This window comes from Ambystoma mexicanum, chromosome 5q (assembly GCF_040938575.1).
Source record: "Ambystoma mexicanum isolate Mex_15411 chromosome 5q, UKY_AmexF1_1, whole genome shotgun sequence".
Lineage (NCBI taxonomy): Eukaryota > Metazoa > Chordata > Amphibia > Caudata > Ambystomatidae > Ambystoma > Ambystoma mexicanum.
The window spans coordinates 1,021,971,709-1,023,125,141 of NC_090933.1; the positions used below are offsets into that span (position 1 = coordinate 1,021,971,709).

The 1,153,433-nt window shown below is 44.2% G+C and overlaps 1 protein-coding gene across 3 annotated transcripts; it reads right to left on the minus strand.

Moving 5' to 3' along the window:
* Window positions 1-101,667: 101,667 nt before the first annotated feature.
* On the minus strand, window positions 101,668-934,026 carry TRPS1 (transcriptional repressor GATA binding 1). Of its 3 annotated transcripts, none has more exons than XM_069621533.1 (6): window positions 933,383-934,026; window positions 789,354-790,267; window positions 628,233-629,359; window positions 598,577-599,180; window positions 162,878-163,000; window positions 101,668-106,137 (listed from the first exon to the last, which is right to left on the minus strand). In XM_069621533.1, the coding sequence occupies exons 2-6, from the start codon at window positions 790,263-790,265 to the stop codon at window positions 105,076-105,078; spliced, it is 3,828 nt and encodes a 1,275-aa protein (XP_069477634.1). In that variant the 5' UTR covers window positions 790,266-790,267; window positions 933,383-934,026; the 3' UTR covers window positions 101,668-105,075. The 3 variants fall into 3 exon arrangements, with proteins under 3 accessions (XP_069477634.1, XP_069477635.1, XP_069477633.1); XM_069621534.1 differs by lacking the exon at window positions 933,383-934,026 and adding an exon at window positions 932,785-932,972 and having other exon boundaries at window positions 598,817-599,180; XM_069621532.1 differs by lacking the exon at window positions 933,383-934,026 and adding an exon at window positions 932,785-932,972.
* Window positions 934,027-1,153,433: the final 219,407 nt, after the last annotated feature.

A 1,153,433-nucleotide genomic window follows, 5' to 3' on the forward strand; every position in this document is an offset into this window, starting at 1 on the left:
AAAAGTTGCATTTAAACACGATCTCACTCTTTACAGAAATAAATAAAATAGCACAGTAACAGCATTGTCTGTGATACACTGAAAAGAGAGTGGCGGAGAAAAGAACTCAATTTGCAACATTAACATGTGATTAAAGCACAGGAATCTCCTTTCCTACACTGACTGAATATTCTCGTACACACTCAGCCCCCACACTTCTGTAATTACCTTATCTGTTCAGCCCGAGTTTTCTTCAGCTGTTCTCTTTCTGGATGTGGCTCCCTTGAAGATTGACCCCGGTGAAAACAAGCGTCTTTCGTTCTCAAACCGGGGTTATTGCCTGGAGCTCTCAGCTTTTTCATCAGAAATGCTCCAACCAGGAAAACAGGTCCTTCTCCCAGCTCTCCAAATCCCGACTGTCCTCCCTCTCTCTTCAAACTCCCCCCAGCAAAACCCTCATCACTGCCTCTAGCATGATACTTGCTATGACGCTGCTCCAATCAGAAATTAATCATGCCACATCCTCCCTCTCTACACAATGGCTCCTTTTTACAGTAACCATTTGTAACCAACTGATTTCCTGTATCTTCGGGCCCTTGGCTTCCTAAGTTATGTGGACAGAGCAGCAGAGAAAAAGAAAAAAAAATGAATGTGCGTTTAAAAGTTCACTTTCAGAGTAGGCCTATTTCTGCAGTGGAGACACATTTTTATTTGTGGGTTATGTTAAATTCAGTTTTATTAGTCAGGTTAGTTATGAATAATGTTAGTTATTAATTTTCAAATGTGTCTCTTGCACCATAGGCATTTCAGGTGAAAAATAGTGTGCATTTTTGAATGTGCACGTGTGCTTTTAACTGTAAAAATAGATTTGCATCTTATATGTTAAAATCGTTTTTGACTGAATAGCCTGTCTTTCCATGTTAATCTGGTAACACATATAGCAATGCACTGCACCCATGTGGTGGTGCTGCATAAAAAAAATTGCTACCTGTGCAGTAGTGCTGTACTCTGTGCTGTAACACGCCAAATATCCTTACAGTACCCAGGAGGGGGGAGGTACAGGGTGCTGCTCAACACCCACATGCGATGATGCTGAGCCAAAAAAAAAAAACCCATGGGCTCATTGCATGCACAGCCCGACCTATGTGGGAGATAGATGGTCGTCCGAGTCTGGCTCATCCTGAAAAGGAGGATGTGGCACAGTAGCCTGGCCACGCCTAGCCGCAGCTTGCCCCTTGTCGGCAGCAAGTCTGCCGGACGGGTTAGCCTGGTTCTGTGTGGCGATGTGACGTAGGTCTGCATGCAGAACCTCACGTGATACAAGTGCTTCCTCTTGCAAGGTAGCACGTGTAACACGGAGTTCCTCCTGCAAGGCCTGGCTGGACAACCGCTGCACCTCCTCCCAAGCCTGTAGCTCAGCCGAGATGGTACGCTCAAGCTGTGCAAACCTCTCCTCTGCCCGCTGCATCTGGGACATCATAAGGACACCCAGAGTGGATTTGAGGAAGCATACTCCTCGCTCAGGGCATCCATGTGCGCCTCTGCGTGAGCAGCAATTGCTTGACGCAGAGACGACATTTCAGCCTGGCGTGCCCTGTCTGAGGCCGCCATGCCCAGCCTGAGTGAGCGGGTCGTGGACCGTGACACCAGCTGCTGGAGAAGAACCTGCCTAACAGGAGGGAGCACAAATCGGGCCACACGCTCCGTGCTCTCAGCGAGGTTCTCCATTGCTGCCCCCTGCCGTTCTGAATTGGCAGTCATGTCTTGCTCGCACTCAGTATACTGCGGTTGCGCGCGGCGACCGCGTTGCCGGGCTTGACCCCTGCGGGACCCAAGGACCGGGTGTCCTCGCTGTGTTGGCACCGCCCGCGGCTGCACGACTACATGCCCCCGTCGACGTATGTCCCAGGCACATCAGTGACTGGTGTGGAGGGTGACCCTGCGTCCCGATCCACCACGGGCGGAGGAAGCAAGAATGTCTGATCCCTCAGTGCAGGTGTCGCAGAGAGAGGAGTGTCCACATCAGAATCACTCACCCCTGACACATGGAGTTGATGCTCATCCAACTCAACATGGACGTCAGAGTCGTCATCAAGGCTGGACTCATAGGCAGCCAGAGACAAGATGGACTGTAGCACTTGGGGGTTTTCGTGGCCTACCACCCCACGACCCCCACTTGTGCCGGGTTGACGTAGTGGTAACAACCCTGTGTCTGGCATGACAACACCATCTTCTGCCTCCATTGCGTCATCACCTGAAAAATAGAGGGAAAAAAGGTCATTACACATGTCAGAAGCACACCACACACAAACACACCGACAACAAACGCATCAGGCAGACATGTGACACACAACATATAACCTGGCATGCATGCTGGGTCAACTTTGAATTGCTTCTGTGATCAGACCTGTTGAAAGGTGGCAGTTTGTATGCAAGTGGGTCTATGCAGTGCAGAAAATGTGTACGCCACTCACTACCTACATGTATAAGGTCTCCATGGTGTGTGACAGGAAATATGAAGGCAGTGCAAGGTCAAATTCAGACATCACGTGCATTGTGCATTCAATGTGTACCATATCTAGAAGCCAAGCACCCCTCCACCCCAGTACCAAAGCAGGGATGCCTAGCATGGTATCAAAAGCCTGACCATACACCTGTGTATTGACAGGCAGTGTTGACTGGCATCAACAGCTTAATGTGATTCAAGTGACAACACTGCAAATGATGATGGGACAGTAAGCAGGACACATGATGAAAACTCTGGAGGCCACCCACGTGTGAAGAAGACACAACAACAGTTGGACAGAGTCATTGGCCATTGAACAGGCTGAGGCCTGTGAGCCACACAGATTGTCAGACCCTAAACATGTGTGCAACGCAGTACTGAGCCACAGTTGACATGGGAAGGCTGATGAGATGCCATGCAATGTATGTAACCAAGGACTTGTATTACAGTGATCATCCAGTCAAGGACACATAGGGGCATGCGTGCAATGCACATGGAGCATGAATGGGCACTCATGTCCCTGCGGGACATCTGACCTATGCACAGTACAAGTGAGATACCCTGCATCAAGTACTAAGGCTGTACCACATGGCATATTTCTGGCAGATTCTACGCTGGAAGTTAGCATCTACACAGGACACATGAACAGGAAAGTACACATTGGCAAGATTGAAGCAGACCAGTGCAAAGGTGGAACTGGGGTGCAGAGTGGTGGAGGAGGGGCAAGGGAGCATGCCTACATGGAGTCCCTGCATGCAGGCAGAGGAGACATGGATCACGGAAGCATTGCATTACTTACACATCAGAACCATGTACACGTCACATGTAGTGGCAATCATGCACAACACATCCACAAGTGAAACACACACGTCCTCAACAAACACGCATCAACACTCACTGGACTGGGCATCAAAGTCCAGCATCTCTCCCACTCCTTCGACCAATTCAGATGGTATGAACTCAGCAACGAGTGCCTCATGCGGAGTGAGCTCTTCCTCCTCTGGTGCAGGCCCACCGCCAGTCACCAGAGTCAAGTTGTAATTAGAGGCACGCTTAGCCTTAGTGCTGCGTTTGATGTAATTCCAACGCTTTTTGCACTCTTGTGCCGTGCGCACCTCATGGCCAAATGAACTGACATGTTCCCCAACATGCTTCCAGTGGGTGTAACATTGGGCAGCCGTAGTCTGACTATTGGCACCCACTAGCATGTCACGGCTGCGGCCCCGCATGTAGCCCACGAGGAAGTCCAGTTCCTGCTTGCAGAAATGCTTCTTCCTCAACGTGTAGGAGGTCGTGGCTGTGTGTGGGGTCCCAGTCTGTGCAGCAGGTGCAACCTTCCTCCTCTTGGACTGTGGCGCAGACCCTGGCTGGCTAATGCCGCCCTGACCAGTATGGCCAGTGGGTTCGGTGGATTGAGCCAAGGGAGTGGCAGGTGGAGGGACGACCAAAGGCCTGACTTGTGTCAGTGGCAGCTGGGTGCCCTCTAATGGACCCTGCGCAGCAACATCAGCTGTGGCAGGGACATTGACCGCAATGGTCCTGGTTGGCAGACTCACAACCGGGGTGTTGTTGGGTGCATCTGCCCCTGCACTTGCCAACACCCGGCTGTTCGGGGCAGCAGATGACATAACTGCCCCAGGGACACGTGTCTTTGTCTGAGCAGCCCGGCCTTCCCCTATGGTTTCCCTCCTGGCCTGTTGGAAATCTACCAAGGGCTCCACAAGTGCCAACGCAGCCTGCGCTGGCAGACCCTGAGCCTGGGTGGCGGTGTCCACAGCTGCACCTGCAGCTACCACTACCCTTGGGCCCGTGGCAGTCGATGGAACAGACTGCCGGGTCACACGGGCGCCAGTGCCAGATGCAGAAGCTGCATCCCCCTGAACCACAGGGGGTGGTGGCATGACTGCACCGACACATGGCACAACATTGTGCTCAAGTGGCGCACCCCTGCCTCTTCCCCTCTGTGGCCGCCCTGGACACCCTGGAGTCCCCCTACTCCCAGGTCACCACGGCCACGTCCCCGACCACGCCCACCACGAGGAGTACGCCCAGCTGAGGCACCCCTCACCTTTGGTGTCCTCCCAACCATGGCACAGATGTAGTAGTGCCGGCACAGATGGAGTAGTGCCAATGGGAGGTGTACACCACAATTGACCTGGGCAATTGGGGTGAAGGGGGTGGGAAGCAAGATGTTAACATCCCCCCTGCACCTGCAAGGCTGTATGTGACCCCGGCGATGTAGTGACGGGTCACGCAACGCTCAGGCACCCCAAAACTGCAGTAAAACCATGCACGCAACCCTGCAGCCTACGTGCGTGGATTCCACCTCCCGCAGTACGCGGTGGCACCCAGTAACACGAATAACGCGTACGCGTGGGACACGCAGGCTACTATGACATTGAAAATGGGTGCGATACACAGGGGCGCCCGCAGTGGGAAAAAGAGCGTGTGCGACTCACCGTCTGACTAGCGCGATGCAGAATAACACACGTAGCCAATACCAATATCATAATCCAAAGGAAAGGTGTCCAAAGTCACAGTCCACAAAAGTAAATCCAATGGAAAATTAAAATTGAAAACCATTGCTCCATGGGTAAATCGTAAAATAAAATGAAAATCCAACAGTCAACTATATACAGATAAACAATCCAGGGTCCATGATCCCAACAGAAGAAATGAAACCTATCTAATAACATAGCTGAGGATACAGAACGCTTTGTATTGCAGCAACACACGTCGGTCTCCACGAGAGGCACGTACCGCGAACTCCTGGCCCCGCTCACCTTTAACCCGTGCTGAGGGAAACGCCTGCGCGCATCTCGTCACTTACGAGCATGGGCCCTTTCCTCGGATTACACGCGGACGTGCAGTTTTTCACGCGCGCTGAAACGCCCATGCACACCTGCGTGCATCACGTCACAGGGACGCTTGCGCTTGAAGGGCCTTCTGTCCAATGAAATTGCATATGCGTGCAGACGCGCTTACGCACTAAGGGCCTTTCCTCGAATTACACGCTGACATGCAGAATTTTCACGTGCCAAATCACTCCGTATCAAGCTAGCCACGCTTAAGCACACAGAAGACCACGCTCCTGCCCAGAAGGCCGAATTACTCCCCCCCCAGAGCCCCAAGCACGCTCCCACCTGCCATCTGCTGCTGCCTGACTGTCTTCTGCCCACGTGCCCTGCCATTTGCTGCCTGCACATCAGCCAGGGGTGCTGTTGCTGTGACCACCACTGCTGGAACCGAAGACTCCCGACTGGGATTCCATCGCTCCACAGCCCAGCACCAGGACCCAGGTGCCCACCCACTCCTGCCTCTGGAGTTGTCATGTCGGGCACTGCAACATTTGGCACCTCTGACAACCCCCGGCCAGAGAGGCAGAGGGGCACCAGCTTCAGTGTCAGGGAAGTTGGTGTCCTGGTGGAGCAAGTCCTGGGGCAGTATGATGCCCTCTTCGGAAGTTCCCGCGCCGACAAGGAAGGACGGACTCGGATCTGGATGGACATCGTGACTGCCATCAACATGAAGGGGGGGGCAGTCCGTGACTTCCAACATGTCAAGAAGCGCTGGGAGGACTTCAGGTCAGGACCCTCAACAAGGCCCGGCGCCTCTTGAAGGCAGCGGATGCTAAGGGGCGCCGGGGCCACTTGTCGGAAGATCAGATGAGGGTCCTGGAACGCATATCCCCAGCGCTCCACGTCCATGTCCTTGAGAGGCAGACCCGTCTGGAGTCGAGCGGTAAGTGTACATGCATCCTGATTGTAAGCTGTGCGTGTGGTGATGTTTCAGTAGTGTGCAGGTTGCACATCTGTTCGTATGGGGTCGAGTATGGGTGGGGGTGTACAGGGCCGTGAGGCTAACACATGCGAGGGCTGTCATGTGTGAGACATGGATGGTGCTTGTGTGTGTAGACTTGCATGCCAAATGCAGTTGTGTGGGCACACATGTTTGGATGAATGTGTATGTAAGTAGGCATGTTCGTGATGTCACACATGTATGTTGTTTTCAGCTGCATGTATCAGCACTGTGTACATGTGCATGTGTGTGTATTTGACAAGGGTGCAACAGTGATGCAACATGGATGCATGTGACACCGGGATGTGGAAGCCTGATTGGCAGATGTGACATGGATGCCCATCTGAACACTGCGACAGTTGGCAGAGGTGTACACATGCATGCAAGTGTGGTGGTGTGTGTACATGTGTAATGCACTCCCTGTGTTGCATGTGATGTCTGGCTCACCATTGCCTGCTCATGCTGTTGTATGTGTATGGATGGTGCTGGCATTTGCGATATGGCTGTGGTATGGCTCATGTGTGCAAGTTGAAATGACATGTGTGTTGGGGATTGTGATGGCATGTCTGAGGTTTGCCAATGCCACTCATGTACAACTGTCATGTGTGTATGTGTCCATTGTACAGTGCCCTGATGCCTGTGTTTTATTTCTCCCTGTCTGCAGCGTCAACTGATGAAGAGGGCGGAGAAGGTGCTGTGGAGCACAGCGGCGGGGATCCCACCGCCAGCTGGAGACGCAAGGCCCGGCTCCCCTCCCAGGTTGTGATCTCGTCAGGGAGTGAGGAGTCCAGTGCCGCGTCCCAGGCCACAGCTGCCGGGGGGAGGTCCAAGAGGCAGAGGTTGGAGTTGGACTCCTCGGCAGCAGAAGGGGCAGCTGGGACCCCACAGGGCCCAATGGGGGAAGATGGCACAGAGTCATCCAGGTTGGTGGGGGGTTTGGTGGAGGAGGAGGCCATGCAAGCAACAGAGACGGGGTCTGGAGGTGGGGATTCCACTGGTGCTAGTGGTGCAGTGCAGGACCAGGGACAGGAGGCAGCACAGGCCGCCGCAGAGGTGCCTGTGTGCAATCCTGTCCCTGATCCTGTCCCTGCATCATCTTGCACCAGCAGGGATGCCTACGTCCAGACCCGTTTTCAGGCAGGGGATGAGCTCATGACAACTGGCCTTCCTCTGCCTGCGGACGTGGCTATCCAGATCCGGGTTGAGCCTGTTGTGACTGGTGTGGCGTTGCGTCAACGGGCCATGCGAGGGGACCTGCAGTCTTTTCATGAGGAGACTGCACGTCATCTCGAATGGCTCGTTCACCGCGTCGGCCTACTGGGACAGGTCACCCAGGCCGGATTCCTCCGTTTGATGGGGCTTGCTACGACCCCCTCCTCAACTGAACCCCCTATGCACCAGTCATCCTCCGTGCCATCTTCCCACCCATGAGTCACCTGGGTGCCCTGTGGAGCTGCCTCTGACGGTGCGGCCAGGCTGGTGGAGGAGGCATCCCTGTCACAGTCGGGAGTCGGACGTCCAGCAGGGGTGGCCACATCAACGACTGCACCCCAGCCAGCGGAGGATGTGCAGGCAGCAGGAGGCAGTGCACGGGCAGAGGCACAGCAGCAGCAGCAACGTGGTGGGAGCCATGATGGCTCGGGGCCTTCGACATCGGAGGGGCAGGCATCGGCTGGAGGGCAGGAAGACCCAGGACGGGAAGTGTCTTCCGTGTGGCAGCAGTTGGGCCACGCCATAGATGCGGAGCGGCAGCGGGCGGAAGAGGCACGGCTCATGATGGTCAGGTCCGAGAACTCCATGCTGAGGGCCCTGAGGCGGGCCGAGTGCCTCGAGGCTATCCGCAGGGGGTTGGAGGTGGACACGTCGACGGACCTGCGGACCCTCAGGGCCATGGAGGAGGAACGCCTCCGGGACATTGAGCAGGAGTTCGATGACGCCCTGGCCCGGGACATCCAAAAGTGAGCCGTCGGACTAGCCCGCTGCCCTTGTAAATAGTTCTGTAGTTAGTGTTAGGTTTCCTTTGGTTTTGAATTTTTTTTGGACCTTTTGGACAATGGGCCACATTTTTGTATATAGTTTTTTTAATTAGGTAGTGTTATTAGATAGGTTTCATTTCTTCTGTTGGGATCATGGACCCTGGATTGTTTATCTGTATATAGTTGACTGTTGGATTTTCATTTTATTTTACGATTTACCCATGGAGCAATGGTTTTCAATTTTAATTTTCCATTGGATTTACTTTTGTGGACTGTGACTTTGGACACCTTTCCTTTGGATTATGATTTGTGGTTTTGCATTATTTCACGGACATGTTGGTTTTTACTTTTTGAAATTCCCATTTTTGTTTGTTTATTTTTTATTCAATTTATGTTTCTTTTAATACATATTTTTTGTTCACACTTCAATGTGTAGTATCATCTCATTGGTTTCATGCATATCAGTGGGGGCCTGGTGGAGGGTGCCCCACAGTGCTGGGGGGTGGGGGTGCAGGGGGACATGAGTTGGACATGAGTGGGGGCCTGGTGGAGGGTGCCCCACAGTGCTGGGGGGTGGGGGTGCAGGGGGACATGAGTTGGGGCCTGGTGGAGGGTGCCCCACAGTGCTGGGGGGTGGGGGTGCAGGGGGACATTAGTTGGGGGCCTGGCGGAGGGTGCCCCACAGTGCTGGGGGGTGGCGGGCAGGGGGACATGGGTTGGGGCCTGGTGGAGGGTGCCCCACAGTGCTGGGGGGTGGGGGTGCAGGGGGACATCAGTTGGACTCGTCGTAGTGGACTTCAGCTTCTGAACACGATTCCTAGCAGTGAGAGGTCCCCAGATATACTGTTGATCTCCCATTCATTCCGCTGGGTCACACTCAAGCATCCAATCACGACTAAGGGCATTCATGCAGGCAGGCAGCCAATCAGGCACACAAGGTATTCAGGCCATTCACTTCTCCCCAGACACTCACAACAAGTTATGTGTATTGGGACAAGTACCAAGCCATTCAACACTCCAAGCTGCATTCATACCGGTTTCGGGCAGGGTTGTCTCAGTCATTGTGTCAACCACCAGATACTAGACACCCACAACACAGAATGCATATTCGTCACACACTCTATTCACCCAGGTCCCACCCACAGGAGGTACCCACAACATACATCACCGGGAAGGCTCCAGCTAGTCTGACAGGGCCATCACAACAACACCATATATGGCATTTCCACCCAACAGCCAGTCAGGGGGAAGGGACAGAGTCAGGGCTTCCCAGGACTTTGGGAAAACAAGGTAATGGGTGATAGAAAGCAAGAGGCCACTGGGGCCATCTTGTTTTCCATCAGGAATCATCTGATCCCAATGGCAGGGCCGGGGTATCTCAAAATGGACGATACTCTGCACACCTGTCAATTTCAGCATGGAGCTGCCACCAGCCCATACCCTGCTCTGCGGGCCACCCACAGGTGCCCAGAAACATACACTAGGGGCACAGGGTTGTACCCCCACCCATGGGTGCCATAAGGGTATCCCACGGTTCCGTTCACCAAACCAAAAGAGAGAGAGCTGCACCGCCAGGAGTCCCACATGAACTCCTGTGTGGAAAACACGACCGAACACATGATAAAAAGCAGTAAAGGACAAGGATACAGAGGCCCTGTCCCTCCGATGCATTTCCAGCATCACAGCTTCCCATAGCTAGGAGATGGCAGCATCCAGCGTTGCTTGTGAGCACATCATATGACGTTTTCTTCTGACCCTCCGCACTCCTCAACACTTCACAAAGGATCATAGAAAGTTCTTCTGTGCTGCCACGGCTGGGTGCCTTCATTTACTTTTGTCACTATCCTGTTCGGGTGCTATGCCGCTCCTTGCTGCCTTGGTCCCCTCACTGCCCTGCTGCTTTAGGGTTTGCTCCTCCTCCTTTCTGCCCCTTTTCTTGGTCCTTTCACTAGTCTGCTCCTTGATGCTCCTCTTCTCTTACCACGGCCATCCCTGCTGTTGCCCTTCCCTCTCCCCGTATTCCTGAGCATCCTGTCTTCTTTTTGATCCATTTATTTATTTAATTGGACTTTGTATGGCGCCTATACAAAAGTGTTTCCAGGAGCCACAGAGGTGCCATGCACTCTGAACTCTCTCCTTTGTTTTGGGGTTTGTTGGACCTTCTATCCAGGAACTTACTGGCATCACAGAACTGTGAACTGTCCTCCTGTCCTGTGGAAAAAATGTTTGAACATTTGTTGTGTCCTTGAGCATTTGGGTCCTGTTGGTTGCACTGGGCACTTTGTTTTTTTGTTGCATCCTTGTGCTGTCAGGCCCTGTGGATTACGTGGTACACGTTTACATTTCTGCTGCATCCTCGTGCCTTAAGCTGCTCCCACATACTCTTCCCCCCATTCAGGTACGGTGTTAGGAACACATAGTAGGGAAGGATGAATGGATTTGTTGGGAGATCAGTGTTTGATGTACAGGTTTTTTTCTTTGCAGCCTTAGGATTGGGTAGAGGGCCCGTCCCTATTCTCCTGCCACTTTTCACTCAGGCATACCTTACCAGGTTTGTGATGGCGAGGAGATTGATGGGGACTGGCAACCAAATTTGCCTTCCTGGCATCATTTGTGATTTTTTGATGCTTATCAGTGTGGATGTTTATATTACGTGATATGTTTGGTTCTGTTATTTGTTTTTATGTTTATTTGCATAATAGTTTTTTTCCATGTTGTAGCTTCAGAGGTAGCAACAGTCTTAACATTCCTATGGACGCCTCGATTTTTTTCTTTTTTTGTGACGTTTCAAGGGGAATGATTTAAGAACCGCTGGCTGCATTGGGGTATTAGGTGAATCTTTTCTACCACTGGAAAATAATTCTGCAGTTTTGATAGCGCTAGGGCGAGTGAGTTTCTGTATAAATAGGTAACAGCAGTTAGTATGCCATTTGAGCTCCCTCCCTCTCTCGCTCACTCTCTCTCAGTGCAATCTCTTCCTTGCTCTGTCCTCTCTCTCTCTTGTTTGTTTCTGTATCTTTGTGTCTCTCCTTCTGCCTGACTCTGTCTTTCTGCCTCTCTCTCTCTCTCTGTTTCTCAGTCTCTCTCTCGCCCACTGCTGACAGGGGCACAACCAAATGGTAAAACACAAATACCTTGACGTTAGTGGAAGTGAAATGAGTGTATTCACAAAAGCAAAAGTAAAGGCAATGGCCCTCATTACGACCCTGGCGGAAAGGGGTTTACACCAGCGTAAACATCGCCGACCCTTTCCGCCTGAGTACGAGGTCCCTTAGCGCCATGGTGAGTTTAACGCCTGCTTTTTGCAGGCGTTAAAATCCATGGCGCTAAGGGACCTTGATGTTAATTACGCCACCGTAATTTACGGTGGCGTAATTAACGCCTTCCCCACTCCCATTATGCCCTATGGGGCAAGAATGGGAATGGGGAAGGGCAAAATGGGGATTGGGGACTTACCGCCCCGCCAAGGTCGGAATGGGGCGGTAAGTCCGCCAACCACCATGGCGGAATTGCACCCTTAGCGCCATGGACCATGGTGCTAATTGCACCATGGTCCTCCGCCAAGGTCGTAATGAGGGCCAATGAGTTAATTGTGCAACCATCATAAACTGGCACTTTTAAAATATTACAATATTTACTTCTAATGATCACGCCTCATCACTAATGTGCACTTATTTCGTGGTCTGTATTAGATAGTATTTCTTTCTACATAATGTTGCAATCTGAGATACTGCATTAATTGCAAACATGACTTTGCATTATCTTCAGCCACAGGAATGCCACTTATACACTATAGACAATATATGCCTATGGCTACGAAGGCTTTATTGATTACGAATGTGGTCGTAGACAGGTGTATGCGCTACAAAAATAGGGTAGAATAGATGTATATGTGCATGCCGTAGTCTCTGTGTGTGGGGAGTATGGCATGACATTTTTTATTTTCATTTATTTAAGGCTTTCTGTATCATTGGTAGTATGAACAGCAGAATTGGTTATTGTATTTGTGTCTTGGAACTTTGATTTTGCATTCTTGTGATGTACATTGTGCACTGTTTTTGCACTTGTGAATGTGCCTTCAAGATATCCCTACTTTGTACGTATGGACAGTGCTGCTTTCTTAAAAGGGTCAGGCAGAAGGGGAAAATAACTGCTGTGGCTGTTTTTACATGTTGGCGATGTGGGACTTGAAAAGAGTACCACACCCAAGAGCACAATTCCCCATTAGTATGGAACAGATGACACTTGTAGACGTACATGGAATGGGGATGGTGGATGCTTCACTAGTCTGATTGTGTTGAGGAACAATTCACCAGGGTGAAATTGTTAAGTGATTTAGAGGTTGAAGTGAATTTGGGGCCTTCACATTTTTGGGCATATTAGTGGGTGTGGTGCCAGTAATGGCCATGGTGATGATTGTTGGTAGGAAGTAATGTGTGGCAGTTATGTGTGGCAAAGTGTTTTGTGTTTCTTGTATAGTTATGGGGGGTGGCTAGACGGCACCAAGAGAAATTTGGGAGTTGGAAGTGATCTAGGGATGAGTTTGCAATACAAAGCGTTCTGTACCCTCAGCTATGTTATTAGATAGGTTTCATTTCTTCTGTTGGGATCATGGACCCTGGATTGTTTATCTGTATATAGTTGACTGTTGGATTTTGTGTGCAATCTCTTCCTTGCTCAAATAACCAACATCTCAAAGCAAACTGCACCACAGAAACAGTGTGTGTTGTGGGTGGAAAGGGAGTAGGCAGGGGAGGTGAGGTGGCCATCTAGGGAGTGGGGGAGCTGGCACAGATGAGAGGGGCACTAGGTGAGGGCCTGGGGGGCAGGAAAGCATTTAGTTTTCTGGCTGTTTTTCTGATATTCGCGGCTATATTCTAGGCTGTAAGGGACTATGGATAGCCAAGGGTATGTGTAGTTCAGTACCCACGGTTCCAGTTTTTGTTGTTTGAAAGATATATTTACAGCTATATTGACATCGGGAGTGAAGAATTGGCCATGACCAGTGACACGATTGTGCATGCAGGAACCAGGACCGACCATGCTTAGTTTCAAAGTGAGGATGGTGCCAGACTCTGCAGTCCTTGTTGCCCAATAAATGAGCCAATGTTACAAGACCACGTACCGAAACAGGCCGGCTCTTTCCTTGCTTTGAGGCTATGCAGGTTCAGTCCTGATTACTGCATGGATGGGCGACTGAATGGGCATCCAAATTATTATTATTTTTTTTACCCATGGAACTGTCAGTCTTTGATAGTTTTGCACTCAGAGACCATTATTTGCCTTTTGCTGAATTCCGTTCTGGTATTTGTAGTTTCCCAGTCAATAATAAAAAATATATATTTTAACAGCAACAGTGGGTTTCCCATCCCAACAGTAAGTGGGATGAACCCTGCTTAGCTTCAAAGCAAATAAGGAGTCTGCCCCTAAGGCCATATTGCCTAATAAATGAGCCCAACTTACAAGTCAACTTAGAGAAACATGGCTTAAGGGGGCTGAATCTTTCCTTGCTTTGAAACTAAACAGGGTCCGTCCCGGTTAATGCATGGATGGGAGACAGTTAACACTGCCAAATGTTGTGTGTTTTCTTAGTTTTAAATATCTCATAACACACAGAATCCGCATTATTTTTTTTACTGTCAGTCCTTGAAGGTTTTGTACTCAGAGACAATTGTTTTGCCTTTTGCTGAATTGCATTCTGGTGTTTGTAGTCTTCCAGTCAAGATGGGGGGAATAATGCCACAATTGTACACTTTTATCCCAACATAGTTCTATAAGGATTTATATATTTGTGTGACACTATGGTATGTGTACTTTTCAAGTTAGCTTTCTAAAGCAGAGTATTGTTGAAAGCCAGACATGGCAGTGAGGAGGGGAAATGATGAGAGGGCAAGTAATTCATGAGTATTGACCCACAATGTATCAAAAGAGTTTGCAACCCTGGACACTGGTGCAGTTGATTGTGGCTGCTTTTCAGGACACCAGTAAAGGACACATGTGGGAGGACAGCGTGATGTTTCCTCAGAGGGCAGAGGCAACCCCTTGTTTTTTTTTTAGATTTTTTTAGATTGGCAAGCTTGCTCAATTATTTGGATACCAGGAGTTTACTAAGGTTGTCATGTTCCCAGTGCAAATGCTTACCAACAAGACTACAAGCAATTGTTTTGTATTGGGATTTTGTTTTCATCGAATATTTCACTACAGATTGCCGGGTCTAAAAGGTGACCACCTTTTATACTTTGCAAGCATATTTATCGGAACATTTCCCCTCTCAGGTTATTTTTCTGGTGTTCATTACTTTTTTTGAAAGTCCAACACTATTTTGTCTTGCACACTTTCGTCTAAGGAGTAGGTCTATTGACCTACATTTGTATATTTCACTTTAAGATACATGTTCACTTACTGTGCATATATCCATGGGTGCCAGCTTTTGATTTTCATGATGGGGCAAAAGTACCTGGGCATATGTAATACTTGCAGCTGATCATTTTTTTTTCCCTTATATGTGCTGCTTAATGTGGTTAGTTGGGGTTGTGCGATGTATCACAACAGTCACCAAGAGACCAGCCATAAAACAAGGGGATTGTAGCAAGCTGGTTAACCAAATTGTGTGATCCTCAGGAAATCATGTAATTGCATAGGTCATTAACTCAAAGCCTGCAATTTTTCATACATGATTTCTAGAAAATTTCATTTTTATAGCTACAGTGATATGGGGGTGGATGGAATCACTGGTGACCCTGGTCTCTCACCCATGCCGTAATCAGGACTGACCTTGCTTAGTTTCAAAGCATGGAAAAGGCCCACCCACTCAGGCCATGGTGCCTAATAAGCGAGGTAAAGTTAAAATACTACTTAGAGCAGCATGGCCTGAGGGAGCCAGTCCCTTTGAAGCTGAGCAGGGTTGGTCCTGGTTACTGTATGGATGGGAGACAGTCCACAGTCTTGTGCTGTGTGTTTACTTTGTTTTAAATATCTCATAACACACTAAGAAAATACATGGCATCTGCTTTTTTTAAAAAATGTGCTACTGTCAATCCTTGAAAGCATTACACTCAGTGACATTTTTGTTTGCCTTTTGCTGAATTGCATTCTGGTTTTTGTAGTCTACCAGTCAAGAGGAGGAGGGGCATAATGGCACAAGTGTAAACTTTTTGCCTAACATAATTCAATTAGGATTTCTATGTTCGAGTGACACTATGGAATGTGCACTTTCCAAATTAGCTTTATAAAGCAGAATATTGTTGAAAGTCAGACATGGGATTGAGGAGGGGAAATGATGAGAGGGCAAGTAAGTCATGAGTATTTGTCCATGATGTTGCAAGAGAGTTTGTCATCCTGGACATTCATGCAGTTGTTCTCCCCTGATTGTGGCTGCTTTTCAGGGCACAAGTAAAGCACGAATGTGGGTGAAGAGCATAACATTTATTTAGAGAGCAGACATAACACATGTTTTTTTTTTTTGAGGTTGGCAAGCCTGCTCAAGTATTTGGCTACCACGATTTTACTCAAGTTGTCATGTTCCCAGTGCCGAAGCTTACCCACAAGACCACAAGCACTTGTTTTTTTTTGGGATTTTGTTTACCAAGGAATATTTCACGACAGATTGTTCACTTAAAAAGGTGAGCACCGTTTATACTTTGCCAGCATATTTATTGAAACATTTCCTGTCTCAGGTTATTTTTCTGGTATTAATAACTTTTTTTAAAAGTCCAGTGCTATTTTGTCATGCGTACTTTCTTCTAAGGGGAAGGTCAAATTAACTACATTTTTGTATTTCACTTTAAGGTATATGTTCACTTACTGTGCGTATATTCGTGCGTGCCAGATTTTGATTTTCGCTATGGTTGCAGAAACTACCTGGACGTATATTATTCTTGAAGCTGGTCATTTTTTTCCCTGTTTCTGTGCTGCTTTAATGTGGTTAGTTGTGGTTGTGCAATGTATTACAACAGTCACCAAGAGACTGGCCATAAAACAAGGGGCTTGGAACACGCTGCTAAACCACAGTGTGTGGTTCATGGCAAATAGTTTAATTTCACTGCGCATTGCCTAAAAACATTGTGAGTTCTCGAAGGCTGCAATCTTTTATACATAACAATACCACTGTCAAACCAGGAAATAATAAGTTTGTTTTTGATGAATATATTTGAGCGATGGGTTGCAAGTGTTTTAAAATATAGAGTGGGCGTGCTGGCCCACAATGGCCAAAGTCCAGGGCTAGTAGTTGGTTAGTGTTCGACCGTGCTGACTTAACATGGTCGAAGACCATGCTAGTGGCCCGGAAGCATTCTAAAAATCAATGGAATAACACAACCCTTGAAATTCAAGTAAAAAAACTTTAGTTGCAGGGATGTTAAGTTGAGAATTTAATGCAACAAAACCCCCGAAATTCAGTTAAAGCCAACTTAACTTGACACCCACTGTAGCACAGCCTATGACCACAATGATGACATCACAGATCACATCACTGATGACACTAATTACTATAGTTGTATGAGAACACTGATGTCATTACAAATCACATCACTGATGCCATCACTGATGAAAACACTAATTACATTGCATATAACTGATTACATCAATAACAGAATTAGACATAACATAATTTATAAGTTAGCTCATGAAAACATTGATTACCTTAATAACAATTTAGGCCGTGGACTTGGCCATGACATAGGCTGTGGTCACTGGCCAGCACCAAAGGCCATAGCTAGTGTTGGTTAATGTTAAAAAAAATGCCAGAGTGCATGATTAAAAGCCATGCCTAGTAGCCCATGAATGTTTTGAAAGCTGTGGTCAGTGATCATGGCTGAAGGCCATAGCTAATGCACATTAATATGCATGTGAGTGAATGTGAGAAAAAGTGTATGGGTCAATGACTGGTGGGTAAATGGGTATGAATGTGATTATGTATGCGTGTAAGTTGCTGTGGGGGCCGGTTAGCATGAATGACATTTACTTAAGTTACATGGCATGTTTTACTGCCATTTTTGTGCAAAGCCAACTTGATGTGTGTCATTATTTGGCTAGACTGGTATTTTGGTGCAGCCAGACAAGCCGTTGCAAACTGTAGATTGCATTTTGTTCCGGGAATATATGATAAAGCAAGCATGATATGTGTGATAACTTTGCTAGACAGTCATTCTGATGCAGCCAGTCTAGCCATTTCAAACTATGGCTTGACATGTTGTACCTGACATTTATGATATGTGTCACTGCATGGCTGGCTTGGCATTTTGGTGCAGGCAGTCTTGCTGTTTCTTACTGTGGCATTACATTTGTTTACTGAGCATATATGATAAAAAAATCATAACTGGGGGGGGCACTGTTGAGCAGCCTAGGGAATGGCTGCCTGGCTGAACAGCTCTGTGTTTTGCCAACGGAGATTCGGCTGTAGCGACGGTATACCTACATCCCCATAACTATCACCACAGAATATTAATAGTAGGGTTCACCTGAGCCCCATATTCTGTGGAGATAGGTGGCGCAGGAGCTGAGAACTGGTCTCCTGTGACTAGGCTCTGGGGCGCGGCTGCCCTGACTGCTTGGGCTGGAGCGGCGGCAAGTGCCTGTGAGGGTGGAGCGGCCTCACATCCGAGGTTGGGCTAATTCCCGCACCTGAACGCTGAACTGTTAGTGATGTGCGTCTGTGACCGGGGAGCCGGCGGTCATCCCCCCGGGGGAGATTCGGAGTGGAGGACAGCCTTGTCTGGAGACTGGCGGGCAGAAACGCTGCGCGGCTGGATGCTGAAAGCCTGTGTGACCCTTCCCTCCGACCTGTATCCGCACCCGATGCAGTCCACCCTGCAGAGCTGGGACTGCTGGCCGGCAGTGTGGGCCCTGCCCCTCGTGGGCTCTGACGAACATACTGGAATATATGTGGGCTGGCGCCAATCCCAGGCGGCTCTGCCATGCCCGAGCATGTCACATGGGTTCCCCAGCCCACCGTTTTGAGGTGCGCGGCTGTCTGGCGGCCCTGATCTGAGACCATGGGCTGATCTGGAGAGAGGTTCGCCGGTGCCTGGAGCTGGGAGATGCCACGAACCCTCACAATGTATGTGCCACAGCCCGGGGAGGGGGTGGCCCGACTGCCACCATTGGGCCTGCCTGAGCTCTGCCTCATCCCTGAACTGTGACAGCAGGCGAGCGGTCCCGCGCTGCTGCACCACTCAGCAATTCCGCTGTGCTTGGCAGGCCATTCAAAACACCAACCCTGCTGGATGCCTGTACGCAACCCCATCGCTCCTGTTGGACTGCCAGGCGGCGTGTGCTGCTGAAGTGTTGCAGGCTGCGGGGGCCTGCTGCACCACCCCACAACACCGCTGAGCTGAGCAGGCTCATCAACATAACAACCCTGCTGACAGTCTGCATGCAGCACCAGGAACCTTACTGGACTGTTGGTCGGCACACGCTGCTACAGTGCTCCGGGCAAACCACTGTCCTCCTGGAGATCTGTGGAGGCCTCCTGACCCCCGGGTTTAGTAGTCACAGCCCCACCCTGCCATCCACTGCCTGCCTGATCCCTGACCCCTTCCCGCTGGGCAGCTGCACCACAGGCTCTTGGAAGGGGCTACACTCGGCAGGAGCACCTTGACATCGCTGGCCTGGGCCGGTGATGCTACCCCGCACCAGACTCAACCACCAGGAGCTCACCCCTTCGCCTGAGAGATAGTGGACGCGGCACACTCTGCACTACGAGGGACAACTCATCAACTGCTCTAAAGATCTGAAGCCTGCCAATAGATCCCGAACCTCTCAGGCTGGCCTATTGAGTGCAGCCCCGGGCCAGCGCATGGGTGCTGGCTCGGTCTCCCCCTGCACCACCAGAGGCTCAGCCCAGATCCCCTGGCCACAGGACTACCACTCCCTTTGGAATGCTGCCGGGATCCGGCACCCCCGCCGATATCGCCTGGAACTGGGACTGACGCCTGCGATCCCAGGATCTCTCTCCTGCAGGGGGCTGCTGCTCGGTCAGTCCACTGCCTGCTCCTCCTCACTGTCACCGCTCCGTTGTGCCCAGGTGAAAGAGCCATTCGGCTACCAAGCTGACAGCCCCTACCCTGCAGCTGCTCATATTGCTCTCTGCCTCAGATCAAGCGCCACAACAGTTACCAGTCAATACGCTTCAGCCAGTTGCTATGTTGTGCAGCAATTCCTGACCCAATCCATCTATGAGGGATGACTGAAGCTCTGAATGCGGGCGGGTGAACCTAAGGCTGCTCTGAGGTACCATTTCCCTACCACCACTCCCCGTGCTCCCCTGGGACTAGGACAGTGTGCAGTCACCTTGGTGGCGGGGAGGACTGCGGCTAGAGTTGCACACCCAGCACGATGAAAGCAATTACCAGCCCGGATGATGTTGAACAAATCCTGGGATACCAACAAGGTCAGCGCCACGGACAAATTTGCTAAAGCGGCGCTGAGGTCAGAATTGTGGCAATCCTAGACCAGCCAGGAGGACGTGTCTACACCTGCAGATATACCTGTCCCCAACCTAACTACAATGATGGAATCCATGGATAAAAACGTTGTGTTCTTCCACGAAAAGCTGGTCGACATCAATGCAAAGGTGGCATTGCTCAAATCACAAGTAGACCAAACCGGCGTCAGAATTACAGAGGCCGAAACAATAATCGGAGCGAATGAAGATGGAATACACATGCTCCAGGATACGGTGGCCTCCCTTACTGACAATATGAAATTTGTGAAAGCAAAAGGCGACAACTTAGAGTCCAGGTCACACAGAAACAACATTCAAATCATAGGGGTGCCTGAGAACGCTCTCAAGGGAAGAACAGAGCTAGCAACTGAAAATATACTCAAAGAACTACTGGACAACCTCAAACTCTCTCCCTTCTTCACCGTTGAGCAGGCCCATTGCGCTCTACTTCCAGGACCCAATCCTAGAGATTTCCCTATGCCCATAATTGCAAAAATCCGAAACTATGGAAACAAGGACCATGTGCTCTGCCTCGCGCGGGAGAAGGGGTGTGCCTGCTGGGTTCACAGGCCATCAGAATCTTCCCCGACTTCTCCATAGGGGTGCAGCAGGAAAGACACCAATTTGTAAAGAAAATTCTCTGGGAATGGAACATTCCCTATTCAATACTGTTCCCAGCGTGCCTGAAGTTCACCTTCAGAGAAAATCTCTACTTCTTCACAGTTCTCGACGAGGCGGTAAGATTAATTGAGGCGCATATTCCACTGAACAACCAGGCAGATGACCTCATCAAAAATGACTGACTGGGAGATATACATCCCCCTTGTCTGCCCTATCCTAGAGCCTTCTCATCCTGCAACTTATGTGTAGATAGCGGCACAAGGAACCACAAACTTACTATCGAATGGGGCAACAAATAAGCGGACAAAAGTGAACATCTCTGCTGTAAAGTCTTGCTTAAGGATCTGTTGGGCCCACCAGAATCTGGTCGAAAATGGAGTATGTAGATACTGGTTGCTTGTTATACATGGTAATGCTTGAAATGGCTTTGCTATTGAGCCCTATTGCGATTTGTCTTGAAAGTAGACAGTGTGATGTGGAAATGTTAACCACCTGTCATGTGTACTGATGAGTGGTGCTTCACCACGGCTTTTACAAAGTTGGTTACACAGCAGCAGCGCACCCCACTGCAGCTTCAATGGATGCCCTGGAGGTTTTGTTATATGCGCGCCCCGGTTGGGCCTGCAATATAGGTTGGACACATAGGAGGCGGCCCAAAGGTGTTTGGACCAAGGGGTGGGGAAGGTACACTGCCCATTGGGTGAGGGCGGTGATGGAGGGGGTGGTTATGTTTGGGACTGTTATATTAAAAATGCTGGAGGTGGTAAGGCACTGCACACATCAGGTGAGTGACACAATGTCAGTATTGACAAGGGCTATATATACACAGAGCCGCATTTGTTGAGATGTCACCTGAGGTAAAGACATGGCTATACGATTGATGTTTTGGAATGTTCGTAGGGTGGGTAATTTTACGAAAGCCTGCAAAATCACGGCATATGCTCAAAGACATGGTGTGAAAATACTCCTGTTACAAGAAACACATGCCCGAGGTCACCTGGCATTGGAGCGCCATTCTGGGGACCACACAGGTTCTACACAACCTATTGCACACAAGCCAGGGGAGTCCTAACACTGATTCATAAATCGATGAAATCTATGTTGAAAAAGAGATATATTGACCCCGATGGCAGGTATGTCATCTTACATTGTACAATAGCAACTGGGGAATACCTCAGAGTGAATACATATGGGCCTAATGTGGATACCCCAGATTTTTTTGACACAGTCGCTTCAATGCTTATGGGTTACGTTGGGGTGTAGATCATTTTGGGGGATGATATGAACTTGATATTAGACGGCACCTGGGATAGAACCGGGACTGCACCTAGGATCCTGTCGCAAGCAGCTACAAGGCTAAGCATGCACATGTCATGACTCGGTATCCGAGATGTCTGGAGGGTCCTCAATCCTAAGCAGCGAGAGTACACGTATTACTCGTCGGTGATTATATCTTTTCTAGGATCGACATGTTCTTAATGTCAGATGACCTAATTGGTAAAGTTGAAAGCTCCCAGATACTCACCAGCACATTGTCCGACCACGCCCCATTTATACTGTCCGTAGAGTTGGGATCCTCTCCACCCGCAACACCTGTTGTTTTAAATCGGCAGCCCTTCTGTACATAGTGTTCAAGGCTGATATTCTTTCGGATATCGTGACCTTCTTTGAATGTAACATGCAACACGATACGACGGTGGGGGTTCAGTGGGAGGACTTCAAAGTGTACATGCAGGGTGAGTCCATCTCAAGGGAGGCGGGGGTACTAAAGGCAATTAGAAATGACCTACGCCGCTCTGAGTCCAGACTTCAGGGAATGCGCAACAGCAGCCACCCCTGGCAAATTGGCGCAGATAAGGGAGGAACTTGAGGCTTATGAATCACATGCTCTATGCAAGATACAATATTTAACTCGCCCACGGGCTGCCAGGAAATATGAGGAAGGGGAGAACACTGGCTAGACTGGTTAGAGTGGAGGGATGCCAAACCCGGATTGAAAGCATCAAAGATGCACATGGAGTCTGACAATGGAGTGACCAGCAGATACTGGAGGTCTTTTCACAGTTCTACACGGACCTCTACACACCGCACCAAGAGCATAACATACAAGATATACGTAATTTCCTAGACCAGGTCCCAATAACATGCATCTCCCAATCAACCAAGGATCAACTTGACACCCCGATAACTATCGATGAAATAATTAAGGTCATTACACATCTGCCGAAAGGTAAGGCCCCAGGGCCAGATGGACCTACATTCAAATTTTATCAGGAACACATGGCGCTCCTTGCCCCCAAATTGTTGGAGGTCTGGTATGAATCACTTTGGAAGTCCACCCTCCCCCCTCTCTGAGTGAAGCACTCAAAGCTGTGCTGCTTAAACCAGATAACACTAGTGACGAGTGTGGTTCATACAGACCTCTCTCGCTCATGAATATAGACACAAAGATATTTGCCAAAACCATATTGAACAGGTTCCTGCCGATTATGCCGCACCTTATACATGAGGACCAGCGTGGTTTTGTCCCTGGGAGATCAACAGCTCTTAATATTAGACAGCTTTTTAATGTAATTGCTAGGATTGATCAGACCAATGACGCTGTAGCGGTTACACTTGATGCCCAGACGGCCTTTGACATGGTCTCATGGCAATACACGTGGGAGGTCCTAGAAGGGATGGGGGTGGGCGCGAATATGATTGGGTATATCAAATTACTGTACACAGATCCCACGGCTAGGGTCCTGGTTAACTCCCTAACATCCACATCCTTTGCACTACTAAGGGGCACCCAACAAGGCTGCCATTCTCCCCGATCCTTTTTGCGTTGGTCATCGAACCAATGGCGGATTATATTAGGGCAAAGCATGCCCATAAAGGGATACGCCTGAAAGACACTCCTGAGATAATATCCCTATATGCAGATGACATGCTACTGTATGTTAGAAACCCGGCTGCTCACCTAGACCCCATCCTATGAGATGTTACGAGAATAGGCATCTTCTCTGGCTTCACGATCAACTACTCTAAATCGGAGATATTTCCACTCAGAAACACAACCCAACAGCCCATATGTCAGTACCCTCTTCGCTGGTCCCGGGGAGGGATCAGGTATCTTGGAGTCCAAATATCCCTAACTAAATTGACTCTGCTGGCTGGGAACTACACTGCTGCTGCACAATATATCGAATCTAAGATAATACGATGGCGCTCCCTCCCGCTCTCACTAGCGGGGAAACTCTCACTGGTTAAAATGATACTGGTTCCTAAACGCCTATACATCTTCGGGAATGTACCGGTCTGGCCAGGGAAACATTATTTTGATAACCTTCATAAATTGTGCGCGCAATTCCTGTGACACGCTGGTGCAGTCCGTAAAAAATGGTTGGATATGACTCTGCCATATGAGAAAGGAGGATTACCCGCTCCCAACCTGACAGTATATTGGACAGCTGCACAAGCCCAATACGCCACATACTAGTACCTGAGCCCTATCATTCCACCTCATGTTAAGTTAGAGAAATTTGCAGCGCCTGAAGTAAACATTATGCCGCTAATTCTCTGTCATGACTATGAGGTTGATTCTCCAGCCGATCCCATTGCGGCCACGCTACTGGCATGGAATCGACTACTGCGCCCAGCACCAGAGCATTGCCCCTATTATAAATTGCTTCCCATCTGGGGATTTCCCAGGCTCGTACCTACACATGACAAACGGCTAGCTCAGCACTGGCTAACACTGGGATATCAAGCATTAAGCAATCTATTCCCTGAGGGGAAGTTCATTACTCCTCAAACATGATGACCTGCCACTCCGGGTCGGCACTTGAGATGCTGCAGTACTACAGACTCTACGCTGCTGTCCGTGCTATATGGACATCCTACCCGGACGCACCCCCTAACACACCAGAAATCTGCTACATAGCCAACTGGAGTACTGCTCTCGGGGTTGTCTCCTCTCTATATAAGATGCTGCTGGCAAAATCCCCAGATCAACCCCCTAAAGCACGAAATTAATGGTCTGATGGGCTTTGCCTCGAGATCTCTGATGAAATATGGAAGATGATGTGCTCACACACAAGTCGGGTGTCCCTTAACTTCAGGTTTCGCTGCATGCAGTACAAACTATTAAATAGACTATATTACACACCCCAAAAAATCACCAAGTTCACCCGTGATGGCACACATACTTGTGCAAGATGCCGTACCGAGGGGGCTGACCATATGCACATGTTTTGGACATGCAAGGAACTTGGCAGCTTCTGGGAGGGGATCCTGGGGGCCCTTTCTGACATAGTGGGTGCTGTAGTTGACCCGGACCCACTAGGAGTGCTGTTCGGAGTGTGGAATACTGAAGACACCAGAAAGGTGGCTACGTTTTTGAATGTGAGCTGCATGGTGGCCAATAAATGTGTGTTACAGAATTTGAAATGCTCTCCTCCCCCTATCTTCAAGAAATGGTTGAATGCACTTACTTGGACTCAGACCTGTGAGGAGGAATATATTAACTCACTCCTGCTGCACTCCCGTCCTAGGAACGTATGCACTGCATTGTGTAGGTACCTCATCAGACAAGCCAAAGGCGACTCACGAACACCCTCGCCAGAGGCGCCATATTAGTAATGTGTAATGTCATGATATATTGTAACCTTGTGCTACGCAAAATGTGTTATAGTATACGAAGAAGAAAAGGAACTGTGTCTATGTATATAGCGTGGTAAGCTCTACTGATTGCGTTTGCTGTTAACGTCCGCCAATAAATAAAAGTTAAAAAACTAAAATAAAAAAACAAGCATAAGTGTATTTACCTGTCTACACTGGCCTACATTGGACCCAGTTTGGGTAGGTTTTCATATTGTGGTATGACATTTTTGTTTTACTTTAATTTGTATTGATTTTTTCTTGACAGAAGGAACGTAAACAAAAAGAATTCCATCTTAACAAGTCCTATGTTCCATTTTCAGCCCTCTACCCACCAACTCCCTCTGATATAAACTTGCACTGCACAGAGATACAGAATATATATCTTAAGACGCTTGCTTGATCGAATTTGGATGATGACACATTCAGAGACCCACGATGTAAAATAAATGCAACTCTCACCACAATGAGACAAGTCACTGGACCGAGACTCGACAATGAATCAGCCTTTTAACCAATCCTGTTGCGGTGGCGGGGTGAGATATATCCACCCTCTCCCGGCCTCTGTCAACCCATAGCTGTGTGTTTTTAAATCCCTGTTTGCTCAGATCCAGAGGTGTACCCCACAATGACCTCAGGGGGGATGGCCAGGAGGAGAGCCGTTCGTTTGGACCATTGTTTTCCATAGTGTACATAGTACCCCTAATGCTGGGTGATTCCTAACCCTTGCTGGGATTGATTTCATTGGGCGCCATAGCAGATCTCTAACTTTCTTAGGGTGGGTGTAAGAGTCTTCCAAGTATGTCCAATATGTGCCCATATCATCCCTCATGTGCTCTAACAAGACTTGCAATTGGACAGCCTTATAATAGAGGAGAAGGTTTGGGAAACCAAACCCTGGAAAATCACTGGGTAGGGTCAGGGAGGTTTTTTTCCTTGCCAAATAAATGTCGATATCATGGAATTAAGTTTTCTAAAGAAAGTGTCAAGGAGTGTTGATGGTATGGCGGTTAACAGGTATAGAAAACGTGGGGGAACAGTCATTTTGATAAAATGTCATCATGGCATACCATGAGAGAGTCAAGGGGCCCAATGCTTGAGGTCAAATGTAAGGTTGTTAAATTACAGGAGTATAATTGATGTCAATCAACTGATTCAGATCTCTGGGTAGACGTATCCCCAGGTAGGTAATTTATTTTCTCATCCCTCCCAGTGGGCCCAGGTCCTCCACGGGGGCATGATCTAACTGTAATGGCATGACAATGGACTTAGATGGGGTAAGTTTTAGGCCTGAGAGGGACCCAAAGGAGCCTATTTGATCTAGTAGCCTCGGGAGGGATCGGAGAACATCAGGTAGGTAAGATAAAATGTCATCCACAAATAGGGATAATTTGAAATCAACTTCATCCCATCTTATACCTGTTATGTCAGGATTTTCTCTAATTGCTATTAAGTTCCTCTAGTATTGCTGCCATGTCTCTCCTCATGGACGTCAGCTCATCAGCATGGTCGGATTTGCTGTGGCAACTGCTTCCAGTGTAAGTCGGAGGGATGGGGAGAATTTAAATTTCTGAAGCGGGCCAATCAGTGCATGATTTTGTGGGTAAGTATACTTCTCTGGTCGATTGGCGTGTCCAGACGAGGTTGCTGGTGGTTCCGGATTCAACACAGATATCTGTTTTCTGGGGCCAATGCAGAGAGAGCTGCATGGCAACAATACGTCAACAGAGCTCAGGCGTGACTCCCCAGGCTCTGTCATGCAGTGCAGTTTATAGTGAGAGCTACCTGAGTGTAGGGTAGGGAGTATTTCCCACATTGCCTCAATCTGCAGCTGCCATGGCGGTGTAGTGACAATTCGAAGTGGGTGCAGCTGAGGTAATGAGGTAATTTGCTATCTGTTTGGGTGGGACCAAGGTTGTAGGGGACGCACACACCCCCTGATTGCAATCTTGCTCATTCCAATCCAAGAATCTGGTTTAAGTGATCAGTAGCTTTGAAGAGATCTGTATGGACTATTCTTCTGTATGTGCATGTTGAAGGCATGGGGTACTTAGATTTACAGGACACATAAGACTCCCATGCATTCACGAAGAGTGCAGGAATTTTAGGGATCGTTTCACCCCCCCCCCCCCCCAGATTGCTACTCTCGTGGTCAGGGATGTTCCCAAACTAGAGAACCAGTGGCAATGCCACTCTACCCCAGTTCAGCCTCCTGGATCTATTTTCAGAGGAACAATGCGGTCAGACACTTCTGCGGGGCTCCCCTAGTCCCTGATGGAAGCGAGCTGCACAAGCAGGGGAGTCCAGGACTGCGCCCACGATTTTGGCGTCTCGTAAGGGACATCAAATGTGGTGTGTTAGAGAAGGAGAAACTCAATCCCGTTGGGGGGCTCCTGTAGAGCCTGCGGCAGGCCGTAGCCACTCTCCCAGTAGGGATGGTTCTCCTGGGCTCTGTAACCAAGGACCAAGAACTTTTTATAGTATCACTACTTTCATTACGCACAAAGAAAACTTGAGTATGGTCTTACATGGGAATACGGGAGTTTTTCATGAGTTACCCAACAAAACCAATTGCAATCTGTCTGACCTTTTACCCAATTTATAATGCACTATTTTAACCTATTATTAAAAAAATATTTTCGCGAGGAGAACCCCCGCCTGAACTGCTTTCATTGGTTCAAGCTCCCTCATTACACTGGACTGCTCGTGCATACTTGTGGCACATATTTACAAAGCTCCAATGAAAGAAATTCCCCCTTTTTTCTACACTACGTGAAAGATTTAAGCTTTGATAAAAAGAAAATGCGTCTATCCACTGGCGTAGTGTGTGCATGCCCCTGTAGCAGCATGATCATCATGCACATTGCACACACATGGTGGTCAAGGCAGGCCCAGTTCCACACTCAGGGCAAGCCAAACAACACATCACTTCAACATTATTGGAGCCTTGTCATTTTTCAAAACTACTTATTTAATAAAACATGAAGATACTTCCTTTGTTTGCCTTGGAAATAACATTACAACCAAGAGAAATGGAATGCTGCCTTAGGTAACACAGACATACTTAGCACACATCAATACACTAAATTGGACTACAAGACAATTCTGACAGAACAGGCTGCTATAAATAAGTGCCCAAAATATCATCATTATGGCTGGTATAAAAGAGGGAAACTATCACATGGCTAACTTAAAACAAGACATGATACAACCAAAGTAAGTGCTATAACTGATGATCAAGGGAACATCATTACTTCAAATACTGGCATGGCTGCTCCTTTGCAACATTCTGTAAATAGTTTTAGACCCCTGAAGACTTACCCTCTACAGATACCCCATGGTATCAAAAGAATACATCAAATTGATTGTCCCAGCTTGCCAAAGCAATCAAGGGAGGATGTTGCCTTGCTAGTTGATGCTGAAAAGGCCTTTTTTCAGGTAATCCAGTAAAATACACTTCCCAGTCTATCACAATGCAGTTCAAAGAGGAGTCCCATTCAAAAATGTTGGTTTTGCTAGGTTACTTGCGCATAGCATTGTTAAGTTATTGGTTCATACTATATGATTTAAGACAAGTAGTTTGTTAAATTCTTTTTATTATTGGTTCTGTACCAATAATTCATAGTATTATTTATTTATTTATTTATTTTTGGCTTTATGAAGTGCAGTAAACCCTCGGGCATCAATGCACTGTTACAAACATATTACTTGCAGTGCTTATCGTTAGGCAGGAAACATCCACAGCGCAAGTCTGGAATAGCCAATTCAAATAAGATGCATGCAAAGTTATACACAGCATAAGGCTAGCATGGTCAATTCAAGTGAGTTGCAGGCATACGTTATACACAGCCCAGGCTGGAATATTCAAATTCAGGTGAGTTGCAAGTATACGTTATACACAGCCCAAGGCTAGAATAGTCAATTCAGGTGAGTTACAGATATACGTTATGCATAGCATAAGGCTGGTTAGTTACAGGCATACGTTAAACACAGCACATGGCTGGAGTCGTCAATTCAGGTGAGTTGCAGGCATAGGCTATACATAACATAGGGCTGGAGTAGACAATTCAGGTGAGTTGCAGGCATAGGTTATACACAGCTCAGGGCTGGAATAGACAGTTCAGGTGAGTTGCAGGCATAGGTAATACACAGCACAATGCTGGAATAGTCAGTTCAGGTGACTTGTAGGTATGAGTTATGCACAGCACAAGGCTGGAGTCATCTGTGTGTAGGGCTTGTGGTTGAGCTTTACAGGTGTATCTTTATTGCACAATGCTCTAGCATTCTGGGGGCCTTGCAAAGGGGAGAAAGAATTATACACTGTGGCACGGGTATTCACTGGGAGTAGGGGGCTGCTAGCGGAACCAGAAGTGATGCCGGATGGTTGGAGGCTTGTAGGGCATGGGGTGGGAGAGTGCCTCGGGCAATGTTGGGGTGTGGGACGATCACGCACAGTTGAGGATATACCGGCAGTACCTGTAGATACAACAGGCTTACCTTCTGCCTGTGGGCAAGTCGCTGCAGCAATGGAATAGGATGCCCAATGGCCATGCTGTATGGAGGTTTCCATGGTAATGTGGGGCTTCAATGAAGGGAAGACGGCGGCCCTCTTGTCGGGGCCGTCTGTGGGCTTGGGCCTGAGTGCAGAAGTTAAAAAAACCAAGGTGAACGGGTTCTGTTGGAGTAACGTAGCAGACGAGATCTGAGGTACCATTGTGCGGCACCTAACATCTGCTGTGCCGAACAACTGCAGAGCACAACACCATGCTGTTGGCCTGTGTGGCCTATGCCGCAGAGGGTCGGGTGGCTAGGTTTTATCGTATCAAGCGTCGAGCATGGCGTAGAACGCAGAGAAGAATGTCGATCGGGCAGTGTGCTCTGTGGAGCTGCTCAGCACAAGACTGCGCCCTTGGCCTGCGCAGATTTTGCCACCAAGGATTGGGTGCAGAGTTTTCATTATATCGAGCGGTGAGTGTGGTGTAGAATGTAGAGAAGAACGTCGAACAGGCATCATGCTCTGTGGACCAGTGGAGCACAACCCAACATAGGAAAAGAACTGCATTAGTTTCACCCTTAACCGGGCTTTCTCAAGGCACACTTTTGTGATGTCATCTTTGATGTCCTGGGTGTTAGTGTTAGCAGTGCACGGTGGCGCGAGTTATAGTTGCTTATCTTACCATAACTGCCAAATTTCAGGGGTTTTCCGGTTTTACTTTGAACCATAACGTCCCTTTAACAAAGTTTTTTTACTGAATTTGATAGGTTTTTAGTAGCGCAACTTAACCATAATGTCCCTTTAGCAAAGTTTTTTTACTGAATTTCATAGGTTTTTAGTAGCGCAACTTAACCTTAACGTCCCGTTCCCAAAGTTTTTTACTGAATTTCATAGGTTTTTAGTAGTGCAAGTTAACCATAAATTCCCTTTAACAAACTGTTTTCATTAGCACGCAGACAATATACAAAGATGGAGTGTAAAAAGCAATTTCTCAGGGATGGCTTTACACAGAATGTTGCAAAGTAAGACTTTATGCTTGTTCACAGTGAAGGTCAGCGGCTTCCATTTTTTGCTTGCGGGCCGGAGTGGCCCACGACTCGCACTATAAGGTTCTACTGTTTTTTGACCTTGACAAATAGGGATCGTGCCAAAAGACTTCTTTTGAAGGAGGGGTGCAAAAACGTAAGAGACGATAAGGATGACATTTCTGAAACAAAACCGCTTTTATATATGATATCACTATGAGAAAGATCGTTGGCACAGACAGAGTCATATTTAGGGACTTCATTACGCGTAGACAATGGAAAATGCCAATATAATGTAAGTAACCCTTTAAATTATTTTATACCGGAATATAATAACAATAGCGTGGCGTTAAAGCCCAGTTAAGTTGTACTTGTTCGTTCAATGTGGCATATTGTTTTGTACCGTGCACTATCACCACCGAAGTGGTCCGCTGGCGCTCAGACGGCTCTGAAAAAGGCAGAGGAGAGAGGGTGGGTTAGTGGGAATAAGTTAACATACTCCGTTGCACTATCCTCGCTAGCAAATAGTTTCACGCCCTAATAAATAAAATGAATATTTTTAATGAAGATCGGCTCGTGAGAGTAATTTATGTTTTTAAAACAGGTACATCCTTCCCTACTGTCAATGCCACGATTTTCAGACCCCGGCCGATGCATTTTTTAACTGCCAGGTGCATCTCCTAGTAAACAACTTCATGACCGTCACCATTTTATGTCGGGCAAGGCCCATAGGAAATTGTAATGTCAGCGGACATAAGGAGGGTTCTTAGAACACTTTCAACCTGACAACGAACAATACGAACAGTGTTCTCAGAACACCCCCATTTTGTTTAATTGCAAACATTTCAGCACCGCGAGTGTTCTTAGAACACATTCAACTTGCCAGAGTACAATACAGACAGCGTCCTCAGGACACCCCCATTTTGTTTATGTATGAACATTTAAGGACACCACGAGTGTTCTTAGCTCAATTTTAGCTTGCTTGCGAACGAAACGGACACATACTCCGTCCCTAGAACACCCCACCATTTAGTTTATATAGAACATTTCAGAACAGCCGTGTTGTCCACAGACAATTCGAGCACAACAAAAGTGTCTAGCATATAAAAAACAGAACATTGAACCTATCTCATACTCCCGCACCCTCCCCAAACACTCTTACACAGCAACACACTCCACTAAATACAATTTTTAATCCAAGTTTCACCGTGCTGTCCGCGGTCGTCCGCAAATGCAAGATGGCGGGCGCCACAGAAAATCTGACGCGCTTCACGCACCACGTCGTCCAATCAGCGAACACCTCGGGTGTCCGCGGACATCCCGCAAGCCGCTCGGCCAATCAGGGCACTGTCCGCAGAGCGAACAGGGAAGTCCGTCTGCGAAGCGAATGGAGATATCACTAATTTTTTTGCCTTACATTTTGGTCATTTTAAAAAAAACTACTGGACGGATTTACACCAAATTTGCAAAATCACGCTTTCGGGACCAAGCCCCCGTTCCTCCCGCAAATTTTGTGTAAATCGGTCCAGCGGTTTGGGCTGCAGGCGCGCGCAAAATTTTTTCCCATTATGTCTATGGGAAAAAACAAAAGTTTTGGGACCCCCCCTATAAATTTGCCCCCCCGGACCAAACCTCTCCAAACTTTTCAAAAAAATTCAGAGTGGGCCATATACTTTTTTTTTGCAAATTTTGGTGAAGATTCGTCCAGAGGGAGCAAAGTTATAAGCCACCCAAATAATGCTCTTCCTATGGAAACACCAACTTAACCATAACTACATGGACGCTACTGCGTCCATGTAATATATTTACAATATTGGTTTTGTAATCCTTTAATCACACTCTATATGGTTTGCATACAAATTATTTAAAATAGTGTTCAATGTTGTATCACAATTTACAAGCATAAATGGTTTACATACACTGATATATTCTCTCACAGTTTATAGGTACAGTGCATTTGAGCAGCCTGTAACTATAGGAGGAAGCTAAATTGCTCTTGAAAGGGGAAGGGGAGAGACGGAAAGAGAGAAGCTAGAGTAGTGTCAAAAAGTTTAATCTAATACTTTTATCAATTCAATGTCTACTAGTTTGGCATGAATGTCCATAATCTTTCTTACCTATATTGACTGTCTTAGATTGTAGTATCTTCTAATGGGGGTTTAATCCTAGGTGTATCACATATAAATGGACTGGTTAACAGTGGTTGAATGTATTTTCCAATTAATTTGGGAATTGTTCTTAAAGAATCTATGGAAATGCAACTTCAGTTAATGTTAAGCTCCATAATGTATGCATTGATTGGAGTTATATCCTACTCCTAGTGTTTGATTTACCTTTTATTGACCTCCATTCTTCTTCCTACGCACATAGGAAAGGCTTCTTAAAATTATTGCTAAGTATCCTTTTAGGTCGTGTAGTTGCTCGTCTGTAAACAAGCCAGAATTAGGGTTCTATTAGGTCAAAGGTTACCTCTGGTCACAAAGTACTTAAATTGCACATGTTCTAGTTGTACAGACAATGTCCAGATCCATATTTTTAAAGGTGAAAATCGCAAACCCTAAGGAGATATTGCTATTTAAAGTGTCACTTGATTGCTTCTATGCAACTGAGTGGCTGTTAAAAGTCTGTTATATTAAGTTGAATGTGCCCATGGAATACAATGCTCACTCCATTAAATAAGTTTTACATTATCTCGTTGCTAATCTTAACTTATTCAGAAAAGGGTTTCCTCAGCATGCTATGTTCTTTCAGGATGGCGGTCTTGCGCGTGTATCTTCAACATCGCCATCCTGAAAGTGATCTTTTAATAACCACAAGTAGAGCAAAGTCATCTGCAAATGTGTTATGATGTAATTTATGCTCTTGCATCACTCTGATGCCGCATGTGAGGCCACAAGTATGGATTTTCAATGCAACCAGTTATGAAGTCCATAGTATTTAGGTTATTCATATTATCTAGTCAAAGCCTATCAAAATTCAATAGCGGTTAAGCCTGTTAAATCAATTGGTGCACAATTGTGATAAATCCACATAAATAATGGATTTAGGTTTTTAGTTGGATTACATTTCCAAATTTATATCATCCCTCAAAAATGTTTTATCTTATTTTCACAAAACTGTACGTTCAAATATAGTACTTGGAATCTTACATGGGGATGCTCAGATTGGAAAAGTCATCAGGCAATAATTTGCCAGGTAAAGTATCCTTAAAAATCCAATCTGTGTTTTCATTGTATTAATTAGTACAACTTGCAAAAAGCTCTGTGATATTTTATGAACCTCATTCATTTTGAAACGTCCCTGATTAGGTATTCTTATTATTTTCGGATTGTCCTGAGAGGGTCTGTGTTTGTATTGGTTTCTTTAAGTATTAGGCAAATCTTGTGTCCTCCTAGGGTAAAACGTAGTGGTCAGTCTGTCCGTTATTCTTCCTTCAATATTCTTTGGACAGAGGTATAATGTTGTCCTAAGTTAACTAAATGTGATGTATTGGCTCAGCAGACAGATGCTTAAAGTCTCAGTAATCACATCATACAGTTTACAGGAAATAGTGCATTTCGTTATCTCTGTTAAGACCTTCAGTGATAGATCTTAGATTGCAAATTGGCTTTGATTCCTGCTGTCGTAGTATGTTTTCCCGAGCACCTCATCTTGCATCCACCTTAATGTGTTTTGCCCCGAAGAACTTGATTTTCTCCTTGTCTTTGGTATGTTCTTTCTGCCAATGTTCAGCTATGGCTGATTTAGAATCCAGTGGCGTCAGGTTTGCAGGTATTCTCTGATTCTTTTTCTCAGTTCTCATATCGTGCTACCCAGATACCTTTTATTGCATAGACATATAATAATGCACATTATACAGTTAGTTCTGCAATTAATTGTATTTTAATAGACTTCCCATTGGGAGTTTTATAAATGTGCATGTTATTCAGGGCATGATTGCACATGATGCAACTGCTACATTTGTAAAAGCTCTTGATTGCGCTTCCAGTTTGGATGTTGGACTGATATTTGTGTTTGGTTATGACCATGAAACTAGGGCTCAGTTTGGTCCTCAGTGTTGGAGCTTTTAGATTATAGATTATAAACAAGACAGAGTTCATACGTTCCAACAGAAGTACAAGAAGAAGAATAAATCATCATCACGCACTAACATCTGGAACATCACCAACTGTCAAATATCTGGTCTCTCTTTCATTGTGTCTCCTGGCGGGAAGAGCCTTTTGCTGAGGTTTGTGGGTCCTCCAGTGATTCAGTCCCAAGGATGGAGCAATGCAAGAGTCAACACTCAGGTCCATCTATCTGAGTATGCAACAGAAATGAATGCCTGGTAGCATCTCCCTACACCATGGTACACTCCCCCGGATCAACGTGGCGCTGGTCAGTGCAAGCACAGACCGGGGGAGCCAGATGGTAAACAGACTGAGCGATATTCCAGTCTGATGGCGGGACCAAGGTACAGAGAGAGCAAGGCAGGAAGAGAAAGCGAAAAGGAGCGCCGACCGAGGGAATCAGGTCAACGGAGAAGGTGACCAACAGGCAGGAGAATAACTGGGTCTGGAACAGAGCACAATTAAGATGCATACGCAGACTAGCAAGCAACGGCTAAGTAGGAAAAGAACCCGGAAGCACGGCAACGCCGCTGCCATGGCAATGAATGGCATCCCAGGCAGTGTGCATGCGCGCTGGCCAGATGCTGACTCCCCATGACCCACTAAATCAGGTTTTTTAGAGAAAATCAAAAGATATCACGGCAGCAACAGAAAAACTACTATCAAACCAGTAAGATGCCAAAACCCGGTGGAACAAATGATCTCAATTCCAAGATGCACACCAGAGGCTGTAGGAGGAGAGGAAGGGGAGAAAAGAGGAGGAATAGGAGAGAGCAAACCCGGGATGAGAACACGATCAGAACACAGGAGGGAGGGTATAGAAAGGAGATAGACCTTGTTCTCAATCAAAGGAAGTCTTAGATAAGACGGATATCAGGTGACTTAACAAGGGATTTTCGTTCACACCCCATGTTGACCAGGACTACATTAATTTACAGATTGACACCTTTAAATGCATATGCAAATTGAAATTAAATAAGTTTTTACAGAATCTGGAACCATGTAGAGAGGAAGAGGCACTGATAACACTAACTATACAAAACTCTCCTTTCGTTAGAGGAGAAGTTTCAGATATCGGAAACAGACTTCATAAACCAATTGGGAATACACAGCAGTATTAAGAGAAAGTGAATTCAAACCTAAATCTAAATACATCCCCATAATACAAAAGGGAAATTGTATTGAATCCTTCCACAAGACCATTATAAAAGACATTGCGCCTCATTACACGGTAGGTGGTACCCCCTTACCTCATTCTGGGTCCGTGTTCCCGGAATAGGGGCTTGCCGGGTCATCTGACCCTGGATGACCCGGTAAGTCCCCATTCTGGGAACCATTCCTCATTCCCATTTGAGCCCCCATAGGGCTCAATAGGAATGGGGAAGGAGCTAATAACGGTACTGCAATTTGCTGTACCGTTATTAGCTCTGAAGTCCCTTAGTGGGTCCCTTGACCTCGTAATAGGGCTGTAAGGGTTTACCGGCACCAGTGCCCTTACCGGTGTCGGTAATTCCTTACCGCCTACCGTGTAATGGGGCCCATTGAAATAAGAATGGACAAAAGTTGGAAAACACAAATGAAACAAAGTAACAACCTTAGTGCTAGAGAAAGACTAGCAATTTAAAACTTGGAAGATGATAAGGAAATAATGTATTTGTATTTATTATTTTTTTTTTTTCATTTGTATAGCGCACACAAACCCCGGGAGCAACTGGGGGCTTTAGAGGATACAATGAGCCCTTAGTTAGGAAAGTGGTCGTAGTAGGAAAATCAAGGTACATAGACATTAGCGTATGAGTTACTGGAATTGCATCAACAGATAGCACGCATCAATACCAGATACAGGAGACACATTTTAGCGTGCATCAGGCATGCAAGTCTGGTGGACAAATAGCTAGGTTTTTAGAGCTTTGCAGAAGGCCCAGTAGGATTCCTCCGCTCTTAATGCAAGTGGGAGAGCATTCCATTGCTTAGCAGCAATGATTGCAAATCTGTCTCCTCCTGTTTTGGCTCTTTTGAACTTGGGTTGAGCTAGTATGTGAGTGTATGAGGTTCTGGTGGGCCTGGTTCGAGGTGGTCATAGCAATCTTTTCAGCTAGGTAAGGCGGGGGCAGTTTTGGAGATACACCTGTGTGTGATAGTAAGTGTCTTGAAAGAGATTATTTCCCTAATTGGGAGCCAGTGTGCTCCTTTTTGGGCGGCCGAGATATGTTCCGACCTGGGGATATTTAGGGCCTCATTATAAATCAGGCGGTAAGGGGTTAACGGCACCGGTAAAGGTGCCGGCGCCGTCAACCCCGTGCCACCTGATTACGAGGTCCCCTCGCGGGACCCGCTCTGCACAGCTGGTTTTACCAGACCTACAGAGCAGGTCCCGCGATGGGAAGAGGGAGCAAACAATGGCCCACTCGTAATCGGCCCATTGTTTGCTCCCTCTCCCATTCCCATTCAGCCCTATGGGGGCTGAAGTGGGAATGGGGAAGGTCCGTCCGAACTCGGAATGGCCAGTAATTCCCCATTCTGGGAACCCGGACCCGATTTTGGCAGCAGCCATGCCGCCAATAGTGGCATGGCTACCGCCAAAGTCTTAATGACGGCCTTAATGTGGCTCGTAAGGCATTGTTTTTGAAAGTCTGGAGTTTTTTAAAGTTGGGAGCGGAGGTGCCAGCGAAAAGGACATTACAATAGTCCAGCCTCACCCCGACCACTGCTCGGGGGATGTTTAGGCACCAATCAGTTGAAAGGAAGGGTCTGGCCACATTTAGTAGTTTTGTTGAATATGCCACTGATGAGGCTATGGCATTTACTTGGCGGGTTATAGATAGAGTTGTGTCTAGGTATACCCCAGAGTCTTGACAGCTGGTGAGACTGTGATCAAGGACCCATCTATATTGAAGGACGCAAAGTCATGGTCAAGTTTCTTTAGCACAGATGCAGGTCCAACGAGTTTGGTCTTCTCATTGCTGAGGCAGATGCCGTGAATGGCCATCCAATTCTGGTTTGTGGCGTACGTAGAGTTCACAGGGGCAGCATCAGTGATATAAGTGCCCGAGGGGGGAGGAGAATCTGGGTGTTATCGGCATAGTTGGTATATACTATGCTGAGGGAGTCCAGGAGGTCGAAGAGAGGTTTAGTGAATATGTTATAATGCGTCAGCGAAAAACAGGATCCTTGTGGAACCCTGGAGTTGATAGGGAAAGTTGCAGCACTAGCATTTTCTGAGAATACTTTCAATGTCCGTCCTTCCAAGATGCATGCAATCCAAGATGCCACTTCCCTGGAGAATGAGGCTGCGAATGCTAAGTGGTGGCAGAATATGTTGTGGTCTAAGACTGCATAGAGGTCTAGGAGTAGCAGAATAGCATGTTTTCCAGTATCCCTAATGTCGTCAATTAGATTTTTTAGGTCCAGTAGTTTTGACTCTGTGCCATGGTCTGGGCGGAAGCCTGATTGACGGACGTCTAGGATGTGGTTGAGTTCTAGGTGGCATTGGATTCGTACATAAGTGGCTCTGGCTAGTATTTTTAAAAGGAATAGAATGGTGGTAATAGGGCCGTAGTTGTTCGGCATTCTAGGGTCAAGTGACTGTTTTTATAGCAGATGTAGGACCCGTGCTTCTTTGAGGCAGATGGGAACTATTCCTGTTGCAAAGGAAGAGTTGATAAAGGCTGTGATGAGTGGGGCAAATGCTTCTGCAGAGTCTTGGATGAGGGGGGCTGGGCAGATGACCCCTCTGCATCTTGATAGCTTCAGGCTTTTTAGTATGTGGAGGTTTTCCTCCTCAGTGATTTTACCGAAGCTAAATTGTGGGGTACCTGGACTGTCTCGAGTGGGAGTTTGGGGGGACTACAGCACCCAAACTGGGGTGCTTTAAGCTATCTTGGTTAGTAAGAATTTTTGTATGGAGCATGTCCTTTTTTTGCAGCATAGCATTCTGTATGCTAGCGCACCAGGCAGAGTCTTTAGTAAAGGTAGTAGCTGGTGGAGTAGGCGCTTCCAGTTCCCTAAGGATGGAGAATAGTTCTATGGTGTCAGATTTGGAGTTAGCCATTCTGGTAGTAAAGGAAGAGGATTTAGCTTGGATGATGGTTTGTTTGCATTGTTCAGATATGAGTGTACACTCTTGTTTTGTGGTATCAGAGGGGGTATTCTTCCAGCAGGATTCTGCAAGTCTTTTTTTTAGTTCTGAGGTCTGATAGTTCTTGGTTGTACCATTCGTTTTGGTGAGCTATGGATTTAGCTTTTTTTTGTAGTGAGTTGGTGAGCAATGGTGTTGATTGCTCCAGGATCAGATATGTCAAGTTATTCTGGTTTGAGGGCATCAAAGGACAGCAGGAGGATGTCCTTGGGCAGTTTGCGTGAGCTATGTGCTAAAGAGGGCAGTAGCATCTTAGTCTGGGGTTTAGTTTGCCGATCAGGTGGGATGGTGAAGGTGATGATATGTTGTTCTGACTATGGTGGGCATGGTGAGTTGGATATCAGAGAGGTCTGGCAGTTGTGGTCGGGTAGCCAATCCAGGGAGCGACCTTTAGAGTGTGTGGGACTGCAGATGTGCTGGCTGAAGCCCAAGGCAGTTAATGAGTTAGCCAGCAAGTTTTCTTCTGGGTCAGTGCAGTTGTTGAGTCCTAGAATTAGGTCTCCTAAGAAAATCATTTGTGATGAGGGCTTTAGCTTATTCCCTAATATGAAAAGTAGATCTTCTTCGAATGACATCAGGGGGCCAGGTGGATGGTATACCACATAGATGGTAATTGTGTTGGTAGGGGTGATGGTGAGTTTTAGTGAGAGGATATCACAGTTATCATTGAGTTAGAAGTTGAGTTGCCTGAAACAAAGGAGATCTTTTGCTGTGAGGGCCACTCCACAACCTCTACAACTCAATCTGTCGCTCCAGAAAATAGTGTAACCTGATGGGATGGCTAGAGAGAGAGCAGGGCCTGAAGCTGCATGCAGCCAGGTTTCTGTGTTGGCTAGGGCATCAATATGTCCTGCTGTTAGGATATCATGGATGTCCAGGGCATTGGCAGGAAGTGAGCAGGTGTTAACCAGTGCTAGGTTGAGGGGGGGTTCCCAGGTTTGTGACTGCATTCTGTGGTGCTAGGAGTTGTAAGGCCGGCTATAGCACAAGCAGTGGTAATGTTGGCAGAATAAGGCATGGTTGCAGTACCAATGTGGGCAGAATTAGTGACATAAGGGGGCCTGAAGACAGACTGTGGTAATTTTGCTGGTTTTAAGCATGGGGGCCTTTTTTCTGGTGGCAGTGTTTGCGAGGTTAGATCGGGTTGTGTCACTGGTGGAAGAGACCTTTGGTAGGAACAGGAATAATATCCTGACCTGACGTGTATGCAGGTGTAACAGTAGGTACAATTATCTTGCAGTGCCTAGCAGCAAGGGTTTGAGCCATAGTGGGGGTAATTGCTTAGCAGGAAGAGGTAGTGTAAGCAGAAGTGGATATGGTTACTCAATTACAATGGGTGGCAGCATGAATAAAAGCGGGTCCATTCATTTCACTAAGCACTTTAATATCCACATGAGCATTATTGGAGGCACATCTAGTACAGGAAGTGGCAGTATGATTCACAGTGGATATGGTTACATTACAAGGGGTGGCAGCATGAATAGGAGCAGGTGCAATCATTTCACTAAGCACTTTAACTCTGCATGAGCATTATTGGAGGCAAGTCGAGTACAAGACGTGTCAACATGGGTGACAGTAGGTATAGTTGTAATGGCTGAGGAGGCAGCATGTGCATCCAAAGGAGCCCCATCGTTGTTTAAACTGGTAACTGGGGCAGTATTGTGCATGCATATCTTACTGTTAGTGTTTCTATGATGACGGGGAGGAGGGCTTTGCTTTGTGTGGCCTTCAGTATCAGTTCTCTGGAGTAGTTCGGGCCATGAGGAAGTGGAGGATGCATAGAGACGAGAGTGAGTTCTGGAACACAAGTTGCTGTTTCTTGCACGGATTGTAGGTATGATTGTGCGGTAGCCACAAGAGTGTCTCCCAAGTAGAGAATGCCTAGTGTGGTAGCCAGGAGTGTAACCTGTGTGTTTTGCTGATCCCATGGGCCCAGAGGAGATCTGGCATACTCCTGGTTGTGTGATCTTTTTTTGGGCGACATCCTGCTGTCATGTGTAGGCATTGGGACACTTGCACCAAGCGTGTGTCCCATGGAGCAACTATGACACAGATGGCAAATGGGATGAGTAAGGTGCTAGGTGTTAGGGAAAATTCTCTTTTAGGGCTAATTTCCCTCTCCTAAACCCCTTAAATCCAGCAAAGCTGCTGAGGGACTCACAGCTGGATTTAAGGGGTTTATTTTTTCGACCTGGTAAGAGTGTGAGCCTTTTCCCCACTCTTACATGTGTTTTGCCATGTGTATTTCTACTTGTTTGTGTGATCTTGGGCTCTGGGGCCACACCACTCCATGAGCCCCACTTTTTTGTGTTTTACACAGCACCTTCAGTGCAGTGACACAGGGTTGTCTTTTGAGACTTCCCAATGACTCAATTTTTCTGGGGCTGGCTACTGTCCCCCAGAAACATGCAAAGTTGCCATTAACTTTATGTAGTCTCTTTAAAACTACAGACCCAGTACACCCCATCTTACATGGAGTATTGGAAAGGGTTAATTCCTACCCCTTTTTGTCTGTGCCTCTTGGAGCTTTGTTTCGCTCTCTTAACATTAAGACATGGCTGGTGGCAGTGGTACCTACCCTAACTTTTCTACCGCGATTATACAGTATAAACATGGTACTGTTTTAGGTGATTTTATTAGCCTCGAACATAAGCCCGCTTGACTAAATACATTTTATTTTGGCTCCGGTCAGGTTTAGTCGCCATTTCTTTTTGTTAAAGTCCTTCTTGTGCTTTACTTTTCGCACCAAACCAGGTTTGCCTTCTTTGTTCGCCATCCTTTGGCGGGCTTCTGTCCAGAAGCCCTCCTTTTACGTCTGGGTGTCTAGGTGGGCTGAATGTGAGGGAGGGGTTTAGTTAACCCCTGCACAGGGCCTCCTTGGTGACCCAAGTTGCAATTTGTGTGGATTGGCTGAGGTGGTTGTCTGGGCCAGACAACCCCCTGCTGAGTGATTGACAGCCAGGCTGTGTGAATGGGGGATTTTGGCATAACAAGCAGGGCTCTTGAGCTGGAAGTCAGAGTCACCACTGGAACTGCAAGAACCGAAGAGAAACAGAGAAGAAGACGGCTGCTGCAACTCTCGAGTCCCGGTGAAGCCCTGTTGCAGTCCTGAGCTATCTACCCTTCAACGACAGAGAAGATCCAGTCCGGAGTCTTCTTCCCTTGAGCCTGGTGGGATCAACCTGCTCACCTTCAACAGCCAGAGAATCCTCTTCTTGGTCGAAATCGCTGCACACGGCTGTAGTGGTCCAGATAGCCATCTGAAGAGCCTTTTCTGTTTCAAAGGAGCGCACCTTTTATTCACCATTGCTTCTCTGCTGCTGGCTTCATCACTGGCTTCATCACTGTGTAGTGCAGATCGTTCCAAACGTCCTCCTTCTTGTTCCCACGACTGAAGCTCCAGGAACCGTGAGTCTGCAGGAACTACCAGGAACAACTGCCGTAGCACCAGCTTTCTTCAAATGAATAAGCTACTGTGTCCAACTTTGAGGAATTGGGGTGAACCCTTTTTCCTCACCAAAGGCTTGTCCTTTTCTTCCTTCCCTCTTATAACTTTCACTTCACTTTCGACAATATCCAAGTACTTCTGGCAATCTCGATTCGTGAACTGTTCTAACCTTGTGATCCTCGACAACAGGATTCCTGTTCCATTTGACACTGGCGCAGGCCTTTAGACTTTTATCTACTTTTTAGAACGTGTCCTCTGATTCTATTTTCCTTGACAAAAGTATTGCCTATGATTTTTATCCCCTATTCTCTTGTGTTCATTCTATGTGCTAAGTGTGTTTGACTTCGGTTACATTTCTTCCCGCGAGTACGCTTTTCTTTCGTAAAACCGAACGGTCATTACTGTCAAAAAGTGATCGCGTATTAACCCACGGTAACGTCTTTGTTTCACAACACCGGTCTGTCAAATCCAAATGTACTTACCTTGAATTGATCTGCACAAGGGGAATTGGTTGTGTGTAGTAGATTTGGAGTGTGGTTTTATTTTAATAGAAGTGAAGTGTTTTGTGAACAGACGGTTTAAAAATAAATGTACTTATATATTTTTTTTAACCAGAAACCTTGAGTCAGTGTTTGCTTGAGTCACAGTAATTGTAGTCCTTTGTGTAATCTCTAGTACTGCTCATTTGCTCTTGAGATAAGTCTGGCTGCTCAGCCATTGCTACCACATTACTGTGTAGTACGGGCTTGTACCAAAGGTGTAATTGTATTACCACTTGTAGTCTTAATTTTGTGTCGTGGTCCCTAAGGGCACTGCATATGATTCTGCCTAACACTAGGTGCCAGTAGGGGGATGTGTCGGGCGGCAGAGAGGAGGATCATGGGTGTATGCTTGGAATGGGTTCTGGCTTCTATTGCCGCAAATATGCGAGGAGCCTTACCTTCCTTGTAGGGCTCCTTCTGGTAGAGGTGTTTCCTTGTGTGCTGAGATGTGGTTACCAGACGCTGGGTTTGGCATCAGTGATCCAGGCAGATATCGGATGAGACTTTCTGCAGCCTTACATGCCAGCTTTGAATGCCGGCCGGCTGTGTTTCACTGCTCCTATTTATCGTTGGCTCTTCCAATCAGGGCAGAGGCTCAAAAGAGCTGAGTTGCTTTGTGGAGAGCATTGCGTTTCGGTGGCAGCCATCACAAACACCCCAGGCACTGCAGGGAGGGGGTGTATGTTGTAGGAGGCTAGGGTCTCCCGATGGGGTAATCTTCTCTTAATGACCAGCTGGGACATCCTGCAGCCTTACATACCAGCCTTGAATGCCGGTCCGCATGAATAATCAGAGAAGCAGTAGAGGGGGGCAATATCGTGATCCAAAATAAATGTGATTATTTCAAAATGGCAAATGAACACCTCACAACCCCAGGTTGCTACAAAGAAGTAAACACACGTTTTGTATGCAACACTGTGCAAGGACTACAACACATGATACATAAATGGCATACTAAAGAACTAATCAGTGTTGATGAAAAGTATTTTATAATCACCAGCAAACCAAGAACACTGACAATCTATTTCCTTCCAGAAAATCCACAAAGAGTACACTAACCTAACCACCCAGAGGTCAGACCAATTGTTGGTGGCATTGGCTGGGCCACTGAAAATCTTTCCAAATAGACTGACAACATCATTAGACCTGAGGTTTGCAAACTAAATTCTTATACCAGGGACACCATGCACGCCTTGAAAAATATTAGCAAAATAGAGTGAAATTGCATACTAGCTACCATAGATGTGAACGCCCTGTACACACCTGTAGACCACACATTAGCACTCAGAACTATCGATTTTACTTTAAAAAATGTTTCAGCATCACATTACCTGTTTAATAAAATGCTTAATGAACTGTGGGAATTTGTCCTAAAGAATGTTGTATTTTTATTTCATTAGATATTATACAAACAAATGAAAGGAATGGCAATGGGCACAAGTTTTGCATCCACAATAGCACAACTGTTTGTTGGGGAATTCGAGAGAAACCAAGCATTTGTACACCCAATATTGTCTAAAAAAGTTGTGAATGACAAAGATACATAGACAGCACCTTTATTGTATATAATGGTAATTAGATTGAGTTATGTGACTTCTGTAACTATCTGAATTCAAATTACTTTGGCTTACAGTTCACAATTGAGACTAGCAACACTGAGGTGACTTTCCTTGATCTGTACATCTATTCAAATAATGGAACTCCAGAAACAAGGACAAATCACAAAGAGACTGAAGCAAAGGCCACACTACGCATAGACTGTTGCCACCGTAGCAAAGACACCATATACGAAACTGAATGTAAAATTATTGAGGAGAGATTCCTCTCAAGAGGTTACCCCAAGGAATGCATCAGCAAAGCTAAAAATAAAGTAAATAGCAAACAATTACTGGAATACCTAAACCCTACAAAAAGACCAGGAACAGGACAGAACTACTGTATGAATGATTACCCAATTCTCACAAAATAATAAAATGGTACAAAGCATCTTCCAAAAAACGTGTACCTATTACGACTGCACCCGGACCTAGGGGGCTATTCTCCAAAAGACCAAACATGAATTAGTCAAAAGCTCCAACAATGAGGACTAACCTGCACATTAGTTACATGGACATGACCAAACACAAATATCAGACCAACATCCTAACTGAAAGCCCGATCAATGGCTTTTACAAATGTAGCAGTTGCAACATGTGCAAGCATGCCCTGAACAACATGCACATTTATAAAACTCCCAACGGGAAGTCTATCAAAATACAGGAATTTATCAATTGCAGAACTTACTATGTAATCTACATTATTACATGTCTATGCAATAAAATAGATGTGGGGAGCATGATACGAGAACTGAGAACAAGGATCAGAGAACAACTTGCAAACCTCATGTCACTGCATTGTAAATCAGCCCTAGCTGAACATTGGCAGAAAGAATATTCCAAAGACAAGAAGGAGAAAATCAAGTTTTTCAGGGCAAAACACATTGGGCCTCATTAGGACCCAGGCGGTAAGGGGTGTACGGCGGCGTAAACAGCGCCGACCCTTACCGCCTGATTCCAAGGTCCCTTAGCGCCATGGACGTTTTAACACCTGCTCTTAGCAGGTGTTAAAATCCATGGCTCTAAGGGACCTTGTTGTTAATTAAGCCACCGTAATTTACGGTGGCGTAATTAACGCCTTCCCCACTCCCATTATGCCCTATGGGGTCAAAAATGGGAATGGGGAAGGGTAAATGGGTTAATGGGGACTTACCGCCCCACTCACCTCGGAATGGGGCGGTAAGTCCGCCAACCACCATGGCGTAAACATAGTTTACGCCATGGTGGTAAAGGTACGACCCAGGCGGTAACTTACCGCCTGGGTCGTAATGAGGCCCATTAAACTGAATGCAAGATTAGGTGATCACAAAAAGATCCCATGACAACAGGAGGCAAAGACGATATGCAATCTAAGTTCTATCACTGAAGGTCTTAACACAGATAATGAAATGCACTACTTCCTGTAAACTGTATGAGGTGATTACTGAGACTGTAAGCCTCTGTCTGCTGGCCCAATACAACACATTGGGCTTCATTACACGTTAGGCGGCCACGGTAAGGGACCGGCACCATTCATTCCGGGACGCCCAATTATGAGGGCTGCAGCGGGTCCCGCTCTGGAATGCCTGGTCAGACCAGGCGTCCTTAGCGGGACCCACTAGCATCCTCCCCATTCCCATTTGAGCCCTATGGGGATGTACTGTGTCTGGGTCCCGAGAATGGGAATTACCGGCCCCGCCAAAGTCGGCATGGCCTGGTAATTCCCTATTCCTGGCACCTGGTACCTGGTATGGGGGTAGCCATGCCGCTAAAAGCGGCATAGCTTCCTCCATACTGGTAATGAGGCCCATTGAGTTAACTGAGGACAACATTATACCCCATCCAAAGACGATTGCAGAAGGAATAACTAACAGACTGCCCACTACATTTTACCCTAGAAGGACTTAAGATTTGCCTAATACTTAAAGAAACCAATATAAACACAGACTCTCTCAGGCCACTCTGAAAATAATAAGAATACCTTTTCAGGGACATTTCAAAATAACTGATGTTCATAATATACCACAAAGTTTTTTCAAGTTGTACTAATTAGCATGATCAAAACATGGATTGGATTTTTAAGGATACTTTAACTGGCAAATTATAGCCTGATGACTGCTCCAATTTAACCCTCCAAATCTATGATTCCAACTACTAAGTTTGAACCTACAGTTTTGTGAAAATAAGATAAAACATTTTTGAGGAATGAAATGTAATGCAACTAAATACCTGGATCCATTTTAGTGGATTAATCAAAATTGGCCAGAAATTAATTTAACAAGCTTAATCACTATTGAATTTGTAAAGGCTTTCACTAGATAATATGAATAACCTAATTACTATGGACTTCTTGACACTTTGCATTGAAAATCCACACTCACAGACTCAAATGCGGCATTAAAGTGATGCAACGGCGTAAATGACATCATCACGCATTTGCGGATAACGTTGCCATGCTGGAAGCCATTAAAAGATCACTTTAAGGATGGCGGCATTGAAGCTACATGCAGAACACCACCATCCTGAAAGAAAACAGCACGCTGAGAAAACTCTCTTCTGAATAAGGTAAGATTAGCAACTAGATAATGTGTAACTTGTTTAGTTGAGTGAGCATTGTATTCCATGGGCACATTACATTTAATTTAAAAGCCTTTTATCAGCCACTCAATTGCATTGAAGATTTCAAGTCATGCTTTAAATAGCAATATCTCCTTTGGATTTGTGACTTTGACCTTTAAAAATACAGATTTGGACATTGTCCGTACAACTAGAACATGTGCAATTTAAGTATTTTGTGACCAGAGGTATTCTTTGACCTAATGGAACCCTTCCTTTGTGCCTAGGAACAATAACGGAGACCATTAAAAGGTAAATCAAACGCTATGAGTAGGCACAATTAACCTAACAAAACCAAAAATTGACAAGATATTTACTGACTGGTCAGTGAGTACTTTACTTTTACTTTGCTTTATTCAATTTATAATGCACAAGCCAGGACCCTGAGGCTTACGGACGTACATAAAGAGGACAAACGTAGACACATATGGAAGATTTGCATGTCATGGGATTAAAGAGGATGCAGTCATCAACACTATGCCAGGGTCAACAATTCAGGTTTGTCCTTAGAAGAATAACAGCATTTTTAGCTACTTTTTTTTAAAGCTGCTGTGGATTGAATTCCTCTAAGGTCAAGTGGAAGGCATTCCGGGCTCAAGGTGCAGCCTTGACGAATGCACATTTCATGGCCTTACTGGATTTACAAGCCGGCATATTCAATTCATGGGTGTTATTAGATCTGAGAGACCTAACATTGGTTTTCTCAGACAGCACCTCACTCAAGTAAACCAGCATGACATTTGTGAGTAATTAGAATCGAACAGTACTGAATCCTATCCTCAACAGGCAGCCAATGTAGATCACATCTTGCTTCCGAGACATGGGGCCTCATTACGAGTCCGGCGGTAGTCGTGCTGGAAAAACCGGAAGGCTGCCGCTGGACTGGTAATTCCATTCCGCCTCCATGATTACCGAAAACACTGGGGCATTACAACCCCGGTGACCCAGTAATTCTGGAGACGGAATTCAGTAAATCCCCATTTCTATGCCAGAGCCGGTGTTTCCATGTCTGCCTGCAGGCAGGTGGTGTTACACCCATCAGGTCAGTCCTGGCGGGATTGACACCTCCCACCTGCAGGACTCGGAATCAGCCGGTCCAGAAACAACGGTGGTGCCGGATTTACCCCCACCATTCTTTCCAGACCGGCACGGTTGTAATGAGGCCCATGGTCTTTCCACTTAAAACCAGTAACAACTCTAACCACACTATTCTGAATGACTTGGAGACGGTTGCATTCAGATTTTGGAATAGAAACTAAGAGACTGCTACAATAGTCAATCTTAGACCCCACAATGTCCCTTACTATTATTTAAGAATTCCTCTGAGAGATGAATGACCAGAGCTGAGCTAGCAGCTTTATATAGTAGGCTGATGATGATATCAGACTGCTCACCTGAGCTTTCATGTTCAGGTTCTGGTCAAGTACTATCCCTAGTGTTCTCACTTTCTTTTTAGTCATCAGATCGCACCCTGCATTGGAAAAACCCTTGTATTGTAGTCCTAATTTCTTTATTTTATTCTGACTAACCAGGACCATGAGTTCATTTGTTTATCTATTCAATGCTAGCCCATTCTGCAGCATCCAGGTCTGTGTAAGGTTGTATACTTTATTAATAGTGCAGTAATCCTTTTAGTTGGGAGCCTGTTAGTGGTATGACACATTGAGTGTCATCCGCATAATTCGTAAAGTCCACACCATTGTTTTCGAGGAGGTCAAAAAAAGGTACAGCAAAAATATCATAAAGTGATGGTGACAATCAAGCTCCAATGGGATACACCATAGGCTCATACAATTGGTATAGCTTTTGAATCTCTACTGCACACTCTACACTGTCTATCACTCAGAAAAGAAGTGATCCGCAGTGCAGCACTTTCTGAGAAGTGAGCCACTCCCTTCAACCTGGTAATTAAAACTGAGTTTTCTACAAGGTCAAAAGCCGCGGACAAATCTAGCAGCATGAGTAAGGAGGCTTTGCCTTTGTCCATGGATTCAAGTAACCTTGACTTAAGGTTCAATAAGGCTAGCACGGCAGTAGAGTGGGGCAGATGTCGCAGACCCTTTGCAGTCTTTCCTTGTGCTTCATTGTGCACAACCCTGCAAAACCTACAGGCGGAGCGGGCTACGGAGTGCGGCAGTAGAGTGGGGCAGAAGTCGCAGACTGCACGAGACAGCGTGGCTCGTGGGGTGCTTTGAAATAGCCTCACCCAGCTTTATCAAGTGCTCCAGCTTGCACTAATATACAGTACCCACAGACTTCTACACTGATTCACACTGAATTTGAAGTGACCTTAAAGGGACTTCAGAGCGAAGAAGCGAAAATGGAAAACAAACTTACCTAAAATGTGGGCCCGTTACCCCCCTGAGACACTTATGCCGAGGGCATCAGAAGAAATAGTGGACCTGGTGACCACGGCAGGACCAACCCCTTGGGCGCCTGCGGAGAAAGGTGGGTGGAGCCCGGGTGCTTCCTTCAACGGGGGAGAATCGGAGTCGGAGATCGCTCCGGCACTGACCGTCCCGAGGATGCTGCACGTTGCAGAAGGTAAGTTAGCCTGCCACTGTGTTAGCCTGCCTCCACTGTGTTAGCCTTGCCTCCACTGTGTTAGCCTTGCCTCCACTGTGGTAGCCTGCCTCCACTGTGTTAGCCTTGCCTCCATTGTGTTAGCCTGCCTCCACTGTGTTAGCCTGCCTCCACTATGTTAGCCTTGCCTCCACTGTGTTAGCCTTGCCTCCACTGTGTTAGCCTGCCTCCACTGTGTTAGCCTGCCTCCACTGTGTTAGGTTGCCCTGTGTATCTAACTCACGCCCAGTATGTTTTCTTCGCTCCTCCACACCTGCCTACTATGTGCTCTACTAACCCTCATGATCACACTACTCAGCCACAACAGAGACCTCACTCTCGCACAACACTCACAGAGACACCCAACTATAATGAACCGTATGCGCACGCCCACACCTCTACCACAACTCACAGCACTGACACCAGATGCAAACCTCAGACTAGGCAGACTGAGAGCCCGCACAGCTCCATTCTTACATCAGGCCAATACTGCACACTTAACACTCAGAAATTATCGACTCAGCTCACGTACCACGAAAGTTAGCACAACATACTATCAAAGGAACTCCACCTCATACCATAGGAGTAAGTCTACAATCAATGTACCCAGCAGTAATGCCTGCGCCAATATTAACGATTCCATTACACCTAATCCTCCTACCATGCGACCTCAGAACTCCGGCCATACCCCATACAAGTGCGCTCTCCTCAATGTCAGATCCCTCAATGCCCACGCCATAGAAGTACATGACCTACTTACCTCCAATGACTTAGACATACTGGCCATTACCGAGACATGGCTTCACCAAGCGTCCGGCCCTGCCATCACCCTAGCCATACCTACAGGGTACGCCATCATCAGACAAGATAGAATGACCAAAACAGGAGGGGGGGTTGCCCTTATACACAAGGAAACCCTACCCATTAGAACCATACCTAATCAAGAAGACGGAAATGTTGACATCCTCTCTATCAAACTAGCACCATCACCTAACTGTACTATTAATATCCATACGATCTACCGTCCACCTGGCCCCTCCACCAACTTCCAAGGCCAAATTAACCACCTCGTAGGAAATAACATTAAAAAATCCACGAAGTCACTCCTCTTAGGAGACTTAAATCTAGGACTCAACGATCTCAAGGACAAAGCTGCCCTATCTTTAGCCAAGGACCTCCAAAACCTAGGATTCTCTCAAAAAATCTTAGCGCCCACTCACGTCAAAGGGCGCACCCTAGACTGGATCTCTGACCATAACTGCGACATAGTAATCACCGCCAACACCAGCCTCCCATGGACAGACCATAACCTCATCCTATTCGATATCCCATGCACTGTAAGCGGTAGAGTGCCCACCAAAGCTGCGGCTACTCTAGCCAGAAGTGCCAAAAAACTCACAGCAGCTAATATCAGTGCACGACTCAACGTGCCCTGTCTAAAGCCCCCTTTCTCATCAGACCCTAATACACTCGCGGAAATATTTAAAGACTCTATCACAAGGGCAGTCAACACTGCCGCCCCCTTAGAAAGCAAAAAAGAGAAAAAATCCTTCCACTCCAACTCATGGTTCTCAGAGGATCTCCAAGCAATGCGCACAGACAAACGTCAAGCGCTCAAGAACTGGCAACGTAATCCCTGCGACAACACAAAAGATATATTCAAAACCATAGCCAAAAAATACAAAGAGGCCATCTTCCGAGCCAAATCCGAAGCGTACAACCAACGCATCACGGCGGCCAACTCTCAATCTAAAGAGCTATTCTGTATCTTTAAAGAACTAACCATACCGCCCACCTGCCCAGACGAGATCATCAAGGACGAGGCATGGTGCACAGGCATACAAACAGCCATGCTAGAAAAAATTAACCTCCTCCAAAAAAAGATATCACACCACTACAACTCCTTACCTAAACAAAGTACACACACACACATGAAACATAGTGTCGAAGCCAACAACATACACAAGTTCACTTTCAACGAAATCACCAAAACCGATGTCATCAACATCCTCAAACATCTCAAACCCTCACTCTGTAAGGGTGACATATGCCCCCCAAAAATCATCAAAGAATGTGCGGAACAGCTCGCTCCTCTCCTCACTGCGTTCATCAACGCATCATTCAGGTCAGGCATAGTCCCAGACACCCTCAAAGAGGCCTGGGTGCGCCCCCTCCTAAAAAAACCCACACTTGACCCCGAAAACCCTAACAACTATCGCCCCATAACCACAGTCCCATTCCTTCTAAAACTACTTGACAAAGCCGCACATATACAGATCCAACACTACCTAGAATCCAACGCAATTCTAGGCAAAAGGCAATCTGGATTCCGTAAGGGACACGGAACCGAAACTGCCCTTCTAGACTTAAAAAATGAAATCACTAACATCCTCGACAAGGGCAAGCCTGCCCTCCTCCTCCTCCTCGACCTATCAGCAGCATTTGACTTGGTAGACCACGACACTCTCACCAATCATCTAACACAAGCAGCACACTTTTCCAAGAACGCGGCCTCATGGGTGACCTCCTTCCTACAAGGCAGAGCCATGAAAGTCTTCTCAAACACAGCTCACGCTGCACCATCCATCATCCATTGTGGGGTTCCTCAAGGCTCTTGCACGGCCCCTATGCTATACAACCTCTTTACTAAGCCCGTATTCGACAAACTGGACGCCATGGGGATCACATACACGAACTACGCTGACGACACGCAGATACTCCTGCCCCTGACTGGTAATTATCATCAAGACTCCACCTCCCTCCAACTAATCTACTCTACCATACAAGCCTGGATGGCCACCAACGGACTCTGCTTGAACGGGGACAAAACTGAAATCCTCATTTTAGGCCAGAAGCCCACCCTTGCCAACCTCAACCCACTCTACACTAACTTTAGCATAGACAACTGCACTATCCCAGTCCTATCATCAGTTAAAACACTAGGAGTTCACATAGATGCCACCCTATCGATGGATAAACAAGTAAACGCAATCGTCTCAGCATCGGCATTGAGCACTAAACTCATCAATGCTATAAAACCGTTCCTAACAAAAGAAAACTGCCTGTCCATCGCAAGAGCCACTATTGGAGCCAAACTGGACTACTGCAACGCGCTCCTAGCCGGCACCTCCAAGAACAACCTAGCAAGGCTCCAAACCACCCAAAATAATGCCCTCAGAGCAGCACTCAGCATACCCAAAAGAGAGCACATCACCTCAGCAAGGAAAGCCGTCCACTGGCTCCCAGTTAAGGACAGGATTGCTTTCAAAATACTCACCACAACGCATAAATGCATCAACCTCACAGCACCTTCCTACCTATCTGACACACTGTCTAGATCCCAATCCACAAGACCCACCAGATCCACATACGCCAACCGTCTCACCATACCACGCATCAATAGATCCAGGGCAGGAGGTATAGGCTTCCCATACCTGGCACCTAAGCTTTGGAACGCATTGCCCACCAACCTCAGAGCAGAATCTTCCCTCCTCTCCTTCCAGAAACAACTTAAAACTTCTCTCTTCAACTAACTTGTGCACCTGACCACCTCTGTGCTCTCTATGCACATGTACTAAAGCATAACCATTGCCAATGTAACCAAGGGCACAAATGCGTGTAAGAAACACTGTAACCAGCGCCACGATGCCTTCGGTCTGATGTGCGCTTAACAAATGTGAATAAATAAATAAATAAATAAATAAATAAGTTCAACACAGGGGAGTACGGCCCTGCAGCATTGCGGCTGAATCCCGGGGAGAACTCGAAAAAGAAAGTAGCTCCTGAGAAGCGAGTGCTCCGCCCCCCTAAGGACCCGTTATAAACCAAATTAAAATGGGTACCCCTGAAAAGATCTGCTCGAATAGTGACCACCAAATCTTACATACACATGATTCAACAAACGAGCCAAATGACACCAACAATCACTTTTGAGACCAGTGGGCAGGACGCGGAAGCCGACCCAAGCACATCATGGATGAGCACTCCCAAAGGAGGATATGAAACACAGCCCACAATGCAACCGGGGGATCAAATACCCTGGGATAAAGGGGAAAATCAAAACCATTTTGCCACCGGCCATGTAGACAGCTTTCCCCCGTCATTACTGACTCCTGAACAAACGAGATATCTGGGAGTAGACACAAGGAATGGGGGCAATAGGGAGGGCCTAAGTAGTGAGTTTCTGGGCCCCCTAAACTCCCCCATACAGCGGGAGTTAGTTTTGCCCAGAGAGAGCCCAGGGAAAGGGAGCAGCTGAGAGCTACCTGCCTGAACAGTGGCAAAATGCAACCCAAAATCTACTCCTTACTGGAACACGGCCAGGCGCCTGAGGTGAGAGAAGGAGCCTTATTGGGGCACGTAGTCAGGAAGGAGGTCTCAGTGGAGATCCACTCCATTACCTGGTACACTAGAGGACAAGATGAGATGGATCACAGCGCAAAAGGAATACAAGTCCTGGATGCAGTAAAAAACAGCCCATCTCTACCAAACATACTCCGAAACAATGTTGAAAACACTGTGAGGACGAAAATCTAAAGACTTCTGGTCCCTTATAAATGGAGTAAGGCCCCCCCCATGAACAATGTACTCCACAACAGCGTAAGTGAAACCAGGTAGATGTTACACTTCGCGAAATTGTACGGCACAGTTTACAACGCAAGTTATGGGAATACATGTAGAAGACACCAAAAAAACGAGATGAGTCCTTGGAACATCCCCGACAGTGAAGAAGAGATCCTGTTAAAAATCAAAAAATTAAACAACTGAAGGGTGCCGGGCCCTGATGGGATTGCAAACAGCGACCTAAAATTAAATCTGGAGTTATGGTCAACCTTCAGCAAGGTATTTAAGAACTGTAACCAGGAACAAAATATCCCGGAATCGTGGCGAATGGCTGTTGTGGTCCCAATTTTTAAGCGAGGGGATAGAGAGGACCCAGTGCACTATCGTCCCATTTCACTTTTGGATGTCATTGGGAAAATCTTTGGGGGCTTTGCACTGGATGCCTTCCAAACCTGGCTGAACCAGGAAAACAGGATTGACACCTTTCAAACAGGTTTTGTCAAAAATGCAGGTACTACCATGAACATACTAAATCTGAGTGTAATAAAAGCAAAGGTCGTACAGTCTGGTCAACCAGTTCACATGGTGTTCATTGACCTGGTCCAGGCTTTTGACCAGGTCAATAGACACTTACTATGGAAAAAGCTGGAATAAATAAACTGTCCTGGTTTAATACTAGCTCCAATCAAAGCCTTATACCAAAATACATCGATGAGGGTTTGGCTTGGGCAAGCAGGCCTTATCTCAGAAGAAATTAAAACAACAAATGGCATTAAACAGGGCTAACCCCCTAGCTCCCGCACTGTATAATGGACTACTTAGACACAGAGGCCATAGTGAGATGCTTCCCACCGAAGATCGGAGGAGAACCGCTAGCATGTCTTCTCTATGCAGACAACATTATTTTGTTGGACCAAACGGCAGTCGGACTACAGAGGCAACTGACTAACCTGGCAGGTTACTTGAAGAACAACAACCTCGAAATGAACATAGCCAAAACAAAGGTGATGACATGGGAAAGCTCTGCAAGAACGAAACAAAAACTGAACTGGTTCGTGGATGGCCAGAAACTCGAAAAAGTTAACATCTTTAAATACTTGGGAGTTACCCTGAGTAATAAATGCACTGAAAGACCAATGCAGGATGTGCTCTGGACAAAAAGCCTTAACTACACAAGCACAAATAATAGACAAAAAGTACAGAAGATTCTTTGTCGTGGCAGTAATCACCTTTTATAAATCAAAGGTGGTTCCAGCAATAATGTATGGGACAGATGCTTTACTCTTTCTCCCGGATAACCTTTGGATTAAATTGGAGAGCTATTTCTGGAGGCGAGTTCTAGGACTTTCAAAGGCCACTCCTATGCCAATAATCAGACGCAAACTATGCCTTTCCTCACTTAAAGCCATCAAAGAGAGAAACACGTTGATGATGTATCGTAAAATCTTAGTAGACATCAAACCAAAAGTATTTGATTGGAAAAGAAATGGAGGCTGATAACATTCAAGCATTGACAGAATGGAAGAACCAGAACATCAGTCTATTAAATGAGATTGGAGCCTCGGTAGAATAGCTGCTAACAAACCCAGACAAGGTGTCCAAAAAACTATTTCAACAGGATTGGATATCCACGGGTGACATTGCCATCAACCACAGCCTGACCAAACAATTCCCAACTACAGCTAAGAAATTAAATGATACCAGAAGTTACCTTGGAAAATTCCTGGTCAAAACTCGCAGCAGGCTCTTTTTGAGATTTCGCTTAAACCAACCCAAAACAAACAAAATACTCTTCATAAGAAGAGAATCCATAACAGACAAGTGCAGATTTTGCAATAAGGGAGACCAAGTGGAAACAAGTAGACACCTACTACTGAGTTGTGAAGGGGCTCAACAAATCAGAACTATTCTGGGTAAAACAATGGAAGCCTTTACAACCCTAACAGAAGATGAATGGTGGAAGGAGCTGTCAAATGGTGATGACACTCGTTGTGTGAGATTGGGATAACTTCCTTTTTCAAAAACATTGACCTGGAGCAAAATGCGAGATGAAATTCGGAGGGCTGGAGGTACAAGGCCCTATACATCTAGGGAGTTCCGCCCCATAAGCTCTCAGGGACTCGCCGGCCCCAATAGATGCACTAGCCACTGCATATCTCATGAATTCATATACTTTCTGGCTAGTAAAGGTGCTTCACACAAGGGACCTCCGGGTGGGAAATAGACTTGATTGATGGATTATTTTGATGGTTTGATTCTTCTACCTTGATGGACTTGAGGGATTCCTGGATGGATGGATTTTATTAATTTTCTTCTTTGTAAAAATTGTTAAATCAATTAAACCAAATTAAAAAAAAAAAATAAGGCTACTTCAGTCCCATGACCATGCCTAAAACTTGATTGCCATTTGTGTAAAATCATATGCTCATTCAGATAAGCGGATATCTGAACATAAACCACGCAATCTAACATTTTTAAAAGAAACAGTGTGTTGGTAATCGGCCAGTAGTTGGTAGCTGTTTTTGGACACAATCCCTGTTTCTTTAGTAGCGAGGTGATCCATGCATTCTTATGATCCATTGGCACATGATTCTCCTTAAAAGATTTATTGACAAATTTGCACAAGGCACTAATTAAAATGGGGGTGCAGGATTTTATGATCATTGCCGAACAGGGATCACCCTTACAGCTAGTGGGTTTGAAGTGGTCAAAAATATTTGCTAGTTTGACTTGACCGAAACAGGGGAAAAGTTGAACTGACAAAGTGATGGTCTCTGTACAGGTATCTCCGACTCACATACATTAGTTACCATACTGAGATTTATCTTTATGGTTTCTATGTCTTTCTTAATCCAGTCCAGCTTTCCCTGCATAGCAGCTTGGATCGATGTGCACTAAACGGCATCTTTCATTATTTGTCTCTTTACCTCTACTCCTTAAAGGTATATCACCAACTATTGTGAAATGAACAAACAAGTGATCTGACCTAGGGCAGGGTAGGACATTGAGATATATTGTTTCGATGTCCTGGGTGGCAAACCCAATCCAAGGTGTTCCCCTTACAGTGAGCTGGAATTCTAACAAGTTACTCGAAGCCTTGGTTACTCAATGAGTCTTCCAGAATAGTGGCTGATGTGTCAGTATTACAACCCAGCCAGTAGTTAAAGTCGCCCAGGAATACAAATTTGGTCTCAGATCTGAGGATGTGTAATAAGAGATTACACAGTTGTGTAGGGAACCCTGCCCTTGGAGACAGTGGTCTATAAATCAATAGCATATTAATAGTAGTTTCCACATTCTCACTCATTGTCAGGTTCTGATGCCAGGCCGCAACACTGAGAGAAAAATAATCTGTAGGAAAGAGTGGTATTTGTATTTTGTATTTTGTATTTTATTTATTTATATAGCACAGCAGGCCCGAGGGCATCCCAGTGCATCACTCAGGTTACAGCAAAGTATAAGCATAACCAAACACATTTACAGAAATATATACATATACAGATTGTAAGGTCAGTTAATTACATATTTACACAAAAGTAAGCCATAGGCAAGAGCATGAGAGGTCACTTAGTGAGTGGTCTGAATCAAGGGCAGGTCTTGGGCAGACAGCCAATTTTTTGGCCTTTTTCTTGAATGCCAGGAAGGAGGGTTCAGCTCTGAGTGGGTTGGGGAGCAAGTTCCAGAGTTTCGCTGCCATGACTCCGAAGCTGATCTTGCCAGATCTCTGAAGGTTGAAACCGGGTATGGAGAGGCAGTTAGTCTGGGCACTTCTGAAGGGTCTGTTGGAAGTGTGGATAGAGAATCTACTGGCCAGATCGCTGGCTTTGCTCAGTACCGATTTATCCTTCAAGTCTCCCGTGAATTTATTAGGGAGTTGACAATGTGGGTAGGTATCAGCAGCATGTACCCTACCATGTGAGTCAAGTATGAACTTATATACACTACTGAATTTCTGAATGTCTATGATTATTTATTCTTGTATGTTGTCTGAATCCAGCCATCCTTTGTTTTTTTTATATTTATGGATTAAAGCATTTTTGTATTTTCTTACATATGGTATTTGCCATTACTGTTTTTTGTACACATTCCCATTTGGGTTTGGTCCATGGTCTGCAGATCCCTAATTCCTTTTAACCCCAGTCCTTGTGTTGTTGAATATATTTGAATCCGGGGTGGGTTTAGGGCCGCACCTATATCTTTATACAGATGCATCCCGGTTTTCCCTCATCTTTTTCTACATAAAAAAATGTCAGCCAAATGACACCAAGATAGCAATATTTATGTTCAGAATACTGAGATTGGAAATTGGGTCTTCTGAAAAAGTTCAAAGTCTTGCTGAAATCCAATTTTCCCAAGAGGTGGTTACCTTAAAAAAGTGAGAAGCAGCCAGAGAAACAGCACTCCTATATGACATTACAGAGATGAAATCAGGATCACATACCACAATGTGAACATAATACTGGAATGCATGTGAAACCCACAACCTTGGATCAGATTCTGCACCCACACTCTCAGTGGCAGAGGGCCTTGCCTCAGTTCCCCCCAAGACCATATAAACTGCAACAACCTAGCAGATGGACACATGAATGCCATTGTCCTTTCAACCTTGCTCTCAGTGACAAAGGTCCAAACTGGCATCTCATATATGTCTGGGAAATCCTCACACAAACTGGGACATTATACCTGATTATCAATGCAGTGGGCCGACATGGACTAACACTGGCAGACATGTGTTCAAGAAAGGGGAGGGGCTTAAGGCCCCCTTTGTGCTTTTGCTCACCTGTTTCATCTCCCTTTAGGAAAGGGAAGCCACTGGTTGGGCAGGAGAACCAGGTTTGGGGGGAAGGATAAAAGGAGGGGCAGGGGGGGGCATGGCTAGGCGCCATGACTGTTGGGTAGGCTCTGTGAGAGCTCTCGGCTGTGTCCACAGGCCCAACGAATTATGACCCAGTGATAGTGACTACTTTTGAAAACACTGTGGTGATTATAGCTGCAGAGGAACCGATGCGCAGAATGTCCAACTTATAGCAGCTGAAACCGCCGGGGACCCGTGGTTTGTGCTGGGTCCCTCCACGATGAGGTCTGCGCTGACCGCTGAGCACACAAAATGGCGGGCGAGACCCGCAGTGAAGTCCTTGGAGAGCCTCATGCAGAGTGACCTGCAGTAGCCTGCCTGACCTGAGCAGGAACCCCGCTAGAAATCAGCAACAGCGCATCCTGGTGCCCAGACCGCCAAGGTCCCCTGGAGCATTGCTTCGGAAAGCCAGAGCCAAAGCCAGCACCCCCGCGACCTGCCAGAGACAAACGAACAGCCTTCACAAGTGGGACGCGAGCCGAGCGGACTCCGCCACAGCGGCCCCTTGCAGGGGGTGTGCACGGAAGACACCGCTGGGGTTCTCGCTCCGGCTCCTACCCCTCCGCTGGCAGCACCTTGGGCGAGAAACTCAGGGTCCACCCCGCATCCCGGCCGCTATTTGGCCCCTCCTTCTGCACGCTGGCCGTGGCGAGCCGGGATGAACCTGCAGCCCCATTCAGAAGCCCTGGGACACACTTGCGCCCGGCAGACTTGGGGGGTGTTGGAGTTTGAGTCAGCCCTAAGGAATTCCACTCCTGCAACTGCGCCTCACTCCCCCCCAGCAGCAGCCCCAGTCGTAGCACCTCCACACCCAGGCAAGGTGGTCTGGATGAGGCACGCAAAGTCACGAAGAGGTGGCACTGAAGTGCAGTTCCCCGGCTGTCCCCGAGGAGAGAGGGCCAGCTGGCCAAGCCCGTGCGCTGCGGATCAAGGTAGGGCGGCACAAGCCGCACCCCTAACTGCTTGCCTACAAGCGCTGGGGCTATGGCGGTTCCCCTCCCCCAGTCTTGGACACCCCTGTGAAGCCCTGCCGCTCTACTGCACACCCAGCAACAAAAGGGGTGGCCCCCACCACAAGAGCTACTCTGCACCCCCCACCAGTCTCTGAGGCCTGGTAGCAGGGTCGGATAGCATCAACCTAGCAGATCCCCACAAGTACGTATTGATCCCCTGTCGGGCCGGGCCGAGCGCAGTCAAGTTCCCACCCCCCCTTCTTCAGGCGACCTGCTCCGGAGCACCACCATCCAAGTCCTTCCCTGGGGTGGGGGGATGCTGGAAGTGAATTCGGGATGCTTGGGGGCTGCAGGAGTCCCCCCTGCGCTGGGCCTGCCCTCTACCAAAGCAACAATCTGGGTCTGGGAAACTGGGGGGGCATGACCTGCACCTCCAACCCCTGTCGCTCTGAAGTTACCTGGGAGCTAACAGACACTGCACTCACCCACAGGCTGCTATCCATCTCTGGAGCCAGGAGACCCCGCCAGCCCTGCGCCCTCGCAGAAATCATCTGGGGTGGGGAGACAAATGCAGCTGCTGCCCAGGCTAGCACAGGCACAGACTGAGTCGCCTATAACGGGGGAAATTCGGAGCCCCACTCCAATGGACAAGTTCAGGACACTAGCATCCCGAGCCTTCCCCAGGAGCGGCGGCCAAAACCCGTAACACAGGATGTCCAGAACCCCCAGGCTGACGAAACAGGTGTACATCACTATCCTGCTGTTGGCCACCATGACGGAGAAACCAAAGAGAGGAGAGCGCAACAAAGACATAACCCCTGGCCCGCACACAGAACCCAGCCGCAAACATTCGGCGCAAGCAATCACTAAAGGGGATCTCCAAGACCTACTAGCTGCCATCACCAAGGAATACCAAAAAGGGACTGAAGAACTAAAAGGCAAGATCTCAACCCTAGACGAGTGGGCGGGGGAATTTGAAACTAGAACAGAGGAAATAGAAACCACCCTGTTCGAACAAAATTTTGAAATCGGGGAGGAGGCGGACATACTGGCAGCACTTGAAGATGCGGAAAACAGATCTAAGCGCAACAATATCCACCTGTGAGGAATTCCCATCACCATCCGCGACAAAGAACCAGGGGCCTACGTCAACAATCTTTTCTCCGATTCATTCTAGCCCTTCCGGACGGAGCCCCATTAGAACTTGACAGGGTTCAACGAACAAAAGCAAAGCTCGGCCTCCCCTCTGGACGTCCTAGTAAGGGTCCACTTCTATAAAATCAAAGAAGAGATTATGCGTGTGGGCAGAAATTCAGCCCGCATACACTTCCGGGATGCCACAATATCCCTATACCAGGACCTAGCTGCAATCAGCCTAGCAAAGAGAAAAGCCCTGAAACCAATGACTGAGTGGCTCCGCGAAAGGAAGGTTACATACCGCTGGGGTTTCCCCACAGCCCTCTCCTTCGCGTGGGAAGGCAAAACCTGACACATCCTCTCCCCAAAAGAAGCAGAGGGCTTCATGAACCCGGAAGATGAGCCAGATGAACCCGACAAATCCAAACACAACAGGGAGGAGGGGTGGTGGGGGCCCTCGGATCCCTGGACCCGAGTTGAAAGACTTAGGGTCTCATTACACGGATGGCGGTGGACCAAGGTGCTATTAGCACCTTGGTCCATGCCGGTAAAATACCGGCACCGCCTTGGTGGAAAGGGCAATTATCGCCCTATTCCAAGGTTGGTGGGGCGGTAATTCCCCCTTCCCTCATTGCCTTTCCTCATTCCCATTTTTGCCCCATAGGGCTCTATGGGAATGGGGAAGGCGCTAATTACGGTGCTGCAAATTGCGGTACCGTAATTAGCTCCCTGGTCCCTTTGCGGGTTGGTTTTTAACGCCTGCAAAAAGCAGGCGTTAAATTCCCCAACCCACAAAGGGACCTCGTAGTAAGGCGGTAAGGATTTACCGGTACCAGTAAAATACCGGTACTGGTAAACCCTTACCACCCACTGTGTAATGAGGCCCTTAGACTCCGAGGCCACCCTGCTAAGAACAAAAGAACAAGAAAAACAACAGCCGCTGAGCAAGGAGCCCGTCCTCCAACGCACCTAGATCCACTGAGCCCCGCGGCTCCCAGCAACCTTATAACATATATAAAATGGGTGGGTCCACAATTGAACAGGGCATGCTAACAACTCAGAAATCTCATCAGACCGCCGAGCCTGATGTCTCAGCAATAAACACTGCCCACATCAGCATCAGGAGGAGTCCAAGGAGCCCTTGCCCCCATCAGTACTCACGTGGCCCCGGAAGCTGGAATAGCCCAAGCCACAGCCCTATCCTACTTCACTGGAAAAACAAGAGGCGCTGTTGCCTGCATACGAGTTGACGCGTTGGTCCACCCTTCTGCCCCATTGGCTGATGGCTGGTCCGGAAGTTTTGTCATTCTTTTGTAGGTGGGTTGGGGGATTAGGGGGTATGAGCTTGGAGGATGGGGGGAAACCTGGAGGGGGGGAAGCACACCAGAAGAAAAACAGACGAGGCAAGGTCATACCATCCCCAGAGGAGACACCAGACCACACTACCATAGAGCTACCTGATGGGTTCCCAAATACTCACGATAACGACCTCGAATGTGCAGGGTCTGAATGCCCCAAGGAAGTGAATACTAGTGGAACACAGACTTGCCTGGCTTGGCTCCGACACTGTTTGCCTCCAGGAAACTCATCTCACAGAGCCTGACGAGAAGCGGATACATTTCCGACGCTACCCGAAACACTACTTTGCCTCGGCAAATCAGAAGAAAAGAGGAGTCATCATCTTACTTACTGGCAACCTGATGCTAACTCAGTTTACGGTAAACAGGGATCCAGAAGGGTGATACATGCTCCTAAGGGGCCTCCTGGTGCAACTGCCTATCACCCTACTTGCCATCTACAGTCCCAATAAAGAGCAAAGCCATGTTCTCCGCATGCTGCTCCCAATTATAGCAGGATTCACCAAAGGTCACCTGCTGATAGGGGGTAACTTTAACCTCTCTGCGGACCCAAACGTGGACAAAACTCTCCGGCCATCAAGGGAAGATTTCATCAAAGCCTTGATTATGGTCGAATTCCTAAGACAAACGGAAACCATCAACATGTGGAGCTTCCAGAACCAGGGCGCGAGGGACTACACATTCTTTTCGCATGTCCACAAAGGCAACTCCAGGATCGATCTGGTACTAGCTGCAAACACCCTTGCCCCTTGTGTGAAAGACGTCCAGATTGGGCATATCACCATCTCAGACCATGCGCCAGTCACTTTGAGTCTAAGAGCGCAGGGATTCCCGAAGCCCCTCCAAAGTCAATGTAAAATCCAGGGCCAGATCCTATCAGACATAGCTATCAGCACAGAACTTGCGGAAGCGCTCAGAAACTACTTTAAGGAGAACCTGACCAAAGAAACTCCTCTGGCGACCATGTGGGACATGATGAAACCAGTTATCCGGGCGGTGGCGAGGGATGCAACGGCTAGACTCTGCCGGCTAAACCAGCTGCACCAAGCTAAGCTGGAGAAGAAAGTAGTGGAACTGGAGAGCAACCTTAAACACCCCAACAAAACCATCAGACGAGAACTGAAAAGAACAAAAACATCGCTGGAGATACACCAGGCTGACCATGCAGCCAAGGCTCTAACCTACACCAAACAGTTCTACTACCGCAACAGCAATAAAGCAAACCGCCTCCTAGCGCATAAGCTGAAGAAGCTGCAGTCGAGGAACTACATCCAATGTCTGGCTGACAAGGCTGGGAACCTGCAACACAAAGAGGCAGAGAAGCTCGACCCAATGACACAGCACCATGAGGAGGTCATGTCTGGACCCCCAATAGAGGTGACGGCCATACCACAATTCCTAGCCTCAATCCCAAAATGACTGCCTAATTCCATCACTAGAAGCCCTGGAACTCCCGATCCCGCCGGAAGAGGTAGGAGACATGATCCGCTCCTTGAAAAACAGGTCCCCGGAGCCAGACGGGCTCTCAACACAATTCTACAAGAAGTTTGCTGATATCCTGGCACCACACCTGGCGAACCTATTCAACTCCTTCCTGGAGACGGGCTGCATTACGGCCTCCATGGAGGAGTCGGCAACAATCCTCATCCCGAAGCCAGGAAAAGACTGAGCACAATGTTCATCATACAGACCCATCACGCTACAATGATGCCAAGGTATTCGCAAAAATCCTGATGAAGAGATTAGCCACAATCTACCCAGACCTCATCCACCCGGACCAGACGGGTTTCATCCCGGGCGGAAACACCCAAGACAACACCCGAAGAACCATAAACATTATCAAGTCTGCAAACAGGATGGACATAGAGCTGGTTGTCCTCTCTTTGGAAGCACACAAAGCGTTCAACATGTTGGACTGGGGTTGTATAAGAGAAAACCTAATCCACTACAGATTCAGGCCGAACGTCGTAAAATGAGCACTAGCGAACTATCAACATCCGTACACCGATCTGAAACTGAACGGGGCCAGATCAGTCAAAATCAACATCACCAGAGGCACCAGGCCAGCATGCCCATTCTCCCCTCTTATGTTCGCGCTTTGCTTGGAGCCGTTCGCTAGCAGGATTCACCGCAATCTGGCCATCCACAGCCTAGAACTTAAAGGAGAATCTTACAAGACGGCCTTATACGTGGAAGACGTGCTGCTAATATTAACCCACGCAGAAGAATGCATGGCGGCCCTATGGAAAGAACTGGAGGAGTTCAGGGAAGCCTCCGGGTTTACGATAAATACTGCAAAGTCCACAGCAATGGGCATCAATATTCCAGAAAGACTCAGGGTGGGCCTGCAAGCAACATATCCGACCCTTGGGATCCAGATCCCTAGTAAATCTGAAAGCATATACAAAGCAAACTTCCCCCCACTGGTGAAAGACCCAAGAGGCAATCTTGAGCGCTGAAATCTCATGGTTTGGCCACATCATAGCACTGAAGATGAATTTAATCCTGAGGCTGCTCTATTGCTGCCTGGCCCTTCCTATAACCCTCTGAAAGAAAGCTATACACAAACTACAGGGAGATATCTTGAAATATGTCTGGGAGGCAAGAAATCACGTATTCCGAGGCGTATTATGCTCCGGGGCTCTGCAGTGGTGGGTCAGGGGGTCCCGGACATGGCTAGGTACTGCCTCACAGCTCAGCTTTCCCAGGCCTTTTCTTGGAAGATAACCACTAACTGGCCCAGATGGTTGGAATTAGAAGAAGACTGGTGTAAAGATCCGATCGAGGTGCTACCAAACATGAAAGATCTCAGCTACGCCCGGGACTTGGGCCCACTTCTTGCGACAATGAATACAGTGATAAACTGGAAAAAGGCAGCACGCCTATGGAAGTGCAGGAGTGCGATGGGCCCGCTCACGCCTATCCGGGACAACCCAGACTTTTCCCCCGGTATGGCCCCAAACAACTTCACCAGATGGCGGGAGGGTGGGCTGAGAACTATGGCCGACTTCTTCGAGAATGGCACCCTGTTGAACTGTGAAGCCTACAAAACCAAATTCCAGGTGCCAGAGACGGAGAGATTCCGTTACATGCAACTCAGGCACTGTCTGTCTAGCGTGCCTGCCAAGAAGCACTGCAGCCGGGAACTAACAGCCCTAGAACGAACACACACATCGAGCCCCCCTAAGGGGAAAATATCAACGCTATACAAACTATTAGACAGACCTGATCTGACCAAAAAAGAGCCCTAAATGCTAAAGTGGGAAGAAGACATCAGCAAAGCTATTGAGCCAGAGGAATGGAGTCATATTTGGACTCAAGCGCACAAAAGCTGAAAATGCATGCCCAACAAAGAAGGTGCATTTAAAGTGTGCTACAGATGGTACCGCACCCAGTGATCATGAACAAATACAACCCAGCCATCCCCCCACAGTGCTGGAGAGGATGCCCCGACAGGGGTTTATTGTTTCATCTCCTCTGATCTTGCCCGAAGGCCACTCAATTCTGGAAGGAAGTCCTGGAGCAAATCAAATCAATAACTGGCCTCATGATCCCATGGGACCCGGGAATCATCCTCCTAGGATCCACTGTGGAGGGTCAATTCCCACTAACAGGACGTATGTCGGACTTATGCTCAAACTTCCTAACGGCAGCAAAGTTATCAATCGCCAGACTCTGGAAAAACCCTGAAGGCCCTGCCACACAAATGTGGTGGGCTAAGTGCTGGGAAATAGTAGTGGCAGAACAAATTACAGCCATCTGATTCGGTAATACTTATAAGTTCAACCAGACATGGGCCCCTTTCCTGGACTACACGCAACAATTCCCGGGAGTGGCGAGACAACCTCTTACTCTGGATGGGGAGCCGAGACTGAAAGGCCAGTACAAGAAGTGGTAAACAGCGGATCAACTCACTTCTTAAGGCACTGGGCACTCCACTCCCCAGCCCTCGACATCCAATAGCCGCTTACACCAGACCAAGGTCACACCCAGTCAACAGTGGTGCTGCTCCCCTCGGACCAAACTAACAACAAACGCCTAAATCTCCCTGCTTGCCCCTCTTCTCGATTGACCTCCTCCTCCAAAGGCATTTTTTGTTATTTGAAGTTCTTAAGTTCTGTTTTCCTGTGTTCTGCCTTTACTTCTTTTCGGTTTCTTGTTTTCATGCAAGCTCCAAGAAATGCCTTGATATGCTTCATGTTTAAGCTTGTATGTATAAAATTCAATAACAAGATTTTGGGGAGAAAAGAAGAAGGAGGGACAGGGAACAGAAAGCAGTTGGCTATTTGGATGAGGTCAATGGAGGAGAAGGAGGAACAAGAAAGCAAGCGCAGAAAGGACAGTGTAGAAACACATATTGGACAATTGCTGAATGAGTGTGAAAGGTGGGGTATTGGTTGATGATACAGGGTGGTTCTTTTGAGTGTGCATAAGAGGTGTGTGAGTGTGACTAAAAAAGGGAGAGAAGGCAGTACATGAGGGGATGACTGGAGAAGTGAAAGGAGAGTGTGAGGGAAAGGTGTGGGTGGGGAGTAGAAGAATGGAGATGGGAAGTATTAGTGTAGAGAAGTAATGGATAGTTGTGCAGTAGCAGAGTGGAGAAGAGAGGTTAGTAGTAGAGTACAGAGAGAAAAGAAAGTGAAAGATATGATTGGAGGATGGAGGTAGATAGTAGAAAGAGTAACGTCAGAGGTTTACAATAGAAGGGGAAAGGCCTAGAAAGGAGAAACAGAGGTAGTAGTAGTATAGAGGGTATCGGGAGGAGAAAGGGGATAGAAGAAAACATAAGCAGAGGAATAGGAGGGAATGGAAGAAAAAGACCATGTCGGGTACTACCTTTGTGGGCTTTGGATTAGGCACCACCTAGATTGTTCCCACATGAAGTTAGAGAGAGGAGGTGTTTGACTAGGCTATTTCAATCAGTGTTAGGTAGTTAGGGTTACCGATTAGTAAAGTCTAGCCAGGGTTTGAGGGACCCCGGTTTAGGGAGGAAAAGGCCCACACTATACGAGAGAAAGAGGGACATCCCTTAGCAAGACCCAATACCATTTAAAAAATAAAAACCATTGAACTGTCTTTGATAGTTGGCATGTTATTAAGGGCATATGAGAAACTATATTCACAGGAATGTTTACAATCTTTGTCCTTGAAAACCTTTGTGCAGCTCCAAGCAGAATTCCATCTGGAAGATACGATGTTTGGAGAATATATTAAATTGCAGGCAGCTGCGAAAGTAAAGAAATTTCTAGCTAAAGGTAAAATACCAGGTCCCAACGGGTTTTCTATCGGATATACAGTACATTCTCACACATGGTTACCGCTTTCCTGCTGCAACTTTGTAATCACTGACTATGTTCGGAAGGAGCAGGTGGCTCTTTTCTACAAGAGGGCATAGTAGTGTTCTTCAAACACAATAGTGGCCCCACCCTAATCAAGAATCAGCAACGCATTTCACTTATGAAATATGAAAGCAATATTTTAGACAAAATACTAGCATACATAATTAATGCAGCCCTAATGGCCTTGGCTATCACTAACCAGTTCGCTTTTAGAAAAGGCTTATTGGCCTCAGGTAATATTAGGGGACTGTGTAATATCCTATACTATGCCAAGCCTGTGACAGCCTTGACGATTGCTTCTGAAAAAGTCTTTAATCGAGTTAAAGTAACCTTTTTGATGGAGATGCTACCTACCTATCAATGTGATGACATTGATGTTTTCTATATGACTTCTGGCACAAGGCAATGATGCCTACACTCACCCGTCTATTTAAATAAAAGTGAACATTTATGGATTTGTTTGTGGCAGGGCAAAGCATTTTTCCTTATACAATTCCACACCGTTTCATCAATCTGCACAAAATTGTGTCTGCTGGACAACATGGGCTACATGACATTTTGACACCCCACCCCGTTCCCCGGATTTCAGCATGAATCCAAATTTGTTTGTGGCTTGAAGAAGCATTATTCCTTCTACACATCCACACTGTTTCACCAATCTGCACCAGATTTTGCATAGTTACCTGTTAGGACCCTCGGACATTACTGGCTAATTATAATTGTAATTGTTCTTTTATAACGTGATGAATACCAACGAGTGGTTTCTAAGCGCAGGATCGGGATACAAACCTGATTTGTGCTACGTTGTCTTGCTTCCTTCCTACCAGGCTACATATCATTTGGGCACCCCACCCCTTTCCCCAGATTTCAGCGCCTCCACACATGCGACAGTTACCTGAAATCGGTAAAACATCAATGTGGTCGTAGAAGGACCGATTCTTAACCCTAGAATGCACGGTTTCTGGGACATTTGCACTGCAATGCACCTCAATGGACTGCACCACATCACAGTGTGGTAACTGGTGGGGAGAGAGCACAGTAGGTCCCAGTGTGCAGCAGCACACCAACTCTCTCCTCCCCCCAACGTCTGGTATGGGGTATGCCAGCCAGCCACACACACACGCCCATGCTCACTGTAGTTTACTTTAGAGTGCAAGGCGCATCAAGCAATAAGCATATCGGAACAGTGACCTACAGGATCATTGATTTTTAACAATATATGAGTGTTGTCATGTCTGTCCTCAGAACCCGTTTGGAAAACGGGTACTTTTTGCTAGTATTATATATCCTAGCTCTCTCAACATGTTTGAAGAGAACTAGTGATGATACCAAGTTTAAGGCCCTTCCAGTAAACAAACATTTGATGAAGGTTCTGGCATACACCAATAATGCCCTTAATCATGTGACCAACTCAGAAGCAATGATCTGAGCAATAATAGACCTGATTAATGAATACTGTAAAATATCTGGCTACAGCATCAATTGGAGAGTCTATATTGCTATCTTTGTGGAGAAGATGAACATGGGACTCATATTACAATCATGGCTAATACGCCATTCATTCTTTCTATGCAATTATTTAACATACAGTTTTTATTATGTTCAGAAAGCCAATTGGATAAAAACAATAACACATCCACCATCCTCTTGTGACTGCTTAAAGAAGAGGCCCAGATTGCACCCTTACCTGAGGCCTATTTTATTTGTTCAGTCCCACCAGATGATAACCAATAATCTGGGACTCAGATTCTTAAACACAACCTTCTGTGGGCTTGGTGGCATAGGATCCAGAACAGCCAATATGTCCAGGCAAGCTTCCAATTAGTTAGTTTGATATATAGGAGTAACAGGTTAGACGTGTAGGGTGGATGAGAAAGGGCTTGCTATTTGTATGGGCATGGTTACAGTCCTCAGCCTTGAAAACATGTGTACATCTTCAAGCAGAATTTCAGCTGGATATGATATGATAGGTTATTTATAACGCGCTTCCAGAGGTTTCTAAGCGCGGACCCGGGGATCGAACCTGTGGTGCTCTGTGGCATCTTGCTTCCAAGGCGAGCATGTTTCCCCCGAGCTATCCTCCCAAGACAATATCATGTTCTTACAAACTATGCAATTGTGTGAGTCTCTGAACTCAGCACTGAATTTGGGGAAGTTCACGTTTGGATCTCCTCCCACATGGCACGGGGATGGCAGCCATGAGAGATGGCTGTCTGGGGAAGGTGGTGACCCTATTAGGAGAGATTTGGTATGCTTCCCTTTCTGGAGAAGAAAACCTCACAATTCTTAAATTCTTGATATCTTGTTGTCACTATACAAATCCCTCCCGTTGTAAAACCCAGAAACCCTTTCCTCAAAATCACTTTATGCAAAATATCATTCATACCTCATACACACATTTAACATACTGTCTGTATTGCTTTTCCAAATAAAAACCCTAACCAATATCAATTTGGGAAACCTAGAAATCCTATGGACTCCAACTCCCATAATCCCTTAAACTCTGAGATGAGGAGGAGGAAGAATGAGTTAATGCAGACTGAGGGAAACACAACGTTTAGCATGCTAACTAGTTCTTATGATGCAACACGAGTGTGCGGGACATTTACAAATGGTGTTCGCACTCAAGAAAGCAGTGGCGCCAAAGAGGAAGGCAGAACCGGAGAAGGAGGCAGTACAGGAAAGGGCTGTACTGGAGAAAGGTAGGCATTTTGAGGCAGATGCTCGCAACTAGTTACCAGCATGGCTCCAGGCCAAGAGAGACACAGCAGGCACTATGCGAGGACCATCAGCAGTCCAGCAGCAGAGCTACCATATCCACGGTCATGTAGAGAAGATTAAGTCTTGCCTGCGGGTTAGCATCAAACACTCAGGGGTGCTGGAGGATGGTGTGCAGTGTGAGGGAGGCCGTCCCAGAGAGGAAGCTTCAGCGCAGCAGTGTGCCACGGCTCAGGAATGCTGTAAGACACCAGTGAGTCTTCCCAGAACTATTGGGGGCCCCAGGGCTTTCCAACGGGCATGCAAATAAGAACATTTGAATACCGACCAAGTAAAGTACCAAGGCAGAACTTGCACAAGTCCCCATGTATGAAATGACAATGTGGGAAAAGTTGGAGCAAGTGTTACCATAAGCAAAGGCAGAACTTGAACAAGTCCCATATATGAGATGTCAATGTAGAGAAAGTTGGAACAAGTAGTACCTCAAGCCAAGGAAGAAGAAGCATAGTGAAGTAATACAACTGTCCTATATTAAAGGACCGTAAAACTGAAAAGACGTCCTGGTGAATGAAGCACACCAGGCACTGAATATTTGGTGGAGAGATACCTGGCAGAGAAGTATATCAAGGGATCTGCAAGACCCCAGAAAGAGATTTCTGACAGGGAAGTATGCCAGGAAATCCACTCAAAGCATATGGAAGAATATGACATTGTGGTAAGATACCTGGCAGGGGAGTATTTTAGAATTGTAGCAAGATTCCTGGCAGGAGAGTATACAAGGGGATTTAAAGAACGGTTTATGGTCTTTCCATCAAATGCCATTGCATCTAATGCCATTAAATTGAAGTTTTTTCCATCTAAAAAATGCATTTTCTTTTTAAATGTTGGCTTGTTTTTGGGGGGGGGCCCCTCAACCTCTGTTTTTTACCCTTTATAATGCATCTAAACAACAATTAACCCTTTACCTCCCAAAAATTTGATGGACATGTTTTAGATGGAAACATTTCAATGGAATGGCATTAGATGCAATCACATTAGATGGAAAGACCAGATACCCTAAAGAACCTACTAAGTATTTCTGTCAGGAAGTATATCATGAGATTCACTAAAGTCACAGACCTACACCTGGCAAAGGGGTATATCCAGAAACCTGCAGAGTTTAAAGGATCATTTCTGATGGTACAATTGCACCAGGTTATCTACCAAAATACTCAAAGAAGATAAAGAGAATCTTATATGGAACATCGTATTTGAATAAGATCCTTTTTGTAAAATCAGTGCAGAGAAAGTTTACGAAGAGCTAAATGGTATAAGGCATATTGTTTGCACAGGAGCTTGCTGAGTCTGGCATAAAGAAACATAGGAGTTGTTGTTTGAAAGGGACACTTTTGCCATCCTTGAGAAACTGTTCTTTGAAAGAGACGTGTTTGCCATCCTTGAGAAGCTGTTGTTTGAAAGAGACATTGTTGCCATCCTACCTACCTACTAGAAGGGAACCACCCTCTGGATCCAAGGGTTTCTCCTTGGAAAATACTATTTTTGTTGGAGTTTTCTACCGGCTTTAACTTTGAACACTTTTTGCCATACAATGTCAGATATTTTCCTTGCACCTTAAGGGCCTCATTCACAGAAACATTTTATAATGGCAAAACCCCATAGGAAAATGATCTGTGAATAAGGGACTTAGTTGTTCATTTTCAGTGTGAGGGTCATATTAGCATGCTTTGGACACAAGGACAGTTTATATCATTTTGACAACTTGACACAGACTGATACTTAGTTTTAGTTTCTTGGTAGCGAAACTCTCTTTAGGATAGGGACAGAGAGGCCTTTATCCAACCCTTTTATTTTAATAAAGATGTCTGATAATGAAAATATTACAAATTTGTGTCCGTCTCTCATTTCTGACCCCACACAATACTGAAATGTGTCCCTCTATTAAAATATCAGCTACTATGGGAAGCGAAGAATCAATGCTTAGGCAGTCTAGGTATGTATTGTAGCCAGTATATAATCCTCAGTTGGAATATAGCCCTAAAACTGGAAACAATCTCAGAGTACTCTTCCCATTACTACATGTTCTTCTTAATGTTTATGTTTTGATAAGTCTTTGGCATTTTGGTCCCCTGAGGTTAAACATTGTCATCATTCAATAATGCAAAATGTATATTTATCAGTGGCACGCCCCCATACCACCAGTCCATACGTTCTTTCACCACACTGCCTTTCTGTGCCCTCATGTAATCTTATTTGTTCTGCATGTATGTTTTTGGGAACTAATTAATATATATATTTTAACACAATCACATATTTGGTGCATCTGAAATATGAAGCTGTATATTTATATTAATATCTTTTTGTTAATATGTCATTCATGCAGGGGGCAACAATTCATGTTCCAAGGTACTTACCAGACATAATAAAGTTACTCACCACCTCAATTCTATACATATACAGAGTTCACCATTTCTTCCTTGTAAAGAGACAAATATCAATAGGGCATGACTAGTGGTCAGTGCACATTTTGCAACCTGATTTCGGCATATCTTATTTGATGTAGCTAGCTGCGTACACATGTACACCCTCCCTCCTCTTTCATTTCTAAAACTAAAACATGTCTTAAAAAAAAGTGAGGAATACAGTTCGGGACAAATATTTCATGATATGCGAGAATGCAGACAAATTAGCATGAGAGTCACTGATGTGGTAAGGTGTCAGGGGTGATGACAACTAGTGTTTTGAATGATTGGGTGAAGCCCATTACCCTTGTGTTTCTACTTTTTTACTCTTGTATCTACAAACAATACTGTGGGTGCTGTGTAAATTTGCTCTTCTTAGTAAAGCCATGACCCGTTGATTAAAAGACATGTGTGACCTTTAGACTAACATGTTTGCATGGGCATGTGAAAGAGGCTATCATGAATCTTATCTTTGAAGCACATGGACCCCAGTAGCCACCCTCACTAACATAGACCGCATAAGATCAGGAATAGACGAGTATGCTGATTAAGACTCTTTGTAGTAGGAAGGGAAGAATGTCCTTTCGCCAAACAGTGATATGAGGAAATGGAATTGAGTAAAGAGATGATAGAATACATTGAGCACCAGAAATCAGAAGTTACAAGTAGACCCACAGGTGGGGGAGAGTGAGACTTGTGGAGCAACATGCACCCAGACAGACACCAAGGCCCTACTTAGGCCAGCCATCTAGCATGATTCCAGTTGCAGGATCGGAGAGACATCTTTACAACACATACAGTAAGTACAGGACACAGGTCATTGCGATCATCATACTAAGCATATAGAATACTTACTAGTAATGGTTTTTCTGTTGCTTGCATCTGCTTAGAATCACATGCTTTGCATAGGCTGCCATCTAGTGGTTGGTGCAGAGTGTTGCATATCGTTTTTTTTTTAATTCAAATCTGTGTGCGGGTACCCATGATCCTTCATGCGTCCACGTCTTCAGATTGTTTGTTTTCTGAAATGTGAAGAGTTTTGCCTTCTTGTATATGTGTATGTGTGTGTGTGTGTGTGTGTGTAACGTTCGGCTTCCATGTGGGGTTGCAGGAGAGGCACATGTGAGGCTAAGCAGATACATGCTAAAGAAGGATGATCACTTGTAAGTAATATTGGTTTTGTGGAGCTTGTGCATCCGCTAAGATTCAAATTCTTTGCATAGATTAGCAAACAGTGTTTAGTGAAAGTGGTGGGAGAGCTGAAGGACTGGAAGAGAATGTCTTAATATTGCTCTGCCCACTTGTGGGACTGACTTTGAATTTGTGTCCTCACATTAGTTTTGTGACAAGGTATGTACTGAATTCCAAGTGGCTGCTTTGCAAATGACTTCCAATGGGACATTTGTGAGAAAAGCAGGGGTTGCTCCCATACTTCTTGTAGAATTAGCCTGAAGAGAGAGGGTCGAAACCCACTCCGGCAAGCCGTCCCAACAGACACACGCCCTGGAATAAGAATAAAAGGAACCATGATTGATCGTACCTTTTCTGACTCATTCCCAGTGCTCCTATAATCGACAAGTATGTTGGGAGGTTTCCATTCAGTCAACCCTAGAGCCCAGGAGCAGTGCAAACATTGCCCAGAGAGGATGAGAACTCCCAGGATGTAATTAAGGATACTTCCATTGACAGTCTCGACTAAAGCACCAAGAAGCCATGCATAACGTAGTTAGAGACACCATGACACAGCAACGCATGAAGCACAAGTGCCATCTGCACATCGGGACATGATCACGCACCCTAATACATGAAGAACACATGCGTACAGTTCTATTAGTTAGAGGAGAGAGACATATACATACTGTCTTCCCATTTATTATTTTGCCATTAGCTTGACCACAGCAATGCAGAAACCACAGGAAGAAAGAGATCCTGTGCAAAAGCTTGCAGATAATTATATGGAAATAACTCTATGGAACTGCAGGAGCACCTGAAGGACATGACAGAGCCATAAACAACTAACCTATGGATATTATAGAATAGCACAATGTAAAAGCCATGTCATGTCTTAGGAAAATTACAACAGGCCACAGACCCTCGGCTGGAGCTGAACGGAGCGAATTAAGGCTGCACAGAGGAGTGAGAGTGTGAGACAGGGCCTGCTGCCAAGGCCACCAAGATACGAGCGACATTCCATTCCCTGAACTACAGTAACTCCGGCTGCAGTAAAGGTGAATAATTCTTCAGAATTCAGGCCAATTCAGAGCACCAGAGCTCAAGAACACGATCTCAGGACACGTAACCCAGCCGAGCTGATGATGAACCGATACTTGCAGCTGGGAAAGTGGAGCAGTCTCACGCAGCCAGACAACGGCTTGCAACAAAGTTGTTACAGAAGAAGCCGAATGTTGCATCATATGGACGGGCGCTCCCATTGTCTTTGGTGGTGCACACACGTTACAATGCAGACACATAGTTGTTCTTACTACCTTGAAAAGGTACACTTTGAGCTGAGAACTAATTCGGGTGCCAGGCCTGGCGGCGACAGCTCTAGCCAATCACAGTACAAGACCTTAGGGGTGGGTAGCAAGAACCAATGGTAAGACCCCCACACTGCAACATTGTAAAAGTAGCATTTTTCAGGGATGATCCAGGCCAGCCATCTGACATGGGAGAACCAATAAACTAACAGATATAGGGTCTGCCGTAGGTGGATTATCACTCAACGTTCAATCCACTTGCTCGATATGTTTCCTGGAGAGGGGCCCAGGCTATTAAGTTATTGTGTATAGGTGGGTTACAAATCCCATATAATATAATATCATATCATATCATTGTGACGTGGGCTTTCCAAAAAACTGTCCTGCGAGCCAGAGTTCACTAAGACGTTCCAGGAGCTTGTTCCTTGTTCTGATCCCTGTTGGTTTTGGATGTAATAAACCACAGTTTGAACTTACAGTCTGTCTGGGCCTGCGTTCCTTTTGGGATGGGAAGGAGTTAGGCCTTCCATTTGTTTTGAGTCTGTGAACTCCTAGCAGCCCTCAACCTGCCTGGGAGGTTGTCCTAACAAGCCCTTTGTGTACATGGCAATGTGTTGTTAGCTATGGAATCCTGTCTCTCCCTATTCCCATGGACATGAACAATTGTTTTGTCTTTTGTATACCCTTAGTTTTGTCAAGGTAGCAAGTTACTACCCTGCGCACATCCAGAGTATGTTGTGCTCTTTGTCCTGTACTCTGAGTTCTGGAGGAACACTGGCAATTCAACTGATTGGTGAATGTGAAATTTATATGTAAATTTTGGTTAAATCTAGGGTGAGTCCTTAAAACCAGCTTGTTTTTATACATGGTGACAAATGGTTTAGAAACCGATAGGGCTTGTAACTCACATATTCTTCTTATAGATGTAATAGCAATGAGTAAAGGTACCTTGTATGTCAATTCTTTAAGTGGGGCTTTGTACATGGGTACAAAGGGTGGTACAAAGGGTGGTCCCATGAACCGTGAGATAACTGTGTTCAGACCCCATCCAGAGGGATGTGAGACATTGGTGCGTGTATGCGTTTGACACATTCCATAAAGGATTTAACTACTTGCACTCATCATCAGCAAAAATGTATTCCATAAAACAACACAGCAAAAACCATACAAGTAAACAAGTAAAAAAAGTATCAAAATCAGGGATATATAGAGGATGGATGCCATATAAATACAGAGTGCAAAATTTCAACATTTATTAACCATTTCTTAACCATTTCTTAACCATCCTAATTTTCCTAAACTTGATACAAGCAAGTTATTAAAACAACCAAGACTTAAAAACATTAAAATGGTTATGGACTGGATCTGCGGATAAATAAAATGCTAGTGTTCACAAGCAGCACATCAGCAGTCACCTATCAAATAGCATTATTCACAAGTTCCACAGAAACTGACTTGTACAATCAAGTATCCTACTAACCTTAAGAATCTTTTCTTCCTGATCCATGCTTGAAATAAGAAATCGAGAACTGTGTATGTAACATCAGGAAATACATTACTTTTCCATAGAGTATCTACACTATCCAAATCTCTAATGCCATAATTACAGAGGCAGGTTTTCAAATTCCACCACCAGGTTATCGAGTATCCAGGATATAGGAATAGGAAGTGATGAACATTCACCACGTCATCATGGTGTTTATATGTGTTAACATCGTTCCATCTTGCTGTGAAACTTACAAAGGGTAGAATTCGTAATCTTAGCTTGATGAAAAGGAGACAGGCTAATGGCTTCTCGTTAAGCATTATATAATTTTCCATACCAATCTTTTTTTATGCCAAGTATGATGGCCCTGTTGCTCGCATAAGCGTATATTGTAACATCTGTTTACCACATAATCCTTATAAGCAGTGATCACTTGCTCTTAACTGTTCCTAGTGATTGCAGATAGATCAAGCCAAAGATGTTCCATGTTCAAATGCCTCAGCCAACCCCTGATAAGTTTAAACCATGGTAGGCGGTCAGCCCACCCCCTTCACAATTTAAATCCTCTAGGGTGGCAGCTCTGTATTTTGAAAGAATTGGATTTAACCAAATACAGAGACAGTAGTGGATTGGCTTTAAGACAATTCTATGTCCAATTGAATCCCATTCCAATTCCAAGTGTAGAGTACTATTAAGGGTGCCCGAGGGCAATAAAAGTAACATCTTAAGTATTGTGTTCTCTGAGGCCACTAAGGCGTGGGTCTTCTTACTAGCTGCCCCTGCAACTTCCTAAAATCCATATATCTCAAAAGCTGGGTGATATTTCTATTCCCATTCTTGGTTGAAAAGGCAGTGATAGAAAACCCTTTTCTGTAGCATCAGTTTGGCTTTATCAAGGCGCTGATCACATCTGTTCTTATGGCTAAGTACCCTAGGTAGTCAAAGGTATTAACATCTTCAATTTCAGTGTCATCTATGATCTTTTTCATTAACCTCCTGAGTGTAATCCTTCTCCCACACTGCAGTACTTTTGTTTCATCTGTATTTATTGCTAGCTCTTTTATGCACAAAATTTTATGAAGCCATTTTTCAAATTGTTTAGGCCTGTAGGTGTTCTAGAAATTGAAACCATGTCATCCGGGGATGTTAGAATTCCTATATTTTCACCCCCCAAAAACGGGGTGTCGCTGAGTGTTGCGAGTGCGCTGACCACCCCATCAAAAACTACTAGTCCTCTCCAGCATTACATTTTGTGCTGTGATGTGGTGTATGTTGCTAAAGGCTGCTAAGTGTACTTTAAGTGAATTATACACTAGCATGGAGTCTTGCAAGTACGTGAGATATAGAACCACATCTGATGCAGAACAGTCTATGGGATTGGTTTTGCTTTTTGCGCTATAGTAGCAATATCTGATGTTAGGTGTCCTTGCTTCTCTAATTCTATCCATACATCTTGTGGGGAGATGTGGATAACCAAACTCTATGATCTCATGAGCCAGGCTGCTAAATTGGTCAGGAACAAGGCTGTAGTGTTGTGCGACTTTGGTCCGCCGGAGATGCTTCCCGTCGATACATAGCATGTTGCGCTACATCCACACTTCCAAACCTTTAAGAGCACAGGATCTGACCCTCTGCAGCAAAGCCCTCACAGGACAAGGCTGCAGTGTTGTGTGATGCAGGTGTTTGGTGACAAAGGGGTCGGAATACAGAGTGCGAGCATGCAGCGCAGCTGTCAACCAGCAGCAACAGCAAGGTAAGACAGGTGCGGGCGGGGGTCACAGGCATTACTTCTTCCTACTTAACTGCCCTACCTCACACTTATTTCAATGCACATGTCACCCTGCTCTCTCTCTATGCATCCATTAGGCTGCCCCTCTCCTGGCTAGCCGTACTTCATTTTCTGTGTCTCTGCAACTGTTTCTCTGCATTTCTCTTGCATCTTCAGCATTTTGTTCCCCTGCCAGGTGAATGTATTGGCCTCTTTCACTGTTCTTTGCATTATCCTGAATTTCTCCTCTAGGTGAGTGCTCCTGGGTGTGCTTGCACATGGCTTTCACTGTCCACGAGGACTTTCTCCCCTTCTCTAGGTTCCCTCTTACTCTATGATCACTACTCTTGCCCTCCAGGCCTTTTTTCCGCTCTAGGTTGAGCTGAGCCTGGTTGGCTTTCACTGCTGTTTCCACTCACTGCCTGTTGCTTCCCTTCTTTACTTGTCTCTGTCTGTGCTCTTTTGTAGCCCGTTGCTCCCTCTGTCTACCCCCCACTTTTTTCCCCAAACCCGTCCTTGTGCACCCTCTGTGGCATATCTCTGAGCAGTGTTTTCTTCACTTCTCCACTTCCCGGCTGCCCTTTCTTGTTCCTCTCTCACACCCACTATGGTTATCTCAATTTCCCCCATCTTCTCTAACTGTTTTTGTATCTCCTATCCTGCACTTCTCACTAGGATTGGAAGGAAGAAGCACACGAAGGACAGTTTGTTCTCCAATCCAGGCCTTCCCATCGCTGACACCTACGTTAGTGCTCCCACCAGACAGACTCTCACCGACATCCTCTTTGTCGTTCCTTCTCCCGACCTATGGACTATTCATATGGTCGCACTTCCCTCTCATTCCTCCTCTTCTCCCATTAATGGTGGCACCCAGCGGGAAGTCTTCTTGTCCTCCTTCCAGTGCTTCAGAGTCATCATTAATGTATATTTAAACGCCATTGTCATGGTCCAGGGCCCTCAGCCCACCCTCCAACCATTAGTTAGGTGACTCCCTCCCCTCATCAATTTCCTTCTTTCTCCTGCTATTCATTCTACCAATTCCCTGGCTCTTGTGCCACCTCCTTCGTCTACTACAATGGATCCTATGCCATCTACTACCTCTCTGACCGCTCAGCCACCTCTGTCCTACACCTCTCTGTCTTTCATGCCGTTTACCTCCCGTTGTGGCTCCCTATCCAGGTACCTCTCCCCTGGCTCCCTTGCCACCTCAGGTTACCACCCCTCTGGTTTCTTTGCCATTTACCACCTCTCTGGCTTCTCTGCCACCTCCATCCTCAACCTCTCTGGCTCCCTTGCCATCTAATACCTCTCTGGCTCCTCTGCCGTCTCCTCCTTCCACCTCTCTGGCTCCTCTGTCACTTCTGATAGGTACTCTTTTGACACACTCCACTCTGAGGGCTACTAGATGCTCTCCGAGCCCAGGCCCAACTGGCCCGGAGATGGAGTGGCACTGATCCTTCCTGATTGAATCCCTGCTTCCATCATCCCCACTCAGACCTATTCCTCCTTCGAATGCTTGATCTGCAGGCTGTCAATCTCTCCTGGCCTCTCTCTAACCTTGACCACTATCTACAGCCCCCCTGGCCTGGTCACTCTCTTCTTTTCTGAATGGATTGAACTCATTTCTTCTCTCCTTTGCTCTACCTCCCAGCTTCTCCGCCTTGGTGATCTCAACATCCACCTGGACTTCGCAGACTCCTCTGCACTTTTCTGCAACCCATGTGACTCTCTTTCCCTCTGCATTCTACCCTCTGGTCTGACTCACTCTGCCGGACACACCTTGGATGTTCTCATGTCTTCAGACATCCTCTTCTCTGATCCTCTCACTACCCCTCTCTCCTGGACTGACCATTTTATTCTTTCCTATTACTTGAAGCTTCCTGTCCCCTTTGCAAAGGCCCACCAAGCACTGACACCTTAATTTGAGGTCAAGTAACCTATGAAGCGAGTGTCAGTGGTAGACTTTGCCTCCACTTTCTCTCCCCCACCTACTCCTGCAGCTCACTCCCATCCTGACACAGCCCTTTCCAACATTCAGCTTTCCATCTATAACACTCTGGACATTCTTTCCCCTGTCATGAAGATCAGCTTGAAGCCTTCCACTAAGTGTAACTCTTGGTATGACTCTGAAATGCAAGTACAGAGTAGCTGAACGGAAGTGGGGAGCTTTGGGTGCACTGTCTGACAAACTGACCCGTCACCGGCTCCAAAGGCAATATAGACTCTCCATATTCAAGCCTGCATCTCTGTGGCCACTAACAACACGGCCAAACTTTTCAAAATCTGCAAGGAGATGGCCAATCCAACTGCATTATCTACCTCTTCTAAACCTACGCAGACCCTCTGCAAGGCTATGGCTTCTCATTTCACCACTAAACCCCTGGTCATCCTGTCTGCACTCTCCTCTTCTCCCTCCCACTACCTCTCTAAGGCCCTCCTTGATCAACCCCTCTACTCTCCTTCTCTCCCCCCTCTCTCCTGTAACACCTGATGATGTTGCCTCTTAAGTCCAGTCTATGAACGTTTTATCCAAATAAGAGACCCCCTGCTCCTCCAGAACCATTGAGGACAACATTGATTCTCTCGCTCCAGCCTTGGCCGATTTCTGTAATCACTCTTTCGCCACTGGATCTTTCCCCTCTCTTCTCGATCACTCCCTTGCGCACCCCCTACAAAAAAAGGCTCCTTTCCTGGTCAAACACCTGGAGAAGGTGGCTATCTCCCAGCTAACCCTGCACACTGAATCAGTTGGTTGTCTCCATGAACATCAGTCTGGCTTCAGAGCATCCAGAGTCACGGAAACTGCATCCTGAACACATGTTAAGATCTTCTCTCTAATCTTGACACTAGCTCTTCCCCTGTCTCCATTCTCCCCGACATTCACAAAAAAAGGAAAACCATCAAATACAAGACAATTGGGCGGCAGGAAAAGAAGGGGAAGTTACTCAAAGGGGTGTGCTTTCATGGTTTTTCTGAAAATTGTCAAGGCTGCCTCGGATCTCGGTGTAGAGGGAAGGGAATTCCAATAGATAGCTGCTCTGACTGGGAAGGATCTTCCCTGTCCATTGGTGCGCTCATACTCAGTGCTGATAATTTGCCTTTTATAAGATTAATGAAGGGTTCTGGTCATGCAGTACTGTGGAATAGATGTTTTTAAGTAGGTAGGTGCTACACCTGTGCACCAATTTTCCCGTCTTGAACAAGATCCTTTCCTTGGGCCAATGAAGACTTTGTCTATGCTCTGAGATGTGTGCACGCTTATAGACTTTTCTAATGATGCTATAGCTTGAAGCTCCAATCAACCGGGCATTACAATAGTCTAGCCTAGAGATAATAGTAGCTCAAACTATGATAGCACTGTTCTCTTCAGCGATGTAGGGACAAATGTTTCTCAGGAGATGGAGATGGTAATTAGAGCTTTGACTCAGCAGATTAATGTGTTCCTTGGAGTTCGAGCTGGCGGACCCCCAAAGGTTGTATCTCAGTTTTTCCCGAGCCTGTCTAGAGCCAAAAATGAGAATCTCTGTTTTATTGCCATTTAGACAAAGCCAATTGGACGACATCCAGAGTTCTATCTGCTGGTAGGTGTTAGTGAGGGCTTTATTGTCAATCAAATGATCACCGGTAGACTCTAGAACCAGCTGGGTGTCATCAGCATAATTGGTGAAAAATACACCCAAGTTGTCTAGAAGAGAACAAAGTGGCCTTGTGTAAAGGTTAAACAAGATGGGGGATAGATAAGCCTCTAGGGGTACTCTGCACAAGATAAGGGCCAATGGTGAAACTCTGGACCCCCCTGGATTTTGGATTTGTGTCCAGATAAAAATAGTGTAGCCAGTCAGCTGTCCCCCGGAACATAATTCCTGGTGACTTAAGGAGTTTAAGAGGCGTTGGTGGTCCACCAGATTGAATGCCATGGAAAGATCCAAAAGGACCAGCATACCTACTTTGTCCTTATCGGTTATTCCAAGCATGTGCGACAGCAGATCTAGTAGGGCGGTCTTGGGACTGTACCGAGGTCAAAAGCCGGATTGTCTATCATGGAGAATGTTGCTTGGAATTGGACACAGGCAAGTTTATCTAAGATCTTAAGTAGAAACTGGCAATTTGTTATGGGTCTGAGATTACCTGGGTCCTTTGGGTCTAAGTTAGGGTTTTTTAATAGCGGTGTGACCATAACGGTTTTGATTGATTTGGGGAATCTGCCATCTCTAAACGAGGCATTGACAGATCTATTCAAAAAGGGGGAAAACAGGTCTATATGTTCTATGATTAACTTCTGAGGGAGGATGTTTTCTGAGCATGACATGGAGTGCATGGATGAGAGAAGCTTCTGCATATCAGGAACAGCAATAGCTGAGAAGGCAAAAGGTTCAATACCTTCTCCTCTATGTTCCGAGCACTGTTTCTCGATAGGGGTGGCTGCATTGGGCAGAGCCTCTTTGCTTTCTTCCTAGCCTTTGTTACTTTAGCCTCAAAGGCTTTTTGTGCTGTTATTACATCCAGTGAGGTAAGAACGAACAGGGTAAGGAGGGCCTTCGGCTTCTCCAGGAGAGTTTGAATTTTGAACCGTTTTTTGGGGCAGTTGGAGTTCTGACTTATCTCAATGGTATAGTACTCTTTTTTAGTTTTAATAATTCTATTTTTGTAGGTTTTGTCTGAATCCTTCCAAGCCATTCTATTTTCTTCCATTTGATGTTTTAACCACTGGGATTCCAATTTACGTTTCTCCTTTTTCATCATTTTAAATTTGGGGATGAACCATTTATTTTGGCTGTGGTTGTCTCTTATGACTTTGGACCAGAAGGGGCTTTTTCATTGAGCTATTTCAAGAAACTGTCAGAAAAAGAAGAAACTAGACGATCCACGGAGTCCCCACTCTCAGTTTCACTCATTATAGTTGTTAGACATAGAGAAATGTCCTAAGCACTTAACCTGTTGAAGTTAAGGTTGATAATAACCTTGGAGGGGTTAGTAGGATTAACCACAGCCTCTGAGAATTGGAAATGAAAGCTAAAAATGTAGTGGTCTGACCAAATACAGGGAGAGGTTTGGTCAATGATGGTGGCAATGTTTTTAGTGACCACCCAATCTAGCATGTGGTTCTTGGCTAGGGTCAGTATTTACAACTTTTGTCAGTCTCTTCCCCCTCCAGTAGTTCGGGTCACCTAGGAGAAAAGAGGCTCTATTCTGTCCCTCGAGGGGGGCTAAGATCTGAGAGATTTCCTCAATGAAGTTAGGCAAAACTGGTTGAGGGCGGTATATAAGGATGAAATTCTCGCTTTTTTTTTAGTTGGAGTCATTTTCACCTGGAGGATCTCGCAGACATGGCAAGCTATGGGAGAAGCAAAGAGTCCCAGTTCCGACTTTGCTATGATTGCCACTCCTCCCCCATAGCCCTGTTCTCTCTTTTTACAAAACATAGAGAAGCCGGGTGGGGCAGCCAGATAGATAGATGGTCTGCTGGTTGCTCTAATCCAGGTCTCTGTGAGAAACAAAAGGTTGAGTTCTCTGTCCATGATTAAATCATGGATGTCTTGAGCATGACTAATTAACAATCTTGTATTCAACAAGGGTGCTTTGAGATAGTTTCCTTTAACCCCTAAGCTAGATGCAATATGATTGAGAATGGTTGCTTGTGGTGGGGAAGTGGTATACTCTATAAGAGTAGTAGTAGGATCATGCTCAAAAGCAGAGGAACTGCTTTTTATCAGGCTGTGATTGACCATTTGACAGCGGCTGGTTGGGAGGCATGGTGCTGTGGTCAGTGTCTTTATTTGTGTCAACAAAAGAGGCGAGTCACTCATTTGAGTACTTGTCCATGGGGGGAGCCTCACTGTGTTTAAGGATAGCATCAGAGGTAAGCTGACAGTAATCAGTATCGTCCAATTTAGAGCACTTAAGTTTGATAATTAGCGCAATTCTGTTTGTACGCAGAAATGCAAGGCAGAGGGATTCATTTATTGAACAGCCCATGGTCTAGTGGCACAGCAAAATGAATACTAATAACAAGTAAAAAGTCAAAGAATACCTGTTAGGTGGAAGTCCAGCAGAAAGAGATGCTGAGACGTTGATAACGACGATGACTGGCGAGGACTGGGCTTGACTCAGGTGTGCCTGGTAACCCGATTTATGGACAGTAAAGGACGCCGTGAGGCTGTTTTAAAGGCTGGAGAAATAAACCTAAAGTGCTGCTTCAAAAGTGAGTTACCAGCCACTCACATGCAGCGAGGCACAGATATCAAGTACAGCTACACAATACAGCTAATCAAGGTAACAGTAATTACAAAGCTTGCTACAGTCGCGCACTGTGTGAGCACTCACAGGAAAAGTCAACAAGGTCACCGGCACCCTTCAAATTAGCAAGAATTATTCCAGATCCAGCAAAAGCAGGCTATCACGGTCAACCACAACATCCTGATTACTGGTCTCCTTGAGACCTTGGGGATCACGGATCACCTGGATGCCTCGTGTCCATCCTCTGTACTCTTTCGCTACCTCTGCGACTTTCTCTAACTAACTATTCTCCCCTCTGGCCCGACCCACTCTGCGGGGCACACTAGGGATGTTCTGATCTCCTCAGACCTTCCACTCTCAGTTCCACTCTCCACTCCTCTCTCCAGGAGTGATCACTGTCTCCTCTCCTCCCACCTCACCCTCCCTACCCCTCATGCCAAGCCACTTCCATCACCGCCACCCACCTTCTCAGTCATCCGACCCATGAAGCGTGTGTCAGCTGAGACTTTCACCGCCACCTTTTTACCCCCTCTCCCTCTTCGGCTGATGCTCACCCTGACACAGCCCTCTCCACGCTCCACTCTGCTATCTCTGATTCTCTTGATATCCTTGCCCCTGTCATGAGAATCTGCCTGAAGCCCAAAACCAAGTGCAACTCCTGGTATGACTCAGACCTCGTCACCATAAAACGCAAGTTCAGGGTTGCCGAGAGGAAATTGTGTGCTTCATGTACATCCTCTAACAAACTGGCCTGCTGCCTGCTGCAAAGGCAATACCACCTGTCTGTCCTTACCAAGAAGAGAGCTCATATACAAGCCCGCGTCTCTGCGGCATCTAACAACTCGGCCAAACTCTTTAAAATCTGCAAAAAGCTGGCCAATCCTAATGCAGTCTCTACCTCTCCTGTCCCTTCCCAGGCCCTGTGCACGGCACTGGCCTCTCACTTCGTCTCTAAAACTCAGGACATCTTGGCCACACTCTCTTCCTGTCCGTTCCCCTCCCCTACTCCCTGCTCTTCCTCTGGCCCTTCTGCAGCCACCCCTCCTCCCTCCTTCTCTGCCTTTCCCCTGTTCTCCGCAGGCGATGTTTCTAGACAAGTCTGATCTATGAAAGTCTCATCGAAACAGGTTCTCCACTGTTCCTCCAAAATTATCATGGACCACATCAACTCCCTGGCTGATTTCTGCAATCACTCCTTTGCCACTGGAGTCTTCCCATCCCCCCTGAAGCCCTCCCTTGTGCACCCACTTCTTAGGAAACCTGCTGCCGACCCCTCATGCCCGGCTAACTATCGACCAATCTCTATCACTCCCTTCCTGGACAAGCTCCTGGAGAAACTGGCCACCTCCCAGCTTAATCTCCACACTGAATCTGTTGGTTGTCTTCATGACCATCAGTCTGGCTTCAGAGCTGCCAGAAGCATGGAAACTGCTCTCCTGAACATCCGTGAAGACCTGCTCTCCAACCTTGACTCTAACACCCATTGTGTCCTCATCCTGCTTGATCTCACATCTGCCTTTGACACTACCAACCATGCCATCCTGCTCAACCAACTCTGTGATAACCTGGGTATCACTGGTCAGGCTCTGGCGTGGCTGACCTCTTTCCTCTCGGACCGACCTCCAAGGTCCAACCTCCTCTCCACTATATTTTTCTCTGTGGCGTCCCCCAGGGGTCTAACCTCTCTCCCTGGCTTTTCAACCAATAACTGGCCTGGCACTCCTTGCCCACCGCATCGCTGCTCTCTGCCCCAACTTTCAGTGCTAAGCGGATGACACTCAGCTCATTTTCAGGCTCCCCCATCCTCATTCTCTCCTTCCCTCATCTCTGACTGTCTGTCTGCTATCCAGGAGTGGTGTGCCGCCAATGACCTCTGCCTTAATGCCAGTAAGACTGAGATTCTGCTCATCGGCACACCCACTCCCTCCTTTCCTGTTGCTGTCTGGCCGGCCTCTCTTGGTCCTCTCCCTACCCCCACCTGCAAGGCCAAAAACCTTGAGGTCATCTTCGACTCCACAATCTCCTTCACTCCTCACATCTCTGACGTCTCCAAGAAGTCACACTACCAGCTGCACCTCCTCAGAGGAATTCTGCCTTTCCTCTCCTTCCCCCAGAAGCTCACTGTCTCCAGAGCTCTGGTTTTCTCTAGGCTGGACTATTGCAACAGCCTATTTCTAAATCTACCCGCTTCTACACTCCGCTCTCTGCAGCTCATCCAGAACAGGACTGCAAGACTTGTCCTTGGCCTCAAGCCCAGGGAACGTATCTCTCCAGGACTAAAATCTCTGCACTGGCACCCAGTGGCAGCGAGGATTAAGTTCAAAACCCTCTGCATCATCCACAAGGCCTTCTGGGGTATGGGGCCTCAATACCTTCAACTCTCTCTTCCTAAATATCTTCCTTCTCGAGCTCTTCGCTCATCTGCCTCCAACTCCTTCAGGGTCAGTCGCTTCTTCAAGCAACGAGTTGGTGGTAGATCTCTTTGCACAGCTGGTGCCTCCCTCTGGAACACCCTCTCTGCCTCCCTTAAACTTGAGGAGAACCATCTCTGGTTCCGGAAGCACCTCAAAACCTCTTTGCTTCTGCTTTATCTCCTCCTCTCCTCTGCTGACCTCCTGGCTGTAACCGGTACTGCACTGGCTAACTGGACACCCTCTGATCCTGGTCCCAGGTCCCTCCCCCGCCAGTGTCACACACCTGCCCTGCCCACCGGCCAAACCCCGCACTTGGGGACTGTTCTGTCTCCCTACAGTCCCCCTACCAGCTCTTGATAGCTGATGTCCGCACTTACCCTTGCACTTGCCACATGCTGGCCGATATTTAATTATTGTTATTATCTATTCCCATGTACTGCACTTTCCCTTCCCCCCTTCCCACGCACTTGCACGATCTGAATGATACCTGGCCTAGTAGGATTGTTGTCCGTCCTCCTTTTGTTCCCCTCCCTTGCCTCGTCACGCCTTGAAACACTTGTGTATAGGCGCGTTATAAATGCTATATCATATCATATCAGGCTCTGGCGTGGCTGATCTCCTTCCTCCTGGGCTGACCTTCCCAGGTTCAGCTTGGGTCCTTTCTCTCCACCACCTCTCTCTCCACATGTGGTGTTCCCCGGGGTACTATCCCCTACCCATGGCTCTTCAATGTCTATCTGGCCCTCCTGATCGCTACCTTCTTTTCTAACTTTCAGTGTTATGTGGATGACACACAGCTCTCTTCCAGGCTAACCTCGGCCTCCTCTTCCTCCTTGCTTATTCGCTATTCAGGCACAGTGCGCCACTAATGATCTCTGCCTATAAGGCCAGTAATACTGAGATCCTTCTCATTGGGACCCCTGCTCTCGGTTTTACTCTTTCACTCTGATGACCCACCTGTGGCCCTCTGCCCTCACCCTCTTGTGAGCAAAAAACCTTGGGGTCACCTTCGACTCCACTCTCTCCTTCTCTACACACATCACGGACTGTGCCAAGAGGGCCCATTTCCAGCTGTTCCTCCTCAGAGGTATTCTCCCTTTACTCATATTCCCCCAGAAGTTCACTGTCCACAGAACCTTGCTTCTCTATAGGCTGGACTACTGCAACAGCCTCTTTTCAATCTGCCTAACTCTACTCTTTGCCCTCTTCAACTCACCCAGAACAGGACCGCAAGACTTATCTTTGGCCTCAAGCCCAGGGACCGCATCTATCCAGCCCTGAAATCCCTCCACTGGATCCCGGTGTCTGCAAGGTTCATGTTTAAGACCCTCTGCATCATCTACAAGGCTTTCTGGGGCCATGGCCCTCCCTACCTTCAACTCTCTCTACCTTCCTCCTAGAGCCCTGTGCTCGTCTACTTCGAATTCTCTGTTGGTGAGTCGCTTCTCCAAGCAGAGAATGGGGGGTAGACCTCTTTCCTCTGCAGTCGCCTCCCTCTGGAATGGCATCCCTGCCATTCTCCACCTTGAGCCAGATCTCCTTAAGTTCTGGAAGCTTCTCAAGACCTTCCTTTTCTCCTCTTCTTTCTCGTCCCCACTCTTCTGCTAACCTACCATGGCTCCTGCTCCATCTGCTGACTGGCTGCTCTGTGTCCTTTGAGTCTTACAGTTCAAAAGGTCCCCCTGACCAATCCTCCTGCACTTGCCGCCTGGCCCACATTGCACTGCCACCTGTCTTACCTTTCACTACAGAGATGGGATTGCCCCCTGTAGTCCCAGCCTTCCTTAAACTTATCTGTTTGTTAATCTGTGTCAATTGATCTTGGATTGGGAGAAACTTGAGCTTTGGGCACAGGGACATGTGCATGAGGTGTGTGTACCATTGATGCCATGCACACATTGGTGCAATAAGTTTTCATTGTTAAGCTCTCTTGGTGAATCTTGTGAATTATCTTGTGAATGATTGGCATCAGGGGAAAAAAACAATGCAAATATTCCGCGAATCTGGGGAACTGGATGCGTATTATTGGAATTTTTTGTTTTCTTTTGTTGCCAACCGTTCTACTGTTGGGTGAACCCATCTCACAAATATCTGTTTGAGGGTACTGCTGTTCCGGTATTAGGCGAGTCTACCAGACAGTTGTGAACCCCTGGAACATGTTGTGCTTGTATGGATATGTTCCGCTGTATACACCACTGCCAAATGTTTTGTGCCAGAGTGGACATTTGTTTTGAGTGAGTATAGCCCTGGTTGTTTATATGGAAAATTGTGGTTATGTTGTCTGTCTATATGTTGATATTTTTTTCTTCTAGAACATTTTGGAAAGAAAGCAGAACCATCATTTACACCGGACATTTCAACCAGTGTATACCTATGTTGGCAATGTGCCCCCAGTCCTTCCAGTGATGCAACTGTTGTTATTGTTATTTGTGATCACAGAGAGATGAAATGTCTTCCTAGGCTCATGTTGCTTGTTGACCACCAAAGACGACTTTTGTTTACATATTTTCGGAGGGATACCATGCATTGCAATTGTTTTGCCACGAAAGAGTTCTGATGACAGAGTCAAATGCTGAAGTCATGACGAGCGATGCCAGGTTTATAGGCCCACTAGCTGATTTCTTGTTGGGTGCAAGAAGGTGGGACAAGAAGGATGTGTTTAATGCCGTGCCCATTTTTGCAGAACCCTATCTGGAAGCGCTACAGGATGGAGTTGGCTGGAAGAAAGTGTTCAAGATCGTTGAGAATTAAAATGGAGAAAACTTTAGAAGACGCATCCATTAGAGCAATGGGACTGTAATTCGAAGGATTTGAATGATTGCCTTTTTTGAAAATTCATACAATTATAGATTGTAACAATGATTCCGGAATACGTTTCAACTTGAAGATCAGGTCATATTTTATTTTCAAGACTGAGTGCCATAGCAATGGATCCAATTTCAAGACACAGGACGGGATGCCGTCTGGGCCAGCTGCTTTAGAGTAATTCAACTTCGAGATGGCCCTCTGCACATCCTTGATGTTCCAGTGGCAGGTTCCCAGGATTGAATTGTCATAGGTCAGACTCATGATATGAGCATATGCAAGAGGTATTTGATAAGTGCACCTGAAATGGGAAACCCATACCTCTGCGGGAATGGAAGAGCCCAAAGACACCACTGTGCCTTGAGAGGTTTCCCTCATAAGAGCCCAAATAGATTTTGTATCATGCTTGCATAGATTTTGAATCATTCTCTGGTTGTCAGCAATGTGCATCTGTATTCTTAAAGTTTGTATTCTATTCTGAATAATTTTATACTTTTGTTTACTGTTTGCGAGACCACCACTAGTTCGTCCCAATGACTTATTTTTTGGGACCATTGCTCAGCCAGTCACTGTTGTATCATTAGCATTCTGAAATGTGAAAGGGGTAGTATGAATATCCAGAATGCCATAATACCTAGTGGTCTCATAACATTTGTGACTGACAGCATCTGACCTGCATTAAAAAGGGGGATGAGTGCTTACAAAGCCTGCACACTTTCCGTTGCTGAGTGTGCTGTCGGTGTTTCAGTGATTAGGACTGCACCCAGGAAAACATTTTCTCTGCTCAGGATGAGACTTGATTTTTTCTCATCGATTGAGAAACCTAGGCTGTGTAACAAATGTACGGTCTGCTGAGTGTGTTCTGGACCCTCTTGTGCATCTCTTCTTGTTAATAGCCAGTCATTTAGGTAGGGGTATACTGGTATGGCCGTGCAGCATAAGTGTGCCGTGACCAGTGCAGGCAATTTGGTGAATAACCAATGTGCCGACCAAATCCAAAAGGATGTACTTTGAATTGGTAATGGTTGTTAAGTATTTTGAATCTGAGGTATTTTTCTGTGACTTTGGAACATTGAAATATAAAATTAAGCATCTTTCAAATCCAGTGCTTTTTTATTTATGATTTATTTATTTATTGTGTACGCTCCGAAAAGCCTGCACACATAGGGGCACGACACAGACATAAAACGACAAACAGAAGAAACGGGAAAGTATCACTGATCAGTCGAGTGGGGCTTACATAAAAAATGCATTTTTTAGGGATTTTCTGAAAGTCCAGGAATTGTGGTCTACGGTCATAGTTGCGGGGGAGTGAATTCCAGAATTTCGCCGCTTTGACCTTTAATGATCTGCCAAGGCTGATCTCACGTTTGAACCTGGGACAAGCAATCTGTATTTTGTTAGAGGAATGTTGTACTCTGGCTGGACAATACAGTGGGACGAGCATCTTCAGGTAAGAGGGGGCTTTCCAAACGCACATTTGCGAATAATAGTACCCACTTTAAAGTTAATGCAGTCATGGGCGGGTAGCCAATGTAGCTCCCTTCTGTGAGTTGAAATGTGCTCCCGGCTGGTAAGGTTATTAACAGTGGGCACAGTGTCATTTTAGAGCACTTGACATTTCCTGAGATTTTGGATAAGGCTCCTATCAGTAAGGTGTTACAGTAGTCCAGTCTTGTGAGAATCGTGGCTTGGGCGATAGTTGCAGCGTTGACTCTGGAAATTAATGGGCTTCTGTTTTTTAGAAGATGGAGGGAGCGGTTACAATTTATTGTCAAGAGGTTGACATGACATCTGAATTAAGGGAGGCTATAGGCAGATGCCCAAGGTTTTCACCTTGCTAAGTACAGCAATGCTACTTACACCAATTTGAAAGCTGGAGTAGGCTGGGCTTAAATTAGCCCGTGCTGCCTTTGAGCCAAAAATCTATAATTTGGTCTTGTTACAATTTAGGCAGTCATCGATACGGTGATAGATTGTAGACAGGGCTATGGAGTCAGTCAGGTAATCTCCTGTAACCTCTAGGATCATCTTGGTATCATCTGCATAGTTGGTAAAGGACACCCCCAGGTCATTTAGAATGGTACAAAGTGGCTGAATGTACAGATTGATCAGAATAGGCAACATGCTAGCTCACTGCAGTACTCCTCACAAGATAGGTTTGGTGGGTGAGCTTGCCTGACCCCATTGAATGCGGGAATCGCTATCTGATAAGAAGGAGAGAAACCAGTCAACTGCGAAATCCGAGGATTGCCCGAGGTGGCCTAGAGTCTGTTTCAGAGTGACATGGTCAACCAGATCGAAGGCTGCAGATAAGTCCAGTAAGGACAGAATGCCTGTTCGTCCATATTCTAGAATGTGGAGCATGTGTGCTTGAAGATCCACTAGGGAAGTCTCTGTCCTGTAGTGTGGTCTAAAGCCAGATTGTCTGGGGTGTGGGATACTATTGGCTTCAATAAATATTTGGAACTGCTTATAGGCATCCTTAACCAAGATCTTAAGCAAAAAATTGCAATTAGTGATAGGTCTAAGGTTCTTGGGGTGTTTTGTATCGAGGTTGGTCTTTTTTGGTAGTGGAGTGAAAGTGACAGTTTGTATGGATTCAGGCATTTTTTATTCAAGGAAGGAGGCATTAATAAACCTCGTGAGAAAAGGGGCAAAAATCACTGCATGTTCCAAGGTGATATTGGGAGCAATATTATTTTCTGAGCAGGCTGTAGGCTTCATAGTAGAAAGGATGTCTTCCATTTAGCAGATGTTAATTAACAAAAGGTGTTTAGGCGTATTGAGAATTATATGTGGGGGGACATTGATGAGGAATGTTTCTGGCCTCCATCTTCTGTCTTGCTTTGATGATTTTATCCTCAAAGCCTGCTTGTACAGAGATGGTATCAAGATTGGTAGGTAGGTGCTTTTCTTACAATTCTCCCTTTTAGCGGGGGTATGACCTCCTGTAGGATTGTCATCCTGAATGTTTGTAATTTGACATATTTGTTTGCTGGTCTTAGATCTAACACTGGTCCCATAATTGTGTCATATTTGGGTAACAGAAAATAAATAAGAGTATATTCCTGTGTTTACCTGATGTGTTGGTACTTCTTCCATTGCTCCCTTTTGAAAGTGTTCTTGTATTTCCTCCTGCAGAACCTGTAGGTGTTTCCGGGGGAATGCTTCTCTTTCTAGGTTTTTGATATTACAGTTTGGTTAGAAGCTCTATGCAATACCCTTCCTTTACTGTACTCAGGACCTAATTGTCTGATGTTATCACCTCCCATGTGTGGGTGTAAGCTGATATGCAACCTCCTACTGGGGTTTCATGGGAAGAGACTGTTACTGGACAGTCATTTATTTGCAGGGGCTGCACCTCTAGAAGCTTACCCTTTGTCACATGATCTACCCCTGTGGGGATGTGCATGGGAGTATAACCGCCTGTTCCTTGAGTGAAGCTGCTACCCAGTGTGTGCCCTGTGGGAAGGTCACTCCTGAAATCTGTTTTAGGGTTTTTTAGTTGTCACGCTCCTTTCCAGCCATCTCTAGTGCTTCGTCTTTTTTGGTAGCGGAGTGACAGTGTTATGAACAGGCGTTCCTCCTCAACTCGGTTGTCCAGAAGGTGGGCCTGAGTTTTTGGTTTCATCCCCAAACCCCTGGGCCAAGTGTGTCTTTTTATAATTGTAACCCCTGTAAAAATTCTTCCTGCTGTCTCTGTGACATCCAGTGAGTTCCTGAATACTGTATTAGATATATATTTCTGTTTTACTGTTATTTCTTTTAACATTGCTACATCTAGCGTGTTCTGCTACTTAATCAATGAGTTGCTCTATATCATCCAATTGATCTCTAGCATATCTTGCCATGCCTGCTATCGCGTTGGCAATTCTGACCATGTGGAAGGCAGATGTTGATATTCTCATACTGAAAGATTTCTTTATCTGGTGGGAATTCACTTGTAGATAGAGGGGCCTCACCCTGCTTTCTAGTCATTGTTGGTAGTAGGGAATCCACCCTGTGCTGTACCCTTATGTATTAGGGATCAGTAGATGCTGATCTGTACTTTTGTTTCTAGTCTAGAGTTGATGGTTCTTGTCTGTACTGGGTTGGTAAAAGATGGTGTAATTCTCTTAATCATGCTTTCTAACAATGGGTTCGCCTGTGAGGCAGACTCCTCTCCTTGAGGATGTACTCAATAAATGCAGTGCCTTCCTCTCGTTCCTCTATTTGTATATTAAATCTTGCTGCTGCTCTTTTTAATAGGTCAGCATAAAAGACTTGGTCCTCTGTAGGGAAGGATGACGTATGGGGTTCTGTCATCTCTGGGGGTGGGAGGATGTATACATCAGGATCAATCTCTATGTTATCATCCTCCTCTTCAATGATCTTATCTCTTCTTCCTCCACAATGTCCTCCTTTTCCTGCGTCTCCTCTATTGGTTGAGGTGCTATTTTAACCTTTTTTATTGCAATCTCAAAGAGAGGCCCCCATTCTTCGTAGTGAGAAGTTTGCTGCAAAAATCCATGAAGGATTCCATCTTACCTAAAAGATTGAAGATTCTATCTCCTGACCATAATGTTCCCTGCAGTTGTTTTTTGTGGAGGTGTAACTCCTTCTCTCAGTCTGAGAAACCTATGGTACCCTTCTTAAACATAGCATATGATAGTGTACCCTTTCCTTCCACAGGGGTTAGCTACTGTCTGTGTTATATGTGTTTTATGTGTTTTCTTTGACACAATGTCCTTTAGAGTATGTTTTTCCCCGCATGACTTTGAAACAAGCTGCATTGTTTTTGGTTTTAGCTTTGACGTGACTATTAAATTTTCCAACCGCTTGTGTTTGTGTGGGTCCCCGGCCTGTTCAGTCAACAGCATTGATTTAGGCATTGTTGCAGTCTCTGGCATTCTTGCTTTCGGCATTGAAGTGGGGCGTCAGACGAATGTGTGTATTTGTCCCATCTTTTGGGGTCTTGTGTAGCTTTATGACGCATTAATATAAGCACTATGGAGCTGGCTGTTAGGAATCAAATGACATTTCCTCGAGTTCTTTCTCTTCGGCTTCACTTCCAAAGCTTGAGCCGTTTTCACTGCCTCGAGGTCTTCCGGGATAGGGGTTGACTTGCAAAACTTTGTTTCCACCTGCATAGCGTATGCTGCCCACCTTTTTGTACAATGCTCTTTTAGCTTTTTCGTCTTGAGAGATTAAAGGCCCTGCACCCTGAGTCATTGTGGTCCCTTGGAAGGAAACTCTTGCACAAGTGGAACGTATCCTTCTGTGGGAACTTAGTATTTCACTGTGGGCAACATTCAAAAGGAGTCTTCTCGATTGGGATGGCTGAGAACAGGCGTGCTAAGTATGACAGGTGTATGGAAATCTGTAATGGGAGTTTGAGGCATTCTCTAATTTTTCTATAAGTGTTAGAAATGCTAGCCCTCCCACTCTTTTCGACATATTGCACCTTAAAGCAATCACCGAAAGCACTGTCGATCTTTTTTCTGTGCTCTGCTTCAGATTTTGGGGAGTTTAGGTTAGGCCGTGACGTTCATTCAACGACAGAGACTCCATGATTAGCATCCAACCTTAATGACGAAAACACATAGAGAAGGCATAGTGTTACGGGTACACCTCATGTTGACACCCCTTTTGTCAAATTTGAAAAAACAATATCTAATACTCTACACCAACCACTAGATGATGGCCTATGAAATACTGTGAATCTAAGCAGATTCACATGCTCCAGCAGTAGTATTACCATTTGAAAATTGCAATTAAAAGAATATACATTTAACTTCTGTGAAGGCAATGACATTGAAAATACCTCAAGAAGCCAGCATTATGTACAGTGGGGTCAAGCTGGAAAAGGTAGTGGGAATGTGGAAGAGGGGCAGGATCAGATAGATGGGTGATAGCTATGCAGACCATTACAACTTAGATAACTCTGAAATGTAAAGAAGGTTGCACCAGATTAGTTCTAAGTGCGCACCAAGCTGTGTTGCTGGTATGATATCTTCTCCTTATCAGAGAGTGAACTCAAAGTTTGCAGTGAGACCTCCATCATGGGATTCAACAGGCTCTTCCAATTTGTTAGCTCCAACTTTATGGCCTATATTAGGTTGGTGCATTTATTTTAATTCAACTGTTATTGTGCTGAGGAGGGCGGCCAAGGAAGTTCAGCAAAGACATCATTGGATAGTAGCAGGTTTCCTCTGATAAACACATTGCGCCAGCATGTCTCGATTTTTGCAGAGGATCACAACATATTGGACCACTGAGTCTTCTTCTTTCTTGCATGGTCAACAAACACTTATGTCTCAGAGACAAGCTACGTCAATTTTAAGTGGCGTTCAGTATTAGTGGCAAACAAGTCATTGGATTTCAACAGATCAACTTCAGTTGTAACTTGCTGATCGCAACAACAACTTCCTCCCACCTCTTCTTCTATTTCAAAAGGTTAGAGATATTATTTAGCAGAGCAATGAGCTTCATAAATAAAATGGAAGCAAAGGGTGCACAAGGGGAGTTCACAAATGCCGAAGCCATCCACAGAGACAGTGAGTACAGAATCCTTGGCAAGGTGATATATTTCAGATGTGGACCCTAATACCTTTCTAAACATCTCTAAGTACTACAATACCACAGTCCAACCACAACTTACATTTTAGGATTTTTTATTTTGGGGTTTCTCAAAATGTGCATCTAGTAACTATCGTTCATCACAGGGCTACAAGAATCTCAGCTTATTGAGTTTTATGGAGTGAAAGACATATGGTTCTGATATTATTGGGAATCCACCACCTACCTGGACCCATACCTCTCTCTTTCCGGGGCTATTATGGCAGCCGAGGTGGATCAGAATGTACACCTCGCCATGGTGAGAATCTCGACACAGGATACAGACATGCATGTCTCTGCCCCATCCTCAGATGGCCAACGCAGCAGCCGATGAGTTCCATTCCAAGATGGACACTGCAACGTGATGACGCATCATGTCAAGTTACGTGTGAAACTCCATGATAGATTCACCATCACACCTTCATTATAACGAGTGATGAAGCGGACCACATGCGCCTTTCAAAACTCAACACCCGCAAATCCAGACCCCACCACAAATCCTCATAGGTAGTTAGAGCTCTGTGGTCTCGATTCCTTGTGACTTGTGTCCACTCCTTCCTCCCAATTCCTTTCTTTACTGAATGTCCATGTACTTTTGTCTATGCCATCCTCTCAATTTCCTTTCTTTGTGGCAACTCATTGACTCTGATAGTACATGCCCGGGCCAGGCTGTCTAAGGTAGAACATTATTGAACAACATGTGGTTTGGATACCATTACGAAAGTACCTGTGCTAACCTTGTCCCCTTTGTGATTCCCACCCTGAATCTCCTGACCCAGGTTACCAGGATCCTTATGAAAGAGGGGCATCATAAGCTGCCTGTACGAAGTGAGGGGGATCTCCTGGGCTGTTACATACAGTCTCACAGCTTGGATCCACCTTCCTGCAGTGTTGTGGGCAATACTTCTGTGGCTTTCAGGAAGAAACTTGGATTATAAGTCAACCAAGACACAAGGTCCTGACAGACAGGTCCCTCTGCAAGTAAAAGGTAGTGGCTCAGATGTTGTAAAATTATTCTGTTGTCTTATTCATGCTTGGAGGTAGGGGGTTAGATAGTCTGCGAATGTCCAGACATAAGGATGACCATCGCCAGTGCCTAACCAAGCCGGCAGTACCAGGTGGCCCTAAAATGGATTCCACATTTCTTTCTAAAAGACAACCACCAATCCTGCAATCCTGAGATACTCAAAAATAGATAGTTTAGGATACTTTGCTTGTTAATTCGTTGATAGACTTGTGCATTGGCTATCAGAAAGTGGACAATATCCATGCTGAAATCATCAAAAGAAAGATGCTTTTCTGACACATGTTTGTGTGCTGTGTGCTTTGTAAAGGCTTGCTATCAACATATTTGATATCATTTTGTATTCATTTGATTCGATTTGTGCAAAAAGAAAAATGGTACCTAAACAGGTGCCCAGAAAAACACAAGAGAAATAATAGAATTTATTAATTTATGGCATTTATGGAATGCCCTAGATGTGGATTCTGTATCAAATAGATAATATTGAATGACGTCATTTGTGCATTTGCTTTTCTCTTTCTTCACCTCTAGTTATCAGACTATTCTTAAGAGTTAAACTGTTGGTGTATCATGAGCACTGATGAATATTTAAATGTGCATCATTTGGGTATGGTTTCTTTTAACATGATTAAATGACATGAATGCATGTTGAGCTCCAGTGCAGTTAGAGTTAGTTTTGTTCATGGAAATATCAAGTAGACCTGTTTCTCCACCAGATCATAGTGCCATCCAGATATATTGCAAATGACATTCCTTAAGGCATGCAGTCACCAAGTATTAATTTGCCAATGACCTAGATCAAGCAAGAACCAGGAAAGAATGTTGTAGACCTATTGCTGAATTTTGACAAATGCTTTGTAGGGCTTTGCTGAGTCTATAATAGGGGTCAGTAAAGGTTAGGCGGTATTCCAGCGGTAACTCTGCCGGGATACTGCCCAACGCAATTAGCATTACCACAAATTGATCTGGCGCTATTAGCACTGGATCACAAGTTGCAGTGGTGGGGGTAAGTCCCAATTTTAATGTGCCCATAGGAATCAATGGGGCATTTTCGGCACAATTACTGCGGCGGTAATTGCGCCAAAGTAATTGTGCCATAGGTGCCATATGTGTTATGCCATATTACCATATGTGTTTATATATTGCACATTATTTACATCTTCAGTCTGTGTGTGGTTACCAATATATATTCAAAATATGTTCACTCCCTTACACTGCCTGAATCATTATTACCTGCCTATTTAGCACAAACATCCCTGCAAAGGATCTTTCTTGTGGATTGTGCTACTTTCTGCCTGTGGTACCCTGTACAGTGCTGCTCATCAAAGCGCTCAGACTCCAAATACCACATCTAAATTAGGTGGCCGCCAACACTCTTGCACACTTGATATGATCATTTGTAAGTTCTATCTATGGATATTTGAAAAATTGTAGTATATTTCAATTGTTTAACTTGTTTGCAATATTACTGTCTGTGGCGTTCCTTTTTGTGTGATTTCTTGTGTGTGCGTGTGTTTTTTTGCACATGCTTGTTTGTGTGAGTGTGTAATTTTGGATGTATGTATGTCTCATCAGGTCCGTCTAATATTGTAAAAGCTTCAGCGTTAAATCTTACTGTACATTTTAGTTTAGAGGATGAATTCTTATTGTGGCAATGTATGTGCTATCCAATGATGTGATTTGCTATTGCTATTTCTAATGGTCTGACTATCCCTGTAGCCTTCCTGAACAAGGTCGACATATTACAAGCAATGATAGTATACATCCTAAATAAAAAATATATGAAACACAAACAAAGCTTTTATTGTCCACATCCAGAGTTGTTTTCACTGTATTTTCTTAATAATATTAATTATTTACCCTTTAATATTACTATTTTGTTACTTTATTTTCTAACACATTCTATTATTATTTCGTATACTAACGTTTTACTTCTGTCCAGTCTTCCTCCTTGTGTAGCATGTTGCTTTTGTTATTTTCAGTAAATGTCTCCCAGCACTGGAATGGTCTTCCCGCTTCATCTTGCTTTTAGTATCTTGGGGAACCTCAAAAAACATTGGGGAATACATTATACACATGCCATCGATATCTACAGGCTCAGTCTTGAGGTTTTCTGAACTGCAGGATGTCAAAGCAATATACAAACTAGATTCAGTTGCTACCTTTCACAACCAAGGAAGCATTCACAACAGTGGCCCGAAATGGAAGATGCATATTTCAAATGATGATACTGTTTTATAAGCGGCATACTGCTAAGGGCATGTCTGGTGTGAAAAATAGGAAACCACTGATTTATTTCCTTTCATAGATGAAATGTCAAACTTTTGAAATTGTCCTTTTCAGGTGACTGCAGGGACTCACACTCATAGGTTAAGAGATTGACATGTCTAAAATAATGAAGACCTGTTCAAAAACCTTCCTTAACCATGTATAACCGTCCCTGGAAGATTATCCATGCAACATAGTGACACTTGCAAAAATGACAGTGTCAAATAACCTCCTGTGCCACACTATGAAGCACAGAGGTTTTCAAAATCTTCTGTACCGTCTCGATGAAGAAAATGGGATATATGACCAATGGTCAGCAAGACATGACAGGTTACTGATGAGAAATGATATCCCTACATTGCAATCTTGAGGTAGATTGACAAGGATGTTACTATTTTAGGTCGCATTCTTACTCCTGGGCACAAGGAAGTTACTAGGCATAACTCTTACTCCTGCAAAGAGAAGATGAAGTGCGGAATAAGACAGCATTACTACCACTAACTTCTTAATGAATCAAATGGTTTCTCCCCAGGAGTAACTGTTACCCTTGGTAGCTTCATTATGAATTATTAGTTTTACATAAAGCCTTATTGAGAGAGAAATAATGATATAAATTACATTTTTCAGTAGAATCAAGACAGGGGTTAGGCCACCTGGGGCCAGATTACAGAAACTTTGTACTGGTGAAAGTGCACAAAATTGCACAGTATTAGAACTAGGGCAGCGTTTGCCGCGGTGCAAAAAACATTGGGGCCATATTAGAAAATCTTTGCACCATGACAAGTGGAATTTCCCATGGTATAAGCAATAGGGCAAAAATAAAAAGCAAACTTTCAATGCATTTTTGCACCAGGACAAACTTTGCCATAGAGCTAATACAGAATGGTATTAGCACTAGGGCAAACTTTGCCCCAGTGCTATTACTGTACCACGTTTCACTTGCACTAGTGGAAAGTTTCTGTAATCTGGCCCCAGATCTAGTCACTTGTCAAAACTGTGGGCCTGATTTAGAAAGTGTTTTGATTCAAGTGAAATTTGGGGCACTGCTATCTTGTGACAAATAAATGGCACACACGTACACCACCTGTAATGTTCACAATTGGTTTGTTTCATTGTTCAATTTACATAGAAATGTCTACAAGAATGTGAAATGATAAGAATAGCAGCATATTTCAAGAACACTCTTGTGTCAACGTCATTTCATTTAATATAATCAGTATGCGAGTAATGTTGCCATCCTTAGCTGATAGAAAGTGCAATATGAAAAGTGTTTATTATTGTAGCTATGTAGGAATTCAGCTATTTTTGATTACATCTGCTGTTAAGGCAGTCAATTACCTAAGCACTGACTCAAATACATGTCTTTCACAACATGGATTTGTCATCAAGAACATCACGCATGTAGCACTTCATTCTTCGTAACTGCAAATATGTTAAGTTTGTAAAAGCATCCATTTCAATTATTTGCCACATGAATCTTGAAATGCTAAACTTTATTTTATCCTGTTTTTTTTTGCTTTTGTTTGTGTGGTGGGTTTTCTCAGCAACAAACCTCAGTACTCTTCTTCTACAAATTATAACTTTATTTCATGGGAATAGGTGAGCTCAAATCATTTAAAATGACATTTTATTAGAAATTCTCGGTATACCATGTAGCGAACACTGGACATATTTTTCTCACCACCATTGCTGACACCCATTATGCGGTCATCCCCTTAACAAGTGAAACCAAGTGAAGAATGTAGCCCTGATTTATTATTTTTTTTTAACAGTTACAAAAAGTTGCACGAATGGGAAAGATGGTGTTATATCAGAAAGACAAGTTAGCATCATTCACTTCCAGACTTTAAACAAGTTGCTCTGTTTGGAGAGACAAACATCCTGCATTGTGAGGAAGAAACAAACCCAAATGAAACAAAAACAACAAAAGAGACAGCATAATATTTTAAAATGGAGTGCAATGGTTCTACATAAAGCAATACAATATCAGCGCTGCACAGTCAAACAGAATGTCTTAAAATCATTTCTGAAATGTTTCTTCTGAAACATAGACAAAGCAATGAAAAGAGGATATATATTTACCACTGAAGCATAACAATGTGAGATATGAGCTTAAAAATACAAAATGTACTTGGAATGAATAGTGCTACCCTTTTTCCTAACTAGGCATAAAAATATTTTCATTTCCTTCTTTGTTTTCCAAACTATTAGGTGAGCGTAGTCAATCATTTCATGTTACCGTTTATAACTTTAATGCACATGAAAAAAATATCTACTGCAATAGAAATAGTTGCTTCATTAACTTTTTTTTGCTACATTTGCAAATGTAAACAGCGAGGCAGAGCCAGAAGTGGCCCAAATGCATGATGGAATATCTTTGTTGCATACGTACACTGTAGAAAATAATTATTCAATATGTCAGGCACCATTATTTGAAATGTAATACATTAATATTTACTAGAAAAATAGTTTCTTTTTCTATTTGTTCTCCCAACTTCTTTAATGAAATAGGCTAATCTGACAGTGCCTCCAGTAGCTTGCAATGTCTTCTACATTCCCACTGTACAGTCTATATTTTGAAAGAAACAAGCAAATGCGAATTGTGGAAAATGGATCTACTTAAATTCTCATAGAACAGCACCATTAACCAGATTTGAATGATGCCGGTGTGCAGCCCTATTTCCCTGAGCATATATGCCGAGGAGATTTCCCTTCATAAATTGTAAAAAGCTTTACATTTTAAAATACAAAGGCAACATATTCCTAAGAAGTATGTTTCACAGAAATTGGCTAGATCTACGTGTAAAAGGTGAAAGGAGTGCAAATGACAACCATTAGACGATGGTAAAGAAACCTTTAACAACACCACATCTCAACATTTGAAAAAAATATGTATCAGAAGATGTATCGGGCTCCTTTTCATCAAGGATTTTCTGCCAAAGGCACAAAAGATTTAAATCTTTGTAATTGTTGCAAGACTAGTCAAAATAATCATGCATCATTTTCCAGTCTTAGATCGGGTATGTTGCTCGGCATGAGGCATAATTGTTCGGCTTGCAGTCAATGGAGGAAGAATGGTTGGACCTCCAAGCACACACCTCTGCAATCATGCAAACATTCAATCAAAATGCATAAAAGGTTTAAGATTTTCATCATATGTAGTGCTTTATCCTTCATCAAATTCTGAAATGGCTTTCAATCCAGATGCAGGTGTGGCCATTATCTAATGAACAAGACTGGTATGGTAAATCCCTCACACACAACTTCCCTATCCTTCATTGGGAAAGCAGGCATGCGACTAACCAATCATGCACACTATCTTGGAAATAAACCAGTTACTATTGACCAATACCAGCTGGTAATTTTTTCCATCTACCCCAGTTGCCAAAAAGGGCAGATTAAGATGCAAAGATTTGAAATGCTCATGTCTTAGTCCTTTGGCATTGGTATGTGACAATGGCATTTTAAAAGTAGGGTTGTATATATGCCATGTTTTCCTCGACAGAATAAGCACTACATCAGATAAGGCCATGGTTCATGGGCAGTTAATATGGCAGATTATCTTGAGTGAGAATACGTGGCTATTTGTAAGTTTAACACTTACATGAAAGAGAATATTTGGCCAACAAAACAGAGCAGACATTAAATATTGTTTAAGGGTTTCCTTCAGAAATGATGATGAATCCAAAAAGAGCTAGTACTAGTTCTTCCACACTGTTAGATACATTTGCATGTCTGTGACCATATTGGGGTTTCATGTTCTGCCTTGTTTCCAGTGTAGCAAAATATGGTATCGTATTACTATAACACAAACAAGTTCCAATTCAGTGTCCAGATTTAGCTGCCAATATTGCACAGGGGAGGTCAATTTGTTCACAACATGTATGTTATTGATGTACATGTGACTTGATTGTATGCCGTCTTTTGTTGCACATTATTGAGTACCAACTTCATTTCAGTGATAATTGCGTGTGAATGTTCTATGTCCAGTGCTTTGACGAAAGCGGTATATAAATATAAAACCATAATCTTTATCAACATTTTCACTGATCATTGTCGAGGCAATGTAAATTCATATTCCTGTCTCTATACAAGTGAGTGTAGATCAATTCTGTGTGGACTTAAGGAAGAGGAACCAGGACAGGAACCAATGTCAATATGACAGCAGGGGTGCTTCCTCATAGGTTCCTGAGCATACATGTTGTAAACAAAAACAAGGTAATTTACTTAGTGCATGAATACCATCTAAAACTGGAAACTAACCCGAGGGGGTTGTTTGTGTTTGGGTAAAACAGGGTTCTGCAACCTTTGAATCTACAGATCTTCTGGACTAAAATGCTCATCAAACCTAGATGGTTTAGTCAATGGTGTGGTATCATGGGAGCGGCAGTCCAAAACATCTGCAGAGTCACAGGTTGCAGATCCCTGCTCTAACATATCCTTCACAATTTACATGCACTTGTCCCATGACGGCATGCCATGGAAATGTCTATATGATTGTATCATAAAATACGCTATATGGAACTTGGATCTTTCATGAAATATTCCATTAAGAATAAATCATCCTTTTACCCTTACACAATATTTTATTCCTGCGTATGTGAATAGTATGTTTCCCATAATTATCTACTTCTGACTGGTGTATCCACGGCATTCACAATGCATCACTGTGAACAACATATTTTAGACCTGCGTGTAATTATACAACTGTGGGATATCTTAAGTGAACAGGTAGACCTTGACATATAAAACAAGACAGAAATCATTGCCTTTTTTAATTAGGGCACATCCCACATTATCAACACATTAAAATGTGTGTTTTGTGACTTTTTGAAATGCATCCACTCTGTGTGCAGAAAATTTGGCACAAAATATTAAATCTGAATGACATTTAGAATACCTGAACCTGTTATCAAACTTATCAAACATATATAATTCTGATATATTACAGTTGCAAATGTTTTCCAATCCTTCGGTGTGGAAACATATCCCCTGTTAAGAAGACAGATGAGGAACAGACATCCCACATTAGCCAAGCTACACTCCATGCTCTGCTCTGCAGGCTTTTGTAAGACATTTCAAGCTACTGAACTTCCATCAAGAACATCTATTTCTACTTAATTGTGCTAAGTGCTAAAATGTTACTCGTGCGTCTTTCCATTTTTGTCCGCTTGTGCAATGTTCCTATGTAGGCCTCTCTGGATGTGAGTTGTGAAGTCATACTTGTCCGTGCAAAGATGTTGGCATATGCTGCACTGGAAAGGTCCACTGTCACCATGGCAACTCATATGCAAAGCATACATCACTTCATCCAGAAAGACTATGCCACAGTGCGCACATTTGGTTGACAGTTCATCTTGAGTACTTTTATCAACTTTTTCTACTTTTAGAGCATTCAACGAACTGTCTTCCTTGGTATTTGGAGGGGTCTTTGACTTCTCCTTGGAGCCCCCATTTGCAGTTGTCCCAGGTCTGGAATGCTTCATAGCCAAATCAAGAGGAATGTCATTGTCCGTTGTGACAGATGAATAATGAGGAGGCATATTAAACGTGGGATAAGGCACATAGTTTTGGCAGGGATTTGGTAGGCCTGGCACATGACTCAAGTAGTGTGGATTGGCAGGGACTGACAGCTTATATTTGCTCCAGAATCTTAACCAATCAGATTCGCTCTGAAACTCATTGTGTACAAATGGTAGTCCAAACAGTGGATACTGATATTTTTCAATTGGGCTGCCTGGTGGCGAATAGTTTGCATGCTTGGCAGGTCGCATGTATTTTTCTATTGGACTGCCCCTCTCTGAGCTTCCTTTGCCATCAGATATAGATGAACTATTTCCTGGGTCAGCACTGTTTTCCTGAGGACTTTTAATCTGAATGTGCAAAGGCTGCATCCTCTTATGAATATCCAGAGTTTGGTTGACCAGTATAGACTGTGGAGTAGAATGGCTTTTAGTCAGTGATACTTGGGCTTCAAATTTGCTCAGGTTAGGCTGCTGGATTTCCCGCTGGTGACCCTCAGATGAGTGCTCTTCTGACCTTCTCTCTAGTGGGCTGCCATTGACTTGCTCTTCACCACTTCCCCTGTGCTGCTTGCTCAGCTGCTCAGTTTGCAGGGCCTCAGGATTAAGGCGCTTCCTTGTTCGTCTCCTAATTATTTGCTCACCATTATTCTGTTTAATGATGTTCAAAGGCCTTGGAGTCTAAACAGAATAAAAACATTACAATTAGTGAACAGTACAGAGCCACATGTGTCAAATTCAATATTTCAAATGAATCCATATTTCAAAATGAAAGTTACTTAAAATCATCATCAACATTTTTAGGCAGTGGAAGAGTAACCCTTGAGTATCCTCATTAGCTAGTGAGTATAATACTTTGAATAACTAAAACGTTTATATTGCCACAAAAGGTGTACAAATACATAGGGCATTCTTAGTACTGGTGTAAAAAGAAAGCATACGCAGATGCAATAATGTATGGGACTGGGGCAAGAGAACGTAAGGCTGAGATGGAGACCCATATAGGCAGAACCTGTATGTCAAGAATAGACATAGATCAATGGTTCTGGAGATCCATTTTTTCAGTTAATTCCATCTTTATATTTTAATTTTAAGAAGTCATTGTTTTAAACAGAAATTATAAATGCCATATTTCAATGTCTCCTTTTTTATTTTCCAAATATCACTCATCCAAAACACAGCAAAGTGTGCTGATGTGATAAAGGTATGGTTGTTCCAGATAAATGCATGTGTTTTGCTTAGAAGGAAATATTAAAGAAAGTAACATATATCTATGACACAAATCTGGAAAACATAACTAATTAGAAAACTAGAAACCGGGCACTTCACTGCACTCCCATCTCCCATAGGGGCATGCATACTCGGTTGTGAAGTCAAATGCACACGTCTGAGAAAGTTTTAACCTCATCTATTGCATGGCTTGTTCCTCAGAGGGGAGAGATCTATTAATGTTTTTTTTTATTTTATCTAGTTTACTGATCTCCTTTGAGGGCCCTCCCTATCTGCTTATGACGCCTGCCGGAGCATATTAACATAAGTAGAAGTGCCGCTAGGCGAACAGCTTTACCATCAGAGCTGTGGAGAAAGAGCTGCAGAAAAACTGACCTTGAGATACAGTATTCTATAGCACATAGTTCCACATCTTCTACATGAAAATGTATAGTTGTGTGCATTGTAGAACCATTTGAAAAAAATGTAACAGAAGCATGTAGTGTCCTGGGGCACCATTCCTCCCATGTGCAGGGAACGTCCTTGTTTGTGTTTTCATGGCAGAAGGCAAAGACGTTAGCATAGACATATATAGCGTTATCAATTGGGCATCACTAATCTGTAGCCCTATGTCTTCCTAATGTTGCACGGCCATCATGTGCAGTTTCTGATCTTTGTTATTTCTTAAAGGAATACGGTGTGATGTACCTACTAGGTTTCATTCTCCGAATTTCATCCAGTCACTTTTCTAGTAATGGCAATCATTTCCAAAAATACCCAATAACAGATTAAATGTGTACGCAAATGCTACTTGTCCATGGTTGGCAGAGACAAAGTCTCATTCTTGCTCCCTTTTGTGCTTCTGTTCTTCCACCCACCATTTCAGCTCATTCATTAGAAACGTTTACAGGAATTTCAACTTAAAAATGTTGTGGATAGACTGGTTCATCCCATCTTCAAAGAACTTCTGCTCAAACTAATCTTATTGTGGTCTCTTCCCAGTTCATCAAACATTGGACATTTATGATCAATTTTTATGAAATGCAGTGGAGAGAATTCCCCTGAAACATAATCATTATAAAGTTAATGCTGTACGCAATCGTCATTTCATCATTTCAACAATTCCATGCTGAACAAAAAAAGGATTTTCTTCAGGCTCCAGCAATTGTATTTTTGGACCAGTACATTCCTCCATGAATGTTGTAAATTGTACGAAAGTCTGAGATGGGGGACTAACATACTATCATAAACAATACTGTCAAGTTGAACTAAAAGGCCATTCTTGCATCAAGTTCATATTCTGGCCCTTTCGTTTGTCATTATGATGCAGGAGTGGACGGAAATACACCTGCTCACTGAATACATAAAAGACTTTCTACCAGTGTATGTCTATGCACCAATTGCTGATAATGAGAGATTTGTATAGACAACACTGTTGAATCCAACTCGTGTTACAGAATGTCCGACTGCTGTTTGGAGTTTATAACCTACTGCAACATACACTGTTGCAAAGGCTCGAAAAAGGGACTGCAATTTTTCAAAGAACATCCTTTTTATAAAGTTAACCTCTGTAACAGGCTGTTAAAGACAGGCAGGGAGTGCATTTGTTGTCATTCCGTCATCACTCACAATACAACCAATACTATCTCTTGGATATTAAATTATCTGGTCCTAATATCTCACATTCATTGATTGAATCTTTATCAATCTCAAGTGCAGAAGGCATCTCACTGGAGTTAAGTAATACGAAAGTGAGACAGATGAATGACTGTTTCTCATTCATGAAAGCACAGCTACAGCCCAAAAGGCTAGCAGCACCAACCATCACGGTGGAATGCCATCTGCTGTTTGAAGTGAATTATAAGACAACCAGATTTTTCATATATGTGCAGAGGTGAAAGAAAGGTTTGCAGAAGGTCCAGAGGATGTGCATTCCAATGTTTCCTCTGTGCAACCAAGAACAGAACATTTCTATTTTCTGATGTCTGTCGCTCGCTCTCCTTGTTCTCAATTTTATTTTCTCTCATTTGCGAACCTTGATGCTGAACTCTGCAATGCTCTTCCTTTCTGTACATTCTGCTTGCACTCTTTCACATTTTGGGGCGTCTATGTTTGTCCTAAATCACCATAAGGAGTCATTATAGGCTTCTAATGGTAAATGAATATTATATTATTGTTATTGTAAACCTTTTTGTGCAGTGCTTTGGAGAAAGGGCAAAATACATCAAAAAGAAATTCAAAAAAAGTTCATATGCCAAACATTTTAATTGGTTTTTATCTGGTTCATTTGACTGCATAGCAGATGTTTTTTTGCCCTTGTCACTATAATTTTTGTACCCCTACAAGATGTTTGCAGTTGTTTTTTTGCCAAGGCATTTTCAGTTGACAGTTCAGATTATGGGCAACCATATTTCTACGTCTGGGATGTGCAATCTTTTGGTCATATTGTCTCTGGCTGAGGTAGGGTTATGTGCTGTGGAGAAGGAATCTGTAAAATGGCTTGACAGACTCCACTTTGCGAATCCCAGGACAAAGGATGTTGTTTGAGGATATGTTGTGCTGTTGGCAGCTGCTACCAGAATGTACAATAGGAACAAACACTCAACAAGGAACACAACTGCCAAAAAACATAATTCCATCAACTTGGGACAACATGCCTTACAGGAGCATCGCATCCAGTATCACGGTCAACAGAAAACCCGAAACCCGTCCAAAAAGGAAATCTCACCAAGAAGAGCATAAGGAACAAAAAAACAACTACAAACAAACCTGCAGGAATATTCAAATGGGAATTACCAAACCATGTTTTGACCACAACACCACTCAAGCAGAGCCCATTGAAACTAAACAAATCAACCAATAATCTTTGAAACATGACCTACAACCAGAGCAAATGTAAGTACCTGAATCATCTCTAAAAACGTTATCTATTACCTAGATCAATGAGAAAGTTTAAAGCAGGTGAAAACTACATTTGCTCCCAAACAAGACACAAAGAACACAACCCCCTAAAAACCTCACGTTTCTGCCAACCTCACTCACCAGATGGCCACCAAAACTTAGCAACAAAAACAGTTTAAAAAAACTCACCACACCAAAATAATCACAATTCAACACCTCTCGAATCAACTTGCAAACCGGACCATAACACCCTGATCTTCCCAGGCAATGTGGGTGATACTTGACAGAGGTTATGATCACAATTTTGCATCTTTAACCTGTTCAATATAAATGTCATGTGAACGGATTCCCATCACATGCATCTTGGAGGTCATATCCAAGAACTTGTTTTGCAAATGTTTATTAGTTGTAATGGTTGTGGAGGGCAGTTTGAGGCAGTTAAAATGCAAAAGGTAACTGTGGGGAGGACTGTGTGCATGTTTACTATATGTGGGCGCGATAGGTGAGGGGTGCTTCTGGGGGGCCCAGCTGGGCTGACTGGGGTTTATGTCAGGGGTTGAGCTGGATGAGGAAGGGGAGGATCATATTCAGTGGGGGATGTGGAATGTTCAGGGCTTGAACTCCCCAGTGAAGAGGAAGTCGTTTCTCAGAAAACAGAGAGAAATGTCCCTGTCCATAATGTTCCTTCAGGAAACCCACTTGCTCCAGCAGGCTGAAAAGCGGCTGTGGGCTAGAGCCTACCAGAGACAATTAGTTGCTTCTGGGGGAGGGGCGGCCAAGATACGGGGTGTGGCATTTCTGTCCCAATGAACAGGGTTAAGATTTTGTGGGACCCCCAAGGGAGATATGTATGTGCCAAAGGCATCATGTGGGAGCACATGTTCACCCTACTATCACTATATGCTCCAAATGTAGGACAGGATGGCTTTCTGGGGTACTTTCTATTGTAAATAATAGCCTTTATGGAGGGTCAAGTTATGATTGAGAGAGACAATACATTAGTGCCTAACCCTCTGCTGGATAAATCCTTACTTGGATCAAAATTAGATTTTAAATATGGGATTTTTTTTTTCTCGCTGTTGCGAGAATTGGGGTTGGTGGATGAATGAATGATGTTTCACTGGGAAGACAGGGATTTCTCCTTCAACTCACATATTCATAGAGGTTTCTCCAGACTAGATCTAATATTGATCCATAGTGCTCTATTCCCTTGTGTGAAGGGAGAGGAACTAGGCACACGAATGCTCTCAGATCATGCACCTGTGTCTCACACCCTGGCAATTGAAGGCAGACCAGAGCCGATTCGGCATGCTATGTAGGGAGATAGGTGAGGTTATTAAAAATTACTTTGGGGAGAAAAGTGACTTGGGCACCTCACAGGGAATCATCTGAGATGCAATGAAGGCAGTGGTGCAATGGGAATTAATTAGCAAGGCCGCAGCCAACACTAGGGAGAGACAGCTGGTCCGGAATAGACTAGAGGGTGAGGTTAGGTCTGCCGAACTAGATCATAAAAGGGGGGGTGTCACACGCTTTGCTGCATAAGCTAAGAATAGTGCACACAAATCTGGAAGAAGATCGGCCCAGGTAATGTTAACAACCAAACAGTACTATTACACAAATAGGAATAAGGTTAATCGTCTTCTGGTAGCCAAACTGAGAAAAATTCAAAAACGGAATACTGTTTTGGTTCTGCGTGACGACCAGAGGATATTGAGGAGGGCAGAAGCTGATAAATTGGAGATCTTTTGGACACATTTCAAAGCAGTGTTTTCAGGGGGGTTCCTGCTCGGGGGATCTTTGAGGGAGGCGTGCAACTCTCTGGAGGGACCCTTTGTACCTAAAAAAGTGGAATGGGTTATTGAATCCCTGGAAAATAAAGCTCTATCTATCTATCTATCTATCTATCTATCTATCTATCTATCTATCTATCTATCTATCTATCTATCTATCTATCTATCTATCTATCTATCATTTTCTTATATTGCGCCACACTCCCAAAGGCCTCAGGGCGCTCACATGACAGACAACAGGGAACAGAAACAAGAGGAAGCAGAAAGGGGGCTCTGTAAAGTTAAGAGAATGATTATGTGATTAGATTAATCTATCCCCCTATCACAGAGGAGTGTTTTTAACTGCTTCTTAAACCGAGTCATTGAGTCACATGCTCGGAGCTCAAATGGAAGTAAGTTCCAGATGGTAGGTACCCAGGCATTAAAACCTGCACAGGCAAATTTTTAGGGAGACACGAGGCTGGACTAGCGTCATATTGTTAGAGCAGAGAGTGCGTCTGACAGGGGTTCTATCGACTCTCGAAGAAAGATATAAAGGTGCTTGGCCTAAGAGACATTTGAATACAATAATAGAGCCCTTGAATTGTAGTCACTGCTTGACAGGAAGCCAATGTAGCTTCCTATGAGAAGCTGAAATCTTAGAATGATGACTAAGCCCGCATAAGGCACAGACAGCTCCATTCTGTGACACCTGTAGTTTTCTGATATTGGATTTTGAAGTGCCTCCCAGGGGGCTGTTACAATAGTCCAGTTTAGAAATTACAATGGCTGCAGCAATCATTGGTCGATTATCCTCATATAGATAACAGTGAATCTGCCATAAAAGACTAACAAGGTAAGAGCAGGAGGATTTAAGGTAGGAGACATGCTTCTTAAAGGTAAGATGAGAGTCAAAATAGACTCCTAGAGTGTTAACTGTCTCAGACACTACAATGGCAATGCCGTTAAATTCAAAGCTCATATAACGAGTGTCAAGGTTTTTTAGTTCATGCTGAGTGCTGATGATAAGCTACTCTGTTAGGAGTCATTCAAGGTCAGAGAGTTTGAGGCCATCCATATCTGTATGGCCCTAAATACTTCATTCACTTTACCTTTAACTTTAACTTTAAACACTTGTATAGCGCGGCCATGGGCCCTTAGGCATTAGGGCGCTGACAAAAACAAAAAGCAAGACAAAGATCTTAGGATAGAACCAAGGAAAGATCCAAGAATCACGTCTTTATTATAGACCCAGATAGTTTAAACATAATCTGGTTGTCATCTGCATAATTTGAAAAATAAACCCTGAGGCAAACAAGACGATCACATAGAGGTTTAACGTGAATGTTAAACAATAGTTGCGACAGACATGAACTCTGTGGAACTCCACATGTTAAAAGTGTTCTTGAAGACTTGGCACTACCCTTCACTAAATTAGCTGTCCTAGGCCCAAGAAAGTATCTTAACCAGTTTGCAGCCTGGGTGGTACATTTTCCTATGATTAGAGGTACATGTCCGCAGGTTCACGTCCGCAGCAGTATTCTGGACCTCAAGTATCTCAACCAGTTTGCAGCCTGGGTAGTACATTTACCTATGATTATAGGTACACATCCGCAGGTACATGTCCGCAGTATTCTTGACAGAAAGGCTTTTACATCCATAATTAATGTTGCGCCTGGATAACAATATAACGGTGAGATGTCTAATAAACAAAGGGAGAGAGATGACCTCCCCGAGAGAATTTCACCCCACTTCCTGCTACACCATACAATTAAGGTAGGATTGCTAAATACCAGATCCATGTGCAAACATGCACTCAGCATACACGAGCTGATCACAGAGAAAGAAATTGATCTACTTTGTATTACTGAAACGTGGCTCTAAGACCTAATAGGACCCACCTGTGACATTGCTGTACCAGAGGGATACACAGTGTATAATACTAACAGGGATGGTAGCCAGGGTGGGCAAGTGGCTATTGTAGTGAGGGAGTCGTTGAAACTATTCAAAACAAATTTCAGTTGTCACGGATGTAAAACCCTACAGCTCAAATTCATGTTTACACCTAACAACTGCATCAACATAATAGTCATTTATAGACCTCCATCGTTAGTCTCAGACTTTTCAAATGAGCTTAGCTCACAACTCATAAACTTAAAATCACCTAATTCATCCACATTGTTAGTAGGAGACTTTAACCACTGGAGAGGTAATAAGGTGGATAAAGAAGCCATCTCTCTCGAGAAGACCTTAACAAATCTTGATTATGTTGTTATTAACAACGAACCCACAACCCCACAAGGCAACCTGGACTGGGCCTTAACGCACAACCTGCAGACTCAGAGGGTCGTCACAGAACCATGTATATGGAGTGATCACTATCTGATGTCTTTTGAGGTACAGGTCACAGCATCATAATCCTCATATAAAAGTACAGAGTAGAAATTAAAAAAATGTAGGACCAGAACAACTCAAACCCTGTATCACAAGAATCCTGAAATCATTCCAAGAGCAAGACAGTTGTGAAATAATGCTGGACAAATACCTTGCACAGATTCAGAATCTGGTGGAACAGGAAGCTCCCATGAAAACTAAAATCGCAAGGAAAAATAGTAATCACCAGAAGTGGTTCAGAGAAGAACTAAACAAACAGAAAGTAGAAAAAAGAGCGCTAGAAAGAAAATGGCACCAACATCGCTCCAAAGAAAATAAAGACAACTGGAGTCAAGCCAATAAAGAATATAGGGAAAGCATTAGAGAAGCTAAGGCTAATCATTACAATATAGAAATAGCAGCACCATCAAATGCTACAAGCAACATATTTGAAATATTAAAAAGCATAGAAAAACCTAAAGTCCTTACTCCGCCCTTTTCACCATCTAAGGAAGTCTGCGATATAGTCCAAAATGCCATTGCAGCAAAAACGCAAAAGGCAAAAGACAATATAGGTAAAGCCAGAGAACAATCAGCAGAAGTCATGCCAGAGAAATACTGTTTTAATCAGGGAGTCACTGATTCCTTTAATTTCACATCAGTCTCGGAAGCAGAACTGCTGGTGGTACTAAACAAAATGAAACCAACATCATGTGCCGAAAATATACTTCCTTCAAAAATTATACTAGAAAATAAGGACATATTCGCACCTGCTTTGGTTAAAATAATTAACGCATCTTTTAAAGAAGGTTCAGTACCGAAGAAAATTAAAAAAGTCACAATTACGCCGGTGGTTAAAAAGGTTGGTCTTGACCCAAAGGACCCAGGTAATTTACGTCCCATTACTAATGCTAACTTTGTCCTTAAAATACTGGACAAAATAGCTACGATCCAATTACAGAAACATATAGAGGAGCAAGTAGTACTCCATCAACAACAATCTTACTTCAGGGACGTCCATAGTACGGAAACAGTCATGCTATTCCTGCAAAGCCATATGCTTGAGTTAGTGGACTGAGGCATAACTGGGATGTTGATGCTGTTGGGCCTTAGCGCAGCCTTCGACCTGGTAGATCACCAGCTCCTAGTAAAAGCACTAAAAGAAATAGTGGGATGCTCCCCGATTGCCTTGGATTGGCTCATATCCATTCTTTCGGAGCGTCGAGCCAGAGTACACTGGGGAAAATGTTTTCCGAGGCTATCTCAATTATTTTCGGTGTACAGCAGGGAGCTAGCCTATCTCCATTGTTGTTCAACATATATATGAGAAGTCTCGGTGGTCTGTTGGAGGACGTCGGCGTCTTTTTCACAAATTACGCAGACGATACGCAACTGGTATTAGAACTAGAGGACGATCACACAAGAGATGCAAAAATAGTGAAAATCTACCACATAATAGACCAGTGGATGCAGCAAAACTGGATGTGCCTAAATAACACAAAGACAGAGCTCTTGATCTTTGGAACTAGTGCAGCCAGAGCCAAACTGCGAGAGGAGTATACTTTCTTCTATATCAAAGAGGCCAAAATCCAAGTCTCGTGTAAGGTTAAGACCCTGGGGATGATGGTAGATGCCCAGGTGAGCTCAGAGGCTCAGGTCAACTATTTACACAAAAACAATTCATACTGTACACGCCTCATTAAAGCCATTAGACCCTATCTGAACTAAGGGAATTCTGCAACTGTAGCGAGAGCAATAGTACTATCTAGACTAGACTATGGAAATGCATTGTTGTTGGGAGCAACAAAAAAAGACATTGGCAGATGTCAAGACATGGAAAATGACGCGGTTCATCTAGTGAAGAAACTAAAAACTAGAGAGCACACAACAGAGGCAAGGAAATCTTTGCATTGGCTAAGAGATGACGACATAGTGAACTTCAAGTCAATGACAATCATTCACAGGTGTATTTTCGGAGAGTCCCCGCTATACTTCAAGAAACAATTTACTAGATATAGCCCCTCAAGACAACTACGCTCAGCGGATAAAGGACTGCTAAACGTGCCAAGATACAAGCAAAATGCAGGCATGGGCAGATCCTTCACTGTTTGTGCGGCGCAACAGTGGACCAAACTACCATCTAAATTACAGTTAGGAAAGAACTATCAAACGTTTAGGAAGAGCTTGAAGACTTGCCTCTTCAAGTAAACATTAATGCTTAGAAAAATAAGAACCCGGTGAGACAGGCTTTAATTCCAAATGTGACCATTACATGTGTTTGTTATCAGCGCCCCGATGCCTGCGGGCTGCCAGAGCTTCATAAGCACCCATAACATAACGTAACATAAAACATAATGTCTCTTTTCTAGGAGAGCAAGATCGACCAAGTAAAAGGCAGAAGAAAGTTCCAATAGAAGAATTAGGGCTGCATTGCTTTCCGCAATCATTTCCGTAATGTTTGATTTTAAATCTAAAAGAGCAGTCAATGTCCCGTGGTTGATGAGGAAACCAGATTGTTTGTTCGGTAGAACAATGTTCTGTTCCACAAATTCTGGTATTGCGTGCAAGCTATTTTATCAATTATTTTTAATAGAAATGGTACATTTGTGATTGGTCTGTAGTTTCCAGCTACTGAAGGATGCAGATTCTCCTTTTTTATTAGATGGGTTATCCACGCTTCTATAATATTTCCTGGTATGTAAGCCTCTTGAAAGGAGCGGTTTACAAATCTAATGACCCAGGGACAAGCGTGATAGCAAAGTCCTTAAAGAACATTGCAGGGAAATTGTCTCCCTTGCAGGGTTTCAGTTTTTGTATGACCTCCAAAACCTCCTCTTCCGATACTATTTAGAAAGAAAACAAGACAGTGTCAGGGGTTGTAACATCACATGCCAATGCAAGAGTGACTTTGGCTGGCTGCAACAATTTGACTTGATCCAGTATACATTTTTGATGTTTTATTATTTTTGGAGTAAAACTGTTGTGTATACATTGGCACCAGTCATTGTTGTGGGATGTATTGACCCACTCCGCTGTGCCATGCGGCATCACTCTGCTACTTATGGCGCAAGAAACTGCAATAATGGCGGCAAAACTCTTTTGCACACCAAAAACCTACAAAAACCACATTCTGCAACACAACAAAACGATGGATGCACAACCTGCCACCCATGGTGTGTGTGTTGTGGGATAGAGCACACACTACAGAAAATGTGCCAGTGGGCTCCATGACCAGTGCAGAGAGAGAAGCAGCACAAATGAAACTCCAAAATGTGCCTATAAATGACATTTGCTTTGTTGCTAAAAACTCCAAAATGCCTATAACACAACACTTCTTAATATTCAAAATCTTGCTTGGTGCTCAAATTCATGTAATCTTATGAAGCATGACGAATATATAAAGTCCTAAAGTGTAAAGAGTAAAACATTTCTTCATAAAAACTGGATTGTCTGTAAACTTACAGCCCCTGTCAAAATCTGTGTGCAGTACCCTGGGCTACCTGTGAATGACAGCTGTCAGATGAGCTCCTGAGGAAACTTCAAAATATTTAAACTAAAAGTCTGCCGGATTAGCAAACATAAAAGAATTGTTGCTAAAAGGAATACAGGTCTTAGTTGTGTTTTTGATCCCACAGATTTAAAGCTAAGAAAGTAATGTATTTCTGTGATTTGATGTGACAAGTTTGGTTTCTGCTGGATTTTTAATTAAGAATAAATTAGCCTGGCTGAGCTGCATCCCTTTGGAAGTGGAAAAACAGGTTTCTTCCAAGGGGAGGGGGAAATCCTCTCAGCAGAAACTCACTGTTAGATGATAATTATGGGTTAGGCCAGACTCTTGTCTACAGAAAGAGAATGAACAATAGCAGAGCCTTCAGCCCAGGAAACAGTGGTGTGAAATGGGTCGTAAACTGCTCCTGGAAGGAACTCCCAAGGGAGGGGGCTGCTCCTGGACTGCAAGGAGAGCCAAAGGGGCAGGACCATCTGCTGTTAAGCATGAACAATGAACAATCTTCAAAGACTCATAACTTGTGATTCAAAATGGTGAAAAATATAAAAAGGACAGATCCTGGCTGTACATTTTAAGAGGCGGTAGAACTGTGTAACACATTCTGGACAGGAATGGCAATATATGTGAACTGTGTTAATGCTAAAATTATGAAACTTTACACACACATCCCTATGGTAAACACACACATTTGTGGAAAGTTGCAGAAATATTGGACAATGTGTTCATGGCGAACAGGACAATAATCTATAGAATGGTGAAACAAGATCCCACAGCTGCAGGATTTTGAGGAACAGCTACTACATAAAATATGGAATCTTTGTGTGTGATTTGTGTAGAGGTGACCAATGTAGAAATATGTGTTTAGGATAAAATCCGATTTTGAGACCAGTGGCTAAAGGGAGGTTTCTAAGGACTGTAAAGCAAACCATAAAATGTGACATCATCCGGCCTTGATCCAATCATTCAGATGCGAGGAAGAGATGAGGTTTTGATCCAATCCCAGCTCACAGGGGCAAGCTTAGTCAAGCCGGCCCATATACCCATTTTGTGATGTCAATTGAAAGGATAAATAGAGACAGCTGACAACACATAGGGACTCACTGATTCACTCACTGTCCTCATTCTGACGAAGCTCTCTGATCCAGCATTCTACATCCAGCTTTAACATCTTCCAGATCCAGATGCCAAGACTCTTGCAGGCAGTAGAGAACTATTGACTTTCTGCAAGGCCTACATTTTCAAACTTATTCTCTCAACCCAGTGAAGCGCTGTGGTGTGGGAAGGCCTTTTGAACCAGTATCCTGAAACTCTCGGGCTTGCTACCACAAGGCTTGCATGAGGAACTCGCTATCCAGCTGATTGAAATACCCACAAACAAGAAGGACAGATCCTGTGCAAATTCAGTGACCGACCTAGCTGATCAAGTCCCACGCCTGATGTGCTGTCCTTCCTTGACAGATCCAATCCATGACCAGAACTGACGGTCCAATTTAATAACTTATTCTGTGAGTATTAATAGGAAGAACAGTGACCCATAACATATCTGCATTGTATGATCCCAATCTCAAACCCATACCATCTTTAATTCAGAACCATAGTATTGTTAGAACTATCTTTGCACTGACTATTTTCTCATCTGTGTTATTAAACCCCAACTTCTTATTGATTTGATTAAGAAAAGTAAATCCCAGGAAGAAGTAGAGTATCCACAATAGGTGGGTTACGCTGATCACGTGACTGTAAGATCCATCTGTAGCATTCGCTTTTTCATAGTCATAATCTAGTGTAATCAAACCCATCTATCATCTTCCAAAGTGCATTTCTGTTTTCCATTCTCATGCTTATTTTGTAAACACGTCTTTTACTAAAACCTCTATAACTCCCTCAGTTTTTATGATAAAAGCGAAATTGCAACTCCTACTTGTACCTAACATCCTTAGCTATCCATAGAATCCAAAACAGTGCGATTGGCCTGTTATAGCAAAAATCGTGCAAAGGAAAAGTTTGCCGCAAATTGAAATTCTGGAAGGTTTTAACACGTGTGAATTAGCTTTAAACTGCTTCCCACTTGGACTTTGAGATTTGAAATATTTTCTTTTGACTAAATCTTTGTTTGTGATTGTATGCAACTGTTCAAAGTGGCTCCCATAGGAATTTATGATTTTGACCACATTTGGTGTTTTTGCTCAGTCAATTCCAAAGACAATGGGCCCCATTACGAGTCCGGCGGTAACCGAGGCGGTAAAACTGCCTGGTTACCGCCGGACTCGTATTACCATTCCGCCTCCGTGATTCCTGTAATTACCGGGGCATTACAACCCCGGTTACCCGGGAATCACGGAGGCAGAATGGTGTCAATCCCCATTCCCATTGAGTCCTACAGGACTCAATGGGAATGGGGATCATGGAAACACCGGCAGCATCTCGTAATGCTGCCGGTGTTTGCTCGTCTGCCTGCAGGCGGGCGGTGTTAAACCCGCCAGGTCAGACCTGGCGGGAACATCACCTCCCGCCTGCAGGAGTTGTGATTGCCCGGTATGGAAACAACGGTGGCAGCGGGTTTACCGCCACCGTTGTTTCCATACCGGGTGATTTGTAATGAGGCCCAATTTCAAAGTCATCCTGACAGCTGAAAAGTCAATTCCGTTTTTCACTTGTGTTTGAAGGGGGAAGGTGGGAGTGATATTCTGTTTGATTTGTGCTATTCCTGAACACCTGCTCTCTCTTCACATCTAATTAATTGCCTATTGGGTGGTTGAGGGGTGTTGCAGGGGGAACCTCTAACCATAGTTCTATCTGTTCCAAACCAACACAAAATAATTATTTTCTGTGCTGTATTTGTTCTTGTGCTAATGACCTGATTCATAGTGCATTAAACATGTTATTCAGTGTTTTGTCACCCCATTGGTGATTGTTGTTTACCTATTAAAATATATTGTGATTAAATTCTGAATACCTAAATAAATATTTACCTTTGCAAACTAGCATGATTCCTGGTTCAGTGTAAATAAGGGTTTCATTTGCATACTACATGCTGGGTGTGACTTGGGTGTGTGCCGGATTGAAATCACTTACATTGTCTACAACAGTGGATGACTCAGCACCATTCCCTGTAAGTTCATGTAAAATTGTAAAAAGTTATTTTGACTTGGATTTAGCTTTATATATTCTTTCATTCTGATTTTCTGTTTCGCTTTAAAGATGTCCTCCTTAAAGGTCCCAGCTGCAGTTTTATATTTTGCCGCAGTGTCATCTGACGGTTGCTTCCGCCAGTTGTAGTCCGCCTTGCATTTCACCACTCTAGCATACAGAACTTCTGAGGTAAATCACTGGTTAAAACTAACCACTTTGTACTGTTTAACTGGTCTTAAAGGAGCTAAAGGAGCTAAATAATCAAATACTTTGTTAAATACTGCTCTGAAAGTAGAGGTAAAATCATCAATGGAAAGGCTCTAACTACTTTCAATGGCTTCTTTGGAGACAATTTAAGGGGAACCTCAAAGTGAAGAAAAAATGATCAGACCAAATACATTGTCCGACTGATGTAACCTGCAGTGCTTGGTTTGGGGCCAGGTCAGTTCACGGCTCCCTTTTATAAAAGCGTTTGTGCTCTCTTGGTCCTCCACCTGACAGCCCTCTTTAACTTGTTTTGAGGACGGGTAGGACCACCAATATCATGGGGACCTTTACTGCTATCCTGCTCCCCAACCCGGGGAAAGACCCAACGTTATGTGACTCATACAGCCCCATAACTATCACCAATATTGACTCCAAGCTGTTCTCTAAGATTTTGACACGCCGCCTGATGGAGGATCTCCCCTGTGCAATAGATAGCGACAAAACTGGGTTCATCATTACTGGGCACAGCACTCACAACAACGTGAGGCGTATTCTGAATTTAATTGAGGTGGGCTTGGCAATAGGAGTAGATGTAGGGTTAGTGGCATTGGACACCCATAAGACGTTTTACAGGGTTACTGGGGGTACATTTGATGGATCCTGGAAGCATTTGTCTTTGGTCCTTGGTTCATCACATTGGTGTTGTCCAATTACCAGGAGCCATCAACCTCTTTCAGATTAACATGTGATACTCTCCTAACCTAGCCATAACCAGGGGTACCAGACAGGGATGCCCTTTGTCCCTGTTGGTGTTCACATTAACAATGGAGCTGCGTGCACGTCACATTAGAAATATTGCAGGAGTGAAGGGTAGAGGGGTGGGACGGATAGAATACAAACTCCCACTATATGCAGATAACTCGTGCACATTCTTGAATGTTTTGCTGCAGAAATTAGCTGAAAGGTCTCAGACTTTAGAGTTAATTATAAGAAATCTCATGGGCTGGATGTATCAGTGTGATCACCTATAGGCGGGGTCAGTTGGAAGCATTGTCTCTGACACAATGGAACCAGGTAGCCATCCCGTATCTGGGTGTGCAGATCCCATGTAGAGCGATGATCTGATGACCTAGTGAGATGGGGGCAGGAAATCTCCTGGTTCTGTAAGAATGTTGTGTTTAAAATTAACCTGGTGCCGAGGCTGCTATATTATTGCCTGCCATTACTGCTAAGATACCAGATTCAGGGTTGCGCACACTACAGGGAAAGATTCTCATATGTATTTGGAGGAATAAATGGGTGCAGATTTACAAGAGAGTGTTGTTGGGGTCATTGAGGGTGGGGTGTTTTGAAGTTCCCGGTATGTTTTGATACAACTTGGCTGTGCAGGTCTTGCATGCAGTGCCCTGGAGCAATAACCACACAATACCCAACTAGAAAACGATTGAGCAGGCCCACTCGCAATGGCGCTAGCTCGGCTTACCTATGTAGACATGGGTAGGCCAGTGTGGGTAGTTGGGTTCTCATTGCTAACAGCAACTAGAAATACACTTTACTACATGGGTAGGGAGCTTCGCAGATGGGGAACAGCGCAAGAAATGGGACCACTCACACCCATCTGGAATAACCCAGGTTTTCGGCCAGGATGTGAAAAGGGGAGTTTTGTGGCATAGAGCAATGGGGAGCTGGAGAGCCTACAGCAATTATATAGGGATTGGCACCCGGTAACCTTCAATGAGTGTAAGGAGGTGTTCTCAGTAAATTAGGTTTTGCACCCTCCCACTAAATGGGAGGCTACCAGGCAACTGAATCTGCTGGAACTATCTATTCAGGGGGGATACCTAGGGGACGAATGTCTCAATTATACAAGTTATATAATACAGGGGAACCTATAATGCGCTTACCTTACATGCGTTAATTGGAGGAAGATCTGGGCGTTGCCATAGAAGAAGAAGCTTGGCTGTGCATTTGGGCTCGGATGCACAAATCATCTAAATGCACAACATACAGGGAGCGTTCATACAAATGATGCTACAGATGGTACCTTACACATGATAGATTGCATCATATGTCAGTGGTGTACTCTGCTAATTGCTGGCATGGGGGTATTGAAGAGGGGTCTCTCTTTCACATGGTATGGACGTGCGGGAAAGCAAAAAATAATTGTAACGTGGTGTTAGCTAAAACTAAAGAGATTACGGATAAATTGTTCTCTATGGACCCGCGGTGGTGTTACTGGGTGTTACAGGGGATGGGGTGTTCCCTTTATCGGGACCTATGGCCAACCTAATAGGGCACTTTCTCCTAACAGTCAAGCTGACCCTTTGCTCGAAATTGGAAGCACACAGAAGGCAATAGCTAAGGTGTGGTGGGTAAAAATATGGCTATATATATAGAGAAAGACAAAGCTAGAGTGTAGATGCTGGGGGTGCAGAGAACAATTTATCACATAGGGGACCAATCACAATTAAAATATAATTTTAATGATGAGTCAAAGAAGTTAAAACAACCAATTAAATAAAGTGGTCCATAATACAAAACATACAATATTCCAAACATCAAAGCAAAAACTAAAACAGGAATTACGTAACAGACTAGTTCGGCTAGTTATAAAACCAAAGTGTTGAGAGAGCACAAGTGGGTACCTATTAAACAGATTATATAGTACCCTACTTTCGTAAGCATCAATGTGTCGTAAGTTTGAATCTCTGGTTAAAATACAGAGAGGTATCTCGACATGTTTCTGTTCCTAAAACAAGTGTGGAACATTCATCAGGAGGAAATTATTAACGTAACCCAGTTACAGTTGACATATAGCACATAACAGTGAGCACTCCCTAGCACCTGCGGGAATAAAACAGAAAAAACAAATAGTTAGCTCTTGAGTAGCAAGATACTATGAGAGGTTCATAAAGTATGAACGTAGCGTACATCTGGGGGAAACAAATACCTCAAATGACGCCTGTGGGTGCTCGCTACTTGGAATAGTAGGAGGAGGAAGACCCCGTGGTCAATCCTGCAAGAGATAAAAAATTACCTTATAAGCATAATAAGTTGCTTCCAGGAAAACAAAAATTGTGTTACACACACAACAACCGAAAAGGAGACCAAATTGCAGAAGTCAAGTAATGAGTAGTGAGTAGTGGATGTCACCAGGATACTTCAGAGGTACGAAGGTTAGCGGAGGTGGATCTCCGAACAGAAAAAGGGGGTAGGATCGTTTCATCATAGGTAAGATAGAAAACCGCTATGCTAGAAGTGTAGATAAATAAAGGCTCCACAATGTTACAACTACTAAGGGGGCCATGCATCGCTCCGAAAGGTAGAGGGTAAGGTGGTAGACAGTAATGTCCCGAACCCGAAGATGACACCCACGGAAGTGTTACTATGGGGTATAGAAAAAACCCATACTTGTATACCTTGGGAAAACTCGTAAATGCTACAGTTCAGCGGGAATCCTTCGATCGACCCTAAAAGAGCAAGGACACATCCCAGCGGACCTAGGGTAAATATACGCTCGTTGCCCATCTCTTACAAACTTATTCAAGGGTGCTTAGGGAATAAGCACAAAAAGTTCAAAAATTCAAATCGCTTACCCTCCACCTAATCACCGCCAGAGGATAAGTGCTCTGTACTCAAAGGGAATGACTCCCCGAATAGCTCAGGAGGCTAGTCACCAAAGCTAGCAGGTAGTCATGGTTACCTGGTAGTCCTACCTCTATGTTTATTGAAAAAGCCCAGAGCCTGGAAAAACAAAGATCACGGTGGCGGCCATCTTAAGAAGAAAAGTATGTGCCTACAAGTCACTGGACCTTACGTAAACGGAGGTGGGGAGAGAGTAGCAGAAGATCAACATGGGAATGTGCACGACCTATACAGGTTAGGGAGGCAAATGTACAAACATCATAGTGATTGAACAAGAAAAAAGCATAAATGGTGCTAAATATTCTGCCAATCAATCGATTCATTGAGACCAATCACATCACTGTGCAGCATATATATCATTTTTTGCTCCATCTTCAGCAGTTTCTTTTCTCGTGCTAAAAAATTAGTTCCTTTGAGGGCTATTAGAACAGTCCATTTAAAGTCCTCATGATTATGCTTGAGCAAGTTGAAGTGTTTCACCATGGGAGCATTTTCAGTCTTATTCTTCAAACAGCTTCGATGTTCCATGATTCTGGTTTTGACTTTGCGAGTGGTCTTGCCCACATAGTGTAGTCCACATATGCAAGTGATCATGTACACCACAAACTCAGTATTACAATTTGTCAAATTCTTTTGCGTCCAGAGTTTTGAAAGGCCAACATCAATTGTTTTCGTTTTGGAAGTCAATTTACAGACACCGCATGAGCCGCAGGGGTAATGCCCGGTGGTATCGGGAAGGCCCCATAAAGTGGTAAGTCTGGGTTCCGAAATGTAACCACATTTAAGTTTGCTATTACTGACTCTGTTGCCAATAGTGGTGCTTCTTTTATATGCAAAGATAGGTCGTGGCATACCTAGAGAAGTAGTTTCAAAGATTTTCCAATTTTTCTTGATGATGTTGGTGATTTTAAAACTCTGGTCTGTAAAGGTGTTAACACAGACAATACGATCATCTTTGGGTTTAGCCGGTTTTGGTTCAAGCAATGCTTCGCGATTGTTATTAAAAGCCCTTTTTGCAGATTTTTTCACCAATTTTTTGGGGTAGCCTCTTTGTCTGAGTTTTTTACTGAGACATGCAGCCTCGGTCTCATATGTTTCTTTGTCCGAACTATTCCTTTTTAGGCGTAAAAATTGGCCAAATGGAAGGTTATCACGTAAATGTTTTATGTGATGGCTCGAATAGTCTAATAAGGAATTCTTATCAGTCGGTTTGTGGTATGGTTTGATTTTGAGAACCCCATTAGATGAATAGATGGTGAGATCTAGAAAATTGGTGGAAACATTGCTCGAAGTCATGGTGAACTGGAGATGTGGATTCAAACTATTGAGCCAGGTGAAAAAATGGTTGGCCTCATCAGCAGTACCTTTCCAAAGTACCAAAATGTCGTCGATATAACGACTCCATTTAACAATGTTGGTATTGAAAGGGTTTGAATTATTGTAAATATGGGAATTCTCAAAAGTCTCAACATAAAGATTGGCTACACTAGGAGCCATAGTCGCCCCCATTGCTGTTCCCTCGATTTGTTGGTAGAATTTACCATTAAACTCAAAATAGTTGCGTTTGAGTGCAAGTTCAACACACCAAAGGATAAACGATGTTGGCACGGGGTCCTTATCTGTGCGAGATAGAAGTGTTTCTTCAATAACATCCAAAGTGGCTTGTTGCGGGATATTCGTGTAGAGTGAGACAATATCCAGGCCCAATAGCAACTGTGTGGTAGGATCGAAATCATGGTTTTCATAGCTATTGATGACATCTCTGGAGTCTTTCAGATAGGATTGCATAGCTTGAACATATCCTTTCAAATAATGATCAGCAAAAGTGGAGAGGGGTTCGAGGACCGAGTCAATCCCTGCCACAATCGGCCTGCCAGGAGGGTTGATAAGAGTTTTGTGCACCTTAGGTAGGGTGTAAAACGTAGGGATTTTAGGTTTTTTGTTTACTAGGAAGTCTGCTTCCTGTTTTGAAATCCATTCTCGATCTTTAGCCTTAGAGACTTTGTCAGAGATAAGTATAAATAGTTCTGGGGTAGGGTCCTGTGTAAGAACACAATAATAGTGATTATTACCAAGTTGCCTTTCGCATTCTTTAATATAATCGCTACGATTAAGGATCACAATCCCCCCGCCTTTGTCAGCCTTCTTGATGATAATGAGTGGATTTTTAGATAGAGAATCTAGGGCCTTGTGTTCCGCCTTAGAGAGGTTTTGGAAGGATCTCTGGTGTTTATTCTCGAGGGCGGTGACTTCCGCCATCACTTTCTTTTCAAAAACCAAAGATTCTGGAGAAAAACTCTGCGGAGGTGGGTAAAATGTGGAAGGGTTGCGTAGACCCGTGCAGTTGGGGGGTCCTTCATAGACGTTCTCTGTTTCGAGAGAGAAGAATTCTTTGAGATGAATTTTCCTCATCAATTGTTTGAATTCTATACGGAATTCGAAAGGGTCATGTTGTTTGGTCATGACGTATCCAAGTCCCTTATTAAGGACTTGTTGTTCCGTTTCTGTAAGTATGTAGTCAGAGAGGTTAATCAGAAGCGACTCCCGCTTCGGGTTTGTTTCGGTCCGTCGTCCCATGTGTTTCTGTTCTGGGCCTGGTATAAAAAACGGCCCTGATTGTTCCTCCTTCCTCTGCTGTTCTGCCGTCTTGTGAACTGGCCTCTGCCCCTTTTGTTGGTTGTCTTATTCTCCGAGGAAGTTCCTTCTCCCGCATCATCGGGGTCACTGCTGTCATTACTTGTGCTGTATGAGGTGTTACGGAACCTCACTCGTCTGTTGCGTTGGGTGGGACCACTAGTTTGTAAGGTTTTATTGACATAGTCGTCTTTTACATACGGGAAAGCTTTCTCATGTGCAAAACGTGCTAGGTCTTTTTTCATACGTTGGATGCGTTCCCTAGTATTAGTTGTTTTGAATTCTTTAAGATCTTTCTCAATCTCTTCTAGTTGTTTTTTAAAATGTTCAAGTGGTAGATGTTTCTGTATATTTTCTTCGATTTTGAGTAGTTCGATTTCTATCTTAGTAGATGTTTCTTTTGCGGTATCGATAATCAGAATTAACCAATCGCGACCACAGCGATTCGCTATATAACTCCATTGCACTCGAAACTTTTCATTGTCAAGGAACAATCTTGGTTCATTCATGACAGTAAGTCCTTGGGGTAATGCTTTATTCTTGAGATATTCAAGCATGATCGCTCCGTGAAGTTCCGTCCGTGTGAGCCTTTTTCTTAGCTGTATCAGTTCGTTCCATTCATCTTTTTCTTGTGTGTTATCCCTGATGGCATCCTGATCAAGAATAGAGATAGCTTTCATAAGGGCTGCTGCGTAGTCCTCACTATAAGCTAAGGTTCTATCTTCTGCCATTATGGAGGTAAAAGTAGGGGGATCCGGGTCTCAAAGACTGCTGTGTGTGGGCACAAAATACCACCCACTTGTAAAGGTTTCCTGTGACCGATAGCCACTATGAATCATTTATACTAAGAGGAAGCCTGGTATACTTATAGCTGCAAACAAATAGCTAAGTATACTTTGTCTATGTCCAGGAAAACAATAGCCTATATATATAGAGAAAGACAAAGCTAGAGTGTAGATGCTGGGGGTGCAGAGAACAATTTATCACATAGGGGACCAATCACAATTAAAATATAATTTTAATGATGAGTCAAAGAAGTTAAAACAACCAATTAAATAAAGTGGTCCATAATACAAAACATACAATATTCCAAACATCAAAGCAAAAACTAAAACAGGAATTACGTAACAGACTAGTTCGGCTAGTTATAAAACCAAAGTGTTGAGAGAGCACAAGTGGGTACCTATTAAACAGATTATATAGTACCCTACTTTCGTAAGCATCAATGTGTCGTAAGTTTGAATCTCTGGTTAAAATACAGAGAGGTATCTCGACATGTTTCTGTTCCTAAAACAAGTGTGGAACATTCATCAGGAGGAAATTATTAACGTAACCCAGTTACAGTTGACATATAGCACATAACAGTGAGCACTCCCTAGCACCTGCGGGAATAAAACAGAAAAAACAAATAGTTAGCTCTTGAGTAGCAAGATACTATGAGAGGTTCATAAAGTATGAACGTAGCGTACATCTGGGGGAAACAAATACCTCAAATGACGCCTGTGGGTGCTCGCTACTTGGAATAGTAGGAGGAGGAAGACCCCGTGGTCAATCCTGCAAGAGATAAAAAATTACCTTATAAGCATAATAAGTTGCTTCCAGGAAAACAAAAATTGTGTTACACACACAACAACCGAAAAGGAGACCAAATTGCAGAAGTCAAGTAATGAGTAGTGAGTAGTGGATGTCACCAGGATACTTCAGAGGTACGAAGGTTAGCGGAGGTGGATCTCCGAACAGAAAAAGGGGGTAGGATCGTTTCATCATAGGTAAGATAGAAAACCGCTATGCTAGAAGTGTAGATAAATAAAGGCTCCACAATGTTACAACTACTAAGGGGGCCATGCATCGCTCCGAAAGGTAGAGGGTAAGGTGGTAGACAGTAATGTCCCGAACCCGAAGATGACACCCACGGAAGTGTTACTATGGGGTATAGAAAAAACCCAAACTTGTATACCTTGGGAAAACTCGTAAATGCTACAGTTCAGCGGGAATCCTTCGATCGACCCTAAAAGAGCAAGGACACATCCCAGCGGACCTAGGGTAAATATACGCTCGTTGCCCATCTCTTACAAACTTATTCAAGGGTGCTTAGGGAATAAGCACAAAAAGTTCAAAAATTCAAATCGCTTACCCTCCACCTAATCACCGCCAGAGGATAAGTGCTCTGTACTCAAAGGGAATGACTCCCCGAATAGCTCAGGAGGCTAGTCACCAAAGCTAGCAGGTAGTCATGGTTACCTGGTAGTCCTACCTCTATGTTTATTGAAAAAGCCCAGAGCCTGGAAAAACAAAGATCACGGTGGCGGCCATCTTAAGAAGAAAAGTATGTGCCTACAAGTCACTGGACCTTACGTAAACGGAGGTGGGGAGAGAGTAGCAGAAGATCAACATGGGAATGTGCACGACCTATACAGGTTAGGGAGGCAAATGTACAAACATCATAGTGATTGAACAAGAAAAAAGCATAAATGGTGCTAAATATTCTGCCAATCAATCGATTCATTGAGACCAATCACATCACTGTGCAGCATATATATCATTTTTTGCTCCATCTTCAGCAGTTTCTTTTCTCGTGCTAAAAAATTAGTTCCTTTGAGGGCTATTAGAACAGTCCATTTAAAGTCCTCATGATTATGCTTGAGCAAGTTGAAGTGTTTCACCATGGGAGCATTTTCAGTCTTATTCTTCAAACAGCTTCGATGTTCCATGATTCTGGTTTTGACTTTGCGAGTGGTCTTGCCCACATAGTGTAGTCCACATATGCAAGTGATCATGTACACCACAAATATGGGACATTCTGGTTGTGGATAAAATCAATGCTTTGTGTGAAGGGAGATGTGCTAAGTATGTATCTGTTTGGAGGCCTTGTATTGAATATGCGTAGAAATATGGAGCCATGGTTGTGGAACCTCTGCTTATTCAACAATTCTCACTGTTGTAATGCCTTTATTTAAGGGAGGGGACATTGGGCTAGACAATATGCTCTCAGGGCAAGGACATTTGTATGCCGTTATGTAGCAAGATGGGAAATGCGACGGTTGTAGGGGAAGGCAGGAGGTGGTAGGGAATGTTATGCTCTGCCTATCCTGCGCTAATATGTGCAAGATGCATGGTTTATTTGTACATGCATTTTCCCACAGTCCCAAATGTTTTTGGAGAAAAAAAAGGCAAGTGAACACAGTGGTCTTTGGCAGGTAGCCCCATAGAGCCAATGGAGCTGGACCACTTTTTAAGGGTGCAGACATTTACTGACTGGAAAAGCCTATTGATGTCTATGGCAGGTACATACTTGCTTTAAGTGAGTTCAAGCCCCTCTACTACATTAGTGAGTTCAGAGGTATGGTCAGTTACGAAAGGGCTAATTTCCAGTGCAATTGTTTAAGGGGCTATGTTAGGGAATAACAAATATTATTTGGCTACCGTCCATCAAAACGCATTCAAATACAAGCATAGACCCATAAAGTATTTACAGTTATGCATGCACAAATATCTATTCATATAATGCAACATTGCTTGCTTTGTCGGTTTAGACTTTCATGTTGAAAGCCTAATAACTTCTTATAGGTTTAAGGATAGTCACACAATCATTTTATTTCATGCGTTAATTTCGGTTTGGGATGAATGTCGTGAAATTAAGCTAGCAAAAGGATGGCTCCACAATGCGGTCTGCAGGACAGTCTGACGGCACCAGGTGGAGCGTAGAAAAATCAGTGTTTCGGCACATGGGCATATTGTTGCAGATTGGGGTGAAGAGCAGGGAGCATGGGGTTACTACAAGACTGAAAGAAATAATGATGTGGGGTCTGGGTGGTACAGTGCTCAGGTGGACATATGAAGGGCATTAGAGTTGTGTGGACTAACACCACGTTGCCTATATCATTGCTGCTATCAGCGATGGGAGCAACAACCAAATGCCAACTGCCACCAGTTTGTGTGGTTACAACTGGTAAAATGATTTGGTAATTTATCACAGCCATATTTCTGATGTTGCTCCAGGGGGATAATTAGAATTGCGTTTTTCTGCAAGTGAACCCTAGACTCTATCATTTAACAAAGTAGCATCACTAGTTACCTAAACATCTGCCTCCCATATCGTCACCATTCACCAATACCTCACTTCATTGCCAATGACAGTGATAACCACGCTACTTTGAGGATGTGGTGGGGGTCTCTACAGGCAGCTTATCCTCATATATGGCAACATTAGACAAGAACCCAGGAATGGTAGACGAAGGGGAAAGCTAAAAGGTTACCTGCCACGATGATCGTCTCCCCCATCCTCTGATATATTCCATGACTGCTTTGGAATCGTTAGCACCACAAGTTTATGTAAATGGCAGCGGTGTGAAGCCCACAAACCATGTAAAATAGCACACATAGGGCCTCATTACAATTCCGGCAGTAGCCGTGCAGGTAAAACCGTCAGGCTGCCACTGGACTTGTGAATTTTTCTGGTGCCTGGCTTCACGGAAACAAAGGTGGATTACGACCCCAGTGTCCCTGTAAGTTAAGCGCCGGCAAATTGTTAATCCCCATTCCCATGAGTGCCATGGGACTCAAGGGGGATGGGGATGACGGAAGCACCGGCACCGTTGATAATGGTGCCAGTGTTTCCATGAAAGTCTGTGGGCGGCTGCCGTCCCGCCCTTCAGGTCAGACCTGGCGGACGGGTAAGCAGCCACCCGTAGACACGGAGTGTGCCGGTCTGGTAACACTGGTGCTGGTAGGCTTACCGGCACCGCTGTTACCAGACCGGGACACTCTCCTAATGAGAGAAATCCATTTGAGAACATGTGTTGTGGTGGGTGTTCAATTGCAAGTACAAATAAGAGGGCATTTATATAGAATCTCACAAACCGAAGTGTCATCGGGTTGGTGTTTGTTTTTCAGAATGTTCGAGTCTGTTGCCGCATATGCCTATCAGATTAAAACATGTTCGTTGTGAAAACAGCTCCAGTATCATCGATATTTGAGAGCAATGCTGTAGTTCATCCGGATGCCTCCTTTTCTGCCTCTCAGAAACACATGACTGCAGGTATTACTTACTGTTCACCACCCCGTACAGCTCTGTCTACATATGTTCAAAGATCCCGCAAGTTCAAGTGCCAATTGAACTTTCCTGAATTCCCTGAAGCATGCCACGTTTTCCTCTTTGTAACTCGGAAAGCAATTTTATTTGAACACAGCTTTTTGCATCAAGAAAGCCAGACAAGTGACAGTAAGACACATTCCTCAAAAGCACACGTTTGCTGCTACAAATTCTCAGTAGCATCACATAATAGTTTCAGGTAACTTGATTAATTAAATGTTTTAAAGTGTTTTTATAAACTGTGTGCAAAGCCGTAGGACACTACTGAATAATATAACTGTAATCAGCAATTCCTTCAATTCTGACTGCTTCTGTCATGAACTTCCCGATCAATGTGCCTCGTCTTCTGCAGCCAGGGGACACTTTGGTGCTGCAGGCGACTGCTTGTTAGATGCTTTGTTGTGTTCCATATAAACTGGTTTACGAGCTGCTTCCCTGTCTGCATTCTTCACGATGTACACACCATCATCACATTACATCTATTCGTCAACATTTTTCTCAACCCATAGATTTCCCACGCTAACATGTAATGTTTTTGCATTGGAATACCACCCAGATCCTTAATGATCCTGCTGTAAAACATCCTGCTGTCAAACAGCAGCACCAAAAAGCTGTTGTAAGGGAAATCTTCCAATGGGGAACAAGCCACTCATATCTCAGCCACTGAAATCTAAGCTAAGAGATGCACCCAACCTTCAAAGCTTCTCCTACTTTTGCTGTCCACAGTTCTTTCCAGTTTTGTGGCATTAAACAATGTGAACAGTGTGTCCGTTCTCTTCAGATTCTGAACCTTACAGACAGTAGCTGCACTGGCACGGAAAGGTTTAACCGTTGCCAGTGTGATATCAGACATCACCAGCTCCTTCCACCCTCTTGTAGCACACGTGCCTAACTTGGCTCTTAGCCCTGCCTTATTCTCTCAGGGCAATTGGCTTGGCATCTTTTGTAGTTATGACTAGTCTGAAATTTGAGTTAAAAACACTTAGAAAATTAGCAGAGGACACATTCTAAAACGCCATATTCAGTTCCATCACCAGTGACATTGAGCAGACTTTACGGACCTAGGCGGAGCTGTATGGTTCTTTAATGTACACGTTTTCTGATCCAGGAATGTGATAACATATACTTTTGACAGGTGTGTGAATGGGACCCACACAAATGGAAGCCTTTCAGACTTAGCAGTTCTTAGTCTCAGATACTACTCCTTTATTGAATAGCTAAAGTCTGGGCAATTATTTTGATGAATGATATTAATTGCCTATTGCAATCATTTGATAAACCTTGGGGAAACATATTTCTTGTGCATTTCATGAACATGCATTTCCTGGTGTTTAGTGAAAATAAAACAAACCTGTTAAATGTCCGGCTAACCTTTTATTCAAATAGTGCAATCGCCCCTTTCCAAGTGGCACATCTTGTTTACAGACTGTGTTTTCATGTGTGGACCTTTGGTCCTCTGATTATGCGCAATATACATGTGTAAAACCCCCTCCATCAATGTGGGATGGTTTGGAGATACCCAACCATAATAGGAGATCTGGGTATGTGTTGAGTCCAATGCATGGTCACCAGAGGGTGGCATCCTCTCATTGACTTTTTGGTTCATTTACAATAATTAATTGTCTCCACCAAGTGATACGACCCTGCTTCTTTGATTTAATAAATTAAAAACTCACTTGCACATAAGTACACAACGAACACAGGCAAAGTGTATGCTGTCTTTTATTTCATTTCACATGGTATAAAAATGGACAATTTATATTGTAATAGAGAAAACATATTTATAAACACACTGATAAAATAGTGCACTTGATATAATAGTGCAGTTCTAGTTTCATGGTGATGTGTCCTAGCATGTTTAGTTGTCACCTATATATATATATATACAATGAAAACACTTTGTTAAAGGGACGTCATGGTTGCAAGTAAAACCAAAAAACTTCAGAGATTCGCCAGTTATGGTAAGTTAAGCAACCATAACTCGCACCACCACCGTGCAATGCTCAGACTAACACCCAGAACATCAAAGATGACATCACAAATGTCATTAATGACATCACTGATAACATCACATATCTGTTCCACTTCTTTTTGTTCACTGACATATCTAGGCCAGGTGGTTTTGTTCACTGACAGTCGGAATATTAAAATTCAAAAGGTGCTATATATCTAGACTTTAACCTTGTCATATGTTCTTAAAGTACTTTCCTTAGGGTTTGGTCTCAGCTCATGATGCACATACATTGGGAAATGAGCAGGCCTCAAACACGCAATTCATTTGTATGCATGAAGATAAACGTTAATATTATTAACATTTTCTGATGATGTTGTTTCTTTCTTACTTACTTTAGTTTCCCTGTATGTGCCTCTGAATTGTATGCATTGTGGGTTTTATATGTATTGTTTGTACTAGCACAAGTGTGTAGTAAGTCATGAATTGTTACCTAGTTATTACATGTTTAACATTACTCAAAACTCTGAAAGGTAGCATTTATTATTCTACTATCCAAAATTACAAGCTTATAAATATTGTACTTCTATGGTGCATGCTGCAGCCGTTGCCTATGTTTATGCATGATTAGGTTCCTGTATTAACAACAACACTCCAATACAATGTTGTTTAGATAAGTACATTCTTCATAGATTATAAAATGTATTGATTATAGTGCTGGCAGATTGGTTGCAAAGGTGAGCAGGCACTTTTTAGGCACTTTGGGGAAGCTCTGCAATATCTACATGCAACCTCATATCAAGGTGGATGTGGTTCCTGATGCACACATAATGGATGAAGAAACATTCCCGGATTCCCTTTTATTTATGAAGGAGCATGGCCGGGTGGTGTAGGAATGCAAACCTTTAGTATCTAATGGACTTCATGGCAGATAGCCTTCTCCTGCACTGCAAATTATATTTCCTCTAGCATCATCCTCATAGATGACCATTACTTTAGTTTAATCACTGCCTATATAGATATTCCTTGTCGGACAGACACAGTATGAGAATGTATCTTTGACTGTGGATTGGTCTTCTTTATTTGCAAGTTTTAATTCTTCATCAGATGGTCATCAAAGTAGATATTCATCTAGGATGCCTGAATTACATTTCACTATCTATTTCACATTATATTGTAGCTGGAAAAGGCTTCCTGTATCACAGTTTTGAAATTGTCTGTATTTGATGCCTTCATTAAATAACCTACATTTTACTCAATGAATCAATGAATTCCTATAATGTAATTCAACCTCAAACCCCCCCCCCCCAACAAATGATACTACTGCATCCTGTTACATGTAACAGACCTTTCTTGTAACAGCGCCACGATGCCTTAGGGCTGCTGCGCGCTTTACAAATGTTAATAAATAATAGTAATACATTGTAGTCATCCTTAAATTGATAATATCCTTTTTTGGTTCAAGGCATACAGACTAGCCTTCAGCGGATTCTCATGATTTATAAGCTCAGACCTAAATGTTCTCTATGCTCTTATATTCCTCAACTGTTCACGTTTTAGAGGTTGTGGTTCGGAGTCTAGTGTTTTCTGTTTCCTCATGGTCATATCATTCTGAATCCTAGGTCGGGTGGGATGCACCTCAGGCCGTGGCTACTACTCATCCCACTTGATAGTCAAGAGAATATCAGAAGAGGTGGATAGGGTCAGCCGTTTTCCTCTCCTGTTACTCCGCGTGCTCTGTGCAGACACCCCGTTGAAGTCCTGTCAGAACAATGATAGATCAGCAAGTTCAATGCTTATTTGTGTTATCTGTGCCCATTTGCACATCAAAAATGACTATTAGATCAGCTAAATGCCTCTATTTTTTGGACGTATTCAACATGACTCTGCTGGTACTTTAGTATTGAAATGCATTTCTATGCCAACAATGTAAAGGGCACCAGGATTTGCTGTGGAAAGGCTTCCATCTGCAGGAGATACTAGCTTATAATGCTTTTCAGCATGCATCAATGCTTCTCAGGTGTGAGACCTATGTTACTTTTCCATTTTATGATACAGTAGCACCAAAATATAGCATATCTACAGATTTTGACTTCTCATAGTTTTGTGCTCTACATGACAAGTGCTACTATTAACCAATATGATCATACTCAATGTATTGACAATAATCGCAGAAGGGTTGAGTTGGACCAGTTGTGATTTGAATTGGTCTTTGGTGTTGTTAGCCTGTAACTACATGACACTCACGTAGGAATTCATTTGTATAATGTAGCTAACATGTCCCTTTCACCCATAGAATGGGTCAAACAGGCTTGCTTCATGGGAATTGTGGTGAAAGGTCCATCTGACAAGGTCATACATTGCTGTAGCTGAAGTATAGTGCTACATTCATATATTTCTGCTGTGGCTGGCTAGAGAGAGATTTCTTCAACTAATTGCTCCCTATACAGTTTTACCACCAGGTGAAAAACAGATTCTGACCAACAAGAAGAATAAAAACATACCAAAACAAATGGTAGTTCATAAGTGATATCTCTCCTGATATGGGTGAGTACAGAAAAGACCAGTGATAAGATGTACTCTTGTATTGAAAAAAGTAGTCCAGAGCCACAGGTAGGGAGCAAGCTTCTTTACTAGGTTCTGGGTTAGAAGATGACACAAGAGGTAAGTTCATGTGTAGGTAAGTAGAAAGTACAAGAATGATACATAAGAAGCCATCCACCGGCCTCCACTCTCACAGGCAGCTCACTCTAACTGAATCTCATGGAACACACAGGGCACTCACACCACAGCATTTGCCTCTGCCACCTACTGCCATGCATACGCCTACTACATCACAAGAGTCTCACCACTCTCATGCAGCCACATCCTCCCCACCACTGTGCCTCAGCACAACGTGCAGACTTGACAGACTCAGAGCTCGCACTCTACCTCTAGAATACAGCCGTCGTCCTACTCCCACGGCATCCAGAAATACTAGATTAGGCTCCCGATCCAATTACAGGTACACCCACCATATCGAACATTCTATCACACCTTCACACACCAATCACAGCAGGCCCCTACCCTCCATTACACATGCCACACCAGACTCAACCTCCACTGAATAAATAAATAAATAAATAACATTCCATAGCTAACATTCCACCAGGCTTACATCAGGCATTCCATCAGGCAAGCATCCACACAGGGCCAGAGCAGAGCAGGACATAACAACCATATCATGTTCCTGTGCTTGCTGTGTGACTGCGACTGAAAATTTACTGATTAGTGTCAATTTCTTATTGCAACCAGAAAGGCATTCTTTCACCACACCAAAGCAGCTGAGCTATAAGGTTTCCATGTTCTCTGCAGTAAAGCTATTTAGATACGTTTTGCAAAACCCTTATAATGTACATATAATATGCAGATACAATGGCTGTTTTATAAGCTAAAATGTCTCCAAATCAAATTGATTTGTTGAATTAATTATTACATATTTGAAAGCAAACTTCTTCTGACGTTAAATATTTTTGGAACATCATAACAAAGAATTCAAATGGTCTTCTTGATCTGGGTTTCTGAGACGTTCCAGTGACGTTTGTAACAGAAAAAGATTGGAATAAGCATTTCCAAACCCTGTATTGTTTAAGTCGGAAGTGTTAGGGAGGCAAGAATGATTAAAGACGTCGGATTCCAAATGACTTATTCTGTGCAGACACTGTGGACCACTTTTCTAATCCAAGTTTTTAATGCATTCATTTTTACTGCCCGGCTCCCGGTACGTCTAAGTTCTTTGCTGGGATTTTATGAAGGAGATTGTAGGGGAGACAGAATACATTGTTCTGACTCTGTCAGACTCCCAATTGACTTTCACAGTGGAAATGGACATTGTAAATCAGTGCCCAATGTGTACCTGATTCTGGCCAACTATCCCTTTGTTTGTGCTCTCCTGGCTTTGTGGTCTTTATTGACTTAATTTTCGCTTTCTACAACATGGACAGGAGCCTTTGGAAAACACTTGATGAGCTGAGTGTCTAAAAACTCCTGATCCAGATGCTGGAGCCGCTCCATGCTCGTTCACTGATTTGTGTTTATTATGGAAGGGAGGGCAAATTAAGTGACTATATTGAGGTGCGGAAAGGGGTCCGGCAGGAGTGTGTGCTTGTGCCCCTAATGTTTAACATCTATGTAAATTCACTATCATCTTTTCTAGAAGCATCAAACACTCATGTAACCCACTGCGGGGAAAGAAGGCTGCCAGGTTTAACCTATGCCTGTTTTACCAGAACTCCAAATTCCCTTCAGCTACTGGTTGGTAGATATGGTAACTATATGTCAAACCGAAATATAAAGTTATATGTTGGGAATTGTTATATTGCTTGCTTCTCTGGTACTAAAAATATCCCTAAATTGCCATGGGCTCACTGCCTGAAAATCCTTTAACTACTTGGGGATAAGAATCAAACAACAACTTACATGAAAGAATAATTTCGTCAAAGAATAAAGATGAATCTAGTTTTGGTGGCCTCTTCAGATTTGCAAGAACCTTAGAGCAGCATTCAGGGGAGCACATGCTGACAATCTATAGGGTCAAGAAATAGCAGTGGGAGTTCATCAGATTGGCCTGTGGAGTTTTGGAAGCCTGGAATCTCTTCAGAGAGTGGAGAGTCTTGTTCTCACTCATCTTTTGGGTGTCACTCCCTGCACTTAAATGTTCAATGGTTGTAATAAATCTGCTATCTTTGGGGTATTGTCATAAAATAGATTGGCTGGCATGCATCAGGAGACCATTGGGAAGTGTGCGACTGGGATCTTGCTTTGAGAATCTCAACGGTATTGCTAGAATATTGCTAGAATTCCAACAATTTATTGAATCAAAGTTTATCACACGTTGGGGAAATAATAGGGAGGACGTTAATCTACACAAATCTGCTGTTGGGTCCCCCATGTGTGGTTACAAAAACATAAATTAGGAGACTTTTCTCTAAGGTTCAGCTGAACGCTTTTCCTCGTAAAGCTATAACCTGCAAATGTTCGGGCGACCAAAATGCTGCTGATAACTATTGTCTGTGTGGTGGGAAGGAAACTATCTATTGAGTTCCTTAAGGGAAAGTCACCTACGGCAATGGAGACAGGCTTTTATTCTCCTATTGTCCCTCTCTGAACACAAGGCTGCCATTCTGTTTGCGTGCTATCTGAAAATTGCCTGGAAAAAAAGGGAAACATCATTGTTAATGGATTTGTAAGTAATCTTAATATGTGCAAAATAGGAATCCTACAATGTGTGCTACAACTACTATTTTTATGACATTTGTATGAATGTATCTTGTTCTAGAATTGTATGTATTGACATTTTATTGGGATGTTTTATGATTATATGTAATCTGAAATAAACGGAAACTGTCTGGCAAACATATTGTTCGTACAAGCTGAAGTTCAAATTTCCTTCTAACACTTTATTTTATTGGGACGTGAAAGTGTTTTCATCACCATTGCAATGGGCAATGAAAAGATCAGATTCTGAAATTTGATCATTCTAAGTCTAGTCATTTAATGAAACCACATTCTTGGAGTTGGTGATACTTTCCAATATTGAACTCTGTGGTTGATGTCATTCAAAGGACTTTACCATCCTAATTCAGCAAACATGTATATTTCCAGAGGCACACCATGCAGTGTTCTGTAGCCTGTTTTGAGCTGGAGATAATGGTGTTTACTGTATGTCATATCAAAAGAAGCTTTGAAGTAGAATGAGGTCTCTAACACTACTCCTATTTATATATAAAGATATCAACTACCCATATTAGTTAATGTGATAAACCTAAGATAAGAAGGACTGCAACTTCATGGTCCACTTCCTTTGATGACGTTATTGTGAGCCCATGTTGCCCTGATTGGATGGATCAGTGGTGCTTTCTTTTCTTCTCTGCCCCAAGTATGTGTGCATCATCGCGCTCAAAATCACTTGTGTACGAGCGCGATAGAAATACAATATCATATCATATCCACCAAACAGCTATTCTTCCAATCCTTAATACCAGAGGTTCCATAAATTGCAGGCTAGCATTATAACAGTCAAACATGCCAAGTAAACCTGCAGTGGCATGACAATGTGCCAATTATTAGATGTTGGCTTACTCTGAGATTGAATGCTGAGTAATCACATTAATTAAGGAATATGAATGATTTAAGTGCCTTTCATATTTTAGTTCTCTGCCTTTTACACTGATGTCCTTTGTGATATTTGATACAGTTGTATGTCTTTTTGTTTGGTTTTTACACAGCATTGATTGGCAGCTATGTATTAGATGATAATCGGAAATTCCATCTTGTGGTTTGATTTACTTGTTTTACTTGATATCTTGTTTTACTTGATATCTTGTTTTTCTTTAAGTGGGTGACATCTGTAAAATAATATTTGATTGAATATAGTGCTCTCTAGTTAATGATGCAAGGTCAGGATGATGTTTTTAATTTGTTTTATCTCTTTACCATTGTAAAATTAGATTCACCAGTCATTCTTCCCTTAGGAAGACTTGCTGTGTTTTTGGACTTTATTAACTGAATACAATACATTTTTGAAGGTGTGTCTGTGTGTGTGCTACCATGTTCTATAAAGAAAATGACAATACAAAGGTTATGTACACATTTGTATCATGGATCACATCATATCTGTTGATATGGAAACCTATGGTTTGATCGCTATTTCAAGCAAAAGAGTGTAAGTTGCAGATTTTATGTTACATGGGAAAGAAAATATCTCTGATGCAGAGTTTTAAACTGTGACACAAAATGTACAAGTGATGCCAAAACAATCATTAAGTTGATCCCTTTTGTGAAGCCAGAATATCCAGGCCTCATTAACTTACCACTTACATCAACATAATATATAAAGACAAAAGCCTTGATCTAAACTACAAGAAATGTATCTAAATGTGAGTAGTTTGGCTTCAAAAAACCCAAATTCATGCCCTTATATATGTTTAACTGCATCTGAAAGGCAACAGTTACAGTATCTGGTGGATAATTTTTGCATTCTCAAATCACATATCCACCAACAGGCTGCTAAACTCTGTCTTTGTAACACATTAAGCCTGGGCTAATGGAAAATAGCCTGGGAAAATGGTTATTTGTTCAATACAGCACTTGGTCTTCCGGTATTGAGTTAGCCAAGCACACGCAATGCAAGCTAAAGTGTACAGTAAAATGTACACACACACATTCATTCAAAATGACAATGGGAAATACATTGTCCTCTAACATCTGAATCCTTTGCCTGATTAGGAAACTGGACATAGATCTGGATTCGGCAGAAAAAACAAATCATATGCATATAAAAAGGACATACTAAAATCTATGATTTAATAATATGAACATTATGATTAAAGGGACACAAATGTAAATTATATCTCCAGATTCAGAATAGTGTTACAAATCAGAATATATAATTACTCCTTATAACACATGGCCATATAGAGAATTATTTGCAAAATTAATATTTCACTTCAATAGCCATTTCTTTCTGAAAGTGGACGGGCTAGTGTTGTCCTAACCCCTCTTATTATGACACATCCAGATTCACTATGCCAAAGGAAGAATGTAGTAAGGCAATGGGGTGGCTGTGAGAACATGAAGGGAATCTATCACAGGCTCTGTCCAAACCAAAATGGTGTGTCAAATGTTGCTGCATGGATGTTTGCTAAGTATTTAAACTCAAACACATAGGAAGGAGTGGCCAACATTCCACAGAACAGGTTACTTGGCATTGTTAAGAAAAAGTGAGGTGTATGGGTATAACCACTTAGAGAGCGCTTTGGCCACTTGAGTCCGTGTGGCGGTAAGCTGCATCACCGGTACCAGGGTGTCTGACCATAAAAACCCCTAACATTAAATCACAGTATTGGTCGGTGCTGGCGAGTCGCACTATGCCTCCATTGTTTTTGCTGTACAAAATGAATTTATCAATCACAATAAAGTCTTGATACATTTCTTCTGTTAGGAGTTTATTTTCACGTGTCAGAATAAGGGCTCCCATAATTTTGCGAAATGCACACACACACACACGTCAACTTGAAATTCCAATAGCATGAGCTACTACAAGCTAAAATTAAACAACTTGGTATTTCATAAGATGCTGGGCTGTGTGAGGTACTTAATTCAGGCCAGGGTGTCCTGGTGCAAATTCTACTTGACCCCCTAGTTTTCACTGGATTAACTTGCTGGTATGTGGGGTTTTGGGTGTCTTTTGAAAGTATTTTCAGAAAGTATTTTCTGGTAATTGGTGGCCCTGTTTGATGCTCCACCCTCCATGTTTCTCACCCATCTGCATACAGCATACTGTGATTCCACTCCACTCGTTCCCTCCCTTTGTAAACATACTGAAATTGAAAATGATAATAACATGACCAAAACACCCAGAGATGTTAATGTTAATGTTAAAGGACATTTGTACTGCGCACTATCACCACCGGAGTTGTCCCCTGGCGCTCTGGCGGCTCTGAAAGAGGGAGGGAGGGTGAGTTAGTGCGAGGAGGCTGAAAAAGTGCAAGAGTGCAGTGATGTGCTGTTGGCGGCCTCAGCCCGGTGGGTCCGTCGGCTAGGCCTGTGGTGTTTGCGGCCGGTAGTCATTGTGTACTGTTGTGCGAGTCTATGTGTGTTTTTTGTTTTGTTGTTGTAGTTTAGTGTAGTTTGTGCGGTTTGTTGTGCTGTAGGCTTGTGGTTGTGTTTGGTTTGGAGTTTGAGATGTGTATGCAGAGGAAGAAATAGTTAGTGGTATTGGTTAGTTGGCATCTCTATCCTGAATTGAGGAGTTGGGCTTGCGTAATCTCACCAGTTGGGGTGCGTGGGCACCCTGTGCCTCTGGAAGGTCTGTGCCCTTTCTGCATTCGAGGCCCCTTTAACATCTTGCTGCCTCCTCCGCCCGCTCCGCCAACAAACCTGTATGTTCCTCTCTCCCACTTATATGGCTAGTGCACCTGCCAGTGTCCACACCTCAGTTAGTGTGGTGATTGGTAGTATCCCAACAGTTCCACAACCCAGTGGTACCTAGTAGCAGCTAAATGGGCGGTTGGGGATGCTGGTTAGGATTGGCTGGGGTTGTTGCCTCCGTCTCCATGGGTGTCGCCTGTGTACCACTCTGTCCGGCGTCACCCGTCCAGGTGCCGTGGGTGCTTCTCAGTCGGTTCTGGGAGCTTGTCATTGTCCTTTCCCGTTTAGTCATTTTTATCTTACTGTTGTTTCGGTTTTAGTCTCTTGTATTGAAGAGCCAGGTTTTCAGGTGATCTTTGGTGTTTCTTATTACTTTTGGGATGTTGTTCCAGGTTTTTGTGGCTAAGTGGTAGAAGGCGGTTCCCCTGAGTTTTTTCTTAATGTATGGTTAATTCCAGGCGGATTTCTTTGGTTGACCTGAGGGGTCTCGTTGGCTTGTAGATTGTTATTTTCTTTTGTAGGAATTCTGCTCCTTGTCCGCAGATCGCCCTGTGCGTTATGCACATTGTTTTGAAGGTGATACAATGTTTTACTGGGAGCCAGTGTAGTGTTTTTAGGGCAGGGGTGATGTGGTCTCTTCTGGATAGTAGTCTGGCTGCTGTGTTTTGGATCCGTTGTAGCTTCTTCAGGAGGTATTCCGGTATTCCGAGGTAGAGGCTGTTTGCATAGTCGATTCTTGACATGATGAGGGCGACGGTAATGAGTGTTTTGTGTGTGAAGGAGAGGAAAGGTAGTATTTTTCTTGCCGTGTGGAGGAGGAAGAAGCATTTCTTTGTGGTTCTAAGTTTAGGGTGTTGTCCATCAGGACTTCCTGATTTTTTACTACCTTAGGTGGTGATGGTGCGGTTCTCATTTCCGTTGGCCACGGGATGGTGGTTTCGTTCCCTTGGTCTTTGGATATGATCATGATTTCTGCTTTTCCTGGGTTGATTTTCAGGTTGTTGGCATTCATCCAGTTGAAGACTTCTTTCAGACAGTCGGTTACATTTGAATGCTCAACTTGGGTGTCTTTGATTTTGTAGATGATTTTAGTATTGTCTTTGTAGTTGTAGCATGTGATGTTGTATTTCTTGAAGATTCTGATAACTGGGGTTTGGTAGATGTTGAAGTAGAGTGGTGATAGTGAGGATCCTTGTGGCACTCCACAGTCGTTAACTTGTGGGGTGGATTTGAAGGGTTTAATCCAAACGGTTTATGTTCTGTTTGCTAGGAATGATTTAGTCCAGCAATCGTGCTGTGTCTGTTATGCCTATGTCTTCTAGTCTTTTGGTTAGGGTGTCATGGCTAACTGTGTCGAAGGCTGCGGAGAGGTCGAGCAGGATAGGGCTAATGTTGTGTTGGAGTCTGTGTTTGTTTTTAGGTCGTCCCAGATGGAGAGTAGTGCTGTTTCTGTACCTCTTGTGGGTCTGAAGCCGACTTGAGCTTGGTCTAGCAGGTGGTGTTTTTCAATGTGTTCTTGGGTTAGTTTGTATACGTAGGTTTTAAGGAGTTTTGCCGGGTAGGGGATGTTAGAGATCGGTCTGTAGTTGGAGAGGTCATCTACGTCGCCGCTTGTGTTTTTCAGAAGTGGTTTGATGTAAGCTGATTTGAAGATCCTTGGTACCGTTCCTGTTGCTAGTGATAGATTTAGAAGGTTTCTGTAATATTTTGCTGGCGTTCTTTGTGCGAGGATTTAATTGTAGATGTCCGGGGGACAGGGATCCATCGGTGAACCTGCTTTCTTGCTGTGTTTTACCAGCATTGCGAATGCCTCTGCTGATATTTCAGGAAAGTTCTTGAGTTTGTGATGCGGTTCTGTGTTAGGTTTATTTGGTTGTATGTTGCTATTGGTTGGCCCCTGTTGAATGGTTGGTCGGATGTCATTTATTTTTTTCTTGAAGTGGTCTGCAAGGTCATTGCAGAGTTTCTCCGAGGGTGTTGGGGTGTTGTCACAGCCTGGTGGGTTTCTCATTTCTTTAATGATGTGAAACATTTCTTTTTGTGTGTTCGTGGCATTTGTGATTCTGTCATCATAATGCCTTCTCTTTGCCTTTTGAATTTCCTTCTTGTATGCACGGATTTGCTTCTGTAACAGTGTTTTTTTGTCTAGGTTGTAATCTTTCCTCCATTCCCGTTCCATCTGTTTATTTTCCTTTTTCATGGTGCTTAATAGTGGGGTAAACCATTTTGCCATTGCTCTCTTTTTTGATGGTGTGAATGGTTTTTCTGGGGCCATCTTGTCAATTGTATCTGCAATCCATTTGTGTAATATCTCTGCTTTCCCGTCTAGGTCAGCTAGCTCTAGTTCTGTTGTTGAGGGCTTGGTTAACTCTGGTTGTTCGAATAGGTTGCTTTCTTTGATGTCTTTCCAGTTTCTTTTTGTGGTGGTTGTGAGTTTAGGAGGTTGGATGCAGACTTGAGAAGGCAGAGTGATTACGAATGGGATGATGAGATGGTCGCTCCACAGTATTTGTATTGGCGGTGCCGTGGTGATGAGTTTTTCCTCGGCGAAAATTGCATCCAGGGTGTGTCCTGCCGAGTGTGTTGCCCCTTTTACTAGTTGTCGTAGTTTCATGGTGGTGAGTTGTTCAGTCAGTGAGTTTTGGGAGTTGGCGTGACTGTCTTCGAACCAGATGTTGAAGTCCCCCAGGGTGATGGCAGATAAATAGGTAAAAAATGGAGGTATGTGTCTACCCCTGCCTTCTTGGAGTTAAATATATTGATATATTGATTTACGAAAAAAGATGTAAAAGCAGATTTAAGATGTGATTCTTGATAGCCTGTAGTCAACAGAATGCTTCCTGAGAAAAGAGCAGTTGCATGTGACTCACAACATACTCAGGAATTGCTTGTAGCCCTACATGTGCATTTATCGATTTTGGCAATTATTATTGTGGGCACTTGCGTGTGTCCATGGCATATGATGGTGGAAACTGCATGTATGGGGTTATTCCGATAACATATGTTGACTATGACAGGCATATGAAGGCATACGTGGGCATTTGAGGGGCACTTGACATGTGGGTGTGTCAGGTACTCCATTCCATTTAGATGGAATGTTTGTCTATAGTCTAGCATATAAAGGTGTAATAACACTGAGACTTTAAATATTTGAAAAATGCTTCCGATTTAAGTGTACCCGGCATAATGCACAGTATTGCAAGTTATTGACAAAAGGTTGGTGTGCCCAAAATGGTAGAAAATAACTTAAGATCCACTGGACAATATGCAATGTCAGGCCTCACCAAATCTACTTGCCCATTAGCATGGTCAAGTAGCTTTATAAAGGTTGAGTACAATTCGTATGGTACGTGACCTTGCTACTGGGTGTTTGGAAGAATTCTCAGAAATGTGCTAATTCCCTCCACCGTAGAGACCCCCAGCAACTTTGCTGGATTTTGAGGACTTGATTTTTTTTAACCTGGAGAGAGTGAGCCCCTTTTTCCCACTCTCTCATGTATTTTAATGTGATTTCTGAACGTTGTGTTTCTTTTGGTTATGGAGCCTGACAAACTCCATAGGCATCACCTTTAACATTGTGTCACACAGCACCTTCAGTGCAGTGGTACAGGGAAGTCTTCCAGATTTCCCCAAGGTTTAAATACCTTTTCTGGGATAAACTACTGTTTCCCAGAGCAGTAAAGTGAAATTGACTTTACTTACATTTGTAACTTTCTAGACCCAGCACACACTATCTTACAATAGGGTGCTGGAGGGGTTACATAGTATCCCCTTTGTCTAGCTTCTCATGTATTATTTTTATGTTACCCTTTCCTCACTGAATGGCTGGTGGCAGTGGTTTACTTTTAACTACTGTGGTGTGCATTTACCGTGGGCTGCGTTTGCAGCTGCAGTAAAGCACTTAAGGATACCATTTTTGTCAAAATGGCCCCGGTCTTCTTTATCGTCATTTATCATGGCAAAGTCCTTCTTGAGATTTACTCTGCGCGCCAAACCAGGTTTGGTCCCTTTGTTAGCTTTGCCTTTGGTGGGATTCACGAGTGAAACACGCCTCTGGCTCCAGGGTGTCTGGCGGGGGCAGGAAGTGAGGGAGGAGCCCGAAACTCCCTGTGCTTAGTCTCCTAGGAGACCCAAATGCACTCTGTAGTGATTGGCCAGCTGACTGTCCGGCAAGGACAGCCATCCTGATGGGTGACTGACAGCTAGGCTGGAATGAATAGGAGAGAACTGAATAAAAGGCGAGGCTTTTGGCTTGGAAGGCAGAGTCGACCACTGGATGAAGGAACTGAAGAAGAACTTGAAGAGGACGCCCAATGCAACTCCTGGACTGTTGGTTTGCCCGGTAAAGTCCTGCTGCTGTGCTGAAACTCCAAATTCATATCAACAGAGAAGCCCCTGCAAGGACGACTTCTCTCCTTGAGTTGGTGGGATCAATCAACTCCAAAGTAAGCTACCTGGACATCTTCTCGGAGCTGGTTGAATTTCCACAGAGTTACTGCTGGAAACCGAATAGACAGGGAGAGGAACACCAGATGGTGTGCATTGCTTTTAAGTTGGCCAAGAGCTCCAGGAAGATCCTCCGGACTCCCAGGAAGCAGGACTGACCAAGCCTGATCCCCCTCAACAGAGTGCGGGACCGCAGAAGCAAGGAAAGTCCATCTCGACAGCCAGGAACAGCAGTGTTGCTACTTGCGGTAGTCACGAGGAGCTGAAACACCGAAGTGCCACTTATTTGAAGATTGCCAGTTCTGAGCGGTGACCGTCCGCATGCAGTGCAGGAGTCCCCAGACATTGTCCCTTTTGTCCCCACGACTGAGGCCCAGGAACAGTGAGATCGGCAGAGCTGCACAGGAACAGAAGCCATCTGCTGCACCTTTTCTTCAATCCAAAGGTACTGTAAAGTCTGAGAGAACTTACCTCTTATTGTACAGTTGCTTGCATCTTCTACTACTCACAAGTCTAAACAACTTGTCGCCCTACATTGATTCTTCTTTCTTCAAAGACTTCTCAAACATTGTGCAAATCCCTTTCCTTACTTACCTACCAGAAGTGCTTCAGCTCATATACACTTTTTCCCATTGACTTTGGCTTGACCTATTACACTGAATGACTCTGTTTAGGGAATCCGAAGGTACTTGCCTGCTTAAGAATATTTGTGGTCTCTTGTTTATTTTAATAACCTTTTCCTTTAACCAATTTATAAGAGTATTCTAAATGCAACAGTAAGATATTAATGTCCCCAGTACTCTAGCTATTGAAGTCACCTGAGGGTGTAGGTTGTGACTGTGGGCCATCCCAAAAGGGTGTTTACTGATTTAGAAACTAAGAGTGTGTAATTTTGGAGTGTATTTGTGTGTTGCTTTTATATTGCTCCCTTCTGAAGAAGGCTTACTCTAACTGACTGATAAATACATGAATAATTGTTTATTCAAAAAACCTTGTGTGTAAGTGCTTATTTGTATACTTGTCACTGTGAATTTCTGTGTTACTCTCCTACAGCTCACATTAACCCCTCTTGAGATAAGCCTGGCTGTTGAACACACTACCAACCTGTGTAGTACAGACTTATACCAAAGGTTAAGTTCCTATTGCCAGGAGGTCAGGGTTGTTGTAGTGCACCCAAAGGGTACTGCATACAATTGTGCCTAACAGTGGGTACAATGGAATTCTGGGATGTATGACACTTTCATTTGACATTTACTGCAAACAAACATTATTTACAGTAAATGCCGAATAAAAGTGGTAATGTGTGTGGCTGGCCATTGGGAGGAAGCAGTGGACCAAATGTGAAGTGGGGTTTTGGTGAAATCAACCATTTTATAGAAAGTGCTGGTCAATGTTTTGTCACCAATCGACATAGGTCGAGTGCATTTCTCTTAGGTCGAGTAGGTACATTAATTTTCTCAATAGGTAGGATTAACACTGTTCACTTGTGATTGTTTTTGATTATAGAGTCCTCCTGAACAGACTAGGGTCTCAACCAGGAGCTCTTTTACATTATAATGAACAAACTGATCAGTTTATGTGATTTGCTGCCTTACTTTGATACATTGTTCTGAACTACATGCCAATGCAGTGCAAAACACCAGGGACATATTGGGGTTCATGGAGGGTAGGGGGGTTATGATTTAAATAAAGGAATGTCTCAAGTACCAGCCTTGTAGCTTGTTCAAAATGCAATGTGGAATTGAATGGTTTTGGGGGAAAAGGGAGGGGGAGTTAACCAAGTAACCATTCAAAACGAATACCACTGTACATAAAAATATCATGTTGATAATAATAGGTGCTCACGCTTGAGCTATTCTGTGCCTGCAGGCATGCAAGTTACAGCATTAGCAGAAGGGTGCCCCGAGCAAGCAGATCATGCAGGTATGTAGGGATTAGCCACCATTGCATGATATATTATAACCATTCATGCCCAATGCGTGTTATAGTCTATCATATATTTTAAACTTCACTCCTTCACTTAAACTTTTCCTTAGACAGTACCTGTGGGCAAGATGTGTATGTATCACTTTTTTTTATCAACCCGAATGAGCTACATCGTACATAGATCTCAACAGTGTTTTGGCCCCCTTCTAGCTTTGATATAGGTTGTGCGCAGCCTTTTGAAACAATGTCTATAATTTTACCACTAGATGACTCCTTGCTATTCAATGGAGGTCGAAGGACCTGGACCTTAAAGCGCTGGTCCTGGACAAAGGTGCTAATTTATTTAGTATTTATTCATTATGTTGCTTTTTTTAATGGGCCCCTATTTTTTGCCTGTTTTAAATACTCAGTTTTTGGGGTGGGAGCTTAAGCACCAGAAATACACATCAGCAACTATGTGCATTGTAACTTGTTCAATATTTAATATCTTTTTAATCCCCTCTGGTTCTAAGAGTACATATTGAATGTGTGACGCATACTCTATTGGTATTTAGTACCCGGCAAAAGAAAATCAGATTGTTACATGCAATCTGATTGGCCCTCACCGGGGCTTTACCCGAACGAGAATCCCGTGAATTCATTGTATCCACGGCGGGGGGGTGTGGCAGCTCCTCAGCCAATGAGGAGGCTCAGAACGGGGTAATCGCTGCTCCGAGCCACCACACGGCTGGAGGCTGTCATCCTCCCCCGCCGGCGATTCATGTGTTTTTGCCCTCACCTCTCCCCATCCAAACAATCCACTCCGTGCCCTCCCAACCCCACTTACCTTCTTTTTGGTCCTTTTTTTGGGAGCGAACACGTTGGGAACACTTTTGTCCCCAGCGCGTCCGCTCCCGATTTCTGACAGGCCGTAATGGAAAGGAAGAAGGGACTACGTGTAGTCCCTTCTCTCATTTCCATGGTGGCCATTTTATTTGTTTAAATTTTTACTTTTTTGTGAATGGTCGCCATGGAAAGGGAGAAAGGACTATATGTAGTCACGTCTCCCTTTCCATGGCGTCCATTTTCTTTGTTTAATTTTTTACATTGATTTTGAATGGTCGCCATGAAAGGGGAAGACGGACTCCGTTTTCCCTTCCCCGGCTGCCATTTTTTTGACATTTTCTTTTTTCTGTTCCGAAATGCCACAGAGTTCTAGAACAGAAAAACAATGCTTTTAGTACCCCGGTCTTGCGGGCCAGGGTACTAATAGAAATAAGCTGCTCACCACAGGGTCATTAACGAGTCTGGTAAAGGCCTGAGGCCTTCGTTAAGGGCCTTGCTTCGATCGAGCCTGTAACTATGGACCCCGGGGCTTTATCTGACTCGGTAATGCCCCCACAGCTCGGGGCTTATTGCTTAAGTATTGCATACTACACATTCAGAAACAATCTACAGTACACTTCTCGATGAATCCCTATCTCACCAATTTATTTAAAAGCATTGAACACCTCAAGCTACACCTGTGATCTGCTCGCTCACCTACACTCCCCAAGCCATTAAAACATGACAACCGAATGATCCCATGCAAAGATATGCAGGGTACAGAAACATTGCAAATGGTCTGAGAAAGTAACAAGCACTCTTCAGTAGGGTCACATCTCAGTTGAGAGGTGTGTCCTAACCCCAAAGACACCAAAACGCAATATGAGAAGTTATTGTTAGAAGAGTAAAAATTGAAAAAGGGGTGACACATACTATAGCACACATTTCAAAAAAGATGTCACAATAACGACTGACACTGATTAATATAAGTTTACTCAAACAACAAAAATGACTTTGGTTTTGAAGCAGTTCCGAACTTATGCTATTTGATTTCTGGGAGGATTAACTTAACCTGTTAAAGGCATTTTGAAATAAGGAGAGACTATCTTCAGCTAGCAAGTCAGTGCACAGAACCTCTTGGTTAACCTTGACGCAACAGTAATTATTGCTCAATGTGTATGTAAGCATACACACAGTATTGTAGGTTGCAGCTATTATGTGTATTGTTTTTGTTTTTATTTACTTGAGGACAATAGGACAAAAGCACCAAAACCAATTTTAAAATAGTCAAATTCCTTAAAAGCGATGGCTTAACCGCAGGCTTTTTGCTTCCAAACGTGAATGCTCTTGCATTTTCACAACTGATTGTGTCTGTTTCTATTTCCATGTATGCTTCTACAAAACCAACCAAAACAAGCATTGGAAAAGCTAGTTTGGGCTTTTCTCTAGGCATTTGCCAGCATTTGCAAGATACCAGTTATTTCTATAATTTCCTCTATTATTAACATCAAATGAGAGATACTATTATCACATAAGAGCTATTGCCATAAAAGCACCAGGAATGCACACCGTTGACAGCTTTTAACACGAAATGTCCAGGCACTTGCACCATTACACAGGATCGCACTCAAACGTGCTGTTAGTCATTCCATTGAGAATAGAAACACCCCTCTATTCATGGTCTTTGAGACCACAAACCAGAGGGTCGTTATCATTCTTGGGTATGGTATGGTAATTGTTATTTATAAATCGCTTATACACAGGCAAGTGTTTCAAAGCGCTCAAGGAGGGTGGGAACATGGGGAAAAACAACGGTCGCTCAGTGCCCTTGAAATTCTTGGGACGATAATAGTCTGCACAGGCAGAGTAAGTGAGAGCGGGAAGGAGCAGAGAGCTAGGTTAGCAGGGTAGAGGGAGAGAGAAGGAAGAGATGAAGGGGAAGGTATTGAGGAGTTTCCGGAATTTAAGAAGATCAGGCTCAAGACGGAGGGCAGCAGGGAGGCTGTTCCAGAGGGAGGCACCAGCTGAGGATAAGGATCTCCCTCCAAATCTCTGCTTGGAGAACCGGCTCACTTGTAGAAGGTTGGAGGTAGATGAGCGGAGGGCTCGTGAGGGACAGTATTTAGGGAGGCAGCGTTTCAGGTATGTAGGTCCCAGGCCCCAGAAAGTATTGAGGACAATGCAGAGGGTCTTGAACTTGAATCCATGGGGAGCCAGTGAAGGGATTTTAGCACCGGAGAGAGGCAGACCTTTGGGCTTCAGGTCAATGATAAGTCTTGCGGTTCTGTTCTGGATGAGTAGCACAGGGCGCAGGGTAAAAGCAGGCAGGTTGAGGAAGAGGCTGTTGCAGTAGTCCAGCCTAGAGAGAACAAGGGCTCTGGTGACAGTGAGCCGCTGGGGAAAGTGAGGAAAGGGAAAGTACCTCTGGGGAGATGTAGCTGATAGTTAGACCTTTCAGAGATGTCCAAAATGTTAGATGAGAAGGAGATAGTGGAAAGGCGATACACTCTTTTTGTTTGTTGACTATTGTTCTCCCACCCCCACTGTCGTCCTTGCACTTTACTGTACAATTGAATCCTCTTGTCTATCCACCACTGACTGCTGTTTCAGTAAAGTAACACATTCACACCTGACCTTTAAACTCCCCCTTTTTATAGTCAAAACACAGCAGTTGCAATAGTTGCCAATGGTCTCCAATTAACTTCCTGATGGATATTTGTCAGCTGTTCACAGCTATGTACAGCAGCATCTGTGGTCATGGATGGTGTGGGGCTAGATGTAAAGTTTGTGGGTGAGGAGACCAACACCACGTCTATTATATGTTGGTCAATTATATGCTACAGTACAGGTTTCTTTTTTTCAGCAGCTACAGTACTTTATTTCCACATATGTACCATATTAGAAGTTGATAACCACAAGACAAGTTGAGCACGCCTGCACCTGTTGGGAGTTTATTAGCCACCAGAAAGCGGAATGCATGTCTTTGCTTGGTGCTATGAATAAGGGAACATTTAGTGATTGTACAGGTACATCACTAAATGCATTTTAAATGGCAAAACATTGGCACGTTGCTAAATATACTTTTAGATTAATAGGTCAGTCCTACTTAGTGGGGACCTTCTTTTGGATTGCATTGTATTATTGCCTAGAGAGAACAACCACAGACATTTAGAATATGCTGGGCATAAAACTCTCCTCCACATTATCCTTTGAGCCACTGGTCAATGCTGTATGTCAGCGTAGAGGAGCAGCCGAAGGCCTCTCCAGGAAGACCCACCCTTATTTTGCCTATAATTTGGAAACCGGAAATTGCAACATGTGCAACCCCAGTAATGATATCTATACCATGAACAGTCATTGAGACAAGGTATCCGCTGAGAAGACCCTACATGAAGTATCCCCGAAAGACTGGTAGTCTTCGGAGAGAAGCACCTGAAGAAGTGTGAAGACGTGAAAAGAAGAAGCTGGTGATGTCACGAGAAATGAGGGTCACACACTGAGAAGAATGACCAAAGAAGAGGATGTATTGACGATCTAGAATTTGATAGCGAAGTAAAGAATTGAGAAGGATTTTATTTATTTATTTATTTTATTATTTATATATCGAACCTAACCCAAAGGTATATGGGTGCATTGTTTCAGGAATACACAATAATTACATACATAGAAAGATAACAAACAATAGCCTTATGTTACAGAAAAATACAACTTTACAGTCAACATATGTCATTGCAGAACATCAGGCATCTTTAAACATCCAGAGCACAGAGCCTGGATTTTACCTTTTTTTCTAAAAATCCAAAAGGAGGGTTCCGATCTTAATGCTATAGGCAAGGAATTCCTCAGTTTGGCCTATTGTGCTGGGAAACTGATGAACCCTACTTTTTGTAACTTGAATCTGGGAACATCTAGACACTGTGTGTATATAGCCCCGTTAGGCTTATTGGATTGGCTTCTGGTGAATTTGTCTAACAAGTATTTTGGAGCAGAATTAGATAGGCATTTGTATGTTATCGCTAATGTTTTGAATGCAATTCTATCTTGCACTGGGAGCCAGAGGGCATTGCGTCTTGCCGAGGAGATGTGGTTAGCTCTCAGGATGTTTAGTGCCACTCTGAGAGCGTTGTTTTGTAGCACGTGTAGTTTATTTATATTTCGCTTATTAGTGCCTAGGTAAAAGGCATTGCAGTAGTCTAGTTTCGATAATCTAAGTGCTATAGCGAGGGTAGTACAACTATTGGAGGACAGAAAGGGCCTGCATGCATTAATCAGTTTGGATGTGCAGGCTGTTGCTGAAGCTGTAGCATTAATTTGTCTGGTGAGTGAGAGGGTAGAGTCAAGATATATACATAGTATTTTGACTTTGTTCGAGACTTTATTGTTGCTGCCGTTAATACCGAAAGATTTGTAATGGTTGTCTAACTTGTTTAGTCAGGTCTGAGATCCAATAAGGAGTAGCTCTGTCTTATCGTCATTCAGACAAAGACCGTGGATGGCCATCCACGCCTGAATCCTTAGGTATATTTCGTTAAGGAGTTTAGAGTCTCTGTCATGGGAGTCTGTGAGAGTGATGAGGATTTGTGTGTCATCCGCATAGTTAGTGTAGGTCAGTCCCAAATCGTGTAAGTGGTTAAATAGAAGCTTTGTGAAAATATTATATAATGTCAGAGAGACACAAGAACCCTGCGGAACTCCGCATGAGATTGGGTCAGGTTCAGCCGAGGCTGACGGTGCGAATGCCCTCATGGTCCTATTTGCAAGGAAGGATTTTATCAATGCAGTGGCCTTCGTGGAGAAGGAGGCTGCCGAGGTCATGTGATTAGTGAGGATGTTATGGTCGACTAAGTCAAAAGCCGCTGATAGATCAAGCAATAGGAGGAGGGCCAGATTGCCTTTATCTTTTAATTCATCGACTTGAATGTTTAAGTCAATGAGGGCTGATTCTGTGCCATGGCTTGGTCTGAACCCTGATTGTCAACGCAGTAAGAGGTTATTGGGTTCTAGATGGCTTTGAATTTGAAGGTAAGCCATCCTGTCTAGGATTTTCATTGAGAAGGGTATTGTAGTTATAGGCCTGTAGTTAGTAGGGATGTTTGGGTCAAGGTTCCGTTTTATAAGTAGAGGCATGACCCAAGCTTCTTTTAGATTATTAGGGACTGTACATGTTTCAAAGGAGGTATTTATCAGTGAGGTGATGAACGGAGCGGGCTTGTTCGCCCCTTCTTTAATGACTGTAGCCGGACAGATGTGCCCTTGGCATCTTGATGGTTTTAGGCTACCTATAATTCCTTCTACTTTCCTTGTAGTGACAGGAGCAAACTTGAATGGTCAACAAGGTTTGGTGGGCGTGTTGAGTGCCTCTACAAATTTAGTGCCTGATGGCAGACTGAGTTTTTTAGATTCTATTTTAGTTTGTTGGAAAGCGATTTTATCAAGTAATGCTTTTTGTATACTTGCGCACCAGGTCACATCTTTAGTGCACGGTCCTGTCAGTTTTGATGGTGACTCTAGTTCCCTGAGGATGGTGAATAGCTCTTTAGGTCCAGAGATAGCCTTCTATAGGTGTCACGTTTAGTTTGTAGGATAGCAGCTTTGTACTTGTTAGAGATAGTTATGAACTTTTCCTTATTCAGATCTGTAGGATGTTTGTTTTCCAGTTTACTTCTGTCATTCTTTTGGAGCTGCGTTGTTGGACTTTCAAGTCAGGAGTAAACCACTTGTTTAGGTGAGCTAGTGGCCTAGCATTACGCATTTTTAAAGGTGCAATTTTGTCTAAGGCCTGAAGTAAGGTGTGATTGTACAACTCCATGAGAGAATATGAGTCCATATTCTTAGGCTTGTGTAGATTGATGATAGTATGTAGTAGGGGCAGTAATTTCTCAGCTGTGATATTGCTATTGTTTCTGGTAAATGCTTGAGGTGCTTGTGTAACGCTAAAGTTTGGGAGCCGGCTATCCTGAATGGTAACGGAGATAAAATGGTGGTCAGACCAGGCGCAGGCTAGCCAGTCCAAGGTTCTACCTTTGCTGTGTGTTGGTTTGGTGATGCGGTGAGAGAAACCTAACTCCGTGATTGTGCTAGCTAGAGCTGTTGCGTTATAGTTTTTGGTGTCTTTAAGGCCTCTGTTTAAGTCTCCCAGTAGCATAATTTGGGAGCCATGTTTGGTGTTCCAAGTAAGGAGTTGGGTGATGTCTTCCTCAAATGAAGATAATGGGCCAGGAGGTCTATACAAGAGGTATATCAATATGGTGCGTACAGCTGTTAAAGGAAGTTTGGCCGAAAGAAGTTCACCAGAGGAGAACAGTTGAATAGAGAATTCTCTATGGCCTAACTGATTTTTTAGCAAAGAGGGCTACCCCACCACCTCTGGTACTTTCTCTGTCTGCTCTGAGGATTGTGCAATTATCAGGTATGGCTAGAGATAGCATTGGGCCTGCAGCTGAATGTAGCCAGGTTTCTGTGATCTGCTATATCTAGTGCGTGCGCTAGAACAGACCAAGTGTTTATCAGGGCTCTTTTAATTAGTGGAGCTTCTGAGATAGGTATATCTGCGAGTGGGTGGTTAGTTGCAGGAAATGGTGGGTTGCTGCTGTTTTTGGCTAGGTTGGGGCTATCCATTTTAGTCCAGTTAGGCATATTCTTAGTACTTGGATACGTTCTTCGGGAGGAGGGCTGTTCTTTAGACGGGATGCTAGTTTGGAGTTTCTGATGTTTACAGGACAAGGTTGGTTGAGTGCAGGTCTTGTGGTATATAGTTGGATCCATTGTAACGGTGAAGGGGGCAGTGGCCACTCAATATAGTTCCTTGTTTAAAGTTATATGTGGTCCTGACTGGCTGGAGAGCGGGTAGGAACTTAGTGGGTAATATGGTATTGATGAGGGGTAATAAGGTAGCCATGGTTAAGGTTACCTTATGAACGTTGGCCATATGTGCCGTGATAATGGGTAAAAATATATAGTACAGTTAATGAGATCGCTGCAATGTATCAGCCAGATATCAAGATTGATGGCATGTTTCAGCCGCAAGTGCCATATGTGTGCCTTGTGCACCAGTTTGAAATATAGCTGCAGCTGCCAGGATGGTGTGAGTTCCTGAGATGCCATGTATGGAGGGCCGTGTAGGTCTGGGGACAGCTATGCCGATGTGTTACTAGTCACAGACTTGGCATTAAGACATCTGAAAATTGGCCGGACTGAAATTTGGTAGGAACATTCGAGCGCATGGGCATTTCACAATACAGAGTACACTTTGCAAAAGAATAGTAGAACTGTGTTACATCAATAAGAGTTCTGAGGCAGGTAGATGTTAAAGGGAAGTGGCCTAGTATACATAGCAAATGAATGAGCATTTCACAGTACATGTTACAGCATAGTAAGGCTACATAGTATCATTAAAGGATAAGAGGCAGGTCACAACATTAATGCGAGATGTGCTTGCATATTTATTTATGTAATACATATATATATATAGAAAGCAGATCAGGGACCACAATGTGACAAGTGAGTTGAGCTAGAAATATGCAGCACATAGGCAAAACGACATGCACAATGGGTACAAGGGGCGGTCAGTTAATGCTGGAGGCAAGTCTCCAGGCAACTGAGCTCGGAATGGGCTGTAAGGCTAGCCATCTAGGCACTATAGACCTGCAAAGGATGGCTATACAATACCAACTATGTTGCAAGTTTTGGGAATAGGTCAATGCATGGGAATCGAATGGGCAATACACTGTGCACAAAATACTTGGCGGTAATACGATAATAGCAGTTGGCGATTTTAAATCAGAATATTGGCACCGCATAAACTGTGAGGCCTTGCACAGGAGGATCCGTGGAAGCAATGTCAGGAAAAGGAGAAGTAAGACAGTGGTTAGTTTGCAGAACGACAAAGTAGGTATAATGTGTAAACAGCTAACAGGCCTGATATCTGGTGGCAAAGAGACCATCCAGTGTATTTTAAGTAACTACGAACCTTGTTGATATGCCTATCGTGTTTAAGTGTCAGTGCGGACAAGCGCAGCATTTGGTATTGCAGGTATTACTTGATGACAGAGCAAAGCGCAGGCAGCATGGAAATGGACCATAGTGCAGCGGCAACTGATAGAAATAGTCAGCTGAGAGGCGAGGCATCATAGATACAAGTCTGATGATGTTGTGAAATGCATGTTTTTACCGTTCTAGAGGTTTGACGTCTCAATGCCTCCTGGGATTGCTGCTAGTGGTCGAAGGAAGTGTTGAGTTGACCCGAGACCCCAATCTTTTGTAGAGGGGCAGAGTAACGTGTTCCAGGGACCCGGAGACCCGGACAGGCACAGACAGGGCCTTATGATAATGGCCTTTGGATGTTGGGCCAGCTTCCACCTGCCGGTCAATACAATTGGCCAAAGGAGTAAATTGCAGCCAACCAGGCGGTACGTCCATGTTTTCGGAAGGGCCTCTTAGCGAGGCACAAAGAACATGGTGGCCATTTTGGAATTGTGGATAGAGGCTTATATGCAGCAGAGTAATATATTTTAATGCTAATCTCGTGCCATGCTGTGGGCTGCAGCTTCATGAATGAAGTGCCCTAAGCAAATGCACATGAAATGCGGAAGACTGTGCAAAGACAAGGTAGGGCATGTACACCCCTGGCTCTCACCAGCATTATAGTCGGATACTGCTAGAACTAGCTTCTCATGAAGTAGAAGCATGGATCCTGATAGAAAGGGCTCCTACCTTCTTGGCGTAGTTGTAGCAGATGAAGCGTGGAGAGAGGAACAGACAGGGCCTTGTGATAAGGGCCTTTGGATGTATGTGCAGAATGAAGATTACACGTGTGAAGAGCACTGCAGAAAACACAAGCCATTTTACAATTGCACAGACGCTACAACGCAAGTATACTTAGTATTCATAAGGCTGGCAATACATAGTATATAGACTGCAGGCGGTGCCTCCAACATATATGTATAGAGAATTCTGGACATTCGATGATACAATTTTAGCAAGCGAGACTCCATGAAGGAAGACAGATTGAGAGCTATGTGTGTGTCACAGGAAAGAATAGGCTCGAATTCGAAGCCAACCCAAGAGGTTCTCTGGCTTGATGTCAAAGACTGGAAGCAGCCAAGAACTGGTTATCAACCTGCGAAGAACAGCATAAGTGTGAAGTAGAGGCATCCCTTGATAAGTTGCAAACCGAGAACACCATGAGTGCCAAGTTTCTTTATTAAAGGCAATTAAAGGCCACAATACCGACTAATTGACGGTCTCTGATCACGTGACCTGAGGGTAAAAATAGATGAAGGGCATGGTGCACCAGATTGAAGATAGTAAGTGCTCACACTCCCTTATATTCCCAGAGACAAGAAGCTACTACAAGGCCGAGTTCAAAGACAATGTGAATGACAGACGGCATGAGTGATGAGAGATGATGTGCTGATTGGGTGGGAAGACACAGTCAAATTCATCCACCAGCACTTGTGGTACCAACTTACATGCTGCTAGAGAATCAATTGTTCCAGAAGGGTACAAGTGTGCCAACTAATTGTAGAGGCTGTATAACGAAGAGCCTTATAGTTTAAGACCCAATAGTATTCTGTATACTTAATAACTGTTGAAGATGACTTGCACTAGAGACAGGCTTAAGGTGCCCACCTGACCATAGAGACCCAATCACGATTCTATCACATATAGAAAGTATACGTAGATAGTACCCTTAGTCCAACCACAACCTCCCATAGGTTTTCTTAGTTTGCTATGTAGTATGACATCATGTATGATGATTTGTTGCTACAAAAGTGCTGTTTTTTATTAAATGTGTTGAGATTATGCTCTGCGACATCTGTTGATGTCAGTTGTACTCCCTGTTTTAGAAAACTGCAAATAAAACAGTTATTTGCCAACTTCCTGAATTGGTCTTATTGCTTAGTTTGAGAAGTTATTCTCTGTCCCATCCATAGTATGAAGTGTTACCTTTATTAAAAGAGCCTCTAGGGTTCATCAGTGTTTCTATTTTAAGATCAGGGTTCTGCGCAAAGTTCTCCAATATCATCCCCCCACCTTCAATCAGTGGTGATATCATCTATAGTGGCAGGCTCTTCGGACTATTGTAACGCTCTATACCTAGTTCAGCCTCTTTATCTACTTCACCTCCTTCAGGTGATTCACAACACTGCTGCCAGAATGTTGACAGGGGTTTCTTTCCATGCTTCTGCCTCCCCTATCCTTGTCTCTCTGCATAGCTGCCAGTGGCTAAATGTGTTGACTTTGAAGCACTTTTTGTTTGGTGCACTGGCCCTTTTACGGTCAAGGCCCTGAGATTCTTCAGGAAAGATTCCCTCCTTATGCTTCCTCTCGCTCCCTACGCTCAACATCTTTTCTTCTGGTTCAAATTCCCCATGGGCACCGCTCCAGGTTGGGGAGCGGGCTTCCTCTGTGGTGGCCGCAAGGCTAGGAATTCTCTCCCGCTGGCCCTGTGTGCCACACAGGAGCACCTCTAGTTTTGCTGTGCTTTAAAAACCTTTCTTTTTTAGCATCTCTCCTTTTTATTTAGGTGGATTCTTTCTCCTTGTTATGTCAGTTTTGTTTGCTCTTTTGCTGCCTTTCCTTCCAGTAGCACCATGATGCCCTCGTTGGTGAAGGTGCGCTTTATAAGCAACTAAATAAATAAATAAGTACAGTCAGGGCTGAAAGTTATGGAATGTTAGTTTATTGGAGAGGTAACAGGGTAGATCACTGGAAGGTCCTCCTAAACCTCATCTCCACCATCCTATGAAAGGAGATGTGTGTCACTATTTAATTTATGCAGCGTAACACACATATTTTTACAAGATCTCATCAGCCCCAGCAAGCATTGTTAATGGCAAGGGATGAAGGGAGCTGTAGCAAAAAACATCAGGAGAGCTGAAGACCCCGTATCGAAGCCCAAACTACCTTTGACAATGGTAGTTTGTTTAGTAAAAGTGTCAATAGAAAAGGCAGGAGGAATGAGTCTTGAATGATGTGTTTTGGTGAAATGCAAGTGTGCCTTTTTAGGACAGCAGCTTGTGATTTATGAGGATGTGTTTATATTCTGTATATTCTGTTTATGCTTCTCCAGGATTTATCATCCCGACATTGGTGGAGAAGTGGTGAGAGTGTTTGCCTCTGGTGGCAGGATACCAGCACAGCTGTGTTGCACGCTCACCCCCGCCAATGCCATTTTGAATTGGCCTTTTTTAATTGTATTTGGTGCTTTCATGTTGATCTTTTCCACGAAATGAAATACAATAAATAATTTTAAAAAATAATACAAACATTAGTTAACCGTACTCTGTGACTGCTTACTTACACCTGGAGAAGCATTCACCGTCGCAAATTGGTTGGCCAAGGGGTTCTGTGCATTGACTTGCTACCAGGAGATAGTCTCTCAATGTATCAAGATCACCAGGGACTGCTTGAAATTGTTCCTCAAAAGATCAAGTACTGCAGGTTTGAAACTGCGAGACAAAATTATTTTTGTCTTTTAACAGAGGTTCTGACAGCTGTTTTGGTGGCGGTCTTAAACTACTGCAGAGTGCTTCATATTGCCTCTGTTATCACCTTGCAACTGTTCACAAGGGGGCCCAGTTGCTCTCATGTGTGAAGCCCTGGGAGGGAAGCATGAGCACTTAAAAATACCATTACACTGTATTAAAATGACACAATTATATTTACAAAAAAAGTGTAACACACGTCTGTTCCCATTCTGTTGTTTCAGATTAAGCACTGACTTTACCAAAATATCACCAACTAGGCAAATAATTCAGGCCATCAGCGGCGGATGTAGTGGACTGAATTTGGTAATACACAAAAATTAAATAAAACCAGCAATTGAAAGGCGAAAAGGTTCTAAAAATGTAGATTGACATGGAATGAGAACTGCTAGCTCACTCACCTGACTTGTCCTGCCGACTTGTTGACATGACCAGAGCATGTACTCTACACCTATACACACGACCGAAAGCAAAATGGAAATGTTCGTGACCAGGGACCTCCACACTCCAGTGATGGACACCCGAAATCCATGCATAAAGGGGGATTGGGGGGGACACAGCTTCCTCTCAGGCAAATCCACCAACAGTGTTGAACAATTGTGGGAGTGGGACTTTAGAATGTAAGAGCCTGATTCACAGAACGTTGTTGTGCAATGGGATTGCACCATTATAAAACACTTCTGTGAATCAAGCCCGAAGAATTATACAAGGACACTCAATTGAATCCACTGTAGCCAGAGGTCCTATTAAAAAGTGACGGCACTTTAGTGTAGGAAACGGTGACATTGTGCTCTTTAAATGACCACTAATGCAGACTATCTTATGAAATATACACCCCAATGTGACTATGTTTTATTCCCGGCATTTCAAGCAGTGCAAAGCATTAGATTTAAAGATGAAAATGTCCCGGATAGAGAATTAAAAGAATGTTTATTATGTAAATGAATGCATCCCTATTAGATTAGATGCCATGGAACAAAACTGATTTGTTCAGTGACATAACAGATGCGCAAATGCATGATAAGCCGCGCCATGTAAAATCTGCACAATGTATTTGTTTGGTCTAATCATGGATACCAAAGCCGGTGGGCTGCTATTTTTGCCAAGTTTGCACCCAGAAGCAAAATTCCATGAAATGAATCTACGTTGTGCAGGTCCATCAAAATAATGAAATACCTCATCTGTAATTGCAGGCATGCTCATCCTCAGGTCTGCATAAAACCCAAAATGAATCGCACCTGACCCCAGACGTTCCGTGCTCAGAGCCTTGTTAGGAGACTAACTACAGCCCTGGAAATGCTGCTAATCACACCTTGAAGGCAGGCCGCAGATGTTCATTTTCAGTAAATGCATGGCAAATGTTTGCCTATAAAAAGAACATTTAAAAAAATAACACATGAAAAAAAAAACAGCACATCCTACCGAGTGAAGCTTTTGATAAAGGCCACAGGCGTTGCATACGTATCCACCGTTTGCGTTCTTCCTCCAGAGCGAGGTTTTTGTGGTCAGGCAATTGGCACAAAAAACACCGGAGCCTCTTCTTCTCTGAAATGGAAAAGACGGGTCAAGGGTGAGTCACGTGAGCCACAAAGCTAGGACAAATCAACACAGGAGTTCTGCCTCTGTGATGGCCACCGTGACATGATAAAACCACACTGCGCATAATGAGGTCAACGTCCACCCTGCTTTATAGGGACCGCTGCAATAAACTCGAGGATGATGGATGATGTGCGTGAAACCTTTGGGACGAAAGACATTAATTTTGAACTTAAAATCCAGAACAAGTTATTACTCCTCCCAGGGGCGCCGAGTACGCCAGTGCTCTGGGGCCCGGCCGCCCCCTAGGAAAGGCCACTTGCGTGAAAGTCCCTATATGTTACAGTAACCCCCCCCTCAAACCCCTGTCCCAGCAAAACCAAAAGTCTAAGCCCCTGCTCCTCCAGGACAGCGACTACTTAACAGCGTTTCGCATTCCTGTGCAAAATAATTCAGGCGGTGCATAACAAGAAACGTGTATGCACCATTTTATCTTAAGCATTTTCTTGAATGTTCTGCTTTAACGGAATACAAACGTACCAATGACTCATATATTTCGAAGATGTTCATCCCAAATTGGTGTTAAAATAAAGCTGATCAAAGTGTACACGTTCTTTCAAAAATCTAAATCGGATAGCAGCAATTATGTACAACGCATGCAGTAAGATTTACTTAATGCTTTTAAAGCTAAATGTGCCGACAAAATGTCTGTTTTATGTGTCGATAGCTGTGTTTTTACGAAACTGAGCACCCACGTTTTCTGAATTCGGATCCTCCCATTGTTTATCTCTCCTTTTGGCACACATTTTGAAATCCTCATTTCAAACCCTGGAATCCCAAAGCAAGCATGCATTTTATGATTTTATTGTATCACTGCAGCAGAATGTAGGGATTTGTAGCGGCACTGGTCCCAGGAGCATACATAAAGGTGCAAAAGACAGACCTACAGGTTTTACACCTCTTTTAACAGCAGTTTATATGTTCTGGGGCATTTTTTTGTTTTTTGAACGTGAACTGGGGTCAAGAACAGGAGCCACATTTCCACCTCCCTTTTCCCCTCTGCCATCAAAAACCACCAGGCTTGACACTAGCAGGACATTTTCATGCTGGTGTATACCCAAGGGATACCTATGGAATCTGTCAACCTTTAATACCGCAAAATCTCTGAATACTTCATACTGAAATCTCTTCATTGGCTCCCAGTGGATGCAAGGATTAAGATCAAGACCCTCTGCATTGTCCACAAGGCCTTCTTGAGTCTGGGTCCTTAATACCTCCGACTCTCTCTTCATAAATACTGTAAGGGATTTCAATCAGGCACACACCCAGGTCTCGCCTAGCATGTAGCGCACGATGAAACCCTTATTTATTTTTGTCTATAAGTTCAATATTCTGAATGATATACCACTCATATGACACCCGTCTCAAAATACCGCCTCAGGTCAGATTGAACCAGGAGATCAGGCTACTTTGTAAAGATAAATATGTATTTTATTTATTTAATATTCAAATCACACATAAGTTTAATATATATATATATATATATACACATATATATATATATGGGACAGCAATCACCTAACGGTGACAATACAATTCAGAAACTAAGCAAAGCAATTGAATTCACTTATAATGGTGAAAAATAGAAAACACAGGAAAAAGAACAGTTTGGTTTGGTGCACAAATAACGTTTAGGTTAATAGTTCCCCCTGCAAAGTTTTTTTAAATACACATGAGCAATCCTACACAGATGTAAGTAATCAGCAGGATTCAGGAATGATAGGCAAAGGTCTAGAGTTTAGGTACAATCTTCCCTCCCCAGACAAGAGAGAAAACCGTTTTGGGCAAATGACACTTTAAACTGCCAGGTAAAAATTGCTTTGTAAAATAATGCAAAAGGGTGCAAAAATGCTTAAATTGATAGTATTTCTGAGGAAAGCTACACTAAACAGGTCCTAACACACATAAGCTATAATATAAACAACAGTACACATTTTAGATCAGAATGGGATGGAAGAAGCACTGTGAAATGGCAAAGAGACACGTGTAAACTTTTGAACTTTGCAAATTCGCTGCAAACATTTACTATGTAATATTGGAGAAAAACGGGTCAAATACACTGTTCCACAATTGTTTAGTTGTGGATGTAGCTAAGGGTCTCAGGTATCAGTGAGAGTTGAAATATTGTTCTATCTTTAGAATTGAAGAAGTTATAGAGGTTTTAGTGAGAGTCGTTTTTGCAAAATAGGCACGAAAATGAAAACAAAAATTCAGTTTTAAAATGACAGATGGGTTTTTATACTATATTAATGACTATGAAAAAGAGGAAGCCACACATGAAACTTCACAGCTACGTGGCCAGCGCAACCAGTCCGTGGTGGATACTCGATTTCTGGGATTTACTTTAGTTATTCAAAATTACTAAGGAGTTATGGTTTTGTGATAAAGATGAGAGAAAAGTCAGCGCAAGAATAGTTCTAACAATAATATGGTTCTGAATTTAAAGATGGGATGGGTTGACATAGGGATAATACAATGCACATATACTATGGGTCACTGTTCTTCCTGTTCATACCTACAGTCCTTTATAATTAAATAGGACCGTCAGTTCTGGTCATTGGGTGGATCAGGTCTACCGGCAGCAGGGCCCCTGTGGAGGGATTTGGATCAGCGGCGCAGTCTAGTCAATTTTGGACTGCGCCTCAGGCTGGATTAGGATGGGCCCTTCTGGTTACTGGACACGGTAGATGACAGGATGCAAGTTTCAGCGGGCAAGCCTTAATGGTAGCAAGCCAAGCTGAATCAGAATTTTAAGTTCTGGAGGTTTGCAATTGGGTCAAGCTAGCAATAGTTCAGCAATGCTAAGTCTGGATTCTGCAAAGAAATCTGGATCTTCAAAGAGTTCTGGAGCCAGCTACAAGATAATGAGTTCTGGATCAAGGTGCTGTGCGTAAATCTGGATGGGTTCTGGAAGCAGTGTGTCCCTAGGTGTAGTGAAACTCCTATATTTATCCATTACAAATTGTATGGTGTGGGCAGAACTTCAAAAACACCCCCCCCCCCCATGTCTGTGAGTGGCTACAGGCATGTGCTTTGTCCTGGTTGGTGGTCTGAACAGAGCTGTCATTTTTATGACAGGATTTAGGAACTCCCACCTTCATTTTTACCAAAACATAACATTTGCACAAATGAACATTTCTAACATTATGTACCCTAATAAAATTGGACACATATATTTTATTTTCGATTGTCTACATTCACAGTCACTCCCCATCCTTGTGCGAACTGTCTTGGTCATTCTACAGATCTTTATCAATTTCAACTATAACGGTTTGGTTTATTCATTTCTAATTCTGTACATCTCTGGGCGCTGATCAGTGGATCATGTACATAACATTTTAGATTTGCAACATTGATCGTTCTGCTACAAATAAACATTTTTCATAACTTTGGTTCCATAAATGGTACAAGTTTCATCAATGTCTTCAAATCACAAGGATGAAATTTGTTTAATGTCTACCAGTTTTCAGATTTGTTCCTCTTTAGGTTGCTCAGTTAAAGAGTTCTAAACTTTAATCAAACATAAGGATTTAACATCAAAGTTCTCCTTTGTAACCTCCCCTTCTCAGGTAGCAGCTGTCGAGTCTTTTTATCAGGGGGGTGTGTTCCCTTTCTGGAGGGGGAATTTCCTTCCCCTCCCAGCAGAGGTCAATGGTCAGCCTGTCCTTTGTTCTTTGGCTCAGCCCCAGACAAAAGTCTACTGAGGTCCCATTGTACTGCTTGTTGTCATTATGCGGGAACCATTAGCATCACTTAAGCCTTCCTGTAGCAAGAGAGTGTCAAGCTGAGATGTCAACTTTCCCAGGCCAAGCACTGTCAGATCAAAATTAAATAGTTGATTAGCTCCAGACTGGGTTCCTCTGAAATTCACCTACAATCTTTTATTTAAAAGATATAAAATGAACAGAGTTTATAATGGATTTTGACATTTTAAAGGAATTAAGCCCTTCACAGAAAAATGCTTTAAACAGGCAGATTTTTCACTTCCTCAGGATAAAGAAAACACATTTAAACTGGATTTGACAGCCAATTTCCTTAGGCAGCTGTCAGGCAGTGATGCGTGGATTGCTCTGACTGCCTGGAGAATCCATGATTTTAGCACACTTTCCTTTCCATAATTCTCTGGGAAAATGACTAAATTGTTAAGGGCATTTTCAGATTTTGCCCTTCTGTGGCCTTGTTTCAGGTGACAGATGACAGGTGACAGCAGCGATTCCTGTTTTTACACCAACTTTGCCTGTGTGTGTGGCAGTGTGTGCAGCTCGTTTGTGGTTTATGAAGCATGTGCAATCTTTCAGATGTTAGTGTGCATGGGGTTATCGCCTCCATTTTTGGCAGTTTTCTTTTCCCATTGGCAAAGGGGTGCAGTGTGGCACATTGGCGTGGATAAAAATATTCCACAATACCTTCCTACTCAAGCTCTTTGCTCCTCCGCCTCGAACTCCCTCAGGGTCAGCTGCTTCTCCAAGCAGCGAGTTGGCTGTAGATCTCTTTCTTCTGCTGGGGCCTCCCTCTGGAACAGCCTCCCTGCCTCTGTGAAACTTAAGGAGATCCGTCCCCGTTTGGAAGCACCTCAAGACCTTCCTCTTTGCTTCTTTGCTTCCGCCTTCTCTCTTCCTCTCCCCTGCTGATCTCATATCTATTACTGCACTGGTCACCATGCTACCCTCTGAATTCGGGCCCAGGTCCCTGCCCGCCCAGTTGCAGACCCTCACTGCCTCCTGGCTACCCTTGGCTCAGCCCTCTTTTAAAGCCAAATGGGCCGCAGTGATAGGTGTAGGCTAATCTTACCTTAATGAACCACTCCTGGTTCCCCACTTAAAATCTCCTGTATGTCTGACATCATAACAAGAGTGCTTTGCAACAGAAAAGGTAAAGGGGTGAACACATGTAATACTAAGTCCCAACCATCTTCCTGTCTGTTGTGGATCAAAGGGTCTCTCCGGTTAATTGAGCTCTCTGTGGTTCCTGGTTAAAGCAGGTCTCCCTTGAAGCCGCAGCGAGAACAGGCTTTCTGTCTCCTGCAAACCACATTCTCGTACCTTCTGAATTGCCCCCCTTGCGGATGTTGCCTACTGTAAACCCACAGCCCCAGACATGACAGCTCACTGTCATTGATACTTTAGGGCAGGAGCAGGCTTCAGATTGACACCGTGCATATGAAAGGTGTACGGGGGTTTCGTGTCTCCTTTATTTTAGCCTCTGCAGCCAGTCTCCATGTGAGCCTGTTTGAAGTATACTTTGTCAGATACCAACTAAATATGACAGGGAGGACTGTGCCTGTAGGCTGTGTTCACCCATAGTACACAGGTCTATGTGTATGTCGTGCGGTGAGCATAAGAAACTGTGTGCGGATTAGGCCCACACATTTTCAAGGTTGATCTACCATCATTTAATTTCATACAAAATTTCCAAAAACCCCAGGTGAGTACACACCCACTGTCCGGATGGTCGAATTCCTCACACTAACGAAGGCAGACAACTGATCAGTCCACCTCTACTTACCCTGTTTGTCTACGTCAACATTTGCCTTTCAACCAGACTATTCCAGACTATTCCAGACATGACCACTCTCAGCGACTTGCTTGGCAGTCGCAGAATGACTTTTTTGGAGGTTTTTTTCATGAGCAATTTAACATACTCGCGGGCAATGAAAACCAAGGGTCTAATTGAGCACATCTCAAGGCAATCATAGCAACACGCTGCTTTTATTAATACCTATTTATCACTCTGAAGCTATCCTCATGTGAACACCTTTTAGACACCTTAAAATGTACCCCTCTCATTTCTGCAATCCTGACCTATGATCTACTTTGGCTAGATCGGGATGTTGTGAAGCTATCACAAACATTATCCTTGCTTTATCCTGACCCACCTCAGTCTGAACCATGCCAGTCAATTTCATCTGTGCCCTCTTTCCCGCACTGCTTCACCCATTACTTTTTTAGTTCATACGCTATGTAGTTTCCCGATACATGAAGTGGGTGTACATACAGCAATATCTAGACACGTTCCGCCACGCTGTGACCACTATGGTAGTGATTTGACAAGCTGTGAAAGATGTCTAACACCACCTAACATAACAACACCTACTTTTACAGCACAAAGCTGCACAACGAAACAGGCAGGAAACGGTACAGAATAACATTATACTACTATTATTAGAAAATAGGTTATCTTGCTGTAAGGCTGTATGAATTATTTTGTTAAAGCAGGCATAGCAAACGATGCACAATTAATCTTATCCATGGAGAAGATGTACTTGTCTACATGGGATATTGTATTCGTTTTTTTTTTTGTATGATCGCTTATCAAACAAAGAGTACGCATGCAATGAGTGACAGAGCTACGGCGGGTTGTGCGTGCCATGTGGAGCTCCTTTTAGATCCCTGTCTGCCCCACCTGCCAATAGCAAAGTAGTAAAATAGTATTGAACAGTGCTCTATGAGGAGCCCTTTGCCACCTCTGGCAACAAAGGCCAGCTCCAGATCTGCATGCAGTGCCTGACTTAGATTAACACATCTGCATGAGATGTTTTTACACTGTTTCTATATTTTATTACTATGTACAATTTTCAAATATATTTATTGTACAAGCAGAACTACACTTACTTTGAAGCTTTCCTGCAAATGTTTTTTTTTTTTTTTTACACAACCCTTACTTTTGTCATCTTGCAGCGGAACCAGTATCATTTTGGAAATGCAAGCAAATTCACTTTAACAAGGTACATTTATTTTGAAGAAAAATGAGTTGAATTTTACATTAACAGGGCATAATATGTTCCACCTCTGTAAATTGATTTTTGCATGCACACCAGGAAGACACAATATAGCCTCTAACTACTCATTCATTTCCGGGGCATCTATCACACAACCATCATTTTAAACACAAATCGAAAAGGCAATGGAATGAGACATGTGTACATTATTTTTCTGTTACAGAATGTGGCCGATTTCGATTTGTGCACGTCAGGCACTTAAAAATAATATATATAGTCTATACTTTATTCAGTATTATGATCACGAATAATGGCAAGCAGGAAATGAGATTCTTATATTGAAATAAATCCTTTTTTTAGGTGCCTTGTTGCGAATAATTGCACACAAAGGAATACATAGTATGGCGAATTAACGTTTTTTCTATAAGTGAGAAAAATAATCTGGGTAAGTAATTTAATCATCGTGACCAACATTGTGACTCACAAATTTAAGGACCTGATCACGTTTACCCAATTTATTTAACTTGGTCTGGATGCGGAAAAGTGGTCGCCATGCCAACAAAGCACAATGGCTATAATTGTACTCCTGTACATATGAAATGGAAAGCTTTATGCAGACATAACTTAGGCTTTGGGACTGGAGCACTTTCTTGGCATTGGAAGGGCATTTGATTCATCGGGTGTTTCACAATGTATCACTAAAAAGAGCTGGTGAGCCGCCAGTTCCCTATAGGGTAATTTTTCCATCCAGATGCAAGTGCTATCAGAGGCCCTCGTCGGCTAAACTAATTATGATCTCGCCATTTGCTGATGCCTGCTCCTTCGAACGTTCGACACCCGTCATTAATCACTGATAGAAGGAAAATGAATGAAACGTAAAGAAATGAGGGCTAGTAAGCCGCGCAGTCATAAAAATCGGAAATGAGTATAATAATTTAACAAGACCGGAGGAATGTTTTTAGTGAGACCAAAGTCAGGCCGGCAATTGCCCTTCCATGCAAAGAGCAGGTATTTTTTTCAGACTACAGCAAGTTGTGCAACTTCAGCCAAGGAGCCGACATAACACCTGCAAAGAAGATCTTCTGTTTTGTTTGTTTAGTCCTTTCTTTCTTTGTTATTCTCACACTACTCCTAATCCCCATGTCCAATCCAGGCGTTTGTACAATTTATGTGCGATCAGGGGTGTCGCTAGGTCTGGAAAAGATCCAGGGCTATGCTAATGTCGGGACTGTCAGGACTTGGGGCTAGCTAGCCTTTTGATTGTAGCCCCTGAGCTTCTATCCAGGCGGGCTACAACCAAAAGACCCGGTGCTATAGTCGACTCAGCCTCCCCCCAGCAACGCCTCTGGGTCTCGATTGCTGGAGTGAACTCTCTCGACAGAAAGCCGGATGGACTGCTAAATACAAATCAGTGTACTCATATTTTTGTATTACAATTTGTATTGGCACACAAAATAGTACATTTTAGTAAGGTTCAAAGAAATGACTATGGCATAAATTAAATCCATCCACTGACAGGAAGAACAGTATTTATTCAATCTAACAAAAAACGTTATGTCCCAAAGAGGTGTGAATTGGTTGTGATATTAGTTATATTACTTACAAGGAAAGAGACTCGGAACACCCTAGACTTTAGAACCAGACATGGTTCATGATGAATGTTGCATGTTCTTAAACACCCTCTTTAGGAATACCACCCATGAAAAAAATACATGCAGGTAGAGGAGTCTATCCACAAAATCCAAGGCCAGTCTCATCAAATCTATGGTATTCAAACACACTTGTCCAAAATCTGACATATGCAGATGAGGTGCACACCGAGCTTTCGTGGGTGTGCACACACTGCAACTTGTGATCTGCCTCATGATCATGTGCATAATCACATTAACACATTACCTTAGTCGGCAAGTGGCGGGGACTAGTAAACATTTATCCACACCAATACAGAACAGAGCAGCAATACACACCCTGTGGAAAAATCAAGGCAGAATCAGGCGGCTACCATGATCAGATGGGCTCCCTATTTAAGCGCATGGATTGCAGAGCTGCAGGCGAGTGACGTCAGGTGTCAATCAGGCATCAGCGGCTGCACCTAGGAGCAAGCGGATCTCAAACAATCAAAGGGCCAGAATGAAAGTAGGTCAGATGTGTTTTAGCCACATTAATTGAAGCCCATATTACCCATAAGCGCTGGGTATAAAAAAGGGGCAACTCCAAGAGTGAGTGTGAGAGTTTGGTGACCAGGTGACAACAGCGAGCCATGCACAGAGAGCAAGGAGGAAGGTGGATGAGGGATAAAAGAAGAAGGCAAGGAAGCAGGTGGAGGATGGATAGATTGAGAGAGTGTAGGATAAGGGGGAGAAATGGTGGAAGGCAAAGACCTTTGGCAATCGTGCAATCATCGTTTTAGTAACTGTCTCTTGCTTCCCTTCCTATTGCCATTAAGACGAAAGCAACAATAGGTGGCAAGATCTTCTGAACTCTTCGTTTTATTGAAGTAGTACATGACTGCTGTTCAGTACATCAAGTGTATGATGTTCCATTTCTCCCTTGTTCTGAGGGTTTTGGAAGAAAGCTGTCACTTCTATGGAGTGATTGACATGGAGTTTTCAAATATATGTATGGCTGTCTCGCCCACATTTGTGACGTGAGTATCATTGTTGCATGTTCCTGGTACAACTTTGTACTTGTATGTGAAAAAGTGGAGTCGGGGGGAAAAATGTATACACATTTCCCTGACCAGCTCATCCATCCATGCTTAGAGAACCCTGTTCTTGGTGCCTGGAACATGGTGTGCTTGTATGTGGATTTGTCTTTTGATTCACAACAGCCAAATATTCTGTGCAAGCAGTGACAACTCTACTGAGTTACTGTTCCTGTTGAAATAAAACATGGCTGTTTTATTGTCTATAACAATGGCAATATTTTTGCTGATTATGCTTCTCTGGAAAGATGGACAGATTTTGAAGGAACTTTTGGGTTGATATCACTTAGAACCCCGCGACCTGATTAAATGCAAAAATGTGCACTGTCGCATTGGTGTGCCATAGAACAGAGACTTCGAGTTCCTCAACTCCGTTTGTTTAATTAGGAAACCAAGCTGCTGTGGTCACACCTTATTACTGCACCAGAAAAATAATTATGCTGAAGTCCAATTGCTGTTGTGTGATAATAAAGTTTAATTGATCTGCCCTATGGATTACACGTGTTTCAGCAAGGTGCCTTTCTCAAATCAGGGCTTATCCAACTTTATTTCTCTTGATCATTACTGGAAGTGTAATAACGGGGATCAATCCCAACTGCAAATATCATTGTCGCGTCCTGCGTTCAAGCGAAGTGTTGCTGCAACATGGGAGCTCAAATGGGAATGGGGAATGGCCCTGGTGAATGGGGAATTACCGGTCCCACCAACCTTGGAATGGACCAGTAATTGCTCCATTCAGCAGAGCGGAGTCGGAACGAGTTTGGAGGCAGCCATGGCGCTAATAGCGCCATGGCTTCCTCCAACCTCGTAATGAGGCCCAGTGTCTTTAAATTGTTCCCCTGGTCTCTTTTTGTACTAGTTCCCAGTTATTGGTCAGTCATCTAGATAAACGTATGGCAGAATTCACCTGCAGCAGAGATCACAAGGAATTTTCCAAACGAAATACCTTGAACTGGAAATGCCTTTTATTTGTTTTGAATCATAGGTACTTTTGATAAACTGAGAACATTCAAATATGAAAGTATGTATCTTTTGTTTGTAACACTGCTATATTATCCACTTTTATGAGGAGGGGAATAACCTCCTGTAGTGTGGTCATTCTGAATTGTTGTGGCTTCACATATTTGTTTTGTGGTCTTACATCTAAATCTGGTCCTTTTGTCTTGTGTTTTTTGGGAAGTAGGAATAAATGAGATCAAATTCCATTGTTTCCCTGGTAAGGGGGTTTTTCTTCGATGACTTCCTTTAGGAGCAAGTTCTAAACTTCTGAACAAAAGGTGTTCCAGTGGTTGGGATCTGTGTCATGGTGGATAATCACTCACTTTTTGCAGGAACTCCATGCCATAACCATGTTCTACTGTGGTCAGTGCCAACTTGTCCAAAGTTATTCCCTATCATTTGTGAATGTATGATGTTATGCGCCCCCAACTGGGGAGACATGGGAGGAAACCTATACTCATAAGTCACTGCTTTGTTGCTGTGGCTGCTCCTCTCAGAGTTTGGCTTCTACCACACCCTTTGTCACATCTAAAACAGTGCTGGACTCCAGAGGCAGCTGTGTTGTGGAGCTTAGGTCAGCATTCAATGAGCTAGTGGTGGGCGTGTACATGCTTTTGATGTCCCTTGGATAGACTGTTGTGAACTAGAGGTTTTGCGACTTGAAAAGGTACTAGAGTCCTGCAACCACACACGTCTTTTTATAACCGTTTGTTCAGCAATAAGCCTGCCGGTTGTGTCAGCTGAATCGAGTGTGTTTTTTAATTACAGTATTGGTGGATTGTTTTGCTTCATTTATAGCTTTGCTCTTAGCTAGACGTAGGTGTTCTGGTACTTCTTTAAGGAAGTGATCCATTTGGTCCCGTTCCGCCCGGTGGTATCTAGCAATAAGCACAGGGGCATTTTAATTTGTGCCTGGTGCACAGATGAGGCGGAAAGTTTCCTCCCGAGTGCATAGTTCTCGATTCTCTCTTTATCTGGGCTGGCTTCTTCGATTGGTAGATGGATGAAGGCTGTTGTGTTGGAGGTTGCTTCGACTAATGAGTCATAGGGTAGATAACCCTTAGTCTACAAAGGGTCACTAGGTGCTGATTTATATTTATTTCTCAACCCGTGGATTAATAGCTTTTGTTAGCACAGGATTGAGTAATGAAGGAATAATTCTCTTATTTACTGCCTTTAACAAGGGGGTGCACTGGGCTACCACCTCACCGTCTTTTCTTGTAGAATGGCTTGAATGAGGTCAGTGTCCTTATCTGATTATTTAGTTTTAATGCCAAATGTATCTGCTGCTCTAGGTAGAAACACTGCACCTGTCACTAGTCATTGGCTAGTGATATTTTACTCTTGGTGAGTAAGAAATGATGTGCTGTGTGTATGTATAGAATTGAGGTGGTAAGCGACTTATTTATGGCTGGCTAGTAGCTTGCAACTTGAATTTTAGCCCCCTGATTACATAGAGATCTGTGTTTGAAGAGGTTATTGACGGATTTACAACATGTGGAAAGGAACATGGTGGTCTTCATGCTCTATATCTTGATCCTCGTCAAGACTAAGCTCTTCCTGAGAAAAATCCTCTTGTTCTAGTAGTCTACCTCATTTATTTATTGCATCTTATAATTCTTGCTTGGGCCCCTCTCTATTGAAACCCCTTCTTCCATAAAGGATGTCACCATTTGCATTGTTTCCTGGAAGCTATCATTGATCCATTCATGTGCAGAGGATGTGTGCTCTTCTTCTTCAAAGTATGACTTCTTTTGCATTACTTTGGATAAGCTGTCCTCTCCCTCAGCTACAGTTCTAGGTGTAAAGTGATGCTAATGAGTCTTTTTTGTTGTTGATTTAAATGAGTTGAAATCTTTGAGTTTGAATCTTCATTCAAAGCGTGTGCCTTGTGGTCTGACGATGATTACACACGGTGTGCCACTTTTTTGTTTCCACATCGACTGGGGCGATTGTTTGACTGGGCGTCAATCATTTTAGATTTTCTTCAAGAATCGGTGTCTATGCTCTTTTTTATGTTTTATATTTCCAGTTTGTGTCACCATATGTGTTCTCTGAGCTGGGGACCAGCTTCAGAGAAACAGTGGTTTCCTCTGTGCGTGGCTCTTCAGCATCACTTTCGAAGCCGAAGCTTACCTCTACTTTTTTGGCTTTGAAGTTTGCCGTGGGTGACTCGCCCGTTGATTTTTGTGTCTGCATTCTGTGTCTGGCCCATCACTTTGTTCTCTCTTCCTTCTGTGTTTTCAGCTTGAAAGGTTTGCACCTATCCTTCTTGTGATCCAGTGGGAGGCAACTATTGCACACCCAGTGTGCATCTACCCATGGAAATGTATTGTTACAAAAGGGCAAAATTTAAAAGGATTATTCTTCATCAAGCTGAGGGAGCCAACATGTTTGGGGAATGGGGGGATTTGAAGGCATGCTACATTGCCTACTTTGTGTTGTACACTTCCACCTTCTTCACCCTCCCTACTGTTTGCCTGTTGGAGTGGAGACAAAAGTCATCAAGAGGATCTTGTCTGTCAGATCCTTCGAAGACAACGTTAAAAAGCAGTCATGCTACTGAATCAAGTCTGCACCGAGGTTGGTTGAAGCACCATATTGCTCGGAGTGGAGGGGAGTTTTTTTTATTTTTTTTTACGCTGCCTGATTTCATCCAGCACATTCGTGGAAAAATTATAATCTGAGGACATTGACGCGTGAAGGCCGATGGGAACCTGCACAAGTAAGTTATGGATAGTGTTACAGGAAAACCCCAGCTGACGCCATTTTCATATTCATAAACAAGACAAAATGTAATACTCTGCATGAACAACTGGATGTCAGCCTATGCATAACAGCCTATGCATATCATGTGAAGCTCAGCATATTCACAAGCCCCAGATATATGTATACTTGCTAAAAACAGAGAACACAAATACAAGTACCATGCTGTCCTTGAAATAGTGTTTGCATTGTTTTTTGTGAGGCCATGCATGCTACATAAATATATTTTCTCTCACTGATGTGGGTGTGCTTGTACAGGAAATACTATTTGTTCTCTACTTTCCAACTAACACTAGATTCATAGGATAGAGTCTATACATGGGGGAAAAAACTGGATGTAAAGTATGGAAATGTCAACATGCCGGTTGGTACAGTCCACCCTGCAAATCAAACCTTATCTCACGCTGCAGTGCTGCTTCAGAACACTCATTTTCCTTATATATAAAGGGATGGTTGAGAAGTAGTGGTATAGTGCGAGTTAAAGTTTAATTACTAGTACACGGATTTATAAACATATATAGTCCTGTTTCATCCATGCCTCTTGTCCGAACAATTTTCCTTTGGCGTTCCCCTCACTGCCTCCTTCCGTTTCTACCTTTCATCCAGCTCTCCTCTCTGTATTTCTTGCCACAGCTTAATGTTGCCAACATAAATTAATCTGTGCTGATGGTATTGCAACTCTTTGTTAGCACATTGGGGCAATGAACGCATTATAAAGACATCTATGATCTGTTGTGTAAATGCCTGAAATGTGTCAGTTTTGGATTGGGTGCATTTGCTTTGTATGATGCACATACCGGATTTACTAAATGTTATGTTATGTTAATATTTGTTTATACTGCATCAAATCACCTCTGTAGTATTTATCATAGACTAGGGGCCTTATTACGAGTCGGGCGCAAAGGGATACCGGGCACCGGTAAGGACACCGGTGCCGGTAATCCCTTTGCGCCCTACTCCGAGTTCCCTTAGCGGGTCCCTCCTTTAACGTCTGGTTTTACCAGGCGTTAAGGACAGGACCCGTTAAGGGACTTTAGAGCTAATAACAGTACCGCAATTTGCCGTACCGTTATTAGCGCCTTCCCCCTTCCCATTGAGCCCTATGGGGGCTCAAATGGGAATGGGGAATGGCTTTTTCAATGGGGACTTACCGGTCCCGCAACTCCCCATTGAACAAGGGCGGACTCGGTACCGGTATTGGAGGTAGTCATGGCGCTAATAGCGCCATGATTACCTCCATACTCGGAATGAGGCCCTATGGGTCTGCCACACCACAAACTAGCCTAGAACATAGTTTTTGATGTGGCATACTCAGCCACCGCCAGAGTTATCCAGATGTTAGTCCTCTGGAGGAAAGAAAATGAAAATAACAAGGGGAAACTAAGAGGATGGGAAGGTTTGGTCGTATCAGAATCAGTGCGATTTTTTCTGCACCGCTGAATTCCTACTTTGACCATGAAGTGAAGAATTCACATCTGCCAAAATGCTGTTGGTAAATCCTCCACTTTAGGGCCAAATTATTATTATTATTGTTATTATTATGGTATTTATTGATGGCGTACCTAGCTTCGAGAAGCAACAGAGCACTTTACAGAGGTATTCAACAATACAGACACACAGCAAAGCACTTTACAGGGTATACAACAGTACAGATGCATAACGGGGTGCTTTTCAGAGGTAACAACAGAACAGATATACAGCGGGTGGTAGGATATAGAGGGGCACAGCGGAGGAGTACATCTGTATAGGGTTACAAGGAGGAGAGGGCGGACGGCGTCTGGCTACAGGAAGAAAGATCAGTGTTTTTACCGTACAGAATTACTGCTCAAGAGTAAACACTAAAAAAATGCCCATCGAGACCTATGCACTGCAAATATGGGGATTTTCACTGCCTTACAACCACTCATAATCCATTGGTAAACCTACAGGATCTACTTGTGGTGATGGTAAACAGTGTTGGCAGTCATTTCATAGAATTACCACAAAGCTCGTAATGAGGCCTAGAGATTCTAACACACAAACACCCGGGTTATCTTAAACATGAGATGCAGCATAACACAGTGTAACATACCAGATCTGACAGAGCATAGCATTTTAAAGAAAGTGTAAGCAGGGCAGAGAATAGCGAAGATAGCGTATAATAATCACAGCCACAAAAACATGCAGAAGCACACCTACACATTGCACCAGACCCACCGCTTCTAGATTCGAGGCCTGATTTTCTAAAGACTGACCAACGGTATTGGAATGGAGGTCCAGAATCGACAAGGGTCAGAAATCGATGGCGGGGGCCCATCTTTTACACATTTCCTTCATTCCACCCAAAGGCAAATTGATCTTTCCTTTCACTAAGCGGTGCTATCTCCTGGCTACAGGAAGAAAGATTTCGGGCAACTTATTGTCTAATCGTTTGAAAGAAATTATGGCTTCCAAAATACACATTAATTTGCTTGTTCTGGGTTCAATATAGTGCTAACTTGCTGCCTCGCATATGCTGAGGTACTTTGAGATACTGCATCATGTTGCAAGGGCAAGGGAAGGAATTAAATGCATTGATACAATGAAAACAGGCATGGGTCCGAAAGCCACGTCAAAAAGCGACATTGGTGCACCCCAGGGACGGTGAGAAGGAATGGTGACCTTAAACACTCACTTATTAGACGGCCGATCTAGGAGGCCCTGTGCACACTTTCAAGAAAGATAATGGAATGGGAGGCAACACAGTGCAATGTGGTATGTCATGCAAGTGTGTTATATACTGTGCCAAAGCACTGCCTTAGTAGATTAAGCGCGCCCAATCTTGAATGTGGAGTGGAAAGCTTAGTCTGCTCGAGGAAAGAACATTAGTAAAGGGAAGACAAAGGGACAGGAAAGCCAGAAACAGATGCTACAAATAAAGGGAGGAAGGGATTTAGTGTTGGGCAAATGTGTTCTGATAGCATGGGTGCATGCCAGTCCAGTTCGGTGGACAATAGATCTACAAACAATAGGAGGAGCCTGTGTCCTTCAATTATCTGATCATTGGGTTGTCTTTCCACGGCAGATTTGGAGAATTGTGCATTAGGCCACAGTTCTAGCTGCTGGGGAGCTGCACATGTGTTTGGGCAATCCTAGAAGTGTTTGGTGTATTTTCCCACACATCTCTATATGGTGTACCCCATGTAAAAATGCAGAATGTATATTCTGAGACTCCCAAGCCTGAGGCAATAGTGGTCCAGCGAAGAAAAGACTGTGGGCCTAATTCACAGAAGCGTTTATAATGGCAAATTCCCACTGGAACATGCTCTGTGAATAAGGGCCATATGTAAATGCTGTTGCTAATAGAAGGGAAGGGAATGGACTAGTTCAATCAATATGGTAACACTGAACACAAGCATTGGCAATGCCTACAGTTTGGGCTTTTGTAAAGGCATTTAACAGTCACTGCACTTCTGGTATTAACGGGCCATTGATGGTAGCAGGTGCAAAATGGTGCATTCACCTGGCATCTAATAACAGTGCTTGGCAAATGCCTATTTATAAACAAGCCAAAACTCTTGTCTTTGTCAATGCTTGTTTTTAACTTCATTGACGGGTATGTATAGTGCTTATAAATCGAGTGGCTAAAGGCAAACCTGGTTAAGACATTTTTATTACACAAGTAGCGAGATTACAGCTCCAATTATGTCATTAACTCCAAGAAGACTGCTTTGAAAAAAACACTAGCAGGCATTTTCATTGTGATGTTTCATGCTAAGGCTTCATTAAAGCGAGTTCAAAGAGTTCCCATGAGGTAGTGTTTTGTGTGGGGAGGGGCTGGAACTGGGTGGGAATGGCCATAGGGATTAGCATGGCCATCAGCAGTCAATTGGTGGACAAATAGCCAAACAACACCTACAAGCTGTGTGTTCCGCCTCATATGCCATTTCTGTCTATCTGTACTCTAATGCAATAGTTTCGGCTCATTGATGGCACAAGTGCCACCTAACAGCGCAAACTATACACTGTTAGCTTGATGTAACACAGGTTATTAATAAGAGTTTGTTTGCTTACTGTCATGCTAGACTTTATTTTAGTGTACAGGGACAGTGTGCATGATGAAACATGTTTCATATGTTTGTGAGACATCTGTATTGGAATGTCATGTGTATCCATTTGGATTTGATTCCATAGTTATAGCTTCACTTTTCACCTGATTATGTAAAGTGTCATGTAAACTTAACTTATAGTGTTGATACTTTGACACCATAATATAAATATATATAGAGTGAAAAAGGTTAACAAGGACCTTCTTGTACATGTTTTCGTATGTTTTGCACTAAAGTAGGCTATTGATGCGCAATGTCTGAAACACTTGGTTTACTGCTGTAGTGCACCACCAACTTTCCTGCATTTCCATCTCTGGAAAAATGGTCACAAACCTTGCACTGCTAGCTTCTTCCTTTTATCAGTGCCACTGGCTGCAGCTGCTCTGGATGGAAGCCCTGATTTTCTTTGTTTTCATTAGTGTACTTGTATTTTCTCCCTGCCATGAGCATGCAGTATGAAATCAAACTAATGCATTTGCTTCTGCCAAAGTGGCATCTGAAACAGCGGTAGGCCTTGCTTCCTCTGTGACCTATGTTAGTCACTGCGCCGTATATCACCAGCAGCGGAACAGCTATCTAGAGGGTGTCAGTTTCTACACGGAGCATAATACATTAGCACGGGCATGACTTTTATGGAGTCTCCTATAAGTTCATCGGAAGAGTCACGGGAATAATGGGCAGGCAGATAATCACACATATCAAATTTACTCGTTTTTTTTTTTTTGTCTATTCAAATGTCCATTCCTAAACCTAACCATCTACATGGACCAGATGAGGTCCTGCCGGATCGACACGCCGAGTCTGGCTAGACGCTCTGAGCATTACCTTTAGTTAAGAGTGCTTCTGGAATACAGATTGTAAAGTTTCTGGCTGGCATCAATCTTGTATCTATGCAGACACATTGGCCCAGGGGAAGCTAGTTCATTCCTCTTCACTAGAGAGTCAGTGTGCATCCGGCTCATCAACTTGCACGAAGGTTAATAGATGGATTTCCCATCAGCATTGCACAGGGCATCCAGGTCACTTACATTGGCCAATCCTCATTGCTTTCAAACTTCACATTATGTTGCGTATGGCTCAGGCTGCTCACCACTGGTTCTTATTCACTGGCACTGGCTGCATCCGCTTCAGGCTCAATAACCAAACTCACAACTGAGCTACATTTGCTAAAATAATAGTGCCTGGGGAGCAATTTCTATTAAAAATCATGTTTCTTTTTACGGGTTGCCACCTACAAGACTTTTTTAAAAAAAAGTTTCTACATCCTAATGCAAATACAAGGTGCTCTACTACTGCACATGTACGAATACAAATTCAAAGGAAACTCATAAATTAAGTCTATGCCTTGCATGGCAATTTTGATTCAACTCCGGCCAAGCTCTTTTGGTACCCAGATAACAAATAACATTTCCAGTTAATTTGTGATTGGGGTATACGGATTTGCAACTGAAATGCAAACATGACGTGCCAATATCCCCCCCTCCCTATGCCTTTACAAGTGAGTTATGGATAAATGATAGGAAATATTATTATTCACCATACAGTTGATGTAAAGTATCACTGCAGTGGCCATTTCTTAAAATGTTTTGCAGCATGGCTTTATTGGGGAAAAGCAGTCAATTCCCCTTTTCTACACCACCCTTATCTACTATCCTAAAATCCAATTACAAATATACCCTTTTCACACACCCCTAAACTTTGCCAGTAAAATGGCTAGTCAACAAATGCTGTGAAACAGCTGCAGTAAATTAGGCAGGTACAGATGTACATACATTAGTACCCTGCTCTGGGGAGCATGCCAATCAGGTGGCTAGAACGCAGCTTGAATCACTGGTGTAAGCCCACGTTCCAAGACGCCTAATAGCTGGCTCCCCCTGCCGCCATCTTACCCCCATCCTCAATTCCTGTTTTTTTACTAACCCCTCCTTACCTTATTTCAGCAGCGGCAGCCCTTGCTGCCGCAGCCGCACTTTCCTCTCAGCTTCTCCCAGCCACCATGGAAAGGGAAGAAGGGCTCAGTTTTGAGCCCCCCTTCTCACGGCGGCCTTGTTGGTAAAGGATTTTCCTTCCTACAATGAGACGCCATTACCCCCTCCCCCTCCGGTGTTGCCCGTGGAACGTGTACATAATGCCACATTGAAAAATAGCTTGAGGATATTCCTAGGATCCATTCACCCAATCATACGCTACTTGGCCTACTTAGAGCATGGTGTAGCTGTAGGCCCCAGAGCGAAGGGAGGAATATCTACACTGTATCATGACATGCTAATATAAAATCATTTGTGCATAAATGATTATATGCATTTCTGTGCAGGCACCGCCACAAAGTGTGCAATTATACTGTTGAGAATTTTAAATGCACATCATTTTATCACGCAATCCCATATTTGCTTATATTGGCGGAGTCCCTGTCACTGATATAAGCATCTTAGAACTTTCACAGAGAAACAGTACATTCCTTATGGCGTGATAAAATCATGATATAAAACACATACTATCAAATTATAAAATAAAACTAGCATGAACGGCTGGCATTTGTGTTAGTTTAAAGTGTTATAAAAAGAGCTCGGAGCACCTTATCCTTAGTTACTGCACTTATTAAACACACTTTGATGGTTCACTACATGAGTCTTTGCCTTCTACCAAAGCGGCCAGATTCACAGAACGTTTTCCTAAGGGATTCCGGCACTATAAAACGCTTCTGTGAATCAGGCGCTCAGCTTCTTATACTATGAATTCCCTCTTTTCACAGCACCCCATGCTTCTCATACAAGATTTAGTGTTCTTTTTTCGATCAGTCTCAACCCCTCCGTTTTCTGTCACTTGTTGAAATCAACTTGCTACGCAAGAGATACTGGTAGGGATGAAACAAATGTACAAATTGTAGGTCTGACATTTAATCAATAAGCTTGCAGCTTTCACAGTGGGAAAGACTTTGCGGCAAATGTAACCCAGGGTCACTTTTGTTTTTAGATCTGAGAAGCAGACCACAGTTTCCACAGAGGTACCAAAAGGGGGGGCACAATACTGTGCATTTTCTGCCGGGCTACTTGCTTTTCCATGCAGCGGGTCAGGCAGCAGCAGCCCCCCCGACACCCTGCTGAACTATTCATATAAAATATGTCAGGGCAAGCACAGCTTGTTTTGACCCTTTACAGAGAAGTCATACAGCTAAAGAAATAGAGTGTTCACCTGCTCACCCTGTCTGCTCTTCCAGAGAAGTAAAACAACACATCTATCATTTGACTGAAATGGCATTTTTTAATGCAAACTTTACAGAACAATTAGCACATCTCTTCAGACGTAGTCATAAAAAACGTCAGAAAGGTTCTCATCTTGCCTATTAATTATCTATAACAATGGATTTCCAGAGAGTGGGAACACTACTTTGTGAAAGGTGACAAAAGAACACTGCTCAGATTGGATTTCACAATGTTAGAAAAACAGCTTAGTGCTACAAAACAAAATGGCTTTTCTTCACTGCAAAAAGGGACACACATTGGAAAAGGCAATCCTTTTGTGTAGACATTGTATAGGCCTCCACCCGGCCATCTTCCTTCGCCAGTGCTTGCTATAGCAGACCAACGTACTGACATCATTGGCCTGGTGTTATGAGGATGGGGAGTCAAAATAAATGCCTTAGAGGGGCTGCAGTAAATTGCCGCGCGGTACGGCTTAAGGGCACAGCCTGCTCTCCAGTGCCGCTGGGAGCATGCACAGCCTGCTCTCCAGTGCCGCTGGGAGCATGCACAGCCTGCTCTCCAGTGCCGCTGGGAGCATGCACAACCTGCTCTCCAGTGCCGCTGGGAGCATGCACAGCCTGCTCTCCAGTGCCGCTGGGAGCATATGCACTCCACAACATTCAATGACGCGGGGAATAATACAGCATGAAATATCTGGAATGCACTACTCGTCTCTGAAGCCTTGTACCCAGTACATGACAACTGTTTGAAATCAGCAGCTGTGCCCTCAATCAGGCCAATCCAAAATCCCCTTGAGACACCATATTGTGGGTCATGCTCGTCTCCATGTGGCCTCAGGCGTGTTATGTGCAGTGCGCTTATAGCCCTTGGTCCAAAACTCCACATTGAATTGCGAAAACAGTCCAGAGTTGGATCCTTCACAAATGGTGGACACATTCAATTTAGGATAAACTGCTAGAATATCAGTGAAAGACATTAGTTCTCCTACAGGTGTAACCTGCAATCTCCTCTTGCAAATATTTTGAGCAAAGGCTTAAGGGGTGGGTATACCTCAAACACATTTTTCACCATTGAGATGTGTATCAATTGTGGAGAAACACACACAACTCTCACTGGCCCACATATTTTGAATGGAGTGCCATGACACCATAATATAGGTAGCAATGTTCACTTTGTTTTCTATAACTATATATTCAAAAGAGAGCTCAAGCTGTAGAGCATAGAGACAATGATTTCCATTGATTAGTGTCATGTTGTCCACTAACTAGCTTCATTGACTTATAATGAGTTGTAATGTATATAGCACTTTCGCCAAAGTGTGGCACATGGAACATTTACATACGACTATCACCCAACCAAGCTTTGTACTTATTTATTGATCTCATAAGGATGGAACGTTGTGTTCGCCTATCCCGGATTGCAATCTGTGACCTGCAGAACATGCACAGATCACAGCAGAAAACACTCAACCCAATGAGCTACTTTGCAGGCATATCAGTGAAGGTTGACATATGATATCCGAAATGTATGAGCCTGAGGCCACATCTACAATATCAAGACAAAATTAAAGTTATTTGAAACTGAGAAACATTGGGCCTCATTAGAAGTATGGTGGTAAGGCAACAAAGGTGCCGGTATTGCTACTGTACCGCCATACTATGGTTGTGCTCCCGGGTTTCGCTCTGCCCGTCAGGTCGGACCTGGTGGGTAGTGCAGCACCCGCGAGCACAACTCGTGGATGCACGGCACTGTTATGAACGGTGCCGGTGCATCCAAGCTCCCCATTCCCATTCAGCCCTATAGGGAAGTCCCTTATTACTGGCACCCGCGAATGGGGAATTACCGGGTCCGCCAAACTCAGCATGACCCGGTAATTGGCCATTCGCAGGAGCCAGATCTTTTTGTAAGTTTGGAGGTAGCCTGCCTGTGTTACAGGCAGGCTACCTCCAAACTTGTAATGGGGCCCATCGTCTCCATCTCAGCAAGTCTGATGACACCAGTCAATTCCATGTGACCATTTAATGTCGTGTTACAAGTGACATTTCGTTTCCCAAATGCTTAAAATCACAAAAGCCTTATCTATTTCCATACTGTTCTAAAATAAATGTTCTATAGACATTTTGGTGTGAATAGCTAATTGAACGTAAGTTTGAAGTCATTTATTCCCCTCGAAATCGCAAACTGAATTAAGATAGTATACAGCTACACATTGGCTTCAATTATGCAAAAAAACCGTGGCTCATTTGCAATCTTAACATCGTGGAATACTTTGCATTCTGTTCCACTATTTTATCCTAACATGAATGAAACGTAGCACGCAACCAGAGCATTTGAAAACGTGGGTCTAGAAGGCAAAGGGTTGGTGCCGAGTGAAAACCACACAGACCTAAACCTGACCGCTGCCCCTATATTCCTGTTGTCTACTTCTTTCTCCTTCCATAGTATCGCAGCGTCCTTTCCAGTGGCACATATGTCACCCGTATTTCAGAAAAAAACTATAAAGTGTCCAACAATCTCCGTTGGGCCATTCTCACCTTTTCTTAGATGAATATTAGCATAACTTGTGCAATCTCAACGTCACTTGGCCTAGTAAGATCGCTGTCATGTCCTCCCTTGTTCACCCCCTTGCCTCGTCGCGCCTCGAAACACTTGTGTATAGGCGCGCTACAAATAAAATATCATATCATATGATATCATCATATTTTATTCATCCGGAACGCACGGCAGTCCGGACTTCACTGATATATTCCATGGGCTTTGTATCCCCAACCTGTCTATTCTCTAAAGAAACGCCATAGTGGGAAGCGGATGTGACTAGCACTTGTCTATTCAGTGGAGAAGCAGACTTGCTGCTTAGGCTTTCATGCTAGGGGATTAGAGAGCAAGCCACAATGATGTATACCAGTGCGCCTCTCAAATGCCACCTCCCATCGTGCTAGTTTATATTGTTCTGCAATATTAGGTGCAGGGTAGAACCGGGGCATAACATTGTCTCAGGCACCAATTAATACGTGGCCCACAGTTGCAAATGGACATTCATTCCTTTTGTGACCTACTGTTTCAGCACTACCCAAAGGGGAGGTGTTTGATAAAATGTGATGCATATTGGGCATTTTACAGAATATTTACTCAGCAACACTGGTCAAAACTACTAGCCCCAAGTAACTTATCAAACTGGCCCAAAAAAGTGGCCCACTTTGACCCAAAAAACTGTCCCACACTGTTTTTGGTTCGGCATTGCCCTGTTGCCCTAGGGGCCCGTCCGTGGCTGATTAGATGTGTGCTTTTTTCAATGTCAGATTAAGGAGTGCAGGGGAATCCCTTAGTTTGCCACTCTTAAATTCCATATCAGCAAAGCAGACAGAAACAACGCCTTTACATTAAAATATAGCATTTATGCTTGACAACAATTAAGCACCCTAGTGAGACAAAAAAAAGCACATTCAGATGACAACAAAGAAGCTATAGAAATAATTTTAAAATGTCCTTTTTCAATAAGCAATGTGAGAGGTGGCAGAAAATATGCATTGGGTTTATTTGTGAGTAAAAAACAAACACAGTATTTTGACAAGGTTTTTGATACAGATATCCACCGCCTAATTGAACTGTTATCTGGCAAAAGCCCCGGTGAAGAATCAAGTGACTCTTCCCAAGACCATGTACCTCGCCACGATAAACAGTGAAATGATACATTGTCATCTGGCTGTTTACGGCAGCCTCTAAGTTACCTCTTGTTACTTTCAAGAAATCACAGTGACAATACGGAAGCGCTTCGTCCGAGGCGCCATAGCAGTGATAAAAGGCCGGACACTAAGTCAAAGAGAGCCAATAGATACCGACGTGCAATAAACAAGCTATGGCGGCATAATGTCACGAGGACTCCCCAGCTGCAATATTTCAGTGTCAAGAGAAATCAATAAAATGGTGTCAGAGCTGGACCGTATAGACCACTTAACTCAAATAATGAGCCCAGGCGACCATCTTACATTACAGTCCCCTGCAAGTTATTTCCTTTACAGGTTGATGTATTGCTCCACATTTAAAGCAGTGCACTTTCCCTGATGATCATGTTATGTGTTCTGGCATCTAGCGTACAATTGGTTGTGGATATGTGCAACAGGATTCCATTACTGGAAAATGATGTCTGTAGCCGCAAGCGGAGGCCTAGTTAAGGTTTGAATGACAGTTCCATTACAGCCCCTCTACTGTTTAGTTGTTCAAGCCTTTGCGATAAAGGCCAATGTCTCCTCTATTTTATTTTTTAGGTGCCAGCTATGAAAATAGAAATTTTAAACAAGTTTAGGCAAAATCCAACAAGTAATTTCCAAGTTGCCGATGCCCACATTGACCAGGATTTATAAAATGGATTCTGTTGTTTGTTTTGAGAAGTTTAAGGCGAAAATAACACTTAAATATGAAGTGCTCAATTGCTATGAACGTATATGTAAGAATATTCATTTGTTTAGTACGTTCTGAAAATATAATTGCCTCTTGGCACTAGATTCCCAGATATACTGAGTGGTTAAACATGAAGAGTGTCAACATCACAGACAAAGCATGAATACAGCAATGGAAATACAAAAGAAGATCCCAAGCTCCAATGTGAGATTGGACTGAAGATCAAGAACTGGCTCTGAACATGGGTGTCTCTGCAAGGCAACCAGACTAAATGGCATCAGTGTCTCATAGGTTCTTACGTCCAGCGTATTCCTTAGCCGGACTGTAGAGAAATGCCTGACCCCCGATTTGTGCAATTTGATCATAGAATGGTGAACATGTTGAAGACATCTGATCTCAGGCAGGTGGTGGTGGAGGATCTGCAATATGTGTTCTTTTGGTATTTTGGATCTGTGTCTTTGAGGCCTTTGTAAACCACAAAGTACTTATATTTTGATTGGTCACCCGCCCAGGACCCAGAGTGCAAATGCAAAAAAAATACAATTTGTCTGTGGGTCCATGATATTTGGCCGAGTCGGACTACAATAAGAAATCCGCAAAAATGAAATGTTAATCACATATGACTTGTGTGACAGATGTGGTCGAAATTCTGAAGACAGCTAGGTATGACCGGGCCTCACCAGACTGCATTTGTTAAAAAAATAAAGAAGTTATTAAGAAATTAACATTTGCAAGCCCAAAACGCTGGATGGATTTGGACACGGTGCGAAACAAGTTGGGCACGAAGCATTGACCTGAGTCCTTTTTGTGGTTTGGGGTTATTCCGGCCAGCAGTTTTTTAAATATTTGATGAAGAAGGGGTTGCCCCCTTCTCCAAAATAGATAGCTATATCTTAGGTAAATTGCCAAGAAACCGGGTGTTTATTCTCTCGAATAAGAGAGCTAGCCGTGGGTATAGCGGAGGATATCGGAAAATGAAACGTAGAAAGGAGTCATTTGTAGGATAAAAAAACATGCAAATACCATCAGGCTCGAGTAGGGGGGAAAGAGGACACCATAAACAATTTGGGAGCTGGGGGGGTCTAGGGACGGAATTTGCAACACAAAGCTTTTCTGTAATCCCGCCTGCAGCCGTGAATAGCAAACTGCGTCACAGGTTACAGAAACACTGGGCCTCATTACGAGTCCGGCAGTAACCGTGGCGGAAAAACCACCTGGTTACCGCCGGACTCGTATTACCATTCCACCTCCGTGACTCCCGGAAATACCAGGGTATTACGACCCTGGTGTCTTGGGAATCCCGGAGGCAGAATGGTGTAAATCCCCATTCCCATTGAGTCTCATAGGACTCAATGGGAATGGAGAAGTGGAAACACCGGCACCATCTCGTGATGATGCTGGTGTTTCCACGTCCACCTGCAGGCGGGAGGTGTTCAACCCGCCAGGTCAGACCTGGCAGGAAGATCACCTCCCGACTGCAGGACTCGGGATCGGGCAGTCCGGAATTAACAGTGGCGGTGGGTTTACCGCCACTGTTAATTCTGGACCGTCCGACCAGTAATGAGGCCCACTGTGTGTTGTGGAGGTAATGAGAGAGGGCAGGAGAGGTGTGAAAGCCATCTGGTGAGTGGGGGGAGCTGGCAGAGAAATGGGGGACACTTGGTGAGAGCTTAAGGGTCAGGGAAACTTTTAATTTCACTGTTTTTCTCGATAACCAAGGTTATAAGGTCTACAAAATAATAACAAGGGTATATTTGCAACTCAGTCACGGTTATGGAAAAAAGTGGAAAATATATGTATTTTCTGGCTACGGTGATGTCGGGGGTGGAAAACCGTAGGCCATGGCTAGGCATCCGGGACTCCCATCCATGCAGAAATCTGGACCAGTCCTGCTTAGCTTCAAAGCAAGGAACCAGATGTTTTTTTTTAAGCATTTTGTTGAAGTTTGTGAATATAGACCTTTCTCTGTGTGGCTCTGATGGTTAAGCAAGGGAGAGGATGATGAGGGGTGAGATACAGGGGGGGCACTACATGTGGTGCAATCAGGGTGGGGAACATTGTATTCACTGTAAAAAAGAAAAACATGCCCAAGTTAATACATAATGGGCCTGGTTTACAAAACCTTTTTCAGGGGGGGTTCCCATTCAAAAGTGCTTTTGTAAATCAGGCCCACAATATGTTTCAGGTTGGACAAATTCGAGTTAAGGTCTGGGAAACCCAGATATGTTTGGATCATAATTGTATTTCTGTATATATATATATGTATATATATATGAAATCGGATGAAGGCAATAGCCAAATGTTAATCCACAAAAGTGTTTATGTGATTTCAAGGTTTCTTATTGAAAACAAACCACTGGTTAAGAAAGGTAGTCTTTGTGTGAATAGAATTCCTTCCCTATTCCACCATATTTTCTGGATTAAAAGCACAACGTTCTTCCATAAACAGGTCCGGTTTAAGGCCAGACTGAAATCTACACAAACTATTATTTAATCAAATACAGACATATTAGTCTCACTCCCGCTGACAGCTTGAATTAGAAGATTTCTGCTTCATGATAAAAGAACAGTGATTTTTGAACTGCTATGGCTTCTGAAAAACATCTGGTTACAATCGCTGCTACTTCCAACAATCAATTTCTACGTCCATGGAGCTGTTTCCCCCAGATCCTGTTTAATTACCTCCTATCACAAAGTCCACATGATTTAAGCAGAGAGGTTTACAACAATTCTTTAAACTGCAACCGCCATGACAGGACTCCCTGGTGAGAACCACAGTCACACTTAACAATATGATTGTTACACACACACACACAGATACACATGTACACATGCTGAAACATACACATAGCACATGCTCGTGCGCACCTACACAGCAAACACATGCTTCAGGGAGGGAGAAAAAAATACCACACACTTACCAACACTTATCTATCTATTTACATGAACTATTCTGCAGTATCAGAAGTAACACTTCTGCATGTGTGCCTGCCACTGTTACACTCACTACACACGAAGCAGCAATAAGAATACGGCACCAACAATGGACATTTCTCTGATCCTCCATCTTGACACAGAGGGGCAATGAGTATGTGAGTGCTCCGGGCCAGGGTACCCTCAGGAAAAGAATTCTGTGCTAAATATCAACATACTTTTAATGGCACAACACTAGATCGTGGCAGCTGGCACCTCAGCAAATCGCTGTATACCCACCCAACACATAGTTTCATCACTCAGGGTTCTTTCTGTCCATGTGCTACGCTCTTCACCTGTAAGGATATCCGGACCTAACAGCAATTCTCCCCTGAAATGTCTTAAGGGGTCACAACAATCTTAGGTGCACACTGAAGGAATATCAATGCATATAAAATACACCCACCCACAAACACAGAGTTAAAAGAATCTGATGATGTCATGTCAGACAATGTAAACCTGATTCTCAACAGACAATGCTCGTGGTAGGGACCAAAACAGGCATGCACGAGCAGCCGACTTTATTCAGCATGTATTCAAGCTGACATGCATGAACTAGCATGTCAATCCTATCCCTGTTTTTTTTGTTTGGTCAAGAGAGACACTCTATATTATCTTCCTTTCATATACTGCAGGAATCCATTGTGCGCTTCTACACTCTCACATGATAATTTCTAAGCTAGGTCTATGTATGTAGCCACTGGAGGACCTTAAGATAGCGTAGCATTTTATTTGCTCAATTCAGGGTGCAAACTCTGTGTTGCAAACACCAATCTTAGGTTTGAATACTTCTGAAATTGACATATTATCAGTATGCCATGATAATACCTATGAGCCAATCAAAAAATGTATAATGATGCATTCAATAATCTCTGTGTTCGATCACATTCCAATACTTTTGACATCAGCAGCAGCCTTACAACCGATATTCTAGTGTGTTTTAGTTTATTCAACTTCAAAGAGGTAGTAAATAACCTTACAAATCTTAGCAGAGCATAATCTATTGGGATAATTCTCTTCTCCAAAAAACTGCTCTTGCCACAGACCAGTGATGTGTCTTGAGACAGAGATGTGAATTGGAGCATGGGTGGGCCTCAAAGCAGGTATACATCTTGTTGTGTTATGTTAGTGAGATTTGTAAAGCACACGCTCGCCCGTGGGAATCATGGCGCTAGAAAGCTCAGAACAGTTTAATACCAGTAAAGGAGTGCTAGCTAAAATAGCAGAGTCTTCAATTGTTGTCGGAAGGAAGGGTGATCAGCAACCTTCCATAAATCGATGGGGAGTTCATTCCAAGTCCTTGCTGCCACAACGGAGAAAGCGTGAACACCGGTGCGAGTGCACCTAAACCGAGGGACAGCTATCAAGAGAGCGTAGCAGGAACGAAGAGCACGGGCAGGGACATATTGTACAAAGTTTGCTTGCAGATAATCTGCTCCAGTGCCATAAAAAGCTTGATGAGCCATACACATCGATTTCAATTTCACACAAGCTGCCACAGGGAGCCAGTGAAGTTGTCTCAAAAGTGGGGACATGTGAACGCCAAATGTTGGGCGTAGGACAGATCTCGCTGCAGCATTTTGAAGAAGTTGCACCCGCCTGAGTAAGTACAGGGGCTGGCCTAAATAGAGCGAATTGCAGTAGGTAATTCTACTTAGGATCAAGACAGCTACCACAGGTGCCTGCAAAGCTGTGGGGATGTAGGGGAGGACCTTCTTCAGAACCCGAAGTTTGAAATGGCCAGTTTTACACACTGCGGCTACTTGATCTTCCATTGTCAGGGAAGCAGAGATTGTTATCCCCAGATTTCTTACAGATAAGACAGGGTGGGGAGAGGGCCTAAAGGAGGTGGGCCAGAAGTAATTTGTCCAGAACAGGAGGGCGGAAGTGGTACCCACCACTACAACCTCGGTCTTGCTGGCGTTAAGTTTAATCCAGTTAGAGGTTATCCAGCCTCCTAACTCTTCCAAACATTTCCTAAGGCGGGCTGCTGTATCAGCCTGAGAAAGATCCAGGAGCCCCAGGATCTGGGTGTCGTCTTCGTAGGAATAAAAACGGAGCCCAATGGATTGAAGAAAAACCAACAAAAGCCTGATGTACACATTGAACAAGATTGGGGATAATGCATAGCCCTGAGGGACCCCACATAGAATAGGAATAGGGGCTGAACGAAAGGGAGGAAGAGATATCAATTGGGAGCGGAGTCAGAGTGTAGAATGAAAGAGTGGGGAGACCAATAAGACATGAAAAAACTTAACCAATCAGAGTAAACCCAAGTCAGTTTTCTGGAACTCAATGAGCTTATTTTAGACGGCTCTTACATTAGACACAGAGAACACATAGGTAACAGTTCCGGGCATAAGTCATTTCAGTTCCAATGTAATCTATCCAGGACATCTCTTCCGAGAGTCAACAAAGCTCTGGAAATCAGTATCACCTACATTATAAATGCTAACATCTTTGAACGGTGGTGGGAATAACAACCTGCAAACTGGTTCCACGTGGTTACAGTAACCTTTATTTGGTGGTTGTATTTTTCATCGACCACCCTTTCTTTCATTTCTATGAGGGCTTCCTGCTTATGTCCCCTGTCCCACGCCTACTCCACTCTGCAACCCTTAACCACCTTAGCCACACACATGAATCTGCCAACTAGACATTTCATTGAAAGATCTATTATACCCTGGAGCAGAAACATTTAAAGTGGAGTAAACCTATATACTGGGCCTCATTACGATACCGGCGGTAGCCGTGCAGGTAAAACAGGCACAGCAGCTACCGGTATCTTTTTTTTCCGGGGGACCAGGAATGGGCTATTACCGGGTCATTACGGCCTGCCAGACCTGGTAATTGCCCTTTCCTGGGCGCCGGTAAAAAATGCTCCCCATTCCCATTCCATATGAGGAGAGATGATGAGATGCTTTGATTAATGTTCAAAATAGATGTTGCCTCTTTCTCATTCATCACTGATGTCCAATCCGTTCACTCTATTTCCTTCTACCTCTATGTAGCCGTTATTTCTCCTTATACTGAGCAAGTGTCTATCCCTTACACTTGAAATAGGATAGACTGTTTGCATACCCTGTATTAGATAGCCTGCATTATTTAATGTTATTTCATCCCATTAATATTTGCATCAACCATATGCTGATGATGGGCCGCCATGACCGATCCTTACAAAAGCATTATGAATGAATTTTCATGTGTGTATGTTTATGTACTACCATCTCTCTTTAGTTGACTGCTGAATTTCAGGTCTTAACTCTGTATTCTTCTTCATTGTACCAAAAAAGGATTGCATGTTTTCTTACCATTCTACAATCCCAATTTTGTCATTTAATTGATATTTCCACCATACATGGGCAGGGAGGGAGGATAGCTCAGGAGCAAATTTCATCAATTACACAGCAGTGGCAAATAACAAAATGAAGCCCCCCTGCAGGCCCTGCTGACGGGCCTACCTCAAGCTCCACAAAGAGGCATATGATGCACCACAGACTCCCGTGCCGGCATGGGGAACCACACATGAGTAATGCTATGATGACATGCTGCTGCAGGTGCATACTGTGCTTCACTTGTTGAAAGATGTATGTTTTTGAATCTGATCTTGTATGTATGCATGAGTTTCATAAAGCACAAACCTTGAAATAAACCATCTCCTCGGTATTCGCCAATCAGGCTTCAGACTCCAACACGGGACAGAAACATCCCTTATCGAGCTGAAGGCTCAAATTGACACTCTTAGAGACAATGGGAAAACTGCCTTATTGCTCCTCCTAGACCTCTCCGTGGCATTTGATCTAGTTGATCACTAATTCTTATGCAATCACCTGGACTCAGCTGCCCACTTTGCCCAAGAAGCCATCGGCTGGATCGAGTCATTCCTCAGCAACAGATCCATGCATGTCTTCTCCACCACAGCTGCCGCCGACCCCATCTCCATTACATGTGGAGTCCCCCATGAATAAATGGGAGATTACAACCATGATTTGGCCTTGGTGAACAAGGTGTACCTCATCATCCAGGCATGGATGGCAACCCACAGTCCATGCCTGAATGATGACAAGACTGAACTCATCATACTTGGCTCCATCGCAAACCTAACCAAATCGGACCACAACTACACCAGCTTCATAATAGACGGGAACCTGATTACAGTAGCTAAGGAAGTGAAAACCTTAGGAATATACATTGACACCTCCCTCTTCTTTCATAAACAGGTTAGCTCCATGGCATCCTCCACGGCCTACACATGTAAGCTTATAAGAGCAGCCAAACCCTTCTTATCCACCCAGAGCTGCATTACATTAGCCAGAGCCCTTGTATTATCAAAACGGGACTATTGTAATGCCCTTTACGTAGGAGCTAGCAAACAGGTTACCAACAAAATACAGACGCTACAAAACAACGCTCTCAGAGCAGCGCTTAGCATCCCCAAGAAAGAACACATCTCTAACATTAGGAGAGCCCATAACTGGCTCAACACTATAGATAAAATCCTGCTCAAAGTAGCCTCACTAACACACAAATGCCTCATCAACGCTGCTCCCCGCTACTTAGTCGATAGAATAAGTAAACACACGTCCAACAGACCTACTAGAACCTCCAACGCCAATCTACTCACAGTTCCCAAGTTCAAATGCACCAAAATGGGTGGCAACAGCTTCCAGGTGAAAGCAGCCCAGCATTGGAACTCCCTACCACCCTCTCTAAGGACATCCCAAACCTACTCACACTTTAGACGCAACTACATACATTGGATAAAGAAAAATGACCGCTAATTCCATCCTACCCACCTCTGTTACCCACTATGTAAATATGTATACTTGTAAATCTGCAAACCTTTGTCTTTATTGTGACTGCTGTAACCATCTTTGACCCTACTGTAATTATTGTAATGCATTGTAACGTGTAACTAAGCTGTGAATAATCTTGTTGCTCCTGCGCCCTCATACCCTCGGGTTTGGTGCGCAATACAAAAAATGAATAAACTAAACTAAATTAAACAAACCTAGCTGTGAAGCAACAGAGCACTGTGAAAAGGAGACTCATCCAGAGGCTACAAGTAGGATGCTGGGGTAGCAGAGCAGCTGGGATAGGTACGGGAAGCAGGGAAGGAATATGCTAGTATGGTAACTGCATATCTCTTGATGAAGCTGTACCCACAATCTATGAATGTATAATTACTGTACATCACTGTCATGCTGGTATGGTGTGTGCAAATCGCTTCTATTAATCTGCAGTCATGAACTATGCCAGTATGATCATTGTAAATCACATTCATGAAGTTGCAGCCACAATCTATAATGGAAGCACCAATAAAGTGAATTCGATAATGTTGCACAAGCAAAATAAACCAGCATTGTCACTATCAATAACTGTCATGATGTATATCCCTGCACATGCACACACATGCACACACATGCATGCACTTAGCACACTGACACTTCTTCCCTCCCCTAAACACCCCTCCAAACACTTCAACCACACAATAAATCATGAGACACTGCAAACATGTATTTTGGGACACTCCCATGTTCTTGTTTGCATCAGGTCTGTATAAATAAATGTGCATGGCTCAGTTTGTAAATTGATATTCATGAATACAATGTTGCATACAATCAAAGAGCCTTTTTGGAACATAAAAATGGCCATAGATTTCTATATTTAACACATACATCTGTGAAACTACTTTCAGCACATTATGCACATTGGGCTTGATGTTCATTTCATTTTTCCCAATTATCACCCTAAAAGTAAAATGTCTATCTTTGCATGATTTAAAATCAATTATTTATAATAGTATGGAGACAAGAGATTTAAAGATACACAACTGCATATTTTACAATAATTTATACGGAGAGACTATGAACATTTTGATTCTTTAAATATTAACTGAAATGCATAAGTACACACCAAAAATCAAGTAAGTAGAGTAAAGCTAACTTAATAATGGAGTATATATGAAAGGAGGACCAGCAATTGAAATGAAATAATGATTGGTGCACATCCCATAAGATACTGCTGGATAATTACAATATGTAGTATGTTCACACGTGTGTTAATCTATTTACAAATAAAAATCAGTTACTCTCCTTTATTAACTGATTGTTATTGGGCCTGATTTACAAAACTGTTCCAACAGTGCAATCACATTGAAAAACGGTTTGTAAATCAGGCACTATGACTTTTCAGTTTTCAAAATGTTTGAGACAGGCACTTTCAGTTACCGGTATAAACATGGTAGTTTAACATTTTGGAAGACAAAGATATGTACCTGTAAAAAGTGTCTTAAACCTGATTAAGTCACCCAAAGCTTGTCATTACGATTAACATACCAAAAAGTTTGAAAACTAAGAATGAGCTACAAAACACCAAAGTATTCGTTTAAATGAAATGTTACTGGTGTTTACAAAAACAAGACAAAGATAACAACCACCACAAAAAATACCATGCTAAACTGGACATCTGACTCTAAGTTTGACAAGTTGTACTCTATAACACAATATATTCACACATCTGAAGGGCTAGCACCAGGAAATACAATACATCCAGGAATTCCTAATGTGAAGATCATAACAGGAAGACGAAGACTGGACACCTGACAGAAAACATTGCTTCCCTCTCTGCCTGGGGTGCCTCATAGTGATTGTATTGCAGTACCAGTGCCTTACAAATTTAATTCTGGTGAGATGTAGCATATACATTACAAGAGATTCAAGATTTCCCTCTCCCACTAACTCTGTTTGGGTGTCTGCTGGCTTGGTTTGCTGAATACCCTAAGGATATAACCAAATCTTTAGCTCTAGAGTCTAGACCAATTGTTTTGCAGGAATTGTGTCATGCTCAGTTGGAAGTGTGGGGTCAAGCTTTCCCTTGTTACCTGGTGTTGTGAATTAACTTGGTGTAATGAATGCGAAGAAGGCTGCTTATCCTTAATCCCTACAAGATCTCGCCCCCAAGACATTTGGTTGCCATTTAGAACCTTTTCATTTTCCCTTGCTGACCCAGGAATCCCTGCATAGGGATGGGGACAGAGTATGCTCTAAGAGTTCACTGGAGTGGAACGGTGATTGCCTGCTAGTAAGTGGGTATACAAGTTATTCCTATACCTCTGTCATTATTGCCATTGGTCAACACTGGTGTACTCTGATGTTATGCATGTCTTACTGGTTTTATATTGGGTTTCAAGGTGCTAATCATGTTTTATAATGGGTTATTTATTTCTGCAATCAATAAAGAGAAAGTTACAAACAGAAAACCTTTGTGAACGTTTATAACCCTGGGAGGAGGAAAGAACAAAACATGTCGTAATGGCGCCATAGGCATGCTATCGCAGTGATTATAAATGAAGGTAAACAATGATATAGGAGAAATCCAGGAATATATTGAACTAACTGAAGTGTCACTCTTTACAAATGTTTGTTATTTTCCTTTTTATTATAGCGGCCAATGAATAGGGAAATCTATTGGGTTTAGGCAATACTTGCCTGAGGGCTCTCTAAAGGGGCATGCGCAGTAAGGACTGCTGAGACAGTGCTTTCAGAAGCCCTACCTGATGAGGTGGACACTGCATACTGTCAGACCGGAGTGACTGTCTTGGAAGAAGAGGATAAAGTGATGACGAAAGACACAATGGAAACAGATGACAGACTATGGGGATAAATTAGAAGAATTATTGTTGTGTCTTGGGAGCAGGGGAGGTCAATCGGAAGTGATGTTTATTGTGAGGGACAAGACCATAAGAAGATATAAGGGGAAGATGAATTGGAGGTGGGTTGGGTTAGTTTGGGCAGTGAGCTAATAGGATGCTGTCCGTTTATGTGGTTTACAAACCTGTAATACATGGTATCTTGCTTTGTCCATTCTCGATAAAACTCCTGCACCCTTTTGTTTTTATTTGCATTGCTAAAACGAATACTAACGAATAGAAAATGAACATGAACTACAGCGGTGACTGGTTCAAAATTATACCAACTCTAAACATAGAATTTCACATATGTAGTTTATGCCGGATTCTGCAGGGTGTTGAACCTGTGACTGTAGGTTTCACACAGGGCTTCATTTACTCAGCTGTTGTATCTGTGACACAGTGGACACATGGATCAACAACATCTGTGTGAATGACAGGCCCATTGATCAGTGACTTAGCTCCTGGGTCTATGGTGGCAAGTGTGAAACAATTGTGCAGTTCCAAATCAATTACTTTGCATACATTCCATGGGAATATGACAGGAATGACTTTGCATATCTGAAATCCATTGCTTTGCGTCTCCGAACTGTAGCAGAACTAACATGGTTGTCTACTACGTGGCGCTGTGGCATGCATTGCATTTTAAATTAACTGTTCTGTTCTCCCTTTCAATTCCAAGACACGAGAACCAATATATCAAAAAATCAAACAAGATTAACCCCTCTTTCAGGCAACATCCAATTCATTATACAAAACCATCATGTCCGCATTAAAGTAGCAGCAAAATGAAAATGTTTCAACATTTCAAAAGGAAGGCACACTTAAGGTTTCCCATTCTAATGTTGATATTTTATAGTAAGTGTCCGCAAGGTTAACTGCCAATTGAAAATAAGATGTTAGTCTGAGGTCAAAATCTTGTTTTGAAACACTTGGTTAAACTGCTGACATTTTGTGACATTTCTAAATTCCATCTACAGTACTATTCACACCAATCATTAAACTGCTTAACAGTAAAGGGTATGAGATGTCAGTGTAGATGCTTTCGCTGCCTGTGACACATGTCGCAAAACGCATGCTGTAAACAGCTTTTGGGTGTTCTGCAGCAGAATACAGAGTTTATATACATTGGAGAACATTCTTTACAGTAAAACATTTTTATTTAAACGCTTACACAATCTAATATCTGTCTTCTCATCTACCACCCTATCTGGTACAAATAGGGTGGCCATATGAATGTGAGCTTCATAGGATGTAGGGGTGCAAGTCTTGGGTAGTGGGGATCCGGGGAGAGGGCCATTGCTTTGCCTTACAAGGTGAGGCAATGCTTAATTCAAGAGAGTGCCCAAGTCCAGTGGTTGTCCAAAGTAACTGTGGTCTTCAAAAATTAATCATTTGACTTGGTTGGAGATGAGATGCAAGCAATATTGCAGAGCTGCAGGGAAGCAAACTATGCACCCCCCTTCCAGTGATATGTGAAGTCCACGACCCAGTTGGATCAAAGGATCAGATAAGCAAAAGGTAGATGTGATCTCTGGGGGTGGACGTTTCTAGGGAGCTAAACTATATCAGTGGGGCCAATACAGGGCCCAATAGATGGGATGGATGCTTGCGTAAGTATGTTCGTCATTTATAATGTTTCCCCATAGGGAAGTAAAACAACCTATTTCAGTGCGAAACACAACCAGTGCCTTTTGATACATGATACATTTATTGGAGTTGACAGGCATTACATGCATCAGCGTGAGGCATTCATTAAAGAGCTGTGGTAGAAGAGATCTGTCACTTTAAAAACATACCAAATACAACAATAAAGTGAAAGGTGTGAGCATTTCCTCCAGCAAATGGGTTCCAATGCAGAGAAGAAAAAGCAGTAACTTTAGGTGGTGATAAGTTCTTTAGCACCAGGCAGGATGGTGTCTGTACTGTGGCACCTTCCAGTTCAGAAACAAGCTGATACAGATATGTGGAACATTCAGATGTATGTGCAGTCTGGGCATTCCAACATGTCACTCAGGAAAATACAGACTAAGACAAGCCATGCTTGGCCCCAAGCATCCCTTGTGAAATGTGTTCATTGTGTGTATAGGGCATAGGAGGGAAAGAAAAGCAGTGCACACAATTAATGGTGTTGGGGTAGCTCATGATTCATGGGCTTTTCCTTCTCCGCAGGGCCTTATTTCATTCTTGGCAAACCCACACCCGTACCCTCCAAGCCAAACCTGCAGCATACAACCCTTTGCAAATCTTCAGGGTTTTTAAACTCTTACAGACTTTCAGAGATGCCTCTGGAACCATTGTAAATATCCAGAACATCCCTTACAATTGCAAGCGCCTATGATTTATGCTGTAATCTCTCTGGAAGTGGCGTCTGCACATCTACTAGGTGACACTTGAAGGTTCCCAGCCTTAACCAAAACAGAGGAACCTGTGTTTCTCCCCCAGAGTCCATAACATTCAGCACTCATGCATGCAGTGAAGTTCTGAATTCTCACTGACATGGTTTCCTTACATTGAAGTACCTTCTCAGGAATAGGATTTTTCTGCTGAGAAAATAACCACCTCTTCTGATGGATATAAGTACAACCATGTGCAACCAACCCTTTATTTCTGCTTCCTGCCACCCATACTAAAATATATCTTGTAACTTACTGAAAGGTGCAATTCTCTAAAAACTGCATTATCCCTTTCCCCTAGCATGGGCCTATTTTCTAACATTGTGCACCACACCCTGAAGACATACTTTACCTCGCCCGTCTGAAAATACCCCCTCGCTGACATTTTTCTTCTGAAAATGTGTCTCGTCCCACGTTATATTGTGTCTGCATTCTGCATTGATGTGTTGCAGTGCTCTACATCCCAATGCATTTGGTGAATAGAATTCCTATGTATTTCTTCTCTGAAATCAAAAGCCTTCTGCTTGAAGCATGAAGTAAAGCAGATATTATGTCCAACTAACAGAAGAGCTTGGTGGCCCTTTTCACTGGGCCTCATTACGACCCTGGCGGAGTGGGTTTACGCCAGCGTTATTCGCGGCGGACCCGTCCGCCCTACTACGAGTTTCCGTAGCGCCATGGAGCGTTTTCCGCCTGGTTTTTCCGGGCGGAGAAATCCATGGCGCTACGGGACCTTGTCGTTAATTACGCCACCGTATTTTGAGGTGGCGTAATTAACGCCTTCCCCACTCCCATTATACCCTATGGGGCAAAAATGGGAATGGGGAAGGGTAAAATGGGGGATGGGGATTTACCGCCCCGCCAAGGTCGGAATGGGGCGGAAAATCCGCCAACCCCCATGGCGCTATCGGCAGCTTTCCGCCGTGCTCCATGGTGCATTTTGCACCGCGATTTCCGCCAGGGTCGTAATGAGGGCCACTGTCTATTGTGGGATGTATTAACCCACTTTTGCTCTGCTATGCTGCATCACTCTGTTATGGTGGTGCCAGAAACAGCAAAATGGCTGCAACACCCTCGTGCGCGCCAAAACCCCTCAAAATCACGCTTTTCAACGCACAAAAAGATGGCTGCCAAATCTGCCACGCATGTTGTCAGTTGTGGAACAGAGCTCTCACTACTGAAATGTGTCACTGGGCTGCACAACAATTGAAAGTGGAGTGAAGAAGGAAAAAGCAATGCTTTGCTAAATTTAAATCCGAATATTGCACTAAATCACCTTTTCTTTGCTGCTGAAACTTCAGAATGACGGTACAGAACACCTTCCAAATATTCAAAATTCTTGCTGGGTGCTACAATTCACTTAGTTTAAGGAATCACTGTGAACTTACACGGTCCTGAAAGGCTAAGAGCATAAAGAGATCTCCACAGCAAAAGTGGCCTGCCTGTGGATCTGTAAAAAAAATCTCTGTGCAGCAGAGGGCTATCTGTGATGACAGCTGTCAGGGGCCTTCCTGATTAAACTTTAACATGTTATAAACTGAAAGTCAAATGTTTGCAATGTAAGAGGCTTGTTACTGATAGTAACCCATATTGTAGTTGTTTTTGATCCCATGGGTTTAAAATCTTGAATGAGAATTCTATCTGTTATTTGATGCAACAAGTTTGTTTTGTGCTAAAGTAAAGCCAAAGGAATTTAACAATTAAATTAAACCTGGCTGAGCTGCTAGAACTGGAAAAGCAGGTTTCTCCCAGAAGGAGGGCCTTCCTCTCATCTGAAACTCACGGGGAGGTGCTAATTGCTGGTTGGTACAGGACTAAACAATGGACATCCTCAAACCCAGGATATTGAAGGTGTGAAGGGTCATAAACTGCTGCAGCCCAGGAAACTCCTGGCTCACAGAAGAAAATTCCAAAGGAGGGGGCGACCACATGCTACAAGGAGTGACACATACTGACCATTTGGTGTTAACGGGATATGTAATGGACATTTTTAGAAGGTGTATAACTTATTATCAGAAGGGGTGCAAAATCTGAAAATGGCAGATTAATTAACCTAATTTTTAGCACTACCTTTGAAAACTTAGTACAACCGTGTAGCTTATTCTGAACAGGAATGGCAATAAATGTGGGTTTAGGGGGACTGTATTTCAGCTAGAATTGTGAAACTTTATACCCACATTCCCACGGTAAACGTGCATATTTGTGGAAATTTACAGAAATATTGGAACCTGTTCTCATTACAAAATTGACAAAATTCTGCAGAAAGGCAAAACAAAGTCGCAGAGCTGTGTAATTTTGAGGAGCAGATACTCCATAAAACATGCAATCTGTGTATGTGATTTTTATAGAGGTTGCACATGTGTAAATATGTATTTTGCCAAAATTAGACTTTGTGTTCCAGTGGCTAGGGGTGGATTCTCAGCATCATAAAATTATACCATACAGATTACACTCTGTTTCTCTCCTTCTATCAAGGCAGAGAGTAGACTCTGACCCAATAGCCTTTCACAGGGGCAAGTTTAGCTAAGCCAGCCCAATACTCCCATATTATGATGTCATCAGGCATAATATATAGGGACAGTTGACAACACATAGGGACTTCTGCAACTTTTCTATCTCCTGACTGCTGGTGGAGCGCTCTGCTGCTGAAATCTACATCTTCCTTGTTCCAGACGCCAGAAACTTTGCAAAGCAAAGGCATATGCATAGCTGAACCATTCTCAGCTAGACCTCAAATTCTAGGAAAGAATGCCAAAAGACTAGGGGAAGCATCATAATACAGCCGGGCATGCTGTTAATGCTTGCCTGCTGAATTGAAATATCCTCAGAACCAAGAAGGGCAGATCCCATGCAGTCCTGTGCCATGCTGTGACCAGAGAGCCTTGCTGAACCTGTCCAGTCCGATGTGCCCAGCTTGTGGAAATCGATATAATATTGTGACCCCAATCGCATTGTTTAAATGTATGTTGGCCTACGCCAAGCTGTCTAAAGAATACTATGTACATAGGTTCCGCGGCAAGGTCTTGACCTTTTTGTATCGTGTAAGCCGCCATCTTGGATCTAGCCGCCATTTTAGGTACTCTTGCAGTGTGGAAGTCACCCCGAATCACAAAATGGAGGCCGAATGACATTTCGAGTAAGACTTCGGCCATGGTGACCTCCGCACACGTGAATGAATAATATGTCCGCAGGCTACTTGTTAGGGTCATGAACTAAGACCCTGTCCTCTCTTTAACCTATGTGTAAATATGTAACCGTATCAGCGGAACTGATCTAATATATGGAAATTGTGTGTTCGACCTGGCTACGAACCCTAGCCATGGTTCCAAGAATGGTTAACTTGCAAGAGGGCTGGCCAATGCAGTACAAAATGTATAAAAACCCAAGCATCCCGATGATCGGTCTCTCCCACTTTCAGTGCGAACCTAACGTTGAAGGTTCGTGTGTTAGTCAGAGGGCCGAATAGCTATTCGCATGTCAATTGACTTTGGTAACTTTGTAACTTTGAAATAAAGCGCTTTGTATGTCCTTTGTAACCTGTGTTGGTGTGTTTCCTTTTGGGCTTCCGGGCCTCATGTCAATTTCTCTGTTTCCACAGTTGGCGCCCGAATAGGGACCCTCAAGATTGATGCCGGATCATTGAAGGTTGACGCAGACTATCGAATCGGGATCGGGCGGTGTGATTCTGCGGGCCCGACCGATCGAGACGCGATACCTCGGCAGCGCTGCACGATCCGATCCTTGGGCGATAGTCGTGCGGTCTGACACGGCATCTTGACGAGGGTCCAATTCCGAGGCGGGCAGATTTGCCGAAACCACCGAACGCAGGTAAAATTCGTTAGTTGAAGTCCTTTGTAAACCGTACGGTCCTCCTTAGGTTTGGTCAGGTGTAGTCGTGACCCGGCTCTTAATTTAACCCTGACAATTTGAATTTGGCGTATTGTATCTGCAGACACAATTATTGGACCAGGTAACACCAATTCTTTGAGAAATGCCTGGGAAATTGTCTAGCTGCTTCAGGGTTCTGTTCCGCAGCGATCGACAATCTTTGGAATTTAGCCGTCCGGCACCACAGGAGGGGTCGCCGGCGTGTACTATGTACTGTAAGTATGGCATTGGTAGTATTGTATTTAATGACATTTGGCACAGACAGACCAGAAATGCCTCCGAATTTCAGTGGCCAATCAAATGGTAGCTTTGAGATCCCCCGTATTGAATACTTAGAGTCGATCTTGCTTAAAAAGAAGGCTAGGCCAGCAGCCTTTGATGTGTTACAAAATTGGAAAAAGGAAGCATTACAGCAGCTTAAAAGTAGGGATAAACATGCACGACGTCATAAAACGAATGCCGAAAAGGCATTGTTGTATGACAAGGAAAAACGATTAGATGAAACCCAGAAGATGGACAGAGCTTTCTCGCTCAGAGTCCAGAAAATGTACCCCTCTAAAGATTTCCATGTTTCCGAGGAGTTTATTGAGAAAATATTAAACGAACGGAGGCCTGATTCTTCAGCGCCACCTCTGTATGCTCCCGTTGTGGGCACCTTGCCCGTTCCTGCTATTGCTCCTATCGCTATTCCTACTCCTCCTGCGCAGCCTACTGCCCCTAGTTCTTTGGTTGTCGCTCCTCTGTCTATTCCGTCTATTACATTACCTCTTTCCCCTGCACCCTTGTTAGGTTCACCTACACCTCCGATTCCGGGGAGTCCCGCGTTCACTAAATCAGATCCCGGTGCAGGGTCGAAAATTGTGACTCGTAGTACTGTTCCTGCGGGCAGGAAACAGGAACTATTTGCTTGGGCTAAACATTGCATGGAAAAAGGTGATCAAACTGATGTACTTTCGACATTATCTAATTTGCACGATTTTCCCGAGAAAAACGTTTTTATTGAAGGACTGGGGATTCATTTAGGTGTAATGTGGGGTAGATTGCAGACTTCGGATCTCCCACAAGGGGTGAGAGATCTGAATGCCTTGGCACTTTCGAGGGATACAGAGCAGAAAGTATATGGACATGTTGACAGATTGTTTGAGTTTAGGAGGGATTTTGAAAGGTTACAAAACGAGGATGATGAAGACGACAGGATATATGTGCAGAAACGGTTCCTTTCGTGCCGAAGATCAGCACCTGAGGAAGTACGAATTTGTACCAGAGATGCTATTCGGTGGATCTCGGATTCATCGATACCGCCAGATGAGGTATATGACACATATAGTCAATACACGGTAGAGATGCAAAGGAAGGTAATCCAAGTGATGGTACAGCACTTACAGGAGGAATGTATAAGGAAGAAGGTTGGTTGCCCCACAGAGTTATTAGGTATTTGTAAAAGAGCTTTTTCGCCCGACACTTCTACAGCTGCTTTAGCGCTCGATTTGGCCTTATTACTTAGTAAGCGGTCGGAGGTCCCTATATCTCAGTTGCCTATGAGAGAGGTCCCTCCGACCCTTGTCCCAAAAGTAGAAATCCCCGCCAACGCGGCGGCTGGTACTGCCGCGGTGGATATCCCTGCACATTACGTATCACAGTTTGTTCACGTCCCGTTCTCTCGACAAGAAGTGAACACGATTAGACAATCAGTTCCTGATATCAGGAAGAACCCGACAGGATTTTATAAAGAAATAGAATCCGTTTTGCAATCTTCTGTGTTCACCTTAAGTGACATGGATTTATTGTTTCCAGTGCTTTTGCCTGTTGATGTATGGAAACAGATACGAACAATAGATGATGTGCCGGGGTTAGGGGATACATGGGTAAATCTGACTAGAATAGATGGGGAACGACCAGCTGGTGAGAAACCATCCCAGGTAATACTCACTTTACCCGATAGAATAGTTGCCAAATTAAAAACTATAATTCCAGAAAAAAGGATTATTTGGGACAAGCTTACGGCCTGCGTCCAAGGGAAAACTGAAGGTACTACTGAATTCTTTAATAGATTCGAACAGGTGTTCTCCGACTTCAGTGGACAGGATTTAGGTACAGAGTCGGGGAAGAGGTTGTTTGTGGACAAATTTGTGCGTGGATTGTTGCCCGACATCCAGTCACAAATTATGTCCTCAGAGAGCGCTTGGCAGGCAAAATCTCAGTCAGAGGTCCTGCATATGGCTCAGTATTACGAGAATCGGGTTAATAATGAAAAAGAGAAAATCGAAAAAAGGAGGGGTGACCTAAAGACTAAGGTATTGTTGCAGCAAATTGTCAGAAACCCCAGAGGAGGTACGACACAGACTAGAGGTCAGTACATTCCAAGAGGAAATACCCCTCCAAATTCTATAAATATTAATCAGTGTGCTTATTGCCGCCAGGAAGGTCACTGGCGAGCACAGTGCCCTGCCCTCCATCAGAGGTCAGGAGGCACATTCGGAGGAATGGGTAGGCGACCACGGGGCTGCCCTGGAGCAGGGGGCCCTGATAGGGGTCAGCTTCTACAAGATCCCCAGCAACCTTTTTCACGGGAAAATCAGACTCTGAGTATGGACTCGAGAAATATATTTGATCACCCTTCCGCCGCCTATCTTTCTGAGGAACTTCCCTTTGATGAAGTTCTGCCTTATTAGGATTGCCCGAAGCAGCGTTTGGAACCTTTACCTATTCCCGTTATTCAGAAGGGCCCCTATGTTGAATTATTGGTGGGGAATAGGAAACATCAGTTCTTGATCGACACTGGAGCACAAAAGTGCTCCATCGACCATTCGAGGGTTCCAAACATCCCACTGTCAGGGCAAACAAACGTCTCTATAGGGTTCTCTGGTATACCAACTGTTTGTCCGGTTTCTGCGCCGGTATCCGTTTCTTTGGGTCCTTTTACAGACCAGTGCCCTTTTCTTCTTACTTCAAACTGTGGAGAAAATTTGCTGGGGTTGAATTTGTTGAAGAAACTGAATGCAGTGATTCATTGTTCCCCTGACGGAATAAGATTAACAGTTTCACCACAGCAACCCTTTAACTCCCAATACTTGACCCGACCTCTACCTCCCGAATTTGACATTGTCCCAGAATGTTTGTGGGCAATAGACGACAATGATGTCGGGATATTGCACATTGACCCTGTTAAGATAATATTGAAACATGGGGTTAAGCTACCGCGCATTCCGCAATATAAAATTTCAATTGAAGGTGAGCGCGCTCTGAAATGCATTGTCTCCGATTTTGTACATCGTGGAGTGATCGAAGAGATTACAGGTAGCTTATGTAATAGCCCGATCTTGCCAGTATATAAGAAAGGCGACAATGCAATTCCGTACCGGTTTATAATAGATCTTCGTGCTATTAACCGGGTGGTAGCCCCACAATTTCCAATCGTGCCTGATGTAACATCGATCTTAACAATGATCCCTGCTACGGCTACACACTTTAGTGTAGTAGATTTGAAAAACGCCTTCTTTAGTATTCCGATACATGAGGAGAGCAGGTATTTGTTTGCGTTCACCTTGGGGGGACGCTCGTTTACATTCACAAGGGCACCTCAAGGGTATACTGAAAGTCCTAGTATCTATAGTAGAGCCTTAAAAGAGCAGCTCGACACCCTTGAATTGCCACCTACTTGCACGCTGCTTCAATATGTAGACGATTTGCTCCTGGCTGCAGACTCTGAGAAAGCTTGTAAAGAAGGCACTATATTGTTGCTTGTTCATTTAGCTGAAAATGGTCACAAAGCTTCACTTAAGAAATTTCAATATTGTTGCCAGGAGGTTGCCTATCTAGGCTACCTCCTGTCAAAGGAGGGGAGAAGATTGACACCTGAACGAATAAAACACATTTCTGGCATGTCTGTCCCAAAAACACAGAAGGAAGTCAGAGCCCTGATAGGGATGGCGTCCTACTGTAGACTGTGGATCCCGAACTTTGCCCTAGTGGTAAAACCGATGTTGGCTTTGACGAAGAAGGGCATTTCTCTGCCACTGCCATGGGAATCGGAACATCAACCATCATTTGAGCTTCTCAAAGCCGCGCTGTGTTCAGCACCGGTTCTGGGTACACCAAATTACGATAAGGCCTTTGTGTTGTTTGTGCATGAATGTAATGGATGTGCTTTGTCTGTGTTAACGCAGGAACATGGAGGTAAGAATAGGCCGTGTGGCTATTATTCCTCCGCCCTCGATCCTGTTGCATGCGCTTTGCCGCGATGTCTGCGCGCTGTTGCTGCTGCCGCTGCGTCTGTAAAACAGAGTGAGGGGATGGTCCTAGGCCACGATTTAATTTTGATGGTGCCTCAATCTGTCGATATTCTATTGAATAAAACTCAAACACAACACCTTACTTCTGCCCGGTTGACCAGGTACGAATTAGTTCTATTTGCTCCTCATATCCAAATTAAAAGGTGTTGTGTTCTCAATCCGGCTGAACTTTTGCCTCTCCCGCAAACTACTGCTTGCGGCGATGACGGAGCACATGACTGCCTGTATGCCACCGAACAAGAAACAAAGGGCAGAATAGACCTCTCAGATACTCCTTTGGAGAATGCGGAAGGGGAGCTGTTTTGTGATGGCTCCTGTTTTAAACTTCCGAATGACACATCTACAGCTGCTTATGCAGTTACTACTTTGAACAAGATCGTAGAAACTAAAAGGATTCCGCATAACTCCGCGCAGGCCGCAGAGATTATAGCGTTGACCCGCGCTTGTGAGCTCTCCCAAGGGCATAGAGTTAACATTTATACGGATAGTCAGTACGCCTTTGGGGTGGCTCACAACTTCGGAAAACTGTGGTCGGAAAGAGGGTTTCTGACCTCACACGGGACCAAGATTCAGCATGGTCCCTTAATAGTACAACTACTTCTAGCGCTCTCACTCCCTGAACAACTAGCGATCATGAAATGTGCAGCACATCGCAAGGTCATAGACGATGTGGGCAGAGGAAATGCCTTTGCAGATTCGATAGCTAGACAAACAGCCACAGACCTTAGCACAGACATGTATACCTCGAGGGAAGTGAGAGATGGTTGTATAATAGATGAAGGCATTGGGTCTGTGCGAGATATTCAGACTGATGCCTCTGTTGAAGAATCTAGGAAATGGGCTGAAGGCATGGGGAAATTGGATGACGAAGGGTGTTGGGTGGACGCATCTGACGGGAAATGGTTGCTTCCTGATTCTTATGTATTAGCAATGGTCACGATGGCACACGGTCCAACACATGTGTGTGCCCAGCAAATTGCGAAGATATTACAGCAGGTTTGGGTGAATGATAAGATTTTGGAAAATGCAAAAAGATATGTTCAGAATTGTATGATTTGCCTGCAGCACAATGTGGGTAAAGGGACAGTGACTCCAAGGGGAAGTTTCGGGCCCCCCTCTGTCCCCTTTGAAACCATTCACCTTGATTTTATTGAAATGGAGCGATGTAATAACTTGAAATATGTTCTTGTTATCATTTGTGCTTTTAGCAAATGGGTCGAGGCTTTCTCCGTCAAAGATGCTACCGCCATGACCACCGCAAAGATCTTGGTAAAAGACTATTTTCCTCGATTTGGGCTTCCGAGGATAATCTGGTCGGACAATGGCCCCCACTTCATCGCAGCCGTAATGTTGCAAATATGTGTTGCCTTAGGGATAGAGAAATGTTTTCATTCAGCTAGGCACCCTCAAAGTGCGGGGTTGGTAGAAAGACACAACGGTATTTTGAAAAACAAACTTGCAAAAACATGTGCCGACACTAAATTAAAATGGCCAGATGCTTTACCTATTGTGTTGTTAGCTATGCGCACCACACCCCAGACTAGAACTGGGCTCTCTCCATTCGAGGTAGTAATGGGAAGGCCTGCTAATATTTGGGGTCTCCCTAAACCTAAAGCCCTGAGGGATGTGGAGAATGTATTGCTCATAGATTATTGTAATCAATTGACTAAAAATCTGTATTTCATTTACCACCAGGTGAATGCCGCCTTACCTGTACGGTTTACGGGCCCAGGACACGATATATTGCCCGGCAGCTGGGTCCTGGTGTGGGCTACGAAAGGTCTTCCTGTCTCGCGCCTCGCCGGCGGGGACCCTACCAGGTTTTATTGGTCACCAGGACGGCAGTGCGGGTGGCAGGAAAGAAGAACTGGGTACATGCAACGCATGTGAAGAAGATCCCTCACCCGACGCCACACGTTACAGAAGAAACAGAACCCCTCGCTGATGCTACGATCTCTGATCTCGAAGTAGCAGGCAGCGCTGTGAGTGCGTCGGAGAAGTTCTCTGAGCCTGAGGAGCTCGGGGAGCCGTCCATTTTGTCTCCGCACTCCCTTGATCAATCACTTCCGGAAAACCTTGTTTCGAGCTCTGCGACTTCCGTCGCAACCGACGCGACGCTCCCCTCAGGGAGCGACGATACTTTGCTTTTGGATTCAACAAACTTGGGTACCATCAGGTACAACCTTCGACCACGAAAATAGAATCGCCGCACGAGTATCGTGCATCTGGAAGAAAAAGGAGTGATTGAAATACTATTGTCTTTCCTTTTTTTGGGAACAAAGAAAAGGAGGGTTCTGTTGGCTAGGGTTGGGAAGGACTAAGAAGTCGCGCGGCCGAAGTGCCGCCAGCAACGAACATTGGGGCCGTCGATCGGGATAACCATGATGCCTGCCGCCTTCACCGCTGCTCCTCGTATTGAACTATTAGATAAGGAGGTGACCAATTCGAACAATGGAAAATGTGCCTGGGCCCTGAAAACGTACTGTTGTGTTCTCGTTTTGATTATTGTTAGTTTTGCAACTGCTGCCGTGGGACTTTGGTACTTTGAAGAAATCTATCCTTTGAAGCCTCTGTTACCGACCAAAATTGTACCAACTGTTTTGACTCCCTCTGTACACCTTCACACTCTGTCCCCTAGGGACTCTCGGCATAGACAGAAATATCATAATAACACTCTGATGATAGTGATGAATGCTACGCATGCTATTTTTTTAATAGGAGTAATTGTTGGATCTGCACTCACTTACCACAACATGGGAACAAGGGACTGGGATGGTATATACATCCCTTACCTCTAACAACTTCCTGCTATGCCTCTCTTAGAGCACTCTTTTTTGGCCGATGGAATGATAGCATCTCAGGGAACTTCGAAGGGACTAATTTGAATGAATTTGAAAAACGTGAATTGACTCCCCTGGGATGCTCGCTTTTCGCAAATAGGAGTAGACATAATATCGCTTCTATTAGGCCGTCTGATAAACTTTTTTTTCCTTTTCAAAATCTAGTTTCTTTCAAGATGGCTCCGATAGGCAATAAGGATGCCATGCCTCCTTCTTATTCTGTAAATCACAGTCCTGATTCTGTCCCTTTCTGTGTACAAAGAAATGGCACTAGGCCAATGGGAGATTTCGAGCCTTGTGTAAATATTGTAAATTTGACTGGGGAAAATAGGCCTTTGTATGTAGGGGGACCCGTTTATTTTGTTTGTGGTAGTTTAGCTTTTCCCTGGTTGCCCAAGGATTGGCAGGGGACCTGTTATTTAGGGATATTGTTACCAGGTGTATTTATAGCCAGTACCTTAGAGGTATCTAAGGCTCGCCCGCGACGGGATAATGATGGAGATACCCCTGGACAAGTGTTCGGGGATATAGCCAAATTAGTAGTCCCCTTCTGGGGACAAATAGCAAATTCAGAAAACATTAGGGGATTAGCGAGGGTGTTGGAGAAAACGATCAACCGGACCACGGACATACTTTACAATATGACCTTAGAGCAAAAGGCAATAAGATTGGTAGCACTTCAAAATCGAATGGCATTAGATGTCATTTTAGCTGAACGAGGTGGAGTATGTAAATTAGTGGGGTCCGCTTGCTGTGTTTTCGTACCAGATTCTTCACCGACAATATTCAAAGCAATTCAGAATTTACACACACTTAGTTCTGAAGTCCATATCCCTGTAGGAGACTGGAGCCTTAGTACTTGGTTTTGGGATTCTCTACGATCTTGGGGGTGGAAGGTGCTTTCTGTTATTTTAGGTATTTTAGGGACTCTGTTATTTCTTTGCTGTTGTTTTCAATGCCTCCCGAGTATATGCGGAATGATAGGGGGATGTTATGCCCAGGTTATGAGCGCAATAGGGCGTAAAATATACACCCCGAAGACAGCATCTAAAGAATTCATGTTGCAAGAAGTTCTTACGAACAACTTTATGGCTATTGACATTTCAGACAATGATGCGGAACCTATGGATGATAATGCCTTCAAGTATTTTCAAAAGTATTAGGGAATGATGTTTTAGCACTTGGCATAGGCCAAAAGGAGGGTCTGTGGAAATCGATATAATATTGTGACCCCAATCGCATTGTTTAAATGTATGTTGGCCTACGCCAAGCTGTCTAAAGAATACTATGTACATAGGTTCCGCGGCAAGGTCTTGACCTTAATGTATCGTGTAAGCCGCCATCTTGGATCTAGCCGCCATTTTAGGTACTCTTGCAGTGTGGAAGTCACCCCGAATCACAAAATGGAGGCCGAATGACATTTCGAGTAAGACTTCGGCCATGGTGACCTCCGCACACGTGAATGAATAATATGTCCGCAGGCTACTTGTTAGGGTCATGAACTAAGACCCTGTCCTCTCTTTAACCTATGTGTAAATATGTAACCGTATCAGCGGAACTGATCTAATATATGGAAATTGTGTGTTCGACCTGGCTACGAACCCTAGCCATGGTTCCAAGAATGGTTAACTTGCAAGAGGGCTGGCCAATGCAGTACAAAATGTATAAAAACCCAAGCATCCCGATGATCGGTCTCTCCCACTTTCAGTGCGAACCTAACGTTGAAGGTTCGTGTGTTAGTCAGAGGGCCGAATAGCTATTCGCATGTCAATTGACTTTGGTAACTTTGTAACTTTGAAATAAAGCGCTTTGTATGTCCTTTGTAACCTGTGTTGGTGTGTTTCCTTTTGGGCTTCCCGGCCTCATGTCAATTTCTCTGTTTCCACAAGCTGTCAGTCCCTGATAGATCCGATTCAATGGTCCAGAATCCTGATGGTCCAAATTCTTAAATCCATTTGTGTTGTGAGTATTAACCGGAAGCTGGAAACTGTTGATTACCGTGCATTATCTTGTCCCCCTAACCTCTGCACTAACCCTACTTCCATAATCGGTAACATTGTCTAAATCTGTAGTGAAATCTTATTCTGTCTATCTGTAAAAGCTTCCTTTTCCTAGTCATTTTGTCAACTTTTATCTATTAATTTCATTCGAGTGATCAGCCTAGCGCTCCAAGGTGGACATCGAGGAACCAGGATTGAGTCGCAAATCACTCCTGACTCTTACGTTGTGCCATCCTGGTGGCTTAGCATGGCTGGTCTAGTCCATAGTCAATATTTTTCTGATTTTAAAACTGAAGCCTCTTTCCATTCTCGAGCCTATCTCGCAAAAAACACCTTTACTAAAACATCTATAACTCCCTCAGTTTTTGTGATAGAAATGAAATTTCAACTCCTACTTGTACCTAACTCATAGCTATCCATAGAACCCATACAACAGTGCAATACTCCCATTATATCACACGCAGAAAGGTTTGCAGCAACTTCCCATTTTGAGAAATGTTTACACATGTGAAATAGCTTCCATTTGCTTCTGACCTGGACTTTAAGATTTCCAATGTTTTCTTTGGACTAAATCATTGCTGGTGATTGTGTGCAACTGTTCAAAGTGGCTCCCATAGGAATTTATAATAATTTAAGCATTTTTCCACACATTTAGAGTTCTTGCTCAGCAACTTTAAAAGTCATCCTGACAGTTGAAAAGCCCACTTTGTTTCTCTCTTTCTGTGTAAGGGGGGGAAGGGAGAAGTGAGACACTGTTTGATTTGTACTATTTCTGAATACCTGCTGTCTCCTCACATTTATTTAAATGTTCTTATTGTTGGGCGGAGGTGTGTTGCAGGGGGAATTTCTAACCATAGTGCTATCTGATCTGAAACCAACACAAAAGTATTAGTTTCTGTGCTGCATTTGTTTTGCTCATTACATAGTCCTAGTGTATTAAAGATATTATTCAGTGTTCTGTCACCCCATTGGTGATTGTTGTTTACCTATTAAAATATATATTGTGATTTTGATATTAAATAAATAAATAAATAATACCTTTTACAACCCAGCCTGATTCCTGGTCCAGCGTGACCCGGGGTATTTTAAAGTAAGGGGTGTGATATGAGTGGTACATCTTTCGAATAATTGAATCTTTATATCAAATAAGTTTTCCCATTGCGCTGTACACCAAGCCGAGAGCAGAGTGTATCGCCTGATTGAAATCCTTAACATTATCTCATCCTTCAGTGAAACATTACCACACATCATAGTTGTGCGGTGGGCAACCGGAGGGTGGGAGTCTGAGAAACCTGTGTGGAAAAGTGATGCATATTCATTTGTTGAGCTGGGTCAGTTGTAGAGCAGAGTTAGCGTCAAGGCATTCTTAATTTCGCAAGCAATAGCAAGAAGAGGAATATGGCTCAGTCCTAAATTCTTTTAAATAATGCATTGATGATGGATTTAAAAATATTTAGTTTCCTATATAAACCTGCTTGCTGATGGAATACATTGTATGCAGCTTTAAATAAATAAGTATCATACCAGCTTATTAATACCACTGTCACTAATGTGTAAACATGTCATATGTAGCACTGTGCATGGGTCAGTGGGTCCAGAGCCTGAAAAGTCTGCTTTATTTGTATGTGTTGTGACGGATGAAGGGAATTTGTCCCTTCTCCCCAATCCTCCCCAACCAGGAGCCCCCACCAGCTGTGAGGCTAGGGAAGTGAGCCCGCTTCACAACACCCTCCCTACGGGTAGAGGCACGTGGGACCTCACTGGAAGAGACTCTCTCTTTGGGGGACAAGGACTCACATTCCCGTGAGGCATATATGGAACTAATACACGGAATAATTACAAGTTCCAAGACAGGGATGAAGAGAAAGTGAACTTATGCCATTACCGGAAAGAAAGAGAATGTGTCCATTAAAATAAAAATCTCCAATTAACTGAGACATGTGCATTGTAGAGGGAGGAATCGACAAGGGAAGAAGAGAGAGAACGCAAGGGGAGGTCCCCTGTGCATAGAACACCTGAAGGAGGTGGAGCTGAGGCATATTGTGAAGCCCGCAAAGTTCAGAATGGCTGCGAGCAGGAGAAGGAAGATCCAGAAGCCTGGCATGAATGCAAAGCCAGAAACCGAGAGAGCTGGATTGGAAAAACTTGGTGGTAGTGTGACCACGAAGCACCCCATGTAGGAAGCAACAAATGGTCTGGTTACCGGTAGCGGTACCAAGAAGCCGAGAGGGAGAGAGAAACTCACAAGAAACAGACAGCTTGGAAAGCAAACCGAGAAACAAACTGAAGAAAGGAGAAAGTCCCCAGTATCTATGGCACTGAAGACGTTCCCTGCAATATTGAAGGTAAAGGGGAGAACAGGAAAACCAGTAAGCCAAGAGTGACGAGGATCAGAGAAACTCACCCCAGTACAAATGATAAAAACGTGAAAACCAAGTGGATGAACTTGAACTGTATTAATCAGATAAAGAGAAGCATAGAAACTGCAAAGAGTGCCAGAAATAGAATTGGAGTATCACTACCTTGGGAAGAGGGGAAAATAACCAGTTATCCAAGAAACATAGGGCCTCATGAAGAGTGGGCAGTATCCCGGTAGTAAATCCACCGGGATACCGCCCGAAATTATTAGTTGGTCCGGCACTACTAGCGTCGGATCACAAGTTGCGGTGGGGCGGTATGTCCTCATTTATATTGGGTCCATTGGACCCAATGCGGCATTTTCAGCGAAATTACTGCTGAGCTAATTGCATCGAAAAGGGCAGAAAGTCTGCAGATTTACTCCCAGCTCAGAGCTGGAGGTGAGTCCTCAACATTCTGCCCAACTGATAGTAGGGCAGAGCAGTAATGCGGCAGTAATAGCATTACTGCTGCATTTTTACCACTCCACCCAACTTGTGATGAGGCCCATAGACGGAACATAATAGAGAGGGATAATAGAGAGGGATAACCATGAACCAGTGAGGTCCCTTGGTTAAAAATTGTCCACACGGGAAAACGTGAACTATAATTATTTGAAAAGCCAAAGTCCCAGAGGAGAAGGCACTAGACAACAATATTCAGAGCACTTTGAAACAGAACAAAGGATTTAGACAAGGGGAAGGAAACCCCATACTATAGAGGAGAGACAGAATACCAGTACCATAAGTCAGTTATAGGAACTGATACAAAGGATAACGAGAGACAATTTAAAAATTGCATATTAATACGAACTTTAAAAGAAGGGACGACAAGTGCAAAAGCACAACCTTCAGGAGAAGGGAGTCATTCTCCTGGCCTTAGTTGATGAAAGTAGTGGTAGGGTCAGTTAGGATTAGTTTTGGACAGCAAAATTATTCATTTTGGACATTCACTGATGACTGATGAGCACTTTGTTTAGAAGTAGTAAAGTGAGAGGGAAAGATAGGCCTCATTAAATATTCTTTAATAAAGAGATCGTAAAAATGTCCTCAGAGTGTCTGCGTCCTTCTACTGGCCCACCACAGCATTTACAAAGTGTTCCCAATCTTCACTCTTGCCAGATGGCAGTGTCTTTGCAGCAACACTACCTTGGTGAAGGCTGCCCTTTTTAAAGAATGTGTACTTGGAGCTGGAGTGGGTCTGAATGGTGGGGGGGTTAACCCAATCGGTTTCCCCTGCCTGTTCCAAAGTATTGTTCAGCTGATTGTAAACCTCTGCAAATATGTATGGTTCCGTCCATGGTCGTTGTGGGACAATGTAAGGGTAGGGGGCTGGAATTGGCTTAAGTTGCTATCATAAAGTAACAGGACCATCAAGAATAATGCAAGATGCACGTAAAACGGGCTTACAGCAGAAGCAATCATCACAAGGCGGATGGACGGATTGTAAGGCACTGCAGCCGTGTGATCTTGGGCTAACACTATTTCCCCGAACTCCTGAGTTCTAGTTGAATGCATTACTTGACTGTCTAAAGCATAATAAATAGCTATTTATTTCACAGAGCAAAGTGCAATTTCTCATCTTAAAATTAGCAGAAATGGAAACAAGACTCTGTCCTAGGCATGATAATTTCTCTGTTTCTCAGTCCACCTCTGTGCTGGAAACGCCGCGTTGCACTTCCTGCAACCTCCAAATGAGGGGCGCAATTTGTGTTCACTTTGCTGTCTGGGAAAATGACAGCATTTTCAGAACGACTATAAAAATAGCCCGCAGCCCAATATTTACCAAGCATGGCACACACGCATACACAGGGGTTTTGTTAAAAACCCACAACAAATCTCTCATTGCAATCGCATCGAAAGGCGCCGGAGTTGCTGCATATGTCTGAGTAATGTTGACCCAGACAGGAAAAACACTTCGTTCCATTTAACAGGAATCAGCTAAACGTCTCTTGGCCTCAAAGATTTCAAAATTGAAATGTACATATACCCTTTTGGTGATATATTTGGAACATTCCAGGGTCATGCAGCATCGCATAAAGATACTTCTTTAACCTTAGTATTCTGAGAACAACGTAGTATTAGCTGCCTCGAGTAATCGATCAACTAATATCATATCGAATTAACATCAATCGTCCCGACTGACAGCGCGAGGAAGACGAAAGCGTCTAGTTGGGCAGCAAAAAGGAAATGAAATTCTGCATTTTCCCGAAAAGCACAATGGGACGCCTTCCCTTTTTAAGACAGGCATGGGAACAATTAGTGGTGAACAACCCCATCTAAAGGAAGCACAAAGAAAAACAGCACCATTCAGTTTTCTCTTTTCAATGAATGCTTGCTTGTTTGCTATTCTTAAATGTTCATTCCAAGAGCCTCGAAATATGAACCGAATCTCTGGTTTGAGGGGAAAATGGCGGCTCTTCCTCTTGATTGTATCAACTTAGCCTTGTGCCAAAAATGGCCCCCTCCCGGTCATTTCAAACTACAGCTATCTCGCTGCTTTTGCTTGATATGCATGGCAAGTTAATGAAACTGGCCTATCATGTTACTTCCCTCAAAATGTGGCAGCCCTCCTCTCTTATGGTTGTGGAAGCTGTGATGCCTGCGTCCATTTTCTTGGAACCTTCAATGGTTTCCAGTGGATCGAAGAAGAGGATTGTTTCAGGCACCTTGTCTGGTTCATAGGCCCCCGTTTTGATTCCGGGCCCGTTGTTATAGTCTTTGTTTGGGTGACTTATTGCTAACATGGCCTCCACCTTCGGCAGAACTCATACGTTTATTGTCCATGGACACCCAGAACCCTTTGAAACAAACTCCTGGAGTCTATGAGTGTCTCTTGGACCTGGAATCACTCAGATGCATTACATGTCAGCAGTCACACTGTTGATCTCATCCGATGCTTATGGCCTGTCCATGTGTGATCCATAAACGTCTATGTGTACGCACAATGCATAGTCCTATGGAGCATGTAATGACACATTACAGCACAAATACACTGCAATACCATTTATCCAAAGGCCTGAAACAGGCAAACACATAATGAACAAATGGGAATTAAGGGACTATTTAATATTTAAAAAAGATGCATTCTGTAAACTGAGTATACTCTGTCAGACAGATAGGCCTCTCAAGACAAGAAACAAAACAGAGATGCTAAACGTATAAAGTTGAAGGTAAGCCGCTATTGTTGCATGTCCGATGGTAAACATTGTGTAACTCTCACCTGTTGCTCGAATCCTGTAACCAGCGCATTGATGCCTCCGGGTTTAGAGCGTTTTACAAAGGTAATACTAAATAAATAAAATAGACCCCAGCCATTTTTGGGGCTCGGTATTTTAAATGTTTTCTTACATTACTGCCACTCATATGCCCTTGCGTCTCTGCCTCGGCCTGTTAGTGCTTCCCTGAACGTTGCCGGGCTGCAGTGGATCATAGCGTACTCGCAATAGTGTTGTGTTATTGTCTGCCCTGCGATGGAGGATATTATGTGTCATGGACCATAGCGGTTCCCACTATGCAGATGCAGCTACTGGCTGCACCGCCAATAGAGGAGAACATCCAGAGACTGGAAAGAGCTCCTACAAGCAGCGGAGGTCTAAACGTGTGCCTGCAAGGGTAATGGCCCGATAGCGTAGGACATGTGCCACACCTTTGCTGGTGGCAAAATGTTGTGCGCAATGGTCTGCCGTTACATAATGCGGCTACGGACCTCCAGTACATAGGTGCATCTACTGCCAGGGAAACACAAAGGGATGTTTCCATAATATCTTCCTTATACATAATGCACACTCTTAATTCAAGAAAGTCCTCTTGATGTTTCCACTAAACCACCCCCACTATCAGACTAATGTCTCGTCCATGACTTCATTGTTCATCTATTGTAATGAACCTAGAAATGGGACTGTTGTGTACATGTGATTTTCTTCTTTTTACTGCGCTCCTATTGCAACACAACATTGCCTCTCATCATACACTACAAATACTAATTGTGCACATACTATTCGAATGCAGATTACAAAAGCACTTTATATTCTTCATCAAATCCCTGGCAAACATGTATATTTCAATAAGTGTCTCTGAGATTCTAAACTTTTTAGAAAGTGGCGGATCTCAAAGAAGTCAAGGAGTAAATGAACACAAATGGAACACTGTGCGCATCTCTTTCTATCTCAAGCTCTCTGACCATGTCGCTACGCAAAAGAGCCCAATCCTTGGACCAGTCCAGCTCACAAGGAGCCACCTCAGATTTTGGACAGAAACCCCAATTTGTGAACAATATGTCAATTTTCCACCTATGCCTTGTCTTTCATGATTTCCCCCCATTCGTTGACATCCTAGCAAGTCCCTCTAGGGTAAATGTGCTACCCTTGAAATGGGTGTTAACCGCATAAACGTGCCCACCGCATACCATTATTTTATGGTTATCTGCACCAGTACCAGTGGAGTAACTTTGCTGAAAAAGTTGGGAGGGACATGACATCTGAAGAAAAGTTGCGCCAGCCAAATGAAAGGGGACAAAATGGTGTGCCATGAAAGTTGGGGGGACAAACACCCCTGTCCCCCCTAAAATTACGCCCATGACCAGTACCTCTTAACCGACTGTCGGCCATAGTTCCTCTAACTTTTTTCCGCCAAATTACTTATTTTCTTCTGTACTCACTCTCCAGTTATCACTCACATACCTCTTGGACCACAACCATTTCCTATCATAATTTTAGCTTTCCAGGGCTCTCTCCAAAATGATGATGCTTAAAGTAACTCTGAGTAGCACACACGCCACTGCAGTGACACACGAGAGAGTGCTGGTATTATACTAAAGCACTCCTGGTATCGACCCGCTGACCTTCCCAAGGATAGACCTCGAAGTAAGCACATGTGGGGCCCAGCTCCTGGGAAAGTCCATAACCACCCCTCCCCCCCCACACACATACACGAGAACAATACAACCTGGAGCCCCTCAAGAAGTGGCTTTCCCAGGCCAGCTACTGGGAGCAGCGTGCCTGCCTTCAAAGCGTCCCTGCTGCCTTTATGGCTAATTGTTTCACTATCAGCTTCCTCTTCACTGACTAGCAGAGGACTCCTGTCTGTAATTGATTTATTGCATGTAATGATGCGCTATTCCGCCAACTTCCAACACCCATCTTGATTTTTAACACCTCCTCCTCCTGACAACAGATGCTTATCTCCCTTCTGTTTGCTCTTGTTAATTGTGCTGTTTGGTGTTGAGTTGGAACAGCAGCACTGGCTGCTGGCTGGCTTTTAAACGAGGTGCCAGTCTGACACCTCTGATTTCGCTACTGTCTGAAGGACGCAGCGCCGTGTATGTTCGGCATGGCTGCTCTGTTGCTCACAGCTGAACACGGCACTGCGTGGTTTAATAGCTCACTTGCCGCTGCAAAAAAGAAACTTTCCCCAGGACATGATATCGAACGCGCAGGTCAGGGACCGGTGTAGCAATTCAAATCTGTCCAAGCAACTAAACGGAATACCGGATGTGGTCATCAAAATACAATCTTACCGCTCATGTAAATTATCTGTTCAATGACAGAGGGAAAGGTGTTATCTGTGGATTGCTGTGAAGCGGGGAAGAACCTAATCGTTTGTTCAGTTGCTGGTCTGTGGGAGGTGTGGATTGTATCCAGGGGTCTAACCTCTCACCCTGGCTTTTCAACCAATACCTGGCAACTCTCGCTCACTGCATTGCCATTTTCTGCTCAAACTTCCAGTGCTACGCTGATGACACTCAACTCATTTTCCGACTGCCCTCGGCCACCTCCTCTCCCTCTCTCATCTCTGACTGCCTAACTGCCATTCAAGATTGGTGTGCCGCCAATGATCTTTGTCTGAATGCCAGCAAGACGGAGATCCTCCTCATCAGCACACCATCTCCATTCTTTTCCCTCACTCCCTGGCCGACCTCCCTTGGCCCTCCTCCTACCACTACTTGCGAGGCTAAGAACCTTGGCATCATCTTTGACTCCACCCTTTCCTTCTCGGCCCATATCTCTGATGTCTCTAAAAAGTAAACTTCCGACTGCACCTCCTCAGAGGTATTCTGCCTTTCTTCTCCTTCCCCCAGAAGCTCATGGTAACCCAAGCTCTGGTTCTCTCTAGCTTGGACTATTGTAACAGCCTCTTTCTAAATCTACCTGCCTCTACTCCCTGCCCTCTACAACTTATCCAGAACAGGACTGCTAGATTTGTCCTTGGCCTCAAGCCCTGTGATCGTATCTCTCCAGCTTTGAAATCTCTCCATTGGCTCCCAGTGGATGCAAGGATTAAATTCAAAACTCTCTGCATTTTCCACAAGGCTTTCTGGGCCTGGGTCCAAAATACCTTCAGATATCCCTCCGCAAATACCTCCCCTCTCAAGCTCTTCGCTCCTCTACCTCTAACTCCCTCAGGGTCAGTCGTTTTTCAAAGAAACGAGCTAGGGGTAGATCTCTATCTTCGGCTGGGGCCTCCCTCTGGAACAGCCTCCCTGCCACTCTAAAACCTGAGGAGAACCATCTCCGGTTCCGGAAGCACCTCAAAACCTTCCTCTTTGCTTCTGCCTTCGCTCCCCTTCTCCCCTGCTGATCTGCTCTCTTGGCACTGTGCACCTGGCCAGCCTCTGTCCCCTGGGCTCAGGTACCTGCTCACCCTGCCACCTTCCTGCACTGCCTCCTGGCCACCGCTTGCACTGGGGACTGTATCTGTACCCATACAGCCCCCCCCCTATTTTTCTTCTTTTCTGCACTTATTCAGACTTACCCAGTCTGCTGCCTTAAACACAGCACTTGTCACTTGCTGGCTGCACTACCACAGTTTGCCTCAATTTTCTATTTATTTTATTTATCTGCGCTCCTCGGCTTCTGCACTTTCCACTCTCCCCCTTCCATGCACTTTTTCCCTTTTCCCTTTCCCATGCACTTGCGCATTCTCAATGTCACTGGGCCTAGTAAGATCGTTTTTATGTTGTGCTGTGTTCTCCCTTGTTCCCCTCCCTTGCCTAGTCGCGCTCTGAAACACTTGTGTACGAGCGCGATACAAATAAAATATCATATCATATCATATCTATAACACCAGAAAACTGTGTGTTCACGTTGTAAGGTCCATGGTGTTTTCTTTCAAAATATGTCTCTTGCGGGGCCAGAGTAGCTCAGTCCCAGACTGCTCCGGCTCAGCAGATCTCTGCATGACAGGGAATTCAATTCATTATTGCCTGCAGGGCCAGAGTAGCTCAGTCCCAGTCTCCTTCACTCAGTAAATAACAGAGAATTCAATTAACTATTCCCTGCAGGGCCAGAGTCGCTCAGTGCCAGACTGCTGCAGCTCAGTAGGGGTGTGCATAATAATAATAATAATGTGGCACTTATATAGCGCTACGAACCCTCAGGTATCTGAGCACTGCTTATTATTACCCACGGTGTGTGGTGCTCGTTTATCGACCTCAACCTGCATTTGCAGGCTCTGCACCGATGTCAAAGCGAGCGCTCTACTCGCTGTGCCACTTGACCTTCTCATGACTGAGAATTCAATTCACTATTGCCTGCAGGGCCAGAGTAGCTCAGTCCCAGACTGCTCCAGCTCAGCAAAGCTCTGCATGACAGAGAATTCAATTCATTATTGCCTGCAGGGCCAGAGTAGCTCAGTCCCAGACTGCTCCAGCTCAGTACACTCTGCATGACATAAAATTGAATTCACTATTCCGAGCAAGGACATAGTAGCTCAGTCCCAGACTGCTGTAGCCCAGTAAAGCTATGCACAACAGAGAATGCAATTCAATACTGTCTGTAGGGACAGAGTAGCTTTGTCCCCGACTGCTCCAGCTCAGTAGAGCTTTGCATGACAGAGAATTCAATTCACTACTGTCTGTAGGGACAGAGTAGCTTTGTCCCAGACTGCTCCAGCTCAGTAGAGCTTTGCATGACAGAGAATTCAATTCACTACTGCCTGTAGGGACAGAGTAGCTCAGTCCCAGACTGCTGCAGCACAGTAGAGCTGTGCATGACAGAGAATCCAATTCATTATTGCCTGAAAGGGGCAGTGTAGCACATCCTCAGACTGCTCCAGCTCAGCAGCGCTCTGCATGATGGAGAATCCAATTTACTATTGCCTGCAGGGACAGAGTAGCTCAGTTCCAGGTGGACTGTTGAATGTAGGAGTTACCTGGAGGCACTGGCCAAGAAGAATTCATGACGACAGCTATCTAATAGAATGTGAAGTTGCCTTGTATTGCACCCTTCTTCATTTGTTTTACTACATAACATCTGGCTCTGTAAGAAATGTGCATGAAGGAGGGTTGTTAGTAAGAACGCGAGAGAGACATCCTCTGGTGTGGATGGGTGCAGGTCAGAAGTATCCCAGTCTTGTGAGCATTAATGCTTGGATGGGATCCGCAGAGACACTTGTGGATATGTTTTCCAAGAGGGAGAGCCCAAGAACTCAAAAGCTCAAAATGCTTTAGATAAGGTTAGAAGATTAATATAAACGAGTGTGTAGTGTTTGTCCTAAGTGAATTCGTTTTATGATAGTCTTTAGCTGCAGATTGCACGTGGGTTCCTTGTAGCTTCTATAAGAGACACTTGCGAGGAATGCGACCATCTGCACATTGGGTGTGCGCTCACCTGGGCTTTTTTTAACATTTTAAATTAAATTGAATGATGGTAGATCGCCCTCTGGAAAATGTGTGGGGCTGATCCACATACATTTTACTATGCTCACTGCATGACATACACATAAACCCACGTACTCTGGGTGGACACAGCCTACAGGCACTGTCCCGACTGTTAAATTTAGTTGGAATATGACAGCCAAGAGTGCATCAAGGCATTTCAAAAGGGGGAGGGCAAAACCTTCCTCCTGCCATGGCCAGCCTAATAAACTAACATAGGCTCAGTGGATTTGCGCTGTCCTTTTGTGTAAGCACTGTAGACTGGTGACTGCAATTAACATAATTAGAATACTACTAGAGTATACTCCAAACAAGCCCACATGGGGCCTAGCAGCAGAGGTGAACAAAGGAGACAGGAAATCCCAACAACCTTTCATATGCAGTGTGTCAACCTGAAGTCAGCTCCCGCCTCTCAGTATCAAGGGCAGTGACCTGTCATGTCTGGGACTATGTCTGGGTCCCCCCGTGATGTTCCCTTGTGCCCCCACCATTCTCGCACACAGGTGTTGCCTGTTTTGCTTGCTTCTTCTACCCTGCTCCCCCCTCACTCTGCTCAAGCCTACTTCTGCAGGGGTCTGTCCTGATAAATTCTGGTTTCACCATCACCGTCTTGTGGCCAATGCTGGATTTGACTTTTATGGACTGCATTCATTCACGGTGTGTCACCCTTTCTCAACTCTCATGCTGGACTTCCTTTGCATCTTGGACTCATGGTGGCCCTGAATCATGCTGTTCTCACCTTCATCTTGTAGCCTGGCTTGCAACATTATGTGTTACTACTGACTTCTGCAATTGTATTCACTCTGCCCTCTTGCTTCTCCACTCTTTTGACTGCTAACTCTCTGTTCTCACCTCCTTTCCCTTCTCCCTTTTCATATCTCCTCCCCTTACTTTCTTCTATGCACTTACTTTATTAGAATTGTCCCTGGACCTAGTATGATAGCAACCTCGTCTGTCTCCTCCCCCCTACCCTTACTGGTTGTTTCCTCCCCACAACCCCTCCAGCACTATCTGAAACGTCGTCAGGCCTAGTATGATAGTCGCTTGTTTTGTTACTCCCTTACCTTTCTGCACACCTCTCCCTTACCTCTTGTCTTTCTCCGGCTCTACCAGAAATGTCATCAGGCCTAGTACGGTAGTCGCCTGTCTGTTTCCATTTCCTTCCCACTCTCCCCCTCCCTTCCTTATCTATGTCTTAGCTCTTGCACTATCTGAAATGTCGTCAGGCCAAGTACGACAGTTAATTTCACATCCTTACTGTTCATGGCCTGTAAGAATGTCATTGTATTTTGCTGTGTTCTCTCCCTTGCCTTGAAGTGCTTTGAAACACATTGTGTATAGGTGCTATATAAATAAACTATCATATCATATCATGTATTTACAGTAGTCATCATTACAGGGGGATTCCATTCAGACGGTACGAGTATGAGGGTTGATAGCGACCACATGTTTGGTCTCGCAACAGCTGGAAGGAAGACCTGCCACTTTAATCAAGAACCACAGATAAATGAATTAGCCAGAGAGACCATTTGACCCAAAACAGACAGGAAGAAGGGTGGGACTTGTTATTACATGTTTTCACCCCATGATCTTTTCTGTTGCAAAGCACTCTGGTTATGACCTCACAAATACAGAAGAGTTGCTGGGGAGCCAAGATTGGTTAATTGAGGTAGGCTTAGTCTACTCTAAACACTGTGGGCCATTTCGCTTTAAAAGAGGGCTGAGCCCCTCATTTGGGAGATCATCTGACGACTTTGCATGGAGTTACAAGAAGAACTAATTTGGACCCTGGCTGAAGGTACAATCTGCCTTACAGCTTCCGCCAGTGAAGGAAGGCCAGGATTTCCGAAAGGGAAGCAAGATCCCTCCCCTAAACACCTCTGAGTGAACAGAGGGAGATACTGAAACCAGAGGACCCTCCAGCAACTCCAGAACCTGTACCCAGCCAGCACACAGCATGCCCTGCTAGGCTCTGCAGCAGAATTCCTAGGTAGAATGTGCCAGTGAGTCTCTGAACCAAACCAAGTACAAGGCCTGCAACCCTCTCCTCAGCTTTGGGCCGCCTGCCTTAAAGGATGACACAACCCCAGTGAAGAAGCTACGAGGAGTGCATCGACAAGCATAAACCAGCGTCCGCATTAAAGGACATTTATTGAACTAATCCTGGGTCCTCACCAACACTCGTCTGCTATCCATGAGGTCAGGACCAGAGTGCTCTGCAACAGGTCAGACAAGGGGTAAAAACAAATATCTAAGTCCCACCCATCTTCCTGTCTCTGTGGTTAACTGAGCCCTCTGTGGCTCTTGATTCAAGCGCAGGTTTCCCTTGAAGTTTGTGCTGGGAGCAGATTTCCTGTCTCCCCCAAATCACATCCTTCATCCCTCTGAAAGCGGTCTGTTCTGCAGGGACACCTGCTGTAACTGCTGGACCCAGTTCGGCCATTCACTTACTTTCATATAGAGAGGTGGGAGCTAGCTTCACGTTGACACATTGCACACCAAAAGGCATTAGCCCTGCCTTCCTGTTGTCTTGTCGCGCAACCACGCCCTTCAGACTTGCCTCAATTCTATCGTTAGTATGCACTGCCACCAGCCGGATAAGACAAAGGGAAGGCAGATCCATTGAGCCTTTGATATTTAAATTAGGCTGCTAATGGCTTGAGGGAGATGTGCCTTCACCCTTCTGGAGATGCTTTGATGTACCCGTGGCTGTCACATTCCAGCTGAATATGACAGAGGAAGACAGCACCTGTAATAATAATAATAATATCTAGTTTTATATAGCGCTACAAGCCCGCAGGCATCTAAGCGCTGAGATAACAGTTGATATTATTATCCCACAGCGTGTTATTGCATGGTACTCACCTGTAGGCTGTATCTTCCTGGAGCACATGTGACTATGTGTTTTGTGCGGGCAGCAGATAAACTGTATGCAGAATGGCCTCACACAGACCTCAGAGGTCGATCTCCCATCATTTATTTTCATTTATCAAAAAGCTAGGTGAGTGCACTCTCCCCGTGTGGATGGTCGAATTCCTCATACCAACGTCCATCTTTCCATCATGGCCAGTTTCCTCACGTCATAGTTTCTACTACAGGAAGCTTTTATTTATCTCATCTACCTTGCGTTTCTGCGTATATGCATTTACTGCTCATTCGGATACTTATCTTCTTTGTATATATGGTTTCTTCGTCTCTGCATATCAGTTACATTATCAGTCATTAATCATTTGCATATCGTTTCTGTAAGTCTTTGTATCTTCTCTTCATGACGTCACTTTATTCTCATCGGTTCGCACTTACAGTTCTACTATATCCAGTGGCTTATTCTGACATCCTTCAACCACGTCAGTGCGATGGTACATTCTATACAGTTGGCTGAGTGCATAACGTCTCTCTAATATCTTTGGCAAGGTATTGGGATGATACCTGAAATCATGCACAGATTTGTCCTGCTTTGCTTCCTGTATGACAGAGGTGAGGGGGTGGGCACATGAGATGACTTCAGCTGCTCCTCTACAGCAGCTAAACTTCTCCACCGGCATGACAAATTGTTCCAAGGAGTGGAGTACGTCAAAGGCTAGACAGCGATACCAGACACCAACACAATCATACTACTGATAACACTTAAATACCAAGGAGTCTCATCCACTTGAGTTCCAGAGTTGAACAGGAGCAGGGGTAAGGTAGTATAACAATAGTAATGGGACTGGTTGTGACCGAATGGCCTTCTGGTGAGGGTGAGACAGTGCAAGCTTTTTTGCTATTTCATTATATAAAATGATGCAGGTAATTTGGTTTCTGAAAGGGAGGTCTGCTTATCATATCCCATTTGCCTAAAGCTGCATGCAAAAAGCATGGTGCAAGCATGTGCCTTGCTGGTAACAATATACTGATATCTACAACAACTGTGGCAGCAGATCAAGTTCAAAGGTTAAATGTGCATTCCTGACAGCTGCTGAAACATAAAGGCTTATTAGGTAGAGGTGGTTCTATAATCTTCAGAACTTCTGATTCAAAATACAATAATTGTGTACATTAGTCAGCCTGGTGGCACATTAATATTTAAATATAAGCTTGTGGTATGGTGGCTGCTAGGGTCACATAATTGTACAGACAAAGCAAATTAATAACATACTAGTGCAAGCTTTATGAGCAGGGCTCAGCTATGACACGGCAATGCACACTAGCTGTCTGGCCTGGATGTCCCTACTCCTGCCATGTCGGACAACGGCCATGAAGCTGCCTCTTTGATCATCCTGCAGGAATGGTATCACCTTAGTCCCAGGGCACAGGAACACTCCACAGGACAGGCATCACTGACACAACAAAGTCACATGCATACCAGGGTGCTGAACACTGGGGACCCTTGTAAGTCAGAAGACATGGGTGTAGTTTGAGTAGCTAGAGGAAAGACAGAGGCTGATTGCGGCAAGAGTGTATGGAATAGGAATGCGGTTCTAGGTTCGTTGAAAAGCCAAGATTCCCAGCTTTCAGAGGAAAGTTACTGCAAGTCTCTAAGACAAACGGTCACGGAGATATGAGCGATATGGTAAAGGTCGTTTTTCAGATTTGAAATTTTAAAAGTTCAAAGCGACAGGTTACAGCTTGCAGCTAAAAATGACAAGTGACAGCTTTGCAAATGACAGGTGACAACTTCTAGGAGGCAGTTCTGGTTAGATTAAAATAGATTGAATTATATTATTTTAACTAAGAGATTGGTTCTGCACAGTTCTGCTAGGTACTCACAATATATTTAGAAATAAATGGGCCTCGCCACGGATTTGGTCAACAGGTTTTCTTCACTCGCCACGGACGGTCTCTGCGCACAGCGTCGGGGTCAGCTCTACTCTGCTGGTCTGGTCTGGGTCTCTGGTTCTGATCAGGTCTGTGGGTCCGGATACAGCGGTCTCCGGTTCAGCTGGTCTCTCTCTGGATACAACACTGTTCTCTGGCAAATGGCAAGAGTTCTTGCAAAGAATTCAAACAGCTCGCCTGGCTGTGATAATGGCAATGATTTGAGGCCTGCTAAAGAGGGATTTAGCTTGTAGTTGACCTCTCTGCTACAAATTCTGAAGTAAAGTCTTGGTCTCTGAAGGTGGATAGATTGAAGTCTCTATGTTGGCTCTCTGGAGGTTGATGGAGGTAAAGTATGGATTTTCCCGGCAGAGCGTCCCGCAGCAGATGGAATAGAATGTCCCTATCTGTCCTGACTGTCTGCTTTTATGTGTTTTGAAAATGGGTGGAGAGGCTAGCTTCCTAGGCCCTACCCCTCTCCACTTGTCATTGGCCACTTCCTCCTCTTCCCCTTGATTGGGGGAATGAAATGAAGTGTCATCATGATGAGGTCTGTTTATGATACAGAGAACCCACCCCTGTCAACTTTACACACAATCTATATTTGATCAAAAAGACATATTTCATAGCAACACAGTGGTTTGAAATTACATGCACCCATCATGCATATCACATGAGATATACCCTGTTCAAATCTGCTCTTCCTGAGAGCTTGCATTGAGAAATGGCAACATATTTCACTTTTTGGTCAGTTTACCAATATCAGATTCTTACTCTAATTTACCTAAATGTGTGCAAGGCATGCAGGCATTAATTGATGAAGTATCAGACTTTTCACATGCATACATTTTAAGTAATACCCTCTTAACTGCTAGCTTGCCCCCAGATCATGTCACCGGTTCTAAAATCCTCTTAAAATGTGGGCAGAAAAATCACAAGAATTATGGTATCATTTAAATAATTATGACAAGTCCGTACTATGAGTTATTCATCTTTTTCTAAAACCATATTCTGGCTACAGGGGTGTGGTTTCCAGGTCACATGGTACAGAAACCAGTCTTTCCACTTTCTTCAAGCTCAGCCTCTGTCTCCAGTTTCTCCCCCTCCCAGTTTCTGCCAAGCCAGCTTGCTCTCACATGCAGTGCACCTCCCCTTTCCTTCCAGGAGGAAGCCACATTTACGGCTCCCACCAATAAAACATTTGTCTGAGTCAGGACAGGGCTTTGTTCAATTTCCTGCAGAGCCCAGGTAATTCAATCAGAGAAGTGTCAGATCCCTTTTGGTGGGAGCAGCAAAAGGCAGCTAGGCCTGGGAACACAGCTGTAGTGCAAGTCTCATCTCCTGTCGGGGGTAGCTGGTGGGCAGAATTCAGTTCCTTAAGCCAGGCCCCAGCTAATGTCACTTTTAGTTACCCAGTTTTCTGCATTCAAATAAAACTAACCATTTTTACATATGCAGCTAGAATTCTGATTCTAAGTTTAAAACTATGACATTTAAACAATTGCAACCTATGTGACACTCAAAAGTAGGTCACTCATTTCTTTTAAACGTTTAGATTTTTAGTGTCTTTCAGTCCAAATTTACTTAAACTGCTGAAATCCACAGCTCAGCCAGTCTTGTTATAAACCTCCAAGTCACATCAGAATATAACTTTACATTGGATCCACCCCTCAGTAAGTCTTTCTTTGGCCTGCTTTGGGTTAATTTATTCAGTTTTACACAAAAAGAGAAAAAAGTCTGGTGTTGTTTTAAAACGCCGGCTTTCTGATAGTGGTGAGTACTGGTAATGCACCCATTTTTGGGATTTAAGAAAATGAATTCCCCACAATTCTAGGTTGCTTTTGGCAATCAGCATTGCCATTCCCAATGGTTTCAGGCTAATGTGTGGGTAGTCCAATGGTGGTTTTAGGCAGTGCCCTTCTGTGCCCATAACATCGGCAAAAATGAGTGGCAGCCTATTCTTCATGCATTTCCCTGTGCATTTTCTGGGAAGCTCTGGCCATCATGATTTTTTCCATGTCAGTACTGCACAGTTTTGAGGTAGGGCTTGGATGCGTGGATAAAAACATCCCACAACGGTAAAGAGGGGGATGCCAGCAGATGAAGAATTATTCAGATATGCAGCACAGGTAATGATAGCATTGGTTACCGGGGATTCAGGGAAAACTATAGGGCCTTCCAAATGAGTACATATTCAGACCAGAACTACCATTATATGAGCCAGAAGGGATGTTGATCCCACTAGAATTAGAGGCAGTGATAGTGGGGGAAGACAGAATAACAGTATACAGGTCAGATGACACCGGACGAGCATGGAGGTCAATGATTTCAGTGGGAGAAGGGTACAGGCTGACTACTGTGACTGACAAAGAATTGTTCAAAGACAACCACTCAGATCACGAGACAGTGTTCAACATTGGCATTACATATTGGGTGAAAATACAATATGGAGAGGTACCACAGAGGATGGCTAAGATGCTACAAGCACCTCTGACATTTCTCGAGGAAGACTTGGCCAAGGTCCCCAGTATTTTATGGACCACAAGTCTCTATGACGTGGGGCCTTTCAAGGGAAGAGGAGCAGTAAAGATAAAACTTAAGTCAGGAGCTATTCTACCCAGAGCAAAGCAATACCCTCTATCGAGGGAGGCAGATACGGGCATTTACGAGACCATTGCAGCCCTAGTTAAGCAAGGCATTTCAATACCATCAGTGTCAACATGCAACACAGCGGTTCACCCTGTGAAATAGGCAACAGGGGGGTTGTGGCATTTTATAAAAGATTTGCACCCTTTCAACCACATTGTCGAGGCAGAATTTCCGCTGGTACTGCCCCCAGAGACAATTTTCTGTACCATTCCCACAGAAGCTACCCACTTCACGGTTATAGGGCCTAATTCTGAGGTCGGCAGTAATGCGCTGGTGCCACTAGTGGGTTGCCACCAACCTGGAAACACAGAATCTGCCACCTGATTTACCGGTGCCACCGGGACATTACAAGTCCAGGTGGCGCAGGAAATTAGGTGGCAGATTCGGTAACTCCCCATTCCAGTGGAGTCCCATAGGACTCCATGGAAATGGGGAGGCGGAAGCACCGGCATCGTTGCTAAGAGTGCCGGTGCCTCTGTGAAAAGTCTGCCTGCAGGGGCCGTTGCCCCCGGCAGGTCTGACCCTGTCAGATGAAATGGCCCCTGCAGGCAGACTCATTGTGTGGTGGTCTGGAAACAAGGGTGCTCTTAAGCTTACTGGACCCTTGTTTCCGGACCGCTACACTCGGAATGAGGCTCATAGACTTGAAGAATGCATTCCTCTCTATACCACTACATCCAGACTCACAAGATTTGACTTCATTTCTATTTCGAAATAAGAAGTGGAAACACACTGGTCTGACACAAGGGTACTGAGAGTCCCTGTCCATATTCAACACAGTCCTCCAGATTGAGTTAGGCAATGTACAGTTAGAAAGTGTTCTTATACAATACGTAGATGACATCTTGATCTGTAGCAAAACAGAAACACACTGTACATGTTGACTGTACTAGCAGAAAAAGGGTACAATGTAGAGAAGACCAAACTACAATATTGCCAGAAGGAAGTGATATATATTGGACAAGTGATAAGACAAGAGGGGTGGAAAGTGACAACACCAGAAAGAGCAGAGGCAATTTGCAAGATGCCCAAACCCATGAGCATAAGACAAATGCAGAGGTTTTTAGGCCTCTGTAATTACTGCAGAACATGGGCATTTGACTACAGCACATACATGAGACCCTTGTTAAGTGCACTAAAAGAAGCACAAAGAGGGAAAGGTACATTACAATGGACCTAAGAAACGACTGAGGCATTTGACGAGCTGAAGATAGCAATATGCACAGCTCCAGTGTAGAGATACCATACTATCAAGATGAGTTTTACTTATTCTCACATTCCAACGGAGTGGTAATGACAGTAGTATTGATGCAGAAAACAACCATGGGTCACAAAGGGTCTCTGGATATGAGGTGATACTGTCGAACCCAGCTATCAAGGTAGTGAGGTGCTGACTTGTGAACCCGGCGACATTCGACGCCGAACCTATAGAAGAGGATGACTATGTACACGACTGTGCCACAAACATAGTAGTCCATGACAACATCCGAAGGTAAAGTAGAACACACTTGAGGGGGGAGAAGTCCTTTATATTGATGGGTCATCAACAATAGACCAGACCACGGGAGAAAGACGTACTGGGACGGCAGTAGTGAAGCTAAAGGAGGATGGGACAAGTGAGGTGCTAGTAAGTGCACGCTTACTGTCACATTTCTCAGCACAAGCTGCTGAGCTAGTAGCTCTAATACTGGTGCTAGAGAGAAGCAAGAACAAGGAAGTGACAATAGATTGAGATCCTGCCTATGTGACGTCTACAGTGCATTCTGAGCTGTCACGTCGGCTAAGGAGGGGCTTCCAACGTGCTGACGTGTCACCGGTGCAGCATGCACTCCTCTTGGGTAGACTGATAGAAGCACTCCAATTCCGAATGAGCATAGCGGTCAAGAAGTGCCAGGCCCACATGAAGGAGTGGTGGATCCTCTCTCCAAGGGCAATGAGGCAGCAGGCGCAGAAGCAAAACAAGCCACATATTTAGAAATGGACACCCCATCCCAGACGCGTAACTAGGTATGAGCAATGGTGTTGAAGGAAGGGTACAACACATTACCAGTAATGCAAATAATGGAATTACAGGGAGCTTCACTAAAAGAGCAAAGGGAATTATGGGTGAGAAGGTGATGTTCCATATCCCCGACAGATGCCCTATGGCGGCAGGAAAACACAGGGAAAGTAGTGATGCCATTATCATTATTACACACTGGTCTGACACAGTTACGCCATCCTACCCATATGAGGAAGTATGTGCTTAGTGCTCATATTGGAGAAGATTGGTTCTGTGCCAACCTAGTGGAATATTTAGCAGTAGTCACACCAATTGTCTTGTCTGTAAAGGTTTCACAGCAGGCCATAAATTGAAGGTAGTAAGAAGAGTCATACATCGCCCAATGTGTCCATTCCAACACCTTCATGTCGACTATGTTGACATGCTCCATGTATGCCAGGGCTACTGCTACATGATAGTGGTTGTGTTTTCCCATTCTCCCGATGGATCGATGCTATTCCCTGTTCCCATCCTGATGCCAGTTGAGTGCCAAAATTCCTGGTTTGGGAAATGATCCCATGATGGGTTGTGTGTGAAGAGGTCCTGCGGTCTGAAAACAATCCTCACATCACCAATGAGATGTTCTATCACATCACCACTTTGCTAGGAATACAACACATATTCTCCTGTGTATATTACCTGCAAGCAAACAGGAAGTGTGAGTGCCTCAACAGGCTATTCAAGGAGAACATAGCCAAGATAAAGAAAGAATGAATAAGAGCTGGCTATACTGTTTACCCATGGCTCTATTCGCATTGTGCAACAAACCAGGGACCGACCAACATTTAACCCCAACTGAGGTGGTAACCAGGCGGTGCATGCGACTTCCCCTGACTCCTCCCACTAGGGCATTGATAGATAGTGAAAAAATGTCTGATGTATTGGGACAGGAAATGTTTGTTTACACTGCTCCCTTGATGGATAGTGCCTCTTTTATTTCTTGCCAACTGCAGGCACAACTGCAAAGGCCCAAAGGAAAAGAAGATGGTAACAATGAAGAAATGAACGAGCAAAGACTTAAAGCGTGACAACTTTATCCCAGTGACACAGTCCTTTTGTGTGATTTTACCAGTACCTGGTTTAAGCTGAGATTCACAGGTCCCCATACTATCAAAGAAATAACAGATCGGGCAGTAAAAATCAAAGAGAAGAAAGTGTGGAATTACCTTGGGGACATTAAGTCCTGTCGAGCAGTGGCCTCTCTTAGCAACAACAGCGAAAGGGCCAACATTCCACAAGAAGAAGAGCAAAAAGAGCACGTAGGAGCATCACAGCCCAGCAGAGGCCAACCCATGATTACTCGCGAGAGAGATAGCGAAAGGACTTCCTACACATCCAAAGTGAGGGTATACTGTTTATTATTTTCCTTTTCACACACTGACAGCATTCATTGTGAACATTGTGACTGTTATTTCTCCATTGTCCCATGCTTCCCGAAGACACTCATCCCTGTGACCTTCCAAGGCAAATTTGTCCTCTTTGTTAGGAGATCCAACCATGTAAAAAAAAACTCTCCCAGTTTATTTTTCTGTGTTTTCCTGTGCTACTTGTCCCAAGCATACCCACGACTTCATTGAGGAAACACATCTGTACTTGAAGTACTTTGTGACCATAGAATCTGCATTGTGTGGGAACAGTTTTTCCTTATTGCAGTAGAACGATACACTCTGAACTCAGAGCTTGAAGTTAATAAGTACTAACAACAGAACAATGCATTTCTAGCGCATTTCAGTTGGTTCATCAACATCCTCAAGACTACACAAGGTTCCGAAGCAGAGTAAGTTATGGAAAATGTGATAGTGCTGTCTTGTGTCTTCTTTTAGTTTGGTATGGTTGCCCTTATTTTTTGGCAAATGTCTTTTGTTATAGAAAATAAAGCTGTTACCCCCACTAACACAACCCCAATTCCGGCAGGTGTGGTTACCATGGCCCTCATTACGACCCTGGCGGAAAGTGACTGACCGGACCGCAACAGCGTAAATAGCGTTTCCGCCATTGCACGAAGGAGCAAAGAGCGGCCCATTCCGACCCATCGGGCACGAGCACCACGCCATGGCGGAAGTGCAAAGTCCGCGATGGCGCAAATGGCCCCAAAACGGCCCACACCGCCGCCGTACGTCGCCCTAGGTGCAATACCGCCACCCATCACAGCGGACACCGCAGAGTGTGCCTACCGGAAAGTACGGTGACCGGAAATATACGGAAACGGAAGCAAAAACATGGTCCCGGAACGGGAAACAAGCCGCCGTACACCTATAAAACCACTAAAACCACACTACCACTAAAAACACAACCCTGAGACACACCCCAACCCGTCATCCACCCTAGCGAAACCAAGTAAAATTGGAAAAGCAGCGAAGAAAGCGTGCGACCGCAAGCGGCAGGTCCACTTCTCCCGCGAGGAACTCACCGTGCCAACAGAGACCCTCCAGGAGAATGGTGCCGTCGTCTTCTCCACGCAAATGACCAGGACGGCACTTGCGAACAAGAAGGCCATATGGGCTCTGGTAGCACAGCGGGTAAGCGCGGTGGGGACCGCACCCCGCACACCACAACAATGCCGAAAGCGGTGGGACGACCTGCGGATACGCGTCCGCAGCATACTCTCTGCCAACCGCAACATTGCCACAGCCACCGGGGGAGGACCTGAATCACCCATCAAGTTGACCCCCTGGGAATAAATCTGTGCCTCCACCATCGGAATGGAGAGCATCGAGGGAGTCGGAGGGATGGAGAAAGGAGTGCAGACATCAGAAGAATCAGGTAGGTGGGCCAGATAAAATAATGCTAAAACCACAATGTCCAATCATGTGAAGTACCATGTGTCCACATAGTGCAACAGGAACACATGTCCAGGAGAACGTCCACACACATCGCCCTCATAGCGCACCTTAAAACCACAATAAATACATAAATAATTAAAAACCCCTAATACACGCACTACACGTGCAGCAGGCACACCCTAACTGCAGGCTGCCAAACAACTGCACCCTCACTCCACACACAAATCAAAGCACCTCCAAGGCCCCGACCCAAATCACCCTCATGTACCACCCCAATGCATGTGATACAATGCCATTCCAATACCCACAGACCCATTAATAACCCTCGCCCTCCTTTACTCCACCACAGGGTCCGATCCAAACGACGAGCATCAGGACACCCCTACCAGCACACCAGCAAAGAGGGCCATGACCAACGGCCAAAGACCCTCCACCTCAGCTGCACGCATCAAGACACGGCAGCAGCACAAATCAGGTGGCAGCACAGAGGAGGGAACATCAACAGGCACCCCAGCAGCCAGCATGCCCACTACACCACCACCACAGGTCCCCCCAACGGATGCCACAGAATGCACTGGCTCTGGTGGCAGCAGCACCATAGGTTACACCCCAATGATGGCAGCATGCTCCGACACAGAAGACGGAGATGTCGAAGTCAGATCCATCCATGACCTGTCCCAATCCCCCTGTCTGTCCCATCCCGTACAACATGAGAATACCACGCAGGGGCACCCACAAGACGACGACTGGCCATCCCCCCCAAGCCCTGTGGCAAGGCAACATGAGGTCAACAGCCCCTCTGTGACCCCCCCGCAAGTGGCCATGGCCCAGCAGAGGCAACAGTCCCTCGACAAGTCAATCGGGCAACAGCAGCAACTGGCCACGCTCCTCAAGGACCATGCCGATGAATGTGGGGGCACTAAGGCAGACATAGAAACATCAACTGAGACACTCAGGGCAGAAATGGAGAGAGGTACAGAGACACTAAGGGCGCAAATGGAGAGTAGCACCGAGAGCCTGAGAGTCCAAATGGAGAGAAGCACCGAGAGCCTGAGGGGGGAACTGCATGCGACGTCCAAAGACGTATGTGCCGAACTTGCTGCAGTGCGCCGTGTGCTCACGGAGCACTCACAAACCCTTAGGGACATGCATGGACGTGAGCAGGCAGAGACATCTTCCGTTGCTAGTTCCGTCCAGGGCAGCCCCCAACGTAGATCTGGGAGGAACCTGCGCTCCACAGGCAGGGGTGCCCCTGACACCCGCAGAGGGGGCTTGCAATAGCGACAGTCCACTGACAATGAGCATCTTTGGACACTGGTGTTCGGGGGGGAGGTAGGAGGGTGGAGGGGGTGTGTTGGGCTCACTTGGGTGGCGGGTCGATAGGGTGTACACCATGATATCACATATGCCATGAACAAGTGCACGATCAACCAATGAGATGTGTCGACAATGATCATTATGTACTAGGCCATCCTAGGCGTATAGTCCATATTGTGCATCTACCAGACACACACAGTGCCACGAGTCCCGTGTCCATCTATCAGCCACCAGGCGTGAGTGCCAGAAGCATGCATCAATGACATGCTGACGAATGTCACGGCCCTCCGGTGCCTCGCAGACTCCTTGGGTTCTGCCACATCCCCACCCTCATCATGACCATCATCAGGTGCTTGCAGTTCTGCGTCTGGGGGCATGGGCACATTTCTACGTACGCACATGTTGTGGAGCATGACACATGCCATCGCCATCTTTGCAACCTTCTCATGGCGGTACAGGAGTGCCCCGCCAGACCTGCTGAGGCAGCGGAAACGAGTCTTCAGTAGGCCGAATGCCTGTTCAATGACTACACGGGTACGTGAGTGGGCATGGTTGTAGTCCTCCTCATGCTGGTCCCGTGGGTTCCGGACTGGTGTGAGGAGCCATCTCTTCAGTGGATACCCAGCATCACCTGTATGTGGACGATAAACGTATGATGTGGAATGCCATTGCTACGTACGCACCCCCCCCCCCCCTTCCTGCCAGGTCATTGCCGCATCACATACCCCACATCATCATGCATGAAAAGAGACTCACCGAGTAGCCAGGATCTGTTCCCTGCGTGTCGCTCCATGTAGCGTGGTATAGTAGAGTTCCTCAAGACCAAAGAATCATGGGTTGATCCAGGGAATCTGGCACAACAATGTGTAATGATCCTGTTGGAGTCACCCACCATCTGTACATTCAGGGAATGAAATTGTTTTCGGTTGCGGTACTGGGCCTCCATGGCATGTGGGACGACCAATTCCACATGGGTGCAGTCGATGGCACCAATGCAACCCGGTATGCCGGCAAGTGCATGGAATCCCACTTTAGTGTTGGTAATGTCCTGCTCCGAGCGTGGTAGAGAGATGTAGTCGTCTGCGTGCTTCAGGAGGGCATCGAGCACTTGCAATAGTGTCCGTGAGAACAGTGGCTGAGAAATGCCATGCAACTGTCCGACTGTGTGCTGGTAGGTGCCCGTGGCCAGGAAGTGGAGTACAGACACCACCTTCAGTAGGGGTGGGATGGCGGTTGGGCTGTCTATCATGCTGACAAGGTCAGCCTGTGTCATGTCCACTATTGCGGCTATGGTGTTCCGGTCCAAACGGTAGAGGGTGTGGATCTGCTCATCAGTGAGGTTGAACGGATGTGCTCGGAGGCGTGGGATTGCGGGCTGCCTGCGTGGTGGTAGTGGCTGTGCTGGCGGCCCTTGCGGGCCCTGCCTTGGCCTCCTCCTCCTCCTGCGTCTCCTCCGTGCGGCCGGTTGTAGTTGGTGTTCGTCTTCTTCTTGGAGTTGGAGTACTTGCAGTGCTATCAGGTCCCCCAGGGCCAACATCGCGAGTCCTGCCGGTAGCATTTCGGAGTGGGTGTGGTTGTGGCAGGAGACTGGCTGTGCAATTTATGTGTTTTCAGGCTGTATGGCCTCCACCTGTGGTGATTCATTCCACCTGTGCAAGCTGCTCTCCCCTTTGGGCGAGCACGTCCCGCACACAACGCTGCTAATCGAGGAACGGCATCTTGCTATTGCAATCATGTATTTGTACCCGATGGCCGTGTTACATTTGTTGATTTGTACATTCGGCTATGGTCACATTGTTTCACATACAATCTTTGCAGTCGCGAACAGACTTGTGATGGGTCAGTGGAACGTAGTACTCGAGTAACGGTGGGCCCTCATGCATCACTGTACAGGGTTGCACCGACGGGCGGGGCGTCCCATTAGTGGGTGATGGCAGTTGACATTTTCACACACAGCTGCACTAGCTGGATTAATTTGTGATTTCAAACGGCCACAGATGCCTTTTCGACGTGATGTTGCAAATGAGGAATTCGAAGGCCGGCGCTTTCGGTCTTCGGCTAGCTGAGAGGTGATGCCCACAGGTCTGACTGCAAGTATAATGTTCTATTGTTCGATGTCCTTGAGACAGAGGCCATGGCGAGGAAGCAATGATTGATATGAATAGTTTGGGATGCGCTATATTGACGTGGGCGATGAGGCCGGACGTTCCCAAAATCATGTAACTTCACAACACAGATATTACGGGCTGGAACACTGTGGATTTTGCAGGCTGCATAACGCACAGACTCAATGGAAATCCCGAATGTCTTGTGAGTAAATATTCCGGTGTATTTATGACAGGATGAGGGCATGATGAATGGATGCATGGCCAGCTCATTTGATACAGGGTTTGCCATGTACAGGGCTTGTTGGAATCTATCCGCCTCCCCTGCGCTATGTGATGCAGGGCTGCCATAGTGGCACCATCGTCTATCTGGCCTTGTTGAGCCCTCCCTGTCTCGACGCGCCTTCAGACACTTGTGTCCATGCACGTTGACATTCCCATCTGATGGAATCTGTTTTGGCAGACGCATGCACAGGTACACTCGTTTGGGATGGTGTTTACACCTCGATATAGATAGTCATGAGTGGCAAGTGGTTTTGGGGTGGTGATGATCCTTTGGAGTGGGCTAGCATGCATATGGCTGTGGATTTAGTGTGGTCATTGGAGTGAGTTGTTCGAATGTAGTTCTGATGGCCATTCTGTTCTTTTTCTTTTCTTTTTGTTGACAGGTATCTCCTACCCTTTTGCCACTGCCATCTGTATGCCACTCCTGCAGATGGCGTTTACTCACGACACCTGCTGCTTCGTGTTAATCAGTGGAGCAGCATTACGATCTTATGGGACGATCGCCAATGGGCCACATGCCCTTACGCAGTACTAGTGGCTCGGAGCAACATTTCGGCCTTTCAGTTGGACTAGTGCCTCCCCATTGGGGCGGGCCTGCGGTTCTGTGCGCTTCCATGTTGCCTTTTCGTACGTGTATGTGGCTCTGTGTGCCATGATGGGACAGGGCGTCACACAAGTAGTAGCTGGTCATTCCTTGCGGATGCAGCCCACAATGGTGATATGTGTTTTGGAGTTCATGGACTGATGGCTGTATGAGCTTGGTGATTTAGTTGTGCATTAAATTTCTATTCTGAAATGGCCCGTGTAGCGTTCTTCTTTGCGAGTGATGTGGCATATTCCTATTTGGGGAGCGATGTTTTGTGAGGAGATCTGCATTGGGTTCCGGTTTCGGATTTTAGTGGCGTGGTACTGTGCTGGGCGCGTTTGCCTACGGAGCACAGTGAGGTCAGGGATGGGGGATGCCAATATGACTGTTTGGATGTTGTCATGCTCAGGGGCGGGGGATTGGGTTTTGTGTAACAGACGACGGTCAGCCAGGTGGACTGGTGGAATGTTGTGAGTTTCGTAATATTGCTGGTCACAGGTGCCTGTGTTTGCGTGCGTTTCTGGGGGGGGGGGACTGTGGTCATGTCCATTGGAATGGCTTCTGTATTCGTGCCATCTGTGCCCTGCAGCTCCCATTGGCCCCTCTTGTGGATCTTTTGTTCGTTGGCATGCATGGGTGACTTGTACATTTCACTGGTAGCATTGTGACTTCATTGCACCTACGAGGAGTTGTGCTTTGTGGGCAGGGAGCGGTGTACAGGCACTCAGTGGGGCCGTTTACGGTTGATTCGCGATGCCGTACTTCTCACCATGGCGGAATGGTGCTTTCCGCCATGCTTGATGGCGTTAGGTACATGTCCGCTAGGGTCGGAATTCGCGTACCCTTGCGCCATGGTGGTATTTACGGTTTGGCATGGCGCGCGCGCGCGTGCTTGGTGCAGTTAGCGTTGGCGTTCACTACGGTGTTGCTAATGACTTCGTACTTTGCGGTGGCGGGTCATAGTCGCACCGAGCGCTATTCGATGGCGGTATTGCATCTCCGCCATCGTTTTCCGATTTCCGCCAGGGTCGTAATGAGGGCCCATGTCATGTTGGGAGGTAAGCACGGCAGGATCAGTACGGAGAGGTAGACGCATTGCTGATGTAGATGCAGGAGGGGTTGACTGATATCTCACTGATATTGCTTGAGTATCCAATAACGTGGTAAAAGCACATGACTAAAGTAGCTAAACAGACCACTGGAGAGAGCTGCTATGTCTCCTCTCTTCTCTCCTTCGACATGAGTGCCTCCAGAACATTTGTGGAAACTGAAATACTAGTTGCAAGAGCACAGTGCCTTATGTGCCCATCAATGTGCACTACCCGAGGAAGGTTGAAAGGGGAAACAGCAACTTTAAAATGGATGTCTAAAGCAACATTTCCATATGAAGTCAGCTATATAAAAACACTAGACATGATGGACAATTATTGGAAAAAAGACCAAGCAATACAGTATATCACTGACAGCCCACAGAAATGGAAGACAAAACAATAACATTGAAAGAATTACCATGTCCTAAGAAAGGGCAAGTAGGGATAGAAGGAGAACCAGGATGCTGGGAAAGACCACAGATGCTTGTATATGGCAACGTATACACAGCCAAAGGATTGAAAGAAGGAGTAGTGGGGAGCAATGAACTTACACTCCTAACAGTTCCAGTACATAAAGTTCAAGAAGAAAATGACAAATGCATGAAGGAAAGGGAAGCAAGTGTAAAGTTACTAACATGGGTACAATATAAATGCCCATAATACCACTAAAAGGAGCAGCATTATGTTTCCAGAATGATGGAGCAGTAAAGGTTGGAGAAAACAAAGAATGCAGGCAGACAGTAAAAGCTCCAGGCATGAAAGTTGGGACAGCAGTGTTAATGGATCATTATTGGGACTGGGGTCCCAAGTTATACGAGAAGTTGTCACCCAGCTGGTGAGGAGTATGCTTACTGGTGGACATCAACACCCCAGCATTAGTAGTTCCCCAGAAAGACATAAAAACAGACAAATTGACCAGAATGGATGGTGCCAGACAAAAAAAGAGGTCAGTATAATAAACTAGGGTGAAAAGACGAAACTACATATTGTCAGCAATGGAAGACTCTCCGGATGCCATACCACCCGAGGACCGGTTGTTCAGAAGAACAGAGATGTTCTTTGCATCAGTAGTTACTGCAGCACAGACATACACAAATGCAAAATGGCTCCAGATTACAAGGTAGGAGCTGATGCAAACAATAAACTGAACAGTCAATAGCTTCAACGCCATAAAAGAAGAGCTCCGAGAAGTAAGGTTGATGGCTCTCCAGAACAGGTATGCTCTGGTCCTCCTCAGAGCAATGGAAGGAGTAGTTTGTGCTACGATCAGATCATCTTGCTGTACGTTTGTTCCAGCAAATGATGAAGCAAATGGGACACTCAACTGAGGCAGTTACCAGATTATCGCAAAAATAAAGATGAAGGTTGGCTGTCATAGATCTTCTCAGGGATATGTACATGGATAGCCAATGGACTGAGAGTGTTAGAGGCAGCATTCATTTTAGTACTACTGACACTGTGTGTGATCACGATATGCATATCACAATGCCGAAGAATGACACAGAAAACTGTAGGAATTAAAGTATTAGTAGAACCAACTTCCAAAGAAGACAATATAATAGCTGCTCGAGATATCCTGAGAATGCAAATAACAGGGTGTCCACTGTTCATAACTTGAATAGTGTTCCAGGATCCCAATGACTACAAAGAATATTGGGGAAAATGGGTGTGGTGCAACCCGGAAAGAGACTGCTGATACATGACATGGAATACAGATGACCATGCAAGGTTCTATGGACACCTGGGAGGAGTGGCAAAGATTTGGCTCCCGAGGGCAAGGGTCAATAGGTTTGGAGGTGTGGTCACCAAGTCGACCAAAGGGGGGACTGAAGAGATGGTGCCTGAATGACCTTTGTGTCCCCTATGCCCATGTTAGCCCAAAGGATGAGTAATGAGAGATGCAAGTCACTGTTTGGCCAAACTCCAGGTGGAACGATGCATTCCATGTATGTGAGCAGATATTCCCTTAGACAACCGTTCAAACCCTATCCAGTTGATATGTTTGCGGATAAAGATGCCTCATCACTAGACCAGATGACTAATGATACATAACCAAATGTACTGACGTCATTAGTGACAACACAACATAGTAACAGAATAAAATCCTGAGTATTTGCAGACTGAAAAGCTCAGTTTTGCAGTCCTTGCCCATGTGACTCAGCCAAGCCGAATAATAGCCGTTTACCCGCGGTGGGAAGAGAAGCCGTTCCCAGCTAAGACAGACAAAAGTGATACATGCCATGTCCACCAAACATTGCAACGGACAGGCACTTCCTCAAGCTAGGTGGCTATGTCAGTGGCACCAATGGGGACACATAGTCTTTCTCATTACCTTGAAAAGGTACAGTGAGCGCTGTGAACAGAACAGGGTCCCCGGCCTGAGGAGACCCGGTCCAACCAATCGCAATGCTCAAATCCTGGGGTGGTGTGTGACAGTGCAAGGGCCAGTGGTCATCTTGCAACCCTGCAACAATATAATAGATATCTTTAGGGGAAGTCACAGGCGACCCCACCTGACATGGGAGGACCAATTACACAACACATATATGGCATGCCTATAGGTATTATTACCTGAGCTACCCAATGGGTTTGGTTCTTAGGTTTTGGGGGAAGGGTTGGGAATTATGATGTCACTATGTGATAAAAGCTTGTGACACGGGCTCAGGAGCTGTGATTGCTGGACATTTTTGAATTTCCTGTATGATCCCTGTCTGTTTGGAAAATAAAAGACAGTTCTGATTTGCCTCATGGCCGAGTCCTCCGTCATTGCCAGGGGTGGGTTCAATGGGCCCTTGGTACTCTGCTGAGCTGTGATTTTGTAGTGCAAACTCCCGGTCCTTTGGCATACCTTTGACACTGGATTGTGCCTCTCAGCAACCCAGAAGTCCACAAGCAGCTTATACACTGTTTCATCACTTTGGGACTTCTGCAAGCCTGCTCAACCAAGCTTGGTGCACTTCAAGCCGACATAAGACACAAGGTGCTGCTTTTGGCACTCTATAAAAACGTTTAACTGCTTGCTGCACTTGTAGCCATCCAGACGATGGCTCGACTCATGACAGCAGACCGCATCAAACCAACCCGATCGCTGGTTCGACTCCGAAGAAGCAACTGATTTATAAGCTAATTCCATCTTCTGGAAGCTACCGACTCACCCATCTTAAACGCTGGCTTGACGTAGTAGAAGTATTGTTTCACCACAGACATAACCATCCTACAAAACCATTGGAAGTCATTGGTTCTATCATCTTGAATACCAACTCATCCCTACGGGTGCCCACACCTTTGAACTGATTTGACACTGCCCTGCAGTGGGACAGCATTGGCTCGAGCATATCAATATCTGTTTGAATTCAATAAAGTGCACTGAAGCCCAGCTACACTCTGTTGAGCACACAAAGACATGCCCTATGGTATTTTGAGGAGACCCTATCCCCTGATCCCTCATAAAGGATCATAGTGACTTTTACGCTCACCTTCTAAACCTTACAAGGTCACCCCCTTCAACAATTGACATTTTCTCTAGGTCTCTTGCCTGAGCACCCCTGCTTTTAATCTCAGAATGCCCTTTCACATCTAAGTTTTGAATTCTCGTGTTTCTTTTACAGGGGCGGTTTATTCATGTTTTTAATTACTTTGTTTGCTGTGATTGTTTTATTAAAGATTCTTTTTCTACCTTTGGGCATTCTTTTATTTTTAGGACCATTCTACTAAAGCTGTTGGGGTTCTTACTGTCATCAGTTCAACCCCTTCTGAAGACATAGCCTGCCCTAAACTGGCATTATCAAAAGAGGCAAAGCTAGTATACCTTTAGTGCTTGGCCTGTTTCACGTTTATGATTGGGGTCACTGCTGGTTTAGTAGTAGTGCTGGACTGAGTAGGGAGATTTGCCACTACTCATCCCTGTATTCCTGCAGAACAATAGTCTTTTCATCACACCCACCATCATCCATTGTGGCCACTACAAAAATGAGGGAACCAGGGTCTGTGCGCATGTGAGGCAATATGTGCCTCCTAAATAAAGCAATACAAAGAGAATGTTTATCAGTCTGTGCGTCATCCGGCTGACCCTACTAATGTGAATGATATCTATGAAGAAGAGGACCCTGCTAAACCATCAGAGGTTAGGCGTTTTCTGGGTAAGGTCCCATATTGTGGACAATTTATCATGGATCTAGTCAGTCTATCAGAACCTCATCGTAACCTGACTAGGGAAGAGAGTGTGTGGTCATGGACAGCACCTGGGTAAAATGCATTCCAGGATATCAAAATGGCCCTGAACACACATGCCACTATTTCAATTTTCCACCCTGCCCTTCTTTCTGAAATAGTTGTGGATGCCAGCCTATTTAGCTTCTGTGCAGTGCTGTCCAGAAGGAATGGTATGGCATCACTGCACATGGCAGCATGGCCCTCTCTTTCACTGAGCAGAGACACTCTCAAATAGAGTGGGAGGTCCTGGCCATCCTGTGCAGATGTAACCATTATCATGTATGTGTCTATGGTAGGCGGTGGTGATTGTGCCAGGTTATCAACAGTCCACATTATATCTCAGCACTGCATCTGTCTGCAAGAATCATAAAAATACTTCTGCAGCTCCAAGCATATGATGTGATCTACTGTCCTGCAAGTCACTACCTGGCAGGATACTTCTCACAACACACCAAAGCTACTGATAAGGAAGGGTGCAGATGATATGGCTGTGAAAAATGACATTTGGATGGTCACCAGTGCAGTTTTTACTGTTTCCATCGCAATCATGGAACTGGCTGATTCCTCTGCATATGATGGTGTTTCCAGATGATGTCCGGTGCCATCGTGAGAGGCCAGTGGAGAAATCTAAGTGGGTAGAATCAGCCATGTTCCTCCGATTTGATCAAATGCTAAAGCTCCATGTAGGAGGCCCCAACATGCAGCAACTGAAGATAAAGCCGGTTCCTCTCCTCTGCTGCCAATGCTATCCTTAAAACGTGTTGCTGCACGTTGAAGCTCAGCCTATCACTGTAAATAAAGAACGTTGAGGATTGTTCGCACCTCATAAAACCTACGCACCTCAGACACATCATTTAGATATAAAACGTGAAAGCTTTTGACATGTGCTTGTGATGGCGTGAGGAGAGGTCCACCAGCGCGCGTAGAGCAGCAAAGAAAAGCCAGAGATAGAGCGTGGTTGCATACATCTTCTTTATTGTCCAACATGGACGAACTGAACTGGAGCCACCTCCTGCCGCCTGTCCCTTCCCTGTTCCCCTACGCACTTCCTTCCCTGAAACCCCTCCCCTGCTAAACACTGAAACGTCAACATGACATCTCCCCCCTTTTTTAAACATTAACGTGTCCGTCACAACAGGTGACCAGATGCTGCGGTTTGCTAACACATTTCCTCAATCTATAGGTCGGGCTTGTTCCGAGCCCTTTGAGGATGGGCACTTGTAGATCCTTGCGGGCTTCCACTAACCTCCACCTCAGGGATGCCTTCAATGTCTGACTCCCCCGTTTCTCCTTGGTCCCCGAGATATGGATCATTGGGCTCATAGTCAAGAGGAGCGACTACTCAGCCACTTAGGCAGCGAGATCCAAAAGAGGGAATCTCCTTGAAGTGTGAAGAGTTTCGGGTGACAGACCCTTCCACACCCTGGGCCGTGATCATGGAGCCCTTCTTCTGCATGACTAACAACGGCTCTTCGTGAAAGACTGAAGTGTGTTTATGAATCTGAGGTTGCTTCACGGCGACAATGTCACCCACTGCGATCTGGGGTTCTTTCGCCCCTCTCCGTTGATCTGCATACTCCTTAATGCGCTCCTTGGCAGCACCATCTCTTTCCCTCAGGTCCCAGTCACGGTCCTCGGGTGGTCCTCCCAGAGTGGCCTGCGGGATCGGGGTCCGAATGTCTCTCCCGAACATGACCTCAGCAGGCGTTTTCGCCGTGGTGCTATGCGGAGTGCCCCGGTAGTCCCGCATCAGCTGATTTAGGACTTGCTCAAACAGTTGCTTGGTGAGCTTGGCGATTTTGACGGCCCACTTGAGATTTGCCATAAAGCGTTCTATCATGCCACACTCGCCTGTGGCCATAGGGGTGTTATCTTCCGGTGGTGGAAGCCGAGATAGTTTGTAAATTGCACAAACTGATGCCCATTAAATGGGGGCCCATTGTCGGTCTTGAGCATTCTTGTGATGCCATAAGCAGAGAATATACGATCCAGTGCCATTACCACATGATGAGCGGCTATGGTGGATATGATTTGAATTTCTGGGTAGCAGGAGTACTCGTCCATCACTGCCAGCACATATTTCCCTCTTTCCACAGGCCCAAAGAAGTCGGCGGCGACAGCCTCCCATATTCCTTGTGGGAGCTTTGACATTCTCAAGGGATGCCGGTTAGGTGTGATGAGGCTGCACGTGGGACAGGATTTTAAGGTTTCCTCCACTAGAGAGTCCATGCCTGGAAACCACACCTTTTTGGCGCAGCATGCGTTTGGTTGACACCATCCCTTGGTGGTTCTCATGGGCGATCTCAATGACTTTGGCCCGTTGGGATTGGCGGGATCGCCAGCCAGCAGTCCTTTAGAAGGAGGTGGTCATCAGACGGGTCTAGTTCATCCTTCACCTCGATTAGTCGATCCACTTCACCTTGCACCTGGTCCCCAGCTGCTCGCCCTCTCTCTTTGGCTCTCGTCCACATGCCCAATTTGAGGCCTTTCCAAATGATTTGACACGCTGGATCATTTTCTGGCTCTCGGGCAATGGTCCCGTTATCGATCCCTTCGGAATTGGTCTGGTGAATGAGGTATCAGAGGTATCTGTCTGCCACTGATGGTTCTGGCGTGCACCCCTCCCGAGGCCTTCTGGACAGAAAGTCTGCTGGATTCTCTCCTTTCCCTGGCCGATGCACAATTTCGAACGCATAGTCCTGCAGCTGCAGCCCTCAGAGGGCTATCCTCAGGGGCATTTTTGCTTTAGGGTTCCCATATAGGAACAGCAAGGCCTGATGGTCCCTGATGACACGGATTGGCTTGCCATACAGGAACAAGTGAAAATGTTCACAGGCCCACACCACAGCGAGCCCTTCCTTCTCTGCCTGTGAGTATGCTTGTTCGGTGGTAGAGAGGCTCCTGCTGGCATACGGAATGACATGCGTTCTTGCGGGATCTCTCAGGTCCACCTGAGCAAGAATGGCCCCCAGACCTACAGGACTGGCATCGACCGTCTGTTCCGTTTGGCAGTTTGGGTCATAGTATGACATGTTCTCTGCTCTGGCGACCCTTTCCCGGATGTTCTCAAAAGCCCTTTGGCACTCCTCCGTCCAGCTGAAAGTGGCATCCTGTCTTGTGAGTAGTATTAGGGGTTTGCTAACTGTGGCAAAGTCCTTGATGTACCGGGTGCAGTAGCTGGCGAGACCCAGAGAAGACCTTAACTCAGAGACGTTGGCTGGGGGTGTGGTGTCATTCAGTGCAGGGACCTTGTCCGGATCTGGGGTCATGCCGACCTCAGAAAATATGTGACCGAAGAACTTCAGTGTGCTCTTCCGGAACTCGCACTTTTCCTTGTTGAGCGTGCGATTTGCTGCCTCTAGCGCTTTAAATACTTTCATGAGAGCCTCATCATGTTTTTTAATGTCCAAGCCGAAGACCAAGATGTCATTGCTATAGTTGAGGCAGTTAGGGATGTGCTTGATGACATTGTACACCTCAGCCTGAAAGATTTCGGCGGCCGAGGAAACACCAAAACTCAGCCTTTTATAGTGAAAGATGCATGACGAAGGTGGTGATGTTCCGGCTTTCTGGGCTCAGCACCAGTTGGTGGTATCCTTTCTGCAGGTCTAACTTGGAGAACACCTTGGCCCCATTTAAAAGAATAATCATGTCCCAAATGCGTGGAACTAGGTGTATTTCTCTTCGTATGGCTTGGTTGGGGCGTCTCATGTCAACACACAATCGAATGGCTTCTGCCCCTTTCTTTTTTTTTTTTTTAAATATTTTATTGATTTTATATTTTAGAAAAACAAACGCACAACACAATACAACTGTTAATTATTTACAGAAACCACGAAAGAAAATACAAGCAAGGAAACAACAGAAAAAAGGAAAAAAAAAAAAACTCCCCCACCCCCCATCAAGCCAGAGCCGGCTCCCTTATATCCTCAGTCGGGGCACCGTCAGGAGAAAAAATGTCCGAAGGCACATCTTCAGAATTCTCAGATTCGTCCAAGCCCTGTTGTGGGTTGGTCATAAAGGCCACCAATTGTCGCCAGGCCAGCAAGGGCCCTATCTCCTCCTCGCCCCCTCTAGTGACTGCTTCAAACCAGACCACGGATTCAGCCTCCGCCCACCTCACAAGGTCCGCCCACCATAGTTCCACTCTCGGCCTGCTAGCCGATTTCCAGTTCATGGCAATCCTGCGTTTGGCAAGAACATATGCCAGGTCCCTCAGCTTGCTCAGGTGCCTAAAGTGACTGGGCCTGGGGAAGATCCCAAGCATACATGACCAGGCAGATCCCACGTCCAACACCACTCCCCCACTTGCGAGCTTCGTCTTGACCTCCTCCCAAAATCTATACACTTCCGGGCAGGCCCAAAACATATGTAGCAACCCAGCTTCCACCTCCCCACACCTGGGGCATTTTTGAGTGATCGAGCCTCCGAACCGTGCGATCTTCTGGGGAGTCAGGTAGGCCCTGTGAGTAATGTAGAACTGGAGTTGTTGGAGCCGTGCATTTCGGGACACCTTTTTATGATATCCCAGGACCCTCTTCCACTGACCCTCCGTCATGAGTTCACCCATCTCCTCCTCCCATTCATGCCTCAATTGGGGCAACTCTTTCCCAACTTTCGTTCTGAGGAGTTCGTATATCCGTGATATTTCATGCCCACCCTCTGAGACATCATACATAGTTTCAAGGGTGGCATCAGGATCATCTACCAGTGCCGTCTCCGGCCATCTCTTTCTTACTCGTTTTACTAGCCTGGCAGGGGTGATGTACTGACCTCTGTGCACCCCCGTCTCATCCTGCAACTTTTGAAAGTCCAGCGCCTCCCCCTCTCTCCATATGTCCCCAAGCGTGGCCAGGCCCACCGGCTCCCAGTACCTACGGACAGAGTGAAACAGTTGGGTGTCGTTTTCGCACAGGGCCACCAGCGGGACCTGCCAAGATAGTGGTTCTGGCTCCCCCATCAATTTCCATGTTCTGTGCCAGACCTCCCATCCCAACCTCAACAGCCACCCTCTTCCCTTCAGTTTATTCCTTTGTAGCCACACCACCTCTCTCAGGAAGTATGGGGCCGCATCCTCACGCAGCAACCTAGATTCCGCCGAATCTTCGTCAGACAACCACCTGGCCACGTACAACAGTTGTCCCGCCAAATAATATAGTTCGAAGTTGGGCAAGCCTATACCCCCCTTCTCATACGGGTTCTGGAGCTTCCACAGGGCCACCCTATTCCTGGAGTTACCCCACACGAAGCCCCTACACATACTATGAAGTCGTATAAATAGGCTCTTAGGGATCAAATACGGGACGTTCACGAAAAAATGCAGGAGTCTTGGAAGGACTACCATTTTCAACAACGCCGCCCTCCCCATCATGGACAGGGGCAATCTGGACCAGAATGTCATGCTGTTCTTGACCCCCTCTATGGCTCTCTCTGTGTTATGCTTGTGTACCGCCTCGGGCCGGTGGTAAATATTTACCCCCAGGTACCTAAACGTGTCGGTCCGCCATGGTATTGGCAACACAGGCAGCCTCTCCAACGGGACGTCCCTGTACCCGCCCAACGGGAACAGGCTAGACTTCCTGGGGTTCACTGATATGCCCGAGAGGACGGCGTAATGATCCAGTACTTCCAGTACGTACTGCAGGTTCTCCTCCGGGTAGCGGAGGTACAGCAGCATATCGTCCGCATAGAGAGATGTTAAGTGGCTGCCGCTGGCAGTATTAATGCCCACCTCTCCGTATTGTTGTCGCAGGCATATCGCCAGTGGTTCCAGCGCAAGTATATATAACATGGGTGACCAAGGGCATCCCTGCCTGGTCCCCCTGCTAAGCTGCCAGGCATCCGAGACTGTGGCCCCAGTCTTGACCCTGGCCACCGGGCTGCTATAGAACAACTGGACCCATCTGATATAACCAGCGCCCACGCCATATCCCTGCAGGGCCGCTTTCAGCCAAGGCCATCTCACTGAATCGAAGGCCTTGACCGCATCCAGCGATACCACCGCCATCTCGCCCGTGTCATCCTTAGTATGGTCGATGACATGGTGCAGCCTCCTATGGTTATCACTGATATTCCTGCCTGGGACATATCCCGTTTGATCCGGGTGGATCAGCTTGCCAATCACCTTCTTCAACCTGTTGGCCAGCACCGCCGTGAGTATTTTGCTGTCCTGGTTTAGCAAAGACAGAGGTCTATAAGATCCACACTCAACAGCCGCCTTGCCTGGTTTCAGTAATGGGACAATCATGGCCTCGCGGAGGGACAACGGGAGTTCACCCTGTTCATATGCCTCGTTAAACAAGGCCAGCAGTGGCTGCAGCAGCTCCTGCACGTACGCCTTGTAAAACTCACCAGGCAGGCCATCCGCCCCAGGTGCCTTACACGTGGGGAGGCCCCGGATCACCACCTCCAGCTCATCAGAAGTGATAGGGGCGTCTAGTTCCTCCCGCTCCAGGTCGTCTAGGGTGGGGAGACCAATGTCTTCCAGTGTGTTCAGGATGTCCTGGCTCCTGTCCTCCCCAGTGTCCTCATACAAACGTTTGTAGAACTTGAGGAATTCCTCGTTCACCCCATCCTGAGTGTTGCGAAGGCCACCGTCCTCACCACGGATTTCATGGATAACCGCTCGGGGGGACTCACTCTTGTACAGCCAGGCTAACAGTCTGCCTGGCTTGTCGCCCCCCGCGTGCAGCCTCTCAGTGTATTTCCTATGGTTCAGTCTACATAGTCTGTCCCAAAGAGCGCTGCACGCCACCTGAAGGTCTCTCATCCTTGTCTTGTCTACCTGAGTGGCATTCTCAAGACGAGCCAGGCTCTCCAGTTCCCTTTCGGTGTCCTGAAGCTCCCTCTCGATACCCCCCTGAAGACCCTTGGATTTAGAGATGGCCACACCGCGCACCACTACCTTAAAGGCCTCCCACAGAGTTCCCGTAGAACGCACACTGCCCGTGTTTATCTCGAAATATTCCCCGATGGCAACCCTCAGGTCCTCCCGGAAACCCTCATCCTGCAGTGCTTCCGCCCGGAGTCTCCATGTGGGGACCCGAGGCCTAGGGGGTTGGTGTCGCCACTCTACCACCAGGGGCGAATGGTCCGACAATACTCGAGCTTTGTATTCCGCCTCCACTATTTCGCCCGCTACCTCGGCGGTTCCAAACACATAATCCAATCTCGTGTATGAGTCGTATGGCGCCGCATAATGCGAATACTGCCTCTCCGTGGGGTGGAGTCTCCTCCACACATCCACCAGTCCCAAGTCTCCTAGCAATGTCCCGAGCGCCTTGGCCGCCGGCGACACTTTCCTTTTGGTGTCTGCAGACTGGTCAATTTTGGGATCTAAGACACAATTGAAGTCCCCACCCCACACCATCGCGCCCCCTATCAAGGGGCCAAGTTTGCCATAGAGGGATCTAAAGTAGGCTGCAGTATCATGATTGGGGGCATACAGGTTGAGGATGTGTACTTCCCTGTTCTCTAGGAGTCCTGTTATCGCCACCATTCTACCCTCCGGGTCCACTATCGAGTCGAGCACTCGGAACGGCACATGCGGCGCCACCCAGGTGATGACCCCTCTAGCATACGCCGAGTACGTGGCACCCACTACCTTGCCCTTCCACTTCCTTGTAACCACCTCCAGTTTCTCCCTAGTGAGGTGGGTCTCTTGTAGCAGGGCTATGTCTATCCGCATCCTCTTCAGGTATAACATGACTTTGTTTCGCTTGAGGTAACTATTAAGGCCTCGGATGTTCCAGGTAACTATGCGAAGACTATCCGATGCCATCGGTTTGGTCTGTATTCAGCCCCGCCCTCCCCACAATACCCCCTTGGTCTAACACTCCGCCGGCTCTTCCGCCCTTGATCCCCATCCCCCCTCCCTGTTTACCAACTACACACCACAGCAAACAACCCCTCCCATCCCAACAAAGGCCCAGCTCCATCCCTGGATCTCAGGCCCACCCGCGTCTGGTCTTATCCCGTTTGCAAGGGATAGGACCCCGCGGGGCGTCGCCGATCTACCAGCGACCTAACTAACTAGATATATTACTATTGGGTACAAAGGAAGCCTCTTGGAGCTCGCAATCAAGTGACCACGGGTAGGCACGCCCTATGGGCCAGCCAGTCAGTACCACATCATACGCATCACATATCGTACCAATGACTATATTCAAGTCCCAATGTCTTGGCCCCGTTGCCCCAGGCAGCCCAGCCACAAGCTACTTATCTTCCGTAGTCTCTGCCTGGATGTCCGATTCTTGAGGACTGCCCAGCGTGTCTAGCCAGTCCATCGCCTCAGTTGGTGTTTCGAAAAACAGGGATCTGCTTCTGTAGAAGACTTTCAATTTGGCCGGCTAGAGTAGCATATAGCGATGGCCAGCTTCACAAAGTCTCCTTTTCACCGCTCCGAAGTGCATCCGACTCCGCTGTACTTGTAGCGTGTAGTCAGGGTAGGCCGTAATCTTGGCCGATCCTCTGTCAATCGTTCCCCCTTTTCGAAAGAATTCAAGAATCTTTTCGCGATCACGGTAGTTCAGGATTTTCGCGATCACCAGTCGCGGGGGGGCCCCGGGAGGCGGCCTCCTGGTTAGGGCCCTATGAGCTCTCTCAACTGCAAACCCTTGGGTCAGTACCCCGACTGTAATCTCCTGCAAAAGCATGGATTCCACAAATTCCGTAGGGTCAGGCCCTTCGGTTCCTTCAGGTAGGCCCACGATACGGATATTGTTGCGTCTGGCACGTCCTTCCGCCTGCTCCGCTCTGTCCTCCAGGTTACCCACCCGTTGCACAAGGGCGTGTAGCTCCTTTTTATGAGCAGCGCAATCTGCCGTGTTCGTGGCCGTCTCCTTCTCGATGGCCCCCGCTCGTTCCGAGACCGCCCTCACATCCAGCCTAAGCAGATTCACCTCCTCCTGGACGGCACCGATCTTGAGGTTTAAGCCTTCCTGTAGTTCCTTCATGGCGAGGCCCAGCTTGGCCTCCCATGACACTTTTAAGTCCGCAATCGCCGCCAGCACCTCCTGTATCGTGCCAGGTGACTCCGCGGTCGTCACGGGGGTCTCTTTGATCTTGCCTCCTTCCGCCCCTGGGGGGGACTTGGCGTAGGCCTCCATCGTGGGCTGTTTAGCCTTGGGTTTAACACCTCTCGTGGTCATAATGTTGTATAAGTCGGGCGGGGGTCCGTCCCGCCAGTCACCGAGGGGGAGTCACGCCACCGAACGTCCAAAGCCTGACCCACCACACCATGGGGCATCCAACAAGCCCGGAGCACTCCGACCACCAGGCCCACGGTCCTGTCGTTACAGCCACATCTGTTCGACACCCCCGCTCGCTGGGCCACCGTGCGTCCTAAGCGGCACTCATGTGTTTTAGTCTCCGAGCCGAGGGACGCAAAGGTACAGCACTCGTGATCGCGACACTGACTTCATGATCCTCGGTGTTCGCAGCGTGTCGCCGCCATTTTGTCTTGTCCCCCTGCCCAGGGCCCGTCCCAGTCAATCACAAATATTTCGGTTTCTGAGCCCTCTGGACGTCCCAAACTTTCACAGGATGCAGTGGTGGCATTCATACACCTGGACATCGATTTCCAACGTCGGCCGGCCCCCGTGGACGTGCCCCTCCATCAGGATCAAAACAGGATCAGCGGAGCTCCTCCAGAGTGCGACCTCTTACATGGCCGTCCAAGCCACGCCCGCCTTCTGCCCCTTTCTTTGGCACTGGCGCTATAGGGGACACCCAGGTGGTGGGGCCGGTGGCCGGCTCGATTATATCTTGCTCGAGCAGTTTGTGGAGTTTATCCTCTAGCTACTTCTGGACGTTGACTGGGATTCCCCGATAGTGTTGTGCTACGGGGCGGATGGAGTTGTCAATGTACAACTTTATGGGTCGACTATTTAGTTTCCCAATGCCTCTGAATATTCGTGGGTAGAGGTTGTTGATAATGTCCACCGGGTCGATGTATTTGTGGACCATGATGTTATATAGGATGTGAATGAGTCCCATATCAGCTGCTGCCTTGAAACTTAGCACGCATCCGCTATCAGTTTCAGTTGCTAGGACGTGAATGGGGATTTATTTTAAGGTCTTTGTATCTGCAGGTGTCCTCAAAAGTGTCCTAGGCACTTGAGGGGTGTCTTGGCCCCGTACGCGTAGATGTCTCCTGTAGTAGGGCATAATTATGGCAGTGTGGGCAGGTCCTCAGTTTAATTATTAGGGTAGGGCTGTGTGCCGTCGCGGTGGGGTTCCCCAGGACATATACATAGGCCTTTCTCTTTTGATCGCTGCTTGATAAACTGGGGTCAGACGGGGACTGTTCTACAAGATGGCGCATATGGCATCTTGATCTGCACTCAGGCCTTGCGTGCATCACGTACCTCCTTCTGTCTCTCCTCTCCCTCCTTTGCCTGTCCTCCCCCGAATCTTTTTCCTTTGTGTCCAGGGTAGCTTGGTTGCTTGGCCCTTGGGGAGTCGTGGTGGGGTGGTTCACAAAGGAAAAGCTGGCATTTGGCCTGGGTCGGGATGGTGCCTCCCTGGTCCTTTCCCTTCCTTTGTTGCGTAAGAGCCTGCACAGGGACTTAAAGTGGCCCTCTTCACCACACGTGGCACAACGCTTGCCGATGGGTGGGCATTTCCCTTCATGAGAGTATTCAAATCCACATTTGTAGCAAAAGCGTTCCTCCGATCTTCTCTCCTGCTGCAACCTGTGGATGTTCTCCCCTGTAGTCGAGTTATTGAAACTCTCTACCTGTGAGTCTATGGCCCTTTCAGCCCTGGCTAGGGTGAGGATTTCGTCCAGAGTGCGTTGTTTCTGAAGCAGTTACCTGCGAAACATCTGTGACTCGCATCCTGCTATTATTTGAGATCGGAGTGCCTCTGTGTTAGAGTAATTGCAAGTGTTTCATTTTTGGTGAGGAGCCGCATGATCTCACCCTTGATCTGCGTCCATGGTCTCACCCTTGATCTGCTTGGTACTGTGGAAGAGATGCCTCTCGTAATCCACGTTGGTGTGGGGAGTGAAATAGGCGGCTAGCGCATCTTTTAGGTCTTCAAGGGAGTCAATGGAGTCTGGGGGCAACTCGTCGATGACGTCCCGTGTTGCGGAGCCCACTGCCAACTTGAACAGGCATTTCTGACGTGCGTCCTCCTGGGACCCATGTTGCTCATTTCCTAGACATCCAAAGTCCCTGACATTTGCGCCGCTGGTGTGTCCGGGAGACTGTATGGAGTCTGATCCACCACTTGGGGGCCCAGCACCTACAGTCCCTGGGCCTGTGCCTGTGCAACTTGGTCGCTGTCTTGGCCTGACATTGTCCTGAACCGTTCACTGCCGTCCTAGGTTCAGCAATCAGCTTGTTGCTGGCCGCCTCCTTAGGCACAAGCACCATCTGTGTAGGAAATGGTCACTGGGGGATGTCCCTCTGCTCTTTGGGGACCTGGATGGCCGTCTCTAGTGAGCATGAGCACCATCCGTGTGGCTGGCAAAGTTTCTGACTCCTCCTACCTCAGGAAGTGCATGGATGTGCGCTCTCTCTGTGTCTCTGGAGTGCAGGGCGCGGAGTGCCTCCTTCCGTGTTGCTTTGCTCTGCCTTTTCACCCTCCGCGGCCCGGGCGGCCATCAGCATGTTCCCGCTGCAGTCCTGTATCTTCTCCACCCGCGTTGAGCGCTCCCACGCCTTCCACGAGCATCCTTTCGAGGTGCTTTTCAGCGGTCCGGTGTGCTTTCCACCGCAAGTGGAACTGCTGCCTTGTCTGGGCATTCTGCCGCCACACGCGAGTGGCCTCTCTGGTCCGTTATCTTCTTCGCTCAGGAAGGCTACCCGCCTCGTCGCCAGTTTAATGGCATGAGGAGAGGTCCAACCAGCGCGCGTGGCTCAGCAAAGAAAAGCCAGAGATGCAGCGTGGTTGCAAACGTCTTCTTTATTGTCCAAAGTGGACGAACTGAACTAGTCCTGCCTCCTGCCACCCATCACTTCCCTGTACCTCTACGCACTTCCTTCCCTGAACACCTGCCCCCAGCTAAACACTGAAACGCCAACATGACAGTGCTAAACAATAGCTTGGCTAAAATGTTCCTCCATTTTTTTGATTGTAATAATATGGTCTATTTAATTAATATGAGCCTAATAAAGGGCACATGATTAATTCAGCAGATTAATATGTTTAGCAGAAAATGCCACATTTACGTGGCATGATTCAGGACCTAGAATACACGCACACGAGAAAGGCAGCCGGCACCAGATGAATCGGCGTTCGTCAATAAACAGTGCATCATTTAAGGGAAGTCACCCGAGAGATCCGGCTTCCTGATTGATGTAATCTCAACCGCAGCCTGTGGTCCGAAATTGTGAATCAATCATGCGCAGATTACAGGAACAATTGGGTTAACCGGCCTGCATCGCGGTGGTTAAAAAATGCTGCGTTCGACCCTGGCATAGGACGCTGTCTGGAGAAAGCTGGGCCGCTGATGCATCCGCCGCGCGCTCTCGCCGCGCCATTTTGTTATGATGTATAGGCAGAAGGCCTCAAGCGGCCTTCCTAATCTGACAAGGAGCCAAGCGAACGAACGTGCTGAGGAGTGTTGAAAGAAAGGCCCATTCTCTGCCTGGGGAGCTGCATCTAATACAGGAAATGAACACAAGTTTTCTGTAAGCCTTCCAGCTTCTGAATCAGCTGTTGCCGTGCTCACAAACCCATTCTCTCGAAGCACGGGGCTGCAACGCCAATTGTGGCAGTTATGAAAAATAGGAGCGTATCCCTCGTTTTTTCCCCTGTCTTCTTTCAAAGCGTGTCTAAATCGAACTCGGGGCGTAAGCGGCTTTATTTTAACAGGCGCGAGTTATCAGCGCCCGAATATCAAATGCAAGCCGGTGAATTCGAGAGCAGTTTCGGATTTCCAGCCAGAGGCCCTCCTCTTCCCTGCACTGCGTTTGGCGGGCGGCCAGAGCCGGTAATAAAGTGCTAAGCAGAAGACAGGAAATACTCGAGAAGTCGAACAATGTTATGACAATGTTTATAACTTTTACAGTCAGGCCTGGCTGCACATCTGCACAGCATCAGACTCTGGTCAGGCCCACTGAGAGGAAACCTTTCTGTAGCTGGCAGCGCTCCCCTCCAGCCAGATGTTATCACTTTGCCGGTATCTTTTCACTAAACAACAAAAAGCCTTTTTTTTCACATGTCTAAAAAGGAAATGGGAGTCTCTTGTTTGGGAGACATTGAACAATAAATTAATTTGGCTCTGCGGCTGATTTACCATGACAAGATCCAAAGCAGCTCGGAGACAATGACAGGTTTCCCTTTGATGTCAGAGTGCTAGAACCCCGCCTCCTGCAAAGGACGCAGGCTCAAGCGGTGCCCCAGAGCAGGCTTGCCTGTGATGTGTGTGATGTATGTTGATGTGTGAACCACCAAGACGTGAATGCTTGCGTGAAACTCAATTGTCTGTAAAATTAGGCAGTCACCTGACATGCGCTTATTTACAGAATACCACTAACTGCTCATTCTCTAGAGTATAACCGAGACATGCGAATCTTTTCGTAAATGGAAGGTATTAATGTCCTTGTAACGTGTTCATTTCGACAAGCTGTCTAATGAAATGTCAGATCATCGTCTTGATGCAAGTGGTTCTGTGGGAGAGTTTTAAGAGTTTTAAGCTTTTGTTTGCCAAAGGTGTAAATGGAAACACGCATGAACAAGCCAGTGTCAAAGCCTTTCTGCTCGTGTGTTGTAAATCTCAAGGTAAGTATATTAATAGCAAATAAAATGATAAACTCCAGCCAAGGCGTCCACCTTCAAAATGTTCCACGTGGTACATCTTTGACACAGGTGATGTCCTAGGAAGTGACATCAGAGTGACTGGCATAGAATTAAGTGATATCACACGCCCGTGATTGTTGGTGACACACTGCCTAGTCCTTGTTTATCTAATGACAGTCTTTTTTTCCACCAAAACTAATTAAGAATGGATAGATACAAGGCTATATACATGCACCATAAAAAACTACTTAGGGAAACATTGCCTACCACGCATTCATGGCAGGACCAAGCTTGGCTCTATTCTGTAATGCGGTGGAGAGGAGAACAATGATGACGTGGAAGGTGGACTAGAACAATGAGGGTGGCCAAGATTGAATCAAGCCTTGCATCCATCCCTTTTTGTAGTGGAAAGCGGTCACCCATGTGGAACAAGCTGTTATGTGAAAACCAAGTACATTACTTAACTTTTTGATTTTACTCATATCCCCCTCCAGAAGAAGGTAACCCTACAGAATAGTTAATTTTAAAATAATGTATAAGGTACCCCAGTTGGCTTATGCACCTTTTATAGTGATCTGTGTGCAAGCTATAGGTCACCTTGTTGTACCCTGGATGTGGTGAAGCTGAGAGATAGTGATTTAAATCATGATTTCCTGTCCACCCAATGAGTGAATAGAGCTGCCATTGGGCCTAAGCCCTATTGGTGCTTTGGCAGTACCCAGCAGGCAAAAGTGGGAGCAGCAGACACTCACCGCATACCTTGGATGGTTGGAGAGAGAGGTGAATACCTGAAGCAATGAATGTAAGGTAGCAAAAGTCAACATTAGGCAAGTAGCCTCCAATCCTTAAATGAGTTTCTTCTCCTCCATTACCACACTCTCAAACTATGTGGAAGATGAAGACTCTGAAAAGGGTTTTAAAGCCATGTCTTTTTTTGATTTTTATTAAAACACCAGCAATATTGATCAACATGTCGCTGGATATAAAATCGGGAGAAATTACAGTGAGGGAGCAAAGAAAGGACAGGACACCATATCTAATCCACACAAATGATTCTGATTATGTCCACATTTGGAAAATGTCTCAATAACCACCTCCCTCAACTGTTGGATAACTGGCCTGCCTCATACTGGGCCCGAGGTGAATCACAGGCAAAGAAAACAGTTCCCAAACAGCATCAACATAACATTACAACTCCAAACAAAATAAATACATCTGCCAGCCGGTCAGTGTGTGTGTGTGTGTGTGTGTGTGAGTGTGTGTGTTTATCTTATCCCTACAGGTGCTGCCACTTAAGTACCAGATAGAAGAGTACACCAAAGGGTTACACAAATAACATCCAGGAAGGCCAGGAGGATGTATTGCATGCCCAGTTGGGACACACCCGAGCTTGGAGTTGGTGAAGCAATTCTGCTGATCAGTGTGTACTGGAGTTGGGAGGTGACGGTGACCTCAAGAATTTTGGCAGAAGCAGGAAGAAGGGAAATAGGACAGTATTTTGAATGAATAAGAGCGTATATTGTTTGCTTTTCAAGCAGTGAAGTAAAAATAGCAGGCCCAAGAGATTCAGGAAAAACTCCCAGAGAAAAAGAGGAGCACAGAATTCAAAGTATTTTACAAACAATAAAATAGCACAATTGTGGTATTCTCATGGTGGAAGGAGTCCAAAGGGGAACCAGACTTGAATTTAGAAATATAGCTATAAAAGTGTCCCAAGGAAAGGGGAGCAAATTAATTAAAAATTCTCAATGCAGGGAGACAATATTCCGGGGTGGAAAGAGGGAAGGAGCCATTGGCAAGGGTGCTTTTGGAAAAGTGGCATGCATGGTCTCCACTTTATAATTGAAAATACAGAGCTGTTCATAGAAGTCAATTGATGGAGTGACAGAGGGAAAAGAAGCAGCAGGTTGCTCATCGTCTTGAATATGAAAAGTGGTTCTTTATGAGGATTGACAATAGCCTAAACATAAGGACACTAGAAGCGGTGTTTGCCCAAAATTGTGCATTGTTGGTTTTACGATGACAGTGATATAGAATTTTTCTAGCCGAGGAAGAGCAGTAATAGCATCAGCAGCGCTCAGCTGTCTTGGTCAGGTGTGGAGAAAACCATTTAGATGATAAGAGGGGAAGAATGAGAAGAGGATTTCATTGGAACAGAAACATTAAGAACTTCAGTAAGGCTGTAGTCAACGATATTAGCCCAGTGTCAGAATTTGAGGAAATGGGAGGGGGCGTAGGGGCCATATAGAATGTCTGTAAAAGCCTTCTACAGCCTGCTTAATTCTATAACTTGATGGAACATACAAGGAGGAATTATAACATGACAGTGGGAGTCCACATATAAAATAGGAAAAAGCAATTTCCAGGAAGGGTCAAATGAAGTAAAGGGGAAGGCTGGTGATGTTTTGATAAGATTAGGATTGATGAAGATAAAAAATAGGGTATGACCAGCCTCATGTGTAAGGCTGGAGACATGTTGAATAAGATTAAGAATGGTAAGAATGCCCAGAAGAGAATGAACACAAGGAAGAGAGGGAGAGTCAGCCCTAACATTAAAATCACCCAGACCAACAATGGAGGAAGTGGTCAGAGTACGATGTGAGAGGTCATCCACAAGATTCTCTAGAAATACAATGTGACTACGGGGGAGGCAGGGTGATGAATACAAAGAAACAGATGACGAAAAGGTAGCAGGAGCTTAGCCACAATATTATCAGCACCAACATCTCTGCGACATGGGGTAAGATGTATCTACAGAGAAGAATGCTGTCTAATAGCAACAACAACTCCTCTTCAGATGGTGTGATACGTTTGAATAATCTGCTATTAAGAAGAAATTGCCAGAGAAACTGTAGGATCTGAAGTATTAGAGAACCATGTCTCGAAAGCAAAAATGAGATTAGGGGAATAATCAGAAAAAACACAGAGACATTCGAGGAATGTTTAACATGAACACGAGTATTGATGAGGAAATCCCAGATATGGTCAACGGGAGAAGATGAAAGAGCATGTAGTGACAATATCTGCAGAAAGTGGAAAGAGGTAAAGAGAGCAGAAAAGAAGGAGGAAAGGAGCAGAATTCTAATAGATTTCAATACGATTGAAGGAACCTTCAGAAATATAAGTAACAGTACAGTTAGGCAATAAGACATTGGCACAGGAGTGGTTAATAGGCGCAGAGGAAAGTAAACCTATGAGGACAAGTATGATCCATACTTTTTGCTGGACCTGGTATGGATGTGAGTACCTTTTAATTGCCTTTGGAGCGCCAGCGGTGCAACCATTAGTCAGGAACAGGTCTGTTGACAGCACATAAGGGAGGCTTGAAGCATCACCTTACAAGAGGAACCAAAAGTGTTTTCAGTGAAAGGGTTAACCAGAAACTTTACAAGGAGCCTAGACTAGGCAGCCATTTTAGAGTGAAGCCAATATTAAACATGTGAAGTTAAAAGACAGAATGATTCAAGAAGCTACAATTCTTCATATGAACATGTAAAGCAAAAAAACATATACACATTTATACAAATAACCCTATCACAGTATAACCATATAAAAATGTAATATTATATTAACTTGAAAAGAGATTTTGCGGTTTCAACTATACTATTTAATGACTCATTTATTTTGTCATTGCCAAAATTATTTAGCCCGTCACCTATGCTCAAGTGGCTCGACAAAACACAACAAGGATCATTCACCTACTCTACAATAACCAGGTGACTATGGAACGATATGCATGTCAGAGTCTGAGCCAGCAATATCCAACTGACATCTGAAATACTCCCAAAACACAACCTTCTCGGAGTTCAGCATCATCTCACACATTTTAGCTAAGACTACAGAGCTGCTCAGGGCAATTCATGTAGCCACCCCAATTGTGATCAGCCACAGAAACATTGTCAGCAACTTGTACATAATAGCTATATTTAACTACTAAAGTTTATCTAGCGAACAAGAGAAAATGTAACACAGTCACAAATATAAAAGTAATTCGTGTAATTGTTGCTATGACTTTGCATATTTATTAAAATGTGTTTTTATCCTCTTTCAACTGTATAGCAATATAGTTCGCTGCACATATTTTGTAACACATGTTGATATTATAAAGCATTTTTTAAAACTATTTTAAAATCATGACATCAAACCTAACTCTCTAAATATGTTTAGGTTAGATTTAGTAACCAAACTGACATCTTTTCTACCTTAAACATAACAGTACTACTCCTCAGGCACATTTCCTGCCTTAACATGGGGCACTGCAGTTCAGAACTGCCTTACTTAACACATGGAGCACCATGGAGAGCCAGTTGCAGGAGAAAGCATTCATCAACCTGTCAAAAGTCTGTCTGTGCCTTTTAAACTATTATTTTATCATAGGAAGGTATGCAAATAATGGGACCTGGCCTGCAAAGATTTTCCAGCATCCCTAGAATAACAGAGACACAGATCCACATATTTCATGGCAAGCAACGGGTTAATGAGCATGTGCATTTGAGCCCAGCGTCCCGGACGGCTTTTGGATAAGATTTCTTCCTTAATTGGAAAAATGGAGGTGAGAGTTTCCAAAGTCATGAAAACCTGTCAAAGCCTGGCTCATTCAAGGAATGATTGAAACATATGAGAACATCGTATTGAATAGTCGAACTATAAATGGCAAAAGGATTGGCAATTGAGCATCAGGCACAAACCGATTTTGGAGAAAGTAAACGAGTCAATAAACAAATAACTTTATCGAACATGAATGGATAAACAGGAGCGACAGGCCACGCGTAAGGAAGATCCTAGCTTTTATACTTTTTCCACCAATACATGTTTATCGTACAGTACTTGTCATGGGCATTTGCAATCGCAAGTGACACACACTGTTCATTTTGATGAGAAACACTGCTCTGCATATCGGAAAACCAGCAGATATGAATGTACTTCTTTATCCTTATTAATGACAGGTATAACCGAAAACTAATTGCACAACTGCACAGTTTCCACTATGAAGTCCAAGACGCAAAGCAAACTGCTCATGTGCCGAGATGTGGTCACACGCAAGAGTGTTCTCATGTATTGTTTTTGTCTTTATGCCATCCTCAACACCCAGTTCACATTACAATTATGCTCTATTTTAAGTCTATATAAACTTGTACGTGTATCACAAAAAGAACATTGTCAGCATATAGATTAAACACTCGACTTTGATAAAGGGAGCCATCTTAGAAGGTGGAAACCACTCCACCTATGCTCTACTTTTGTTTTCTTTCCCATAGGGCACAGGTGTGATACTTAAATATATTAAACATACAAAACCATTGCATTTGCTTGAAAATGAAATAAATGGCTTTCATAAAAGGGAGTTTTCTTTATATAGTACTCCAACACCATAATAACATGAAATGACATGCGTCTCCAGGATATACACTAATGTAATGTGGTCTTGTATAGTGCCTGTCTACCATTATTAGCACCCTAGATTTTCTTGGCACTACATGAAAAAAAGGGGAGGTTCCTTAGTGGGACAGTGGGAAAGGCAGATGCGTAACCTGTGTTGTTGATGGGTGCAGGTCAGAAGTACCTGGCTCCTGAGTGCCAAACTGCTTTCTATGGGGTTTGTTAGAGAAACTAGGTAGTATGTTATCCATAGGTAAGAGCCCAAGATCTGATAGACTACAGTGCTTTGGTTCTGGTAAGCCACGGATGTGGGAAAGTGCAACAGGGCAGAAGAGGAGAGCTTAGTTATGGCTCAGTTAGTATTGATGTGTGTAAAGACTGGAGTGGGTATCTGTACTCCTGCTCTCCATATGGCAGAGTAGAGGCACAGAACATCCCAGCCAAGATTCTCTATTTGGTAAACGTGGATGAGCAATCAAGGTTTAAGCTCTCAGGAGGTGATGCAGGCTCGTTCTTAAGTACAGTGTAATCCCCAAGCACCCACACAAGAATGTCCACACACTAACACACTTTGTGCTCAGGTAAATCTAAAATGATAAATATATACAGTCCCAATGTGGTACCACAATTACTTCTTAGATTCCAATAAAATGCATCAACTGTAGATAGTTCAAAGTGCATACAAATCAATTAATTAAATGTATCAACAATAGACATGAGGAGGAAAACAAGTTGGTTAAACAATTTGCAGAATACTGGGCCCCTACCACTAGGCACAGTTCTGTGTGAGGATCCCCCCACCAGGGCAACCTTTAAATAAAGATATAAAACAAGCCCAGTCCATATATTGTCTATTAGAGTCTTATTTCCTTCTATAAAAGTTCTACTACCCCAATGTACCTGGTTTAGCAGAATTCAATGTAGGGTCATTGACGGATCCTTCTTGAGTGAACTCCCTTCAAGGCAGGATCCATGGATCATCGACTTCCCTTGAGGAAAAGGTGAACAAAGGTGTCGAGGCAGCATCTTCGGTCCTGGTGGTGCTAGCTGACGATCAGTCGTGGTCGTCCTGCGAAGAGGAGGCGTGTGGTGCACCTCAAAGGGCCCGAGGTGAATCACAGGCAAAGAGTCACTGAACAAATTTGTCCCAGCAAGGGCATCGGGTCGTCAATGTCTTTGTGGTCTTCGGGTGGTGGGAAACCCACCGGCAGATTCTCTTCGGATCGTCGGCAGCCTTCACTTTCTCCAGTAGGACAAAGCGGTCGTCAGTGATGAGCGAGAGAGTCCTTGTTTCAAAGTGTTCTTAGGCAATGGAGCATTGCGGCTCCAGTCTATGAGGTTACAGCGTTACCTCTGAATCTCGGTCGACGGTGAGGGACTTCAATGTCTGGGTGCTTCGCTTCGTGATTCCGTGCCGATCCCCGTCTCCGGTCGACAGTCTTTCGAAGATTGACTTCCAGGGTCTTTCAGCGAAGGTTAGCTGGTGCATGATGGTGTGGGATGTATTGACCAACTCTGCTATACTATGCGGCCTCACTCTGCTATCTATGGTGCGAGAAACAGCAAAATGGCGGCAAAACCTCCAAAAAAACTCTAAAGATATTGCTTGGCTCTAAAATCCAGTTAATCTAATGAAGCACTGTGAATGTACAGGGTCCTGAAATGTGAAAAGCAATACACCTTCTCAGCAAAACTGGATTGCCTGTGAATGACAGCCCTTGTCAAAAAATCTGTGTGCAGCCACACCGGGCTACCTGTGAGTGACAGCCCCTGTCAAATGGGCTGTCCTGATAACCTTTTAAAGTTTTCTAAAACTAAAGATCTTCCGGATTAGCAAATATAAAAGGGTTGCTGCTGAAAGGAGTACAGATCTCGATTGTTTTGATCCCACAGGTTTAAATCTAAGAATGTAATTTATCTATGTCATCTGATGCAACAAGTTTGTTTCAGGTTGGCTAGGCCTGCAAGAGGTTGAAAAACAGGTTTCCACCCAAGGGGAGGACATTCCTCTCAGCAGATGCTCACTGACACATGATAATTGTGGTGTAGGCCAGACATGTGTCTGCAGCCAAGGACTGAACAATGGCAGATTCTCCAGGCCAGGAAATGGACGTGTGAAAAGGTCATAAACTAGGCTTGCAGAAGGAAATCCCAAAGGTGGGGGCTGCTTCTTGAAGGAAATCCCAAAGGTGGGGGCTGCTCCTTGACTCCAGAGGCAGACAAAAGGATGACCATTTGCTGGCAAGAATATGTAATGAACAATTTTTAGAGATTTATAACTCGCTATCAGAAGTGGTGAAAAATATAAAAAGGGCAGATTTGTAGTTCTAATTTTTAGCCCTACATCTCAAAACGTGGTGGAACTGTGTAGCATATTCTGAACAGGAATGACAGTATATGTGTTTTTATGGGAACTGTATTTATGCTAGAATTGCACACACATTCCTATGGTAAACATGCATATTTGTGGAAATTTGGAGAAAGTTTGGAAAATGTTTTCATGGTGAAATGGACAAAATGCTGCAAAAAAGGCAAAACAAGGTCTCACAGCTGTGGGATTTTGATGATACGCCATAAAATATGTAATCCGTGTATGTAATTTTCATAGAGGTTACAAATGTATAAATATGTATTTAGGACACAATTCCATTTTGATACTAGTGGCTAGGGCGGGTTTCTAAGGATTCTAAACACCAAGCCATAAGCATAACATCATCTGGTTTTGATCCAATCACTCGGATGCAGGGCGGAGATGAGGCCCTGATCCAATCCCAGTTCACAGGGGCAGGTTTAGTTAAGCCAGTCCATACACCTATTTTTGTGATGTCATTTGATAGGATAAATAGAGACATCTGACAACACATAGGACACACTCTCTCTTCTGATTTCAGCGAAGCACTTTGTTCCAGCATTCAACATCCAGCCTTTAACATCCTTCCAGATCCAGATGCCAATGACCAGGCCAAGCAGTAGCTGAACCATTTTCAGCTAGGCCTACATCCTCAACTAATCCTTACAACCCAGTGAAGCGCTGTGGTGTGGCAAAGCGTCCTGAAACTATCTGGCTTGCTACCATAAATGCTTGCCTGATGAATTTGCAATCCCACTGATCTGAAATATCCAGAAACAAGAAGGGTAGATCCCATGCACTTCCGGCGAAGGGCATAGCTGATCCTAGCTGATGTGCTGTCCTTCCTGATAGAACTGATCCATTGACTAGAATATTGACGGGCCAAAAATCTTAAATCCCAGTGGATTGTGAGTAATAACAGGACGCTAGAGAACTATTGCATACCTTGCCTTATCTTGTTCCACCCTAATCTCTGAACTATCCTTACTTTCATAACCAGTAACAGTGTCAAAATCTTAGTGCTATCCTTCTCTGTCTATTTGCTAAAGCGTCATTTTCATAGTCATTTTTATTTGTCTAATTCTTATCCATAAATCGAGTGTTTGGACTGGTTCTGCCGGGGAAGGCGCTGGGGGTCTGTTACTGAAGTCATGAATCAGTCTCAGAGCGTACTTCGTCCCAACCTGGTTGTCTAGTCTGCATGCTCTAGTCAAGTAAAAGCATAACCCATATTTTCTGGTTTGAAATTGAAGTTCTTGTCCAAATTCGTGTCTTTATTTTCGAAAAACACCTCTCGCTAAAACCTCTATAACTCCCTTAGTTTTAAAGATAGAAAGGAAATTCCAATTCCCACTGATACCTAACATCCTTAGCTATCTAATTGTTTAATCAAACATTGCATAGTAAATGTTTGCCGCAAATGTATCTTTTGCAAACGTTTTACACGTGTGAATTGTCTTTAAATTATTTCCCACTTTGCCTTTCAGATTCAAGTTGTTTTCTTTTGGTTAAATCATTACTTGTGATTGCTTGCATCTGTTCAAAGTGCTTCCCGTAGAATTTTATAATAATTTAAGCATTTTTGACCACATTTAGTGTTTTTGCTCAGCCAGTTACAAATCCATTCTGACAGTTGAAAAGTCAAATCCGTTTTTCTCTTTTCTTTAACGAGGGAAGGTGGGAGTAATATTCTGTTTGGTCTGTATTATTCCTGAGTACCTGCTCTCTCCTCATATCTATTTAAATTGCATATTGGTGGGTTGAGGCATGTTGCAGGGAGAACTTCTAACCACAGTGCTATCTGTTCCAAACCAACCCAAAAGTATCCTTTTCTTTGCTGCATTGTTTTGTGTTCATTACCTGATTCCCAGTGCATTAAAGATATTATTCAGTGTTCTGTCACCCCATTGGTGATTGTTGTTACCTATTAAAAAATATTGTGATATGAGTGGTATATCATTCAGAATATTGAACTTATAGACACAAATAAATAAGGGCTTCATTTGCGCACTACATGCTGGGCGAGAATTGGGTGTGTGCCTGATTGAAATCCCTTTACAATGGTCCCTCGTAGCTAGGGTAGAGGTCTCCAAGACCGGTCCTCTCATGGATCAGGTTCTTGAAGGCACAGCAGCTTTCAGATTCAATCAAAGGGAATAGCTGTTCACCTTCTACATCTGGCTCGGCTTTGAGAGTAAGCATCAAGTTTCGACTTCAGCTTCTGAACGATTTCCATCAGTGAGTGGTCCCCAGATATACAGTTTGGTCTCTCATTACCTGCTGGGTCACACTCAGGCAACAAATCATCCAGAAGGGCATTCATGCAGGCTGGAAGCCAATCAGGCTCACAGTGCATTCAGGCCAATCTGCTCCATTCAGACACTCACAGCAAGGAATGTGTATTGGGACAAGCACCTAGCCATTCAGCACTCCACACTGCATTCATACCAATTTCCGGCAGGGCTGTCTCAGTCTTTGTGTTACATACCAGAAATCAGACACCAATAACGTACAGGAGGAAAAAATTGGGTAGGTCCCGAACTTTTTTGTTTTAGGGGGATTTAAGCAGTTTAGGGACCACTTATATGGAATTGAGAGCAAACACAGCTGCTAAATTACCCCTCTCCTAGTCTACCTTTAGAAGGAGTCAGAAGAAAAAAACACAACTGGATAGATTATCTAATTCATCTGTCCAGGTAATTATGCCAAACGGGTCATCATTTAAAAACACATTTTAATCTACATTAAATTCAATACAAAATCGTGCTATGTGTGCTGTCCAAAAGGCATCACAAACATTTGAGAAGAAGTTTATAAAAAGAACAATTTAAGGAGAAAAACAGTCCAGAATTATCGCATTTGTATACCAATGTTGACTTGTGTTAGTAAGTGACATTCATAATTCATCACATTGACAGAAAAATTTGTTACCAAAAACTAATAATGTACAGCGTTAGCTGAAAGTTCGTTTGAGAAAAAGACAGCTTAGTTGGGGTGTCTGTGGGATGTCTACATATGTTTCAGCTGAACAGATGTCGTCAACACCTTCCCTGGTGTTCCGCTGTTTATATTATAGCCCTCTTCAGGACGGTATGTAGTTATTGGTGAGTTGACAGAAAAGTTCAATATCAATCCCCGATGTGTCAGATAATTGTTGGAAACTAAGAAATAAAAGAAATTCATAGGATTGTTTAGGTCGATAAAAACAACTTATTTTAAAAATAACTGAATGGCAATTTTCCTTTAGTGTAGAGATTTTTCTTCTACAAAAGTTTATTCTACTGACCTTTCTTAATCATAAAATGGTTAGACTGTAGCGTTTGTCATTTGCACCAGGATGTCACTTCCTTATTGGTGATTGCATTTTGTGCATTGATGGATTTCCTGTTTTCATTGTTTATTCAGGTTGGTAATTACTCAGAGGTTCTTCAAAATAGTAGCGCGGGACCTGTTGTGAGATAGGACCCCCGTCTTATAGTACTGTGCATCTTTTATTGCAAATTTCAGTTGCTTTGACAATAATTTTTCTGCATTATCTACTGACCTGCATAGATCCGGCGGACTTTTTGAAGATTTACGCGCCGTTATCTGAGTGGAGATAGGGCTGGATAGTCCACACATAAGCGGGTTAGAGTTCGAAGGAACCCCCGTCTCACCTCGCTACTTCCTCTGTTTTGGATACACAATAGGACGATGTTTCAGTTATGTTAAACGACTGCCTCACGAGTGGATATGCACTCGGAGGCTTAGTGGCATAAATGCCTCGTTTGGAAAATATTGTGGCCCCAATCTCAATTTTTTACCTCTCCCTTCGCGTTCCATAAGGGTATCCCACGGGTCTGTTCACCGAACCAAAAAGAGGAAGAGCTGCACTGCCAGGAGTCCCACATGGACTTCTGTGCAGAAAATGACACAGAACTCACATGATAAAAGTACTACATGACAAGGACATGGAGGCTCTGTCCCATCAATGCATTTTCAGTATCACAATGTGCTAACAGCTAGACCTGTGGAGGCCGTCTCTAGGGGGCTCGCTCGTATGTGCAGTATGAGGTGCTAGGTAATCTTAAGAGGAGCCAGTTTGTCAGAGGAAGGCAGGAGTATACCAAATCAACCTGCAACTTTGCACTTCTACCCCAGACCATTTTCAGACACATCCCATTTCTCTAGCTCCCAATGCCACCTCCCTCCATCTCTCTATCTCTCTTTCCCTATCTCTCTTTCTCTCTCTCTCTCTCTCGCTCTCTCTCTCTCTCTCTTTCTCTCTCTCTCTCTCTCCCTCACACCAATAGATACATTATATAACATGACGAACAAAACAAGCATCCACAAGTTGTCAGATGAGGGAAAGGGCGGTGTGGAAGCTCAGACATTACCAGAACCTGTGAAGGGTGTTTATACTGAGACTGCTCTTCTCTCTGTCCTAGATGTGTTGCTGTCTGCACATTACTCTAAACACTCTTTTCTCCTTATCTTACTTGATCTTTCGGCAGCTTTGATACTGTTGATCATTCTCTTCTACTAACTGCTCTCTCCTCCTTTGGTTTGGCTGTCTGTCCTTTCTTGGTTCAAATCTTAACTGTCCCAGAGGACATTTTCAGTCTCCTGGGCTGGAGCCACATCGGACATGTCTCTGCTCACTTATGGCATTCCCCAAGGTCCGGTCCTCAGTCCTTTTCTATTTTCTCTCTATACGTCTCCACTTGCTGATGTTATCTCTTCTTTTGGTCTATCCCATCACTTCTACACTGATGATACCCAGCTCTTTTTATCTTTCCCATTCTTCTCCTAAGACATCCAAAAACATCTCAGTTCCTGTCTTCTCGCTATTAAGTCCTGGATGACGGCTCACTTCTTAGTACTCAATACAACTAAAACTGAGGTACATTTTTTTCCTACTTCTACTATGGCTCCTCCTCTTCCTCCCTCTTCTATATCATTTCCTACATCTCAGTTACCCATTTCTTCTGCAGTCCATAACTTGGGACTCCACTTAGATTCAGACTTATCTTTCAATCACCGCATTTCTTTATCTTCACGTTGTTTTCATTTATACAACATTCGGAAAGCTTGCCCCTATCTGACTTTTGAGGCCACTAAACTCTTGGTATCTCCTTTAATTTTCTCTCATCTTTTTTCCTATGGCTGAAAACTCTTTGGGCTCCCTCTGACTCGTCTACCCCCCTTGAAATCTGTCTTTAATGCCTCTATTCGCAAAATCTAGGGATAGCACATGGTGGTACATAGGAAACATTGGAGCTTAACTGTTTTCACTATGGATTATGCTACAATAACAAGGCAGTGGGTTTATACTCAATATTAGATCGAACTGTGGTAAGCTAAGTACCACATGCACATCTGCCTGTTGTCATGTGACATTACTTTGCTATTGCACAACCTTCAGTTTTATTGCATGGGTATGCATTGGGTGGTGTCTCAAACTTTAATATCTTGTATAAGGTCCATGCATTGAATATATATATTCTGAACAAAATGAAGAGACACTTGTCATCTTTGATCTGTCTATATAACAGTGGCGTTTCATGAATTTCATGTGACATAGTTTGTTGCACCAGTCCATGTTGCATTTGCATCCATGGCACTGTTGTCCCGCACCAATGTTGTGCTTCACCGCCACTGCGATTCACCTCACCCACAAGACTTTGTCATAGCTCACCCAGGCCCCAATCTCAGTCCTCACCAGAAAGGGGGTTTCTCAAGTCACTGTGGCCAAATCGCCTGCTGTTGCCTAAATCCAATCCTCCAAACACCCACTTCTCCTTAATTGGACCTTCTTTACCTGTTCCCCTTCCCGCTATCTCTCTGGAGCTTACCCTGCCTGGCAGTGCATCCTATCTTGCTGCAAACTATTTCCTACTTCCCTCTTCCGTCCTGTGGCCTGCCCTCATTACCTCCCTTCTTTTTGCGGCACAGCAAGCCACTGTGCACCGTGTTAACCGCACCAATTTAAATATACACTGGTGTAATTACCTCACGCTAAAGATGAGATGTGCCACCAACAGTGGAAGATTGTGCATCGGGGTTACCTAGTGATGAACATATATGTAAACAATAGCACATTTGTAAGCCGTTCATGCTACTTCCTAAGAAAAAGGGAAGTCTGCAACCTTTAAGAATGAAACCTAAGATACTCTCACTGCCAAGGTAATGAAAAATAAAGTCTACAAACATAGGGCATGGCAATGTTAAGTTACCACCACTCAGTCCAAATAAACCAACGTAACACAAAGTCTATCACACTACAATGTTAGCATTAGCTCACACTACAACGCTACGTCACATGACTCACTTTAACATTATGAAAGATGTGATTGACAGTTTTTACAGTGAGTCAAGCTATACTACTCCTGCAGCATTATGTAAGACTGTCATCTTTTAAGCTACAAACTTGCAAAATACTCCATACTTGATGTAATCTGGTTTTAACAAATTAGCAGAATTCCATTACTTGAAAGGAAAAGAGCATTACTCATCTGGGAGGATTGATCATTGACATTAATTGTGACTATACGCAAGTGGCTTCAACAGATCCCAAAAGCTGCAAAAGGTTTGGGTGACTCTTCAGCACCGTTTTTAAATACCAACAATACTGTACTGATCACTCCTGACACCATTAGAAGGAGAGAAAGAAAATATTTGAAATGGGGGACTGAGCATTTAAAGGCTTGCCAGATGCTACTTCATGGATGACATTTTGGAGAATATGTATGTAAGGGTTTACTAGTATAATGATTAAAATTATAGGAGGAGAATAGGAGGGGGGTGGGGTGGAGGTGAGCAGCAACTAGACACAATGGAGCCACTGCGACCTGGTGGAGGCTGCTGCTTATGCAGAAACTGGGGTTGGCTAGAATATGATTAGAGGTGCAGAATCTGGCGCAGCACTGCTGCCAGACTGTGTTGAAAGCTAAGCCAAGCACTTGCCAAATGTAGGATGAAATGTGCAAACAAGGTTTCTGAAAAGATTGGCACAGTTGCCCCAAATAAAAGGAACAGTACATTGACAGCGTGGGAGCCTATCACTGACATGTGGAGTTTTAGGGACTTTCACATTTACAAATGTGGGTTCTTGATGACACTATTTATAAATCCTTCACTGAGCATTGGTCATCTAGTAGGCATCACATTGGGTTGCACTGGGTACATTTACAAGTATAAATTGATGAATCTTCATCTGCAGTTTGTGCCATACTGACAAGATTAAAAAAAAGTAAGTGAATACATGAATAATGACCTTCTACAGCCTCAACCAGTTGACTTAGGCTACAGTTGTATTCTCTTCTGAAGAATTATGGAACATTTTTCTGAAATAAACTCATTGAATTGAAGAAATGTACCCGATGTAAAGTTACATTGTACATATCATGCTACCCTCGAATGGATCCCGTATTTTACAACATCTAGAATGGCTGAATGAGGAGCATCAGTGATAAAGCTCTAACTCAGGACTCATGTTTACTCTTTTTACGAGGTGAGAGTTCTAACCCCCAGTCCGCCAATAGTATGGCTACGATGTTCATGTAAGGTTTATGTGCATGAGAACGGTGCACTCCCTGGTGTTACGGATAGGGCATGCATGTTTAGTTATGACTGCTATTGAAATATAAGGCGACACCTACTGGTGGGATGATAGACAGCAACTGACACGGCTGTATCAGTACCACTTCAGAACGTTTTTAGAATGCAAATAGCAGCAATATGTGCTGATCAAACAGTTGTTTTGAGTGAGAAAACCCAGCAATATCTACAAATGTTACTGGTAAGTGACATACAGTAACTCACCTATCAGTGGAAGTTGTATTTAAGACTAATTGAAATCGCCACGGGTAGCACCTGCAGAAGCATATTAGAAAGGATAGCCACATTTCTCTTTTGGTAAATTGATCATCTATATTAAGGTAAAGAAAAGACCCAAATGAAATTCTATTCTTTAGCAACTGTTTCTCTGTACTTAAAGTGCTAAATCAGAATATGGTAGGTCTACTCAAATTTGGAACCAAAATACTTGACTTTGCAATTTGTAATCTAAACAAACTCTCACAATCCTGTCTCATATTCGTATCCCTCCTCTGCCCATCGCCTTTACTCAGGATGGCTTTGCATGCAGTACAATTCACTTTCGAATTCCTCCTGGTAGTAAGCTCTTCAATGTTTCACCTTTTTACCCGGATAGCTCACTTTTCTCCCCACCTTACACACTGCTGTCAAGGGCCCTGCTCAATCCCTTAGTTCCCTGCTGCCCTTGTGCTGCTTTGCAGGACTTCCCATTCTCACTTCTTGCTCCCCGCCACCGGAAATTCAATCCCCTCATAGCAAGAACACAGGACTTCAAAGTTGCTCTCAAAAAGACCCCGGGCAGGAAATGCTCTTCTTATCCGCAGCTGGGGATAAGAGTCTTACAGAGCCATCATCCCTACCCCCTCATACCCCACCAACCTTGCCCTCCATGGGAAAACATCTGAAATAAGTCTGTTTACTGATGAATTCATTATTTTACGTTATATTTTATTCGATTCACAGTGTTTGTATTTCTATAACCACAACCATCAATATTTTGTATGAGTGCCAAGGGGAGAGGCTAAGCAAAAGATGCAAGAAGGAAGGATAAAGTTGGAAAAGAAAGAAAGACTAAGTGCTGTGTAGGGTGAGGAACAGGTCACGGTTAATTGTTGAGAGGAAGCCTATGTTGTCAGATACGAGGCAAAGGTGCAGCGGTGCAAAGTGGCAGAGGGAGGAGCCTCAATGAAAGAGCGCTCTGCCCTGAAGAACATATTTTGGTTGTCACTGCAGGAGAACGTTATGGGAAAATGAGATTATGCATTTCGTTGTCTGCTCAATTTAGAACATTGTGTACAAAAGAGTAGGGGTGGGAGAAATTCTGTGAATCTGTTTTACTGACATTTTGCATAAAAACACCAAATTGTACCTATCTACCCCAAGTTTAGCCATCTGTGGTTTGTACAAGAAATGCTGCAAAATGTTCTGAAATGTTGCACAATTTTGCCATTTGAGCCAAATGTGCAACACCAAAAGCCTGCTTTCCACTAAAAGGCAAAAGTGACCTAAAGGGCGAAATTCAACAACTTCACTTTGCGGGTGGTTATTTTTCCCACCCCTACGAGTTAGGGGGCAAATGCATTTATTTGTATTTGGGTGTAATGCTCGCTTGTTCTCCAAGGATTCCTGCCTTTCCAACCAAGGCCCAGTATTATGCCTGCCTAGCAGTGATACAAAACAAAGGGATTTTCTGTACTGCAAGACCTCTTTTTTAGAGCAATGCTTATGTCTTTTTTTTGGTGTTCGATTGTCAACTAATGAATCATAAATCATGAACCTGCACCCGCTTGTGACCGTCACTCAAAAAGAATATATTGCATGCCAGCATCTCGGTAACACTGCAGCTTGATAGCAACACATGTGTTCATTCATACCGCGGCAAATCGCGGAGCACTGGAATGGAAATATGTGCTGTTTTTGGACCGACACAACTTACTAACAAATGAGGTCAAGTGTTCCCTAACTTGCGGATCAGAAGTTTGCTCAAGACAGAGTCGAAAAGCAGCAACTACAAAATAAATGTGATGGACTGCAACAAATTTGCACCATAAATATATGCTAAGCAGTGCTGAAACTGACAGAACAGTTCATTGCTTTTTCATCAAGGGCACTCCATCCCATAGAAATATTTTATAGGGTATAAAAGGTTAGGCTTGAATAATTAGCATTACAAATGTCACATTTACTTCCAGCTGGAAGTGTGCAACAATGTATGACAATGCGGGGCTCAATGTCGAAAGCGTGTTTTTCTTTGTTTAACTTCCCTCGTTTTTGTAAGACAAGCCTGCTTACTGGAAAATGCCTCGCAGCTTTATTCAAAACACATGTTGAAGGATCTGAATGAAAAAAAAGCCCTGCCTCATTCTGGAGCATCTAACCCATACATCATTTGTGTGCTTTGTATAACTTTTTTTTTTGCCCTGACTGTCAGAACACTTTTATGTCTGCACGATTTATGTAAACGGGGTTTGTTTTATATATAAGGGAGCTTGACAGAGCATTTGCAGAAAGTTAAACAATATCTGATGTAGCGAAGTGTAACTTTCCCAAATCCAGTCTTTAGACGCAGGCAGGCACGTGCAATGCAATCAAGCACAGTTTAATTTAAAAATGCAAATGTTTGTCATTATTAAAACCACATCTGTTCGAGAGAGCGCCATTTTCATTGTTTAGCAAACGCCAGGTGTAATTGCACCCTCCGCACCCACGGTGCAGACATTTCAGACACACATCAGTTTGATCAATTTCTGAATTCTACCCTGGGGTTTGATATTCAAATGAAACCGCAAAAATAAACAGACTGACATTTAAAATGTATAACTCAGTTACGTCGTATTCTGCTGGCTTATTTCCAAAGCAACAATTAAAAAGTGATGGGCGGAAAGCTTCAAATGAATCAGAATCATGGGCAACCGCTCTGCAAAGCTTTGCAGTCCATAGGCTCTAAGCCATTACATACATAACAGGGAAAACCACTGCAAACCAGTCTCTCTCCCACCGCACAATCGGGCAGTCAACCCACCCTGCAAGATCACACCCCTCTTGCATGGGCCCGCAAGACATGCGTGCTTAGCTAGCTGTGCCTAAAACATCGGACTGCCCCTCACATCAAGGCCGAGACATGTCTAGTGTTGCTTTTGTTCTGGTAGAGAAGGGATGCGTGTTACAGTTCAGGTTGGACTCTTTCCATTGGTGCAGGAGCAGGACGTATTTGCAAATCGGTGGCCCTTTCTATAGGATGCGATGCAAGCTTGCTGGGGGCTGCCCATCCATCCCCTGTTGGTGTCTTATTTGCAGCGACAGTCGCATTGCACAGAAGGCATCACGTATGTGTTTCTTTTAAACCATTGCAAAGTTATCATTGCACCAAAATGGCCTTTTTTTCCACGGTGCACCAATTCCTTTGTAGAAGATAATGGCAACATAGAGAAAAGGCATTTGAAAATGGGACTGTTGTTCTAGCAATAGGCTAGCAGCCTGATAGAGACTGTAGGAGGACTGGTATTTGATTATCAACTATTCTGGCTGTATGCAAAATTACACATTAAAGCCAGAGGCGTAGCCAGGGTTGTCTAGCAAATGGGGCCTGAAGCTAATGTAGTTGGGCCCACTGCACTGACAAAAATATCTGTAAATGCCCACACAGAGCAGCTCAGTGGGCATTTACAGATTTTGGTTGGGCCTTGCCCCTCAGGCCCTACCCTGCCTACGCCTCTGATCAAAGCATGCATACATTTTCAAGCATGAGACATGCATCAACTCTTTGCAAAAAGAGACATTTGATGAAGGTATGTAGGAACATATATATGGAGGAGGATCGTCATTAAAGCATACATCGAACTGCATTTATATAGATATTCAACAAACAACTTTCTGGAACTTGTCAGTCAACCACAACCATCATTAACAACAACCTAGCGCACTTTCAGAAAGCAGCAATTATTTCACAAAATTCTATTGCCAATAACATTTGACTTGCTGGATATGATATGATAGGTTATTTATAACGCGCTTAATAGCCAGAGGTTTCTAAGCGCGGACCTGGGAATCAAACCTGTGTTGCTCCGTGACGTTTTGCTTTCAAGGTGAACACGTTGCCCCTAAGCTATCCACCTGAGACTCATTTGGATTTGGATTAAATGTTCCAAACAAAGACTTTGTCAAACCCCTCCGCCCAAAACTGCACATTCTGGGGACAAAACATTGGAAAATGAAAAAGTTATTAAGAAAACAAAACCACACAGTTTCACAGTTTTCAGCCCGTTCATTTTCCCATAGAGAAAGAGTGAAGTTTTTGAACAGCTGTAATGCAAAAACCACTAGGCAGATCCAGACCAAATCAATGCGAGAGATAACTGCCATTGTAATGGGAATAACAGTGGTTACCCGAAAATGAAAAGTGGAGAAAATGCCATTTGGCAGAGGAAAAAGGATGAAATTGCATCAGGCTAGAGAAGGGGAGTTGTGGGAGCGCTGGGGACAAAGTTCAGAGCTCAAATGTTTTCGTATACTCAGGGGTTATCTGGCAGGATTATGATAGAAAACTAGTTTGGAAATTAAAGTGCATCAGACGAAGGTACGAGTGTGTTGGGGGGAATTGGAGAGGGCTAGGGGGAAAAATAACTTAACGCGAGTGGGGGGAGCATGGCACCAGGAGGGGGTACTTAGTGAGTGCCTGGGAGGGGCAGAGAACAGTTTTCTTTTTGTGTGGAGCTTTTAGACGGATAACCACGGTTATTTGTGTGCATTGAATAACTGTGGTTATCTGTAGTGCATTGGTAACTATGGTTATGGGGTACTCATTTTAAAAAAAGAGAGAGTTAAAAAAATGAGATAAAGACAAAAATAAGGACATTTTACAGCTATAGTGAGGTGGGTGCTAATGGGTGTGGCCGAAGCCCATGGTTACTGGTTTACTTTAAGGAACTGAATGATGCAATATGGAAAGTGGCCACGGCTAAAGGCCATGGCTAGAGGGCCCCATCAACACCTTTTGGCAACATGTCATGGGGCCCGAGCGAAAGACAATGGCTAGTGTGCCAAAAAAACACCTCGTGGTGTGGACACAACTGAAGGCTGACACCATTAGTCATGGCTGAAGGCCAAGGATAGTATCCCCATTTGGTAAACCTACTGGAGCAATATGTGGAGTTGCCACGGCTGAAACCCATGGCTAGTGGGACTGAAAGAAAGCTATTGGGGAATCATGCAAAGGGCCCACGGCCAAATGACATGGAGGAAGGCCATATTGGGAAAGATATTGGGGGAACAAGTACAGTGGGCATGGCCTAGTGGGTAACTTGTCAAGGGGCCATGGTGAAAGGCCAGGGCTAGTGTGCCCTAAAGACACCTAGTGGCATGGCTATGGCCAAAGGCCATGGCTAGTGGGCCTATTTAGGAAACCTATTGGAGAAATATGTAGAGTAACCATGGTCGAAGGCCGTGTACACTGGTCAAGGTCAAAGGAAATGTCTAGTGGGACCGAAAGAAAGCTATTGGGGCAACATGTAAAGGGACCACGGCCGGAGGCTAGTGAGTGGGAAAGAAAGGTAGCATTTTAAAAAATACAGTGGGCACGGCGAAAGGCCCTGGCTAGTGGGCCCAAAAGACATGAATAGTGGCCACAGCCAAACCCTGTGGCCATCTAGTGGGTCCAAAAGAAAGATATTGGGAGAACATGAACAGTGGACATAGCTAAAGGCCGTGGCCACAGGCCATGGCAAGAGGCCACGTCTAGTGTCCCGTAAAAAAACAATGGTATAACAAAACCCTTGAAATTCACTGAAAAAAACTTCAGATAAAGTGTAGTTAAGTTGAGCAGATTTAATGCAACAAAACCCTTGAAATTCAGAGGATGTGGGAAGTCATGACCAGCTTAACTCTGCACATTCCCATTGATGTCCCCCATAATACTATGTCCCCCATAATGCCATTGTGTATGTTAATGTGATTCCTTCTCTTATAATAGTATGTGCTTATGGGCTCTGCAATGGGAACGCACCAAGCTAAGCTGGTAATGACTTCCCACATCCACGGAGTTTCAAGGGTTTGTTGCAGTAAATCTGCTCAACTTAAATACACTCTAACTCAAGTTTTTTCATTGAATATATATCAGACATTAATGTTATGGTGGGTTTAAAAAGCCATGAAAAAATCCCTTCAACCTGGTATGTGAATATACAAGAGACATTTTCACCCGCACATGCCACAATACCACCCAGTAGCCATCCATTGGTCTTGAAGACAAAGACAAGTTTCTGGAGAAATAAGACATACATTTGAGCTAATTTACATACCCACAGCCCAATGGATTGTGGCTCATTGTCTCTGCAGATAAGGTTCCAGGGGTGACAGATATAAATGCCTATAACATTGTTTGACCAATAATCTCCAGTTCAGTGTATATTTGAACTTTTTTTCTCCAAGATACACTGTTAAATTCTATTAATGTTGGTACTGTACCTTTGCGATAAATGGCCATCAAACTAAAATTGAGATTCTGTCATGATGCCTACTCCCGGGAAGCCAGTTCAGGCCCAGCGTCCCCGAAAGCAGACATCATGTCCCCAGGGAGGGACCCAGCAACCCCTTATAGGGGCTCTTTGGACATTGTCCTGGCGCCTTTGGCGCCAGGCTCATAGAAGGTATCAGTCCTGGCACCATAGGCGCCAGGCTCATTATGGGAGTGCTTGGATGGACTTACCTGATGCAGACCATGCTGCCGTATCCAGACCTCCTTGAGGTCTGAAAGGGACTATTTTACCTATGGGACTATTTTACCACTCGGGCGTGGCTGAGGAAGAATACTTACCTGGAACTACTTTGGGGGCTATTTAAACCACGCCCAGACAGCAGCTCACGCTTCGCGTTGTTCTGCATCTAGCAGCTGGACGCTCACCGTGTCTGCTCCTGCATCCTGGCTCCAGCCACGCCCGCCTGCAACCTGGAACACCTGAAAAGGAAGGAAAGGAGAGAAAGGTGAATAATTGAACTTTACCTACCTCCATCCGGAGTCCGGAACCATCACTCCGACGATCCTGAGAAAAGACATTATTTTTAGAAACGCATCGCATCGCTCGCTGCAGCGCCACGTTCCACTCACCTTCACGAGGCGCCCTCCGGCTCTTCAGCGACCATTGGCACCATCCGTCGCCTTTCAGTGCCTAAGGAGAAAAAGAGACAAAACAAAGGTGAGCGAAGGAACAGATTGAGGAAGGCCTGATTCTTCCACCTTAAGACTTACCTGATTTTTGTTGGGACAATCTTTCCACACCTCGGGTCGGCGCCGCTTCTTTGGCACTGCCGTACCCCAGCCCCTAAGGGGAAAAAGAGACAAAACAAAGGTGAGCGAAGGAACAGATTGAGGAAGGCCTGATTCTTCCACCTTAAGACTTACCTGATTTTTGTTGGGACAATCTTTCCACACCGCGGGTCGGCGCCGCTTCTTTGGCACTGCCCTACCCCAGCCCCTAAGGGGAAAAAGAGACAAAACAAAGGTGAGCGAAGGAACAGATCGAGGAAGGCCTGATTCTTCCACCTTAAGACTTACCTGATTATTGTTGGGACAATCTTTCCTCACCTCGGGTCGGCGCCGCTTCTTTGGCACTTCCGTAACCCGGCCCCTAAGGGGAAAAAGACACACGCATTAGTGGGTGAAAGCAAGATCACTAAGGGAACCATCCATCAAAAAGACTCACCAGAGTTTACCTTCGGCGAATCCATTCCTCTACGCAGATTCTTCATCCTACATATGAAATAGAGAAAAGGACAACGGACAATTAAGGCTTGAATTTTTGCAACTGAATACTTACGGCCTCATATCGGAAAAGTCAAGTGGAGTTGAATACTCACCAAACCCGAGATCCAGTGAAGTAACTGGAAATCAACGCGCCCCTGCATCGGAAGCAGGATGGAGAGCTCGTCCTTCCACACTCTAAGGTGAGACTCTACGTGGAATCGCGGAGGGGGTTTGAGGAGTGTGAGCAGGGGAACGGGGGGAATCCAACACATTATCCAGCAGACAGTTAATCCCCTTTTCCACCTACAGAAGGATTCTTCTACGTGCCAGACAGGCGAGGTTTGGGGGTCCGGTCCAGTCCGTCTTCCGAGTCCTGCGCATCACCTTAGAAGAGGTCATAGCAGTCCAGAACAGGTCGGCGCCTCCGTGGGAATCAGGTGAGCATTACAGATTCAAGGTATGGCGGTCTATTAAATATGCTTTCAACATTTACGTTCAGTTAAAAAAAGCCAATGATGAAAGGAAGACACATTTCTGGTACTTCTGCATATTTCGTTTTTCAAATGTTCACGGTGCTGTAGGTCCTTCAAGCACTACTTTCCCTTCTTTGTACAGATAAAAAAAAAAAAAACATTCTATTGTTTTCCAGCAAATCAAATGTCAGTAAAAATCATTATTCCAGCACCAACGTTCGAATGGAGTGTTTTCCTATATAGTATGATGCGGTGATCTTTGTCAATGTTATGTTTTAATGGTGGATGATTGATGCACATGGTTGTAATGCCTTGTTGACTGATTATGATGCTTCCTTTGGAAACACGGATCGAATAAAACATCATAATGCGACCTGGAAAGAAATCAATGCAACGACTTATGCATTACTGTGCCATCAAATATCTTTACCTGTTCTCCCGTTCGCAATTCCATCTTTAAAGTTGCAATAAGATCAAATGGATCAGCTCAAACACTGTGACATTCTGAGGAATAACAACAATTAAAGTGCATACTTGTGGCTTAAACGCATTCCTATTTGAGTCCATAGCCCGAATCAACAGGATGCCATCTTCGATCCGTCAATTATGCTTCAGATGACATGTGAATCTGTTGATACACATTGATGATTAGCTTTGATAGAGCCTAGGCACGCATATTATGAACAAGCATTCAAAAAGGGAAGATATATATACATGCGTGTCATCCTTTGACAGCAAAGATCGTTCATTGTGCCATGGGCACCCCCCCCCCCCACTTGTGATTCTTGAAGTTCTCTGTGGATTGATTGCAATGTATCCATCAGACCCTTTATGTTCAGCATCACAAACATATACATAATATGCACTGCTTTAACATCTGTGAAGGACGTTATGCACAGTGAAGTTTGATGCTGCTGGAGATGATTGACAGATTTCTTTCACATAGAGCTGATTCAATCTACAATGGGCACCATGGTGACATGCTCAACACAAGCACTGCAGGGCTCAAACTGTTCACTCACTACTAGCCATTTACTAGTGATAATTCAATCTTGGGGAGTAAGAAATGGTGTGCAGTGTGGGTAGAACTGAGGTGGCAAGTGGCATTTTATGGCTGGCCAGTAGCTTGCAACTTGAAGTATTTACCACTGATTATTACATTACAATACATAGTTGACCAGTTGGTTGAGTCTTTTGAGAGGGAATACTTTCTTATCCTGCTTGAAATGTTAAACTATTGGTAGTTTAAAGTAAGTTTTTGGACGATGGAAAAGATACCACACTCAATTTCTATAACTATTTGTGTTGCTCATGCCATGTACAACCTGTGTGCACATGTATGTAATGTATGTTGGCATATGTGGAGTAATGAGGAAAGCATGGATGAGTTATGCTTTATTGTAAAGGGGTAGCTGAAGTGCCATTGCTTTAGGAACCATAAAAGGCACATTTGGGAGAGGACTCTTGTGTTTCTGCAACAGTAACATACCTTAAACAAAGCATGTTTACATATTTCTTTTAGGTAAATGTAACCATTAAGTCACTTCAACCAAAGGGTTTTCACTGAATTTCAGTTCTTTTAATGATACTACAGTATGTATTGGGGGTGCCACCGAGAAACACAATGTGAGTGTTCAGACATGCCAGTTCCCCACTTTGTCAAGGACCGGTACCCCCCTTGGACACCAACAAACCATACATTTGCCCCATTGGACAAGGCATGTGGTGATTCCCAGTGGCCACCTTTCACAATGCATTGCTTTGGGCCCTGCCATCAGCACCCCTGAGCAATGAAAAAAAAATCAAATCTGGCATGTCCCACAACCAAAAGTGTCCACTGGGCCTAGCCTGCAGCCAACGTGCATGCAGCAAACTCTTTGGCCATGCCCTGGGTACTTCCAGGCCTTCTCCACTGGCCACAATGAATGGCATGTCTACTTGCAGCAACAAGGGGGATACACACATATGCCAAATATGACAGCACTAATACCAGAAGGCAACTGGAGATGTATGGCAGTAGAGGATAAGGAAAACTCCATTGCCTTATATCATTGACTTCAATAAAACTGTGGGTCACAGCTTCCAATACCAGCAAGATAGCTTAACACACCTGCTACAGGGATCTCCATTTAACCAACAGGTTAGAATACCACTGGGGCACTTCAACTATCACCATGAATTGTGTGCTGTATGTCACATTACTGTTTCCCAGAATCCCCATATGGTCAAAAAAGTGTGGTAAAGGGCCATTCACTCCACATGCCTCTGTTCCTTTATATAACCATAGTGAAGAAGCCATTACAAATAGACCACATATGCTGGCATCAAGAGCTATAAAAAAATAAGCAAGAGTTTCAACATGCTGGGAATTCCCTCGAGTTGGCGATGCACAATATCATGGCCTGTTGAGGATATATTGTAGTTGGTGCGTTTTCACTTTCACACTTTGTTAAATTCTGTAATACCTATCAAATCACAATTTTCCAGTTTTCCCGCTCAACCAAATTGTATCATGGGCAAATCACTGTTAGAAAATGGCTAAAAAATCAAATGAAAAGTGAAATCAAGGCACTGGATATCACCACATGTGTATTTCCTCATCATCAATCCAATCACAATTGCAACAAGTACACCACCTCTTTATCAGTCGTAACATGTGTGTACAAAACAACTGCATTCTTGGCAGACAAAAGCTTTCAGTATGTAAATGCCTAACCCGCTTCTTTTGCCAATTCTGGTTCTGATGCACTGTACGTATCCCCCTTTTTATCAAATGACTCAGAATGCCAGGCAGTGAAAATAGAGGTTTAACCAAGGACAGGGGCTTGCAACCTGAGGGACTCTAGAGGTTTGGACTATGGATCCCATGATCTCTCACCGTTGGGTATGCTGGGTAGGGTGGATGGGTGTTGTAGTGCAAACCATCTGGAGAGAGAAAGGTTGCAGACCTCTGCCCTAGAACTAAGAAACATAGTGCAGACTCAGTAACGGTATCACATGTTTTGAGAACAATGATGATGATGCAAAAGGACTGCAAGAGGGGGCCTCATTAGGACTCCGGCGCTAAACCATAGCACCATGGTCCATGCCTGAGTCCGCCATGGTGGAATGGGGAATTACCACCCCATTCCGAGGTTAGTGGGGCGGTAATTCCCCATGCCGCCATGGCCCTTCCCCATTCCCATTTTCGCCCCATAGGGTTCTATGGGAATGGGGAAGGCTCTAATTACGGTACCGCAAATTGCGGTACCGTAATTAGCACCAAGGTGGCTTTTTCGGGTCCCAACTTTAACGGCTGGTCTACACCAGCCGTTAAGGTCGGGTCCCGCAAAGGGACCTCGTAATTAGGCACTAGGTGTTTAACGGTGCCGCAGCCTTTTACGGCACTGTTAAACACTTAGCGCCTGGGTCATAATGAGGCCCTATGTGAAGAGACCAGATTTTACATCACCCGAAGAAAGTATATAATAAAGTCTGAGTTTAAGAGATACACTGTTTTCAAAACTAATGCCTTGCTTTAGTAGAATGCTCTAAGGTAACAAATGCTGCAGCTTCAAGTTGAACATTGCTGATGTGGAAGAACGGATTGCTTAGGGGCTGGGAATCACTGTTGGCGGTGCTGGGATCAAAATGCTCACTATATAATGTGGATAATGGGAAACTACTGTGGGCTCTGTATATAGTAAGGGCATGGAAGGTCAGAAGCAGACCAGAAACAGACACACAGGAATTGGACCTAGACAAGCTTTCAACTCCAAAAAGGAGGAGAGCCGTCCTTCGAGAGGGGACCGAGGAATGTGGCAACCATCGCTACTCGAGCTTTGTGGGCTTGTTTGTCGCCTGAACTACTAGATTTCAAAAGGGTTTTACTTAGTCGGGTTACCAGAAACAACCTGAGCTCTTTGTCACTCCCCGTTCCCTGCCACTCCTCCTCTTTCCATTGCTTAAATGCCCTCTCTGCAACCCCCATATCTCTCGTTCTTCACTAAGTGATAGTCTTAGCTCACAGTTCATGAATTGCTCTAGAATTGGACTGGAATACGAATATTATGCCATTTCCTTTGTGGTGCTATAGCCTTGTTCGGTCTTGTGTAATGTTAATAAACGAATACAATCTTTTTAAAGCTAACAAAAAGAAACGAGTGGTTCTTTTTAACCAAGTTGGCAACACTTGCCACTTATATTTTGTCCTAAATACGAGGCCCACATCTCCCTGATAATCAGTATGTAGGCACTCCAGCAATTTTAGGTGAACCCAGATATCAGTAATGGGGGTTTGGCCAATTCTTGCCAAATTAAAAGCATACCATGGGCTGGATGTGTGCCAAAGCAAGGGAAAGCACATGTTTGGGACCAGTGGGGCACTCCTCGGAAAGATTTAGCACAAATCAATCCAGCGATTCGGGCTGCAAGTGACAGTAAAGGTCTCCCTGTGAGAAATTGCATGGAAACCCATGCTTTGTAAACAGCTGTATGAGTTTGGCCCTCCCTCCCACTTCCACAGAACCCCCTGAAACCGTTCAACAAAATTATGAATTAGGTCTATGCATTTTTTGGAAAGGGCATGAGGATTCATCGAAAGGCACCAAAGTTACAAGCATCTCAATAAGTGTTCTTCCTACTTCTGGTGAGTGCAACATAAGGTAAGTATAACTATGCCTATTGCACCATGTAATATATGTATATATTCAGAATGGCAACATTAAGGTTAATACAAACAGTCTCAACGAAGTCCATTTGACTACAAATTAAACCTTAACTCTTACACTATGTCACAATGCTCTGTGTAACTATAGTGCTGATGGTTAATAAGTAATAATTAAAATGAATGGAACTTTTTGAGATGTTTACCCCTAATGTCTTCATTTTCATGCAAAACTCAATGGAAACAGCACGTTTTTTAGCCACCCTATTTATCAGGAAAGCATTAATCAATGTTCATCAAATATAGTATTTGTGTTCGAATTTGTCAAACTTGTTGAACTTTGATGGACCAGTTATAGGGTAACATGTTTTCATATTTCCCTTCTTAAAGTGTCATACAACCTTAGTATGGTTTTGTTACTGCCTTGTGTTAATTTATCCCTCTACTGCAAAATGTACCTTAAAAATGAGAACCGGTTCTCTCTTGGAAGAAAATACCACTCTGCAGTCGGTAGCTAGTAAGCAAGCAACTTAGTGCCAACATTCTTTTTTGCTTGCAGAACGGCATGACGTGCTAACCATTACCACTCAAAATCCTCCCATGTGAAACATGTTATTGATTATTTATATCACGCTTCATTCGGATATCTGGCCTCTAAGAATGAGACCGGGATTCAAACCCTTCCTGCTCGGTGCTGTCTTGTTCCTAAGAGGATCACATGTGGTGTTGTCTTGTCCCCTAGAGGAGAGCATTGCCCCTGAACCATCCTCCCGGTAGACTCCTCCCTATCAAAAGTCACTGTGGATATACTTAAAAATAGATGGCTTTTAAAACTCAGTGGGGGGGAAGAGCCCCAACACATTATATGCAATTTCAGTATGAGACAAGCAGACTGTTGTTTCATAGTAAAAGCAGGCTTACCTGGGGTGTTCAAGTTAGATAAAAAAAAGAGTGCAGACTTTATAACCCTCGTTGTGAGTATCCTTGGAGGCTCAACAATCAAACACTGTGTGCATTTACAGGCCAATCTTTTTATGACTGTATGGCTTAAATGTTAAAGTAACTGGATGAATGCATTTTGTGACACATTTGTCAACAAAACTTGTAACGAGTGCAGGGACGTTATTTGGGGGTTGCCAGTGGGTCGCAGCTGTGACCCTTGTGTTCTTCCTTGCTACCCCTGCAATCTCCTTGGATACCCCTGTAAAAAAAAATATAATAATAATCTCCTGGAGTAGTGGGGGCCCTGCAGCCCCTGCGGTGCGGGTTCCCTGCCACAACAGGTCTGGCAGTGCCCCGGTGCAATCTTCACCCATCAGGGCGAAGGCTGGGCAGGGGCTTGACATGTGACATGTGGCGTGTGTCAAATGCCACATTCAGCTCCAACCCCTTCTCCTCTGGCTTCCTTGTGGCTCATATACAGGAACTAGGAAGCTCTCCCAGCTTCCTGGTTCCTGTTTGCAAACAGCACAGAGGAGCTGAGGGTGTCCAGGGTGACGGACCAAAGCTGGAAAAACAGGCAAGAAGGCTTTATTTTTTAAATGTGATGTATATTTGGCATGCGTGAAGTGCGTGTCAGATGTATATATGTGCTATGAGTCAGTGGCCCTCATTACGACCCTGGCGGAAAGGGGTTTACGCCGGCGTAAACCATGGCGCCCCTTTCCGCCTGAGTACGAGTTCCCGTAGCGCCATGGTGATTTTTACGCCTGCTTTTTGCAGGCGGAAAAATCCATGGCACTACGGGACTTGTTGTTAATTACGCCACCGTAATTTACGGTGGCGTAATTAACGCCTTCCCCACTCCCATTATACAGTATGGGGCAAAAATGGGAATGGGGAAGGGTAAATGGGGATTGGGGACTTACCGCCCCGCCAAGGTCGGAATGGGGCGGTAAGTCCGCCAACCACCATGGCGGAGTTGGCAGCTTAGCGCCATTGACCATGGTGCATTTAGCACCATGGTTCTCCGCAAGGGTCGTAATGAGGCCCAGTGAGTGGTGGGTGATTGAGATGAAATGTGATAGTGTATGTGTGTTTGGATGTTCTGGGTGGGTGGATGTGTGCCTGTGTAGATTATGCAGTGAGAGTGGATGTAAGAGAAGGCGTATGAGTGAGTGACTGCTGGGTGAATGAGTATTGAATGTGATAGTGTGTTTCAATGTTCTGGATGTGTACATGTCTTTTTGGAGAATGCACTGTGAGTGGACCCGAGAGAAGGTGCATCATTCAGTGAGTGGTGGGTGCATGAGTAGGAATGTAATAGTGTGTATTTGAATGTTCTGGGTGGGTGTGTTTTTCCTGTGTGGATAATGCAGTGCAAGTGGACGTGAGAGGTTTATGGGTGAGTCAATAGTGGTTGATTAGGAATGTGAGTGTGTGTGTGTGTGTGTGTGTGTACATGTTCTGGGTGGGTGAGTGCCAGTGTAAGTGTATGTGAGAGAAGGTATATGGGTAAGAGACAGGTGGGTGAATGGGAATGACTGTGATTATGTTTGTGAATGTTCTGGGTGGGTGGGGGTGCATGCCTGTGTGGTGAATGCAGCGTGAATTAATGTGAGAGGAGATATATGGTTGGGTGGAAGGGGATGCTTGTGTGTGTGCGTGTATGTGTGCGTGTATGTGTGTGTCTGTGTGTTTGTGTCTGTGTTTGTGTGTTTGTGTCTGTGTGTGTAAGGCCCTGGGAGACGTTCAATCACTAGATATTTCTGACACATCTTTATTGACTTTGCATGTTTTACTGGTATTTTCGTGCACAGCCAAGTCCATGTGTGTCATTACCTGGCTAGACTGCCATTTTGGTACAGTCAGTCCAGCCACAGCTTACTGTGGCATGACATTTATTACTCGTAATCTTTGATGAAGCAAGCATGATAGGTAGTATTACCTCGCTAGACTGATGTTTTGGTGTAGCGGCCTGTACATTTATTACTGTAGCATGACTATTTGTTAACTGAGCATCTATGATGAAGCAAGGATGATAAGTGTTCTTATGGGTCTAGACTGTCTTCCATTGGACGCAGTTTGGACATGTTTTCTTATCGTGAGATGTCACTTTTAATGGCCAAACCAACAGGAGTATGTTCCTACATATATTGGCAGATCTAGGTTTGTGCCTAGTGCAAGTAACAATACTATAAAATCATCTTAAAGCGAACATGAGTATGCTCTTATATGGGAATACTAGCATATGCTGGTGTAGCCAACATGGAAATGTATGGGCACAGCCAGCATGAAAATGTTTTTTATACTGGCATATATTGTAGGGACCGGTATGACAATGCATTGGGAAATGTGCATCTGCACTTTTGGTGACTTGCATCTATTGTACTTTTTTCCCATGAGTTACCCTACACCCTACAAAACCGATTGCAAACTGTCTGGCTTTCTACCCAAATTTTCACAGAAAGTGTGCTGTCCGATGCACCATTTTAACCCATTATTCAAAACATTTTCTCATGGGAGGGGAAAGAATCCCCCTTGAACCACTCTAAACCCATTTTCGTTAGTTCTGGCTCCTTCGCCTTTCTCGGCCACAATCACACATTTTTGGCAAATATTTACACAAACCAATAAAACAACTCACCAGCCACCACTGGGGGCTGGTATATTTTGGGACCAGGCACTGCCCCCTTCTTTCTACGCTAGGTGAAATATTTAAGCTTTGATTAAAAAACATATTTACTTCTTTCACTTGGAGTGGTGCATGCCACTGCAGTGGCACAATCATCATGGGCATTGAGCACACTTACTGGTCCGGGCCGACCTGGCATTTGGTGTGTCCTGTGTTTTGTTAAGGAGGTTGGGGGGGGGGGCTCAGTGGCTCGCAGGGGGGCCAAAATGTGTGCTATGCCAGCCACAGATTGGGCTCTGCTCACCTTGAACACATTCAAATGTGATGTGAATGGTTGAGAAGGGCCACAAACTCGACCATGACCCTACTCTGGTGCAACACTGTTTAAGAAAATAAGCTTTGGACACAGAGTCTCAGAAGTGGGAGAGCCATGTCATGATCGACCGCTTCCCACTCAAATTCCTTCTAGGAAAGGGCTTTGTGGAAGCTTCATTTGTGTGCCGGTCCTGTGAGGGGGTGGGGGGTCATTGAATAACGCACCTTGCACATAGAGCTCTGAAAATCGTAGATGCATTGAGTTCCACTCTTGAGGGGAATGCAACCCCATCCCCACACCTCACCCAGTTAAAAAAAGATTGAAGAGTCATGGATCAAAGGCTAGGATATTAAGGTGTTATTTTCAGCTGTGGGCTGTGGGGGACAACATGTGGTTGCATGTCACAAAACTTAAAGATAAATGCACACAGAGACAGGTGGCCTTAGCTTACACACGCACAATAGGTTTCTTTTATCATAGTGGTAGCTGACTCATAGATACATTTATAACCACTGAATTTTGTTGATACTAAATCCTGGTCAATGAATTAATTTTCAGGCCTTGCTCGTGCAGCATTTTGCTCCTCGGTACACAGACAGCACACGCCTCTCCATGTCAGTACTTTTTTGGATCGTTTAACACATCCAATGCCACAGATAACGAGCACTTCTGTGTCTATTGATCTATAGATGTTTCATACAATAGCTGCAGAATGCGTCCAAGTTTTCGGTTGCTCTGTTACAAGCATTACATTATGTATGTTTTACATATAGGCTCCACGTCGAATCTGGAAAATGACATTCCCCAAATGTGTGATCGTGGACAAATCTTGCCTCCCCTGGTGCCTCGGTTCTTATAGCTGGCTGAAATGAGAGCACCTGTAAACACAGGTGTTCGCGCATCTTAAGGTTGTGTGCCATCACTTCCTGTAATGTCACTTGGGGGTAGGGTCAAATTACATCACTCCCTGTGAGGTCATCCGAGGTCAAGGGCCGTGTGATGTCACTTCCGCTACCCCTGTAATTTTGGTGAAATAACGTCCCTGAACGAGTGCCTATGTAGAAGTGACACCCATGTATTTACCGTCCAGCAACACACAGGACAGCTCCTTACTGATTACCAAGCAGATTGTATTCAGTAACAGAACCATGGCATAGGGACAGGACCCTACTGATTCTTTTTTGCTTAAAGCATCCTAAATGAGGTGAATGATTTTACAGTGTAATCCATACTGTGAGGCTACTGTGATAAGGATAAATCAGTGTGCTGTGAATTGCCATGCGCAAAAAACTTGGAAAACAAGCACAGACATAAATGCTAGCTCACTTCACAGTGAAATGCAAACCCACACAGAAAGCAATATGAGCCTACTCACATTCCCGGCTGTTCCTCCACAAATGCAAATTTATATCTTGTGGAAACCGCGATGCAAGAAAAACAATCACATGCTATTAAAGTCCATGATCGGTTTTGCTTTTTCTTGTGAAGCAGCATTTTCCACACAATGTATTACAGTCCAACTATTTAATATAAATCCCCATAAATCTTTCCCTAACTACTGCAACATCTCACTTTTAAGTATGATTTATTCCATATGGGCGCCAAATACCAACCACTTTTTTTTGTATTAATATGAAACTCAGACATAGGTCTGAGTTTGTTAAAAAGTCCCTTTGTTTCATCTTGTTAATACGATCTATGCCAAGGGCCATTCAGTTTCACTTTCTGGAGCAGTGAGCAGGTTAAAGATTAGGAAAGGCCTTTGAGACGTAATGGAATCTGGGCACAGTTTAGGAGAAACAGAAGGTAACCAGATTTGAACACACGGATTACAGGCATTTGACAAGTTAATTTGAATATCTAACACTGGCCCAAACCAATTTAAGCTGTCCAATGTTCTCACTGCACATGATGTAATGAGCCACACATGAATGAAGCTTTTGTTGAAAATACTTTTGTGGTACGTACATTTGGAACCGTTTTTTCCCATGTTTCCCCTTCGCCAATTACCAAATCCTGTAAATTGTTTAGTTAGAAAATACCTAATAATAGTCCCTATGACATAACATGTCAAGCTGTCCAGGCGTAAGTGTATGCTGCTTCTTTCCTGTCATGCTTACTTGAATGCAGAAGGAGCCGTCTAGGCCTTTCTCTGAAATGTAGGAGTCCCTATATTTGCCAATGGTTTACACAATGCAAATGGGGAAACTGCATGCAAGCGGGGAAAGACAAAGCCTTGGACTGTTACCGCAGCATTTGCAATACTATATTCATTTGATGTCTATTAGCGCAACATAGGCATTACTGTGCCCAGTTGGTTTGCAAACCTATATAAAGGGGTATGTAGAAATAAAAGGTTAGGCATGTCACGGGCAGGCCCTATAAGTCCCACCCTCTTACAAGTGCTCATTACTGTTGTAACGAGGCAAAAGGGGGAGGCCCCTTTAAGTGGATGGACTTGGGACCCGGGAAGGTGTGGGGGGGGGGCGTTAGAAAAGAGGAAGAGGAGGGGACATGAAAGTGAACGCAGTTTGTGGAGACACGGAATAAAGAAGGTGTTGCCAGCCTTTGTCTCAGTGTGATCTGTGTTGGGGGGCCCAGGCCAGGAGATAACAACTGGAGACGAACCAGATCAAACCACGCAGCTCGAAAATCCCTGCAGAGTGGTCGCACCAGCTGGATACCATCCCTGTGTACTGCAGTGATCCTGCATCGCCTCGACAGTGAGGGCAGTGAACGGTACGTGCGCATTCTCATGAAGATTGCGACAGAGCACGGCGGGTGAGGGAGACCCGGAAAGAAGGAATCAGCAAGCAGGACGGCGTCGAGGAAATACAAACGCCAGCAGAAGTGGGGAGGAGGAGGACGCACACACGGAGGCAAGGTGCACATTAGTAACACAGCAATTATCGCCCACATTTCCACCGTGAGGAGGGCGGGAAGGAGGAAACAACCTGGGAACATACTGAGCGCAGTGCTCATGCAACGTCTACCAGCCACACTAGACGACCAGGGTGAAGGATTCCTCCCGCGAGGAGGGCTGGGGAAAGCAGCCAACACAATGGCACACATAGTGAAGAAAGAAAGGAAGGGGACAGAAAACAGGCAACAACTATGCCGCAAGGAGAGCAGGGAAGACAAAGCACAAGCACAAGTAGAAGGCAGAGAGACCCAAAAGGGTGCCGTGAAGCACCAAAGGAAATAAGGAAAGGGAGCAGGGACACCGCAAAACAAACCACTGAGAAGAGAGGGACAGGCACCCATAACCAAACAGCATGGCTGATGATGACAAGAAGCTGCAGATGCAGGTGCTGGGGCGGAGCCTTAGCCAACTTTGGGGCAGGACTGATGTCCAGAGCAGCATTTCTGAGGCGACCTAACCCATTCACACTACAACCACATCATGACCAAGGACAGCAATGGGAAGAATGAATTTAGGAATTTGAAGATTTCATGAGAGCCATCAGGGACCACAACTCTCCAAACAAAATAGAAATGTTTGCCAATTTGGCTGGAAAAGAGAACAAAGGAATTCTGAAAATAATTTCTGCGCAAGAAAAGACCACGTATGCACTCCTGGTATCTGCTGTCAACAGGAAGCTGGTCATATTACTCAACAGAGACTACAAGAGATACTCGTTCAATCATTGCGTGCAACTACCTCACAAGAGTGTGGGTGAGTTCGTCATAAGGCTCCAAAGGAAAATTACCCATTTTGATTTTGCAAATTTCATTGACGAGGAAGCAATCAGACTCAGGATAATTGAAGGGTGCACATCTTCACTTTTCAGAAAGCACCTACTGAAGAAGCCCCTCTCACTGCAAGAGATCATAGACCTGGACAGAGTATACGAGTGGATGTGCAGGTAGTAGCCATGGAGAACCCCAAGAAGAATGACAGCATCACAGCAACACACACAGGACCACATGCCAACATCCACAATAAAGGAATGCCATGTAGGCAGGGACTCAGATGCCCACACCAAAGACCCCAAGGAGAGAAGCAGTGCTATAGATGTGGGTTTGAATACACTCACAGAGGACAATGCCCAGGCATAGGACAAATGTGCATGAGGTGCAGCCAGCAAAATAATTTCCAGGAAATATACAGAGAAAAGTCTCCGGTACTCACCAACTACAAACCAAACACGCCCACCAGGCCGATCAGAAGACTAGACCAACCAAGAGGGGTCAGCCACAGCACATACCCTGACCGTGAGATGCAGAGAATTACCCCTGACAGGAACACGTCAACATTTCAGGACCAGGCAGGGATAAAAAGAGCCATGGAAGATCTTGCAGTGAACCCACCACACGCTACTTATACGAATATGACTACTCGCCTAGCCCGCCTGCATGCTATGCCGCCGGCCAGGGCAATGACCAGAGACATGACCTATGCCTACACTCAACACCATACTAGAGTCAGGTCCTATATGAGAACCCTCCATCAGATTTTGAAATGGAGCAGGTGCATGAACAACACAGTGGTCACGACAGGTAGAGCAAAGAATACGTCAGACTCATCAGTGATGACACTGACGACAGCACAGCCCAAAAAGTTGCCGTTCAGATCAGAGGGCTAAAACATTAATTTGTCGTTGACAATGGGGCAACCGTTAATGTGATGAACGAGAACCTCCACCAAGCCATAAGAGACATCTACACACTATGCCCATTCCAGGCTCGAATATTTCAATGAGGTGCAGCCCACCCACCCCAATCAAAAGGACAATTCCAGTGTGACCTGTGCCACAAGAGAGTACCCACAACCATACATGTCATCCAAAGCCCCTTGTTAAGTTATGGGTTGGGGTTATAAATAACCACTCGGGAGCCTTCTTAGGTTTAGGTAACTTTAGTAAGTCCACAGGAACACAGGTAAGTACATTAAGTATAATGCAGGACAAGTTCATAGGTTAGAAGCATCCACCGGTCCCCCTACTCTTAGGCTTCAGATCTCAACTGACTCTCTGTGTAATTAGAGCAGCTTCACACCAAAACATTCTACAGCCAACACTCTACATTCCAAACTCCAAGCCCACACACACTATCATGGGATGACCAGGATAAGTAAAACTCAACACCCCTCAACAGGGCGGTGTCTTCTGAGCTACCGCACAGCTCGAGCACTGGCTCTGATCGGCATACAATGCAACCAATCGGAAATAGTCCAGGACCCCCGCCAGGAATGCAGGATCTGTGTGCAATATCACATCAGGAAATGAACATTGAGGAACTCAAAATCCTGTTCCCCCACCTCTTTGAATGGGTGGGCACAGTCATGTCCCTCCACATGGATCCAAAGGTCAAACCTGTACCACAACACTCGCGCACAGTAGGATTTCACCTGCAAGCACAAGTCACGCGATTACAGTTGAAACTACTCCTTGACAATTAAATTATTGAACAGGTGAGTGGCACCAACCCATGGATGTTCCCCCTAGTCATCATCCCAAAGGAAAATGTCTGACTGCGGCTATGCTTCGACATGATCATTCAAAATGCAGCCATTCAAAGGGAGAGACACCCGGGCCCTAATATTGAAGACATGCTGGTGAGACTAAACCAAGCCATTCATTTCTCCAAATTTCACCTTAACCAAGGGGATCATCAGCTGGTGATTGACCCGGTATCCAGACCCATTACCACATTTGCAACACATAAAGGGCTATTCTGCTGCAAGCAGCTCAACTTTGGGATATCCTCTGCTGCGGAAATATTCCAGGAGACTATTCGCAGACTGATATCCCTGGTGACCACCACCTTCAACTACAGTGATGACATCCTGATCTATTTCACCACCCAGCACCAGCATTACTGAGCATTAAGGGCTGTGTGCGACATCCTGCATAAGGTAGGCCTCACCCTTATTGGACCAAAGTGCGCCATCAACAGGAAGAGCCTTCGATTCTTTGGCCATATCTTCTCGGACCAGGGCATCACAGCTGACCCCGAGAAGATCAGCGTCATCGTCAAGCTGACATCCCCCACAGGGGTTGCCGAACTACAATCATCTCTGGGCATGGCAGGCTACTGTGCCCACTATCTACTAAACTATGCCACTCTCACAGACCCCCTTCAACAGCTCCTCAAAAAGGACTCACCATTTACATGGGACGCAACCTGTCTTGAAGCATTCCACACCACAAAGGCAGAGCTAACTAACAATCACTGGTTGGCCTACTTCAACCCAGAAAGATAGACTGAACTAACAATCAACGCCAGCCCTGTCGGACTTGGTGCCTTTCTAGCCCAGGCAGACCCTGGAGGGCAATACAGACGTGAAATCATTGCATATGCCAGCAAAGCCCTGTCGCCTACCGAGCAGACATACTCCCAAGCGGAACGCGAAAGCTTAGCAGCGGTATGGGCTTGTGAGAAATTCCATCACTTCATCATTGGATGAAAATGTACCCTCATAGCCGACCACCAGGCACTACTTTCCCTGTTTGGCAACCCAAAAACAAAAATGTCACATTGAAAGGTGGGGTATCAGGCTCTAAAAATATGACTATCAAATCATTCACAAACCTGGAGGGGATAACTGAAGACTCCTTAAAACGCGAGGCAGAGAGGTACACCCTGTACCTCTCTGAAAACGCTCTCCCCCTGCCATCACTGCAGAAGAATTTGCTGCCAAAAGCAGAGTGGACCACACCATATGAGCTGCAATACATCTCACCAATGCAATCAGATGGATACACCTCCGCAAGGAAAGGTTTGTGGACGGGGAAGTGGATATGAAGGATTTAGAGAGAATGGCCAAGATACAAAGTGAACTGGGCACAACAGAACATTTCACCCTGCTGCGTGGTAACAGACCAGTAGTCCCCAAGTGTCTGAGGAAAGCAATAGTAAACATAACGAATCACCAGGTCAGCCACATCGGGCAAGAAAGAGACCCTTGCGGCTGATTGAACAAATGTAAGCCAGAGCACTTCTATGATAAGAAAGGGGGAGGTGTTGTACCAAGGCAAAGGGGAGAGGCCCGTTTAAAGAAGAGGCCCCTTTAAGGGGAATGACTCAGGACCTAGAAAGGGTAGGCAGGAGAAAGGAGGAAGAAGAGGGGAAAAGAAAGTGAAAGCAGTTTGTAAAGAGACACGGAATAAAGAAGGTGTTGCCAGCCTTTGTCTCTGTGTGATCTGTGTTGGGGGGCCAGGGCAGTACATAACAATTACACTCATGTCTGTGGATGGCCATGCATCTGCTGACATCAGTAGAACACTTTCTTTCACCCACTTGGGGGCCAGAGGCACATGCTAACTATTTACATGTGCAAGGACCTTGCAGGTCCAGGTAGATTACATCCAAGAAATTAGAGGACACTAATGATTTATGTTGATGCTAATCTATGATGGAAGTTCCACAGCAACTGGGGGTATCACAAGTAAGAATGAACTAAATTTCATGGCTCTAGAAGTATACCATCCCTTAAAATGTTTTGGGAAGGGGACATCACAAAATCCACGAGGCAACAGAAATCTCCAGTCATGCCCGAGCTCCAATGAGGATAGTTTGCAACCCCACCCACCACACTGTTTGTCCATTGTTCTTGAAAGTGTTGCGAAGATGTGTCTTTCCCCCAAGTGCAATGTGCCCTACAAGGCCGTGATCAAAGGCTGGCGCCTGGTCGGCATGTTATCTCACTCTGGCCAAAGCATGACCGGGCCATTCCTGAGTGATCACGAGTTATAGCCCATATAACTGACTAAACCCTATGATCCCTGAATTCCATGTCACCAGGTGCCCTTTGGCCATCAACCCCAAAGAAACAAGTCTTGAAATGTTCAAAGAAGAGGTACAGGATGTATTGTTGCAGCGACAATCGTGTGATTTATATTGCAAGGTGCTGGGAGGGATACATTATAGTTCAAAATGAGGGCGGAGACCATGGAGCCGGATGGCATGTAGGGAGTGAGTGAAATGTGTGTGTGAAGGTTAGAGTGCCCTGCAACCTACTGTGTGCCTGTTTTGAAGCTTGTCAAGTGCATGGTGTGAGTGATAAACAAGCTGTATAGTAGGAGTATAATTAATTTGTTGTCTGACCTTTGACGCGAGAAGGAGCTGAGCCCCACAGCGCCCACGTGATGGGCGATGGATGGACTGGGCTGGGACCAATAAACTGCCATCCGATATGGATAAAGGCAGCACCTATACAGGGTCCATCCAATCCGCCACATGTGTCATTATGACAATGTTTTGCCTTAAATGTTTCTTCTTGTACCTCTTTTTGGCAGAACGTTCTAGGAAGCAGAGTGTGTTGCTGTTGCCCTCATCTGCGCAAGAGATTAACACTTTTTATCCTTACAAGATTGACTTGGACCTTTCTTCCTTAACGAGTTGTATTTTCTCCGGTGTGAGCGATCAAGGGCTTGCTTTCAATTACCTTTGGAATCGAGCATTCAGCGCTCTTTGTTGCGCAGTGTCGGAGGTTACGCTGCAAAGAGAATTACTAAATTTGACGCTCCGATACCCGATACTCCGATATGTAAAATTAAATAATATAAGCATATATGATCTAATCAGGAAGGAACTGGAGCGAGGAAAAAACACAAAGAACCAAAATATCAGGAACTGGACACCAGGGGAACAAAGCCCTGGAAGGGATAGCATGCAGATATCCAGAACCGGCATGATATGATATGATATGATATGGTATTTATAACGCGCCTCTACAAAAGTGTTTCAAGGCATTATAAGGGCATTAGGCTTACATAGGTAGTTTGCTGAGGTTTCTGTCTCTTCTTTACTTTTCAGCCAATTTAAGTAGTGGTGCTGCATCTATCAGACATACGAACCTCCTGGCTGTAGAGTAGTGCGCTGCAGCACGCCCCTCAGTTGGACATGGTTGACTACAGATAATTTGTAATTGGTTACTCGTTACCAGCTATACTGAGAAATTTATGCTGGTGATGGTAGCTGTTGAATAAGTAAAGGATTTCATGCATAAAAGCCTCTTTCGCCCGGCCTCTTTCGCCCGACTTCACACTTCAGACATTCCAAAATGATATGGAAATCTGTATTACATATTGCAGTGACTAGTATTTTGATGTGGTGTTATAATTTGTGAGCCATTCTGTAGCAATCACAAAACTTAAGTTGTGATGGGTTTTGGGTGATGCCTTAACATATATGTAGCATAGAGTGATTAGTGTTGGAAAGAACAACTTATTTGAATATTATCAGCACTCAGACATTTTTAAAGATTTTAGAAGATGAAATTCCACCAAAAATTGCCTGAACACATATTAGCATGCTGCTCTTTTTATTATTTTATTATTTTTAAATAGATACGATACTAGAAAAATTGTACTGATTTTCAAACTATTTGTATTTTTTGGCACAGCGTCTATCGAGCATGTGTCTGTTTTCTGTGCAAATTCAACATTTTGGTGAGTTAATGAATACATGGGTTTGCCTTTGTAACCACGAATATATTCTTTTTTTGGTTGCTTTGTATTCCTTAGAAATGTTCCAAATTGTCGTAATACATTTGCGGGTAGCGATAAACTGTTGGTTCTAACAAAAAAAGGCTCTTTCACGCTGACACAATTTGTGCAGATTTCTCAGGATGATTTGAGAAGGAGTACCCCGCTGAGTGAAATTCTAAGGCGTTGAATGGAGCAAACATGAAAAAAAACATGTTATTACTGCATTTTAGTATTTTATTCTAGTGGCCACTCTTGGTGACATTTTGAGGCTGCTGGTGAGAGAATAGATTCCTTTTTTTCGACGTGGTAAAATATTGTAATCACCTTAAACCTCCCACTAAGCCCATTTGGTCTTCAGCGGCATATGCATGGCATTAGGTCGTGCTTATGTTACTGAAAGAAACCTTGAGATGCTTTTTCTTCGCAATCACACGAAACAGATACTTAGGCAGCGTTATACGGGGTCATTTACCAAAGTGCCGGGGGCAGTAGGCTGCTGCAGTGTTTGGGCACTTGGATTTCAATTCACAGTGCGCAGATCTAAAGTTGAGAGCCACTTAGACCAAGGCCTTTTACTCCAAGGTGCTCAATTGCCCACTCGTCAGAGGAGCTAGAAGTAAACCTGCGAAATGACGCCTGCAGCATCCCCGGGTTATCTAACACATGCGTTTCTAAATGCCAGGCTTCGAATAATGCAAAGAGCTTCGAGTGGTCTGTAAAAACCCTTCATACAATGAAGACGCCTAAAGCAATATGCGGGATTGAAAACGTTGGGCTCAGTATCCTATCATCAAACCTACAACATTTGGCTCACACAACAGCAGGGGTGGACTGGCCTATAGGGAACTCTGGAGATTTCCTGGTGGGCCTCTGCACCCGGGCCTATAGGGAACTTTGGAGATTTCCTGGTGGGCTTCTGCACCCTGGCCTTTAGGGAACTCTAAAGATTTCCTGGTGGGCCTCTGCACCCTGGCCTTTAGGGAACTCTGGATATTTCCCAGTGGGCCTATGCACCCTGGGCCTCTTGTGTGTGCTATTTCCAACTTTACCTATAGGAAAAGGGTTGGGCTTGCTGAAAATGTGTAATATGGAGCCACTTTGAAATTATTTCCAGGACCTCTTTTGGTTCCCAGTCCAACCCTTGCACAACACTGCTTGTACCCCACATTCGATGGATGGAACGTCTACTGTGTTGTGAGCATTTGTTGAAATCACAAATTGAAGACAAGGCCCAAAAGTCGATGGTAGCCATTTCACTCTTGCAGACCCACAGTGGAAAATAATATTTCCTGCCCATTTCAATGGTTATAGATTAAAAGGAATGCCCTTAATTCCAGGGGGTTTATGTCTATTCACTGAAACCCAACATAGGCAATCCAAAACAATAATGTGTAGCTGAACAGTAAATGTTCAGTCCATATAGCACTTAGAAATAGAAGGTATGAGACATGAGGTGTAGGCAATGAAATGATTAGGCCCAATGAATGTATGTGAATGGTGACACTGTCATTAGTTTAAAGGTCTTCATATATCACAGCTGACTCTTCATGCAATGGGGAACATCGACTCACAATGCTCCTCCCTATGTGCAGTTTTCTTCACAGATCTAGGTTAGGGGTCTGCGACCTTTGGCTCTACAGATGTTTTGGACTACAACTCCCATCGTCAATAGCCAGTATAGTAAACAGCAAGGGGGTATGGGCATTGTAGTCCAAAATGGCTGAAGAGCTAAAGGCTGCAGACCCCTGAACTAGCATATGCACCATCATTCTCTGTATGCCCTCAGCATTAAAGGAGTCGAGTGAATGTCCATACATTCCCTTGTATGAATACAGCCTTAACCACACCTAAAAGGTACACACAATCACAGCGCTCAAATGGACATGGTGGTGCGGCATATTGAACCACAGACCACAATCCTCATCGGTCATTCTTTAATATTGGATGTATAGATTGCATCCCCAATTGGTGTATATATATTTAGGTAAATAGCACAAACCTAGCGAGCAAGCAACAGAACACTGTAGATGTTGAACCTAACATATGGTTTAAGGAGGAGGGGTTATGTAAGGAGTCTAGGGTGGCACCTATGTATTGACTGAAGAGTAAGGTCCTAAATTACCTGGTCTGGATTACCACCAGGATTATGTTCCTGTAGGCCGGGGTGAAGAAAGAGAAGAGTGGATTCCCGCTTTTCCCTTGTCTACTAGTTCATCTCATGTCTATTAATCGCCAGGCTCGCAACCCGCCTGAGCAATATACTTTTGCAGTTAGGTAGCCAGGTGTGTGAGCAGTGGTTTCTTAATAGGTAATACATAAAGTCTTACAGAATATTCCAGCTGAGATGGTAAACCAGTGCAGCTCCCTTAGGATGAAAGAAACATGGTTGAATATCTTGTTTCCATTATGAGTCATGCCGTGGCATGTTGGGCATGCTAAGTGGGGGCAGGTGCATCGCCAAAACACTCATTGATGTGGAAGATTACAATGACAGTGTTTCTGAAGGCATGTTAGCTGGCACAAGGTGGTGTGGCATTGTATATATGTATATATGTTGGCTCCATGTCTGGATTCGAGATCAACAGGGAAAGTACTGAGCTTGGTGGGACTCCTTGGGTGACTATGCAGTAGCCTGACCTCAGGTTACCCCTATGGACAGCTGTGTGCCGGTCCAAGACTTAAGATGTGAACCAGTTGATAACTGTGAAAGAGAAAGCTATTCTGTTTAGGAGTAGGTTGGCCTACATGAGGTTGTCGACTGTGTCAAATGGAAGCTGTGAGTTTGAGAAGGCATGAATCATGTTTGTCTAAGGTTTGAAAAAACTCATCTATGACCTGTATGGTGTGTGTTTCAGTGCTACATTTTGATCTGAAAACAATTTGTAATCACAGAGCAGGTCCGGTTGGTTAATAAAATCATGAAGTTAGTTGGAGATAGACTTCTCAATTATTTGTACAATAAATCAAAGGCTAGTGTTTGATTGGTAGTTTGCAGACCAGTGTCCAAGGCTGGCCTTTGAAGAGAGGATTGATCTGTCCTGTTTTTTAAGTTGTTTGGGAACATGCTTTGTGTGAGTAAAGCATTTAACATTTCGAGCAGAGGGGGTGAGGATGTGTCTCTTGATCTGTTTTAGGATGGGAGTGGGGAGGGTGGCATCTTTGTACACAGTTGGTTTAAGTGAGGTAAGAATATCAACAAGATCATTAGTAGGAGTGAAGGTCGTCCAGGTTTGTATTATGTGGTCTGGGATAGAGAGCTGGATGGTGGCTGATTTTGCAGTATTTTTGCCGATGTTTTATGTTCTCTACCTTGTTGTTGAAAAGGTTTGATTGTCGAAAGGAGCGATTTACTCCGGTTGGCAGCCCCCAAGTTAGTTAATGAATAATATGCATTTTTTACTTCGGTGATGAGAGTCTGTCATGTGCTTCCTGAGGTCTTGAGGGTCAGGATACCATCATTCCTCTGCATATTATGCCAGTGTTCTTTAAGTGACTGAATGGCACATTAATTTCTGCTTAGTTCTTCCAAGTACCGATGGGTAGTGGGTTTAGCCCTAAAGCAATGGTAATTTTGTTTTCTAGTACTTCCATGGGGAAGTCCTTAAAGGAGTGACTCTTAGACATGGCTTAACATTCCCCTTGTTGAACAAAAGGATGTGTGTAACGAGGACGGAGCTGGTGGCTTGGTCTGACCTATCTAGTGGGATAGGGTTAAGATATTGTATCAGGGAGATGCAGAGAAGACAAGGTTGTGTAGGTTTCCTCTGAGGGGAGTTTAGTATGCTTTGTTTATGTGCAGGAAATCCATGGGGTAGAGGAGAGTGTCACTGGTGTTCTTAGTAGCTTGGGTCCCTGCCAGACTGAAGTCACCAAAGAAGACATTTTTCAAGTTTGTGATTGATGCTAAGGTGATGAGATCAGAAATGTCATTATGAAATGACCCATGGCGGTGAGGTGGAGAGTAGATCAGATGGCATGCGGCAGCCAGCTTGTGGAACAGTGAAGAGTGGCAGGAGAGCAGCCCTTAGGCGTTCAGGGCTTTTTGGCTGACCATTGTAAAGGTCAATTCTGATTTTTGGATAAATGCCAAACTTCTCCCTACATTCCCTATGTGGTCAATGTGTTGGGCACTGTACCTTGGTGTTATTATCACATACAATATATGGGTAGAGGCAGGGAGAGCCAAGTTGAAATGCTGATTATGAGGTCAGTGTGTGGGTAGCATGGTGGATGGCCAAGTGCACATTATTAAGCATTAGCTTGCAAGAAAGGCACAGTGATGAAGATGGCGTGGTAACAAGAGAGGGATGTGGGTTAGACTGAGAGAATATGCAGCTGAATTCTTGGCATTTATGAGCTGGTGTCCTAATGTGCGGCAATGTCCAACATCTTTAGGAGACACATTGTGATCTCTGCCTGATGATTGAAAGGCAGCGGCTCTAGCCCTTTGCCCAGTCCACTTCCTAACATGCCCAAACCGGTGGTACCCTTGATTTTGTTCTTAGCTAAGGATGCTGGTCATAATGATAAGGATGCCTATATGTTAATTAGGGCTATGCAAAGAGCTAGTAGCTCATCAATGGGTGGTGGACTGGAGGGACACACTTCTGAGCATGGTGGAAGAGCACTGCTATTCAGGGAAAAGTACCAAGTCACTAAGTAGTTGCCATTTGGGGTGCAAAGGTGGAGGAGTCTGAGATAGTCACCATTTTCCAAGAAAAGGTGGAAGAGCTGGTTACAAGACCAAATGCACTCCAGCAAGCCTAGTGGGAGAGCAGTGAAAGGGAGGGGACAAATACAAACCTTTAAGAAGTCACTGTTCCGCACACAAGGCTTGTGGAAGTAGAGCTGTACACAATTGTGGCGTGAAAAGCTGGAGAAGGGTGAGCTAATGAAAATTATTAGGTAGATAGCTTCTTCAAAATGAACTTTCTGAAACAGTTATACAGTACATAGAGTCAAATCAGAGATATTTACATAAAACCAAGACATAGGGCCTAATTCCGAGCTGGCTGGTAAGGCGTTAACGGTGCCGGTAATGGTGCCGGTGCCGTTAACCCCTTACTGCCCTATTATGAGTCTGCTCACAGGACCTTCAAATGGCGCTTGGTAAAACCAGGTGCCCTAGCGGGTCCCGCTAGCAGACCAGGGAGCTAACAGAGTGCCCCTTATTAATGGGCCCGTTGTTAGCTCCCTCCCCATTCCCATTGAGCCCTATGGGGGCTCGAATGGGAATGGGTTCCCTGAATGGGGAAATACCGGGTCCTCCAAGGTTTGAATGGCCCGGTATTTCCACATTCAGGGAACCCGGACCGGGTATGCGGTATGGGGGTAGCCATGGTGCTAACAGCACCATGGCTACCTCCAGCCTCGGAATGACCCCCATAGATTTTCTTGGGAAGCATGTGCCACACAATTGTTCCTATGGAGTACTGTTTAACTTAAAAATGTCAAAGTGACACATCTATATATCAGACACTTAATTGAGCTCAAGGCAAGAAAGAAATGTCAGCTAATTAAAAAACAAATAAATCAATACAGGTAATGGGTACATGATGCCTTCAACACCATCATTGGTAATAGTACTATCTCATATTGCAGGGATTGTATGGATCAGAGGCAAAAGGACAAGGATAATGTGGATTCTTCTTGGATAGCCACACCTGACAGCTCTCACAGCCACCATCATTACCTGTGAAGTACTCCAAGGTTTGTTATTGCATGCAACACGATGAAACTCAACTACTCAGCTATATCTAATACTCAACGAGGGATCAATTGACAGAAATCAGATAATTAACTGTATGACACAAGATCAACCAGATAATCAAAACAAACGTTGTCTCAATGCTTTCAAGACCGAGTTTCTTCTGTTGCATCAGACAGACTCAACATCCATATATTCCAGCTGGGTAACCACCTTTCAATCCTCTGACACAGCCCATTCAAACATTTCAAAACATTGAGATGATATTCTAAACAAATTTGCCCTTCATCCAAAAAGTGAACTTGGTCTCTACAAATATCATCCACCACCAGTACCTGCAGTGGCGTAATCTTCACCTACACTCCATGCAGGATCAGATTTGCCTAATCCTTGCAGAGATAATGATCTGACTGGTCAACTGCAGCATCACTGTCAACTAGGGGCACCTACTAGAATATATCTTGACCTACTCTCCATGTAGGATCAGATTGGCCAAATCCTTGCAGTGGCAATTTTGTGACTGGACAACAGCAAGATGATGTACAAAGGGCTTCAGAAAATATCCCTTGGCAACTCTCTTAATACACAGAACTAAGCTCTCTGCATAACACTTTGAATGTTGTCATGTGACCACATTACGCCATTGCAGAAAAATGTGCACTGGTTCTCAATCAGGAAAAGTCCTCACTTCAAATCACACACACACACACCCTCCTCAAGCTTGTTATGCCACCGTATTGCACTTTTACCGCCGTGTTAACTAATGCTTTTATTACCACAATAAAAGTTACTCTTATTTTTGACAGAAGGATGAATGGCAAAGTTAGCCCCTAAGCTCTACTGATTAGATAAGCATGTTAAGTCGTCACTTGCTGCTGTGAACTGCATTCACACTGCAACCAGACGTTTGAGTCCTGGCAATGCTGATACCATCCATCATCATTCTGAAGTTTATCCATTGAGTACCGTTGAACTGAGTGATCGCAAAATCTAGTATCTGAAGAACTACATTACAATAACATATAAAAATAAGCTTTCATTATTCGCATTTGTATACATATCAAATATATCAGTTGCATTTCTTGAAAATAAATGACATTATTTAACTTTCCTGATTGGATGATTAGAGGAAACATATATTTTGGTTTGCATTTGTTGTCTTGCACATTTTCTTGGGTATAGAACAATGATCTCACTCCAGGCCCAGATAGTCTTCTGGAGTGATTGTGCAGTTGATAATCTACCTCTCCTCAGTACTGCCCAGTTGCCCTTTCAGACAGAGTAAGCAAATTGCTTACTATCTTGAGTAGATGCTGCAGACTGTTGGTGTTGTTGTGAGGGATCCAATGTACGCTGCTGGGTATCAGACCGTAAAAGAGATGGGGTGGGATAAGGGATGTGATATCAATCAACGGTGCTCACTGCTGAAATCCCAAACCTCTGTCTAATCAGGACACTTTTTTGGGTATATTGGACTCAATCCAAAGTAGAATCTGAGCCTAACTTAAATGGAAACAATTCAGTATAGATCAAAAGGTTAAAATATGTCAGCTATGTACTTTGTTATTTTGTACATTCAATAGCTTTCGCAGGGAATCACTATTAATTTCCACTTAGCATGAATGGGCCTTTGTGTTGTTGTACATCCTACTCACCTGCGTACACAACAGTTTAAAGGAATATTTTGTGATATCTTTCAGGCTCCGGTGAGACTTCTTAGCCGTGCCCTAACAACACTTCATTCTAAAGAGGAGATAAGGTCTGTGTTAGCAGCTACTGGTTATTCATATAGACTCTTGGTGTTTGTTTCTAAATAACCATATAAAAGCTCAAGCATCCAGTAAGAAAGATCAGTGGGCAGAGCATATTTTCAACTTGGTGCGCACAATAACAAAACCTGACTGGATGACTCTGGCTTTCATCATTCAAAGAAGAATAGATTACAGTTGGTGATAGAGATTATTGTATTCATCTCTACAAAGCCACAGGACTAAAGTGATAAAGTGCATTCAACTTAAAACGTTAGGTTAACAGTGTGGTTAGTAAATCAAGAACTACTTTTTCTCACAATGCTTCTTATTCTTTATTTCAAAAGAGGGCCACTGATGACAACCTCATTTGCCATCAACATCCTCTGAAAACGAAATATATCTGTGAGAATTGATAACTTAAGGTAGCTTATGTCATCAGGATTGTTTTTGTCCGGTTTACGATATTTAGTCAACAGCACTCTTCATGCTGGGGATTGCACTTCTGCTTTCTTCTAGTAAAATAGTTTAGATGCACCTGCATATAAAGAAAATATGCCTAAAGTGGCAGTACTGGATAAAGATGACCCTGATGACATAAGACCTGTAATCAACAATCGACAAAATATAGTAGATACAAATAGACAAGTATTTTCTATGAAGGTCGAGAACCATTTGCATGGTAATGAACCTTGTTGGGAAGTGTGAGATTTTTATTTGACATTTACTGCATACAGTACATTTCAAATAAAGATTTCGCTTTTGGGCTGGCCTCTGAGTGGTATCAGTGCACCAAACATCAAGTGGGCTTATAGTAAAATGCACCATTTTATAGAAAGCGCTAGGAAAAGTTTTGTCACCTGTCACCATTGGTTGAGTGCATTCCTCTTAGGTGAAGTAGGTAAACTAAGTTGCTCGATCTGCTGGTCTAGCAGGATTTTAAAGCATTTGCAAGCCGTAAATAAAATACTTCACTTAAGTAGACCAATACCGTTACATTGTCAATTCCACCTGTTCCAATTTTACTACTCCCAAAGTTTCAGTTATGAGAGTAACGTGTTGCCTATTCCACATGTGGCTTCTCCTGGAAAATGCCACACTAGCCCATTGAGAAATCCCTCTCTCCAAACATAATGTACATTGCCATCACTAATTCACCAACACAATAGAGGTTCAATAAAAGTATAAAAACTGTTACTATAATCAATTGACATACATATATGAACGGGGTGAGAAGAAACAAGGGACATTAGGCTAAGGAAATAAAATAGAGCAAATGGGGTACGTTAAGTAAATGTGGAAAACAAGAGAGAATGGGGTAGGTTAAGTAAACATGCAGAACAAGAAAGGATGGAGTAGGTGGACCTTTCACTGGAGTTAACTGAACAACATCATCAGTAACCAGAGCATCTCAAGTACTTGACTCCTATCAGCAGCTGCCCACCATAAACACAATAAAAACCCAAAGAGAAAATAAATGGAAAGAATCCAACTTTAAAATATGACTGAAATGAACTTGAAAACACCATCAATTGTACTACTTCACTGAAAATTAAAAACAACTAAGAATACTGCATAGCTGAAACTGCATTAAAATTACAACAAATACAATAAAATAAACGTTGAACCACACTAACCTGAATACAAAAATGACATGTCTGCATATACATACCATTGATTGACAAATCTAATGTTGTTGGTGTGCTAGTGGAGTTTAAAACGCATTAATACATACTTGCCACACAATCAGAGCACATGACGGCTATCACACATCCACAAACACACGACACACCATTTGCCAGAATATAGCCACAGCTGCAAAGGGCGCCACTTATGCCAATGGGTAGCAACGCTGCACACTGAGCGGGTGTTGGATAGCCTCAAGAAAATACCCCGGTCATTGTTGCGGCTGGGCCGATCCTCAATACACAACCACTCCCCTTTTTGTGTAGCTTTGGCTATCAGAATTCTTTTTTTTTAAATACATCTGAGTATGGAATATAAATGACAAAAGAGACAATGCTACTTAAAAGGTGTCAATACAATAAATGACTGCTCATGGAATTATTTAAAGTGGATGATGATAAAGTATACATAGTAGTTAGGTAATAGAAGATTGGGGTTAGGTAGGGTGGATACAGTTCAAAAACAGGTAAAGGATGGGTTGGGCACAAACAAAGAGAGTATAGTGCATAGAGATTTCTACAATCAGAAGGACACAACTGAATAAAATTATAGCATTTACCCTCTCCAAAATCAAAATCCCAAAAAGAGGACTATATTTGCTAACAGAAATACAGACCTATCACAAACCGAGAATTACAACAGTAACATCAAGCAATTGCAAACACCAAAATGCACACATCATACATACACTATTTATAGAAATTACTAGAAATTCAAAATATGAATAATTTTCCTGGAAACTGACAAACAATACACATATCATGGATCATGGATGGTTTGAATACTGTGTGGTTGATCAGAGACAGTTGGCTGTTTTGGTTACCGACTTTCTGGGATAAACTAAATATTAACATGGACCTTGGTTTGAGAGATTTTACAATTAAATGGTTTGGACTGCAAAGAATGCATTGGTTCCAGGGTTTTCCAAAATTGTTCAGTCCGAAAAGTACTCATTACTCAGACATCATACTAAATCATTGTGGAGGCAGTGATTTGGGGAACATACGTGGTGTGTCCCTTACTTTAATGATGAAACAGGACTTGGAAAAACTAATTGAACTTATTCCTCACACCGTCTTTATCTTTCCCAATCTGACTCAGAGGCAAAAATGGAGATGGACTACCAAAGGTAATGGTAAAATTGAAAAATCAAGGAGAAATGTTAATAAAGTAGTTTCAGCATTCATGAGAGAACACAATCAATTATGGATTTCAAACAACAAAATACAGTTCTACATGGCCAATTTCTATAGACATGATGGACTAAACCTAACCGATGAAGGAAATACAGTGTTCGTTCATAACATCAAAACACTCAATGTACCCCAAAACAGTCTAAGGACTACTTATCACATATAAATACACAAATACAAAAAAATAATACCAAAACATTTATTTGTAGTATAACCATGGTTAGAGGTCATTGAATTTTTTTTATAACCGCGATTATACATTTTTTTTTAAAGGGTGGTTCAATTTGGGTTTTACAATACAATAGAAGTTAAAAGATCGATACAGTGATTTTTTAACCCCAACATCACTATACCTATACAAATATCTTTTAAAGAGAAATAAAACACAGACACTCGTCGGCACAGAACTACTCTTTCCTGCGGCTATATGTAGTCCTGTATAGCCTCGAATATAGCTGTGATTGTCGGCAATAAAGCTTGAAAAAAATGCTTTTATGCCCCCAAGCCTCACCAAGTGGCCCCCTAATCAATGCCATCTCCCCCCACTCCCCAGATGTCCTCCTCAACCCCCCCTTATCCCTTTCCCCCACAACCCACACTGTTTCTGTGATGCAGTTTGCTTTGAGATGTCGGATATTCGGACTATAGCCACGGCTACAGAAAGCTTTGGGTTGCAAACTCAGTCCCTGGACATCCAATAACTCTAAATTTAACATGGTTTCCTCCAGCAACCTCCCCACCTCTAGACTACAGTCAATTGTAATTATTTTAACCTGCACATAGCTTTTTAACTACTTTTCTTTTCCTGTTATCCTCAGCTATAACCGCAATTATCTCTTGCAGAGAATAACAAGATGTCAGCTGTTTCTTTTCTAAAAACACCCGGTTTTCGATAAATCCCTGAGATATAGCTGTCTATTTTTGAGAAGTGGGCACCCCCTTCTCTATCAAATATTGAGATCACTACTGCACGGAACAACCCTAAACCGTGCAGGGATTGCTAGTCAACGCTTCATGCCCAAGTTATTTTGGACCAGGTCCAAATCCGTACAGTGGTTTGGGCTGTGCGTTTTTTACAAAAATGTACCTTGTTTGTCTATGGGAAAATGAATGGGAAGTAGGCTGCACTTTAGGAAAACATTTTCTCCTTGGTGCGCCCCAACATTCCACATCCTAGTTCCTATACCCACTGGCCAAGGGGCAATTTGAAACCGCCTTTGTGTGATGGATTTGAAACCGCCTTTGTGTGATGCAAGTGCTCTCTGGGTCAGGTCGATTTCCCCAGCTCTCACAAGTAGCTGTGGGACTGGTTCGCTGGCCTTCATTACATCCACGGTCTGCTGGAAATGAGCAGCCTGACTGCAGTTTCCCCACTCCTGCAGTGGCGGTGCACGGGCTATGTGTTCAAAGCGGCCTACATGGTGTAGCCGATCTGCAGTACCCCCATGGAAAACCTGTAGTTTTGCCATTCTCACATTTGCGCAGCAGGTCCCCTCTCCTCTCCTCTTTCCTTCCAAGCCTGGTCTTTTGGACTGATTACAGCACCCAGAGGCCCTTATTTTCCCCCCTAGGAGGTGTCCCAGCCCCTACCCCTTACTCCTTTAATTGGTACCCCCCCTGTTTGGTGCTGAATCAGCACCTTCATTACACAACAGTAATGTGGGCCATATACTTTTACATATTAGTAGTTATGGTCAGCATTTTGCAGTCTCTAAAGTGCAACATTTTGAATGGTCATCCATCGAGACAAAGTAACATGTACCTCATATATTCTTGCCACTTTGAAGAAAACACAAATCCCACATAGGAAGGACATTTGGGGAATTCACCATCTCTGCCTTATTCCTTACTTATGCTATCTTCCATTATTTTCCTGGGAACGTATGAAAGAATCTTGAAAAAACTGCAACCAGGCTTGAACCCCCTTTGACTAAAGCCTTTTTTTAATGTCAAATACAATTGAAGTCATATTTGCCTGGCACCCCCATGACTTGTATGGAGTGTTAAAGAAAAGATGATACATTTCTACAAAGCAGCACACTCCAGTCACCTTTCGCCTGATCCTGCTCTCTACAGTACAACACAAACACCAGAATGAGCCCTCACAAAGGTAGCCCCAGCCCCACACACACTACTTGAATACACATACCAAGAAGAATAGCTTCAGATTTTCTGTTATTCTAATGCATGCCCACATCACGACTAATCACCTTGCACTTCATATTTCATCATTATTATACGCATTAGCAAAATAATATGCATAGTTGCAATATGCAGCACAAATCCCTAATACACAATATAGATGTTTCATCCTTATTTGAAACTGACATATATTTTTATTTTTCTACAATATAACACCCTGTGATTTTTACTTTCATTTACAGGTGTTGGGGGCTTGTAATACTTGTACCTTTAAATGTCAAATCATGACACTATTCTACAGTTGTTCTCTAGATCAGATCCAATATTTCTTCTAATTTCTGACTAGTCTCATGTAGTTTTTCCTATGTTCAAGGTCTGTCTAAATTTGGGTAGTTAAGTTCTACCGCTGGCTTTTGGTCGGGGATGTTACACATCTCCTGGTGATAGTGGCATGGATGAATACTTTGGATGATGTGCATTTTCCTGGTGGCGAAGTGGACTTGGCATATTTAAGGCATACCAACAGAAACTGACATTTTCATCACACTACACATGCGCACGCGCCCGCGCGCTCACACACACACACACACACACACACAAACACACAACCATGTTAGACACCACTTCCACCCTGTCAACACCAGCAAAGAAGGAACAAGTTACTTACCTGTAACTGTTGTTCTCCAGCATGGGTCTGGCATGGATTCACATGCTCATGAATATTCCCTGTCGTCAGGCTGGGAATCCTCGGTAAAGATAAAATCAGTATCAGTTTCGTTTCTGAACTGTCTTTCTTGTAGTAACCAATCTCTGGTCATACTGCCCCAGGCCAATGACTGCCCTCTCCCTAAGCCCCTCCCCTGGCAGCCATGCTCAGATTTGGTAGCACGTAAAGTGGCAGTATGACCAAGTGAAGAGCCGCAGAGGGGAAGGAGGGAGGGTTCGCATGTGAATCCATGCCAGACCCATGCTGGAGAACAACAGTTACAGGTAAGTAACTTGTTCCTTCTCCAGCATGGGGTCTGGCATGGATTCACATGCTCATGAATATAAGAATACATAGCAGTACACACATGTACAACCACGGGAGTTGGCAAAAGGCTCAACATTAAGCATTAGATAAAGTCAACATTAAGCAACTCTTACCTCCTCACCAGGCCCACCTTCAGGCAAACAGGTTGCGCAGCACTGCTTGGTTGACTCTGGACTCATCCCAGGAATCCCGGTCGATGCAGTAGAATCTCATGAAGGTGTGCGTCGACCTCCACGTAGCAGCCCTGCAGATGTCCAGCAGGGGCACACCAGACAAGAATGCCGTAGTAGCAGCGATCGCTCTGGTCGAATGGGCTCTCGGACGGCCAGGCAACGGTCGGTTGGCCAACCGATGACAGTGCATGATGCAGCCGGAGAGCCATCTGGAAATGGAAGCCTTCGAGAGAGCCTTCCCTTGGTTCACAGGTCCAAAGTTCACAAACAGCTGTGATGTCTTCCGAAAACTCTTTGTGCGGTCCATGCAGAATTTAAGCGCTCTAGCTACATCCAGCGAGTGCAAAGTCCTCTCGGCCGCGACGAAGGCGACGGAAAGAAAACTGGCAACACCAAGGGCTCGTTAAGATGGAAGTCCGATAGCACCTTGGGCATGAAGGAGGGGTGCGTCCTCAGCACCACCCTTGTATCGTGAAAAGTCAAGTATGGAGGCTTGCAGGATAGGGCCTGAATCTCTCCCACGCATCTTGCGGAAGTGATGGCCACAAGGAACGCTGTCTTCCATGACAGGAACTTCAACGGAGCCGAATGCAAAGGCTCGAATGGTGGCCCCATGAGCCTGGTCAGCACCATGTTGAGCTCCCACGCCAGGGCTGGAGCCTTCACCGGAGGGAACGATCTGAACAGTCCCTTCATAAATTCCTTCACCAGTCGATGAGACCACAAGGACGGCCGTCCTGCAGTTCTGGTGTATCGGGAGATCGCTGCCAGATGTATCTTGATGGAGGCGTGAGCTAGTCCAGTTTTGGCCAGCGACAGTAGGTATGGTAGCACTTGAGGTGCCGTAATCCGTAGAGGGTTGATCTTCTGTGCACGGCACCAGACAGAGAACCTCTTCCATTTATGTCCGTAGCATATGAGAGTTGAGGACGCCCTGGCCTTTGCAAGAACCTCTATGCAGTCAGCTAGGATATCGTAACCTCCAAACTCTAGTGCTGCAGGAGCCAGGCCTGCAAGTTCAGCCAGCAGCAGCAACGGAGGAAACGCATACAGGAACAGGCCGACCCAGGGGAACGAGAAAGCATCGCCCATGCTCCTCGGTTGGGGGAACCTGCTGGCGAACCTCTGGCACTTGGAGTTGGTCACCGCCGCGAACATGTCGATCTGGGGTTTGCCCCATCATTGGAAGAGCCGATCCACTTAATCCTGGCGTAGTTCCCACTCGTGGCACGAGCGCAGCTCCCTGCTGAGTGAGTCGGTGATGGTGTTTTTTATTCCTGCCAGATGGAATGGAACCAGAAACATCCCCTGGGAGATGGCCCAGTGCCACAGATCCTGGGCCTCCTTGGATAGGGCTGGGGATCTGGTGCCTCCCTGCTTCCGGATGTAGAACATCGTGGTGGTGTTGTTGGTGAAGATCCTCACGACCTTGCCCTTGAGGGACGGGAGGAACGACTTGAGCACCCAGAACATGGCACTGAGCTCCAAGATGTTGATGTGGAGAGACCTCTCCTAAGGGAGCCAAAGGCCTCTTGCATGGAGATCTCCAGTGTGCCCACCCCATCCCTCCAGGGAGGCGGCCATCGTCACCGTCTCCTGATGTGCCGGGGTCTGGAAGTCCGTGCCTGCCATGAGGTGTGCACGGGTGCCCCACCACTGAATCGCCCGACGGAAAACCTCGTTGAGCGGGATCTTGTCTTCGAAGCTGCCTGCCGCTTGCATCCAGCGGGCGTCGAGGAACTCCTGTAGAGGACGCATCCGTAGCCTGCACAGGTGCACTAGATAGATGCATGAAGACATCATACCAAGGAGGGACTTGATGGATGCACCTTGCCTAAGATGGCCTTCGTCCTTTCCTCCGACGGAGATGCTAATCGTTCCACTGTATCGAGCTTCGAGACAGTGCCACCTGCGATGGAACCAAATGGGATTTCGGGTAGTTGATGGAGAAACCCAGCTCCGTGCGTAAGCGGACGGTCTCCTCCGTGTGCTCGACAGCGAGTTCTCTTGTCCTTGCACGGATGAGCCAGTCATCCAGGTAGGGGTAGACGTGGATCCCCTGCAGGCGCAGCCACACCACCACTGGTGCTAGGCACTTGGTGAACACCCTGGGTGCCGACTTCAATCCGAATGGCAGAGCTCTGAATTGGTAGTGGCGTCCTTGGACTACGAATCTGAGGAACTTTCGGTGTCCTTTTAGGATGGGGATGTGGAAGTAAGCATCCTCCAAGTTCAACGACGATAGGAAGTCACCCTCTTCCAGCTGTCCCAGCACGTGCTGGAGAGTGACCATCCTGAACTTCTGTGCCTTGATGTATTTGTTCAACCTACGTAGTGTCAGGTGTCTTGACCCACGTTTGAATTATTATGCTACAACATTTGGTGCTGTGGGCTTAGAAAATCCAAGATGGCCGAAAAGCCCACATTTGCGCCAGAATCCAGGAAAACCGCACAGTTTTTGCGCACACCAAAATGGTCGCTTGACATGCCACCCACCAGAGCGAGCGTGATGGGCCAGAAGCGCCATAAGTGAAACGTGGTGCCAAAGGAAAAACAGCGGTGCCTGTTGGCTCAAAAAAGCGCTTTGAAATCACATTTGTTTCTCTGAAATGCAAGCTCAAAATGCCTATTTCAAACATTGCAAGATATTCAAAAATCTTACTGAACACCAGCAGACGTCTGGTAGAATGAAGTCTTGTGTGCATACCAAATCTGGAAAGATGAAGAGCCTAAAATAATGTTCATAACAAAACTGGCTGAGCTGTGGATGTCAGCAGCTTAAGTGAAATTGGACTTATAATAAATGAGTGATTTACTTTGGAGTGTCACATAGGTTGCAACTGTTTAAATGTCATAGTTTTGAACTTAGAATCAGCGTTCTAGCTGCATGTGTCAAAATTGTAAGTTTGATTTGAATGAAGAAAAACTGGAACAAAAGTGACATTTGGCTGAAGCCTGGCTTAAAGAGATGGAATTCTGCCTGGCAACTACCCCCAACAGGAGTTGAAACTTGCCCAGCAACTGCATTCACAGGCCTGGCTGCCTTCTGCTGTTCCCACCAAAAGGAGATCACACCTCTTTGATTGAATTAGGGGAGGAATACCTGGGACTGCAGGAAACAGAACAATGAACTTTCCTTGGCTCAGGCAAATGCTAAATCAGGGGGTCGTAAATGGCTTCCTCTTGGAAGGAAATGGGAGGGGCGCTGCCTCTGTGAGCCACCTGAGCTGGAGGCGGGGACAGAGAGAAATTTCCCCATGTGCTTTGGAACCTAAACCACACCCATCTGGGCCAGAGCATAATTTTAACAAGATGGATAATTCATAGTACGGAAGTGTCAAAATTATGTAAATAATATCATTATTCCTGTGATTTTTCTGTGCACATTTTAAGAGGTGTTAGGACTCTGTGGTATGTTCTGGGGAGTAGTAGCGGAAAATAGGGTGTAACTCCAAATGTATGTATGTTAAAAATCTGACACTTCATCATCTGATGCCCATATTCCTTGCGCATATTTGTGTAAATTCTGGAAAAGTTTAGAGGTTGTGTTCTGGATGAAAAGGGCAGAATTCTGTCAGAAGTGGACACAACATCTTACAAAGAGAGGGATCGGATGGTTTGGTGCTACAGAAAATATGTTAACTGGACATATAATATTAGAAAAATTGTACATAGATAAATACGCATTTGGATCAAAAATAGATTTGTGTGCAAAGTGACAAGGGGAGTGTTCTTTCTGTATGCCATAAAAATGACACCGGATGACTCACAAGTCTGTTCTCCAGTGAGAGCACAGAAAATCAGCTAACCTATCAGGATCTTCAGAGGGTTGGGCATAGAGAGTCAGCCTTCCCACCCACTTTCAAAAGACAAAAAAAGAGCCACTGAGACCCAGGTAGAGACATTCACTTTCCACTTCAAACTGATTTCTTGCGAAGCACTTTGCCCGACCAGACAATATCCAGAAGACTCCAGAACCAGAACTTAGAATCCAGACTTCAGAACTTGCAGCAGAGAGGCCTAGTTCAAAAGCTGAATCCTTCTCAGCAGGCCTCAGAATCCAGCCACCTAACCAAACTATTTAACAGCCGGGCGAGCTGTTTGATTCTGGCTAGAACCCTGTGCCAGAACCCAGAAAGCAGAGCTGTATCCAGACCGCCGTGCAGTGCCGATAGAAGACCAGACCCAGACCAGACCGCTGTGCAGTGCCAGAACTTTTGCCAGAACCAGAGATCCAGACCAGCAGAGCAGAGAGAACCGCAGCTAAACCTGTTGACCAGATCTGTGACGAGGCCCATTCCTTCCAAAATTAAGAGTGAGTATCCAGCCAGAGCTGTGCAAACCAATCTCTTAGTTTAAAAATAATCTAATCCAAACCATTTCCCCCTATTTAAAACTGCATCATAGAAATCGTGTGTCCATTCAAACCTGTGAAATGTTTCCAACAAGCCCTAAACCGACTTTCTACTCCTTACAGTTTTTCCGTAATTGCGCTCGTGCACTCGGAAAAAGTGCTGCAAATTGCAATTTGAATCAAATTTTTCCACCTGTCAAAAATCGCTGTCTTTTGCTTGCAACTGCTGAAATCCGTTTTTAACCTGATAATCCCTCATGAATCACCGATAATGTTGGCCTGAACCAATCTTAAGTAGCTATCACCTACCCTGAATCTCCCATTGGGAATTAAAATAATTTTCAGCATATTTTCACTTCATTGTAAATCACATTAAAAGTATTTCGGCATGTTTTAAAAGCATACCGGTTGCTCCAAGCTTGCTAGGGGGGAACTGAATTGGTATTGCATTTGATTGTATTACTGAAAATTGTGTGCTCTCCTTCCATCTACTTATATTGCATAGGGGGGGAGTGAATTGTCAAAAGAAAAAGTGATCATATTATCTCTTGTGGAAACCATCTCAGTTATTTCTGTGCTGCATTCTTTTCCATCATTGTAGTTCCTTGAAACTATAAAAGCATTCTCAGCTACTTTATCCTCTCTATACCAACTCCTAAGTAATTAAAAAAGTCTGCTAGTGTAATATTATCCATTGTTGATCACTGTCATATTAATAAGTGTGCTATCAAATATTAGTTTATTTATAAAAATGTGATATATATCTTGTTCAATTTTTCAAATAAATCTTTTAATTTGCAAAACCAACCTACTTCTTGGCTCATTGAGGTCAGGGAGAATTAAAGAGAGGGGCGTTATACAAGGGTTTATCATCCAGATATATGAACTTGTCATAAAAATATATAAATAAGGGCTTCATTGGGCATCCCAGACTAGACACTGACTTAGTTGGAGTACTGAATTGAAGTCACTTAACAGTAGGTCCAGGGTGGGGCGCCAACCGCCTGTCTTCTTTCTGACGAGGAAGTATCTTGAGTATACTCCGGAGCCCCAGAGCCTCTTGGGGACGAGCTCGATGGCACCTTTCTTGAGCATCGCCTTTACCTCCAACAGCAGTTGAGGGACGTGATTTTCCTTCCTGGCCACGGGAGGAATGCAGGGACACTTCTTTTGGAATTCGAGAGTGTGCCCGTGGGCCAGGGCATCCAGCACACAACTGTCAGTGGCGATGGACTCCCACACACTGACGAACTTTGCCAGCCAGCCTCCCACCGGGGTGCTTCGGTGGGGGCCCGACGCTACGCCGGTTCAATCTTGCTTGGAGGCGGCCTTGCCATCTTGGCCTCCTTGTCGACGACGCCGAGATCCTCCTTGCTTGCCGCGAGCTCTGTAAGTCTCCTGGGACGATGAGCAGGCCGCCTGGTGGTACGTTGAGGAGCCACCGCCTGATCCCTTGGAGGCCCCTGTCTGCCTCTGGCGCTCCGAAAAGGCCGTCATTGCTGAAGGACTCCCAGGGCTCGGGCCATCTCTGTGTTGGCCTTGATGGCCTGCAGCGACTCATCCACCGTTTTCCCAAACAGGTTGTTGCCGTCGAACGACATGTCCAAAACCCTGGTCTGCAAGTCCTGACGGAAGTCTGTTGCCTTGAGCCAGCTACGTCGTCGAAGGCAAACACTGTTGCCTAACTGGCTAAAAACCCATTGTCAGCATTGTCTGTTGCCACCGTTATGGCGTGGTCCGATGCAACCTCACCTTCCTCTTGTCCTCTGGCAGGAAGTCCAGTAGGGGACCTATCTTGTACCATAGCTCCCTGTCGTAACGGGCCACAATCACTAAGGCGTTGACCGCCTTAATTGTCATCGCCGCCGCCGAGATGACCCGTCGCCCCATGGCGTCCAATTTCTTACCCTCGCCATCAGGTGGGGAAGTAGAGGTTGAGGCTGTCGCCCCCGCCGCCTTCTTCTTGGCCGCCGCTGATACGACCGAATCCGGTATAGGTTGAGCCCTGAGGCATAGAGGGACGGTGTCGGGGACCCAGTACTTCTTCTCGTACCTGTCCCTCTTGGCAGGCGTCGTGGATGGGTTCTTCAGCATTGCAAGTCCCTCGTCCCAGATATCGTCGAGTAACGGTACCGGGAGGACCGTCTTTCTCTTGGCCTCTCGCCATTGGTAGAGAAAACCCTCCGTCTTCTGTTCCTCGGGGCAGAGCTGGAAGAGCTTGGATGCCCTGGCGATCATGGCGTGAAAGGAGCCAATTTCGTCAGGCGGGGAAGCCCGAGGGAGTGGTGATGGAAGGTCCGTCCCGTCGTCACCACCGTCGTCATCCGTCCCCGTCGTTGTATCCGTCGCTGTGTCATCCCTGGGGTCCGGTGAGGGGGATGAGGGCTCAACGGGTCGTGGGGGCATGAAGGGCGGGGAGGGATGAACTCTCCTCCGCTTGTTCGGAGGGCTTCCCGACGGGCCCGTTTCTGGATCGTCCGCCGGGGTTCGTGGTAATCTCGTCCTTATCTCCGTGCATAAGGTTTGGATTGCCATCAAAATGGCCGTCGAGTTGTCCTGAGGCTCGGGCAATGGCTGCGACGGGAGGGAAGGCTGCTCCTCCACTGGGGCCTCGTCGGCGCCACCGTCGTTTTCTTTGACCACCTCTTCGGGATCCCTCCCGTGGGATCGTACCTTCTCGAACCTCTTGTTGAGGTTCTTCACGGTTTCCACCAGCTCCTCCTCAGAGGCTGAATCCGTGTCCGTAATGGCCATCGGCCTCGCCCCCTCTTTTTCCACCGAGGTCTTCACGGGGGTCTTGTTGATGGGCTGGAACGAGGATTTACACCGCGGTGGCAGGGAAACTCTGGGCCCCGAGGTCGCCTCCACTGGTGTAGCCTCCACAGGCTTCGCCAGGGTCGCCGCAACTACCTCGATAGAGGCCTTAGCTGGGTGAATCAAGGCCTTCACCACCTTGGGCGCGCTTGAGACCTTTACCTTGGGGGGAGGGTCACTGCATCACTCCCCCTCGGCTGAATCCTTCGAGATCGACCGGGGCCTCTACAGAAGCTTACCCAGGTTCTCGGATTTCCTCTTCCCTGAACCAGAGCGTTAGCTCGTGGTTGATGGTGCCGGGGACGGCGCGCCCTGCCTGGCAGCCGAAGAGCCCGACCGTTCGGCGCTCCCGTGCCCGCTGACTTGCGGTGCTTAGCCTTCTGTTGGGCCCCCCATCGCCGGGGCGCCCTCACAGGACTTAGAAGACTGCTCGGACCTTTTCTTCTTCTCACCTGCTGGGCCCTTCTCCAGCCAGCTGGCTAGGCGGGTACGACGATCCCTCATGGTCCGTTCTGATAGGTTCTTGCAGAATGCACAGTCCTTCTTCACGTGCATCTTGTCCTCATGAAGGCAGTAGAGACATCTCGAATGCTCGTCCTCCTTGAAAACATTCTGTAACCCGCATCCAGGGCAGTTCCTGAACAGCTTGGATCTGGGCGTCGACCTTCCCTTGTCCTGGGCCATGTCCATGGTAGGCCTCAGATTTTCTGCAATCCTCCAAGAAGCGTAACTCGACGAACACTTCACCCTTGAGGGGCGCAGAAAATTCTGAAACGGGTCCCCATTGATCGGAAGTAGAACGGTGGAGCTTGAGGCTCAATTTAACTGAAAAATGAGAAAATCTCTTTGAAAAAAGTGCAAAAATGCAGTAAAAGCTCGAGAGGTATAGCATGAGGACTCCCAACACTTGAACGTGCGGTAAAAATCTGAGGATGGCTGCCAGGGGATGGGCTTAGGGAGAGGGCAATCATTGGCTGGGGACAGTATGACCCAGAGACCAGTGATTGGTTACTACAAGAAAGACAGTTCAGAAACGAAACTGATACTGTTTTTTTTCTTTATCGAGGATTCCCAGCCTGACGACGGGGAATATTCATGAGCATGTGAATCCATGCCAGACCCCATGCTGGAGAATGTGGATACATTAGCACAAGTTTGGGGCTTGTGATTCGCAGAAGCAGATACGGTAGATACATTAGCACAAGTCAGCAAGCTAATCTGTAACAGGAGCCGAGGCATAGAGGGAGTCAGCCAGGCATGCTGCAAAATCAAATATGGCATTTATTTACTCATTGCTCCTACACTATTGTTTCAGTTTCAGTGAGATCTATTAAGCAAGAACAAGACATTGGTTTGGAGGTCATGAAGTAATGATGCTTAGATCATTTAGGCAGACAGAGTGCTCAATCTAAACCTGCTGGTCAAAGGGAAAGAGCTGCGAGATGCAGTGGAAGCATCCTCTGGAACTGCTTGTACATTTGCTTGGTGTGTTGCAAATAATACCTCCTATTCACTGCATTATTCTTAAGGGGAAGCTATCTAATTGGGATTGTCAATCCTCAAACATAATCGAATCAGGTTTTTTGGGATATCCACATTGAATATTTAAATATAAAATATCTAAGTTGCAAATATGTTTATAGTCAGGTTTGTTTTTCAAACCCCAAATGCGGGCAGATAATCTAAGAGTTGCACCATTGCAAAAAAGCGAGAAAATGCTTAGATGATATGAAATAAGGTAAACATGATTTTGTCACAATTCGTATCCTCTAAAAATGAATACAGCAGGGCAAAAAAATAAAATTATAATCAGACTATCTATGTACGATGTTTGCTAGCCAGGAATGTGTTTACTCCATTTCTTTTTTATGTTACACAGCAAACACAATCTGCTTAATGTTTGCCCAAGACAGAATATTTTTATACAATATGGATTGGGGCTAAACCGTTTGCCCCCTTCTCTATTATCTAAGCTGAAACACGGGTACTAAATTAATTTGCTCATTTTGTTTTGCACAGGAGCAAAGTTTTCAGGCCGGGGATGCAATTATTCATTTGGTCTACACATAGAGCCTTAAATTAAAATAAATGCCATGGAGCATAATTGCAATTTAGTTAAATGTATTATAAAATCTGTTTTGTAGTGTTTAGTACCATTATGACCAGTGAGCACCTATATAATATTAGAATGTGAATACCGACCTGCAGGCACAACACAATCTTAAAGCATAAATTGCCCGTGCACACATTTTCTGTAGGCTGGAGTATCATCATTTGTATTGATAGTTACTCAAACATGAAGCTTTAACCCACCTATATCAAGCACTTCATAAACAAACAAAAAAAAGATTGCAGTTGATATACATTATTACTTTACAAGTTACCTAGACCAGCTTGTGAGGTTTCAGCGTTAAACGCTCATTGTAGTTTCATTGCTTATGAGAACATTGCTGGCTGCCATTGCAACAGGGTGCAGTTTATGTATTCATGTATGAGTGGTGTGTCTATTCTGGCATGTCATATAGCTCAAACTAGAGCATAGATCAGGAAAGGAGTGTCAAAATGCGGATGGTAGGATACAATATAGCCAAATGGATAATTGTTGAGACTATACAATGGTATGTACCAGCAACCATGCTTTGTACCTTTTGGTGAATATCAATTGCAAAACAAGGTATTAGGTCACAGTAGAAAAGATATCCAGCACAGAAGGTATGGTGGGAGTTGAGCATAGTGCGAAGGAACAGACAGAAGCCGGCATAGTTAGGGGTCGAAGAAAAAAGAATGATTAAAGCAGGAGCAATATGTACAGGAGAAGTAAGGGACATATATAAAATAAGAATTGTATGCTCATCAAGATGATTTGGTTGTTAATTCAGCAAAATCAAATATCATCATGTTTGGTAAACAATCCCATAAGAAACGTAAACTGAATTGGATAATGAACCAATGTAAACTGCCAATCGCTAAGAAAGTCAAATATTTAGGTTTTGATCTGAATACCACCCGATCATTGAAAACCCTAATTCTTGAATTGGAAAGTAAGATACTCCATTACACTTGTCAAATGAAAAAATTGCTGAACACTTTATGCAGATTTTCGTTTTTACCTTCACTCAAATGTTATAAAAGAAAAATGATACCAGCCATGTTATACGGCTTGGAACTTAATCCTCATGCTCGTTCTGCTAATTGGTCTTGCCTAGAAGGGTGGAAGAAGACACTGCGCTTACCCATGTCTTTGGCATTTTGCCGGCTGCACTATGAACTTGGTTTGCACTCATTGTAATCGTACTTCAATTGGAAAGTTCTTACACTATATAGATCAATTATTGCCCCTCGTTGGAACTCCCTTTATGAAGATATTGAGGCTCTCAGAGTGTCAAAAATTGCAAATATTTGTCTCCTCTTCAAGCTGATGCTGAAAAAATCCTACGAACTTTTGAATCAACTAGGGAAACACTCATCTCAAATCATGATAAAGTGAAATGATCATCAATGAGAGCTGACTCAATTTTAACCAGAGCATCCTTTTCCTATATGAAAAGCATTAGAAACATTCCGGAATAGACCTTCAGCTGGAAACGAAATGCCTGTGCCTATTGCACTGCTAAATCTTTTAAATAAATTGCATTTTATTCAAATGGCATTATAATACAGATTAGTTGATATTTAATGTTGATAAAGCTTCATAGTTTAATACATTTCTGGAATGTGCATTTGTGTCATAATTTACTGTTTATTTATCTTGTATTTCCTCATTATATTTGTACCATATTGTGAGTGTAAAGAAGTTCAATTGTGCACAGTAAAAAAAACCAAAAAAATATAAAATAAGACAACATTATACAGATCATAGGAACACGACAGAGGTGCAGCATTCAGTGAATGATATTTACTGCAGTATGATGAACCAGCCATGAATATTTGATTTGCGTTTGCGTGTACATAGCTAAAACTTATTTTGGAAGCAATGAATCAGTAATTTGGGGCTAGGAGTGCTCCATGGAAAGGATGCTTCCAGATCACAGTACCTTGGATATCCCATACTACAGGGATGGTATATGCCTTACAGTAGCAAGACGTAAGTGTCCCCTAACCACTGGGATTCAGTGGAAAAAGAATATAGCTAATCACAATTAAGTTGTTGGTTCACAAAGAATTTACTCTGATTCACCCTTGACTTAAACCTGGGAGGAGACTTTTGATTTGCAAAGTAGGCTTGATGTGCAACACTGACATGCTCCTGACTTACTCTGAGTAAGTCATTATAGGAGGCTGAAAGTCAGTGTCCTATAAATTAGGGTGCTGCATTCTGTGCTTTTGTGAGAGGCCACAGAACACTGAGTCTGTTTCCAGTTTTTACTTTAAAAGGAGGAGCTTTCCATACAAAACAGGCTCCACATTTTCAGATCGCAGCAGTGTGCAGCAATGTGTGTATTTGTGATCTCGTGGAGCCTGCGCCAGGGAAATGGAAAGTTGAATTACAAACACAGAAAGTAGCGTAGGAGGCAGCGCATCAGCAGTGACTGTGACCATTACTGAAATCGGGAGATCTGTCCTGGAAGTCGGAAAGACGTGCTCGAACACAGAAACTACAGTAAGGTGTTTTGAATTAATTTATTACAGAGTGTGCATTCAGCGGAGTGCTTCAGTAGACTGCTGTTCGGCTGCTGGGTGGGTTGGGGGCAGTGGAGCTGGAATCTTCGCATGCATAGCAGCTTAAGTATGTGAAAAATTGAGCCAGAATAACTATAATTGTAAAACTATCGATGCACCATAACTTTTGCACAAAGTCACGGCTGGTCACGTGATTTGAATTGTGTGGAAGCTCGAGATCAGTGGATCAAGCAGTTGTTTTCGGTGCGACAATGGCACCCAAACAGAAAACAGAAAGATCAGTATATGAACTGCATGGAAACAAGAATATATGTGATCCTAAAGTTCCTAACCAAAGGGGAATTATAATTTAAGCATCCCCACAAAGCACCCCCACAACGCAGAGAGTGCAAAACAAAGTCCCATAGAGACTAGTAATGTGGGTGAAACTACTTCTTATTTCCTCCCGAACTAGAATCACCACAACCTAATTTGCACTAAATATTCTTCTTAAATTGGGTGGTAGATTGAATGAGGCTATTACACTGCATATCACTTTGTTGCGGAAGACAGAGTCCTCATTGGTGAAGGCTATGTTGACTAATGTATCGGAAAGTAAAAATGCTAAGGATGTTGGCCTGGAGGACCATATTAGCAGAATACCCATTCCTGTAAAGTCCCAGGGAGTGATCCGCAAAGCTACATCAAAAGATCCTCAGGTTGAGGAGGGCGATAAAGACAATGCAGAAATGTTTCTGACTTCAGCTAAAAATTCAAACTAAACAAAGGCAGAAGATGGTGGTGGCTGAAGTCAATGACGGTGAGGAATGTCCACCTAATAAATTGAGTCTCAAATGCAGATGCAAAGCAAAATGGGCCAGCACCCTAACAAGTTGGCTCCTAAAAGACCAACAGGTCAATAATCAAGGCAAGCAAACATTGAGTGGTGATGGGGATACATTCTCAACTGACTCAGACTTGAGCATTGAATTTACTATGGGCAAATGTCCACACTGAGTCAAAGCTTAATAAGAGAATTTATACAAACAAGCGAAAGGAGCAAACGCAAACATACTGTGCAGTGAACAAGCCAAAGGAGCAAAAGCAAACATACTGTGCAGTTACGAGTACTGAGTTCCACTGATTTAGGTTTTGTCAAAATACTAGAAGGTGCTCAGATGAATACTACTCATATCCATTGCACGTCTAGATCAGTTGCTAATCTATTCAGCGCACACAGAGGGGAATTTCTGAAGCTGGGATTCACCTTGAATGAAGCCAAACAAAAATAAGTGAAACCTAATGATGGCTCAAAGAAGGGGAAAAATAAAAAGGAGTGGAACAAAGCCACTGCTAACGTCACAGATCAAATTGATGACAAAGAAGGGTGAAAATGGTTGGCTAAATTCCTGCCACAATCAACATCAGAGAAAAAATGAATCAATATACTATATTGGAACTTGTGTGGTTTTGCACACTTACTGAATGGCTCTGGCTCTGGCACATTGGAGCTGTTGCAATCAGTCAATATTGTTGCTATCCAAGTAAATTGGATGACTGGAGACCTGATTGTAGTGGCTTATGCTATATTTCAAAATAAAGCCCAGAAGGGAGGCTTGTGGTGCCTTTTCGGGGGCTTGCTATAGGGATACAACATGGCTTGATTGCACGAGAGATACTAATTCCAGATTCTCAGAAGAATGTGCTGGCAGTAGAACTTTGCACAGGCCAAAAAGCTGGATCCCAGAGAATCTTGCTCTTAAATGTGCACAACACCCTGGGCAGTAATTAAACTGATGAAATGATGTCAAGCATAACATAGGTGGTACTATGTTGGTGGTCTAAAGAAATCATGTTGTTTTAGTAGGAGATTAAAATGCCTATTGTAGAGATGTGTCTGTGTTGGAAGCAAGGGATTGGGTAAAAGACCATTCGGCATTATTGCAATACAAAATGAAGAGGGCAGGACAACATTGGTGTTTTTTTTAAAGATTGCGACACATTAATGCTTTCACCCAGCCCTGTGGGGTTAAAATTGCAACCATTGACTATGTGTATTGCTCTCACAATCTGGTTTCACATGTTAGGGGTCTTGAGATTAGTCCACTGCGAACAGCGATCCTTCCCCATGATTACAGGTGTGGAATTCCCCATGCAAAATAATACTACCAGGTTTAAGGCTAGTGCTGTTGTTAATGATGCTAAGAATAGGTATAGCTGGTCTGAAAAAACACCTGGGGAAAATTGGCAAATTCCTGAGGGAAAGAGATGACTTAGAGATTACCCAATTTAAAGATAAAAGCCTAGATGGTATCGAAAAATGGAAATCAAATTTACCAAATATCTTAGCTAGAGTGATTATGCAGATAGCATTCCATTCCGAAAAGGTTGATTCAGACAGATATTTGATGAAGAAATATGTGGGATATTTTGACCCATTCCGATATGCCCCACTGCACCATCTTACAAATGGGGAAATAAATAGCCAAGAATGGATGCGCTAACCCCCGTGCATGCAAAAATCTGAAAAAGTGCGTGTGGGTCACAATCACAAAAGGTTGCACACCCCTGCCACACAGTCAAAGTGGGGGTGAAAACAGAATTCTCATTGCAGCAGCATGCCAGTGGGTGCTGTTCCATTCAACAAGAAGCAAGCCCGCAGAATTGGGCTAAAAAAAGAAAATTCCTTTTAAAATACAGCTTTGCAACCTTCAAAGTGCCGTTTTGGTGCTAGATCAATTCATTTTCCAGTGAACTATTGAATTTAAAAGGGTTACAGATCATCCAGGTGGCTCAAAGGAGCTGGGCCTCATTGACTGACAGCAGCTAAGAAATGTACCTCATGAAAAACCAGCCCAGCAACATTGTTTTCAGTTCCACAGGAAAAATGTGGCTAAAAATGGCAACATGTAACAATTTTAGCTATGCAGAGAGAAGTCCAAGCAAGGGCTGGATACATACATCCACACTGCAGACAAATTCTAGCACTCAAAGGAAGAACTGGTGCTGAATAAAATGTATGTGCTGCAGAAGAAAATCTGATGTAAAGGATTCCATTGTATTTGCTTTTTCAGGAAGGAAGTGCAAAATCGCCTGTTTAAAAGCATGTTTTTGTTGAAAGGCCTAATTCTTTAAATGTCAAAATCCACATACAACTGTGTTCATTTATATGTTTTAATGAAAGATGTAGGTAACTTAAAGTCAAAACCCAGTCTTGAGTAAATTAAAATGTTTAATTCTGGGCTGATAGCTTCAGCCTGGGAATGGTTGACACCTCGCCACTGACAGGAAAGGACTAGTTGCTGCTGGAAGGTTTTCGCATTCTCAGAACAAAGAACTCATTAGACATTTGTCTGTGGCCCAGCCAAAGACAATGGCAGGCTGAACACTCCTCCCTGCAGGGGAGGGGCCGGAAGCTACCCTCTCAAATAAGAGGACACCCAACCCTGATCAAAGGAATTTGACAGCTGTTGCCAGTGAAAGAAAAGTATAAAAACAACTGCTAAAGGACTTGTAATTAAGCTTTAAGAACCTTTAACTTTGCCATATGAAAATCTAAAAATTGGTAGTTATAAATCTAATTTTATGCTCTTTCTGTGAAGACGTGATTGAACCCTGTACTACATAAGGGACAAAAGTTACACACAAAAAATAATTGTGCCAAAACTATTGATGCTGCAAATATAATATTGCATACCCGTATTCTAGGGGTGATTGCACAGATATGTACTGAATTAGAAATTGTTAGGCAAAACCTTTATGATTAAAATTGATAAAATTCCAGACAACGACAAAGCCAGCTCTCACTCAGATGGGAATTGGACGTAAAGGTAACCCACAAAATATGTAATGTATGCGTCGGATTTTATTAGAGGGCATAATTAAAGAAATGTGTATTTATGGGAAAGTTAAATTGTGGTTCAAATAATTGTGGGAGTTCCCAAGTCACATCATAAAATATGACAGCTCTTTCTGGCCTTGTGGGTGTGGATTGTAATTCTGCCCCTGCCATAAACTTAGTGATGTCACTTGGCATGATGAATAGGGGAACTTCACCACCCACAGACACACTGAATCCTGACTCCATGCTGATTTCCGCGTGATGCCCTGTTCCAGAATTCTTCATCTTGTTCCTGTTCCAGATTTCTTTACCAAGCCAAGGCCTCAGCACTTGCTGAACTCTTTTCAGCTAGGCCGAAATCCTGAACCATCCCAAACTCAGGGAAATAATTCTGATCCAGTTTGGCTTGCTACCATAAATGCTTGCTTGCTGAAACTCGCCATCCCGCTAATCTACAGTGTCCAGTGACCAGAAGGGCCAATCAAATCCTATCCAGTCTGAGGTACAGTCCAATTGACCAGAACCGCCCAGCTGACCATCCCGCCAGAAGTGCCCTGCTGCCTGTAGACCCAATCCGTGATGACCAGAAACTGACAGTAAAATCTTAAATTACAGTGGACTGTAAGTATAAACAGGAATCATAGTAACCCATAGTATATTTGCCTTGTCCTACCCCAATCTATAACTGAGTCCTCCAAGGTGGACACGGAGGTGCTCGGGTTGGGTTCTGCGGACCACTCTGGAGCTTACTGTGTGTTCAAACTGGTAACCAGCCTGAATACCCTAGTTTAGAGCATAATTATCATTGTAAAAACTGATTTATTTTCAAATAACGCCTCTCATTCAAACTTGCATAACCTCTGCAATTTCATAGCTAGAGACTTAATTTCAACTCTGGGTTAAACCTAAGACCTGTAGCTACAACCACAACCAAAAATAGGGGAACAGTGCATTTGACCCGTTTTTATTAAAAATCGCGTAGGGAAATTTAGGCAGGAATTCGCATTTTTGCAAAAGTTCTACACATGTGATATCCCATTCAAAGTATTTCCGAACTTCCATTCAGATTTAAATTGTGCCCTGTTGCTCATCTTGTAGCGTATGTTTGTTAGAACCTGTTCAGTATTGCTCCCATAAGAATTTATATAAATTTAAAGATTTCTGCACACATTTAATTGTTTCACAAAGCCATGTTCAACTGTCATTTTAAAAGTATTAATTTTCCAAAACGTGTTTCTCTCTGGTTTGGTGAGGGAAGATTGCATTGAAACCCTATACACTGTTCTTTCATTCCTGAATACCTGCTGCTTCCTTACATCTGTGTAGAATTTCTCATTTGTGAATTAAGAACTTTGCAGGGTAAACCTTAACCTAAATGCTATCTTTTCAAACAAACCAAAACTGTTCTTTTGCCTGTGTTTTATCTTCTGTATTGCTATAAGTGAATCTAATTGCCTTACTTACTTTCTGAATTGTTTTGTCACCACATTGGTGATTGCTGCCCCATATAAATTAATTTGTGTTTGATTTAAATTTTAACTAAATAAATAATACCTTTACCAACCAGCCTGATTCCTGGTCCACTGTGACCTGTGGGGGAGGGGTATTTTGAGAAAAGTGTGATATGAGTGGTATATCACTCAGAATATTGAACCTATAGATACAATAAATAAGTATTTTATTTGTGCATTACACGCTAGGCGAGACCCGGATGTATTGCCTAATTGAAATCCTTAACAAATAATGAAAGCAAAATGTGTAATGCGACTGAATATCAGGGCCAGCTATAGAGAGGTCAAAGAAAGGAATGTTGGTGTAAAAATGGTGAGGAAGATGAGAAGCAGCTAAACCAATTGGCCGAAAAGCATCATTATTCCAATAATAATAGCCAATAGCGGAACATTCTAAAATCTTTAGCAGGTGGGAACATTAAAGTGGTTTGGGAGGTTTAAGGGGACTGGCAAGGTAAAAAAGTGCATCCTCAATACTATCCCTGCAATTAAATGGACAATGCATATTAAAAAAACCTTCTGTGTCGCAGTGGACCCTCGTGGAAATGAGGGGATCACCCAGTTATCACCTTCACTCATGACTTCGATAGAGATGACCAGATTATCCAGATTCAAAAGCTGAAACTCTCAAGAATGCCAGGGCCCAATGGCCTGGCCAGTATTGTCCTAAAGGAAAATCCTGAAGAATGGACATCTGTATAAAAGATGATGTTTGAAAAAGTCTGTAAATTGGGCAAAATCCCACTATTCTGGAGGCAAGCACTGCCTATACCGGTGTTTATAAAGGGGAGTAGAGATGTGCCATCCAACTACCACCTCTTATGCATGCTGGATGCTTCTGGGAAATCATTTGGTCTACTACTACTCAAAGAACTACAAAAATGGGCTATGGAGCAGAATATCCTTGGAGCGTTCCAGACTTGGTTTAGAGGCAGTTCATCTGCTACCAATAATATACCATTACAAGACACTTTAATCAGCAAAAGCTCTGTCAGGGATGCATCCCCTTAATATGTATTTTGTGTGGACCGTCGGGCCGCATGTGATACTGTTGATCGTAACAAGCTTTTGTCAAAACTCAGTAGGATGAGAATTGCTTCATGGCTATTAGACGCTGTAAGACAACTACATGAGAGGACGACGGTTCACATTTAGATTGATAGGCGTTGTGTGAGCACTGGTCCTGTCCCTACTAATTGTGGGGTAAAGCAGGGCTGTATACTCACCCTGCTCCTGTTCAATCTGTATGTGTGCGACCTGCTTGACTATGTTGCTGGGGTAAACTGCTGCATGCCAAAATTGGGAGGGGTGTATATCAGATGGCTCTCCTACACAGACAATGGCCCTCATTACGACCCTGGCGGAGGACCATGGTGCTATTTGCACCATGGTCCATGGCGCTAAGCTGCCAACTCCGCCATGGTGGTTGGCGGACTTACCGCCCCATTCCGACCTTGGCGGGGCGGTAAGTCCCCAATCCCCATTTACCCTTCCCCATTCCCATTTTTGCCCCATAGGGTATAATGGGAGTGGGGAAGGCGTTAATTACGCCACCGTAAATTACGGTGGCGTAATTAACAACAAGTCCCGTAGCGCCATGGATTTTTCCGCCTGCAAAAAGCAGGCGTAAAAATCACCATGGCGCTACGGGAACTCGTACTCAGGCGGAAAGGGGCGCCATGGTTTACGCCGGCGTAAACCCCTTTCCGCCAGGGTCGTAATGAGGGCCAATGTATTGATATTTTTACCACACTTATGTCGGCCTGCGTAGGGCAGCCATTGAAATGCAGAGATGTGCAGATTCCAATGGATTAGTTCTCAACTTTGAAAAAACTAAGTATATAGGCCACTGAAAGTGTTATAAGAGATCCCCATTTAAGTTATCTGAGGGTACAATCTAAGAAGTAGCAGCCTATAAATACCTTGGCCTGGAAATGGACAAGGGCAATTATATTGAAATAAAGACAGAAAAGATACGAAAGGCAAGAATCCAGTCCATACTGATAAAAAAATGGGCCATTAAGACTGCAGGTTTTAGCTATGCAGGAATATTAAAACTATATAAACAGAGCTTTTGTCCCGCAGCGCTTTATGGCCTGGAAGCAAGTTATATGAAAGATTTAAGCTGGCTAAAAAAGACAGATGGTAAATTTTGGAGCTATGAATTGGGTCTCCCTTGTTCTGTACCTAGTGAGCTCATGCGACTAGAATTTGGGCTATCATCACTGGCCTCCCAAGTTCTAAAAAGAAGGCGCATTTTGTTAATTAAGGCAAAGACAAATCCTCAGTGCCCTTTACTTAAATTGCTGGGTCTGGCTATGGTCAATGAGCAAAGAGGGAATGGTTTATCTGCTTGGGCAGACGTATCTCTCAATTTGTTTGAATCCCTGAATTGGACATCGGATTGGTTGCAAAACATTTTGGAACTCAAGGAAGAACTGATTAAAAAGATAACAGAGTGGGACTGATTGATTGCTAATTTTAATCATTTGGAGAGCCCCAAGAGATACCAGAAACATAGCCGAATGTACTATCCATTCAAGGCTCCCCAATTCTACTTGCTTGAATGCTGAGTTGTTATTGTTTGTAGATTTTATTTATTATGACGATTGGATCATCTGTCCACCTTGACGACCCTGGGGCGTGGCAGGGCATTCCGAGGGAGTGTCATACATGTCACATTTGCTTAAATCCTGAAATCATTGAAACATCACAACATGTCTTAACCTCTTGCAAGACGATGAAATTGGTATATCAGAAATTGTTGGGTAGATATGTTCATCATAATGGGGGTTCTGGGAGTCTCTCTACCGGCACAAACACAGCCATTTACATGTTCTTTGGTGCATGGCCCCCGGGAGAGTCTCAACCAAATCATTAGCTCACTACCCCTTTCACAGTGGAGACATATTCCTGCATATCAGTCTTTGTCCTGCCCAGGGGCAGTCCAGCACCAAAATGCTAGGCAATTCTCCTCTGAACAAGAGTATAAACAGCAACCCCAGACACGTGTTTCGGCCTGGTCGGGCCTCATCAGTGATGTGGAGCTGTACCTCTCTAAGAACAGTGAGCAAGGGGTCCACGTCTAGATTCCCCTGGTAAAATGTAATAAAAAATTAACTTTACTTGGTGCTTCGTGGAATGATGTCTGACAATCTTGGGGGGAGCCTATTCACACCTATAGAAAGGAGAATGTTAAGCAAGTTCCATCAAGTCCATCAGAAGGAGTCAGGGGGTTGAGGTACAATCAGATCTGAGAGGGACCAGGGAAGTAGTAGATTTTGTCCCAGTGCCTGGAAGGTGCAGCAGAGGGAAATGGTTGTTTGAACAGTTGGTGAAGGATCAAGTATGAGACATTGACATGGGCCGATCAAAAGATAAGGGAGGCCCCAGAGCAAGTTTGGTGGTTTAGAGACCGTTGGTGGGAGGGGACTTTGTAGTGTTGAGGTGCAAGAAATGATTTGGTAAAGGCTAAGTGCTTCCTTATTTTGGATAAATGAGTGAGCTGAACAGTGTTTTTTGGATATCTTTCAGATATTGCAGTCTCTGAAAATGGGGAGGTCAGAAGAGGAGTCGAGGAGTTGCAAAATGGTGTCTAACAAGGTATCATTGAAGGCAGCATGAGGCACAGAATGAGATAAACGATGAGGATATGAAAGGTGTAAGCAATAAAAGGATGACAGCATATAAGCAGACAGTCACAGAGGGCAGGAAGTGGATGGTTGATGATCATGGCAGAGAGGAAGGCCCTATAGATGAGGTTGAGGCTGCAACATCTTGCAGTGAGACAATTATTGTGAGGCGTCTTGCAATAGAAGCTGTGAATCAGTGGATTTTAAGCATCCATGAAGCAATTCTGCAGAGAGCCTTCTTAGATGAGATGATTGGCCAGCTCAATAAGTTTGATTGGCAGTGGAGTGAGCAATAAGAAGCATTCTGTGGTGCTGATAGTTGGATGACACTTTTGATGGGGAAGAGAGGGTGGTGTGCATGTGTGTGTATGGCTGGAACATGTTAAGGTCTGGACAGGATATGGGGGATGTAAGAGATGGGGGAGTGAGGCAAGCATAAGAAAATCAATTTGTTAGAAGAATGATTTAAGGAGAGAGAAGGTGCGGAGACCCGGTCTCTAAGGACAATGTCCTTCGGATATTTTTTAGTTGAGGATTTAGAGGCGACTTGCACAGATCACTTGGATATAAAGCAAGTTAAAAGCAGAAGCTGCCAATGTTCCGGAGGAGTAGGGTGGACAGACCTGGCTTGACAGGTTTAGATGGTCCGTGGTAGGAAGAAAAACAGTGCTTGAAGGTAAGCTATTTCCCAATGACATGGTGCATGAAGGCAGTAGTAAGTAGTGTTCCTCTGCCTGGGTGAGGATGGTGCAGGCTTAGCGGGCAGCCCTCTCAGGACAGGTGGCATGTTCCATGTTAAGCCACAGAAGGTATGATTAGGAATTCAGAGGACAGAAGGGAAGTACTGCAGAAGCTCATGCCTGTGGAACAGAATAGGTAGGTGAAGAAGTAGGCGGAAGGCACATGATTGGTGAAGTGCACTGATGCAGAAGGTGTAGCATTTCAGAAGGTATCTATGATGTCTTAACTGGTCAAAAGAGCCCTTGAAAATATGTTTCAGGGATAACTCTTTCCATGAAATGTAATAGCTTTCATGAGCATTGGTATCAGACTTATTCAAAGTTGGCTGTGGGATGTACCACAGAGCTATGGGGACAAAGTACCATTTCCATAGGTGCTGGGTATTTTCCTTAGGACTTCGCCTGAGCTCTTGATGCATATAAATGTAAGATTAAGCAGACACCAGACAGACTATACCTTTTCATACATATTAATGAACCCTGATATTCGTGTTATTTTGTAGTCATGGTATGTGTTTCCCCATTTTGAGTGTGTTTTCTTATATGTGTTTCAGATTTGTCTGCATTGATGCATTGATGCTCTCCATGTAGATTTGGTTGATAGAAAGTGTACATTTGTGAACATTCTGATAGGCTTGGAGTTATGACTCTACTAGCGAGGCATACCAGTTTAAATATAGACTATGTGTATGGTCCACACTTGAGCTATTCCCTATGTGTTTGTTTTATCATTTTACTGTATTAACAACAAAACGTCAGTAGAACGTTTGTGTTTCAATAATTGAACTTTGTGATACATATAGTAGTTCATGAGAGATTTCCAGATCATCCATGATTTGTTCGTGGCAATACTCGAAATAGAACATTTTGTAGGATTTGTACATTTTTCAGAATTGATGTCATATGTGATGTCATCAGTGATGTCATTGATAAAGCCCTTTGTTGTGTCATCTTGGTGAGGAGACCTGGTCTCTAAGTCCTATGGATATCTTTGTGAGTTGGGGATTTAGAGGAGGCTTGGGTAGATCACTTGGATAGTAAGCAGGTTAAAAGCAGAAGCTGGAAATGTTTCAGGGGAGCAGAGCGGAGAGACTTGGTTTGACAGGTGGTGTTAATCTTAGCAGTGCATGGCAGTGGTGCTAGTTATAGTTGCATAGCAAACCGTAACTAGCGTATTGCTTGGGTTTTTCAATTTTACTTTGGAACAATAATGTCCCTTTAAAAAGGTGTTTTCACTGAATTTGATAGGTTTTCATTAGTGCAACTTAACCATCACTTCCCTTTAACAACGTTTTTTCACCGAATATATGTTATGAGTGCCCAAAACGTGAGTTGAATTTAACAACGTATACACAAATACCAAAGGTTTGTGATGTTATATCTAGGAACATACTGAACGTGATTTAAACGTACTTCTAAGACATCAACGAGAAAAACTAATCTGGATATATAACAGTGTAATTGGTCCTGAAACGATTACCCGTTTTCATTTGCTGTCTGAACATTGCAACTCTAAACAAAATCACTTCTGCTGGCCATTTTGGATTATTGAGTTAAAGCCAATGGACCTCGCTCAAGCTTCTTTAATTAAAAGATCATTAACATGTAAGTGGCTATCATTTCAGATTTCGATGTGTGTTGTGTCAATTATTTATTGTGATAACCTTTCCACATCTGTGCAAATTGTCCACTGGAGGAGTGTTAGAAATAGCTCAAATTGCATGTTGTGTACTGCCAGATGCTACAAAAAATGTGCTTATACCACGACTATGGAAAGAAATGAATTTGAGAGATTCCCAAAAAATCTGAGTAAACAAATCCAACTGACAGTCATATATTTAATTATGTATTTATTTTTACATTTGTAAAGCGCACAAAACCAAACAGGCATCCCATACCATTTCCTCTGGTAACATGAAAGCTTGGCGCTGCATATTTTAACCCAGGGGCTGAACACAAGGAACCTTGCATCTTTGAAGGCGGTATTTGTCGTTAGTAACACAGTGTGAAAGCAAACAATGATCTTTTGTTTAAGCTGCCTTTTTTCCAATATTCCAGCTATTCCATGGTGAGTGAGGGTAGCAGCCTAGAAATTACCACGTGGCTTTCTATCCGACCAGGGATGCTGCAATCTGCGATCGCTCTTTTTAGTGGGAAATTTAATCTGTATTTGGCTGGAGAATTACAGGAAATCAGGTATCATTTACAGTGTAATCGCAACTCTGTAGCAGAAAACCTTTGAGTAACACTGCAAAATGTGTGTGCAGATTCAACACAGTTTTCTGGAACACATCTGATGCTGATACACAAAAATAACTTGCATTAAAAAAACAGTTTCAACTGCATTTGGTAGGCAACACCTTTTTTAATCGAGGATGTTGTTTAGGTAGGTATGTCGGGCACAGTCACCCCTGAAGATTGTATTCACATTATTATGAGGTCTGAGGAAACAGGGGAGCTTTAGCGATAATGTACACACTATCAGAAAAAGGGATTATAAAAGAGTGAGTTATTTGGCTCTGCAGGTGATACACATCTCTACGGATACGATGGCAATGTTTCCAAAGAGGATAAGTGATGACCTCGATACATCTTTAAAAATCACTGCAGGGTACACATACCACTAAAATACCAGTCTAGAGGCTCAAAGTCAAGCATAAGCAGCCTTCCTATCTTCAGTAGGGCTTAGTGATGGTATCACAACATTAATCAATAGAGGTTATTGCTCAACACAGTTGGCTGTTGCCGTAAAATATATAACCAGATCTTTATTGACGCAAACAGCATCCACTCCAGGTCATGCAAGGGCGATTATTCTTTCCTTCCGGGTGGCATATCGTTTAACCATTCTGTGCTTTAAATGGGATGAAAAAATGTGGGTAGCAAACATAATCATTGCTGTGGTGTAACCTTTCTATTCCAGTTGTCCCAGCATGGCAGAATTCCAGACCCTGTACTGTGGGAGACCGGGCTAATGTAAAGATGTCTGCAGCCCACTGATCTATCTTCCAGCATGGACATCTTGGCATGCAGGTTACACAGCGATATTTGAAGCACATGCATACCACGGTACTGCTGGGAAATGTGTGGGGGGGTGGGGTGGAAACCACATTGTGCAGCCAGCAGTAGCCGATTATGAAGAACACAAGGTGCACAGACATGTCTCTTTGCAGTAAATAGCAGGTGTTATTATGCACCTCAAGGATACACATATTAGTGAAATGCAAAGGCTCCAAGGATATATCAGCCCTGCAGGAAATTGAACCTGAGTTTGATCAAAAGGTTACACAAAAGTCCAGGATTAATCAACTGATCTATCACGCAGTATCATGATTCAAATGTGTAGCTTGTAAATACCACACACATCTCCAGTGTGCAAAATGTGCACTCGCCACTAGCCCTTGACTATTGATATTTGACTCTTGGTGAATAAGAAATGGTGTGCTGTGTGTATGTATAGAATTGTGGTGGTGAATTTTGTATTGTTGACAAGTAGGTTGCAACTTGAATTTCTGCCCCCTGAATCTCTGTACCAGACATCAAACCCACTCATGTATCTGTCTGTTCCACAAGGTTGCTTGATCGAAGATTGTTTAAAGCACCATCCAAAAGGTGAATGCACAGTGAGGAACAGATGGGAAGGTTTGACAGAAAACGTTGCTCACCTGTTAAGCTGGTGATGGTAGGCGCCTGCAGAATATTTTTTTCAACTATGAAACCCACTTATATTGTGTTATTAAGTAGGACGTGTCTGACCCTATTTCGTGCCAGGCCACACTTTTACTCTACCTTTAAATACCATGGAGAAATGGTGTGCCCAATATTTATGTATAGTTAGTCACTATCTGCATTTGAGTTCAGGGCTTTTCCTTCATGGGGCCTGTAAGTCAGAGACGTTTTTAGCCTTCGATGTTGGCTACAAAATGTTTGCTAACATAAAACACAAAATAGCACTGAAAATAAGCCAACAGTTGTGGATTTCTGTCGACATAAGACACTGACAAAATGGTTAACATTTATAGGTAGCTATAAGATGGCAATAGCTGGAAAATGGTTTGAATTACTGGGCATTTCATAGCAATACATAACCCAAGCGTACACCGTTAGCTTTGTCAGTGCTTGCTTTTAACAGGACATCTTTGCAAAGAACATCTGTGAGGACACACATATTGCTTATATATCAAGTGGCCAAAAGTGCATTATATTACTCCAGCAGTGCATTTAGAGCTCAGGCACCATTGAGCCATCAGCTGTCAGAAGACTGCTTTAGAGATATCACTGACGTAACGTTTAATATCACTACTTCATGTTGATAGTTAAAAGAGATCTGTAGAGGAGCAGACGTGCACGTCATTGATAGACCCCACCTCCTCACCTCTGAACTATTGGATGAATAACAAGAAGACACTGTGTATGACACCAAGTATAATTCCAATCCTGCATCGAGTGTATGAGAGACGTTATGCACTCAGACAACCATACAGAATATATCCTCGTACTGAGGTGGTAGTAGGAGATTTGCAATCACCACTGAATATTGAGGAGCTGTAAAGAGAACTTGACAGGTGCAAAGTGATGTCATAAGTTATAATGATGCACTGACACGATATAAAAATACTTAAAGAACGAAGATGTCATTGAAGAAACAAGAGTAAGCATACATACAAATGAGATTAAACCATCTATACAAAGAAGATAAGTAGCCAGATGAGTAGGGAATGTATGTACGCAGAAGCGCAAGGTAGATGAATCACATAGAAGCTTGCTGCAGTAGAAAACATAACATGGGTAAAGCGCCCATGTTGGAAAGATGGATGCCGGCTCTCAATGATAGTAGGCTTAAGGCTTGAAGGAGAGGGACATGGGCCGCAGAGCCGACAGAGGCTCGAAATATACATTTGTGCATGAACAGAGAATAGCTGTTGGCCAGAGATCAAGTATGCCACATGAGAAGCTACTGAAGGGTACTAGGGGAGTCAACGAGGAAAAGCAATGCACACAGGATATATTCTTTTAGATTAAGTAAATGGGCGAAAATTTGTGAATGCCAAGTATTGACGATTAAAGATGCAGAAGAGCATATTTGAGATGGAACAACCAAGTCTCCAAAGACCGAAGAGGGTAACGACACCCACGATAATTGAATCAAATAGCACTAAATAAAAGGCAAAATTAACAAAATTGTGGTATCTTCACATGTGGTGAAAGACCAGAAAACAAGGCCTATTCATAAACTTCAGGTGAAGATAACGATGTACCTTAACTCCCTTAAAGTTCCAAAGAGAACATCCAGCAAGGTCAAGTACAAAGCCTTGGCTCAAGACTTGGCCAATGAGAGATTGTAGACTAATTGGGCAAGTGGGTCATAGTGTGACGTTGTTCTCTGCACCTGGGTTTAGATTTGCTTACGTGCTGCTAAAGAGCCTGAGTGTCCAAGGTTGGGAGAAAATGCCAACCAATCAAAAGGCCAATGCAATGGTGAGAATACATTGTTTCAGAAGCCAATGATGTTACTACCACCAACATAAGCTATAGGTACATATGTTCCATTAAGCAATCCCTCCACCCAATAGGTTTCATTATTTTCCACGTAGAATGACGTTATAGCAGACACACTTTGAGGTATAAAGCCTCTGTGTAACAGAAATGTAAGTGTGAGTGTGTGGACTATGAATCGCTGTTTGTCAGATTGCCCTACTTTATTGTACTGATAATAAAGTAGTATTATGCCATATCCTTTGAGTCTGTCTGGTTATTTGGGTCCAAGATTATTTGTTATGGAAATTCCATTCTGTGCATAGACACGCCCAAAAAGTGCTACTGCACAGATCCCACAAAGATGTATTATGGGTGAGCACCAGGCAGATAGTGGGTGTTAATGGCTATATGGATTAGAATTTCCTAAGGTAGTTCATTGGTGGGTAAATAGCTAAACGACACCCCAAATATGTGTGTCCCTCTCACATCTCATCTCCATCCTTTCGGTCATGAAATGTAATGTGTTTAGCTTAGGGTGGCACTGACGGGCCACCTGAAAGACAAGACTATAAAAGAATGTGAACTGCACTTCCTATTCTGAAAGATCATCTGCTTTCGCTCTGCGCTCATTAAACACCATGTACATGATATGTGGGAAAACTACCATAATCCTAGAAAGGTAGCTGTGGACACTTTATATATTCGAAACTTGGGAATGAAAACATGTTGGTCTAAGTACCTGGCTGCAGCAAGAAGCTCACATCATCAAGGATGTTGCTTCTCTGAAGAAAGAATGCTTCATTGCAATAGAATTTATTTATTCATTCATTTATAAAGCGATGAAAGCCCAGAGGCAGCTAGGCGCTGTCAAAGACTTTGTGGTAAAGACTGCCTAAGACCTCACCTATACCTCTGCATTCCCTGCCAATAGCAGAAGGTAAGACAAGCGCTGGTACATTGTCAACGTATGATCAAGCACATATACACACTTCTGAATCTATATAAAAATATTATGTGATTTTGAATGTTTACTTTTAGAATTAAAACTGTGTGCTTTGAAGTAGTCATATTAAATATATAAGGTTGGATTATGAGTGGTAATGCAAAACGTCATATTAGATGATGGCTCTTTCCAGGTCTATGTGAAGAAATATGCTTCTGACACCCAAGTAGACTGAGCACCTGAGGCCTGCTGAGATCAGCCACTGCCCAATCCTATACCCACATAGGAGCTAGGAGCAATGTGCATGTGGGCAATGGATCTGGGCCTGGGGCATGGGTGGAGATCACCTCTCTGAACGGTGTTTGCGATAGCAGTCCAGCCAGCCCTCAACACATGGCAGCATATGCGTCAATGGGGACCTTCCTGTTGAAGAGTCCTATTGCATCATTGGATGGACCCAATGGATCCTTCTGGAAGCGACTCAGCAAGGAAACCAATCCAAAGTAAAATGAAAAAGAAACGTGCCGTCACATAGCTAAATTCTGCTTCCCTTATAATTCTCTTTCAACAATATATCCATGGTTCTCATCCGCTGCGCCATGCTCTCAAATGTGTTCTGTGACTGTTGGCTGGCTCATGAGGAAGATACAAATAGAGGCTAAGGGTTACATGGAATTGGGAGGACCCAATGGAAACCTAATAAAAACCAAAGCAAAACAAAACAAATTAAAAAATGCTAATGTAAGTGGTAAAAAGGAACAACTGTATACATCGAAGATATATGCCCTCAATATGTTTGCATATATATATATATCGCCTTTTATCAACAGCAGAGCTACACCAATAAAACATGGCCAGCAAGAGAAACTATTTCAATAATAGATATTGCATGCTTACAAATGTGCGAAATGTGAGCATTTGGTCTGGGTTGAGCTGTACTGCTCCAACAGCTGGAACCTCTCTTGTATACCCCCTTTTAGAGTAAATGTTTGCAATACATCATAATGTCCTCATAAGATTACAACGTTTTTCAAATGGGCACAATTAGATGCCACCCTACAGTGTTTCCTTATAATTAAGAAGTAAAAAAACACTGAAAAAAAGCTAACCAAAAAAATAAATAACACAGGAATAGAAAACATCTTTCAAATGATGCCTGATTCATGGTTCGTATGCTCTGGCAGGCACATTACCTTGATAATTGATGGGTGCCATTATGAGAATTATCAGTCTCTCATTAGAATATGTATTATATTTCCCCCATTAAAGATGCCCCAACTGTTCTTCAATAAGACTGTTACACAGTTTAGACTGTCAAGATGGATATGACCTCAAAGGATTCCATACGCATCACTGAGAGTGTAGGCTGAAGGACTTCCCGGGCGCAGTATTTGTTTGTCATACATTGCATGCCATTTAAATTATGTCCAAAAAGGAAGTGCTTTGGAAATAATGAACTGTTCGCCTATTTCTACCCAAAACAGGAAGCAATGAGATTGTGTCAGGTTCAGCATTACATAACTTGGCTGGGTCACAAGTTAAATGCTAATTTCTGACAAGTTTGCACTCAAAAAGCTCAAAGCCCACGGTGAGCGAAACACAGTTCTTCATTCTTCTGAGCTCAATAGACCCAAATAGCATTACATTGGGTAATATTAATACCTGTTAATGGAAGGCTTACGAGCAGGAGAAATCTGGCAAATAACACACAATCCTTATTACCTGGCTACTTGTGATACTAAAGTGATGCCTTATGAGGGTCTCATTTTGAAGGAGCCGATTCTGAAAGAAATACACCTCTACCCAGCTGGAGATGGCGGGGATATAGAAAGTTGATCGAAAGCTCTTCAGTGGGTCCTGCTGGTGCGTTTTACAGCTACCACCATCGGTGGGCAGAAAATGTGAATCTCTCATGAGGGATGGTGGGACCCTGGAACCTGCCTGCCCCACCGATAATGATAAGGCCATCACAAAAATGGTCTCATTTCTATAAGTGCCTCACAACCTCGCATTGAGTGTAGGCCGAACTGAGAATCAAAGTACCATTGGAGAGGAATTGTATCACTAATTTGGATGTGGCGCACTAGTCCTTTCTATGGGGTAACCCACCATGCAAATTAGTCATGTGGACACTAAAGGCTGCAGCCACAGTACATACTTCAGATGCACAGGAATGAGGAACGATGACACCCCACAATTAGTCGTACAGGGAGACTGCGAGCGCCATGACTTTACCACTGACCGTCTCATACAATACTTTATTCACTTTGGCCTGCTGCCATAGCAACGCTGGCACTGAGGAACTTGAGAGTAGGCTCTTTTTTCTCATAATCACCATCATCATCATCAGCTTTTATTCGTAAATAAATCCAACAGCATTACATTAAACTCACACAAAATAGACAAAAGTCCTGAATACAGTTAACAAAAATTGTAGCCAATTAGCAAAATATTATTTAATTAGATTAGCACAACAAACTGATATGCATCGATAAAATAACATAATGGTCGAACTGGATGGGAAATCAATAAATAACATGATAAAACAACAATTGCAACAACAGCAAGATACATTTCAAATTATAAAGTGCTTTGTGCAAACTCACAAACTCTCTGGGTAATTGATCCATCCATTGAGCCATGCGATGAATCCTATTGAAAAATCCAATAAAGCAGTACCAATCTTGGGGCCTGATTTACAAAGGCGTTTTTTAATGGGTCTTTCCCATTTAAAAACATGTTTGCAAATCAGGCCCTACCTCCAATGAATGCATTCTACCTCACATTCATTGGAGGTAGACACAAGTGCGAGTACAATAGAACACTGCAGAACTGAAGACAATGGGTTCTGTACACTGCACAAGCTGTCTTCTGCTTTATTCAACATTAGGCGGCAGCCTCACTGAAATAGGAAGACGCTCTATGACTGACGACCTAGGCGACCATACTTGTAACCAGATAATGGTCACCAGCAACACTGGCACAGGTGGAAAACAACGGATTGGTGAATTGTAACGCTGATCTCCTTGAGGAATATGAGAAACCCACTAGGCATGATTGGCAAGCCTCTTTGAATTTAAACCTTGGAGCATGAAGGATTAGTTCCATAGTTTACACTACCCCCATACATTGACATTGGATATTTACTGCTGGAAGACAACTTCCATCGGAGTTTGTCACCAGGGCTAGGTAACATTGATGCCTGGCCTATTATCCTGAAGAAGGTCGAGAAATATAAGGCTAACTTTGTCAAGCCTTCTTGGAACGACCGAAACATCTGTAGATTATGTTAATAAGCTGTGGTGCTATTGAACAGAAATACATACTGTTAGTTTATATAGGTGTAAGAAAAAGATACACTGATGTGTTTTTTATCAAGGGCCCTATGTTTAGGGTAAACCCATTTCTATTATGTTATCACTGGATGTGTGTATTAATGTGCTCTATGAGCAAACAGTGTTGATTAACTTGATACATTTTTTGATAATAAATTTAAGTTTATATAAGACAATTTGGTTTTAGTTACATCTATCCAACCTCATTACTTAGGTCCATTTTTGCTTTATATTCATGTATTCATGGGAAAGAGTATTCACACATGCATAAAGGTCTCCACCTCTGTGGGGCAAAATGTCTTAACTACTGACCTCTGCGCTCAATTATCAGTCACAGAGTTGATGATGAAACAATTAAAACACACCTGTGTTACATTGTAATCCTCTGTTTTCAGAATTGACACTCATCAGAAAACAACTGAAAACGATCTCATTCCACTGACACTGCGCTGGCCTCCAGATAACAGCTGAACTCTTATTTATTCTGACGACTTTGTACCTGATATAGTACTGTGTATTTAACTATCTCCCCTTCCCTCCCTTCTCCCTCCAAACTACCCACCCTCCTACACCCCTTCATTAATGAGCGCCTTGATGCCTGTGGGTTTTGCGCGCTCTACAGATGCAAAAATAAATAAATAAATAAAATGAAGATAGGGTTGCAGCAATTAGGGATGAAGACGGTTGACCAAGAACTATTTGATGGCTTCAAAGCTTGCCGCAGCACTATGGTATATTTGCAATAATTAGACAGTGCAGATTGAATACCCTGCAGTGCAGACTGCCTTTTTTACTGGGCCATTAAAACTCTCTGGAGACGAGATGTTACCTAGCTCATTCCATGTGTTACCCAAGGAATCTCTCAAGCCCTTTCACTATGCCATGTGTCTCCCATAGTTAGCCTGGACAGCATGGGTTTGGGATTTTTTCAAATAGAATATAGTTGGGTTTTGAGGAGCACTGCTAGGCCTAATAGATGCTGTTGCCTAAACTATGGCTCCAGATGATGCACATGCGTCCCTTCCCTCCTCCACCCCCCGCAAAAACTAGTGTCCCCCACCTTTCCCTTTTGTGGCATGCTGTCCTCTTTCTTTGGTGTCCGAGGGAATGTTCAGATGCAAACGAGACAATAGCATTTGGTATGACAAAGTAAGATTGTCTATAACAAGAATGTTTGGATAAATCCACGTGAAGTCGTTTTCAGATTTTGCAGTGCGGTATTCAACTCATTTGTTAACCTGATTTTGTTTTACAGTCACTAAAAATAAAATCATTTTCACATAAAATCAGCTTGATTCTTAACTGATATTCAACATAATCTATCTCTTGTACCTCATAAAATACACATTTGGGGATGGAAGGCAGTGCCCCAACACTACAAAACTTGTTTTTAACTTTGTGGAGGGCATCATTACTCATCAAACCTCATACACCTTTCCGACACTTAGAGGGCCTCTGCTTTTGCTTGGACATCATCATGGTTGGGCACAATATGTGTTGCAAGGGCTAAGAAATCCGCTAATGTATTGCGACAACATCTCAGCCGGTTTCTCAATCTGGATGTTTCTGCTTGGCCTATCCATAAGCCTAACATCTAAATAATAGTAATGGGTAATTCTCAAAGTAGTTCCCTCTATTCTTTGAAATAGAAAGTATGTATACAACGGCTACCCATATAAAACAACATAATGGTTGACGTGAGAATATTACTTGTGAGGCCCAGTACAAAAATAAAATTGCCATATGAAGTGATCCATCTCTAAAGAACACCAGAGCCTCTTGCTAGCAAGACAGTATCATTGGCCTATGGCAGCTCTGGAATAAGCATCTTCATCGCCTGGCTCACAGGAGGTGACTCCAACCCTTCATTCCACAGCGTAATTGAAAGTGCATTTGCAAACAGCTTAAAAAAAAAGAATGGCCACAATTAATTTTTCATATGGTTGAAATTTCCCTCTTACAGCTGTATCTTATGGCTGACATATTGTCTGTATGAAAAGCCATAACCACTCTCAACAAATTACTAGGTATACCTAAAACAAGAAGGGGTTCCCAGAACGCCCCCCCAGATTCACAGAAACGAGTGCTGTAACAATAGCCATGAAAGCAGCACAAAAACGTTCCAGCTTCATAAAAAAAAAACTTCACAAGAACAAAATCTAAATTAAGGAATTTGGTGTAAAGTGCTAGGACACTGCCTTGCTCCCAATTGAATTGTAAGCCATACATCCTTTAAATCTACCCATTGCTGAAGTTGGGATAACATTATTTGTCCTAAGAGTTGAAAAGAGTTACCCAAAAGAGAAATGGGCCTATCATTTATCAGGAGGGACTTAATGCCCTTCCTACAAGATGCCAGGTGCCTCTTCAGGGTAATTGTGACCTTAAAAACATTATACAATCAAAGGACAGACATCTCTTCACTTGATTTGTGTTAGGCGCTTGGGAAACTGAACTTGTACTCATGAGCTTTCACAGATTAATTCCTTATAACAAATTGTCAACAGCTTTTATTGTGCATTCACGGTCTCCTGGTTCAGACAGACAAGTAGCACAAATGGTATTTCAATTTATTATTTTTTAATCGAATAGTTTACATTCTCTGCCCATAGGTTCACATCGAGCATACATTCTATGAATTGTTCACACCCCTTCCAATAGAGAGCAGGCTGCTTCAGAGTCCTCTACTTTGCCAGAGGTATTCAAATGGAGTGATAATCTTGAGAGATGCTTTCAGCGAGTGGGAGTATCTTAAAATCAATTATATACCTCCAATCAATAACGTGTATGGTGGAAAAAAGCAGAATCCCCATCCATGCTACTGTCAAGCGAGATCAGAAAACACAGGCCACCAGAATTCTTGCCAGAAGAGCTTCTAACTGCAAGGACAGCACCAGTCTGAAACCCATCTCCATGCGGTGGCTATATAGCCGATGTTTCCTGAAGCATGATCACCTCTTCTGTTCATTAGTGCTTAATGCATTAGTAAAAACTATCATAAGTACATTGTCTTAACAGAATTGCTAAGGTGAAAATCGAGAGCTTGTTATCCTTTTTTCTCCATAATTATGATACTGAATTCAAGATTTTTCACCATGTTGATTTTAAAACGTTTAAAACGTTTGTGAATGCAGCCTCCAGAATGTTGTATTCCTGCGAGTGATGCTATCTCAGGGTATGGTGCAGAGGACCCCCTAGTGAATCATTGCAAAAGTCGAGAATCAATCAATTACTGTGATCAGATGCATGGGGGAACTCCAGGGAGAACAGTCTGGAGCAGCCACTTTCCTTAGAGGCGGGCACACTGGGCCCTGCAGAATGCAAGGGGTTCTTTACAGACAGCTCAGGTTCTCAGGCCTTCACTTGAAATAAAGCATGGAGCTTCAACAACACTACATTTTGCTGTGTGGGTGTGGCTCCCTGTATTTAGACACTGAAAGCTTCACTGGTGTAACTCCATGTATGTGTTTCTTGTTTGCTTAACGTTGTTATTAATCTTTATTAATCTAACAAACAATATGCATTCATTTTATCCATATACGATAACATAAATCCAATATACTCTTTAATCTTTTCAATCTATAGACATACCACATAAAGAGCTGAAACACACACACACATACACACACACACACGCACATTTGCCATTATCCAATAATTTACAAAATTATTTTGCAATGAACGATGATGATACGACTAAAACACCTCTTTCTTTATGGCCTCGTCTCCTCTTTCCTGGAAGATTAAACCATGTACTATGATGTGCCGCCGAAGTAGCATCCATGCATTTTCCTAAACAAAGATTAAAAGCTGGTGGGTGATTGCACGGCTCAGTAATACCGCTGCGAGATGGAACGCAGGGGACCGAAGCCTCAATCGCATGTCTGCAGGAGCCGACTGTGCCAGATTCGCTCCAAAGGGAAGAACCTCTGCTCTGGAGGATGAACATAGCAGGAACTGATCGTGCAATGCCACCTGCTTGTCAAACAAGGAGCAGCATTGATGTAGGTCCTGGAGAAAGATGCTGTTATGGTGCGCGTCTGTGTGTGTCAGGCGACCACTGCAAGGGTGGGATATACAGAGAGCAATGCAATAAATGAATGAGGCTTGAGCATTAAATTGGCCAAAAATGATGTCCAAGCTAGTAACTGTGTCCTAAACTGGTCCCATTATGGAGACTTATACGCGCTCTTACGCGCACACACACACACGCACCCACATACGTATCCACACACCATGCGGCATATAGGCCTCAGTTCCATCTTTAAGAGGGAATCACAACGATGTGAGCAGAAGACGAGTGGCCCTAGACGGCTTTGACAGAAAGCTTCCCTCCACTGGACGCTGGAGTAGAAAATGTCCCCCCCGGGCAGTATAAAGCACAGCTAATTTAGGCTGTAGTAGGAAAGTATTGACGTTTTGCTAATTTGCTCTGCTTCCATGTTTGACTTCCGTTTCAGCAGACTGTTTATTTTCCAATGCGAGTCTCCGACGTCCTTTGCAATAAGCATCCAAGGTGGAACGAACGCAATATGTATTGAACCTATGGACTGAGTGCTTGCTTTTAGTTTGCGGGGTCACAGACCTCCGAGAATCGCCATTACACCCTGCTGAGCGTTAATATAAAAAGCTAATTAAGAGTATGGAGGCGGCACAGGACATTTGCGACGAGGTAAACTCGTTCCCAAAGATGTTTAGAAAGAGGAAACGTCTGCTTTTTCTAAATTAAATGACATGTTCTACTGGAGGAAAAAAAAAAAACCTCTTTAGCATGTCCTTTTATTTGCGGACTCTCAAAGCTAAAAAAAAAAATAATAAGAAAAGAAAAAAACATATTCCGTGATTTCATTAACAAAGCCAGGGCTCAGGCTGTGCCATCTCATTCTGGAGCACTCCAGTTAACAATGGAGCTGTGAACTCCAGTGTCCATGGCAACAGTGGCTAATTCTTCTTTCCAATCATGGTGGCAATTCTCTCCCCTGCCTTGAGTCAGTTACAAAACAAAATACTCCCAAAGACTTTTTGGAGCCAATAGCCTTGCAGCTAATCTGCTAATAGGAAACAATCTACAGCTAATACACGCATTCCAGTCGGCCGTGTGTTTTCTTAATACTTGGTTTCATAGGCCCTTTCCCAAAGAAAGCATTGCAAAGGATAAAAAACAGACATACATTAAATGCAGAATAATGATACCTGCCCAAACCTGCAGCAACATGAGCACACTCATTCCTTGCCCACACTGCAGAGCGGCAGCAGTGATGGACCGCAATAAAAGAAATACAAAACACAGCAAATCATCAAGCACTTTAGTTTTTACACAAATGCTGCATGATTTGCTGTGTTGGTTTTGGCAGCTCTGCCAGAGCTGCTAAGCGGCAGAATGGGACGTCTAAAGTCCTGAAAGGGTGGTGAGCAGCGGACACCACTCTCTGACTTCCCCGCACCAGCCATCGCCGACATGCAGCAATTAGAACTGTGGAAAAGTTTCATGACCAAACATGATATAACATATCAGTACATGCCATGAAAAGCGGCAATAAAAAAAAGTTGGGAATTGTGCACTAAAAAGCACAATATGAAATTGCACATTATAACATAAATAGCCTTAACGACCGCGTCCGTAAAGTTAGACGTTGGTATCATGCCACCTGCGAACTACAGACCACCTAATGAAGCCTAAACTGACATTTAGTACTGACTATGTAAGATGTAATGACAAAAAAACACAACACTGTTCTGTTTATTTGCTCTGAAAATCATTCAGAACATAATGATTGACAAAAGCGTTTTACAATGGCACAATCCCATTGTGAAGTATTGCATGTTTTAAAATACAAGGTTTTGTGTCATGTCTCTTGGGTGTTTTATTCGTCTATGTTATGTTTAGTGATCACGAACGCATAACATACAGGATTATTAATTCACCACACATATTTAGTGGCAATGCACAAAAGAGCGGACAGTCTTACATTCTAGCTGTAAACACAAAATGTAATCTTCACATTATTGTTTCACTTTCATGTCTAAAAAGCGCTGTAAACACCTTAGTAAACGTCATACACGTCGATCCAAGGCTGATCTCACTGAAATGCTTTTGTCATTGAATTAAGCCTGGTGTTGTATTTCTGTTGCCATGGCAGCAGATACCAATTGCCGTGACGTTCTGGCGCAATATCTCAGAAAGCAATACATGGTGGTTTTCCATGTTTAATAAGTGGCACTTAGAAATAGAAATGGCCAGTTTCTTTGATTAGTAAGTATATTAGATATGAGGGATGCCCAAACATAAATAGCATTTATTTTAGGCTTAAGATCTAGCTTCAGTGGGGAGCTGGTGTGATGGAGGTTTAGCAAGCAGTATGCCAGCACCCACTCCCAATCTGGCTGGGTTAATAATGCACAACGAGAGGAACAGCGGCTCCAAATGAAGCCCTTTCTCATGTCTCGGTAACAGGTGAGATCACATGCAAAGTTTCTACGTGAACTGTGTGGTGAATCCTTGACAAAATCAAGCATAACGACTGGCAGTTCTCTGGGCACCTTTGACACCACCGTCCTTTAGCCCATCTGCACCACTGCATAAGGGGGCCTCAGGCTCCTGCTCTGGCTCCACAGACAATTTACTTCCTGTACGTCAGGAGAAAGCCCTATGGATGTGCCATTTACTGCCCCCTTGATTGGAGTGCAGACATCTGTGACTGTTGATTGGGCCTTTCTCCCTGCATGTTTCCTTTATTTATTAATTTTATTTATTTATTTTAGTATTTACTAAGCACACCTAGCCCAGAGGCATCTAGGCCCTTTTACTCAGCAAAACGCATGGCATGCATGGCCAGCACTTTACCCAAAGGGCCTGGTAAGATACGAGAAGCAGCAAATCTATGTTTTATGGTTTTAAAGGAGAAATGCCCCCCCCCATAAGCTCCTATTGCTTGCATGCACTTGACAATCACCAGGACCTTGGGAAGCACATTCCATTTCACTTAATATTAAAAGTGAAAGTCAGCATATAGCAGACCACAATTATAATGGGGGGAGCGGAGAGCAGTTTTGTCAGTAGATAATAACATAATCCTGGCTATCTGTAATTTATAAAATATATGAATTCTCATTTAATAATAAAGTATTAAATCACTTTACCCAAGGGAATATGGGTAGTTCCAGACTAGAAAGCCCATTTATGGGCCTGCACTGCCATCAAAGGCAAATAAGGAAGTCTCAGGGTACACACCTGCCCATAAAGCCTGCAACTGCAGTATTTAAGGCAATTAGCACTAAGCGTGGACCCTCATTTTGTTAAAAATGTGGGTCAAAATGAAAACCGGTAATTATGAGATGACCGCCTAGAAATGAACACTCGGGGGCCTTGTAGACAGTAGTCTGTCTTCACTTTCTAAGGGAATCAATGTGCTTCTGAGGGCCTGTGGTTAGAGAGAGTGGTATGGAAGAAGCAGGTGTTGGCTTCGAAGAAGTGGAAGAACCCAGTAATTGGGGTGGCCAGAAATGATATGAGGTGGAGCAGGAGGCATCTGGAATGGCGAACAACCCAGCTATTAGCCATCAGGAAGAGTGGCTATACCAGCTAATATTCCCCAGAAGGCCTGGATTTTTTATTGGCTGAAAGGATGGCAGTTTTCCTCTCAGGGTGCTTATCCCATCCTCGTCGCCAATGAAGAAATCACACCGGACGCCGTTGTGAAGTAGAGTTCAGTTTTATTGATACAGAACCCTTGGAGCTGACAGCAATCACAGACCATTTCCAAATGACCCAGTTAGAACCTTCCCATATATCATAATACTTATGCAACGGCACTGTGTTCTTTATTTTTAGTTCTAGAGTAACCTCACTACAACACTGACAATGGACCCTCAAGTTTCACAAAACTGCCAGCTGAGAAGCTATTAAATACAGAATAAAAACACATTGGATTATGCATTGTAAAATAGGTTTCTTTAAGGATTGATTCAACACACAATTCACAGTTGTCATCACTCTGGTATTTAAATAGACCATGGTTTAATCTCCAAGTGTAGTCATGTGCATGGAAATCAGGAACCTGCTGTAAATGTACACATATCCAGGTATTTAAAGTGGACACAGTATAAGGGATGCACAACATAAGCACTGTTGGCAGACATTTACAAAATCAATGTTAAGATTTGAACATTCTGTATGATTCAAATTGTATCATTTAACAATCCAAGAACAGAAGACCAGTAAATTAATGTTCATAATACCTTGAAGTTTAAACCTATAATAATGTGACTGAATCAAGTAATGAAGACATAATCTATATAAACAACTCAGATAAAATCCCCAAGCAGACCTTTCTGCCTTGGGCAACTTGCAAAACACCAAAAATAAGCACCCAGAAATTCAAAAAACAAATAGTTTACATTGGTCTCCACAGATATACACACCATTTTACACTGAATGTGTATTTTAGGTGGAAAACATTAATCAACTTACAGTATTTGTGTCTCTTATAAACAAAATGTATCAAACATGAAAACCAATCAACACACAGATGTTTTATGAACTGTAAAATCCATACATTTCATTTTAAAAGGAGAAACAAAGTAATGCATAGGAATGTGACTCTGAGTTTCCATTCAATTTCCCAATCATTGCAAGGACATTCCTTTGCTGCATCAGTAGCAATATTTTATGACAAAGATATATCATCCCGTAATGTAATGAGATCCTGAGTATAATTGCAACTATGCTACACATATTTCCTAAGCACTAAGTCACTTCATTCAGAAACAGCATATCCATAATTCTGCACCTTTTTTGCGGTTATGTTCTAATGGAAATGAATAGCAAAATGATGGTTGTATGTCTTATGAGTAGACCTAGAGATAAACAGTTTACCAGACACTTTTAGTTCCTAAAACCAGACAAACATTCCCAACAAAACAAAAAAGAGAGCACAAATAATCACACACGTCCAGCTCTAGCACTGAGGCTTGATCAGTGGTGCCAGCAGAACAGTATAACAGATGGAGCTCATATCGCAATCTGCTTGAGTTGAAGAGGGATTTACTCTCACAATGCAACTTTAATTTGTGTGTATTAAATAAAGGTGCAAAGATGAATTGACAATATAATAATAGTTTTACAGTTTACATAAATATTGGATTCATGTAACAACCAACAAAAGGCCCCTATACATAGGGCCTCATTACACGGTAGGCGGTAAGGGCTTACCGGTACCGGTATTTTACCGGTACCGGTAAATCCTTACCGCCTTACTACGAGGTCGCTTTGCGGGTTGGGGAATTTAACGCCTGCTTTTTGCAGGCGTTAAAAACCAACCCGCAAAGTGACCCAGGGAGCTAATTACGGTACCACAATTTGCGGTGCCGTAATTAGCGCCTTCCCCATTCCCATTATGCCCTATGGGGCAAAAATGGGAATGGGGAAGGGCAATGGTGGAAGGGGGAATTACCGCCCCGCCAACCTTGGAATGGGGCGGTAATTCCCCTTTCCACCAAGGCGGTGCCGGTATTTTACCGTCATGAACCATGGCGCTAATAGCGCCATGGTTCTCCGCCTACCGTGTAATGAGGCCCATAGAGAATTATGTGTACACATTTTTTTTTGATAATATCAGTCATATAGTGCTGCAATACTGTCACTTAATAAAATTAACACACCTATCAAGGGGAACATGCTTCTTCTGGGCCTAATATCCTTTTCCTTCTAACGTGTCTTTTGTCTAAAGAGTGTAGAAAAAGTGATCAATACCACATTGAATTCATTGCATACAACTGTTTTTATTTTCTGCTTTGAAAACATGCTGTCTAATTTCGAAATTGTGTAGATTAAACCTGTTGGTTTTGATAAACATTCTGTATCTCTGATAGATTTTAGGTACAGTAGGTGAATGAAGCATGTGGGTAAAATAACACGCTGTCAACAGCCTGCACAAAACAAAATGCAATAAACAAGCTGGGCTGCACCCAGGGGAACAAGTGCTCACCTTAAAGAAATACAGAAAACACATCCATCTGAATTGCATTTCATTGGCTTGGTTGTCCAGCTGTCTCTTCATTTGTATGGCTGACATCTGCTTCACACAGAACAATGTATCAAAATACCACGTTTCTTGTGAGGCTTCGAACTTTCACTTCTAAAAGACCAATAAAGCATCATGTGCTCATGTTTGTCATCATGGTTTTGAAGGTAACCAAGTTACCATTTAATAATTAAGTTTAAATGGAGCTCCAATGTACAGAAAACAAGACTGCCTAAAATGACATTTACAAACTGAGCGACAATTCGGTCATTTGAGAAAGTGTAAACAGTTTTGACCCACAGTATAAGTCTAAACAGAATAATATATTATTTTATATAAATCATAAATACATTAACATAATTGAATAACTTGGTCATATGTTATGCTATGGTGTGTGTTACATATATCTGGATTCGGGTGTGTTTGGTGATGCCAGATAAATTCATCTAAATAGTGGACTAGGTTCAGAACAGAAGTTAAGTGGGGTGGATCTGAGTCAAAATTTAATCAGAACCACCTCTTGTCTCATGGCAAAATATGTTTGAGCTATCCCAATAAGTGGATGTATCACTGTGGTTGTCAGCAACTGAAGGGAACCAATTAGATAATTAGTCCAAAGAAAAATTATTGCATCAAGTGATACTGCATGGGAAAATGTGATCATTTATTTAAGCCCAAACAGACAGCAAGTAGAGAGATTTATGTGATTTATGGCAAGCCTGCAGACGGTGGGACGCTGCTCAACAGGAGGAATACTGGAGTGGGATTATACCTTGTACATTGTTGGAAAATCCCCTAAAAAGTCTCCTGCCCATGAAACACCTGAGAAGGACTTTGAAAGCAGAGGACAGCCAAACCCATAAATGACTGGGTGAAGCCCCTCAAGCTGTGAAATCTCTGTTCTGCCACCCAACTAGTACACAAAATTACCCTCTAAAATGTGAATTGGGTTTACAGGACATTATGTATGGCATTAAACTTAAACCATGACTTGATTGGCTGTGAATTTACACTAGCCCAACACTTCAATCCTGATTGAATAGGGCAGGAAGATATTGTATCTGTGCTGGGAGCTAGAAACTTCACCTTGTTGAAATATGGCCAAGATTTTGAATCTGGAAACTTTGTGATCTCCTAATGAACCATTATGTCTGCCCCAGTGGGACTCTCTTATCACTAGTTTTAAAGAATGGGCATTGTTTAAATTGCAACCAAAATAGTATTCTTCCCAGTATCTACAAAGGAAATTTACCTGAGGCTGCGATCATTGCCGATTTTCACTATAAAATAATGTTTTTGAAATTCTGGTTGGGAATATTAACCCTGACTAAAACTACTGCCAAATGGTCAGATCAGGGGAATACTTCATATTATCATTGCAAAAAAACTGTTGGAAGATATAACACAATTGTTACTAATTTGACCTGAGAATGATCATTTCAGGAACACTTTGATATTTCCTTTATTTGGGATATTCACCATCCACACATTATGCGATGTACTGCAATTTTGCTATAGAAGCAAAGATACTGTAACTCTAAATGGCATATCAATTTATATAGGGAGAGCCAAAAGGAATAGATTTAGATTGTATTTGTACTTAGGAATCTGAGCTCTTTATTGTACTTCATGGAATTACATTTCCTGAGACATTAATTATTGAGATGATTTGTAAATATGTATTTTGATGAACTTCTTATGTTTTAAGATCATATCTTATAGTTTAACCGTTTTTTTATGAAATCACTCTGCATTTATGGCTTCTAACCACCATTAAGTTGACTGATTAACAATGCATACAAACTCCTATGAAATTAGATATATGCCTTCAGAATTCATTTTACCAGTTAAGCTACTGAATGGGGTTGGGATATAAGAGAGGCAATAGGGGAAGTGATTTTAATACAAACTACCATTACATTGTGAGCATGAAATACACTTTTCCCTTGACAGTACCCAAATAAATTGACACTTGCATTTTTACAGGTGTACTTTAAGACTGCTACTGTGACCTGGTGTACAACATATGCACAGTTTGCACAGGATTATTCAACATTCGATCTTTGGAAGCCATAGTTTCCATAAAAAAATACATTCTGAGTGAATCCACGCCATTCTAATGAAAGAGAAGGAGATCAGCTTGACCATTTCCATTCCTAAGAATAGGATGCCAACTTAAATGACCATTGCCATCGTTCCAATAACATTATACAGAAAAAAGAAAATATTCTGCATTGAGCGGACGTCTAATGTCAAGTAGAGTTAATCATATGTACTTTACATACATGCCAATCCATAGAAACCAACAGAATAATGTACATACTGTATTAATACTCAGGGAATGATAACGCTATCTCTGTGTTTGATGCATACAATGTAGATTTCCTCTGATGCCAATACTTGTCAATCACGTGAGAGAAATCTAGCAACATGTCTATTTAAAAATGTTCTTTGATGTCAACATTTGTTGATGCTAGAGAAAATAAAATGTTTTCAATGTATTGTTGTTGAGTCAAATAAGAAAAAAACATATAGAAGCCTACAAGTGGCGATAACTTGAATATACATTCTCCATTGTTGCCTAAAAAAGTTACATAAATTTGATTTTTCGAATAGATATTTCTGTTTGTTGATAATAACAGAAAAACAGCCATGTTGCTTTCCCCTTTTGTAGATAAGCTGCCAGTGATTGAATAATATTGTGTATGACTTCCCGAGCTTACACTTAGGAGAACACCTTTGGTTTTAATTTACAATTTTAATAAAAGTAAATGTTTATATCCAAGATATCCTGTTTATTGTCCCAGAATTCTTTGTGATAAGAGTTTTTAGAATAATTGTGTCATTTGCATAAAAAAAGTAAAAATGTAAAGATAAGATATTCCATTAATCATTCCACATAATGGTCACTGAGAACTTCCACAGTGAGTAAATAATGGTTAATGTGGGGGTTCAGGTCTTCCATTTATTTTGATTTGTTGGCAGGCCCTTACATTGCCACACACACTCTCCTCTTTCTCTGTCTAGCACATACAGATACCTGAATCTGTGCCTGGGCCAAGTTCTTTCTCTTGGTTTGAGGACAAGCCAAGCCACTTCACATCCTCCCGATATATTTAACCCACATGAAGTCCCATGGGGTAAGAGATGTCCCAATAACTTTCAAACCTACCATGGTATTTGTGTTTTCTGACTTTTATATCCCTGCAATCTACATTGCTACATACATGAGATGGAATACCGATGCTCCCTGGGTTGGTCGGGCACCTGGTCATAGCTACCGCAATGTTTGTCTGCTGCATACAGAATTTAGGTGAATGAGTGGATCTTTAAAAGGTTTAGATTTACTCTGGCAAATACTGTGAAACCTTTATGCAATACCAACCTACAAAATGGGATAATGCAGGGTTCAGAATTGATGGTAGAGGGAGCTATTTAGCTCATGTTTCTACCCTGGGACAGCCTGGATAGCCTGAAACCAAAACTTACCAGGAGCTACTTTTGGCTCTCCGGGCCAATTGGTGCCTTACAAACATGCTTATGTGACATTAACTGTGGGTGTTTCTAGAATTTAAATTTTAAAATAATTTGGACAATATATGATATAATGGATCATACATAACAGGCAAAAATTTGAAGTGTACATCTCATGTAGAAGTACCCACTTCTGGTTCTCCACTGGTAGCTCCTGCCTAATGGGTGATGCTTAACACACAGGAGCTGGTTTTACCTCCTGCTTACCTAATATACATTTTGAACCCTGGCAGATTCATGATCTGATGTTCTTGCTCCCGTTCTATAACAAGGCTTCCAGGTCCACAGTCTGTGAGTGGGTCTGGATGACAAGTTAACACGCAGTCCACAGGCCAGTGTCATCTGCAAACGACTTCCCATCATTGTAATAAGATGAAACATGCAATGAGTGCAGAATTTGCCAACATATTCAACACTTATTTTTTAACCCCAATTATTTACAAGCCTTCCCTTCCAGAACTCAGTATTCCCATCTACAAGTTTCCATTCAAGAATGAGTTTCGGAGTTATGAGATTGTGGAACTGTTAACCAGTAGAACTAACCCTACTTTAACTTCAGGACATTTAAAAAAATAGATATACTTTTGTATTCATATTTGCAATTCGGGTATGCCTGGTAATTGTTAAATCACTTTGGTGGTGATTGGCACAGTATAAAATCCTGAAACATAACATAACCTACTCTGCCCCATGCTTTCTGTCGATTGGCCTCTGTAAAGGTGTAGTTAAACTCCATAAGCATGTAGTAACACAACTAACTATACATTCATAACTGTATCGTCATATTGTCTTCAGATGGTGTGCAGTCATTATATTGAATATTTTATAAAGAATTAACATATATCAAATATTTTATAACAACAATTTTTATAGAGAATGCATTTAGCGGTGGGGTAAAGGGTTACATATTTTAGGGAAAGGCTTGGAGTGGGTTTTTAGGGGTGGGAAACAGGGGTTTGGGGAAGCGTCCCTACCGCTCAAAAAAGTGCATTCTCTATAAAAAAAAAATGTCATTATAACATATCAATATATGTTCATTCTTTATCAAATATTTTGGTATAAAGACATGTAAACTCTTCAGATGGGCCTGTAGAAATGGGCCATGGTATAAACTAAAGGATAAACACCCACCCTTTTCAAAACAGATCAAATGCCTAAAAAGGACCATGACTGTAGAAGAATGTACATTCATGTAAACATCACAATGGGTAAAAAATCCTCCCCAATCCCTTTATTTGAACGTATCTTTGGTCCCAGTTACAAGCCCGAGGAACAGGCAATTCTGAAATTAGACATTTCTGGCATGTATTACACAAAACTTCATGAACACATCTGGAGTGTGCATAATACTGATACTTGCTTTTGTGCAGTGGTGCTATGGTTTTCCGAATGAAAATGAATTTCTTACTCATCATGCATTCACTTCCAGAATGGACAAGCGTGAATTGTGAAGCCCAGTTGGAGCAATTTAGACACGCTGTGCTTACAACGTCCATTTTCTGGCATCAGCACAGCTCTAGGATATGTGTTCACACTGTACAGAAAATAATTAAGATAGGCCCTCAGCCCCCACTCTCATGATTTGGCCTCATTTTAGCAGGTATGAAGTATCTTCCCCTCCAGAAGAACACAGTTACCAAATTATGAACGATCGTAGATAAAAAGAACATGCAGGAGCTACAACATGTCTAGTCCTGGTGTGATTATTACACCAGGTAAACAATAAAGCACACTGCAGGTGGCTCATTGAGAATGTGAAAGTCCAGGTAACTTGCATATTTGTAGTGATCTGGGCAGAGATGATCGTGTCTCTTTGCATACCAAATCTCTGCACGCATTGCAAGCAACTCTGCCTCATCAAATGCTGCCCACTGCACATGATGGAAAAAAGACCCAATCTCATGGAATATGTTTTAGGCATTCTTCTGGGTGGTTGTCGACAACTAAGCAACTCAATAGAACCTCCTTAGGTTATTTGTGGTGTCTGGTGCTGAATCTACCACTTGGCTGAAAAGCAAGGTTGTTTCTGGGCACTTTGCATCACTTGGATTGGTCAGAGACCCATAAAACATGGTCAAACATTTTTATGGAATTAAATATTATATTTACCAGCACTGGTTAAAAGAATATCTCATTTGTGAGGATTCTGACTAGTTGACCGTACAACAGCTTACGAACTTGCTGATGATCAAAATGGGAATACAAAATCATCTACATTATAAATGAGCAGTACGATAAAACTCCAGTTCATAAAGCCTGAATGCACACTTCTTCTTGAAAGATACATTTTAGTTTACATTGCGACCCCAGTAAGGTCTACATTCTCTCCTTTTATGTACCGGTAAGACACTCACCAACACATATGAATTAGAAGTGCCAAGGAAGAGGAGCATTTTAGCAACACACTGAATTATCTATTACCCCGCCACACTACTGATGCATGGGCCCATGGGAAACCTACATCTGGATTCAACAATCCATGCAAATGAATAATGATTCCTCAAGTTCTACTAAGACATTTGGCAGAATGGAGTCAAAAGTCCAACATTTGCCACAATCACACATAATTAAATGCAAGACAATATAAATCATCACTGTTCATGCTTCCTGTATATATATAGTACCGATACCATCACCTAAGCATGGTGATCTGCATGGCAGGTGAGGGAAATTTGAATGCAATCACCAGGGGCAGCTAACTGTAGAGACGGTCAAAATGTCTCTAGTCTCATCTCAAACTTGCTTTACTTTGCCTCTTAGCTGCTCAATATTCTTTTTCCCAATGTACGGACTTAGTGGGAAATAGAACTGCTAGAGTTCAGTTACTCAAAAGAGGGGCCTCCTGCATGTTCAATAGCTACATACCTTGAGACTACTTTTGACCTTTATAATTTGAATTAAAAAATAAATATCAGACATGGCCAGATGGTCAAATAAATAAAGTTTCTAACTTTGATGAGACGGTTGATATCGCAAGTCCATTTGTGGGTGGCATTTTGTTTGTGAATTTCAGACAATTGCTAATTCATTGGAAAAATAGACATCATTTTTATGTCTGGACATTCGACACCAGGCTCCAAATCTGGGCATGAACAGTGGAGGCTGTGTATTTCAGTGGGTGTCATCACGCACAGTCATGTGTCTATGCATGTTAATGTCATGGGACCTGAAAAGGGTAGCAGACACTGCCTTTGTAGTGTTGTTGCTGGATATTAGTTATTGAGTCTACTGCAAAGCAAGGTTTAGGCAGCAGTGCTCCACAAACACTCGGTATGAGGAGGTTGAAGATTCAGAGCCTGCACATGAGTGTTTGCACAAAACCGCATTTCATTTGAACTTTTTCTGCCATATTTGCAGACACATGTTTCGTGCACGGTGTGGTGTAACCGTAAGTGCAAACATGGTAACATAGACACTTTTCCATGGGCTGTGAAACTGGAGCTGCAGGAGATGTGGCAGTTCTGCTACGACCACAGAAAATGAGCTGTTGATGCGGGTATGTGTGAGTGCAGGTTAGGTGTGGGCATAATCAGGGTAAGATTTGGTGTGCCTGTGTGTCTCTGTACATGCTTTGCAGAGACGGTAAAGAAAGACGAGAAGGACACCTTTTGAGATGATTGTGCAGTGAATCTTTTATAGGTAAAGGATGTGCCCACCATTCTCACATCCAAGAAGCCTAGAACGCAAGGGAGCAAATGCCTTCGAAAGGTGGAAGCATTCTTTAGCACTTATCCTTACAACAGCGCTCTACAGGACAGACTGTTCAAGGTATATACAGCCTGTTCCAAATGACGTTTTATTACAGCATAGTTCCGTTGTGGAGTAAAACTTGTGCACCGCCCCAGAGTCATTCCAAAAAACGTTTTAGGACCACAAGTAGTTGCAGCTAAATTATCACTGAGGAGCCTCTCTTAGTATGCTCAGAAAATCTGCTTTACCACCATGGGTGGACTGGGAACCATAAGAGGCCCTGGAAATAATGGTCAAAGTGGTCCATATTACACATTTTCAGCGAGCCCAACCCTTTTCCTATGAGGAAATCTGGAAATAAAATAGGTTAGCACACAAAATTGGCCGAGAGTGCAGAAGCCTACCAGGAAATGTCACTTATAGGTCAATCCACCCCTGTTCACTGCCTTCCTAAATGAGTTTGAGTGGACAGCTTCTGCTCTCCAAGAACCCAACTCTCGTCAAGCAGCCATGCTAGCACAGGTGTGCATCACACATAACAGGTGAAAGGGATAGGACACCAGGACGTCGGGGGAGAGGAGGGGGGGCAAAGGCATGCCGCAGAAGGGAGGAGGTTGAAAAAACTCAGCATAGCAACTGCAAAAGACCATGCAGTCCAAAGCAGAGGGCGGGCCGGGCAACAGGGACCATGGAGGAACGTCAGGACAGTGACCCACATTAGAATACTTGGGAGAGCTAAACAATACCGGAGCATATTACTCTATATCATAGTATAGCATCATAGTAGCAGGCCAAACCAATTGGCCGGCAGTGTCTGCACGCTTTACTAGTGTGCATGCTGATCCAGCTCAAAACCTACGTTTGTGATCTAATTGCGTCAGACTGGTAAAGTAGGCATCTCAAGTTATTTAATAATTCCCACTTCTTTTCTAATGACGGTAAGAAGGAAATTCAGATTTGCGGGCATCCTACACTCCACAAGTAGCTTTCGAGGGAAATGCTGGAGTTTATTACTTCAGCTACACCCCAAATTGTCCATATCTAATCTTTTTAAATCCCCCGCTTGAAAGGACAACGGCCAAATGGCGAATTGACAGTCAATAAAACACAAGCACCGCAATCATCGCTACTCTGTGCCTGTTCTTGGCCCCGAGCACGGAAATCTGCAGAGCAGTGCTTATGACAAATAAGACAAAAGCAGCCGAGTGCTGAGGAATGCCAAAGAGTGATGCACATCATTATAGATTCTAGACATGATGCTGCGCTGCGGCTTCTCGCAAGCCCTCTCAGACCCGGATCAATGTCGCCATATTTGCAATCCCCTAATGCAGAACTCCCCCAACGCAACTCAGCCAGGAATGCGCGCGCTGCGCGAGAGGTGTAGATTTAGGGCCCCTATCCTAATGCGCCCTTCGTGTTTACACTACATAAAATATAGAGACAACTGCTAATGTCAGTCCAGTTATTAAGCAAATCGCTGCTGTTTATTTTTCTGTTGACTCACTCCTAAAGGGCCTCGATTGAAGCTGTCAGCTTAGTGCTCATCTCTGTGATTCATACGCAGAGGCGCGCAGTGCATGCCAAGTAAGCTACCTCACAACTGGTGAATAATGCTTTACAAAAAGGACATGTATACACGGAATGGTCTACTGCAATTTGAAATCACTGTCAATGTTCTCGTTACCTCCTTGGTCGAAAGTAGTTTGGGGAAAAAACCTTACTAGAGGATTCCCAAATGTCGAATATCAGACAAACTAAGAATCTGTGCTGCGTTCTACCGCATGGGCTATACAGGCGTATACACAGTTGAAATGTTTAGGGAAGTGTTAGTAACGATAGTTAGGGTTGCTGAGGCGGAAGAGGGAATGATGACTCAGGCGAAATGTAGGTTTTTTTTGTGTTGCTATGTTTTGATTTTTTCAGTCAGTGCTGTGTAGCCCAGTCAGTGGTTTGAAGGCGAGACCAATACAAGTGCCACCAGGTTAGTCCAGGGAGAGACAGTTCCTTAGAGTGCGAGCAGCTTTGGTGACTATGGGTGTCACACACACATGCCTGTTATGTGGCAAGATGAGAATCTGGAAAATACTAGTGATTGTCAGAGGCAGGAGGTATCAGACACCCGATGTGAAGCTAAAAACCCTGATAGACAAGAACTAAAAGGCCCCCGTCTCTTACTTTTGAAAGAGATATTCAATAACTTTGCCATTTTCTATACTAAAATGTTTGCCTGAGTCTATGTCTATAAATCCAGAGTGTACTTTCGTTCTAAAGTCTTCTTTTGTGTTTTCCCTTACAAGAGTTGGCTGATAGTCTTTTGATTAGCGCATGTGTGTTATTTTGAGTAAAGATCCTATTTAAACCCTTGTTTGGACATTACTTTATTTTGGTACCATAACATTATTGTTGTTTAGATTGCGTCTTTACCAGATCATACCTCTCTTGAAGAATCCAGAAGACTATAGCCCGCACTCGGTCCACGTTACCAAAAGCGACGATTGATACCTGTCAGACTGTTCCTGTTTTACCCTTATGATAGGGATCAATGTTGGTTTATAGGTTATTTGGGGCTGAGTAGGTGCATTTGAGACTACTCATCCCTGCACTCCTGCAGGGCAATAGTTATTTTCTAACAGCCACTCCGCAGAACTGAAGCTCATGCACTACTACGTTTACAGATGTCCATGGCCCATTTCAGTACATTTCATGTTTGGTATAGCCATGCTGCTTTTATTAGGGGGCAGAGAGTCCTCTAAAATGTACACTTTCTAATTTCTTCCTCATGGTGTGGAATTGCACAGGCATCCCCTAGGAGTAAATTCACAACTGATGCCAGTGCATTTTCTTTGTTGTGGAATACAATGCTGGAAGAGTAATTTCTAGTATTTGAATGGGGAGCTCATGCAATGAAATGTCAGAACATAGATAGAGTGTTAAAATTATGCCTCCATATTTGGTATTACAGAAAGGAACATAGAGCTCCTTCTGAAATGGAAATCTACAACAAGGCTCCACGATTAACGCAAACAATGTTGATTTTGTGCTCAGCTGTAGTTAAATTATGTGAAGAAAATTGTTTGGAACATTAGTGCTTGGCATCAACAGCTGGCCAATACTGAACGCAAACTACAGGCATTCTCAATTAAAAGACCAAGAGATGTCAAATGGTACTAACGAATTAACAAGTTGGGTCCTCTCTGTGAAAGATAGTGTGCTAAAGACTCTGGGTAAGTCTCTTGTAACCAGGACTAATGTCTGGCAGAGGGACTCCCAGGACCCCCCTTGTTAATTTAAATGGTACTACCAAGGCATGGGATGGGAACAACTGCAAATTTGTGTGACTGTTGGGCATATAATAGCAATTGCGTATTGGGTTTTCTAATGCTGCACACATATATTGGTAACATATGGAATGCAATGAACCTGTATTAAATGTAGATAGATACGGGGGGCAGGAGGAGGGATGGGGGGCGCAGCCCTGGCCCAAGACCAGCTAATACATAAAACAAAGAGATAAGAGTCCTAAATGTAAGGTCTTTTGGGCCACCTGCACACCACTAAACTGCTAGCAGTCAACATTTCAACAATGGTATCAGTATACATTGATCAGAAATTCTTTACATAGACAATGGTGTAAAATGCAGCAACATTTTTATCAAAACAGAAATAAAAGTTAATTCATCCAATAATTAATACAGAGCTCTAAGCGTTTCAGCTGAATAGCCGTCAACAGGAGCAAAAACGTGTACATCATAGTTCCAGTTTCTTCATTTCAAAATATATAAGTCAAAAAAACTGAATTTCGATAAATGAGCCATAATGTGGATACCTTAGTTATTCATATATTGCTAATGAGGTAAGAGGTATATCCTCTTATGTGCAGAAGTAGTCATTCACATGGATTTTGTAGCTGTGTCTATCCAAAAGTCCAACCAGACTTCTTCTGAAAGTTAATGAAAGAAGCCAATCTTATGTGCTTCAAAATCAGTAATTCCTACTAGAAATAAAGAAAAAATATAATAGGTAAAGAGGACTTTACTTAAGACCTATAGCTAGGCAACATGAAGATGTAGGTGCACAAGCTTAGAAGCCATGCCTTCCAATCTGGAATATAGTGTGTAAAGGGAGTCTTCATTAGGTAAATATCTCATGATCGAGATGAGCAGCCCCTCATGTTCTGGAAAATGGAGAATTGTGTCTAATTGGGATCAGCAAAGAAGGTGGTATCATGATGAGGGAGAAGAGATATATATATATATATATATATATATATATATAACATGAATGATGACTGATGATTATGTGATGGCACACTAAAGGGAACATGCAAAGTGTTTCCCAGTGTAGCGCAGTGAATCCTAACAAAGTGATTAGAATTATGGTGGCATACTGAAATAGCGATCTAATTAATTTCTTTAACAGTGTTGCAGGAATCTAACATGGATAAATCATTGCCGCCATATAGCTAAACACTGGAAAGGTAATCCAGTGTTTTGGAAAGTGAGAAATCCTTAGGGACATTCATAGCTGAGTCAGTAAACTCGAACAGGCCACCGTACGTAATGCAGGCCTTGACAGATGACAACATTGCGTGCGAAACTGATGACATCTTTTGTCAATATTGATATACGCAGGTGTGTATGGTGTCATGCTGTATAACAGTACTCATGAACAGTGAAAACAGCATTTCATGAGTATCAAGAAGTATAAACATTAAGTAACTAATATGCCAAGGAGGTCAAAATAGCAGATCCTCAGTATGTAATAGAGGATCCTTAGTGATACAGTAAGCATTGAATGCAGATTTAAGAGAATGATGTTATAAATTAGAAGGCACCATAATGTCAAAAAGACATATAGTAGAGTCAGTAAAGAAGCTTGCTAAAGATCTAACTAAGCATAACAACAGACTGGTAAGTCTCATTTATAATGTGACTTAGTATTAGTATAGCACTTACTTAGATTCAAAGACAAAATTAGGGGACAATTAAAATGACAAGCTATATTGCCCTTACTAAGATTCAAGGAAAGAATTAAAATAACACGCCATTCTAAGATTGATAGTGGGTGCGCCAAATGATGGGGATGATGTAGATATGAACAGGGAACAATGTCCTTGCAATGGTAGTTCCTGGCATATTCATTATAGTTGATTAGAAATACACAGAATTTCAACCGAGTGTGGGCTTGAACACCAAAAATATGACCTGATGATAACATCATTAATGAGTGTGTTCCCCAAAGTCAAAAGGGGTTGAATGGGAACCAGATGAGCTTCCAATCATTAAAAGTGGATATCACTCTCATTGTGTAAATCCAGTTGCATGAGTACTGCCTTAGCATATTCACAATATGGCAGTCTATATGTTAAGAAAACATGAAATTACAAAACAATAATGATATATCACACTCTCTTCTGGTCATAATGGATCAAATACAGTATTTCAGCTACATCGTGCCTCTCATGTTGGAGCATCATGATTAGGAGATATTTGTCTCTTCAGATCCTTATACAGCAGAATCATGGTTGTGAACATCTATGAAATGGTAGTGTGTCATGTACCATAGATACATAACTCATACACATATGCTCATATACATCATAGGTACAGTAGATCATAGATATGGCAAGTTTCAGTACATTGCAGATTAAGAGATCTCATATGAAAGCACTGAGGTAAACTCTTCATTCATCCCTTTGGGATATAGAGAATCTAACTTGTCTATCCATACCAGTTCTCTCTGGGTTCATTTCTTATTGAGGTCACCGCCTCTCTGAGATCTACTCACTACTTCAAGTATTACGCATCATAGTTGGGCTACCAAGTGTCTTTTATCTGTGAAATATCTAGTGACTGGTGACTTGTTGTTTGTGCAGATATTACTTTTATGTTCGTTCCACCTTTCCTATCCACGTCTTGTGGTCTGCCCTATGTAGAAAATTCCACAAGGCAGCTTAGCCTGTAGATCACACTAATAGTGTTGCAGGTTGCAAAGTCTATGAGTTGGATCTTAATGCCTGAACATGTGTATCTTATGTATGCCTTTTTTGATGTTATTAAAGTTATTGCAACTCAGGCAAGGAAAGGTGCCATTCTTATAATAGCAGTGCCAGGTAAGTACCTAATACCCACAGACAAGCCAACATTCTTAGCTTTGTCAATGCTTGTTTTTTAACAGAACTTCAGAGAAAGAAAAAGATATAAATCAAGTTGCTGAGAGCACACTTGGTAAGACATTTTAATTACACATTTCAGCATTTGACATTGATGGGAGCTTTCTAGCTCCTGGTTCTAGCCTAGGAGAGCCTGGTTAGCTTGAAACCAGCAGCTACAAAGAACAACCTTATGATCTCCAGCCATGTGATAAATTACAAACATGCATATTTCACATTAGCTTTTGACTATTTGAGAATGTCAATAACAAAGAATTAGGAAACATTTAAACATAATGGGTCACACATAATGGACAAAAGGTTAAAGTCTGCATCATGTAGAAGTTAGATTTGCGATGTGCTGGGTACATGCTCCCTATTCCCCAGCGGTAGCTCCTGGATATTCGGTGATGGCCAACCTGCTGGAGCTGGTTTCATCAAATCTTAATTTCGATCATTTCAGTTTACTGCTGCAATTAAAACTTACACTCTCAGCAGACTCATTCAAAATGGCACTGATGGGCTCCAGTTTGGTTTCACTACTTGATATAGCTAGTTCAAAGTGTTCCAGGGAGGATAGGTTTTAGGTAGCAAGGGGCATGCAGTGGCAGGCACTAGGGGTTAGCATGGCATGCCTATTGTCAGTCATTGGGTGGGCAAATAAACAAACACTAACAAGCCCTCCTCACATATCATCCCCCTCCTAGCTGTTCTCCACTGTAACAGTTATGGCATATAGTCGCTACCTAGCCCCATCTAACAGCCACAACGAATAGTACCACAAAGGTGAATAGGCACTCTTGGCCTGATTTACAAAAGCTTTTTTCAGTGGGGAAAATCGCATTGAAAAAATATTTGCAAATCAGACCCATTGTCTTTAATGTTTGAGCCAGAAAAACCTTGGGGTACCTGGGAGCCTTAGGAGAATATTACGCAGGAACAGTGTCAAATAGCCGCTGCAGCCTATTTACTGAGATGTTGTACATACAAGAAATATACAAAGATAGAGTGAAGACATAAGTGCGGAAGTAGTATTAATACAAACATGTCAAAGCAGAGTGAAAACATAGCTATCTAAGTAGTGTGGACCTATTTATTTTAACAAGGACAACCTCTTCAACTATTAAATATTTATCAACCTTGTTATCCCAGATGCACTCACTTGAAAATAATTTTCCCTACAAAAAGAAAGCACCCAGCAGAGGCCAGGCAAACAATTAAGTTGTGTTTATTTGTGTAATTACTTTACTCGCTACTTATCTCTTTATCCATTGCCCCATGCCTCCTATAGCCATCCCTTCCTTCTGATAGCCTACACAAGCCTTCCCCTCTTATTCTACTCCCCATCCACACTTTCCTGACTCCCACTGAACTTTACTAACTCTGTCCCCATCACTGGTGCCCATGGCTGCCATGAAAATGGAAGATTGGCTCCATGGAGTGTGCCTATATCTCGTATCATGGTATACATTAGTTGTCAAAAAATGAATTGCAGAGTTTGCTAATGAAACTTTTTTTGATTAGCAAAAAACCCAATTGATTAGCAATGGTAAACTCAATTTTTTAATCTCAGCAGAACGTTTTTTTTACCCAAGACATAAAACAAGCAGAAATACAGCATTTTTGTCTGCCGCTGAAGTAAGACATTAGAGAAAAAGTCATGCCTTGCAAATTCCTTAAAATTCTGCTAGACCTGCAGGTCTAGTAACTTAATTTACCTACTCGGCCTAAGAGAAATTAACTCGACCCTCGGTAACAGATGACACTCCCCCAGGCCCGATCGCGTGAGAAAGTTCACGCGAACCCCTGAAATACACGTAGCCCGCTCCCCCAGGCCCGATCGCGTGAAAAAGTTCACGCGAACCCCTGTAATACACGTAGCCCGCTCCCCCAGGCCCGATCGCGTGAAGAACTTCACGCGAACCCCTGTAATACACGTAGCCCGCTCCCCCAGGCCCGATCGCGTCAAGAAGTTCACGCAAACCCCTGAAATACACGTAGCACGCTCCCCCAGGCCCGATCGCGTGAGTAAGTTCACGCGAACCCCCGAAATACACGTGCCCCGCTCGCACAATTGCTGTATGTTGCCACTTTTGTAATGCGCAGGGACGCTACCGCCTGCCTTCGTGTGGCGGACGTGTATCGGCTTGTGCGTGTCTTTTGCTGTGCGTGGCTTTGCACTATTCGGTTCCATGAATACGTGTGGTTCGGGTGCGTGTGGGCGTTCCCTCTGCTTCCCTGCAGTACATCCCCAGTTACGCCCTTGTTTTCGCAAGTTGTTCCCCATTCCGCGCGTTACGCCCCGTGTTCCGCCCACTTTCTAGTGTATGCGCAGAGGTTGTGCGCTTTCACTGTGCGCGTCGTGCACGTCTTTCGGGATGTTGCAGTGACGTGTGCGCCATGCACGGGTTTGGCGCACATCCCGAGGAAGACACGCGCAGGGACTTCCATGAATCGCACGCGCGTGCGCCTCTTTTTTCCGCTTGCGCCTGCTTGCGCGTAGATTTTCGGCGCACGTTTGTTCCATGAATCGGCCCCAAAATGTTAATGCACTTTCTGTCAAATGGTGCAAGTCACCAAAAACCCACTATGGTTGACACACTGCTGCCACCCAGAGGCCAGCCATGCACAGTGAAACTTCTATTTGACATTTACTGCAAAGTAAATATTAAATACAAGTTTTAAACGTCCCCTGCAAATGGTATTCACCCTTCATAAAATCTACTCGACTATGCGAGTGGGTGAGTAGACTCTGTGCCCTGGATGGGTGTCTGTAAAAGGCTAGCTCCATGAATGGACGCACTTTAGACAATTGCTTGCTATCACCTGGTCTACTGTTGATATATAATATCTCACTATACTATTTAGCACATTTACCAGTATTGCTTATCCGCTTGTACTGTATCCTCTTGTGCAGCCAACTGCTACCTATGCCCTACCACCATTTAGCCTCTGCCTGCCCCACTTAGAAAATCAAATTTAGGCATTGTATTTTGTTGAACTGCTACCTATTATGCTCTGCCTCTGAACTACCTAGCACTAGTCGCACAATCCCCTGTCATTTCTGTCACATACCAGCGGCACACACCAGCTGCACACACACACACACACACACACACACAGCCACTCTCCACGATCATGATGCCCAAGAATGCACCTCCCAATCATAGCATAGTTTCACTCTCCCACACTCTCCCTGCCACACTCCGCTCAGCCAGCCTAACAGTCATCCTTATAGCCCTCACTATAATGGCCTCTAAGCCTCCCCACATATTCCCAGCACACCTCACCCAGTGCCTGGCACTAAATTCACATGCTGCAGCACCAGACTACAACATCACACAGTCTCGGCCACCTAGCCTAGCCACCAGACTCTGCAATCTAAGAAATCGATCACTTCCTAGGTATTTACTCTGCTCACCCACACCCATCATGACTAGAAACACTAGATTAGGCACCCACAGTGCACCACTACCCCATACTAAAATGAGCATAGGCACTGCCCCTCTCCCCTCACCACCCCAACATGCCTCTACACTACTTCGCACTAAGCCCCTCACTACCTCACACCACAACAAGCACACTTCACCCCATAGTAATACAAACAAAAACATCAAAGGCACACACGCCCTACCTGCACATGCGCTCAAGATAAATAATCTACTATCCACACTTAATCTGGACTTACTTTGCATCACCGCATCCTGGCTCAATGATGCCTCCTGCCCAGTCATCGCACTAGCCCTACCCACAGGCTACACCATCCTTAGGCAAAATAGATGTGATAAGATTGGAGGGGGAGTCACCCTTATCCACAAAGACTCACTATCCATCAGATTAGCAGACCATAGTACATGGGGTGGTAATGCTGATATCCTATCAGCCAAGCTTATGCTCTCCCCCAATAATCTAATCAACATCCACATCCTATACAGACGTCCCGGACTCCCAGCTGAATTCCAAGAGTACCTCTCCCATCGACTCAGCAATCCTTCTATTAGGAGACTTAAAGTTAGGATACAATGATCCTCAGGATAAATCCGCCGCAACCCTAGCTAAAGAACTCGCAGACTTAGGTTTGTCCCAAAGAGTCCTCACCCCTACTCACTCCAAAGGCCACACCCTTGACTGGGTCATGGATCACAACTGTGCATCCAACATTACCTCAAACACCGCCCTTCCTTGGACGGACCACCCATGCATCGAATTCCTCATCCCCACCAACCCTAAATCTAAGACTCTCACCCACGCACCACCTGCCACAATAAGAAGTTCTAAAAAACTCAACGCAGACAGCTTGCGTCCCCACCTTAAAAGCCCCTGCCTAGCACCACCTTTCTCTCAGGACCAAAATATACTATCAGCTATCTTCAATGATACTCTCACCAATGAAATAAACTCTATAGCCCCACTTGAAAGCAAGAAGGAAAAAAAATAATTTCACTGCAACTCTTGGTTCTCGGAAGAACTCCAAAACTTCAGAGCTCAAAAGTGCCAGTTGCTTAAAAACTGGCAAACGGATCTGAGTGATCTAAATAAGAGCCTCTTCAAACAAATCCCCTCCAATATAAAAAAGCCATCTTAGCAGCAAAATCCAACTCCTTCAATGATAGGATCTCAAAGGCCAACTCCCAAGCTAAAGAACTATTCGCAATCTTTAATGAATTAGTCACTCCTCCGGCTACCGCTGATGAGATAACTAAAGACAAAGCCTGGTGTGCCAGCATTCAGTCCGCCATGCTCAACAAAATAAAACTCCTCCAGAACAAAATCCAAAACCACTGCAAAGCCCACCCAAACCAAAAAACCAACTGCCCTACACAAGACAAGTGTAGTAATCTCAATCACGCTCAATTCTCCTTCAGAAACGTCACTGAACCTGAGGTCCTTAATCTCATCAAAAACCTCAAACCATCCCTCGGCAAAGCAGACATTTGCCCTCCCAAAATCATCAAGGAATGCGCCAATGACCTAGCACCCCTGATTACTGCCTTCATTAACACATCTTTCCAAACAGGAACTGTCCCAAACAATCTCAAGGAAGCCTGTGTGCGGCCACTTCTAAAAAAAGGCCACACTTGACCCAGCGCAACCCAACAACTACAGACCGATAACGACTGTCCCGTTCCTCCTAAAAATCCTGGGCAAAGCAGCTCACATCCAGATCCAATCATACATAGAAGCTAACTCCATACTAGGCAAAAGACAATCTGGCTTCCATGTCGGGCATGGAACAGAATCTGCCTTATTAGACCTAAAGAATCAAATCTCAAAGATCATGGACTAAGGCAAACCTGCCTGGCTCCTCCTCCTCGATCTATCAGCTGCTTTTGACCTGGTAGATCACCAAACACTCACCACCCACCTCACCCATGCAGCCCATTTCTCTAATCAAGCAGCATCCTGGATCACTTTCTTCCTTGAAGGTCTACTCGGACAAAGCTAACGCAGATCCTACCACTATAAACTGCGGTGTCCCCCAAGGATCTTGTACAGCCCCCACCCTCTATAACCTCTTCACAAAACCCCTCTTCGACCGACTTGACTCCATGGGTGTTGCATATACAAACTATGCAGACGACAATCAAGTACTTTTACCCTTATCTGGACTCTATCACCAAGACGCCACTGCCCTTCTCAACATCTATGCCACTATCCAAGCTTGGATGACAATCAATGGCCTCTGTCTTAATGGGGAGAAATTCTCATCCTGGGCCAGACAAACACATTATCGAAACTAAGCCCCCAATACAACAACTTCAACATAGACAACTCAACCATCTCTGTATCATCCTCTGTCAAGACTCTAGGTGTTCACATTGATGCAAATCTATCGATGAACAAACAAGTCAGTGTCATAGCCTCTGCATCAGCGTTCAGCACCAAACTCATCAATGCCATGAAACCCTACTTATCCACCCCCAACCGCTTGGCCATAGCTAGAGCAACTATAGGAGCCAAACTCGATTATTGCAACGCCCTTCTAGCTGGCACCTCCGCCAAAAACATTCACAGACTGCAAACCACACAAAACAATGCCCTCAGAGCCGCCATGAGCATCCCTAGAAGAGACCATATATCCCACTCTGAAAATCCTCACCATCACTCACAGGTGCTTCAACAAAACCGCTCCGGCATACCTATCTGAAGCAATATCAAGGACCACATCCACTCGCCCCACCAGAGCTCAGTACACCAACCAGCTACACATACCACACATAAAGAGAGCCACAGCGGGAGGTCTAGGCTTCTCCTATATTGCACCAAAACTCTGGAATTCACTTCCTGCCACCCTTAGGGCTGAAACTTCCATCTCTGGCTTCCGCAACAACCTCAAGGCCACTCTCCTCAACTAGCAAGTGGAGGACTGCCTCCTCCACTTCTGCCATGTAAATTGTAATATAACACAAATGTAATATAACTATATTGTAACCTGTATATATACTGCTAATGACTATGTAACTATATTGCAACCTGTATATATATTGCTAATGACCATGTAACTAAGTAACTAAGCATTGTACTGTAACACGTGCTACGATGTCCTCGGGCTGTTGTGCGCTTTATAAATACAAATAAAACAAAATAAAACAAAAAAAACATAGATACAATAAAAAAGCTCTGAAAACCGTTTGGCCATCTCTCATATTCGTGCTGTTACACAAGGCAATAATAATCTTAGAGCAAAGTGAGCTCTGGAGGTTAAAACGGTGGATGGTATTGCAGCAGATCTGTAGATGTGCAGACTAGAAGGAACTATTGATCACTACCTTGCGTACATATCTAATTCGTTTTGTCCATTCATTATGTAAGAGGATGGAAAGTATGAGACTACGCAGAGTGGATGGTGTAGCAGGCAGCAAACAGGACAAACTAAGGGGAAAATTGTAGTGTGTGGCCATCTGACATTCAGGGTAGCTGGTATAAAGGAACAGGGTGATAAGATAGAATGTACAGGCGTATGGGTTCAGCTCATGGGCTGAGCACCAGTTGCAGAGGTATGCAACCAGTAGGTCACAGAATTAGGTTTGCCATCAAAGGTATTTGGCTTTATAATCATGTGCATTTTCAAAAGTGTTCACTCGTCTATATGATGCATCTTCCCCAATTCAATGAAATCTAGTTGACACTGACATTTAGATATAAAAACCTAAACTTTACTGTAAAGCATGGAGACACTATAGTGCTTTGCAGTAGATATACTGCAATTATGCATTATTAAAGTTAATACATACTGGTCTTTGCCAGACAGGATATAGTCGATTTAATAAAAAAAAGTCATCCTGATTACTTTTGGCTTGCAATTGTTTGAAGAAAAAATATTCTTTATTAGCACTCCCACCCAGGCTTTGACACTTAAGAGTGGAGGAGATGATTGCTGCAGTGAACAGAGGAAAAAAGGGTGTAGAGAGACCTGAGAGCAAGAGCGCAGCGTGAGCTGTGCTTTCATTGAACAGGGTAACTTAAATAGCTATTTTTGCTACACAAGTGTCAATTTAATTAGCAAACATACAGAATTGCATAGCAAATTGTTATACGACACCACTTATTTTATGCCTTGCGTTTTCATTGCACCTATCTTTGGTGAATATTTCTGTGTAATAAATCATGTTATGAACCCGCTGTGTGGCCCACATTGTTCCCTAAAAAGGCTCCTAGCAACCCAGACATCATGCCCGTGTGCTAATAACCATAATGAATCAGTTCCCCCTGCGCCAATTACCTCAATGTTCTAAGACCTTTTAATTTGGCTGGCATGTCTTTAACAAATGGAGTGGACCATAAAACGTGTCATTAAGGCATAGTTAGAAAATGCAATTGCTGGCAGTTCCATTTCAGAAAATGGAGTGGTGGGGGCAATAATGGCTGCTGCAGGTCTTCTCTCCTAGCATTTCAATTTGTTTTCCTCTGTCTATATCTTATTTAAACATAACTTTCAATTGGTAAGGGTTGGAAATGTTCATTTGGCATTATAGATTTAGGGCTACACCAACCGTTAATGATCTCCCCTTTTTATATAGGTCACCTGATTCAGCTCTGGCTGATAACTTTTGAAGAGGGCATTAGTGTCTGGTATACCCCTCAGTGACAGGGTATAATGCTTTAAAATTATTGCGTTGTTAACTTTAGAGTCTATTAGCCTTATTTAGAAAGTCTTTTACAATGGGATTACACTTGTAAAACACTTTTGTAAATGCACGCCCCATGTATTTAAGTCTATCAATGTTTAAATCTACCACAACATAATTGATTTGACAAATCTTGAAAACATTCATATAGATGTAATCCAAATAATTTTGTGCCAGTGAACACTGTACATTATATTGATTTTAGCGGTTGTATGAGACCTCCCAGTTAAGGGTTATACTGTTCAACATGGAATAAATCTACACATTCATTTTGAAATTAAACTTTTTCCAAGCATGACATACTAGCCGACTCAGAAGGAAAACTGATAAATGAAAAACAAAATACTGACTTAGTGGAATATTTCCTAAGCTTTGGTTGGGAGATTCAGCTCTAAAAATGGGCCTCATTACATGGTAGGCGGTAGCCATGGCGCTATTAGCGCCATGGCTACCCATACCGCCGTCGGCGTCCGGGTTCCCGGAATAGGGATTTACTGGACTATTCCGACCTTTGCGGGACCGGTAAGTCCCCATTCCGGGAACCATTCCCCATTCCCATTTGAGCCCCAATAGGGTTTGCGGTACCATTATTAGCTCTGAGGTCCCTAACCTGAGCAGACCACACGTTAAGGACGGGACCCGCTGAGGGACCTCGTAGTAGGGCGGTAGGGCATTACCGGCACTAGTGCCCTTACGGGTGCCGGTAATCCCCTACCGCCTACCGTGTAATGAGGCCCAATGTCTTTAAAAACAGCCAATTGACCATCAATTGGTCAACTAAATTTGGAATGGTGAATTGCTATCGATTGGAGATGCTGAACCTCAGAGGAAAGGTATACACAAATTTTCAGCCCAATGGTATACCTGTATGGTGATTCTAATGGATCAATTTAAGGGAAAAAAGCACTGTTGAGGAAATACAGGTCAGTGTCCTACGCATCACATGGCACAATCCACAAACCTATGTTTAGTACATGATAGAATACTTACTCATAAGTGTCAATATAGTGGATTATATCTACAGCTATACAGAGTTCTCAAAAAATTCAACATTGTTACTAAGGATATTTTTGTATAATTCCTTTTTGGCACACATTTTCTTTCTCGTCGGATTTAGCCAGGCTTTAAGAAATTTAACAGAACGCGTTGGCAATTGGCACATTCCTCTGCATGGATGCCTCATTATGGTTGAAATGGACTTTATTTAAAATGTGCCCGCTAGTATGACACATAAACCCATAATGCGGACAGCAGTGACTAAATGTGGTGCGTGGCAACTGATTGCAGGTTCTCTGCTCCTAGAGGCAATCATGTACCTCAGCATTTCGGAAAGCAAAATCACCTACTTTCATCTAGGTACATCTGTCCCCTCTCTCTCTCCCTCTCTTGTTGACGCAGCACATTTATTTTATTTATTAAATGGTCGAAGATCATAGAAAGCAGCTTCTGAGTTCTCACCTCAGTCAGAAGTGAATGCCAAGTTCACACAATCGTGCCATATTAATCAAATTAAATAAATAAGCAACTTCGGCCGTGCCTACTCTATATTTCACAACACTACTGGCCACTAGCCTTGGCCTTCGGCCGTGCCCACTACACATGTTCCCCCTCTCTTTTGGGCCCTCTAGCCCTGGCCATTCCATTGTATATTTTGTAATTGCCCTTAGGCCCTGGGCAGTGGGCACGGCCTTCGGCCATGTTCACTGTATATTTTTAATCACTTCCAACCCACAGGCCATGGCCTTTGGCTGTGTCCACTTTCCATCACCCACCTCACTATCCAAATATACGTTTTCCTTTATTCCCTTTCTTAAAAAACACTTTCCCCAAATGCGTGGCTATAATCGCAAAGGACTACAGATAGCTGCGGTTATTGAGAAAAAACAATGTTTCCCTTCCCTTCCAGTCACTCACCAGGTGCCCCTCTTACCTAAGCATGCTCCCACCACACCCCTAAACTCGTTTTTCTCTCGACAGCACTCTCCCATTTCCCCCATCTCTTGCTGTTCCGTGAGATGCACTTTCATTCCCAATCTCATTTTCTTTTATAGCTGCGGTTATCCCAGCAATTAACCGCGGCTATGAGAAAATGTGTGTGCTCTTAACTTGGTGACTAGCCCTCTCCAACTACCCAATTTCACCTGGTGTCCCCCCACTTCAAGCATGAATCCATTGCTTTGTTTTTCCTCCTCTAAATGGCATTTTTCTGCCTTTTCATTTTTGGGTAGCTGCAGGTATAGACGCGGTTATCTCTCGTATCGAAGCAAAACAAAAATTGTGGCTTTTTATTCCTGAAAAAGCCTCTCTGCTGTAAAGACACATGGGAGATATCACTCTAATTTTGGGAGAATTTTGGTAAAAGGGCGTACCCACTTCTCCATCAAATATTTAAAAAACTACTGAATGCAAACACCCCAGAACCGCAAATCTAGTCATTGCTTCATGTCCATGTAGTTTCATACCTGTTTCAATTCTGTCCAGCGGTTTTCGCTGTGCGGTCAAGCCAAAATGTTACTTTTCCCTGTAGGGAAATGAATGGGGATCAGGCCCACACTCATTTTTTTGGTTTTTGTTTTCTTAATAACTTGTTTATTTTTTAACAGATCTTTTCCCAAATTTCTAGTCTGGGGACGGCCTGTAAGTACAATTGTGTTTGCAAAAGTTCAGCCAACTCTGTCATATAAGCCAAAAGTTATTAGTAATTAATTTTTCGGGTTTCCTGCGGTACTCAGTACTCAACTAAACAATAATGTGGTGACTGCTGCACTATAATATATATATATATATATATATATATGTGTATATATATATATATATATATACACAAAATCTGAAAAATGTTTCTTCAATCGCCATAGTTAAAAAATGTTTCTTCAATCGCCTTTGGAACAGATTTTAAAATGGGATTTTTCACAGGAAAAACAAATACATTTTCAGCCCAAATATCTCAAAATTTGCCACTTCGATTTTCCTAATATTTTGCAGGTGTCTAGATGTCATCTGGAACTGGTGCATGGAAGAAGTGCATGGAAGAAACATTTTTAAAATTGACTTGGTAATGTTTGAAATGTATCCAATTTGCTGCATTCGCAGAATGAATACGCCTTTTTCATACAGACTGTACACAGGGCATACAGGATAAATGCACACTTTCAATACGAAAAATTCACAAATATACATTGCCTAAAAACTCAAGGCAAGTCTCAGCTGACTTTGATATGAGTTTTAAGAAGATGGAAATAATGTATACTTTCAATGCGAACTGTCCCCAGAGCGTATGAATTTTCCAATATGTACATTACACAACTAACATCTTCTAATTACTCAAATTAAAAGCAAATTTTAGCTGACTTCAATGTGAGTTGTGAGTTCAATGTGAGTTAATGTGAGTAAATGTGCACTTTCAATACAAACTGTCCAGAGAGAGTATGAATTGACTTTGATGCAATCTCCTAAAAACTCACTTTAAAGGCAAGTCCCAGCTGACTTTCATGTAGGTTTTGAGGTGATGGAATAAATGTACACTTTCAATACAAACTTTTCCACCGAGCATATGAATTGACGTTGATGTCAGTTGTAAAGTGATGGATTAAATGTACACTTTTTTATATGAAATGGACATAGAGTGTACACCCACAACAGGTGCTGCTATAACAAGTGCTCCTACAACACACACTGCTATCATACATGCTTCTATGACACGCACACCTACTACATATGTGCCTGCTTCACATATCATGTGGACATACGGCACATGCTCTCACATGCACCTACAACATACAAACCTATCACACATATACCTACAACACATGCACCTATGACACATGCATCTATCACACACACTTCTACCACACGCCTCTGAAGGATAGCTCAGCGGCAACGTGCTGACCCTATAAGCAAGATGACAAGGAGCGACACAGGTTCGATTCCCGGGTCCGCACTTAGAAACCTCTGGGTATTAAGCATGCTATAAATAACCTATCATATCTTATCATATCACACACTTAATAATACACACTCTTATGATGCAATCCTACGGCATATGTTCCTACAACACATGGTCCTACGACACACACTCTTACGACACATACTCCTACTGCAGAGGCACCTACAATATGTGCTGCTGCTATAAGAAGCTCTTCTACAACACACACCCCTATCATTCATGTTGCTATGACAGGTACACCTACTACACAAGCACGTACTGCACATAACTTGAGGACGTACGACACAGGCTCTCCCATGTACCTATAACACATGCAACCACAACACATGCACCTACAAAACATGCTCCTACAACACACAGTCCTACCACACATGCTCTTACGATACTCACTCTTATGATGCCATATTGCAACATGTACTCCTACAACACATGGTCCTACGACACACACTTTTACAACACATACCCCAACCACAAAGGCACCTACAACATGTGCTGAAATCACATATGCAGAGTATATGAGTTTGGCAGTTGGTACATTACAAAATGAGCATCTCCTGACAATTCATATCAAAGGCAAGTCACAACTGACATTGAAGTCAGTTTTAATGAAATTAATGCACAAACACGAACTGTCCACAGAACGTATGAACTTTACAATACATACATTACACAATCAACATCTCCTAAAAACACAAATTAAAGACAAGTCTCAGATGACTTTAATGTGAGTTTTAAGGTGATGGAATAAATGTACACTTTCAATACAAACTTTCCACAGAGCATATTACATGACTTTGATGTCAGTTTTAAGGTGATGGAATAAATGTACACTTTTCATATGAACTGTACCAGAGCGTGCACCTAAAGCACATGTACCTACAACACATGGTCCTACCACACATGTTTTTATGACACACATTGTTACCACACACGCATTTCCTTCTTCGGTTTTCCCCACTCAACTGCTTTGTGGTCAGTGTCTCACCACCTGCCCCTCAGATAACCCATGAGGACTAATCTCTTCAAGCGAACAAGCACTTCACAGTCACAGTGAAGGGAACACCAACCTCCATAGCTCCCTTCTCTCTCGCTCTCCGGCTCCTTGGAGACACAGCTCCCTTGCCATGCATTGACACTATGCCATACAGTCTCCTCCTCTGGCATCTCAGCATCCCGTTCTCATCTGGTTTTCCTGCGAGCTGTGCTGGTCTTCTCTCTCCACACCGGCTTCCAGGGTTCACTCTGTGTCTTACTTGAAATGCTCCACCTTTTATACACCCCTTAAAGGGGTTACAGGCATGCACAACTTTCCTCCTTTGATTGACTGCAATCAGGCCAATTATTGGGACATGCCAGACACTCAGGTCTGTAACTCTCAGGCTCCCTCTTGTACTTTAATGGTACTTTCCATAGATAACCTGCTATACTCTTGGGAGGATCTTCTCCTCAGTACTAGACTTCACTTCAGGTGGAAAATAGATAACGGCTAACAATATTCTACAAAAGCTGATGGAGGGTGAATTATGTCACTGTCAGGAAAGGGCGATACCGTTTCTCACCCTCTGGCACTCTCGCCCCAATTCCCAAGGACCCTTCACCCAGGTGATCTTCCCTTGCTAGTCGACATCCAAAAGTGATGGTCCTTCCCTGGCCACCTGAAATATCCCTGGGGGGGTAGATGTGAGAGTGCCTTCAGGTTTGTGACATACGCTATTGCACATGCGTCTACTACACATAACATGTGCATAGACGACACATGCTCTTACGACACATGCTCCAGCCACACACACTTTTACAACACACACTCTTATCACGCATACTCTTACAATGCATGCTGTAGATGCACACTGCTACTACATATGTGCCTGGACGTAGGACATGGCTCTCACATGCACCCTCTACACATGCACCTACAACACATGCTCCTACGACACATGCTTCTGCCCCACACACTCTTATGACACACACACAGGCCTCATTACGAGGCTGGCAGTAGCAGTGCCTGTAGTACGGGCATGGCTGCCGTCGGTATTCATTTTTTCCAGCATCCAGAAAATGGCAATTACCGGGTCATTACGATCTTGCCGGACCCGGTAATTGCCCTTTTCTGGGCGCCGGAAAGCATTCTTCCCCATTCCCATTTGAGCCAAACAGGGCCCAATGGGAATGGGGAAGATAGTAGCATCGGTACCGTTAATAACGTGAAGTAGGAGAATGGAAGAACAGGCTCCCACCCTTCCCCCTCGCGCTTGGCCTAGAGGATCACGGCCCAGACACCCGCCACGAGAGGAGTTTGCCCATCTACCAGATGATCAAATACCCTGGTACAGGAACATACGGATGTGCCCACCAGCCTGCCCTGCACATGCCGACACCTGCGGCATGGATGGACTCGACTGAACCATCCAGCACTAACTCAACACGTCGTTAGAGATGCCATGACGACTTAGCCAACGGTTAGCACACCTGTGCAAACATGCACACCGGACACTCCCACACCAATCCACACGAAGAATATACTCAGTGCTATGACGTAGACGACAGACATACTCACGGACGTGCATCTTTATTATTTTCCACATAGGTTCTCAAAATGCAGAAACGCAAGACGCATCATGAACTTATCTAAAAAAGGCTTGCTCACGCTTCTTCTAACAACCATCTACCATAATGAAGAATATAACAGAGACACGATACTGAGGATAGAGCAATATGATACCATAACCTAAAGCGCTCTGCATCAAACGGTTCCACCTATGCACCAGGCCCAAGTAGGCCGCAAGCAAAAGTTTCCATGAACATTGAATGAGCAAAAGCTCGGTTGCTGACCCTGCAAAATGAGCACGGCGAAAGCACACCGCCAAGGGCACGATGTTGCAATCTCGCACGATGCAAGCCAACGCCAAGGTCGTACCTGCAAGATAAACCAGGCACACAGTAGGAAAAACAATATTAATTGTGTTGAATTTTGCCTCAAAACACGGTCCCACCTCACGTGACAAAGCCAAACCTGACAGGATGCCAAACCCAGGAGGAAGGAGACGCCTGAATCCCACGTTTTAAGACACAGGCAGATACAATTAAAAGACTCATTGGACGTCTGCAGCAGTGGGAGTAGTGGACCTCCCAACATATGAATGAATCCTCACATTGTTTACACCTACCCACAGTAAAACATTGTTGCAAATGACAGGTGCACCGCGAGCTGAGAACAGCAATAGTCTCAGATTGGGGGGCTCGCGAGCGGACCAATCAGAACATGGGGCTCTTATCACTGACGCCATTAACATTGACCAATCCTCAGAGGTTTTCATGTAACAATTTTCATGTATCCAATTGAAGGGACAGCCCAAGTATATCACCTGACTAACCCTTAACCACTAAAACCGTTCTCTATATGTATGCTATACTAACCCTACCACTCGAGTAACCAATCCAGAGTGGAAATAGGTTTTTTGCTAAACTTTGTAAGGTGACGCAAGTAGCGCGTCATACTAAGGTAAAAAGGGCCTGCGAGCCCCATGATTGTGTGTGTGTCAGGACGGACGCGTACGCTCCTTGACCCATCCCTGCCGTTTTGTCTAATAAACAGCAGAGTCACCTTGCTTCTTGCGTGTGTCTCATACTCTATCTCTTTTGGGATATACGGGAGGAGTTGGGGCCTCCCTGCCCGGAGGTCTGCGGACGGCCCGGCCGACCCCGGCAGAATTTCCCCCTGACAAGTTGGAGGCACTGCTGAGATCTGTTTAAGATCCGCTTTTTTATTTTTTACTTTTTCCAGGTACTCCCGTTGCGAGGAGGCCTGGCGGCACGGCCCCCTCTGCCGTTGCCCCCTTCTGAGGACTACAGGACCATCGCGGAACTGCGAGAAGACCGGACAGTGCAATCCGGATATTGGCCTTCGGGAGCCGGTTGAGAAGTATCCCGCCCGCGGTTGGCGAGTGTCCAGACGTGGTCCAGACGAGGGGAGGTGGCGAGCCGCTTGGAGGGGTGCACGCAGTCGAGCGACCCCGCATCAAGAGAACTTGGTGAGCATGCCACGCACAACAAGCAATGTGAAATTGTGAGGGAGGGGGGAGGAATTAAATAAGGGAGGTGGGAGGTGTTGCACAGGTGCGCGGCGAAGGGTTGACAATTTAGTGTAGGTAATGAAATTAATGGTAGCCGAACGAGTGCGAGAGCAGTCGGTTACGTTACTCGAGAGAAGGGGGCGGAGCACGAAAACATCACGTGCGGCCGCTCGTAGACACTGATTGGCCTAGGTCGCGACTAGGTGTAAGGGTGTGTGTGTGTGTGGTTTCCTACGATTTGGCATTTATTGATCAATGAGTAGATGAGGATCCCTATTGTTCGAGCAAGAAACTCGATAGGTAGATGACGTTTCCCTGTAGGCGGTAGCTAGTTAGTTGCCCAATACGGAAGATAATTGGCTGGTTAAGCCCTCCTGTCGAGGGGCGTATCACACGAGAGGCGACGCAGCGTGCGCAGCCCGATTATATTATTGATTTCCTTGTTCCAGGAGTGACAGGAAGACAGCTGTGAGGATTAACGGGGGTAGATTGCAAGTGTATTCTGATCTTAAAGAATATATGAAGAACTTACCAGTAGTTCGAAGAGATCGGTGACGTCACCAGTAGGGCTTTCATAGGATATCCCGAGCACAAGGCATCTTTCTTTCTGGGAGTGGTGGGGAAGAGAACTGTGGTAAGGGAGTGGAAACGGAGATAAACGGTAATGAATTGATCGAGGAAAGGCGAAACGGGGGACGTGGCGGCGCACGGAGAACACCGGCCACGGCAAGTGTAGAAGAAGGAGGAGGAGCAAGTGGAAAATAGGACGACTGTATAAGAACGTCACAAGGGGTATGCAGCCGCAGGGGGCTACGTGCGCCTCGGCCACAGGGGGCCATAAGGGTGTCGTGTAAAGGAAAAAAGACAGAAGAAAATATACAAATGTAAATACTATATTTTAATAATTTTCCTTAGTGGACTATCGTAAGTCCCCATACTTACGGGGCCAGGTAAAGACATAAGGCTGTATATTGTAAACTGCTAGTAAGATAACCGCTACCAAATAGGGGAAGGGTAACAAGTGGAGCGCTACTATGTCACACGGGACAGGATCGGGAGGGTGGGGGAACACCCTCACTACCCCACTACAACACATATGTACAACACTGTCACCCCATAGGGAGAAACTGATTAAGTATAGCATAGAATGGACACAGGGGACGGACAACAAAATGATAACACCATGGCCGCCTAATGGTAGCTTTGATCCATATGCCCAACGTTCACTATTAAACCATCTGCATAATACATACAAAGGAAAAAAGTTGGCAAACCACGTGGAGGTGTTTAACTTATGGAGGATGTTCCAAGGGTCCCGACCAGGACCAAATGGAATGTTCACTGTGGGGGAAATACCGGAAGAAAAGGAGATTAAGGAGGAAGGAGAGGATGGGAAAAAGTGGAGTGAAGACCCAAAGAACACGGGGAACGGACAAGAGGGAAGAGAAAAGAACAATAAATCAAATGAAATAAAAAAGGAACAGAGCAACGATATACCCCTAGCAAAGATAGTGAAAACAGAGGGAGGGGGGTTGTACCCTTTAAGAGAATTAGGAGAAATAGAAAGAGGACAGTTAAGGGCGGCTGAGGGGTATTCGAACCCGGCATACAGCCCGCCACCATATGTGGCTCATAGGAAGATGCCAGCAGGGGAGGGGAGGACTGGAGAAGAACAAACTGTGGAAATAGGAAATGATGAGTGGGTAGCTGCACAGATACTACTAAAATTACGAGGTTCATTAACAGGAGAAGAGAAGGAGGTAGTAAGGAAAATAGACGAGGATAATATCAGGGAGAGTGGAATGAGAGGGGAAGAGCTGTTAGGTCAAAAGGAAGAGATTTTGGAGGAACGACTAGCAGAGTTAAGGGATGAGCAGAATGAACTGATCAAACAGCTCGAGAGGGAGGAAAGAGAGAGAGTGAGGGAAAGGAGAGAAGGTAAGAACAAATTGGAAAAAATAAGGGAACGAACTGAGGAGCAAAGGAAAGAAGCTGACAGGGTAAAAGCAGCAGCAGAAAGGGTATCACGAGCAGTGCTACGAGAAAGGAAAAGGGAAGAAGAAGAGAAAGAAAAAGAAATGGCAATGTGGAAGAATAGATTACTATCAGAAACAACTAAGAAATACGAAGAAGGGAGGGTGATAGAGAGTATATTAGAAAGAGAGAGGGTGAGAGGGGAACGGAAGAAAGAGGATGAAAGGATATTGGAAAAGGTGAGTAGTGAAGTAATGGAGGAATTAAAAAGAAAAAGGGAGGAAATTGGTAGAGAGATGGAGGAGAGAAATGAAGGGGAAAGAGAAGATAGGAGAAGGGAGAGTGAAGTATGGGGGGATGTATATAGAGACACAGAAGTAGCAACAACATCAGCGCAAAGGGGAGCGGTTGATGAAGGAGAAAAGGGAGAACCGGACCTAATAGACTTAAAAACAGTAACAATCAAGGGGAAAAAGACCGAGTGGGGGGTGCCGTTTATGACTGACTTTTGTAGTGAGGAAGAAGAAGGAGTGGAGAAGGAAGGAAGAAACAGTGAAAGGGAAAGCCTAGATAAGCTATACATCACCCGGACCAACACAGACTCACCATAGATCTGTAGAAGAAAGGATGAGCTGGAGAGAAGTGAGGAGGAAGAGCAAGGAATAGCGGACAGACAGACACATGAAACCACACCGTCACCATCTCACCCTCTCCCATCCCACCCTACATGTTCAACCACTTCACGCCCATTACGTACAATAAAACTTGCTCCCTTCACAAACGAACTGACACCCTATGCATGTCGGCTTAGAGACCTCCCTAGACGCAGGCAGGAAGGACGAATACACACGCCCACATTAAATACAGGAAATGATGGAAGAAGGGGAAAGGATGGAGAAGAAAGAGTAACGAGCAGGGGAAATACGGACGAAATTGACGATTTAGAAGAAAGGGAAGAAGAGGAGGGGTGTGAGGACTCGATTTTATGGAACACAAAGGATAAAACGAGACATAACTTTATGCCACTTCTGGAGAGGGGAGGGGTTAGGCCACAGTACGTCCCTTGGAAGCATACAGACAAAGAGAATATAAAGTGCAGGCTCCCATCATTAAGTGGAGGTGCGGGTAAATGGATATATGAAATGGAAAAACACACCGCGGGACAGAAACTGGCAGTGGGAGATGTAAAGGGCCTTTTAATATCGATATTAGGGGATGCAGCGAATGACATTTGGAAGAGAGCGGGATTCCCTGGGGTAACAATAGCAAACACATCGCATGATGAGGCACCATTCGCAAACTGCAGACATGCACTATGGCAGGCATTGAGGGTACAGTACCCAGACACCTCAGACATAGGAGCAATTACCTCGCGCAAGATGCATGAGAACGAAGATCCTGTTGATTATATCCAGGAAATCCAAGAGAAGTGGCGCATGGAAACTAGAGAACAATGCGACAAAACACCAGCAATATTTTATCATATACTAGTACAAGGGCTCCCAGAAGGAGTTCAGAAACAACTGAAGAAAGTAGTGGGAATGGAAGCAAAAGCGTGGCCAGAAATACAACTGACAATAGTGCATCATTGTAGAGCATGGCAAGGAAAAATGAAACAAAAGGAAGAGGACATGAAAACGGAAGAGGCTAAGCTAGTACAGAAAAAACTTACTAAATACACAATGGAAGGGGCACTAATAACTGCACCTACAATAATGACCCAAAGCCCCACACAAGTATTGGCTGCACAAGATCCCTCCCAAATACTACCCTCACAGACAATAACACAACAGGTGCCGCCACTCCAACCATACACGACCAACATGGGAGGAGGATACCCAATGCCAGGAGCTCGGTATTATAATTACAACAGGGGAAGAGGAGGAATCATGAGGGGGAGAGGATACGGATACAATACACAACAGCAGGTGGGAGGACTTAGAAACTCCTACCCCACCGGACAACCAGTATACCAGGACAATACAGGAAGCTTCCCATGGCAGAGTAGGGAACCACCGGTGTGTTGGAGTTGTGGATTAATAGGGCACATGTCACGCACGTGTAGAGTAAGACCAGGTACACCATCATGGAGTGAACAGGGACAACTAAGGCCCACACAGGAACAGCAGGGCATACAGCAACAGCAGACTTTGCAACAGGGAAATGAACAGCAACAACTAATAACACAACCACAGACATATTCACTGCCACAACAACAGGCAGCGATAACACAACAACCCCAAGCACAACAAACACAACTGGGTAGGGTGACGGTCCTGGGACACAACTCTTACACTGGAAATGGTCAATCGTTGTACCCTCAATAGGACAGCCCACAGACGGCCTTGGTGTGTCCCATCCTGTCAGTAACACCTAATAGTGCGGAGGAACCACGCATAGAGGTAACGATAGGCGACAAAAAATTATCATTCCTTGTTGACACCGGGGCGACCCGGTCTTGCATAAGGGAAGGTAAATTTAAGATGTCGGGCGAAGCCATGAACACCCAAGGATTCTCTGGGGCTAGAGGGTTGGTTCCTTTTACTGATAACATTCCCTTATCTATAGGAGATTATGACATGTCAGTCCCACTTTTATATTATAGTGCCTCACCAGTAAATATACTGGGGAGAGACATAATGAACAGATTGAATATGACGATCTCCTTTACGGAGGACGGTATAATTTGCTCTATTCCAGGAATTAACATGCTCACAGCACGACAGATTATGCAAGCATACTGCGGACAGACAGCGATTAGGGCCGAGCCAGTAGATGGTGAACTTTTCCAGTACGGGACAGACATGGCATTTGCATGGATACCAGGGATAGAGGGTAAGATCTGGAGGAGGCCAGCAGCCTATTTGTTCAGACCAGAAACACCAGTAAATGAACCAGAAGGAAAGGTGGTTCCAGTGGACATTGAGAGCATTATAGCAACAGCTGATTACATTGCTGTACATGCCCAAGACAGAGAAGGAAGGGCATAGAGGGCAGTGATAGCACTAGCAGAAGGATGTAGACTCACCCAGGTGTCAGATGAGGAGCTGTTCTCAGAAGAAAAAGAGGAAGGTGAAATGGTGTTTATGATGAGTGTGGAAATATGGCTAAGAGTGGCGTACAAACAAGTAGCACAGAAAATTGCAATGGCACTTGAGGCACCCGCATGCACCCCAGTCCCCTTCTTTAAAGAGGACATGACAAAGGTACCCACGTCTTTGTGGACTACTAGCCCCTATGACGTGGGGTGCATAAAAAGTATAGGGGGAGTAAGGATAAAATTGAAAAAAGGTGCAATACTCCCCAGAGTAAAACAGTACCCACTATCAAAAGAGGCAGATGAGGGCATATATGAAACCATAATGGCCCTTATAAATAATGGCATATTGGTCCCCTCAGAATCACCTTGTAACACGGCTGTATACCCAGTGCGCAAGGCTAAAGGGGGTTCTTGGCGCTTCATACAGGATCTCAGGCCCTTGAACAACATAGTAGAAGCAGAATACCCCATAGCAGCAAACCCGGCCACAATATTGTGTGGCATTCCAGCAGAAGCATCACGATTTACAGTGATCGACCTTAAAAATGCATTCTTCTCAATACCATTGCACCCAGACTCACAAGACCTGACAAGTTTCACTTACAGAAACACAAAGTGGAAACGCACCAGATTGCCACAAGGGTATTGTGAATCACCCTCAATTTTCAACAGAGTAATACAGATGGATTTGGGTAACATTGAAGTGGGAAGCACAGTGTTGCAGTATGTCGACGACATAATAATTTGCAGTACAAACGAAGGAACATGCAGAGAAGACTCATTAAAGATGTTGACAATACTGGCTGAAAAAGGCTACAAGGTAGACATGGAAAAGTTACAGTATTGTCAAGAACAGGTACTTTACATTGGACAGCTCATATCCCAACATGGAAAAAAGATTGCACCACAAAGGGCACAGGCCATTTCAAAGACACCAATGCCACAAACAGTGAGGGAACTGCAGCAGTTCCTGGGTCTATGCAACTACTGTAGAGCATGGGTATTTGATTACAGCTCATACATAGGACCCCTGCTTGAGGCATTAAAGGAAGCTAATAAAGGGGAAAAAAAGTTGGGGTGGACAATGGAAATGAAAGAGGCCTTTGATGAACTGAAAGATGCGATATCAACTGCTCCGGTACTGGCAACCCCAAACTAAGAGCGACAATTCTTTATATTTTCACATTGCGACTCAGCAGTAATGAAAGCAGTGTTGGCTCAAAAAACAAGCATGGGCTACAAACCAGTAGCATTTTACAGTGGCCACTTAGATCCTGTGATGTTAGGTCATTTCCCTTGCGAACAAGGTCTCGCCGCAGCTGCTTTTGCGGTAGAAAAAGCATCAGCAATCACCATGGGGTGCCCAACTACACTGTTTGTGGAACATGCACTATTTGCAATATTGAATAAACCTAAGTCCACCCTAACCATGCAAGGGGCATCAGGTTATGAGATTATTTTATCCAGAGCTGAACTATCAATTGTTAGATGTAGCACGGTCAACCCTGCAAGGTTCCTAGCAGAAATACTTAAGGAAGGAGATTATGCCCACGACTGTACGCAAATAACTGACATGTACTCATGTACTAGAAGGGTTGAAGAAAACGCGCTAGAGGGAGGTGAGCTGTTGTTTATTGATGGGTCATCAACTATTGACCAAAGGGATGGTATAAGGAGGACTGGGGCAGCAGTGGTAAAAATGATGGAGGTACCGGTGTGTGTGGCTATGAAATGTGTACAATTACCACAGCATTACTCCGCTCAAGCAGCGGAATTAGTTGCACTGATCTTGGCGTTGAAGGAAAGCTTTGACAAACGAGTGACCATATACTCCGACAGCGCGTATGTTACATCCACTGTCCACTCAGGTCTGTCGAAATGGAGAAGAAGAGGGTTTAGGAGAGCTGATGGCACTCCAGTGCAACACGCCCTCCTATTGGCCGAACTAATTGAAGTAATAAATGACCCCCAAGAATTAGCTTTAGTAAAATGTACCGCACACACCAATGGTGAAGACCACATCTCAAAAGGGAATGCAGCAGCAGACGCACATGCGAAGTATGCTGCATATTTTGGTGAGATATGGAACCCCCCAGAGTCAGAAAGAGGGAGAGGGAGGGGAATGGCTAAGGAGATGTTGATAAGAGAAGGGTACACCCATCTCCCAGCCACACAGATTATGGAACTACAAGCGGCTGCACCAATGGCCGAAAAAGAAATATGGCTAAAAAGAGGATGCACAATGTCACCAACCAACGCACTATGGCCCCAGAGTGACACTGGGAAAATTGTAATACCAATGGCACTACTGAACACCGCCCTGAGCCAACTACACCACCCAGCCCACACAGGCAAGGAAGTAATTGCAGCATGAATTAGGGAAGATTGGTTCTGCCCCGAGTTAAATTCTCATGTGTCAAATTTTATCAGCAATTGTCTCACATGTCAACAATTTACGGCCGGTCACACTCTGAAGGTGATAAGAGGTACTATACCCCGGCCAGAGGGACCCTTCCGGCATCTCCATATTGACTATGTTGATATGATCAACGTATGTCAAGGAAATAGGTATATGATTGTAGTAGTATGCCCATTCTCGAGGTGGATTGAAGCAGGGCCCTGTTCACACCCAGATGCATTTAGAGCAGCTAAATTCCTAGTGAGGGAGGTCTTCCCCAGGTGGGGAGTGTGCGAGGTACTGAGGTCAGACAATGGCCCACATTTCGCAAACGAAATGTTCCAGCACATCACATCCTTGCTGAACATCAAGCATAAATTTGCATGTGCATACCACCCACAGGCCAACGGTGTATGTGAACGCCTGAATGGCCTATTAAAGGAGGCAATTGCAAAGATACAGCAAACAACAAAGAAGAGTTGGTTATATTGCCTTCCATTAGCTCTATTTGAGCTAAGGAATAGACCAGGGTCCGACCACCACCTCACCCCTCACGAGGTGGTTACCGGACGTCAAATGCGCCTTCCCCTATCTACAACATCAAGAGCATTTACTGACCACGAGAGTACTGCGAGTGTTCTTGGTGATGAAATGTACCAATATGTGTCTTCTTTGATTACTAGTGTAGTGTTTGTGTCTCAACAGCTCGAGCGCACGCGGGGCGGGTCTAACAGCGACCAACAAGAAGACGTGGATAAAGAATTGGAAAAGGGAAGACTGTGCAAAGTTGCTAAAGGTGACCACGTACTACTTCGCAATTTCAACAGAAAGTGGAACAGTCCACGATTCACTGGCCCCCATCTGGTAGAGGAGGTATCAACGAGAGAAGTAAAGTTACAGGACAAACGTGCTTGGAACCACCTACACGACGTAAAGATCTACAAACTCCAGACCCGCCCCAGCGCCACCGACAGGGCCACTGAAAGAACAACAACAGCGTCACCAACGGAGGAAGAGACTTCTACCGCAACTAACGGCCTAAATGTCCCCATACCCTGCCACCCCCCAGATTCCCCAGAGACAACTACTAGAAAAGAAAGGGGTGATCCCCATACCGCCCACCCCATGGTTACACGATCAAAGGGTAAAGAGACTTCTGCCAGTTGAGCCCCAAAACCTTCTGCCCATTGACCCCCTACCCACTGTAGTAATAACTGAACTGAAGGACATTGTTTTGCACATATACAAATGTAAACACCTGAATGTTCTCTTTTTTTTCTCTCGCACATGCAGGTACAGCGTATTATTGTACTGTTAAGGAAGTAGATAACTAACCAATTCACTGCCCAGGAGTAGATGGTACCCTCAGACGATATTTACCTGGAAGAATTGTTACACCAATTTGTATATGAAATAAAACGGCCAACGTACCTGAAAAGAAGGAGGGTACGTGTCTACTACACAGCCTTCCTCTTGGCCATAGAACATTCAATGCCCCACCTCCAACCATACTTGCCTGCCCTAAGAGATAGATCGCTTAGATTGGCGTGGGAACAGCTCTTCGCCTGGGCACTGAATGACTACCTGATAGGGAGAGCTTAGTAACAATAACTAACCTTAATAACGAGCATATTAAGAATTTTCAGGCGGGCAACTGTAACGTCGCAAGAATAAGCTGCCGGACTGCAGCAAGGTAAGAGCAAAATGCCGGTGAAATTAGCATTTGTAATAAAATTAATAGGGATTTTAATTATCACCGGGTTCTTGGCTGCCTCTGTATGGCAGTACAGCTATGCTATTGATATTATTGCTGTACCCAAACCTAATGCACCCCCACCCCCAGCTGCAACAGGTGTTACGTCAGGTGGTACTAGTAAAATCCAACACAAGAAAAATAGAGTTAAACGCAGCACATACTCAGACAATAAAGGTATTGATAACTACATACAAGATTCAGCACACATCTCAAACAACATATGGTACCAACACATGACCCACATAGGTAAACAGACAACAAAAGACAGCTGCTACGTTTGCTCATTAATTCCATACGCCATGAGCGCTTCACGAACATTTGTTGCCACGGAGATAGATGAAAAAACAGCACGATGTATAATATACCTGGCACTGTTCCAGACGAAAGGAAGATTTCAAGGTACAGTGGTGCATCTGGTGTGGAAAACACGAGACACATATCCATATGAAAACAACTTCCTCAAGACTTATTTGAGCTACCACAAGAGCAGTTTATATGCTGAAGGATTCCGATACATAACAAATGGTCCTGAAAAAGGAGAAACAAAGAAAGTAACACTGCAGTACCTACCATGTGATTGGTACGCCACTGAAGTCCCTGGTAAAAACGGATGTTGGGAAAGACCACTGGTGATAATAACAGGGAAGGTGTACATGAACAACAAATGGGACATAGGAGTGGTTGGCAGCAACATGGTAACAAGAGAAAATATTTCAACTATTGATGGACACAACCATAGATGTTGGATGATTTGGGTCAAGTACGTACCCATGCTCACGTGGATGGAAAAGGATGAAGACCCAATAACAATACTGCCGCTAACTGCGCCTAAGGTATGCTACCAACATAAAGGAGAAGTGGACGTAGGATACAACACCAACTGTGAAAGCGTGATGGAGTTACCTGAGGGGGGAGCAGGAACAGCAGTAATAATGGACCATTACTGGGCCTGTGTAGACAAGGCATACCACACACTGCCCCCTCTGTGGAATGGTGTATGCACAATAGTACACATTAATGTACCATCACTAGTGGTGCCCCAGAAACATGTGAATATGGCGAATTTCCCCAAAATGGATGAAGGAAACAAGAGGAGGAAGAGATCTGCACAGCTTCAGAAGGGGCAAGAGAACAGGAACAATAGCAACAACACCGTCCTGAATAGGAAGAAAAGACAAGGAGAACCTCTGACAGGAAATTACCTGTGGGGAAGGTCGGAAACAGCACTCACTTCAATTCCGCCAGAACACAGACTATTCAGCAGAGCAGCAATGTTCTTCTCCTCAATAATACATCCAGGACTACAGGCTTACGCAAACGCAAAATGGCTCCAGATAACTTGGTGGGAACTAATGATGACAATTAACTCTACAGTGAATGGATTCAACGCAATAAAAGAGGAACTGCGAGCTGTGAGGATGGTAGCGCTTCAGAACAGATATGTACTGGACCACCTCACAGCAATGGAAGGAGGAGTTTGCGCTAAGATAGGACAATCATGTTGCACATTCATCCCTGCCAACGATGCTGACAATGGTACACTGACAGAAGCAGTATTACAATTGACCCAGATGCACTCAAAAATGATGGATGAAAGTAAAGGAGTGAAAAAGGATGAGAGCTGGTTTTCAATATTATGGTCATGGATGCCATCTTGGCTGTCAGACGGACTGAAGATTATAGTAGGATGTACTATTTTGGCTGGAGCTACACTGATCATAATAAGATTTTGGAAGGCCCGGAAGGCACGCACCACAGATGAGATGATCGAAATGGTTGGTATGCACCTCTTGATGCCAACAGATGACGGCAAACACACAGGCACAATCATAAAAGAGAGAGAGAAGTTGCGCAACCAGATCATCACCAACCACCTGGACCCACCATCTGTGAAGCTCGAAAACCCAAGAAACCCAAAGAGCTACATAGGGAAATGGGTATACTGCACTCCTGGAGGAACGTGTGAATATATGTATTGGTCATTTGAAGACCATGTTAACCACTACGGACATTTGGGAGGAATAACTAAAATATGGAGAGTAAGAGGAGATAAAGAAAAGGATATGTTTGTGGTCGACAAGTCGACCAGAGGGGGGACTGAAGTGGGAGAATGGAAGAACAGGCTCCCACCCTTCCCCCCTCGCGCTTGACCTAGAGGATCACGGCCCAGACACCCGCCACGAGAGGAGTTTGCCCATCTACCAGACGATCAAATACCCTGGTACAGGAACATACGGATGTGCCCACCAGCCTGCCCTGCACATGCCGACACCTGCGGCATGGATGGACTCGACTGAACCATCCAGCACTAACTCAACACGTCGTTAGAGATGCCATGACGACTTAGCCAACGGTTAGCACACCTGTGCAAACATGCACACCGGACACTCCCACACCAATCCACACGAAGAATATACTCAGTGCTATGACGTAGACAACAGACATACTCACGGACGTGCATCTTTATTATTTTCCACATAGGTTCTCAAAATGCAGAAACGCAAGACGCATCATGAACTTATCTAAAAAAGGCTTGCTCACGCTTCTTCTAACAACCATCTACCATAATGAAGAATATAACAGAGACACGATACTGAGGATAGAGCAATATGATACCATAACCTAAAGCGCTCTGCATCAAACGGTTCCACCTATGCACCAGGCCCAAGTAGGCCGCAAGCAAAAGTTTCCATGAACATTGAATGAGCAAAAGCTCGGTTGCTGACCATGCAAAATGAGCACGGCGAAAGCACACCGCCAAGGGCACGATGTTGCAATCTTGCACGATGCAAGCCAACGCCAAGGTCGTACCTGCAAGATAAACCAGGCACACAGTAGGAAAAACAATATTAATTGTGTTGAATTTTGCCTCAAAACACAGACCCACCTCACGTGACAAAGCCAAACCTGACAGGATGCCAAACCCAGGAGGAAGGAGACGCCTGAATCCCACGTTTTAAGACACAGGCGGATACAATTAAAAGACTCATTGGACGTCTGCAGCAGTGGGAGTAGTGGACCTCCCAACATATGAATGAATCCTCACATTGTTTACACCTACCCACAGTAAAACATTGTTGCAAATGACAGGTGCACCGCGAGCTGAGAACAGCGATAGTCTCAGATTGGGGGGCTCGCGAGCGGACCAATCAGAACATGGGGCTCTTATCACTGACGCCATTAACATTGACCAATCCTCAGAGGTTTTCGTGTAACAATTTTCATGTATCCAATTGAAGGGACAGCCCAAGTATATCACCTGACTAACCCTTAACCACTAAAACCGTTCTCTATATGTATGCTATACTAACCCTACCACTCGAGTAACCAATCCAGAGTGGAAATAGGTTTTTTGCTAAACTTTGTAAGGTGACGCAAGTAGCGCGTCATACTAAGGTAAAAAGGGCCTGCGAGCCCCATGATTGTGTGTGTGTCAGGACGGACGCGTACGCTCCTTGACCCATCCCTGCCGTTTTGTCTAATAAACAGCAGAGTCACCTTGCTTCTTGCGTGTGTCTCATACTCTATCTCTTTTGGGATATACGGGAGGAGTTGGGGCCTCCCTGCCCGGAGGTCTGCGGACGGCCCGGCCGTCCCCGGCAGAATTTCCCCCTGACAAACGTTACCAGTGCTACTGTCATGTTCTGCTCGTGGGTGCCGGTACGGCCACCAGGTCAGACCTGGTGGCTGCAAAGGCACCCGCGAGCAGAACTCGTAGTTTGCCAGTACGGTAACAACGGTAACGGCAAGGTTACCGGTCCCGTTGTTACTGTACCGGCAAACTCGTAATGAGGCCCTCTGTAATGAGACACTCATATGACAAATGCTCCTATGACACTGGATGCTATAGCTTGTGCTCCTGCAACACATGCTCCTACAACATAGGCTGCTACAACACGCATGACACACATTCTTATGACACACAGTCTTACAACACAGTAACTTGCAATGCATGCCCTTACGACACATATACTTACGCCATGCACTGTTATGCAACATGCTCTAATGCCACACGTGCACTTTATATTACATGTTCTTACAACAAACACTCAGAAACAATAATCATTTATTAGGACTACATGTTATTTCAACCCGATTACAACTTTTGGAAATATTTTGTTCTTTCATTTCCTTTAAAATAGTTCAGACGAGGTTTATGTGCTTGGTCATGAATTGGTGCAGTATAAAACCCATTAATGAATTAATTAATTATTCTGATAAGATTCCTTTGTGCCAGACAAATCATTTTCAATGTCAGTCGAATCTGATTTGAACCGATAATTGCCTGCTGATTCAGATTCCCCTCGGAGTAACCCGTTTATCTTAATGCTCGGTTTAAAACACCCTATGAGCCAGGCATCTTGCACCATTATTTTAATCAGTCAAATCGTGATTGGAACCAAGCACTTTGAGTTTCGGCCACACGTAATTTTGACACGTTGTGCTGTAGTGAAATAGGTGTGCAAATACTGCCATATCGAATGCTTTGTTAGTGCCATAAACTAGGTAGTCTCCAAGTTTGAACTGCTGCTTCGATTTCATGCCTCTTTCGACCTGAATATGTCAAAACAATACCTCATCCTGTCAAGCAAAACAAACACAGACAGTCAAGTACATATAACAGGCTACATAAGGATTAACATTTTAAAGTTCATGAACAGGACCTATCTTCTGTTGAGAGCCTGCTTTTATCTGCTCAGGCAATCTTTTCAGGAATAATGTGCAGCTAATTAAGCTCTCTCTGGAAAGCTGAATGCCTGACCACAAGAAAACCGCACACTAGCAGATGAATTGAAATAACAAATATTTGCCCCAGGTTGTGTCAAGTGTATTTGCAGGTAGTGCTCTCCATCTGCACACATCTGAAACCTCAGACAGAAGGGTGGTAGCCTGCTAAGCACCACAATAATATTGATGGAATTACTGGTACTGCCTAGTGAGACCGCAGCTGGTGCCCACTCTTACACAATCTTTACATATTCAGTAAGAGACTAAAAAGGCACCTCTACAGTGCTAACAAAGTCTATAGGCACCAGACGCAAGGCATCTCCTTTACTCCGTACATTTGCAGAAACAAAGGTAACTTTCTAATCTGGGTGAGTGATAAAGTAAAGGAAAGATGGCACCACAAACGTGCAGCCATTTAATGATGCCACAAAGACTTAACGTAAAATGAAATGATAAGCAAACCAAAAAGCGAACACAAACTCACATCTGTTTCACGCATCATCAGTGATGCTCTCCGTCTAATATCGATTTGAGCAAATTTACCATTTGGCCGGAATAATCACTCGAGCAATGATGCATTTCACAAATCTACTACATGATAATTCTAGCAATTTCACAAAGAAAAAAGGATTACACCTCCAGCCTACTCGGTCCTCCTTAAAAAGGGCACATCTGACTCATTCTTTCAAAAATAGGTCAAGCATTTGAACAAAACATGTTTCCATTCACAAATAATAGCTCTACTGTCTGTCTGAACACGCATCTCTCTTAACAGCAGAGCTAAAGCATTCTGTAGGCTCTCATGAAAATACATGTTCTTAGTGCACCAGCTACTTGCCTAGATAACGTCCGGAAGTGAAGCTCATCCAAAGTTGGCCAAAGAGATATATTGGTCCCATGTGGTAGCCAGAGCTGAGTCTGTGGGAGTTCAAATTAAGATGGGTGATAATGCATAGAAGGGAAGGGGACTCCGAGAGCCGGGAAAACCCGCCCTAAAAGGTTTGTTTATCTCAAAATAAATACATTAAGACCAAACTGTTTTTAAACCTGTAAAGGGTATTGTTGAATCGAGGGCATTTTAAGATTGATTTTTTTATAGGAAAATAGGGTAGATACAGGTTTTATCAGGGATGTCATTTGCTGGTCGCATTAGGTCTCCCTTGCTACCCCTTCCTAAAAGCATTTAGAGTAGAATGAGCATCCATTTCGGACTATGTATTTTGCTTTTCGCAAGTTGCAGTTATAGCATGTTTTTTTCTTCCGTTGTCACTGTTACAATCGTCACAACCCATTCCATCTCGGTGTCCTCGGTCACTTGACAAAATCCTTGTGGCTAAAAGCTTGTGTATAGTGTAGAAATGCTTAACCATGGTACATAAAGGGTACATGAAGTGCCTCTATATTTCCTATCTACATGGCATGCTGTTCAGGATATTTGTTTGCATGTATGAGGCACCGACTGCCCAGAGTACGGATGCCCTGTGAGTGTGCTGCTTTCCCTGTGCTACTATAAGTTCTTTAATACACAGTTATGAACTCTCCCAATGGCATGTATTTTGCCAACCTCTGAAGCCTGAAAAGCAGATCCATGCAGTCTTGAGATTTGGCCAACTTTGCACCAGATCTGCAGCTGTTAAATCTCAGTTACCAGTTTAATGGTATCCACTACAGAGTGTAATACGCTTTCTGACTTTGAGAACATTGAGACATGTAATTGCTCATTTTACTATAGCTTGTAAGATAGCTCAGTGGGTTGGGCGCTCACTTCTGCAATATGTATGTGATCTGCAGGTTGCAGGTTCGAATCCCAGCAAGACGAACTCAGCCGTTCATCCTTCTGAGGTTGATAATGAGTACAAACACAGGTTGGGTGATACTGTATGTATATGTGTTCTATAGAAATCGCTTCAGCGTAAGTGCTATATAATAACATATCATTATCAGTTTGCCTTGAACATGTGCCTGCATTCACAGTAATTTGGTAATATGGGCCTATACCCATTGATATTAACTATACATATGGTGATCTATTCTTGTATGAAATGTATATCACATTAGAGTGATAACATAACCATATTTTTCATAGTGTACTTAGGACCAGTTGCAATGTGATTCCACTGCCTGTTTTGTCAAGGGGTGAAAGTTCCTGTTCAATCGCTTCCCATAATGTCACTTCATTGGGGTCAAATGATATCACTTCCTGTGATGTCATCAGAGGTCAACGGTTGTGTGATGTCACTTCCGCTACCTCTGGCATTGTGGTGAAATGATGTCCCTGAGTTTTATGTATTTCTTACTTTTTCTGTTTTATCTTATTACTTTTGTACTCAATTTGTGATAAGAGTTGTATACGTTGGATAAAGGCAATGTGTACTGAATGCATGTTTAATAGTTCTAACAGAAAAAAACCTCAATGCGATGATGATGATAATGAGGACGAAGAAGAACAAAGACCATCACCCGCAGTTAAACAGCTAAAAAAAGGCCCTCAAAGGAAACAGAAAAAGTCCACTAAAAACTTGAATAAAATCACAAAAGTTAACGAAGAGCATTATTCACGAGAAAAATGAACCTGTTTCAAAAAGTCTTACTTGTTATTGTAAAGAGAAATCCGTGCATGCTAAATGAAAATAAAGCGATTGAAGAATAAAGATGCAAATCCCATGTCTGTATTTGCCAGATAGCAACATCTGTCTAAAATGCAATGTGGCAAATCAGGGTGTATGTGGGTTTTCATCAGAAATCACAATTCACTTTCAAGGAGACTACATCACCCGTGTGTGTGTGTGTTTTCCCGGGCAGAAAGAGCACTGATTCTGGTAAAAGCCTGACATCATGTTTCCACATGCAATGAACATGTGGGCCAGATGTTTATTGGCAAGCAGGCCTTGAGTAAATCTATTCATCCGTACAGGACCAGAACCTGGCGCAGAGCACAATAGCGGCACTATCTCTTTTTCACAACGACAGAGCTTTGCACAGGATACGATCTATAAAACACGACGCCAGTCTTTCAATCAGACCCATGCCTTTTGCATTACTGCATTAAAACACACCAGTGCTAACTCCTACCAGTTCAGTGTGAGACACTGCGGTCTTAACTTATGGGACGGAACCCAATTGCATAAACCACTCTGTCAAACCCTGATTTTCTTGCACAGGAATCTTAATAAACTGGATGAGTTACTAAATGGTATATCCTGTCTGTAAGGCTGCCTTTGACCCATAGAAAAGTAATATCAGAAACTTTTGCCTACACGTTTTTCTCTATTTGCATCCAAAAGTGCATAGAAAGCATTGACTGACAGCCCCCCGGCTGCACTGATAGAAAGGCCAAATATATGCCTTAATATTGATCTTTCATATGATTTCTTAGGTGCTGCCTTATCCGCGCGGGCCCTGAAGCAGCCTGTGTGGATGCGCCATGCAGTGTCTGTAAATACAGATGACTGTAAAGTACAGATGACGTGCTATGCCTTGAGGTGCAATCATTCATTTCAGGTGAGCAGATAATGGCGCTGGAGCACTTCCATTGCTCAAGAACTAGAAGGCACTTTTATTCAAAAAGATAATGCAATGAATTTAGTTCCATTTTAGAACCACTCCCTGGATATATATGCCATAGCACGGTCCCAGTCATGTGGAGAACAAATGGAAGGAGTATTATGTGCAATTGATGAAAGCATTTTTGCACCTTTTAGTGTATGGTGCATTTGATATGTCCCCAGATCTTAACTAACAAATGAGGGTTGGTTTCCTGGCATTGACCAGCAGCAATTTGTATAGCTTTAGTTGTTTTAAGATCAGACCCGCAGTAATAAAAGCACCACCCAGAAGGACGCTAAAGCAATGGCCTACAATGTCCTATTTATGTGGGATTTCGTCGTGTATCCTTAACCTGGATCCATCTTTCTGTACGTACCTTTTTAGTCAGCCATTTTGTTCCAGGATTGTTGTAGTGTGTCACTGTGATTACTAGTTCTCAAGAGGCTGTACATGCTTTCCTGAATTCAACTCGTTTTTTGTGGGAGAGAATATCATTAATTGAACCATCGAATGGGATATCACATTGGCTTTTGAAACCCTTCTCCAGATGGGCACAATTGATGGCTAAGAAGGCAGGTTTAAGGATTTGCAGTGCTGCAACATGGTGCCAGAAAGCAGCTCCTAGATTTTAAAAGAAGCTAGGTCATAAGGGCCATTGGCAAGAAATTAAATGAGTTCCCTACAGCTTAGAGCTGACTCTAAAATCCGTTTTGCTGGAGGTGACAAATGGGAGAGTGAAGTATCAATTTGACAATACGCTGATGGTCTGGAAAGGTAAACAGGTAGCCAGTGTTCTGTCTGCACGTCACTCTCCCTACATAAAACACCATTGTTCTACTAGCCCACATGACAAGTGTGAAGAACATCTTTTCTATGCTGTCCTCTGCCTTCCCTCCCTGGTTGGGCTCCAGGGCCTCTGCCACACCTCTTGCCACTCAGAAAATGCCCATTGTTTGACCACACACATTCCCCTCGCAATCGCAGTCAATGGGTAGAATCTATGAGCATAGGCTGGGAGGATAGCTAAGGGGCGACTTGGAAGCAAGACAATGTAGAGCCACACAGGTTCGAATCCCGGCCCGCGCTTAAAGACAGGTCTAACATATTAAGCGCATTATAAAAGAATAATTAATTAATTTATGAGCCCCACCATTCTTCCAAAGTGGGGCCCCACAATTCTTCTAAAGTGAACTGTGATATATGTAATACCTGCATAGGTTAAGTTGAACATTCAGTTAAAGTGGCTCTCCTATCCTGCTTCTCCCCACTTGCTCCATCAGTATATCGCAGGCCTCTCTTCAGATAAAGCAGCCCATGTTCTGCCACTCGTGGACGGTTCAGAAATTCTCATTCTTTACTCAGATGTTTGCCAGCTATTGTCATCATATGCCCATGGACTACCATTATCTGTTGGGTTGTTTGCAATGCTATAACATGTCATGTAATGGCACTATTTACAAGCTGTGCTATGAAAATGCAAAGGGACTAATGCCATTGAAAGGTAATGCCATTAAGTCTTTAGGTAATCAGACCATTAACACATATTGCCTTTAAATACCCACGTAGCCAAACAATTAATGATTGCAGGTAATGGCACAATTGTTATACTGAAGCCAGTGGCATGGTTTAAAACCATATGGCAAGCTTGCCATCAAAGTCTCAGATCCTAATTGTCTATGCTCCTGCCTTAAATATGTTCCTGCATCTTCGACATAATTGATGTGCTCGTTAATCTCAGTCACCAACTGCACATTTTCCAAAGAAAGCTCTGGGGTCTCTCTCGTGCATCTCTCCATCCCTCACAACAAGCAGCACCTCTTCATGCGCTCATGTTTCCTGCCAAGTGATGCTCTGGTGCCAATCTTTGCCTTCCAGAACAAGTGAAGCAGTGCCCTTACCAGCTGTGCAAATTTAGCATAGACACACATCATAAACACAAGGAAACCACGTGGGTAATCACACCTGCCATACCAGGAGCGGGCTGAGTGACTGAGTTCTCAGTTCAATTACCAGACATTAGGTACTTTAAGGAGGCATTGAATATTAAATGTTAGTTAGATCATGCTAAATCAGAAACGAAAATAAGATGCTATCTGCTTACATTTTGTTGCTTGTTTTGCAGATTTACCAGCGGAAGATCATAACAATTGAGAAAATACTGAAATAAAATGGTCAAACTTTAAAGCTTAAATATCCTTGAGGTGAATATATGCACAATAGCATAGGAATGTAAAGTCTCAGTCACTCCTTAAAGATATACAAGTAAGCGCCAATTCACCTTTCCGAACAAACGTCTCACCATAATTATTTAATTAATGAGGGTCTTCTGCTTCTTGTCCACAAGCTCCCAATAATCCACACCAACAAAAATATGGGAGCAAACCAAGGTGCACAAAGAAATCAACTGTATTTGCTCCATTCGGCCGGTAGAAGGTCCACAGACATTCTCAGTTGCTTCTAGGTAGCCCAAGGGTTACAAACTCAACACATTACATCATCATATTCATAAATAACAATATTCACAAGCTACTGTAAGCTGCTAAAATAAAATCACACATATTAGTAGATACATTGCATCTGCTCTTTGGATAATCATTATCTTTGACTCCGCCCAGAGTCCCTCCCACTATGCCAGACGTCATGTCCTGGACATCATTGTACCGTGCTCTAAGTGGTTATTCCCACGACATGCTGAAATTGTTACAATACAGGTTCCTGTCACTGATGTGGCCTTGGATGTTACACTTATCTACAGCCCAATTAACATCGGGTGCGAAAGGAGAGATTGAATCTTTACCCTGGTAAAACAATATCAATCTTACTCCCATCTCATCTTATCGGGCCAGGCCCCAAATTCCCAGGCAGTTTGTTCAACCTTACACAGTTCGTCCTGTACTCCTATCTGCTACATGCTTCTGATTGTAGGTGTCTGATGTAATTGGGTCATGACGTGCAGAGCGTATTCATTGTAGTGTGAGGCCAGTGTATAAGACCTTTTATCTTCATTGTATTCAACCTGTCAATTTGTTCTTTGTGCGTGCATTGAACTGCTTTCACCATTGGGGGCACTATGGGTATATTTTGCTAATGTGTTATTGGCAATGTTACCACGTGCACCTGGCAATTAACTTTATGTATATCTGTCTGTCGGCAAACATCTAAACTGGAACCATGGGAAAGGCCTTTTTCAGCTATCCTCGCTTTCTCTCAGCCTTGGCATTTTCAGTCATCTGAACACCATCGTGGACCAGCAAAAATCCCTATTTAGCTATTTAAACTGCAATTATTATTTTTTTTAATCCATGTGCTATGCCGGGCTTTGCAAAAGGAAAAATGGTGCTTCTCTTGTCATTTATAATGCTGCTTTACATATATGCCCTACCTAACTCTGCATACCACCATTTACTACATTCCCTCTCTGTGTATTCAGCAACCTCGCCCTCCCGACAATGTGGCAAACTAGCTCCCTACAGTCTGGCAAACTAACTCTAGCCGCTACATGACGGTGGCATACACAAAATGACACTTTATTCTAGTTTTCTAATTCTATATGTTCACTCTCGTTTGGGAATGAGCGGGAATGTGGCCTGACATGTCACTGGCTTTATCTGGTCCATCTCAGAAGAGCACCCAGCGGTAAACCATTCTTTGCATAGTGTGGATTTTGTATGTTACAAAAGAAGAATTCCATGTGACTAAATAATAGAGTTAGTATTATGATATCCTTTATACTATTGCAAATAAATATTAAACACTAATTGTCAAGTACTTGTGAATAGCAGAAAAGAGTTATGGAAGACATTGTAAAATTGTTCTCTATCGTTGAAAATGAATTGAAACAACTGAAAGAATTTCTTGGAAACCTGTCTAATATTTAGGACTGTCGAGGATAACAACAAAGAACAAAGAATTCATACTTTTTTTCAAAGCATTTCAAAATTACCCACCTTTGCAATATATGCCTAAATGGTTTTCCCTGAAGAATGTCCATCACTGATAGATAATTAGGACAGACACTTGTAAGGTTTGTGGATATATACTAGTTAGGAAATAATAATTGTTTGATGTTATTATCACCTTAGAAGGATTGTGATAATATTTATGCAAACAGTGGTACGCATCATGTTGATAGAATCTGTGACATTGCAATATTCATAATTCTGATATTGGAGACGTTTGTTTACGCATAGATATCTCATGCACATATATTTTAAAAATGAGATCTATTAAGTATATGTTACATAACAACAGATCAACTCACATTGTTTTAAGAATATATATTGTTATATGTGATTAGGTGTATAATAATATTTTAACGGTTTCAAAGATCATACAAATGGGACCAGCCTCCTTACATTTCACTATCAGACTTTAACTAGAAAAGGGCAATAAAAGATTCCTCATATCTGTGGATTTATCGATTCCCACAGATAAAATATCTGTAATCTTTCTCTTATGTCTATCATCACCTCCCATAAATAGGGCTACGGGGCCTCTTTCAGTTACCATCTTCACTCCCATGTAAAGCTCTGAAGCCTCACCAGGTAATGATCTTACCTTCCACGTGAAGCATATGCATCTCCTCTGCCTGTACTAGATAATCTCCCCTTTAAGTGGAGTCAGAAAGGAAAAGCATCATTCTTTGAAGACTGAACACACTTTAAGCTGAATGAAACTGGAAATGAGAGGTACAAACCAGTGGCTATGGCCGATTCCAAGACCTTCAAAGGCTAAACTTAATTATGAAACAACAGAAACCAATGTCGAAGTAAGAACAGAGGATGCCAGAGCTGATGAATTGGTTAGAAAAGTGTGTATGGGGTAGAAGTAGTGAAGAACAATCTTGGTATCTGTTTATATCTTCTCAAAGAAGGTACACCTGTTTGGCTCCTTGCATAAATGATAACGATGTGTTATTTAATCCAAAGCGCTTCACAGAGCACATATTTACATACAATATCACCCAACTGAAATTTGTACTCATTTATCGACCTCAGCAGGAAGAAAGGCCAAGTTGGCCTTGCCGGGATTCAAACCTGCGACCTGCAGATCACGCCTAGATCGCAGCAGCAAGCGCTCAATCCGCTGAGCAATCTTACCATCCTCGGCCACCATTGAGGCACAAGATGGCCATCAAACTTGCACAACAACAGGCAGATAAATCAGGATTAAAAATCACTTGTCCATACTAATACAGCCGATCGCACCGCTGAGTCCCGCGGGTAGACCACACACATTCTGCCTCGATGCATGGTATTGGAAATGTACATTCGCAGACTGCAAGTGAATATGTTGACTACTTGTCCTCAAGTCATTTCCTTCTAATGCTGTTTTGATTCCTGAACAAGAAAATATAAACCTGCATGTGACAAGTCATACATTGTGCAGCAAATGTTATTATGAAGGAAGCATTTTTTGAATTAATCCTCTTTGGCCTAACGTTTCATATTTCTCACATGCCAATGTTCCCGAGCTATCAATTTGGTCCAGGAAAGGTATTTTTGTGGGATTGAAACTGTCTGCCATTAGGTCCTGTGTTTCAGTATTGACCTTGGAGCATCTCAGTTAATTTAATGTGTTGAATGCGAGCTGCTGCGTAAAGCCTCGTCCTTTGTTCACACAGCCAGTCGTCTGGGGAAGCGCTTGTTAGTTGTCTCTATTTATCAATACTGGATCATTTATCCCTCTGTGCTGAAGAAAAGTGCTCAATCTTTCTCCATCTGAACTGAATGTCAAGGTTACTAAAATTACAGTGGCATCATAGATTCCCCATCTAGCTGAATGGCATTTAATCAGGAACACCAATATGTTGACATGCAGCAAATCCTCATTATGTGTTCCAGGAGGTTTCCTAAAAGAAGCCGCTAATCTGCAGTGCCCATTATGTAAGAGCTTCCTGCATCGGAAACAGTGCCGCACTGTGATTACAAACACAGTCCCAGGAATGACACCTGTGAATTAAGAAGATTAGAAATATATGGGTGCAGCTGCAGTATTCAGAGGTGCACTGATGCTGTAGACAAGTAATGATTAGCTGCCTGATTCACAGAGCGTTCGCCTATGGGATTGCACCATTATAAAATGCTTCTGTGAATCAGGCCCAGAGTTCTGCTCCGATAAAAAGACCCGAAGGGAAGAGCTGGACCTGCTCTTGAAGGCATGGTCGACAGGGCCACCTACCTTTAGAGTGACAGGACTTGCACCGTGACAGGTCCCCCGCACCAACATTCCCAACATCAAATCATACGAGGTCTGCCAGTGCAATGCATTAACCTACTTTTTCTTGCCATCTTAGATCACGGACGCCCTTAATGCATCTTGCATCTAAAAAAAGATGAAAGTGAGTAAGGACATGTTCACTCATATGCATATGCCCAGGCATGGTGAGGTGGGGGGCACTGGACGTCTTTCTATCTGGATGATGTAGACAGGAAAGAAATGTGTCACTGTAGCTAAATTCCTAACCTTTGACCCTAGAGACGTGGACCCCCATCCAAGCTTTCTCACTTATACAAATTAAGTGTCACTCTGGACACATCGTTCTATCCCATTGCTCCTGAAACTGTAATAGTATGTACTATAAGGTAAACCTGGAAGAAAACTGTTGCACAGTGTGAACTTTGTTCTCTAGTTCTGCACCAAATGAATACTCCTAGCCACGCCCAAACGCACTTCATTCTACAATCTCGTTTTAATTGTAAATCATAGGCCATCAGATGCCATGCTTTTCTATGGATATCATCTCACGTTTAAGATTCTCCTATCATAATAGGAGTTCTCTGTATAGCGCACTGCTGATTTTCGGAGCGAGATGTGTGCTTTGGATATGATCAAAAATAAAATAAAAGCGAGATGATAGCTCCTTCAGACATGAACTTGTGAGTGAGATTTGAAGTCATGGGCTTAATAAAATCCTTTATAAAAGGGTAGAAGGTTTGGTGCACACAGTCTTGTCTAAGAGGCCACAATACATACCCCTCAGAAAAAAGGTGAGCGAGGAACTATAGCTGAGCTGTTTCTAAAGCCTTGCCATAAGTGACTTTATGAGCAATCAAGGCCAATGGAGATTGTTAGTTTAAATAAACATTCTCTATGTAAGGAGTGTGTTAATTGGGCGACGCCAGGGGTGTTGCTGGGTCTGGAAAAGACCCGGGCTACGCTAATGTCGGAACTCTCCGGACTGGGGGCTAGCTAGCCTTTTGGTTGTAGCCCTTGAGCTTCTATCCGGGGCTACAACCAAAAGACCCAGCGCTATAAACGCATTATGACCCCTCCACAGCAATGCTTCTGAGCGAGGCCATTAGTCACGTGACACTGTGGTTAGTATTTTCCACTCTAACATTTTATGTGCAGTGATCATGTTAGTATCCCATAATCCCTGGCCACGGTTCTAACTGATATAGCCAGCCGTGTTTATGTTACCTATAGCCTAGGCTTTACGTTCAGAGGCAGCCTATGTAGGGACCCCTCTACATAAATATTAAAAGGTTAAAAACTTAAACTGTTAGGATATTTAGCATCGGATTTATAAGCACCACCGTCACAAGACCTTATGGCACTGACAAACTACCTTGAAAAGTGGCTCTGGTGATTTGTGTTAGTATGAACATTGTGGTCGGGAACAGTGGAAGCAGTGAGAAGATAGTGCTGGTAGGGAATCTGGTACCTAAAGGCCTTCCTCTTCCCACAGGTCCCTGGAGCTGGTAAGGTGCTTTGTATTAGAATGAGAAAATATGATTCAGTACTGTTTGCCGGGGTTCAGGGGTCCTAGGCCAAGTACTTTGTTTGGTGTGGTCAGGATGTTAGAGTGGATGTCTAATGGGTCCGTGAGGGTACATTTAAGGCAAGGGGACAGACATCTATAGGCTCTTACCCCCAATTCCTACCTCTAAAGGGTCTATAGGTGGAGGTCTGTGTTTTCTGTGAGATGAGTGATTCTGGTAGAGGTTCTGGTAAGTATATACACTACCCGGTTTCTGCTGGAGAAGTCAGGTGAGGTGATGTACATGTGTTGCTGATGATTCTAGTTATGTGTTGTCACACAGAAGAATTTGGAGTGCGAAAAAATAAAACTAGTTTCAACATTATTTATCTCTGGCTACTAAAGCATGTAAGCAGTCATGGTGGCACCTGTGGGCTTACTAAGGTTGGTAATCCTAGGATTGATTCAGGGGTTGGCGCTGCCTAGCTCCAGCCTCTTCTTAGATGGAATTTATATATAAGCATCTGTGCACTTCCTGGTTAGTGCTGACAGGCAGGGATAGGTTCCTTAGGGGAACAGCTCTGACCACAGTAGTGTTGAAGTGTGGTTATTAGCTGATGGTCTGGTAAGGTGACCAGGTAGTGGGGTTGGATGTTCCTAGGCCTTCCCTGTCTCCTTGACAAACTGGTTGTGGTGATGAGTAGCAGACTCTGTGATCACATTTTGTTATTGTGTTATTTCATATGGCGGGGAGTGACCAACAGTCACTCCCCACTTCCACTTGTAGAGTCTCCACATATGCTGTGAACATGTATATGTGTCTGTGGCTTCTGTTCCTCAGTGTTTGTAGGTAGAACATGGAAATGGGTGGCAGTAGTATTTCTTCACCTAACATTGGCTTGATATGGTTTACCTTTAGAACAGATGTGTTGGGGTGGGTGGGCTGCCTACTTCCCTTCATCTTTTCTAGCAGTGAGAGTTCTATTGTGTACATGTTTTGAGTCCATGTATGTTATGGTGTGCCAATGAGATCTTTGCAGATGTGAGTGTTCAAAGTTATGCAATGTTTGTTTTAGTGGCAAAGAGCATTGAGGCGTCTTGAATATTGTTTGGGTATTGGAGAAGACCAGCTATTTGGCTAGTGTCCGAAGGGTGCAATCACGTTTGCTATATTTGTATTGAAGTTGGGATGGTGCAATATCAATTTTGTGTATGACAGAGGTTTATGCAGGTTACAACTTGTCATGTGGTATGTGCAATCGCTGGCTCCTCAGTGCAGAAAACTGGATAATTTTGTCCTGAGCTTTGGGGCTGGTGCTTCCTCACCTCAGGTCATTTTGCGTTATAAGTAGGGGTGAGTGCAATTTGTGCCCAGAAAGTGAAAAGTGCGAAATCAGAATTACAGTTCTGCCACCATGGTGTTTCGTTCCCGTGTTGGTTTCATGTAGCGCAACAACCACCTTTGCATGGGTCTTTTTTTTATGCATGCTAGTTATTTTTTTAACTTTGCATGGTTTTACCATTTCTGATAGGTTTGCACAGCCACATGCAAAACTTTGTGTGGGTCTTTTTTCAATCCATGCTAGTTTCCCGCAGTGACACAAGTAAACTTTGTGCATTTTTTAAAAATCTATGTTAGTTTCGTGCAGTGGCATGAGAATTCTTGCACCATTTTCCATGAATTGTGATAGTTTCACATATCAACAAGAGAAAATGTGCGCAGGCTCCTTTTTGATACATACTAGTATCACAAATGTGTGCATGTTTTTTTCAAACCGTGCAAGGATTTTGCAGCACACGAGAAACGTTGTGCCATTTATTTTCAATTCGTACTAAGTTTGTGCAGAGGCACGAGAAACGTTGTGGCCTTATTTACAATATGTGCTAGGTCTGTGCAGCGGCATGGAAATGTTGGCATTGCTCGTTTTTGATTCAAGCTACATTCCCCAAGCGGCATGAGAAACATTAGATTTGATTTGCGCTGGGTTTGCGCAATGGTATGAGAAACCTTGAATACACAAAGGTGGCAGAACGGAGGAATGGGGCGAAACAGACAGAAAATGGACAGATTTCCCATCCGCAGCTGGTGGAACAAAAATTAACTTTTTCACCTGGCCCTAGTTATACGTTGTTAACAAGACAAATCCTCTGACAACCATGGCAGTGTATGATGTGTATCTATGTATGGAAATGTGACCAGTTGCTTGGGAGTGTGATGTAAGGACCATATGGATAAGCGGATGGGAAATGTTGCTTTCATTGTGGTGTATTGTTGGTTTGAATGTCAGAGTCTGGCTATGTAGTGGGGTGCACCACTGGTTTATGAGCGTAGGAATGAGGTTGCTGCAGGAAGCATGAATTCATATCGGATGATTTGTGTCTCTGCATGGTGTGACGAGAACTAGTACAATGCCTAAATTGTACAGGGTGATGCGCTTTGTCACTTTGTATGGTGGTGTTTTGTATGGCAGTATGATGTGTGAGTCAGTGTTGTGTGGGCAATTGTAGATATCTGGGAAGTTGACATGGTATACATGTGTTTTCTGTATGGTAGAGTGTGCTGTGGGTAGGGAACCTGGAACCACTGATGCTGGGTGTGAAACTAGATAGTTATTGTGGTGAGATGGATGTAGAGGAAGAAAGACAATTGTGGGTGGTTGGTCGGGAGCTGGCTTAGGTGGATCTATAAAGTGACAGAGGAGAACATACCTACCCACAGCCCTACAGATAAGGGGTGGATCAGCCACTTTTATTCCTTAAAAATAGGTAAATACTCCCAAAAAATGAAAATAGGGAGTAAAGGTACTCCCAACAAAAAATAGGAAATAGACATTTCCATGAACATGTTTAGACCAATAGTACACGTAGAACTACAGAAAGAAACTACTATTATTACTGCCTGATCAGAAGAGGTAAACACTCTAGAATAATTAGGTACGAAAAAATAACTGTTACAAAAACATTTCCAAGGTAAAAAATATTTTTACTTGCTTAGAAAATACTCCCATTGGGAATTGGACTTACATTTCTTTCTTCCCAAAACAACATTTCACTCCCAATTTTATAAAATATGAAGTAAAATACTCCCACTTCAAAAGCTTAACTGGAGTACTGACACTCAGAGTGAAGTGTGCATGAGTTGGGATGCAGAGAGTCGCGGAAGTGGAAGATTAGAGTGATGGGAGTAGCTTATTGGATATAGGTGTGATGTGTAGGGTGTTCACACTTTCACTGCATTACACTTTCATCAAATCCCCGCCACAGATTTTGCTCTACTTTGTGTTAACCGCAAACAAGCAGATGGTGAATTGGGGTAAGATGGCGCAAGGTGGGAGGTCTAAGGGGTGTGGAGATCTCCCCACACATTTTACAGTTAAAAACAATCGTACAAGGGTTGTGCTTAAGGCTTGTTAATAGGTGTGACCTCATTTGCATTTGATGATGGTGGTAATTACATGAAAAGCAATTTTACAGAGTCATGAGTTCTCTGGTATATCCAGGGAAGGGTATTCCTGAAAAAAAGTTGCTGGGCATTTAAGCTATGGTTAGACAGGTTTTGCAGGAAGGCAACAGGTTTAAGGCCTATTCTGAACTCACTTAAATCATAACACATACAACAACCAGGGAAGGGGGCATTGCACATAATTTGGAGAACTTGCCTCATAATCCCTACAGCAGGGAACAGACTTTTTACAACAAATAGAATAATTATAGACTGGAAGACTATTCACATCTATTATCCCCGTAGAGCTTGGCTTCTGATCAAGTTTCTCGTTGACTGATCTTTGGAAATGACTCTTTTGTTTTCCACACTCACCTTTTTTTCTGTGCCCTAAAAATATCCAGTCAGTAATTGTACTATGAAATGCAATTCTTGAAGAAAAGATCAGGATTGGCACTTCTTGTATGTATTTTGTGTAATCATGTTAAAACGTTATGCCATAGGAACACAATTGATTAAAGCAGTTGATATGATTGGTCTGAAATGAGATTAAAACATATAAACCAAAGTCCACGCATCAGCAACTCATGAGAACTGTACGCTTTGTACTACATGCATGAAGTCTGTGCCAGCAGAGGAAGAAAAGAGTTATCGATTACAATTATGCATTGTAAGCGGTGTGCATTAGAAGGGCAAATCATCCTTCAGAAGTCATCTCGGAATAGGATAGGGTGTGTCAAACCACATGATATAAAATTCAGTTAGGTGTTAAGAAGGATCTTAAAAGCTTGCTAATATATCAGGGGCCAGATTACAGAAACTCTGCACGGGTGCAAATGCAAAATTGCACGGGATTAGCACTAGGGCAAAGTCTGCCCTATTTAGCCCATATTAAAAACTATTGCACCATGACAACTGGACCTTGGCATTGTATAAGCACCTCGGCAAAAATTGCCTCAGTGCAAGAAAGATACATTTTGGATGCGATTTTTCACCAGGGCAAAGTTTGCCCTAGTGCTAATACCATTGCTTATTAGCACTAGGGCAAACTTTGCCCTGTTGCAATAATGCAGTGAAAATGTATCTTTCTTGCACTGGGGCAATTTTTGCCCTGGTGCCTCTACCATGCCAAATTGCACTTGTCATGGTACAATAGTTTTCTAATATGTCCCAATGTTTTACAAAATAGGGCAAACTTTGCCCTAGTGCTAATACCGTGCAACTTTGCACTTGCACCAGTGCAAAGTTTCTGTAATTGGCCCCAGGTAGCTATGAGTATGTTCAAACTTGCATATTAATGTCTGTAGGCAAGTTGGACATTCAGAGCAATGTACACATGTAAGGTTTCAAAAAGGACATCTGCTCAGGCACCATTTGCAGCAAAGGGGTGTGTTACAAGTCAAAGATTGTGCACATACTTGTACAAAGAGGCATAGATTTCTTAAAAGTTGTTTTCTTTTTTTTTTCTTTTTTTCTTTTTTATTTCTTAAATGAACTCTTATACTTCAAATACTTAGGCAAAATAGAAGAGGAATTTGTGTAGATGCTGTCAAGGGCTTGCATGAGCTTCAGGTAGGGTGAATCAGACCTTGTTGATGTTGCTTGAACAATTACAATTCTATCATAAAAAAAGGTCATAAGTGGATCAACTAATGAATGGAGAAGGAGTCTGTCTTAGCCCTCTACCAATGTATTCAAGTCTTTATTGTATAAGGCTGTTGCCAGGCAAATGATCAGAATGCTTATGTTGGTCGTGTCCAAGGTTTGGTCCTGATAAAGCAATCACATCATTCACTTTCAGTGCCCTGTAATCCTTTTATACTTTATGGGGCGAAGCATAAATGCAGTTTCCTTTTCATTTATAAATGAAAGATTAAAAGGTTTTTTATTTGCTTGATTCTGGCCAAACTAACCCAAAAGGCTATCAGTTTAATTTGGTAATGGTTGTATCATATTATAGGAGAACTGTTGGACCAGGATCTATCTTCCTTCACTAACAAAGGGTGAGTCTTGTATATGAGATAGCAATAGGTTTTTTGGTCAATATCACATGGTGCAATATCTATGTTTTTTGTGCAGCTCTGTAACAATCTTTTTTTTAAACTTGAAATTTTATTGAAGGAACAAATTGTACATATCACAACAAAGCAGTATTGGGTCTTCAAATTCAACTCCCTCTCGCTCCCCCTGCCCCCGGCCTCCATAACAACAAAAAATAGGTGGTTCTGTGCAGTATCTTTTCTAGGCCCCATGTCTACGCTCCCACTGTGGAAAAGAGTCAGCTGTGGAACTTGGCTTGTCACGATATGCCCTTACGGTGGTGAAACATCCAATTACCCTCTCTTCCCTTGTGCTGGAGGCCCCCTGATTTCAAGCTCTATCCCCAGTTGGCTTCTCTGGTTTTCACCAACTATCTCCCCCTGTCTCTCCCTTCACGGCAACCTCAGGTGGCCCTGACCTCCACGAGCACTGCTTGTGTACGTCCCATCCCTATTAGCTTATTACAGGGCGCCAAACTGACATGAAGGTGCTTATCTGATCGTTCACCATTGCTGTCAACTTTTACATTTCTGTAGCCACTCATTTCTATCAGGGAGTGACCCGCTCTTCCATTTCTGTGCCAACGTGACCCTGGCCGCCTGAACATCACGTCCCACATTCTGGGGTATCTATAAATGTCGGAATCTCTCGAGGGGAGCCTAAGCAACATCTGGAGAGGGCCTAGAGGTAGGACCTCCTCTATAACCTCTGACATCCAGCCCAGGAGGTCCCGCCTGTATGCTTGAACTCGCCAGCATTCCCACCACATGTGTGCTCGAGAACCTGTTGAGCCACATCCCCTAGGACATAGTGGGGTAGACCCTGTAAACATTCAGGATATTTTAAGGGGGTCCCTGCGCCACCCTTGTAGGACCTTGAAGTTGTGCTCCATGGCTGCCATGAAGAGATTCCCATGAAACATAATTGTATATATCTTCCCCCAGAATTCCTTCGAGGTCACCTCTCCCTCCAAGTTATCCCAGTATTTTTTAAAGGTTTGCCTGTCTTTCTTGTCAACTGTGATCAGTCCTTATAGAGTGTAGATATTGTTCCCCTCCTCGACTCTGAGGTGTCCAGTGCTTTTTCAAATGTTGTGAGTGGGCGTTTCAGTTTCTCACCCCAGCTATCTTACTGTAATTTGCCATTGCCTTTGAACTGCAGCATATTTATTTGTGGTGTGGTTCTATCTAGAATGCATGATTGTTTATAAAAACACATGCTATAATTCCATATCCTCATCTGATAGCGTGGTAAATGCAACATACTTGCTAGCCAAGCTCAATCAAGTCCAAATCTCATGAAACACGTTACATTTCAATCAAAAAGTCAAGTAAAAGCATGTACTATATAGGTTTTCAATAAAAACTATTTGCACAGAATGCATAATTTGGTGGCATGTACGAGCCAATTTAATAATTGCAAATTCCCAATGCTGGAATGTTTGTGGCAGGGTTGGTCCATCCGCCATGCCTCCTAATGTTTCCTAATGTTCTCCCGTAGGTGTATTAATGAATATTAACACCTGTTACTTGCAGCGCTATGATACATGATCAACTATGGCAGATGCCTCTACATAAAAAACAAGCAGTAGTTAGATTTACTACAAAGAATACTACAAAATCATTAACGTGTATTTTCTAGGTTTGCTTTGTTTGGGTCCGTTTTCCTGTGATCAACCCAAATTTTGTGTGTGCGTGTGTTAAACATTGATATACATATGATTACGAATAGCAAGCAGCCTTATGAAAATGCTGATGTGGTTATGTGTGTGTGAGTCCATGTAGATTCGTCCACTACGTTGCATCGTATACCCCACAATGTCGAGCTGGGCTCCGTCTCCCATGTATTATCATTACAGGGGCCATTTCACACAGTAGCTGTGGGTAGCCTTCATCAAAGTTGAGCATATTCTTAATTGGAATAAACTGTCCAACAGCATGCATTACAAAGACGCATGATGCAGAATAGGAAAGGTGGGCTTCGTTGTGCCCTAGAAGTTCAAGACCCTGAACATGATGTCAGGTAGTTCTATCTGTGTCTACTATTTTTAATATTTGAGTTAATAGGCATACGTTTCCATTTATTTCATTTAAGAATAACATTCGGTTTATTCAAAGAAAATAAACTATCTAGAAAATAAACTATGCATATAGACCCATTGACAGCCACAAATACATAAATAATAACATGCAGTTCATAACATAGAGCACCAGGGGCAGTACCACAGACATGTTGCTCTGGTGCAAGGGTCAATGTATGCAATTAGCAGTGCAGCAAACACTGCCCCTGGGCAAAAAGCATATTATTCCATTGCATTTTTGCATCATGAACATGTTATGACTAGTCCTCTAGCAAAAGTGTGAAATTTGCCATTGTGCAAAAATGCATAGACAGAATACGTTAGTAATTCTAATTGCGTTTGCAGTAGTGCTTCTGTAATACCGCCGCAGGTAATTAATTGCCCAGGTCATGTCATCATCAAATCAATTTCACGATGTTAGGGGCTTACTGGAAATATTATTAGGCCTGCAATGTCACGGAAAATCCGCCTAATCACGTTTTTAATTGTGACCATTAATTCATGACAGCCAACATGTTATTGTTCAATTTAATATGTATTATTTGTTTGCCAGTATTTATACAGAACGTTAGCCCTTAAGGTTAATGCTCAGAAACTTTAGGATCGTGCCTCTTTATCTGGATTGTGTTTAGTGGGAATAAAGAAAATGTTTCAAAGTTAAGACTTTTTTTTAGATAATTCCCAAATCATTACAACAGTTTTCGTGTTTGTCATTTTTGTACAAGCAGATCATCGTTTTTGACATGCATAAGCAGCTTTCCCCAGTAAATAGCACAGCAAAAGAGACGTTGGACAAGCGACACATTGCGATGGATACAGCCCTGCATGGTTAGTGTGTGCAATACACTAGAGTAACAGCAGTACCAGCATGCGTGGATGCGCAGGACTGCTTCAACAAATTGCGAAGGAAACATGGGCTGCCCTAGGGACTTCCACTCACAATGGGTAGCCTCCAATAGCTCCAGTGGTGTCTAATGTTTGCAGCACGCATGACCACATTCTCCACAATGCTCACATACCTGCCCCTCCCTCACCCAGGCGGCGAGCACACTCACATTCGGCTGCATGCCACTGCTGATACTGTGAGCATTTAAGCAGATGATTTGTATTACTGCAAGTGGCTTTAAATTACCACACGTCCTATTAAGGGGGAATAAAGCTTGGTACCTGGGCACAACAGAGGTATCCGCCACACAGTGTGACTCTTCACACGTCAGTAAAATTCAAGAGTGTTTGAAAATATTTAGCTTTGGCTATTAATACCACCCACAAGCTGAAACTACTGCATTGGATCATCGATCACAGGGAGATGGGATGCAAGGAAGGAAACTAGTGGCGTAACTTTGCTGAAAATGTTGGGGGGACATGACATCTCAAGAAAAGGTGCCCCAGCCAAATGAATGGGGACAACATAGTGTGCCATGAAAGTTGGGGGGCGGGACAAACACCCCCTAAAATTACGCCTATGAAGGAAACTTAGCTTGTGGGCGTTTGTTGGTTAGTGACCTACCAATTGTTTGCGTATGGCCATGCTACTCCATAAAGCCATTCCCATCTGCTACCTGCTCCTCCCTCCTCCTCAGTCGTACTGTGGGTGAGGCAGCCATATCACACCCTCCCGGGATCTCGTGGAAATATCTCTATAAAGTAGTAACATCTAGGTTTGGGCTGCACCTGGCCTGATAATGTTATTTCTAAGCAATCTTCTGAGAGTGAATGGCTTAATTGTTGCTGTAAATATGTTGCTGGTGTAATACAAATGTCTTAACCAAGTGTGCATTCTGTCACTCGATTTATAAGCAATATGTGCGTGTCCTTACACCTGTTCCTTGCACTGAATTATTGTTAAAAGCAGGTATTGGCAAAACTATCAGTTTTGGCTTGTGCATGGGTATTAGATAGGCATGTGTAATTTCCTGTCATTATATGCTCATGTTCTCACACCATTTATATGTTCAAGTGTCTAAGGGATGCCTGCACTCTTCCATGCATTGACATATTTCAAGTTGTATTGTGACTTATGCTTCAACGTGAATAGCAATATATAAAATATATTAAAGCTGCAAATTGATTAAGAAAATGATAACTATTTGGTACAGTACTAACAAATCACTTTATGCACAACCTCTGTAGTAATAATAGTAATAACAGTGAACACTAAGTCTAGTGTTTCCCCTTGTCCATGGGATTATTCAATCCCTCGATTACAACTCGTACAAATCAACATCACCTGATACAAACCTGGCCATCACATGTTTCACACTAATTAGCCTCCTACTGTTAGACCTACTCTGCATGCTTCTTCAATGACTCGATTTCTCTCCCAGGTACTATTTCGGTTAATAAATATGTTCTGTTTCGGTAATGCTTTTAATGCTTTTCAGTTATCTGCAGCCCCTTGAGTCAAAGGTCATCTTTTAATTACGTATTCAAATTTAGTAGAACCTGCACAGTCTGTTCAATGAAACTCCATATGAGCATAACTGTCATGTGTGTTCGTGTTAATTGCCTCCTTTGATAATCTAGTGATGCCCAATGTTGTGTTCACGTTATGTACTGGTCCTTTTTTTGTGCACCAAATCATGTTCCCTAAGGTTCAATCCTTTCTAACTTTGTTTCCTATATGAGGTTCTGTAAGATATGTAGATGCATTCAAATGTATCTTATTGACTGTCTCCTATCGAGCCTTTGGAAGATAGTGTAGGGTGAACAAGCTGCAATTGAACATATCATGATTAATATGTAAATTGTGGGTGAAAGGGAAGTTCAACCAACATTCATTCTGTAGGAGGCCAAGGCATTGAGCAGCTGGCATGCATTTACCAGCTGGAGGAAAATACAAAGTATTGAGAACCCAACCTGCATTTTGTAGGCAGAAGAGAAGGCCAAAGCACTGACAATCCTACATGCATTCTGTAGGCAGACGAGAAGGCCACAGTATTGACAACCCTACGTGCATTCCGTAGGCAGAAGAGAAGGCCACAGCACTGACAACCCTACGTGTATTCTGTAGGCAGAAGAGAATGCCAAAGCCCTACATGCATTCTGTAGGCAGAAGAGAAGGCCAAAGCACTGACAACCCTACGTGCATTCTGTAGGCAGACGAGAAGGCCACAGTATTGACAACCCTACGTGCATTCTGTAGGCAGAAGAGAAGGCCAAAGCACTGACAACCCTACGTGCGTTCTGTAGGCAGAAGAGAAGGCCACAGCACTGACAACCCTACGTGCGTTCTGTAGGCAGAAGAGAAGGCCACAGCACTGACAACCCTACGTGCGTTCTGTAGGCAGAAGAGAAGGCCACAGCACTGACCACCCTACGTGCGTTCCTGTGGCAGAAGAGAAGGCCACAGAAATGACAACCCTACGTGCATTCTGTAGGCAGAAGAGAAGGCCAAAGCACTGCATTTTGTAGGTGTAGAAAGACAAAGCACTGACAACTACACATGTGGCAAAAGCACAGAGAACCACACTTTGACTTTGATAGACTGAGAAGAACAAAGCATTGAGAGCCCTACGTCATTTAGTATGCGGACGAGAAGGCCATAGCACTGAGAACCCCATATAAACTTAGTAGACTCAAAAGCCAAAGAACTGAAAACCTCACATGCATTTGGAAGAAAGAGAAGGAAGCCAAAACAGTGATCACCTCACATGCATTTAGTGGGAGGAGAAGGAAGCCAAAACAGTGATCACCTCACATGCATTTAGTGGGAGGAGAAGGAAGTCAAAACAGTGATCACCTCACATGCATTTAGAAGGAGGAGAAGGAAGCCAAAACAGTGATCACCTCACATGCATTTAGTGGGAGGTGAAGGAAGCCAAAACAGTGATCACCTCACATGCATTTAGTGGGAGGAGAAGGAAGCCAAAACAGTGATCACCTCACATGCATTTGTGGGAGGAGAAGGAAGCCAAAACAGTGATCACCTCACATGCATTTAGTGGGAGGAGAAGGAAGCCAAAACAGTGATCACCTCACATGCATTTATTGGGAGGAGAAGGAAGCCAAAACAGTGATCACCTCACATGCATTTAGTGGGAGGAGAAGGAAGCCAAAACAGTGATCACCTCACATGCATTTAGTGGGAGGAGAAGGAAGCCAAAACAGTGATCACCTCACATGCATTTATTGGGAGGAGAAGGAAGCCAAAACAGTGATCACCTCACATGCATTTAGTGGGAGAAGGAAGCCAAAACAGTGATCACCTCACATGCATTTAGTAGGAGAAGACCTAAGCACTGAGCACCCTATGCACAAGAGAAGGTCATTTTATGTATTTATTTATTTCATTTATAAAGCGCACAAACAGCCAGAGGTACGCGACACTGTTACAGTGACCAGTTATATATGTTCAGTCATATCATGATAAGAATGTGGTGCAGCATACGGGTGGATAACATATACATTCAGTGGTACTTAGCACTAGGACCATTCCGATCCTAGCTCATTCGAACAGCCAGGTTGTGAGGGCTTTGCGGAGTGCCCAATAGGATGGTTCTGCTCTCAGGGTGGGGGGCTGGAAGTTCCACTGTTTGGCTGCAATGAATGGGAAACTTGCGCCTCCTGCTTTGGCGCGCCTGACTTTGGGTAGTATGAGACGATGGGCACACATTGTTCTGGCGGGTCTGGAGGAGCAGGCTCTAAGATAGATAGGGAGGGGCTGTCTGGAGGAGCAGGCTCTAACATATTTCTGGACAGATTGGGAGGGGCTGTGTTGGAGAGGCACTTGTGAGTGATGCCCATTGTTTTGAATAGAACATGCTCCCTGATGCAAACCCAATGGGCTGCTCTCCTCGCTGCAGTGATATGTTCCCTTTTTGCAATGCAAAGTTCTGCTCGGAGTGCGTTATTTTGAATGACTTGTAATTTCTGGACATTTTTAGACAAGTTGCCAGCGAAGAGGACATTGCAATAGTCCAGCCTTGAGCCTATCATTGCCCTAGCGATGGTGAGGCAGCTATCAGTGGACAGGAAGGGGTTGGCCGTGTTCAGTAGTTTAGTTCCATAGGCTGCAAAGGAAGCTATGGAGTTAACCTGGCGTGACAGTGAGAGGGTGGCGCCCAGGTACAACCCTAGGGTCTTGTATGTTGTCGATATCAAGGCCATAACACTACGATGCATGGCCTGGATCTAGCAGTACGTATATCACTAAACATGATACCCTTGTAACCATATGCTATGTTACAATACAATGTTAATTGTGACACCATAATCATACATACCATTTGCATAAACACTCTCTGATTCTTTTTATTTGAAGAAAAATAAAAGAATGAAGTAACCCTAAACCATGGCACCGTCCTTGTGAAAATAGCTTATACAAGCATCCACTGCTGACACACACTCAAACATACACATAAATATTTAAATATCGGAGCCAAAATGCACACAACTACAAGCATGCCAGTTCTAAACCTATGCCTTAAATCGCTATACGGCGTGCCAAGATTGCCTTACATGTTTTATCCGAACATTTGTGGATCATCTTCAGGAGCTCTCTTTTAGCAAATGAAGTTCAGATGGGTCACTGCTAGGGGTCTCAACATTTTTGTGTATGTGTACTTACATAACTCATCCATAGGGGAGACCTCCATTTGTGATGCTGTCACTGTTGTACCAAGTGTTATATTGAGCAGCGCATGGTGGGGGTGCAAGCTATAGTGGCATAGCTTAGCATAACTGGTGAATTTCTTTGGTTTTTAGATTTTTGTGCGGCCACCACAATCTCGCTTTAACACAGTTTTTCCACTGAATTTTAAAGGTTTTTATTGGAACAACTTAACTATAATGTCCCTTTAATAATATGTTTTCACTGACTTTCAGAGGTTTTTATTAGGGCAACTTAACCATGTAGTCCCTTTAACAAAGCGTGTTCACTGAATTTCAATGGTTTTTATAACTGAAGACGTTTCATGATATTTCAACATTCAATGTAAGTCATTAATAATTCCCCTTTTAACGTATATGAAAGAACAATAATGCTACTTTCACAAACATCTTTTTGCGGTGCATAATGATGTGTGTCACTTTGAGCTGTCTTGCCTAGAGCATGAGGCTCAACCACGAACCCAACCCCACCAAACCACCCTCTATATCTACTACACCTAGCCTGCATCCTGGTCCAGTGTCCACAACCCTTCCATTCCAGCATCAGGGCTACTATTTTTTAAAGATTGTGGACTGACTTTAATAGGTCAAGCTGAATTGACAATGTTGGAACTTACACACTCCTATAGACTCGTAAAGTCTCAAATCTGACTGAGTCACATCACTAGAAAGTATACTAGCCACAATATAATTCTCCAGCTGATTCAAAACCCACCCAAACTATTTATGGTGCTATTCCTTTGTAGAGTTTCAAGCTGACTATGGAGTCAAGCCGTGGCTTGACCTCATAGTAAAAACCCATGGTATGAGTAGCGAGACTCTTTCAACTCTTTGTAAAGTGATTTGGAAATCGTGCGAGCCGTTGTAGAAAGGGGTTGACCAGGCCTAGGTTTGGCCCTCAGAAACTCCCACAAAAATACCACAGAGTGAGTCGTACTTGTCTTGGAAAGGTCAATTTCCTGGCGGGCCACATTTTGATTAGATGAAGCTACCCTACTTTGGGCCCACTGCAGTAGGCAGGGATTCCAGTGCTCACTTTAGGGAACTATTGGATTGTATAATGTCACATACCACAGTATTGAAAACGGCCTATGCTCAGTTAGTGAAACTGTGAAAAAGCCACATGTTATGATATGATATGGTATTAATACGCGCTTAATACCCAGAGGTTTCTAAGCGCAGACCCGGGGATCGAACCTGTGGTGCTCTGCGTCGTCTTGCTTCCAACTGGGACACACTTCTTGAGGATGGGAGTCCAGTGCTCCAGTGCTCGTTGGGTGATAGTGTGAGAGACAACACCCCTTGGGAAGGGCTTACAGTTCTCATCTAGTAAAACAAGTCAACTCTTGCATCACGCTGTGGTGTTGCTTGTGTTTTCTCTAGACATTTACACCAGATGTCAGTCACTATGTGCTCAGAAAAGACATTCCTTATGTTTATTCGTCTAGTCCGTTGATGAACAATTTAAGTTCAACGATCACACAAATAAATGTGAGACGCACATTCACACAATCTTTCCTGCACTTGAAATCGAAATCCAGAACATTATTGCAGGGACACGTGCCCGCTAAAAGGCCTGCTTTGCAGTCTGCAGGCACAGTCAGCGGCTGGCCCAGCTGCCTTTTAAAATGCAACCAAAGTATATAATTATTAACGTGCGCCAAGATTAATAACAAGAATGGAAATCCTTTTTGGCTGAAAACGACTAGTCATTTCTGCTTCACGCATTAAGACGACGCGATGGCGTGTAGGTTTGATAACCATAAGAAGCCCAAATGAAACTGCCAGAGATTTTGAGTAGCCCGCTCACTAACATGGATTAACCTTCAAAGTTCTTATTACCATTTAGATGGATATTCCTCGCCGCTACCTTAGGTCAGCAAGTATTCAAATCACTGGGCCTGCTTTACATTGCATAAGCTCTGGACAGAGGGAGCAATAAAGTGTACATTTCAAAGGGAAGGATTAGCACACAGTCCCCGAATACAACAAAAAACATGTGTTCGATCCTAAATCCTTAATGACTTAAAAAAAATATCTGACGCATGATGTTATTAAAGTAAATAGGTGCGACTAACTTGGGAACACCCTAAGGACACGTTCCTTGGCCTGTTCCGTTTCAGCCGCTCTTAGTGCCATCCTCTGGAAGCCCAGAAACTGCTCCGATATGATGGGGCATCCAAGAGGAAAAGGCTGAACAATGAATCCCATTCATCCAGAAGCAAATGTGGAAATCTCATTTCCCTTTACTTCATTTATCTTCGCCCTGCCCCCGAAGGGACCTGCCGTGCACCATTTCTGACACGCTGGCAGACTGCACGACACAGCCGCTATCTCCTCGCCAGAGGTAGGACCATGAAGCGGGTTATCAATCAGTGCATTACCAAATGGATTAACACTATAACCCGTAGTTAAAAATAAAAGACTGTCGACAAATGCTGCTAGGGCAACTTATTAAATGAATATCAGCTTGGTGTTGACATGAACCGACATGAACATGCCCACACGCACACGCATGGGCATGCACACAATACTGCCATTTCCAAATAATGACATTAAAAAAGTATGAGAGTCAAATTACATAAAATGTCACAATGGAAAGGTATTTATTTATTTAATTTATTTATTACATTTATTTAGCGCGCCTAGCTGGTGGCTTGACTTAAGAATACGGTTACGTATACCATGCAGGCTTAATCGTACAAAGGGAGGCATGGTATGAAATGAGTTGCAGAGTTGTACATTGCAGTATTGTATGCAGTCATCAGATGCTTAGTAATTGATTGCATGGTTAAACATAAGCACAAGTCTGAGAATCAAACCCCAATTTGCTAAAGGTTGATCAGGCAGTGGGATTCACCTCAGGAATGCAAGGTAGCTAGACAGTACAGTTACACCGGCTTGCGGGTGACAGGGCGGGTGTGAATGTGCACGACTCTTGAATTGCAATCCTGTTGGTTCAGTTTTGCTAAACCTGCACCATTTATTTGGTACCTGGAGGGAGAAGCTTTGAAGCATGTTGATGCCTTTAGTTATTTATGGGTAGTGTTGAATGCCCACATGAACCTGGGGCTTTCAAATGACTAGGGAAGGGTCAAAGCTTTTAAAGCAAGTTCACACCCATGGAAGGGGGCTCAGTCAATCAGGTTGTTTGTTTGTTTGTTTATTTTATTTATATCGCGCACGTGACCCGGAGGTAATTGGGCGCTAGAGGATAGTAATGGTTACATGGCATAGTATAGACAGTTGTGTGCATGAATACAGTTTGAGCATTCAAGGTAAAGTTATAATGGTACATATATACATATTAAACATTACACATATTATACATTGGGTCATATAGGATGGATGACCCATATACTAGTTGTGCAGACCACCTAGCGGTTAGTGGTATCAAGATCTGTTATTTTATGTTTTGTTAAGTATCCATGTGATCACATGGCTTCTGAATTTGTTGAAGGTTTGAATAGTTTGAATGTTCTGAGGGAGAGTGTTCCAAAGCTTGGTGGCTAATACCGGGAAGCTAGAACCTCCGGCTCTTTTTAGATTGTATCTGAGCAACGCCAAACAGGTGGCTAGAAAAGCGGGCACTGTATGCCCTATGCTCTTTCCAGCTACCCAAGGCCAATCCACGGGTGGTGCCAGCTTGATTGTGGAGAGAAAGCAGGGACCTTCCCCCTGTTGCCTCCCCACCATGCCCTCAACCCCCAAAATAAAACATACCTCCTCCTTCCCCACTTACCTGCTGAACCAGAGCTATGTGCTCAGGCTGGTGGCACGTTACTGATCATGTCCACCCCCTAACGCAGGGGTGATGGCCATAGTCAACTCATCAGCAATATGGTGGTTTCTCTTTTATACCCCTCATTAAAGATTACAGCCACAATATTTTTCAAAGTATTAGTTATGGGTCTGAGGTCTGATTAGACGCAGTAAGGGGTTGGTTGGCCCGTTCAGAAGGTGCCCTTTGGTGAGCGACGCTTGGGATCTCTAGGAATACATCAATTGAATACAGACGATTGAAGTTAAGCCTTATGTTTTTTTCTACCACAGTAGGAATAAAGAGTGTTGGTTATTACTTGAAAAGAAAAAATGCAGAGCCCAGGACACTTTGACAGCAGTGCAGCATCTAATGAATACAAAGACGGACACATATCTAAACATTTTTGTTGAGCTGAATTAATGTTTTTTTAAAGTCAATTGAGGTATGAATCGACGAAACACAAATATTTCTACCTTGATGTAATAAAATGCCATGTAAATTGGAAGTAAAGTTTTAGCTAAAGAATAGATAAACTGTATTCCAAACGTTACGCAAAAGCAAAATTATGTAGAGACGTTTCCAAATAAATATTATAGAAAGAATGGTATTATGTTTAGAATAAATCTGCTAAGTACATTGAAAATGGTAGGATATCTCTAGAAACAAAAGAACCTGTCAGATTTGTAAGCTGAATATTATTGAGACATTAAAAAACTGTTGCAAAAATCCGACCAAACCAGTTGCAAGTGTTTTTATAGTTTTTTTTTGTATGATACTGTAACTGTAAATATTTAAATATTATTGCATAGAATATGATTAGGGACACAGCTATTTCGCAGCCTAGCATGCGGTAAGACACTGGCAAGCATTGAAGACATTTTAGGCCACGATATGATGTTTAACATGACCTGAACATACTGATTGGGAGAGTCCTAATATATTACTAGTGATTTTTATTTTTACTTTGTAGAATATATTATGAATTTAATATATGAATTCATTGTAGGAGTGTCATTTAAACATGCAGTGTTGATATATGTAGTATAGCATTAGAAGGGTCTATGAAATGTGTGTGGATACGGATGAATATTCTAATATATCATATACAATGCAATTATGTTGAATCTAATATTAAATAACTAGGTTTAGTCAGGTGTATGAAATGTGAGCTGTAAATGTGTATCTTAATATGTGTTCAAATTAACATGGGATGCATTTTAATATGCTTTTTAATGTATATGTGTGCTGAATTTAATCTGTTATGTTAAGGGTGAAAGGCTTAATTGGAGCTAAAACAAATTCACCCATACTAAAAAGGTGTCTCTGTGAAACCGTTACCACACCCACAGTCATCACAGTCACAGTCATCGCAACAGTCATAGCCTCTACTCCAACACATGGTGGCCATATCTCAGCACGACGTGCAACATCACACCCACATTTACCACTGCTGGTTTACCTCCTTCTTTTCTGCGCTTCCTGTGTGTGTGCTTTCTAATTGGTGGTAGGGATGTGCTATGGTGCTGCTCCTGAAAAGGGAAGGGGCTGCCATTATAAAATAAGGTATACCGCCTGTAGCATTTGGTGTTTCAGAAACCGCAGAGTGCATACATGGCATGCCTCCACTTTGGCGTATGAAGGCCCGGTGCTCCAGATAAGATTTTGAAGTGGGAGTATCTTACTCCCTATTTTGTAAAGTTGGGAGTAAAATGATTTTTCGGGGAGTACAAATGTAAGTCCATTTCCCAATGGGAGTATTTTATAAGCAAGTAAAATTGTTTTAACTGAAAAATAAATGTGTAATTATTTCTTTGCACCTAGTTATTCATGCACTATACATGTTCACTTCCTCCAATCAGAGGTAGCAATAATAGTACTTTCCTCCTCTGGTTCTATGTGCACTCCTGGTCCAAACATATCCATGGAGCTGTTTTGGTGAAAGGACGGGCACACGGTCCTAAGTGTCTGCTTCCTATTCTTTGTTTGGAGTATTTTTACTCTGTATTTTTATTTTTGGGGGGTTTTGCCTTTTTTTTAGGGAGTAAAAGTGGCCAGCATACCCCTTATCTGTAGGGCTGCAAAGGCCTGTCCAAGTAACACTTGGGCGGGATGCAGTGACTTGGGGATCACAAGCACAGAAAGGGGTTTAAACATTTTCTTTCCCCTTTTCTCACAACCATGAACAATAAACAAAGAAGAGCATAACTATCATCAAGGTCCCACAACAATTGCCGTCAATCTGGAGGTCCCACACATGATTCCCTTTCTGCAGCTCACTGCCAGGACTGCAGATCCCAGCATCCCTTTCTGAGTCTTGGATCCAGTAAGGGTTCGAGGGATGATACTCTTACAACACAGGGAAATCCGCCTGCAGTTAAACCACTAGTGAAGCTGCCATGGAAGGAAGATGTTCTATGCCTCAATATAAAGCTGGCTCACCGTTGCAGCCTATGGGGATATCGTAGGTTAGGAAAATACATTTTGGTGAGCATTCCCATCTACTTTAGGATACGTTTAGATAGGAACATGTTCAGCCTTAGTTGACTTTGTAGTGATTACGCTTTAACCCCGACAGTTCAGCCTGCAGCATCTTTCGGCTTAGTTGCCCTGATGTTAAAGTGCCTCCTTTACCGCAGGCAGTCAACTGGTCAGGCATCTCTGGATTTAGAAAACTTCATACTACGTGGGAGTGCAAGCCTGTGATACCACAATTCAGAAGGTTCAATGATGGAATTGGAAAAGCAGCCGCAGAGACTATCTTGATGGGCTTGGAAATCTCAATTTGCAGGTCAAGGAGAGGAATCAAGGCCTGAGAGGGTTTTCATGTCACACTCTCCTTGAGAGACAGCTCTCCCTCAGCTACAATGTATCTGCCTCTTTTAACCTCAGAAACTCTTTCCTGTCAGGTGGATTTGACTCTTCTATTAGCAACCATGCTGATGGTGAGGACTCTGGCAAGAGCCCTTTCCCACACAGTATTGGGACAAACCATTTTCAAACTGTCCAATCGTGTACAGTTTTTCACTTTTAAATACAGGAATCTGACCCCCTCGTAGTTCTAGAAGAATAATACGCAAATGAACCTATTATCAGCATGCATTCTCATAATCCCTTTTACACATTTTTATAATACGTGGCACAGTGCATTTATTACGCAGCTGTCCGAATTCTCCCCCTAGCGACCCCCCTCGGTGGGTTGTTACAGGTTACTCATTTTTCATGCTTTGACTCAAAATTTCATCCATTATCCTGGCACATATTTCAATTACATATTATAGTACTGACATTTCATCATATACACCTGCACAGAGGCACCTCTCCTGTTGTAGGGGGCATGTTGCAGGCTCACCAACCGTGCTTGGCACCACATGTTTACATGGGGGTTAGTCCAGCATGTACTATTTAGGTGGTGGAAACAGACCTTTCAACACCTTTGGGAGTATGTGTTATGCATTGAATATATCTTCTTTTTTTGCCATTCACATTTTATTAAACACATTAATGTACACTAGCTCATGGACAACGAAATAACATACTGTAAAATATCGAATACACAAAAACCATGTGCATTTACATATCTTTGTTAATAATTGAATGACAACCAGATTTACTGGACAAACCTAAACACAGTTCAATATATCTTCTATTAAAGCATCCTTTCGTCGGCAGCCTGACAAATGTTCCTGTTGTCATACAACACCTGTATTTTGCCAGATACCACTTACAAATGTTTACTGTCGGGGAGTTGTTCACAGTATCCATCATTGTCAAGATGTTTTCCCCATTACTGTCAGGATTTCTAGCAGCCTCTCATTAGTGTCTGGATTCTTTACAGATATCCATTGTATCAGGGTCTAATATGTAGCTGTTTTGGGACAATGGGGGATTTTCTTAAATTGGGTTTCCTAAGAGAGCAACCACGAGAGTGTTGGGCAGTTTAAGATGTCCTCTTTCTGCACCAGAGTTGCAGGACATGGACATTCGCATTGTGTTGGGTCTGGGTGCTGTTGACGACCACTCAATTGTGCCCAAAAACAACTTATCATCAGCAACACCAGAGGAAACTGGCACAGCCCAATAAATCACGCTCTTATGAACTCTGCTACTAGTCTAACTAGTCTTCATCTTCCCGGTCACCAATCACAGGAAGAAAATGAATGTGACCAATCAGGAAATGCTAATCTTTACACTTCTCAATGTCATTCTAAAAACACAGTCCTATATTTACTTCCTTCTATATGAGTTATTTTAGCCAAATTGCTCTCTAGACATTTGTTGGGCGTTCAGTAACTTAGAGACTTATTGAAGACCGCAATCTCTTGTCCCTTCGTGGAAGGCCAGAAATGATCTTCTGCTTAGCACTCTATCTGCTCAAATGCCCACCTTAGCTGGAAATTAAGCTGGCTCTCATGGATACCACACCACTCTATGCATCATGAGAGTTTGTGCCCTCAAGAATACCTGAACTCAGTCGTACTGTGGGTGAGGCAGTTCTGTACCTTGTCTTCCAAACGTCCTGCTTTCTCTATAATAATCGAAAGCAGGGAATCAGGAAATTGACTGGACTAATGGCATCTAAATTAACTAAAGTTGTGCTGGCTTAAACTACAGACATGTAATTTCTGCGACTGTCCCCTTTCATACAAGGTATTTTATTATTATGATTAGGGTATTGATCGAGCCCATGTTTAGCTTCAGGAATAAACAGAGTGATTTACAAGTCATAGGGGGAGGGAAGCAGATGGACAGAGATCCATACATGGGAGCGGAGAGCTAAAAATGGTGGAAGGGAGGTGGCAATTTGGCAGCAAGCAACCATCCAGGTAAACCACTATACAAAACTATCTTGGTCAGACATAGAATGCATACGTATTTCATCATGCACACAAACCTGATGCTAGAAATTAGGTTAAGTTCTGCCTCAGAGGATTCTAATACAGTCATGAAAAGTAGAATATGGGGCAGAGGCATGGGCAAAGATTCAGTGATATCCTGCAATGTTAAATGTACAGACACTTTAAGTGTTTCTTAATAACCTGAAAATCCCTTCACTTCAAATTAGGTTTTTTATGGAAGCAATATTTTCCATGTTCACAGCAGTCTATGACCTTGCAATATACACTTATGTCAACTGGCATGTTATTTAAAATATGTGTTTATATACAGGGAGGAGCAATGCCCTTTTGATAACAAAAGAGCATCCAATGGGTAAGAAATCAGATACGACAGGAAGCAGTGAGCTTCTTACCATGGGGTGAGTTTGAGTGAGATTCTGATCAGGTTGGGGAGGGGAGTAAATGGAACAGTCACCAGGGACAATACATTGGTGGAGTTACATAGATCAAAGACAATCAAACAATGGACATTTTTAAGTGCAGGTAGGCGATACGGCCAACTATTTTAGGGATGTGACCACGATGGATGAAGTGCTAGAGTAGAGGCAGAGAACGCGAGGGACAAAGGCAGGTTAGAGGCAAGGGAATCATTTTACCTAGAAGGCAGATAAGAGGAGGGTTAAGAGGGTAACACAGAGGCGTGGATGTAAGCTTTTAGTTTGGTTTTAAATAACACAGTGTGTACTGTTTCTCGGGTGTCAGGGGCAAGAGAATTCTATGCAAGTGGAGCAGAATGAGAAACAGAGTGGAAGCTAGAGGAAGCAGAGGCAGAGGAGATTATGAGAAGGCTTGTCGAGTTGGAAAGAGAAGGATAGGTGCAGTGGTGCTTTTTTGAAGATGGATTTGTGAACCAGCAGAAAACATTTAAATCAATCCCTGTTTTGCATCATCAGCCATCCAGCCTGGTGACAAGGAAATAGGTGTGAAATGAGGGAGTTCAAACTATCAATTATCTTTGAAAAAAACAAACACAGGCCAATTAACAGTGAGCACATTAGGAGTTTCATTACTAACACAACTGTGACTTTGTGGCAGTAAAAACAAAAAAGACAGACAATAAAAAGGCATTGCTCAATCTCTGGGTGTAAAGGCTTCAAAACCGTCCTTTGCCGCCTTGATATAGCTTCAAAGTTTGCTTAATTCCCTATTGTTAATACAGAGTTTCTATTCTCAATGATGAATGTAAAGAAAATCTGGATCTGGTTTCATTTTGATGCGTGGCACATTTGTAAAGAAAATCTACTCATTTCCAATTATTATAATTGAGCGGAAATAGTGAGGGAGCGAGATTGTCAGCTTGGTTTAATTTTGATTTTGTGAACCATTCGTTTTGGACCGTTGCCATCCATTTCTAACCTAATATCGTCCGAAAAGCTTGTACAAGTCCTCGAAGAAAACTGATCACGGCGCAAGAGAGCAATAGCCAATGCATCTACCATTAACAGAAGATTTTTTATAAAGGATGTAATGCCCAAAAAACAAGCAACTAATCGTTGCTAGATAGTGAATTATGAATCAGTGCATGGATGAAATTAGCTTATTCATTAGTGAAATAAGACTTACTGTAAATAAAACAGAACTGTGACTGAGCCTTACATTGTGTTGACTCCAAAACAGGCAAATATCATGATTCACAAACATTTGTGAAATGAGTGTAATTTGTGAGAAGTCGGAAGTGGTGGCAGCTTCAGGCTTCTGCGAGAAGATTTCAAGAGTGGGATGCAGCATGCAGGCTCACAGTTAACACTCAATAGAGTAATTGTATGCATTTAGAGACAGCGATGCTACACGATGTGTGCGATCACAGCCGGGAAGAAATGCAGGCGAATTAGCTGCTGGGATTTGCGCACACTAGCAATTGTATTAACTTGAGCCTCATCTTCCTCTGTGTGGGCCTCACCCAGCATGCTGTTGTACTTATAAAAAGAGAAATTCATTTGCGTGGTTTGCCTCCGCGATGCATGGAGTGCCGCTCAAATCCCCACGTAAGCCAAATTCAAATCTGTACAATCACAGTAACTTTAGGATGACATAACACCGCAAGAACTGCATAATGAACGAGCCTCCTGGAAACATACCATCATCTGTAAAAATAAGCCCTGGCCAGTAATGTCACTGGTGGCTGATTTAATGCTTGCCTGTCTGCAGCTGCATCCTGTAGTGATTCTAGATATGTACAAGGCAACGTCTAGACATCAACTTTACTCAATAGTTATGTTGGCAGGATCAACATAGCATTACTTTGCAGAAGACAAGATGTACATTCTGTCAGTGGTCCTTTGGCATCCGGGTGGGAAAGGATTCAAAAGTCGCCGGGCATCCTCATATTGCAGCTTCTCTTTAGGACAACAACGGGAGATTGCACCTGCAGGCGTGGTACAGCGAGACGTACTGAGGTGGGGGAGGAGATTCTGGTGAAGATGTGGTTAGAAGAGTTAACACAGGTTTAGAAGACCCCAGATCAGGACCCTTTCCCAAGCGAAATAAGAGACGAGGACGTGGTGAGATAAAGCAACATCATCATCTTCACCGACTCCCCTCTTGTGACTGCTGTTCCCTTGTGTATAACAATAAGAAGTCTGACGTTTACGCAAGGGCAAAGGTACTGTCACAGCAAAATGTACTGAGCAATACAGATAACACAGGAGTGCATCCATTATTTTTATGAAACGTTCACTTCCGGGTCCAGCACTAAGGTATTTCCGATCCCTCCTGTGCTTCACATACAAATCCCATCCAATTAGGACCACCCAAACGACTAAAGGATTGATTCAGCAAGAGGTTGCCAAGAGTTGGTTTGACATTTTCCCTACACCTGTTGAGGTCTGTTCAAGTTGTATACGTTGACTTACTCGTGATTCACTAGTAGTGTGTCTGGTGTTAATCACATCTGCTAACAGTAACCTCTTCTGGGACACTACTAGGCTTCCTTGGGTGAAAGTCAAAGGTAGGTCACACTTATTCTTAGAACATCTTTGTGAATCAGTCCCCATGGAGGTTTCACCCGGAATCGAAATCTGACACACAGGATGCCATTTTAAAAGGTGTCCACCTGCAGGCAGTGGAGGGAATGCACACCATTTGGTCTGTTAGGGTCTATTATTGATATAGTGTCCACGTTGGATACTGTCATTTTTCTGATAGTATCCAAAATGGACACCTTATTAATAAAAGACCAAGGCCCTCATTACAACACCGGTGATAAACCATGGCGCTATTAGCACCATGGTTGGTGCCGGTGTTGTAACGAGTCCGCCATGGTGAAATGGAGAAATACCGCCCCATTCCAAGGTTGGCGGGGCGGTATTTCCCCATTTCACCATGGCCCTTCCCCATTCCCATTTTCGCCCCAGAGGGCTCAATGGGACTGGGGAAGGCGCTAAGTACGGTACCGCAAATTGCGGTACCGTAATTAGCACTGAGGTCCCTTTGCGGCACCCTACTTTAATGGCTGGTAAAACCAGCCGTTAAGGTCGGGTCCTGCAAAGGGACCTCGTAATCAGGCGATAAGGGTTTAACGGCGCCGACACCTTTTACGGCGCGGTTAAACCCTTAACGCCAGGGTCGTAATGACCCCCCAAATGTTCTACATATGAAGCAACAATGGAAAACAATTGGCAGAGGCCAGGTGGCAGCGTGGGGGAAACATATATCACTGTCAGGGACAAACACTGACAATGAATCGTGAGGGCCTTATGCACGCACATCCTGTGTATTAGAAAAAGAGACTCTGAAAAGACTTCTATGGTGCACTGACACTGCTGATACTCCATGTCGTATAATATCCCACAAACAGCACACTGTCCGACTTAGCCATGCATCATCATATGTCTCACTGCCCACAGGAATGTGGACATCAATTGTTTTACCCACAGACTCCCCCAGAAAGTGGGATCATTAGCAAGTAGGCATATGTGCATTTAAACCAGGGCATCTGCTATTGCAAATTAGATGTTCTTCTATCGTTGGACAGGGACAAATACGTTTCAGGCCTAACCGTGGTATGCCATGAACGCCTAAGGCATTTATCTGGCACCTAGAGATGCAATACCTTCTTTATTTACTGCATACATTGCTTTTGTGTCACTCATGCTGCTTTGCAGTGCTTGGCCAGCCAGCCAAATCTGGATGATACATGGCAATCACACATTACTCCTAAAAATCTAGACACTGGGCTGTAAATCCAGCAGGTAGCTGAAACTGCGTTGGGTCAAACCAGTTGACTCTACTTGATATGATATGATATGATATGATAGGTAATTTATAATGCACCTGTACACAAGTGTTTCTAGGCCTGACAGGGGAGGGAAGACAGAGGGAGGACAAGACAAACAATCTCTTTTGGCCTTGTGTCATTCAGATCGTGGAAGTGCGAGAATGAGAAGTGCAAGGGGAAAGGGAGGGGGAAAGGGAGAGGGAAGTGCAAGGGAGAGGGGAGGGGAAAACAGGGCAGCAATGCTCTGAGTAAGTGCAGCCAGGGCAGCGCGGCTCTGGGTAGTGCACAGAGAACAAGGGACTGTAGGGTTACAGTACAGCTCCTAAGTGCATGGTAGACCCGGAGGCAGTGCAAGGGTGACTGATCAAGAAAGTGCCGGGTACCTTGTGCGACTCTGAGGGTAGCCAAGCAACCAGCTGATACAGCAGACAGGTAGGTCAGCAGGGGAGGGACAGGGAGATAGCAGAGGAGAATAGCAGAGTTTTGAGCTGCTTCTGAACTTCAGGTGTTCCGGCTCAAGTTTCAGAGGGGCAGGAAGGCCATTCCAGAGGGAGGCATCTGCAGAGGAGAGAGATTTAACCCCTATTTTTTGATTTTTTGTCGCAAGAAGCGTTTAACCCTTACAGAGTTGGAGTTAGACGAGCGAAGGGCTCGAAAAGGAACGTATTTTGAAAGAAAGCGTTGGATGTAGTGCGGGCCCCAGCCCCAGAAAGCCTTGTGGACAATGCAAAGGGTTTTGAACTTGATCCTTGTAGCCACCGGGAGCCAGCGCAGAGATTTCAGGGCTGGAGAGATGTGTTCCCCGGGCTTGAGGCCAAGGATAAGTCTCACAGTCCTGTTCTGGATTATATCATATTCACCATCGATCATTGAGTTGGGTGAAGATTGAAGCCATTGTTTGTTGACTAAAGATGTCACAATGTTATCTGGTTAAGGTGGGTGGCATAAAGTAAACAATTAAACCCAATTACAGTGGTGAATGTTGTATTAGATGTCCTGCTTTCCTTGGCAACTCTGAATAATAACTTGCTCCTGTTGGACTGACAGCGAAGAAAGGACATATAGAACCCCATCCTTTATATTGGCCTGCCTTGAGAGTTATAGGGGCAGAATAATTTAAGCACTGGCATTTTATGTTTACAATACACCTGGGTGCCACACTCCTTTGATTTAAATTTGAATTTTGAAAAGGAAACATGGCAAATAAATAGCAGTGCTAATGATCTACATATTGATGTGTAGGATCACAGTTTCTTTGCCTTTCTCATTTGCTAGGCATATCCTGCTTGGTATCCCCTGGCAATGCCTTTATGTTCATAAGCAAATAAGCAGAAGCGTGTGTATTCCATGGCACATAAACCCTTAACTTAACAATAAATAACCTATACTACCAGCAAGACCTACGCCAGGAATGCAGACATGTCTGTGCTATCTCAGCAGACAGGATCTTTTTAGACATAAATTGTGTTTTGTGTATTAAGATGAATATTGGGAGAAAGTGCCTCTGTGTAGCAGAATACATAAACCTCTGCATCTGTTGTACTCAACATCATTGATCTTTCTGCATGGTATTTTAGGGAGATAAATGTGTGCACATGTCTGTAATAAAATATCTGGTCTGCTGATAATACATTTGACGACTGACTTTTTAAGGTATAGTTGTAACATGCATGAATTGATATTGCACTTTGCAGCCCTTATGTTCAAACTACACAATTGCATGAACTATGATCTCATCATTTCTGATAACACTATAGTCCCAAAAGACCCTCACATGTTGCATAGTTACAAAAGTGTGTCACATGTCGTTCTTCTTGAGAATTCAAAGTTTAACAATTTTATAATGCAACCAATTTAAGGAAAATATCAACTTCCCCTCAAGCCCTTAGCAGTGTGCCATAGAGTTTTAAATCCCGAAAATTGGCAATTGATCTTTAGAAGATGACACCAGGCCATAATTTTGAGCAACATGGACTTTATACTTCTAGTGAGTTTCTAAAATCTCTGTAATAAGATGAACCAAACAATATTATCAATTACCCTTCACTCGAAAGCAGAAAATAAATAAATATGAACTACATTAGACAGGTAGTATAAAGACATCACATGATAAGTAATTATAATTGAGCAACATGTTAAAGAGTACAGATTATGGAAAGGAAATGGCACAATGTATAACTAAAGTTCAGGGGCTCCCAATAAAATCCAAATCAAAATACGAATAAGCTCTGTGGTGTTTACAGTTCATGTAAACACCATAGAGCTAGTCAGTAGAGTTTGTTCGTAAACACGTCTTTATTAAACACGAATTAGGTTGGTTCACCATCAGCAATGGAAATAAAAACAAGGAAAACGTATCAATGTTTTCAGTTAACAACCATGCACATACATTGCTTGAAAGGATTCATTTGAGCAGATGTGTTCTTGTCATATAGAACGTGCCATGGTGGATTGATGTAGTGCTGATTGTTCTTGCAATAATGTGTATGGGAACTGATTAACAAAAGTTTTGAAATATTAGTGGCAGATTAGAGCATAGATCTAAAATTGATAGGCAGGAGGAGGAGCTAGAGAAAGAGAAAAACGCATGGAGAAAGAGGTAGTGTCTAATCAAAAAGGGGGGTGGTTATGGTTAAACGATGTGAATGTTCTTATAATAGCACTTCTCAAAGCACTGACCATCCTTGTTGTTTTAAATAACTATACAAGTCACCATATTTGGTTTTAGACCACTGAACCATAATTGATAATAATTGCATAAAAAATGCTATTAGGTCAATGGACTTTTTTTTAAAAACCAAATACTAAATAAAACGATTTAGAAAGACCGCTTTGTGACTGCACAGAGCAGTCTTTCTAAACTGTACTGTCAGCCCCTGTGACGCACACAAGTGTGCGCAGGGGCTGACAGGCACGCCAGGACCCGGAAGAGGCAGCGACGGAGAACGGCTAAGTGCGTGTGTTGCATGTGCGTTTGTGTGTAGTGTGTTTGTGTGTGTGTTTTTTTTATTTTTGGGGAGTGTGGGGGTGTTGAGGGAGGGGGCGTTGGGGGTGAAACCCCGCACCTTTGAACAAATCCTGTCAGGGGAGGTTGTGGGGTGGGGGGCGAGGCAATGTGAGTTTTTGCTTTTTGTAGGCCGGCCAAAATTGGCCAAAAAGAAACCATCTTTCAGTTGGGCAACCTACAAAAAGCGAAATTATCACATTGAACCTAAAAAACACCATGCAGCATATCAGGACGAAGAGTGGATTGCTGCTTCACAGGCCACGAGTATGTTAATAATTACTGAGTCTGTTTAGTTGCCAACTATTCAAATAAACCGTCCATGATCTCTGTCGATGAGACATACAGTAAAAGTAAAGATGTGCCCATATTTAGAAACTGAATTTGTAAGGTTTGAGTAGGGTATAGGGAAAAAATTGAAAATAATATCAAAGTCTGCTAACGTGGCACACTACCTGTGATTTGCTTTTCTTTTCAGTATTTTTTTTTTAAATTTTGTTTGCCAAAATCTTGAGACACAACACAGAAACTTGACCAGAAGTAGGAGTGGGTATGTCCATTACTTACAATAATTATTTTTCCAAATGTTCTACAACTGATCACACATTACCTCCCACCCTCTCTACCATCGCTTTCCCAATCTTACTTCTATCCACTACTTGTTAATACCTCAATACATAGTGCCATACTTGTTTCTTCACCCTCCTCCAATCCCCTTCTGAAGTTTCTATAAAACGTATAACTGACGTGTTGTGTTCTTCCCAATCAACATTGTTTTTGTTTCCCCCCTTACTATAATGGCTAGATATGCCCACTTACTGACAGCCATGAATAGGTGCAGCTACCCATACTTACTAAGCAAATGTTGTCCATCAATACGTCACTAAAAAACAACCTCTTTAATTATCTATTAAAATACTTTCTATGCATCAAAAACCTTATAAATACACTCATTTCATTTAGGTCCTCCACCCACTGGAGACTGCAACCCTTGCTTCATTTCCAGCTTTAAACCTATCCCACACTCCTCTCTAGTGACAAAATATTTCTATAGGACTGTGTCATGAACGGTGCCACTTTTTCAGGGAACAAGTAATTTGGTATCACAAAAGGGACATGGTGGCCCTTTCTGCAATTCCCAAATGTGCTTCCAGAAATCCTCACTATTGCAATACAGTAGTGGAGTCCTGGCATTTGCACAGAGATGTACAATACTGTTAATATTGCCCACCAGGGCATGGGCTCATTAACATCATGGATGATAGAAGCGGATGAGCAGAACAGTGCTTTCTTAGAACTTCAAAGACACCCTTCCAATTTGCAAATCGTTTGTGATTACTCTCTTCTTACCATACTGATATACAATCATACAATGTTCTCTTGCATTGCATGTGATATTACTCAGAAATGTGGTGGTTATATGTGCTTGTACTGCTGCGGGTATCAATTTCCAAGATACATTATGTTGCAGATACTCATTCAGAACATTGCTATGTTTATTGCTATGTTTATGCTTTTTCCCTAGTGAACATGATCCCAATTTGATTTACATGGAATCCGTCATAAGGTATTTAATGTTGATGCAAGTGTAGTTAATTACTTAGGCAAAATCTGTTTAGGTGTTCTCAGATTCTAGACATATATTGTACCTAAAAGTGGAGCTACTGAATCCATAGTGCAATCAAATGGTGTTGGTTCTTTTAGCGTAAACATATATACATGTTTAAATGGCCCTTTTACAATAGAAACCCAGAAATAAACCATAACTTCCAAATAATAATAAGTGTGTATTGTATACATGTGTAGACTGTACAGCGAACATTTTGAACACCTAAAGAATTCCTGATCTCGCATGCTATTGACATGATAGAAAATTATTGAATCATGGAAGAATTGACGAATATCAACAGAAGAAAACCTGTATAAGCCACTGTTGATGTGCGAGCTTTCACTTATTTTAGCCCCATGTTTATGGGCTCAAAATTGGTCCCATTATCTTTTGTATGTTCCCAGTTTTGCCATTGTAGGGGTAAATCAAACACAAATAGAGGCTACTGCAATTTAAAGTGAAGAGGCCCTGGAATAATGCCTTATTTTATTCCAAAATACACATATACTAGCAGGAAATGCTGAAAGTTCCAAGATAAAAGCACTCTGTGCATTTATGGAAAACTGTGTGCGTCACACTGGAATATGGCAAGTGGAGATAGAGAGCATCATTGCATTTCACTAGATACTGCTTCATCCCCTACCAATCATAGGAGTGCACTAACAATTGCAAAGACCACGTGTGTGGAAAATGTAATTCAGCTAGCAGGGGAACACAGCTTGTTTTGCAGAAATACACTTTAAAGTGAGAGATGTCAACTGAATTATCCTGCGATTTCATAGGATATAGCGATGTTTTCCAAGGAAGCACCTTTGTGCTGCACATGAAGAAATTACCCCAATGCAGATTCTAAACTGTAACCAGAGAAACCATGCTTAACACATACCATTATATTTAAACTGCCAATGGTGGATGTATTAAAGTTTGCAAACACCTCATTGCCATCTTCTTTAGGGATAATTAGTACATATATGTCCACTGTGCAATAGGTTCAGCAGTGCCAATGACTTTAATATGGGTAATGTTACAATGGGGTAATATTGTGGCACGTGCAAGGAGTGTGACTTAGCGCTGATGTGAGACATTGAGGGTGAACTAAAGAAGGGGTGATTTGGGATTTAGTTTAGCACAGTATAGTGTAGGGTGCTAACAACTAACATGATTAAACACTAAGACACTACTAATGACTAATCTCAACAAGATTAATGCTAGTAATTATTATTAATTAGACTGAGGTTGCTTAGGCCATAGACTTGCTGCAGGATGGGGGTGCATGAAGACACACCCCATTGTTGGCCTAGAAAATAAATACGAGAATTGAAAGCTGAACTTCAGTGTGCTTTGTGGACTTCAGATTCAAATCGCAATAAGACTGCAGAATGTATTCTTGCAAAGACAGCTTCTTTGTTCGAACAGGAAAAACACAGAGGATGTCAGGATGCTATTTAGCACATTCATCCAGGTTGGAGAAAAAGTGCTGTATAAGGGTCATTGAGGAAGGAGTATCACAAGAACTGGGAAGTTACTGGGTGTGGGCTAAAGATGGGTGGCATTTGTCTGGAATAGTATTCATGTCATCACGATTTATGGAGGAATGAGGGAAAAAGCAGTAAAGTTTATGTAGGAAGGGAGGTAAATAAAAAAACTCTTACAAGCCGGAGAAGGAGGAAAGAAAGGGTATGGCCAGAAAAGGATTGAGTAGGGGGCAGCAGATAGAGAAGAAAGACAAATAATAAGAGTAATTGGAGTGCTGCACTGTGCAGGGAGACAGCAGGCTTGCCAACCCGGGTTGCAGAGGAAGGAGGGGTGGACCTCTCTTGGTTTCGGCAGGCAGCTGGTAGTGGGAGAGATCATGCATGTGAGATGGAAGTCATCTCTTGTGTAGACTGAATCCCCACCTCATGGGGCTTTTGAAGAGTATGAGTTTAAAACAAGGAGAGTGAATGAAACTATTAATTAGGATAACCCCTGGCCTGATTTGAGAAGTGCCAAATCAGGATAAAACAAATAGTAGGGGACACAATCACATCTGTTCTTAGTTACTGAGGAACAGTTGTGTTCTCCCATGCGAAAAGATAGATTCATGCGGTATTCTGAAGAAGTTTACATCCAAGGTTACACATAAAACAAACGCATGTCTTCTGCCTAGTGGTGTTTTATAAATAGTTTCACTGAAAGCGAAAGGGAAAATCATTCTCTGCCGTGGGTGGGGGCCTATAACATGAAAATTATGGGGTTGTTTTCTTTCCCAATGTAATTGCAAATTGTGTTTTCCTTTCTCTAAGAATAAGATACTAGAGGGGGGTCCTTACAAATAATATTGTCCTCTCCCAATGAAAAGTGTTCTTTATGTTTCTTTTAGAGTGTAAAGGTAACTGCTTTCTCAGCATATTTTCATGGTTTGCTGAAAGTTTATAAAGTGATTCAGGGCATAGCTGTAGAAACAGTATTTTTTTATTATTATTACAAAAGCCACATCCAAGCAGATGTTTTCCTAATGTTTTATCATACCTTGTGCATGTAAATGTCTCATTATGTGCTGGATTTTTTAAGTGAACATATACATGTACATGTTTATGAAAGTTCCTGATCCATTTTTAGTGTGATTTGTTTATTTGGTGATCAGAATTACTGATGTGAAAATGAGTGTGTCCTTTTTCCCCACGAAGAATTGGGATTCTACCATCTACCCATATGGGTGTTGCATAAGTATATAACACTAATTCTTTATTTCCTTGTATGTGTATTTTTTTTTACATTTTGGCACGGTATACATTCAATAGTGTCCATGACTTCTCTACCTTTATTTATTTTAGTGACACGCTTCTTTTTTACTTTCACATGGTGATTTTGGGGCATCTATTTGATTCTATGAAACCTGGGAAAGTTTGATGGAGTTCACTCATTGTCAGCCGCAAGGTAGTGTTAGCCTGATGTTCAATGCCATGCAGTGGTATCACTCTCCTTCTACCTCTCATATCAGAACATCTTTCTCTATTAAGTGTTTTATGAAACTATCACCTATAACGGTATTATATCTTGTTGTATTTTTTCAGGGGCTGAATTTTAAGACTAAAATACCTGAGGAAGGTGGTCTCCATCTACTTCTATACCACCGAAACGTCATCTGTCTCCACATTTCGACTACAGGTGCATTTGCACATGTTCTCAGTCGACGTGGCAACATACATCCTTTAGCGGAAGGCGTCTACCCTCAAGTTAGTAAGGGTCAGCTAGTTTCAGTCTATTTTTCTGCTGTCTAAAATTGTTCATTTTCAAAATTAATTTCTTTTGACCTGTTTTATTACTATATAGATCAATTATTTCTATTTATCTATGTGTAATTCGTTCCTTGTTTTACATTATATTTGGTGTTGTAACCTTGTTTTCTTTTCTCCCCTTTGTTTGTGAATGATTTTGGTCGCTTTTATATTTATTTTGTAAAATATCAAGAACCATGTTTTTCTTTATAGTTTGTTTTATGTATGTCTGTTTATCAATTTAACCACTGTGTATATTTGTAGCCAATTATTGGCTTAACTGGTTTTCTCTTTTATATACAATAAAACCTTGTAAAACAATTATTTTTCAGAATTTCCTGAATCATGTTTTAGGACTCTCTGATTGATGAGGTATAAGTATACATATGAATAATCGTCTGTTTTGATCTGTTTTAGCTATCAGTTGAATATGCACTGACAGATATTGAAATAATATCAGAATTATAGATAGCTCGGGAACACTCTTGTATCATAGATTAGTTTTTTGCTCCACTTAGTTCCTGTTTGCTCTGGAGTTCCTCTTTTGTGTATATTGCTTTATACCAAGTCTGATATCTCCATAGCCAAGAGTCCCATATAAAAAAGGTATACTCGTTAGCTAATTCCCCATACTTTAGCAAATGGAAATCCTGGAATAACAGTGCTCTAGGTATATTTCCCTACAGTTCTTAACCCTGTAAAGTGTCAATGTATTTTATATAAAACAAGTAAAACAGTGTATTTTGTCAACAAACTAATTAATTATTGTACACAAATAGCAATGTGGTGCACATAATACAGGACACGGTAAACCTATAAGAAATCAAGCATTTACAATATGGCAATGTAGTAGAAAACCAGGCGTGATGTTTCCAAAACCTATGTTTTTTGTGTAAGCTTAATTGTCATCTGAATGCTGCCATGGGAGGAAGGCTCGTCCATCACAACCAAAAAGAATCCTGTTAAATCCAAAGAACAAAATGCCATATAAACAGGCTTTCTGAGTTAATGAGTATCCCCACCCTTGTGAGTACATTTAGGATGGGATAGTCTTACAAAATACAAAACAAAATGTAGAGAAAATGAAATGTGTGGTCTTCACAAAGATTAAGATCTGAAGTTACCAGAACGTTGGGTATATAGCATCGCTCAAAAAAGAAATCTTTGAATTAATGTGACCTTTTGAACTCTGCTTCCATTAAGGAAGAAATGTGTTCCCCACCTAATGGAAGGAGGACAAAGGGACCTGTCATAGTGCTCCAATCAATCATTGAATAATGGCTTTACAGAGAGGCCTCTGAAGAGCTATTGCATGATTCATCATGGAAATCACAGGACCCTGTTTACAGTTTAAATGCATCCATTGTTTGCAATTATATAATTTTACATAAAAAAAATAATTTGGCTTATCATTTAGCAGCCATATAATTTAGGAACATGGGCCAGCACAGTTTTTCTCATGACATTCCTCTCAATATAATCAGAATAAGGTCAAATCTTCTATGTTAATTAAATATTGTTAAAATTATAAATATTCATAACTTTATGAAAATGCCAAATAGTCATACCACATATTTAGATGTGCATCTAGGCTGGGGAATTACAGTAATCCATGTTTCATTGATGTAGCAGATTGCTAGCATGACATATGGAATACAAACTATTTTGCATTTAAGAATATTAAGGCAGCATTTGGCCCCACCTTCTCTTTTCATTTGTACATAAATAAAAATTGACCAATGAAGATTTGGAGAGTGTATTCTTTAGGTTTGTCTGACTATGAGGAAAGCCAATAAAAGAACATGACCAATCAAAAACGGTGGCATAATTGTGACATAAGCACTAGAATATTAGGCATTTTAAAAAAGGGGGAGGAAATAGGATTATGACACAGGAACAAGTTGCAGGAAAGAACACCACCTGTTCCTGTTGGATGAATGCTGAATATCAAAATTATCTGCAGACTGCAAGGTGTTATCCATGAAGGAATTGGAAACAAATTAACCAGAGGCTGTCCTAAATTCATGAAAGAAAATTATGAGGGGCCATGCTGAATGGGAAACGTCCAATCTGAGAAGTGCCTGCTGGCAATAAAGACACTTTTCAAAGTGAGCATAAAAACTCCTCAAATATAAATAGATACACCCTCTAGAGTTATTGTCCTGATCAGCCTTTGGGCTGCAGGGTAATTGGGACCTCAGTCTCACTAGGGGTCACTCCTTACCAAAAAAAACGTAATATTGTATGCGAATTGCATATGTTCCTTTTTACTGTAGCATTTATGCACACAGAGCAGACAAACCACCATGCATAGAAAGAATATAGGTTATTGTAGGTGCTTCTGAGAGTTGTATCCTGTTTTCATTGTGTTAAAGCTGAGGAGATTACAGTTAAATAAAAACAAAAACAGTGTTTTTTCTGTGCTGTGTGTGCTGTTTACAATATGGAACGGTTCCTAGCACTGACAATGTAAAATTTTGTAAGTGGAAATTCAATAGTACCTCAAGTATTTCCTCAGATATAGTTACATTTGGCTGTGATATGAAGACTTACATACCACAGCATAATGAAAACATGTGTGCTGATACAAAGCATTGAAAGGGTACGTGGCGGGAGTTGGTCATCCCAATGCCATTCCCATGGAAAAGTAATCCCAATATGAAAATACCCTACCCTAACTATTGACATTGCAGTGATCCAGTTTATGTAGTGAAGTTGGAGTGGTACTCATCCTTGTATTAGAAAATCACAAAAGCATCTGTCTATCTTGACTGAGTGTACTGACATCAGTGCGTTATGAATTGATATTAATATTCTAAGCACCAAAAGTCCAGAATTCTGATGCAAAACATTTTATTTTGCATTTAATTGGCATGCATTGGAAACTCATAAACCCATAATTGTACCGGTGGGCAAATTAATGTATATGTATACAAATGCCTTTTTTGCATGCAGCCTTTCTCCTTACCATTACTTGTTTTTGATACTGGAGTAAATCAAATGGGCCTAATTCCGAGTATGGCGGTAAGGTATACTGGTCACCGTTAACGAGACCGGTGCCGGTAATCCCTTACCGCCACATTCCGAGTTCCCATTGTGCCCTCGTCCTTAACGCCTCCTTCTAGCAGGCGTTAGGGACGAGGGCGCAAAGGGGTCCGTAAAGGGCGCCAATAACGGTGTCCGTAAAGTATGGTCACCGTTATTTGCAATTTCCCCATTCCCATTGAGTCCTATGGGGGCTCATTTGGGAATGGGGAAGAGCCCTGGGGAATGGGAAATTACTGCCCTGGTCAACTCGGAATAGGGCGGTAATTTCCCATTCCACCAGGGTGGTGCTGGTACAGGTCTGGTGCCGACCAAGGCGCTACTACCGCCATTGGTTAGCGCCGGACTCGGAATGAGGCCCAATGTGTTGAAATGGTCGTCTATTGATTGAATCTGATTTTGTAAATCAGCACTGAAAGGAGTTTTAATATACCAGCTAATAAACGGCATTGTGATCACAACCGTAGGTGCTGTTTAGATGTAGTCTTGTATTTTTTAGGATTAGAATTGTTAGAAACACTTCTAATAGTGCTGTTGTGTGGCTTAATGTATTTGTTGCATTTAGCAGGATTGTTACAGGCAGGCCAATGTTAACTGGGTAATTAAGCCCATGTAATGTATATCTGATGCCTTGCAATGATTTCCTCCACTCAAAGTAAGGGGACTATGTTTGCATAGATAATATTTCAATAAAAAAATATATTGATTACTAAAGTAGCTTGTTTCGTGTCCCCGGAATTGTGGGGTGGGACTGTATGACTGCAGGGGTCATCATTTAAAGGTACCCAATAAATGAGTGATTGATTTAGCAACTAATTAATCAAAATCATTACACCACTACACAGCACTGTGGTTAACAGCTGCCACTGTAGCCACTTTAATTATGCGTCATGAATCAACCTCATAAATGTGAAAATCTGAGTCGGTTTTGGCATCCCCATGAGTAACCTGTAGGCTTAACCCATATATGAGCAGCAAACACTTCATTGACTGGGCTATCCGACTGAGGTAGTAATCAAGTTAATAACTGTATGAAATTAAGTTCATTTAAAAGCAATTAAAAATACAAGATTTAGATTTAAATACCCACACAACTGTGGACATGAGGAATCATAATGCGATGAGAGAAACTGTGTTCAATCGCTCCGTTGAATGCACACCAAGACAGGGTTTGAAGTTAGTGAATGGGAGCTGGGAGCTATTTAGCTCCTACTTTTAGCCTAGAGGATCCTGGCTGTCTTGATACCAACAACTACCAGGAGCTACGTTAGAGTCTGCTCGCCAATTGGGCCATACACACGTACGTATGTGATGTTATGCTTGGGAATGGCTGCTGCGTGCTTTAAAAATGCTAATAAATAAATAACTAAATAGAGAACACACCTGGAGGACATTTATTGCATAATGGATCATATATATTGGGCAGAATGTAAAGCTTGTATCCCTTTCTGAAGTTACATTTGAAGAACACTCAGTACTACCTCCTAGGACCCCATAGAAAGCCTCCAGCGTGTTGCAAGAACCCCCAGCAGCTGCTTGTAACTCCTTCTCATGCAATCTTAATTTATATCCCTGATATGAGCTAGGCGGAATCTATGTTACAACCTTGTAGTTACTTGTTTTCCAATAAAGAAACCAAACACCATATTACTCAAAGGATTAATATCGCACAGACCTGTAGTTAAAACGTTACATTTTAAAATACTGACCCTCTCTGTGCTAGGAAACACAACCCACCTTTACTTTTGCTTAACCGATTTCACCCGTGACTGCTTGCAAACTGTGCTGAGCTAAGCAAGGACACACACACATTCATATTCTACTTGGAGCTGGTTTTGAAATAGTCTTGGCTCGGGAACATCACCTTATTCATGACTGGCTCACTATCTATATTTGACACACCATTTTTTCAAATGCTGTGCAACCCAACACCTCCGAAACCTCCTATCAGGCACAGATTGTGCCCGACTGTCCTAAATCCCCCCACAGCGTGAGAGTAAAGTAGTAGCGTCTGTACCAAATTAAAACCAATTGGAGAAGTTACGGAAGCCACAGAGAGAAGCAAGCATGCCAGCATGGAAACCTAATGTACTTTCCATGTCCCGAGCTACCCACTGTGGGGTTTCTGCACAACCGATTAACAGCAGCGGAAACAACTGGGAAGAAACACAAGAAAACGAAGACCGGCCAATATTCCGTGTGCAGTGTGTAACACGATAGCACAACAGCGCATCAGCATGAATAAGCTGCCACATTACAACGTTGGTCGGATTCCCTGTGTGTAAGAAGCTACAACAACAAAAACTCAGGACAAAAAAAGCTTGCACGAATAATGTTAAAATAGACAAGAGTCACTATTAGTTATGATCTTTAAGTACACTTTCTTTTTTCTAGCAGGGCTGAAAATTACTCTGAGAGTCAGTCCAGACGATAAAGGGGCGCTGCGATGTAAATAAACGCACAGTCAACCGCAACAGTATGTCATGCTTTGGGAAAGTGTGACCGACTGTCAGGCAGCACATAGTGTGTCTGAACACTGTCGGAGAATTAGCCGTTTAGCAATGTGTGAGATTTCACAGAAAGAAAAACGTTTTAAACCGCGTTTTCATTTAAAAAATCAATGACCAGTCTCGGGGGGCCTCCATGTAGAAGCAACCCAACGCTGTGGTAGGACAGCAGCGCGAGCATGAAGCCTTTAATTGCAACGCCTCGCCAGGGAGTGCTAAGTGCGTGGACTTGTTCCTGTGAGCAGCGCTTTCGACGCAGGCGCAGACAGTGTGCCACGGCCGGGCGGGCTGGTGTTATGATCCCATAGCATGCCAATTCATTTGCAGAATAAGATGGCATGGCATGGTTCTGTCTCTCTTTTTAATTTAGATATAGGCTGAGGCGCTTCAGGTTGCCCAGGTGTTTAAGTCCATTCCCACGCTGATGCATTCCAACAGGAACGGGAGAGACAGCCGCATCAAACTGCTCCCGCTAGCCCTCAGTGAGCCGATGGTTGGGTGAGTGAGTGGGCGAGGCCGAACAGCCATTGAGAGCGGAGGGAATGCCTTTCCTCTGCAAATCTCATTTGTGAGAAGAATAACAACACACTGACCTACACACGGGTCTTCAACTGCGTGTGTCTCGCTCACCACTCTGAATGCAGGTGTGGAGCTGACACCTGAAAGGTGCTTCTCGTTTCTGCTGAAAGAGTCCAGTGAGAAAGTCAACTATGTGGCTGTGTCTTTCTACTCCTCTTGGGGGATGGGGTTCCTTCAGTGATCCAGACTCATGAAGAAAATGAAGATGATCCTGTGTAAAAGATCAAAGCACACCATGAAACCTTTCGGCACGGTCTGCACCACTACACGGAACATTACGCCAGCTGGTTCATAATTCCCGCAAGCGGAGTGCGCTGTTCAGCCTATGGGCAAATCAACCCCTGCTGGCTTCTGTGTCCAAAAGGGGAGCTGCCATAGGCATTCTAAGCCTGGTATGGTACCTCACTGGAGGACTTCGCATTTTCTTTTCTTCCATGTATACATTTCTAAGGAGAAAATATATTTAGCAATTTAAGGTCGCTCCCCGGTGCAAAATGTACTTACATTCTCCTCCAGATAGACATGGTTGCTATGTATTCCTATATCGAAAAAACTACATTTTTATGTTGTTAGTAAATTACCTTTTCTTTGTTTTTAATGCAGTATGTACTCCGTATGTTTTTTTTTTTTATTCTGCTTTTATGATGGTGTTTTCATCTTTGAAATAAAGACTTTGCCGGACCGGCAGCATAAAAGGCCACTTCCCGCACATCGGTAAGGCATATTGGCATTCTATCATCGCTGCTGACATCTGAAATCTCCCGCTCTATTAAAGTGATGAGCGGTACTGGCAGTCCTTAGCAGACAGATTCCTATGCATTGTGGAGATGCATTTTCTAGCATGTGTCGGATTTGCTCCTAGTAAACCACACGCATGCATATTTCTGCAGCTGACCTCTGCAAGGACAGGGAATGCAGTCTGTATAGCTCCCAATCTCTTCCATTTCACTGAGGATTTTATCCACTTTACAGAAAAGAAAGTTTGAAAGGGCCAAAACTATTCAGTGCCACATGTTTTCCCCCCAAATGTGGTGCTATGCACGTCAGGTCACAGGCAACAATTACAGCGGAAGCTTTGGTCCCTTCATAGGGGCCTTAGCCACCAGATATGTCAGCTGCAAATATATGAGGATCAGTGCTTTGAAAGTTTGATGTCCCATGAATGTTTGTGGATAACATTTTTGTGATGAACTTAGCCAAACCCAACATAGAATGCACCTACATGCCTCACTTACCCCTGTAGTCACCCATGTCCCCCCCCTCTGCACACCTGCAAATAGAAAGACATCAACATGTTTAACATACACTATTGACCTGCAGGGACCTTTCCTGCCACAATATGGCAGTGGGGTAGGGTATAAGGGCCCTTACAGGGACCCCAGGAGTGATCCAATGGTGAACCATCACATGTTTCCAAAGAAATTGTTTGAAAAGTTCAAAGGTTTCTGGGACCTCCAACCACACACACTTTGATTGATTTGAGTTATCCCCGAACTAGTTTGTCCATGCCTAGCCACCGGATCAGTCTATATTTGCTATATTTGAATGAACGCATATTCATCCATGCATTGGTTTAGAGTATTGCGTAGCACGCTACTTGTATACATGTTCTGTTGCAGAGCATGAACAGCAAAAACAGAGATGAAAAAGAGGAAAGACATCTGGAAGGAGTGATGGGGAATCTACAATCACAGCTAGACTCGTGCATATGAATGTAGCCAGACATCATTTGACATGCATAGTAAACATTTAAAACATGAGTGGCCGTGTCATGGTAGCAAGAGAACACATATTTTGGAATTAAAGTAAGGAAGGGGTGTTTCAGAAACCATGTGGTGCATCTTGAGGAGCTGTGGGAAGACTAGGGGAGGGGGATTGGGAAGTGCCTAGTGACAAGGGGCAGGCAAACTGCTTCTTGTAGATAGGACAATCTTGAGTGCTTTTCCAAAATGTGTGCCGTCTTCTTGGTGATTTATATTCTAAGTTTATGATATTCACAGCGTGGCCCCTGTAATATTCAAAGATGCATCTTGGGGCTTTAGGAAAGTGACACGCGGAGCACGAAGACTCGGGAGCAGGAAGACTCGGATGCAAGTACGTAGAAAAGGAAACTGCTTTATTGTGTTACAGTGATAAGATAAGAGGTGAGGCAGGAGAGTATAGGTGATACAACTATTCAGTTCAAGCTCATATCCTGAAGTCCTGTCCAACTTTCTTTTCTGGTATCTGGGGCGAATTCTAAAGCCCCTTCATATATCCTGATGTACAGTCAGGATGCTACAGCCCCTCTGTGGCCACCATGTTTGGGCTTTGTCACATTTGGTCAGTTATAACTGGCCAGAGTGACCAAACTAGGCAGCAAAATGTGTGCCTGGCAGTAGCCACTGGAGAGCAATAATTCCCTCTTTGTGAGAATGGCTTGCTGTATCCATGCAGAGAAGTGAGAGGATGAGTCACATTGTATGCCTGCCTAGCAGCTTATGACCTGTGGACTACACCTGCTTGTGGGGGTCTATCAGGGGCCCCAAGGCTGATGCGTACACCAGAAAGCTGTCCCATACAACTCTGTTCACCAAACACGAAAGTCGTTTATGTTGAATGGGCAGATGGACACGTTTCTTCTCTACCAATGGCTCTGGCTCTTTCTCTCTTTACCCATCTTTCTCACTGCCGCAGTCGCTTCCTGACTCACACACATACATTCTGGCTCCTCTCTTGTTCTGTTAATCTCCCTTTTTGTTTTAATACAGTCTATCAGAAATATCCTATATACAACACTAAATGGTCCAGCTACTATTCCATGTTGAAACATGAAAAGTATATTTGAATGTAGGTGTATATATGCATGTACGTGATTCATAATGCACACACCTATTTAGGAAGAAGAGGAGCACTGTTAAAGACAAAGGGGAAATATACAGGAACCTGCACACTCCCCGTCCAGAAAGTTCTTCAGTTTCCTCTTGAGCATTAATTGTGGCGACTGCGTACGATAGTTGGCAACGAAAATGCAGACCATATCTTTCTAATGTCACCACTACATGCATAGGACGTTCTTTATTATTAAAGAAGACCTGCCCTTTTGGGGCAAATCTAGACCCAGTGTATAATTGTTCAAACTGGGGAAATGAAATGAGGCATAAAAGAGCAGGCATTGCCTTTAAACAGATTGAATTCAGCTGAACTGCACGAGCACAGCATATAAATGTGCTCCTCGTTATTATGAATCAGGCCTTTTATTTCATGGAGATGCATTAGTGCTATCAAGATTAAATAAAACGTGGAATGTTGGATAAAAGCATTTGAAACATATACAGGGTTTTTGTGGCAAAGTCAGCTCTGAAAGGGAAATGGTCCAAGTCCCTGAGGTGGCATTCATGTGGGGAGCACAAAAGGGTGGAGATATTGATCTCAAAACGACTCTAGGTTAGTACGGAATTGACTGGAAAACACCTGGAAGGGCAACATGCGACTTTTTGTAAGGTAGATGAATAGCGGTATTGTTTTTGGTTTCAAGTCGTGGGGCATGTGGTTTCGTAGAATGTGAAAACCAAATGTACGCTTGCATAAGCTATCTGCGTACCATGAAGAAAAAAAAAAAGCTTTGATGATGAGAAAGGAATGATTGTTAAGTGGGGCCAAAGGCAGAAATCAAGGAAAACATTATGGTTAAGATGTTAAGGTTAAGCTTAGAGAGGGTGCGCCAGTGGAGGCTCTGCCATCTTGACAGGCAGCCATTTTGTTTTTTTTCCCCACATTTCCACCCTCATTTTTAGACTGACCAAGACAGGAAAACAGAGCCGCCAGGCATGAGAGTATAGTTAAGTGGACTCATAGCAAGACGGTCTTCAACTGGTTCATTATTTTAATAAGATTTTTTTTTTTTTTAAACGGACTAATAAATATCAGTTTTCTTTCATTTTCCTGATTTTCGATTTTTTGTTAATGATGTGTTTTTAAAGTAAATATGTTTTTTCATGAGTAACAAAAACCAATCAACCCGACACAGTCACCCTTCCACAACGCTGCCCCACAACTTCATGGCCATGCTGCTGAGACTTAGCAGCACGTACGTTGCTTGCAACTCTGCGAAACACCCAGTCGTCGTTGTTGGCTCTAGCCTAGGGAAGAGTGAGCTGCTCTGCAGCACAGAGTGTTCTTCTGTGTGCCTTGTTACATTTTAGTATGTTGCAGCTCCCAACCCCAACCCCTCTCTAGTAGAGTCCCTTAAATAATTGAAAGTAACGCAGGACACCGCTGAAGGAGAGGGCATTTTTGACCTACTAAGGACAGCCAGGCTGAAGCTTCTGCAGACAATTTCTCTACAAAACGTAGAGCAGAAAGCAAGCAAGTCGAAGTACGCATGGGTGTTGCTAGGTCTGGAAAAGACGCGGAGCTACGCTAATGTTGGAACTCTCGGTGCTGGGGGCTAGCTAGCCTTTTGGTTGTAGCTCCTGAGATTCTATCCAGAGCTACAACCAAAAGACCAGGGGCTATAGCCCTTTTAGCCCCCCAAGCAACGCCTCTGCGCAGTATTTTTCAACAAGCTGTGTTTCTTTCAGTGCCATGTTTATAAGCCTATTCATATCACTGCTGACCACTTTTTACTTATCAGTGTGTTCTCATCTCACACCTTCTGCTGCATTATTAACTTAGCTGTGCTTGTATTTCCTAACTTGTTATGTTTCCTGTTATACACCTGAAGTCTATTTTTAGATTGCCTTTTAATAAGTGTGCCACTCATTTGGACACTAGTACATGTTGCTGAATTTGACATTTCGCAATGAACGTGCTATATCCATGACTTGTTCATATTATATCAACCAATGCTTTGACTTACGGTAAACTTCCCCCAAATCGCTGCCACCTACACCACCTTCCTTTCCTAAGTTGAATTCCAGGATTCGGGTTTCACCTGTAAGAGGTTGTCCTTGGGTACACTTCCACTGTGTTGACACACTCTCCGGCAACTCCACTTGAGCGATTAGTACTCTAGGGCACCACCTCACCTAAAGCATTTTTCTGGGCTACTAATAGCTGTATGCACCTTGGACGGGGCTTTCCTGAATAGTAATGGTGAGGGAAAATACTTACGCCCCTCATTTTGCTTGGACTTGTAACTAGAGCCCTGTGCCAATAAAGAGAGTAAAGTAACGCCCTCTTCGGTGCATATTGCCAACTGAAAGATTCAATATTTGAACAAGATCAGCCGTTCGAGAAAAAGATTCCGCGAGAAATGTATACTGGTTGTCACAGATTTGAACCGGGGCATGGCTACACAGGCATCTTACTCTCTGAAATCTCCAAAAGCTATGAGTGCAGGGAGTGGAACATTGAAATCCTGACAGTCAATCCAGGGCCAGGCCTTCCAAGTAAGAATCACTGGTATGGCCATGGCTTCTGATGACACTCAGGTTTCACCTTTCTGATCTTCCAGCCGCCTGCCCAAACTGGCCCATATATCATGCTGCCCGGGTACGTAAATCCCTGTATTGCCTATTTATTTATTTGCATTTGTATAGCGCACTCACAGCCCTGGGGCATCGAGGCGTTGTTACATGAAATCTTGCATGAAAGTGTAATTGAGTAGGTTACAGGTGACCGAGTTGGTCTCTTAGGTACAAGTGCATAGAAATCAGTGACTTAGAACATGGAGGTAGGTGACTTGCAGACATAATGAAGTGGGAGGCAATCAGTAATACATCAGAAATAATAAGCAACGGAGTAGGGAATACAGTTATACAAATAGCTTAGTTTTAGGGCTATACAACTAATTATTGAGCTGGGCTGAGTTGAGCTGCAGTAACACCCGTATGAAGAGCAAGAAGTAATTGGTATGTGGAGCAGGCTATAAACACTGTGACACTATCCAAATTCTGCTGTTTGGGGAAGGAGACAAGTATTGCAGCCACACGTAGATGTCCAGATCAATTCTGCGATTAAGACATGGTGCATAGATTACACCTGTACATCATAGTCGATGCCTTGGGACGTTTTGAAAGCAAAATGGCAGTGATTCAGACAGAAGGGAAAACATAGGCTACCTGAGCATCACGACATACACAACAACACATGTTAGAGTTACTGGATACCTTTAGAAACAAGCATTGGAAGAATCAAATCTATGTATACTAAATAGTGTATTTGTTGACATTATGTGCTTCGATATCCATGTCATTTTCCAGGTATTGGAAATGCATGAATCACTAGCTGTTTGACAGCTATTGCCATCACATGACCAGTTAATCACATAATATTTCCCAGGTTTTGCCGCCATATGGACAGTTACACGTAACATATTTAATGGTTTTCCACCCTAAACTGTGATACTTCCATTGTTTGGCCCGCGATGAATCAGAAGCCAGGAACCAACCAGGTAGCAGACTTTAGCATGAAATGCCCAGGTACTGACACCATATGTCAGATATTCCAATATTTTGCACAGGTTCTCCCATCATTTTCCCGGTATGGCCATACAATGCTCAAGTCCACAGACCATTTACCAGATATTGCTATCACTTGAAAAGTTACTGACACCTTTTATGGTCAATTGTCATCATAACACCCATGTATTTGGATCCTTTTCAAGTTATTGACATGTTGCCCGGGTGTTCACAGCATTTCCATGTATTAACAGCAGTTACCCAAATAATCCACAAGATGGCAGGTTTACCTGGTAGCATTCAACCATATCACAGGCTTTGCCATCAAAACTGCCTATATGTACACACACAAACACGCACACACACACACACACACACACACACACACACACACACACACACGCCATTTGCAAGACATTGCCCTGATTTGCGTAAGTACTATATTCCCTAGCCATTTACATCATATGCCTATTTATCTAAAGGATTTGCAAAATATTGGCAGCAACTATTCAGATGCTCACAGCATAACCTATGTATTACCATATTTTACAAGGTAAAGAACTTTTCCAGATGATGCCCTCAAATATTCAAACATTCTCGACATTATTAATTCCATAGCCAAATGATCACACCGTCTGTCAGAAATCAGCACTATACATAGATACACCTGTCAAGTATGCCTTGTAAATTGCAAAGTCCTCACATCATATGGTGTTGATTTTCAGCAAAAATGCCAAGGCACTTACAATATATTCTAGAAACAAACACCTTAAGGAAGCACGATTCAGGACATACCATCAAATTCCCAATTACTAATATTAACTACTATTTCAAAGAAACAACTGCGCAAGGAACAGGAGTGAATCATCCATGATCCTGCTCCCATGTAGACCCAGCGGCCAGGCTACCCACCACCCTATTTGCCTTTAAGGAGTGGCCGGGGGTAAGGCGGTTATGTCACCTGCTGGTACCACTCGGGAGAGTGGGAGCAGGTGTGACAGATCCTCTCTCATGCACGGGCGCTGTGCGCGATCAGCTGGAACATATAATATGGCATCCCCACTCTCCAAAGCCCCGCCTATCTACTGAGACTTAATTAGAAAGGCAGTGGGTTCTGTGCAGCAGGTGTGACAGAATAGTAGGAATACTGTGCTCCACTATTAGTGTAGGCAAGTTAAGAAAAGGGCAAAGTGCAAAGACGAGGGTGCTTCCTTTGGCCACCTGCTCTGGGGCAGCCTTCTTTATACAACCTACACAGCTACCTGTGTTTCCTAGAGAAGCACATATAAGTCTGGGGTAAACTGCTTCTATGGTGAGGAGGGTATAGCTTGTCCTTTCTATGAAATCATGGAATAAACTGCGACGAAACTAACACTGAAGACTAATGTGTGTTTCGTGTGTTCCTCATAACTGTGTGCTGCATCCCACCGTCTTCTGATATTCATATGTCATTAATCGCGGTGCCCTTTAGGCAGCACTAAAGCTACCCCAGGTGTCAAAACTCAAAATGACCCAGATTAAAAGGAGCCATGTTTCTTTCACTTTGCAATTAGCCGGAAAAAGACGGGGCAATGATCAGATCATAGTGGGTTTACTGCAAACAGCTTCTGAGTAGCTCTGTGCACTAATATTTCTGACCTAGCTTCCCATCTTTCTCCTTTGGCCCCTTATTCTTTTTCACTGTTCCTTTTTCGGTCATTCATGCATTCTGCTCTCCTTCTGCTCCCTAAGTACCCTTATGCATTCCTTGACTGTTTTATCCATCTACCGTCTGCTCTCTGACCAAGGATGGTATATTTCAGATAGCTTGTGTCTCCAATACCATTAACCCTTTCTTCCTCTCAAATCTCACTTCCAGGTGCATTTATAAACCTGTGAAGCCACAAAGTATTATGACACCTAGCAAATGGTAAAAGAGCTGCACATGTTCTGCCATGAGGATAACTCACGGTCCACACATTCGCCTTGGGAACAGGATGGTGCTGTGCAACATAGATGTGGTTGCCAGTCCAGAGCTTAGAAGATCTACGAGTCTTGGTTGAGGTGCTATATAAATCACCAATAGTAATGATTGTTAAGTGTTTTTACTGCTCACACATTCTCTTGTCAATAGACACAAGTAAAGAGTGTCCTTATAGGACACCTTCCTGTTTAGAAATGATGATGCAGTAACATGGCTGAAAGCCCAACACAAAATGGACAGCACCAATGCAATAAGAAAAGCCTGCGCAAGTAACCTGGCTGAAAGCACCTCTAGGGGTCTATTAAATAACATTGCAACTGGGATCGTCTTCTTTTACATTTACGATATTATTTCAGGTGTGTTATGTGTATTAATTAGCATGAGTTTTATAATTTTAAACATTATGTGAAATTAAGATAGACTGTTCCAGTTGAATGTCACTATGATTCATGATGCTATCAAAAGACAGAAAACATGCCTACACATTTAAATTCCTTCAAATTCAAAAGCATATGATTGGTTATTTATAAAGCGCTTAATACCCAGAGGTTTCTAAGCGCAAGCCCGGGGATCAAACCTGTGTCCACCCAAGACATATCTGAATAGTAGCATGCCTATGTTGGAAAAGAAGGGGGGGCTGAGCACCAAGAAGTATTGTTGAAATAACTTAACAGTAACACACCCGACCATACCAGGAAGTATAGTTGGAAAGATGCCAAACATGTAACATGTGATTTGTATTACCAGGGAGCAAAGGTACAAGTAGAGTTGGAAAGAAGCCAAACATGTACATGTGATTTGTATTACCAGGGAGCAAAGGTACAAGTAGAGTTGGAAAGAAGTCAAACATGTTACATGTGATTTGTATCTGGTGTTAAATATCTTCTAACGCTCCCTTGTCTTGATTTCATGTCTGGGCGCTGAAAACACCTATTTTGACATTAATGGACATCATTGTTACCATTTCACAATTTACAAAGGCTTGCAGTGGGGTTCTGAATATCCAAGCGTTAGATCTCACTGTCGGATCAGACAGCCAATGTGAGCTAGATCAGTGCTACGCTCGGTAGGTAGGTTTCTCCAGCTTGCGGCGTGCCAGCCCATCACGCGCGGCCTTGTGTTTGATGCCTGAAGACGGAGTGGTAGCAATGTCATGGAAATATGTTCTTGTGGCCGGGCACTCGTCTTCAAGGAACGCTGATAGAGGTTGCACTGCAGAATCAGTCCTTATAAGGTAACGCCTGCTTTGCCTCCAACAGTGGGCAGGAGCCAGATGCCCAGCAGCTCTTTAATGAGGAATAGCTCTCAGTGAGAAGTAATCTCTGTGGCTCCTTAAACAAAGGCCACCCTCTCTGCCCATCTGTTAAGGCACGTACGAGTTTGGAAGTATTTACAAATCGCCATGCGTGATTGCAGCAGGCTATAATGCTGTGTAAAATGTTTAATACTGCCTTAAGAGCGAGCCACAGATGTTCCTGCAGTGTATTACGCTCATGTTATTTTTCTATAGTTGTACTTTGGATAAAATACGGCATAGCAAAATTGTAAAACAGAAACAGCTGGGCTTGTGATATTGCTAGCAGGCAGGGCCATATTTCTATTGGTCACACTTCTTACACAAATTTGGCCACACTTGACAGTCATCTGCCAGCAGTGTCAAGCAGAGAGTCCCGCACGATTGAAATCACAACTGGCGGTGTCTCCATCTACCAAAGCCCTCCATTTTGTAATGGGCAGGTTCCAACAGAAAGAGTAATCGCTTATCGCCATTCACCAGCATATCCAAATAGTGTTTTGTAAAGCAATGTGGTGGAATAAGGAAGGCATAGGTTAGAAGTAACATTTTGGGCCTCAAGTACATGTCATACATAGATACTATTGATGTCTTGGAACGTCTCCACCCATGCACTTACCTGTTGCCTTCCAACAGGCGCTCCCCATGCCCCCGGTGACTAATAGCACTTACCCCCACCCCACCCCCCTTTTTGTTTCTCTTCACTGCACTTGCACGCTCTGAATGTCACACGGCCTAGTAGGAACGTTGTTTGTTTCTTTTTATTCTTTGTCAATTTTCAATGTTTGCTTGCTCCCTTGTTCCCTTCCCTTTTGCCTTGTGGCGATTTGATACACTGTCTTGTTGCTGTATAAGCGCCTTATAATTATCCAATAAAGATAAAGGTGTGTGCTTTCAACACCTAACTTAAAACTAGTTGTAATACTCCAGGACAGCCACTGGATGGCAAACTATAGACATAGCATGTGAAACAGATTCACAACCTAAATAAGAAAATTGTACAATAGTCACATAGAAAAATGAAATAAATGAATATTTGAAACTATATGTGCTCTCTATGAAATTCTTCTTCTTTATCTCTGTTGTTTTGTATATTCAGCATTGCATACAATATTCAACAGACGAACACATTCTAAAGTGCAGGCATAGCCTCTACACTTTCTTTTCATTTTTCACTTATTAACAGTAGATGGACATTTGACTCTCCATACCCACAATTATTCAAAAATTAAGCATTTAAATAGCCATGTCAACACACCCTTCTCACCTGCAGTTGTGTCAAACCCGGCCTAATGTATGCAGTGACTACAGTGAAATCATGCGTTAGTTTAAACTTCATGTGAACCTGGATTACACATACAAGTGTCTTGTTAATACAGTTACACCCTTTTCTTTTTGTACAGCCATGTAAATCAAATTGCACCACTGTGTTGCGTATATCTTCCATTGGAAGTCATTATCAGCAATGATGTTTTCTAAATTCTATATTCACCTACTGTGATGTCACACCAGTGAAAAATGAAAATCTTGTTCTCACTGCTGGCACATTGATGAATGTTGTTTTTTTCTCTGCCTTGCTTTCCCCTGACTCCTCTGACTGAATGGCTACAGAGAAGGCTGTGCATACTCACAATGGCTGATCTGCGCTCAGCAGCAGACCTCTAACACTAAGAGCCAACTACAAAGTGTATCACTGCTCTCTGACAGGGCTAGAGCCTGTGCCTGGCAAAGGCACAAGAACGTGGCCCCTATGCTCTCCGAAAGCATCAATTGGTATTTGGATCAGTGGCCTGCTGTCCAAAGCAGCATCCTTTAATGTAATGACATTGGTGAAGCTGCAGAACTCTCTTGTCTGTAATAACACCTTGGCACCTCAGGTCTGCACCCCCGGTGCGTGTTAGGCCCCTGACATGTCACCAAGAACGAACAAGGGAGCCACCTAACTTTGTCAACCTTTCTTTATTCTTTCTCGTAACCACTGCCCCTTTTCTGCCTTCTTCCCTGCCCTTCCTCCCTCCTCCCGCCTCCCTCTCTGGGTCCCCAGTCCGCCCTCCTTAAAGGAGCCTTCCTCCATTTCTCCACCACAACTCCTCCCCCTTACTTATCATGGAAGTTCAGTGCTCACATTTGCTCGATCAGGCGTAGGGGTCTCTTTGTGGTTGGCTGGGGGCACCCAGGTGATTCACGGCTTTCCCGTTATCTTTCTACACCAGGATGTTTGTTCTCTTCTTCGTTTCTCTGTTCTTCCTCTGTTGTCTCCTCCATCGGTTCGGGCTCATCGAGATGTAACTTGCGGAAGAATGAGGCATTCCGTGTTATCTCACGTCCGTCTCCTGTCACGGTCACCATTGGTCCTTTCACTTCAGTGACTATGAGTGGTTCCAGTTTGTACCTTTCGTCGGTCTTCCTTTGCTGTCTTTGACTCACCAGAACGGTCTCACTGATTGAGAATTGGCGTTCCTTCTCTCTCCTCCTTTGGTCTGCCCACTCCTTCGCTTTCCTTTTCTTTTCCACGTCCCATTCTCAGATTTCTGCAGCCTGTTCTGGCGTGTGGTCCTCTACTTGTGGGAGGCGAGTTCGAGGCTTGTACTTTATCATTAGTTCCAGTAGTGTTTGTCCCGTTGCTTTATGTGGTGTATTTCTGTAGCTCCTCAGCATTTGGCATATTGCTTGAGGTAACAACGTTGGATCAACAGTGGCCTTTTATCAGGTTTGCTTAATGGTGGACATGAACCGTTACACCATCCCATTGGCCTGTGGCCACAGCTGTGTCTCTGGTGGTGGAATTCTAGATGTCAGAGAGTTTTCGGAACTCTTGCCCTTGAAATGGTGGACTGTTACCTGTCTTTATGGTGTTCATGATTCCCCATTCACTGAATAGTTCATCAATCACTCCTGCTACATAGTGGAATGCCATGGACTGTACATGTTTTATTAGTGGGAAGCCGGAGTACTCGTCCATTATTATCACAAGCAGATGACCTCCTTCCTCTAGTGTGCCATAAAAAGCCATGGCTATTCTTTGTCAGGGTCCATCTGGTAGTGGTATTATCTGTAGTGGGCATGGGGGACTGTTCATCGCCGCCATCTGGCAGGGTAGGCAGTGGGTCAAGGTGTCTTCCACAATTGCGTCCATGTATGGGAACCACACCTAGTTTCACAGTATCTTATTTGTGTTTGCGACTCCTTGGTGCCCCTCATGGGCTATGGTCACGGGCTTGGCGCTTTCCTCAAGCCCTTGGGATCACTAGGCAGTTGTCTCATAGCTGTTTCCCTTGTTCCATTGTGACTAGTTTGTTTTGTTTCTTGGCCATCCTTTCCAGTTCTTCTCTGCCCACTTCCCTGTCTTTCCGTGCTAAGGTGTTTCCGTTTGTTTGTATTGGTGTGGCACGCTGCCACTTGCATGGTGGAGTCTGCTCTGCTTTTGGCGGCGAATGCCTCTGTGGTGATGGCAGGGGGGGAGCCTTGTGTGAAAGGTAAGAAATGTTGTTTTCGGCCTCCTGCGTCATGGAGTCTTCTGTCTTCCCTTCCAGGTGTCTGGATAGATATTCTGCCAGGCGGCGTCTCCCCCCAGTTTGCGGACAATCAGGTAGTCATACTCTTGGAGTCTGATGCCCCACTTTTTGATGCATGGAGGCATTTTGGTTTTGGGGTTGCCAAACAAAGAGAGCAGCACATGGTGATCAGTGATGAGGGTGAATCTTCTGTCAATGATGACATTTCTCGCAGGCTCCTACTTCTGCATTCCTTCCGACTGTCTGTACTCCCCACTGGCACAGCATCCAAGAGCATGAGCATACATCATCACCTTCATCGTTCTTTGTTCATCACATCATACAAACACTGCTGGGTACTTCCTTCAAATTCCCCTGTTAGGCTTATACTGACATCATCATTCATCTTATAAAGACAGAGCGCGAAGGAGCTCCTGCCCCGATGAAGTCTACCTCCAGGCAGGCACCAGTCCCCCGGCACCCTGCTGCACTCCCTCTGCATTGAAACTGATGCACTGAAAGGACTCTCTCCCCCTTCAACAGCTCCTATGCCTCGCGCCATCCCAGGAATGACAAGACCGCCCCAGCATTGTATCTGACACCTTGAACATACAGGGCCTACTCATTCCTCTTCACAAACACCAACTGCTCTATGTGTCAACTGTGCCTCAGCGCATCTGTGCCTCTCCATGTAACTGACGGGGCACCACAGGATCCAAGACGTTCCACGCCATTTAACGGACATCAAAGGCCACTCTTGCTGATGGCAAACACCATGCCCTTTTACTTCTTTCGCCCTGGATTTTCACATCTTATTCTTGACAAGGATTTTTACATCTTCGTCTTTTGCTTTGCCCTTGACATCATGCCTTCGTTACCACCCTGGGCCATCCTTCTGCTGCTTTACCCTGGGTATTGCTTCTTCTTCTTTACTGCCCTGGGTATTACTTCTGCTTCTTTGCCCTGTGTCTTAATTATGTTTCTCTGCCCTGGGTCTTTTTCCTATGCCATGGTATGTCTTCCTTTGCCCTGGGTCTAACTGTTTCTTTTTTACCCTTGGCCTCCTTCCTTTGCCATGGCTAATGGGCTGTAATCCTTAAAGGGCAGCGGGTCATCTTATTCTATTGATGCACCCCCCCACAACAGCTCACTTTTCTCCTTTTCTTTCTTCTTTCAGTTTCTGTGCGCCTTGATTCTTAAAGCTTGTCACCAGTGAAATAAAGCAGGTCCACAAGCCATTCAGGTCAGTTACAGGCAAGTTCCTTTATTACTTAAGTGTCAAGTTACATCAAATTACTTCTTAAGAGCCACTGGCACTCATCACACTGGCTTGATCTCTCTAACTGCCTCAGTTAGAACCCTTATCCACAAACACATTTTGGTTTTAATACATCATTTAGTAAGGATTCATATTTTACTCATTTTACAATGCTTCTTTTTTACTTTGTCCATTTATTTCGTCAATGTTTTGTTAAGTTTTACATTTAACTCAACGTGTGCATTTTCAATGAGGAGGCCTTGCGCTGACATACATGGCCTTTCACTAGAAGTATATTGAATAGCATATTTAATAATCGGCCGAATAGTACATCAACAATTCATCTGAAGGCGAATGTAAAGCTGAATAATTGTTTTATTTTAATACTTCATGTTATAAACATGAAAAACACTTTTTCTAAAAGATTAAATCAAAATTTTAAATGTTTTTCATGTTTAATGTATTTCTCTTTCCTTTAATTAAAACCCCATCCTTATTTAATCAACACAAGCTGGAAAAGGTCAGATAAGCACAAGAGCAAGCAGCACATGTGTAGAAGGATGTTGCATGTGTGTGGTCGAGTGGCAGGCTTAACGGGGGCAAAGGACTACGTTGCTATGAACACAATAGATACTACAAATTACAATTCGCACACACTGCAGTCTCCTGCGACTTGTTAGCGTATATGGAAAGCGAGTTTCAAACCTGTGTAAACAGTTTCTGTTCTCTCCATGCAGGTAACAAGTCAAGGGTAAATTCAAGTTGAGTGTACTCTGTTTCCCAGCTATTTTTGGAGAGGGGTTTCCCTGCCCAATATGACAATCATGGGAGAGGACTCTTAGCGAGAGAACTATACAGTGGGAGTAGGGGTAATCTCACGTAGGAAAACCTGGCATGTGATTGAACATACGCTCTAAGAAGTCATTTACCTGTTGGGCAGTCAATATATTCAAGCAAATCACAATCCACGTTTGCTTACCCCACCTCGCCACCACATTAGAGGATGACAAGCACTATGACATTGTCTATGGGCCTCATTACACGGATGGCGGTGGACCAAGGTGCTATTAGCACCTTGGTCCATGCCGGTAAAATACCGGCACCGCCTTGGTGGAAAGGGGAATTACCGCCCTATTCCAAGGTTGGTGGGGCGGTAATTCCCCCTTCCCCCATTGCCCTTCCCCATTTTTGCCCCATAGGCCACAATGGGAATGGGGAAGGTGCTAATTATGGCACCGCAAATTGTGGTACTGTAATTAGCTCCCTGGTCCCTTTGCGGGTTGGTTTTTAACGCCTGCAAAAAGCAGGCGTTAAATTCCCCAATCCGCAAAGGGACCTCGTAGTAAGGCGGTAAGGTTTTACCGGTACCGGTAAAATACCGGTACTGGTAAACCCTTACCGCCGTCCGTGTATGTGTTTAACTCTTCAACCCGAACCCACAACATCAGCAGATACATTGCTATCTGCCTCTTCCTACAAATAAATCATGTGTTACACCATTCCTGTTGGTGCAGACCAGCCTGGTATAAACCGGAAAATCAAGCATTATTTGGCTGGTGCCAAGTAACATTTTTTTCAGCCAGAATTCAGTTGAATACTTACTCAAAGCTGAAGTTTGATACACCCCTAGTTTTCACTGTAATGGGTTACATTGAATGGGATCCAAATATGTAACGTAGATACTATACTCTGCAAGCTGGTGGTTAAGATAATGTTTGGTTTTTAATAAGTAATCATAAGTTTGATTTAATGGGATTTGCCGCCACATTCATTCGGTTCCTTGGCTTTCAAACGAATGGCATACCCCGTGCCTCCAACTCACCAAGTGCTATTATTGCCCAAGGCAAATTATTTAACATAAAAATCTAAATAATGTAAGACTGGGACAATTTGCAGGGTGCTAAATAATCTCTAAAGCAGACCCACTGAGCTATCCCTTTTGTTTATTGTCCTATCGAGTGCCTGAGTCTCACAATCATCATATGGTAAAACATAATTCCCAAAGTAGGGCTGGAAGAAAAGAATGATTGTTAGCATAACAAACGTCATGATATACCACTTAGGAAACAGGGGTGGAATCCCTGTTTTGATTAAAACCTGTGGACCTGTAGATGACACACACACAACCTATGGTGCAGTAGCCGCTTTAATAGGAGTTCCATTAAATGCAAGCGGCATAACGTGTTCCTATACTTGTAGAAAAGGCAAGAAAGTCCCTTTCTAGGGGCTGCTGTACATTGTACTTCTAGTCAATCATTTATTTCAGTCAGAAGACATTCCATTGAAATTGGGCATTCTGGATATTTTACACACGAAATACGGATAAGAAAGTGCTCTGACATATATGTGCAACACACAATCAACTTACACTATGGACACTTCTATTCTATACTTGTATTAAGAAAGTGGTACTACTGGGAGCTGAAAGAAAAAGAAGAAATACTATGGGTCCATCACGGGTCCTCTCAGTTGAGAGGTGGGTTGTCAGGTAAGGGATGTGAGGAAAGATGAACTGTGCTGGATGCATGGAGCCATGGAAGAATAAAAGGACAGCAGATGTGACTGCTGAGTGCAGGGTGTGGCAGCGATGGAGCAAGGTGAACAATCTGATTAACTGATTTTGGTCATGTCCATTGGGGGTTGGGGGGATGGGCTTTGGAAAGCTGAGAAGCCAACAGTGAGTGATCAGAGGGAATTGACAGGGCCACTATTTCCCAAATGGCAAGCATCATGTGACACGATTTGTCTTTTGAAAGCAGTGTTTGCAACCCCCAGCATGAAAACTTTTAGAGATGTTGCGGTGTGTATCTTTGAAACCTACGAACAAGTATTCAACAAATGATCACTATGACAATTGTAAATCAGGAGAGATAATATCGTATGCACCTACGGTAGATTAAGGCAAAGAACTGTGGAAAAACAAGGCAGCATTTTGGTGTAAATACGGGAATCGGATTAACGGTGATCCATTCTAAGAGTTAAATACGTGTGCTGATATCACTACACTTATTATTAGCATTATTATTTAAAATAAGATACTAACATATCAATAGCCTGTGATATCCTTTCACTTGCTGCTACTGTCTTGCAGTTTCCTATTGCTGAAAATAAGAGGGTTCTATTAGCCAACTCAAATCAACTAATTGTATCAATGTTAGAATGATAGAAGGTTATGGCCAGACACACTGGGATTACCATCTTTGAAAAGCTGATGCTACCCGGATCTATGAGTGAGTAAATGAGGGTGTGAGTGGTGTGAGTACATGGCTCATTGAATAAAAGATTCACCGATGAGATATGTGGTTAACGCGTAAGTCACAGGTTTGAATGCTGGCAGGACTGACTCAGTTTTTCATCCTTCTGAAGTTGATATAATTAACCATTCAAATGTAATGTAAGCAGCCTTGTATAATGCTCTACTGCCACTATTGGTGGCATTGCTGCACTTGGCTAAGGAAGAGAGTCATAATTGGGTCAGCGGGAAAGGCAGATGTGAAACCTGAGGTGTTCATGGGTGCAGGTTGGAAGTACCCGGTTCCTGTCGGCCAATCGTCTTTCTATGTGTTTGGCAGATAAACCTGTGAGTGTATCATCCCTAGGTAAGAGCCAAAGACCTAATAGAATACATCACATCGAGTCTGGTTAGCCATTGATGAGATAGGGCTAAAGGGGGAGCTTAGTCATGCTTTGGTTAGCGCCAATGTGCTAATAGCTAGGCCTGTGGTAGTCGTCTGAGGGAGGTATGTGTGTGGTGTAAGGCAGTAGAAGTTCTAAGAAGGGAATTGGTTAGTCAGGGGAATGGGGAGGAGGCCTTATAAGACTCAATAACCTGCAACCCTGCACTTCCACCACTGGCTCCTTGCAGACAGGTCTCTTTTCACAAGCTTGCATTGCCACTGCCAACCCCCTCTCTCTCCCTCTCTTGCTCTCTTTATCTCTCTCTCTCTCTCTCCCTCCTCCTGCCCCCCCCCCCTCTCTCTCTGTCAAATAGATACTTTGCATCCCATGTGGAACAGAATAAGCAACTTCAAACTGGCAGGTAAGGGGAAAGGGCAGTCTTGAAACTACACTCTATTACCAAAAGCTACCTGCTGAGCATCGTGGGAGGCAAGAACCTTTTTGTCAGTGAAAGGGCTGCTTGAAATTTGAGGGCCAGAGTCACCCAGTGTGCCTTCATTAGTATCCTTGTTGGCAGGCTGGAACACCCTAAACCTCACTCTAGCATGCTTAGGTAGTGTGTTTAGTGGCCTGCAAGGTATGTTGCCCATCAAGGGCAGAGGCCACCTTGTGCAGGTCAAGAAGACATTTGTCGGGTATTTGTCAGGCGGTCGGGGCAGGAATTCGAATCTCTGCTCGTTCCTCCTAGGGGATTACTGCGCACACAAGAGCCAACACTCATCTCACACAGGCCAAAATGGCATACCCCGTTCCTCCAACTCACCAGGTTTTCAGGCAACACCAGAACTTCGATATCATAATGATGCACAACCCTGTAGCGGGTTCCTCATGATGAAATGGGGAGTAGAAAAGATAGAAGGTGGAGTCCTCAAAAGCGAAGAACCTGGGCCTAAAGGCAGTGCAACAGCTGCAGAAAGGTGAAGAGCAGCATACTGGCAGTGACAGAAAACAGGCTGGGCATGGAAATGTTGGCCATTCCAATAACACTGCAATCTCAATCGTGCAGTCTCTCTAAGGGCCGCCGACTGATAACCCTGCAAGTCGTTATGCCACAGCTAAATGATGGAACGAGGGCAAAAACAGACATGCTCTTATCCATTCAGATTTTGAGGGCTGTCCTTCCCAGGGTAACGAGGGGCTTTAAAGGATTAGCCTATGAACAAGATATGAGCTGTTCCACAGTGGGGGTTTCCTGCAGTCAGGAGGGTACTGCCTCACTCATTAACTGTCATGAGCACCACAAAAGAGAGGAAGCAGCAGAGAGGCTGCCTTCTACAGAAAATGGGGGGCTGTCAGAATGGTCCCCTTGCATTTACAGCTCTTTAGTTAGAAAGATGTCTGAGAAAGAATGTCAGAGACTTGTGCTTGCATAGATTGGAGCTGATTGAAAAGGCTACGAAAAAGACATGAGCTTTGGCCATGTGGGCACCCTTGTTGCCCGATAATTTTCTACTGATCATGTGGCACCTGGGCTTTTCATTTAGGGGGCCAGCTTTGCTCAGTAAAGCTTAGGCATGTATGGTGTACAGTATATGTAATCTAGGGAGCTAGTTATGTATCCTATGGTCTGACTATTTACGGTCCTGGAAATGAGATCTAGGAGGCTATCTGCCATCTAAATCATGAGCATGTGCGATATGAGTCATTTATGGGGGATACCACTGCTGTCAAGAGACCGACCATGTACCGTGCAGGATATGGGATTTTGGGGCAAGTTAAAGTATATGAAATTTGGCGAATAGCTCTGATGCCTAAGGTCTGACCATGGACTGAAATGGCTAATACCACCTCCAATGTACAGTACTACAGACTGAAGACAGAAAGTAGCTAGAAATGCATAACCAACAAGTTAACTAAATACATGTATTAAGTTGAAAGTACCTGAATTGGTCAATGCAGTAGGGGACGTTATGCTTTGCATTAATCCACTAAGATATCTATCCACAATGGTTTATGGGTACTTGTCATCCTACAATAGCCTTAGAATTTCTGGTCCTCCCTATATGAGCAAGCACCTTACCAAATTCTAAAACACTTGTTAGCCTTTGTTTATGACAACCACTAAAACTTTTACAAAATATATTTTTAGCGCTACAACAAAGATTGTTGAAATAGAGCACACATCTGCATCACTAAAAGTTATAGGATGTTATTTCGACATAAATGTTGCATAAGATGATTTACATGAATAAAGTCCTACAGCAAACATACTAGCTAATTTAAATGATAAATGCAGCCTGGTCCTATTTGAGACGATAAAACTGATGTGGAGTATGGACCTCACCGTCTCATACCCTCCCTGTGCCTCCTCTCGCTTTCGCTCTTTTTCCCTACCCACCCCGCTCCACTGGAACCCCCTGCCCATAACAAACAAAGGCAGCCCAACTGTGGATATCTTCAAAGCTTGGCTTAAACTTCACTTACTTGCTGTAGAGGAAGTCCTCCTACACTCTCCCCCATCCTCCCTATACGACCCCACCACTGCCTCCAGTGACACTTGATGATGTTATTTTGTATATTTAATTAGTACTAGTCCTTAGTTTTAAGCACCTGCCCCTTAAGCCAATGGTACCTTTGTAAGTCACCTGTTTTGTAATGAACATTTTGTTTCTATTTGTTTTGCTTCTACCCCTGGCATATGACCTACTTATTGGCACCGTCATAAATTGGCTCACTACGTGTTCTCATCTTTACGCTATTGCACAGGCACCTTTCATGGGAATGCTGACACATCTGTTTTTCAAATAAATACAAATACAAAGCATGTGAAGTACCAAGATTGGAGCTCAGATCGCATTGGTGACAATGTTGATGCGTTGAACTGTGTACATGGCCAGCTACGTGGCATGTCAGATCGTGAAAATGACCGGCAGCATCCATCCTTCGTTTTGCTTTTCATGTCGGGCATGCTGCATTATTCATAACAAGCTTATGGTGCATTATTCTTAACAAGCATGATGCCAGAGGTAGTGGAGAGGTAATGGGGGGCAGATGGGGTGGGAGGCTGTTGATTCCATTGAGGCATGACACATTTTCTAGTGCACAGAGGTGGGTGTGCCAATGCCATGCGCGGTGGGCACGCAGACTAAACAAAACACCCATAGCTCGTCCTTCCCCATGGAGAGAGGAACAGAAAAAAGGACAAGGCTTCCCAGTAGCTTATGAACATATCTTATAAGTCCACCTGCATTTCACTCTACCCTATTTGATAGAAATTGCTATGCCATGGCTCACGCACACACACACATGCACGCACATGCTTCCGAACTGAAATTGAAAGCCTGTTCTGGGATGTTCCCACTAAACACCCAGTATCACGACCTGCCATTATGCTCACTCTAATATCTGGCTGACCCCCTGGAGTCATTGAAAACCTCTGCAAGGTCAGCTGACAGCCTTGACCTTCGAGAGTGCAAAATAAGACTTTGCGGGGAAAGAGGTTTTATTTTCAAATTCGATAAAGCAGTGCCTGCAATGGGGCGAACAAAGGAACAAGAAAATACAGGGAGCCAAATAACATTTATACTTGAGAAAAAGCAGTGACATATCTCACTGAACAACGCTAGACTCTCAAATCAAGCTCTGCCAATGCTATAGCAACAGCACACAAAAAGGATATTCAATTTTTCATGCGAGTCACCATATTCGGTCAGAGCAATGCTGCTGTCTTACTGAGAAGATTCTGCATTCCTGTTAAAGGCAGATCTATTTAAGAAGTGTCAAATGTTTTGCATCAAGGCTTATTAAGTTAACCTAATACATTTATGAAACACACTTCTTTAAAGAATGCAGTGCTGCCTTTTGTAACTCTGTCCTTCATGTGTGCAGATACTGATCAGCTGCATTTTCAAGCTTGCAGCACATAAAAGCAATAAGCATCACAAAACTATTTTCACCAGCAAGTGTGTCTAAGGAGAAAGCAGACACTGCAATGAATTGTGAAAGAAAAGAATGCATTGAATGACGATTACCCAGGCTTACAGCTCACGTGAGCCAGCAGTATGTTTAACTTTCTTTAATGCTTTTGTGTGCACTAAACAACACAAGCATTGCTAATTGTTCTATGCTTGATATCACATACCATATACCAAGCCTTACAACACATATAACCTAGGAATTGTGGCAGAGAACTAAATGTACGTAACATTTATGCTTTCTTTTGGAGCATGGTTCATACATTTTGAATTTTAGGTACAGTGGAAAATAAATCTGATATCACTTCACAATTCGACAATGGACTTTGGTTCTATGAAGCTTTGCTCACTTATTTTGCGCCGAATGGCAACATAACGGAATTTATCTTTGCTATTTTTACCACCATTATTTTACCACCGGAAGTGGGGTGTGACTCCCACAAGTCCCCTACGATTTTACCCTTCGCCCTTCTATTTATCTTACCCAAACTTATCATCTGTGGTAAAGAACAAGTTGTAAAGAATTCAGCAAAAAAAAGCAGTCCATAAAGTTGCCATTCGGCAAAAGTGGGGTATACATGGACTTTCTGATCAGAAATATTTAAGACCAACATTTTGAGATAGATCTGAATAGAGATATTTTGTAAATTTTGTAAACTATGATTTTGTGGGGCAGAGTGAGTGAGTGAGTGAGTTGATCCATAGGGTGAAGCACTATGAACCAAAAATGCCTGAACTTAATTCCTGGTTAACAAAGTGGTGACAGAAGGGTGAGAAGGCATGGATCTCCAGGTGCGTTGAGACGGCCGAGTGATTTGATATCTGTGTGAATGTTTCACAAGAGGAAAAGCCATTTCTCTGGGTCCCTGAATGGAGAGGCCAGTTATGGCATACTATTACGGTATATTCGAACTTACAAAAACATCATTTGCACACACTAATATATGATGTCTGTACTAGAGTGTCATCTTACTGTGCATGTGTAAATGCGGATACACATGCACAAATATGCCGTAATTCTATCCTTTTCTGCAGCCCATTGCTCCTTTGAGTGACAGCAGCCTGCACATTCAAAATATATATGTCCATTTACTGGCAGTTCAAGTATGTTCAAGTCTTTTCTATTGCAAAACAGCATGGCACAAACACGTTGCCTTTAGCTTGAGAATACAGAAGATCTGAATTGTGAACCTGCATGCATAGACATCTTTATGGGAGGGCAAAAGGGGCACATGCCCCAAGCCCCCATCCTGGAATGGGGGCCCCACAAGGCTGCCGGATCTAAAGAAGTCAATTTTCATTGTTCATCAAACATAAATAGCACACGTCGGGATACTTTATGGCATGCTGCTGAGGCTAAATCTACCGCCTGTCTGTTATTAACAAGTACATTCTGCTTTGGTTAATTCATCCTGTAATGCTTTCTGTGTTTACTGTGGTATACATAGTTTGCACATTCACTACGTACAGTTCATGTTGCATTCTCCGTGAGGATCATATTGATCATGTGCAATAACCAAAGTTGAAATGCATATTGATAAATGGGAGTGCTGCAATGATTGGATATAAATCCTATTTTGTTAAGCACTCACTACAGAGATCTGTATTAATATGCAACATTACACCTCCAAATTCAGCAATGTACCTGAACCAGATAGTGGTTGCTGTAAAAACAAACATAGCATCAGTATAGTGAAGGTCTGGAAATAGGTTTCTTCAGATGGTGGTTGTGAAACCTAGGCAGCCATCCCTAATGATGAGCATAAAGTGTTAGTCTAGAGAGGTGATTAGGTAGCCAGGTTCAAGACTGTGCCACCAAAGCATTCATTCTTGTATCCCTGCTTTCCCAGCAGAGGGTACTGTGATCCTGGACAAATCATCTTATATCACTGACAGTACTGTTCTGTCTTCTGTGAAAGGTTTGCCTTCTCACATGCTTCTGGCATTGTTTAGCCCATTACCTGACCTTTCCTTTTATATAGGCCATTTTAGGGGAGGGGTTCTAGACAGAAGTAAGCGGGACAGCTATTTCAGGACTTTTTCAGGGTCTGCTCATTTCACACAAAAAACACGTTTGCTTGTTTGTACGATTCAAAGGTTGTTCTACAAGTCTAAAAGTGTCAATTGCATAAACTTGTGTTTTGGGCATATTTAAAGCTTTAAAATACAAAAGAGAAACCCAGATATATATTTTAAGACCATATCATTTAGAATGCTGGTACTTCTATACTTCTCTTGATGATGAAGACATCATTGTGTATGTACCAAGACAGTTTTCAAAAATTGTATTATTTTAATTTATGGTAACAACTGGAAAAGAGAGTAGTAAAGCACAGAAATGTCATAGGAGGTGCAAATCCCAGTGTCAACTCTTGACCAATGCGTGATCTCATGTAATCACATATTTTCTAACCTGACAAAATGACCAGTCCCTAAACCTTGTAAAATTGCCACCCTTCAGATTGATTTCATTCTCAGGGTATGATCTTCAAAAAACCTGACTCAGGGTTTAACTGGCTATAGTGTTGCTTCCTCTAGAATAATGGAGGGCATTTTAATATTGCACACCACAACCACTTGTTTCTTTGCTCTCTAATGGCAACGCTACTTGAAACCATGTCCCGCTTCAAATTTCAGGATACAGACACTTTCATGGTAGTTTCTCATCTTCATTGACTGTGTATGCTATGGTATGTGCAGCTTTCTCCTTGCTTTAAAATGGTCTCCTGTATCCATCCATGTTTGAGCACTTTTGCATGTCGTACTATGCATGTCGTACATACTATGTATGTATGTACTAATGTCTTTGGCTGGGGCAATAGGGTATATAAGTGACAAGCAGTTCTAAGCTTTAAAGTTAAAAGTGCTTTAATATTACAGAGGATTCCCAGCCTGACGATGGTGAATATTCATGAGCATGCAAATCCATGAAAGATCCAATGCTGGAGAACTGGTATAAGACATCATGAACTGGAAATGATTGTGTATATGATGGCTGCAATAACAGTTAGCATTTACCAAGTAGAGATTATTAAAAAGTAATACCAGGGTCTTGGAAGGACTGAATTAAGATTCTGTTAATTGTTACAGAATGTTGTCTGTAACAAGGTAACTTCCTACCTTAACAGAGTGTCATCACGTTAGTAGACCCTCTTACGGAATACACTCTAAATTGTAGAATGATCAGCACTCTAACAATTATGACTGCAGCTGTGTGTCGCACATCAAATGTTTAGGTTTGTATGTGTAATCTCAAAACAGGTTTACTAGTCTCGCTCAACTTACTTTTGCCAATTTATGAAGGATATAGATTATGACCTGAAATGGCCCGAGACTACTAATGCCAGAAGGGGTGGCTGGTGCCATCCAAGGCATAGTATTAAAAGACATCAAATGGGAAACAATTCATAACAGGGAGACAAAGATACAACTACATTCCTTCTGTGTATACTGCACTGGAAGGTAAATATGTGGCAGTCAAACAAATAACAGGTTCTTAACAGAATTAAACAGATTATGGGTTTGCATTCTTGTTACTCTACCTAGGTTAATCTTAGTGAAGACACTTTCACAGTAACATTGTGTGTAATGATGCACATTGAAATGTTCAAGATGTGTCACTTGTTAAGAAGATGTAAAATGGTTGGGTAAATCAGATATCACAGACTCAGTGACACACACCTCCAAGTCAACGTTACACAATTAATACCATATTTTCTATACTTAAGGGATGAGTGCAAAGCATGTTATTTTATTATAGTAAGATGCTAAGCCTGTACTCTCACACAGTTGTGTGTTTCAAAAAGGCAGAGGCAAAGAACATGTGATCATTTCATAGAGCACAAAGAAGCATGAAAATGTGAATACTGTATACATGCACTTATAGTCAATGGTGGTCATTACGAGTTAGGAGGTAACCATGCCACTATTAGTGGCATGGCTACCCCCTTACCGGGTACCGGGTCCGGGTTCCTTGAATGAGGAATTACCGGGCCATTCCGACCTCGGAGGGCCCGGTAATTCCTCATTCAAGGAACCCACCCCCATTCCCATTTGAGCCCCTAAAAGGCTCAATGGGAATGGGGAGGGTGCTAACAACGGGCCTGTTAATATCGTTAGCCCCCTGGCCTGCTCGCGGGACCCGCTAAGGACGCCTGTTTTACAAGGCGGCCTCAGCGGGTCCCTCAAGCAGAACTCGTAATGAGGCGGTAAGGGGTTGACGGCTCCGGCATCTTTACCGGCGCCGTTAACCCCTTACCGCCTAGGTAGAAATGACCTCCAATGTGTGCTTTGTGGGCATAGATTATGAGCATTCCTGACAGAATATAGAGCATTCACACACTGTAATAATGAGAATATCAAATCTAAGATTTCTCTGAATGATGGTATCATTCCTAATGAAAAATACTCCTATAAGTATGGGGTTAGAGTTCACATTAAACCAGAACACAAATTAAGCAAGCACAAGAAAAAAAAAGACAAGTACCAAAGAAAGAGACAACAGACTAGAAACATTAACAGAATCAATAGACCTACAGGACTCGGGAGTAGAATACAAATACCAGCGTTACCGAAAGGGTCCAAAGTTGTCTAAAGCCTAAGGTTTGCCACAGTGTAGTTGATTGAGGGTCTTGCAGAGTATGCCCATCCCTAAAATCAAACTTCCAAACACTTTGGTAGCTGTATCATTTTAAATTGAGGTTCAGGTAGGATTGCTAGCATACAGTGTTCTGTGTCTATCAATTTGTTAAATCGTTCACAAATATGAAGCAACTGATGAATGCGGTCAACAAGGGCAATGGCATAAGCATCTCCTTTACTTTACAAGGGGACGCACTGTGTTTCAACTTCTTGCTATAACAGATTTGTTAGTTGTATTACTTCACTTATAGTGGCATGCGCCTTACAGGAGAGGCAAAGGCCTTACAGGAGTGGCAAAAGGTTTCCTCTAAAGACATCAGAAGGTGTGTCAGGTACTCTAACATGAGCAACTGTGAAGAATTAAGTTTAATACCTTCTGCCACTACACGCTGCAAGGTGTACCCCTGAACTGCCTTATTGTGCTAGAACATTATTTGAAAGATTTAAAAAGTGGAATTCCATCTTCTGGGCACATCTTGCCCAGGTTGTTGACACAGCACATTGAGTTTTACTTCAGTGTTTGCCCATGCTGCCCAGGACTTAACGGAATGGCAAAAATGGCCACATATTTTCTTTGCTGATCCCATCAACGTAACAGTGGTGCTTTTCTCCTCCTAAAAGTAGCCAGGCTGAAGTGCTTTGGACTTACTCAAGTAACAGAAAACCAGATACTGAACTCATTAGTGGAAATCTAGCTGTTCTGGTTCCAATCATTTCCAATAATCAATATATCGAACAGGCTTAAAAACTGCTTATCAACCACTATCGGATGCTTAAATTAATTAACATCCTGGACTATTGGGGAGAACTGCTCCAAGCTCAAAAGCACCTGAAAATAAAATGTGCGGGTCTGAGATACTGCCTACTCTGGTGAACACATTAGTTAAATAATAAACCCATTAATATTCCTATAAAGACTTTCCTTTCACACTGCTCCCCATGATGGATACAAGAGATTAACATTATTGTTCTCTAGCTCTAAAAATAAACACACACACACAACCACAGCCTTTCCTGATGGATGATCATAAATGTTCTTCACACGTTGAAGCACCACTTTGAGATCCTCGAACATTTTATCATAAGGTAATTATTATAAGGATTGATGACATGAGGTAAGTACACAAAGTCACCTTTATTCATAAATAGGTTCAGGAGCAACAACTCCCAACTTCTCTCTCCCTCTCTCTCTCTCTCTCTCTCTCTCGCTCTCTCTCTGCTGTCCACAACCCTCTCATTCCTCCATCTTGCGCATGCCCGGCTCACTATACAACATACTTCCTCTCCATCCTCACACTCCTGATTTCTTCTCTCTTGGCACTGTACCCAGATGCCACACTTGCCCTCCCTTCAGTCTCACAGCACCCCCTCATCGTCCTGTCTATCTGTAGGGGCTCGCTGTACAGAGTATAACCCTTCTTTCTCACCACATTCTTTTTAATCCTCACCCAGTCACCCTCCTTAATCACCGTTATTTTTGCTCTCCTCTTCTCATTTGCCCAGCTCATACATGCAACAGTAATCTTTGCTACTGTCACCTTTAGGCCTAATTACAAATTGGTTGGTGCGGGATGAATGCAGCGGCATAACCGCATCATCCAACTATGCTCTGAGCTGGAGGTAAATTCACAGACTTTCTGCACGTTTTTGGCAGAATTGAAAATGCCCTCTTGAGTTCAAAAGACTCAAATGGGGATTTATGGCGGTAATGGGAATATAGTTTGGTGGTATCTGGGTGGATTAACTGCCCAGATACCACCAAACTCGTAACGAGGCTCTAAAGTGTTTGTTTCAGTCAAAAGCTACACATAGACAGCAAGAGCTATTGTTGAAAGAAATGTATTCCAGTACATTTTTAAAAACCCACTATTAATCAAATTATTGAGGAAATACAAGTACAATTATGAGGAGCTTGTTTTCTGTGTAGCTAGAGAGTATTTTGGGACTATTAGACTAGGCCTGTCCTTGTCCATTATTGAATCAAATGCTAATATTGCAGTGTTTGATTCTTGATATTAGGTCATTTAAATTACTTGAAACAAGGATTGTCAGTTAACTATCCAACAATGTAAAGCTTATAATAAATTGGCTAAATTAAGAAAGTTCACTAATGTAAGGAAATTAATGAATGCTTACTTCCTTTTCTGGAATGTGTTTTATTTTAATTATCCACGCTATAGATTTGCAAATAACAATCATGGTTATATAAAGTTGGCCCTAGTAAAGAACTAGTCACAAACCCACACCGGAGGCCACCGATATACCAATACCTGCTTACCACCATTGTCCTGTCTATGAGCAATCCTTACTCCCCCAGCACCTGACAAAAGGGAAAGAAACATCACTCTTACAGATGTTCCATTTTTGTATTTTTTTTTTATTGTGATTTTGGTTTGCAACAAACCTTGCACAAACACAGATTTATACAAGACACCACATTTCATATCAACAGCCCAAACAAATTCTTATATACAATCACATATTTCATGTCAGTTGCTCAACAACACATTTTGGGGCACAGCAACTCTGCTGTCCATAGCTGAGCAAATCCATCACAGTGTCCGTGAACAATCTGGAATGAATGGCCCTGGGCACAGGACTTAGTGACCTAATCAGGCCCAACCGTGGTATGCACAGATGCGGTATAACACACTTTTCAAACTCGTGCAGTAAAAATAATTCTCTTCCAGGTTTACACTTTGCGTCCTTGGGTCAAAATCCCACAAGTTGACTTCATAAACCTATTTTTCTGTAGCACTGCACTTCAATACAGCGAGGACAAAAAGAAAACAAAGGCACCGAAACAAATGGGTAACTGCCAAACACAAGCATTTCAATTTAAATTATATATATATATATATCAATGAAAAAACTTTGTTAAAGGGACATTATGGTTAAGTTGCACTAATAAAAACCAATGAAATTCAATGCAAGAACTTTAATAAAGGGACGTTATGGTTAAATTGCACTAATAAAAACCTATGAAATTCAATGAAAAAACGTTGTTAAAGGGACGTTATGGTTACAAGAAAACCAAAAAACCCCAGAAATTCCCCAGTTTTGGTAAGCAGTGAATTTCATGGGTTTTTACCAGTGCAGGCTATTTTCCTACAACTTACTAATATCATACTTACCCAATATAGCAACATTTTTGTCCAATTTACAAAGTTGCACCTCAAAACTCTGCCATTTCCCACCTTCTAGCATCATTTTTAACACTTCTATACACTTTTTGTAACTTTTTCAACTAATTTTGCATCCATAGACGTCCGGGAACGTCTGACTTCATTGCGGACCTTCCGGACAGTGCCGCGTGATCATACACTTGCGCGCAGCATGATGATGTGTTTGTGAACGCATCCGCACTTCGCGATCGGATCCGTGCTTCGAAGACAGATCAGAACTGCATTTTCTACTGATCTAGGAACTTTCAACTTCCAAATTTCCCTTGCACAGCTCTTAAACCTATTCGTACTCATTATCCATTAACAATCTAGTACACAGTACATACTTGGAAGAAATTTAGCAAAACTGCTATTTATCTTAAAAATGGCATCAGTTATTGCCATCCCTCCTCCCCAAGAGCCACCACCAGCTGGAGGACTTTCACAACAAAAAAAGCACAGTACTTCCAAAGACAATGAAGAGGACCGCAAAGATGAGGTAGAGGAAGTGCCTACCTCTAGCACCCAGATAGAATCATGGGTGTGGCAGTTCTTTACCACTGTTGGGAGTGTACCAAAGGCTAAAGCTAGCAAAGTGAAATGCACTGAGAGTCGCGGACTACCTGGACATTACTCCTACAGGACTACCTCCATGCGCCGCCACACTAAATCCAATGACCGCAACACTCTCAGAAAGGTTGTTCCTTTCTCAGCAAGTAGTAGGCTGTCTTCCTCCAACTCATCTTCTTCAACCAATACTGTAACGACAGAGCCTACTTCTGTGGTACACAAAATCCCACCAGATACCTTGCAAGCAATAAAAGAGGCTGTTGATCCATGGCCCTCATTACGACCCAGGCGGTAAGTTACCGTCTGGGTCGTACCCTTACCACCATGGCGTAAACTATGTTTACGCCATGGTGGTTGGCGGATTTACCGCCCCATTCCAAGGTGAGTGGGGCGGTAAATCCCCATTTCCCATTTTACCCTTCCCCATTCCCATTTTCGCCCCATAGGGCATAATGGGAATGGGGAAAGGCGATAATTACGGCACCGTAAATTACGGTGTCGTAATTATCGCCAAGGTCCCTTTGCGGCATGGATTTTAACGGCTGCAAAAAAGCAGCCGTTAAAAGCCATCCCGCAAAGGGAACCTTGTAATCAGGCGTTAAGGGTCGGCGCTGTTTAGGGCGCCGTAAACCCCTTAACGCCTGAGTCAGAATGAGGGCCCATGTCTCTGGAAGACAACAGTCCTCTGTATATACTGCAACACACCACTCTGCAGTGGGAAGCAATTTTGACATGCGTTTGAAGTTGTAATCCAGGAGCATGAGAAACAATGCCCACTACCTTAGAAGTAACACACGCGCAACATCTTCCCCTGTGCACCTGCACCTCCATATTAGTGCTTGGTGTCTCTTCCCTCATTTCTCCTCCACAGCTTACAATCTAAGCTCTCCTGCAAAAAAAATGTTTTAAAACAAAAAGAAAGGTTCCTTCAGGAAGGACTTTTCACAGTAAAAAAATAGAACAAAAAAAATTGTATAGACTCCATCTACTTTACATTGCTCAGTAAAGTACATAGACTCAATATTTTTTCCAACAGTTCCATTAGCATTTTGTGTTTTGCTAATGGAAATAATGTGTTCACCCCGCATTCCAGGGACAGGAACAGGGGATTACAGCCCGGTAGCCCAAGTTATCAGCCCAAACAAAGTGTGTCTGTGTGTGCCCTGATGTCTGCGGGCTTCGGCGCATTATAAATAAATAACGAGGGCTCCGGACCATTATCCTCCATTGCAGCCCCTGAAATGGGGGATAAGGAATAAGGTACTTACCTGTAACTGTTGTTCTCCAGCATGGGTCTGGCATGGATTTACATGCTCATGAATATTCCCCATCGTCAGGCTGGGAATCCTCGGTAAAGAAAAATCAGTATCAGTTTTGTTTCTGATCTGTCTTTCGTAGTAGTAACCAATCACTGATCTCTGCGTCATACTGACCACAGCCAATGACTGCCATCTACCTAAGCCCCGCCTCTGGCAGCCATCTTCAGATTTGGTAGCACCTGAAGAGGCAGTATGACCAAGTGAAGAGCCGCAGAGGGGTAGGCGGGAGGGTTCGCATGTGAATCCATGCCAGACCCATGCTGGAGAACAACAGTTACAGGTAAGTAACTTGTTCCTTCTCCAGCATGGGGTCTGGCATGGATTCACATGCTCATGAATAAAAGAATACATAGCAGTACACACATGCACAACCACGGGAGGTGGCAAAGGCTCAACATTAAGCATTACATCAAAACTCAACATTAAGCAATTCTTACCTCCTCACCAGGCTCACCTTAGGCAAACAGGTTGCGCAGCACTGCTTGGCCGACCCTGGACTCCTCCCTGGAATCCCGATCGACGCAGTAGAATTTTGTGAAGGTGTGCGTCGACCTCCACGTAGCAGCCCTGCAGATGTCCAGCAAGGGCACACCAGATAGGAACGCCGTGGTAGCTGCGATCGCTCTGGTGGAATGGGCTCTCGGACGGCCAGGCAGCGGTCGGTTTGCCAACCAATGGCAGTACATGATACAGCCGGAGAGCCATCTGGAGATGGAAGCCTTCGAGAGAGCCTTCCCCTGATTGACAGGTCCAAAGTTCACAAAAAGTTGTGACGTCTTCCGAAAACACTTTGTGCGGTCCACGTAGAACTTCAGCGCTCTAGCCACATCCAGTGAATGCAAAGTCCTTTCGGCCGGCGACGAAGGCGACGGGAAGAAAACAGGCAACACCAAGGGTTCGTTGAGGTGGAAGTCCGACGGCACCTTGGGCATGAAGGAGGGGTGCGTCCTGAGCACTACCCTTGTGTCGTGAAAAGTCAAGTACGGGGGCTTGCAGGAAAGGGCCTGGATATCCCCCACCCGTCGTACGGAGGTGATGGCCACAAGAAACGCTGTTTTCCACGACAAGAACTTCAACGGAGCCGAGTGCAGAGGCTCGAACGGAGGTCCCATGAGCTTGGTCAGCACCACGTTGAGCTTCCACGCCGGGGCCGGGGCCTTCACCGGCGGGAACGATCTGAACAGTCCCTTCATGAATTCTTTCACCAGACGATGAGACCACAAAGACGACCGTCCCGTGGTTCTGGTGTATCGGGAGATCGCAGCAAGATGAATCTTGATGGAAGCGTGTGCCAGTCCAGCCTTGGCCAGCGTCAGCAGGTACGGCAGTATTTGGGGAGCTGTAATCCGTAGAGGGTTAATCTTCTGTGCGTGGCACCAGACAGAGAACCTCTTCCATTTGTGTCCGTAGCATTTAAGAGTTGAGGACGCCCTGGCCTTTGCAAGAACCTCTCTGCAGTCGGCCGGTATGTCGTAACCTCCAAACTCTAACGCTGCAGGAGCCAGGCCTGCAAGTTCAGCGACTTCTGGTTGTGATGGAGGATGGCGCCTCCTTCCCTGGAGAGAAGATCCACGTCCACTGGCAGTTTGATTGACGGGGACGCTGACAAGTCCAGAAGGTCCGGGAACCATATCTGCCTCGGCCACGCAGGTGCGACGAGGATCATCCTGCACCGTGACCTCTTGAGCTGGTTGATGAGCCGGATCAGCAGCGGCAATGGAGGGAACGCATATAGGAACAGGCCCTCCCAGGGGAACGAGAAAGCATCGCCCATGCTCCTCGGCTGGGGAAACCTGCTGGCGAACCTTCGGCACTTGGAGTTCGTCGCCGTCGCGAACAGGTCGATCTGGGGTGTGCCCCACTGTCAGAAGAGGCGGTCCAATAGATCCTGTTGTAGTTCCCACTCGTGGCACGAGCGCAGCTCTCTGCTGAGCGAGTCGGCGATGGTGTTTTTTATTCCTGCCAGATGAAACAGCACCAGAAACATCCCTTGGGCGACGGACCAATGCCACAGATCCTGTGCCTCCTTGGACAGGCCTGGGGATCTGGTACCGCCCTGCTCCTGATGTAGAACATGGTGGTGGTATTGTCGGTGAAGATCCTCACCACCTTGCCCTTAAGGGACGTAAGAAAGGACCTGAGGGCCCAAAACACTGCACGGAGTTCCAGGACGTTGATATGGAAGGACCTCTCCGCCGGCAGCCTCAGACCCCTCACGTGCAGGTTTTCGGTGTGCGCTCCCCACCCCTCCATGGAGGCATCCGTGGTCACTGTCCTCTCGTGGCCCGGGGTCTGGAAGTCCATGCCCGCCGTCAGATGCGCGCGGGTGCCCCACCACCGGATCGCTCGTCGGAAACTCTCGTCGAGTGTGATCCTCTCCTCGAAGCTGCCCGTTGTCTGGATCCAGCACGCGTCCAGGAACTCCTGCAACGGGCGCATCCGGAGCCTGGACAGGCGGATAAGATAAATGCAAGAAGACATCATTCCGAGGAGGGACTTGATGGACCTCACCCTGGCCGCGTCCGCAACCAGCATCCGCTGCACCTTGCCCAAGATGGCCCTCGTCCTTTCCTCCGACGGAGAGGCCAGAAGCGACACTGTGTCGAGCTTCACTCCCAGAAACAGTGCGTCTTGCGCGGGCACCAGGTGGGACTTGGCGTAGTTTATGGAGAATCCCAGGTCCGTGAGTAGTTGGACAGTCCTTGCCGTGTGCTCCACGGCGAGCTCCTTCGTCTTTGCTCGGATCAGCCAGTCGTCCAGGTAGGGGTAGACGTGGATCCCCTCAAGGCGCAACCGCGCCGCCACCGGTGCGAGGCACTTGGTGAACACCCTGGGTGCCGACCTCAATCCGAAGAGAAGGGCTCTGAACTGGTAGTGACGCCCTTGGACCACGAATCTGAGAAACTTTCGGTGTCCCTTTAGGATGGGGATATGGAAGTAGGCATCCTCCAAATCCAACGACGACAGGAAATCGCCCTCCTCCAGTTGACCCAGGACGTGTTGGAGGGTGATCATCCGGAACTTCTGTGCCTTGATGAATTTGTTCAGTCGTCGTAGGTCCAGGATGGGACGCCATCCTCCCGTCTTCTTCTTCACGAGGAAGTATCTTGAATAAACTCCGGAGCCCCGAAGCCTCTTTGGGACGAGCTCGATGGCGCCCTTCCTGAGCATCTCCCTTACCTCCAAGAGAAGTTGAGGGACATGATGTTCCTTCCTGGCCACAGGGGGGACGCGCGGGCACCTCTTTAGAAACTCGAGCGTGTGACCCTGAGCCAGGGCGTCCAGCACCCAACGGTCGGTGGAGATGGACTCCCACACGCTGACGAAGCTCGCCACCTGGCCTCCCACCGGGGTGCTTCGGTGGGGGCCCGACCCCACGGCCGGTTCAGTCCTGCTTCGACGAGGCTTTGCCGCCTTGTCCTCCTTGGTGACGACGGCGGGGTCCGCCCGACTTGCCTTGTCCCCTGTAGGCTTCCTGTGACGACGAACGAGCCGCTTCACGATAGGTGGAAAATCCGCTGCTGGAACCTTTGGAGGCACCCTGTTTGCCTCCGCCACTCCGAAAGGGCGGCCGTCGTTGCTGGAGAACACCAAGAGCCCGGGCCGTCTCCGTGTCCGCCTTGATGGATTGTAGGGAATCGTCCACTGTTTTCACAAACAGGTTGCTCCCGTCGAACGGCATGTCCAAGACTCTGGTCTGCACGTCCTGACGGAAGTCAGTAGCCTTGAGCCATCCACGCCGCCTCAGGCACACGCCGTTGCCCAACTGGCGAAATCCAGTGTCAGCGATGTCCGTCGCTATCGTAATGGCGTGGTCCGACGCCACTTCTCCTTCCTGCAAGATCTGTAGGGCCTCCGCCCTCTTGTCGTCTGGTAGGAAGTCCAGCAGGGGGGCGAGTTTGTACCACAACTCCCTGTCGTAGCGGGCTACGATAGCCAAGGCGTTGGCAGCCTTAATCGTCCCTGCCGATGAGATGACTCTGCGCCCCCCCCTGCTTTCTTCCTGGCCGCCGCGGAGACGACCAAGTCCGGGGTCGGCTGTGCACGAAGGCACAAGGAGGCCGCGTCCGGGACCCGGTACTTCTTCTCGTACCGATCCCTTCTAGCCGGTGTTGTGGATGGGTATCGTCCAGTAGAGGCACAGCAAGGACCGTCTTCCTCTTGGTCTTGCGCCGTTGATAAAGGAAACCTTCCTTCTTCTTCTCTTCCGGGCAGAGCTGGAAAATCTCGAATGCCCTGGCGATCATGGTGTGAAACGATCCAATCTCGTCGGTCGGGGAAGCCCGGGTGGGAGGTAACAACGGGAGATCCTCGTCGTAAACCTTGTCGTCCGTACCCGTCGCGGCCGTGTCAGTCCCCGTATCATACCCACGTGTCGTGGAAGGGGAAGAGGGCTGAGCAGGGCGCGATGGTTGAAAAGGAGGGGGAGGATGAATCCTTCTTCTATTAAGAGGAGGGCTCCCAGAAGGGCCTGGCTCCGGGTCCCCCGTCGGGAGCGGTTCCTCCGTTGGTGGTAACGGCAGTCTCGTCCTTATCTCCGAGCATAAGGACTGTATAGCCAACAAAATGGCCACCGAGTTGTCTTGTGGCACTGGTTGAGGGGGTTCCGACGGGCGATCAGGAGCCCCATCGGCACCCTCGACGTTCTCGTCGTCTTCCACGTCGGGGTCCGTTCCGACAGGAGGGTCTTCTTCCACGCCAGCGCAGTGGCCTAAGACTTCGATCAGCTCCTCCTCAGAGGTTGAGGCCGAATCCACGACGACCTCCTGCCCCCTTTTTTCTTCTCCGTCGGAGGTTTCACGGGGGTCCTGTCGATGGGCATGAAAGAGGACTCCCTCCGCGGTGGCTGGGAGATTCTGGGCCCCGAGGTCGCCACCACTGGTGTAGCCTCCACAGGCTGAGCCAGGGCTGCCGCGACTGTCTCGATAGAGGCCTTGGCCGGATGGATCAAGGCTTTCACCACCTTAGGTGCGCTCACCGCCTTCTCCTTGGGGGGAGGGTCACCACCTCGCTCCCCCTCCGATGGGGCCTTCGAGCACGACCGGGGTCTCTCCAGGAGCTTCGCCGGGTGCTCGGCCTTCCTCTTACCCGAGCCAGAGTGTTGGCTCGTGGTTGATGGCGCCGGGGAGGATGCGCCCTGCCTGGCGCCCGTACAGCCCGACCGTTCGGCACTCCCGGTGGCAGCGGACTCACGGTGCTTGGCCTTCTGTTGGACCCCCGTTGCCGGGGCGCCCTCAAAGGTCTTAGAGGACCGCTCGGACTTCTTCTTCTTCTTCTCACCTGACGGGCTCTTTCCTTCCAGCCAGTTGGCGAGACGCTGATGGCGGTCCTTCATGGTCCGCTCCGACATATTGCCGCAAAACGCACAGTCCTTCTCCACATGCGTCTTGTCTTCATGCAGGCAGTAAAGGCAAAGGGAGTGTTCGTCCTCCTTAAAGACATTCTGAAGCTGGCATCCAGGGCAGACCCTGAACAGCTTTCCAGGCGTCGAGCTTCCCTTCTCCTGGGCCATGCTCGAGTCCTCCAAAAGCGTGGCTCGACGAAATCTTCACCCTTGAGAATCTTTACCCTTGAGGGGCGTAGAAGAATCCGACACGGGTCCCCGTTGATCGGATAAAGAAACGGTGGAGCTTGAGGCTCTTTTGACCGAAAAAGAGAACATTTTCCTAAGAAAAAGCGCGAAAAAAAGCACTAACGCTCGAGAGCAATAGCACGAGGATTCCAACACTTGAACGTGCGGTAAAAATCTGAAGATGGCTGCCAGAGGCGGGGCTTAGGGAGATGGCAGTCATTGGCTGTGGTCAGTATGACGCAGAGATCAGTGATTGGTTACTACTACGAAAGACAGATCAGGAACAAAACTGATACTCATTTTTCTTTACCGAGGATTCCCAGCCTGACTACGGGGAATATTCATTAGCATGTGACTCCATGCCAGACCCCATGCTGGAGAAAGGCCATTAGCACAATTGGTTCCCAAAGTGGGAACCCGGGGTGCTAAAACATAGATTTTACTTCCTACAGCGGGACAAAGGCGGGGCTCCATACACAGCTCCTCTTCCCTTGCCATGACCATATTAGCACAAGCACATTTTCTTTCCTTTTCAAACCTATCCTACCTTCAAATAACTTTACCCCATAGCCGGTCCCAGGTGGACATGACCACTTTAACACAATTTTTTGTCCCTCGCGGTCATGGCCAGTAGCCAGATTGTCTACGTCATGACCTTATACCATGACCCGGACAATGTGGCCACTGCCCATGGCCACAGGCTATGCCTCAGTCACCAAAGGTATACCACAATTTTTTGTACCTACATTATGACACTTGTCAAAAAATAAAACACAGGCACATTTGCAAAACCATGCTTTAAGGTCCTTGCCAATGCTCCTTACACAAGTTTTCTTGAAATCCGCCCATGTTTTATTTTTTAAAAAGTGTCAAAATGTATGCACAAACAATAGTCATATAACTTAGCCCCCACTTGACAAAATCCATTCAGTCTTTACACAAACATTAAAGGTTGTGTCTGTAATCTTTTTGAAAACTTTCATCCACATTCGTCAAACGGCAACAAAGTTATAAGCCATCTAAAAATGTTGAGAACCCTTTCTAATTATGGCCCCTCGTGAGAAAATCCCACAAAATTGTTTTGCAAACGTTTATGTAGATCCACCAAATTGCTCCACATTTATCAGCCTTTACAATATTTTGAAAGCCCCTTCTAATTTTGCCCCTCTTGACAGAATCCCATCAAACATTGCAAGAACATTTATATATAGATCTATAATCTTTTTGCAAACATGTGTGTAGAATGTCAAATGGCACCACATTTCTAAGCCTTTACAATATTTTGGGACCCCCCTCTAATTTTGCCCCCTCTTGACAGTATCCCACCAAACTTTACAAACTCATTCAGAATCAGGTTACGTGTATAATTGCAGATTTCCATGCAGTTTCATTAAGTGGCGCCAAAGTTATAAGCCATCCAAGAACTGCTTTTCACCAATCCTGTAATGTAGAGGTGTCCGCGAACCTCACCGGACTGTTCACGAACATCCAAACTGTTCTCTGACCTTTACGGTGCACAACAACCATTTTTTTGCTTCTTGCAGCCATATCCCATCCCATCCTCATCACCCCTCACCTCCGCAGTGATTATTTGATAAGTTTGACAAGTGCAATGTTGTGTTTTTTTAATACGGTTTCACTGCAATGTCTGTGGCCACAAGCCGCTGTCCATGAATCCAAGATGGAGGTTGTTTCCAAAAATCTGACGCACCTCACGCTTTTCACCATCCAATCAGTGGGTACATCTGATGTCCGTGGACACCACGTTGCCTTCTAAGTCAATCAGAGTCCGGTCCGCGGACCGAACAGGCAAATGAGTCTGCGAACCGGACAAAGATATCACTAATTTTGTTTAATTAATTTTTGGTCATTTAAAAAAAAAAACTACTGGATGGATTTACACCAAATTAACAAAAGCACGCATTCGGGACAAAGCCACCGCTGAAGCCGCACATTTGGTGAAAATCTGTCCAGCAGTTTGGGATGTAGGCGGGAGCAAAGTTTTTTCCAATTATGTCTATGGAAAAAACTCACTTTTGGGACCCTCCCTACAACTTTTCCCCCCCTTGGCGGAACCTCACCAATCTAGGCACAAAAATACAAAGTGGGCCAACGACTTTATTTGCAAAGTCTGGTGAGGATTCGTCCATGGGGAGCGAAGTTGTAAGCCGCCCAAAAAGTGCTCTTCCGATGAGTAGAGCAACTTAACCATAACTACATGGCCACTATTGCGGCCATGTAATATCATGTTTAAGTCAGGATCTAATTCCATCTTGAATCTGAATCATGGAATTCCCAAAGCGGTGCATTTTCTTAGTGATGCCAGAAAGCAGTGCAATGCAGTGGCAGCATTCTGGCTTTGCCATTTGTTGATTCATTTATTTTCTGCTCACAAAGTCTTGCTCTTACAGGGGAGGGGCTACTATGAGCGAAAAACATTAAAGCAGCAATAAGGCAGCATGTTATTGCCACACACAGGTTCGATACAGGGGTCGACGTTTAGAAACCTCTGGGTATTAAGCATGTTATAAATAACCGGTTACAATTACAATTACATAAAAAGCCAAAGCAATACAAAATACATTCCTACACCTTGGCTATCCCATTTTGGTTCTGATGAGCGGTCCTTGTGAGGAGACCCATGTATAGAACAATAATACCACATTTTTATATAGCTCTTCGTGCCTGCAGCAATAGGTGTTGTTATTACCATTGTAATAGTAAGTAATGGGAACACGATAAAAGGATGCAGCCTGTGTCCTGCATGACTGTGTTCACATGTCTAGGGTCAGCTCTTAACTCACTACACATACTTACTAAGGGCTTTGGGCTACTCATATGAGCAGGACAGGCCACACGCTGAGCATCTAAACCGGATATTCCTGGGAAGAAAACAAGGAGGGGGAGCATGTGTCTGGAATACTTTGCCACAGCCATGGCTGTGAACATTAGAAGAAAATATCCTTTCTTGGTTTTGTGTGTGTGTTGATTTTATGAAAGGCAAATGCCATTCGTCCTTTGCAATTTGGGTGGTTATGCAAAGCCAATTTAATGAAATGTGCATATTTCACCTTGGTATGTTAATTTCTGGTGACATCACATCCCATTGTGTTTGTTGATGAGTCCTCCCACTTACAGTTTTAGGACTTGACCCCTGGCCACAACCCTGATAGAGTACTACTGCCTAAAGTGTGCAACCAAGCACAAGTGATGGAGTCCTCGCTGCATCAAGGTTGTTTCCAGGGTGGTCACTGATATTTAAAATGCACATGAAAAGGAAAGCGAAGTCAAGCAACAGAAAACAGAACATGAAAGATGCCCTCATTAAAATGAATACTTATGGTGTCACATAGTGCTGGGCGCCAGATAAAGACCACCATGGTGCTCTACAAATCATGTACAAAATAAATTCCACTTTAATAAGCGCATAGGAGGAGCAATGTGTTATGTATGGTACAGGGGGACAGATATGCTCTTGGCTAACATTATCTATGTGAAAAGGCTTTTTACTGGCTATGCTTTCGTGGAATTTACAAGATGTTTTCTCTTTGGTAAAGTCCTGTTAATATGGATTTGTAGAAATATATATTTCCAAAAATGTATGATTACTTGACATAGGGTTAAAAATGTATTAACATAATTACAAACAAAGCTGTTTATAAATGCCGGCACATTTCCAATATCCTTTATATATTAGGATGTCTGTGCATTTGGGAGTGAGCATGCACAAAGTCATTCTTACAAGGAGACCCCATATTCAAGGAAACATTTTCCGATGTCCACTACACCCCAATGGACAGACTAATGTTGCAGCCATTCTACCCTCACATTCCAACCATATAGTTTCCGAATTAGTAAATATGGTTCTATCTTAAAAACCTTTTAATGTTAGGTTGGGTGTTATGAAAAATAAAATGAGTGCAACCCCCACTGTGCATTATGTATTTATAACCGTTTTATCACAAACATATTGATCAAATATTAAGATTACAGTCATTTTATGGTCACAGAATACTCTTTGATTTTGTGCAAAGGATGCTGGGACTCTTGTCCGTTGTTTGTTTCCCTTTAACATATGTGTATTCTGAAAGAGTAAACCATGAGTGAAACAGAGTGTCCTTCATAAAATAATATATTTCTATCAGAAAATAATTGATATTCTTATTCTAGGTTTTGATCATTTGCTTTGCTCACTAAGGCAACTGCACTGTTCCAATTCTAATTTAATAATAATAATAATAAGAAGAAGAAGAAGAAGAAGAAGAAGAAGAAGAAGAAGAAGAAGAAGAAGAAAGAAGAAGAAGGAAGAAGAAGAAGAAGAAGAGGAGGAGGAAGAAGAAGAAGAAGAAGAAGAAGAAGAAGAAGAAGAAGAAGAAGGAAGAAGAAGAAGAAGAAGGAAGAAGAAGAAGAAGAAGAAGAAGAAGAAGAAGAAGAAGAAGGAAGAAGAAGAAGAAGAAGAAGAAGAAGAAGAAGAAAACATTATTATTATTATTATTATTATTATTATGCATACTGGAAGTAATAATTAGAAATACACATTTTAACATTTTCAAAAGTTAAGGTTTAAAATGTTAGCACAATGACATCATTTCCGTTTATTACTAGCAGGTTTACAAAATAACAGAACACATCCCCATCAAGAGAAGCATGAAACAGACAGAGAGGCAGAGATAAAGAGAGCGCAGAAAGAGACAGAGAGGTAGAGTGAGAGGAGAAGAGAGTACTAGACTGCCATGTTATACGCTTGTTACAGCTAGTTATCAATATACTTTTCATAACTACAGGAGCTGGTGATGAATCTAGACTTCTGAATATTCTGCACAAGTATGCTACCAAATCCTGCAATTCTAAAGTTGTATTAAAACATTGCTACACATTTTAATTACAGAATATGTTTATACATTGCAATAGAAACCCAATATCCTATGACATCCAATTTTTGTCTCTCTCTGCCACTATGTGATACATTAGCAAACAGCTTGTCAACAACGCATTTTACTGGTACTCCTATATTATGCTTGGGTGCTAACGATTCATAAATCATGGCTCCATTGTGCTTACTTGAGACCAGTGGCAGCTGGTGATTTTTTTAACTAGACTGAGCTAAGCGAGGAAGCCTCAACCAACCAACAGGGTTTTGGGGGGTCATAGTCTCCCCTCACATTTTAAAAGAAATAATAAATTAAAATGGTGCATTCTGCCAAACATTCTGTGAAAAATTGGTTAAAAGAGTACACAGTTGTGTATGGAAGTACATGAACAATTCCAATCGATGCAAGTCACCAACAGTGCACAAAAGCAATTTCCATCATATGTTCATGATGCCCACAATATACACCAGTTGAAACAATATGTTCATGATGGTTATGCCTGTATATGTCCATGCAGGCTTCACGAATATATACCATTATTTCAATATAAGCACTCAATCTTGTTGGCTTTGGCAGCAAGCAAATTGCCATGCCACAGAAAGAAAACATGTCCAGACTGGCTGCACTAATGTAGGCCAGTGTAGCTATGTAATAACACTTAGTTTAATTTAGGCTTGATGCCCAGTAACACAATTGCATGCCACAGTATCAATATATGCCCAGATTAGCTCCATCAATGGAGTCCAGCTTAGCCATGTAATAACACAGGTTTGCCTTACCCTTGATGCCAAGTAAAACATGTAATGCTGCAGTTAGAAAGTATATGTAAACTGGCTGCACTAAAGAAGACCAGTCTAGCTAAGTAATAACACCTAGCATGCTTGGTTTACAATTGTTGCCCAGTACAAAATGCCATGCCACAGTAATAAAGTCAATACAGACTGACATTATGTTTGCTAGACAAATAGTCTAGCAAACATAATGTATCAGCGGTCCACCAAACATTTGTAAAAAATTATGACCACTGGTAGTCTAAAAAGGAGCGCACACCGGGCAAGCAGTAATGCTGTTTATTACAACTGGCTGAGCACAAATCAAACAGAACAATGGACAAGAACTGATTGATGAGAGCAGCTCAACTGTTCATATTTTCCAACGTTCCCATGAAACCCATTAGCTAGACTATGTCATATCCTTAGTGCTAGGCATATGTTAGTGGAACGTGATTGAAGCAAAAAGGTCAATAGCCTTGCCTGCTACTGTTCGATTTGCTATTTATTTTAACTTTCTAAAATGCAGTTGATCGTGCTTTCTGATTATCAATTTTATTTTCCGTTTATTGTTCCTGTTTTGCACCCCTTAAATGATAAACTGTGTTGACCAGTGTCAACTCGCTTATGTTAGTCTTACACCTTGCTCCATTTGCACACTGCGGCTTGGAACTACATTTCCAAGTTGTTTGCAGTTCTAGCACACATTTGTCCAGCTCCCAGGCGAGTTCATGCCGGCACGTTCGGAACAAGCCGGTTAGTGCCGGTTTGTGTTCACTTGTGGAGCAAGTTCGACTTGTACGCAATACACAGGTACTGTCATCACTCCATGCAGTCTTGTCTACAATTCTAAAACCATGCTTTACAGAAGTGTTATAACACACAGTAGAGCCCCAAACAGTTACTACTCAAAGGAAGGGAGACTATCCACCATCTAATCTTCGCTTCTCACTTCTAAATACTCAGTCGTTGTTAAAGTATGGTGTAGAGGTCTTGGACACTATCATTAAAACAAGATCTAAACTCATGGCCATTACAGAGTGTGGCTCACTCCAGATACCCCTAGTGCCGCCACCCTAGCATTACGTGCTCGGTACTCTATGCATAGATCGGACCGCTTGGAGCGTCTCAGTGGAGGGTTGCCATACTAGCTGCTGCTCAACTAAACCTCCATCTAAATCCACATGGCACCGTGGATGACTGTGAAAGCTTATTTGCTAAGATCAAGCTACATGACAACTACTCTTTGAACATAAAACATATGTATCGTCCTCTGTCGGATACACCTCCGTTTGAGGAACAACGTATTCATTTAACCAATAACTCTACCAAGGTTAAGTCCCAGTGATTATTCTTATAGACTTCAATCATTGGGCTAATGACCCTGGGAATACTCATGCTGCCTCGTTGCTGGTCAACCTTCAGTCTATTGGCTTTACCAAGCATTCAGCTTCCACACTCAAAACTAGCCATATACTTGACTGGGTTTTGACCCATCATGCTTATATAGTAGACCTTGATATTGTTCAATGTCCCTGGTCAGATCACCTTCAAGTTATATTTGATATTTGCACGCCTAGCTGTCTACCTCCTCAGAAAGCAATTCCTCGACAACATGTTATGGCAAGATATTTAAAGAAGATTTCTCTGCAACTTCTGTTGCTTCATCTACTATGAGATCTTAAACACGTGCAACTATTTACAACTTCTAATGATCTTGCCAGCATCTGATACTATTAAGCATATCATTGAAAATCTGGCACCAGAGAAACTTTTGACTAGAAAAAACGAAAATGAATGCCCACTCGTGGATCAGTGAATCTATTATTACCCTGCGTAGGAAAAAACTCAAATAGAAAGAGAATAGAGGAAAAACCCCACCTCCTCGCACCTTAGTACATATAAAGGGCTAGTGGCGAGCATGAAGCAAGCTATTATCGCAGCTAAATCGGACAGCTATAACAATCATATTTCCTCCGCTTAATAGAGTTTGCGTGAATTGTTTGCCACTTTGAAGGCAAAACCCAATCCGGTTCCACCTTTCAGAAGGACTCTAATTGGCGTCAGCTCATACATAACGAATGTAATCAAAAAATCCTAGGGCACAAAACATCTTTTGGACTTCAGGTTAATCTTATGGCTGCTGTTAATTCAGATCATCGCAAGTTCCCTGGTATACCAGTACAAACCATTAACATGGGCTCATTGCAGACACCCTTTTACTTTAAGCCAATTTCAGATGCTCAAATATGTACAAGTGTGGCCAAAATGAAACCTACTTCTCCTTTAGGTGACGACTGTCCTTCCAGGTTCATGAAGGACTGCATTGAAATCCTAGCACCATAGGTTACTCACCTGGTCAATACGTCCTTCCAGCAAGCCAATGTACCCCTGTCTTTTAAAGAATCATGGGTTACTCCTCTATTAAAAAAGAGTACTTTGGACCCCCATAACCCAAAGAATTATAGGCCAATCACCAATGTGCCTTTCATGTTAAAGATCCTGCACCGGGTGGCTTATGTACAATTACAGGAGCACCTGGAAAGTAATCAGGTGCTCAACCCCAGGCAATCAGTTTTCCGAGCCACACATGGCACTGAAACGGCACTGCTCGATCTCAGGTCAGGTGCAGCGGGGATCGTGGATAGGAGTAAACAGGCACTCCTGATGTCACTGGATCTTTCCACTGCATTTCACTTGATTGACGACTCATTGTTGGACAAAAGACTGGTCAACCAGGCTTTTTGCTCTCCCTTGGCCTCAAAATGGATTTCATAGTTTCTTGGTCCTAGATATGCACAGGTAGCACTGGACAATGTTACATCTTGTCCCATTTGGTTACGTGTGCTGAGCCGCTGGGGTCCTATATCCCCCACATTATTCAATGTATACATTATGCCACTTCTTACTCTCTTGGAGGACCTGGGTGTTCCAATTCACTAACTATGCTGATGACACCTAGGTCATGATTGAACTTTCCCGAAATTATTTGAATGACACCGGCACTATCAACTTCATTACAAAACTATTCCGGCCTGGATGGCCACAAATTCACTTGCCTTAAATGCCGGAAAGACAGAACTTGTAATTATTGTGTCTGGCAACAAATTGAAAACATTGGGCCCTGATTATGATGCCTTTATTATAGCTGACATCAGAATTGAAGTGGCCAGGTCAGTGAAGACCCTGGGAATCCCATTAGATTCTGATCTCTCCATGAAGCTGCATGTTGCTCAAATAAAAGCGTCATGTTACATCTCAAAACTATTAAATCATATTCGTCCTTTAATTTCTTTGCAGAATAGGTCCTTGCTCGCCTGCGTTGATTAACTTCTGTCTCGATTATGCCAATAGTCTCTTAGAAGACACCACAAAAGGAAATCTCTACACTCGCCAAATCACACAGAATAATGCAGTTGGGGATGTCTTTGTCTGTCACGCAAAGATCATGTTACAGTGGCCAGACGCAAACGTCACTGCCTTCCCATAAAACAGCAGGTCAAGGATAAAATCCTCTCCTTGACATACAAGTGTTGTAACGCTGATGCACCTCAACACCTGTCTGATCGATTAACTGCATGTAAAACCATTCACTCTCTGCATTCCAGTGACCCCACCATACTCTTTCAGCCAAGATTTAAACTCTCTAGTTTTGGTGGGACTGGATTTGATGTACAGGCCTCTCAGATCTGGAATAAGCTCCCCATCCACTTGAGAAAAGTATATTCCATCTCTGAGTTCAAGAGAGGAGTTAAGACCCACTTGTTTAATTTGGATCTCAACTAATCCCCTCGTCTCCTGCCCGTCCTTGAAGTTTTGTTTGTTTGTTGTGTCTCATTTGATTGTGTTTTCTGAGGCCTATGGGCGATTTAGTGTGTTACAAAAATGAAAATAAAATAAAATCAAGAGACACCAGGCACCCTGCTTCTGGTGGGAAGGGAGACATTCACATGTCACCTGCGGAATAACAGCCTATGCAGAACTTGTGCTGGATATACTGAAGGCTGGCCACCTCCCAGGGACATGGAAACGTAACGTCTGATTGGCCCTCTCAGGTACGCCGCTCAGTGCAGTTTCCCCATTCCCATACCAACCTGCCAAAAGGCATTCATGACTATGTGAACGGTTCTTTGGTTCAGGTCCACTTACCCTTTAACCCTGAGTTTATGTTTATGTTTACAGTTTAGCTCCTGAAGAAGGGGAAAAGGTCCCCAAAACACATATTATAGGTTATTTGTAACGCGCTTAATACCCAGAGGTTTCTAGGCGTGGACCTGGGAATCGAACCTGTGTTGCTCCATGTCGTCTTGCTTCCAGGGCGTGCCCGTTGCCGCTGAGCTATCCTCCCGAGACATAGAGCAAAATAAATAAATATTTTAACATAGATCTTCTTGAAAGTGGTTTATTGTCAAAGGAATAATATCAACAGTCATAGTCATTAAGGAACAAGTTACTTACCTGTAACTGTTGTTCTCCAGCATGGGTCTGGCATGGATTCACATGCTCATGAATATTCCCCGTCGTCAGGCTGGGAATCCTCGGTAAAGAAAAAATCAGTATCAGTTTCGTTTCTGATCTGTCTTTCGTAGTAGTAACCAATCACTGATCTCTGCGTCATACTGACCACAGCCAATGACTGCCCTCTACCTAAGCCCCGCCTCTGGCAGCCATCTTCAGATTTGGTAGCACGTGAAGTGGCAGTATGACCAAGTGAAGAGCCGCAGAGGGGTAGGCGGGAGGGTTTGCATGTGAATCCATACCAGACCCATGCTGGAGAACAACAGTTACTGGTAAGTAACTTGTTCCTTCTCCAGCATGGGGTCTGGCATGGATTCACATGCTCATGAATAAAGAATACATAGCAGTACACACATGCACAACCACGGGAGGTGGCAAAGGCTCAACATTAAGCATTACATCAAACTCAACATTAAGCAATTCTTACCTCCTCACCAGGCTCACCTTAGGCAAACAGATTGCGCAGCACTGCTTGGCCGACCCTGGACTCCTCCCTGGAATCCCGATCGACGCAGTAGAATTTCGTGAAGGTGTGCGTCGACCTCCACGTAGCAGCCCAGCAGATGTCCAGCAAGGGCACAACAGATAGGAACGCAGTGGTAGCTGCGATCGCTCTGGTGGAATGGGCTCTCAGACGGCCAGGCAGCGGTCGGTTTGCCAACCGATGACAGTACATGATACAGCCGGAGAGCCATCTGGAAATTGTGGCCTTTGAGAAAGCCTTCCCCTGATTGACAGGTCCAAAGTTCACAAAAAGTTGTGACGACTTCCGAAAACACTTTGTGCGGTCCACGTAAAACTTCAGTGCTCTAGCCACATCCAGCGAGTGCAAAGTCCTTTCGGCCGGCGACGAAGGCGACGGGAAGAAAACAGGCAACACCAAGGGTTTGTTGAGGTGGAAGTCCGACGGCACCTTGGGCATGAAGGAGGGGTGCGTCCTGAGCACTACCCTCGTGTCGTGAAATGTCAAGTACGGGGGCTTGCAGGAAAGGGCCTAGATCTCTCCCACTCTTTGTGCGGAGGTGATGAATGTCAAGTACGGGGGCTTGCAGGAAAGGGCCTAGATCTCTCCCACTCTTTGTGCGGACAAGAAACGCTGTTTTCCACGACAAGAACTTCAACAGAGCCAAGTGTAGAGGCTCGAACGGAGGTCCCATGAGCTTGGTCAGCACCACGTTGAGCTCCCACGCCGGGGCCGGAGCCTTCACCGGCGGGAACGATCTGAACAGTCCCTTCATGAATTCTTTCACCAGACGATGAGACCACAAAGACGTCCGCCCCGTGGTTCTGGTGTATCGGGAGATCGCAGCAAGATGAATCTTGATGGACGCGTGCGCCAGTCCAGCCTTGGCCAGCGTCAGAAGGTACGGCAGTACCTGGGAAGCCGTAATCCGTAGAGGGTTAATATTCTGTGCGTGGCACCAGACAGAGAACCTCTTCCATTTGTGTCCATAGCATTTAAGAGTTGAGGACGCCCTGGCCTTTGCAAGAACCTCTCTGCAGTCGGCCGGTATGTCGTATCCTCCAAACTCTAACGCTGCAGGAGCCAGGCCTGCAAGTTCAGCGACTTCGGGTCGTGATGGAGGATGGCGCCTCCTTCCCTGGAGAGAAGATCCGCGTCCACTGGCAGCTTGATTGATGGGGACGCTGACAAGCCCAGAAGGTCCGGGAACCATATCTGCCTCGGCCACGCAGGTGCGACGAGGATCATCCTGCACCGTGACCTCTTGAGCTGGTTGATGAGCCGGATCAGCAATGGCAATGGAGGGAACGCATATAGAAACAGGCCCTCCCAGGGGAACGAGAAAGCATCGCCCATGCTCCTCGGCTGGGGAAACCTGCAGGCGAACCTCCGGCACTTGGAGTTCGTCGCCGTCGCGAACAGATCGATCTGGGGAGTGCCCCACCGTCGGATGAGGCGGTCCACTAGATCCTGTCGCAGTTCCCACTTGTGGCACGAGCGCAGCTCTCTGCTGAGCGAGTCGGCGATGGTGTTTTTTTATCCCTGCCAGATGAAACGGCAAAAGAAACATCCCTTGGGCGACGGCCCAATGCCACAGATCCTGCGCCTCCTTGGACAGGGCTGGGGATCTGGTACCGCCCTGCTTCCTTATGTAGAACATGGTGGTGGTGTTGTCGGTGAAGATCCTCACCACCTTGCCTTTGAGGGACGGAAGAAAGGACCTGAGGGCCCAAAACACTGCACGGAGCTCCAGGACGTTGATATGGAGGGACTTCTCCGTCGGAAGCCAAAGGCCTCTCACGTGCAGATTTTCGGTGTGCTCTCCCCACCCTTCCAGGGAGGCATCCGTGGTCACTGTCTCCTGGTGGCCGGGGGTCTGGAAGTCCATGCCCGCCGTTAGATGCGCGCGGGTGCCCCACCACCGCATCGCTCGTCGGAAACTCTCGTCGAGTGTGATCCTCTCCTCGAAGCTGCCCGTCGTCTGGATCCAGCGCTGTCCAGGAACTCCTGCAACGGGCGCATCCGGAGCCTGCACAGGCGGATGAGATAAATGCAAGAAGACATCAATCCGAGGAGGGACTTGATGGACCTCACCCTGGCTGCGTCCGCAACCAGCATCCGCTGCACCTTGCCCAAGATGGCCCTCGTCCTTTCCTCCGACGGAGAGACCAGAAGCGACACTGTGTCGAGCTTCGCTCCCAGAAACAGTGCGTCTTGCGCAGGCACCAGGTGGGACTTGCCGTAGTTTATGGAGAATCCCAGGTCCGTGAGCAGTTGGACGTCCTTGCCGTGTGGTCCACGGCGAGCTCCTTCGTCTTTGCTTGGATGAGCCAGTCGTCCAGGTAGGGGTAGACGTGGATCCCCTCTCGGCGCAGCTGCGCCGCCACCGGTGCGAGGCACTTGGTGAACACCCTGGGTGCCGACCTCAAACCGAAGGGAAGGGCTCTGAACTGGTAGTGACGTCATTGGACCACGAACCTGAGAAACTTTCGGTGTCCCTTTAGGATGGGAATATGGAAGTAGGCATCCTCCAAATCCAACGACGACAGGAAATCGCCCTCCTCCAGTTGACCCAGGACGTGTTGGAGGGTGACCATCCGGAACTTCTGTGCTTTGATGAATTTGTTCAGTCGTCCTAGGTCCAGGATGGGACGCCATCCTCCCGTCTTCTTCTTCACGAGGAAGTATCTTGAGTAAACTCCGGAGCCCCGAAGCCTCTTTGGGACGAGCTCGATGGTGCCCTTCTTGAGCATCGCCTTTACCTCCAAGAGAAGTTGAGGGACGTGATGTTCTTTCCTGGCCACAGGGGGGATGCGCGGGCACCTTTTTAGAAACTCGAGCGCGTGACCCTGAGCTAGGGCGTCCAGCACCCAACGGTCGGTGGAGATGGACTCCCACATGCTGACGAAGCTCGCCAGCCGGCCTCCCACCGGGGTGCTTCGGTGGGGGCCCGACCCCGTGGCCGGTTCAGTCCTGCTTCGACAAGGCTTTGCCGCCTTGTCCTCCTTGGCGACGACGCCTGACTTGCCTCGTCCCCTGTAAGCTTCCTGTGACGACGAACGGGCCGCTTGACGGTAGGTGGAAAATCCGCCGCTGGAACCTTTGGAGGCACCCTGTTTGCCTCCGCCGCTCCGAAAGGGCGGCCGCCGCTGCTGGAGAACCCCAAGAGCCCGGGCCGTCTCCGTGTCTGCCTTGATGGCTTGAAGGGAATCATCCACTGTTTTCCCAAACAGGTTGTTTCCATCGAAAGGCATGTCCAAGACTCTGGTCTGCACGTCCTGACGGAAGTCAGTAGCCTTGAGCCATCCACGCCGCCTAAGGCACACGCCGTTGCCCAACTGGCGAAATCCAGTGTCAGCGATGTCCGTCGCAATCGTAATGGCGTGGTCCGACACCACCTCTCCTTCCTGCAAGATCTCTAGGGCTTCCGCCCTCTTGTCGACTGGTAGGAAGTCCAGCAGGGGGGCCAGTTTGTACCACAACTCCCTGTCGTAGCGGGCTACGATAGCCAAGGCGTTGGCCGCCTTAATCGTCGTCGCTGCCGACGAGATGACTCTGCGTCTCATCGTGTCTAATTTCTTTCCCTTTGAGGTTGATGTAGAGGCCGCGCCCCCCCCGCTTTCTTCCTGGCCGCCGCGGAGACGACCGAGTCCGGGGTCGGCTGTGCCCAAAGGCACAAGGGGGCCGCGTCCGGGACCCGGTACTTCTACTCGTACCGATCCCTTCTAGCCGGCGTCATGGATGGGTTCTTGAGGAGGGCGAGGCCCTCATCTCTAATGTCGTCTAGTAGAGGTACAGCGAGGACCGCCTTCCTCTTGGTCTCGCGCCGTTGATAAAGGAAGCCTTCCTTCTTCTTCTCTTCCGGGCAGAGCTGGAAAAGCTCGGATGCCCTGGCGATCATGGAGTGAAACGACCCAATCTCGTCGGGCGGGGAAGCCCGGGTGGGAGGTGACGACGGGAGATCCTCGTCGTAAACCTCGTCGTCTGTACCCGTCGCGGCCGTGTCAGTCCCCGTATCATCCCCACGTGCCGTGGACGGGGAGGAGGGTTGAACAGGGCGCGATGGCTGAAAAGGAGGTGGAGGATGAATCCTTCTTCTCTTAGGGGGAGGGCTCCCAGAAGGGCCTGGCTCTGGGTCCCCCGTCGGGAGCGGTTCCTCCGTTGGTGGTAACGGCAGTCTCGTCCTTATCTCCGAGCATAAGGACTGTATAGCCAACAAAATGGCCGCCGAGTTGTCTTGCGGCACTGGTTGAGGGAGATCCGACGGGCGACCAGTCGGCATCCTCGACGCCCTCGTCGTCTTCCACGTCGGGGTCCCTCCCGACAGGATGGCCTTCTTCCACGCCAAAGCCGTGGCCTAAGACTTCGATCAGCTCCTCCTCAGAGGTTGAGGCCGAGTCCACGACGACCTCCTGCCCCCCCTTCTTCTTCTCCGTCAGAGGTTTCACGGGGGTCCTGTCGATGGGCATGAAAGAGGACTCCCTCCGCGGTGGCAGGGAGATTCTGGGCCCCGAGGTCGCCACCACTGGTGTAGCCTCCACAGGCTGAGCCAGGGCCACCGCCACTGTCTCGATAGAGGCCTTGGCCAGATGGATCAAGGCTTTCACCACCTTAGGTGCGCTCACCGCCTTCTCCTTAGGGGGAGGGTCACCACCTCGCTCCCCCCTCCGATGGGGCCTTAGGGCACCACCGGGTTCTCTCCAGGAGTTTCGCCGGGTGCTCAGCCTTCCTCTTAGCCGAGCCAGAGCGTTGGCTCGTGGTTGATGGCGCCAGGGAGGATGCGCCCTGCCTTGCGCCCGTAGAGCCCGACCGTTCGGCGCTCCTGGTGCCAGCGGACTCGCGGTGCTTGGCCTTCTGTTGGACCCCCGTCGCCGGGGCACCCTCAAAGGTCTTAGAAGACCGCTCTGACTTCTTCTTCTTCTTCTCGCCTGACGGGCTCTTTCCTTCCAGCCAGTTGGCGAGACGTTGATGGCGGTCCTTCATGGTCCGCTCCGACATATTGCCGCAAAACGCACAGTCCTTCTCCACGTGCGTCTTGTCCTCATGTAGGCAGTAAAGGCAAAGGGAGTGTTCGTCTTCCTTGAAGACATTCTGAAGCTGGCATCCAGGGCAGACCCTGAACAGCTTTCCGGGCGTCGAGCTTCCCTTCTCCTGGGCCATGTATGAGATGGGCCTGAGAAACTTCTGGAGTCCTCCAAAAGCGTGGTTCGACGAAATCTTCACCCTTGAGGGGCGTAGACGAATCCGAAACGGGTCCCCGTTGATCGGATGAAGAAACAGTGGAGCTTGAACGTGAAAAAATAGCACTAACGCTCGAGAGCAATAGCACGAGGATCCCAACACTTGAACGTGCGGTAAAAATCTGAAGATGGCTGCCAGAGGCGGGGCTTAGGTAGAGGGCAGTCATTGGCTGTGGTCAGTATGACGCAGAGATCAGTGGTTGGTTACTACTACGAAAGACAGATCAGAAACAAAACTGATACTGATTTTTTCTTTGCCGAGGATTCCCAGCCTGACGACGGGGAATATTCATGAGCATGTGAATCCATGCCAGACCCCATGCTGGAGAAATTGAATGTATGTACATTCAGACTTATGGTGTGCAGGGAACAGGAGTGTCCATAAATTCGGCACCATTGTTGTATGTTACCAACAGTACACAGGAACATTTTATGACATTTTCATGATGGCGGTGTCAATAACATTTGCCAGCATTGCCACAAGAAATCACATCATGAGGCTGCACCCATAAAATATGCCAGCAAATTCAGTGTACGTCACTTTCATGAAGATGTGGCCACAATCCATGTCAGTATGTCTAAAATACTGTCACGAAGCTGATGCCACAATATAGACTAGAATTCTCAATCTAGCACATTGATGATGTTGTGCAAACAAAAAAGGTGGAATTGTCACTCTTAATACTTTCATAATGTTGCTGCCAAACACATGCCCACATTACTCTTTTATAGACAACCCCCAACCACACACACACAAACACAATCACACGCATAGACTAAATTAAACAAACATGTATACACACACCCATATATTCAAAGTTTTACATGCACACATTGCAATACATTCAAACAGGCATCCATAGAAACACTTTGACATCACTCCACATCCATTCAGGAGCCCTGCCAGCCTCCATTTTGGTTTCTTAGCCAACAATTTGGTGGCAGCTCACACCTCAGTAATTGTGGGTTAAAGACAGCACTTACTGCTTTGCTGCTAGGTGAAGAACCCTATTACCCAGTCCCCTCCTGCACCACAGGGGCTGAGGGTGGCCGTGTATTGGCATTGCATAACACAAATATGAATGTGCCGCTGCCTTCCTTGCCAGCTGTTCATCGCATACAATACACTATTACCCCATGATGCCTTCTATTATCCTGACCCCATATCGATTAGGGACCCAAGTCGCATTGCTGTCTTCTTTTAAGAGGGGGAAATAACTGGATTCCAATCAGAGAAGGGTATAAATACATGGAATATTCAAAAATCTCATAGAAGACCCCAACCTCATCCTAGAGGGGCTCTAGCATCCAACAGCACCATGACCCTCCATTAAAACCTCTTGTAGGCCTCAGGAATGTGCAGGCAGTCCAGTCCAGGGCTTGTTTGCCCTCTATCATTTGACAGTGTATCTAATTTCACTCACCTTTCCCGCCTATAGAACAGATGTTGTCAGAGATTCTGGGCCTTGGTAGAGAGCTCAAGAGCATGTGTTCTGCTCTTTTTGAGCATTGGCAGAGGCAAGGCCCATTTTCATGATTGTAAATTGGTGTGAGCCTCATGCCAAAGCATAGTGCGGTCAAAAGTGGGATAATCAACAAAAGGTCTAAATTCTGCTATGATGCACACCACAAGGCAGACAAGTACTTTAAAGTGGCAGCAAGATGAAAATATCGAAACTAATTCATTTATCAACATATACATTTCCCCATGCAGGTAATTTTCTAAAAGATATACAACTGTGTTTAGTGGATTCTCACACCACACACACACACACACACACACACATACACACTCACACAGCTGCAAAGAAGCGTGCAGCCCTACAGATAAGAGGGGCACCAGCCACTGTTACTCCCTAAAAATAGGCCAATGCACACACAAAGTAAAAAAAGGGAGTACAAATACTCCCATGAAAAAAGAAAACGACACAAAGGAGACTATCCCCTAATTTCACCAGCACACCTCAGTGGATATTTTTAGGTCAGTAGTACACGCAGTCCTTGTTAGGCAGAAACCTGTGCAGTTCCCTTAGGGACCACTGCAAAAAGCTTAAGACTACAGGTGTTAGCAGTAAACCCAATTGGTAGCAGTCTGTACCACCCAGATTTACCTGGTAGCTGTGGCTGAGCTGTCAGACTTCTCTCAAGACGAGTTAGGCAGTATTTAGAGTATACACATTAGGTACATAAATACAGTAGCACAAGCAAACACTGACCAGAGCTTTGGTATAAAAGTATATAATTATTTATTTAAAAACACACTTGTAAAAATACACTGGCACTAATATGTCAAGCAAGTTCAAACACAGTCACTAGAAATATATACACCTCCCTGATTAATTATTCGACAAGTCTTAGGAAACGAACACCACTTATTAGCAACACAGAGGTGAGCGCTTAACAAAGATGGCACTCCAATAATTATTTAAAAAGGGAGAGAAAAGGCAGACATAGGAAAACACACAATACCAACACTTTTAAAGAACCACAGCAAGTCAAGAAAGGCAGGGTCTACTGTAGAGAAAAAAGTTCACAGGCTAGGCCCACTCTTGGAGAGAGCAAGGCGAAATGTGCCCAAGATCACACAGTTGAAGTACACTTTAAAAGTCTTTGCAGATAGTTCAAAAAGGAGTTAGATCAGTTCAGAAAAGTTAGTTAACAGGTCCCAGGTCACCCCAGGATAGAGAGTCAAGGATTTACGGGACACCTTGAACAGTCTGTTGCAAGGAAGAACAGGCGGGACACAGTACCTGAAATGGAGAGAAAGCTCCAGCGGGGGCAGTTGTTCCTGGCAGTGGGTGCAAGTCGGTGCTTCGTACAGGGGAAGAGAAGGTCTCGACCTGGAGGAAAGCTGGAGGTCGTTGCACTGCCAGGGAAGAAACCAGCCGCGGAGTTTCCCGGTTAAAAGGTACTACCCTTTTATTTGTAGTAGTGGTGAAGCGTGGCTATCCGGCCGCCGGGGTACTTGGCACGGGCGATTCGACCACGAGACGATCCAGGAAGACGCAAAGAGGGCGAACTGGTTAACCCCACCAGCTCAAAGGAAGAAGACTCTCCTGGAAGAAGATCTTCTCTGTCGTTGGGAAGTGGTGAGTCGGTTCAGCAGGGCTCCACCGGTGGTTTCGTCGTTGCAGGTCGGCTCAGCTTCTCCCTCTTCGGATTCTTTAGGTCCTGTGGCCACTTCTGAAGTTCCAGTCCCAAAAGCCCTGCTTTTATGCAGAAAACCCCCATTCATCAGTCCTAGCTGTCACTAAAACATGCTAAGTGGTGAGCCGGGCGGCTCACCACTGGGCCAATCACACAAGAGTGCGACTTGAGTTGCAGAGGCAACTCAGTCCAGTGTGCCTATTCCCACCTCCCACACATCCTGTAGACCGAGACAGAGTGGCACCACTTTTGGAGGCTTCTGTGTAGAAGCCCGGCAAAAAGTGGAACAAAGGGCTCGACTTGGGTTGGAGTTACAGAGGTGAACACAAAAAGGCCATTTTAAAACCGAGTCCTGGCAAAAAGACCCAACCGGGGAATAAATATTAAATAAATAACCTGGCGGTATCTGTAACATTGCACCAAAAAAGTGGTGCGTTTAAAATGAATGGGAAAATCCCATAGGAAATATTCTGGGGGAATATTTTGCGTGGTAACCACTGCCACCAGCCAGAATCTCGACAAGGGGGGACTGGACAGTGCCCTCTTGGAAAACAGGCCCAGGGGCAATCTAATTACCCCTACCAGAACTTCCACAATATGATGGTTTGTACTGGTTCTGTTCACAATTTGAGACTAGTAAAGCCAATGGTGACTTTACATGCCCTGGGAGACAGTAGTCAGTCCCAGGGTATGGAGTCTATGTTTGGGGTTCACTATGACACCCCTGTGTTACTGCACTGAGGGTACTGTGTAACACACATACCAAAAACACATGAAGCCCTATGGAGTAAAAGGCCCCATAGCCCATAAAACACATTACAAAGTCAAAGGACATTCTCAAATCATGCCTAAGAGTGGGAGAAAAAGATTCTCACTCTTAGCAGGAGAAAAAAATAATCCCCAAAAATCCAGCAAAGCTGCTGGGGGACTCACTAGGTTTGGGAAATTAGCCTTTACAGAGAATTCTCCCTAACAGTCCTCCAGATTAGATTTGGAAGTCAGAGTATTCCACTCCCTATTTTTTAAAGTTGGGAGTATAACGATTGTTTAGGGAGTACAAACGTAAGTCCAATTTCCAATGGAAGTATATTATAAAAGTGAATATAAATATGATTTAATTTAAAAACTGAAATTATTTTGTAATATGTATTCCTTTTCACCTAGTTACTCATACACATTAAAAGATACATGTATATTTCTTTTGAACGGGCAGTAAGATTAGTAGCTTCTTCCCGTGGTAGTACGTACACTACTTGTCCAAACATATCAATGGAGCTGTGTGGGTGAAGGCAGTGACTCAAGGTCCACTGTCTATTTCTTATTTGTTGTTGGGAGTATTTGACCCTCTATTTTTATTTTAGGGAGTATTTGCCTATTTTTAGGGAGTAAAAGTGGCCAATAGACCCCTTATCTGTAGGGCTGAGTACACGCAGTGCTACCACACAAATCAAATATTATTACTGCCTGACTGGCAATGTAAAAACGTATCTTTTAATGTTCATGAATAACTAACTAGTTGCGAAGAAATATGTATTACAAAAACGTGCCTCTTTTACAGTTACACAATATTTATACTATCTTATAAAATACTCCCATTGGGAATGGGGCTTACTTATTTACTCCCTAAAAAAGAATCGTACTCACAGCTTTTTAAAAAGAGGGAGCAAGAGGCACGCACTTTAAAATGTTATCTGAAGCACAAGATACATATCTGAAAAACGTTTGGCCACTGCGTATTTGCACTGCTACACCGCACAGAGTCATCTGCTTATATCACTCTCATAACCCGCACTTATGCAGTGACACAGAGGTAACACATACAGCCTCCTCTGCAGTTACACTTCTATAAATACTTGATTCTCTGCATGTGGCTCTAATGTACACATCTTATATGCAGGTCCTCACTGTTAAACAAATCTTTGTTCACTTCATGTTCTGATTTCAGTTTTTATTTGTATTTGTTCCATTTCTATAGAGCCTCCAAAAAAAGCGCTGTCCAATAAAGTAAAGCGGTACAATAATATAAAGCGATAAATGGGATCAAGTAACAACAAAAGATTATGCATTGGGTGATGTGGAAAGCATGTGCATTGATGCTATGATTTGTTTAGGGGTCGTGTCATTGGGCATTCTAATGCAATAAATATATATATATATATATGTATATATATATATATATTTGCAAAGGGAGAAAAAGATTCCATTCCTCCCAAGGGGGATAGCACTCACAGCAGTGCAGAGAAGGCCAGTAAGGGACGCTTCCTTCGAAAAAAAACAAAGATTAATGCAGCATCAAGTCCGCTTGATTTCCAGTATTATTAGGCATCAGCCGAAGATTAAAAGAGCACGGTACAACGCGTTTCACTGCTAACACGCAGCTTGCTCACGTATATATATATTAGGCAATATTATTAGCCTATGCTGCTAGACGCTTCAATGTCGTGCATGCTACGTTTTGGTAATCGAGCCTATGCATGTTTTGCTGTGCTATGGTATGCTGTTTTGTTTTAATGCACTGTGTTTTGTATGCTATGTCATTCCAGGATATGTCATATTATGTTTTGCTATGCTATATTTTTGTATGGTTACTGTGTGCTACAAACTGTTGCAGGCTTACTTTTTTTTTTTAAGTCTGCGCACCTCATGAAAATGTGTGATCTGTGTATGGTCTGAATTCAATTCCTACCTATGCAGAGCCCACAGCTGAAACCCACTGCACTGATATAGGTAGATGTTGTACATGGACATGGATGTGTGGTTATAAAGTGCCACAAAACAAACTCTATACACATTGACGACAACTCTATACTGAATATATGCACTACGATTCCCTTGTAATATAAGGCATGCATAGCATTTTCTGTCGCTTTAGAACTCACATAAATATAGCATGCCTTTGTTACGAAGAGTGTAAAATGGCCTTGCGCCCTCCCTTTCAATGTGCCGCATCGCTCATTGAGTGGTGGTGTTCTACCTGTTCGGGACTCCTTATACTTTCAATCGCTATTAACTGAAGGCACAGATGTTCCCAACCTGGCGCATAGTAATTATCCATATTGCTAATGGAAAACGTGGCTTCTCTGCTAATGGAATAGACGCTGATATCCAATGCACTCCTTGAGTTTGGATCACCGTTCTCTGATATAGCGGATCTCTTTCGCCTCAGAGCTTCGAAGGCAGTTAAGAGCTTTGAGAATGCCACTCAATGCTACCATCCTCCATCACTAGGGCCACATATAGCTCAGAAAAGAAGACACAGACAACCTGCTAATCTAACCCAGATTGTGACACAGTGTAGGGCACTTTCACATACCCCAGTGAAGTGTAGAAAAACCGTCCATTTGACAGTACGTTTAGGCCAGTTTAATATCCTGAGCCTTTTCTCAGACAATCTCCAGCTATAGGATAATGGAAAGGTACTGCCTTTGAGCATTTGCATAAAACACCTCTGGTTGTCCCAGGATTATGAGGTGAATTCCCTTAATAAAGGGCTGTGGCCAAAGAAGGAATATTTGTTTTTTTTACTGAACACGCCGGTGCATCTACCTACATATATGTTTTATAAACTCATTGTAGCATTACAATCCTGATGTCTACACAAAATTACTATGTCCCTCATAAAGATGTGAATACATCTTCAATCACTAGTGCTTTTGAACATTTTTGCTCACTTTGTATTCCTTTGTGTTCTTTGGATTTGTGCATGCCTTTTGGGTTGAAACAAGTGTACTTTATAGTTTGCCTTTACTTCTGCATTGGCCGCATGTGTATGCGTGTCCATCCATCCATCCATCCATCCATCCACCCGTTCATGTAGGTGCAGTGCATCTGTCCTTGCTTTGGGTGACTTTCAGTTGGCTTTATGCAGTGGCTCTTTGAAAAGATTTGTCCTTAAAGAAGACTCAGTGACACCTGGCTGGGGAAGAGCAACTTTACTGAAGTCCAGATGACAATAGTACACGTTATAGGTAAGTTTTCAGGTAGGTTACTAGGAAGACATAGGAGACATTTACTGGCACCCTCTCTCACAGGCACACAGCTACCAACTGACATCCAGAGAACACTCAGGGGCACTCACACTTAAACATGGCATTCCAGCAGCTTTCATGCACGCACACCGCACAGGCGAGAAGTCAAGACACAACACTCTTCTACAATTTTGGGTTGCACCAGGCTTTGTTCGGGATTCAGAGGCAGCGCAGGTCTTCTCCAGGAAGTTGGGGCTCAGAGGTGGCCATTTCAGGTATGCTTCCTGTGGCCTTGGTGCCCTGTTTGGCAGTGGACTGGATTTCGTGCTACGTATCCTCTGGCTGTCGGATGGAATGTTTGCGGGACACACTGATGGTGAGATGGGGAAAGGGTGTCCTGCTATGCTTCGTGGCAGTGATTTTTGGCTGTGATTTTGCTCGAGCCTGGGGTTAGTTTGGGGGTGTGGCTCCACTTAATGAGGGAGTTCTTGGGTGCTGCATGGAACAGCTTACACGGTGTGTGTGTTTCCGGTAGATTATTTTTAGCATGCACTCTGCAAATCACTTTGCTTTCACAACACCATGTGCTTTCCAGGCTTGGCTTCTACTGGTAACCATTTGAGGTGATGGAGCTGCAAATCAGAGTACAGCTAAAGTGGTTGGATTAAGGTCAGATCAAGGCAGCAATACGGGAGGGTACCGAGCCCAGCATGAAGACTGCATCTTGCAGCATTGCGTGCTTTCTGGTGTCAGTCTCTGACTAAGGATTGAGGGAGTAGAGGGTACAGATAAGGGGGGTGCACTGGTGTGGGACAGGGGAGGAGTAAAAGTGATGCTTCAGTTTACCTGCCCCCGGTACTAACACACATATCTTTACCAGAATAAAGAATTGGCACTTTAATGACGGGTCCCACCATTTACTTACGCAACTAGCTGCAAATAATTGCTTGGGTACAGCGAGGATTGGTAAAGGTGCGGGGGGGTCGGGGTTGCATCCCATGTTTATTACCCAATATGTTTGGAATATTTAGGTATAGGAGAGGGGCCCATAGGAAGTGTATTTGGTTTTACGGGCCCACTTTGCTACTTCTGCTGGTTGTGGGAGTAAGAAAATGTGAGCCCATGCATGGTGTAGAAAACTCTGTTGTTGACAGTAATGAAGAGGGCAGTGGTTTAGTTCCTAGTTCCTAGGGCAAATCACACAATGCGTCAGTCTCTGAGTGTCTGTCATTAGCATATTCCCTATAAATCACTTTTCATTTCACACCACCAGGCACTTAACAATTTTATCCATAGTGCTAGTGATTTGAGGGGGCAGGAGAAATATATATATATGCGAAAATATATATGTATTATTATTATTATGGTATTTATTGAGCGCAGACCTAGCTTCGAGAAGCAACAGAGCTCTTTACAGAGGAATACAACAATACAGATACACAACGGAGCACTTAACAGAGATATACAACAGTACAGATGCATAACAGACCGCTTTTCAGAGGTAACAACCTCTACAGCAGGGGTAGGATGCGGAGGGACACAGAAGATAGGTGCAGCTGTACAGGAAAGCGGGGAGCAGAGGGGCGGTGGCATCTAGCGAGTTAGGTGGCACTGGGAAACGTGATGGCCTAGGTGTTGAGGTGAAGAGACTCCTTGAAGAGATGGGTCTTGAGTTCTTTTCTGAATTGTAGAAACGTTGGGACAAGTTTGATGCTGACTGGGAGGAGGTTCAATTGTATTGGGGGCGTAGGCAGAGAAGGCTTGTTTTCTGGTCCTTTCCTTTTGGCAGCGGCGGATTTCAGGTCTGCACTTTTCCGTCTGCCGAAGATGCTTAGTTTCTCTGCGAGATAGCTGAGTGACTTGAAGGTGACTGCCTTATAGATGATGCAGCAAGACTTGAAGGTGATTTGTGCGTGCAGTGGGAGCCAATGAAGGTCGATGAGGGCCCCGGGTGAGGTGGTCATATCTGCGCAGGCCCTTGATGAGGCGTGGGGTTGCATGTTTTCCTGTTTTGACTCCTCCAGGATAAATCTTGGGGACCGCCTTTGTTTTTCTTATATTTAAATGAATTTCAGTTTTATCTCCAAATACAGCCTATTTCCTGTCCCAGAATTGTGTGTGGAAGGGTATATCAGGGAGGGTTAAATTAGGGGCAACCCATTACCGATCTCTTTCAATGAATCCACAATATATCTGACATACCTCAATTGCACTGTATTTTAGGCATTTTATTATTTGTTTCCCCTCTCCTTCTTCTGCTTCTCTCTCACTTTTGCCCTTCTTCCTTCTTCTTTTATTTACAGACAACAGTCTGGCTACCCCGGCTGGGGGTACGATACACCAATTTCTTAGACAAGATACCGTTGCCGTAAAAACACCAAGGTGGCGATTGGAACAGTGCAAAGTTTTTTTTTTTTAATACCATAGAATGAAATACAAAACCTTTGTCATAAATATCCTTTTAAATATATACATGTTTGTAACCATGACTCGTTTTCACAATGTCCAAAAATTTCCTTATTCAGAGATGCTTGCTTAAAAAAGTAAATTATGTTTTGTCCTCTAACCTCATTGGCATACATATTGCTTTCACAAAGTCAAGACTGCTCTGAATTCTCTTCCAGATCATAATAAGGGCCTGATTTACAAGTGTTTTCAATGGGACTTTCCCATGTTAAAAAGTGTTTGTGAATCGCTCTAAGACTTATGCCAAAACTCCAAGTGCAATACACGTTGTAATCACAAAAAACATACTTCTTCTCTGAAACAGACATGGTCATGTTAATGTGCCCAACAAATGCAGTGATTCTCAAATTCCATAAAAGCCTGTCGCTGTCTTCTGAGGTGGGTGGAGCAACTGGTAGGGAACTTCTTGTAAGTCTTAAAGAGCCATTTTGAAATACAGAGGATTGGTTATTGTATCTGAGCACACTCAAGTGTAGCTCGCGTCTTCAGGTTTGAATTGGAACAGCACTAATGCCCACATACGTATTGTAGACAACAGTGGTGCTTCTACAGACGGTTTGCACTGGTGAAGGTGAAATCAACGTTAGGGCAAACAAAACACATTCTTTCAATGCAAGGCAGGTTTGCTTTAGTCCTGGTCATTTGCCCTGGTGGAAACATGCATTAAAAGAATGTTTTTGCTAGTGTAAAGTTTCTGCAAAGTTTCTGAAATACCAAACCAGGTTTTACCATAAGTAAACAGTCATGGGAAAGGAAGTTAGTGGATAAAAGAGCATAGGCCACAAGTGCAAAACCTTCAAAGAGGGTTTAAATAAATATATATCAATTATGATTGGTTTGCCCCATATATTACGTACAATTACCCAAACAAAAAAGTGTGCAATAAGCACAATCTGTATTTCAGATATGAATACATTGTCTCCCAATGAACAACTGACTGGACACATCCCCAAACTTTCTACAGTTAACGTAGAACCCACAGCATCACCCATTTACCATTTCTCCCTTCACTGCTCACGTAGACTCAATAGGACTAACTCACAGCCGGGTTTTGCAATGACAAAACCCCATAGGAAAACGCTCTGTGAATAAGGGCTAATATGAAATAATTTTAAACCGGTATAGTTTGTTTTTAGCCTACGTACATTCTTGTTTTGGTCATTAACAAAGCTCATCTACGTCAATCGGTTAAAAGCTTGAAACTATACAATTTAAAGGAAAAATCAATAGTGTTCTGTCTTCAGTATACCTGGAGAATGGGTAGGGCTTAATAACTGCATACGAATGCTGTTCCTTGAGAAGACCTGCCATTTTATGTCACACAGGTCACCATTTAATTAAGGCAGCCGCCATATTGTATACAAAATAACGTGCATGCTTCCCTCGCCAGGTTGTACTGCCAGCGTGAAGCAGGTGCACCTCCAGGACTTTCCCGCTCACTCTTTGATGCATTCTGCAGACACTAATGAGCATCCCTCTTCAACTTTAATTATTGGTTCCTGACACGTCAACATAATGGGAATCAGCTTAACCAAGCATACTCCCCTGTGACATGTTCAATTACTCAGGTTGTACTTCTCCACGAGAGGTCTAAGGGGCTGCTAATTCAACATTGTCAAAAAAATAAACACGGGTATCGTTTACAGTGTATCCCGTGGCTTGCATGTCACCCGATTCAGCCTGACGCACCCCTACAAAAGGGATGCCACAGATTACGCGGGTGGAGGCCCTTCCAGAAGTTGGCCAAAGAAGTGAATGCGCTGCTATTCAGGAGCACTTCTGCTGTAAAGGATTGGGCTGGGGCATTCGCTTAGAAGAACAATACAAGGCATTTCATGATGCATTTCCTTGGTGAAGTCACGGCCCTTAGGTTACAGGGGTGGCAGGTTCTCATGTTCAATCTAGCTAGGCTTTCAAACCTAAGGCCATGATTACGAGACTCTTTATCGTTATAAATACAGGCGTAGCTAAAAAGATCTAAAATGAACACATGTAATAAAGAACAGGATGTAAACGCCCAGTTCTGCTTTGATGATTGTCTAGCTTTAGTTCCAATGTAGGTAATTCATTGTCAATATCGCTGATAGAAAGTCATTTTGGGCAAGTTGTGATAGACTTTCTCTTCTCTGTTTGTGGTCTGCTACCTCTGTGACTGTTGATCACTCAAAAGGCGTTATTCCAATACATACACAATAGCCCTGATTATACGTATTACCGCAGGATACCGGCAAACTGCACTTACTGTCTCTGCCTGCCGATATCCCGGTATTACCAGGATATTACAGGTGGTGGAGTGCTGGTATCCCTTTCCCATGGAGTCCAACAGGAGTCCAAGGAATGGGATTTCCTGACTCATCCAGAAACCGTATTAACGGTGCTGGTGATTCACGCATTTGTTTGCTGATAGGTGCCTGAACTCCCAGCAGGTCAGGCCAGCCGGGAGAACTGTGGCCCCCACCAGCATACTTGAAGTGTGCCGGTCTGTAAAAAAAAGCCAGAGCCGGAAATACCAGCATTTTTTCTGCCATTATTTTTCAGACCAACACACTCCTACTGAGGCCCAATGTCATTTGGATTTCCTGTAATTTGAAGGGATTTATCTGTGAGTCTGCTATACTATTGTTTGGAACTGAAGAAAATAAGGGCAACTGAGACACTATTTGCAGGCCTGAGACAGGCCAAGCAAATACACAAGGTTTCAATAGATGCTTAAAACCTGGAGTGTCAAATGTATTCACGGGGGGATAGCTCAGGTACAACGCGTTTGTCTTGGAAGCAAGACAACGCATAGCACCACAGGTTCAAACCACGGTCTTGCGCTTAGAAACTGATCTCAGGCATTAGGCGCATTATAAATGAACAATTATATATATTATATATGTATGTATATGCCCGACCGAAGTAGGTCAATGGGCTCCGTAAACGATAGGAAAGACTACTATTACTGCGCACACCTGGTGAACTGGGACTTTCTTCTCCCATCTTCTGAGACTGAGCTCTTTCGAGCTCTAATAAGTGTGGGCGTGTGCACATCTGCTTCCTGGAGAGTGGGTGCGCTCTGGGACTTAGGATGGGGACCCACAATCAAGCTGCGTATCCAGGAAAGAAGGCACATTTGTACATGCTCGGAGGAGTGTGTCATTGTTGTTGGTGAAAGAAGAAAACTGGGGTCTCTGCACTTTATTCTACCAAGTGCCTGTAGACTAAATGTATAGTGTTCAGATACACGTGTGGAAGATGTATGGAATAGAGGTTGAGCCCGTCACCATGAGAAAACACGTGTACAAGAGGCATTTTCTGTACTTAAACAGTGCTACTTAATTCCATATGTGTCATGTTAGTGGGCGAGCCAGAATTTTGCCACGGCCCATTTAATATGTGGGTGCTCTCCTCCACTGTTCTCCCCAGACACTTGACGCAGACCATTGCTAAAGAGATGCTCACAACAACAGAAAATGAAAACTGAGCATGTCTGTTGAAAAAAACAGTGATCTGCTTTATCAATGTCATCCATGGTCAGTGCTGGAGATGACATATACCCCTAGGGATGGGCAGTCAAGCGGCATGGAGGCAGCAGAAAGATATCTCCAATGGACGATTCCATTGATGCTATTCCTGACTCCTGCCTTCTTCCAGAAGGGGTCATGAACTGAGAACAGGAACTCCTTTTCCTTGCTAAATGGAGAATGTATTCCAATCAGCAAGGCTGGTCTTTTTGTATTTTTAGGTTCTCCAATGTTCCCATGCATTCCTGGTATTGCGTTATGCAGCGGGTGGATTTAGGCTCCCACTTGCATTCACCCAGCATGACAAAAATCTTTGTCGGCCTTTGAGTCCAAAGACGGCAATACTTCTACCAGCCACTTACAGCCTCATTTAGGAGATTTAAATCAAGATATTATGGAACATAATGTGAAGATTAATGATCAAATAACAATTGTTGTGTCTTTTCTGAAAAATAAAGATTTAAGCACTGGCCACATACTTGATTTTCTTGAAACAAAAGAGATGGCGTCCTACCACTTGCTTTTGGTCACTTTACATATATATTTTTGTAAAGTCTGGATTATTCAGCAAGCTTGGTATGACAGAAGCCATTTCATTAAGCTAACTCTCATACTTAATCAAGAAGACGAGCAGTTAAACCCTTAAAGGTTACACTGTAGCTTTTTATTTAGCCAGTGTCAGTAGGTGCAGAGAAAACTTTTCTACATTCAGTTTAACATGATACTTTTCAGTTTTTTTTGTTTACAGATTAATCAAAACACATTCATCTTGTTTAACAAATGCATCAAGGAAAGGTAGCAAATGCTTAAAGAAAATTAACAAACAAAACATACAAATACATAATCATTAGTGGTTTGCCTAAATGTGCAATGTATGCAAAGACACATAGTGTAGTGTTTTAACACAAGGCAACCAACTGTATAAAGTGCATGGAGTCAAAATCATGAATCAAAGAAAGGACATTTTTTCCTTCCTGACACTGAATATATTGTTATTGACTCCTAGGAAAAAAGGCGACCTAGTCTATACTTGATTTTCTGGCTTTTGGCTGTCAATGTTCGTGGCCCAGATAATCTTTCTTCTCAGATTTCTGAAGATGCTGGAGTTTCGGAACAGCCAAACTAACAATGCTAGCATAATGCTCTGTGTGACACCTTCATAGCTTTACTGATTGTCACATGCATTATTTGTAACGTACAATTGAAAAATGCATGGATTGATGAGTTCTTGTGATTGCTGTAGTATCAATCATTAGTACTTTTCCTCTGTGTAGGGTTTCAAGCTCATTCTGCATGCACTAAAACAACATCAACGCTACCCTTCATGTTCCACCTCTCTCTGCTAACCTAACCCCCCCCCAGCCCCCTCTTTCAGATTCACCACAATGACCGGAGACCATGCTAATCACAGCGGTGTGTGGTATAAATCCCAGTAAATTTAGAACACATAACCATGCAGTCACATATAGAATGGAGTCAGTCCTTCAACACTATTCTGCTTCAACTGAGTTGCTTTGGGATGCACAGAGCATAAGCAAAAAAGACAGGTTAGGTTCTGGTCAGCCAACCCTGAGATGCATATTTCAAAATACCACCATTGTGACATGGACTTGAAACATCTTCTACAGACTACTGAATATATTGCTTGCTGTATTTCAAACAGTCCCCCCCTTTTTAACTTTGCCCACTTAAATATTGACTTGACCTGCAGTTAGAAACTGGGACATGTTGCTTACAGTATGTGTAACCAATGGAAATGCATCCAGTCTTAATGCCGAAGCATGGCAGCAGTCAATCAGGCAGCGGTTTTACAGCCCATTGGAGAAAAGAGTAGAACCAGAGAAGTGAAGAACAACAGAGAAAGTTTACTATTGGTCACATCCCTGGTCTCGTGGGGTAGAGAAATCAGAATAAATTGTAAGAGCCTTGCTGCTGTTATCTTCAAGGTCCAGGATCACAATAAATTAATGGTAGATATGTATAGCGCAGTTAAATTGATTTGTTTTGATGTGTGACAATAATGTTGATCAAAATGTAGTGATGGGTGTGGTCTAAGTAAATTATTCTCAATAGTCAGGACAATTCTTGCTATTGATATGGTTTATTGTTTTAAAGATCACTTGGTGTCACTGCCCAGGAGGTATGATATGATAGGTTATTTATAATGCGCTTAATACCCAGAGGTTTTTAAGCGCTGACCTGGGGATCGAACCAGTGTTGCTCTGTGTCGTTTTGCTTTCAAGGCAAGCACGTTGCGCCTGAGCTATCCTCCCGAGAAAACATGGCGCAGGCAAGAAGATGATGAGAGAGCACACATTTCTTCAGAAGAAAGCACAAAAGAGGGAGAGAGGATCCGAAATCTGGTACAGTGTGAAAAATACCATGGTGAAGAAACAAAGAGGGGACTCCATAGAGACCCTTCAGGAGAAAGCCAGAACAGTTTGGGTGCCCCCAGTGACCAGACACATTTGGGGGGCCAGTTTGGCCATACCTAGAGCCCTGCAGAAGAAACCCACCCAGGACATGAGAAGGAAGAAGGGAACCCAATGAAGGTCACAATATCTCCTGTCCTGTTGACTTTCTGGTGCTACACATATTCTAAATTCAGTTCAAGTGCTTGTGCTAGAGGCCTTAAAGATCCTGATGTCCCAAAGTCTCCCATGATCTCAGTGAGGTAAGAGAACCTGAGGAGTAGCCGGAGGACCAGACATCAGATTGCTCAAAGATGGATTCAAGAGAGTTAATTCCCAAGTGCTGGTAAAAGAGAACAGGGCAGTACAATTAGGCAGAATAAAAAAGGCCATAACTAAAACGTTGTGAATCACAAGTGTGCAATGTTAAAGGCCCTAACCTATGTTAGCAAGAAAGAGGGGGCAGCCAAAGCACACAGGCCACAGAGGTAGATGTCCAGACCCAGCATCCACATCCAGTAGCAGTGTGTGGAGGCAGAAAGCTCACACTCAACCAAAATTAACCAATTGTGAATTGTGTCCACATGTCTACATGAGCACACATAATGCCCAAGGCCAGAATCCACTCAAAACCTAAAAAAACACATTTTCACTATCGTAAAACCTAATGCTGGGCTACTAAAATTAGTTCACGGATGACAAGGGGTGGCCTGAAGTTCAGCAACAGAATCAATACAAAAGGCTGAAGTCTCCATCGGATGATAAACCATCAGCAAACATCTGAACAAGTGGGAGAGCAAGCCCCCTAGTAAAGCCGTCTGTGTGCTTCCCTCCTTCTAGTCTTCTCAGGTCAGTTTATGTCCGACACAACGCCCAGAAGCCCCTCAGAGACACTGCACTATGCGCTGTGCACTACAGCAGTCTACAAACTCCTCCACCTCTAAGTTTGGAAAGTTTTGTGGTCGTTCTGCTTATACTTTTCAAATGAAAATCAACCAGTCTTGCCTCGGTAGGATGCTGAACAGAGTTAAGAAAATACAGAGTGGCAAGGTTGTTCATGGAGGCGGTGAGTGAATAATCGGTACAATGAGAGTCAGTAAAGGGCAAATTTAAAATGTATTTATGAGTGATGATGTCAAAATGAATATTGTTTTTTGAACATACATACTCTACACTGGGTTCTTAGAGTACATACGCTTGTCTGAAATTTGTCATATTGTGCCCCCACCAAGGTTATCCAGACCTTAGTCAACAGAGGAAAAGTAGTAGGGAGAAGATAGGAGAATGGGGAAGAAGGGTGCAAGTGCCCCAGCAAAGAGAATGGATTATGCAGGGTGATGCCTTGAACACCTGTAGAACCATTAAGGTGGACAGAAAGAAGAAATAGTATAACATGTTTTGAATAAAATGGATTACATGAATGCAGCGTCAAAGAGCAATAGTTAGTCATAACACCTAGTGTTTGCGTGATGGGCCAAAACAAATAAATCCATTGGACTTTTATATTGCACTTCAAGCTGGAGTCCAGCCTCTAAGCATGAGACTAGTCATCAACATCATGATACTCAGTGTTGTCTTGTTTACCAAGACAGGCACCTTGCTCCTAAACTGTCCTCCCAGTCAATATGTGCTCAAATGGCTCTTGAAGTGTGGTGGCTTTTTGCTTGGGATTAACGCCAAAATAGAAATTCTGCGACTAACAGACTTAATGACCATTGGTGACCTAATCAAGAAGAGAATTTTTGATAAGTTGACTGTAGATGGTGAGCAAAGGATGTGCTGCAATAGACCAATTGACATATTCAGCATTTGTTGAAAGCTAGGCATCACTAAATGTGAGACACTCTCCTGGTCAGTTGAGCCAGTGTTACCTAATTACTTTGTTACAGTTATCTAAATGCGATGTAATATCTCAAATTAGTAGGAATTCCTTTCTAAACATCCATCCTCTAAAGAAATTAAAATAGCAATACATTAAATCAAACAGATGATGATGCAGTCAGGATATCGGTGACTGTAGTGCAGCAATCCAAGAAAGGGACCTTGTATGGACATAGACATTTCCCACATGCAGCCCAAATTCCCCTTGCTTGATCATCAGTCATGGAGACCTGCTCTTCATCAATAGATTCTTGTACCATTGTTCTGCCTTTCCAACCATGTGTCCTTGGTGTCAGTCTGCCATGCGAGTTGGCAGAGATGGTCCAATGTCAGAAGGATAGGATGTAGTCCCAAAGCAGGGCATCAGGCCCATTGGGAACCAAAAGCTGGGATCAGTCTGTCCTTGCTTCCCCATGCAGACCAGCAGGATTCCCAAGTGGACATCCCTTCCAGTCATATGTGTCTATCCTCCAGTGTAGACCAGATGAGGACCTATTATGTTGGTCATTCCTGAATGGATTACTGCAATATTGTATAGTAAATGCGATTTACAGTATAGCACGTAGGTGTAGCCCCCTTGAAGCAGTTGAATAACTTCTTGTAGCTGTAGTGTTCTTAACTGTTATAGAGGTCTCAACAAAGAAGAATATTGAATGAATATTCCAACTGCATTCCTTCCGTGGTACTTCCTAAATGTATGATTTTTCTAACAGTGAGTAATGGAAAAAGATGTTAATTGATTATTGTATAGAGTTGTGGTGACATTGTGCAAGGTTTCCATGTGAATAATAGCCAATAGTCTTATTTCACAGTGTCTGTCGCTCCTTAGACAAGTTTCTCTCCTTCAATTTGTAGGCATGATGTGGAATTATGGGGTGGGGCACCCTCGTATTGGAGTCACTGTTTTGTTGTGTAGATTCCCCTTTCCGACTCAACTCGGACTCTTGTTCAAGCGACTTGCATACTTGAGAAATACAGGCCTTAATCTAAATAACCCTGTCTGTATGTGTGTCTGTATGTGTGGGGGTATTTCTGCCACATCTGGGCTAGGCCCTGAAAGGACTGGTGGCAACCTGGAGATGCATTGCCTCTATGATCCTGCCTTGCTAATGAGGCAGCTTTCATTTGGAAAGGTTCATAGAAAATGGCTTTCAAAGTGTTGAAATCCAAGCTGGTGTCTTTCGTTGCATGTGTATGCAAGTTAAGGACATTCATGGCGTGTCATACTTTCCTATATGTATATCAGTGGCCCATAGTAACGTTCTACCTTGCAGCTGTTGGCTACCAACCAAATAAATGGGACAATCGTCCGACTGCTAAAATATCAACATTCAAAGATGTACAACGGGAAACCAGGATGTCCCATGCCGTCTCCTAATTCCGAGTCAATCTTCAGCACAGATCCACAACAGTGGAACTATGCAGAGACTACGTGCTCTAGTGAAAAGACAACATTTACAATCATTTGGCTAAGCTGGACTCTTAAATGTTCCCGAGGGCACTATGCAAAGCCTCCAGATTGCAAGGTTTGGGTTTTAAAGCAGAAACGTCTCCTCCATAAGGAAGCACCATTTCTAGCAGTTCCAAGCAGGATGTCTACAACATAGTAATGCAAAACAGAATAAGAGGCAGTATAGTACACTGTTAAGTGAATACATGCAAATTAACAGAAGCAGTACCAAGAAAAAGAAAATGGAGAAAAGAAATAATCAAAACCTGCATACATACATCATTTGATCTCTGTTGTTGAGCAGGTAAACAAGCAATGTTCTTCCCAATTTAGCATTGAATGAAGGCAAAAGAAATCAGAGGGTTTATTTGCCGTCTGCAGAGATCTGTGTATAACTGTTGGTGCCAGGCTCTGCATGTTGCTTTGCACAACTGCGCATGTTGGGAGGAAGGATAGCTCAGGGGCAAAGCCTTAGTCTTAGAAGCAGGGCTCAAGTCGAGGGTACACGCGGGGGATGGAGTCCACCCACTTTTTTCACAGGGTGGACTCAGTCCTCACCCTCCCCCGGGGATTGAAATGCTGTTGTTAGGTTTGCAGACAAGACACTTCACCACTGCACTATATAATCTGATGAAAAATAACATAAAACTGAAGGTGAAATCTCCTATTTCGGTACTGCAAATCCCAGGGAAAACATTTGTATGGGTTCTTGGAGTTTAAAACACTCACACCTTTTAACGTTTTCAAAAACACTATTAGAACAAAATATCCTCTTTTGGATTTGTGTGTGTGTTGATTTTATGAAAGTCAAATGCCATTCGCCCGTGCAATTTGGGTGGTAATGCAAAGTTAATTTAATGAAATGTGCATATTTCACCTTGATATGCTAATGTCTGGTGACGTCACATCCCATTGCGTTTGTTGATGAGTCCCCCCACTTTAATTTTTAGGACTTGGCTCCTGCTTAGAAGCCATATGACGCAGCACAACATAGGTTAAAATCCAGATCCCGTGCTTAGAAAAGACTAGTTAGAATTAGGCGTGTTATAAAATAACAATTATAATTAATGTCTTTCTAAATAAGCCAACACAAGTTCCCTGGAAGTAACAAATAGTAATGTCCATGGGTGCCTACTTTAGATTTTCATTACGGGCCAAAAATTCCCCCCAAACACCTCCTCATGAATATGGGGGTAATGGAGTTTAATTGGTCCCATGTCATTTATCCTTGCTTCACGGATTGTGCAGTTTTATGCAAGAACTGGGGAATAGATAAAGCTCAGGACGGGTGCTATAAATAAGCTAGAATTAGATCAGGCCATGAGTGGTATTATGAAGCGGAGCTCCCTGGTATATCTAGCTGCTGCACGTAGTTTAATTTCCGAAAATATCTCAATAGCTACAATAAGATCTCTGAGCAAAGGCTTATTACTGAAATGGTAACACTTAACGGGCCTCATTACGAGGAGGGCAGTAAGGGGTTAACGGCGCCGGTAAAGGTGCCGGTGCCGTTAACCCCGTACCACCCTATTACGAGGTCCCTTAGCGGGACCCACTCTGGACGTCTGATTTTACCAGACGTCCTTTGCGGGTCCCGCGAGAGGATAAGCATGCTAACAACGGGCCCGTTATTAACTATGGGGCTCAAATGGGAATGGGGATTACGTTTTACCAGGTCCATGGAATGGGCAATTACCGGGTCGGCATGACCCAGTAATTGCCCATTCCATGGACCCGGTAAAAATTCATTACCTAATGAGGCCCAATATCTGACCTCTAAGGGGTCACATGCCCTGGCTTTTTAAAAATAGGTACTGCTCTTCCGGCAGCAGGGCTATTGAGGATTGCCCCATTTTTTGTTGATTTGCAATATATTTTTGCATTTAAGGAGGCAGTGGCTTCACTGTTATTTAATATGTAAAAATGTTAGATCAGTTTCTGAGGCAATGTTGTTTATTCTGTCGGACAATGACGGCGGTTTTGTATCTGATCTTTGTGAATATGGGAAGGCTTCTTTTAAGCGTTTGGAAAGACAATTTGAAATGTTTTACTTATTCAAGTTTGGAGATTTATCATTTTTAATTGTTGCACATATTTTATATCCATTTTATGCCATATGTTGTACATGTGTGTGTGTCGTTTTATTTTTAACTGTATTTTTGTAAATGGCGTGAGCTTAATCCAAGTATTCACCTTCCTACCATGAATATGAGCAATCAACCAAGCTCAAGCCCTTCCAAGGTGGAAACAGAGCTACTTAGACACATTTTGCAGAACAAATTTGAAAATAACCTAAAGGAATTGAACATTATACAGCTCAGCAACAGTCACCACCTGCTGTCTTTCATTGTAACTTTCTGCTTTGGGGACTGTCACTCATGTTTAAAGAATCCAACATTGCAGCTGGATCCCCGATACTGCTCAAAGTCACTGCATTGACAACAGTACTGTTCCTGTAAATGAATACATTGGCAAGGAGGATAGCTCAGGGGCAACAGCCTTGTCTTGGATTCAGCCATATGCTCAGCAGCACTGGTTCAAAGTCACTGCATTGACAACAGTACTGTTCCTGTAAATTAATACATTGGCAAGGAGGATAGCTCAGGGGCAACAGCCTTGTCTTGGATTCAGCCATATGCTGAGCAGCACTGACTTGATGCCTGTTCCAGGTTATGCGCTTAGAAGCCAGAGTCTGGCATGAAACACGGTATAAGAAACCGATTTAAATGCTTCACTGTTTTTAAGCCAATTATCTCCTGCAGCATGGACAATGCGTGCAGGCTAGTTTGCGTAGTACAGTCGGCAGCCGAAATGTGCAAACATCTCTACGCGGGTACAGTATGGTTCCTCCCTCAGTTGCTACAGAAGTAAGGGGGCAATTGCCCTCCTGTACTCGACGCCTTTTATTTGTAGTGCAACGTTATGCCAGAAACCCGGTGTAGACCACTCTATAGTATCACAATCATTGACATCATTATTATTACTATTAACAACAAAAATATGCTTTTAAAATGTCTTTCTAAGTATGTAGCAATGTAATAATATTGAATATCACAAACGGTAATAATGTTCCCACTTGGCCTGCCGGAATTACCTGCAGATTAAAAGTGGTGGGAAATCCTCATTTCATGGTATGTGGGGGGATTGCCGGTAATACCAGTGCCAGTAACATCGGCTGTAAATCAGGCGTCCCACGCAAATCAGGCGTCCCACCAGCAAACTCAGAGTGTGCTTGTCCAGAAATGTGCCGCTAAACAGAATTACCAGCATATTAATTCCGGAGCCGCATACTTATAATGAGGCCACATAGACATTTAGCAATTGTATTTTTTTTTTACTTTGCTTATAAAGCAACTATGCAACTTATTCTTCGGTTACCTACTTAATGAAGCAGTTTTAGTCTCCACCGTGCACTGCCTTGACTCGAGGGGGGACTTTTCAAGGAAGGGGCACAGGGTGGTGAGGCCACGTGTGGTGCCTACCTGAAAAGGATAGAGCGTTCCCTCAGTGAAAAGTGAATGGGAGGTGGTGCACAGAGGGAGTGCCACATGCCTTATCTTCCCTATTATGACACCGCTGACATTAAGAGCAAGGGCATGACAAAAGCGCCTGTGTTTTCCCTCCTCGATCAGCTCAAGTGATTGGCGAGGTTTCGCATTAAAGGTTGCCCGTCACCTGGGGCTAGGAGCATCTTCAAACAGATTAGAGTGAGCGCACCAGCCCCAACAAGCACACACAGACTCTGCGAGGAAGAGGTTTCATAACAAGAGCCCTCGGGATGACTGTGTACTATCTGCACGCCTCAGAAAACCCCTCACACTCTGTGTGTGTTTGTGTGTGTGGCGGGAGTGGGGGCAGTGGGCAGGTGTTCGACCCCATAGCTAAACACAACCACAGAAGAGCAATTTGTCAACGCCCCCTTCCCCCTGGGTCCGTGTTTTCGTATTTTCCGCATGTGGAGCAGGGCAGTTTAAGGCAGTTTACCGTGATAAACCTGGCCCAGCAGGATTTCTGACACCGGCTGCACAAAGGGTTCTCTCTCCCCCAGCATGCATTCGAGAAGTATGTCAAGGTTGAGTGAACTGCAGCGCAGCACACACTATGAAAGCCTGGCCCACTAATCACTAAGCGACTGGCGAGCTCTGAATACAACTGTACAGCCATGCCGCTCTGCTAAGGACAAGCCTTGCACTTGTATATTGAAGTTCTACGACTGCTTTTTCCTGTTGGTGTTGTTGTTGTTCGCTGCTTGGAAATGTGGTGTTTACTAGGTACTGAACACGATTGCACCAAAATCATGTGTAAATTTATACTTGCCTTGACCAAAACCTAAGCACGTGCATTCCCATGGTTTCTTGTAGGAAACAACATAATTTCATACAAAGATCTCACACATTATACCTGACAAAAATCGAAATAAAAACCCGGAGTAGCTGCAGAGTTTCGATAATGTTTGTTCTACACCTGACAAACGGAGTTAATAGGATTCAGGCAACTCGTTGAGTCAAGTGGTCGCTGTGAAGGCGTCTGTGCAACCTACCTGTTACAACTCAGAATCAAGTGATGGAAATCACAGTCCTCTTTTCAAGGTTAATACTTTGCATAGCATGATAAGTACGGTGCTAGACAATATTAAAAAAAATACAAGCTGAATAAAATAAAAGCAATAATTATAAACTTTGGTTGGTTGAATTGAAAGAGTAGTTATGAACAGAAGGCGTGACTTCTAATCAGGTAAACCTGAAATTATAGCCAGCATTAAAGACTCAGAGACTACTTTTCATGTGGCCGGCAAATGGTACACGTATGAAAACCACATGGGTAAACTTTTAGCAGGTTTTCATGCATTTGCAACATTTTAGTTCATGGAGCAGGCGGCGAACCTGGAACTACAACCTATACGTTTCTAAAGCCCTTCTAGAGTATCTGAATGGGACTCTGGGAGCATCCGCACTGCGTTGCAGGCTGAAAGGAAGGCTTCCCTATTCCTCATTGCATTTCCTCAGAGCAGGCGAAGTACACTGTCATTTATTTATATATTTGTTGGTGCCTTCTATGCAGGTGCCAGATTGCACACGTGCTTCGAGGTGCCTGAAGTCATCTGGTCGCAGCCAGGATGTAAAGACATGTACAGACCTTTGATATTTCATTTGAGTTAGTAAGCAAAAATGTTCAAGGCACAAGAGAGTACATTACAGAATTATTAAGGAGACAGAGAGGGAGGGGGAGAGTAGGTGGGCAGGGAGAGGAGCGAAGGAGGGAAGGTAGGGGTGGAGTAAAAGAAGAATAGTTTAAGAAGAGTTACAAGTGATATGGGGTCCGCAAGTGCTTATCATGTAAGTGCTATTGTGGTGGACGGGAGATGGAAGGAGGGAGAGAAGGGGTGGCGGGGAAAGTGTTAACCATGTGGGAGGAGGGGATTTTAGGGGGGTGTCTAAGTGCTAATAGATTTGAAGTGGGGGATTCTGTATGAAGGAGGGAGTGGAGTCATGCGGGTGAAGTGTTAGCTGAATGAAGGAGGGAGTGGAGTCATGCGGGTGAAGTGTTATCTGAATGAAGGAGGGAGTGGAGTCATGCGGTGTTAGCTGAATGAAGGAGGGAGTGGAGTCATGCGGGTGAAGTGTTATCTGAATGAAGGAGGGAGTGGAGTCATGCGGGTGAAGTGTTAGTTGAATGAAGGAGGGAATGGAGTCATGCGGGTGAAGTGTTAGCTGAATGAAGGAGGGAGTGGAGTCATGCGGGTGAAGTGTTAGCTGAATGAAGGAGGGAGTGGAGTCATGCGGGTGAAGTGTTATCTGAATGAAGGAGGGAGTGGAGTCATGCGGGTGAAGTGTTAGCTGAATGAAGGAGGGAGTGGACTCATGCGGGTGAAGTGTTATCTGAATGAAGGAGGGAGTGGAGTCATGCGGGTGAAGTGTTAGTTGAATGAAGGAGGGAATGGAGTCATGCGGGTGAAGTGTTAGCTGAATGAAGGAGGGAGTGGAGTCATGCGGGTGAAGTGTTATCTGAATGAAGGAGGGAGTGGAGTCATGCGGGTGAAGTGTTAGCTGAATGAAGGAGGGAGTGGACTCATGCGGGTGAAGTGTGGAAGTGGAGTCATGCGGGTGAAGTGTTAGCTGAATGAAGGAGGGAGTGGAGTCATGCGGGTGAAGTGTTATCTGAATGAAGGAGGGAGTGGAGTCATGCGGTGTTAGCTGAATGAAGGAGGGAGTGGAGTCATGCGGGTGAAGTGTTATCTGAATGAAGGAGGGAGTGGAGTCATGCGGGTGAAGTGTTAGTTGAATGAAGGAGGGAATGGAGTCATGCGGGTGAAGTGTTAGCTGAATGAAGGAGGGAGTGGAGTCATGCGGGTGAAGTGTTAGCTGAATGAAGGAGGGAGTGGAGTCATGCGGGTGAAGTGTTATCTGAATGAAGGAGGGAGTGGAGTCATGCGGGTGAAGTGTTAGCTGAATGAAGGAGGGAGTGGACTCATGCGGGTGAAGTGTTATCTGAATGAAGGAGGGAGTGGAGTCATGCGGGTGAAGTGTTAGTTGAATGAAGGAGGGAATGGAGTCATGCGGGTGAAGTGTTAGCTGAATGAAGGAGGGAGTGGAGTCATGCGGGTGAAGTGTTATCTGAATGAAGGAGGGAGTGGAGTCATGCGGGTGAAGTGTTAGCTGAATGAAGGAGGGAGTGGACTCATGCGGGTGAAGTGTGGAAGTGGAGTCATGCGGGTGAAGTGTTAGCTGAATGAAGGAGGGAGTGGAGTCATGCGGGTGAAGTGTTAGCTGAATGAAGGAGGGATTGGAGTCATGCGGGTGAAGTGTCAGCTAAATGAAGATTGAAGCAGGTGGTGTTTTGCCTTGTTAGTACAGGGTCGACGTCATCACTGATTGCCAATGTGTGCACATGTGCGAACAGCCGAGATTAAGGAGGGTTGGAAAACATGCTGAGTGAGGCACTGACACCCTGAGTACATCCATGTTCCTGAGCCCAGCAGCTCATCATACAGTGGCTGTCAGGCGCTTTCCTTCAGATTCCGCCCTGGGGACAAAATGAGGCCCTGAGAGCACAGCAAACTGCACTGTGTGCATGCTACAAGTTTACTGCAATACATTGGGCCTGTTCCCAAACATTCTATTTTTTATGGTTCATCAAAACCTAAATTTTGAACTTAAGGTACTATAACAAAAGGAAACCCTTGGGATGCTATGGAATATCTGAATGGGCCTTAAACCTTAAAGTAGAGTACTCACTAAATTGTTGGCCTAATAATTTAAAGATCAAATGATCCATCAGCAGCACCACTGCAAAACTCCCTAGTGTTTCACACTCAGACACTTAAAGCAGCGCACTGAAAGTTTCCCAATGTGATCATTATCTCATTTGAAAATAGTTCATCAAATCTTAGAAGCCAGGTATCCGTTTTGCCCTCTAAATTAATCTTACAGGGTAACATAACTCTACAAATGGTGTTATCTAGATTTTGCTAGTACTGCAAAATTTCCAAAAGATACAAACAATTTCATAAAATAATTTTCGAAATTCTAAAAATTAGTAGACCGGTTCAACTTTCCTAATCAGCAGTGATTATCGCTATTAGGATTGCAGATTTATGACCCAAGGTGGTCTCATGGTCGACCATTCTTTCAAATATATACTCACTAACATGGCCGCCATGGAACTGGAAGATAGGGCTCCATGTGGAACTACTCTTCTGTTTCCATAGCAGCCCAGTGCCTTGTGAAAAGTGGCATGGTATCAATGCAACTGGCAGGTAGGAGGCGAGAGGAATAGGGGAAGACAGCAGGGATTTAAGGAGGTCAGTGAGGGAAGAGGTTCAGTGGGTGTGAGCAGTACTGCGCTTGCTGGCTTTTATTGTGAGATTCTGCCCCCTTTTTTAACAATCTGATTGGCTACCGACCTGCTCCGGGTGCTAATGATACTTATGCACTTCAAGTTAGTCTTAAAAATAATGTTTCAAAATAATAAAAGCAGTAATGAATTGGAGGATAACTTTTAAAAAATCGATTTCCGACAAAAGAATTGTAAATCTAAGCCTGATTGTTTAATTTTACAGCAGCCTAGTTTAGTAGGAATGAAGATTAAGTATGTTTGTGGTATGACTGAAGTGAATAGTTGCCTTGTTCTGTGTTTTGTTTGTGTTTTATCACCTATCAAATGTAGTGTGTATTTAATTTAATTTGTTCACTGATAAAATATTCATGCCAAAATCCCCCTATAATTGTTATGGATGGTGTGGGTTAAAACGTTTTCTTTCTTATTTTAACTTCTTACATGTAAGGAGCCTTTATTGTGAAAATAGTTCCTACCAATATTTCTATTTGATATGTGTAACACACAACTCTGGGGGTAATTCATGGAATCAAGCGCAGAAGTGGCGCACGCGGCTGGCGCACAAATTGCGCGCGCGCCAGCTTGCGCCACGTATTTCGGCGCACATTTGCTCCATGAATCGGCCCCTCTGTCTCTTCCAAAGTATGGTATATTTTATTTGTATTTATTTATTTATTTGGGTGTTTATAATACGCCTATACACAGTGAGCCTGACTCACAGAAGCTTTTTATAATCGAGCAATGACATTGAAAAAGGCTCTGTGAATCAGGCCCAATGTGTTTCTAGGCGCAACAAGGCAAGTGCAGTAATTGAAGTGCAGGGGAGTGGGGGAGGTGGGAAGTGCCGGAGGGTTAAGTGAGTGCCCAGGTGAACAGGGCCCAGTAAGGAGAGAGTGCAGGGGCAGAAAGCTCCACATGCTAAGTGCAAGGAATGGGCTGGAGGGGATAAGGGGGTGCAGACCCCGCCAGGCAAGTGCTGGGGGAGCGAGCCCAGAAGGGCAAGTGCAGGTTGGGGTGGGGGGTAAAGGAGACCAAGTGCTGGTGGGGCAGGGCCTCGTGTCCTGTAAGAACAGGCAGCCAGTCAAGAGGTAGAGGGGGGAAAATTATCAGGGGAGTGGGAGAGAAAAGTCAGAAGAGATAAGTCGGGACTTTAGAAGCTTCCATACCTTAAGGAGATCTGGCTCAAGTCTGAGCGGGGCAGGGAGGCCATTCCAGCGAGAGGAACCAATGGAGAAGCGAGATCTACCTCCCACTCTCTGCTTGGAGAAGCATGGGCTCTAGCAGGGAGGTATTTAGGGAGAGAGAGTTGGATGTAGCGGGTCCCCAGACCCCAGAAAGCCTCATGGATGATGATGAGGGTTTTGAATTTGATCCTCGCCCAACGCGGAGCCAGCGGTGAGATTTTAGGGTTGGAGAGATGCAGTCCCTGTGCTTGAGGCCAAGGATAAGTCTTGCAGTTCTATTCTGGATTAGTTGAAGGGGGCGAAGGAAGGAGTTAGGTAGGTTGAGGAAGAGGCTGTTACAGTAGTCCAGCCTGGAGAGGACCAGAGATCTGGAGACATTGGGTTTCTTGGGGAAGATGAGTAAAGGAAGAATGCCTCTGTTGAGATGAAGCTGAAAGTGAGCCTTCTTGGCAAGGTCTGTGATGTGAGGAGAGAAGGAGAGAGAGGAGTTGAAAATGACACCAAGGATTTTTGACTCACCGGAGGGTGATGGGAGTGGGCCCATGGAGGGCAGAGGGAAAGGAAGGAGCTGGAGTCCCAATGAGAAGGATCTCGCTCTTACTGGCATTAAAGCAGAGATCGGTAGCAGTGCACCAGACCTGAATAGCAGACAGTCAGGTATGAGATAGAAAGCAGAGGAGACAGAGGAGGGAAGCTTAAAGAACAATGATATAGAGAAGATATTGGAAATGTTACAGTGTATATTCTACCGCATATGTAGTCAAACAAGTAAAATACGCAATGACCACAGTAACACTGACAGCATATTTGTATTCAATGTATTGGGTGAACACTCCTTGTGGCAGCAACTGCTTCTTCCCTTCCTTATGTCATATTATCTGCACTCATTATACATATCATGCCTTACTCATGGAATGCCATACTGAATGAACAAGAGGCAGCAACAAGAACACTCAAGAAATAAAACACACACATTAGTCATGTCCTGAAATCTATCACACAAGTTATTAATCCAGATTCGATGTTTGATCCAAATCTGGAACATCCCTCCAAAAAGGAATTGGCTCTATTATCAGAATGTTTGCTTGCCATATGTGTTTTTAGAATAAAAACAACTACCTAAAAATTATGAAGGAATAGGGCCTTTTTAAAATACTGTCTACACACTGCTTTGTATGCCACGGGTGTGAACAAAAGTCATAAGGTTTCGAAACCATTTCAGGATGTGTTTTATTCACTATTGTTGTAAATCATGTATTAATTTGGCTGAAATAATTGTTGATAAGTGCTTCTAATTCATTTTAAAATCTTCTCCATGTAACACCCTGCCCTCCCCCACTCACCTGTGCAAACTCTCAGTATTTGGTCAATATTGTAAAGATAGAAAAAGATACGTACACCCCTGCAATGTGCACACCCAGTTGTACCTTTAATAAGTGAGTGTCCTAAAATTCATTCTTTTTTCATGAATACATTTTCAGCTTCCCCTTAGGGGCACCATTTATTTATTATTTTGAAAGGCTCTGGACGCTGCTTGAAACCTCTTCTAAGCGTCCATAACAAATTGATTTGTCGCTGGACAGGGCTTTTTAGAAAATATCAAAGATGGAAGGCAAAGCTACAAAAAATATGTGGATTCGTCTTTTGGCCCAGACAAAGGCTCTTTCAATTGACACATTTGCACCGAGGAATTGTGGAGGGCCAGGAAATGCAAAATGGAGAAGTGGTCTCACATTTTCTTTCATCTGGGGAACCTTTCACTGGATGTCACGAGGGTCTGAAGGAAATGCCTTAAGAAGTGCCAGAGACAAAATGAGCACCACACATGTGTGGGTGTTCATGGAACTCACAATGTATGTTAGGAGGATGCTTTCATTCTTCTTTGTAGGAGAAACACCAAAATCCTTTGCAGCAAGACAATGCACAGTTGCACATATAGGCACTGTGGCAAGGGCCCCATGTGCTGAACTATTATTCTCATTCAGTGTTGCAGCAAGATGTCCCGGAGGCTTCCAAACAATACAAATGCATCTGGTGCAATCTAAGTAGCATCCTTTATTATAGCCTTATGGACCGAATGAGAGGTCATTATAGCGGGATAACGACCCGCCACCAAATAATGGTGTGAGTTGAAGCTGAGGGCAAGACTTTGGGGAGGGTGATTTCCCCCAAATGATAATGACTCCTCCCAAAGTCTGTAGTGGTACTAGCAAATAATGATTCAGAGTTTTGGTAGCAGAGTAAAGAACATTAGTTTAATAATGAGAAAGCAAATCAAGAAATTCCATAAACTAAATGAGGTTTCATTTTGTAGTATTTAAATAACAAGTTTGTCTTCATCCGTTAAGCATTTCAATTGCAAACTGGGTAAAACTGCAGAGGGTTTGACTTGAGCATTCATTAGCTATTGTGTGAAAGTCAACGGTTTCTCTATAAGAAACTGAATGCATTTCCTCATGTTTTAGCTTTCTCTTTGGTATGTTAAATAGGATGTTGCAGTGAAAAATTAGGTCCTCCTATAGAGAAAGTGTCTTGCTGAAAGAAACGTTGCCGGAAAAAAGCATTATTTTTTCCCTCTCTGATTTTGAAGTCAGTATGTCCAGAATGCAGACAATTACACTAGTTATTGACTGCACTCTGAACATTATGATTGGCTGAGAGGAGTCAATACCAATCTCCATGTGCTCATATGACTTGGTACATTATGACATAGATGGTTCTCGATATAGACTTACTGGCTGTAGGTTGCCCACACATTCCCCAAACCCTAAGGAATGCGGTCTTTCACAAAATGCAATTTGCATTTGTAAGTGCCTTTATACTGCTTGCATATCACCAAAGGATTCTCTCCTCTGGAGCAGTAACTCTCTTTCCATCAGAAGCCAGATCGTGCACATTCTGACGCTCCTGCCAGACCGTGTATTAGGTGGCACCAGGAATAGACAAGGTGGAAAACAATGGCACATGGCACTCTCCTGTTCGGTGAAAGATGTGTCTTTAGAAGTTCCCCACACAGCCATAATGATGACTTTAGAAGTGCTCGACTCCTGGCCCTCATAAATGACTTAACTTTTCCTGGTGGCAATTAGGAGGAGGAGAGGTGGCAGAACATTTGCCACAGCACTTGTGCCATCTGCTCTTCAACTTTACTAGACCATGAGGGGACTGTTCCGTCACCCTGCATGTCCCCAGATAAGTGCAGCAAAGAGAATGGTGACTCCCGGTTGGCCCTGTTAGAACATGGCAGTGACATGGGCCAGACCATCACTACTCCCAACCTACAATAACTATCCACTGAACACTAATGTAACTTAGAGAGGTTATGAACATTTACCAGTGCACCTCCAATCGACCGCTGTGCATGAATAAGTACTCAGTAAGCACACACTAACATCTAGAAAACCATGAAAACATAGCGCTGTATGGTTGTTGGAGATATTTGTCATCTAGTGTCCTTTTACTGTTTCTAGAAATGTTTCATTCTGCTGAAGTCCAGTTTGCATTAAGGTGACCAACATTTTCACTACTGTAACGTGTTATAATAATATAGTTGGCCAATGCCTGCCTTCCCGAACCCTTAGTCACTTACATTTAACTTGTATCTATTGTCTCAATTGATCATATCACTTAATTCATGATGAAACATACTAACATGCTTCTCGAATGACAGCCATCATCCCATTACTCCTCCGACTGGGTACTTCCACTATGCAAGCCCTGGTTTCCAAACTCGCAATTGCTCATCCACTCTTGCAACTCATACCCAGTTCTCCCAACTGTCACCATGGTGTCTGCACTCCGGCCCTCCTACTTACAGCCCTCTCCCTACACTCTTCACGAGTGTCTCTTCTCAGTCTGCCATCTGCCCTGCACTGATGTAAACAGTTGACATTTTGTGTCCTTACCACAGAGTGGCAGAGGAAGTTATGAGGCTCAAGACGTGTGGGGCCTTGTGAGGGGGCACTCGAATTCTAAATCATTCAAGGTCATTGGCAGTGCTCGTACATTTTTTGAAGGGTTAATTAATATTCCCCCTGAATTAGTGAACATGACTGAGAATAGCGATGGAACCCTAAGAAAATTACAGTGTTATATGACAGTGGTGCCAGGAATATTTAAACTAATGTGTTGATATGATGCATTTATACCCATTACTTTGGTCACTCCTGCCCCATTCAAGATCTGCCACCAGAGCTGCATGACTATGTGCAAGAACATAGGAAAACAGGAATTGTGAGGGTGGGGAGGAATTGTGAGGGTGGGCAGGAACATGCCAGGCACAGGAGATTACACACACTTAGAACGAATTCATGAGAAGAATCATTACAAAAGGTACACATGTAAACATTGACATATAACATATGAAGTGGGCATGAAGTACATATGTTCTCTGAAGCCAAAGTAAACATGCAATATACATATTTTATAGGACATGCAGTTCTATTTTATTCCATAAGCAATCACATAGGAATGGCATATGCAGAGCAGTCAAGGTGCCCAACATCAGGCCACCCATTCCTGCTCCACTCTATGCAGCCTGGCACAATTATAAACAAGGAGGAGACACAACGACTGGAAGAGCCAATCCATCCAGCATGGAACAATCAGAGAATTCTGCACATGTAGCCTACTCTCTAAGTGTATCCGTCTAAGGCAAGGAGTCTTTGCATGTTAACAACCGTGTATTCCCATTATTTAATTGGTCAAACATTTCAAAAATGCCCCCTACACGCACACACCACTGTGAATGACTCACTGCCGAGAAGCACCGCTCCAGAAAAGAAAGCCCCACCCCCAGTGCTCAATGGCTCTGTCACAAGGGAATGGATTAATGGTCCCAAGCAACCAGACAACCCTAACCAAGCAGGAGTCAGCACTGGAAGCTCTGATGCAACAGGACAGTCTGCTCTTTTTAATTCCAATTTACCTTGTCGTCCCCTTTCCAATGAAAGTCCCTCAGCCCTACATCTGGCTGATTGCTGTAACCCCTCCCAAACAAGTGCAGCAAGGGCTATCTTCCGGAAGTGAAAAGCAGCTCAAATAGGGGGCAGAACTACGGCGCAGACAATCCAAATTACTTTTTCAATCTGTGCACTTTTCTTGCCACGTACGGAAAGAGGGACCAGCGTTAGTGTTATAAATGCAGTGAGTGTAGCAGTCATGAAGTCAGGGTGGGCCTGACACTGGCCCTCATTACGACCCTGGCGGAAATCGAAAAACGATGGCGGAAATGCAATACCGCCATCGAATAGCGCTCGGTGCGATTATGACCCGTCACCGTAAAGTACGATGCCATTAGCGACACCGTAGTGAACGCCAATGCTAACTGCACCAAGTACGCGCACGCGCGCCATGCAAAACCGTAATTACCACCATGGCGCAACGGTACAGGAATTCTGACCCTACCGGACATGTACCTAACGCCATCAAGCATGGCGGAAAGTACCATTCCGCCATGGTGAGAAGTACGGCATCGCGAACCAACCGTAAAAGGCCCTACTGAGTGCCTGTACACCACTCCCTGGCCACATTGCACAACTCCAGTGAAATGTACAAGTCACCCATGCATGCCAACGAACAAATGAATGTAGGGGCTCCAAGTGCCTTGTGAGTGGCCATCCATATTAGCCATGGCACCATTGCCGTACTGATGCAGCACAGGCATGTGAAGCTTCAAGTACAGCAACATGAACTGAAAACTGAGACAAACAAAAACAGGCCCCCCATCGCTTGACACCAGTGTAAGGCAACATTCAAAGCAGTATCCTGAGTGAGACTGCACCAGCCCTGTACTCCTGCCAGTAAACAAACCAACCATCAGCATAAGCATGTACCACACAAGTTGGCAGAGTGACTGAGCAGCCAGGCTCATCTCAAGAGGGGCCAATGGGAGCTGCAGGGCACAGATGGCACGAATACAGAAGCTATTCCAATGGACATGACCTCAGTCTCCCTCCAAGAAACGCACGCAAACACAGGCACCTGTGACCAGCCATATTCTGATAATCACATCATTCCACCAATCCACCTGGCTGACCGGCATCTGTTACACAAAAGCTAATCCCCCTCCCATGAGCATGACATCATCAAAACAGACATAATGGCAGCCCCTATCCCTGACCTTACTGGCCTTCGTAGGCAAACGCGCCCAGTACAGTACCACGCAACTATACTCAGAAGCCAGAACCCAAAGCAGATCTTCTCACAATACATCGCTCCACAAATAGGAATATGCTACATTACTTGCAAAGAATAACGCTACACGGTCAATATCATAATCAAAATTTAATGCACAACAAAATCACCCGGCCCATACAGCTATTAGGTCATGAACTCCAAAATATATCTCATTATTGTGGGCTGCATCCGCAATAAATGACCAGCTTCTTCTTGTGTGACGCCCTGTTCCTTCATGGTACACAGGGGCTACATTCACGTTCAAAAAGGCAACATGGAAGCGCCTAGAACCGCAGGGCCGTCCCATTAGGTAGGCACTAGTCCAGCTGAAAGGTCGAAATGTTGCTCCTAGCCACTAGTACTGCGTAAGGGCATGTGGGCCATTGGCGATCGTCCCATAAGATCGTAATGGTGCTCCACTGATTAACACGAAGCAGCAGGTGTCGGGAGTAAAAGCCATCTGCAGGAGTGGCATACAGATGGCAGCGGCAAAAGGGGAGGAGATACCTGTCACCCAAATGAAATGAAAAAGAATAGTATGGGCATCAGAACTCCATTTGAATTACTCACTTCAAAGATCACACTAAATCCACAGCCATATGCATGCTAGCCCACTCAAAAGGATTATTCGCACCCAAAAATCACTTGCGAATCATAACTATATAAATCGAGGTGAAAACACTATTACAAACGAGTGTTTGTGTGCATGCGTCTGTTAAAACAGAATCCATTAGATGGGATTAGTAACGTGCATAGACACAAGTGTTTGAAGGCGCGTCGAGACAGGGAGGGTTCAACAAGGGCAGATAGACGATGGTCCCACTATGGCAGCCCTGCATCACATAGCGCAGGGGAAGTGGATAGATTCCAAAAAGCAATGTACATGGCAGACTCTCTATTAAATCATCTGTCCATGCATCCATACATCATTCCCTCATCCCGGTATAAAAACGCCTGATTATTTACTCACATAACATTTGAAATTTCCATTGAGTCTGTGCGTAATGCAGTCTGCAAAATCCACTGTGCTCCAGGCCGGAATTCTAGTGTTGTGAAGTAACATGTATTTGGGAACGTCCTGCCTTATCCTCCACTACGCTATTGCGCATCCCATACTATTCATATCAATCATTGCATTCTCGCCATGGCCCCTGTCCCAAGGACATTAAACAATAGAACTTTATATCTGCAGTCAGACCTGTGGGCGTCTCCTCGCCGCTAGCTGGAAACCGAAAGCGCTGTCCTTCGAATTCCTCATTTGCAACATCACGTCGAAAAGGCATCTGTGACCGCTTGAAATCACAAATCCATCCATTTAGTGCGGCAGTGTGTGAAAATGGCAACTGGCTTCACTCACAAATGGGACGCCCCGCCCGTCGGTGAACCGCGGTACAGTGCTGCATGAGGGTCCACCGTTAATCGAGTACTACATTCCACTGACCCTTCACAAGTTTGTTCCCGACTGCAAAGATAGTATGTGAAACAATGGGACCATAGCTGAATTAACATATGAACCAATACCTCACTGCCATCGGGATGAAATACATGATTGTAATAGCAAGATGCCATGCGTCGAATTGCAGCGTTGTGTGCGGGACGTGCTCGCCCAAAGGGGATTGCAGCTTGCACAGGTGGAATGAATCACCACAGGTGGAGGCTATACTGCGTGAAAAAACATAAATTGCACACCCAACCCCCTCCCACAACCACACCCACTCCAAAATGCTACCGGCAGGACTAGCGATGTTGGCCCTGGGGGACCTGATAGCACTGCAAGTACTCCAACTTCAAGAAGAAGACGAACACCAACTACTACAACAACCGGCCGCACAGAGGAGACGCAGGAGGAGGAGGAGGGCAAGGCAGGGCCAGCAAGGCCCACCAGCACAGCCACTACCACCACGCAGGCAGCCCGCAATCCCACGCCTCCGAGCACATCCGTTCAACCTCACTGATGAGCAGATCCACACCCTCTACCGTTTGGACCGGGACACCATAACCGCCATTGTGGACATGACACACGCTGACCTTGTCAGCATGATAGATAGCCCAACCGCCATCCCACCCCTACTGAAGGTGGTGTCTGTACTCCACTTCCTGGCCACAGGCACCTACCAGCACACAGTCGGACAGTTGCATGGCATTTCACAGCCACTGTTGTCACGGACACTATTGCAAGTGCTCGATGCCCTCCTGAAGCACGCAGACGACTACATCTCTCTACCACGCTCGGAGCAGGAAATTACGAACACAAAAGTGGGATTCCATGCACTTGCCGGCATACGGGGTTGCATTGGTGTCATCGACTGCACCCATGTGGAACTGGTTGTCCCACATGCCATGCAGGCCCAGTACCGCAACCGAAAACAATATCATTCTCTTAATGTACAAATGGTGTGTGACTCCAACAGGATCATTACACATTGTTGTGCCCGATTTCCTGGATCAACCCATGATTCCATGGTGTTACGGAACTCTACAATACCACGCTACATGGAGCGACACGCAGGGAACAGATCCTGGCTACTCGGTGAGTCTCATTTCATGCATGATAATGTGGGATATGTGATGCGGCAATGACCTGGCAGGAAGGGGGGGGGGTGCTTACGTAGCAATGTCATTCCTCAAACATCCTTTATTGTCCACATACAGGTGATGCCGGGTATCCACTGAAGAGATGGCTCCTTACACCACTCCGGAACCCACAGAACCAGCATGAGGAGGACTACAACCATGCCCACTCACGTACCCGTGTAGTCATAGAACAGGCATTCGGCCTACTGAAGGGTCGTTTCTGCTGCCTCAGCAGGTCTGGCGGTGCACTCCTGTACCGCCATGAGAAGGTTGCAAAGATGGTCATGGCATGTGTCATGCTACACAACATGTGCGTACGTAGAAATGTGCCCATGCCCCCTGACGCAGAACTGCAAGCACCTGAATATGGTCATGATGAGGGTGGGGATGTGGCAGCACCTCAAGGAGTCCGCGAGACACAGGAGGGCCGTGAAATTCGTCAGATTATCATAGATTCATGCTTCTAGCACTCACGCCTGGTGGCTGATACATGGACACGGGACTTGTGGCACTGTGTGTGTCTGGAACATGCACAATATGGACTGTACGCCTATAATGGCCTCGTACACAAAGATCAATGTCCACACATCTCATTGGATGATTGTGAAATGTTTATAGCATATGTGAAATTATGTTACACACCCCATCGACCCGCCACCCAAGTAAGCCCAACACACCCCCTCCACCCTCCTACCTCCCCCCCGAACACCAGTGTCCAAGGATGCTCATTGTCAGTGGGCAGACGCTATTGCAAGCCCCCTCTCCGGGTATCAGGGGCACCCCTGCCTGTGGAGCGCAGGTTCCTCCCAGATCTACGTTGGGGGCTGCCCTGGACGGAACTTGCAACGGATGATGTCTCTGCCTGCTCACGTCCATGCATGTCCCTAAGGGTTTGTGAGAGCTCAGTGAGCACACGGCGCACAGCGGCAAGTTCAGCACATACGTCTTTGGACGTCGCATGCAGTTCCCCCCTCAGGCTCTCGATGCTTCTCTCCATTTGTACTCTCAGGCTCTCGGTGCTTCTCTCCATTTGTACTCTCAGGCTCTCGGTGCTTCTCTCCATTTGTGCCCTTAGTGTCTCTGTACATGTTTCTATGGCTGCCTTAGTACCCCCACATTCATCAGCATGGTCCTTGAGGAGCGTGGCCAGTTGCTGCTGTTGCACGATCACCTGGTCGAGGGACTGTTGCCTCTGCTGGGCCATGGTCATTTGCGGTGGTGTCACAGAGGGGCTGATCACCTCATGTTGCCTTGACACAGGGCTTGTGGGGGATGGCCAGTCGTCGTCTTGTGGGTGCCCCTGCGTGGTATCCTCATGGTGTACGGGATGAAACAAACAGGGGGATTGAGACAGGTCATGGATGGATCCTACATCGACATCACCGTTTTCTGTGTCGGAGCATGCTACCATTAATGCAGTGTCACCTATGGTGCTGCTGCCACCAGAAGCAGTGCCTTCTGTGGCATCCATTGGGGGGGCCTGTGGTGGTGCTGTTGTGGCCATGCTGGCTGCTGGGGTGCCTGTTGAAGTCCCCTCCTGTGTGCTGCCACTTGATTTGTGCTGCTGCCGTGTCTTGATCCGTGCAGCTGAGGTGGAGGGTCTTTGGCCGTTGGTCTTGGCCCTCCTTGCAGGTGTGCTGGTAGGGGTGTCCTGGAGCTCGTCGTTTGAATCGGACCCTGTGGTGGAGTAAAGGAGGGCGAGCGTTATTTATGGGTCTGTGGAAATTGTAATGGCAATGTATCACATGCATTGGGGTGGTACCTGAGGGTGATTTGGGTCAGGGCCTTGGAGGTGGTTTCATTTTTGTGTGGATTGAGGGTGCAGTTGTTTTGCAGCCTGCAGTTAGGGGGTGCCTGCTGCACGTGTAGAGGGTGTTTTTAGGAATTTTAATTATTTATTTATTTAATTTGACTTTTAATGTGCGCTATCAGGCCAATGTATGTGGACGTTCTCCTGGACATGTGTTTCTGTTGCACTATGTGGACACATGGTACTTCACATGATTGGACATTGTGGTTTTAGCATTGTTTTATTTGGGACACCTACCTGATTCTTCGGATGTCTGCACTCCTTTCTCCATCCCTCCGACTCCCTCTATCGTCTCCATTCCAATGGTGGAGGCACAGATTTCTTCCCAGGGGGTCAACTTGATGGGTGATTCCGATCCTCCCCAGGTAGCTGTGGCAATGTTACGGTTGGCGGATAGTATGCTCCGTACGCGTATCCGCAAGTCGTCCCATCGCTTTCTGCATTGCTGTGGGTTGCGGGGTGCGGTCCCTTACCCGCTGTGCCACCAGGGCCCATATGGCCTTCTTGTTCGCAAGTGCCGTCCTGGTCATTTGCGTCGAGAAGACGACGGCAGCATTCTCCTGGAGGGTCTCTGTGAGCACCGTGAGTTCCTCACGGGAGAAGTGGACCTGCCGCTTGCGGTCGCACGCTTTTTTCGCTACTTTTCCCATTGTTATTGTTTTCACTAGGGTGGATGACGGGTTGGGATGTGTCTCAGGGTAGTATTTTTAATGGTTGTGTGGAAATTCTGATTTTATAGGTGTACGGCGTGCTGTTTCCCGTTCCGGGACCATGTTTTTGCTTCCGTTTCCGTATATTTACGGTCACCGTATTTTCCGATTGCCGCTCATTACGGTGACCGCTATGATGGGTGGCGGAATTGCACCTAGGTCGCCGTACGACGGCGGTGAGGGGCGTTTTGGGGACATTTCCGCCATCGCGGACTTTGCACTTCCGCCATGGCGTAGTGCTCGTGCCCGATGGGTCAGAATTAGCCGCACTTTACTCCGTCGTGCAATGGCGGAAACGCTATTTACGCTATGGCGGTCAGGTCAGTTGCTTTCCGCCAGGGTCGTAATGAGGGCCACTGTCATAAAAGGGTTAGACAAATCCCTCATTGGGGGAATCCTCTAAAGGACAGAAACAGCAAACTGGACTACTCTGCAGCTTTACAGGAAGGGGAAAGCACCCACTTCCTATTAGTATTTTGGCCAAGTTGACCTTGCAAACCTTTAGCCAAAACTAAAAAAGAACTGTAAAGAAAACCTTCCCTAGAGTATTATTAATGGCAACACAGTTTGTAGAATCATTACAAACGAGTTGTTGCATATAAATGTATTCATTATCCACTGCAGCAATACACAATACTCCTTTCAGTAATTTGTCAGGTAGCACATATACTACACAACACATGTTTGATAAGAATTGAAATTCAAGTTCAATAAAAGTCTTCCAGGCAGAGCAAAACGTCATACAAATGTCTTGCTTACAGTTGACATTGTCGAATATTTCCCAGTTTTACGTCAAGAGGAGAAATGCAAATACAATATAACACCTATACTTGACTCCTCCAGGTTCGCAATGTTTGTTATCTTTGAAAAAGCATTGCAATTTCTCTAAGTTCACTTTGTCTTTATACATTTTTTTCAATGACCGGGTGCATTTTGACCCACTAAGTGTGCCCCTTAAAGAGGGTGAAAAGTGTTTGGTCACGTGATTAACCCCGTTAAAACCAAAGAATGCCCAACAAAAATGCATCTTTATGTGGACGTCCATAACCAAATGCTGCCACCTTGTGGCTTATGAAGTTCGTGTGTGACATCTACAGTTACAGGTGTGTCAGAAAAATGTAGAATTATTTTTTTCAATGTGCATGCAATTCATGGGATTATAGTATACAAAACACACTCTCCATCTGTACTTGCATGCAGTATGTTAAATATGAAATACTTGGCACCACTTAAGAGAGATCACAAAAGCGTTCAGGATATAATAACTGTGTGCCCTGCCCATAGTGCTACAGAGGTGAGATTAGAGTCAGGAGTTGCCGGAATTTAATGTATGCCATGTCTGTTCAATGACTATGAACTTGCGCAAGTACCTAAATCAAACTCGTACATGACTCAGCTAATTCATGTAATTAGTAAACTGCCTGGTTCTGCTGGTATGAAGTGTGATGAATCAGCATGATTTATTGATAGGTTGTTATTTAGGAATGCCATGCAGGGTTGCTGATATCATTTAGAACTGTTATTACATGTGTAGTATCCTACGCGCAAAACCTACTTTTGAATACAAATACAAGAGTTAGCACATAGTTACAGAGTAATTATAATTCATAGAAGCAAGAAAGTCCTCCGAGGTCACATTCAGTCCAATAACCAGTACACCTTATATCTATCAAAGAAAGGTCAAAGGTACATGTTTCTCCACCTCATAACCATAATCAAAACAAGAGCAGGTCAGGCCCAATTCATCTTCACCTCTGACAAGTAGTCCTGAAGAAGGAATGCAACCTGACTTGATAAAGACTGGGCCATCATGGACCCAGATTTGCCTGTGTGATTCCGATTCAATGGCATTACGTAAAAGAGCAACAGGATCTGGTTAGGCATCTCATGATAGCTTAAGGTAAACAACCTTATAAGTTTTGTGGAGCACCTTTTACTATTTTAAAGGAAGGAAGTGTTCATATTTGTGCCTCTCTGAGTGCGGGGGGCGATTACAGCCCTGTCTTGCTGAATTGGTTGCACAATCCCAGGTTTAAAGCCCTATTCCCGATTCCAACAGGTGGTCAAAATCATGGTTCTCCCACTTTCCGTTGCCAGCACCAATGTTACCCACTCAACCCTCAGTGCTGATGGCAAACACCACCGTGGCAAGGGTTATAGTGCATAAGAAGGCCCTTCCAGGCAACTCTACTGATGACTTTCCCTGCCTCTCCACTGTCTTGAGGTAGCTACTCTGAGTGATCCGGGCACCAGGATCGGGCAGAGACACATGGACTATGCTAGCATCTGCATGCTCTACATGGGGAAAACAGAAGTATTGACACAAAATAATTCTCAGTGTGGTAATCATTTCCGTACTCATCCAACACATATTGTAAAGAGCAAGTAGAGGCATATGAATAGATGCTGAGGTGTGTGTCCATCAATAGGACCACAGAAAACAGGAATGTTCCACTTGAAAAACAGCATAGATTGGTTTAACATGCATTAGCTTGTAGGGGACATGAGAATTTAATGGCACCATCTGGAGAGCATGGCTGTTCTCCGTCAACTTTAAGTGCAGTCGATGAATTGCTAGAACAACAATGACATGCCACCTGCCCTCCTCCTCCCTATCCTCAGTTGCATTGCCATATCTGGAGCTCCCTCGATCTGCTGAAGTGCTTGGCGCAGATATTGCTCACAACTCAGCAGCTCCGCTGTTCACCTTTCTACTGGTCATCAACTCACAATCTCCACTTCTCCAAAACTCTGCTCTCCTATGTCAGCTTCCTCATCATCGACTACTGTACTCTCCACCTTCCAATTTCCCAGTTGGCCAGTATGCAGGGACACATACATGCACACACATATGTACTTAGTGCGTGATAAAGTTATTGGCCCTCATTCTGACACAGGCATTAAGGGGTTTACGGCACCGTAAACGGCGCCGACCCTTAACGCCTGATTACAAAGTTCCCTTTGCGGGATGGCTTTTAACGGCTGCTTTTTGCAGCCATTAAAATCCATGCCGCAAAGGGACCTTGGCGATAATTACGGCACCGTAATTTACGGTGCCGTAATTATCGCCTTTCCCCATTCCCATTATGCCCTATGGGGCGAAAATGGGAATGGGGAAGGGTAAAATGGGAAATGGGGGTTTACCGCCCCACTCACCTTGGAATGGGGCGGTAAATCCACCTGGGTCGTAACTTACCACCTGGGTCGTAATGAGGCCCATTGTCAAGGAAACAAATAAATCAAGCTTGAAATGTCCTTTCATTATCACGGGTGCTCAATGGACTTCCTCGCATTAGATGGCGGTTCCTGTTCCTGGCAGCGCAACTACGCAGATGTGGACAGCAGTCTCCAGATGACTCATTCTCTGCATAATCTCATGTATATACACACCAACCTTCTGCTAAGAGCCCGTTCTTCGTTAGTTTCACAGCATCTTTAAAGATCCCATTTACAGCATGTTAACAAAAAGGCTATGTCTACTTGTTTGTCCTAAGCAGAAAGATATATATTTTTCCCCAGTGCATGTGCAATGCTTATACATGGGGAAAATGTATTTATTTATTTAAATAGCTCATTCTCGGCAGACGGCTGCCACAGCAGAGCATATATTAATGGAGTTTAGTCGGGTACCGTGGTTTCATCAACACACATTAGAAAGTGGTAACTTACTTTGTGGTAGGTTTCATTCTGGGGGAAGAATAAATAGGTATGTTTACAGTGGTGTGTGGTACTGAGGGGTGTTACAGTGTAGGGTAGGGAGTGGGTAGGGGGAGCATTGGGTGGTCGCCCCATTAGAAAAAAAAAAGATTAAAAAAAAAATAATAGAATCAACCATGATGTAATTTACCACTTGGTAATTTTGATTGATGCAACCAAGTAGAACTATCTTTAGTGCCCTGATACATCTGCTGTGTGTAAGGATTGGTTTTCTGGTGATTTATCCCAAGCTACGTTGATGTAAAAAAAGATTTTTCAATAGGTTTATAGTCATATTTACTAAGAAACATTCAATTTCCATAAGATAACAAAAAGGTTAATGCTAAACTGAGTTGAAAGATGTGAACTTAAAGGTTAAAACAGAAACCCCAGCATACCCTTTTTGCAATGACCAATTCCAACATGAATGGCTGTGTACCATTGGTTATTATAATGTGAATGTATAGTACAAGACACACAGTGTGCATTGTTACCTTCGTGGGTGACACAGACAGTAGCAAAGAAACCTTTTACAAAGGATACGCATGTGGCACAGAGAAGCCTTCAAATATATTGCTCCAGTGGTAGATGCTGAGGGTTTACGCTTGCATAAAGTAGTATTGGTCTACTTTACTGTGGTAACTCTGTGACAAAAGGTCTAATTTACCATAATCTTGGTAAACACCCCCCAAAATTCATGAATAGCCCTTTTTACTCAAAGTGCAAGATAAGAAAAAGAGGATGTTGTCACCTGCACTCACACATGGTAGCTCCTGTCTGCCTCAGGCACAATTCCAGACTGGTTTATTGTTGGAACGACGGAGGTGGAGGTCATCATATGCGAAGATTAGCTAGACCACGGGGAGGGGATGTGCTTGCTTTGGTTACTGGAGCAGCTAAGTAGCAGAACCGGTCGGAGCAGAGTCTTGCCTACTTGGCCTGTAAAGTATCTCTTACTGAAGAATGTAGCTTCCCACTTGGAATCCTACTGCTTTTTGCGAGAGTGGTGTGAAATGCAACATCTGAAGGTGTAACTGAATGAAATACATCCAACTTTCACTAGACGTTTTTGCAAAGTTTTCATCAATTTCTAATTACTCTTCTGCCAAAACGGTTGGAATAAGCAACAGCAAAACTTATTTGTGGCATTTTTGTGTTGGTAAAGTAAATGTAAACAGCTTCTTTGTTAAGAAAATCTGCAGGTTGTGGTTATTTGCAGAATGTGTTAAAAGGAAAACAAAAAGCCAAGCCGAGGTTCCTTAGCTTGCTGTGAAAGTCTTTATCAAAATGTATTTGCAGATTTGTTCATCGACAAAATAAGTGGCGATCTCAAGTCACCCACCAATGCCTGTGAAAACTAAGAAATGTATAGCTCGCTGTTGCTTCTCCGAGCGAGATAAGCGAACACTAAATATTCAAAATCAAATGAAATAAGTGTTTTTCACATAGTTTGGTAAGAAATTGTCCATAAACATTCCTTTTACTGACTTTTTTGCAGACATTTTACATGTTTCGAAAATGGCTAAATATGTTTTTGTTGCTTTCATCTACTGTAAAAATACTGATGACATTTTTTCATTTCTCAGAATGATACCAAGTTAATGAAATTGTCAACAATTCGTGCAACATTTCAGGAAATTGACAAAATGCTAAATTAAGAAATTTTGCACAGACCCACTGTTTATATGAAACGGTCCCACAAGCAAACACATGCAGCCACTGAAATACTGATGCACACTGCATAAGAAAGACATTTATGTCCACACACTCACAGAATGATCCAGATGAGCGAGAACGCCATGGATCTAGATGCACATTCGGTGACACACACACAGACATAAATAGGGCAAGACAGAAATATGGCAACACAAATATTTAAAGACAGACACAAAGACAGATCAGTTGATATCAAGAGAACGGAATGGGAAGACCTCCAACCTAGAACCTTACACTTACATGGGTCACTCCAGAGCGGGGGAAAGCATGCTTTCTCCCTATCTGATAAACCACAGTGGTATTGCACAAAAGCAAGGCGTAATGGGATGAGGTTTCCCAGTTCTGCACAGAGCACACACTACAACACATGGGAAATCCTGTAGCAGCTGGAAAGCTAGACCAGCTGTCATGGAGAATGCAAATATATAACATAGGAAATTGACTTTAGAATTGAAGAGTGTATGCACTGGAAAGAGCAATGACAGCATTCCAAAACGTCTTCAACTGTGTGGGACACATTTTAGCGGTCTGATGATAATCATTTTTTATTTTATATAGCGCTTATGCCTAAGCGCTGTACATAGAGCATATTTACAAACATTAATCACCCCAACCGAAGTTGGTACTCATTTATCAACCTTGGAAGGATGAAAGGCTGAGTTGGCCTTGCCGGGATTCGACCCTGCGGTCTGCATTGATCACACATAGATCGCAGCAGCGAGCGCTCAACCCGCTGATATATCTTAGCGACTGATTAAAGGGCATAACCAATGAACACTGTTAGAGTCATCAGCAAACAATGAGGTATTGAACATGTATGCAGGAGAGTCGATTTGCTGATCTCAACAGGAAGACTTGCAAGACATGGGATGTGGATTGGAGGTTAAGTTGCTGATCTTTGAAGCTGAAGATCCCAGCTTCAACACTTGCCCTAAGAAGGATCTGATTTTAGCCACATCCCCATGTTGTAAATAATTGAAATGAACGTTTACAACAAACAGCTGCACAGTGTTTTGTCTCGATTAAAAGTGCAGACGGAACTATGAGTTTATCATCGTGTCGTTTCTGTAATATGAATCCGTCCAGGCACCATGGAGCTCTGTGTACAGAACCTCACGTTTGAAGTTGTCCTGCTGAATTATGTGTGTTATATGAGTTGCTCAGCGTGTCAGATAAGGTGGGGGGGAGGAGGACTCTGTGAGGTAGCACCAGACTGGCCTCACAAAGCCTTTGCTAAACAGGAAATCATGACTATACGGTGCTCTCCAGTGAAACCCTGATAAGAAAACTAAATGACGCAAAGCATTTAACAACCAGGAATCATGCACCAGGATTGGAACATTTGCATGCGTGCAGGGAAGATTTTGAGCATTTGCACTTACAGACCAGGTAAAGAAAAAAGACCTTTGCAATGACTGACCAGTGCAAAATCAACATGTTACTCCAGTCAGTCCATGGAATACTATATGGCCTGGCCTTCAAGTAAATTGCATAATTTGCCACCAATTGTAACCTGGAGGATTCACAAATGATGGAAGACTTGGGCATCCAAAATGTATCGCTAGGCTCCAGAAATACAGCACTAATTTGGTAATTCCCGAGACCATCATGTCATATGAAGTCTAGACAGGTGTGCGCGTGTTTGCACGTAATCTTCCTGTGCAGTTACTTCACATATTTAAGGCGTCAGGCATGCCCCGCAGCGGCTTCTCTGTCTGCAACGCTTCTCTCCTCCCCCATCTTTAGCACCTGCTTGCCATAGTACTGTCATGCGTACATATATACATATCTGAAAGGTCCGAATCTCTGCCATTCAGATAAATCAATCGCCGCGTGTGCACTGCAGTGATCTGTGTTCGACCTGCAGGTAACAAATGATCCGAATAAAATGCAACGGCTATTGGGTGGTGCAGTGGCATAAGTGCTTTTAGCTAAAATGGCCTATTCTGCTTTCCCATTTCAGGAACACCAAACGTTGCTGCTATGTTCTGAACATACCCCAATGCTCCAGGGAACTGTACTTGGTGGAGCGGTGGTAGTGTGGCTTGTGAGATGAAAGAGTTTGGTCTTTATAAACACATGTTTGTGCTCTAATAGCACGTGGCATGACAACAAATTATGAAACACTGCCCATTGTGATGCTGCTAGTGGACGAATATATATGCCAACATTGCTGATAAAAAAAACCTTTTTCATGCTGCCTCTGCCCAGTAGGTGCCACAATTGCCACAGTAAACACATCTTCATGTGATCAGTGTTGAATAGCTGCCACAATTGCCACTATAAAAAACACATTTTCTCCTACTGTGCACAATATGCCCCACTGTCATACTATGAGGGCCAACAATACATCTTGGCACATTGCCCCTAAACATACTTTCATGCTGCTATCGCCAATATAGGCCAGCATTGACAGTGCAAAATACATTTTCATTCTTACGTCCATCGAAATATACTGCAATTGCAACTGTGAAAGCAACCATGCTTGTCATGCTGCCTGTGCCCATGAGGAATCATGTGGACTGTCCTCACAATAGGCCAGACACTGTCTTCATCTTGCATAAAATCCAAAGTCTACATAAATAATACATTAGCACATACCTCTCTCTAGGCTTCTTTGATTCTAAAACCATTATGTGGCCTATGCACATTTGCCAATCCGTCTCAAAGGGAACACACATTAAGGCCCTGATTCTGTGATTTAGGCCCTTAGTGTTTTTTTTTACTTTTAAGGTTGGCTGTGATTCTTATTGTTTCCCCATTTCCTTATAGAACTATCATGTTTGGTCATTGTATCTAAATAATGACACAACCAGATTCAGAAATGCCATGTAAAGGTTTGTATTGCAAAAGATCCATAGTGTGCACTCTAAATATCTGCACCAACTAACTCACCTGCATCATCTTCGAGCCAGAGTTCAAAATATCTGATTTAATCTTGCAAGGATGACCTTGCTCAGCTGTAAATTCAGAGCACTATTGCTTCCTATAGGTTTGCTGTTCATCCAGATCACTGCTACTACTTTTAAGTTAGCTACAAATGTATACAACTTCTACTACCTACACGCTAGCTGTGAATATGCATCCCTACTACTATAGGCTAACTGTAAATCCAGGTGACTGTTACTTACTATAGGCTAGCTGTATGTACAAATCACTACTACTACCTATAGGCTATCTGTAAACGGAGACCACTATAATTATGCGGATGCTAGCCGTTAATCCAGATCACCACTACTATCAATAGAGTAGCAGTAAGTCCAGATCTACATTACTTCGGATAGACTAGTGGTAAATCCATTTCACTAATACTACCCTACCTCTCGGCTAACTCTAAATCCATATCACTGGAACAACCTATAGGCTAGCTGTACATCCAGAGCACTATTACTACGCATAGACTCACTTTAAATCTTCTTCATTCACACTACCTATAGGCTAGCTGTACATCCAGAGCACTATTACTACGCATAGACTCACTTTAAATCTTTTTCATTCACACTACCTATAGGCTAGCTGTACATCCAGAGCACTATTACTACGCATAGACTCACTTTAAATCTTCTTCATTCACCCTACCTATAGGCTAGCTGTACATCCAGAGCACTATTACTACGCATAGACTCACTTTAAATCTTCTTCATTCACCCTACCTATAGGCTAGCTGTACATCCAGAGCACTATTACTACGCATAGACTCACTTTAAATCTTCTTCATTCACACTACCTATAGGCTAGCTGTACATCCAGAGCACTATTACTACGCATAGACTCACTTTAAATCTTCTTCATTCACACTACCTATAGGCTAGCTGTACATCCAGAGCACTATCACTACGCATAGACTCACTTTAAATCTTCTTCATTCACACTACCTATAGGCTAGCTGTACATCCAGAGCACTATTACTACGCATAGACTCACTTTAAATCTTCCTCATTCACACTACCTATAGGCTAGCTGTACATCCAGAGCACTATTACCACCTATAAGCTGGCTGTAAATGTAGACTACTATTGCTACCTACATTTATGGGAATGTAAATATCCACGGGATCGAGTGGTAACAGAGGATGCCCTATGAAATGATAACGGCCATTTCCTGTCTCCTCAAAGAACACTTATCTGCAAGAGCTTTACTTGAAACGCCCAGTGTTCCCTTAGTGACTTATGGCAGAAATCACCACTCAAAGTATTGTCAGTCATCATCTGTAGATTTTTTTTTTTGCCTTAAAAGAGCCATGGCATTCACTCATACTTCTGATTTCAGACTATAACACCAAACATCCAACAATCCACAAGTGAAACCTGCCTCGGTGCAGCCAGCAGCACGGCCATTCCTCAAGAATCAGGACTCATCATCTGGAGGAAATGAAAAGGTCTGATAAGAACCTGCCACATTCTGGATCCAGTGTAAGAGCAGAAGGAGAAAAGAGGTCCCTCAGTGGATATCAGGACAATCAAGAAAAGAGGAACCACCAGTCAGCAAAGGGATTAACGGGGACTGGAGTAACCCCAGTAGCGGTAAAACAATATGAGTCCCATGTACGAGCTTCAGAATCAGAGTAGACTTGGTGTCTGGGGACACAGAAGCAGGAAAATGATACGTTGATACATGTAGCATAATACAGCATTATACTAGGCATAAGCTACCTGGAAGCCATTGGCAGGGCACAGGATATGTGTGATCGATAGACTACAGCTTTTCACACACAATGTCAAGGTCTGCAAGCCGCGTGCTTTCCAGTGGTCCCGATCTGGGATTGATAACCCTGCTTGCATTCTCTCCAATAGTCTTGATCGCACACCACCTCCATTGGACCCCGCACCTCCAGGGAGACAGTTTCCGCTGGGAGCTGTGTAAAAGGATTCCAGAGGCTCTCAGAACAGAACAATATGAATAACTTCCACGCTTTTACTTCTGCCATGGAACCAGAGCAGCCAATACTAGCTTCCCTATACCAGCCCCATGCATCTGGAGCTCGCTGCCCACCCACCTCAGCAACAAAACTTCCTTCCCGAAGTTCAAGAAACAACTAAAAACTTGGTTGTTTAACAAATACTAGCTGCTCAAGCACAACACAGCGTGCATTATCATTCTATGTACTGCCAAACCTACATGTAGCTCTTTTTGCAGAGGAACCCACCTGCCCTCCTTTTACTTCTGCTCCTGCCTAAGTCTCTCACATCTGTGGTAATTGTTTAAGATTGCAACTGTCTAAGAATCGCAAAATTCCGGTAATGGGGGATGTTTCCTGTAACTGCTTTGCTTGTACATCTCAAGATGAGTATGATGTATGACTAAGATGTATGTACGCCGTGATACCTAAGGTTTTGGGCGTGTAATGAAATGCCATTAATAAATAAAGCCATTAATTGAAGTGAAACAGTGTTGAGAATTTTTTTTTTTATTATTGTTCATTTATAACAAACTTATACCAGCGAGTGGTTTCCAAGCACAGGATTGTGATTCGAACCACTGTTATGCTGCGTTGTCTTGCTACCAAGACAAATGCATTGCCCCTGAGCTATCCTTCCTGCCCTTGAGATATATGTGTTAATTACACCTCTTTTCAGCATGCTTAGTAAGTAGGGATTTGATTAAGATAGGCTCAAGCAAACAGCATGGCCATAAGGATAAGTAAAACATGTTACAGAGCAAGAAGTATTTCTATTTGATTTTCAGTATTTATTGAGTGGCCACCTACCATCAAAAAACAAGGGAGCACTGGAAATCGGGGATACAGCATCCATTGGATGGTTACAGTGGAATAGTCCTTACAACATATTACCAGTGAACCATTTAGGGGAGCAGGACATCGCTCACATGTATAGTTAGTGGAGAACATACAACAGTGCTTATCAGGCGTGTGGGCTGGAACGGGGAGTGGGCTGTAAAGGATTTTCATCAGGAGTGAATCTGATGTGTTGGATTGTGGGGCCAGTATCTTACTGGGAGTACAGAAGGAGCTCCTATGCAAAGTTCAGATTCCACTCTTTTGTGCATGAAACCAGTACTGTGGTACTATGGACCACGACTGTGCATTATACATGGCCAGGTTCTCGTAAAATGTGGGAATGGTTATAAAAAATGAAAGGATGCATACTGAGTTTACCCCTGGTGAAGGCAGTATTTCTGGAATGCTTCTAGAGATATTACAGAAATACCACCTCCACCAGGGGTAAACTGGGCGGAATTTTTTGAAATATCGGCGGAGGTGGTAACTTACTTAGGCAAAAATTCACCACAAAGAATAAAAAACACCCAACACATAATGGCCCCATAAATCTTCAACTAACTCACAGTCTTTCAGCAGAAAACGCTCGCGTTATGCATTGTGTATATTTCAATGTGTGTTTTGCCACCCAAACTCTCTGAGGGTCTATCTATTTCCACTTCAAGCTGCTTGGGAGTATGCTGTTTAGAAAGGTGGCCTTGTGTCCATGCTGCTGGTGTAAGGAAGCACTCTGCACATAGTGAAAAGGCTAATCTCTCCCAATGCATGGCAGCTGAGCAGGCAGCAATCACATTTCCAAGCCTGCCAGGAGTAACCTGGTACACTGCCCTGCATGAATTTGATGCCAGACTAGTGAATTATTTTTAGCACTCTTAAGATGTGGCAACCGCTTTTCGGTTCGAAGACTTGTGGAGTTGTGTCTTGTCAGCACCAGTGACTTTTACTACATGGCACATGCTGCCCTTGTCGTTGCTCTTAAGCGTGCTTAAGATAACACGTCAAGGGCCCCAAGTAGGACTGACTAAAATGACAGGCTCCAATTGTTGAGCACTTTGGTTTACAAGGGAAAGCACATTCACTTCACACATATTATGCAATAGACTGCCCGTGCAAAATATACTTTCCTGGCTGAAAATCATTAAATCCTAAGGGCATGTTTCTCATTCCTGCAAAGAAGCGACAAATAAATAAAAGTGGTGTTTTTGGTGAATCTCCCAAAATTATGATGTAGGTTAACAGTGCAGAATTGGAATTGTGCATTTGTCTCTACATAATTCGGCCAATTACATCACATTTCAAAGTATTTAGACTAGTGGAGTCAAAGGGCCTCATTACGAGGTTGGAGGTAGCTATGGAGCTATTAGCTCCATGGCTGCCTCCAAAACCCTACCGACTCCGCCCTGGTGAATGGTCCATTCCAAGGTTGGCGGGTCCGGTAATTCCCCATTCACCAGGGCCCTTCCCCATTCCCACTTGAGCCCCCATAGGGCTCAATGGGAATGGGGAAGGCGCTAATAACGGTACCGCAAATTGCGGTACCGTTATTAGCTCCAGAGTCCCTTTGCGGAAAAAACAGGCGTTAATGGAGGACCCACAAAGGGAACTCGTAGTAGGGCGGTAAGGGATTACCGGCACTGGTGCCCTTACCGGTGCCGGTAATCCCTTACCGCCCGCCTCATAATGAGGCCCAAAATCTACCCAATACTGTAACGATAGACACGCTACTGCAGACACAGATCAGTCTCTTTCTGCCGGTGTCACCCTCCGAAGGGAAAGATATGGAATATATGTGCCAAATGGCCACCAATTGTAAGTTGCAGGGCCATATTTCCAGTGGCAACGTGGGTCATCTTTGTTTTCTTGAGGCACTCACTTCTCCTGCTGCCACAGCAGGATTGTAAGGTCGATCTGTCTGCATTGTCTGGGCCCAGACGACCATGCCCTCCAACTTTGAGTGTTTAAAGGATTGTGTGCCCACAGAGTGACTTGGAGGCCTCCAAGCTAGTGCAAGAGGCGGGCTGTCGGTTTGGCACATACGATGAGACTGCAATGATGAGGTATGTGTTTGTGTGTGGATGTACTGTAGTAATTGGCAACATTTTCAGTTTAAGAGCACATGATGGACTAGGATCACCAAGATCCAATGTAACACCTACATTGTTCCTGGCTAATAACAGAAAAGATGATGTTGCCTCTCAGCTTTGCATACAATACCCAGCAGTAATACAATTAAGTCATTACACCTCACTGTGACAGTCATCCCGAAAGAATAATTGCCTTTCACACGCCAGACAACGGATAACAATAGAAAGAGGACACTGTATTTCAGCTTGGTGGACATTGTAAGAGGATTCAATTCAGCACTACAGCTAAGTTAGCGCCTAGTCTAGAATACTGAATGAAAACCCTTATTGATATATCTTTAGGTCCAGTTCATGCGTTCTGGATGACTACCCTTGTATGACACCCCTCTCTTGGAATCCCCCTGACCCCACTGAGCCAAGAAATAATTCTGTTTTGCAAGTTTAAAAGATTTATTTGATAAATTAAAAAAATATATCTCACACTTTATAATAAATTAATACTTGAATAGCACACTTAATCTGATATGATAAAGATCAACAACGGAGAATCTGGCACTAGCACACTTCTTATAATCACTAATGAGTTGACATGAAATGGATAAGGTAGCACACTGGTAAATAGGAACAAAGTATAATGTGGTAGAGGATGCTTTAGTAATTCAAATGGATGTAAGGTTGAATAAAAATGCAATACAGAAAATACTCAATATGATTTCAACAGGCAATGTAATCACTTTTCTCTGGCAATCCCTTCCCCCCCTTTTGATGTGATGCAAGGAATGGAAGGAAGCACACAGTTCTCAGAAATGCAATCAACTGTAATTCAGTTCACCCCAGCAAGCTTAAACAACAGAAAACAGATAGGAGTTTTGAAATCACAGGCCCAAATTCTTTGATATGTGCTGGCAATGAATGAGAAATATGCTAAATTTGCTTTTAATTCCCCTTTAGAGGTTCAGGATGAGTGGTATCTAGTTAATATTAGTCCAGGCTCACACTAGCAATGATGCAGGGATAGTTATCAGGTCAAACGAATTTCTAGCAAATGGAAATCAGCATCAGCAGTTTTTTTACATGTGAAGAGATTGCAAATCGCGGCAAAATTCGCGGGTGCGTGTTCCGCGATTGCGGTAAAACTATAAGGAGTAGGAAGGTGGTTCTAGGTTCCTAGGAAAGCCTGGGATCTCAGCTTCCAAATAAAAGTTATTGCAAGTCTCTAACCCAAACGGTTGCGGAGATATGAGCAATTTAGTAAAGGTCGTTTTTGGTTTTGTAAATTTTAAACGCACACTTTTTCAAAATGACAAGTGACAAATTTTTGCAGCAAGAATGACAGATGACAGCTAGGAGGCAGTTCTACTTAGTTAAATAGATTGAATTAGATGAATTTAAACTAAGAGATGTGTTCTGAGTTTTGCTAAGTACTCACAAGAGATTTTGAACCGGAAAAGCGGATTTGTCACGATCTGGTCAACAGTCTGGTCAGGTCTTTCCGGGTTCTGCTCACAGCGCCTGGTCTGGTCTCTGCTAGGCACAGCACTGCGATCCCTCTGGTCTGGTCTCTGCTAGGCACCGGTTCTTTGGGTCTCTCTGCTCTGGATAGATTGAAGTCTCTAGTTTGGCTTTCAGGAGGTGGATGAATTTGAAGTCTGGATCTCTGGATGTTGTATGGTCCGGCAAAGTGCGCTGCAGCAAATGGAATTTTAGGTCCCTACCTAAGTTTCAGTGGTCCATTTATATGTTCTCCAAGTGGGTGTGTGTGTCGCATCACTAGCCTTGCCCCTCTCCACTTTCCATTGGTCCAGCTTTCATCCCTTACTTGATTGGGGGAATGAAATGAAGTGTCATCATGATGAGGTCTGTTTATGATACAGAGAACCCACCCCTTTCAACTTTATACACAATCTATATCTGACCTAAAAACATATTTGCACAGGTACACATTTGATTAAAATCACATATACATGGTGTGGCTGAATTTAGCCATGTCTCTGTCCAAATGTGTTCATCCTAAGAGCTTGCATTCAAAAACGGCCACTTCTAGCACTTATTCATGTGCTGCACAACATTGGATCTTCATTAAATTTTACACAACTGTTCCTCACATATCTACCCACATACCAATGCATTTTCGTTTGTCTAGCTGAAACAGGGAGTCTGTAATATTAATAAACAATGGGGTTTTGCCCCAGAACATCACTCAAATTCGAGTTTGGCCTTGAATGAAAGGTACATTTTCTTAATTAAAGCTCTCAAAGTTATACATTTCTGTCATTTGATTACAAAGAGTTATCAGTGTTTTTGTAAAATATATATTTTCTTTTCAATTCAATCCTCAGAGTGTTGAGGTCCGCCTCCAAGACTTGGGTGGGTCAGTCCTCTGGGCAGGCAGGGCTTTGTTGACATTAAACAGACAAAATTAACATCTTCCTTTCAGAGGAAAGGGGTCCTTTGTGTGGTCTCTGGGAAGCTCCCAGCCAGTCTGCCTTCTATCAATCAAGAGGTCATGTGAGATTCTAACTCCTGGTGTGAAGCTCTTGAGGTGATAGGGTTTCCCAGGCTTCAGGCCTCTGGGAACAGCATGTGGCTAATTTTTAATTAAAATGCAGCCTTTGAAGTCAGCTAAGTCAAATCCCTTTGTACAGCAACTGCACTCAGTTCTCCAGTCAGAGTTTAGACCGCTAGTGCCGCCTAGAGGATTTTGTTGGTACTGCATGCAATTTTGGGATTTTCTTGGATTAATGCATTCTAAACACACACAAAAAGGGTTGAATCTTTAAAGTGGTCCAATGAGTCACGATTTCAGCAACTTTTTGACATCAGTAAAAGTGGATTTTGTCAACAAAGACCTTTCTTTACACTGGTGGGTGGCAAGTTAGGTAACCATTTTGGTGTGCGCACAACTGCGCAGCTGTCCTGGATTCTGGGATGAAATGATGGGCGGCGACAGCGCATCCCCATCTTTACCCACTCCAATTATTTATTTTTGTTCTGGGGCAAAATGATGGGCAGCGACAGCTTAATCCCCATATTTACCCCGTCTAATGATTCCACATGGGTCAAAACAATGGTTTCAGACTACTGTGCGGGTAGTCCAATGGTGGTTTTAGGCAGCGTCCTTCTGTGCCCATAACATCGGCAAAAATGGGTGGCAGCCTATTCTTCCTGCATTTCCCGGTGCATTTTCTGGGAAGCTCTGGTCATCATGATGTTTTCATGTCAGTACTGCACAGTTTTGAGGTAGGGCTAGGATGCATGGGTAAATACATCCCACAAGCCCCCCTCTTGCGATGGCCATCCTATTTCACGAATGGGACTCGCAAGATCTGGGATGTTTCCTCATCTTCTTCCAATAGATGGCATAGTTCAGCATCTTTTCCTCCATCCGGTACTGATCGATCGGTTCTCCTCGCCGGTCCTGATGGGAATATTGGGCGGTACCCCGAGCCCGTTGCGTCTCAGCTCCCGGTCTCCGGATCGTCCTCCTTGGCCCGTCTCAAGGTTTTCTTTCTCCTAGGACGACAAAGGAAGAGCGGCAATACCTACTCATAGACGTTTTTCCACCACTGTTGAGATGGTGGGACAGCATATGCATTTCATCATGACAAAACATTACATTCTTATTTTGATAAAGAAAACAGTATAACTAAGAGACAGTTTCATGCAAATCACAATATTTTAGAGACTAGATGTGGTATGTTTTATGATTGGAACTGAATTAGTCTGATACAGTACCCGCTAGGATTCCAGAGGATTCCTCCAGTTGTTGCAGAGTGTGTCTGGGATGGCAACACTTCAACTGGTTTATGTGGACCCACTTGTCTTCCCCCTCTGCCGAACCACCTTTGGGGATGCGGATCTTGTAGGCCACCGGAGAGATCTTATCGACGATCTCAAAGGGTCCCTTCCATGTAGGCAAAAATTTGCGCTGCTTGGCCTGGTTCCTTTGGAAGTTGTATAGATAGACCCGGTCTCCCACCTGATATTCCTTCCTGGAAGTTTTCAGGTCATAATGGGTCTTCATGCTATCAGTCGATCTTTCTAGATTCCGCTGAGCATAAGCAAAAGCATGTTGGAGGTGTTTCCTTAAATTCTCTACATACTCATGAGTAGTGGAGGCATTTATCAGTGTCTGCTCTTGGGTCCTGTAGAGCAAATGCTGCGGAAGCACCATCTTGCGCCCAGTCATCAACTCAAATGGTGACATTTTGGTTGCAGATGAAGGGGTAGATCTGATGGCCATTAGGACCAGAGGTAATCGGATATCCCAACTTGGCCCAGAATCTGCCACAAACTTCTTTAATATGCTCACAATTGTCCGGTTATATCTCTCTACTGCCCCAGAAGAAGCTGGTCTGTAAGCAATATGCAGCTTTCTCTTGACCCCCAGTATCTCCCACATCTTTGTCATTACTTCACTGGTGAAGTGGCTACCTCTGTCTGACTCAATCCTTTGAGGTAGACCAAAACGGGAAAAGATGTGGTTAATCATCAAGGCAGCTGCAGTTTCTGCCTTGCAATTTGGGGCTGGGAGACATTCCACCCACTTGGTAAACAAGCATGTCACAGTCAACATGTACTTATTCCCCCTAGCCGAGCGAATCACAGGGCCTACAAAGTCGATTTGTAAATCTGACCATGGCAGTGTCATTCCCCTCTTTTGTAAAGGCGCCCGGTGCGTGAGTGATGTCGGCTGAAATTGTGCACACACAAGACAACCCTTCAAGTACTGGTCGAGGTCCTGCCCCATGTGTGGCCAGTATGCAACCTCTCTTAAGATTTCCAATGTTGTGTGAAACCCCCTATGACCGGCGGTGGCCGCATCATGGGCGTGACTTAACATCAGGCTTCGGAATGAGGTAGGAACCACCCACTGATCATGGCCAGCTTTGGATTTCCTTACCAACAAACCGTCTTGGATCCGGAACATTTTTGGACATTTCATCAACACTCTTAGGTCCTCTTTCCCAATGTAATCGGTATCCGTCAGGGGAAAGTTCTCAGGGTCCTCAAGGTGCTGGTAAAATTTACCAATTATTGGATCCCCCTTCTGAGCAGGAATCAAATCAGCATCAGGGGTCTCCTTACTCCATTGTGCAATTGAGAGGTCGTTGTGAGCATTTGTCTGGGACCTAGTGATAGCAGTGACCTGGATTTCCCCCAACAGGGACTCAATCTCAATTAGATCCCCTTGGATGGCCCCGGTTTTGGCCAGCTGATCAGCTAAGTCATTTCCAGTTTTGTCTGGTCCCTCTACTTTGGAATGACCCTTGATCTTTTTCCAATAGATGGTCATCTCATTCGAGGTGACCAGATCATCAATGTTTTGGATCAACTTCCCATGTTTCAAGGGTTTGTTGTTAGCACATAACATGCCTCTGGTTTTCCAATTAACCAGGTGCTCCACGAACCCGTTCCGTACATAATCCGAATCTGTGATTATGACCAGTTCGTGGAGTTGATGCTGGACAGCAGTGAGGATGGCCTGATGCACAGCCATCAATTCTGCCACCTGACTACTTCGGGGGCCAATTTTGTATCCAGCGGAGGGTTCTGGGGACTCATTCACCCATGCATTCCCTACGCCGGCCACCAATTCTTTCTCCCCGTTGTTGTCAACATGGTAAGAGCATCCATCCACATAGACAGTGGGCATTCCCTCACACTTGTCTTCTTCAAAGACTTTGTGTGGGGAATTAAGGTATGCCTCCATGTTGTCCTTTATTTTTAGACTTTCGTCCTCGAGACAGTTTTCTCTGGCACAATCATGCAAGTCAGCCAGACCTTGCGCGAGGGGACTCTTCTTGTTTTGGCCATATCTGACCTCCACAGGAAAGCCTTGCATTGACAGAATCCAGGAAGTAATTCGGGAATTACTCACATTTCCGGCCCGGATTCTGTCACTTTGGAGATATTGCAGAGGCTGGTGTGGAGTCTCCACTATGATGTGTTCCCCCTGGATAAACGGGCGGTAATTCTTCAATGCCCACACCGTTGCCAGGAGTGCCTTCTCACAATCGTTGAATTTTTCCTCCACAGAGGATAAAGTTTTGCTCGCATAGGAGATTACTTTATTGACCTTGTCATGCTTTTGGTATAATACTGCCGTCAAGCACGTATCAGAGAACCCCGTCTCCAGGAAGAACTCCTTGTTTCTGACAGGGTAAGCTAGGCAAGGCGCTTGTGAGAGGCTTCTTTTGAGTTGTTTTACCGCCTCGGCTTGTTCTGGACCCCATTCCCACTTGACCCCCCCCTTCAGGAGATGAATCAGGGGTCTGGTGATCTCTGCGTAGCCCTCAATGAACTTTCTGCTGTAATTAGTCAGTCCAAGGAGGCTCCTTAGTTCCCGCAGAGTTGTGGGGTCTTTCAGTTTCTGAAGTGCTTCCACTTTCTTTTCCTGGGGACAGAGACCCTGAGGAGTAATCTCATGCCCCAAGAAATTAACACGGGTTCTACACCACTGTGCTTTCTGAAAGGAAAGTTTTGCTCCGGCGGCCCTCAACTGTGTCAGAACATAACGGATCTCTGCTATGTGTTCCTCCACAGATGAACTTTTGATGAGGACATCATCTACATAAGCCAGGTTACCCCTCGTACCCAGGTCGGGCATGGCCTTATGTAGGAAAATATTGAACTCATTACCGGAGTTAAGGTATCCGAAGGGAGTCCGGGTCCATGTGTACTGCTGGCCCCCAAAGGTAAAAGCCAGTTTGTATTGGTCCTCCCTGCTGACAGGCACGGTCCAGTATCCATTGGTCAGGTCTATTGCAGTGAATACCTGTGACCCCTGAATCTGGGCCAGCCCTTGGTCAATGTAGGGAAGAGGCCATCGGGAAGTATGGACCCGTTTGTTGAGCTCCCTAAGGTCGGCGCAGAGTCTCCACTGGCCGTTTGGCTTCAATATTCCCAGCACCGGATTATTGAAGGTGCTGTGGACTGGACGGATTATTCCCCGGGACTCAAGGTTCTTAATTATTTCAGTAAGGGACTCCATTGATGCGAGAGGCAAGCGATATTGCTTCACAAACACAGGAGTCATGCCAGGGTCCGTGGGGATTGTTGTTGTGTGGATGTCAGTGCGACCACAGTCATACGAGTCTACCGCAAAGAGATCTTGGAAATCCAAGAAAACTTGTTTCAACTTTTGCTTTTGTTCCAGAGTCACACAGGCATCAGCTAGGTTGACTCTCTCTTCCACCATCTGCCTGAAGCCTGGAAAGACTTCTGGTTTGGCTATCTCCGCGGCCTCCTCCAGCTGGGTGGAGAAGTCCCTGGTCAGAGTGCTGATTTGGACCGGAGGCTTCAGGTGGGAAAGGCAGCCCTCATGGACTTGGAAAATCACCTCATCCCTCCTGAAGTCACACGTCACATCTTCCTTACCATAAGGGCAGGAAGTGTACACCAGGAAGTTCCCCCCATGCCGGGTAAAAATCCTGTCTGGTGTTGCGTTGTCATCACTGTCACTGTCAAAACAGTCCTTGGGGATGGGTCCTAACAGTTCATTTACAAGATCAATGGAGAAATGTCGGTCATCAACCGCCATTCCAACAATGGTGCCTGCGGCTAGAGTAATACTCTTTAAGTCGCTGTTATCCACCTCTATTAGAATGGTGTCATGTTCTATGTTGACTAATGGAGTCGGGTTTACCCCCAACCCTTGCTGTTGGAGAGAAGCATTTGGATGTATGTAAGCATCAGGGTTTTTCAACTCTTGTCCCCTTTTAACTTTCACTTCCAGGGAGAATTGTCGGGTCCTTTCTGGGATGGTGACTTCCTCTTTAACCTGAATTTCAACCGCATAAGGTAGCAATTGAGCTGACCTAAATGCTTTTTCTGGATCATCAAAGCCCATGGGATTATCCGCTAATCGGGACCAAGCTTTGAAGTTTATTAGGTCCAAACTAATGGCAAAGCGATTGAGAATGTCACTGCCTAAGTAAAAGGCGGCAGTGACGTCTCGCACGACCCAACAATTATGGACTATGCTCTTGTTGCCAATGGAGATTTTGAGCATACACCTGCTTGGCAGGAGATGTTTTGAATTGGGTGCTTCCAGGTCCATTTCCCATTTGTCTATCAGTTTGAAGGTGGGAATGGCTGGATCTTTTGGGAGTTGGCGGAACGTGGCTTCGCTGATGAAGCTCTTACCGTTGTTCACACACACTCGAGCGAGAACAGAGTCCTTCCCATCATTTAACTGAACAGGAATGAACAACTGCTCTCCAATTTGCTGAACATCAGCCAGGCTTTGAGCTGATTTCACATCTTCCTGGACTATAGGAGTGGGAGTTTCTGATTGTGGATTGGTATAGAATTTCAGAGTGTTTCCTTCCAGCATGGAATACCACTTTAGACTGGAAGGAAGGTTGATTTTCAGAAATAGAGAGGACCCCCCATCACCAGTCTGTTGTCCTACTGCTATTACTGTCACGTCTGGAATTTGGTTGTTCTGGAAGTGAAATTCTACTTGGTCAGATTTTTGTTCAACCATGTGGCATGTGCCGTTTAAACTAACATGGTTGACACTCTGTTTTAATTTTATGGGTCGGCTAGTCTGAGTCCAGAGGACCTTGTTTACGCAATCTATTAGGGGTGACAACCTTCTCAGGAGGTCATTCCCTAGTAAACAAGGGGTGCCCTCTGGGGTCACAACTATGACCGGGTGTTTCAACTTATGTCGCCCGATCTTAATGTCCAAGTCTGCCGTCCCCTCGACGGGAATTTCCTTCCCGTCAAAGTTCTGCAGTTGTCCAGGAAGAGAGGTGAGAGGAATTTGGTAATTCTCTCCCCTTCCTGCATTCAGTTCGTCAAAGGCCCTTCTGGACAGAAGGGTAGCTTGAGATCCAGTGTCCACCAGTGCTGAGATTGTACCCTGCCCCTGTACTTGTACCGGGGCATAATATCTTCCCTCCTTCTCCTCAAGGGGGCACAGATAATGTACATTTTTGGACAACTGGTGGGCTAATTTTCTGGTTTTGGACATCGCTAGCGAAGAGATTTGGGCAGAATCTTGTGGAGAGCCTTGGGAATCTGGAAGAAAAATTTTGCAACTGGAGATCAGAGCCATTGTGGGTTCCCCTGGCTCCATTTCTGGGCCGCCCCCCCCTTTTTGGAGGCAATCTCCAGGATGGGTTTGAACCAGGGGATTTTCTTGCTGTTGGTTCTGGGATGAGATGGTGGGCGGCGGTAGCTCACTCTCCACATCTCCCCAGTCAGGATTTGCATCCCTAGGGACCCATTTTTCTTTGGGAGGAGTTCCCCCCTCTCTGAAGGAGAAAATCCTTTTCCCAGGATCCTCTGAGGATCCCTCTCCCTCAAATTGGAAGATCTGTACCTCCTCCTCAAACTGAGTCTGTTTGGGTCTTTTGTTTCTCCTACCCCCCCTCTGCTCCTTAGGAGGCAGACTTTCAGGGGCAAGAGATTTTGTTTCCGGTTCCTGGGTTTCCAGGGGCTGTTTACAAGTGAGGAAGGAAGCTTCCTCCAAGGCTTTACACCCCCCTTCCCTTTGTGCCTCCTCCCTGGGAACCGGTGATTTATCGGGGTGCTGCCCCCGTCATTGTTCTGGAGCACCAGGTCCAGAGTTGGGTGCGTTCTGCGCTGGCACGCCGATCTGAGGGTTCTGCTGCGCCCTCAGTATATGACCCATATCCCGCGCCATGTTTTGAACCTGGCGCTCTAACTGGGAAACCCGCTCAGGCTGATACGGGGCCCTGTTTTCTCCCCTGGGCTGATCCCGGGAAGGGTAGCTATCCCTCCTTTGGTAATACCCCGGGTTGGGAAGATTTTGGTACCCCTCCACCCTTGGCCTCCCCTCTCCCGGATTCAGTGGTCTGGGCTCAGGGAATTGAGGAAAGAAGGATGGATGATTTTGGGGTTGGAAGTCGGGTGGATATCTGGGGAAAAAGTTCTGCCCAGGGTTTGGTACATTTCTGCCCTCCTGTGGGAAGTTTGGAGGGAAGTTCCCTGGGTTTGGTGCTTGGCTGGATCCCCCCCCTTGGGCTGGAGGAGTCCACACATAACCCAGGATGGGTCTGTTACCTTTGTAGCGAGGACTTACATAGTCAGGAGAGCGAGGGACCCCATTTGTGGGGCTGCCTCCCTGGCTCCCTGTCTGTGACTGGCCCGAGGACCTTCTGGGCCTAGCATTATTCGGTGCAGGTAGGTTTTTAGGCCCCCCCATCTCCAAATCCAAAACGGGGGTGACCTTTACCTCTGCCACCTTGGCAGCAGCAGGGGTGCTGTTGGCTTTGGGGTTTTTCTGGGCATTGCTTTTATTTTCTATGGGCTTCTGCACCTCATAGATGCGGGTAGCCTGTTCAATGACCCAGTCTAAAGATCTTTTCTCGTGAAAATCCCTCACGAGCTGGGTCATGATATATTTGGGCAAGGCATGGAAAAACGTGTTGATAAAGTCACGGCTATCCGTGCGCACCCTTCTTGTGGTCTGTGCAAAAGCCCGCTTTAACTCCTGCACAAATTCTTGTGGGGCCTGATCCTCCCCACATTGCAAATTGTAGGCTGCCTTGCGAGCCTCTTGAGGATTTCTGTGAACAGAAAAATGTTTCAGGATGGCCGCCTTATAGGTGGACCATCTTAAATGATTTTGGTCCTCCAGCCCCGCAAAGAAACTGGAGTATTCCGGGGAGAAGGTCCACTTTACGTATTGAATGCAGCTTTGGCTGTCCTTCAAATGGAAAGTCTCCATCATTTGTTCAAACAACTCTAAGTGCTCCCAAACAGAATACTTAGAGTTCTTATGGTAAGGCGTGATGACGCTCCTGATCGCCTTAATCTGCTTTAAGGGGTCCTTAAGCAAGGCCCTTTTTGCCTTATTGGCCTTTTTGGTTCGGGTAACCCTTGTCCATTCTTCGTCGGACTCAGAGGCACTGCTCCCAGAGGTTCCCGTCTGTTCTTCCAGGTTTTCCCGGATTCTGCGAGCCTGGGAATGGCTGGCAGAATGTGGGGACCTGGTCTCCTGTGTCCTGCGCAGTTCAGAGGAGTCTTCAGATTCCTCCTTGCTGCCAGGATTGGATGGGTACCCCCTCCACTGACCTAACTGGGCAGAGGTTTTCAGGATGCCCTTAATGGGCCTACTCTCCTGGGGTTCCCCACTGAACTGTATTGTACTTGGGTGCCCATACCCGGATGCCCACCCCTCCATTCCTGAGTGGTCCTGGCCTATGAGCCCCATGCTTCTGGCTGGATAGTAATCTGCCATCCCTGTGGCCCTGTGCTCATGTGCGCCAGGGGACATGGGGGTGGCAGAGTTCAGGGACTGGGGAAGATGAAGGCCCCTGGTGTTAGGGCTCCTGCGGTTATGGTCAGGAGTCTCTCTTTCCCAGCGGACCTCATCTCTATCCGCCCCTGCTCCCTGTTGCAATGCAAGAGCCTGCATTTGTGCTTTCAGTTCCTCTGTTAAGGCCTTACTCGACTCTATCAGTTTCTCCTGCATCGCTACCTGCTGTTGGAGCCTATCATTGTGTTGGCAGAGGGCCTCATTTTCCCTCTGTGCTTCCTGGTTGGTCCTGGAGAACTGGGCCAGTCTTTGCTGCAGGAGGGTTACCTCCTGGGCAATGTCCCTATTGGCCTGCTCCTTTCTTGCTAGAGCATCCTCCACCCTTCTGGTGTGCTCTACCAAGTTCTGGTTTTCTTTTTGGAGGTCACCCAGTCCCTGGTGGGCCAGGTGATTTTCTTCCATTTTTCTTTTTAAATGGCAGACTTCCTGGCCTATGGCGTCTCTTTCCTGACTAAGAGCCTGCATTTGTGCCGCCAGGTCGTCCCTTTGCCGTTGAAAGGCACCAGCTTTCTGGCGCTCCTCATCAAACTCTGCCTGGGTATCCAGGTCTTTCAGAATTAGTTTGTTGCTCTCTGCCTTCACTCTATCTAGGTGGCCTTGCAGGGTGACTACCTGCTCAGCACATACCCTGTTGAAGTCTAGCTGTTGCTCCAGCTTTTTCTGGCTTTGCAGTAGGGAGTCCAAACCTTCTTGGTGTTCCTTCTGCAAGGCCAGAAATCTGGTATCCTGTTCTGACTTTTCCTTTTGCAGTACATCCATATCCTCCTTTATTTTAGTAATGTACAGTCTGCTGTCATTTTCTGACTCCTGGCTCCTCTGCAGCCTCTGCTCAGAAGAGTCCAGATCAGATTGGACCTTCTGTAATTCCATCTGTTGCCTATTTGCCAGATTTTGGCTTTCAGCACATCTATCCTGCATGTCTCCCATATATAGGTACAGGTATGCTGCTATCCTGGCAATCTTATTGTGTTCCTCTTTGGCTTTAGGAGCCATATATAGTTCACTCAGGGCCTCATGTAATGGACCCTGATCTCTCCATAGGTCTGACCCTGTTTCCGTGACCTGTTGCATGATGGCCTGCAACCAGACTGTTTGGTCCTGGTGAGTCCACTCACCTCTCACAAATAACTTATGTAAGAAGTGCTCTCTGGCTATTTTCATGTCTACTAAGGCCGTCATTCTAGAGATTGGTCTCTGTCCTGACTTACAGAAGTTAGTATTTTATTTTTGCAGAACAGAACTTTTCTTGGAGTGTCCCTTTTGAGGAATGCTTCACAGCGTAATGCAGCGTGGTGATCCGACCGGATGTATGTATCCCGTCAGTTAGCACACTGTATTAAGCTGCACAACTGGTAAATCTAACCCAACGTCTCGGCTCGAGCCCCCAATTTGTAAGAGGATTCAATTCAGCACTACAGCTAAGTTAGCGCCTAGTCTAGAATACTGAATGAAAACCCTTATTGATATATCTTTAGGTCCAGTTCATGCGTTCTGGATGACTACCCTTGTATGACACCCCTCTCTTGGAATCCCCCTGACCCCACTGAGCCAAGAAATAATTCTGTTTTGCAAGTTTAAAAGATTTATTTGATAAATTAAAAAAATATATCTCACACTTTATAATAAATTAATACTTGAATAGCACACTTAATCTGATATGATAAAGATCAACAACGGAGAATCTGGCACTAGCACACTTCTTATAATCACTAATGAGTTGACATGAAATGGATAAGGTAGCACACTGGTAAATAGGAACAAAGTATAATGTGGTAGAGGATGCTTTAGTAATTCAAATGGATGTAAGGTTGAATAAAAATGCAATACAGAAAATACTCAATATGATTTCAACAGGCAATGTAATCACTTTTCTCTGGCAATCCCTTCCCCCCCTTTTGATGTGATGCAAGGAATGGAAGGAAGCACACAGTTCTCAGAAATGCAATCAACTGTAATTCAGTTCACCCCAGCAAGCTTAAACAACAGAAAACAGATAGGAGTTTTGAAATCACAGGCCCAAATTCTTTGATATGTGCTGGCAATGAATGAGAAATATGCTAAATTTGCTTTTAATTCCCCTTTAGAGGTTCAGGATGAGTGGTATCTAGTTAATATTAGTCCAGGCTCACACTAGCAATGATGCAGGGATAGTTATCAGGTCAAACGAATTTCTAGCAAATGGAAATCAGCATCAGCAGTTTTTTTACATGTGAAGAGATTGCAAATCGCGGCAAAATTCGCGGGTGCGTGTTCCGCGATTGCGGTAAAACTATAAGGAGTAGGAAGGTGGTTCTAGGTTCCTAGGAAAGCCTGGGATCTCAGCTTCCAAATAAAAGTTATTGCAAGTCTCTAACCCAAACGGTTGCGGAGATATGAGCAATTTAGTAAAGGTCGTTTTTGGTTTTGTAAATTTTAAACGCACACTTTTTCAAAATGACAAGTGACAAATTTTTGCAGCAAGAATGACAGATGACAGCTAGGAGGCAGTTCTACTTAGTTAAATAGATTGAATTAGATGAATTTAAACTAAGAGATGTGTTCTGAGTTTTGCTAAGTACTCACAAGAGATTTTGAACCGGAAAAGCGGATTTGTCACGATCTGGTCAACAGTCTGGTCAGGTCTTTCCGGGTTCTGCTCACAGCGCCTGGTCTGGTCTCTGCTAGGCACAGCACTGCGATCCCTCTGGTCTGGTCTCTGCTAGGCACCGGTTCTTTGGGTCTCTCTGCTCTGGATAGATTGAAGTCTCTAGTTTGGCTTTCAGGAGGTGGATGAATTTGAAGTCTGGATCTCTGGATGTTGTATGGTCCGGCAAAGTGCGCTGCAGCAAATGGAATTTTAGGTCCCTACCTAAGTTTCAGTGGTCCATTTATATGTTCTCCAAGTGGGTGTGTGTGTCGCATCACTAGCCTTGCCCCTCTCCACTTTCCATTGGTCCAGCTTTCATCCCTTACTTGATTGGGGGAATGAAATGAAGTGTCATCATGATGAGGTCTGTTTATGATACAGAGAACCCACCCCTTTCAACTTTATACACAATCTATATCTGACCTAAAAACATATTTGCACAGGTACACATTTGATTAAAATCACATATACATGGTGTGGCTGAATTTAGCCATGTCTCTGTCCAAATGTGTTCATCCTAAGAGCTTGCATTCAAAAACGGCCACTTCTAGCACTTATTCATGTGCTGCACAACATTGGATCTTCATTAAATTTTACACAACTGTTCCTCACATATCTACCCACATACCAATGCATTTTCGTTTGTCTAGCTGAAACAGGGAGTCTGTAATATTAATAAACAATGGGGTTTTGCCCCAGAACATCACTCAAATTCGAGTTTGGCCTTGAATGAAAGGTACATTTTCTTAATTAAAGCTCTCAAAGTTATACATTTCTGTCATTTGATTACAAAGAGTTATCAGTGTTTTTGTAAAATATATATTTTCTTTTCAATTCAATCCTCAGAGTGTTGAGGTCCGCCTCCAAGACTTGGGTGGGTCAGTCCTCTGGGCAGGCAGGGCTTTGTTGACATTAAACAGACAAAATTAACATCTTCCTTTCAGAGGAAAGGGGTCCTTTGTGTGGTCTCTGGGAAGCTCCCAGCCAGTCTGCCTTCTATCAATCAAGAGGTCATGTGAGATTCTAACTCCTGGTGTGAAGCTCTTGAGGTGATAGGGTTTCCCAGGCTTCAGGCCTCTGGGAACAGCATGTGGCTAATTTTTAATTAAAATGCAGCCTTTGAAGTCAGCTAAGTCAAATCCCTTTGTACAGCAACTGCACTCAGTTCTCCAGTCAGAGTTTAGACCGCTAGTGCCGCCTAGAGGATTTTGTTGGTACTGCATGCAATTTTGGGATTTTCTTGGATTAATGCATTCTAAACACACACAAAAAGGGTTGAATCTTTAAAGTGGTCCAATGAGTCACGATTTCAGCAACTTTTTGACATCAGTAAAAGTGGATTTTGTCAACAAAGACCTTTCTTTACACTGGTGGGTGGCAAGTTAGGTAACCATTTTGGTGTGCGCACAACTGCGCAGCTGTCCTGGATTCTGGGATGAAATGATGGGCGGCGACAGCGCATCCCCATCTTTACCCACTCCAATTATTTATTTTTGTTCTGGGGCAAAATGATGGGCAGCGACAGCTTAATCCCCATATTTACCCCGTCTAATGATTCCACATGGGTCAAAACAATGGTTTCAGACTACTGTGCGGGTAGTCCAATGGTGGTTTTAGGCAGCGTCCTTCTGTGCCCATAACATCGGCAAAAATGGGTGGCAGCCTATTCTTCCTGCATTTCCCGGTGCATTTTCTGGGAAGCTCTGGTCATCATGATGTTTTCATGTCAGTACTGCACAGTTTTGAGGTAGGGCTAGGATGCATGGGTAAATACATCCCACAACATCTTTATAGCACAATCTTCTTACCAGCCTACTACCAGGCAGACTCTGCTGTGGGGGAGTTTGCCTATCCACAGTTACATCACTGCCCTCACCAACGGGCTTAGTGACAGTAAAGATGTGCCTGGCTGGATTGCTCACAGGGTAAGCACTTTCCTCTCATATGGGTTCAGCCTGCAATTCGCAAGTTCAAATCCCAAAGCAGGAATGACTCCCCCCTTCATTGCTAAAGATGTTGGTAAATTGAGTATTTCTACATATGATAATAATAGCACCATTACAGCAAAAGACAGAGAAATCCAGCGTGAAGCACTGTGCTGGAACATATATTATCATTGTAGAACATTACTATTTCTATCAGCACCTGATCCATCTCCTCAAACCCAAATGGTGACATGATTGAATTAATATATGAATCGGTTTTCACAGTGGACTGTTTGAACTAAAATACAGCTATAACCATCTTTTACCAATTATTTAAACCTTGCAGACATTGCTATCATTCTTTCAAGCGAGCCTTCTTCATGGGCTGTTTCCTATTCTGCTTCAACAGACCTTGTATATATTTCTCCCTTCTGCCATCAATCACACCCTTAGACCATTTCCAAATTATCTTCAGCAAAATAAAAAATATGCTATAAAAATGTAAGATCAATAGTATTAATAATTCACCCTGGGACTCCAATTACAGACACTGAAATCAAACTCCAAAAATTTAACAAGTAAAATTGACCTTCTGCGTTACATGCGTGATACCACAATCGACCATCACTCAGGCTTTCTATAGGCCACATTTTCACATAATCCCTGATGGACTCAAACTAATAATTTTGCCAGACGCTCCCAATCACTCTCTCATCACTTTCAAAATGTATAATAATATCTACAGTTTTATTCAACCAATTAAAATATACTTGCAGTGTTTCACTTTAGGTCTGATTCCCTAAAGGAAACCACTATAATACATAAAATGAATATCTTCCTCGAAGGGAGTATACCAGCAAGATTAATTCACCCCACCACCCGGATTTACACTCGCAGCCTCTCAACAGCATACAATGCTACTCCCATTCCTAGGTCTAAGGCGTGGGAACTTCATGGTAAGCCCCAACAAGAACAAACAGTGGATCTCTGGTGATCACGTTACTCCCTATTATCTCTCTCCTCTTCAGATTCATATCCGCCGTCTTCCTCTCTTCGGGCCATGGAGATGGACAGAGACACTAACATCATCTCTGTTCCCCTTAATACCCTAACTTGTCCATTCACTAATGCATGATCATCAACTAAAAGTGCCACTCACATCCAGGACCTGATCATGGATAAATCACCATGCCTCATCACCCTTAGCAAGATTTGGTTAAAAAAACTACTCACCTGGTCCAACCAAAGAACAAAACACAATTCAGAAACAGGTGCAACAGTAGAGGGTGGAGGTGTCGCCATCATGTATACTGATAAAGATACTGAAACAGAATCATTGACATGCGCTACACGTCATTTGAGCATTTGCTGGTAAAATGTGCTACCAGGCCAAACTCCTCATTCCTGTCCACATCATTGGCTAAAGAAATGTACATTCATGTTTCTCAACCGACATCATTGACTTCACTCAATGTATTCTCCCCAAAAAAAGGCATCATCATGGGAGACATAAACCTCTGGGCTGATGATCATTCAAACACCAATCAAGGATCTGAGTTTGTTTAGCTTCAAACAACTTGTTCAACAGCCAGTCAGGAGAGCGATGTCCATATATCTTGTTTTCATCAGTCTCATGGTCAGAAATATTGACCCATGCAATAATCTCATAGTCAGATCATGTGAGTTTTGCCATTAGAAATGTGTTCACCACTAAACATATGCCAAGAAATGTAAACAAAATTTAAACTGACACATTCATACATGCCCTAAAGTCCATAGTGTTGCATGTACTGGTTATTGAGATCCCCACACTGGTCACCCTGATGGATATCTTCAATCATACTGAAAGTTCACTCTGTCTCTGGCGTTCAACAGGTCAACTCTGAAACAAAACAAAAGTAAAACCCCCACAAATGTTGGCAAAAAGCAGTACACAGTGTGCTACAACAAATGAAATCACAAAGTTGCCCCTAGAAAAAAACCATTGGATGAAGCCCCACCTAAAAAATGATTTGTTCAAGATTCATCAAGAAATGTAGTCAGCATTCCTACCCCTTAAAATCTCCACTGGTAAAACTGTCCTTTTCCCAATAAAATGTTTTTGTCATCATGTCTAACATGTCATCTGAATCACCAAGGCGGGCGTATATTCAATAACAGAGCATCCCATGGAGCTCACTACCTAACTGATTTTTCAAATAAAAATACCCTGGCTGTCCCTAAAATCCGTTTCTCATTCAGTAAAACTGCCACCCATACAGACATCTGCAATACCAAATGGTTCACTACAGCTGGCCAGTATTGGCTACTCTAGACACCCATACAGACATCTATAATGCCAAATGGTCCACTACAGCTGGCCAGTATTGGCTCCTCTAGACACCCATACAGACATCTGCAATGCCAAATGGTTCACTACAGCTGGCCAGTATTGGCTCCTCTAGACACCCATACAGACATCTGCAATACCAAATGGTTCACTACAGCTGGCCAGTATTGGCTACTCTAGACACCCATACAGACATCTATAATGCCAAATGGTCCACTACAGCTGGCCAGTATTGGCTCCTCTAGACACCCATACAGACATCTGCAATGCCAAATGGTCTGCTACAGTTGGCCAGTATTGGCTACTCTAGACACCCATACAGACATCTATAATGCCAAATGGTTCACTACAGCTGGCCAGTATTGGCTCCTCTAGACACCCATACAGACATCTGCAATGCCAAATGGTCTACTACAGTTGGCCAGTATTGGCTACTCTAGACACACATACAGACATCTATAATGCCAAATGGTCCACTACAGCTGGCCAGTATTGGCTCCTCTAGACACCCATACAGACATCTGCAATGCCAAATGGTGCACTACAGCTGGCCAGTATTGGCTACTCTAGTCACACACTTCAACAATGCCCCATGCAATCACAGGGTTGTCCCCCAGAAGCATGAACCAAAAGAAATTACGTGTTTACTTAACTCAAGATAGAATCAAAATCCCTGACAAACTAACAATCGATATTTAGCAACCTGAGTATTGCCAAATCCTTGGAACCAGTAACGCATGGAATCACAGAGCATAATGAATACCAATGTGTCTTCAGTCCATGGCAGGGGAAAGAATCTGTCTTAATAATTTCTGAAGAAAGGTCATTACTTATGATAAAGGTGATTTGAGTAGACTCGCACTACTTGATGTATCCTCTGCATGCAATGAAAAAGTTGCGTACCCTGTGCCCAGTGTTGGTAATTATAGATTGTCATCTCTGCAGATTCTTTGTCAATGACATGATCAGCCTGAATCATGCTTGGAATGTGCCAGATGGTGCAACCTATGAACTTTGCCTCCCGCAGAAGCAACAGTTTACAGGGTGCACCCACCCCAAGACCAACAGTTCACCAAATATTTTGTGCCACAGAAGGACTGGACACATTCTGAGCTGACCGATGAAAAGGACAGCAGACAGATAAGGAATCTGTAGAGGAAATAGTGTATCCATCAGAGCCAATGTTATCTGTAGGGTACATAACTTGCTCCTCTAATGGTTACTATTGCCTCTCCGGACTGCTCTTTTTTAAAGATTTACCCAGCAATGCCTAAGACAATCGAAAGGTGATGCGTTGGTTTCACCAGGAAGAATAGAAAGAGATCTCAACCAAGGATGTGCTATAACACAGATTTTTAACATTTCTCAGCCTTAGCATCTGCTAAATCCAGGCATTACCTACTATCTTGCAAATCTGTGCAGAGTTGACCAAGTCACTGCCTTCTCAGAAAAGCAGCAAAATTCAGACAGCCCATGGTAGACCATTCCACGATTCCCTACAAGGTTGACTGTGCACTGCCTAATAGCAAAGTCTGATGCAGGTAACAAAAAATCTGGAGATGGTCTATTTGGACACAGGTAATGGTTACTATGTGCCCACGCCCAGATGCATGACCAAAAGCCTCAGTAAACGACCTGCCCAACCAGTAATTACTGAACTTGGCATTACAGGTTTGTGCAGCCTCTCCTCTACCTTCGAAGGCTGTGGATGAGGAGAGAAAGCTAGAAGTCGCAAGTAAAAGTTAAGGCTTCACCCATAGTGTCACCTTGTCCTTGGTAAAGACAGAATAAGGCCTGTCAGCTGAGAGGACTTGCAGCTCAGGCACTTACCTGGCCCAAGGGATAGCTTCTAAAAGCCATCTATGTAGAGACTTGTAAGACAGAGCAATCCGCTAGGCCAAAATAAGGTTTAGAGCCCCCTGGTCCTTGAGAAATGGCACTGACAGGTAACAGATCACCTGTTCCGTCCAAAACAGACCACAATGGGGAGCTCAAAATAATAACCAGTTCTTGATTACATAGCTTGGTAACTCCTCACTGAAGACAAGCAAAACTACCTCTCCACCCTGGTTGGAACCCCACTAGAGCTGCACTGAAGATTTGCTGTAAACCAATCCATCTGAAAAACACCCCACACTTCAAAGATAATAATAATAATAATAATAATTTGGCATTTATATAGCGCTACGAACCCTCAGGTATCTGAGCGCTGCTTATTATTACCCACGGTGTGTGGTGCTCATATATCGACCTCGGAAGGATGAAAGGCTGAGTTTGGCGCTGCCGGGATTCGAACCTGCGTTCGCAGGCTCTGCACTGATGTCAAAGCGAGCGCTCTACTCGCTGTGCCACTTGACCGGCATAAGATGTGGTCTGTCACTGTTTGGTGGAACCAACACTCATGCAACACTAAAGGTTGCCTGCTGAGAGTGCCCACCCTCACATTGCTATTTGCTGCAGGTTGAACATCAGAACCGACATGCTACTGTTGTTCAGCCACACCGACATAGCTTGTGCATCTTTGTATAATTCCAGGGAGCCCATAACGCTGCTTATTTTCACATAGTGCATGGCTGCCATGTTGTCAATCAAGATCATTTTTTTCTTTCTCTACAATTGTGATTGAAAGGCCTGTAGGATGAGGCAAATTGCACTCAGCTCCAACAGATATTTGTCAAGTTTCCCTTTGCCTTCAACTTTCTCCACATCCAGATCATTGAGATGTCTGTCCCAGATCACAATGGACACATCTGCGATGACCTGCAGCAGAAACACCAGGAGAGCAAACGGATCACACACGATCACATTCAGCTGCCTACTCCATCGGCACACGTCCTGTGCTGAAGCAGCACTCACAGGCACCATGTCCTCCAAGGTCCCAGTCAGCTGGTTCCCTTTGAATCTGAGCTCCTACTGGAGAATTATAATGCAGATCCACACCTGAAGTACACCGGAAAATATGGGAGTATACACAAGGCTATACAGACCAGCAGCTTCAGGAATATCACCACTGCTCACGTGATCCCTTGTCTAAAATTAGCAAGAGTCACTTTTATCACCAAACACCTCTTGTGCACTGTGAACGCATTCATCAATGTAATGTCCCTTAGTGACCCTATAAATTTTAGTTGCATGGACGTTTTGCTATCCATGGAGAAGCCCAGACCACAGCAACGCCATTGTTTGTTTAAGCCAGTAGTCATCAAACTGGGGGAAAATGATGTCCGGGGGGCAGACTCTTTAAAAAGCAATTAAGATGACTATTCTTAATATAAAAAAAAGTCTTAGAGTGACTGTTGTTAATATAAAATATGAGCAGTAGAACATCTGATTATATTTGAAAGAGCCTGGGCAGCCCTAAACATCCTTTGGTCCATCTAGGGTGGGGGCAACCCCTAGGTGGAGGGCCCAGAAACAATATTTTTACTCAAAGGGGGCTTGGTATGTATGACACAGTTTGAAGGCCACTGGTCTAAGCACTGAAAGCACCCTCACCCAACTGGATGATTTCAGCTGCCAGTCATGAATGTAGAGGAATATGTCCACACATTCCCGATACAAGTGGGATGCAGTGACTGACACCACCTTTGTTTAGATCATCTGCAAGTTGAACCGCCAGTGCTGACTGTGACCACAAGCCACATATGTTTTCTGTGAGCTGACAAGATTGGAACATGAAAATACTGCCGGACCAACACCACAATTCAGCCAACATGATCGAGAGCACACAGAATATGGAACAATGTAATTTCTTGAATGATTATTTTATATGTAGATGTTCGTGACACTGAGGACAAAAATGAGGCTCATCTTGCCTGGTTCTCTGATTGGGATGAGAAAATCTCAAGTTAAACCTGGTAAGATCCATTCGGTACAGATCCTGCTTCCATAGCTGTCAGGGAAATCTGGGGTTAATGTAAAAAAGGGGAGACAGTAAACCTTTTCCACAATCTGCAGGATCCAATGCTCCCTTGATGAAGTCCCCCAGGCTGCCTCCCACCAACAGTGTTTGTGTCAAGGATTAATCAAAGTATCGCATTGGTGGCAGCCCCATCTTAGATTCCACAGGGAAACCCCTTTGCCGATCTGGAGCCTTCTTCTGGCCCCTGCTGATTATGAGCTTCCTATGGGACTGGGCCCTCACTGGAGTACCCTGCCTAACTGCTGCAGAACTGCTGCTTCTCTGGCAATGATCTCATACTTTTGTACTTTTGGGCCATGAAAATAGCTTTGGGGAGGATGGCAAATACAAGGGCCCAGCCATTTGTCTGGATTATATATATTTTTCTAAAGGGTTGTCCACCTTGTTGCTAAAAATGTGTACATGCAGGGCCCTGGAAGGACATTCCCATAATTTTAGACTGGATAATTGTCAAAAATTCCAACCACCAGCACCAACCATGGCACTGTACGTCTACACACATCACCATCTCTATGGTCACCACGTCCCTGCCCAGCCTAGCATGAATGAAATGTCAGGATGTTTCAAAATCATGAGCCACAACTTCTCTCCTGGCCTTACAACTCTCTACAGGGAGATAATCAATTGACTTTTCCACCACCTGCCCCAAGGAAATCTGGCAATTCTCCAGTGTGGTCGCAGCATTCACTACCCTCATGGCCAAAGAGCCAGAGGGAAGCATCTCCCTGACCATGGCATCACCGGTGTTGGTCGCTTTATGAGGAGGCAGAACACATTAAGATGCCTATCAATTTGGCTGACCTCAAATGCCCATCTTTTGAAGGTGTGCAGTCTCTTCATGTATCAGGAGAAGCAGAGGTGGGCCAAACTGCCATTCGAGGCTTGCAGGAGCTCGGCAGAACTGAAGCAGCCTCTGTCAGAGACACAGACTCTGGGCAGACACCAGAAGGTGCCCAGGAGAAAAAGCGCTGCATGCTAGACGTGAATCTAGGTCAACCAAGGATAGAAATGTGCGGAAACAGGGATGACTGACTCATCCACCAAGGAACCCAGTCAGATCAGTGGTAGTGTCTCTTACAGCACCACCAGCGATGTATGGCAGCAGTGCACCTGTGGCAACAGGGGATTGGAATAGTTACAGCTGGCCATGTTGGATGAGGTGAGTCAGCAACTTCTTGTGCCTCCCACTACTCTGTGACATTATTTCTCCACTTAGAGCATCTTCACACTTGTTTTAATGCACTGTGATATTCTGTGTTATCATAAAAGTAAACACAATCGAAATACATAAAAAATAATATTCAGGCTGGTCATAGGACAGGAAATAAAAAGTGGCTGCCTTGAGTGCAACCGGTAGGAGAGTGTTCTTCCGGTCCCTACAAACAGAATATGTGATCTCATTACCAAGGAATGTGTACACAATATGCAATGGCGTATTAATGTCTTTCAAACTCTGCAAACACCACTAAAGTGGTGTTAGGGCACCATTACCTTGTCTGGTAAATTGTACCATTGCCCATGGTAACCAGACGGTAGTCTATAAGTGGTATGTGGACCTGTTAAAGTGCAATACAATGTGTGTGTCTGTGTGTGTGTGTGTGTGTGTGTGTGTGTGTGTGTGTGTGTGTGTGTGTACGCGCGCGTCCGCGTGCGGGCGTGGCACAATAAATGACAGCATTGTAGAATGGGGAAAGAACATAAAATACGCAGAGGATTCAGGATTTCCAGCATAGATACTCCCAAAAAACATCTCATTGGTCTATGGAAAAAACACAACTTGGCAGACCCTGCATGAGTAGCATATGTTTTACTCTGTCACACAAAGTGGAGACATCCAGCTTTCACTGTGTTTTTGGTTCCAGGAGCACAAGTGGCTGTAATCCCAAAAAGACTAGGCCCTGGAATCACAATCCGAAAGTGAACGCTGAACTATTCTGCCTTTTAAAGCCCTGGTTCATGCTGCAGTTTGCTAAGCAGCAGCCATGACATCAGAGAGGAGGAACACATGATTCCCGCTGTGAGAACACAACATCCTGGCCAAGCTTTTAAGTAGCGCAGAGAACAAACAAGAACAAAACGCCAGATAATGTTGAGGGAATGGCAGGCGGTACCACCTTTACAAAGGTATATGAAAGGCATTGTGTACGTTTTGTGTAATACTTAGGTTAGTTCCAGACAGTACATTAGTAAAACAATGCAGAGAAAAGACCCTATCCAAGGCTACGCCAGTTGCAAGTGTGTGTTATACAAATTAAAATTACCATAGCATAGCATTATGCTCCGGGGCAGTGTAAGAGCTACTTTAATATCTGCCTAAGACGTTATATCAATATTAGGAGATAGGTTACTTGATTAAATGGTATCCCTACAAAATATCCCCACCAAAAATATCGCCATACATATGGCCGTTTGTCTCGCTATAGCCGATATTTTTGGAGACGATATTTTCGTAGGAGCGGGAGTTGCGGGGGTGTCCCCCCCACATTTTAAAATAATGCAGGGGTTGCGGGGGTGTCCCCCGAAGTGTCCATGGGTCAATATCCCCGCAAAAATATGGCGATATTTTTGTATCGCGATATTTTCTGCGGGGATATTAACACATGGAACCGATTGAATACCTGCACATACAACACATTTGCCTCTCTATAAAAACCTGTTCTTCACCTGCCCATCAAAATGGGTTTTCTCATTACTAATTAATGTGTGTTGTTTATAGGTGACTTTTTAGATACACATCACATTGCAAGGTTGACATCTATTTTTGTGGCTCCCTCTGCAACGTGAAAAAAATCATGCGCAATCTAGTGGATGCAAGTGTGCATGCATTGTTTACACCTTGTAGCACGAAGAAGAGCAAAGTCGTGTTGCCAGGTGCACACGGTGGTAGGCGTTTCCAATGGATGCCTATGGAGTTTGCAAGCATTTAGCAAGTCCAATATGCTGCCACATACCAAAGGAATACATTTTTTTCAACTAACGTGAAAATCACATGCAGTCGGAAAAACATTTGGAGTGGCAGGCGGAGTGGGGCGAGAGGGGGAAAATGGCAATCACGGTAGGTGCTCCAGCTCTGCCTGTCAAACCCTGCGCAAATCCCAGTGGCACAGAAACAGATGCTGAACCAGGCGTGATGTTGTCATGATGTAAAAGCTCTGACATTGACATCACATTCTGGGTCTGACATAAGCTCAGTGGCAACGTGCTCGCCTTGGAAGCAAGACGACACGACGCAACACAGGTTTGATCCCCAGGTCCGCGCTTAGAAACCTCTGGGTATTTAAGCGCGTTATAAATATGAAACTAAGTCAACAACAAAAAAATCCTATAACAGCGCCTGGATGCCCCCGGGCTGTTGAACGCTTTAAACATGCAAATAAATAAATAAAAATAGAAAGAGACTAGACACAATGACAAAAGCAAAAAGTGAACGCAGGCATCACAAGGATTTCTTCCAAGAGACACAGGACAAATACGTGAGAGTGGGGACTGAGGGAAAGCATTGAGTGGAGAAGGGAGGTGATGGTGATAGGAAGTCAGCATGAGTGATGGTGCAGAAGTTACATAGATGTATGTGAGCCTGATTGAGAGTCCCTGGAGGGATGAAGATATGGGCTCTGTGGCAGGAAAATGGAATGCATGGAGCAGTACTTGGCAGAAAAGATTCGCATGCCATCTCCAATATGCCTGGGGTTAAGAGCCACCTGGCCACTCCCGTGCTCAAAAATCATGGTTGTCCTAACAGAGGTATTTCTAAGCCTTGTAATGCATTATAAAAAGATGTGGCCATACTGTCTAATGCAAGGGACTTATACACTTGAAACACTTGGTATGGGTGTGCTATAAATAAAATATCATATCATATCGACTGCAAATATACCTAGAAAATACACTTAGTAAATGACTTCACCAGGCTGCCACCATGCATGGCTGATATCAATATAGGATTATTATGAGTCATGCTGCAGTGATAAAAGTGGGACATATTTAAAATACTGCATGTTTTGAAAATCCAACTCATTATGGGTGCATGAGCTAGTTATTGCATATGCAACAATCCATCAACAGTACAAGTAGTACATATCTCATAATATTGACTACCACCTTGAAATACCCCATATTGTCATTCCCCCAAGAAGGTGCTTGCCTTGAAAGCAGTACAGAATGATGGAGGGGATCCGCAAATGGACTGACACAGTGGGCCTCTGAGATGGCCACATTCTCGCCCAACCTGAAGCATAGTGACCCAAATGGTCACTGTTGGCCCTTTTAGTCATGTTTTTGAGACACTAGCAGTGTGGAACTCTGCTGCCCCATATCCATTCCCATCCCTCGAGAAGCGATGGAACTCCAATCCACACATTTTAGAAGAACACGAAATGTGGTACTTCATAAGTACAGCATGCTTGCTGTATTATTTAAATCTCCATGTTTCTAATGGCGTTAGCACACGAGTGCTGTTAAAGTGATAGTCTCAGTGGACCCCTCAAATGGCTTCAAGCCCCTGGAAGAAGCCCCAGCTAATCCCATGAAGAGGGATGCAGGATTCTTTGGCAATGGCTGCATTGCCCTCCCTCTTCAAGCACCTCTTTCACTAGCCGCCATGTCTACAGCCCCCATGCTACTGCTCATGGCTACTTCACAGCCCCCTTCCATCTGCCCTCACAGCTTGCACCAAGTGGCACATGGATCCCTGATGGCAGTCTCCTTCCTTTGACTCTCTGTTGCCTGGCAACGGAAATGGCACTGTCAGCTTCCTTGGTCATTTTTATGGCGAGCATCTTCAGGGTAGTTTTTGGTACTACGTCATTTTGCCACAGTAATATACTCTCTGGTAATTTAATTCGACAAAATCACTTCAATTTTTTTTTCAATGAAGGGATCCCCCCTTACCTACCGTCCCCCACTACCACCTTTATCCCCCATACCCAATACCATTAAAAACACCTAAATAATGACTTCCCTAAGGAAGTGATTTTGTCACAGTAAATTACCACAGAGTAATTTACTTCGGCAACACATTGGTATGTGCAGTTTTTCTGTTGCCCTGAGTAAAATTCCAGGCTCCACATGTGCACCATTTCTTTTGAGAGAAAAAAACAAGCCTTCCTTTATCGCGTGTGAACAGTCGTGAGTCCTTCTTAAAGGCCCTGTCTTGGACCAAGCATGTGAATTTGGACGCTTAGCCTATTGCTGCCCAGTATAGCCCGCTGCATCAGTGATCACTGATAAAGGAACACATTTTATCATAAAATAAAATAAATTCAACATAGACTTCTATGGTGTAAAGTTTTTTTTTTTAAATAGTATTTCATTAGGTTTTTAAAGACAAACTAGTCCTAAATTAAAGAAACAAAACTGCTCATTTAAAAAAATGCTTTGTCACATTATATTTTAGGAGATTTGAGACTAGGAAGAATAACCAGGGTCTGGTCTATCTACGGAGGGGATAATACCACGGCAAATACCGGTCCATTTCCAGATGGGTCCCACCAAATGCTTTTTGCCTTGAGGCGATGTAATTCCTGCCCCCCCCCTCCCACTCCCCCAACTACGCGCACCCTGCCCCATAACGTACGCAAAGCACATTTCACAGCACCACTCACGTGGCATTTTGGAGAACTTGGAGGCACGCCTGACCCTCCCACTTCCCCAGTGAACAGAAGCCTATTGTGGACCACTTTTTACATCAGGTGCACCAGCGGCGCTGCCCTCCGCGCCCCCTCCCCGCTGAAGAACGCTTTAAGCTGAAACACGGCACATTTGTGCAGTCTGATTGGTTTTCGCGTTTTTACGGCAGGGACATTCTTGGGGGTGGTTTGCGGCATCTGGTTCCCTTCAGATTCATTGCTGGTTTAAGTATGCGTCGCCTGAACAGGAAACACCGTTTGCTATCAGTCATGGTATCAATCTGCTAAACAAGGTATCTATTATAGGAATCAATTACCAGGCCTAAAAGCGCGGGGCCGGGGGAAGTCTGAACGTGAGAACAACAAGCAGCTCGCTACATCTGGAGTTATCCAAGCACAGCTTCTCTGTTTATCTTTCTGCGACTCCGGGCTAACATAAACATCTGGGAGGCTTGCCAGCATGCAGATGATAAAAGAACAAAATAGGAACCCTGCTTCGGAAAGGATTCCAGGTCCTGCATATTCCCAAAAAATAAAGGCAACAGCTCAATCGCAAACCAACCAAGCACCCATTCCAGGATACCAGGTTCATGCGATGCATTTTGCCTTTATGGCAAAAATGCACGCTTCCTTTAGTTACGAATATCTATTGGACTGAAAGGGATATGATTAAAAAAATCTAAAAAAAAGTTACATGTCTTAAGTTGCTCCATATCAGGCAGTCCTGGATGTTGCCTGGAGCTCAAAGCTTTCCTGTGGGAATGATGATCTGCTTAGACATGCAAAGTCCAATGAAAGGAAGGATCTCGCATTTAGTAATGTGAACCCAAGCAAACCTACAAGGACCACAATACAAAGAAATACGGCGTAAAAAGCCAGGCCTGTGACCAGTGGAGGACTATCTGACCGACTCCCTGGCTTATGTGTGTTTTCCTCCACCTGGAACACAAACACGGGCACGTACGCGTGCACATGCGCACGCGCCCGCGGCCCCACGCTCACGTCTTCCTCCAGAGAGTACTTTGCCCTGTGCAGTATAGCCAACCGAGCGCTGTGGCATGTCTGCAGGACGCCGTGGCCGCGCTTCAGAAAACATCTAAATAAATACACTGTACGACATTTTTACCGAAAATGAGGAGAGCCATTTTCCGTGTGCCATAAGCATGCCCTTTTAAACGTTTTACTTGTCAATTGAGGAAATGGCCAAGCTGCTACAATCAGGTCCATTGTGAGGTGATGGAAAATGAAATGGCTTTGTGCCTGGCTGCGTACCCGCTGCCGCACAGGACACCGCACACATTCCACCCGCTCGCCCACAGTGGTGGAGGAGGCGACCACATAGGCCATCCTGCGCAGATGTCAGCTAAGTGATCCAAGATGTGAACTTACACATCTTTAAACATCAGGCACCAATGAAGAACGCCAACAGGCCTGGGCTACTGCTATACGTTTAGCATAACACTTACAATCCATTTTTAAGAGACTTCACATTTTCAAAGGGGCCATACCCACCTTCTGAAAGGAAGTAGAAGCCATGTTGATGTTGTCTTGCGTATTAACATGTGGACTTGCTTTCACCTTTTAGGATGTTGTTTTAGCGTCAGAGAAAAGTAAATTCCTTAGAAATGTCCGGTTCTCTGACTTCTGCTCACTGACATGGTTGGACGCTCTCTTCCTGGTCACGCACACAGAAACAGGTTGCGTTTCACAGTTCCAGGAGAGTAGGCTGTGATGAGGCAAGCATCATTTCATCGGCATGCAGACATCCATGTAATCCACATTAGCGCTGCTTGCCGTAGGCCCCTGCATGAGCGCACATTTTTAGTTTTGGCTTTTAGGTGGAGCTGAAAGTGCTGCCTATAAGACAAAACTTTATCAATGGAAGTGAAGATAGGATAGAGATGAGATGTGAGGAGGGGCGCACGGCCTGTGGGTGTTGTCTGCTTATTTCCGTACCCATTGACTTTCCATGCGCATGCCCTCCCAGTACATGCCCCTCCCTGCCCAAATCACACACACCCTCTTTGAGTCACTCTGTGCATCTGTGCCTTCTGAACCGCAATGGCTCAATTGCAGCTATAAAACAGCTCCAAATGTATACAACTTTCTTAAACAACTGTGCATTCAGCCACCTGATTTATGAGCGCTATGTGGGTCCTTGCACTGACATTCCAATAAAAACATGCATTGGCAAGACCAACAGATTGGGCTTTTGTGTAAGCGTGGGATAGGTATTTACCATGAACTGCCAAAATGGCATTATCACATTCGGAAATATATTATCGAAACAGCTGGAAAATTGTGTAAATACCTGATAACACTGTTAGGGAAATTCCTATCACATAAATATATCCAAGCAAAACTATAAGCTTTGCCAATGCGTGTTACTCAAACCCCTCAGTATGGCTGCTAACACGAGGCCTTACATGCTGAAAGTCTCATCTCTTTAGAAATGAGTCCCTAAAGTTATCCTTTCCTTTATGTCTATCATTCTGTGGACATGACACAACTCAAATGTATTAAACCTAAAGAAAATGAAAGCTTATCTTCAAACTTTGGACAATTTTATATTGAGGCACTGAAGCTCATAGCGAGTGTAGCGTAAGTGCTGCAGAAGAAGAATTTGAATATTGTGTAGAGTTGAAGGAAATATACTATGTGTTTTAAGATTGTAGTGAGGGTATTTGTTATAAATGCAATAGGATAACTATATAAAGGTATGTGCTGTTTTTAACGTGATATTTCAAGTAATGAAATATGGTCATTGTATAGATGTATGTGGTGATATTTGTAATGAATGTGATATGAACATGATAGAAATGTCTGAATTGTATTTTGCTTCTAATGTTGAGGATTGTGCTTGAGGTTTTGTCTAACCATTGCGTAATAATGAACATGTTTTATTTTAGGTAAACATCTTTCCCGAATAGCATGCTTCAAAGGTAAGATCACAATGGTCAGGGCCTTGCTTGTATTTATTTCTATTCGTATTTGCTTGAAGAACAGAGATGTGAATTTCGATCCAGACAATGACTTACAACAACACATTTGTAGATAGTGGAGGCATTCCTCAGAAGAGTGCCTATACAATAACACAAAGATGAACACAAGTGGGGAGCCAGTTTATTAGTGTGTGAATAAAGTGGGACAAAGACCAAAACACAAAAACAAAAAATAAGAAACAGGTGACATACAAAGTTAACATAAACCTAGGGGTGCAGGTGCTTCAAACTTAAGTTGAGTACTGTACACATGTATAAAATGACATTATGACATGGTACTGGAGTGAAAGGTGTGCTCAGGAACAGAGGATATGGGAGGAGAATGACAGAGCTCCCCATTTGGCAAAGTAAGTGAGGCGTAAGCTGAAATTTGAAGAGATCCAAAATCAAGCTGGCTTTGATTGTGATGGGCATAGGGTCCCAATGGAGTGTGGCAATTAGGGAGAAAAAGCAGAAGCAAGAGGAGGTACAGCATTGTGTGGGACCGTGATGTTGGTGTAGAGGATGAGACGAGGGAACAAGTCGGTGAGTAGACAGAGATACATTCAGCCAAGTACTGATGAGCAAGACCATTTATAGCGTTGTAGACTAAAAGGACCTTGCAAAGGGTGGGCTTGTACATGGATAGCTAATATCAGTAGGTAGAAGACGCAGTGGTCTGGGTAGGTTGTAGAAAGTCTGGGTAGCAAAGTTTTGGATATTGTCTAGTGGGAGGAAGGAGCAGAGAAAGGCAAAAGAGTAAGCATGAGCGGTGGTCGAGTTTGTTGAGCATGAGGATGGAGAGGAGATTAGAGGTTTTGTAGATTGGGTAGTAAGAAATAGATACATTTTCCAAACGTTGAGATGGTTAATATGAGCAACAGAGAAGGAGGTAGTGATGAATTGTTGCAGTCAAAAGTGGCAATCCGGGAGGACCCAAAGGTTGCAAGTCTCAGGCGAGGTAGCAATCTGAGGGGGGAAGAGATAGGAAAGGGAAGGGTAGGGATGGCAATAGAGCCGCGAGAGGAATGATTTTTAATTTTGGAAAACTTAGCATGAGGCATTGAAGAGCCATCCAGTGACAGATTGCAGTGAAACATTTGGCAATCGCTTCCGAATTGGGTGGGGTGAGGGAAGGAAAGCAGAATTATTGTATGTGTTGTCAGGAAAGAGGTGATGGGGAAAGTCAAAGGATAAGATAGGTCTTCCTAGGACAGCAGTATAGAGGCTGTGGAGCAGAAGTCCAAGGACTGATTAATGGGAGGATTTGGAGTGTCAGGAAATTTTAAAGTAGCAACCTTCCAAGTCGGAGTCAATCCAGATAAGAGAATATTTGCAAAGCCCAAGGTCCCAGAAAGCGAGGGGGGGGGAAAGAGTGGTGGGTAATGTTAAAAGCAGAAGAGAGATCCAAAAGCATGAGTATAGAAGAGAACTTAGAGTGGTGAGCATCAAAGAGAAAGCTGGGGGCATGCATGGGTGCAGTCTCAGCAGAGTGTTTACTACAAAAGGTAAAATGAAGGTAAATCCAAAACGTTAAATGAAAACAATTCCACTTGGAACAGGGCTATGCATAATGTACGCCAGTAACAACAGAAAAAGTTATGGAAAAGGAAGTTTACTGGTCATTCTAGTTAGTCAAGAGCAAGGATTTCGGCCTTGCCCTTGTCTAGAGAACATGAAATGCTTCTTGTGAAAATAACGTGTCAGAGAGGGGGGGCCATTCTTGTAACACAAGGAATAACAGCTCAATCTGTACTAATGATAAATATTATTTTGTACTAAGTGGCCACATCAAAAATACATTTCCAATTTTGTAAAGATTGTTCGATTTTCGCAAAGCTACCAGCAAATGGGAAATTAACTGTAACATTAAAGATGCGTTGTAACCCTTTCAATTATTCATGCATGTCAAAACTAGGATGCTTCCGACAACACTGCTATGCCAAATAAATTCAGACATTAAAGCTTCTGTCTAAAACCTTATTTCATATGTCTTGTTTTTGATCCTGGTAGATGTTCTAGCATCACCCAGAGAAAGCCAAGGACACCAAGGCACATTTCCGACAAAAGACTGCCCCCTTTGCTTCAGCGGTCACCGAGTGTCAGTCACTCTGCAGCCTTGTCTGAATGGTTAATTGTTTGCTCTGACACTCCTGTCTCAGAATGAGGGTCAACGCTTCACACGGAACCTTGAGGTCAGGTGCTAATAGCCTTATAGTCCTGCCCTGTGGGCAATGCATGCAATTCGTTCATCATAGTCCTCCATATGCGCCCTGGCATTCAGCAAGGGTCCACATATTGGTCTTCCAGGCACATAGCTTCCCATACTGGATACATATTACCTAAAGAGGACAGCTTGTACTTATTGTTGTGTGTTGTTGTTTATAAGGCATGTTCTGGGGGGGTTGCGATGATTGAAGGGCAGGGGTCAAGACTGGTCTAAGCCCAGTGCTTAATTCTTAAAATAATAAGTGGCAAGGCTAAAATATATGTTAGCATACCCGTGACACATCAGGATGGGTAGCTTTCCGCTCACTGTTGCCACGACCAACGGCTGCACCCCTCAGTGTCAACATGTAGAGGCTTAAAGCTAAAACTCCCACTGGCTCATTGGGGTTGATGGATGTGCTGACTATGGCAGATGTGTGATTTACAAATTCAGATCAACATAACATACTTGTTGTGTCTCAATATGAGAAAAATGTTTAAGGGGGTTTGTAAATACAATCATTGTTAACATGTTCTTCTGATTTTATAGATGCGTCTTAGGTGGCTCACAGTTAAAATAATGAAGTTGCCAAAACAGGAAATATTAATTGAGCTCAGTTTGAGACAATACGTTCCGGGGCTCAGAAATAAGTGCCAGGGCTCAGCCCTGGCAAACACCCCCACACATTAAGCAGTGTGTAAGCCAATGGCGATATAGCAGGGCATATGTGCTGAAGTTAAGCAGTTGCCCTTCACTAGGGGTATTTCCTACAGCAGACGTCAGGCACATCTAAAATATGAATTCCACTTGTAGCAGTGGTGAAGAGTTGCTCTTTCAGCTGCTAAGAAGAATGCCAATAAGGTGAATAACGTTGCAAAGTGTTAACAGGCAGCAGTCTGAATTTCTACAAAGATCAGGTTGCTCATTGCATCACTAGGAGGAGCCTTGTAACTCGTTCAGTGAGTTCATTAAAGCAAATTGCTGAGTGCAAGATGTAGCTAATTCTGCAATGACGTCCCGCCTAGAACCACGTGACGGCGCCTAGCAACCCCGCCTTGCATTCTGTGCTTGCAAAAAGCCGGAAGGCTCATAACCTGGTGTCTCTTGTCCTTTGTTCTTAGGTCTGATTCACCTTTTCCTAAAGGTTTTAAGTAACATCCACCCACTATGTTATTACATACCGTCCCACACCCAAATAATGATTTTACTGTCTAATGCCCTCCTCGCATTCGAAGTAAGCGTATGTTGTTCTGGGTGGAGACATTTCAAAAGGGTGGGGTTTCTGCCCCTAGGCTTTCCCCTCCCCAAAATGCAATGTGCATCTCTGCAGTCACCAGACTTGCATCCTCTAGATGTGCAGTGATTCATTGCAAGTGCTTATTTTCAACAGGATGGATTTTAATTGCTTCATAGAACACCTTGAGTTTGATTCGAATACAAACTCAAGCTGGGGAAAGTTTCCAAAATGGAATTTTAAAATATGAAACTTTTAGACAAATGTAGGTGTGTTCTTCATTTCACAAATCAACTTGCATGATCTTTGCAACGGTGCAGTGCAGTGATGATTTGCACCGGGCACAACATGTTCGCCAGGACTAAAGTGCATTGGTGCAATGCATATTTTTACAGGGCATTTGTTGGTCTCATTGTGAATCTCAGTGAAAAATTGCTCTTTGCGAGGGCAAAGTTTCTGTAATACAGACGTCTTTATTTGTCTGCATAGCTACATTTTAAGCAATATTTAACAGTGTGTGTAGACGCTCCTGCCAAAGCAGCAGGATTCTGGTAGTTCCTTGACCTATCACGTCTCTGTGCTTTAAACGGTCTGAGACCCTGCAGTGATTCCCCAGTTAATTGGAAAACTCCATCGCCTTGACTACAACTGCTTCCTGCACAATCTCAAACAACGGCAAAGGAAGTACACGGCATAATGAAACACAGCTGCAGAGAAACTATTTCAGATGTGAGCTTTCAGCAAACATGGAGCGGCCAACAAGTGTAGAGACGCTAGAGGGGGAGTTGGCAACTACCTCTGCCTGCCCGGTTGCCATTCTGCAATTCCACAAACGTCCAGTGAGGCGAGTGGGTAGAACCTTCTCCCGATGGTAAAGACTGCAGATTCACCCTAGCTGGGAACTGGGACTCTTCGAGCCTGTGATTCCTGACTTTGGGGCCATGGAGGCAGGGGCTGTTTCATCACATGCTAGAATGCATCAACATGTTCTTACCAGAGGAGGCAGGGTTGGGGTGAGGCAATGAGCAACTGACAAAGAGATCGAGAAGAGGAAAAAAGTGTAGACAAACAGTACGCACTGATGTCTGTCGTAACTACTACTCCACTAGAAGAAAGCAGTATCTTCCAGTCAGATGTGTGGCGTATAAACGATGGTGCTACAATGAAAGCCTTTGTGTCACTCAGTTATCTCTGCAACATGACACTACTCCCTGTCTGCACATATTCTTAGGAGGAGTTAAACTTTCTGGAATGGTTCTAGAGTAATTATGCTGATACAAATGCATGGGACATTCTCAAATGTTGGAGTGCTTTATGCTAGACAATGCAGGCATGCACATTCAACAGGCTGTCGCTGCACTTCCAAACTAGTATCTTCACCAGTTACAAATCGTGGTCCCGCTGATGGCAACATGAGGTTGGGACAACATGGGAAGTGGGGGAGCATTAGAACACAGAGGAATGCATGCTTTTGGAGAACAACAGAAGTCTGTCCTGTTTATATAATTACTCAAGATATGATATTGGAAACTTCTCACACGTAGGAAATCTGAGGACAGCATGTAGTAAACAGGACACTTGTATGGCTTTTCTGAATGTTCCAATTTTGTTTCAAGTAGCGAAACTAATTTGCTGCAAACAGAAGGAAGCACAATTTACACTGTTTCTAGGAGTCACTAAAAATCCAAGATACAATTAGCACTAATGTATACTGATACTGCATCACAGAGGGAATATTAAAAGAGAAAGACATATTTAATATAACTGACCTTCCATCATGAGGGGTTTCTTTGTTCCGTCCTGCATTTTAATAACCTTTATGCCGTAGGAAAGTCAATTTGAGCCAAGTCGCACATTTCACAACGCCACCTAGTAGCCATCACTGGAAGTTCACCTCCATTTCTGAGTCACAATTGCAAGGCATTGTGGGTACGCAAATTAGCCCAAATGCAAACCCTTTTCTCCAGGTAATTGTCTTTGTCTAAGAGGGCAGTGTTGCTTTATACAAAGCTTAATCAACCCAAGACAGACATTTGCAAGGCTTAAGCTATGTATAAAGTAGCTCTCCCCTCTTAAACAAAGACAATTTCCCGGAGAAAAAGGTTTGCATTTGGACTTTCCTACTTTCATATTTCAGGTGTTTTTCAAACCTTTTTAAACCCACCATAACTTTCTTGGTGTTACATATTGACTAAGTCAAGGTGACCCTCACATCCGTTCAAATCTACACAATGAGAACCTTGATTTCCAAAACACAAGTCTAATAGAAATATATAACAATATCGGTCAATACAATAAATCACATAATTATAGAATCGAAAAGTTGGCAGCCACAGAATGAAAGACCTAACTAAAACCTACAAGCGAGAGTAAGTGCTACACTGCCTGCTAGCAGACGACAAATCCTTTTAGTAGAAAGAAGGCATTCATATGTGCACATCACAAAATGGCGCATGTAATCGTAGTCCATGCACATTAAGCTCTATGCACTTTGACATTTGTGTCATTCAGATACGCACCAGGCATTTGAAGACCAAACATCCCGCCTCGAGCAGACTATAATACTGCTCGTCTGGGGCTGAACAGACCCCCTATTGAATAGCGGGGCTTTATTTATAATGAAACAAGAACATTATCAGCAATTTTAACTGTAATGCTTGCCATATGCGAAGGCTGTGAGGGGAAAAAAGCTCAAGACGAGCGCTTGTTTAAGAAAGCCTATATTGCTTGCCTGAAAGTCTTATTTATGTGCGCCTTAATTAAAAGCCTATGTACCTTTTTATTTGATCCAGTTATTTAATGTAATGGTTGACTGCACCCCACACATAATCAGTGTCATGTTCTGCCGCACATGTGAATGCCACAAAGAGGGCGGCGGGGATAATGGGAGAAGCTGGTACACACCTCTGACACCAGGCGTGTATTCAGAGGTGGACCGGCGCCAAGCCTGCGGGTTTTTTTTGTTAGTTGTGCGGTTTGAAATCATTTTTTTTGCTCTTTCATATGGTAAATAACGTACGTATCCTTTTCTTGCTTCTCACGCAGGAGTCAGCTGGGGCAATCAGAGTAGCCTTAGACTTCTGCAATTGTGCATTACATTTTTGAAGCAGAGTGAAGTAGCAAAGATAGAGACGTCCGTCACAATACACCTGGACCTGTTGCCCATACCTGCCAACATTAACCATTCCAATCGGGACACAGTAGTCCAGTCATGTTTTTAACTTTGCATTCTGGGACTAAACGTCCTCCTTAACTACAAGTCCCAGAATGCAAAGTATAAAAAGAGGACTGGACTAATCTACAACATTGAATGGATAATGTTAGCATGTATGCTGTTACGCTGGCGATGACCACTGACCAAAGATTTAGGCTCGATCAGAGGACTGGATGGTGAATTTGTGATGTATAGCAAACTTTGCTTTGTATGGCCACACAATAAATGCCCAAAAAACCTACAAAAATATATATGTATGCACATGCAAAACCTTATTTGCCAGTTTATCTGTGGGAAGGCTTACTAGTGAGAACCATGGCTGAAAGTAAAAACTGCCAGACTTAAACAATGGTTTTGTCATGAACTAATTGGTGGGCAAAACTCTGAAACCCTCACAACCAAGGTTGCAGAACCCTAGCATAGTTGAGCGTTTTGCAACATTCCTGCCCATGACCCCAACTTTGCTACCAGTCTGAAGACTTTGTTGTGAAACTTTTCAAGGTAGCTGGAAAACTTGATATATTCGTAAGAGAGACACTTGAAAAGACTTAAACAATTACATTCAGAAGCTATAAATTCCACAATAAGAAAACTAGTTTGGAGGTTGACACAATCGAACAAAAAGTTTAGTAAACATTTTCTAGACAAACAATAAAAATGATAACCTCTCTATCTTGGAGGAAGTTGACATCTCCAGTCTAGTGATCAGTCGTAGCAATTGCTGTGATTTGGTGGGGAGCTTTAGAGCAGATGATCAGGGAATATATTTTTAATTGTGGATTTTAGATTATAAATCAAGGCTAGTTGATTTATCCCACTTTATTATACAGTAACATTAGTAAAGTGAACTTCCATGTAGACATGATACATTTTACATTTCCAATATGCACTTGTTTTTAATAGGTCATCAGTATTTCTAAAGTAGTTGTTCATTTTGATAGGATGTACTTTATCCCCTTTATAATTCACAGGTACCACATCACTAAACTGATGTGGCCGCACAATATGTCTGTAATGTCATCAGTGTGCTTACTGGCTGCACAATGGGGGCCTCATACTTAAGGTGGCATAGCATCCAACACCTGCCGAATTTCAGGGGGTTTGTGACATTACATTGGCACCTTAAAGTCACTTGAACTCAACTTTGTTCCCAAACTTTCACGCGTTTAAGTTGCATCAGTATCATTATAGTTTCACTATAACGGGGCTTCAACTAATGTTTTTTCACTGACTTTCAAGGGTTTAGTTGTACTGAATGTATTTGCCTTAATTGTCCCTTAACTAATGTTTATTTCACTGAACACACATAGAAATATGTTGACATAGAGAAGTCAAAGTAAAGGACCGCAAGGTAGTGGGTGGGATAAATAGTACCACCAGAAAGAGCTGCAGATTTGATCTTCTTTCTTGGCCTAGGATTTGAAAACTTGAGGTTTTTGAATTTTAGAAATAATTAAGTTTCCCTTTATTGCATTCTTGTGAAAGGTTAGACCACACCAACAAAAACAACCAAAACAACATAATACTAGCATTTTGGGTCATTAGATTGGATATGCAGCTATTCCATCGACCACAATTAATTTTTGTCATTGTACCACATTTATTTCAAAATGTTTTCTTTTGGGGAAAGTGTTTAAGCAATTTGGCTGAGGATTAAAAGTGGCTCCATGGGAGTGCAATCCTGAGCGTTTGTTATTACGTGTTTTTTTTTCTTTTTCATATATATCTATTTATATATTCATTGAAAAAACTTTACTTAATGGACAGTTAAGGTGATCAGATTGAACACAACAAAACCCTTTAAATTCAGTGGATGTGGGAAGTGATGATCATCTTAACTCGGCATCCCCCCGTTGATGAACCCCAGGATTTTTAATGATGTGTTATCAATATATCGCTTATACCTAAGCGCTTTCCATAGAACACATATACATTCTATATCACCCAACCAGGGTTGGTATTCATTTTATCAACTTCGGAAGGATGAAAGGCTGAGTTGGCCTGGCCGGGATTCGTACTTGTGACCTGCAGATCACACACAGATCGAAGCAGCCAGAACTCAAACTGCTGAACTATCTTGCTGGCCTCTACGTGTGTTTGTCAATGTGAATTCCATCTGTTATGTATGTGCTCATCACTTCCCACACCCGCTGAATTTAAAGGGTTTTGTTGTGTTAAATCTGATCACCTTAACTGTTTTTCATACATTTCAAAGGTTTTGTTATACCATAGTTTATTCAAGGGCCAATCTGAAGCGTTTAATTTGTTGCCAACAAATATCTGTAGCCGTTTCATATAAAGAAGCTAATAGTCCAGTTATTCCTGACTTTAAAGGTGAACCAAAACTTAGATCCTTAAAGCGAGACTTACCATAAACCTAAGATTTGAAGTGCATGGTGTCTGTTTCAAATTACTAGTCATTATATTCAGATCGACACCTGGAAAACATTCCAGAAATGATTGTGAATCTGTGTTTTAACTAAAAAAATATTCTTTCTTTTTTGTATATTTGATGTATCAACTAATACACTGATTTGAAATTAGAAATATTGTTCACCTGCCTATCAAATTATTGCTTTTTATGCAGATGCTTACAGATCTTTAACATTCAAATGTTTTTTTTCTATTTTCCTCTAATTTAACCTGAGACTTGACAAATGCAAACCTAGCCCCTATTGACCTACCCATAGAAACAACTTCTATTTTCCTTTGATCAAAGTCGTATGATATTAGTGTATGCATACTGATGAGCTTGAACCATGAAAAGAGGATTGTAACAAGTGAGGTAATGACGCCTGAGAATGTTCATTATCAAATGTTATGCTTCTGTTGAAAAAGTTCCATCAAATGTAATGCTTTTGTTGAAAAAGTTGAGACTATCAACTATAACAATGTGAATACAATAAATAAATAAATAATCTAATTGCCGTTTTGTGGTTGAAAATGAATGATCATGTGCAGATAGAGTCGTGCTACTATGTGCTAAACTCCAGTGGTGCACAGAATAAATATACTGCCATAAATAGTTCCTTTCCAACTAATGGCTGCAAAGTATTCCAGATGGCCACGTGTACAAGAAATACATCTAAAAACCCAGCAATGAATCCAACTGCAGTTGGCATTCTACTGTGTTCGGGTTCTACCAGCATGTAATGTGACATCAACATAACACTGTAATACGTTATTGCAGTAGCTTAATGATGTCACGTTCTAATTACAGGTAAGTAGTGATGGCAAATCTAGACTGTGATAAGAACATCGTTTACAGGTTTTATACCGAGTTTGCGGGCTCCCACGAATTACTTACTAGATAATTCTCACGTTAATATCAATAAAAAGCTTGGTCTTGGAATCATGTTCGGAAAATAGCCCACAGTAGGAGATCCTTCCTCTGCAAATGAGAGCAAATATATCCTCCATCATGCAAGCCTAGTACATCTCTCTCAAACTGCCTCCTTCTGGCGGTGCTAACAAACCAACACATACCGTAATTTGTAGCCGTATGTTTTACAATGCTGTGACAATGAGCACCATTCTCATTACGTATGCAATGCCAGGCTGCGCTAGAGTTTAGCAGCAATTCTAATATGTTAGCATGGCAGATGTGCAACCTTCTGGGATTTCCAGCCATCCATTCCACATTCATCCTCCTCATTCTCCTTGCTCGGCAGGAAACAGTAAACATGATTTACTCATGGCGACCTCTGAGATGAACAAGCAACTCACTTCTTCTCAGTACCTCTGTATGTGTGTGTGTGTGAGTGTACCGCGCGCGGCATGCTAACAAATGACAAAACCAGGCGTGCGCCAATTGTGCTGAAATCCATGGTCATTATGATGACTAGTGACATTAGTGTGTAATATTTTGTGAAAATGATTTGCACATACTCTACCTTTAGTTAGGTGCACAGAAAAGAGTTAAGATAATACAAAAGAACTCCTACCCGCAGAAGGGACTGGGACTCATCCTTTGACTTATCTCCAGACGCAGAGAACTGTGGAGTTAATGGTCCAGATTTGTCCCCTCCTCCTCCAGATGACACCCCTTGAAGGAATCCCTTGGCCTCAGCTGCTAAGCCATACACAGGCCGAGCCAGGTGGGCAGCCTCTACATTTGGACTCTCCCGTGAAGGCTTTGGCTGCTCTTGGTTAACAGACACAGTGGTCAGAAGACCCAAGCCCACCTGTGTGTATGAAGGGCTCCCTCTCAGGATGTCCGCTGCTCTCCAGGACACGCTCCGCAGGTCATCGCCGGAGCTGTCTGACCAGCCTTTCTCCCTGAGAACTTCTTTTTCTTCCTGCTTCTCCCGCTTGACGATAGTCTCAGAGATAGATTCTCCCATTTTGGACTCCAGGTTGACCAGACTATAGACCTTTAGGTCAGATTTAGATTCTTCCTTGACAAGAACGGTTGCATGACTGTCCCCTCCGTTGGCCGTCGGGAGCTCTGGCTCCGGGCAATGCACGCTATTGAAGTGCTCCAGCAAGGATTGCGTATCCACAGCTGTAAAACTGCACTGGCGACATTTGTAGCAGTTATGTGCTCTCCTAGTAAACAGAAATAGAGGAATTTACTCATCAACATAGCTAATGAAACGGTTGAGTACAGACAGTGTCATCAACAAATACAGACGATCTAATTGGAAATTCAATTATCTCTCTAAATTGTATGGTTAACATCTAGATAGATTTAAGCATGATAAACACTGGATTTATTGTGTCATTATACTGTATTTCTTCAAAGATCTGCATATTTTAAAATGTGCATTTTGTTCAACAGCCATTATCTTTGTCTTTATTTTACTTTGACGTGAATAGCAATGGCAGGGGTTTCCCACATCATTATGGAACGAAATACATGTAACGTGAATCTTCCTTGCGATAAATACTAATAATCATAGAGCATATACTTTATGGTGTTGGTTATATGGCTCACGCTACATTCAGTGCGTCACATATTGATGTGGGATGTATACTGTATGATTTTTATTATATACCTCAAGTAAGGCTCGTGTAAAAATTTGTTTACCACATATTGTTGCGGGAGAACCCTACCATTAGTATCCACGTCAAAGTAAAATATAGCTAGCGTTCCCTGTAGAAGTTACATTTTAGTCTGCAAATTATAAGTTCTCCAAGTTAGCGCAAATCTATGTATCGGCTGCTGGAAGTATGAAATGCTGAATCAGCCCTACCAGGATTCAAACCCTTGAGCCAGAAGCTGAATACACAGCTTAATAGTGCACCCCTATATATTTACCTAGAAGAGCGGCCTACAACCTTGGGCGCTCTAGATGTTTTGGACTACAACTCCCATGAGCCACAGACAGCATAGTCAACATTGAAGGATCATAGGAATCACAGTAAAATACGGTTGGAGAGCAACAGGTTGCAGACTCCGGTTTAAAGCACATCCCAGCAGTGCAGCCCCAAAAATGTACATTCACGAGTTACCTGATTGGATGGAACGGCCACTCATCTAACTTACAAACTGAAACGTGCATACCAGTGTGAACTACCATGAGCCCTTTGGGATGATCTACTGTAGGAAAGCTTTTTTTTTCTCTGTTATTTTTGGACCTTCCTGGATGGCCATGAGATCCAGAATGATGCATGAAGAGCAGAACCGGCTCAAGGGGCGATCAAGTGGTGCAGTGGCACGGGGGCGCTGCAAATAAAAGGGTACCGACCAGCTCACACAATGTAAAGTGTGATGTAAATGACATGGCACTTTACATTGTGTGAGCTGGCAGCGCCCTTTATCTGGAGCGCCCCGATGTAAAGTGGCAGTGAATGACTTTCTGTTAGTGAGTCGCTCACTAATGCCATTGACTGACACTTTACATGACAGTGAGTGACAGATGTGCCTATTTAGGAATCACGCCGCGCCTTTGCATTCTGGTATTTGTTTGCAGTCTGATGGGTGAAGGGGCACAGGGCGTTGGTAGACCTGGGGCCGGCACTGATGCAGAGTCATAGGTCCATTGGCCAGTATGCCCATCACGCTATTCACAATGGGAAGCGGGATATCCCACAGCTAGAACGAGACAGGCAGAGATTCAGTGCCAAAGCATGCCAGGCATTTTGTTATCTTAAAAATTGCAATTCAATTCAATTTTAGAATGCTCAAACCGTTTGTTGACAATTATCTTAAATGACAAAATAAAAGGAGGCCTTGTGCTTCTCAGGCCTGAGAGAACGTATAAGGGACAGCACAGAAATCAGTGTTTTAATACTCTCAAATCTGGCCTACGAAAGATGGGGCAGTGTGACAAACTGACCATCCACAAGTGTAAGAATATCTCCTAGGCCTCACAGCTGAGAGTCATACGTTCAACGGTGTGTAATGTGTGAGGGTCCTGGCCGTCCCGACATCCGGGGGCTTTGTGGACTGATACATGTTGAGAAAGGGAGTGCGTGAAGCATTGGAAGCATGTGTTTCCTGGCAAAAAACAGGGAATTGCCCTCCACCATTGTGAAATATTTTCAAACAGCATTTCCGTTGCCCCCAGGGCAGAACACAATCCTTAAGCATCCCAGTGCAGAACAAGGTGGCACATTCAAACCGTGCCTGTGTTTAGTGAGACGGCGAAGAATATTCGTTTTGTTTTCTCTGGCACCTGAAGTTCACTAGAAGGTGATGTTCCAGCCTAAGCCGCGTGTTTCGGAACTCTACAGACCTTGACAAGAACACTGTTATTAAAGTTCAGCTTCTCGAAAGGCCACACAAGGCTAAAAATATGTATTAGTCTCCTAGCCACTGCTCCTACCCTCAACTCCACTCCCATCTGAACATGGATCAGAACCTGGAGACCATTTTACTCTTTCAACAGTCAGAAAATACAGGCATGTGCTGGTGGCCGCTCTCATGCTCTCAAAACACGATAATGGCAATCTCATATTTTTTCATGAGCTACCAAAAAGACTCATGAAGTAGCTCAAATTGTTCCCACGGGTACTACTCTATAGAGGCCATCTTTAGTAAATCATTGACATCAAATGCCTGCTGCCCACCAACCAGGGCACGTGCACTTCAATCTGTGAACTCGCATGGCAGTTGCATGTTCCTAAAGGCTGCTCAGCACTCTGGGGACTTAACAGAGCAGGCAGTAGTCTGATGCAGACACCAAAGCCGTCAGCACAAATGCAGTTGAGTTCAACATGTCGCAACTGTCTAAAGTCTGTGGTAAAGAAACGGCACAGAAGAGAGCGCCACTGTGCATAGCAGCTGGGCGAGCAAATGCAGTCATTCCAATGAGCCATATTAGGTCATTAGAGCGAGTCGTTAATATGTAAATAGAAATAAATATGTGTGTGGGTGATTGGGTTTAGGGGCGTTTTAGGGTTGGGGTGCGGGAGTGTTGAAGGGGTGTGGGACAGACGGGGACTCCTCATCCTAGCGTAAGGGCATGCCCTGAACTGCAGTTTTATTATCGATAAATCCTTGTGAAACTGACTTTGTTTTCAGATTTACATTGCACGTTGGGGGTGATTCTTTCATGGATGTGCACTCATGCCCTGTGGGGTGGTGAGACTCTAATGAAATTAACATTTACTTGCACTATGTAACGTTATTTTATACAATATTTATACTGTGCACATCACCACTGTGGTGATCCTACAGAGCCTGGCCTTGTCTGGAAAGTGTTATATTGTGACAGGTGATAGGAAAGAGGGATTAAACAGTAAAAACAACACATTCGAGGGGTAAAACGATTGGGAAGAAGGGGTCGGGTTGTAATTGTGGTAGTGGTGATGCCTGTTTCTAATTGCAGTTAGTTGCCTGAATGAGAATGTCTTTGGACCATGCAGTTTGGTTCTGAGTAATATGCACAGTGACAGGTAGATATATTATAGTCTCTACACACACACCATGCAAGGCCCAGAAGTAATTTGCCAGCAAAAATCACTGTTGGACATACCAGTGTACTTTAACCATAATCCCATCCCATGCTGCCCAGGACACAAAGATCAGTTGTGCAAGAAAGGGTCACCATTTTCATTGATAGTGTAGAATCAGTACCTGAGAGCCAGGCGGTGTGACAATGGTGGTGAGAAGACTTATCAGCCGCTTGCTATATGACCTACTCATGTATATGTAGTGTAGAAGCCATGCAGAATAAGATAGCAGACAGTTCGGATGCTGCTGCACCACAGAGATCATTTTAGAAACGTTGCACCATTGCAAGTGTAAAGTGCACACTATCTGCACCACAGTAAAAAAAACATATTCTGTCAATTCATTCTTTCAAACGACCATATTATAGAGAATGGTATCGCCGAGGTGCAAAATTGCATTGAAGTCATGCACTTTCCACTAGTACAATTTGCTCCCTAGTGTTAACCCCATGAAAAAGTGCACTTGTAACAGTCCAACAGTTCTGAAAAATAGTCACAGATGCATATTGGCAATGGCCACAGCAATGGTATTTGTAACAATATATTCCTCTGGGGTGCAATCAATATGGAAATAGAGGCAGTGCAACTAGAGCCTGGTTGGTCAACCAACTGCATAGTTAAATCCAATTAGGTTGTTTGGAATATTCACTACAAAGGTGTATGAGAAAAAAGAATGTATGCATACATCAATTAAGACTGTTTTAGTTATTGATGGGTCAACAAAGATAGCCTCATGCAAGAGTTCCCAAGAATTAATTTTGTCAAGGTATTTCCATTCTGCTGAGCAGAGAAAGTACTGGCAGGAAAGACAGAGAGTGTGTCAGCAGTGGTTTCTTAGCTCTGTAAGCTTAACAGGCTGTGACCTATGTCGAAGGTTGAGGTGGCACCACATCAAAAGGTGTGTGAGACCTCTCACAAAGTCAAAATAGTTGTGCCACATTTAGGAGCAACGCTTGTTGTAATAAGGACGATACTCAATGATTGGGAAAAAATGTATGTTTTTGCTCTCTGCACGTTTTCTAATTCCTGTCTATTTGGCAGGCCTTTTGAGAGGTGTCACCTGCCTTTGGGGTGGTGGCACTTCCACCTTCAACATAGATCACATGCCTATTGTAAGATATTGTGCTGTATGTCCCTGTCCTACTTAGTGTACGTTAATACCGAGTACATGGGACGCATACGGTAGACTCGGTTTTAGGTCTTACCCACTTTGCAGTGGGAGCTACCTCCACATTTTCCATAGTAGCCACTACCCACATGCTGTGCATGCTCACGGTTGTTGAGGCACCATTCTCCACTCATGTCATGTATGTTTTGCAACATAGTAGATGCACAATTGCCCTGACTGGAGCTCATTATGTTTATGCGTACATTGAAAGATATATTCGCCATATGTCCTTGTCATAAGCAGTATTCTTAGATATGTCTATTTCTATTATTCCAGAAACACGCAGATGTTTACCAACATCTACGCATTACGTGAGAGCGCCATGACGTCACGATGCGCATGCACACGTGATATCACACTGCCCACTACCTTAGAAATTACAGGTAAGCCGAAGGCCGTGTCAACAGCACGGCCTTGCGACGCTGAGTGCTTTAGTCGTTTACATTATTGCAGGTAGGCAGGCATTAATATGATATGGAGCTTCCATAATGTGCATATGCTAGTATGAATATAATATGGAGCCTTCATAAGAGGCGCATGGCCACCAATACCGGATAGCATTTTATATGTTTCCCTTTTGTCTTATTTTTGTGATGACCACAATAGTGCAAACTGATCAACCCTCTGCTGGTTGGAAGACTAACTCAGGTGATTGACTTCTTTCTCCATGGTTGAAAGTTTATGTTTTGGGATATGTTACCATAACACTATTTGCAATTTTTAGCAAAATAATTACACTCTTTTTTTTTTTGCTCAGTTGCACACCATCTTATAAAGATTTGCAGGGAATATTCATACTTGCCTTTGTTTTTAATGAGATTAACTATTGCTGTACAGATATGATATTGTTAATTTCATTTATCTGTTGTTTTTGTTGTTTCCTATTGTGTTTTCTATTCTCTTTTCTATGCACTTCTATGGTTTGCTTCATTGTTTGTTTTATGGTTTATTCTTATTGAAAATGTTGTCACAAATGCGAAAGTGTTTTAGCCGTGAAGATGCTCAGTGTCTTTTACGATTGAATAAAAGAACTGAGTTATAAAATTTGTTCTGAAGAACACGATTTGAGGATTACGTTAATTATACTGAATTGATTTATATTACACATATATATGAATCTGGACTTAACTTTGTTGAATTGAGGTGTGAGGGAATATGGTCAGTCCAGGGGGAACCCTGAAAACGTTTCTTAGAGTTTTACATGAAATCATCAACAAAACCAAATATGCATTTTCTCACATCCAGGTATAGTCCTGAGGGGAGGTTTTCCCAAAAAAACTGAAACCAAGGCCTGGAGGCTGGGCTATACACTGTATGACAGAGTCCTTGCATCAAAGGATCAAATAATCTATTTGTTTTGAAAAGCAGGCCTTGTAATGAAACAAATGATGCTGATTAACAGTTTCCATTTGTCACTGGGTCCATACAAGTAATCCCTGAAAATACAGAAATATATTCTAAAACATGGATCCACAGTACACTTGTCAAGGTTATCAGGAGCTGTCATCAAACAGACTTTCCATTAAAGAGCCGAGAGGATAGCTCAGGGGCAACGTGTTCGCCTTGGGTACAAGATGATGCTGAGCAACACAGATGTGATCCCTGGATCCGCTCTTAGAAGCCTCTGGGTATTAAGCGCGTTATAAATAACCAATTACAACAACAAGGATGCTATTCAAGCTTGCAAAGACATGAAGTCTGATACTTCTGCCAACCATCTGGTATAATCACTTATAAGGCCAAAAACGGTGTCAACATGTGGTTCTAAGCAGCCTAATTTCAAAGAACCTTCTGACAATAGTAAAATTACTACTAGGCCTCTCAGGGGTCATAAATGGCCCAGCTCTGAAGCCTCAAAGGATGGAAACCATATGGCCATTGCCAGGGAATGAAACTATTATTTAATATTTTGTTAAATAAGGAAATAGTTACATATTTATTTCTTACATATGTGATCATATGTTTCTGAATATCTTTTGATAGGAGTGCCGTAACAACTTACTTTATGTAAATTTATGGAAAATTCTATCAGTTGAACGTAAAGCAATATGTTTATGTTAATTGTTCAATTATGCAAATGATATTAACATAGCTATACCTGCACAGAAAAGTCACAGTCAATGGTTCACACATCCTGGAGTTCATGCCATCTATGCTCAGGGTTCGAAATTGAGGGGAGCTGCAAGCTATTTAGCTCCTGCTTCTTGCATATTACAACCTGATTAGCTTGAAACCAACAACTGCCAGGAGCTACATTTGGCTCCTACGGCCAACTGGTGCCTTCCAAATATGTAAATGTGACATTAACTTTGAGTATTTGAGAATTTTTATAAAGAAGAACTAGAACATAGCTAATAGACACCACCCGTGAAGTTAACACCTCTCCCAACATTTGAAGGGTTAGCCCTGCCCCCAAATTTTAGGTTTTGTTGCACCCCTGAACACAAGCACACACACCATTCACCATTCACATACACACAGCCATCCATACATTTAAGTGTGCACCATTTCACCATACACTCAAACACGTGCACCGAGCCAGCCATACATTTAAGTGTGCATCCTTTCACCATACACTTACACAGGCAGCCACCAAAACATCACGCACTCATTCATGCACAACATTATATACATATATAAACACAGATTTATATGCACGCGCACACATTTTCTTACCCTTAAGCCATTGGTCCAGGGAACTAGGCCTTCATCTGCCTACAGCAGCCAGGAACACTTGCTACCGTCATCTGCAGAGGATCTGAAGACCTCCATGCCATGGGGTGGAGGGCAGCCCTATTACTTTAAAAGAAATGGTTTCTTTTGAAATCCCTCTGACTTCATAAAGAAATGATTTCTGTTAAAGGACCGAACCATAACAGAAATTATTTCTTTATAAAGGCAGAATGACTTAAAAAAAAAACTATTTCATTTTGAACACATAGGGCTCGCCCCTTGGACTTTAAAAAGATATTTATCCTGATTCATGGAATATTTGCACCAAAAAACGGGGATTTGTGCGCCATTCTGCCCGCAAATCCCTGTTTAACAAATGGGGATTTGCGGGCAGAATGGCGCACAAATCCCCGTTTTTCGGTGCAAATAATTCCATGAATCGGCCCCATTGTTTCTTGTTGTAGTCACTCTATCTTCTTAAAGAAATTATTTATGTTAGGCTGTAACAGAAATAATTTCTTTATAAAGGCAGAGTTACTTCAAAAAGAAACTATTTCTTTTTTTTTACTTTTTTCTTTTTTTTTAAACTTTTTTCTTTTTTTATTCCGAGGGGACCCCCTCCCGGGATATGTGGTGATGGGGCTGCGGGGCCCCCGCTACATCACTGGGGGGACATGGACGTAAAGCCTAACTTAGTTACCTGTAATCTTCATTAATCCGAGTCCCATTCTTCCTCATCCGAGTATTTACCTATGAGGCAACGTGCCTCATAAGTAAGTACTAGGACAAGGAAGAGGGACGTGGAGGTAATTATGGGATGAAGAGCTGATTTTGGGGGTTAGGGCAGGGGGTACAAGGGAGAGGGGAAGTGTGGGAGGAGTTCGGTGATGGGGATTGTGTGATAAATCGTAAAGGTCATCCATGTCCAGGCTAAGCAGGCATGATATGTGGTATTAGTGGCTTTTGGTGCAGCCAGTCTAGTCATTTCTTAGTTTGGCTTGACTTTGGTGCAACCAGTCTAGGTATGTCTAAATGTGGCCTGGCATGCTTTACCTTAATATGTTATTATAAGTCTACACTGGTCTACATTGTGAATCCAGTTGGACGTACTTTCATTGTTGCATAGAAAAGCATTTTTAATAGAAAAGCATTACATTAATGAAAGCATGAATGTTCCTGTGCACTGTTGGTGACTTGCATGTTTTGTAGTTTTGAATTGGTGTTAAAGTACAAAACAATTGCATATGTTCTAGCTTTTTAGCCAATTCTCAGAAAGTGTGGCATATAATGCATTAAAACATCTTTCTGCGAGTGCAGTGTGCAGCATACTCCTGCTGCAGCACGTTCATGTGTACTGCGCAAGCATGATAATCTAGGCCAGCCTAGAGCGTGGTGTGACCTGTGATTTATTGCCGAGCTGGGGAGGGCCACCACAGCATGGCTCAGAGGAGGGCCCCCACATTTTGTGCTACGCCACTGTCTGTGATACGGTATATGCTGCCATTGGAATGAGTCCTTAGTAGGGTGCTGTTGAAGGAGCCATGTTCTGAGAGATTTGCAAAATTCGAGATTTGTGGGGCCATTCCGAGCCAACACTAGGATCGAGTTCCAGAGGTTGAGCGTATGACAACATATGATATGATATGTCATTTATAACGTGCCTATACACAAGTGTTTCAAAGTGCAACAAGAGAGAAGGATTGTTTGTGGACCCTCGCTTTGCGGACGAGTTGTGATTCAAGCCAGTTGGTCAATTTGCTGCATGAGGAACGTGTGCCACCAGATTTGGAGCCTAGCCTCCAGGTATGCTGGTGTGCTGCTCGCGACTGCCTTGCAGATGATACATGCTTGATCTTGAACAGTATCCTAGCTTGGAGTAGAAGCCAATGTAGTTTGCGTAGAATGAGGGTAATTCGGTCAAATTTCCATGCTCCCGTAATAAGACATACTGCAGCGTGGTGGACTGTTTATAGGGGAGCCAAGTGAGAGCCCTGTCAGGAGAGTATTTCCCCCATCAATGTGCGAGACCAAAAAGGCCTGCCTTGTGGTCCGGAAGTTCTGCAGCAGGATGAAGGGTTTGATTTTTTGAAGGGTAGAGATTCTGAGCCCTGCTATTTGGGCTTTCTTGGCTATGTGTTTCTGGAAGGACAGGCTGCTTTCAATGGTGAAGCCTAAAGATGTTGCTGAGTCTGAGAGTTGTGCATCAAATCCTTCTAGGAGCATATCATTGAGCCATTGTGGGACAATTTATTTTTTAGCGGGCGGTACAATGAGGACACATTCAGTATTGGATGGGTTTAGTTTGAGGTAGGCAGTCAAGATCCAGACTCGATGAAGGCTAGATAATCGCAGAGATTAATTATGTGCTGTGCACTGTTTACTCTTATGTACAACTGACTATCATCTCCGTTTTAATGGATGGCTATATTGGGATCTCTGATGAGAGTGCCCGGAGGCTCCATGTAAAGGATACAAAGGATTGGTGATAGGATGGAGCCTTGGGGAACTATGCAGGAGACTCTGCGGGAGACCTGGAGTGCGTTTTAACACAATGAGTTCATCTGGACAGCCTAGTGTCTGCCTTAGAGGTAGGAGGTAAACCAATTCAGGACAGTGCCAGACAATCCCATAGTGTCAGCAAAGAGGCAGAGAAGGATGTGGTGGTCGATGGTGTTGAATGTATCTGAGAGGTCAAGGAGGCATGAGTCTCCGTTATCCATGATTTGGAGAGCATCATCCACCACCTGTGATGGTGGCTGTCTTGATGCTACACTTGGGGCTGAACCCTAACTGATAGACATTTAGGAGATAGAGTTGTTCAATTCTTGTGAGTAGTTGTGCAGCAACTACATTTTCCAAGATAAGATTTTGACATGAATAAACGGGAAGTTCGTACTGGGCCTGTAGTTGGCCAGGTCATCTGCATCTAGGGTTGGTTTTTTTCAGCGCTCGACCCATCAATTGTTTATTGATGGAGGTCAGAATGATATCATCGAGTAAGAAGTAGGTTTGAGGGAGGAGATCCAGGGGGAAAGAGAGGAGAAAATTTGGTCCAGAGGGGCAGTGTGCGTGCCGATGTGAAGGGGATGCGAATGCTGTGAGCGGTTGATTGGATGGTCTCTTGGATTTTGTCTATTTTTGTCAATAAAAGGTGTTGATTCTGTCGCATTTTTCCTGAGTTGGTGGTACCTCTGGGTCGGATGATGGTTTGGTAAAATGCTTTACTACGTCAAAGAGGGATTTGCTCCTATTAGAGGCTGCCACAATGGTGGCGGAGAAATAAGCAGCTTTGTCCTCGGTAATCAGAATACTATGGTTTGCACACAGAGATTTGAGGTTGGTGAGATCTCCTGAGTTATGGTTTTTGTACCATTGTTTCTCAAGGGTTCTGATTGAATGTTTGTTAGAGGATACCTAGGTTGTGTACCATGGGGAGGATGGTTTGGTTTTAGCCCGGCTGGATTTTAGTAGGGGCATGACTGTCCACCAGTTTCATAGCAAGAGTTGCTGAATAATTCCAGGAGGCCTGAGGTATTCCCTGGGGAGATCAAGGGGGAGTCTGCAAAGTTTGCTTCTAGCTAATTGACCAGGAAGGTTTTGAATGAGTGGCGTTGAATGAGGGAGCGTTTAGCCTGCCCATTGTGAGCCGCAGTCGAGTGGGTGATTGATAATGGGATGGCGGCATGGTCAGACCAGTCACGTGGGATAGGGTCTGCACAGGTGATGCAGTAGGATGATGTGAAGACAAATTCTAGGGTGTTGACTTTGATATGTGTGGGAGAGAGCACAATTTGCTTATGGTCCATAGAAGGAGTCAGTGTGTAAAGCGTTTTTGGAGAGTGGTTGTCAGCCTATGATCACAGAGAAATACATTAATAGAATGTGCTAATTTGGCAGAGGAGAGCATGTTGGATATGTCTGCAATGAAAGATTCACTCCTTTCTGTAGATGAAGTGGAAGGTGTTAGAATCATTGTGCAATAGAGGGAACCGGTAGGCAAGAGATTAAAATGAGCGTGTTCTGGGAGAGGGGATGATGGCGCATGGCCAATCGCTCCTGTGGATGATTGCCACTCTGCCATCTGCCCTTCCTGACCGGTTGGCATGTTGGATGTAGTTGCCTTGGTGTAGGAGGACATTGAAAACATGTTGAGCGGATGATGAGTTAAACCATGTTTCAGTGATGAATAGGGCATCAAGGTTGTTGTACGAGATGAGGTCAGCGATCTCTGCAGCATGAGTGACTGCTGAGCGAGCACTGATCAACATGACAGAGCATGTGCGTGTGGACTGTGGATATTGGATGGGGGCAAGGGCAATATTGATGAGGTTCACTAGGGTAGCTTGCTGAGGCTGCACAGGGCACTTGGCCATTCAAACCTTAGTGAGAGTGGGGCTGGGCTGTGAAGGGAGGAGACACATGGGGATGCCTTTTGGTGAATAGCAGTATCAGCAATTAGTTTGTAGGTGAAATGCAGGATAGCGGGTCAGGCTCTTGCCCTATCAGGCCCGAACAGGCACAAACAGGTGAGGTCCTTGTCTTTGCCCATCCTTTGCTGAGGGCACTGGCAATGAGGACGCCTAAGAAGAACTGATTAAAGAGGTGGTGGGCAGAGCAACTGAGTGGCAGGGCCTGGTCACATGACCATCAGCCTACTCACGTCTGCCTGGAGCTGGCCTAGAGTCCTTAAGTAGAGGCTTTGATGGTGCAAAAAGCTGGAGGTGGGCAGAACAACTGAGTGGCAGGGTCTGGTCACATGACCAGCAGCCTACTCAATGCTGTGTGCCTGGAGCTGGCCTAGAGTCCTTGAGAGAAAAATAGTGTGGTTGGCTGTATACATGAGTGAATAGACTCAATGGTATTCCTAGGGAGACATGGCCTCTGGTTACCTACATACACACACACACACACACACGTCATTTTACATAGTTATGAGGGCCATCTCTTTCCCAGGCCTAGTCCTGAAACTGGATTTTAATGAATTCAGGATGTCTTTCCGAGCCAGGTGCTCCAAAAGCAGTCTGCAAATCCATACCATCCCGGGAGAATAGCTCAGTGGCAACGTGCTTGCCTTGGAAACAAGACAACACAAAGCAACACAGGTTCGATCCCCGGGTTCGCGCTTAAAAACCTCCAGCTATTAAGCATGTTATAAATAAGCAACTAAGAGACATATTCCCGTAACAGCACCTCGATGCCCACGGGCTGTGTGAGCGCTTTAAAAATGCAAATAACATAAATAAATGAATATCTGCAGTATCTAAGAGAAGGTAGGAAGACCTGCAGAAGGTTTATTATCGATTGGTTCCTCAGGTTAATGATGATTATCTGTCAAATTGGAACTAGCATGTGCTATGTGTAAATCTAGGGGGATGTGGCTCTAGGTTCCTAACATAGTAGGTGAGTAACCACTTATGGGTAGGATTAAGCATGACAGAGATGTGTCTACATTAAGTGAGTAAGCAGCCGCATTGTCTATTCAATCGTCATTAAAGGTGATCAGACTCTCAATCACCTCAGCCTCCCCACTCTTCTGGTGAGCACTGGTGACCTGATGTTGCCGAACTTGCACAGGGCTGCTGACCTCTGAAGAAGTGTGCATGGGGATCACGCTGATCATTCTAATATTGTATTGATATTATCAATGGAAATCAAGGACGTTTCACAGAGAGGCATTGAGGGGTTTCAAAGATGGGCAGAGAAAAGGATGTTATTTGTTGCCCTAAAAACCTATTTGGTGTCATTGTTCCATATACATAGTGTTTGCCTCACAAGTTGCTTCTGTTATCTCCTGGTTTATGTATTTATTTATTTATTTTAATTCTTGTTAACGTGCCAAATCGCCCGGAGGCCTCAGGGTTCTTTTTGTCCGCCTTCTTGTCCACAGTTATGTTCTCCTTCTAGAGTCTGGAGTCTTGTCTTGACTTTTAAGTGTGTCGAAACCAGGCAAAAACAAACTACAAAATGAGTTTGAGCTGAACAGCAGAGTATGCGGCATTCCAAAAATGCCTCTTTAGAATATTTAGTGTCAGCATGTTTCTGGGTCACTTCAGTAGTGAAATCCTTGCTTCACTTGTTTCCATTCACTTTGAGGTAGAACACAGCGCGATAGCCTTCTTCACCAACTCACAATAGTCTTCTTTACTGGAAGGATTAAAATGTCGAAGTGGGCGGGAGAGGTTGGGAGAGGTGCTCCTCTACTTTTTTTTAATAATGTTTTACTGTTCCTATACTTTTATTTTAAAACGAAACCGTTCTTCAATGGATTTTGTTTTAAAATAAAAGTGTAGAAATAATTTGAACCTTGGGGTTTGTATTGTGCCGCGGAGGGGGCGTGGCGATAGGGTTTGTTGTGGGGGCTGGCCAGTAGGGAATATAGTCCCACTAAGTCTTTTCATACACTTCGACCACTGATTACGAGTTTATGGTGCACACTTCACGAGGGATGCCCTTTAAGTCATACGTGGTACCAACGATCTCAAAACATGTTAATAAGGCAAGTCACCTATCATTCACTAATTTACACTCAGGAGAGGGGCACACTAACAGGTGTATCGTGTTTCATGACACTCGAAAAAATTATCTTCAAGGAAAATGGCGAGGTCTGGAAATAAGTCTTGGAATGCAGTGCAGTAAAATTCCTATCTGCACAGATCACTGCGCGTGAGGCACGTAGCTGACACATAATGCAGCAGGGCCTGAGCTCGTGGGGCCAATCTCCATCTGTTCAAGACCTCACTGCAGGCAGTGTCGCCATTTTACTAGAGTCAGCCACACGATGGTGGCGCTGCTTTGTGTTTAGGAGGGCGGGAGAGGGAAATCATTTGAATAATATTACCTTTTATTTATTATTTATTTTGGGCTGCTTCCCTTGTTTCATCCGCTTCTTAGCTCGTTAATAACCAGAGCTATTGTTACTCACCAAATGGTGCTCGGCCTTTGGACTGCTGAGGATGGAGAGCAGGTAGCCTTGTTGACATTCCAAATTTTGAATTTCAGTCTGGCCCTATGGCTGAGGTGAGCGCTTAACTCGATGAGCTATCTACATCGACATAAGTGTAAGCCTTCTGGCAGCTAAACCAAGGCATGCAAATATCTTTGCTGAGTGGCGCAATACTATATCTTTCATTATATATAACATCCAAATGGCCTAGAGGCCATAAAGTACTACATTGACGGTCCATTTCGCAGCATCTGACATTTGCACCCAGTTGCCAATGCAAAATAAATGGCATTAAACTGATTTGATCGGTTCATATACTGGTGCTAAATTGTCCGTCTCCTTTTAAAGTTGCCAATCTTCAGTGCAATTTATGTGGTTCGCCCAGAGAGATTAACCTGAAAATATGGCTCAGAAAATCATCGCCATAGAGCAGAAAATATATATGCATAAACGGTCTGGGGAAATATATAACATTTTACTCTGTGCGCCTCTAAACTATGGCTTCTTGCACATATAATTTGCGCGTAAAACGCACATTTGCGTACCATTGTTCCCGAAAATCCCCATACCTCAAACAGGGATTTTCGGGCAGAATGGCGCGCAAATGTGCGTTTTACGCGCAAATAATTCCATGAATCAGGGAGAAAATAAATACTCCGCCTCACATGTTACGGTGCTTATCCATCCTCCTTCCCTCCACATTTCTTCGAGGAGATGTAATATGTAGAGACGTCCTATGCGCGGCCCTTTTTACACGGCTATTAAGTGTAGTGGTAACTGTGAGGCATCATACCCTGGAAGTTAATGGCATGAGGTATTGAGGGTGGGAGCTCAGTAGAGTGTGCTGTGCGGCTAGAATAAACAAGGATAATGAGTCCCTGCTCTCTCTGTGTCATTATGTTCCGTGCAACATGATACGGTGTCAGAAATTGCAGGAAGTTACTAACTTGACTCCCACGTTTCTTACAGACGGAGCTTCAGACCTCCCAAATGATTCGTTTTACATAAAGTGGGCTCATTTAATCAGGAGAACGCGAGGGCTTCCATCGTGGCATCATGGGGGAATGGAACGGCTTTATCAGTGGCAGACTAAAGCAGTGCAGGGAGGAGGGGGTGGGGAGGGGAGTGGGCAAAGAACGCTGGCAGTATTCCAGAAACTTTGCACCAGCGCAAGTGCAATTAGCGCAGGGGGGAAGAAGGGAGGGGGGTATACATTGCATGTGCACTAAATAGAAAACCAGGGGGCCAGATAAGGTTTCAGATAAGTGTTTGTATTTGCTTTTTTTACGAGTTAGGAATGTGATTCATCCCATCTGAAAAAATTGTAGGCATTTAAAAATATATGTACATTCCGAACAGTATGCATTTCCTTGTAATTCCAGCATTTTCCACATCGAGCAATTCCCATAGTTGAACATGAGCATCGTTCTATATCGGGCAGTAGTGCGCTATACAAATCCAAATAAATAAACAAAAAATCGGCGCTCTTCACGTCAGGCCACAGTGAAGCAAGGGCCATCTTTAATTAAGGAAGGTGCTGCTTTGCGGCTTCTCTCCCCTGACCAGCTCGGATATGCATTGCAGACCTGTTGTTACTCTATATCTCTCTTTCTTGGGATTACTAAGTGAAGCAGGCAGATATTCTGGAAGCCTGCCAGGCACAATTACTGGGTGTGTGCCTGGATGGCGCTGTTGCACGTTCCGCCGTATAAAACAAACCCGGGTGTTTATGCTCTCACTTTACTTTCCTGCAATCAAGCCAAATAAGAGAGAACTTGAGTATAGCTCAACATCAAATATCATCATTGCACAGACTTCACAGCTAGTCTGAAAGAAGGTTCTTTGTGAAACATGAAGCCTGGATTTTACCCTGATAGGCAACATGGACAGATCTATAGGCAATCAGGGATACAGTTAATCTGTTTGAGAACAACTGAAAATTGCCTTAGCCTTTGAACCATTAAACCACACCCTCTTCCTAGGCTGATTTAAATTGGGGCAGACTCTCTGGTGTAGGCCTTTGCTAATAATAATAATTTATAATTTAATTTGCATTTATATAGCGCTACGAACTCTCAGGCATCTGTGCGCTGCTTATTACCCCCGGCGTGTGGTGCTCATCTATCAGCCTCGGAAGGATGAAAAGCTGAGTTTGGCCCTGCGTCAGCAGGCTCTGCAGGGATGTCAAAGGGAGCGCTCTACTCACTGTGCTATCTGACCGGCTGTTAGAATGAGTCACTCTCTGATACATGTGTCGATGCTGCCCTGGGGCTTGTGATGGGCCTCCTATTTTTCAGTTCAAGTTATAGAGCAATCTTAGCTAGAAAGCAAAAGAGCACTGACTGCACAAAGAAGTGAGAGGATACACACAAAGAAGGAGGATAGATAGGGAGTGGCGTGTGGAGAATCGATCACCAGGTTTTTGCTTCCTTCCTGGATTGCAGAAGAGATGGACCCAATCTGGTGTGTGGCATTAAGCCTTTCCAGAGCCCAAGTGCATTGGAGAAAGCCTGCTTTATGGTTCTCCACGTCTTGCATCTATTTCAATGTATGCAAGCGTGCACTCTCCTTCTAGAGCACGAGCCCAGCTAGCGAGCAATGAGGCTCTTCCCAAAGTATGAGTAGACACAACGGGATGGGGGGAACGGAGAAGCTGGCTGCTGAGTGAATGAGATTGGTGCCGCTCGCCAGTATTGCATGGCCCGCGGATATTAAAGAACCTTCTTAAACAGCGTGCTCTTCAGCTTTCTCCTACACTCCGTGCGCGATGGTGCCATGCAGATGTGGGTTAGGATGGTGATCCACAGGGCCGGTTCACTGCAGAAGACCTGTCTCGTGTTTTTTATTTGCATTGGCTTCTGGAATTGCCTTGGCCTCCCGAGATGATCAGCTCAAAGTGCAGTGGCGACGTAGGTGGTACAGCATAATATGTGATACGGGCTGTTTTAAAGATTATTCAAGCTGGTATTGGAGGCCAGTGTAGCTTTCACAGGGTTAGCGAGATATGTTCCTATTATACAGTACTGGTGATAAGTCTGGCTTTGGTGTGATGCCCTGTTTTAAGTGGTGCTGCAGCTGATGTGGGGATTGCAGAGAGGAGGGCATTTCCTTCATTCAAGTGATATATAAGAGGGCACTGTGCGGCCATTAACACGGTCTTGTTGTGTGTAACAATACTCAATGGGTGCATGCAGCATCACTTGTGCTGCACCAACGTGACTCTTTCACCGCCCTCCACCTCTTGTCTCTTTGCTACCGAATCCTCTCCTCCTGCCAATGGACCCGACCCTCAGTGCCCCAATAAACATTCTCGATATTGGCACGTTTTTTGCACGCCTTTCAACCTTCTGTGAACCTATCATCAACAGTCTCTATTTCCACTATGGCGGAATCTTGGAACTCAACACTGTTAAATACTGTAGGAAGTTGTTTATGCGCTTTTTATTATTCTATGCCGCTCATCTGTCCTTCATGACATTGGTGGGAATTCCACGTATTCCATGCATGTTTCACCCATTCCTCTAATCAGATGCACTGCAAAGGTTTTGTCTATTATCTATGTATGATTCCACCGTTTGCATTCACTGTTTTGACTTACCATGAACTGCTACTTCTGTGCGACATGTGTCAGCTATATCTCATGCCATGTACACTTCTTCTGATCCATCTGCACCTTATCCCCCCCCACTACCCCCCTTTTGCCTTACTCCCACTCCCCGCTGGTCGTCTCGCCACCCCTTCTCATCTCACCCCTGTAAGTGTGTCAGCTGCCCGCCATTGCCGAGACTTGGTCCACGCTACTGCCTGGCAATGCCAAACATATGTCTACGGCATGCACCTGCCACCCCACCATACGTGACCATCCGCCCTCTGTTCCGTGTAGACTCTACTCACGTTTTCTTGGGGTGCTTGCCTCCTTTGTTCTCTGTGCTGGGTACCACAAACCCACCCGCTACTTCTACCCACTCTACTTCCTACTCTCACTTGCCTGCATCTCCCCCTCCTCTGGGGATATGGACACTCTCTCGAGGCCTTCCCCTCCTAGCACTTACTCCTATCATTTGTTCCTTGACTTTTGATAGCAGCTTGTCTGTCTCCCCTCCTACCCCCTTGTTCTCCATCCCCCTCCCCTGCTTTTTAAATTTATCTCTGATAAATTTGCTCAGTAGCGTGCCCTGTTCTTCTCCTCTCCCCCTCATATCGCACAGTGCCCCCCTCCCAACCCTCCTCTTGTATACCGCCTGCGCTACATCAATTGTCGTCAGACTTAGTAATGTTACTGCTTGCTTTGTTTATCCCTCTTTTCCATTACCTCTTGCCTTACCTGTTTTTCTTGCACTTGCACTATCAGAAATGTCGACAGGCCTATTACGATAGTTATTTTTCACATTCTGTATTGCTTCAAGGACTTTTAACTGAATGTGCTGTATTTTCCTATGTTTCCCTCCCTCCTTGAAGCGCTTTGAAACACTTTGTGTATAGGTGCTATAGAAATAAACTATCATATCATATCATGGCAGAATGGGCCTATTTCGTGAGCGAACGATAGACAAGACGCCGCAATTGCTAAGCCGGCATAGTGATGTGCACTTGGGTGTAACTTTAGCTTGATCAGCTACGGGTCCAATAGGATGAGTGTTTGGCTGGTTTGGTTAATACACTGGTTTTGTAGAACGTGGTGAAGATCCAAGCCACACATACAGAACTAGGAGGCAGCATATTTAGCAATGGCAAATTTTACATCCCGCAGCCTTTAGGTATAGTTGCATGTCATCTGCATATTGATCCAGAAAGATGTTAACAGAGGGGAGCTCCTAGAGGTTCCATATAAAGGAGTGATTTCCATGTTTCTATGGTGATACTCCCTTAAGTAAAAAAGAATGTTTTTGGGGTACCACAATGTCCCAGAATGGGGTTCTAGGTCAATGTTTCGAATACAAAGGATCGAATTACCAAAGGGTCGAATCAAAAGGACTGAAAACCAAAGGGCAAATTTCTTTTTTTTGTTTTGTTTTTTGGGAGGGGTCTCTCCCCAAACCCCTTGTTTTGTGGTAAAAAAGACTTTTTTTTTCAAAAACGTAAACCCAAAAAAAAATATTAAAAATAAAAAAATTCAACTCTTTTGTTTTAGGTCAAATTGACTCGACCCTATGGCATTCAATCCTTTTGGATTCGAACCTTTAACCGGACACCCCAGAATGGCTTATATTTCCCCTCTCATGCAGCCACCTCTTCTTTTTTCACAGTGCCTCACATACCACCTCCCCCCAGATATCTTCTGGGCCCCCGAAGGTCCACCGACACAGAGGATGAAGACAGCGGATGTAGAAGCTGAATAGTAATAGACTGGATCCGTGTGGTTCCTAAACTATTCAGCTGGTAGACTGAGAACCATGCTAGTAGAGAATCCTTGAAGCCCATCCTTGTCTTGAAAGTGTGAAGCGTGTCCCATGATTAACTCGGAGCAGGACCAAGAGGTATGCCTCTGCTCTGTCGATAACGTGTAAGACATCATTGATGACCAGCGTGGTGGCTGTCTCTGTGCTGCACCTGAGCCTGATTCCGGATAGGAATCCAGCAATTGGTCCTGTTGGTCTATTTGTTGTAACTGTAGGGTGACATGTTTTTCTATCACTTTTCCCGAAAATTGAAAGTTGGTGATGTGGCTGTAATTTGAACAGTTATCAGCATCAAGGGCTGCTTTTGTGAGGAGCAGGTGCATTCATCTGGAGGGGTGGAGAGAAAAAATGAACAATTCGGAGAGGGGCAAGAGCGCTTGGTGATTGAGGTGTCATACTCAAAGGTGTGGTGGATCTGTGGGATGTAAGGATGACAGAGAGTTCATCTATCAAAGGTGGGACCAGGGTGAGACGATATTTGTTCCTCCAGAGACATAATCCGCTGTGGTGCTGGTTTGGACACCACTGTGCAATCAATATGGTATCTGATTTTTGAAATATCATTGGGAAAGAAAGTGTTGATTGCAATCTATTGATTCTGGAATAGGCGTTTCTGGGGGATGGTTATATTGTGTTGTATTGCCCGATATAGGGTGCTGCTTTTGTTAGTTGTCTTGGTTATTGTGGAAGTATAATTATGTGGCCTTCGCTGTTTTTATGTGGAGAAGTGCAGTTGTTTGAGTATGTCAAAATAAGCCTATGTTTTGTTATTGCTACTTGCTTTTTCTATCTGATCTAGTGAATGGCCCGTTTACTGTCTATGAGTTTGTGGCAGTACCAGAGAGTGACTGGTGTCACCCTTCCTCTGTACAGTCCAAATGGGACAAGCATGTCACTGAGAGTGCCTACGCTCTGGTTGAATGTGGAGAGGAGTGAGTTAATGTCAGTTGTGGTGTAGCTGGTTCCTGATGGGGAAGCAGGCTCAATTCTATACCATCTACTAGGAAGACCTCGTAGGAGTGGTGTGTGCTGGGTGTGGGTGGCTGTTGCCATTTGTTGCTGGGTATCGCACAAGTGAGATGAACTGGCATGGTAGCATAATCCGATCCATCCACTTCAATGGGTGCCTAGCAGTGGATGGGTGGGGGTGAGGATAAAATGTATGTATTGCCCTTGATGTGGGGAGGGCTATTAACATGCTGCATTATCGTCCTTTCGTTCAGCAGTCCCAGTCTGGCAGAGTTTGTGGTTGTTCAACTTGGGAGTTTAAAGACCTAGCGATTAATTGCCATCTGGCAAGGATTTGAAAGCTTTGGCTTTTTTGATTTTTTATTAAATAATAAAATAATGCGGGTAAATCTATCTCTGAAAGGGAAATCTGTTAATCAGATTCCCCTGTCATATACTCCAAGCCAAAAGCATAGTGTGTACTTGGGCCTGGCTTCATCTGTATGTTGATTTGCAGCACCTGCTCTATCACAGGCAAAGAGCAGGTTCAGAGGTCACAGGGGCCCTCAGTATCACCCAAATCTCTGCAGCGCAGGGGCTGCCTTTAAAATATGCACCCTGTTCCAAAAACTACAGAACTGTGGATATGTTGTCCTAGTGGCACATACAACTGTAAATATAAGCCATACCTGAGTTAGGGTATGGTGGCCAGCATCCCTCAGAGTTATCCCAGCCACATTAAATTGATATTGCACATGTACTAGCCCTGTTGACCCAGTTCAACTGTGAAAGGGTTATGTGTAATCCGACAGAAAGCCTGGTGGGGTGCCCCTGTTTGTTCCCCTCTTGTTCGCTGTTGAACTGCTTGGAGCATGTTTCAAGAACTGTTCAACACATTTGATCCAGCAGGACCCTGTGTTGCTGCCTTTTGCTCTCTATCGATCGTCACACAGTGCCAAGAAGTCTGGTTCGGTGCTGCTGAACCACCAAGAGCTGCAAATAAGGCACTATTGAATGGTAACTGTCCCCTGTTCCATTTTTGGTGGTCCCTACAGACTAGTTAGGTCAAGTTGAACCCTTTTGGCTCACAAGTAAATATCCTTTTTCAAGAACATTGTTGCTTTTGCTTGCCTTTTGTTTGTTTGTTTGTTTGTTTATTTTATTTCTAATGCGCTCCGGACCCATAGGTAGAAGGGCGCAGCAGGTAGGATAATGCAAAACTTACATTGTTACAGATTATACAGGATACAGTAAAAGTTATACATATTATACAAGATACAGTAATGGATATTATAGATATTATACAAGTTATACAAATTATACAGGATACAGTAATATTATACAAATGTGCAGGACCATCATCGTGCAGGTCGATGAATTACATAGGGGATGGTACGCATAACATATCGTGAGACAGAGGACAAGTGTCAGAGGACAAGTGTCAGGTCTGGGAATGTTATAAACCTATATCTAGTGATCGTTGGAGATAAGATATTGGATAACATTCCTTCTAAATAGTGGGTACGGCTGATCTGCTCTTAGATTGTTGGGTAGTAGATTCCAGGTTTTGGCCGCCTTCACAGGGAAACTATTCACACCAACCGTGGTAAGTTTAAATCTCGGTACTATCAGACAGTTAGTATTGGTAGCTCTGATAGGTCTGATGGAGGTTTTTTTTTGTATTTTGTTCGTAAGGTAGCTTGGGGCGGCGTTGTTAAGAGCTTTATGTGTCAAGGAGATCATTTTTAATTGAATTTTGTGGTTTGTAGATAGCCATTTGTGTTGACGTCTAATGGTGGAGATGTGTGTTCTTTTGTTTATGCCAAGCGCTGCTCGCAAAGCATTGTTTTGGAGCGTTTGAAGTTTCTGAATGGTAGATTTGTTGGCGCCACTGTAAAGGGCATTACAGTAGTCAATCCTGGAGAGGATGAGTGCTCTAGCCAGGATCATGCAACTGTCATTGGAGAGGAAGGGCTTGCCTGCTCTTATCAGTTTGCAGGTGTATGCGGTGATGGAGGCCAAGGATTTTAGTTGTTTGTCGAATGATAGTGTGGAATCCAAATAGAAACCGAGGGTTTTTACCTCCTTGGAGACCGTGATAGGATTTCCATCAATATTGAAGGAGGAGAATTCCTGACCTAATTTTTTGGTGTTCATATGTGTTCCCAGGATTATCAGCTCCGTCTTGTCGTCATTCAAGCACAACCCATGTGTGGCCATCCATGCTTGAACGACGAGATATACCCTGTTCACCAATTCCGAGTCCTTCCTATGATCCCCAGAAAGCGGGAGGAGAATCTGTGTATCATCTGCATAGTTAGTGTAGGTGATACCCAGAAGGTCTAGATCATCGAACAAGGGTTTGGTGAAGATATTGTATAGGGTAGGCGAGACACAGGAACCCTGGGCAACGCCACATAATATAGGGGTAGGGTCAGCTGCGGCCGATGGGGAAAAAACTCTCATTGTTCTTTCGCTGAGGAAGGATTCTAGCCATTTGATGGCCTCAGGAGAGAAATGGGCAGCAGAGTCCAGGTGTTTGCAGAGTACCTTGTGATCGACCAAGTCGAATGCTGCTGAGAGATCAAGTAGGAGCAAGAGTGCTGTTCCTCCACCATCCCTCAGCTCGTCGACCTGCGTTTTTAAATCAATTAAGGCGGTTTCCGTTCCGTGAAGTGGCCGGAAACCAGATTGTCTTGCTCCTAGGAGCTTATATAAATCAAGGTGTTTTTGTATCTGAATATAGGCAGCTTTATCCAATATTTTGAGGAGGAATGGCACAGTGGTAATGGGGCGGTAGTTGGTTGGGATAAGTGGGTCTAAGGTCTGTTTTTTGAGAAGTGGGAGCACCCAGGAATGTTTTAAATTGGCTGGGATAGTGCCTGATGTGAAGGAGGCATTGATTAATTTAGAAATAAATGGTGAGAGGTCTCTGGCAGCGTCTTTTATTAACTGTGCTGGGCAAGTATCGCCCTTGCAGTTAGATGGTTTGAGTGAAAGAATGATTTTTTCTACTTCTAGTGGGGATGTTTTGGAGAAGTGAAATTTGTTGTTTGCCTCTGGTGGGATACTATGTATAGAGGTATTAGGGGAGTGCTGAAGGTTGAGCATATCTTTCTTTTGTTGTATTTTGGTTTGAAGTGTATTAATTTGATTTGCTAGCGCATTTTGGATATCTGTGCACCAAGTCTTATCCTTGGTAACTAAGTCTGATGTGGCTATTGGTGACTCTAATTCCTTCAGTATGGTGAAGAGTTCTCTCATGCTAGAATTAGAGTTGGTGATACGTTCATCATAGGAATTCTTTTTGGCAAGGTTTACTTCTTTTTTAAAGTGAGAGGAGATGGAGGATAGTTTTGCTTTATTTCGATAGAGGGACGTAGTCTCCAGGAATTTTCACTTTTTCTTTTTAGGAGTCGTAAGTCTCTCAATTGGGGAGTGAACCATTTGTTAAGGTGCGCTTTAGGTTTGCTTTTTCTAGGTTTGAGCGGGGGCGATTTTGTCCAATGTGTTGAGCATAATCTTGTTATATTCTTCAACTAGGGTACTAGGGTCTAGATTGTCAGATAGAGCGTTTAACGTGGGTAGGATGGCGGGGATGACTTTTTCTGCTGTAATACTCTTTTTGTTTCTGGTTAGACAAGGCGGTGCTAACAATGGGACCGTCGGAGAAGGTCTGGCTGTGAATAGGTTAAAGGTTACGAGAGAGTGATCTGTCCATGATTGGGGGGAGATGGAAGTGATAGAGGCTGTGCAGTTGTAGTCTGCTATCCAGTCTAGTGTTCTCCCTTTGGCGTGAGTGGGTCTGTTGACTTTCTGAAACAGGCCTGATGCATTGATGGTATTGGCTATGTCTAAGGCTTGTTTGTCCATAGGGTCATTAAAGCCAAGGTTAAAATCTCCTAATAGTAGAAGCTGGGAGGTAGGTTTAAGGTTGTTGGTAATCAGGCTATGCAAGTCCTCGTCGAAGGTACCGAGAGGACCTGGGGGTCTATAAATTAGGTGGATGGTGAGGGTTTGTATGTTATTTATCTGGAATTTAACCGAGATATTTTCACAGGATTGTAGGATTTGAGGAGGGGATGTTCTGAGAGAGAGGCTCAATTTGGAGATGATGGCAATTTCACCACCTCGTGTGCCATCCCTGTCTTGTCTTGTTATAGTGTAGCCTTCTGGAATGGCTAGCATTAGCGATGGTCCAGCTGCGTTATGTAGCCAGGTCTCGGTTACTGCCAGTAAGTCCAGATTGTGTTCTATGATGAGGTCGGCTATGTCAAGGGCATGGGCGACAAGGGATCTCGCATTAAGGAGTGCTCCTTTGAGTACTAGCATCTCTTTGGGCATGTTTGTTAGGCTAAGGGTAGTTAGGTTGGTATCTGAGGTCTTGAACTTTTGTGTTTTGATTGTAGTGACATTTGTTGTTGCCGTCCGGTGTGGTTTATATGGGTAATTTGTTTTTAGGTTGGTTGATGGTAGGGTTCTTCTGGGTGGTTCATAAAGTTGTGTGAGTCTTGCGCGAAGTTTAAGATTTCTGTCTAGTGAGGTGGGTGGGAGGGAGGTGAAGGTTTCGCCTCTGGTACTAATGTTGTTTGGTGGAGAGTTGGTAGGGTTATTAGTCGCTGTATTGGGCAACGTATGTAGGGCCGGGTCTAATATCGAGGCAGGAGATGCCGTAAGGTGTTCTTGGGTCATGGTGATAAATCTTAGAGAGGCAGCTATAATGCTGTAGTGTAATAATGGATGCAGCATTTTTAGTGAGTCAGATATGTGCACGTGGGTGCTTAGGACTATAGGCAGCAGGGTGGGGCGTTCACTGACAAGGCACGAATGGGCAATTCGGTAGCAAGGCACAACGGGGCTAGGTGAGACATTCACTAACAAGGCATATGTAGGTTAGGTGAGGCATTCACTAGTAAAGCATACCTAGGGCGCAACAAGGTCCAACACAAGGCTCAGCATAGGTTAAATGTGGTCGAATGGCGACCATGGGGCACAACACAGGGCTCAGCAAAGGTTAAATGTGGTCGAATGGCGACCATAGGGCACAACACAGGGCTCAGCAAAGGTTAAATGTGGTCGAATGGCGACCATAGGGCACAACACAGGGCTCAGCAAAGGTTAAATGTGGTCGAATGGCGACCATAGGGCACAACACAGGGCTCAGCAAAGGTTAAATGTGGTCGAATGGCGACCATAGGGCACAACACAGGGCTCAGCAAAGGTTAAATGTGGTCGAATGGCGACCATGGGGCACAACACAGGGCTCAGCAAAGGTCAAAGGGATACTGGACCTGACCATGGGGCACAATATGTAATGCTATGGAAGAGCAGATCACTTAGAGAAATCACAATAGCAGAAATGCAGTGCATCAGCCGAAGGGTGGGGTGTACTATGGAAGTAGTGAAATTAGTCTAGGGCGGAGATGCAGGGAAAATCAGGCAGCTCATGCAAGGATACTATTGAACGTTTGCTTTTAAGTTTACCTTTGTACTGTGAGCCTTATTTGCAGATGCATGCTCCGAGACTGGATGGTAAAAGCAGCGAGGGCATGCGGAGAACGGGCGGTTTGAGTTCCTGATGCGATTTAAGTTCTGTCTGTAGGTGTTTTCTGGGGCCGTTCAATACCGCTCCAGGCCGCTAACAGGCGCAAACAGGGCCTTTATACGGCCTTCATGCAGGCCGCCGGCTCATCCGCCTGCCGGCGGAAGCCCAATGCAAAATAAGGGCCAGATCGAGGCTCAGCCTCGCTGTGGTGCCGCGTCGCACCCGGCATGGGCAGGTCAGGCACAACCCTGATTCATTACCCAGAGTGATGCATCTAGTATCTTTGCTTATTCTGTGTCCCTCAGGGGTAGGTTTTGTGTAGTATTTTTCTAGTTAGTTATTATTTTGTTTAATTAAAGTGTATATATTTGTATAGAACCTTGATTACACATTCCTTTATTGTGGACTGTTATACTGCTTGGGTTGCTACTGAACCCCATTCACACCCCTCTTAAGAGTATAGCCTTCCCTCTACCCACATTACCACAAATGGCAAAGGAGGTAGATCTCTTGGACTGTGCATGTTTTATTACCTTTATGATTGTGTACTCTCTTAGTTTGTAGAAGTGTGAGGGCTGAGTGGACGTTTTAGCCTCTACTAATCCTTGTACTCCTGCAGGGCAGAAGTCAATTCGTCACAGACACCTGGAAAGATTGCCAGAAGAGGCTAATTCTACTAGAGCAGCAATATCATCTACGAACGTTGTTGCTGCACCTCTCAAGCAAGAGGCTACAATTCAGGTGCGGGTATGGGGAATTAGCTTGACAGGATTTCCGATGGTAAAAGTGTTGCTGTTTCCTGCAGGGTGTACGGCCATGTCAACTTGTGGTTAACGGCAATTCACGACCATCCCTTCCCATCTGTTCACATGCCGCAGCATGGAGGAACACTATTATACAAATATCAATAATTAAAATAGTAATATCTCTGTATAGATTGATTGCACCGGACTTCTCTCTCTCTCATAGGTTGCTTGTATCAGAGGTCGGGAACTGCTCATTTTAAGCATGTACAGAAATGTTGTGATGGATTGCTTGGAGTGAAAGTCATGCCTTTCACGTAATTCTACTTCAGCTTGACAACATTCCCAAAACATTTATAGACTTTACTTTAAAAAATAAAATTCAATATCTTCCTTCCATACTCTCTTGAGCATTTTAGTACATATTATTATTAATAATAGAATTGAGGATTCTTTGGTACCTACCCGCTGTTTTTTAAAGTGGGTTTGCATATTTAAATTAATTGTAACATATATCCTTCCAATATCGTATTTTCAATATTAAAATGTATTTGTTTGCACATTTCATTCAAAAATTAGTTTTTCTGATCAGGCACCAGCATTATTTACATGTTTATAGATTCGTTGATTATGAATTAATTTAAACAAGTACCATAAACTGCATATATCTAAATAAGACAACTGCAGAAATGGACAGAGCATAACATAATGTGATCTAGAAAGTTGTAGGGAACCGAATGACATTTGGGGACATGGAATTGTTGCAGGTATTGAAAGAAATTCTCGAAACACACCTAAGTGAATCAACAAAGTAGAAGGGATGTTTTGCATCAAAGGTGGCAAATGTAAATATATTTGGGCCTAGGCTACTGAAGCACAAATATGCTTATCAGCACATGAATTCCATGTAAAGTTGTGTGGAGCTGCCCTATACTACACACATGAATAAAATAAAAATATGCGATTAAAATAGGATGGAACACCACTTGAATACGTAATTATTGCACGGGTTCAAGAATACTATCTTTTTATCCTCATTGCATCCTACCCAACAGAAGTGATCACCAATAGCGACAATTTCTGAAGGCAGCCATTACTGTATGTTTAATAAGATATTCTTTCAACTGCAAAACATTATTTGGCACAAAACTGTACCCTTAAGAATGAAATGGTGACCCCAGCAGACAGAAGATGGGACTCTCAGGAAGAGTTGAAATGTATTGGATGATCACCTAGATAGAGTGCCTGTATTTGGAGACAACAGCAAAGGAAGAAAGTGGTATACGTTCCCATGCATTATAACGCTATGACTAATCATGACTCAATTTAAAATGTGAGTGCAGTTATCTGAGTGTTATATAAACAGAATGCGAGATCCTACTTTTTGTGGGAATTCACAATGACTCGTGCATGTATTATATGATTAAGGTCTGTGATGAGCATGAGAATGACTACATGCAGGGCTGTCCAATGTTCTTGTCACATTTGCATATCTCCAATAAGAAAAGCTAATCCCTTATCTAGTTATATATTTATTAAAGGGAAACTCCCCCACCCTCCCAAAATACGGTTCTATGTGATTACAGAGAATACAAAACAGAGAAGGCTTTTTCAGTGAAAACAATACAAAATGTCCCCTCCCAAACTTCCTGTTTCTCTCTATGTGCCTAAATCAACCCCAACCCCATTCCCACCTGTTTTACCCCCTTACCTCACCCCATATCTATTTAAAAAAAATGTTCTCTGCTTTTGTTTCTCTGTTATAGCATTCTCTGTAATTGTATTCTCTATTATCACTGGAAACCAAAAAAACTTTTTTAATCCCTCCCCCCAAACCTTTACCTTTTTAAAGTAAAAAATGGCAGATAAGTGTGCTTTGAACATTGGCAGCCGATTTGAGCATTGTGTTCCCTTCCTGGGTCCGCGATGAAAAGTTAGGGCGGAGACCCAGTGATCAATGTGTTGAAACTGCACAAATAAGATTGTGGATAGAAAAAAACGATCATACTTGTGTTTTCTATTAAAAGGATAAAAAAAGGTCCTCAGAAGTACATACAGTGAGGGCACTTAACGAGAGTGGTCGAATTAGGATATTTAAACACTTCATTAACAGTAAATCCTTAATCACATTTCTTACCTGTTTTGGATTTAAATAAGCAATGAAAATGAATGCTGATGGGTTTTCAGACAATATATAATTTGTGTAATAAACAGTGCAAATCCGTGAATTCTAGCACTAATTGTTCTAGTAATTAAATTGCGTTGTTTCAAAACCAGCTTACCTGTAGTGTCGCGATATCTCCTCTTCCACTTGGGTAACAAAATCGCATTTGCTACACGAGTGGTTTCTGCTTTCTTTGATGGCCAGATGCCCGTCTGTTACTTGGACAGGGTGTGGCTCCTGTTTAACCTCGCAGGCCTGTGCGGTGTGTGCCGTGTCATAATGAAGGAGGAGGATGTCCGCATCAGGCGATGAGTATGGGCACTGATCACACTGATGTTTAACTCTGGTGCTCCCTGTTATGCCAACTGACAGATGTAACAGCAAGAGAGCACAGTGGGAACAGTTACTTTTCCTGCAAGCAAAGGGGTAGCTGATTTCCCCAAGATGCTTTTCGGGGCTGCAGAGACCTCGTGGACAAAAAGGGCAGTGCTTAATGGTGCATTTGTGAATATTGTGGTGATGCTGGTAATGGCGTAGGAGGGGTCCCACCACTATAACATCTGATCCGTGACTCTTTGAATACCTAAATTCACAAAACTGACAATTGTAGCTCGTCACCATGCCATCCTCCACTGCTTTGCTGGCAAAATCTTTCTTTTTAGACAAGCTTAAGGCCTTTTCGGATTTTGGGGTGAGCTCTCCATCTGCAATTCTGGTGAAATCTTGCTGATTGATGACTGATCCCCGGGTGAGCTTGTCATTTAAATCTGGAGTAAGGCCTCCAGACTGCCCTCCTGCATGCTGTCTGCTGTAATGTTCTAGGAGTTTGAACGTGCTGGGGGATTCGCAGCTGAAACTACAGAACTTGCACCAGTAGTAGTGGGCTTCCTCTGAACTCTTCAGCCTGGAAGAATCTGTTGGTTTGATGGGGACAGAGTACCCAACGGGGGTGTCATCCGAAGATTTGACAGTGATCCTGTCCTGCCATTTGCCCGAATCTACAGAATCACAAGATCGTGGGGAAGGGCTGGATTTGTTGTAGTTCTTTTCGGAAGGTTTCCCAGATTCAGGGGGTTGAGCTGCCTTCATTTTGTTCGGATGTGTCTGTAAAAAGTGTTGCTCCAGCTCCGTTGAGGAGTTGCCCATGTACGTAAAGTTGCAGAACTTGCAGCGGAAGTACTTGGTGTTACCTTGACAATCAGGAGTTTTGCGCCCAATTCCAATAAACGTGCCACCCAATGTAACCTGTGAACATGACACAAAAGACATGTGTTTTTAGATTTGTAACCTTTGAAAAATTAAGCATTAACATTCCATCAAATTACACCCATGAGGAGTTGTTAAGATGGAGCTGTATGGCAGTGAGTATCCAGACTCAGTGAATACTTAATGACATCTCTAGAAGCATGCTACACTCTCCAGAGCTCTGCTAGGCTCCTTATTGGAAAGGATTTACAGTGCAGATCATAAAAGATGCCTTGATCAGGACAAACCATTACCCTGTGAATAATGCTGATCCGCAAAGTGTACTACTAGTTATCTGGCATTGGGGGTTAAAGATGAAAGACGAGCTTCTGGCAGGAAAGGTTCAGCAGGATGGATGCAGATATGGATAATAGAATGAAAAAGGCCATTTTACAGACACCTGCTAATCACGTCTAGTCATTTACATATTAATTCCTCCATACATTCATGCAATCATGGCTATTGCTGCTGTTGACCCACTGGACGTGTATGGAACAGAAAGTGGAGGCCAGGCGCATGATGTGAAAATATAACCACCTATCTGCAGCTCTCCATGTTTGCCTACGCAGTAAAACCCCCTGGCAGAAACAGGATTCGCAATGTCCATCATGGTCTTGTTTTCATGTTTGCTTTTGTTTCAAATACTGTAAATATGGTTCACACATTCACTATCCTACAAAGCATTTTCCAACTCGGACAGACGCCCTGTGCTGGGGAATATCTCTGGGGGTTCATCTGTCTTCTGCAACGATCTGTGTATATTCTGCAGGATAAATGTTCATATCCACTGGAGTTGAGTAAAAACATCCTATGTAATTCATGAAGCAATGAAGTTACCTGAAATTAATTCATATTTACTCTCTGTTCGTTTATGAACTTATGTATGAACTCAGACACCTCAACACAGCTGGTGTGCATTAGTCCTAGTTAACACATTATTGCTGGTTTCCAACAAAACCCACTTTGCAAATCATTACCAGATCATATGAGTTCCAGTAATAAAATTGCTGTATGACCACTTGACATGATCCTTAACAGTGTCTATTAATTCTATGATTTCCAATTCACCTGCTTTGCACAGCATTGCTACCCTACATTATGCACGCTTAGCACATCATTTCCAATATCCCATATCATGGTCAGTTTACAATATGTTCCACACAGCCCATCATTACCTGGTCTTAACTGCTCTCCTAATCAGGTGGTTGAATCTTCTGTCTCCAGTATGGGAACGAAGAGAAGCCAACGTGAGCCCATGGTGGTCGAGGGCCTTGCTAGGCTTTGAGGCAGCAGGAAGCAGTGCACATCAAAGTACATTCCTACTAGTTCACAGACTGGGATGACAGTCCCAATCCACCATAGCCAGACTGCAGGAAGGCGGGTCTGGTGTTGGGCTATGGACACACTCAAATATGGGAACTTCTTTATGGAAAACACCCTTTACTTGCTGTATCATCAGGGCAATAAGCCAGTTTTCACTAGTTTTAGCACTGAAACAGTGACCACATCTTTACTGATTGTAGTGTCAGTGAAATTAGTAAATATGTCTGGATTTCACAACGGTGCAATGCGTTATTCGCAAGGTGTTCGATGCACCAACTGAATGTCCACATTTTCACTGGTCTAATTACTGCCACTAACAGCAGCACAAGTCTGGACATTTTGCTGGTCCTAACGCCCAAATCAAGCCTATCAAATCAAATACAGAACAATTGCCGCTATTGTGCATGCATTGATGATTGAAGTTCCATTGCAATAACCAAATAAGTCTGTTATTAGAAGTGGTGGAATGACAGAATCTGCTCCAGTGTAAGCGCTGGAGCTAAGGCTCGAGTAAGTGTGGTCATTGCGCTTTTCCTGACTTTCATGCAAACTGCAAGTGTGAAATTCAGATTCTCCATTAAATAATCCCAGAGGAAAACCTCTAAAAGTTCTCTTATGCACTGATTTTGAACAGCCCTGTTGTAATCCCAGTAGAGACATGACAGTATGGTATGATGACATGACATTCCATGACAGCATGACATGGCATGAAATGACATTCCATGATATGACATGGCATGACAAAGCTTTATGACATGATATCATGACATGACAAAATGACCTGGCACCATGACATATTACACTACATCATATTGCATGGCATGACCCCATATTCTAATATGACATTATTACCCGATAATTGTGACATTACATGAAGACAAAGCCATTTAGCGTAACATTATATAAAATACCAATTCAAGTGTGTTGCATTTTGACAAACACAGTAAGCTACCATTTTGGTCCAGTTTATGGTTAAACAAATGCAATAAATTCCCAAATTGTACAATTGCAGTTATATGTGCAGTCTACATAATCTCAGCAGTCCCATATTGGGAATCCAGCAAACTCCCAGTTTGACTTTTCCAGTTTTTCAATGCACCTCTATTGCCATTTTGACATCCAATGCATTCAACGTTTGAAGCACCCAAAATCCCCCCCATTCTGCAATCCTGGTCTAGTCTCCATTTAGCAAACCTACTATAATCCCTGTTTGTAAAACTATATTTTGACAACCCTCCTGCACTCCAGCTTGAGTAATTCCAGTTTACAGCGCGTTTCCACAACCCCAGTATATTCTGAGTGTTCCCAGTGATGGCATATTGCGTGTTTTATAATCCAGTATGCAGAATCCCTTTATGACCACAGTTTCCTGCCACACATTGCCAGTATATTCCCAGTATAGTGCCATTTTGCACGATTTCAGAATATATCCAGTCTGGGGAATCCGGGATCTAACAACCATTTGGAAATCAAACAATACACAGAATTGCAAAATGGCAGTCTACCTGTTTGGCAATCTTAGTAGATTGCTGGTATATGCTGTGCCAGTGTATTCCAAATGTAACTACCATAGTAGTTTAACATAGTGTTCAATGCACCCATTGACACAATTTCATTATAAATCCACCTTACAATGAATTACACAGTTCGAATGTTACTCATTGCACAATTTAGTAGAAGTATATTTCCATTTTGTAAAATACAAGCACAATCATAGTTATTAAAAGCCAGCTCTACTTTACCACTTTAGCACACTCCAGTATATTTCGTTTTTGATAATCCGAGGCTACGCTCAGTGTATGCAACACTGTGTACTTCTGGTACATATAGCACTAAAAAATCCCAAATAAGGTCCAAATATAAAGTAGAAACTTTGAAGCTCAAGTGAAGAGACACAAAACATATGCCTGTACCCCACAGAGCATAGTGGAGAGCAGAGTCTTCAGACCCAGACATCACACTGGTTCACAGCCCTTCCGGTTTGGGGGCAAATAGTACTTGCTAACACATATGCTAAAAACTATTTCCACCTAAAAAATTGTATTAGTATATTTATGTTACAGGCTCATGGACCTATGAAAAGACTGCCACAATAATGAAATAAACAAATATCGTGCAATACCAAGAACGTTGTCTGACAAACGTATGTTGTACTGAAAATGCTGAGTACAAAGTGCTCCAAAATTGATCTTATGTGATAAAATCAATGTGCTCAGTGAATTCACAGCATCCTTTAATGTAAGAAACGTTCAGACGAGAACATGATGTTAACACATGACCTGAAGTTTCAATTGCGTTAGGACACAGTCTGCGTAGTCTTGGGTAGGATGTTAAATCGCAAGTAAGTCAAACATTCTCAAGTTCAAGTCAGACAGTTTAGTTAAGTAAGATCAAGGTACTCCATCTTGGAAGCCCTGCCGACCATATTCTGTATAATGTTTTTTCCCTTCAAGTTTAGACACATTCTCAGCTCTTGCCCAATCATTAGTTTTCTTTTTTAAAACATCATTAACATTTGACAAAGTCAACATTTATTCCATAGGGAGAGTGATGTTGCTCAAGTGCAGAGAACGACATCTTGTTAACTCATCCAAGAAATCATTCTTATTTTTTACCCCAAATTAGAAGCTACTGTTCCCAATAAAATCTATTTACTAAGCACAGGGTCAATAGTTGAACATGAAGTTTACAGTGTTGGATTCGTCATCTTATCTGCCAACATATCATGCCTTCAAAGCTGATTTGTGTCGAAGGTATAAGGGACCCAGCTCTCTACTTCCTTTGTTTCCAGCTTGTTACATTGGGGGTGGTTTTCGGCACCATCAAGCCGTTGCTTTCAGATAAAATTATGAGCGGGTGCAGCCAGTAATTTGGTAATAGCTTGCACTTAGGGCTGGTCTTTATTAATTGGAACATCTATAGTCTATTTTTGGCAGATCGCCAATTGAAAACCCATGTCATGGGAAACTGAGTGGTAAGTACGTAATAATGCCACTGCTGTAGGTGAAGTGAATTCAATGAGGGCCCAGTTAGTGTTGCTGTCCACATCTGGTAACTCCACCAAGATTATGTCCTCTGTGTTGATGTTCTTCAGAGGCTCAATATTATGCCATAGATCTAATAGGAACCTTAGATTCATGAATGGGCATTCATATGATGGATGTAGTTCCTCCAGTCTTGCCCATTTCCCAAATAGCCTTACTTTGGTCTCGGGTGGTGGACGATAAATCACATCCACCCTGTTGTTGAGGGAGTGCTGCCTAGTTAAAGGTCTATTCATGTCAGAGGTGGAAGTAAATGCCATGAACTGTGATCTGGTCTCTGAGACAGGCGGCTCATGCGTCCAATTTATATTTCCATTATTAAAGGCCATAGTTACCGCAGCTGCCCTCTCGCAAGGAACATGTGAGAAATCTTGTTGCGCTGGATAAACTCTCACCATGTTCGGTGCAACTGCCAATGGCTCTTTTCGTTTAGGCTGTGGTTTGGAGCGTACCCATTTGCCCAGCGAGCCCTGATGTACTGCAGGGCTTATAATGCTTTCATCAGCGGCTTTAGGCCTCCGAGCAAATCAGCCAAAGTTTGCTGAGTGTCAGTAATCTCAATGATGATAGGGGGCAAGGATGGACGAGTCACCTTGTGTGGGGAGTTCACGATTTTCCCTTTGTCTATGCGCCAACTTTGGCTCCGTTCTTTGTTGCGGATGGCTCACTTCTCCCTGATTGTAGCAATGGGGGTCTCTGGAAGTGGAGTTGAAACGTTGCCCCCATTATTTGACATTGCTAGTTCCCCTTCTGCATCAGCCATGCAGCTGTTCTCACTTTGAGCGCAGACAATCTGTGTGATTTCAGTCGTGAGCATTTCAACAGACTAGCAAGAGGATTGCTGCAGAACCATATTATGCCTTGTCTGCATTGAATCATCCTGCAAGGACTGGCAAGCATCCTCGCTATTTGTTAAACCACTGTGTTCAAGGAAGATATCTACCACACGCGCTAAAATGTTCTTAATGTCTTGGTGCTCTTTTGCCATGTTCGAACACAGTGCGTCTTCCGATGCAGCAACTGCATTCAATGACGCAGCAGGACACACTTCACCAATGGCAAAATTAGACTACAGGTGTTGCCTAGAAATGTCAGCGTCACTTTCACTGTCTGTTGTTGATAAATCACTTTCGCTAACAGAAGTGCGAGACGAAGTGGACAGCAGTCGCTCTAAATCCGGTGTAGCCGATAGCTGTGCGCCAATTATGTTGTTGTAAAGTGGTGGCGCATTCATATATCTGCATGGTGCATGCCGCTCCATTAGAATATTTTTGCAAGCCACGACATAGATTTAAGAGAGAGTTATTATTGTCGATTGGGGGAGGAGGTAATGCTCCCCACTTCTCACCCTACTGAATCATGGTTGTGTGTCGGGGACAGCAACCCTGAAGGAATCCGCTATTTTTGGGCACTCGTCTGAATTTCCAATACCTGTGCCCGTCATAGAGCCAGAAACTTCATTTTGGCTCACGTTCAGTGTTATCAAGTCTCTCACGTTTTTTGCCCGTTTGCGGAGTAGCACTGCATGAACCATAGTTGCAGGCTTTTTGCTTCTTCATTTCAGAGGGGGGGGGCAATTAATATTAAACAAACTCACCTTTCACGCTGCCCACCACGTGCCAGTGTGGACAAAATAGACTCTATGAGACTCTGGGGACTTTATTTCAACTCACCCCCTACTTTATAGGGATAGTAAGCAATATGCAATTTCTCCGATTCACTTGACACATGGGGATAGCGGGCTAGTGGTCCAAAGTAGCGTTATGGTGGTGTCATATAGGCAGCCATAAAGCTATGTTAAACATCCACAGTGGCACAACCCCAAGCAACCTTTGATTATTCTGCTGGTTTGCTGCTCTGTAAGGCTCCACTGAGCTCTGCTAAGCTCGCCACTGCCGCTGGCTCACCACTACTGCCACTTGTTGCTTTTTGCTCTTCCGTACTGCCCGCTGTGCTCAAACACTGCACACCGTGCACAAGATCAATTGAAACACTCCGGAACACTCTGAGGAAAAGACCTCTGAACGTCGAGCCACACGTCAAGCCGCACCGCTCAGACTTCAGGATTCTGCAAGGAGAGAGTGATCACATCTGACGTGTTCTGAACTGGAGAGCACTCACTCGACAGAATGGATTGGATTGGGGGCTCTCTTATCTCAAGAGGTTGATGGTTGTGAAAGAGTGATTTGTCAGGCCTCTAGAGCAGTGACTGATGTAGAGGGCAGATACTCTGTGATACAAAGAGAATTGTTGATGTGTGTTTGGGGAGTGAACTACTTCCTGAAGTATGTGTGGGGTAACAGATTGACCATCTGTACAGACCATGAGCCGCTGGTGGATATGTTGACTGTGAAGGGTATGTGTAAAGAGACACCGAGGTTAACGGATTGAGTATAAGGTTGCAAGACAATGGGCCTCATTATGAGTCCGGCGGTAACCGTGCTGGAAATTCCTGCAGGTTACCGCCAGACTCGTAATACCATTCCGCCTCCGTGATTGCCGGAAGCACTGGGGCATTACAACCCCAGTGACCCGGTAATTCCGGAGGCGGAATTCTGTTAATCCCCATTCCCATGGTGTCCCATAGGACTCCATGGGAGTGGGGAAGTGGAAACACCGGCACCATGCTGTAATGGTGCTGGTGTTTCCATGTCCCCCTACAGGCGGGTGGTGTTAAACCTGCAAGGTGAGACCTGGTGGGAGTGACACCTCCCACCTGCAGGACTCTTAAACAGCCGGTCCGGTGGCAGATTTACCACCACCATTCTTTCCGGACCAGCAGGGTCGTAATGAGGCCCAATGATTTTAATGTCAAGTATGTGCCTGGGGTAAAAAAGTGAGTGGCTGATTTTTTCTCGTGACTGTCTTTGAAGACTGGAGAGGAAGTTCAAGATGAAGAGGTTGATATAATTGCAGTGGTGGTGGATTTCATCCCTAAGGAGAAGCTGGTTGAAGAACTTCAGGGAGATGAGGTACTGAGCACAGTTATAGCCGACATGGTTAGAGGATGGCCTAGTAAGAGCATGTTGGATGACTCCAGTTTACCATTTTGGGAGGTAAGGGAGGAGTGTTCTGTCGAGGGTGACCTACTGTTGAGAGGGGACAAATTAATAGCACCTGAAAGTTTGAGAGAAGGCCTGATTGAGAGGGCACACCAGGGTCATCCCGGATTGACATGTACCAAGCAGAATGTCAGATCTAGGTACTAGTGACAGGATATGGATGTCAAGGTTGACATTTTGTAAGGTGTTGTTGACTCTGCCAGAACTCAGATAAGAGTTGTAATGTATGCAAATCCAAATCGGTGGTCATGCGCAGGCCAGAAGAAGCATGGGAGCAGGTAGGTATCGGCATTGTTGGTCCCTATAGTAACCTGGGACAAGTGAAAAGATTTCTAATTGTAATGGTAGACTGCTCCAAAGGGTTTGAGACCAAACTGGTGCGTAAAGGGGCAAAAGTGATGTTATAAAGTTCTTTGAATGAGTGCTCAGGAGAGGAGGGTATCCCAAACTGATGATTAGTGACAATGAGGCACAGTTTAGAAGTGGTGAGATGATGAACTTTGCTAGGGCTGTAGGCATTTAGTGAAGGTTTTCAGCCATTTATCATCCCCAGACCAACGGTATGGTGTAGAGGTGTAACAAAGTATTGGTTGAGACTGCGGAACTAGCGATTAGGAATAAGTTGTCAGTTGAAGCTACCATTGATGAGAAGTTGTGGAGCATCAGGGCATCTGCACAGAGATAATGGGAAGTCTCCCTTCATGATTATGAGAGGAAGAGAGCCCAATACAGTATTGAATCCGGTGTGGGTGAACAGGCGGGAGACATTGAAAGAAGGCAATGTTAGGATTCGTTGTGGTTGCAAATTGGAAAAACAGGTTTAGAGCCAGGTGATTTGGTGAGGATTAAGAAGGGTGGGTTGACAAGTAAAAATTAGTTTTCGAAACCTGACAAGGTAAAGCAAGTGTTTCACAATGCAATTAGAATTCAGGCCGGATCCATATGCAACATGGACCATGTAAGCCAGTGAAGATGGGAAGGCTCTCGAGTGAGCAAGTGTTTACAGGAGTGCGATCGCAATGGCAGAAATTGGTTCTTGGATGTGGGTGAAGTAGCGTGACCGCTCAGTGCCATCTGTGAGAGTTCAGTGAGCATAGGTGGCGTGGATGATGAGGGAAGGAACATGTCTGTTGGTTCGGATGACACTGTCAGTGGTTCTGATGACACTGTTGTGTTGAGATGGAGGTATTTTGCGCTTTGGTGTATATAGATCTAGGGGTTTATTGTTTTAGTTTTTATTTGCATTTGATGGGAGGGGTGTGTGTAGTATCCTCTGCTCTCCTGCGTCCTGTTTACAGGATATTATGTGTGAATGTTTAGTGTAGAAGGTAGAATGGTGGGAGCGTGGAGAAGGGTGAGACAGTTGGAGAGAGAGTAAATAAATAAATAAAGTACACCTACCTGAAGTTGGCTCCCGCTCATGTTTGAATTGAAATACTTCAGGTTCCCTAGAGCTACTGTGGATGCTCTGCGGGTAAATAAAGTTTCACTCCGATGAGGCCACAGGACTTTATATTCCAATGCACATGGACTGCCTTATTCATATTCAGAAAGGATCTGCACAGAAGCAGACTAAATCAATCAGGCTGCATTGAGCAATGCCCTGTGCTGCTGAGGTTTCAGTAATGCAAAGCAGACTCAACGGCACTCATTACGACAGATTCAAACACAAGGAGGTGGTCTTCACATAGCCTCTGCTAGTCCATCCACTTCACGCCCTTACAAGACCAGTCACATCCTGTGCGTTCCATACATGACTATGGTTGAGATATGCACTCTTACTTTATGTTTCCAACTGATTTCTTCTAAAATGAACAATGATGTTTGTGTCTGCATTTTAAATGTCCTAATAATGTACGAGAATGCAGGGTGATCAAACTAAAGACAAACATGTGTCTTCCACAGCAACATTTTACTGATCTGCAGTTTAATACAGATTTTGTGATATCCTACTCTGCCATGACACATAATTTCCACTTAAACTAGCCACATGGCCTTTAGGACTGCTGCAGCCTTGTACTATTATACAGCGTTTGGAAAGTATTAGCAATGGAACTTGGAATCTCGTGCTACTTACTCTGGGTCAATTAACTGTTCATAACATAACACACTGAATGGGATTAAATGGAATTAATACACATATACAATTCAGTTTAAGGTTAATTGCACTCCATTCGCCCTATAGGTGGTATTTGATACAATGATCCATCTTGGAGTGCAAGGTAGCTGAGAGGAAATGGCATGCTTCCGGTACATCCTCTGACAAATTGGCCTGCCGCCTGCTCCAAAGGCAATGCCGGCTCTCTGTCCGCACCAAGAAGAGAGCCCACATTCCAGTCTGTGTCTCTGCGGCATCTAACAACTCGGCCGAACTCTTTAAAATCTGCAAGGAGCTGGCCAATCCTGCTGCAGTCTTTATCTCTCCTGTCCCCTCCAAGGCCCTTGTGCACGACCCTGGCTTCTCATATCATCTCTAAAATTCAGGACCCCTGCTCTTCCTCTGGCCCTTCTTCGGCCACCTATCCTCCCTCTGTCTCTTCCTTTCCCCTGTTCTCCCCAGATGAGGTTTCGAAACAAGTCCGATCTATGAAAGTCTCGTCAAAACAGGTTGACCCCTGTTCCTCGAAGACCATTAAGGACCACATTGACACCTTGGCCCCTGCTCTGGCTGACTTCTGCAACCACTCCTTCACCACTAGGGTCTTCCCTTCCCCCTGCAACACTCCCTTGTGCACCTTCTTCTTAAGAAACCCTCTGTCAATCCGTCCTGCCCGGCTAACGATCGCCCAAACTCCATCGCTCCTTTCCTGGGCAAACTCCTGGAGAAGCTGGTCATCTCCCAGCTTTATCTTCACAATGAATCTGTTGGTTGTCTCCATGATCATCAGTCTGGCTTCAGGGCTGCCAAAAGCACGGAAACTACTCTCCTGAACATCTGTGAAGACCTGCTCTTCCAACACCCCCTATGTCCTCATCTTACTTGATCTCTTGTCATGCCATCCTGCTCAACCGTCTCCGTGATAACCTGGGTGATAACCCAGGGGTGTTGTTAGGTCTCAAAAAGATCAGGGGCTAAGCTAATGTCGGAACTGGCGGGACTCGGGGCTAGCTATAGCCTTTTGGTTGTAGCCCCAGAGCTTTTATCCGGGACTACAACCAAAAGACCCAAGGCTATAGCGCCCTCTTCCCCCCCTTAGCAATGTCGCTGGTATCACCGATCAGGTCCTGGCTTGGCTGACCTCTTTCCTCACTGATTAACTCTCCCAGGTCCAACTTGGGTCCTTCCTCTTCTCTATCTCTATCTCTACCTGTGGTGTTCCCCAGGGGTCTAACCTCTCTTTCTGGCTTTTCAACCAATACCTGACACTTTTTGCCCACCGCATTGCCGCTCTCTACCCCAACTTTCAGTGCTATGCAGATGACACTCAATTCATTTTTAGGCTCCCTTCCACCACTCCTTCTCCATCTCTCATCTCTCACTGTCTGTCTGCTATCCAGGAGTGCTGTGCCACCAATGATGTCTGCCTTAATGGCAGTAAGACTGAGATTCTCCTCATCGGCACACCTGCTCCCTCCTTTCCTGTCGTTCTCTGGCCGGCCTCTCTTGGCCCTCTTGCTGCTCCCACCTGTGAGGCTAAAAACCTTGGGGTTATCTTCGACTCCACCCTCTCCTTCTCTACTCACATCTCTGACATCTCTAAGAAGTCACACTACCAGCTGCACCTCTTCAGAAGTATTCTTCCTTTCCTCTCCTTCCCCCAGAAGCTCACTGTCTCCAGAGCTCTGGTTCTCTCTAGGCTGGACTACTGTAACAGCCTCTTTCTTAACCTGCCTGTGTCTACTTTACGCCCTCTGCAACACATCCAGAACAGGACTGCAAGACTTGTCATTGGCCTCAAGCCCAGGGATCGTATCTCTCCAGGAATGAAATCTCTGCACTGGTCTCAGTGGCTGCGAGGATTATGTTCAAAACCCTCTGCACTGTCCACAAGGCCTTCTGAGCCAGGGGCCTAATACCTTCAACTCTCTCTTCCTAAATATCTTCCTTCTCAAGCTCTTCGCTCATCCGCCTTCAACTCCCTCAGGGTCAATCGCTTTTCCAAGCAATGAGTTGGTGGTAGATCTCTGTCTTCGGCTGGGGCCTCCCTCTGGAACAGCCTCCCTGCCTCCCTGAAACTTGAGGAGAACCATCTCCGGTTCCGGAAGCACCTCACAACCTTCCTCTTTGTTTCTGCTTATTCTCCTCCTCTCCACGGCTGAACTGCTGGCTCAAACTGAAACTGCACTGGTCACCTGGCCACCCTCTGATCTCGGGGCCCAAGTCCCCGCCCCTGCCGGTTGCACACCTGCACTGCCTCTCTTGCAACCCCCGCACTTGGGGACAGTTTTCTGTATCCCTACAGTCCCCTACCAGCACTTGACACCCGATGTCTGCACTTACCCTTGCACTTGCCACCAGCTGGCCGCACCTTTTACTTATTGCTTTTATTTATTCTATTCTTTTTTTTACTGTCCAATCCATGTACTGCACTGCCCCCTCCTTCTTTCCCCCACACTTTTCCCCTTCCCCTGCACTTGTGCAATCTCAATTTCACCTGGCCTAGTAAGATCATTGTCTCTGGCATCCCTCTGTTCCCCCCTCCCTTGCCTCATCACGCCTTGAAACCCTTGTGTATAGGCGCGTTAGAGATATCTTATCATATCATATATCTTCCCATCTTCAACTCAAGAATATGGTCTTGAATCTTGAAACTGTTAGGTAATTTAGCACCTTCATATGTGTAAAAGGTGTTTGATTCATACTGGATGTGTGTTTGTAACATCTCCTTCTTAATGGATCATGCATGTTGGCTAATAACATGTAGTGCAAACATTAGTGGATTGAGTTCCATCACCACTGGCATAGAGTGATGATGTGGCCCCGAGGTTTCTTGGGACCATTTGAATGTTTTATTTGTTCCTGAGCATATGGGACACTGAGTGTATTTTTATTTGTTGTCCCTGTTGATTGAAATGATGTGTAGTATGTATATTGTGGGGTTGGTGAAATATTGAATTGTATGTGTATTTTTTAGGTGAACTGTGATGAAGACGTGGTAAAATTGTTAACTATGTCAAAACCGGTCGGACCTGTCAAGCAGTCTGACCATGGGATTATGAAAATCACTTTGTTTCCACTTTAGGCTACATGTGCTACAAAATCTGTTATTTGTGCCATGTTTTTTTTTTTTTTACTATAAGATGTTTTTAAAAAAATATATATATATTTAAGTGTATTTGGTTTATTACAAACCTTTCACAAACAGAAAAAGAAAATTTAACAAAGAGATCTAGCTTAAATAAGAAAACAACGTAAGAAAATACAGAGGGGAGATCAAAAACCAAGCAACAAACCCTTAATGAAATAAATAAAACCTACCTTGATAGAGACCTTTAAAATACATTACAGATACTTGAAGAATCTTTAAAAACACATTTTAAACAGGTTTTACAATAAAACAGTATCTCTTCCTAGCTATACCAATTAGTTTTTTTGCATTACATCTTCTTCATCGCCAAGGTCTAGCTTTTTAAGGGTTTGTTCTAAAAATGTGACCGTTACAAAGTTTATTCTTGGAGTTCGACAGTCAACTATTAGACTCCACCACTTCTCCGAGTCTAAACCACATAAATCAACAATGTTGCTGTTTAGATAGACATTTCTGAGATCTCTTAATTTGGGGCAAAATAATACCAAGTGGCTGAGGGATTCTTCACTTCTTTTGCACAGTCTACACATTGTGCATATTCTTCCTTTGGTATATCTTGCCTTTGTTGTTTTGTTTCGAAGGACATTCAATCTAAAACGCAACAGTAGATCTCTTTGCTTGCGGTTTGGAAATGTTCTCAAGTAGTTCGGTATAATAGACATTACACCCCAATTAGTTTTCGAGAGTGTATGGGTTTTTGACAGTGCTCTTTTTGTTTCTGTATTTGACTAGTCTTCGAGCCCATAACATTCTTTTGACGGCTGTAGGATTTTCTGCCAATGTTCGAGTTTCCAGAGTTAGTTTTTTTAGAATTCGTTCATTGTCTCTTTTCCAGTCTTCCACTACCTTTTCTTCGAATTTGCAGTTTTCGCAGAATATTTCGAATTGGGGAGGTGTCAAGTTGGTCATTGTTTTTCTGTACAACATCAGCTTATTGTAGCAGATGTGTACGTATAAAGCAGTCAGGCCAGGTTCATGACAAATTACCGTCATTGGTGTTGCTTTTGGTATCGGTAAGATATTTTTCCAGAAAAGCCCTTCTTCCGGAATATTCATACAAGTTTTTGCTCCGTATGTTAATGTTGGTATCACTTTAAGCCTGTAGAATGTTATAACAGGTTGGAGGGAGAACTTTCCGTATCTTTTATTAATTATTTTTGCTTGTGCTGTTAGTTGTTTTGTTTTCGTCTTTAGCATCCTTCTCCAGGGCTCTTCGTTTTTTATTCCACTTAATTGGATGCCTAAGTATCTCATTTCATCACATGGTTTTATTAGTGTTTTGTTCACTATTCATTTCCGTCTTGTCTGCATTTATTTCTAAATCTTTTTCTTCTATATATTTTTCAACCTGATTTAGCGCTCTTTGAAGACCAATTTTTGTGTGGTCTAATATTATCAAATAATCTGCATATAGCAGATGATTGACCGGTCTGCCATTTAATCTTGGTGGAAAAGTTCTACTATTTCCCAGGCAGTATTGAAAATCTTCGATGTAAAAGCAGAAAAGAGTGGCTGCTAGCGGGCATCCTTGTCAAGGCCTTTTGTTGTTTTTATGTCCTTTGACAGAGTGCCACTTTGATCTAATTTTACTATTATGGAAGTTTTGGCATGCAGTTCTTTGATTGCTATCAGCAGGTCTGTGGGGCAGCCTTTAGAGGCTAATTTTTCCCAAAGGCGATTTCTATTTACACTGTCAAAAGCTTATCGTAAGTCAATGCTGGCTGTTTATAATTTTTGTTTGTTTGTATACGCTCTTTTTTTCATCAATCCTAATATCAGATGATTTAGATTACACCCTACTTTTTCAACGAAGCCTGACTGCCGTTTATCGTACATGTTTGTGTCTTTAATACATTTTTTCGGTTGATTTAACAGGAGGGTGGCAAAGATCTTCCCGACACAATCTAACAAGGCGATTGGGCGGTAATTTTTGGGTTCCATCCTATTTTTTGAAAATGGGAACGACAAGAGCCGACTTCCATGAATTAGGGATTTGCCCTCGCATAACAATTCTCTTGAACAGTCTTTCACCAAAAATTGCCCATTTCTCGGGATCTTCTTTTAGTACCGCATTTGATAGGCCATCAGGCCCTGGAGCTCTTGAGGAGATTGCTTTTAGAATTAACAACTTTATGTCTTCCTTATCGAATGGGATATTCCAGGCTCTTGTTTCATTTTCCTCTGTGTTGTTTTCGAAGTTTGATTTTTCCGTCTCATTGAACAATTTTGTGAAATGTTCCATCCAAGCAGTTTCTGATATAGGGTTCACAAGCGTCGCTGCTGTTGATTGTTTTTCGGTTAGTAAGTCCCATAATGTCCTGCTGTTTGTATTGTTCATGGCTTTTTGCATGGTTTCAGCATCCCGTTGGTACAGCTGAGATTTATGGGATTTCTGCCAATTTTTGTATTTTTGTTTCCTTTTTCGAATCAGTTCTTTTATTCCTTTGCTCTTTTCTGTTTTTAGTGCGTATAGATCCTTTCTCAGTTGTTTCTTTTGTATCATCTCCTCTTGGTCATATATATGTAGTTTTTGAACTCTCGGTTTTGTGAATTTCCCATTACTTTGTTTGAATATCTGTAGAGATGTATCACATTCTACGGACCTTTTTTCTTTATCTTGCCACTTTTCCAAATTTATCAGTACAGTGTCAAAATCACTTTTTTCAGCCTTAACAGATTTAATCCATGTTCCAGCTCAATTTTAGTATCCCAAATCGGGTTTGCTCTGATTTTCCAGTGAGAAATCACAGCGATAATTGGTTCATGATCGCTGTGAGTTGATGGTGTTACTTTGAAACTTTGGATTTTCGCTAACAGCTGTTCAGAGACAAACATATAATCCAGAATGTTACTCACATTGCCATTAGTCCAGGTCTTTGATGGCGGTATGTCTCCCTTCATGTTTCCGTTTAATCTATGGAATCTCCTCGCCTCCATTTCATCATTCCACATTTTCCCCTCGCTTGCATTTTTGATTTATTCCATTTTGTGTTGTTTTTTCGTTTTCAAAGCAGTTAACATTGAGATCACCAAAGATGATAATATTCAGATCTTGGTGTGCTTCTCTTTTGCTATCCAAGCATTCCATTATTTGACCTATGAATTGTTCACTTTCATTTGTTACAGGGTTCCAATAAACATTGAATATTGGCAAGCTTTGTGTGGGTTTTAGAGTTTCCGACTGGAACTGCACTTCAGTGGCCTGTATATTCGAGTTGATGTTTGTGGATTCTAGCACCGTTATTCCAGACACATTTTTAATTAGGGTTAGTAAACCTGCAGAGGGTCTTCCAAGTAGGCCTCTTTTTGCTGGTTTACATAACACAGTATATCCTTCCTTACAGGGTGCAGTTAAGAGCCATGTTTCCTGTTAGCATATTATTTCAATGTTATTTAAGGATGAGTTGAAATCATTAAAAAGGTGACAGAATCCTCTGGTATTCCAACTTCCTATTTTCCATTGATCTGCTTGAACATTTTCGGATGGCTACAATTTTGGTTTTATGGCAAATGTTCCTTTTCATGCTTTTGAATTTGTTCCTCATTTCCATCTTCCTTTGTTTCTCGGTTCCTTGGTTCTGTGATTGGTTTTGCTGGATCATTGCTGCCAACCAAATTGCTTTGATTATATTCAGAGTCCTCTCTTTGTTTAGGCTTTGCAATATCCTTTCTTAGTTTGTTGTAATCCATTTCCTCATCTTTAAATGGGTCTCTGTTGTAATGCTCGTTTTTATTGATTGCACGAGCCTCTGCCTCTTCATCGTTAATTTGATTTTCAGCTAGTTTTGTGATCTTAAAGCCCAATGCTCTAAAGTTTTCGTGGGCCTCTAGCATAATAGAGGCAAGTATAACCGAGTTTGTCACAATTTCTACAAGGTCAACACGAGCTTCATTGGGGAAACTTACTGATAAAATGTCCTCAGATTTTATAATTTTTAGTTGAGGAATGTATTGTAGAAGTTTCATAACTGCTGATCTATTTAGTATCAGCCCATCTGAGCTTCTTACCATTTTCTCAAGTATCACAACCGTATTTTCCATGGGTTTTTGTCTTTGCTTCATCAATTTGTTGTTTTGACCAGTTTTTCTTGAGAATCCTTGGCTTTCACTCGTTGTTCTTTACTCGTTTCTTATATCTTTCTGGTGGTCATTCTTTAAATTTTCAAAAGGTGATTCTTTCGGTAAGGAGATTTCCTTATGTCCTTTCATTTCAGAGTATTTATCTGTGCATTTCTTTAGTTTGTCACTTATGGTAAGAAAATGTTCTTCATTTGGCGCTTTGAGGACAATACATACTTCTTTTGCTTCATATATATTGAAATCCATAATCACCCGTTCTTGGGTTTCGTCTGCTTGCGAATTTTCATCGTCATAGACCAAGCAGTCTATACGTTCTTGTAGGCTGCCATCAAGTATGCTCGAATCTTCAGAAGACACAGATACGGTTGAGATCTTATCTGAGACCAATTTGGGCGGGGTCTTTACAGATTACTTTTAGGTTGAAGCACAGCGGAAGTACTTGGCATCCCATCTTCCGCTGTAACTTTTAAATTCCTTAGGAAACTTCTCGACCCACAGTTCTTTTTCTTTTCTTTGATGTTCGCATTTTTTGGTTTGCATATGCTTTTTGCGCTTTTCTTTTGTATGTTTGTTGATTTTATTTTCTCTGTCTTTTTGGTTGCATTTAGGTCAAATATTGAGTAGGCACTTGTGACTGCTTTGTCTGGATTTTTCATCAAGTTGACGGCGATCTCGCATGGAATTTGTTGGCTGTTTCCATTTTCAGTCTGTATTGGCTTTTGAATCGTTTCCGTACATGATGTAACTGTGGAAGCAATCCTTTGATCTTCGTGTGCAATATGCTGTGTAGTATCAGATTCAATCACAGAAGTGTCACATAGGGTGGTTCTTTGGTCTTCACATATCGTGGGCTGCATAATATCAGGTCTTGTTTCACCACTTTTTATTTGAGGTGTGAGAGTCATGATGATTTCTCGGATTCCTTCTAGGAAATGATGTTTATCAGATTTGGCATCTTGCAGTAAATCTATCAGTGTTTTTATAATAATTCCATCTATTTCTTTCTCTCGGTTTCGCTTTTCTTTGATTGCCTCCATGGCTGATTCTATATAGATCAGTTTGCTGTTCATTAGGGCAATCATTGTTGACAGATCTCGTTGGTTTTCATTTAAACTTTCATAAAGTTTTAGAAACGGGCCCATGGTTATTGCTACTGAGGAAATAATGGCTTCCTGTGATTCTTTCAACCACCAAGTTTCTTTCGAAGCCCTATTGATTGTAAAGTTTTTGAGCCTTTGTGAATTAGTTCCTTTGTTTCTGGTGCTCTCGTTTGAGCTATACTCCGATGATGATGAAGAGGAGTCATCCAATGGTATAGTCTCCTTTGGGTGGTTATTCGTGTGAGGTAGAAAATGTTTAATTTGTTCTTGTAAAGCTTTTATTTCTTGGGCACGTTTTCTGTTTATCTCTCCCTCTTCGAATAACTGTAGCCTTAGATTTCCAGATTCAAAGCTGGTTTTGTTTGTAATGCTAGTTGTCACGACTACTTCTATCACGGGCTCTGGAAATTCACTCTGTATATTTGCAAAAGTGCTTTGAACAGGAGAATGATTTCGCGGGCGTTTGGGAGCCCACGACTCAATCCGTGGCTCTTCCGCACTTTACTTTGGTATGTCTTCTGTTTGAATTGTTTCATTTGGAATTTTTTCTGTATTGAGGATCTTAGTACTGACTTTTTCTGGAATCAAATTGACTTTTTGCAATTCTATTAGCTCTGCTGTATTTGAAAGTAGATCCTCATCTTTTATTTCTAGGGTGACATTTCCTTTTGAGATAGCACTTCTGTCATCTGATACTATTTTTTCTGTTGTGCATTCTTGGTTTTGGTTTCCTATTTGCATTTTGTCCTTATTTACGATTTTAGTCGCATCAATTGAAGCTAGTTTTCCATTAAAGTGCCATCTTAATGTTCCTATCTCGGAACTAGAATGGCACCTTTTTTTCGCATGTTTGATCTGGTTTTGAATTCCAGCTAATTCCAGTACTTTGGATAGCACACTTTCTGTATAAGTGTTTTTATTTTTTGTACTGATGTTTTTTAGTGTTTTGCTGTTCATAGTGTCTTTTTGTGTTTGCCTACATTCAACTTTATTTTTATGATTGCTTTGGGCTTCTTCTGTGAGTGTATTTTCAGGTTTTTGTGGAGATACAAACCAAGTAACGTTTGTAATTTCTGCTGTGTGCATATTTTTTTGGTTTCCAACATTTGCAGGCAGTGAGGCAGTGTTTTCCTCACTGCAAAGACTTCCCAATCCACACTCGCCGGTTTGAATTTCATTCAATAGCGGGCGAGGCTCGCTTAATACGCCTGCAGGAGGCTGTGCTAACTCGCCTCCGGTGCCGGCTCCTCCCGTACCAGAAATCAGGCTGCTTGCCGCTCGGAGCACGGGAGCTCGCCGGCCGCTTCCTCTCCGCTGCTCTCCCCCTCCCGCTAGCTGCCCACTTCAGAGCGCGGGCGCTCAGCAGCTACTCCCTCCCTGCAGGGCACCCCCTCCCGCTCACAGCATGCGGGTTCATAGCACGCCGCGGATGGCGGTCCCTTCAATGAAAACGCGGGCATCGTGGCTTCCATGGACATGGCTGCGCCTCCACCCACAGCGGCCCCAGCACGCCTGGTCTCACACTGGGTTTCACACTGGGCGCACAAATCACCCCCCGCTCTGCCTGCACATGCCACGCCACAAGCGCCGCCTGCACCGCAGGGGAAAAAAAAGACCTCCTCATAACGCGCCTCCAACTCCCCGGATGCCTGACAAGACTCAAGCGTCGGAGAAGAACAAAATCCAGGTAGAATTGGCGATGGCGTTTGGTTTATATGCAAACCGTGACCTTTGTTTAAATGTGACTTTATATATGTATTTGGTTTTTTAATTTGTTTTTCAAAGGCTTTCTTGGCGGTCTTTGTAGTGGATGTGGATATGGCAGATGATGGGGCAAAAGTCTGCTTTTCAACGGGAGTGTCAGGGGTGTCTAAAGCACGTACCTTACTCCGAGTTCTTGAAAACATATCTCCTGATGTTTCATGGTCCATTTGCTCGTACATCGGCGAACACTCGGCAAACACTCCGCTACGCTCCGCGTCAGTGAGTGGTCTTTATGGGTTCCAATAATAGAAACAAAAAACAGACTCCAACAGACTTTCTTCCTTCAGGGTAAGGGTAACAGAGCTTCTCCTTCTCCACTGCCAAACACTCGGCAAACACTCCGCTACACTCCGCGTCTGTGAGTGGTCTTTATGGGTTCCAATAATAGAAACAAAAAACAGACTCCAACAGACTCTCTTCCTTCAGGGTAAGGGTAACAGAGCTTCTCCTTCTCCACTGTCAAACACTCGGCAAACACTCTGCTACGCTCCACGTCTGTGAGTGGTCTTCATGGGTTCCAGTAATAGAAACAAAAAACAGACTCCAACAGACTTTCTTCCTTCAGGGTAAGGGTAACAGAGCTTCTCCTTCTCCACTGCCAAACACTCAGAAAAAGCTGTTTTTTAAAATATATATGTCAAAATTAAGATTGTGGATAACTGTGTATGGTGGATGTAGGTATGGGTATGGTTGACTGTATTGAATTGTTGTCATAATGGTGGTAACAGATAACATTGTTTTCATCATTGTCCTGTTTTAATTTCATTTGTTTTGGATTCATTCATGATTAAATCAATATTATAAATTAATTCAAACATATGTTGATACTGTAATGAATTCCTCTGGATCCTTTTTCTGTTATTTTGTATTAATACATGTTTTGCTTCTTTTGTTATTAATTTCTCTGGATCCTTTTTTCTGTTGTTTAATATTGTGTTCCCTCAGTCCAGAGAGTGGGGGTCCCTGCTCTTCAGTTGGCTATTAATTATATGCCACATTGACCAGGTTCTGATGTCAGTGCTAGTGTCAGTGTCTGCTGGTCAGGTGAATGAACAAAGGCCAATAAGATCTGACCTTTTTAGCGGTGCTCTCGAACTGTGCCAGGTCATGCCTCAGAAGCTCACTAAATCCTGTTTTTGTTCTTGATTTTGAGGTTCATAATGCAACGTTTGTAATGAAAACTTCATGTACCAAAAACAAATACTAGGAGATGCTCTTATCTAACTTGGGACACATAAAGAGCTCTTTTGTTTAGCAATTAATTTGGTGCCTTTATTTAGTGTGTGTGTTGCTGGAACTGCTTATTCGTAGGTAAGATTTTCATTTTTATGATAAATCTTCCTTACCTGTGTCAACCCCAGAACTTTTTGCTGGGCTTGGTGATTATTTTTCCTTGTTCGTGGGTGAGTGGGAATCATTTTCCCCTCTCAACCTTTCCTTTACTCTTTTTATGGGTGACCTTTTTATGTCTCTCCATAGTGTATGTCTGGATGTATAGTTCCCTATAACTTTTGACTTTAGATATTGATCTATGGTAGCACACAGCATTTAATATGCAGTGTTGATGAGTTGCCCCTTGTGCTTCCCTTTGTATTTTCTCTTGAATATGCCTTGGGTGAACTACTGCTACCAAGGGTAGAGAGGGATTTTCATCCCCTTTACATTTCATATATGAGACCAGCAAACCCCACTTGTTGTGGAGTGCTGGGGAGATACATGTTATCCCCTTTCTTACTGACCTAGTAACATGTCTGTTGCAATAGAAAGCTCACTTTTATGCCCGGTGGCAGTGGTTATATCTTAATGACTGTTTAGTTAATATTACTCGTAGGCTGTTCTGCCGCGATAATGCACAGGAGGATCACCATTCTGCTCGAATGGAGGCTTTCTTCTTTTTTCGCCATCTGTAGTGTGCTTGTTGTTACTTGGGTCTTCCTCTGCCTGTTTGAAGTGTTCTTACCCACAGAGGCTTAAGAGGGTTTGTGAAGGCAGGAAGCTAGGGAGGAGTCCAAAACTCCACAGCCCTTTGTCTTCCAATGTGCCTGAAAAGAACCAGTTCATAGTGGGGAGCTGGCTGTCCTGATTGGACAACCAGCCGACCCTTTCTGTAAATTGCACTGAGATTTTGCAGAAGTTGTGCGTGGGTTCCTGGATAAAAGTCTGATTCTGGAAGCTGAGGACAAGTCGACCACTGGAGCTGAATCCGAAGAGGAATATGAAGAAAATATGGCTGTAACTGATTCCAGCTACCAAAGAGTCTGCTGTGTAACTGGAGCCTGTTCTGACCCTTGCTTCCAAGCGATCTGCAGCTCCCAAATACACTGCCTCCTACCCATATGCTGGTGAGACTCACTAGCCTTGAGACAACCTACAAAATGAGCCATCCCTCAACGTGATGCGATCCATGACTGCAAGCTGCCAATACCAGGTGACCTGGGGTCTGTGTCAGGTGCTACATCTTACGAAGTCCAATTCCTGATGAAACTTTTAGTCCATGGGATTTTGGCCATTCAGTTACTCAGAAAGGATTCAAACCAAGCAATCGTACTCTCAGATCATTTTCCAGTTACAGCCAGCCGATTAATCAGTTTTTCATGAGCTACTAAATCAAGGGCTACTGACAGGTCTACCAGCATCAGCAGCCCATATTTGCTTTCATCTACAATACTTAACATGTCTGTTTGCAGATCAAGTAAGGCACTGTCCTGTATGAAGAAAGAAACCCTCAATGGCTGGCATGCAATATATCCACCTTGCCCAAATGTTCTTGAAATTGCTGAGTGGCTATTTTGTCAATCAACTTCAGGAGAAAAGGAACATTGGTAATGGGTCTATTGTTGGCATAGTTTTTCGGGTCCAATGTGGTTTTGTTAATTAATGGGGTAACAGTCACATTCTTCAAAAGATCAGACACCTTATTTTCTAATAAAGAAGCGTTTACATAATGAAGCAAAAAGGGGGCAACCAAGCTGGCATGTTGGAGCACAATCCTTGATGGAAAGACATCTCCCTGACATGTGGTAGGATGAATACCCTAAAGTGGTTTTATCATGTGCTCGACAGTGATAGTTTTAAAAGAAAATAATGGTTTATCCGAGCCTAGGGTTTCCCCCGGGAGTAATTCAGGCTGTGTTCATGCTCATGTTATTACTATTTCTTAACTGTGCAGAATGGATCTTCTCTTAGAAGACTTCCTGTATTTTTCACAGTCGTTATTCATAGAAACAAATTGATTTGACACCCTCGCTCCAGCCCTTGCTGATTTTTGCAACCACTCGTTTGCCTCAGGATCCTTCCCCTCCCCTCTGAAGCACTCCCTTGTGCATCCTCTTGTCAAGAAACCCACAGCTGATCCTTCCTGTCCGGCAAACTATCACCCAATTTCCATTACCCCATTTCTGGGCTAACTCCTGGAAAAGCTGGCCATCTCTCAACTTAAACTTCATACAGATTCTGTTGGTCTCCATGACCACCAGTCTGGCTTCAGAGCGGCCAGAAGCACGGAAACTGCTCTCCTCAATATCTGTGAAGATCTGCTCTCCAACCTTGATTCTAACATTCCCTCTGTCCTCATCCTTCTTGATCTCTCTTCTGCATTCGACACGGTCAACCACACCATCCTGCTCAACCATCTCTGTGATAATCTGGGTATCACTGATCAGGTTCTGGCCTGGCTGACCTCTTTGCTCTCTGATCGACCCTCCCAGGTCCAACTGGGGTCTTTCCTATCATCTATCTTCCTCTTCACCTGTGGGGTTCCCCAGGGGTCTAACCTCTCACCCTGGCTTTTCAACCAATAACTGGCAACTCTCGCTCACTGCATTGCCATTTTCTGCTCAAATTTCCAGTGCTACACTGATGACACTCAACTCATTTTCTGACTGCCCTCGGCCACCTCCTCTCCCTCTCTCATCTCTGACTGCCTAACTGCCATTCAAAATTGGTGTGCCGCCAATGATTTTTGTCTGAATGCCAGCAAGACGGAGATCCTCCTCATCGGCACACCATCTCCATCCTTTTCCCTCACTCTCTGGCCGGCCTCCTTTGGCCCTCCTCCTACCCCTACCTGCGAGGCTAAGAACCTTGGTGTCATCTTTGACTCCAAACTTTCCTTCTCGGCCCATATCTCTGATGTCTCTAAAAAGTCGAACTTCCGACTTCACCTCCTCAGAGGTATTCTGCCTTTCCTCTCTTTCCCCCAGAAGCTCATGGTATCCCAAGCTCAGGTTCTCTCTAGCTTGGGACTATTGTAACAGCCTCTTTCTAAATCTACCTGCCTCTACTCTCCGCCCTCTACAACTTATCGAGAACAGGACTGCGAGACTTGTCCTTGGCCTCAAGCCCTGGGATCGTATCTCTCCAGCTTTGAAATCTCTCCATTGGCTCCCAGTGGATGCACGGATTAAATTCAAAACCCTCTGCATTGTCCATAAGGCTTTCTAGGACCTGGGTCCAAAATACCTTAAGATATCCCTCTGCAAATACCTCCCCTCTCGTGCTCTTTGATCCTCTACCTCTAGCTCCCTCAGGGTCAGTTGTTTTTCAAAGAAACGAGCTGGGGGTAGATCTCTATCTTCGGCTGGGGCCTCCCTCTGGAACAGCCTCCCTGCCACTCTAAAACTTGAGAAGAACCATCTCTGGTTCCGGAAGCACTTCAAAACCTTCCTCTTTGCTTCTGCCTTCGCTCCCCTTGTCCCCTGCTGATCTGCTCTCTTGGCACTGTGCACCTGGCCACCCTCTGTCCCCTGGGCCCAGGTACCTGCTCACCCTGCCACCTTCCTGCACTGCCTCCTGGCCACCCCTTGCACTGGGGACTGTATCTGTACCCATACAGCCCCACCCACCATTTTGCTTCTTTTTCTGAACTTATTCAGACTTACCCAGCCTGCTGCCTTAAACACAGCACTTACCACTTGCTGGCTGCACTACCACAGTTTGCCTCAATTTTCTATTTATTTTATTTATCTGCGCTCCTCGGCTTCTGCACTTTCCACTCTCCCCCTTCCATGCACTTTTTCCCTTTTCCTTTTCCTATGCACTTGCGCGTTCTCAATGTCACTGGGCCTAGTAAGATTGTTTTTATGTTGTGCTGTGTTCTCCCTTGTTCCCCTCCCTTGCCTAGTCGCGCTCTGAAACACTTGTTTTTGAAAGTAGATCCTCATCTGTTATTTCTAGGGTGACATTTCCTTTTGAGATAGCACTTCTGTCATCTGATACTATTTTTTCTGTTGTGCATTCTTGGTTTTGGTTTCCTATTTGCATTTTTTCCTTATTTACGATTTTAGTCACATCAATTGAAGCTGGTTTTCCATTAAAATGCCATCTTAATGTTCCTATCTCGGAACTAGAATGGCACGATACAAATAAAATATCATATCATATCATTTAATTGAACTGGAGATTTTTCTAGGTTTCTCAGGACTTCAAATACACTTTTTGCCTCATAACCTGAGTTAATGATCTGTGTGTCAAAAAACTCTCCTTTAGCCTTAAAAATCTCATCTTGATATTTTCTTTCAATCATCTTTCATTTATCTCTATTAATCTGAGACTGTGTTTTGGCCCAGGTCTGCTCCGCTCGTCTCTTTTTCTTGTTGGAGGGAAACATCTCTAGTTCATGATTTAAGATACTCTACTATCTAAGCAGTTGTAAGAGAGTATAGCCTCTACAGGAAAGCAGAGAGATTTGGTTTAACAAATGTCAGAGTTAATTAACCAACATTAGCACGCAGGATGAGGAATCGACCAAGGAGGTGTCAATTGCTGGTAAATGCCCGCATTCCAGAGTGGCCTGAAGGCGCCACCCCACGTCTGCTATCTTTTGCCCTGTTGGCCCCCGACCCTGCCTTTCCCCGTCGTTCCACGCCCACCAGCCCCTTCCCCCACTCTCTCTATGCCCCATCAGAACTACACCACTTCTGCCTGTTGCCACCTGCTTTGCCGGGGCCACTTTTCCACAGCAACCTATGGCAAGAGTACAGGGGCAATGCCCCTTTTCATTTTTTGTAGAACACTTATTTTTATGTGGGATGAGCTTGCGCACACAGCGTGAAAACAGTTCCCAATAAAAAAGGGTGCAAACTGCTATCAGCGCCTAATGCACCCTGTTGATGGGCCGGATTGTCCGTTATCGGGCCTGAGCCCTCGCAGAGGCACTTGTATAGGCTGTTAACGGACATACCCGCACATCAACGCTTAAGCACTATATTGAAACCGTAGGAATGCAAACTGGTGGGCAGAGGCGTTGCTAGGGGGGCGCTGAGGGGGCTATAGCCTGGGGTCTTTTGGTTGCAGCCATAAAAGCTCAGGGACAACAACCAAAATGCTTATAGCTAGCCCCGAATCCTGCAAGTCCCGACACTAGTTTAGCACCTAATCTTTTCCAGACCTAGCAACAGACAAGTACATGGGAGGGACTTGTACAGACTGACACCATTAATATATTTGTACAACTCTGATCAGGTTACACTCAATTAAGTGTGAAGAATTAATTGAGCCAAAGAGCATATTTGTGTTATATTTGTACAGGTAAGTAACGTACCCTACCTAATGAGTTCCTTGTGTAGTGCGTCACATCTCTGTTTTTAAGTTACTGGGGGAATCAGGAACAATATTAATTTAACATTTTTATAGCACTACGAGGCATCTGAGCTCTGCTTATTATTACCCAAAGTGAGTGGTGCTCATTTATGGACCTCGGAAGAATGAAAGCTTGAGTTTGGGCCTGCAAGAACTCGAACCTGCGTCAGCAGGCTCTGCACAGATGTCAAAGCGAGCGCTCTACTCGCTGTGCTATGGAATGGACATATATATACTTTGCGAGGGACCCCTAAAGGCTGCATTTCTCTTGACAGATTTAGTTAATATGGTTGGAATATGGTAACGGCCAGCTCGGAGTCATTGCGTTAGACCAAAAGAAGAAACAAGCAAGGGAGACGATGAAAAGGCAACCACGCGCTTATGGAGCTTCAGAATTCTACTGTTCGTTTGCACACAAAAAAAAAAGGAATCATTGCGCCGCCTTCGCTTTCGAGAATTCGAAAGGCGATAACATTTCCATGCGCTGTAATAAAAACATAGATTTGCCATGAACATGCTGAATCGCACTACTTCTGGTATAATTTCGTCCTAAAACACGTTTACTCAATTAACGAAATGGGCCCATTTTGACAGCTGGTCACCCCGGGCTCTGGTTCCCAGATTTTATTAGGCTGTTTAGAAAGGCTCTGAGCCTGGCGGGGAAGCAGTGGCGCAGTGATTGCTACCCACGTGATAAATAGCGCCAGACTCGCTCATGTTCCAGTTCCGCTGTGCTGCCTTCACCTGCGCCTGCTCGCAAAGCAGCACACGCTCGAACGCCCGAGGGTAACATCTCTCCCAACAAGTGAGCAATTCCTGCCGGAGATCCGGTAACAACAGACACACCACGGCGCCCTCTACACAACAAAAGGACTTGACACACCAGCTCACGTCGTCCTCCAATCAAAGATGACACAGGCAGCAGTTTCCAAGGCTCGTATTATTTAAATCAGTGTTGTCATAGCAGACACTGGATCCGGCTCTTCCCATGAGAGAACCACACCTGTTTTGTGACGTCACATGGAGAGCTGCAGTTCAACTGGTTCAAAGCCCGCATCTTCTGTGCCAGAAAAGGGCCTTTCATTTAGAAACGGGAAAAAAAAGATTTGTTTTCAGGGAGGAAATACATACCCCGCCGTTAAGATTGTATTTTTTAAACCACAAAATGGCTCTTCCCAGTTTCTGTAACTAAATGGAGGTCTGAACATTTAAACACATTTACAGTATTCAGTACCAGCCTTAATTCATTACCCATGGTGTGGATTTACACTGTTAACAAGTACGCTTGCTGCAAAAAAAGCGAGGTGAAAGCTTGCAAGCTGCGTTTCTTCACTTACGACAAATCTTGCTCCAGTGCAGTTACGTTTTTCAACAACACTTGGGTGACCAACAAGCGCGTAAAATTACATTTTATCCGATTAACCAATGCAGAAATGCCACTGGTGCTAAAGTGACTGCCACCTTTCATTTGCAATCCCCAGCCAGGTCTCAGCTGGTGCATATAGTGGCAGAGATTTCGATTTCCAGCTGAGCAGAATTCCATGTAATACCCAATACAAACAGTCACAATATGTTCCCATGGATATTATTTATGACAACGTATTCTTAAAAAGTGGAGGACAGACAAATCATCAGTGAAAGACATAACAGACTGCTTTTTCCCAAAAGAGACAAGGGAGGTTTAGGAGAGTTCTACCAAAAGTGCATTTTGTAAATAATGGGTTTAAATGATGAATTTGTTAGCACACTTTTCTTTGAAAAATGGGGCAACATGACATACCATTTACAATCAAATACGTAGGTGTGAGGAATTCGCCCATCCGCACGGTGGGTGTGCGCTTACCTGGGCTTTTCTGAAATTTTATATATAATTGAATCATGGTAGATCAACCTCTGGAAAATGTGTGGGGCGAATCTGCACACATTTTCCTATGCTCACTGAACGACATACACTTCTACCTGTGTACTCTGGGATAACACACCCTACAGGCGCAGTCTTCCCTGTCATATTTAGTTGGGATGTGACAGGTGAAGTACATGATGCATCTCAGAAGGGGGAGGCCCAAAACCTTCCCCCTGGGATGGCCAGCCTAATTAACTATCAAAGGCTCCATGGATCCGCCATGTCGGTTTGTTTAACCTCTGGAGATGGTGGCAGCAATTTGCATATTTAACATACTAATAGAGTATACTTCAAACATGGCCACATGGAGCCTGGCTGCAGTGGTTAACAAAGGAGATAGGACACCCCAACAACCTTTGATATGCATGTGTGTCAACCTGAAGACAGCTCCAGTCTCTCAGTATCAAAGGCAGTGAACTGTCATGTCTGGGACAGCTGTTTACAGTAGTCATCCTCGTACGGGTACCCCATTCAGAAGGTATGAGAATGTGGTTTGCAGAAGTCAGAAAGTCTGGTCTCGCTGCAGCTTCAGGGGAGACCAGCCGCTTTAATCATGAACCACAGGGAGCTCAAATAACTTAAGAGACCTTTTGATCTACAACAGACAGGAAGATGGGTGGGACATAGTATTATATATTTTCACCCCTTTACCTTTTCTGTTGCAAAGCACTCTGGTTATGACCTCAGGCATACAGGAGATTGTTGGCGGGGACACAGAATTGGTTCATTAAGGTAGGCTTAGCCTACACCAATCACTGTGGCCCATTTGGCTTTAAAAGTGGGTTGAGCCCCTCTTTTGGGGAGATCATCTGAAGACTTTGCAAGGAGTAGCAAGAAGAACTCAGCATTGGACCCTGGCTGAAGGTACAGATTGCCTTACATCTTCAACCAGTGAAGGAAGGCCAGGACCTCCAAGAGGGAAGCAAGATCCCTCCCCTAAACATCTCCCAGGGAAAAGAGGGAGATGCTTTAATCCAGAGGACCCGCCAGCAGCTCCAGAACCGGTACCTAGACAGCAAACAGCGTGCCCTGCTAGCCTCGGCAGCAAGCTTCCTAGTTGGGAGGTGCAAGAGAATTTCTGAACCAAACTTAAGACAAGGCAGCTGCCTGCAACACTCTCCTCAGCTTTGGCCCATCCGCCTAAAAGAACGACACAAGCCCAGTGAAGAAGCTAGGAGGAGTGCAGCAACAATTTTAGTGTGTGTAATTTTACACACTTGTTGGTCACGCAAGTGTTGTTGAAAAATATATCTGCAATGGAGCAACAAGAATCTCCTGACATCTGCCTTAAGGACATTTTCGAGCCAGTCGAGCCCATCGAGCTGCAACCAACTGCAACGCTGACTGTTGTTGTGCAGCAGTCGCTCAGGTTGTATACGAATTGTTCGTATTACAACTGTTCGAATGACAATTGACCTTTACACAATTGACTGAATTGTGAAGGTCAATTGTAACATATATGCCGGGGGAAACCCCCCGCAACCCCCACCCAACCCAAACCCGCCCAAAACCCCATATATATATAACCAATATATATATAACCAAAGCGATATATATATATATATATATGCAGTCAATTGTGAAAAGGTCAATTGTGACCCTTTAAATTCGGTCAATTGTTCATTCGAACAATTGTAAACCAACAATTTGGGTAATACCGTCGCTCACACTGTCCGAGAGGCCTCAACCCGCGCTTCAGACCCATTGACCAGCACTGAGACAACGATTCCTGACCCCGAGCCACAGTGTAGGCCAGCCTGCAGCTGTCCATCCAGCCTTGCTCGCCAAACTGTCTGCCGCCTGATACCCACAGCTGTCTCCCATCTTGAACTCTGTTGCAGAAGCTGCAAAGCGCCCTTAAACCGACTCGACCCCGTCGAGCACCAAGAACCTCTAAACGCACAAGGTGCATTGTGGTGCTTTCCCCCTGGACCTTTCTGAAGGCCCCAAGTGGCATTATATGACCCATTGCTCCCTTTGTGTTGAAACCAAGTATCCTTGAACTATTGCAATTAATTACTTTACCGACTACCCTCCCGTCAGTATCCATAGTGCATTCCTTTTCCTTCTCTGAAAGTGTCTGTCCTCTGCATTCCTTTACAGGGTGGGTTGTATTTTGTAGTGTGCTAGAACTGTCTGTTATGATAATAAAAAAGTAGATATTTTTATATAACCTTGACGGGACAGTCCCTTTTATCTTTGTGTAATAATTGTATTTTCGCTGTGTTGCAACAAACTAACAATCCACGACCTTGTGGAAATAAGCCTACCGTTTCGTCCACATTACCAAAATTGGACAAGGAGATTTATAATGATTTACTTTCCAATCTATTCAGATCCCTTCTGGTGTACTAGAAGTGTGGGACTGATCGATGGTTTAGAAACCAATATTCATTCCTGGACCACTGGTGCCCCGGAAGTTGATTCGTCAAAGTAGGTTAACTTGAAAAAATCCCATAAATGCCAGATGACCAAAAGTGCACAGGAGCATTTTATAACATAGTACCATGATGACAGAGCCCGCAATATTTTCCAGCATTGACAGTCTAAACACACAATGTTTCATTTGCCCACATTATATATGCCATAATTGCCACTGTTAACAAAAACTTCAAGATGCCTCCTCTCACAATAAACGACAATGTTGTGTTACTGCAAGAATACATTTATTTTATTTATTTATCATGCACTTTTATCGCTTATACAGTGAGTCAATTCTGTTTTCATGTTGGCTGTGGCCAATAAGCAGACCCTCCAAGAAACTGTGGCATGAACCTGAACATTTTCTGGCATAAAAACAATTTTGCGACATAAAATCATCTTTATTGCAGCATTTTAGCTGCATATTTTATATTGACTGGAGTGTGTAAAATTAGCAGGTTGCAGGAAAGAGGCAGTAAGGGGGCTACAAGAGAGCCATGTTGTCATTATTTGCACCTTTTGTATCAATTTAATAGAAAGAGTCACAGATGTCCCTGACTTGATAGAACAGTGTTTGTTTTGCTCTACGCTTTTGGTTTAATGTGAGTGCCTATTTAATATTATCACTCTTATTATTATTACCATCAGTTGCAATGATTAAAATATTCCCCTTCTATGTCCTCGAATCCCACAAGTATCAAAACGCCACTCACCAACACCCCTCACACTCACCAATTGAGCAACACAACTTTCACTCCCAAACCTCTCACTCTGCCAGTCATGCGCATACTCATGTAAGGACGGTGCTTATGCAGTGCCAGACAGGGGGGCGCACCTACCAGTTGAGGGAATACACAGGATGGGCTGGGACACCTTCTAGGGAGAATTAGGGGGGTCTGGGAGCTGTAGTAAGCCTTCAAATTAAGCCTGGAAGGGAATAAGGGGATGTGATACTTTGCATATGACTTTGGCACAAGGAACGTGTATGCACAAGTATGAGAAAGGGGAGACCACAGGTAAACACACTCAGCTGGGATGCCACAGGTTGGGCTTCACCCTGATGGCCTGCATCGAACACATGACCCATGCACCACAGTTTAGGGAGGGGGAAGCTGAACGCAAGCTGCACGTTTTCAGAAGACCATAGTTGCTGAGACAGCACTGGTTGATGTAATCAAGGTCGGCGAGCCAGTCCCACGGCTGCTTGTAGGAGTTGAAGCAGTCGACCTGATCCAACGGAACACTCACACAGTCTTAATTTCCCTTTGCGGTTTACAAAAGTGGGCTCCCAACATTTGTTGACATATTCTAAACTAACAAAATATGTAGACAGAAATAAGACATTAACACATATATGTGGAGAACTTAGGATCATTGGGAGGAAGTGCCTGGAAGTGGTATTCCCTCCTGTGTACGTTGTTCCTGAGGAGATATATAACCTTCTGCACTGGAGTACATATCAAAAAATATATATACATTTATTCAGTGTATTCTATACACATTGGTGAATGAAATACAACATAACAACACAATAACGACAAATATAGTGAGGAACAAAGAAATACATGCACAAATCAAAAACATTTTAGTAAGCAAACTGTATATTAAGTACTAGTGTGGTTTTTCAAAAGGTTGAGACTATGCAGGGAGTAGTTCCATCTTTGGACCACTTTCTGTCTAGCTCAACTGCATAATCAGTCATATTGCAGGTCTACGTCAAGAAAAAATAGAATCAAACAAGTTCCACTGTTTGTGGCCAGTAATGTTTAATGCACGCCACTGGCACCGTGTGAAGTGGCGGTCAGCCAATTCGTCTGTCCGGTTTGATGTTTCGGCAATTGTCTTTGTTCGACTTGTACCCTTCTTCAGGACCCACGTCAATTTCTTTGAGGGGGTCCCTGCATGCAAACATAAACTAGATTGGGTATGTTTGCATAGGTATGGGAAAAGCAATATAAAGCCAGGAAGGGCGGAGGGAACAGGGGCATTGTGGGTCAGTCAGGATGGAAAATGTACTAACCTCTACAATAGTTGCAGAAGAGGCTGTTTGATGGGCCTCTGGGGGTATCTGTGTACAGTAGGTGGTGCACTGTACTACGGAGGTTCATGCAAGTTTACAGAAAGGAGAAAGAAAAGGGGGAGGGAGGGTTAATCTGTGAGTGTATCAAATTAGACTGATTTGGGGTACTGTTTCTGTTCTCTGATGCCAGATATCCTAGATACAGAGCAGCAGTATTTAATTCATAATGGTCATGCTTACTTGTGCTGGGAAAGTGGAATGATTGTGGTGCTCTTGCTTGTTTCGGAAGATAGTGATCTCTTCCTTTATGTTCTTTCCAGGCTGTAAAGTGGTGCTGGTGGTTGGTTGCCCCGTAAGTGGGATGTTCAGAGCTATTCCCGAAGTCAAGAACAAGTCAAGAACAATGGAGGCAGATAGGGTGTCCCAGGAGGATAGCTTAGCGGCAACGTGCGCGCCTTGGAAGCAAGACAACACGAAGCAACACAGGTTCGATCCCCGGGTCCGCGCTTAGAAACCTCTGGGTGTTTAAGCGCGTTATAAATAAGCGACTAAGACAAAAAAAAAATACACGGCGAAAAAAAAAAAAAAACAATTCCTGTAAAAGCGCCTCGATGCCCACGGGCTGTGTGAGTGCTTTAAAAATGCAAATATAATAAAAAAAAATAAAGGGTGCCATTGCAGGTGCCATGAGAATGTCTCCCTTCCCACTAGTTCAGGTTGACTTGTGTTCCTTCTGCTGTGATGCTGATCAATGGCAGATGAATAAAGGAACGGAAGCCAGCACAAACATTTTTTACTAATTGAAAACTGTTTTGTGGGAGGATTGGGAAGCTATGTGGCACCACGTGGGGAGAATATGAGCTGGGAGAGGGAAGATCTTTTTACTCCAATCATGTTTCACTAACGTATGTCTAGCTATAGGGGTATGATGTATTTTAACCAGTAACCTTTGTGGGAACTGCAAAGATGCAGCGTTTGAAGTGCAACTGTTTCTAACTCCAAGAACACTGTATTAGCAGTAAAGAAATCATTTTTGCTGTGTGCCAGTTTGTCAGCTCTCATTAACCAGTTCTGTTCCACTGTTCTGTCTGATTTGTACTCGCTGAGCTGTAATAAACAGCGTTACTTTTTGCCCGGTGTTCACTCCTTTTGGGACTTCTTGTGCTATTTATTACAAGCTTTTGGAGGACCCTTGATATGCTCACATGCTCTGTCACACTGCCAAGCCACAACTTGTACTACCCAGTTCCTGCCAGACTCTCAACCACGCTCCCACTTCAAACGTTATACTCACCAGTTTCTCCTTAGGTTGCCATTTTGCACCATTTCTCCCCTTCTATCGCACTCTTTCCTGATCCTTTCTCCCAGTCTGCAACTTGCTGTGTCTTGCCACTGCCCACCACTACTCTGGCCCACTGGAATTCTCTGCTCTCTTGTCCACTGCTTCCTGCTCTGCCCCTATGGTCCCATTCTGCTTTCTTACCCATCACTCCCCATCTGGCACATAGTTCTCCCTTTCTCTCCTTTGCAGCTCATATTGTTACTATTTAAAAAACAAGAAAATGCCTATGGTGGGCCTGAGCCTCAAAATATGGGGCATCTAAAAATAGACCAGAGGATGTACTGTATTTAGATGACCGATTATTAGACATTAACAAGTCATCTTGTTCCCAAAGTTGCCCTGCACATTTCCAGGAGGCTGAGCTGTTGTGCAAATTATGCACTGGCCAGCCATTTTGAATACATCCGTGCCGGGAGTGCTCTCCAGGCACTAATGTTGTAGATGCTTGCAGCACCTATGTGGGTGCTGAGAGTGCACGTCAATGTGACAGTCCCCGAAAACATTTCTATCCTTGTTTGAGGAACAGAAATGCAAGTAAAACTGCAGCAGTTTATACTTCTGCTGTCACAATTAAAATTAAATGCAAGACAGGGTAAAGAAAAACCCAGTCATGCAATGCGCAACCCCTGTGCCTTTTCCAAACAGGAACATGGGGGTGCCTGAGCTTTCTGTGCATTTAAAAGCACATCCTGTTTGTGAATTCGGGATGCACTTTTAAATGTGCACAAATGTCCCCTGGGGAGTAAAAGGGCACCTGGATGGAAGCATATAAAATGCACCCAGGCAGATGTCTTTTGTGGATTTGAGAAACTGGCCCTTTCAGCCTTTTTTTGTTTGTTTGGTTGCAAAAACGTCCAGCTGTGCTATTCATTTCTAAAAAGCACCTTTTTTCACAAAATGTTGCGATATTGTGAAATCGCAATAAGCTGGAGGGTCTGAATAATGCAGAATTGGCTCTGAAAGAAGACATGATAGTGCAGACTATGCCAATATATGCCCGTATTGTCCCATGCAAAAGAAGATATATCTATTCATGTTGGCTGGCCATATATTAACCAGTATTGCCACTGTAAGAACTTACCTATGTTGGTTGTGCCCAATAATTACAGTATTGTCACTGTGAGAAGACATATCCATGCTGGCTGGCTGTGTGCAGATATGACAGTAATGACCTGGTAAACATTGTCTTGTATCTAGCGGCCCGAAATAGGCCATGGTCTATTTAAAAATGCATTGATTGCACTCCCACAATCCCCTCCACCCTCTAACACATGCACCAGCCCCATCTACAAACATACACACATTGCACATCCATGCACTCTCCATGCACTCTCTCTCTCTCACTTTGCGCCCTGTGTCCCATTTCTGAAGGGTCCTTAGTAAAACATGCAGAGAACAACCGGATAGATGCCCTCGCAGTTTTGAATGGTCTTCTGCTCCCCAAATGCCTACAGGAGTGCCTTGTAGGCCTCTACCTCAGATAGATGGAGGACGTTCAGACCTCCACAAGGAAAAGAACCCCAGGTGAGGGTCTGCTGGGCCTTTGTCTGTCATTATTTTGTTGTGCACTGTGCTCCTAAAAGGAAGTGTTGAGCATGACAGGAAAACCGAAGGCCAGTGCTGCACTGAACACTTGCCACAATTGTATACAGCAGACTAAAGTCCCTATGAAGGCATTTGAATGACGGCACTGGGCCTTCACGACTGTGACACATTGAGTTCTATTGCATATTCCCATTAAAAAGAGAACATGAAACAATCACAATGCAACACTACTCAAATCGAGAGACAAGACAAGAAATTCCCCCACATTTCTCCCACCCTAAGCGAAGCCTTGCCATCTCAGCCAGAATACTCTTTAACACATCTTGCATTACATAAAGGGCCACCGCGAGCTGCAAAACTCTGTCGCTCAGGTTGGTTGTCCTGCAGGATCCATGCGATTGCAAAGCCCAAGATGAAACGAAAGGAAAACAAATGAAACAGGCCTTTCCTTACTGTGGCCTTCAAAACTAGAAACCACCCTGATGCCGATGCTGACAACACCAATGATCTTGCAATTCATAAAAGAACTCAGCATATCACTTCAATCAATGCCTAGGTGCCACGTAGGCTTCTTACTTTCCCGCCTGACATTCCACCCACATGTCCAGAACATCCCAAGCCCTTTAATGTTACCACCCTGTTACCTCAAATGTTACCCCCAACTACACGTAGATCATTTCACTGCTTACAAGCTATGTTCACGCTATGTAAAATCCGAAGCACAAATACAAATTCAATAACATGTGCCCATTAAGATGTCTAATTAGGATCAAACAGAAGTAGTGAAAAGCAATAATGAGTACTGGATAGTGATATCACAAGTAAAGAGCACCTTTGTGGGCTGGCACTGAATGACAATTAGGAGTGCCAGAAAACAAAATATGCATTTTAAAGAAATGCAACTTCACACAAGGTATCTCAGGTTGTAAGGTGACAGGCAAAAGAGAGAGCAATGATGGCAGATAATAAAGCATTCTGGACATCTACTCAATTTGCAGGCAGATTGAAACCTGCAATGGGTTGTTATCATGCTCTTTTGGCTCTTCTATCTGCCACTTTTTCCATTCTGAATGCTTCTTTTATAAGCAATAACAGATGCTGGATCTTAGAGCTTGTTGAATAACAAGAAGTCAGATAACAGCTTTCGCTGCGTTTCGGTGCTATAATGTGCCAACTCCTGTTAGCCGACCATGCTCTAATCAAGTAGGAAGGGCCTGGCTGAGCAGTTTACTGCTATTATTATCCATGTAGAACTAGTATAACATGTATATGATTAACACTCGGGCAGGGTGTCCCAACCAATTAGAAAGCTTCAAACGTGTCGTCTGTACTGAATGGTGTAAGCCTACAATGCATGCTGGCTGTCCACAACTACTCCCACTTCCTGTTTCAATTAAGTAAAATTTTCTTTTAAAAAAAGAAGGAAATTCCCATATTTGCCAGACCTCAAGGGCCGGATCCATGTCGGGTTTTCAGGATATCCTTTTGTGTGTGAGGAGCCTATTTTGTTGGGTTCCTTTCCAGGTGGACCTTAGCGCCTTTTCCTTAGTGATTGCTGACTGACAAGTCACGGTCGCATGACTGTGTAACAACAGAGTTTCCTTGGCTCCCTTACTCCGTTTGAATTCAGAATACAACTGTGTTACTTATACTAGTGTCATGCGCCCTTGTCGTGGAGGAGAAAAGGAAAATCAAACAATGCCTCTTATTTTCCAAATTGTAAGCTTTGAACTTTTAATTGTACATGGATTCAAGGCGTGCCCTTTGTGATTACACGTGTTTCGACATCTGCGTCTTTTTCAAATCAGGGCTAATCAAGTTCCATTAACAAAATTGTCATTGTCATTGCAAAAACAAAAAAATGGATGAGCAATAGCTGTATACACATTCCAAATGAAACATAACAATTAGATGCATGCATGTTAAAGGATGGCCGTTGAGGGAGAGGAAAAGGTGGGATTGTTAGGGATGGCTGACAAAGAGAAAATGCAACAGATAATGAAAATAAAAATAAAAAATAAAAATATGAGAAAGTAATTAGTTAATGAATAATGTCCCGTTGCACTTTTCAAAAATGTCCAATACTTAATCAACCCAAAAAAAAAAAAAGTGGTGGTGAATTTCTTCTTACCTAGTAAGGTTGATTCAAGGTTCATGAGTTGGTAGTTTAGGTTAGATAGTCATGGGTTAAATCCCTAAAAATTATAACATCATGTAGCCCATTAATGAGCTACCTTGCTTACAATTAGTGAGGTGCACTTTACCAGTGAATAGAGCGAGCTATAGATTGTTTAAAGAATATAATAATATCATTTCCCAGGCGACTTTGATTTTGAACTCAACGTTGTGAACTTACAAACTGGGCTAATCTGTTGGAGTTTATTTGTGAAAAAGAGCGTTAGACCAGGTCTTCATATAAATCAACCATGGTCATACAAATTGTGTTTGCACACCATGTTTGCGAGTGTTTAACATAGCTACTTGAAACTAACGATGCGCTAGCACTCATGCTTATCGGTCTTGAACATTAAACATTATCGATCGTGCCAACACGTGTTTACCACGTGCGGTTGCATTATGTGAATAAGCGCCCCTGCGAGAGCCCCTCCAGCACGCTTACCTGTGTCAGCGTGTTCCGTATCAGAGTCCCCGTTCGCTTCGTGCCGTGTTACTGTTATTATTGTGGCCAAGGTAACTGGTCGGCTGAGTCCTACTTTTGTTTTCACTACGTTCGTCTAGTTCGTTTGTTTTTAGTATTAGAATGCTAATATTACATATGTGGTTAAGGGCTTTCTTATGTGTTAGATGAATTTAGGAAATTAGAAAGCAATTGTAAATTGCTGTCTGGATCGAATCTCAATTTGTTAACGTTTCCAATTAAATGATATATTCGGACACTACAATTGTTCTTGAACTACAAGTATATATTTCATGTTGTATGTTATTACCAATTTTGGTAATAATTGTTAAAAATGCAAAAATCAAAGTGGATGCCTGAGCTTCTTCGGTAATCCTTTTATAGTTTCTAATGTCGCGGCCATATTTTGGGAAAAACATGATTGTACAACGTGGGAGTCACGCTCCCTTAATACATTTTATGGCGGAATGCCCATCTAAAAATATTGTAGCTTGAATGGAGAGGGCATACGTTTTTTGGGGGTTTTAACGCAGGGAGGGTTTCTTCATTAACCTGTGTTTAGTGTTACAAAGACTTAAGACTGACTGTAAATGGTACAAAATCTGGTATGTGTCTATGAGCACTTCTCAATAATATGAGACATACATGGCTTAAGGTTGTCTGTAAAAAAGTAAAAAAGTTCAAACCTGGCATATAAAGCATGCTTTTTTAATGTATTAGCCTCTGTCAAAATAAATGTTAGAAATTACAGATGGTAAAGATAAATTGCTGACCAATTCTTGCTAACTTTTTCTACAAAGGTTGTTCTTTCATTTGTTATTAAAGAAATGAGGCCATCTCATGGTCTGAGTTCAAGCCTCTTTCCACTGCACGAAATTTGCAGATTATTTTCGCTTCTTCTTGCCTCAATTTAACTTCAAGGTCTCCTCCTCTTGGTCCCAGGGTCACTTTTTTAAGTCCAATAAATTTCAATTGTTTTTTATCGACTAATTGGTGTTTTCTTTGCCAATGTTGGCCTAGAGGTAAGTTGGTATCTTGACTTCCGATGTTAGATAAGTGTTCCCTTATTCTTATCCTGAGTTCCCTAATGGTACTGCCTATGTAGATTTCTTCACAATAACAGATTATTGCATATACCACAAACTTGCTTCTACAGTTAATCTGATCCACTATCTTGTGAGTTATGTCATGTTTATCTTTGAAGATCGCTGTATTATTTAAAGCATGTTTACACATTGTACATGTCCCGCATTTCCGAAACCCTGTTGGTAGTGGCGGGAGCCATGTAGTTGGGGTTTCTTTTTTCTCTTCTGGAAGGAGTGAATGGCCCAAAATATTTTTGATGGTTTTGGCTCGTCTATAGGTTAATGTGGGATTGTCTCCTATGTACTTCCTCACATTTTCGTCCAGTTGCAACAAATGCCAATTCTTCCTTAAAACCTTTCTCAATACTTTGTTGTCTGCACAGTAACTGGTAATGAAGCTGATTTCTTGTCTTTCATCTTGTATGGGTCTTGTTGTCTTGAGGGTACTCGCCCCAATTGATTTTGGAGGCCTTATCCCTAGCTTGGGCTATTGTTTTGTTTCCATAGCCTCTTGTTTTGAATCTGCTGGTCAGTTGCTTGCATTCATCTTCAAAGCTGCTTTCTTCAGAACAGTATCTACGAGCTCTGATAAACTCTCCCTTTGGTATATTCCTGATCACGGAATTGACATGGCAACTTGTGGAGAATAAAGTGGAATTTGCCTCAGTGCTTTTCCTGAAAGTTTTAGTTTTAAGATGGTTATCTTCCACATAAATCTTCAAATCTAAGAAGTTTATTTCGTTAGTGCTAACAGTTCCTGTGAATTCTATCCCCATCGTGTTCTGATTTGCTCTCCGTCTGAAATCCTCAAGGGATCCCTCCTCCCCTTTCCAAATGATAAGTACATCATCTATGTACCGCGTCCATAGTATTATCTTGCTTCATATTCTTTGTCTGTATAAATGTGTTAATCTTCGTACATTGCCTTCGTCAGATTGGCAAGTGCTGGGGCGTATTTAATCCCCATTGCCACCCCTTGTGTCTGCTTGAAAAATTGGCCATTGAAAATGAATACATTATTTTGTAATGTCAATAAAAGCATTTCTTTCAACATACTTACAGATTGGTAATTGGATGCAGTTTCCTTTGAAAATATATAGTCCATAGTTTCTATGGCGGTGTCATGTCTGATTGATGTATATAGGGAATGTACCTCCCAAGTGGCCAAACGATAACCTTGCTGCCATTCTATCATTGCTAATTTGTTTATTGTCTCAGTTGTATTTCTCAAATAGGATTTGGTTTTGATCGCCATGGGTCTTAAGATGTTGTCAATGTAATGTGCCATGTTCCTGGTTGCCCAACCTATTCCACTTAAAATAGGTCTTCCTTCTGGAATCTTTGCATATTCTTTGTGTATTTTGGGTAAAAAGTATACTGTTGGTAATATGGGTTGTTTGATTTCCAAAAAAGGTTTTCAGGATACCCCTAAATTTTAAATATATCCAATTTTGTTCTACTTAATATTTATGAGAGATATTCTGTAAATCCATCAGGTTTCTGGCCCTCAAGGCCTGGAGTTAGACAACGTTCTCTAGACCAATTTCAGTCTTCATTGCCTCAATGAAGACTAAAAAGAGACTAACCTGAAAGGTGTGCCGTGATTGAAGAAAAGGTATGACATGATGTTTTATTTTTTTATTCCTGCACTCATACAAATCACAGCAAATCAAGGCATTTTTGCCACAAAAACGCTTATAAATTTTGCCATTGATAAAAGAGTGGTAGACATGGGTTCTTGACAATGTGGCAAGAGAATGTGACTTGAAGACCTGAAATTGCAGGGGAAGGTGGAAACATAAACCAGGGATGAGGACAGGACAGAATAACATAGGAATAAGGAACAGGATGGTGGAGGACGTGCTAAATTAAGGAAGAAGAGGGGATGCAAAAGTGCTGTAGGGTTGTTCTAGACGGTAGGGAGAGAGGGAAGCAGAGAAATGGAGTAATGTAGAGTGCTAGGAAACAGGTTCTTCAGAAAGGACGAGGGGTTTGAGGTTGGATTTAAATAGGGTAGAGTTGGAGCATTTCTGTAACCAATGGTGCCTCAGCTAAAGCATCAACCGCAATTTGTAATCCAACTCCCAGTCCAGATCTTTGATGTCAACTGTATCTAGGCAGACCACTTGGGCTTCTGTTACCATGTTTTAATATATATATATATACATATGTGTTGTGTGTTAGTGTAGGGGTTTTGGGGTGGGGCATGGGATGGGGGTGGGTTAGATAGAGGGTTGTTGGGGGGAGTCCCCTGCCATTAAAAAAATATTATAATAGAAAACACAACAAACAACCAGGGTGAAAAAAACATGGTGAAAATAGCCACAGCGAAAATTGCTGCGATTAAAACACGTGAAACCTTTGGGCAAGTAACTTCCTCCCATGCTTCCTATTGCTTGTATATTTGACACACCTTTGTACTATACCCAAAGTTATTTTATTTTTTACCAAGCAAGTGCTCTGAAGTAGCACCCCAACGGGTTACAGCATTATAAAAAGCGAATCTTAAATTAATTAAATAAATAAATATAACAAAATAACCGCTGGTTAGCTCCCAAGGTCAATTCCAGAAGTGTTATTTTTGTCATATGGAGGAAATGGACAGCTGGACATTGGAGCTCAACTACTACAGGTTTGTAACTATTCTCTGTGACTACTGTGTCACAATGTTTGTCCTTCATCATCATTCACACAAATAAGCCCTGTAGAACGCTGACCAAGCATATTTGACAAATCATTGTTTTTTTATTTATTCATGTTATCATTTATTTAATAATCTATTGATCGATACAGAAGGAGCAGAATCCTCATGGAAGGCATAGCTTGCAGTTAGAGGGGCATTGTAGTATCACTTTAAGTACTAATCTTTAGGATGATTTTGCACAATATTTGCAATAAGGTATACAGAAAGCATGTTTCTGGGAGCATGTAGGCAATGAGCATGTTCATTTACTTACTGGCTGTGTGTCGCTAACACTGTGGCATTTGTGTCCTTTACACATGGTGCCATTCAGATGTTTGAATACATCCACGTGAACTATACCTTTCTCAGTGAGAGAAAAGTCTCCTACAGAATATATCCCCCTTGGTTGGATATGCACTAGTCTTTCAAAAGCCTTTACTGTGGAAATAACAGGCTCTTCAGGGTGAGTCACTGGAACTAATGGGGTCAGGTCAGACTCCTGGGTAGTGACAGACACTTACAAGAAAAGTAAGCACACGTTGATGGAAAACACTACAGCTTAGGCGCAGTGACATGATGCCAGGATAGGCTAACATCCCTTAAATAATGGTTAGCCATCATGTGGCCATCTAGATGTTTTGGGCTGTAACTCCCATCAGCCGAAGCCCTCATAGGTAGTGGTGAGGGACCATGGACATTGTAGTCCAGAGCATACGGAGTGCCACATCATAGGTAATCAGGTTGTAAGTGTTTCATGGAAAAAATCAAAACCACAGAATTCCAATGGTAGCTGATCTCGCCAACCACAATAATTAAGTAGAGTATAAATGCTGTGCACGTTTTGTTTATCTAGAAAGTAAAGAATTGCAGGTCTAAGTAGGTTCTTCAATTTATCAATATTCATATTCCATTCACCAATACACTTCTGAAGGCAGGACAAGCGCAAGTGTAATCAATGAAGTTATAATTATTTTTAAATGTATATGTGTATTTATTAGGATGTTCGACAAAGAATGCTAAATGTCCCTACATTTGAATGACTTGGAAATCCTTAGTTTGGGTGTCTTATAGAGATACAGGGGGCACAATGTTAAATTGATTGGCAAGGTGCAGTAGAAAGACACCGGGACTGCAAGACAGGGTGGCACTAACAGACAATGATTATAGACGAACATAATATACATAATTCTGGAGTATTTACATTTGCTCAGTTCTTAACTTATAAATAATTGAGTGGCCGGCATCAGACTGTTTATCTGGACGTTGAGTAGCATCAAATGGCACTGTCCTGAGGCTTGCGGGGGCAACCCCCTATTTTGGTAGGTTTGAAATCATGGGGTCAGACCATAGTATGCAGTAAACCCTCATCCCTCATCTTCTGTAAAGTCTTTCTCATGCTAAGGCTTCTTGGTCCCTAATCATTCTTGTTCCTAACAGTCCTGGTGTACAGTACATCTTACGCATTGATAGCCCTGTCAGAGCAGCTGACCCGGAGTGTCCGTCTGATCTTGTTGGTCTGCACAATCACAATTATTTGAAACTTGTAGAAATCATTTTCTTTGTGGAATAATTTGGGAAATGCAATTATTTTACAAAAGACACATTTTGGAGGCACTTCTCATTTATTAAGAACACAGAACATTATTTGTAAATCTTGAATTAGTGAGCACACTTTAGAAAACGTCCAACAGCCATTCTGAGAGAAAGAAAGGTTTTAAAAGTGTACGTTCAGACACAGACCAACTGAGTGTGGTGTAATTTAAGATGTGGGATGTGTAGTTGTTCAGGCCTTTCCAGCTCTTCGTTTGGTGAGGTAAAAAGGCAATGTTAGCCATGCTGCGGCACTTAGTACCAACACAAAGTGGAGCCATTGGCTTTCCAAATTCTGATTGAACAAGAAGCCGCTGGAGACGGAAGCTTCCTGACATGCTCCCTTCAGAACCACTCAGGATTCTTGTCAATGTGAATGGAGTCTTTTATCAACACTCTACGTCAACTACGTCACTGGGCAAAGTCTTGGCAAACTGGACTTATCGAACGCCCAGGGATACCTGTGTGGAACAATACTAAACCTCTGCTTGATGGCAGAACAATTAACCGGGAGTCATGAAAACTAAAGGGGTTCTCAGAATGAATGGAATATGGTTGGAAGATGGAAGCTTACTGTTTACGTGTCTAAAAGACTGTGCCAGAAAGCAGACTGAAGTTCGACTTCAGGTAGGGCCCCAGCTGCAGTGTGTCCCCAAGCTGTACAAAACATCTCCTGAAACATGAAGCCCACAGTCCCCTCTGCCTGGCCCCCAGTAGAGAGGGAGAGCAAGAAAGCACCATCTCATCTGCCCATATTTTCTCCAGATGTTGGACGCTGCCCATGAGGGAACTATTCGTTCTTGTCGTGTGCCCCGCCCATAGCATCAGTGAGGAAAAGATCACTAGGCCCAAAGTTTACCAAGGCTTCCGTGCTGCATCTGTGCTATGGCGCTCTTCTTGGGGGAAAAAGAGATAGGACATCTGAAAGCTCACTACACTTCGCCCTACACTTTCAAACGGCAGGGAGAGAAAACAAGCCCTGCTAGCCTCCCTCAATCTTCTACGCACTGCAAGAAGAGGAGGAAGATAAGCTGCTACCACTCCAGTGTTCATGTTCCATGGGTGCAAGCTAAGGGTGTCTGATAGAGGACCCACAAGAGAGGCCCGCCACCCTGAATCCAGAGACGGAACCACTTCATCAGCACACCCTTACCCATTCAAGTCCTCTGAACTGACTACTGCCCCCAAGAGGTGAAATGAAAATTCACCAGAAGCACAGTCCAGCTACTCCAAGCGTCTTGCAGAGGGGACCTGTCTACAAGCCACGCAGTTCAGAGGTTCTGTGATAGAGAGGTACGTTCAATACTTCTACAGCAATAGAGTATGTTGCCATGTTCTATTTTAATGTGGGGTTCAAGTTCTCGCTCTAAACACAGTAGACTGCCTTTGTTTTATGTACTGTATTTTATTTATAGTTTGCTATGGAACAAGTTACTTACCTGTAACTGTTGTTCTCCAGCATGGGTCTGGCATGGATTCACATGCTCATGAATATTCCCCGTCGTCAGGCTGGGAATCCTCGGTAAAGAAAAAACCAGTATCAGTTTCGTTTCTGATCTGTCTTTCGTAGTAATAACCAATCACTGGTCTCTGCGTCATACTGACCACAGCCAATGACTGCCCTCTACCTAAGCACCGCCTCTGGCAGCCATCTTCAGATTTGGAAGCACGTGAAGTGGCAGTATGACCAAGTGAAGAGCCGCAGAGGGGTAGGCGGGAGGGTTCGCATGTGAATCCATGCCAGACCCATGCTGGAGAACAACAGTTACAGGTAAGTAACTTGTTCCTTCTCCAGCATGGGGTCTGGCATGGATTCACATGCTCATGAATAAAGAATACATAGCAGTACACACATGCACAACCACGGGAGGTGGCAAAGGCTCAACATTAAGCATCACATCAACTCAACATTAAGCATCTTACCTCCTCACCAGGCTCACCTCAGGCGAACAGGTTGCGCAGCACTGCTTGGCCGACCCTGGACTCCTCCCTGGAATCCCGGTCGACGCAGTAGAATTTCGTGAAGGTGTGCGTCGACCTCCACGTAGCAGCCCTGCATATGTCCAGCAGGGGCACACCAGATAGGAACGCCGTGGTAGCTGCGATCGCTCTGGTGGAATGGGCTCTCGGACGGCCAGGCAGCGGTCGGTTTGCCAACCGGTGACAGTACATGATACAGCCGGAGAGCCATCTGGAGATGGAAGCCTTCGAGAGAGCCTTCCCCTGATTGACAGGTCCAAAGTTCACAAAGAGTTGTGACGTCTTCCGAAAACCTTTCGTGCGGTCCACGTAGAACTTCAGCGCTCTAGCTACATCCAGCGAGTGCAAAGTCCTCTCAGCCGGCGACGAAGGCGACGGGAAGAACACAGGTAACACCAAGGGTTCGTTGAGATGAAAGTCCGACGGTACCTTGGGCATGAAGGAGGGGTGCGTCCTGAGCACTACCCTCGTGTCGTGGAAAGTCAAGTACGGGGCCTTGCAGGAAAGGGCCTGGATCTCTCCCACTCGTCGTGCGGAGGTGATGGCCACGAGAAAAGCTGTTTTCCACGATAGAAACTTCAACGGGGCCGAGTGCAGAGGCTCGAATGGAGGTCCCATAAGTTTGGTCAGCACCACGTTGAGCTCCCACGCCGGGGCCGGAGCCTTCACCGGCGGGAACGATCTGAACAGTCCCTTCATGAACTCTTTCACCAGACGATGAGACCACAAGGACGTCCGGCCCGTGGTTCTGGTGTATCGGGAGATCGCAGCAAGATGAATCTTGATGGACGCGTGTGCCAGACCAGCTTTGGCCAGCGTCAGCAGGTACGGCAGCACTTGGGGAGCCGTAATCCGTAGAGGGTTAATCTTCTGTGCGTGGCACCAGACAGAAAACCTCTTCCATTTGTGTCCGTAGCATTTAAGAGTCGAGGACGCCCTGGCCTTTGCAAGAACCTCTCTGCAATCGGCCGGTATGTCGTATCCTCCAAACTCTAGCGCTGCAGGAGCCAGGCCTGCAAGTTCAGCGACTTCGGGTCGTGGTGGAGGATGGCGCCTCCTTCCCTGGAGAGTAGATCCGCGTCCGCCGGCAGCTTGATTGGCGGGGACGCCGACAAGTCCAGAAGGTCCGGGAACCATATCTGCCTCGGCCACGCAGGTGCGACGAGGATCATCCTGCACCGTGACCTCTTGAGCTGGTTGACGAGCCGGATTAGCAGAGGCAAGGGAGGGAACGCGTAGAGGAACAGGCCCTCCCAGGGGAACGAGAAAGCATCGCCCATGCTCCTCGTCTGGGGAAACCTGCTGGCGAACCTCCGGCACTTGGCGTTCGTCGCCGTCGCGAACAGGTCGATCTGGGGTGTGCCCCACCGTCGGAAGAGGCGATCCACCAGATCCTGCCGTAGTTCCCACTCGTGGCACGAGCGCAGCTCCCTGCTGAGTGAGTCGGCGATGGTGTTTTTTATCCCTGCCAGATGAAACGGCACCAGAAGAATCCCTTGGGCGACGGCCCAATGCCACAGGTCCTGCGCCTCCTTGGACAGCGCTGGGGACCTGGTTCCGCCCTGTTTCCTGATGTAAAACATGGTGGTGGTGTTGTCGGTGAAGATCCTCACCACCTTGCCCTTGAGGGACGGAAGGAAGGACCTGAGGGCCCAAAACACTGCACGGAGCTCCAGGACGTTGATATGCAGGGACTTCTCCGTCGGGAGCCAGAGTCCCCTTGCGTGCAGGTTTTCGGTGTGCGCTCCCCACCCTTCTAGGGAGGCATCCGTGGTCACAGTCACCTGGTGGGCTGGGGTCTGGAAGTCCATGCCCGCCGTCAGATGCGCGCGGGTGCCCCACCACCGTATCGCTCGTCGGAAACTCTCGTCGAGCTTGATCCTTTCCTCGAAGCTGCCCGTCGTCTGGATCCAGCGCGCATCCAGGAACTCTTGCAACGGGCGCATCCGGAGCCTGCACATGGGAATGAGGTAGATGCAGGAAGACATCATCCCGAGGAGGGACTTGATGGACCTCACCTTGGCCGCGTCGGCCACCAACATCCGTTGCACCTTGCCCAGGATGGTCCTGGTCCTCTCCTCCGACGGGGAGGCCAGAAGGGACACTGTGTCGAGCCTCGCTCCCAGAAACAGTGCGACTTGCGCGGGCACCAGGTGGGATTTGGCGTAGTTCACGGAGAATCCCAGGTCCGTGAGGAGTTGGACGGTCCTTGCCGTGTGGACCACGGCGAGCTCCCTCGTCTTGGCGCGGATGAGCCAGTCGTCCAGGTAGGGGTAGACGTGAATCCCCTCGCGGCGCAGCTGCGCCGCCACCGGTGCGAGGCACTTGGTGAAAACCCTGGGTGCCGACCGCAGTCCGAAGGGAAGGGCTTTGAACTGGTAATGACGCCCTTGGACCACGAATCTGAGGAATTTTCGGTGCCCCTTTAGGATGGGAATGTGGAAGTAGGCATCCTCCAAATCCAACGACGATAGGAAGTCTCCTTCCTCCAGCTGACCCAGGACGTGCTGGAGGGTGACCATCCGGAACTTCTGCGCCTTGATGAACTTGTTCAGGCGTCGCAGGTCCAGGATGGGGCGCCATCCTCCCGTCTTCTTCTTCACGAGGAAGTAACGCGAGTAGACTCCGGAGCCCCGAAGCCTCTTTGGGACGAGTTCGATGGCGCCCTTTCTGAGCATCGCCTTTACCTCCAGGAGAAGTTGAGGGACGTGAAGTTCTTTCCTGGCCACGGGGGGGACGCGCGGGCACCTTCTTTGAAACTCGAGCGCGTGGCCCCGGGCCAGGGCGTCCAGCACCCAACGGTCGGTGGAGATGGACTCCCACACGCTGACGAAGCCCGCCAGCCGGCCTCCCACCGGGGTGCTTCGGTGGGGGCCCGACCCCACGGCCGGTTCAATCCTGCTTGGACGCGGCCTTGCCGCCTTGGCCTCCTTGGCGACGACGGCGGGGTCCGCCAGACTTGCCTCGTCCTCTGTAGGCCTCTTGCGACGACGAGCGGGCCGCTTGACGGTAGGAAGCGAAACCGCCGCCGGAACCTTTGGAGGCGCCCTTGCCTCCGCCGCTCCGAAAGGGCGTCCGCCGTTGCTGCAGTACTCCAAGGGCCCGGGCCGTCTCAGTATCCGCCTTGATGGCCTGAAGGGAATCGTCCACTGTCTTCCCAAACAGGTTGTTCCCGTCGAAGGGCATGTCCAGGACCCTGGTCTGGACGTCCTGCCGAAAGTCCGTAGCCTTGAGCCATCCGCGACGTCGAAGGCAAACGCCGTTGCCCATCTGGCGGAACCCAGTGTCGGCGATGTCCGTCGCCACGGTGATGGCGTGGTCCGAGGCCACCTCACCTTCCTGCAGGATCTCAAGGGCCTCCGCCCTCTTGTCGTCCGGCAGAAAATCCAGCAGGGGAGCTATCTTGTACCAGAGTTCCCTGTCGTAGCGGGCCACGATAGCCAAGGCGTTGGCCGCTTTAATCGTCGTCGCCGCCGACGAGATGACTCTGCGCCCCATGGCATCCAATTTCTTTCCCTCGCCGTCCGGCGGGGAAGTCGACGTGGAGGCCGCACCCCCCCCCGCTTTCTTCCTGGCTGCCGCGGAGACGACGGAGTCCGGGGTAGGCTGCGCCCGGAGGCATAGGGGGGCTGAGTCCGGGACCCGGTACTTTTTCTCGTACCGGTCTCTTTTCGCTGGCGTCGTGGAAGGGTTCTTGAGGAGGGAAAGGCCCTCATCCCAAATGTCGTCCAACAGAGGCACTGCGAGGACCGTCTTCCTCTTGGTCTCACGCCGTTGGTAAAGGAAGCCTTCCTTTTTCTTCTCCTCAGGGCAGAGTTGGAAAAGCTCGGATGCCCTGGCGATCATTGAGTGGAACGATCCAATCTCGTCGGGCGGAGAAGCCCTGGTGGGAGGCGACGACGGAAAATCCTCGTCGTATGCCTCGTCGTCCGTACCCGTCGCTGCCGTGTCAGTCCCCGTATCATCCCCTCGGGTGGACGGGGAGGAGGGCTGGACGGGGCGCGACGGTTGAAAAGGAGGCGGTGGATGAATCCTTCTTTTCTTGGTAGGGGGAACACCAGAAGGTCCCGGTTCTGGATCCCCCGACGGGAGAGGTTCCTCCGTCGGTAACGGTAGTCTCGTCCTTATCTCGGAGCATAAGGACTGTATAGCCAACAAAATGGCCGCTGAGTTGTCTTGCGGCGCTGGCAGAGGGGAATCCGACGGGCGAGCAGGGGCCCCGTCGGTATCCTCGACGATGTCGTCGTCGTCACCTGCGTCGGGGCCCATTCCGACGGGCTGGTCTTGTTCCACGCCTAGGCCGTGGCTTAAGACCTCGATCAGTTCCTCTTCTGAGGTTGAGGCCGAATCTACGCCGACGCCCTGCCCCCCCTTCTTCCCCACGGAGGGTTTCACGGGGGTCCTATCGATGGGCACGAAAGAAGACTCCCTCCGAGGAGGCAGGGAGATTCTGGGCCCCGAGGCCGCCACCACTGGTGCAGCCTCCACAGGCTGGGCCAGGGCCGCCGCGACCGTTTCGATAGAGGGCTTGGTCGAATGGATCAAGGCCTTCACCACCTTAGGTGCGCTCACCGCCTTATCCTTGAGGGAGGGGGCACTGCCACGCTCCTCCTCTGCCTTAGAGCTCGACCGGGGTCTCTCCAGGAGCTTCGCCGGGTGCTCGGCCTTCCTCTTACCCGACCCAGAGCGTTGGCTCGTGGTTGATGGTGCCGGGGAGGGTGCGCCCTGCCTGGCGCCCGTAGAGCCCGACCGTTCGGCGCTCCCGGTGCCAGCGGACTCGCGGTGCTTGGCCTTATGTTGGGCCCCCGTCGCCGGGGCGCCCTCAAAGGTCTTAGAAGACCGCTCAGATTTCTTCTTCTTCTCGCCAGACGGGCTCTTACCCTCCAGCCAGCTGGCGAGACGTTGATGGCGGTCCTTCATGGTCCGTTCCGACATGTTGCCGCAAAACGCACAGTCCTTCTCCACGTGCGTCTTGTCCCCATGAAGGCAGTAAAGGCAGAAAGAGTGTTCGTCCTCCTTGAAGACGTTCTGCAGCTGGCATCCAGGGCAGGCCCTGAACAGCTTTCCGGGCGTCGAGCTTCCCTTCTCCTGGGCCATCTCCGAGACCGGGCCTGAGAAGCTTCTGGAGTCCTCCGAAGCGTAGCTCGACGAAATCTTCACCCTTGAGGGGCACAGATGAATCCGACACGGGTCACCGTTGATCGGATGTAGGATCGGTGGAGCTTGAGGCTCTTTTGACCGAAAGAATCGAAGTTTTTGTGAAAAAGCGCGAAAAAATAGCACTAACGCTCGAGAGCAATAGCACGAGGATCCCAACACATGAACGTGCGGTAAAAATCTGAAGATGGCTGCCAGAGGCGGTGCTTAGGTAGAGGGCAGTCATTGGCTGTGGTCAGTATGACGCAGAGACCAGTGATTGGTTATTACTACGAAAGACAGATCAGAAACGAAACTGATACTGGTTTTTTCTTTACCGAGGATTCCCAGCCTGACGACGGGGAATATTCATGAGCATGTGAATCCATGCCAGACCCCATGCTGGAGAAAGTTTCTGTTTTATTGCAGATGTGTGTGCAAAACAAGGGCCAGTGACACATCAATTCATCAATAGACAACAGACTGGTCCTAATTGTTTTTGTAAAAAAAATGATTGTTTTCCTTGGCTAACAAAACAAAAAGTAGAACCAGAGATCATTTTAAATCAGATTTAATATAGTATCTATTTATAATTAAAAGGTTAATTTAATTGTCCCCCTTATTTATTATTATATGTGTTTATTTCTAGCCATCAGTAGTGCGTCATTTATTGTGTGTTATGCCATGTTTATGGAGTGAGGATTGATTGACTCTTATCTGTATTTGAAAATATTTGTATGGTTTTGCGATTTGGAGCAGTTCTGATGAACCGGTCCACACACTCTGTGCATACCGTTTAATAAAAGGAGAACCCTTTTCAAGGGTGTTTTTTTTATTCATTCAGGAACTTCACCCACTCAACGACCTGAGGTGCCAAAAGAAATCAGGGTGCTTTTTACAGACAATCGTGTAGACAATACGTCCCGTGCCCCCTCGCAGGAAGCTCAACACACATTTCACTTTTGCACGATGGTTCCTGATTACAGTTTTATTCACAGGTACTTGTCTCACCGCCTCTACCACACCTCGGCACTGCACGCACCTGCGTCACACTAAACCTAACTCCCAGGGCAACTGAGTAAAGTAGCCAAATGAGAGCTTCCTAGAGATCACAGTATGGGGTAAGGATCAGTATCTGCAGGGCTTAAGAGCTTTGTAAAGGAGTGGCAGTGGCTCTCTAGCAGTCTCCCCAATTAACAGAAAAAGGATCCTCGGGCCATAACAAATCCCTGCCGCAAGATTGGAAGACTCATCCATAGGGCAGAATGTACTGTCTTTATTATCTTAGAAAAATGACAGGGATCACACTAGAAGAGCACAGCGTTTTCAGAGCTCTCTTCCTCCAAACGTGGGTCACCCCGTTTTAACCAAGGGTGATGTCACAAAAACAGGTTAAGTCCCACAAACACCTATCAAAAATGTGGATTGGTCAGTTTAGGGAAACTATATATGCGATGTATAGGGTTAGTATGATTATTGGATCGCCATATCTGGTGGCTCCTGCTCGGACCACCTCTACCTACTGCAGGAAAGAAAAGAAAGAAGCTATTGGCCACTGCAACATTATATTTCTTAACTTAAAAGGTAACTGAGGATTAAATAGAACGTGTCTTCCCAGCATTGGGAATTGGACAGCTACCAGGCTGAGTGGACCTTTTCAAGGTGATGGGGACAAACAAGGAGGTGCTGTGTGTTCCATCATGTTGCCATCTCTGATCACCTAAGCCTGAGAGAATGCATTCAGTTGTTAATGTTTGAGCAACACTTTGTATCTTTCCACCTCTGTTTCGATGGGAACAGCTTCTCTCCATCTACCTTGAGTGAATAGCCATTGTCCTGTTCTTCCTGGTGACGTGTGTAGAGACCATAAAATGGAGCTCTGCTGCTCATAATTATGAGGATTTTAGAATATATTCCTTGCAGGTGCCTGGTTGCCTTGGTGAACTTGGAAATCCTCCTTCACTGCTCGTCTTTGGCTGGGGTGTGCACCGTGTCTGTGCTGGAAGCTCTGTCTGCCTGCCTTTGGCTCAATCGGGCTGTCAGTGCTTCCATTTATCGAAGTATGTCTCCCATTCCTCCTTTGCTCCTATGGCTTTCATGCTTGTTGCAATTAAGCATGTGCAAGCTGGATACAGGTATTCTTGGCCTCTTGCAGTTCCCACTTTGGCAAATTATAGATATGTGTGTCTGTCATCTACCTCTGTGAGTCATAATCATTTGTTTTGTGTCTGCAATAATCTAATGCATGTTCATGTAGCTTCATGCGTAGATGCCTATGTACTTCATGTCTATGTGAACCTATGTTGTGATATAATCTAATGCATGTTCATGTAGCTTCATGCGTAGATGCCTATGTACTTCATGTCTATGTTCACCTACATCGTGATGTCACTGATGATGTCATGAACTTCTCGATTTATAGTCAGCTGACCTGTTCGATTGATGATAACTCCACCTCCTCCATATCATCATTTGGGTATGGTTTCAATGGATGTCTAAGAGAGTAACGTTTCTCACATCTGCGATACATCAACAATGGTGATGAAGGGTCTAGAAGTGATGTCCATCTATAATTTCTCTGTCTTCGAGCTGCAAGTCGGTGGAGGTCACGAGGACCACACTTGGGCCTCGGTCTTCAGCTTCACCATTATATTCTCTTTATTGCAAAAAAGGGTAGTAAACGCAGAGAACAAACTCCTTGCAAATCAAGTGGAGGCAAAATAGAGACAGTTCAAGTGATTCTTTCAAATCTTAAGTTTAGGGTACCATAGGAAATAGGTCAGCGGGATACAACTTACCGGCATTATCTGCCACCAAATTCTGTTTTGGGATTTGTTTGCCATCAAATTCTATGTTTTGTGACTTCTGTGAATCTGCAGTCTAGGTGTTACTATGTTATTCTTAACGCACCATAAGCTGAACCATTAAGGTCGACAAGGAGACTGAAGCACCTGCGGCGGAAATAATTATCAGCATATTGCTGTTTCTATGTATTGTCAATGATATCCGATACAACAGCTCATGTCTCACACCTGGAATGAAATAGAACCAGCTTGCACAAGGTTTAACATGACTACCATACCGTGCAATTATAAGCGAGTGCGCTAAAGCTACTGATGCATGCTTATCTGTTCAGCCTAAACGCATTCCCCCATAATTATAGGGAATTTGGCCGACCGTCAGTGACACAAGCTGCTCCTTACAAACTGCTTCTCTGTGTTCTGCACCCGGTATACAACTTGCAGTGAAACATAATAGCAGAGGTCTGTCAATAGGGCAGCAACACTAGAGGTAAAGCTCAGTGGGTACTATGTATTGCTAAATAAAATGGGGCCGTTTAACATCACCACTCTTCCTACTTTCACTCTATAAGCTGCACCTCAATCTCAAGCACAGCACCTGACCTATACTTCTTTGCAGCTCCTATATTGGGCTCCATGCCTTACTTATTTATTTCATCTACTACCACAGGACTAAAGTTACTGGATACAAAATCCAATTAAGCGTGTCAGATAAAAACTGGTTGAGAGCCCACGGTGCTATGATGTTACTGAGGATTCATTTAATGTGTGAAACTGGCCTGCATATAATGGAGATATTTATTTTGATCCTGGAGAATTCACAAATAACACGATGTGTCACTGAAACTGGGATTTTGCCATTTTCACAAAAGTGCAAAAATAAACCAAATAAACGTTTTAAACAGAAAACACACCTGTTAATCGAAGAAACATTGTCAATGGAAATTGATAATAAGTGTAGCAAAAGTATCATACAGAAAAGGGTCTGCTGTTTTGTGTTGTGTTGCAGGCTTTTGGGCCAACATTTCTTTCTTCTATCACATTTGTGGCAAAAGACACACACAAAAAGAACACTTCACAGGTTTTAAAGTATAAATCACTAATGTGCATTAGTAACAACGCTAATTTGCAAAAGCACAGTACACTTCTGTGCAGCTCTGATCTGGAAGTGAAATTCAGTGATGACAATGAGATGGTGCTGTGCGTTTGTGAATGTTTAGCTTAAATGGCCTATTCTACTCTCACATTATAGGTAGGAGTTTCTTTTTTTTCTTGCTTTTATTTAAAGTCGCCATAATGTTGATGGTGAATGATAAACATGCCTCAATGCTCCAAGCGCAAGGATGTCATTCCAGACTACAGTAATGATACCCAATAATGGAGAATCATGTGTGTGTTTGGTGGGATCCAGTTGCAGTCGGAGTGAGAACCCAGAAAGGGAGAGAGAGGAACAGAGGAGCAAAGAGAGAGAGCCAGAGAGAGAGAGAGTGGGAGATGGAGACAAAGATGTCAGACGATTCAGTAATTGCAGAGCAGTAGCCCAGAAGGTGCGGATGGAGGAGTGGAAGGAACCAGCAAGAAGCACACCCAAGAGGGAATGCCCTGTGCAAGGAGCTGGCAAAGCCGGGAAAGGACGCCCAGCAACCCAGGAGAAGAACAGCCTGCTCGGGAGAATGGGCAGCACTGCTGATGCAAGGACGCAAGCGGAGCTGCTGCACGGAAGAAACAGAACATTCAGGGAGCTTCAAACTAAACTGCAGGAACTGTTTGAAATTGAGATCAATAGATCGGATGATATGTATGTATGTGCATACTTTTAACGCGCCAAAAAGCCTGCGGGCATCAGGGTGCGGGGAAATCAAGGGAAAATAAGTTTGTATGATACTTTCTATTTAACTTAAGTCGGAGAATGGTCAGCACATGTTATAAGAACAAGAAGGTTTTCAGAAATTTCCTTAACCTTGAATAATTCCCTTCTTGCCGTAATGGCGTAGGCAGCTTGTTCCAAACTTGTGCCCCGTTGACAGGAAAAGATTTCCCTCGCCCGAGTACTCGATTTACACGGGGAATGTTCAAGGTGCCCCTGTCTGCTGATCTTAAGCATCTTTGAGATGTATAAAGGGAAAATTGTTTCTTGAAATAGCTCGGTGCCTCTCCATATATACATCTATGGATTATCGTCACAGACTTGAATTTTACTCTTTCTTCCACTCTTAGCCAATGAAGGGCTCTTCTCCCTGTGGTTACATGTACTCTATTTTTAATGCCCTTGATTATGCGCACTGCATCATTTTCCATGACTTGACACTTTTGATCTCCCTCTTTGTGGCTCCCAACATTAGCGCATTGCCATAATCAAGGCGTGACAATATGATGGCTCTTGCAATGGACGCAGCGTTTACTTCATTGATAAATGGTCTTATGGCTCTCAGGAGACGCAAATAGTAAGCGTTGTTTTTCTGTAGATAGTTAACCTGAGACTCCGATCCTACTGATGCTTCCACCATCATCCCAAGCGTTTTAACTTGGGTCATCACTGAGATTTTGACCTTTTTCATGGTGAAGGTTTTGTATTCTATCCCCTGCTTTGCTCTTGCCTGTTTCATACCGAAAATCATCAGTTAGGTTTTTGTGTTGTTTAAGCACATCCAATGATGTTGCATCCAATTCTCTATAATATCTAATAGCATGAGGATACCTGTTTTACCTTTGTCTATCAAATCATGCATGTGGGTCTGAAAATCGAGCATAGGCCATGAGGACAGAAGCTGGGCGGGATTAGCTAGGTAGTTCTGCTAATACATTCAAAGACAGGTGAGATTTAGCAAAATAAGTGCTAGATTGCCCTCCGGTATCTAGTTCTGCTCTACGATTGGCAAGCATGTGCATTTCCTGGATTGATAGCGTAGTGTTTAATTGCATGGCATTGATCAAGCTCATGAGTGCTATTAGTGCTTGGGTTACAGGTCCAGCACAGTCGGTCCAGATTATTGGAGGTATATATCTCTAGGACTCGGAGCATACGGTATTCCTGTCAGAAGAAAGCAATGATTCAATTTCATAATGTACATTATCTGGTTTTCAAGTATGGGGCAAAGGCTGCAGGTAATGGGGATAGATATCATGGCCTGAGAATCTATGAAAAGGGTCCATAATGCGCGCTGTGCCATGCCATTTGTTGGACAAGATGGTAGGTTGAGTGTTCACAGCATTCCCTTGTGTGTTTTCTTAGAGGAAGAGACAGGTTTTGAGTGGCCATGTAGTATTTGCTGTGTCTAATGCAGGGAGGCATTGAGTTCCACAAAGTTTGTGCCAGGGTTGAGTAGGCAGATCCTCCGATCCTAGCTGAATTGGAGGTGTACAACACTAAGAGGAGATGGGCAGTGCTTGAACTTAGGATGTGAGTTGGGTGGCAAAGCGTAATCTTTTCTTGTATGAATTTGGGGCCTGCTTTGTGCACCGCTCGTTGGGTGATTCATATGAATTTGAGGTGGCCTTGTGTCCAATTGGGAGCCAGCGTAGAGGGCGGGTGAGATGTGGTATCTTCGTCTCAGTGCGAGAAACAGTCTGACCGCTGCATTTTATAGTATTTGGAGTTCATTTAGCTGGTAGACCGGTGGGCCCAGGTAGAGGGAGTTTGCAAAATCAAGTCTGGACATGACAATGGACATAATTGCGGCCAATCTGTCGGGATAGGTAAGGTAAGGGAAGATGCGTTTCAGGGTATTAAGGTGGAAATGACAGGATTTGAAATGCATTCTTGATGGTGTGATACAGGCTTAGGTACGAGTCCATTGTGCTGCGTAGGTTTTTGACAGTGGTGGTGATGGGGAAGGGAGGGGGGGCAGGAGGTCTGTTGGGAAAATAGAGCAGTTTTGCCACATACAACGATCTCTGTTTTGCCTGGGTTCAGAAAGAGATGGTTAGTCGTCATCCAGCAGCCAATGTCTGTGAGACATGCTGCTAGGTCAGGGCAAGTGTAGGTGATCGATTTAGGGATTCTGAGGATGATTTGTGTGTCATCTGTATAGTTATAGCAGGTGAGGTTGTATGAGCGGATGATCCTGGGCAGGGGGGGTCATGTAAAGGTTGAAGAGAAGGGGAGAGAGGCGGGCGCCTGGACTACTCCAGTGTTTACTGAGTGTGCAGAGGAGTGAAAAGGGGGAGATGGGTGATTTGCTTTCTATTAGTGAGGAATGAGGTGATAAAGGTGAGCGCTGAATCTCGTATTCCTAAGGAGTGCAGTCCGTCAAGGAGGATCATGTGGTTAATGGTGTCAAATGCTGCTGAGAGATCAAGAAAAATAAGTGCTGGGCATCCTTCTGAGTCTGCTGAGACATTTAGGTCATCCTATATAGAGTTTAGCATGGTTTCCGTGGGACAGACGGAAACCTGATTGCACGGTATCTAGGAGATTATTAGATTCCACAAAACCCTTGAGCTGTGAGTATGCAGTGCGGTCGAGGAGTTTTGCCAGGAATCGGGTTTTGGAGATGGGCCTGTAGAGTGGGATGTTTTTACCCATGCATCCAAGCCCTACAATAAAACTGTGCAGTACTGGCATGGAAAACATCATGATGGCCAGAACTTCCCAGAGAGTGCACAGGGAAAACATGAAGAATAGGCTGCCACCCATTTTTGCCTATCTTGTGAGCACAGGAGGGCACTGCCTAAAACCACCAGTGGGCTACACACACAGTAGCCTGAAACCATTGGGAATGGCAATGCTGATTGCCAAAAAAGCAACTCAGAACTGTGGGGAATTCATTTTCTTAATCCCAAAAATGGTTGCATTACCAGTACTCACCACTATCAGAAAGCCGGCGTTTTAAAACCACCAGACTTTGGTGTAAAACTGAACAAATGAAACAAAACCAGACCAAGGAAAGACTTGCTAAGAGATGGATACAATGTAAAACTATATTCTGAAATGACTTGAAGGAAGTAATTATTTAATGTATATGTAAAAATTGTCAGTTTGATTTGAATGTAGAAAACTGGGAACAAAAAGTGACATTTAGCTGAAACCTGGCTTAATGAAACTGGATTCTGCCTGACATCTACCCCCGACAGGAATTGAAACCTGCTCAGCCACTCCCCTTGCCAAAAGGAGTTGTCACCTCTCTGATTAGATTAGGGGTGGAGCAGCTGGGGACTACAGGGAGTTGAACAAAGGCCTGTCCTGGATTCAGGCAAATGTTATATTGGGGGGGGCGTAAAGTGGCTTCGTCTTAGGGGAAACTGGGAGGGGCAGTGCCTCTGCTAGCAGCTGAGCTTGGGGGAAGTGGATAAACCAGTTATTCCACCCTGTGATGTGGGAAGCCACACCCCTTTTTTGACCGGGGCATAATTTTAAAAAGATAGATAACTCATAGTGCGGACTTGTCAGAATTATAAAAGTAATATCATTATTTTTGTGATTTTTCTGTCAACATTTTGAGAGGCGTTAGGACCCTGTGGTGTATTCTGGGGGGTTGCTAGCGGAAAATAGGGTCTCACTCCAAATGTCTGCATGTTAAAAATCTGACACTTCATCAATTAATGTCCATACTGCTTGCGCACATGTGTCTAATTTTGGGTAAATGTCCGATATTGCAAAACCAGTTAAAAAGCGCAAAATGTTGTCATTTTTGAATGCAAGCCCCCAGGAAGATCAGAGGCAGACAAGCATGGACCATAAGGAATATATAATGTGCACATGTAATTTCAACAAATTGTATATCTGGGAAGGATGTATTTGAATCAAATATAGATTTGTGGGCAAACTGACCAGGGGAGGATCCTCTGACCCATAAACAGACTTCATCATGCTGACAATCCATTTCCTTCCCCCAATCATGGGAGAGGGGAGAATTGGGCCAATGACAAGTAGAGAGGGGCAGGCTTAGCTAGGCCCAGGCACACACCCATTTTCAAAACACATAAAAAGAGACTGCTGGGACAGGTAGAGAGATTCAAATCCATTTGCTGCGGAGCATGCTGACCGACGACTTCACATCCAGAGATCCAGACTTCAAATCCATCAATCTCCAAAGACCAGAACTTTACTTCAGAACTTAAAGCAAGGGCCTAAACCCACAAACTGAGAACTCTTCTCAGCAGGCCTCAGCAACCTTAAAATCATTTGCGAACTATTCCACAGCCGGGCGAGCTGTTTGAATTCTTTTGCCAAGAACAATTGCCAGAGACCAGACCAGAGATCCAGAGTGACCCAGACCGCTGTGAGCAGAACCAGAGAGCTGACCCAGATCACTGTGAAGTGCCGAGACCAGAACCGGAGTCCAGTCCAAAACCTGACCAGATCCGTGGCGAGGCCTATTTCAAATTTATATTGTGAGTACCTAGCAGAACTGTGCAGAACCAATCTCTTAGTTAAAATAATCTAATCCAAACTATTTTAACCTAAGTAGAACTGCCTCCTAGAAATCGTATCAGCTGTCATTTTTAAAGCTGCACAACTGTCACCTGTCAATTCTGCAGCTGCAAGCTGTCACCTGTCATTGTGAGTTTACTTTAAACCTTTATTTAATCGTCCGTATCTCTGGAACCGTTTGGGCTAGGAACGAAATTCATCTAGGCTTTCCAACGAACCTAGAACTTCCTATTCCCTACGCACTCACGAAATTTACCGCGATTTGCGATTTTGGCTCAATTTCTCCACTTGTCAAGATAGCAGCTCCATTCTTTCTTTTGTTAAAATCCGTTTGCAACCTGGTTTGCAACCTGGTAATAACTCATAGAGCATTGCTAAAGTGAGCCTGAACTAATACCAACACGCATCTCCCACTCACCCTGAATCTCTAGAGGGAATTAAAATCAGTTGGCACATTTTCCCATCCATTGCCATCACATTTAAAAAGCATTTTGGGCCTGTGTTTCAAACTCCTACCTTTTTCCTCTAAGCTTGCTGGGGGGGAACTGGATTTCGTATTGTATTTGATTGCATTCCTGAGAACTGTGTGCTCCTCTTTCCATCTCCTTCCATTTCTTACATTGCATAGGGGAGGGGGGTGAATTGCCAGAGAAAAAGTGATTATCTTATCTTTTGCTAAAATCATATCAAGTATTTCTGTACTGCATTTTATTCCTCATTGCTTTTCCCTTGAAATCATAAAAGTATTTTTGCTACTTTATCCATCCTATACTAACTCCTCATTGATTGTAAAGAAGTGTGCTAGTGCCAGATTACCCAATGTTGATCAACATCATATGTCTAAGTGTAATATCAGATATTAATTTATAGAAGTGTGATATATATATTGTTTAAAATTTCAAATAAACCTTTTAATTTGCAAAACAAACCTACTTCTTGGCTCAGTGGGGTCAGGGGGATTCTAAGAGGGGGGTGTTATACAAGGGTGGTCATCCAGAGTACTGAACTGAATATAAAAATACATCAATAAGGGTTTTCCTCAGCATCCCAGACTAGGCATTGACTTAGCTGTAGTGTTGATTGAATATCGCTTACAAAAGTGGGGGCTCGAGCCGGGATATTCTGGGTTAGATTTACCATTTGAGCAGATTAATACAGTGTGCCAACTGACCAGATACACATATCCGGTTAGATCACCACGCTATTTTACACTGTGAAAGCACCCGTCAAAGGAACGCTCTAAGGAAAAGGTCTATTTTGCAAAATAAAATACAAACTTCTGTAAGTCAGGAAGGAACTCAAATTCCAGAATGACGACCTTGGTAGATATGAAAATAGCCAGAGAGCACTTCTTACATAAGCTAGTTGTGAGAGGTGAGTGGTTTCATCAGGACCAAACGGTCTGGTTGCAGGCAATCGCGCAACAGGTCACTGAAACAGGGTCAGATATATGGGGAGATCAGAGTCCCCTACATGTGGCCCTGAGTGAACTATATATGGCCCCTAAAGCCAAAGATGAACGTAATAAGATTGCCAGGATAGCGGCATATTTGTATCTATATATGGGAGCCATGCAGGACAAATGTGCTGAAGGCCAAGATCTGACAAATAGGCAACAGATGGCGTTAGAGAAGGCCCAATCTGATCTGGACTCTTCTGAGCAGAGGCTGCTCAGGAGCCAGGAGTCAGAAAAGGACAGCAGACAGTACATCACTAAAATAAAGGAGGATATGGATGTGCTGCAACAGGAAAAGGCGGACCAGGATACCAGATTTCTGGCCTTGCAGAAGGAGTACCAAGAAGGTTTGGACTCCCTACTGCAGAGCCAGAAAAAGCTGGAGCAACAATTAGATTTCAATAGGGCATGTGCCGAGCAGGTAGTCACCCTGCAAAGCCACCTAGATAGGGAGAAGGCAGAGAGCAATAAACTGATTTTGAAAGACCTGGATACCCAGGCAGAGTTTGACCAGGAGCGCCAGAAAGCTGGTGCCTTCCAAAGGCAAAGGGACGACCTGGCGGCACAGATGCAGGCTCTTAGTCAGGAAAGGGATACCTTAGGCCAGGAAGTCTGCCACTTAAAAAGGAAAATGGAAGAAAATCACCTGGCCCTCCAGGGACTGGGTGACCTCCAAAAAGAACACCAGAACTTGTTAGAGCACACCAGGAGGGTGGAGGATGCTCTGGCAAGAAAGGAGCAGGCCAGTAGGGATCGGACTGAGGAGGTAACCCTCCTGCAGCAGAGACTGGCCCAGTACTCCAGGACCAATCAGGAGGCACAGAGAGAAAATGAGGCTCTCTGTCAGCACAATGATAGGCTCCAGCAACAGGTAGCGATGCAGGAGAGACTGATAGAGTCTAGTAAGGCCTTAACTGAGGAACTGAAAGTGCAGGCTCTTGCATTGCAACAGGGAGCAGGGGCGGATAGAGATGAGGTGCGCTGGGAAAGGGAAACGCCTGAGCATAACCTCAGGAGCCCTGGTACCAGAGGCCTTCATCTCTCCCAGTCCCTGGACTCTGCCACGCCCATGTCCCCTCGCGCACATGAGCCCAGGGCCACGGAGATGGCAGATTACTATCCAGCTAGAAGTATGGGGCTCATAGGCCAGTACCTCCCAGGAATGGATGGGCAGGCATCCGGGTATGGGCACCCAAGCACAGTGCAATTTAGTGGGGAACCCCAGGAGAGTAGGCCCATTAAGGGCATCCTGAAAACCTCTGCCCAGTTAGGTCAGTGGGGGGGGTACCCATCAAATCCTGGCAGCAAGGAGGGATCTGAAGACTCCTCTGAGCATTACAGGACACAGGAGGCCAGGTCCCCACATTCTGCCAGCCATTCCCAGGCTCGCAGAATCCGGGAAAACCTGGAAGATCAGACGGGCACCTCTGGGAGCAGCGCTTCTGAGTCGGAGGATGAATGGACCAGGGTTACCCGAACCAAAAAGGCCAATAAGGCAAAAAGGGCCTTGCTTAAGGACCCATTGAAACAAATAAAGGCAATAAGGAGTGTCATCACGCCTTATCATAAGAACGCCAAGTATTCTGTTTGGGAACACTTGGAGCTCTATGAGCAAATGATGGAGACTTTCCATTTGAAGGACAGCCAAAGCTGTATTCAATATGTAAAGTGGACCTTCTCACCAGAATACTCCAGTTTCTTTGCGGGGCTGGAGGATCAAAACCATTCAAGGTGGTCCACATACAGGGAGGCCATCTTGAAACATTTTTTTGTGCACAGAAATCCTCAAGAGGCTCGCAAGGCAGCCTACAATTTGCAATGTGGGGAGGATCAGGCCCCACAAGAGTTTGTGCAAGAATTAAATCGTGCTTTTGCGCAGACCACCAGAAGGGTACGCACGGATAGCAGAGAATTTATCAATACGTTTTTCCATGCCTTACCCAAATACATAATGACCCAGCTCGTGAGAGATTTTCATGAGAAAAGATCTTTAGACTGGCTCATTGAACAGGCTACCCCAGATCTATGAGGTGCAGAAGCCTATAGAAAATAAAAATAACGCGCCGAAAAACCCCAAAACCAACAGCACCACTGCTGCTGCCAAGGTGGCAGAGGTAAAGGTTGCCCCCGTTTTAGATTTGGAGATGGGGGGGCCTAAAAACCTGCCTGCACCAAATAATTCACAGCCCAGAAGGCCCTTGGGCCAGTCACAGACAGGGAGTCGAGGAGGTAGTCCCACAAATGGGGTCCCCCGCTGCCCTGACTATGTAAGTCCCCGCTATAAGGGAAACCGACCAATCCTGGGTTATGTGTGGACTCCTCCAGCCCAAGGGGGGGGATCCAGCCAAGCACCTAACCCAGGGAACTTCCCTCCCAACTTCCCACAGGAGGGCAGAAATTCTCCAAATCCCGGGCAGAACTTTTTCCCCAGGTATCCACCCAAATTCCTGCCCCAAAATCATCCATCCTTCTTTCCCCAATTCCCTGAGCCCAGACAACCTAATCCGGGAGAGGGGAGGCCAAGGGTGGAGGGGTACCAAAATCTTCCCAACCAGGGGTACTACCAGAGAAGGGATAGCTACCCTTCCCGGGATCAGCCCAGGGGAGAAAATAGAGCCCCGTATCAGCCTGAGCGGGTTTCACAACTTGAGCGTCAGGTCCAAAATATGGCACGAGATCTGGGTCACATACTGAGGGCTCAACAGAACCCTCAGATGAGCATGCCACCGCAGAATGCCCCAAACTCTGGACCTGGTGCTCCAGAACAATGACGGGGGCAGCACCCTGATAACCCACCGGTTCCCAGGGGGGAGGCACAAGGGGAAGGGGGGTGTAAAGCCTTGGAGGAAGCTTCCTTCCCAACTTGTAAACAGCCCCTGGAAAACCAGGAACCGGAAACAAAATCTCCTGCCCCTGAAAGCCTGCCTCCCAAGGAGCAGAGGGGGGGTAGGAGAAACAAAGGACCCAAACAGACCCACTTTGTGGAGGAGGTACAGGTCTTCCAATTTGAGGGAGAGGGATCCTCAGAAGATCCTGGGAAAAGGATCTTCTCCTTCAGAGATGGGGGAACTCCTCCCAAGGAAAAATGGGTCCCAAGGGATGCCAATTCAGACTGGGGAGATGTGGAGACTGAGCTACCGCCGCCCACCATCTCATCCCAGAACCGACAATAACAAAATCCCAAGGTTCAAACCCATCCTGGTGACTGCCTCCAAAAAGGGGGGGGGGTGCCCAGAACCGGAACCAGGGGAACCCACAATGGCTCTGATCTCCAGTTGCCAACTTTTTCTTTCAGATTCCCAAGGCTCTCCACAGAATTCTGCCCAAATCTCTTCGCTATCAATGTCCAAAACCAGAAAGTTAGCCCACCAGTTGTCCAAAAATGTGCATTATCTGTGCCCCCTTGAGGAGAAGGAGGGAAGATACTATGCCCCGGTACAAGTACAGGGGCAGGGTACAATTTTGGCACTGGTGGACACTGGATCCCAAGCTACCCTTCTGTCCAAAAGGGCCTTTGAGGAACTAAATGCAGGAAGGGGGAGAATTACCAAATTCCTCTCACCTCTCTTCCTGGACAACTGCAGAACTTTGACGGGAAGGAAATTCCCGTTGAGGGGACTGCAGACTTGGACATTAAAATTGGGCGACACAAGGTGAAACACCCGGTCATAGTAGTGACTCCAGAGGGCACCCCTTGTTTACTAGGGAATGACCTCTTGAGAAGGTTGTCACCCCTAATAGATTGTGTAAACAAGGTCCTCTGGACCCAGACTAGCAGACCAATAAAATTAAAACAGAGTGTCAACCATGTTAGTTTAAACGGCACCTGCCACATGGTTGAACAAAAATCTGACCAAGTCGAATTTCACTTCCAGAACAACCAAATTCCAGACGTGACAGTAATAGCAGTAGGACAACAGACTGGTGATGGGGGGTCCTCTCTATTTCTGAAAATCAACCTTCCTTCCAGTTTAAGGTGGTATTCCACACTGGAAGGAAACACCCTGAAATTCTTTACTAATCCACAATCAGAAACTCCCACTCCTATAGTCCAGAAAGATGTGAAATCAGCTCAGAGCCTGGCTGATATTCAGCAAATTGGAGAGCAGTTGTTCATCCCTGTTCAGTTAAATGATGGGAAGGACTCTGTTCTCGCTCGAGTGTGTGTGAACAACGGTAAGAGCTTCATCAGCAAAGCCATGTTCCGCCAACTCCCAAAAGATCCAGCCATTCCCACATTCAAACTGATAGACAAATGGGAAATGGACCTGGAAGCACCCAATTCCAAACATCTCCTGCCAAGCAGGTGTATGCTCAAAATCTCCATTGGCAACAAGAGCATAGTCCATAATTGTTGGGTCGTGCGAGACGTCACTGCCGCCTTTTACTTAGGCAATGACATTCTCAATCGCTTCGCCATTAGTTTGGACCTAATAAACTTCAAAGCTTGGTCCCGATTAGCGGATAATCCCATGGGCTTTGATGATTCAGAAAAAGCATTTAGGTCAGCTCAATTGCTACCTTATGCAGTTGAAATTCAGCTCAAAGAGGAAGTCACCATCCCAGAAAGGACCCGACAATTCTCCCTGGAAGTGAAAGTTAAAAGAGGACAAAAATTGCAAAACCCTGATGCTTATATTCATCTAAATGCTTCTCTCCAACAGCAAGGGTTAGGGGTAAACCCAACACCATTAGTCAACATAGAACATGACACCATTCCAATAGAGGTGGATAACAGCGACTTACAGAGTATTACTCTAGCCGCAGGCACCACTATTGGAATGGCGGTTGATGACCGACATTTCTCCATTGATTTATGAAATGAACTGTTAGGACCAATCCCCAAGGACTGTTTTGACAGTGACAGTGAGGACAATACAACACCAGACAGGATTTTCACCCGGCATGGGGGGAACTTCCTGGTGTACACTTCTTGCCCTTATGGTAAGGAAGATGTGACTTGTGACTTCAGGAGGGATGAGGTGATTTTCCAGGTCCATGAGGGCTGCCTTTCCCACCTGAAGCCTCCAGTCCAAATCAGCACTCTGACCAGGGACTTCTCCACCCAGCTGGAGGAGGCCGCTGAGATAGCCAAACCAGAAGTCTTTCCAGGCTTCAGGCAGATGGTGGAAGAGAGAGTCAACCTAGCTGATGCCTGTGTGACTCTGGAACAGAAGCAAAAGTTGAAACAAGTTTTCTTGGATTTCCAAGATCTCTTTGTGGTAGACTCATATGACTGTGGTCGCACCGACATACACACCACAACAATTCCCACGGACCCTGGAATGACTCCAGTGTTTGTGAAGCAATATCGCTTGCCTCTCGCATCCATGGAGTCCCTTACTGAAATAATTAAGAACCTTGAGTTCTAGGGAATAATCCATCCAGTCCACAGCACTTTCAATAATCCGGTGCTGGGAATATTGAAGCCAAACGGCCAGTGGAGACTCTGCGCCGACCTTAGGGAGCTCAACAAACGGGTCCATACTTCCCGATTGGCCTCTGCCCTACATTGACCAAGGGCTGGCCCAGATTCAGGGGTCACAGGTATTCACAGCAATAGACCTGACCAATGGATACTGGACCGTGCCTGTCAGTAGGGAGGACCAATACAAACTGGCTTTTACCTTTGGGGGCCAGCAGTACACATGGACCCGGACTCCCTTCGGATACCTCAACTCCGGCAATGAATTAAACATTTTCCTGCATAAGGCCATGCCCGACCTGGGTGCGAGGGGTAACCTGGCTTATGTAGATGATGTCCTCATCAAAAGTTCATCTGTGGAGGAACACATAGCGGAGATCCGTTATGTTCTGACACAGTGGAGGGCCGCCGGAGCAAAAGTTTCCTTTCAGAAAGCACAGTGGTGTAGAGCCCGTGTTAATTTCTTGGGGCATGAGATAACTCCTCAGGGTCTCTGTCCCCAAGAAAAGAAAGTGGAAGCACTCCAGAAACTGAAAGACCCCACAACTCTGCGGGAACTAAGGAGCCTCCTTGGACTGACTAATTACAGCAGAAAGTTCATTGAAGGCTACGCAGAGATCACTAGACCCCTGATTCATCTCTTGAAGGGGGGGGTCAAGTGGGAATGGGGTCCAGAACAATCCGAGGCGGTAAGACAACTCAAAAGAAGCCTCTCACAAGCGCCTTGCCTAGCTTACCCTGTCAAAAACAAGGAGTTCTTCCTGGAGACGGTGTTCTCTAATACCTGCTTGACGGCAGTATTATACCAAAAGCATGACAAGGTCAATAAAGTAATCTCCTATGCCAGCAAAACTTTATCCTCTGTGGAGGAAAAATTCAACGATTGTGAGAAGGCACTCCTGGCAACGGTGTGGGCATTGAAGAATTGCTGCCCATTTATCCAGGGGGAACACATCATAGTGGAGACTCCACACCAGCCTCTGCAATATCTCCAAAGTGACAGAATCCGGGCCGGAAATGTGAGTAATTCCCGAATTACCTCCTGGATTCTGTCAATGCAAGACTTTCCTGTGGAGGTCAGATATGGCCAAAACAAGAAGAGTCCCCTCGCGCAAGGTCTGGCTGACTTGCATGATTGTGCCAGAGAAAACTGTCTCGAGGACGAAAGTCTAAAAATCAAGGACAACATGGAGGCATACCTTAATTCCCCACACAAAGTCTTTGAAGAAGACAAGTGTGAGGGAATGCCCACTGTCTATGTGGATGGATGCTCTTACCATGTTGACAACGACGGGGAGAAAGAACTGGTGGCTGGCGTAGGGAATGCATGGGTGAAGGAGTTCCCAGAACCCTCCACTGGATACAAAATTGGTCCCCGAAGTAGTCAGGTGGCAGAATTGATGGCTGTGCATCAGGCCATCCTCACTGCTGTCCAGCATCAACTCCACGAACTGGTCATAATCACAGATTCGGATTATGTACGGAACGGGTTCGTGGAGCACCTGGTCAACTGGAAATCCAGAGGCATGTTATGTGCTAATAACAAACCCCTGAAACATGGGAAGTTAATTCAAAACATTGATGATCTGGTCACATCGAATGGGATGACCATTTACTGGAAAAAGATCAAGGGTCATTCCAAAGTAGAGGGACCAGACAAAACTGGAAATGACTTAGCTGATCAGCTGGCCAAAACCGGGGCCATCCAAGGGGATCTAATAGAAATAGAGTCCCTGTTGGGGGAAATCCAGGTCACTGCTATCACTAGGTCCCAGACTAATGCTCACAATGATCTTTCAACTGCACAATGGAGTAAGGAGACCCCTGATGATGATTTAATTACAGCCCAGAAGGGGGATCCAATTATTGGCAAGTTTTACCAACACCTTGAGGACCCTGAGAACTTTCCCCTGACGGATACTGATTACATTGGGAAAGAGGACCTAAGAGTGTTGATGAAATGTCCAAAAATGTTCCGAATCCAAGACGGTTTGCTGGTAAGGAAATCCAAAGCTGGCCACAATCAGTGGGTGGTCCCTACCTCATTCCGAAGCCTGATGTTCAGTCACGCCCATGATGCGGCCACCGCCGGTCATAGGGGGTTTCACACAACACTGGAAATCTTAAGAGAGGTTGCATACTGGCCACACATGGGGCAGGACCTCGACCAATACTTCAAGGGGTGTCTTGTGTGTGCACAATTTCAGCCATCATCCCTCACACACCGTGCGCCTCTCCAAAAGAGGGGGATGACACTGCCATGGTCAGATTTGCAAATCGACTTTGTAGGCCCTGTGATTCGCTCGTCTAGAGGAAACAAGTACATGTTGACCGTTACATGCTTGTTTACCAAGTGGGTGGAATGTCTCCCATCCCCAAACTGCAAGGCAGAAACAGCAGCTGCCCTGATGATTAACCACATCTTTTCCCGTTTTGATCTACCTCAAAGGATTGAGTCAGACAGGGGTAGCCACTTCACCAGTGAAGTAATGACAAAGATGTGGGAGATACTGGGAGTCAAAAGAAAGCTACATATTGCTTACCGGCCAGCTTCTTCTGGAGCAGTAGAGAGACATAACCAAACCATTGTGAGCATCTTAAAAAAAGTTTGTGGCAGATTCTGGGCCAAGTTGGGATATCCGATTACCTCCGGTCCTAATGGCCATCAGATCTACCCCTTCATCTGCAACCAAAATGTCACCATTTGAGTTGATGACTGGACGCAAGATGGTGCTTCCCCAGCATTTGCTCTACAGAACCCAAGAGCAAACGTAGATAAATGCCTCCACAACTCATGAGTATGTGGAGAATTTAAGGAAACACCTTCAACATGCTTTTGCCTATGCTCAGCGGAATCTAGAAAGATCAGCCGAGAGCATGAAGACCCACTATGATTTAAAAACTACCCGAAAGGAATATAAGGTGGGTGATCGGGTCTATCTATACAATTTCCAAAGGAACCAGGCCAAACAGCGAAAATTCTTGCCTACATGGAAGGGACCGTTTGAAATTATAGACAAGATCTCCCCTGTTGCCTATAAGATCTGCATCCCCAAAGGCAGTCTGGCGGAAGGGGAAGACAAGTGGGTCCATATTAACCAGCTAAAGTGTTGCCATCCCAGGCACACTTTGCAGCAACTGGAGGAGTCCTCTGCAATACCAAAGGGGACCGCTCCAGATTAATTCAGTTCCAACCCTAAAATATCCCACATATAGTCTCTAAAATATTATACTCTTGTAAGCCACTGTCTTTGAATGATAACTTGCATCTCAAAAGTAAAATGTTAGGTATGTTAAAGTATAAAATGTATATTTCTGCCACACCATTAGTAGTGATGGAAAAATGTCTACGAATAGGTATTGCCGCTTTTCCTTTGTCGTCCTAGGAGAAAGAAAACCTGGAGACTGGCCAAGGAGGACGATCCAGAGACCGGGAGCAGAGACCCAAGGGGCCCTGGGTACCACCCAATCCTCCCATCAGGACCAGCAAGGAGAACTGATTGATCGATTGGAGGGAGGAAAAGATGCTGAACTGTGCCACCTATGGAATTGGAAGAAGAGGAGGCGAACATCCCAGATCTTGCGAGTTCCATCAGTGAAAGGAAAGAATGGCCATCGCAAGAGGGGGGGCTTGTGGGGTGTTTTTACCCATGCATCCAAGCCCTACAATAAAACTGTGCAGTACTGGCATGGAAAACATCATGATGGCCAGAACTCCCCAGAGAGTGCACAGGGAAAACATGAAGAATAGGCTGCCACCCATTTTTGCCTATGTTGTGAGCACAGGAGGGCACTGCATAAAACCACCAGTGGGCTACACACACAGTAGCCTGAAACCATTGGGAATGGCAATGCTGATTGCCAAAAAAGCAACTCAGAACTGTGGGGAATTCATTTTCTTAATCCCAAAAATTGTTGCATTACCAGTACTCACCACTATCAGAAAGCCAGCGTTTTAAAACCACCAGACTTTGGTGTAAAACTGAACAAATGAAACAAAACCAGACCAAGGAAAGACTTGCTAAGAGGTGGATACAATGTAAAACTATATTCTGAAATGACTTGAAGGAAGTAATTATTTAATGTATATGTAAAAATTGTCAGTTTGATTTGAATGTAGAAAACTGGGAACAAAAAGTGACATTTAGCTGAAACCTGGCTTAATGAAACTGGATTCTGCCTGACAACTACCCCCGACAGGAATTGAAACCTGCTCAGCCACTCCCCTTGCCAAAAGGAGTTGTCACCTCTCTGATTAGATTAGGGGTGGAGCAGCTGGGGACTACAGGGAGTTGAACAAAGGCCTGTCCTGGACTCAGGCAAATGTTATATTGGGGGGCCGTAAAGTGGCTTCCTCTTAGGGGAAACTGGGAGGGGCAGTGCCTCTACTAGCAGCTGAGCTTGGGGGAAGTGGATAAACCAGTTATTCCACCCTGCGATGTGGGAAACCACACCCCTTTTTTGACCAGGGCATAATTTTAAAAAGATAGATAACTCATAGTGCGGACTTGTCAGAATTATATAAGTAATATCATTATTTTTGTGATTTTTCTGTGAACATTCTGAGAGGCGTTAGGACCCTGTGGTGTATTCTGGGGGGTTGCTAGCGGAAAATAGGGTCTCACTCCAAATGTCTGCATGTTAAAAATCTGACACTTCATCAATTAATGTCCATTCTCCTTGCGCACATGTGTGTAATTTTGGGTAAATGTCCGATATTGCAAAACCATTTAAAAAGCGCAAAATGTTGTCATTTTTGAATGCAAGCCCCCAGGAAGATCAGAGGCAGACAAGCATGGACCATAAGGAATATATAATGTGCACATGCAATTTCAACAAATTGTATATCTGGGAAGGATGTATTTGAATCAAATATAGATTTGTGGGCAAACTGACCAGGGGAGGATCCTCTGACCCATAAACAGACTTCATCATGCTGACAATCCATTTCCTTCCCCCAATCATGGGAGAGGGGAGAATTGGGCCAATGACAAGTAGAGAGGGGCAGGCTCAGCTAGGCCCAGGCACACACCCATTTTCAAAACACATAAAAAGAGACTGCTGGGACAGGTAGAGAGATTCAATTCCATTTGCTGCGGAGCATGCTGACCGACGACTTCACATCCAGAGATCCAGACTTCAAATCCATCAGTTCCATAAGTTCTGAAGTAAAGTTCTGAACTTTACTTCAGAACTTAAAGCAAGGGCCTAAACCCACAAACTGAGAACTCTTCTCAGCAGGCCTCAGCAACCTTAAAATCATTTGCGAACTGTTCCACAGCCAGGCGAGCTGTTTGAATTCTTTTGCCAAGAACAATTGCCAGAGACCAGACCAGAGATCCAGAGTGACCCAGACCGCTGTGAGCAGAACCAGAGAGCTGACCCAGATCACTGTGAAGTGCAGAGACCAGAACCGGAGTCCAGTCCAAAACCTGACCAGATCCGTGGCGAGGCCTATTTCAAATTTATATTGTGAGTACCTAGCAGAACTGTGCAGAACCAATCTCTTAGTTAAAATAATCTACTCCAAACTATTTTAACCTAAGTAGAACTGCCTCCTAGAAATCGTATCATCTGTCATTTTTAAAGCTGCACAACTGTCACCTGTCAATTCTGCAGCTGCAAGCTGTCACTTGTCATTTTGAGTTTACTTTAAATCCGAAAAACTACCTTTATTTAATCGTCCGTATCTCTGGGACCGTTTGGGCTAGGAACGAAATTCAACTTTCATCTGAAAGCGTAGAATCTAGGCTTTCCAACGAACCTAGAACCGACTTCCTACTCCCTATACTTGTACCGCAATCACGAGACACACACTCGCAAAATTTACCGCGATTTGCGATTTTGGCTCAATTTCTCCACTTGTCAAGATAGGAGCTCCATTCTTTCTTTTGTTAAAATCCGTTTGCAACCTGGTAATAACTCATAGAGCATTGCTAAAGTGAGCCTGAACTAATACCAACACGCATCTCCCACTCACCCTGAATCTCTAGAGGGAATTAAAATCAGTTGGCACATTTTCCCATCCATTGCCATCACATTTAAAAAGCATTTTGGGCCTGTGTTTCAAACTCCTACCTGTTTCCTCTAAGCTTGCTGGGGGGGAACTGGATTTCGTATTGTATTTGATTGCATTCCTGAGAACTGTGTGCTCCTCTTTCCATCTCCTTCCATTTCTTACATTGCATAGGGGAGGGGGGTCAATTGCCAGAGAAAAAGTGATTATTTTATCTTTTGCTAAAATCATATGAAGTATTTCTGTACTGCATTTTATTCCTCATTGCTTTTCCCTTGAAATCATAAAAGTATTTTTGCTACTTTATCCATCCTATACTAACTCCTCATTGATTGTAAAGAAGTGTGCTAGTGCCAGATTACCCATTGTTGATCAACATCATATGTCTAAGTGTAATATCAGATATTAATTTATAGAAGTGTGATATATATATTGTTTAAAATTTCAAATAAACCTTTTAATTTGCAAAACAAACCTACTTCTTGGCTCAGTGGGGTCAGGGGGATTCTAAGAGAGAGGTGTTATACAAGGGTGGTCATCCAGAGTACTGAACTGAATATAAAAATACATCAATAAGGGTTTTCCTCAGCATCCCAGACTAGGCATTGACTTAGCTGTAGTGTTGATTGAATATCGCTTACAGTAGTTAATTGGTAGGAAAAGATTGATGGATGTTTTTTTAAGTAGAGATTTGACATGCACAGTTTTGAATGGTTCTGGGAAGTTGCCGGAGGTGAGGGAGTCGTTAAGAATGGACCTCGCCAATTCTCCTGCACATGTGATGGGTAATATTTCTTTGAGGAGAGAGGTGGGACAAGGGTCGAGGAGGGAGCCAGATGTTAGATAAGATTTGCATAATTATGATACATCTTCCTGACCTGTGCCAACCCCAGAACTTTTGCTTGGACTTGGTAATTCTTTTACCATGTCCCTAGGTGAGTGCAAATCTTTCTCCCCTAGCCTTTTACTCTTTTTGTGGGTGACATTCTTATGTCTCTCCATAGTGTGTGGTTGGAGTTAGAGTTTCCTATAACTTTGCACTAAGTGTAATGTACTATCGCAGCACACAGCATTTTAAATGCAGTGGCTTCCTTTTTAATTCTCTTATTATTTCTTAGGTGAACTACTCTTCCCAAGAAGTAAAGTAGGTTTTCCATCCCCTTTATATTTTATATAGTGAGCCAGAACACCCCACCGTATTTGGAGTGCTGGGGGGTTAAAATGTATCCCCTTTCTTACTTACCTGATAACATTTTTGTTACAATTGCAAGTTTACTTGAATGGCTGGTGGCATTGGTTTTACCTTAATGATTCTTTTGTCCTATTACTCGCAGGCTGTTAAATCAGCCGAGGATAGAATGGGGGCTCATTCTTTTTCTGCCATTAATCATTTGCTTGTTGTTTCTGAAGTCTTCCCCTGCCATTTTGCGTGGGAATGACCTTGGTTGAAGTTTTGTCTCTGGGGGCAATCCTTTGTATTCCTACCAGAGGCTCTAGAGTGTCTGAGAAGGCAGGAAGCAAGGGAGGAGTCCAAAACTCTGCACCCCATTGTCTTTCACGTTGCCTGAAAAGAACCTGATTGGACAGCCAGACCCCCCCTTTCTGTAAACTGCAGGGACAGATTGCAGAAGTGGTGCTGTAGTTGGAACAAATTACTTACCTGTAACTGTTGTTCTCCAGCATGGGTCTAGCATGGATTCACATGCTCCTGAATATTCCCCGTCGTCAGACTGGGAATCCTCGGTAAAGAAAAAATCAGTTTCAGTTTTGTTTCTGAACTGTCTTTCTACTAGTAACCAATCACAGGTCTCTGGGTCATACTGCCCCCAGCCAATGACTGCCCTCTACCTAAGCCCCTCCTCTGGCAGCCATCTTCAGATTTGGTAGCACGGAAAGTGGCAGTAGGACCAAGTGAAGAGCCGCAGAGGGGTGGGAGGGTTTGCATGTGAATCCATGCCAGACCCATGCTGCAGAACAACAGTTACAGGTAAGTAACTTGTTCCTTCTCCAGCATGGGGTCTGGCATGGATTCACATGCTCATGAATATAAGAATACATAGCAGTACACACATGCACAACCACGGGAGGTTGCAAGGCTCAACATTAAGCATCTCATCAACTCAACATTAAGCAACTCTTACCTCCTCACCAGGCCCACCTTCAGGCGAACAGGTTGCACAGTGCTGCCTGGCTGACCCTGGAATCCTCCCTGGAACCCTGGTCGATGCAGTAGAATCTCGTGAAGGTGTGCGTCGACCTCCACGTGGCAGCCCTGCAGATGTCCAGCAGGGGTACACCAGACAAGAACGCCGTGGTAGCAGTGATTGCTCTAGTCGAGTGGACTCTTGGATGGCCAGGCAACGGTCAGTTTACCAACCGGTGACAGTGCATGATGCAGCCGGAGAGCCATCTGGAAAAGGAAGCCTTTGAGATGGAAGTCCGACGGCACCTTGGGCATTAAAGAGGGGTGCGTCCTCAGCACCACCCTTGTCTCGTGCAAAGTCAGGTATGGAGATTTACAGGAGAGGGCCTGGATCTCTCCCACTCGTTGTGCGGAGGTGATGGCCACAAGAAACACAGTCTTCCACGAGAGGAACTTCAATGGTGCCGAATGCAGAGGCTTGAATGGCGGCCCCATGAGCCTGCTCAGCACCACGTCGAGCTCCCACGCCGGGGCTGGAGCCTGCACCAGCGAGAATGATCGGAACAATCCTTTCATAAACTGCTTCCCCAGACGATGGGACCACAGAGATGATCATCCTGGAGTTCTGGTGTAGCGGGAGATCGCCGCTAGATGTATCTTGATGGAGGCGTGTGCTAGCCCTGTTTTAGCCAGCGACAGTAGGTACGGCAGCACCTCGGGGGCCGTAATCTGCAGAGGGTTAATCTTCTGTGCACGGCACCAGACAGAGAATCTCCTCCACTTATGTCCATTGCACTTGAGAGTCGAGAACGCCCTGGCCTTTGCAAGCGCCTCCTTGCAGTCCGCTGGGATATCGTACTCTCCAAACTCTAGTGCTGCAGGAGCCAGGCCTGAAAGTTCAGTGACCCCGGGTCGTGGTGGAGGATGGCGCCTCCTTCTCTGGTGAGGAGATCCGTGTCCATCAGCAGTTTGACTGGGGGGGACGCTGACATGTCCAGAAGGTCCGGGAACCAGATCTGTCCTGGCCACGCCGGTACAATGAGGATCATCCTGCACCGGGACCGTCTGAGTTGGTTGATGAGTCGCAGCAGCAACGGTGGGAATGCATACAGGAACAGGTCATCCCAGGGGAATGAGAAGGAATTGCCCATGCTCCCCGGCTGGGGAAACCTGCTGGCGAACCTCCGACCCTTGGTGTTCGTCGCCGTTGTTTATAGATCGATCTGGGGATTGCCCCATCGTTGGAACAGCTCACCCTGCTGAGTGAGTCAGCGATGGTGTTCTTTATTCCTGCCAGGTGGAAGGGTACCAGAAAAATCCCTTGGGCGACGGCCCAGTGCCACAGATCCTGAGCCTCCTTGGATAGGGCTGGGGTTCTGGTACCTCCCTGCTTCCGGATGTAGAACATCGTGGTGGTGTTGTCGGTGAAGATCCTCAACACCTTACCCTTGAGGAACGGAAGGAACTACCTGAGGGCCCAGAACACGGCCCAGAGCTCCAGTACGTTGATATGGAGCGACCTCTCCTCCGGGAGCCAGAGGCCTCTTACGTGGAGATCTCCGGTATGCGCTCCCCATCCCTGCAGGGAGGCTTCCGTCGTCTCCTGATGTGCCGGGGACTGGAAGACCATACCTGCTGCCAGATGCGCACGGGTGCCCCACCACCGGATCGCTTGGCGGAAGGTCTCGTTGAGCGAGATCCTGTCTTCGAAGCTGCCCGCCGCTTGCATCCAACAGGCGTCGAGGAACTCTTGCAGCGGGCGCATCCGCAATCTTCACAGGCACACTAGGAAGATTCACAAGGACATCATGCTGAGAAGGGACTTGATGGACCCCATCCTGGCCACGTCCATGGTCAACAGCTACTGCACCTTTCCCATGATGGCCTTCGTCCGTTCCTCCGACGGGGAGGCCAGTCGTGCTACAGTGTCGAGCTTGGCTCCCAGAAACAGTGCGACCTGCGATGGAACCAGGTGGGATTTGGCGAAGTTGATAGAGAATCCCAGATCTGTGAGCAGCTGGACGGTCTTCGCAGTGTGGCCAACGGCGAGGTCTCTTGTCTTTGCTTGGATGAGCCAGTCGTCCAGGTAGGGGTAGACGTGGATCCCCTGCAGGCGTAGCCGCGCCACCACTGGTGCTAGGCACTTGGTTAATACCCTGGGCGCCGACTTCAGTCCGAAGGGAAGGGCCTTGAATTGGTAGTGCTGCCCTTGGACTACGAATCTGAGAAACTTTCGGTGTCCTTTTAGAATGGGGATGTGAAAGTAGGCATCCTCCAAGTCCAGCGACGATAGGAAGTCGCCTTCCTCCAGCTGTCCCAGCACATGCTGGAGGGTGACCATCTGGAACTGCGAAGGTCCAGGATGGGTCGCCAACCGCTGGTCTTCTTTTTTACGAGGAAGTATCGAGAGTATACTCCGGAGCCCCGCAGCCTCTTTGGGACGAGCTTGATGGCTCCTTTCTTCAGCATCGCCCTTACTTCCAGCAGCAGTTGCGGGATGTGGTTTTCCTTCCTGGCCATAGGTGGAAGACGGGGGCACTTCTTTAAAAACTCGAGAGTGTGCCCGCGGTCCAGGGCATCCAGCACCCATTGGTCAGTGGAGATCGACTCCCACACGCTGACGAACTTCGTCAGCCGGCCTCTCACCGGGGTGCTCAGGTGGGGGCCCGACGCTACTGCCCGTTCAGTCCCACTTGGTCGCGGCCTTGCTGCCTTGGCCTCCTTGGTGATGACGACGAGCCCCTCCTGACTTGCCGCGTCCTCTGTAGGCCTCCTGCGACGAGGAGCGGGCCCGCTTGGCGGTACGTCGAGGAGCCGCCGCCGAATCCTTTGGAGGTACCTTGCTTGCCTCCGGAGTTCCGAAAGGGCGGCTGTCGTTGCTGCAAAACCCCCAAGGCCCGGGCCGTCTCCATGTCGGCCTTGATGTCCTGCAGTGATTCGTCCACTGCCTTGCCAAACAGGTTATTCCCGTCGAAGGGAATGTCCAAAATTCTGGTTTGCACATCCTGGCGGAAATCAGTTGCCTTGAGCCAACCACGCCGTCGAAGACAAACACTGTTGCCCAACTGATGGAAACCGGTGTCAGCAATGTCCGTGGCCACCGTTATGGCGTGGTCCGATGCCACCTCGCCTTCCTGCAGGATCTCCAGGGCCTCCGCCCTCTTGTCGTCTGGGAAGAAGTCCAGCAGAGGAGCAATCTTAAACCAAAGCTCCCTGTCGTAACGGGCCACTATCGCTAGGGCGTTGGCCGCTTTAATCGTCGTTGCCACCGACGAGATGACCCGTCGCTCCATGGTGTCCAATTTCTTCCCTTCACCGTCCGGGGGGGAGGTTGAAGTCGAAGCCATAGCCCCCACCGCCTTCTTCTTGGCTGCCGCCGAGATGACCGAATCCGGGGTCGGCTGCGCCCTAAGGCACAGAGGGGCAGAATCTGGGACGCAGTACCTCTTCTCGTACCGGTCTCTCTTGGCAGGGGTCGTGGACGGGTTCTTCAAGAGCAACAGCCCCTCGTCCTAGATGTCGTCAAGTAACAAGACCGAGAGGACCGTCTTCCTTTTGGCCTCACGCCGTTGATAGAGGAAACCTTCCTTCTTCTGTTCTCCGGGGCAGAGCTCGAAGAGCTCGGATGCCCTGGCAATCATGGCGTGAAAGGAGCCAATTTCGTCTGGTGGGGAGGCCCGAGTGGGTGGTGATGGAAGGCCCATCCCGTTGTCACCACCGTCGTAATCCGTCCCCATCATGGCCATCTCTGTACCCATGTCCTCCCTAGGATCAGGGGAAGGAGATGAAGGTTGTGAGTGCCGCGAAGGCTGGAGGGGTGGGGGGGATGAACTCTCCTCCGCATGCTTGGAGGGCTCCCCGATGGGCCAGGCTCTGCTGGATCGTCCGTTGGGGGTAAGGGCAACCTCGTCCTTATCTCCGTACATAAGGCCAGGATCGCCATTAAGATGGCTCCCGAGTTGTCAAGGTGGTTCAAGGCCTTCACACCTTTTGGCACACTTGAGGCCTTTACCTTGGTGGGAGGGTCACCGCCTCGCTCCCCCTCGGCTGCTTCCGTCGGGATCGACCTGGGCTTCTCCAGAAGCTTACCCGGATTCTCTGATTTTCTCTTCCACGAGGCAGAGCGTTGGCTCGTGGTTGATGGCGTCAGTGAAAGTGCAACCTGTCTGGCAGCCGAGGAGCCTGACCGTTCGACGCTCCTGGTGCCCACGGACTCGCGGTGCTTAGCCTTCTGTTGGGCCCCCGTCACCGGAACGCCCTCAAAGAACTTAGAAGACCGCCTGGACCGCTTCTTCTTCTCACCTACTGCTGGGCTCTTCCCTTCCAGCCAGTTGGTAAGGCGGATCCACCGATCCCTCATGGTCCATTCCGACATGTTCTTGCAAAACGCACAGTCCTTCTCCACGTGCGTTTTGTCTTCATGAAGGCAGTAGAGGCATCTAGAATGGTCGTCCTCCTTGAACACATTCTGCAATCCGCATCCAGGGCAGTTCCTGAACAGCTTGGATCCGGGCGTCGAGCTTCCTTTGTCCTGAGCCATGTCCACGGGATAGGCCTCAAGGTCTTCTGGAATCCTCCAAGAAGCGTAACTTGACGAAAAGATTGCCCTTGAGGGGTGTAGACAATTCCGAAACGGGTCCCTGTTGATCAGAAGTAGAAACTGTGGAGCTTGAGGCTCGATTGACTGAAGAAATGAGATTAAACTCTTTGAAAAATCGCAAAACTCAGTAAAAGCTTGAGAGCTATAGCACGAGGACTTCCAACACTTGAACGTGCGATAAAAATCTGAAGATGGCTGCCAGAGGAGGGGCTTAGGTAGAGGGCAGTCATTGGCTGCGGGCAGTATGACCCAGAGACCAGTGATTGGTTACTAGTAGAAAGACAGTTCAGAAACGAAACTGAACTGATTTTTTCTTTACCGAGGATTCCCAGCCAAACAACGGGGAATATTCATGAGCATGTGAATCCATGCCAGACCCCATGCTGGAGAACCTGATAAATACAACCGAACCTCGAAGCTACTGACAAGGTGAACAATGGAGCTGAATCCGAAGGGAAATATGAAGAAAAAACGTCTGTAGCGATTTCCAGCAACCAGTGAGCCTGCTGTGTAACCGGAGCCTGATGCAACCTTTCCTTCCAATCGACTTGGGGTACCAAATGCGATGACTCCTACACAGAGGCTGATGTGATCCACTACTCTGAAGAAGACCTGCAGTTTGAGCCATCCCACGACGTACTACGATCTTGCTTGGCTGCAAACCGTCAATACCCTGGGACCTCAAGCCTGTGTGCAGTGCAGTGCATGGTCTTCCAAAACCCAAACATTGCTGAAACTTTGGTGGACTCCTTTGGCAGGAAGAGTGAAAAAGCAGGATCCCCTACAAAGGGATGGCACAAGGAAACTACGCAGAAGCAAAAGGATTTGTGAAGGGATTCATTCATTCATGTATTAATTTTGTCATTTGTTATAGCGCCTTTCACCTTAATTACGGTCCCAACGCGCTTCCGGTTGAATGCCCTCGGAGGGACCAGAGTGGGAGAATTGGGAGGTGCTATTATGGGTGTGAGCATTTCAGCCAATAAAGTTATGCGAGGGTGGCCAAGACCCTGCTAGTCATCCACTGCTAAATTGAGTGTGTATGGGCGCAGTGAAGGTATACTTTGAACTAAAGTGGGGGATTGTGTTTAAGGCAATAGAGAGATATGTGGGAGGCTACCATTCACAGTTGTTTCATAATAAATTGCTTCATTCTTATGGCAGAAGTGATGTGCAATTGTGGTTGTGTTATATGTGAGTGCAGGGTGTGTAAAGTGAGCCTGTGCCTTCCGCTAAGTTGAGAAAGTGCGGAGTGCGAGAGGAGAAATGGGTTAACTGTACAAACGTCTACTTCCTGGCTTCCATCTATCTACAAGAAGTGGTGCTAAGTTTCATATGCAAACTAAATGCTAGAGGAATGGATACTACTCGCCATCTCAGAGGTCTTTAGAGTGAGAGATTTTCATCCACAGTTTCTTCAAGTATGAAACAAGTACCCCATTTCATGATTACATGCAGTGGCATGGCCCACCCTCCTGAAGCTTAGTTACATGCAGTGGCAACCACGACGAGGGGTATGAGGTACCTGATTGTCCTTCTCCGGGATGATCAGCGTGATTTTCCCAAGGAGTTCAACACCTGGCCCACTGTCAGGAATAATTTCCAGGTGCAGGTTACTGGAGTGACTGCATGAGTTCTCCATGTGTGCTTGGCATCCCACATGGAGGGTTGGGCGGCAGAGCACAGAAGTTGAAAGGAAGGAGGAGGCTAGTAGCTGACAAATGTACAGGTGGGGGAAGTGTCCAGTGGGCAGAAGGGTAGGGACTGCAGGATGAAACGTGTGTGTGACTGGCGCGGTGAGTGGGCTCAGGGAGGTGGGGGGATCAGGAAGTCAGGGCATACAGCCAGGTTTTGAGGGCTTACCTGAAGGCCAAGTGATCCTCTTTGAGGTGCAGCGTGAGGGGAAGGGAGTTCCAGAAAATGATTGAGAGGTCAGGCACCTCCTAATGTGGACAATTTGAAAGATGGGATTACCAGGTGGTGTGTGTAGCCTTTTCTGATGCTCTGGTGGGGTGCTAGCATGTGAGCCTGTTTTGGCGGAATTTTGGGCCTTTCTTGTGAATTGAGTGGTGGGTAATGCACATGGCTTTGAAGAAGGCCCATCGGATGATGGGCAGCCAGGGGAGTGTCCTGAGTGCTGGGGAGATGTGTTCTCTGGGGGAGAGTGTGAGGAGGAACCTTGTTGCAGCTTTTGAATCCGTTGGAGCTTTCTGAGTTGGTATGTAGGCACTCCTAGGTAGAGGGAATTAAGTAGTCTAGGTGCGAGAGGATGATGCCATGATTGAGGAAACTCTATGTGGGAAAAAGAGATAAGGAAAAATCTGCCTGAGGGTGCAGATGTGGGAGGTGCAAGATCTGGAGACTGCATTGATATGACGTCAGGTCAGAACAAAAAGTGCATCCTAGGTTTTTGACTGAGAGGCAATGTGGCTAAGGGATAGGTTGGGGAAAGAGGTCTGTTTTTCCGCAAATTAGGATGTTGTTTTTTCCAGGGTTGAGAAGCAGTGATTGTTCGCCATCCAGAGGCCAATGTCTGAGAGGCAGGATGCCATGTCTGGGTGGGTTGAGGAGGGTTAGTTGGGAACTTGAGGATGATCTGAGTGCCGTCAGCATAGTTGAAGCAGGTGAGATTGTGGGAACGGATGAGCTTGGGGAGGGGCTAAGGTAGAGGATGAAGAGGAGTGGGGAGAGGGAGGCTACCTGTAGGACTCTGTGGGGGACTGGGCAGGGGCAGAAGAGAAAGGATGGAGAGAGACGTTTTGGGAGCGGATGGAGAGGAAAAAGGAGATCCATCTCAGTGCGTAGTCCTCTATGCCTAAATGAAATGGTCTGTGTGTGAGGATAGAGTAGTTAATCGTGTCGAAGGCTACTGATCTTTTCAGGTCATACCAGATAGAGACCAGGGATGATTCAGTTCCATGTAGGGGTCTAAAGCCAGACTGGGCAGGTTCAAGAAGGCCATGGGATTTGGTGAAGAGACTGAGCTGGGCATATGCCGTACGATTTAGTAATTCGGCTATAAAGCAGATTTTTGGAGATGGGCAGTTTTTGGAGGCGGGGAGGGGGTCAAGAGAAGGATTTTGTAGTAGTGGTTTGACGTGAGAGGTTTTATATGCTGATGGGAAGATCGCAGCTGTTAGTGAATGGTTGATTATCGATCTGGCGAGGGTGCCTGAACAGGTGGAGGAGGACCGGGGGGCAGGGATCTTCCGGGGAACCTGAGGGGCAGCTATTGGAGAAAAGCCTTCAGAACCTGGGATTGGAGATTGCAGAGAAGGAGCTGAAGAGCGTATGAGATGGGGGCAGCAGAAGGAGGATATTGGTATACGGGCGGGAGGGATTGGATGTTTAGCATGGATAGCAAGGTTCCTTTCAATGGCTATTTTGAAGTAATGGTCAGAAAGGGTGTCTGGGAGATGCAGGGGGTGACGAAGAGCAGAGTGGGGTCTTGAACTCAGAGATAATCTTGTGGAGTTCTTTACATGGGTTGTTTGCGTTGGTGATGCAGGAGGTGTAGAAGGCATTTTTGGCTTTCCTAATTTCGAATCTGTTTGCTCTGGTCTGTCTAGGCAGAGTGGTTTTGTTTTGGGCAAAAGGGTTGGTCCGGTGTGTTGTTCCAGATGATGGTTGGGGACCATCCCCCATCCAGTGGATGATGAAAGAGATCTTCACACGTATCCAGGAGAAGGATGTCTGCAAGCAGATCACTACTCTACTCCTAATAACAGCAGAACATGTGTGGGAAAACACTTAATGAAACAAAGTGAGAAGCCAACACAAAGGTATTGCCTCAATGGAATGGCCATTCAAGGAGGACTGCTAATGAGAGCCTTCATGTATGCCAGAGGTCTCAAAGGTTTCATGAACTGCCTGTGAGTATGCACCGTGGATGAGACAGTGTATGTACCTCCTCTTCTGGGACTGCAGCTATGACAGAGACCTGCTGAGAGACCTGTCCTCTATGCTGGGAAGCCTGATCCAGACACAAACATCACTGCCAAGTCACTGTTAAATGGTTTGTTCAAGTGTCCCATGCATGGAGAGACATCCAGACCTGGTTGAGAATTCTGGGCTTATTTAAATATGTGCTTCTCTTTTCCATGGACTGCCTCCCAGTGGGGGAGAAAGACACATCAACCAAATCCTATTGAAGCAGGATCATGGAGCCTCCTGCGACTATGAGATCATCAATGGTCCAGAGAAGGACAGTAACAATGAGGAGTGACTAACCTAACATGCAAAGGTCACAAATAATTGCTTGTACACTTGTACTCTTGTCTAATGAAAAATTGAATGATTCTGAAAGTGACAATCTATCAAGAGTCTGAACTGAACATTAAACCAAGACAAACAAACATGTGTGTGTGTGTGTTTGTGTGTGTGTGTGTGTGGTTGTGAGTTAGCCCTCTGCTATGTGTATACTTAACATGGGGCTGATATTAAAAATTCAGGAAAGCAAGAGACAAATACAATCTAAGGCTCACAGCTAATTTCCATACCCATAGTGTATTCATCTGTAGATCTGATCTGGACAGTGATGACTATTAGATGGTTCTGTGTTTGTGACTTTTAAACTGAAATGGGCAATTATCAGAATAATTATAGAAGTTTTTCTTACCTTTATTTAAACCCAGCTTTTTTTATGGTGGTTAGAATATCAATGGGTAAAAATGTGAACCATGCATTGGCATACAGTATAACAAGTGGCACTTCTGCATTATTGAGCCAGCTCAGTCCATATATTACATTCGTACCCGTGTACTAAAATGTGAAGTAGAATGCCTAGTGTGATTGCATAGATGTGTTTCTATCATGGGGGTAGTTGTTTGCCAGAATTCTCGCATGGTTTTCACTTTATTTTTATTTAGTGCTTATTCATTTGGAAAACCCATCTAAATACTTACTGCTAAGTGTCTCCAGTGTGTAAATATATCCACTACTCCTTTCTCATAAGAGCATTTCGGATTAACAGGCCGGTCGTTTAAAGCATCGTTTGGGCCGCAGAAATGGGATGTGAATTACAATCACCCAAGCTTTTTATTTGTACTTATGCTGCTAATTTTAATTGAACTTATAATTATCTTCACAATGTTATTCCCAATGAAGCTACACGCATGAATCGACTGCACTGTAAAAGGGTAGCAACACTACAATCTGATAGCCATCTTGGCGGTGCTTTCTCAATCAGAGGCGTGTTAGTAACACCACATATGCATGCATGAAAAAACGCTCGACGTAATATGAATGACATGCAGATGAATAATAATAGCTAGTAACTAGAATAATAAATGGAACAACGACCTGAGAAAACAAAGTCATCTATAGATGACATCAGAAAGGGGCTTAAAAATGGCCAGTTGAACGGATTCTACATGGTACTGAATGCATCCTGCGGGGCACAGGTACTGGCCCTTGGTAAGTAAGCACCTTACACAAGCCAAGAGGTAATACAGGGTGCGATGAGTCATGTTCATGTAATGGAAGGTGCTATATGACCCCTTTATCATACTAAATGTGCACTAAGCTACTTTTAAGAATTCTTTGCATTATCAGAGCAAGATTCCTCGCATTCATCCCTTTGAATGTCTGTTGCTTCATATCATGTCCACAATCCTCTCCTGCCTCGGCTATTTTTCTACTCTTCTCATTGACTTGCCCCTTCTCTCAACTTACCCCTCTCTGCTCAGCTTTCAACTCTGCTATTCATTTGCGTTTTTACTTCCTCCTCGTTCCTCTATTTCCCCCTTCTCTTGTGTTTATCTCTCTTCTTCCTTATGACTCCTGTCTTCTTCTTCACCGAAATAATACAGCCATTTTAGTTCCATGCTCAAATTCAGTTCAAAGGTATGCAAAACGTTAAACTACATGCAACCTTTTAATGTATGAACATCGATGAAGATACACACTTGGAAGGATCAAATAAGGACAAACACACAAGGAGTAGTGGAAAAAAGGAGTAATGGAGATATACATAGGGAGAGAGCACATTAGGATAAACACAAGGAGTAATAAAGGAGGAAGTAATGGGAGATATACACTGGTAGAAAGCACATTAGTACACACACAGGGAGTAATGGAAGGAGAGGGTAATGGGAGATATACGCTGGGAAGGAGCACACTAGGACAAACACAGGGAGTAATGGAAGGAGAGGTAATGTGAGATATACACTGCAAAGGAACAAATTAGGCACAATACAGGGGGTAATGGGAGGTATACACTGGGAAGGAACAAATTAGACAAACTCAGGGAGTAATGGAAGGAAGAGGTAATGGGAGATATACATTGGCAGGGTGCAAACTATGTCACACGCACACAGAGTAATAGAAATAGGGGGAGGTGGGAGAGGGAGAGGTATGAGGGAGATTAGCAATGACAAATTGATGACAGGAAAACCAGCACAATCAAGCACACCACTGCAGACTGTAATCTCTTCAAGCTAACAGACCCAACCCCAATGGTCACCCAAATGTACATATCATTGAGTCACCCCCTTCCACTCATCCATATAATTTTTCTGTTTGATTTGTACTCTTTCTATCCTTTACTGCAGTAGCAATATCTCAATCCACATTTTGACCAACGGCTTCACCACACCCTCCCAGAGATACAAACCTCAATTTCAACAATCATCAGTAACAAAACACAATCTGACTGTCTTAAACAGACCGAAAAAAAGAAACTCATGAACATGCACGCCAACTAACCTTCGGTTCAAAGCTAGATCTCTATTCAGCACTAAGTTAATTCTGTCCATTACATCTTCAATAAATGTGAAACAATTAGACAGCTAAATACCATAGGAGAGAGGACACAAGGTGCTACAATTTAACGCCAACAAAGGTAATTACCTAACAGACCAAGCCGAATCACCCTAACCAGCGTCCAGTAACACCTACACATAATGCGTTGCTACATCTCAAACGCAGCTGGAGCCCCAATGCCGGCTAGAAGCACAGATGATTCTCCACTCAGAGTCAACAAATCCATTTTTGAAGTCTTCACATCATCCATCAACTTTCCTTCCCTGCTCATCTGACATACGAGGATTTACCCGAATAAAGGATATGAGCATCAAAGTGGGGGCAGGCGATGCCTGGAGAAGTATGAAGATAGCCGGTATTTCAGCAAGACTATCAGCCATCCACCATACTCTGTCCTGCCGGAAGTCCCAAAGTTTTCCGTAGCTAACCATCTCCTCACGTGCCATTTATATATAAACGTGAGGCATTCCAAATCTACAATCCTTTGTCTTTTCAAGACATCACATAGCCAGAGAATTCCTGCCTTGAGTCATCTAGGCCAGAACAATTTCATCAGTCCATGCCAGATTCCCCCAGATGGCTCAGATGGCACCTCTTCACACAGGAAGATTTTGTCATTCACAGTCTTGAGCCATTTTCGACATGTACAAAGTGAGCAAGACAAAACCAGTGAGGGTTTTGGTTGTATAACAATTACTCCAAGATATCAGTGCATCGAGCAAAAGAGCAAAAAAGGGGCACAGATACCCTATTACAATAGAAACCAACTAGGGGAATATGATTTCACCTACATCCACCAAAGGCTAGAATTGCTCAGGATAAATGCCTAGTTACACTTGTGAATGTTGAGGATACCAACATCACCATCTGTAAGCTTCTTCCTCATTACCTAGCCTGGGGGACTAAGTGATTTCCTTCACACAAAAAAAAATATTTTTGAAAACCTGTTCCACCTAAACATTGCCCTTTTTCTGAAAAGGAAAAGGAAAAGGAAGAACTTGTGAGACATTGGGAACCTTTGGCAGCTGGGACATCTTTATGGTCAGATGAAGCTTTTACCAACTCATAATATCACTATTATCTCTATCTAGGACCACAAGCAAACTAACAGACACACATTGCCTACTACCATGAGCTAGCACTATTCCCAAAATAAGAGATCACTACCAGGCACCCTCTGGGCCCAGCTCTCAAAGTGCCCCAGAAACACATCTTTGAGATTAGGAAAGCATCATACGTAATCCTATTTACTCTATATTTAAGAATAGTCGAATAGTCCCAAATTAGCTCTATCATTTGGGTCCACACATCAACAAGATTTCCCACCAAATGTCATTTGCAAAAAGCAGACTCCTATGTTCTCCTCCAGCAACAAATACTCCTACCAATCTCTGCCTTCCAACTTGAGTCTGACAGCTGCTACCAAGGGTTCTATAGTGAGGTTAGAAAGAGGGTCAACAACGAGGCACCCTGCCAAGTGCTCTTCCTAAGCAGTAAAAATGTGACAAAAAGCTGTTTGTCAGAATCAATGACTATGCATCAGCAAAAAGGGAAATAAGACATAAAAGCACATAGAAACACCCTACCCAACCAAATGTCCTGAAGGCATACTTTAGGTAGGACCACACCAGCAGAAGATACACTTTCTGGGCATCCATACACAATGCCACCCGGTGAGATGGATGGTCCCTCCACATATTCAGGAGGTTAGATCAGGAGCAACACGTTTGTCTTGGAAGCAATATAATGCATAGCAACACAGGTTTGAATCCCGGTCTCATGCTTAGAATCTGGTCTCTGGTTTTAAGCGTGGTAAAAAAGAACAATTATAAAGAATAATTACAATTATAATGTTCCTAATATTGGCACTACTGTGTCTATCCATCATGAGTCTGATCCTTATCAACCAGTGATGAGCTCTATACTGTGTTCAACCTAAAAGCCAGTACATATTGCACATGACAGTATCCATTCATGGCATAAGAGTAAGCGTTACAATGGCTCCCCGCTTCAGATCCTACAAGGGCCCTTCTGTGCACATGCATTTAAATGGCTGGGTAAGAAAGGGGAAAGGAGGTGCTTACATCTCCCAAGAAAATGTCACTGTATAACCATCAGTACCTTGGTTCTTTCCCAGACACAGGCTGTCCATTGGTGTGCAAACATCATCTGACTGGAATAGCGCTTCCAAGCCCTCATCCCTTCCTGAGAGAGGGGAACACAGCAGCGATGGATCAAGGACAGGGACATCTCTAAGGATGTTCATAGAAGCACCAACATCGGAGGTTAAACGTTTAGTTCAAATAATCAGACTTCTTTCCCTCATGGAGGCTGCTTCTCTCGATTGCCCGGTCACCTTGCAGCTTTGATGGATGTGCACCTAACAAATGCCCACATTTATCTCCCAATACAGACTTCTCGGCCTAGGATGGAATCATGGAAGTCCACGGCTCTCTTTTGTCCTCCTCACCATTTGTTTAAGTTAAATGCAGCTCTGCAGCTTTTAGCTACTTCTGAAGCTGTTCCATCTTTGCTGCCTTGCCTTGCCATAATGGAAGACACAGATGATGAACTGCTCCACAGATTCATCTTTGAGTTATCCCGCACTATCTGACATACCTGCAGACCACAGACAACTAATGTTCCTGAATTAATCACTTAATCCTCCATGGGAAGTCTCCAAAAACTGCTGCATGAGGCAGAGAAATTGAAGGCCACTAATCTATCATTCCAGACCACTGCCCAACCAGCTTCCCTCCACCTGACTCTTACTCATAGGATTTCTAGGAAAGCTGAGTCCCACACCCGACCAGGAGAGAGGGGTCCGAAAAGGAAGGCAACCAAGAAATCTGACTGCATGTGACATCCGCACTCACGTCATAGCCTTCTTCAGCTTGAGAAACGAAATGCTAAACAGTACTGTACACCACATTACAGGTAGGGCCGGTATCATACCAGCAGCCACCACTGCGCATTCTTCGTTTGCCAAACAATGGCAGGCAGGCATACAAGGGATAAATATAAGCATCACATTCTCAGGCAAACAATTTGTGACCTCAAATAATCTGTGAGGGCTACACAATTATATATGTTGAGATGAGGGTCAGAAAGTAAGAAACTCAAACTCGGGGGGTAAGGTCAGGTCAGCTTTGTGCACCTACCACACCACCATCAGAAATCTAGTTCTTACAGCCAATGTACCAGAGACATGCACTGGCCTACAACTGTATGGCCTGCTGCCCGTCCTCCACAACTATCGATTTGCTGTGGACTCCCCTGCATTGAGACGTCAGCTGTCTGGTCTGCTCCCTTGACTTTGTGTACACCTCCACTTCTGTGCAGGGCAAGACACTGCCATGTACTGAGAGACTGCCTGAACCTCACACAGCTCGATGCCATGCCCTACACTGTGTGGCAAATAATGGGCAGTAAATGCTGCCGTTGAGGGCCTCCTTCTTGGGAGGCCAAAAACAATCTGAAGGTGCAGATTTACAAAAGAAAAAACACCAAAACCACTGGCCTGAAGTGAAACCTCTTTGATGTCATTGTCACACCACACTAACAAGGTATTAAAGATAATTGCAACCCCATACACTAAATGGCAACGTCAATACAGTCGTGGGGTGGCCTCAGCACACTTTTCTCCTACCTTGGCAATCTTCCTCCAGGCCCCAGAACTATGGTCCTGACTCTAATCCAGTTTCTTGGAGGAGCCAGGCAGGTACTCAACAGGATCCTCATCCAGACCAAGGAGCAACTCTTCAGAAATCTTATGTTCCAGGAATATATGTGTCATGCTTTACCTTTAAAGGCAGCTGGGTACACCATGTTTTATGTGACCTAGTGATACTTTGACAGGTTCTTGGAATTGTGAAACTGTTTTCTCCAGACATCCCTACTAACGTTGGCAAAAAACATGATCATACAATCACTGGGCACTCAAATAATGTCCTGTACATCCCTTGCAATCTTATGCAGCATTTCTTTTACTGGAACGTGTTGGAACTTGACAATGAAGTTACTAGAGTGTTCCCTTTCAGAATGTCTAGTGCCCAAAGACCTATGTTCCTGCTCATTCTCAAAGGAATTCCTTGCGGCCAGTTACAGAAGTTTGGACAGAGTGTTGGGTTGTCCTTCTCATCACTTTCTGGATAGCCAGATGTCTGAAGGTTGTTGCTTGTAGAGAAATGGGCTTGCTCAGAGATATTACTGGTGAATCCCCCTGGCTGGGCAGTTAGTATATGAATAGAGGTCTCCATGGGCAATCTATGATCTTACTCCATAGATACCATCCCTTCCAGCATATCAGGATTTCTGTTACTGTGGAGCAACACCTCCTTCATCTCTTTTAAAACTGGCTTAATGTCAGCGATCTTGATGGATATTGTGGTCAACATGTCAATATGTGTATCATCTCTCGCATCAATGTGCCCACCACCACAATCCTCCTAATCTCCCTGTGTCTTTTGTTATGGGGGGGATTACCTTGTGAACTGAAGGAGAGGACCTACTGACCAGACAAAATGGAAGATCTAAAGAAAACATTGTACGGGGTCTTTCTCCAACCTCTCTGCACAGTGTCAGCTTCAGCTCCAGACTTTGTTATTACTCCGCAGGTGGTTGCTCAGCATCCTGATACTGTGCAGATCCAAGGTACGACTGACAGCACCCTATTTCTATACTAAGTTTTAATGCCTTAATGCAGAATTCATACAGCCCTGTAAACAAAGTAATGGATACAAAATTTAGGTACTACCTGTTTTACTGCAAAGTGTGGTTTATCTTCTCTGTACAATTAGCAGAAAGGCACCTGGATTGCCCGGCATACTCATTACAGCTTACCTTCAAAGTGGAAAAGGTACATCTTCAACACATTGAGGACTTTGGGTAATATAGGTCAAGAGCTTTGTGGCAAAATATGCCATAGCTGAAAACCTTGAAAACGATAGACCTTCACTCAAAGCACTGGTATTTGATATGGTGATAGACAGTCTGTATGCAACTAAGCAGAGACTTCAGGTTTTAAGGAAGAGCTGTAATAGATTGAATAGGCAAATCAGTGATTACTCATTGAGTCATTTGTGAGCTAGCAGTGGGATTTGGAGTATATGGGGAATGGGGAATGTATGGGGAATCTCCCTCCTCTCTTGTTTGGAGACAGGGAGATGATCCATTTGTACTGTGAAAAATATTCCTGCATGAAAAGACCATAAAACCGGACCACCATTACAGATTTTGAATGATCAAAAATGCAGTGTAAGGTATGTTCTGCTATATGAGTTGGGGCAACTACTAGTTTGTTCATACATATTACCTTTAGTGAGTCCAAAAAGGTCTGGACCTGGGGATTTTCAACATCCTCCAACCAAAGATTCAAATCGCCCAGTACAATCCGACGTGAGAAGAACGGGATCATTTGTGCCACCCTATCTGCCAGCAGCAAATGGAACTGATAATCTGTCTCTAGCGGGAGTTAAACGTATAAAAGATCCAACGAAGAAGTAGAATTATATCAAAATTTAACATGTAATAATTCAGATCCCTTAATGCCAATAACCTTTTTCTCATCACTGTAAAAACATCACTAAATAATAAAGATTTTCAATAATTTCAGAGTATCTCCGGGGTACTAGATCATTCAGGGACGCCAGGTCTTCTGTGATACAGAGGATATCGAGATTCAACTCTTCAATCCGCTCGTGAATTAAAAGTGTTTTCTACCACTGAGCGAGCATTAAGCTGTAATGCTCTAATTTTCCCCAGAGAAGAAGCTTCTCGTACCCAAGGGCACCCGGGGGAGTGTATCTGGGAATATGGTCTTTGGGCCGAGACCCCACCCTCACAGTATCTCTCATTCCTCTCCTCTTTTATATAGGCGGTAAAAGCCATGAGGCTCAGTTAGTATCCTAACAAGAGCAAGTGAGGCACTCTGCGCCAGAGGCTGACTCGTGGCCGCCCTACCACAGGCATCCGATGAGGCCCTTTCCCAAAACATAGCACACCAATTTTTACTTGCCAAGGGTCATATATCACTAGCCAATAGCTAGTGGCAAGTGCACATTTTACAACCTGGAATATTCCACCTCCATTTGTGTTTCCTCATTTAGTGAACAAGTGCTATTTTCACGTTTTCTTAAGTGTACTTTATCTCGATATGCTTTGCCGAGCTCCAATGGGGCCGTGACATTGTATCAATTTGTGACAAAACAGCCATGAAGCCTGGGCTACTACTAATCAGGCCACATGGGCGACCACAACGGCCTCCAGTGGCTTCAACACTTTGAATAAATACCGCACAAATGAGTGTGGTCTGCGCACTGCTGCGTGCGGGGCAGGGGGATGTTGTAGGTTCCCTCAAGGTGCTATTAATGCAGAGGATGTGCTCCGTATTTGCCCTGAAGCACAAACATATTAATCAGCGGCGTATCTTCAATCATGTTCTGCATAACATCTGGTGTGCAATGAAAGTGATGAAACCGAGCAGTTGGCACAAAGGCATATTTAATTTTCTGTTCTACATTTGGGTTGAGAAGATTAGTACTCATGAAATAAAATGCAGGTTTCCAGCACGAATCAGAGAAAAAAGACGGGTCTCCCATTTCTTTCTTCTCTATCTCTTCTTTGTCACTAGACAGAAAAGTCTAACTTCCGTCATTTTTTCTAGCGCTTAGATCAAACTGAGATCACACATCTGTTTAAATTACACAAGGACTGCAACGTAAAATTGACCTGTGCGCACTCAGAATAAACGTAGCTATAAATAACACAAAATGGATCAGGGTAGTCGGGTGGTGGAGGGGGGGAACCGCACCATCAAATGAGCGGAATTAATGGTACTTTCTAAAAAAGTTGGCTGAAATGATAGCGACATGCTGACCGCTTTATCGTAAAGTTATAAGAGTAATTGATTATGAGAATGGAATATGTGTAGTTTCCCTCTTAACAGCAACGTGCTGTTATCTTTGGGTAAAAGTAATGCCAGCGGAAGTGTATCTTATTGCAGCTTTTCGATAAAGGGTCTTTAGACCCCTCCCCCCCTTCATATAAGCCCTGTGTCAATCACTGTGCCATAAAAGTGTATTGACGAATCTCTGCTGACACTTCCTCCTTGCAGTGGAATACCGAGGTTCTCGCTCCATTCAAAGGCGTCGGCATCCATTACATAATTATAGGTTTTAAAAATTCTATACTGAAATGGCCCTTCGTGGTGACACTGCCACTGGGACCGGAAAGTAACTTAATAGACTGATGACTTGGTAATGGACGGGCATCACTGCATCATCTCATTTCCAGATTCAAATATTGTAACCCTAAACATTTTATCATTTATCACACTCTTTTGTGTAGATGGTTAGGTAAACATATTTTAATACAGTTGTAATGCGTTCAGAGGCATTTTGCTCATAAATGGTGCAAGTCACTTGATGAGAGGCTAAACTATACATTATAAACACAAAAGGCAATAAGTCGTCATGTAGTGCCTATTCAAAAATTCACATATACATTACACAGAAATAATATTATTGCAGTACAAAAATATATGTCTGCACAGCATCACAATCAATAAAAATATCATGTACAAACAATATGAATTTGTAGAAGTGCCCAAACTTCTATCTACACTTATAAAAGGAGATCCTCCAATCAAAAAAGATTCACAATCAGTTGTTGATTAATAAAAGGTTGGTACAAGCTGAACAAAAAATAATATATATGACAAGAAGCCACGTCATGGGTCTCAATGAGAATATTGAGTGGCAGCATGCATAAGTGGTTTCAGAGGATGTTCTGATTGGGGTTATATGATTAATGTGTCCATTCATTCTGGATGTTACCCCAGTTAAAGCAGTAAGAGGTGCAGATTATTTAGAAAAACGGCTTTGGTTTGTTCAAACAAATGTAGAAACACGTTATGTAGCATAAAATAAATGCCTCTGCATACATTTTCAAGTGAGTTTCTCCTTCCCTTCTTTGACATGGGATTGGTGGAAGCCACACCTCAGTCACAAGAGCTGGGGAGTAGCTGTAGACTATATAATAGTGTGCACATAGGAGAAGAGATTATTACGACCATTTGAAGGATCAATATTGAAGAATATGTTGAGATACCACTAGAACTGGGAATGACTGAATATAACTTAGATCTGGAGAGATGACACCATCTGCAGGGTTGAGGTCCAGTCTTGCTTGGGAAAGCAGCCATTTCCACAAGGATGAGCAAGTCCAAATTGTAACAGGGTTCCAGACAGCCAGCAAAAAGGATCTTGCTGAATGCAGCTGCTCTAGAGTGAGGGTCTAAAATGTCTCTCCAAAAATAAGAAGTCACGTTTACAATGTAAGTAGAAATCACGTGATAACCCCAAAACTCTCCCTATAGAATATCCCACATAAAATCCAGGGTTAGGAGTCTGGGAATGAAGGGAAATGCTAAAATGAACAATATGAATTGTTCTGATGAATTATTTTGATATGTATAATGATATTATATAGGTGTATCTATTGATGTATTTATATGTTTTCTCTATTTAAGTTTTGTGTAAGGTTGACGTAGAGCAACCAGAATCACAATAGAAAATAAATGAAATGAATGCTAATATGACAAAAACCCAGGTGCTGTCTTAAATACAATGCCCTGTGTGTCCCATTTAAATTGAGCACCAAGTGAGGTGTCTTTTCTGTAAAATCCCATGCATTTTTATATTGACAGTTGCAACTTAAAAGTGACAGCATTTTGTGTACTTGAATACTTATTGTGTTTGTAAAATTAAGTATAATTAAATAGAATCCTTGGCTGATACCGACAAAGAATCACACAGACCATACTGTAGTCATGACACACTATTTGTCTAATGTCATATCATGCAAAAATTGTAGCGTGTGTAAGTCTAGTCATAAATGATGTGTTTATGCAACAGAAATAAGTGCAGAAAATTCATTGTATTCGTAGAAAATCATGCAAAAGTGTTAAACCCCTGTCATTTATTATTTTGAAATGCACAGGCACCCCTATGTTTAATGTGAAAAGACACAGTGCATTAGCATGGTAACTGTTACCGGAGAATGGTACATTTCCATCCCAAAACACATATAAACTGATAACTACACACATATATAGATGGTAAACTTAACACAAATAGACTGAAAACTACTCCCATGTAGATCGAAAGATGTGCATGCATATATAGATTGAAAACTGCACACATATGTTAATTGAAAAAAGCACACGTATATTCAGAAGGTATTGCAGACATTTGTAAGAATACCATATGTAGAGAAAGCAACCTGACAGATAAACGGTAGTTGTCATAAGGGACAATGAAGATTATATTCTGATATTTCGAAACAGAAATGCTATGCCTCATGTTGATGCCTGAATGCCTGAATGATGATAAAACTGAACTCATCATCCTTGGCACCCAATACAATTTACAAAAACTAGGACCAAATTACTCATCTTTCATAATTGATGGCAACATCATAAAAGTAGAGCATGAGGTTAAAACACTCGGCTTCTACCTTGACTCTCAATTATCATTCACAAAACAGGTTAACTCCCTTGCATTGCCTACAGCCTACACATGCAAATTGATTGGCGAAGGTAAACCATTCCTCTCAGATAACAGCTGCATTACTTTGGCCAGAGCTCTCATCCTCTCACGCCTGGACTACTGTAATGCACTCTACCTAGGATCACCCAGAGCCATTATCAAATGTATCCAAATCCTTCAAAACAATGCCCTGAGAGCGGCCCTAGGAATGTCCCGAAAAGATCACATCTCCCAGAATAGTCGACAACACAACTGGCTCTCAACTCATGAGAAAGTACTCCGAAAAACTCTATCTCTGACCTATAAATCCCTCAACAATGCTGCTCCCATTTATCTAATAAAGAGATTCCACAAGTACACATCCTCCAGACCTACCAGATCTGCCAACAAAGACCATCTTGTCGTACCCAACTTCAAACGGGCCCAATCGGAGGCAATAGCTTCCTGGTGAAAGACTCTAAACTATGGAATAACCTGCCTCCTAGCTTAAGACTGAACCAAACTGAGCACAAATTCAGAGCTAACACTATTATATGGCTAAAAACTAACAACCAACTCTCCTAACCTAGCAATGAGACCTACCTATATGACCACAGTAGCCTGCCACTAGCCTTTACTCTGTATCTCTCGCTTTGGTCCTCTGTATATTATGCTGAAAACGTGTCTCCTTGTAATTAACCCCCCTTGCTTGCATTATGTATATTGATGTGTATATAAGTCTTGTATTACTCTATGTATAATTTTTGGTGTTTACCATTGTATAATCCTGTGTGTAACCAGGTCTCACATATTCTTGTATCTGCTGCACACTGTTACCCCTGGGTATGACGCGCATTACAAATAATAAACAAACAAACATTGAAGTGCACTGTGTTGCTTCACCAGAAGCAATCATAGAAGGAGTCTATTTAAAAGCCTATTAGTTCTTAGAGTATAAACGGTGCTGAGAATTGTTTATGGAAATTAATGCTTGCATGAGAACCAGTAGTTAGAGTTGTGTAGGCAGGTACAATGAGTTTTTTGTTTTATTGGCCAATTGTTAACCAAGCTATAACATTGTAGTTATTTCCTTGGTATGAAGCTGGAGACAGTTGTTTAAAAATGATTTACATTTTTAAATACATTTTGAGTTTTGAGAAATACACTGTTTTTCTTGCCCAGAATGGTGACGTCGGACTGTATATCAGGGGGCATGAAAACAATTATTTTCCTAGCAGAATAATAAATAAATCCATACATTATTTCTACAATGAGCAGTGCAGGGGACACGATTGTAAGTAGATAGTAGTAGAGAAGCAATAAGCCAGGTACTGAGGAGAAAGACAATTGAAATCTTTGTAGACTAGAAGGAATTTGAAAATGGAGTGGTTGTGCATGGAGAGCCCACCACCATGGTTTCAGAAGAGGCGGAGGGTCTGGGTTGGTTGTAGAGAGTGCAGGTAGCGAAGATGAGGACGTTTTCTAGATGTTGGAAGAGAAGAGATGAAGGCCAATCAATAGGCTCAAGCAGTAGTTGAGTTTGCTGAGCTTGAGGGTAGAGTTTTCGTATGCTCTGAAGCCATCCGTATTAAGTACATACCAAAGCAGCATCCATAGTTCTACATACTTGGTTGAAGTTCAAAGATCACAGAAACATTTAAAAACATCTGACACATTATACACCCCATGAGAAGGGTGAGGTGGAGAGAGGCTAATAACTATAAACATTGAGGTTTTAATATGGACATATAATGCAATGCCCATGCAACTCCAATCCATGTGTTTGTACAGGTAGTGTCAGATTCAGGCAAACTAATTAAGAGCTGCTTTTGGCAGTGCACTTAATGCACTGCTATTAAGTGCATTTGTATAGAAAATACATTAGAGGTACTGCACAAGTCATTACAGTATTCACAACTAAGGATGCGAGAACTCATGAATATATGTTATAGTAAGACAACACCTACAACATGTAAAAGTAATTGTATAATAACAGAGAACTAACGATATAACCATCCCTTTAATATTATATTCCAATAAATCTCATGAAGTAGGATTGTTCCTAGTCAGTAACAAAATAAGGGGACTAATCAGAAATAAGTAGAAAAGTGAAAGGTAAAGAAAAGGCAGAGGGATGTCAGTGTGCAAGAATACTGTTCCCTAAGTAAATAATATGTGCCTTTCTTGGACGTAATGCTGTAATGCTTGGTACTCTGCTGCAATTCATTCATCATCCCACTCAAAAAGCTCACAAATTCACAGAAGATAAATAGATGTTTACTTCCATATTTTCTACTCTGCCAGTGTCCAATGTCGTATTTGAATGGCCTTCTTCCTCTGGCAATTTTCTTCTCTTTCTACATTTTCATCCCTTTTAGATCTGCACTCATAACTACCAAACGGCATTCTCTTTCACCTTAAGATACTTCCCTTGTTTCACTGAAGACTAAAGAACAAGCGTTCGAGAAAAACTATATTTTTCACAGTTCAATCAAAATTGGGTCGGAAATCCTACAATCAGACTTGCTAATATAATACAACTTTTCATATTTCCCATTCTTAAGTTTCTTATGATGCTCCGTGAGAATGGCTGCAACGGCATTCAAGCTTAAATTTTTTGAGCATGCATGAGATTAATTGAGTGCATGAAGTACACAATTGCTATTTGCAAAGTGCAACAGAGGCATTGATGAATGGAATATGTGTTCATGTTACAGGACATCACAAAATAATCAGACCAAAAACAGATTGTTCTATCTTTCATAAAAGAGCCAACACATTAAGAATGCACCATTTGCTATTTAGTATATATATTATTGTCGCAATAAATACAATACTATACAATAGATTTTGGGACCACAATATTCCATTCTATTAGCCCTGAGAAAGCTCATAACAGGTACAATAACATTGTTTGTGTTGCCAGTTTATGGTAACACAGATTACAACATAACGTTTTTTTTTTTCTTGAACAATCTTCCTGTTTGATACTTGTCATGTTTGAAAGCTGGCACTGCTTCCTAGATTTAAATACTGCAGCCATGAAGACTTGAACAGAGATCCACTCCCTAATAAGAGCAAGCAGAAAGAGCTGTACAACCGGTTTTACAATTTTCCCATATCTTCAGGACAGTGCTTTACCGAAATTGACTGGTTACTGCGATCACTCTGGGAAAATGCACGTTGTCATGCTGGTGCTGCTGAATGGGTTTTGTAGAGGGCTCTCAAGTTATGTACACACGGTTTGACTCCTTCACCTGTATTAAACATTAAGAACCATTGAGTTGTTCTTAAGGTTTAATACAGAATTTTAAAAATCAACAATCTATGTATTACGATTTTTGATTGTGGTAATCTTTAAATACATTATATTTAATGAATGTTTCAGATCTATACTAGCATGATCTATCCCACGTATAATTTAGTAGGAAGTGCAGAGCTTTCACTCTTATGCCTTTTCTTAGATTCATTTCTATGGGATCTACCAATACACAGATATAATTAATATCACAGTTGTGTTAACTAACACATTTGTACTGGCTAATCCAATTAGTCTTGGATATTTTGTAAATAAGCTACAGTAGGGTCAGCGTCCGAGCAATAACATCACACGCATCTGCACAATGATGTCATGTTTGATGGCATTACAAATTATGACGTACTTGTTTATAAATATGTTGCCGCCATTAACCATGCAGCACACAAGTAAACATATTTTAATAACAAGGATGAAATATTCCTGCCTTTCCTTATGCCAACCAACTCTGATATTTTCTTCTAGATTCACTGACAAGAAATCTCACATATTTGTATGTTATGCAAGTTCATCGCTGGATTTTGTCCCTACTTCGTAGTTACAAAACGAAAGTAATCAGACAGTTGTTGGATACATGAATGCATTGTTACATTAGAGAAAACAAATACAGTGATGTTTGATGTTGGTTTCATTTCTCAGGTACAGCAGGGAAACTTCACTTCAAAAATGAAGATTTCTGTAAACACATGCCGTGTTCAATTTTCTTGTAGGCAAGTTTCTCAATTAAAACATTGGGCCTCATTCCGAGGCTGGCGCTATCCATGGAGTAAATAGCACCATGGTAAGCAACCATGGAGCTATTTACTCCATGGAAATCCGGCATGGTGAATGGAGTAATTACCGGTCCATTCCAAGGTTGGAGGGACCGGTAATTCCCCATTCACCATACCGGTTCCCCATCCCCATTCTTGCCTCCATAGGGCTCAATGGGAATGGGGAAGGAGTAAATTACGGCACCGTAAATTACGGTGCCGTAATTTACTCCAAGGTCCCTTTGCGGGTTGGATTTTTAACACCTGCTAAAAGCAGGCGTTAAATGCCAACCCGCAAAAGGGAACTCGGAATATGGTGGTAAGTGTTAACGGTCACCGTTGCCATTAACGGTGACCGTTAACCCTTACCTCCAACCTCGGAATGACCCCCATAGTGTTTTTATCTTCAATTGTTTCATCATTTCCTGCTATCATTCTGAAGTTGCTCAAACTCAGACTTTGAGTGAAATTTACTCAGGGCCCAATAGTGTTCCAATAGTTTTCCTGGGATGGTTTAGTTTGTGGCACTATCTGTACCAGGTGTCGCGTGCTATCTCTCAAGTGCACAGATGACAGACTAACTGTGTCCCAAAGGTGCACCCTATTTGTAGCAATTGAAGAAATATGATATAAGCGAAGTAGGAAAAGGCACTATTTCGTCACCTCCCACTTCGAATTCATGCAGTCTTCATGTGCCTTTGATTCTGCTCATAGTGAGATCCTCTGGTGTGAATGGTGTACTGTGCTAACATCATGGCTAGTCCGGGTTGTGACAAATTATGTTTTATGTTATTTATTTAATTTTATAGAAATAGCTTAGAAGTTGTTTATATGTAGCCTGCCATTTAAGAGAGCAATGAGACTGTGTACAATATAACGGGGAAGAATTCCCAGGTTACTTATTTTTATTGACTAAATTGGGCTTGAATCTGAGTAGGATTTTTCAGATACAAGGTGGGCTAGGTGCAGGGCTTTAAGCGGGCCGGTGCCTGCTGGGGCTGGGCCCCGGCAGTCTCCAAAATCTTGTTTTGAGGCGGGGCACTGCCGGGGCCCAGTAATCTCCCATGACAGCCCGACCACAAACCGAAAAGGCTTTTTTTCTAAAGCCTGACAGTCTCGCTCGTGTGCGAGAGATTCAGGCTTCAGAAAAGACTGCCTTTCAGCCATAATGGTGATGCCGCACCTGCGAGGCATCCCTTTAAGCAAGAGATACCGTGGGCCAGCGCCACCATTATGGAGAAAAGGTGAGGCCGCTGGAAGCAGAGGCCTTGTTTTCTAAATCCTGAAGCTCCTGCGTATTCGCGGGAGTTTCAGTAATCAAGAAAACAGCCTCTGCTTCCAGCGGCCACACCCGTTCTGCCTTAATGGTGATGCTGGCCCTCCCCCCAGCTGGCAAGGGGCAGTGCCACCATTAAGGCTGAATAGGCGAGGTGCTGTCCCCTGCCAGGAAAGCCTTTAGAATATAAATGCAGAGATCAACACCCTCACCCCGCTGGGGAGAGGGTGCTGATCTCTACAAAAGGCTGCCTGGCAGGTGTGCCAGTAGCCCATTGAACCGGGGCACGTCAGAGGGCGTGGCCTAACAGGCCAGCAGAAAACCTGCCATTAGGCCACGCCCCCTAGATGAGTCCCGGATCATTTTGTAGTGCCACTTAAGGCACTGGCTAGGTGAGCTGTGATCACTGAGCGGTCTGAACAGAGAGGCAGTATTGTAAGTGCATGCAGAACATGCAAAATGAAGAGTGGTGAAATATCTTGAAGTTGCTAGAGCGTTATATCAGCAAATGCATGAATTCACCATGTGTGATCTAAGCAAATGGATAAAGGACAAATGATGGCTCTGGTATGCTTCAGAGTTTAGTAAGTCTCCACTTGTAAGCAATATAAGAGGCATTTGTATGGTTGGGGATTACAGGATTGTTAACTGGGATAACAAGTAGCAACATTACAGTAGACAATTGGAGCTCACTAAATGCAATTAATCTCTTAATAGGACCATGACCAGTAGTGATCAACCAGAAGAAATGTAATGCAATGCCTCCCTCATCAACCAGTATTACAGAGGATCTGAAAGAGGAAGGAACAAGTTACTTACCTGTAACTGTTGTTCTCCAGCATGGGTCTGGCATGGATTCACATGCTCATGAATATTCCCCGTCGTCAGGCTGGGAATCCTCGGTAAAGAAAAAATCAGTATCAGTTTCGTTTCTGATCTGTCTTTCGTAGTAGTAACCAATCACTGATCTCTGCGTCATACTGACCACAGCCAATGACTTCCCTCTACCTAAGCCCCGCCTCTGGCAGCCATCTTCAGATTTGGTAGCACGTGAAGTGGCAGTATGACCAAGTGAAGAGCCGCAGAGGGGTATGCGGGAGGGTTCGCATGTGAATCCATGCCAGACCCATGCTGGAGAACAACAGTTACAGGTAAGTAACTTGTTCCTTCTCCAGCATGGGGTCTGGCATGGATTCACATGCTCATGAATAAAGAATACATAGCAGTACACACATGCACAACCACGGGAGGTGGCAAAGGCTCAACATTAAGCATTACATCAAACTCAACATTAAGCAATTCTTACCTCCTCACCAGGCTCACCTTAGGCGAACAGGTTGCACAGCACTGCTTGGCCGACCCTGGACTCCTCCCTGCAATCCCGATCGACGCAGTAGAATTTCGTGAAGGTGTGCGTCGACCTCCACGTAGCAGCCCTGCAGATGTCCAGCAAGGGCACACCAGATAGGGACGCCGTGGTAGCTGCGATCGCTCTGATGGAATGGGCACTCGGACGGCCAGGCAGCGGTCGGTTTGCCAACCGATGACAGTACATGATACAGCCGGAGAGCCATCTGGAAATGGAAGCCTTCGAGAGAGCCTTCCCCTGATTGACAGGACCAAAGTTCACAAAGAGTTGTGACGTCTTCCGAAAACACTTTATGCGGCCCACGTAGAACTTCAGCGCTCTAGCCACATCCAGCGAGTGCAAAGTCCTTTCAGCCGGCGACGGGAAGAAAACAGGCAACACCAAGGGTTCGTTGAGGTGGAAGTCCGACGGCACCTTGGGCATGAAGGAGGGGTGCGTCCTGAGCACTACCCTCGTGTCGTGAAAAGTCAAGTACGGGGACTTGCAGGAAAGGGCCTGGATCTCTCCCACCCGTCGTGCGGAGGTGATGGCCACAAGAAACGCTGTTTTCCACGACAAGAACTTCAACGGAGCCGAGTGCAGAGGCTCGAACGGAGGTCCCATGAGCTTGGTCAGCACCATGTTGAGCTCCCACGCCGGGGCCAGAGCCTTCACCGGCGGGAACGATCTGAACAGTCCCTTCATGAACTCTTTCACCAGACGATGAGACCACAAAGACGTCCGCCCCGTGGTTCTTGTGTATCGGGAGATCGCAGCAAGATGAATCTTGATGGACGCATGCGCCAGTCCAGCTTTGGCCAGCGTCAGTAGGTACGGCAGGTAATCCGTAGAGGGTTAATCTTATGTGCGTGGCACCAGACAGAGGACCTCTTCCATTTGTGTGCGTAGCATTTAAGAGTTGAGGACGCCCTGGCCTTTGTAAGAACCTCTCTGCAGTCGTCCGGTATGTCGTATCCTCCAAACTCTAACGCTGCAGGAGCCAGGCCTGCAAGTTCAGTGACTTTGGGTCGTGATGGAGGATGGCGCCTCCTTCCCTGGAGAGAAGATCCACGTCCACCAGCAGCTTGATTGACGGGGACGCTGACAAGTCCAGAAGGTCCAGGAACCATATCTGCCTCGGCCACGCAGGTGCGACGAGGATCATCCTGCACCGTGACCTCTTGAGCTGGTTGATGAGCCGGATCAGCAATGGCAATGGAGGGAAAGCGTATAGAAACAGGCCCTCCCAGGGGAACGAGAAAGCATCGCCCATGCTCCTCGGCTGGGGAAACCTGCTGGCGAACCTCCGGCACTTGGAGTTCGTCGCCGTCGCAAACAGATCGATCTGGGGTGTGCCCCACCGTCGGAAGAGGCGGTCCACTAGATCCTGTCGTAGTTCCCACTCATGGCACGAGCGCAGCTCCCTGCTGAGTGAGTCGGCGATGGTGTTTTTTATCCCTGCCAGATGAAACGGCACCAGAAACATCCCTTGGGCGAAGGCCCAATGCCACAGATCCTGCGCCTCCTGGACAGGGCTGGGGACCTGGTTCCGCCCTGTTTCCTGATGTAGAACATGGTGGTGGTGTTGTCAGTGAAGATCCTCACCACCTTGCCCTTGAGGGATGGAAGAAAGGACCTGAGGGCCCAAAACACTGCACGGAGCTCCAGGACGTTGATATGGAGGGACTTCTCCGTCGGGAGCCACAGGCCTCTCGCGTGCAGATTTTCGGCGTGCGCACCCCACCCTTCCAGGGAGGCATCCGTGGTCACTGTCTCCTGGTGGCCGGGGGTCTGGAAGTCCATATCCGCCGTCAGATGCGTGCGGGTGCCCCACCACCGGATCGCTCGTCGGAAACTCTCGTCGAGTGTGATCCTCTCCTCGAAGCTGCCCGTCATCTGGATCCAGCGCATGTCCAGGAACTCCTGCAACGGGCGCATCCGGAGCCTGCACAGGCGGATGAGGTAAATGCAAGAAGACATCATTCCGAGGAGGGACTTGATGGACCTCACTCTGGCCGCATCCGCAACCAGCATCCGCTGCACCTTGCCCAAGATGGCCCTCGTCCTTTCCTCCGACGGAGAGGCCAGAAGCGACACTGTGTCGAGCTTCGCTCCCAGAAACAGTGCGTCTTGCGCGGGCACCAGGTGGGACTTGGCGTAGTTTATGGAGAATCCCAGGTCTGTGAGAAGTTGGACGGTCCTTGCCGTGTGCTCCACGGCGAGCTCCTTCGTCTTCGCTCGGATGAGCCAGTCGTCCAGGTAGGGGTAGACGTGGATCCCCTCTCGGCGCAGCTGCGCCGCCACCGGTGCGAGGCACTTGGTGAACACCCTGGGTGCTGACCTCAGCCCGAAGGGAAGGGCTCTGAACTGATAGTGACATCCTTGGACCACGATCCTGAGAAACTTTCGGTGTCCCTTTAGGATGGGAATATGGAAGTAGGCATCCTCCAAATCCAACGACGACAGGAAATCGCCCTCCTCCAGCTGACCCAGGACGTGTTGGAGGGTGACCATCCGGAACTTCTCTGCCTTGATGAATTTGTTCAGTCATCGTAGGTCCAGGATGGGATGCCATCCTCCCGTCTTCTTCTTCACGAGGAAGTATCTTGAGTAAACTCCGGAGACCCGAAGCCTCTTTGGGACGAGCTCGATGGCGCCCTTCTTGAGCATCGCCTTTACCTCCAAGAGAAGTTGAGGGACGTGATGTTCTTTCCTGGCCACAGGGGGGACGCGCGGGCCCCTCTTTAGAAACTCGAGCGCGTGACCCTGGGCTAGGGCGTCCAGCACCCAACGGTCGGTGGAGATGGACTCCCACACGCTGACGAAGCTCGCCAGCCAGCCTCCCACCGGGGTGCTTCGGTGGGGGCCCGACCCCACGGCCGGTTCAGTCCTGCTTCGACGAGGCTTTGCCGCCTTGTCCTCCTTGGCGACGACGGCGGGGTCCGCATGACTTGCCTCGTCCCCTGTAAGCTTCTTGCGACGACGAACAGGCCGCTTGACAGTAGGTGGAAAATCCGCCACCGGAACCTTTGGAGGCACCCTGTTTGCCTCCGCCGCTCCGAAAGGGCGGCCGCCGTTGCTGGAGTACCCCAAGAGCCCGGGCCGTCTCCGTGTCTGCCTTGATGGCTTGAAGGGAATCGTCCACTGTTTTCCCAAACAGGTTGTTTCCGTCGAACGGCATGTCCAAGACTCTGGTCTGCACGTCCTGACGGAAATCAGTAGCCTTGAGCCATCCACGCCGCATAAGGCACACGCCGTTGCCCAACTGGCGAAATCCAGTGTCACCGATGTCCGTCGCAATCGTAATGGCGTGGTCCGACGCCACCTCTCCTTCCTACAAGATCTCTAGGGCTTCCGCCCTCTTGTCGTCCGGTAGGAAGTCCAGCAGGGGGGCCAGTTTGTACCACAACTCCCTGTCGTAGCGGGCTACGATAGCCAAGGCGTTGGCCGCCTTAATCGTCGCTGCAGACGAGATGACTCTGCGTCCCATTGTATCTAATTTCTTTCCCTCGCTGTCCGGCGGGGAGGTCGACGTAGAGGCAGCGCCCCCCCCCGCTTTCTTCCTGGCCGCCGTGGAGACGACCGAGTCCGGGGTCGGCTGTGCCCGAAGGCACAAGGGGGCCGCGTCCGGGACCCGGTACTTCTTCTCGTACCGATCCCTTCGAGCCGGCGTCGTGGATGGGTTCTTGAGGAGGGCGAGGCCCTCATCCCAAATATCGTCCAGTAGAGGTACAGAGAGGACTGTCTTCCTCTTGGCCTCGCGCCGTTGATAAAGGAAACCTTCCTTCTTCTTCTCTTCCGGGCAGAGCTGGAAAAGCTCGGATGCCCTGGCGATCATGGAGTGAAACGATCCAATCTCGTCGGGCGGGGAAGCCCGGGTGGGAGGTGACGACGGCAGATCCTCGTCGTAAACCTCGTCGTTCGTACCCGTCGCGGCCGTGTCAGTCCCCGTATCATCCCCACGAGTCGTGGACGGGGAGGAGGGCCGAACAGGGCGCGATGGCTGAAAAGGAGGTGGAGGATGAATCCTTCTTCTCTTAGGGGGGGGCTCCCAGAAGGGCCTGGCTCTGGGTCCCCTGTCGGGAGCGGTTCCTCCGCTGGTGGTAACGGCAGTCTCGTCCTTATCTCAGAGCATAAGGACTGTATAGCCAACAAAATGGCCACCGAGTTGTCTTGCGGCACTGGTTGAGGGGAGTCCGACAGGCGGTTAGGGGCCCCGTCGGCACCCTCGACGTTATCGTTGTCTCCTATGTCGGGATCCCTCCCGACGGGCTGGTCTTCTTCCACGCCAACGCCGTGGCTTAAGACTTGGATCAGCTCTTCCTCAGAGGTTGAGGCCGAATCCACGACGACCTCCTGCCCCCCCTTTTTCTTCTCCGTCGGAGGTTTCACGGGGGTCCTGTCGATGGGCATAAAAGAGGACTCCCTCCGCGGTGGCAGGGAGACTCTGAGCCCCGAGGTCGCCACCACTGGTGTAGCCTCCACAGGCTGAGCCAGGGCCGCCGCGACTGTCTCGATAGAGGCCTTGGCCGGATGGATTAAGGCTTTCACCACCTTAGGTGCGCTCACCGCCTTCTCCTTGGGGGGAGGGTCACTGCCTCGCTCCCCCTCCGATGGGGCCTTCGAGCTCGACCGGGGTCTCTCCAGGAGCTTCGCCGGGTGCTCGGCCTTCCTCTTACCCGAACCAGAGCGTTGGCTCGTGGTTGATGGTGCCGGGGAGGATGCGCCCTGCCTGGCGCCCGTAGAGCCCGACCGTTCGGCGCTCCCGGTGCCAGCGGACCCGCGGTGCTTGGCCTTGTGTTGGACCCCCGTCGCCGGGGCGTCCTCAAAGGTCTTAGAAGACCGCTCGGACTTCTTCTTCTTCTTCTCGCCTGACGGGCTCTTCCCTTCCAGCCAGTTGGCGAGACGTTGATCGCGGTCCTTCATGGTCCGCTCCGACATATTGCCGCAAAACGCACAGTCCTTCTCCATGTGTGTCCTGTCCTCCTGTAGGCAGTAAAGACAAAGGGAGTGTTCATCCTCCTTAAAGACATTCTGAAGCTGGCATCCAGGGCAGACCCTGAACAGCTTTCCGGGCGTCGAGCTTCCCTTCTCCTGGGCCATGTCCGAGATGGGCCTGAGAAACTTCTGGAGTCCTCCAAAAGCATGGCTCGACGAAATCTTCACCCTTGAGGGGCATAGACGAATCCGACACGGGTCCCCGTTGATCGGATGAAGAAACGGTGGAGCTTGAGGCTCTTTTGACCGAATAATAGAAGTTTTTTTGAGAAAAAACATGAAAAAATAGCACTAACGCTCGAGAGCAATAGCACGAGGATCCCAACACTTGAACGTGCAGTAAAAATCTGAAGATGGCTGCCAGAGGCGGGGGTTAGGTAGAGGGCAGTCATTGGCTGTGGTCAGTATGACGCAGAGATCAGTGATTGGTTACTACTACGAAAGACAGATCAGAAACGAAACTGATACTGATTTTTTCTTTACCGAGGATTCCCAGCCTGACAACGGGGAATATTCATGAGCATGTGAATCCATGCCAGACCCCATGCTGGAGAATATGCCATTTTCTGATGGCACAAACACTTGCAATATTTAGGACGAATCTAAGAGTAGTTAATAACAGTGTGTACATTATGAAACAATGAAAGTACAAAGTCAACCATTTGGGATTAAGAGCACCTACAAATGATGAAACTAAAAGAGTATTGTTGTTGGTCAGCAATTTGATAAGGAAATTGCTGTTGTCATATGTAATGATGTCATCGTTTCTAAACAGTGCACCAAGGCAGAGGTCAGAGCCACTGGAAGTTTCTTTCAATAGCTCTTCTGAAGAAATTAGGATATATTACAGGCAGGGAAGGGAGATCTGCCACAGTAGTGCAAAATCTACTCATGAAATATTATGAACCTCAATGCATCAACATCAAAATGCTTAGCCTTGAACAATGATGTACTACTGACATCTTAAATAAGAGACAATCTGGTTTTCAGGAAAAGCATGGCACTGAGTCTGCCCTGCTGGATTTAAAATCGAGGCTTCTTCGGCATATGGATCAAGGCAGCCCCAACATGCTGATGCTGCTGGACCTCTCTGCCGCCTTCGACCTGGTAGACCACTCAGTGTTGGTCTCCAGGTTGAGGGAGGTGACGGGCTTCTCGGCCCCGGCAGCCAAAGGGTTGCCTCTTTTCTGAATGATCGCCAATGGCGAGTGAGCAGCAACCTGGCAGACGCTGACCCTTTGGATCTGACACGGGGAGTCCCGCAGGGAGCCTGTCTTTCACCAATCTTTTACAACATTTTTATAGTTCCCTTCCTTGATTTTCTGGACAGTAATGACATAGAGTTCACCAATTACGCTGACGACACCCAGTGTATCATTCCTATTACGGGTGTTTTCTCGGATGATGAAACTAAAATCAATTGGATTTATTCACTCATCCAAAGTTGGATGTGTGCCAATGGACTGGCCCTTAACACCAACAAGACAGAACTCATGCTTGTGGGCACTGTCCCTAAAATTCGTAAACTGGAAGATTCATACTCCCAGTTTGTGATTGATAACTGTGCCATAAAGGTCAAGAGAAAAGTTAAGACACTGGGGATTTATCTTGATTGTAATTTGAATATGAAAGTGCAGGTCAGTAGTCTGGTGGCTTCGTCCTCGTATTATATCAAACTACTTACTCGTGCACGCCCCTTTCTCTCTCAAACTAGTAGAGAAACACTGGCTCGAGCACTGATTAGCTCCAGGATATACTACTGTGGTAGTGTCCTGATCGGTCTCTAAAACTGTGAAGTGAACAGATTGCAGGTAGTGCAGAATAACGTTGTCAGGGTCGTGATGGATAAAAAGAGATCAGATCATATCTCCCTCTCAAGAAGGGAGCTTCATTGGCTTCCTATCAAGGAACGCATTCTCTTCCGCCTTTTATCTATTGCCTTCAATTGTCTGAAACAATCTGGTCCTGCCTACCTCAAAGAGGAACTTAGGCCCAAAACTAGCAACCTTAGATCTAATGATCTCTACCAGTTAACCGTTCCAAACTGTAAATTATCTCAGACCAAGGTTGGAGCCTTCTACTCTGCGGCCCCCATTGCCTGGAACAACCTTCCTTTGAATTTGAGAACTGAAAACTCAAACAGAGTTTTCAGAAAAGGACTTAAAACCTATTTCTTCAACTAATATCCTCTTGTTCTGTGATCATTTCTTCTGGCACTATCTTCATCTTCCGTGACTTTTTCCCTGGATTCTCTATTTGTTTCTGTATTTTTCAGCGCCCTTAAGCCCCAGGGTCAGTGGATTTGCGCATTATAAATCTTTTTTTTTTTTTACCAACTTTATTTTCTTCTCATGGAATCTTACTTACAAGCATTCAGGTAAGAAACAGTATAGTTAAACCTTCATATTGTTCTTGTCCCTCTTTTCCCCCAGTCCATTTTCAAATTTGTAGTACGTCCATGAGTTTTAACATTTATAACTCCCCCGCCCCCTCTTCTCTCGAACTTCAGTATATTTCCCCTTTCACCCCTACCCCCCCCAGGTGAAAAACAAACACAAAAACAAAACAACAAAGCTGGGATGGTTCTACATCCGTCCACCGTTAGGCAGATTTGTTACAGTCCGGGCCTTGACTGCCTGTGTTGACTGGAGGCTTGGGCCCCCTCATGTTTCCTCCTTGTCAAGGGCCTTAGTTCAGGATTGATCTCAGCAGGTTAGGTCTATAAAAGTGAGCTTCCCTGTCTGTGACATAGTCTATGAATGGGTCCCACACCGCCCTGAATTTCAGATATTTGTTATCCTTTAGGGCCCCTACTTTCTCCATCGCCAGAATGTGCCATATCTTGACCCACCAACACGCGACTATTGGGCCTTCGGGGTTCTTCCATCCCTGGGCCAGAGTTATTCTTGCCGCGTTTAGTAGTTGAGTAATCAGGGTAGCGTTGTTACCTGTCTCTGCATAGACGCCTTCGACTGCGGTCCCCAGGAGTATTACCTTTGAGACGTGTGGAAATCTTAAATAAATAAATAACTATGTGGAGACACTGGATCTGTGGCTCTGAAACAGTGATTTAACCAGTAATTCCTAAAGAAGAGTACATGATGGATTGGTGCACAATATGATTGGACTATGTAAAGTACATATGGTAAACTATTGTTGCTTTTCAAGTATGAACAATAAGCGCTTTGAACAGTAGACTGATATGCTCCCTCTACCAGTCTTGCTATAAGTCTATAACTTAGGAGTGGGTCGTCCACAATGTGCGGCTTGGCTGCAACCCACCACTGATCCACCCAATTTGGATCAGTCGGCAGACCAGTGAAAAGCAGACTGAGTCAGTGGAATGAGTCAATAGTGCATGTCCAAAAGGCCATGCCTTTCTGGGGCATGCAGCTCCACCAGCCAGGCATGGTCTATTTGCATCACTTGTTTGGTTAGTTGATTGAGAGGGGGCGTTCCTGTGAACCCTCTTCTCAATGTGGCTGAATTGGGAGCTTTGGAGCATTCTTGTTATACAGGCCTGGCATGCTCAATATCTGCAAGACTAAACCTGAAAACCGTAATGCTTTCTTGTTCATAGGGCATGTTTTGCTAGGATGTTGGATAATTCCCAAAGGTGGAGCATAGAGGCCCTGGCTGAACTGTGACGTAAGATGTGCCTTGCTTGTGTTGTGTGTGAGAGACAGTCAAGGTGAGATGCGGATGTCTGCAAACATTTCTGTATGTATGCTTGTGCGTGAGTGAGGGTTAGAGGTGAAATTGTCTGTGTGTGTGTGTGTGTGTGGGTGTGTGTGTGTGTGTGTCTATATATGTATATATATATACTCCCAGAACCATCCAAGAACCTAATCCAGAATGATCCCATAAGGAACATTTCAGGTAAATAATGAGTAATAAACACATCACCATCATGGCTCCGCAGAGCCACACAAATCACTATCATAACTCTGCCGAGCCGCACAAATCACTAGTATGAATCCACAGAGCTGCACAAATCACCATCATGACACCAGAGCTGCACAAATCACCATCATGACCCTGCAAAGTCTCTTGACTAGCCACAACTAGTCAGCGCACACACCCATCACACAGGTTACATGCCCGCCATGCAACCCCACAAACTCTACATCAGAGCCACTCATCATTCACAAGGCACTTACTATAGTTACAACTAAAACAAAACTTTGCAGTGTGGGCTGGGCCCTACCCACACCTCAAACTAGAAACAGTGCGTATAACAGGGGGGATGTATGGGTGCCTGGGTTAAGGCAATTTTTCTTTTTTTACATGGCCGAATTGAAGTGGCACTGAAATTTATGTTGTGGCAAAACCATATAGGCGCGCATATTTAAACACCCTGTTTTGAGGAGAGACCATATTATCTGCATGCAGTGAGATCAAATAATTGATCATGCATGATTGCATTCATGAAATATTTGTATAATGTTTTTCAAAATATACAGCGACATGTTTAAAGATATACATCCTGACATTTGAACAGTCTTGTCAACACCTGCTGATGTTTGAATTCTACAGGAATTTTTTTAAGGGTATTCCGATAGCAATCTTGAAATTATTAATGTGTGCTTTTTGTCAGGGCCAATTCCATAAACATGTATAGGATGGTGCTGTGAAGCAATAGATTTGTGCTAGAAATAAAGTTCTTGTTGCGAAATAACTTACGCTCTGCAGGAATATAAGAATGCGTAGAGGCTAAATATCCTACCCAGACCCCACACTTCTACAAACTAACAGTTATCCTAATCATAAAGGTAAAACAGGCACATCTAAGAGATATACATCCTTTGCCTTTTGTGGTAAAGTGGGCCAAGAGAAGGCCATACTCTCCAAAGGGGTGTGAATGTAATCCAGTAACAAACCAAACAGAAAAGTACAATAGTCTAAAATACAAGGAATGTTTAACCACAGTTCTATAGATAGACAGTGAAAAACGTTGTTCAAGGGACATTAAGGTTAGAAGTAAAAATGAAAAAACTGAAATTCGCCCGTTATGGTAAGCTAAGCAACCATAACTCCCGCCACCACCGTGCACTGCTAAGACTAACACCCATGACATCAAAGATGACATCACAAATGTCCTTGATGACATCGCATATGAAATTAATTTTGATGAAAAGTCCCTACAAAGGGTTGTGTTTATAATGTTCCGAACAAGATTTCAGGGTCAATTGGGAGACTTACTACTGAATGTATTAAAAAAATGTGCTCATGTAAACAACACATTATACTGGAGTGTTGTTGTTAATGCAGGAATCTAATCATATATACACACATAGAGAATGACTGCAGCATGCACCATAGAAGTACAATATTTGTAATCTGGTAGTTTTGAATAGTAAAATAATGAATAGGACTTTATCAGAGTTTTCAGTAATGTTAAACATTGAATAAATAGCTCACAAATGAAGAATTAATACACACTTGTGTTAGTACAAACAATGCATTTGAAAACCGACAATGCCTACACATTAGAGGCGCCTACAGGAAAAATAAAGTAAAGAAGAAAGAAACAAGAGCACCAGAAAATGTCGATTACATTAAAATTCATGTTCATGTATACAAATGAATTGTGTTTTTGAGGCCTGCTTATTGCCCTGTTTATGTGCACCATGAGCTAATACCAAACCCTAAGGAAAGTCATTTAAGAACATACAACAAGGTTAACGTCTAGATATATAGCACCTTTTAATTTTTCATATTCTGACAGTTAGTGAACAATAACAGCTAGCCTAGATATGTCAGTGAACAAAAACAAGTGCCCTAGATAAGTGATGTCATTGGTGATGTAATCAATGACATTTGTGATGTCATCTTTGATGTCCTTGGTGTTAGTCTTAGCAGTGCACAGTGGTGGCAAGAGTTATAGTTGCTTGGCTTAACATAACTGGTAAATTTCTGGGTGGGTTTCGGTTTTACTTGTATCCATAACGTCCCTCTAACAACCTTTTTTCATTATTTTAATGGGAATTTATTAGTGCAACTTAACCATAACATCCCTTAAACAAAGTTTATTCTGTGAATTTCATAGGTTTTTACTAGTGCACCCTAATGTGCTACAACTTCCTAATATTATATTTACCCCGATATATCATCATTTTCAGCCAATCTTGAAAGTTTTGATTAAATACTGCGATTCCCCAGCTCCTAGCAAAATTTTTAACACTTCTATTAACTTTCTGCAACTTTTGAGCATCGTTTCCTTTTCGCCGACGTTCACGGACATCTGAAGTCACTGCGTACTGTTCGGACAGTGTCACGTGACCACACGGGTGCAGTGTGATGACGTGTTTGCGAACAGGTCCGCACTTCGTGAATGGATCCGTGCTCCGTGAACAGTTTGAAACTGCATTTTAAGCTGATTAAGGAAGTTTCAAGTTAAAAAAATTTACCCTTGCACAGCTCCTTGACTTATTCTTGTTGATTTTCCATCTGCAATCCAGGAGAAAGCACATGCGTTGAACAATATTATCACAACTACTATTTAACTTCAAAACTGGCATCAGCCATGGCCATCCCTTCTCTCCAGGAGCCACCACCACCACCACCACCTGGAGGGCCTCCACATCGGAAAAAGCGCAATTATGTACTGAACAATGAAAAGGACCAGGAAGATGAGATAGAGGAAATGCCTACCTGTAGCACCCAGGGAGAATCATGGATGTGGCGGTTTTTTATCACCATTGGGGATGTACCAAAGGCTAAGGCTACAAAGGTTAAATGCACTGTACTCAGTCGCGGAAAAAAAACTGGGCAGTACTCCTACGGGACAACCTCCATGTAACACCACATTTGTATTTGTATTTATTTGTGTTTTATAAAGCACCTTAAGCCAAGGTGTTGTACAGAGTGCAAGGAACAGTACAATTAAAAGGATAAACAAAAATACAGAAAAACAATCAATCATGGATGTTTCAGAAAATGAGACTTCAGTGACCGACAAAATAAAGAATAAACAGAGATGGAATGAAGAGAGTAAGGAAGAGTGTTCCAGTGAAAAGGGGCTAAAAGCGTGAAAGTACGAAAATGAGATTGAGCACAAGGGGGGCGAGGTGCAACAAATATAAACTGAGAAGAAGAGTGGAGAGAGCGGGAAGGGGTATAGAAAGATACCAGAGCAGAGATATAGTCGGGAACAAGACCATAGAGACATTTAAAGACAAGCAGAGAACATTACATTTAAGTTGAGTGTGAAAGGATAACCAGCTAAGAGTGGTAAGAGAGGAGGATATAGAATCTCAGAAAGTGAGGAGGCAGATAACACGGATAGAAGAGTTAAATACAGATTTATAAGGAGCAAGATGGGAAATATGAAGCCCAAAAAGGGGAGAGGAACAATATAAGATAAAATATTGTGTAAGGGGATGCGCAAAGCACGCAAAGTTAGAGAAATGTGATGAGAAAGGGAAAAACTAGAGGCAAAGTAAATGCCAAGATTTCAGGCAGTGGATGAGATTGGAAGCTGGGATGGGGGAAGGACATAAAGGATGGGGAAGGGAGAGAGGAAAGTGTATAAACGGGGGAAAAAGAGGACTTCAGTTTTCCCAGCATTGAGTTTAAGATAATGAGAAGACATCCAAGATTTATAAATAGCCCGAAAGAGTGTGGTGAATTTACAAGTGAGTGTTTGGAATAACGTGCAGAAAGAAGCCACATTAGATCCAACCATCTGGTTACTCTTAGAAAGGCTGTTCTTTTCTCAGGAAGTAGTAGGCTCTCTTCCTCTACCTCATCCTCCTCAACTGCTAGTGGCACTACACAGGCCGCCACCACACAGGGCAATCCTGTGGGCCAGAAGTTCCAACCAGCTACCTTGCAAGACATATACGAGGCTGTTGATCCATATCCTTCCAAGACAGCCGTGCTCTGTATATACTGCAACACACCACTCTGAAGGAGGGAGCAGTTCTGAAGTGCTTTCAAGACTGTAATCAAAGAGCATGAGAAACACTGCCCCCTACATTACATTTAAGGCATGTGCAACATCTTGCCCTATGCACCTGCCCCTCTGTATCCCTATTTTATTTCTCATCACCATGCTCCCTAAGCTACTGGACCTTCCAGCTACACTAACTCAACATCCAAAGAGCTCATTGTGTGGGCCCTCCTAACTCTATACGTAACCCAGGTAGCTCTTCCAGAACTTTAATCGTGGCTTTTAGATTATACTCATATTTTGGAGATACTAAATAAAGTTAAACAAGTCAAGTAATTAATATGGGATGGCGGAAGAAGCTATATTTCACAAGACGTTTCCAACGCCACCGCCGCAAGAAGGAAGACATTTCTTGCTTTTAGGCCTGCCTTGAGGCAACTAAATGGGCATGCAGTAATGCAATCACGGCAAAAAAGTCATCTGTAAAATAAATTGTGGCAAAAAACCTGTGGTTTAACCCAGTAAAGGTGTACCCATTATACCACATAAGGCGAGCAGAGGAGTCCCCCGCTCCTCTTAAATGGTATAATGATCTGAGGGTTACAGGGGTGTCCCTCACATCCATTACATGGATTACGGTGGCAAAACCACAGCGTTTTTGCCACTTTTCTTTTGTAAACTGCCATTTCTGCTTGGATTTTAACACATGGAACCACTAAATGCTAAATATGGAATTACCCATCCACGTTTCATGAGAGTTACTTTAAAAGTTCATACCTCTACCTTTGAAAATCAAAAAGACCTGATACAATGTATTCATTTGTATAAGATGAAAGAAATGGATACCCCAGGTCCTCCCCCTTAACAACCTGATAACTAGTTTCTGTACTGGGTCTCTACTGTTCAACAATACATAATTGATTGGAATGGAGATGATGCTGATCTCTTCTTGTCTGGCTCTCGTTCTCCACAGCTCTTCTACTCAGCATGATTTGGTGTGGCTGTTCCCAATTAGCCACGTTAAAACTCTTCTCTGAAAGTTGCTATATACTGTACTTTAATTTCATGTTGACATTGTTTGTGTTTCCTCCTTCCTTTTGTGTTCATTCCTGTGCCATTACATTTTGTAACAGGTCCCTTTTGCTGTTCCACTCCAGGTCTTAGTGTCAATTGCCGTTGTTTTACATTAGCCAATGTGGATCGTGTTTACTCTCAGACTTCATCCCATGTCATTGAATATTACTTCATAGAATGTTAAAGGCTTACATAACCCTATTAAGAGACAAAACATTATTTCTTACTTAAATAGAACCAACCGTCTATTGCCTGTATCCAAGAATTGCACTTCTCAGTCTTTACAAGAGCAGCACATCGTAAGAATAATGGAGTTGTTACTCTTATTAGCAAAATACTTACATGCAAAGTTATCAAGACTGAAACTGACAATCTGAGTAGGTGGCACCTTATCAAAATGTGTATTGATTCTACTGTATATACAATCCTCAATGTATTTGGTTCGACCTCGCCTGATCCCACCTTCTGGTCCCTTTTGAGAGATTATCTGTTTCAAGATAATGTATGTAATCTATTTTTGTGGGAATTGTAATGAAATCATTGATCCCTTCCTTGACAGGAAATCAAATGTGTGTTTTAAGAATTCCAGATCACAAAGGCAATGGGCCTCATTCCGAGTCGGGCGGTAAGGGTTAACGGCCACCGGTAACGAGACCGGTGTCGTTAAACCCTTACCACCCTATTCCGAGTTCCCTTTGCGGGTTGGAACTTAAAACCTGCTTTTTGCAGGCGTTAAAAAGCCACCCCGCAAAGGGACCTTGGAGCTAATTACGGCACCGTAATTTACGGTGCCGTAATTAGCACCTTCCCCATTCCCATTGAGCGCTATGGGGCAAAAATGGGAATGGGGAAGGGCCCATGGTGAATGGGGAATTACCGACCCCGCCAACCTTGGAATGGGGCGGTAATTCCGCCATTCACCATGGCGGAGTCGGAATGATAACGGCGTCAACCAAGGCGCTAATAGCGCCTTGGTTAACGCCAGGGTCGGAATGAGGCCCAATGTTTGAACTTTATTTCTCAATTGGGACTTATTGATCCGTGGCATATTACTCCTCCTTCGGAATTAGATTTCACCTTTTATTCTGGTCCCCATAACTCTTTTTCTCAAATAGATTCTTCTCCCTATATCTATGTCTAGCCTTATACTACATACCAGTATAGATTGTATTTCCCTATCTGACCATGCTCCTATACATATTAAACTTGACATTCCACCAACCAATCATAATACAAACAGATGGAGATTTAATACAGCCGTGTTAAAGGATGACTTGTTTGATCCATTTTTTACATATTCACATAATAACTTCTTCATTGATAATAGGAGTGATGATACCACCATCCCTAGTAATTATGTCTGTTATAATGCAGTGCTAGGAGGGTATATTATACCTTATGTTGCCAAAAAAAGAAGAAGCTAAAAATGGAATCAGAACCTATTTTGAGACAATTAAAGAATCTTGAAAAGGAATATATACAGAATGCCTCTTCAAATATCTTTAATAACATTATACAATTAAGAATTAAGTATAATAAAAGTACCTCAGAATACTTTTGTGCCTCATTACTTAGATATAGTGCTAAAATATACCAATTTTCTAATAAAGCAAGCAGATCACTTGCTTCATACCTCAAGATTAAAAAAGAAAAAACAAGGGTAGCTGTGCTCAAAGATACATTAAGCAATAGAAAGGTCATGGATAAATACATTATTGAAATTTTTTCCAAATTCTATCAAAAATTATATACATCAAAATCTCAGCAAAATGCCTCCCAATCTCAAGAATTCCTGAAACATATCTCCCGCTCCACTTATCCATAACCTGACCACATCTCGCTAAACAATCCCATTACTCAAAATGAAATCTGCAAAGCAATTAATATGAGAACATGAGAACATGATAAATCATTTATAACGCGCCTGTACACATATGTTTCTAGGCGCGACAACATAAGGAACGGTACGGAGGGAGGGCAAGACAAACGATCTTAATAGGCCTTTTGTCATTCAGATTGTGCAAGTGCGGTAACTCAAAGTACACGGAAAGGGGAATGGGAAGTGCAAAGGGGGTGGGGAAGTGCAATCAGGGCAGTATTGCTCTGAGTAAGTGCAGTGTGGCACTAGGGAAGTGCAAGGAGGTGGGGGACTGTAGAGGTTACAGTTACAGCCCCTGGTGCATGGCAGGCCCGTAGGCATTGTGGGGGAGACCCGTCAAGAGGAGCCAGATACCCAGTGAGACTCTGAGGGTAACCAACCAATCAGTCGGTGCAGCAGACAGGTAGGTCAGCAGGGGAGCGAGGGAGAGAAAGCAGAGGATACAATGTTGAAATGCTTCCGGAACTTCAGGAGGTCCGGCTCCAGTTTGAGAGTGGCAGCAAAGGTGTTCCAGAGGGAGGCCCCTGCAGAAGAAAATGTTCTTTAAAAAGGTAAACCCCCAGGCCCATATGGCTTTTCCATTTACTTTTATGCACATTTTAAGGAATTATTAATTCCCAAGTAGGAGGATCTCTACACTAACTTTGTCACACAAAGTAGAGCTGAAGGCACCTTTACGTAAGCCATGCTTGTTGTGTTCCCTAAGTCGAATAAAAACCCAGAACTTCCTCAAAGCTACAGGGCTATTTACCTAATAAATATGGACTGTAAAATGTTTGCTAAGATCCTAGCCAATCGCCTTCTTCCTTATTTGCCCAACTTAGTTAAAAATTATCAGGTGGGTTATGTTAAGGGGAGGCTGCCCTCTTCTAACCTTAGGTTAGTCTTAGACATTCTGGATATCGTTGACAAATGATAACTTTGAAGCTGTAGCTCTTGATGCTGAGAAAGAATTTGATAGAGTGGGGTGGAATTTCATGTTTGATGCACTTAAATGGCCTGGCCTGGGTAACTCCATTCCATCCAGGGTCAGGGTATTGTATTCATATCCGGAACCTATTTTTGTAAATGGACAAATGTCATCATTTTTCCCCTTGTTTAGAGGCACTAGCAGAGGCTGTCCCTTATCGTCCTTTTTACTCATATTAGCTTTCAACCCCTTTCTGGAATATATTCGAAATGACATATCAGTACAAGGCATTACAAATGGAAATGTACAAATAGAATTGGCTGCATACGCTGATGACATCCTCTTGTTCCTCTTGTTGACACCAGCCTACATAGCCTTCTCGCCACTATATCACGTTTTTCATTGGTTTCAGGTTAAAAGTTGAACACAGACAAATCGTAAATACTGCCCCTCAATGTACACTGTTCTAAACAACACATTCAGGTTCATGGTATGAAGTGGTGCCCAAATGGGATAAAATATTTCGGAGGGCATATTTCGTCCACTGTAAAAGATATTATTAAAGAAAATAAGAATGTTATACTGTCTAGATTTGAACAATTAACAAATTCAAGGTCATCTCTATTTTTGTCCTGGTGGGGTTATCTTGAGACCATTAAAATTATGACTTCTCCCATTATCTTGTATATCGTATATATGGTGCCCGTCTCCTTTGCTTCTAGATTTTATAAAGCAATGGATGTATCCAGAGTTCATAAAAAAAATAACTATATACTTTTAAAATAACACCTAAATAACGACAAAAAGTCAAATTGTAAAGTAAAAGTATATATGGGGGTGTGGCAAGGGATTAAAAGGTGGTAGGGTAAAAAGGCAGTAGAAATGTCGGGTTTGAGGGAGGATCCCTCCAAATAAAATAAAGAATGGAATCAAATGGATTCTTATTTGGCCAATTTGTTATGGAACAATGGAAAACAGAATCTTGTTCAGTAAACTTAAAAGACCCATTCAGAATGGAGATGTAGGGTTTTCTAATTTTAGAAATTAACACTCAGCATTTGTATTAAGACAAGTTCAGATGTGGTTTGCGCCTGTAAACTATAACATTGCACCAGCATGGCTGCGTTAGGAGAAACATATGGTCTTCCCTTTTACCACTTGCAGAAAGTGTTATGCTTAAGGGCAAAAATAGGTTTATTAAATGCACACGTGTTGTGGTTTCTGCTAAGTATATTAGAATGTATTTGTTCAATACACCTTCACGTCAATTTATTTCACAATATCTTTGGTTCAATAATTAGATTTGTGTGAATGGTAAATCTATCTTTTGGAGAACTTGGTTTAATAAAGCTATTAAATATGTTCACCAAGTATGAACTCATGGGGTGTCACTTCCCTTTAATGTATTTTGACAAACATTCTCTATACCTCTTTCTTCTTGGTGCCAATATACTGTGCTAATTGATGCATTAATGTACAATTTTGAGGTCCTAATATATAATACACATGCCCCTCAGCCAGACAGGTTTCACAGTTACACAATCTTCAGTTTTCTGCTTCAATGTTTTATAAACTCTTGTCAGCTGAACATTTGTTCGATCCATAATTTTGGTCATTGGTAGCATGGTGGCAGGACTGTACTTTAGCCGATTATGAGAACTGCTGGCCTTTGATTCGTAAAGAATGTTCTAAGACTACCTCCTCTGCCAGTTTAACTCACACTTTATACTTCCTCCATCATAGATTGTTTATCACGCCATCTAAACTATTCAGATGTAACATTGCAGAAAATGATAAATGTTGGAGCTGTTTAGATTTAGAAGGCACATTCAAACATATGTTTATTGATTGTACATTTGTTTAAAGATTTTGCGAAAATGTTTGGAACACCATAAAGTGTATTTTTAATATATAAAGGGATTTTAACTTTAAATTTCTCTTTTTGGGAAGCTCACTTCTATGAGGTGCTGTAGAGTCCAATGCATCTCATTTGTATGGTCTGTTTAACCTTGTTGCCATTCAAACTATGACTACCAATTGGACAAATCTGGATCATATTAATGACAAAATTGGGTGGAACTTTATTTGTAATATCCATAGGTTGGAGAGATGTATTGCCTCATCTCCATGTCTTCTTTGCAAACATGACTAAAGTGTAACATGTCCCTCGAATTTTTACATACCAATGCTCCTATTTCATAATACTAACTTGTTGCTATTGTATTATCCTGTCCCACCCTCCACCCTCCTGTCTGTCTGTCGGGTTTTCTTGTCTTTGCCTTCTCATTTGAACATTGATTTATTAATCATTGTTTAATTTGAAGAAGGCAGAAATTGAACCAGGCAGCTGTCAGATCACTTTATGGTCCAGTTTAGATGGACCGTGGTATCTAATGCAAATAACAATAGAGTAATAGGTATCATAGAATTCTGACATCGAAAAAAAGATTTGGATCGAATTTGTGATGATGACCTGATGATTTTTTTCCCTAAAACAATGGATATTACAGGTGAGGCAGAGGACTACACTAGCCTGATGCAACAATTACGGGCTAATTGTGATCTCGTGGAAACTGTAAAAAAAATTGCAGGAGCTGCTAGCAGAGGGGATCAGTGGTTCACTGAGAAATTGAAACAATGCAAAAGTCAATATCGAATACTGGAAAAGAAATGGCGGTTGATGCTAGCTGTTGAAGATCGAATAACAGTGAATGTAGCCCTAAAACAATACAAATCTGAGATTATGCAGGCAAAAGCACAAAATCTACAGAAGAACATACATTTTGCAGTACATAGACCTAAAGAACATTTTAGGTGCATTAGGAATTCATCAAATCCCGATTGCATAAATACATGTTTGCATCCCAGTCAGAAGATGGCTAACAAATGGAATGTTTTTTTTCTCTAATAAAACGGATGAGACCAGAGCAAACATTGATGCTCTGTCTATCTTGGCCCCTTGTTCAATTGACTCGGATCCTATCATTGGGGAAAAGGTGTCTCACCGGGAGTTTAGTTTGACCCCGGTGGGAAAGGCTATTATTGAGGAAATTCTCTGTGCTCTCAAAGTATTGAGCGAACCTATTCAAAGGTTTGTGAATGCATCACTTTCCCAGGGCTATGTGCCAGAAGAACTGTAGTAGTCTTATCTCACGCCACTGTTAAAAAAACCTACCTTGGACCACAAGGTCCTGGCATACTATTGCCCAATTTCAGGGATGTTATGGCCAACTAAGATACTCAAGAAAGTTGTTAGTATGCAAATTCAGGATATTTAGAAGATAACAGTATCTTAGATGTACATCAATCCGGCTTTAGGCCGGGTCATTGGACTCAGACTGCGCTGCTTAAGGTGTTGGATGATATACTCGAAAATGCCTACAATGGCGACATCAGCATGTTAATCATGCTTGATTTGTCTGCAGCCTTCGACACAGTGGATGTTAACATTCTCAGGGCCAGACTTAGCACTCTGACGCAGGTCTCAGAAAAAGCATTGAGAAGCTTTGACTCCTTTTTGACTAATCAAAAGCAACAGGTGAAGATGGGGTAATTTCTCTCAGAAATGTTGACAACATCCTGTGGAGTGCCACAGGGCTCATCTCTGTCTCCTGTATTGTTTAACCTTTATATCTGCCCTCTGCTAAAAAAAATGTGACCAGCAGTTTGACCTTCAGTTTCACTCATATGTGGATGATAAGCAGATTTATGTTAGTTTAAGACAACCAGTGGAGGCAGTCGAGAGTATTTTGAAATGTGCAGAGGAAGTCTGCATATCGATGCTTGATAACAAGCTCCAATTGAATCCTAATAAGACAGGAATCATTGTTTTTTGCTTAAAACAAAAGCTGGAAACTTTCTTTCCAATGGCTCCATGTCCTCCACTGTTTGGAATCGCATCGAAGTATTCAGTATATTTCCAATTAAAAATGCTGAAAACCCTTGTTCGCCTTATTTCAGAGGGGGATCTATCGATTCTGGTAAGCATTCTTGTCAATGCTAGGCTGGACTACTGCAATGGGCTCCTGGTAGGCTGTCCAAAATACCAGCTGCAGTGCCTTGCAGTAGCCCAAAACTCTGCAGTTCACTTGAATTTTTTGTTACCATGGAAAGGATCAGTCTCTGAGTTCCGTAGGAAGCTCCACTGGTTACCGGTTCATCAGCATATAAGGTTTAAGCTACTGTGTCTTGTCTTTAGATGTTTGCGTGTCTCGCACCACCATATCTTATCACAAAGATTAAGACCTATAATCCCACAAGACCACTACCGTCCTCGAATCAAGATCTTTTGGTGGTTCCACCTTCTAAATCTGTTCGATAGGGAGGTAGAATGTTCTCAGTGGCCGGCCCTCGGGCTTGGAATGGTTTGCCGGCTCACTTACGAAATTCTTTATTTTTGACCATGTTTAGGAAACAGCTTAAAACATATTTATTTGAGTAAGTTACAATATGAGTAGCTTTCACTGTGTACTATGCTATCATCATTAAAATATGTGCCTAGATGTGGCTTAACGCTTGGTTCCTTTGGGAAATGTGCAATATACATTTAAAAATTAAATCATTGTGTAAGTATATCCCTTAGCTCAAGTTGCTTTCTCTGATCAACCTATTTTATGCTGAATTGTATTCTTGCACCTGTGTTAAGATCGGATTCTTGTTTGTATTGCTATGCTCTATTCTTCAATAAAATACCTTTCGACAAAAAAATTATTTAAAAATATTCTCAGTGAGAGAAGCCCCTCTTTGCTCTGTTCCTCAACACACTACTCTTCCAAGACTCCAAATGCGTTCATGAGCCCTGAGACCTTCCCTCTTTGATCCTCGAGCCATGGTCAGCCCCCCACTGTAGCTCACAAATCCGCTGTCCTGCTTAGCGCACTTTTCGAATGATTTTGAGCTGAATTGTTAACACTACCTGTTGCCCCATTACTCAGTTTTCCTCCTTAGACCAATGTCCTCTCTCTCCCCACATTAGGCCCTGCTCCCTTCATACACAGACCTCTCTCTCTGAGTAGAGCACTGCTGCTTCTGTACCACCCTTGACATTGCTGCAACACCTACTATATCTTTGGAGAGGCAATCTGGTATACTCATGCTGTTTGTGCCCCATGCCATGGAAACAGCACTTTCTTGAATTCTCTGACTTTGGCGTTTGCCTTCCTCTGCATTACAGAAGATTGCAGATACAATGCATCCAACATTTAAAGGGATAAACTGAACGAATAGTATACTTTTGGGTAAAGCCGAAAATGTCATTTAGCATTCAAACCATAACTCCCTTGTGCATTTTGCCAATACACGGAGAATGGCAAAAAATACTATTTAGCAGATGTAATGTTTGAAAAGCATCTCTACATGAAAAAATATTGGGAAAAGAGCCAGACATTCGTCTTAGTGCTGCATAATCGTGCCAATTATTCAAATTTAGCACGCTGTCTTGTACCGGGCTTGGGCAAAACACCATTTTGCATGAAGAAAAAAAAACATGAGTTGGAGACATTTTGGAACAGGTGGTGCAAATCAGCCTTTTATTAGGTGAGACACATTTCCTCTGGCTGACAGGGTTCCGTCACCATTTGTGCACCATGTGCTTTTATTGCTTTGAAACATCAAGGGGAGCAGGGGAACACGCATTCACAAAAGTAAAGGCGTACGTACACTCAAACATACAGAGACCCGCGTCAGGGTCCAGCCAGGCTGAAAACGCACACTGCTCCCTTTATGCCACCCAATGCACGTGGTGCTTTTGAGAACCAACCCCGTTGCTTTCCAGAGGTATGGTGCCCATGTTTTGTGAAGTTAATAACAGCTGCATACCAATTACCATACATGGAAAGCATGTATGCGTCGAAGCACCACGCAGCTATGGACCCCATATTAATGGCGGACTCTGTCGTTTCCGGACTGGGCTGTAAAATAGCTTAGCACTGGCTCCATAATTTCTTTCCGTTTCTGATGAAAATTGAGGTATTTTAGTTTTGAAGCTCTTTCATTTTTTAATGGGGAGTGCCTGCTTTGAATTTCTTAGTTTCCGTCCTTAGTGGCTATCAAAACTATCTATGTAAGATGGATTTTGATTTAACATGGTGGCATATGCGTAATGCTGCTAAAAGCGGAGTTAATGCGCTCCCTGCAGATCGCGGCGTTTCAAGAATTCAGAAGCTAAATTCTACTTAATCGGTTCTCTCTGCAACAGCAGCGCCTTTGTCAGGAATCCAGGAGAGTGCCAGGCTGACATTCTGTGCATGGTCCGGATGCATTTGATGATGGAACATATCTACATCCAGGCAAACATCACTTTTTGGATCCCCTAAACATGGAGCCGTTATGCAGCATTTTTGATAAATAACTCAATTTTATCTATTTGGCTCAGGATATCTAAATGTGTCAGCGACTCCACAGGCAAGTCACACAAAAACCTGATGGTTATTTCCAAATTAGCTGCTATGTGCAGAAGACCTCACTGTAATCACCCAAAAAGATGCACGGTCCAACAGTAATCCTAATATTGGATAATTTTCTTAGGATGTCTGTGCATTGGCAACTTGGGATGTGCATCCCTGGACCTGGCTAAAATTCTGCTCAGGGAAAGGAACATTATTTCCAACGGTCCTTAAATCCCAATGGATTGGATGATATCACAGTTATTTCATCACATTAAAAAGCGAATGCTGTCTGCAGCAGTCTATATGGTTTACGTTTTATTGTTAGGATGCTTGCAGTGAGAAATGAAATGAGTCCCAACCCCAATGTACAATATGTGCATCGTGATTGAAACATGCAACACTTTTATGACAGACATAATTTCTCAAATATAAAGATCTGTTGTCGTACTTAGGTTCCCAAGATGTTTCAAGCCTGCTTTGCATTTACATTATGCATTATGCAAAGCAGGCTTGACACCTCACTGTTGCTATTGAATCCTTTGCCCTTACTCATAAGGTGGCGGCTAATTTGAAAGAGTGCAATAGGTGTGTACCAGACTCTCCATCGTAGAATGATAATCTTGTAACAGAAAATAATGTATATGGCTATTTTAAATGTTGATTACATGCTTTGATCTGTAAGAGAAGTGAAATATTAAAAGGTATACTAAAAGTGATCACATTAAATCAAATATTGTACAATTTTAAAAAGACCCAGTTTACAAGATTAGTGCAATTAAATAATGATATTTTTTTTAAAAAACACCCCCACCGTCTATACATAGCTTTTTCCTCTGGCTGAGCAGCTGTCAGCAATGCCTCAGGTGACTCTAGCAAAAACATGCCTGACAATGTGACTCACGCCCAAACAGAAAGAGACAGAGAGAGAAACATAGAGGGAAAGAGAGCAGAGAAGGTGGGAATGAGAACATTATATCAGTGTATGATATGCAGTGTACAGCTAGTGTACTGAAGAGGGATGGGGAAGCCTACCACCCTCTCCCTCTCCTACCAAATTCAAGAAGGCCAGGAAGCACTGCAATCACCAATTCTATTTCGGACGGAGTCCCAGTGGTCCCATGATTAACAAATATGTTGAGAGATACCACCTCAGCCAACCATACCCCCTCAACCAGCCTTACAGACCAGGTGTGGTTTGAATTTACACCAGTGTGGATGAAGAGCACAGGCTGTGATCAAAGGCTTCTCCATTGACGGTCTTGACTGAAAAGCACCAAGAAGCCATGTTGTTCATGTCGTTAGAGACACCACAAGCTCTTGTATTGGCAGCCACACCAATGTGTGGGATACAAATCTGCATAGCCAACTGCAAGAAAACAGCAGAAGGGTCTATCGGATTGCAGATCCTGATGGATGTAAAAATAGGGGGACCAAAGGACGAAATGATTGCAGAAAAGGACAAGCTCGGAGAAAGAATTGCACAATGCCAACTATTCCCAACCGAATCCATGAAGCTGGACAACCCAGAGTCTGTTGTTACATGCACTGGTTGTTATATGACCACACAAACTACTAAGGGCACCTCAGAGAAATAACGAAGATATGGCAGGCCAGAGCAAAGGGACTGTCATATAAGGATGTGGTGAACAGGTCGACCAGAGGGGGGACTGAAGAGGGATGGAAGAAGGCCAGGAAGCACGGAAGCACCCCCTCAGCCAACCATACCCCCTAAACCAGCCCTACAGACCAGGTGCAGTACGAATTTACCCCAACGTGGATGAAGATGTGATCATTGACAATCTTGACTGAAAAGCACCAGGAAGCCATGTTGTTGGCGTCGATAGAGACACCATGACATAGCAGCATTAGACATGAAGCACATGTGCCATCTGCACATTGGGACACAAACACGCACTCAAATACATGAAGAACACGAGCGTACAGTTCTATAGTAACAGGACAGACACATATAAATACTGTCATTGCTTTTATTATTTTGACACTTGCCAAATGCAGCAATGCAGAAACCGTAAGGAGTAAGAGATCCTGAGCAAAGCTTGCAGATGCTTTTATGCAAATAACCTTATGGAACTCCAGGCGCACCTATGGGAACGGACAGAACCAAGTGTGATTAACCTATGGAGAATGTAGTACAGCATGGACACGGTAGAAACCGCATTATTATGGTTTAGGAAAATTAAAAGCAGGCCACAGGCCTCTCAGCAAGAGATGAGCTGAGCTGATTCAGGCTGAACAGGGAGCAAGATGTGTGAAACAGGACCCATAGACAAGGCCAAGAGATATTTTGTATTGTATTTGTATTTGTTTATTTATAACGCTCAATCCATCAGGCCCGGGGGCATCAGGGCGCAATTTGTACAAGGTTGCAAGAAAAAAATACAGACAGAGAGATTACATTACAAAATTTACAGTAACAGCATATTAACAGTCTTACTAATTACATATATTACATACGTTACAGTGCAACTAGGATAAACAGAGAATGTATCCTAGGGTGTGCTGAATTAGTAACAGAGGTAGTGGGCCAGAAATGGTATCAAAGGAAACAAACCGGAGTATGTAAGACAGAGATGTCGAGCATGTCTTATTGCTGGTCAAAGGATTTGGTTTTGGTCTTAAAGGTGTTGGAAGAGTCTTCTGCTCTGATGGTAGAAGGGAGGGTGTTCCATAGTTTAGAGGCTAGGACAGGGAAGCTGGTGCCTCCTGCTTTTTGAAGCTTAAACCTGGGGATCGTTAGATAGTGGGTCTGAGCAGTTCTTAATGGTCGGGTGGTAGATGGCGCGATAGCCGACTGCAGAGATAGATCGGGGCCTTGTTGGTCAGGCATTTGTGCGTGAGGGCCAGAGTTTTTAGAGAGATTCTCTGCTTCACAGGTAACCACTTTAGGCTGGTTCTGGTTCTGAAATGTGGTGGTTACGAGGGATGTTCAAGGCCGCTCGAATGGCATTATTCTGGGTAGTTTGGAGTTTGGACAGGTTCTCTTGGCTGGTGCCTAAGTAAAGAGCACTGCAGTAATCAATTTTTGCCATAAGTGTTCTAGCTAGTGTGACACTGTTGGAGGTGGTGAGAAACGGTCTGCAGGCTGAAATGAGTTTGCACGTGTAGGCAGAGGCAGACCTGACTGCATTTGTTTGTCTGGATAAGGATAGGGTGGAGTCCAGGTAAAAGCCTAATGTTTTGGTATCTTTCGAGACTCGTATGGTATTGCCGTCTATGGTGAATGACTGATAAAACGGCTCAAGTTTGCTCAGGCGTTGTGAGGTACCCAAGATAATGAGCTCCGTCTTATCGTCGTTTAGACATAGCTGGTGCTGGGCCATCCAGGCTTGGATGACCAGGTAGACGTCATTGAGGGCCTTGGTGTCAGCTAGATAATCACCTGAGATGGGAATGAGTATCTGGGTATCGTCCGCATAACTGGTGTAGGAGACACCCAGATAGTCAAGCACATCAAAGAGTGGTTTCGTAAAGATATTGTAAAGTGTAGGTGACACGCAAGATCCCTGAGGTACGCCACAATGAATAGGGGAGGGATCCGCGGCTGCGGAAGGTGCAAAGACCCTCATGGATCTGTTGCTCAAAAAGGATTTGATCCAAGCCGCAGCAGACGGTGAGAAGTTGGCAGCAGAGTGGAGGTGCCTGCAAAGGATCTGGTGATTGACCAAGTCAAATGCGGCAGGAAAGGTCGAGGAGTAATAGCATTGCTAATTTGCCCTTGTCCTTCAATATTTCGATCTGAGTTTTTAGGTCTAATAGAGCCGTTTCGGTCCCGTGTCTGGGCCGAAATCCGGATTGTCGTAGACCTAACAGATTGTTTGATTCGAGATAGTTTTGGATCTGCAGGTAAGCTGCGTGGTCCAGTATCTTAAGCAGAAACGGTACTGTACTAATAGGTCGGAAGTTCGTGGGTATACATGGGTCTAGAGAAGGTTTTTTTTGTAGCGGGATCACCCACGCGTCGTTAAGGTTGTCCGGGACTGTACCTGTTTTAAACGAGGAGTTGATGAAGGCTGTAATGAAAGGAGCTAGATCATGGGCAGAATCCTTAATGATAGGAGCTGGGCACGGGTCACCTTGACAGTTGGACGGTTTAATTCTCAGGATGATGTTTTCTACCTCAGTGACAGTGAGCGATGAGAAGGTGAAGGGTTTAGTGTTAGCAGTGTCAGGAAGGGGGGGCCTAGTAGGGGAGAGTGAGCGGTTGTCAAGCTTCAGGCTGTCCTGCTTGTCTTTAATTTTGGATTGAAGTATAGAAATTTTGTTTAGTAAGGCTGCTTGAATGTTAGCACACCATTTGCTATCTTTTGTGCATGTGTCTGGAGGGGTGACTGGGGTTTCAAGCTCTTTTAGGATTCTAAAGAGTTCCTTGGTGTTTGAATCGGCTTGCAGGATAAGATTGTTAAGCGACTCTCTTTTAGCAGTAATGATGGCATTTTTATAAGTAAGGGAGGCGAGGAGGAAGCCATCTTTATGCTCATCAGACGAGTCGCTTTTCCAACGATTTTCCGCACAGCGTTTAGCTTTGCGGAGGATTCTTAGCTGTGGAGTGAACCATGAGTTAAGATGTGCTCGTGGTTTGGCCTTCCTAAGTTTGATTGGTGCTATAGAGTCTATAGCCGTGAGCATAGTTTGGTTATAGGTGTCTGCTAGGGAGGTGGGATCAGAACATGAGTTAGTAGCCGCATTAAGGGATGGGAGTAACAGTGGGAGGAGTTGTTCCTTCGTTATATTTTTTTTGTTGCGAGTAGGGAGTGCTGGGGCTATTGGTGCGGGGCTTGCGGGGTTGCTTCAATGTTAAACGTTATGATGTGATGGTCAGACTATAAGCATGGAGAGTTGTTGAGGACCTGGATGTTGCAGTTGGAGCCGGCTAACCAATCGATGGTCCTGCCTTTGATATGGGTCGGTTCTTGGATGTACAGGGTGAGGCCTAGGTCTGTGAGAGCATTCTCCAGATCATTTGCCACAGGATCTTTTGGGTCGCCACGACCTAAGTTGAGGTCGCCTAAGATGATTGTTTGTGAGTTGTTTTTCATTTTGTCAAGAAGGAGAGTAGAAATTTCACTGACAAAGGTGGGTGCCGGACCTGGGGGCCTGTAGATAAGGTGAAGGGTGGCCGTTTGGTTGGGTGTTAGTAATAATTTGATTGAGAGCAGTTCAGCTGATTCGAGTTTGGAGTCGGATACCACTCTTAGGTCAAGGGAATCTTTGTGGATGAAGGCCACACCGCCACCTCTGGTTTGTGCAGAGGAGCGGTCACAGCACGTGATGCCGTAGTCAGGTGGTAAGGCCAGGGATAGAGAGGGGCCAGATGCGGCATGTAGCTAAGTTACGGATATGGCAATGAAGTCAAGGTCAGCAGTGGTGATGAGGTCGGCTATGTCAAGAGCGTGTGCTGTGAGAGATCTAGCATTGATAAGGGCGCCCTTGAACACAGGCAGTTTAACCCCTGTGGTCTTGGTTTTGCATGTAGCGGTGGATGAGGGTGAGCTAGGTGGAATATGTTAGGCTTGCTTGGTGGCGTTGGTGCGGGAGTGACGAATGCGGAATCTAGTGCCTAGTCTCTTGTTTCTGAGAATGATGCGGCAAGGTTGGTTGGGAGTGGGTTTTGTGGCAAAGTGTTCCAGCCAGAGAGCTGGGTCATTAAGGTATTGGTTAATCTGGTTACTAGGGTGGTGAACGCCTGCGGTAGTTGTTGAGGGGCTCGTTGTGGGGGTCATAGTCATGGTAGGTGAAGCTGGGTGGTGTAGGTTCGGGCAGGCCAGATTATTAACCCCAAGGGTAAGGGAAGCTGCCGTGGGTAGTTGAATGACTAGGGCAGCGTGTGTGGCTAGAACGTAGTGTAGTAGAAGGAGCACACTGGCGTTCATGATGGTGGTGCTAGCTGCCTGAGTGGGGTACCTATGAACTTGTTGACAAGGGACAAGATTGGGTCTCATAGATGGGACAGATGTGACAATGGCAATAGGTGCGAATGCTATAATGCGACTAGAGGCCCGGCTGAGGCATTGCAAAATGCAGCGCAGCTAAGTTTGGGTGTCAGGCTCAATAAATACAATAGTGCAGAGTGCACCAGGCAGAGGTGTTACAGTTAGGCTAGAATACACCTAGTGGTATCTAGATGTGACACGTTGCAGTAGGCTAGAATACACACGGCAAGGCAACACCTAAATTTGACATATCGCAGTGGCCAAGTAGCACGCACCTAGAATAGGGATATCAGCATAACTAGAATGCACAGGTCAGGGCAGCCCTGGATTTGACTAAACACAGGCTGAAGCCCAGGGCAGTAGCACACACCTAGCTTTGAAGTGACCCAAATCAGGCAAAGGCACAACACAGTTTAAAGTGGTCTGAAAGCGACCATAAGGCACAACACAGTTGAGGTGGTCTGAAAGCGACCATAAGGCACAACACAGTTGAAGTGGTCTGAAAGCGACCATAAGGCACAACACAGTTGAAGTGGTCTGAAAGCGACCATAAGGCACAACACAGTTTAAAATGGTCTGAAAGCAACCATAGGGCACAACACAGTTTAAAATGGTCTGAAAGCGACTATAGGGCACAACACAGTTTGAGTGGAGAGCTAACAGCGGCCTGGACGTGTGCAGGTTAGGGTCGTGGACATGAGCTTGCTAAGCATCGTATGAGAACAGATGTTTTAGAGCAGGCGAATTTGAACGGTCAGTGGGCTAAGTAGTGTGCAAGTGCAGTTACAATGCAAGGAGGCTGATCTCCAATTACGGTATAGTGTCCGTATTAAATGCCATGACAGTCGCAGAGGGCAGCATAAGACGTTATTGATGGCTAGGTACGAGCGAGACCATCAGGGTAGCGCGACTTGTACACAAATGGGGTAGTGGGCATACACTGTAAGATGCTCTGTGTGCAGTAGCGGGTTCAATACTGACTGAGAGCGGACATAGACAGGCATGTGCAGTACAGGCAATCCAGGTCGAATATGTAATAACCTTAAAGGAGCGTTGTTGGGACAATGGCCTGAGGGGAGCGACCTAGTGCGGCTCAATAAGGCATACCATAACAAGCCAGCAACATTATAGCAAGGTCCACAGAGATCAAGATGTTACCAATGCGCCTAACAGATACCCCGCAAGTGCAAGACAAAAGTGGGCAACGTTATGTTCAGGGTCGATATGGCAGGCAGTGGAGTCAGAAGAGCCTTACCCAAAGGGGACAGAGTCTGGGACCCGGGCCTCGGACGCCTCCGGACAGGCTCCAGACAGGCAGCCTTGGTGTGTGGCCTTAGTGGGTGTGCCGGCTTGACGCCTGCCGGCGACGGGATTGGCTGAAGAGCGGGCAGGGAGCCAATCAGGCCAGGTTCACACTGAGGTGGGCTGTGTGACCAGGCGAATGTAGGCAGGCGGCCATCTTGGAGTTGGTTGTAGCCTCGAGGAGGCTAATGGCGGCCAATACAAATAAACATCCTTAATGCAGCATCCGAAGCACGGTGCTGCACGGAGCACTGACAATGCAGCTTTCCTCGAATTAAGAGTAGTAATGCAGATTTCGATTCTGCTTGTAGCGCAAGATGTAAAAGGTGGTGTATGGCGGTCCTGCCAAGGTAAAACAACCCTAGCCTCACCTGGCGTGGGGGCAGCACTGCTCCTGCAGTGAGGGGGGTCCTAAGCCCACCGGCCGAACTGATATGAATGACATTGCAATCCCCAGATGACAAAGGCACCAGCTGCAGTAAATACAAATAGAATACTCATAATTCAGGGCTGTACAGCTCAAATGTGTGGTCTCTGAGTACGTGACGCAGCCAAAGCAGACAATGGACAGTGATCAGCGGTGGGAAAGAGAGCTGGTCTCAGGCTACCAGACATAAGACCGCAACAAATATGCCACAATGAAAGACAAGTCTTGCACCAAGCAGGAGAACACTCTCATAGACTAAGGTGGTACACACAAATTACAATGCAGACACATAGTCATTTGTATAGTCATTCATATTACCTTGAAGAGGTACACAGAGAGCAGAGGATATTTTGCAGGTCCCAGGCCTGGGACGTCAGATCTATCCAAACACAGTTTAGCATTCTAGGGGTGGGCAGTAACGGGCAAGAACCAATGGTAAGTCCACCACACTGCAACAGTGTTATAGATAGTGATTTGGGGATGTACCAAGCCAGCCACCTGACATGCGAGGGCAAGTAGAATAACATGTATAGTGTCCACTATAGGTGGTAAAGTACTCAATACCCAATCATGTAGCCTGATAGGTTTCCTATAGAACAGCCCAGGTTGTGATGTCTCTCTGACGTAAATGTAGTGTATAACCGGCCTGCGAGCCGAGGACGAGTTCGATGTGCATGGATTTCTCTTGTTCCTGTAATGATTGCTGTTGGTTTTGTCTGTAATAAACCACAGTTTGAACTTGCCGTTGACTGATTCCTCTGTTATCCTGGGGAGGGTGCTGGGCCTTCCAAGAGTCCACGGACTACCAGTGGCCCTCTGGTTTACCTGGGAGTTCTTCCCAACAGTACACATAAACTGTAAGAGAGTGGCATATACAGAGCGACCTCTAATTCATACTTATGTATGCCTCTTCAAATGTAGAGTTTGACATTGATTGTGTTTTCGTGGTACTTGATTGAGTTTTCTCACTAACGTGAAGATTTTTGATATTCAGTTATTATGATGGAGGCCGCAAAGTTCTTTGCCATGTCTCATAATTTGGTGGTGTCTTCTGTGTTTCACAACTCATCTATTCGACTAGTGCCTTTTGTTGCCAGGGGTGACCCAAACACATACATACACACACAAACATACACCACACACACAGCCATAGTCACACTTGCATACGTTTTCACACAGACATAGTTATACATACACACAGTCACATATGCGAACACACATTCAACTCTGTCAAGTGTACACACATATGTACAAACACAACTATACACACATACTGCATTTCATCAAAACGTGCACATACCTGTTGTGCCCTACTGCAGCAGGACCTGATTGAGCTTTATGCAGAATTGGACGTTACAAGGAAAGAAATACATGCTACACAGCACATCAGGGTGGGGTTTTAAGCTTGCTTTCCAAGCAACCAGTGGACTCTATTGAGCAGTGTCTGTGTGTCACGCACGCTCAGTCCTGCATGAACATGTTTGCCTTCAGACAGTGTCAATGGCCCCAACTGCTATTTAAAACAGAGTTGCTTTATCAAGATAGTACAATGGTACGGTGAGGATCAGATACTCATACCTTATTAGTGTTTTGTCTTTGAGGATCACTGAAATGTGTACCAGGCAGTTATTATTATTGTGTTATTGTTGTATTGTATTATAATTTCTGAAATTATTGAGCGCAATTTAAAAACATCAAATGTGTGGTCTCTGAGTACGTGACGCAGCCGAAGCAGACAATGGACAGTGACCAGCGGTGTTTTTTTATAATTAATACAAAAATGAATTTAACCTTCAAGGTCTGCCTGATGTAGTGCATAGTAATACATGTACTTTGATTACAATGATGTGGGAACATTCTATCCATGATTAAATGGATTCTTTTTTATGCAAAAGGTTTGGGGGAGGCAGTTTGCAGCTGTCATATTTTGCATACTAGAAAACACCAAATGTGTTTTCTCTGCTTGGTTTTCATAGGAAACGTCACGGAAACAACACGCTGCATTTGCAATCTTATTGTTGAGCACCAAGTAGCAGAAGAAAAAAAGATGTCAGCTCAGTCAGATTTAATCACTGGGGTCAAACTGACTTCAAATAGTGCTTCAGACATTTAACAATTTCAAAGATGGTTACAAAAAACTGAAAAACCACTTGAAAGACGTTAAATGTCATGCCATTGTGCTTCACTAATCTGTTTCAATGAAACCACAGAACTCATTTAAGAATTAGAAACAGTCTTTTTATGCATCGCCAAGAACAATGAGTTCCACGTGAAATGTGCAACATCTTTGCTACAACTTTTTTATTGCAATTTCAAGCACTGTTATCTTCCCTGATTCTACGCTGCAATCTTGAGATGCGGTTTATAGATGGTGCCACAAGGTCTATATGTTTCCATACATAATGTCCCTTTTTCCCCAAATAGAAATATCTGAATACTAACGTGATCAATTATTTAAAGGTGAAGTCATAGAAAGCCAAGTCCTAGTTCAAAGAAATCTGTTTCTAACAAGTAGAGGCCAGTCTCAGATGTCTGAAATTGTTATGTCTTATGGTTTTACTATAAATAAGCTGTACTGTGATTTGACCCCGATAAAGAAATCATGCATGTTTGACACAAAATACAAATTGGGCTAATCGATTATCAGGAATACAATGACCATTTTGCTAACATTTCCATCTGAGCAAATAACAGGACATTTCTATAATTGTATGTCTCTATATTCCCATGGAAATTTCGGATTCCAAGTGTGCGTAGGATGCAACCACACCAGAGTAGATAATTAGGAAATTCTATACATTTCCAGCATAGGAATTAAATGAGAAGCTTTGTCCCTACATGTCTACATTAGCAGCAGTACATAAATGATGAGAGAAGGGCTCAATGTGTGGCGCTCTGTGGCAGTTTATACGTGAAAGGGTACGATAACCCACTGGGGGTCATTATGACTCTGGCGGCAATTACCGGGACATTACAGCCCCGGCCGACCCGGTAATTGCCCATTCCCAGGCACCGGAAAATATTACTCCACATTCCTATTTGAGTCTCATTGGACTCAAAGGGAATGGGGAGGATGGATGCACCGGCAGCATTCACAAATGGTGCCCGTGCATCCATCAAGGTCTGGCAGCGGGTGCCATTCTGCCCGCCAGTTCAGACCTGGCATGCAGAAAGGCACCCACTCGCAGACCTCGTAGCTTGCCGGTCCGGTAACAACGGTGCCGGTAGTTTACCGGCACCGTTGTTACCGGACTGGCAAACTTATAATGAGGCCCACAGTCTTTTTCCCACCAGAGAGTAATGCCTTGAGATAATGGGGTGCCAATTTAACAAGATGAAAGTGAATGGCTGTAAAGTCACAGGCAATCGTCAAATTAAACAAGTATTCATTATGGGAATCCATGCATGACAAATATGTAATCAAAGTAGACCCATATCGTTCTGCATAAGAATCTTCCAAGCAGTGTCCAAGAAAATGTGCAGATTGCATGTCCTAGCTGCACACAAGACGAATAACGTGGTCACCGGAAGTCACACTTTGCACAGGCCACTGATATGTATGGCTATGTTTGTATTTTGTATTTGTATTTTATGAATCACCAGATGTCATTTTGAAAAGAATATGGTCAATAACAGAGACTGTAGGCAATCCCAGGGGAAGTTGCTTTTGCATTTGAGCATTGTAGGATTGAGTGAGGTATAACCGGTGGAGATAGGGTAAGAGTGAGAACATATACCAAGAGCATCGACTGGAAGAAATAACACAATTATGTTAATTCTCAGCTAATATTTGAACCATTTACATAGAATGGTCCAAAGGGCAGAATGCAGGAAGGGCGGGTTCGAGCGGAGCGTTTGGTTAGGAGGGTGGAAGTGTTTGGGCTCCTTCCATCACTAGAGCTGCATTTTGTTAAGAGTTTCACTAAAGAGATGGCTTTCATGCTTTAGGGAGACCATTGCAGTGTTAGGCAAGTAGGGATGGTCAGAGAAAGACACCCAGCATCTTGCGGACAAACTCAGCATCCACGGCGGATGGAGCATCACCAGAAGCCAGGACACGTGCACACTTGAAATCCGCCACTGCAAAAAGAAAGAAAGGACCACAAAAAAAGCCTTCTCTGCCTATGCACGAAGACTATGGAACCTCCTCCCTGTCAGCATCAGACTTGCCCCCACGCTCCTACAATTCAGAAAAGATCTCAAGACCCAGCTCTTCAAGGAGTCTCTCTTCCTTAACACCTAAACCACCATGTCGCCCCCGCGCCACCTGACTTGCTAGACACAGTCCGCCCCTTTCCTTCTCGCCACCCTTTACAGCTGTGCCCCTTCTCTGTGTCCCTCTGTATCCAACCCCCCGCTGTATATCTGTTCTGTTGTTACCTCTGAAAAGTGTTCTCTTATGCATCTTTACTGTATACCTCTGTAAAGCACTCCGTTGCTTCTCAAAGCTAGGTCCACACTTGATAATACCATAACAATAATAATAATAATAATAGAAAGAATGCACAGAAGGGGCACAGTAACTGATAGGCTATGGAGAGACAAGTAGCACAGCATTTGAGCGGCAGCGTACAGTGAGATACAGTCAGTAAGAAGGTGTGGTGCAATACTATGTGTGGATTTATAGACTAGTAGTAGGAACTTAAAGAGGCTAGTTTTGCATGGGGGCCCATCCAGGATGGTGACAATAGTTAGAGGTGGAGGAACATTTCTGAAGGTTAAAAAGGGTGCATCTCTAGCAATTTTAGGACTTTGCTGAGGAAGCATAGTCATGGAGGGGCAGACCAAGAAGTAGGCTTGTGTCAGATGTGGACAGATTTCTCTGAGTTTTCGGAAGTTAAGCATTGCTGCAATAGCAGTAGCCATTATGAACTGCAACAGTTTATAGTCATATTCAAAGAGAACCCCAAGATTGTGAGCCATGGATCAGGTGGTGAGGACAGGTGAAAAGAGAGGGGAGAGACATGGAGAAAGGGGACTTGGTTCATTGAGGATTTGAGCATGTGCCAGTACAGTGCTATTCGGTGGCAGTTGCTTATGCATTCAGAGAGTTCAATAGTGAAGAAAGAGAATGTGAAGAATATCGAGTATCATCATCAAAGAGTTCATAGTTAAAGCCAAAGGAGGAAATTAGTTTGTCCAATGGGGGTGTGTTTAGGATGAAGAAAACTGAACAGTCATGAGAATATATAAGGAATTTAAAATGAAAAAAGTAGCAATATGACAACAATTGCAGAATACTGCTTGCACATTCATAATGATAACTTATGTATTCTGAATAGATATAGATCATAAGGGAGGGTGCACCCGATGAAGATCATTTTATATTGTTTTCAGGAGGGAAGAATAGAAGTTGCAAGCTACTAACTAGTCTGTCGCCACCTTAACATTGAACATGCACACAGAACACAATGGCCCTCATTACGACCCTGGCGGAAATCGAAAAACCATGGCGGAAATGCAATACCGCCATCGAATAGCGCTCGGTGCGATCATGACCCGTCACCGCAAAGTACGATGCCATTAGCGACACCGTAGTGAACGCCAACGCTAACTGCACCAAGTACGCGCGCGCGCGCCATGCCAAACCGTAATTACCACCATGGCGCAACGGTACGCGAATTCTGACCCTAGCGGACATTCACCTAACGCCATCAAGCACGGCGGAAAGGTGAGAAGTACGGCATCGCGAACCAACCGTAAACGGCCCTACTGAGTGCCTGTACACCGCTCCCTGGCCACATTGTACAACTCCCCGTAGGTGCAATGAAGTCACACAATGCAACCAGTGAAATGTACTAGTCATCCATGCCTGCCAACGAACAAATGAATCTCAAGAGGGGCCAATGGGAGCTGCAGGGCACAGATGGCACGAATACAGAAGCTATACAAATGGACATGACCTCAGTCTCCCACCAAGAAACGCACGCAAAAACAGGCACCTGTGACCAGCCATATTCCGATAATCACATCATTCCACCAATCCAACTGGCTGACCGGCATCTGTTACACAAAAGCTAATCCCCCGCCCCTGAGCTTGACATCATCAAAACAGTCATATTGGCAGCCCTTATCCCTGACCTCACTGGGCTTCGTAGGCAAACGCGCCCAGCACAGTACCACGCAACTATACTCCGAAGCTGGAACCCAATGCAGATCTCCTCACAATACATCGCTCCCCAAATAGGAATATGCCACATCACTTGCAAAGAAGAACGCTACACGGTTCATATCAGAATAGAAATTTAATGCACAACAAATTCACCAAGCCCATACAGCCATTAGGCCATGAACTCCAAAATACATTTCACCATTGTGGGCTGCATCCGCAATAAATGACCAGCTACTTCTTGTGTGACGCCCTGTTCCTTCATGGTACACAGGGGCTACATTCTCGTACGAAAAGGCAACATGGAAGCGCCTAGAACCGCAGGGCCGTCCCAATAGGGAGGCACTAGTCCAGCTGAAAGGCCGAAATGTTGCTCCTAGCCACTAGTACTGCGTAAGGGCATGTGGCCCATTGGCGATCGTCCCATAAGATCGTAATGCTGCTCCACTGATTAACACGAAGCAGCAGGTGTCGGGAGTAAAATCCATCTGCAGGAGTGGCATACAGATGGCAGTGGCAAAAGGGGAGGAGATACCTGTCACCCAAATGAAATGAAAAAGAATAGTATGGCCATCAGAACTTCATTTGAATTACTCACTTCAATGATCACACCAAATCCACAGCCATATGCATGCTAGCCCACTCCAAAGGATCATCACCACCCAAAAACCACTTGCGAATCATAACTATCTATATCGAGGTGAAAACACTATCACAAACGAGTGTACCTGTGCATGCGTCTGTTAAAACAGAATCCATCAGATGGGATTGGTAACGTGCATAGACACAAGTGTCTGAAGGCGCGTCGAGACAGGGAGGGCTCAACAAGGCCAGATAGACGATGGTCCCACTATGGCAGCCCTGCATCACATAGCGCAGGGGAGGTGGATAGATTCCAAGAAGCCCTGTACATGGCAAACTCTGTATCAAATCATCTGTCCATGCATCCATACATCATTCCCTCATCCCGTAATGAAAACGCCTGTTTCCATACTCACATAACATGTGAAATTTCCATTGAGTCTGTGCGTTATGCAGCCTGCAAAATCCACTGTGCCCCAGCCCGTAATTCCAGTGTTGTGAAGTAACATGTATTTGGGAACGTCCGGCCTTATCGCCCACTTCGCTATTGCGCATCCCAAACTATTCATATCAATCATTGCATCCTCGCCATGGCCCCTGTCCCAAGGACATTGAACAATAGAACGTTATATTTGCAGTCAGACCTGTGGGCATCTCCTCGCCGCTAGCTGAAAACCGAAAGCGCCGCCCTTCGAATTCCTCATTTGCAACATCACGTCGAAAAGGCATCTGTGGCCGCTTGAAATCACAAATTAATCCATCTAGTGCGGCTGTGTGTGAAAATGGCAACTGCCTTCACTCACAAATGGGACGCCCTGCCCGTCGGTGAACCTCGGTACAGTGTTGCATGAGGGTCCACCGTTACTCGAGTACTACGTTCCACTGACCCTTCACAAGTCTGTTCGCGACTGCAAAGATAGTATGTGAAACAATGGGACCATAGCAGAATGAACATATCAACCAATGTTACACTGCCATCGGGTACAAATACATGATTGTAATAGCAAGATGCCATTCGTCGAATTGCAGCGTTGTGTGCGGGACGTGCTCGCCCAAAGGGGAGAGCAGCTTGCACAGGTGGAATGAATCACCACAGGTGGAGGCCATACAGCCTGAAAACACATAAATTGCACACCCAGCCTCCTCCCACAACCACACCCACTCCGAAATGCTACCGGCAGGACTAGCTATGTTGGCCCTGGGGGACCTGATAGCACTGCAAGTACTCCAACTTCAAGAAGAAGACGAACACCAACTACAACCGGCCGCACGGAGGAGACGCAGGAGGAGGAGGAGGGCAAGGCAGGGCCAGCAAGGGCCGCCAGCACAGCCACTACCACCACGCAGGCAGCCCGCAATCCCACGCCTCCGAGCACATCCGTTCAACCTCACTGATGAGCAGATCCACACCCTCTACCGTTTGGACCGGGACACCATAACCGCCATTGTGGACATGACACAGGCTGACCTTGTCAGCATGATAGATAGCCCAACCGCCATCCCACCCCTACTGAAGGTGGTGTCTGTACTCCACTTCCTGGCCACAGGCACCTACCAGCATACAGTCGGACAGTTGCATGGCATATCACAGCCACTGTTCTCACGGACACTATTGCAAGTGCTCGATGCCCTCCTGCAGCACGCAGACGACTACATCTCTCTACCACGCTCGGAGCAGGAAATTACCAACACAAAAGTGGGATTCCATGCACTTGCCGGCATACCGGGTTGCATTGGTGCCATCGACTGCACCCATGTGGAATTGGTCGTCCCACATGCCATGGAGGCCCAGTACCGCAACCGAAAACAATTTCATTCTCTGAATGTACAAATGGTGTGTGACTCCAACAGGATCATTACACATTGTTGTGCCCGATTCCCTGGATCAACCCATGATTCTATGGTCTTGAGGAACTCTACAATACCACGCTACATGGAGCGACACGCAGGGAACAGATCCTGGCTACTCGGTGAGTCTCATTTCAAGCATGATGATGTGGGGTATGTGATGCGGCAATGACCTGGCAGGAAGGGGGGGGGGTGCGTACGTAGCAATGGCATTCCTCAAAATTCCTTTATTGTCCACATACAGGTGATGCCGGGTATCCACTGAAGAGATGGCTCCTCACACCAGTCCGGAACCCACGGGACCAGCATGAGGAGGACTACAACCATGCCCACTCACGTACCCGTGTAGTCATAGAACAGGCATTCGGCCTACTGAAGACTCGTTTCCGCTGCCTCAGCAGGTCTGGCGGGGCACTCCTGTACCGCCATGAGAAGGTTGCAAAGATGGTCATGGCATGTGTCATGCTCCACAACATGTGCGTACGTAGAAATGTGCCCATGCCCCCTGACGCAGAACTGCAAGCACCTGAAGATGGTCATGATGAGGGTGGGGATGTGGCAGCACCTCAAGGAGTCTGCGAGGCACAGGAGGGCCGTGACATTCGTCAGCATCTCATAGATGCATGTTTCTAGCACTCACGCCTGGTGGCTGATACATGGACACGGGACTCGTGGCACTGTGTGTGTCTGGAACATGCACAATATGGACTGTACGCCTATAATGGCCTCGTACACAAAGATCAATGTCCACACATCTCATTGGATGATCGTGCATTGTTTATGGCATATGTGATATCATGTTAAACACCCTATCGACCCGCCACCCAAGTGAGCCCAACACACCCCCTCCACCCTCCTACCTCCCCCCCGAACACCAGTGTCCAAAGATGCTCATTGTCAGTGGGCAGTCGCTATTGCAAGCCCCCTCTCCGGGTATCAGGGGCACCCCTGCCTGTGGAGCGCAGGTTCCTCCCAGATCTACGTTGGGGGCTGCCCTGGACGGAACTTGCAACGGATGATGTCTCTGCCTGCTCACGTCCATGCATGTCCCTAAGGGTTTGTGAGAGCTCAGTGAGCACACGGCGCACTGCGGCAAGTTCGGCACATACGTCTTTGGACGTCGCATGCAGTTCCCCCCTCAGGCTCTCGGTGCTTCTCTCCATTTGTACTCTCAGGCTCTCGGTGTTTCTCTCCATTTCTACTCTCAGGCTCTCGGTGCTACTCTCCATTTGTGCCCTTAGTGTCTCTGTACTTCTCTCCATTTCTGCCCTAAGTGTCTCAGTTGATGTTTCTATGTCTGCCTTAGTGCCCCCACATTCATCGGCATGGTCCTTGAGGAGGGTGGCCAGTTGCTGCTGTTGCACGATTACCTGGTCGAGGGACTGTTGCCTCTGCTGGGCCATGGCCATTTGCGGTGGTGTCACAGAGTGGCTGGTCACCTCATGTTGCCTTGCCACAGGGCTTGTGGGGGATGGCCAGTCGTCGTCTTGTGGGTGCCCCTGCGTGGTATCCTCATGGTGTACGGGATGGAACAGACAGGGGGATTGAGACAGGTCATGGATGGATCTAACTTCGACATCCCCGTTTTCTGTGTCGGAGCATGCTGCCATTAATGCAGTGTCACCTATGGTGCTGCTGCCACCAGAAGCAGTGCCTACTGTGGCATCCATTGGGGGGACCTGTGGTGGTGCTGTTGTGGGCATGCTGGCTGCTGGGGTGCCTGTTGGAGTTCCCTCCTCTGTGCTGCCACTTGATTTGTGCTGCTTCCGTGTCTTGATGCGTGCAGCTGAGGTGGAGGGTCTTTGGCCGTTGGTCTTGGCCCTCTTTGCAGGTGTGCTGGTAGGGGTGTCCTGGAGCTCGTCGTTTGGATCGGACCCTGTGGTGGAGTAAAGGAGGGCGAGCGTTATTAATGGGTCTGTGGAAATTGGAATGGCAATGTATCACATGCATTGGGGTGATACCTGAGGGTGATTTGGGTCGGGGCCTTGGAGGTGGTTTCATTTGTGTGTGGAGTGAGGGTGCAGTTGTTTTGCAGCCTGCAGTTAGGGTGTGCCTGCTGCACGTGTAGAGGGTGTTTTTAGGATTTTTAATTATTTATGTATTTGATGTGAGTTTTAAAGTGTGCTATCAGGCCTATGTATGTGGACGTTCTCCTGGACATGTGTTACTGTTGCACTATGTGGACACGTGGTACTTCACATGATTGGACATTGTGGTTTTGGCATTGTTTTATTTGGGACACCTACCTGATTCTTCGGATGTCTGCACTCCTTTCTCCATCCCTCCGACTCCCTCTATGCTCTCCAATCCAATGGTGGAGGCACAGATTTCTTCCCAGGGGGTCAACTTGATGGGTGATTCCGATCCTCCCCCGGTAGCTGTGGCAATGTTGCGGTTGGCAGAAAGTATGCTACGGACGCGTATCCGCAGGTCGTCCCATCGCTTTCTGCATTGCTGTGGGTTGCGGGGTGCGGTCCCCACCGCACTTACCCGCTGTGCCACCAGGGCCCATATGGCCTTCTTGTTCGCAAGTGCCGTCCTGGTCATTTGCGTGGAGAAGACGGCGGCGGCATTCTCCTGGAGGGTCTCTGTGAGCACGGTGAGTTCCTCACGGGAGAAGTGGACCTGCCGCTTGCGGTCGCACGCTTTCTTCGCTACTTTTCCCATTTTTCTTGGTTTCACTAGGGTAGATGACGGGTTGGGATGTGTCTCAGGGTAGTATTTTTAATGGTTGTGTGGAAATTGTGGCTTTATAGGTGTACGGCGTGATGTTTCCCGTTCCGGGACCATGCTTTTACTTCCGTTTCCGTATATTTCCGGTCACCGTACTTTCCGGTTGGCGCTCACTGCGGTGACCGCTAAGATGGGTGGCGGTATTGCACCTAGGGCGCCGTACGGCGGCGGTGTGGGCCGTTTTGGGGTCATTTCCGCCATCGCAGACTTTGCACTTCCGCCATGGCGTGGTGCTCGTGCCCGATGGGTCGGAATGAGCCGCACTTTGCTCCGTCGTGCAATGGCGGAAACGCTATTTACGCTATGGCGGTCCGGTCGGTTGATTTCCGCCAGGGTCGTAATGAGGCCCAATGTATTACTTGCCAAGCAGCCCTACAGATAAGGGGTACACTGGCCACTTTACCTCTGCCCTGCTTTCACCCAAACAGCTCCATGGATATAGTCGGACCAGTAGTACATGTAGTACCACAGGAAGAAACTGCACTTATGCCTCTGGATCGAAGAAGTAAAGGTGTATATTTTAAATTGAATGAATAGCTAGGTGCAATGAAATAATTATCAAACATATCAGTTTTCCAGTTAAAACATGTTTACTCGCTTTACATTTTTACTCCCCAAAAATCATTTTACTCCCAAATAGGGAGTAATATACTCCCACTCCAAAACCTTATCTGGAGCCCTGTCACCAATAGTCAAATGTCACTAGCCAATGGCTAGTGGCGAGTGCACATATTTCACATATTGCACTCTACTGTTTTTAAGAGGTGATGCAGAAATTGGATGTAGAACATTTGGGAAATTAGAACATAGTTAGTCCTTCTCTTTTTATCACTTCCCAGCACATCCCTATATCATGTTTTCATGTATTATGTATCCATAAATACATGTATGGAAGTTTGCATAAACACATAATAAATAAGAGAAGTAAATTGCCAGGCCAGACTATTTCAAAAGGTATGAGTCTGCACTTTGAGTCTATAACAGTTCGAATACAGCTCTAGTGTGTAGATATTGGCCGGGCTTCCCAAGAGGTATATATGAGAAGTGAGTCTTGGGCTGATCCTTGAGGATTGCCCACTGCAGAGGGTGTCAATGGTGCTGGAATCCCATGTTCTGGAGAAGGAGTGGTCAGAGATATAGGACGCCCAGTCGAATACAGTGCCCTTGATGTCAAAGAGGGATGATCCACAGTGTCGAATGAAATGGAAAGATCTAGAAGGATGAGAAAGGAGGAATGGTGGGCAGACGTGGATGAGGGAAGATTCAGTGCAGTATTGGGACTGGAATCCAGATAGGAAGGGACCAGCAAGTGAGAGTGCCTCAAGATAGTTGATTATGTGGTTGAAGACAACACTCCCTGGGATTCTTGAGTAGTAGGGAAGGAGAAAGACATGTCTGTAAAAGGAGTGGCTGTTGGGTTCAGCACTTCCTTTCTTCAGGAGAAGTATGACTTTGGCTGTTTTGTAACAGGCTGGCAAGATACCAATTGAGAGAGAGAAGTTGAATAAGGCAGACAGTTGAGCAGAGGAGACAGGTACAACTTCTTTTTCAAATTGTGGTACAAAAGAGTCAATTGAAGTGCAGGATCAGTTGGTAGAGTGAAGGGCCATTATAGGTTTGGTGGGGGAGGTTGGGGAGATGTCAGTTAGAGATGAGAGTGTGGAGAGGTTGAGAACATGGGAGAATGAGGGAAGGGCTGGGAATGATCGAATGATGGACAGGACAGGATGTCCAATACCCTGGTGATTTTAGTGGAGGGGTAGAAGGTAAAATCATTAGCAGAGAGGGAAGAGGAAATAGAGGGGTTTTTGAGTGGTAAACCATGCCCTGAAGTTCCTTCATAGTTTGCAATAGTTAGTTGCACAATTGTCAACATAAAGAATACTGTTCAAGGACACATTCCCAGGGAACATAGCCTCCATTCATGCTGGAGAACCATATGTATTTTGTTGTTAAATGTTATAATACACTAAAGGAATAGATCAGATATTCATTTAATTTAAGTAGTGCCACAGTACTGCCTATGTTGCTACTTCTGAATACCAGAGCATTACAACATACTGTTGTGGGAGTTAAATGTGCAGAATCTGGCAGAGTAACACCTACCATTAATGCATCAACCGCAGTGAGTGAGCAACACAGGTAAGAAAGAGAGCATCCAAGGTTAAAAAAAAAATGCTATGTAATTACCAATAACAGCATTCTCGACAGACACATTGCCATAGGATGACACATGTCTAAGCTTAGGCAGAACGCAACCCTCCCTGGTACATTCTTCTGAGACATGCTTTTTGATTCATCGATTAAGGCATTTATTAGGAGCATCTATAACAGGATGAGCTGTCTAGAGGAACTGGTCACCCAGACAGGAAACTGACATGCACACCAAAGCCAACCTAGCCAACTCAACTAAATGGATTTTTAAAAAAATCTCTACAGAAAGTGGCCAGACTTTCGGTCCATGAGTGAGACAGAAGGACTGTCCCAAAATGAAGGTCCTTGAAAACTGAAGTCTCTCTGACCAAAGACAATGCCTGTGACACAAAGCATAACCAACAAATTAGACATGCACAGCTAGCTCCTTGTCTAATATTTCTACAATGACCGACTGAGGATTGGTCACTTGTAGAACTAAGTACCAGTGTACATCTGTATAGGACTCGAAATTGATATTCTCTAGGAAAATTGTTCCTGACCTATATATAAATGTACACCTTGTACTAACACTCACCAATCTGCCTTACTGTATTCTTGTTGCAGAACTCCCCGAATGGGAAAATTAATTGTTCAATTTCTTCTGTTACTGATGCAAATGTATCTCTGTTGGTTTTGGTAAAAACTCTACCATTGAAACAATATTGCTATACAGAGCCTTGGTAAAAAGTTCAAATACCATAATCCCGTTATTTTGCTTTGTGGTTACTGTATGTCTTCTGCACACAGAATCGGCCTGAGACTCTTTGCTCAATTACTGCCTGAACATTTGAACTTTTTAACCCTTTTTCTTTTCTTTTTTTCTTTTTTATTGTATCAGGACATTGTACTTTGGTTTCTGTTGTCTTGATAATGAAAGTGGAGTGCAATAATAAAAAAACTGCACCTCCCCAATAACTGGTTTCTTGCAATAATATAGAGCATACCCACCCCACAGGGGGTCTTAGTTTTAGTTAACATCACTAAAATGAATCATAGGTGAACTTTTGAATACACCGCCTATTCCAATAGAATTAAAACACATATATTAATCATAATATGTCTAAACTTTATTAGGCGGCTACCCCCTTCTGTGACGTACTAATATTTCTACAATAAAGCTGCTGGGCCCCACTGGTTGTGGGTAAGCATTTTTGTTTATGCCTAAGTCTTACAGCTAAAAGCCCCCCGCTGTCGGTTCCCCCACATGTCTTACAACCGCCTCTCCAGAACCCTTCTACCTCACTCACTTCCATGATGGCCTCCACACATTCAACAAGCCACCAAGCCCATACATGCACACAAACAGCATATATATATATATATATATATATATATATATATATATATATATATATATATATATATATATATATATATATATATATCCCTTCCTTCCTCACTTCTCCTTTATACCTTGGGTTTTTTCACCTTTGCCACCCTACCTACATTCCACACTTGATCACCATCTATCCTCACTACTCCTCTTAACACCCTTTCTATCCATACTACCTCACTGCACAGGGGATCATCTTTTACCTTCACTACCCACTTCTTTATCCTCACCCAATCCCCAACCTAGATACCCAAACTCCTGCTGGCCCTCTTTTCATTTGTACGATACATGGATTTCTCATTTTTCTGATCCACTTTCCTTCTCACATCCTCCACATTGACCTCAGTAGTGTTTGTCCTCTCTAACAATGGAGGACATACTTTGGAACTTCCCTTCCTGCCTCTCATCATCTGAAATATCACACTGGTCCACTGCATGTGGGGACACCCAAAGAGCACATGCCCCCTCTCTCTCACCGCCTCCTGCCTATTTACTCCACACACACTTGTCAATCTTATAGCATCTATAATACTCCTATTTACTCTTGTGACAGCCCCATTATACTCTGGATGATATAGTGCCATCCTTTTATGAACTATCCCACACTTTCTGAAATAATCTTTCATTACTTTCTTACAAACTGACTTCCATTGTCGGTAAGTATACTTCCTGATTATACTTTCCTCTCAATAATTTCTTCTAAGAATCCGTAATTGCGTCCATTTCCATCACAATCTTAAATTCGATCCACCTTGACAACAAATCCACCAGACCAATAATAAACTTACCATGGCTACCTCCGACATCCACAGGCCACAATATGTCCATAGCCAATTCACCCTATACATCTTTCAGAACTTGCTTTCAGCCCTTCCCTGCTTTCTCACACTCTACATAACTCTAATCTTCTCTCAATCACTCTTTCAAAACCTGGCCACCAGTAATCTTCTCACAACACAGCTTTGGTACTAGTAATCCCTATATGCCCTGAATGAGCAATGTCCATTAACCTATCCCTCAACCTTCAGGGAACAACTGCTCTGTCCCACCGATCTAGCAATCCTTTCTCAAGACTTAGTTAATCTCTCACCTCCCAATAAGCTTTCTTCTCCCAACAGTCTCCATTTTTGTTCCCATCCTGTCTCCAAGCCTTGTAATGCGCACATCATTTCCTGATCTTCCTTCATGGCTTGCTCCCACTTTAGCGACTGATCACACCATCATGAGTCATAATCAAGATCTGCTCTGTCACCTCTACTGTCACGTGATCTTTTCCACACAATCATGGAAAATTATTTGCCAATCCTCGTCGCCAAGGTAATAAAGTTGCTGAACACCACTGGTTGAGGGTACACATGTTTATTGACCACTTAAGTCTTACAGATAAAAGCCCCCAACCGCCAATTCCTCCACACGTCTTAATACTGTATCTTCAGAACCCTGCTACCTCACACTCTTCCATTCCATGATGACCTCCTCACATTCCACATGCCACCAAACCCTCACACATGCACACAGCCAAACAACACTATATATATGTATGTATATATATATATATATATATAACAACTCTTACATTTAGAATAGCCCCGATGAGATAGGGCATTAAAGATCAAAGTGTTGATCTTAAAATGTACTTTCTTTAAGGCACAGCCAGGGGAGAAATCCTTTTTACATATGCTTCTATCTGCAGATGCCAAAAATAGGCTAAACCACTGAATTGTGGGCCTCCTATAACTGTGCTGTGGGCTTCATCTATCTTCTGGACTAGTTTGCATCTTAACATCAACACATCATTGTATCATTGTCAGTGAAGATACATTTGATGATTGAAATGGCTGATTAGGTTGCCATGACTTCCCTTTAGACAGCCTCGGCACAACTGAAGATGGCAGCAAATGTTCCCATCTCCCTGTGATCTACGGAACATAGAATAATTGTCAAATTTCATGTTCGAACAAGGAATGCAGGATTACTATGGGAGTAAAGGAGCAAGGTAGTTTAATCACGTTTCCCTCTTGGGTGTGGTTAATTACCTTCTCTTTAACTGCTAATAGACCTTCTCTGACACACACCAGTAGTGTCTCAGATTAAATCAAAAGGTGAATCATCCAGGAGGGCCTTGCTCAACCAACAAGTCTATGGGGATATTTCTCTTGAGAATTCTATCCTGAAACTCATAGATACATCTTTATGCACTGTAACTTGTAAATGCTGTACATTGTGACTCCTCATATTCAATGATGCTGGGCAACTTTTACGCATGCCAAATGATTCTCAACACAAAACTGCAATTATCTTCTTAATCTAATCCTTGCAAATGATTGGAATTCAACATGCAGCCAGCATATCACCACATGCTTGGCCCCATACATTTTGGCATGACCTCAATCTGTATTTCATGATCTACTCAATGAAGAAATCACTTCCTTGAGTAATAAGCTCATGAACAAATCAAACTTTTATTGGATCAATGGAAGTAATATTTAGGTCTTACAATTAACACTATGCTAACAATATGCTTTTGATAATAATACTAACCACCATCCCCGAGAGGATATTCTAAGGAGGGTCATATGTATATAAATATATACACATATAGATTGTATAGTCTAAATACGAATATTTTTGATACATTCAATGTATTATCATCTATACATAATCTAGAAGCATAATGTTAATAGCATGTCTTTGCTCTAGACATTTAAAGGAGTTAATAAGTATAATATTTTGGGGCCGATTCATGGAACAAACGTGCGCCGAAAATTGTTGCGCAAGCAGGCGCAAGCAGGCGCAAGCGCAAAAAAACAGGCGCATGCGCACGCATGCGATTCATGGAAGTCCCTGCGCGTGTTTTCCTCGGGATGTGCGCCAAACAGGTGCATGGCGCACACGTCACTGCAACATCCCGAAAGACGTGCGCGACGCGCACAGTGAAAGCGCACAACCTCGGCGCATACACTAGAAAGTGGGCGGAACACGGGGCGTAACGCGCGGAATGGGGAACAACTCGCGAAAATAAGGGCGTAACTGGGGATGTACTGCAGGGAAGCAGACGGAACGCCCACACGCATCCGAACCACACGTATTCATGGAATCGAATAGGGCAAAGCCACGCACAGCAAAAGGCACGCACAAGCCGAAACACGTCCGCCACACGAAGGCAGGCGGTAGCGTCCCTGCGCATTACAAAAGTGGCAACATACAGCAATTGTGCCTGTGCGAGCGGGACACGTGTATTTTGGGGTTGCGCGGGAAGTTACACACGCGATTGAGCGGGGTACGTGTATTCCGGGGGTGCGCGGGAAGTCACACACGCGATCGGGCCTGGGGGAGCGGGCTACGTGTATTTCAGGGGTTCGCGTGAACTTTATCACGCGATCAGGCCTGGGGGAGCGGGCTACGTGTATTTCAGGGGTTCGCGTGAACTTCTACATGCAATCGAGCCTGGGCGAGCGGGCTACGTGTATTTCAGGGGTTCGCGTGAACTTTTTCACGCGATCGGGCCTGGGGGAGCGGGCTACGTGTATTTCAGGGGTTCGCGTGAACTTTTACACGCGATCGGGCCTGGGGGAGCGGGCTACGTGTATTTCAGGGGTTCGCGTGAACTTTATCACGCGATCGGGCCTGGGGCAGCGGGCTACGTGTATTTCAGGGGTTCGCGTGAACTTTATCACGCGATCGGGCCTGGGGGAGCGGGCTACGTGTATTTCAGGGGTTCGCGTGAACTTTTTCACGCGATCGGGCCTGGGGGAGCGGGCTACGTGTATTTCAGGGGTTCGCGTGAACTTTTACACGCGATCGGGCCTGGGGGAGCGGGCTACGTGTATTTCAGGGGTTTGCGTGAACTTTATCACGCGATCGGGCCTGGGGGAGCGGACGTGTATTTCAGGGGTTCGCGTGAACTTTATCACGCGATCGGGCCTGGGGGAGCGGGCTACGTGTATTTCAGGGGTTCGCGTGAACTTCATCACGCGATCGGGCCTGGGGGAGCGGGCTATGTGTATTTCAGGGGTTCGCGTGAACTTCTACATGCGATCGAGCCTGGGCGAGCGGGCTACGTGTATTTCAGGGGTTCGCGTGAACTTTTTCACGCGATCGGGCCTGAGGGAGCGGGCTACGTGTATTTCAGGGGTTCGCGTGAACTTTTACACGCGATCGGGCCTGGGGGAGCGGTCTACGTGTATTTCAGGGGTTTGCGTGAACTTTATCACGCGATCGGGCCTGGGGGAGCGGGGTACCACTCACCGTCTGCCTTGCGTGTAGAAGAACGCGTAGCCAACACCTGCTGTGAAGTAATATTGTGTGAACCCCAACGGATGGAAAACACACGCACCGCACGAAAAGCACGTACAGAACAGTGTAAAGGCACGCGGGATCTCCAAGCCCTGCCAGGGCAACGCCCGTGCGCAAAACGTCACAGACGCGCTTACGCTGTAAGGGCCTTTGGTCCAATGAAATCGCGTACGCGTGCTGACGCGCTTACACGCTAAGGGCCTTTCCTCGATTTTCACGCTGACGTGCAGGATTTTCACGTGCCAAATCACTCCGTATCAAGCTGGCCACGTGAAAACACACGGAAGACCACGCTCCTGCCCAGAAGGCCGAATTACTGCCCCCCAGTGCCCCGAGCAGCCTCCCACGTGCCATCTGCTGCTGCCTGCCTGCCTGCCTGCTGCCACCGTGCCCTGCCATTTGGTGCCTGCACATCAGCCATCTGCAGGGGTCCAGTTGCTGTGTCCACCCCTGCTGGAACAGAAGACCCCCGACTTAGATAACATCGCTCCACAGCCCAGCCCCAGGACCCAGTTGCCCACCCACTCCTGCCCCTGGGGTTGCCATGTCGGGCACATCCACATCTGGCACCAGTGGCAACCCCCAGCCAGAGAGGCAGAGGGGCACCAGCTTCACTGCCACCGAAGTTGGTGTCCTGGTGGAGCAAGTCCTGGGGCAGTATGATGCCCTCTTCGGATCGTCCCGCGCCAAAAAGGAAGGACGGGAGATGATCTGGCCCGACTGTGTGGTTGCCATCAACGCGGAGGGGGTGGCAACCCGCACCATCCAGAAGGTCAAGAAGCGCTTGGAAGACTTGAGGTCCAGGACCCTCATAAAGGCCCGGCGCCTTGTGGGAGGGGCCGGGGCCGCATGAGTTCCATCCAGATGAGGGTCCTGGAACGCGTACACCCAGCGCTCCACGCCCAGGTCCTTGAGAGGGAGACCCGTCTGGAGTTGAGCGGTAAGTGGCCAAGCATTGCTGTGTGAGACAGGGCATTTTGCAGTGTGCTGGTTGTCTGATACTTGCCTGTATGTGTGACATAGGCCATGTACGCATGTATGTGTGCAGGGACATCATGGTAATGCATGTGCGACCAGTAATGTGTGAACCGCACGGTTGTTGCATGTGTTTAAATGCGACATGGGGAGCCCTATGCAGATTGTACACATGAGAGCATGGCAGTCTCTGTTCCTGGACATGGGTGGGGGTGAGGGATGGGTGCAGATGCCAGGTACATATATGGTGTCCATGTCTGTGTGCCTGACCTGCGTGTCTGTGACTTGTGAATGCCATGGATGCATGACACATGTCTGTGACAATGTACAGATTCACTGATGCAGCCTAGTCATCCTTGTATCCACTGTGATTGGGGTGTACGGGGCCAGATGGATGTGACTGCGGTGAAGTGTGTGCATGTGATAGGCATGACCCATGATGCATGTGAGTTCCATTACATTGTATGATTCGAGAGTCCATTGGACATGTATGGAAATGTCCATGGCATGCACCATGACTGTCACTGTGTGTGTTTTGCCTGGACTGACACATGTGTTGTGGAGGGACATGATGGAAGTGTACTTTGACAGTGGCACTCATCTGCTATTGCTTCCTGTCTAGGGGACCATTGTACAGTACCCTGATGCTTGTGTTCTATGTCTCCCTCTACGCAGCGGCTAGTGAAGAAGAGGGCGGAGACAGCGCTGTGGAGCAAGGCGGCGGGGATGCCCCCACGGCTGCAGCGGAAGGGGTGGGTGAGCCGCCACAGGGGCCTGCTACGGCGGAAGACGGTGAGGAGCCATCCAGGTTGGTGGTTTCCACAGAGGAGGAGGAGGCCCCCACTGAGGCGCACATGGGGCCTGGTGGGGGCATCCCTGCTGGTGCAAGTGGTGCAGTCCAGGGGCAGGGGGCAGCACAGGTCACCGTGGAGGGGCCTGTGCATGTCGCTGTCCCTGACCCTGTGGGTGCACCACCAGGCACCAGCAGGGATGCCCCGTCCCAGGCCCGTCCGCAGGTAGAGGGGATGTCCATGTCATCTGACTCCCCTCCACCTGCGGACGAGGGGACCCCTGGCCATATGGAGAAGGTCCTGATTGGGGTCGCGATGCGCACGGCTGTGATTCGTGATGCCGTGAGTGCTTCCCAGGAGGAGCATGCACGTCATCACGAAGAGCACCGTGCCGACGTGGCCCAATTGGGATCGTCCATGTTCGGGGGTTTCCTGCATGTGTCGGCCAATCTGGCGGCCCTCTCCTCCTCTGTGGAGACTATACGCCAGTCGTTCTCCTTGCCGTCTTCCGGCCCAGATGCCACCAGGGCCCCCTGTGGACCTGCCCTGACCAATGCAGCCAGCTCGGTGGGGATCCCATCCCTGCCACAGTCGGGAGTCAGAGGTCCAGCAGGGGTGGACACCACAGCAACTGTGCCCCAGCAGATGGAGGATGTGCCGGCATCATCAGGCAGGGCACGTGCACGACGGCGTCGGTGGATTCCATCAGCCTGGATGCCGTCGTGCTGGCAGAGGCAGTGGCGTCGGAGGCAGCAGCGGAGTCAACGTGGGAGGCATCATGGCTCGGGGCCATCAACATCGGAGGGGCAGGCATCAGCCGGAGGGCAGGAGGACCCAGGACGGGAAGTGTCTTCCATGTGGCAGCGGTTGGGCCAGCATATAGGTGCGGAGCGGCAGGCGGAAGAGGCGCGGCGCACAATGGTCAGGGCGGAGAACTCCATGCGGAGGGCCCTGAGGTGGGTCGAGTGCGGACCCTCGGGGCCATGGAACAGGACCGCCTCCGGGACATCGAACAGGAGTTCGATGATGCCCTGGCCCGGAACACCACGGAGTGAGCCGCTGGACTTGCCCGCCACCTTTGTATATAGTTATATAGTTAGTGTTAGGTTTCCTTTATTTATTTTTTTTATTTGGTTGCGATTGGACAATGCGCCACATTTTTGTATGTAGTTCAGTTTTTAGTTAGTTGTCATAGTTAGGTTTCATTTGGTTGGGCTCATGGACCCGGGATTATCTTGTAAATAGTTCTTCAATGGATCTTTCTATTTTTTGGATTTTTTTCATGGACATTCTTCTTCTTTTGGTTGTTTTGCTTTGTGGTTTTTCTCATTTCATTTCCATTCAAGTTGATTTTAAATACATTTTTATTTTCATCCTTCAATGTGTCGTATCATCTCATTGCTTTCATGCATGTCATGTTGGGTGTTTTAACATTCACTTGCAGCCATTGTGTGTGACAGACATGTGTTCATTTGCATTATTTGCATTGGGTGTGTAACATGTCATTGCCTTTGATATGTGGGTGGATGTGATAGTTGGGGGCCGGGAGACATGGGTGGGGGCCTGTTAGTGGGTGCCCCTGGTGGCTGGGGGGTGGGGGTGGTGGGAGACATGGGTGGGGGCCTGGTGGTGGGTGCCCCTGGTGACTGGGGGGGTGGGGGTGCTGGAAGACATGGGTGGGGGCCTGGTAGTGGGTGCCCCTGGTGACTGGGGGCGTGGGGGTGCTGGGAGACATGGGTGGGGGCCTGGTAGAGGGTGCCCCTGGTGACTGGGGGGGTGGGGGTGCTGGGAGACATGGGTGGGGGCCTGGTGGTGGGTGCCCCTGGTGGCTGGGGGGTGGGGGTGGTGGGAGACATGGGTGGGGGCCTGGTGGTGGGTGCCCCTGGTGACTGGGGGGGTGGGGGTGCTGGGAGACATGGGTGGGGGGATGGTAGTGGGTGCCCCTGGTGGCTGGGCGGTGGGGGTGGTGGGAGACATGGGTGGGGGCCTGGTGGTGGGTGCCCCTGGTGACTGGGGGGTGGGGGTGCTGGGAGACATGGGTGGGGGCCTGGTAGTGGGTGCCCCTGGTGGCTGGGGGGTGGGGGTGGTGGGAGACATGGGTGGGGGCCTGGTGGAGGGTGCCCCTGCACTGCTGGGGGGTGGTGGGGTTACATGGGTGGGGACCTGTGGAGGGTGCCCCTGGTCGCTGGGAGTGCAGGGGGACATGCGTTGGTGGGCAGTAGTGCAAGTTGACATGTGGGTTGGCTGGGGGGCATGGCCATGGTGGATTGGGTGCCTGCAGGACATGTGCAGGGTAGGCCCCTGTGGTGTGAGCCACCGGCAGGGGCCGTGGAGGGTGTAGAGGGAACACCTGGGAGGACCCACACGTGCAATTCACGTGTGGTGCTCCCCGCGCACCCCTGTAATACATGTACCCTGCTGGAATCACGTGTGTAACTTCCCCTGCACCCTGAAATGCACGTACCCTGATGGAATCGTGTGTGGAACTTCCCGCGCACCCCTGGAATACACGTACCCTGCTGATTTCGCGTGTGTAACTTCCCCTGCACCCTGAAATACACGTACCCTGATGGAATCGCGTGTGGAACTTCCCGCGCACCCCTGAGACACGCGTACCCTGCTCGCACGGGCCCAATCGCGTGTGGAAATTCCCGCGCACCCCTGTAATACACGTACCCTGATGGAATCGCGTGTGGAACTTCCCGCGCACCCCTGGTATACACGTACCCTGCTGATTTCGCGTGTGGAACTTCCCCCGCACCCTGAAATACACGTACCCTGATGGAATCGCGTGTGGAAATTCCCACGCACCTCTGAAATACACGTACCCTGCTGGAATCGCGTGTGTAACTTCCCCTGCACCCTGAAATACACGTACCCTGCTGATATCGCGTGTGGAACTTCACGCGCACCCCTGAAATACACGTACCCTGCGGAAATCGCCTGTGTAACTTCCCCTGCACCCTGAAATACACGTACCCTGCTGATATCGCGTGTGGAACTTCACGCGCACCCCGAAATACACGTACCCTGATGGAATCGCGTGTGGAACTTCCCGCGCAACCCTGAGACACGCGTACCCTGCTCGCACGGGCCCAATCGCGTGTGGAAATTCCCGCGCACCCCTGTAATAAACGTACCCTGATGAAATCGCGTGTGGAACTTCCCGCGCACCCCTGGAATACACGTACCCTGCTGATTTCACGTGTGGAACTTCCCCCGCACCCTGAAATACACGTACCCTGATGGAATCGCGTGTGGAATTTCCCGCGCACCCCTGGAATACACGTACCCTGCTGATTTCGCGTGTGGAACTTCCCCCGTCCCCCAAAATACACGTACCCTGATGGAATCGCGTGTGGAAATTCCTGCGCACCCCTGAAATACACGTACCCTGCTGGAATCGCGTGTGTAACTTCCCCTGCACCCTGAAATACACGTACCCTGCTGATATCGCGTGTGGAACTTCACGCGCACCCCTGAAATACACGTACCCTGCGGAAATCGCGTGTGTAACTTCCCCTGCACCCTGAAATACACGCACCCTGCTGGAATCGCGTGTGTAACTTCCCCTGCACCCTGAAATACACGTACCTTGCTGATATCGCGTGTGGAACTTCATGCGCACCCCTGAAATACACGTACCCTGCGGAAATCGCGTGTGTAACTTCCCCTGCACCCTGAAATACACGTACCCTGCTGATATCGCGTGTGGAACTTCACGCGCACCCCGAAATACACGTACCCTGATGGAATCGCGTGTGGAACTTCCCGCGCATCCCTGAGATACGCGTACCCTGCTCGCACGGGCCCAATCGCGTGTGGAAATTCCCGCGCACCCCTGTAATACACGTACCCTGATGGAATCGCGTGTGGAACTTCCCGCACACCCCTGGAATACACGTACCCTGCTGATTTCGCGTGTGGAACTTCCCCCGCACCCCGAAATACACGTACCCTGATGGAATCGCGTGTGGAACTTCCCGCGCACCCCTGGAATACACGTACCCTGCTGATTTCGCGTGTGGAACTTCCCCCGCACCCCAAAATACACGTACCCTGATGGAATCGCGTGTGGAAATTCCCGCGCACCCCTCAAATACACGTACCCTGCTGGAATCGCGTGTGTAACTTCCCCTGCAGCCTGAAATACACGTACCCTGCTGATATCGCATGTGGAACTTCACGCGCACCCCTGAAATACACGTACCCTGCGGAAATCGCGTGTGTAACTTCCCCTGCACCCTGAAATACACGTACCCTGCTGGAATCGCGTGTGTAACTTCCCCTGCACCCTGAAATACACGTACCCTGCTGATATCGCGTGTGGAACTTCACGCGCACCCCTGAAATACACGTACCCTGCGGAAATCGCGTGTGTAACTTCCCCTGCACCCTGAAATACACGTACCGTGCTGATATCGCGTGTGGAACTTCACGCGCACCCCGAAATACACGTACCCTGATGGAATCACGTGTGGAACTTCCCGCGAACCCCTGAGATACACGTACCCTGCTCGCACGGGCCCAATCGCGTGTGGAAATTCCCGCGCACCCCTGAAATACACGTACCATGGTGAAATCGCGTGTGGAACTTCCCGCGCACCCCTGAAATACGCGTACCCTGCTCGCACGGGGCCAATCGCGTGAGGTACTTCCCGCGCACCCCAGTGATACACGTAGCCTGCTTGCTGTGCTGGTACAGGGTTAGCGCAGCTCTTTGCGCTGGATTGGGTATATTTCTGCAGGGTCGCTGCGCCACTGTGCGCCACGGCTGGTTTTGGTGGCTGGAATCCATGAATACGCTGTGCGCGGAAATGGATTTTAGCGCACGCGGCTGGCGCAGGGATTCGCACGCGCACACTGTGCGCCAGCCGCGTGCGCCACTTGTGCACTGAATTCTATGAATTACCCCCTCTGTGTTTTGGTGGTGGAATATGTTGCAATATGAATGACACAGGTGAGGCTCTGTTCAGATTGTTTCAGTTGCTGTAGTGGAGGCCAGAATTCACTTTATGGTATTTGTTTAACATATAAATGTATTTCCAAACAAACACCAGCATATTCATACATGCACTGCTCCAAAGCTCTTTCTACTGTGCATTGGGCCATCAGTGCCTGCAATACTCTTCTCTGACCCATGGCACGACATGTGGGACAAGTCACAAGCCACATGTTTTGCTCCCCGTTTAAGCAATTACTTGCCAAACTCTCTGCTCATTAATTTCCTACATATGCATTCAGAAAAGAGCTGAAAACCCATTTTTCGACAAGACGGTATTACTTTCTCAGCCATTAGTGTATGAACAGTTAATATATTTATATGAAAAAACAAAAAATGATTACGTCTTCAGTGCACAAATACATATCTAGCTAAACATTATCTTGGAAAGTTGTGCATGTGTACGCGGCTGTCATTATTTAACTGCCCCCCCAACTGGCCCTTGGTCCATCTATCCCATGTATGCCCCTCTCAGCCTTCAAGTAATTACAAACAGCTATGTTGTAATATGGCACTATACGAAACAACAATCGAAATACAAAAAAACTTACATTAACTAAACCGTACCACATATCTGTATTCACGCTCTTTCCTTGATAAATGTTGGTAATCAAGGAAAAATCACTAAATATGTTTCTTGAGTTTTTTAAAGCATATTCGACTTATATTGTCTGCTTTTTGTAGAATACACATCAATGGAAGACAGCTGTAATGTTAAACATGGTAACAGTTGTTCGGTATATTACTAAGGGTAGAAATATCAGAAAATAGGGTGCAGACTATAAAGTTAGAAGACTTGTTTGCTGTAGCCGTGCAACTAAAGCGCATTACAAACACACTTGAAATTAAACAGCCTCTGGGCAAAATAAATTGCACATCCTGTTGCTCATCCTCTTATTAAAATTTGGTATCTAGCAGAATGCAGAATTGCTCTTTGGTCTGGCCCAGGCAGATATATGCATTACTAACCTGTACATCATATGTCCCGTTCAGTAAAAGAGGCCTCTGGGAGTTTAAATCCTGGAGAACACCTGTAAGCATAGACCTGTTAACCTTCTGGAACTCTTTGGAATGGCTGAACTGTACCATATTATGGAGGGCTAAGATTTTAGTATCGAGTTCAGAATCCTGTCTGGTGCGGTTATGTAATCCTAGGTGGTACTTGCGAAAGTGTTTAATCAGGTCTGTGGGGTCATTGCCATAGTAACCATATCCACAGATGTTGCATTTGAAATCCTGAAGCTCTGGGGATAGAGGAGCTGCATCTGAGTGGTCATTGGCTGACAAGTTAGTGTTTGCTTTAATAAGTCCAGCACCCCCGTCTGAAGGCACTTGAGGGTTTTCGGAGGCAACTGATGCTGGTCTTGAGACGTAGGTATCTGCTTGACAACTCTGCCCTTTTACTGTTTCATTTGGTACCATGTCACATTTTTCGTGAGTCTCGGGTGCACTAACAGATTGGGTAGACACCACATCCTTGGCATCATGTGAACTTTTTGGAGACTTTGAGGGATCAGAAAGTTCTGCGACTGCTGGAGAGGCAAGGGCAAGCATGTTTCTTTCTGTCACCTTGTCATGAGGGATGGCTGGAACACTGTCTTCTGATTTGAGGATCTCATAGTTAGAAGCAGCGCTTCCATCCACTGAAGCACACTTCAAATCCTGCTTAAGATGGGGGGAAAGAGCTTGAGAATTTGCACAATGGTCCTCACTAGTGTGGAGCTCTACCGGGTCCCCCTGCTCACTGTTGCCTTGCATCTGATCTGTAGAGAAGTTTGTGCTCCGTCTAGAGTCCGCAATTTCAGTACCTGCAGTGTCAGTGGTCTGTGCCTCGCCTTCACTACCAATGTTTCTTAGAGGGGGATTCTTTTTCCGGACCATATCTAAAACAAAAACAAAAACAATTAAATTCAGTTTTACATATTTCATTTTGCATGCCAACGTTTTTTGATTAATGTAAGGATCTGGTGTAGACCGTGAACTTCAGGTGACGATCTAAGATGTAGCACAAAGCGTGTTGTCTGTTGGCTTATATTGTGCTGTACTATAACAGTATAAGTCTGTTAGGGGAAAGGCCATATGTGGCATCTGTCTCATAACCTATGTGCACCTCTGGTGGACATAGGTAAAGCTGCCCACTGGTCTTTAACTACAAGTGCAGTGCTTTTTCGTCTGGCGTCTATTTTGGTTAATCTATATTGGACCACTGCTTAGAAAAGTATTTGGGCTGTAGATGAGACTGTATTCATGGTAGGAAACTCATGGAAGAGAAAATCAAGTTTTTCAGACAACTATATTCTTTTTTTAAATTACTTTATATATTTGTGCTCATGGATTCCATGGGAATCTTACACATTTTTAAAAGATACAGCTGTAACAAACAAAAGACAGCATACATCAATTATATCATATACACATAAAAAGCAACATTCATAACATACAGTACATGTGCTTATTCGTTCTTCCATTATTACACAAGATATATTCAAATGGGACTACATTCTTTTGCAACCAGACACATTACATATCAGTCAGAGTAATCCTATAGAAACATCTAAGTAAAGCAAAGGTTAGTGTCAGAGAATGACGTTGAGTCATACGCTCCCATAGCGAATCACTGAATACAACGTTCTATATTATTTACAAAGTCCCCAAATATAAAAAATCGTAGGTTTGTCAGGGTTTCGCAATTTATAATTAAATGTTTTAAGCTTTCACCAAAGGTCCCACAAAATCAACAAAGGGAAGTACCAGAGCCAGTACTTTCCCATTTACAAGTGTTTTCGCTGATCCTTAAGATGTTGAGTATGAAATTCATTACCACTTTTCTCATACAACTTGAGAGAAATGTAATGAGGTAAGGGGAAAGTTACCCCGATCTTGTACAAGTTGCTTTCATAATAGGAAATATCTTATATCATTGGATTTCGGTATAGCTTTCACACCAGTCTAAATGTCTACACTTTTTACTTTTGTGCTGCTCTGTCACCAATTATTTAGTCCAGAGAAATACCCTTGTTAATGCAGATTTGACCTCATTTTTCAATATACCAATTCTTATTCTCCTTTAAATTTGCGTAACATTTCTCAAGAAGTCGGTTTTGGGGTGGTTGGATTATAGTGATGTCAGCCTATTTTTATATATTTGGCAGATTACCCTAACTTGTGTGGATATGCCTTCGCTAGGAAGATTTAATTTGAGAACCTTTCATATTTGAGCTCTCATATCTTTTTTCAATTGTTAAATCAATGGTTCATATAGACGATGGGATGGTGAGTTGCTTCACTTTAAATATTTAGTGTCTAATTTTCCACACAGAATGGTGGTGTATCTGTCCAACAAAAAGGCTGCCAATTTCGAGTCATACGATGAATGGTCGAATGATTCTGAAATAGCCACATTAAGGCATGCTATTTTTCTCAGGTGCGATATTAACAAGTCCTTTAGACACTGAAACTGCCTGTACTAGCCTTTGTTTCGGAACAGTATTACTACATGTGAAAGTTGTCTATATCATCTTATGGTTGCGTGTAGAATTTCCCTCTCCATCACCAATAACATTGCCATTCAATCAAAATATGTTCCAGTCCTTGAAGAAGGAAAACCATTCTAATCCTCTTGCTCTTTGTCGTTCTTGATAAGCTTTTTAAGTATATTTCGGAAAGTTACTCCGGTGGACACCTAAACAATTACCCCCCAACAATATAAAATCATTGTTAAACTCAGAGAGCCATCTTAGATATGTGTCTCCTAGTTATAAAATACACCTGTTTAAAATATGCAGAATTTCCTTCCAATATAGGCTTATCACCAAGCAAGCACTATTATGTGCAGTGGTGATGAAACTCGAGAGGCCCATGAAGGCTTTATTACTGATATAAGGCCCCCCATGGGGGTGACCATTAAGGCCAGCAATAGCTTTGTCGACAATGGTGAAATACCCATCAAAGGTGGCATTTTGCATAAGGAATGATTTTTGAATCATAATGATGGATGTGGCCTTTCGAGTTCTATGAGACTATGCTCAATGTATGCCCTTTGCTAAAAACTTGGCCTCTTCACTGGAGCCAGTTTATAAGAGTCAGTAAAAGATTTGGTCAACGAATTCCAATCTCTAATCCTCTATTCCCAGTGGAGGTGCCAGGAAATGTACTACCCTACAGGATGGGGTACTGCCCATGCATCTCATTTTTAATGTTTCAAATGCTTTTTTTATTGTTGAATTATGCATCCCCGCATACTTTTTAGATCTTGACCATCTGATTACATCCAAACCCCTCAATCTCAAGTCATTCGTGGCTGCCATGAGGATTTTGCCAATGATCCTCGAGGGAATATACACAACAACAATGCCTGTTCTTTGTTCATTGATGAATTCCACCAACTTAATATTGCTGGATGTGATTAGACGGAGTGATGGTAAATCATGAAAAAGTATGAGAATGTTACTCCTATTCAAAAATTCTCTCTCTCCCAATGGTAGCACAGACTCGATGTAATAGACCATATTTTCATTTAAACTGGACAGTTTTGCAAGGACTATTTGTACTATTTTCACACCCAAACAGATCTATTCCATGGCCTATCCATGCCACTTGCTGGAGTCATGTCAGGAGAATCCACATGAAAATTTGATTCAGTCGTACTTGCTTCCCTCATACTAGGTGGTTGACCTTTATCCATTTCCACACAACCCTAGTCCATTTGTGTCCATTTTTGTACTAATGTAAGCAGCTGTTCGGGCTAAATGCTAATTGATGGCATGGTTATTCTTGCCCACTTGGGTCTTCTTTTTCCCTTTCTTCTCTTGTCCTACCTGCGCATTAGTACTGTTAGTGTTGCCTCTTGAGACCACCAATAAGGTTTGTGGGATGTATTTACCCATGCATCCGAGCCCTACCTCAAAACTGTGCAGTACTGACATGAAAACATCATGATGGCCAGAGCTTCCCAGAAAATGCACAGGGAAATGCATGAAGAATAGGCTGCCACTCATTTTTGCCGATGTTATGGGCACAGAAGGACGCTGCCTAAAACCACCATTGGACTACCCACACAGTAGTCTGAAACCATTGGGAGTGGCAATGCTGATTGCCAAAAGCAAACCCATAACTGTTGGGAATTCATTTTCTTAAATCCCAAAAAGGGGTGCAGTACCAGTACTCACCACTATCCAAAAGCCGGCGTTTTAAAACAACACCAGATTTACTTTTTGTAGAAAACTGAATAAATAAACCCAAAACATGCCAAAGAAAGACATTTTAAGAGGTGGATCCAATGTAGAGTTATATTCTGAAGTGACTTGATGGTTTATAACAAGACTGGCTGAGCTGTGGATTTCAGCAGTTTAAGTAAATTTGGACTGAAAGACATTAAAAATCTCAATGTTTAAGAGAAATGAGTGACCTACTTTGAGTGTCACATAGGTTGCAATTGTTTAAATGTCATAGTTTTGAACTTAGAATCAGCGTTCTAGCTGCATATGTAAAAAAATGTCTTGACTTAAACTGGGTAACAAAAAGTGACATTTTATCTGAAACCTGGCTTAAGGAACTGAATTCTGCCTGACAACTACCCCCATCAGGAGTGAAACTTGAGTCACAGCTGTGTTCCCAGGCCTAGCTGCCCTTTTGCTGCTCACACCAAAAGGGATATGACACTTCCCTGATTGAATTACCTGGGCTCTGCAGGAAATTGAACAAAGCCCTGTCTTGACTCAGGCAAATGTTTTATGGCGGGAGTCGTAAATGGAGATTTCTCCTGGAAGCACAGGGGAGGGGCACTGCCTGTGAGAGCAAGCTGGCTTGGCAGAACTGGAAAAACCAGAAATTCAACCTTGTGCTGGAGGAAAACCACACCCCTTTGGGGCCAGAACATAACTCTAAAAAGATGAATAACTCATAGAGCGGACATGTGAAAATTGTATAAATGACACCATAATTCTTGTGATTTTTCTGCCCACATTTTAAGAGGTTTTTAGAACCGGTGGCATGTTCAGGGGGGGTTTAGCGGAAAAGAGGATATTACTCAAAATGTGTGCATGTGAAAAATCTGACACTTCATCAACTAATGTCCATACTCCTTGCGCACATGTGTGTAAATTTGGGTTAATGTCCGAAATTGCGAAACCAGTTAAAAAGTGAAATATGTGCCATTTTTGAATGCAAGCCCCCAGGAAGAGCAGATTTGGACAGGGTATACCTCCTGTGATATGTGAAGGGTGCATGTAATTTTAAACAAATGTATACCTGTGCAAATATGTTTTTTTGAGCAAATATAGATTGTGTGTAAAGTTGACAGGGGTGGGTTCTCTGTATCATAAACAGACCTCATCATGATGACACTTCATTTCATTCCCCCAATCAAGTGGAAGCGGATGAAGTGGCCAATGACAAGTGGAGAGGGGCTGGCTAGTGATGCTGCTCACACACACCCATTTTCAAAACACATAAAAGCAGAGAGACAGGACAGATAGGGACCTTCAAATCCATTTGCAGCTGGAAGCTCTGCCGGGAAAATCCATACTTTACCTCCATCAACCTTCAGAGAGCCAACATAGAGACTTCAAATCCCTCAATCTCCAGAATCCAGAAGCAGTGCTGTACCCAGAGAGAGAGAGCAGAGCTGACCCAGGCCAATGTTAGCAAAACCAGAGAGAGCTGACCCAGATCACTGTGAAGTGCAGAGACCAGAGTCCCGTCTAAAACCTGACCAGATCCATGGCGAGGCCCATTTCACTCAAGAATATAGTGTGAGTACCTAGAAAACTGTGCAGAACCAATCTCCTAGTTAAAATAATATAATTCAATCTAGTTTAATCTAAGTAGAACTGTCTCCTAACTGTCACCTGTCATTTGTAAAGCTGTCACCTGTGATTTGCTAGTTGCAAGCTGCACTTGTCTTTTTGAACTTTAAAATTTCAAATCTGAAAAACGACCTTTATTTAATCGCTCATATCTCCGTGACCGTTTGTGCTAGAGACTTGCAGTAACTTTCATCTGGAAGCTGAGATCCTAGGCTGTCTTAGGACCCCATAATGATAGTGATAGTCCTTGTAGTTCCTCTGTAATCGCGCTCGGCGCATTCGCAAATTTAGTCGCGATTTGACATTTTACCGCGATTTGCAAATTTCTCCACTTGCAAAAAGATAGCTGCTTTTGCTTTCCTCTGAAAGAAATTCGTTTGCCTCATAAAACCCATCCCTGCATCATTGCTAGTGTGAGCCTGGACTAATATTAACTAGATACCACTCACCCTGAACCTCTAGAGGGAATTAAAAGCATTTTAGCATATTTTTTCTTCATTTCCAGCACATTTAAAAGCATTTGGGCCTGTGTTTTCAACTTCTGTAGTCTAAGTTGCTGGGGTGAACTGAATCACATTTGATTGCATTTCTGAGAACTGTGTGCTTCCCTCCATTTCCTTGCATTGCATAAAAGGGGGGGTGAATTGTCCAAGAAAGTGATTACATTGTCTTTTGCTGAAATCCTATCAAGTTATTTTCTGTATTGCATTTTCATTCCACATTGCATCCATTTGAAACCATAAAAGTATTGTTGCTATCTTATCCATCCTATAACCACTCATCATTGATTATAAAGAAACCATAGAAGTATTGTTGCTATCTTATCCATTTCATGTCAACACAGGCACACTCTGCAACAACTGGAGGAATCCACTGGAATCCTAGCGGGTACTGTCTCAGACTAATTCAGTCCAACCATAAAACATACCACATCTAGTCTCTAAAATATTGTGATTTGCATGAAACTGTCTCTTAGTTATACTGTTTTTTTTTTTTTTTTCAAAATAAGAATGTAATGTTTCGTTATGATGAAATGCATATGCTGCCCCACTATCTCAACAGTGGTGGAAAAACGTCTATGAATAGGTATTGCCGCTCTTCCTTTGTCGTCCTAGGAGAAAGAAAACCTGGAGACGGGCCAAGGAGGATGATCCGGAGACTGGGAGGATGACGCAAGGGGGCCCGGGGTACCGCCCAATATTCCCATCAGGACCGGCGAGGAGAACCGATCGACCAGTACCGGATGGAGGAAAAGATGCTGAACTGTGCCATCTATTGGAAGAAGATGAGGAAACATCCCAGATCTTGCGGGTCCCACCAGTGAAGGATCAGATGGCCACCGCAAGAAGGGGGGCTTGTGGGATGTATTTACCCATGCATCCGAGCCCTACCTCAAAACTGTGCAGTACTGACATGAAAACATCATGATGGCCAGAGCTTCCCAGAAAATGCACAGGGAAATGCATGAAGAATAGGCTGCCACTCATTTTTGCCGATGTTATGGGCACAGAAGGACGCTGCCTAAAACCACCATTGGACTACCCACACAGTAGTCTGAAACCATTGGGAGTGGCAATGCTGATTGCCAAAAGCAAACCCATAACTGTTGGGAATTCATTTTCTTAAATCCCAAAAAGGGGTGCAGTACCAGTACTCACCACTATCCAAAGGCCGGCGTTTTAAAACAACACCAGATTTTACTTTTTGTAGAAAACTGAATAAATAAACCCAAAACATGCCAAAGAAAGACATTTTAAGAGGTGGATCCAATGTAGAGTTATATTCTGAAGTGACTTGAAGGTTTATAACAAGACTGGCTGAGCTGTGGATTTCAGCAGTTTAAGTAAATTTGGACTGAAAGACATTAAAAATCTCAATGTTTGAGAGAAATGAGTGACCTACTTTGAGTGTCACATAGGTTGAATTTGTTTAAATGTAATAGTTTTGAACTTAGAAACAGCGTTCTAGCTGCATATGTAAAAAAATGTCTTGACTTAAACTGGGTAACAAAAAGTGACATTTTATCTGAAACCTGGCTTAAGGAACTGAATTCTGCCTGACAACTACCCCCATCAGGAGTGAAACTTGAGTCACAGCTGTGTTCCCAGGCCTAGCTGCCCTTTTGCTGCTCACACCAAAAGGGATATGACACTTCCCTGATTGAATTACCTGGGCTCTGCAGGAAATTGAACAAAGCCCTGTCTTGACTCAGGCAAATGTTTTATGGCGGGAGTCGTAAATGGAGATTTCTCCTGGAAGCACAGGGGAGGGGCACTGCCTGTGAGAGCAAGCTGGCTTGGCAGAACTGGAAAAACCAGAAATTCAACCTTGTGCTGGAGGAAAACCACACCCCTTTGGGGCCAGAACATAACTCTAAAAAGATGAATAACTCATAGAGCGGACATGTGAAAATTGTATAAATGACACCATAATTCTTGTGATTTTTCTGCCCACATTTTAAGAGGTTTTTAGAACCGGTGGCATGTTCAGGGGGGTTTTAGCGGAAAAGAGGATATTACTCAAAATGTGTGCATGTGAAAAATCTGACACTTCATCAACTAATGTCCATACTCCTTGCGCACATGTGTGTAAATTTGGGTTAATGTCCGAAATTGCGAAACCAGTTAAAAAGTGAAATATGTGCCATTTTTGAATGCAAGCCCCCAGGAAGAGCAGATTTGGACAGGGTATACCTCCTGTGATATGTGAAGGGTGCATGTAATTTTAAACAAATGTGTACCTGTGCAAATATGTTTTTTTGAGCAAATATAGATTGTGTGTAAAGTTGACAGGGGTGGGTTCTCTGTATCATAAACAGACCTCATCATGATGACACTTCATTTCATTCCCCCAATCAAGTGGAAGCGGATGAAGTGGCCAATGACAAGTGGAGAGGGGCTGGCTAGTGATGCTGCTCACACACACCCATTTTCAAAACACATAAAAGCAGAGAGACAGGACAGATAGGGACCTTCAAATCCATTTGCAGCTGGAAGCTCTGCCGGGAAAATCCATACTTTACCTCCATCAACCTTCAGAGAGCCAACATAGAGACTTCAAATCCCTCAATCTCCAGAATCCAGAAGCAGTGCTGTACCCAGAGAGAGAGAGCAGAGCTGACCCAGGCCAATGTTAGCAAAACCAGAGAGAGCTGACCCAGATCACTGTGAAGTGCAGAGACCAGAGTCCCGTCTAAAACCTGACCAGATCCATGGCGAGGCCCATTTCACTCAAGAATATAGTGTGAGTACCTAGAAAACTGTGCAGAACCAATCTCCTAGTTAAAATAATATAATTCAATCTAGTTTAATCTAAGTAGAACTGTCTCCTAACTGTCACCTGTCATTTGTAAAGCTGTCACCTGTGATTTGCTAGTTGCAAGCTGCACTTGTCTTTTTGAACTTTAAAATTTCAAATCTGAAAAACGACCTTTATTTAATCGCTCATATCTCCGTGACCGTTTGTGCTAGAGACTTGCAGTAACTTTCATTTGGAAGGCTTTCCTAGGACCCCAAAACGATAGAGATAGTCCTTGTAGTTCCTCTGTAATCGCGCTCGGCGCATTCGCAAATTTAGCCGCGATTTGACATTTTACCGCGATTTGCAAATTTCTCCACTTGCAAAAAGATAGCTGCTTTTGCTTTCCTCTGAAAGAAATTCGTTTGCCTCATAAAAACCATCCCTGCATCATTGCTAGTGTGAGCCTGGACTAATATTAACTAGATACCACTCACCCTGAACCTCTAGAGGGAATTAAAAGCATTTTAGCATATTTTTTCTTCATTTCCAGCACATTTAAAAGCATTTGGGCCTGTGTTTTCAACTTCTGTAGTCTAAGTTGCTGGGGTGAACTGAATCACATTTGATTGCATTTCTGAGAACTGTGTGCTTCCCTCCATTTCCTTGCATTGCATAAAAGGGGGGGGTGAATTGTCCAAGAAAGTGATTACATTGTCTTTTGCTGAAATCCTATCAAGTTATTTTCTGTATTGCATTTTCATTCCACATTGCATCCATTTGAAACCATAAAAGTATTGTTGCTATCTTATCCATCCTATAACCACTCATCATTGATTATAAAGAAACCATAGAAGTATTGTTGCTATCTTATCCATTTCATGTCAACTCCTTAGTGATTATCAAGAAGTGTGCTAGTGCCAGATTCTCCGTTGTTAATCTTTATCATCTCAGATTAAGTGTGATATTCAATTATTAATTTATTATAAAGTGTGATAGATATATATTGCTTTACTTCTCAAATAAACCTTTTAACTTGCAAAACAGAACTACTTCTTGGCTCAGTGGGGTCAGGGGGATTCTGAGAGAGGGGTGTTATATAGGGTTAGTCATCCAGAACGCATGAACTGGACATAAAGATATATCAATAAGGGTTTTCATTCAGTATTCTAGACTAGGCGTTGACTTGGCTGTAGTGCTGAATTGAATCCTCTTACAGGATGGACATGAGGTAGGGGCTCCCTTATTATCGTCAATTTCTGTGTCTTTGAAGAAAGGCGATTTAAAATATTTCAAGAAGGAGATTTTATTAATTTGTTTTTTTGTTGCTGATTTTTTTACTTTTTCTTTGATGGCTGCTTAAAAGTTTTGCCAAGATCATTTTTCCTAGTTTCTCTGTTGGTGCTCAGGCATATTAATGATGGCTCTATCTCCATGAGGGTTTCATCCGAGCAGGGAAGATTATCTAGACTCTTGAATTAATGTATACATTTTTCAGATGGTGGTGTATCGGGGGTATTTCATGGCCAGTGTAATTCTCCCTTAGATTATTAACAGCATTCAGTTCTGAGCTATACAGGTGTGAGTCCTTGTGAATGGCTTCTAAACAATCATTCACTTTAGTTTGAATATCCTCTAATTTCTTGTCTGACTTCAGTCCTGATAAAGTCATAGACTTTGACTAAAGAATTCAGGACAAAATTAAGCACCAAAATGGAGGTACCACTTAATTCTTGAAGAATGCCAAAATTGGGATGAGGGAAGTCTGCCTGTGCTGAGCAAGAGGTAGAGGAGGAATCAAACAAGGAGTATGAATGCTAATTTTTGGGTGATACAAACAATGCCGGTGTATCTGACATTGAGCCCAGCGAACATGACAAGATGGGAGCATTTTTTTAAAGTCACGTTATCTGAGGTACGAGCGCTTGTTGATAAGACATCTGTGTTTAACAAGACTGATTCTCTGGAGCGGGACAGTAGACAAAGTGGGGGTCCAATGGATGCCATGGGTAAGTCCCACTGACTGGTACTTCGGATTCTGAGAAAAAGTCTGTATTTATTTTTATGTTGGTGGATGGCAGAGTATAGTTATGTAAAGTCCCCTGATTTCCGGAAGCACTTTGATGGGACAGTGATGGTACACATAGGAAGGGTGTTGGAGAGTGAATAAATATGGAGTTACTATCTGATAAGGCTTTAGAGGGTTCAATGCCATTCCCCAAATCACCTCCCTCCAGCCCTTGCTACTCCTTAGGTAATACATTTTAAATAAATGTACTCATCACACGGCACGGTAGCAATATTCTAGGAAGTACTTCCTACTAGATGTGTATCTCAGCCAACAGCAGTCCAAATGCACTTGTGACGCACTTCACTGAGCTTTTTTTGGTTGGGGCTCTGACAGAATGCAGAGAGCACAGGATTTGTCCCCCAGACTAACCGTTCTGTCTCAGGACTTGTCAGATTCAAGGTGTGCTGCTAAGTTCAGCTCTGCAGGATATCTCATCAAGCAAGTGGATTGCGCCAGGCGTCAGCAGCTGTCGGCATAGCAGACAGAAATGTGTGCTCCCGTACACTGAAGCAAAGTGCTGCTAGACCTTTTCAAGACTTGGTGGTGCCACAGAGGCACTGGAGAGCAGCAGCACCTGCTGAACCCTCCACTTCAGTCCTCTTTGCCCCTACGAGCCCTGGGCTGCCGCACAGAGCACCGGTCAAAGGGTTAGAGAAAGGCACCATCAAAAGCCTATGAACGTTGTATTCAATCACACCTTCTTTGATCAGATCTAAATTCACCCCATAAGTCACTCTTGCTATTAGCCCATGCGCATTACGAAACAATCACACTATTGAGGTGCTGCCAGTATTTGCACCATAGCGTAGATGCTAATGCTAAATTTGTGCGGCAATACATTGCAATAACCTGAGGTTTGGAAATTTTACAAAAGATTTTCTGTGCTCTTTCCATTGGGGCAACATCAACATAGTATTTCTTGATTATGCCACCTACCCGCTGGGTGTGTGAATAGGAATATCCACCACAACGAAAAATACCAAGTCACCGGGGACGCCGTTTGGGGGTCACAGCTGCTACCCATATGGTCTCACTTGCTACCCCAAAGCTGTGGCCAGCGCCATGTGTCTCTTTGTTTCTGGAGTCTCAGGATTTCTTGTTCAGGCCTCTTAAAAAAAACAGAGTGTTTCACAAGTGTAACACTTTGAGCAGTGAACCTAAATAAGAAAGAATAACAAATAATGTGTCTTTCTGGAATTCTATACAATAATTGCTAGACTCATTAAAGGTTGATTTGAGGCACACATCAGGGGTGAGTCACTCATTTAGTCTCTTCTTAAACACCTCAACTCAGCCTTTCATCCTTCTGAGGTCGATAAATGAGTACCAGCACAGGTTGGGCGGTATTTTATGTATTTTTATTGTTTATAAAGTGCTTAAGAGTAAGTGCTATATAATAATACATCATTATCATTTGGCCTTGGACGTCTGCTTGCATGTACAGTAATTTAGCAATATGGGCCTACAAACACTGCTATTAACGATAATTATGGTGATCCATTCTTGTATAAAATGTTTATCACATTATAGTGATATTGTAACCATATTTTTCGTAGTGTACTTAGAAACAATGCTATGTGATGCCACTTCCTGTTTTGTTAAGGAGTGAAAGGTTGTGTTCCATCACTTCCCGTTATGACCCCTTTGGAGTGAGGTCAAATGACATCACTTCCTTTGATGTCATCAGAGGTCAAGGGTTGTGTGATGTGACCCATGCTACCCCTGGCAGTTCGGTGAAATGACGTCCCTGCAAGTCACTCGCTAAAAATATCTTAACTTTACTTAGTTTCTCAGCAATCATAAGTTAAACCACATGCATATCTGACACATGCCTACCTCAATTAACAGAGTGTGCCCCAATAGAATCAACAACCCATGGAGTCAGCTATCATTAAATCTTATGGAGGTCTACAGGATATGCAAAACCAGTGGAACACACCACATGCCTGGGCATGTCCACCCACAGAATTAAGTTAATTTGTGTTTTCAAGATGACCACAAAATGTGCACATAATCACTATCAAAATTTAAGACCAACAGCATTTCTCGTACAAATTTATGGAAGACATCACGACATTCTTAGTGAATGTAATCACTTGGTTGGTATAAGAGCCCTTCCATTCTTTTAAATGCATATAATGAAAAATCGTCCGGTTTAAGATATCTTAGCTGGATTAGCTCATCCCCATAGAGATGCAGAAAGGTCATATGTTTGAATGGTATGGCCGTTTGTAGTGGTAGCACCGAACGCTGGTTCTCCAACTACAGAAAAATCGTGGTGTGTGTCATTGCAGAATGAATATCAGACAGACAAAGTTTGACTGCACAGTCCTTTGGTGTACGTAGTGGTCTTGAGTTAGAGCTAAACATATAGGTGAAGTGAGGTCACATGATTATGGAGCAGAAGATAGGTAGGCAGGCTGCATGGAGTAGGGGTGCGGGCGGGAGAGCTGGATTTGCAAGGGGGTTAACCACTAGGTGGTAGTATAGAAAGTACTGGGTAAACAAGTGATGGTGTTGAAGACATTGGTGATCATTCCGAGTTTGGAGGTAGCCATGGTGCTATTAACACTATGGCTGCCTCCAAACTCGGGTCCGGGTAGTCGGAATGGGGACTTACCGGTGTAGTCCGACCTATCCGGACCTGGTAAGTCCCCATTTCGAAAACCATTCCCCATTCCCATTGAGCCCTTATAGGGCTCAATGGGAATGGGGAAGGAGCTAATAACGGGCCCGTTATTAGCTCCATGGTCCCTTAACGGGTCCCGCTAAGGGTGGCTGGTAAAACCAGCCGGCCCTAGTGGGACCTGCTAAGGGACCTCGGAATGCGGTGGTAGGGGCTTAACGGCACCGGCACCTTACCGGTGCCGTTAACCCCCTACCGCCATACTCGGAATGACCCCCATTGTTAGTGAATGGGGAGGAAGTTGGAGGCAACCCATTTTGGAAACAATATGCTGGTTCAAATGGGACCAGGAGTCAAGTGGGGACAAGACAACCAAAAAAGGGCTGGGGGTTAAAAAAACAGAGACAAACAACGTCTTGCACACTGACAAAAGAGGGAAGAATAAACAGACTGATTTCAGGAAACATAATGCATGTGGCCCAAACTAGGACAAACAGCAATGAAAAAATAGAGAAAAAAAAATGAGTTGACAAAACATCATAGATCCAGCGGAGGATAAAGCAGCCTTTCCTCGTGTCCATTTTTATAACATGACATTTACTTAGTTGGATGGTACAGGACCTTTTATTATTGTGCCCGGAAACAAAAAATGTGTAACACTCATTATTTTAATATATCTCTATAGATAAAAGCCTGCCAAGAAAAATGGCAATATAGGAAATGAGTTAAAATGAACAATTAATGTTAAAAGGAAGATGGATCATGCGAGTGAGAATGACGATACCTATCCATGGACAATGGGGATTATGAGGGATGAAAGGGGGATTAAGTATGTGAAAGGTAGAAGAAAGATGAATCCTGCCAGGGTCAAGCACAACACGCAACATGTGAGAGTATTGCCAAGAGTATGTGTCCTCTCCGATGGGCATCATGTTTCTGCTTCCATGCTGAAATTTAGATGACCCCTGGTATTTGCATACTAATGAATAAATGCAGTCTGTAACAAACCATAGGTGTGTTATTGTATGAAGGGGAAATAGTATAGGGGACCCCTTGAGCCGTGTACATACAATAAGCAGGGACACATTAAAGATCTTTGCCCAGGAAAACATGTCGTTTTTTTTTTTAAGTTAATGATCATCTGTTCCATTGTGGGCATGGTACTATGGATTGTGTTTGGCCCCCACACCTCATATCACTGAATACAAACCCAAATTCAGAACGTGCACATGCCAGATAGTATTTATCATGCAACCACGAAATCAACACGCACATGCTGCGGTTGCAGCGCATGCACAATACCGATTGTAGTGAAAAATAAAATGTGCAGGGCTCAGCTGGACTTGTTTTGCATCTCATGAAAAATATCGTTGCACACACATGCGTGTTAAAGAAAGGTTGCAGTTTACGGAAGCAACCTTTATGTAACCCTACTCAGTTTGGTACAACAGTCTGCTCTCAGTGTTGAAGTACAAATATGAAAATGCTTCTTAGTTCACAATAAAACAAAAAATCGTACAAAGGCTTTGTTGCTGAGCATGCATTTCAGCACATCTAATGCAAATCTCACCAGCAGTGAACAGTGGGGAAACCATGTTAACGTTTAAAATACATTAGAAAAGTCATAATTTCAGAACATGCATAGGTACAAAATGAAGTTCCTCGGATAACTAAACAGAAGGTGTGCTTTTTACTGTAGGAAACAATGTGCGTGTGTATTTGTTCATTTCTGTTCCTGTTTCTTGTTTTATAGAGCTCTGGCCTTGTCACTTAGTGGAATTGCATTCGATTGACTTTTGCAAAATGTGCTTTGACCCATCGCGCCACATCATTTCTGAAACTGCTCCAGACAACATTTTCACTAATGTCCACTAAAGCAAATGCATCGAAATTGCAGTCTACACTTTCAAAGGTCCTCTTAAGCTTCGACAGAGTTTAAATGACTGTAATGGGTCTTTAAACCTTATTGCTGTAGTGACATTTCTATCAAAAGGCACCTCCAGTTTCATAAATGACCTTTCCAATCCATGCTGTAATTTTCAGAGATGTTAGATATGTCACAGGTGCACCATTTAAATCCGAGATCCTACTAAAAACCATGTAACCATCTACACACCCAATACTTGCGATCACTGAAGCTGGACAACGTAACATACATGATGCCTTACATTTTTCTCCCGCTTTATTGAGACGCAACATGCACCTGCTTTGATGGCTGTCAACCTATTACCACAGATGTAATGATGGCTTCCTGCAAATATGGATAGACATATTGAGCAATCACAAACTGGCAAATGGGCCTTTTGGCCCCCGTCTTTGTGTGCCAGATTTGTTACTTTTTTTTATTTTTATTTTTTATTCAAAATTGTTTTAGTTGAAAAATCAACTTTTTCAATATTTTACATCAAGGTTACATTTCTTTCTTTTTACATAGACATATGCATCAGGTCATATATTTCATTACAATAAGCTATCCAACTTGGAGTCACATAGATCATAGAAAAAAAACAAGTGATATTTTATGTGATATGATACGATGGGAAGACATCACAACAGTTACATGGTATGATAGTTGCATTGGTTTCCCACTAAATTCAGAGAATTCAGATATTGCACCGTTGCTATAATTAAGGAGACATTTACTGTGCTAAATATTTCATACAAAAATTGTTCTTTCGTGCGTAGTACTTTATGTTTAAAGAACTTAAAAAAATGTCTTATCCTTAGATCGAGTAGAGAAGAGCATTCCGAGATTAGATGGAAGGTAGATTCTTCTTTCATAGGGTTTTTACAGAATCTGCAGGTGGTGCTTAGCGTTGGAGTTTTGGTATTGGACCAGTTTGATCTTAGTTGGAACTAGGTCTAATCTAAAGCGCAAAAAAGTATCCGCATATGATCTATCAGGGAAAGTTGAAATGTATTTCGGAATGTCATTCAGTGCTTTTACAATAAACGGGCCTGCTTTAAAGGCTGAGTATTGAAGACATTTTGCCCTTGTGGTGATCCAGTCATATCTAAGAAGCTTGATTTTTGCTTTATCTGGGAAGAGGGCAAGGTCATTGAAAGAAATGTCAGCTCTATCAAGAGTTTTTTTTTACACTCCTCGACCCATCGGGAGATCGAGTTATCGTTTGAGGATTTCATCCAGTCTCTTACTGCCGGAAATACATTTTTGGCGTTATCTGGAGTAAGCAGGGCTTTCAGGGCTAACATTGCCCATGAGACTGCCACGGCTAAAGAAGACAGCCCAAGTTCATATCTAAGTATGGTTATTGGGAAACTCTGCAGGAATGGCAGTAATGTTTTCGAGTATATACCTTCAATGTAGTCCCAGTTTATTTGTTTATTCATAATCTTGGTGTGACTTCCATATGTTATGATGGGAACTGCTTTCTGTAAGTAAAACATACGAGCAGGTATTAAGGAAAACCGACCATACTTTCTTTGTAAAGCTTTAGCTTGAATTGCCAAGAGTTTCATTCTGTTAGAGATTTCATCTTTGTATGGAGTGTCGGTTATGCTTGCATTGATGTTAAGTCCTAGATATTTATACTGATATATTATATCAAGTGGACAGTTAGAAATGTACCACTTGAATTTGATTTTGGATTTTTTAGGAGATGTTTGGACAGTTAAAATGTTCGTTTTCTTGATATTGATTTCAAGTTTGTTTGTTTCTGCGTATTTTGATAACGCACCTAGTTTCCTCTGAAGTCCTATGGGTGTTTTGTCAAAAAGGACCATATCATCTGCATTTAATATGTAGGGGATTGTTAAGGAACCTATCCGTGGTGAGAACGACCAGACGGTCAACATTTCTTTAAAAAAATCACTGATATAAAAGTTAAAAAGGATTGAGGCGAACGGACATCCCTGTTTTAGACCTGTATTTGTTCTTATTGTATCAGACAAGAGTCCGTCAGTAGTACACTCGTGTTCGAGTAGAACAATAAAATTAGATTAAGAATATGTGCCGGGCAGTTAGCATTACCAAGTTTCCCCCATGGCAAGGTGCGAGAAATAGAGTCGAAGGCTTGTTTGAAGTCGACTAGGGCAAGATATATTGGTTGTTTTAAACGAATGGCTTCAGCTTTCAATATGGCAATAGTGATTAAATTTAGAGATGTACCTATGCATGGTACAAAGCCAGATTGATAGTGATCCATTAGATCCTGTTCGCAGAGCCATTTTGTAAAGTCACGGAGTACAAGTCTTGCTAAAATTTTCTCTGGCAAGTCTAAAAGAGCTATAGGGCGGTAGTTAGAAGGGGAAGATCTGTCGCCAGATTTAAAAATGGGGATTATGATTGCCGTTTGCCATGATGGTAGAAATTTATTTTGGGTTATGATATTTTTAAAAATCAAGAATATAACCTCAGCCCATGCTTCTGGGTTTTCTTTTAAAATAGCATTTGTCATCATGTCAGGGCCGGGGGCACGTGAATTATTTAGTTTTTTGATTATATCCAGGAGATCAAAAGCCAGTGCTTTGTTAACAAAACTACTTTGGTTTGTAGCAGAATTAACTTCTTGCGGTTTGAATAGAAGGTTTCCATAATGTTTTACCCAGGTCCTTTGGTCGATGCAGTTTAATAGGATGGATTTTTCAGCTGTTTTGTCTGATCTGTTTATTAGTTCCCATATTTCGCCAGCTTTTTTGGATAAAATTGCTTTTAGCATAGTTTCTGCGTTGTGTTGCTTAGTAGACGCTATTATTTGCTTAATTTGATTTCTATATTTATTTTTTATTTTTTGTTTTGCTGGTGTATTATTTAGAGCCGAGAATGATCTTAAGTCAGACCTTAGTTTTGCTTTGAGGGCAGTTATATCAGGGTTCCATTTGTATTTATGATTAAAGGTCGGCTTACTGTATTTATTGCTCGATTCATGAATCATTTTAATTAAATCGTTGTAGTGGGTATGGGCCGACTGCTCTTGTTTTTGATGCAAGTGTTGTGTTAGGTAATTTATACGAGAAGAGGTCCACCAGAGTCTTGTCCTTGCATTATTAATTGCAAGCGGGACTTTGTAGTACTCAGTGTTTGATTTAGGATGAGGTCTCCAAGAGGTTACCACCAAGTTGTGATCGCTCGAGGAGGTTTCAAGGATTTGACAGTTATTTATCGTTTTCGTTGAGTTGTTGGAAATGAAAACATAGTCTAGAGTTGATTGAATATTGCCTCATTTCCAAGTTGATCTCGGGGGCACATCCATAGGGAATGTGCCATTTAGTAATGTAAAATTTCTGAGTTTCATTAGAGATAGCCATTTGCTTGGTCTAGTAGTGTTTAATTTTTCAAAGGACTGTAGCAGATTCATGTTAAAATCGCCAGCGATTATTGTATTGGTTATGTCAGGTTCGAGAAGAATTTGGTCAAGAATAAGCTCAACTTTTTCAGCGAATTGTAGAGCATCAGCAGAGACTGGATTCCAATATATGTTAATAACCGCAGTTTTAGGATAGAAAGGATGGTTTCTATTCTCAGTCATAATTAAGGCTGGTTGGATGCCAGGACCTGGACTTTTCCATGCAGATATGGTTAGTTGAGAGTCAGTTCTTACTGCTATAAGCAGACCTGCAGCAGGTCTCCCCTTAGCTGGTTTAGAGGCGTTAATTGCTACAAGTTGGTGATCCAGCCAAAGAGGAGTGCTGGACATCCATGTCTCTTGTAACAGAATGACATCATAATTGTTAAGTAGTAGAGATTTGGACTTCATTAAGTGGGAAACCCACGGGTATTCCAGGATATGAGGGTGAGTTGGTGAAGAGGGGCCCTAGCTTGCTAGTGATTATTATTCTCTAAGGCTCTGGCAGAGGAAACCCATGCCCATTTGGATTGTTGCGGGGGAGGTTGGGATTTGGTAGTTGGATTGCAGTTGGTACATGATGAGTTCGAGGTGGATTGAAGGGGGATTTGATTTTTTGGGCTCGGTAAGTTCTGGAGGTCAGGAGCCGGAGGAGCAATAGGTTCAAGAAGGAAGCCTTTTTCAAAAAGTAATTCGCGTTGGTCCCAGATGTGGTTTTTTACAATTAGAGATCGAATTTTGACATCAACAATGTCTTGGTGAGCTGGTATGGGATAGGAGACACCGTCAATGTCCTCTGAGTTAATGTGTTTTAACTGGGGTGCTAACATCGAAGTGTTTATAGCCATAAGGGCAGGTTCTATAGTGAGGTTGGGAAGTGAAGGGAAGCCAAAAGATGGACGTGGGGTGGGTTTAACAAATGATGGGACTTCAATGTTGCATGATGAATCAGACTCCGGAGAGGAAATAATGTTGTTAGGGCAGTCGGTTGGAAACATTTCCGGGGAATTGGAGAGCCTTGAGTCAGCGAGGTCGTTCAGGGTGACCTTTTTGGTTGATAAGAAGGAAGCAGCACCATTTGCTGATGGGGGATGTTGTGTTGAGTGTGCAATTGGTTCATTGTAGGGGTGGTTCGGAATTGTTTTTTTTTCAATTTTTTTTTAATCGTTTCTTGCCATTGCCACATTCAAATCAGCTTTGTCAGAGGCAGAGGTATAAGCTCCGTAATTTGACCTACTCACTACCTCTGAATAGAGAGGGGGAAGGTAAGGATTTAAATCATGAGCTGGAATGAGTATAGATTGCGTGGCAAGACACAAGGTGAAAAAGGCTCGTTCATCGAAAGCAGGGCGGTGGCTCTCATAGCACTCTTGCATGGTTTTATCAGACATGGAGATTACTGAAGGGGAGTCAGTTAATTTTTCAGGGCGAATTGTGGAGGGCTTTGCGATCTCCTCTGAAGGAGGGGTCAAAGCTGGAGGATCCTCAAGGGCGTTCACAAGCCCATGAGACGATGAGCTGCCAGACGTTATGGAAAGTTGAAGGCCTGGGCGTAAATGTACAGAAAGGTGCGGGGCATAGCATGGAGGGGGAAGGGGCATTCCAGTCGTTAGCCTAAACATGTTGGACATAGCACTGCTAGCTGAGTGCACAGGGTTTTGACTTGCGAGGAACACGATGTGTGTAAGATTCTTACTTGACTCTGCAGTTCTTGAAGTTATGGATATGCCACGATTTATTTATCCTCGACGCAACACATCCAGGCAGGGCACGCGGATGATTAGCTGGGTGTCGGGAGTATAAAGCGAGAACCCTGTGAAGAGCGAGTCGCTACGCGACTTCCGAGGTGGCACTTCCTCAATTAAGAAGCTCACGCATCGGGCTACGAGGCACTGGGGGGTCAAAGAGTTGAGAACGATCAGTGGTGAATTGGGTGATTGTGGGGTAAATAGCACAGCAGCGGTGAGGGTTGCACTCGGAGAAGCTTTTAGCTGCACCGCTTTGCGGAAACTAAGTTAATAGGGCAGAAAGCAACCAGAGTCACAGACAGATAAGTAGAAAGAAACAGTTAGGAAAAGAGGAGGCAGAGTGCTACAGCAACTCGCAACACCGCGGCACAGCGGACAGCCGACAGTACTTGCTGACGGTTGTTTTTAAAGACACGCAGTGTTGGAGGCGTGGCTATAACTAAAGATAAGGAAATGAACAAAATTAGCAATTGTGGACAAGTTATAAGTCCGTATTATAAGTCCGTGTGCATCCGATGATAAAGGGTTTATGTACCCGAAGCATGACCGTTGGTGAATCCAGTGGAGCAGGCAGGTGAAGAGAGTCAGTCAGAGGCAGCAAAAGCAGCAGGACCCGCCGTGCAGCCGACAGTACTTGCTGGTACTTGCGGTGGTGCACGTGCACGGCCGGTTGTTTTTAAAGGCACGCAGTGTTGGGGGCGCCGCAATAACCGAAGCACGATCGTTGGTGAATCCAGTGGCGCGGGCAGGCGAAGAGAGTCAGTCAGAGGCAGCAAAAGCAGCAGGACCCGCCATGCAGCCGACAGTACTTGCTGGTACTTGCGGTGGTGCACGCGATTTGTTACTTTTAGGGGGTGTAGTCCCCTTCCTGGGAGCATTTGAGGTGCTCTCAAAGTATTGTTTTGCCAAAGAAACTGCACTGCTGACATCTCCCTTGTGGAAGGGTTGTAGTGGCATAGTTCAGTGACACATTCATGTTTGGCTCTAAAGCTCCCACTTCTCCACTTTGGACACACACTGAACATCTGTTGATGAAAAGCTCAAGAAGACAGGAACTAGTAGAAACCCTATTTGAGAAAAAGGCTCCAGTGACTGCACTTCATGTGGTGTCCTTCAGATGCTCGGCCTAAACCAGCAAAGGCTGCCTCCCCTACCTTCCAATGGGATCCTAGTCTGTCCATCGCCGTGGCAATACGAGCGCATCTGGTAACAAAGACAGTTAGCTAAACTGAACGTATAGACCAAGGCCTTTACTATCTCCAGTGCATTACCAGCACCCAGGATGAAAAGCTGCAAATTTCTTCTAACTGTTGCATTTCGTGGTCTAACTTGTGGTCCCTTTTTACATTAATGCATACTGATAAATCATAGGGACTTCCTCTGAGGAGATTTCACTTACTTCCTTTAGGTGTTCAATGATAGAGGTTATGGATAGTGCCCATCTGCCCCAGGGACTATTCTCTTTTTAGAATGTGCACAGGGGCAAACCAACCCCTACTGAGATGCAGAGCCTATTTCACTTTGGAACCAACCATAGTGCGCATGCACATTGCATAAAACTATGCACTACAGATGTCGGCACCACAGACAGATGCATCGCAATCCAGCATGGCGTAGAAAAAGGATCAATTTTAGAATCTTAGTCTGGTAAGGTAGCAAATACAGTTAATCAGATGGTGGGTTATGATGGCTTATGCAATCCCACATCTGAGCATTCTCATCATTGGCCACACCTGCCACCTGCAGCCTACTTCCTAGGCCCTCTCTTCTTTTTAGTTTAAAACATAAAATTTGTATACTTACCTTTTGTTGTCACTTCTAATACACCCACTAGCCCCCTATTTTATCTAGTGGCTGTCGTGTAATAGAAAAGCAATCTTTTTCTGGATCTCTTTCTTTTTTATCTTGGCAGCCATCTTTGTTTGGGCTTGTTTTATTTATAGAAAATACGCTTAACCATGGGCATCATTTCTTCAAAGCTATGCATCGCAGCCATGTGTGTTTCCATGGTGCTAAAGGCCTCTGGCCTGATCCTACCAGCCACTAAGAGTGAGCAGCATTTCATAGAGGCCCTAGATTTGCTCGCACCTTATATAGGAATGTGTTGGCATTACCAGCCACAACGGCCATAGCTCAAAGTTTTTAAAACCAAAGTATGTCCCTGTATCTTTCAAAACAGAAACACACTAACACCGACAGCTATACAAAACTGGCCCTGCATTGCAAAAAGGGAATCCTACACTGTGCACCCATGCTATTTTACAGAGGCATAGGTAGTTGCAGAAAAATGTGGCATTACTTGATAATTCTATCAGTTTAGTTTATTATTGTGCTCAAGCGTTGCTTTTTTCTAAATAAACTCACATGCAGTGAACACTTGCAAGCACAACTCCAAAAAATGGTGTCGCTTTTAATCCTGAAACCAGGCAAATTTTTTTTAAAAAAAACAGATAGGGTTCTCCTTCTGCCCTCCTGTGCTGCTGTATTGATATGTTCGGTTGGCAATTGGAGGTAACAGCACTGCATGCTACCCAGAGTTCCTCAACTAATGTGTTATTGGATCTGAAAACGACCTGAAGGCCAAATCCAATCAGGTGGTGATGAATGTAGAGAGAATCTCATTATCCAAAACTGCATTCCATCCAGTGGCTGGCACATTCCTCCCAGAGTCCCCATTACTCCCCAATGTTTTTTGGTGCACCACCACCACCTACGCGTTCCCCACCCACTCCCTTCTATATTCCCCCCACCCACACTTACCTTCTCCACTTCTGATCCGCTGCTTCCTTAAGGTCTGCTTCCTGCTGAATCATGGATGGGCTCCATATGGATCCCGTCTTTCATTTCTATTGCAGCTCTATAACGCGATCCGCGCATTCGCTGCGAGTCGTCTTTTTAAAAATAAAATTAAATGCTATCAACATCTCAGGGTTCAGGACCGGGAGGTAATAGGAGTAAAGCCTGCAGCAGCGGGATGGATCTGCTAGTCAATGTGCAAAAGCTTAGAGTTAAGGACCTTGCTTCGCTCAGACCTAAATCTTGGGCACCAGCCGGTTAACACCCAATTCAGCCAGTTACTGCAGATCTTATTGCTTAAAAAGCATCTCTTCCTGTGTGATAATTACTGGACAAAATAAATATTCATTAGAACAGAAAAGCTTGTGTTTTTAAAACCAAATTTGATTTTACGATTTTGAGAACTAGGTTTCTACTCCCTACAAAATCCTTGTAATCCCAACTTCCAAACGGAGGGAGTCAAACCTTATCTGGGTCTCTTTGTGCACAAACATTTCTAAAGTCTAAGGACTTTTTTAAACCTCTTCAGTACGAATACATTTTCTAATTTTTAAAAGGGCCACAGAAAATATGTTTCAGAACAGAACTTCACGTCACAGCCAGAATAATAATTTAAAATGCCTCAGAAAGTAAGGCAGACTTAAATAGTTACTTCATCGCAGCTAATATGAATGCCTTATAGTTAATGCAAAAGTAAACGCTGTTGACATAAAGACCATGATTCTTTTTTTTTTACTGGAAAGCTATCACAATAACCTTTTAGAAAGACACGTTTTGTAAATATAAGGACATTTCTAGAGCTCTAGACGGAGGAATCCATCCCTTTGCAAGTCACAGCTTGGATACACGAATAATACAGCCACTCTCCCCGTATTATCTCAATGGCGGATAACAGATTGCTTAATGAAGTTTTATTGCGTGCCAAGAACGTTTTCTATAAACATTCTTTTTCTTACTTGAACAATGGATCACGTATTTCTGAAATCATCCCCAGCACTCACTTCACAAGCCATGCAACAGTTCCAAGGAAGCTAAGAATATCCGTTAACTCATCAGTGGATAATGTACTTTATCCAATAGGGAAAAATATAAGCAAAGCTATCTTGAAAGTATTCACAGCTAAATGCAAACAATTCAATTTTCGACTACATCAGTTATATGGATTCACGGCAACGTCCTGTATACGTTACCAACGCATGCTGCCTTATCTTGCAGATTTCAATAGGTCAATTACCGTAAGTGGCAGCCATGCAGGGCAACCACGTGCACTTCAGAAATACCGTATATGGTGAATAGTCACAAATCAGTTCAAAAGTGTGGCAGGTAGAGTGGCAGAAGTATTATTTTCATATTGGCATAGGTGAATATTATCTTGCCAACCTATGGCCAAAAACAATCTCTAATACACCTGACCAGAATAGACATGTTAAGTACTTTTAATACATAAATACCTGCAGCATAAAGTGAACGTTGTAACGTGAATTTAAGCAGAGATGCGGTCACTATATATATGCAAGCATAATAACTCTGAAAATGTATGTAGAGCGCTGTATGAACGAGAAGTGATATCGATAGTTTAACTGAAGGGAGTCTGAAATTGAAAAGAAAATGCACAGCTGACAAGAAACTTGGGAGCTAGGGAAGAATGGATGGAGGCCATAATATACCAGAAAGGGTCCATGTGGGCACAGGGTGGTGATATATTAATGTGAGGGTGGCATGGAAACAATGTATTAAGCTCTTTCAATTGTCCTATATGTGCCTTCCAGGCTCTGTCTTTTTATTTGCTCGTGAGAAATTCATATTCATATCTTACTGGATCTTCAAGAATACTGAAACAAACTTGAACACATAGTCCACATGAAATAAGGGTTGCATAGATGTAAAGTGTGTTATAAGAGTTCATTTACACCAATTGCCCCATGAAGCTAGCACAAACAAAAGAGATGTGGTGCTGGGTACCCCCTGTCACAATGAGGTGTAGTAGGCCCAACTGACTAACCGCAGGTATGGTGGGGGGCAGTCGAATGCCAGGCACACCTGATTGGATTTTCGGCCCAATTTGTAATGTGATGAAGGTGTTCAAGTCTGAGTGGTGTGGTTTTAGAGAAATGCATGTCAATGCCGGTTCTTCCCAGTTGTTCCAGTTGGTGTTTGTGTCTTAGTCCATGGTGGCTAGAAGGATGAAAGGCTTGAATTGGTCTGGTCTTTGAAGGGTGCTGTACAAGTTTCTCTCTTGTGTATAAAAAGTCAAATGGAACTGGTAGAAGGTTTTGCAATCTTGCTTTTCTGTGGGGCCCGTTCTTTCTTGCTCCCTCCATTTCCTACAGAGCAGGGCAGAGCAGAGCAATCCGGGCCTAACGCAAGAAGGCAAGGGACACTTATCACATCGACAGGGATAGGAGCTCTTACAGCATGCTTCCTTTTCACCAGTGCCATGTGGCCTCTTACCTTTGTACGGAAGGGGTCTCCCCCTCCTTCCTTGATTCATTTTGGAATTAAGTCAAGTCAAGACAAGAAGGACTCATTGGAAGTGCAGTCCATGCAAGTGTCCTCCTCCAGGGGGGAGAACATAAAGTGATTCCAAGGCAGAAGTGAACACTTGGGGTGACTTGCTGTTAGACCGAGGTTTCCATTCTGCTAGCGGAACCCATTCTCAGGTTCCTCATGGAGGTGAAGATCTCCTGGAGGTGCCAGCTAGGCTCCTTCGACTGTGAGTGAGGAGCAAACAGACCCACCTTGGCAGCACAAGAGAAGTAAAAACAGCTGTTTCTTGTCTTCTGCCACTTTCAACTATCTTCACAGTTGAAGTATTTAAAGCATTTTGGACCTGCAGTGATGCTTTGACCCCTTGAAAACTCTCATCAAACCTATGCAAATAAACAAACTAAACTAAACCACTCTGGCTCAAACACGTAGCTAACCATTGTGGAAGTCGTCAAACTGCCACATCTTCAAACAGTACCTGAAACCACCAGGATCTCTGCTTCAAACCAGCCCAAACCACGACTTGAACCACTGGAAGTATTGTTTTGCACATTAACTCAAAACAGTTTGACCAATCTTCTCGATCTGGCGCAACCATCAAATCCAACCTTGTGGACCATTCTGATGCTACAACGAACCCCAAGGAGCGCCACATTAACTATTTTATTTATATAGCACCGGGAAGCCTAGAGCATCAGGGCGCACAGAGACACAAGAAGATAAAATATGTTATAGACATGATTCAGCAACTTTGTGTCCCATATAATGGGGCCAAAATCATCACATCAGGAGGTGGCAGAGGTGTTACCTAAATACAAAGGGTTTCAAAGAGGGACGAAAGGTTTTCATGTTTGTGTCCAGACGTAAGGTGCTTGACAGGGAGTTCCAAAACCGTGCTGCTAACATAGGAAAAGCTTTCCCCAAGCCCTTCACCCTTCTAACCTTATGGGTGTTAATAAGTCCAGTGTTCGATGAGCGTCAGATACGTTTAGTCTCATGTAGGACAATAGAACACTTCATATAGTCCAAAGCTTTGCCATAAAGGCATTTATGCACTAGAGTGGCCGTCTTAAAGTGGATTCGGTCAAGGATGGGGAGCCAGTGTAGTGATTGCCTGGCGGTTGAGATGCAGTCTTGCTGTGGTATACCCTTAATAATGCGAACTGCATCATTTTAGAGGGTCTGGAGTTGGTGCAGACATTTCTTACTCGCCCCAATCAGCAACACATTACAATAATCGAGTTGAGAAAGAATGAGTGCTTGTGCCATAGTTGCACAGGTGGACTCTGAGATGAAAGGTTTAATGTTCTTCAAGAGCAGTGGTCGAAGTGTACGAAAAGAAGTAGTGGAGATATGTTCCCTGCTAGCCTGCCCCTGCTCCCCACAAACTCCATTGCCACAACCCCTCCCACACACAATACACCCCCCGAAAACTTGCACCTGCTGTTTAAGGTAACGTTCAGTGCAGTGCACTGAAAGTGGAGGTTCCAACTTCTACCTACACTTTTATTTTAAAACAAAACCATTCCGGAACAGTTTCTTTTTTTAAAAAAGTATAGGAGCTGTACAAGGTAATTTAAAAAGTATAGGAGCACCGCTCCCGACCGCTCCCGCTCACTTCGACCACTGTTCAAGAGTCTCAAATGGCAGTGACAATTTCTAGAGACGTAACCTGCTTGTGTCTCAGTGCTAAGTGTGGAATCAAGAAAGACGACAAGAGTCTTAACTTTAGCTTTTCAAGCCACAGGAATGGTACAATCCCTGATTGCAAAGCAAGTATACTCCTTACCAAGTTTGGCTCTAGCCTGCGAGCTTCCGAACAATAGTTCAGTTTTGGCTCTGTTTAAACAGAGCCAATTTTCTGTCATTAGGCATTTGATGGTGCTTTAAATGGAGTTCAATTTTGTAGTAGAGTCTGTGTCATGATTCCCACTGATTTCCAGGATCAGTTGGGTGTCATCTGCATAATTTGTAAAGAAGCCCTGCTGAGCTTCTAAAAGACTACAGAGAGTTCTGATGTACAGATTGAACAGCGTCGGTGACACACAGGCTCCCAGTGGAACACCACAGAGGATGGGGGCGGGTTTGGAGGAGGCACTTTCTCCGCACACCGAAGATTTTCTGTGCGATAAGAATGATCGAATCCAACTGGTGGCCTGAAGGGAACAGTTCCCGAGATCTTTCAGAATATAAAGCAAGCAAACGTGATCAAGCAGATCGAAGGCCACAGACAGATCGAGGAGGACCAGAAGCCCAATTTTCCCCTTGTTCAAGAACTCAAGCATATTGGTCTGTAGATCTAGCAGTGCCGTCTCAGCACTATGATCAGCTCTACACCCTAATTGTTTACTGTGGAAAATAGCGAATGATTCAAGAAACGCCAGCAGTTGGTTAATCCAATACTTTCAAAAGGAAGTTGAATTGGTGTCTTAGATTTTTCGCGTCTTTAGGATTGAATCCAGCTTTCTTAACCAAGGCGGTGATAGAAACAACTTTAATTGATTCTGGAACGGAGTTCTGTTCAAAATAAAGAGTTCACCACTCTAGTGGGGAACGGATTAAAGATATTTTTATTTTCACACACCAGTTGGAAGGAATGATGTTTTCTCAACATAACGTGGAGTGCAGTGAAGCTAGGAGAGTGTCCATCTCTCGATTAGTCACGTTCTTGAGAGAGAATTTAGGTTTTTCTATGAAGTATTAATAGCGGTGGCCTGTGTCTTTGCAACAGGATCTATCTCCAGCTCGTTTAGTTTTGTCATGAGCTTCTTTAAATTTGTCGACAAAGACCTGCTGAACATCATAACAGTCCTCGTTGGTGTGGTTAAAGGGTTGTGCCGGGCTTTGGGAATCTCTATGAGTTTTAAAATATCATTGGAGTTATTTGTTGCGCCAGATATTTCTTCATTGAAAAATGTATTTGTTGCTGAGATAATGTTACGGTTATAAACAAACTCCAGGGACTTTCATTGAACCTTATTAAGGGTTGTTGGATGTTTCAACCAGAGTCTCTCCACCCGTCTTTTCTGTCTTCAGCAATGTAAAATCAGAGGTATACCATTTTTTATGGTTTATGTTTTCCCTTACCAATTTATTCTTAAAAGGGGCTACTCTATCCAAAATATTTGTCAGATGTTTGTTAAAAGTCTCCACCAGAAACTCAGGGGGTCAGAGTTGCATGTGGTAGACATAATTTCTTGAAGACAGCTTTGGAGATGAGGTGTTTGGATTTTTTTAAGATTACGGCTGTAAGCAGTTTACACAGGGTTTGGTGGATTCTTTGGGATATCCTTTAGTTGGAACGTGATGTTATTATGCAGTGGTCAGACCATATGCATTGGGAGGTGTTATTAACTTCAATGTTTAAGTTTCTCGAATTCACCCAGTCCAGGATGTTGCCGGAGATGGCAGTAGGTTCATTATTTTCCACCTGAAAATTAACCTCTTTGAGCGCTTCATCCAAAACTGCTGCTTCCTTATCCCTGGGATCGTGTGGCCATCAGTTCACATCCCCCATTAACAAGTTGGACAAGGTAGGACCTTCAGTTGTTTTTAACACCTGAATTAAGTCCTTATTAAAGTTAAAAATCACCTCAGCGGGTCTGTAAGCAACAATGAGGTTGAAGGGGCTGCAAGGAGTTGGTGAGATTGTCAGGTGGAGTATCTCACATTTATCACATTCACTCGAACTTTCATAGAACTGGAATTGTTTTTTGGGAATGGCTGCTATTCCGCCCCCATGACCCTGGGCCCGGTTTTTGCATATGATAAAATATCCCTCCAAAATTGCCATGTTGATCCTCGGACCGCTTGCCTCTGACTGCCATGTTTCGGTTAGATATAGAATGTCTAGGTCATGAAGAGTGAGGTAATCATCGATGTCTAAGGAATGTTTACTAAGTGACCTAATGTTGAGTAGTGCTATTTTAATGTCTGAGCCATCGATCATGGAATGTTTGGTAATTAGCGAAATGCCAGGTGATGGTCTTATTCCTTTAATAGGTTCAGGAATGATTTGGGGCTCCAACCCTACATGTGTCGGTCGCTCAGTAGATGCTGATTCTTACATGGTCTGGCTATTTGTACAGGCTAAATTGGAGTTAGGATGGAGGCAGGAGCTCTAGGGGGATTCTAATGGCTGGGAATCAGTATTTAGTACTGTATCAGCATGTGTAGTTATGGGGGACTCTGCAGTAAAGTTTGCTTTAAGGCTCAGAAACATATTAATAATGGCTAACCTTGCTGCTCTATGCATGGCTAGGAGCACGTTTATTTCTGTTGGGTGACCCATGGTTCAGCGACAGCGTGTGCCGCAGCCTGGCATCAAACCTGACTCTACGTTGATTCACTGCCTGGATCACCCTGACTCACTGCATTCAAACCTGGTTTGACCCACAAGAACAGCCCTGAAAAACTCAGTTTGATGCTGTGAAAACGTCATGAAGAGAACAAGGAACTTTGGAGAGGCACCCTTATTCCACTTTTGGGACCATAGTGATTGATAAGCCACCCTTTTGCACCTTTTTCTCAAAGACATCCTTTCAAAGGGGCATTGTTTAAATGTCTTGCTCTTCACCTCTGCTGCAGTATGCAGAGTGCCTTCATATCCATTTCTTTGTTCTTTCCACAGGAGTGGGTTTTGCTAGGATTTTTAGAGACAGTTATTTTGCATATTGGTGTTTAATTAAAGTATATATTTTTTATAGATACATGACTGGCCATTCCTTTATTTTGGAGTCTTGTACTATTGCTGTTTAGGTTGCTCCTGTCATCACATTCACACCCCTCTTAAGAGTATAGCCTGCCCTACACACACCTCACCACAAAAGACAGAGGTGCTGCAACTCATGACTGGGGCAGTTTCACATTTGTGATTGGGATCACTGTTGGTTTGCAGTAGTGCGAGGGCTGAGTAGGTGGGTTAGCCACTACTAAACCTTGTACTACTGCATAGCAATAGTCATTTTGTCACACTAGGTTACTGGTGTTGTGTATTTTATTAGAAACTTTCATACAATTATTTTAAGTGGCACACCCTTTTGTAGCATATACGTGTTATTCAAGGTAATATACCAAACCCATAAATGTAAACTTATATTTCTTTATTTTATTTATGTATTAGTTATAATGCTTATCTCGCCAAACTGCATCAGTGTGCACATAAAACAAGACTGAACAGATATTAAATTGTGGTATGACCAGGGGCAAGCAATGCCGTCAGGAGTAGAAATACACACATTGTGGGTCAGTTCAATATGCTCCCATCTTTGTGTGTGGGGCCATCAACACGCAGGCAGAGGCCGGGCAATGCAATATACTCAGTGTCATGATTTGGATGTGCCAGAGGTTAAAATCATCCAGCACCAACATGTGAAATAGAGGTTTCAAGGAATCGCTCAGGAGGGATATGAGTTGTTCCTCAAAGCACATTGTTTTTTCAGGTGGTCTGCATGCCACAAAAACGGTAACAGAGGTAGTTTGGTTGATACTAAGTCTGAGATGTAAACATTCATAACTGTCGATCTCAGGGGTATTTGTAATACGTATTGTCCATGAATTTTTAACAATAATAGCAACCCTACCTCCTTTCGAACTCTTTTGGCCAATTCTAAGTATCTTATAACCAGGTGGAGTGTCAGTCTCATGCAGGCAAGTTTCAGTTAGAACAAGGCAGTTTAAATTTAAGGTATCTATCATGTCCGCTATTTCTGTTGCATGAAAGACTGGAGATCGTGTGTTGAGCAGAGCAATCTTTGCTTTATAAGTTTCAGAGCAGTCTGCCTCTCCCTTGCTCTTTCTATATGGTGCAGAGCCAAGATTAGGCGTCAAAATATCATATGGATAAGCATCTGTAGACTTGTCTGAGTTAATGCTATGTGTGGTATGTTCATTCTCTGGCAAATTAGTAGTGCTGCTAGGTAAACTAACAGTAAGCCCAGTGTGATCGCTTGTTGTCTAACTACAGACATCTACACTTCAAACTAGTACCTCTTCTGATTTATTTCACCCAAGATCAACATGGGCACACATGAAAGAGGCTGTCCGTAAGAGTTGTGGTAAAGTTAGGCCGTCCAGCTCAGTGAATGTCAGGTTAGTCTTAGTTAGAATGCTGTACACAGCACAAGGCTCACTGGGGCGAGATTCATCATCAGCCGTCATATATTTTGCTACATTATTAGCATATTGTTGATGTTTTGAGCAAGCATGATAGTTGTTTGAGGAATCAGGCATGGCAATAACGGTCCGGTGCAAAGGTCAAATAAGATAAAAGCCAAATGTAGCAGAACTATCCAAAACCTAACAATAGGGGAATCAGAACGTACACTTACCCAGCATAAGCACAGGGATACACAGCAGAGCTATTCACACACCAGCGGGTCGGACGCGGCTGGCTGTTCCCTGAAGCGCCGGCGCTGAAGCGCCTGAGGTCAGCGAATAAACCCAGGAAAGCTGGGAAAGGTAGTTTTAAGTATTTTTGGTTGTGCAAGACGAAGCGATGTAAAAGTCAAATGCAATATTTTCAGAAATGCTTTTCCCTCAGCCCCTCCTCACCAGCCCAAAGCTGTAGATGTCAAATGCAATGTTTTTCAGAAATGATTTTACCTCAGCCCTCCTCGGCAGTCCAAAGCACTTCCCACAAGTTGTATTCCAGAATCAAACAACAAAACACTACAATCCCAGTAAATAAGGCAAAAATGTCCCCTTACTGCCTGTTTTCGTCTCTATTATAGCCGGCACTATTACCAGCGGTAATAGTGACCCACAATCCCATTGGGTCAAATGGACCCAATGGGGACTTACCGCTGTACCGCTACTCATGATCCGGCGCTAATAGCGCCGGACCGAGTCTTGGTAACTGGAGGTATCCCGGTAGTATTATCCCTGGGATACCTGCCAGACTCCCGATGAGGCTCAAAGCATCTAGCAGTGCAAGAGGAAAATTAATGTAAGGAATTACCAGCAATAGCAGGGTGCCCTCTTTAAGTTTCCTGGGTAGACTGGCTGGTCCCTGAAGTACCGGTGCTGAAACGCCTGAGGACATCTAATAAACCCAGGAAAGCTGGGAAATGTAGTTTAAAGTATTTTGAGTGTTTTTTGGTAACTCAAGACGATTTTCAGAAATGCACCCGCCACCCCCAGCCCTCCTCATCAGCCCAAAGCTGTAAAAGTCAAATGCAAAGTTTTTCAGAAATGCTTTTTTCCCTCAGCCCTCGTCCCCAGCTCAAATCATCTCCCACAAGTCACGTTCTAGAATCACACAACAAAGCACTACAATCCTAGTAAATGCGGCACTTTACAAATAAAGCAACTAGCAGTGCAAGAGGAAGATTAATGTGAGGAATTAACTCCAAGGAAGAATCATTCATCTGGTGTTATTGTTGTCATGACAATGTGCAACTATATATATATAGGGTAGATTATTGGTCTCTCTATATATATATATATAGGGTAGATTATTGGTCTCCTGGTGTTTCTATTGTATTTTACATTCTGTTGACTTCATGTAAACTCTAGGGAAGAATCATTGGTCTAGTTTTATTGTTGTTGTGTACATTTGCAACTATATACATAGTTTACAATATGTGTCTCCTTGTGCTAATAATGTATGTTACATTTTGTTGTCCTCATTGGACAATATTCTTAAAGCAACCTACTCACATTATGTTGTGCACCAAGCGCCCGCAATGCGCGATTACCCTGTTCAAAACACAGGTCCTAAGAGGGGGATGTAGTACCCTCCTTCAACAGCTTCTAGGGACGAGTCTAGAAGCTGGATATTCATGCTGAAGTGACCCACTGCCTGCTGACATCAACCCTCCCAGTCTCTGGCCCGATCAGGGCATGCATTAGTGAAGTGTACACGTTACAGATAGTGAGATTTCAAAGGCCCTTCTGCAACGCAATGTTCTAGTTCCTCCACTAATAAACGGTTTCAAAAGTAAGTACAGCAATGCTAATTCAACGTAACGGCATGATTGGATGGGATGGTAAGAGAAGAGACAGAAGTCAGAAATGACCCTGATCTAATGTGGGCCTTCCACACTGCAGGTTCTGAGCCGGTGAAGGTGAAATGCAAGGTCTGGGGATGTACATATGCAAGCACATCCAGGTCTGCTAAAGGGATACACATGCAATTAGATGACCCACTCTCTGCCGCTACCTCAGTGCTATGTGCCATGCCAAGCACGCATCACCTGACCCATGTGTGTACTACACTAGTTGCACCCACACTGACACCCCCGCCCCCGCACACATACAAAACATACACACAAGCACCCAAACACACAGTAATTGCATAAGGACATTTTCATTTTAAAAGTTGGAATTGGATAATTTTTCATGCTGCGTGTTCAGAGCTGAGGCAGAAAGTCAAAGGAAGTGTGTTCACTTAAGTGTGCATTGCTGTATGTAGAATATTCTACACATTTGCAAAAGAAGGACTGTGCAATAGTCTGTGAATGAAAGTACCATAAACTGTAAAACCCAGGGAAATTGTTATGCAGTACACATAACGTGATATAAGCAATCTCTGCCCATTAAAACACTTAGATACTTACGCAGCCTTTAAAACAGTGCGTTGCGTGCCAACTACTGCATAAACAGCTTTGCACAGCACGCTCACAAAAGGACATTCTGTCCCTGTCCTCCCCAGAATGGCATCTGGGCAATGTACCTATGTATGGGCAGATAGATGTTCAGTGCTCATCTCAATGCAAAGAAACCTGCCAGACACCAGGCAACATAAATGTTTGAGTGAAGGAACTACATTTTATTTTGTAATACTTCAATAAAAGTGTTGTTCACCAAACCCATGTGAAAGACAGAGGTGGGTGGCAATGGGAGGTGATTACGCAAACGTTGGCAATAGATCTAGATGCCCATAAATAATGTTGTTATTTTATCTGTTGGGATTTGTACGGCACACCATTGCAATGTGCTTGGCCACTGGATACTATGATGGATCTCAGAGTGGATGGGTTTACTTAGTGGAGGGGGCGGTGGTGGATGGCAAGAGAGCATTGCTCTTATTTAGATGTATGCAGAGCAGAAGTACACCGAGCTCTGCATGCTGTCGAATTTCTTGGTGCTTGTGTCAGGAGCACATCAGAATTTGGTCCCTGGAAAGGAAACCACATGCTTAGTTCACCTTTCTATATCTAACATTCTGGACATCCTTGCCCCTGTCATGAGGATCCGCCTGAAGTCTACCAAAAAGTGCAAATCTTGCTATGACTCTGATCTGGCTCCTCTGCCTGCTCCAAAGGCAATACAGACTCTCCATCTTCTCTAAAAAGAGGTTCCACATTTAAGCCTTCATCTCGCTGACCTCTAACACGGCTAAACCTTTCCAAGTCTGCAACAAGCTGGCCAATCCTACTGCAGTATCTTCCTCTGCTACACCTACCCAGGTCCTCTGCACTAGGCTGGCCTCTCATTTCATCCGTAAAACTCAGGCCATCTTGTCCGTACTCGCTACCTCTTGTCCTCTCTCGCCCTCTATCTCTCTCTTACCCTCCTTGGTCACCCCCCCCCCTCCTCTCCTTCCTATTTCCTGTCACACCCGATTTGTCCAGACAAGTCTGGTCTATGAAAGTCTCATCCAAACAGGTGACCCCCTGTTCCTCCAGGACCATTCCGGACAACATTAGTTCTCTCGCTCTTGCCTTGGAATAATTCCGCAATCACTATTTCGCCACTCGAGGTTTACCCTCTCCTCTCAAACACTGCCTTGTGCACCCCCTACTAAAAAGGCCTTCTGCCGACCCCTCAATTCTGGAAAACTATCGCCCGATCTCTATTCATACTTTCCGGGGCAAACTCCTGGAGAAGTTGGCTATCTCCCAGCTAACCCTCCATACCAAAGCTGTTGGTTGTCTCCGCGACAATCAGTCTGGCTTCAGAGCAGCCAGAGGCACAAAAACTGCTCTCCTGAAATCCCATGCTCCTTAACCTTGACTCTAGCTCTCACTCTGTCCTCATCTTTGTGACCTATCCTCTGCCTTTGGAACGGTCAGCCACAACATACTGATCACTCGTCTCTGCGATACCCTGGGCATCACATATCATGCTCTGGCATGGCTGTCATCTTTCCTCTTGGACCGACCTTCCCAGGTTCAACTTGTCATCTTACTCTCCACCACCTCTCCCCACATGTGGCGTTGCCCAGGGCTCTATCCTCTCCCTCAGGCTTTTCAATGTCTACCTGGCAACTTTGCCCCCCTGATCTCTACCGTTTCCTCAAATGTTCAGTGTTATGCATATGACACGCAGCTCGCTTTCAGGCTACCCTCGGCCCCCTCTTCCTCCTCGGTCTTCCCTGACTGTCTATCTGCTATTCAGGCACAGTGTACCTCTAATGATCTCTGCCTTAATGCCCGTAAGACTGGGATCTGTTACATTGGGACTCCTGCTCCCGCTTTTCCTCCCTCACTCTGGCCGGCCTCCCTGGGCACTCTGCCCTCATTCTCTTGTGAGGCATAAAACCTTGGGGTCATCATCAACTCCACTCTCTCCTCTCCACACATTGCGGACTTTGCCATAAAGGCCCATTTCCAGCTGCATCTCCTCAGAGGTATTCTCCCTTTTCTCACCTACCCCCAGAAAGCTCACTGTCTCCAGAGCCCTGGTTCTCTCTAGGCTGGACTACTGCAACAGCCTCTTTCTTAATCTGCCTAACTCTACTCTTCGCCCACTACAACTCATCCAGAACAGGAATGCAAGACTCAAGCTTAGGGACTGCATCGCTCCAGCCCTGAAATCCCTCCACTGGCTCCTGGTTGCTGCTAAGATCAAGTTCAAGACCCTCTGCTTCATGCACAAGGCTTTCTGGGGCCGGGGGCCCTCACTATCTCCACCTCTCACTTCCTAAGTACCTTCCTATTAGAGCCCTCCGCTTGTCTAGTTCTAATTCTTTGCAGGTGAGTTACTTCTCCAAGCAGAGATTGGGTGCTAGATCTCTGCAGGTGCCCCCCTCTGGAACTGGATCCCTGCGTCTCTCCACCTTGAGCCGGATTGCCGTAAATTCTAGAAGCTCCTCAAGACCTACTTCTTCTTTCTCTCTTCCTCTCCGCTGCTAACCTTCCCTTGTTCCAGCACTGTTTCTGCTGACTGGCTGCTCGGGGTTCTTCTGAATCTTACAGGACACCAGGCCCCCCCTCCTTGTGCCTGCTGGACTTCCTGCACTTCCGCCTGACCTCCCTTGCACTACCGAGTTGGATTCCTCTTGTGAGGCTTGGAGACCGAGCCTCATTGCACTTTATTCCGGGCCTTGCTGCTCAAGGTGTGCGTCTCCCCGTACCCTCTCCCCTGCACTTCTTGTCTGCGCACTTGCACAATCCAAATGATACTAGGCCTAGTACGATCATTTATCTTGTCCTCCCTTGTTCCCCCTCCCTTGCCTAGCTGCTCCTTGAACCACATTGTGTATAGGCGCATAATAAATAACATATCAATCAATCAGGCCGGAGAAAGGAGCAAGTGCCTTTAGAGAGAGATTATGGCAAAGGATGATACCAAGGGAAGGTGAAGGCGTTGGCTAAATGGCCCGGAATCTTACTATTACTGATTACTATATGCCAACTCTTGTGGTATACATAAGCATAGGCTGTGAAATAATATCCTTGGATTTGACTGCATCTGAATACCATTTGGACAGTGAATATTGGTAATTGGCAGAATATTAACGGAACGTGAACCCCCTTTATTTTAGGTTGCCTCTGTACATCTTTCCACTTACCCACACAAGAAGAGGGAGAAGAAAAACTGGACTCAGATATTTTTAGAAATATATGGCTGTTTATTGTAAGCAATATTGACAAGGCTTATTTCACAGAAAAACAAACAAGGACAAAATGAAGGTGCCCTCAACAAACACCTGATGGTTTTCCAATGCATTTCACTGAAAAGTAGAGTTTAGGAATAGGAATGAGAGGCTTGCCTGACACTTGGCTTAGAACCCTAGAGCCCGGTGTCGGAACCCAAGATTAATAGTTCAACTGAAATCTACTGACATGTTAAATGTCTACACAAACCAGTGATGTCATTTTCCCTTCTAAAATCTTTTTTGTTTTCCATTTCAGCTGGATTGCAGCATTTAGAGCAGGAAATATAATTTGCCCTGGCATTGGCAAGTTGTGATACAAGAACACGCTGGACATATCTGCAAAGGTTGTGTGCCACTTCTTGGCAATTTATGTTCCCCGTTTCACTCGAAAGCTTTTTCTCCAGATGTACTTCACTTAGAAAGCATGTGTCATGGGGATGCCACTGTGTCGGCAGGCTGTTGCTGCAGAATACCATGGCAACAGTTCCGGATGGCGTTTCTCCACTCCTAAAATCTTGGCAGTGTTATACGGGCACAATTAAGCTGAACAGAAAAGTAAACAACCCTGCACCTGAGCAGGCAAAATGAAACATCAATGGCGCACACCATCTTCTCAAACGCTGGAAGCAAGGAACACTCTCTGATCAAAATGAAAAATAATGGGAAATGTAAGAAAGGTGCAGATGCAAATAGAAAAAAGGAAAGAAATGCAAACTAAATAAGTATGCGTGACCAATAAATAAAAAAGATAGCACAGGGGGGCAACACGCTGGTCTTGGACGCAAGACCACGCAGAGCAACAGAGGTTCGACGCCCGGGTGTGCCTTAGAAACCGAAAAAAATAAAATTCTAGAGTAATGAGGAAGATTATCAAAAAGCTGCCTTAAAACAAATATCTCTGTAAATGAGTGAGATTCAGGAAGACATTGTTTTATAATAGAAATGGTTTGAAACTATTTTATCTGAATGAAAAGCAGGAAATAGAATAAATAATCCAGGTGCATGATTTTTGATACACATGAATACGCAGCCTGAACGAACTTCTTAAAAACTGATCTGCTGGGCCCTCAAATCTGATTGGCGGGTTCGTATTAGGATATGGTTTTGGCAAGGTCAAATCCTGGGCGAAATTCGCTGCAGGCTTCCAGGATTCTCACAATGATTTCTCACAAAATCGTGAGCCTCGGATCGCAGGTCAAAACTCTGGATTATTTGTCGGGTTAAGTTAGTCAATCCCCTCTTGTACTCATTTGTTTTCCTTTAACCAATCAGAGCGCTTCAACATCCAAACAGACGTTTGGTCAAGTTCAAAAAACGAGCTCACTTCATGTCCCTTTGAGGGTTTAGTTATGCTGTAAGGAATGGAGTACACAGAAAAAGACACACTCTTGATGGGTGTTGGAGAGTTAGGGGTGTTTTGTGTGGAGTTTTGAAGAATTGTAGGTTTTTGGTGATGGTTTTTGTCTAGTGTGATTGCCGCTGCAGTGCTGTCCATTTGTGTGTCCCTTTGTGTTATTGATTGCTCAATGTGTTGATAGTTTCCCCCTTATTAACTTATCAAAAAAGAGAAAAAACGCTTTGCACTTTCCTGTTTTTCCCTGTCCTTTTTTGTTTCCCATAATAAGAAACTTAAAAGTAGAAAATAACGTTGCTCTCCCTGATAGTATCCTAAAAAAAACACACAAAGGATTTACCCTCTCACAAATGCCCCCAGCATATGTGTTATTGTTGTCCACGTGTCTCCTCCACTTGTTCTTTCATTGTTTAAGTTGCTTTATCATTAACTGTTGGAACAAGTAGGGAGTTTTCTTATTCTGGAGGAAGCAGTGCTAACGCTATAGGAGGATGCCCCGAGCACAGAGGCAACGGAGGCGGAGCTTCCAGGGGAAGCACTAGTGGAGACTGGATGAAGAAGGACCTCATGAACTCAGGGCTGGTGGAGGAGGAAGAAGGCATGTCCCTCATTTGGAAAAAAGGGGGAGGATGCAGCAAGCACTGTGGAGGAGTAGTATGTCTGGGTCTGGCCCATTGAAGAGGAAGCGGTTTCCAGATGCCAGGGTTGGAACAGGAGGTTTGTCAGTAAGAGCCTCAGGAGGAGGATCAACCTATGGAGGTAAAACAGCAGGTGGTAAGGGGGAGGAGGATCTCTACCTCCCAACATAACCCACATGGTGCTGGCAATAGAAGTGTTTTGTCATGCCGCCAGGGAAGACTGTCAGGTTTCTACAGGGAAGGGACCTGTTAGAAAAGGTGAAGTAGGGTAGAAATTCAAAACCCTCTGCATTGTCCACAAGGCTTTTTGGGGCCTCGGACCTACTTACCTTCAATGTTGCCTTCCTAAATACTGTCCCTCCCGAGCCCTATGCTCAGCTACCTCCAACCATCTGCGAGAGAACAGGTTCTCCAAGCAGAGATTTGTAGGGAGATCTCTTTCCTCAGCAGGTGCCTCCCCCTGGAACAACCTCCCTGCCACCCTCCATCTTGAGCATGATATTCTTAAATTCTGAAACCTCCTCAAAACCTTCCTCTTCTCTTCCTTCTCTCTCACCCTACCCTGCTAACCTAGCTCTATGCTCTTCCTTCTCTCCCTCCCTTCCACACAGCTCACTGACTGGCCGCCTGGTGTACCTCAGAGTCTCACAGGTCCCTGGCACCCGGCCATTCCTTTCTGCACTTGCCTCAGGGCCCTGAACCCCACCCACTGCACTTGCAATAAATCCTTGAGAGCTTCTCTCTTCTCTCTCTGCACTTCCCCAGTCTTTACCGACTGGATGCATTTGGTCCCCCTGCCCCTCCATGTCCTGTCTGCACTTGCACGATCTGCAGACAGCTCTGCATGACGATCGTTCTGTCTGTTCTTCCTTGTCTCTCCCCTTAATGTGCACTTGAAATAAACCACAGAATCCCTGTTAGGCCTATTTGCTGTATCTATACTGTTAAATGTACCTTATGCACTTAATCTGCCTGCGCAGACCGTTATCTATTCAGAAATTCAAGGGCTCTGAGCGAGTTTTGTTTTTTCCCTGTTTTCCCACCCTCGACCGCTTTGTAACACTTGCCTGTGTATAGGTACTTTATAAACAAACATTACCACACCATGCCATACCATGCCAAACGCCATCCCCTGGACACGAGTCTTGAGAAACCATGTTCACCAGTTGCATACAAGAAATGTAGCATGCAAATGAATTGCTGGCCACCACTGTAACAACTATTGACCCAGCTGTCATCACCACAACCTCATGGCTGGTGAAAAGTGGTCCTAGTATATCCCAGGACCACGGTGCAGCAGAGTGACATCAGGCACAAAATTCCAAAACCCCTAAACCCATCCAAATTGGGTGACAGTCTCACTAGCAACTCTGTCCAGTGGCAGCCCCTATTGTAGAATTTAGCATTTATTTTGTATTTAAATTTTTTATTGTACATTTATCACGTGCCTATACACAAGTGTTTACAGGTGCCACAAGACAAAATGGGAGGGGGACAGAGCAGAAACAACAACAATAAAAAGAGTCCAACTAGACCTTGTGACATTCAGAGCATGCAAGTGCAGTGAAAATCAGTGCAGGTGGAGGGGGCAGGTCAGGGCGTAAAGACTGGGATTAGGGGAAGGGAGAAGTGCAGGCAGGCAGTACCCCTGGGGGGGGGTCAAGTGCTGAGCAGGTCTAGGAGAGTAAGTGCCAGGGGTAAACAGGGGTAGGTGTCAGCTAGTGCGAAGGAAGGTGAGGACCAGATTCAGGTAGGTCATTGAAGGGCGCCCGAGGGCACGTGCAGGTTTAAGGGGTGCTGGTGTAGACTGAAAGAGGAGAGCCTGGCCCATGTATGGCACATGAGGGACCAGGCACCAGCTGCAGTTGCATGGGGTTATTAGCAAGGGAGGGAGGGAAGGAGGAGGAGAAAAGAAAAGTCTTGAGAAGTTTCTGGAACTTAAGAAGATCTGACTCAAGTCTGAGAGGGGCAGGAAGGGTGTTCCAGAGGGAGGCTCCTGCCGATGAAAGATATCTAACCCACACTGTCTGCTTGGAGAAACATCTTATCTGCAGAGAGTTGGAGGTAGGGGACCGAAGCCACTAGCAGGGAGGAATTTAGGGAGACAGTTGAGTGGAGCTGATTCCCAGACACCAGAAAGTCTTGTGGATGATGCAGAGGGTCTTGAATTTGATCCTTGCGGCCACAAGAAGCCAGTGGAGGGATTTTTGGGCTGGAGAGATGTGGTCCCTGCACTTGAGGCCAAGGATAAGTCTTGCAGCCCTATTCTGGATTAGTTGAAGAGGGCAAAGGGAGGAAAGAGGTAGATTGAGGAAGAGGCTGTTGTCCGGTCTAGAGAGAACCAGAGCTCTGAGACATTGAGCTTCTGGGGAAAGGTGAGGAAAGAGAGAATGCCTCAGAGGAGGTGGAGTTGAAGGTTGTACTTCTTGGCAAGGTCCATGATGTGAGGGGAGAAGAAGAGAGAGGAGTCGAAGGTGACCCTAAGGTTTTTTGTCCCACAGGAGGGTGAGGGAAAGGGGCCCAAGGAGAGCGGCCAGAGAGTGGGAGGGAAGCAGGAAGAAGGTGTCCCAATGAGAAGGATCGCGGTTTTACAGGATTAAGTCAGAGATCATTAGCAGAGCACCATGCCTGAATAGCAGTCAGGCACGAGAGAGGACGAAGAGGCGGTAAAGGAGGGAAGCTTAAAGGAGAGCTGTGTGTCATTAGCATAACACTGGAAGTGACAAGTGAAGGAGGAGATCAAGTGGGCCAAAGGGCCAAGGTAGATATTGAAAAGCAATGGCGATAGGATAGAGACCTAAGAGACGCTTGCATTTAGAGAGCGAGGTGGTGGAGAGGAAAGGGCCCAGTTGCACTTGGGAAAGTTGGTTTGAAAGGAAAGAGGTCAGCCAGGCAAGTTCGCGGTCTGTGATGCCTGGGTTATCATGGAGACAATTTATAAGGTTGGCATGATTGACTGTGTTAAAGGCAGAGGGCAGATCGAGAAGGATTAGTACAGAGGGAGAGTTGGAATCATGGATGGTATCATCAAGATTAGAGATCAGGAATTGTGGATGTTCTGGGGAGCAGTTTCCATGCCTCTGAATGCTCTAAAGCCAGACTGGTGGTTATAGAGACAGCTAGCAGATTCGGAGTGGTGGGTCAGTTGGGTGATGACCAACTTCTCTAGGATATTGCCATGTAAGGGGTGATGAAGATAGGGCGATAGGAAGGGCCAGCAGATGGCTTTTTTAAGAGAGGGTGCACAAGGGAGGGGTTGTGGGAAACAGCCAGTGGCAAAGGAATGGCTACAGAAGCCAGCCAAGTCAGGGGTGAGAGTGCTGATGCTGTCTTGATAGTTCTGGAAGAGCAGGGGAGCACCTGTTTGGAGGAGATTTTCATAGAGAAGACTACTCTAGAGACCTCATCTGGTGCAATGGGAGAACATTGGAGAGTATGGGGGCATTAGAGGTGGGCCAAGGGAGTAGGAGGGTGGAGCAGGGGCATAGAGGAGAGTGAGGACAGGATGTCCTGAGTTTTGGAGGAGAAGTGGGAGGCCAGTGCAATGCAGAGGGCCTGGTAGTAAAGAGGAAAAGATGAGACTGCAGCAGGATTGGCAAGTTCCTTCCAGATTTTGAAAAGTTCAGCCGTGTTATAGGTAGCCCCAGAAATGCGGTCTTGGAAATGAGCCCTTTTCTTAGAGTGGATATTGCCTTTGGAGCAGGCGGCAGTCCAGTTTGTCAAAGGGTGTGTCAAAGGGCGTGCCTGAGTCTTCCCACTTCTGCTCAGCAACTCTGCCCTTGCAGAGAGGCTAAGTCGGAGCCATACCAGGAGAGGCAGAGGGGTGACAATTGGAGGAATGCTGCTCCAACAGGAGATTGGGAGAAGCGCACCGCTGGACCATATGCTGAGGCATGCTGGCATGTATTGCCTGCACTGTAGTGTAAATGTATGCCAGGGGGGCCTGGATTACTACTCAGTAGGGGTGTCCAACATGGGGGGCACATGCAACTGCATCATTCTTCACTCCTGTAGATTGACGGGCAGGGGGAAGGAATGGGGCAGTGAGGGGGGTGACACTGTTGTCCCCGGCAAACTCTCCACATCAGAGAGTGGCAGCGTTCGGGGGGAGAGCTTGTGAACCTTAATGGGTGGCAGCTCTATTTCAATGAGCATGAGGACTTTAAGGGTTCCTAGTACCCTGTGGATAAGCCCCTGAAAAGTAAGGTGGAAAATGTTAGTAGGTATCTGTATCTTGTAAGGGAGACCAAGAACTTTAATGGGTGGTGTAATCCTGAGGGAGAGGCTGATACTTTGAGGGGGTGACCGCACAAAGACACTGAGCATGAGCATTTTAATGGGTGGCTCAACCTGTGAGGGAGGCCAAGAAAAGTAAGGGCTGGCTGTGCCCTGTGAGAGAGCGCAACAGCTTTTAATGTTTGGCTGCACCCTGTGAGAGAGCATAAGAATGTAGTGGGTGATTGTAGTGGAGGCCATTTGACAAGAGGTGCTCTTGATCGGTACAATAGTAGGATTCAAACAAAATTCCTAGCATACTGAGGAATGGCAGGAGTAAGTCAGCAACTGGCTACCGCACCTCAGTTACCTTTACAGCCATCTGCCTCCCAGCCATATGTGCCAAACAACAACCCTGCTCCTCTTTTCAGAGTCTGACTTGTACTGGGTAACAACGTATTCTCGTCATCTACACTGGTGTGCTGGATAAGACTAGATGTTGTTCCATAGTCTTCTGCAATAAAGTGGCTGCTTGTTTTTATAACTTTCCATTGTTTAATATACGGCACTACAAGGCTTCTCCTGGGCTAAACTAAAAAACTCTTGAACTGTATGCTTGCATTGGTTACTTAGTGATTCAACAGCAAATCAAACAAGTGCCATTGGACATATGACCTGCTTGCTGTGCCAATATTGTAATGAGTTATCATCCCTTGACACAACTGAAGTGCCCAGGAGATAGGCATCAAGCATCTGTGCAGCTGATGGCCCACTGTCAGTCTGTTAATGACCCGTCTGTATTCAAGATGCCTTCATAACCGTTGAGGGTGTCCCACAGTACTGCTCACAAACCTTTCAACAGGTGTCAGTGATGTACTACCGATTGATGCCATCAATCTTGAGCTTGACATTCCTGTTGTACTTGGAAACATTTGATCGGGTTGGTGTTCTTCCTTCAATTTTCTTCCAGTTAATGTGGCAAGCACTACAGCAGAGCAAACTCACAATTTCTCACAGTGTCTTATCCTTAATGTTTACTACAAGCCCCCTCCTGACACATGCAGTTAAAAAGTGGCCACTCCTACAATGAAGCTCGGGTCTATAAAGGAAGACAGTAGGTAGTCAATGCTACATTTAAATGCAACTACCTTTAGATGGGCACACAAGGTTTAAAGCAGGAGCCTCACCATATGTGCTGCATTGGCATCACCTGCCAAGCCAAGGGCCCATGGCATGTTGTTTAGGTTAAGCTAAGCATATATACCAGAGGAGGAAACTTATTGAGGGATGCATTTTGATGGCTTGCCAAATCGACAGCCTCGTCAAAAGGTTGCAGCGCAGAGTCCATATTAGACAACTGCTGCCATAATGTGTCAAAAATGGCCAGTCCAAAACTCTGCTCGGAGAGAGCTGCAGTAATCTGTCATGGCACTGCACTGCTCACTTAACCTGACCAACATTTTCAAAGTACAATTCCAACAGTTGACCACTAAGGTCCTCAGGTTGTGTAGAGGAAACTCGTGGTGAGCCTGCAGTTTGCACAGTGCATTTTTGACATGTTAAGCCTGGCAGAAATGTTAGCTGATTTTCTGGGCCACAGCAACGATGTCGTTCACAGGCTCACAGCTGCTGAAAAATGGTGTAACCACAAGGTGAAGGGCATACGCCCTTAATGTTTACTACAAGCCCCCTCCTGACACATGCAGTTAAAAAGTGGCCACTCCTACAATGAAGCTCGGGTCTATAAAGGAAGACAGTAGGTAGTCAATGTTACATTTAAATGCAACTACCTTTAGATGGGCACACAAGGTTTAAAGCAGGAGCCTCACCATATGTGCTGCATTGGCATCACCTGCCAAGCCAAGGGCCCATGGCATGTTGTTTAGGTTAAGCTAAGCATATATACCAGAGGAGGAAACTTATTGAGGGATGCATTTTGATGGCTTGCCAAATCGACAGCCTCGTCAAAAGGTTGCAGCACAGAGTCCATATTAGACAACTGCTGCCATAATGTGTCAAAAATGGCCAGTCCAAAACTCTGCTCGGAGAGAGCTGCAGTAATCTGTCATGGCACTGCACTGCTCACGTAACCTGACCAACATTTGCAAAGTACAATTCCAACAGTTGACCACTAAGGTCCTCAGGTTGTGTAGCGGAAACTCGTGGCGAGCCTGCAGTTTGCACAGTGCATTTTTGACATGTTAAGCCTGGCAGAAATGTTAGCTGATTTTCTGGGCCACAGCAACGATGTCGTTCACAGGCTCACAGCTGCTGAAAAATGGTGTAACCACAAGGTGAAGGGCATACGCAAAGCAGGTGATGTGCATTCTCTCAAGGAAATCTGATCTGTTGTTTGCTGCACCAAAACAAACATTCAAATGACTAGGACTTTGCCACTATGCCTCCATCTTACCTTAGATGAGAAATGTCTTGTCACTTCTGCCATGAACCCTTGCATGCTCAATTTTGTCTGGTGCTGATTTGCATACATCTGATGCCCTCTGGCATTACTTCAGGATCCCTCTTATCTGGTAGAGGAAGGAAAGTCACCCAGTCTGCTGTAACACCGATGCAGCCATTGCTCTTACCTGGTTCACATGTTCATGGTGAAGTGTGTGTTTTTCTTCCATGGACAGATGTAGCTACCACCCTCCTTTTCCCAAAACCTCATCCTACAATTCTGGTATTGCATTCGTCAGCATCATCTCTGTGAATTTCGCAGTGATGATCAACCTTTCCCAAAAGATAAGTTAATCTTGAATTGTTTACAAAAGTGTAGCGCAAGAGGTTTATTGCCAACATCATATCCACAGTAACGTTAATCTGGCAGTGTCTGTCATACGAGCTGCAATATTTTTGTCATAGCTCGAACACTTCCAAAACCATGGCCTGACACAATAGGGGATCGCTGCTATTCATGGGAGTAGAACTAGGAGTACCACTTACAAGTACTGACAGAGATCCAGCATTATTAGGGTTTTTTGAGGGGACTGGTGTAGGTATTCTGACTGTCTTATAGTATGGGGAGGGATGCACTTCAGATAGTTGGACTTCTTTCCAGGGCTGTGCTGGGCGCCACCTCATACGGGACCACATAGATGTGGAATCCAAGTGTGTTAATCCCTGTAGTTGCCCAGCACAACATTTTCCAGAAGAGTGTGCAAGTGGCTAAAGCACTGGCACACATTTGACTTTCATTGTGGGGTAACAATACAAAGGCTGGAGTCGTCTGTGTGTGATGCCGTTGACATCGGTGGTGCTGGTAGCCATGTGAAGTGCTTTATTAACTGTGACAGGAAGGCTGTTTCTTGAAAAGACTGTCCATAAGTGTCAGTGAACATCTATTACTTCTTCACCCTCTGTATATGCAGTGTCATTTTCCTTCTCGTCCTGCTCCTTAGTATCTCTGCTTTCCGGCATCAAAGTACATTCCTGTCTGGACACTGATGGATCAGAATCTTTGTCTTGATCATCATGCCTTTTGTAGTCACCCTCAGCATAATCTGACTTATCAGTGGATGTGATCAATGGAGATAGAGTCCTGGTATTTTCAAGCTCCTGCTTTTTAAGTACTGTGTGTTTTGTTCTTCTCTGATCTTCCACAGGTAATGATGATATGATAGGTTATTTATAACACGCTTAATACCCAGAGGTTTCTAAGCGTGGACCTGGGAATCAAACCTGCATTGCTCCGTGTCGTCTTGCTTCCAAGGCAAGCACGTTGCTGCCGAGCTATCCTCCCAGGATCGGTACTATTCCCCATTCTGCCCTTGATGGGGAATGAAACTGAAAGGCAACCTCCTCTGTTGACTTTGTTGGATGTCCATTATTGTGGTGCAAAGCCAATGCATGCACTTGCTCTGATGCAGGTACTCCTGTGCAACTTGTCATAGGGGTATGAAAGATTAGTTGGATAATACTCTCAACTGACAACATAATATTCAGCCATCCGCAATGAACATGTCAGGTATAGTACAACAGGTGTAGTGACTTAACCAATATGGCCACGCTATTGCAGTCTTGTGTGATGATCTAAAAAGGTCTAACACGCCGCTGTGATCATGGATGGGAGTTAAGATACTTGACTTTAGGTTTCCTTGCGTGATTTCATAGCACGGCTTGTCGTGGAAGCCGGAAACACCCCGGTGCAGCCTGGAGAGCGAGGGTCAGTGTACACGTCCGACTGGGAAAAGACATGATAGGCAGATACAGGTCTGTAGTTTTTCTGACGGACTGGGAGTATAATCTGCCGTTTAGTTTTTCAGACCCTTCGGATTTGTGTTATACAGTAAACGCTGCAACAACAGTTTGAATTCATCAGAGCCACAATTGTGCACAAGTAGATTGATGGCATTCCCACACCCTCACACCCATCTCCATTTATGAGGTGAGTGTAGGGACTAGCCGCTGGATTAGTAAACAGCGGTCTTGACATGTATTTACAGTATGCCTGCACTGATTTTCTTAATACGCTAGGGTCTACCTGTCTGGTCCATGTTTTCCCTTATGTTGGCTTCACAGAATTGTGGACGGTATTAAGTGACACCCGTGAAGACCGGGAATACCTACAAGTCATCAGACAAGTGTGGCAGTTATTGGACTGTGAGGTAATAAACTCATCTGATTTAGCATGTGGTGAACGGCGCAGAAGTGGAGGGCTTTTGCTCTTTGTTTTTTGGATAGTGGCACGCTATGGTGAGGAAACACAGGGTGTTTAGGGGTCACCCTTTTGTAGGCAACATCAACTTTCTTTTGGTTTTGGTTTACAATTTAATTATCTCCTTGTTTTGGCTTTTTCCCTTTTACTGGTTTGTGGAATAGTGTATTGCATGATTCACATCTTTCCTTTGGTTGACGGGGTTTGGGGATTTATGCAACTATTGTTCTTGTGTAGGATGGGATGAGTGGTGGTGCTGGTGGGGCGCAGCGCCTTTTCTATCGTCGTTCTGCTTTAAATGCATTGCATTGGCCCAGAACCTGATTGAAAATAATGATATTCATTTGTGTTGATCTTTGTTTATTATTGGGTTCTTTGTGTTGGTAGATTAGATGTTTTGTTTTTTCTTTGTGGAATGAAACGATGATAATGAATTCTGTCCACCCCATGGAATATTCTTCCTTGCCCTGAAGAAGGGCCAGGCTCTTTGGAACTAACCGCAGCCCTAAGCCGAAAGTCAAGTTGGCATCAATTACTGCCATTAATAACTGTTCTACGTTCCCGTAACTAGTGGTTATAAATTGTTCCTTGTATATCAATGTATAAGTAGGTTGACAATATAAATATTTCCACAAGATGCTAAGTTGTGGCACACAGCATGCACTAGGATGGCACCAATGGGCAGTTATTACCTGTCTTGTTTTTTTTAACAGAATAGAATATGTGTGTGTGTGTCGTATGATTGGCGGTAGACGTGGATGGATGTTTGACGTGGGTGGGTAGTCTGGTAAGGGGAACATGCAATTACCCCTTAAAATTGTAATAACTATTTATAAAAAATCTTGTGTTAGTGTGTTTTTATGAGACATCAATAATTTGTATATGCTGAATACATGTAGTATTCATGTATTTGCATTGTATGTTCTGCTCTTATTGATTTTTACTCAGTTGTTTAGACATGTGATTGGTACATCGGTTTTCTTTTTTGTTTTATATCCCCAATGAACAAAGCATATGCTGCTTTCAGCTGTGAACAAAACAGAAGCATCACCTCCCCTCCCCCAACTAACATAATTTGAGTGCAGCTGATATTTTGTAACTCACTGAGTTGTGTAGGACCTGCTTCCCTGAATTTGTGTGGCTTGATTCTGCCAAAATCATGCGAGGGCAAGTCTTACACAAGCTTCCCTCTGGGATTCCTGATTTCTCCTTCAAGGTATCACTTGCTGCAAAATACAACAAAATCAGGTGAGGATGACTCTCGCATGAGCTGCCCACAGGGATCCCCAGCTCCTACTGCACTTTATCCAAGGTGTCACCCAATGGCACATGTCTCATCCACTCACTCTAAGATATGATACTGACTTGTTTATCGCACGCCTATTTGAATGACTGCCACTTCCTCCCACCAAACTCACAAGAGAGTGACTCTCACACAATATGTGCTCATGGTTTCCCTGCTCCTTCTGCTCATCTATTATGTGAAACACAAGCTGTTTTGTTTTTCTCATGGCACTTATATTACAGTCACCAAGCCACAGAAGGCCTGCTTTCTCCTCCTGCCACCAACAATGTATGCAACGTTCGCCACATTTATGAAGGTGCCACACAAAATAGAGACATGTGCAGGTGTTTCTCGCCGTGAGCCAAGCTGCTCTCCCTCACAAGGATTCCTTGTCCCTAACCTCACCACACATTGCACTTGTGTTGCTCACCCACTTCAAATCACAGAATGAAACACACAGTGCTGCATGAGCAAAACCTACCACTCTTCCTAGTCAACTACTCTAACTCCACTACATTGTATTCTTCTTCCATAAATGTCCTAAGCCTATACCCAGCAATGATTCCCTGCCACTATGTAGGATCTTTTAAGACTGAAAATGAGATCCAACCACATGTCCCCTTTAAAACCATGTAGTCAAACTTTGGACAACATTTTTAAAATAATGAATGAAAAGTCTGAGCTTGTCAAATCTTTAGAAATGTGGGTGATATTTGTTTCTAGCAACATGTTTGTCCAGGCCTAGTAAATACAGCCACTTAATGTGGCAGCCCCACAGAGCCCCATTCCTGCACGTTTATTGGAAGAGACACAGTATGTTTTACAGTCATAGAGAGAATTATTAACGTCTCAATTGTATTCCATCTAGAATCGGAGTTTCTTATGATTAAATGTGGTACTGTAATTAAAGTAATAGGAGCCCCTCTTCTGAGAACAAACATGGATGAATAACCTGTTCTGTGGATAGGTTCCCACTCAAGAGGGTCTACAACCACCTTGTCATTCACTGTACATTTCACAGAGGAGAAAAAATCGTTGTCATACCAGTCTGCTCCCACCCACCAGGGAGGTCGAGCACAGACATGCAAGGCAAGTAGCAATAGCAACCCCAGACATGTGGATCAGCCCTGTTCAGAGCTATCAGTGAGATGAAGCTGTTCCGTTCTAAGCACAGTGAGCAAGGGGTCCAAGTCTGCATTACCCTGGGTAATTTAGGGTTGCACCCAAAGAATTACAACATTAATAACAGTGTGGGAGCCCCTCTACTGACAACAGACACATCTAAATAACCTGTATATTTCTCCTCTCTGAAAGTTAGTGAGCTAAAACATGGTTGTAGATCCATCTGAGCGTGTGTGTGTGTGTATGTGTGTTTATGTGTGTGTTTTAGAGCTAGAGGGAGAGAGGGAGTTATCCTTTAATAAGATTCAGTAATTCTTATAACCAATGTCCTGGAAATATATAAAGTTAAGTGAACTGTTGACCATTTATTCTCTCAGATGAATGTCACCTGAAAGTATTAGCGGAGGAAGCAGCCATTGGGTTCCTTCTTCGCTGACTACTAGTGGAATTTGACATGGTGGACAAAAGTCTGCCTTCGGCAAAGCGAGTGCAAATAAGACTTGAGCAATTGGTTTTGGTGAACGGCCACACCTATATGAAAATATCCGACATAGCCAGGCAGGTCACACCACTATAAAAGATGTATCGGGAGGATAGCTCGGGGGCAATGCGCTTGCCTTGGAAGCAAGACGACACGGAACAACACAGGTTTGATCCCAGGCTTCGCACTTAGAAACCTCCAGGTATTAAGCGTGTTATAAATAACCAATCATAATCAAGTACACATATAACAGTTTACAACAGGGAGGGATTGCTATACGAGGTAATTACACTGATTTATTTTTTAGGAAAAGTGGAGGATTTACCTCCAGCTTTTTGCTGGTGGCAAATCCTCCAATTTTCCTCCAAACTTGGAAGTCGGCGGTGTGGTAAAAATGGCAGTAACAGAGTAGCAGCAACTGAATTACCACTACTTCTTTACTGTGCCAAAAAACTCATAATGATGTCTTATATTTGCAGGGTCAGCAAAAACTGATGGAGGTTAATATGGCAAAAACAAAATGTCGTTTTTTTGCAACAAAAATAGATACACTGGATTTGGAGCTTAGCTGCACTGGAGGTGAGGATCTCCTCAATCGGGGCTAACAATTGCAATTTGCAATCTAGTAGCCATTAATAAAAAGTCACTTGACCCCTCAAATGTCCACGTGCACACAGAACATCATGTTTTACTAACCAGGAGTCAATTATAACTCGGCTAGTTGGTGGACTTCGGCACGTTTTGCCCAGCTCAGTGTGGCAGACAGGCATCTGTGCTGCCACTGCTGGCACTGCACAAGGGCTGAAGCCACCCCTTCCTTTTCATGTTTGTTCACAGCAATAGGTAAGAGATTGCTGCATTACTTCTTTCTAATCTATGTCCCATATAATAATCAATCCAATCTGCATACATAACCTTTTCCTTGTGCTGCATAATTGGCTCATAGTGCACTGTAGTGGCTATTATTCCATACTGACCACATCAGCATTCAATCCAGTTAAGATTCTGTGATTAATACATACAAATGCAAAACTGGAAGTCATGGAAGCTTACATTTGTCAGCGTGTGGCAGGCATCCTCTTTACATTTTAGATTCATCCAAATGTTCCAGATTTTGATGTGGTAAGTGGGGGACCACCCAGTTTGAAGTATTCAAGGCACAATGCATTAATGAATTACATGCTGATTGCACATATTTTCTATGATCTCTAATTGGAAACATTTAGAAAAATGCAACAAAAAGCAAACACATTTGACAGTTGGAAAGCATAAACGGCTTCTTCTAATTGTGTAAGAACATCAAACCCCTTGCTGTACTTCCAAAAGAACACAAAATGTGAAACATTTTGAGGCAGAATTCTTCTTCTGATGACTGATGTGAAACTGGCCAATTTTATGAATGTTGTTACAGTTATATACATCTTCATGTGGGCTCTAACACAATACATGTTTTCACCATCATGATGGTGATGGTGAAAATCACCATCATATTTGTGAAAAATATATTGTCTTCGACCCAACAGAAAGATTTATGCAAGCGCACCAACATTAATGACTATGGACCAGTTTAACATTAGTCATCAGAAGAAGAATTCTGCCTGAAAACGTGGAGAACACTTCCTGCTCATTTCTTTGTGGAAAATGGCTGGGCTTTTCTCACTTTCCTAATGAAAAGGATGATTAATGTTCCCTTGCCTAAGAAAACAGGGCACGGTAAGCTGTTCTCACTCAACTATTGGTAGCGGTGGTCGAGCAATCAGTCCTTGCTCTCAGGAGTAGCGTGTCTCAAAATGTACGCGTGATCACCATAAGAGCGAATAAAAGTAAATTATAAACACATTATGTAGATTGGATGTTTCTGTATTTTATAATGCGATAATAATGGACAACGTTCTAAAGTCTCCAGAGCAAAGGAAAACTGGGGCAAGGTAACTCAATCTTTCATAGGCTCGGGAAACATTGAGAGCAGAAAATTACAGAGAGAGTGGGTACGGGAGAGCTAAAGCAGTCCAGTCTCAAACAGTACACGACACATGCTTAGAACATGAGCAGAGCTTAGAACAGGATAAAATTGCCAAACAGTGGGTCACAAGTGCTTCGTACATGAGCAGAGCTGAGGACAGTATAACAGTATAAAGTGCCAGACAGTGCGTCACAAGCACTTTGTACATGAGCAGAGCTTAGAACAGGATAAATTGCCAAACAGTGTGTCACAAGTGCTTTGTACAAGAGCAGAGCTTAGAACAGGATAAATTGCCAATCAGAGCATCACAAGTGCTTTGTACATGAGCAGAGCTGAGGACAGTATAACGTGGCAAAGAGACCGTCACAGGCGCTTCGTACATGAGCGGAGCTTAGAACAGGATAAAGTGCCAAACAGTGTGTCACAAGTGCTTAGTACATGAGCAGAGCTGAGGACAGTATAGCGTGGCAAAGAGATACAGAGGTTTCTTTGCAGGAGATTTGGTCGAAGCCAAATCCATTGAATTAACTTTTTTGGGCAGAATTTGGCCGTAAATATATGTGTGGGGTGGGTAAGGGTGGTGGTGGGTAAGTGTAACAATTAGGTTGGGGGAGAGGTTGAAGGGGGGTCTCTCCCCTGCATATATTTGCGGCAAATGGCTTAAAAGAAAACTACAATTCAATGGATTTGAATTCTAGCACATCGCCTGAATGAAATCGCATGGAACTGTGGCAAACAGTACACCACGATTGATTAGATCATGAACAGCTGAGGTAGGGTCAGCTACGCTATATCAGAGGTAGGTCCACGAGTTCACAGGACATTGGTATAGGCCACACATAATCACTGAGACATCCCACACACACAATTCACACCTAGAAACTCTCATGTGTGGCTTGGGTGTTTACATTTCTGTTTTATGTTTCCACCTCCAAACCCAAAGTGAAAATGTATGCAATGATGAGCTCTTTACGACCTGTCACTGGAAATGACTTACTAAACGCGCGTGAGTGGAGGGCTGCCATCAGCCATCCACTCATGTGGGTTCTGCTGCACAACCCAGGGCCGAGTTTTGGAAAGATGCCCGATACTTGATTATGCCTGCATGAGCTGTAGGGGATCCCTAACACCCCACACACCCCCTCCTTCTCTTTGCAGGTACATGTTGTGAATCAGGAACATCTGAGGAGATACATTGGACGACAGATGGCCGAGAAGTAATGTGGATTTGCAGCCTGCCCTCATCATTCTTTGTGATTTGGCACAATGAGTCTATTGTCAGTTACAAATGTTCCCTTGATCTTCATGGCAAGCAGTGCATGTTCTCTGATTGGCCTAGGTCTCTTTCTTTGTAATACGAACGAAAACAGGAACTTGCAGGGACTTGAACGCCCCTCTATTCTATGAGCCCATCTTCAGATTCAGAACGATAAGAAGGTCCCTAAATCAGCTCTTGGTGGTCAATTCTATTTAATGGCAATTAGTTATATGCTGTCCCGTTTGACACAATAAATTGGCAGAATCTATTGGACCCACATTACTTTGTGGCATGATTTGAAGTTTGCCTTTAAAAACTATGCTTTTTCTTTGTAAATCCACATACTTTGGGTAAAAACACCCTTTTCAAATCCCTTATGTTCACTGATGAATTGTATTTGCTAATGGAACTATACGATTTGTTGTGGTTTTTAGGGCACTTGGCTGTAAAAACAAAATTCATATGACAACCCAACTATTCAACAGTGAAAGCATGAAGGTGGTGTCACTCACTGCAGTGGCATTCAAATTAGTGACTTGAAATGCCTTTCATCTGCACTCTTGAAAGGTCGTACTCAACACTTCTCTCCCTATAAAAAGGACTGCAATATTCTAAATGATTTACCGTAGGAACTACAACATGAGGAGGCTCAGTACATTTAAGGAATATGAGATTAGACCCATGTGATGAATCAAACTTGAATGCTTGTCTCTTAAAAGATACCATTCATAGCCATGTCCATTGTCATATGTCATCACTTAAAAAGTGTACAATGTTCAGTATGCACTAAATGGGATAGGTGCAGGCTTACGATATGACATTTCGTGAAACACTGTCGTGTTGTGAACACAAGCGCCTGTTCCCAGGTCTGGAAAGGGTGGTAATGGCCCAGCAGCCTGAGTTATAGGCCCGAGAGAAGCAAAGCCCTATATTGAGGGCATCAGGATGATAGCACCCGTTCCAGCCCTTGGAATGGGTGCTTAGTGCCATTAGCACCCATCCAAAGGCCTGGGACGGGGCTAATTTATAATATTTTCATTCCGTGAACGGGATGCCTTGTGGCATCCCGTTAGCGGAAGGAAAATACTATTAAAAAATGGCCACCATGGAAAGGAGGGGGGGGCTCCATACGGAGCCCATCTTCCCTTTCCATGGGGGCCTCTCGGAGCCCAGAGGAATGAGGTAAGTGGGGGGGTGGGAATGATCAAAATAAGGGACAAGGTGGGGGAAGATGGCGACGGGGGAACCGGCCATCAGGCGGCTTGGAACGCCGGCAGAGATCACCAGTTTGAGCTTGCATTCCTACACCTGATTGGCTGGCTCCCCCCCATCAAGATGCTAATGAAAAAGAAAACTGAACACACAGTGATAATGATGGTCCACTCCTAACTCATATCTTGACAAATTGTAATAATATTTTGTTCACACTGCATGCAGTCAACAGTAAGTTTACAAATAAGTGAGGAATAATCCTTATAAATATATTTTACACCAATATGTTTTTTCAATCTCTTTTAGAGAAAGATTTTTCTAATCAGGGCTTGCAAAACTAGCCCACTCGAATTGGTATGGAGATTTTATGAAGGGCGAGTGCAATTTGCACAGTACTTGACCTTGCTGGCGAGTATGGTGATATTGGAAACGTGTATTTGATGTTTAATGCAAACAAACTTTCTTTGCAGTAGATGGAAGTAGGTTTCATTGTGCATGGCTATCCGTTGGGTGAAAGACTTGCCCCAAAAATGAAGTGAGCTTATGGGGATATGAACCATGTTACAGAAAGCACAGGTAAATATTGTGCAACCCGTTATCATGGGGCAAATGCATTTCCAGTAGGTTGAGTATGTAAACTAATGATTTTGCTCTGCAGGTCTAGTGGAATTTTTAATATTGATGTCTGCTAATCCCATGGATGTCTCTACATCATATAAAGTTATGATCGGTGTCATAAAGAGGAAGCCTCTGACAATGCAATACAAAACTACTTTATGGATACAATCCGGTACTCCGTATCACCAATCCTTTCTTACAGTTCCCATATTAGTTATCTTCTTCTTAATGCATAGTCAATGTTTAGACAGAAAACAGGATTTAGCATCCAGAGAATGTGTGTATCAAGCGTGCACCTTGTATGCTCCAGTCTATTCACCATATTTTCACAATCCAAACATACAGTCATGCGGAAAAAGAGAAAATATACTAAACAGGTGAGGGTAAAGCTGGAGACATCGGGCTGGTATTTCAAGAGAAGGTACACACTATGCAGATAGTGCTGGCCGGCAATAGGCAAGCTACGGAAAGCTTGGAACCATGGAGGGCCACAGTGTCATAAGAAGGCAGAAAGTGACCAGGTAACACAAGGTGCCCGCATGGATACACCATATGGCTCACCTTTTGGAAATAGATTCAAAAGTGCACATGCTCAACCTATTGACACTCATCCCAGATACCATACCAACTTGTGTGAAGGTGGAAACTTTAGGGTACAAATCAGTCAAAGCAACCCTGCGACCCCTCCCCTCCTAAACCCCCTTTTGTAGTGCAAATAGCTGTTGATAGTTGAGGTGTTTCCTTCCTTTAAAACCTCCTTCTGACTTCAGGACACCACCTGGGGACACATCACACATAGTACATATGATCATTCCTGATATCCCCTTGCTATATCTGGAAGGAAAGTCCATGAAGACAGATAGATAGTGCTTACGTGCTCTTTCCCTGGTATAATATAATTAGCGAGTTCCAGCACTGACAGGGAAATAGATGGGGCAGGGGCAGGGGGATAAGATGGGCAGTCCAGTAACACTGCCATCTCGAGTTTGCATATCTACTGCCACTTCCTAGCCACTGCCCTATGCCCAATCTCAAACTCTGCTGTTATAAGGGTATGTGAATTGAGAATGTCACACTTTATAGAAACTAGACACCGTAAGACTGCATAACAAAATCTCCAGAAATACATGCCATGTTAAAAACTACCTGCCCCATGGCACTTTCTGCAGATTGTATACACACGATTCACCCTCCTGTGATCCTACATGAAGCGCTGTGGTTTGGAAAGAATCTGCAAAATGAAGAAAATAACACTACCTGGGAATTCGCCAAAGGGTGGCAGACGTCGATAGTACACTGTAGCCCTAATCAACAACAGAGCTATCGCATGCTGATGTGGTATGGTTATTTCCATGTTGGCAGGAAGCGTGAATGGACGTCAGGTTCAAATTAGCAACATGTGAACAGAAGAACGGAATATCATACACTATGGATCCTGGGTGTTGAATAGTTGTGAGACAATGGATTGTCTTGTGAAGATTATTGCGTGTTATTGGTGTGATGTGTGTCCCACTGTAAATTCCATCCCAGGTGTCCCACTGAAGTTATGCTCATAGATGTCCCAATACGGTCTGTGTGCTTTAAGCTGTCCTACTCTGATGTGTTCCCTATGCTCATAGGTCTTCTACAGTAACCTGTGTGTTAATATGCCACCTGCTATCTACATGTGATTGTTCCAAGGTGTCCTACTGTGTTCATGATGCCAGGTGTCCAACTGTGATTTTTGCTCTCACCGTAACTTTAATCACAGATATCCTGCTGTTATTTGTGTCCTACTGTAATTGTACTCACAGTTCTCACTTTGTAAATTTGCTACTAGATGTACCATCATAATTTTGCTACTCGGTGGCCCACTGAGTTCCTGATCCCTTGCATCTCACTATGTTCCTGTTCCCAGGTGTCTGCCTGTAATTTTGTTCCCCAGGGACCCACTGTGATTCTTTTGTCCAAGTGTCGCGTTACGTTTCTGATCCTAAGCGCCCTGTTGTGTTTAAGCGCCATACTTTTCATGGTAACTTGTGTAGTACACTCCTACACATCACACGTGCTTTTAGAATACCTGCTAGGAGCTCCCTCCTGGAAATGATTTCTCCCACTGTCCGCTTAGTACCCACAGCTGCCTGCTCCATTAGTCTTCACTCTTCCCTGTATGTCGCCACTCAGATGCAGGACCAGACTTTTCACACTCCACTGCCAGAGACACCAGCCCACTCTAGACTAGCTCAGGACGTCTCCTTGCAATTACCTTAGCCGAAGGGTGCCCCTACCGAGACATTGTCACAGCCACACCGGATGGGTGCCCCAAGGCACCCACTGCCATGCACTAACATTCTGAACTGCTATGTCCAAACACTCAACATGCATACTAACTAAGCAAATGGCACAAGGCTATATATCTCTTTACACGCCATCAGAGCGCCAAGAAAAGGCAGTGGACCTGGGTATAAGACCCAGTAACAAACGTTCAGCGTGCTGTACAACCCTCATAACATGTGTCTTGCTGTTAGCCCATATCTGAAGGATCACTGAAAACTGCACACGGGTTTCAGCTTATTTTAGCTGCACTTCTGTCAGGGCAAGAGCTATACACATCTCAAAGTCTCTTGCCAAATAACTGCGGCTCTTTTCAACTTGCTCTGAAGGCCGGGATTCCACCAGAGCTCCATTTAAATAAATAAAATGCCATGTGCACTTCTCTATATATCCACTGTGTTTATTCCTCTGTCTGCTGCGTGCAGCAAAATCACAAGGCCCAGCTATTCAACGCGTACAAAGATGTGTATATTGCCTTAAGTGGCCAGACTGTGCTAGGTTCATTTTGGTCAAGCATTGAATTCGTTTATATGCAGCACAGTGGGTTGGGTAACTGCGCACACCGGTGTAGAGTAATGAATCATACAATTACTCAACGAGACAAACATATTGCACTTTTTGAAGTGATATTCTGATATTAAAGAGGTTTTCACACTGGGTAGAAGTATGGACCGGAGCCTAGATCGATAAATGAAGGCATTAACTTGTAAGAAACCAAAAGCAGTATATGGCGAGCACCTCTGATCACATTGATCGGCTGCATGCGTGCAGCAATCACAGACATGCCTCACAGGTAAGCAGTTGACTTCTACTGATCAATGAATGTATCCAGCTATGGCAAAAAAAACAGGTACAGAGCACACAGTAAAAGGAAAATATCCTTTTAATCCGTGACAGCCAAACTCAGCATTCCATGGGAAAGGCTTTTAAGGCAAAGTTGCTGATATATTTTAATGAATATGAGCCTTATATTTTGATACAAGACTTCTAACTCTCCTGGCTTTGATTTTTTTTATTGCATGATGGGGCGATGCCAAAAGCCCTGACATTAGTCTCTGCCACACAGACATAGGAAATTTAATTTAAACCCTGGGAATCTGCCAAGGCCATAAAACACATGCAGAGAACTTTTAGAAATTGATTTTTGGGGCCACTAACTCTATTATTCACAACTGCAACAAGTTGTACCAATAGCTGTGTACCAGGTTTTCTTTCCTATGATGTGCAGAGAATATATGGGAACAGGACTTATAAGGAAGACATTGTGAGAACTTCTAATCTCGCCAGCTGTTTTGCCTTATGTAGTAACAGAGCATTGTAAGCCATCGAGGGGGAGACAGTTCGCGACATTAGCCGCAATGAGGGCAGGGTGGGGAACAGTTCCAGGTTTCCGTGGAAGAGTGATCCTTCATTTTATATTACATGTGGCTTCCCTCATGTGGCTTCTTAGTCTCCAGCACACCCACACATTTGGCTCTCTGTCTCTCCCTGGCGCGCGCGTGTGTGTGTGTGTGTGTGTGTGTGTGTGTACGCCCAAAAAGAATACGACAGAACATGACTGCATTACAAAGATTTCGTACTTAAGACAATTAGTAAAATTACAGAATGCAGGACGCCCAGTGAGAAAATAACTCCAGAGTAGAAATAATAAGCACGTTGTATTGTTCTAGACATAATGGTGAGTTGCTCCTTCTTGGAACCACTAACAATAAAAGATGGAGGTATCCACTGATTTTTAATGAAAAAAATGACAGAGAATGATTTTTAACGAAACAAGAAAATGGAAAAAATATTGAATTTTAAAGAAATATATATATGGGGTGGGGTAAGGGGTTAAAACGGGTCGGAAGTCGATTAGGAGGGGTTATAAGCATAGGGTAACAGGTGGCTTAGGGGGGAACCCCCAAATAAAAAATATTTTGTGATTTTTCAATTTTTTTGTTTCATTAAAAAATCATTCTCAGAAATGTTTTTCGGTAAAACCACATAGATCCAAAACATAGTCCTTCTGCTTTCTTTTCTGCAGTACTTCGGATTGGTGGGAAAATAGATCCTCATCCCATTTATGCCTCGGTTTGAGTTCACAAATTGCATAAGTGATATGCAATGAATAGGTTCATAGAAAATGTCTGCAGCTGTGCACATTCAGCACATGCCCATTTTCCCACCTGCTTCAATAACTTTCATTGAACTGCAGTCACTGATTTTTTAATTAATTATCTCTGTTTGTTTGTTTATTTTATTTCTATAGCGCTCCAGACCCGGAGTAAAAGGGGGCTTAGTACAAGTTGCAGGCACAGTACATGGTAATAGGCATTTATAGTAGGGTAGCAGATATATACAGAATATACAGGCAGTGGAGGTGATAGCAATCAGACATGACATAGATGAGGCAAGTGCAATATGTACAGATTATAGCTAAGTCTAACTTAAGGTTGACTTTTTGTCAGAAGCCACCCGATGGCAAGTTTCCTGAACGGCTGGAAGGATTTGGAAGACTTAATATTCAGTGGCAGGGTGTTCCAGAGTTGGGAGGCGAGGACAGTGAAGCTCGAGCCTCCGGCTCTTTTAGAGGTAAATCTAGGTACTGTAAGACATAAGGTGTTGGAAGATCTTGTGGTTCTGATGGAAGATTTCATGGTGAATTTGTTAGTAAGGTGGGGGGGGCTAGATGATTGAGAGCTTTGTAAGTAAGGCAGAGGGTTTTTAGATCGATTTTATGCTGGATGGTGAGCCATTTGCATGTAGTTCTAGTGGCAGAGATGTGCTCACGCCTGGGAATGTTTAGCGCTGCCCGTAGCGCATTATTTTGAAGGACTTGGAGTTCATTAATTATTGCTTGGTTGGCACCTAAGTAGAGGATGTTGCAGTAATCTAACTTAGATTGTATAAGAGCTCTAGCTAGCGTGAGGCAACTGTTAGAGGAAAGAAATGGTCTACAGGCTCTAATTAGTTTTCCTGTATAGGCAGTGGCTGAGGCGGTCGAGTTGACTTGTTTAGTGAGGTTAATATTGGAATCGAGATATAAGCCAAGTGTTTTCACATTTTTGGCGACCGGGATTTTATTGCCATCAATTATGATGTTGGAGTAGTTGGGACTTCGTTTTTGTAAGTTGTTCGGTGACCCAATAATGAGCAGTTCAGTCTTCTCGTCATTTAGGCAGAGGCCATGTGTGGCCATCCATGCCTGAATGACAGAGAAGATTTCATTGATCCTGGCTAAATCAGTATTGTAGTTGCCCGTGATGGTGAGGAGTATCTTGGTGTCATCCGTGTAGTTCGTGTAGGTGACACCCAGACGGTCCAGTTTATCAAAGAGGGGCTTTGTAAAGATATTGTATAGGGTCGGTGAAACACATGAGCCTTGTGGGACACCGCAAGTGATAGGGATGGGGTCTGCTGTTGCCACCGGAGAGAAGACTCTCATGGTTCTATTGGCCAGGAAAGACTGTATCCACGAGACAGCAGAGGGGGAAAAGTGGGCGGCAGAGGAGAGGTGGTTGCAGAGTATTTTATGGTCAACCAGGTCGAAGGCTGCTGAGAGATCTAGGAGGAGTAGGATGGCAGCCTTGCCCTTATCTTTAATTTCGTCAATCTGGCTTTTAAGATCAACAAGGGCAGTTTCTGTTCCATGTTGAGGCCGGAAGCCAGACTGACGCAATCCGAGTCATTGGTTAGACTCTAGGTAATGCTGAATTTGCAAGTAAGCAACTCTGTCAAGGATTTTTAACAGGAAGGGAACGGTTGTGATAGGCCTGTAATTAGTAGGGATGGCTGGGTCCAAGGTCTGTTTTTTTAGTAACGGGAGGACCCATGACTGTTTCAGATTATTGGGAACTGAATTGGTGGAGAAAGACATGTTTATGAGCTTAGAAATGAAGGGGGCGAGGACTCTTGCTGCATCTTTTGTAATCTGTGCAGGGCAACTGTTGTATCAGATTTCAATTTACTAAACACAGGAACAAATATTACATTAAATTGTCAGCATGAGTTCACGCAGAACTAGTAATAAAATATGAAAGTAAGAAAGAATATTCAAATATTCCAAATAAATACCAAGTAGCATGATATTTCATGAATAGAGGGCATTCACAAGCGCATAACACAGTCGCCACGTTCTGTGTCGTTTATTATTCAATCCACATTTCCCTCTGTACATGTGTTGTTCTTACGGTTCACAAAGAACAATGAACCGAAAGAAAAACAGGAGAAAAGAACAAAAAGTGAAATGAAAATACACCCCCTTCTCCCACATAACCCCAATCATTCATTACTAATTTACATAATCATCAGGTAGCAGTTCCTGGTGTCATCGTCTGCACTATGTGTGTGTTCTGATCCACGTTCAGGCACAAATGTCTGAGTTCCAGCTTCGCCTGTTCAGAATCAGCATGATATGCTGATGCCAGCCTTGCTTTATTCAGCCTTTCCTCCTAAATGCTTTTACAACAATGTAGTATTCTGGTGTACTTTGGTGATAATGACTCTTAGTTAAGCACCAGGTGGGAGTCTCTTGCCCAGGATCCTATGCACCCATTCAATCACAAATGTGGATGACAGGTTTTCCATCTGGAGGTCTTGTCTTTTCCTCAGCCATTACTCCATAAAGATGTTGGTGGTGGTACCCTTGGAATCTTCAGGAATCTCAAATACTCTGATGTTGTTACACTTTAACCTAAACTCTGTTTCTTCTGACTTCATACTAGCTGCAGGGATTGCTTCTTTAAAGCACTCAATTGGGCCTTTAATTTGTTAACTGTGTCTTATGCATTTAACAATCTAGTCTCTGCTTCTGTGAAAGCTACCTTTTCAAGATCCTGACACAAGAGCAACACTTCCACCAAGTCAATCTTAGGTTCGAAAGATTTGCCAGTTTCTCGAATTGTCTTTAGGATTTAAGAAGTGCCCAATGCTTCCAAGACTATCCTGAATAAAAAAAATGGAACAGAGCATGCAGTTAAGGCGATCACTGTGACTCATTCAGACCTGGTGATGAGTGCAAAAAGGACGTTGTACATAGTAGGGTGTGAAACGATCGCTGCACTAGGACCTGCAGTATAGCAGAGCCTAGCGGGAGCTGTGGTAGAGATGGGTGGGCTTATAAAGGAGGCAAGGAAAGAGGGGGAAATCAGTCAGGGAGAGAAGATTCAGGAGTGGAAAGCGAAGCGGGATGGGGAGAGAGAGAAGGAGTTAACTGGGAGTGGCAGTGGTTCCGGGGCCGTCCCTCAGAGGAGTGAGGAGCGACAAAAGGGTGGAGAGTTAGGGGGTGAAAAAAGTGACAGAGGTTCTGGGGATGTCCCCCATGGAGAAAAGGAAAACATGAGACTTTTCAAAACATCATCCACTGAATGACAGATGTGCTGTAAACAACTGGGAAATAATGTCTTAATGTCTTTTAAATGTTGTGGGGAATCTTACTTTCACTTTCCAAAACATGTTTAGTGCCTTAGATTGCCACAGTGCAGTAGTCCTGCAGCTATGCCACAAATGTAGGTAGAGTAATACAAGCCTTCACTCAAAGTATTCCGGCAGGATAGAACGCTAGCTGAAAGGATCCCTCATCTGATAGACGGTGATAATGCTGGCTAGCAACTTTCATTCATATTTCGAGTGTCTGTAATTACTCTCACTTCAGTAAAAATGGTGCTCAATGTAACGAGGAAAAATTATTGGAATTCTAAATCCTACTAATTCGATCAACGGCCTTCCAAAGGTGCGTGATCATGAGCCAAATCGAAGTTGCCTCCAAAAGAACTCAAAGCTAAAACAAACATTACCAATTATAGAATCCAATCATAATGCAATAATGGGAAACGTAAAAGTGAGTTCACGTTTTGGAGAAAGGATACTTTTAAACTGAAACCTTTGAGTACGTATGCCTGTGCCCTTCAAAGGATGTTGTGAGCATGCAGGACCTCGCTGCTAGCAAATAAAGACAAAATAATTTTATGCCAAGGTGCCAAGCGGTCTGAAGGAGAATGAAAGGGCGCTACCACATATGTGTTGACTCAGCACTGGGCTTAAATATAGATGTACCAACTGCATGGTTAAAATTATGAATCAGTTTTGAATCCTAGGAATAGCTCGTACAAATGAGGAGTTACTCCCTAATTGGCCGTTCCATAATTGTGGTTGCTTTTCTTCCATGGTAATTGTTTTAAATAGTGCCTTGTCTGGAACACTGATTGGACCCGATTCTGGACTGTGAAAAAATGAGGCTCAAATCAGCATTGCCTGAAAAAACCTTACAACCAGAAAAGAATAAGAAGAAACAAAGAACAACAAGCTGTGGAAAAACATTATTTCAAACTCTGATTTAAATATATATTCACTGGAAAACACTTTGTTAAAGGGACGTTATAGTTAAGTTGCACTAGTAAAACCAGTGAAATTTTATGAAAAAACTCTGTTAAGGGGCATTTATGTTTAAGATGCACTAATAAAAAGCTATGAAATTCAATGAAAAAATGTTGTTAAAGGGATGTTATGGTTGCAAGTAAAACCGAAACCCCCAGAAATTCTCCAGTTATGGTAAGCTAAGCAACCATAACTCGTGCCACCACTGTGCACTACTAAAACAAACACCCAGGACATGAAAGATGACATCACAAATGTCATTGATGAAACTAATGGAAATAATGGAGAATTGTATAGTAGAGAAAAAGTAAAAAGCACAGAAACCAATTACAGTCTGAAATTCTTCTCTCTAGTATACAATAAACACCATAATCCATTGGCGTTTATAACTATCCACAGTCTTAGCATTGCCCTGTCTAGCCCATGCCTTATTAGGAAACATGAATTGCATATGTACACCATCACACAAAACAGCCCTTCTACCGTTTTTAATGTTATGTTTGTAACGCTCCCTCATTGCCTGCTTTAAACCATTCACACAAATATCCACCAATCACGTAAACAAACTGTACATATAGCGTATCAATATATTAAACGTTCACTCACCAACTGCCACTTAATGTTCTACAAATGTTTTGCATCTACATTTCCCATACGTATACCAATAAATGTTACATAGTGCTTCAATAAATGCACAAATGCATTGTGCAGTGACAGAAGTGCATAAATAAAAGGGGCACTACGGATGGCCAAGTGCTCAAGGGAGCCCAGGAGTGAAGTGTGAAAGGCTCCCAAGGTGGGAGGACACTAGCTAACTGCTGGGGTAGGGGAGTCCTAAGGTTGGGCTACATCTTAACCGTAATGTCCCTTTAACAGAGTTTTTTACGTCAATTCAATGGGGTTTTATAAATGAAAATGTTTCATAATGTTATATCACAGTATATAAGTTATTAATAATTCCTCTTTTAACATATATGAAAGAACTATCAACCTCATTTAACAAACATATTTTTTGAAAAGCATACTTATGTGAGTCGTTATCAGCAGCGTATACCCCAAAAGGCAAATCCGAGTCAACATTTGTCCTTGCCGAAGGCCAGCACCCTTTGCCCCCGGCAGAAAAGTTATATCACCATTTTGTGTACTTACATTTCGACAATTTCAAAAAAGTAAAACACAGGACATATTTCCAAAAACACCCTTTCAGGTTCTTGCTGCTGCTCCTCGCAAACCTTTGCTACAGTCCCATCCAGCACCCTAGGCTGCGGCCGCAAGCAGATTCTTTTCCCCATTCAAACCTAGGGTTTCGGCCATGCTGCAGGCCCCAATGAGCAAATCAAAGTACACATTTGTCCTTGCTCACGGCCAGACCCATTGCCCAGGCACCAAAGTTATATCACAATTTTTTGTATGTACATTTTGACCCTTTAGAAAAAATTGAAAACATGACAGATTTGCAAAACCATGTTTTGAGGTCCTTTTGTATGCTCCTCGCGAATGTTTGCTGCAATCCTGTCCAGCACTAGGAATGTAGCTGATTTTTTTTTCCCTATTCAAACCTATACCGATTTCGAAAAACATTACCACATAGCCGGTTGGTGGTGGCCATGCCCACTTTAACCCCATTGCCAGCCTTTTGTGGTCATGGCCAGTAGCCCGATTGTCCTAGATATGGCCAAAGGCCATGACCGGGACAATCTGCCCACTGCCCATGACCACAGGCTATACCTCAATCACCAAAAGGTATATCACTATTTTTTGTACCTAGATTATGAAATAAAACATGGACACATTTGCAAAATTATGCTTTCAGCTCCTTGCATGAGTTTGCTGCAAATCCGCCCATGTTTTATTTTTTTAAAGTGTTAAAATGTATGTACATAAACTAGTCATAGCCCCCACTTGACAAAATCCATTCAGACTTTGCACATACATTCAAGGTTCGGTCTATAATCTTTCTGCAAACTTGTGTGCACATTCGTCTAAAGGCAACAAAGTTAAAAGCCACCCAAAAAATGTTGAGACCCGCTCTAATTTTGGCACCTCTTGACAAAATCCCAAAAAACTTTGCAAATCCATTCAATTCTGGGTCTAAGTTTTTTTTTGCAAACTTTTGCAAACTTTCGTGCAGATTCGTCAAATGGCACCAAATGTATATGCCTTTAAAATATTTTTGCTCCCTCTTGGCACAACAGAACCAAACTTGGCAGAACCATTCAGAGTCAGGTCTAGAATGATATTGCACAATTTCATGCAGATTCATTAAGTGGTGCCAAAGTTATAAGCCATCCAAAAACTGCATTTCACCAACCCTGTAATTCAGAAATATGCATGGATGACCCCAAACATCTGAAGTGTTCGCGAACATCACAGAACTGTACCCGAACATTGGGACTGTTTGTGGACTTCAGGGATGAGAAAACACCCAGTTTTTGGCTTCTTATGGCCAGATCCCATCCCATTCTCATCACCCCTCACCTCCCCAGAGATTGCTTCATTAGTTTGACAAGTCCAATGTTGTCTATTTGAATATGTTTTTACTTTGATGTTCGCATGTCCCCAAATCCAAAATGGCGGGGATTCCAAAACATATGACGCACCACACACTTTTCACTATCCAATCAGCGGGCGCGTCGTATGTCTGCAGCATTCATGGACCGAACCCAGATATCACTAATCGTTTTGGACCTACTTTTGGCTGTTTTAAAAAGACTTACTGGACAGATATACACCAAACTTACAAAAGCAAGCTTTCGAGACCAAGCCGCCGCTCCTGCCACAAATTTGGTGAAAATCCATCTAGAGGTTTGGGCTGTTGGTGTGAGCAACATTTTGTGACCCCCCTTATAACTTTGCACCCTGTGTACAAAACCTCGCCAGACTTTGCAGAATCCATCTGATGGGGCCATATAATTATTTTGCAATGTTTCGTGAGAATTTGTCCAGGGGAGGCAAAGTTATAATCCACCTAACATACATACCAGCATTGATAATGCATGAATAAAAGACTGAAGGAAAAAACATATTGTAAACAGTGAATGTGGAATTCCAGTGTTTGGGTGTCAGGAAAGTGAATGCTCGAAAGCGAGAAAAGGCACATGATGGCTTGGGGACAGAAAGAAGAAAGAAGGACGACGAACGTTGGGAGCGTGCAGGGCTATATAAGGATAACAGAGATAGTGAGAAGCGAGGTCATGCAAAGATCTGCAGAGAAAACCAAGGAAGTGAAAGAGAAGAAAGAGGTCAAAGCAGAGCAGAGAAGCTGAGATGAGAGAAGGACAAATTGAAAAACAAGGGGGATGTCGGAAGAGTAAATGGATGGCAGAGTTAAAGACAGAGTGCAAGGGATGGTTCCCACGCCTCTTCAATTTCCTCTCATCTCCTGCTGTCCCCTCCCCTCCCCCCTTGGCTACCTTGTCCTCTCTCTCCTCCTCCTCTGCCCCTCCTAAGGCTTTTTCTCCTCCGCAGGGTGTACCTCTGTTCTGTACCCCTCCCAGGAAGGCCTTTAAGGCTGGCACCTTCTTCATCTCGCCACTCTCAACTCTCGCTCGGCTGTCAAACACTCATCTGACATCTCCCACCTCCTTAAAGAACTTGACCTTGATGTCCTTGGCCTTACTGAGACCTGGTTCACGGCCAGCTCTGTCACGGGTTTTGACACTCTCCTCCATGACGGCTACAAGATCCTCTCTGTTCGCAGATCCAACCAGCATGGAGGGGGTGTAGCCCTGATCTACTCTGAGTGGATTCCAGCCTCTTTCATCCCTACTCAGACTTACTCTTCTTTCGTATGCCTGGTCTGCAGGCTCTCTCTCCTAGCCACTCTCTCACTGTTTCTACCCTCTACCGGCCCCCTAGTCAAATTACTTCTTTTCTCTCTGATTGGGCAGACCTCTCCTCCTCCCTCCTGGCCTCAACCCCTCAACTCCTCCTCATTGGTGACCTCAATATCCATCTGGATTCTCCCTGTTCCTCATCTGTGCTCTTTCGCTACCTCTGCGATTCACTCTCCCTCTCCATCCTCCTCTCCGGCCCGACTCACTCTGCCGGTCACATGCTTGATGTCTTGATCTCCTCTGGCCTCCCCTCTCCATCGTTCTGACTACTCCTCTCTCCTGGAGTGACCAATGCCTCCTCTCCGCTCATCTCTCACTCTCTTCCCCCAAGCCAAGCCTACTCCAATACTGCCACCTACCTTCTCGGACATCCGGCCCATGGAGCGTGTGTCAGTTGAGGCTTTTGCTGCCACCTTCTCTCCCCCCCTCGTCCTCTGGCTGACTCACACCTGGACACAGCCCTGTCCCTTCTCTACTCTTCTATTTCTGATACTCTTGATGCTCTTGCCTCTGTCATGAGGATCCGTTTGAAGTCCAAAGCCAAGTGCAATTCCTGGTATGACTCTGACCTAGCTACACTTAAACGTAAGTGTAGGGCGGCTGAGAGGAAATGGAGGGCTTCTTGTTCATCCTCTGACAAACTGGCCTGCTGCCTGCTCCAAAGGCAATACAGACTATGTCTGTACCTCGAAGAGAGTCCACATTCAAGCCTGTGTTTCTGCTTCTAACAACTCGGCTGAACTCTTTAAAATCTGCAAGGAGCTGGCCAACCCTGCTGCAGTCTCCACCACCCTCTCACCTCCCAGGCTATTTGCAATGCCCTTGCCGCTCACTTTATCTCTAAAACCTAGGACATCTTGCCTCCGCTCCCCCTCCTCTCCCCTCTCTGTCTCTGCTTACTGTCCCTCCCCCAGCTACCCCCCCACCCACTTTCTCCTCCTTCCCTTTTTTCTCCCCTGATGAGGTCGCTAGACAAGTCCGATCTATGAAAGCCTCATCAAAACAAGTCCATCCCTGCTCCTTTAAAACCTCTAAGGACCACATTGATACCATTGCTCTGGCCCTTGCCGATTTCTGCAACCTCTCCTTTGCCTCTGGAACTTTCCCCTTCCCCCTGAAGCACTCCATTGTGCATCCTCTGCTCAAGAAATCCACAGCTGATCCTTCTTGTCTGGCTAACTATCGCCCAATTTCCATTACTCCTTTTTTTGGGTAAACTCCTGGAAAAGCTGGCCATCTCTCAGCTAAACCTTCATTCCAATTCTGTTGGCTCTCTCCATGAGCACCAATATGGCTTCAGATCTGCCAGAAGCACGGAAACTGCTCTCCTGAACATCTGTGAAGATCTGCACTCCAACCTTGACTCTAACATTCCCTCTGTCCTTATCCTACTTGATCTCTGCTCTGCCTTCGACATGGTCAACCACACCACCCTGCTCAACTGTCTCTGTGACAACCTGGGTATCACTGATCAGGCTCTGGCCTGGCTGACCTATTTCCTCTCTCACACAGTTCTCCACTTACCTTACGATACATATGGTATGGTCATGGTAAGTACATGTAGAAGACATATTAAATACCATTGCATAGAATTAGAATATAATCAGAAAATGTAATCAGAATTTGTTAATGGCTCTCTGCTTTAGGCCTTACCCATGAATTCATATGATGGTATTTGTCTAAATCCCTTTTTGACAAAACCCGTTCATATTGGTAATCGGGACCTCGAGCTATTATCCTGCATGGTATATATTTTACAGTGCAGGGGACCCAGCTCCAAGATGGCGCCCATGTTGACCGAACTAAGGAGATAACACTTGACTGAAATGAAAGAAGGACTGTCAGTTGCTACGGCAACCTAATACACACACGATGCAGGGCTGCAGATGCAGCTTCAAACGTCAGGAGATTGTAAGATAGCCGAAGGTGAGACACCAACCTCTCCTGAGCTGATATTTAGCAACGGACCTAACCTGTGCTTTTTTCTATACAATACCTAACGTAATGGGGGTTTCGAAGGGGAAGATACGTGCAGCGACTGTGGTTCGCACCCGCGGTGCCATCGAGTGCTGCGGCGTGAGACGCGCGTTTGATGTGCGGCCCCTTGGTTCTCCTACACGGATATTCTTAGTTACAATAATAATTGTGTCCCGCGTAAGCAACAGGGGAATTATTAGAAATTGTGCTTATTGCTGATTTTTCGTCATCCGCACATACACTTATTTGCCGTAAGCGGCTACATGATTAATAAGTAGTCCATATATGTTTTTATATATGCTTTTCTAATTACATCCATGTAACCAGTGACCTTTATATAATCAGCTCTGAGATGCGATATTATATGAGGTGTTCTGATCATCATGGGAAAGCCTAAACATGGTGCGCCCACTGGCAAATGGTGCGCCCACTGGCAGCTAATGCTGATCTTTAATCTGACTCTATACAGGGGGATTAAACCTGTGACTCTTTCATGTAGCCATACTGAATTGAAAAACCTTTGATATGGACGATAGGTAAGAAATCTGTATACCCTATTTCAAACACTATATGAACACAATATAGTTTTATATACATATTTGACTAATGATTTTACGGTTTTGTTTATATTTCTATTTTATTTTTTCCTTTTTTTTTTTGGTCTTTATATTTACCTTAAACCTCCTCCCCCTACACCCCTCCTTTTTTGTCTGTGACTTGGAACTCCTTTTATGACAAACATCCAAATGTATTTTGTTTGCTTTTTTTTTCTCTTCCTTACAATGAATGTTCAATGACTGATCAATGTTGATTGATGCATTACCTATGATCACAAATTATTGCTTTATCATGTCAGTCAATATTAGCCCTGATTTGAAAAAGACACCTGTGTGTCGAAAAACGTGTTATCTATAAAGGGCAACTCAATAAATATCTATTTGTTATGAATATTTTTTCACCTTCAAAATCATATGTGGCGCAGTTCCTAAAAGTGTGGAGCTTTTTTGTTTTACAGTTTTTTTCAAGGGGTCGGGCATAGTATTCCCCCTTTTGCCCCACACTAAACTGCAACAAATTTCTGAATTATTCAATAAACAGGTTGGCGCATGGACCTATAAGTTGGTCACAAAAGCCCCAAATTATTCTTATACTATTTCCTCTCTGATCGACCCTCCCAGGTGCAACTTAGGTCCTTCCTTTCATCGATCTCCCGCTCTACCTGTGGTGTTCCCCAGGGGTCTAACCTCTCGCCCTGGCTTTTCAACCAATACCTGGCAGCTCTGGCCTACTGCATTTCCATTTTCTGCTCAAACTTCCAGTGCTATGCTGATGACACTCAACTCTTTTCAGGCTGCCCTCAGCCACCTCCTCTCCCTCCCTCATTTCTGATTGCATAATTGCGATTCAAAATTGGTGTACTGCCAACGATCTTTGTCTAAATGCCAACAAGACTGAGATCCTCCTCATCGGTACACCTTCACCATCCTTTCCCCTTACCCTGTGGCCGGCCTCCCTTGGCCCTCCTCCTACCCCCACCTGCGAGACCAAGAACCTCGGGGTCATCTTTGACTCCACACTTTCCTTCTCCGCACACATTTCTGATGTCTCTAAAAAGTCAAACTTCTTACTCCACCTCCTCAGAGGTACTCTGCCTTTCCTCTCCTTCCCCCAGAAGCTTACTGTCTCTCAAGCTCTGGTTCTCCCCAGGTTGGACTACTGTAACAGCCTCTTTCTAAATCTACCTGCCTCCACTCTCCGCCATCTACAACTAATCAGAACAGGACTGCGAGACTTGTCCTTGGCCTCAAGCCCTGGGATCGTACCTCTCCAGCTCTGAAAACCCTCTGCATTGTCCACAAGGATTTCTGGGGCCTGGATCCAAAATACCTTCAACTATCCCTCCGCAAATACCTCCCCTCTCAAGCCCTTCGCTCCTCTACCTCTAACTCCTTCAGTGTTAGTTATTTTTCAAAGAAACGAGCTGGGGGCAGATCTCATTCTTCGGCTGGGGCCTCCCTTTGGAACAGCCTACCGGCCACCTTGAAACTTGAGGTGAACCATCTCCGGAACCACCTCAAGACCTTCCTCTTCACTTCTGCCTTTTCCCCCTCTTCTCCCCTGCTGACCTGTTTTTCTCTCTTGGCACTGTGCACCTGGACACCCTCTGTCCTTTGGGCCCAGGTACCTGCTCCCCCTGCCTCCCTCCTGCACTGCCTCCTGGCCTCCCATTGCACTGGGTTCTGTATCTGTACCCATACAGTCCCCCACTCTTCCTCTGCACTTATCAGATATACCCTATCTGACTAATCTTGCACTAACCTCTTGCTGGCTGCGGTACCACTTTTTCATTGCCTGTATTTATTCATTTATTTAACTTATTCTTTTCTCTCCTCTGTTCTGCACTTTCCACTTCTCCACCTTCCACACACTTTCCCCCTTTTACCTTCTCCATGTACTTGCGTGTTCTTAATGTTGCTGGGCCTAGTAAGATCGTTGTTTTTACTTTTTGTTCTCCCTTGTTCCCCTCCCTTTGCGGACTTGCTCTCTGAAACACTTGAGTACGAGCGCGATATAAATAAAATATCATATCCTAAGGGAGCAAGACGAGAGGAGGGAACACCAAGAAAAAGAAAAGAACCATAGTTATGTCAGGAGAGGACTAAGGAGTAAATCAGAAGCTTAGGGGCCTGGAAGAAAGAAGTGGTTGGGCATGGCAAAGATTGTGCAGATGATAGCGAGCAGAAGAAGTTGTAGAAGGGCTATGGAGGGAGAGGGGGGTCGAATGTGACCCCAAGATTGCGAGAATGGGAGGAACAAGGGAGGATAGATGTGAGAAAATAAATACCAGATTGAATAGAAAGGGGGAAAAGGGAGGATGAGAGAAAGTAGAGGATCTCATCGTTGGAAGGGTTGAGATGTGGAAAGCCAGAGGCCATCCATGTTTTGAATGCAGAAAGACAAGAAGAAACAGTATCATAAAGAGAGGGAGAAAAAGAAGAAATAGAAAAGAAGATTTGAGTATCATTAGCATAAAGGTGACATGAGAGATTAAAAGATTTTCTGAGTGCATAGAGGGGAATATTATACAGGGAGAACAGAAAGGGGCTGAGGGCAGAACCCTGTGAGACCCCCCCAACAGAAGCAGGCGGGGGGAGGAGTGTTGTCCAGCTCAGGAGACCGAGTAGGAATGTTTAGAAAGATATGATTCAAGCCCCCTTAGGACAGAGCCAGAAAGACCCAGAGAAGGGAAGAAAGGAGAATGCAGTGATCTACATAGTCAAAAGCATAGGAAAGGTCACAGAGAAGGACTGAAGACAGCTAGTTGTGCACAGCAGCGAGAAGTAAGTCGGACACATTTAGAAGAGCAGGCTCCATAGAGTGAAGAAACAGCAGGTGAAAAGAAATCTGAGAGTATACAACTCTCTCACGATATTTATACAGGAAGGGAAGTAGAGCGATTGGACACAATTTAGATGCCAAGTAAGAATGGAAAGTACGGTTTTTGTGACCAGGAGTGAGGATGGCATGCTTAAAAGACAATGGGAAAGTAGAAAAAATCATACACAATTTGATGAGAGGTGTGAGACATGAAATCAAGGACAGATACATAGAAAAAATGAGGGAAGAATGTATGTGATCTAAAGGGGAGGTAGGTTTAGATGGAGGCATCAGAATCAGCAAGAAGGGAAAAAGAGGATAAGGACGGAGGAGCAGGGGAGAGGGAAAAGAGCAAAAAGGAGAGACAGCAGGTGAAAAGAGCAAAGAGCAAGGGGAGTAGAGTCAGCAAGAGGTGAGGGAACAGAGGTGGGGACAGGGAAGGAAGAGTGGCCAAAGGTTTAGATGTGAGAGCAGGGTCAGGAGGATGAGGAGAGAGAATAGAATTAAGTAGCTGAAAAAGAAGGCAGGAGTGGTGGGAGAGGGAAAGAGTGAGTGAGGAAAAGTACTGATTTTTAGCAGCAATTAAAAGAGAATTGTAGGAGTAATGGAGAGAGGATATGAGTGGAGATCATTAGGAGAGCGGGTCCTCATGCACTGGTGTTCAGCCTTGCAGACAGAGCAAAGAGAGCGAAGAGAGGAAGAACGCCAGTTTGACATGGCTTCTTGGAAGGAGTGAAGGGACAAGAAGGGAAAGAGGAGTCTAGGGTGGAGAGAAGAACAGAGTCAAGATGAGAAAAAGCGGCATCAGGAGAAAGGCCAGATAGATTGTTGATGGGGACAAGGGTGACAGAGAGAGAAGGAAGAAAGGATGAGGGATCAAAGGAGCACAAATCACAGTGCACGAGGGGGACTTGAGGAGAGTTAAGGAGGGACTAGGAATGGATGGGAAAAAGAACAAAAGATGATGGTCAGAGGAATAGACGGGAGTGGCCAGGACAGAAGTATTGCGAGGAAATGGGAGGGTGGAGTTGGTAGTTGGGACAAATGAAAAGACTTATGACAGGGAAGAAGAGGAAATGAAGCATGGGTGGTTTGAAGATGGAGATTAAGGTCTTTAAGAAGAAACAGGGGAGACGACAGAGGAAGAAGAAAAGATGATAAAGGGTCAGGGTCAGCAACAAATGAGGAGATTGGGCAAGGGCACTGATAAACAATAAGGAAAGAGGCTGGAGTGACCTCAGGCAGTACCCATTGGCTGCAGTTAAGTAAATCTCTAGAGCTGGGAGGCGGTGGTGGCATCAACAGAGGACCAGGTGCAGAAGAGGAGCAGCGGCAGAACCGCTGGTGGAGCAACCTCGGGCAACACCCTCTGGCTGCAGTCAGGGAAGTCTTTGGAGCTGGACAAACAGGTTGGAGGACAGGCTATGTCCTTGCAGTGCAGTCACGTGATCCATCACATGACCGTGAGATGGAAGCAGTGGTGTCAACAGAGGACCAGATGCAGGGATGAGCTGCAGCAGAACCGCAAGTGGAACGATCTTTGGTGGAACCCTCTGGCTGCAGTCAGGTAAGTCTCTGGAGCTGTGAGGCCAGGCCAGAGCACAGGGTATGACTTTGCACTCTGTGAATCACTCAAACCTGAGCAAGGGCCCTGCTGCCACTGACCATGGCTAGTCCCATTTACCACAGTGGGTCCAAGTTAAGGTTGAATTGATGTTTAAACTAAATATTCCATACTCCTCCATTCCTCAGATAAGGTTTTGTGGTCGGAGTATTTTGGACAATTTTTTTTAGTGTAAATTAAAATTGTAGGAGTAAAAATGATTTGCCTCTGCAAGAGTGTGAAACGCATGTGACAGGCAACCAAAACATGACTAACATTGAAAATTAATAGGACACATCAGAAACAAAACAGTTGTGTAGCAAAGGTGTCTTGCTTCAAAGAATCTATTACATTCTTTGAAAACCTTCTCCTACACATTAATGTGTGCAAACACACCATATAGATGCATCTTGATGATAAATGCACAAAATGCAGGAACTCCAAAAAATGCTTGTGCGCAATACAATCACGCATTCACTGAAAAAGGCATACATACTCTATTGGTTACAAAGGATACTTCCCACTTGTAAGTAGGTTTTCCGTCTTATTACTAATAAGACCCTACGATGTTAGGAGAATAAATATTCATAATGCTCCTTCCATGAGCATCTACCGAAACAAAGCACAGCAGAAGTTGAAGGGAAGGAAACTATTGGTTATTTCACTGTGTGTGCTTTCTTTTTGACAGGCTCAGTGCACACAGCTCAAAGGACATATGTCTGAGCTCCTCCATGGCCTGCAATTTCATCCATGCCGATTCAAATCAAAGATGTGTTCTGGTTTCTGCCAAATTACCTGACCTTTGCACTGCCCTCTACTCCCAACTTGTGTGTACATGATATGCACTGAAAGATAAAAAGGTGTCACATTTACAAGATTTAAATGCATAAAAAGGCCTGCTATGACACTAATCTGGAGTCCTGCATTCATTCAATTGTAGATGTAAGTGTCAAAATAAAAAATCACATGTATCATTTATAAGTCAAATGCTTATATATAATTAAGCAACACACCCTGGGGTGAGCCGGGCATTACAGGCAAGGTAATGGCTCAGGCCGAGGTTATAGGCCTAATGGGGGGTCCCAGCTCCATTACCTGACTGATAATCTACATCCACCAAGGGGTTTATGGCTATTAGCACCCCGTCATGATTTCTGGGGTCTGAATGTTTTAAGATGAGAAACGCTAAATATCGTACACACCAAAACGAATTAATTGCTGCTGCTGGATTCTACATAAATGAGCAAGTCAGAAGTCAAGAAGACAAGGAGCAGAGGGTACAGATGGGAGTAAAGAGAAGAGAGATAATATGAGATAGAGAGTGGCAGAGGGAGGTAGAGAGAGTGCTAGAGAGGGAGAGGGGGAGAGAGAGAGAGAGAAAGAGAGCGGAGAGAGCGAGAGGGCTAGGAAAGGAACAATGGAGAGTGGCTGAGCGAAGGAAGTCAACAATGATTCTGTTTTCAAACGTTGAAAGTCCAGAAGTGGTCACATGAACATCTCAACTTTCAAAAAATACATTTTTTAAGTGAAAACGGGGTTTGGAGGGGAAGGAAAATCCTCAATTTGGTCGAAGTGACATCATTTGTACAATGTCTTCCAACATATCTGAAGCTTGGGCCATGGGGTAGACACAGCTCAGCGGATTGAAGGTCATTGGATGGGAGTCGCCTAAAAAATGTGAGGGCTCTAACCTGCAGACATTTAAAAACCAAGCATATCAATTTAAATGAGATCCTGTCCTTTCTATCATGTCATTATACTTCAAATTACTTACGATAAAAGAGAGAATCTCATTTAAAAGTTTGTGTGTGGGTGTGTGTGTGTGTGTGTGTGTGTGTGTGTGTGGTGTGTGTGTGTAAATAGTAGCACATGTCAGGGTCTCCTCAAATGCTGTCAGCGAATTATGGAACAGAGCTTTAAAACAGGCGCAGAGCACTGTTATTCCCAATTACAAACTATCTGCTTTACACTATCCCATAGAAATACCGTGCAGGTCCAGATGTGAGACATGTTCTAGCCCCTCCTCCTCCCATGCAACGCCACAGCCCAACCAGACCCTTGCCCTAATGATGATTCGTCCTTACTTTCAGTTCAGCCTCTGGCCGGTGTGAACATGAATATGAGATTTGCCAAGCACGCTCCCTAGCGGTGGCGCACCCTCCAGCTTTATCAGAGCAGACGGTCTGCTCCTTGTACTGCCTGCTTGCCATACTTGTGCAGATCTTCTAAAGCAGACAGCCACCACACACATAGCTAGCCCACACTTAACACAGTATTACCACAAACACCTTTCCGGGTCTTGATCTCCTGATATGCATCGCAAACCTCCACAACACCCAGAAACCTTGCTACCCCTTGTCATTCCAAAGAATAAAGTATTTCATGAAATATATCATAGAGATTTTCAGATGTGTGATCCTGTGTCGGTGTGGATGAGCAGGAATGTTCAGAGTTTAATTAAGGAATTATACGTTTAAAAGAGAGAGTGTGTGTCCTGGGAGATGTTGAGAGGTCTAGACATGTGGAAGGTAAGTGTGAACACTCTTACATGATGTGCACTTAATGGAGGATCAGTGGACTTATTTTCCTCTTCGGTGCAGAAAAACCAACATGAAGAATGGGATATGCAGAGAAGGTAGAAAGGCAGAAACAGTCAGGAACCAAACATCTGTCTGGAGACATATAGGGCATCAGCATAAACTACACTCTTCTGTTATTTGTCAACAAAGCACCTAGATACCACATGAGGGGAAAACACATTGTGCTTTGAAAATGCAAATATGTTATGATATTCTATGTTATTTTACACTTCTTCCACAACCACGGTTATAGCTGAGTAGCCACTCTCTCTAGCTGCATGATCTGGGTATCTGCTGTAGCATGACATCCAAGTGTAAATGAGACCTCTAGAAAGTCAAGATATACAGCCTAGAGAGGCACCTCATGAAAAGCCTAGATATGCAGCACACCAAAAGCCCAGAGCACCCCAAGAGAGGTCTTGTGATGGAGCCCAGGAAAATCCTAGAGAGGCAGCTCATTAAAAGCCTAGGGACGCAGTCCGGGAAATGCCTTGTGACTCAGCCCACAAGAGGCCAACAGATGCAGCCCAAGAGAAGTTTAGAGAAACTGCTCAAGAATATCCTAAAGATGCAGCTCAAAGAAATCCTAAAGATGCAGCCCACGAGAAATCTAGATATGCAGCCCACTAAAAGCCCAGAGCACCACAAGAGAAGTCTTGTTATGCAGGCCAAGAAAAGCCTAGACAGGCAGCTCAAGAAAAGAAAGCCTAGATAGGCAGCCCACCAAAAGCCCAGGCACCCGAAGAGAATTATTGGGATGCAGCCCACAAAAAGTCTAGATAGGCAGCCCAAGAAAAGCCTAGAGATGCAGCCCACGAAAAGCCTAGAGATGCAGCCCACAAATGCCCAGAGCACCCCAAGAGAAGTCTAGTGATGCAGTCTAAGAAAGGCTGAGATGCAGCCCAAGAAAGGGTGCAGCCAGCCCTACAGATAAGGGCTGCGTCGGCTACTTTACTCCCCAAAAATAGGCAAATACTCCTGATAAAATAACGGAGTGAAAATACTCCCAACAAAAAATGGGAAACAGACACGTAGGAGCTTGTGCCTCTGCTTTCACTCATAAAGCTATATGGATATATTTGGGCCAGCAGTCCACATAGTACCACAGAAGGAAACTTCTGTTATAACTGCCTGATCAGTAAACATTTATCTTTTAATGTGTATGAATAACTAAGTGCCAAGAAATAATGATTATAAAAACATTTCTATTTTCCAGTTAAAACACAATTTTACCAGCTTATAAAATACTCCCACTGGGAAATGAACGTTCATTTTTACTCTCTAAAAAATCATTTTACTCACAACTTTAATCTAATAGGGAGTAAAATACTCCCACTCCCAAATCGCATCTGTAGCGCCGGGTGCAGCCCATGAAACCTAAAGATGGCACCCATGAAAGGCCGAGTCTTGCAGCCCTAGAAAAGGTAACAGCCAGTGCTTAAGGTTCAAGGCGTTCCTAACACTCTCTAAGTTTACCTGCAATTTCAAGGGTCATTCTTTAGGAACACATTTGATTGAATTTGTCTTGGGAAAGCTGGGGAATAGCGCACGGTCAACGTAAATTAAGAAAGGGTCTAAACTGCAATTGCTTTATTATTTAATACTCCTAGAAAAACGATGACATTGCATTTTCAGTGTTCTTTCCTTTGAATCTCCAATGATTTTTGCCAAACATTTGTTCTTTCAAGGACACAAAATAAGCATGTGGGAAAGACTCGAGCGTTTATGAAGGTACTGCATGTTTGAGTTCTACCATTCAGGATACACAGGGCCAGCAAGGGGGAAGCACAGGCCTTAAGCTTTTATACTCACTTACCTATTACTTCTGGGACAAGACCCCCGTTTTGAGTTCTGATTGACATGATTGTATTCTCTATAAGACATGCATCCCAAAATGCCTTGCTGCAGGGAGGGGAAGGACATGTTCTGTTGCATTATTGTCTTCTCATGTTTTCCAATTCATTGCAGATGTTAGACAGGAAGCGCTTATTAATTATATGTTTTGATCCATGGTTTGCACGTAGTTGGAGCCAGAGTAAAACATGACTATTTGCCCATCTCTGGATCGTTGAAGCTCTGCTATGTGAATGGGATAGAATCCGCCTCTCCTGATCTCTACTCATCCCTCCCTCGGCCGCTCTTCCCTTCACCAGCTCAGCCTACTCTGCCCACCTCCCAATCTTACCGAGTTCACAAATGACTTCTATGGTGCTGTACACGATCAAGGTATGAGATGCCTTTGAAAGTCTAATTGCTTTGCAAAGAGTAGCCTCTTTTCATAAATGAACAGTAGACATTAGAATTTGTCAATGTTTGACATCATATTACTATTTCTTCTTGTATGACACACGTATGTGAATCCTAAACGCATTTAGCATTTCCTATATTGTCCAAGTTTCCTTTAGCTGATGTTTCTACGTCGTGAAATTAATGAATGGCGGCAGTGAGAATTAAGCACTGATTTCAGGGATCTGAGTATAACCAGCAGGACTGGCCCAACCATTTATTCTCGCAGGGTCAACCAATACTTTCCGTGCCATAAAGTTGGGTAATAATGCCAATTAACATCGGCGTTGCTGGGGGGAGGGGGCTCAGGGGGACATAGCCCTGGGACTTTTGGTTGTAGCCCCGGATAGAAGCTCGGGGGCCACAACCAAAAGACTAGCTAGACTCGAGTCGCGACCGTCCCGACATTAGCACAGCCCCGGATCTTTTCCAGACTTAGCAACACCCCTGCCTATTAACATAGTGCTTAGAATAGAGAGTGGGCCGGCATGAAGTGCTATATGAGAACGTTCTGGTGCAGTGCTAATGATATGAAACCTTATTACACTGAAATCCAGATTTCCTTCTGTAACGTGCATTTTGTGTGCTACACAAACTTTCCCTTTCAGGAAATCTTCACTGCTTTTCAAACGGTGGGGTATGGAAACCACACATTTATAAAAAGGCATGAAAGAAAGACAGACACATTAGGACATAAAAGGTGCAAAAAGCCACATGCATGGGCAAAGGGGAAAGGAAACTAATGTAGCTGAACACGAGTGGTGATGTCTTACACAGGCACAATCCACAGGGAGATTTCTCTGAGGTTTGTATCTTGAAACCTTTTCCGAGGGGAAAAGTCTGCCAGTTAAGTAATCTGTTTTTGTTTCAAGGGTTATGAATGACTACCAGGCATCCGTGACAAACCCATACATTATGAGCAAAGTAGAAACATATGTGTAATTTCTTGAAGTCATATATTCCATTTAACAAACAGGTGGAGCAGGAAAGCAGGTAATGGGCCCACAGAAATAACGTTGTTTGGACTAGTTCTAGGAATAAGTGTTACGTTTTACGGGGGACAATTCACTTACAGAATATTCAGCTCGCAAGCGGTTTACAAAAGCACTGTGCACACAAGTGAGCGCGAAAAAGCAAATATCTAATGGAATGCTTGACCCTTACAAAAAACTGCACAGAGCAATACATTCTATGCAGTGCCTTGCCAAAATGGCATTTAATGATTGTGTGCGCATTTGTGTATGCATTCTCACATGTGGAAAGTCCCCAGTAATCCTACAATCTATGCTTCTGACAAAATATGGACAGGCGTCAAATCTATAGTTCAGTATGAAAGTTGCATGCGGACATTGGAATAGCGGTTTAGAATGAGTCTGAACAATTGCTCAAAACCTATCTGGTTATTTGTCACAATGTTCCTCTCCTATTTGCATGCACTTTAGGTGATATGTAATAGAATATTAGATCTAAAACAAGACAGGGACAACTTGCTAAACGATGCAGGATTAGATTGTGAGTAGGAAAGTCCCCCACACATTAGGATGCTGCACTGGTTTGCATGCAAGTCATCTGATTCACCGGTAAATTGTGTGCGCGTGGAGGCACTGGCTGCGGGCACATGGATCCCACAACTAGCCCATGATTGTATATGTAACTGTTGTTGGCCCATGCCTAGAACTCAAAGAAACTGTATCTCCATACTTCCCTGTGGGTCACCTGGAGTCAGCCCTGCATCCCTGTGAATACAACATAGCCATTGGCAGTGAAGGCCTTGGTGCGCTCCTTACTGCCTGTGTCATTTCTGTATATTTCCATCCCCGTCCTGTGGGTGGTAATGTAAAACAGTGATAGAGGTCAACATGCAAATACTCACTTTGCACTGTTCTGGCCCCTTCCTAAATGCCCCCACTACCTGTGACTACAGTGCCTCTCCTCTTACGGGGCCCTCTATTGGACCATCACAATCTCAGAGTTTCGCACTCTTTTCCGTCCTTTCTGAATCCCTCCCCTCTGCTCCTATACACCTTTGCAGCTTTGCTGTGAACCCTGGTCACCTAACCCCAATGCCAGGGCTACTTCCATGACTGCTGATTTCTACCATCTGATGATAGCTGTGTGATGTATAGAATGTATGGATATCACTCCACTAGTTAGAGCTGAAACAACATCTCACACAAGGTGTTGTCACTGGAATTGGGAATGACAATTATTCAGAATGCAATCAAGTGTTAATGTGGTTCCTGAGGCCATAAAATTGCCAAAAAGTCCATATCAAATCTATTAAGGAACTTCATTTGTCATGCCTGGGAAGCCAGCATTTGCTGTTTGAGTAATTTTCTCCAGATGTTTTGAAAGGCAAATCCCATCAGGACTAGCCAGCGTACTCATAGGTGAGTGATTTATAATTGTTATTTTTATATTGTGCTTAATACCTGAGATTGGTTTCTAAGTGGGAGATCGGGATTTGAACTTGTGATTATATGCGTTGTTTTGCTTCCAAGACAAACCGTTGCCTCATCAGTGAGGTGGAGTTGTGCCTCTCTGAGCAAAGTGACTAAGGGGTCCACGTCTGGGTTCCCCCAGCTAACTTAGGGCGACCAACCCCAAGTTCCTTGCAAAAATACAAAAAAGGTAGCAAGCCCTCCTCTCTAGAAAGAACATGGCATGATAACCTGTTCTGTGGTTTTTTAAACTTTGAGAGCCCGCAGCCATTGCTCTTTGTTCACTGTACTTTTCACAAAGGAGGAATATCCATTTGTATATCAGTCTGTGTCCCGCCCAACAAAGGCAGACCAGCACCGAAATGCCTGGCAAACCTTCTTTGAACAAGAGTGCCAACAGCAACCCCAGACACGTGATTCGGCCTACCCCAAGTTCCTTGCAATAATACCCTGGGTTACCTGGGGGAACCCAGACGTAGACCCTTTTGCTCACTGTCCTCAGAGAGGCACAGCTCCACCTCACTGATGAGGCCCAACAAGGCTGAAACACGTGTCTGGGGTTGCTGTTGGTACTCTGGTTCAAAAGAAGTTTGCCTGGTATTTCGGTGCTGGACTGCCCTTATGGGCAGGACAAAGACTGATATGCAAATGGTTATTCCTCCTTTGTGAAAAGTACAGTGAACAAAGAGCAATGGCTGCGGACTCTCAAAATGGGTAAATGGGTATCATGCCATGTTCTCTCTCGAGAGAGGGGCGCCTGCTACCTTTTTTGTAAGTAACAAAATGGTTGCAATCTGTTAGGGCAGTGGGATTTGAAACTGCACTGACAAATATGTGAGGGATGCCATACATCTCTGGGTTATTTTCCAGACGGGCTGCCAGGGTATCAAAATGAGGGCCACCGTTATTGAAAATCTAATACCTGTCACAGGGATTAGTAATGCTGCTGATTCTTGTAGTCTTTCCGTTCTCTATTTCTGCAACAACACTTAGAGCCCAGTAGAGGGGACACATTTCACATGTCCATGGCTTGGGTTTCTTTATCCACCTGTATGTATTTCTATGACCAGCATCTGCAACTTTTGTAACGCTAATGTCGGGACTGTCAGTACTTGTGGCTAGCTAGCCTTTTGACCATCTATCTGAGGCTGCAACCAAAAGACCCGGGGCTATAGCCCCTTCAGCCCCTCCCGCCCAGCATCACCTCTGACGCTAACCTCTCTCATTTCCAGCCAAGAAAACAGGCAGTTAAGCTGCCCTAGCAAGCTCTGCCAATGGTGAAGGATCATGGAAGTCGTAGTCCAAAACATTTGGAGAGCGGCATGTTGCAGACCCCTTACCTAGAGAATATACTGCATTGGGAATGCAAATTATACTGCTATTGAAAGATCATTTTCAATGCTTGTCCCAGGAATTGAGAGAAAGGCACTGACAAAGTTTTAGAATGTGTATTTTTCATACTTGCTTGCCAATAAAGACACAGTACAATGAAGAAGCACTGCCAAATTTGAAACACGGGCTGATTTAAAAATACTTTTTCATGCTGCAATAAAAAAGAAAAACTGTCGTGTCATTTTGATTTCTGCTTGCAATTAGGCAAATGTGCTGTTCTAGAACTATCACAATAAAGAATTACAGATGGAAATGGAAAACACGCATCTACTTCCTTCCCAATCCAGGAAGAAATATTTAAGGACACGCTCTGGCATACTTTGACCGCCCCGCCCCCAATACCCCCCACCCCCGCCCCGGTTGTTCCTTTAATAGTTTGCCAGTAGTCCCAAAAAATGTGTAACAAATAAACATGACAAAGGGTGTGTAATAGCTTCTAACTAATCCCAGAAAGAGTGGCTCCATTTAAAGATGGCTGACATTAGATGAAAGCTCTGACGTCGTTAGTCGTTCCATTTCAAGATAATTAGACTGGGTACATTTTATTGTCTGTAAATCAAGCTGCTCTGGTGTGGCGACCACTCTGATCCTTCCATGTGCCAATAGCTTTTTGCTTGCTAATGAATGTCAGTTTCATCTGCAGGCAGGGATGGTCTAAACCATGTGATCTATTGTGGGTGCTTCAAGTGGCCGACAGCATACTTGTATTACTATTGTATTACTTGTATGGCACAGACCAGACCTGGAGGTATAAAAGTACAGAACCATTCAAATTAACATGACATGATTAAATAACAGCCGCTCAAAATCAAATAAAAAATAAAATATCATTATTTTAGAAATATAAAGTTTTCCGTTTTTTGTGGAAACCTTTGCTATGTCAAATTTGGTGGCCGTGATGGACTGCTCTCTCCCACCCAACCCCGCTGATGACTCACTGATCCTCTTTCAGAACTGACTTGCCATAATATGGAGGGAATATGCCTCTGCAGCAGACAGAGTTTCTGGAATGCTCTGTGTGTTGGCAAGTTTGGAGGTGAGGATCTCCTTCCTGTGACCTCAGCCTCATAAACAAAAAATCCCAAAGGAATGGTGGATGTGATTTTTTTAAAGGGAGTTGTTCTTCATAAATGCTGCACTTTGTGACAGGGTCAAGAGCTTGACTCTGTTGTCAGAGACATGGATGCCTCCCATTCTGAGATAGGAAGTCTACAAGGAAAAATACCAGAGCCAGTCCTACCCCAAAGGTTGGGAGAGGGAGTTGAGAGGGTCCAACACCTTGAGCCTCCTAACTGTGCCCTGATGATTGGTCCTACGAGTGCTGTCCATCACCCGATGCCTTGCACGCTCAATGATAGCCAGAGTTCTATTTTTATTTCAGGACTGCAAATACCAACATGCCATGCGTCAGATGAATTCAGAGGATGATGGATCAAAGCCGCTGGCATAGAAACCCACCATGGTTCTTTGGCATCGATCGCGCACCAGCAAAGCCCAAAGAGACACATCTTACCGGCCATTGGAGAATAAAGACTAATTTGAATGCCCACACTGATAGCGAGTGGGATCAAATAGGATTTTTCAAGGCTCCCAATGTACAGGCCCACCCCAACAGTGGAAAAAAGAGTGTCAGGAAAGACATGGAAACAATGGAGAGTGGATGACCAGAAGAAGGAAATCGTGGGTATAAAAGGCCTGGAGGAATGAGAGAGAGTAAAAGGTGTTTGGATGAGGACAGAATGTGTGGCAGTGGACCAAGGGACCCAAAGAAGGATGTAGGATGGGGCACAGTGTTGAAGAACCTGTGATTGAGTTGGGGCGAGGTGCAGGCGACTTATTTTGTGTAAGAGAGAGTGGTAGCAAGCATAAATAGTATGTTTGTAATTCTGAGAATGTATATGCAAGTGAGTGGTACCAGAGAAGGGTGTAGAGCGAGAGTATAGAGGGTGAAATGAGATAGTTTACTTGGTATAGAAGGTGAAGGAGAAATTAAAGGGGTGCGTGTAGGTCAGAGAGGGCGTGGGTGTGAAGGAGAGAGAGAAAGATAGGAATAGAGAGAGAGGGGAAGGAGTTGTAGATGGGGAGTTTGGAAGTTGAAGAATGTAGTTGGTGGAGGAAGGGAGAGGTAGAAATAGACTGGTGCGAGGAGTGCAAGAAGATCTGAGATTAAAGATCAGAAGGTGAAAGAGGGGAAAGGAGAGTCTAGGCAAGAGAGAAGAAGGGAAGGGAGAGGAAGTCAAAGGGAATTAGGGAGTAAAAAGGGGAGATAGGGAGGAGATGCTGACAGAGAAGGAAGAGGAGGCGAGAGAGGAAGTAGGAAGAGAAGGAAGAGTAGTGAGCAGGAAGCCTAGACAATGGAAAGGGAGTGAGGGGGAGAGAGAGAAAGAGAGAGTGCCTGAGTATGTAACGGTGCCATTCAAAACCTACTGATATAGGACAATTAGATTAGAGTACTCTATGAATCCCTATAGGGAGTGAGTCAAATAAGGGAGTGGCCTTTAGGCCCTCTGATTGTAGAGAGAATAGCTTGAACAGTAGAGGGTTACCAAGCTATAGAATTCTGCTAACTTGGGTGGTATGAAAGCTCGGTTAGGATGGAGGGAGCCCATGGGGTGTTGAGGGACCAGCCAGAAATACCCCTTAGCCAAGTCCATCTACAGTGTGAAAGCGTTCTATGATCCATTTTAAATTTGAATCAAGAACAACCATTGAACCATCTGTCAAACCTTTGAGATTATAAAGACTATCCATGACAACTATCTTTGAGAGCTACAGAAAAGCAATTGTTTTGGCATAATGCTCTTACCACGGCTTGCATTTCAAACCTATACAAACACACCCCAGAATGTTTTCTACTGGGCCACTTGTTTACATGGGAAACATTACAGCATGGTGTAATAGTCTGGGGTAGAATATTTACTGTAAATTTCTATTGTCAAAATTCTTCCGTAAAGATAAAAAGAAACAATGCATGACAATAATCTAAAGGGAAACCTACCAAACAAGAGCAAGCACGTTTAGCACCGAGCATGCTTTTTGTTTTGAATGAATTATTTTTGGCTGGTATAAGCAAGCATTGCCGGAAAAGTAGTATGCTTTGACCGTAGAATTTTACAAAAGTAGTCATGTGTAGATCTATCTTCTTCACTCTTTATTAAGGGATATCCATCTGATCACTGTTCATTTAGATAATTGCTACTACACTAGAATGATGTGAAAGGATCAACCAGATAATGTAACAACAGAGGAATCAACAATCACAGCATAAACATTCAAGAGTTGAATGAGTTCCATAGAACAAAATCCCAGCTACGGAATGATAACTTCCCGTCGAGGCAATGGAAGCGTGTTGTCTTCATCGTACAGATCTCGCATCTACTTTCCATATCATCAACCAGCAGGACGTACATATACAACATATCAGTTATGTCAGGCACATTGTACACCACACCTATGCCAATGTAGTGGATCAGCAAAAGGAGTCCGCTATTAGACGTGTCAGATTATGGACACAGCCGAACAACCCCTACATAAACACAAATACAAAAATGAATGCATCTGCTGAATCCTCAACGAGCAGGACATATGAATATAACTTATCAATTGTGTTATGCACTCTATGGTTTTGATTTACAAAACCGTTTTGCAATGGAAAAATCCAATTGAAAAACACTGTAAATCAGGCACAATGCCACATGCAGCATCTTTTGAGGAAACCAAATCAAATCAATCCACCTATTCCAATGCAACACCGCTAGAAAACTTTATCCTGCATTGTCTAAAAAAAAGAATTAAAAGGAGGGGTGAGGCCATCAAAATAGGGTGTCTTTCCCAGAGCTCTTAATCTACGGTAAGTTGGTCGGAACACGGAACACTAAATTATTTTGTCATTGCAAACACCATTGCATTCCTAGAGCCAAGGGTAACACATCTAAATTAATGTAATCATTAAGTATCTTCAACTTCCCAGATTCCACTTGAAATACATCCACGTCCACTGAAGGGAAAACTGTTACATCCTTAGTTTGCAGATTTAGGGCTTGACTTACAAAGCCCTTTTCAATCGGGTTTTCCCATTCAAAAAAGTAAATCAGGCCCTTAGTTCCCAAATAGGTTTTTTGGTGACCCAGTGCCTGCCTGTCTTGCAAAAGTAATGTTACATGTGTTCCACTTAGGAGTCTCCAGTCATTCTCAAGCCATAATTTGTTAATTTGTTTTTTTTCATTTTAATACTTTATTTACAGAACTTCAAAATTAAATACAGTAGAGTACATTCCATAAGACGTGTAAAATTCCCGAAACCATCCAAACATTTCACAACATAACTATATACAATGAAATACAGTACCAAACAGCCCCAAATCCAAATCACAGAACCCCCTAATCACCACCCCCCAGCCCCTATTTACACAAATACAACATCAAGTCTAATATAGCCGTAGAAATTTACCCCAGATTTTCTCAAATAAACCCAGCTTCCCTTCCCTTCTATAAAGTGTCTTTTCCACAGCCGCCAAGTCTTGCATCTCAGTCAACCACGTCTCAATATTCAGAGTCAAAACCGATTTCCAATTCCGCAAAACAATTTTCTTACCTGTGGGATGTTTTACCCATGCAGTCAAGCCCTACCATAAAACTGTGCAGTACTGCCATTGAAAACATCATGATGGCCAGAACTCCCCATACAGTGCACAGGGAAAACATGAAGAATAGGCTGCCACCCATTTTTGCCTATGTTGTGAGCACAGGAGGGCACTGCCTAAAACCACCATTGGGCTACACACACAGTAGCCTGAAACCATTGTGAATGGCAATGCTGATTGCCAAAAGCAACCCAGAACTGTGGGGAATTCATTTTCTTAATGTCAAAAATAGATGCAGAACTGGTGCTCACCACTATCAGAAAGCCGGCATTTAAAACCACCAGACTTTTGTGTAAAACTGAACAAATAAACCGAAACCAGGCCAAGGAAAGACTTGCTAAGTGGTGGATACAATGTAAAACTATATTCTGAAATGACTTGAAGGAAGTCATTATTAATGTATATATAAAAAAAATAGCTGCATGTAAGTTGGATTTGAATGTAGAAAACGGGGAACTAAAGTGACATTTAGCTGAATTCTGCCTGACAACTACCCCCGACAGGAGAAACCTGCTCAGCCACTCTTCCCAGGCGTAGTTGCATCCTGCTGCCCCTGCCAAAAGGAGATGACACCTCTCTGATTGGGTTAGGGGAGGAGCACCTGGGGATTGCAGGAAGTTGAACAAAGCCCTGTCCTGGACTCAGGCAAATGTTATATTGGGGGGGCCGTAAAGTGGCTTCCTCTTGGGAGAAACTGGGACGGGCAGTGCCTCTGCTAGCAAACTGAGCTTGGGGGAAGTGGATAAACCAGTTATTCCACCATGTGACGTGGGAAGCCACACCCCTTTTTAACCAGGGAATAATGTTAAAAAGATAGATAACTCATAGTGCGGACTGGTCAAAATTATATAAATAATATCATTATTCTTGGGATTGTTCCGTGCACATTTTAAGAGGTGTTAGGACCCTGTGGTGTATTCTGGGGGGTTGCTAGCAGAAAATAGGGTCTTACTCCAAATGTCTGCATGTTAAAAATCTGACACTTCATCGATTAATGTCCATACTCCTTGCGCACATTTGTGTAATTTTTGGTAAATGTCCGAAATTGGTAAACAGACCAAAAAGCGCAAAATGTTGTCATTTCTGAATCCCAGCTCGCAGGAACATGGGGCTTGAACAGAGACCTGTCTTAATTCATCTGTAATATGTACATGTAATGTCAACCACTTGTGTATCTGATAAATATGTATTTGAATCAAATTTAGATTTGTGGGCAAATTGACCAGGGGAGGATCCTCTGACCCGTAAACAGACCTCATCATGATGACAATCCATTTCCTTCCCCCAATCATGGGAGAGGGGAGAATTGGGCCAATGACAAGTAGAGAGGGGCAGGCTCAGTTATGCCACGCACACACCCACTTTCTAAACACATAAAAGCAGACAGTGCAGGACAGGTAGGGGAGATTCACTTTCCACGTTCTTGCGGGACGCTTTGCCGGGAGACTCCAGACTTCAGATCCACCAACCTCTAGAGACCAGAGATCCAGAGAGACCAGAGATCCAGAGAGACCAGAACTGTGCAGTGCTGAGAGCAGGACCACAAACCAGACCGTTGTGAGCAGAACCGGTGCTTGACAGACCCAGAGAGCAGAGCTGACCCAGATAGCCGGGACTTCAGAACCACCCGCCGGAAGTCCCGTCCAACCTGACCAGACCTTGACGGCTTATTTCAAAAATATAGTGTGAGTACTCACTGTGCCAAAACCAATCTCTTGGTTTAAAATAATCTAATCCAAACTACTTTAGCCTATTAGAACTGCCTCCTAGAATCGTGTCATTCTGTCATCTTTAAAACTGAAAACTGTCATCTGTCATTCTGAGCTTTAAAATTTCAAATCCGAAAAACTACCTTCACGAAATCGTCCGTGTCTCCGGAACCGTTTGTGCTAGGAGCGAGTTTTAACTGTCATCTTAAAGCTAAGTTAAGAGCCTAGAACCGAATTGCCACTCCTTATAGGGCCTCCGTAATTACGCTCGACACACGCGATTAAATTTGCCGTGATTTGACATTTTGCACAATTTCAGTCACGTGTAAAAATCAGCAGCTCCTTGCTTTCTTTTGCTAAAAATCTTTTAACCTGCTAGTTACTCATAGAGCATTGCTAAAGTGAGCCTGAACTAATATAAACTAGATATCACACACCCTGAACCTCTAGAGGGAATTAAAAGCCTTTTTAGCACATTTCTCACTTCATTGTCATCACATTCAAAGCATTTTGGGCCTGTGTTTTAAAATCATACCTGTTTTTCTCTAAGCTTGCTAGGGGGGAACTGCGTTTCGTATTGCATTTTGTTGGTATTCTTGAAGACTGTGTGCTCTCCTTCCATTTCTTACATTGCATAGGAGGGGGGGTGAATTACCAGAGAAAAAGTGATTATATTATCTTTTGCTAATATCATATCCAATTATTTTCTGTACTGCATTTCATTCATCATTGCATTGTCCTTGAAGCCATAAAGACATTCTCTACCACCTTATTTTTCTTTTCCTATTCATAAGTAGCCAAGAACTGTGCTACTGTAGGATTACCTATTGCTGATTACTGCTCCTATTCGCAAGTGTGCTATCCATTATCAATTTAATTATAGAAGTGTGATATATATATTGTTTAATTTTTCAAATAAACCTTTTAAATTTGCAAAACAAACCTACTTCTTGGCTCAGCGGGGTCAGGGGGATTCTGAGAGAGGGGTGTTATACAAGGGTTCATCATCCAGATTATAAATTGCCATAAAAATATACGAATAAGGGCTTCCCTTGGGCATCCCAGACAAGGCACTGACTTAGTGGGATTGCTTGATTGGAGTCACTTACATACCGATCATTGCCCCACGGAACAACCACTTCTTCTGATTCTGAGTAAGATCCTCCAAAGACTCATCATCCCCTAATACCATCATTCTAAAATCCAAAGTAGGCAAACCCTCAATCACCTCATCACACACCCGACCAACTTCACCCCAGAACAACTTCACCAACCAACAGTCCCACAGCATGTGCTCAAATGTACCTAACACAAGAATACACCTCCAACAATCCGAGCTCTCCGACATCTCCCTACTCACCATTCTCTCCGGAGTCCAAAAAACACGATTAAGGATCTTGATTTGCCTCGACCTCTCCGTAAGTCCCACCGAACACAATTTAACATTTTCACACATCCGTTGCCACGAGTTATCAGAGATATCTGAACCAATTCTCCTACCCCACTCCTCTCTAAGCAAATCATTACCATTGTAATGCGACACAATCTCCTTATATATTTGTGTTTTGTAGGAAATGCTATGCCGGGTGTCTGAGCCTATTTAATGTCATTGACTGTCATAGTTTTCACCCTAGTTGGGGTTCCAAAACCTCAGAAACCTTTTCCACATTCAAACAAAATAGGTTTAAGCTTTTTTTATTTTTTCCAACAAATCAGTTCTGCGGTTTTCTCAGCCGGTAGTGTGACATTTGTGTTACTTATCAGAAGCATTCTTCAAGTCACACTGAACTGGCTGAATACATTATTTTAATGAGCGAGGTGTTTGCTCAACTGTACAATTCAGAGATATAAATGCTGGCTATGATCTCTATGTTCTCACACCAGAGAAGGGGGCCCTACATTGGCCAAAGCTAAACTATCTCACTTAAAGTTATGTTACAAGGTCCAATACAATTTTTCAGGAACCTCTTTGAGGGGTAAAGGTTGGTGATTTAGAGTGAGGTATTCAGCTATATTAAGATAGCATGGTTGAACTTGTCAAAACCTCGACATCGACAACCTGCTAGCGTTTTTCATCACTCTTTTCTGTCCCTAGTCTTGTCCCTGAACTTGCAATCTCCCGGTGGCACCGGGAAGTCAGGCGCGGGTAAAATATTGCAAGTCCAGTGGCAACCCACTGATGGCACTGGCAGGGTTACCGCCGGACTCGTAATGAGGCCCATTTTCTTTTGAAACCAAGCTGATATGATCACTCACTCGTTCAACCTTTATCCATTCCTCCATGTTACGGTCCACTACTGCCAGTTACCTATTCCACATGTTTCTCTAACGGGCAAAGTCCACATGCTCCGCTAGTGTCTCTTGTGATCTAATTCTCGCTGATAGCTACTTGTTAACTGTCGCTTTTGGAGCACAATGTAAAATGAGGATGACATGAAGAATTAAGGTGGCTATACAATGTGGCAATATAATGTGAGAGCTGAGGCAACATAGTCTGGTCTTCTAGAAATTAACCAATGCGTTTACACATTTTATTAGCAGGGTGGATCAGAGATTTTGAATAATGTAGTTACCTAGCAAGATAAATACACTTAACTTCTACATTATATAAATGCCAATTCTTTAAAGGTGAAAGTCCAAAGGTTGAGATATGTTTCTCTAAGCCTGGAATAGAACAACAAAGGGACATGTTTACATAGTGGATCCGATATTGTCACACCTGTTGCATCCATAAAGCCATGCTGAATTTGTGTTATGTTAGGAATTTAAAGTGGAGGCATGGTAGAGACCCATGTCACCGAACCTTTTAATCAGAATCTTGTGCCTAATCTACGTCTACCTCTGCCTCAATCTTTCCTTCTGCAGACTACTGAAAAGTCTTGCCTCTTGGCCTCCCATTGCTTTTCCCAGCCTCTTTCCCTTTAGATTCTGGATGAACTATGCTTTCACTGATCATGTCATGTCTCAGTCTCTCCGTCCTACACTTTCCCTTGTTACTCTCACAGCTTCACTGTGACCTTACCAGCTACTCACCCATTTGCAACCTGACCCTTCCCTGTCACACTCCCAGTGTCTATTCCCTGACCTTCTCCCTTTACTGCTCGGTGACCCATCAGCTGATGCCACTTTTGTGATACAAGGCCTTCCACTGACACCTTTCCTACACTCCATTGATTAGGGTAAGCTGGCAGCCGGGAGGCACAAGCATCTGCTTCTGACAGTGATGCACTGGACTTATTAAGGAAGTTGTGTGATAAGAATCTGATCAGAGAAGAGGAACTGCCCTACTCCATATTAACCAACATTCTGTGCAAAGAACCTGGAAATCCGGAATCCCAAGCACGTGTTTTGAACACAGGAATGTTAATAGGTCTTAGAACGGGTCCAGCTGGCTGCAACAGGATACTTTCTTCAGCTGACACGGAAAGCAGCCTCTTTCCTACTCTACTCGAAAACTGCACTTCCTCTGCTGCAGGAGCAACGCATTCGTGACTAAGAGATCATCACATGATCTGAAAACGAACTAATGGTCCTGATCATGCAGCAGAGGTGTTCTGCAGTCTGTGAGAAGCAGGACCCTACCTGAGCTGGAGCCAAGTGCAGACCTCCAGCACGGTCCCCGCATGGGCAAAGGTCTAACAGCACACAGGATAGAGGGCCTACTCAACAGCCGCTCGGAAGCTCTAGCACACATTCCCTGACCTCTAGCCGATTGCCACTCTGGGAAAGCAAGGTGAAGCACAGGCAGAAAGACAGAAATAAAAACAATTTAATTCATTACACTCACACCATCAACCCTCCCTCTTTTCTCAATCTTTGCTTAAAAGTTCCCACTCGATTAGCCATCAGTTCAACTGCTATCAAGGCAGAGGTAACCAAACACAACATACACACTGGAATGCAAAGGTAGCTGCGGAGGTTAGATTCAAATTGCCCTGATTGATTTTTTATAGTCAGTACATGGTGGCCTTTTGTTACTGCGTTGTTCATATTTGATTAAATATATATGAGTACTTTAAAAATGTAGTGATACAAAATATGATTAATCTGCAGCAGTAAAATAGCCTAAAGGGAGGAGGTAATATAAAGGGCAACAAGCTCAAATAAATGAGAATAGCGGCATGCACGAATACCGCGGTTTCTACATCGAGGGTGAATCTGTGACCATTGACAGAGCATCAGGTATTGGTTTCTGAGCATGCCGAAGGAGATGGAGCTTGGGGGGTGTCGTGGAAAGTGGGCACCTCTGCTGTGAAATGAACCCTATCCTGCAGCCCCACTGAAGTACCCCAAACTATAATTTCTTCCTCATGATAACATGGTGTACAAGAATAAACACTTGTTTGTGTTAGGCAAGCAATCATTTCATAGGTGCAGATAGTGGAAGGTATCAAGCTTGTTTGAACACTTGGGTCATGCACTAAAGACCACTAGCACCAACAGCCAGCAGTGTTGATTTATGGTGGTCAGACTTCCGAGGAGCAACACTATAGAGATGTTGTTAAACATCAAGGGCCAGCATTGGAATCTGAAAATCAAAGAGCATTCAAAATGTTCTCATGGTAACTTCAGAGAATGCAATTGAAAGCAGACATTCAACCACATTGTGGATATTTAGCTTCATTGGGAGGTTGTGGTCCATCCAGATGGCCAGCGGCATGGCAGCTTTAGCCAGTCTAAATGCAGTGCAATTGAGTGCCAACTCCTGCACCCTAGACTTAATTGAAGTTTGGCCCATGTGGATTTGAAGATGTGTAGCCATCTATATTTAGATACTCTGAAGCACTTTTCTCAGTAGTTGTAGGTATTTGACTATAAACACTTGTGTGTTGTCAACGCGCTGAAGTACAGGGACACAGTTGTGAAATCAACTGTCATCAGGTCAACTGCAAGACGGATCAAAGCCCACATTGATTGGTTACAAAGCGCAGAATTTCATGTCCACCCCACATGAATCACATCCCCAGGAGAGCGGTAAGGCCATTGTGAATGGCTAGGTTGCATTTCACTGTGCATAATGCATTCTGGAAAATCACCCATACAGTAGTAAAAAAGTAAAAAGGTCCTGCTGAATTTGACAATTGTTAGTCAGTCAGTTGAAACTGGTCAACAGAGTTGAGTTGAGTGCCCAAAGATTTGTAGACATCTACATGTCCTATAAAGGTTTGCCACATAAATAAAATAGCCAAATGGGGGAGGATATCATTTGTATTGTTTAATTTAATAAAAGGAAGGTTTTTGTTATATGTTTGCCCTTATAATACATTACAGTGGATTAGGTGTATTTGAATGGCGAATTGTCTGTATAGACACGAGTGTTTCACATCTTTAAGCGAAACACAGAAACCTAGGTTTGAAAGGCTTCACTATGTTGGCTTGTTCTTACATGAATACAGTCACATGAAAATGCATAAGGAAGAGTAGATTGTCTGACACAATAGTAGAGGGGGTACATTTGGGTTTTTCCCTGGCTGATGCTACAATTGCAACTCTCCCACAAGCGACATTCAGGGAGTTAGAAAGCGTTGGTAACATTGTGGACCCTCTAGGTACACCATACACTAAAGAGCGGGGGCACAGTTGACAACACTAGCCTCCCACCATTATGACATATTCACATTTTTGACCAATGTGGGTGACTGGGCACAGCCTGATGGAATTAGAAAAAAGTAATATAAGCTGGTATGTACACAGGGTGTAAAGTACGAGGAGCACTGCAGCTACCCACTATTGGGTAAAAATGCCAACACAAAGACACTGAATCGCCAAGCCTCAATGCCACATGCTCACACAATAGTTACCTAGACTGCACTGCAATACATTTGTTTAGAAATTAGAACATTAAAATAATGCAAGAGACTAATTAGCCATACAATGCAATAGTAATATTATTATAGCATACGAATCATAAAACAATAGTCAGAAAGAGGCAAACAAAAAACATGCCCAATGCATTTTGGATAGAAGTCTATCCTTCTTCAGGGCACTTTTGTGCCTCTATTATGTGAGCATGTAGCCTTGAGGATTGGCGGCTTCAATCTTTTTGTGGTGATATTCTTATTTTTGCTGAGATAATAAGTGAAGTATTGCAGGATCCTCCCTTAATAGCCAGATGCATTTGTTAGATGTTAATCAGTACCCGGTGATCGACAATCTGAATGCCTCTGGCAGATACAGTAATTCAAGGCAGGTGTCCTCGGCAGCCAGGATGTGATTAACATAACTAAATAGCTGTAGTGTCACAGTTTCAGAAGTCAGATTAAAGAGGGCCAGAGAGGACCTAATTCAAGATAAGGTGTTTAAGCTCAAGAGCTACAAAGCATTTAAAGGGCTCTACTATAGAAAGCGGGACGACAATACCCTGGTACTTTTTCAGACAATCTTAAAGAAAGGAATGTTTCTTAGGAAAGGTCTGCTCTTGTCCACCTTAAACACCTGGGGAAAGACACCTTGTGTCTGCGAAGTATTATTTATCCTAATTGTTCTGCCCTGCTTAAAGAATATTTGATATGCTTGTAAAGAGAATATAGCTTTGAGTCCATTATTTATTTCTTTAAGCCGTGAAGAATAAAAACTGTCTGTGACTTTACGGAAGCAGGCTGTGCTCTCGCTACCCTGTTTTAGAGACATGTTCTTTAGCAGTGGCAGGCTGTGATCTGGTTTCAAAGACATGATTTTAACAGAAGGAGACCTTTGCCAACACCTTTCACTTCTCCTCAACTCTATGGAAAATTCAGAGCTGATCAGCACCAGGAAAGCACTGAGAATAGTCACTTATCGTTCCATACATGGTGAGGCCAGTCCATCAATAATGGATCAAGACTATTTTAAGACTAGTCTACAGCGTTCCCAAATGCTAAGATAGGCCAGTTGTCTTGCCTAATCGAATTGAAGGAACGTGGTAGGTATCAGGGACTGCTTTTCTGCACAGCTGTGAATGCAAGAACAGCCATGCTGGTACATTGTTTTCCTACAGCCCTGCTCGTCAGATGGTTTTCTGTACTTTGAAGAGCAATATGTGATAGATTGTACTTTTACCCAGATCCATAGCACCTGATGGATCGATCGCAGGGAAATAAAAGAATAGTCAGACCTGCTGGCTTTCCAACCTGCAAATGCCATTAAGAAAAGTTCATGTGTATGTAATTTTATTGGGAATTGAAAATTGTGATGCGATGATACAGGGTTTTATACCATGCTCTTCTGTCATGTGCATGAGCTCTTGGCACTCACTCTGCCAGGCCAGGGGTTAGTGGGGGTAGATGGATAATGCAAGATAGCTTTGCTGTTGAGTTAGGTCGTGATGTTTGAACATACCCAAATACTGCGTGTGGGTCCGTTTCTAGGTAGTTCAAGTCAGCCCTGTCAGCATTCAAATATATGCCCTGCAGCCTGCATACAGAAGTCTAGGGCGACTTCTTAATTCACTCTTTCTAGTTTCTAGAGCAGAGACTGAACTATGAGGTTCAACATCGGATCCTGTGCATAGAAAGAATGCTGTGGTGCCTGAGATGCGGTGGAGCCTTGCTTACACAATTAAGAATGCGATGGCTGGAAGAAAGGGCAGTGGCAGAGCCAGGGGGAACAGGGAGGGCAGCAGCCCCGCTCCCCTGGCTCCCGCCTGGTGCCCAATGTGCCCCACAACCATCCCCTGGTGCCGTAAGAGCCGCCACCCTGGCATCAAGAGCATCCCCCACTTCTGAGCGAAGGGCATGAAATTGGGATGGTACTAGTGAGTGAACTGTACAATGTTCCTATTTTCATCGGGTAGGCACTGATCATGGACGCAATTATAGGTGGGAACGGGGGTGTTTGTCTCCCCCAACTTCTATGGCACATTATTGTGTCCCCATTCATTTGGCTGTGGCACCTTTTCTTCAGATGTCATGTCCCCCCTACCTTTTTCAGCAAAGTTACTCCACTGGCACTGATATAAAGCCCTCTTCCTGGAATCACACAATTCTGTGCACATGCAAACAAGTCACCCAGTGAACAGAGGTTGCCGCGTCAGAAAAGCAGCCACTAGACCACATCTCTGCTGTCCCTCACATGTTAGGCATGCAGTGAATCCAAAGCAAACGCACGGTGCATAATAACATGTACATAGACATGCATGTTCATATGGCGTATAATAGGCACACGACTGGGACTCTCCGCTAGAGCCGCATGAGGGGAGGGCTACTGGGGAGAGTATAGCCTTGCTCGTATATGGTGGCTGCCCCGGGTAGCGTTGGCAGATCGGATGCAACATCTGTTCCTCGCAGAGTGCGACTTCAGGACACACACTGTTACTAATTTACAAAACACAAGACTCCAAGAGAAGCGAGCGAGTTAACGGGCTATGAAAATGATTATGACAGCCCCACAGTATATCTCAATAACTGTAGCAATCTGTCTCCTGCTCATGGATTTCTACTTTCTTACACATTATTATTTATCGGGAGTTCTAAAGGATGATTTTATGCATGGGGTAACAATACTCATAAGTCATTTCATTATAGAAGACATTTCCTTGCTGGCTTGGACAGTTTTGATACTGATTTACAAATACTCCCAGAATCCATTTAAAGCACCACCAATGCACTGGGCTTTGCTTCTGTAAGTAAAAAAATTCCAATTATGCTTTATGGCAACCCTGAATGCCCAGCTACAGATCCATGAACAAACTAATGAAACAACACATTTATGCAGTGAGTCGGGTGCGTACAAATCTATTTTGTACACCTATTGATCAAAAAGTCGGTAACTACTCATTTTATTAGAAAGTAATCTTTTGGCTTAATGGAAAGAGGGGCTTGCTGAATTTGCAAATCAATTGCTAATTATTGGTGCTTTCCTTTCCTGTTCCTCTCCTCCCCCTAGCACTTCAGCCTGAATGGCCGGCTACGAGAGAAAGGCCCATCAATCACCGCCTGCTGGGAACCAGGGCAGGCAAGGCAGCGAGGGGTGTGCGGGGGGAGGGGCGGGGGCGGGAGGCAGAGGCCCTGCTCTCAGCTACACTTCCTGTGATAAGACAGCCAGGCCGGGCTGGCACAGGGCGCCTATCGCAGGAGGCCTAGGCGCCCAGACAAACGTGAACGTGACATATCTGTTTACAGAGGCTGCTGGAAGCCCGGAGCCAAGGCCCACGCGAAGAAGGATGCGGGTTGCCAAGGGAAGTGTCAGGGTGTGCGTGAGCCTCTGCGTGCCTTCAAATTATCAGGGAAGAAACTCTGCCTCGGACTCTTCAGGGGTATTCAAAGAAACGCCCAAACCACAACTCACGTTCAGTTGTGTAATCCCTAAAACGGGCGCAGCACACTATGGGCCTCATTACACGGAAGGCGGTAGGGGATTACCGGCACCGGTAAGGGCACCGGTGCCGGTAATCCCCACCGCACTACTATGAGGTCCCTCAGCGGGTCCCGTTCTTAACATGTGGTCAGACCACACGTTAAGGACAGGACCCGCTGAGGGACTTCAGTGCAAATAACATTACCGCAAATTGCGGTACCGTTATTTGCTCCTTCCCCATTCCCATTGAGCCCTATGGGGGCTCAAATGGGAATGGGGAATGGTTCCCGGAATGGGGGCTTACCGGTCCCGGAAAGGTCGGAGAGGGCCGGTAAGGCCCTATTCCGGGAACCCGGCCTCCGACGGCGGTATGAGGGTAGCCATGGCGCTAATAGCGCCATGGCTACCGCCTTCCGTGTAATGAGGTCCTATGACTTATTTATAGAGCCAGACAGACAACTGAGCTCCGCCATGGCCTGTATTATCTGAGACCTCCCCGTTAGTCTTACAGAACAATGGGGCTTTGCTGATCACAGCCACTCTTCCTGCAAGCAAGCCAGAAAAAGACAACTGCTTAACAGTGTGAGGACCTTCATCTGTAATGGCAGCTTTTCACTAACGGAAAAACTGCTAGGTCGCGCCTTGGTAATATGGTAATTCAGTATTCCTAGCACTGTTCTCCAAGTTACGGAGGTAAAAAGTGGGCACAGATCGTCCTGATCCAACTCCCATGATCACCCACCATTGACTGCCTGTTGCCCAAAACACATGGAGCGTCAAAGGTTGCAGACCCCTGCATTACAATATGATTGATCCACTACTTCTTCATTGTATTACTAACCAAATGTGTTCCTTGGTGCCAGTTTCCTGTCCTTTCAGGCACGCACTTACAGTGGGGAACAGTGGTGGCCCTCAGGAGTGAAAGGAAATGTGGGCCCATGGCGAAGTCTCCTGAGGTGGGAACAGGAGGCTTCACTTCTCATCATGGCTTCCTGAGCTCACCAATCTGCGTGGCCTTCAAACATCCCTTCGTCTCCTAGTGTCTCGGTTCCCTGATTTACCGACATTGAAAGCCCCTTGGAGCAGGATCATTCCAGTTCTACCAATATATAACAAGATGTCATTTTCATTGGATGGCACTCTGCAGGTGCCTGTCGAAATTCAGAGTGTCGCCTCAATCTACTCGAACTGTGGTTGAGCAATGCATCCCTTGCAGGCCAGGTGAAAGCGTATGGGCCATGCGTAGCGCAGCACAGCTGTGCAGAAAGCCTCTGCTCTTGCTCACTCCCAGCCACGCAGCCACTGCTGCCCGCTGTGCAGAATGCCTATGCTCTTGCTCACTCCCAGCCACGCAGCCACTGCTGCCCGCTGTGCAGAAAGCCTCTGCTCTTGCTCACTCCCAGCCACGCAGCACTGCTGCCCGCTGTGCAGAAAGCCTCTGCTCTTGCTCACTCCCAGCCACGCAGCCACTGCTGCCCGCTGTGCAGAATGCCTCTGCTCTTGCTCACTCCCAGCCACGCAGCCACTGCTGCCCGCTGTGCTGAATGCCTATGCTCTTGCTCACTCCCAGCCACGCAGCCACTGCTGCCCGCTGTGCAGAATGCCTATGCTCTTGCTCACTCCCAGCCACGCAGCCACTGCTGCCCGCTGTGCAGAATGCCTATGCTCTTGCTCACTCCCAGCCACGCAGCCACTGCTGCACAGCGCAGAATGCCTATGCTCTTGCTCACTTCCAACCACGTAGCCACCCCTGCCCGGTTCCATGTCATTTCACCAATCCCCTTTTTTTCCGACAGGTGTTTTGCTGCGGGAGTTTTGCCGAAAAACGTAATCAAAGTTTGTTTTCATTATTTTTTGGGGGTTCCCCCGCCAAGCCCCACTTAATTTAATTGTTTTTTTCATTTGCCAACCCCCACCCCTTTTTACCCATCCCCCACTCCCAAAAAATGTTGATAGGAATTTTCAGCAAAACTCCCGCGGGTGTCGGCCAAAGGACGCTATATGCCCTGCCCAACCGGATGTAGAAACACAATGTAGGTGTGCACTAGCTGTCCCACCTATGACATACACATGCTGATTACTCACATGAGGACGACATCACGCACACAAGAACACTTTTCCTAGACTAACATGGCATGTTAATATGCTGAATTATCATGCTGAATTTCAGTGTGTAAAAAACAAGCCTGACTTCCTCTGCCTCTACATGAACCCTTCTATTAAAACTTTTTTTGCTCTTTGGGCCATGAAAAACATAATGTCCATGCCAGTGACTTGAATCTGTTCATATATGCTGAGCAGGCCCCGGAACAACAGCTAGTGTTTGCCTAGCTGTCACCTGCATCATCTCATTCAAACAACTTGCTCCGCTCTAGTGGTGAGACGGGAAGCAGAGTCTGCAATATAAGAAAACTATTCACAAGACAGCTACAGGCCACATGTTTTCAACCTGCTTCCCAGAGTAACTGGTAAGTTAGCTTAGTGGGTTGCATGCCTGCATAGCTCATATTAATAACTAACATCTAGGTTGCAAGTATCTAATCAGTTTGTGGTGTGCACTGTATACATGCAACTTTTGTTTTACTCGTATTATATCCTTACAGAATAGCAACATTATGGGCCTGATTTTCAAAGTGTTTAGGACATTTGTGTGACGGGAATTGCACTATTTTAAATGCGTGATGGAAACAGACCATGTCCTCGTTGGACAGTGGATCGCCAATGCTATGCCACCCCGAGGCCTATGGCTGGAGACGTACTTCATGCTTAGAATGGTAAACAAGGGCACACAAACTATGAATCCCTCAATCCAGGCTTTTCTGCTTGGCAGATCACTTCCTCGTCCCCTCCTACCCATTGCCCGTTGCTAGGAGACTTTCACCTGGCCCGCCCCTCACACAGCACTGCTATCCACATCAAAGTAAACCCTGGGCCTTACAAGGATCTGTGAAGAATTCCCATCTATATGTGTGCACACAGAGACCCTATTAACAGACCGGTTCCCATGGCAACCGACTCAATGGCATCACTAGCCACTGCAAACGCTCTCTGCCCCAGGACGCTCACAGTGGTTGAATAGTGACCTTGTAGCATTAACGGCACTGGTTACAGACGTGGGCTCTATATGGTCCAAGAAATTTATGGCCCAAGAAACATCTAAATCAATTGAAAATTACACGGACACAATAGAGGAACGTGCATGACGAAACGGTGCCAACAAGCTCCAACAAAACCAAATATTTACAGCAGAAATAGGGTGGTCCAGTTCCAGTGGATAAAATACGTGTCTCTAAAGAGTGCATGCAGATTACAACTACACAGTCAGAACACACCAAGAGCCAAAATGGCTACTCGCTAGCAGATCCAGAAAATAATTACAAATAACGCACGTTGTGGTATAGGAAGCAAAAAAAAAACAAATCCATCCATGTTCTCTGCAGACCTTTGCCCACCCTGAGCCTGATTCACGAACCCGTTTTTCAATGGGAATACCCCATTGAGAAACATTGTAAATCAGGCACCCTCTGAAGTCACAGGGCGTGATTCATGAAGCATTTTTCAATTGAATTTTCCTATTGAACAACGCTTTATGAATCAGGCCTGCAGACTCCATCCCCAGAACCACAAAATGGCCTCTCTTGCCAAATAGCCCATTGTAAAGAACCCTTCCTTGGGCAACGAGCAAGTGTGCAATTTTAGACTCCACCATCATCCCGGACCCTGGCTGATTAAAGGGTAGCTGCACTCCACCATGCACTTGACGATACCCAGTGAGGCATGTGCAAGTATTTGAGACATAGCGTAAATCCTACTGTCGAGGATCATCGAGGCGCTTTACAGGGAACCTCTTAATATCGTAGAAACATACAGAACATGAGGCGCTGCAGGTGTGTATGAATTGGGGTTCAGTTGAGAGCAGATTGCAGAAACAAGGATGCTCTAGACTGGGGAAAACACACGCACATCAGGCATTGCCATACATATTTACTTCGCAAAGTTGTTGGGGTGAACATTGTGCCTTAATCATATGGTTTTTGGAAAGTATCAAAGAGGGGATTTAAATCATGGGTCCACTTGACAAAGCCACTGCAGCACCTCTACTGAGACTGGGTGTTAATGGACCTTGTGCTAAACACACCAAGGACCAAGGAAAGGAGGAGGGTCTGCCTCCTTATGAATTTCAGTGCAACACTTCATATCCTAAGCTTGAACCTCAGGTGCTACTGTACTTATGTTCCCAGAAAGTGTCTATACAATTCTATTTAGGCCTCTGGGCCAAAGATTTGCACTTCAGTTCTTTCTTCGATTTGATCCTGTGTTGCTCTGCATTGTCTTGCTTCCAAGGCAAGCGAGTTGCCCTTGAGCTATCTTTCCCCAGCCTTAGTCTCTATTTATGGTAGACCAATTATGAAGGTCATACTGTTGACTGGTACTACATGTCACAGCAATATTGAAGTTACTCGGTTGCCTTTTGATTTAATAAGCAGCGGTTTCGTGCCAAGCAAGGACTTGAATACTAGCAGGGATACTTCAAGAGGAGATGCAAGCAGCAGAGAAGGTGAGCCTTTGCTAGAAGCTCTTCTGCAGATTGGAGACAAATACTTACACATTGGCCAAGTAATACTAAACAAAGGATTTACCAATTGGCAAGGAATGGCAGGGGATACGCTATGGCTGGTACTGCGAAGGACTTCCCCTGGGATAATACCAGGGACAATGTGTGGACAGCTAGTGACCCCTGACCTGCTGGCAAGTGTCCAGTTAGAAGGATTGGCAAGGATCTTGTTCAGGAAATGGGCCCTGGCACTAAAATACCAAACTGGGTTGCAGGTATTTAAGTCATTCACTTAGTTGGTTGATTCATTTAATAACCATCCAACTTTCCACAGAATTAAACAACCAGAACCAGGTGTGTACGAACAATCACACTTGTTAGAAGGAATCTTACAGAAGAAAAAGCAGTAACTATTATTTTTAAAAGAGGGATGGGTGAGTGTATGGAATATTGGTACTCTAAAAGAGACGACCATGGGCAGTTTTTAATATTTATTTCTGAAATCAGAAGTACACCTCTTGCATAGCCAATGACACAAATAGCTATAAACAATGTTTCTGTGGCAGAATAAATGTATGTATTATACATCAGATAATTCATTGGCATTATTGACTATGGAGAAAGACATGATAACTATTGATCTGTATTGTTAAGCCTTGATCATTATTGCTTGTAATGACTGTATACTCTCTGCCATTAAAGAGTTTATCCGGCAAGGCTGGGTGGCATTTTGAGGTGATGCATATGAGGTGATACACCACAGGCTGTGGCAACAAGCAAAGTAGAAGCAGGTTGAGAGGCAACTTGAAAACACAAGGAATTACAGAAGCCAAAGGTGACATGAATGAGCGGGTAAGAAGTGTGGGCATGCATGCATTGGCCCCCTGCTAGATCTTAATTTACGCTTTAGAAGAAAGCAGAATGGCAAGCAGGACATACTCCGTCTCATAGTTCTAGTGAGTAGTCTAGAACAAGGTTGCGATACCCACCTTCTGCCGGCATAAACACACCACCGAATGATTGCAGAGAGCCCGTGATAGGGTTAAAACTACATTATATGGTTTAAAAACAATGCCATAGACTATTTACAGTGAATGTTTGATAGAAAAGCCCTTTCTTCTATAGAAACTCACTAACACTTACCACTTCAGACCGTGAGCACTGAAATATACCTACATTCAAATGCTGAAGAAGAACCTTAGGCGATGAGGCAGCTCTGTGGGTTAGACATCTGCTGAACAGATCTGTGCTTCATCCGCACACGGAAGAATCAGGCTTTCAATCTTCCGAGGTCCAAAACATGAAAGTAAAAAACGATGCATGGTGTAAATCAATTTAGTCTATTCACTTCTGGAGTCGTGCACCAGAAGTGGCAACTAGTCCGAAGGTGAGGTAAAGGAGTTAGAAGCGAGGACATGCTCTTGTGTCTTTGTCATCATCCAGGAAGGTCACCTTAAGCCTGCACTGTAATAGATATGGGAGCCAAGAGCATGCACCACCAGGCAGACCTCCTAACCTTTCCTCTTTGGAATGGAAAGAGATTCACTTGAGAACAATTGTTGGCCACGTTTCTGTCTATTTGTCTTCTTTGTCATGCTTGAACATCCATTCATCCCAAAGAATTTGAAGGGACTATGTTGATCTGCAATAGTCCATATATTAGGTTTTCTGTGATGAGAAGTATGGTAACTTACTATCAAGGGTCCTCTGCCTCGCGCCCTTATCTACACTGAAATGCACTGAACAAAGATTATTGCAGAATACATATGGTACTAGGAAGTGCAATCACAACCTCCAAGATGCACATGCAGGGTCCCACCACACTTCCGAGCCACTGAAATCCATACATGGGCCATGTAGGACATTACCTACAACGTCGTATTTTAACGACGTTGTTATGTTGATGTCACAAATGAGAGTGTGTTACCATAAAAATTGAAAAAACAAATAAAACAAAACTATGGCTTGCGGTGTGGACCTGAGACTGCTTATGTGCAACATTGCATGCACTAATCTCTACATGCTTGACACACACACAGATACAGTATTCACAAAATATCCACCTTGTGAACTGCATCGTTCTTGGGCTCAGACAGCAGATGTGACCATATCATTAAAAGAAGGTTAAGTATATATCAGCACATAAATTATTGAGGTCACCACGTTGGTGACACCAACAAGGAGCAGCAGAAGCGGCCAGGGAGCAACAGTTTGGAATATAGTCGAAGAAGCTAAAGATCGGAGTAAGGTTATGACTACAAGATGTGTATGTAAAAACACGTATGAGTCACTAAGCAAAGAACGAGAGGTATGACATGAAAAGCGCAATTAAATGGGAAGATGCAGAAGATAATAACTGATGATAAATCAAACATGTCTCAGCGCCCTCAGTGATACAGTAGTACTACAGAATGAAGAGAGAGAGAGAGATCTTGCTCGCAAGGTTGCGTGCATGCAAGGTCAATCATTAAGATCTTGCGACATGAGGGTAACTTCATCTGCCGTCAAACTGGCAAGAACACAGCCTTTTGGGATGTTCTCTCTAGGTGTCTGATCCTCATGGTGAATATGAAAGCATATAATACAAACACCATCTAGAGACATGGAGCCAATTTAAAGACGTAATGACCAGGCTCCTAAATGCAAATTCGGGACAATCCTAACACCAAAGGTCAAACCACGTCTCCCTGTTGCTCCCTCTTATATCATCCAAGTTAGCCAACACCTAAGTGCTTTTAACAAATGGGCACTCAGTCCAAATTAACATTTATAAATCACATCTTTTAATTTCATAAACAACACACAAATCAACTCAACTTCATAAAACATCATTGATTAAAATTTGTAAAAATACATAAAAACCTTTTTACAAAAATTCTACTAAAACAATTCCCATATGCAAATCACCTCTGTCGTGTTCACCCCTGCATTACCTGCCTATACAAAACTTAATCATGTATGACAATAGGGTAACACTTAATCAAAACAAGAGACCAAATGGTCGGTAGCTCATTAGTTCCTCGTTAATAACGGATACTACTCTACAAGTCATCTATCTTTTGAATGTGCTCCTAACCCCATCTATGCTACCTTGGGGAGGATAGGTATCCGAAAAATCGGAATACTGTTTATATTGTAACTCAATCACAATATACTTCATTGGCCAACATGTTTCATTCAAAACCATACAGTTTGACAAAGTGTTAAAGAACTTCATCAGGGGGACCATCTGTGCCCTTTAAACAATATCTCTTCACATAAGGTAGATCCAATCTTAAAAGAGACCGTCGCCTCCGCTACTCTGGAACACATGTGTGCCGACCGGCTCAGAAACGGCTATCCAGCCCAATGGCACCTTACTGGGTAGGACCAGTTCACCTTTCTTGAAGCTCAGAAAAAACTCAATTGGCCTTGAAAAAGACTAAGGTTGAAACGCGCGTCGGCTGTGTAAAGTGTCAATATGTTAAAACTGGCACCTCTACGTCCAAGATTGTATTTCATTAGTGCTGAATAACTAAAGAAATAAAACTAACCACTTGACTAACACTAAACAAACCTGACTCATCCATTTCCTGACAAAGCTGCCATACTAACAAATACCGGACCATCCAATCCCACCAGCGCCTACAGGTCCACAGTTTGTCAAACCCCACAACCAATCTTAAAAGAACCTTTAGCTGTGCACCACTAACTCTGTGCCACACAATTCATGACCTGGGGAAACAAAAAAGAGGGAAGATAACAAGGAACAACAGTCAGTGTCAACAAATTCACTGTCATTCTTCCTAGCCAGTACCTAAGTTTACTTTAACTAGGGCTTACCGTATCATCCTTTGTTATAATTAGTTCAACAACGGTTTCAGTAGGGGAGGATCCAAACAAATATGTCTGACCGCTCAAATCCTGAAAAACACGAGAGATTCCAAAAGACTCAAAATGGTGTAAAACATCTCATCTGGACAATATAACAAATGCTTTCAATTTTTTTACAGTATAACATATACTGCTAATGAAGAAGATCTAATTTCATTCAGTTCTCATCCTCTCATCCTATCTCTCCTTTCACATAGGTCATCTTAAGCTATTTGCATCTGATTAGGTTAGTATCAAACTAGACGCCATTATGTTCAGTCTGGTCATGCAGAAGGTTCACCGCAACGGTGCAATCAATACCTGTTCGTGGGAGGTCCCATTCTTCTTAACATAAAGATTACGGCAACCATGCTCCCAATTTATACGCTGCTAACTACTCATGGAGTGGTTCTCTGTATGCGTTACAGCGTAAAACGGTCAGCCGCTCAGAATTCTATATTTTCAGGGGACCTGTGTAACAGAAAAACACCCGTCATATCTCAGGTTTCACATATCACTGTGTCTACAGTTTTCGGCATCGTCACTGACTACACACCGCACACGGAATGGCACAGCGCAATGGACTCACCCCTCCTGTGGCTAGTGATTGATCTCTACGTCTCACATTTCTCACTCGGTGCGACGTCGCTCTATAACTGATTGGTATCCTAGCGTTCCTTATGTATGTACGTATATGTCATGTGACCACTTTAATGTCACATGAGCTCGTCACGTGATTCTATTCTACCTAACCTGCTGCGTATTACAAGTCTAATCATAACAGCAAAGAATGTCCTTACACGACACGTGACTGCATTCGATCTCACGTTTCACTGTGTCTCAAGTTCTATGTGAAAACAAAACATGTCCTCACGCGGCGCGATCTCATTACGTTTCACTGTCTGCAGCAATCAAAGCGACACAACGGCAAAACAACCTTGCTCCACAACTGTGAGTACTAGTCCCCCACAATAGTGTCTATCTTAATTATGCTGGTAACCTCACTCTTCTAGCGGCGGCACTCCACCGTGACTACAACTAATGTGTATATCTTTGATGACACTAAACGACCATCCAAGTTAATTCTCAAAGCGACCTCCTCTGTATAAGAACCTATGGGATAACCAAAATCAGTGTCTCCAGTTAATTTCTTCATTAAGTCCTATAACTGTTGACCTAGTTAGAAAAATCAACCACTGTTCTTTGTACTGCAGTTTTCTGAGGTCCGCATCAGCATTACTGGTTCTGTCCAATCGCCACAAGATAGTCCATTTCAATTGATCTGCATCATGGTGCATTGCCAAAAAATGACTTACCAACGGAGCCTGCACATTCTGGTTGTGAATGCAACTCCTGTGTTCCCCTATACGTGTGGTTACTTTGCGCTCAGTCATTCCAATATAAATTTTATGGCAAGGACACCACACTGCATATACTACATGTGAAGAATTGCAATTTGTGAGACTAGTTTGTTGCCACAACTTTGTAAGTCCCAAGTCGACCTCTCTTGTTCTACTGGTGTATTTACAATTAACACACTTCCCGCAAGGTACGTGCCCTACTGCTGAGGGTAAGCCCCACGCTTTTGTGATGCTGATCTGTTCTTTCCTTTTTAAAGCAATATCATTTTTAGCCAATAGTTCTTTCAAATTAGCCGCTCTTTTATAGGCACACATCGGACTGTCTAACGGGCTCTCACCTCCTGCCAAAACGTGCCAGTTTTTCTTAATAATTTTGATGACCTCATTCGTTTTTTCATTAAAAGTGCTCACAAACACAATGTTATTACTGTCCTGATTTTTTGCACGGTATTCAAGTAGTGCTTCACGATGGTTGTGAATCGATCTTTTGAACGCTCTTTTGACAATTTTCTTAGGATAATGCCTGTTAATCAACTTCGCTTTCAGTTGGTCGGCTTCTGTATAGAAAGTGGAATTCAACGTACTATTTCTCTTCAACCTAATAAACTGACCGAATGGTAAATTTTCACGAGTGTGCCTCGGATGGAAACTCTTAAAACTCAACAAGGCATTCTTGTCAGTTTTTTTATGAAAAGGTTTAACTTGTAGTATCCTTTGAGTATCCTTTGATCTTTGTCAACCACGATTGTGATATCTAGAAAATTAATATTTTCCGAGCTGTAAGTACATGTAAACTGTAAATATCGATTCTGCTGGTTAATCCACCCAAAGAACTCTAAAAACGAGTCAACTGTGCCATCCCATATTATCAGGATGTCGTCAATAAATCTACGCCATAAGGCGATATTCAAAAAGTATGGATTAGTAGTTTGAAAGATAAACTGCAATTCAAAATTTTCAACATAAAGGTTTGCTGCCGTCGGTGCCACTGGGGAGCCCATGGCCGTACCATGAATCTGATAGTTCAATTCATTGTTAAACATAAAATAATTCTCGGTGAGGGCCATCTCGGCGCACCACAAAATAAAGCTATTCGGTGTTACACCTGAATTTCTTTTGGCGAGTAGTACATTCTCTAATACCTCCAATGTGTCCTGTTGGGGTATACATGTGTATAATGCCACTACATCCAGACTCACTAACAATTGTGTTCCTGGATCAAAGGCCATATGTTCCACACAGTTTATCAATTTGGTTGTGTCCTGTAAGTACGAGAACATATTGAGGACAAAAGGCTTAAGGAATTTGTCAGCAAATTTCGCGAGTTGTTCAAGCAGTGACCCTGTACGAGAGACTATCGGGCGACCCGGGGGTTTGAGTAGTGATTTGTGGATTTTGGGTAAGGTATAGAATTTCCGAACAGAAGGTCGAGGTACGATAAGGTAATCATATTCCTGTCTACAAATCGATTCTCTTTCGAATGCTTTCTCGACTTTTTCTCTGATGAGTACTGATAGTCTTGCAGTGGGATCCTCCTTCAGCTTACGATAGTAGGAGCTGTCACCCAACTGTCGTTTGCATTCATCAATGTAGGCTGACCTATCTTGCAGCACCACTGCCCCTCCTTTATCTGCTTTGCGGATAATAATACTCTGGCTCTTGGCCAAAGATGTTATAGCTTTCTTCTCGATGTTACTTAAATTCTGAAATTTAGACGGAGTATCCTTTTTCTCCAGAACACTTAAGTCATGCCAAACTCTCTTCGCAAATACCACTGCCTCAGGAGTGTAACTTGCTACCGGGGGCTCAAAATTAGATTTCTTTTTCAAACCACTCTCATTAACAGTTTTCTCAAACTCTTTGTCCATAAAATACTGTTTAAGATGGATTTTCCGAAGGAGCTGCTCAATCTCACTCTAGTTTGGAATTTGTCATAATGCGTAGTAGGGACGAACCCCAAACCAAGGTTCAAAACTGTCGTTTCAATCGTACTGGGATTATACCCAGACAAGTTGACTAATAAGGGTGATTGCTCCGGGTCCTTTGTTCCTCCGCTGCCCACTGAATCTCTTCCTCTCGCTCGTCCAAAAAAGAAACCACGGACGCAGAAGCTTGTTGTTGCTGTGGTGGTGGGCCTGTATTGTATTGATTATTTCTACCTCCTCTTCTTGGTGTTCTCCTATTGCGAAAATTCCCTCTTTGTTGTCTACCTCTACTCCTGTAAGGTCTTTGGCCTTGTCCACTATGGAAGCTGCCGTCATTAGAACTGCCTGAACTATATGATGTGTATCCGTTCCTTTTTTGTTTCTGTTGTCCATATGTCCTTTGTTGTTGTATTCCTGGGGGTATGTACCCATCCTTCGTGTACGGATGCGCTCCTTCATGTGAAAAATGTATTAAATCCTTTTTCATCCGTGCGATTCTATCCTTCGTACAAAAACTTTTAAACTCTGTCATTTCACGTGTAATTTCTTCCAGACGTTTTTTATATGTATCGAGCGGTACCAATTTCTTAATGGCTTCTCCCATTTTATCAAGGTCTCCTGTGATTTTTAAAGTCATTTCTCTTGCCGTATCTATAATCAGGATTACCCAATCTCGACCGCATTTATTGGCTATATAGCTCCATTGTATGATAAAAATCTTTGTTGTCCAAAAATAAACCTGGTTCATTCCGTACTATTAAACCGGTTGGAAGGGTACCTGACCGTAGGTATTCAATCATTATAGACCCATGCAGTTCTGTACGGATTAGCCTTTTCTTCATTTGTACTAATTCGTCCCAATTACTAAGGTTGACCGACAAAGGTCCTTCACCTTCCTCAGAAAAAAAGGAAGCTTGTGCTAATAGTTCTTCTACATATTTGGAGTCATAACTCTTCGTCTTGTCTGCTGCCATCGTGGAGACAATACGTCTGCTAAGGTTACGCGACGCACTCTACCCGGAAATTCACTCAGCCAAAGGTCGCAAGTAGAATATAACTTACCATACACCGTTATTGTTCAGTCCTTTCTCGTGTTTTTCAATTTCTTTACAAAATACCCTACTTAAAGAAGTCTCACGGGAACACCCGCGCTTACAATACAAACACCATCTAGAGACATGGAGCCAATTTAAAGACGTAATGACCAAGCTCCTAAATGCAAATTCGGGACAATGCCTTTGATTGGGCAAGAGGAAAATTGATTCCTAAATGCCAATCAACTTAAATGTCCCTCAGGAAGCCTGTGGCATGATGCTTTGACCAACAGAGCGAAAGGTACTCAATAAAACCCTAGATGAGTTGTATGTCAGAGACGGGAAGTCTCTTGGTGCCCCCGGAATGAGTGCCGTGGTGTCAGCCTTTGCCCTTTCTGACTGAAAAGGCCATAGTCTTTACAGGTGGTTTTTCAGTACCAAGGTGTTGAAGAAGAGTTGTCGGATTGTTAATGATAGTTGAAAACATGACAGAATAAGGGAACACATTGTAAGTACTACAATCTTGGTAATGCCTGGCTTTACATCTGATATCAAAGCTGTGCATATTGACAACATAGGCTCTCTTTCAGGGCTTAGCTCACACTAAAACACGTTTTAGACAAAGCAAGAGTGTCTGCATCTACTGTAAGAATAAATGATGGCTATATGGTAGGTATGTTTTAATGCACCGTTTTGATAGGGTCCAGGATCAACTGCTAAAATCAGAGAACAATGTAAAAATCACTTTCTTCGCAATCATGAGCTACTGTAAATAGAACATCACAGCCTATGATGTCTAACAGAGGCAAGAATACAGACACCATGATGTAATAGTTAATGTTTCAGGGGCCATTTCATTAAGACAGGGCTAGAGGACACACTGTAAGCTTGTAATTTAAAAAATATATTTACGTCAGGTTTTGTATACTTAAAAATTCATTCACAGGCAGATACAATGATTTGGCCATCATTACAATATTGTATGGTCAATGGCGGGGCTGTACGCTCCCACTGGATCATACCAGTATACGTCAAGCCGACACTGTGTCCCTTCCTTGCACATATATTTGTATGGATACAACAAGGAAAGGCATGGAATATTGAGAGAATAAATCCGTAAACATGGTTGCTCAAGGGATGTTCAACACTTAAAAAAGGAAACAGATGGCACAGAATCAGACAATCAAGCTAGAACGGAAATTGTTGAATAATCCGTGGTAGTTGCCCAACTCAACATTACTCAATCTTTTGACCTATGAATTAATGTATTGTCTTTCATAAGGAATGTGTCTAATGCTCCACAAGGTCGTTAAACAGCGTAGGAAGATTTGAGGGGTAACGGACACAATCAAGGAGGACATATGAGGAGAATGGTCCAGATTTTGGGTCTGCTTTTATACCAGACAGCGGCTTGAGGAAGCATTTACTTAGCATGAGCTACTATACTGATGAATGTACCCAGACCGTCCAAGCGCATGCCATTGGTTGGGGCTGGCCGATATAGACCAAAAGTCATATCTCAATATTGTTGGGCTGAATGGCGATATACGATATATATCTTAATATTGTTTATGCAAGTTAAAGGCTCAGTTGTGAGCCATAAACGACATGTGGATGTCACAAATACCTTTATTTTTAAGACATAAAGTGCATATACAGGGTTACTCTTCCTGTGAATACACACAGTTGTGTGAATATCAAAATGTAAATACAAAATTGGAGTATATGTAATAATTTATATAGCTTGATGTTAACGCTATTGTCTCATCCTATATCGATTTAGAAAATATATCGATATATCTCAAAAACCCGATATATCGCCCAGCGCTACCACTGGCGAATGCTTTGTTTCCTTTTGTATAAGTCTGACTGGTTGGAAGCTGCAGTTCCAGGGGCGGGGTTAATCAAAGTCACACATTAAGTACATTGGGGAATTGGGTATGGGAGAAGGAACAGTCCCAAGGGGTTTCAATGGTTATTGCTGTTAAAGGAGAAGTAAAAGGATTTTCTTCAGATGCCTCCCGAAATTTAGAAAACAAATATCAGATCAAATGTGTGGCAGGGGGTTATGATATCTACAAGCAAATCTTTTGACTCGGGTAAGGCAAATATACATTTACATTCACAGATAACAGATGGCTGTCCACTGGAGCGGCCATGAAATCGGCATGCATAGGGAGGATAGCTCAGGGCCAACGTGTGTGTCTTGCAAGCAAGATAAGGCAGGCTCAACACAGGTTTCAATCCTGGACCCATGCTTAGAGACTGGTCCCTGGTATTAAGTGCATTATAGAATAATCATTAATTAATTAAGGCACAGGGTCATGAAGTGTGCCACTTCCATGATCACAGTCAATGCATAGCCTGGACTGTCAGTGTGATGTGGTCCGGGAGTCTGGTGACTGAAGGTGAGCCCAGTGGCATTATTTTGGAATATCTGAGGTGTTTTTCCCTGCAACCATTTGTAAATGGTGTTGCAGTATTCCGAGAAGGTGATGGACTACTGCATGCTCTAATGCTATTTGTTAAACAGAGGTAGAATGAGAAGAACTCTTCAGAGTACGCGCAAGAGGTAGACTGAGCTGTTGAAGACTCTATTCACTTGGGCAGTGAAAGAGGGCGAACTTTTCGAAACTTGCATCACCGATTGCAGTATTATTTATGCATGCTGAAGGTTGTATCAAGGAGTATGTCACAAGAATAGTAGTGGGACTAAGCCTTAAGGATAATGATGTCTTATGTTTGTTTATTGAGCAACATCCAATTCAGTTTCATCTAATACTGAACTTTAATCAATGAATGTTCCCTAAGATATCTCCAATTTAAGGTGGATCTGGATACCATTGACATGTGACAGCTAATGGGTGTGAGCTACACAGACATGATTGGTCATGTAGATAATAAAAGAAAATAGATGGAAAGGCAGTTCCTTAAGGTGTTCCATGGTTGGCACGTGCGGGTTTGTATAGAAGTGTCTGAGTTAAATGTGATGGCTGCACTTTCAGAAACAAAATGAAAATCAGATGATGGCCATGTTTCCCTGCCATTGCAGTGTAGTTGATAATGTCAAGCGCTGCTTCATATCTACCAGCAAAGACCTAATCTTGCCCGCAAGAAATAGGAATCTCTTCTCTGATGTTCAGAATTTAAGTTTCAGGAACCGCCTAGGCAAAATTCAACCCTACCATTTGCATTTAACATTGATGGCTTCAGGGTATCTCCTTGAGGGTATCCATTGAGATGGCCAAGCTTGTACATCAGGTCACAGAATTGCTGGACCTTACCAGATTGCGGGCAATAAGAAGTTAGAGGGAGTAAAGGTAGGTGAGAGAAGGAAGGTGAATGGGCGAAGGTACTGCCTGGGCAAGGGGAGTTCAGGAGACCCCTCATCGCTGCCAAAAAAGAGGTTTGAATTTTTGAGGTCATGCAGGAGGTATTGGTTCTACAAAAATAGAATATGGTAATTCAAAGATTATGGTTATGTGCTGTTATGCATGTTAAAACCCCCTTGTGGTATCTTGCTGGCTTGACCAGAAAAAGGTTTTTCCAATAAGTATATTTCCCCAATAGATAAGGAAATTGAAGCAAAACTTCTTAGCATGCCACTCCTCAGCTGCCTTGTTCTTATATGCAGTTATTTGTGTCAGACTTTTCATGAAATGTGCACACATCTGTCTATCCCTGCAAGCAACTGACTGGTACCCACTAGAAACTTGGAACAATTGCGAGGACTGAAAAATATTTTTTTTTTACAGCTCAGGTTCTTGGTGGTAATCTCGTTTGTCGAAATATGTAGAACGTAAGGTTCCTTTGCACTGGCCAAAAAAAAGGATTTATTTGAAACAGTCACTTGATGACATGTATTCTTCCCAAACACAAAACACAGATAATAAGATACGGTGTATGCCAGAATACGTCAAACTCTTTGCTAAAAAAGCTAACAAAAGTTGAATTTGCCCCTTCGAGAAATCAGTGGTATTCAGTGGTATTTTAGCTTCCTGCTGTTTAATGCATTAGAGGGTTGTTACATTTGTAGAAAATTCATGATCACTAAGATTATTGTCAAGAAAGGCTGAGATGTGTTCTGGTTAATCACATTTATTGAAAAATGATTTTTTTTAAAATACATCAGAGCAGATGATCAGTCTCAAACAGCCAAATATAGACTCTCCGCTGAGTGGGGTTTTATCATTCTTGCTGCTTGATGTAGAAATTAGATAGTTGCATGCAGTTCTGTCTCTAGGGAGGGGCTGAGGGAGAACTGCCCCCCTTTCGCAATGCCTACCACTCCTCAAACCCATCTGCAGTAGTATGACGCCCGACACTGGGCAAACGCAGCACATAGAACATTTGAGACTTTTTCAAATCGTGCTGACTTCCTTTCTTGTCCACTTAAGTCAGCTGAAATGTGTGTGCACTGCAGTCAATATGAACGGCACTCTAACACTCCCCCCCACAAAGCCCTCTGCCAGACGCCTTCCTTATTTCCTGTGTGTTTTGGCTTTCTTTCGGTGCTCATTTTCTATATTGACTAGGGCAAAGCTAGAGATTAGAGTTGGTCTGCACAGCCCAGGCGGGCGGGATGCCCCAGTCCTGGAGCTTTTTATCTAGACAACGTGATTGTTGTATGTGTCTGTGTCCCATCATTTTGAGCAGGGCAAAATACTCCATGTTTTCATGTACCTGTATCTTGCTATAATAGTTGATATAGCATGGCATTTTTAAGGGCAGCACTTCATGCGTCATTACTCCCGCTAAGCGCTGGAACAGTGAGTGGTATTGCTACTAAATCTAATTGTGTGTAATTGATCCCCCTCATAAGGTTAAAGGGCTGCTGAGATTTGAACTTGAGAAGTGGAGGCTGGCACATGTCAGAGTGCAGCGTTTAGCTCACTGCGCTATCCACTTGCCTAGAGTATGATACGTGCAGTTAAAAAGAAAAGTTTGTTATGACATCTACCCATCACCCTCTCATGTCCCCCAGTCCTTTTTCAATCTAACTTTTTATAATGATTATTAGACATGTTTATAAAACATGTGCCATGACATATTCCTTCTACTTCAAATCTATGTAATAATAGGTGGCAATTAATACAAATTGTATCAATAATTCCAGATAAAGCTCAGAAAAACGTCATAGGCTTGAATCGGTGTTGCTTTCAGTGTGCCTGCTGCTACTCTTGCTCACCTTCAGAGATGCTCTTATTAGGATCACACCCTTTATGTCAATGAGATGTGCATGAATGTCGTTGTTATACTGGCATGTCTAAAGCTGAATGTGACTGTGTTATGAATGGATTGGCAGTGAGATGACAGTGCTTTCTCACAACAGGCCAGGGAAAGGAAGCAGGATGTTTCCAATCTATACATTGGCCTCAATGCGAATTCGTGTGCGGCAAAAAGAGGATGGTAATTCTGTTATCAGCCACCTTTGTTGGCGGTTATGGAATTACCACCAATTGCACTACACTGCTCAGTTGAACGTTTGGGGGTAAAGTGTAAGATTCACCACCAACAAAGAGCTTGGGATAAATCCTTCACTTTTCCTCCATAAATCGGCGGTATGGTTAAATTGCCAAAAATTCCCATACAGTCTAAAGGACTCCAAAAATGAGGACTTGCACCACACTTAGACCACCAATTTATCACCAAACTCAGAATGAGGCCCAATGTCTTTTGCAGACACACACACAGATATAACACAATTTGTATTTTTCAATGCCCCGTGACTTTTGCCTGTGAGTCCTGAGTCTCCCTAAATATAATTCCTGGATGTAGAAATTGATAATTTCAATGATATCAAAGATCCTCTCGATATTTTTTTTCCTTTTTTGTATTTACAGTCAATTGATTTCTGCTTATGAAAAAGATCTCATTCTATATAAGATTTTAATTTACAAAATATAAGTACAAATATGCTTTATTGAAAAAGAATCACCTTAGATCTAACTGTAGCCAGGCATTAATATAAATGGCTGCTCACGTGACAGGTGAGGCCGGTGAACAAATGCTCGCCTCCAATCCCTGGCCATGGTTCCCATTACCTGCCAGCATCTGAGCTGCTCGCTGCTGCTATGTCTAGAAACGGGGTCCTGCCAACCGAACTGCAATAGACTAACCGTTGCCTACATATTTCAGAGATCAAACTCCATGGGCCTGATTGCCAACACGTGTTTCAATGGGAAAATCCTATTGAAAAATTCCCTGTGAATCAGGCTCACCGATCATTGCATTCTTTCTCTGAATCCAGCACACAACAAAAAGAAACTTCCAACAGGGATTTGTTTTTATCAGAACGGGATAGCAATAATGTTGTAACACCGGTCGTTGTCAAATGGTTTCATTTCCGAAGCCGAGCAAATGTTAACCCCAGTCATGGATTTGCCCAGAATGAAATAATCCATTGCCAGGGGCATGACACACTCGAGGCTCAGGAGTCTCCCAGGGCATTCCCAATACTCTTTAATTCCCTTGTACTCATTAGGAGCAACTTCATAGAAAAGGGATCGGCCCTGGTTGCCTTGACAGTAAACAATACACAGCAGACATGCTTAAAGGCGAACATGATTTCTCTCGATTCCTCCTTGCATTTTGGCCTGAATATAATATGGGGATCCACAAGAAAGCAGAAAATAATTCTAAAGGTGTGCTCTCCGGGGTAGGATTTTCAAATCCTACACCGCAGAGGAAGTCTGGTCTAATGAATGGCTGTGCACCTGCCTTGCAAGCACAAGGACTCCGCGCAAATCTCCCATTTGCCACTTCATACAGAGCACATTCAAAAATGCACATCTGTGAATGCAAATGAAATAACTAGATAAGATGATGTTTAACCCATTTTCCTCTTTATCTGAGGCCCTTCACTCTAGCACATCTTAGTAATGTCCAGCACAAACCCACCAGAAATGCTTTGTGGAAAGGAATCTCAAGACTTTAGAGAGTTTATATTTACATCTTATAAACAAAAACAAGTCTATCATCCTTCGATGTTTGATTCAGCAAGTATATGTTCACAAGCTATATTTCACTGTTTCACTCAATAACAGTAGGACAATTGAAATATAAGAAAATAGAATATATAACACAGAGTGAATGCCAGTTTTATAGATTTCCCAGAAATATATCAGGGTTCGAAAGTGCTGGGGGCTATTTAGCTCCTGCTTGTTGCCTGGAAGATTTTGGTTGGGTTTACGCCAACATCTTCCTGATGCCACTTTTGGCTCCCCGGCCAACTCGGGCCACACACATTATTAACTCTAAGGGCCTGATTTACAAAAACAATTTTGAATGACAAAACTACATTGAAAAAGGTTTTGTAGATCAGGCCCTGAGTTTGTAAATGTGTATACACACATAAGCATGCCACAGGCCTAACGCAGCCAGAACCCAGTCTTGGTGTCCACCCGCCAGACTGCACACAATGAACCGATAACAATACCACCACACCTAATGCTAGAATGCAGCTACCATCAAGCAATTAGATCAGCTGCACACTTAACTGGTGCACCCAAGCACCCTTCGACATCAAATTCTTTCAACTGACCTAGACTACGGTCCGAAGGGCGTTCAACCTACCAGCGCTTTGAGGTCATACCAATGATATATAGAGCGCTTTATAAATTACTAACAACATAACATAAAATATAAAGGAAATTAAAGGACAAAGCTACTAGACATTTGAAGAATAATATATTATCTATATTGCAGAAAAGATAAAGGGACTGATTCATGGAATTTGTGCGCCAAAAAACAGGGATTTGTGCATCATTCTGCCTGCAAATCCTTGTTTAACAAATGGGGATTTGCGGGGGTCGAATGGTGCACAAATTCACGTTTTTCGGTGCAATAAATTCCATGAATCAGCCCCAAAGTGTGCATGTAATGCCAAGGATAGATTTGCAGAGTGTTATGAACTAGGCTGTTGTAAGCTCCGGCTCATGAAATCTTATTGTTGATCCATATAAACATTACTCTGGTATATTTTCTGAATTTTCCATGCAAGCGTTCGGAGGTTATTACGAAAAGTCATTTTCTGAAACACAATAGGAATTTCGTCTTAACCTTAATTAGGCCTTGCTCTACCGCGAAAGATATATATATATATATATATATATATATATATATATATAGAGAGAGAGAGAGAGTCCAGTGAATTGCAATATTTTGGGGTACTCTACCCCATTTATCCGCACAAGTACACACAGACGCACGAATGGGTGCATCTCCATAAATGCACATATGTGCAGAAGCAAACACATCCATGCGGATCCATACAGACACACACACACTAATTTCATACACGCAGATTCGTACATTAAGGCACATGCACACACATGCATGCATGCCAACACATGTGCACATAGATAGAGGTACATGTATAATTAAACATGTACGTAGGCAAATCAATGTGTTCTACTTACCAATTTATTAATCCAGAAATAATCATAACAGTCTATTGATAACTATTTGAAAACATCATAACAAAATAAATATAGTCAGACCTTTTCAACACAGCAGAACCAATGTTAGAAAATAACAAGAAAAATGTGTTTAGTGACAAAATGTAAAAAGGACATACATTACAAAGGTGATGCATTATGCAGTCTCTTGTGAAATAATACCACTTTCCAAAGCATCCGTCACTTTGTCTTGCTCGCACTACGTCTGCCCTCACTCACAAAATCTCTCACACAATTTCTCTTTATTTCTCTCTCACTCGGTGTTTATCTCTCTCTAATCTCTGCTAGAATTGTGTGTGGTAATAAATGGAGTTCAGCTATCCTGGTGCTACAATGTTCAACTAACAAATTCCATTCTTTAAACACAAAAATTGAATCATTCTCTTGTAAGAAAATCTAAGAGGCATTTTAAAGTAGAGTTGGGATTGTGTATCCATGCAACTCCATCACAGTTTCACATGAGAAGCTGGACTGCTCGGAGATCAAACTAATGAGAGCTCACACTAATGACTGAGGAAGTCCTTAAGATAGGGCAGTTTTTAGGATTGAATATACAGAATCACCCACAAAAACCAGCACTCTCAAATGAAGGCTGTTTCACAGGGGTGTGGTTGGTTGTATTGAGACGCCGTTTTTCTTCTCATAAAAATAGTTAAGAAACTCTTTGTAGTAAATAATATCCCAAGTCTACACACCTCTATAAATCAGGTGACATATTGGGTTCAGTGATCCTTTCAGCCCTTTCCATTTACTAAGAAGCAGCCATGGAGGTACATAGGTGCCTATATAATTCCATACCGCCTACATTTCAGAGGGTTAGCATGTGCAAACTCTCCCAAAAATGTTCTCCAAATATTTCCGATTCACAGAGCCTAAAATTCTATTTTGCACACGTTTGCAAACATTGGGGGTAGCAAAGCAGCCACTTTGCAAAAAGCACCCATCTGAGTCCAACCACAGCCCCCAAAAAAAGTTAACTTTCTATTTCTATGTTTTCTATTTCCAGCACAGGAGTGTTGGGAATAGAAACAGATGTTTACACTGCAATATGGCCATGTAGGGGCCTACCTGGGCCCAGTGGGATTGTGGGGCATATTATAAGGCTCTGTGGGGCGGTAGCAGTAGTACCCCTTAATCCCTCGGAGAGCCCTCAATTATTTGCCCTGAGTGACCTCAAACTTTTCTGGACTAATCTCTGGAAAAGATTGGAAACTTCACAGACTTAGTTTACCAACCCGTACCATTCAGTTGACTGATTCTTAATAGATTTGTATTGTTTGTAGACTGAACTGTTGATATGCACATTTGGGAATTGCTTCACTTTTGGCAAAATACAATATCCCATTCCTTAAGGCAGGTGAATGCACTGCACATTGGCACCCATAACCAGATTAACTGACAGCACCTGGTCACTTAAACAACATCTGTTGCCACAAAGCGATTTACTAACATAAACATTTTAAACATTTGAATTGAAAATAATGTTTGCTGAATTAACATATCTGCTATGGCCATTGAGGTTATGTGGAGTAGACATTAAAAATAAGGAACTTACAAAAAGGACCTGTCTCATTTTGCCATTACCACATTGGCTTTTTAGACTCCGGGAGTTGCCAATTTGCATACGTGAAATGAAATGAGCCGCAATGTGTTTTCACTCAGGAATTTCGGTACACTCAATTATTTCCAAATGAGTCATTTAAATAGGCTGGACAAAAATTGTATTAAATGAAATCTGTTTGCCATTTAGTCACTTGCTCCACATTTGCACGGGCCTCCCAAGGAAGCCTTCCTCTGCAGATGAAGTAACTCAAGCGACGCGAAAAATAATTCAGCGTTATGTACATTGATGGTTTTTACAGTCATCCTTTCTTTTGATCTGCCCTTCTATATTTATCCAACATAAAAGTTAAAGAAAAAGCCCAACCACTTCCTAAAACAGGTTTGCCTGCTTTTAATGAGGGGATGCATGTATATTTTCAGACATTCAAACCATAGCCAACACCAAAATTATTATCCTTTCTCTTTCTCCACCAGAAGACGCGGGTGCGTCAGATGCGAAATGGAGCACTGCCTAGATTTCTGAAGTTTACCACTGTTTGAGATAATCGGCACTGGATGACATCATGAGAAAACCACAAATGCAAGCTGCTATTTGTTTTACTTCTGTCTCTCATTAGTCTCATTTCTACCGGACTTAAACTCACACTAAACATTTGCTAAGATCTGAGAGGAGCTGTGTGAAATCTCTAAAAAGGGAAAGAGCTAGTATGCAAATGTTCCCTCAGCAACTTATACAGAACATTCAGGCCACAAGGTTGCCTTGCTAGCCAGGCACAGAATATGGCTTATAAGAACAAAGTGTGCTTTCAAGAGCCTCCCGCTATAGACTGCGGGCAGTAGTTTCCAGTGTTCAAGTTTGCCAATATCCCAAACTCTCCATCAATTGTTCTAATGGCAAAATGTGTGTAAATAATTATTACACTTATAGTGTTCCCTACAATGTTTCCTTATAATCAAACAATATTGATTAAATAACTAATTAAATCACACCAATGTTAGGACACTGGACAGAGCTAGATAGCACAATCTTATCTTATAATTGGTGATAAAACACATTTATTTACACTTTGCAGAATTTAAGTATATGACATGAGGATAAACAGTATACACCAATATGTTTTACATTAAAAGAAAATATGTAATCTACAATATTGCAATTTGAATTATTTTGTTGATATTTCAAAATCAACAAATTGCTCAAGGAGAACCTATAATGACTCCAAAGAAACTTCCACTAATAAAGGGTCTTCTCTGCTATATGTTTTTAAAGAATATGTTTAGCACTTAATTTAATGCATACCCCCAAATAGCCTTTACATTATACACACTTTGAAATGAGAACTTTATGTGGCTGGGATAGCGACATTCAGCAGACCAGAATTGAATCCGGCTAGCCGCGTATTGCTCCGAATTTGGACAAAGTCACCGAGCATTGTCACCACATTAACCTGACTGTAGAGGTTCTCCATGGAAAATATATAGAGTATTTTAGGGATTGCTTTTTTCCAGCTGTCATCTTCTGAGATAATGCTTCGATGTGTCTTTGCTCTAGAAACCTACCACTGTACACTGGCCCTTTGTTAAAAGCAAACTGATAACATAGCTAAACCAGAAAATACTTAAGATTGTAAAGAAATGTTAACTATCTGTAGAGGAGCAGACAAATATGTCATTGTTATGCTCCGCCCCCTCACCTTTGTCATGTTGGAACAACAGTGAAAGAGTCGTATGCATGACACCAAGCATTGTCCCGATGCTGCATCGAGTGTACGAGAGACGTTATGCACTCAGATATCCGTATCGAATGTACCCTCGTACTGAGACAGTAGTAGGATGTCGACATACTGCAATGAACACTGAACAACTGTAAAGAAAATCTAACAGCTGCAGAATGACATCTGGAAGTAAAGATACATGGACACACTGAAACGATCTATGAATATTCAAAATCATAAACAATGTAACTGAAGCAACAAGAGAAACATGTAATCAAGTCTGAAGAACTCATGAGTATCAAACAAACAAGTGAGACGAGGCGAAGTGAATGTATATACGTGGAAACACAAGGTAAAGGAGACATATAGAAGCTTGCTGCGATATAACCTATATTGTGACTAAAGAAGCCATGGGGGAAAAAGATGGACGTCGGAGTCATATTGAATCTAACTGAACTACCTCAGAAACAGTCGAAAGCTGCAGAGATGGGAGTTGCTGGAAAAACAGTGTCATGTGAAGAATGGAGAGGAGCCTCTTGGCTTGGGATCAAGGATGTCAAACAAGGAATAATTGGAAGGCACAAAGAGAGTCAAGAGGATAAGCCATGGACATGACACATATTTCTTAGATTAAGCTAATAAGAAAACATCAACAATTGACATGTATTGGATAATTCTAAATGCAGCAAGCATATGTGAGATGGAGTGATCAAGTCTCCAGAGGCCAAGAGGAATAATAGCACCTAGTACAATTAAATCAAATAGCAGTAAATAAGAGGTCGACATGGACAAATTTGTGGTCTCCTCACACGTGACTCAGAGGGTGAAAACAAGGGCCATTCATTAGGCTCTGGATGAAGATATGGGTGTATACACACTCCCTAAAAGATCTGAGAGCAAAGAACAGGCCACAAGGCCAACTACAAAAGAGAAACATTGGCTAAGGGCCTGACCAATGAGAGGTGATGAACTAATTGGAGAAGGGACATTGTTCTCTGCACCTGGGTTTTTTGCTTACATGCTGCCAACGAGCCAAAAGTCCAAGGTTGGGAGAGAATGCCAACCAATCATATGGGTCCTTGCAGCAACCTGCTATACAAAGTTGCACAGGCCAATCTGCTACTGTATTCTGTTATAATCAGTATTAAAAGTATTTAGAGGTAGTTTCATTAACACTTACACATACTATATGTACATATGTTCCCTTAACCATCCCCTCCCTTCAATTGTTTTTAAGTTTGCCGCATAGGATTGCGTCATAGCTGACACATATTGAGGTATAAAGCCTTTGCATAATTATAATCGTTTGACAGTGGCAGACTACTGCTTGTGGTTCGCCAGATTACCCTGCCTTATTTTCAGGGCTGGCAAAAAGTAGATTTTATGAAGGGCGAGCACCATTTGCATAGTACTCGACCTTACTGGCGAGTATGGGGATGTTAAACTTTAACTTGACATTTACTCCAAACCACCTTGTTTGCAGTAGCTCGCAAATAAAATGTATACTGTGCATGGCTGGCCTATTGGGTGGCAGCATTGCACCAAATCGGAAGTGGGCTTATGGTGGCACGCTCCACCTTATAGAAAACACTGGTATATATTTTGTCACCCGTCAGTATGGGGCAAGTGCATTTCTCTTAGGTTGAGTATGTGTAAACTAAGGAACAAGCCTTGCAGGTCTAGTGGGATTTTTACAAACTTGCAAGGCCTGATTTTGAACTGACAATAAAGTAATACTTTGCCATATTCTTTGGTTCTGTCCGGTTATTTTGAGTCTGGGATCATTTAGTATGGTAATTCAAGTATGTGCATAACAAATGCTTCAAGGTGCTATTGCACATATATTTTATTCATTCCTCCACCATAAGAAACACAATCCTGAGTATAATTTCAACACCAAGTATCAGAATTGTTTATTGATAGTTCTTTACAGTTGCCTTATTTTAAGACGTTTAACTCAGATGTAAAGTACTTTGCCAAAGTACGTAAGCCTGAGGAATCTTCAAGTGCAGGTAAATTCCAAATACTATTCACGCCAACACATCTATCCTGTATCAGTTGCAGATCACACCTCCTGCCGCCATCAGATGTTTCTAGTCGGGCCTGATTGGATTATTTGGATATTTAGATCTTGACCAATTCAAATTTGACAACAGTCCTCAGGATGCATAAAGTGTATGGTTGCAGACTTGGTACAGCAATGGGAACACCTGTCCATAACTTTAGCTTACGAATGATTGATGAGAGGATATGAAGACAGCCATAATCAGGAATGAGGACAGCTAAACATTAAAATATACAGTATAGCACAATGTGAAGTTTTTCCTTTCTTATTTTGATACTGCTTGCTTCCTTGTGGCTATTTCTTGGAATTGATATGCTTCCACACCTATTCCCTATAGGACATACGTCAAAATGTGGCCCGTCAATCCCCCACGTAGGCTCTGGCCCACCCAATTGCCAGACAAGCCTAGAGTGTTTTGTGTTTGCACTGTGCTTAGTAGAAAAATGCAAATGAACATAACAGCGATAAAAACTGACATTAGCAGCCAAGAAATATAGAAGATGTGGGGTGATGGAAGTCTGAGAGCTGGTGTTATGTGCGCGTGTAATATGTACAATGTTAGCAACTTTATCAAAATGTTCAACCTTTTTATATATCTTCTGTGGGTGTCGTGTCTTTGTGAAGATGGGATGGATTTGCAGAATAAACCCTCCAATACCACATTTTGGCCAACGGCTTCAGTGTTGCATCAACGCCTGCCGAACAATCTATAGGGGCCGGAATCTATTAGCTACTCATCTAATCATGGTCCATCATTTGGGAAAATCTTATTGGAGAAGAAAGCATGGCGCAGAAGAGCTGTACAAGAGTGACTCATATGGGCCTGATTCACAGAAGCCTTTTATAATAGCACATTCCCACTGAAAAATGCTCTTATGAATCAGACCTATAGATTTTCCCCATCAGGTGCATTCGTTTGGATCCCGTGTATGACAAACAACCATAAAGGCATAAAATATTGACTCTATTCAGCATGGGGACATACATATAAGCAGAGATGGGGTATACCGGTGCAGATTAGAGGTAAAGTCAACGTCAGTAAATTTAATTTGGGCTACATGGTATCTTGCTATCAAGCTGAAGATCTGAAGTTGCTTCGGGGTACTGTAGTGTAGAAATCACTTTCAACTGAAGGAACTGACATGTTCTAATCCGTCCATACCTTCATGACCTTTCTCTGTTAACCATGCCAAAGTGTGCAACAAACTGCCGGTTGCCTTCAGAATTGTGGCAGATTTGTTTACTCATTGTGCAAGCAACTGAACATTCTGCTAGTGGATATGTTTTAGGGTCTTGGTTTTATTGTTTTAGAAACCAGATTGAACGGACGTATCTGCTCGCTGGGCATGTTTTACCGTGCATGCCAATTTTTTTTTATTTGACCCTATTTCACTGCATATATATGCGGGGGGCCCCTGCTGCCCCGCTATACGCCCCACCTTCAATATTAACTTAACCCATGCCCCAAATATATCTACAGTGAAATGGGACTTTATAAATTCGACATTACGGAATGTGAAGTGATGGGATGAAACTGATCAAGCTTCCTTTTGGGTAAGGTATATTCTACTTATGCACTAGGGCGTTGAATATGTTTTGTTCTTGCCCACTCTCATGGAACTTCGTGCAAAATTCGTACTTAATAATATAAACACACATATAAATAGAGGACCTATATTTAGCTACCTCACAGACCTGTATCATCTGCCTTCTCTAGGCCCCCTCCATATCTTTTCCATTGCAGATTTAATAGGCTATCTTTGTGATTCCATACTATTGTATCCTACTACTGTGTCCCCTTGTTGTACATATCTCTGTTGTTCCATGTCTAGGCTACAATGTACAAAACCTAACACATTATTCATAACCCAATTTCATTCTACGAATATCTTTATTATAACATCAATCCAAAACCAGTCTGTATGATCCTTACACTTTTCAATCAGCCGTGACTGTGTCTCAATGTCTATTTATTTATTTATTTATTTATTTATGCATTTATTTACTACGCGGCATAGCCCACAGGTATCAGGGCGATGTAGCATTTTTAGGGCGCAATCTAGGTATAAAGCCACTAATGTGCACCATAGTTTATATATAATGTAAAGTTAAAACATGGCACATCACAGTAGACATCTCAGTGAGTAAACTCTAGTCGTAAATAAGAAAAGGCATCCTTCTAAAATGACTCTGGAATGGCATAAAAGCAATCAGGCTGGCGATCCGGGCAGTTGGACATGCACGTGCGGCGGCTTGGGACATTACTGAAGGCTCCACGCCTATGCATCTGGCTAGGAAGAAACAAGCTGTACCTATACATAATGAATCCGAAACAACAAGGGAAGGTGGAAGGTGGGCCCTGGGCACAGCATCCATTGCACAAGTGCCCGGGGAGCTCATTCTGCAAGGCAATGTTGATGGGGGTAGCCAACACTTCTGGGCTGGATTAGCTTATAAATGCCATCAGTACTATCCCCCCAAACGAATCAGAATATCAGAATACTCCGGATGCAGTCAATAATCTCTGCTATTGACTGTGCTGCAAATATGCTGACGTCGGCAGCCGCCTGAGAGTTGGCATCGATTGTACTATTTTACACTTTATTTTACCATTAAGTGCTAACAGCCTTGGGAGCAGTCATTGTCACTTCTGAGCGGGTATTGTCCTTTTATAATGACCTATCCTGTGGTCCAGAACGCGTAAATATTCCCGCAAAAGGTAAAGTTTATAAAAAAAATACTTATGCAATACAAAAAACACCCAAGATAATATGAGCACAAAAGAAAACATTTACCGTGGCAGAAAGATTTTCTTGACCTGTTGCGCATAGTAGCTGAGGACATCAGACGGGTATGCTCTGACCGCATACCTTTTTTATAGAACCAAGGAGTACGAGATATGCAACACTTCCCATTTGATCTGAAGCGACCATTGAGGCCGTTCAAGAAAATTCACGCCGATAGCTAAGGCACGATAAAAGGATATTAACGCATGTCCTGGCAAATCATAGGCAGACAAGGACAAAGCGCTCAAGATCAGGTTTGGTGGGTTAGCGGTGCACTTAGCCGTCCCAGCAGCGGAAGCGTCCCACCTCTGAGAAGCAGGCTGGGAAGCAGGAGAAGTGTCAGGCAACTGGCCATGTAGCCGAGCTGACCGTGTTAGGCCTTGTATATACATCGGCGATGATTTAAACACATTACACCCATGCAGAAAGCTTCGAGCGCATTTAGATATTTGAATTGTTAGATCACCCCTTTCACTCCAGAGCGGCGCAGACTGCCAACTGCCAAAAAAGTACACACATCAAAATAGGTTACCTTTGTTCAAACAATGCCGCTGTTCATTATATAACAGAAACTGTCAGAGTTAATCTCTCAAGAGCCCAGATCTGGCAAATTCTTGGAGCTGGGATGGCTGGAAATGGTTTGAGGCAAAACTGAAGCATATTGTTTAAGTAAACCTCGCAGGGAGCCCAGCGCGCGACTGCTGAGCTTTGCGTGGCTGTCTCGAGAGTGTTCGCCTTCACAAGCTCCGAGGGTTGACAATCGCCGCTAGAGTGGAAACAAAGTGCGCCAGGCGAGTCTGGCCGCCCGAAACGTCTCACTACACGTTTGTCAAATTTCCTGTACAGGAGTCAGTGTGGAACACTAACAGCTCGTAAAATATGTCACCCAGATCGAGTTATGCGGACATCAAGGTCTCTACTGCGTTGGACGAGCCGATGATCAACTGCTTAAATTGAGAGGCGCCATTTGTGCAGTTTAATAGAAAAGCAGATCCATACGTTTAAGGAGCTGCACAGATAAACAACTAACAAATGTCAATAAGCCATTTCGCAGTGATAAGAAATGAAATGCTACCCCATTATTTCTTTCCTAGCTTCCCTCGCCTCCCACCAGTGCCTTTGCGCCCACTCAATGCATTGATTCTGTTTTGCCGGCCCAAGGGGGAAATTTAGACAGGGAAAGGAATGTGGCATCCTGGTTGGCTTCTCATGTTAACTTTAGGGTGGTGTCCCTTAAAATGGAAGGATCGACACACATCTGGATCGCCAGTGAAACCGCCACCGCGCGCCCCAGCGCCATGCCAATGTGCGCGGCACTCAATTGGCACGGCTTGTTTTTCAGTTATACCCGAGGCAGTCGGTTTGTTGTGGTTCCCGGAAAATTATAAGTATTGTCTTTTCCCAGGACTTTTCTGAGCTGCCTGCCTTATCCTGTAACTCCACAACAATGCTACCTTTAGAGGTCGTTGGGCCCTGGCCTTGTTTCACCCTTTTTTGCATTTCCAACGATTTTTCATGGTGCGCAAATCTGGATTGTTCACTGTTTTATTTACTATACAAACGACTGACTCTATGCCGCTTTCCCACTGACTGCACACCTCTCTGCAGAAGAGCAACACAACATCTTTTAAAGGCCACGCCTGAAGAATATAACGCAATTGTGCATGACTTCTTCCATTGTACCACGGTACGGGGCAAGGAGATCAGTCAGAGCGCCTTGCTGTCAAAGGACACGTCAGGTTTTAGAGACAGGTAGACAAGTATTATTCTGAATAGGGTGGGCAGACTGTTACTTGCCCGATTAAGTTAAAGTAAGCAGTAGAGACAGGTAGATAAGTATTATTCTGAATAGGGTGGGCCGACTGTTACTTGCCCGATTAAGTTAAAGTAAGCAGTAGAGACAGGTAGATAAGTATTATTCTGAATAGGGTGGGCAGACTGTTACTTGCCCGATTAAGTTAAAGTAAGCAGTAGAGACAGGTAGACAAGTATTATTCTGAATAGGGTGGGCAGACTGTTACTTGCCCGATTAAGTTAAAGTAAGCAGTAGATCAGCTTCCAAAGTGGCAGAACATCATTGGCAAAAGCTCTTTTTTAAAAGAAATGGGCCATGTTGGTCATTATGTAAGTGTCAGCCATGTGCTTATGACATTATGGGCCCGATTCATGGAATATTTGCCCGGTTCAAAGTGAATTTGCACTGCTGAAAAGTGACTTTACACTGGCGACACAAGCGGATTCACACGCTGGATGCTTCGAGTTTTGTTTGATTTTGAGGCATTTACCTAGCGCACCTGACGAACCAAAATGCCTCCGGGCGCAGACTGAATCTACAATACACTCAAGCGAACAATGCATAAAAAAACACTTTCCTACCATGTTCCAAGCATTACCCGTAAGAGAGCTCCAGCCTATCATAGTTACTTGACCAGATGCGTTTTTAAGTTTTTGCGAAACAGAGGTTTTTAATGGCCCGAATTTCCAATGGAAGCCTGTTCTATAACTTTGGGCCCCATAGTGCAAACCTACGGTCACTCCTTAATACACAATTCGAGGGGGGAATTTGCAACAACAGTTTTGTGGCATCAAGATGCGTTTATCTAGGGACATTGGCAGCGTGTTGCATGGACTGAGACATTTCACAGGGAAAGTATTCTAATGCATAAGTACCTATGCACAACTTAATTCTGAAATAAAAATGAATAGTCTTCATTCCTTACATACCTATTGCATCGGTTATGAAGTGAATTAAACAATGCTAGCGTTAAACCCACATGTTCTCTTCCTGCTGCCGTAAAATGAAAACGCCAGGTATAAAGCAGGCAAAGGACTCATGCAACATCCATGTGCCCAGAAGATGAGCAAAACACAAGTCATATGTCCTCACTTAGGGCATTAATCCACAGCCTACTGGCCAAAACAAATCTGATAACCAGAGGTATTCCCTAACATTTTCCAAGTGTGTGTGTGTGTGTGTGTGTGTGTGTGTGTGTGAGAGAGAGAGTGTGTCAACTGCTACACAACAGTGGCAACCTTGTGCATAGGGGCTATGCTCAATCAAGGAGCAATTGTTGACCTTGATTTCGGTGCAGTGCAGTGATCACATAGATCACTTGTCGCCCGTACCCACCCCCCGCCAAAGCTCTTCCCGTCTCGGCGGGACAGAAGTGTGCCGCAGACTCACCTCTATCCCCTGCAGCGTCAGTTCCCACCCACTTACGTGGATCAGAGCTGGAGCTCAGGGTTCTTTTTTTTTTTCTTTCTTAAAAGTTGTTCCTGTTCTCCATGTAACGGAAGCGGGGGAGTCCCCCGACCCCATTACACCGATTAATAGGAGCGGGGGACACCCCCTGAATCCTTGCTCACCTTAGCCAGTGTAATGGGGGGTCGGGAGTTTGGATTTGCGCAAAGGCCCAGTTTCTGTACCAGGCAACAGTCGCAGTAATGGTATGATTCGGTCAGATTGAATAGTGCTTGCGATTGCATGGTGTGTTGTGATGAAGTAATGGGAGAGGAGGATGGTCAGGTTAGCAAGGACATTACATGAATGGACTTAAAACGAAGGAGTAGGAAGTTGGAGAGGGACTTGTGTTGCAAAGGGAGAAGAGGAGAAAAAAAATGGAATACTGTAGAACGTCTTCATATAACAGAATGGCCAATTTAACGCACTTTCGGGATTTCCTAAAATCCAATGGGTTCATGTGTGTGGAAGAAAATTGATTTTTCTTGAAATCCTCTTATGTTCCTAACTAGCAAAAAGGCACACTTCCCATGTGTCCTGCCCCTTGCAAGTGCCCATGAATGCACTATTCCCAGCCTTAAGCATCTTACACATCCCTCCACCTTGAGCACACACATTTAAGCCCACAGGACCTGTAAAGCTCTGTCCACAGCCAACATAGCATACATGGTGCATCTTGCAAAGGGGGTTTCCCGTGCTTTGCCAATAGCATGTGAGCACTTGTGAAACCGAATTCCCATTCACCTGCCACAATTATGTTACTCGTTGGTTTTCGTCAAGTTGTTAAAATCTCACCAGTTCAGAAGTGTATTGTCCACATCCTAAGCCGTCTCCCCCAACACTGGCAGATACTCAATGCCAACCAAATTCAGAAAAAATCTCTGCCCGAATCTTGACATCTACTCCTATCTCGCACGCACTGTTTCTTTATGCATGTGTTCTCCAGGAGTGAGTGAATCCTGGTTTGTCGAACACAAGAGTAGCGCATTGGCAATGACTGTGCACAAGCTACACGTGGCCTAATGTTTGAGTAGGACAACCAACACTGAGGACATATTTTTTCTGGCCTTTGAGACAGAACTATGGTCTGTGTGCACACTCGTTCATTCTACGATGGTGAAATGTAAGGCAATCAGAAAACAATGCAAGTTCCGCGGGGTGCAGCAGGACCTAATTTCAGACATACCACTGTAATGCATGTGTGCTTTATCTTCTGTGTGTGCATGCAAAAACATGGAAACTAAAAGGAAAACAGATGCCTTACTTTAAATGTGCATCAGAGGCTGCTCCGCAAACAAGCAGACTTATGTTGTTCAACCAGTGTTAAATCGAGTCGTGGTGGCAGCCGCCGATGCAAAGTGGCTAAAAAGGCCAAAGAATACGATGCTTCTCCACACATTTTGGGTAATCCACAAAAAATTGTGGTGGCGGGATCAGATGAACAAAGTGTGATTTGTTTCCTGTTCGCTGCATGGGCTGCACAAAGGTGAAAGTAAGAATTGTGTAGAGGAACGAGCAAGGGCTTTAAGTGCAAGTGTGTGTAAGCCTGTCTCCACTGGCAAATAAATTAAAAATATATGTAAGTGCCAGGCACCCAGGAAGCATTGGCACCTTCCACCCACCATGTGGGAAAAGTGAGGAGATCAGGCGTCCACCTACGAGGGCGCACAGTCTAGAATCCGGGGGCGGGGGATGGGCCTTAGCGGAACCTTTGACATACAAAGTAATTTTTACATTGCTGTCCTTGAAGCACTTGTGCATAGGCGCGTTATAATGCCATATCATATCATATCATATCAACACTGCACTTTTCTTTGAACCCGGCCTAACGAAGAGTTAATAGATGCTGCTACAGGTAGAGCACCACCCCCCCCCTTATTCACAACGGGAGGGGTTCAATTTATTAAAAAAAGGGATGTACTTGATGCACCTGTCACTCCTCCTGCACACACACGCACAAAGAATGTGTATGTGGGACAAAGCTGCATGCGCAGAAACATGTGTTTGTGCAATTACATTGTAATATATATCGGCCGTCACGCACATGGGAAACAGCTTTCTGATTTGGGTAGAATTATGTAAAGGGTTCAAAAAGATTTTTATGTACAGGCACACACATAATTATGCGTACTTGATGTGTGCATGTGTGAATATACAGAGTGAACGCTGCACTGCTTGGTGTGGTGTCTCTGCTCACTGCGTATACTTGCACGTTGTGCCAATTGCGCTGCTGTGCATGTTCCAGGAGGTCAATCCACCACTGCACTGTGCTACACCTGAAAATCCCAACTTCCATAATTAAATGTGATAACTGCAGAAGAAAATATATAATTTATAACATAGGGCCAGTGGAGTAAAAAATGGCTGTTATAGTTCGCAGCATGACATTTTAAATATAAGCGAAGTGACGAGAAAATGAGTTCCTCAGTCATAAACAATAGCAATAAAAACACATCTTTTGAGCATGCATAAATTGCGATCTTTCTGCACAGAGTTATGCTTGGCAGAGTTCAAAATGATTCCATGCCATACTGTTGTGATAGTTCAAGGTGCCCTTTCGCTAAAATTCTCATAAGCACTTTGAGACGCATTTTTAGGGCACAGGTAACGGACGTACATTTATCTAGCAACACAACGAGGGCTAGAGCTAACCTTTTGAGGAGGGAATTAGAACATAAAGGGTCTACCTTAATAGGCACCCAACACATAAAGAACAGTAGGAGAATGTCAGCTGATTGCAGCAATAACAGACGGGAAAAAGTGGAAACAAAACAACTTCGTGGGCATCGCTTTTCTTCCCTTGGGGCGCATGCTCGTTGACGCACACCCAAAAAGAATTGGCCGTTTGGCCCCAGGAATCAGTTCCACACACTGTTTGGAGCTCAAAGCTACCAATTACCCCGCTCTGTTCCTCCAGAGAAATATACTGCACTCTGTCAGTTTGTGAAAAGGAAAGTATGCGAGGGGGCGGGGAGGAGGGCGCGTGAACGAGAGCGAGAGTGAAAAAGTTCCCCTCTCGCATAAAGGCATTCATGGGACGGGGGCGAGCGAGCCACACGGAGAGCCATTCTGAGAGTCAAAAGCACAGGGTGATCACTTTCTGGAAGTTTCTCGGGCCACTTCGGAAACATGTCATGATGTCCTCGGGTATGGCGGTAGCGTTGGTTGTGGTGTGCCTCGTCTGTGTTGGTGTGAACCGAGATGTCCCTTAGCTGCAGGTCTGGATCAGCGCTAGAAGTGATAGCAATTGACCTGCATTCCTGTCCTCTGTTTGCAGTGGCGGCTGATAATATTTCTGTGTGTACTGTGCACGCATAACTACAGTAAGGTCTTGGCCTCTTCCAGGCCATTTTCAGCTGAGCAAAAGATCTTTGCATAGGGTTGAATTCTTGAGAAGCATAAGACACATACTAAAATATCTACCCTTTCAAGAGGAGTAGAAATGGCTCTGACCAATAACACAGAGGCTGGCACAGCAAACATCACCTGCTAGCAAAGCCCGTTAGACCACTAGGCATAGGTGCCGCATGGTGTCCAACACTGCACACGACACAATGTGGAGTGCCATGATGGCGGCATAGTAACTTTTTTGCCGTAGTGGGTCCGCAGTGAGGTTCATTCCCCATCTGCCAAAAGAAAGGAGGAATTAAGGCCAACAAAGAGCTCTCTCTTTTGTTTTTGTCTTAATTAAGGGGTCCTATTTTGTAGTTGCTTTAATTGTAAATTTGTTTTCTGAGTTCCAAAAGGTACGCATACATCCCGCAAGCAGACCGCCACTTTTCTCAAGATTTCTTTGTTGACACAATAACTCCCGGCAGGTGGAATACCGCTGCACATTCAGTTCAGCCTATTGCAGCTTCTTGTGAATGTGCATTGTGTCTCTAATTTGCCACCCCAGAATTCACCTCAAGCGCCCTTCTACTCGGGCCAATGGTGCTGTGGTACCCCTTTTATACCCCCAAAATCCCATCATGGAGATCCTGCATTTATTTCCCTGCTTCGCTGCACCCATGGTGGCAGATGCCAACCCTGGAATGTGATCATGGGTTACAATATCGGCATGAATTTATTGTGCTATAAACTTTGAACACAGCAGATATAAATACAGAAGGATATGTAGCAACTGGCACACCACTGTATGCTATTTTATGCATTTTCTCGGAGCGTATCTACGGAATAGGTCCAGCAATCCATAGCCATGCAAAGTATCGAAAGGATGGAAACAGTGCATTGCTGAAGTGGTCATCAGTGATAGTTAATCTGCTTGACCATATATGACATCACGTTTCTAAAACTGGGGTTGGGCCCAAATGGCTGATTGACCATTGCAGTGCTACAAAAAATGTGTTAAGCGTAGACATGATGTGAAGCAGCCATTCATGCTAGACAGTGCTCCAGATACAATTTTCAAGTGGGAGTATTTTACTCCCTGTTTTTTGAAGTTGGGAGTAAAATTATTTTTTAGGGAGTAAAAATGCAAACCCAGTTCCCATTGGCAGTATTTAATAACTGAGTAAAAATATGCTTTAGCTGGGAAACTGAGATGTTTTTGTAATCATTATTTCATTGCACCTAGTTATTGATTTTCATTGAAAGATACACGTTTCCTTCTTCCGATCCGGCAGTAATAATAGTAATGTCTTCCTGTGGTACTCGGTGCACTGCTGGTCCAAACATATTAATTGAGCCGTGTGAGTGGAAGCAGGGGCACAAGGTCATATGTGTGTCTGTTTCCCATTTTTTGTTGGGAGTATTTTTACTCCCCATTTTTATTTTTAGGGAGTAAACGTGGCTGATACACCCCTTATATGTAGGGCTAATGCCAGAGGCTAAATTAGAAGAGAGTGGAGTCAGGTGGCCTGGGTTCTAATTCAGTATTCCACACTTGAACAAATTGTGGGATTCCAGACATGTCAATGTTTCCCTCTGTACTTCAGTTCTTTGAGTGTGTGCTGAAGAACAGGTTACATCTTTGTTTAAGTATTATATCTAAAGTTGACATGGACAGGGCATGTCATAATAACTAGCAACATCTGTTCTCTACTCACACTATGGGGGCCCTGTTCCTCGGGGACTACTGAGAAAACACCTGAGTCAACAAAGCGCTCAATGTAGCGACCGAGGGTGACGAGTAAGCAACTAAAGTCATCAATGCACCCCACAACCAATGAGGACCCATCCAACTAATTGAATGCCTTCACATGTCTGCATTGCTCCCCGATAGCCTGTACTCATCCACCTTACTTGACATCAGTCGATGCGCCTCGTGTATTCTCGCCGGCACCAAACAAGTTTCAAAACCTTCCTTAAGAGCCAGCGCTCCATTGGAAAGGTGCCAAACCATTGTTTAGTTTGTGAAAATTCCATTTGGAAACCCTATTAATAAACGCCGAGGAGGAGAAAGTCGTTTTCCTCCCGAAGCAGGTTTACGGAGTGTCCTAAAAGTTCTGCCTGCTTCCACCTATACACCTGTCCTGTCCCGGACGCTCGTGCCTGCCCATTATCCTCGACTGTTTTGTTGGGAAAGCTGTTTAGCTTGAAAACAGTGTTAAAAGACAGGGAGGGTGGTTTCTTTTTTCAATCAAAATAGATGTGACTTCACTTTTGTTCTTAAAATAGCATTGGTCTGTATGCAGTTTCTAGTAAATGCAATATTTTCTGAATAGTAATACTACCGGTGATACAAATAATACTAAGAATTATAATGATACAAATAATAATTTGACATTTTTGTGTGGTGCAGGATGGCAAGTTGCTTCCACTTCTAGGCACTGTAAAAACAAGGTTCCGGGGACACTTGCTACCTGATGTAGTGTGTTGCCAAGACTAGGCGCTGGGATCCACTGAGAGAAACACCAAATAAAATGGGGGCCGACTCTTGAAGTCATCATGCCAACACCGGGCCTGTGTGCTTACAACGGAGATGTCCCCCAGGAAGTGTACATTTCGAATGTAAAGTGAATGGTTTTGTGGCATGCTGAGGAATGCTTAATGTGCATAAACAAATAGAGATTGGGGACCTGTTTCACAGCGCGTTTTTCAAAGGGGAAAATCCCATTTTAAAATGCTTTGTGAATTAGGCCCGAAGTGTTTTTGCTGATTCCCTACCACTCAAACCATGATGTCTGGGAGGCGTGGGGGCATGCGGGGTATAAGAGCACGTAAAGACACAACATCATGCACAAACAGGCCACAGATGCCCTGAAAAGCGGGGCTAGCAACCAGCCCACCTGCTCAGGTCAAGCGGGGTCGACTGGTCAATGTACTTAGCATCCTTTCGTCTCCTGTGGCGACGTGTGGGCGGTGGCACAGATTTTTCGCTTTCGTTGGTACATGACGTTGCGGAAGATTTTGTTTTCCTATCGGGGGGGGGGGCACGTTTGAACGTGTTGATTGCCAAACATTGCACCTCTGGTCAGCATTCCTCGGTTTCTGTACTAGAGTTGCAAGGGTAGGGTGGTCTACGCAGGTGTGACATACAATGTAAAGTGCAAATGGGATAAAGCACCCTTGTGACAACCTGCACCCAAGGCACATTGTCCCACAAGACCCCTTCAAGCTTTTAGTCTGCAAACATCACAAAATCCCACACACTGGAGAACCGCCTGCCGAATACCTGAGGTTCTGGAATAAATAATAACGTATTTGTATAGAGAGCTTTGCGCCACTGCATAGCACTGTATAGGAGCGGTTAGTGAATGGTGCTCACTTTCTCAGCGTTCAAGGATCTAGGGCCGAGTTGAAACCTCTAGTGATGTGTGCCTCTGCAGGTTGGGCACTAGTCTCAGCAGCACGTACTTTGGTCACCGAGCTATCTGACAGCCCTACTCATGTATGTAAAGGGCTGATAGAAGAGCAGGTTAGAAGTGTTGTGCCCTCGCAGGCACCATACCACTGAAGCAGGTCTTGGGTTCAGGTGAAACCAGGCCTCAGCAATTACTTCATTTCACAACTTCAGTGGAAGGGCCACAGTTAAGCTCAGGTCCGTGTAATTTGCTGCAGTGTATTTAAATTCGGGTTCGGTAATTTCAGTTTAGTTATTTAAATTCAGTATTGTCAGGTTAGTTATTGCAGCTCATCTCCGTAAATTTCAGTTCAATGTGAGTTTAGTTCATGTGATTTTGTTTCTGTTCAGATCAGATCATCTTAACTATTCCAGTTGAGAATGTGTCCGTTAGTTTGGACAGGGTCCACTTTGGACAGCGTGCCACTCAAGAGACCTTATAGCACAACAACAACTAGAACCTAAACAGCAGGGTTCTTATCACCAGATCCATGAACGGGGAAAGCAACATAACCTAGGTTGTATTTTATTTCTAATCACTTCACAACAATGTGTACCTTGGAGAACTGTTTAGAAAGAGCAGACGGTGTAAAATATCTTTTGTTAATAATGTTCGAGGCTAATTACTGTCACGGTAACCTGGCAGCATGGGTTCAAACAACCTCTGCGACGGACCCCATGGTGAGACTCCATAAAGTTATTTCAGCAGCCTGCACATTATAAAAAATAAAAGTGCCTTGGAACAGGAACACTTCTGGTACTGAGCCCTTTAATACAACTCTGGGAATTGCCCAAAACCCCCCTTCCTGGGCTGCAAGTTCTAGCCCATGGCCGCAGCTAGAGTCATCGTAAGGGAGTCCGGACTACCGCACTGGCTGACCAGCGGAAACTAACTGCCTGATTCATGGAATTATTTGCGTGAAAAACCCAGGTTTGCGCGCCTTTCTGTCCGAAAATCCCCATAATTCAAACAGGGATTTTCGGACAGAAAGGCACGCAAATCTGCGTTTTTCACGCAAATAATTCCATGAATCAGGCTATAAATTACGTGAAAACAAGCAGTCTATTGAATGAAAGGCCGCATTTTACACACAATTTGGAATGCGAACCTCTGCCTTTTCTGTGCCCAGGCGGCCAGAGGCGAATTAAAGCACTTGGTTCGTACCCAGGCCTCCCCCTGAGGAGTACTTCCTGGTCGACCCCTTCCCCCGTGGCCCGGGACCTTACACCTCGGCCCTGAGCAGCTGCGCTGCTCCTTGCCCTTCCCGGCGGCGCGGGCCTGGGTGTAGAACAAGGCCCTGCGTTCAGATGGTGGCAAAGCCGAGGCAGAGGCGGCAGCTTGCCGTTGGCCCTGGCACCGGTCGTACTCCTCCCGAGCGCGCAGTCAAAGCGTGGCTTTTACTTAATAAGGGTATGTTTCATGTACCGTGCACAGGTAAACCCAGGACGCTAGACCCAAAGGGAAATGAATTCCCCGGTATCTTCAGGCCCAGAAAAAAGATACATGCGAGCGCCGACTTTATGCACAACACCGGTTTCCAAATGCACCAACTCCTACACTCCGAACTGTGCAGTCAACTACAAAAAGTGCAGGCGTATGAACAGCCCACGCTGTCCTGCTGGCAGGCGCACTGCACATGCGCGACCAAAGTAGCACTGGAAGTCTGCGTGCAGGTCTAAAGAGACGTAACTAATGTGGCATGCCTGTGCTTCAAATGTGCACCACTTTCAGAGTGTGCTGTTTACACTTTAGCGTTGGCCTTCAAAACTAGCAGGCGTATTTACGCAAACAGTCTTGGGTTTAAGGAACACAGGTCCTTCTAGAACAATAGTTATTTGGTGCGTATAGACGCTCCTGCCACTTAAAATGAACAAGCAATGCCCAACGTGGCATTGGTGTGCGTGACATGCACGGGCGTATTAATAGAGCTATGCTACTTATTGGGGGAGTGGGCGGGGAGTTCGATAAAGCACTTCACTTAAATGCGCAAAATGTGCTTCAAAGGGACAAGCATGTCTAAAGCACCCACAGAATGCGAGCAGACTTGCGCTGCCCTCGTGGCCCGTAAACTGCATGACCCTTCCTGAAGCGGCCGGCGTGCACTTAACAACACGGCAACACAGTACACCTATTCTGCCCTGCTACCCATCTACCTACCCACCCATATGCCAGCTGCCTGTCCAGATGCAGATATGGAAAGAGAGGGAGGCAGATGGATAGACAGGCCTGGCTCTGCTAGAAAAAAATAGACAGACAGGCAGATAGATAGATAGATAGATAGATAGATAGATAGATAGATAGATAGATAGATAGATAGATAGATAGACAGACAGACAGACAGACAGACAGATAGATAGATAGATAGATAGATAGATAGATAGATAGATAGATAGATAGATAGATAGATAGATAGATAGATAGATAGACAGATAGATAGACAGACTAAGGAAAGTAAAGCGATTCCACCACCACGGGCTGTATGTTTAATCGGAGTTTGGAAGGCTTAGGAGCCGCCTGCCCCTCGGCTCTGCTGGGCCCAGGTCTGCGATGAGCCTGCATTTCTATTGTGCACGTGGGTCCGTCCCTGCAGGAATGCTCCCCTTGCACTTACGGCATCTCCGTGACCACACGGCCTCGCTTTACTCTGGGTTTATTTAAAAGGAGGTTTTATAAATACATTTCCAGACGCCGTCCCCTTCGGCGCGCGCCTTGCTTCCAGCGGACGGCTCGCCATTTGTCTGCAGCAGTTAACTTTACGGGCATCCGCTGCCGCTGTCCCTCAAGCGTCACCGCTGCTCTGCACCCCCCCAATACCCCCCCTGGCATTGCACCGTCTGCGCAAGGTGAGGGGTCTGGGGATACCCCTGCCCTCAGGATGCAGACTCATATCACGCGGTACTCTGCACATGATCCGGCGTCTCAAACAACAACTACAAAAACAAGTGCCACGTGCACTTTCAAAAATAGATGAATAGAATTGTGCAAAGAGGTTTTCACATTTATAAAAAAATACAAGCATCCGCTTTGTGTCCCCCAGTGCCCCCGCTCTCGCCGCACGCGCACACACACACACCCTTCTCCTGCAGGCGTGCAGCGTTTCTAATCCGGTCGGCCTGTCACGGGCAGCAGAAGGATGGAGGCAAGGAGTCGGGCCGGATTAGGAACACGTAGAATTCATCCATTCGGGAGGGAGTGGGTATTAGGGCGGTGCTCTGGCAGCGCCCCCTGCACTGGACTCAGACTGGACACGTGAGAAGGAAAAAAAAACGAAACGGTACATGCAGAAAAAAGGGGGCGGGCAAGTGCCCATTGCAGACTATCGCCGATTTGGGCATTCCCATTCATTCTGTGCCCTTCTGTGGGTCACGAGACGCGGCAGAAGGGACTTGCGCCGTGACCCCTCAGTCCATCCCTCGCTCCGAGCTGAACTTTGCCCTCGGGGGCCCAGGGGATGGCTGCGCTCCGATGCCACAACACGCATTGTTTACATTGAGCTGTATACATCATGTGAACGGGCAGGGGAAGGGAGTGCAAGACACAAAACACGGAAACTTCTCGCCAAACTTACTCCTGCTCATGGCTGTGCCCGGGCCCCCCTGCTCCTCATGGCCCCGGGGAACTGGCGGCAGTTAGGAGGCGCTGTGCTGGGGGCGAGCAGGGGCCGTCATCGCGGGAGCCCTTTGCCCAGCTCCTGCCACATCCATGTTGGTCTTCCCATGCCACACGGCGGCTGCTTCCCGGCAGAGTGAGCGGCAGGTCGGCGAGGGAGAGGGGGGGGGGGGTGTGCAGGGGGGGAGGCGGGAGGGGGAGCCTGGCTTCCCCTGGAGTGACCCCCGGCTGCACCAGGGCTGCTGCTGTTGCTACTGCACTTCTGAGGCAACCGACCCCACGGCTCCCCGACAGCATGGACATGCACGTGAAACCCGAGAAGCCCCACTGCCCTTTCCCCCCTCTTTCCCCAACAGCAGAAACTCACTTTCAGATACACCCAGCTGCCCCCCCCCAACCCCCCGCACCTCCCCCCGCCCTCCGTGCAACCCTGCAGCAGATCTGCACCCCGCTTCCCCAGACACAGCGCGCCTCCGCGCCCTGCAGCACCCACGCTGCCAGAGGCATGGCCGATGCCCCCGTCTGCCCCCTCCCCTCTTATCGTCTTTATCTCCTACCTGTTGATTAATCGACAGCGCTCGCAGCAGTCTGGAAGATGGTGGCGCTCTGGCTTGAGCCATGAACCGTCTTCTCTTGTTTGCAGAGTTGATCTTGGATGTGGGTTTTTTTTTTGGGGGGGGGAGAGGGAACGGGATTCCTGGTGCCCCCAGTGTGTGCTGCGAGGGGGGCAGAGGGGTCCTGGGGGGTCTTGTGCAGTAGATCAGGCGGCGCCCCCCCCGCCCTCGGTCCGCAGCTGGCTGGATCTCGCGGGCGGATCTCGCTTCTTTATCAGAAATGTTATCGCTTGTCAGGACCTCAGTCTCGGAGCATTACGTCAGTTTCAAGACACCAACACTATTAATATCAAAGGAGCCTTTAGCAGAGGGAAGCACCACCCCAGCCCGAGAGCTCTTAAAGCGACAGGAGCCTCCCAGACAGCAGCAGCAGGCAGGCAGGCAGGCAGAAGCCAGCGCAGCAACCATTCCTCTGCGGCCCGGCCAAAAAGTGAGGGATGCCACGGCAGCCCCGCTGCGCCGGCCCAGCCGCCTGCAGTACTCGCCGCATCCTCCCAGAGCATCCCCGCGCGTCCTTCCCGCTGCAGCACCCAGAAGGGATGAGAGGGGCGCCTCAAAGCGCTATCCACTGGAAGCAGGGAGACTGACACAGCGCGCAGCCCCTTCCTTCCTTCCCCAACTCCCAGAAGCATTTATCATTACAATCCAACTGATACCCAGATTGCAAGATGTCACACCCACATTTTGTTGAATGAATAATCCCCATGTGTCTGGTCAGCGCCTCCAACAGCTTCCTTTTCGTACAGATTTGATTTCGACAGTTCTTTTGGAATTTTAAAAAACATGCTCAGAAAATAGCAACACCGTGGACACATAAACGCGCGAGTGCTTTTTAAAAGATTCAGAATGTTTAGTTATTTTTTTAAAACTTAAAGAAAAACGATATAAGTTGTTTAAAACTCAAGCTACAGTTACACTCGGTAATATGAAAAGGCCCCGTGCCTTTCAGGAGGAACGGCATTTAACGTTCACTGCTTTTGTGACATTGTCATGAGCGGCCTGAAAACACCAGCCCGTACATAAAGCGCTACATCCCTTGACACATTCGCTTCCTAGACGCGCCTAACTCGCATTTTTTTCTTGTTTATATGTCACTGCAAACAGGTTGTTTTGGAAGTTATTTTTTAATAAAAGGTACTGGTTCTGGCAAGTGTTGGCGTTTCACTTGCAGCCCGCGGGCGTTGCTCGGGTCTGAATTGCGAGCTTTCCTGGCAAAGCAAATGTGTGCAGAGGGAAAGTGATCGATGAAAGGGATGACCCGGACGGACTGCCCGCGCAGGGCGGGAAGAGACGGTTTCCTCAAAAGTCTTACCTTCAAGGGGAGAAGGGGGCGTGGGGAACACAATCGGGGCTTGGCACGGTTCAAAAGACATGGTTGGGCGAGGGCGGGGTGGCAAAATGCAAATCCGCAATTAAGGTTAAGAGTCTGCGTTTAAAGTCAGGAAATGTATTTATAGCCCCCAGTGTAAATAGTCTGTAAACGAGGTTGGGGAGGCGGGAGAAAGGGGAGAGTGCGTTCTGCCCCTGTGCCAATCCAGGGGGTACGCCGAGCATCCTTCTAATAGCTGTATGTAGCAGCCCACTACCCACTACTCCAGAGAAACTATTGCTTGAAAAATAAAGTCAGCGAATTGCCACAAAGCAATTGCTCGGGCATTTAATTCGAAGCTTTAAGCCACCGAGTTACTTTCTTGTTTGGGACTGGGGCACCTGTTGGGCTTGTGAGGAAGGGAAAGGCGTGCGAGGAAAGCAGAGGCTTGCCATGCACTCCCCACGGCCTGCATCTCGTGCGCACCGGGCCGAGGTGGCCCCCGGGGCCCAAAGCACGTTCTGCCGGGGCCTCCGCAGAGGGGACGCACCACGGCGAGCGTTCTAAAGCGGGTCTGTGAGTAAACACGGGCCTCGCAGGGACGTTCAACTGTTTCCTGTAAGTGGCGATGCTGACAGGACTGTCTGGAAATGATAGCAGCCTTTTGAAATTGTTCTGTCATTGGGTAAACGGTTTTTTTTCCTCTTTCAAAATGTGGTCAGGGTAGAGACATGGAAGACATCCCAATGATGAAAGCGTATCTATTTCATTTCCTCTTTTTATCTGGTTTAAGGCATAAGCCCAGCAACGCAGAGCTTTGAAAGGCACTTTTTTAAAAACTTTTTAAAATCAGACTTTTGACTTGGCGACCAAGTGAAAGAGGATCCTGAAATCGAGGAATGAGGTGCATCTATTACCCAGTGTCTGAAAAAGATATAAACAACTGTAAAGGGCGAGCCAGGAACGTCTACCACTTATCAAAGCTACTGTGAACGCAACGCCTCAGACTGGATCAATAGAGTTTTGGTAGTAGCGGCAAAACAAATATTACGTGTCTGGAAGTCAAGAAAGAAACCAAATGTGGAAGAATGGTTATTGGATGTAGAAACCCTGTCACAATATGAAAAAGTCATGTTTTTGAAACAGGGTAGGGAGGGATCTTATTCCCGACTTTGGGGGTCTTTTGATGAATTGTACAGTTGAAGGTCCAATAACACGTATATATTGGGCTGGTTACATCATTTGGGGGGTTGGTTTAATGGTTATTTGGAGTTGTCTGTTGTGCACGTCGATGTTGTCTTGTGTTGTTTGTGAATCGTCAAAAGTTGATAAACAGAATGTAAATTGGTACTTTGTGATTGCTATTCATTTCTTTGTGTTCATGTAATTGAGTATAGTACTGTATATTTCTTGAAAATGTTATGATTTTTGCAATCTGGTTACATTGTTAAGATTGTAAGATGTCATTGCTTTTCTGTCTTTTGTGTGTTATTCAAAACAACAAATAAAGTGTTTACAAACTATGAACAAGGATCTCAAATGTGTAATGGGCTGCAAATATGGAGAGGTTGGTTACAAGTACAACAGGCCTAGCACAACCATTAAAGTTTCAGTAAGGGTACATTTGGACTGCACAGACCACATCAGTTGGCTAACCTTTCCCTATGGTGAATTTGATAGGCCCTAGCCCCGCGAAGAACAAAACGGAATGATACAAAGGGCCTTGGCCAGCCAGTAGGTCAACCTAAATTTGCCCTTGAGCTGGAAGTCTTCCATCCTCACCTCTGTTGCAGAGGACATTGGGATAGATTTTATCCCCAACAGAGTTCAAGGTGAATCCTAAAGTCCAAAGAGGAATCAACTGAGGGGGGGGTGGAGGGCATAGCATATGAAGATATAATGCTACATCGGATTGGTCCAAAGCAAGCTACCTGGCATGGTTCTTAGACAGGGCTCCTTTAATAAGTTCCCTTTCCCTTCTGCTGTATTAACCAGAATTTTCTGTCTGCAGGAAGTGGTGAGGGGCAGGACGTTTGGGGAGCCCCAGAAAAGTCCATGATAGAGAAGCCCATCCCTGGACTAAACCACTCTGGTAAGGGTTTTGCTAGCTCTGGAAGGGATCGGGGGCTAGGCTAATGTTGGGACTGTCGGGACTCGGGCTAGCTAGTCTTTTGGTTTTATCCTCTGAGCTTCTATCCGGGGCTACAACCAAAAGACCAGGGGCTATAGCCCCCTCAGCCCCCCCGAACAACGCCCCTCTGCACTCTGGGTTAGTCTAACTCCACCTCCTTCCTCATTCCTCTGCCTAATTCAGAAGTAGTCCAGTAATCAGTTCCTAGTGCAACATTCCCTCTAGGTTGTGTGCATTTGTGCTTGCTAAACTTACTTCTCAGTGCAACACAGAAGAAATTTCACCAGCGCACATAGACATTTCCCACCTATTCATAAAGATTTGTTAAGGCACAAGCCACAACAGGTATCTAATATTTGCTTTCCCTCGAAATAAATGTAAATTGTACTAACTAGTCTTGATGTTCTGCTCTAGCCTAATACATTGGATGCAAGTTTGACCGTAAAACCCCCCAAAAAAACTAAGCATAGAATACACCCACAAGAGGTTCAAAACTAATATGAAAAAGTGGCTCCATGAACAGAAAATATAATCAAGAAATGCCTGCACACAGAGGCATTGCTAGGCGGGGGCTGAGGGAGCTATAGCCCTGGGTCTTTTGGTTGTAGCCCCAGATAGAAGCTCAGGGGCTTCAACCAAAAGACTAGCTAACCCTGAGTCGTGACATTAGCATAGCCCCAGATCTTTTCCTAGCAACACCCCTGCCTGCGCACATTCATCAAATGATCATCCCTCCTCACCTGCACAGAAAATTAAACGTCATTAAACTAACTTCTTTATAAAAAACATTTAAATTAATAAATTCCAATTTGTCGTGATATGGTGAGTCAATTAGAAAGCATTTAAATTTGGTGTAGTCTCACCTATCATCTGCATAAGTCTTAGGGCCTGATTCATAGAAATGTGTGCGTCGTGAATAGTAACTTTGCACACTAATCAGCATGCAAAACTCCTTTAGCCGATTCATGGAACTGACTTTGCAGGCCTTTCCGTGGCTTCGTGTGGGCCTGTCATGTTTGCGTGAAGTTGAGTGCTGTGCGGAAGACTCCATGCAAAGTGTGAGATGGGCCTATGCAAGGAAATAATTAGAGGTCAGAACATGCATATTCCCCATTCCCCACACAGAATGAGGAAGAACAAGGAAAAACATGGGCGTGTTGAGGGACGGGTCATGCATAGAAACCACACACCCATTCAATCGCAAACATAATCAAATTTATGGATTTCACTGTGCAACGTCACATTGGGAAAAGTCACACGCAAATCTCCTGATCTTACTGCCACCTGATACTGCATGCAAAGTACAACACGTGAACAATGTGCACTGGAAACTACACGTATAAAGCACGCAATACACACCATTCCAACGGCGGTCAGCCACAATAAATGCAGTAATACTGGCAGCCATAGTACATGGACACAGATGGAGAAGGAAGATGAACAGACCCCTATTTTCACAGCATGCACCACGCTGTTTTGGATGCCAGACGACCAGGTATATGCAATGTACCGTTTCCCATCCCATTTCATCCTAGACCTGGTCAGGGAGTGGGAGGAAGGCCTGAAATTCCCAACCATCTGATCCCATGCCCTCACCCCCCTGGAAAATGTACTGACAGCACACCATTTCATATCCACAGGCTCCTTCCAGCAGACCACTGCCGTAGTTGATGGCATATATCAGGCCACAAAATCCTGCTGTCTCCACCAGGTGTTGGCCTGCATAACATCACATGCATGCGTGCGTAGGCACATACAAATTCTGCGCACACTATGGCAGATAAGTGTGTCAGGAGTTTTATGCAGTTGCACATTTCCCACGTGTACTTGGAGCGATTGATTGTACACATGTTGCGCTACGCCCCCCCCGAATGACAGAGCACATTTACTGCTACCGAAAACACTGGTATTCCATCAATGTGCAGGTCATCTGTGATGCAAACATAATCATGCAAGCCAAATTTCCTATTTTCCCGGCAGCACACATGACAGCTACATTTACTGCCAGTCACCACTCTACCAGGCCCTGGCATTGGGAAAATATGGCAACACCTGGCTCATTGGTGATTAAGAACGGTTGCACATTTGCATGCATGTACGTGACACACTGGACAACAGACCAGAACAAAAATGCCAATAACAACAATTGACACATTTGCAGGGGACAGTACCTACCCGCTATCAAGATTCTTGCTCATGGTATTTAGGAATCCGGCAACACCGTCTGAGGCAAGATACAATGCAGCACAGATAGTCACTAGGGGCATACTGTGGCATACATTCAGTGTGCTTAAGTCACATTTCTACTCCCTTGACCACTCTGGTCGAGTATTGCTATATACTGCACCAGTAGTATGTAAAATCATCCTGGTAGCATGTGTCCTGCACAATATTGCCATACAGCATGGCATTCCAGTTGATATGCAGGAGGGTCATGACTCTCAGTCACAGGCACCACCCTTGCCCCTGGTTGGCCAAAGGGCACAGGGAGAGGCTGCATGCAATCAGCTTGTGCAAACATACTTCTCATGAAAATCAGCCCCTGTGGAACACACAGTGAAGTCACTGCCCTGGTGCCATTCAATGATGACTTGGGGCCAATCCTACATGCCCACAACAAAACCCTGATGATATGTGTCTTGTAGAGGCGAACTGTGTGTGGCCATAGCCATAAAATCACCTGAAACAAACATGGACACAGTTGTAGCAACTGTAAACAACAGTGACCATGTTGCACACACCAAAGCACACAACATAAGCAACGAAATTCCCAACTACAGTCACATGGCCACCACCAACAATTGCGCACGCAGACCCACAACAACACATGTAGGAAGGCACAGCACAAAATTAAATCCACAATAACACTTGTGTGGACCACCCTGGCCACCTTATGCGTAACTCACAACAATATACAGCTTGAGTGGCCACCATATTCCCTCACAACAATTATGGCCACAATACAAATCTACATGAAAATAGCCACACAGAATGCGAAAATTACAGGCTCACTACACAAAAGAAGCACATCTCACCTCACAACTTTCCCCTTGTAATCCTGCTGCAGCTTCACCCTGGAATGGATCCTTCCTCCCCTTGGTAGGCTCACAAACCAGCTGCTCTGCTGACACATCGTATGCAGAAATCCGACAGCACTGTACTCCACAATACCAGCAAACATCTTCCCACGCAGAATGCCTCAGTTTACAAAAACAACACATGGTCAGAGCAGGTAGCACATCCATGGACCCAATTACACTGCAACATGTGCCTCCCTGAGTACCATGCAACAAATGCAAAGAAGAACTCTCCAGCCACTCATCACCATGTGTCCCTGCACCCATGCAACCACACCCAACCACCTCAGACCAATGCAAGTAAAACACCCCATGCAGTGACACCTTCCCCACCCACAACACCTACAATGCCTGCCCCCCTGAAGGCCATGCAGTGAAGGACCATGTACCACTTACCCCTTTTTCTGGTGAGGGAACATTGTGAACACGCTGATCCGGCTGGAGTCAGAATGACAGTTGACTCCCAAATAGAGATCACTAAGAGGTCGGTAATTTAGGATCCTCTTGGAAGCACTCCAAATGGCATCATATTGCATCCCCTGATGAACGTGGCATCAAGACGGTGCAGTAAACACTGGCAGGGGAGCCGTTCATTGAAAGTCCCAGACGATGGAATGCAAACATCTCCTCAATTGCAGTGAGCAAAGGATCCGGAAGAAGGCAGCTGGTCAAAGAGGCAGCAGTCATACAGGAAGGCAGGGCACAGAGGCAACAGGCATAAAAGAGACAAGCAGACAAGAAAAAGGAATGAGAAATGGAGGTCAAGGAGACTGCCACACAAAAGGGAGCACGGGACAGGCAAGAGGAAGGGAAGGCAGAGTTTATAGGCACTGTGCTGAAAAGGGACCAATGTCCCAGGAACTGAAGGGAGAGTTGAGATGCATTGAGCAGCTGTCAACAGGCAGCAAAATATCTTCTTGTGTCCCATGCATGGTGCATGTCCCCATGACAAACAGCGACACCAGTCGAAGGGCATGTGCCTGATGTCTGTGGTGAACCTGACATCCCCCAAGGTAGACATGCCATGAAAAGTTCAGTGAATGGGATGCCATGCGGCAGGCAAGACACATGCAAAAACTGCAATCAAAGACTCACCAGCCTACCATTACCATGTGTTCCCGTACCCATGAAGCCGGACCTGCTCACCTCAGCCCAAGGCAACAAAAACACCCCACACTATGCCAGACTCCCTGCCACCAATGACACCACAACCTGTGTCCCCCTGAGTGCTTTCAATTTACCTGCACAAGGTAACCACTTGTATCCCATTTACATCATCCCACCGAAACAACTTTCCAAGCTTGCAAAGATATGCATTGCATTTAAGCAAAAGAAACTGGACAGCCTTGGCAACTCCCATATGGAAAAAGGTAACTGCCATGGACCACCCAGTGTGTCCCCAATTAACTTCCAGGGTGACGGTGGTCCAGGGATGAATATCAGTTTTAAACCATCAATCAACCCCACAACTGTAATACACCAGAAGGGTTCCATACAGGGAAACAGAAGTCAATTATAAATGTCCTTGTCCAGTTTTGATAATGTGGACTGAATGGCAGGCCTACCTCCACAAGTTCGCTGGTCGTTGGTTAGTTGCAACACAGCGAAAATGCAATTATTACCCAATGATAGAAGGGACTGTCCAGTCAAGGTTGTATACAAACATCTACTTTAATATTATCACAAAAGAAGCACACTACAAAATACAATCCACCCTGAACGGAGTACAGAGGACAGACGGTTTCAACAAGGAAAGTGGATGCACTCTGGATACTGACATGAGGGTAGTCGGTAAAGTAATTAATAACAATGCTCAAGGATACTTGGTCTCAGCACAAAGGAGCAATGGGTCGTAAAATGTCACTAGGGGCCTTCGGAGAAAGCCCACAGGGACAGAACCACAATGTACCCAGTGCTTTAGATGATCTTGATGCTCAACAGGGCCGAGTCAGTTCCAGGAAGCTCTGCAGTGCCTGCGACAAGTTCAAGATGGGAGACAGCTGCAGATATCAGGCAGCAGGCAGTTCGGCAAGCGAGGCTGGACGTACAGCTGCAGACGGGCCTACATGGTGGCTCAGGGTCAAGAATCGTTGTCTCTGTGCTGATTGGTGGATCTGGCATCTCAGGCAGCTTTAGTGACTGCAGCATGACAACAGTCAGTGGTGCAGTCGCTCGCGGTTCGAGGGCTTGACTGCCTCAAAAATGTCCTTAAGATGGATGTGGGTTCATGCTTGTCGTGGCACTCCTAGTTTCTTCGTGGGCTTGTGTCGTCCTTTAAGGCGGATGGCTGTATGGAAGGGAAGGTCTTCAAAGGCCCCCCTCCCCTCCATTCTCACCTGCATGCAGCCTATGACTCCACTGGCAGCCATCCATGTGCCTGTGGCCAGGGATTCGGGATGGCTGGGGGGTTGACACGTGTGGCTGCAATGCTCATCCAGTAGTATGTTACCAGACTCAATTTTTGTGGCACACTCAGACTCAGATTTTTGAACATAACAACTTAGACCTCACTAACACAAGCAGTCTGCAGGGCTGCAGCTCTCCCCTCCTGACTGCGCACAGCGAGCCTGGCACTTCCCTCACCCTCCTCCCCTCAGCGTCCCTGCTGCAGGCCTGTTCTCACGGGAGACTAGGCGCGAACAAGTTACATGACAAACACTGTATCTTTCACCTTCCACAGTCCATCATTGGCCTGCAGAAGACCGGGCTGAAGCTAGGGTTTTAGAAAAACAAGCTATCTCCATAAAACCTGTCCTGTCCCCTCAAAGACCCCACATTTATGACATATGCTGAGGCTAACCCCCCCAACCCTGTTCCCCGTTTGAAATGTCAGACACACATACATAACCCGGGTGCCACCCTGTTTCACCCATACAAAACCCATATGAAATTCAGTAAAAAAACTTTGTTAAAGGGACGTTATGGTTAAGTTGCGTTACTAAAAACCTATGAAATTCAGTGAAAAAAACATTGTTACAGGGACGTTATGGTTCCAAGTAAAACTGAAAAACCCCTGAAATTCGGCATTTGTGATGTCATATTTGATGTCCTGGGTGTAAGTCTTAGCAGTGAACGGTGGTGGCGTGAGTTATGGTAGCTTAGCTTACCATAACTGGCGAATTTCAGGGCTTTTTCAGTTTTACTTGGAACCATAACGTCCCTGTAACAACGTTTTTTTACTGAATTTCATAGGTTTTTAATAGCGCAACTTAACCATAACCTCCCTTACCAAAGTTTTTTTTACTGACTATAGATATACAAATTGTGAATTTGATAGATGTTTACTAGGATTCCCTTACTTTATATACATGTAACATAGAATAAACTGAACCCCCTGCTAGTGATTTTGATGTCTGCGGACTGTGTGTATGTCCGCGGATGGACGCGGCCAACATCAACACTACCCAAAAACTCAGGGGGTATCTTAGATTGTTCTATCATGCCATATAAACACTGAACAAGTTCAAAAAGCAGCACATGAAGACATTATATGTAATAATAAATAAGAAGTGGAACCTATATATGTAACACATGAACCGTCGATTTAAATAGAATATGCACCAGAATGGAATATACCAAAACAAAAAAAGATATGCCTCCAACATAATTACCTCACAGAAACTGCACAGCAAGAAGCAACAGCAGCCCTAGTACTCTGCTAATTAGGTACCGGACTGTCAATATGCCTCTGTATTGTACATTCCTCTGTATATTGTTTCATTTACTATGCTTTAGTCCCTTTTGGACATTATTCTGTTTCTTAATTCACTATTTCTGTTTTACTGATTCCCTCATGTAAATTTCCCTTTCCCTATGATTCTTGATGTATTTTATTTACCCGTGTAACCAAGCTTAACATGTTCTTATGTCTTGCGCCCTGATGCCCCAGGGTCCGGCGCGCACTATAAATAAATAAAACAAACAAACAAACCTACACAACAGTAACAACAAAACTTAGCGTGAAACTAGTAAGTTATCTTCATGTTTCTTATATATTTCTAAACTTTCTGTATTAGGTACACTAAAAGTAATACATTTTTTTTACACAGAAATGTCCAGTACTTTGGAATGGCTTGAAGAAAATTGCCCACGTGATGAAATGAGTGAAGACAGTGATACTAACGGTAGACACTTCTCTATATAAGCCAGTTAATAACCATTACTTTATGTGTACTTAACACATTCTTTTTTTTCAACAGACCATACAAACACTGAAAATAATATAACAAAAGAGACATTAGAAAATGCTCTGCAGCGAACGGAACAAAAAATGTATATGCTAATGGTACATTTCAATCTTTTAAAACATTTGTGGAGGACCACATAAAAGAAAAGATTAAATATCATTGTCCCACATGTACCTGTTCCCCCTCTCCATGTCCGAGTCAACTATCCCCAAACCCTCACTACCAAGAAAAACGTTATGATGAGACTTCCATACCATCATCCCCTCCCATCCATCCTCTCCAAACCCCTAACTCCCCTGTATTTGTGTCAGTTTCTGCTCCCCACTCTCATCCATAAACTTTATATTTGTAATAATAAAATATCATGTGCGTTGTTAATTCAGTCCTCTGTGTCTTTTAAAAAGAAAAAAGGCAGTTAAGGTGTCCGCGGACAGCGCGAGTGTCCGGAATGTCAGTAATTAACCAAAATGGAGGTGTCCTAAGGACACTAAACCTGTCCATACTGTCCGCAATCAAATTTGAACTGTGCTTAGAACACAAACGATGTCTAGAACACAAACGATGTCTAGAATGTCCGCAATTAACCAAAATAGAGGTGTCCTAAGATCACTATGCCTGTCCGTACTGTCCGCAATCAAAATGGAACTGTTCTTAGAACACACTCGATATCCGAGATGTCCGCAATTAACCAAAATGGAGGTGTCCTAAGAACACTATGCCTGTCTGTACTGTCCGCAATCAAAATGGAACTGTTCTTAGAACACACTCAATGTCCGGGATGTCCGCAATTAACCAAAATGGAGGTGTCCTAAGAACACTATGCCTGTCCGTACTGTCCGCAATCAAAATGGAACTGTTCTTAGAACACACTCGATGTCCAGGATGTCCACAGTTAACCAAAATGAGGGTGTCCTATGGACACAATACCTGTTCGTAATTAAAATGGGAGTCTCCACACTGTCCGTCTACGCAGATGCGCACCACACCCATAGGTCCTACGAACATCGTGCCTGTCCATAACTGTCCATTGCACGTGTGTCACACTTTTAATTAGTTTGAGGACCTGAACACTGTCCGTAGAACACCCACATGCATGCGCACAACTGCCCCTGCACATTTGGTGTCCTGCGGACAGCAGTCCCATTCGTGAACGTGTCCGCGACATCATCATGTGACCGCACCCACGCTGAGCGTGTGTCCTGATTTGCGGACACTGTCCAGGTCCCTGAACATTTTAAAAGAACTTTTCTGGACAATCCAAAGTATTGTACAATAAAAGTGAACCATTGCACATGTTCCAGACAAAGTCCCTGGCGATCTACATACTTTTTGGAACTTTTATTTGGTGTTCAAAGTGTCCGCGGACAGCGCGGGTGTCCGCAAAGCACGCACCAGCACCCCTATAAATGGCTACACCCTAGAATTGCTCCTCATTGTGCTTCTGGCTACCTGACAGAGCATTGCTTCTGACTTGCATTCACTGCATTGCTGCTGACTTTTGCCTGCTGTCCTCCAGATGGCGACCATGGCTGCTTCAGCTTCATCACCACCTCCACCCCCTCTACTACCACCACCTACCCAAGGGCCTGCAGAGGGGAACAGGTGTGAGGATGCAGAGGATACAGATGAAGAGGATGAGGTAGTGGAAGTCCCTACTACCAGCTCTCGCTGTGAGTCTTGGGTGTGGTGGTTGTTTACCACTCTTGATGGAGTGCCAAAAGCTTGTGCGACTAAAGTCAACTTCAATCAGTGCCACATGGTGCTGAGTCATGGTACAGCTTTGGTACGACATCAATGAAGCGACACCTAAGGTTGTTCCAAGGTGGGGCTATTCGCAAGGTTTTACCTTGTGTTAACGTAGTACGTTGAGTTCCTCTTCAACATCCTCTGTTTCCACTCCTGTCACCACAAGAGACACTCCTGCGGGACAGTGTTTCCCTCCAGCTGCCTCACAGGCCATTCATGATGCTGTTGACCCTTACCTTTCGAGGGTCACAATATTGTGTATGCACTGCGATGCAGTACTCTGCAGGGGGGAGAATCTTCGAGGTGCTTTTGAGACTGCGGTTAAGGAGCACGAGAAGGTCTACTACCTACCTTAATAAGGACCACCCTACATATTCTTCTCTCCACCTGCCCTTTCTTATCCCCATGGTTGGTGTCCCTTCCTTACCCTCCTTTTCCCTCCTTTCCTTGTGTGTCGTGTTTAAAAAACCAAAAAAAATTTAAAACAGCAAAAAACAAAAAAAGGCTCTTTACAGAGACGCCTTTCACAGTTTAAAAATAGAAGTGACAAATAAATAGTGCAGGGCCCTGTGCATTTTGTAGAAGTCTGCAGACAGCCCGTGGACATTTATTTTTTGGGGGTGCTGCCCTATCAGAACCATTGCACTTTTCTATGGGAGGAAGTGGTGGCTCTGAAAAGATCCTTTTTGTGGTGTTTTTTGTGTTTAAAAAACTTCAAATGATTAACACCTACAGCAAAACTTATTAATGTAATTACAAAAAAGGTTGCAATGCATTTAGCAAATTTCGCAGAAAAATCTGATTGCCAGCATAAGTAAGATGTACTCCATCTCTACGAAAAATGTATGTGCTACAAAATATAATATTTTCATTGTGAAAAGAGGACATGCCAACATCTCTTAAAAAGGCACAAAAAGCCTTATTGACATTGCGCCTCGCTTTCTCCATTCATGGACCAAATGAAAAAGAACGCAGCCACATTTGTCTCTACGCAATACGAGAAAAAATTACTTGGGAATTTGAAAACATATCCATGACCTTCCCAAGTCCTTCTTTCATTGAAAGTTGCAAAGAAATTCCAGACACACGTCCTAAACTGTTCCCTCCACAATGAATAATAATTATTTCTGGATGACGCTGTGTCACCAAAGTAGCACAGAGAGGTACCAAATCCAGCCACTTCATTCCACGCACTTCATGCCAGTGCACTTCCACATGAGGGAATGCAAGATGTGCAGCCACTCCACAGCGTTCTGCATGCACCTCCAACCTATGTATCCATGAGTTTCCCAAATCCAGATAATCTGTTTTCTGAAACACACAGCCATAGCTATCTGTTCTTCTCTCAGGAAAAAGACTTACTGGCAAACTCTCTCCTTACACAACACACCCAGTAAACCTTATTGACCAATCCCTTGCTCTGCTCATTCTCATTTGCATGCCTCTCTACCCCAAAATTCCTCTATGTCTGCGGACAACCACCATGTCCACGGACATATCGAAACATTTGAGCGTGATGAATTTAAATAATGTACCCCATTTCCCATTTGAGGTTGGCTCTGAAAAGAGCCGTTTTTTTGTTTTTCTGCAGATGCTTGAGAGACACCAGTTATTTTGTATTTTTGTTTTGTTTCTTTTTTCTTATTTTACTCCTAAAATCTTCACATAAGGTTCTCCAAAGCAACCGTTATGTTCCAAAACAGCATGGCATTTCCCATAAAAGATAAAGAAATGCCATCTTCTTTAAAATAAACAGCATTACCAGAATCAATGTTCTCGTTATTACAAAAAAGAACATACCAGCTCTAAGCATGAAAGCAAACATGCCTCGGTTGATTGCACACCTAGCAATGTTTTGCTGAGGACAAAAAACGGAACTATTGTCCCATATTGCCCTAGGTACTAAACCAGAAAAAATAACTTTGGCATTTGGAAGGACTTTCATTACTGCTTGAACCAAGTGTTCCAAATCTGCCAACAAAGTAGGGGCACGGACATAGCCCAAATGCAAAGCACCACAGTGCAAAACTACCACATGGGGACTGTTCATCCTGCCCATGTCTTCACAAACTTGTACAATTCCCTGTACATTGAAATCAGGCACAGTGCTCCACACCACCTCCACTCCTTTAACATCAAAATTGTTTGCCACATTCCTGCATTTAGCATACTGCTCCTAACCATGCACAAACATATCGCCAACCACCAACACCCTGACTTTATACACCTCTGCCATCTTCACTGCACACAGCCTCTTTCAACACAAATCCACAACCTCAACACCTGATTGGCTAATCCCTTCAGTCCCCTTTCCATGCTGGATTTGCTGGAAAGCCGCAGATGTGGCACGCCCTGTCCACAGACAGCCGCGGTGTCCGCGGAGCACGTAATTCTTACACAGCCCTTCTACCCTTTCCACTTCACTCTCTGTGCCATTCCCTCATTGGATACAGCTAAGCAGTCATACAACCATCCACCAGTCACATCCAAGACCTCTACATCTAACTCCATCATCCTAGTTCAGCACTTCAAATGTACTGTTGATCACTCTGAGTACAAGTCTCATGCCATTGGAAAGCACCTAGTACAAAAACTACTGTATAAGTCTCTAAGATGTCTATTTGCAGCTGCATGCATATCCACATGCATGAATGCAAACTACAGGTATGCATATTTTCTGCACAGTACATGTACAACTCTTATAAATACATATAAACAGGGTAACTGCCACTTAACCTGTATAACCTATAAAATGAACTTACTGGGCCTCATTACACGGAAGGCGGTAAGGGTTAACGGTCACCGTTAATGGTATCGGTGACCGTTAACCCTTACCGCCTTACTACGGGGTCCCTTTGCGGGACCCGACATTAACAGCTGGTGTAGACCAGCCGTTAAAGTAGGGACCCGCAAAGGGACCAGGGTGCTAATTGCGGTACCGCAATTTGCGGTACCGTAATTAGCAGCTTCCTCATTCCCATTATGCCCTATGGGGCAAAAATGGGAATGGGGAAGGGCAATGGAGGAAGGGGGAATTACCGCCCCGCCAACCTTGGAATAGGGTGGTAATTCCCCTTTCCTCCAAGGCGGTGCCGGTAATTTACCGGCATGGACCAAGGTGCTAATAGCACCTTGGTCCACCGCCTACCGTGTAATGAGGCCCTGTCATGTTTCCCATCTGCTATAATGAACTGTCACTTCCAAACCTGTCTGCTATCTAAATTCTTTTTTTACACAAACAGCTTTCTAAAAAAGTGTAATTTAATATTAAAAGATGGGAGCAATAACAGTATAATTGTAGAAAAACACTTAGGGCCTCATTACGACCCAGGCGGTAAGTTACCGCCTGGGCCGTGACTTTACCACCATGGCGTAAACTACGTTTACGCCATGGTGGTTGGCGGACTTACCGCCCCATTCCGACCTTGGCTGGGCGGTAAGTCCCCAATCCCCATTTACCCTTCCCCATTCCCATTTTTGCCCCATAGGGCATAATGGGAGTGGGGAAGGCGTTAATTACGCCACCGTAAATTACAGTGGCGTAATTAACTCCATGGTCCCTTAGCGCCATGGATTTTAACACCTGCTAAAAGCAGGTGTTAAATCCGCCATGGCGCTAAGGGACCTGGTACTCAGGCGGTAAGGGTCGGCGCTGTTTACGCCGTCGTAAAACCCTTACCGCCTGAGTCGTAATGAGGCCCTTAGTGGTGTATTATAAAATAACACACAGCCAGGATGAGTTCATGCATCTTTATACACTCACACAGATAGACACTATCATTAGAAAAGCTCCCAGCTGAAATAACACCACTGCCTCTACATCACATCCTTCTGCTTTATTACCTACACCTTCAGAAATGCATACATTCCATGCTTTTCTATACAGCTTCTGCCATTTACCCTATAAAAATAGCAAAATAAGTATATGATTATTTCTTCCATCTCCTAACATCCAATAACAAAGCCTTAAGAAACCAAGTGAGTTTCATTCGCTTAGTATTATACTCATTTGTAAAGCATGTTCAACTAACAGATTCTAAGTAAAATATAAAGGCTGCACATAGGCATAGGAAACTACATGCACACACTATGTTCAGTTATCAAACAACACTACTACTACAAAAACATAAAAATCAATGTCTAAATTAACAACAGTGCTATAAACACACAAAATTACTAACGTCTTTCTTTTACAATTGCAGTGAAGACCACTCTCATGAAAAGCAGCGGCATCTCAAGTACAAATAACAACTTAGAAGAAACCTGCTCATTCCAGACAAAAAAGTAAGTACAATACTACCATAATGTTCTAACTGTTACTCAAACACACTGTGGGGTTGATTCATGGAATTTGTGCGCCGAATAACAGGGATTTGTGTGCCATTCTGCCCAAAAATCCCCATTTGTTAAACAGGGATTTGTGGGCAGAATGGCACACAAATCCCCATTTTTCGGCGCACAAATTCCATGAATCAGCCCCTAGAATGTTAGTATTGCAGAACAAAGAACTGTTTTAATTCTATACAATTAGATTTAGTATTAGTGCTTCTCCTCACCACTAGCTTACTTTGTATTGTTAACTGAACCCCAGTATAGTAACATACAAATACAAGAATAGCCTTCCCAACTAGTTGTAGCTGGCCATTGCACATTCACACATCTCTACATACATCCTTACCATCATACTCAGACACTCATGCACACAGCACACATACATTGCAGAACAGCCCAACCCATACCTTCTTTTTTTCCAACAGACCCCAAAGAGTGTCTACCAAAAAGCAAGCCCGTAGAAAGCAACGCAGAAGTAGAGCAAATCAAAATAAAAGTGTCCAAAATAAGCATCCATCTCTAGCAGAATTTGTACAAAAAGTTCAAACAAAACATCTAATACAGTCATTAAGTGAAACAAAACAAGCTTCCAGTACAGAAACTTTGCCTCCTCTTTCAAACTGTAAAACGAAACAGAAAGTGATTAACACGAATTCAGCTACCACTACTGCTAACACTGCTGCTATAAATTTTGATGTAGTGGCAAGAAACCATACCGAAAAAAAAGTATTTTACAAAACATTTTCTGCCACAGAGTCTTTCAGAATCTTATAAAAACAGCAGAGAAATCATGCACAACCCTTAAAACCTACCGTAGAAAATTAATCTTAGAAGCTCTCATTTACAGTGCAATCCTTCTCAAAAAGAAGTTATTTATTTCAGTGTTAAACAGAATGAAACCACTAACAAAACTAACTACTAAACTACAAATAAGACTTCTCAATGAACGGAATGTCAACAAAAATAACTTCTTAAATATCTGTGGAGGTGAATGGAGTCGCACCACGAGCACAGAACCTTATTTTGATGAAGAAGCATACAAACTAAAGCAAACAAACACAATTGCCATACATAGCAGTGGACGAGGGTATGAAAAACCTAGTAATACCACAATGGAACAAGAAATGCTGCTTACAAAAATATCCACAGAAAACTCATTATCACCTCTCCATCCGACTGAACCAAAACGTCCAGTGTACAAATGGCCGTGCACGTCAATGTGTAACACTGACAAAAAATCTTTCAAATCTTTACACCAGTTCCTCAATCAGTATGTGAAAGGCAAAGACAAATTCAAAATGAAACTACTACAAAATATGGATACCTGTCCAGTGCACACATACACAGGACTAAAAGGACATTCATTAACCTGCATTTCAGGACCTATTTGTAAATGCACCTTCCATCATATCAAAATGATATCAACACATAATTCAACTATAAGAAATCTAGTCCATGAACTGTACTATGCTAAAAGTCCTGCTTTAGCATTAGGCAATTTAAATAAATATCTTCTACATGGTACAGCCAAAGACCTACTCGAACAAATAGAGCATATCCAGAGAAAATATTTTGGAAGTCAAAGTCACTTACAAAATGCAATAGCTTTACAACAGACTAGGAACAGTTGTACAGATGGGAACCTTCTACTACACACATACAAAAAAGAAATACTAAAATATAAAAGTACATCCGCTGAAGTACCAAACCATGTGTGTGTGTGTTGCAGCAGAAGAGCACAAACACTGTAGATATAACATACAAAATAGAAGACAATGAAGATTACAAATGGTTTGAAATAGCTCTCTACCTTATAGCAGAAAACAAATACGAACTAACTGACCCCTTAACACTTTGTAGTTACTGCACTGCAAAACTTGACAACAACCAAACTCCTTCACGTGCTATCACAAATAACTTAGAATTATTCCCACTACCAAAACCCCTGCAACAACTCAATTTATATGAGAGCATCATAATTCAAACAGTGCACCCATTTCAAGCAATAATACCCCTTCAACCAAAAACAGCAAAATGACCTCTCTCAGAATTAGTCAAAGGCATTTGTGGCGTAGTGTATTTAGCATTAGACCTGAAAGAAAATGTACACACTCTGGGAGTGCAATGTCCAATAGATCAATCTTTAATTGTCTTAGTAAATGGTGTACCTACAAAAGACCCAAAAAAATGGCAATAACCCGTGGACTTACATAAAGTTAGACAAGCCTTGCAACATCTAAAAGACAATAATGAATACTACAAATAAATTAATATTGAAGCAAACCTGAGGGAAATCACTGAAATAATTCAAAAGTCACCAGAAACTGGTCAATGTCAACTTCTAGATCCTGCTACAGTATCCAATATTTTAGATCATTATACAATTCATCCATTACACTCTAAAGACACCATAGATGATGTGCTAGAAACGTACCAAATGCGACAAACCAAAGGATCACCAATCAGCAAATGGAAAAAAGTATAGAAGCACGTGCCTTTCCTCTACTCTTTCCTACTGGGAAAGGAGGAAGGTACGATGATAGACCCACTCAGATAACAGCATCAGAATACCGCTCTTTATGAATGTATTCTGAAGATCCCAGATTTAGACAAAATGTGGAATACGTATTCCTCCTACTATTTGAAAGTGAACTAGCAACTCTATGCTACAGAGTTGCACACACATTAAAATCAGGTACCCATTTTCAAGATATGTCAGCTATGCAATTGATACAAAAAGTGCAAGAAAAAGATGAGGTTCTACAATCAAGCATTACAAATCTGTTAGCAAACATGCGTGTTACAAAAGAATACTGGTTCCGACGTCACAGAGATGTACGTTGTATGATAAGAAACCTTGGCCCACCTACTTGGTTTGTTACATTAAGTTGTGCAGAATATGCATGGGAAGATTTACATGATTTCCTACGCATATCAAACAAAAACAAAACAAACATAGATATACTAACACCTGGAGAACTCTGCTCTCTAGATCCTGGTAATGTTTCAAGATATTTCCATCATCGCTTCATTGCTATGCTACACTTTATTTGTAATAAAACTGTTCCTCCCCTCAGAGAAGTGCAACACCTCTTTTGGAAAAAAGAATACCAAGCCAGAGGAGCACCACATATCCACATGCTTTTATGGATTAAAGGTGCTCCTAAATTTGGTCAAAACATTGATGCCACTGTTTTACAGTTTATCGAAAAATATATCACTTGTGAAATTCTTTCACAAACCTCAAATAGTGATCTTCATGCACACATTTTACAATTTAAAAGACACACATGTGGGAAATATTGTTGTCACAAATACAAAAACAAAGAGAAATATTACACCAAATGCTGCTTTGAATTCCCTAGACCAGTTACAGCAACAGGTCAAGTAAACAACTTCATGTCTTCAGTTAGACATAGGGCCTCATTATGACCCTGGCGCTAATAGGTTAACGGCGCCGTAAAAGGCTGCGGTGCCGTTAACCTATTAGTGCCTAATTACGAGGTCCCTTTGCGGGACCCGACCTTAATGGCTGGTTTTACCAGCCGTTAAAGTAGGAACCCGCAAAGGGACCTTGGTGCTAAGTACGGTACCGCAATTTGCGGTACCGCAATTTGCGGTGCCCTATGGGGCAAAAATGGGAATGGGGAAGGGCCATGGAGGAAGGGGGAATTACCGCACCGCCAACCTTGTAATGGGCTGGTAATTCCCCCTTTCTCCATGGCAGAGTCGGTAAGTTACCGGCATGGACCATGGTGCTATTAGCACCATGGTCCTCCGCTTGGGTCATAATGAGGCCCATAGTGTTAAAGGTGTTAAAGGCAAATCACCTAAGAACACATATTACATAAAAAGAACAGAAGAAGCTAAATCTATCAATGATTAAAATGCAAACATAGAGGTGCAGTACATTGCAGACAATTCCACTGCAGTTGCACGATATGTTACAGCCTACTTAACCAAATCAGAAAAACAGAGCTTCAAGAACTCTGGGATGACCTATCATCTGTCAAAACACTGTCACAGAAATTGTACAGTTTAGGCATAAATATGCTCTCTCATAGAGAATGTGGCTGCTATGAAGCTGCAGACCATTTAACTGGTACTGCTTTCTATGGACAATCTGAAAATATAGTATGGGTAAGTCTTGGTCCTGTTAAATCTAGAAAAAGAGTTCTCAAATCATATGAGGACATAAAAACAATAGCCAAAAATGATCCCAACAGTCAAGACATTTTGAAAAACAATTTACTAGACACATACTACCCAAATAGGAGTACCACTTTGGAAACCATGTGTCTATACCACATAGCCCAAAACTTCACATACAAAAATAATATAAAACCAGATGAAAACAAAGGTAGATACAGAGTGACAAATTGTGAAGGCAGCTTAGTGAAACCTACCAAACGAAGCTTAATTAATCATATAAAACTGTCATTAAAAACTCCTCAACATAAAGAACTATATTACATGTCCCGGCTACAACTTTTTAAACCATGGAGAAAAGAAGAAGATATACTCGATATCTCTGACTCCTATGAAGACGCTTTCAAAACAAATGAAAGCACTATGACAGATGTAAACTTTACACAGTACAAAACAATGTTGCACACGGAACAGGAACACAATGAAGAACTCCAGGCCCAACTAGATTAGGACACTCCAGACAGTAATCAACCTTCTGCAACAGGAAGCCAAGAACCACTGGGACAGCCACTAATAGCAAATGAGGCAGAATTAGCTAAAACAGAAGTAGAAAACACCATGTGTCACTATGAAGAAGATACAGAAGACTTCACTGTACTGAAATCAAAACTGAGCAATGAACAGCGTAGCATTTTCCAAGAAGTAACAAAAGAAATTGAACATGGTGTACAACATGAAAATAAAAAGCGTACTTGCCAAAACTACAAACCTATAGTGCTATACGTCGGTGGTCAAGCTGGTTCAGAAAAAACATTCTTAATCAAAATCATCAGCAAGTTCCTTCAACAACTGACAAACAACAAACTGTCTGCTGTTGTAACTGCCCCCATAGGTTTAGCTGCCTATAACATAGGCGGTGTCACTTTACACTGAATACAACTCCTTCTAGTAAAACACCAAAACAAATTAGATTATTACAAACTTTCTACAGAAGCTGCAATGTAACTATGCAGAGTTTTGAAACAAATGAAAATGCTACTAATAGATAAAGTGAGCATGGTCTCCGACCTAATGTTGGCTTTCATTTACCTCAGATTACAAGAGGTACTCAAAACAGACTACAAAGAGCTCTTTGGAGGAAAACACATTATTGTTTTCGGAGATCTTCTTCAATTGACACCAGTGAAAGGTGGACCTATGTTTAAAACCTTAGGCCACAAGCTCTGCCGTAAAACTGTTGGCAGCATAGGAAATGTCAACCTTTGGCAACATTTCCAATACAGAGAATTAACAGAAAACTTGCGCCAGTCTGCAGACGCAACAAACGCCAACATTTTTAAAAGTCTTAGAGTTGGTGTACTATCACAAGAATCACAATCAATATTAAAAACCCGGCACATCCATGCACTCTATGGTCATAACTCATGTGCTGCTGATGTCATGGAAAAATTAGCACACAAAAATGTCAATTGTATGTCCGTGATGCCATCTCTTGCAAGCTGTTCAAAATTCAATGAAACAATGTTGAAAAAAGAAATGCAACCAATAATTGAAATTTGCTCCACAGACAAACTGGACGTACATGGTATGCCACTACCCATCTGTCAACAAGCCACAACTAATTACCTTCGAAAACTCTATCTCCAACACAGCTGGTTTGGAAAAAATACTAAAATGATCTTTAAACTGTAGAGTAATGCTTAAACATAACCTTGACGTGGAGCAAGTACTAGTTAATGGAGCACTGGGAACACTGGTTGGCTTTCAAACATACTCATGTGACAACAACATTCAGTTTGTCAATATTCTCTTTGATAAACTATCAGTAGTTAAAAGGATAGGACACTCAACAGCCCGATTCCTTCTTTTCAAAGACATGTATTTACGCAGAGAACAATTTTCTCTAACTCTAGCATACACAGTCATCATTCACAAATCACAAGGTCTTACCCTAGATAAAGAATTGATAGATATTGGTAGCACAGTCTCTAAAGAAGGCATGTGCTATGTAGCACTATCATGCTTACGTACACTTGACGGTCTATTTCTAATCAACTTTGATGCAAGTAAAGTAAATGTTGATATTCCTTGCATTCTAGAATACAATAGACTATGTTCACTGTACACCCCCCATCTAAAAACCTGTCACGCTCACCTGGTCTCTTCGGGGGCGTTGGGGCACGGTTGGAGCCCTCCCTCGACTTGGCTCCCCTGTATCGGCTGTCTTCCTCAGCTGCTGCGGAGTATGCTGCTCTAGATGCTCGTATCGCCCCTGGGAGAGGAGGATAGGTAATGAGGATGGCGCAGAGGTATTACGATCTCCCTCGCCCCTTTCGTGCCAAAACGGAGTGCGCAAGAGTCTTCCCATGCAAGCTCACCTGTTATTTTGTAATGCTGGGCTCTCTGTCCTGCTTCCTTCAGCAGGGGCGTGTTGAATGGGCCTAGTTGATTCACTGGCCCGCGAAGTGGTGATCCAGACCGGCTGTGACCAATCCACTTGGAGGGTAAGTCTTGGCTTATAGTTATTTTTTGTTTTTCAATAATGTCTTTAACAATGAGTCTTGACTTGATGGTAAGTAATAACGATGTCTTGTAATGTCTCTGCTCTTCTCTAGGTGTGAAGATGATATATTGGAAGTGTGGAGCGGAACCTGGGATTCCACTAAGGATGATGGACCCTCAAGGTCAACATGTAAGTGGCTGTTATGATGGAAGTCAAGACTGGAGCAGAGTCCGGATGCTTGAAGACAGTTCAGCGGCTCCGGAGGAAGATATCGCGTTGAAGCTGATACAAATCAAAGACTCCTGCATCGCTGGAAGCCCAAATCGGGTGAGACAAGGCCCCGACTCCGATGGAATGCAGGTAGAGTGATTGCACAGGGATGGAGTTTCTGGGATCAGGTAAGCGCGCCTTCATTGATGGGGCAGCGGGAATCAGGTAGGTGCGCCTTCAGCGATGGAGTGGCTGGAATCAGGTAGGTGAGATGATCTTCAAAGGATGGAGTACCGGAATCAAGGTGAAGAACAGCAGTAAGCGTCACGCTGCTAAGCAGAGTAACAGGAAGCGAGGGCATGTGGTTGGGCTGGCCTTATATAGGCTGGCTCCAGCCCCTCCCTTTAGCCACGCCTTTTGGCTCCACGTTGCCCTGCCCAAGGACTCCAGCACGTGCCTCCCAATGCTGTTCTATGGCCTCGCCCTGTCCTGATGCACGTGCCTTAGGCACAGAGTGTGCAAAGCACACATTTCCATGAGCCTGGCGCCAAAGGCGCCCGGTCTGGGTCCATGTGGACCCTGGGGGTGATGAAGGCCTGGGCCCTTGACAGCACTCCCCCGCAAGGCTCTTCTCACAGGGGCCCTTCTCCTGGTTTGGCAGGATTGTCACAGTGAAACCGCCTGATTAGTCGAGGTGCCTGGACGAATTCCACTGGTTCCCAAGTGCGATCTTGAGGTCCATAGCCTTCAAAACCAATTAAATAGTATAGTTTTCCTTGTACCATGTTCGAGTCCAGGATGTCTTTAACCTCGTACTCAGGTTCTCCTTCAATAATTTCTGGCTCTGGAGGTTTTTTGATCCTAGATTCGGGCTTCACAGGCTTCAGGAGGGAAACGTGAAACATTGGGTGAATTCGCATATTAGCGGGTAGATCAAGTTTTACGGTGGCTGGGTTGATAATGGCCTTCATGGGATAAGGTCCAAGATATCTGGGACTGAAGACTCAAGGCCCCTTCAGTGGTGTATTTCTGGCAGCCAACCATACTTTATCCCGAATATGGTAATGTGGGGCTTCCCTTCTATGCCTGTCAGCAAACTTCTTTTGTTGTTCCTTGGCTTTAAATTCCTGGTGGCTTCCTTTAGAGTTTGAGTAATTGTCTTATGTAGGGAGGTGATTGCTGGCATTTCTAGCTCATCAAGCGGGTCAAAGGAGGATGTTGACCATTCATAATATAGAATCGGGTTTGTCCAGTGCTGGTGTGGATGGAGTGATTGTACGCAAATTCAGTTAAACAGAGAATGTCCTTCCAGGGTTTTTCGGTTTGCTGCAGCATGCATCTCAGTTATTGTTCCAGCGTCTGGTTGGTTCCCTCCATTTGACCATCGGTCTGGGGATGGTGACTGGTGGAGAGGCACAGGTCAATTTCCGCCATCTTGCAACAACTCCTCCAAAATGCTGAGACAAATTGCATTCCTCGGTCAGAAACCAATACCGAAGGAAAACTATGTAGCTTGACTATCTGTTCTAGGAATACAGTTGCTAGAGTTCCAGCGGTCGGAAGCCCCTTAAGGGGAATAAAGTGTGCCATCTTGGAGAATAAATCAACCACCACTAAGATTGTGTTGAAGCCGTCGCAAGGAGGTAACTCAGTGATAAAGTCCATGGATAATGTGTGCCAAGGGACCAGTGGTATAGCTAGAGGATGCAACAATCCTGCAGGACTTGGCTTTTGGGATTTCTTTTGTGCACAACCTCTGCAGGTAGTAACAAATTGGGTCACATCTTTTCTACAGGTTCGCCACCAATAACTTTTTCTGACCTTGGCTCGGGTCTTAGTAATTCCAGGGTGTCCCTCCATAAATGATTCGTGGTAGTTTGTAATGATCTTGTTTTGAGTTTCTTTGTCTTTGATGTATAGGCTCCCGTGGAAATAGGGTAAGTTGTCCTTAATGGATTACTGTTTCCCCTTGCGTAACCATTCTTGTTGGGCGGTTTGGTACATCTGAGTCTGGAGGTCAATCTTCAGATCTTCCCAGCAGGTGGTTACTGCAATCTGATTTTGAATTCCCTCTTCTGGGATGATAGATACTAGTTCCGATGGCATAAACGCGTCTTTCTCCTCTCCCATTCGTGACAAAGCATCAGCCTTTCCATTACGCACTCCCATCCGATACATGATCACAAAATCGTACTCCACGAAAAAGAGAGCCCAGCGAAGCTGCCGAGAAGATTGGGCCTTAGCAGTTTTCAAATATTGCAGATTACGATGATCTGTAATAATGGTGACAGTATGTCTAGCTCCTAGAAGATAGTGTCTCCAGGTTTTAAGGGCTCCTTTGATCACCAGCAATTCTTTGTCGGTTATGGTATAGTTCTTTTCTGGCACTGTAAACTTGCGAGACCAAAATGCTATGGGGTGTAACTGTCCCGTGTCTGGATCCTTTTCCGACAATACTGCCCCCATGGCCACACTGGAGGCATCGGTCAAAACGATATAGGGCAGATCGGGTCGAGGATGCCGAAGAATGGGTGCTGAAGTGAAAGCCGTTTTAAATCCAGGAAAGCCTTTTCTGCATCGGGGGACCAAGAGAACTTCTTATTCTTTTTTAACAAAGAAGTGATAGGGTGAACAATTTGGGAAAATTCCGGAATGAATCTCCGGTAGAAATGAGTAAGTCCGAGTATACTTTGCACTCCCTTGACCGATGTCAGGGACGGCCATTGAAGAATAGCCTCTACCTTACGAGTGTCCATATGCACTCCACGCGGGGTAAGCATGAAATGCAGGAACTCGACTTCTGTGACGTGGAAGGAGCATTTTTCCAGCTTGGCAAATAGTCAATGCTGGCAGAGCTTTTCTAGAACAGCTCGTACATGTCCCACATGGTCTTCTTTGGATGTTAAATAGATGAGGATGTCATTGATGTAAACTAGGACACAAATACCCAATAACTCTTGGAGTACATTGTTCATAAAGAACTGAAATGCTGCTTGTGCGTTGCATAGCCCAAAGGGCATAACCTGGTACTCAAAAAGTCCATACTTGGTTCTGAATGCAGTTTTCCATTCGTCGCCTTTTTTCACTGTTACCAAATGGTAAGCTCCACGTAGATCCAATTTTGTATAGAGTTGTGCATTCTTTACTTGATCAAGTAGATCGGGAATAATCGGCATGGGGTACCTATTTTTCACGGTGATCTGGTTTAATGCCCTATAATCCATACAAGTTCTGAGGTCCCCTTCCTTCCTTGGCACGAAGAAGAGCGCTGAAGAGGTGGGGGACTTGGACAGACGAATGAACCCATTAGCTAAATACTGGTCTAGGTATTTTCATAGGTGCTGATTTTCTCGCTAAGTCAGAGCATAGATTCTGCTGCAGGGAATTTGTGCTTCGGGGACCAGAAGGATTTGGCAGTCATAAGTTCTGTGGGGTGGTAGGGTATTAGCTTGTTCCTTTTGGAACACGTCCAGAAGATCTTGATATTCGGAAGGTAATGAACCAACAATTCCTAGGATGGATTTTCCTTCGGGCTGTAGTTTCCTCCCATCTCTGTGGTAACAGCGTTTTGCACATTCCTGAGGGAAGGTCAACTTCCTGGTGCACCAGTCGATCATTGGGTTATGGGTTTCAAGCCATGGAATTCCGAGGATCATTTGGAACTGGGGGGCCCCTATAAGGTCAAACAAAATGCTTTCCTGGTGACCATCCTGACATGTCAACATTATCTTATCGGTATGTTTCGTTACTGGCCCCGAAGGCAGCTATGAGCCATCCACGGCAGTGACATTTTCTGAGCGTGGTATTTGCTAAAGTGGAAGGCCTATCCGAGTGGCCAAATCCTGATCGATATAATTCCCCAGCGCACCACTATCAATGTATGCTTCCAGGGCATGGACTCTTGATGGTTGTTGGTGGTGGGTTAGGATCACTGGGATGACTAGGTGGGAGGTCTGTTCAATTTTCTTGCTCCCACTCAACAAGTGGACCCCTACACTTGCTGTGCGTCCGAGTTTTCCGACTTCTGTTCCTTTGCTTCGGTTTCATTGTCCACGGCCCCTACCACTTTCTTGGGGGGTTTAACAGGGCAATTACGCAAGAAGTGTTCAGCCTTGCCACAATATAAACAAAGCTGCTGTTGTCTCCTCTTTTCTCTCTCAGCCTTGGAAATGGGAGCTTGCAATCCCCCGATTTGCAAAGGTTCGGTAGCTTCATGAGCCTTGGTTTGACTGTCCCGTGGTCTCATGTAAACTGACCTCCCTTCTGCCCTTGTGCGATCCATTTTTGGTCTTGTAGACGATGGTCCAGTTATACAGTTAGGTTAATATACTCCGCACAACCCTCGGGCGGATTGACCACTTGAGCTAGCACATCTTTTAACTCGCCCCATAGTCCTCGGTGAAATAGTGTGGTTCTTTTCTCTTCCGGCCAATTAGTCTGTGCAATGAGGCGGTTGAAGGAGGCAATATAAGTCAATAAGTCATGATTCCCTTGTCTAATGCTTGCAAGTAAAATAGCCAGTAGTGCATTTTTTATGTCCGTGGACAGCCGCAGTGACCGCGGACATTGCGAACACATCAGGGGCACCTGCCACCTAAACAAATACAGCATTTGACCCATCTCTTACTCCCCCACCCTCCCCAAGCACTCTTACATACCAACACACTCCCCGAAATTGTATTTTCCCCCATTCGTCGCCGCGCTGTCCGCGGATGTCCATGGATCCAAGATGGCAGACGCATCAAAACAATATGAAGCACCTCACGCTTCAACCCAGCCAATCAGTGAACATGTCGTATGTCCGCGGACATGACGCAAGCCGATTAGCCAATCGGTGTCCTGTCCGCAGAGCGAACAGGGAAATGTGTCCGTGGAGCGGACATAGATATCACTAATTTTTAGAGACCTACTTTTTGGTTGTTTTAAAAAAAACTACTGGATGGAGTTCCACCAAATTTACAAAAGCACGCTTTTGGGACCAAGCCGTGGCTCCTGCCACAAATTTGGTGCAAATCCGTCCAGCAGTTTGAGCTGTAGACGTAAGCAAAGTTTTTTCCCTATTCACTCTATGGGAAAAAATACATTTTGGGACCCCCCTTATAACTTTGCCCCCCTGCACCAAATCACACGACAGTTTGCATAAACATTCAGAGTGGGCCATATACTGTTTTTGCAAAGTTTGGTGAGAATTCATCCAGGGAGAGCGAAGTTATAAGCCACTCAAAAAGTGCTCTTCCTGTGGGATTAGCAAGGATTATTGGTTGTTACAGAATACACAAAGCAATGTATGTTATCAATATATACTCAATGATTTTCTAAAGATGTACGATATCAAAAGTATTCAATCAAGTATCACAATATGTATGGTTTAATATGATGTATGCCGACTGTATAATAGAGTGTCCTTTGTAGCATACGAGTAACCACTGAGTATTGAATCTTATATTGTAAGCAGAACGTTGCACACCTTTTAATGTACCAATGAACACACTAACCTATTTCTACCTCATTTGAATGCATGCTCTATGTGTGCCCCAACAACATAAATAATGTACGGCCCAACATGCTACGGGGCCTTTTCACCCCTCTCATGTACCACTGCGAGCACAGCCCCCATCTTCCCTCCCCATCTGGCCGGGCTGAGATGTGAAGCCCTGGCCCCATCAATGATGTGATGCCACTATTGTAACCCCTCGCCCTTCCCTTGTGCCCACACCCAGCGAGCACCTTCCAAAGCCCCCAAACTCGAAATGTAAGAAATATGGTCGACAAGCCTCCCATCCCACCTCCCCCTGAAGTACCGGCTGAATGCCCTCTGACCCAGTAGTATACAAGTTCACCCTAACCCCAACTGACCATAAAGGCCATATATTTTCACTTGTACTAACATACTACAAAGGTGTTCCTCAATAGTTCTAACAAGGAAGAATGATAGATGTATCCCTGCCTGTGCCTCTCTGATCAGCCATCTAAGCCCTTGAAAGTTGCTCACCTATTGCTCACCCATTGTATAGTATTCTTTAGAATATTTAATGACTGACACCCAGAGTTATGTGTTATGTCTCTTGTGATGTTAGAATAACGGTGTGTAGGATTTACATGGCATCATGAATTATAATGAACAGAGAATGAGTATGAGAGGCCATAAGGATAAATGTCAGTATAGTCAAAGATGTATGAATCAACCATCATCTGACCGGAGCTCCACCCTGATGAGTTCAGCTGATGTGCAAGCACTCTAATGACACCTCAAGGAACCACGCCAATCCTGGAACGTCACCACTATAGATGTATACGTATCCCATTCCCACTGCCCAATCTCACTGAGTCATGTGTCCCTTAGCTCCCACGTCATAGGTGACGTGGTTTTGTAACAAAATGTGAATGTTTGCTGATGTTTGGCAGAGCGCTCTCAGAGTTTGCAGTTCTCTGCTTGCCCGATATTGGTCTGGATAAACTTTTACTTTTTGACTTCACCTGCACTTGGTCTTGGTCTCATGCCCATCTGGGGTTTGTCCATCATTGACTCTCACTGGGGAGCTTTGAATGCCTTTTTGGGGGACGCTCACGTTCACGGCCCACAGCTAAAGAGAGCGTTTGCAGCCAACGACCTTGTCCTTTGTTCAGAGACTCTCTGGCACCTCCCACCTTGGAAGCTTGCTGGCAGAACCTAGCAGGGCACTCTGTTTGCTGGCTGGGTACCAGTTCTGAAGCTGCTGGAGGGTCCCCTGGATTCAGTATCTCCCTCTGTTCCCTGGGAGATGTTTAGGGGATGGAAGTTGCGTTCAGCTTAGATATCCTGGCCTTCTTTCACTGATGGAAGTTGTAAGGCAGGCTGTACCTTCAGTCAGGGTCCACATGAGTCCTTCTTATTACTCCTTTCAAAGTCATCGGATCTTCTGAGGGCTGAGCCCATTTTGAAGCCAAATGGGCTCCAGTGATTGGTGCATGCTAACCCTCTCTTAATGAACCAATTCTGGGTCCCAACCAACAATCTTCTGTTATGCTTACAGTCATAACGAGAGTACTTTGCAACAGGAAAGTTAAAGGGGTGAAAACATGTACTACTAAGTCCCACCCATCTTCCTGTCTGTTGTGGATCAAACGGCCTCTCTGGTTAATTGAGCTCTCTGTGGCTCCTGATCAAAGCGCTGGCCTCCCTTGAAGTTTGTGTCAAGAACAGACTTTCTGTCTCCATCAAATCACATAATTCTTCCCTCTAAAAGGGGGTCCCACCTCCAGGGGTTGCCTACTGTAAACAGTTGTCCCAGATATGACATTCACTGCCCTTCATATTAAGGGGTGGGAGCTGACTGCAGGTTGACACAGATGCATATCAAAAAGGTGTTGGGATTCCTGTCCCCTATGTCAGATCTGCGACCAGGCCTACCGCAGGCCTGCTTCAATTAACTCTCATCAGCATGCTCTACCACCAGCAGACTGACAATGGGCAGGGTGGATCCATGGAGCCTTTGATATTTAATTAGGCTTCTCGCCTTAATGCTTTCTTGTACTCCTGGCTGTCACATTCCAACTAAATGTCACAGGGAAGACTGTGCCTGTAGGCTGTGTGTCCCCAGAGTACACAGATCTATGTTTTTTGTTGTGCAGTGAGCATAGGAAAATGTGTGTGGTTTACTAGCACACATTTTACGAGGCTGATGTCCCATCATTTCATTTCTTAAAAGGATTATCAAAAAAGCCCAGGCAAGTGCACACCCGCCGTGCGGATGGTCGAATTCCTCACATGACCCAAGCCTCAACATGTGAACCACCACCCTACTGAGGAAAGTACCGGCTGAGGCCATCTGCATTTCCATGCTGGGAGCCTGGCTTGTGCTGGATGTCCATATCTAATCCCTGTAGGGATATGCCCCAATGCATACACTTAGGGTTCTCCCCTTGCTTGGCCATTAACCATCAAAGAGGCCTGCCTGGATAGTAAACTCTGACCCAAAGATGTAGGGTTTCAGCGTCTTTATGGCCCACATGATGGCGTAAGCCTCTTTTTCAATGACAGCCCAACCCTTTCCCTTTTTGTCAATCGCCTGCTAATTTAGGTCAGAGTTCAGATGCACTAACAGTGTTCCAATGCCAAAATCACAGGTGTCTGTCTGGATAATGAACCCCTGAACATAGTCTGGGACTTTCAGAACTGGGGCCCTGCACAATCCATCCTTTAAATCCTGAAAGGAGGTTTGACAGGCGGGGTTCCAATTTACCTTCTTTGGCATCTATTTGGAAGTTACATCATACAGGGGCATGGAAATGGTCTCATAACCCTTGATGAATGACTGGTAGTACCCTCGGAGACCTAGAAAGGCTCTCACCTGTGTCTGTGTGGTGGGGATATGCCAATCCTTCTCAGCCTGTACCTTTGCTACAACAGGTTGTTTCTTACCTCTGCCGTCCAGGTGGCCTAGGTAAGTCATGGTACCCTGCGCCATCTGTCACTTTGGGGCCTTGATAATCAGACCTGCATTCTGCGCCTGAAGCACTTGTTTCAGGTGGGATAAATAATCCTCGAAGGTGTGGCTGAACACAGCATTGTTGTCTAAATAGGTGACACTGACGTTTTCCAGACCAAACAGAACCTGGTTAACCATCTGCTGAAAAGTGGCAGGGACATTCTTCAACCCGAAGGGCATCACAGTGAACTAATAACCTTATTCCGGGGTTGAGAATGCTAACCTCTCTTTCACTCCATCTGTCAAGCCAACCTGCCAATACTCCGCTGTGAGGTCAAAGGTACTCCTTGGCAGCACCAAGCTTGTCAATGAGCTCATCTGCGCAAGGAATGGGGTGAGCATCTGTCTTCATGACCCAATGGAGCCCCCTGTAGTCCACACAAAAGCGAACGTCAGTCTTCCCACCACTGGTCTTTTTAGGGACCAGTACCACTGGGCTAGTCCAGGGGCTGTTGGATGGCTCTATCACTCCTAGGGACAACATCTTGGACATTTCTCCTTGATGGTGTCCCTGACATTATCGAACACCCAGTGAATTCTACTCTTCATGGCTTACTGTCTCCAGGGTTCACATCATGGGTGTACCAATCGGCGCGACCATAAGTCAGCGAAAACGCACCAACACATTTTACCAGTAAACTGCAACAGTCTGTCAGTTGCTGTGCTGGCAGGTACGTTGCAAGGTTGACACCTTCAACTGACCCATCTCTGGCTTCAGTGTGCTGGAGGTCTGAGAGGGGATTGGTTTCCTCCTCAGTCTCTCTGTGAGTCACTAATGCCATGACTAAGTCATCCTGGCTATAATGGGGTTTTAGCCGATTGACGTGAAAGTCCCTGCATATCTGTTTAGGTCCTTTCATGACAATGAGATAATTGACCTCACTGACCTTCTCTTGCACACAGTAAGGCCCAGTTCACTTGTTCTGAAGGACACTGGGTTTGACAGATACCATAATCCACACCCACTGGCCTGGAGAATAGACTGTCACTGTGGCCTTCAGTTCATGCCAGTACTTCATCAACCCCTTACTGGCTTCTCTTTGACGTTCCATGTACTTTGCCATTCTACACCGAAGGCCAAGTGTATAGTCCACCACATCTCGTGTAGGGGATGAGGGTTTCTCCCATCCCTCTTTCACTAGACTGGGGGGACCTTGTACAGGGTGTCCAAACAGAAGCACAAAGGGGCTAAACCCTACTCCGATCTGTGGCACCTTCCTGTAGGCGAACATAAGTAATGGCAGGAGAATATCCCATGTTCTCCTCAGGTTCTCTTCCAAGCCACCTATCATGCCTTTAACAAGCCCATTCATTTGTGAATGGAAGGATGCAGAGAACCGGTAGGTGACTCCACAATCTTCCTACATAGCCTTCATATATGCTGATATGAAGTTTGATCCCCTGCCAGAAACAACTTCCTTGGAGCATACAACATGGAAGAATATCCCAATCAGAGACTTTGCAACCATTGGGGCTTTGATGCTCCTCAGAGGGACATCCTCAGGGTATCTTGTGGCGTAGTCTACCACCACCAAGATGTATCTGTTCCCCATGCTGTTTTGAGGATCCAAAAGACCAACAATATCCATGCATATTCTCTCGAAAGGCCACCCAACCGTGGGCAGTGGAATTAAGGGGGCCTTTGTGGCACCACCTGACCTTCCAGAAGCTTGACAAGTCTGGCAGGAGCAGACAAACTCCTTAACCTTACGCTGAAGTGCGGCCAGTAAAAGTGTGCAGACAACCTGTCTGATGTCTTAGTCACTCCCAAGTGACCTGCTAAAGGCATTTGGTGAGCCAATTCCAAAAGGAACTTTCTGTGGCACTGGGGAATCACCTTCTGGTACCCTTGCCCTCAGGGTCTTTCGGCTCAGCGTACAGGAGTCCATCCTCCCAGTACACTATGAACATGCCAGGGGCCTCACCCTTAGACTGCTCCTCCGCCTGCTTCCGCAGACCCACCAGAGTGGGACACTCTTTCTGGGCTGTGAAGAAGTCAGTCTGATGTGGGCCCCCAGCTGATGTAAATTCCTCCAACTTGGGCAGGCTCTTCAGATATTCACCTACCTGGTCCTCCACCTCAGGTTCCTGTGCTATGCCAGGCAACTCTGAAGTCACAGAGCCCCCTGCTACCAAAGTAGGGTCCTCAGTGGCTACTAGCCCCTCTCCCACAGGAGTAGGCTACTCAGTTTTCTCTGAACCGGACTAGGGCCTACCGGCCCCGCCGGTCCTTCCAACTCTCCGGCCTCTGGAAGCAGTCCTATCCCCCAATGCTCTGAGAGTGTTCAATCTAGTGACATCTTTGGCCCTCGATCGGGTAGCCACTGCGACTATCTCAGGATCAGTAAAATCATTACCCAACAGACAAGGGCTAGAGATGGAGTCTTTCACTGCTACACAGCGCTGGGCCGTTTCACCTCACCAGCTGACTCTACTATTGCCAAGGGGCACTCTTTCCCTCAAACCCACTGACACTACAATCAGGCCTATTGATATACTGGTCTGGCTATATCCACTTCCCGGTGACAGCAGTAATTGTAATTGTTTATTTGTAAAGCGCATATACACAAGTGAAGTCCATTAAAGCAATTCAAGGCGGGAGGGGAACAAGGGAGTACAGAGTCATTCTTAGGCCTTGAAGTTTCCGAATAATGTAGCAAAAATTACTAGAAAACTAGGCCTGATGGCATTGCTACTAGTGCAAGTCCAAGACAAGAGAGGAGGCGGGAAAGGGGGGAGGAGAAGAAGAGCACACAATCCTTAAACTACAGTACTAGGCCAACAAAATTTCAGATAGTGCAAGTGCATGACAGAGAGTGAGGTGATGAGGGGGGGAGAAGGAGAAGAAAATACAGAAACAAATAACTACCATACTAGGCCTAGTCCATTCTGGTAATGAAAGTGCGCAGACAGGAGGTGAAAGGGAACGGGAAGGGACCAAGTGTGCCCAGTCCAGTAGGGCCCTGGTTAAGTGCAGAGAGGTTACCCTTCTCATTGAATGAAATTCAGAAGTGCAGTATTGGTGAGCAGAGTGCAGAGCCCTGAGGGCAAGTGCGAGGACTGACGGTGGAGCCTGAGACCTGTGTGATTCTGGAGGTGCAACAGGCGACCAGTCAGCAAACAGAGCGCAGCTAGGGAGAGAGGGAGTAGGCAAGAAAAGAGAGGGGGTTAACAAGGGAGAGGGAGAGCGATAGAGAGAGGAAGGTCTTGAGGAGTTTCCGGAGCTTAAGGAGATGAGGCTGAAGACAGAGAGAGGCAGGGAGGCTGTTCCAGAGGGAAGCTCCTGCAGAGGATAATGATGTACCCCCAAATCTCTGTTTGATATACAAATGCTCTAGATAGAGTTGAGAATTATTGGGAACTGGGATTTGTTCTGGAGACCAGGTACCGTTCGCACTCAAGGTAACCAATCCACATTCAGCCACTTCCTGGTTTAGTGGGAAGTCCTCCTCTAAGATGCCCACATTAATGATGGCATCTTCCATGAGTCAAAAAGTCACTATAGCTTGCTTGGGCAAGCCTTTGCAAGCAGGATGTCCTTTCCTATGGCCCAGCCCCTTACACACAGAACAACCTTTGGTTTGTGGGAAGGGGTGCCTGCGTTCTTCTTTTTGGTGTGCACGACTGAACTAGAGTTTTGGGATTTCTCCTTGTTCCTTTGGGGACCTGACTTCGAATAGGATTGGGTTGGACCTTTGTCCTTCCCTCCCTTGTTTACTTTTTTGTCCGCCGATTTCTCTTCTGTTTTGGGTGTGCTCGCTTGAGCCTTTTTCTGGACTCGAGTACTCCCAAGCCTGTCAGCAGCCTTTAAAAGCTCCCTAGGGTCTGTGATAGTCTTGACCACAAGATGCTGGTGTGGGTCAACCTCACAATTCTTCAATATATCCTCACACGCAATCAAATTTTGCATCCCTTTAAATATGCCAACTTTGTTACCCGTCACCCATCCGCTCAGATATTTCTACGACAATTGTGAAAATGCTTCAAGTGTCTGCCCACTTTTCTTTCCAAGCTCTCTGAAGCTCTTGAGATACTGTTCTGGGGTTTTACAGAACTTCCTGAGTAGGGATGCCTTCATGTGCGCATAAACAGGCCTCTCCTCAGGATTTAACTGAAGAATTGCATCAGTCCAAGGTGTCAGTAAGCGACTCATCGGGGCTGCACCCCACAGTACGTCATCCAACTCCTGTAGCTGGAAAGCCAGCTTGAGTGCTTCAAACCAGTCAAAAATATCCTTTCCCACTTTATAAGCCTGTACTAAGTATTTGAGGATATGTTGCCGGGGATTATCCAGGCACTCTGGTTTGAGCCAGTACTGCTGATCTCACTAAAGGTGGATCTGTTGGCCTCCTTCTTCTCTTCGAGCACCAGCTTGCGCAGCTCTATATAGAACTTGTCCCGCTGTTTTTGTTCCTCTAGCGCTAGTCTACTCTCCTCCAGCAGGAGCTTTCTAGCTGCTACCTCATTAACAGCCGGAACATTTACTGGGCCACTTAGAGACTGTACTGAGGCCTGGGACCTCCAGGATGCAGCACTAGCCACTGTCCTCACTGACACTTTCGAGTATTGAGAAACCACAATGCCCCCTGTCAGGATGATTGGCGAGAAACACTACTTATGTGGTCGTCCTTGTCATTTTCCCCCTCCGGAAGGTCTTGGTCGTTCAGGTACACAGGGCCTAGCCCGTCCCCTGAGGTTTTCTCCCAAACCCCCCTCACTTCTACCCAAGCTTGGAGGCTGGTCAGCGACTCAGGTTTGTTAACCTTAGTGCTGTGGGGATGTCCCCTCTCTTGACATAACACAAGTAGGACATCCTTCGTCATGCCTTTTGCAGTCTCCATGTCAAGGTCCATGACTAATACTAATACCTACCAGTGACTAAATGTTGCCTGCAACAGTACTTTTAGCGTTGGGTGACTAAGCTGTGCGCAAGTCTCAAACTGATCCCACTGCTGCAACAAATGTGACAAAACAACCTCTGGGTCACCAGTGGTCCAGTGATGAATATTGGTTTCTAAACCATCAATCAGCTCCCCACCTCTAGTACACCAGAAGGGATCTGAACAGATTGGAAACACAAGTCAATTATAATACTTCTTGTACAATTTTGGTAATGTGGAAGGAACAGCAGGCCTATCTCTGCAAGGTTGTGGATCGTTGGTTAGTTGCAACACAGCGTAAATACAATTGTTCACCAATGATGATAAATGGGACTGTTCAGTCATGGTTGTATAAAAATATCTTCTTAATTATTATCACAACCGACAGTTTTAGCACAATAAAAAATACAACCCACCCTATAAAGGAGTACAGAGGACAGACAGTTTCAAGAAGGAAAGTGGATGCACGCTGGATACTGACAGGAGGGTAGTCGGTAGAGTAATTAATCACAATGTTCAACAATACTTGGTCTCAGCACAAAGGGAGCAATGGGTCATACAATGTCACTAGGGGTCTTCAGAGAAGGACCACAGGGACAGAAACAAGATGTAATTATTATGCGTATATTTGTTCATCCGCATTGCGATGCTCACATCGTATGTTTTTCACTGTTGACGTTTTTATTGTTTAATTACAGGTTGCCTTCCGACAACCAGCATTTTTTCTAAGTATTTTCTCCATTTCCATTACATATTGTATTTTCAGATTTTAGTTTTTGTTATGTTCTATTTTTTTCATTTACTCTCCTGTACAACTATTATTATTTCATTTGTCCTCTACATGCCCCTACAGCGCCCATGCAGCCTTGTATGTGTCGTGCCGCAATGCGAGTGCTTTCTTTTGGCATTGCGGTCACGTGTTTATTTAACACCCTGTTCCATTGGCAACGCTTTCACACGGCGTTGTCCGATGGCGTTCTCCAAGTCTCAGCAGTGATTTCTGCAATCGAGCCACAGGTATGCACACAAGCTCTCTGCTATTCCTTTTTTCACCTGCAGCCCGTGTTTCACTCTAATTTTAGCCTCACCATTACAGATTGGCTACTTTATTCCTTTAAGCGGACGATCACGACTGTGAGCCGTACTACTACATTTCTGAGACCAGGAGCCTTGATCTCGCATATTTACCTCTGGCTACACTCTATACATATAAGGTAAATTTCGGGCTTATATTAGCACACAACCTGCAACGAAGCACGTGCTATCAGCACTTATTCATTTACCTTTTTCTTTTTCTTTTGCTTCATATATCCACTCTGAATCCATTCTTCTATGGGTATGTTTTTTATTTGATTTACATGTCATTTACTTTCTATGCATATGTATTTCACATTATGTTTCATTTAATGTTGATGGCTTTAATTTTGGCATATAATTTTGGTACTTCATGCAATCGCCGTGTATAGACTTGCCCTGAAGAAGGAGCTTTATGCTCCGAAATGCATTGGCATTTAAAGTCTATCTAAAATATGACATGTGTCAGCTGCGCCCTCACTAAGTGTATATTAGTGAACATTTCCTTTTGGAAAAATAATTTTTCTTTGATTAAAACACTCATTACTTAGACCAAGCCTTTGGTTTTATTTGAACTCTAATCAACACAAGATGAAGTTGTAGAAATCCTGAATAATTTCTTTGTGATAACTTACCTCAAACTGCACGACCCGTGTTGGGTTTTAACAGAGAGCGGCTGTCTGACTAGGTTGTTCACCCAGTCTATTACCTTATTTGTTTCCCGGGTCAGGGTGTCTCCAGACCCATCACGGCCAGCTCCTGTAAGCTTTTTCTAATTTCTCTGATCTATTATCTAAGTTTGAAGTTTTCCATGGACATTCGATTCTAATTGGATTTACCCAGTGGTGCCCACTTTATTCCTTTTCTGATACAGAACCACTATCTACCTGGTGCTTGAGATGATCTTGATGCTCGACAGGGTCGAGTTGGTTCCAGAATGCTTTTCAGCTCTTGTGACAGAGTTCAAGATGGGAGACAGCTGCGGGTATCAGGCAGCAGGTAGGTCATCAAGCGAGGCTAGACGAATGGCTCCAGGCTGGCTTACATGTCAGCTCGGGGTCAAGAATAATTGTCTCTGTGCTGGTTGGTGGATCTGGAACGCGATTGAGGCTCTCGGGCGACTTTAGTGACTGCAGTGTGACAACAGTCAGTGGTGCAGCCGGTCGCGGTTCGAGGGCTCAACTGCCTTGAAAATGTCCTGAAGATGGATGCTGGTTGATGCTTGTTGTGGCACTCCTCCTAGCCTCTTCAATGGGCTTGTGTTGTCCTTTAAAGCAGGTGGGCCAAAGCTGTGGAGAGTGTTTGCAGGCAACAGATTTGTCCTTTGTTCCGCGACTCTTTGGCACTTTCCACCTAGGAAGCTTGCTGTCAGAACCTAGCAGGTCACGCTGTGTGCTGACTGGGTACTGGTTCTGGAGCTGCTGGAGGGGCCTCTGGATTGAGTATCTCCATCTGTTCCCTGGGAGATGTTTAGGGGAGGGATCTTGCTTCCCTCTTGGATATCCTGGCCTTCATTCACTGGTGGAAGCTGTAAGGCAGACTGTACCTTCAGCCAGGGTCCAAATAATTCCTTCTTCTTACTATTTCAAAGTCGTAAGATCATCTGCTAAAAGAGGGGATTAGCATGCTTTTAAAGTAAATGGGCCCCCGTGATTGGTGCCGGTTCGCCCTACCTTAATGAACCAATCCTGGGTCCCCACCAACAATCTTCTGTTATGCGTGAGGTCATAACTAGAGTGCGTTGCAACAGGAAAGGTAAAGGGTTGAAAACATCTATTACTAAGTTCCTTCCATCTTCCTGTCTGTTGTGGATAAAAGGGTCTCTCTGGCTGGTTAATTGAGCTCTCTGTGGCTCCTGATGAAAGCACATGTCTCCCTTGAAGTTTGTGGTGAGAACAGACTTTCCGTCTCCAATAAATCACATACTTCTTTCCTCTAAGAGGGGATCCTTCTGCAGGGCTTGCCTACTGTAAACACTTGTCCCAGACGTGACATTCGCTGCCCTTCATACTGAGGGGTGGGAGCTGACTTGAGGTTGACACAGATGCATATCAAAAAGGTGTTGGGTTTCCTGTCCCCTTTGTCAGATCTGCAACCTTGCCTCCTGCAGGCCTGCTTCAATTAGCTCTCATCAGTATGCACCATTACCAGCAGACTGACAATGGGCAGGGCAGATCCATGGAGCCTTTGATATTTAATTAGGCTGCCCTTTGCAGTAGGAAGGTGTTTCCCTCCTCAACTTGATGCTTTCATGCACTCCTGGCTGTCACATTCTAAAAAATGTGACATAGTGGACTGCACCTGTAGGCTGTGTCCCCACATAGTACACATATCTATGTTTTTGTTGTTCAGTGAGCATGGGAAAATGTGTGCACTTTAGCCACACACATTTTCCAAAGTCGATCTCCCATCATTCAATTTCTTAAAGAAAATATCAAAAATGTCCAGGCCAGTGCACACACGCCATGCAGATGGTCGAATTTCTCAAACAGTGTCAAAATCCAGAAGTAGAAATTGCAGAGCCTGAGCAACTATCAACCTTATAACAGCAAAATTCACCAGCAGAGAAATCACTGACAGTGAAGCAAAAAGATTTCAAGCACAGTACCACATGCACTCTGGAAACAGGTGTCAGTCAGCCCGGGGGTGCGGGCACAAGTGGGGCCATTGATTGTTATGTTATGTTATAAGAATTTTTTAAGCGCACGTATGCCGAAGGGATCATGGCGTTAGAGGCAGCTAGCAGAAACAGAACCGGGAGGAGAGCCATTAGAATAATAATGTTTTCAATTTACGTCGAAAGCAGAAATGATCAGCAGTGCTCTGCAGAGCGTTCAGAAGTCTGTTTCAGGCATTAGCGGCTACAGTAGCAAAAGCGCAACCAGCTGAAAGAGCCAGCCTATGCCAGGGAACCACAAGAAGAATGGCTGATTGAGAACGTAGGAGGTGGGGAGGTATGTAGTGCACAAATTTGGCTTGAAGATACTCAGCTCCAACACCGTAGAAAGCTCGGTGTACCATACACATAGATTTAAACATGACACAGGCCTCTACGGGAAGCCAGTGCAGTTGCCTCAGTAGCGGGGACATATGTGTTCCAAAGCACGGGCAGAGGATAGATATGGCAGCTGCATTTTGAAAGAGCTGCAGACATTTAGTTAAATAAAGAGGTTGGCCCAGATGAAGTGAGTTACTGTTGTCCAAGCTACTCAATACCAAGGCACACATCACAGGGGCTTGGCAGGCTGTCGGAATAAAAGGGAGTACCTTCCGTAAGATCCGAAGTTTGAAATGACCAGCCTTGCATACTGCCGCAACCTGTTCTTCCATGGCCAGGGAGGTAGAGAGTCTAACCCCTAGATTTCTGACCGATGATACTGGCGTGGGGAGAGAGCCTAGGGAGAGTGGACAGAAGTCAGAGGTCTAGAACCGCTGGATGTACCGACAACCAGTACCTCAGTCTTGCCAGCATTGAACTTCAGCCAGTTGGATGACATCCAGCTGCCCAGATCCTCCAAGCATTTGCGCAGACGGGCAGCAGTTTCAGGCTGAGTCAGGTCAAGCCGGACAATGATCTGCGTGTCGTCCGAGTAGGAATAGTAGCAGAAACCATGAGATTGAAGAAGAAGAAGAATAAGTCTAATGTAGACATTAAAAAGAATAGGGGAGAGTGGCGATCCCTGAGGAACCCCACACACCAAGGAAACTAGAGAAGAGCAGAAAGGAGGAAGAGAGACCGACTGGGAGTGGTCAGCAAGAAATGCTGTGAACCAGTCAAGCCGAAACAAATTCAGGGAAAAATTTAGTTATACTTCATAGTTTGACCTGAAGTGTTATTTTGGACATATTTCTAACACACATGAACACTTCGTGGGGTCCACTTTTTCAGAGAAGAGACTGTTCGTTATTCAGGTACCATTTAATGTGTGGTCTCAAATATAATTTCTTCTGGAGTATCCCTCGTAACATAGGCGGGCTTCTGTCCTTAGGAGTGGGGTGCTCGGATCTTCTACCCATTTGAGAGTAAGGCTGGAAATTAGTGTCTCAGAGGCTCTTAGGGCCACATTTCAGAGAGGAACTGTTTCATAGGTCATGGGACCTTTGTTCTTTTATTGACCTTCACAAGAAGTGTGTGGTCCCCAAGTCATGGATCACTCTGTGGTTAAAAAGGATTTCATAAAACCAGTTCGTTGTTCTGGTCACCCTTTAGGTGATATTTTTTGGTTGGATCTGGCTTATTTCAGAGTTATTGTCCAGTATTTTCTTTGTGGTCTATTTAGCGTAATGCTTTACCACTCCAATTAAATTCTGGTATGGGAGTCCATAAAACAGCAGTTTTTGGGAAGATCCTTCCTCCACAACTAGATGTTGGTTGGCCTTTTTTATGAGGGGTATCCCGACTGGTTTCTTGGAAGCACTAAATCGGTGGTGGCCAGTTGGTACCTCTTTTTTATGCGTGACTATGGCCGTGTAACGATTGTGAATGGCCCATAGTCCGCATATGTGCCCCAGTGGTGGTTCTACAAAAGGGTGGGGTGCCTTATCATAACGGAGCATGTGTCATGCAGACTAGGAGTGTGCCCTCTACGAATGCATAGTTCGGTGGCTTTTCACTACATTTAGGCATGGAGTGATGACACGCTCGATCGTGAGCACAGTGCTGTCTAAAGCCGGCCGCTGCTCGCAATCGTGGGTGTTTGTCATGCAGGCTTTGAAGCGGGTCGGGCACTGGGAATTGCTCCCCATGCGGTTAAAAGTGGCTGCTGAGTGGAGTCACAGAATCTCTCGATTGTGAGTTCTGTGCTTTTAAGTGCCGGCCACACCTCACGATCGTGAGTATTGTTGCGTGATGCGTGTTCTTTCCCATATAGGTTTTACTTAGGGACACGCTGTATGTTAGAATGCTAGGAATGTGAGACCCTGCAGCTTACCAGATTTCTCGGATGGGCTCCGCTCTCGTCGGAACTTAGGACGCCATGGCTCTCGCTCTGTGTGTCAACCAAAGGTTGCCCGGCAACGAGGACGAATATAAATAGTCCCCTCTCGCTGCTGGTTTCCCTGGTATTATGGGGCAGCCATCTTGGAGTGTACAGTCTTCTGTGTGATGCTGTATGTGCCAGGCCTTGTGCTTGATGATGTGGTTCATTCTAGGTCTTGCACATTTGGTATTTTACACATAAGTTCGTACTCTTTTTGTAACATTTTAACAACCTTTTGAAATCGTGCCATGAAGCCGCATCAAATCATTCATTCCAGTGTGTGACCGTTCTCCCCTCGCAATTGGTGCTGTGCAGTTGTCAGTTTGCTGGGGGTGCCAAATTATTTAGGATATAAATAATCTATATAATCAAGAGGTATGATTTTTTGCAATGCTATATGGCCACTATAGCACTGGCACTGGTCGGCGGGAGGGACAACATAAAAAATACAGGTACATTATTCATATTGGGATGTCATATTCCTCCAGTCTTCGTTGTTTTGACATTTTGTTGCTCTCTGTGCTGTGGTATGTTCCTCATATGGTGTAATTTTGTCATCTGCTATGGATGCTTATTTCATTAAAGCAAAATTGTTCCACTGTATTTCCTCGTTGAGCCCGTTTCTTACTGTGTCGAGTCCGAAAATCCAGAGTTGTTCTCGTTTGAGGAGCATTTCTCCAAAGTCCCCGCCCCTTCTTGGCCGTGTTAATTTTTCAAGGATTGTCCAGATGAAATCATCCTGTGTATGCCCTTTTTGGACAAAGTGACTGACAAGGGGAGCCGTTAGTTTTTTCGTGCAAATGCATGATTTGTGCTCAATAAGTCTCTTCTTCACCTCCCTCGTTGTCATACCAACATACTGGTGGGTACAGGGGCATGTAATGAGATAGATTACACCTTTGGATTTGCAGTTGGTTAGATGTATTTGTTGCCATGGTGTGTGCCATCCTATCTCGATGGTCTAACTCTTTGAGGTTTGTGCACACATGGAGCAGCCCCGACACGGTGTGTGTCCCATTGGTTTTTTCGCTCCCCAGATTGTGTTCTCCTCTTTGTGGTCGTCTCGTTCCTTTAGGGCATGTACAAGGCCATCTCTTAAGTTTCTGTGTCTTTTGATGGAAAATGATGGCTGGGCCATGGAGCTTGAGTCTGTGTTCATGATTGGCCAAAGTTTCTTAATTTCTTATTTAATGGCATTAAACATGGGGCAGTAAATCATTACAGCCGTTATTACTTCTCTTTTTAGATCTTTTGCGTGTTGCTGCAGTGTGATCTCCCTTGGTATGTTTCTTGCCCGTTTACATGTGTCATTGATGATTTTCCTCAGGTAGCCCCTCTGGATCAGTTGTTTTTTGAGTGCTCTGGATTGTTCTTTGAAGTCTTCTAGTCTTGTACATGTTCTGCGGTACCTAAGGAATTGGCCAAAACGGAGGTTATCCCTCAGGGCTTTCGGATGGTAACTGTTATACTGCAGTAGTGAATTTTTATCAGTGTCTTTTTTATAGACTCGAGCTAGTAGTTCTTCTCCTTGGCTGGTAATATGGAGGTCTAGGAAATGTGTCTCTGCCCAATTTTCATCAGTGTTGAATTTAAGATGGCTATGACAGTTGTTCAACCATTGGTGGAAGGCTGTAAGTTCCTCTTTTGTCCCTTGGAATATCATAAGGATGTTGTCGATGTATCTCTTCCACACCCTTATCTTGTCCAGGAAGGGGTTCATGTTGGCATATACAAATTCATTTTAGAAATTTTCAAAAGAGAGGTTTGCCAGACTGGCCGCAAAGGTTGCGCCCATTGCTGTTCCAGAGATCTGTTGGAAAAAAGTGCTCTTGAGGATAAAGTAATTCCTGGTCAGGGCTATTTCTGCAAGTTCAGTGATGAAGCCTGCATGTCCCCGTGTCCCGGTGTTGAGAGCCCTGGCGTCCTAAGGTCCGACAAGAGCAGAGCCCATCTGAGAAATCGGGTAAGCTGCAGGGTCTCACATTCCTAGCATTCTAACATACAGCGTGTCCCTAAGTAAAACCTATATGGGAAAGAACACGCATCACGCAATAATACTCACGATCGTGAGCTGCGGCCGGCATTTGAAAGCACTGCACTCACGATCGAGAGATTCTGTGACTTCACTCAGCAGCCACTTTTAACCGCATGGGCAGCAATTCCCAGTAACCCAACCCGCTTCAAAACCTGCATGACAAACACCCGCGATCGCGAGCAGCGGCCGGCTTTAGGCAGCACCGCGCTCACGATCGAGCGTGTCATCGCTCTATGCCTAAATGTAGTGAAAAGCCACCGAACTATGCATTCATAGCTGGGGCGCGCTCCTAGTCTTCATGAAACATGCTGTGCTATGATAAGGCACCCCCGCTTTTGTAGAACCACCACTGGGGCACATATGCGGACTATGGGCCATTGACAATCGCTACCCGCCCAGAGTCATGCATAAAAAAGAGGTACCTCCTGGCCACCACCGACTTAGCGCTTGCAACCCAGCGCACCTACAATAACCCAATACAAATGTGGATTCAGTTGGTAGCTTTTGAGCGTTTGTTCTGACACACCCCTGCATTGTGTCTTACAGGATACTACAGATGTACCCTTCCAGCCACATTCTAAGGAAAAAGGCTGACAGCATCTGACCAGCAGAGCTGCACGGAAGGTATTAACCTGAATTGGGTGTAAAATAGAGAAGAGTACCCTTTCACCATTTTTGACAAGACTGTCTACACCTATTATTTTTAATTTAATTTAATTAAAGTTAAACCACCAGTATAATAATAATGCAATTACCAAAACAAAGGAAGCATGACCTCTCAAATATAAGACCTACATTGGTTTTCTCTCCTCAGGTAGATGGGATGACGGCTTCCCCGACCCCATCCCTTTCCTGATCTCACCAAGACAGGCAAAAAATCACAGTCCTGAAGAAGATGATGAATTACATCGAAACCGGTCGACCTCTTTTTAACCAAGGATATCCCAAGAAACCAGTCGGGATACCCCTCATAAAAAAGACCAAACAACATCTAGTTGTGGAGGAAGGATCCTTACAAAAACCGCTGTTTTATGGACTCCCATACCAGAATTTAATTGGAGTGGTAAAGCATTAAGCTCAATAGACCACAAAGAAAATACTGGACAATAACTCTGAAATAAGCCAGATCCAACCAAAAAATATCACCTAAAGGGAGACCAGAACAATGCACTGTTTTTATGAAATCCTTTTCAACCACAGAGTGATCCATGACTTGGGGACCACAAACCTCCTGTGAAGGTCAATAAAAGAACAAAGGATTCATGACCTATGAAACAGTTTCTCTCTGGAATGTGGCCCCAAGAGCCTCTGAGACACTAATTTCCAGCCTTACTCTCCAATGGGCAGAAGATCCGAGCATCCCACTCCTAAGGATAGAAGCCTGCATAAGTTACGAGGGCTACTCCAGAAGAAATGATATTTGAGGCCACACATTAAATGGTACCTGAATAGCTAACAGTCTCCACGCTGAAAAAGTGGACCCCACAAAGTGTTCATGTGAACCAGTCAAGGACATGACCGGCCAAGCCAGCGGCGGACAGACGAGAGACCAGGGTAAGATGATCCACTGTGTCGAAAGCCGCCGATGATAAATCCAGAAGCAGGACGGCTCCGACACCGCCCTGGTCCACCAGATGTAACAGGTACTTAAGAACGGAGTTAAGAACGGATTCCGTGCCCCAGCCTGGATGAAAATCAGATTGAAAAGGGTCAAAGAACTGAGAAGACTCAAGGAATTTAGACAACAGAGGAGCGACCAGTGGTACCATAACTTTCATCATACATTGCAGGAGGGAGATTGGCCGGTAGTTAGATAGTACTGTAGGATCCAAGGAGGCCTTTTTCAATAAGGGAATGACTAAAGCATGTTTAAAAGAAGGCAGAATGACGCCTGTGGCAAAGGAATGATTAACTGCAGAAGAAATGTAGGTGATCATGTCAGCATATAGTTCCTTTAGCAGAGCCAGGGGTATGGCATCCGCTGGGGAGGCCGATTTAAGGTGATGGATAGCAAGAAGGATGTCAGCATCAAAGGAATGGGGGAAGGAAGGCCAGGCACCAAAGGCGGGAGAAGGTTCAATATGTATCTTTCCAGAAGGGGAAGCATCAGCTTTAGCTTTAATGGTGTCTCTAAAAGGAGATATCTTGTCTATACAAAAGGAGGAGAGTGAATCACATAGATCCTATGAAGGTGGCACTAGAGGACAATCTGTCTCTGGAGTACAGAGCGAATGTACCAGATCAAAAAGGGCCTTAGGTTTGTTCAAAGCCTTCTCGATCATAAGACTGAAGTTAGCTTCTTGACATTAACAATTTTTTTATGGTAGGAAGTGAGAATGTTGCGAAAGGCAATTTTAGCTTCCTCAGAGTACGAGGAGTGCCATTTCCTTTCAGCCTGTCTGCACTGAAGTTTACTAGATTTGAGTTCTTTAGTGAACCAAGGTTCAGGGGGGCGGCTTTTTTGTTTACATGTTCTCACAGGAGCTAGCAAGTTGGCCATTGCTAGGAAGTGGCCAAAGAGCATATGTCAGCGAGGCTGCAATGGGCCTGCACAGAAGCAATTACTTCATGGTTAGCTACCCCACGCCAGCTGCATTTGCAGATTGAGAGCCTAGAGCGGGGCGGGGGAGATACCTTCATAGAGATAGTGAAGGGAACAGTGAAATGGTCAGACCAAGCCACTGGAGTGGGAGAGGCTGTGTTAATTATGGTCTCAGGACCAAAGATGAAGTCTAAAATGTTACCCGAGAGTGGGTGGGTTCAGTTACTCTCTGGGGGAGCCCAAGATCAGACATGGCAGCCAAAAAGTTAACAACCTGCCCAATAGTGGCAGAATTAGAGGACAAATGAAAGTCGCCAATGACCAGCAGATTAGGATAGGTGATTTGTAGTTCAGCCATCAGTGCAGGGAAGTCGGTGCAAAAAGCACTATCTTTTCCTGGAGGGCGGTATACCAATAGGATAGAGAAGGTGTCATTAGGGGAGGCTGAAATATGAGTCAATATGCATTCCATTTTAAGGGAGCGCTCTATGACCGTGCTGGATACTTTGTATTTAGTTTCATGAATCAAGGCCACTCCACCACCAGGGTGAGTGGCTACACAATCCAAATGAATTAAGGCATAGTTAGCAGGAAGTCCCTGAACAATGGAAGGACCCGAACTGTCGCAAAGCCAGGTTTCAGTGAGAAAGAGAAACTCAATAATATTAGTAGATAAAAGGTCATAACAGTCCAAGGAATGGGCAACTGATGAGCAAGTGTTAAGTAGGCACCATTTCAATGCTGTGGTGTGTTTAATATTGGGGGAAACAGTCGGCTGACAGAAGCCATTAGACCATAGGGTGTCACAAGGTGCCAGTGATAGCAGAGTATTACGATCAATCCCATTGCCTACAATGGTAGTGCCATGAGCCAGTAGCATAGTCTGCACATTGCGCTCATTCCGCTCACGGATGGGCACAGACGGGGTTACCTTAAGCATGCCTTCTGCTCACTGACGGCGTGCCCGCTGCACCTGTCCGCTGCACGGGCAGTCAGGACGGCACATAGATGCCGAGAGCATCATGTGAGTGAGGCTGGAAACGCCCACTCAAGAAAAGTAAAAGCGGACTGAGCAGCCCGAAACTTCGAGGAAGTGTCAACAAATATGTTACGAATGGGTATGCAACAGTAAGCAGGTAAAAGCATGTTACATTAATGGTGACACAAAGGTTCAATTTGAAACAGCAATAGCACTGCTAGCTTGCCAGGTAGAGGCTTTATAATGGCAGACCACTGGGGAATACCTCACCTCTACTCTACTTGTATGATTGCAGGCATACAAGCTCTTCACACCCACTGTTATGTGTCACATGTACCTTTGGGTCACCAATGGATACAGGGGAGAAGAAGGACACCAAGTGATGAGGCGAAGGTCTGGGGAGTGGAAGTACAATTGTGGGAGCTGATGTGAATGATGACAGAGTGCAAGAGGGAGACAGGACACAGAGTGATGAATGTGTATCTGTGGAGTGGAGAGAGAGAGAGAGGAATAGAGGAATCGTGGTGGAAGGAGGAGACTGGCTGGTGGGGAGATGAGGAAAGAGATGCTGGCTGTTACATTGGGTGAGGGCAGAGAGAAGGTGGTGAAGAGAGGAAGGCAGAGACAGAAAGACCTGAAGAAATGCAGCATGGTCGGAGAGCTTGAAAGGCACTTGGATGGAAAAATAACACATGTTGAGGATGAGAACGAGGAAGGACAATAGCGGGTGAGGGGGAAGGGCAGTCTGGCAAACAAAGGCCATCTGTGAAAGAGCAATCCTCAGCTCATCACAAAACAAACATGGTCAACCCACCGATGCATGTAAACCAGAAAGAGAACCATGTCCAGAACATCCACGCAAAAAAGTCCCATCATCCTCATCTCCAGACCCTGCACCAACCACCACCCTCCCCTGTTGGACACCACAGTAAATGGACATGACAACAATAACCAGCTGTTGTCTCACCCTCCAACAAACCCCACACCCTGGACGAGACAGTCCCAGTAATTGTGCGGGGATCCTAGGGTGGAGTGGCAATACTGACAGCAACAACAGATGAGCACACGCTGGGGGAATTGGACAACGTACCACATGCATGTACCCACAATGTATATACACACACACGATGCAGTCACTTACAGTGCTGGATTTGAACAAGCAATGGAAACAAACATCATTCTATACATCCAGGTGGAGAGAACATACCAAAAACAACAATGAACAACAAATGACTTGATTGGGGAACAGAGGTGAAGTCTGTCAGGGGTACACATGCACAAACCAGTACAACCTTAGATGCACCAAGTGTGCCAAACCTCTCCTGTGGAGTCAGTGGAGACAAATGGTCAGATCTGTGTTACCAGAGGCAAAGTCATGAAGGGGGGCAGCTGAGGGGGTGTAGACCGGACAATGGAGGTATGTGTAAGATGTGGAATTGTAAAAGGGCAGGTCATGTGAGCAGATAAGTGTGTGGAGTGGGCTCTGGCACATGTCAAAGAGTAGTGTGTGCAGGGAGTACACCTGCAGGCCCCCGTAGGACACATGGGGCAGGGGGAGGAGAGGTTGGCAGTGAGAAGACATCATAACAGTCATTGAAGCAAGTGGTGAACAACCAAAAACACAGGGCCTCATTACGAGGTTGGAGGTAGCCATGGAGCTATTAGCCTCCAAAACCCTACCGACTCCACCCTGGAGAATGAAGCAATTACCGGTCCATTCCAAGGTTGGCGGGACCGGTAATTCCCTATTCACCAGGGCCCTTCCATAGGGCTCAATGGGAACGGGAAATGCGCTAATAATGGTACCGCAAATTGCGGTACCGTTATTAGCTCCAGAGTCCCTTTGCGGGTCCCGTCCGTAATGCCTGAAAAAAACAGGTGTTAAGGGAGGACCCGCAAAGGGAACTTGTAGCAGGGCGGTAAGGGACTACCGGCACCGGTGCCCTTACCATTGCCGGTAATCCCTTACCGCCCACCTCGTAATGAGGCCCACAGAGTCCAAATGTACAGAGAATTCAGGACATGAATGAGGATGTAGATTCAGAATGTGGCAAATACTACCAATGGCTCAAGTGTGATAAGTGCTGCACATTCCCATAATTTCGCTGTCAATTGTGGAAGTGCAACATGAAAAATGTATGTGCAAGGAAACATACACACACATGTATGTGGACAAACACACATCTGCACTGACATTCACCAAGACTAAATGTTTACATCCGCAGAAAGCAAATGTGTGAGAATGCATGCAAAGAACATGATGATCACTAATACAGATATTGATAGACATGCTCATGCTTACCTGCTGAGAGAGCTTGCCTGATGTGATTCCCTCATTACCTCCATCAGAAACTGTACCTCTAAATTTGTGAATGAAGGGCCAGTGCCTGGTAGAGGGCATGGGGACTAGGCAGGTAAATGGTTTCAGGGTAGACTTCCCATGGAGTGCAGTCCCTGGACGAATCAGGATCACTTCAAAAACTTGAGACATTGTGTGTCACCAGCCATAGTAGCAAATCATGCATACTGCACATATGTTCAAAAAGGACATCAACCCATTGTTACCTGCACATGCAATCCTGTTGTTATCAAGTCAACCATGGCAGTTCACATCACTGTGCATGGCTGCATCTCCAGTACTGCACTTATTATTCCCTTCAGAGGGAAAGAGCATATATCTCAAGATCAGAAAAAAAAACAGTCCACCTGGGACAGAGGAAAAACAACACATACCTCCATCCTGAACATGGGTATGAAAAAAATAAGAAGAATGTGCCCATCTCGATGAAGGGGTCAAACATAACTAAAAATTAGACCATACCGGTCATCTTCAAAACAAAAAGATAATGTCCATCCTGCACTGGGGGTAACAAAATGTCCACCCTTTAGGGGGGAAGCGGAGGGGTGCGTGTCCATATCCACATGAGCGGTCGGCAAAAACCAACAACAAAAAACCCAAAACATATTTTAAAACCCTCCATGGCCTCATGGACATCACGACAGAGATGGTTGAGGAGGTGTGGGTGTGTTGGGACCGCCATCTTGTGGTGGATCCTCAGGTGGTTGTGGTGGTGGCAGTGGATCCAGTCCACCCAGTTCCAAGCACTGGTCTTCATTGGCCAGGGCCAGACGTGACACAGATACATGCACCAGCACCCTCAAGGGGGGAAGTCACAATGCGCTTTCTCCCAAATAGCCAAACAGTCTGTATGTGCGCTCACTCATGAATCATTAAGTTGCTTGGACAGTGTCTGCCTCAAGATATCTCCTTGTGGAGCCGTGTCCATGTTACTGAGAGTTAATCATGCAGTGAATGCCTCAAGCTCTCCATCTCACAGCGATTGGATCTACGAGATGCCAACATCTCACGCTTCAGGGTCTGTCTATGTGCCTTAGCATCTGAATGCACAAATTCCTGCAAACACTTTAGATCAGCCCATTGGCCTGGATGTTGGCTTCAACACCCCGCTTGAGGACCGCATGTTTTGCTGCTCTTGCGCTTCCTGGACCGCTGGTTTGGACATGCTCTTGGCAACATTATCAATGCCCTCTGCAATATCGCTCAATGCATCAACATGACAGATGGCGGTATGCAACATTTGCTGCTCTCACACTGTCTATCCAGCATACACGTGCCCATCACGTGTGCAGGGCCCACGGCAGTGTAATGCAAGGGACCAGGCCCATTGCTGGGGGGGCCCTGTTTTTGGCTGCAGGTCTGCAACCCTCAGTTGGACATCAGCCCCAGAACCTGACACCAACTCATGGGAGGGATGCCTTGCAGCCGTAACCACAGCGGATGTGGGGCTCACCACTAGATGGCCATGTGTAGCATGTGTAGCCTGCTGCACTGCCACAGACTCAATGGCCCCATCTGATCTGCCCATTGGGGCACTCACCTTCTCCCTCAGTGAGACAATCACTTCTGGTTCTGCATCCGAATCAGCAGAGTCAGAAGAGTCTAAAGAGGCAGGAGCACGACTGATAATAGTCTGTATCACCTGTGGATTTTCATGGCAAAGGACACCACAGACTCCACTGGCTCTGTGGGATGATTCAACCCACTTTTTGCTCTGCTATGCGGCATCACTGTGTTCTGATGGTGCCAGAAACATCAAAATGGCCGCAAAACCCTTGTGCGCACCAAAACCTCTGAAAATCGCCCTCTGCAAAGCACAAAAAGATGGCTGCCCAATCTACTATGCATGTTGTCAGTGGTGAAACAGAGATCTCACTCCTGAGATATGTCACTGGGCTTCAAAACAAGTGAAAATGGATTAAAGAGGGAAAAGCAGTGCTTTGCTAAAGGAAACCCCTTATTCTTGGTTGCGGAAACTGCAGCATGCTGGTACAAAACACCCTCAAACATCAAGAATTCTTGCTGGGTGCTACAATTCATTTAGTATAAGAAATCATTGTGAACATACAATGTCCTGAAAAGCTGAAAGCGTCAAAGAAACATCCACAGCAAAAGTTGCCTACCTGTGGAATATGTCAAAATCTGGGCGCAATACCCTCGGCCGCCTAATTGACAGCTGTCAGAAGTCTGCATATTAAACTTTAAAACCTGTATAAACTGAAATCAAATGTTTGAAATCTGAGTGGCCTGTTACTGAGAGTAATCTATGTTGTAAATGTTTGAGCCCATGGTTTAAAATCTGGAATAAGTGTTCTAGCTGATTGTCTGAAATCACAAGTTTGTTATGAGCTAACAAAAAATGCAACAGAATTAACATTTAAATTTAAGCCTGACTAAAAGCCACGCAAACTGGAATAACAGCTTCCCTCACAGAGGCAAGGCCTCTCCCTCCAACTCCTCTCCAGCAGGAAATCACACCTAAATGATGATTATAGGGTGGGGGAAGAATTTGGTCTGCAGGGGGAAGGAGACAATCGACATCCTCCAGCTAAAGGCCTCTGCCCAGGAGAAACAGGGAGGAGATGCTCCTGGGTCCCAGGGAGAGACCAAAGGGGTGGAGCTAAACAACCATTTGTTGTTTAACAAGGACAAAAGACACATTTTAAAAAGACTGATAACGTACTATGTAGAATTGGACAAAATATAGAAATAACAGTATTGTTAATGTAATTTCTGGATGCATGGGTGAAAAGGCACCATAACTCTGTGGCATGTTCTGGGAAGAAAGGGCGGAAAATGTGATATTACACAAAATGTATTTCTGATAGAAGTATGAAACTTGATACATGTATGCCCATGGTCAATGTGCACATTTGTAGAAATGTGCTCCTAAGTTGGACATTGTGTTGCAGATGAAAAGGGCAACATTCTGTGAAAAGCAGACACAAGATCCCACAGTGACTGGGCTTGGAGGAGTATCTGATACACAAAATATGTAATCTGTATATATGTTTGTTATTGAGGTTGCACATTTGTAAAGATGTATTGTATCAAAAGTAGATTTTGTGTTCAAGAAGACAGGGGTGAACTCTAGGCCTCATAAACCCACACCAGAAAGGTGACACACTGTGTTTCTCCTCCTATCAAGGCAGAGAGGAGACCTTGACCAATCCCTGTCAAAGGGGCGAGCTTAGGCTAAACCAGCCCACACACCCCCTTTATCATAAGCATAAATAGAGACAGCTCAGCACTCAGAAGGACAGACAGATTCACCCACTATCCGAATGCTGGTGGAGCACCCTGCTGCAGAAGTATCCATCTTACTTGCTCCAGACTCCAGAAACTTGGGAAAGCAGAAAGGCCCTGTGGGATGTATTTACCCATGCATCCGAGCCCTACCTCAAAACTGTGCAGTACTGACATGGAAAACATCATGATGGCCAGAGCTTCCCAGAAAATGCCCAGGGAAGTGCATGAAGAATAGGCTGCCACCCATTTTTGCCGATGTTATGGGCACAGAAGGACACTGCCTAAAACCACCATTGGACTACCCACACAGTAGTCTGAAACCATTGGGAATGGCAATGCTGATTGCCAAAAGCAAACCCATAACTGTGGAGAATTCATTTTCTTAAATCCCAAAAAGGGGTGCAGTACCAGTACTCACCACTATCCAAAAGCCGGCGTTTTAAAACCACCAGATTTTACTTTTTTGTAGAAAACTGAATAAATGAACCCAAAGCAAGCCAAAGAAAGACTTACTGAGAGGTGGATCCAATGTAAAGTTATATTCTGAAGTGACTTGAAGGTGTATAACAAGACTGGCTGAGCTGTGGATTTCAGCAGTTTAAGTAAATTTGGACTGAAAGACACTACGAATCTAAATGTTCAAATTGACTGAGTGACCTACTTTTGAGTGTCACATAGGTTGAAATTGTTTAAATGTCATAGTTTTAAACTTAGTATCTGCATTCTAGCTGCATATGTAAAAATGTTTAGTTTTATTTGAATGCAGAAACTGGGGAACAAAAAGTGACATTTTATCTGAAACTTGGCTTAAGGAACTGGATTCTGGCAACTACCCCCCATCAGGAGTGAAACTTGAGTCACAGCTGTGTTCCCAGGCCTATCTGCCTTTTGCTGGCCACACTAAGGATATGCCATCTCTCTGATAATTGAATTAAGGGGAGCCCCACAGAATACAGGAGCTCTGAACAAAGCCCTGTCCTGACTCAGGCAAATGTTTTATTGCAGATGTCGTAAAACAGCTTCCTCTTGGCAGAAGCTGGGAGTGGCAGGGTCTCTGAGCTTGGCAGAAACTGGAAAGACTGGTTTCTGTACCATGTGACCTGAAAAGACACACCTCTATAGCCAGAATATGGTTTTAGAAAAAGATGAATAACTCATAGTACGGACTTGTGAAAATTATTTAAATGATACCATAATTCTTGTGATTTTTCTGCCCACATTTTAAGAGGTTTTTCGAACCGGTGGCATGTTCAGGGGGGTTTTAGCGGAAAAGAGGATATTACTCAAAATGTGTGCATGTGAAAAATCTGACACTTCATCAATTAATGTCCATACTCCTTGCGCACATGTGTGTAAATTTGGGGTAATGTCCGGAATTGCAAACCAGTTAAAAAGTGCAAAATATTGCCATTTCTGAATGCAAGCTCCCAGGAAGAGCAGAGTTTGAACAGGGTATACCTCCTGTAATGCATGATGGGTGCATATGATTTTAAAACAATATGTACCTCTGCAAATATGTATTTGGTTCAAATCTAGATTTGTGTGTAAGTTGACAGGAGGAGTGGACTTTCTGCAGGCTGTAAAATGACATCACTCTGACACAACTTAGCTCTCCCAATCAGGGGAGAAATGAAAGCTTGGCCAATGACAAGTGGAGAGGGGCTGGCTAGTGATGCTGCTCACACACACCCATTTTGAAAACACATAAAAGCAGACAGACAGGACAGATAGGGACCCTTCAAATCCATTTGCAGCTGGAAGCTCTGCCGGGAAAATCCATACTTTACCTCCATCAATCTCCAGAGAAAGCTGTGCAGAAAGATCCAGACTTTAAATCCCTCAATCTTCAGAATCCAGAGAGAGAGCAGACCCAGATCACTGTGAAGTGCAGAGACCAGAGTCCAGTTTAAAACCTGACCAGATCCATGACGAGGCCCATTTCACTCAAGAATATAGTGTGAGTACCTAGAAACTGTGCAGAACCAATCTCTTAGTTAAAATAATATAATTCAATCCTATTTTAATCTAAGTAGAACTGTCTCCTAACTGTCACCTGTCATTTGTAAAGCTGTCACTTGTCATTTTCTAGTTGCAAGCTGCACTTGTATTATGAACTTTAAAATTTCAAATCTGAAAAACGACCTTTATTCAATCGCTCATATCTCCGCGACCGTTTGTGCTAGAGACTTGCAGTAACTTTCATCTGGAAGCGGAGATCCTAGGCTTTTATTGGACCCCAAAGCGATATTGATAGCCCTTGTAGTTCTTCTGTAATAGCGCCCGGCACATTCGCAAAGTTTGCCACGATTTGCAATTTCTTCACGTGTAAAAAGCTGCTGCTGCTTGCCTTTCAGTTGCCAGAAATTCGTTTAACCTGCTAGTTACACCCTAGATCCTTGCTAAAGTGAGCCTGGACTAATATTAACTAGATACCACTCACCCTGAACCTCTAGAGGGAATTAAAAGCATTTTAACATATTTTCACTCCATTGCCAGCACATATCAAAGCATTTTGCCTGTGTTTTCAACGTCTGTAGTCTAAGTTGCTGGGTGAACTGAATCACATTTAATTGCATTTCTGAGAATTGTGTGCCCTCCTTCCATTTCCTTGCATTGCATAAAAGGGGGGGGTGAATTGTACAAGAAAGTGATTACATTGTTTTTGCTGAAATCCTATCAAGTTATTTTCTTAACTGCATTTCATTCCACATTGCATCCATTTGAAACCATAAAAGTATTGTTGCTATCTTATCCATTTCATGTCAACTCCTTAGTGATTATCAAGAAGTGTGCTAGTGCCAGATTCTCCGTTGTTAATCTTTATCATACCAGATTAAGTGTGCTATTCAATTATTAATTTATTCTAAAGTGTGATATATATACCTATTGTTTAAACTATCAATTAAACCTTTTAACTTGCAAAACAGAACTACTTCTTGGCTCAGTGGGGTCAGGGGGATTCTGAGAGAGGGGTGTTATATAGGGGTAGTCATCCAGAACGCATGAACTGGACATAAAGACATATCAATAAGGGTTTTCATTCAGTATTCTAGACTAGGCGTTGACTTGGCTGTAGTGCTGAATTGAATCCTCTTACAAATTGGGGGCTCGTGCCGGACGTTTGGGTTAGATCTACCACTTGTGCAGCTTAATACAGTGTGCTAACTGACGGGATACATACATCCAGTCGGATCACCACGCTGCATTACGCTGTGAAGCATTCCTCAAAAGGGACACTCCAAGAAAAGTTCTGTTCTGCAAAAATAAAATACTAACTTCTGTAAGTCAGGACAGAGACCAATCTCTAGAATGACGACCTTGGTAGATATGAAAATAGCCAGAGAGCACTTCTTACATAAACTATTTGTGAGAGGTGAATGGGCTGAGCAGGGCCAGGAGGCCTGGTTGCAGGCCATCACGCGACAGGCCACTGAAACAGGGTCAGACTTATGGAGAGATCAGGGTCCATTACATGTGGCCCTGAGTGAACTATATATGGCTCCTAAGGCCAAAGATGAACACGACAAGATTGTTAGGATAGCGGCATATTTATATTTATATATGGGAGCCATACAGAATAAATGTGCTGAAGGCCATGATCTGGCAAAAAGGCAACAGATGGCGTTAGAGAAGGCCCAATCTGATCTGGACTCTTCTGAGCAAAGGCTGCACAGAAGCCAGGAGTCAGAAAATGAGACCAGACAGTACATCACTAAAATAAAGGAGGATATGGATGTGCTGCAAAAGGAAAAGTCAGAACAGGATACCAGATTTCGGGCCTTGCAGAAGGAACACCAAGAAGGTTTGGACTCCCTACTGCAAAGCCAGAAAAAGCTGGAGCAACAACTGGACTTCAACAGGGTATGTGCTGAGCAGGTAGTCACCCTGCAAGGCCACCTAGATAGGGAAAAGGCAGAAAGCAATAAACTGATTCTGAAAGACCTGGATACCCAGGCAGAGTTTGATGAAGAGCGCCGGAAAGCTGGTGCCCTTCAAAGGCAGAGGGACGACCTGGCAGCACAGATGCAGGCTCTCAGTCAGGAAAGAGACACTTTAGGCCAGGAAGTCTGCCACTTAAAAAAGGAAATTGAAGAAAATCACCTGGCCCTCCAGGGGCTGGGTGACCTCCAAAAAGAAAACCAGAACTTGGTAGAGCACACCAGAAGGGTGGAAGATGCTCTGGCAAGAAAGGAGCAGGCCGGTAGGGATGGGACTCAGGAGGTAAACCTCCTGCAGCAAAGACGGGCCCAGTTCTCCAGGACCAACCAGGAAGCACAGAGGGAAAATGAGGCCCTCTGTCAACACAATGATAGGCTCCAACAACAGGTAGCGATGCAGGAGAGACTGATAGAGTCTAGTAAGGCCTTGACTGAGGAACTGAAAGCACAAATGCAGGCTCTTGCATTGCAACAGGGAGCAGGGGCGGATAGAGATGAGGTCCGCTGGGAAAGAGAGACTCCTGACCATAACCTCAGGAGCCCTAACACCAGGGGCCTTCATCTCTCCCAGTCCCTGGACTCTACCACCCCCATGTCCCCTGGCGCACATGAGCACCGGGCCACCGGGATGGCAGACTACTATCCAGACAAAAGTATGGGGCTCATAGGCCAGTACCACCCAGGTATGGAGGGGCGGGCGTCCGGGTATGGGCACCCAAGTACAGTACAGTTCAGTGGGGAACCCCAGGAGAGTAGGCCCATTAAGGGCATCCTGAAAACCTCTGCCCAGTTAGGTCAGTGGAGGGGGTACCCATCAAATCCTGGCAGCAAGGAGGAATCTGAAGACTCCTCTGAACTGCGCAGGACACAGGAGACCAGGTCCCCACATTCTGCCAGCCATTCCCAGGCTCGCAGAATCCGGGAAAACCTGGAAGAGCAGACAGGAACCTCTGGGAGCAGTGCCTCTGAGTCAGAGGATGAATGGACAAGGGTTACCCGAACCAAAAAGGCCAATAAGGCAAAAAGGGCCTTGCTTAAGGACCCCTTAAAGCAGATTAAGGCGATCAGGAGCGTCATCACGCCTTACCATAAGAACGCTAAGTATTCTGTTTGGGAGCACTTAGAGTTGTTTGAGCAAATGATGGAGACTTTCCATTTGAAGGACAGCCAAAGCTGTATTCAATATGTAAAGTGGACCTTTTCCCCGGAATACTCCAGTTTCTTTGCGGGGCTGGAGGACCAAAATCATTTAAGATGGTCCACCTATAAGGCGGCCATCTTGAAACATTTTTCCATTCATAGAAATCCTCAAGAGGCTCGCAAGGCAGCCTACAATTTGCAATGTGGGGAGGATCAGGCCCCACAAGAATTTGTGCAAGAACTGAAACGTGCTTTTGCGCAGACCACCAGAAGGGTGCGCACAGACAGTAGAAAAGATCTTTAGACTGGGTCCTTGAACAGGCTACCCGGATCTATGAGGTGCAGAAACCGGTAGATAGCAAAAATAATGCTCAGAAAAACCCCAAAGCCAACAGCACCCCTGCTGCTGCCAAGGTGGCAGAGGTAAAGGTCACCCCCGTTTTAGAGTTGGAGATGGGGGGGCCTAAAAACCTACCTGCACCTAATAATGCTAGGCCCAGAAGGTCCTCGGGCCAGTCACAGACAGGGAGCCAGGGAGGCAGCCCCACAAATGGGGTCCCTCGCTCTCCTGATTATGTAAGTCCCCGTTACAAGGGAAATCGACCCATCCTGGGTTATGTGTGGACTCCTCCAGCCCAAGGGGGGGGATCCAGCCAAGCACCTAACCCAGGGAACTTCCCTCCCAACTTCCCACAGGAGGGCAGAAATTCTCCAAATCCTGGGCAGAACTTTTTCCCCAGGTATCCACCCAATTTCCAACCCCAAAATCATCCATCCTTCTTTCCCCAATTCCCTGAGCCCAGACAACCTAATCCGGGAGAGGGGAGGCCAAGGGTGGAGGGGTACCCAAATCTTCCCAACCCGGGGTATTACCAGAGGAGGGACAGCTACCCTTCCCGGGATCAGCCCAGGGGAGAAAACAGGGCCCCGTATCAGCCTGAGCGGGTTTCCCAGTTAGAGCGCCAGGTTCAAAACATGGCGCGGGATCTGGGGCACATACTGAGGGCTCAGCAGAACCCTCAGATCGGCATGCCGGCGCAGAACGCACCCAACTCTGGACCTGGTGCCCCAGAACAATGACGGGGGCAGCACCCCGATAACTCGCCGGTCCCCAGGGAGGAGGCACAAGGGGAAGGGGGGTCTAAAGCCTTGGAGGAAGCTTCCTTCCTCACTTGTAAACAGCCCCTGGAAACCCAGGAACTGGAAACAAAATCTCTTGCCCCTGAAAGTCTGCCTCCTAAGGAGCAGAGGGGAGGTAGGAGAAACAAAAGACCCAAACAGACACAGTTTGAGGAGGAGGTACAGATCTTCCAATTTGAGGGAGAGGGATCCTCAGAGGATCCTGGGAAAAGGATCTTCTCCTTCAGAGAGGGGGGAACTCCTCCCAAAGAAAAATGGGTCCCTAGGGATGCAAATCCATACTGGGGAGATGTGGAGACTGAGCTACCGCCGCCCACCATCTCATCCCAGAACCAACCGCAAGAAAATCCCCTGGTTCAAACCCATCCTGGTGACTGCCTCCAAAAAGGGGGGGTGGCCCAGAACCGGAGCCAGGGGAACCCACAATGGCTCTGATCTCCAGTTGCCAAATTTTTCTTTCAGATTCCCAAGGCTCTCCACAGAATTCTTCCCAAATCTCTTCACTAGCGATGTCCAAAACCAGAAAGTTAGCCCACCAGTTGTCCAAAAATGTGCATTATCTGTGCCCCCTTGAGGAGAAGGAGGGAAGATACTATGCCCCGGTCCGAGTACAGGGGCAGGGTACAATTTTGGCACTGGTGGACATGGGAACTCAAGCTACCCTTCTGTTCAGAAGGGCCTTTGATGAACTGAATGCAGGAAGGGGAGGGAATTACCAAATTCCTCTCACCTCTCTTCCTGGACAACTCCAGAACTTTGACGGGAAGGAAATTCCCGTTGAGGGGACTGCAGACTTGGACATTAAAATTGGGCGACACAAGTTGAAACACCCGGTCATAGTAGTGACTCCAGAGGGCACCCCTTGTTTACCAGGGAATGACCTCCTGAGAAGGTTGTCACCCCTAATAGATTGTGTAAACAAGGTCCTCTGGACCCAGACTAGCCGACCAATAAAATTAAAACAGAGTGTCAACCATGTTAGTTTAAACGGCACCTGCCACATGGTTGAACAAAAATCTGACCAAGTAGAATTCCACTTCCAGACCAACCAGATTCCAGACGTGACAGTAATAGCAGTAGGACAAGAGACTGGTGGTGGAGGGTCCTCTCTATTTCTGAAAATCAACCTTCCTTCCAGTCTAAAGTGGTACTCCACGCTGGAAGGAAACACTCTGAGATTCTATACTAATCCACAATCAGAAACTCCCACTCCTATAGTCCAGAAAGATGTGAAATCAGCTCAGAGCCTGGCTGATATTCAGCAAATTGGAGAGCAGTTGTTCATCCCTGTTCAGTTAAATGATGGGAAGGACTCTGTTCTCGCTCGAGTGTGTGTGAACAACGGTAAGAGCTTCATCAGCGAAGCCATGTTCCGCCAACTCCCAAAAGATCCAGCCATTCCCGCCTTCAAACTGATAGACAAATGGGAAATGGACCTGGAAGCGCCTAATTCCAAACATCTCCTGCCAAGCAGGTGTATGCTCAAAATCTCCATTGGCAACAAGAGCATAGTCCACAATTGTTGGGTCGTGCGAGACGTCCCTGCCGCCTTTTACTTAGGCAGTGACATTCTCAATCGCTTTGCCATTAGTTTGGACCTAATAAACTTCAAAGCTTGGTCCCGATTAGCGGATAATCCCATGGGCTTTGATGATCCAGAAAAAGCATTTAGGTTAGCTCAATTGCTACCTTATGCAGTTGGAATTCAGATCAAAGAGGAAGTCACCATCCCAGAAAGGACCCGACAATTCTCCCTGGAAGTGAAAGTTAAAAGAGGACAACATTTGAAAAACCCTGATGCTTACATACATCTAAACGCTTCTCTCCAACAGCAAGGGTTGGGGGTAAACCCAACTCCATTAGTCAACATAGAACATGACACCATTCCAATAGAGGTGGATAACAGCGACTTAAAGAGTATTACTCTAGCCGCAGGCACCATTATTGGAATGGCGGTTGATGACCGACATTTCTCCATTGATCTTGGAAATGAACTGTTAGGGCCAATCCCCAAGGACTGCTTTGACAGTGACAGTGAAGACAATACAACACCAGACAGGATTTTTACCGGGCATGGGGGGAACTTCCTGGTGTACACTTCTTGCCCTTATGGTAAGGAAGATGTGACTTGTGACTTCAGGAGGGATGAGGTGATTTTCCAGGTCCATGAGGGCTGCCTTTCCCACCTGAAGCCTCCGGTCCAAATCAGCACTCTGACCAGGGACTTCTCCACCCAGCTGGAGGAGGCCGCGGAGATAGCCAAACCAGAAGTCTTTCCAGGCTTCAGGCAGATGGTGGAAGAGAGAGTCAACCTAGCTGATGCCTGTGTGACTCTGGAACAAAAGCAAAAGTTGAAACAAGTTTTCTTGTATTTCCAAGATCTCTTTGCGGTAGACTCATATGACTGTGGTCGCACCGACATCCACACAACCACAATCCCCACGGACCCTGGCATGACTCCTGTGTTTGTGAAGCAATATCGCTTGCCTCTCGCATCAATGGAGTCCCTTACTGAAATAATTAAGAACCTTGAGTCCCGGGGAATAATCCGTCCAGTCCACAGCACCTTCAATAATCCGGTGCTGGGAATATTGAAGCCAAACGGCCAGTGGAGACTCTGTGCTGACCTCAGGGAGCTCAACAAATGGGTCCATACTTCCCGATGGCCTCTGCCCTACATTGACCAAGGGCTGGCCCAGATCCAGGGGTCACAGGTATTCACTGCAATAGACCTGACCAATGGATACTGGACCTTGCCGGTCAGTAGGGAGGACCAATACAAACTGGCTTTTACCTTTGGGGGCCAGCAATACACATGGACCCGGACTCCCTTTGGATACCTCAACTCCGGCAATGAATTCAACATTTTTCTACACAAGGCCATGCCCGACTTGGGTGCGAGGGGTAACCTGGCTTATGTAGATGATGTCCTCATCAAAAGTTCATCTGTGGAGGAACACATAGCGGAGATCCGTTATGTTCTGACACAGTTGAGGGCCGCCGGAGCAAAATTTTCCTTTCAGAAAGCACAGTGGTGTAGAACCCGTGTTAATTTCTTGGGGCATGAGATTACTCCTCAGGGTCTCTGTCCCCAGGAAAAGAAAGTGGAAGCACTTCAGAAACTGAAAGACCCCACAACTCTGCGGGAACTAAGGAGCCTCCTTGGACTGACTAATTACAGCAGAAAGTTCATTGAGGGCTACGCAGAGATCACCAGACCCCTGATCCATCTCCTGAAGGGGGGGGTCAAGTGGGAATGGGGTCCAGAACAAGTCGAGGCAGTAAAACAACTCAAAAGAAGCCTCTCACAAGCGCCTTGCCTAGCTTACCCTGTCAGAAACAAGGAGTTCTTCCTGGAGACGGGGTTCTCTAATACCTGCTTGACGGCAGTATTATACCAAAAGCATTACAAGGTCAATAAAGTAATCTCCTATGCGAGCAAAACTTTATCCTCTGTGGAGGAAAAATTCAACGATTGTGAGAAGGCACTCCTGGCAACGGTGTGGGCATTGAAGAATTACCGCCCGTTTATCCAGGGGTAACACATCATAGTGGAGACTCCACACCAGCCTCTGCAATATCTCCAAAGTGACAGAATCCGGGCCGGAAATGTGAGTAATTCCCGAATTACTTCCTGGATTCTGTCAATGCAAGGCTTTCCTGTGGAGGTCAGATATGGCCAAAACAAGAAGAGTCCCCTCGCGCAAGGTCTGGCTGACTTGCATGATTGTGCCAGAGAAAACTGTCTCGAGGACGAAAGTCTAAAAATAAAGGACAACATGGAGGCATACCTTAATTCCCCACACAAAGTCTTTGAAGAAGACAAGTGTGAGGGAATGCCCACTGTCTATGTGGATGGATGCTCTTACCATGTTGACAACGACGGGGAGAAAGAACTGGTGGCCGGCGTAGGGAATGCATGGGTGAATGAGTCCCCAGAACCCTCCGCTGGATACAAAATTGGTCCCCGAAGTAGTCAGGTGGCAGAATTGATGGCTGTGCATCAGGCCATCCTCACTGCTGTCCAGCATCAACTCCGCAAACTGGTCATAATCACAAATTCGGATTATGTACGGAACAGGTTTGTGGAGCACCTGGTTAATTGGAAAACCAGAGGCATGTTATGTGCTAACAACAAACCCTTGAAACATGGGAAGTTGATCCAAAACATTGATGATCTGGTCACCTCGAATGAGATGACCATCTATTGGAAAAAGATCAAGGGTCATTCCAAAGTAGAGGGACCAGACAAAACTGGAAATGACTTAGCTGATCAGCTGGCCAAAACCGGGGCCATCCAAGGGGATCTAATTGAGATTGAGTCCCTGTTGGGGGAAATCCAGGTCACTGCTATCACTAGGTCCCAGACAAATGCTCACAACGACCTTCCAATTGCACAATGGAGTAAGGAGACCCCTGATGCTGATTTGATTACCGCTCAGAAGGGGGATCCAATAATTGGTAAATTTTACCAGCACCTTGAGGACCCTGAGAACTTTCCCCTGACGGATACCGATTACATTGGGAAAGAGGACCTAAGAGTGTTGATGAAATGTCCAAAAATGTTCCGAATCCAAGACGGTTTGCTGGTAAGGAAATCCAAAGCTGGCCACGATCAGTGGGTGGTTCCTACCTCATTCCGAAGCCTGATGTTAAGTCACGCCCATGATGCGGCCACTGCCGGTCATAGGGGGTTTCACACAACATTGGAAATCTTAAGAGAGGTTGCATACTGGCCACACATGGGGCAGGACCTCGACCAATACTTGAAGGGGTGTCTTGTGTGTGCACAATTTCAGCCATCATCCCTCACGCACCGCGCGCCTCTCCAAAAGCGGGGGATGACACTGCCATGGTCAGATTTACAAATCGACTTTGTAGGCCCTGTGATTCGCTCTGCTAGGGGGAATAAGTACATGTTGACCGTCACATGCTTGTTTACCAAGTGGGTGGAATGTCTCCCAGCCCCAAATTGCAAGGTAGAAACGGCAGCTGCCTTGATGATTAACCACATCTTTTCCCGTTTTGGTCTACCTCAAAGGATTGAGTCAGACAGGGGTAGCCACTTCACCAGTGAAGTAATGACAAAGATGTGGGAGATACTGGGGGTCAAGAGAAAGCTACACATTGCTTACAGGCCAGCTTCTTCTGGGGCAGTAGAGAGATATAACCGAACCATTGTGAGCATATTAAAGAAGTTTGTGGCAGATTCTGGGCCAAGTTGGGATATCCGATTACCTCTGGTCCTAATGGCCATCAGATCTACCCCTTCATCTGCAACCAAAATGTCACCATTTGAGTTGATGACTGGGCGCAAGATGGTGCTTCCTCAGCATTTGCTCTACAGGACCCAAGAGCAGACACTGATAAATGCCTCCACTGCTCATGAGTATGTGGAGAATTTAAGGAAACACCTCCAACATGCTTTTGCTTACGCTCAGCGGAATCTAGAAAGATCAGCTGATAGCATGAAGACCCACTGTGACCTGAAAACTTCCAGGAAGGAATATCAGGTGGGGGACCGGGTCTATCTATACAACTTCCAAAGGAACCAGGCCAAGCAGCGCAAATTTTTGCCTACATGGAAGGGACCCTTTGAGATCATCGACAAGATCTCCCCTGTGGCCTACAAAATCCACATCCCCAAAGGTCCTTTGGCAGAGGGGGAAGACAAGTGGGTCCACATAAACCAGTTGAAATGTTGCCATCCCAGGCACACTCTGCAACAACTGGAGGAATCCTCTGGAATCTTAGCGGGTACTGTCTCAGATTAATTCAGTTCCAACCATAAAACATACCACATCTAGTCTCTAAAATATTGTGATTTGCATGAAACTTTCTCTTAGTTATACTGTTTTTTTATCAAAATAAGAATGTAATGTTTCGTTATGATGAAATGCATATGCTGCCCCACTATCTCAACAGTGGTGGAAATGTCCATGAATAGGTATTGCCGCTCTTCCTTTGTCGTCCTAGGAGAAAGAAAACCTTGAGACGGGCCAAGGACGACGATCCGGAGACCGGGAGCAGAGACGCAACGGGCCCGGGGTACCGCCCAATATTCCCATCAGGACCGGCGAGGAGAACCGATCGACCAGTACCGGATGGAGGAAGAGATGCTGAACTGGCCATCCACCGGAAGAAGATGAGAACTACATCCCAGATCTTGCGGTTCCCACCAGTGAAGGATCAGATGGCCACCGCAAGAAGGGGGGCTTGTGGGATGTATTTACCCATGCATCCGAGCCCTACCTCAAAACTGTGCAGTACTGACATGGAAAATATCATGATGGCCAGAGCTTCCCAGAAAATGCCCAGGGAAGTGCATGAAGAATAGGCTGCCACCCATTTTTGCCGATGTTATGGGCACAGAAGGACACTGCCTAAAACCACCATTGGACTACCCACACAGTAGTCTGAAACCATTGGGAATGGCAATGCTGATTGCCAAAAGCAAACCCATAACTGTGGAGAATTCATTTTCTTAAATCCCAAAAAGGGGTGCAGTACCAGTACTCACCACTATCCAAAAGCCGGCGTTTTAAAACCACCAGATTTTACTTTTTTGTAGAAAACTGAATAAATGAACCCAAAGCAAGCCAAAGAAAGACTTACTGAGAGGTGGATCCAATGTAAAGTTATATTCTGAAGTGACTTGAAGGTGTATAACAAGACTGGCTGAGCTGTGGATTTCAGCAGTTTAAGTAAATTTGGACTGAAAGACACTACAAATCTAAATGTTCAAATTGACTGAGTGACCTACTTTTGAGTGTCACATAGGTTGAAATTGTTTAAATGTCATAGTTTTAAACTTAGAATCAGCATTCTAGCTGCATATGTAAAAATGTTTAGTTTTATTTGAATGCAGAAACTGGGGAACAAAAAGTGACATTTTATCTGAAACTTGGCTTAAGGAACTGGATTCTGGCAACTACCCCCCATCAGGAGTGAAACTTGAGTCACAGCTGTGTTCCCAGGCCTATCTGCCTTTTGCTGGCCACACTAAGGATATGCCATCTCTCTGATAATTGAATTAAGGGGAGCCCCACAGAATACAGGAGCTCTGAACAAAGCCCTGTCCTGACTCAGGCAAATGTTTTATTGCAGATGTCGTAAAACAGCTTCCTCTTGGCAGAAGCTGGGAGTGGCAGGGTCTCTGAGCTTGGCAGAAACTGGAAAGACTGGTTTCTGTACCATGTGACCTGAAAAGACACACCTCTATAGCCAGAATATGGTTTTAGAAAAAGATGAATAACTCATAGTACGGACTTGTGAAAATTATTTAAATGATACCATAATTCTTGTGATTTTTCTGCCCACATTTTAAGAGGTTTTTCGAACCGGTGGCATGTTCAGGGGGGTTTTAGCGGAAAAGAGGATATTACTCAAAATGTGTGCATGTGAAAAATCTGACACTTCATCAATTAATGTCCATACTCCTTGCGCACATGTGTGTAAATTTGGGGTAATGTCCGGAATTGCAAACCAGTTAAAAAGTGCAAAATATTGCCATTTCTGAATGCAAGCTCCCAGGAAGAGCAGAGTTTGAACAGGGTATACCTCCTGTAATGCATGATGGGTGCATATGATTTTAAAACAATATGTACCTCTGCAAATATGTATTTGGTTCAAATCTAGATTTGTGTGTAAGTTGACAGGAGGAGTGGTCTTTCTGCAGGCTGTAAAATGACATCACTCTGACACAATTTAGCTCCCCCAATCAGGGGAGAAATGAAAGCTTGGCCAATGACAAGTGGAGAGGGGCTGGCTAGTGATGCTGCTCACACACACCCATTTTGAAAACACATAAAAGCAGACAGACAGGACAGATAGGGACCCTTCAAATCCATTTGCAGCTGGAAGCTCTGCCGGGAAAATCCATACTTTACCTCCATCAATCTCCAGAGAAAGCTGTGCAGAAAGATCCAGACTTTAAATCCCTCAATCTTCAGAATCCAGAGAGAGAGCAGACCCAGATCACTGTGAAGTGCAGAGACCAGAGTCCAGTTTAAAACCTGACCGGATCCATGACGAGGCCCATTTCACTGAAGAATATAGTGTGAGTACCTAGAAACTGTGCAGAACCAATCTCTTAGTTAAAATAATATAATTCAATCCTATTTTAATCTAAGTAGAACTGTCTCCTAACTGTCACCTGTCATTTGTAAAGCTGTCACTTGTCATTTTCTAGTTGCAAGCTGCACTTGTCTTTTGAACTTTAAAATTTCAAATCTGAAAAACGACCTTTATTCAATCGCTCATATCTCCGCGACCGTTTGTGCTAGAGACTTGCAGTAACTTTCATCTGGAAGCGGAGATCCTAGGCTTTCATAGGACCCCAAAACGATATTGATAGCCCTTGTAGTTCTTCTGTAATAGCGCCCGGCGCATTCGCAAATTTTGCCACGATTTGCAATTTCTTCACATGTAAAAAGCTGCTGCTGCTTGCCTTTCAGTTGCCAGAAATTCGTTTAACCTGCTAGTTACACCCTAGATCCTTGCTAAAGTGAGCCTGGACTAATATTAACTAGATACCACTCACCCTGAACCTCTAGAGGGAATTAAAAGCATTTTAACATATTTTCACTCCATTGCCAGCACATATCAAAGCATTTTGCCTGTGTTTTCAACGTCTGTAGTCTAAGTTGCTGGGTGAACTGAATCACATTTAATTGCATTTCTGAGAATTGTGTGCCCTCCTTCCATTTCCTTGCATTGCATAAAAGGGGGGGGTGAATTGTACAAGAAAGTGATTACATTGTTTTTGCTGAAATCCTATCAAGTTATTTTCTTTACTGCATTTCATTCCACATTGCATCCATTTGAAACCATAAAAGTATTGTTGCTATCTTATCCATTTCATGTCAACTCCTTAGTGATTATCAAGAAGTGTGCTAGTGCCAGATTCTCCGTTGTTAATCTTTATCATACCAGATTAAGTGTGCTATTCAATTATTAATTTATTCTAAAGTGTGATATATATACCTATTGTTTAAACTATCAATTAAACCTTTTAACTTGCAAAACAGAACTACTTCTTGGCTCAGTGGGGTCAGGGGGATTCTGAGAGAGGGGTGTTATATAGGGGTAGTCATCCAGAACGCATGAACTGGACATAAAGACATATCAATAAGGGTTTTCATTCAGTATTCTAGACTAGGCGTTGACTTGGCTGTAGTGCTGAATTGAATCCTCTTACAGCCCATTGCATAACTGAACCATTTTCAGCTAGGCCTTAAATTTCCAGAACCAGAACCAACCCCAGAAACCTAAAGGGAGCGTCAAATTACAGCTGGGCTGTGATGTACTGCTTGCCTGCTGAAATAATGATCATCAGAACCAAAAGATCCAATCCAGTCCTGTACCGTGCTGTGACCAGACCCATTGCAGATCCGATCCAGTCCTGTGCTGTGAAAAGACCCAGTCCAATCCGATGTGCCCAGCTGTCTATCCCAGAACCAGATTCCCTTCCCTGACCAGAAATCTTGACGGACCAGAATCCTGACGGTTCTGTGTAAAAACATATCTAGTGAGTATCTATAGATAGAACTGTGTCACTAGCATATGTACTGTCCATAGTAATCCCTATCTTAAACCCACCCTATCTTGTCTTCGGAACCTGATATTGTTAGTAGTATTTTTGAATTGTCAGAACTTTTCTTGCACTGAGTTTCTCTTATTTCTTTTCTAAAATCATAAGTCATTAGTGTTGTGAGTAACTAAAGTGAATCCCAGAAAGAAATTGAGTATCCACCACATGAAGGGTTCTCTGGCCAGGAACTGTTGAGATTCATGTGTGCCATTCTCTTTTTCTATACTCATAATCTAGTGTAAGAAATCCCATTTGTCTTTTAAAAAGTGCATTCCTGTTTCTCATTCTTGCGCCTGTCTCAAAAAACAACCTCCACTACAACGTCCATAACCTCCTCAGTTTCAAAAACATAATTTCTTCTTGTAGCAAACATCCACAGCTTTAATTTGCATCTCAAACCGCATCCCAAATCCATACGGTTCTCCCGTAATCGTGATTACCGCACACTAAAAAGTTTGCTGCAAATTTCGTTTTAGGGAAATTCTGACACATGTAAAAGAGCTTTTGATTGCTTCTGACCTTCATTTTAAGATTTCACATTGTTTCTTGGTATCAAATTATTGCTAGTGTTTGTATGCAACTATCCAAAGTGGCTCCCATAAGAATTTAAACACTTTCAGCAATTTAAACCATATTTCATATTTTTACCCAATCCATTCTCAAGATAACTTTAAAACCATTCTGACCGCTTGCCAATCAATTCTGTTTTTCTCTTGTGTTGCTGGGGGGAAAATTGGGATTGATATTTTGTTTGAATTCTGCCATTCCGGAATACCTGCTGTCTCTCCTCTTATCTCTTTACCTTACCTGTTGGGGGGTTGAGGAGTGTGCAGGGGGAACTAGTAAACACAACGCCATTTGATCTGAACACACACTCAAAAGTAATATTTCTTTGCTGAATTGGTTTGCTCACTATTATTCCTTGTGTATTAAAGAGATTACTTAGTGTTACATCACCACATTGGTGATCATTGTGTACCCATTAAAACATAGTATGATTAAATTGTGAATACATAAATAAATAATATAACTTTGCAAACCAGCCTGATGCCTGGTTCACTGTGACTGGACGGGTTCCAGGAGAGGGGCGTGATATGAGTGGTACATCGTTCAGAATTAAAGAACTTTTAGACAAAAATAAATAAGGTTTTTAATTGCGCATTACACGCTAGGCATTGATTTAGGTGTGTGCCGGATTGAAATCACTTACAGTGGACTGACATACCAGTTCCTCTTCTTCCCCCCTCCTATGTATCCACTGCATCATCACCTGCACATTGACAGAGAATGACATTTTTGAGTCATGTGCTTCCTTACAAACATGCACATGTACATCAAAGTGCAGACAGACACAAAATGGCTGGACACCCATACATCTGACATCGTGACTTGGCACACTGTGAGCTGTAAGCCACGTAAGTGTGGCATTTGCTGACATGCGGCACTCCCCCACCCCTGGCCCTGTCCATGCTATAAGTGGACACATAGACATACAAAAGTGGCATACACAATGACTGATAGTCCATGCAGCAAGCATTTCATCACACAACTCAGGGACAAGTACTGCACATTGGGCATTGTAATGCTGAAGGCCAGAAAATGGCATCAGTTAGCCGGCCAAATCCACAGATACTATCATGATAAAAAAATTTGACAGACAATGCATGATTACACATTTGTACTTGATAACCGTGTCATGTCAAATCAGAATATAGACTGCTCATCCATTACTCTCCATTGCTACATATTCTGCATGCCTGAGATGCCTTACAGTGATGTCCTTGCCAAAGTGCTCCTGTGGATGCTTTGGGACATGGCCTACATGCATTCCCTCACCTTCGGCATCCTCACCATCCACCCAACATGCCAATCACTGCCACCTTTCATCTAAATGTGACTGCACACTGATCAGGACAGCACGGTCCATTGCTTCATTGTGCAGAGCGTAGTACATGTACAATCAATTAGGTGATGTGTGCGCAGAAATGCTGTATGTGCTGGACAATTCACAACCCTCTCAGTAAAGGAATCCCTGTGCTTTGTCAAAACGTGACTATACATATGAATGTTACTGTCTGGTGTGTCACATCAATGACAACACTAGGTGTACCAGTACCCTGTGTGTGGATTCACGTAGCCAGGAGTCCCCTGCTGTACGCCTAGCACAATTTATGGATATGCATTTTCAAATCACATTGTGTGTGATGACAGTGACATTCACATGACATTGTTTGTTATATGAAGTGTCAGGTGACAAGTGGCCATGAGTGAGTGACTAACATTAATTGACTGTCTCTTTGTGTGACATTGTCATGTAACATGTGCTGTCATCTCACCCAATGTGAAGTAGCACTGCACATTGTGTGTTTTTGCTGTGCACTATATTTGTCCTTGCCTGTGTGACAGCACAACTTGGTAGTCCCTTGCGCAAGGTCTATACTACTTGTACATATGCATCTACTATGAGTGTGTCATACAGAACCAGACACATGGATCAATCACGGTATTCCCCTCAAATTCTAAACCCCCTTGCCACACCACCACAATATGGTATTCACTGGCTGCATGCCAGCACTGTGTAGATACGCTAATGCCAGCACTGTCAGTCAATGCATGGCCCTGCTATTTTGTACACGATTCACACATGAGGTATGCCTGATGGTGAGAAGGCTGTGTCTGTGCGAATGTGGACCCCATATAACATGTGATGAGTCACGTTTGTCAATCATACTGCTAAAGGTCATTTGTGGTCTGGGAGTAGTACATAGTTGCAACAATCATTCCCTAGATTCATGCATCTTGTATATATGATTTTGTTGGGGCATCAGCCCGTGTCTATGAGCAGCATCGTATGATGATGTGCCAGTATTATTGAACGGGCATGCTCGGACCGAGAACCAGCTCCTCATCATCTACAGATCCCATGAAACAAGGAGCAACAGAGCCCTCATGCCACATCTCAGTGGGTGATGTAGTTGCCATGTCATTACATTTAAAACAAATTACACATGTTTGGACAAGTAGGCAAGTCTCAAGTACACAGAGAGGCAAACGTTCATGCGAGTGTCGTCCACAATGATGCGTGGAATACAGCATGTGTCTGCCATGCATCTACTGAAGTGTGGAAGTGGGAGGCAGGCCAAAATGGGAGAGTCAGTGTGGGAGACCCCAATAAGGGCCACAGTTTTGGACCAGGGAGTAAACAGACCCAGCAGGGGTGCATTGTGTATGCAGACAGAATGGGTGCCCCCCTCTGGCAATAACAGGCAGGCTGCACTGAAAAGCGGGAACACAATGAAGGAACTAAATTCTTTGTAGAAAACAAGAACAGACTTATTACAGGAAGAGGAGTAAACTCATTGCCTGCAGGATACATTATAAACACTGAACTAGCTAGGCATACCCAGGACCTGGGAGCACCCTGGGATGCATGGTTGGAGGGGAGACACCAAGGGATAAAGGGAAGAGTTGAAGAGGGATTTGGAGGAGGGAGCTGTAAAGATGGTGAGTGGGAAAGAGAGAGAGAGGCAGGTGCAGAGAGAGGCACACAGGGAGAGAGAGAAACAGGGAGCAAGTCAGAAGGCCAGGAAACATGCTAGTGGAAAAATAGAGCAGAATGAGGAGGAAAGGAGCAGAAGGATGCAGATAGAAGACCTTTGAAAGGAGTTTTCTGAGCTCTGCAACCCCCATCAGCACACTACCAGCAACCAAAAAGAGAGAGCTCCCAGCCCTTTCACCACAGGCTTATATAAGACTGTTGCTCCCGCCCACTCCAGGGCTGACCTCTTACCCAGGCAAGTGTTTGTTTGGCTGTTGCCAGGACACGCTTTTTCTCTCCATCCTCTCCAGGGCCATCCGCCCACCCCAACCCAGACAAGGATTCTGTGTGATCCTAGGTTGAGCCCATAGGGGAGGTTAATAGTAGGGTCAGGGGTGAGGAAATTATAGAGTGAAGGGCAGTTGGGCCCAAAGGGAAGGTTACTTGTTGGTCTGGGGAATGGATAGGTTTCCAGAAAGGGTGCAAGAAGTCAGGGGCTAGCTTGGTGACTTGGCAGGATAATTACAGAGCATGGAAAAGTGGCATTCCAGCTCCCCAGACCCATGATGGTCACAACAAGTAGAACTTGTTTTGCAGGGTTCAGTGTGGCTTCATGCCAAGACAAAGGGGAGATAGAAATAATAGGTTGGGGCAAGTGGGAGGAAGAGTTGAAAGGGGTTCCAGGCTGGAGCTGAGCAACAGGTAGAATGGGTTCTTGGAGGGACGATGGCTGGGGTCAAACCCCCAATCCCCACACAGTGCAGGGGACACAGCAGAAAATACATTTGGGAAAAATAAAAGCCTGCCAATACTTTGGAAAATGACATTGTGCAATACATTGAATACTGTGGGGAAATTAAAAGTCATGTACTACCACTCAACTCCTCCTTGGTGACCTCAACATCCACCTCGATTTTCCCTGTTCCTCATCTCTGCTCTTTCCCTCTCCCTCTTTATCCTCCCGTCTGGCCTGACAAACTCTGCAGGACACACACTTCATGTCTTGATCTCGCCTAGCCTCCCCCTCTCTATCCCTCTGACCACTCCTCTCTCCTGGAGTGACCACTGCCTTCTCTCCTCCCATCTCTCACTCTCTTCCCCCATGCCAACCCCACCCCAACACTGCCACTTACTTTCTCTGACATCCGACCTATGAAGCCTCCAACAGCTGAGGCTTTCGCTGCCACCTTCTCTCCCCCTCCTCCTCCTCTGGTTGACTCACATCAGGACACAACCCTGTCCCTTCTCTACGCTTCTATCTCTGATACTCTTGATGCTCTTGCCCCTGTCATGTGGATCCGCTTGAAGTCCAAAGCCAAGTGCAATTCCTGGTATGACTCTGGCTTAGCTACTCTTAAACATAAGTGTAGGGTGGCTGAGAGGAAATGGAAGGCTTCTTGCTCATCCTCTGACAAACTGGCCTGCCTCCTGCTACAAAGGCAATACTGACTCTCTGTCCGCAGTAAGAAGAGAGTCCACATTCAAGCCTGTGTCTCTGCAGCATCTACCAACTCTGCCGAACTCTTTAAAATCTTCAAGGAGCTTGCCAACCCTTTAGCAGTCTCTACCCCTCCTCTTGCATCCCAGGCTCTCTGTAATGCCCTTGCCTCGCACTTTATCTCAAAAGCCCAGGATATCCTGTCCACCCTATCCTCCCCTGCCTCTCATATTCCCTCTAAGTATGTGTTTGCAGACCCCCCTTTAACCACCCCCCCACCGTCCTTCTCTTCCTTTCCTATTTTCTCCCCTGATGAGGTTGATAGACAAGTCCGATCTATGAAAGCCTTGCCAAAACAGGTTCATCCCTGCTCGTCTAAAACCATCAAGGACCACATTGACACCCTCGCTGTGGCCCTTGTCAATTTCTACAACCACTCCTTTGCCTCAAGATCCTTCCCCTCCCTCTGAAGCACTCCCTTGTGCATCCTCTTCTCAGGAAACCCACAGATGATCCTTCCAGCCTGACTAATTATCGCTCAATTTCCATTAACCCTTTTCTGGGCAAACTCCTGGAAAAGCTGGCCATCTGCCAGCTTAACCTTCATTCAGATTCTGTTGGCTATCTCCATGACCACCAGCCTGGCTTCAGAGCAGCCAGAAGCACGGAAACTGCTCTCCTGAACATCCGTGAAGATCTGCTCTCCAGCCTGGACTCTAACATTCTCACTGTCCTCATCCTTCTTGATCTCTCTTCTGCCTTTGACAAGGTCAACCTCACCATCCTGCTCAATCGTCTCTGCGATAACCTGGGTATCATTGATCAGGCTATGGCCTGGCTTACCTTTTTCCTCTCTGATCGACCCTCCCAGATCCAACTGAGGTCCTTCGTATCCTCTATCTTCCTCTCTACCTGTAGGTTTCCCCAGGGGTCTAACCTCTCACCCTGGCTCTTCAACCAATACCTGGCAACTCTCGCCCACTGCATTGCCATTTTCTGCTCAAATTTTCAGTGCTACGCTGATGACACTCAACTCATTTTCCGGATGCCCTCGGCCATCTCCTCTCCCTCTCTCATCTCGGACTGCCTAACTGCCATTCAAGAGTGGTGTGCCACCAATGATCTTTGTCTGAATTCCAGCAAGACTGAGATCCTCCTCATTGGCGCACCATCTGCATCCTTTTCCCTCGCTCTCTGGCCGGCCTCCCTGGGCCCTCCTCCTACCCCTATGTGCGAGGCTAAGAACCTCAGGGTCCCCTTTGACTCCACACTTTCCTTCTCCGCCCATATCTCTGAGGTCTCTAAAAAGTCCAACTTCCTACTGCACCTCCTAAGAGGTACTCTGCCTTTCCTCTCCTTCACTCAGAAGCTCACTGTCTCCCAAGCTCAGGTTCTCTCTAGGTTGTACTACTGTAACAGCCTCTTTCTAAATCGACCTGTCTCTACTCTCTGCCCTCTGCAACTTATCCAGAACAGGACTGCAAGACTTGTCCTTGGTCTCAAGCCCTGGGATCGTATCTCTCCAGCTCTGAAATCTCTCAATTGGCTCCCAGTGGATGCAAGGAACATTCAAAACCCTTTGCATTGTCCACAAGGCTTTCTGGGGCCTGGGTCCAAAATACCTTCATCTATCCCTCTGCAAATACCTCCCCTCTCGAGCTCTTCGCTCCTCTACCTCCAACTCCCTCCGGGTCAATCGTTTTTCAAAGAAACAAGCTAGGGGTAGATCTCTATCTTCGGCTGGGGCCTCCCTCTGGAACGGCCTCCCTGCCTTTATAAAACTTGAAGAGAAACATCTCCGGTTCCGGAAGCACCTCAAGACCTTCCTCTTTGCTTCTGCCTTCGCTCCCACTCTCCCCTGCTGATCTGCTCTCTCTTGGCACCCTGAACCTGTCCGCCCTCTGTCCCCTGGGCCCAGGTACCTACTCACCCTGCCACTCTCCTGCACTGCCTCCTGGCCACCCCTTGGACTGGGGATTGTATCTGTACGCATACAGCCACCCCCTTTTTGTTCCTTCTTTTTCTGCACTTATCAGACTTACCCAGTCTGCTGCCTTAAACACAGCACTTGCCACTTGCCTGCTGCACTACCACTGTTTATTGCCTTCATTTTCTATTTATTTTATTTATTATTATGTATCTGCTCTCCTCTGTTCCTTACTTTCCACTCTCCCCCTTCCATGCACTCTTTCCCTTTTCCCTTTCCCATGCAATTGCACGTTCACAATGTCACTGGGCCTAGTAAGATCGTTGTGTTGTTGTTTTGTTTTTCCCGTTACCCTCCCTTGCCTAGTTGTGCTCTGAAACACTTGTGTATGAGCAAAATACAATTAAAATATCATATTATATCATATCATACTACATTGCAAATGAAAATGGACATAGAAACTGCAATTTCCTCAGGGCCCTTCTAGTTCTGAAAGGGGCCCCATCAACTGGCCTGGTGACCAGCATCCCTCCTCAATCCAGAAAGCTCTTGGTTTGAGTCTGGATTCCAGGAAGTGAGAAGTATATGATCCATAGGCAAGTAGGGTACAGGGGCTTGACGACAGTTTGAGGCACCAAAGTAGTTTGCAGATGACAATTAGTGCAAGCAACCCCCCAACAGCATAAATGATATATGAAAGCAGTTTTGTCCAGAATGAGCTGAACCAGTCTTTTATTACATTCAGAAAGTCTTTGGCTGTATCCTTGGGGGTGGCCCCAAGGATGTGACATGAGTGGCATGGTGAAAGATTTAATCACAGGAGTCTGCAACACATACACACTGCTCTAATGCAATAAGTGCACCCACTCTGCCAAGGGAAGCCAATATCTTGTTGAAGGTTTTGAAAGCCAGTTTTCTCAACTGCCTCTGCTGACAGCCAATGTTCACAGTGAGACAGCAGTTTCATTGACCACCACTTCCAGAATTGCTTGCAACTGATATTTAGCCCAACCTACTCTCATGACACCAATCTGGGCTATTAATACAGTGCCATACAGCTGTGTGTCCATCAGAGGAGTGTAGGTGTTCATTAGATCATGGGCTTGTTGTTGTTAGCAGGTATTTTGGATTCTTCAGGAAGCTCTTTCTTTGGTGACCTTCATGGTGGGCATCACATGGCCCAGGGTGCAGCTGCTGCTCCAGACTTTAGGCAGCTACTTGTGGTTCTTGCTGCCACAGATCTAGAAGATTTATTGAGGTGCCAACCAAGTATCTGTTGGCTGGCACTCAGGCAAGCATATCTTCCATACCCGGCATGCAATGTAATGTTGAAAGCCATTTCACACGGAGAGGATGCCTAGTTTGCTGCATAGCTAGCGGCACTCCTTTGACCAGAGCGCCGTGTGCTGGCATCTGGTGGTCGGGTCCACATTTTCTGCCCTTTCTTCATCTTTCCATTTGAAGCACACAGGGAAGGTGGACTTGTACCGCACCGTTGGAGATGCTTATTCTAGGTGTGCACTGGGCTTCCTGAGATGGCGGAGGAATGGGTCAGAGATGCTGGCAGGTATGCATTGGAGCAGAAACGATGTGCCCTGATGGGAGGCATGTGTGCACAGACCCAGCAGTTGGTTTGATTGTGTTTGTGGGCCACCAAATGGCAGATCTGGAGGAAAGAATTCTCTTGGTAGTCTGTTAATGCAGGAAGGAGGAGCAGAGCAAGCATGATTAACTTGCTGATGGCAGACATTTCGGATTGGCTTTGGGGGCCCACAGGGAGCAAAAGCACACGGTTGGAGCAGAGCATGTGCAGATTAGTCTGTGTCTCTCTGTCGTCCAAGTCCTTCGGGAAGCAGATGAAAAGCTGACTAGATCCAGGGGGGAAGCAGAGATCTTACAAAAAAAGAACTGAAAGCTGGTACATAAAGATAAGGCAATGGCATAGTACAAAAATGAAAGATGAAAGTCAGGGCTGTTATGCTGGAACAGAAAAGATCAAATAAAATACACTTATAGCAAAGTGAGCTTGGTACACTGTAGCCGTATGATGGTCACATTGAGATACAAGGTGATATTCAAAAGCGGAACCTGTAACTCTTTAAATGCAGGTTGAACTCCAAACATATGATACTCCAAATATCGCAAATCACACATCACACATGCAAAAAGGAAAAATAGAAAAATATTTGCTTTTAAAAGAGATAAAGCTTGAAACAAAATCCAAAACTAAAAGAAAAGAGATTTTTTTTAATTTAAAATTAATTTACAAATCCAAATATAAGATATAAAAATGGAGAATGCTGAAATAACAATATAAAGTTCTACACAAAATCCATAATTAAAATAGAAAAAATATGTAACATATTAAAATTTGAAATTAAAAAAAATACAAAAAAATAAAAATGTTAAAACATTAAAATTGAAAATGCCAACAATGATTAAATACATAAAAAATCTTAAGGTCCAACAAAATCACAGTTCAAGGGACCATGGTTCAAGAAAATATCTGATAGACTGGTCCCATGCCGGCAGGGTTTCTGAACAGGGTTGAGAGCAGATTTGGAGGGAAAATAGTCTGTGCTCATTGGGGTGCAGTGTTCTAGCTCTCCCTCCTGCACTAAATGTAATGTTGGCTGGCCTGGCACAGGTTGTGCCTCACTGTCCTGGCCATAGGTCTGTCTCATGACTGAAGTAAGGTGTTCAAAATATGCCAGAACTGAATCATCAGTTAGTGCCAAAAGCAACACCTGGTCACAGAGGGAGGAGTTTCAGTTGACATGGGGCATTGTTCTTGCCATCATGATCTCAAATAGAGAGAGTCCAGCAAAGCGGCTAGGCCTGCCTCTCATTTACATGCTGGTAAGTGGCAACGTATATGGCCAATTCAGCCCTGCACACACTTTTGCCAACTTGTAGCTCCCCATTCTTCCTTTCACTTTTCCCCAAGCTTTGCATTCTATTTTGTCCCTAGGGTAGCCTGCAGGAGGAGGAATTGTGCCAGTTTTGCTACAGGAATTTGTAAAGGAGAACTGGGGAGAATAGACCAGGGACACAGAACTCACAACAGCACACAGACAAGGGGTTAGAGGAGTAGCAACAGGGTCAAGCGGAGTGATTTAGTGGGCCACAGGACACAGTGCACCACAATGATGCAGGCCCCTTCGATGGGATGTCCTCTTTTCCTACAGCTGTGACAGTCCAGCCAGACACCGGGGCATCTGGGAACTCCCCCAGCCTCAGTGTGCTGAATGTGGCTCCTGTTTCCACCAACATCCTGGCATGCATGTCACTCACCTGTACTGTCACGTAGGGGGCACTGGATAGGAAGGGGAGGGTTAGGGAGAGGAGTTGGGGTGCCAGGGGAACATCGTCTGGGCCCAGGTCCCGTCAAGCTTGAGGGAGCTGGAAGGGACAGTGGCCTGGCTGCTGGGGCCAGGGTTGCAAGGCAGTGTCAGAAGAGGCACCCTGGCTGTTTTTACTACTGGCTGGGAGATGAGAGACATTGGTCTGTGATCCAGTCTGGGGATTTCCAGGTTGGGGTACTGAACCAGAACGAACAATGTGATCTGGGGTTCTAGGATTAGCGGGAGGTGAAAGGGACCAGGCGGGCATGGTGCAGGGAGCTGCGATTTGCTCTGAGCAGACAGAGCTGTGGCCTTGTTCTGCTGATGCTGAATCCACTGAGGACAGTTGAACTTCCAGTGGCACCATTCCTTACAATAGGCGCGCTAGTCCTGATGCACACTGTGACCTAACTGAGATGGGCAACAGGCTGGGAGTTGATACTGGCTTGGGACATGCTGAGGCATGTAAAAAGTGCTCAGATAGTCCCAGTATTGGGGGTTAAGAGAGGGCATCTAGGAGTGGTGAATGATTCCTCTTCTTCCTCCTCCACTAAATGTGTGCTATTTTCTAAAAGCCCCATACTGCCATGTACTACATTGCAAATGAAAAGAGACAGAGAAACTCCCATTTTCACAGATCAACACATACAGGCCTTTCATGTCAGACTGGTGATTCTAATTTGAACTGGATTTACATATTTGAAATTTGATCATGCACCTACATGACATACAATCAGACAGGCACACTCATTGGCATTGTTCATGACTGTAACCGTTCACATGGGCTGCCTACAGACATTTCAATTGGAGAATACCAGACTGGCCACCTTGGCATGATGACCCACCATCACCTGTTTTACACAATGTTTCCTCTAGTGTTGCCCCTTGCAATATACAAGTTAATTTGCATCTACTGAACACCTGTTACACTGGACAGTGGTATCTGGGCACTAATGCCGCTGCAGGCTGGTCACACCAAAGTATGTCAAGACAGACAGCTTGGATAGGCATTCTGTCAAGGCATCCTGTAAAAGCAGGTGACAGTACACACATGCGACTCAGCAGCAAATGATGTGTGTGTTCGATATAAATCGCATGTACTTGATGTACAATGCAAAGAGCTGGCCACAAGAATGTTGCAAAGATTGATATATGTGGATGTTGCATTTTCTGGCGTGACACAGAGGTGTGTCCTGTGCGTGATGTGTGCCTATCAGGGGTGCATATTATGGGGTTTTGTAATTTGCATATAATTCAGACATTGAAATTGAAACCCTGCATGCAAATACTGGCACAGCTGTGAAGGTCGGCAGACAATGATGTGTACTGTCACACTGACATGTGACTTACATGTGAACCACTGAGCAAACTCTAAAAAAGCAGGCCATGTGACATAAGTCAACATGGTAGCAAGAATGCATTGGCGAAAAATGGCTGACAAGTGCAGCCAGCTGTACCGCTACACATATATTGGTATGTGAACCATGATTGGGCACATATATACGATGCACACAGATGCCACTCACCAGAGGTGTCCTCATAGGTCTTCACACCCCCAACACCTGCTCAATGGTGATGATTTGACTCATGGCCTCTTCAATTGGAGTCAGCAGCTCCTCCTCTGCTAGCCCCCCTTCAGTGGCCAGTGCAGAGGCCATGTTGATACTGAACATATGCTTGTCCCTTCACATGAGATCATTCATCTACTCCCGGACCTGTTCAGCAGTGTGATTCTCCACAACTAAGGCGTTCAGGAGTCCTGTGGCATGCTCCCAATGCACCATTCATTGTACGGGTGTATGGGTGCTCCCCGCATGCTGGTACATCTCATGATGGTGAATGGTAACATAGTCAATGAGGATTTGGAGCTCCTCATCAGTGAAGTGCCTTATCCTCTGTGGACACTTCTCCTGTGCCGTGTCTTGGGGAGGAGACTCTTCCTGCTCTGCAGGACTTCCTTCTTGGACCTAGAAGCCCTAAGTGGTGCTGCTTCACCTGTGTACCTCCGACCATGTCCACATCCAGCTGCCGGATCACCTGTGGGCTAAGGCATACCACATACTCCTGGGGCTGGGGAAGATGTGTCCTCACCATGTTTCCATCTACTTCCTTTCCTTTTGGGGCCTTTCCACTCATGTTGCAGATGGAATGGATGAATGGAATGAACACCAATATATTGTTCTGGGCAATATGAGGACGGTTACAGTCTATGTGATGTCCTTCGTAGATGCGTGGTCATATGGGATATTTTGATCCACTCAAATGTGCCTCACTACATCACTTTAATGCATTGGTGCAAAAACAGCACAAAATGGCCGCGCTGACTCCTGTGCACGCCAGGTTCTCTAAACTGCGTTTTTGTAATAAACAGAAAATGGCTGCACCTCCTGTCACACACATTTCAGGTGGGGGGAACAGAGTACTCACTGCAGGAATGTGCCAGTGTGCTCTGCAACAGTTAACATGGAGTGAAGTGAAAGAGGCAGCATTATTTTGCGAAAACCCAGAATGCCTCTTTAAAATGACACTTTCTCAACCTTAAAATTGCTGCTTGGTGCGGAATTCATCAATTTCCCATGAACCACTGTGATTAAAAAGGCCCTGCAATGCCCAGGATCATTCATTGTGTCTCACAGGAACTAGGCCTCATTGGAATGACAGCTCCTGTCCAATGTATCCTTCGAAAATCAACCAGGGGCTTTGTTTTCATTTTACACAGGAAACACAGCTATTTCTTTGAAACAGTATCAAGAATCAGCTGTCCAGAGAAAGACTCTAAATAGATGCCTGCAACTGTATCCATGCTGCAAAACAACTCCAACACTCAAGACAAGAGCTAAAGCTGCAGAAAGTGTATATTTGCTGGAGATAAAAACCCGATTTAAACAAATAGTAAAATGTGCTTTTTCCTGACTGAAGGGGGAAACTCACCTATTTAAAAGTACATTATTGTCTAAAGGCCTGCTTACTTTTTTAATTCTATAGGTTTAAAGTTAAGATTTAAAAGAAGAAAATAAAAGCGAAAACCCAGGCTGAGTTGGCAAACTATATAAAAGAAAAACTTGCTCTGCCAGTTGCTGGCCCTGAGAAAGGGTGATACCTCATAAACATCTGGAACAGGACAGTGGCTAATTGCTAGCTTAGAGGCTTTGAATACCCAGGACAAAGGGACTTCCCAAGTCGTCATCAGACATTTGTCTTTGCTCCAGGCTGGAACAATAGCAGGCTGAGACTCTCACATATCAAGTGTGAGGGGCAGTAAACGTCCATCAAGAGAGAGGCCCCTCATCCTGCTTCAAAGGAATTGACATTTGCTTGCAGTTGGGAAAACTTTCTGTTCATTTTAAAAAGCTTTTTTTGTAACTGAACTTTAAAGGCATTTAACTTTACAGCAAGAATGAGGAAAAATATGAAAAGTGTGTAGTTTTAAATCTAATTTTATGCTTTTTATTTGAAAACTTGGTAGAACTCATAAGGAACAGAAGTTGTAAAGAATGACAAATTGTGGGGAAAGTATTGATATTGCACACATAACATTTTGTACACATATCCCAGGAGTAAATGCACATCTGTGTACCAAGTTGGGAAATTTTAAGCCAAATCTTTCATGGTTAAAATTGCCAAAATGTAGCAGAAAGGCAAAACCAGGTCCCATAGACTTGGGGTTTGGATTGAAATGTGACCCACAAAATATGTAACCTGTGGATCTGATTTTCTCAGAGGTTATAACTGTATAAATATGTATTTGTGGGAAAGTTAGATTTTGGTTCCAGTAGCTAGGGGAGGTTTCTAGTAATTGTAAAAATCATCCCATAAACATGACATCCTTTTCGGTGATCCAATCAGCGAAGAGCAAGGCGGAAACTATGCTCTTGCCCAATCCTAGCATTTTGGGTGTGGGTAGTAAGCCTGCCCCTGCCATATACTGTAGTGATGTCATTTGGCATGATAAATAAAGGAACCTGACACACACACACACATTCCTGACTTTCTTCCTCATATCCTGCGTGGCGTCCTGTTCCTGATTTCTTCATATTGCTTGATCCTGATTCCAGATTTCATTGCAAAGCCAAGGCCTATGCATTGCTGAACCCCTTTTCAGCTGGGCCTCAAATTCTAAAAATCCCAAAAACCCAAGGGAAGCTTCCTGATCCAGCTGGCTTGCTGCTACTAGATTCATGCCTGTTACAAACTCGCCATCCCACTGATCTCCAGTAACCAGAAGGGCCAGTCCAGTGCAGTCCAGTGCAGTCTGGTGACCAGAACAGCCCAGATGATCCTGTTCCGCCAGATTTGCCCAGCTGTCAAGACAGACAGCTTGGTTAGACCCGATCCATGTGATGACCAGACCCCTTGATGCTCCAAAATCCTAAATTAAAGTGGACTGTAAGTATTAATAGGAATCATATAAAACCATAGCATACCTTGCCTTGCCTGGTCCTATCCCCATCTCTAAACCATCCTATTCTTACCTTAATAATTTGTAACATTGTCAGAATCCTTATTCCAATCCTGTCTTTGATTTATCTTGCTAAGCGCCATTTCTTTAGTAATTTTTAATCTTGTGTAAATCTTAAACTATCCATCCTAATTTGAGTGTTCGAACTGGTTCCACTGGGACAGATGCTGGGGATCTGGTGTTGAAGTCATGAATCAACTCTAGAGCTTACTGTGTCCATCCTTGGTATTCTGGCTGGAATGCTCTAGCATAGAGTAAATTATAGTAAATATTTTCTTGTCCAAACTGAGTTTCTTTTCTGTTTTCACTACCCGATTTTTCTAAAAATACCTCTCAGTCAAACTCTCAGTCAAATTTGAATATCTTTCAAGTTAACAGCTAGATACTTCATTTCAACTCTGGATTATACCTAAGACCTATAGCTACATCCCAAGCCACAGTCCAAATCAGTGTATTTCACCTGTTTATGTTAAAAAACGTTTGGTTAATTTTAGGCGGGAATCCACAATTTTGCAAAGTTTTACATGTGTGATTTTCATTCTAAATTATTTTCAACCTTCCATTCAGATTACCTTTGCTCAAAATATAGCTCATGATTGTTAGTTTCTTTCCAATGTTACTCCCATAGAGATTTGTACTGATTTAAGGATTGTTGCACACATTCATTGTTTTACTCAACCATTTCCGAATGTCATTATAAAATGTAAGATTTCAAATCCGTTTTTCTCTCTTGTTTGGGGAGGGAAGGTTGGATTCAAATTCTGTTTTCCATTCCTTATTCCCGATTACCTGCTCCTTCTTTATATCTATTTAGAATTGTTTATTAGTGAGTTGAGGAATATTGCAGCAGGAAATCCTAACTTAAATGCCATCTTTCCAAGCAAGCCAAAAGTGTTTTTTTTCCTGGTGTTTTCCTTCTGTGTTGCTAAGGAGTGAATTACATACCTTTTTATTTGTTATTGTCACCACATTGGTGATAACTGCTCTCTATTAAAAGTATATGTTTGATTTGAATTTTAAATAAATAAATAAATAAATATTACCTTTACCAACCAGCCTGATTCCTGGTCCATCGTTACCTGGGGTATTTGAGAAGGGGTGTGATGAGAGTGGTATATTACTCAAAATATTGAACCTATAGATATAATAAAATAAGCATTTCAGCTGTGCGCTGCATACTCGGCTGAGACCAGGGTGTATCGCCTGATTGAAATACTTAACAGTACACATTACCTGAAGGAATCTGTGAGGTACCTGTCATTACCAAAGGAATACCCACATTTTAATTCACTAAGGCAGAGGAAATTCAAAGGTCCCTTTCACATGAAAAACATGATTTTTAAACACTGACACCAAAACAGCTTTGCATGTGTGTTTGCAGTTTAAAAAAGACATGAGAAAAATGGTCCCCATCCAACATAAAAATGTCAGGGAAAAGACATGGTGCATGTAAACAAGATGTAATGTATATTATGCTTCACAGGCAAAATACCGGCAACAAGTGAAAAGAAAAACATTGTTCCATGAGTCACATGAAGATTTCATTTAGGCCCAAGGCAAACCCTTTTGGCTTGTTGGTGGGCAAACTTTGCAAAGAACTCCCCCACTGTAAGCCTAGCGTTTACTCCCTCCGCTATTTACAACTGCAATAAAGTGTGTCCTGCTAATGGTGTCAAAAACCAAGTGTCTGCCAGACTTGCTGTCTCTGAAAGCCCAGCTGGGGGCAGGACAAATGGCACTAGCTGGTGCATCCCAGGTATTTAAGAGTTGCAACCAACTTCAGGCAACCAACTTCAAAGACACTAATAAAAATATCTGGTCAGAGTGGCAAATGGTTTGGAGGAAGCAGATTTCCTTTTTGAATTAACCTAAAGATGTATTATTAATTTAAAAGGACTATTATAACTTTGGCCTTTTTCTGAGCAACCACAATCGCACTGATTAAATGTATGATTTGTTTTCTTAGATCAATTCCAGGTGATTTTGATGATATCAAATCCATCCACCTGCCACACAGGGAACTGCAATGGCCATCTAAAATGGGTTTCTGGCTGCTTTTAACATGTCCCGAATATAAGAGGTGGCATGCTGGTGCAGTGTAAAATTAGGAATATGGGTAATAAATGACATGTTCCTAACCATTATGATTTCTGTAAAAATGGCAGAAAATTGCCAATCAGCCATGCAACATGGTGTGGAGTCGGCAGTTGTTTTATTAAATTCCCCATGATTAGCTGAATCTGAAAATAGTTTTTTCCCAAAACTTGACATGAGAAAAAAATGGAGATTGCACATGAAAGCTACTATATGTCTGCTCCAGACTCTTAAGCCAATCCTTAGCGAAAGGCTGTATTTGGGAGGAGAGAGAAGAGTAACTGTTGAATTCTATTTGCGAGACCTCTTGCAGGGTACTCCCCAAGATTGTAAACGTGATGTATCATCACTGCTATTTAAGGTTGATGCACTATGAGGAAGGGGGAGATGTGCTGAAACTTACCATCTGACAGCCGCAAGGAATCACCAGAGGAGATTGTATCTGGGTGGAGCTGTCTATGCTAGGGAGGCCTAAAAAAGCTGACTGGACTCTATGGTCAGGAGCTGAGGACCATCCTGACAGTGGAGTGACCAGATCCCTGCCCTGTCCTTCCAGAAGTTCCTAACATGCAGATGGATTTCCTCAACTTTAAACAGAGGTTTTCTATCTAAGTAGAATTGAACCCTTTCCAACCAAAAGATGGGGGGGGGATCTCCTGGCCTTAAATCCTGTGTAGATCCTCAGCCTATTTAACAGAAAAATATGAATTTATTAGTTCCCCTGGGCAGAACACCATGGGTTGATTTTTGTTAAAATTCAAAATTAACAAAGCTCATTCCTGGTGTGTGCTGAAAACTATAGACTGTAATTTGGTTGGGAAATCCTATGGGACCTGCTTCCCCAACATGGTTCTTTAAGTTGAGGGGGGTCAAAAATCCAAAATTCTCAAATCATCCCCTTTTTTGCTATCCAGCTTCCCCAACAAAGACCTTTAAGTGGAGGGGGGTCTGAAATCCAAAATTCCCCAATCACAATTTTTGTTATCTAGCTTCCCCAACACTGGCCTTCAAGTAGAGGGGGTCTGAAACCTAAAATTCTCAAATAATTCCCATTTTTCTGTCCGGCTTCCCCAACACAGAACAAAATAGAGGGGGGCCTCAAAAACAAACTGCTAAATCACCCCGTGTTTATTTTAAGGCAAACGTGTGTGTGAAATAATAATTGCCATATGAATTGTAGTTTGTAAAACTAACTGCAAGCCTTTTACACATGCAGGAAAATCGAAATTGCACAGAATTGCAAATTTAATTGTTTTTTTTTATTGATCAATTTAATTATTTCTTGAAGTGAAATTTGTAGAAAGTAAAGAATTATGATTTGTGTTCTTTTCAACTCACTTGTGTGATTTATTTATGTTGAGAGAAGTTCATTGTGCTGTGCCATGGACAAAGTGGTGTTTGACATTTTAGTGTGATTTTCTTAATATCTAATTCTTGGCTCATTGGTAGCTCAGGGGGAGGGATCCAAGGGGTATTAGATATATTGGAGATAGGGCTGAATCAAAGAACTGACATTAACTGTTTATTGTGTGAAACTTGGGGAGGGAACAAACTCCCTGTGTTGAGGTTGGCCTCTCAATAAACCATTACAAAACAGCTTGAATATCACCTCCAAATGCGTGTATGCAATACTTGTCTGTCTTCGTACCTTTGCGTGCACAACCAGTGATACGCATCGTACCCTTAAATATCACCATCATTACTGTGAGTCGTGTAGACATGCGGCATGCAGCGCGTGTCACATAACTTACTTGCTAAAGGTCTTTATTCTGTTTTTAGCTGCCTCTGGTGCTAGACACAGAAGACACACCTTCTACTGCCTCTGTGCCAATTCTACTGCCTCCTCCTGCCATGTGCTGTCTCCCACCTTGCCATCTGCTGCTGCTGCCCGGAGTGAGTGCCTGCTGCTCATCTGCACTGTGTTGGTAGTACCTGTTGATCTGCCATTGCCTATGCTCCTGTGTCCAGCCCTGTGACCACTTCATCTGCTGTGTCAGACTCCCACCTCTCCATTCCACCACCACTGCTCCACAGCCCATTTCCAAGACCAGTTTTCCCACCCACACCTGCCTCGGAAGTTGCCATGTCTGGGCCATCTTCATCTTCACCAAGCGGCACCCCCATAGCAACGAGGCAGTGGGCTGCCAACTGAACCTCCAGAGAAGTTGGCATCCTGGGAGATCTGGTGCTGGACAACTATGATGCCCTCTTCAACCAGCAATGCAGTGGGGGACTGATGGGTGCAAGCAGATCTGGGTGAACATCACAGCTGCCATCAACGTGGAGGGGCTGGCAATCTGTTAACCAAAAGGCATGCACAAGCGATGGGAGGACCTCAAGTCCAGGACCCACACCAAGATATTGCAAGCCCTAGAGGCAGGTGCACATTTTCAACCAACATAATGCAGGTCATGGTGAGGTTCTACCTGGAGCTATATCCCCAAATATGTGAGTGGAAACAGCATCTGGATGCTGCTGGTGAGTAGCAATGTGGTGCACTGATTTACATTTCTTTTGTGTTCTGCATGGGCCTGCATGATTGTAGTTACTCCCTTATGTATGCAGCATTAATGCAGCTTGAAACACCTGTGCAGCTTGAAACACCTGTGTATAGGCGCGTTACAAATGCCATACCATATCATATCATGTGTGTTTCAGTGATCCACAGTGGCATGCAGTCCCGAGACAATGCTTGTCATGTCTGATATCTGACATCTGTTGATTGGACATGTGATGGTATGTGCAGTGGTTGTAGTTGTGCAGTTGAGCTAACCATGCACATGCAATGTTACTTAATGGTTAGACATGTTTGGAAAATAAGGTTGCCATATTACAATATTATGCCCATGTGAGGGGCATGCATGATGGACATAGGGCCTCATTACGACCCTGGCACTGCCTAATTACGGGAGCGCCTATTACAAAGTTTAACAGACCCGGAACAGACGTCTGTTAAAACCAGACGTCCTTTCCAGGTCCCACGAGGAGAAGAGGGAGATAATAACGGGTCATTTGTAATGTGCCCGTTATTACCTCCCTCCCCATTCCCATTGAGTCCTATGGGGGCCCAAATGGGAATGGGGAAGGGTTCCTCCAATGTTGGAATGACCCAGAAATTCCCTATTGAAGGAACCCAGTATTGGAGCCCGGTATGGAGGCAGCCATGGCACTAATAGCACCATGGCTACCTCCATACTCGTAATGAGGCCCATAGTGTTGTGTGGAGCATTACAAATGTGAAAATCCAACCTCAACGTCTGGAGGTGACACATGTGTATGGATGTTGGTGCTGTCATGTTACAGCATTGAACTTTCGGGGACATTGATGTGATCTGTCATGCCTCTGCATGTGTATTCTGAGTTGACGTGTGATCAGACCATGTGTATGTGTTTGGGGCTACAGCATACTCATGTGTGCCTCAGGACTTTGTGCATGTAGGTGTTGCATGCGTACAGGTCAGGCTGTCAGGGAGTCATGTTGGTTGATGTAATTGTGTGGACAGATGCCCAAGCAGGTGTTTGCATGGCCATGCTGTGCGCAAGTCAATCATGAGTGTCTACTGCGATCCACCATTCCAATGGGTGTCTTGCCACCAATGTGTACCCAGCAGTACCTGGTCCTTCTGTGCCTCCATGCATTCTGTGTTTGGCCAAGCTACCAGTTGACTACCTGCCCAGCCCTGTACTCCTGTGCTATAACTCCCATGGCAATTTAGCAGGTTACTGTTGGGACACCTTGGCACTGCCATTGTACTATGTCATGTTCCTTGGTATGTGTCTGTGGATCGCCGTCTACGTGCTGTGTTTACATGTGAATGTGTCATGACTGTGCTCATCATTGACACTGGAGTGGTGTGTCTGGTTTCATGGGAATTGCATGGGTGTTGTGCATGTGTGTGTGTGTGTGTCTATTGCTGGTTGACCCATTAGTGACTTCAGGTTACTGTGAAGGTTGTGTATGCCACACATGCTTTGACAATGTAGACTGATGTTAATGTTCTATGTCTCCTTTCCCACAGTTGCTGCAGCATGATAAGAGGGTAGAAGCGGTGCTGTGGAGCATGACACAGGGACTGACCCACCAGACCAAGGGGCAGACCACAGCCACTCCCCTGTGACTGCCCCTCTATGGGGAGTGATGTGGTTGAGGGAGCTCCTGAAGCATCGGGCGAGGCTGCATTGGCTGAGTCCCAAGAAGGAGGCAGGGGTCTGCTCAGCAGGGGTGGGATATGGTGATGCCACAGAGGGGCCACTCACGGGGAAAGACACCCTATAGTCATCCAGGTTGATTGAGTTGGAGGTGGCCATTGCAGCCTAGCCCATGGGGTCAGGTAGGGTCATCAAGGAGAGTGTGCATGCTGCAACCCAGTCCCAGGGGTATGAGGCTGTGCAGGCCACCAGGGAGGTGCATGCACAAAATCCTGTCCCTGGGCCATCAAATGCATCAATGCGTACTGTCCGGGATGCCTCCACCCAGACCAGCATCCCCATGCCAGCCGATGTGTCCATCCAAGATCGTGTGCTGACCCTGCTGCTGTTCTCACAAGGCAGACGGTAGTCATCTGTGAGGATGTACAGGCTACTTGTAGTATGCTTGTGCATCATCATAACGAGCTGTGCAGCGTCATGGCCTTGCTGGCAATATCAATGTTCATGGATATGCTCTGTGGGCTGTTCACTATAATTACCCCCTCCTCTGCTTCCTCCTCTGTGCATCAGTCGTGCTCCAGGGTGCCTTGCGGGCCACATTCCAGCATGGTCCTACATGTACCAGTCCCACCACCAATGTCCCATCTGGTGGAGCTAACATCCCTTCCTGGATGTCTGCTGTAATGTGTTGCTTGGAGCTGTGAGAAAGGTAGTATAATAGAGTCAGAGGTACTACTCAAATCTCCTTGCCTACGTCCATGCCTCTCTCATAATGACTGTAAGAAGGTTTCCTGCTGGCTCTGCAGAAACCTTTACTGGCTCCGTGATCAGCTGAGAATTCTTTTTAAAATCATATATATGATCTTAAGTGCATTCATGGCACCACACCCAGCTACCTTGCCTCAACAAAGTCTTTTTATTGCTATTCTTGCTCACTGCGGTCTGACGCACAATATCTTTTGACTGCCTCTTCACCTCGTTTCATGCATCGTGGAGACAGATGTTTTTCTATTGGCGGCCCACTGGCATGGAACTCACTGTCCGCTGATTTACAGAAAATAGATTCCATTTCCTTGTTCAGGAAAAAGTTTAAAACGTACCTGTTTCAATAATTATTTGTCTTTGAATTATTGTTTTAAAACATCTGCACCTAGATGCAGTTTCTGCTTGGTTCCTTACGGATATGTGCATTATACATTTTCAAAATCAAATCAAATGGTACTGGAGACACTCTCATTTTTCTTTCCCATTTGCCTTCTGGGTTATGGGTCTCAAACCTTTTCTGAGAGACCGAATAGTACGGCATGCCATCATTATGTCCACCAGGCACAGTTGTTCCCCATCTCCACAGGGCCTCTGTGGGCATCCCCATAGTCCCTGGTCAGATAGGCTGCATTTTCAGTCCCTCAATTTCAGCCAAAAGGGCTAATCTCTGTTGAATCATACAGTGTAATTCTGGTTCACTTAACTAATATCCATGTCTTGAATCAATAATGATCTGTTTGGGTGTACTTTCACTCCCTCTCCTGTCCACCCCAGGCATGCTAAATGTGACCCAGCCCTCTCCCCTCACTTGATGTTCTCTGTATTTCTCTCTATCTGACATGGAAATCAGGTATTCCTGTCCTGTGTATTTGGATGAGTCTGGGAAGAAGTGATGGTGTGTCTGGTGCCCCACTATATTCTGCAAATAGCTAGGTGCACCAAAACCACTAGCATGACCCTCAGAGGTTTTTTGGCAATGGAGAGGTGGTCTCAGGGATTGGGAACAATTTCCCCTCTTCCATGACACTTAACTGTCTTCAAACCCTAGACAGTGAGTGGAAGTTCACTTGAGCATCTTTAGTTTCTTGTCTCAAATGAGCATTATCATCAGTTAAAATTATGATCTTCTGTTTATGCTTTACTAGCTGTTCCCTAGATTCATTCAGACTAACCTATTTAGTGCTAAATGCCCTAGTTTTGGAAGCCAGTGCTCCATTCATATTTTGTGATTCCGTCTGAAATGGCTCCCTTTCTCTCTGGTAAATCTGGGCCTCATTACGGGTCGGGCGGTCCGGAATTAACAGTGGCGCTAAACCCGCCGCTACTGTTAATTCCGGACCGCCCAATCCCGACCCCTGCAGGCGGAAGGTGATCTTCCCGCCAGGTCTGACCTGGCGGGTTGAACACCTCCCGCCTGCAGGCGGACGTGGAAACACCAGCACCATCACGAGATTGGTGCCGGTGTTTCCACTTCCCCATTCCCATTGAGTCCTATTGAGTCCTATGGGACTCAATGGGAATGGGGATTAACATCATTCCGCCTCCGTGACTCCCGGGACACCGGGGCTGTAATGCCCTGGTAATTCCGGGAGTCACGGAGGCGGAATGGTAATAGGAGTCTGGCGGTAACCAGGCGGTTTTACCGCCCCGGTTACCGCTGGACTCGTAATGAGGCCCTCTGTGTTTCTTCTGATGACTCAAGACTGATAGTCTGGCAGCTAGTTAAAGGAATGGTTCGCCCAAAAATGTTTATTGCAAAAAAAGATGGGCAATAATAAAAAAAAAAAAATTGCTACTTTTTTTTTTTAAGTCCCTATGTCAAATTTTGAGAAAATGAAGCTCAACATTTTAAAAAGGAAGCACATGGGGGCATCCATTTTGTGAAATGTGCTTCCCTTTGAGCTTCATTTTCTCAAAATTTTACATAGGGACTTAAAAAAAAAAGTGGCAATCGATTTTATTTATTATTGCCCATCTTTTTTTGCAATAACATTTTTTGGGCGAACCATTCCTTTTAAGTATTTCTTCAGGTGTTCACTCTCTGACTTTATATCATAAAGATCTTTCCATAGCGTATCCATTTAATTTTCTCCTTTAATGAGACGTGTTATGCATTAATTCTTGGGCAGCCACTTTATTTTGATCATTCTGCATTTGGATGTTTGATTTGGAAGCTGAACTGCTATATTTGCTGAATTGTAGAATTGTTCTCCTTAGCTCACTGAGTCCTCTGTTTCTTAATGCTTTTTATATCACATAGCTGATCAAGTTCTGGTTGTGAGTCAATCTGCTTTATTATACGTTTTGCAGTTTCATCATTTCTCTGTTTCAGTTGTTTTTTTTATATTCACGATGTCATCTAATAGGCTATCTGTATATATTGGTTGACTTGTGTTTTTTGGCCTTTATCTTATCATGTGTCTGTAGACATTGATTATGAATGGCATTTAGATCTGAGAGTGTGGTTTCTTGCAAAAGTGCTAATCCTGCAAAAGCGTCTTGCATAATTTCTGTACAGCCGTGCAAATCATGTGAGCTTTCTTCTTACCTATTCTTCATCAATTGAAGGTGAAAGAAGAGGTGTGCCGAAAGATTCACACGTGTCAGCCTCTCATCAGCTTTTGTAGAGATCAGGTACAGTTTTTGAAGGGCCTCATCTAGAGGACCTTGTAGGGCCCAAATATCACAGCCCACGCTATAAACCATCTGTTTCATTTCCAATTGCCATTTCTGAATGTCCTGCCATTGACCTTGCAAAAAGTATCTTGTTAGTAAATGGTCAAGGGCCAGATCCAAATCTGCTCTGACGTTCTTTGATGTCATGGATGTATTGTATCTGGTGATAAATCTGAGCAATTGATATATTAGATTTACCAACCTTCAATCATGACACACAATTGACTTTGAATCATTTCTCTCTTCTTTAAAAAAAATGCAATTTCAATTTACAGTTCTAGATGCACCATTTGAAATCACTGGGCCTCAGTATGGATGTATATGTGGCAGTAATTCTGTTACCACCAATTTATCCAGCTGAATCACAACCAGATCACAAGTGGGCAGGTGTGTGCGCACCAATCATCAGCAGTAACAGTAATTCCGCCTGCTGGAATTACCACCAGAATCCACTACTGAGTGATAATTCAGCCAATGTTTGGCATAATTACTATTGCTGCCAAATCTATTTGGAGGAATTACCACCAGGGAAAATATTGTCATGAAGGAAATGGGAAGCTTCATGGTGGCCATCTTGAAAAACTCAATCCATTGAAAATCACCCATTTGCTACACCCATCCAAGGTTGAAAGAGGGTGGAAATATGTCTGGGGAAAAGGGCAAAACCAAAGTGCCTGAAATGCGGCCCAGGAAGCCAAAGTTCATAGAGGATGAGCGGACAGTATTGACTGAGGCGGTTGTGGACCATTCATAAAAGCTGTATGGAGCCCAGAGCAAAAAGGCAACTCACCAGAGGAAGGCTGCTCTCTGGAACAAAGTGTGGGACAAAATGCCCCGACACGAAGATGCCATTAAAAAGAAGTGGAACAACCTCAAAGCCAGGGTACTCTTACTGCTGGCACAACACCAAAGGGAAACAGCAGCCAAAAGCAGAGGCCCCCTAAGCTTATCCCATTGGATGAGACCATCAGCTCCATCCTCCTTATGGTTGGCCTGGAGGGCATAGGCGGTGTGTAAATCGGTGCTAGGATTGCTGCAGTCCATGGAAATGAGTGGTACTGATGATGACAGCACTGCAATGGGCAGTAACACTACAGCCCACAACCACGTCCATCTCAGCACAGCCTGAGCCTGTTACTGCCACCATGACAGGTGTGCCAGTTACAGTCAGCAGGGACATTCAGGTATCAGACTCCTCTCTCCTTACCATCCTGTCCAATTTCCTCGTCAAGCCCTCCCCCTTTTCCAGTGGCTGTGCACAGCAGTGGCTCTGACAACTGATGTTGATAGCACGCCTGTTTATGGTGCACATCCTTTAGGGAGTGTGCAGAGCCCAAACCTATCTTCCCCACTACCCCAAATCACTCAGAACACAATATGGGAGAGGCTTAGTGAGAGTAGTGGCAGGAGCGAATTGAGAGGATAGTGAAGGAATAACTGGGCCATTTTAAGGGCATGAGGGATGACATGCAAGGGGAACTAAGGAAGGTGGCCAGTGTCATGGAAAGGCCAAGCAGGTATATCACCCTTGTTGGGCAGGGGGTGGGAGAGCTGACAGAGGCCATGTCATACAGTACGAAACAGTCCCGATGTCCATCATGCTGACACTACAGCACATCAGAGGAGCCATCTCCATCTCTGCCATTCCCAGAGAGAGCCCCATCCCCAACACTCCAGTAAGGAGATCACAGAGGCTACTGTCTCACTCCCCACCACCACCAACAGGACATGTCAAGGGCAGGCAAATGTTCTGGGTTCAGGAGTGTGGGCCGGCCATGGTGTTGAGGATGAGGTGTGGGTAGGTATGGTGTTGGGGGTGAGGGTGTGTACATGTCAAATAAATCACTTAGCACTACAAACAATACATCCAGTGGTCATTTCATTTAAGTGATACATGTGAATTCAGTGAAAGGCAACAGCACAGTGACAGGTGCATATGTGTCTAATCAAAAATAGTTGTCCATTAGGTCCTGGTGGACAATGCATCCATCTCTCACTTGCACACTTCTATCCTGAGGTGCCTTGTTGTCACCTGTACCTTCTTCATCATCAGAGCCAGGGGGTGCATTGTCCTCATGTGTTAACATTGGAATATTTTTCCAGATGCACATGTTGTGCAGCATTCCGGATATGACAATGATTTTTACAATTTTTACTGGGATATCATGAGTGCCCCACCTGTCTGGTTGCACTCATGAACGTGAACCTTCCTTTCAGCAGAAAAAATGTGCACTCAATGCATGCTTTGGTCCTCTTGTTTGCCACATTATAGGCAACCTTCTGTGGTGTAGGGATCCCCACAGGTGTCATCAACCACAGTAACTGTGGACAGTCTGAGTCACCTACAACAGGTAGAAAGGACAGTTGAACATGATGATTGGTAGTTAAATTGCTAGTAATTAATCCTATTGTGAAAGTAGCCTTTGTGTGCTCATATGTGTTTGTGGATGATGCCCTATACAACATTGGGGGGATAGCATTGGCTTCCAATGGGCAAATGCAGAAGAGTGCTGTGTCCTGCATCCTTCTTCATGGGTTTATGTCTGGGCATGACCCCAGAAGGTGATATTATGTCATTGGGACTACTGCATTTAATGCGCTATCCCTGTTCATTGGCTGGGACTGGCTTGCTGGATTTTACAGTGTTCTTGATTGCGTGGAATCATGCGACTATATTCATGCATGCTAGGATAGCCTATAGACATTTCTCTGAGCACTTTGTGGGCAGCCGAATCTGGGTATTGGACCAAGGCCTATTACATGCAACTTGGTCTAGGCATTATGCGACTTGTAGTTTGCTCACATTTAATCTGAATCCTGTCCCCATGTGTGCCTCCATGGCAATTTGTTTTCAGATTGACTACTTACCCAAAAACCAGGTAGTCTGTTCTCTGTGTGTGTTCATGTAGGCTGGGAGGGTACTGTTAATCAGGACCATGACATCATGGGTGAAACCAGGAAATCAGGTGCAGCAGCGGCTGATGGGGAGATATGAATCACATGGCATCTGAATGTTGAGGGAATTATACTGTTTACCGTTCCGATATGCCGGCTCGACTGCCTGGTGTGGCACTACTATCAGATGTGTGCGGCCAAGTGCTGCTATGACATTGGGGAACTAGGCAATGGCATAAACCCATCCCTTTATAGCATCCACCTGGGCCTGGGTGGTGGGTAGGGAGATGTGCTGATGGGCATGCATCATGAACACATGCAATACTTGCTCCAGCACTTTGTAGAATATTGGCTGGGACATGCTGTACAGCATTCAAACAGTGTTATTGGAATGCGACCATGAAACAGAAGTGGAAGATGGATACCAGCTTGAGAAGGGGTGAGATGGCAGTTCTGATGGTGATGGCAATCTAAAGATGAGCATTAATCAGAGTCAGCAGATCTGCAAGGGTGTGCCAGTCTAAGTGATACAGTGTGACTAATTGTTCTTCAGTCAGTTTCCAGGGGGAAAGATGGACACGTGGTATGGGTGGCCTCTGAAACACGTCTGCTCAACCTTTGTGGTGCCTGTATCCTTCCTTGCTGTAGCCCTGTATGCTGCTGGAGCTAAATACACAGTATTAGGTTGTGGATCCCATAGTTCATATCTGGTTGTGACAGCATGCTATTTGGAATTGTGTTTGGGGAAGGAAGCAATTATTGGCACATGTGGATTGATTATCATGACATGGATGCTTTTCCCTCCACCTTTTAGGTGGAGGTAACTGCACTGTGTTTTTGGCAGAAATTACTGCCCATTTTTAGTGGTATTTCCTCTTGTAATGTGGTGGAATTACCATTTTCATTTCTGGCAGAACTTCCGGATGGTGGAATTCCTGCCGGGGCTAATTCCACTGGTATTTGGCAGTAATTCCGTCGGGGCTAATTCCGCCAACAGAATTGGTGCACGTTTTCTTGAACCTCTATTTCAGCAGAGGGGTAAAAGTGTCTGTAATTCCTTAACTGACACCTTTACCACTTACCACCCCGCTGTCTTTATACTCTATGGGACCAAACAAGTCTGATCTAATTCCAAGCACTACTGTAATTTCGCACACATGTGTGCTCTCTGTTACTCAATTCACCAATGCATCGACACCAGCCACGTCATCATTCCAGTATACAATTCCCCAGTTATATCATAAAGATCTTTCCATAGCGTATCCATTTAATTTTCTCCTTTAATGAGACGTGTTATGCATTAATTCTTGGGCAGCCACTTTATTTTGATCATTCTGCATTTGGATGTTTGATTTGGAAGCTGAACTGCTATATTTGCTGAATTGTAGAATTGTTCTCCTTAGCTCACTGAGTCCTCTGTTTCTTAATGCTTTTTATATCACATAGCTGATCAAGTTCTGGTTGTGAGTCAATCTGCTTTATTATACGTTTTGCAGTTTCATCATTTCTCTGTTTCAGTTGTTTTTTTTATATTCACGATGTCATCTAATAGGCTATCTGTATATATTGGTTGACTTGTGTTTTTTGGCCTTTATCTTATCATGTGTCTGTAGACATTGATTATGAATGGCATTTAGATCTGAGAGTGTGGTTTCTTGCAAAAGTGCTAATCCTGCAAAAGCGTCTTGCATAATTTCTGTACAGCCGTGCAAATCATGTGAGCTTTCTTCTTACCTATTCTTCATCAATTGAAGGTGAAAGAAGAGGTGTGCCGAAAGATTCACACGTGTCAGCCTCTCATCAGCTTTTGTAGAGATCAGGTACAGTTTTTGAAGGGCCTCATCTAGAGGACCTTGTAGGGCCCAAATATCACAGCCCACGCTATAAACCATCTGTTTCATTTCCAATTGCCATTTCTGAATGTCCTGCCATTGACCTTGCAAAAAGTATCTTGTTAGTAAATGGTCAAGGGCCAGATCCAAATCTGCTCTGACGTTCTTTGATGTCATGGATGTATTGTATCTGGTGATAAATCTGAGCAATTGATATATTAGATTTACCAACCTTCAATCATGACACACAATTGACTTTGAATCATTTCTCTCTTCTTTAAAAAAAATGCAATTTCAATTTACAGTTCTAGATGCACCATTTGAAATCACTGGGCCTCAGTATGGATGTATATGTGGCAGTAATTCTGTTACCACCAATTTATCCAGCTGAATCACAACCAGATCACAAGTGGGCAGGTGTGTGCGCACCAATCATCAGCAGTAACAGTAATTCCGCCTGCTGGAATTACCACCAGAATCCACTACTGAGTGATAATTCAGCCAATGTTTGGCATAATTACTATTGCTGCCAAATCTATTTGGAGGAATTACCACCAGGGAAAATATTGTCATCCACCTGGGCCTGGGTGGTGGGTAGGGAGATGTGCTGATGGGCATGCATCATGAACACATGCAATACTTGCTCCAGCACTTTGTAGAATATTGGCTGGGACATGCTGTACAGCATTCAAACAGTGTTATTGGAATGCGACCATGAAACAGAAGTGGAAGATGGATACCAGCTTGAGAAGGGGTGAGATGGCAGTTCTGATGGTGATGGCAATCTAAAGATGAGCATTAATCAGAGTCAGCAGATCTGCAAGGGTGTGCCAGTCTAAGTGATACAGTGTGACTAATTGTTCTTCAGTCAGTTTCCAGGGGGAAAGATGGACACGTGGTATGGGTGGCCTCTGAAACACGTCTGCTCAACCTTTGTGGTGCCTGTATCCTTCCTTGCTGTAGCCCTGTATGCTGCTGGAGCTAAATACACAGTATTAGGTTGTGGATCCCATAGTTCATATCTGGTTGTGACAGCATGCTATTTGGAATTGTGTTTGGGGAAGGAAGCAATTATTGGCACATGTGGATTGATTATCATGACATGGATGCTTTTCCCTCCACCTTTTAGGTGGAGGTAACTGCACTGTGTTTTTGGCAGAAATTACTGCCCATTTTTAGTGGTATTTCCTCTTGTAATGTGGTGGAATTACCATTTTCATTTCTGGCAGAACTTCCGGATGGTGGAATTCCTGCCGGGGCTAATTCCACTGGTATTTGGCAGTAATTCCGTCGGGGCTAATTCCGCCAACAGAATTGGTGCACGTTTTCTTGGACCTCTATTTCAGCAGAGGGGTAAAAGTGTCTGTAATTCCTTAACTGACACCTTTACCACTTACCACCCCGCTGTCTTTATACTCTATGGGACCAAACAAGTCTGATCTAATTCCAAGCACTACTGTAATTTCGCACACATGTGTGCTCTCTGTTACTCAATTCACCAATGCATCGACACCAGCCACGTCATCATTCCAGTATACAATTCCCCAGTTATGTAGAAATATATATTTATAGGTTCAGCTAGGGCAAGATGAGTGATTTAATGTCCACTGATGTACAGTCCTACCCCACAATTCTGAGGGAAAAAAAAGACAGTGTGTTTCGCAAAATTCAAAATGTACTCAAATTTAAGTAAAGGCATCCTCCAGGAATGCTATATATATTACACGACCGTGCAGTTATGGTTAAGTTGCTCAACCCATAGTAAGAGCACTTTTTGGGCGGCTTATAACTTTGCCCTCCTAGATGAATCCTCACAAAACCTTTCAAAAAAGTATATGGCCCAGTCAGATTGATTCTGTGAAGTTTGGTGAGGTTTCCTCCAGCGGTGGTAAAGTTATAAGAGGGGTCCCAAAATGTGTGTTTTTTCCCATCGACGCAATGGAAAGAAATGTTGCTCACGCATACAGTCCAAACCGCTCAACAGATTTTCACTAAATTTGCGGCAGGAGCAGCGGCTTGGTCCTGAAAGTGTGCTTTTGTAAATTTGGTGTAAATTCATCCAGTATTTCTTTTTAAACAGCCCAAAAGTAGGTTAAAAAATGTGATATCTGGGTTCGGTCCGCGGACCTACTTCATTGTTCGATCCGGGGACATGCCTCCAATTGGTCTAAAGGGAGGCATGATGTCCGGAGACATCAGACGTGCAAGCTGATTTGATGGGTAAAGCGTGAGGTGCGTCATATCTTTGGAAACGCCTGCTATGTGGTATTCACGGACAGCACCCGTTGTCCACGAACATCGAAGTAAAAATATATTTTAAAAAAACACAACATGGCACTTGTCAAAGTAATGAAACAATCTCCGCAGAGGTGAGGGGTGATGAGGAGGGGATGGGATATGGCCATAAAAAGCCCAGAAATTGGTGGGTTTTCATCTCTGATGTCCACAAACAGTTTGGGAACAGCTCTGTAATGTTCGCGAACATCTCAGCTGTTCGGGGGCAAATGTACATATTTTTGCATTACAGGCTTGGTGAAAAGCAGTTATTGGATGCCGTATAACCTTGGTGGCACTCAATGACACTGTATGTAATTATGGGATATTATTCTAGACGTGACCTGGAATGGTTATGATAGTTTATGATATGATATGATAGTTTATTTATATAGCACCTATACACAATAAGCCTCATTACGAGTCCGGCGGTAACTGCGGCAGTAAAACCGCCTGGTTACTGCCGGACTCGTATTACCATTCCGCCTCCGTGACTCCCGGAATTACCAGGGCATTACATCCACAGTGTCCAGGAGTCACGGAGGCGGAATGGTGTTAATCCCCATTCCCATTGAGTCCTATAGGTGATGGTGCTGGTGTTTCCACATCCGCCTGCAGGCGGGAGGTGTTCAACCCACTAGGTCAGACCTGGCGGGAAGATCACCTCCCGCCTGCAGGACTCGGGATCGGGCGGTCCGGAATTAACAGTGGCGGCGGGTTTACCGCCACTGTTAATTCTGGACTGCCCAACCCGTAATGAGGCCCAATGTGTTTCAAAGCGCTTCAATTGGAACAGGAGGGTGGCGTCCTACCACAAAAGTTTGTGTTACTTTGCATACACATTTACTGCAAAGATTTTACCATTTAACATGCTAAGTAGCAGTAGTGCTGTATACTTTCGCTCAATTGAGAAGGGAGCAAAAAAACACATATACAGTGATTTTTAGCTTATTTATTTAGCTAAAATCAAGTGAGTGCAGATTTGATTCCCCATAGTATTTTTTTGTTTTTTTGGGGGCAACGCCTGCCTGTTATTTTGCAGACATATTGGCAAAACAAGAAAGAACAAAAGAAACAAACATATAAAAATGTTCAAACTACTCATAAATGAACATTAACATGCCAATGCACATACATAAATGCAAGACAGTTATTCAGCAGTAAAGGCTTCCGGGTTGACCTTTATATACCTCACATTCAAATGCTTTAAATGTTTTTATAGTACAACCACCGTATGATCCCATAACAATAATGAGTGAATTGTAAGCAATGGGCTAAAACTAGTCTTCACTAGTACATCCTTCTTGTTACTTCCGAGGTGTACTAAGTGTTGGGAGGTAACCTAGTCTTTGGTCAACGTCTATATGTAGATCAGATGGTGTTGCGGGACAGGGATAGCATGCCCATACATTGGAGAGTCCTGTGACATTTCGGCAAAAAAGCCTTCTTCATGGGCCTGGACCAGGTCTCCCTGAACAGAAAGAGATATGGAGCGTCTTCCAATGGCAGGGCGGCATGGGAGCCTGGTGTCGAGTTGCTAGAAGACGTGACTATGATTGGCACACTTGGCTGATCCGCTGTGTGGGCTCAAATTGAGGTGCTGGGCTGGACGGATGCCAGGAAGCAAATGCCTGGTGGTGGGGTAATAGAGGTGCCCCGCTGCAGCCGTCGTGGTTTGTCCAGTTGGAAATGCTGGCTTCCAAATGCTGTCAGATCGTGAAACTAAGGGTAACGTGGGAGGCGTTCAATCAACGCTCCAAAACGGCAGCTGCTTCTGCTGTGCAGCTAGCACAGCATCTGGAAAGGAGCTGTGTGAATGCCAAGATCAAAGCGCTTCATGGCAAGGGAGGGAACAAGGGAAAATACGACATTCTTACAGGCCATGAACAGTAAGGATGTGAAATTAACTATCGTACTCGGCCTGACGACATTTCAGATAGTGCAAGTGCTAAGACATAGAAAAGGAAGGGAGGGGGGAGTGGGAAGGAAATGGAAACAGACAGGCAACTACCGTAGTAGGCCTGACGACATTTCTGGTAGAGCCGGAGGAAAGCAAAAGGTGAGGGAGAGGGGTGCAGAAAGGGAGGGGAGGAACAAAACAAGCGATTATCGTACTGGGCCTGACAATGTTTCAGATAGTGCTAGAGGGAGGGTGGGGCAGTAAGGGGATGGGGAGCGACAGACGAGGTTGCTATCATACTAGGTCCAGGGACAATTCTGATAGAGTAAGTGCATAGAAGAAAGTAAGAGGAAGTTGGGAGGAGATAGGAAAAGGGAGAGGGGAGGGGAGGGGTGAACAGAGAGTAAGCAGTCAAAAAGAGTGGAGAAGCAAGAGGGGAGAGCGAATACAATTGCAGAAGTCAGTAGTAACACATAATGTTGCAAACCAGGATACAAGATGAAGATGGGAACATCTCGATTCAGGGCCACCATGAATACAAGATTCAATGGAAGTCCAGCATGAGAGTTGAGAAAGGGTGACGCACCGTGAATCAATGAAGTCCATAAAAGTAAAATCCAGCATTGGCCACAAGACGGTGATGGTAAAACCGGAATGTACCAGGACAGACTCCTGTGTGCAGGAAGGGGGGGGCACAAAGGAACAACACGGGAGACCAGAGAGGGTGGGGATGGCCTGTGGGGACAAAGGGTGTAAACACATATTGGTGCATGCTTACCTGCTGTTTTAGCAGGGGGTCGGACCCTGGATCCTCCTGGTCTGAACAGGTGCAAACAGGAATTGCGTTTTTCTTTGACTGCACTTCCCTTTGGATGCCGGGCGAGAGACGCCCTTGATCTAAGAGTTAAGAGCAGGAAGGAAGAGGCAGGGGTAAGAAGGTGGGTGGTGCTTAGGCCAGGTGACCGTGATCCACTTACACCTGCCCCCCAGCTGCAAAGGAAAAGAGGCTGGAGGGAAAAGAGCTGCAAACAGGAAGGCACCAGGTGTGCGAGGCTTGCTAAGTGATGAAAAAGAGCGGCAACCGGGAAGGCACCAGGTGGGCGGGGCTTAGGCCAGGTGACCTAGATCCACTTACACCTGCTCCCCAGCTGCTTGTGGCCACAAAGTATGTGGCCATGGGCAGAGGCCAGATTGTCCGAATTATGGTCTGAGGCCATGGGCAGGGGCCATGGGCAGTGGCCAGATTGACCGAGTCATGGCCAAAGGCCATGACTCGGTCAATCTGGCTACTGGCCATGACCATTTGAGACTGGAAATGGGGTTAAAGTGGGCATGGGTACCAGGGACTGGCTATGTGGTGACGTTTTTGAAAATCGGATTTGGTTTGAATGAGAAAAATAATTCTGCCTGTGGCTAACATTCTGTCTGTGGCTACAGCCCGAAATGCTGCACAGGATTGCATCAACAGATCACAGTGACTATCGCTACATACACTCTGAATCAATGGTAATCAGCAGCTACCCGTTAAAATCATTAACCATCCTTATTTGCGACCATAGTGGGACAAGATATTGGGATTGGATGCCGGATTCATTTCCACAAACTCGCAGCAATGACTGGCCAACAATCCACATGCCTTGAAAAAGACCTTAGAGAGTCGAATCATTTGTTGGTAGACTTCTAACAATAAATATAACATCAAGAATGTTTTTGAAGACTGCTTCATTACGACAACAGTTACTTATTGAATAACCAAGCACTGAAGTGAACAGGGTTCACTCGCCTATTCGAAACCGAGCACTTGAAGAAGGAAGGGCACCTTCAGAAAAGAGCCCCATCCCCATCACCAGCAGCAGGGTAATCTGTTTAAAGTACTTGATGAATCACAGTGATCTACCCATTGTACCACCTTGCAATTACTTGATAATCGTGCACTCTAATTTGATTATTGGGATATTCAGCAAGGCCGAACCCTAGGTTTGAATGGGAAGCAATATTCTGCTTGCGTGTACAGCCTGAAGCGATGTAGTCAATTACAACAAATCTGTGTGATCAGCATCAGCAAGGACCTGAAAGCATGGTGTTGCAAATCGGTTTTGTGTTTTATTTTTCCAAAGTGTCCAAATGTAAGCACAAAACATAGTGACATAAGTTTGGTGCATGGAAAATGGGCCTGGCCCTCAGCAAGGACGAATTCCTACTCTGATTTACTTATTGGGGCATGCAGCATGGCCGAAGCCGTAGGTTTATATGGGAAAAAAATCTGGTTGCTGCTGCAGCCCGGAGTGCTGGATGGGATTGCAGCAAAGTTGCGTGGGGAGCATCAGCAAGGATGCAAAAGGATCCTTTCGGAAATATGTCCTGTGGTTTTCTTTTTTGAAATTGTCAAAACATAAGTACAAAAAAATGGTGATATAACTTTTCTGCCGTGAGCAGGGGGCCTGGCCTTCGGCAAAGACAAACGTCTACTCTGATTTGCCTATTGGGGTATGCGCTGCTGATAACGACTCAAATAAGTATGCGTTGCAAAAAATATGTTTGTTAAATGAGGTTTGTAGTTGTTAAATATATGTTAAAGAGGAATTGTTAATAACTTATATTTAGTGATGTAATATTATGACACATTGTCACGTATAAAAACCTATTCAATTGACAGAAGAAACATTGTTAAAGGGATGCTATGGTTAAGATGTACCCCACCCTTGGGACACCTCTGCCCCAACAGTTAGCTAGTGGGCTCCCACCTTGGCACTTCCCTTCTGGGCTCCCATGAGCACTTGTCCATTCGTACTGCCCCTTTTATTTATGCACTTTTGTCACTGCAAAATGCATATGTGCATTTACAGGAGCACTATGTACAATTTTTTGGTATAAGTATTTGAAATGTAGTTGCAAAAGATTTATAGAACTTTGTTAAGTGGCATTTGGTGGGTGGAAGCTTATATGTTGATAGGCTATATATAGAGTTTTCTTAAGTGATTGGTGGATATATGTGTGAATGGTGTAAAGCAGGCAATGATGGAGCGTTACAAGCATAACAGTAAAAAGAATAGAAGGGCTGTTTTGTGTGATGTTGCGCATGTGCAATCAGTGTTTTTTAATAAGGCACAGGCTACACAGGGGAATGTGGAGACTGGATAGTTATAAACGGCAATGGATTATGGTGTTTATTGCATACTAGAGAGAAGAATTTCACAATGAAATTTGTTTTGGTGTTTTTTTTTCTCTAGTATGCAATTGTCTATTATTTGCATTACCATAGTAGAAAATGCTAATGGGAATGTTTCAGAATGCTATTGAATCTAACTACTTTATTGAAAAATGTAAAGTAGATTGAGTCTATAAGCTTATTTCTTTATTTCTACTTTTTATCTGTGAAAGGTGGTTCCTAAAGCAAACTTAATTATGTTTTATTTTTGCAGGGATGCCAGAAAGTAAGGTGCGGAAGGAAATGAGGGAAAGGGCACCAACCACAGATATGGAGGGGCAGGTGAACAGTTGCGCATGTGTTAAATCTAAGGTAGAGGGCAGTGTTTCTCATGCTCCTTAATAACAGCTTCAAAAACACTTTGAAGTTGCTCCACCTGCAGAGTAGTGTTTTGCGGTACTGTTGTTTTCGAAAAGATATGGATTAACAGACTTTTTTATCGCTTGCAAGGTAGCTGGTGGTGTTTTGTGTCCCACAGAAGTAGTACTACTTCCTAAGAAAGCAACAGCCTTTCTGAGAGCATTGCAGTGGTTGGATTCGGTGTGGCAGTGCATGGACGTGGTCCTGTTGAAGTACAGCCCATGTTGTCCGCGTGTGAGTACAACGTTGCACTCAGTGCATTTCACTTTGGTAGCTTTAGCGTTTTGTGGTGGAACATTCTAAATTGGAGACAAATATTGTTATATTTGTAGTACATTAGGGTGAACTGGTAAAAACCTATGAAATTTACTGACAAAATTTCTTAAAGGGACATTATTGTTAAGTTGCACTAATAAAAACCTATGAAATTGAAAGAAAAAACATTGTTAATGGGAAGTTATGGTTACAAGTAAAACAAAACAAAAAAAAGAAATTTGCCAGTTATCATAAGCTAAGCAACCATAACTCACACCACCACTGTGCACTGCTAAGACAAACACCCAGTAAATGAAAAATGACATCAAAAATTACATTGATGACCTTACTGATGACATCACATATTAAAATATTTTTGATGAACTGTTCCTACATGGCGTAGTGTTTAATCTGGATAACAAGATCTCAAGGGTGATCGGGAGATCTATCGTAAACTACTTAATGTATTAAACAATGTTCTCATCTAAAGAAAAAATATTCAAGTGTTGCTAATACAGGAACCTAATCATATACACATAGGCAATGGTTGCATCATGTACCAAAGAAGTACAATATTTTTAATCCGGTAATTTCCAGTAGCAAAATAATAAATCCAACCTTGTGAAAGTTTTGCATAATGTTAAACACTGAATAAATAGCTAACAATTTCAAACTTACAACACTTTTAGTACAAAAATACATATGCAAACACAGAATGCATACAAATTAGAGCCACATACAGGGAAACTAAAGTAAAGAAGAAAGAAACACCAGCACCAAAAAATGACAATAACATTAGAGTTGATTATCATGAACACAAATTTATTGTGTGTTTCAGGTCTGCTTATTGCCCCATATATGTGCATTATTCGTCAAATCAAACTCTATAGAAAGTAGTTTAAGAAAATATAAGATCAATGTTTATATATAGCACCTTCTCAATTTTTAAAATTCTCATTGTCAGTAAAAAGAAAAACTAGCTTAGAAATGTCAGTCAACAAAAACAAGTGACCCAGGTATGTGATGTAATCAGTGATGTCATCAATGACATTTGTGATTTTATCTTTCAAGTACAGGGTGTTTGTTTTAGCAGTGCACGGTGGTGGTTCGAGTTATGGTTGCTTAGCTTACCATAACTAGTGTTTTTTTTTTGGTTTCACTTGTAACCACAATGTCCCTTTAACAACGTTTTTCTTTGAATTTCATAGGTTCTTATTAGTGCAACTTAACCATAACGTCACTGTAGTTATGGTTAAGTTGCTCAACCCATACGAAGAGCACTTTCTGGGCAGTTTATAACTTTGTCACCCCTGAAGGAATCCTCATAAAACTTTGCAAAATAAATACATGGCCCCGTCCGATCGATCCTGCGAAGACTGGTGTGGTTTTGTCAAAGGGAGGGGCAATATTATATGGGGGTTCAAAAATGTGTGGCTTTTCACATAGACGCAATGTAAACAAAATGTGCTCATGCCTACAGGCCAAACCGCTGAACGGATTTACTCCAAATTTGTGGCAGGAGTGACGTCTGAAAGCGTGCTTTTGTAAATTTGGTGTAAATACGTCCAGTATTTCTTTTTAAAACGACCAAAAAGTAGGTACAAAACAATTAGTGATGTCTGGGATCGGTCAGCAGACTCACTTTTCCGTTTGCTCGCATATGGGCCCCCGATAGGTTCAGAGGCTGGCGCGAGAAAATAAATCCATACTAGATTAAAATAAAAAGTACAGTTATGTGAGCGTAAGGGTGATAGAATGTTTGTTTGAAGTGTGCAGTGCATAAGCGAATGTTTGAAGTAGTTAGATACCTGTTGGCGTATACATTAGAGGTTAGAAGATGTTAGAAGATGTTTTTGTCTTATAAGAATTGAGATGGCGTATTTGAAGTGCTTTGCAATGAAGGGTGTCTTTCAAGTAGTTAGATACCTGTTGGCGTATTCTAACCAGAATTTGTTGGACATGGCTGAAGGCATCATTTTGTTTGCAGGGGGGGTCAGGGTGAGTTGTATTATTTGATGGTGTATGGTACGTAATTCTTATATAGTTAATTGTATTGTGGTAGTATTGTGGTAGTTGAGGCCAATGGCCCGATTCTGGGGGGCATGGCCTCAAGTGATAGAATGCTTGTTTGAAGTATGCTATGCTTAAGGGAATGCTTGAAGTAGTTAGATACCTGTTGGCATATTCCAAATACATTAGAGGTTAGAAGAAGTTTTGTCTTATAAGAATTGAGATGGCATATTTGAAGTGCTTTGCAATGAAGGGTGTTTTTCAAGTAGTTAGATATCTGTTGGCGTATTCTAACTAGATTGACATTTCAAAAGTGCTTTTGTAGTATTATGGATGTAGTTAGATACCTGCTGGCGTATTCTAACTGTTAATTGTGCTATAGTCTAGTGACTAAATTTGGGTTGTAGGAATATTAAGTAGGCATTTGTTAAATTTGCTGGTAACCTATCTTTTGGAGTAACAGAGGTATTGTTGCAGTCAAACGAACCACTTCTTTTTTTACTTATGCAGTGTAGTGCCCTGAAGTGGTTGTGGCACCAGTGTGGTATACTACTTTCGTTCCAAGAGATACTTGGCCGTTTGTGAAGCCTATAAGCTTACAGTTGTTTTTGGTACCATCTGCATTGTACTTTAGAAGCATTACTATGACATACTGGCTATGTGAGTTCATTTGTATGTTGGAATGATTGTTTGAATTGCAAAAAGGGCATAATATGCCATGATTTGTATTCTGCAGAAGCTGGTGAAATGGAATGAATTCAGAATTTGGCATGGGAACATATATAAATCGTTTATTAGGGATTTGGTCTTGTGAAACATGGTTACAGAGAGTGCATGTATGTTTCCACATGTATGAAATCTGTAAGAATTAATTTATAGGGATATTTTTGGTTTCTAGTACTTGCAGTAAATACATTAGGAATTATTGTGGATCTTCTTGTGTGTTTATGGTACATTTTACCATTCCTGCACAGTAGTCCAATTCTTGCCTTATACCTGAGACACTGAAAGTGTTGTGAGGATTATTTGTGGTATTGTAAGCGATATTCAATCAACACTACAGCCAAGTCAATGCCTAGTCTGGGATGCTGAGGAAAACCCTTATTAATGTATTTTTATGTCTAGTTCAGTACTCTGGATGACCACCCTTGTATAACACCCCCCTCTTAGAATCCCCTGACCCCACTGAGCCAAGAAGTAGGTTTGTTTTGCAAATTAAAAGGTTCATTTGAAATTTTAAACCATATATATATCACACTTCTATAACTTAAGATCTGATAGTACACTTAGACATATGATGTTGATCAACAATGGGTAATCTGGCACTAGCACACTTCCTTACAATCAAAGAGGAGTTAGTATAGGATGGAGCAAAAATACTTTTATGATTTCAAGGGAAAAGCAATGAGGAATAAAATACAGTACAGAAATACATGATATGATTTTGGAAAAAGATAAGATAATCACTTTTTCTCTGGCAATTCACACCCCTATGCAATGTAAGAAATGGAAGGAGATGGAAAGAGGAGCACACAGTTCTCAGGAATGCAATCAAATACAATATGAAATTCAGTTCCCCCCCAGCAAGCTTAGAGAAAACAGGTATGAGTTTTAAAACACAGGCCCAAGTGCTTTGAATGTGGTGGCGGTGAAGTGAGAAATATGCTGAAAATGCTTTTAATTCCCTTTAGGAGGTTCATGGTGAGTGAGAGATACTTGGGATGAGCTCAGGCTCACTTTAGCAATGATTCAGGGATGGTTATTAAGAGACAAACGAATTTTTAGCACAGGAAAGCAAAAAGCTGATATTTTTTTACAGGTAAAGAAATCAGGCCAAATCGCAAATCGCGGCAAAATTCGCGAGTGCGTGAATCGCGATTACGGCAAAAGTATAAGGAGTAGCAAGTCGGTTTTAGGTTCGTTGGAAAGCTTAGATTCTAAATTCCGTCCCTAGCCCAAACGGTTCCAGAGATACGGATGATTAAATAAAGGTAGTTTTTCGGATTTAAAGTAAAACTCAAAATGACAGGTGACAGCTGTGACAGTTGTGCAGCTTTAAAAATGACAGATGACACGATTTCTAGGAGGCTGTTCTACTTAGGTTAAAATAGTTTGGATTAGATTATTTTAACTAAGAGATTGGTTCTGCACAGTTCTGCTAGGTACTCACAATATAAATTTGAAATAAGCCTTGCCACGGATCTGGTCAGGTTTTGGACTGGACTCCAGGTCTGGTCTCAGCACTTCGCAGTGATCTGGGTCAGCTCTCTGGTTCTGCTCACAGCGGTCTGGGTCACTCTGGATCTCTGGTCTGGTCTCTGGCAATTGTTCTTGGCAAAAGAATTCAAACCGCTCGCCCGGCTGTGGAATAGTTTGCAAATGATTTTAAGGTTGCTGAGGCCTGCTGAGAAGAATCCTTAGTTTGTGGGTTTAGGCCCTTGCTTTAAGTTCTAAAGTAAAGTTCTGGTCTTTGGAGATTGATGGATTTGAAGTCTGGATCTCTGGATGTGAAGTCGTCGGTCAGCATGCTCGGCAGCAAATGAAATTGAATGTCTCTACCTGTCCCAGCAGTCTCTTTTTATGTGTTTTGAAAATGGGTGTGTGCCTGGGCCTAGCTAAGCCTGCCCCTCTCTACTTGTCATTGACCCAATTCTCCCCTCTCCCATGATTGGGGGAAGGAAATGGATTGTCATCATGATGAGGTCTGTTTATGGGTCGGAGGATCCTCCCCTGGTCAGTTTGCCCACAAATCTATATTTGATTCAAATACATCTTTCCCAGATATACAATTTGTTGAAATTACATGTGCACATTATATATTCCTTATGGTCCATGCTTGTCCGCCTCTGATCTTCCTGGGGGCTTGCATTCAAAAATGACAACATTTTGCGCTTTTTAACTGGTTTTGCAATATCGGACATTTACCCAAAATTACACACATGTGCGCAAGGAGTATGGACATTAATTGATGAAGTGTCAGATTTTTAACATGCATACATTTGGAGTGAGACCCTATTTTCCGCTAGCAACCCCCCAGAATACACCACAGGGTCCTAACGCCTCTCAAAATGTTCACAGAAAAATCACAAAAATAATGATATTACTTATATAATTCTGCCAAGTCCGCACTATGAGTTATCTATCTTTTTAAAATTATGCCCTGGTCAAAAAGGGGTGTGGCTTCCCACATCACAGGGTGGAATAACTGGTTTATCCACTTCCCCCAAGCCAGCTTGTTCACAGAGGCACAGCTGCCCCCCAGTTTCTCCCAAGAGGAAGCTATTTTTACGACGCCCCCAATATAACATTTGCCTGAGTCAAGGAAGTTGCATTGTTCTGTTCTTTCCAGTTCCCATGTGCACCACCACTAATCTAATCAGAGAGGTGACAACTCCTTTTGGCAAGGGGCAGCAGGATGCAGCTAAGTCTGGGAAGAGTGGCTGAACAGGTTTCTCCTGTCGGGGGTAGTTGTCAGGCAGAATTCAGTTTCATTAAGCCAGGTTTCAGCTAAATGTCACTTTTTGTTCCCAGTTTTCCACATTCATATCAAACTGACAATTTTTACCTATACATTAAATAATTACTCCCTTCAAGTCATTTCAGAATATAGTTTTACATTGTATCCACCTCTTAGCAAGTCTTTCCTTGGTCTGGTTTTGTTTCATTTGTTCAGTTTTACACAAAAGTCTGGTGGTTTTAAAACGCCGGCTTTCTGATAGTGGTGAGTACTGGTAATGCAACCATTTCTGGGATTAAGAAAATGAATTCCCCACAGTTCTGTGTTGCTTTTGGCAATCAGCATTGCCATTCCCAATGGTTTCAGGCTATTGTGTGTGAAGCCCAATGGTGGTTTTAGGCAGTGCCCTCCTGTGCTCACAACATAGGCAAACATGGGTGGCAGCCTAGTCTTCATGTTTTCCCTGTGCACTCTCTGGGGAGTTCTGGCCATCATGATGTTTTCCATGCCAGTACTGCACAGTTTTATTGTAGGGCTTGGATGCATGGGTAAAAACATCCCAAAAGCCCCCCCTCTTGCGATGGCCATTCTGTCCTTTCTCAGATGGAACTCGCAAGATCTGGGATGTTCTCCTCATCTTCTTCCGGCAGATGGCACAGTTCAGCATCTTTTCCCCCATCCAGTTGGATCGATCGGTTCTCCTCGCCGGTACTGATGGGAATATTGGGCGGTACCCCGGGCCCCTCAGGTCTCTGCTCCCGGTCCCCCGTCCTTCTTGGTCAGTCTCCATGGTTTCATCTCTCCTAGGATGATAAAGCAAAGCAGCAATACCTATTCGTAGACATTTCTTCACCACTATTAATGGTGTGGCGAACATATACATTTTATGAATCAGAAGATATGAACATATACATTTTCTTTTTTAAATTAGGAGACAAGAACATATATATATATATATACAAGGATCACAGAATTTTATATGCTATATGTGGAATATTTTAGGGTTGGAACTGAATTACTCTGGAGCAGCCCCCTCTGGGATTCCAGTGGATTCCTCCAGTTGTTGCAGAGTGTGCCTGGGATGGCAACACTTTAGCTGATTTATATGTCCCCACTTGTCTTCCCCTCCCGCAAGACTGCCTTTGGGGATGCAGATCTTATAGGCAACAGGGGAGATCTTGTCTATAATTTCAAACGGTCCATTCCATGTAGGCAAGAATTTTCGCTGTTTGGCCTGGTTCCTTTGGAAATTGTATAGATAGACCCGATCACCCACCTTATATTCCTTTCGGGTAGTTTTTAAATCATAGTGGGTCTTCATGCTCTTGGCTGATCTTTCTAGATTCTGCTGAGCATAGGCAAAAGCATGTTGAAGGTGTTTCCTTAAATTCTCCACATACTCATGAGTTGTGGAGGCATTTATCAGTGTCTGCTCTTTAGTCCTGTAGAGCAAATGCTGGGGAAGCACCATCTTGCGTCCAGTCATCAACTCAAATGGTGACATTTTGCTTGCAGATGAAGGGGTAGATCTGATGGCCATTAGGACCAGAGGTAATCGGATATCCCAACTTGGCCCAGAATCTGCCACAAACTTTTTTAAGATGCTCACAATGGTTCGGTTATATCTCTCCACTGCTCCAGAAGAAGCTGGCCTGTAAGCAATATGTAGCTTTCTTTTCACCCCCAGTATCTCCCACATCTTTGTCATTACTTCACTGGTGAAGTGGCTACCTCTGTCTGACTCAATCCTTTGAGGTAGACCAAAACGGGAAAAGATGTGGTTAATCATCAGGGCAGCTGCTGTTTCTGCCTTGCAGTTTGGGGCTGGGAGACATTCCACCCACTTGGTAAACAAGCATGTAACGGTCAACATGTACTTGTTTCCTCTAGATGAGCGGATTACAGGGCCTACAAAGTCGATTTGCAAATCTGACCATGGCAGTGTCATCCCCCTCTTTTGGAGAGGCGCACGGTGTGTGAGGGATGATGGCTGAAATTGTGCACACACAAGGCATCCATTCAAGTATTGGTCGAGGTCCTGCCCCATTTGTGGCCAGTATGCAACCTCTCTTAAGATTTCCAGTGTTGTGTGAAACCCCCTATGACCAGCGGTGGCCGCATCATGGGCGTGACTTAACATCAGGCTTCGGAATGAGGTAGGAACCACCCACTGATCGTGGCCAGCTTTGGATTTCCTTACCAGCAAACCGTCTTGGATTCGGAACATTTTTGGACATTTCATCAACACTCTTAGGTCCTCTTTCCCAATGTAATCGGTATCCGTCAGGGGAAAGTTCTCAGGGTCCTCAAGGTGTTGGTAAAACTTACCAATAATTGGATCCCCCTTCTGAGCTGTAATTAAATCAGCATCAGGGGTCTCCTTACTCCATTGTGCAGTTGAAAGATCATTGTGAGCATTTGTCTGGGACCTAGTGATAGCAGTGGCCTGGATTTCCCCCAACAGGGATTGTATTTCTATTAGATCCCCTTGGATGGCCCCGGTTTTGGCCAGCTGATCAGCTAAGTCATTTCAAGTTTTGTCTGGTCCCTCTACTTTGGAATGACCCTTGATCTTTTTCTAGTAGATGCTCATCCCATTCGATGTGACAAGATCATCAATATTTTGGATTAACTTCCCATGTTTCAGGGGTTTGTTATTAGCGCATAACATGCCTCTGGTTTTCCAGTTGACCAGGTGCTCCACGAACCCGTTCCGTACATAATCCGAATCTGTGATTATGACCAATTCATGGAGGTGATGCTGGACAGCAGTGAGGATGGCCTGATGCACAGCCATCAACTCTGCCACCTGACTACTTTGGGGACCAATTTTGTATCCAGCGGAGGGTTCTGGGAACTCCTTCACCCATGCATTCCCAGTTCTTTCTCCCCGTTGTGGCCAACATGGTAAGAGCATCCATCCACATAGACAGTGGGCATTCCCTCACACTTGTCTTCTTCAAAGACTTTGTGTGGGGAATTAAGGTATGCCTCCATGTTGTCCTTGATTTTTAGACTTTCGTCCTTGAGACAGTTTTCTCTGGCATAATCATGCAAGTCAGCCAGACCTTGCGCGAGGGGACTCTTCTTGTTTTGGCCATATCTGACCTCCACAGGAAAGCCTTGCATTGACAGAATCCAGGAAGTAATTCGGGAATTACTCACATTTCCGGCCCGGATTCTGTCACTTTGGAGATATTGCAGAGGCTGGTGTGGAGTCTCCACTATGATGTGTTCCCCCTGGATAAACGGGCGGTAATTCTTCAATGCCCACACCGTTGCCAGGAGTGCCTTCTCACAATCGTTGAATTTTTCCTCTACAGAGGATAAAGTTTTGCTTGCATAGGAGATTACTTTATTGACCTTGTCATGCTTTTGGTATAATGCTGCCGTCAAGCACGTACTAGAGAACCCTGTCTCCAGGAAGAACTCCTTGTTTCTGACAGGGTAAGCTAGGCAAAGCGCTTGTGAGAGGCTTCTTTTGAGTTGTCTTACTGCCTCGGTTTGTTCTGGACCCCATTCCCACTTGACCCCCCCTTCAAGAGATGAATCAGGGATCTAGTGATCTCTGCGTAGCCTTCAATGAACATTCTGCTGTAATTAGTCAGTCCAAGGAGGCTCCTTAATTCCCGCAGAGTTATGGGGTCTTTCAGTTTCTGAAGTGCTTCCACTTTCTTTTCCTGGGGACAGAGACCCTGAGGAGTAATCTCATGCCCCAAGAAATTAACACTGGTTCTACACCACTGTGCTTTCTGAAAGGAAAGTTTTGCTCCGGCGGCCCTCAACTGTGTCAGAACATAACAGATCTCCGCTATGTGTTCCTCCACAGATGAACTTTTGATGAGGACATCATCTACATAAGCCAGGTTACCCCTCGCACCCAGGTCGGGCATGGCCTTATGTAAGAAAATGTTGAACTCATTGCCGGAGTTGAGGTATCCGAAGGGAGTCCGGGTCCATGTGTACTGCTGGCCCCCAAAGGTAAAAGCCAGTTTGTATTGGTCCTCCCTACTGACAGGCACGGTCCAGTATCCATTGGTCAGGTCTATTGCTGTGAATACCTTTGACCCCTGAATCTGGGCCAGCCCTTGGTCAATGTAGGGCAGAGGCCATCGGGAAGTATGGACCCGTTTGTTGACCTCCCTAAGGTCGGCGCAGAGTCTCCACTGGCCGTTTGGCTTCAATATTCCCAGCACCGGATTATTGAAAGTGCTGTGGACTGGACGGATTATTCCCCGGGACTCAAGGTTCTTAATTATTTCAGTAAGGGACTCCAAGGATGCGAGAGGCAAACGATATTGCTTCACAAACACTGGAGTCATTCCAGGGTCCGTGGGAATTGTTGTTGTGTGGATGTCGGTGCGACCACAGTCATATGAGTCTACCGCAAAGAGATCTTGGAAATCCAAGAAAACTTGTTTCAACTTTTGCTTCTGTTCCAGAGTCACACAGGCATCAGCTAGGTTGACTCTCTCTTCCACTATCTGCCTGAAGCCTGGAAAGACTTCCGGTTTGGCTATCTCAGCGGCCTCCTCCAGCTGGGTGGAGATGTCCTTGGCCAGAGTGCTGATTTGGACTGGAGGATTCAGGTGGGAAAGGCAGCCCTCATGGACCTGGAAAATCACCTCATCCCTCCTGAAGTCACAAGTCACATCTTCCTTACCATAAGGGCAAGAAGTGTACACCAGGAAGTTCCCCCCATGCCGGGTGAAAATCCTGTCTGGTGTTGTATTGTCCTCACTGTCACTGTCAAAACAGTCCTTGGGGATTGGTCCTAACAGTTCATTTCCTAAATCAATGGAGAAATGTCGGTCATCAACCGCCATTCCAATAATGGTGCCTGCGGCTAGAGTAATACTCTTTAAGTCGCTGTTACCCACCTCTATTGGAATGGTGTCATGTTCTATGTTGACTAATGGTGTTGGTTTACCCATAACCCTTGCTGTTGGAGAGAAGCATTTAGATGGATATAAGCATCAGGGTTTTTCAATTTTTGTCCTCTTTTAACTTTCACTTCCAGGGAGAATTGTCGGGTCCTATCTGGGATGGTGACTTCCTCTTTGATCTGAATTTCAACTGCATAAGGTAGCAATTGAGCTGACCTAAATGCTTTTATTGGATCATCAAAGCCCATGGGATTATCCGCTAATCGGGACCAAGCTTTGAAGTTTATTAGGTCCAAACTAATGGCAAAGCGATTGAGAATGTCACTGCCTAAGTAAAAGGCGGCAGTGACGTCTCGCACGACCCAACAATTATGGACTATGCTCTTGTTGCCAATGGAGATTTTGAGCATACACCTGCTTGGCAGGAGATGTTTGGAATTAGGTGCTTCCAGTTCCATTTCCCATTTGTCTATCAGTTTGAATGTGGGAATGGCTGGATCTTTTGGGAGTTGGCGGAACATGGCTTTGCTGATGAAGCTCTTACCGCTGTTCACACACACTCGAGCGAGAACATAGTCCTTCCCATCATTTAACTAAACAGGGATGAACAACTGCTCTCCAATTTGCTGAATATCAGCCAGGCTCTGAGCTGATTTCACATCTTTCTGGACTATAGGAGTGGGAGTTTCTGATTGTGGATTAGTAAAGAATTTCAGGGTGTTTCCTTCCAGTGTGGAATACCACCTTAAAGTGGAAGGAAGGTTGATTTTCAGAAATAGAGAGGACCCCCCATCACCAGTCTGTTGTCCTACTGCTATTACTGTCACGTCTGGAGTTTGGTTGTTCTGGAAGTGAAATTCTACTTGGTCAGATTTTTGTTCAACCATGTGGCAGGTGCCGTTTAAACTAACATGGTTGACACTCTGTTTTAATTTTATTGGTCGGCTAGTCTGGGTCCAGAGGACCTTGTTTACACAATCTATTAGGGGTGACAACCTTCTCAGGAGGTCATTTCCTAGTAAACAAGGGGTGCCCTCTGGAGTCACTACTATGACCGGGTGTTTCACCTTGTGTCGCCCAATTTTAATGTCCAAGTCTGCGGTCCCCTCAACGGGAATTTCCTTCCCGTCAAAGTTCTGCAGTTGTCCAGGAAGAGAGGTGAGAGGAATTCAGTAATTCTCCCCCCTTCCTGCATTTAGTTCCTCAAAGGCCCTTTTGGACAGAAGGGTAGCTTGGGATCCAGTGTCCACCAGTGCCAAAATTGTACCCTGCCCCTGTACTTGTACCGGGGCATAGTATCTTCCCTCCTTCTCCTCAAGGGGGCACAGATAATGCACATTTTTTGACAACTGGTGGGCTAACTTTCTGGTTTTGGACATTGTTAGCGAAGAGATTTGGGCAGAATTCTGTGGAGAGCCTTGGGAATCTGAAAGAAAAAGTTGGCAACTGGAGATCAGAGCCATTGTGGGTTCCCCTGGTTCCGGTTCGGGGCCCCCCCGCCCTTTTTGGAGGCAGTCATCAGGATGGGTTTGACCCTTGGGATTTTGGTATTGTCGGTTCTGGGATGAGATGATGGGGGCGGTAGCTCAGTCTCCACATCTCCCCAGTCTGGATTGGAATCCCTTGGGACCCATTTTTCCTTGGGAGGAGTTCCCCCATCTCTGAAGGAGAAGATCCTTTTCCCAGGATCTTTTGAGGATCCCTCTCCCTCAAATTGGAAGACTGTACCTCCTCCACAAAGTGGGTCTGTTTGGGTCCTTTGTTTCTCCTACCCCCCCCCCCCTCTGCTCCTTGGGAAGCAGGCTTTCAGGGGCAGGAGATTTTGTTTCCGGTTCCTGGTTTTCCAGGGGCTGTTTACAAGTTGGGAAGGGAGCTTCCTCCAAGGCTTTACACCCCTCTTCCCCTTGTGCCTCCTCCCTGGGAAACAGTGGGTTATCGGGATGCTGCCCCCGTCATTGTTCTGGAGCACAGGGCCAGAGTTTGGGGCATTCTGCGGTGGCATGCTCATCTGAGGGTTCTGTTGAGCCCTCAGTATGTGACCCAGATCTCGTGCCTTATTTTGGACCTGGCGCTCAAGTTGTCAAACCCGCTCAGGCTGATACGGGGCTCTATTTTCTCCCCTGGGCTGATCCCGGGAAGGGTAGATATCCCTTCTCTGGTAGTACCCCTGGTTGGGAAGATTTTGGTACCCCTCCACCCTTGGCCTCCCCTCTCCCGGATTAGGTTGTCTGGGCTCAGGGAATTGGGGAAAGAAGGATGGATGATTTCGGGGCTGGAAATTGGGTGGATACCTGGGGAAAAAGTTCTGCCCAGGATTTGGAGAATTTCTGCCCTCCTGTGGGAAGTTGGGAGGGAAGTTCCCTGTGTTAGGTGCTTGGCTGGATCCCCCCCCTTGGGCTGGAGGAGTCCACACATAACCCAGGATTGGTCTGTTTCCCTTGTAGCGGGGACTTACATAGTCAGGGGAGCGGGGGACCCCATTTGTGGGACTACCTACACGACTCCCTGTCTGTGACTGGCCCGAGGGCCTTCTGGGCTGTGAATTATTTGGTGCAGGCAGGTTTTTATGCCCCCCATCTCCAAATCTAAAACGGGGGCAACCTTTACCTCTGCCACCTTGGCAGCAGCAGGGGTGCTGTTGGTTTTGGGGTTTTTCGGCGCGTTATTTTTATTTTCGATAGGCTTCTGCACCTCATAGATCCAGGTAGCCTGTTCAATGACCCAGTCTAAAGATCTTTTCTCATGAAAATCTCTCAAGAGCTGGGTCATTATGTATTTGGGTAAGGCATGGAAAAACTTATTGATAAATTCTCTGCTATCCGTGCACACCCTTCTGGTGGTCTGCGCAAAAGCACGTTTTAATTCTTGCACAAACTCTTGTGGGGCCTGATCCTCCCCACATTGCAAATTGTAGGCTGCCATGCGAGCCTCCTGTGGATTTCTGTGAACAGAAAAATGTTTCAAGATGGCTGCCTTATAGGTGAACCATCTTAAATGATTTTGGTCCTCCAGCCCCGCAAAGAAACTGGAGTATTCTGGGGAGAATGTCCATTTGACGTACTGGATGCAGCTACTGCTGTCCTTCAAATGGAAAGTCTCCATCATTTGCTCATAGAGCTCCAAGTGTTCCCAAACGGAATACTTGGCGTTCTTATGATAAGGAGTGATAACACTCCTGATTGCCTTTATTTGTTTCAATGGGTCCGTAAGCAAGGCCCTTTTTGCCTTATTGGCCTTTTTGGTTCGGGTAACCCTGGTCCATTCATCCTCTGACTCAGAAGCACTGCTCCCAGAGGTGCCCGTCTGATCTTCCAGGTTTTCCCAGATTCTGCGAGCCTGGGAATGGCTGGCAGAATGTGGGGACCTGGTCTGCTGTGTCTTGTGACACTCAGAGGAGTCTTCAGATCACTCCTTGCTACCAGGATTTGCTGGGTATCCCCCCCACTGACCTAACTGGGCAGAGGTTTTCAGGATGCCCTTAATGGGCCTACTCTCCTGGGGTTCCCCACTAAATTGCACTGTGCTTGGGTGCCCATACCCGGATACCCGCCCATCCATTCCTGGGAGGTACTGGCCTATGAGCCCCATACTTCTAGCTGGAAAGTAATCTGCCATCCCTGTGGCCCTGGGCTCATGTGCGCGAGGGGACATGGGGGTGGCAGAGTCCAGGGACTGGGAGAGATGAAGGCCTCTGGTACTAGGGCTCCTGAGGTTATGCTCAGGAGTTTCTCTTTCCCAGCGAACCTCATCTCTATCCGCCCCTGCTTCCTGTTGCAATGCAAGAGCCTGCGCTTTCAGTTCCTCAGTTAAGGCCTTACTAGACTCTATCAGTCTCTCCTGCATCGCTACTTGTTGCTGGAGCCTATCATTGTGCTGACAGAGAGCCTCATTTTATCTCTGTGCCTCCTGATTGGTCCTGGAGTACTGGGCCAGTCTCTGCTGCAGGAGGGTTACCTCCTGAGCTGTGTCCCTATTGGCCTGCTCCTTTCTTGCCAGAGCATCCTCCACCCTCCTGGTGTGCTCTAACCATTCTGGTGTTCTTTTTGGAGGTCACCCAGTCCCTGGAGGGCCAGGTGATTTTCTTCCATTTTCCTTTTTAAGTGGCAGACTTCCTGGCCTAAGGTATCCCTTTCCTGACTAAGAGCCTGCATCTGTGCCACCAGGTCGTCCCTTTGCCTTTGGAAGGCACCAGCTTTCTGGCGCTAATGATCAAACTCTGCCTGGGTATCAAGGTCTTTCAGAATCAATGTATTGCTTTCCTCTTTCTCTCTGTCTAATCAAATTTGCAGGGTGGCTACCTGCTCTGTGCATGCCCTGTTGAAGTCCAGTTGTTGCTCCAGCTTTTTCTGGCTCTGCAGAAGGGAGTCCAAACCTTCTTGGTACTCCTTCTGCAAGGCCAGAAATCTGGTATCCTGGTCAGCCTTCTCCTGTTGCAGTCTATCCATGTCCTCTTTTATTTTAATGATATACTGCCTACTATAATTTTCTGACTCCTGGCTCCTCTGCAGCCTCTGCTCAGAAGAGACCAGGTCAGATTGGGCCTTTTCTAACGCCAGCTGTTGCCTACTTGCCAGATCTTGGCCTTCAGCACATTTGTCCTGCATGGCTCCATATATAGATACAAATATGCCGCTATCCTAACCATCTTGTCGTGTTCATCTTTAACTTTAGGAGCCATGTATAATTCACTCAGGGCCACATGTAATGGACCCTGATCTCTCCATGTATCTGACCCTGTTTCAGTGACCTGTTGCGCGATTGCCTGCAGCCAGACCGTTTGGTCCTGATGAGTCCACTCACCTCTCACAAATAGCTTATGTAAGAAGTGCTCTCTGGCTATTTTCATATCTACCAACGTCGCATTCTGGAATTTGAGTTCCTTCCTGACTTACAGAAGTTTGTATTTTATTTTGCAAAACAGACCGTTTCCTTAGAGCGTTCCTTTGAGGGGTGCTTTCACAGTGTAAAACAGCGTGATGATCTAACCGGATATGTGTATCTGGTCAGTTGGCACACTGTATTAATCTGCACAAATGGTAAATCTAACCAAGAATATCCCGGCTCGAGCCTCCACTTTTGTAAGCGATATTCAATCAACACTACAGCCAAGTCAATGCCTAGTCTGGGATGCTGAGGAAAACCCTTATTAATGTATTTTTATGTCTAGTTCAGTACTCTGGATGACCACCCTTGTATAACACCCCCCTCTTAGAATCCCCCTGACCCCACTGAGCCAAGAAGTAGGTTTGTTTTGCAAATTAAAAGGTTTATTTGAAATTTTAAACTATATATATATCACACTTCTATAACTTAAGATCTGATAGTACACTTAGACATATTATGTTGATCAACAATGGGTAATCTGGCACTAGGACACTTCTTTACACTCAATGAGGAGTTAGTATAGGATGGATAAAGTAGCAAAAATACTTTTATGATTTCAAGGGAAAAGCAATGAGTAATAAAATGCAGTACAGAAATACTTGATATGATTTTAACAAAAGATAAGATAATCACTTTTTCTCTGGCAATTCACCCCCCTCCCCTATGCAATGTAAGAAATGGAAGGAGATGGAAAGAGGAGCACACAGTTCTCAGGAATGCAATCAAATACAATACGAAATAAAGTTCCCCCCCAGCAAGATTAGAGAAAACAGGTATGAGTTTTAAAGCACAGGCCCAAGTGCTTTGAATGTGGTGGCAGTGAAGTGACAAATATGCTGAAAATGCTTTTAATTCCCTTTAGGAGGTTCAGGGTGAGTGAGAGATACTTGGGATGAGCTCAGGCTCACTTTAGCAATGATTCAGGGATGGTTATTAAAAGACAATCGAATTTTTAGCACAGGAAAGCAAAAAGCTGCTATCTTTTTACAGGTAAAGAAATCAGGCCAAATCGCAAATCGCGGCAGAATTCGCGAGTGCATGAATTGCGATTACGGCAAAAGTATAAGGTAGCAAGTCGGTTAGATTCTAAGCTTTCAGATGAAAGTTAAATTGCGTTCCTAGCCCAAACGGTTCCAGAGATACGGACGATTAAATAAAGGTAGTTTTTCGGATTTAAAGTAAAACTCAAAATGACAGGTGACAGCTTGCAGCTGCAGAATTGACAGGTGACAGTTGTGCAGCTTTAAAAATGACAGATGACACGATTTCTAGGAGGCTGTTCTACTTAGGTTAAAATAGTTTGGATTAGATTATTTTAACTAAGAGATTGGTTCTGCACAGTTCTGCTAGGTACTCACAATATAAATTTGAAATAGGCCTCGCCACGGATCTGGTCAGGTTTTGGACTGGACTCCGGTTCTGGTCTCGGCTCTTCACAGTGATCTGGGTCAGCTCTCTGGTTCTGCTCACAGTGGTCTGGGTCACTCTGGATCTCTGGTCTGGTCTCTGGCAATTGTTCTTGGCAAAAGAATTCAAACCGCTCGCCCAGCTGTGGAATAGTTTGCAAATGATTTTAAGGTTGCTGAGGCCTGCTGAGAAGAGTTCTTAGTTTGTAGGTTTAGGCCCTTGCTTTAAGTTCTGAAGTAAAGTTCTGGTCTTTGGAGATTGATGGATATGAAGTCTGGATCTCTGGATGTGAAGTCGTCGGTCAGCATGCTCGGCAGCAAATGGAATTGAATGTCTCTACCTGTCCCAGCAGTCTCTTTTTATGTGTTTTGAAAATGGGTGTGTGCCTGGGCCTAGCTAAGCCTGCCCCTCTCTACTTGTCATTGGCCCAATTCTCCCCTCTCCCATGATTGGGGGAAGGAAATGGATTGTCATCATGATGAGGTCTGTTTATGGGTCGGAGGATCCTCCCCTGGTCAGTTTGCCCACAAATCTATATTTGATTCAAATACATCTTTCCCAGATATACAATTTGTTGAAATTACATGTGCACATTATATATTCCTTATGGTCCATGCTTGTCCGCCTCTGATCTTCCTGGGGGCTTGCATTCAAAAATGACAACAGTTTGCGCTTTTTAACTGGTTTTGCAATATCGGACATTTACCCAAAATTACACACATGTGCGCAAGGAGTATGGACATTAATTGATGAAGTGTCAGATTTTTAACATGCAGACATTTGGAGTGAGACCCTATTTTCCGCTAGCAACCGCCTAGAATACACCACAGGGTCCTAACGCCTCTCAAAATGTTCACAGAAAAATCACAAAAATAATGGTATTACTTATATAATTCTGCCAAGTCCGCACTATGAGTTATCTATCTTTTTAAAATTATGCCCTGGTCAAAAAGGGGTGTGGCTTCCCACATCACAGGGTGGAATAACTGGTTTATCCACTTCCCCCAAGCCAGCTTGTTCACAGAGGCACAGCTGCCCCCAGTTTCTCCCAAGAGGAAGCTATTTTTACGACGCCCCCAATATAACATTTGCCTGAGTCAAGGAAGTTGCATTGTTCTGTTCTTTCCAGTTCCCAGGTGCTCCACCCCTAATCTAATCAGAGAGGTGACAACTCATTTTGGCAAGGGGCAGCAGGATGCAGCTAAGCCTGGGAAGAGTGGCTGAACAGGTTTCTCCTGTCGGGGGTAGTTGTCAGGCAGAATTCAGTTTCATTAAGCCAGGTTTCAGCTAAATGTCACTTTTTGTTCCCAGTTTTCTACATTCAAATCAAACTGACAATTTTTACCTATACATTAAATAATTACTCCCTTCAAGTCATTTCAGAATATAGTTTTACATTGTATCCACCTCTTAGCAAGTCTTTCCTTGGTCTGGTTTTGTTTCATTTGTTCAGTTTTACACAAAAGTCTGGTGGTTTTAAAACGCCGGCTTTTTGATAGTGGTGAGTACTGGTAATGCAACCATTTTTGGGATTAAGAAAATGAATTCCCCCACAGTTCTGGGTTGCTTTTGGCAATCAGCATTGCCATTCCCAATGGTTTCAGGCTATTGTGTGTGTAGCCCAATGGTGGTTTTAGGCAGTGCCCTCCTGTGCTCACAACATAGGCAAAAATGGGTGGCAGCCTATTCTTCATGTTGTCCCTGTGCACTCTCTGGGGAGTTCTGGCCATCATGATGTTTTCCATGCCAGTACTGCACAGTTTTATTGTAGCGCTTGGATGCATGGGTAAAAACATCCCACAGCATTTCTGTGAAGGACGAAGCATTTGCAAACACAACTGATCCAAGCCATTTAAGTAAATGTTGTGAACAATTGGTGGCAATTGAAAGAGGAGAATCATTGTCACATTAGCATAACAATTTACTCCAGTTGTGTTTCTGAATTTAAATGGACTAGAGAGTTCTGTTTGTGAATCGTTTAATGGGCCTGCAGATGATTCTGGAGAAGAGAGATTTGTGTATTTCTTTTGTGATGGTTGTGCAGTTGATTTTGTACTAGACAGTTTTGTGTTTGTGTCGTTTGATGCAGGAGTTGCTCGTTGTCTGGTATTGTTGGGAAATTGCCTATATCTTCTGTTTCTAATATTTGTCTTTTAAAATGTTTGCTTTTTTGAGGTACAGGGTACATATTTAGATGGGGGGTGTATATTGCCCATAGCCTGTTGTATTCCATGATGCAAGTAATGTCAGCATTGACTTTGTTTGCCTCAAATTTAACTAGGAATAGATTATTGGGAAACTTGAAGGAAATGGTCCCTAATTCAAAATGTATTTTTTCACACTTTGCGCAGAGACAGATGTGGATGCATTCCAGCTAATTTGGTCTGCAAATCGAAAAAACAAGGTGCAGCATCAATAAAGCTGTGTGTGCTTTTGTTCGTAATGTTGAAATGACATTGTTTCATAATGAGGACATTAAATTTGATAGGGCCAACATTTTTCGGCGAGATGGAGTTCACCTAACTGATGTGAGTAATCAGATTTTTGTGGAAACATTCAAAATGCTTTGAAGCTGTTTTTGTGATAGCGAGAAGAAATAATGAAATTCAGTTAAATGGTTTCTTAGCTCAGTTTGTAAAATAAAAAATATATAAAAAATATAAAAGCCAAAATCCCCCCCAAAAAGTTCTTTTAAGAGCCACCTTTTTGAACGCAAAACAATTACAATGGCTTTAATTGTCCCACGCCCTGACATTTTTAGATGTCCGCAGACTACCATGCTGTCTGCAGTCTTTGCTGGATGCACAGAGGCCTACGACTTTCTTTTGCACTTCTATTTTTGAACTTTGAAAGGTGGCTCCTAAAGGAACTTTTTTATTTGTATTTTTTCAATTTTGTATTTTTTTGTGCCTTTTTTCTCAGGAGAGGCAAGGTAAGGGAGGGAAGAGAGGGAAGGGGGACCAGCCACAGAAACGAAGGTGCAGGTGGAGAGAGGAAGATGTTGGGCAGGCTTTAATCAGGTAGGTGGCAGTGTTTCTCATGCTCCTTGACTGCAGCCTTGAAAGCACTCCGGAATTGCTCCCCCTTACAGATTGGTGCTTCACAGTACATGCATAGGAGTGTGACCCTCGAAAGGTAAGGGTCAACAGCATGCTGTATGGCCGTGAAGCCGTGCCTGGGATGCTCTGCCTCAAAGCAGTATTCTTTGTGGTGACAGGAGCTTATGAAGATGAATGGGGAGGAAGAAGTCAACCTGCTCGTACCTGAGAAAGGTATCGCCTTCCTCAGAGCACTCTGGTGGGTAAAATTTGGTGTGGTGCCTCATGAAAGTAGTCCCGTAGAAATACAAGCCAGGTTTCCTACAACTGAGTACAACTTTGCACTCAGTGCATCGAACCTTGCTTGCACAAGCCTTTGGGACATTTCCAATGGTCGTAAAAAATGTCCACACCCAGGACTCCCTCCGAGTACTGGTGACAGGGACTTCCTCCACTTCATCCTCTTCTTCTTCTTGATCATCCTCTTCTGCATCACCGCGCCTGTTCTCATCTCCAGGCCCCCCGGGTTATTGACGTGGTGGTGGGGTTGGCTGGGAATAATTGAAGGCCAATACAGATGCTATGCAATAAGTTCTGTCTGCAAAACACATCTGCAAAGCAGCTGCTCTCTCCTGGAGCCAGATTGAGAACAAGGAAAAGCAATTGGTGGGTCTCTTTAGAGGAACCGTCCATGGACAGTCCTACTGTCTGCAGACTACTGAGTTGCAAAAAGGCCTTGAAAAGTTGTAAAAAGTTGCTGGATCAACATATACAGTCTGGGAGCTATGCAAGGGTGAACTTTGTGCTTGAAACACCATAGATTGGCTGCAGAAGCACTTTTAAACTGTCCGTGGCCACGGACACCATTCGGGGGCACCATCATCACGCTGCACGGTGGCACTCACATGATGACGTCTCTGGATGTCCGCGACCCTGACGGGCATCCCCAGACATCCTCCAGGCGGGAATCACAAGACGCATGTGCTGGGTGTCCGTAGGACATGCGCAGTGTCTGTGGACTAATTAAAGGTGCATCAGACGAAAAAGGACATGTCCGAACATTGCTCCTGTCTGGGGGCACCTCCATTTTGAATGCAGACACCGTGGACAGTTGCATGATCCGCTGACTCATAATGGGAGTTTAAAAAAAAGAAGGGAATACCACACAACAATAAACAAAACATTTATAGTACAAAAATATATTAATTCAAGAAAGGGATGGGGTATCGGAATGGGAAAAAAAATGGGAGAATCAGTAACGTTTGTACAATAATTATGAGGGGAGGAAGGGAGTGAGGTTTCGTCAAAGCATCTTTCATTACAATGTTCAGAATTTGCTGAGGATGATTGCTGGGGACTAAGGGGACAGGTGCAAGAAGGACAGTTCTTTCAAATCATTACTAAATTCATTTAATTTTTTGGACAAGGACATGATTTGATTGTTTACAGTTGGGGATAGGGCTTCTGTTTGTGATTCCGGGGATTGGTTATAATTCAACTGGGGCATGGTTTCTTCATGAAAACTATGTACTGTAAGAGAAATAGCAAATATTATTTTAGTAAGGCGTGTACAAAATACATTATTTGGTGACATTAAAATATCTATTGTATACCATTGGAGATGTTATCGTCCCTCATTTCTTCTTTTGGGAAATTCTCCTCTAACAATTCAAGTGTGCTTGCCATTTCTGTGAGAAAAAAAGGCTTATGTCTTATAACACATGTTTATGTAATGAAAGCTTATATAAAAATACAATGCACTTACTATTTAGTGAGAATGGGCCTCATTATGAATGTGGCGGAAAGGCAACAATGGCGCCGGTAGTGCTACCGGCGCCGTTGTTACCTCTCCACCACATTACAAGTTCTGCTTGCCGGTGCCGAACTGCACGCCTGGTCTGACCAGGCGTGGAGACCGGCACCCGCGAGCAGAACTCATGATTGCACCACCACCGTTATTACCTATGGGGCAGAATGGGGATCGGGATGCCGACCATACTGGCACCCGCAAATGGTCAATTACCTGCCCATTCATCTCGTAATGGGCCGGTAATGGCCCATTTGCGGGTGCCAGGGCCGGTAGCGAGTTTGGCGGTAGCCGTGCCCTTAATAAGGGCACGGCTACCGTCAAACCCGTAATAAGGCCCAATGTGTTGTTCAATAAGCACCTGTTGTTTCTTAATCTTTATGCAGAGTTGTAGTGAGGAGATTATATGATGTGTACAGTTATGGTTTATGATTGGTGCAGTCCATTGTATTGTGTGTTATATAAAAAAGTAATTCGTATTTTTAACGTGATTGTTTGTACAAAAAGGTATATGTGCATGTTGTAAACAGTAGTTGTGATTTTAGGTACATCTGTTTGTTTGTTGATGGGTACATCTTTTTTAGGTCTCCCCTATGATTGAGCCTTCTAAATGCCACCCGATGCCCGCGGTCTACCACGCTGTCCACAGACTCCATATCTGACATTCTGGGGCAGTGGCGTATAATATAGGGAACCTATGGCATATTAAAGAAGCACTAGTAAAAACCTATGAAATTCACTGAAAAAACCTTGTAAATGGGATGTTATAGTGAAGTTGCACTAACAAAACCCCATGAAATTCACTGAGAAAACTTTGTTAAAGGGACGTTATGGTTACAACTAAAAACGAAAAACCCTTGAAAATTGCCAGTTATGGTACGCTAAGCAACCATAACTTGCCCCCTATCCGTGCAATGCTAACATTTGTGATATCATCTTTTATGTCCTGGGTGTTAGTCTTAGCAGTGCACAGAGGTGGCACGAGTTATGGTTGCTTAGTGTACCATAACTGGTGAATTTCAAGGGTTTTTTGGTTTTATTTGTAACCATAACGTCCCTTTAACAAAGTTTTTTTTAGTGAATATATATATGCATACATATATATGAACAATCTGTCAACAAAACACATTTTCCCTCCCTACATAAGTCTCACACAAATATTAATTTCCAATCTCAATTGTATGCATATATATACTACACTAAGACACTAGGCATACTAAACATTTCTGTTGCTTCCATTTAGGCAACACAATGTACTTCAATGATAACATTGCTGTTTTCTGGCCAGTGTAGGCATTTGATTTTAAATGGAAGCAATTCAACATTCTACATGCACATTTGGTTTCCTCCAATATCAAAGAAGTATGGTATTGGAGAAAGTTTACTAGAACAAAAAACATTTAAAGCATATATTACTTTCATTTCACTACCCTATAAAAGTGTAGGGTTTAGAATGTATTTGTCAAATGTATATCACTTAAATGTTGTCAAGAACATATTACAACTGACTCCTGCAGGTTTGAATTAGAAAATGAATGTCCTCAGAATAGTGCACTCTTCTCTGAACACGTGAGTGCCTTGCTTTTCAGAATATGTTTGTGTAGCTTTCTGTATAAACATTTGTGTGCAATTTTTTATGAATATGCTTGTGCAGCTTTCTCTGAAAATATGTGCAACATTCAATGAATGTGTGTATGTGTATTTCACTTTAAATTAACATGTCTGTGCAGCTTTAAATACACATGTATGTGTACTGCTTTCAATTTATTCATGTTAAGTTTCCTTCAGCTCAAAAAGTTTAGGCTGGAGATGTTACATCCTCCAGTAAAATGTACAGTTTTGCAGCACCCTTGCTATGCCACTATACATATAGGTCTGAATGTGCATTTCAAGATAAGGTACTGCAAGTGTTGACCATGTTCCCTGATTTTCTACAAATATACTGAATTATCTGTGGTAATTTTGTTTATGCAAATATGTCATTCATGACTAGCCTCACATCAGCTGGTAATTGAATATGATGTAACAGGAGACAATCGTGGGTCACAACTACAATATGGACTGTGCAATAAGTTGTCGGCATGAGCTAAGGATTGTATTTAATGGTGCTTAATCTCACAAAAGCGCCTGACATTAATTTTGCATCAAAATACTGTCAGTTTTAAATTGCACGTCTCACCGCAAAATTGTATTGGATTTACTCCTCATTGATACTCAATTTAAATGGGGGACAACGGGCAGCATTTATACGACTGCACATTCTTCTTTGTCATTGTAGCATTCCTTTTTCCTCCAGCCCCTTTGATATCATGGACAGTCTAAAGGTAAATTTTGGATTTAAATTGGGGTTTTATTTACCTTTTTAAATGTAGCTCCTCATTTGGCAAAAATCATCTCTCGAGTCTGTGTTCCAATCATTTTCCAGGTCTCAGTTCTCACCAGCCACTTGCCTGCAAACCAGTCTCCAAATGGTTTCGGCTTTCCACAGACTTCTCCAGTTGTTTCCAAGAGCCTTTAATATTCATTTATTCTGTCTGCATGCTATTTTATATCTTTAACTACTCCTCAAAGCTTGTGATAGAGGTGTTTCGTCCAAGGCCCCATGATCTCGAAGGGAGGGGTGAAACTCACTCCAAACTAATGCAGAGGCATTTTAAATTTTTATATAACTTTAGAATTATGAGTGCAAGATTAATAAAATATAGATCAATGCATTCTGTAGATCAGTGTGCACAATCCCATATTCAACTTGATCCGGAGTGATGTATGTTTTCAGAGATGAGTGTTTTTCTAATGATCTCCTAATTTTTCCAAGACACCTCATCCACATTTCATATGTGTTGAAAAGACATATTTTCTGTAAGAGATTTGCAACTGGTCGTGCACTGATCGAACCTTGCATCACAGAAATATCATTTTTTCAATAATTACAATTTTGATTAAATTGGTACACAAAAGATGTTTCTTCAATGTATAAATGAAGAAAATGCTGATATCACCCTGTCCATATATCGCTAGCACCATTTCTTTCTTAATATGAACACATATCAATGCAAGATATATTTTGCTTTTTTATGGAGCTGAATAGGCTTTCTCTTCTGACCTGGCTTAATAAGTTTTATGAGGGGTCTGTGCTTGATATATGTGACTGGTCTCTTTGAAGCTAGCAGGCGTGACCATCTTTCACTGTCTTTATTTGTATAATTTTCAGAACCAGTTTAAACTTGTGAATTCAATAGTGGTGTGTGCCTTCATATGTTGTGACTGCCTCCATGAACCAGGGTTGGGCTTTGGAAAGGCCAATTTTTTGAACAGTTCCAAGTAACCCAAAGCTAAAACAGTAATATGTTCGGGCCTATTCACTTCAAGTTTTAAATAGGAGATACTATTAATCAGAGTGAAGTGAATGCATGGCAGAATACAATTTACAAGAGTACTTATTCATTTCTCATTGCATTTGCCTATGAGTTCACCGTTTTCTCTGCACATGGCATTCAAATTATGACTGTGCTAAAATATTAAGTCTTCCTTAAGCTTTAGGGCTTTTAAAATAGCTTGAGTTCTTCTGCAGATGGCCACCTGCTTGTGCCTAAGTATTTTTCTACATGTGGCAAAAGATACGACTACAACTCTTTTTGTGCATGTCCTTAGGCACACTGAGCTTGTTTCTCGAATCACATTAAAATGCCCTAAAAATGTTGTTGAGCATGCGCACAAGTGCATCTATTTGCTTTTGCATTTTTCAGAGGCATGCCATTCATCTTGGCAGTGAGCAAAATGTGCAATCCAACAGGAGGCAACATTTTTGATCAGTGCCTCTCTTGCTCTTTCATAAAGGCCTTTACCAGTAGAATTTCTTTAAGCCTTTATCTGGGCCTTATTTCTCAGTCAGTGTTATATTATCTGTATTGCACTAAGGTAGAATCTAACATTTCAATAATGTATCCCCTTAAGTGCTAAGGGCGTCTATGTTCGTCCTAAATTCCCCTAAGGAATCATTGTAGGCTCTACCCATTCCGTTAAACAAATGTTCTCCTTCCTCCTCCCCCACAATTTCTGCTGCCTTGTTTTTTGGGATGTTGTATGAGAAAGGGATTAAAGCAATCAACAATCACAAAGAACCAGCTTTTCCTATTTTTCTTTTTTTGAGTCTAAGGAGGAACAAGAAGGGTAATAATGTAAAAAATAAACAATTACAATGTTTTTCCCAAAAGGTTTTCACAAAGGTTTTTTTTTCTATTTTTTTGCAAGATTGATGGAGATGTACAGAACATGCACAATGCACAACAGATTGTCACATATGGGGAGTGAAATTTGAAAAAGACACAGAACCATGCTCTCTGTGGCTCCAGCTCCCTTGCTCTTTCTCGATGTGCACTCCACCCTGTTCCTCCCTCTAACAGCAAAGCACAACTGACAGAGAACCAGACAGAGAGCTGCATCTTTTATCGGACCACCAAACCAGCACCCAAATATTCAGAGGCTTTGATAGGCCCGTCGATGCTCCTCAGACGTTTGGCAGTTCTGACTAGCCCGTGGTCGTAGGTCCTACCTGGTGAATATCTTGTGGAATATTGTCAGGATTTTGCCATTGGGACCTGCACTACTTTTCTGCTCAGTCCAGGAGCTCGGGCTTGCTGATTTTCACTCATTCGTAGATTAGAGTATGGTGGGTATTGGTTCTGTGTAGTTTCAAATTTAAGTTATTGTTACATTGTTAATCCTGAAAATATTTTATGCAGGCTATTTTTCACTTGAATTTTATTGTTCGACGAAAATGCTTAGAAGCAAAAAGTTCAACAAATAAAATACAACAGTTTTCTAAAACATAACATTTCAATAACATTTTGTTCTCTGGATAATTTAGTGTACTGAACTTCAAATAGAGCATTCCCAGCTTGATAGTTGTGAGACCATACAGATAGGGATCATTAGCAAGGGAACCACCTCATCCAGTCTACTTGTGGAATAATGACCTGCATGGGCTATCAGCGCTTAATTTGTTGGTGTGTTTGCCAGGGCTCAACCCCGGGATTTATTTCTGAGCCCCAGCACTTATTTTCTCAGACTCAGTCTGATTATGATGATGTGTTTTGGCAACTTTATGATTAAATCTCATTCAGCAGTTGTCACACAACCAGCAACAACAGTGTGCATTGGCCACATTCTCTTCACCCTGTGTCGGTGCATCGTTATTCATGAACCTGATGACCCACATAGACAGCACATAGGTAATTATCCATTTTCACGATAACAATGAATTGGAAGTTGACATTGCTGGGTTCTTGTGCTGGACATGCCCACACACTTCTCCAGTCCTCCTGCATAACATTGGTGCTCCCCCCTACTGCACTACGCAGCAACACTACATTAGTGTGGGTTGGCAGCAAGAGCACAGTCACCAGCCAGCAGCACCAACACAGGGGAAAAGCCAGAGAAAAAGCCATTGCCTAAAAGGAGTGCCTTTCATGAATGTCAATCTGTACATAAATGTTTTACTGCAATGTTTGAAAGACAAGTCTAACAATTCAGTAATAGGTTATCCTGCATTTGGAATCAATTAAACTTATTAGAAAAGCAGGTTTGCTCATTTGTCTGTGGATAGATGGTCAACATGTTCCAATTACCACTTATACAATCTGAACAAAATGCAATTAAACATTTGTCTTTAATTAGTATGCTATGTTATTTGATGTAGAATAGCCAGTGGGAGCTGCAGCGTTAACCCTTAATCCCTCTGTGGGAGAATAATCATGGGAGTTGGCAGCAGTGGACCGGGAGTTGCCTTCCCGATGTGTTCCAGGTGTGCTTGAAAATATGTGTGCCCTGACACATTTTTTTTTTTACAAATTCAGCTCTGCGGGGTAGAAACAGGTAGTACTTCTTTGACAGCGAATACATCGAACTTCATCATAGGTTTGCTGAATATTTCAAACACCAGCGAACGGCTAGTATTCCATAATATTCGCAAAAAGAACTCTGCCAAGATTGCAGCTTGTTACTGTGCTGCATCTGTGACCTGTAATTATATCTTAGTGAGTTATTGTTAGGGCGAATTTTCATTTATGTTCTAATTTTTGCTGCATTTAGGACTTTTTAATTTTAACTCCTGAGTGAATGGGACCTTATTCTCACTGTGTTTTTCCCTGAATAGGATTTTATGTTTTCACTGTTTTTGGAGTCTGACAAACTCCATAGACATTGGCTTATTGTATAGTGACACACAGCCCCCTCAGTGCAGTGTCACTGAGAAGTTTCTTGAATTTCTCCAAAGGTTTAAACACCTTTTCTTGGTTCAACTACTGTATATAGTAGGGTGAAATTGATCTTACTTACCTTTACTGTAGGTCCAGCAAACACTATCTTATGTGGAGTGCTGGGGCGTTACCTAGTCTACTTACCGATGTAACATTTTTTTGTTATCCTTGCTACTTTAAATGGCTGGTGGCAGCAGTTTACATTTTTACCGAGGCTGAAACCTCAGCTGCAGTACAGCCCCCATTTGGTGACCATTTTTGTCAAAATGGCCCCTGTCTTCTTTTTTTGCCATTTTCTGTTTGTAAGTCCTTTCTTCGCTTTTACGCTGTGAGATGAGGCAGAGTTTAGCCTTTTGTGTGTTTTGCCTTTGGCAGGCTTCAGCCCTGAAGCCCACCCCTGGTTTCAGTGTGTCTGGATGTACAGGAAGTGAGGGAGGGTCCTGAAACTCCCCTGTCCTTTGTCTCTAGGTATGCCTGAACAAAACCAGTACTGATTGGTGGACTGGCTGTCCACAAAGGACAGTCACCCTGCTGGGTAATTGACAGCCTAGGGCTGTGAATGAATGAGAAATAGCTTAAAAGGCAAGCTTATTGGGATTACAGGCAGAGTCGACCACTGGAAGACACATTCAAAGAGGAAATCATGAAGTGAAGCCCGCTACAGCCTCCTGGACCTCAAAGTGCCCAGTGAAGCCCTGCTGCTGTGCTGACCTACTTTTTTGCATAGAAGCTCCGAACGGAACGACTTCTACCCTGGGCATGTGGGACCAACTAGCCCGAGACAAACTCCACTTTGGTGCAGTCCCCGACTTGCTCTGCCTCTCCAGTGCTGCAGAAGCCCAATGCCAGTGGTCAAGCGTCCATTACCAAGTGAAACGACTTTCACGGAATAAATCCAGCCAAAAGCTCCTAAGGACACCCCAGAAGCAGGAAATCCTGATCCAGAGTCCCCTCGCCAGAGTCCAGGACTGAGGGAGCAAGGAAAGTCCAACCGGGGATATTCATTCTGCATCAGTGCTATTTGCGAGGTGCTGAAACCACCAAGAGCTGATGAATCTAATAAAATCAGTAGCTGATGAAGTCCTCTCCCGAGAAATGCCACAGGAGCCCCGCCAGATGTCCTCCCTCTTGTACCCATGACTGTTGTACCCATGACTAAGGCTCATGAATAAGGTTCTGCTTGGCTGTAGCAAGGCAGAATCCAGCTGGAAGACATTCTTCAAACCAGAGGTACTGTGGGGGCTCGGGGTATTTACCTTATCGCCATAAGCTGTGCTTTCTCACTTGAGAAGTGCACTGGCTAACCTTTTTGAGTTTGTTTCAACTCCCCTTTCACAGGCTTAACAGCTTGTGTTCCATCAGTGATCTTTTTGAACTATCTGACTTTGTGAAAGACTTTGTCCAAGAAGTGCATCAGAATTATCGACTTGGTCCAATTGACTTTGGGTGTCCCAGCTCCTTAAGGCAACACTCAAATCTATTGATTTTTGGAATTGCTTGTCCCTTCATAGGTTGTCATTTGTTACTGCTGGGAAAGGCTTACCTAGATTTCATTAGAGGATTCAAACTATCTTCCTGTTATAAGAAAGTATGCTCTAACCTTTTGATTTGCCTGACCCTTCCATCCTGAAACCCAGAGTCTAAAAAGTATATTGGTGTTTAAGATAAATGCAATACTATCCTTATTATTGAAGTTACTTCAGGGTGTAGGAGAAACATATTAGCATGTTCAAAGTGTATTCACCAACCTTATTGACTAAGTGATTCCAAAGCTTGCTTGACTGTTAGAAACAGTTGCCCTTTTTGAAGAATGCTTAACTATAACTGATGCCTAATACTAAGCAGATAAGTCTTGTGTAGTCTCACACAGTGTGACTGCACCATTTCTTAACTGACACTGGTGGTAGGCCGTGAGGATTTGTGCAAGTGATTACAGTGACTATTGGTTGTACTTGTGCCCAACTAAACCAGCCACATGGATAAGCTCCACAAATAAGATAAGCAACTTGTAACAAATGTCTAGTAGGGATAACTTTAATAAGACAGCCCTTACTAAACTGACTTTAGATTAATTGAAAGATGTATGTAAAGCAAGGGTTCTGCACAAAGAAGATGTAAGTATGTTTGATCCTAAACTTGATGTGTTGGATTGGTTGAGTACGGTTATTTATTTTTATTTATTTATTTATTTATTTATTTATTTCATTTGTTACACGCCCAGACCCTGGGGAATCACAACGTGGTTACAGACATCTTTGTGATTGGTGATACATAAGAACATGATACATTGGTGAGGTAGCATTACAAATAAACAGAGGCATACAAGAGCAAAACACTTCACAATCTAAAAGCATAAGCAGGTTAAATACAAATTAGGCAGGTGAGGGCTACACTAGTGTGATTCAGAGGTAAACTAGTATCGGTTAAACAGCCAAGTTCTCAGTTGCTTTTTGAAACCGGGGAAGGATATGCATAGCGTTTTGAAAATAATTCTCTCTTTGACGGGCAGCCAGTGGGCATCATTCCTGATCTAGGAGATGTGCTCATGTTTTTTTATCCCTAGTGCTGCTCTTAGGGCTTTATTCTGCATAAGTTGCAGTTGCTGAGGTTAGTGTTGGGGATCCCTAATATTAATACGTTGCAATAGTCCAACTTGGATAATATCAGGGCTCTGGCCAAGGTGAGACAGTTTGTCGGGCTCAAGAATTATCGACTAAGCAATATTAGTTTTGTTGTGTAAACCGTGGAGGATGCAATTACTGAATGTAATGAATACACCTATAGTTTACACGAGGTAAGAGGGAATGATTTGATTGCACGGGTCATGTCTAAGCTCCCCCAGAATGGTTGTGATGCTGTTATGAAGTTAAGTGCCAGTGACAGAAAAGACTATGGGCCTCATTACACGTTGTGCGCTAAAAATCTCAAATTACCGGCATGGCGCTCTTAACGTGTCCGCCCTCGCAAGAGGGCGCTAATGGCGTACCATTACGAGTAGGCGGACACGAGTATAGCGCCATGCCGGTAATGACCCCACCGCCATGCCGCTAAAGTCCCCAAAAAGTCTCTTACCGCCTTCGACGAAAGTGCAGATAGCACCTCCGCCCTCACACTGCATGCAAATAGCGGTCACCGCTATTAGCGGTTACCGTTAAATTGCAGAACCGGAAATAGCGTCATTGCACAGGAACGGGAAAGAGCACGGCAGCCATCTTTAAAAACACAATCCATTGCCATCCTCTGCCCCCTGGACCTGGTTGGAGTAGATTGCAGTTGGGAATCACTAGGGACACCCTCAACATGCCCAAGGCATTAAAAAAAACCACCGACCGGCAGCGGAAAGAAAAATTTACCTCAGAGGAGCTATTAATGCTGACCCAGACCCTAGCTGACAATGCGCCGTGGTCTTTGCCAACGACATGCGGTGGTAGACACTCATGAAAAAGAAGGCAATCTGGGCTGAGGTCTCATTGAAAGTCAGTGCTGTGGGCACCACCACGCGCAATGTGCGTGAGTGCCGAAAGAGGTGGGATGACCTGAGACTCCGGGTGAGAAGCATCCTTCCTCAAAAACACAACATTGCCACAGCAGGTGGATCTGGGTCGCCCATAAAACTGAAAGAATGGGAGGAGACCTCGCCAACCTCATTGGAGTGGATTACATAGATGGAGTGGGGACGATGGAGCATGGCGTAGCAACCGCTTCAGATGGAGGTGAGTGTACACATGAAAGCATGCAATGTGAATCTACTGTTCCCCCCAAATGTGAGCCCAGAATCACCTCATGGATGGCCAAACATCCACACATGCATCCAACCCTGGCCATGTCAGTGTCAGACCCAAACACACACACATGCACACATCACCAGAGACAAGTGCCACACGCAACCATGCATGGATGAGCCACTGAACTGACACATCACCTGCATCCTTTACAATGTAGTCAAAATGCCCACAACTGCATTATTGATGTATACTGCATTAATTACATAGAACCGTAACCAATGACATCCCCCTTCTTGTACCCGACAGGCTCACATACAGACAGTGAGGATGCTGGCAATGCATCACAGGCACCCCCTGCGCATAAGAAAACAAGGGCTTTGGACACAGAGGACACCCCCACAACATCAAGGGGCAAAGGCAGAAGGGTCCAGATGGATAGTGTGAAACATCGGTCGAGCGCCACTTCCAAGACACACGTTGCCACACCACCAACAACTGCCCCACCTCTGGAGGTTAACCCACCACCACCGATCCCAGCCACAAAGGGCCCACCCTCAGCTCCAGCTAGTTCCGCAGGAGAGGCGGCAGCCACTGCCCCACTATCTGATGGAGATGCACACCCCAACCTCCTCTGGAACCCCCGAGCCATCACCACAGCAGACACCTGGGTCTAATGTCACTGGCGATGAGAACATGGGAGCTTTTAGTAGCCCCCAGTGGCTTCATCTGTTGACCTGGTACCATCACAGGCCACAGCAGCCACACCACCAGAACCCAACACTGCCCTCGACCTGGCCAGCATCAGCCAGCGGCAACAGGAAATAACTGTGCTGGTCGGGCAGCATGTGGAGGAGGCTGCCCGTCTCAGGGCAGAGATTATGGAGACAGCAAGGCACTCTAGGGAGGGAATGGAGGCATGTACAGACAGGCTGTGTGGGGAGATTATCCGAGTCAGGGAGGTCCTGACACGGATAGCGGACGCATTGGACCGCCAATTCCCACCACCACCACCACCAGGACAGTCTGCCACTTCCTCATCCGCCAGTTCGAGGCAGACAAGCCCCCTCCGCTGCTCCTCACGCACCACCAGGCACACGTCTACGCAGCCTCCCAATGCTGGTGTTGGCAATGGCCAATAGGGAGTGCATGGTGAAGCCTACGCATGCATGGCTGGAGGGAAACATTGTGGCAGACACATGTGGAACTGTTGTGGGGTGTGGGGGGAAGGGTATTATGGGACTGTTGTGGGGGGGTGGGGGAAATGGAGTTATAGGATTGTTGTGGGGGGTGGGGGTAAGGGTGTTATGGGACTGTTGTGGGGGGTGGGGGTGAGGGTGTTATGGGACTGTTGTGGAGGATGGGGGGAAGGGTGGTGGGATGTTTGGGGACATGTACATTTTATTCTTTACGTTCCTTAAAACACTGGTGTTTGAACAAAACACAGGCTTGGACATCTTCATTGTGTATGTGTACTTTATTGACGCCATGGTCCATTGTGCACTTCCAAACAGACACCAGTGCATTACTACACATATCCATGTGACAGTACGAAACCATGTTACTCAGAATATTTGGTTGATCAGATGCTGTCTCACAGCACGTCCCTCCTGGCCATCCCCTCTTGCATGACCTGCATCCACTTCACCTCCGTCCTCATCACCATCATCATCCTCATCAGGTGCTTCTATTTCAAAGTCAAGGGGCAGTGGCACATTCCGTCTGATACACATATTGTGCAGCATCACACATGCCATGGTGATCTTGGCCACCTTCTCATGGCCATACAGGAGAGCGCCACCAGACCTGCTAATGCACCTAAACCGTGTCTTCAAAAGGCCAAAAGTCTGCTCGATCACAATGCGGGTACGCATTGTATTCCTCTTTGTGCCGTTCTGTGGGTTCCATACAGGAGTGAGGAGCCACCTCTTCAGGGGATAGCCGGCATCACCTGTATGGGGGGACGAATGGGGTCCTGTTACTGTTCACCTCACGAGCGGCCTGTTCATATCACACAAATTGACTTTTCATTGTGATTGAAGTACACAATTAACAGCATACATGCAGATGGTCTGTGTGACTGCAATGTGCAAAGGTGAGCTGGACCCTGCAAGTAGACATGCCCCATTAATGCCTCCAACAGTAATTGACATGTCCTGGGTGAGGCCAGGTTTTAGGTGTCCCTGGGCCAAGGCAGATTTGGTACCACACTGCTGGTGTTATGCCATTCCAACATTGATGTTCCCATGCTGAGAGGCATCACTTCAGTGGTGCTATAGGTGCGTGGTGCAATGCTATGGCCAGGGGTGATCCCTTTGCATGCTTTCAAGGGCACATTGCATTATTGATGTTGTGCTGGACTAATTCTGTATGACTATCTTGACGGCATGTATAACATTTGTGTATTTTGTGGCGTGGAATGTTGTGCAATGTGGATGTGGATGGATCCTTAAGGTTTCTAGACCTGGATTGTCATCCATGTTGTGTAGCTTATACTTGCATGTCCGTTCATCTCAAGTACTTTGCGGCCTTCCCAGATGGACATTGGCGTACATCTGTATGTGCATTTGTCTGACGGACGACAAGCTACACCCATTTCGAGTATGTATATCTCCCCCCCCAATCACACCCAGTTGGAGTATGTATATCCCCCCACCTAATCACACTGCCATGTGCTTGCCCTGCTACTCACCAAGTAGCCACGAACGTTGTCCGGCTTGTCGCTCCATGAGGCGTGGGATAGTTGCATTCCGCAGGACCATGGAATCATGGGTTGATCCAGGAAATCGGGCGCAGCAATGTGTGATTATTTTGTTGGCGTCACATACCATTTGGACATTGATGGAGTGGAATTGCTTCCTGTTTCGGTAGACTACTTCATTGTGATGTGGTACAACCAATTCCACATGGGTACAGTCGATGGCCCCGATGTAACTTGGGATGCCTGCCAGTGAATAGAAGCCAACTTTGGTGTTTGCAAACTCCTGGGAAGTCCGTGGCATGAATATGTGTTCAGGTGCATGCTTCAGGAGGGCATCAAGTACCTGGTTCAGCGTGCGTGAGAATACTGGTTGTGAGATGCCATGCATCTGCCCCACTGTATGCTGGTAGGTGCCTGTGGCCAGGAAGTGGAGCACAGTCACCACCATGAGTAGAGGGGGTTGGCAGTTCGGATGTCTATGAGGCTCACAATGTCGTTGTGTATCATGTCCACGATGCTGGTGATGGTATCCCGGTCCAGAGGGTACAGGGTGTGTATCTGCTCTGGCGTTAGGTTGAATGGACTGGCTCTGATCCTGGGGATTGGTGGGTGCCTCTGTGGTATGATTAAGTGCTGTGGTGGTGCTTGCTGTGCCTGTCTTGCCCTCCTCCTCCTCCTCCTGCGTCTCCTCTGTGCTGCCTGTTGTTGTTGCTGCTGCGCTGCAATCATGTCCTCCAGCCCATGTAATGCTGCAAGTATTGGAACCATCTTGGTGTGGGAAGGGGTGTGGGAAGGGGTGTGGTGTTCTCCTTTTGATCTGCCACAGTCTCCATTGCCTCCACCTGAGCTGATTGTGTCCACCTGTGGCAGGTGGGAACACTGCTCAGTTCTCTTAATGGGTGGTTCATGATGGCGGTATTAGCACCATGGCGGTAAGGGGTTTTGGGGGCTTTACCATGCCGCTATTGGCATGTCCACTTGCCTTGTGATGCTGTGCTATTAGCGGCATGGCGTTATTTACAGGATGGAGGGTCGCGCGCACGCGGACTGCCCGCTATTAGTGGCACCGTACTTAGCGGTGCCGCTAATAGCGGTGAGCCGGGTCGTAATTCATATGGGGATTTAACGTTACCGGTATTCCATTACCGGTAACGTTAAATCCCTAACGCCTACTGTGTAATGAGGCCATATGAGTTAGTCAAGCTAGAATTAATAGCCAGATTTGGGAAGACTCCTTCCCAGTACCTTAAGCAGTTTAGGACCCTCACAAAGACTGGTGGTACCTCTTGGGCTACCTGGGTATGTGAATTCTTTAAAACCATAGATGGTTGGGTTAAGGGTTACAGAGATAACTCCTTTGAAGGAATGAGAAACCTTTTTTTATTTGAGACTACTTTTGATGGCTGCTCTCCTGAGCTGGGACAGCACTTGGCTGATCCTAAGAAACTAGCACAAGCTGCTGACTTATGGGTAGCCAACAGGGCCACCCATACAGATTCAGGGGCTACTCACAAGAAGGAGGCGGGAAAGCAGCACAAGAAAGAGGGTAAAGACAATTCCAATTCCAATCACCCAAAAGAGGGCCACAAACATAATAAGGATAGATCCCATGGGAAACCTGGTAGGTCTAGTGAACCCTCTGGTGCAAAACCAGAGGGCGCTCAACAGAAACGTTCATTCTCAAAAACATTTGGTACATGTTTTTTATGTGGGACTGTATATCATGTGAAAGGGGATCCCAGATGTAAGTGTAAACCTTCAGGGTCCACACTGCTTCCTTAGCCTTTATCCCTGAGGGAGAAGAACAAATGGCTATTTCCCACTTTCACCTACTGGCTGAAGAACCCATTGGAGTTCGAGGCAGTGTATATCTAGTGTCCTTCGGTTTGTGGCAACAACAGAATGTTGATGTTTATAACACCATCCCAGATAACACCAAGAGTATTTCAAGGACAGTGTACTTGTTCATGGTCAGAAGACTTCTGCCATTAAATAACTGGGGCAAGCATACCAGTGGTCAATGAACGTTTCTTCAAACTTGAGGATGTAGCTTGGGAACCCAAAGGTCCCACTAAACCTGCTGGAGGCCCTATCCAAATGGTGCCTATTTTGCCAGCTCTCATCAAGTGCAATAACATGACTGTTAGGTTCCCTGTTAGTGTACATAATTAACTGACTGGGGAAGTCCTGTTGGGGAATGACTTGAAAGCTCTTGGAGTAGTGTTGAGTACCCCCAGGCCTCCCAGCAAAAGGAAACAGAAGCAAACAAGATTGGCCAGAAAGGCAACCTTAAGAGACTCTCAGTTTGATATTAAGGAAACATCCAATACCTCCAATCAACAGGAAGGCCACCCTTCAACCTCTAAGAGGAGAAGAGCGACTAAGGCGAAATCCATGGTCTCATGTAAGAAGAAGTCACCCAGCCTTAGATCTCTCGACAGCTTTTGCTATTATTGATCACAACCTATTAGACAATAGACTGCTTACTATCTCCAACTGTTCAGAAAATGTCGCCAAGTGGATCGCCTCTTTTCTCGATCCCAGAACTTATTCAGTGGCCACTGAGAGAGCTGAAGCTAATCCCACCTCTCTTACATGTGGCATTCCACAGTGGCACGTTTGTCTCCCTTGCTTTTTAACATTTACATTAGACCATTTCCCAACCTTCTGGACGGTCTGGGTGTCCAGTTTGCAAACTATGCGGACGACATCCAGATCCTATTCAAATTATCTGGCAACTACTTGAAGGATATTGCAACTGTGAACTGTGTTTATTACGAAATTCAGGCATGATTGTACACAATTAACTGTCATTCCATGATACAAAAAACGAGTTGCTCCTTATGGCCCTTGGTCCTCGATTGAAGAAGCTCAATCCTCAATATGCTCAGTTTGAGGTTTCGGGTAGTATAATCACTGTGAGTAAATTATTAAAAACACTAAGAATCATTTTAAATGCTGACCTTTTAATGAGGAAACAAGTATCACACATTTGCTCATCATGTGGACATGTAATCAAACTGCTCTACCAGATTAGGCCTTATCTCTCTATAAAGAATAGGTTTCTCATGGCATCATCACTTGTAAATTCACATTTAGATTATTGAAATACTTTACTGATTGGTACAGTACAGGGAAACCTGCAGCATCTTCAAACTACCCGGAATGGGGCCGTTGGAGCTATGTTTGGCCTATCCAGGCATGATCACTTCACCACATTTAGGAGGGAACTGCACTGGCTTCCAGTTAAGCAGAGAATTAGACACAAAATGATCTCCTTTACGTATAAATGTCAGAATCTGAGTGTTCCCCATTATCTCACTAAGAGGTTATCCCTGACAGAATCTTCAGCTTAACCTGCTGCAATCCAATTTAAAAATATTTGGTGATTCCAGTTTTGAATTCAAAGCTCTGTGTGAATGGAATGCAGTGTCTCTTGTTATTAAACCATCCCAATCACTGACAATATTTAAGAGAAATTTAAAAACCCTACTTTTTAACCTAGCTGACTTTTTCACTGTCTCTCAAATTTTCTCCTTCTCTTATCTCTCATTCTGCTTCTCTTGGTGCGCTCTGAGGCCCAGGGGCATGTAGCGCCTTACTAAGAATTAAAATGAATACATAAATAAATAAATAAGAAAGGTCTGAAACCAAAACCTGTTCACAAAACAAGGACATCCCAGAGAGGACAGTCCCAGGTCACACCTGCGACCCCTTCCCCAGCTGATGCTGAGTGGGAGGACCAACTAAATTCAGAGGTCGCTGCTGAGATGCTAGAGCCTCTTGAAAAACCACTCAGAGTGGAAGTGGTTTACCCTGTGGATAGAAATTTAAGTACTCCTATCCAATCCATAATACTGTGTAAAACCTTTGTTGAATCCACTAACGTGAATCTGCCTTCAATTGAGCCTGTGGTAGAAAGTCCCTCTGAAACCTCACAGATAGTGGAGGGGGTCCTTCAATCTCAAAATCTGCACTCTCGACCAACTACTGTGGAGGCACTTCCTAGGGCTGATAGGAACCTTGTTGTTCATGTCACACACCCTGTGCGGTGTATGTCCTTTAGAACAAAGACCTCTCCAGCTAACTCTGTAGTGGCTGAACCCCTTGAAAGCCCACTTACAGTGGAAGTGGTTCCAAAAAATCTAAACATTGATACACCTGAAAACCCACTTACAGTGGAGGTGGTCCAGATGGATGTAAAAAGCTTAAGTGTGTTTAACAAACCTAATAGGGCAAGGAGTTTCCTTGCCCCCCAGATAGGGATTAAGTTCTCCCCTATATTTCAGAGTGCCCAGAAGGAAACATCCAGGCCTATGAAACTAAAAACCAAAAGGAGTAATAAGAAATCTAAGAATAGCTTTCTTGCTAGGCATTTTAACAGAAAGCATGTGACCCCAACTACACCTACAGGAGAGATGGATATGTGTTCAGGAAAGGCTAGGGCCTCTGTTTCAAGAGACAACTCTAAACCTGTGGGATCCTCTACAGAGGACACTTCTGTAAGTCCTTATGTTACCTGGGCAACCTCTAACAGAGGGAAATCTAAAACTAGAATGTTAGGGGAATGGGAGCCTAAACCAGGCTCCATCATTTCAATTCCAATTGTAACGTCTTTGACCCACACTGCTTCAGAGGAAGAGATGAATAGACACGTTGGAAACCTATATAAGACCTTTGGAGGACTGAAACAATCCCTTTGCATAGTTCCAGTTTTGAGAGCTCCTGATGATAGCCAATCCTTCATTGTACAGACAGATGCTTCCAATACAGGGATTGGTGCAGTCTTGAGTCAACTGGATGAGAAAAGCAGAGAACACCCTATTTGCTTCATCAGCAGAAATGCGAAGGACCGAGAGACAAAGTGAGCAACTGTAGAACGTGAATGATTTGCCATTGTGTGAGTCACTGAAGAGGTTTAGGCCATACTTTCATTATTCAGACTGATCACCAACCCTTGAGATGGTTAATGCAAATGAATGGGGAACATCCTAAATTGTTCAGATGGTCAATCAACCTCCAAGGGTTTGATTTCACAATAGAACATTGATCAGGGTGCAATCACCAATTGCTCATGGACTCCCCAGAAAGCATGACTGCCTGGAACAAGACGTTCATCTTGAAGTGGATTAAATCCTCCTGTCCCTTAGTTTGGGGAGACGAGTGTTATGGAGAATTTTCACGTCTGTGCTAATTTCCTCACACCTTAGAGACCCCCAGCGCTTTTGCTGGGTTTAGGACTTTTTAATTTTAACTCCTGAGTGAGTGAGGCCTTTTTCTCACTCTCTCCTGTGTTTTCCCCTGATTAGGATTGGATCTATGTGATCACTGCGCCCTCGTAACTGCGACGGACGAAAATGGTGACACCAGTTACGGCATGGCGCAGTGATCATATGGATCACTGTGCCCGCTTTCCCTGGCCTGCATTACCCCCCTCTAACCCCCACTGCACCCCCCACTCCACTTCCCTTCAGGGCGGCACACACAGAAATGTACCGCCCGCAATCTGCGATTCCTACGGTGTCAGCTCCCCCCACTAACGTGGGTTGGAGCTGACTCTGCAAGGTGCCTTTCTTTTTTTTCTTTTTTTTACTTTTTTTTTCTTACATGTCCCCCGCTTTCCAAAATTGTAAGCGGGGGACACCCCGGCAACCCCTGAACCCTGTTACTGCACCCAGGTAGAGCAGGGAACACCCCTGTAACCGCTGCTCTGCTTGGACACAGTAAATGTAACCCTCATTTTGTGCACCTCCAAAGTCGCAGTGACTGCGGGGGTGCACAAATGAGGGTCACATTTTGGTACAATACCATTAGGATTTTATGTTTTCACTGTTTGTGGAGTCTGACAAACTCCACAGGCATCTCTGTTCTGTATACTGACACACAGCACCCTCGGGGCAGTGTCACTGAGAAGTCCCTTGGATTTAAATATCTTTTCTTGGGTATACTACTGTTCCCAAGAATAGTAACGTTAGATTGATCTTACTTACCTTTTGACTTTGTTGGTCCAGCACACACCATTTTACGTGGAGTGCTGGCGAGGTTACCTAGTAGCCCCTTATCCTACTTTCTAACATTTTTTTGTTACCCATACTACTTTAAATGGCTGGTGGAAGTGGTTTACCTTTTACTACCATTGTGCATTTTTACTGCAGGCTGAACCCTCAGCTGCAGTACAGCACCCATGGGTGACCATTTTTGTCAAAATGGCCCTGTCTTCTTTTTTCGCCACTTTCTGTTTGTACAGTCTTTCTCAGATTTTAACCTGTGAGTTGAGGCAGGGTTTAGCCGTGTGTTTGTTTAGCCTTTGGCGGGCTTCAGCCCTGAATCCCTTCCCTGGCTCCAGTGTGTCTGGAATGACAGGAGGTAAGGGAGGGTCCTGAAACTCCCATGTCCTTTGTCTCTAGCTATGCCTGAATGAAACCAGTCATGAATGGCCAGCTGGCTGTCCAGTAAGGACAGCCACACTGTTGGGTAATTGACAGCCTAGGGCTGTGAATGAATGAGAATTAACTTAAAAGGTGAGGTTCTTGGGATTACAGGCAGAGTCGACGACTGGAAGAAACATCCGAAGAAGAAATAGTGAAGAGAAGCCTGCTGCAACCTCCTGGACTTCAAAGTGGTGAAGTTCTGCTGCTGTGCTGACCTCCTTTTTCGCATTGAAAGAGAAGCTCCGAACAGAACAACTTCTCCCCTTGGGCTGGTGGGACCAACTAGCCACGAGACAAACTCCACTTTGGCGCAATCCCCGACTTGCTGTGCCTCCCCAGTTCTGCAGAAGCCCAATGGCAGGGCGATTGTCCATTACTGAGTGCAACGTCTTCCGAGGATCAAATCCAGCCAAAAGCTCCAGGAGCCTCCTAAGGACACTCAAGAAGCAGGAAATCACGATCCAGAGTCCCCTCACCAGAGTCCAGGACAGAGGGAGCAAGGAAAGTCCAACCAGTGATATTTGATCTGCATCAGTGCTGTTTTCGAGGCGCTAAAACCACAAACAGCCGCTGAATCTAAGAAAATCTGTAGCTGATGAAGTCCTCTCCTGAGTACTGCCACAGTAGCCTGCCAGACATCCTCCCTCTTGTCCCCATGACTGAGGCTCAGAACAAGGGTCTGCTTTGCTGTAGCAAGGCGGAATCCAGCTGAAATACTTTCTTCAAACCAGAGGTACTGTGGGGACTTGGGGTATTTACTTCATCGCCATAAGTCGTGCTTTCTCAGTTGAGCAGTGCACTGGCTTACCCTTTCGACTTGATTTCAACTCCCCTTGCACAGGCTTGTTTTCCTTCTGTGATCTTTTTGAACTATCTGACTTTGTGAAAGACTTTATTCAAGAAGTGTATCAGAACCATCGACTTAGTCCAATTGACTTTGGCTGTGTTGGCTCCATAAAAGCACCATTCTAATCTATTGACTTTGGCATTGCTTGTCCCTTCATAGGTTGTACTTTGTTGAACACTGTTACTGTTGGCAAACACTCACCTAGATTTCATTTGAGGATTCAAACTATCTCCCTGCTATGAGAAAGTATGTTCTAACCTTTCTATTTCCCTCACCCTTAATCCCTGAAACTCAGAGTCTAAAAAGTACATTGGTGTTTAAGATAAACGCAATACTATCCTTGTTATTGAAGTCACTTCAGGGTGTAGGAGAAATGTATTAGCATGTCCAAAGAGTATTCACCAACCTTATTGACTTTGTAAAGTGATTCCAAAGTTTGCTTGACTGTTACAAACCATTGCCCTTTTTAAAGAATGCTTAACTGAAACTGATGTGTAAATAAATGCATATATTTATAACTGAAACCTTGAGAGTGTGTTACTTGGTTACTTGTATTGACTGATTTAATCGGTACAGCTCTACAGCTCACATTTACCCCTCTTGAGATAGGCCTGGCTGCTCAGTCACACTACCAACTTGTGTAGTACAAACCTATAACAAAAGGTGGGTTACCTAATACCAAGCAGATAAGTCTTGTGTAGTCTCACACAGATATGCAGAAAGACATGCTGCAGATATAGATTCCTATTGTCAATTCTATGAATTCCCTTCCAATGAACTGACTTGTAGCCTGCTGAGCCGAATAAAGCATTGGCTAGAAATAGGAAGCATGTTTTTTTTGTAAACATACCATCATCCTGGAACATAAATATGTTCTGATTAAGATATTCTATTTGGGTGTAAAAGGAAGTCTTTCAAGCAATGGATTTTCCAGCCGCTGTTTGCATTCACGTAGTTTACTTTCCACAGGGCAACCTGATGCTGTTGTCTGCATCAATTTTGGCAGGCGTTGCTAAGTAGCAATATAGACACCACTCTTCCAAAAACGGCACCTCCCAACTCGAGTTAGTGTTTGCTAGACTAGACGTGCTTCTTAAAATAACAAATAAGGCACCAAAGTTTACTCCGCCGCTCATGTTTGTTTTTTTAACTCCTCGATCATCCCAAGTGACATGAACTTTATTCTCTAATTTTTATTACATGTTATCTAGGAAATATTCATGTTGAAATACGAACAATTTACAGAGCTCCTACACACGCCTGCCTCGAACACTCTGTAAATGTATTAGTATCACCAATTGATAGTGCAGCGATTCTACACATAACTGCAAACGTTCCTGACTTTCTACCGCACCAATCATCGTCAAAATCAAGTGTTTATTTAGAACTCGGCCAGATGTTTTTGCAGACAAAGTAGCTAAATTTGTATAAAAACATCAAGAGAGCAAGGATCGGTGAAGGTGTAGGATCTTTTTTGGGAGGGTGAGAATAAACACACATTGGCAAAGCCAATAGTTTTGCGCTTTGCAGTTGTTCATTGTATGTTACATTTATAAGCAATAAGTTGGGTTGGCACCCTTAAGAGAGTGGCCAGTTTGAAAACAAAAACATGCAAGATGAAGCGCTGGTATCACATGACTATTATTAATTGAGTGTTTAGCTGGCCTCAGTTGAGTGGTTACATGTTCTATTTTTAATTCAGTAGCTGGGCCAGGAAGCCTAGACTTTACATGTGGCTACAAAGCTCCATAAAATGCCTTTGACCTCGGTACAGTGAGGAGGAAACCCTAATAATCCATTTACTACAGGGCCAAAAAGTAGAGTTAAGCTACTCCGAAATAGAATGCAGACATATGATATATGATACTATGGGCCTCATCACGAGCTGGGCTGTAGCCCTTAAATACGGTGGTAACGGTATTACCGCCGCACTTAAGGGCTGGCCCTATCACGTGATGGACGCTACATCAGCTGTCTTACCTCCAGCTTTTTTCTAGAGATGAAAATCCCTGTTTTCAGCAGTATTACAGCCGGCTGTATTAGCCCGCTATTAGCACCGAAACATTGGATCCAATGGACCCAATCAGGAATGGGGACTTACCGTTAAGGCCCAACCCGTGATCCAGTGGTAATACCAGCAGACCGGTCAGTGATAGGGCTATTACAGTCAGCGGTATTACAGCTGGGAATACAGCCCAACTCGTGATGAGTCCCTATGTGTAGGAGTTCAGGCAATGCTTGTCAATTACTGCTTGCAGTAAGATTAGAATGAACAGTGTGCTGTACCAAGACCCAGCACCAATTACCAGCCATGACTATGCAAATAGGGAATTAGCATTCTTCTAAACATGTGACTAAAGGCCAAATACTTATGGCAGACTGTTAAAAATGTGGCAGCGTTTATGCCTTACCGTTCACCTTAACTTTAACATCTGGGACAGACGAAGCAGCCACTCTACTCTGTCTTTGCCTGCAAGTATCATAATTAATAGCAATAGGGTTGTTTCACAAAAATCAAACAAAATGCTTGTACATTGCATAATATATTATGCTTTCAGAAGTGAGGCCCTTACAATCTCTCCATTCAGCCATTCATTCTTTCATAGCACCACCCTCTTGAAATATTTCTATACCAATTTGTGCCACACTCCCCCAGTGGGAAGGGAAAGGGAGAGATAGAGATGTGGTGATCTGAAAGTGGCTCTCAACTGTGTCAATAGGGACTTTTTTGTGGGAGTCACTTAGGAGGGAAGGTCTGAGGAGAGGGTACTTGCATTGGACTTTGGAACCATGTGGGAGTCGCCAGCAATGATTACTATGCATACAGTTTGGGAAATATGGGAGCGATTGAGGGATGTGAGAAGGGAGATGATGTTGGGTAGATGTCATATGCCCTCATTACAAGTCAGGCGTTAAGGGTTTAACGGCACTGTTGGCGCCGTTAATCCTTAACGCCTGATTCACACTTTAGCGCCAGCTTTTTGCAGGCGTTAAAGTCCAAGGCGCTAAGCGACCTTGGTGCTAATTACGGCACCGCCTGACATTGTAATAATGGCCATAGTATTTGAAACAGCGATATGTGGGTATGTTTGCTTCTGTGACCTCAGGTATACAGAAAAAGGCCAGGAGGCTATTTATTGAGTTTACATTCAAATGCTTATCTAGCTACTAAGTAGGGCCAGGTAGGGCAAAATACCCAGGGCTGGACTCTGTGAATCTGATATTAAGACAATTGAAACCATAGTGCACTTCTTACATGTATGCTCAAGTTATCACATCTGAAGAAGGAAAGAGCTTTTATTCTTCTTTAGGTCAACAATTATTAAAAAGCCTAATGAGTCCTCTGACAGCATAATATCTGGGAAGGAAGAATAGCGTGATCTTTCTTCATTTTTAATGTAAAATGATTCCAGAAAGATCTGTCTCTGAAAGTGAGGGCTGTAAACCAGATCCTGATTTAATAATGCACCATGTTGAAATGCTTAGTGCAAACATGTAACCCCACTGAGCCTGTCTGCAGCTGCTGTGTAGTTTGGCAACTTGGCAGTATCAAAGTGTATGTGCATTTCTGCCAGTAGAGTGTTGGAATCCATGTTCCAACACCCAGGGTCTGTCTACCTTTAACTCTGGGCAACTCTCATCCAACATTATATGATTGTGTGCTCCCAGACCCTGATGGGAAATGATAATCTTACTATAAGCCATGCCTGATTTTTACATGGTGGTCTCTGGGAATACACAATTATACTGGCTAAAAACTACTGGTCTCATATTATTGTAAAATTAGATGATAGTGACCCGCTGACAGGACCTTTTATGTACCAGTGTCTGGGAACCACAAGTTACTCAAAACCACCAATAGGGCCGATCCCAAAAAACCCCACCCTTGAAATCATTGCATGGTAGGCAAACCCTGTCAGAACATTCCACATGGGAGCAATTATAGGATTACTATAATTTATGTGCTTGCAGGTGTGACAGGGCTGCTTATCTGTCCGGGGAGAGGGACGCCTAACCCCAACACCCCAGTGTGCGAGGAATATGAAAGCAGGCTTTCTCCCAGCACCTTCTTACACACTGGAATTCCACCATAGAGAAGATGTAGGCATCACCGCTAAGAGGCACAGAGGAAAAGAGGCCACAGAAGTTGTCAAGAAGCTGCAAGCAGCAGGCCCCAGCATCACGCTGCAAGACATCCCAGCAACAAAGACAGTGGTCCAGCAAAAAAGAGGAGCCTGTGCACCAAGAGAAACTCACTAACATTGTAGGGGTACGTAGAAAAGAAAGGCGGCAGGGCTTAAAGCTCTTATCAGGTCTCCCAAGCCCTCCCCTGTCACCCCCCGGGAGCAAGGTAAGCCATTGATAGGGTAAGTTGGAAAATCCTGAGAGGGGTAGTGGTATATAAGATGGAGCTTAGGAGTTGTTTAGGTTAGACTGCAGTTGGCTGAGAACAGGCAGTGGAGGAGGTTGTCTGAGATATCAGAGGATTCAAAAGTGACAGGAGTGCAGAGTGTATTGGAGAGAGGGGGTCTGTAGAGTGTTTGAAAGTGAGAAGTGAGTGCATTAGTGATAGAACCGAAGTATAGAGGTGGAAGTGGTTGTAGGAAGTGGACGCAGTGGTAGTAGGAAGTGGAGGTAGTTGTGGTGGGAGTATCAGAGTTGCATAGCATCACATAGGCTTCATCTCTTTTAATGTTATGTGTGTTTTTGAAGACTCACCTTTCACGCTGTGTCTAATAGCAGACATGAAACTATTTGTTTGTCTGTTGGTACAAATTGGTTATGGGAATCGAAAATGATAGACATCAGCAATATTTGCCACACTTATCTCATTGGAAGGATTGTGTTTGCAGTTCAGTATTAATCACTTATGTAGGGATGTTACAGGTAATGTATTTTTCAATACTTTGTAAAACCGTCTCCTCACTGTCATGGCCATATAAGGGAACATTTATTTTTGCACAAAAGCATGCAAATATGTGGTACTCTTCCATATTGGTATTCTTTTCTCCAGAAGCAGTGTTCTACTTCTGCAAGTGCAGGGTAGTTTGGCGGATGAAGTCTAATATGGCAATAAAACAGTGGTGGAAATATTGTGAAACATTTACAGGATCTAGAGAACAGAGTTCTCCGGTATTTTTAAGTCGCAGCTTCATTAATGTAATATGCAGTGTGTGGGACATTGTCATCCCACGCATATACTGCACAACTGAGTATAACAAACTGTGTGGGGGGCCTAGGTTCCTTAGCATTCATTGCATGTCAGTGTGACATCAAAAACAGTATTATTTTGTGCCACACATATTTGCCAAGATATTTATAATACTTGACTCCAACACTTCATTTCTGTCTTTTAAGATTTGAATTAGTTCACTAGCCAATATATTCATAAATCCAGTTTTTAGTGTGTGTACAACTCTGTAGCATAGATTTGCTAGTTCAGTTTCAAACAGAGGATGTAAAATGTATTCAATGTTTTGATGGTACCTTGCATCTTAAGAATACATTCAGAGACAACAATAGTCTGATTCATTGATTTTTATAGGTTTTTAATAATTGCCTTCTCCTTTTCCTGTAGGGAAGAGGAGTTCAAAATATCATGATTCTAAACTCTTTTCCCTTGCTCACATTATAGAAACTTTGGCTTTTCCATCGTGACTTGTGAATGTTGTGTGTGGATTGTGTAGTGGTCAAGGATGTTTACCCCATTGTTAGGCTAACACGTTCAAATTGACCAGTGTGTGTAGCATCCTAATATATTTTGGTTGTTTCTTTTATATTGTTGTACTATTCATTGTGTTCTTTGAGATACTGTAGGGCATCTTTTCCTTTGTTAAAGTTAACTAGTTGTTGCCAGTTGCTGTTATCTTTTGTTGGTACACCATTTACCAGTACGGTTAAAGAACCACACAAAGCAGCAATGGTGGATCAAGAAGATTCATGTCAGTGTGTTTCGTGGGGAATGAAAAACCTGATAAAGAAGTTCTAGTAAGCCTCCCAGGATGAAACAACCTTCCCCATAGCCTCACCCCTTGCCGTCAGCCTTTCTGGGCCACATATGGGTTCACAGGTGCACGGGCTCTGTTGAAAGTTGGGCGCAGGTTTCTTCCACCCTGCTTATCCTATCGTCCATGCAGCACCCCTGCAATGCGGCATGCTTCACCCTCTGGCTCCTATGATTGGCATGATTCCCAGGAAGAGCCAGACATGGACATCCGCTGGAAGGCGAAGGCGGCCCACCATCAAGATCCTCTACTAAAGCTCCTGCCTGTCTGGGCCTGTATAGAGTTGGGCGACCATGCCACTACGAGACCTGCTATCCGCCAACAGCTATTTGTCCACAACACCAGTAAAGACTGGAGGGGGTATACGTACTTCTGCTCTCTATATGGCAGAGTAGAGGCACAGAGCACCCCAGCCAAGATTCTCCATTTGGTATCGTGGACGAGCAACCAAAGCTTAATCTCTCAGGAGGTGATGCAGGCTGGTTCTTAAGTACATTCTAGTCCCCAAGTACCCACAAAGGAATGTCCACACACTATGTTAGTGAAAGCACAATTCTTTATATTAAATAGGCTCAAGTTATGTACACAATCACAATAACACACTTTGTGCTCAAGATAATCTAAAACGGTAAATATATACAGTCTCTATGTGGGACCACAATTACTCTTTGATTCCATTATACCAACCCAATGTACCTGGAATAGCAGAGTTAGTTACCGTGTCGTCGACAGATCTTTCTTTAGCGGCTCCCTTTAAGGCAGGAGCCACGGATCGTTGAGATCCCTTGAAGAAATGATGAACAAAGGTGTTGAGGCAGCAGCACCGGCCTGGCCGTGCTTGTCGACGATCAATCGGGAATGTCCTGTGAGGATGAGGCAAGCGGTACACCTCGACGACAATAGTTTGTTGCCACAAAGAGTTACTGAAGAACTTTGGCCCAGCAAGGGCGTCGAGTCGTTGGCGTCTCTGTGGTCTTCGGGTGGCAGGAAACCCACCGGCAGATGCTCCATGGCACGTCGGCGGCCTCAACTTTCTCTGGCGGAACAAAGAGGTCCGCGGGGAGGGAGAGAGCATCCTTGAATTCAAAGTTGCTTAAACAATGGAGCGTTGCGGCTCTGGTCGTCAGTGGCATGGCGTCAAGCGGTCCCCGCTTCTGGGCAACAGCTTCAACGCTCCTCCAGCGCTTATAGCAAATCTGCGAAACCTGGTCAACGACGGTGGATGGAATGTCTGGTGCTTATCTTTGTTCTCCTTGGCTTTCCCCGTCTCCGGTCGACAATCTTTCGAAGGCTGGCTTCCGGGGCGCTTCGGCAAAGATTAGCTGTGCACAATGGTACCTCGTAGCTTGGGGAGAGGTCTCCTAGCCAGGTTCTCTCTCGGATCAGTCTCAACGCCACAGCGGCTTTCAGATTGTGGTGAAGGTAATAGCAGTCAACCTTCTTCTTCAGGCTCTGCGGTCGAGATCAAGCATCACTTTTGACTTCAGCTCCTGAATGATTACCAGCAGTGAGAGGTCCCCAGATATACTATTTGGTCTCTCATTCACTCTGCTGGGTCACATTCAGGCAACCAATCATCCAGAAGGGCATTCAGCAGGCAGGCAGCCAATCAGGCTCACAGTGCATTCAGGCCATTCTCCTCCCTCTCAGACACTCACAAAAAGGAATGTGTATTGGGACAGTTACCCAGCCATTTAACCTTCCACACTGCATTCATGCCAGTTTCAGGCAGGGGCGTCTCAGTCTTTGTAGGTACCTTACTCTTCACACACCGAACGGATGAAGTGAATAGAACGGATGGAGTGGATGGAACGGATGAAGTAGATGGAATGGATGAAGTGGATGGAACGGATAGAGTGGATGGAGTGGATGGAAAGGAGGGAACTGATGAAACGGATGAAGATGTAACAAATTAGTCGATGGAACTGATGAGTCGATGGAACTGATGAGTGGATGCAATGGGCGGAGAGGATGGAGTGGATAGAACGGATGGAGTGGATAAACGGATAGAATGGATGGAACGGAGGAAGTGGATGGAATGGAGGAAGTGGATGTAATGGACGGATGGAGTGATGGAATGGATGGAGTGATGGAACGCATGGAACAGATGGAATGGATGCCACGGATGGTGCAGATGGACCAGTGATGCGGTTGCGACGGATGGTGCGGATGCGGTGCGGATGCCGTGGACGGTGCAGATGCCGTGGACAGTGCGGATGCCGCAGATGCTGTGATGCCGCAGATGGTGTGGACGCTGCGGATGGTGCGGATGCTGCGGATGGTGTCACTTTATATATGTATGCTGCTAAGTACGCCCCTTGTCATGCTCTCGTGCCTGGTTGCAGGCGCTTTACTGATAACCACCATATCACACTACTACGCTCACTCTCTCCTATGCACCATCATTCAACTAGAACACAGCGATACTACAATAAATTCAGCCTAGCTGTTCTCATACTAACATGACCCTACAAACACCTCATCATCCTAAAAAAAACACAGCTAGCTGAGCACATACCGGCTAGCTTAGTCGTTTCCTCAGGCCTAACCCAGCCAGAACTCAGTCTGGGTGTCCACCCTCCAGACTGAACACATCCAACTGATTTCCTCAGCACCACACCAACCGCTAAGAAGCAGCTATCATGCAACAACCACACCAGCTGTAAACATATCCAGTGTGCCCACACACCATACGACACTCTCTCTCTACTGACTTGAACTGCAGTTCCCGAGGGCATTCAACCTACCAGCGCTTTGAGGGCACAACAATGATATATAAGGCGCTATATAACTGCCAAGTAACATAACATAACAACATAACATACCAGAAACAAGACACCCATAACAAGAAGCGCATATTGGTCACAAACTCTATTCACCCAGGTCCCACCCCAAGGGTGTACCCATAACATACAGTCACTGGGAAGGCTCCAGCCAGTCTGGCCTGGACTTCCCCACAATACCATATATGGAACTTCCACCCAACAGCCAGTGAGGGGGCAGGGGCAGGGTCAGGGCTTCCCAGGACTTTGGGAAAAACAAGGTAACAGGCAATAGAAAGCAAAAGGCCACAGGGGCCATCTTGCCTCCTAACAGGAATCAACTGATTCCAATGGTAGGGCCTGGGTTTCCCAAAATGGAGGATACTCCGAGCACCTATCAAATACAGCATGGAGCTGCCACCAGCCCATACTCTGCTCTGTGGGCCACACAAATGTGCCAAAAACATACAATAGGGGTACAGGGTTGTACACCCACCCGTGGGTGCCATAAGGGTATCCCAAGGGCTGTACACAAACCAAAAAGAGGAAGAGCTGCAATGCCAGGAGTCCCACATGGACACCTGAGCAGAAAACAATACAGAACACACATTCAAAAGGACTACAGAACAAGTACAGGGAGGCCCTGTCCTTCCAATGCATTTCCAGCATCACAGTTGCCACCCCCCCCAGACTGAGGTTAGGGCATCTAATCTCCCATGAGATTGACACCCTCATCCAGACGGTCAAAATACCTTCTGGAAAAGGCATATGCATTATTGTGACTCTTCCCTGGTCTATGCTCTATGGTGAAGTCTAGCCATTGCAGGGTAATGGACCACCTGAGCAGTTTTGGGTTTTCACCCTTCATCTGCATAAGCCACTTTAGGGGCTTATGGTCTGTTTGAACCTTGACGGTAAATCCCGTAAAGTAGGGCCTAAAACGCCTAAGGCTGCAAACTATACTGAAACTTTCCTTTTCAACAGTAGCCAATGTAAGTTCTCTACCCTTGAGTTGTCTACTGATTAATATGATTGGATGTTCCCCCCCTTTGTTACTAACTGGGACAAGACAGCTCCAATTCTGGTGTCGCAGGCGTCTGGACGATAAAGGATTTGCTGCAGTCAGGCGCACACAAAACAGATGCCCTACACAGACTTTCTTACTAGCCAACAAAGGCCCTCTGACAGTCCTCGGTCCAATTGACCTTCCTTGGTTGTTTGGGCAAAGTCAGAGCTGTCACAGGGGCAGCTATGGTTCCATAGTCCACCATGAAGTTGTGATATTACCCAGTGAGGCCCAAAAAGGCTCTCACCTGGGTTTGAGTAGTGGGAGTCTCCCAGTCATGTACATCCTGTACTTTACTGCAGAGAGGTTGGATTTGACCCTCTCCTGACTCATGACCAAGATAAGTGACTTTCCCATGAGCTATGTGACATTTGGTGGCCTTGATAGTGAGGTTAGTGTTAAGATGTTAAGCTATAATAGTGTAATGATGAAGACAATGTATTTGTTTCACTATAGTAATGCAACCAGTTCTCATATGCTGTATGTACATAGTTCAAGTTATTCATTCATTAGTTCAGGCGAAGTGCATATGCAAGTCACCATTGTGATTTCATGACATTCCAGCATGGAGTGTGGGGAGGAAAGGTTCTGACAGGCGGTTGGTTTTGTTTTGGTTCTCCGTGGCGGAGCCTGCCGCCGTCGTGTATTCTGAATAAACAATATTGTTTAAAGCTACGTGTGTTGGCAGATAAATCAACATTGGCGACGAGGATGGGATTCATCTTAGAAAAGGTTTGAAAGTCATACCACCTGGTAGTATCAGGCCTACACTGGTAAATTTAGCTCATCAAGGACATTTAGGTATGGCTGGCACAAAGAGACAGATTAGAGAGTCCTATTGGTGGCCGGGAATGGATGGGGAAGTTGACAGGTGTGTGAGAGATTGTTATGATTGTATAAGGAGTGATAAAACCAAGGTTGTAAGAGTAGCACCCTTGAAACCAGTAAGTGTTCCCACTGAGCCTTGGAAGAAGGTGGCGGTAGACTTAATAGGCCCTTTGCAAGACTTGGGGGAGGACCTCAAATACCTAATAGTTATGGTAGATTATCACACCAAGTGGATTGAGTACAGGGCCATTAGAGAAGCTACAACTGAACAGATGATTGCATTCTTTGAAGACATCTTTTACAAGGAGGGCTTTCCGACAGAATTGATATCGGACAATGGTGTCCAATTCACTTCATGTAAAATGATGGAGTTTTTCAGGAAGTATGGTATAAGACATTATAGAACGGCCCTTTATCACCCTAGGGCTAATGGTCTTGTGGAAAGAGCGAACAGGTTTATAAAGGGAGGGTTACAATTGGCCATGGCTGCGAGGTTAAATTGGAAGAAAATTCTAAGAGAAATGATTTGGGGTTATTGTATCACGCCACATACTGTAACCAAGATTTCTCCCTTTATGTCTCTTAAAGGGAGGCAACCTGGCTCTCAATTGTGTCCAGGGTGGTTGAATTTGGATAAGTCAGTCAACATTGATAGAAGTAAGATTGTGACATTAATCAAGGAGGCTCAAAATGGTTATGAAAACAGGTTCAATTCTGACAAGAAATGTAAGAGGTTGGACGTGAAGGAAGGTGAGTGGGTGTATGTAAGGAATCCCAGATTGTCACCTAAGTGCACTGTTAGCAAGTTCTTAGGGCCAAAGAGAATAGCTAAGGTAAGAAACAATGTGGTGATATTAGAAGGAGGAGAATGTTGGTCAATGTCAAGTTTAGTAAAGGGTAATTTCAGTGAAGATTTTCCAGAGTGTGAGAGTCAAGATTGTATCGTAAACAGAACACAGGATTCTGGGAACAGCAGTGTTGAGCCAGAGAATAGTGATGAAGGTACGAGGAGAACAAGGAGCAAACCTTCATGGTTAAGAGATTATGTTGAATAAAACTTTGTGTTTGAAGGAGGGAGATGTGTTAAGATGTTAAGCTATAATAGTGTAATGATGAAGACAATGTATTTGTTTCACTATAGTAATGCAACCAGTTCTCATATGCTGTATGTACATAGTTCAAGTTATTCATTCATTAGTTCAGGCGAAGTGCATATGCAAGTCACCATTGTGATTTCATGACATTCCAGCATGGAGTGTGGGGAGGAAAGGTTCTGACAGGCGGTTGGTTTTGTTTTGGTTCTCCGTGGCGGAGCCTGCCGCCGTCGTGTATTCTGAATAAACAATATTGTTTAAAGCTACGTGTGTTGGCAGATAAATCAACAGTTAGCCCTTTTCAAGGCCTGCAACACCTTATCCAAGCGAGTAAAGTGCTCCTCCCAGGTGGAACTGTAGACAGCATTGTAGTCTAGGTAGGCCACACAGAAGGCCTCCAGCCCAATGAGCGCATGATTGACTAATCTCTGGATGGTGGAAGGTGCATTTTTCAACCCAAAAGGCATGACTCTAAACTGGTAGGGCCCCTCAGGTGTTGAGAATGCAGTCATTTCCTTGGCATGGTCCGTCAGAGCTATTTGCCAATAACCTGAGTTAAGGTCAAAGGTGCTCATAAATTTGGCAGCACATATGGGGTCCACGAGCTCCTCAGCCCTGGGCAATGGGTGTGCGTCAGTTTTGGTGATGGCATTGATGCCTCTGTAGTCCACACAGAAACCACCAATCCGTGGCACATGCCTGGGAACTTGCATTGGGGACAACGACTACTGAACTGGACGAGGGACTTGTTAAGGGTTCAATAACACCCAGATCCAACATCTTGGCGACCTCCACCTTGATGTGGTTCTTAACTGTGTCTGACATCCTGTAGCATCGGCATTTGACAGTTATGCTGTCATCAGTGTCAATTTCGTCCCTGTACCATGGAGTGAGGCCTGGTGTCATTGAGAACAGAGGCGCATACTGCTGGAGCAAAGCCCTGCAGGCCCTCTGTTGCTCTGGAGTCAGATCTGGAGAGAGATGCGCTCTCCCCACTGAGCCATCCTGAAGGTTGCTATGCAGCAAATCATGAAGGGGCACACTCTCATCCTCTTCTTGCTCTGAAGACATGAGACTTCTGTTCGCCTATGGAAAGGCTTGAGCCTGTTTACGTGGAATACCTGAGGGGCTACACCAGGGACTCCCATGTCAACCAGATAATTGACTTCGCCCATCTTGGAGATTATCCTGAAGGGTCCAGTCCACTTATCTGCCAACACCCGAGGCTTGGTAGGCTCCATCAGAAGGATCTCCTGTCCTGGAGTCCAATCCACTTGTGATGTTTTAAGGTCATGCCAGTATTTGTTCAGTTCTTGGCTTGCCTTAAGGTTCGTTGTCGCCAGACCTATCATCTGTGTCATCCTCCGTGTGAGGCCTAACACATAATCCCCCACTTCCTTGGCAGGACCTGAAGGGGTGGCTTTCAAACCTTCTCTGATCAAGGCAAGGGGCCCCCTCACGGGATGTCCAAAGAGTAACTCAAAGGGGCTGAAACCAACACCCTCTTGAGGTACCGCTCTCAAAGCGAACAGCAGGCATGGTAGGAGGAGACCCCATTTCCTCCTTAGGGAATCTTCCAAAGCACCCAGCATGCCTTTGAGAGTTTTGTTGAATCTCTGAACCAGACCATTGGTCTAGGGGTGGTAAGAGGTGGAGTACTTGTAGGTTACCCCGCAAACACTCCACATTGTTTTCATGTAACTCGACATGAAGTTGGATCCTCTGTCAGAGACAACCTCCTTAGGGAATCCAACTCTGGTAGAAATGCCCAGGAGAGCCCTGGCAACCACCTTGGCAGTAACATTGCAAAGGGGTATAGCCTCAGGGTACCTGATGGCATGATCTACCAAGACCAGGATGAACTGATGTCCACCTGAAGTGGGAAGGTCAAGGGGACCAACAATGTCGATGCCCACCCTCTCAAATGGTGTGCCAACCACTGGCAGTGGCTGCAGTGGGGCAATAGCACTGGCTCCAGTCTTTCCAGACAGCTGACAAGTTGGGCAGGTCCTGCAGTTGGATTCCACTTCTACTCCCATCCAGGGCCAGTAGAAATGGGCAGAGAGCCTTTGGTTTGTCTTCTTGGTCCCAAGATGACCAGCCAACGGCATCTCATGTGCCAACTGCAGTAGGAAAGGCCTGTAAACCTGGGGTACCACCAACCTCTTGATGGCATCAGGTTCAGGCTTAGTGGGCTCACTGACAAGGAGCTCACCCTGCCAATAAATCCGGAATGACCTAGGCACTTCTCCTTGTGCCTGGGCCACGGTCTGCTTCCTCAGACTCTCAAGAGAGTGGCACTCTCTCTGACCCATACAGATGTCACCCGTGGAGGACCCCCCTTCAGCCAGCAGGCATTGAGGGTCAGGAGATACTCTGGATTGAGCACCTCTCCCGCAGTAGGATCTTCTGCCTCTTCTCCCTCAGGATTTGAGTTTGGGTTCACCACTGGACCCAGCCCGTCCGGAGCATGAATCCCAGTGGATGCTGCTGAAGCAGCAGGAAGAGAAGGACTCATCTTCACAGAGACATCTTTCTTACTCTTCCGTCTTCTTGCCTTGGGTTTCCCCGTCGGCTGAGGTACTGGACTTTCAGCCGGACCCGGTGTGACCTGTGATTGGGTGAACGCCGCAGCAGCCATGGGTAGACCATCCATTTCCACCAAATCATTGCCTAACAAAATGTTAGCAGGTACATTGTCCTGAACTAGGACAGGAAGATTTGCTGTCTTGTCTCTAAACACAATGTTGATTAAGGCTACAGGCGATAATATGGGAGGCCCACTAGCTAACCTGGTGGTTCTCAGAGGAGCACCTACAAAGTCCTCTGGCTTGAACAGGTTTCTGTCCACCGCTGTCATGCTTGCCCCAGTGTTGCTCAAGCCAGTAGAAGGCTGGCCATTCAAGAGCAAAAATGAGTGGGCACCACTATAGTAATCACCTTGAGTTTAAGGTATAAAATGAGTTTAAAAAAATGTTCACTAATTCACACTATTAGTGATAGAGTGTGTAGGAGTTGACTGTGATGAGTCTGGAGACACCCTGACCCAAAACTACATGTGTAGCAGAAGAACCAAGCCACACAGTCGCTCTCTAATGGGTCCCAGCTTGGGATGTTGAATTTCAAAGTTTCTCAATCATAATTGCTATTTGTTACGCGTGAGGATAAAGTATCAAACTATCATCAAAAATGAGTCTCTGCCTTGTTTCTTTGTGACAGGTTTATATCCAAAAAAAGTTCAATTTTCACTAATAACTTCTTAGTGAGGAAGCGGTCAACACATCCTTAAAACATAGACTTAATATGCCAATGCATTCCGGAGTTTCCTCCTTCGTCAGGGCCAGTCTTATACATGATACAAAAAAGACATCAAAATTAAACACATAGGTTAACATACCAATTGCAAAAAAGACAGAAAGCAATGGTAACATGACATACCAAACGCAGATTTTTCAATTGTTGTCACAGTACGTGTGCCGGGAAGGAAATGGGGGAAAGGAAATAGTGAGAGAGGCAAATTAGTTAAATGCAAGAGATAAGGTGTAATGGGATTATTTGTCTGACCAGAAATTACCTAGGAGGTGTGTGACCTTGTGTTGGTCATGAAGATTCCTGAAGTATACTGAGTGGAGGTATAGAATCGAAATCCTTGTTGTGCAATACCTTTAGATGGCAATGAATGGCGGCACGCCGCGATCTTATGAACAAAAAAGGGTATTGTAAAGGTAGGTGCTGGGGGGCCGTGGCCGTGATAGAAAGAAAAGAGAATTCAGTGCTAAACGTACCTCGTGGTAAGGATGCAGCCACTCTCCGTGTTCGGCAGCATGCTGTGCACATTCTCGAAGCCAGAGGCTTCCTTGTTAGGCCGTTGTCTGGGCAACGGAACTACTTTTAGGCGCATAGCCGTGTCGCGTACAAAAGTAGTGCGCCGCTGTTTAAGATAATAGGAGATTTCTGTGGGCTGTAGTATCCTGAATGAAGTGTAAACACCTTCTGGCATAAGGTATAATACATTGTGTGAAGTATTAGAAAAAAAGTGGAAAGGATAATTAAAGCATAGACATAGAAGAAATACTACTGACAGGAAACAATGAACCAATCCGAAACTGTAACACAAAATGCAAAATAACTTAAATCAACCTATTGCTTGTGCACTGATGTGACAACTCCATATGAGAAGATAAAACACTATTATATACAGTAATACTTGTATATGCACCCAAAGACTCAGGCGGTGTCGCTGGGGCGGCACCTTGGGTCCCAGACACAAGTGTCCGGGAGGAGTGTCAGTGGTGCTGAAATTCAGTGTTATATGTCTCATCTAGAATGTATGTTGATTCACTGTGAGAAAAATTGAAAGTAACACATTCATTTCAAAACATGGTGCGTATACTCAGAACTATTTCCATGTTGGGCTGTTCTACCATCTGGGCAGCTGAACCAGATGTTGAAAAATTAATAGTAAAGCGATCATCTATGTGAACCCTGTAGAGGAGGGGAGGATAGGGGTCTCCACCTCAGGCATGGGTTAAGGGTAGGTCAGGCTGGCAGCCTGGACTCCAAGTGCCTTCCCTTTACACTTGTGGTCACCCTTCTTGTGGTCCAGAGCCCCACAGTCACAACAAGTGCCAGGAATGTGGGGTAAGCTCTGGGACCCCTGGGAGCCTGCTTGGAGCAGGCGGACCACTACTCTTACTCCCACCCACATAGTACGTATCCCCACTAGATTTATGGGTCTTAGGAGAGGAAGGGTTTGGTTTACCAGACTGTGATTGCTCCTGGGACTCCTTCGTCTTCTAAAAGGTCTCCTTTTGTTTGTCCTTGTCCTTCCTACTGGAGTCCTTAGGGGACACCCGATGGGAGACCCACTTGTCAGCCAGCCTGCCCCGCTTAAATGGATCTAAAATGTTCTGTTCAACAACATACTGACACAGCCCTAGTGAACAGGCTTCAGAAAAATGCTCAAAAAACAAAAGGTGGGATAATTCAGCAAACATTTTCACTTTGTAACCATCAATCCACCCCATCAAGTTCATATGTGCAGCACTCACCATGTCAACCCAAGACACATTCTCTCTTTTCTTAAATTCCTTGAGCCTTTTAAGGTATTGGTTAGGTGTCTTGCCAAACCTGGCAATCAAAGCAGACTTCATGCACTCATACTGACCCCTTTCTTCCACACTCAGTTTCAGAATACAGCCATATCCATACTGAGGCACTCTGCTTAACAAACACTTAGCCGCAATTCATTGGAGTATATCAGAACCCTCCACATACACACCAACCAAATCTTTTATAAACTTGGTGGCTGGGGACCTGACACTCTCAACTGCTTTTGCTGAAGTCTCCACTCTACCTTTCTCTAGCTGGATTTTCTGACATTTAGTGTCCTTGTTTTTAAGTTCAAGATCTTTATCTTTGAGTATCACTTGCAGTGCCAACTCCTCTTTCTTAAGTTCAGCTTCAGTTCCAACTTTCTATATTCAAACAGCAATTTCATCCTTAATAATTCAAGTTCCAAGGAATTCCCTGAAGAAACATTGCTGGAGGTCGTAACAGAGGCAGCAGGAGTGGTGGCATTCCCAGAATCAGATTCAATAAGAACCCCAGGGGAAAGGGCCTCCCCTTCATTAAGAGCTTCACAATCAGTCTGGTAGTCCAGCAGAGCAGCTATCAGCTCAGCCCTAGACTTATCCTCAAAGTCTAACTCCCGGGCTTCACAAGCACTCTGGAGAGCCTCTAACCTCATCCTAGTCAAGTTACCATTTGAAATAGATTCCATTGCTTGTAATGTACTTATCTAGTACACAACTAAACCTCAATTTAACAAAGTGTAGATATTTTGTAAGTGGCAACGTTACACACTAATTCTTAAAACCATAAGAATCCCACAGCTGCCACCAGTGTAAAGACTGGAGGGCATATCTGTACTCCTGCTCTCTATATGGCAGTGCAGAGGCACAGAACACTCCAGCCAAGATTCTCTATTTGGTATTGTGAACGAGCAACCAAGGTTTACGCACTAAGATTCTTCAGTACAGTGTAGTCCCCAAGCAGCCACAAAGGAATGTCCACACACTATGTTAGTGTTAGTGATAACAACGTTCTTTATATAAATAGGCTCAAGTTATGTACACAATCACAATAACACACTTTGTGCTCAAGATAATCTAAAATGGTCAATATTTACAGTCTCTATGTGGTGCCACAATTACACTTTGATTTGATTAAAATGCATCAACTGTATTCAATTCAAATGTCATACAAATGAGTTAATAAATTGTAACCAACAATAGACATAGGAGGAAAGCAGGTTGGTTAAAACAATAGGCAGAATACTGGGTCCCTACCACTAGGCACAGTTCTGTATGAGGGTCCCCCCACCTGGGCAACCTGTAAATAAAGATATAATACAAGCCCAGTCCATATATTGTTCATTTGAGTTTTATGTCCCTCTAAAAAGGTTCTACCACCCCCAATGAATAGCAGAGTCGACAGATCCTTCTTGAGTGGCTCCCTTTAAGGCAGGAGCAACGAATCATCAAGATCCCTCGAAGAAATGATGAACAAAGGCGTCGAGGCGCAGCTCCGGTCCTGCCGGTGTTTGTCGACGATCAATCAGGGACGTCCTGCAAGGATGAGGCATGCGGTACACCTCGACAATGATAGTTTGTTGCCACAAAGAGTCACTGAAGAACTTTGGGCCAGTAAGGGTGTCAAGTCATCGGCGTCTCTGCGGTCTTCTGGTGGTGGGAAACCCATCGGTGGATGCTCTTTGGCACGTCGGCAGCCTCAACTTTCTCCGGTGGGACAAAGCGGTCAGTGGTGCTGTTAGGCAGAAACCTGTGCCATTCCCTTAGGGACCACTGCAAAAAGTTTAAGACTGCAGGAGTAAGCAGTAAACCCAATTATTAGCAGTCTGCACCACCCAGATTTACCTGGTAGCTGTGGCTGAGCAGTCAGACTTCTCTCAAGAAGAGTTAGGCAGTATATAGAGTATACACAATAGGCTAAAAACACAGTAGCACAAGCAAACACTGACCAGAGCTTTGGTATAAAAGTATATAATCATTTATTTAAAAACACACTTGTAAAAATACACTGGCACTAAGATGTCAAGTAAGTTCAAACACAGTCACTATGAGTATATACACCTCCCTAGTTAATTATTTGACAAGTCTAGTTTAAGAAACCACTTATTTAGCAAAACAGAGTTGAGCGCATAACCGTAGATGGCATGCCAATAATTTGTTTAAAATGGGAGAGAAAAGGCAGAATAGGAAAATAACACAGTACCAACACTTTTAAGAAACCACAGCAAGTCAAGAAAGGCAGGGTCTACTGTATAGCAAAAAGTTCATAGGCCAGGCCCACTCTTGGAGATAGCAAGGCGGAATGTGCCCAAGATCACACAGTGGAAATACACTCAAAGTCTTTGCAGAAAAGTCAAAAGAGGTTGGATCAGTTCAGAAAGGTAAAGTTAGCAGGTCCGAGGTCACCCCAGGATAGAGAGTCAAGGATTTACGGGACACCTTGGACAATCTGTTGCAAGGGCGACCAGGCGGGACACAGTATCTGAAATGGTGAGAAAGCTCCAGTGGGGGCAGTTGTTCCTGGCAGCGGGTGCAAGTTGGGACTTCGCCCAGGGGAAGAGAAGTTCTCGACGTGGAGGAAAGCTGGAGGTCGTTGCACTGCCAGGCAAGAAACCAGCCGCTGAGTTTCCAGGTTAAAAGGTACAAGCCTTTTATTTGCGGTAGTGGTGAAGCGTGGCTATCCGGCCACCGGGGTGCTTGGCACGGGTGATTCGGCCATGAGACAATCCAGGAAGGTGAAAAAGGTGAACTGGTTGGTCCCACCAGCTCAAAGGGAAGAAGACTCTCCTGGAAGAAGATCTCCTCTGTCGTCGGGGAAGTGGTAAGTTCGTACAGCAGGGCTCCACCGCTGGTGTCGTCGTTGTAGATGGCTCAGCTTCTCCCCTCTTCAGATTCTTAAGGTCCTGTGGTGACTTCTGAAGTTCCAGTCCCCAAAGCCCTGCTTTTATGCAGCAAAACACCCATTCATCAGCCTAGCTGTCACTCAAACATGCTAAGTGGTGAGCCGGGTGGCTCACCACTGGGCCAATCACACAAGAGTGCGACTTGAGTTGCTAAGGCAACTTAGTCCATGGTGCCTAATCCCCCTCCCACACATCCTGTTGACCCCAGACAGAGTGGCACCATTTGGAGGGCTTCTGTGGAGAAGCCCGCCAAAAAGTGGAACAAAGGGCTCGACTTGGGTTAGAGTTTCAGAGCCGAACACAAACGCCATTTTAAAACCGAGTCCTGGCAAAAAGACCCAACCGGGGAATAAATATTAAATAAATAACCCGCCAGTATCTTTAACATTGCACCAAAAAGTGGTGCGTTTAAAATGAATTGTAAAATCCCATAGGAAATATTCTGGTGGAATATTTCGCGTGGTATCCACTGCCACCAGCCAGAAACTCGACAAGGGGGGACTGGACAGTGCCCCCCTTGGAAAACAGACCCAGGGGCAATCGAATTACCCCTACCAGTACTTCCACAATATGATGGTTTGTACTGGTTCTGTTCACAATTTGAGACTAGTTAAGCCAATGGTGACTTTACATCCCTGGGAGACAGTAGTCAGTCCCAGGGTATGGAGTCTATGTTTGGGGGTCACTATGACACCCCTGTGTTACTGCACTGAGGATGCTGTGTAACACACATACCAAAAACACATGAAGCCCTATGGAGTAAAAGACCCCATAGCCCATAAAACACATTACATAGTCAAAGGACATTCTCAAATCATGCTTAAGAGTGGGAGAAAAAGAGTCTCACTCTTAGCAGGAAAAAAAATAAACCCCAAAAATCCAGCAAAGCTGCTGGGGGACTCACTTGGTTTGGGAAATTAGCCTTAACAGAGAATTCTCCCTAACAGGTGCAGGTGAGAGCATACTTGAATTCAAAGTGTCTTAATCAATGGAGTGTTGTGGCTCCAGTCATCAGCGGCACAGTGTCAAGTGGTCCCCAATGATGGCCAGCACAGCTTCGATGGGCCGTTATAGCAAACCTGTGAACCCTGGTCGACGACAGTGGACTGAATGTCCGGTGCTGCTCTTCGTTCTCCTCCGCAGTCCCATGCTCCGGTCGACAGTCTTTCAAAGGCTGGTTTCCAGGGTGCTTCGGCGAAGGTTATTGGTGCATGATGGTCCCTCGTAGCTTGGGGAGAGGTCTCCTAGCCAGGTCCTCTCTTAGATCAGTCTCAACATCAGGACGGCTTTCAGATTGCAGTGAAGGTAACTGCAGTCAACCTTCTTCTTCGGGCTTGGCAGTCAAGATCAAGCATTATTTTCGACTTCAACTTCTGAACGATTTCCAACAGTGAGAGATCCCCAGATATACTATTTGGTCTCTCATTCACTCTGTGGGTCACAGTCAGGCTGCCAATCATCCAGAAGGGCATTCAGCAGGCAGGCAGCCAATCAGGCTCACAGTGCATCCAGGCCATTCCCCTCCCTCAAAGACACTCACAACAAGGAATGTGTATTGGGACAAGTACCCAGCAATTCAGCACTCCACACTGCATTCATACCAGCTTTGGGCAGGGCTGTCTCAGTCTTTGTGTCACATACCAGAAACCAGACACCCATAACAAGAAGTGCATATTGGTCACACACTCCATTCACCCAGGTCCCACCCCATCTGTGTACCCACAACATACGGTCACTGGGAAGGCTCCAGACAGTCTGGCCTGGACTTCCCCCCAATACCATATATGGAACTTCCACCCAAAAGCCAGTTATGGGGAAGGGACAGAGTCAGGGCTTCCCAGGACGTTGGGAAAAACAAGGTAACAGGCAATAGAAAGCACGAGGCCACAGGGACCATCTTGTCTCATATCATGTCCAAACATGTGAATTCCCTTTCCTCCTCAGCTGCCTATGCATCTAAACTCATTAACCTCAGTGGAGATTTCCTAACCAAGGATAGCTGGCTAACTCTTGCCAGAGCTATCATAGGTAGCAAACTCGACTACTGTAATGTCCATCCAAGAACATATTGAAAATGCAACTACTACAAAACAACGCTATTAGAGCAGATCTGGGCATGCAATGCACATACCACATTACTCAAGCCAGACGCAATGCCCATTGGCTTTTGATCAATGCCTGAATCGAATTCAAAACCCTGACACTCGCTTACAGATGCATCCATAGTGATGCCCCTCCCTACTTGAACCATCATCTCTCCAAAAAGTCCTCCACTCACTTATTATGTTCCACCTCCACCCTCTCGCTGCTCACTCCTATGTTCAAATGCAAACGAGCCAGAGGCTCAAGCTTCCCGGTCACCGCCCCCCACCATCTGGAATTCCACCCCCCCAGCAATTAAAGACAAATCTTCCTACTTAACATTCAGAAATCGCCTCAAAACCTAGCTGTTCAACAAATATGAATGATTCATACCACTCTCCCCATTGCTCTTCATGAACCATTACTGTCTCCCTCTACCCATTTTGGTTCAAGCAACTTCATATCCTTGGGTTTAGGTACTACACAAATGTTATGCATAAATAAGTAAATAAATGGATGTACTGGTCCTCCTGAGTTTCACATTTGTCTTTGATGTCTAATGGTAAACAAACTACTTTGCCACAAAAGCCTTTAAGCAATTCCAATGGAAGCAATGTAGTAATCTTGGGTTGTAAACATACTACTGCTTGCATTGAATAAGAATACTCACATACAGATTTAATTGTTGGACAGCATTTGGAAGTGTGAATATTTCTAAGTTATTATTCATAGCTCAATAGGTCATTTGGTTGTCATCAAACATATTATTTAAGTATGTGCATAATAATAAGGGGTATGGTATGCTGTATTCATTTTCTGCTTTTAGTTACAAGACTAAATTGTGATTGGTATTTTTTTTCAATTTTGTGGCACATACCAACTCTTTTGTCCATTTCTTGCAGAAATATTTACCGCAAAAGATGCATCCATTGTCTGCAAATTTAGCTGAGGCAGTTTGAAACTTTGCTATTCCATTTTTGTATATGTTGGAAAGGAAGCATACTCGTGAAGAATTGTCACTTGTAACGTTTAGTTCTACATCAATACTTAAATATTTATTTTGTATATAATTTAATTGCAGCAGTCATACTTGTGCTGCTCCAGTTGGTAGAGTGTCATCGAGTTTTTGAAACTATAGAACTGGACTTTTAGAATTGTAAAATGTATGCACAAACGTGTGCATTGTAGTCTGGTGTGTTGCTAACAATTTTATATGATGAAAGGAGCTCTTACCTGATGCTCTAGAAATGCAGCCGAAAGAATGTCCTCATAGTGTGGTGCTAATGCGCACTGAACAAAAGTACATGATTTGTAGAGTTTTGATGTTACTTTTGTCTTTTATTTTAATGTGTTGCTGTAGAAAGTGCCATTAACCTTTGAAGGACTGCTGTCACACATTGTATATCCAGCTGAACGACCATTTGTAGACCTCAAGACCTGCCTAGACATGAGGCGGATTGGTTGAATATTTGTTTGGGAGTATTTTTTAATTTAAGTTTCTTTTTACATAATAATTTCTGCTACTAATTCATAGACTGTACATATATATCTATGGCAATTACATGTATTTGTTCTTGCTTGTACGCTTCTTCATTAAATTATGATTCTGTGCTAGTAGTGTTAATCCGTTTACTGGCACGAAAGTTTCAGAAGTTATCTACATTGGCAGTGTGCATATTTCTAAATTTTGTTTGTAGTTTTTAAATTAATTGTTTTAATAGTTTCGTTTTGCTTAAAACTACTTTAAATAGTTTTTGTTTTAGTTTGAATGTGCTTTCAATTGTTGTTTCTACAATCAACTCCCTCTGGAAATTCACAAGTGAAGAATGTGACTTTTCAGATTTTGTATCTGATTGGTAAGGACAGAACAGTTTTTGGGACATGTGAGTGGCTTTAAAAGCCAGCCGGGCTGCAGCATTTTGAAGTAGCAGCAGCTCCTGAATCAAAAAATATGGTTGACCCAAATACAGACCATTTTATACAAGTGGCCAGGCCAGATCAGCCATACACACAGCAAGGGTATCAGGCCAGCCTTGGACCAACATCCAATATGGAATAAACCTCTTCATACAAACTCAGGTAAAACCACACACAGTGGATCCTCCCCTAAACCCCAGGACCATGTTAACTCCAACCTAGCCACACATTATAGATATCATAACTGTAATATATCAACCTATTACCTGATACCTGATTTCAACTTTGTATCCCCAGATCTCTCTACTAGGATTATCAATACTAAGTCCATATTTACTACAGCAAACCATTGTATTGCATCTGGCCTACAGCCAATACTGTAATGAAACAGGCCCCCCCCTGATCCCATAGAACCTACCATCCTAGAAATACACCAGCAGAGTAAGTACCCTTTACCGTTATCAATACCTTGAGAGACCCAATGTGACTTCTATTGCTCTTCCCTCGCCCCACTCTTTACCTTCTCCCCTTACCCTTATTCAAATTGTATAGCCACTATACTTAGCACTCATACATTATAATTACCTTTCAGCTATCGCTATTCCTTCCAACAAAACCCGCCTGTGGAACCAGACCACTTAATCTGGAGAAACACGTGTCGAGGGCTTCAATACACAATTCAAGTTACTTTTAACAATAATATATGTGATGTAACATATATTGAAGACACATCTAAATAAACCTTCTCCAACGACATATTGAAGCAACAATGTTCAGATAAGGGAACTCACCACAGAGTAAATACCTATCAGCAAGCTACTGTTTCCTACTTTTTGAAACTTGTGGATAAGCAGACAACACTGCGCTTTGTAAACTTGTGAAATCAACAAGGCATCTATTTTTGTTCTAAATTTTGTGGAATTAATGAGTTATCTACTTTGCTTTGCAATCTGTACAAATACAAAATTTCAAACAACAAGTGGCTACACTTTAATTTTCCTGCTTTCATCTCTTTAAAATTAAGAGGGTGGGCAATGAAAGGTGTTCATATTGCTATGACCCAAATACATTACATTGCAATAGTTCAAAGATCCCAGAATAGATGCCATCACCACTTTAGCTGGAGATTCAGATGGAAGAAAAGGCAGCGTTTTTTAAAGAATTTTCAATCTAAGGAAACCTGTTTTACATATGGATGAAATTAGCAATTCCAGAGAACCAGAAGGTAAAAGTTTAACACCAAGGCTCTTAACCGATTTACTTGATTTGGGACAAGGTCTCAAGGATTCCTGCCAGAAATCAGTGGTCCAGGCTGCCTCCGTTAAGACAGGATCAGCTACTATAATCTCTGTTTTATCTCCATTTAGCTTAAGCCGATTTATGGCCCTTCAATCCCCAATTGCAGCCAGACCATTTTTAGGTTTAGCAGGGAGATCAGATACAAGGGAGTCCAGATAAAATAGCAGCTGGGTATCATCAGCATATCTATAACACACACTTTATTCTCATAAATGAGATCTCATAGGGGACAAAGATAATGATTGAAAACAACAGGGACAGTGAGGGCCCCTGAGGAACACCGAAACTAAGAGCCACCAAGGGGGAGGAGTGAAATGGAGAGAGAGAATCCGTTTCAGTGCTGTTGGAAAGAAAAGATGTTAACCAGGCCATGTGGGTGCCAGTAATTCCGGCATTTTCCAGGCAACGAAGAAAGATATGATGGCAGAAATTATCAAAGGCTGTGGAGAGGTCAAGCAGAATCAAAACTCCTACCTCTCTGTTGTCCTGGAGAGAAACATGATTGTCCAGGACAGAAATCTTAACTGACTCTGTACCACTAAATGGCCGGAAGCCCGAATGAAAAGGATGTAAAAGAGACTACGATAAAATGGGAGAACTGAGCAGTGTCTATTACTTCCATAAGCTTCATGATGGATGGTAAAAGTGAAATTGGCCAATAGTTTGCTGCAAGAGCAATATCCAAATGCGGCTTTTGTAGCAATGAAAAGACAAGCACATGCTTTTAAAAGGCCGTAATAATTCCTGTGGTGAAAAGGACTTGAAGAGCTGCCGAGAGCAAAGGAATAACCTTGGATGGCAGAGACTGAATAACCCAGAGTGGAATATGGTCAACAGGGGAGCCTGATTTCAGTTTACATAGGTCCACCATAACTATGCCGTCAGTGACCGATTCATGCTGGAACATAGCAGAGTCATTGGTCAATGAATCCAGACGGTACCAAATTGTCACAGAAAGCAGATGCAGAACTCAACCTCCAGTGAGGTTAGTTCATCAAATCATTAATAACAGCACTGCAGATGGACACAGACAAGAAGAAAATACAAGTTCTCCGACCTCCTAAATCAACCCCTTTCATACAATGTACATTCCATTGGTTTCGATGAAGTGAGCAGAATATCGTATGACCACATCTAGGAGCGATTCATCTTGTCCCAATTGATAAAATACCAATCTAAGTCCAACCAGTCAATTCCACACATCCAAGTGCAATACTGAACATCCATCAGATAACCTTTGCAGAGTCATACAATGGATTCAATTGAGTATGTAGATTCTCCTAACAGTGGTAATCTGTAAGCAAAAATATCAATGACCTGCAACATAATGTTTGCACTGAAAGTGTTCTTCCAAATAATTGTGCCAGCACAGAATTTTCAAATGATTGAGTGAATACATTCTTAATTGCACAGTCTTTGTTACAATTTGCCTGCATTCACAGTAATCTTTCTCAGATTAATTGAGGCCTCATGGTGACCGAGTTATTTTTAATTGAACAGAAATCTCAATAAAACACACAAATTACAGTTATGTTTCTCATCATCATTCTAAAAACATATATTTTAATTTTTCCCAGAGACTTTTCATGTGGAATCTAGAAAATTGAAAACTCTTGTCTGACATGGCCTTTCCACTGCAAGCCATGCTGGTACTTCATGGTTATTTGTGAGACTAGGAAAATAGTAATTTTTAGGTTTGGCTGAAATGTAGTTAACAGTATATTCCAGTGTGAAGTAAATGTTACAGATCTTTGCTTTTTGTTTACATTATTTGCAACATTCATACAATCCAATTTTTCGTGACATGGCAGCATGAAGCACACCAAGATTTGCTGAATACACCTGTCACTACATTTCTGGCACAACTTCTAGTTCCTTTGCCCCACCCCATGTTTGAAAGTACAAATTCATATTGAGTACTTGTGCTGCGAAATTTTTTTCAAACATAAAGAAACAGGCTGAACACTTAAGCAGTCTTTGCACAATGTAGTTGAAAGAGCCACTACCTTAATAAAGCTTGCTCGCCCTACTGCAACTGTGCTCAAAATAAAGTACACATTTTGTGTAAATGTTTCAGACTGTGCAGTCTCACCCAATCACCGATTTTGCATCCACTGCACCAAATCTGCCCTTGCAGTGCTAACTGAAAATACATATCTGAGCTTGTGTTCGCTGGTGTCCAAAATGATCTTTCACTGTACTGTGACAACTATGGAACACTTAATGCAGCCTTGATTTGCTTAATGGTCATACTAATATCTGGCCATAATGTGCTGACTGAGCATAATAGAACTGGGGATTGGTGTCCTAGATGGGCATAATGAAATCTTGTGTTGATGTGATGATTGTGCATATTAGGTCGTAACACGTTTCATTTACCAGCTGCACATCATGGTCTAGCCCTGCTGTACAAACTAGGAATAATGGAACCTGCCACTAGTATGCTAACTGTGCATGTCCTTCACAATGGTGAAAGTACCTGACATTGGGTGATACATTTGCAGTACCTGGAATTTTGATAAAACTATTAAACAGTGGGAGTCCTCTGTGCTTTGATGCCATTACTTGGTATGGTAGCAATACCTGGCATAGTATCAGAGCACATCATGCATCATGCCAAATCTAACAAGGTATGGTACTTCATGGAAGTATGACAGTAGTTGGCAAATGGTGAGTACCTGGGTACATGATGTCAATGCCAAATGTATTGGGTTGGCCAATCCTTATTTCTGGCATTCTGTCTGGGCCATTGGCCCATGGACATTTAGGTTTAACAATGAGTTTTGCAATTGCATTATTGGTGCACCTGAATTGTACATTGGCATTTTCAAAGACACACTGTTGCTGGGCACTAAATTACAAGTAGGCCAGGCTTTCAAATATAATATAATGTGACCATAGTTGGCTCTACTCAATTACAAGTTATGGATGCCAGTTATGATCCACTTATGATGACCCTTTTCATACCTCCTACTCCCCGCTGCTCATTCTCCGACCACCACTGTGATGCTGTACTAGGCCTGCCTCCATTGGGACGCTTCGACCTTCACTTGTTTCACTGACCCCAAGGTAAGTGTAGCTGCCTTGCACTGAGCCTTGGCTTTGGGTGCCCTTCATCTTGAATCCCACTGCCTTATACGGCACTACTTGGGATCCTCCTCATAACTTGCTGTCTATTCTTACTGGGTCCAGTTGCTGTTTCTATTACTGTGCCTTCAGATCCTCTAGTATGCTTCTGCATGCACAGTGTTCACCTTCTCTACCAGTGCCCTCTGACCTATATCATATCATACCATACCTCAGAACTCCATGAGTAGCCTGTGCGTGCACTATTTTGACTTACCTATGTAACCCCCTCATCCTGCAGTGCTGCTGGACTCGCACCTACTTCTACACTGCATCGTCGTTCCTTGCACCATGCAGTGAGGCGTTCCAATATGTACTTTACATACTTGTACCTGTATAGATGATGTAGCCCCCCTCAGCATGAGGTGGGGCATTCCAATATGTACTTTACCTACTTGTACCTGTATAGATGATGTAGCCCCCCTCAGCATGAGGTGGGACATTCCAATATGTACTTTACCTACTTGTACCTGTATAGATGATGTAGCCCCCCTCAGCATGAGGTGGGGCATTCCAGTATGTACGCTCCTACTTGTACCTGTATAGATGATGTAGCCCCCCTCACCATGAGATGGGGCATTCCAGTATGTACACTCCTACTTGTATCTGTATACATGATGCAGCCCACTATATTATGAGGTGAGGTTTTTCCAAATTGTGCACACACTCCAATTGTTCTTCCCTCCTACCTTGTACTGTGACTGCACTTATTGTACCTTTCTCCTCCCTCCTTCCCCCCTCCACCATTCATGTTCAGCACTTGCATGATACGAATGCCTCATGGCCTAGTAGGAACATTTTTGTTTTGTTTTCCTCACCCCTGCCCAACTTGCACGATCGGAATGTCTCAATGCCTATTACAAACGTTTTGTTTTCATCTACCCTGTCCCCTCCTTTGCCTTGATGCGCCTTGAAACACTATTGCTGTACCCAATAAATAAATAAATAAATAAATAAATAAATAAATAAATAAAATAAGTTACACTTATATTGCAGCCAGATGAATAGTAGATGTTCTGCTCTCTTTCACTGGTGCAGAATAGGGGTTGTATATTGTATCTGCTGACAAGCTGTGAGAAATAACACACAGCACAACAGTGTAGTATGTGGGATGCTCCTGGCAACCTTTTCCAACTCCAACGCCTCCCGCATCCACTTATGATAAGTATAAGAAAAATGACGACGTTGATAAGCAGGAAAAAAAATGATTAATCTAAGTCCAGAGCACAATAGATAATATTAGATCCCAGTGATACCGATAGGGAGAAAAACAATGCCATACTTAAATATACAGCTACTGCTGTGACTTTGTACAAGGTATTTGAAAGACAGCCTGTCTGAACAAAATATCAGTGTGTGGCAGCCAACCCTGCCACTACCATATTTGTGTCCAGGGGTTGTAAAAGGACAGATCTTCCTTCTTGGTCTAACATGAAAGTCCAAACTGTGGAGGTTCTGTACACTAAATGGAAAAGAAGTACAGCATTTAGCCACTTGAACTCTGTATAAGAAAATGTGTACCAAGAATGGTGGGCAGCAAGCTGGGCACCACAGCTTAGAGGTACCATATAATGCAACCCCATTTAGGTGACTGTGATGATCCAAGAAGATTTCTATTGCAACCCTCTCCCCAGGAGCCAGTTACCATACCACCCCTATCTGGACTGTCATCTCCGAAAATGTTGCTGCTGTGCCACAGCTCAAGTGACTGACTCCAGTGGCGATTTACTGCAACAGTAGGTAATGCAATTAGTAGCTGAGCTGCAACTGTTCTGTTCCTGAGTTCTGCTCCTGCTATTTTACAACCACAAAATGCACGAGATCCAAAAAGGGCAGATAGCATTCCTTTGGATTGTTTCAGTGTGCTATGTGAAATGATAGCTGTAAAAATGAGTTCATTTTGGGGACTCCAGTTTTTACTAAATGATCATGATTTCTGGAAGTACACAAGTTTGATAACCCTCTCAAGTTTGCACCCTGGAAGGTGGTGCTGACCAATTAGGATGCTCGGAATGTGGGCTGTATTGTCTGGCACAAGCCCAAATTCTGGTCAGCTTGGGTGCCCCTTTCGCTTTCTCACTCCTCCTTCCCTTTCCCACCTCCGCCCCCTCACCTCTTAGTTTCCTACACGGGTGCAAAAAGTGTGTATAAAAATTAAAATAAAACGTTCCTTACTGTGTAGCCTGGCTCCGCGCAGTGGTTCCCGAGTTCGGTTTTAAGGTTCATATCATCAACATTGAAAATGGACTTGGATAAGCATTGTGCTACACTCGGCACGTGCATCAAGGTACTTAAAAAAAAATAAACACCCTTAGTTAGCATCCGCGTCGGGAACTACACGGGTTCTAATGGCAATATGCCCCTTTGTCACTAGATTTTGTAGTGACATCCAATCTCATGAAAATGTATACATATATGACAATGAGTGACTGCGGTCCTTCTCATGATATGGGGTTTTTTTAATATCAAGAAGATTGTGTATTAGTTAATCATAGTCTTCCTGTGCTTTCCCCATTATCTGGGTGTCACGCTTGAATGCCAAATTAAGAGTAGTCAGTGCTCTCAGTAGTGTGACAGAGGAAGTGGCATGATAGCCTCCTGCTCCTGTTGTGCTTTTGATGCTTTAAGTCGAGTGCATTTATTCCCATGTTTTCATATTCCTAATTCCGTAAACAAACTAACAGGCAATTTTGTTTTAGAGTAGAAGTAGCAGGCACATTGCAATGCAATGCGAAAAATACTGCTTTGTTGTCCACACCTGAAATCCAGAGTATGGAAAGAAGCTAAAAGCACTGACAGCTAGGTGCTTTATGCAACCATCTAGATTTAGGATTTGCTAAGGAGTAGCTAAAATGTGGCCCTAAAAAGTTGAATGTTTTCCATATTTCTGATTTCCAGTCCTTGAGTCCCATTCACACACAATTTGAGGTCAAAAATACTGTGACATTCCGGGTTCCAAGACTTTGGCACCAGGTCATTGAAAAGAGAGGTTCCTGAATCTGAGTGGGATAGTTGTATTTCAGACTTCTGTTCTGTGTTCCTAGATTTCCCTCTGCAGTGTTCTGGGGCAGTCCACTTATTGTGCTGCATCCTCCATTGATATAAAACAGTCATCTCTAATGGCCAACATTCTGTGGTACAAGCTTTAGACCCAGAATTTAATAGCTCCCCTTATGTCGCAATTGCAGTATTCTGTCCTACTGTAACAAACCAAACTGCAGGCTGATTTTTAACTGGGTGACAGGGCAGCTGAAACTCAGGTCAAGTCTGCTCTTTGGTGTTGATTGATGATTACAGGGTGTGACAAGGCAATATCACATTTATTTGGTGAAATGTTCTTTCAAAGGTCCAGACTTGACCATGGTGAAATGGCTCTTAATACTAATAGAAAGGGGCACAATGATGGGAGAACAAGTGGGAATGGTCTTCTGTCTGTGGGGATAGCTCTTCCAATGCTTACTTCCATCCCAGTTCAAATAGATAAAGCTGTGCCTGTCCTCTCCAGCAGTCCAGTTGCTCCACAGGTAAACACAATGCTCAACCATTAATCATCATCATTCACTCTTATGGTCCAGGCACAATGTTGGTCTGCACAATGAATGTTATAAAGGCCCTGATGCTGTTCTCTATTAATCACTCTGATGGAGCACACCAGTTAGCTGTATGTCAGAGAACCTCACAGATTGGAACCGCCACAAACTACAGCATACTGTCAACCATCAATTGCAACAATGGCAATGTGAGCGGTTTGCAATCCAATTGATCTGAGTATGAGAGTCTGGGCACAGCTTACTAACGCTGCATCCCACTCTTGCTGCTACTCACATTTATTGCTACTCTCTCTTTCTACATTTGCATTGGGGGCCCATTTCTTTTCCTCTTTAGTTTCTCTGCCGGCCACCATTATAATGGTGTTATAACATGTCTAGCTGTTTTAGCTCCTCACCCTCCATTAAACATCCTCGGTTTTGCCTCACGCACTTACCTTAGGAGCAGGCTGATAAGATTTATTTCAAACCACCAAGGCGGCTAGAAAAATGTCAAAAGCTTTTTGTGTTTTAAAATGAGTAATAAGTTGCAGATAGACTTGTGGTCTCCTATGTTAAACTCCACCATTGCACAAATTGGAAATACTACCATTAACAATTCCTTATAAATGACTGTCTGTAAAGGGTCATAGGAAGGCATTTTGTTTCCCCCTTCGAAGAGGGCCACAGCCATGCATTTAAAGACCTCACCTATCTACCTTTGGATACATTATTGTATTCTGCTATACATTTAGCACAATATCTCTAGTGCACTGCGGTCATGTGCAGCTGTGCCGTAGTTGTGCTAAAAGTGTGCCAGAGTTGGTCCCATACCCGTCCGTAACCCAGATGTAATACCTGATATTGAATGTAATCGCCAATATCTCAACAACTAGTAAATACAACTATTCTCTTTTAGATTCATGCAATCTTCTCCCCATGCCCATCACAACTTTACCTTTGTTTGTCTTCACTCTCACAGTACGATCCATGAACTCTTTGCTGGTACTAAATGCTACCTAATTAATGGTCAATCAATTTCTAAAACATAATACTGTATTAGAGAAATTGATATAGATGTGCCTGGTTTCAATGAAACATGGCTATATACAGACAATATTATTTTAATTGACCTACTTCCATCAAATTAAAAAGTGATCTATGCCAATAGGCCATTATCACAAGGTGGTGGAGTTGCACCGTTGTTCGAAGGCAATGTAAATATTCTGACATTAGATATCTCAAAATATAAAGAAGTTGACATCCTTCATATGAAGTGCCAGACCTCAGCATTCATTCTTCATATGATATTGATTCAAAGGTCCCCAACCTTTGAAGCTAGCTTTTTGGACACAAATTACTGACTGCCTAGTGTAGGATTGTTTGGTGTGTTTTTGGAGTACAGCGCCACTACACAGGATCAATGTATAGCATTTTTTTCATGCAGCACCACTGCATGGGTTTGGTGCATTGCTACAATGTGGTACAGCAAGACATGTGTTATTGAGCATTTTTTTTAATGCAGCGCCACTGCATGAGTTTGATGCAATTGCTTCAAGCTATGTGTTGCCAGTGCAACATATGGATATGTAAATGAAGACAGGCTACACAGGTTAAAAACAAACCATTTTCTCATTTAAAAGCGCATTTTATTTTTCATAGTCAAAATGCACACAATTTTTTTTTTCTTTTCATCTGAAATGCCTATGTTGCAAGAGACACATTTGAAGATTAATGAACTAATATAATTTACCGTACTAACATGATTCTAACTTCTTAATAATATAATGTGTTCTCCACTGCAAAATGAGGCAGGCTGAAACTCATTTCAGACTGTGTGCAGATTTTTTTTTTTCTTCTTGTTTTTCTGTGCTGCTTTGTCCACAGTATTTGCAGGAAGCAAGGATTCGAATAGCAGGAAATCAGTTTTGTTACAGTTGCTTACTGTAAAAGATTTCTATTGTGTGCAGAGGGTGGATAGGACATGATAGAATGTTATTGGTTAGGATCCTTTGGTAGGAGGTAACCAGAGTTTTCATGTATAATCTCGGGGAAGAAGCTAGCAGACGACATCTTGACACAGCTCGGAGAAGGACTGGGTTGATAGCTGGGGATGCCTGATTCCTAAAGCAGATTCGATACTGCTACGGAGGCTGGGATTTCCAGTCAACAAGTCCCAGTTTGAGTGACAGCAAATGCTTGTCCTTGCTGGGTGAACCCCTCCAGAAGGCGACCAGCCAGAGAAGTTACATGCTGAATAAGCCTGGTAATTATCTCGCTGAAGTGTGGGGGCTGTGCGTATGTGTGCGAAAATATTCAGTCAGAGTAGGAGAGGAGATTCCTGTCTTTTAACCACATGTTTAATGTTGCAAATTGAATTCTTGTTCCTCGCCACTCTCTTTTCATTTTGTTTCAGATAATGTTGTTAATGTGAGTTTTCCATTTATTTCTGTAAAAAAAGAGTAAGCTCGTGTTGAAATGCAAGTTTTATAATACAAAAATAATTATCTGAAAGCAGACTGGAAGTGTGTTTCTTTTTTATCTTGTCCTTTGTGCATCTATCATTATAACACTGGTAATATGGGAAGATCTTTGCACAGTGCAATTATCATTTTTAAAAGTTGCTAAAAGATAAGACACGGCGGTAGCTGTGTGCATGAATCCATTCAGTGTATGAGTGTGTGTGTGTTTTCTGAATGGAACATAATAATAACAAAATGAATTAGCCTTCTGCCGAAGGTCTATGAGTCGGCAGAAAGAGAGGCCCTGGACATAGCTCACCAAACGTAAATAAGTTGGTGATAAATACCACATATAGCTTGCTGTCGTAGATAAGTCAGTGAGAACAGCCCATGGTGGCACTCCAATTGGAAATGTGGTGTTTCTGAAATGCAAGCCTGAGGTCTCTCTAGTGATCACACGAACAAACTAAACAAAAATAAGGGGTTCTGATATTGTGACCACATATATAAAACAAATGATTTATGCTCACCCATAAATACCACCAATAACGCATACCAACATAATGTATACCACTAAATGTATCAGTGTGCTGAAATAATGTATGTATACTATAGTACTATATACAAAATCTAATCTGAAGGCAAAGAGTGATTATTACTGAATTATTTTCATTTTGGCGGTAAGGAAATACTGCTAGGCCCCAGATCTATACAAAATACCCAACACTAGATAACCTAATCCAGTTTGCCTCTCAAATTATATTATTTGGTGATTAGCTGAAAGACCAAATCTTAACTAAAACTAAACAAATTATAGCTTCTCTGGAAACACTTGGGTTTAAACAAATTATAAAGTTTCCTACTGATCAATCACAAAAATTGACCTATTAGATTAGAGAAATTATTCACACCTCAAAAGGGAGAAGTTTCTGCTATATAAATGTTAAAATCCATAGATTCTGGGGACATATATTCACTCACTCGCTCACTGACTGGCTGATTGGAAGACGGGGAGAAAGCAGAATTGGCAACAACAGAAAGGAGAATGCAATAGATTGTTTTTCCTTTGGACTCATTTTGGATGAGTAGCAGTACACTGCAAAGGATGCCTACATGGAGTTAAAGTCTGATGCCTTCTTCAGTGGGAAAGACAGCAGATAGGCCCAAATACAACAAAGAAGGAAACCCATCTATGGAGGGAAGCTGACCTCAACTTGCTGAATAATGCACACTGTTCATATGGGGTTGCAGAGGGAATTGAAGCAGTCCTTAAAAGGGTGCTCATCTCTCTGTGAGACAGCAACAAACAAACTCCAATCTAAGTATAAAGCCAAGGGGAAATAATTCAGAGGGGAGTTATATTCTGACAGGGAATAGATTCATTCCCAGCCAATGTTATGGGTGTGTGTTTATGCATTGATTGTGCATCCTGAGAGTTTAGAGAATATTTCAGAAGTGAATGCGCTTATGAAATTATTTATGAGATAAAATAGGCCCTATGGTGTAAATAATAGAGTAAGCAGGTTTACAACTGTGCAGTGTGCTACTCAAAAATAGTTTTTATTGTTATTTTGGTTTATATGAATGCTTCAATATCCCACCACAAGGGATTCCAGATATACATTTCCCAAATTATATAAGAATAAAAAATGATGTTGATGCTTATGCATCAAACATTACTGAAAATAGTTAATAAATAAATAATAATAAATAAATACATTCTTTAATGTGATACAGTATGAAATAAATTCAGACTTTACACATATAATTTTTACATATTACAAATCACATATAAAAACATTATACTCAATTAAGCTATATACACACTTGTATTAAAAAAAAAAAAAAAGGAAAAGTCATATAAAAACTAAATATCCTAACTAAGGATTAAACATTGACATTCTATCACCAGGATCTAATTAAGGCCTTTGCATATGGGCTATCTAGCTCACTCATTTCAGTCTCTAAGTGGATTCATCGTACACCCCCTTACATTTCCTCCATTTTAGGATAGTACTAATCCACACTTCAACTCCCGCTCAGCTTGTTGCCAAATGTTATAAAGGGCGATAAATAAATGCATATTGCTGGTATTGGTGCAATATAGCCAGAAAGACATTTCAGGTATCATAGCAGGATCATGTACAAAATCACCCAAATGACGAATGATTGTAGCTCTCAATGTCTGACATTCCGTAAGTAGATGTCGAGCTGTCTCTAAGTGATCAGAGGATTTACACAGGCGACATATACGTTTATCGGACGGGATTTTTTCCCAAGCCCCTCTGTTGTACAGGGTGGGCAATTGCTCAAATCTGAATAAGAGAATGAAACGTCTAAGTTTACTAGAGGGACAGATGGATAGATAGGTTTGCGGCTTCATAAAGTTAAACAAACGATATTTAATAAACTGATACGACTTGAGGTTACTCATGTGCTTATAATTCTCAAGCCAATCCCATAACTCCACTTTTTTACCTAGGGCATATAGGATTTCCTTGGAGGTGTTAACCCTTCTATGTGTCCATCCAATGTCGATTAGGAATGTTCTCATATCTTTATAAAGGGGTGACGTAGTATATTTTTTGGTCACCTCCTGATGGATCACCGATAGGAGGGGATTGATCGGATCATCAGCCATCTTGAGATGCAAACCAGCTCTTTTCTTCAAGACCATGGCTTTAAGGGAGGGTAGTCCCAGTTCTAATCTGATCAAGGCCATCGGTATCCCCGGGTGTAACCCGAGGATCCGTCTCCAAAACTTACCCTCCAACACTTGTAACCATCCTAGGTCCATTGTATGTAGTGAGTCTAGCCCATATATAATCATCGGTGCCATTACTTGGATATAGAGCTGACGCGTTCCCCAGAGGGTAAAACCACCCTGTTTTTTTGTAAATGAGGCAATGAGCGAGGTGACTTGCATAGCTCTCATGGAACGCCCCTGTCTACACAATGAGTAATCACCTAGGGGCTCAATATCCACTCTGAGATAGTGGTAGGATGGGGCATAAGGTATGACACTTCCATGTACCATTAGATTCACCCTAGTTGCTTTTTTACTCGTGAATCATAGTACCTTTGTTTTGTCTAGGTTGATCTTCAGTCCATTTATTCTGGCATAATCCCACAAAGCGGTAGCAGAAAGTCTCAAACCACTTATGGTATTATCAAAGATCACAAGATCATCCGCATACGCTAGTACCATACAGTACACCTCACCCACTTTCGGGGGGCAGTTGTTCGCTTCAGCCAGGGCTGCAGGGATATCGTATACATAGAGATTGTATACTAAAGGTGCCGTAACACATCCCTGATTAACCCCACTATCTTTTATCACATTACGTGTTGAGTTACCTTCCTGGTCCAATCTAAGGCATGCCGTTGTGTTATGATGGAGTAATTTTAGATAGTATAATAGGTTAGGTGGACATCCCAATTTCTCAAGTTTAACCCATAATCTCATTCGCGGGATGGAATCGAATGCAGCCTGGAAGTCAATAAACAGAGCGTACAACGGGGGCTGCCCCTTATGAGTGCCCGTGTACGAAGTAGTTCCATGACAAGTAGATTATGGGAGGTGGAAAACTCTCGTCTGAAACCGCATTGGAATCTACTGAGTATTTTGGCCTTGTCAACCCATTGTTGCAATTCACTGAGTAACAGTGCAGCAAACAATTTACCAGAAATATCTAACATGGATAATAATCTATAGTTATTAGGCTCCATACGGTTAGCTTTTTTGAACACAGGGATAAGAATGGCTGTTTGCCAGGAGCGGGGGATTATTCCTTGCTCTAGAATTTTATTGAAAAGCAGAGAGAGTAAATCAGCCCAAAACAGGGGATGGCTCTTAATCACTACGTTCGCCAAACCGTTGGGTCCAGGGGCTCTGGATGATTTAAGGCTAATTATTTTTTCCAATATTGCCTCTGGGGAAGCATCTATGGGCGAAGGAAAGGGCACCTCTACCCCATCTTTATTTGAAGTTTCTATATCACCTGTATTTCGGTCCAATAGAAATTTTTCCCACGTCTTCTTGCTTATTGGGTTGATAAGGGGGCCCTTAACCTTCTCTCTATTTTCATTAAGGAGAGACCAGATACCACGAGGATTTCTAGTGCAAATAGTTTGCACTAATTTTTGATACCTAGTGTTTTCCTCGCAGGCCTTGATATTTTTAACCACTGTTCTATACCGATTTTTAATTTTTCTTAACTTCTCGCGGTACCCGGCTCCATATGCATTCCACCGTTTTACACTCCGAATGGCCGCTCTTAGATCTCTCTTGGCATCCCTAATTTCTCTGTTAAAATAGGGCGTTACTCCCCCTGTTTTTAGCATATATCCCTTCTTAGCCAAAGCATGTTTACGAGTGAATCTGGATATCCAATCCTCTATTTCATTTATAGTCATATGTTCAAAAACGTGGTAGCCCAGAGTTGCAATGGTTTTAAGTGACTCCGTAGCCGAATTGATATTTTTCTCTGACCACACAATTCTGGATCCTGCCACGTTTGTTTGGATAGTGCCCGTGTTCAAAGTCAACTGAGGGCATAAAGGGATACTAAATGAGCACTGCATTGACGCATGGTCACTCCATTCATTTTGCCTCACAACCATATCAATTACTCTTGTCTGAAGCTCGGGACACTTAAATATATAATCCAGTGTGCTATCAGCAGTTCCATTAGACCAGGTGTGTTTCCCTGGTCGATCACCCAAAGTTCTGCCATTAATCATGACCATGTCCCAAGCTCCAAATAGTTTGAGCAAACCCAGACCCTCAACATCTCTCTTTCCATGGATCATTTCGCATCTTGTGTTGAGGTCTGGATTTGAAGATATGTGAGATTCATCAGACATATGGCAATTGAAATCCCCCATAATCATCACGGCAACATTTCCTACTTTTAGCCACCAGTCGGATAACAAATCCTGTATCGCCACCTGCAGAGAGTCACACACCAAGTCTCCTGGTGGATTATATAAGTTAATTAATAAGTACCTTTCCAGGCCTCTCTCCCCATTTAATTCAAACTCAACTGCCAATAGCTGATCCTCAGCTTTACACTGTAGTTTGCGAGACACAATTGAATTCACAATCCCGATTAATAGCCCTCCAAAGGGACGCCCCATACTACCCCATTTAGCGGGCGCTTGATGTATCACAAAGCCGTCAAGTAATAGTGGGTCAAGAGACCACGTCTCTTGTAGACAAATACAGCTATATTGGGCTTTCATATGTGCAGAGCCCTCCGACCTCAGCAGGTGAGAAAAACCTCTGCAATTCCAGGAGAGTAATGATAAACATCAATGGTTCTTAATCAATTGCGGGATTGCTTGTAGTAGGGACTTCAGAACTTGCTGTATTTCCATCAGAGCTGGGTTTTCCCCTCCCTTTATTTTAGACACAGTGTCTACCACAGTTACTGGTGTAAAAACTTCGGGTTCCTGTGTAGGATCCTTCTCCAGGGGGTCCACGTCAATCTCAATGTCCACTACTATCAACTCTTCTTTATATTTCCTTATCAATTGTGCCGTGGTCGGAAAAATACAGTGTATAGCTGATACATTGGGATTCGGACATCCCAGTGGTTCAATAAACAAAAAATCCTCCGATTTTAACACACGCAATTGAGGTATATGATACAATCTTGCTAACAACTCCGAACGTGCTAACCAGGGGTTTTTGCCACTTGGGTATAAGTTCTTAATGAAACATATACGCTGGTTAGTTATCTCTTCCCCAACTTTTTTCTGGTCCATTACTATTGGTTCATCAGGATCTTTTGACGCCTGTATCTCAGGTACGTATTCCACCTGTGTTTGTATACTGGATTCAAGGTCAGGTTCTTCATATGTCACGGGAGCTTCATTGTCATCCACTACAATTGTCTTTTCCTCGGCTATCAGCCAATCTGTCAAGGGGCCCTTAGTCCTAGCGGCCCTTTGGGCGGCTCTTACCATTCTCTTTCTAGCTTTTTTTGATCGTGACTCACCCGCTAGTTTAGGGCTAGATGGAGGGTGCTGAACTTCCAATGCAGCTACTTTGTTCTTCTGTGCCTTTTTTGCCAATCTGCGTTGTTTACGAGTGAGGGGAAACCGGGGACTGTACTCCCGCTCCAGTTCGTCCACTTCATCTTGGGGTAACTCAGGTATATTATTATTGTCAAATACCTCCAGATCTTCATTTTCCTCCATCGCCACTTCTTGATCATTAGTCTCGTTACCTATACATAATGCCTCTGATAGGTTAATCTCTGCCTCTTCTCGTGGTAGATCTTTCTGATCTACCGCTATGGTAATGGCATTCGTATTAGCCAAGATGCGTCCAGACATCTGTAAGAGTATCTTGATGGCGAATTGTAAAGCCGCCACCGAAGATTGCAGCTCAATTATCTTGGAAGAGCTAGAGTGCTCATCAATGTTGGCTTCTATCTCGTTGTCAGGTTCATCCTCCATCAACGCCATTGCTAAATTAGGCGAGGCAGACAGACGTTCACTCCTTCCCACAGTGTCTAACTCCCCTATGGCCTTGGTCATGCTGATATCTTTGGGGGTCATTATATTACTTGTAGGTCTTAATGGAGTTGGAGCCCGCATTCCTCTCTGTATTGATAAACATAGTTCCAGGAGGGAATTGTCAATATCATCGAAGTTGGAGGTGTTTAAAGAGTTATTCCCCTTAGGATTTGATGTTACCATTTCCTCAATTGCTGTTGAATTGATGGGAGGGGAAAGATTCTTCGGAAAATACTCAGTGATGGCCCCTTGCGTCACTGGTAGGGAGAGTTTGGCATTCTTATTGGTCTTACCCCCTTTTTTCAGGCATTCTTTAATTTCCTTAGTAGGGGGGCACTTAGATTTACGTAGATTGTAAATTGAATAGGTGGCTCTTTTACCCCGCTGCATAGCTATGTAGCGGATCACTAGATTTTCAGAGTCCCAGGGATGTCAATTAGTCTCCACTAGTGTTATACAAGGGGACTACAAATTGGGAGGAGGAATAATTCCCCCGATGTTACACTGACAAGCAGAGACAGATTACCTCCTTGATCTTTACTCTCCCCTTGTCCAGTAATCCAGGGGGCTGCCAAATCCGGCTCAGAGGCTAAAGCCCACAGTCTCCGGGTAAGTATGGTGAGTTCCCCTGTTATTGGAGTCACGTATTCACTCAGTACATCTGCGCATTATGGATACAGTGCAGGTGCGACCGAGGTGGGCTCAACAGGGAACTAGCAATAAACACCCCAGGCTGAGAATAGATCACCGCACGGGTTGGGTTCCAGGTCCCCCCCACAAAGATCCAATGGTACGCTCACACTCCTGTGTGGGTCGAAGGCACTGCCCACAGTCCCCACAACTTGGCAGCTTCAGAGAGTGGCGCGCTCACACTCACGCTCTTGGATTGACTATAACCTGCAATTAATGCCCACACACTCAGAGACTTCTCAGCTATACACCCACAGTAGGGTGAAGGATAGAACAAAGTAGCGAAAGCTCAGCTCACAGCTGTGTGGGTCAAAGGCACCACCAACAGACCCCACCAATCAGCTGGTTTACGAATAATGGGGAACTCAGCCGCACGCTATACTTAATATGTAAACAATCGGGTTATACTCCAATTGTCCACATACTCGCACAGTGCGCAGTATGTAGAAAAATCAGACGCCTTCACAAAGGCCACCTTAGACACAGCCTGCTTAGTATCAGAAACCGACAAGTTAGTTTCCCCAAGCGCTGTCTGATAACACCACCCGCCTTGGGCAAGGAATCACTCCACAACCCGATACCTGTCTATGCCGCACAGCCATCGCACAGCCACCGCCACCACCTCCTTTTCAAGTTGATAGTGTTTGGCCCGTATGGATAAGACCTTAGGCGGTGGAGAGCAGCAGCCCCAGCCTCCTGTCTCCAAGTGTGGCAGACGAGGCAGGGGTAGTAGCAGGGGTAGTAGCAGGCAGTCTTCCGGCCCCAGGGTCGAACACGATCCAGGAGGATCGAACAGGCGCACAAGGGACAGTCGCACAGCTCCAGTAATCCGACTCTAAGGAGTCACACAGCTTGCAGCGCGCCACTCGCGCCACTCGCAGCTCCTTTGGTCCGCTGCGAGCTCGAGCGTTTCGAGTAGCGGACCCAGCAACCAGCACACACGTGACCGTCAAACCGTCACTACAGGAAATTACACGATTGCCGAGCGTAAGGTCTGCAGCCGCTTCCGACAGTCAGTTCCTTAAAATAGTTAATTGAAACCATAGTCATTTTCAAATTAATCCTGAACCTTTATTGACTTCATTTTGACAGAAGAAATGTTTTATTAAATTCATATGTAGCACTCAACTGAAACATGAATTGTAGGTGCAGATTTGTTTTGAGTCAAAAGAACATCTCACTGTGTGCATATCTAGAAAAATAATGTAATTAGAGTCATTCCTTGAGTCATTCCTGGAAGTCAGACTACGCAGAATCCTATTACTTGTGCTGAAATGCTCAGGACAAAAGGGAACAGGTGATCATTTGCTACCAATTTTCCCAACTGTAAATCTTCCATTGAAAAGCATACTAATGCAGTAGAAACATAATTGGAGAAAATTTGGCATACATACATATTGAACATGCATTTTTCTTTTTACAGGCTATTCACAAGCAGGAATGTAAAGTGGGCATTTTTTCATCTGAGTTTCCGGAATGCTGTGTGAAAGTGGAATGTTTATTGAGAAAGGGGGAGGTATCTATTTTCAATTAAAATCTGGCTTCATGACGCTTCAGGTCCAGCAATATCCCTAGCCCTCCCTCCTGGCTACTCCATACTCAGACAAGATAGACAACAGATGAGAGGAGGATGAGTGGCCCTCATCATTGAAAACTTGCTATCCATTACGCAATGCATTCATTACCCCGTGGGAAGGTCAGGCCAACCTCATCTCTGCTAAATTGTCCCTATTGCCTAGCTACACCATTAATATCCACACCATCTATGGGCCGCCTACCGTCACCCCAGAGCTCCAAGCCCAGCTCCTGCACCTATTAGGAGACAACCTCAAAAAATCCACCATAACATTGTTACTAGGGGACCTCAACCTTGCTTTCAATGATCCCAATGATAAAACTGCAGCAGCAGTAAACAAAGAACTCACTAACATGGGATTCCAACAGAATATCACTACCCTCACACACTGCAAAGGCTGTACCCTCGACTGGGTGATGGATCATAACTGCCTTACCTCTATTACGTCTATGGCTGGCCTCCCTTGGACGTACCACAATTGCATGCATTTCTCCATCCCAGCAATGCAATCAACCAGAATTCTTACACATGCACCACCAGCTCTAGTCAAAAGGTCCAAAAAACTTACCAAAGAAAACCTCCTTCCCTTCCTGGATTCCCCTGAACTCAAGCTGCTCTTTTCCAATGACTCAGCAACCCTTGGGAACATTTACGCCCTCACGATGACCAATGCCAACAAAACTATTGCGCCGCTTGAAAATAAGAAAGAAAATAAATCTATACACTCCAACACATAGTTCACGGACAACCTAGCCATATTACAGTCCACCAAGCGTGATGCTCTGGCCTCATGGCAATCTAACCCCAATAACACTACCAAAGAACATTTCAAACAAATATCCTCACAATATAAAAAGGCTATCATGCATGCAAAATCTACCTCCTTCAATGCACAAATCCTAAAAGCCAATTCTCAACGGAAGGAACTATATACCATTTTTAGAGAACTTATCACTCCAGCCTCTGGCCCAATGTGATTGTCAAAGACGCAGCTTGGCGTTCCAGCATTCAAGCAGCCATGCTAAAAAAAATCGAACTGCTTCAGAACAGAATTTCAGCACAAACAAAAGACCTGCCCAAGATCAACCCAACACCTCTCATGTCCAAATGCTCGATGAGCCCCCCAAACAACTCTTCACCTTTCAAGATGTCACCAAACACGATCTCCTCAATATCCTTAAACAACACAAACCATCCATGTGTAAAGGCGACATCTGCCCCCTAACCTAGTCAAAGACTGCGCCAAGCAACTAGCACCACTCCTTAAAGCATTCATCAATGATTCATTCACCTCTATGTCCATTGCAGCTAGCCTTAAAGAAGCCTGGGTATGCCCCCTTCTAAAAAAACTTCACTAGACCCACTATAACCAAACAACTACCATCCTATCACCGCTGTTCCCTTCCTCTTAAAAATTCTGGACAAAGCAGCTCATAATCAAATCCAACTATTTCTTGAGTCCAATTATATCCTCGGCAGAAGACAATCTGGGTTTCACAAAGGACACAGCATGGAAACTGCCCTTCTTGATCTCAAAAACCAAATCACCTCAATCATGGACAACAGCAGGCCGACTCTCCTCCTACTCCTGGATCTGTCGTCTGCCTTCAATCTCGTAGACCACAAGACTCTCACCTCTTACCTCATCAACGCAACCAAATTCTCCAACGAGGCCTCTACATGGATTACCTCTTTCCTAAACGGAAGAGCCATGAAAGTGTTCTCTAACCAGGCTAACGCAGCCCCCACAACCATACACTGCAGAGTCCCACAGAGCTCCTGCACAGCCCCCACTCTCTATAACTTATTCACCAAACCGCTCTTCAACAAACTTGACTCACTTTGCATAGCCTATACGAACTATACTGATGATACTCAGGTTTTCCTGCCCCTCTCTGGATCATATGACCAAGATGCTGCTGCACTCCATCTTATCTACAGAACCATACAAGCATGGATGGCCACAAATGGGCTGTGCCTTAATGGTGACAAAACCGAGATCATTATAATAGGCCCCAAAGAGATCTTAGCAAAACTATACCAACAATATTGCCACTTCACCATAGACAATGCAATCCTCCCTGTCTCACCATCTGTCAAGACACTAGGTGTCTACATCAACTCTACCCTGTCCATGACGTGCCAGGTCAACACCATTGCCTCAGCCTCCGCCCACACTACGAAGCTCATCAACAAGGTTAAACCCTACCTATCCAAACAAAACTGCCTTGCTATCGCCAGAGCCACTATCAGAGCTAAACTAGATTACTGCAACGTCCTCCTTGCAGGAAACTCCACAAAAAATCTAAACCTTCTATAGGTTATCCAGAACAACGCCCTTAGAGCCACTCTCAACCTACCTAAAAGGGATCATATCACGCAAGCAAGGCGTGACGCGCACTGGCTCCCTGTGAAAGATCAGATGACGTTCAAGACGCTCACGCTCACACACAAGTGTCTCACACTGAATGCCCCACCCTACCTCTCCGACACCATTGCACAAGATGTATCCACTCACCCGAAAAGAAGCTGTCACGCCAACAAACTCCGCACCCCAACCATAAAAAGGTTGAAAGCCAGAGCGTTGGCTTGCCTCATATTGCATCCAAACTCTGGAATGCACTCCCCAGAGCAGAACCATCCCTCTCAGTATTCAGGAAAGTGCTAAAAACAGCCCTATTCAACTAACCTCCTGCACTTTCCACCTTCCTAGTCTGTCTCTCTTTTTCCCCTTGTATCTGCAACTAAGTATGTACTGTAAGCTCTTCCTCTGTCATGTACTATGTAACTAAGTTTGAATCTCCTGTAACAGCACCACAATGCCTAAGGGCTGTTGTGCGCTCTACAAATGTGAATAAATAAATACATAAATAATAAAGAAGACTTTGGAAGACTTAGATAGGCAGGGATGTTCTGATTTAATTTGATTTGCTTTAAAATTACAATTCTAATCCCTTTTACACTATTCAACACATGATGGATGCACGCTCAACATATGGTGATGCGTGGTCTCTAAAAGTTCACTTTCTTAATAATGCTCTTGATGTTGGAATTTCACAGATGCATCATTTGTGTATATTTAAATTTATTCAGTTATTTCTATTTTATTAATAAATCGAACTTCTGTGCAACCCTATCTGTATATTGTCCCAAAAGTGGAGGGATGCTTTAAGGAATCAATATTGTTAAATTGGGGGTCTCAAGTTCATAAAAAGAACTTTATCAAAAAAACAAAAACTATGCATACCTGGTTTGGGGTTTGTACAAAATTCCCCTGAATTCGATGTCACTCAATTAAAACATCCTACAAAACTATAGGTTCCACCAATATTTGATTTCTTGGATTACCAGTGTCATTGCAATAGGAAGAACTTACACCAAATTGTGCAGCGCTCATGAATGTGCGTGGAAGCTTTGTTTTGCAATGATTTACATGGTGTTTGTACTTCCAGCGTCATAAGGAGATACTAATGTGTTTACAGAAGTATAGATTGTTGCATAGAAAAAGGTCAAGGTTTGAATTTGGAGCTGGAAGTGACTGAGTGACAGTGGTAAAATAGGAGTAAGAAAAAGTTTGCATTTTGTTTAGCAAGAATTATGGAGGTAAATTGATACATTTTAAATAGCAAGATGGCTGATGAAGCAATACCTGTGGTTAAATCCCAGGCTCTTTAACATTATATTTGAAAGGGGATTGCACAGCCACAGATATTGAAATATGTAAGACAAACTGTGATCACAAAAGTGATGGGTGGAAGGTTTTGAATGAATCTGAACCACTGGCATTGCTCTGGGCAACCTTCCACACCACCGTTTTTTAGCCCGTCTGCGCCATTGCAAAAGGGGTCCAGCCATACGTAAATCAGTCAGGTACTGCCACCTCTTTCTATTTGCTTTGTCACCCCGAGTGGGACGGGTATGCCCAGACGTGGGTCCCGTGCCTGCTGGGCCTAGAGACCCAAGCTACTCCTCACTGATGAGGCCCAACAAGGCCGAAACATGTTTGGGGATGCTTGTGGTCTCTTGCAGAAGGGATGTGACCTAGCAGTTTGGGCTGGACTGCCCCTTTTGGGGTGGGGCCAAACCTGAGTTGCATATGGTCTTTCCCCTTCTGTAATGGCTTGGCAGGCAAAGAACGATAGTCTGGAGGGTTGCCCAGAGCAATGCCAGTGGTTAAGATTCAGTCTAAACCTTCCAGCCATCATCTCTTTGTTTTTGCATTGAAATATGTAAGACAGAAATGATGGACCAAATTGCATCTGTGGATTCAGAAAATTGTGATGAACAAATCCCTTTAAATCAGTCCCTACAGAGGCTATATATGACTTCAACAGTCAAAGAAGGATATTTTAAGCTGATATGCCTCTGTGCAGACATGTATTTATTTTTACCACAAATTGGTGGAGGGCAGGTTAGCCAATAGGGATGCTCAGATTACTGAAACTACACATTTTGGAACTAAAGCAAGAAAGTAACAAGCACATTTTCAAATAAGTTGAGTCCCAAAACAAATATGATCAAAATTAATCATAATTATAGTGTCATAGAACAACAGAGATATCAGCTCACACAAGTATATGATAATTGAATTCATGAGAAACAGCAGCTGATTCAAAATGTAAATTAAGCAAAATAAAGTGAGGGTTCAAGCTTAGTCTCTTGCCAAGAACTTGCTAGTGTGAAACATGAACATTTCCACCTAAAGGACCAATTGCAACAGAGACTGACCTGAAACAGGACGTCCAACAAAAAGAGTCATTTCAAAAAGAAATCTTAGACCAGCGAAAGAAATACCATGAACATTCTCATATAATTCAAACTTCCCATCGCTAGAATACATTTTTACAACAGGAACTGCAAGATAAGAAGGACTGGTTTACTTCCCATAGAAAAACACAGAAAGCTAATCAGGCTAGTATGTGTGATTTGAGAGACCAATTAGTCCATGATAAGCAGAAAATGATTACTGCAATGGAAAAAAATGAAAAATATATCCAGGAAGTAAGGGACTATAAAATAGCACTACACCAACCTGGCAAACAACAACAAAAGACAAGTGCTCTGGACAGGGGAGAATAGCCCCTTCTGCCAAATACCTCATTCCTCTACTTTAAACATCCCATATGCATGCTGAGGGATGTAATATGTCTAACAACTCTATAGAACAATGATCTGGGAGGTGTCTCACATCCCCTCTTGCAAATATTTCTGATCAGGAAGGACAGCATTCCTTATCAGACATAGATAACTTCTTGTCGCTACCAGCATGTCAGGAGGAGACAGGGGTGGAAATGATAATACTTCTGTACCTAAGGAAAAATATCAAGAATGGTTGAGAGACCCAGAACTGCAGAAAAGTATAATTATACTTGTTCTTTTATAATGCACTTAATACCAAAGATTGGTTTCTAAGTGTGGGATCTGGATTCAAACCTGTATTGCGCTGCGTTGTCATGCTTCTGAGACACACGTGTTGCCCCTGAGCTATCCCCTCTTATCCTGCAGGCATATCATCTAGCCCAGAGGTACAAGAAGGGCAGATCCCAAAAGTTTTTAATCAAAGACCCCATAAAACAAATAAAAGCAATCAAAGGTTTTAAGAACGATTATCAAAACATTTTGAACTTTTCTGTGTGAGAGCATTCAGAATTGTATGAAGAAATGATGTGCTCATTTGGAATATGGAATACTTTCAATAACATGGGCATTCTATCCTGAGTTTTCCAGCTTCTTTACAGGGCTGCAGGACCAAAAACACCATAAATTGTCTACTTTTCTACACACAGAATCCCCCAATAGGCCTATAACGCTGCATAAAATATGGTGTGTGGCGAGGATCAATCTTCAAGAAAATTAGCACAAGAGATAAAGCTATCAATCATGTTCTTTGCAGGTAAACGCCAACAGTAGGTAGTTCATATCCACAATTTTTCATAGTCAACAAATAAGTGAGGGACTTTGATGATTTGCGAAGCCTTGAAGCCTTGAATAGGAAGGTTGAAAAGTCTACTGACATTTAAAACAACCCCAAACTCCCAAACTATCTACAATACCTTCCACTGCAAAAATGGCACAGGTGAAGAGTATCTTCCTTTTGATCTGGATACAGCGGGCTATTGATATTGGTATTGATATTTTATTTCTATTGTGCTCGTACACAAGTGGTTCAGAGCGCGACAAGGCAAGGGAGGGGAACAGGGGAGAACAAAATAACGATCTTACTAGGCCCAGTGACATTGAGAACGCGCAAGTGCATGGGAGAGGGGGAGGGGAAAAGTGCATGGAAGGGGGAGAAGTGGAGAGTGCGCAGCAAAGGAGAAACAGATAACTAATAATACATAAATAAATAAGTAATAAAGGCAACAAACAGTGGTAGTGAAGCCAGAAATTGTCAAGTGCTGGGTTTAAGGCAGCAGACAGGGTAGGTCTGATAAGTGCAGGAAGAAAAAAGGGTGGTGGGGCTGTATGGGTACATATACAGACCCCAGTGGAAGGGGTGGCCCGGAGGCAGTGCAGGAGGGTGGCAGGGTGAGCAGGTACCTGGGCCCAAAGGACAGAGGGTGACCAGGTGCACATTGCCAAGAGAGAACAGATCAGCAGGGGAGAGGGGGAGCGAAGGCAGAAGCAAAGAGGAAGGTCTTGAGGTGCTTCCAGAACCGGAGATGGTTCTCCTCAAGTTTTAGAGTGGCAGGGAGGCTGTTCCAGAGGGAGGGCCCAGCCGAAAACAGAGATCTACCCCAAGCTTGTTTCTTGGAAAGCCAATGACCCTGTGGGAGTTAGAGGTAGAGGAGTGAAAAACTCGAGAGGGGAGGTATTTGCGGAGGGATAGCTGAAGGTATTTTGGACCCAGGTCCCAGAAAGCCTTGTGGACAATGCATAGGGTTTTGAATTTAATCCTTGCATCCACTGGGAGCAATGGAGAGATTTCAGAACTGGAGAAATACGATCCCAGAGCTTGAGGCTAAGGACAAATCTCGAAATCCTGTTCTGGATTAGTTGCCGAGGGCGGAGAGTAGCGGCAGGTACATTTAAGAAGAGGCTGTTACAATAGTCCAACCTAGAGAGAACCAGAGCTTGGGAGACCATGAGCTTCTGGGGGAAGGAGAGGAAAGGCAGAGTACCTCTGAGGAGGTGCAATAGGAAGTTTGACTGTTTAGAGACATCAGAGATGTGGGCGGAGAAGGAAAGTGTGGAGTCAAAGATGAATGTTTCATCATGTTTCATGTTTCTTCCGAAAGGTCCCCAAGCCAACTCACAGGAACTTGATATCAAAGAAGGAAGTGCATACATGGTGGCGACATAAGGTCAATTCCAAGAGACAAATTATAACAAGAAAAGGTATGCCGAGCTGTCCAATAACTGTCCCAAGGTTCTTTTCCTTGAAGTTGGGGGTAGGAGGAGGGCCAAGGGAGGCCGGCCAGAGAGTGAGGGGAAAGAGTGGTGAAGGTGTGCCAATGTGGAGGATCTACATCTTGCTGGCATTCAGACAAAGATCATTGGCGGCACACCAATCAGGAATGGCAGTTAGGCAATCAGAGATGAGAGAGGGAGAGGAGGTGGCCGAGGGCAGCCTGAAAATGAGTTGATTGTCATCAGCGTAGCACTGGAAATTTGAGCAGAAAATTGCAATGCAGTGGGCGAGAGTTGCCAGGTATTGGTTGAAAAGCCAGGGCAAGAGGTTAGACTCTTGGGGAACACCACAGGTAGAGAGGAAGATAAATGATAGGAAGGACCCAAGTTGCACCTTGGAGGGTCGATTAGAGAGGAAAGAGGTCAGCCAGGCCAGAGCCTGATCAGTGATACCCAGGTTATCACGGAGACAGTTGAGCAGGATGGTATGGTTGACAGTGTCGAAGGCAGAAGAGAGATCGAGGAGGATGAGGACAGAGGGAATGTTAGAGTCAAGGTTGGAGAGCAGCTCTTCACCGATGTTCAGGAGAGCAGTTTCTGTGCTTCTGCCAGCTCTGAAGCCAGACTGGTGGTCATGGAGACAGCCAACAGAATTGGAATGAAGGTTAAGCTGAGAGATGGCCAACTTTTCCAGGAGTTTGCCCAGAAAGGGAGTAATGGAAATTGTTAGAGGTAGCTTCATTTCCGAACTACAAAAACCTCCTAAATTAAAGAAATCCTAGAAACTAATAGTGAAAACTCTGGCCACTGGGAACTAGAACCAAAAGAACAGAAAAAACGGTAACATTTCAAGAAAAGAAAAATAGAATAGACATTATTGAGAGAGAAGAGAGTCCAGAAAACCTAGAAAAGAAAGTCTTCTCTTCCAGACATGGTGTGACCCGTCCTAAAGAAAAGCAGGTCAAAATAAAAAACCTTGAATTCGATAATATAAAATGAGAGACCAAGAAGTGCAAAGAACCAACTAGATATGAAAACGAATTCGATAAAATAGAAATTGGGAACCAAGAAAGTACAGAAACCGTTCAGGTAAACTCCATTCAGAAGCATTTTGAAGATTGTCTTTTGAAAAGAGAAGACAACCAAGTGTCTATGGAAAGGGGGATACACCTACTCCATATTTTATCTCGAAATGCATGTTTCTTCTGAAAGGTCCCCAAGCCAACTCAAATGAACTTGATTTCAAAGTAGGAAGTGCATACATGGTGGCGACATAAGGTCAATTCCAAGAGACAAATTATAAAAAGAAAAGGTATGCCGAGCTGTCCAATAACTCACACTTTCTGTGCAAGCTAGATTCTAAATAAGGTGCTTTCTGTGTTCTGGTCGAGATACAAGGTCAGTGTGACTTATCAGTACTGGTAGATATAATGGTAGATATAATGTCACAGTGGAGCCTTGATTTCAAAACAAATGTTTGACCAACTCAACTTAGGAAGGGGGGACAGTCATAAAATCCCTCTCAAGCCACATGCAGAAAAACTACAAAGCTTTAAAGGAAAGGATATTTCCATCAATGGGATTGCAGATATGGAGACCAGAATTGGGAGACACGATCTGAAACACCTGGTGATGTTCGTGGCTCTAGCAGGCACACCTTGTTTACTGTAGCTTTTCAGAGTCTACCCTGGCTCCCCTGAGATGTGTCCTGCATGTTCTAGCATGACTCCTCAAAGGATGCCGCAAATTTGACCCCATCACCCTGACCCTCATCATACTGCACTGGATCATGCTGCAAGCCTGTATCATCTTCAAATCCTGCTGCATCATCTACAAGGATGTCACCCTGAAGTCCCTAAACTACTTCACTGAGAAACTCAACATCTCTCACTTCTTCAGTTCAGGAAGTAGCTCAGGGGCCTACTCTTCACGGAATGCTCCTCCCTAACAACTAGCTCCACGACTTCCCGCCATACCTAAGACTGGGTGTACTGATCCCCACTGTTTCCTCCTCTAGTTACTTGTAGACCTATAGCTGATACTTGCCTTCCCTCTGCTGTTGTTAGATCCCCACTCCCTTGTTTTACTGTTTTGTAACCTTGTTCTTTCCCCTATGATTGTAAAGCGATCTGTTTGCTTCCCGGAGATGGGTCTGCACTCAATACATATCCTAATAATAATGATAATAATAATAATAATAATAATAATAATAATAATAATAATAATAATAATAACAACTGTGGAACAATTTCCTTCAGAGGCTATCCCCTCTGATTGATAGTGTCAACCAGATTCTCTGTACTCAAACAAGCCATCCAATCAAGATGAAGAGGAGTGCCAATTATGTCAGTCTGAATGGCACTTGTCACTTGATTGAACGATAATCCCAAACAAATTGAATTTCATTTTCTGAATAATCAGGTTGCTGAGACCACCATTATCTCTTATCTTATCGTATATTAGCAACACTTGTATAGAGCATCGTACACCCAAGGGCATCATGGCGCTGCAGTAACTGCAAATGAGAAGTAACTGATAAAAGTCAATTAAATAGAAAAGTCTTCAGAAGATGACAAAAAGAAAGATGCTCTTTGATGACATGTAGCATCATAGGAAGAGCCTTCCACTGCTTAGCCACTGCCACAGAAAAAGCACAACCACCCACCCGTGTAAGCGTACCTGAATGACTTGCATAACAAGAGAGTCCTGAGATTTCAAAGGACGATTAGGCGCATATGGGCGGAATTTCAGCTGCAAATATTCTGGTCCAGAGCCATAGAAAGCCAGATTCATTATTCACATAGCTCTAAAGTGAACCCTATGAACCACAGCGAGCCAGTGCAAACATCTCGGGACAGGAGAAATATGATTATGAAAAGGAGCATGGGTTACTAGCCTAGCTGCAGCATTTTGCAAAAGTTGGAGCCATCACACCAGAGAGAGTTTCTGAGCCAAATAGAAAGAGTTACAGTAGTTGGTTGTGCTGAGCACAAGCGGAGCTACTGCATGGGCATGGAGCCTAGAGGGAAGAAAGGATACCACTTTCTGCAAAATTCTGAGCTTATGATGTCCTGATTTACATACCAGCGCAATTTGCGCCTCCATAGACAAGGAAGAAGAAAGCCTAACACCTAAATCCCTAACAGATGCGACAGGCATAGGAGATACACCTAGTGAGGAAGACCAAAAAGAAGGTGTCCAAAGAGAGAAGCCAGAGGGGGAACCCGCCACCAAAAGCTCTCACTTGTCCCCATCTCAATAGACAAACAAAGTAGAGAGGGGACCTCATTTCTACTCATGAAAATGATCTCCCTCCCAACAACAAAACGTCTTCCGTGTTGGAAGCAGATACTTTGGGAGGACCCCAAAGAAATTCAAAGTTCTCCTGAAAAAAGTCCAGACAAATATATTCATAATTTGACAGACATTCAGAAAAATGCTGAACACACATTCTTCCCCATTCAGATAAATGGAGGGAAAGATGCTGTGCTCACCACAGTTTGTCTAAACAATGGCCAAAGTGAAGCACTGTTTTGTTGACTCCAAAAGGATCAAACCATTCCCTGTTTTAGTTTAACAAATCAATGGAAGGTTGGTATGGAAACCCAAGATTGAAAACATATAGTACCTTGCAGGTGTATATTAAAAATGTCAATTGCCAAAAAAACGATCGACCATAAATGATTGATCGGTACAGATGCCACTTCTGACTGTTATCTGGGCAGTGATATTCTCCATCGATTTACAATTATTATAGATGTTATTAATAAAAAAGTTTGGTCAAGACTGGGCGGCCCAAATGTTGCCTTATGTTGTTGAAGTCCATCAAAAGAAGAGGGCGCTATCCCAGGAAAGGTTCAACAATTTACAGTACCGATCACAATACAGAGACGATAGACCATGAAAAATCAGGGAGAATTTATGTACTCGAGTCATACCCTCCAACAACAAGGTTTGTGCCTACATCCAGCACCAAATGTCTATCTAAATGACGACACCATTTGAATACTGGTGGATAACAGCAATGCTCAAAGTTTTACTTTGGACTCAGACACCTTTATTGGAAGGGCGGTCCATTTCTAATATTAGTCTTTTGATTTAGAAAATTTTATTATCGGTCCAATTCCTGAAGATTGCTATGATAAGTCTATCCGACCTGAAAAGGTTATTACCTAACAGAGGGGGCATGTCTTGGAGTAGAAGATGTTACCTGTGACATCTTGGAAAATGAGGTAGTATTTAGACTTCTTAACTATCTTTGATCCGATGGAAACCCCTGTCCAAGTAAAAACCATTATTCACTCTATCCAACTGGAGGATGCTTCAGAAATATTGAAACCAGAGGTAGTTCTGGGCTTCCGGCAGATGGTCAAAGAACAGATCAGTCTGGCCGATGCCTGTGAGACGAATGAACTGCGACAACTGAGACAGATATTCCCGGATTTCCAGAGGATCTTTCAGCTGACTCCTATGACCGTGGGCATGCCACTATCCATTCAAAACAATACCAATGTACCCTGAAATGTCTCCCATGCTGATAACCCAGTACTGGGGTTCCTAAAACACAATGGACAGTGGAGACTTTGTGCTGACTTGACTGAGTTGAATGAACAGGTACACATGTCAAAGCTAAACTGTGGAAGAACATCTTGATGAAATCAAATATGTTACTGCCCAGTTGCAAAAGGCTGTTGCGAAATTATCTTTCCAGAGGGTACAACAGTGGAAATACAGAGTGAACTTTCTGGGACATCATGAAATCACAGCAGTTGGTCTCAATCTGCAGAAAAAGAAGGATGAAGCCTGACCCAAATTAAAGAATCCCACAACTCTGCTTGATTTGTAAAGCCTCCTTGGACTGAATAATTATGGTGTAAAATGAATTGATGCTTATTCAGAGAACACTCAACCTTTGGTCCACTTATTGAAGTCTAGGATAAAGTGAGAGTGGGGTGAGTCATAATCTGAGTCAGTAAAACAACTGAAAAGCATTCTCTCACAAGCTCCTCTTTTGGCTTATCCCAACAAGAATGGGGATTTTTTCTTAGAGACTGGTTTCTCAGACACCTGCTTGATGGTAGCGTTATTCCCAAAACATTCCAAAGTCAACAAGGTAATCTCCAACATGATGAAAACATTCCCCTCCGAAGAAGAAAAATTCAATAATTGTGTGAAAGCACTTCTGGCAATGATGTGGGCATTGACAATCTACCACCCGTTTATGAAGGGGGAGTACATACTAGTCAAGACCTCCCAAACCATTACAATATCTCCAAAGTGATAGAATATGTACTGGGAATGTGTCTAATGCATGAACAACTTATTGGATACTGTCATTGAATGGCTTTCCTGTAGAGGTCAGATATGGCTAAAATAGCAAGAGCCTTATAGCTGAAGGATTGGCAGACTTACATGATTGCACTCAAGAACAATGTCTTGAGGAGGAATGCTTAATAACCAATAATAATATGGAGACATATTTGGTGCCCCCAAACATGGTATGTGATACCCACAGTTTATGTGGATGAGTGTTTGTACCATATTACTAAAGACGTGGAGAAACAATTGGTTGCTGACATTGGGGACGTGTGTGTGAATGATATCCCCAAACCACTTTCTCTTTACAAAATAGATTAGAAAGTAGTCAGGTGGCAGAAATAATGTTAATTTATCAAGCTGTCCTCACTGCTGTAAACTACCAACTGACAGAACTAGTGATTATCACTAATTATGATTATGTGCAAAATGGGCTTGTGGAACACCTGATTAATTGAAAAAACAGAGAAATGCTTTGTATAAATTGTAAACCATTAAACCATGGTAGATTGATGCAGTCTATTGATGATCTGGTGACATCTTATGAAATGACCACACAATGGAAAAGATCAACATTCATTCCAAGATGAAGGATCCCGATAGAACTGGAAATGATTGGGTTGACCAATTGGGCAAAACAGAAGCTCTACATGGGGCTTCATAGATATAGAACACCTCCTGGGAGAAATCCAGGTCATGGCTGTGACCAGATCACAAACTTGCACTGATAGTAAACTTTCAGCTAATCAGTGGAGTAAAGATGCCCACAATGCAGACTTGATCACTGCTCAAAAGGAGAAACTGATCATTGGAAAATTTTATAAATATTGTGACGGTTTAGTCAATTTTCCTTTGACAGAGTCAGATTATCAAGAAAAAAGGAAGACTTCCGCAAGCTGATGAAGTTTCAGAAAATGTTCAGATTCAAGATAGACTGTTGGTGAGGAAACCCAAATTCAGGTATGATCAGTGGGTGGTACATACTACATTCCAAAGTCTGATGTTAAATCATGCCCATGATGCAGCTACGCCAGTCATATGGCCTTTCAGAACACTCTAGAGACACTGCAAGAAATCACTTAGTAGCCACGCATAGGCCAGGATCTCAATGCATATTTAAAATCATATCTTGTATGTGCTCAATTACAACCAAGTTCTTCCCAACACACAGAACTCCTCTACAGAACAGAGGAATGATTCTACCATAGTCTGATTTGCAAGTAGACTTTATTTAACCTTTCACTCATTCTTCCATAGGAAACAAATACATGTTGAGGGTGACATGCCTCTTCACAAAGTGGATTGAGTGCCTTCCTGCCCCAAATTGTAAGGCAAAGACAGCTGCCACTTTTATGAACAGCCACATCTTTTCTCGTTTCCGGCTTGCTCAAAGGATTGAGTCTGACAGAGGTAGCAATTTTGCCAGTGAGGTAATGTCTAAGATGTGAGAAATTTTAGGAGTGAAAATAAAACTTCATAATGCCTACCACTCAGGATTGAGCGGTGGCGTAGAAACATATAACAAAACAATTGTGAGTTTTTGGTTAAATTTGGACAAAGCTGGGATATCCGATTGCTGCTAGGCCTGATGGCCCTTATATCTATGCCTTCTTCTGCCACTAAGATGTCTTCATTTGAATTCATGACTGGACAAATAATTGGTAGTACCACACCACCAGCTTTACGAAACTCAGGATCAGACATTGATAAATGCTTAAACTACTCATAAATACATTGGGAATTTGAGGAACCACCTACAGCATGGTTTTGCATATGCCCAACACAATCTGATGAAGGCTGCTGAAAGGATGAGGACGTATTGCAAACTCAAAACAACAAAAAGGGAGTACACGGTAGGTAACAAGGTTTATCTTTATAATTTTCAAAGAGACCAAGCGAAGGAGAACAGGTTTTTACTTTCTTGTTGAGGTGATTTTGAGATTATTGATAAGAATGATAAAATCTATCCTGCCACCTATACGATCTGCATCCCAAAATGAGACCTAATTTAGGCAAAATGGGTCCTTATCTATTCAACCAAAAGCTGTCACCCTCTACCACCTTTGATTGAGGAGCCTCCTGATGTTAGGGCTGAAGAACATCCTGAAGCATGAAACATAGGGAACAGAAAAAGAAAAGCAATAACAAGAAAACTGAACTGATAAGTAACATGGAAAAGTAACCAGTACGCAACAAAATGATAGTGCAAGAGAATGACTATATGAAAATATCTGAATAAATTGGGGAAGTTAATATAAAAATGATATGGTAGGATATACTGTTTTCATAGCAAAATGTGTGTCTCTATGTTTTACTAAACCAGCCTTTCTACCCCTCTAATTCACTAATAGGATAATTCTTTCCAGATCCTGTTGCTCATGAAAGAGTAATTCTGAAGAAATAAATGGGGAGGGGTAACAATCCAGAAAAGAAAAGACGATTTCAAAAGACTCATTCAAAGTCGACCAGAAAGAATACAGAAATAAAATCCTTTGTCATCCCCCTTTTCTGCCTCAAGGAGCAAGTGCAAGGGCAGAGCGATTTGCAAAGACATCTATAATGAAGAGGAGGGTGCAGAAAAATGGGCCACTTTTTTAAAAACAAGAATGTGAGCTGCAGCATGCACACAGTATCTGAAAAATAAATGTGCGAGAAAATTTAAATGTTTGCATCCCATCTACATTCAAAAAGTATGTCATAAGTAACAGACTTGCCCTGAGATACATATATCCAAGTACCAGAAAGTATCCAACAAGCTTTTATTAAATGGAAAACAGTCCAACCTGAAATGAAAAGCACAACATTTGATAGGAGTGTAAAAAACAGAATTGGGACTTTCCTTTACAAGACTGGGAATCAACTTTGTAGAAAGAAGCACATATGTGGACATTTGGCAGGTCTTTGATGACAAAGAAAATGTTATGATGTTGTTCTGTTTTAGGTGACAATTGTTACATGGAAAAAGAGAGTGACTTTACAATTTTACATTTTGTGAATAAAGCACCATCTTTGGGCCCAGAAAACATATGGTATTCCTTTGCCAACCCATAGCATCACACACAAGTACTCGGGGGAAAGTACTCGGGGGGTGCTTTCAGAGAAGGATATGACACTTAAGCCCATAACCTGGACTGTAAATCTTTGACACTTGCTTTTGTTCTGGGAACCTTTTTTGCAAGGTATAAACACAAATATGTCCTATTTACTGCTCCAATCTGTCTCTGATCCTTGGCTAACATCTTTAAATATGGTCTGGAAGGTGGTCTACATTGGTCCATCCTCCACCTAATTAGATCCTGTCACCCTCAGAGCTGTTTTCAGGAGGAAATACCGGGTACATGTCTTAACTTAAAGTCTGCCTTAAGTATAAGAAATTGACTGTAATCACTCGAGAAGGTGGAATTCAGTCATAAAAAGCCCTGCAAGGTATTTACTTCAAAGAAATTACCAAAACCTGTTGCCCTAGTCATAAATGGTCCAGCTGTCTGTCTGTGACATGGAACTGATATCTTTTGGCTGTGTTAGGCCAGGACTGGTGATGTCGTATAACATTTTTTAAAAAAGTGAGAAAAATGCACCATTTAAAAGTTGCATATGTAATCATATTTCATTTATAACTCTTGAAGGGTAGCTTGTAGAGAGCTAGTTTAAACAAAATCATCTTGAAAAGCTCTATTAGACAGATATAAAGAAAACTGTTTTGATATATGTTAGATATGTAAAGTAGGCGAATGTAGAAAGTGCAGGACCTTCGTACACTAATGAGTCATATATCCTAGTGTTCATGCCGGCAAGCCTACCATCGTGAGATGGCATTTTTGTATATATGTATTTGTTAGAAAAATACAAGAATTCATAACTCATCCACTATGAATTGTGTTGGGAGGAATATCATATCATTTGATTCAACTAACTTTGTGCTATCTGATAAACCAATTAGTAACTTGATTAGATGTAAGGAATATGATGTTTTATACTGTTATACTTGTTTAATACAGACATCTCTAAGATGGAATCACTTCATATGGGATGGAAACTGGGTTTGGAAGTTCTTCCCATTGGTGTGCCCACCTCATTAATATTGCCAAGAATTTGGGCTGGGGCAGGAAAAGGCGTGCAGTACAGGTAAAACGTTAGACTCAGAGAACTACATTTCCCAGCAACCTTGTAGAAAATCGGTAGGTCTGAGCTTCGTGCACCGGCACAAATGATGCAAGGAATGGACCATTTAATATGCTGGCTGCCCATACTCAGGTGCGGATTATTAGCGGTTTCCAGCACGGCGATCATGGCGGCGTGTTTAGGGAAATCTGGAGCTGACAAAGGCGCAGAAGGAATGCTGCAATATCTATTTCCCGGGCCTCTGCAGTGATTTAGGACGACCCGACGAGTGCTTCGCCTTATAACTTTAGGTCCAGGTTGCCCCGCGGGGTCCTGAACACAGAGATAAGTGCTGGCATATTGTTTCTTCCTGCTGGTTATGTGCTCTGCTCGCACTACTTATTAAACTTTGGCAGCAGGGCCGTATGAACTTTCACAGGGGCAGACATTTGTTTATGCTAGTAAAGAGACTGCAAGCCGCAGTGAAACATGGGAGGCACGTTTAGGAGAGATATATGGGAAGGTGCTGGTTTGAGTTTGCTATCATTACATGAGGAGGAAGGGTTCATGCATATACATGCATATTCATATACGTATACAAGAAACCCTTGAATGTAATGTACTGTTTGTTTTCTTTTTGGCATGCCCAACGGGCCATGTGTCTGTTTTTCCATGGAGGGGAAAACCCTTCTATGTGCCATAATGCTTGCTCTTGTGTTAATATGTGTTCCACATGCTGCAAATAGCTCTATATCTTGAGTTTCAAGCTGCATTAAGTCTTATAGTAGGTGCTCTTATGTGGCATTAAGATCCATGTTAAGTGCTTTCATGTTGCACTAAATTCCCTCTGTTGTTCTTCCATGCTATGTGCTTTTCTGCTACATTTATGTTCCATGTTGTGAGAGTTCTAACTTTCAGTAGCAGGGTATGAGGACCAGGTAGGAGTCCACTAGTTTAGGTTATATGTATTGATGACAGGCAGGTTTTGTGGTGAGAGTAGGTCAGGAAAGTTGATATATGAGTATGCTTGCTTTTCCTAACTTCCCCAAAACCTATCCAACTACGCTACCCTTACCATCCTTCCAGTTTTCCTCATTTCCCCTTACCCATCCACTACCTCTCCCTCATCCATCTTCCCCCCATTGGCTGCCACGTGGCTAACTGTTACACTAAAATCCAGGTACCTTTGCCAACCACGGTGGCAGGGTCGATCTATTCAGCTTCTGTGGTTCGGGGGAGAGTGTCGATACCCTCTCCTCCCTTGGTTACTGACAGAATAATTTACCCCCAATTCCGGTGTATTTGAACCACCTAGGCCAAATGGATTCAAATCCTCCCCCCTTAGCACATGTGGTAAAGGCTTTGTAGGACATTCAACTCAAATTAGTTCATGCGAGACAGGAATCTAACACTTTAAGAACTCAAGTGCAGGGGTTAGTGGCGCAAGGTACTCCATTGGAAACAGCCGCTGCCATACCCTTGGGTGGGGTAGAGGGGGGCAGGGCCTCTACCGTTATTGTGCAACCGCCAAACATTGTGCCATTGGCGGCACCGGAAAGGTTCGTGGGTGACCCCCGGAAAAATATGATGTTTTTGTCTTAATGTAGATTACATTTTCTGTGCAAACCCGCTGAATTTGAAACAATGCAGGCTAGAACAGCGTTTGTAATCTATTATTTGACGGGAGATGCTGCTGCATGGGCTGTGCCCCCGGTACAGATGGATGATCCTTTACTCTATCACTCGGAGGGATTTTTGGTGGAGTTTGGACAGTTATTTGACAGGTGCAGGATAAAGAACTATTGGCATTAAGGCAGGGGGCGCGTGATTTTGTGTCACGTGACCCAGTTTGGTAATTCAGACAGATTGGCCAGAGACCAAACAGACGGTGCTGTTTCATTCAGGTTTGAGGGAGGATTTGAAGGATATGATTGCGCAAGTGGAGCCTCAACCTAGTACATCTACTGCCATGATTGACTTGGTTTTAAGGTTAGATCACTGCATGAATGAACGCAAAGGGGACAAGAGGAGATTGGAAGTGTTACCCGTTGTGAGGTGGATAAGGGTAGGGGAGTGTTAAGGATTTCAATCGGGCAACACACAACAGACCAGGGCCCTTGCTCCTAGCCTTGGATGTAGCGCGCAATTGGAATGCTTTCTCTTTATTTTCTACAAATTCAAATTGAGAGGGCACACAACCCGTCTCACACCCCCTTTTACAAATACCCTAGGTCACAATGGACCATGAACAAGGCGGGTTGGTGGGAATGCAATATTTATTTATTTTAAAATTCAAAGAAATCAGACACATTTTAATATTGGGCAGCAATCACTAGTGGGGTGATAATTACAATGAAAACGACTCAAATACACTTGGTTAACCTCCTATAAGAACATATCCAAAGCACAAATGAATAGGAGCAGTTTTGAAATACGGGTAGATAGCACCATAGTTACGATTTCCCCCCTGCAATGCTCTCCCAAACCCCAATGAAGTGGATAGAAAGAAGCAGCAGAGAGTCAAGGATATGAGATAGCAAACAGAATCAAAATCCTACCTTCCTTCACAAAATAAGAGGCAAAGCCCTTGCAATGGCATGAAATGGCACTCAGAATTTGACAAATGATTAATTAATGTACGGTTAAATCAATGAGGCAAATATGATTTCTCACATTAGCAGGAATGTATAACAACTAGCAACCACAAGGCAAGGTATTAACAAAAGGCATACAGTTCAAAACCAAGTTGGAAGTAAGAACACGATGCAGCCGAATCACACGTCGGAAAGTTGCATGTTTCTCAATTGCAGTTTTAAATGTCAAAAACGTTTTTAAGAAAAACGGGTGAAACAAGGAATGCGGTTTTTGGGCTGGGGAATAGATGCACATCACAGGGACAATATAGAAGTGAAAGGATGGCTATAGCTGAAGAATTGGATGAGATTTGCAAGATAAAAGGAGGTTCGGTTTTGGAAAAATAAAACCGTGAAGAGAGAAAATCAGTTTGGAAAGAAAAAAACAAAGTTTACTTATACTAGATTATCAAGAAGATAGCGCTGCCCATGAAACAGGTTAAGCGGCCGGTTTAACCCGCTCCACGCCGCGTTTCTCTTTTTGTGGAAATTACTTACATTATTCAAAATATTACTAAGGAGTTACAAGATGGGGTAAATGAAAGAATGGCGCTAGCACTACGAACCAAGGACGGGGTGCACAGAAAAGTCGAACAGTTTTGGACAAGTTACCAGGGTATGGATAGGATTACTTAGAGAGTAGAAAAAAGACAAAGGGTCGAGATGGGGTAGGCTATCTGTTATGGGGTGGGGAATACTCACAATCCGCTCTTGACTTTGGGATTAGGAACAGTCAACCTTGTTCTGGACTCCAAGGCTCAGGTCACCACATAGCGGCGGACTCTCCTAGCAGAACAACAGCTGGGCCTGTCTGGTCACTGGATAGCAAGTTCAGCTGGATCGCAGGGGTACAGCTGGCATGCAGTTAGTAGGCAAAAAGCCGGTCTGGTCACAGGATGCTCTCCAAAAGGGGTACCACATATTTTCCCCTTTTTTATTGGGGTTTTTTGTGAGATTTCTGAATCTAGGCCTTGCTGAGATAGGGTCAGCTATGCTTTGGCCTGGCAGTAGAATCTGGAATCGGGCAAGATGAATGCAGAATATCAGGAAAAGCAGGGCTGGAAATTCTGGAGTGAGTGTGTCCTGTCCCTGTTAGCTCCCACCCTTATATAAAAGTGGGTAACATCACCGGTTTATTGTTGGGCAGAACTGAGCTAGACCTACCCCCAAGAACTGGATAGGTCACCAATGTTGGTTGCGTCCTCTAGGAGGGGACTCAGTTTATGGGGTTGTGTTTTTATGAGGTTCAAAGCCTTCCCACAGTCCTTTTTTCCAAAAATCATTCTTAACATAAATTACACATTTGTACAGTGGTGGGACAAATTACATTCTCACTCCCAGGTCTGTACGCCATTGTTTTGCCCTTCTAATAGTTTTTCACGATTTTAGTGAGAACCGCTTCCCTCAAAATCCCACAACTTTAGTTGTGTGTGTGCATATTATCATAGGGCATAACATATTATTTTTAAACATTCCACCATCTGTACTTATCTCATGATTTACATTCTCCTGCTGTTTGTGACCCATACATGCTATGGACGGTCGCAATATCTTGTTTGGAAGCCACGGAAATCACATTTAAACTGTACAACTTTTACGTTTCTCTGCTGTCTGGTTACAGAATTAACAGTCTTAAAAGTTTATTCATCAAATAGTATTTTGAGACAGATGGTCAGCCTTTGTCCTTCAACTGGGACCATTTTTTTCTTCAGCTACCACCAGCTGTCAGTCTCAGCTCAGGGTGGCCTTGGGGGTTTCCCAGTTTGATTGAATGTCTATTGCCACTTCCCGCACTTCACACATGGATGTCCCAGATCTATTGTCTCAAGCTGAAACCCAGACAGACAAATGTCTGACAAGAGTGTGACATTTCTTTGTCTTGGTCCATTCAAATTTTTCAAAGGTAGCAGTTAACAGGTAGGTGTCCCAGAATCTAGAGTGGCTTCTTTGGGGGGAAGGCCTCAGTTTAGCCAGCAGAAAAAAACTGTATTGGAGCTTCCTCAGTCAAACCAATGCTTTTAATTCTTTATTTGATCTTATTTTGTTCTGAATCAGAAGCGAGACTATTGAAATAGAACATGCTATATATGTTTCCCAGCAAAAAGCCCTTTAAATTGCTGGGCCAGGACAGGGCCTTATTGAACATACACATTTAAAACAGGTATTTTTCTTATTTTGCAAAAGCACATTTAAACATGTGCTGAAGCCTGCTGATATGTCTTTTTTTTTTTTATTATTGTTGTTTTGGTCAGTTGAACCCGACCTTTCAACAAATTTATAACAAAAAACAAATAAATTACAATAAGATACATTAATCATCATTACATTATTCGCTCTCGCTTTCGTTCACATATATAACGGTTGCTTAAGTTTAAATTGCAAGGTTAACCATCAGCTGTGTCATGTATCTTAATTTTCAGGGAATTTAGATAATTAACAACTGCATACCTTGATTTTTTTGAGTGTCCTGTGTACAATACTAGCCATAATTGCTCCGGCATAATAACTGCAGTTTCATTGAACAAATGTTTGAAGTAGAATATTCTCTTTGTTAACAACCTGACACACTCAACTACCAAATGTTTTAGCGTCTCAACCTCTTGATTACAAAACCGACAACTTTGGTCTGATATTTTCTTCCATTTATGTAATATCTCTCTTGTGGGCCATATATTTAATCTAAAACGTAGGAAATCTGAACGGTGATCAGGACCAGGGGATTGCTTCAGGTATTGCTCTACAAGTCCCTGTGATTTTAAACCAAATGGATTCGTACTGAATTTCGATATTTTCATGCACGCTTCCCTGGTCTTAATCCAATCCGATCTCCACAGTTTAGATTTGGCTTTATCTGGGTTTTCAATGAGTAAAATTTCAGTTATATCAGCCCCATCTAGAAAGTTTTTGGCACAGTTTCGCCAATTTTTTGCAAAATTATCATTTGCTAGCAGTAGATATTGAGATATAATGGCAAGTAACCCATTAGTATTATCTTTCATAATACATTTTCTGTATAGTTGGCAGACTTTCCATTTATATACTGCATAGATTGATATTAAACCCATTTCATGTCTAATAATCGGCATAGATTCTGAATTGGGTAACATGAGTGATTTTTTCCAAAAAGCACTCTCATATTTGGTCCAATAATAATAAGTTTGACATTTTTTTGTTTCTGACCCATACAGAATTGTGGGGATGTATTTTTGTTTGTAATATATAATAATGGGGTTTATAGTGAATTTACAATATTTTGCCCGAATTATCCGGACTTGTGATATTGCACTGAGATGTTTCAGCTGAATATGATCTTCATAGGGTTTGTCAGATGTATGATTATTCACGCATACTCCTAAATAAATATATGATTTTACAAGCAAAAGATCAGTATCTTGTAATTGCCAACTACATGATTTTTGTCTTGTTTTGACACCAAATTGCATCACTTGTGTTTTTGTAGTATTAATACTAATACAATTTTCCTTGGCATATATATCTAGCGCTTTCAACATAGTGCGTAAGCCTGCTGGTGTTTTAGACAAAAGTACCATGTCATCGGCATAAAGAAGCCAATTAATGGCTATTCCAAACAATTTTGGTGAGTCAGTAATCAACCCTTTGAAACTAAGCCCAAAATCTAAAAGAAAAAAATTAAATAGTGCAGAAGCCAACAGACAACCCTGTTTCAAACCCCGCGAGGTATAAATGGGTTCAGAGAGCAATCCATCATTATTCATACGAATCTGAATTGATGTATTTGTATGTAGCTCAACTATCCATTTAAGTATATGCCAGGGACACCCCAGGTCCATCAATTTCTTAAAGAGTAATTCCCTGGGAACAAGATCAAAAGCCGACCTAAAGTCTACATATGCTATATATAAAGGTTGATGATGCTGTTTGTTTTGTTGAATAATAGAATTCAGGGTGATTAAATTGATAGCTGTTCCTAAACCGGGAACGAAACCTGTCTGAAAAGGATCTCTGTGGTTTAGTTGATTTAGCCATTTGTTAAACTCACCTAGTATCATTCGGGCAAAAATTTTTCCCGGGCAATCTAACAATGCAATAGGTCTATAAGAGGCCGGATTAGTCCTGTCGCCTTTTTTATATATGGGAAGAACAATCGATGTTTTCCAATTCAGGGGAATGGAGCCTGTAGCCATTATTTTCTTAAATATGAGATATAATATGGTAGACCATAAATGTCTGTCTTGTTTTATTATAGCATTATGTAAACCGTCTGGTCCGGCTGCTCTTGAGACGCTCAGTTTCGATATAAAAAAAAGTATATCATCACAATCAAAATTCACATTATGGTCGGCTACAATACTGTCCCAGTTTAATCCAATATTTGTGATTGGTGTGGTATATATATTACCAAAAAAGGTCCTCCAACAATGTTGAGAAATAGAATTCACCATGAGGGAAGGTTGATTTTTAATCGCGGTTTTATTTAAAAGAGCCCATATACCCCCTGAGGATTTAAGGATGATCTGTTGCATCATTACCTCTCCGTCATGTTGATATTGGGAGGCACGACGTCCTCTTAACCATTTTTTGTGTTCCCTTTTTAATTGTTTTATCTTATCATGATTTGTCATGGGATTTGACCCACAACCTTTATATAATTTTTTTATATTCCTCCTTAATTCACTTTTCTTGGTTTTAACTTCAAGGTCAAAGGCATGAGGGTGAATTTGTATGCCTCGTTTGGGGTTCAACCCCTGTCTAGTAAATAGTTGCATGGCATGAACATAATATCCACTTTCACATTCGGTATCATCAGTATACCGCTCACACAAGACCTCTCCAAACTGACGTAGTCTTGATTTGGACCATTTTATACGGTTACCAGCATTATTGACCTGTAAGTTCGAGATATTAATATTTAGAGACTGTTTCCTAATTTTAGGCCAATTACATTTCACCCGCAGCTGGCTATGATCACTCATGATGGTTGAGTTGACCATAAACATAGTTATATTGTTTAGGAAGTGATCATTCACAAAAATGTAATCTAATGTTGCATGACTACCAGCATTGTGCCAGGTGGTTTTGGGAGGATAATCCCCTTGCAATGAACCATTTACCATGACAAAATTTCGATCAGCCATGATGGATAACCAACGACATTCATCTGACATGGATCTCGAGTGTTTGGAAGACAAGAGATGTAAATTTAGGTCCCCCATTATGAATGTGTTAATAATGGTTTCATCCATTAACAGTTGATCGAGAATCATGGCTAAGGTTTCAAAGAATACATTTGATGACAAGTGTTTTTTCCCCCAATAGATGTTCACTATTGCACAAAACGTTTGACCTAACTGAATCTTAACATATTGAAAACACGGTGATGGAGTTCTGTGCCAAATGACTTCGATGTTCTTATCTTTTCTAAAAGCCATCAGCAGGCCAACCATTGGGCGACCTTGCAGCGGCTCGATGGCAGGTACCACATAGACATTATAATCATCCCACACTGGTATGGCTCGCAGCCACGTCTCCTGGAATACTAATATATCAAATTGGAGAAGCTCTTTGCTTTTGTTGTTAATAAAATGTTTATGGCCTCTGGTATTCCAGGAGAGTAGGCTGATGGATTCCAGTGTCTGGGGTTGTTATAGTCTCATATTGAGATTATCATCTCTCCATACATTTTGTGCTTGCCCATCTTCTGTAAGCAGTGAAGTTGCATTATCGCCATACGTTCTAATTCTTGGGCGGTCAGTAATTAATTGTTTTATATCTTGAGTAGTTGTATCTTGTGATAAAATAAAACCTAGGTTATAAAATGCAGTTCGGGCTAGCCATAAGGTATTTAGTACAACTCTTGATGGAATAAACAGCCGGGCTTCTGTTAGATTTGTATCATTAACAAATTCCACCAGGCTAATATCGGCTGAGGTTAGATCATCAAGAGCGATAATTTCCGCACAAATGTTCAAAATGCTAGTTCGATTCAAGTCATATGTAGCAAAAGGGTAACCACGACATTTAATAAGGAGACGATGATGATTTTTATATTGATTTTTGCTGATATGTCTCGAAACCCCGGGGTCAGATTCGCTCTGCTGGTTCTTGAGCTGTCTGTTGATGGTTGTAGGCCCCGCGGCCCCCTGATGTATCAGGTCATGCGGGGCTGACTTTTGTAGCATCTTTGGTTCTCTCAACCGGAGCTCCCTATTAGATTTCTCCTTACTTATAATTTGATTACACTGATCAGATTTATTTGATAATCCTTGATTGGCAAATCTAATTTCTTTAGCGTATTTTAGAAAGGAAGCTCGTATTTCATCGCGCAGATCTTGTAACACGCTGTCTTTGTCATTTGACCCATTTGTATATACCTTTTTTCCTTCTAAAATGTCATCATTCTTTTTGTTAGCCTGGTTTTCTCTATAGGGTACTGTATGAGACTGTACCAAAACCTCATTTGCGTTGGAATGTTTTTCACAAGCGGCTCTTATTTCTTCCCGTAAATCCTGCATAATATCAACTATAGTGCTTGATGCATTTTCGTGTAGTGTTTTAGTTTTAATTGGGGCCACAGTGGTACTCATAATCAGCTCTTCATTTGCAACTGAAGAGATTGAGGGCCCCTTTATTAATTTGGCTTTCGTCGCAATGCTCTCAAGTGGGGTTTTTCCAGTAAGTCCCACTGGGGGTTGAGAAGTTAATGTCACAGTGTCAAGCAAGTCATCAAGCGGTTGATATTTTAGTGATTCCTTTCTCCTACAATTATTTTCAATATTCAGGTTCAATTTCCTTTTTTTCTTCGCAGAGATTACTAGTTTTGCAGCTTGTTTTACTTTGGACAGGTTTTTCTTATTAATGGTTGTTTGTTGAGTTGCACAATTTGTATCTGGCTCGCGAGACTGGACAAATTCTGAAGGTTGCAATTTCGAGGTAGTAAACATAGGTGCAAAAGATACCCCTTGTATTTTCGGAATTACCTCTGTTAGTTTAACCGACGGTAATTGAACACTTTCTCCCTGAATGACTGCATTTGCAGTTATTATTTGTTTCGTGTGGTTAGTGGAATATCGACTATCAAACCCAGATCTTGTAAAGAATTGGTTTGGGTCGATTGATTTTTAGGCCCAAATGTACATGAACAGATTGGTAGATTTTGAGTCTGCGACTCTTTTTTGAAAAGTGAATGTAACATTTGAATCTCTTTGTTCTGACCTATCATTTTTTCGTCCAATGATTCATATAGCTTTGCTAACGACAATAAGGCCGTATTCATAGCACTCAGAGTATTATTCAGTGCTGAAGCCTCAGGAAAAGAGAATCTATTGTCTTTGTACGGCATCTGGCTATCGCGTATAAAATACGGATGATTATTGTCAGGTTCGTTAAATTTAGTGCGTCTAGGCGTTGGAGCTATAAATGAAATATTTGATATATTAGATGAAGATTTTTCAAACAGTACTGGTGATTTATATAAATCCTGATTCTCATTCGCCAATATTGGAGTGGTATTTGGTACTTGTTCTTGGTCGGGGGTAAAACTTAGAGGTTTTTGTGAGTTAACATCTAGTTGGATCAGATCACCCGTATTGGAACATATGTACATCACCTCAGGTGTTACTGATTCAAGTGGACTCGATGCATTCAAAGACGCTAAGGTGTCATTACCAAAGGCTCCTACTGCTGTTATTTTTACGTACTCAGCTTGCGGTAGATGCTGAGCTGCAACGGAACAAATAGGTGCAACCGTAGGTGATTTAACTGGACACACTTTAGAATGTTTATTGACATTGTCAGTTGCTTGGGAGATGAGTAATTCTCCTGTTGTGTATGCCATAGTGATCGTGGCGTCTGTTACTTCTCTGATCATTTGTTGTGCATTATCAAGACAAGCTCTTGTATCACTCATTGGTTCCTCTATTTCAGCGAAGGCCGAAGCACTGGGACAGGCTGAATGTGGAGCCATGACCGAGATCGAGTTCGGAATTGGCAGTGTACTGATCTTACTTTGTGGGGATTTAGATGTTTCCAACCCCACAGTATCTTTTGTATAGAAGGTGCGAATATCCATATTTAGGGAATTCGCACGCTTTCTGTCTTTACTATCTTTGAGTCTTTTACCAATTAAAGCTTTCTTTGTTAGAGGAGACAAAGGATTGTAAATATTTAACATGTGCTCTGGCATTCCTGTTTTCAACGAATTAATTTGTCGAGACATGTCACACAATGGAACACAATCAATAATATATAAAAATAAGATAATAACCTCACTTTGGATTATAAATCGTTCTCACACCAAGCAACAAGACAGCTGCCAAAATATTACTCAGGAGGGGTTATAGTTAAAAATGCAAGAGTGATTATGCAATAATATAAAATAAATAATATATATTCCTACAAGCTCAAAAAATTGATGTTCATAGATCCCACCATTTACTAAGACTATTAAGGGAGAAGAAATCTTCGCAGCCCCCAAGAATGAAATAGTATGAAGTCTGGGTATCTTCAAACAGTGTCACTATGAATAGAGCTATCAATAAAACATAGTTTAACACACTTTGTAAAATGCGAATGATAAAATATCATTACAAAAAAAGAGTAAAAATAAATCAAGCTCAATATTTCATAAATGACGCTTATAACAACAACAAAAAAAAAAAATGTATAAGACTAAATTGTTTAGCTTTTTATATATAAACTGTCATCAGTGATGAGCAGCAGTCAAATGAATATAACCACCTGGTTTTGGGAACGCCCGACAGCTTAAGGAGCGGCCTTAGTCCGACTCTCCTCCCCACCAGGATGGTCTTTTGACGTGGAAGGTGCAAGTAATTTTCTTATTCTAGATGTGATCAGCTTACATTATTTTTCCACCATGGATGGTAATTCTGGACACAACAGGAGGCACCTTTTGGGTTACGGCACGCAAACGCCACAATACGCCCAACAGCCTAACAGCACCAGCCCTTCTGCCTCCAGGGCTTACGCCGCGAGGGTGGTTGGGGCGGACTTTTCACTCGGGCTGAGGTCACGTGACTGGTCAGGTGATCGGGTCTGGGCCCCACCTCCTCCAGGAAGTG

Bases quoted from the DNA above. Each gene is read 5' to 3' on its own strand.
- TRPS1 (XM_069621532.1), bottom strand. The intron at 599,181-628,232 runs GTAAGCTGGTTT...TCTGTTTACTAG, and splicing joins GAGATATCGCGACACTACAG to GAGAGCACATAACTGCTACA. The intron at 106,138-162,877 runs GTAGGATGTGCT...TATTCTGTTTAG, and splicing joins TTTATCAAAAGCTTCACTCG to ACTCCAAGGCCTTTGAACAT.